Below are 1,056,184 nucleotides of genomic sequence, written 5' to 3' on the forward strand. Positions count from 1 at the left end.
AGGTGACTTAGACAATTCAATTGCAAGCAGTTTGGAGCATGCTCTTTGCCTCACCAGCCATGTCCCCCTTGCTAACGTAGCTTAGAAAACCTTTCTGCCAGCAGGTACAGTTCTGCTGCAAGTCATGCCTCCAGTCTCTTTCCTCCTGCTCTCAGAGGGAAAAGTGGATATAAAGAAGGCAAAGTCAAAGCAGATTCCTTACCAGCTTTCAGAAGCTGTGACTTCTATGGGAGCGAACAGTTGTTACCTTTCAACTGACTCAGCTAAGTATGAGAAAGTATTCCTGAAAATTTACCTAACTGCAAAGTCAATGGAAGTAAATTTTTTGTGAAACGCTGAATCATTCTGATGCATGTAGCCAGAAGATTATGCAATTTCTTTTTTATCACCGGAAGATGTTTAGTAATTGTGGGCACTCCTCCTATTTCAATAGCTTCAGAGAAGGATTGTTGACACCTTAGATTAAGCCAGTGGATACATGCCACTTTTTTCCATTCATAAAGTCCAAGAACTAGGCATGTGCTGAAAACCTAAAAGTCATTAAAGGACTGGACTTCAATTTTTTTTTTTTTACCTTGAAATCTTTTTAACATTCCTTTAAGATCTTTATACCATGAAAACAATTAGGAATCCTCTAATTTTTTTTATTGTATTAAAAACACAACATGAGATCTACCCTCTTGACAAATTTTTAAGTGTACATACAATACAGTATTGTTGACTATAGGTACAATGTGGCACAGCAGATCTCTGGAACTTTTTGCCCATTGATTAGTTCCCCTCCTCCAGCCCCTGGCAACCACAATTCCACTCTCTGATTCTATGAATCTGACTACTTTAGATACCTCATATCAGTGGAATCATGCAGTATTTGTCTTTCTGTGTCTGGCTTCTTTCACTTAGCATAATGTCCTCAAGTTTCATCCATGCTGTCGCATATTGCAGAATTTCTTTCATTTCTGAGACGGAATGATATTCCATTATATGTATATGCCACATTTTCTTTGTCCATTATTCATCTGTTGAAGAACATGTAGGTTGTTTCCATATCATGGCTATTATGAAGAGTGCAGCAGTGAGCATGGAAGTGCTAATATCTCCAGGGAATCAATCTTCTAATCTTAAATGCATACAAATTGTATTCATTCTCTTCCTGTCTCCTCCCCTCATGATTCTTTGTCCTCAGTAAAGTCCCCTGGCTTACATGGCATTTCTGACCTACACATAGATTGCTGTGTTTTCATTGTGTGAAAAGCATAACACGTTACTCTACATCCTGGCATCTTCTCTGCTAACTAAATCCACCCCAGTTTTAAAAGAAACAGCTTTGCTTACATTGTATCTTCAACAACTAGGAGTGCTGTGGACACTTGAATAAACATTCACTAGCAAAAATAACGTCTCCTTTGCATACCTATTTGCTTTAAATTGCTTAACATCTCCTGTAGTGCTCTCACCAGGTACAACACAAGCCAATTCAAATCATAGGTTTTCATACCTAAGAAAGAGTTTCAGCTTCACATTTATCCTAATTGTTAATTTTTCACTCAGATAGAATATGCGGTATGTCATAAGCCTCGAAGCATAGGTCATCTATTAGAAAGTATACATGAAAATATGTAAGACCCACTCAGACTATTAATCATGTCCCTATGGTTAACAAAATCCAAACACACAACACAAACTGAGTGAGAAAATTGGCCATAATCTCAAAAGCAGACTCTTACACTTTTATAAAGAAAGACTTTCTTTCTTTTCTTTAAGAAATCATAAACAAAAATTAGTATACCTGACCTTGAAAAGACGGTTGGGTGACTTAATTCCAACATCACCCGAGCAAACCGGAGCTTGTGATCTGCACGTCAGTGAGATAAGGCACTTTGGGAAAACACTTAGTGTTTCTGTGTTTATGTGGAAGGGAATCACAAAAGACAGCTATCACTAGAGGTAGCACTCCATTAGTGTTAATGATCAATTAAAGGCCCATTGTCAAGGGGTAATTTCTAGAATATGCATGGCCTGGAAGGAAGAATTGACCTTAAATTAAATTGGCAACATGACAAAGTATGCTTATTAAAGTGAGAAGTTAAAGTTTCTCCAAGCTATAGGCGATCTGATTCCACCACTGGCAATTTCACTCATTCATTCATTCACTCATCCCTGCTTTGAGTGGGAAACAGCCATAAACTCCCATTGTTCCATGAGACTGAAAAACAGATTACAGTTCTGCTTCCAGCCATGTTGGAATAACTGGCACCCATCTTGCCCCCCCACTAAACAACTAGAAAACTGAACAAAATTTGTGAAGCAACTGTTTTCAAACATTAGACAACAGAGAGCACAGGACTGAGATCTAAGAGAAGAGATGCAAAAGATGTAAGTCCTATGATTACCCAAGCTTTCTGCCAAGGCACTTTCTGGACTACAGCGTAGGGAAGGGCACCCCACGCAGAACATGTAGGTCTCGCTAAGTGAGGAGACACAGATAAGAGTTCTGGGAGGCTGAGGGGGCTGGAGTTTATGGGGTAGAGTAACAGTGAAAAAGGGACCCACATAGAGAAAAAACTGGAGGAGTTTACATGAATTCTCCTTTAATCTGTGCCTGAATACTAAGGTGAGCATGCGAAGAATGAGACTATACAAGGCAGGGCTAATAACAACTCTAACAATTGCTGGGGAAAACATAACTACCAAGGAGCTATAAGCTACACAATTTATAGAGCTCATACAATGCTAGGAGACATTAAAATATAGACCCTTTCAACCACCTGAGGCATTCAGCAGAGACTCTGGAAAGACCATGCCTGAGAAGTAGGGCTAAACTAGCCGTAGATTAAGGCTATTCTACACCTACATAACAAAGCCTAAAAACCAAGCCTTGAAAGGACCAAGCTCATCTCTAAGTATTTTAACTGTCTGCCAATAGCCCACAATACTCTTTGAAAGAAGATAAAATCCAAACAATCAACATGAAACATCACAATATCCAGTATTCAATGAAAAAAAAATTGCTAGATTTGTGAAGAAGCAGGAAATGTGATCCATAGCCATAATAAAAATCAGCCAATAAAGACAGTCTTAAAATTATAGAGATGATGGAATTATCAGATAAGAACTCTAAAAGCTATTGTAAATATATTCAAAGGTTTGAAAAAAAACATGAACACGATGAGGAGTGAAATTAAAGATATGCAAAAGGACTGAAGGGACATTCTAGAGCTGAAGAATACAATATCTGAAATGAAAAATTCACTGGATGAGATAACAGAACTTTAGGAAATGCAAAAGAAGACCAGGAAAGTTGAAGCCATAGCTATAGAAACTATGTAGACTAAACATAGAAGAAAAAGATTGGGGAAAAAAATTGACAGAGACTTTGACTTGTATGACAAGGTTAAGTGGCCTAACATGAATGTAATTAAAGTCCAAGCAGGAGGAGAGACAAAAAAAAAAATGAGTAAATAAAGGCCAAATTTCCCCCCAATAGAGAAAAATGAACAAACCTATGAACCCACAAATTGAAGAAGCTCAATGAATCCCAAGTAAAATAAATACAAAGGATTGCTGAAAACAAGTTGTAATGAGAAAATCTTAAAAGCAGCTGGAGAAAAAAAGACACATTATAATCCAGAGGAAATGAAGAATGACTTCTGACTTCTCTTCAGAAATTATGCAAGCCAGATAATTTCTAAATGATGAAAGAAAAAATATGTAATGAAAATATCCCTAAAAAATAAAGGTGAAATAATGACATTATCAGACAAACAAATCTGGGGAGAATTCACCAGCAGCAGACCAGCATTGCAAGAAATGCTAAAGGAAGTTACTTAAGATGCAGAAGAACGATATCAGAGGGAAATCTGGACCTACATAAAGAAATGATGAGTCTCAGACTTTATAAATGTGTGGATAAATATAAAAGATTTTTCCCTTTTTATTTCTTTAAAAGACAATTTACTGTTGAGAGCAAAAATAATAGCAATGTATTAAGTGTTTATAAAATGTATAGAATTTTAAAAGTTTACAGTAATAACACAAAAGCAGGAGAAAGGAATGGAATATCTTTTTTGCATTTTTTATTGTGGTGAAATATACATAACATAAAACTTGCCTTTTGAACCATTTTAAGTGTACAATTCAATGGCATTTATTATATTCACAATGTCGTGCAATGATTACCACTATCTATTTCCAAAATATTTTCATCATCCCAAACACAAACTTCATACTCATTAAATAATAACTCCCCATCACCCAGCCCGTGGTTATCGCTATCCTACTTTAGGTCTCTTTGAATTAGCCTATTCCAGTTATTTCATATAAGTGGGATCATAAAATATTTGTCCTTTGTATCTGGCTTATTTCACAATGTTTTCAAGGTTTATCCATGTTGTAGCCTGTGTCAGAGCTCCATTTCTTTCTATAGCTGAATGCTACTCCATTGTATGTATATACCACATTTTGTTTATCCATCCATCTGTTGATAGACACTTAAGTTGTTCTACCTTTTGGCTATTGTGAGTAATGCTGCTATGAACATTAGTGTTCAACTATCTGTTTGAGTTCCTGTTTTCAATCCTTTTGGGTATATATCTGGGAGCGGAATTGCTAGGTCATATGGTAATTCCAAGTTTAACTTTTTAAGGAACTACCAAACTGTTTCTGCAATGGCTGCACAATTCTACATTCCCACCAACTATATATGAGAGTTCCAATGTCTCTACATCCTCTTCAACATTTATTATTTTCTTATTTTTTTGTTGGATAATAGCCATCCTATTAGATGTGATTGGGGTTTTGTTTGCATTTCCTTAGTGACTAATGATGTTGAGCATCTTTTCATGTGTTTATTTGCCATTTGAATATTTTCTTTGGAGAAATGTCTATTCGAGTCCTTTGCTCATTTTTAAATTGTTTGTCTTAGTGTTGTTGGTCTTTTTGTTGTTGAGTTGTAGTTTTCTTTATATATTCTGAATATTAAACTCTTATCATATATATGATTTGCAAATATTTTCTCCCATTCTGTGTGTTGTTTTTCATTCTCTTGATAGTTTTCTTTGATGTACAAAAGTTTTTAATTTTACTGAAGTTCAGTTTATCTATTTTTTCTTTTGTTGCCTGTGCTTTTGGAGTGATATTTATGAAATCACTGCCAAATCAAAGTCATGAAGATTTGCTCTATATTTTCTTCTAAAATTTTCAAGAGTTTTAGCTCTTAAATTTAGATATGTTAAGGGTCCAACTTCATTTCTGTATGTGGTTATCCAGTTTCGCCAGCACTATTTATTGAAAAGACTGTCCTTTTCCCTTTGAACAGTCTTGGCACTCTTGTCAAAAATCAATTGACCATAGATGTGAGGGTTTATTTCTGGACTCTCAATTCTATTCCATTGGTCTACATGTCTATCCTTATGCCAGTATCACACCGTTTTGATTACTGAAGCTCTATAGTAAATTTTGGAATTGAGAAGTATGAATTCTCCAACTTAGTTCTTTTTCAAGATTGTTTTTGCTATTTGGGGTCCCTTGAAATTCTATATGAATTTTAGGATAAATTTTTCTGTTTCTGCAGAAAACACAGTTGGGATTTTGATAGAGAATACATTGAAACTATATATCACTTTGGGTAGTATTATAATCTTAACAAAATTAAATCTTCTGATCCTCAAATATCAGATGTTCTTTTGTTTATTTAGAGCTTTAATTTCTTTAAGCAATATTTTGTAGTTTTAGTATACAAATTTTGTACTTGCTTTGTCAAATTTATGCCTAAGTATTTCATTATGTTTGATGTTATTAAAAATGGAATTGTCGGGGCTGGCCCGGTGGTGCAGTGGTTAAATTTGCACATTCCGCTGTGGCGGCCTGGGGTTCGCTGGGTCAGATCCCAGGTGCAGACATGGCACCACTTGACAGGCCATGCTGTGGCAGGCGTCCCACATATAAAGTAGAGGAAGATAGGCATGGATGTTAGCTCAGGGCCAGTCTTCCTCAGCAAAAAGAGGAGGATTGGCAGCAGTTAGCTCAGGGCTAATCTTCCTCAAAAACAAACAAAAAACAAACAAAAAGACTGCAAAAAAAAAAAAAAGGAATTGTTTTCTTAATTACCTTTTTGAATTGTTCATTGCTAGTATATAGAAATGCAATTGATTTTTGCATGTTGGTTTTTTTATCTTGCAACTTTGTTAAATTCATTTATTAGCTATAACAAGTTTTGGGGATTTTTTGGGAGGAGAAGATTCTTTAGGGTTTTCTACATATAAGATCATGTCATCTGCAAAAAAGAGTTCATTTTACTTCTCCCTTTCCAATTTATCTGTTTCATTCTTTCACTATTAAGTGTGATGTTAGCTGTGGGTTTTTCACATATGGCCTTTATCATGTTGGGGGAGATACTTTATACCACTAGTTTTTTGAGTGTTTTTATCATAAAAGGGTGTTGGATTTTGTCAAATGCTTTTTCTTTGTCAATTGCAATAATCATATGCTTGTCCTTCCTTTCATTTTATTAACATGGTGTATCAGTATGTTGAAACTATTGAATACTTTTTTCCTCCTCTGAATGAGCCATATTTCTCTGTTTCTTTGTAAGCTGTGTACTTTGTTGTTATTGCTGTTGAGACCTGGACATTCTGAATACTATAATGTAGTAACTCTGGAAATCAGATTCTTCCCTTTCTCAAGGATTGCTATTGAGGGCTGGATTTGTCCATTTGTATGGTGACTTTGCCAAACTCTTTTTGCAAAGCCTGTATTCCTTGTTGTGTGTGGTCAATGAAGTTTCTGTTACCTCTGAAGTCAGCCTGTGACCTGACAGAGTCTGATCCCCTCATAAAAGTGTTCTATCTCTTTAAATATTCTGATGGATGTGCTAGGAAAGCTACCACAGCCCAAGGGGACCAAAACAGAGGTGAGTGTCTGTGCTAGTCCCCCAGAGAAACACCAGACTGACCAAAATGCACAACCCAAATTTCGAATGTCAAGATCCTTACTGCCCACCCTGGCTCTAGCCAGCCTCTGTAGGAATGCAGGCATCACCCCCACGGCAGCAAAGGAACTGAGGAACGGGACATGGTAACTGATTCGTGCATGCTGCTCTTTTACTAAGGTTCAGGAGTCTCTCCCCTCATCAAGTGCTATCCTGATTGCTATTAATGTCTGACTAGGTTGCAGAGCTCTGAAGTAGTTGATTCTGATATTTTTTTCCAGCTCAATGTTTGTTTCAGTGGAAGGACTGACTCCTGAAGCTTTCTACCGCACCATTTTCCACAACCAGGAAGCATCTTGTCTTAAAATGCTTTCATTTTATGTGAAAAGCTATAATATTCTTTAGCTGTATATAAAGCTAGAAAATGATATAAAGACACATATTGTAAACCCAGAGTAAATGCAAAAAATAACACAGGGAGGATAACTAATATGCCAATCAATGATATAAAATAGCATCCTGAAAAATATTAAATTAATCCAAAGGAGGCAGGGAAAGAGCAATAATAATAATAATAATAATAAAGAACAGAGGGGACAAATAAAAAACAAGTAGCAAGACAATAGATCTGAATTCAACCATATCCACAATTATATTAAATGTAAATGATCTAAATACTCCAATTAAAGTGCAGAGACTTTTTAGCCTGGATTTAAAAAAAAGTCCCAGTTCTATGCTGTTTACAAAAAGTGAATTTTACATATAAAGAAACAGATTAGTTAAAAGTAAAAGGATAGTATCCAAAATATATAAAGGACTCTTGCAACTCAGCATTAAAAAGATAAATAACCTAATTTAAAAATAGGCCAAGTATTTGAATAGACATTTCTCCAAAGAAGATATATAAATGATCAACAGGGACATGAAAAGATGTTTAGAATCATTAGGCATCATGGAAATGCAAGTAAAAACCACAATGAGATACCACTTCACACACGCTAGGGTGGCTATAACCAAAATAATAGATAATAACAAGTGCTGACAGAAATGTGGGAAAAGTAAAACACTCATACACTGCTAAGTGAAATTAGCAGGGTCTCAGGTTAGACGATTGATATACAAAAATCATTTGTATTTCTATATACCAGCAAGGAGCAACTAGAAAGTAGAATTAAAGTACATTTATAATAACATCCCAAAACATAAATTACTCAGGGAAAAATTTAACAAAATATGTGCAAGACGTATACACTGAAAACTATAAAACATGGTTAAAATAAACAAAGAGAGAAACCATGTTCAGGGATTAAAAGACTCAATGCTTCTCAAATTGATCTATAGATCCAACATAATCCAAATCAAAGTCCTAGCAGGCTTTCTAAAGAAAGAGATTGACAAACTGAATCTAAAAATTATATGGAAACATAAAATACCTGGATTAACAAAAACAAATTCAAAAATCATATTACCTGACTTCAAGACTTAGTATAAAGCTATAATAATCAAGACAGTATGGTATTGGCATATGGACTGACCTATATATCAATGAAACAAAAGAGACTACTACTATATATATACAATTTTATGTATAACTGATTCTATATATTGAATTATATATATAATCGATTATATACAATATAATTATAATTAATATAATTTTACATATATAATTGACCTTCAACAAAAAAAATCCAAGGTAATTCAATGAAGATAGAAAAGTCTTCAACAAATGGTGTTAGCACAACTGAATATCTATATAGAAAAAAAAATGAGCCTCAACCTTCATCTCACAAAGCTAGCTCAAAATGGATCATATATCTATATATAAAATAAAAAATTGTAAAGTCTAGAAAAAAACCCTTGGGAGAAAAATTTTCACAACCTTAGGATAAGCAAAGATTTCTTACATAAAATACAAAAAGAACTAACCGTAAAAGAAAAATAAAGATAACTTTGACTTTATCAAAATCATGATTTTCTCCTCTTAGAAGGATACCACTAAGAAAATGAAAAGACAAGCCACAGGCAGAAAATATTCATAATACATACATCTGACAAGAGACTTGCATCCAGAAAATATAAAGAACTCTTACATATTAATAAGAAGAAGACAAACAAACCAGTTAATTATTAAATGGACAAAAGGTTTGAATAGATACTTCACAAAAGAGGATGTACAAATGAGCAATAAGCACAGGAAAAGATGCTTAACATCATTAGTCATCGGGGAAATGCAACTTAAAACCACAATGAGATAACACTATACACCCTCTAGAATGGCTACAATTAAAAAGACATACTATCAGGTTTCAGCAAGGAGAGGAACCACTTTGGAAACTATTCGGCAGTCTCCTATAAACTTAATGGATTCTTGTCATCTGTTCCAGAAGTCCAGATACTCCTCAAGATTAAAACATATGCCCACACAAAGACTTGTAAATGGATGCTTACGGCCCTTTTATTTATAACAGCCCAAAACTGTAAACAATTCAAATGTCCATCAATAGATGAATGGAGAAACCAATTGTGGTATATTGGATTGCCAGGCAGCAACAGAAAGGAATGAAATACTGATATATGCAACATGGATGATTCTCAAAAACATTACGCTGAGCAAAAGAAGACAGACATAAAAGAGTACCTTCTTCCTGATTCCATTTAAATGAAATTCTAGAACAAGTAAAATTAATTTTTAGTGATAGAAATCAGATCAGTGGTTGCCTATAGCCCAGGTGTGGGTTGGTGATGAAGCACAGGAATTGACCGCAAAGGGCACAAGGGAACTTTTTGGGGTGGAAGAAATGTTCTGTATACTGATGGGTGCGTAGTTACATGGGTATATACATTTGTCAAAACTCATCAAACTATCACCTTTAAAAAATGAGTATATTTTACTGTGTGTAAATTGTACCTTAAGAAAGTTTATTTTTAAAAGTTTTTAAAAAGCAGATTATAGTAACATTCAGTTAACATTCAGATTGATTTAATGCAATACAACTTTCTACTAAATGCCAAGGAGGGAATACAAAGTTGAATCAGACATGGCCTTGCCCCATATATCGTTCTTCAGACAGATAGGTATGTAAATAATTATGATACAAAACAAATTGTGATCACATCCTTTTATAATTTCATAGTACAGTACTTGAAAGGGACAAAAGCTTGCAGGAATAAGGTGAATTCAGCTGGTGGGGGCATGGATGCGGGCAGGACATTTACCTGCATAAAACCCTGTACAACAAAGCACTAAATATGTTAGCGTAGACCTTATTAATTGTAAATTTGTAACAATATGCAAAGTATATTTAATAAATTCTTGTTGAATAGGAAATTATGTAATTTAGGACTTTAGAGGCAAAGTATAACTAGTAAATAATGAAGAACCAATGGGCTTTGTATACTTTTTTCTTTATCACATTCTTTCATGGGGAGAAATTGGCATGATGGAACAAGAGTGGGCTTTGGAATCAAATCTAATAATAATAATAATGAACATTTATGAAGGTTTACCAGGTGCCTGGCCGTGTGCTAAGTTCTTTGCATGCCTGACTTTATTGAATCTCCACAATGAGTCAACCTGTGAAGTAGGTACTATTATTATTATTACCCGTATACAGATGAGGAAACTGAAGATTGGAAAGGTTAAGTAACTTTGCCCAAGTTTACAAGCTTATAATTGACAGAACCAGGAATTGAACCTAAGTCTATTGATCCTGGAGCTCTAACTCCCAACCACTATACGTTACTGCCTCAAATTCCAGTTTGGTACTTAGCTGTGTCTCCTTGGCAAGTGACATAAGATCTTTGAACCTAAAATGTCTTGTCAATAGAATAAGAATAATTTATGGAGGGCTGTTGTAAAGATTAAATGAGATGATTTAAATTAAGTCACTTAGCACAGTATTTGGAAGGGATACAATAACTATTAGCTTTTCTTTCCTGTTTACTTTAGACTTAATTTATAACATACACAATATAGGACTTTGTGAGGGTCAAATTAGAGAATTACGTAAAATAATAGAACAGTATATAAATTCTGACTATTACTATAAATGTACAGAGACATAAGTAGAAACTTAGCTGTGGCTTTTTAAAATTCAGCACGTAAAATTCAAACTCCTAACATTGCCCTAAAACGGTAGTTTCCAAACCTGGTCGCCCAGCAGGGTCATTTCGAGAGTAGTTGTGCAAACCAGATTCCTTGATCACAGTCTATCTACAGAGACCTGCTGAATTTAAAGTCTCTGTGTCCCTGGAATCCAGATGATTCTAATGCACCACTAAGTTTAGGGATGGCTGTCCTTATGAAAACCACTTCATGTTTATCATTCATTCAGTAAATAATGTATTTCAATTATGTCAAAGCACTGCGTGGGTCCTATGATCAACGATTTGTAGTTAGTTCTACCAATTATTCATAATTGAATGTCTCTGAAGTGTCTGATAGCATTTTCTTTAATGTCTTAAATGTTTTCTCTAAGGTCTACTTTATATTTTTAATTTACCTAAAAAAGCAATTCTTAATAAAATCCTTGTTTAAACTGAAATACATAGATTGAATTAAGGTAGTGAAATAAACGTGAAACAAATCCATAAATTCCTCCCATGCAAAATTCTATGTAATGACAAAAATATATGTTTATAAAGAATAAATAGTAAGAAAACAAGAAAAAAGAGGGGCCAGCCCTGTGGCCCAGTGGTTAAGTTTGTGCACTTGGCTGCGGCGGCCCAGGATTTTGCTAGTTTGGGTCCTGGGCGTGGACATGGCACCACTCGTCAGGCCATGCTGAGGCAGCATCCCACATGCCACAACTAGAAGGACCCACAACTAAAAATACACAACTATGTACCGGGCGGGGGGGGGGGGGGGGGGGGCTTTGGGAGAAAAAGGAAAAATAAAATCTTTAAAAAAAAGAAAAAGAAAAAAGAAATACTGGCAGACTAGACCCTTGTTGAATAAGTGAAAGATAGAAGATTTGACCAAATCTATGGAGAAAAAAATTCAGAGGACACTATAATCAAAGCATGTATAAGAGAAAATTGCTGAAAAACATAAGCAGTTCAGAGTGCTTCCAAGTACTGAATCAGGATTTTCAAGTTGCTGGAGAGGACCCTGGAGCATTCATCAGGGTTATTAATTGGGGAGGTGCATTTGGAGTCATTAGGCCAGCTGAACACTCCCCGTTCCCACTTGTTCTCAGCAATGATCAGCAACAACTACATCCAGATCAAAGTGCTGAATGTGAGCACTGGAGTCATAAAAGCAGGCCAGTGTACCAGCAAAAGGCAGCCAAAAGAAGAGACAGGGAGGGGAGGCTCCACAGCCAAAAAGCAGAACAGGGTCACATCACATTTGGAAGAATGTCTGTCTTCCCTGATTTAGCATGTGAATTAGACAATGGCAAACAGAAAAGCATCCAAATAAAGAATTTCAAACACACGGTAAGCTTACAAAAAAGAATCACCAAATATTTGAAGAAAATCAACAGCATGATAATGGAAGCATCAAACTCAACAAAGACATAATTCCTGAGCTAACAGAAGAAGGGCGGGAAAGAAATATAGTGACTTTCCATGGACCCTCTCTGCTTCAAACATGGAGAAATAACTGGAAAATATAAAACGCAAAACCCAAAAAAGGCCAATTGATTTTCAAAAAGGGTGCCAAAACAATTCGATGGAAGAAAGAACAGTCTTTTCAACAAATGTTGCTGGGACAGTTGGATATATAAATGCAAAAGAATGAAGGTGGACCTTTACCTCACACCATATACAAAATTAATTCAAAACAGATCAAAGCCCTAATTGTAAGAACTAAAACTATAAAAACTCTTAGAAAAAAAGTAGGCATAAATCTTTGTGGCACCTAAAGCACAAGCAATCATAGAAAAAAATAGATAAATTGGACTTCATAAAAATGAAAAACTTCTGTGCATCAAAGGACACTATCAAGAAAGTGAAAAGATAACCCACACACAGAATGGGAGAAAATTTTTGCATATCATATATCTGATAATGGTCTAGTATCCAGAATATATAAAGAAGTCTTACGATTCAACAATAAAAAGACAAATAATCCAATTTAAAAATGGGCAAAGATCCTGAATAACATTTCTCCAAAGAAGACATAAAAATGGCCAAAAAGTATATGAATAGATGCTGAACATCATTAGCCATCAGAGAAACAGAAATTTAAAACACAGTGAAATACTACCTCTCACTCACTAGAATGGCTATAGTCAAAAAGACAGATTGTTACAAGTGTTGACAAATATGTGAAGAAAGTGGAACCTTCATACACCACTGGTGGGAATGTAAAATGGTGCAACTTTTTTGGAAACAGTCTGGCAGTTCTTCAAAAGGTTAAACAAAGTTACCATATGACTCAGCAATTTGACTCATAAGTACACACCCAAGAGAATTTAAAACATATGCCCACACAAAAACTGGTACACAAATATTCATAATAACATTATTTATAATAGCCTAAAGGCAGAAACACTCAAATGTCCATCACTGAGGAATGGTTAAATAAAATGTGGTATATCCATGCAATGGAATATTATTCAGCAATTAAAAGGAATGAAGTTCTGACACATGCTTACAGGATGGATGAACCTTGGGGCTGGCCCTGTGGCCGAGTGGTTAAGTTCACGCGCTCTGTTTTGGCGGCCCAGGGTTTCACCAGTTCGAATCATGGGCGCGGGCACGGCACCACTCATCAAGCCATGCTGAGGTGGCATCCCACATGCCACGACTAGAAGGACTCACAACTAAAAATACACAGCTATGTACCAGGGGACTTTGGGACAAAAAGGAACAACAAAATCTTTAAAAAAAATTTTTTAAAAAGATGGACGAACCTTAAAAACATTATGCTAAGTGAAAGAAGTCAGTCACAAAAGACCACATCTTGTATGATTCCATTTATATGAAATGGCCAGCATAGGCAAATCTAGAGAGACAGAAAGTAGGTTAGTGGTTGCCCAGGGCTGACAGAGTAGTGGGGAGTGACTGCTAATGGCACATGGTTTCTTTTGGGGATGATGAGAATGTTTCAAACTTAGATGGCAGTGATGGTTGCACAAACTTGTAAATCTACTAAATAACACTGATTGGGCATCTCAAGTGCATGAATTGCATGATATGTGAATTACAGCTCTTATAATAAAGCTGTTAAAAAATTCATGTTGTAATCTCTAGAGTAACAATAAAGAAAGATCAAAATTGAATAAGTACAAGCTAAGAGAAGGGGTAAAATGAAATAATAAAAATTTCTTAATCGATCCGAAAGAAAACATAAAAGGAGTTATAAAAGGACAAGGGACATAATGGACAAACAGAAAAAAAAATAATTAGTACATTTGAACCTAAATATACTGCAATTACGTTAACTGTAAATAGACTAACAACTCCATTTAAAAGACAGAAATTGTCTAAGTAAATTAAAAATAATCTAATCATAAGATGCCTATAAGATATCCACCTTCATTATAAGGACGTAGAAAAGTTGCAAGTAAGAGGGAAAAGAGAGGCCATGCTAACTGTTATGAGCTGAATTGTGTCCCCTCAAATTCATATGCTGAAGTCCTAACCCCTAGTACCTCAGAACATGATGTATTTGGAGATAGGACCTTATAAGAGATAATTAACTTAAAAACAAGGCTATTAGGCTGTAGGCCCTAATCTAATCTGGCTGGTGTCTTTATAAGGAAAGGAGATTAGGATTACAAGAGACACCAGGGATGTGTGTGAACAGAGAAAAGGTCACGTGAGGATACAGGAAGAAGGCAGTCATCTTCAAGCCAAGGAGAGAGGCCTCAGGAGAAACCAAACACAGCCACCTTGACCTTGGACTTCCAGCCTCCAGAACTGTGAGAAAATAAATTTCTGTTCTTTAAGTCCCTCAGTCTGTGGGACTTTGTTATGGCAGCCTTATCAAACTAATATGCTAACAATAACCAAAAATAGCTGTTGTAGCTATGATACTGCTAGACAAAGTAGAATTACCAATATTTGGAATGAAAAGAGACATAACTATAAGGTACTGCAGATATTAAAAAGATAAGATATCATGAAAAACTTTATGCCAACAAATTTGAAATTTTAAACAAAATGGACAAATTTCTAGAAAAACACATTCTACCAAAACTGACACAAGAAGACATAGAAAATGTGAATTGTCCTACATCTACTAAACTGAACTGTATTTTAAAACTTTCTCATGAAGAAAATTCCAGGCCCAAATGGCTTTATCAGTGAATTTTCAAATGTTTAAGGAAGAAATAACATTACTCTAATGAAAATCTTTTTCAGAGAAAAGTAAAAGAGGGATTATTTCACAACTCATTTTATGAGGCCATTATAATTGTGACACCAAAACTTGGTAAGGACATCATGAATAAGGAAAATTACAGATCAATCTCTCTTATTGATATAGAAAAAAAATCTAAACAAAATATTAGCAAGTCAAATACATTGATATACAGAAAGGACACATTATAACCAAGTCTGGTTTTTCCAGGAATACAAGGTTGATTTAAAATTTGAAAGTCAAAAGATGTAATTCACAAATTAACAGAATAAAGAAGAAACCATATATGATCTTTTTTCTTTTTTTCTCTTTCTTTCTTTTTTCTTTTTTTGGTGAGGAAGATTGGCCTTGAGCTAACATCTGTGCCAATATTCTTCTTTTTTATGTGAGATGCCACCACAGCGTGGCTTGACAAGTGGTGCTAGGGCCGCGCCCAGGATCCAAACCTGCAAACCCCAGGCCACTGACACAGAGCATGCAAACTTAATCACTATGCCACTGGGCCCACATATGATCATCTTAATAGATAAAGAATAAGTATTTGATAAAATTCAACATGTGCTCTTGATTAAAAATTTTTTTTAAATAAGCTAGGAATATAAGGGAACTTCTTTAATCTGATAAAGGGTATATTAAAAATTAACCAAATAACCAAAGAACAGGAAAAAACTCAGCAAATATATTTGATGGAGAAATATTGAAAGCTTTCCTCCTGAAATCAGGAACAAGACAAGAATATCTGCTATTATCACTTCAGTCAACATTATACAAGAGTCCTAGCCACGACAGTAAGGCCAGAAATAAAAAACATACAAAGATTGGAAAAGAAGAAGTAAAACTATCGTCATTCACAGATGGCACGATTGCATATATAGAATCCAAAAGAATCTACAAACCATTACAAATAATATGTGAATTTAGCCAGATTGCTAGACATTAGATCAATAGTCAAAAATATCAGTTATATTTCCATACACCAGAAATAAACAATTAGACAACACAAATTTTTAAATATTTTACATATGTTTATAAATATAACATATATTATATATATCTATAACAGAAAAAAATCAAATATCCAGGAAAAAAATCTAGCAAAACATGTGGAAGACTCTACACAGAAAACTATAAAACATTACAGGAATTAAAGAAGATCGAAACAGAAGGATATACTGTATTAGTGGATTGGTAGTCTCAACATGGTAAACACATTGGTTCTTCCCAAACTGATACAATGTTAATAAAAATTGTAGAAGCCACTTTGTGGAAATTGACAAGCTGAAGAACAGTAAAGGTAAATTTGATGAAGACAAATCCTGCAAGGTAAAGCTACTTGATAACAAGGCTTACAATAAAGCTACAGTAATTCAGATAGTGTGCTATTTACAAAATAGCAAAAGGATTTTACAAAAGCATAGACCAATAAAACATAATAGAGAGTTCAGAAACAGACCTCCAGTGATGTACGACAAAGCTGTCACTGTAATTTAGTGGGTAATAGGTGGTCTTTTCAGTCAATGGTGCTGAATCAATTTGATATCTATATTTAATTTCAATTTAATATCAATTTGATATACTATATTTAAAAATAAATAAATCTTGACTTCTCTCTCCCACCATATACACTAATCAACTCCAGATGATTTGTAGATCTAAATACGAAAGGAAAAACAATAAAGCTTTTAAAAGATAACATAGGAGAATACATAACAATTTGTTAAACAGGAATGGAAAGCAATAACCACGAAGGAAAATATTGATAATTAGGACTTAATTGAAGTTAAGAACTCCTGTTCATCAAGCAGTAAGGAAAGTAAATTAGAGGCTAAAGAATTATAAAGGAAGATAGAAAATAGTCCTTCTTGACAGACAATATGAATGTCTACATACAAATTCTAAAACTTTCTAAACAGACAGCTAATGAGAGAATTCAGCAAAGTTCCTGAAGAAATCAACATTAAAAAAACATGCACACACAATAGCATTCTTTTCTTTTTGGTGAGGAAGATTGGCCCCGAGCTAACATCTGTGCCAATCTTTCTCTATTTTGTACGTGGGACTCCGCCACAGCATGGCTTGATGAGCGGTGTGTACGTCTGCACCTGGGACAGAGCCTACAAACCCCAGGCCGCCAAAGCAGAGAGTTCGAACTTAACCACTACGCCACCTGGCCGGCCCCCACAATAGCATTTTTATGCATCAGTAATAAACCAATTAGAAAATAGAATAAAGGATCACTATCATAATAGCAAAAGCTATAAGCTATCCAGGAATAAATCTAAGCAAGCTTATGCAAGATAATTATGTGAAAGTAACTTAAAAACGTTATTGAAGAACATGCAAGAACTCCTAAATAAATGGAGAGATATATCACATTCATGGACTAAAATACTCAGTTTATAAAAATGGCAATTCTCCTCCAAATTAATCTATATATTTAATACAATTTCAATCAAAACGTCAGCAGGGTCAATTTGTCAACTTGATAAATTGTTCCTAAAATTTTATGGAAGGACAGAAGGTCAAAAATTACAGAGCCAATTTTGAAGAATGTGGTGAGGGGTTTTTCCTATTGGATATAAAGATTTATTAATTATGGGAAAATAGTGCAGTATTTGTGCAATGATAAATGAATAAATTAATTGAATGAATCAGAGAAACCAGAAACAGACCCAAGGATTGATGTATGATAGAAATGTCACTGCAAGTGGATGAGGACTCTTCAAGAAGTGATGCTGGGATCATTAGTTATCCATATGAAAAAAAATGAAACTGTATTCCTACCTCACAAATACCAAAAACATCAATTTCAGGTACATCAAAGACCTAAATAATAGTGGCAGATTTATAGGAGGAGATGAAGGAAAGTATCTTTATGACCTTGAGGTAAGGAAGGATTTTTCAATCAAGACACAAAAAGTACAATCCATAGAGAAAAATATTAATAATTCGAGTACATTAAAATGTAAAACTTTTGTGCTTCCTGTTTTCTAGGAATAAAAGGAAACTTCCTTAACCTGATAAAGGATATTTACTATATTTAATCGTATTTAATAATTTACTATGACAAGCATTTCGTAAAAGTCAGAAACAAAACAAGGATGCTCCTTACTCATAATTTTCAACATTTTATTGGCGGTCCCAGTCAATGAAAACACAAAGCAGGGAAAGGTTTCAGCTATAAATATTAGAAAGGAATAGACAATATTTGCAAATTATGTGGTTGTTTACCTAGGAATTCCAAGACAATCAAGTAAGAAATTATTAGAATTTTCTAATTTCCAATCAATTAGAAAGTTAAATGGAAAAAAATTCCCTTCATAATAGCAACAACAACAAACATAACTGGAACAAATTGTCAAGAAATTAGCAAATTGTATGTGAAGAAAACTACAAAATGTTATTTAAGGAAGAAAAGAAGACCCAATTGTACTAATTAACTCATCAGCAAATATTTGTTGAACACTTGTTAAGTGTCAGGCACTTTCCTAGGTTTTGGGGCCATTTATAGCAGTAAAGAAAACAGACAAATGTACTTGTCCTCATTGCGTTCCATTCTAGCAAGGGGAGACAGACAATAAACAAAATAAATGAAATATAAAGTATGTTAGTGGAGACAAGTGCTATGGAGAAAAATAAAGCGGGGAGAAGAATAGGGAGTATTGGAGGGGATGCTATTTAAAATAGGGCGGTCAGTGTATGCTACAACAATGGGAAGTCATATTGTAGAGATGTCAATTCTCCTGGCAAATATATATGCAAATTCAATGCCTTTCCAATCACATATCAAAAGACTTTTTAATGGAACTTGACAATTTGGTCCTAAGTTTCATATGGAAGAGAAAAAGTGCAAGACAAAATAATCAAGATGACTTTGAAAAGAAAGAAAAGGCTTGGATTTTCCTAACACAGTCAAAACATATTGTAAAGTTATAGTAATTAAAATTGTGTGATACTGGCTTACAAAAAGAAAAATAGACTAATGGAATAAAACAAAGCGTAAACAGAAATGTGGCATATTAAATAAGGGGTGGAGTGGAGGGGAGACCCAATTTCCTGCCTTTTTTTTTTTTTTTTTGAGGAAGATTAGCCCTGAGCTAACTACTGCCAATCCTCCTCTTTTTGCTGAGGAAGACTGGCCCTGAGCTAACATCCATGCCCATCTTCCTCTACTTTATACGTGGGATGCCTACCACAGCATGGCTTTTGCCAAGCAGTGCCATGTCCGCACGTGGGATCCAAACCGGGGAACCCCGGGCCGCCGAGAAGCAGAACATGCAAACTTAACCCCTGCGCCACTGGACCAGTCCCTGATTTCCTGCTTCTTAACTAAAGTCTCTAATATATGTAGTTTTCCATTAATTCTCTTGGATTTTCCCCAAAAGAGATAATTTTATCCCTCTTTTCCGATTCTTATGCTTCTAGTTGCTTTCCCTTATCTAACAGCATTGACTAACACCTCTAATATCAGGTTAAATAATAATGGTGATTGTGGTCACTCTTTTCTTAAATCCGACAGTGTTTCCCATTAAACAAGGCGCTGGTCTGGGGGCTAAGATATCTCTGTCTCTATTTGTATCTCTGTCTATCTCCATCTCCATCTCTATACCATATATAAAATTAAAAGCATAAAAGCAGATGTATGTAAATTCATGTTAAAGGAATATGATAATTTTTCTATTTTATGATTTTAGGAAAGTATCCATTGGTTCCTATTTTACTGTTTCTATCAGAAATGGGTTTTTAATCTTGTCAAATGCTTTGATCTATTAATATGATGACTTATTTATTTGACTCACTTATGATGAATTATGATTTCCTAATATTTAAACATTCTTACATTCTGGAATGAGTCCTGCTTGATCATGATGTTTGTTCAATATGCTGTTGGGTCCTATTCCAAATATTCTATTTAACATTTTTGCATCAATGTTCATTAGCGAGATTGGTCCCCAGTTTTTTGTTGGTAAATTATGTTTTTTTGGTAAATCATATTTTTCTAGAACACCAAATCTCAAGTTCTTTCACTCTCATTCTCTCACAAATATACAGTGGAGCTGTCCAGAGGCTACAGTGTATGACATCACCACAAGTTGAATGCAGAAGTGGGTGAGAATCCACCTGTCTTCTATTGAGCCAGATATTAAAGAGGTCTGCAGAAATGTAAACAAGCCACTCTTCTAGTAATTTTTTAAGGAAAATATAATTATTTTTCACAAAATTGTTATTTATGGTAACATGTAATAGGTTTATTATTATTTAAAAATTAATACATAAATATTGTTTAAATTCTCAAATTTAATATGTAACATAGTAAATATTAACAGATAGAACTCACGTAAGTGAAAGTTCTTTTGGGTCTTCAGTCATTTTCAGGAGCCCAAAATGTTTGAGAACTGCTATCCTACCAAATTATGTATTTCACTTAGGTTTTCCAATGTATTTGCATAGGGTGGTGGTTTTTAAAACAGTTACTTTCCCCCTGCCATTTCTCATTTTGTGTCTTTGGGCTTTCCCGCTCTTTTGAAAAATTGGGTTGGCTATTGGGTTTTTTTTGTTCTTAATTTTTTCAATGAAACAGCTTTTTGATGTATTAGTCTCAGTTTTAAATCTCATTAATTTCTGCTTTTATCCTTATCAATTTTTTCTTTTGCTTTCTTTCCATTTGTTATTTTTCTACTTTTTAGTTGCATATTTAATTAATTTTAATATTTATTAACATAGGTATTTAATACTATTAATTTTCTTTGAATGCTGCTAAGCTATATCCCTGAGATTCTGACATGTCTGTTTTAAATATCAGAATTTTCTAGAAATTCTGTAATATCATTGTGCATTTCCCCTTTGATCCTGGAGCGCTTTGATTATATATTTTAAACATCATAAATAACATGGGCTTTTATTTTTGTTTTTACTCTTCTGTGCCTCTTATGAAATATTGCAAAATTTGAAATAATAGAATTTGAAAGCATGAAGTTTTACCGTTTACCTGTTTGTACTTTGCAGCTTCGTGCACAGCTCCCTACCAGGTTTGTGACAGGTGAGTCTGGGGTGGATGCCCTCTGAAATTCCTTCCAATTCTAAGATTCAATTATTCTAAATGTGCATGTAAATTAGATTTAAAAATTATTTTTTTAATGGATGTTTCTCTTCTCAGAAAGATTTTACGACTCTCAGAAAGCAAGCCAATGTCCTTATTCTGTGCCGCACACCTAGACTGACTGCAGCCGAGGGGAAAACGTCGTATAAAGAAGGAGGTGAATTCAGAATAAAGTGGAGGAGGCTAAATATAATCCCGGCCATTATCAACCAGGCGCCCTGCTTTCAGAGCCACCGCCCAGTGTCACTTCATCCCACTAAAGGCACTTTACACTGTGTTCTGTTAGGGGCAAAGATCCCACACACTGTTCATCTGCAGCAAGGGGAATTATGCAGCAAGGAGCCCAAATGAGTCCTATTCATACACTGACAACACGAAACTACTTATGCGAGCACCTTGTCGCTACCCATTAAATAACAAACCATCTGTATTTGGAAGAATGCTACCACTGTCAGCATAATTCAGAAGCAGCAAAGTGGTTAACTAGTAGGTTTCATGTTGATGTATTTGTTTCATGATTCTGTTTGATTGCCTGAATTCCACGTTCTGAGACTTCGCCAGGTGTTTTCTCAGAAACACCATTGTCTTTGGCGCTCTCTGATTTACATGCTCCCAGCTGGCACCTTGCTGGCATTTAACCCATGGGCTGGTACACATCTACCAAAATTCAACTTCGGTTGTTTTGTTTTTTCCCAATTTGTCTTCCAGAAGCCACATTCTTACTCACAGTAGAGTGTAGAGTCTTATACTCACTTTAATACTGTATTTGAATATAGTATATTTTTAAATGAATCACTTTCTTGCAGAGAGAGTTGTGCCTTTCTCTCCACCCTTGTACCTCACAGCTCTCAGGCCTTTGAGTGTTTGTTGGAAGGCAATAACACCTAACTCAGGAGTGAGAGTGGGAACTCTGGCTCAGCCCTGCCTGTGGTTCCACCAGAGGCTCTGGACAACAAGTAGAAAGTTAAGCTTTCCAGTTGTGTTTATCTATGATTTAAAAAGATCTGTCACGTAGTACTTTTCATCAGTTCTTTTGGATGTGGAACCTGGCATGAAGAATTCCTCTTCCCACAATGCCATCTAAATGCTTATTGGTTTTTAAGAAGCTCCTTTTTCATGCAGGGAAAAATACATATGTTTTGTGATCTTAGAAGACCCTATCTATTAAAGTCTTAAATTTCATTATAAAAGAGAGAGACGTAGGAGGAGTGATAGTGGCAAAATATGAAACACATCTTTTTAATATTCTCTCCCCTTAGTCTCTGTAATCTTTCATTAGATTGATCCTGTCACTTATGGTAATGTTTTAATTAAGATGATGCTTCAAACAACAAGCGGCCCTGAGGCTTGAAGCAACTGTAAGGAATAAGATACTGCTGGAGAGCCCAATCTCATTCTCTGAGGTACACTCTGCAGAACTCCTGCACTCAGCTGGGGCCGTCAGCTCTCAACCAGAGCTTGACATGGAGCCTCTCCACTTGTTGCTCTCTGAGTACTTTGGCATACACGGCACATGTTACTATCTATGGAAGGTTCCTGATCTGTGCATCCCAGGTGGATGTCGATTTGAGCAGCTTGAGCACCCGGGATCCGAACTGGCGAACGCCGGGCCGCCGAGAAGCGGAATGTGTGAACTTAACCACTGCACCACCGGGCTGGCCCTAGAAACAATATTCACGGTTTATAGATTTTCTAGAGAATGCATAGATCTCCCTGCCTTTCAAGACTTACTCTCCATGTGTCCTAAAAACTCACAATCTTTAAATGGTCTCTAGGTTCTACAAGGATTGCTTGAGCAGTACTCATTACTTTAAAAAACTGATTTTGGCGTTTGTATTTTGTCCTTAAATTCTAACTAAATTGCCGACAGCAGAATCCGCCATTATAGAATAGGTTTGTATGTGATGTTCAACTTTCGCCTTCTGGTCAAGCTACTCGGCCCCTAAGAAGTTACAATAATAAATTATTCTCCTTTGAGTTCAAGTCAGGCAATATTGGGTTCCAAAAAGCCTGTGTCATTCCATGTTCCTTGTGGTAGTAATGGTACCCAAACCTCTTGCAATTGCGTTGTCAGAGATGGCTTCACGGATGAAATGTGAGCAGGGCTTGAAGAGTGAGAGTGTTTGGACGCACAAAAGAGAAAGAGAGAGCAGAGGTGACTAGGCAGGAAAGCACAAGTTCTATTTAGGGAACAGAGAGTGGTTCCTTAGTCTGGAGTAGAGGACTTATGCTGTAGGAAGCTAAGGCCATGTACTGGGTTTTGTTTGACAGCCCTGATGATAAGCTGTAGTTTGGCCTTTCTGCTGTAGGCAGTTGGGAGCTATCCCGGCTGTGTGAGTCAGGGCTGTTCTTTGATGAAAGTGACTTTGGGCTTTATCTGGTCTACTTTTTCAGAGTAGATGAGGGAAGCAAGTCTGGGAGCAGCCAGAACATTACAAGGATACAAAATTAAGGGACTTGAATAAGGGTAATATTTGTTTTTGAAAATGATATTAAAGGGTCCAAAATGGCGATGTGGTTAATAAGAAGTTAGAAATCCAGGACTTTCTAGAATGCTCTCATTTCCATTCCTGTTACATTTTAGATGGTGCCCACAAGTTTCAGTAGATCTTGTAGAAGGTTTTGCTGCATTACACTGTCACTCCACAGGAAGAGGATCTATAACCAAATTTTCAGATAAAAATCTAGAAAGTCTGCTGATTTCTATGTCAGTAGACAGCTACTTGAAAGAAAGGTTTATTTTCAAGTAGAGTGCTTGAAAGAATTTTATCAAATATTAAAAGCAACCTCATTTTTCCATAATAAGGTCAGACATTTCATAGTCCATGGCTTTTCTTGGAGAAACCAAACTCCAAGGTTTAAAAAGGAGGGAGGCCAACAAGAATGTAACAAACTAACGGAAAGATTTTAAAGTCAAGGAAACACCATTTCCTCTTCCCAGTTCAGACTTGCACCTCTTTCCATACCACCCTCACTCACTTGAATTAGTCTCCTGCAATGTTGCAATAGTTAGTTCAAAGACTAGCTTTTCCAGGAATCTTATCCACTGCAGGCAAAACTCTAGGGAAGGCCTAGTCTCGATACATTTTTGTCAATGTATATCAATCAGCTTTGCTGTAGAAACAAACAACTCCAAAACACCAATTGCTTATAACACAAACATGCCTTTATCATTCACATTAGATGCTGGCAGCTGCACACAGGCTGTGGGTCTGTTCCACGGGTCTTTCCATTCTGAGACCCAGTCTGGCTACTTTTGTGGCAGTGGAAGAACCAAATGAGTTGGCATTCACGGAGTAAATTCTGTTGGTTTCCATGCCATTGGCCAAAGCAGGTCACATAACCAAACCCCACGTCAGTGAGACAGAGAGACAAATCACTCGGCAACAAGTGGGGATGTATCATCAGCTTACAAGAAAGGAGGAGAGTGAACAATTGGGAATAATACAAATGACTCACAAGCCCCCCTGTTGATGACATCCATTTATTCAGCAAGCTTTTAGCGTTATCTACAAATGGTCTACTTACCAAATGTAAAATTAATAAAAACCCTAAAATTTGTATGGAACCACAAAAGACTCTGAATAGCCAAAGCAATCTTGAGAGAGAAGAACAAAGCTGGAGGCATCATGCTCCTTGATTTTAAACTATATTATGAAGCTATAGTAATCAAAACAGTATAGTATTAGCATAAAAACAGACACATATATCAATGGAACAGAACAGACGGCCCAGGAAGAAACCCATGCATATATATGGTCACTTTACAACAAAGGAGCCAAGAATATACAATGGGGAAAGGACAGTCTTTTCAATAAACGATGTTGGGAAAACTGGACAGCCACATGCAAAAAGAGTTAACCTGGCCCACTATCTTACATCATGCACAAAAACTACCTCAAAATGGATTAAAGACTTAAATGTAAGACCTGAAACCATAAAACTCCTAGAAGAAAACATAGGTGGTAAACTCCTGGACATTGATCTTGGTGATAATTTTTTGAATTTGACACCAAAATCCAAAGCAACAAAAGCAAAAATAAACAAGTGGGACTACATCAAATTAAAAAGCTTCTGCACAGGGGCTGACCTGGTGGCACAGTGGTTTTAAGTTCGCATGCTCTGCTTTGATGGAGCAGGTTCAGACCCTGGGTGTGGACCTACACACTACTCTTCAGGCCATGCTTTGGTGGCGTCCCAACATACAAAATAGAGGAAGATTGGCACAGATGTTAGCTCAGGGAAAATCTTCCTTATCAAAAAAAAAAAAAAAAAACATAAAAAAAACAACTTCTGCACAGCAAAAGAAACTGTCAACAAAATGAAAAGGCAACCTCCTCAATGGGAGAAAATACTTGAAAAATCATATATCTGATAAGGAGTTAATAGCCAAAATATATAAAGAACTCATACAGCTCAAGAGTAAAAGCCAAACAATTCAATTTAAAAATGGACAGAGAGGACAGTCCCATGGCCGAGTGGTTAAGTTCGCGTGCTGCGCTTTGGCGGCCTGGGGTTTTGCCGGTTGGATCCTGGGTGCGGACAGGGCACCACTCATCAGGCCATGCTGAGATGGCGTACCACATGGCACAACCAGAGGCACTCACAGCTAGAATATACAACTACGTACTGGGGGGACTTTGGGGAGAAGAAGAAGAAGAAAAAAAAAAAGAAGAAGAAGATTGGCAACAGATGCTAGCTCAGGTGCCAATCTTTAAAAAATAAAATAAAATAAAAATAAAAATGGGCAGAGGAGCTGAACAGACATTTTTCCAAAGAAGACACACGGATGGCCAACAGATACATGAAAAGGTGCTTAACATCACTAATCATCAGGGAAATACAAATCAAAACCACAATGAGCTATCATCTCACACCTGTTAGAATGACTATTATCAAAAAGACAAGAAATTATAAGTGTTGGCGAGGAGGCGAAGCAAAGGGGAGCCTTGTGTGCTGTTGGTGGGAATGTAAATTGGTGCAGCCACTATGGAAAACAGTATGGAGGGTCATAAAAAACTAAAAATAGAGCTACCATATGATCCAGCAATTCCACTTCTGGGTATTTATCTGAAGAAAATGAAAACACTAACTCAAAAAGGTATATGCACCCTATGTTCACTGCAGCATTATTTACAATAGCTAAGATGTAGAAACAACCTAAGTGTCCATTGACGGATGAATGGATAAAGAAAATGTGGTATATATACACAATGGAATATTATTCAGCCATAAAAAAGAATGAAATTTTGCCATTTGTGGCAACATGAATGGACCTTAACAGCATTATACTAAGTGAACTAAGTCAGACAGAGAAAGACAAATACTATATGATCTCACTTATATGTGGAATCTAAAAAAACCCAAAAAACAAAAACCAAGCCCACAGATACAGAGAACAGATTGGTGGTTGCCAAAGGCGGGGGTGGGGTGAGGGGTAGACAAAATGGATGAAGGGGGTCAAAAGGTATAAACTTCTAGTTATAGAATAAATAAGTCATGGGGATGTAATGTACAGCATGGTGACTATAGTTAATAATACTGTATTGCATATCTGAAGGTTTCTAAGAGAGTAGATCTTAAGACTTCTCATCACAAGAAAAAAAATATGTAACTATGTGTGGTGAAGGATGCTAATGATACATCGTGGTGATCATTTCACAATACATACAAATATTGAATCATTATGTTGTACACTTGAAACTAATACAATGTTATGTCAATTCACCTCAATAAAAAAATGCATTTTAAAAATGTAAAAAAAAAAAAGAAAGAAAAGAGACAAGAAAGCTAGTCTCTCCAGATATAATGATGTCCTTTGAAATGGCAGTCTTAGGGAAAAGAATCCTGTCAGGAATGTGCTCAGGCAATCCATGGACTTAGCTTAGTGGCCAAACTCTGGCTTCAGAAGTCTAAACATCAGACCTAAAGCCTTGATAAATCTCTGACCTACTCCTTTGAGACCAGTCCTGGACCCATTTCTTTACCTTAGAACAGTAAAATAGATCCCAACAGAGCAAATTTGGAAGAGAAACTGAAATCTTTAAACCATTCAATAGGAGAGCTACTTCTAGAAATTTCCTAAGGAAAAGTCATGTTTCATTCAAACATACTCAGCCTACTAGGAAATTACAACTCTAAAAATAGGTACAAAGTTCAGTTCATGAGCCACTCTTAATGAAATCCTTATATCTGTAATTCTTTGGTCCCACTCTCAGTTGAGCTTTCTGCAAATCTAGGGTCCCTTTTGTCTGAGTTCATATGCTTCCTGTAGTCTGACCTGAGCATCTCTGTCCTAGCTCCTGAGAGACCAACGTTTCTAGTTCACCGCCTTAACTACTGGTCTCAGGCTGACATCTCCATATACCTGAGAATCTTTTCTTTCACAGAGGCTTCACCTTCAACTCTGCCTTGCAGCATTTAGTCTCTTCTGGAGGAATTTGTGAGGTATCTCTTATTTTTACAACAATAATATTCTACACTAGAGTCAGTCATGTAAAAAAAAGAGAGATGATTATTATACATGAAAGCCTATGGAAATCAGCAACAGAAAGTGTCTAGAGATCAGAACAGTAGGTAATGATTACTCTCAGTATCCTTTTTCTAGCCCACCACTTGGTTGGACCCCCATATACTTTATTATTTAACTATTTGTAATGATGTGCTCACTATCTATGTTCCCCATCAAGCTGTAAGCTCCATGATGGCACAGCCTTTATCTGTTTTGTTCATTACTATGCGCCCAGGACCTAGCAGAATACTAGGCACAGAGCAGGTGATCAGCATATATTTGTTGATTGATTGACCAATGTTAGATGGATTGCTTAATATCTTAGAGCTTTAGTTTTTTCATCGATAAAACCAGCGGATAAACTAGATCATCCTCAAAGTCCTTACCAGATTAACTAGTTTGTATCATGATTTGTGAAGTATACTGATGTTTGCAAATTACTATGAAAGGCATTAAAAACATAAGACAGATTTTCGGATGCATAGAGGGATGGATAGATAGGGGATAAAGCAAGTGTAATAAAATGTTAATTGTAGAATATAGATAGTATAAGGATATTCACTGTATACCTACTTCAACTTTCTGTGTATTTTAAAATTTTCATAACAAAATGTCGGGAAAAAATGTGGGGTTCAGAATAACCTAAAACATGGACTTTGCTAGAAAAAAAGCTGCAGAAAATAATTCAACATAAAAATCATTAACAAGAGTTTAAGATTATGAATAAAGAGACAAATTAGACATATTTTAATAAAATTGTGTGAACTTGCAACAAATCTATGTAAGTAGTAGAGGCAATAAGTGTATGATGAGAGTCCAGAGGAGAAAGAACAATCATGGGGGACCACTAAGGTGGGGAGAAAGTGCTTCATGGAGGAGGTGATATTTCAGCTGGGCCTTGAAGGATATATGCATGATTTGGATGAGTAATGAGGATAAGAAAAACAATTCTTTTTTTTTTTTTATTGAGGTCATATTGGCTTATAAAGGAAAAGGAATTTTTAAGGAAAACTGAGGATAGCTGATAATGATAAAGTGAGCACATGTGCGGAGCAAGAATGAAAAAGCAAGGATAGTGAATTTTACATCAGCTTAGCTGCAACTAAATAGAGGGAAACATGGTTGAAAAGCAATAATGAGGATAAATAAGATTTATTGGGATTTTCCTTATATGTGTGAGGTACCTGCACACAGCACTTTCCATGCATTATCTCATTTAATCCTAACAACTGTATGGGGTTTTACTACTGCAACTGTTACTGGTGAGGAAACTGAGGTTTTAGAGAGGTTTAGTCATTTGCCCAAGGTCACTCAGCTAGCAAGTGGTAGACCAGAACTGAAACCAGGTTTGTCTGACCCCAAAGCCCAAATACCTAATCACTAGACATACTGCCTCCCTGGTAAATCGAGGCTAGACTCTAGGGGGCCTTAAATACCAAGATAAGGAGTTAGGACTCCACTCTCTGAGCCTGGAGATCCACTGAAAGATTTTGATGATGAGATATTTTAAAAGAAGTGTACCTCGCAGAAATAGGCAAGACATTGAAGCCAGGAAGCCCAATTAGAGGCTGTCACAATAAGAAGCGTTAATAAAGGCCCTAATCCACAATAATAGCTATGGGGACAAAATAAAGGAATAGCCTTTAAGAAGAAATAACCTAGTGACCTCTTCCTACCAATATTATAGTGAAATATATTGAAAAATTCACTGTTTAGGTTTTAGATATTCAAACCCAAAGTGTCTTTAGATCCCGAGTTATATTGTGTTAGCCCAGTGAAACTCCAAAGACAAATGAGCAGCCCAAATGTCATTTCAGTCCACTCGCCAAGCCCCTCAGGTCTCAAGGCTGGTTTGAGGGTCTTCAGAGTGTTGCCAGGTCAGGTTTGGCTGAACCACCTATGGGGCTCCTTGGGTTGAGTCTTGCAATTCTCTATCACTACCCATGAGCTCCAGAGTGGATGTAAGAAGTCCAAAGCTGTGTCATCCCATCAATAATCAGATACAGCTAATCTGCCTGCCCCAAGAACTGGATCTAGAACAACTAGGGTTTGTTAGGCAGTCACTGAACTTAACCTGATCTACTGGGATGGCTGTGGCTTTCTGCTGTAAATGCCTGGAGGAGTTAGCTGAAAAGCAGAGATTCTCATCAAAAGGGATGTATGTGGATATGGAGGTGGATGAAAATGACCAGAGGGGCAGTGTTCCCCTGGGGAGCATTCATTTACATGTAGGGTGGAGTCCCTGAAACAGGTCTCTGGTGTTCCCTCCTCCTCGCTCTCTCAGAATATTTCCCTAATAAAGGCTGGAGGGTATGGACCCGAAACAAGACAAGAAAAGACTCCTGAAAATATAGACTAGTGGACAAGCACAAATGTGTGTGTGTAACTATATCAATATCCAAGCAAGATAGAAAGCAAGTTCTCAAAGAGTGACAGGGTGTTTAATAAGAGGAGAGTACATGAGAGGAAATGAATAATTGCCATTATTTTCCCCACGTTAACAATCAACAGGCTTTGAAGTCCAAGGAGATTTGTAGGAGGAAGAGTACCATTCAAGGGTGAGCCCAAAGCTCACACACTCAGAAGTCACCTGTAACGAGGGATAGCCTCATGGGGGTATTGTGAGAGTCTAACAAAATGATACATGAATCAGTGCTTTACAAACAGTGAAGTGCCTTTAAATTGCAAGGTGCTATATAAACTGTAAAATGCCATACAAATGTAAGGGATAATTATTATGATTATTTGAGGAGGAAAACATTATTCTGAATGTAGTCTGGGACTTGAGAATTAGACAGTAACAAGGTTATTTTTAACAAACAACAGAATTTGCCTGTTGACATGCATCTTCTCTCTTTCAAAATCAATAAACATTCATTTCAAAGAGAAACTATTCAAAACATATGAGACTCCTTTTCTGAGATTAATTTCCTTCAGAACCAGTTTATAAAACACATGAAATTATCTCATTTACAGTCACATTGTGTTTTGAACCTTACATATTATCTAGCTTCATCTTTAGGGTTGACTCCAAAAGAATTTTAAGTGGTTTTTAAAAAAAAATCTAAATTCACTCCCTAAAGCACTGATTCTTAATCTTTTTTGTTGTTGTTGAGGACCTGCCAAAATGCACAATACACAGAGCAGTTTGCATGGGAATTCCTAGATTCCCAGGTAAAAAACTCCTGATCTTCCAAGAGTTACAAAAATTCAAATTTGAGGGCTACAGATCTGAGGCCAATTATTTTCTGAGCATAAGCAGCAGGCTTGTTGGAATAAATGTTTAGCTTCCCAAAGGAATTGTTTGAAGGAAACCTCACCACTGTAGGAATGATCATATGGTATGAGAGTTTAAAAATTGGTTCATTAGAGTTACATGGGGTTTGTGTTGTCATTTCTATAGCTGCAGTGGTTTTTGCTGTGTGGGTATGTTCACTGCTAGTGGCATGCTTAGGTAGCAGCATTTGCCTCCCCAGGTATCTACCCTCAACTCAATTTAACCAACTCAACCTAAAAAGAGTCATAGTCCTAGGAAAAGGCATCAGTTGGGCTGAAATCGCCCTAGAGGCCCACCTGGTTACAGGAGATGAAGAAACGTATGATTAGCATTTGTTTAGTTGCTCCTGGAGGAGTCCTGGCCAAGAAGGGTTTGGGGCTTCCACTGGTTCTCTTTATGAGACAAAGAAAATTTCTTGTGATCCTCTCATATGCCAATCACTGTTAGGAACAGACTTTAGATGAATTAGCTCATTTAATTCTTAAAACAACCTCCTCAAAAAGGTCGTATTGTTCTCATTTTATAGATGAGAAAATTGAGATACAGAAAAGCTAAACAACTTATAATCCAAGTCAATAAGCTAATAATTAACAAAGCAAAAATTTAAATGCCGATTTGACTTCAGAGCTCAGGTTCTTTCTGCTGCCCAACTCTCTCTTTCCATTGCTTCCCTAGCCTCTGTCAAATGCTCCCGTAAGCCTCTCCCTCCCTGGAGTGTCCCTGGAAATGAAACCCATTCACTTATCTCATGAAGGACAGTGTCCCAAATGGCCCATCAGACACCTAGGACTGAGACCCATTTGCTTCTATTACTAACTTCCTTCACAACCTCATCAAGCTCCTTAAGTTGGCTGGGGCTTGGTTTTCTCATCTGTAAAATGAGGGGCTAGATGAGACTTCCAGCTGAAAAGTTCAGTAACTGAGTACCGTGAGCTCACACCATTCGTCCCAGCTGGAATGTCTCTCGATCTTGTGGGCTGCTCACAGCTCATCACTAGGGGCCGCCTTCTCTGACCATCCCAGCTAGAAGTATGGTCCACTCCAACACATACTGCTTTTTGTCCATTTTACACTTACTTGTTTCATCTTTTTCATTCTCCTTCCATATCTTATCTGAACTTATCTGAATTCCTCAAATACTTTTTAAAATCCTACACAGTATTCCAACTTATGAATAAACCAGAATTTATGTTTTAATTCCGATGTGAGACGATTGTTTCTATTTTTCAGTGCTGAGACCAATATTCTTTTACTTGCCGCCTTGTGTACATGTGCAAGAGATTGTCTAAAGCGAATGTTTAGAAATGGAATTGCTGAGTCATAGGGTTTGTGCATTGGATGTTGCCAAATTGTTCCCTGAAGTGGTAGTACCAACATGTGTTCCCACTTGCAGTGTGTAAGAGTTCCATTTCCCATATCCTCACCAATACTTATCAAACTTCATTTTTTGTCCAAACTAACATTTTGACTGCATTTATCTAATGGCACTTCCCTCTTTATATTTGTATATGTGCTACCTCCCCTATTGGGTTGTAAACTTTATGAGGGCAGAATCCTTGCTTAACTCACTTTTACATTCTTCCCACAAAATTTACTGAGCTTAGTAAGTGCACAATAAAGAGTTGTGAACATATAAATGATGAGCAGAATTAATTCATCTTGACCAAAGGAGGTGGGAAGTTCCGTGAGGGCAGGGATGAGGCATTCTATCTCTATTAATCTAGAAAGAAGATTTGGGGAGGGAATCCCTATCAGCTGCAGAGATGATTGCACAGTGGTCACAACTCGCCTATTGACCAAGATCTATAGTGGACTGTCACCAACCTTTGAAGATCCCACCTTTAGATCATTTTTTATCACGGTAGTCATCAAATATTTACTGATTGTTGTGAGCGGCAAATTTCCCTGTCTCTGGGGCCATCTTTATTATCTACCAAGAGGGCTGTTTCTGAATGGAACTCCCCCATCTCCCACCTGACCCCATTACTAAAGGCTGGGTAGAATCTATGTGTCCTTTGGACTAGGGTGCTACATGACCTATGGTAAATGCCTCCCCTTTTTGTCACCCCAGCAGTTCCAGGCTGACTCATTTTCTAAATAAGCCACTTGTGGTTTTTGATCTGACATCACATGTGGAAGAATGAGTAATTTTTTAGAATCAGAATTATGTTTGATCAGAATAAGATACATTGTGTATGTTACTCATGGCTCTAGGACAAGGAGTCAACCCTGGTAACGAGTACTCTAACCTTCTCCCATCCCTCCTTTTGCTTGGGCCAAGGGATAGAGAAAAAGAGAAGGAAGGAGGTAAATAGAGGTGTGAAGCATTTTTGTGTACATCTCTTATGTTGTTATCACATTATGTACAATTTAATAAAATTATATCTTGTTGACTCTGCTAGACTAAATAAAAGTACTATAGCAAAGTAGTTAAGGCCTTGAGTTCTGCTGCAACACTGATTGTGTTCAAATCCCAGCTCGACTGCATGCCAGTGGGTGACTCTGAGAAAGTTACTGAATCTTGATGTGCTTCTACTTCCTCATTTGTAAAATAATAATAGTGCCTATAATATAGGGTTGTAAGGAACAAATGAATTAATATATGTTAAGTGCTTTGAATTGTCCGGGGAACTTAGTAAGCACTATGGAAGTGTTAATAAATATTTCTTTGAATCCATCATGTTTATGCTCATAGTAAATACTCAGTAAATGCTTTCTGATGAAATGAATGCAATCCATTAAATATACTTGGAATCAGGAGATGGAAGTGACTACAAGTGGTGGACTCTTGGTTGGAAATGGAAGAACCCTAAAGAGCTATTCCCTTGAGCATAAGTATCCCCGCCTCCCCTTTTGTTTGGTTTGTTAGTAGTTAGTTCCCTAGTTATGTATGTTGTGGTGGGAGGAGGGCTGCCTGCCCCCCTCCCACCACCTCCCCCTCCCCCAGCCCCCAGTGTCACTCAATGGGAGGTTCAACTTCCTGTTTTTTAAGTCTAAGAAGTACAGTTCTAGATCCTTGAACCCTGAAAGCACGGAGAATTAGAAAGGAGACCCTGGTACCAGACAAATTCATTTTATGATCTCTCAGCATCTACTCCTTGTGAGGAGGGTTAGCAAGATAGTAGCATTTGGACGAGTGTTATTTTGTTGAATTAGTAGGAGAGGCATCATGTATAGGAAATTATTTAGATAAAATGTTAATATACTGATTTATTTTTATTAGTGCAGATGTATTTATCCTCACAGCATTTGTGGTCTTTGGAAATGTATTCTTCAGTACCACAGAGTCATGAAGAAACCAGAAGAAAATCCCTCGGAGCCCACCCTCAATCGCAGGCCTCTTCAGGATGCCTAAGGCCAAGCTTGCGAGACTCCACTCATCAGAACAGGTCGGTCTAGCCTCGTGCAGGCTTTAACTGAGGAGCCTGATGGATCAGACAAGTAGGTCTAACTTGGCTGCTACAGGAGCAAAGGTGCTATACTTATTAGAAAGGCTACAAATTCAGTAAAATTGTTAGAAATGCTGCATTACTGAAGGAAGTCCAGCTGTCCTGGAGGAAACAGATTTACCAGGGAGGCGTCAGGAGGCCCAGTATAAGTGGAATCTAAAGAAAAGCCATACTCTCAACCACTTGCAAACACAGCCATACATTCACAATCTCACTTAACACACAAACACGTTCACATACACACTGACACAAACAGCTTCACCCTACTAGACTCTTCTCTACCCTACACTCGCAAACACACACATATGCCTCACATACGCGTTCTCAGTCAAAAGAGTGGCCTCGGGGAGACCTCGAGGCTGAATCAAATGCTGGTTAATGCTGCTGCTTTTATTACACCAAAGGTCTTATTTATTGGAAGATGAACACAAACTTGGCATACTGCTGTTACAGTGGCATGCATTCTCTACAGTGTGGCTTCAGAGCTCAAGATCACTGCAGCACGCACACAAGAACTGCTCCCGAGAGGAGGGAAAGAGGGAAACTGCAGAGCCTTGTTTTCTCCGGTATCAGCAGACTAAAGGTACTTCACCACGACAGCAGTTGAGGAAGCTCATGTGCTGGGCAGGTGTGTTTTAAACAGCTAAACAGGTGTGACAGGGGATCTAGCTGTGGGTAAGTTCCTAACACTTGGAGCCAAGAGTACTTCCGGGTAAGTATATGCTCCCTAAACAGGCAGCACTGACTAAGGGTGTGAGGGAGGGCGGCATGCTTAGGACTGCAGCTGAGATAGGTTAAGCTACCAGGAGTCCTCAATGAGGGGAATCCTGGCTTCACAAGGAAGAATAAGACATGATGGCTCTGTCACAATAAGGCCACTAAACTCACAGCAAACGAAGACCTCAGAGGAAGCTCTCATGACTACAGGAAAGCAGCTCTATCCTCTCTGATGTCAGGTGCCCCTTGCTGGTTGGGCCCATGCCCTGAGACCTTCACATGGTCCTTTCTGAGCTGCAAAACATCACTTAGCACAACGGAGCAGAGGAAGGGGCCACACACGTCAAGGTCATGGGGCATCACCACTAAGCGTGGCTGTCTGTTGCTGGCAAGTGTCTCAGATCCCTTTCCTGGTTGGGCCGGGTGCCCTGGTGTATCTGGAGAGCTAATCTGAAAAGAGGCTGGCAAAGGACTTCCTCAAGCTCCGGATGGTCTCCGCTTTGGCTTCATCCTCATTGGCTGAAGACCGGAAGAAGGAGGACTCAGAGAAGCTGAAGGCATTTGTCAGGGACTGCGACTTGCTTCAAGATAAAAACCAGAGAGAACATGAGAGGGTGGTGTTCCCAGTGAGGCAGGGAAGGACGGTGACATGAGAATACACAATCAGAATCCCCACTCCCACCCCAGGGAGACCAAGGTGACAGAGGAGAAAGCCAGCAGTGATGTCCTACCAAGACCTTGGGAGGCCCCTGTGCTATCTTTCCTCACCTTCAGTGCTGCTAAAAGAAGAAAGGATGGGGGCAGCGTGGGAGAGAGGGACAAAGGAAAAAAGAGAGAAGAGAAAGAGGGAGAAGGGAAAGAGGAAGAATGGGTGACTCAAAGGCTGTTTCTTTTATTTCATACTAAAGGGCCAGCAGGCTAAAGTTCAGAGGGCCCAACTTGGTAAGTACTAATCTAGGAATTTCACACTGTTCTCCTTTGATGAAATGTAGCAACCAGGGGCCCATGGGCTCTTGTACTCTCCTTTCCATCAACTGTCAAGTGGTGAAGCCAGCATCAGAAGACCTGGGTCAGTCTTGGTTCTGCCACTCACTCACTTTGACCTTTGGCAAGCCATGTGCCTCTCTGGGAATCAGTTTCTCACTGGTGATATGTAGATGTTTAGTAAAATGATCTCTAAGCCTTTTCAGTTCTTTCTATTCTCCTTTGTTTCCTGATTCCAAAGGAACCTTTTAGCTTGGCACAAGCTCTAGGGCTTCAATTTACCTGTTCTTAAAATGGGCACAATCACCATTGCCGTCTTCCTCAGAGGAGCCCTAATATGTCTGTGGTGTTCAGGATGTCCATGGGCAACAGAGATACCTATCAGGCCTACACAAGGTTATTAGGCAGTTTTCTAATCAAACAACCCAAATCACACACATTTTAGGGATCAATTTTTCCCATGAGAGACTAGTGATTCAGAGAGAAAAACTGTGAAGGCAAGAAGGTCAAGGGGAGGCCAAGCCCAGCACTCTAGAAGAGGACAGGAGGTCTGGCATCTCCAGTGGCCTGTCTTGTCTCCTTCTTGACTTCCACACTGTGTCTCTTTCCTGCTGGTTTCTGGCTCGAGACGCTTCTCCTGGTGTCTTAGAACTCCCAATCCTCCCTGAAAATCGGGGTGCAGCCCTGGAAACTCCTTTCTATAGGAACGTGAGTGGTTTCTCTCCTCCTGCAGTGACTGTGAACAGATGCCTTGCCTTTCATTAGGGCTGGGGATGAGACCCAACACGCTGGCCTCTGGGTTGGGGGGACTCCTCTGCATGTGCAGGCCAAGGGCATCAGGTACAAGCCTCCAGCTTGTCGTCAGGGGCTGGCTCTATTCAACAACTTCATCCCAGAGCAGTGACAACCCAAAGATCTGCCCTGAAACTGGGGTGAGAGTTGGCTAATGAGACGGTAGGAGAGATTAAAAAGTCAGCATGCAGAAAACTGGGCTAAGTGGAGTTCATGGGCCAGGCGAGATGTGAAATGTGCCACTGACCAGAGCTGGGGAGCAGGAGTGTGTGATGCCTCTCTTATGACCCAGGACTGGAGACCTAGGGAAAGTGATCATCTGGACCACCTGAACCTTAATCCTGGCTCTGCCACTAACTGGCAGAGTGGCTTTGAAAAAGAAAATTAATCGAATCTCTTTAAACAATGTTTTATCATCTATACAATGACTAGATCATCTCTAAGGGCTCATTTAAGCTCCAAAATTCTACAGCCCCCTTTTCTTCCTCCCTGAAGATTCTCATCACATTACTCTGAGAAGCCCTGATGGGTCACTCCCATTCCCCCAAGGCTACAGCTGTCTTTGCTGACAGGGATGACAGAGGTCTGTCTGGGGACACTGAAGGCAATCAGAGGCACTCTGTTTCTGGGGGAGAGGGTGGAACTGACCACCATCCATACCAGGTGCTGTCCCCCCCAAGTACAGCAACACTGTTTTCTAGGGGCCCTCAGTTCTTTCCTCTGAAGCAGGATAGTGTCATGGGGGCTTCCAGAGTTACTGCTGGGAACGAGGGAACCCAAGAAGATGGAGTTCCTCAGCATCTGTATCTTGCCACTCCTCTGACGCCCACACCAGAAATGGACCTCCTTCTGACAAAGCTGAAGGTAAAAATGTTGAAATGGATTTAACTGCTTCCCCCTTTTCCTTCTGGGTAGGCTTGCTGATTGCACACTCTAAACCCTGAGTCAGAGGCAGGAAGAGGATTTAAAAAATAAAATTTTTTTAGAGAGAGAGACACACACAGAGAAAAGGAATGGAAAAAAGAGTAGGAGACAGGATTAAAAAAACAACCTTAAGCTAGTACAAGAATAGGAGAAGGGGTAGTAACTCCGCCTTACCGCCACTCCCCAGGAAGAAAGGGGAGGGTTTGAGCTTCTAGCTAGACCTTAGACTTTCACTTCCCTCTTTCCTACCCTCTCCAATCAACCCCAACCATGCCCCCAACCAAAAAAAACCCACCAAAAATCAACCCTCCCCCAGAAAAACCCCACAAAAATATCTGTAGGAGGCGGCCAGATTGAAGGTGCTTTCTAGCAGCTCTGGAACTAAGGCCTGCGAGGAGGGGCAGGAAGAGGGGGGGAAGGAGCTGCTGAGTTGTCTCTTACTTGAGCTGTGGGTGAGGCTGGGGCTTCTGTGGTGGAGCAGCCGGGGGTGGCTGGGCCTCTGCCAGGGAGCTGCTGCTGGAGGGTGCATCTCCGTGGGTGGTGGGGCCGCCCGGCCGCTCAGGAGCCGAGGAGGAGGAGGAAGAAGAGGAGGAGGAAGAGGAGGAAGGTGGCAGTGATGGTCCAGGGGGGAGCCGGCGTGGAGGCAGCACCTTGCCTGGGGGTTGCACTCCTTGGGGTTGCCCAGGGCCCCCTAGGTTCAGTACAAGAAAAACTTCATAATTTAACCATATCAAAGGGTTTCCTTATTAGAATCTACATCTCAAAGGGTGTGGTTAGTTAATTACTGAAATGATAAGCTCTATCACAAGCCACCGGAAGGGCTCCAGAGCAAGTCCTTGGTTACCCTCATACAATGCCACTACTTGTTCCTCCTCAGAGACACAGCACCTCAGTCACAGCAGAAGTTAGGAGGACAGGAAAGAAAATATGGGATGAGTGGCTGTGATCATAGGCGAGCTCTCTTACAGAAGGCCCCCCAGACTAGAGGGACCTCCTCCCTCTTCCCCAGAGGTTCCTCAGGTACAGACCAATCTGCCCCATGGTTTACTAGGAAGTCTCAAGTTCCACACAACAGATGCAGTGCTGGGTGGTGGAAAGAGCACCGGTCTGGGAATCAGAAAACCCAAGACGTAGTCTATCAGTGACTCCCTGAGCAAGTAAGCAAACTTTTCCAGGCCTTGGTCTTTCCAACTATAAAACTGTTAAAAAGTAAGTCCTAATCTTGTTATCTTTCAAGACAGTAGTATTTCAAAGAGGATAATGGATGAGAAAGTTACTCAAAAAGTATTCTGTGCTTTATGATCACTGATCATCACTGACTTAGACAGTTTTTATGGAGCTGGCCTTCATCCTGCTCCCAGCCTGCAGTGTCTGATTGCCAAACCCCAGGCCCCACCAGGGCTTCATTTTAGCATTAACTTAAGCCCATGACCAGGATGACTCTTTTGTTTCCAGGTACTCTTTTACCTCTGAGTATCATCCTCAGGGGCTTCAGTCCCTCTCAGGTGTGTGTGGTGAAATTCTCCAGAAATCTAAGCCCCATTCTCCCCTGGGGGTGTTGTGGGCACCATCTGGCAAACAGCCCCCTAAAAAGGACCAGGATACCCCTCTCCCAGCATAAGACAGAAAACCATCTGGTGGCCTGAAGGGAAAAAAGGCCATTCTTCCTCTGGTGGTTGATAGGCAGTAAGTGAGGTACCAGATTGCTCAGATTTTGCTGAGGGGGTTTCCTACACTCAGAAGTCAAAAAATGAGCCCATCAGCACATACTGACTAGTGGAAGTGAGGCATAATTGGCTTGGGAGATCCAATTTCTCAGTCTCAATCCCAGAGTCCACATCCATGGGCCTGCTGGAAGGAATGGGCTTATAGAAACTCAAGAGCAGTTAAGAGTTGTGTTGTAATTTAGTTATCTAAAAACACTAAAACATCTGTATCCTCTGGAGAGGCAGAATTGTAGTACGTACCACTGTGCCTCCATGACAGTCAGCCCATTTCCTCATTACATGGCAGGGGCTCCACTTTATCATCAATTACCAATTAATACCAGGGTTAGTTACCCATAAATAAATACATAAATGAATAAATAAGTGGAATTTTGCACGTTTAAGAAGTTCCAAGTTCAAATCAGATAACTAGTGAAGACAATAGATTAGCAGATTATTTCATGTTAACCAGTTTTTGCCTTTTCCAAAGTTTGGCATCATTTATATTAGCATTTTCTTGTAAAGTACTGCAGGTTGATAGCTCAGCCTCTTGGACCAGAAACCTGAGTGCTTTCCCACCTGTACAGAGATGCTTGAATAGCCAGAAACTTTACAACTTAACACTGAAGACAGATATAACTTTTCCTTTATTGCACATTAAGCTGTACAAGAGAGTCACAAAAGAGAGGTACTTCAATCACACTTCCAGCATTGGCTGAGGTTCTCCCAGCTGGATTGGTACAAAAAAAGGGGACAACATCAGAAAAGAAATGGGTACAAAACACCTAAATGGCAATCCTATACTGTGACACAGATGTCCCTCAGGCCACAGAGTTGTCCCTTAGCATGCTGCCTGAGGGCACATGACAGTCAGGTTACACTGTCTGCTTGCATTTGGCAGTGGGAGCCCTAATCAGTTTCTCTCCCACCTGAGAGACCTTGGCTGACACCATCCTGGAGCCTGACTGAATTCAAATGGCATCTTTGTTTTTGTGGCTCACAAATGTCACATGAAAAGCACCTGGATATTCACACTGATAACATGCAGAGAAGCAACACCACCATCAGCTCACCACTTGGACAAAAAAATTTTAAAAATAAATAAATAAAATGTATTCCTCCATTCTGGGAAATGTTGCTTTATTCCTTTCTATCATTTCATCAGATTGGGAGGTATTTAAGGACTTGATTCTTATGAAACCCATCTGGAAGTGCGTAAATGCATATATGTATATATTTACAACAGATTAACTACCATCATCCTCTAAGGGAGGGATTACAGACGAGAACATTCATACTCAATGCATTTCCCTGTAGCCTCAGACTTTGCCAGCAACCAACGGAGAAACCAGGACATGTAACCCTTGACATACATATCACATAACATACTACCAATACTTTATTCCTCAGACCTGGTAATCCAGAACAGTGACATGGAAGTATAGAAGTGAGAAGGAATGTAAAAGTAGAGCTAGAAGCATTTCTTCTAAAAGGCAAACTGCTGGCATGAACTCCCATGGACCACGGTGCTAGAGGAGGCCACTTGGTGCCCATTCCCAGCCTGGCCAGGAGATGGCAAGATGAGGCACCGGACCTGAGGCCTGGTTTAATTAACTGCCTCATCACCTGCCCAGAGCTGCTTGTCGGAGGAAAGAGGACAAACTGGTGAAGGTTCTTCAAGAGCCATGGCTGTGGAGCCTCTGCCCACAACTCACACAAGCTAAAATCTGAGACTCTTCCTCTCAGGAAAGATAAAGCTCTTCATTCTCAGGCTCTGGAGGGTCTAGTGACAGCTGAGAACTAAAACAGGAGTTCACCTCAGGGTTCTGTAGGCAGTGTACTCACTCAAGTGAAATGGGACATTTCTCATTTGGTCTCATGTTATGATGCCTCAGGAGAGGCCAAGAGCAGAATGGTCGACTCCTTCCCAGACTTTCAGTAGCTCCCTGCATTCTATGACCAAAATTGCTACAGAATCATCTCCGTACATAGGTCAAGCTTTGGGGAATACGAAGCAGCCTCAGTTCCACAGAAGCACACAGATGGCCAATTCAGAAACAGCAACGAAGGAGAAACAACTCAGGGGGACAGATCAGCACACAGGAAACACTCACAAGTTCACTTTGATATTGCACATCAGCGGCCCCATTATTTTGTCTAATCTCATAGCTAATTAGTTAATAATAAAAACAAGGGTGCACCGAGATGTAAAATACAGAACACATTCCTGAAAATAGATTGTTCTTTATATTTCATGTCATCACTAAAGACACAAGAGCTCTACAGGCACAGCCAGCCTATTCACATAAACTCAAACTGTACCAAATTTTAGCAAATGGAGAAAAAAGTGGATGCCTTCAGATTCAATGGATGAAGCTATGGAAATTAGACCTTGAAAATCTCTTAAACTTCTATCTATTTACCCTAGTCATGCAGAAAGGAAGCAGAAAGCACAGTTCATTGAAGATCCCAAGCACACTCATGGAGGTAAGCAGGGGGTGGGGGGCGGTTCAATCTGAGGAGGAGGAAGACAGGAGTTGGGTTGTGGTCTTTGTTTCTCCCCTGTCCACCCCCACCCCAGTCCTATTTCACCCCATATTATGTAATACTTTAAAAAATACTATCAAACCACCCAGAAGATAGAGTCACACTGGACTTGGGAGAGGCACAATTCTTTTGTACACTATTGACAAACAGCCCTGGAATCACAAGTTATACAGAGAAACATAAGTGAGCATTACAAGCACGAACAGGAACAGGTACACAACCACACAGAGGAGCTGACACTGCATAGGAAAAACACAGTCCAGTCAGCACTGAAAGAATGCAGAAACGGCACCAATGGGAGGGTCTGTTGCTCCCCTCCCCACTTTCCTTTCTTTTCTTGTTTATTTTTGGCTTAAAATTTCCGCTTTGAAAAATTAACTACCAATCACTTTAAGAAGCTGGGACTTGTTTTGGCCCTACTGCAATGCCATTACAGTCGAGAATATACTGTAAACAACCTTGGGGGGCTGGCCGCTGAGGTGGGGTCTTGCTGGAGTCCGGATCCTTAAGTGTTCCACTCTGGAAGACAAAAATGCAAAAGAGATAAAAACAAAACTCGGAGCAGATTCCAAAGAGAAACCCTGTGCCTCTGTGGCATGGCTGTAGTGGGATTCGGTGGGATCCGGTGGGATCTGGCCCAGAGGCTTCTACTATTCCCAGAAATGCCTCAAAGGGATTCTCAGCCTCTGGGGTGTTGCTAGGGCACAGGTGTAGGCAGCCTGGGGCTTAGAACCACTACCCTGATAGGCAGTGTCTCAGACCTCCTCAACCCCTTTTTTCATTTCACTCTCTTTTAGACTTACTCTTTCTAGAAGTTTTGAGTCTTCTAACAGCATCTGGTTTCTTCTCTGGGGGCCTGATGTCCAGCTCCCCCTTGTACTCACAGGCCTGGCTTCCTGAAGGAAGGATCAACACTAAACCCCAGAGAGCTGATTGGGCGTTAGGTGACTCCAGGGACCATAAAGCCAGGGCGGCTGGACCAGGTGACTAGCCTAGACTTGGCTCACTTCTTGTGTGGAGGTAACTCTGAGGCTGACTCAAGGGTCAGATCCACTCTGGGCTGGGCGGGAACTCCCACAGGCAGGAACTTGAAGGAGGGGCAGTCGTTTGTTTCCCAGAATCCTCCTTACCCACAGGGAAGGAGTAAGATGTTAATGTTTGTAAAAGCACTCAAGGCCAAGCTGTTCTCCCCTCTCAAAGGGCATAATTACATTTTGCCCAACAACATGGCTCCACTCCCATGCTGCTTCTCCTCCCAGCTGTGATTCTGGTTATGCCCTGACAGGATCAAAGATCATGTGACTTCAGTTTGTCTAACATTTGTATTAAAGGCAGTGAGCATTTGGAGCTTGAATTCAGCACAGGGGAAATGCTCTATAAAGCCTAAGAGCTGCCAAGTGTGCCGATGGTGATGTCAAAGAGGGAGCTTCTGAAGGCAGGCTTCGAAATGGGCTAAGTACGTCTTCAGCATTCTCCCACTTCCTCTTTTAGTGCTCCTCTTCCCTTGTGACATGCCCCGCAGCCCTACTCCCACAATAAAACTGTTTCTCCTCCTGTTCCCCATTTCCCATGGGCCTCTGATTCTGGTCATCTGTCTCCTTTCCTGCCTCCTAAGGCTTGTTTTCAGCTCCACTACCAGGACAGCAGAAGTGTTACCCTTTCCAGGATCATGGCCTTTTTATAATGCAGAGCCTAAAAGTGTTCTAAGAGGGTTTCAGATAATAGGAGGCAGGGGGCCTCTGAAATGTCCTTAGTGCCACTACATCAGAGGTTGCCCATTCAATCTATAATCCCCAACCTCTCACAGATCACAGCAAGAACACCAACACTTCCTTTCCCCTTCTTCCAAGCACTCTCATGGGATACATGAGGCTTGGTCTGAGCCCTGGCACTGAAATATCCACACCCAATAAGGCAGCTAGAGGCCTTGCCATCCAGTCAGCCATCAAGACCTATCAGTTTTTCCCTCTTGGCATCTAAGATTCACCATCTTCTCTTGACCAACTCTGGTCAGGCCTATATCATTTCTTGCTTAGACTACTAGAATAGTCTCCCAGTTCTTTTTTTTTTCTTATTTTTTATTGAAGTATAGTTGCCATACAATGTAATGTTAGTTTCAGGTTAGAATCGTCCGACAATTCTTTAGTTTCTTCTCTTTCTAATCAATCTTCTCCATGGCTACCTATTATCCTCCTAAACTCCTTCCCTAATTGCTCTAAATAATTTATAACTAACACTATATGTGCCAGATAACACGATGGACACTTTTACGTAGTATTTCCCTTAAACTTCACAACAGCTCTATGAGGTAGATACTATTGTCAACATCTCTAATTTTTAGATAAGGAAACTAAGGCCCAACTAAGTCTGGTGATTTGCCCAAGGTCACATGGCAGCAGCTAACGCAGCTGGGATGTGAGCCCAGGTAGTATGATGCTCACCTTCTCTTCCTGTTGCCTACAGGATGACATCCACATTCTTCAGGCTGACATCAGAGACTTGCTTCAGCATGGCTGGGAATTGACCCTTCTAGCCTTCTCTCCCCCTCATGTCCTATACACATCTGCTCCTTCCAGGCCTGACTCCTCACTGTTTCTTCTCTAGTCTAGGCCACTCCATTGTTTATGCTGAGTACCCTCCAGGAACACCTTCTCTCCTTTTTTACCAATCCAATCCAACACATCCTGGAGAGCAAGATCAAGTTCTAACCTATCCATGAAATCTCCTCTTCTGAATGCTCCTTTTGATTGTGATCTCCTCTCTGAAATCATATAATAGCACTTAGCAGACTCATACTATTGAAGGGGAGCATTTGCAGCACTGTCTTGTTATCCCGAAGACTAGGATGACGCCTCTAAGAAGACTGCCAGATCCTTGAGGGCATGAACTATGTGTCTTCATCTTCTCATGAATTCCTAACAAATACAGTGCCCATTTTTTTCAAAGAAAAATTGGGATATATGGCCTGGTATAGGAACTATTTATTAAAAAGTTAAAATAGAATGAAGAATATTTTGGAAAATTCAAGACTTGTCATTTTACTAATATCATCAAGCACAGGGCTGAGCACCTAAGAGGTCCTTAATAAATGCTTGTTAAATAAATGAACATGCAACAACAATGAAAACTCAAAATGGAGTAGAGTATAAGTCTTTTGAGAGAAAAATGTCGTTAAACCATAGATGTTAAACCATGTTGTATTTGGTATCAACTCTGGTGAGCAGCACATGCCTGTATATCAGATGGAGAAGGTAAAGTCAAAATAAGCCTCAAAGAAGCCAAAATTGCTTCCATCAAGAATGACTAATCCCACCAAGTTAGGGGTACTGCCGGCTCAAGGGTTCTTTCCCATTGTCATTTTGTTCTTTCTCTTGATCTGACTGCCAACTGGAAAAGAAGTCTGAGGCCAGGATATAGCGTTTAGTAATGGGCACACAGGACACACAGGGTGTCAGTTTGTAATGCTGCAGACAAACATTTGATGCAGCCAGAGGTACATCAGTGTCTCAACAAGAGGCAGTCATAGGTCCATTGCTCTTTTGGCTGATAAGCCTCAGGAGAGAGCACTGTGACCAGTTCTGGGCACCTCTTTTTTTCTTTCTTTTTTTTTTTTTTTTGAGGAAGATTAGCCCTGAGCTAACTGCTGCCAATTCTACTTGAGTTCCTGACATGCTCAGACTGGGCTGGGCATTAACTCCAGCCCCCAACACACACGCATGCATGCAAACACACACACACAGCAACTTAGGTCTCCAATAGTGTCTTTAAGATTGGGCAGCAGAGTGACTGAGGAATCTGGGCTTTTGTGTTAGGAAGACTTCGGGTTAAATCTAAATCTGCCACTTACTAACTCTGTGACCTTGGGCAAGTTATTCACCCCTCTGCACCTGCCTTTCTTCAAAAGTTTTCCATGATATAAAGTAAGATTACCTATCTATCAATCAATCAATCAATCAAGTGGCTCCAGTAGGTGCTAAATAAGATACACCAGATGATGGTAATGGTGATATTCATAAGACCTTTTCCTAGGTCTCACTCCCCTGATAGAATGCGCCCTGCAATGTGCTCCCATTCCTGGGCTTCAGAGACCTTCATTCACTTGTGATGGCACAGCCTCCTCCGGGTTCCCTGACAAGCCATCAGTGTCATGGCCTCACAGCCTGAGAGGGACACTCAGAGGAAATTCATGTAGTTTGTGGAGCCAGGCTCTTGCCAGCCCCCTCCCCCAGGGCCTCACCCTATACCACTGACAGCTGCCAATGAATCACCTCAGACCCTGGTCTAAAACTAATGGCCAAGATGTCCTCCTCCCAGAAAATTGTTATTTTCAGAGACGGTTATAGAAGACCATAGAGCATAAGGGCTGAACCGGGGCCAATGGGCAAAAGCTCCAGAAAGGTAGACTTTCACTTATAGGAAAAACTTTCTATAGTACAAACAGTGGAAGAGGCTGTCTTGGGAGGTGAGTGTGTTCACGCAGAGGCTAGAGAATTACCTAACAAAGATACTATAGAGAATATTCTTTCACTAAACATGAGATAGATTAGATGAACACTCCAATTCCTTCCAACCCTGAGAATTTATGATTCCAGGAACAATTTTAAAAATCCCACAGATTAAGCTCTAACGATAGAACTCTAATGCAACATTCACAGCAGGAGCTGAGGGGTAATTATACCATGAAGGTTGGCCCTGGCTCTCCTCAGCCTCAGAAATATCCACGAGACACCCAAAGATGAACTGAGCCCAACGGTTCCCTTCCAAAAGCTTCAGGGGAAAGCTCTCAGAGGCAGCTGTTTAGGCTGGAGCCTGGGAACGTGCTTTGGCCACCCTTGTCTGGCGCCTAGAGAGCTTCTCCTGTCCTCGACTCCACCAAGGTTGTGGACTGAAGAATTCCCAGGGGCTAGGGGAGGCGGGAGGAGAGTCCCCTAGGACTGTCCCTTGCCAGGCTGAGACTCTCTGGCTCTGCCCACAAGTCTTCCGTCTGCTGGGGCTAAAGGCCTATTCCCTGTGGGGTCTGGCTATCATGGGATCTGTCTCCAGTCACCAAGAACCGCCTGGGATGCCGAATTCCACAGAAGTCTGGCCACTCTGGCGTCACTGCCAAAGTCTGGCCTGCAGCCAGCCCGCAGCAGGAACTCATGGCCAGACTGAGTTACAGAGTTTCCCTCAGAAAGCTAGGTTGACTCAAACAGGTAAGAATGTGCAGTCTAATGCTTGTGCCCAATTGCAAACAAAAAAGAAAGAGAATACACTGCCTTACAGCAGCACAAGAAAAATACCCCAAACAACTCTGGGCTTATAGAATGATAGCAAGCTCAGAGGGTGTCAGTTTGTAATGCTGCAGAGAAACATTTGATGCAGCCGGAGGTACATCAGTGTCTCAACAAGAGGCAGTCATAGGTCCACTGCTCTTTTGGCTGATAAGCCTCAGGAGAGAGCACTGTGACCAGTTCTGGGCACCTCTTTTTATCTTTCTTTTTTTTTTTTTGAGGAAGATTAGCCCTGAGCTAACTGCTGCCAATCCTCCTCTTTTTGCTGAGGAAGACTGGCCCTCAGCTAATATCCATGCCCATCTTCCTCTACTTTATATGTGGGACACCTACCACAGCATGGCTTTTGCCAAGAGGTGCCATGTCTGCACCTGGGATCTGAACCAGTGAACCCTGGGCCGCCGAGAAGTGGAACGTGTGAACTTAACCGCTGCGCCACTGGGCCTGCCCCAACGTGGGCACCTCTTTTAAGAGGGACACTAGTGGGGCTGGCCCGGGGGCGCAGCGGTTAAGTTTGCACTTTCTACTTCCCCAGGGTTCGCCGATTCGGATCCTGGGTGCGGACACGACACCGCTTGGCAAGCCATGCTGTGGTAGGAGTCCCACATATAAAGTAGAGGAAGATGGGCATGGATGTTAGCTCAGGGCCAGTCTTCCTCAGCAACAAGAGGAGGATTGGCAGCAGATGTTAGCTCAGGGCAATTCTTCCTCAAAAAAAAAAAAAAAGAGGGACACCAGTGAAATAAAATGGGCACATGTGGCAGATAGGATGGTGAGAAGTGTGGAAATGACATCTTTCCTCATGTGACTTTAGGCAAGTTACTTAATCTCTGAGTCTCAGTTTCCCTGAATGAGCCAATTGTAAGGATTAAATGAGGTAACTGTGGAAGCACCCAGGACAGAGTAGAAGATCAAAATTAGTCAAATGTAAATCTGATCAAAATCAAGGGCTAGCTTGGGTAGTAGTGAGCCTCCTGGCATTAGAAGTGTGTAAGCAGGGCCTGGACAAACTCTTGTCAGATACGCTATAGAGGGGGTTCAGGTAGTTGCAGGCATATGACTTCTACAGGCTCTTCTGGCTCTGGGTTTCCATTAATTCTTTCATGCATTTTTTCAGTTCTTTATGTGTCTGAGAGATAAGACAAGCCCTTCTTAGCTGCAGAGTCTTGAGCCCAGCAAGACCTCAGGGCTCCTGGGCCTAAGGAGAGGTGTCCTGCAGGCACAGGCTTTGAGGAGCTTGGCAAGAACAATGTGCTGCTGCCCTTCATCAAAGCTGATTGGGCTGATATCCTGCTATGCTGAATCCACTGGGCTTTAGTGATCAGAGAAGGCAAAGGGGCAGGAGAGAGCTGGTGAAGCTCAGAGACTCCTCCAGGTTGGTAAGTTCAGCACTCAGTTGTCAGGAGGAGGAGAGCAAGAGCTTCCCTTACACAGGCTCACAGAGGCCCAGGTCTCTCCATTCTTACCATTCCCTATGCTCTGGTGGGAGCATTAAAAGGGCACAGTCCATGGTATTGTAGAGCATTCCCTGAACTGGGGACTAGAAGTTCCAGCTCTCCTGCTTATAAGCTGTGTGACCTTGGACAAGTCATTTGCATTCTCTTTGCTGATATATAAAACAGATAGAAATACCAGCTCAAACCAGCTCACATAAGAGTTGCAAGGCTCTAAATAATGGCTACACTTTGTAAACTATGAAGTGCTAAGCAAAGTAATAAGTGAGTATCATTACTATTATTTAAATAATAATAAATATCAATCCAAAGGAATAAAACTCTAACAGTAGGATTTCATGCATCAATGGAGAAGATATTGGTAGGTGGCTTCCCTGTTACCTGGTACATAGTAGTTCAGTGTGTGTGTGTGTGGGGTGGATTCTAGGTTAGGCTATATCATGCCCTCTGTATATCATTGACTTGTTCCAGGAAGGTCTCTGAAGATGCAGAAAAGTCACTTCAGAAACAGTAAATATTAGCTCTAGAGGTGACTAGAAAGGAAATCACTGATCTGGGAGAGAACCAAGGCCATGGATGAGGTTTGTGGGTTTTTTTCAAAGGCACTTTTAATTTGCCACGCTGTGGCTTTCAGCAGACAAGCTAGGAGAGAGGAGCTCCTATCTGAGGTCCCAACAGGATGGAAAGCTGAGGAAGGAAAGACATTGAGTGACCCAATTCTTGAGAGTTGTTGGCCTGAGTCCAGCTACCCACACCAAAGAGGAAAGCCTGTGCTTGCTCAGCATATCTGAGACAGGAAATTAGGAAAGGGTCTCAGGGACTGGCCCCAGGAAAGAGGCCAGGCCCAGCTCCCTGCTGGACATGCCACAGGACTATTCTGATCAGCTCCCCCAGGCCCTGCTCCCCCGGTCTAGGACCCTGGGGGGATGAGGCAGCAGGAAGGAATGCGATCAGGAGGTTGTAGGTTCAGTCAGAGCAAAGGGGACAGCATGCTTTCAGGCACCTTGGGATCTTTCTGGGATCATCCCTGCAGTCACCAGTGCTGACCTTCCTTCCTCTGAAAGGTTATAAAAGGTGCCCCCAAATGAGCTCCTCCTCCTCCTTTCATGAAAGGAATTGCTGCTCTGAGGGCAGAGCTCATCTCCTGGATTGGAGCCCTCCCATAATCAGTGATTTCCTAAGGACAAAAGAAATGTCCCATGGGGGCAGTCCATGAGACCTATGGGGGCACTGAGGGGCAGGTCACACGAGGTCAGAATGTCACTTCAAGTGATTAAAGATGTCCCTTAAAAGTTAAAACAGCCTCAAAATAGTCAGTTTCCCTTAATAGTCTATTGGGGGATCTGGTCACTAGCGACTTTATCTGAACCTGCCTCAAATCTCACATTTTCAGCTTATAGTCACTGGGGAACAAATTCCCTAAAGCCAGTCCTGCTAATGAGAAGCAGGAAGGTCTTTCATTTGTCCTAAATTTACTTCTTCTAAGCTAAGTGAAGCCCTCAAAGTCCCATGTTTGGTGTCTGAGCTGTGTCCCCTCCCTAGCTGCGTGGCCCTTTAAGACTCCAGTGAAACCCCTTCTCAGTCTTGGTCTCCTTGCACTCAAGAGACCTCATCTTTTTCGGGCCTTTGTAGCTGGAAAGACCTGGCTGGAAATGTTTTGAGTATGTCTTTGGACCAGAGAGCCAATAAAAAAAGGACTGGCAGAATGTCCCACCAGAGGCCAGAGGTTATTAGGCCTCAGTCCTTCAGTTCAGAGCTCTCATCACTGCCTTTCCCAGGTCTGTGGCTAGCACACAGCCTGGATCACAATATCTCAGACCTGGAAGGAGATCTGAAGTTACCTGCTCCAACAGCCCTGGCCCCCAGCCCACCCTTTCACAATGTCTCTGACAAGTGGCTCATCCTGTTCCTGCCGGAACATCAGCAATGATGTGGGAGCCACACACGACTTTCCAGGGCAGCCATTTCCTCTCTCAGCACGGAGAGCTTACTCTTGTCTTCCAGTCAGTTTGCCTTTGGCACCAGTGCTATCCCATGACAGCTTTCAGAGAGCGAAGATATTAAGTCATGGACTCCTTGAGACTATTGCTATTCAACTGCAGCTCCTTTTTTACTTACAGATTTGTCAAATGCCTTAACTTCCTAGTTTCTCTCCCTGAGCACACTCCAGTTAGAGTGAGAGTTTGTCCTTGTTACACTGTAACACTGAGACTGGAAGAAACATTGGAAGTGTGGTCTGAGCAGCTCAGGGAATGGGAAGAGGCTTGTGTGCCTCCTGGACACCATATGCTCTTTAATGTTTCCAAAGGCCAAGTCCTAGAATCACTCCTCATGAGTTAATTCACAAGCCAAATAGAAAGCCCATCATTGTCCAAAACCCCTGCATTAGCAATTCAGCCCTTGGCTCTGGAAGATTTTACAGGAAAATAAAAAGAGTGGAAGTAGCGTAATGGGAAATTAAAAAAAATTAGCTACATGAAGGAGAGCACCAGAATGCCAAATCTACTGGCATGACCTGAAAGCTTTGTCCAACTGAAGTTCTTGTCCTGGTTCCCGGGAGTCTCAGAGCAGCACACACCTCTCCAGCGCCCCAGGATTTAAGGTCCAGCTCAGATCCCAGACCCTAAGGGTCAGTGAATGTGAGGAAGGATGGGAGAGCAGGGCACACAGGGAGGAAGTTCCATAGGTATACAGCCTGGAGGCTTCGGCCATCACTGGCCACCAGGTGTCACTGCCCCCTTGAGAACAGTCTCTAAAGCACTTCAGAGCCCATAGAGTAGAGGGCCACTTGCCCTGGCCAACTGTCAGGGCAGCCCCAAAGCTGGCAGTCCAGCCAGGCAAGGGCCAAGCTGTCATCAGCCAGATAAGGCTTTGCCACTCACCTCCCTGCTATCAGTGACATAATCAGTGCCTCTTACATCCCTGCCCCTATTCCTTTGACCTGGGCATAGCAGCTAGCCTGGGCCCACTCCCACGACTTTGATCTTTGTTTTCTATAATTTAATCCATCTCAGGCTAGGGGGCTGGCTGACAACAAGGTAAGGTGTGCCCTCTGTTTACCTCCTCCCCATTCTCCTTTAGGTGCTCTTCTAGAATCAAAGAAATGAAAGCTCTAATGATGGAGCTGTAGCCAAGGAAAGAGAGGGAGAAGAGGGAAAGGTAGACAATTGGCTAGTCGTAAGTTTGTCCTGGTCTTGACCTAGGATACTGGGCAAGAAGCAGCTCCTAGGGTTTGTGACTCAGGCCAGAAGCTCTTTCAGCCTGAGCTGCCAGAGCCACAGAATAAAGAGGACAGCAAGAGGGGCTTGACTGTGAGGAATGGAACGTGACTGAGTGATGGCACCTAAGGACTCAGTTCACCGTGCCAAGTCCTGGCTAGAACCCACGTAATGTCCCTTAGTTTACATTCATTCCATTCACACACTAACAAAATTGTTCATAGGATCCTGACACCAACTCTGACATGCTGCTAAGGCTAGTAAAGACACTTATTCCAACTGAAAACTCATTCAGCAAATATGCATTGCAATGGCATATCAAGGGGAGGGTTGGGGGGTGGTTTATCTGAGCAGGACGAGTATTTTATCACTGTCATTTGTATGGAATTGCTATCATATGGTGATAATAAAACGCAGATAGACTTAGTTTTGTTATTACTATTTAATTTTTCTACCAATGACTCACTGCACCTGGGCAGACTACTCCCACCCATCCCTCCCTAGTATACCCATGATGGATTCAATGGCTACTAGGTGCTAGCTACTCTGCGAGACCCTAGAGAGACAGGAGTGAACAAGTCCCTACTCTTGAGGAGCTTACATACTAGTGGAAGAGACAAAGAAATAAACAGGTGAGAATGATCTTAGCTGATAGCAAGTGCTATGCAGAAAATTAAAGAAGGGAGGGGTGACAGCCAGTGACTAGGTGGCAACTTTGGATTGGATGGTTGAGGAAATAGCAGTTATACGGTAATGAAGGAGCCAGCCACGCAAAAACAAGGGGAAGAACATTTCAGAGAGAGGACACAGCTAATACAAAGCCCCTCACCAGTCTGGCTAGGGCACAGTGATCAAGAGCGAGGTTGGTACAAGGGCAAAGAGACAGGTAGGGGCCTTTGTGAACTGCTTGGGAAAAAATGGTAGGGGAGACAGATTTAAGGGGAAAAAACAAGAGTTCTGCTTTGGCCTTTTACATTAAGGTCACCTTTTAGACATGCGAATAAAGACAGCAAACAGGAGTTAGAAATGTGAATCTGGAGTTCAAGGAGTGGTGATGGCATGAGATAGATACAGGCTGGCAAGATCACCAAGGAATGTAAACACAGACCAAGTTCTGGGCACTGACATTTAGAGGTTTAGCAGAAGTGCAAGAGCCAGCAAAGGAGCTGAGAAAGAGAAGCCAATGATGTAGAATGAAAACTAGGCAAGGGTAGGGTCCCAGAGGCCTAGAAAAGAAAGTGTTTCGAGAAGGAGGGAGTCATCAACTGTGTCAAGGCTACTGAGAAGTCATGCAAGATAAAAAGAAAAGTCACTGGGCCTGGAGACATGGAGGCAACTTTAACAAAAGCAATTTCAGTGGGATGGTGGGGGTGGAATGTTGACAGGAGAGGGTAGGAAAAATATGATGTGATGAAGGGGAGATAGTAGATGAAACAACTCAAGAAGATTTACTGTGAAGGAGAGCAGAGAAATGGAGTAGTAGCTGGAAGAGAATACGGGGTTGAGGGAGATCTTTGTTTTTTATTTTTTTATCTTTAAGTGTTTTTTTTCCTCTTCTTCTTCTCCCCAAAGCCCCCGATATATAGTAGTATATTCTAGTTGAAGGTCCTTCTTGCTCTGCTATGTGGGATGCCACCTCAGCATGGCCTGATGAGCAGTGCTAGGTCTGCACCCAGGATCCGAACCGGTGAAACCCTGGGCCGCTGAAGTGGAGTGCGCGAACTTAACTGCTCGGTCACAGGGCCGGCCCCTGTTTTTTATTTTGTTTTTGAAATGGAAGATATTTGTGTGTGGATGTGATAATCTTCTGGGAAAGGAGAAATTGAAGATGGAAAAGAGCAGGGGTACGTGAAAGCAAAAAGGAGGTGAGATCCAGATCACCAGTGGAGGGCGGGCCTTAGAAGTAGATTCATGTGGGTAAAGATGCAGGTAAGCTGGGAGATGTGACAGCGAGAATATGAAGGCAACCTGGTCTGACATCTCCATGGGCCTGGAGCCACAGGCTGAAATGAAACGACTGAAATGTCTCCTCAATCATAACCAATGGAAATGTGCTATTACCAATGAGAAATGGGAAGTGGAAATATGACCAGTACGGTCATGACTTCAAGCCCAAGTTGCAGCATTTTGCCAAGTGTGACAGAGTGTTGGATGTCTTCTGGTTTTTGGGTGGCCAGGGGTCAAGGCACAAGGCTCAGGAGGAAGCTAACAGAGGATACAGGAAGACACTATCTGACAAATGGTGACGACCTCTGTGAATTCAGTTATGATTTCAATTTGGAACATAAACCAATTTTGGACAGAAACTATACCTCATTCATCAGTGTGGCCCTAAGTCTATTAACTAATTTTAAGCACATACTTTGGGCTAGAGCTGTACTAGTCAGTGGAAACACAGACGAATAAGGCACAACCCCTGCCCACAAGGGGCTGAAAATATTTGAGAAACATTTGCCAAATTAATTTAATTATAAATATAGTAAAGAATTTGGCCTTGCCCAAAGAGAGATCTGGCCTTTGCCCCTGCTCCTGGGTGGTAACCTCTAAACTCTTGGAATTTCCTGAGTGATAGGACTGTCTTTGTTATTCACGGTGGGGGCCCCTCAGACTACATCTGATAGTGTATGATAACCAGAAGACTTATGATGGGCCCCTCAGGCCACAAGGTATTAGCCTGATCTCCAGGGAGTGGGGAGTTGGAGACTGAGTTTAACCAGGTGATCAATCAATCAAGCATGCCTACTGTTAAAAAGGAACAGGGGCCGGCCTGGTGGCACAGCAGTTAAGTGCACACGTTCCACTTCAATGGCCCGGGGTTCGCCGGTTCGATCCTGGGTGTGGACATGGCACTGTATGGCAAGCCATATAAAGTAGAGGAATATGGGCACGGGGTTAGCTCAGGGTCAGTCTTCCTCAGAAAAAAAGAGGACGATTGGCAGATGTTAGCTTAGGGCTAATCTTCCTCGGAAAAAAACAGAAAAGAAACAACAGACCCAAAATGGAGTCCCCTGTGCTAAGGCCCACATCAGCAAACCATGACTTACTACCTAACCTAACTCCAGTTTCAGCCTCTGCCAGGAATATAACCTTAACTGGTCAGTCTGGAATATCCTGGTCAGCAGCAGTGAGGCAATCTGTCTAACAGACCCTCCTTCACTGCCCAAAGAAAGATGAGGTAATTTGCGTTTCCCTTGTCCCTGTCCCCTTCTGTCTATAAAGCCTTTCATTCCGTGCAGCTCTTTGGAGCTCCTTTCTATTTGCTAGACAGGATGCTGCTAGATTCATAAATCATTGAATAAAGTCAATTAGATCTTTAAATTTACTCAGCTGAATTTTGTTTTTTAACACTATGCAATGAAACCTCAATAAGAACCCTGAACATCGAAGCTTGGGTGTGCTTCACTGACTGGCAATATTTCATTGTCATATACAGATGCCAAGAGGGTAACGGGTACTAAGGACAACAGACGCTTTATGTTTGGAACCCTTCCGGACTCTGCCTTACACATCTTCCTCCAGCTTACTTTTGCCCTGTATCCTTTCCTGAAATACATCTGTGAGTACAGCTTTCAGTAAGTTCTACGAGTCCTTTCAGAGAATTATCGAACCTGAGGGTGGTTTTGGGAACTCTGTGAACTTTCTGTTCATGTCAGGAGTGAGGACTGTGCCTTCAGATTTTGTAGTTGGGCTGACTCCAGGTTTCACGTGACCTCAGAATTGAAAGGGATCTAGAGATCATCTAACTCAACTCCATCCCACAGATGAGGAAACAGAAGTCTAGAGAAGGGAGGTGACTTACCCAAGGTCAGATAATGTTATGGCAGAGGGGGACTAGCCCCTGAGAGTCCTGACTCCCAGCATGGTGTGCTTTCCACAATATCCTGTTGTAGCTTCAAATGTGAGGCTGAGCAGAGAAAAGCTTACCCTTGAGCCCGAAGGGTTTTGCAACAAGGGATTTTTGCAGGAGCCCTTAAATTTAGGGAAGGTCATTCCTTACTAGGTTTCCTGCCTTGACTCTGATAGACTTCTCTTTAAAATATTTAAGCTGCAATATTCAATGTTTACAAAGTAAAGAGCTTGTACTAAAGAAGAGCTAATGCTTTCTGTGGGGTAGAAATGATTATTTTGTGAATAATTCTTTGTCTTTCTTTGTTACAGAACTTTTTGTTTTGTTTTGTTTTGCTGAGGAAGATTTGCCCTGAGCTAACATCTGTTGCCAAGCCTCCTCTTTTTGCTTGAGGAAGATTGTCCCTGAGCTAACATCTGTGCCAGTCTTCCTCTATTTTGTATGTGGGTCACCTGCCATAGCATGGCCACCAATGAGTGATGTAGGTCTGTGCCTGGGAACCAAATCTGGGCCGCCGAAGCAGAGCATGCCGAACTTAACCACTAGGCCATGGGGCCAGCCCCACTTTTGTTACTGAAATTTCATGCATCAGATTATCATTTTTGTATAATCTAAATTTTATTGCTAGAAGAGATCTTAGTGATTTTTTTGGTTCAACCCTTCATCTTACACATGAAGATGCTGAGGCACAGAAAAAAGGAAGAAATCTACCCAAGGTCACTTGGTGAGTCAGTGGCAAGAACAAGGCTGAACTTGGGTCTCCTGACTCTCAACATAGCCTTCAGTCTCATTCAGAATGACTTTCCTATAGGAGGCCACGAGAGTGTTGCACGTATTTATAAAAGTACTTAAGGGACACTCATAGAATCCCAGAGCAGCCTATTTTTGCTTATCTTGTCTGGGCAGCATCAGGCTCTCTTACTCTGTGATAAATTCTTTAAGCAGCTACCAGGTGTTCTCTGTATCTCTCAAGGTTAAAGGGAAGAAGGGGACTACTTGTCTCTCTTCCTTTAGAGCAGGAATGAGCAATAATCTGCCATCCCATCACTGAGAGAGACAGTGTGGACTAAAAGGCAAGACTAGAACCTAAACATCTTGATTCCAACCGATTCACAAAATCATAAAATCTACTGCAGGCCTGATATTTTTTTTAACCAGGAAAATCTTTTTATCATGTCTAGTTAAGTTCAATATTTAAATAATGGGCTTGTATCTCTAACAAGCAATTAAATTTTATTCTCATAATTACCCTACTGTAACTCTCTACTGTCTAACGTTCCTGAAGTACAGGAACAGATTCTTGCACTTGGTCAGAGGTCCAACTCAGCCAGAACAAGCTATCAGAGATGTGATACCACCAAAGATCTTGCCACTACATTACACAAAAGTTGAGTGGAGAGAAGAGTTTGGGGTTATTTTTGAAAAATGAAATATCTCCTAGATGGGACTAACCTCTGCTCCCCCCTAGAGCCACCACAGTCTAGAGTGGTGGGCTTGGGAATGGTTCTTGGCTCTCCTGTGTCTCCTCCCAGCTGCTTACCTGTGGCTGTTGGGTGGTTAACGGTCTCTGAGGAGACAGGACAGGGGTCCTAGACAGCAGCTGGTTCATCTTGCTGATGACTAGTTCAGTGATGAGTTGTTTGTCCTCCACCTGGTGTTCCCCAATCAGTGGCATGCTACAGTCCATGACCTGGTGGAAGATGTGGCCCAGGTTAGGAAGGGTCTGAAAACATTAAACGCCTAGCACAGTCTTTCAAAAAGACTTAAGCCAGCAGAGATAGGTTGGGAATGAAGCTGATGTTCTTATCTTCAGCTGGAAGCATGTTCCTTTGCAGAAATAGGACCTTTGCCCCTTCCTCCTACAAACCTTTGCTTGGGTCCTTCCTCCCAACCTTCACCCAGGCCAAGGCTCAGTGAGACTAAAAGACTGGTGACGGAAAGTAGTTGGGAGGTAGAGAGCAACGAGAGGGTACAGCTCCAGGGCTCAGAGTTTGTAGGTCGGGAAAGCAGGAACACATGAAGGTCATTCCCTTAACTCTCTGGTTAGGAGCAGGTAGTTTTCCTCTCTGTGACTTTTCACACACACAATCTCTATCTCCGCACATACTCTGCCCATTAAACAACTAGATTCCTGCCTTTGCTTATGACCTGGGATGCCTTCCTTTTTTTGCCATCAACCTGATTCTTCCTGTACCTCAAGGTCCAGATCAATGTCTTCCTCCTTTAGGAAGTGTCTGCCTGCCCAGGATCATAGACTCTGTAGTCCAACTCTCTCATTTATGGTTGAGAAAATTGAGGCCCATCCATGGAGAGGAGGTATGACCATTCAGAAGGTTACATGCCAAGCAGACCACAGAGTAGATTCCTAAGCCCACTCTGGGCTCCTGACACTAATCCTCTGAAAATACCAACTCCTGGCAAAGAGCCTCTCCTGCTCCCAGGAAGATTGGGCAAGAATATGTGTGAAGAATTCATATTTGATTTTCCTTTTAATACAGGAAAAGGGAGTCACTTAAACTTATGTTAGAGCACCAGGCTGAGTAAAGTGTCTCCAAGGCTCACAGAGATGCTAAGAAGAATCTCCTGCATCCAGGAGACCTGAGTTCTAGCCCAGGTTGAGACACTGATTCACTCTGTGGCCTTGGGCACATGCTCATGGTGTTAGGCCTCCATATTCTCACCTGCAAAATAAGCAGATTGGGCCGAAGGATTCTCAAGGCCAGCTTTCTCAGATCAAGAATGGTAAAATCACTACAGTCTTTCTCGAGGAACAGCATTAGGCTAGAACCCCCAGGAACCCAGATCTGGCATCTTGTACCCTGCTGTGGGTCAGCCTAGCTGGTTGGAAACAACAGCTTCCATTGGCGGAGGTATTTTGCTACCCACTGATTGTGTCATCTGGGAACCTTCCCCTGGCCTGGGAGACTCTAAACTAAACACAGTCTGGTCTGCCCATATGGTTCTTAAGCCAAGAGCTTGGCCTCTAATCTTGGGGGTTGACTCTTATCGAAATACTCCTTGGGCCAGACTTACCTCAAAAATGTAGTCTTTCCCATCTTTGCCATGTACGGCTTTGACAGCACAGATGTCCAGGCCACCAAATATCTCAGAGCAGGTGTCTACCCACAGCTTGTACCTAGAGGGGATGGGAAGGTGTCATGCGCCTGGGGCACTAGCTCACATCAAACCTGCTTGCTGGCTATGCTCTCTTTGCTGCCTCTACCTCTTCCATTCCCCCTCCCTAGCTCTCCTCCCTCCACTTGCATCAAGCACACCTCCTTATCTACAGTACCCCTCCACTTTGCTCTCCAGATCCTACCCATCTTTCCAGGCTTAGAGCAGGTCTCACCTACTCTAGGTGGCCTCCCTTTGCTATTTCAGCCCACAATAATTACTCCTTTCTTGGAGCTTCTATGGTATATCTAGTCTTTATCTCCATAATTTAGCATATAACCCAGTCCCGCCTGATCTTAACTGGCTGCTTGGGGCTCTGTGTTCTATCTGTCCTGTGTGATTAGAGGCTCCATTTGGGGAGTGCTCATTTTTTACACCTCTTCACCTATAGAAGCCTCTCTCTTGCTGGGCTGGGGACTGGATTCCTTCTCTCACTCACCTGTCTGACATGGCGATCTGCTCCAGCATTGCAGAGCCAGTATTTGTCTTCCAGTTCCCTGAGATTGACGTCCTCCTGCAACAAGGTCCCACCAGGAAAGGACAGGCAATGAGCCACACCAGCAAGAGGAGGGCATGCAACTTTACAGAATTTTAACTCACCTCAGCCCAGGGGCCAGTCTGCTGAGCCTAGAGCCTGGCTGCCTCTGCCAAACCTCCACCTGCAATCCTCTCCTCTTCTCTATAAGAGTTCAGCCCAGACTGCTCTGGCTCCATAGAGCCTTCCCTGATTTTTTCAACTAGATGAACACTTGCTCTCCTTAGAACCCTTATAGGACTTTGCCTGTAACTCACTTCAATCCTGCAACTATTTTTCACTTTAGTTATTTCAGCTAAGTCTTCTGTCTGTAAATCTGTAAAGCACTTGAGGATATATATTGCATCTTGTATTCCCAGAAGCCTACCCACTTAATATCTGGGCTGACTTGGTATATACAAACTGAATTCTACTGATCCGGGGAACACACTAGGGTTCTTGTGACTATCTCCCAATGGCTTCCTCACTAGCTCACTTATTCATTCAACAGTCAATTTCTGAGGCCTATAGTACTAGCAGTATGACTCTGGACAAGTTAGTTACGCTCTTCAGGCTTAAGCTGCCTCATACATCAAATGGAGCTGATGGAATCAAGTCACCAACCTCTTCTCTGCCATACCCTCTACACCCTCCATCCATGAGCATGTGCTAAAGTCAACTAGTCTTGGACTAAATAGGAGGCAGATGACCTGGTTTCTGGTTCTGGATTTACTCTTGACTGGTTGGGTGAGCTTGGGCAAAACACTTCACTTCTCTGAACCTCTCTTATTCCTGTGTAACCACAGGGTTGTCATGAGGACCAAATTGATACAGTTTTAAATAAACTGTAAAACACCAAAAATATGTCTTTTTAATTATTAGTCTTCACTTAGACACAGTCAAGAGAAAGGGGATAGCCTAGGGGACAGAAAACCCCTGCTCACACCACTGATGAGCCCTTCAGTGCCATCCTTATTAATGACTACTGATTGGAGATTGGATATGCTTGTCTCCACTCAGCAGTTCCCAGGAGTAACCTCCCCAGAGATCTGATTTCAGACACTGAGAAACCTAGACATAAAGCTAGTTTTTCAGAGCCCTAAGGCAGCCCAGTGAGTCAACAGCTGCGGTAATAACAACTCTGCACACTTGTACAGTACTGACTGCTTTCCAAGGTGCTTCCTCTCGAAAGCCCTCACCATAGCCTCATTGCAAACCCCCCACCATAGCCTTGTTGTAAACCCCCAGTTGTGAGTAGGCTGGGATTCTCGCCTCCGCTTCACAGACAAGGCAATTAAGATTCACAAGTTTAGATGACTTGTCCAAGAGTGTATATCTAGTCAAAGTAAATATGAGATAAAAATCCAGGACTCTTGGTTCCCTCATTGTGCTTATACTTTCTCCTAAACCCCACTACCTAGGTGAGAAAAAACAAACTAAGAGCTGAGTGGCTTGCAAAATCCTAATAGAAATACAAAGACAGATCACAATAAAAATAACACCATGTTCCTAACACTGGTGGTTTACAAGTGTGTCCCTGTGACCAGGCTGGGCTCCTCAAGGGCAGGGATAGAGAGTCACTCACTTCCATGTCCCGAGCACAGGGTCATGGTACATAACGGGGTCTCAGAAACTTTGAGTGAGTAGTAATAATGTCCCTTACACTTCACATCTTTCTCTAACAATGGGATGCAGGGCACAGATCCATACAACGGGCTACCTAGGGGCACATGGGAGGAGAAGGGACACTGAGAAGGCACTCGGTGACAGCCTGGCTGCCTCTCAGGACTTGTAGGTCATCTGGCCTCCACAGAGGGACACACATTATTCCCTACAGAGAGGGGAGCAGGAATAGCACCTTCTTTCCACCAAAAGTAGCTGTCTCTGGATTTCTAAGGTGAGAGAAGGGAGAGAAGGGAAGAATCTCAAACCTTATCTTGGCTATTGCCAGTTCACTTCCTTCTTCTGAGAGCAAGGGAATGGCCAAAAGTTTGGGGAAAAGGAGCTGGGAGGATTGAAACATTCCCCAAATAACCGACTGTTGCTTGCAAATAAAAAAGTAAGTAAATGTTTTCTAAAGCTGCTCTGGTCGCTCACCTTTCATCAATGTTTGGGGATTCTCTTTTCTGATGCTTTGTTTAAATTGTTTTTGGAAGCCCTAATCATTAAAAATGCGGTGTCGGGGCTGGCCCCGTGGCCGAGTGGTTAAGTTCGCGCGCTCTGCTGCAGGCGGCCCAGTGTTTCGTTGGTTCGAATCCTGGGCCCGGACATGGCACTGCTCATCAAACCACGCTGAGGCAGCGTCCCACATGCCACAACTAGAAGGACCCACAACGAAGAATATACAACTATGTACTGGGGGGCTTTGGGGAGAAAAAGGAAAAATAAAATCTTTAAAAAAAAAAAAATGCGGTGTCTCCTTTTAAGTATCAAGACACTCTTGTTTCACTGTCATAAATGTTTTGTGTTTATCTAGGGGATTTTAAAATCAAAGGATAAGAAATCTGTTTCCCTAGGTGCCTGAACATATCGAGTTTTCTGCTTCTTTTAGCTAGGTTTTGTAATGGTCTTTTAAACTATCCTGTCTTACATTGTGCCTAATTTAAAAGCAACTCTGAATTCCTTTCGGAAGCAGAAAGACTATAAATAAAAATATATAAAGTTTTTGAAAGTAGGAATCTAGTCAATAAAGGTAAAAAAGATTCTATGCCTCAATTCTCTACAAGGGCTCTTCCTTGAATACTTATTGGGTGCCTATGACGCGCCTGCTGCTGCACAAGGTAGTGGGGCTACAGAGATGGTTCCATCATTCTTGCCCAGAGAGCTCAAAGGAGAGAGATACGGACTCACATGTGCGAAAAGGGTGTGTGAATTGGAAGTGTGTGAAGGTTTTCAAGAAGGGAGTGTAGGAAGGGGGTCCTAATTAACTCCAGGGGTGGGGAGTATAAGCACTAAAATAGGGATGAGGGAAACAGATGGGTAAGGGAAAGGGCAGCTGCTCATCCCTGAAGTCTGCTGAAGTTATGAGTGGCAAAGGTCAAATTCGTATAATATAATGTCGTTTCTTTGTAAAGAAAGCACTACCTTAAAATTTTTAAGAAGTAGTAGGTTACTATTTCCAAAATTGGAATTGTAAGCCATCTGCATTCTTATGTATATTATGGTAGATCAGGCAGTCCTGAAATCTTTCCTTTTTCTAAATTCTAATGGAGGAAACCTTTAACTTTCCATTCTGGCAAATGGACCCAGTTATGTGGAGAAGTCATCTATTCTCATAACCACTAGGCTTTTAATGCTCTGTAGTGTTTTCAGCGCTATCTATTTACATCAGGAGTTTCTTGACTTTTTCTGTGCTCTGGCAGCCTGGTGATGCTTGTGGATTCTTTTTAATGTATAAAATATATAAGATGTGTAAATGTATAAAGTACATAGGACAACAAAGGAACTCAATTTGTTTAAAAGAATTATCAAAATAGAGTCATCAAAATATTAAACAAATCTGTGATTAGTAAAAAATATGTTTCTTTGTAAATAACAAATGAATTTACAGTTGTAAATGTAGCTGCAGGTCTAACAACTACCATGATTCTTAAGTAATGACAAAAGTAATTGGTATTTAGAGATATCTGTCATAACTGTAGTGTGATAACAAAAATCTCTATGATTACCTTTAGCGACAAGGTCAGATGTGCTGCTGCTAGTATTGTAGACTGTTGTCTCTGTTCATAACTGAGGAGAATGCCAAATTTCACTTAGAGGCTAGTGAAAATAAATATTAATTTTATTTTTCATCATAGTTCATGGACCCCTCCTCTGACTTGAAAGGAATCCAGGCTAATACTTCCTGGCTTGAATGGCACCCTCACTCTGTTCTTTGCCTTGTAGGCCAGATGAAGTTAAACTGAGAGTTGGCTGCTACCCGGAGGCTCCAATTCTCCACTGGGCTGAGGAGAAAGTAAAGAGTATCTGCTGGGACCCCACTCCCACTCACATGTAAGCCTTGTAGTTGTTGCCTATCTTCTGTACCCGGATGTCATACTTGGCGTCGATGAAAGGCTCTGCTGTGGCGTAGGTCTGGGTGAGGGCCACCACACTAGCAATGTCCTGGAAGTCATAGTGGTTTTCAACTTTGACCTAATTGGAACAAGGTAGAGGGAGAAAGGGAGATACACACATACACACACTGAGAGTCACATAAGCAGTGAGCCTCTAAACCCATCAAGGTATTTCCCATCCAGATGTAAACCTAGGTGCCACATCTCCCTAGGAGGCCCCTTCTATCTGGCTCCCTTTCCAGGGCTCAGGAGCCACACTTGCTGCAAAGGCCCAAAGGACCAAGCTGGTGGCCTGCACTCTGCTTTTAGAAAGAGGCCTGTTTAGGAAACACTCATGACTTCAGAGGGGCCAAATCATCTTCTCCTTGGAAAGAATTCATCAGTAACAGAGGGAGAACAGTCCATAAGCAGGCTCTCTGAAAAGTGCCCTTCTTGGCCTCAACCCTAAAGCACAGCAGGCCTGGCCTTACCTTGCCCATGCCGGAGTGAGCATGACCGATCTTCACCACCACAGGGAATGTGGGCAGTGTCAGCTGAAAGGAGAGGAGAAGGGAATGAATCAGTCAGAGTGAGCCTGTTTCCCTGTGAAATCTTACAAAGATTTTCCTTGGGAACACCCTAGAAAGGGCCCTTTAAAGAACTAGTCCCACCTACTGCTTTACAAATTAAAAAAACTGAGGCCCAAAGAATGACAGTGATTTGCCTAAGGTCACTGCATATTAGTGACAGAGCTTAAGAACCCTTCTCTCCTACTTGGTACTCTCTACGTCTTTAAAACTCCTTGCTTCAATCTTCTCTGCATTAGACAAACCCTGGGCAGGAATGGCCCTTGGCCAAAAAGAATTAAAAAAAAAAAAAAAAGCATCTTTGAAAGGGTGAATTTTAGTGTATGTAAATCGTACCTTAGTAAACCTGAATTCAAAAAGAAATGTATTTTTGGAATCCTAATGTCCCTTTTGTCATGTACCTCTTAGTACTCTCCCCTCCCCCTTCAAATGTCCAGCTTTTCTGTACTGAATCTGGCTTTTCTCCCCATCTTTCATACTCTCTTCATTATTTACCAACACCCAAACTCACCACCAAACACAGTTTAGTATGCTAAGGCCTGTTTCTGCCCAGCTTACGGTTTGGAAGAGAGCTGACATAAAAATGTAACATGTTTATCATTTGAAAGAAATCCTTAAGAGAGTAAACTCTACCTTGAAGTAGCCATATTTTAAAAGAGGAATAATAAAAACTTAAAAGAAGAACTACCCTCTAAAGGCAGAATGTCAAACTGTTACAAAGTGGTGACGTAAGAAGCAACACGGTGGAGTGGAAGGAACACTAGACGTGCATCCTAGTCCTCTCGGCCATCCACTTTCTGCAAGTGATTCTACCTCACTGAGCCTCAGTCTTCACATACGCCGAATGAGGAGACTGGACTGCACTGGATGCTTTTCAACATTCTGTCCAAGAATACATCAGACTCTATCTTGGTCTGGGTGTTGTATGAACCACCAACCTGGACACCAAATCTCCTATTTCTCAGTCAGGCTCAGCTCTCTTTCAGTTTCCTTCTTTTCAAACATCACTACTACATCAAAATTAAAAGATGTCTTCTGAAGGAAATAATGTTGACTCTGATGAAAAGTCAGATCCCCAGGGGAATCCTAAGTATGACCAGATCCTCAGAGGACCTGACCTAGAATTTCGGCATTCCTGGCTGAGGCCAGTTGAGGCTGGGGCAAAGAGCGTCAAAGGTCCTTGGAAATCATGTAGTTCCACCTTATTTTATGGAGAAAAAAGTGAGGCCCAGAGAGGAAAAGGTTGCAAAGCTACCTAGTGACAGAATCAGCACTCAGCTTCCTACCTTGAGTCCAATACTGTGTGGGAACATCCTACAACAATAATTCCATGGATCTCTTTCTATTTGGAGCCTTGGAGTACTGTGCTCTGACAGAGGGGACAAGCTTCCAGCTGCAGTGACCCCATGAGGCTTGTTTCTTTGTTTTCTAAGTTGCCCCACCTTCTATTACAAGACATAGTCTCTCCAGTGAGTATTGACATGAGACAGGAAATCAGTGTTGCCTAAGGTTCTGGAGAGGGCCTTGAAGTCCCAAGTTTGCCCTAAGTGACGGGATACCCTGTGTTTTGAGTCCCCACCAAGAGCACTGTCCTCACCATCTGCAGAGTCCAAGGCTCTGGGTATGGGAAAGGGTTTCTAAAGCACTGGTTGCTTTCTGACATCGCTCCCCACCCCCCAGCTGACAGAGCCAAGACACACACACACCCCAACTTTCTCTGTCCTATTCCATTACTGTTTGCTGTTGCTTTGGAGCCTCATAAATAGGGCATTGAAAACACTTCCTGAAGCTGAAAGAAGCCCTGAGTAGCTTGTCTCATTCCCAGTGTGCAGCTCAGCAAGGGGTCCGTCCTTCTCTGTCACTGTCTCTTTTGCCTGTTGTAATTCTGTCTGCCTCTCTCTGACTCTCCCTGTCTCACTCTTTGTGTTTGTGCCTCTCCTCACTCTTGTTCCTTCTGAAAAATCACATTCCCTCGGTCTTTCTGCCCTCATGCATTTGTCTTTGCTGTTGTTCTGTCGTGACACTTTCCCCTTTCCCAGTGCCTTCCCTCTACTTCTAGAAGGCTTAATTGCTCAGGCAAGGAAATAGGGGCCAGGGGCTTCTCTCCTGGCTTTCCTCTTCATCTCACTGAGCCTGCCGGCCAGGAGGGTAGCTGCTCCTGCAGCCTCGGGTGGCCTGCAGCCAAAGGAGGGCGGAGCCCATCTGGGCGGGATTGGCCCTAGGTCCACCTCATAAAGCCTGGGGCGAGGGGCGCGACGCGTTCTGAAAGAGCCCTGGAGGGGCTGTTTAGTCCAACAGATCCCATAGGCTCAGTCGGGGCTCTGCAGTGTCATGCCCCGGAGCCCCCGGACAGCGCCGAGCTGGGCGCTGTTGCTGCGGCTGTTGGCACTGCTGCGGCCGCCAGGGCTGGGCGAGGCGTGCAGCTGCGCCCCCGCGCACCCCCAGCGGCACGTCTGCCACTCGGCGCTTGGTGAGTCCGGAGGCCCGTGAGGTCCACAGCAGGGGGTGGCTGTGTAGGATTGGTATGGGGCTGAGCTGTAGACCTGGAGTCTGGAGGGATAGGGAGGAGCTCAAATCCCGCACCAGTTGCCTCCTGCTGGGGCTGATGGGTGGGGCAGGACAGGCGCAATAGCAACCTTGCAAGCGCAGAGCCCGGCTGACTTGGAAGGAAATGAAGACTGCGTAAGGGGCCTCCATAGCGACCCCCTCATCCCTGCCTACTGCAATTATGGAGTGTCACTGAAAAACAAGTCACTGGAACTACCCCGTGATTATTCTGAACTATTGGATGGCTGAAAGGGGGAGTGAGGGGCCAGGAGGTTGGGCTTTCATTACAAACATGCCTCTGTGTCTAAGCTTACAACTGAGGTTGCCACCACGCCCCTAGCCCAACACACGCTTTTTGCCCTTTCTCTTCCTTCTGCCTGGGATGCCCTTCCTCTACACCCTTAAATTCCTATTCATCCTTCAAGGTCTTACTCAGGTATCTCTTCTGAAGGCTCCCTGACTCTTTGGTGCTACCACAGCACCCCTAACATCTTTGTGCTCCTACTATACTGTTGCTGTTGTTCTTTGCGTGTTCTCCACTAGATCAAGAATTCTGCAGGATGGGGGATCCTGTCTTAATTATGTTTACGGGCCTAGTACCTGGTATTAGGCCAGGCACAGAGGAAGAACTTCATAAACAGTTTTTGATTAATGCCCAAATGGCGAGAGATGAACTACCTCTGTGCAGGGTCGGGACATTTATTAATTCAACAAACATTTACTAACATCAACTCTGGGTAGGCTCTGTTTGAGGCCTCGGGCTACATCAGATGACCACACACTGACTGCCCTCAAGGGGCTCCTTCTCCCTCCTCTACCCTGATGCCCATCTCCACCCCACTGCACCCTGGGCTACAGAGAACTAGACTCTCAAAATTAGCAGGTAAAGCATAGAGACTATAGGACCTAACAGACGTAAGGAGTTTCCAGGTCTCCACTCTCACATACATCGTCCTCCTCACAACCCAATAAGACCTAAACCCAGAATTCCCCTACAAAATCATCCAGGGGTCCCAGGTCAGCCAGATCGCAGATGGACTGCTCCCACAGGTTGCTGAAAGTTCCCTCTTTTCTCTTCCTATGCAGCAATCCGGGCCAAAATCTCCAGTGAGAAGGTAGTTCCTGCCAGTGCAAATCCTGCTGACACTCAAAAAATGATCCGGTATGAAATCAAACAAATAAAGGTACATGGGGACAGGACAGGGCGTTTACCCCCTTGGGCTGTTGGGAGGAGTGGGGTCTGTGTTCTGGGAGGGGTGGGGCTGATAGGTCAGGCTATCCAGCTTAGTGATTTTGGGATATAGATGCTGAAGTGGAAGTGGATGACATGCTGGGACCACAGAATCCTAGTGACAGTGCAAGACAGGCCCTCAATGTCCATCTAGTCCTACAGCTGCCTGTGCATGGGGCTACAATAGGTACCTCCCCTCTCACTGGAATAAACCAAGGTTTAGATTTTTTTAAAGAGAGAAATGACCTAGTTGGGCCATCTGTGTGCTCCAAATCCTGAACTAGACTTTTACTTAATTTTTTTAGGTTGAGAAATAAGTTTTTCCTCTAAGATATAAAGTACACTCGCTGACCCAGTACTGCTTTTTGGTAATTGCCTTTCAGATGTTTAAAGGGTTTGAGAAAGTCAAGGATGTTCAGTATATCTATACACCTTTTGATTCCTCCCTGTGTGGTGTGAAACTAGAAGCCAACAGCCAGAAGCAGTATCTCTTGACCGGTAAGTTAAAGACCAGCAAGTGGCCCTAATAGTCTCTGTCCTAAGGCAGACAGCCAAGGAGAAGCCAAGGCTGTCCCTGAGTGGTAAGCTGAGCCAGGTGGCATTTTCTTGGGCATAAAGCAGAGCTGTGTGACTAAGAGGCAGCCTCTGATTTGGGAGGAGCCTTGGTAACCTCCCTTTCAATGTGAGTCCTCATTACAGTGATCTTGGCTGCTGCTTCACTATTTTAAGGACAGGCTGCTCTCCCAGCCTAGGACAGCTGGTTCCATTTGCAAACAGTTTTAATTGGTATAAGATTTTTGGTATCTGGAGCCAAAATCTTCCCCTCTGAAAATGCCCTTTGTGGGTTCACTCCTGCCCTCTGTTCTGTGATGATCCTTCAGAGGCCTGAGGATGACAGATACTTGCACTCTAGCTCCAGGTCTGCTGGTCCTGGGTCCCAGACTCCTTCCTACTCTGGCCACCTTCTCAAATGGGATATAGCCTGTCCCTATCCCTCACCTAGCATAGGACCTTGAACTGGATGCAACACTACAGATGAGGTCTTAGTTTCACAGAGTAAAGGAGGATTGTAGTGTGCAACACCCCCACTCCCAACACACACATTATAGTTACTGTAGCCTATGACAGCATTAGTATTAGACAGCAACATTGGGTCACACTCTTGGCTCATAGTGAACCTGTGTGGCTAATTCTAGGGGGTACAGTAAAGTACAGGCCCTAACAGGAACTTTGAGTCTAACATGGTTCTGTCTCCATGAACTTGGGCCCAGGCAGGTCTCATTGATACTGAATTGATTGGGATAGAATAGCTGAAGAACCACACAAGAATATGACTGCATAGTAAACGAATGTAATACTAAATTATTTTGTAGTTCGGGAAAAGGAGGTATTTGTGTGGTTGTAAACAATTAGGGAAGCTTCATTGTGTAAGTGGGATCTAAATTGGTCCTAAAGGATGAAAAGTATTTTTAAAAAGAGGCAAGGAAAAGAAAGACACAGCAGGTGGGGAGAACAGGACAAGGAATTCCACTATCTGTCCATCCACTCAGCGATGAATGACCATCTACTCACTGTGAGGCCTTGGCAGGAGAGTGGAGACTCAGTAAGAAGTCACAGTCCTCAAAGAGCTCACAGTCTAGACTTGGCTCTTGAGAAGTCACAGTCATTGGAAGCCACACTAGTAGAGGCTCCCCAGCTCTAAGGATGTAGAATTGTGCTGATCTGGGAGACTCTAGATGGGAGAGGCAGAGGCAGGGCATGCCACTGAGTCCTCCTCATCCCAGGAGCAGCAGACAAGGCCACCTCCTTCCTAAGCACCTACCCTCTGAGTGCCTAGCCTTCTGCTAGGCACTGTGGTGCATCAGGGGAAGCAAGAGGCATGCTCTCTGCCCTCAAGGTCAAGTCTAACCAAGGGTAGGGATAAATGACAAAACACAAGTCTACTGAAAAGTCATCAGTGGCGCCTATGCTCTTTAGGAGAAGGCACAGGTTCTTTTGCCTAATGCTGAAAAGCCCTTTGTGACCAGAACACTGTTGACCTCTCCAGCTTTGTCTCCTGCCATCTGTCAGTGACAGTTCTCAGCCCCTCATTTCCTCCAGAACTGAACTAAACCATTTTCTGTTGCAGAAGGTGTTCTTCTGGGTTGCACCCCTCCATCTTTGCACAGGATAGTCCCACTGTCCAGAAGTCTTTCTCCCAACTTGTCCGGCAGGTGAACTCCTACCCATTCCTTCAAGGCCCAACATAAGCATCAGCTCCTCTTAGACAGCTTCCTTGCCTCCACCCCTTCCACAGACAGAGATAACTGTGCTTTCTTTTGTTCTTATACTGCATCTTGTATATAACCACAACAGTGTGATTTTGCCTACTTATCTGTCTGTCCTACTAGTTTTTAAGCTCCTTGGGGGCAGAGAGCCTGTCATATTTATTTCTGTATTCTGGGTATCAGGTCATAGGAGTTGCTCAGTGAGTAAATGATTAAGCAACTGAAATTCTAAGAGAGGTGTGGGCTAGTGTGGTCAGGGATGGCTTTGAGGATAAGGTGGTACTGAAGAGGGGCTTTGGAAGACAGGAAAGAGTTTATAAGAAAGGGAACTTTCCCGTGGGGAAGGAGAAGGAGTTATCAAGATAGGTATCAATGAGGCAGGAGACTAGCCCATGTAAGATATTGGGAAGGGTTGGGAAGGAAAACGGACCTATTATGTGTTGAACATCTTCTGTGGGCCCACAACTGTGCTGGGAACTTCACAGATATGCTCTCATTTAATCCTGACAAAACTTTATTACTCTCATCTTCCAACTGAGAAGTTATGTGACTCTCTTAAGGTCACACAGCTAGTAAATGATAGAAAAAAAGAGGGTTCCACCAAGAGTCTGACTTTAAAACCTGTGTTCTTCTCTCTGCACCATGCTAAAGAAAAAGGCCTTTACCCCACAACTCTCCCTTGTACTATGATATAAAGATTATAGAGGTTTTTCTGGTCCCTTCATTGAGCCTTATGTCACCACTTCCACCAAAACACCATTGAAGAGGTTGCAATTCTGTGCTATTCAAGGAACTGGGCTCCTGGAGCTCCACAAGTAGATTCTTCATGCTAGGTTCTCTTGCCTCTCCCCTTGAAGGTCAGGTCCTCAATGATGGGAAAGTCTTCATTCATCTGTGCAACTACATTGAGCCCTGGGAGAACTTGTCCTTTTTGCAGAGAGAAAGTCTGAATCATCACTACCTTCTGAACTGTGGCTGCCAAGTAAGAAAATGTCCATTTCCAAGGTCTTTTGGAGGTCAGAGAAGAGTCTTGAGTCTTGCAGCCTCATTGTTCATGTATTCCTTCATTCATGCATGCATTTATTCACTTACTATACAATACTTGAGATCTGCCAAGGATCTGGCACTGTATAAAGTTGAGGATAGGAAAGCAAGATGGTCCATAGTCCTTGATCTCAAAGTACTTAACATTTTGGCTGGGAAGGTGGCCATCAAATAAAGCTGACTGAGATAAAATAGCTACCATTTAAGGAGAATCTATTCTTTGCCAAGCCCTGTAATGGTCAATTTATTTAAAATATTTAATTTAGCCTTTATAACAAATTTACGAAGAATTAAGATTTCTATTTTAAGATGAAGAAATTAACGCTCTAGGAAGTGAAGTGAGTTGCTCAAGGTCAGTGGTGGAGTAAGGACCGGGTCTGTCTGACTCCAGAGATGCCATTAGAGAGGTAATACTGTATGTGGGGAGCACAGGGGAAGGAGAACTCAGGGGGAAGTTTGGAGACTAGGAAAGGCTCCAAAAGGCAGGGGTATTTGAGCTAGGCTGTAAGGATATGTAGGAGTCTGAAATGCAGTAATGGAAAAAGAACACTCTACTCACTTTGATGTTGTGTGGCTCTGACTCTAGATCACCACCTGCTACACACTGCCCTGTACGATCTCGGCCCGCAACGAGTGCCTCTGGACAGACTGGCTGTTGGAACGGAAGCTCTATGGGTACCAGGCCCAGCATTATGTCTGCCTGAAGCATGTTGATGGCACCTGCAGGTGGTACCAGGGCCGCCTGCCCCTCAGGAAGGAGTTTGTTGACATCATCCAGCCCTAGTAGGGACCAGTGACCACCACACTCCTTCAAGAGTCCTGAAGACCAAGCCAGTTCTCCTTCCCTGCAGACCTCTGGCTGTCACCATCTGCCTCATTGCTGCCACCCCATGGGAAGTACCAAGTAGACAGTCTGGCTAGCATTAGGGCAAGGATGGGGCATGTCACAGCTTGTGTCCAAGACCCCAGTCCAGAACCTGTCAAGGGCTAGGGAAAGAAGTATGACTTTTCTACCCTGGCCTCAGTCCTTCTCCCCTGCCTCCCAGATCCTTTAGTCTAGCTGGTACCTGTTACTGAAAGTTTTGATTCTGGCTTGGTTTGTCTTCCAAAGCCAGAACTATTCCCTTTTCTCCCAAGGAAAATTTGTTTTCTCCTACCTTAACTGATCTGCTAGGGGAGAAATGATAAATATTATACGTATGAGATAGTATAGCGTTGTGATGTACGATACAGAAGGGGGGTTGACAGTATCCTAAACAGGCTGATTGGAGGAATGACAAGAACAACATACTATGGCTGTGTATCCTCTACTCCTGTCTCAACTCATCCTAATCCTCTCAGACACTTTCATCTGTGAGAGTGACTTGGGGGAGTATGGAGTCACTCGGTGTGATACCTACAACGGCCTAAACTTCCTCCGCATGCTGTAATCCCCTCTATACCATTCCTGGAAGAGCATCTGGCCCAGTTAGCACACCTTTTTGGACAAGAACAGACTTAGGTATTGTATCTCCAGGTTAACTGTCCTTAATGCTGATGTCCATAAGACTTCTCTGCTTTTTATTTTAGAAAGTCTTTTTCTACTAGATTACTAATGTCTTCACTCCTACTTCAAAACTTTTCTTTAAGCCAAAAAAGCCTTTCTCTTATAGAGCTGAAATTCCCCTTTAGCTTTTGACACCTCAGAGAGATCTTAGGATGTCTTCTCTTTAGGGCAAATTTCAGGATACAGGACAGGTGAGAAATAACACAAGGTCCTTTGGGGGAAAAGGATGGTACATGGAGAGAATATATTTTGCAATAGTTGCAGTTTTTTCTGTGGTCAGCCCTGCTAGATATTATAGCAGGAAAAAGCCATCTTTACTCCCTGTCCTCCCTTCAGCTCAGTCCCCTCACCACTGTGTCTTGGACTCCCTGAGAACTCCAAGCACAGACCTCTTAGGGTTCCTCAGCCTCTGCAAGGCTTCCTGGCTTGCCCTGAAAAGGAAAGCCCTGATGTTGGTCTCAAGGATTTATTAAGGACAAGGGCTTAACATTCCAGAGCCTCTCCCTGGGGGAAGCTCTGGCAAAGGTGAGGGAGGTAGTTTTTTTTTCAAGGCCCAAGGTTGTTATTCAGCTTCTACGTATGTTTGCTGAGAAGCAGGGCCATGCACAATATGCCAGAAGAAGTCTCTTGATTCACAGAAATGGTATAAATGGAGACCCCTTTTGGAGAAGGGAGTGGGAGGGGGAACAAACATGATCTCTGTGCCAGAGTACAACAGTTGGAATGCTATGGCAGAGTCTCCATTGGTGGGTCAAGCAGGATCACCAACTGACAACACAGGCCTGGAGCAGAGGATGTGGGGACAGAGAGGAAGAAACAGGTTGAGCTCGAGGTCTCCATGGAGGAAAAACGTTAGCAATAGCCTCAGTACCAACCAACCATGCCATCTCTCTGATCCTTCTGACATCCTAGGATAGCCTCAGAGAAGGCATATTATTAACCCAGTCTTACTGCAATCTTGAGGAAGCCAAGGGAATGGAATGGTCTGGTGACTAATAACAGGAACAACATGTTCCATCTGAGGAGCGCTTCACACTTTTCCAGAAGGCTGTTACTTAAAGAACCTCACTTGAATTTTTTAAGTACCATATTAGATATACTGGTCAGGCATAATTACGTACACCTGACTTTCCAGTTGGGAAACTGACACACAATGAGGGAATATAACTAGTCCAGTGACATGTGGCAGGGCCAGGGCTAGAATCCAAAGTCGCGGAATCTTCTGATTGTTGATCCATAGGTTTGTTACTTTCTCAGCTTGGTAAACTGCTCTTGTTTCTGCTCTTCCCTATTTTGTCTCCAGATTTTGGAGACAAGGGGCTATCAGCTAAAATCCAGCCACTCTGGCCCCACAAAGCAGATTTGCAGGTCAGCCCCAATAGATCTCTGGGGTTGAGATGCTGAGGCCTTCCTCAGAGCCCCATAGTCACCACGTAGCTAAGCTCAGAGTAGAAATAGCAGAGAGACTAAAGTCCACACTACATTACCTACCATCTCTTTGTGGTTGGGGTAGTATGTTTGCTCAATGAGTGGGAACTTTTCTCCTCCCAGTGTCTTGTAGATGGTCACCAGCTGGGCAAACTGCAAAAGAAAAGCAAATGTTTCAGCTTATCTAGACAACTTCTGGAACAAACAGACAAAACATCAAACTATCAAACAAATATTTGTGGAGCATTTGCTCTGTTGAGTGCTTTGTGCAAAGTGCTCTGAGAATATAAAAGAGGTGCACAATTCCTATTCTCAAGGAACATATGCTTTAGTTGGGGAAAGGAGAGAGAGTGAGCTAACATTCATTCAGTACCTACTCAATTTTAATGATATTTCATTCAATCCTCATATCAAATTAGTAATTAGGTACTTTATCATCTTCATTTTACACATGAGGCTTAGAGAGGATAGGAAAGTTGCCTAAAGTTGCAGAGCTGCAAAGAGATGAAGCTGGTATTGAAATTTGGGTCTCTAACCTTAAACACCTGCATCTCTAGAGATGGCAAGTGATGAAACTGAATAGGTACTATGTGCCCAAGTCTTGGAAGTTCAAAAACCAGGCAAAGGAATGGTAGCTTTTTCCTGTAGGCAGTATGGAGTCATCAGTTTGAGCAGGGGGCTCATGAATGAAGCTGTTCTTCAGGAAGATTTTGAAGGTCATGGTATGCAGGCTAGACAGACCCAATCTTTCTGAGACTTACTTCTTATCTAAGAACTGAACTCATCGGACCCTTCACCTATGAGAAACCAGAACAGCTCCATGAGGAAGAAGAGGTAAAGTACACATACTTACAGTGTCAGGGTTGAAAGGCCTTTGGCAAATATCTAGCACCTCCTGCCCCCCTCCTCCTTTTTAACTGAAGAAACTGAGGCCCAGAGAGGTCACACAGTAGTTGAGCCAGATTCATAGTCAAGCCCTTTTATTCCAAATCCATAATTCTTCCTACTCCTTCAAGTAACTGCCTTTCAGGCTCTGCAGAGACCATGCTCTTTCCACATGAAACAAACAGAACTTTCCAGCTCAATCCATTCATGCACACACCTACACACCCACCTCCAGTGCACTGGCAGCAGGGGTAATCCAGCATCCTCCTGCTATTGCGACTGGGTTAGTTTATACTCTAAGCCACCAATATCTAGAACTGCTAGAAGGAAAAGTTGTCAGATCAAACCTGCCTTCCATTTATCAAAGAAAGGAAAGCTAGAACATTTTTCAAAAGCTCAGGCCCTATTCTCTATAAGGGATGTTGGCACATGAGCCAGTGGGAGGAGAGGGGGGTGTAGCAGTAAAAGCTCAGAACTGGATTGTTAGAAAAGTGGAGTCTTCTGAGGCTTGTTCTGCTTCTAACTTGCTAGGTGTCCTTGAGCAAAAGATTTCTCCTCTCCAGGCCTCATTTGCTCCACATATAAAATGAGAGGGTTGAATTTGATTAGTTCCTCAAACTTTTTACCACAAAGAACATTTATTATATTTCCTCCCAAATTCCATTATCAAACTGCAGTTTAAGTGATCATCTGTTGTGGTCCTTTTGTGAATAAAGATAGAATTGTGTTATTTTTGAAATGCTGGAAGACAGTGGAATTTCTGGGTCATTTCCCTTAGTGACACATGGTTGGTGACTGCAGGTCTCTAATGCCTCCATCAGGACTGAGAGTATGATTCATGGCCTCCCAAGCCCCTAAGACTTTATTATTGAAAGAGACTTTAGAGAGCTCTAGACCAGACATCTCATGTTACAAATGAGGAGACTGAGGCTGGAGAAAGCATAGGCTCCCGGATCATGCCTGGCATTGGGGCTGCACTGGGACAGCACCTAGGTCTCTTCTTGCCCAGTGCATTCTCCGTTGCACCCTGCTGTCCTTACCATTCTCTGGTTCTTCAATTTGCTTTGACTATCAGGACCAACCCCTCAGACCTTCCCTGCCTTCTCTGGTTCTCTCCACCACCTTATCTGACCTTTAAGCCCAGTCTGCCCACCTCGGCCTGGCTGGATTCCTGCTCTGCCTTTGGATACCTGCCTGAGCTCCCAAAGCTCTCCAGCATCCCTGGGGAGCTGATGCCAGCTCTGCCTAACAACCTCTGTCCTGCTGCTGCCCACACCCTGGCATGGCACCAAGGCATGTGGGGCCCTATCTTCCCAGCATGTGGGAGAGTTACACAGACATCACACTGATGCCAGGAAGGCCCACGGCAGGCTCTCAGAGTCCCGGTACTGCCAAGACTAAAATGGCAGCCAGTTCCCAGGCACTAGTTGGGTCCCTGGGAGCTCACCCCACCCTCCTCCACCTTATCTCCAGCAGTCCCTGTCTGCTCAAGGTACTGGGCTTGGCATCTAACACCTGCCTCCTTTGAAACTTACATCAAGTCACAAGCACACAGTTACCAATTAAACAAATGTAATATCTGATAAGGGTTATTTCCTCCATGCATAGACAAAAGAATGGATTTGGGAGCTTGGGGTGGTATTGGCAATGAATAGGAAGATAATGTTCATTATAACCACTTATCCAGTGAATCAGGAAAGACTCGGAAGAAATGGGATTTCAAGATGAGTCTGAATTTAATATGTTATCCTTATCCCTCCTGGAAATAAAATGCTTTAATTCAACCCTAGTACATCTGTCTCTAAAAAACCCACAAAGACTAATAAGAATTTCAGATAAATTTACAGCAATATGGGATGGTGGCATTCTTGCTTTCTCTGGAATGCTGCTTTCATTGATAGGCCCATTTCAGCTTCCAAAATCCCAGTGTGCCTGCCCTGACCAATTTATGAGAGAGCGGACGTGCTCAGAGACACAGTGATATAAGGCAGAGCCTTTTCCAACTCAATTTGAGGCCTCTCCTCACACCAACGGCAGCCACAATAAAGAAATTTAGAAAATATGAACCAAAGTCATCATCTCAGAGGGACCCTCCCCTCAAAGTCACCAAATTTGTCTACTCCCAATAACAGGCAGAAAACAATATATAAAATGCCATGAGTGTGGCAGCTGCTTAGTGAAAATGAAAGGAGAACTTGGTGTCTGGCCAGGGAGCTCTGCTGTTCTCATGTGATGCCAAAGGCAATGTGCTGGGATTGTGAATGGGTGAGAAAGTGAACCCTCACCAGATCCCAGATCCCAGGAGAGGCAAAGACCTAAACACAAGCCCTCTGATTCTTCCCTCCCTGGCCTCCGGTACAGTTTTGAAACATAAAGCAGAGAACTAGTTTCTCTGAGATCTCAAATACTAGGGGAATGTAACAACCAGGCTGACAAACTGGTGGCAGGTACTCTATTATTCCTAGTTTTCAGACAAAGAAACCGGGGCACAGATAGGTTTAGTCAGAAGGCTAATTAGTGAAATCACCCAGAAAAACCTGATACTAACAGAATCACCCTGTGTGGCCATGAGGGAGCCAAATTCTAACAGATATCGAAGGGGTAGAGGAGAAGGACTGGGGCATATGTACAACAGGGAAGGTCACGTGACTAAGGAGAAAGGGGAGGTCCCCAGAAAAGAAACTTGGTGAGGGCCTCATATACGCTCTTCTGCAATTAGCAACACACTCAAATCACACAAGTCTTTTAGCCTTTTTCTGCAAAACCCTAGGATTTCAGATGCCTCAGCCCACACAGAGGGAAAGGCTGGACCAGCGGAGGTCAGGAACCCGGCCCTCCCTCCTTAACCACAGCCTCTCCCAGATTTCTAACTCCTCATTCATTGGTCTTTCTCTTACACTGTTAGGCCTCCCTGGCTTCCAAGGGAACAGGAAAAATTCGAGTTCAGGTGTGAAAAAAAGATCAAGAGCAGAGGCGATGGATCCATTTGGTTAAAAATACCCCCTCCAGCTCCCCGAGTGGTGGAGAAGCTGGGGGTCTGGGAACTTCACCATCAGCCACCAGTGCCATGACCATTGACAAGCCAGTGTATGATAGCTGAAATTTGAGTTTTGGAAAACAAGAAGAGGAGGATGTGATTAGGGGAAGGTGTTTCCTTCTGAGAGGGCCAGCCTGGAGCAGCAGAGTTACAGGCACTGGGTCCCCTCAACTGTCAGAGGGGAGGCCAGAGTAGCCATCATAGGTCACTCTCCCTCCCAGCCCCACTCCTTCTCTCTCCTCAAGTTTCCACTGGACAGAAAAAAAGTGGGGGGAGGAGGCAGCCCCATGGCCAATTGGTTAAGTTCGCCCGCTGCACTTCAGCAGCCCAGGGTTTTGCCAGTTCGGATCCTGAGCGTGGACATGGCACTGCTCATTAGGCCACGTTGAGGCGGCATCCCACATACTACAACTAGAAGGACCCACAACTAAAATATACAACTATGTACTGGGGGGATTTGGGGAGAAAAAGCAGAAAAAAAAAAAAAGAAGAAGAAGATTGGCAACAGTTGTTAGCTCAGGTGCCGATCTTAAAAAAAAAAAAAAGTTTCCACTGCCTCCCAGATTTCCAGGCTGGCCAAGGAAGAGAACCCAGACCAGCTTCTTCCTCACATAGTAACCCAATTTATGTGATCAGCACTGTGATCCAGAGAAATACTGGCTCTATAACTTAGATAAATTACTTAACCCTTTCTGGGTTTCACTTCCTTGTAAAAAGTGATAATAATGATAATATCTTCTTTGTAAGGTTATTGTAAGGATTAAGTGAAATAATGTAGCAAAATCTCAGAAGTTGGCACCATACAGTAAGTGGTTTTATACTCCTCACTTTCCTTCTTTAATTTTCACATCTCTACCATGAAGGGGTGAGATTTGACAATCTCTAAGAGCACTTCCAGCTCATGTAAGTTTCTCATTCATATGTTTGTAGATAAATGTCATTTTAAGGTTGTTGAACCACTTGGTACGACTCTGTCACTAACATCCCTCTGAGATAGACCATCCCCTTGGTCTCCACTGGCCTTGGGTCTCCATCCCCTTAGGGTCTAACTTTCTAATAGTTAGACCCTTCATAGGTAAGAAACAGGTATTTTTCTTGTTGCGTCCTATGGCTGAGGGCAGAGCCTACAGACCAGTAAGGGCTTCTTCACAGAATCTTTGTGTGACTTTGTTGTGAGGCCAAAGGTCTACTCTGCAGCAAAGGTGGTCCAGCCCATGATGATAATGTTCTACTATGAAAGCCTACCCTACCCTATGTCCCAGCTAAAGCTCCTCCCATATCCTCTCAGCCGGTGCCTACTGCATCCTGATTAACAGTGGCCCTTCCCGGGGGAACGGGAGATACAGGATCTGGATCCCACCCTTTTACCTGGGGGGAAGGAGACCTCACTCACCACCCATGGCTTGTCACAGAAGTTGTAAATGGATTCCAGTGAGTTGATGCTGGGGAGGCCTGCGTACTGCATGCCAATAATCAAGTGTCGGAAGTCCTCATTCTCTGCCATGCCGAATGCATGCTGCCGGATGAGCACAAAGTCTGGCCGGAAGGACCTGGTAAGAAGTAGAGGCGAGTTTGCCAGTAACCAGCATCATCATACATCATCTTGTCTCCCATTCCAAAGCCAAAGACAGAGAAGCAGTCTTAGGGGCCACCTGGTCCAAGACCCTCATTTTATTATTATTATTCTTTTATGGACTAAGAAATGAGGCATTATGGCATATCTCAAAGGAGATTTGATGAACAGATTTCTGAAATTCCCTTATTCCTTTGGCTTAAGCACTACCTTTCTCTAAGTTACAAATGCCCTCAGGAGGGAAGAAATACTTTTAGACCCTCACACTGAAGTGAGCAAGAATTTTCCCTGACCCTATGGGGCAGTACGAGAGCTGAAGCTCCTTGTGGCTCCAGAGTTGGTGCTGGGGTCCCAGTAGATTTAAAGACAATATACTTAGCTGACTTCATCACCTTGCCTTGGAGATGCCTGATTTCAGTGTCCTGTCCTGACTCCTTAAAGCTGCTCCTTAAAATAGGCACTGCCCTTATCAGGCCCCCAGGAGTGCAAGGGTCCAGGCTAGCTGAGAACAGATGCCAGACTTCCCAATGTTATTCTTCCAAAGCAGACGCTAGGGAGGGGTATAAATATTTTTCGCAGAACTGAGGTTGAGCAATGGCTACAGGAAGCACTGGGAGTACAGAATGTTCCTGTGCATGGGAAGGCTCCCTGCGTTTCACCCCTAGCCATCAAAGCTCCTAGCCACAGCTGCTTCATAGGCCCAGGACCTCTGTCTTCATGCCCTGACTCCAGAGGAACCCCACCTTCCCAGAGAATCAGTTCTGTAGCAGCATATTCCCTCAAGGCTCTAAGGCTCAGCAGTTTCACACCATGTGCAATGACCTACCTGGGTCTCTGCCGAGGCACCCATCCAATCCCCACCTATAGCTCCAGCCCCACCCAGGCTCAGAGATCAGTCTTTTAAAGTGGAGGTAAAAGGAGCCTTCCTCAGTCACTCAGGTGACTTAGTATCAAGTCAGTATGGCATGTCCTAGACCTGCTCTGACCTCCTTATGTCCATTCTGGGAAACTGGCTCCAGCTGTATGCCTGAGATCAAACCTTATATCCCAGTTATAGGAGTTGAGCTGTAGACTTGTGGCGAGCTCTTGAGTTCCTACACTGATACCTGGAGAGGCCTGCCTTATTCTTGCCAGATCCCTCCCAGGATCCTGCTGTGGACCTTTCTGTCACCACCTGCTTGTGTGCATGTACCCCTATGACTTACTTTACCTAAAGTTAAAGAAGCCCATAATTCTCTCTTGTAAGATCTCTCTGAGCTTACTCCCCACCTGGACAGACATCTTTTTTTGTCCTCTTCCTTAGTCTCCAGGATGGACAAGTTCAGATATCCTGTTGTTAGGTTTCAGGCACCCGAGTTTTGCCTTTCCTGTCACTGACCCAGTTCTTGTTGGACACTGGAGGTCTCAGTGTCAGGGTACTGCAGATTGAGGTAGGGAAGAGAGTGAAGTGAAGACTCTTCCTGGAGCAAGACTCTGATGTCTGAAAACCTGAAGCCACACTGAGCCCCTGGGAAGAATAACACTGTGGAAACCATTTTCCTCCATCTGGAATTCTCATCACCTCCCTCACAGAATTGTTATATTACATTTGGTCAGGTCTATGAGTCACCCAATACACCAGCTGGCAAGTAAGTGCTCTGTAATTGCAAATTTCCTTTCACCCACAATGTCCCCTCCAACCCTAGGCTTTCCTATCAGACTTAGGAGTTTCCAGGAATGAAAAATATAGAAAGAACACAGGGCTGGGAGTTAAGAGAATTCACAAAGAACACAGGCTCTGCTACCAACTTGCTGAATGAATCTAAGCAAATCAAGGTAAAATAGGAGTTTGAACTAGATCAGAGGTTTTCAAACTTTTTTCTAAAGCAATGGAATCCGTTTTCCAGGGGAAATATATGCAGAGATAAAGGCACAGAACTGCACTGGTCAAAGTGGGGCTGGAGTACCAGAACCCCTCTGACAGGGACCCAGTTACCTCTAAGTGAGTTCTGAGTCCATAAAGCTTTCTCTACCATTGGACTAAGAGCTCTCTGAGGGCAAGAGCTGATTTTCTCTGCCTTCCTCTACTGCTTCCACACAGCACACATCATTGGGTTCTGCACACTATACATAGCACTGCTATCCTACTCCAACACCTGATTTTGAAACCACCTCTGCAAGCTAGAGATGGTAATTCTGGAGACAGTGACAATGACCCTGAGGACAGAAGGGACCTTACCGGACAACCTTTGTGCCATTCCGGAGAACCTGCATATCCACAGCATAGGTCCCATCTGCATGGGCCACCAGGTTGAGCTCTGAAAATTCCGCCTGGAAAATAACAGTAGGGGATTAAGAGGGTAGATTTCATCTTGTGTTTTCTAGTACAATTAAAAAAATCAATAAAAATAACAGTAGGAGAATAAGCCCCCTGTCCTGACTTGGCCAAGTCCTCCACATAGCAGCAGCAGCAGCAGCAACCGCAGCCCCACCACCAAACATTTATTTACAATTTTCAAAGCATTTTCACAAACTTATCTCAGCTAACTCTCATAGCAACTCCATGAGGCAGGAAGGACAGAGATAATTATCCTCATTTACCAAAGGAGCAATTAAGTGACTTTTCTGAATAAACAAAACTTATTGTTGGCAGAGACAGGAGCAAAACTTGGGTCTTTGGACTCCCAATCCAGCAGCCTTTGTGCTGCCTCTCTACAGGGCAGGAACGTGAACCAGGGCAAACATGATCTTATCAGTTTTAATATAAAAGCACTAGGTTTTAGTTTAGGCAACTGTGTTTTAGTTACGTTCTGCCTCCAACTAGCTGCACAAGACATTAGACAAGTTGCTTGTCCTCTCTGGAAGGACAGATTCTTCCACCTATAAAATGGGAATAATTTTTATCAAGCCTGCCTATCTAACAAGTTATTTTAAGAACTGAATGCAATAATGGATAGGAAAGTACTCTGTAAATCACACCACACTGTGTAAGGAATGGTGAGTAACTTCTATTATTACATAGAAAATACACGCATTGTTTAAAGTGGACATCCCCCTCTCCACCCAAACAGATCTAATCTCTATTTGTCAAGAAGCAAAGGATAAAGGAAAATAAAAAAGGAGTCTTTCAGGATTTGACTGCATTAAAACAAGGAGGTGTTCTTTTCTAAGTTCTCTCCAAAATGTAGCCTCAGGCCCAGAGCAGGCAACACTGGAGGCCACACACCTGAATGGCAGACATGTGCTTACTCAGGAATACCACATGTGACCAATAATACAGAGGTGCAGCCAGTGTCCTAGGAAAACATTCCTCTAAGGTCTTCTTCCTCAGCCTGAGAATCTTGTGCTGCAAGAGGGCACTGAGAGCCATACTGCTTGCCTCTCTACAGACAGCAGAAACATGAGAAGAAGTCAGGGAAATTGAAAGACGCAGCCTGCAGGACCATGTCTCGCAGAGAGAAAAGTCCTAGGGAAAGGGTGGAGTTGAGGAGATGGAGAGCCTGGAACCCAGTGATGGATACTGTACTCTACTCAGTTGACCTAGGTGGTTCACACTGGGATGCCAAGAGGGAGCAATGATGACGCAGATGCAGTTCTGGGCTTCGGGCTGATTACCTGTTCCACTTTGATATCATAATCTCCAAGGATTTTTTTGCCCCGAAAGCACTTGGTCCTGGAAAAAGGAAAAAACCCATATAAATTAGTTTTGTACTAGTGTTTGAGGTCAGAAATTCACTATCACAAAGATGAGGACTGCAGCAGACAGAACCCTGGAATGAGAGTTAGGAGACCTGGGTTAGGGTTAGACCTTACCTCTGCTGTTGGATCACCATGAGACCGAGCCAAGAATAAACCACTTCCTCTCCCTAATGCTCAACTTACCAACCTATAAAACAATCCAAAGCACCTTTTCACTCTCAGGTTTTGTGATTTTATAACACCCCTGGTCTTTTGGCTACAAAAGTCTAGAAGTAGTAATTTCCCTAATGCTATTTCTGGTAAAGACTAGGTCAATCTTATGCATCTCTACAGTTTCCTTACCTTCCACCATCCTATGTTTCACTCTAATTTTCTAGTTGGTTTCCACTGTTGGAATTTTAGTTTTTAAAGAAACTGTTATCATTTCATCTCTTCATACCCATCCATCCAAAAGAGATGTGAGGCAATTAATAATTTAAAAAGCAAATACAACCAACAAAACAAGGATTAAATGACAATCAATGAATGAGAGAGAGAGAGTTAATTATACTGGGGAATGGGAAAACGTGAGGAAAGCTGCTACAATTGAACACAAAACCTATCCTTTATTTCTGAGCAGTCGAGAAAATGAGTCAAGGTGAGCTATACAGCACTTATTATTTTCCCATTTTGTCACGGATCTGGAGGGCCCTCACATTTATGCATTAATGGCTTCACAGCCCCTCATAAGTGGACTTATACTTATATCCATTCCTACTTAACCTACCCTCTCCCCCATAAGACTTTCTTACCTGCCCATTTAGGCTGGTCCTCTATTTGTAAAAAGGGCCTTTCCACACTGTATCTGTTAGTTAGATCAGGCTTGCTTTTCCAGTGCTTGAAATTTCAAATTAGCATGTTTCACTGGAGGTTTTCAAGAAGTCCCTCCCCAAAATAAAGGAATAAACCAACATTTATTGGGCATCATGTTCTAGGAACTGTGTGTGAATTGCTTTCAAGAACATCTCATTTAACCCTCATAACAACTTATGAGATAGGGAGAAAGGTCTCATTTTCAAGAGGGGGAAACCAATACTCAGAGGAGGAAAATGGCATATACAATCATACAGTAACTTAGTGACAGAGCCAGTATTCACACCCAAGTCTGACTCCAATGCCCTTGGAGTCTGAGGGCATAGCACAGTCTCCCTCTGCTGATTCATTCTCTTCATCCTCACTTCCCCACCATTATAAAAACTGACTTGTCATGTGTGCTGCATTGCATGTTTTTTTCCCCTCATTTTCCTTCCCCTGCTGAAAAGGGACTTGACGCTGTGAGCACTAGTCCCACTACAAATACTTCCTACCCTGCTTCCTGTGAACCACCCAGGATGAGGCCAGGCTATTTCCTTTCCTCTCTAGGTTCTGGAACAGTTTGTTCTAGGAAGCTGTCATTTATCCTACCCAAGTCTCTGGCCACCCTCAAATTGCTCCTCAGAGGCACTCAGCCATCCTAGAGCTGGATCACTGAAGTCCATCCCCCCACCTCTGCCCCAATTCCTTACTAAGCTTCATCAGCTTGGTCCCAGGTTCCTGTTCAACATTCATAGCTCAGCAAGCCCCTCCAGCAAGGAGCCTATAGCATATCCCAACCCTCTGGCTACTGTTCTGTCTTATTTATGGGTTTAAATAATAGTCTATGCATGGCACTACACTGCTCTGCAGATCTTGGACTCTGTAGGTCTTTGTCCACGACTATAAAAAGGAGGAACTAGAGTAAATGACCAATGAGGTTCCTTTCTTGCATTGGTGAGGTGCATCTACCTTGTTATCAGCAATGCTTTTCCAATGCTTCCTCCCATCTTCCTGTCTCAAAATAGCTCTCCTTCTGTGAGGTAAGTCTCAGAGACATGAAAAACAACCTCTCATTCTGTATGATGCCTGACATTTTCCAAGTACATTCCTTGCCTTATCTGTTCCTTACAACACTGTGAAGCAGCCAGGACAGACAGTGCTGTCCATTTGACTGATGGGGAAATTGATATGTCTAAATCACAGAAAAGTTCAAAAGAGTTAAGCTTAGAACTAAGAGTTTACATCTAGGTGCTTACATAACGTCAAGTTTTAAAATTCACTCATATATTTTATGGGTTTTGAATACTGATATTAAAGTATATTTATAAATTCTGGCTGGGTTTATCTGCCACTTCCTGTACCTGCCCATTGACCAAGTTGGCTAATGATACTGTTTTCATGCCTTCTCCCCACCCCCACCTCTCCAATTATCTTAATGCCTTTTCCTTAAGGTAATTTGGTCTGTTGGAAATCTTAGTCCATGTTTACTCGCTCTAGGCCACTGACCTCTCTTAGATGAGCCACAATCTCATAGAAAAGGAGCCGAGATGGCAGGCAGGCAGATGGGGCAGAGCATTCTGGAGAATGAACACATTCTCCCAGCTCCTGGCCCTTGGACATTTTGGTTGCAGGTATTTCCATGAAAAATTTTGTAACATACAAGCAAGTGACAGAAACACTCTTTGATAGTAAGAGAGCACTATTAGGAATCAGTGTGCTAGAATCCAGAATATGGGCTCTGGAATCATAGTCTGGGTGTATATCCTAGCTGTACCCTTTCCTGGCTGTATGACCTTATGTAAGTAAGTGGCTTACATATTAAAAAAATTAGTATGTCCTGTGGTTAAATCAATCAATCAATCTATCTTCAAAAGCATATAAAAGGATAAAATGAAAAATAAAAGTTTCTCCTTTCCCATTCCTCTCTCCTTACACATACTCCCCATCATCAGTTACAAGCATCTCTATCCAGTGTGGGGAAAATGTGTGGATGTATCTACATTCATATAAGCTTCAACATATATATACACAGCACCATGCTATATAAACTCTTTTTTTTTTCTGTTTATTCTTTTTTTTGGTGGTTTTTTTTTTATTGTGGTTATAACAGTTTATAAGATTATGAACTTTCAGTTGTACCTTATTATTTGTCAGACACAATATAAATGTGCCCCTTCACCCCTTGTGCCCACTCCGCACTCCCCTTCCCCCTGGTAATCTAACTAAACTGTTCTCTTTGTCTATAAGTTTGTTTATGTTCCACAAATAAGTGAAATCATATAGTGTTTGTCTTTCTCTGTCTGGCTTATTTCATTTAACATAATACCCTCAAGGTCCATCCATGGGGTTGCAAATGGGACAGTTTTGTCTTTTTTATGGCTGAGTAGTATTCCATTGTATATACATACCACATCTTCTTTATCTAATCATCAGTCGATGGGCACTTGGGTTGCTTCCACATCTTGGCTATTGTGAATAATGCTGCAATGAACATAGGGGTGCATAAGTCTCTTTGTATTGTTGATTTCAAGTTCTTTGGATAAACACCCAGTAGTGGGATAGCTGGGTCATATGGTATTTCTATTTTCAATTTTTTGAGAAATCTCCATACTGTTTTCCATAGCGGCTGCACCAGTTTGCATTCCCACCAGCTGTGTATGAGGGTCCCCTTTTCTCCATAACCTCTCCAACATTTGCTATTTTTTTGTCTTGGTGATTATAGCCATGCTAACAGGCATGAAGTGATATCTAAGTTTAGTTTTGATTTGCATTTCCCTGATGATTAGTGATCTTGAGCATCTTTTCATGTGCCTATTGGCCCTCTGTATATCTTCTTTGGAAAAATGTCTGTTCATATTCTCTGCCCATTTTTTGTTTGGGTTGTTTGTTTTTTTGTATTTCAGTTGTATGAGTTCTTTATCTATTATGGAGATTAACCCCTTGTCGGATATATGATTTGCAAATATTTTCTCCCAGTTGGTGAGTTGCTTTTTCATTTTGATCCTGGTTTCCTTTGCCTTCCAGAAGCTCTTTAGTCTGATGAAGTCCCATTTATTTTTTCTTTTGTTTCCCTTGTCCGAGTAGACATGGTATTTGAAAAGATCCTTTTAAGGCTGATGTGAAAGAGTGTACTGCATATATTTTCTTCCAGAAGTTTTATGGTTTCAGGTCTTATCTTCAAGTCTTTGGTCCATTTCGAGTCTATTTTTTTGTATGGAGGAAGATAGCAGTCTACTTTCATTCTTTTGCATGTGGCTGTCTAGTTTTCCCAGGATTATTTACAGAAGAGGCTTTCCTTTCTCCATTGTATGTTCTTGGCTCCTTTGTTGAAGATTAGCTGTCTACAGATGTGTGGTTTTATTTCTGGGCTTTCTATTCTATTCCATTGATCTGTGTGTCTGTTTTTGTACCAGTACCATGCTGTTTTGATTACTACAGCTTTGTAATATATTTTGAAGTCAGGGATTGAGATGCCACCAGCTTTATTCTTGTTTCTCAGGATTGCTTTGACTATTCAGTGTCTTTCGTTACTCCATATGAATTTTAAGATTCTTTATTCTATTTCTGTGAAGAATATCATTGGGATTCTGATTGGGATTGCGATGAATCTGTAGATAGCTTCGGGTAGTATGGACATTTTAACTATGTTTATTCTTCCAATCCATGTTCATGGAATATCTTTCCATTTCTTTATGTCATTATCGATTTCTTTCAGGAACGTCTTATACTTTTCCAAAACTCTTCTTTTTTGCACCTTGATTTTTTTTTTGCTTTTAAAAACATATCTTAGTGATATCCTGTCAGTAGATACTGATGGACCTCTTCCTTTTTAATAGTTGCATGAAATTCCATTTGATGGTCATACGGTAATTTAACCAATATTTATTGGCGAGCATTTAGATTTCCAGTTTTGGGGTTGTTTTTGCTATTACAAACAGTGCTATAATGGCTTACACTTAAGACTATATTCATAGGACAAATAATTTTTTTCCAACTTTACTGAGGTATAATTGACAAATAAAGTTGTATACATTTAAAGTGTACAACATGATGATTTGATACACATATACTTTAGGAAATGATTACCACAATCAGATTAACACTTTCGTCACCTCACATAGTTACTATTTTTTGCGTGTGTGGAAAGAATGCTTAAGATCTACTCTCTTTGCAAATTTCAAGTATACAATACAGTATTATTAACTATAGATACCATGTTGTACATTAGAAGGATACATAACTTATCTCAGAATTGCTGGTGCAAGGAATAGACAGAGTTAGTTCTACTGATATTGCCATACTGCCCCCAACCAAGAAAAAGATTATACCATTTTCCCCAGTGTCTGAAAGTTTTGGGAAATTACTTCACCTCCCCTACCATCCCCACCACAGTCCGTTCCATAAGCTGGCCATAGAGAAGGTGCTCCGTAAGGACTTTCTGACGGCAGTCTTGTCAAATCAATCCAAATTCATTCCCTTGTGTTCAATCCTAAACAGAACTCAAAATGTACATCCTTGAAGCACGGACTAAAAATATCTATGGTGCCTGTGTTGTCAATTTCCCCCTATTGTAACATTTTCTTAATAAGCCTAGCAGCTGAGGATCTATGTGAGTTTAATGGCTTGCAGCTTCCTTCATGGACAAGGCAATGAACCATCTTCTGTTACTGCTAAAATGAGTAGAGGCTTCTAGATATATAACTCTTCTTACTCAAGGCAGTGAATACCTCATTAACTCCCATCCACCTGCCAACTAGGGCTTGTGAGGCTGAAGAGCATGATTTCACAGGCTTCTCTAAGGCCCCCTCAAAACTTGGCCCAAGCTAGGCAAGCCCAGCTTAAATATCCCTTCTTTTATGCTTAGGATAATGGAGAAAGGTCTAGAAATAGGAGCCAAGTGAGCTGAATTCAGGCTGAGTTCTACTACTTCTCAGCTGCCTGACTTTGGGTAAGTAACTGCCTCTCTGAGCCTCAGTTTCCTCATGTATAAAATAGGGATAATAATAATTTTAACAATAACAGCAAACATTCACTATGAACTAACCACTATTCTAAGTATTTTATGTACTTTACCTCGTTTAATCATACCTGACTCACAGTTTGTTATGAAGACTTAATGAAACCAGATGAGAATAATTGACATGAAAGCATTTGGAAACCCTGAAATGCTATGCAAATATGAAGTACTATTAGCAAAATGCAACAAACATTTATGTACTGAGTATTACTGCTGTTTTACTATTACCACAGCCAACACGGCTTCTTCCTCTTCTGAACTTTCATCACATTTATTATCTGCTCATGATATTTGGCTCATAGCATCATGATCTGATACCATCTTCCAAACTCAGTTGTCTAACAGTCTGTGATACCCTTCTCCCACCCTCAGCCTCAGACCACTAGATTATATAATAATGCTTCAGAGCAAAGACCATCCCATACGTGAGCCCTGGAGTCTCCAGAACATTTTGGATTTTAAATATTATGTCCTGTTGGCGGGTTATATGCTCTGAGTTGAAGCCTGTGCAAATATAATCATTGTATCTATAAATTTCCAACTCCTTCACCAAGCTGTGTACTTAGGAGGTTCACAATCAGAGCTTGTTTATTAGACTGGAGGTGTTAGGAGTGGTGGTTTAGGCTGGACAAATACAGAAAACCAGAAGAAGCCACCCTCAAAACTGAGTGGACTGAGCCTGTCTTTGCTGGCCCAGCCATCTTCTCCTCTCTTCTCACATATGTGCATCCCAGGGTGTCATGTTCTTTCTTCCCTATCCTATACTTCCCCACATGAAAATCTGTTCTCAATCTCCAACCACATTGGAACATATATACAGGACATACAAACAGCCTAAAGTGTCAATCCTCTCTAAGTGACTGAGGTTTGCACAAGGATCAAAACTTCCAGCTAGAAGATGAAAGTACTAGGAATGCCTTCATAGACTCCAGAAGGCATTTAGGGAGGAGGCTTTCTTGGAGCTCTGGAACTAGTCCAACACAGTCTAGACATTTATTGTTAACAAGGTGCTTAGTTTCTGGCTCTCACTGTCTCTAATTCAGGACTTCTTTCAGCCAAGCATCTCAAGCCTTTAAGAAGTTGGAAAATATACTAGAAATAGTAGAGGACTTCTATCTCCCATCCTACACTCAAAAGGTAAAAATCAGGCCTGCTGGTCTTGGAGAGAGTTTGTGAGCGCCTGCCGCCACCCCCTGGCAAAATGTATACTGCACACACGCTGTAGTCCCAGCTCAACCAACAATTTAGCCATATGAATAGCCACCGACTCCACAGGTCCAGGGATATCCCTTCAGGTGTTTATTTGCTGCTCTGACAATCATGCCCAAAATTAATTGTTTCTTGTAAAAAGTGTACTTCCACACTCCAAGCTAGGCAGTTGGCTTTCTGCAACCTATAGACAGAAAGGCTGTGGTTTTTCAATAAATTCAGCAACAGTTTACTGAGCATGCAGTGGTAGGTGCTGGAAATGTAAAAATGCATTAGCAGTTGCCAAGTAGAGAAAGCACAGTCTAGAAAAGGAGACCAATATCCATATGGATAATTGCTACAGTCCTTTTCCACTCTTAAGATTTATTTATTTATTTATTTATTGCTGAGGAAGATTCGCCCTGAGCTAACGTCTGCTGCCAATCCTCTTCTTTTTTTGCTTGAGGAAAACCAGCTGTGAGCTAATGTCCATGCCAATCCTCCTCTATTTTTTGTATGTGGGACACCTCCACAGTGTGGCTGGTGAGTGGAGTAGGTCTACGCCTGGGATCCAAACCTGTGAACCCAGGCCACCAAAGTGGAGTGTGCAGAAATTTAACCACTCAGCCATGGGGCGAGGCCCTCTTAAGATTTCTAACTAGTATTTACATTCCCACCTTTCCATCTTTTCCTTTAAAACATATTTAGAGCACACAACTAAAACAACAACAACACAAGTTTCATACAGCTCGGAAAGACGTGCAGTAAAAAGTAAGTTTCCTCTCCCTTCAAGAAGCTCACAGGTTAGTGGAGAGCAGAAGCATAACTAAAAGATTGCAATACACAGCATAAGCTGTAGCAGGAGTCTGAACAAGACACTGTGGGAATCCAAAGGAGGGAGCAGTTCTCTCTACTTGAAGTCTGGGAAGGCTCCAAAGACAGAGCTGAGTCTTAAAGAATGAGTAGGAATTGCCACATAAAAAGGAAGCAGAATTGAAAGGTGACTGCAAAGGCACAGAGGCTGTGTGAGCACACAGCACTGCAGCAGGCCAGCTGACTGGAGGGAAGGGCACAGTGGACTGAGCAGTGACAGCTGAGGCTCCCGAGAAAGGGAAAGGACAGACTGGCAAAGAGCTTCAAATGTCAGGCTGAGTAGTTGGGACTTAACGGCTAGCCTCCAAAAGATTTTTTAAAACACTTTTTATTATGGAAAATGCTATCCTCAATAGTTAACATTTTGCCAATCTTTTTATCTATCATCCTCACTGTTACTGAGACTACTGTTTGAGTATTTTAAAGCAAATCCCAAACATCATGTCATTTCTTCTGTAAAATTTTAAGTATTATCTCTAACTGGCAATGACTTAAAAAATTTTTTTTATTGTGGCAAAATATATATAACAAAATTTGCCATTTTTACCATTTTTAAGCATACAATACAGTGGCATTAAGTACATTCACAGTGTTATGCAACCATCATCACTATTTTTCATCATCCCAAACAGAAACTCTGTAACCATTAAGCAATTACAGCCCATTCTTCCCTCCTCCTAGTCCCTGGTAATTTCTAATCTACTTTCTCTCTATGAATTGCCTATCGTAGGGTAATAACTCAATTATTACTTAATAATTAATAATTTTTAACATCTTTACTGAGTCTATATTCAGGTTTTCCCAACTGTCTCCAAAAATACTGTAAAGATTTTAAGCAGAAAGGTGACATGGTCAGATGTGCCTACAATCTGAGAGACCACTTCATCTGGAATGCGAAAGAGACCGGAGGGAGCAAACCAAGGCTAAAGATCATTTGGGAAGCTGGTGCAGTAACTAGACTTCAGGACTTGCTGTTTTACTGGTACATGACAAACCAACAGCTATTGCATAGCACTCATCTGGCAACTCAACTGATGATCTGACTGATTAGGCCTAGCTGGAAAATGACAGTGATATTAAAAAATAGGATTTAATAAAGTGATAAAAAGTGGTATAGGACTCTGACTATAGACGTTCTGGAACAGAGACATAAATGAGACCTAAAATAATGAGGTAGGGCCTATATTGGTAAAAGGGTTCTTAACTCCAGTTGGACTTGTTACCTAATTCATGAACCACAGACTTTCTTTCAGTACATGGAGAAATTTCTGTTATGGATAATTGGTTTAGGAATAAGAAACAAAGAACAGGAAGAAGTGAGCACATTTCTGGATAAAGGCAATGTTCTGTAGCTGGTCCTTGTTATTATTAATTCAGTGATTAAGTTGTTAAATCAAATGCTCTGCAATTAAGGCACTTCTTAGATAGAAAGCAAGCTGCATGGTGTCTTAGTTAACATTCATATAAATGATCTGGAAAAGAGTGCTTGGGGAAACTGCCAAGTTTGCAGATGGCATTCAGCTCTTCCAGGGATTAAAATGCCAAGCTGATTAGGGATAAACTGAAAGAAGATTGGATGTGGGCAGAAAAGTGGCAGAGGAGTTTTAATGTGACTAAATGTAAGAAAACATATTCAGGATAAATAATCTTATCAGAGGATCATGAGTGTTCAACTACCATCCAGTAAAAGGAATCTGAAATGACAGAAAATTATTTCCTTAAGACGTCAGTCCTGTGAGATGTCACAGACAAAACACAAAAAGATCGCGAGAGTGAAAGGTGAAAAAACAGTGGTTATCATCAGAAAGTTTATTGGAAACCCAACATGTAGGGTTTCTTACACTCTGACCTCATCTTGAACAAGCCATTTGCACTTTCATATTTGTGTTACAGCATATAAGGTCCACTTATCTAAACACAAATGACATGATGAAATGGCCTGAGAAAAACAGAATAAAATGGAAAGGCTCTGGTTTTAGGAACAGTTGAAAGAATGTGCCTTCTTCAGTCTGTAAAGGTAAAGATCCAAAGCGGGGGGCCTGCCCAGTGATGCAGCAGTTAAGTGTGCACCTTCTGCCTAGGCGGCCTGGGGTTCGCCAGTTCGGATCCTGGGTGCGGACATGGCACCACTTGGCAAGCCATGCTATGGTAGGCGTCCCACATATATAAAGTAGAGGAAGATGGGCACGGATGTTAGCTCAGGGCCATTTTCCTCAGCAAAAGAGGAGGATCAGCAGAGATGTTAGCTCAGGCTTAATCTTCCTTAAAAAAAAGATCCAAAGGGGACAGAAGACTGTGAAGGAGAAGGGAAAAAAACACTGAGTGACTAGACACAATGTCATTCATCCCAGATAACCCAAATTAATCACAATATTTCATGCCTTACAGGAATGTCATCTCAGTGTTACTGGTTTTGTAGGAAAATGAGGCTCAGATAAATTAAGTGACTTGCTTAAAGGCAGCAGTTAGCAAAATTAAATTTTGGTGTTTCTGATGATCAAGTTTAGAGATTGCACACTTCTTTAGATAAGGACTGTGCTAATTCATTTTTGTACTCTCAATGCCTGTCCTACTGTTTGGCACACAGTAGATGCTAGGGAAATGTTTATGGAGTTATTGAATTGAATATAGCTAGACATTTAGAGGTTAATATCAGAGAGGGCAACCATGCTCAATTTGACAGAGTCCTGGGCTTGAAGATCTCTGAGGATACCTACTTAGTCTTTCTCTGGAGTTTATAAAATTCCCTCAAGTGGTCTGCAGGAAGGCTTCAATAGCCTTAGGTGGAAGATGAGACCCCTTAAGAAAAACAGCAATCTCAAAGCTCTGAAAATGACTAATTTCTGAGTAAACACCACAGCTGTGACTTCAGTTGGGAACAGCAAATCACTTTTTCTGAGCAGATTTTCTGAAGATCCCTATTTTGGGGAATAATTAAATGATGCAGCATCACAAGATAACAAGATTATCAAATACAGAAAAAAAAAAAGAATCCTGTAACTCAGGAGAACACACAATGGGAAGATTAGATGCATTTGTCTGTAATTACAGAGGAGCTGCAGAACAGAATGCTTTAGAGTCATGGGACAGATTCTCTTTCCATGACTGGCTTATAAAATTAAATCAGCCTGATCTGATATTGGAGCAAAGTGGGTCAGTTACAAAGTTTGCTTTGGAGAAACATCAAGCAAATACAATTTTCAAAAGATATAGATCTATTTTATGCCAGATAAATAGGGTTCCTGGCATTGACAAATCTCCAGGTTTGACTCCAGTGTAGGGTCACAAATCATACTCACAATCACCACTACCATCAAAGCTGCATGTTTCCATCTGCAGTAGTCTAGATACAAGGAAACATCCTTTATGATCCATCCTTCTACTGCAAACTTATCTCCCACTATTTCCCTCCTGTAAGACTGCTGCAGAGTCTTTGGGTAAATTAGAAAAAGGTACCCCTTGCTCTGGGTGGACACACCCCTGTACCAGGATACTTGGCTTGGTGAGCAGAATGTGGGGCTACATTTCATCCTCTACTTGTCTTGCCCTTGTGCAGTGAACAACCTGCACAAGAAAATGCAGGAGCCCCACCCTACTACCAGTCAGACACTGAATGGTACTACTCTATCAATCTACCATTCAGACACTGTTTCCCAAATACCTCTTGTCAAACTACCACTTCTGTGCCTTGGTCCACTTAGAAATCACCTCTTTCTCACAAGAGCCAACATATGGAAGCAACCCAAATGTCTGACAATGGACAAATGGATAAAGAAAATGTGACATATACGTATGATGGAATATCAGACACCCTAAAAGAGAAGGAAATTCTGCCATTTGCAACAACATGGATGAACCTGGAGGACATTTTGCTAAGTGAACTAAGCCAGACACAGAAAGACAAATACTGCATGATCTCACTTACAAGTAGAATCTAAAATAGTCAAATTCACAGAAGCAGAGGTAGAATGGTGGTTGCCACGGGTTGTAGGGAGGAAGAAATGAGATGTTGGTCAAAGGGTACAAAGTTTTAGTTATGCAAGATGAATGAGTTCTGGAGATCTAATGCATAGCATAGTGAAGACAGTTAACAATACTGTATTACATACTTGAAATTTGCTAAGTCTTCTTACTACGCACACACACAAAAATGGTAATTTCAAAGGGCTTTCATGCATCTATTGAGAAGATATTGTTTTTCTTGTTACATTTGCTGGTGTGGTGAATTACAGTGACTGATATTCAAATGTTATATGAAACGAGTTCCTGGGATGAACCCCACTGGGTCATAATGCATGATCCTTCTTATATATCACGAGATTCAGTTTTAAAATGCTGTTAAGAATTGGTGCATGTACACTTACTGGGGATTTGGGTTTGTGGTTTTCTTTCCTTGTTGTGACTTTGTCTGGTTTGGTGTCAGAGTAATAATGCTGGCTTTACGTAATGAGTTGGGAAGTAAGAGTTAATTTTTGTTTGTTTTTTGTTTTTGAGGAAGCTTAGCCCTGAGCTAACATCTGCTGCCAATCCTCCTCTTTTTGCTGAGGAAGACTGGCCCTGAGCTACCATGTATGCCCATTTTCCTCTGCTTTATATGTGGGATGCTACCACACATGGCTTGCCAAGCGGTACCATGTCCGCACCCGGGAACCAAACCTGCAAACCCCAGGACGCCAAAGCAGAACGTGCACACTTAACCTCCGTGCCACTGGGCCGGCCCCGGAAGTGAGTTTTTGTGGAAGAGTTTATTTCTACCATAAATGTTTGGGAAAATTCACCTGTGAAGCAATCATAGATTTTCTACTTTTCTTCCAGCCTTTGGATCCAGGAATAAATCTTACTTTATCATATAATGTTTGTTTTAATACTTAATTGGATTCTATTAATTAATGTGTTACACAGAACTATTTCATCTAGATTTGTAAGTGGAATGGGACAAAAATCATTTTCTCATTGGTTTTATCCAAATTATTGTCAAGCCTCAAGAAAACTGGATGGAGAGTCTTCCATTTTCTTTTCTGGTACAAATTTTATGAATTATCTTAGCATGTATCTTAAAGCTTATTAAGACCATGTGAAAAGTAACATTAAGAAAAAAAAGGAAATCCCCCATCTCCTCATTCTTCAAGGTCAATAACAAGTTCTGCCTCCCTTATGAGATCTTCCTTGTCCTCCCCGCCTGCAGTGGTTTCTCCTCCTTCTGAAAGCTTAGTCTGAAACCCATTCACTCATCACTTTAAATGAGAAACAGCTTAGTATCATCCACTTATTTGTTATTTATGTGTGCCTCCTCATTCCTATTGCATCAGAAGCCCCGTGAGGGTGTGTACTGTGTCTTATACTTCCTTCCTATTCCCAACCACTCACACTCATACTCACCACTGCCTTAAACAAACCACACCTGGGACAGTTGCTTTTATGTGTCAACTCAGATATTTGGCTAAACATTATTCTGGGTGTGTCTGTGAAGGTGTTTCTGGATGAAATTAACATTTGAATCAGGACTGAGTAAAGCAGATTGCCCTCCCCAGTGTGAGCCCGGGGGAGAGTACAAAAGGTGGAGTAAGGAAGAATTCACCCTCTCTCTGCCTGACTGTCTTTGAGCTGGGACATCAGTCTTCTGCCTTTGGGCTCAGGCTGAAACTTACACCACCAGCTCTCCTGGTCCTCAGGCCTTCAGAGTTGGACTGAAACTATACCATCAGCTCTCCTGGGCCTCTAGTTTGCCAACAGATCTTGGGACTTGCCAGCCTCCATAGCTGTGTGAGCCAATTCTTTATAATAAATCTCTCTCTCTCTTTATATAGATAGATAGAGAGAGATAGAGCAATACAGATATAGATATACAGATATAATCATTTCAAGCTGCTATAACAAAATACCATAGATTGGGTGCTTAAACAACAGACATTTATTTCTCATAGTCTTACTGTGTTTTCACATGGTGGGGAGAGAGAGAGCTCTAGTCTCTCTTCCTCTTCTTATAAGGACACTAATCCCATCATGGGAACCCCACTCTCATGACCTTATCAAAATCTAATTACCTCCCAAAGGCCCCACCTCCAAATACCATCACATTGGGTGTTAAAGCTTCAATATATGAATTGGAGGTGGGGGTGCGGCAAACATTCAGCCCATAACACCACCCTTAATAAAGACCTATTGCTTGATTCCTGGCAGAGGACACATACCCACCTGGGACTTGAGGGAATGAGGAACCACAATACATAAAACAGTACCATACAAGAATACACAATACTGTACGTTCATCAAATGCCAAAAACAAATAGCCATTTATACCTTTCAGCTGGAGTATACACTCTGTGAAACAAAAGAAAGAGTTCTTTCCCCACCATGTTACACAGAAATAAGTTATTCAAGCCAACTCAGAATTTTTGCATCTTAATCAATTGCTGAGTGGCATGGTACAGAGGAAAGAGCATGGATTTTAGAACCAGACTAACCTGGGTTTAAATCTCAGGTTTTCAACTTACCACTTGAACTTGGGCTCTTTACTTTTCTGTATCTTCATCTATAAGATAAAGATAATACCTATTTCTAAAGCTTGTTAGATTTAAATGACCCTGCCTTTAATGCATCCTCAAATATGCTAAACTTACCATCTCTTTTGGGCTTTTGCACTTGCTGCCAGATCTATCCTTCCCCCAGATCTTTGCATGTTCTGCTTCTCACCACTTGAGCCTCAGCTCACACATTACCTCCTCAGTGATGTTTTTCTAACTACCTGAGCTAAGGTAGTCCCCTCCCCTCCCAGTCATTCTCTCTATATTATTTTCATAGACATTATTTTAAAATTTCCTTGACTTTTCATTTCTTTTCTATCTCCCCAACCAAAATATAAGTTCCATGAAAGTAGGGACCTTGCTGTCATAACTGCTGTATCAATACCATCCCCAGCTCTACTATAACGCCTAGTACATGCTAGACACCCAATGATATTTGTAGAATGAATAAATGAGTATGTAAACTATGTAGCACAGCACCCATCCACACATTTTAGGACTCGTTCTTCCTCCTTTTTATGTAAAAATCACTGGGCTAAACAATGTGTCTGTGTTGAGTCTTTTGAAATAGCATTTCAACAAGATGGATTTATTGTTTGAATGCTGATCAAGCATTTATATAAACAGAAATATAGTCATTTACTCCAATGTGTGATGAGACCATCCTCCATTTCAATGTTCTATTCTAGGTACAATCAAGATACCAGTTATTGAAGTGTTTATAGACTTCACTCTCACATGAGAGGTTAATAACATAATATTCCCTCAGCCTTCTGAGAGGGAAAATTTTGCTTAGGTACCTTTTATCCACGAGGAAACAGAGATCCAGAGAGAGGAAATACTTGATTAGTTCAAAGTCAAACACCTAGTGAGAGGCAGACCACATTCCCTTTCCATCCCACCTTGCTGCCTTCTTAGAGCAAGAAAGGCAACTCTCCCCAAAATCAAAGAACACTGGAATCCAACAGATAGAGATTCCTAAATGATATTATAGGATGTGGAAACTGAGGACTTGATTTCCATTCAAAGTGCTTGTGAGATCAAGAATGATAAAGAATATAAACAGGGGCTGGCCCCGTGGCCAAGTGGTTAAGTTCGCGCACTCCGCTGCAGGCAGCCCAGTGTTTCGTTGGTTCAAATCCTGGGCGCGGACATGGCACTGCTCATCAGACCAAGCTGAGACAGCGTCCCACATGCCACAACTAGAAGGACCCACAACGAAGAATATACAACTATGTACCGGGGGGGGGGCGGGGGGGGGGGTGCCTTTGGGGAGAAAAATTAAAAAAATTTTTTAAAAAAAAGAATATAAACAGCTAAACATTATCGAAGCATAAGAAAGCTTTATTTACTTTTATCACTTTACTGATGCATTGATTCTGTTTGTAACACTACATCACCAGGGCACAATTCATACAGCAAATTGCTAGAAGAAAATAAGAAAAGAGCTCTCCCCTCATTCTGCTCTCATTAGAAACAAAGACTTGATCCTCTTTTCCTAGTCCAAGTACAAACTGCTATGGCTGGTAAAATCAACCTACTCACCACCATGGCTGAGGAGAAATATCCTTGTACCTCAAGGCAACAACACTTTGGATTTCCAAATCCAAACCCAGGTGGCACATTCCATTCTCAATTTTCCAACTGGCACAAATTCAGGAGGAGAGATTATTCACCAGAATAGGCACCAATGAGTGAATTTTGGCAGGCCAGGAGAAGAACTGGCACTGTTCTGAAGAGACATGCCACCGGCTCCCAGATGCACCTGAGTTTAGCAAGATGTAACCATACATGTTCTGAATGGAGAAATGGATCTTAGATGCTATCTTCTCATTTCTATAGTTGAAGAAACTGAGGCTAAAAAGGGAAAAATGGCCCAAGGTCATGCAGTGGGAACCCTGTGGGAACACTGATCTCTTCTCTTTCCAATGCTCCTTTCATTACATCAAGTTTAGTCCAGAATGGCTCTGGACAGCAGCTCATGCCTTAGTACAGAAGTGCAAAGATATATGGTGCTATTCTGGTTCTCTTCTCTTCAATGAAGTTGTCTATCCTTTTAGGCACCTCTAATGATCCACTGAAATGCCCCTCACATTCAACAAGCCCAAAAGAGTAGTTTTAAAAACCAATCCAGGGGCTGGCCTGGTGGCGCAGCAGTTAAGTTCTCACGTTCTGCTTCGGTGGCCCGGGGTTCGCCAGTTCGGATCCTGGGTGCGGACATGGCACTGCTTGGCAAGCCAAGCTGTGGCAGGTGTCCCACATATAAAGTAGAGGAAGATGGGCATGGATGTTAGCTCAGGGCCAGTCTTCCTCAGCAAAAAGAGGAGGACTGGCAGCAGATGTTAGCTCAGGGCTAATCTTCCTCAAAAAACAAAACAAAAAACAATCCAAACTGATCTGCCTGAAAACCCAGTTCATTTTATCCTTAGTGTTTGGGTTTGGATTCCATCCTCTGAAAGGAGTCTGTTACTCAGTGCTGTCATAAAGAAATATATTCCATAAACCTTTAAAAATATTCTCATCATTTACTCATTCAACATAGATTCATTACATGAGGTACCTACTATTCATCCAATAATATGCAAAGCACTGGGTGTAGGGTAGGGAAAGGAAAGACTATAGATCCCTCACAGTTCTGGCACAAAGAAGAATAAAAATAAATCAGTGTTAACAGAAGTACAGTAGATTATTTACGTCAGAGTCCAAGCACCAGAATTATATGAACTATTATAAAATTAATAATAGCTAATATTTATTAAGTATGTAGTAAGCACTAGTTACTGTGCTGACTTTACACACCTTATTCAATTAATTCTCACATCAATCATATAAGGCAGGTAGCATTATCTCTTAATCTTACAGATAAGATAACTAAGGCACAGAGAGATTAACTTGTTCAAGGTGCTACGCTTCTGAGTGGTGGATTCAGGATTTGAGACAATGCAAACTGACTCCAGAGCAGATATTATTAACCACTTCACACTACTTCTAAAATACGGAATTACTGAAAAAGAATTTTTAAAGAAGATTCATTTTTTAAATCTCACAATTTACTAATAACTTTCTAAAATATTCACTTTTATGTGTGCTTTTTTATTTTACTTTTTAGATCAAATAAAATTTCATACTAAAAAACAATTGAGCATAACAATTTCTATTACTACTTTAAAATGGCTTCCTAGGAAGTATGACTTTTGTAATAAAAATATAGCTTTAAAATGAATATTTACACAAGACAGTAAAGACAACCAACATCTTTAGATACAATTTGGTACCTTTCTGACTAATAGTCAACCATTATAAATATTAATCTTTTTTTCCCCATACTGGCTTTCAAAGGAAAAATCTTTTCTTCACCAGGCTCCTAAATAACTCACAAACTCTTGAAATTAAAGCTTTAATTTCTTTTTAGCTAAGACACATATACTTTAAAAAATTCTTTCTTTTATCACACTTTACATGACAAAAGAGCTCTTTGAAGTTCCTTATATTCAACGGGGATTTGTCCCTTGATGGACAGAGATTCAGTTTTGCAAGATGAAAAGAAAGAGTTCTAGAGATTGGCTGTACAACATTGTGAACGTACTTATTAACACTATTGAAGTGTACACTTCAAAATGGCTAGATGGTAAATTTTAGCACAATTAAAAATAAAAATTCCTTGTGCTCTTTCAGAGTTAGGATATTTAAGCTTCAAAGATATTGCTAACTTAGAACAGATATGGTCCCAGACATTCTACATACATGATTTCTGTTTGTGCTATAGTACAGAGAAAGGAGTGATAAATTCTGATTATAGGGTAAATGGGAGAAATTTTGTGTAGCTTAGGAATCCATGTGAATTGCATTTTATTTATGTGTAAATGAGATTTAGCCATAAGGTTTCTAAAGGCATTTTTAGGCTCTGACAGTATGGGAGTTAAACAGTAGGATTTCAGTATGAGATGTGGAAAGGGCATTTCAAGTAAAGAAGTGGCTTCAACAAAAGTACTGCAGCATGAAAGTGGAATTCACAAAGCCCTGTTAAGTGATGGTGCGGTTACAGTAGAATATAGGATATGCATATGGCAGAGAGGAAGTGACAGGGCAATGGGGATAAGGCTGACAGGTAGGATGGAGCCAGTTCCTTGCTTCCTGGCTTGCCAATGACTAGAAGAAGGGCCTCTGAGGACCTGTGAAAGTTTCATCCCTTGACAGTAGTCTCTTCAAGGGAGATTTCTACTTGAATGCTGTTTATTTCCCAGGTTCCAGATTCTACACTTTGGGGACTTTCCTAAAATAAAGCTGAGATCCTGAGGTCAAGAGTAGCTTCCCTCTTTGTGTCAATAATTCTGGTATGTGACTATGTTTGCTTGAGTGGTTTAAAGACTTAACAGTCTATCTCTATCATTCACGTGTAGGGAATTTAAAACTAGGTCATGAAATCCCACCTCCCACTCCAATGCAAGAACTTAGAATATTCATAACAAAGGGTCATCAGAAAAATTACTATTTGTCAGGGTTTTTTTGTTTTTTTCATTTTCAGATAGGTGACTCTTAAAATGGGCTGAAAATTGCCATCCCGAAGTTTGCTGTTTGGTTTCGGCTCTGCTCACATAAAACCAGTCTGCTCCTTTCTCGTACATGTCTATCCTGTGGGAGACACTGAACAGGCCCCCTTGAGACCTCACTTCTTCAGGCTACACTGCCTCTGTTCTCTTGAACAGTCTCAGCCTGAAGGCTCCTCTTTGAAAATACTCTGTTTATCTTATTAGGACATGATGACTAGAACTTGATGAAATTCTTCTGGATTGGTCATATCAACCCCGAGTAAAGCAGCAAGAATTGGAAGTTGGACAAACCTGAGATTTTAGTTAGTGTTGCTTTCTCTTGGCAAACTACCACTTAGGGAAAACATGACCTTGGAGAAATGCAAGTCTGTTTATTTCTTTAAAATTATAAATTTTAATCAGACACAGTGGTATCCTTCTAAATTTCTGCCATCACTTTATAGCATGCCTTACTATGGAAAAAATAAACTTAACTAATTAAAATCCTCAAATAGCTATACACATTTCTCCAAATTTAAGCTCATTATTTGTCTAAAATGAAGAAAGATTTCAAGAACTATTTAAAGAATGATATAACAATACCTGTTTATCCACCACCCAGCTTAGTCAAATCTTGATATTTTTTTATATTTTCTTCAGATTAAAAAAATATATAACATCAATATACACTGCTCCCCAACCCCATTCCTCCACCTCTTCTCCCCAGGAATAATTATTCTGAATTAATACTTATTACTTTTATATACATATTTATGTAGTTTTTACTGGTGTATGTATCCATAAACTATATATAGGACTCTTGCTTGTTTGGGGGCTTTATATAAGTGGTATTATTCTATATCTATCTGCCTGTTAGCTGCCTTTTTCCACTCAATGTTTAAATTCTGATGTGTATTCATGGTAATACATAAAACCCTGGCTCATTTATTTTCATTGTTTGAATACATCACAATTTATTTACCTTTTCTCCCAATAATGGACACTTAGGTTATTCTCAATGTTTTTTATTACACAATATGCAGAGTTAATCTTTCTTGCATGGGACCCCTTGAGGAAGTCTTTTCCCTTTAAATTGGCTGGTAATTACACATTTTATTTCTATTCTTTGTGTGGTTACCTTTTTTTAAACATATATGCTTTACTTGTCAAGTATAAATTCAGTCAGTAGCTCTACCTTCCTCCTAAATTTTAGTATGCTTTAAGGCTGGTCACTCCCCTTTTCTCTTTACTCCCCAGCCAGGTCACATATTATTATTGCCCAATATTTTAATTTTGCCTTGTTTTTATCTCCCTAAATTAGTCATTATTTTTATTGTTATTCTGTAGTCAAGTTTTTTGTTTTTATTTTTTAAGATTTACTCATGTTTACCATTCTCTGCTAATGCTTTTTTTCATGTCACTACTTGCTTTTGCATTTAATTTCCTGCTTCCTGAAGAACATCTATTAGCAGTCCTTTCAGAAATAATCTCTGAAATGTAAACTTGATGCCTTACCTGTTTAAAATTGTCTCTATTTTACCCTCACTCTTAAATGAAAGTTTAACTAGGTGGAAAATTCTAGACTGAGTGGGGTTTCCTTTCCTCTCATCTTTTGAGGACATTATTCTTTTGTTTACTTCGCCACTGTTCTCAGTTTGCGATTTCTTGTAGGATATCTCTTTTATATTTGGGTACTCCTAAGATCTACTTTTTGTCTTCACTGGTATGCAGTTTCACTACGATATGTCTACAAGTAGCTTTATTTTAATTTATCCTTTGGAACTCAATGTGCTTCCTAAATGACGTTTTTCATCAATTTTGGAAAAATTTCCATCATTACCTCTGAATACCTCTTTTCCATTCTTTCCATTCCCTCCTTCTAGAACTATTATTGAACATATATTGGATCTTCTCATTCTGTCCTTCTTGTCTCTTAACGCTGCTTTCATACTTTTCTCCTCTTTTTCTCTTTGAGAGGCATCATGGGCAATTTCTGCCTTGCCTTTCAGTTTGCCAATTTTCTCTTCAGAAGTGTCTGTTTAAACAGTCCATTACGATTTTAATTTCAATGACTATGTTTTTTAGTTCTGGAAATTCTATTTGTTATATCTGCCCTACATTATTCATAGTATCTGATTCTATCCTCATGTTTTTAATTCTTTTTTGTCCTTAATCATTTGAAATATATTAATTTTATAGATGTTTTCATCATCCTATAGTTATAGATCTTTTATCATCTTAAGAGGGTTTGTGTTTTCTTCCGCTAGGCACCCCAGGGTAGCAGAGGCTGAGCATCCTTTTTATGTTAGCAACTTGTAGGAACTCAGACTATACAGGTAGTATAAATCCAAACTCTACACCCAATTGAAGATAGATGTATGATTTTGAATTCTCAGAGACATTTCTTCTATCCAGAGCATAGGCTGAGATAGACAACTTTCTTGTGTCCATGTATTAATAAGAAGATTTTTTTCTATCTACCATTTTACTTAAGGTCCCAGTCTCACTTGTGGGTGTCAGCTTTAATGCCTGTCTTGTGAGGACTCAAGTCTTCATCTCCTGGTCCTGTGTGGGTATTAAAATCCAAGTCCCAAGGTTACAAACACATATCCCAAGAGGCCTGATACAACATCATCTTATAGACTTACTACTCAGTGTGTCTTCATTTTCAGCCTCTGGGAAGTCTCTTACTTTCTTGAAAACTCAGTTATGTATCTTAAAGAATGTTGTTATTTTCTATCAAAGCTGTTAGGAGTTTAGTGGTAGAGGATATTCAGGTTATTGAGTTAAAATCACTGCTGGAAACAAAAGTAAGATTGTTCTTTTTTTTCTGAGCTTCAGATAAGAAGCTAAAGCATACTTCAATTCAGCAAACATTTATTGGTCACTTACTGTGATGATTAAATTTTACGTGTTAACTTGGCTAGGCTATGGTGCCTTGCTATTTGATCAAACATTAGTCTTGATGTTGCTGTGAAGGTATTTTGTAGATGTGATTAATATCCACAATCATTTGACTTTAAGTAAGGGAGATTATCCTTGATAATGTGTGTGGGCCTTATCCAATCAGTTGAAGGCCTTAAAAGCAAAAACTGAGGTCTCCTAGAAAAGAAGGAATCCTCTCTCAAGACTAACGTAGAAATCCTGCCTGAGTTTCAAGCCTACTGCCCTGCCCTACAGATTTCAGACTCGAGGCTATAATATCATCTCTTGCCCAAGTTCCTAGACTGTGGCCTGCCCTAAAGATTTTGTATTTGCCAGCCCCAGAAATCATGTCAGCCAATTCCTTAAAATAAATCTATATATCTCCTATTGGTTCTGTTTCTCTGGAGAACCCTAACTGATATACTTACTATGAATGATGCCCTGTGAGGGACAAAAAGATCAGTAAGATCAGATCCCTTTCCCTGCCCTCACAGAACTTATAGTCTAATGGTAGACAAATAGTTACCAAAGATATAGACTATAACTCAAATCATGATACTAGTATAAAAAGTTATTTATTCATCTATCCCACAAATATTTATTAAGCATCTACTATTAGTAAGATACTGCTAGATGTTAGCGATAGAAAATATAAGGCATAGATAGATTCCTTGGAACACTGTTTAGTGTGGGAGACAGATATAAAGAGATAAAATATAATGTGTAAGTACAAAGACAGAGATAAATATATTCTATCATGGGAGTAGCCTAACTCAGTTCGGAGGGCTCAGGGAAGCCATCCTGGAAGAAGTGATGCCTGAGCTCACCCTAAATTTAAATAAGATTTAGCCAGGCAAAAGTGAAGTAAAAATTAGGACAGGGAATTCTGGGCAAATGGACAGCATAAGCAAAGGCATGGAAGTAAGAAACAACATGGTATGTGCAAAGTTGCTGTACATAAAGTATGAGACAGGGAATGATGGGTGATGAGGTTAAAAAGTTATAGTACTACAACAGAGGGAGGTTGCATAAGGTTGGAAATTAATAAAGGCTTCTTGAAGAAGGTGGCATTTAAGCTTGATCTGGAAAGCTGAGTAATATTTTAATAGGTGAAGATGAAGAAGAAGGGGAGAAAACACAGTACTCTGGGAGAAAACAAAGGATGAATAAAAGGGACACTGGGAAATAAGAATACGGAGGCAGGTTATGGCCAGACCACAGAGAGCTTTGAATGATTGATTACTCCCAGAGCAGAGGCTTAGATGTATTCCCTCAGGTAGTGGCTAGAGGCCTGTGAAAAACAGAAGCTAATGAGGAAATTGCAGTTATAAACACCTACCACCTCCAAGGGCTTGGAAGGCCCTGAAAGACACACCTGGTCATGGCATTCGACTGCCTCTGAAAGATGCAGCCAGACTAGCCAAGGGACAGGAAACATCTGTGCCACCATGACCTGCCTGAATCCGCTCTCTCCCTATCCTTCTTGGCACTACAGAAACTCGGAACAGAACAAAGGCTAAGGCAAGCCCCAGCCTGGGTTCTAGAGAAAAACAATAACAAGAGGGGGGGCAACCTGATTTACTAGCAGGAAAGAAAAGGTAGACCCTGTCAGATCTCATCAAGGAGAATAAAAGAGCCATTGTTACTGTTTTCTCCCCTTGGAAAATGAGGCTCTAAACAGTAAACTGTGGTTAAAAGAGCACTGACCTGGAAAGGAAACCTGGGTTCTAGTCCAGATCTTGTCACTAGCTTGCTGTGTGGAGTAGGCAAGTTGTTTCACTTCTCTAGGTCTCTATTTCCTCATTTGCATTATGAGGGAGTTTAACTAGACTAGCGGTTCTCAAACCATGTTCTGTGGAGCCCCAGACTATCTCTGGGAAACCCTAACCTCATTTCAACCAAAGCAGCTCCATTTTTACCAGTTTTACATAGAGAGTTCTGCCTAAAGCTTTGTTTGAAAAAAAATTCAGCTACTTTAAAAAATGTGTAGATTTCTGGTCTTGAATCTCTAAGAGCCTTTCTAACTTCAATGGTCTATGACTGTGGTTTCATGATAAGTTGCTGCTAGGGAGCTCCCACCTTAAGGTCAACTGGGGCTGGGACTGCATAAGAAATTCATGGTGAAGGGAAGGTCCAGAGAGAGCGCAAAAAGGCAGGTATGAAGGCGAGACGGAGAGGAAATGAACCTGGGAGAAACATCAGGAATCAAGTAGTAGGCAGTTAAAGAGCCAAGCCTAATCGACTCCACAGGCTTTCCCAATAAAGGTAAAATCAGACAACCTGAAAAGTGATTGAAGAAAGGATTTCTGGAAAGAACTGTGAACTATGGTCTAAAATTCTGGCTACTTGTTTTCCTGCAAATAATTAAAACCACAAATAACAAGGGTTGCCTATATATGCCACAGCATTGCTCTGTAACAAAAACTATCGTTTGAGAGAAAAATCACTGTTGGGGGCGGGGGGAAGCTGGCGAAAGCTTACCTATTTGTTCGATTATTAAAAATTTATCGTATTTCTGCTAGGAGCCAGAAACTGTGCTAGGTTTCTGGGTTTACAGAAATGAATAAAACACTATCTTTGTCCTCAAGCAGTACAAAATTTAGGAGCCAGACACCTAAGTAAAACGGGATGGGAAGCTAAGTTCAAAAGTGCTGACTTTGGTCAAGATAGGAAGACCTGGGAATTCTCGTTTCCAACTTACTCCAGGAAAGCTGACTCCTGCCCGGGGAAGATGCCACTAACTTCTGGGCAGGCAGTTCTTTCCTTTCCCAGAAGGGCAATAAGCAGAAAACATACAGACACAGGGGAGAGGATTTAAAACTTGACAACTCTAACTGCAACCTCAAGGCAAAATTTTTTAGCAGGTTATATAACAGATTCTGGTACTACCCACTCATAACATCCAAAGTGCTACTGGTTCCAGTTTCTGATGTGATTTGGGAGGGTGGGCTGGGAAATAGTCCTCTATCTCCTAGGGCCTTTATAAACAATGAATGATGAGATCTTATATGAGCCATCACTGAGTGGTACAAAATCCAGAGCAGTATATCTGAAGTAATTTCCAGCATTTCTTTGTAGATTTTGAGACCAAATTTAAACAAAACAGGATATTCCGTTTCCTAATGATTGCACCTTGCTAAGGTATAATTTAGGGACTAAATCTGTCTAACTCAACATTGAATCCAAAGCACCTAGCAGAATTGTCACTCAATGAATATATACTGAATGACTCAGTAGTCACTACTGGAAGAAACTGCTTTGTACTTTTCTCTTGGAACAAAAACTGGATACAATCATCCTGTGTTTGAAAGTTTTTGTGAGCAAGAAGAAGTCACAGTGATGGTTTATCTTAAGTGAGTCTTTTTACATAGCCATGAAGGTGGGGAAAGGGCAGGTGGTTTTAACTAACTGCACTGATTTTATGTAACTTCCTTCTAATATATTTACTCTATAGAAAATTCCTGGGTGACACTGAAACTGCAATGACCTTTGCTTTCCCCTGAGGTTAAACTCTAATCAAGAATGCCCTAGACTCCAGAGTTTGTAGTAACATTCAAAAGCAAAAGGGGAAATTTCTAAATTGTCAGGAACTCCTCTGAGAATCTTCATTGTGGAGGAGGACAGCTGTCATTTAATGCCTCCTCCCCTCTTTCTCCACAAAACAAGTAAAGCTCACTCTGGATCCCAAGTCCCGCAAGACTAGAAAAGGGTTGTGAGGATGGTGACTACTAAGGTCAAACCTAAGGCAATTCTGGCCACTCTTAGGAAATAGCTCTCTAGCAAAAATTCATTTGCACCAGATCAGTGCCCAATCACAAACCCAAGGTGAAAGCACAGCCACTATCTTTTCAGGTCATCTTTCTCACCCTCTGCGTTCCTAGCTACCTTTTCCCTTTTCCCTCTCCTAATTGTGTCCCCATTCTTTTCCCCTCTTAACTCAACATGTCTCTGACCATACTCTCCTTTTCCATTCTGGAAATCAAAAATACAACATCCTCACAAAAATCCCTAGTTTCAAGCTCAGAAATCTGATTTAGGAGGAGTTTTTCATTTCTTTTCCCCAGGAGTTCAGGAAGATTCACAATTTTTGCTGTCGGGGGCTATGAGTTCATTATTGCTAGTCTTTGATTTATCTAGGCTACCTCTCCAAAAAGAGCTGACATGTAGCTCCACAAATCAGCTAATAAGCTAAGTCTATCTCTTCTGGGCTATCATTAACCCTCCGATCCTGACTCAATGACTCACTCAGGGCCCTGACACTCTTGGCTGAGAAATACATAGTTAAAAGGGCATGCACTCCCCTCAAAGTGAAATAACAATCTCAATTCAATTAATTCTTTAAAAAATTATTGAATATTTATTTTATGTTAGGAGGTACTATACTACGAGATGGTCATACAGAAACGTGCAAGTCCAGACTCTGCTTTGAGGAAGCCAACAAGTACCCAATTCATCAAATGTAGATAGAATGTCTACTATGTACTATTTACTGTATTAAGTGCTAGAGGAAAAACGAGCAGTACACTGGAAAGCAAAGTAACACTCCCAAAACATAATCTCTCACCCTAATGTAAAATTAGGGAGACAAACATCAAAGACCCTCAGCCAGAAGCCCTTGGGATTTAAATTCCTATATAAATTGGAACTCTAGGTCCCTTGCACACCTTTTCCTAGGAACTAGTTGTTTAAGAAGGATCTTAGAATGTTATTAAAAATGCAGAATGAATAAAGGATTAAAGACGTCTTCAACACTGGGGATTCCTGAACCCTGGAAGGTTTCATCTCACATATGGCACAAAAATTCATGTTTTTCACAGCTGATTTTCTTGGAGAGCTTTTTGTAGGTAAAGTAGAAAAACAATCTGAGGATACAAAGGTTGAAACTGTTCTTATGCTCCTGGGAACTGGCTGTGGGGTCTCTTCCCCCCAAAGTTGATTTTACTTCCAGGGCTAGGTTTTAAAGTAGGTAGCTGTCCCTATAGCAGTATTCAAGGGGTGAAATACGTCCTTACCTTCCGAAACTCCATCACACATTCTTTTAAGTCCTAAAGAGCAGCAGTATGATAAATTGGAACCAGGCATTTCTCGGTCCAAATTCTGGCTGTACCATTTATCAACTGTTTGATCTTGCACAAATCAGTTACCTGACTGAGTCTACTCTAGAATGCAAGGCTCTTGCCTTGCAACTGACTCTTCTTTCTGTAAAAATGCCTTTGTTCAGATGAAAATTAGACAATTCTTTGGAAAGATAAGGGTGAAATCTTTTCCGAGCAATAAAATATTTCTAACAGAAACAAGTTTCTTGGGGGCATATGTAGAAGAGAGACTGTGGGTGACAACATAGAAAGAGTCACAGGCTAACATAGGAGTTGGGGTTAATAGAAAGTTGTCATGCAGTGTGGAGCCTGGTGAGTGAACTCCTGCTACAATCATCTTGCCCAGTATTTGCCTTTATCTCACATTATGCCCATCTTATGAAGCTGAAATGAAGGTGGGTAGGAGAGGGTGCTCGAAGAGGAACTAGTACGTTTCCAAATTTGGTTTCCTTCTCTCTCTCAACATTATATTATGGAGAATTTCAAATATAGAGAAAAGCTGAGAGTTGAAAGAATTTTAGAAAGAAACTACCCTCTAGATTCTAGATTCCAGATTCTACCATTAACATTATACTATACTTTCTTTATAAAATATCTGCCCAACTCTCTATATCTCTATCCATGCATTAATCCATCTTATTTTTTTGATCAATGTCAAAGTAAATTGTAAACATCAGTACACCTCCCCCTAAATACTTTAGCATGTATATCATCAACTAAATTTAATATTTGATTCTCTTCTTTCTTTTGATATAAAATTTACATACAATGAAATGCCCAAATATTAAGTGCATTTGCTGAGTTTTGACAAGAGCACATCCTTATGTAACCCAAACCTCTGTAGGCATACAGAACACTACCATCACTTCAGAAAATTCCCTCATATCCCTTTCCTATCAATCCCCCACTCCAACATTCCCAGAGGCCATCGTTGATATAATTTTTTCCATAATAGATTAGTTTTGCCTCTTCTAAAACTTCATACAAATGAAATTATTCAGTAAGTCTTCTTTTCACCCAGCATAATCTTTTAAAGATTATTCATGTTGCTCTATGCATCAATAATTTGTGCCTTTTTCTTGCTGAGTAGTATTCCAGTATATGAATATAGGAGTTTATTTAGTCTCCATGGATGTTTCCAATTTGGAGTATTATGAATAAAGATGCTACGAACATTCTTTTATGAGTTTTTTGTGAACATATGTTGGCTCCATTTTTAATTTTACTGCATGCATACTGACCCTAAGCACAGAATTCTTAAGTTCATAAGAAAGTCTTCTCAAGTCCCTAAGAAAACTACCGTGGTCTAAGTTCTACTGATACAGGAAAAATCTGAAGGAATTAGAGTTCAATTAAAAGAGTGCTGGACTTCTAGTGAGAAGACCTCAGCCCCAACTGAAGTTGTGTGTTATTAAAAGAATAAAATTAGATGTTAAAGCACTTTGAAAATTTTAAAGTGAAAACAAAAGAAATATGTCAGCCTATGTTTCTCATACTAGAGTAATGTGTACTCCCAGTGAAGTGAAATAGTATGATGCAATAGGTAATATTTTTTAAAAAGTGAGGAGAGGAGCAAGTCACAGATGATATGATCTTATACACAGGAAACTAAAGAATCCACACAAAAAAAATTAGAGCTAATAAATGAATTCAGCAAATTTGAGGAATATAAGATCAACATGCAAAAAATCAGCTGTATTTCTACACACTAGCAACGAATGATCTGAAAAGGACATTAAGAAAATCCCATTTATAAAAGCATCAAGAAGAATAAAATATTAGGAATAAATTTAAGCAAGGAGTTGCAAGACTTGTACACTGAAAACTACAAAACATTGCTAAAAGAAATTAAAGATGACCTAAATAACCAGAAAGACATAATATTGTTACGATGGTAACACTCTCCAAAGTGCTCCACAGATTCGACAAAACCCCTACCAAAAACCTACCAGCCTTTTTACAGAAATGGAAAAGCTGATCCAAATATTCAAAAATATGGAATTTCAAGGGGAAGCAAATAGCTAAAACAATATTGAAAAAGAAGAACAAGGTTGGAGGACTTACACTCTAACTTAGTACAAAGCCACAGCAATCAAGACAGTGTGGTACTGGTATCAGGAAAGACATATAGATCAATGGAATAGTAATGAGAATCCATAAGCAAACCCATGTATCTATGGCTAATTGATTTTAGACAATAGTGCCAAGACTAGTCAATGAGGAAAGAATAGTCTTTTCAATAAATGGTGCTGGGACAAATCGATATCCACATGCAAAAGTGTGAAGTTGGACCCTTACTTCACACTATATACAAAAATTAACTCAAAATTAATCATAGTCTTAAGTGTAAAATATAAAACTATAAGACTGTTGAAACATAGGAATAAATCTTCCTGACCCTGGTTTAGGCAATAGTTTTTTAGATATATACCAAAAGCACAAGTAACCAAAGAAAAAATAAATTGGACTTCATCAAGAACTTTTGTGCATCAAAGGACACCAGCAAGGAGGTAAAAAGACAACCCAAAGAACAGGAGAAAATAATTGCAAATCATATACCTGATAAGGATCTAGTATCCAGATTATATAAAGAATTCTTACAACTCAACAACAAAAAGACAAACAACCCAATTTAAAAAATGGACAAAGGATTTGAATACACGTTTCTCCAAAGAACATCTACAAATGGCCAACCAGCATATGAAAAGATCCTCAACATTATTAGCCATTAGGGGAATGCAAATGAAAACCACAATGAGATATCACTTCACACCCACTAAGGTGGCCATAATAAAAAAGATGGACAATAACAAGTGCTGACAAGCTTGTAGAGAAAAGGAAACTCTCATATATTGCTGGTGGGAATGTAAATTGGTGCAGCACTGTGGAAAACAGTTTGGCAATTCTCCAAAAGTAAACATAGAGTTATCATATGACTCAGTAATTGCACTCCTTGGTATATACCCAAAAGAACTGAAAACAAGTGTTCAAAAAATCTTTTACCTGAATGTTCATAGCAGCACTATTTCCAATAGGGAAAAGATGGAAGCAGCTCAATGCCCATCAACTGATGAATGGATAAACAAAATGTGGTATATCCATACAATGTAATATTATTCAGCCATACAAAGGAATGAAGTACTGATACATGCTATTAGTCCACATGGATGAACCTTGAAAACATGCTAAGTGAAAGAAGTCAGACACAAAAGATCGCATTGCATAATTTCATTTATATTAAATATCCAGAATAAGCAAATTCACAGAAACACAAAGCACACTAGTGGTTCTCAGGGCTAGGAGATGGGGAAATGAGGAGCAAATGCTTAATGGGTACATGGTTTCCTTTGGTGGTGATGAAAATGTTCTGGATTCGACAGTGGTGATGGTGGCACAACACTGTAAATGTACTAAATGCCACCATATTGTATACTACAGAATGGTTAAAACGGTGAACTTTTTGTTATGTGCATTGTACCTCTATTCTAAAAAAGAGGAGGGGTAAATACAGCCTGTCTTCCTGAAGTATCATTTTTACTTAAAGATTTTTTCCTCTTACTTTTTTCCAAAGGTTTTTACATTAAACAATTACAATATTATGGAGTAGAGTGCAAATTTTACATACACTTAAAAATCAAAACACTTCAAAATATTTCAAGTTAAGACCAGCAGCTATTTGGGTTACATATGTACTCTCTTCTCCATAGGAATACTTTGGTGGAAAAAATACTGCAAGAAGATATCAATGTACAGAACCAGGATGCTCATCTGGGCCACAATCATTTCTAGAGAGTAGAACAGAGAGGAGGCAGAAATGCTTTTTAACGATAATAGACTAAGATCACCACCACTGAATTTATAACTTGCATGAAGCCCTCTGCACAAGAAAACCCTGTCACTCAGGAGAACAGGCACTAAACACCCCCTTGACAGTTCCTCCATTCATTTAAGGTCAAACTCAAATCTTATCTACTCTACAAAGCCTTCCTTCATCATTACAGCCCATGATGATCATTCCTTTCAGGACTACCATAGAACTTAATGTTTTTACCACAGGTATATTCCATATGCTACTTGATATGACTTAACTCTTAAAGTATTTGTTTTTTCAAAAAGTGTATTAAGATATCCATGGAGGCACCTGAGGCATAGTGGAGTACGTTTTCACTTGGAGGCATAAGAAATGGGTTCATGTTTTAGTCTGCCATTCACTAGTGGTATGTTATGACCCTAGCTGGACACATTTCTCCTCTTCTGGTTTTAGAGTCCTCACCTACAAAATCTACATAGTAATTAACAAGGACTATAGAGGTCACTGTGATAACCAGAGAATTAAGTAGAACATTTTGCAAACTGCCAAATACTATACAAAGGTGAAAGATTCTTAGTATTTATATTTTAATGGGTTAACAGCCCTGTAACTTTACTGTGAAAATTTTGAAAGCACAGCCTATGTTTATGTCCTCCATAGCTACAAGCTGTGTCTGAGCACAGGATAGCCATTCACAAATAGTGAAATGAATTAAAATCAAACCTAAGAACCCCATGTCACAATTTTCAGTTGACAGAGGCAGTTAAACAATGCTGAATAAAGGAATAAAATGAATTAACTGAATCTCACTGTGAAGCTGCCAGGAATGCCCTCAAAGAGAATAGAGCTGACCTAAGAAGTAGAATGGAGAGGGCGATGGCAGATAGTCAACCTGCAGCATGGTATTTTACTTGCACACAGGTACTGTGCCTCACCTCTCTTCTCATCTAGACTCAAAGCACCTCTGGCAAGGTTCTCCTTAAGTTACACCACTCTCACGTTTTTCAGCGTTAAACATTGCTCCTCCTCTGAGCAGAGATTCTAAGGAGACAAACTGTACCAACAATCCCTCAGGAGTCTCATCAAGGAGTTTCTCCTAATGTGCTAAGTACTTTGTGCAAATTGCCCTCCCAGAAGCCTACCTAACACAACAATGATGCCATGCCCCAGATTCCGTTTCACTTTATCAGACACCAAAATTCCTTTTCCTAGACACTTAATGCATGGGAATGCCAAAATGACACATCACTGTACACTGGTCAAGGATTCTCTGATTCTTCAAGATGGAACAGCAGTCAATAACCCCAGAGATGAATGGCTCAATGCAGTGAACTGAAGGCTAAGGAGTTTCAGATTTCTCTTCTTTAAAAAACACCCTACTGGGGCTGGCCCCATGGCCAAGTGGTTAAGTTCGCACACTCCATTGCAGGAGGCCCAGTGTTTCGTTGGTTCGAATCCTGGGCACGGACATGGCACTGCTCATCAAACTACTCTGAGGCGGCGTCCCACATGCCACAACTAGAAGGACCCACAATGAAGAATATACAACTATGTACCGGGGGGCTTTGGGGAGAAAAAGGAAAAAAATAAAATCTTTAAAAAAAAAACACAAAACACCCTACTAACTAGAACCATTTGGTAGGCTGGTAGAGTGGGCAATATATTGACACTAAAATTAAATTCAAAGCTTTTAAGTCAGAAGTCCCATTTAAGATAAAGAAGAGGAAGATCTAAAAAGGAAAATGTGCTGAAAGATGAAGATCACCTTCTCTGAGACATCCTATAGAAGACTGCTTAGGAATTGCCAGTTCTTTAAAAGTTCATTTAGGATGGTCCAAGGACTTGAAGGGGATCTGGATGGGATGATGATAATAACAACAATGGTAACTAACATTTATTGAGTGTCACAATGTGCCAGATAGAATGCTAAGTATTACAGACCACAACTCTATTTAGGTAAGTATTATAATTATTGCCGTCTTAAAAACAAATAAACAGATGTTTCATCAAAATAACTTGCCTTTGGTTACTCAGCTAGTAAATGATAGGTGCCAGTATGCAAATTCATATCTGAATTTCTCCCAGGCTTAACTCCTTAATCTGTATACTCTATTGCCTCTTACAGAAAGCCTGGACAAGCAGAGTTCCCTCTTCTCATCCTGTATCTACCCCAAACCCAGGAGAGGAGCTGTCTGTATAGTTGGCTCCTATTCTCTTCCTTAAATAGGAAAAAACTAGTATCAAGAAAAAAATCAAGGAAATTTGGCAGTGAGGAGTGTGTTGGGGAAAGAAGGAAGGAAAGAAGATGAAAAGAGAACTGAGCACTTAGTAAATGTCAGGCATTTCACATACTTCTTTTTTATATTAAAGCAAAAACATCTTTACTGGTTTTCTGATACTACCTAATTATTGTAAACCTTTCAAATAAAAAAAGAAAGTAAAAAACTTTCTCAATCTCACTTCCCAAAGGTAAAGTCTAACTGATTTGATGAAATAATATAATAATACAATAAACACTCATATTTTGATTTACGTAATCTTCATAATTCTGAAGACAGGTGGTATTCTTTTAGAGATCACACAACAAGCTGAGAGAGATTAAATACTTTGTCCTGGATGATATAGCACAAAACCAGGAAGTCTAGTGACTTCAGAGTCCAGGTACTTTTCACTACTGAGCTTTTGGCAGCTACGTCTTCTTGTGTGTTCCTTTCTGTTTCTTGCCTTACACCTCTCCATGTCCCCAGACCCCCAATCCTGTTCCTATCCTCAGTCCAATATATTCCAATTTTCTATAAAATACTCCCATAAAATGATTTCTGATAATGGCACTTTCTGGTAAGCGAAAGGAAGAACGAAAAAGTCTTCAACACATAAAGAAATAGGTATTTAGGGAGGGAATTAAAGGCTTTAAACAGGCATAATGCGCAAAACCTCATGAAGTCTTTATGGCTATATATTTTTTTAATTGGACAGTCCAATATTAGGAATAGGTATTTCAGTTTTCTCCATACAATCTCCCTCCCCAAACTTTCCATCTATTTACTCCCTCTCTCTCTTAAGTAGATGGTCAGGAAAACCTCTAAGAAAACTGGTTTCTAAATTGATTACATCTAAAAAACCAAACAACCAAAACAAACAGAAAAACAAGCCAAAAAAACAGACACTAAATAATTTATAGGTATCCTCACTTGGAACACGCATTCCTAAGTATAGACGTTAGACAAGAAGATAGCTGAATTAGTTCACAACAGAGTGATGACCAAATAACAGCTTTTATTCCTGAAGTGAAAGGGGGAGAGAAGTCTTTTCGTTTTTGCCCTGAGCTAACATCTGTTGCCAATCTTCCTCTTTTTGTATCTGAGCTGCCGCAACAGCATAGCTGCTAACAGGCCAGTGTCTACACCCAAGAACCGAACCTGAACCGCTGAAGCAGAGCATGCCAAACTTGACCACTAGGCCATCGGGGCTGGCCAAGAAGCCTTTTCTTAAAAGAGGGACTCTATACAAAAAGAATGGAACTGGAGCTGGAAAAAGCTAACTATCTTGGAACATTCTTTAAACAAAAAACCAGTATATGCTTTAAGTCAAAGCCCTCTTCCCACCCCTATCCCCAAATTGAAGCCCAGTCAAAGTTAAAAGTATGGTCATCTTTAGTAAAAAAGGGCTTATGACTTACAGTAGCTGGGTAATTTTATCTGTTGTTAATATCTGCATTATGGTGAGAAAAGTTCAGAAGTGAGAGACAAGACATCTGGATTACTTTCATCCAAGCTCCGTCACCGACTCACTATCTTGGACAAGTCTCTTCAATCCCCCAGGGTCTCAGATTCTCCAGTTGTAATATGGTAGTTCAATCAGATGATGTCTAAAGCTACCTCTAATGCTTATAATGCTCCTAAGAGTTGGGCTCAGTTTCTTAGATTAGAAAAAAATCAGCCTTTCTCAAACTCTGATCTACAAGATTTACTGGGTGTTCTGCACCAGGGCTTCTATAGTCAAATGATTTTAGGGAATGTTGGGTTAAAACCCATCCTGCACTGAAATGTCAGAGATGCTCAATAAGCCATATTGTTCCTCCTTACATGGTATTCTTTAAAATACAGTACTGTATTCTAGAATCCTCCACATGAGTCATCTCAGATGGAAATGACCTCTCTGAATGACCATTAGCAACTAAGCTAAGCAGAGAATTATATTACCCAGCCTGATTACAGTGACATCATTACACAGATAAAGTCCCTGATGGGATAAGTATCTGCTAATCTATTTTTTGAGCAGATAGTCAATAAGGTCTGAGCAAATATCATTAAATTTCAACAACACTACCCATCACTCAAAACTACAGGTTAAAAAGCTACTCAAGCAGGAAGGAATACATTAACATTAGACAGTCCCAGGATAACAGACTTTCAATTCCAAAGATAAATTTGTCTTAGAAGCTATTTTGGCATCGATCTGGGTGCCAGGAGGAAATGGTTAATCTCTCTGATGCCTAACTTCAAGTATTTTTTCCTTTAGTTGGAATACTTCCCCTGGGTATCTGGAATCAAAATGTATACGGCACATGGTTATGTGAAACAGTATGTTTAAACAGTTGAATAGTACATGAAATAGTAGCACTGGACATTGGAATGTCAAAGATTATCTAATCCAACTTGTCTTCACCCTTAAAACATATACATACAAGCACACACTTCTCCCTCTGGCTAGTCAGTGGCAGGGTCAAGATCTGAATCTAACTTTTATCTCCTATTCCAGTGCTCATTTCTTTATACCAGGAAAAAATATAGAAGATATTTATGTTAATAAGCAATCTGTGAAATTTTGCTTTTAAAGCAGCAGATTTAAAAAACACTAGAAGATTCTATCTGTACTTTTTATTAAAACTACAAAGAAATTGCAAACTGAATTACATATGATTTTAGAAGAATATATCATGCTATATAATGACTAGAATAGTGGCCATAATCATGAATTATATAACTAGTTATTCATTCTTTCATTTATTCAACTAAATATGTGCTAAAACTATACTATAAATAATACACTATACTAGATACTAGGGATTTAAACATGAATAAGATTGTAATCCTCATACATCTAACACATTTTTAGTCACTGATAATGCAAATATCAGTATTTACTAAGTGTTATTATGTGCTAGGCATTAACCTGCCCTCAAGACTCTTAGGATCTAGTGAATGAGACAACATTTACATACAAGTGAGGGAGGCAGAAATCTAAGATGGCCCCAGATTTTCCACCCTAATTCCAGGATTGCTGAGTCCAATGGATTTTCCTCCCATGAATAGGTTATTATATGGCATAGTTGACTTTAATAAGGGCATGTTATCCAGATGGGCCTAACCTAATCATGAAAGCCCTTTAAAAGAGGAAAGTTTTCTCCAGCTGGTGGCAGAAGAGGAAGTCAGAGATCTGAAGCATAACAAAGATTTGATGTACTGCTGGTTTGAAGGTTGGGAAGGCCACATGTTAAGGCATGCGGGCAGCCTCTTGGAGCTGAGAGCGGCCCCTGGCTGACAACTAACAAGGAAACAGGGATCTCAGTCCTATAACTACAAGGAACTGAATTCTGCCAACAAGAAGAATGAAATTAGAAGCAGACATCCCCTCTGCATCTCCAGATGAGAACTCAGCCCAGCCGACAACTTCATTTTGACCTTATGATACCCTAAGCAGAGAACCCAGCCACACTATGTCAGACTACTGACTTACAGAACAGTGAGCTAATAAATGGGTATTGTTACACAGCAACAGAAAACTATACAACAAACCATTACTACAGGAATTGTTTGAGTTCATAGTGTCTACTAAAGTAGCAAAGTAGATCTGGACTAACACACAGTCTGTTTTCAAGCCAGGCTAGAAAGGTTTTCCTTATACAACAGAGTCCACACGTTCTCCAGAAATCTTGAGAGAAAATTTTCAAGTGAGGCTATGTGAATTCTGCAGTGAAGGGTCTTTGAGAATATTATGGATTGTTTCACTGGAAGCTTCTGATGCTTTCCTTCTTTATAAAGCACCAGAGTTGCCCAAGAGCGAGGCTATTTTCTGATGTCAGGTTCTCTTTCCTTTCCTAGGGCTACCAGGACAAAACCCCTAGAAGGCATGGAGCTTCTCTTTTTCTCTTTCCCTTCTATTCTATCATTTAAACATCTGTTAGATGTCCATTATGTGCCAAATATCACACATAGATAAAAGACTATAGTGACTCAGAGGAGGTGAAAATTACTTCTGGCTATGAGGGGGTAGGGTATATTTGGAAAAGCCAAAAATTACTTTACCAGGCTTTTGGATACGCAAAGAGGTCTAAGTTAAAGGGTCAAGGAGCCGGCCTTGTGGCTGAGTGGTTAAGTTCGCGTGCTCTGCTTCGGTGGCTCGGGGTTTCGCTAGTTCGGATCCTGGATGCGGACATGTCACTGCTTGTCAGGCCATGCTGAGGCGGCGTCCCACATAGCACAACCAGAGGCACTCACAACTAGAATATACAACTATATACTGGGGGGCTTTGGGGAGAAGAAGAAAAAAAAAAAGATTGGCAAAAGTCGTGAGCTCAGGTGCCAACCATAAAAAAAAAAAACCAAAAACTTTAAAAGGTCAACAAGGCTTAAGGAAGGGTTCTGCTCCAGAATTCCAAAATCACTATTCCTCTCACTCCAGCGACTGGATGCAAAGCCCTTGTCTAACACTGCAGTTGCTGCATGAGTTGGCATTCTTCTAATTTAAACTTGATAAACAGATGAAATCAGATTGCTCATACAATCCAATTATGTTGTCAAAGACACAAGCAGTTCCCTCTCAATTCATGGCAGGGACTGCAAATGTTAAAAATGGATGAGTTTCATAGGGATGATCAAGGCTTCACAAACAGTGACTACACGTATTGTGCTCACTTAGTGCTAGTAATGCTCAAAATCAAGAAAAGATTTAAAAGTAGAATCATTTAAACTCTATCTTTATAACACCACCATCTCTTCCTTCTTAGTTGTTTTGTTTTATTTTAAGTTCTACTGCGTGGTTTTGAAAAGTGTTTCACAGGTGCTTAAGAAAGATGTATATTCTCAAGTTGTTGGGTGCAGGATCTGTAACTGTATCTGTTAGAACATGCATATTAACTATGCTGTTCAAATGTTCTATATCTTTACCGCTTTTTTGATGCTTGACTTTCAAATAATTAAGAAAATGTACTGAAATCTCTTAGCAAATATATTGCATTTGTAAATTTCTTCCTCTGGTTCTATCAACTTTGCTTTATATATTTTGAGGTTATCTTAGAATTATTAAAGCTTCTAAGTGAGTTGAACCTTTTCCCCTTAAAATATATCTTGTCTGATATTAATATGGCTACCCTAGCATTCTTCTTTTCTTTCTAAACAGCTTTGTTGAGGTATTATTGCTACCCTAGTCTTCTTATGTTTAGTGTTTGCTAGTATATCTTTTTTGATATTTTCGCTTTCATGACCTTATGTTTTGGATTTATTTCTTGTAAAAATCATATAGTTGAATTATTTTTAAATCCTATTTAATAATCTCTCTCTTTTAACTGGTAAATTTTGGCCATTCACATTATTGGGATTACTATTACGCTGCAACTTAATTGTACTTTTCATTTTCCCTGTACATCTTTTTTCTCTTTTCCTACACGCTTTTTGTTTTTTTTAAGATTGTCACTTGAGCTAACATCTGTTGCCAATCTTCTTTTTTTTCTTCTTCTTCTTCTTCTCCCCAAAGCGCCCAGTACCTAGTTGTATATTGTAGTTGTGAGTGCCTCTCCTGGTGCTATGTGGGATGCCACCTCAGCATGGCTTGATGAGCAGTGCCATGTCTGTGCCCACGATCCGAACCAGTGAAACCCTGGGCTGCCAAAGTGGAGCGTGCAGACCTAACCACTAGGCCACAGGGCTGGCCCCTCCTACAGGCTTCTTTTTGAATTTATTAATTTTCTGAGTCCTGTGCTAATGTGGAAGTTAGATACCTGCTATTTCTCTTGGCAGTTATTCTTCAAATTATATTGTTGACTTTAACTACATTTGAGGTTAAGTGATGTCATAATCCCCATCCTAAATGATTCAAGGACCTTGGAAGAGTGCTTCTCAATCTTTAATGTACATATGAATCACCTGGGAGTGTGTTAAAATGCAGATTCCAAGTCAGCAAGTGTGAGATGAGCATGGCATGCTGCATTTCCAAGCTCCCAAGTGATGTGATGCAAATGTTTTCAGCTTCTTTGCCTCTTTTCAGGGATATTCTATGCTTGCATAAGTAAACTATAATTTCTCCTCTTTTTATGCAAATACTAACACACTGTATACGTTTTTGTACTTCATCTCTTTTTTAATTTAAAAAGATATTTTGGAAATTGTCCCATATCAGTAAACAAAGAGCTTCCTCATCTTCTTCATTTCTTTTTTTGGGGAAGACCAGCCCTGAGCCAACATCTGCCACCAATCCTCCTCCCCTTGTTGAGGAAGACCAGCCCTAAGCCAACACCCATGCCCATCTTCCTCTCCTTCATATGTAGGATGCCTACCACAGCACGGCCCAATAGGTGGTGCACAGGTCCACACTTGGGATCCAAATTGGCGAACCCTGGGCTGCCGAAGTAGAATGTATGAACTTAACTGCTGCACCACTGGGCCAGCCCTTCGCTTTTTTTTTTTTTTTTTTTTGCTTGCTTGAGGAAGACTGTCGCTGAGCTAAGATCTGTGCCAATGTTCTTCTATTTTGTATGTGGGACGCTGGCTTGATGAGCAGTGTGTAGGTCTGTGCCCAGGATCCAAACTGGCAAACCCCAGGCTGCCAAGGCAGAGCATGTGAACTTGACCACTATGCAACCAGGCCAGCTCCCTTCCTCATCTTCTTTATGGCTTTGTTTTATTCTATTTTATGAGCTATCTGAAATCTCACCTCTTCCCTCAATGCTCTTTACGCCTTCAGGACTATCTCCTTACCAGACTTCTTTCCCATCTCTATCATTGTAGTTCAGTGTGACCTCTGCTTCTGCCTAGCTTCTAGCATTGCTCTCACTCCATCTTTGGAGTTTAACTTACATAAACATCTCACTCTAGCCTCCACTTCAAGTTCTCACGATATCAAGTTAAGCATAAATCGATCTGAGTTCTACGACTTGCTCACTGAAAGAAATCTCAGAGACAACAACTCTCAGCCATCTACTAAGGAATAAGAACCAAGCCAAGGAATATGACCTGACTGTATCACATTATTTCCAAGACTTTGCATTAAGATATAGTAAAGCAAGGGTTCAGGGCCTAATCTGGAAAAGAAATGGAGGTTGAGGGGCTAAAACTCAGGAATGAATGACAGAAATAAATATCAATTTGTGTTGGGGGTAGTCAGAAAAGGTGAGAATAAGATTTACTGCTATTCTTTTTTTCTATTTTTTAATGAACAGTGCCCAAAATTGGATAATAATCATCCTTGGTTCATGACATACTGTCATCATTTATCCACACATTCACTCTATTATTCTGATATCCTTGACTCATTGTAAACACTGCAAAGTGCCCATGGGGTTTCTAGATCCTTGTGAAAATCACAATGAACAATACCACCATCTCTGAATAATATCTACTACTCTTAATAGACTTAAGAATGGCAAATGAGTTAGCAATGATAAGCTTTAAACACAACTGGAACTGTGGCTGCGAATTTGGCTGATGGTAGTATTTCTGAAACAAAACCATTGCTCTACCTGGTCAGAAAGTCCCTTCCTGCACAATTTTCATGTACTGAAATTCTGCCCTAATCTTCAAGGTTAAAATAAAATCCCATGTTCTCCTCCAGAAAGCTTTCCCTGATTATCCAATCATACACAATTTCTCATTTCTCCTTTACCTCTTACCACCTGCATCATTCATTTCATAACTCTGATCACATTCTGCCTTGAAGAATTCTATCTTAACAACTAGTTGCTAAGCTAGATTGCAGAGACTATGTCTGAGTCATCTCTGTTATACCCCAGGCACTTAGACATTGCTGTTGATTAAGAGTCTTCACAGTAATGGTGCCAATGTCCTAAAAGGATTTAATGTATCTCCACAGAGACACTGTCCTAATAACACCCTCAATTCAGTCCCACTTCTTCTATAAGGGATATTTACACCATACTCTACTATGCTTAAGGACTGCATAAGTAACTTAGCTGCATTCGCTTCTCAGATCTCTGTACTGTTTTCTCATTTCCTTCTTTTTTAAAAGTTAAGATATAATTCACATACCATAAAATTCAGCCTTTTAAAGTATGTGCATACATTGTATGGATATACCACATTTTATTTATACATCATTAGTAGACATTTGGGTTTGTTCTACCTTTTGGCTAATATGAATAATGCTACTATGGGCACTTTTCATGCACAATTTTTTGTGTGGATATATATCTTCAGTTCTCTTGAATTTATACTGAAGACTGGGATTTCTGGTTCACACTGTAACTCTATGTTTAATCTTCTGAGGAAATGAAAGATTTTTTCCAAAGCAGCTGCAACATTTTACAGTCCCAGCAGCAGTGTTATGAGGGTTCCCATTTCTCCAATTTCTCGTCAACAATTGTTATTGTCCATCTTTTGTATTATAACAATCCTAGGGAGTATAAAATGCATAGCTGAGTGGTTTAAGTTCTACACACTCTGCTTCGGCAGCCTGGGTTCTCAGGTTCAGATTCGGGGCGCGGACCTACTCCACTCATCATGCTGTGATGGTGGTATCAGCCATGCTGTGGAGGCATCCCACATACAAAGTGGAACAGGAATGGCATGGATGTTAACACAGGGCTCATCGTCCTCAAGCAAAACAGAGCAAGATTGGCAATGGATGTTAGCTCAGAGGAAATCTTCCTCTCCAACAAAAAAAGACATCTCACGGTGGTTTTGATTTGCATTTCCCTGGTGGTTAATGATGTTGAGTATCTTTTCATCTGCTTCTTGGCCATTTGTATGTTGTTTAGAGAAATGTCTGTTTAAATTCTTTGATCATTTCTTCATTGGGCTGTCTTTTCATTTTTGAGTTATGAGTTCTTTATATATTCTGTTTGCTAGACCCTTATCAGATAAATGATTTGCAAATATTTTCTCTCATTCTGTGGGTTGTCTTTTCACTTTATTGATAGTGTCCTAAGAAGCACAAACATTTTAATTTTGATGAAATTTAATTTGTAATTTTTTTTTCTTTTATTACTTGTGCTTTTGGTGTCATACCTAAGAAACCACTGTCTAATCCAAGGTCACAAAGACTAACACTTACAGTTTCTTCTAAGCACCATATAATTTTAGCTCTTATACTTAAGTCTATGATCCATTTTGAGTTAGTTTTTGATTTAGTGTGAGGTAGGGGTCCAATCTAATTCTTTTGTATGTGGATACTCAGCTGCTCTAGCACCATTTATTGAAAAGACTCTTCTTTCCCCATTGAATTGTCTTGGCATTCTCGTTGAAAATCAACTGACCACAGACGAACAGGTTCATTTCTGGACAATCAATTCCATTTCATTGATCTATATGACTATTCTACACCAGTAACACACTGTTTTGATTACAGTAACTTTGCAATCAAGCTTTGTAGCAACTTTTGAAATCGGGAATTGTGAGTCCTCCAACTGTCCTTTTTAAGATATTTTTAGCTATTCTGGGTCTCTTGAATTTCCATATCATTTTAAAATCAGCTTGTTAATTTCTGGAGGGAAAAAGCCACGTGGAATTTAGACATGGAGTGCATTGAATCTGCATATTAATTTGGAGAATAATGCCATCTTATCAATGCCTTCCAATCTATTAACATGGAAACTATTTCCATTTATTTAGATCTTTAATTTCTTTCAACAATGTTTTATAGTTTTCAATGTATAAGTCTTGCACTTTTGCTAAATTTATTACTAAGGATTTAATTCCTTTTGATTACAAATGGAATTGTTCTCTAAATTTTATTTTCAGATTATTCATTGTTGGTGTATAGAAATACAACTGAATTTTTCCTTTGCAACCTGGATGCCTTTCTTTTCTCGCCTAATTGCCCTAGCTACAATCTCCAGTAAAAGGCTGAGTATAAATGGTGAGAGTGGACATCCTTGTCATGTTCCAGATCTTAGAGGGAAAGCTTCCATTCTTTCACCATTAGTATGATGTTAGCTGTGGATTTTTTTTATAGATGGCCTTTCTCAGATTGAAGAAGTTCCCTTTGATTCCTAGGTTGTTGAGTGTCTTTATCATGAAAAGGTGTTGGATTTTGTCAAATGCTTTTCTGTGTCTATTGAGGTGACCATGTGGGTTTTTTCCTTTATTCTATTAAAATGGTGTATTACATTGACTGACTTTCTTTTTTTAAATTTTTTTTTAGATTTTTTTCCTTTTTCTCCCCAAAGCCCCCTGGTACATAGTTGTATATTCTTAGTTGTGGGTCCTTCTAGTTGTGGCATGTGGGATGCCGCCTCAGCGTGGCTCGATGAGCGGTGCCATGCCCGTGCCCAGGATTCGAACCAACGAGACACTGAGCCGCCTGCAGCAGAGCGCACAAACTTAACCACTCAGCCACGGGGCCGGCCCCTGACTGACTTTCATATGTTGAACCAATCTTACATTTCTGGGATATACCCCACTTGGTCGTGATGTATAATCCTTTTTTTTTTTTTTTCTTTTAAGATTTTATTTTTTCCTTTTTCTCCCCAAAGCCCCCTGGGTACATAGTTGTATATTCTTCGTTGTGGGTCCTTCTAGTTGTGGTATGTGGGACACTGCCTCAGCGTGGTTTGATGAGCAGTGCCATGTCCGCGCCCAGGATTCGAACCAACGAAACACTGGGCCGCCTGCAGCGGAACGCGTGAACTTAACCACTCAGCCACGGGGCCAGCCCCCTATAATCCTTTTTATATGATACTGAATTCGATTTGTCATTATTTTGTTGAGGATGTTGCGTATATGTTCATAAGAGATATTGGCCTGTAGTTTTCTTTTCTTGTGCTATCTGGTTTTGGTATCAGGATAATGCCAGACTCTTAGAATGAGTTATAACATGTTGCCTTCTATTTTTTGGACGAATTTGTGAAGGATGTTAATTCTTCCTTAAATACTAGAAAACACCAGTGAAGCCATCTCATCCTGGGCTTTTCTTTGTGGGATTTTAAAAGATCACTCTTAATTCAACTTGTTTAATTTTATGAGTTTCTAGATTTTCCATTTCTTTTTATGTCAGTTTCAGCACTCTGTGTCTTTCTAGAACTTTGTTCATTTTAACTAGGTGATCTAGTTTATTGGCATACAAGAGTTCATAGTGTTTCCCTTATACAACCCTTTTTATTTCTCTAAGTAGCAGTAACATCCTCACTTTCATTCTTGATTTTTGTAACTCGAGCCTTCTTTTTTTCTTGCTCTAGCTAAAGATTTGTCAATTTTGCTGATCTTTTCAAAGAATCAACTTTGGTTTCACTGATTTTTCTCTATTGTTTTTCTTTTCTATACTTCATTTCTTTCCACTCTAATCTCTACCTTCTTCCTTCTGCTTGCTTTGGATTTAGTTTCCTCTCTTTTCCAGTTTTTTAAGGTCAAGGTTTATGTTATTGATTTAAAATCATTCCTCTTTTTTAATATAGGCATGTACAGCTATAAATTTCCCTCTAAGCACTGTTTTAACCACATCCCATAAATTTTTTGTTATGCTGTGTTTTTGTTTTAATCTCAAAGTACTTTCTAATTTCCCCTGTGATTTCTGCTTTAACTCATTGGTTGTTAAGAATGAGTTGTTTAATGTCCACACATTTGTGAATTTATTACATTTCCTTCTGTCAAAATTTCTAATTTCATTTCATTGCAGTTGGAGAACATCTTTGTATAATTTAAATCCTTTAAAATGTACTGAGACATGCTTTATGAATTGACATAAGGTCTATCTTGAAGAATGTTCCATGTGCATTTGAGAAGAATGGGCACTTTACTAGTGTTGGGTGAAGTGTTCTACAGATGTCTGTTAGGTTTAGTTGGTTTCTCGTGTTGTTCAAGCCCTCTATTTCCTTACTGATCTTCTGTTTAGGTGACATATCCATTATTGAAAATGAAATCCTGAAGTCTTCAACTATTACTATGGAGTTGTCAATTTCTCCCGTCAATTCTGTCAGTTTCTTTTTTTCTTGAGGCTCTGTATATGCAGGTGCATATATATTTATAATTGCTATATCTTCTTGAAATATTGACCTTCTATCAATATATAATGCCCTTCTTTGTCTCTAGCAACAATTTTTACCTAAAGGCTACTTTGTCTGATATCAGTATGGCCACTCCAGTTCTCTTTTTGTTACTATTTGCATGGTATATATTTTTCATGCTTTAACTTTTAAACTATTTGTGACTTCAAATCTTAAGTGTATCCCTTGGGTACAGCATACAGGTGGATCATGGTGGCTTTTTTTTTTAACCCATTCTGCCATTATCTGCCTTTTGATAGGAGTGTTTAATTTACTGTCACATAATGCAATTATTGTTAAGGTAGGATTTACATCTGCCATTTTATTACTTCTTTTCTATATATCTTTTGTATTTTTTGTTCCTTTATTCCTCCATTATTGTATTCTTCTATGCTGAATAGTATGTTCTACTATACTATTTTAATACCCTTCTCATTTTTTCACTTTTTTAAAAAAAATTATTTTCTTAGTGGTTGCCCAAGGGGTTACAATTAACATCTTAACTTGTAACAATCTTGTTTGGATTAATACCAACTTAATTATAACTTAAATACAGAAACTTTGCTCCTATATAGCTCCATTCCATTCCTCCAATCCTTTGTGCTGTTATTATCTTATGAATTACATCTTTATGCAGTCCATGCATCACTTAACGATGGGGATACATTCAGAGAAATGTGTTGTTAGGCAATTGAGTCGTTGTGTGAACATTATAGAGCGTACAAAAGAAGAACAAAATCTGCTGCCCCAAAATGTGTCTCTTTAACATGAGGATTCTTTTAGGATGACTATTTTTAACAAACAAAAGACTCAGTTTTTCCTGTCACCGCCTCTTTAACTGCCTAAAAGAATTCAGATTAAAAAAACCTGTCTCAGGAAGCAAGCTATCACCTTAGCATAATATGAACTAAGCAGTAGACAGGGAGAAACATAGAAAAAAACATTTTTGGGGCTCCCCTCTGTGTTCTGTTTCTGTGTGGCCAAAAAGACATTTGTTTTTCAAATGTTTGCTCCTTTTCACCTACCTGTGAATTGCCTTCCTTCCCTTTGAAGTCTCTGACTCTCTCAATCCCCAACATCTTCTTTTGTTTTTAGCTGAGGATGGTTTGTGTTTTTATGTTTTGGGGGGGGTTTTTTTTGGTGAGAAAGATTGTTCCTGAGCTAACATCTGTTGCCAATCATCCTCTATTTTGTATGTGGGACGCTACCACAGTATGGCTTGATGAGTGGTGTGTAGGGTCACTGCCTGGGATCTGAACCCGCAAACCGTGGACTACTGAAGCAAAGCACACAAACTTAACCACTACGCCACCAGGCCAGTCCCGGAGGATGGTATTTAAGGTGAGGGCTTCAGTCATTGTGGTGAGATACTCAGTTTTCCTGGGTTTCTCCCACGTATACATGTTGTTAAATTTTTGTTTGTTCTTCTCTTGTTATTCTGTATCATGTCCATTTAATTCTTAGACTGGCCAAAAGAACCTAGAAGGATAGAGGAAAATTTCTCCTTCCCCTACAGTTCTTATGCAAACCTAGATGGTATAGCCTACTACACGCCTAGGCTATATGCTACTTACAGGACCACCGTCATATACACAGTCTGTCATTGACCCAAATATCATTATGCTGTACATTACACACCCATCAACAGAGATTTATAACTATTGCTAACAATGAACACTCCCATTTTTTATCTGGAAATATCTTAGTTTCTCCTTCATTTTTGAAGGACAATGTTGTTAGATATAGAATTCTTGGTTGATAGTCTTTTTCTTTCAGCATTTTGAATGTGCCATCCCATCACCCTCCTTTCATGTCTGATGAAAAATAAGTTGTTAATCCTTTCAAGGATCCCTTATACATGATGAGTCACTTCCCTTTTGCTGCTTTCAACACTATCTTTTGGTTCAGCTTTTGACAATGATTATGATATGCCTAGAGGGGACCTCTTTCGAGTTTATCCTACTCAGAGTTTCCTGAGCTTCTTGGATATATAAATTCATGTATTTCATCAAATTTGGGAAGTTTCCTGCCATTATTTCTTCAAATATTATTTCTACTACTTTCTCTGTCTAATTTGGGGATTCCCATTATATTTATGTTGGTATGCTTGATGGTACTCCACAGGTCTCTGAGGCTCTGTTCATTTTTTTTCTTCCTTTTTTATTTCTGATCCCCAGATTGTATAATCTCAATTGACTGATCTTTAGGTTCATTAATTTTCTTTTGCCTGCTTAGATCTGATATTGAAACTCTCTAGTGAACTTTTCATTTCAGTTACTGTACTTTTAAACTACAAAATTTCCATGTATGTATATATATATATATATATATATATATACATACATGGAAATATATATACTTTTTTATTGTTATTCTCTATTGGAAAGACATTATCCTCATGTTTTCCTTTAATTCTTTATACATGGTTTCCTTTAGTTATTTGAACATATTTAAAATAGAGGACTAAAGTGTTTGTCTATTAAATGTCCCACAACTGGGGTTCCTCAAGGATAGTTTCTATTGAGTGTTTCTATTCCCCCTGTGTATGAGATATACTTTTCTGTTTATCTGCATGTCTTGCAAATTTTCTTTTTGAAAAGTAGACATTTTCAAAATATAATGTGGCAACTCTAGAAATCAGAATCTCTCATGCCCCAGGGTTTGTTGTGGATTTTGTTGTTGTTGTTGCTGCTGCTGCTGCTGCTGCTGTTTGTCTGTTTAGTGACTTTGATAAACAAAATCTGTATTCTTTGTTGTATGTGGCCAGTGAAGTCTCTGCTTGGTTAGCTTAGTGGTCTCCTAAGGATTGGACAGAGATTTCCTTAAATGCCTGGAACTGATAAGTCTCCTACTCTTTGCTGAGGGGGTCTGTGTGTTTTGGGGCAGGACTTTGATACTCAGCCAGGCAATTTACAATTCTGCTCTAGCCTACACATCCTGCTTGTACCAAGCCTCAAGTCAGCCAGAGGTGAAAGATTAGGACCTTCTCAAGTCTTTCTTGTAAATGCACATAGCCCTGCACATGTGCATGGCCTTCTAGATTCCCAGAAATATGCCAGAGCTTTCTGAAGTCTTCTATGGAGCTCTCCTTCTCCAACTTTTCCTTTTAAGTTTCTACCACCTTGGGAAGCCATGTTGTTAAATAATTGCCACTGATTGTTTTTAACAAACACCCTCAGAGAAAAGGCTTTTCTCACTGGGCAAGTTTCCAATCAGGTCAATAAAGACAAGCCTCGCAAATGGAGTCTTCCAGGGAACCATCAGACAAGTTAAATAATAGCAATTCTTTGGGAATGGGGCCTTGAAGGAGTGCCACCCTCTTTCTGCCCCACCAGTGGCTGCCAGTCTGCTGGTTTTAATGGTGATTGTGGGCTCTTCGTTTTCAAGGCTACAGTGGAGCCAGGCAGTGAAGAGGGGAAAAAACAATTTAAAATACCACAAAGCTTTCTGTTCTTATTAAGATTAGGCCATTTTACTTAAATAAATGCTCTCCGGATTGCCGTAGGCCTTTAGTTAATCTCCACAGTTCTGACAAAGTTGAGTCTGACAATTTTTATCAATACTCTCATTACTTGTATGGAGAAGATTGCCAGAGGTCCTTACTCTATCACTCTCACTGATGTAACTCTTCATTTCCTTCTTTTATTATTTTTTATTTTAAAGATTGGCACCTGAGCTAACAACTGTTGCCAATCTTCTTTTCCTCCCCCCCCTGCTTTTCTACCCCAATCTCCCCAGTAGATAGTTGAATATTTTAGCTGTGGGTCCTTCTATTTGTGGCATGTAGGATGCCACCTCAACATGGCCTGAGGAGTGGTGCCATGTCCGCACCCAGGATCTGAACCGGTGAAACCCTGGGCCGCCAAAGGCGGAGCACGCGAACTTAACCACTCGGCCATGGGGCCGGCCCCCATTTCCTTCTTGACTTAAGCAATTTTTCTTAACTTGATCCACTTTTCATTTTTGTTTATTCCTGCCTCCTCAAAGTCTCTATCTTCTGGTCCACAATTTCTTTCCTCTTGGATCTAGAGGCACTGTGCACTTTTATGAGACATTTCTATATCATTCTTTGATATGTTTTTATACCTGTGATCACGTTCTCTCCCAAAATACGCTCTCCCTATTATGGCAAACTCCAATTCATTCTTTATGATCTAGTTCAAATATCAGCTCTTCTGTTAGGTCTCCTCCCTCCATCTACCTGTGAGCCAAATCAATCACTCCCACATCTTCTCCTATAGCCCTCTCTACATGCATCCATTATAGCCAGCATATATGTATGTGGACACATATATATGTATATGACATGAAAGTGGAGATGCCATGCAGATAACTGAAACTCAAAGGAAAGGTCTTACTAGAAATAAAAACTTGGAAGTTATAAGATTAAGATGGCATGAAGTCTAGGGCAACGGTTGAGATCACCTAAGAGAAGAATTTACAGAGAGAGAAGAAACAAGGTTCAGTTATGAGCCCTGAGAAATACCAACATTTAGGGATCAGGTAGAGGGGAATTAATTAGGAAAGGGCACTAAAAAAGAGCAGCCATTAAGATAGGGGAAAGAAGGAGGGTATGGTCAGTTGTTCTGAATGCTGCTGAAAGAGTAAATTCAATGAAGATAGAGAAATGCCAGATGAATTGTCCAATGAGTGTCCAATTTGTCCAATTTGGTAATGGTCCGTTGCAAAAAGCCATTTCAGTACAATTGAGGGGATGATGCAGAAGCCAGACCACACTGAGTTGAAGACTAAATGGAAGATGAGAAAGAAAAGACATCATGTATATACAATTCTTTCTTGAAATGTTTTCTTCCCTTGGCTTCAATGACATTCTGTTTTCCTGGTTCTCCAACCTATCTGGCTGCCTTTTCTAAGTTGATTTTGTTGGGTTATCCTTTACACACCTTAAATATTGAAGTTCTTCTGAATTTAGGTCATCTAATTCTGCTCTTTCTCTCTCTTCCACCTAAGGACTTCAGTTACCACATGTAAGCCAGTAACTCCCAGATTTTACACTGTATCTTTGTCTCAGATCTCTCCTCTGAGCTCTAGACTTCTATATTCAATTCAAAATCTCAAAGTTAAATTCAAAATTCCCCTTCCACCATTTTTCTTCCAATGTTCCAGATTCTCTGTAATTATATCATTATCTTCTCAGTTGTTCAAGATAGACACCAGGGAGTCATGCTTTATTTTTTTCTCCCCTTGTGTACCAAAACCAATCCAATAGCAAGTCCTATCCATTCTACCTTAAAATATGTCTAATTTATCAACTGTCTATGGGCCAAGCATCCAGAGGCTGCTTATCTACATTATCTTTCTCATTAAGGCTCACAAGTACCCAATAGGACAGGTATTAATCCTCATCTTGAAATTGAAGCTCAGAGAGTTTAAGTAACTTACTGGAGTAACACAAGAAGTAAATGGCAGAGAGGGTGAGATTTAATACTAAATATGCCTGACCTGACACTGCTTCTGACTCCCTTTCTTAACCTCTCTGAGACCAAGTCTCCTCAGGAGTAAAATGAACCTAATATTTCCTATCTTTAGGTTGTTATGAAAATTTTAAAATAAACTATAAGGTACATATTTGCAGTAGAGGGTATGAATTCAATAAATGTTAAATTCCTTATATTCTTTCATTCTTTCCTCTATAGTGTTTCCTGGGCCAGCCCAGTGATATTAGGATCACAGAGATGAACAAAGATTGCTTCTTTCCTTCAAGAAGCAAATAATTTAAGGAGACAAAATGGCCACACATGAAACAATGAGACAATAATACAAGACAGTACAGAATTAAGCATTCAATTGCATGGCAGAGGCTCCTTTAATATAATTTCATAGAAAGGAGAAAGGGCAGTTGGAGGATGGGAAATGGGAGTGGGTTTCTGAAAAGGACCTATTAGAACAGTTAGGATATATAGTAAGGATATCAGCAAAGCGAGACAGGGCATTCAGAAGAAAAGATACTCATGTGGAAAGGAGAATAACATGCTCAGAGTCAGTGATGAGAGCAACCTGATTTCAGCAAAAGGTGTTCATTCTTTCTCACATCAAAGTATTTTTGCTACTAAGTTTCCTTGTTACAATTTAACTTCCACTGGAAGCAAAGGAAAATTTGAGTCCATGATTAAGACCAAATTTCCTGGCAGGCAGAGCCATCATTAAACTGTCTACCCGTATTCCCACGGAAGGGGAACGAGCCAAGATTCTGACCCATGAGATAAAAATACCTCAGATGCTGGGGTGTGCTTTGAGAATAATACCACACTGTCAAATGGGTCTAATGACATCAGTCACCTTTTCCTAGCTTGCATCTCTCAGTCACAGCTAACCCTGAGAAACGTCACCATTACTATATCCAAAGTTTCCTTTGATAAAAACCCACAGAGACCACCAATACGCCCACTAAGCCTGGGACTTGGATTAAGTAGTTTTTATTCTCCAGAACCTATTCAATAAGCCAATTTGGCTTCTATGACAAAGAAATGTGACCCATAATTTTCTCTATCATTCAGCAGAGCTTCTGGACAATGACATCACAGAGTATTAGAAATGGAAAGAAACTTAAAGATTACTTTGGTCCTATTTTTACTAATAAGGACACAGAGACCCAAAGGGGGAAGTGATAAATTCAAGTCAAGGGGATCCTGCAGGAGAGGAAGGGTTATCAGGGTGGCCAACAGACTCTGGAGAAGGAGAGTCACATAGGGCCCATAGTGAGAATAGTAATGGAAAGTAGGGAAAAAGGAAAAATTTCATAGAGCTATTTTCAGAGCTCCAATGGTTCTTTGGTATTGATCAAGAAACCTAAAAGATCATTCTAAGGTCACCTCAAACTATGGCCCAACAGTCCCTTCCCCCATTTCCTAAATGTTCCGGGTGGTCAATCGATAAACATTTATTGTGTAGCAACTCTGTAAAACATTTAGAAACATCAGCAGGTGTAGAATGCAATGATCTATGAAATATAGTCCCTTACCCCAAAAGCCTACAGTCTGGCTGAGGACATAAGAAATAATACATGAGAAATGAAATAATGTTAGTGGTCAAGGGATTTCAAGTAAGTGGTATAGCTAAATAAGTGTTCTGAATTCAGGGAGCTTGGAAAGAGTTTAATAGGTAGAAGTATAGTGAGAAGGCTTCACAGGGGAACTAGGACATGACTAGGATAAAAATTTGGCTAGAAGAGAAGATGGTAGAGACCCTTCAAGCCTGACTGGAGCTGAGGACTTAAACTTGTAGAAGTCATCATTGATGAAGAGGAGATATACTCAGAGGAATTACAACAAAAGATCAGACTGGAAGCAGCAGCAAGTACTAAAAGAACAGTTAACCTCAGTTTCAAGATTCAGTTCTGTTACCTACTTGTTATGTGGCCTTAAGGAAATTATGTAACCTCTATAGAAATTAGAATAACAATACCTTCAACACAGGGTTATCACAAGAATTATAAAATAAACATGGATAAGCACCTGGAATAGCACCAGGGATATGGTAGGTGGACAATAAGCTGTTGGGTATTTTTGTTGTTGCTAATTTTGTTTGGTTTTTGTTTGAAAGTAAGTGTTTGAAGGGAAGTGCTGGGTCAAGAAGATGCTAGAGATGCGAGGATGAAGTGAGTTAAGTCCAGCACATGAACAGAGTAAGAAACAGGAGAACTGGAAACAAATTTTCCACTCATGAAGTGGTGGAAATCGGATGAGAAAGAGGATTGGTTTAGACCTGTCATTCTCAAACAGTGGTCCAGCTCTAACTGGGGATATGAGAATCATCTGGAAAGTTTAATAAAACAAAAATCTACGATCCCAACACTGAGGGTCTAATTAAAGAGATCTGAGATAGAAATGGGGAATCTTTATTTTTTAAAAAAAGTTCTGAATGGATTTCTGATGCACATGAAGACCTAACAATTTCTAGACTTGATAACACTTAAGGTCCCTTCCAAACCTAGGAATCTCTAATTCCAAGCAAGCAGTGAATTCTGAAGGCCTGAACTACTATCCTGAAAATCCAGGCATTCAAAGATTCAGGAAATTGAGGCCTAGCCAGCCGCACTATACGATCTTTTGGAAACTGTATGATCGTGTCACTCTTTGGATAAAAAAAATTAGTCTTCAAGACAAGCTCTGCCTGCCTTTCAAGGATCTTTACAACTCAGGCCCAGCGTACCTTTTTTAAGTCATCCTTTGCCAACTCTACTCCATGCAGCAAGTCATACCATGTTCAAAAGCATGCATTTCATGCTTCTGCATTTTTTATGTATGTTATTCTCTCTGCCGGGAATAATCAATCTCCTACCCCACCCCAACTAGAGTCCTTTGTCTATCTGCAGAAATTTCACTCACCCTTCAAAGCCACTCAGACACGACCCTTCCAGATGTAATTATTTACTTCTTCCTCTGTGGTCTTCGCCTCTCTCTCTATAAGCCTTTCTCTCACTTACCATGGTTAATTGCTCTCATATTTGTAGTCCCAGCTAGAATGAGCTCTTGGAAAGCAGTGACTGTGTCTTAACTACCTCTTGAAGAAAGAAGAGCACGTAGTTTTTTCTATATTTGGATCCAAACCCTAAATATCTTTAGAAATTGTGTTTTAAAACAGTGAGGAATGTTTGAACATTGGTGCTCTGTTTAACAGTGAAGGAGTTCATGTATTTTTTCACTGTTTCCTCATAGGTGATCCTAAGAAGTTCAAATTCCAAGAAGTCTCTGATATATGATCTTAGACATGTAAGAAGACTTAAAGATAGCGTATTTGGGGGGAAAACCCCCACCTTTTTAAAAAGAATTTTCTTTGGTAAAAAATAATGACTGATCTGTAGTAATTTGCCTTAATTACCTGTTATGGTGACATCTCTGTCCATTGATAGTTGATACCTATTCTGTACAATTATTTTGTAACTTGGCCAGAGTAGTTCTGAAGCTCAAATCCAGGAGTTTTCTATTAGAAGGCTCAATGTTCATTTTGCTATACCACAGGTGCCTCACAACGTCCAAGCAAGGCTTTAAAATAAACACTTCTACATAGACTCCTGCTTTACATTTATTTGATGGTCAAATTCTCTATTTCCATAAACAGGTAGCAGAGATGTTGAGCAAGGCGCAAGATATAGAGCCTAGACCACTGTCAAGTTCCTACTAAGTCTTGAGGTTTTGTTATTCTGACAGAAGAAAATACCTAGTATAAATAATATCCATAATCCAATTTAAACACAAAAAAATTTTCCCCAAATTAAGTATAGAATAAGAACCCTGTGACAAATCAAAAGACCTGACTTACAAGTCCTAGCTTTTTGGCTTGTATTGGAAGTGATCTCTAAATAGGTCATCTTCCCTGTCTAGTCATTTTCCCTTATTTTAAAATAAGGATGATATCACTTGAGCTGTGAGGATCAAAACAGACCTTGAATATGAAAGCTCTTTGAAAGGAATAAAGTACTTCCTCAAGAAGAAGAAAGAAGCAAGGAAAATCACATACATTAAGTATTTATTATGTACCAAGTGCTATGCTGGGCACTTACGAATATAAATATATCATCTTAATTAATTTTCACAATAACCCTAAAAGGATGTAGGGATCATTTATGAATAAAGTCATGAAAGTTCTGAGAATTTAGATATCTTGCCAAGGCTTCATGATTCATAAATAGAACCCAAGCTGTTTTGCTTTCCACTTTTTATGTAGATAGATAGATAGACAGACGATAGATAACTTTTTTACTCCAAAGCCCAATCTTTTTCCTATTACATCATGCTACCTCTCAAAAAGTCTATAACAATCATACTTCTTCTCCATAACCCCACAGTTGAAATAATCAAATTTGCCCATAGAGGTCACAGCAAACAGTTTGGGAAACACTGACATTAAAAGCTCACTTAGCCTATAAACTCTCAAAACGTTTCTGAGAAAAAAATTAGGGCAAGGTTGTTGTCTTCTCCTAGCCACAAGCTCCTTAAATTGGAATAATGTGTTAAAAAGCACATATCTCCACAGAATATGTATAGAGACTTCCTGCAGTACCAATTTTATACAATGATTTTTTGGGGAAAGGTGGGTATTTTTAAAAATCCTACTTTTTCTGAGTATGCACTTATAATAAATTCAATATAAAAATATAAACTTAAATGAAAGTCCTCTTCAATCTCCCCTCTGAAAATAAACAGTTGTGTTTATCTTTATTCCAGAATTAACTCTTCCATCTACCAAGATTATGAGGGGAAGAGAAAGACGAAATAAACTTTGAATTTTCCCTAAAGAAAATTTAAAGCATGATGTTAATATTTAAAGAAATAAAAATGCATTGTGGAATAGAATTTTTTAAGTTTATATGAGTTTGTCTTACTATAATGTTTTAAATGTATCTATCACTCAACCCGAAGTACACCGTTTAGTGCTATGCTGTTCCCCTCTCCCGTAAAACCTTGGGGTTCACCTTCCTTTGTCATTTGGGATATCTGTGAGAAAAAGTCAGAAGAGCACTACCTAGCCAGTCTGTCAGCGATGGAAACAGATAAAACACCATGACTTCAATTAGGTCAAGGTACAATAGGCAGTAAAGCTTCAATTATCAGGCTCTTGGCCGGAAACAACCTGCTATCCCTGCCATCATCCCAGATGACTTTCTGTCCAGGAGCTCCTAGCTCCATTCCCTTACTTCTGACTTGCCAAGTCTCAGTTACCAAAACTTGAAAGTTAGTCCAACTCTCCTAGTTCACAGCTGAGGATCCTGAGGTACAGAGAAGTACACTAGCTCAAGCTCTTATTTGCAAGAAAGCGGCAGAGCCAGGACTTAAACTTGGGTCTTCAGGCTCTTAATTCAGTATTCTTTCTACTGCCTTGTGTCATCTCTCTTTTTGGGCTGCTCTAACTTACATGAAGTCAGTATTTGTACTTGGTGTTTCCGTGGAACCTTGGGTATGTCCTGTTTTATTTACATGGTCATAAAGTCTACCTCTAACCAGGCAAGTCCTACCTGGCTATTCAAAGACAAACTAGAGTTTCCTCATAGTCCTTCATAAACAACAACACATTTGCAGGAAAATAGCTTAAGCTTTCTGATGGCCACAGCCAGAGACTTTCTCTCTTCATCAGCTCCGGGTGTTGATCTCTTAGGGGGTGTTGATTTTATAACTGGTAAGGACCAAGGGGCCCATCAAAAGAAAAACAAAGTTTAGAATTAAATTTGTGAGAGGTGTCAAGATGGCGGCATAGGCGGACTCTGAATTCACCTCCTCCCATGGACACAATTTACAACTACTCTGGGAACAACTACCCCAGAGAGAGAACTGAAAATTGGATAAAAAGAACCCCCACAACAAGGGACAGTGCTGACTGAGGTAGAAGAGGCAGAAATTCTTTTCTGGAGAGAAAAAAGCCACCTTCGCAAGTTGCAGCACTTCATGGCCAGCTGGGAGCAATCGTAAGGCACATAACCTTCCCTAGAGGAGTGGAGGAGCTAAGCAGGGGAGTGTTACTGCTATAAGCATCCTTTGGACTCAGCACAACCAAGACGAGTCTCATACATCTGGCATTGCTGGCTACTAACAATGGGGAATACCCCCAGAAAAGCTATAGGTCACAAGGGAAAAAAATTAGTTCTTAAAGGGTCTATGCACAAATTCACCTGTGTCAGAAAGCAACCCAAAATCACCAGAAAGAAAGGTGCACAGTCCTTTGGTGAAAAGAACTCATCTGATAGGCTCTGGGTGCATCTCAGTGAGAGGTGAGACCTCTCCAGGGACTGAGACATTGGCAGCAGCCATTACTATGACCTAGTGCAGGTGTGCTGACACAAACACTGGCAGACAACATTGGAGTTCTTCCCCTGACCTGTTAGCCCAGGGTCTGCCCCACCCACTAGAGGACCTATTTAATCCAGCTCAGCCAGGGCAAGCAGCCTGCCCTAGGGACTGGCCCCACCCAACAGCAAGCCCTCAGGCAACTTGTGGGCCTGCATAGGCTGGGTTCCTGGATACTTTGCAGCCAGGCGAGTGGGTCTGCCTCTGTGGGGTAGGGTGTGCATGAGGAGTGGGTGGAGTGTGTGGGGCATAGGTGGAGTGTGTGGAGGCTCTGCAGTGAGGTAACAGGGTCCACTTCAGGAGGTTGGGATGCACAGGCAGGGCAAGACTGTGTTGACAGTGTGTGTGGCCCTGTGGGCAGTGGAGACTTAGCTGCAGAAGACTTGTGCTTCTCAAACAGCCACATAGGGGATCAGCCTCACCTTCCAAAGCCTAAAATAACTGGGTGCTTCTGTGCCTGGGGCCACCCCACTCAGCTGTAGTCCTGAGACTGCTGACAACAACCTTGCAGGCTGGAGGTCTATAGCAATTTTAAGCCCCTGAGCCTCGCAACCAGCCATGCTGGGGGCCTACTCACTTAAGAGAAAAACTACAACAGAAATGTGCTATTAGACCTTGCAGCCAACCATGCTGGGGCTTCCCAGGCTGATAAAGTGACTGAAGGGTCCACAGCAGCCACACGCAGCTGAGAATTACAACCAGCTGGCCAGGGGGACAGCCTAGCCTCCTTGGGCACTTGCAGCAAAAGCAACCCTGTGACAACAAAAGGACACATGTAGCCCACACAGGGGTCACTCCTGAAACATTCTGAACTGGTGATGAGAGGGAAGCACACTGCTGGGCCTCATAAGGCATATCTTACATAAGGCCACCTCTCCAAGATCAGAAGATGTAGCTGACCCATCTAATACATAGATATAAGCACAGAGAAAGAAGCAAAATGAGGAGGCAAAGGAATACATTCCAAGTAAGATAACAGGACAAAACCCCAGAAAAAGAACTAAATGAAACAGAAATAAACAGTGTACCTAAAAAAGAGTTCAAACAATAAGTCATAAGGATGCTCACTGATCTTGGGAGAAGAATGGATGAACTCAGTGAAAACACAAACAAAGAATTAGAAAATATAAAAAAGAACCAATCAGAAATGAAGAATACAATACTGGAAATGAAAAATACACTAGAGGGACTCAATAGCAGAATAGATGACACAGAAGAATGGATCAGCAAGCTGGACAAAAGACTAGAGGAAATCACCCAAGCTGAACAGATGAAAGAAAAAAGAATGAGAACAGTCCGGGGGAACTCTGGGACAATATCAAGCACACTAACATTTGTATATAGGTGCCCTAGAAGGAGAAGAGAGAGAAAACAGGGCAAAGGACCTATTTGAAGAAATAATAGCTGAAAACTTTCCTAACCTAAGGAAGAAAACAGACATTCAAGTAAAAGAAGCACAGAGAGCATGAAACAAGATAAATCCAAAGAGGCCCACACCAAGACACATTATAATTAAAATGTCAAAAATTAAAGACAGAGAGAATCCTAAAAGCTGCAAGAGAAAGGCAACAAACTACATACAAAGGAAACCCCATAAGGATATCAGCTGACTTCTCAGCAGGAACTTACAGGCTAGAGGGAGTGGCACGATATAAAGTGCTGAAAGAAAAAAACCTACAGCCAAGAATACTCTACCTGGCAAGGTTATCATTCAGAATGAAAGGAGAGATAAAGAGATTCCCAGACAAGCAAAAATTAAAGGAGTTTATCACCAAGAAACCAGTTTTCCAAGAAATGATACAGGAACTTATTTAAATGGGAAAGAAAAGACTACAAATAAGAATAAGAAAATCATTTTTAAAAGGCAATAAAAAAATCACTGGTAAAGGCAAAATACAGTAAAGTAGCAGATCAACCACCCATGAAGATAATATGAAGGTCAAAAGACAAAAGTACTAAAATTACCTATTTCAATGATAAGAGTGTAACAGACACACGCACATAAAAAAAAGGGGGTTACATATGACAACAAAAACGTAAAATGTGAGAGGAGGGGAACAAAAGAGTAGAGCTTTTAGAAAGAAGTCAAATTAAAGAGACCATCAACTTAAAATAGATTGCTATATACATAGGATATTATATATGAACCTCATGGTAATCACAAACCATAAATCTATACTAAACACAAAAAAATCAAGAGAAAGGAACCCAAACATAATACTAAAGAAAGCCATCAAACCACAAGGGAAGAGAGCAAGAGAACAAGAAAGGAACACAGAAGAACTGCTAAAACACCCAGAAAAAAGGTAACAAAATGGCAATAAGTACATACTTATCAATAGCTACTTTAAATGTCAATGGAATAAATGCTCCAATCAAAAGGCACAGGGTGGCCAACTGGATAAAAACACAAGACCCATACATATGCTGCACACAAGAGACACACTTCAGACCTAAAGATACTCACAAACTGAAAGTGAAGGGATGCAAAAAGATACTCCATGCAAATGGCAATGAAAGAAAAGAAAGCTGGGGTAGCAATACTTATATCAGACAAAATAGACATTAAAGCAAAAACTGTAACGAGACAAAGAACAGCACTACATAATGACAAAGGGAACAATCCAACAAAAGGATGTAACACTCGTAAATATCTATGCACCCAACATAGGAGGATTTAAATATGTAAAGCAATTATGAACAGACATAAAAGGAGAAACAGACAGTAACACAATAATAGTAGGGGACTTTAACTCTCCACTTACACCAATGGATAGACCACCCAAATAGAAGATCAATAAGGAAACACTGGCCTTAAATGACACATTAGACCAGATGGACTTAGTAGATATATAGAAAACATTCCATCCAAAAACCGGAGAATACACATTCTTTTCAAATGCTCATGGAACATTCTCCAGGACTGACCACATATTAGGCCACAAAACAAGTCTCAATAAATTTAAGAAGACTGAAATAATACCAAGCATCTTTTCTGACCACAAAGGTATGAAACTAGAAATCAACTACAGGAAAAAAATCAGAAAAGCCACAATTATGTGGAGATTAAACAAAATGCTACTGAACAATTGGGTTAATGAAGAAGTCAAAGTAGAAATAAAAAAATACCTGGAGACAAATGAAAATGAAAATCCAACATGCCAAAATTTATGGGATACAGCAAAAGCAGTTCTAAGAGGGAAGTTTATAGCAATACAGGCCTACCTCAACAAACAAGAAAAATCTCAAATAAACAATCCAACAGTGCACCTAAAGGAACTGGAAAAAGAAGAACAAACAAAGCCCAAAATCAGTAGAAGGGAGGAAATAATAAAAATCAGAGAAGAAATAAATGAAACAGAGACTAAAATAAAAACAGAAAAAAATAAATGAAACCAAGAGCAGGTTCTTTGAAAATATAAACAAAATTGACAAACTTTTAGCTAGACTCACCAAGAAAAAAAGAGAGAAGCCTAAAATAAATAAAACCAGAAATGAAAGAGGAGAAATTACAATGGACACCTCAGACATATGAAAGATTATAAGAGAATACTATGAAAAGCTATACACCAACAAATTGGATAATCTTCAGAAATGGATAAATCCTTAGAATCATACAACCTTTCCAAAACTGAATCAAGAAGAAATAGAGAATTTGAACAGACCAATCACCAGTAAGAAGATCAAAACAGCAATCAAAAACTTCCCCCAAAATAAAGTCCAGGACCAGATGGCTTTCCTGGTGAATGCTACCAAATATTCAAAGAAGACCTAATACTTATCCTTCTCAAACTCTTCCAAACGACTGAAGAGGAGGGGAAGCTTGCTAACTCATTCTACGAAGCCAACATTGCCCTGATACGAAAACCAGACAAGGACAACAAAAAAGAAGAAAATTACAGGCCAAAATCACTAAAGAAAATTACAGGCCAAAATCACTGATGAACATCAATGTAAAAATCCTCAACAAAATACTAGCAAATTGAATACAACAATACATTAAAAAGATCATACACCATGATCAAGTGAGATTTATTCCAGGGAGGCAGAGATGGTTCAACACCCGCAAATCAATCAATGTGATACAGGACATTAACAAAATGAGATATAAAAATCACAGGATCATCTCAATAGATGCAGAGAAAGCATTTGACAAGATATAGCATCCATTTATGATAAAAACTCTGAACAAAATAGGTATAGAAGGAAAGTACCTCAACATAATAAAGGCCATATATGACAAATCCACAAACATCAGTGGGGAAAAACTGAAAGCCATTCCTCTAAGAACAGGAACCAAATAAGGATGCCCACTTTCACCACTCTTATTTAACATACTATTAGAAATCCTAGCCAGAGAAATCAGGCGAGAAAAAGAAATAAAAGGGACCCAAATTGGAAAAGAAGAAGTGAAACTCTATTTGCAGATGACATGATTTTATACACAGGAAACCCTAAAGAATCCACTAAAAAACTTTTAGAAATAATAAATGAATACAGTCAAGTCGTAGGATACAAAATCAACACACAAAAATCAGTTGTGTGTCTATACACTAACAATGAAGCAGGCAAAAAGAGAAATTAAGAATATAATCCCATTTACAAATGCAACAACAGCAATAAAACACCTAGGAATAAACTTAACCAAAGAGGTGAAAGATCTGTACACTGAAAACTAGAAAACATCGTTGAAAGAAATTGAAGAAGACACAAAGAAATGGAAAGATACTCCGTGCTCTTGGATTGGAAGAATTAACATAGTTAAAATGTCCGTACTTAAACATCTACAGATTCACTGCAATCCCTATCAAAGTTCCAACAACATTTTCCACAGAAATAGAACAAAGAATCCTACAATTTATATGGAACAACAAAAGACCCCGAATAGCCAAAGGAATCCTGAGGAAAAAGAACAAAGCTGGAGGTATCACACTCCCTGATTTCAAAATATACTACAAAGCCATAGTAACCAAAACAGCATGATACTGGCACAAAAACAGACACATTGATCAATGGAACAGAATCCAGAGCCCAGAAATAAACCCACACATATATGGACAGCTAATTTTCGATAAGGGACCCAAGAGCATACAATGGAGAAAGGAGTCTCTTCAATAATGTGTTGGGAAAACTGGACAGCGACATGCAAAAGAATGAAAGTAGACTGTCATCCTACACCGTGCACAAAAATTAACTTAAGATGGATTAAGGACTTGAATGTAAGACCTGAAATCATGAAAATTCTAGAAGAAAACATAGGCAGTATGTTCTTCGACATCGGTCTTAGCAGCATATTTTCAAGTACCATATCTGACTGGGTAAGGGAAACAACAGAAAAAATAAACAAATGGGACTACAACAAACTAAAATCTTCTGCACAGCGCAGGAAACCATCAACAAAATGAAAAGACGACCTAAGAGTTGGGAGAAAATATTTGCAAACCATATATCTGAGAAGAGGTTAATATCCAAAAGATATAAAGAACTCATATATCTCAACGACAAAAAAACTAACAAATCAATTAAAAAATGGGCAAAAGATCTGAACAGACATTTCTCCAAATAAGATATACAAACGGTCAACAGGCAGACAAAAACATATTCAACATATTACTATCAGGAAAACACAAATCAAAACTACACTGAGATACTACCTCACTCCTGTCAGAATGGCTACAATTAACAAGACAGGAAACAAGTGTGGGAGATGTGGCGAGAAGGGAACCCTCATACACTGCTGGTGGGAGTGAAAACTGGTGCAGCCACTATAGAAAACAGTATGGAGATTCCTCAAAAAATTAGGAATAGAATTACCATACCATCCAGATATTCCACTGCTGGGTATTTATCCAAAGAAGGTGAAAACATGAATGTGTAAATATATGTGCACCCCTATGTTCACTGCAGCATTATTCACAATAGCCAAGACTTGGAAGCAACCTAAGTGCCCATCAAGGGACAAATGGGTAAAGAAGATGTGGTATACACACACAATGGAATACCACTCGGCCGTAAGAAACTATGAAATCTGGCCATTTGTGACAACATGGACGGACCTTGAGGGTATTGTGCTAAGCAAAATAAGTCAGAGGGAGAAAGCCAAATAATACCATATGATCTCACTGACAAGCAGAAGATAAAAACAACAACAAACAATCACAGAGAGACAGAGATTGGATCAGTGGTTACCAGAGGGGAAGAGGGGAGGGAGGAGGGCAATAGGGGTGATTAGTCACATGTGTGTGGTGATGGATTGTAATTAGTCTTTGGATGGTGAACATGATGTAATCTACACAGTAATTGAAATATAAGGAGGTAAACCTGAAATTTATATAATGTTAAAACAAATGTTACCACAATAAAAAAAAAATAATTAAATTTGTTAGTCTTAATGATATGTGTCCCCTGGGGCCAGACCAGTGGTGTAGTGGTTAAGTTTGCACGCACTGCTTCAGAGGCCCAGGGTTTGCAGGTTCAGATCCCGGGCGTGGACCTAGCACAGCTCGTTAAGCCACACTGTGGCAGCATCCCACATAAAATGGAGGAAGACTGGCACAAATGTTAGTTCAGGGCCAATCTTCCTCACAAAAAAAGAAAGAGACAGGTGTCTGCTGGAAGCCAAGTCAGACATCTAGGCAGAAATTTTCTTAAAATGCTTTTAGTCTATATCCTGGTAATCAGCCTATAGTGCTTTCAGGGCTACCCAGTGCTTACTGAATTCTCATATCTAACCACGGCACATTATAGATACGAAAACCAGGCACCAGAAGGGACTACCTAGAATTATACCTCTCATAAAGAGCAAAGGCAAGACTAAAACCCAGGATTCTTGATTCCAGCCCAGGATTTTCCCCCTGCACTCCACTCACTCTTAGGTAACAGGCAACTGCTAGGATACCTTGTCTACCTTTCTGCATTGTCTACTGCTCCCCAACTACCCTCCCTGACTTCCCTAGAAACCTAATGCCCTTAGGCTCCCTAGAGGCTGCTACAACATAACCCACCCAGGGCTGCTCTAAAATTAATTATTCCTACTAGATTGTCATCTGATCTACTGTCCTGGAGAAAAGAACCTGATTAACTAATCTGCATATGGATTTAATGGATTACACTTTCCGGAGGCATCTGCAGAGCATAAGAGGATATCAATTAACAAAAAGAGATTAAAACTCTCTAATATTCTCAAGGGCTCCTCAGAGAAAAATGGATCAGTCTGAACGACATCAAGAGATATAATTAGGAAAATTAGAAATAGTTAGATATTATAGGAAAGCAGCTTTCGCCTCAACATTTTAAAGAAAATTCAAAGTGTTCAAATGGATTATCTCGAGTCAGCAATAAACTGATCAATGAATAGTTTTAATTAAAACCTGTATGACTACCTAAGAGGGATGCCTTAAATAGAATTTCTGAATTATATGGTAGGGAGAGACATGTCTGGACAAAGGACTGTCCTAGCATTCTCCTCTCCCCATCCCAACCCATGAAAAACATTACATGGCCTCTAAGCTTTGGTCATTTTCTACTTGGTAGAGTATTGGTAGCATATGGGGGTAAATTTAGATGTCATGGTAATTCTGCTAGGTAGATGGAGGGGTTAGATCTTCCTCAACCCAAGTGGCTCCTGTTTCCAGACAGATTAAAACTAGCAGATGATTGAGCTATGCACCAGCCTCACCAGAGACCACTGGGTGGAATGGATGATGAAGGGCCTTCTTCAGTGGGAGCAGCAGCCCATACATAGGCTCCTTATGCTCAGAATCACTACAATCCAGAGTTAGAAGCTAGAGGGACCCAGGAGTTTCAGGAACATTCAAGCACTTCTAGTATTTTGGGAGCGTTTTCCTAAACGTGAAGGTTTTCCAAGACTAAGGGAGAACTGTGGAGGAAGGAACAAATATTTCTCTCATCCTTAGCTCTCCCCTTGAGGTTTCCTATCCCTCACTGCTCCAGTTCCCCCATCCTAGGGTAAGATTTGTTAGCACCAATGCCAAGAGTGGTGGAACTCAGTCACCGGCATTTTAGGTAAAAAAAAATAGAGATTTGTACAAAAGACATAATTAAGAACAATAGGAATGGTTATACATCCTAGGTAAGTAGGTTTTTATCTTAACATCATCAAGAGCTTTTTAATAATCAAAGTAATCCAATGGACTCTCTCTCAAGTGGCAGAACCTTTGAGACCAAAAAGTTCAAGTCCTTTGTAAATAGATAAGAAAAATCAAGGAGACAAGTGAAGAGTGACAGCACTAAGTCAAAACTTAGGTCTCCTGACTTCTAATTCAGTACCATTCTCCTGTACAATAAAGGACTAACACATGCAGGAAAAACCGTACAAAATAACATATATCATAGGACTATAAAAGTCCTAGAATTGGATAGTAGCAATAGATGTATCTCCTCTAAAACCTCTCATATAGGTTTTTATCCACCTTATTTGTAAATGCTTTGTAGTAACAAGGTAATATTTACTTCCTAAATTAGCCGATTTCACCTTCTGACAGCACTTTAGAAAGGTCTTCTTAATACTATACTTTGCAGAAAAAACTTAACATAGCAGGCTTGAGACTGCTATCCTTAGAAAGGCCTACTTGCAAGGTTGGCCCTTGGCTGATATCTAGGAACTTGGATTTCAGGAGGGTACCACCATTCCCAGACTTGTAAGAGTGGCCTTCTGTACCTCAATTGTTTGTACAAACAATGTGGTTGAGGCTGAACACTTGCTTTCCTTCTAGGGATCTGGAATTATGGTATGTACTAGGCAGAAAGTGCCTACATGACCAGCCCCCAGTAAAAACTCTGGGCACTGAGTCTTTTAAGAACTTCCTTGGTAGACAACATTTCACACTTGTCACAACTTGCTGCTGAAGGAATTAAGTATATCCTCTGTGACTCCACCAAAGAGGACTCTTAGAAGCTTGCACATGGGTTCCTCTAGACTTCACCCCATGGGCTTCTTTTGCTTTGTATACTTTCATTGCAATAAATCTTAGCTGTGAGTATGACTATATACTGAGTCCTGAGAATCCTTCTAGCTGGCCAATCATCAAACCTGGGGATGATCTTCAGAACCCCCGAGCCACATAGTGAGCCTTATTCTGCCTTCCTTAGTTTCTGCCCATTGGTCCTTCAGTTCTATGCCTTAGAACAAATGCCAAAGTTAATGACAAACCAATAAGCATACAAAGAAAGAACAATGTGGGTTTTAGGAAAGTTCACTAAAGGAAATAATATTTAAGATGGGCCTTGAAGAAACAGTGGCATATAGATAGATGTGAAAAGAGATTATAAATCAACCCATTTACATAGTCAGGCAAGCAGTTCAAACATAGGAAAAGGCTGGGGATTGGCAGGGGAGGAGCACATGTGGTGGCAAAAGGATGGATTAGATGGCTCCTGAGAAAAATACTCCTGAGATTTTGATTCTCTAATTTTCAACCACTGTTGGAAATCATCAACTCAATTATAGAACCTTTCCCAATTCCAGAAATGTACAGAACACATCCTTTGGGTCTATTATAAAGCACTGATCACTATCTGAATTGTCTTCTAAGTATTCTTTCATAACATTTGCAATTTGCATTGGTAACAAACAAACAAAAAAGGGAAATGAAAGGAACTAAAAGCTCAAATATCTGAAATGAACAACCAAATAATATGCACTAAAATAAGGAATTCCAAAAAAGCAAATCATCTTTCAACTACCTTTTTATCGTAGAAATGCAAAATATCTGGAACAATAGCTCATTCCCTCAGAAACCAAAAGAAGGTAATATTACATATTCTATTTTCCTTTCAAGTAGCTCTTTTTGTAATTTGATATTATGGACATACTTATAGCACTGAATTGTATGTGCATAAATAAAAGGACAATTGTATGTGCATAAATAAAAGGCAGCTTTTCACTTCTTTATTCAACGAGTATTTATCAAGCATTTATATGCCAAGCACTAACCGGCTAACAGTGCAGATTAACCTTTGACTAAACTGTGCTGTTTGCTCTCTAAAAATGCTCTAAGTCTAAATTCCAGATGTGATAAATTCTTTCATCAGTGAAAATACATTAATAGATGATGCTATTTACTTTCTTCATACTACTTAGCAATTAAATTATCTTCCCTCTAAGGTGTCAGTCTTCAAATTCTTACGGTTGAACACTTTTCTTCCATCACAATTAGGGACAGCAAATACTCTAAAAAGTTCTATGCAAATTTTGATTGAAATCTGTGGTTAGGGTTAGAGTTATTCTTACAGGAATTTTCCTGGGTCTGAATTGATCTTAGCTGAGACACCGGCATCAAGCTCAATGCTTAATCTTACCTACTAAACTAACTAGCTCTGGAGAATAGTTTATGAAGGAGACACTAGCAAGATTGTCCCACTTGCAATCCTGCAGTAAGTAGCAAAATTAATCAGAAAAAAGAGAGGAGATTGTAACTCTACTTCCAGTACCTCTCCCTCTGTCAAATTCTATTCCACTGGTCAACAGCTGGTTCAGCCTTCCCTCAACACCCCTTCCTCCTCTGTCTTACCATCCATTTAAAAACACACAATTTCCCAGGTCAAAGTTAACTTTGACCAATCTTGTTCCTCCAAACCATCTGTCACTACACAGGCAGCTGACATGTTGTAATCTTAGCATCCGTGGGCTATAAGGGTAACCCAAGTTTATTTCCAGAGCAGTGTAACGGGAGATTCAGGGCTTTGTAATGACACAGACACAGGTTCAAAACACAGCTCTACTACTAAGCAGCCATGTGACGTAAGACAAGGTACTTAACTTTTCTTAGCGTTGGCAGAAAATAATACCTACCTCATAGGACTGTTGTGAAGATTAATTAATACAGGTAAAACACTTGGCATAGAGTCTGGCTCCTAGTGATGACAGATTTAAAAAGGTAACTATTATTAGCATTATTCCCTTGGATTATTTTTCTCTTCATTCTCACTTCCCACAGTGATCATGTTACCATAATAAAAAATTGGTATACACAGTCTGATAAAAAAAGTTATTACTTTCAGGTTCAAAAAGCAACCCGGGAAATATATTTTATATGGCAAAACACTGAATTTTGCCTAACATCTTCACAGCTCATGGGGGTAGGGAGAGTATTTGAAATCAGCACTGAGAAAATTCAAGAACAATGGTAACGCAACTGCACTTGGTCCAGGCACTCATCACCTCACAGTGGAATTGCCTCATTAGCCTCCTGACTAGCCTTTTTCCCACCTCTAAACGCAGCAAAGCATAATGCGAAAAGCATGAACTTTGGAGTGACTCAGACATGCCTTCCAGTCCCGGCTCTACGACTAACTAGCTATGTGACTTGAGCTTGTCACTCTACCCTTCTGTGCCTCAATATCTTCAACTATAAAATGGGGATAATAATAGTACCTACTTCACAGGATTGTAATTCTTAATATATGTTCTAAAGTGTTTAGAACAGTGCCCGGCAAATAGTAACTACTCAAGGAATGTTGACTATTAATATTACCAGCTATGTCCTCTTTAAAGATAGTAACGAACTCGTTTTAAAAATCTCACATGTAATCTAGTTTTGTAAACAACAGGCATTACACATGCTTTTCTTAATAAATAAATAATTTTTAAAAGCATTTATGTACTTCTAACGAGATTTCAGAAATGGAAAGCATAAATCACTGGCCAAATACAGGAGAAAACATTACCTCAGTAGTTCTTCATATACAGGAATTTGTTATCAGAGAAAAGAGAAATAATAGAATACTTTTCAAATAATTACCCAGGGGATTTAATTTTTTAATTTAAAGAAAACTGCAAGGCTACGAAAAAAAGGAACTCAGCAGCATCCACAGATAAATATGGACTGCAGGTTACTTCACTCTTCTACTATAATGGCAGGGCATCCTTCCTTGCTACCTGTGCTAGGTAGGTAAAAACCCATAGATCATATCAATTCATATATCAATTGTACCCAAAGTAATTTTCCTCCAAATAGAATAATGGATTTCTCATTATATTATCTAAGCATTTAATGTAAAAGCTTTTTCCTGTGATCTCAATTCTACTTCTTTGGAGAAGATGAAGCTCTACATTGTGAAAACAACATGTGTGACAACTTTAGGCTAATTAATGATACACAGAAAGCCACTGGACTAAAAATAAGACCTGGGCTTTACTTATTTTTTCTTTTTTTTTTCATTTTTATTTTTGTTTTTATAGCAGTAACATTAGATTATAACATTATAACTTTCAGATGCATATCCTAATATATTTCGAATTCTGTGTAGATTACATCATGTTCACCACCCAAAGACTAATTATAATCCATCACCACATATGTGAGCCTAATTACCCCTTTCCCCCTTCTCCCTCCCTCCTTCCCCTCTGGTAACCACCAATCCAATCTCTGTTTCTATGTGTTTCTTCGTCATTATTTTTATCTTCCACTTATGAGTGAGATCATAAGGTATTTGACTTTCTCCCTCTGACTTATTTCACTTAGCATAAGACCCTCAAGGTCCATCCATGTTGTCACAAATGGCTGGATTTCATCCTTTCTTATGGCTGAGTAGTATTCTAGTGTGTATATATACCACATCTTTTTTATCCATTCGTCCCTTAATGGGCACCTATGTGGCTTCCAAGTCTTGGCTATTGTGCATAACGCTGCAATGAACATAGGGGTGTGTGTATCTTTATGCATTTGTGTTTTCAAGTTCTTTGGATAAATATCCAGCAGTGGAATAGCTGGATTATATGGCAGATCCATTCTTAATTTTCTGAGGAAACTCCATACTGTTTTCCATAGTGGCTGCACCAGTTTACACTCCCACCAACAGTGTACAAGGGTTCCCTTCTCCCTGCATCCTCTCCAATACCTGTTGTTTCCTGTCTTGTTAATTGTAGCCATTCTGACGGGAGTGAGGTGATATCTCATAGTTTTGATTTGCATTTCCCTGATAGTTAATGATGTTGAACATGTTTTCATGTACCTGTTGGCCATCCGTATATCTTCCTAGGAGAATCTCTGTTCAGATCTTTGGCCCATTTTTTAATTGGGTTGTTGGTTTCTTTGTTGTCAAGATGTATGTCTTTGTATATTTTGGATATTAACCCCTTATTGTATATATGGTTTGCAAATATCTTCTCCCAATTGTTAGGTTTTCTTTTCATTTTGTTGATGGTTTCCTGTGCTGTGCAGAAGCTTTTAAGTTTGTTGTAATCCCATTTGTTTATTTTTTCTGTTGTTTCCCTTGCCCAGTCAGACATGGTACTTGAAAATATGCTGCTAAGACCGATGTCAAAGAACATACTGCCTATGTTTTCTTCTATAATTTTCATGGTTTCAGGTCTTTAATACATCTTGAGTTGATTTTTGTGCACGGTGTAAGATGATAGTCTACTTTCATTCTTTTGCATGTCGCTGTCCAGTTTTCCCAACACATTATTGAAGAAACTCCTTTCTCCATTGTATGCTCTTGGGTCCCTTATCGAAAATTAGCTGCCCATATATGTGTGGGTTTATTTCTGGGGTCTCGGTTCTGTTCCATTGATCAATGTGTCTGTTTTTGTGCCAGTATCATGCTGTTTTGGTTACTATGGCTTTGTAGTATATTTTGAAATCAGGGAGTGTGATACCTCCAGCTTTGTTCTTTTTCCTCAGGATTCCTTTGGCTATTCGGGGTCTTTTGTTGTTCCATATAAATTGTAGGATTCTTTGTTCTATTTCTGTGGAAAATGTTGTTGGAACTTTGATAGGGATTGCAGTGAATCTGTAGATTGGACATTTTAACTATGTTAATTCTTCCAATCCAAGAGCACGGAGTATCTTTCCATTTCTTTGTGTCTTCTTCAATTTCTTTCAACGATGTTTTCTAGTTTTCAGTGTACAGATCTTTCACCTCTTTGGTTAAGTTTATTCCTAGGTGTTTTATTGCTGTTGTTGCATTTGTAAATGGGATTATATTCTTAATTTCTCTTTTTGCTACTTCATTGTTAGTGTATAGACACACAACTGATTTTTGTACGTTGATTTTATATCCCGCAACTTGACTGTATTCATTTATTATTTCTAAAAGTTTTTTAGTGGACTCTTTAGGGTTTCCTGTGTATAAAATCATGTCATCTGCAAATAGTGAGAGTTTCACTTCTTCTTTTCCAATTTGGGTCCCTTTTATTTCTTTTTCTTGCCTGATTGCTCTCACTAGGACTTCCAACACTATTTTAAATAAGAGTGGTGAAAGTGGGCATCCTTGTCTGGTTCCTGTTCTTAGAGGGATAGCTTTCAGTTTTTCTCCATTGAGATTGATATTAGCTGTGGGTTTGTTATATATGGTCTTTATTATGTTGAGGTATTTTCCTTCTCTGCCCATTTTATTTAAAGTTTTTATCATAAATGGATGCTGTATCTTGTCAAATGCTTTCTCTACATCCATTGAGATGATCACGTGATTTTTATTTCTCATTTTGTTAATGTGGTGTATCACACTGATTGATTTGTGGGTGTTGAACCATCCCTGCACCCCTGGAATAAAACCCACTTGATCATGGTGTATGATCTTTTTAATTTATTGTTGTATTCAATTTGCTAGTATTTTGTTGAGGATTTTGGCATCAATGTTCATCAGTGATATTGGCCTGTAATTTTCTTTTTTTGTGTTGTCCTTGTCTGGTTTTGGTATAAGGATAATGCTGGCTTTGTAGAATGACCTAGGAAGCCTCCCCTCCTCTTCAATTTTTTGGAACAGTTTGAGAAGGATAGGTATTAAGTCTTCTTTGAACATTTGGTAGAATTCACCAGGGAAGCCATCTGGTCCTGGACTTTTATTTTTTGGGAGGTTTTTGATTACTGTTTCAATCTCCTTACTGGTGACTGATCTATTCAAATTCTCTATTTCTTCTTGATCCAGTTTTGGAAGCTTGTATGATTCTAAGAAGTTATTCATTTCTGAAGATTATCCAATTTGTTGACATATAGCTTTTCATAGTATTCTCTTATAATCTTTTGTATTTCTGAGTTAAGACCTTGGCTTTAATCTGAGCTCATTGAGTGTATCTATAAGAACTTCGGCAAGTCACTTCATCAGTCTCTGCCTCAGGTTCCTCATTTATCAAATTGAGAAAGGACTATCTGATCTTCACATTTTTGTAAGGTGAATGGAATAATTAATGATATATTTAGTAAGCTATGACTATTCAACAGGTGCGCAAAAATATAATTAATTTAAAATTAGCAAATCTGGGAAAGAAAGTGACATCTTAAAGTTCTTTTGATAACAAGAAAGAAATCCACTACAAATTACTTAACAAAAAAAAAGAGAATTTACTGTAAGGATGTAGAGACATCTCAGAGAACTCAAGAGCTGAGCCTTTTAAGGAACTAGAATCAGAAACTGCAGTCATCAGGAACTAAAGTTTCTCTCTCTCTCATCATTGCTTTTTCTCTGCTTCAAATTAGTGTCTCTTGGGCCCATTTCCAGATTCCACGGATTAACCTGACTTGGTCCTGTAGTCCACTCTTGGTCCAATCAACTGAGTCTGGAACAGGAAGAGTTCTCAGAAAAAGGAGAGCATCATGAACTGAACAAACAACTCAAATTTACCTACTACAGGTAAATTAGAAATATTTTTAATATTAAACCCTAAGGGCAAGAACCTATACACATTTTTCTTCCAGGTCACATGGTGTGGCCAAAATGGGTGGGAGCAGGGGAAATGTAAGTATGTTTAAAGGCAAGTTGTTTACATAATTGACTTAAGCATAACGTAACTCTCTTACATCTTGAGAGCTAGAAGAGATGAATCCAGCTTTAAAGCTTAGGACTCTGAGTGCTAAGCAATTCCCAGACTTGTCTCACTCAACTACATGCCCTCCTTTCAACACACACTAAATATATTCCATCTTACTGAATAGCTTATATTCCCCAAACATGTCACGTGTTTTCATGTCCCTACCCCTCTGCACATGCTGCTTCCCTCTACTTATTCATTCAACATATATTAGTTGAGCACCCACACCCCACACATTATTCTAAGCACTACATAAGGCTTCATAGGGTTTATATTCTAGTAGAGAAAGAAAAAGCATAAATAAGTATACAAAGAAATAATTACTGATATTGATAAGCACTATGAAGGAAATAAGCTTTGCCAACCACAGATGGTATGAGATTACTTTCAGAGAGAATGAAAAAGGAGGACAAAATGATGAGGAACTCAGTACTTTAATTTAACAAAGTCAGGAGAGCGTCTTTCTTCCTACCTCACTGGCCCTCCTTCTCAGTCCCCTTTGTTCCTCCCCTTCCTTTATCTAGCCCCTAAATTTAGAGTTCCTTGCAGCCTGGTCATTAATAAGAAAGTATATTCAGAGGAATCCTACTCCCAGTCCTGTCCTGTACACCTTGTTCTCCAATGACCACATCTCCCATAGTTAATAATTTTTATTAATTTTCATTTACCCTTCCAGTGTTTCTTTTCTTTTTCTTTTTTTTTTTTTTAGGAAGATTAGCCCTGAGCTAACTACTGCCAATCCTCTTCTTTTTGCTCAGGAAGACTGGCCCTGAGCTAACATGCATGCCCATCTTCCTCTACTTTATACGTGGGATGCCTACAACAGCATGGGTTTTGCCAAGCGGTGCCATGTCCGCACCCAGGATCTGAACCGGCGAACACTGGGCCGCTGAGAAGTGGAACGTTGGAACATAACCACTGCACCACCAGGCCGGCCCCCCTTCCAATGTTTCTTTTTGAAAATACAAACAAATGAATACATACTTCTGTATGTAGTATGACAGGAATTCATACTTCTCCTGTTTCTTAAATAAAAGCACACTATCCATACTCTTCTATACTTTTTTTTTTTTACTTATTATACCTGAAAGATGAGTCCTCATTCCTTTTTACGGTTGTATAACATATCACTGGGTGGTTGTATCATAATAATGGACATCTGAGGTTTTTTCCAATCTGTCAGTAATATAAGTAATATGGATTTGGATATTAATGCCCAACTGAGAGCCAGAAATGAAACCTCAGGCCTGCACAAGGCAGACACTGAAACTAAGACTGCTGTATAAAGCCAGGCCACAGAACAAATATAATAATAATAGTGACTAATTTGAATGTAAAAACAAGTGAAGTATAAAAACTAGACAACAACAACAAAACATAAGATGGAAAAGAATAATCAGATTAAGACTGCGGAATTGTTCTAGAAGAGAATAAACAAATTGAGTTTAGACTTTAAGTCAACTGCCACTTTACAACTTTAAGAGTAATCACCAAAGGAACACAAACAGAAGTCTAACTTCCAAACTAATGGAGAGGGAAAAGCAGGGAGAAAAGAACCCTGCAATCTAGTAGGAGGTGGGAAAGAAGAAGAAAATGATGAATAGTAAAAGCAGAGTAATGAGCATAATACAAACAGTAAATACTAACCCAACATATCAGTAATTGTAATAAATGTAAAATTTCAATAAAACAAAAATTGTTAGATTGATTTTTAAATCTATTTATATGCTATTCACAAGAGACATAGCTAAAATATATAAACGTGAAAAGTTGAAAGTAAAGGGATGGAAAAAATATATGACACTAACTATCACCCAAAACTATATATGAGACATAACAGAACTAAAGGCAAAAAGCATTGATGGAGGGAAAAGAGGCTTACTAAGTATAATTAACAGCAGCAATCTAGCAAGAGGATATAACTACTTGGAAACAAGTATGGCCCTAATTTACAGCTTCCAAATATATGAAGCAAAAGTTGACAGAATTGCAAGGAGAAACTGACAAATCTATACTTGAAGTGATAGATTTTAACAAACCTCTCTAGATAACTGATAAATCAAGAATAAAATTATTAGGTCCATGAATATTTGTATAATAATCAGCAAGCTTGATCCAAGAAACAGTTTAGATTCCAAGAATAAAAGAACACATATTCTTAAGCACACATGGAGCATTTATAAAAAGTGATTTATCTAAGGCTTTAAGCCTCAACAAATTTCAATGCTCTTCCTGTTCCCTCTGCTCAGTTGACTGGACCAGGGGTGGACTATAGAACCAAGTCAGTATTATTTATAATAGCCAAAAACCCAAACATCCATCAACCAATGAAAATGTCCATCCACTTGGGAAAACAACTGGGCATTTCCTCAAAAGGTTAAACATATAGTTACCATATGAGGCAGAAATTCCATGCCTAGGTATATACCCAAGAGAATTTAAAACATATGTTCACACAACAACTTGTACATGAATGTTCGTAGCAGCATTATTCATAATAGCCAAGAGTGGAAAGAACCCAATGTCCATCAACTGATGACTGGATAAACAAAATATGGCATATCCATACAACACAAAAATTTATTCAGCAACAAAATGGAATGAAGTACTAATACACTAAAACACAGATTAACTTTGAAAACATCATTCTAACTGAAAGAAGCCAGTAAAAAGAGACCACATATTGTATAATTCCACCAACGTAAAGAAAGCAGATTAATGGTTGATGATGGCTGAGAAGGTCAGGGGAAATGGAGTGTGACTGCTAACGGGTACAGAGTTTCTTTTGCGGGTGATGAAAACGTTCTAAAATTGACTGTGGTGATGGTTGCACAACTCTGGATATACTAGAAATCACTGAATTGCACCCTTTAAATGGGAAAAATTTTAAGAGAAAAAATAATATCACTAATATTATTATCAATAATATCAATAATATTCCTATTGAGAAAACTCAATAGGAAGGTTGGAAGAAAAATTGAGGAAATCTTCCTAAAAACACAGAAAAAACTCAGAGATGGAAAACAGAAGAGAAAAAAAATTAAGAAAATTAGCTAATCAGTTCAAAAATTTCAACATCCAAATAACAGTAGCTCCAGAAAGAGAGACCAGAAAAATATGAGGTGGAAATTAACAATGGAAGAATTCATGAAAGTGTCCCAGAATTGAAGGACTTGTTTTCCCTAATGAAGGGGCTTTACAGAGCTTAGCACAATAAACGAAAAAAGATTCTCACCAAGGTTCAATATTATAAATTTCAGAAGAGCAAGCCAAAGAGAAAAGTCTAAAAGCTGGTGGGAACAGACCACATACAAAAGATCAGTTATCAAACTGGCTTTGAACTTCCCAGGAACAATATTGGAATCCAGCAGATAACTGAGCAATGTCTTCAACATTCTAAGGGGAAACCACTTCCAACCTAAAACTCTAAAGCCAGCAAACTGTCAATTAAGTGCAAGAGTAGTACTAAAATATTTTCAGACATGAAAGGTGGAACTTTAAATGTTTCTGTAAAAAGAGAAAGAGATCAAGTACATACCAAATACCTTACTACATTTGAGTTCATTCAAATTTTAATTTAAAAAATTTAAAGAAAGCTTGAGAGGTGAAAACCTGAAGACAGATTGAGCTTGAGAAGTTTTTCTAGGAAAGGAACAAGGAAATTGGGTAGGTAACTATAGAGGAGTACGGGAGTCAAGGAAGCTCTTTTTAAAAAATTATTTACGATAATTAATTCTAGAGCTTATAATATTCTGATGGGAATGATTTAGTAGAGAGGGAGAAACTAATGCCACTTGGAATGCCCCCTCCATCAGTTCTGTCAGGCCTCATTTACAGCAGCATAAAGCTTCCTAAGGAGCTAAGTCAATACCCACTAAACCTTTGACAATTTTCTGAATGCCATCAGCACCAATTGCAATCAGATCCTTAGGCTGGACCTATGTGACTGCATATAAACCCTGCTGCTACAGAGTGGCAAAGACCAGGAAGTGAATCTATCTTGGAGGTAATACTGCTGATAGTGCTTAAAGGGCTAAGAGAGGAGGCAATCATTCCAGAAGTATTATCCAGGAGAAATTATAGATTCTCTCAGTGCTCTGGGCTCAAGCTATGAATGTGGTTGTGATTCTTGATATTTTTATCACACATCAGGAGCTCCAAGCAAAGCCATATAAGCTCTTGAATGTTAGCTCTGGAAAGGATCACAGCAATCACCTTGTCCACCTCCTCAGTGTGAAGATGAACAATTTAAAGATCTGGGATGTGTAGTGATTTTTCTTAAGGTTAAAAGGCGGCCAGAAATTCTGTGTAAAATGATTTGGGATCAATAATGTTAGGATCAGATTTTTTAAAAATCAACAACTTTTATTGTTTCAAAATAAAAAATAAAAATCAGAGGCAGAGCTAGAACCAGAACTTAGAACCTCAAGTTCAATTCTCTTACATTTCTTCCTGCCGTGCCTTTCATCAATGATAACACATTTGTACACTTGCTATCTCCTCCCTGAATGCCTGACAATCCTATATTACTGTATCATCGTATACTGCAGAGGTTACACTAACTCAATTGATAAATGGGCCAAACAAAACACAAATGATTTTGGTACAAGCACAGCCACTTATTTGCCAAGACCCTACAGAAAGACCCAAGATACGTATGTGCAAACAGCTCACAATGCCTGTAGCGTAGAAAAGTCTGTGCTACTGAGTGTTACATGAAATAAATGGACCTTCTCATCTTTTAATAAAAATGATGGTCTGATCTCAACTTGAAAATATCAATAGCAATGACTCCACATACAGGAACAAGTGCCTAGGAAAATGTTGAATTCAAAAAAAATTACTAAGATCCCAACAGGTGTTCAGCCCTATATAAGATGCTGTGCAAGATATAAGAGACTAAGGACAATTTCTGTTGTCGGAGAAGTTTCATATAGTTAGTGGGATGAGACTGACATACTTACACTATCAGGAAATGGCCTTAAAAATTACATACAATAATTCTTTCATTTTGCAAGGGGGGAAACTGAGGCTAGGAAAAGCAAATGGCTAGTGACCCAGCTCACATGAGAACTCAAGTGTGCTGACTTCCTATTTACTGTTCTTACCACACCAGCTATAACAACATGTTGATGAGTAATTTTAATGTTTAAATCTTTTCACAAAGGATTTAAGAGTGTTCCCAAACACACATACAATAGAGAAGAATAAAATATAAACTGACAGTTTTAAGGCAAGGAAAATAGTAACAGCAAAAAAATAATGAAGCCAGAAGGAAGAACAGTACAGATATATGTTTCACAAGGTTCTATACACAGTCGCTAGTGATGAACAATAAATTTGGCCCTCAGTGTCTGTACAAGAAAACAATGAGGGAAAACCAATCATACTTGTAGCATCATTAAACGATAACAAACCTTTCTCTGTTTAATTTTCTTTACTCCTTTGTCAAAGATCACGTGACTATATTTGTGCAGGTCAATTTCTGAGCTCTCTATTCCATTCCGTTGATCTATTTGTCTGTTCTTTCACCAGTACCACACTGGCTTGATTACTGTAGCTTTTATAATAAGTCTTGCAATCAGGTAATGTGAATATTGCAACCTTGTTCTTCCTCATGTTGTGATGGCTATTCTAGATCTTTTGTCTTTCCATATAAACTTTAGAATCAATTTGTTGGTATCAGCATGCTGAAGTTATGGCAATAAAAACTTCTCAGACAGAAATGCAAACTAGTTTGCTGGCATTTTTACTGGGATTCCATTGAACCTATAGATCAAGTTGGAAAGAATATCCTAACAATATTGAGTCTTCCAATCCATGAACGTGGAATATCACTCCATTTATTTAGATCTCCTCTGATTTCTTTCATCAGAGTTTTGTAGTTTTCTACATATATTTCCTGTACATATTTTGTTAGAGTTATACCTAGGTATTCCTTTTATTTAGATTTTAGATTTTCTTTTATTTAGATTTGCACCTAAACCTTTTTTTTTGTAGTGCTATTGTCAATGATAGTGTTTTGTGAATTTCAAATTCTAATTGTTCATTGATGGTACATAGGAAAACAACTGATTTTTTGTATATTAACCTTGATCCTACAACCTTGCTCTACTTGCTTATTGGTTCCAGGAGGTTTTTTTGCTAACTCCTAGGAATTTTCTACATAGACAATCATGTCAGCTGTGAACAAAGACAGTTTTATTTCTTCTTTCTTGATCTATATACCTTTTATTTCCTTTTCTTGTCTTATTGCACTAGCTAGGTCATCCAGTACAATGCTGAATAAGAGTGGTGAGAGAGGTCATCTCTTCCTTATTCCCAATCTTAGGGGGAAAGCATACAGTTTCTCACCATTGAGTACGATGTTAGCTGTAGGTTTTTTGTAAAATGTTCTTTATCAAGTTGAGGAAATTTGCCTCTATTCCTAGTTTGCTGAGAGCATTTATCATGAACGGTGTTGTATTTCTCAAAGGCTTTTTCAGCATCAATTTTATTGCTGTCATTATTATTATTATTCAAACATCTCTTCTGTTTTCTCTTTATTCTCCTTCTGATATTCTAATTACATATAAGTTAAATCTGTTGAAATAGCCCCACAATTCTTGGATGTTCTGTTTTTTTTTTTAACTCCTTCTTTTCTTTGCATTTCTATCTGAGAAGTTTCTATTGACATATCTTCAAGCACACAGATACTGTTCTTGGCTATGTCCAGTCTACTAATTAGCCCATAAAGGCATTCTTCATTTCTGCTACAGTGTTATTTCTAGAATTTTTCAATTTTTTGTACAGTTTTCATCTCTCAGCTTACATTATCCATTTGTTCTTTCATGTTGTGTACTTTTTCCATAACAGTTCTTAACATATTAATCAATTATTTTAAATTTCCTCTCTGATAATTACAAAATCTGTGTCATATCTGGGTCTGGTTCTGATGCTTGCTTTGTCTCTTCAGACTGTGTTTTTTTAATTCCTTTTAGCATGCCTCGTAATTTTTTGTTGAAAGCTAAACCTGATTTATCAAGAATCAGAAATGGGGTAAACAGACCTTCAGTGTGGCGCTTTATGCTAACCTGGCTAGGAGTCTGGCTGTGTATAACATCTGCTGTGGCAGTAGGTGCCAGAGCCTTCAAATTACTCTAGTGCCGCTGTTTGTGTCTCCCCTGTTGTCTTTGGGCTTCCCTGAGAATTCCTCTTCATACAGAGTCTGTGTGCTGCAGCTCTTTCAGCTGTATTCCAGTTATTGTATTGAAGCCCTATTGGTGTGGTGGTAGGATGTGGGGGGAAAGGAAGCATTCTATAATCTTATGATTAAATCTCAGGCTTTTAGAGGGCCTGTGTCTTAGGCTGTGACCTTCACAAGCATTTCTCAGCTTCTTTCCTCCTTTTTCACTTAGGTGAAACAGTAAGGCTAGAGGGGACTGGAGTCAGAGAAATGTCCTTTCCAAAGGTAGGATAAGGCTCTGGTAAAGTCTTTTCTCCTGGAGAGCAGACCTTTATTACGGAGAAGGCTCTAGGTATATTTTCATAGGTTACTCTTCTCTTTCTGCCAGAATCAAGACGGGATCTTTCTTTGCTCTTCACAGTGAAAACCTGGTGGAGTTCTGGATGTAATACCCGTGAAAGTGCAAGGCTTCTCTAAGACTGTGGCTGCAGGAGTTTCTCACTCTCAAGCTAGTCCATATTCAACCTCCAGCAATTCATTAAAATTATTATTTAAGTGTTCCTACCAGTTCATGACTCCAGCAGCTTCTGCTCCAGCTAAGCAGATCTCAGCTGTGACATTTTGGATTCGCCTGTCTCTCCATATTTTGGGGTAGCAATGTCAATGCTCTGATAAGAAAACTTACTTATTATCAGTTTCTTACTGTCCAAGAAAAATTGCTGATTTTCATTTTGTTCAGCTGTTTCTTGTATAGGGATAGGAGTGATGACTTCTAAGCTACTTACATGTCAGAGCTGATACCTGCTGCTTGCATTTTCATCCTTATGGTTTAATCAATTCCTCTCTTGAGGAATCACCTCGGCAACATATTACCTGGGATGCATGTAATCAGTGAGGTAGATTTAGATATGCCTCAGTGGTGAAATCCAGCTCTTGGTCAAACACTAAGGCACCCTTATCCAAACAAGTGGCAATGTGGGGCTCAGTGCTATCATTAGAAGATGGTTTTATAAGATGAGAAAGTAGTTGGAACCAACAAGGAACTGGAATGACAAGGGACTTTCAGGACATGGCAGGGGAGGGGCTGGAGAATGACAAAGGCGAGGGCTCCTCTTAGAAGCCATTCTCAGCACTGTTACAACACTCCAACAGAATCTTTTGACTAGGTCAGGGACAGCAAAATTATCAAACAGATCTCCAGCACCCAGGCTCCTTTCTGGGTTTTTCTCTGCCCATGCCTCTGTCCTTGTTTCAAGGCTAACTTTGTATTCCCTTCCCCAGTGCTTTTATCTTGACTAATTCACTAGGTCCACTTTGACCTGCCAGAGCCTGATTGTTATCGGAAGGGCTAATACTAGAATAAGCAGAAACAACAGAGGCAAAATGTCCACCATTGCAAGGCACGGTTTGCTTCAGGACAGAGTTTCCTGCCACTGGCATATTTAAACAGAGAGGGAACAACTGCTTGTCAGAAAAAGAAGTAAATTACTGTTATCTTATACACAGACATACAAAGGCTAATGACTGGAATAACTGACATTCATTCTGGGAAAATAAAATCTGAGTCTTGATTCCTTTCTTAGTTCTATATATATATATATATATATACACACACAGAGCATAACAGCATTTAATGTCTTTGATAACGCAGCTGGGAATCATTCAGAGATCATTTACTATCATTAAAGGGATCATTAATTTGTTGGAAAGAAAATATATTTATGCTGTCAAGATCTCCAACTTACATCCGAAATCTATTGTTTCAGAAACAGGCAAATGGTCTACTAAATCAACCTCCAGATGGCGTATTGATATCTACATGTCCTTATAAACATTATGGATAAGAAATTCAAACAGGTAAAGAAATAACTAGGAAAATTGAAATAAAGGATAAGGATCAAATTCTAGGCATGTGCCCTTGTTAAACAATGCAGAGATTCTGATTCAGAGGGGTTGGGGTGGGACCCATGGAGTATGCTTTTAAAGTAAGCATCCTAGGTGATTTTGACCAGGTAGTCAGAGGACCACAATTTGAGAAACTCTGCTCTCAAATGACCAAAATAAAGAATATGTTTCAAGTATACTTACAAAATTATTTTTTAATTTTAACGCTTTTAAAATTATAGAACCAACTCAATTTACATGCTTATTTTAAGCATTTTCATCATATTTTTTCAAAAAATTTTCCCTGATTGACTCATAGTAACAATAAAAACATGTCAAGGGAGTTGGAGAGGTTGTGGAGAAAAAGGAACCCTCACACACTGTTGGTGGGAGTGCAAACTGGTGCAGCCACTATAGAAAACAGTATGGAGATTTCTCAAAAAGTTAAAAATAGAAATACCTTATGACCCAGCCATCCCACTACTGGGTATCTATCGTAAGAACCTGAAATCAGCAATTCCAAAAGTCCCACGCACCCCTATGTTCATCACAGCACTATTTACAATAGCCAAGACGTGGAACCAACCTAACTGCCCATCAACTGATGATTGGATAAAGAAGATATGGTGTATATATATACAATGGAATACTACTCAGCCATAAAAAAGGACAAAATCGTCCCATTCACAACAACATGGATGGACCTTGAGGGTATTATGTTAAGTGAAATAAGCCAGACAGAGAAAGACAAACTCTGTATGACTCCACTCATAGGTGGAAGTTAACATATAGACAAGGAGATCTGATCGGCGGTTGTCAGGGGAAAGGGCGGGGGTTGGGGGAGGGCACAAAGGGTGAAGTGGTGTACCTACAACATGACTAACAATAATGTACAACTGAAATTTCACAAAGTTGTAAACTATCATAATCTTAAAAAACAAAAAACAAAAAAAAATGTCAAGGGAGTGGGAAAGCAGAATGACAGAGTAAAGGAGGTCAGTTCCCTGTAAATTAAGAGTACAAACAAAGTTATCAATGGATAAAATGCTAAGAGAAACACTTCTAGGTCAAAATTAAAACTATAAATATATATATATAAAACTATAAATATAAATAGAAACCAACTTTCTAAAATCAAGCTGCAGCCAAAGAAATCACAGTTTGAATTTTAGTCAACCTACAGTCATGTTTACATGGTTAAATCCAAGTTTATACAGTGTTCAGGGCTAAAATCAACGCCACATAAAACAATGAAAATAAAATCCCTTCCTGTACCCCATATTTCTACATGTCTACGATTATTCTCGTACTGCTCAGCTGCTGTTCTATATTTGAAACTCATTTCAAATATCTTTGTTCATGTTTCACCAGAAAAAAAAAATTCCCCTAAAAAAAGGAGATTTAAAGGTATCATTGTATTTTCATATCTGATGCTGTCTTCTTAGAGATATCAATTTTTTTTTCTGTTAAAATAAGTAATACAACTAGTCTTTCTATGTAGTAGACAAGCTGGGGAAAGAGAATTTAATATACATGTTTCCACAGAATTTTTAATATACACAAAGCACACAACTTTTCAGAAGGGTGACTAACTAAAGTGCAGATACTACAGACACGGAATTTAGAGAGAAATTAGTGTCCCACCCACACTTCTACTTGCCAACATCAGTCAGGGAGGAAAGCAGGAGGAGTCTGTAATTTGGAACCGGATCAGGTTTGGGCTTGAACTTCTACTCTGCTACTTATTACCATGAGCAAGCTGTTTAGCCTCTTCGAGACTTGGTAAAACAAAGATAGTTAGTTTTGAATATTAAGGTAATGCGAATGCCCTAGCACAGAGCCTAGCACAGAGTAGTCAAAAATTTTTTTAATATACAAAGCTCTCTTCTTTTCTCCTCTCTGCTCACTAATCTTCTTGTTCATTAGTTTCAGACTACAGAAGACATTGTTTTCTTTAACCTTTACGTTGTAAAATAAAACAAAGATACAGAAAGCCACATCACAAAATGTATTGCTTAATGAGTTATTATAAAGCAAACACCCTGTATCCACCATCCAGGATAAGAAACAGAATTTTGCCTGCCACCCTAGCAGCTTCCCCAGTACCCTATGCCAACCCTATCCTCCTCCCTTCCCCTAAAAATAACCTCTATCCTGACTTTTACAGTAATCACTTCCTTGTGTTGGCACCCAAGCGTACATTCTTAGACACTAAAGTTTAGAGTTGCCACTTAAAAAAAAACTGTATGTGTCTTCTAAATCCGTTTTAACCCACAGGTTTCCCTCTTCATCTGTTTCCTTTCCTTATGGTTAATCTGTTGAAGAACATGGGGCATTTGACCCATATTTAGAATTTTCCACAAGGAAGATCAACAAGTTCCCTTGGCCTTTGTGTTTCCTACAAATTGGCAGCTGGATCCAGAGGCTTGATCAGACTCATGTTAGATCCCTTTATGTTCTTTTATCAGGAGCTCATAATGTCTGCTTGTCTCTCTTTCCGGATTGTTAACAGCTGTTGATGTTCAATGTCTAGATGCATTTATTCACTAGGAATTGCAAAATGGTAATACTCTAATTTAGCCACTTTCATGCAACAATTTACTTACTTCTATGTACCAGCAACCAATAAATAGAAAATAAAATTCAAAGAGTAATATCACTTATAATAGCATCAAAAGAACCACCAAATACCCAGGGATAAAGGCAACAAAATATGTGAAAGACTTCCACACTGAAAAACTACAAAATGAAATTGAGAGAAGTCACAGAAGCATCAAATAAACGGTGGGATACAGCATGTTTATGAACTAGAAGATTCATAATTACAAAGATGTCATTTCTCTCAAAATTGATCCACCAAGTCAACACAATCACAAAATCCCAGCAGATCTCTTCCGTGTGCATGGAAAGCCATTCTTTTTATGGATTTCTTTTTTCCTTTCAGTTTATTCTCCTTTCTAATTTCATTAAATGGACACAGTTCATTTGTTTTAGAGTTTTCTTATCTAATGTATGTATTTAAAACATAAATTTTCTTCAAAACTCCATCTATGCTTTATTCCTCAAATATTGCTATGTAATGTTTTCATTGTTATTCAGTTTTAGGTATTTTAAATTTGCATTAATTATTTAGCAGTGTGTTTATAAATTTTCAAAAATACACAGAGAATTTAAAAAACTTGTCTCTTTGTATTAACGTCTAATTTCATCGTGTTGTAGTCAAAGATCGTTCTTTATAATACCTATTTTTGAAATTTGTTGATGTGTTCCGTGTGACTTGTTCATATTAATTTTTATAAATGTTCCATGTATATTTGAGAAAAATGCGTATTCTTAAATTGTTAAATATAAAAATCTATATATCCAAAATACCAAACATCAAGCATTTTAATTTTTAAGTCTACCTTCTTGACCTATCGATACTAAACTTACCAACAGTAATACAAGATGCTAGAAAACGGAAGCAATAATTTTCTAAGTTTTGGAGAAAAATTATTTTCAGCCTAGAATTCTATATTCTACTAAACTGCAAACCAAATGAATGAATAGAATAACAACATTTTTGAACATGCAGTTTCTCAGAAGATTCATCTCTGAGGCACCCTTTCTTGAAAACCTCCTGGAAGATAAACTCCAGTATGAGCATATGAGAGAGTAGAATAAAGCCAAAAGGAAAAAGTGGGATCCACGAAACAGTAGCTAATCCCCAGAAGAGCAGTAAAAAAAAAAACAGGTCCAGGATACAATAGGCCTAGATAGCAAATAGTACAGATTGAAACAGAATAGAGGGTTCTGGGAGGGAGATCTCCAGACAGGGGATGGAAGAGGGGAGCATTGGTAGATTTTTCAGATAGTGTTAGTAATTAACTGTGTTAGACACATCTCTTGCCCCTCCTCAGATTCTCTTGGCTTTACTTGCTCTATCTGCAGCTGCCACCACAGTGATTCTGTGTGGGCTCATATAATTCCACCTCCGGAGGCCAACAAGCTATATACCCTGAGTCTCTGGATCCTCCCACAACTTCCAGATCCAGATGAAGTGTCACACTACAGAAGGTAAGATCTTGCGTCCCACAAAATTGCCAAAAACACATCTAATGATGCAACCAGGATAGGTGGGGAAGGAGGTTATTCTTCATGGGGCAAATTTTAACCAATGGGAGATAGAAAATAGAGGGAAGTCAACAGATAAAATCCCTTTCCCTCTTTCCAATGGACTATTTTAACAATTTTCAGTACAGCCTGTATGGAAATGTCCTGAGCAGTGAGTAGTTGAACCTGCCAAACAACCAGCTGTTACCTCTTCATGGCTTGTTGTTAAGCAGCAGCCGGTGCAGAGATGCATCACCTTGCATTTGCTTCCCATTCTTCCTGCTTCACTTCTCTTTACCCTTATTCTTGTTGCCCTGGGATTGCACCTCCCAATAAATGATTAGCATTTAATGCTTGCCTCAAGCTCTGTTTTCCAAGGAACATGGACCAAGTCACAGGTGTATGATGGATTCTGACAAAGAGCAGAAATATTTCTTTTTGCTGAGGAAGATTCACCTTGAGCTAACATCTTTGCCAATCTTTACTTTTTAGTATGTGGTCCACTAGCACAGCACAGCCGCTAACAGAGCAGTGTAGGTCTACACCTGGGAACCGAATCCAGGCTGCTGAAGCAGATCACTAGGCCACTGGGGCTGGCCCAGTACTAAAATTTTTAATTTAGATTTGTAAAAATTATTCAAGGAAAAACATCAGAATACTATTAACTCCAGGAAAAAAAGAGCTGTCTAAGGTAAGCACAACACATCATCTGGCTCTACAGAAAACAATATTTACATAATTATAATAATGTAAACACTAGTCACTAATATAAAGTACAAATTGTGGAGTAATTAAACGTGATGGATGGAGAGTAGAGGGGGAGTGTGAGAGCCAAGTTTACCTCTACCAGATAATGAGAAAGAAGGATCACTCAATCAGAATCCTATTCCTAGCTCTAAGGTAATTCAGTGTGTGATCTTGTACAACTTGTCTAATTTACCTTTGTCTCAGTCTCTTCACTTGTCAAATGGAAATAATACCTGCCACGCCTTTTGAAGCAGGTTGTTATAAAGGCAAAATAAAACAATGTGCATGGAAGTATGCTGAATAACAGAAAGGTCATCTTTCAGAAGTGGCATGGCAACCAGCAGCAAGTTCAAAGTACCATCCTAGGGTCAAAGGAAGAGAAGTGGGATGTGCATTCAAATCCCCTAAGCTCCCACTCTTTGAAAGCTAAACTGCAGAGGCAAAGCTAAGAACTTCAAGAATCGTATGATCCTTTGGCATTAAAAAAAAATTTTATTTTCCCTAGGAAGCAGGCAGATATAACCAGGCCTGGCTCCTATGGGTAATCTTGATTAAAACAACCTCCTAACTTGTTTCCCTGCCTCTAATCTCTCTTCCCATCAATCTGCCTAGCTAGCTTAACATTCCTAACCTAACTCTTCATCATCTTATCCACAGATCAGGGAACTACAACAGCTCCAGATCCCTCAATTTAGGTTGTAGCTCCTCTCCACAAACTTGTATCAATTTCTCTGGTCCACTCAGATTTTCATTTTTCTTGCCCTCTTCCAACAGTAAACTTTATTTTTTTTTCTTAGAAGTATAACCAACAATTAACTCTTAACACTTGTTTAAATTCTACCCCATTTTTACAAATCTTGACTCCCTCAGACACTGCCTAAATTCTGGGAAGAGCAAATATATCTTTTACTCCTCCTAAGCACTAAGCACAGTTCTAATCAGGTGGTAGGTATAAAACAACAGAAATGAATAGAACAGAAGTTACTTAACCTCTTTAAGCTTCCAGTTTCTCTTCCCTAAAACATGGATAAGACCTTACAGAGATACTGTGAGACTTTTTAAAATGATATATATGAGAGAGTCTAGCACAACGTTTAGCATGTAGCTAGCATTCAATAAATGTTTGCTGAATCTAAATATTTAAATGTGGATAACACCCATCACATATGATTGGTGGGAGGATTAAATATGTGTCAACATACTTTAAAATGGAAACAGTTTTCAAAGGTGAAGAATTATTATCATTAAAAAGCACAACATAAAGAAACAGAATAGAAGAGGAAACTCTCAAGAAACTAACTCAGAAACAGTAGCCCACGTGGGAAATATACGGGATTTAAGATTTCTGGCCTATGAAAAGCTTCCTTCTTGGGGAAGCTAAATGAATATGTGAGAAAGTTTTTGCCTCAAGAGGTGAGATCCTAATACCTCAGGCACACACAAGGCCTTGAAGCAGATGCTATTTAAGATTCAAAGGACATCCTTTGCAACTGACCCATTTAAGGACTATTCCCTCTGGTCCAGAGAAGATCTTTGGTAAGCCACGTCCAAGTGGGCTAATGCAGGAACAAGCCTGAGAGTTCAGTTTCAGAGCCCCAAGATCCACTTCAGGCTGGAGAGTAGCTCAGAACTAAAAGTACTCCATAAAATAAAGAACGTAAACCATAGGATCTCTTAAGACATTTCAGTTCTGACATCTGGGGATTCATTTGTATAGTCATGTGCTGCTTAATAACAGGGTCACATTCTGACAAATGCATCATGAGGAGATTTTGTCATTGTGTAAACATCACAGAGTGTACTTAGCCAAACCTAGATGGTATAACCTACTACACACCTAGGCTATATGTTACTAATATTATGGGACCACTGTCTAATATGTGAAACATCGTTATGTGGCACATAACTCTACTAAGAAAATTTATTGGAACAGCAGCAATTTGATTCATAGACCATCACTACCCAAACTAGAAGAGCAGCAGTAGCTCTGGAAGAGAAATTATCACTCCTTGTTCCCCTGGCAGAGATGTAGAAAAATGTAGCAATTCAGTTCTCAACACAATACCCTCTGCTTATGTTCTAATTATAAAAAAGAATATTTTCCACTGAAAGCCACCAAGAGAACCTACAAAAACTGACACTATATCCTCTTGCCATGATCCTATTAGGTCATCTTAAATCCTTGTTCATCCAGAAAGGTATAATTTTTGCTAAAAATAATATGCAGGATTTATTACTTTTTTTATCTTCGTAATCTGGACTGTTTTTATTGAGAGGACTCAAAGAATGAAAGACAGGTATGTCCTTCGTCATACACTAAGCATTGGCCTGAGCGTCAAAAGACTTTGATTCTTGTCCAGACTTTTCTAATGACTTGCTGTACTCCCTTTGACAAGGCACTTATCCTTTTGCTATTCTCCTTCTAGGTCTGTTTTTTCTCTATATTTAAAATGAAGTTTGATCAGATGATCCCAGAGATCTTTCCAAGTCTACAAACCTACGAAAGCATTCCAAACTGGAGCCATCATTGTCAAGGAATCTACACTAAATGAAGAGAGTAATTTAAGGATCTGCTAACATTTTAAGATTCTTGCAGAGAATTACAATATTGACAGCCTAAGAACTGCTAAGATTGGTTTGTGCTGTGCAGATCTAGGGCTTGCCTGGAGCTCTCCAGGGTACTGATTCCATCCATCTCTGGCTGGTATTTGCCCTTCCACTCCTCTTGATGCAAGCATGTTTCTAAATCTAGCAACCACCCAGGCAGAGGTGTGGCACAAACATATGCATTGCCCAATGGATATACATATAAACAAAAAAGAACAATGTCATAACAGAAAACATCACAGGACTGCAAAAGAAATGAGTTCCAAACCATAGTTTTCATTCAACACATACTAGCCACTTTACAGGAAGTACTGTACCATTTTCCTATACAACCCCCAAGCCATCAACAGCACTCCAGTCCTAGACTAGAACCCAGGTCTCTCAATCTTCAATCTAATGTTCTTTCCACAATTCCACTGTTTCTCCTTTGAGCCCCAATGTTAAATCTCCCAAAGTTATGCTAAAAGAGCAAGAATTCAGACTGTCTTACTTATCGTATACCTAGCACAATGGCCTGACATACCCTAAGTTTTCAATAAATTTTTGTTAAATGAGTGATAAAAATGAGACCATGAGAATTTCTAAACTTCAAGTGCCTCCAGTTTCACCATGTCTCATTTGCATATTCATAAAACCCTGAGAATTCCATCTTATACAGAACTCAAAAGACTGACACACAAGCTGTTCCAGGGCTTAGGTCTGCATGTGACTGCAAAATTAATAAACCAGCTGATATAATGACTAAAAGTAAACACTACTGCAGTGACTGCTGCAATTCCAGTATAGTGATTATGAACAGGGGTATGGAATTGGACAAACTTGGATTTGAACCCCAGCTATAACTTACTAGATGCATAATTTGGCATATTACTTACCTTACCTAAGCCTCACTTAACTGTAAAATGGGGAAATAAAGTATATACCCTCATAAGACTGCTGAGAAAATTAAATGAAACATTATATTAAACTAGTATATTTTAGTATAATTTAGTTTAATATAATTAAACCAAAATATATTAGTTTATATATAATATATAATAATATATATAAAGAACTAGTAAATATTACTAAGTAGGCACTCCTTAGATTGTCTCATTTATTGTGTAACTGGCCAGTGCTCAATAAATGTTAGCTATCACCATCATCTTTACAATAAATTACTGAACTCCATAACTAAAATGAAGACTTTATATTTATCACACAGTAAACATTGGCCTGAGAGTCAAAAAACATCAATGTTTGTCCAGACTTTTCTAATGACTTGCTGTACTCCCTTTGACAAAAGAATGCAAAGAATTTTGTAGGTAATAATGAAATCTCATACTATCCCCTTGAGAAAGTAAAACACAGCAAACATTGGTTGCCTCATTTTAAAAAGGCTCAGAGATGCTAAATCTTTCACTTGGAGTCACAGAAAACGCTCAATCCACTAGGGACAAAAAATGGGCATTCTGCCTTTAAGTCAGAAGCAAAAGGTTGAAATATACCAAGTATGTAACCTGTAGAGGGTCTCACAATCAGGTACCAAGGAAACTAAAGTACTCTCACATCCAGTTACTTGCTAAGTTATTGAACTACCTTAAATCTGAATGGCTCAGAGCAAAAAGCATGTTAATAGCTCTCTTCAAATTAAAGAGAACATTCACATTATGCCTCCTAAATACCTACAACAACCAAATGAGAAAGGCATCAGAACCTTTGCTACTGTTTTACAAATGAAAGCAATCTGCATCTTAACAAATTCTCCAGATGATTCTGATGCACACTAAAGTTTGAGAACCACTGTCCCAGTCCCCGCCAATCTTCTTTTGCCTCTCTATTCAACTTAGATTCCATGACCTAGTATTTCAATAACCTAAATTTCCTTTCCTTTTCATCCTCTCCACCTGGTAAAACCTCAAAAACCCTTGATAAGCTCAATTATCCACCGTCTCTAAATGTTTCTCCAAGTTGCTGAGGAATGCCAGAAAAAAAATAAAACAAAATAGGGAAGACTGGCACCTCAACAAAGCCTTCAACTATCAATAAATCATGTGTTTGTCTGGTCAAAAGGCAATGGTGATTTCAAACCTTATTCAAACCCTTTAAATAGCATCCCTTCCTTCTTCCTTCCTCATTCTCAGTAGATGACCTAGCCTCCTACTTAACAGAGAAAATAGAATCCGCCAGATGGACACATCCTCAACTTCCCACCATCCAATCTACACAACTTTCTGTATCTTCACCCATATTCTCCTCCATCCTTTCTGTTAAATAAATCAGGTGGACCTCCTCTTTTCTAAGACCAAAACCACTTGTAAGCTGGACCTCATTTCCCCTTTCTCTTCTTTTTTTTTTTTTTTTCCTTTGAGGAAGATTAGCCCTGAGCTAACATCTGCTGCCAATCCTCCTCTTTTTGCTGAGGAAGAGTGACCCTGAGCTAACATTCATGCCCATCTTCCTCTACTTTATATGTGGGAAGCCTGCCACAGCAGAACAGGAGCACTTAACCGCTGTGCCACTGGGCCAGCCCCTCCCCTTTCTCTTAAAGGAAACTCAGACTATCAATTCTTCTCTCTATATATCACTTAGCTTTTCTTTAAGTTAATTATGGCACATAATTGGTACGTTGGTATATACAATGAAATATCACGAAGTCATGAAACAAAGAATAAGGTAGTTCTTTCTGTCCTCATATGGAACAGTCATGGAATACAACATACCTTCCTGAAGTTCAAACCCACATAACCAACTGCCTACAGTCATCCTCGACTTGAATGCCTCATAGGCATTTCAGTCACAATGTGTCTAAAGTAACACTCGTCATCTCACCCCAAAATCTGTTCCTTCAGGCTCCCCCAGTGTTCCTCATGTCAGTAAACAGCACCCCCATCTACCCAGGTGCCCAATAAGAAACCTAGGTGACATACTTTGCCATCTCCCTCTCCTTCATCTCTCATCTAATCATCAATCATCAAGTCCTGACAATCTTATCTGTAAAATGCTTCTTATATTATTCTACCTCTCTCCATCTCTACTGTCACTATCTTTGTCCAAACCACCATCAGCTCTCACCTGGGCTTCCGCAACAGCCTTCTAATGGTTTCCCAGCATCCACATTTCCCCTCCTCCAGTCCAGTCTCCACTAGATTGCAGCCAGAGCAGTCGTTTCAAAATGAACATCTAATCACGGCTCTCCTCTGTCAAAATTCTTATAGCTTCTTATTTCTATTAGAATAAAGTACAAAATCCTTAGCCAAGCTTATAAGCCCCTGCATGATCTAACCTCTGTTTACTCCAGTCTCATTTCACATCACTCTCCCCCTCTCTACCTTCCAGTCACACGGGGATGTGTTTCTTCAGTCTGACTATGCTCTTTCCCTTTCACAGATGTTCCTTCCCCTGGAATGTTATTTTCCTTATTTGCTCCTATTCATTCATTCAAGTTTAAATGTAATGTCCTCCGTGAAACTTTTCCCACTCCTCAGATTTGGTCAAGCCAATTTTAATTCCCCCTTCTCCCAATTTACCATTCATTCATTCATTTATTCATTCAACAAATAGTGATTAAGCACCTAAACTGTATCAATTGCTATCCTAAGTGCAGAGAATACAGCTGTGAAGAACAATGACAGCCTCTTTCCTGATTAAATTTGTATACTAGTGGAAAATATAATCATTAAACAAATTTAATTACAATTGTAATAAATACTATTGAGGAGAAGCACAGGGTGCTTTGAAAATTAATGTCTGGTAAATGGGGGAAGGAATTCAAATCCAGGGCTTCTGACTCCAAATTCTATGCTTCTTTCCCACTACACAATGCTATAAATTCAAGCTTCATTTTTATTTCTAAGCATAAGTGATTTTAACTTTCTTCTTCTTAACTCCAACAGATTCAAGTTCTATATAGTTGTCTCCTGTGCTTCTGGGAGGCAGTCCTGAGCTCCCCACCACTCAATATGGCAGCACCTGAACTCCATAGGGCCCACAAATCAGCTCACCATGAACACTGTCCTAGGAGACTCTACTGGGGTAGGGACTGTGGGGGGGGGGGGGGCGGTAAATGACAAATGAAAACAAGTTACAGTATAGTGCAGGGCCATGTGCAGAGGACTATGGGAACACAAAAGACGGAAAGATTAACTTTGTCTGGGGCAATAACATATGTGAAAGTACACTGTAAAATGTAAAATATTACTCAAATGATTGTTATTAGTAATAGTAATAGTGGTGGTGGTCTCTCTAAGCAATGGAATCCTCCAAGACTCCAAAGAAAAAATCCAAATAGAAAAACAGTATAGCCATTTACTTATTTAACCCAGAAGAAAAACTGAAATATATTTCTCCTCATTCAATCTTAGCATCTCATTTTAACTGACTTTACACTTTACAAACAAAATTCTTATTTGCAGCAAAGGGCAAATTAATTTCTGTATTTTTATCCACTCTTGTATTGCACCAGAAAAATCTTAGAAGTCTGACAGTTCTGATTTATTATGACATCTCAGTCATTAAGCAGTTGCTGAAATTGAAAAAAAAAACCCACTAAAACACTAAATGCCGTAAACTCTCTTTAAATTTCATTTTTAGCACAGATTTTGTCACACCACAGGTACAGCCCCCTGGTGGTGGTATAATGAAATGACACTGTATTGAAACGGGACTATGACTAGATTACTAAACATGTAGAGAGCCCAGGCTGGGAACCCCTGCACCATATAATCTTTAAGGTATACAACCAGATTTTTAATGATTCTGGCTCTGCCACTTCTTAGCTGCATGACCTGGGGTACATTTCTTAACCTCTGTAATCTTCAATCTCCTCATTCATAAAATAGGAATGATAATTGTACCTATCTCACAGGATAATTATGGAAATTAAATAAAAAGTGTAAAGAGATTAGCACAGTGCATAGCACTCAATTCGTACTCAATAAATACTTGCCATATAACTCTTACTATCTCTTTCAGCTCAAAACTCCTATGAGTTCTATAAACCCAACGCCACAGAGCACAATAAAATATAGAAAACCTATATTATAGGTATTGCTCTTATTCCCCAATAGCAGGAATGTGCTGTAGTTCACAAGAAGAACCACGACCAGGTAGACTTATAGTTAAAAGGGATGCCAACTGCTCATCTAGAAATCTCAGTGCCATTACACATTTCTATGAAACTAGATAATCACGATCCAAGATAAAAGGACTCCTCCTATTTTGAGGGATTCTAATGTTTAACGAAACGTTTTCATCAGATTCCAAATATCTCGTACCAATTCCTCCAGTTCTTGCCTGTAAAAGAACGGAAAACAGTTGCTCAGAATTATTTTGACCAGAGAGCAAAATAATTTTAGACAGTTACTAAGTTTTCAGTCATATTTCTGGAACCCTTTACTTTTCCACAAGGATCTTATTTCAGATCTTTCAATATCCTAATTACTCATGCAGTGGGAAAGACAAAATGAAATACAATATGCCACCAAGAGTGCAAATAAGTTTGACTTACAGGAGAATTCCCATTCTCTTTTGCCTTTACTCACACTGTTCATGTTCATGCCTTAGCTCTCCTCCCCTCATCTGAATCCTACCTATACTTTCAGGTCCAAATTATACTTCTCTTCTGGCTCTCTGATTTCATTCTATCATTTGACTTTGTGAGTTTAACACAGTTATCAGCATTGCATTCTAAGAAAGGAAACTAAAACTCAGAGGCTAAAAGATTTGGCCAAGTTTACAGATCTGGTAACTGACAGTGCTATGATTTTATAAAGCCATTGAAACATCAGTGATCAGATTTAACTATAGGGAAACACAATGACAATTTAGTAGCACCAAGAACCTCTAGGCCACCAATTTGGATTATTTTCATGAAAAAAAAAATCCAGTTTATTTCAAACAGATATCAAGATAGAATTAAATATACCTCTTAATGAACCCAGTGTACTCATTTTAAAGATAATAAAGGCTCAGAAAAGCTTGTTTAAAGTTACTCTTTCAGTTAGAACTCTCACATTTACAAGGGTAAACTACACAAAAAAATAATTTACTAGTTAACACACTTGAAAAGTCCAGGTCTGAGTTGAACAGATCTTAGGAGTCAAAGGACCTGGTTGCTCTTCATCTCTGTTTTGGCTTAACTCCCAGGCAGAACTTCTGAGGACTCCAATCTTACGTCCTCCCAAGTTCACGTCCAGTATAAAAGGAATACATATCTTCTCTAAAACACTGATCAAAAGTCAGAGTCATCGATCCAAACTGAGATTGGTGCCCATTCGTAAATCAATCTCCATGATCAGAAGAATGTAATACTTTAATCAGCAAGGCATGAATCACAGGCCCATCCTTGGAGTCAGGGGTGAAGTGGGCTCTGCCCAAGGCACAAGGCCTGAGTTCTGGGGAGGAGATGACTCCCCAGAGGAAAATCTGGGCACTGGTACTAAAAGAAGGAGAAATGGACACTGGGAGGCAAAAACAACAAAAGTCCGCTATAATGATAGAACTAAATAGAATCATATCTGAGACCAGAACTTGTATTGTGACTCCCAATTCAGTGTTCTTTCTATCATACTATGCTACTCCCCTGGAAGAAGAAACTATAAAAGAGGATCTCAATCGGCTCTACGCCTTAAATTATCTGCAGCTTAAAATGTTTTGCTTTGCTTCTTTTTTTGTTTTTTTTTTTCAAAGATTTTATTTTTCCTTTTTCTCCCCAAAGCCCTCAGGTAGATAGTTTTATATTTTCAGTTGTGGGTACTTCTAGTTGTGGCATGTGGGATGCCGCCTCTGCACGGCTTGATGAGCAGTGCCATGTCCGCGCCCAGGATCCAAACCGGCGAAACCCCAGGCAGCCAAAGTGGAGCGCATGAACTTAACCACTCAGCCATGGGGTCAGACCCTGCTTTGCTTCTTAAAAGCTATTTTCATGAAAAGACAGCTTCACAAAACTCTCCAGGAAATAATTCTGCTCCATATGGAGAGTTTCAGCATCACTTTCCAAGATGACCTCGGCCTTATGATCTACTTTCCATCTACAATCAGCAGGACCAGCCAGATAAAATAGAGGGTAACCTATAAGGTCAAATATTAGGGGAATCAAAAAGCTCCCAACACAGACCTCTACCTCACTACTTGTTAATATTTTTAAAAACTCTACCACCAAATTGAACTGGATTTGGAAGGCCTAGCAGGCTGCCTGTTTTCCTGGAAAAATATAGACATCCTAGGAGGAAAAACACATTTAATTTACTCACTCGACCAACACTTAGTGAATGTGAAGCAAAAAAGCTAGACATTTGGGGCATAAGAATGAGCAAGAAAAACCATTCCTTTCTAGGTGTTTGCAGTTTGGGTGGCAGGCACGTAACATGACTTTCACACACTGTGAAAGTGCTATGACAAATGTCTTATAAAGTGATTTGGACTACAGCACAGCAACACTTCAGAACAGAATGAAGTGAGAGTCAGAGGACAACAAGGCCTAAAGAGGGTGTGGGGTACATCACAAGGGATGATAACGATGTCACTGAAAAGGAAAACAGGAAGAAATCAAAAGTGAACTTTACCTTCCAAAGGTTGGCATTGGAACGTAGAAAGCAGGGAAGAGGGAGATGAGGAAAACAGAAATTCAACTAACAATTAATTAGCAGATGTTATGAGTAAGGATTCCTAGTAGGTAATATGGAAGATATAAAAATGAACAAGACAAGGCGCCACCCCATGGCCAAGTGGTTAAGTTTGCGTGCTCCGCTTCAGCGGCCCAGGGTTTCCCCAGTTCGGACCCTGGGCGTGGACACAGCATCATTCATTAGGCCATGCTGAGGCGGCATCCCACATGCCACAACTAGAAGGACCCACAACTAAAATATACAACTATGTACTGGGGGGATTCGGAGAGAAAAAGCAAGAAAAAAGAAAAAGAAGATTGGCAACAGTTGTTAGTGCAGGTACCAATCTTTTAAAAAAAAAAGAACAAGACAAGATTCTCATCCTCAAGAAGCCTACAATATACCTGGGCAAATAAGACACAGGCAGAAATCACATAATAAAAGATAGACTGTGGTAAGTGTAATAAAACTGAAACGGATAAACTGCTATGGAGTTTCAGATGAAAAGGAGATAAAGTGATAGAGACAAAGAGAACATTAGGTAAACAGGAATCCAGGAAAGTTTTATGAAGGAGGTGTGACTATGTAGGTGGTGAGGAATAGGTAAGGATTTTGGGGGATACAGATGCTGAAAGTCAATCCCAGAAGAAAGGTCACATGAGATGCCTGGCCCTCTTTTGACTAAGCCACCTTTCACATCTTTAACCAATCTAGTAGAGATGGACTGCCGCAATTCAGTGCCCAGTCCCTCGGGGGGCCATAAAAGAAATTCCTCAGGCAATCAAGAGAAGAAGAAGGTATAGAGCTGAAAACAGAATGACAGAATATTCTTAAAAGACGAGCTTTCTATTTTCTCCCTCTAAGCCTTATTTTTCTGACCTGTAAAATATGGATAAATAATTCCTACCCACATAAAGTTGTTGGGAGATAAAGTAAAATAACATATTGAAGTGCCTAGAACACACCTGGTATGTAAAAGAACTTTTCGTAAGTAATTTTTTTTTGCTCTTTTGTATTAGCTTTGTAAGGCTGCCATAACAAATTACCACAAATTTAGTGGTTTAAAACAAGTAAAGTTTATTCTCTCTCAGTTTTAGAGGCTAGAAGTTTGAAATCAAGGTGTTGGCAGGGCTGTGTTCCCTCTGAAGGCTGTAGAGGACCACTGGTTCCTTGCTTCTTCCAGCTTCTAGCTGCTATCAGCAAGGCTTGCTGTTCCCTGGCATGCAGATACATAACTCCAATCTTTACCTCCATTTTCACATGCCCTTCTTTTCTCCATTTCTCTCTGAGCCCTCTCTTCTTATAAGGACACCAGCCATTGGATTTAGAGCCCACCCTAAATCTAGGATGATTTAATCTCAAGATCCTTAACTAATCACATCTGCAAAGACTCTACTGCCAAAAAAGGTCACATTCTGAGGTGCCAGGTGAACATGAATTTTGGGTGGACACTATTCAATCCACTACACCTTCCTTCTTCAGACCCATATGAGTCTGAAACATTTGCAACATCTTTTATAACTGTCTAGTTCACAGTTATCTTTTCATTGCACTCCCAGCATATTTCCATGGTATTGAATAACAATATCTACAAATTCCTTCAGGAAAACTGGGATTTTAAGGCAAGTCAGCATTTTCAACAGACCCAGAAACTGGGCCCCAGTTCTGTCTCTACCAGTTAGCAATGTGAGTTCTTCGGCAAATTATATCAACTATTTAAGATTCAATTTATTCATCTTTAAATGGGAATATCATAAAATTTGGGGAGAATTAAGTAAAATAATAAACGTGAAAGCATTTTGTGAACTCTAAAGTAATATACAAATGCTAGTTATTATTTACAAAACTTTCAATGTTTAATTATTTAACAAAATGTACTGAAATGTGCCAACCACCATCTTAAATACCATGAGGAGAAGAGAAGGAAACAAGATCCATGGCTTCAAAGGGCCCACAGCCCAACAACACCAATATACAAATAAAGATTATGAAATTATTTACCACTAAATTATTTAGAAATTACTATATATGTTTGATAGAGCAGAGAAGACAGTGATCAACGCTAGCTTGAAGGAGGAAAAAATTGAGCTAAGTCTTATAGGACAGGTAGGTTTTAGCTGGAGAAGAAAGAAATGAATGCTGGGGAGGAAGATTAGACATTAAGACCAGATGTAACAAATTTCAAAACTAGATACTGTGCCTAGACTTGATGCAGAGTGTCATGATGAAAGCAGAGTTTTAGGGGAAAAAAGCCTGCAGCATTTACAGTCTAGATTGGCAGGGGAGAGACCAAAGGCAAGGACACCAACTAAAAGGCTATGGCCCTAATCCAGAACGTGTTCATCTTCACTCGCTGCTAAAATCGTGACTGGCAGCAAGATCTGTAATTTCTGGAAGGATGCTTACTTCTTGGGCAACAATTCTAAGTTTTTCCCAGGATTCTGTCTTGTGCTGACCTCACTACATCAATCACTGGACTGTACAGAAGCTTCCATTTCACATTTCTCATAATCTCAGGGCAGAAAAGAAGTGTGGAGGACACAGACCCAATTCAATCCAATGTAAAAATCCTCTCTAAAGTTACAGCCTCTGCTTAAACACTTCAGCCAAAGAAATACCCATTTCACCAAAGCCACCATCCCTGTAAACAAGTGAGGTCAAATACATCAGTTTCTTGCAGAAACTCTTGGTCGGCCTGAGTCCTGGGCAGCTTTTCATCTGGGAACGTTGGAGTTCACCACTGCTAGAGTGGAAGGAGGAATAACATGATCCTGCAGCTTTTGACAGAGATTCAAACCATACCCAGTAGTGGCTGGCTGCAGGGAGGCAGGTCTGAGTCAGTCTGTCAGGCGATGAAATTCTCACTCCATCTGCTCTGAACGAGTTGTCTGCCAAGTTTGATGCCTGGACACATAAGCTCCCACTCCTACACCCACCACTTTCTCCTCTGAGAAGGAGAAACAAAATCTGTTTCAAAGCTTCATCTTTTCTCCTCTTCCCAAAGCCCAGCTGTAAGAAATTGCCTTTCAGTTATAGATTATGGAAGAGAATAGAGAAGCAGATATTCCTCTAAAAACCCCAAATGGGCAAGATGACTATAATATGACATAGATTAAGCAAATGCTGCCTGGCTCCTCCATTGTTAACACATTAGTTCCTTGCTGGGAGTTGATGCTCTTCTTTTATTCCTCCATCTTTCTTTCCTTTATCTCTTCTTTTTTGAATGAAATATTGGATACATATTTTAAAATTTGATGCAGCTAGAAGTTATAAAGCCTACTAATAAAAAGAACACTCATGAACCTACCACTCATTTTAAGTAATGGAACTTGCCAACACCATTAAAGCTCTCTAGCACACCCTCCTGCCACACTCTGGCTTCCATCAGAAATAATCGTTATGCAGAACTTTGTGTTTATCACTCTTCTCTCCTACTCACCAGAACTGGATTAACTTGCTAATCCAAAGACCTGCTACCTCCTACTTTTCGACTCCAAAGTCTACTTTCACTGCCTTTTCTGTCTGCAGCTACACACTTGCCAGTCCATCCAAATTCCAGTCATCTTTGGGAATTTGAATCCCCATAAAATCCTAATTCATGACAATCTAACAGGTGAACACCAAAGGAGTCTCTCTTCCTCAAACATGAGCACAAATCTCTCAAATCATCAATTTATGTTCCAAACTGGCATACTTTATACCTAATCACTCCACACTTTATCATTATTAACTAAGTATACAATGAGTATTCCAAGCTCCCCCAACACCAAAGCCCACCTGGTTAATGTGGGCATTGCTCGAGGCCCAGAACCTCACTGTACAGCTTGCATGTCATCCACACTAGACCCTTAACTACTTAAGGGCAGGAAACATGTCTTCCTTAAGCCTGAGGCTTAAAGATGGTTTTGATTTAGGGGTTAAGCCCTGATTCTATCTGATCTCAAAAAAGGGTGGCCATACAACTAAAAAATTTGAATTTCTTTCTCTCTATCCCCAACTCCTCATCTGAGATAAGCTCTCTAGTCTATGATTATACCCACAACAGGGCCACTTCTGTTAGGAAATGCATAAAGCTAGCTTTACAGCTCATGACATTCCTTCAAATAATTCATTGCTTTATTTGGCTCTGTCTTACTTCTTTTCCTTGCAACATCAATCCCTATTTAAGACAGGATAAGTACTGAACAACCGAAAAAAAACAAAAACAAAAAACTTTGCCTCTCTGTTTTCTCATCTGCAAAATAGGGACACCTCTACCTAGTATACAGTGGAAGATTAAATGACTTCTACCTAGAACAAAGGTAGAAGTTTAAATAAGATAGCATATGTAAGGCTTTTAGCATGGTGGTGGCACATAGCAGAGTGAAATAATATGAGTCACCTTTCATTTCTCTCTGCATAATGTCAGAAGATCCACTAAACACACTTTGTAAAAAGCCCCAGCTATGAACAAAATGCTAGCAAACCAAATCTAGCAATATATAAAATGGATTACATACCATGGCTAAGTGAGACTTATCTCAGGAATGCAAGGTTGGTTCAACATATGAATATCAATGTAATACATCATATTAATAGAACAAAGGACAAAAACCACATGATCATCTCAATAGACACAAGAAAAGCATCTGACAAAATGCAACATCCTTTCATCATAAAAACACTCAGGAACCTAGAAATCAAAGGGAATTTCCTCAACCTGATAAAAGGCATCTATGGAAACAGCCACAGTTAACAATACACTAATGGTGAAAGTCTGAAAGCTTTCCCCAATGATCAGGAATAAGACCAAGATGTCTGCTGTCTCCACTTTTACTCAACATTATACTAGAGATTCTAGCTAGGACACTTAGGCAAGAAAAAGAAATAAAAGGCATCCTAATTGGAAAGAAAGATATAAAATTATCTGTGTTTGCAGAAGACATGATCTTGTATATAAAACATTCTAAGGAATATACACATACTATTAGAGCCAATAAATGAGTTCAGCAAGGCTGCAGGATATACAATCAATATACAAAAATCAGTTGTATTTCTGCATACTAGTAATGAATAATTCAAAAACTGATAAAACAATTCCATTTACAATAGCACCAAAAAGACTAAAATTATTGGTAATAAATGTTTAAAAGGAAGTACAAGACTTGTACAGTGAAAATTACAAAACATTATTGAAAGAAATTAAAGATCAAAACAAATGGAAGACTTAATTGAGGCCAACAATCTTCCAATTAATCTATAGATTCAACACAATCCCTATCAAAATGCCAGCTGCCTTTTTTACAGAAATTGACAAACCAATCCCAAAACCCATAAGGAAAGTCAAGGGACCCCAGAACAGCCAAAAATCTTGGAAAAGAACGAAGTTGGAGGACTCACACTTTCAAGTCAAAACTTACTACAAAGCTACAGTAATGAAGACAGTGTGGTACTGGTCACTGGAATCCATTGTATCAATGGAATAGAACTGAGAATCCAAAAATGAACCCATAATTCCTTGGTGAATTGATTTTCAACAAGGGTGCCAAGACAATTCAACGAGGAAGGAAGAGTCTTTTCAACAAATGGTGCTAGGAAAAAATAGATATCCGCATGTATAAGAATGAAGTTGGACTCCTACCTTAAGCCATATACAAAAATTAATGCAAAATGGATCAAAGACCTAAATGTAAGAGATAAAACTCTTAGAAGAAAACATAGGTGTAAATCTTCGTGACCTTTAATTAGGCAATGGTTTCCTAGATATGTACCAAAAGCACAAGCAACAAAAGAAAAAACAGATCAACGACTTCATCAAAATTAAAAACTTCTGTGCTTCAAAAAACACTATCAAAAGTGAAAAGACAACCCACTAAATGGGGGAAATATTTGCAAATCATATCTCTGGTAAGGTACTTATATCTAGAACATACAAAGAATTCTTATAACTCAACAACCAAAAAGACCCAATTAAACCAACCCAATTAACTTAATTAAAAATGGGAAAGGAGGGGCCGGCCCCGTGGCCGAGTGGTTAAGTTCACGCGCTTCGCTGCAGGCGGCCCAGTGTTTTGTTGGTTCGGGTCCTGGGTGCGGACATGGCACTGCTCGTTGAGCCACGCTGAGGCGGCGTCCCACGTGCCACAACTGGAAGGACCCACAACTAAGAACATACAACTATGTACCGGGGGGCTTTGGGGAGAAAAAGGAAAACATAAAATCTTTAAAAAAAAAAAAAAAAGGGAAAGGATTTGAAGACATTTCTCCAAAGAAGATATACAAATAGTTAATAAGTACATGAAAAGATGCTCACTACTATTTTATTTTATTTATTTATTTATTTTGCTGGGGAAGATTCACCCTGAGCTAACATCTGTGCCAAGCTTCCTCCATTTTGTTTGCGTGTTGCAGCCACAAAAGTGGAAATAATCCAAATGTCCATCAACTGATGAATGGATAAATATAATGTGGTACATCCATACAATGGAATATTGTATAAAACGGAATAAAGGAATAAAATTCCATAAAAAGGAACTAAGTATTAATACATGCTACAAGGTAGATAAAAACCTTGAAAACATTATGCTAAGTGAAAGAAGCCAGACACAGAGAAAGAAAAGGCCACACATTGTATAATTACATTCATATGAAATGTCTAGAATAGGCAAATCCATAAGGACAAAAAGTAGATAAGTAGTTGCCTGGGGCTGGGGAAAGGAGGCATGGGGAATGACAGCTAACGGGCACAGGGTTTCTTTTTGGAAGGATGAAGATGTTCTAGAATTAGATAGTGGTGATGGTTATACAATCTTGTGAATATACTAAAACCAATTAATTATACACTTTTAAAAGGTGAATTTTATGGTATGCAAATTGTATGTCAAATGAAAAAAGCCCCAGCTACATATTTTTTTTAAGAATACTTTTTTTTGTTTTGGTGAGGAAGATTGGCCCTGAGCTAACATCTGTTGCCAATCTTCCTCTTTTCTTTTTCCTCCCCAAAGCCCCCGTATATAGATGTGTATCCTAGTTGTAAGTCCATCTAGTTCTCCTATGTGGGATGCCGCCACAGCATGGCCTGCTGAGCGCTGTGTAGGTCCATACCCAGGATCTGAACCTGTGAACCCTAGGCTGCCAAACCAGAGTGCATGAACTTAACCACTATGCCACCGGGCTGGCCACCCAGCTACATATTATATCAGTCTCTTGCTCCCTACTCTGCCACACACCTGGAAATTATCTAAACTCACCACTGGCCACAGCATAATCTGTTTCATTCCCAAAGTGAGGAAAGTACTAAAACTGCTTATAACTCTTTACTCTGTATACTTTAGAAAGGTTACTCTTCTGATTAAGTGTTCGTTCTCCAAAATCTTTTTTCTGACCTTGATGCCCAAACTTTTTTCATAACTTTCCCATTTTTTCCTAAACTTTTTTCCATTGAGCTACAAAATTGCTATCACTCTAATAGCAAAATTATTTTGCTTTCAGAGTCATGAAGTGGAAAAAACATGGGTTTTGAATTCAGAGAAAGATTCAAATCCTCACTTACCACTTTCTAGCTGTATGTAACTTTGGGGACTTACTTAACCATCTGGCCATATGTAAAATGGTGATAACACCTCTTTGAAAGTGTAAGGATTCAATGAGATAATGTATGTAAAGTGCCTGGTCACAGTAACTTTTCAATCAATATCAGTTCACTCCTTCTCACTGTTTTGTAAAATGGATGACGCTGGCATTGGCCCCAACTGTGCCCCAATCTGAAACCTGTCCTCAAACAGGGCAGGAACCCATAGGATCTAGGGACATCTCAAGGTCACAAATGAGAAAAAGGAGGCAAATGAGCGAGACATCCTTCATATGTGTTTTGTTGGGAACCTGATTCCCAACCTAATACAATTCACATGCTCATTATATCAGGCTCTGAGGCTCTCTAGGCAGGAAGACAGGTGTTTGACAGGAGAATGAAAAGGGACACTGCTCCAATTACCACAGATGGGATGGCATTACAAATAAACATATGTTTCTGGGGAGAGAATGAGGAGATCCGTTATGGAGAAGAGCTGGGAAGCCTGAGCCACAAAGCTGACTCTAATTTTTCAGAGAGAAGGTAAAATTACTATCTTGCCGCTTCCACCTCTGATGATGAGTTTAAATGGTAAGAACACCACTGAGTTTATCACAGTGTGGAGACTTGCTGTCCATCAGCAGAGCCTCCCCAACTCCCCTATCCTTCTGTTTTACACAAGCACTACACATATATCCAATACTCTGAGCCAATTAAGAAGAAATTAGTGTAGACCCCAGGTCACCAAGGCTCTCTTTAATCAAAATCACTTCTGAGTGTGTGAGCATCACCATTGCCATAGCTACCATCCAAACACTGCTTTGTAGATCAGGGGTCCTGAGTCTAGAGGAGCCCAAAATTTATTAAGCAGTGCTAATTCAAATGATATTTACAATTCTTCACTAGTCCTCAAATGTCCAAGTCCCTTTACAAAGGGGCCCGCTGACCCGCCCAACCTCATCTCCTAGCATTTCTCATTCTTCCCCTTTCCAACAGACACAATACCTACATCAAGAACACAATATTTCCAAAATAGCAATGTCTTTTCACACTTTCTTGCCTCATTCCTCTACCTGAAATGCCTATTCCCCTCAATCTCTTAAGCCACCTAGTGAACTTCTACCCTTCCTTTAAGTCCAGCTCAGATGCCTCCTCTTTGGTTAGTCCTTCCCCAACCTCCTACCTTAGACAAAATTAATTATATCCCCTCCATTCCCTCATAGTGGTCAGAGGATAGCATGAAGGCTTTGTTTATATAAAGGAAATGTTAAGGGTGAAAATTTTGCTCATTTCACTTTTTGCCACTAATAATCCTCATAAAGTTTTCACAAAGTGATACTTTCACTCAGTAGAGATCATCTAGTCTAGTGGATTTCAAGTATATGTCATATAATCCTTTGCTTTAACTAAAATCTCAGGAAGAAGCTCAATACATATATAACAAACCCAGAGCTTCTCTGGCTGTAATAATATACAGAAAATCCAAAGTATCTCCTACTTGGGTCTTTCCACAGTAGGCCCTGAGGATGGCCCATGGAACCACTAACCCCTTCTTTTTATAAATTAGAAAACCTGGGTCAAAAGAAGGGCAATGTGATATTCAAGAGTATACAATTTAGTAGCAGGGCCAGGATCTAGGTCTCCTGACTTCTAGCTCTTTCTATTATTACATGGCATTCCTGCCTTCCTAATCTTGGGGGGGGGGAAAGTTACATGAAGAAAACTGGTGAGGGAAGGAAACAAGAGGCTTAGCTGGCCTTAAAGATTCTACGGGAGCTTCTTCCGTCAGCCTGCCAGCCAGAGCAGAGGATGTGCCAGTATAATATCTACCTTGAGGCAGTCTTAATGACCGGCTGCTAAGAGCTTCTATGGGGAGGCAAAGAGGGCACAAAGTAGGGGGAGGTGCATGGTTGGGAGGCTGCTGTTTGCAGTGCCAGTTTAGTACTAAGTCTCAGAAGGGGGCCACCTATATAATAGGCTTTCAGGGTCATCAAGAGCCCCTCTATCCACCAAAAAAACCCAAAAAACAAAAACACCTCACAGACAAACTGCAGTTTCTATGTGATGCAATTGGTTTGGATTCAAGCAGATCTAGGTTGGATTCTGACTAGCAAATAATAGCTGCCTGACTAACCTGTCTCAGCTTTCTGGCCTATAAAATCAATGCAATGACACTGATCTTACAGTTTACATGAGCATTATCTTGATTAAACAAGACAATGTAAGTAAAAGCGCTTAAGCCATATCCGGTATATAGCAGGCATTCAATAACCAGATGTCTCTTTCTTCCTTTATGTTAGATATAGCCCTCTCTGATTTTCTTACAATATAAAAGCCTTTGATATTTAAAATACTGCAATACTGAGTTATTACAGACTGAATGTTTGTGCGCCCCCCAACCCCCCCCCCCCCCCCCCCCCGCCAAATCCATATGTTGAAGCCCTTCATCACATTTCCAATGTGATGGTCTTTGGGGGTGGGTCCTTTGACAGGTAATTAGGTTTAGAAGAGGTCATAAGGATGAAGCCCCTATGATGGGAATGGTACCCTCATAAGAGGCTGAAGAGACCAGAGCTCTCTTTCTTGCCATGTGAGGATACAGCAGGAAGGCAGCATCTACAAGCCAGGAAGAGGACTTTCACTAGTATTTGACCATGCTGGAACCCTGATCTTGGACTTCCAGCCTCCAGATTTGTGTGAAATAAATATCTGTTGTTTAAGTCACCCAGCCTATGGTATTTGTTACAGCAGCCTGAGCTGACTAAGACACAAGTGTTGGTAAGGAATTTTTATATACACTGCTAGTAGGAGTATAAACTAGTAAACACGGTAAAACTCTATAAAACTGTTTGGTAGTGTCTACTAAAGCTGAACATACATATGCCCTATAACCCAGAAAACTGCACTCTTGAGTAGGAAACACGAGCTTATATTCAACAAAAGACATGTACAAGAATTGTTCATATCAGCATTATTCATAACAGCCCCAAACTGAGAACAGCTTAAGTATCCATCAACAGTAGAATGGGTAAATAAATTGTGATATATTCATACAATGGAATACAAATGAGCCATGAAAAAGAATGAACTAATGCTTCATACAAGAAAACAGATGAATCTCAGGAACAAAACGCCAAACAAAAGAAACCAAATATAAAAGAGTTGTATGCATGATTCTATTTATATAAAGCTCAAAACCAGACAAAATGAATACGGTGAAGGAAGTCAAAATAGTGGTTACATGTTGGGGGAGAATAAGTAAAGACTGAAAGGGGTATTACAGAAGCTTAGCAGTTATGTTGTATATCTTCTGTCATACTTCATACTTTGTAAAAACTCATTGAACTATATATACATTATTTGTGCACTTTTATACTTCAATTTTTTAAAGTTTACAGGGAAAACAAACCCCTGGGAAGATAACAAATTGAAGTCACAAGGTCTCAGTACTCCTGTAGCCTAGGACTACACCCTCTGACACCTTTGTATCCTCTCTCTTTCTGCTCCACTGCCATGGTCCTATTACAAGCCTCCAGAATCTCATAGATGGACAACCAAAACGTGCTCCTAAATTGGTCTTCAGGCCTGCACAAGTTCCTCCTCCACCTCATCTTCTACAGTCTCCAGATAAACCTTCCTAAGCATGGCACTGATTGAGTCACTCCCCTGCTCCAGAACCTTCACTATTCCCCACTGACTACAAGATAAAGTAAAAATCTCTGAGCTTTGCCTTCAAGGTTCTCCTTATAGAATCCCAATCTACTACTCCAGGATCAGCTCATGATTCCTCCTTATCTTAATTCACTGCTTCCATCAAACCACTTACTGCCTCTGCACATGGCCCAAAGTTTGCCACGTTCTATTGTTTTGTTTTGGGTTTTTTGAGGAAGATTAGCCCTGAGCTAACATCGGTGCCCATCTTCCTCTACTTTATAGGTGGGACGCGTATCACAGCATGGTTTGACAAGCGGTGCACAGGACCGCACCTGGGATCCGAACCAGTGAACCCCAGGCTACCAAAGCAGAACGTGCAAACTTAACAGCTGTGCCACCAGGCTGGTCCCTCTATTGTTTTGTCTTCCTCTTTTTGCAGTGCTTGATTCTCCTCTAGGAAAAGGACTTGGGCAGAAAGAAACTAATCATTTGGTAAAACGATGAAAAGCTTAACAAAGTCTATTCACTCCCCAAAGCTACTCCTCCATCCTTCCTCACTATTTCCTTAAGGGGAAAATAATACTTTAGAAACTTCAATTTCACCTTCAAATGATAAAAGATTGGCTGAAAAATATAAAGAATAAATCTAGCTCCCGGCAAAAAATAAAAGCAATCTTATCCCTCTATTTCTTCGTTTCCTACATGATGGTTATGGTGATTACCTTTTACTTGCATAGCAGTGTAGAGTTGACAAAGCACTTGCATAAACTATTTTATTTCAATAAAGTCTCACAATAACCCTGGAAAGTAGGCATTCTCATCCACGTTTACATATAAGGACATCAAGGCTCAGGTGATCACTAAGATTACTTTACAGTTCTCATATTCCTGTGATTCTCTGCAACAGATGAGGTTTATTTCTGACAACTTCCTACTACTCTTCTGACCATCTCTCTCAGCCCATCTCCACTCCTTCACCACCAGGTATCTACTCTATATCCCATCCTTACAGAGTGTTGCTCTCATACTGTGGTTGTAATCTCCAGTATGTTGCCTGAGACCACCATACTCATCCTCCTATAGGTACTCATAAATTCCTAGGGGCCTCCAAGGTTAGAAAGTCTTTAAGATACAAAGAATGGATCTTAAATGGTGAAAATTTAGGCAACATAAGAAGATGTGAGAATGATATTTAGAGAAGGAGACTATCCAGTGCCTCCAAGAAATTCATATTTCTTCAAAAAAAATTTTTGAGGCCTACTATACGTCAGGCTGCTAAATGCTAAAGCAAAGAATAAAACGTGGGCCTTGCCCAGAGGAACTCAGCCTAGTGTAGACCCCACAGGTGTCAGTCCTACACATAGTACAGACTCTAGCTCAAAGAATCTGATTTTTGACTCCACAATCATAGGAGTTTCTTGCCAAATTAAAGCAAATCCCCAAGAAGACATTCTAGCCACTGCCATCCATTCCTCTTCATTGACAATGAATGTGCCACTCAAAATCAAACCACCAAGTAAGCAAATCAACAAGTAAACTGTCACAAAACCAGAGCAATCATTTCACATAACGCATTTATCAACAAACATTAGGGAAAACATTCAAGCTTACCCGTACTCATAGAAATACATGTTAAAGTAGTCAAATACTGATTTTACACCTGTTAACACTAAAAAAGATAATACTGTGTGCTGGAAAGTGAGGTGAAAATGGTTGATAGACTGCAAACTGGAAATCTTTTATAAGAAGTAATACAGCAACATCTATCAAAAGCTACACACATCATCATAATCTTTGATCAAGTAGTTACTTCCGAAAATTGAGAATGCTTATGGCCTTTCTATGTAACAATGGTGAAAAACTGGAAGTCAACACAGTTCTCGAATAGAAACATAACTGAACAAATCATGATACAACAGCTATGAAAAATATATAATTATTAAGACTACAGAACAACATGTAAAAATTATTTATAAGTAGAAAAAACAAAACATGAAATTACAGCTAGACGACAATCACAATTATGTAAAAATATGTTCACATATGGACAAATACTAGAAGAGAATATGGAAAATGTAAAAGCAACTACTCTATTGCTATGGTGAAACGAGAGAAATATGTTCTATTTAGAACTTCCTTTACTCATGTTGATATAACAATAAATCATACTTAATTACATTGCTTGTCTAACTGACTATCTTCCCAAATAAACTATAAGCTTTGTGAAGACAGGACAATGTCTCTTGTGCTCTGCATTCATGGAATAATTCATGAAAGAATGAAATACTTGAGAAACCTCAAAATAAAGATTTCCAGAAGGGGAGTGGAGGTGGATCATTACGGACAATCAAAATACTGATCTCTATATGCCTATTTTTAAGCTCTAACCATGAGAAAAAACAAATCAACCCACTGAAGAATCTCTAGGAAGTCTTTCTTCCCTCAACGCCACTGCCCAGATCTTTGCTGCTAAAGGGTCTGGAAAAAAGCAAAAGGTTCCGGGAGGTAGGCACAGCAGCAGAGTACTCCCAGGGTTTTCAGGGAACATGTGGAGTCAGAAGGGACAAGAGCTTCATATCTTTCACCAACCCCAAAACTCATGCCCTTTGACTCCAAGAACATCGCCCAGAACAACAGATGGAATTAAGGGCACTGCGGATGGAGGGCAGGTGTGGCGAGAGAGACTGACTATGTGAAAAAAAAAAGGCAGAAAAAAATATATCAGCAGGGAACAGTCTCTTTAGTAGGAACTTAAGTCTGATGCCATCCTAAGCTCCAGCTAAGAAATAAATTTCCAGATACAAAGGAAAATAAGGAGCTATAAAAATAATTGAGCTCTGGAGTGAAAATCCCCTTTCCTGACAACTTAAAATCAGTCTGAAATACACCAGAGGCACCAGAAGGACTCTAAGTCATAGAAGTATTATAAGCATTAACAAAAACACACAGGGAAAGGAGACAATCTTTAAGTTATTTTTCAACCAACCTACGCAGCACCTGTCACAGACCATACAGGCTCTTTCCAGCTTAAACAATTTTTCATCCATCCTTGGTGCTTTTAGACGAAAACATCATAATTGACTAATGCAGGGCTCAGAAAGGAGTTTAGCTGCACAGAGAAAAGGCACAATGAGTAAGAAGAAAAGGGTACAGAGAAAGAAGAATCTAGATTCGAGATGCAGCTCTACCTATCTCATGCTGTAACTTTAAGTAAATCACAATCTCTCTGAGCCTTGGTTTCCTAATCAAAACAGGAAATTATATGAACTTACCTCACAAGGTTAAGGTAACAATTAAATGAGATGATACATGCACATCAAAATATATAATAAATTATAAAGTTTTATTTAAATATATGACCTTATTACAGAGGCACAAATGCTTCAATTTCCTTCCTGGATCAAGTTAAGTTGCGTGCATTTTTCAACTAAAGCTGACTGCATAAGTCATCTGGAGGCTACAGGAAAATCATTCTCATCCCACTTTGCCGAGTCAACTGATAGTTTACTCTTTCAAAGAGTAGACTTCTCATGCGGGCAACTGGCAATAAAGAATGATTTTCCTTTCCCCCAATCTTAGTTCTGAAATTTCACTATTCATTACTTAGGGCTAGAGAAGTTTTTCTATTTTCCAGCTCCTTCCATGAAAACAGAAAAACCTATGAAAAGAGATTGCCAATAACCATTACCAACTCATAGTTGAGCAAAGACTGATTTAGCCTGATGAAAATTAAAGGCTAGGAAATTGGGATGTCAACAACAATTTGACCTACGATTCCCAAGAATCTCCTCTTTTCAAGGAGGTATCCACCACTATTGTCTCTAACCACCACAATTTCCCCCAAATACCAACACTTCAGCATCTAAAAATTTCCCAGACTAATTTTGCACTGAAAAATAAGGACTCATGTCTAATTTTGTTTCATAAAATATGTTCACCTCTGGAATGCGTCCCAGGTCATAGGACTTATGTCCACAGACACAGTGTGAAAAGCATCAGTGGGAAGAGAAGGCACAGGAAAGTAAAAAAAACAAAATTCACCACCTCCACAGTTCTGACTATAATCAGTAGCCCTGAGACTAGCGCAAACTTACTTTCTCCCCTAAATTCTTACTCCTGATAATTAGAAAAACTACCAATGACGATACTTAAGAGGAAATTAAGTGGGGAATTCTGCCTCATATCTACATTCAGTCCCACCTGCTACTACAGTTTCAGTCCATATATATTTAAATTTGTTGTGTGTGTTACAGTTTGCAATCTGACCTCACAACAATCCTATAAAGAAAGTAGGGCAGATATTATTACTCTAATTTCAAGGATGAAGAAACTGAGATTCAGAAAAGAATAGCAACTTTCTGGCCTAAATTAAACCAAGACCTCTGACTCTAAATCCCTTATGCTTTTCAGAACACCATGATGATTCTTGAGATCTTTTGGCCCCATTCTCTCCAGAGAAGATAAATCCCAGTCCCAATCTTCCTGTCACCACCTTCCATGGCACTATTCACTGGCTCTTTGTGTCAGAATCTAGCAGTTTCTGCAAGAGAATCCCAAGGTAGCACTAAAGGGAAATCATTAAGCTAAATATCGTTGGAAAACAAAGAAGTTTGTTAAACGGCTGGAAGAACTGATATTCCTGCCCACTTAATACAAGTTTCCAACTAGATTAGCTAACCACCCAGCTCTATAGCACGTGCAAACACAGTCTAGGAAGACTGTTGAAAAATAGACAAGACCCAAAGCCAAAGACCTAGGTTCTAGTCCTGACTCTTACTTCTTGGCTATGTGACGTTGGGTAACCTCCTTATCTTAATTCCTTCATATGTAAAATGAGAATAACACTAATTACTGCCTCACAAATACTACTGAGTGGAGGATTAAATGAGACAGTGGATGTGACAGTGCTCAAAGTATAAAGTTTCTACAAATAAGCCAACTGAAAAATATCTTTCCCGGAGACTGTTTCAAAACACTAGTAATCAGTGTTTTCTCAACTATGCGCAAAAAACTACTCCAACCAAAGTGAAGGAATATTCATCTAGGTTTGTCCTATTTTTCCAAATTATTTTTAGTGTCGTGGAAACCTGTCTACAAATGATTTTACTTGACTTGAAGATTCTTATAAATATTCATATGGTAAGCTGTTGTCTTAAAGCTGCTATGAAAATCTGCTTGTCATAGTGGAACATTTATTGAACATCTCGCATGTCCCAGTCACTGTGTTAGACATTTTCAGAGTTTATTTCAATTGGTTCTCATAAGAATTCTTTGTGATATATTTTATCTCCTCCTTATAGATGAAGAAACTGAAGTTCAGAGAGAACAAGAAATTGCCAAAGGTCAAATATGTGCCTGCGTCACTGAGGAGAAGGAACACCAAGGAGTGGCAAGGGGAAATTTGGAACATTGTTGTCTAGTAGTTACAGAACATGGTGGTGAAGACCACAGACTTGGAGTTGGACCACCTGGGTTCAAATCCCGGGTTCACTATGAGCTTTAATTTCCTCCTTTGTAAAATTAAGTTAATGATAGTAATTTATTTCATAACCTAGTAAATGAGTCAATATATCTACTTAGAATAGTCCCCTGCCTATCATGTGGTATACCCAATACATTAGGAATTATTATCATCATTTCCACCATCCTGCTAATCCAAACTTCTCTCCTTCTTCCCTCCCCTGAAACTTGTATGCTAACTAGCCTAAATCTCTCCTACACACCTTACTCATTACTGTTGTTATGCTGTTGCTCTTTCTCTTCCTTTTAATGGAAATGTCTCGCTCCTTCCCCACTAATCTAAATCCCACTCAGCCTTCAAAGTCTAGCTCAGATCTAACTCTCTGTGAAACATTTTCTTTCCCGGCCCATAGCGAGTTCTTCTTTCTCTGAACAACTCTTCATACTGTCAAACAATCTAACTTTTAGAAATCACATGATTTCTAAGGGCCTCTGAAGATAGATGATTTAGTCCAAATTCTTAATTTTTTAAATAGAAATTGAGGCTTAAAGAGTTAAACTGCCTATGATGACACAAAAAGTTAGTTGGCAAAGTAGAGACTTGAATCCAGATATTTTAAATGTTTGTAATTCTCTTTCTAATATACTATCCTAATTTTGTCTTGCTTGAGATTCTGTATAAGTTCTCAAAACTGAAAGCATATATTCTATAATTATCTGATTCCAAGTATTTCACTGGTTTTGTAGCCTTCATGGCAACAAACACACTGGAGTTAGCAGATGTTTGCTGATTGATTAGCATATCAATCTTTCATTGGTGATGTCAGTAAACACAGGACTCTACAGAACTTAAGTTCTCACTATGAGCTATTCACCAGTGGGTGATAGGGACTGAAGAGGGAACTATATCCATATGTATCCCTAGAGTCGAATCACAGGGTCCAAAAAAGAAAAGACTCACTCTCTATCACTGGAACCTGGAAGTATAAGAGAAACACAGTCTCCAGCTGGGTTACTATGATTAGTATTAGGCCCTCCAAAGATTCAAGTCCACGATACATAAAGAGGACCTCAATTTCCTCCTACAAAGGCCAAGCCTCTTTTTTTGCACGATTAAATCAGGCTGAAGTTATTGCATAAATTTGTTAGGTCCCTTGAATGGAGAAATGGATAAGAGGTAGATATCCTGGAAAGGGATTATAAGCTGTGCTTGGGAGGATTGGAATGGAAGAATGGTCCTAGACAGAAGGAAGAAAAGAAAGAACAGACTCTAAAATTTGAGAAAGGCTCAAGTAAACAAAGACATCTTAGTGCCTAGGCTGAGAAAAGGGAAGAAGTAGAGAGCACAAGAGATGTTCCCCACAAAGAAAGAGCAAGCAGGGAGTGTTCATGCACATCAGAAAAGAGTGAGAGAGAAGAAGAGTAGGTACGTCATCAGTCTCATGTAAGGAGGGCGTAGGACAGTCTAACCTAGTAAGAATAATTAATGCTTTTATAGCACTTTACAGTTTATAAAAAGATTATTACATACACCACTTCTTCTTGAATAGTCACTTTGGTTAATGTAGCTGCTGTTTGTTCATATTTACAGGGAGCTGAAGAGTTGCCTTTGCTCGTCATTTGTATTTTCATCATTTTTTTCAAAAGTCATTGATTGGCCCCAAAAATAATTACTGAAAACCTTCTTTGTCATACCAAATGCTAGGGATACGGAAATTAGTTATAGTCATTGTCCTCAAGGGGATCTCATCATTGAAGGTGTGGAGATGGAAAGACAAATAAAACCTGATTATAATACAACAAGCTAATTGCAATGAGAGGTAAGCAAGTGTAATATGGTTTCTAACACAAATTGAAAGAATTTAAGAAGGGAGTAAGTCTCATCCTAACTCTAGAAGACTCAACAACTGAACTGAGTCTTGAAGATATCCAGAACTGTCCAGGCAAACACACAGGAGAAGAGAAATCTTTCAGGTAGTAGTAGATAGACATAGGGGCATGGCACATTCAGTTAAACCTAAGTAGTCTGTCATGGCTATATCAAAGTGGGTGAGGAATCAAGGAAAGGTAGGACTGAAGAGGTAGGCAGAGTCAGATCGTGAAGAGCTTACTGTGTACTTTCTTTCGACACCTTTCAGTCACAGTGCAGTTTAGTTCTCCTAAACCATCCTTTGGATAACCCAAAGGAATTTTTTCACTAAAGAGAAAGAAACAGGCAGCTTGCATGACCCAAGACTGGAGTTTCACACTGAGCGAAAAGTTCTCTGGATACGGCAAGAAAGCAGGATTAAGTTTAGAAAAATGGGCTCCTTGAGAGCCAAGAGTCAAGATAGGCTAGGGAAGAGAAACTCAGTCCTCAATTTTATTCCATTTGCCCCTGCTCTGTTCAGAGCTGCCATGGACCAGGCAATACTTTTCAGTATCGTGGGCTGCTATGGCTCTCATTCAGCACTAAATCTCTAACGATTATGATTTGGACTGGTTGAAAATTAGCAATTAAGTTACTTTGTATTTCACAGAGCACAAGTGAGAGCAAAACTGTTCTGAAGCTATATTTGCAATGAATAAGGATGATTTTCAACACAACAACAAATACCTCTAATCCTAGAATACTTCTCTCTCTCCACTGTTCCCTTCTATCCCTTTCCTCATTCTGTGGATCTCTCTCTCCTCAACTCAATTTGGCAAAGATTTACTGAACTCAAACTATGTTTCAGATACTCTGCTGAATGATACAGATACAAAAACGAAAAAAACACTAAGCCTGTCCACAAAGAACTCACTATCACATAACGGATCATTTTGTTGAGTCCAGTGATAAAGATATCCACAGGACTGAAAGAGGGCATGGAGGCGACATAGACGCCTAATATAATCTAGAGGGTAAGAGAAGGATTTCTGGAAAAGGAAATATTCATTTCAGTCTCAAAAGATAAATATGAGTTTAGTCAAGAAAAGGAAGAAAAGAGGAGGAGAGGCAACTACAGTAGGAGTAGACAGCATAAACGAAGACTAGAAGGAAGAATGCCACAATGTGTGAATGGAACCGCAAACAGTTCAGTACTGCTGGAAACTGAAGTTTAGGGATGGAAATGGTTAGGAGGCTGGAGAAGTAAACAGGGGTCAAATCACAGGAGGGCCATGAACTTTATTTACAAGACACTGAAAGGCTTTAAGCAAAAGAGTGAAAAGGTCAAATTTGCATTTTAAATAGTTCATTCAAGCTATTAAGTGGAAAGCATAATGAGACTTGCAGATGTTCTAGGTGAAAGCTAATGAGAATTTGAAATAGGCAACCATTTAGTGTCCTCTGTTGAGACAGAGAATATGAGAAGAGCTGGAATAGGAAGGAAAGATAAGGAATTCAATACTGGAACAAATGACCTTAAGTTACCTTTAACCACCCAGATGGAGATATCCAGCAGGCAACTGAACATATGTCTGAAGATCAGGACAAAATTTTGGGCTAAAGGTAAAGATTTGGGAACTGATTGCATTCAGGAGGTAACTGACATCTTGAGAATGGATGGACCAGGGAGAATGTGTAGAGGGAAAAAAGAAGTGGGAAGAAAATGGAGCCCTGAGGAACACTTACATTTAATGAGGTAAGCAAAGGAAAAGAACAAGAAGAGTGAGAAGGAACTTTAAAAAGGCAGGTAAGAAGAAAACAAAGAACGCAGTGTTCAGAAGCCAAGGGACCTCCAAATGGAAGCTAAACATGTCAACCAATCACTGCAGGTGTATACCACCACCTTCCTTTGGATTTAGCAATGAGGTAACCTAGCAAGAACAATTTCAGTGTTACGGAGAAGGTGGAAGCCCAATGTCATGCAGGAGGGCAAATATGGGATAAGGAAGTGGAAACAAGAGTGAGATTTCTCCATCATGTCTGGAAGGGTGATTAAGAAGGTAAGGAGTAGTTTTGCTTCTTTATTTACAAGGATGAAGCAACCGTTAGAAGAAGCAATCAGTAGAAAATAAGAGTATTGAACAGAAGGAAAAAGAAGGGATGAAATTTAGAGCAAGGTTATGGAGAAGGCAGGAGGGGAGGGGTCTTTTTTAAACAACAGTACCCTCATCCTCTGAGAACAGAATAAAGAAAATGAGTATTGAGGTAAGAGAGAGAAGCAGAACAAGAGCATTCCAAAGGCAACTGTGTAATAATAGCACAGAATCCTGAAAGTCAAGTATGTGTTCAGGGAGAGGGTAATCCAGAGAGGAAAAAAGTTTAGGATTGAGAGAGCAGTGAGAAATGAGTCTAAAAAGATAAGCTGGAGCAGGTTGTGAATAAGCCTAATGAGCAACAGTGTCTTAGAGAAGAATGTTAAGAAGGAAATTAACTCAATAAGATCTGCGAATGCTTTTGTTTTGTTTAAGAATACTCTGGAGGCCAGCCCCATGGCCAAGTGGTTAAGTTTGCATGCGCCGCTTCTGTGGCCCAGGGTTTCCCAGGTTCAGATCCTGGGTGTGGACTGAGCACAGCTCATCAAGCCATGCTGAGGCAGTGTCCCACATAGTAGAACTAGAAGGGCCTACAACCAGAATATATAGCTATGGACTGGGGGACTTTGGGGAGAATAAGAAAGAAAAAAAAAAAAAGATTGCCAACAGTTGTAGCTCAGGGCCAATCTTTAAAAAAAAAAAAAAAAAGAATACTCTGAAAGCAACGTGAAAGATGGATTGGATAGGATAGGGGCAAAGAACACCACGTTAAAAGGCACCACTTTTTAAAGCCATTCTGTATATATTTCTCACTTCCTTCACTTCCCTCTGCAACCACCCTTTCTTAATTAGTCACAAGAGAAGCTGAAGTAGAGCTTTTGCAGAATTCACTTCACTTCTTAAATAAAGATTTATGTGGTCCTGTCCCTAATTGTTAAACATAGCTGAGTCAAATGGGTAATGTTTCTCTCTTATTAAAAAGAACAAAAAACCCTCTAAATTATATTGCCTTTTCAAAACTATCAAAGAAAGCCTTCAATAATTTTGTCTTTGAGCCAGTAGCCCTCAATTAAAAAAAAATAATCATAGGGGCTGGCCCCATGGCCAAGTGGTTAAGTTCGCACACTCCACTTCAGTGGTCCAAAGTTTTGCCAGTTTGGATCCTGGGCACAGACCTAGTACCACTCATCGAGCCATGCTGAGACAGTGTCCCACACAGCACAACCAGAAGGACCTAGAATATACAACTATGTACCGGGGGGACTTTGGGGAGAAGAAGAAAAAAAAAGACTGGCAATAGATGTTAGCTCAGGTGCCAATCTTTAAAAAAAAAATAATAATAATAATAATCCCCATCCCTGAAGTCTGAAAAATAGACAATGACCTGCACAAAAAAATTTGGATAACTCAAAAAAGGGACCAAGATAGGTGGGGTACCTGTAGTTGGAAACAGGGAAGGATGCAATAATCACTAGTATGGCTCTTTACCCTTTACAAAGTGCTTTTGCAGCACCTTATTTTATTCAATTCTCACAACAATGCTATGAGATATACATATTGTTATCTCCATTTTACAGATAAGGAAACTAATATTTGTCTGTGTTATTCCAGAACCTAGAACAGTGTCTGGTATATAGTAGGTCTCCAATGAAAACATATCAAAAGGCAGGAGAGGGAGGCTCAGAGAAGTTATGTAACTCTGGTAGGGTCATACAGTTAATGGTGGAGCCAGATCTCAACCCTAGGTCTTCTGACCCTTAATCCTATATTCTTCACATTGTTTCACGCTGCTGAAAAGGAGAAAAGGGTGGAATGATTGAATATAATCATAATCTGCTTTACAATGCTACATGAACTGATAAAAATTTCAGAAATGCCTGCTGTCAAGCCACAAACACCAAGGCCAGTCTACTTCCTCCTGTTCTTAGTCATGCTGCTTGAGCATCCTTAGAGTTCAGGGATCTGTGGTATTTGCTCACTTTATTCTCTCCCCAGGTCACCTGCCCTATTCTAAGCTGCTTTCTCCTGCTGCACTGAAGCAGGGTCTGCAGAGTAGAAAAGCCTTCTATATCATCCTCTCCTCTCTCTAAAGGGCTTGGTGTAGGCTTCTGGTACTCAATCGCATCTATGCGGGAAGCTAAAACAAAGGATGACAATGCTACCCAATGAGTCTGCAGAGGTCTCACTCACAAGATTTAGAGGGGCGCACATAGTGTGAGTGCCATTAAACATATAAAAAACAGGATGCAACTCTCCATCCTGAGGCATTTAACCATGCCTTCACTCTATGTAATCAATCTGATCCCGAAAACGCTGTGTGTATATAAAATGTTTGTAAATTTTTGTAATTTCAGAAGCAGCGGGGCCCTTGCTATTTAAGTGAATTATGTGGTAAATCCTTTTGCAAAAGAAACAACCTTTTTTGTAAGAAAAATTAATCTCCTAATTTTTCTGCTTGGTAAATTTATCTTTTTTTTGTAGAACCCAATCTATCAATCTAGGTTCAAATCCTGATACTTCCACTTAATAGCTATTAATACTGGACAAGTGACTACTTTTACAAGTCTGTTTATTCATCTATGAAATGGATATTCTATTTACTGCTCAGGATCACTGTGAAGATAAAATGAGATAATGGGTACGAATATGTTGTGTAAACTCTACAGCACAGTGCACATGACAGGGATCAAGAAATAAATGCTATTAGCCAACACTTAAACATACGTCTACAAAAGTTCTTAGATCTATTAAGGAGAGAGGAACTCAACCACAAGTCCCCAGTTCCCATCATTGAGAAGGAAACACACACAGCAGGCATTACAGGATGAGCTCCCTTTTTCAGGATACCACAAGGTAGCAATACGGTAAGAAAGAGGGACTGAATGGAGAGTACTCGATGATGAACTTTTCATCCAAGGTCATGTTTAGTCATTTATTAACCTATGCCTCTTCTTCCAAAGATTTACAAGCATTACTACACAGAATAAACTAGAGAGCTAAAGTTTCTGAAAGAAAATGGCACAAAAATTGTAACATGGAATAATGCAGTGCTGTAAAGGACCTTAGAGAATGTCTGTTTCAGTCCTCTCATTTGACAGATTTTAGAAAATCAAAATCCAAAGAGGCAAAGTGGTTTACCCAAGAATACACGGAGGCACACTTTTATGGTACAAACGTTTCTAACCACAACGTCTTCATTCCTCAAGACAGTCCACCTCTGTTCCCATAGCACCCTTTACATACTAATTACTGTACTATACTAAATTCCTGCTTAAATGTCTGTCCTCTCCCCTATTGGACTAGAAGATCCCAGCAGACAAGGATACGCAACTTATCCTTATATTCCCAGCACCTGGCTCGTGTTAGACGCTCAGCTGCATGGAACATATCCCAATTAAAATTGTTTTGTATATTTTAGGGAAAGGTATCCAATTTTGGAAAACGTGCTATTTAGGCCTCCATTACTTTTTGCTTAGCAACATATTGAAAAGGCAAATCTAACTATAGATCTGAACTTGGGTTCAGAAAGACAGTAAGTAATCTTAGGTAGACAAGGACAGTAAGATAAAAATGGGTCCCTGAAAGGAAGATCATCATTATAGCAAAGTCTTACTAACTTTATCATATTGTTAGATTTTCATGACTAAGTCTCTGCCTCCTTTAACCATTTTACAATGACTTTAGCTGAAACAACAATAACACAAATAAGACAGTGAAATTGGTGGTATGGATACAATGTGATATGTTTATACGGTTCTTTTTCAAGCAGTTACTAACAATTTCACAATGAAGCTTTACAAGAAGTACACACAACATTATGTTTTAAAAGAAAAAGGATTAAATTTGAGGGATCTACTCAAAGAGTGACTTAAGAGTAGAAAGAAATTTGAGCTGGAGTCAGAAGATGTGAGTTCTGGTCTCCATTCTCTAACTTCTTATTTGACCTTGGCAAATCATTCCATTTCTCTGGGTTAGATGATCATTCAGGTTCCTTCAAGTTCAAATGCTATAATTATAAAATCGAAAGTCCCTATCAATCCTTGAGAGAGTCAGGGATGGAGAAAGACAAAAGGTAGAAAGGCAGAAAGATTGATGGTAAAATAGAGGGATACTGTGGTACTGTGGTATAGTGGGGGAAAAAAACCTCGGTAGAGAGACTAAAGTTTACATTCTAGCTCTGATTCTGCCATTAACTAGTTGAATAACCTTGGACTTGTCACTTTCCCTCTTTAAATCAAGATTTCCCCATATATAAAGTAACTCAGATGATCTTCTGGGCCTAATAACCCAGAATTCTAAGCTATAGGCTACTGTTGCTATAAACAATGAAATTCTATGGAATCAGTATGTTTATGTTAGTCAGAAACAGGACGTATAGATAAAATACTTAGCAGAGAGAAGCCTCAAACCTCACTTGAGCTTCCCCCTCCCAAGTTTCAATTAAACTTTTCTAGAGCTGCTCAGAAGCACTGGACCAGACAACTTACTTTGAATTCCCCTATTCTTAATGAAATGCCTAAAGGATGACCAGAAAACAATGGGAACAGGTACTGCCTAGATAATACATCAATCCAATCTCTTCATTGTCTCCCTCTTTTCTACGAGTGTACTTTCCTTATACTATCCACTGTCTGGACTTGGCCAAACCTATCTCTTTTGATTCAAATTCTTCAAGGCTCAGTTCAAATCTCACCACTTCCATGAAGCACTCATTTCCCACTCTAGCCCACATCCATCTCTCACTCTTTTAAACTTCTATAGTAAACTTCCATAGAAGTAAGTTTACTTCTACAGAAGTAAACTTCTACATTGCTTTGGCAGAGATTAAATGATATTCGTAAAGAGTTTAGCACAATATCTGGCATATAGCAGTTGCTCAGTATATTAGAGCAGTGGGTGTTGTTGCCAAACCTTTACCACTAATCACATACCCTTTAGTTCAGTGCATCTTAAATTTAAGGTGCATGTGAATCACCCAGATATCTTATTCAAATGCAAATTATGATTCAGCAGGCGTGGGGTGGGACCCGATAATCTGTAGTTCAAAAAGCTCCTGGTTTATGCCAGTGCTGTTGATTCAAGGGCCATACTTTGAATACAAGGAGTAGTTTTTAGTCAACTTTTTAAAAAAGTGATTTATCTTATCTATCCACCTGGTTAGAAAGATCTTAGAAGACAGATACTATGTCTCATTTTTCTTAGCATATATATCCTATATATGAGAAGGTGCTCAATAAACATCTGTGGATTTATCATATCTGCAGTCTCTAGATAATCTAGATAATCTCTCAAACACCTGGGCTAAACTGATTTTCAAATTAAACACTGAGACACACTAGGATGAAAAATCTCACTTGGTCACTGGAATTGGAATCACTGGAACAGAAGCAGGAGAGAATCTGAGTGTAAAATACAGAAAAAAACAACATATACAAGTGGATGCGTGTCCCTTGTTTAAGCACAAAGATCATTAAAGTGCAGTCTTAACTGCACTTCAAATTTAGGTACGAACCTTAAAAGAAGACATGCATTTCAGGCAATATATATATATATATTTTAAAACTAATAATAATTACTAATAAGGCATATAGTGAGCTTGATTTCATTTATTTAGGGAAGCAGATACGTTTTTCAATAATCTTTTAGTGTGCAATTAATCCAAAGGTCAAGCAACCAACGAAAACACATTTCAAGCAAAAGAAAGAGAGAGTGAAACACCCTCCAGTTTTCCCATCAACCTGGTCAGTGGTAAGGTCCCCAATTTCCATCGCCCACAATTACACTGATAGAAATTCAAAGGACTCTGTTGTGTATTAAGGCTCCTCTGAGAGGCTGCTTATTTTAAGCCATTCTTTCAAATCTCCAATTACTTAAATGCTTGTCAAAACTCTCTTTTTTTTAAGCATTCTGTAATTCAGATGGGACCAATATTCTTAAATTCTACTGGGAGGCTACACTCTGATTTCCTATTCAAGGACCAGGAAAATAATATTGGGCATATATGACATCTGCTCACTGAATACTATTATGGGTAGCTTAAACAGTGAGACAAATTTACTAAAATCAGCCTTTAGAGCAAAAAGCATCCTTTTAAGTCCCTGTGCTTGTCACAAGCGGGCACCTGCTCCTTAACTCAGAGACTGTTCAATAAAACCACTCATCAATATTTAACTGAGATGCTTTTAACAAATTTAGACACGTTAGAAGAAGACAAACTCTGGAATTCTGAGAACTGCTATTAAGCACAGAAACACAGAAGCACAGAACTGCTGTCAAGCGCTAGACTCAAACTGGGTTTATGAGTTTTAATAAATCAATGTTATTACTTCAGAGAAAATCGGACAACAGTTGGGAGTCAGCCCATAGGACAGCGGCTTCTATTACTTCCATCAAAAGTCTAGTCTCCAGGGCAAGGCAAATTCTCCGGTTCATGCCAGGCAGGCAGTCTTGCTGGAGAATAGTACTATCCAGGAAGAGTTTCAAATCTCAAGCCACTGAAGCAGTTAGCACTAAACACAAATCTACAGCAGCCTCATCCTACCCATACAGATGAGTATCTTTCTACCTGCAAGTACCTAACTTGTAATTAGATTTTACCAAAATAAATGCCTTCAACAGGGTGGGAGATTAGGACAAAGTGCAAGAGGGTCAGATTCTTACATAAAAAATGAATCACCAATGTTCTCATTTCTCGCCTCTTCTTCCTGGCTTTTCTTCAAGACTCATCTTTTGTGAAGCTTTCTCCAATAACTCTGGCTCTCACTGATCACTCCATTTACTGAATGCCTGAAACACTAGTCTCGTCTAACAATTCCAGATTCCTTTTTGTTAAGTGTTTCATGTTTCCATTTTATCTCCCAAATTTGAGTGTGAGTTCTCTGTAAGGCCCCTACACCACCTAGCCCTTAGAGGGAGCCAATTATTAATACTGCTACTACTAACATAATAATAGTGAGGCAACATAACATAGTGAGGTGGCAACAGAGGAGTTAAAGGGGCCTAAGTTCGAATCCCGGTCCTACCATTTGCTGGCTGTATGACTGCAAACACATTACTAACTTTTTGTAAGCCTCAGTTTCGTGGTAAGAATTCAATGAGATACATATTAGAGCACCTAGTACAGGGTTTGGCATATAATGGATGCTCAATAAAGCTTAGTTACCTTCCCTTCCCACTTCATACCTTCCCACTTGTTAACTTGAACTGAGTTATTGTCCTAGGGGGCTGCCAAGGAACCGTCATATACTCATACCTATCCCATCACACTCTTGCTTGTGCTTTTGTCATTTCCTAACAAAAGTCCCTGCAGATTTTTCTACTCCATTGTCATGAGAAAAGCTAACTACACAAGTCACCCAAATAACTACTCAGAATGGTCATATTAGGGGCCAGCAGGAGGGCATCTCCACATCTGCATCTCACTTTCATCACACGCACGCCAGCACTCCCTCCCTCGGGGTCTCCCAGTGAGAAAATGATAGAGAAAAGCAGTGAAGCAGCCAAAAGAGGAAATGGCGATGAACAGCTCTGCGGTCCCTCTGTGCCTCCCTCTTGGGAGGAAACACTCAGGTCCAGTCTTCAACTTCAACTCTTGTGAGAAGGAAACAAACAGACAAACCCTTGCTGTATTCCAGAAGAAAGAGGAACCGAGCTTCCTCACCTCTTCATTTCTTCAAGCCCTTCACCTGTCAACTCCACCCCAACCATCCCCTGGGTCAACTTTCTTCTACATAAAACAGAACCTCTTTAAACTGATTTGTCTAAACGGACCTCATGCATGCTTTCACCAACTGGAGGTAACATCTTCCCCCAGGCTTCAGCACTCTAAGTTGGAACATCCTTCAAAAATAATAATAACTCTTGAAGTTCCCCACCTACTGCATTAAGGTGGATATCTTTTTGTGTCCCTTTAATGTTCCAGAATATTTTACCTCGGTCATCACCTTTCCAGCTGAAAAAGCCCACCATCACTTCCTCCCCCAACCCACATACCAAAAAAACAAATTAAAAAAATCCACAAATGCTTCCCCCCCCACCTCTAGAAGTACAAATATAAAAATGTTATTAAACAGACTTCACCGCGCTCCACAGCAACAAGCCCGTGTACCCTGGGCTCCCGTGTACCCTGGGCTCCCGCATCTGCGATGCGACCAACCTTGATGTCAATACTGAGATCAGCCTTCGTCCGGCGAGGTGAGAAAACACCCGCTCCCCGTCTCCCCTCCAAAATACCCATTTCCATTCCGAATTCACCCGTGCCTCATAAACGAGAACCTTTGTTATTGGCCTTAAATGTCCCTTAGGCGACCTGGGACCGTTTTCACCCCAGCTTTGACGTGTCTAGACTGAAAAGTCGGTCCCCTCCGTCCTCCCCTCAAAAAAAAGAGCCCTCGATCTCTTAAGCCTCTGCCCCGTGGCATGAAGCAGTTTCTTCTCTGACGTGTCTTTGGGGATCTGAGACAACTGAAGAGAGATTTCACCTCCGGAGTCACCTCTCCGGGCCGGCCACTTGCACCCCCGGCCCCACCACGCGCGCACGCTCGTCCCCAGCTGCCGGCTGCGGCACAGCGCACACCCGCCTCTCCGTCGCCGGCAGCGTGTCCGCGCGGCCTCCCGCAGCCCGGCAGGCCCCGGGAGCCCGAGCGGCGGCGGCGGCCGCGCACCTACCAGTCGGTGTGCGGCTCGTCGACGACCAGCAGCACCTTGGCCTTCCTGGCGGCGGCGGGCGCGGGCGCGGGCGCGTCCACCAGGCCGGCCGAGGCGGCCGTCTGCTTCACGGCTTGGGACAGCGAGCTGAAGAAGCTGCTGCCCACCGACGGCGCCGCGGCCGGCTGCGGCGCGGGCTGCGGCGCGGGCGCCGGGGCCGGCGGCTGCCTCCGCTCGGGGCCGGGCGAGGCGGCTGGGGGCGCCGACGAGGCCGAGGCCGAGGCCGCGCCCGGGCCGGGGGGCGGCGGCGGCTGCTGGGGCTCGGGCCGCTGCAAGTCGGTCATGTAGCCATTGGGCAGGTTGGCGATGAAGCTGCTGTCCGACAGCCGGCGCCGCAGGAAGTTCATCATCTGGCTTGAGGGGCTGGGGGCGCGCGAGGCGGCGGGGCCGGGGGCGCGGAGGGAGAGGCTGAGGCGCGGCGGCTGCGGGCTGAGGCGACCAAGCTCCGGCCGCGGCTCGCGAGCCCAGCAGACAGCCGCGGCGGACTGGGCCGGGCGGGCCCGGCTGCGCGGGGCTCGGCGCCAGGGAGCGGGCGGGGCCGGGGCGGGGCCACGGGTAGTCCCGCCCCAGCCGCAGAGCGGGCGCCGCCCCCGACTGGCCGCCTGCGCGCGGGGCACCTAGCGGCGGGCCTCCGGGGTCCGGGGACCTGGGGGCGGAGGAGAGCCAGGCCTCCTGCCGCCTGAGCGTGGCTATATGAGGCTGGCGTGGGAGTTAGTGCTGCTCCTCGATTATAGGAAAAAGCGAGCCGAGAGTCCCTACCACCTTTTGGGTTGGGGAGGAAAGAACCATGTCCCACCCGAGAAGGAGGCGAAGGAAATCGTCCTCACTCCTTTTGGAGGGAAAAGAGGTGTCAGCCCCCCTACCCTGAGGTGAGAAAGGAGCCGTTCCCGTCGCGCGCGTGCGCGCGCACACACGCACACACACACACTCACACTCACGCTTTAGTGAGAAAGAAGAACCACCTCCTTTCGCAAAGCTGGGAGAAAGGTGCCATCTCCCCAGACCCCGGGTGAGGGAGGAAGGAATAATCTGCCCCCGCTAACACACACACCCTATGGTAAGACCAACAAGAACTACCCTTTCCTCAATGCTGCGGGAGAAAGACCCCCCTCACCCCAAGGTGAGGAAGAGAAGACTAGTGGGGAAGCACAGGGTCATCTCTACTTTGGGGAGGAGGGAAGAAACATCCACTCTACCCTGTCTTGGAAGGCGGTGCAGGGCGCATTTTTGGCTCCTGCACTATAGGGATGGCTCAACTAAGAGCACTACTTCTCTCCCCTCCTTCTCGACCAGAGAGGGAAAACGATGTGTAAGACTGGAGACCTCCCTGCAGGACACCCAAGTGGGATTTCTAAGGCTCCCTCATCCCTTCTGTGTTTGCCCCTCTGAGCAGCGTTGGTGCATCCTATGTAATACCAAGGTCATCTCTTCAAGGTGTTTCTTTCTGTTTTTTTCAGTTCATTGATTGGCCAGATCTGCCCCGACCTCCATGAAGACTTCTCTGATTACCACCTTCCCATGTGCACTCCCTAAATCTTATGTGACCTCTGGACCTTTGTTTTCACCTCTCATGACATATCCTTAATCCCTGTGTTGTACTGGAGCAGGATGCAGCAGATACACTTTGCAGGCAGACCACCCTGGGTGATGTATGACCTTGGGCAAATTAGCCCTCTGAGCTTCTTTTCCTCAGCTGATAAAAGGAGCTAAACAACCCTTTTCAAAGTTGTTAGAGTAAATGAGATACTGTAGGTAAAGCACCTGGCACACAGTAGGTATTCTAGTAGTGGTGGCTGGTTTCTTATTTTTATTTGAACTAGTTCTCAGTTAATATTGGGCTGAATGGAATCCATGAGTGGCTTGTCAATATTGGCAGGCAGTTCTTGCTTCCTACATTCTAGCTGGCACTCACCTTGGGGCTTGGAGATGCACAATCCAGCTCTGAGCCAGATACCCAGTGATGTCTGAGAGGTCTTCAGCCAACTATAATAATACAGCGGTCTTCCTAACTCCCATATGCCAAGCAGTGGTAAGAGCTGGATAGACTGATAGACTGATATGAATGGAAAGTGGCCCCTGTCTGTGAGAAGTTCACAATCTATGTGGGCAAGAGGAGAGAGTGGGGAGGATAGACACAGGAACATTTAACCACAATAAGATATGAAAAATGCTAAATACAGTTGGGCAAGGTGGTTTAGGAACACCAAGGAGTGAGAGATTCTGTCTGTGAGGCTTAGGGATGGCTTCTCAGAGAAGTTGACATTTGAGATGAGTCTTGAGGCAGCTATAAAAGTTTACCAGCAGAGAAGTGGGGAAAGCACTCAGGCAAAGAAGGCCTGGAGGAATGCTAGTTGATGACTCCTCCATTCCTGGAGCCTTCCCCCAATCCTCCAGGGTGGGTTAAGTGTTTCATTGCCTGTGGTTGGCTTTGTCATAGCCCCTGAGGAAATTATAATAAAATATTCTGGTAACTAGAATGTAAGCTTTTCAAGGGTAAGGTTATATCTTAGCCATCTTTGGACCCCAACACCAAGTGCAGTACCTAGCACAGAGTAAGGACTCAGCTGTTTGACAATTGAACTATACTGTTACCCAACCCCATTCTTGTATCTATTGAAGAATAAAAGTAAGTCACTAATAACTAAATAAATTTAATTTAATGTATTGCCCTTGCTATAAGTATTTTTTAGAGAATCAGAGGAATCTTTTTCCAAAGGCAGGAATCTCTAATAATGGGATTTCAGATACTGTATCGTGTCATTTTTTTTGGATGATTGCATTATCTCTCTTTGTATTTCAACAAGGAATTCCCCCTAACCATTAAGCTTGTAATGTATGTATAATATTTAAAAATCAACCAATTCACAAACATGTTCTGAGTACCTAATACCTGCAAGGCATTATGCTGGGCACTGGAGGGTAAAGAAGATTTAAGAATTAATAAAACCCAAGTTCTGCCCTTAAGAAGACAACTCATAAACATGTGAACACATCACTAGCAATAGAAGAGCACTCTGTGAGTGACAAGAAAGTGGAGCAGGCAGTGAGCATCAAAGGAGCCAGAAAAGAAAAGATCTCTGGGATTAGAAGAAGATTGCACAGGGGAAGTAGGGCTCAGACCTTGTAAAACGGGTGGAATTCAGATAACCAGGACAGGGTAGAAAGGCAGCTGTTACAGAGGATAGCAAGAGCAAATCAGGGAAGCTGGACTGGATAAGTCATAAGAATGTATAAATCTACTCCTTGAAGGCAAAGACCTTAGCTGTGTTATCACTATATTCCTTGAGCCTTAGAATAGCACCTGGCAGATAGTATGCAATCAAATATTTGTAAGAGAGGCTGTAGTTGTGTGTATGTTTATGTTGCTAGTGCCTATCAAGTTTTCTTTTTAGATGGCAAGCCCCTCAAGGTGAGTGATCTCATCTTCTGCTTCTCTCAGAATTATCTACAAAGCCTTATATAACATCCAACACACAGTTGGTGTCCCAATCTTGGGTGCTAGGTCAGAATGTTCCCAGAGAATTGCTTAGCTATAGATTCCTTCATTAATACAATGGAGACCCACAAGACCATTAAAAATTATTTATCAAATATTCCATTAATTTATTAAATTGTTCTCTGGTAGGTTCCAGTAAGAATATTACTCTTATAGAAGAACAGACTATTTTCTTATAATTGGGCATGGGCGGTCATTAATCTGTTGTATATGATCAGAAGATTTTCATTAGCTGGCACAACTGTAAATCACATCTGCTTAAACCAATATTCTCCATGTTCCTCTGAATCCTTGCCAAGAAGTGTCTCTGCAGCATGCAAAGATACTTTATTATAAATGGGCTTGGGTTTTTAATGAGCTGTAATGAAAATCTTTCCCTTATCCTTACTTGTGGATCCTGGTTCCAGATGCAGGGAAAATATAGCACTATTCGTTTATCTTATGTCCTGTCTTTTCTCTGGAATTGAAGGGAGAGTAGGATTTGGAAGTGCTACAAAACGCAAAATTCTGGTGCAGTTAGGGTCTTTTCTACGTATCTCCTGCTGAGACCAAGCAGCCGTTCTCCATCTCCAAGTGGAAGGCATTTCTCCCACAGCAGTCAGTGAGCGAGTCTCCTCTTCAGTGGAGGAGACTAAGCCAACTGTTAGAATCTCAGAGGTCTCTTCCAGTTCTAGAAGCCCAGGACTCTTTGAGGTCCTTGTTTGTGTAATCTTTATCTTCCCACTGAATTGTAAACACAAGTAAACATCTGGCAACTGCACATGAAAGAATCTTGCTAAAATCAGGAACCAATGTAAATGCTTTAGCACCTCTTTAATCTCTCTCTTCCCCTGAGCAGCAATGTCGAGGAGAAAGCTCACAACAGAGAAAGGGGGGTTATGAGACTGAGGAGCAATTGAAGTGCCTTCTGCAGGCAGAGCTCAAAAACATAGCTTAAAGGAAAACCTGGCGTGTGAGCCACCTGGCAAAAGCTTGTTGTCTCGGTGTCCTTCCAAACAAGGAAGTTTGCTGGAACATGCCACCCTTGGCCCTTGCTCACGTCGTAAGATCAGAGACCCCATTCAAACTCACCTGCCCTAAAGAGGAATAGAAAAAAGTTGAGATTCTTGAACCGTGGCTTCTAGTCCTGGCTCTATCGCTAGTTGGCTTTGCAGTTGTCAACAACTTGCTCAGCTCTCTGGGCCTCTTATGTAAACAGGGAGTGATGCGTCTGCCTTGGGCCTCTCATGAGATAATATGGGAACATTTTGAAAGTGGCAAAGCTTTACCAGAAGAGGCATCGTTATTGCCTTGCATACTATCTTGTTACCTGTCGTTTGGAGAGCCTGGTCGAATTGAGAGTTTGTCATCTCCATTCACGTGGGCCTTCCTGACACTCAGCCCTTCCTCCTCCACTTCTGTACAGAGGACAGCTATGTCCCCAACTTTGAATTCTCCAAGGGTGACCACGTCAGCTGAGCCAGTTTGCTATAATTAGGAATCACACAAATATAAATTCAATTCCTAAATCTGCCTCATGGTAACTGTGTAACTTTGAACAAATCACTTTCAGCCTCAGTTTCCTCATCTGTAAAAGAATGGTGATAATTATCATGACAACCTTGAAGGACTATTGTGAGGACTAGATAAAATCAAGTATATGAGACTATTTTATAAGCTGTAAAGCGCTATGCAAATGTTAGCTCTTAATATTTCTAACACCAGGGGAATCACAGAACTTGCCAGCACCACAACTAATATAGAGAAAAGGACTCTCCCCACACATGCTTATCCCAGCTCCCCACACATGCACACCCGAGAGAATTCATGGAAGGCAGGAGGTCGACCCTCTGCAGCTTCCCCTGGGCTTAGTCAGACCTGCTAAAATAAATGCAACAACCACTTCAGCTAATGGCTTCTACCTTCCTGGGTGACCTTGAACAAGGCACTTAACTTCTCTCTCTAGGCTTCCATTTCCTGGCCTGGGAAATGAGGGAGAGGGAGCAGAGCTGAGTGATCCCCGAGGTCTAGTGTTGTGAGATTATCTGGGTGGAGCCCAACAGGGAGAAATAAGCACCTGATGTCACCAGGCTGAGTCAAGGAATACAGGGGCCGAGTCTGGGGAGCAAACACTGAGCACTGACAGATGGTTTTAGGGAGAGAGAGAGAGAAGCAGAGGCACCCAGGAGAAACACAGGTGGCATGAATTCTTATTCCAGGTCTGCTCCTGACTTAAGGGAGTCAGAGATGGTCCCATTGCCAAGTCTTCATTTCTGACAGTATTGGGGACACAATAATAACTACAACTGATTGGATGCTCACCACGTGCCAGAAACCGCCCAAGTGTTATCTCTTTTAATCTCCCACACGGGAAACGTTAAATCTCCCCTTTTTACCAGTGAAGCAGTTAGACTTCAGAGAGGTTACACCAACTAACATGAGATCTTAGAACTAAAGTTGCGGAGCTGGGAAGCAGGTCTAGTTGCCTGCACAGCCCATGAGATTCCCCATTAGGATATACTGGCAGGCCCCTTAGAAAGGTCCCACCTATCAGCAGCTTGCCTAGTAAACACATTTAACAGAAGCCATAGAAGAAATAATGTGCCCTCCTGGACTCTCCTCATAAGCTTCCTTGCCATCTCCCTTTGCCCAGAGTCCTGCAGACATAGAAAGCTTGGTGCAGCAAGAATCCTGGGTAAACATTCCCGCCCAAGGAACAAGCTAGCCTCAAGCAAGAAGAATCTAGCTGATGAGACACCCCTCCCCCATACACCCCAATCCTACTCCCACCCAGCTTGGACCACAGCTCCCCACAGAGCAGCTCTGGCCTCTTGTGGGATGCGGGTGTATCGGCTGTTGCCATGGTGATAGAGGAACATTTCTGTCATGCACACAGGAGCAGCGCAGAGTGGGTTTCCCCCGCCCGGGGAAACTCAGAGGATTCATCAGAGGATGTTTTCTAACAGCATCCACACTGCTTCATGGATAAGAGGAAGAGCATCTCTTCTACTTACCATTTGACCCACCCCAGGGACAGGGCTGAGCTTTCTGTACCAAGTCGATGCAGAAGGCAATCCCCTCCCTCTACCTCTGGTACAGTTCATCTTCAAAGAGGCACCTTCTAGGTGGTAAAAGAGATACTTACAAAATGCTAGTGAATGGCTGGTGTGTTTACAGAAACATTTGCAGTCGGTGACTCCCCAGTCCAACTTGGCTGCTCCTAGACTGTGGACCAATTAGATCTTTAGCATCAAAGCCATGTGAGTTTATCCTCTGCCTCAGCCACTGACTAGCAAGGTGATCTCATGCAATTTCTTTAATGAGACTCAGTTTATTTATCTGTAAAGTGGGATTCATTACTCTTTGCAAAGTTGTTGAAGAAAATTAAATGAGATCATGTGTCAATAGTGCCCAATACAGTATCAGGCACATAGTAGTTACATGTTCATGATAGCAATTATTTTAAAGAAAGAAATGTAATGAAACAGATGTTCTGATTTGGAGATAGATAAATATTTGAATCCCTGGCTCACCACTTAATGGCTTAAGAACTGTGTAATATTCTGAAGTCAATTTTATTTTTGACTCTCAATTTCCTCATATGTAAAATGAAGAGGTCACGACGAGATTCATAGACTCAGGACCTATGAGATTCTATGTGAAGGCTTTATTTAGAAGGCATGCTTATAATTTCTCTACTGGGAGCCTGAGAATTTGGGCTAAAAAGAAATGAAGAAGACATCTTCTTTACTGGTGAAACGGCATATGGCATCAGTGGCATTAGTCTTTAATATAAGTATCTGTACATTGAGAAGAACCTTTCCCCCACCGCCACCCCTGATACCACATTGTATGAGTTCCTGCATGGCTGTCCCCAGGGAAAGATTCCTTAGTGCCAGGGCCAGCTCTGAGCAGATGGCCCCATTTCTTCTTCTCTTAAAAACAGCCAGCTCCAGGGATCAGAGAAAAACAGAGTCATAGTCCCAGTTTGAACACTTGACTGTTGTATTAATGAGTGTGATTCAACCTGAGAGCCCGTCAGCACTCTCTCTCCATCCCCTCCCCTTCACCCTGCACATCTGTAGGACTCCACCACAGCTAGAGGCCCTCGGGAGGGCTGAAGACACCTAGCTAGCTTGCTTGTCCCCTGTTCCTAATCAGGAGTGAGTCAGTATTCCTAGTTCTTGGTTTTTATCTTCTCCCTATACTGTCAGTATCAAGAGAATGTCTTTTCTCATCTCCAAAATAGCATCTGGTCCATTTGAAGCAGGCTAGCAGTAGGCTCTCTGCCAGCGCCTTTAATTCTTGGAAGATGGAAGGCATCCCCCAACCAATTATCTAAAAGTCCCCTTGCCTGATGATTCAGCCAACCCCTCCATCATGAGCCAGTCCTGAGTATCCTAAAGTCACCTTGAATAGATCAATAGTAATGATCACTTCACACATTGCCTTGAATTCTTACAGCAACTCTACAAGGTAGGAATCATACCCTCATTTAAACAAATAAGGAAGCAGAGGCTCAAAAAAGGGAAGAGAATTCCGCAAGGTCACACAGCCTGTCACAGAGAAGCTGAGATTCAAACTGTAATTCCCAACTTTAGGAGGAAGGGTTGAATGCTCACTTGCCCACTTGCTTTTCCTACAGGCCATAGTGAACACTTTGGAAAGTGCTGGGGATTAGAGACCATGGCAGCCAAGGGCTCCAGAAAATCAGCCCCTGTGTCATCTCTAGTGTGCCTCCAAGCCTTTACCCAAGCTATTCCCTCTGCTGGCGATGCCCTTCTGTATCCCTTGGAGCACGGTGCTGTAGAACCACCACAGGCTTTGTGGTAGACAGAGCTGTTTTGGAATCCTGATTGTAGCACTTGCAGCGTTATGATCTCAGACAATTTATCTAATCTCCCTGAGATTTTCTTCCTCTGTAAAGTAGGGCTATTTCATAATGTTGTCACGAAGATTCAAGCTTAAAGGGCCTAGCATGGTGCCTGGCAGTTAGCAAGTGCTCATGATTATAACCAGTCCTTCCAAACACATCTCAGGCACCACTGCCTCTGTGAAGCCCTCCCTGACTGTGCCTCTGTGCCCTAACATTCATTCATTTTTTTCCTTTCTCCATCCAACAAATATTTAAAATACATAAATAACTCAGTGATAGTACTCAGCACGCAATATTGTAATTATTGAGTCATGCTCTCCTTCCCTCATTAGACTGGGATCTTTCTGAGGGCAGAGATTTCTACTGAGTCATCTCTGAATCCTGAATGCCTAGTCCAGGGCCTGGTGAGAGGAAGGAAGAGCGGAAGGAAAATGAAAGAATAGAAGGAAAGACAGAAGGAAAAGGAAGCAAGTCATAAGACTGCTTATGAAAACCTGCTCCCCAAAATACCATGCCTCAGTATCCAGGCAGACAGACAAAGCACCTGGTCCTTCCCCAGCCTCGTCTGCAAATGCCTCCCAATTCCACCACTAACAGCAGCCAACCACAGGACTAGAATATCAATGACCACCTGAATAGGAAGCCTCAGATGAGCCCTGCATTGAGAGTGGAGAAGGCAAGTGGTGAGCGGTAAGGCGCCTCTGCAGAAAGGAAAATTCCGTTTTTGCCGCCGCTGGGGATAGACAGCCGTCCCAGGCCTGGAAACAGCGTGTGCGGGCTGTTGACTGAGCTCCGCCCACCTCCAGCATCTGCGGCTGCAGCCCCGGCAACAGCTCTGCCTGGCAGGTGATGAAGGCAGCTACCGACTCAGTAGGAAGGCAGGAGACTAGCCCAGGTGGAGGGGCCTGAGCCCCAGAGCTCATAAGAGCTCGAGCTTGGAGCCCCATGCCTTGTGCAAAAGTATCCAGGAGGAGGGAAGAGGGTCTTCTTTCTCCCTGCTCCCCAGGCAGTGCCCTTGCCCACCACCAAATCCTCTGAGGGACTTTTTAAAAATTCCATTCTTATCCCACTGTCCTTCCTCCACAGAGGGTAAAGCCCCTTGGTAGCCAGGCATTCACGATTCTCCACACTACCTTGCTAGCTCATCTCCTAGCCTTTCTTGAACTGCTCTGCAGCCATACTTCACTTTTTTCTTTTCCCCAAACAAGGCATGCTCTGTCATACCTCTGTGCCTTTGCTGATGCTGTTCCCTCTTCCAGAAGTACACCCTGCCCGTGCTTTGCTGTATGACAGTCAGTTTCCCAGAAGCAGATCCTGAGACGAGGATTTGAGTGCAAATAATTTGCTTAAGAGGTGATCCCAGGAAGCACCATTGAGGAAGTGGACAAGTGAGACTGGGAAGGGAAGGAAGCCGAAGGTGCATTAGTGAGCAGGTTACCACTTTGGGCAGCTGGGGCCCTTTCCCACTGAGCAATGCCGGTAGATATTATAGGACACATCTTGGAACCGTCCCACTCAATGGCTGGGAAAGCTAGAACATTCACCCACCAAATCTCATTCAAGAATGGCTGAGTACTGCTCCTGGGAACATAAACTCACCTGGTAGCCTGCCCTGCACAAAAGCCAGGCCCATCCGACCACCAGAGCTAGCTCTCAAGTGGAGAGTTATAGGGTACTAGTACTCTCTGATACCCTTGCCAGACTAGCTAACAACTCCTTGTCTTTCAAGGCCCAACTCAAAAGACAATACTTCTAATCCCAAATAAATTTCATATCCCCTTCCTTTGAATTCCCAGGGCATGTTAAACACACCTCTATTGAATGTTCTTCCTTATTCATTATGATGACTTTCTGCCTATCTTCCCCCACTGTACTGTGGGCTCACCTAGAGCAGGAATTGTGACTTTATCCATTTCTATGTCCTCAACTCCCAGCACAGAATGGCACGTAGATAGCAGGTGCTCATTAAATATTAGTGATGGCAGAGAAGGCTAATGAACATTGGTGAATTCCAATACCAGTCCAAGATTCCATTTTTCTGGGAGGATACCTGACAGCCTATTGCCTTTCTTGATTTGAGGAGAAAATCATGTCACATCTTTAGAAAGTATAATCCTGAATGCTACCTCAATTCCTCAAGGTGATCAATTGTCAGCATGCCCAAGATAAGTCTATCCAAACAGTCTCAGATTGAAGCAACATAAGCTTTACTTTGCCATCTGCCCTGATGTGGACAGACACCTCACAGTGGATGAAAAGGCATTGGATTTACACAAATTTGTAGTATATAACAAACGTAACATCGTCAGCCTGTTTTAGGATCCATGGCACCCATCCTAGAGTAGCTTAGCTGTATGGCTAGGGCATCCCTTCGCCAGAACCCTCAGAAGTCGTCTCAGTCTCAAGGGGACTGGGTCTTACCTGCAAGCTGGCGGCAGGAACTGGAACCCAAGTCAAATCAGATGTGAAGTTTCCCCAGATAGCCTGAGACAATACTGCGAGAGTGGAGATTTAAAATTGTTGCCAAAACGGCATCCACTTAGGAAATATGAGGAGAGGGAAAAAACATGGATTAGCAATAAAAAAGATAGACTATCCATCAGTAAACTTAACAAGATGCATGCAAATTCTATTTGAAAACAAAATTAACATTACTAAGGGACACCAAAGAACGCTTAAAAAAAGAAAGGTGTGTCATTTTCTTGGGTAGGAGCACTCAACATCATAAAGATGTCATTTCTCCCTAAATTAATCTGTAAATTTAAGGCAATTCCAATAGAAAAAATACCAACAGATTTTGGGGGAGAACTACGCAAACTGACTTTGACATTCATATGGAAAAATAAACAATGGTTAGCTCGGAGAATTCTGAAAAGGAAGAGTAGAAAGGGAAGGACTGGCTCTCCCAGATATGAAAACATGGTATTCGGCTGCAGTAATTTAAAAAGCGTGGTACATCAAGAGACAGACAGATCAATAAATAGAAAGCTCAGAAATAAACCTAAATACACCTAGAAATCTAGTCTAGAATAAATGTGGCACTTAAAATCATTGAGGAACGGGATGATTCAATAAACGTTGTTGGAATAACTGGATAGTTATCACAGGAAAAACTTAAATTGGATCCATATCTCACACAGTACAGCAGAAAAATTTCAGATGGATGAAAACCAAAACAGTAATAGAAGAAAATGTAGGGAATTTTGTTTATGATCTTGGAATAAGGAATAGCTGTCTAAGAATGACATGTCCCAGTCATAAAATTAAAAAATTGACAAATTTGACCACCATAATGTTTCTCATGGAAAAAACCCTCGCATATTCAAAAGGCAAAAGACAAACTGGGAAAAATACTGGCAATTCATACCACAGGGGTCGGACTTAATATATTAAAATCTTCTATGTATCAATAAGGAAAAAAATAACAATTATATAGCAAAATAGGTAATAGACATGAAAGAAAGAAAATACAAATGACTTCTAAACTCATGCATAGTAAGAGAACTGGGTGACAGGGAAATGCCTGTATGCTCTTTTGTATCCTAAATTTTGCACCATGTGCCTATATCACCTAGTTAAAAAACAAAACAAAACAAAACCTAAGCTCAAAAAGAAAACCGAAAAGAATTACTTTTTTAATATTAATCAATAAGACCCTGGGTACTAGTTGAAAGGACAGCTGTGGGCGTCGAAGGCATACATGAAAAAACAGGTAATAAAGTCAGTAACTGAGAGAGGGGATGGGATGCGGAAGTATAGTGCGGTGATCAATCACACAGGCTTTACTGTACAAGTCCCAGACCTACTTTGTTCTAGGGGTGTGACTTTGGCAATTGACTTCATTCCATGGCCTTCAATTTTCTCCTTCTGTAAAATGGGGACAATCACAGTCATTACCTTATAGGGTTTTTCTGAGTTTCAAAGAGGTGATGCACGAAAAATGCTTAGGATAATGTCTGGCATATAGTAAACGCGTGAATGTCACCTTGCGCATGCTCGAAAGACAGTGAGCATGACAGGTTAGTGGCTGTGCAGGGTAGATACAGAGTCCTAGACCTCTGACCTTTCCAACCTGACTCCTGTCAAGCTGTGTCTGGACTTCCTACTGGAGTCACATAGTCATCTCCTTTTATCTCAGAAGATCCACAAGAAACACATACTCCAAATCCTCTTTTGCAGTTATTCTCTTTATTTCTGAAAGCTTCTGATACCTAGGAATTACAGATTTCTGTTGACTTATAAAGGGCTCTCCAGCCTTGAAGTCTCCTGGAAAATTCCATTATGGCTCCAAATACACTAATCTATAACTGTGGCTCAATTCGGCTCATGGTAAGAGTTCAGTGTGTGCATTTCGCACTGTGCTGTGGCTATTCCACCTCAGGACGTTTCAGTAAGACTATCCCACCCACTCATTGTATTCCTGCCAGACCTTAAAAGCAAGCTATAAATGGTAGCTGATACCCTAGGCAATCCTGCAAGGCCAGTGGATCCCCACTGCTATCTGATCCCAACCTACCCCAATCAATCTGTCTTCCAGGTCTGAACTCCTGGCTCCATTCCCGGACTTTGATCCCTGCCTCTGGCCCCTTCTAGATTTTTTGCATCTGGTACTTCTCTGGCCTTTGGATCTCAGGGATCCTGAATAATTTTTTATTTGCATAACCATTATTGTAGTAAAGGACCGTACCTTTGTTCTCCCATTAAAGGGAACTCAGATAAGGCTGGCCCATGACAAAATTGGAAAGATTCAAGTTTGCCTCTACTGCCTTCCCAGTCCCAATTCAGGACCCCTGGCCCAGACTTCATGTTGCTATTCTCCCCTGGGCACTATCTATAACGCTTTACTCTGCGTTTCAATCATCAATAGCCTCAAGACACCAGCTGATAAGTTTTAAGAATGATTCCCACCGCCCCCTTTTACCATGGATTTTCTAAGGAGTTCTGAAAACCTCCAATGCCTCCAAGACCCTATGGAAATTTTTGTTTTTTTGTATTATCTGTCTAGCATCCTCTTCCCCAACCTCTTCTTGGGCACTTTCTCCTATACTCCATCCACATGGCTGCCATGTTTTCACATGACTCACTCTCTTGACGACAGTCAATTGGTTCACCTGACCCACGTCAAGCCAATCAGAGTCTTTCTCTGGGAGTTTTTTTTTTTTTTTAACTAGATTAAAAATAATGACTAGTCTCTATGGTGTAGGAACTGTAAGGTGAAATGCAAGAGTTATTCAAAGCCCTTTTTACCACCTCTGTCAGTTCAAGTCTGAAAAGCATATACCAAGGTGAGATTGGACATGGGAGAGATTTCTTAGGGAAGCACCTGTGAAGGATAAAGGGGAGGGAGCAGGCGTAGGGCAGGGAGAGCTTCAGACAGAAGCACATTTCTAAGAAAGTTTGGGCCAGGCCTATGGGGATTCGCCAAGCCAAAGACATCCATCAGAGGAATGGACCCCCACCTGCTCAGTTATTGGCTAGAAACAGTCTGGGGGAAGCGTGGCTTCAGCAATGCTACTGTGGATCCAGGGCAGAGCAGCTAGGCCTTTCAGTCCACTCTGCTCCCCACAGCAGGCTCTCTTGAAGGAGTTTGTTAGTCCAGTCCTCTGAGAAGGAGTAAAACAGGATTAAGTGTGCAGGATTTTATTAGGCAAATCACCAGTGAGAGGAAACGGGAAGGGAACCAGGCAAGGCTTCGAGAATCATCAGACTGCAGTGTAGGTGTGACTCCAGGTGAAAGAGGAAGAAGGGAGCATCCCAGACTACCATGCAGTCCAAAGATTTGACAGGCTGTGAGTCCTCAAGCCCAAGTCGATCGTCAAGGGGCTCTGGTCTTCTAGGAATGGGCCTGCCTTAGTGTCCCTAACACACTCAGTCCCTAGCAGGGAGCAGGTCATGGAAAGCACGGCCTCAGGGCAAACATAGGCAATGAATTTCAGCAGCTGGGACCCTTGGTCAGTGAAGCTTTCTGTAGCTGCAGGTCTGTCAGGCCCGTTCTCATGGCCACCTCAAGGAGATCTGAGTGGTGCATTTACAGAGCCTCCAATACCACCATACAGAGAGAATGCTGGTTGGCAGTAAGAATGACACCAAAATACTGAGAAAAAGGATACAGAGCAAATCCTGGCCCTAAGCCCCTGTTGCCACTTCTTCCTGAAATCCAGATTCCCCTCCTTTTCACATAATCTGGCTGTTCAAATTTTTCTTGGTGAGCCAATCAATTCCTCTTCTTGCTTACAGTAGTTTGAGTTGGGTTTCTGTCACTTGCAGCCAAAAGAATCCTAGTTAATACAGACCTAAAGAAAACAAACTTGAATGGTGGCATTTCAGCATTGTGACATTTGGTCAGGGAATTCAAATCAAGCCAACTCTCAGGGCCTAGGTATGAGGAATGCACAGACCAACGAGATTGCTGTGGGTACTCCCTCTAACAATTGTCAACTTGAATTGAATTTGATGGATAAATGGCTGCTTCTTTACTATATTATGAATTCTTTAAGAGCAGGAACCATGTATTATATCTCTGATATCTCTAGCGTGTGTACTGCTGCCTAGCACGTGAGGCTCAATAAATAGTTGTTGAATGAATGAGAGACAGTCTCTGCCTTCATTAAGCTCCCAGTCTAGTAGCAGAAACAGACAAATTAAAACCCCAGTACAGTAAGTGCTACAATAGAATTATATATATTCAAGTTGCTTTGGAATGAAAGAGGAAGGAGCATTCAATTCTGCCTCAAGGGATCAGAAAATATTTTACAGCTGAGCTGAACTTTAAGGGATAAATAAGACAACACCAACAAAAGAAGGAAGAAAGTTCTTGCCAGGCAGCGGAAAGAGCATCTACAAAGGTATCATGATATAAATGTACGAGAAAGCTTCAGAAACAGCAAATAGAGTTTAACTAGATTATGAGCTCCTGTGTCTTATAAACTGGGTCTTTTTTTGAGGGGTATCCAGCACTCAGCAATGGCCTGGAGCATAGTAAGTACTTAATGTGTTTTTTCTTTTTAGGTTTTTTTCCTCAGCTTTATTGAGATATAATTGACATATAACATCATGTAGTTTAAGGTGAATAATGCGTTGATTTGATATACATATATATTGCAACATGATTGGTTAGCTAACACCTGCATCGCATCACATAATTACCATTTCCTTTCTTGTGGTGAGAACATTTAAGATCTACTCTCTTAGCAACTTCCAAGTACATAATACAGTATTATTAATTATAGTCACTATGCTACATGATGCTTTTTTTTGTAGAATTTCAAAGTGGCTGAAGCATGATGTTGCATGAAGACAGGCGGAAGGTCTGTAAACAAGTTGGAACCAGGTGGTAATAACTAATAATAAAATAAAATAATAATATATAGTAACAACAATAGCTAACGTTAATTATGTGCTTGATGTATACCAGGCCCATGCTGAAAACTTCATGTGTGATCTCATGTAATCCTTTCAACAACCCTATGAAATAGGCACTATCATAATCCTTTTTGTTACAGCTGAAAACACTGATGCTCAGAAAGTAGAGCAACTTCACTAGGGTCGAACAGGGAGGAGAGGGCCGAGCTGGGGCTGAAACCCAGGTCTGGCTAATTCCAACGGCAGGGAGCTTCACCACAACACTGCCTCCCTTGCTAAGTGTTAACCTGGTTCTGAGGCAACGGGGAGCCACTGGAGCCATTTAAGATCTACATGACACCCTCGAGCTACACTGCATCAATGACCCCTTTCTCCTCTTCTCTGGTATGCAGAGTCTCAGAAGTGAGCTGAGGTATGGCCAGAGTGACGTGACAACATTGGATAGGAGAGGCCAAATCAAAATTAGGAATGAGATTTGGGTAGATGCCAGCAAGTGGTCTGAAAATGTGCTCTCAACCCAAGTACTGAGGACCTGCACTGTGCCAGGCCTGGTGTTTGGCACTCCCGTTGCATCCTCTTGTCCCATCCCCCTGTGCACAGGCCCACCGTGTGCATGAGGATTCTGAAGCTCGGAGAAGCGTAAGGTCTTGCTTAAGGTCACTTAGCTAGTTAGTAGCAAAGCAAGGATTCTAACCCGGGTATTTCTGACTCTTAAACCCATGTTCTTTTCACACCAGGAGACTGCTTTTCTCCAGTTTTTATTTTAACCAACTCATTCTTCTTTCCTATCCTGGCTGTGTAACCACAGGGGCAGCTGTCTTCAGTTTTGGAGGGATTGTGCCAAAACCTTGGGTTCACCATCTACACAAATGCCTGCCAGTGGTCAGGGCTCTGCCTGTTGGTCAGACTTTTGTGTTTGATCAGCTATGTCAATAGGTCTGTCTCTGGTCCCCAAGCTGAGTCACAATCTAAGGTAAGATGCCTTCATGAGATTAATTGGGGAAATTCCCAAACATTTACATCTTTTCCTAGGTTCCTCAGGGGAATCACCCTCTTCCCAGTCTGTGTCGTTGATGAAAAAGCGTTCGTTGTCTCTGTTTTAAAATCTGCAGTTCTGTTTAAATGTGTTCCTTAAAGTTATGCTCTGATAAACTTGGATCTATAACTGGAAGCTCTCTGGCTGAAAAGAAAAATTTTGGTAACGATTTCTAAACTAGCTGTCAGAAAATGGTAATTGGAGAAAAAATGAGTTTGAGGCATCAGTGCAATCATGCCATTACATAAACTGTTTCTTTCTCCTTCTATTTCACCCAGAGGTGAGAAAGGATCCCTCTAGGAAAAGGAGCATGGCAGAAACTTCTCTGGCCGAACAAAAATGCTAACAAGGACAACTGAGGTTGTTCCACTAATGTTCGCCAACAAGGAGAGGAATATGAAACAGAGAAGCCACTGGGAATTGAGAAGTCTCTGGAAGGAGGCTTAGTGTCAACCTTGTTTGAAGCATGTTCAGCATGGATAAGCTTTAGGAGGATTTAATGCTAGGAGAGATTCAGAGTGTTTCAAAAATATCATCTACCCAGCAGCCAAATCAATTCTCAGTTCTGGCCCTTCCTGTCTTGCCCTACCTGACAGCAACTCTCCTTAAAAGCTAAGGACAGTAGTGAGGATGGAGCAACTTGCTCAGGGTCACAGAGCCAAGAAGTGTGAAGTTCAGGGCTCTTTCTCCAAGCTCTTTGTGGCTGTGCTCCACATCTATATTATATTTGTAGGTGATCTTAGAGAGAGAAATCAGGTCTGCCTATTGTTGTCTTTATCCTTATTCACAACAAAAACTTGTCATTAACTGTTAGAGTTCCTTGTTAGTCTAGATCAGTTCTTCAGCAAAGTAGAGAGATTTGTCATTCAAGTCCTCAGATCCCCCATTTTTCACCTTTTTCCTTATTCCTCTTACTCTTGCCCTAAGACTCATGTCAGTCTGCTCCCGTTCTCCCTCTTGATTCCTGCTCTCCAGTTAAAACCTGCTGTCAGAAAACGGTGCACATATCCACTTTGGAATGCTTGAGCAACTGCATTGCAACAAGGATATAAGAATAGCCTGAGTTAAAGGAATTAATATTTAATGCTAGAACCTCAGAGACCATCTAGTTGGGAGCATGTTTGGGGGAGGCATATCTTAGGGAAAACAAAGTCTTCCAGGGCTCTCAAAGTCATAGCAGTAGGGAACCACCTATATGCATTCAAATCAGATCCATTTCACCAACTGTATAGATTTGGGCCAGTTTCAGCGAAAGACAGCATTGTGCGTCAGAAATCACAGTGGACCAGGAATCATCTGATCTTTGTTTTCCTCATATGTAAGCACTAGAGATTGTATTTTATAATCTTTTGTTTAACATTCTAGAATTCAAGGGTAAATTTTCGAGGGCCATAGCTCTGCAAGCAGTCAGCCCTACTTTAGGGTGTCATCCCTGTCTGGTGTCATTCCCATCTGGGAAAAGTTGGCAAGTCACTGAACCTCACTAAGCCTTTTTCCCCCATCTATATATTGGGAATTAGAAGTACCTAGCAGCCCTGGTGGTCTAGTGATTAAGGTTCATGCTTTCACCACTGCGGCCCAGGTTGGTTTCCCAGTCAGGGAACCACACCATCCAGCTGTCAGTTGTCATACTGTGGCAGCCATATGTTACTGTGATGCTGAAAGCTATCCCTCCGGGATTTCAAATACCAGCAGGGTCACCTATGGTGGACAGGTTTCAGTGGAGCTTCCAGACTAAGACAGACTAGGAAGAAGGACCGGCTACCCACTTCCAAAAAAGTTGGCCATGAAAACCCTATGAATACGGCAGAGCATTGTCTGCTAGAGCAGCAGAAGGTGAGAGGATGGTGCAAAAAAGACTGAGCAGGGTTCTGGTCTGCGCTACACAAGGTCGCTAGGAGTCGAAATTGACTCAACAGCACTAACAACAACAACAAGGTACCTACCTCAGAGACCTGTGATCAAGAAGTTGTGTGGTGCATGAAAGGGCTCAATAACTATCAGTCATTATCTTCATGCTTCCCGTTAAAAGGTGATGAGTTCCTCCACCAGCAGCCTGTCACCTGATAGTTGGATACTCTTTCAACAAAGTTTGAGGATGAACCTTCCTTTGCTTTTACTGAATTCTCTAAGCTAACTTCAGAGAGAAATTTATGTCCAAGACAATTGGAAGTCTATTGAGAAGAAGGAAAATGATTTCTTTCTTAAACAAATGAAGCTTTAATATTCTAATTTTTCACCTTAGCATTTATGAGTCACTGAAATTAATTGGGTTTGGTATTGAAAGCAGCACATTATCCTCCTTATGTTTTCATAATCAGCTCCCTGGGAAGTATTTTTAAAGAGAAATCAGTATGTCACACCTGGTCAGCATTATAACACGATTAGTTCTTAAATTAACAAAGAGGAAAAAAAATATCACATTTTGTTAAGTCTTCTTGGAAATAAAGTTAGATTCTAGCAGCTCAACAGTTTGTAACAATTCAGCATGGATCATACCCAAGAAACTATTCAACAGAAAAGTGTGTATTTTATTCAACAAAAGTCAAAATTTTGTCATATTTTAAAATACCTTATTTACCTGAGCTCCTTATTGTATCGTTGATTTCTTTTCCATCCTCTCTTTTTAATGCACAGTAAATTCAGCATCTTTATAAGAAATATAGGTCAGCAAAAAGAAAAGAAAATCCCCTAAATTCTGCCATCTAGTTACCCAAACCAGAAACCTAGAATTCATCCTTGGTTTCTCCTCACATCAAAAGAATTGCCTAATCTTGTCAATTCTACCTCCTTAACAGCTCTGGAATCTGGAATCTCTCCAACCCACTGCCACTAACCCAGGTCAAGCTCTCATTCTGTCTGACCTAGATCTGTGCTACTCCAAATGTGATCCATGGAACAGCAGTGTTGGCATCACCTGAAAACTTGCCAAAAACGCAGAATCGCAGGCCCCAGACCTATTGAATCAAGATCTACATTTTAGCCAGATTCCTGGGTGATTCATATGTGTGTTAAAGTTTGAAGAGCATGCACTAGACCAGTTCAGGAGTGGGGCCCCAGATTCCGCATTTCTAACAAGCTCCCAGGTGATGCCCCATGTGGTTCTTCCACAGACACACTTTGAGTGGCTCCTTATTTGTTTCCTTGTCCCCAGCTTGGCCTTCTTCCAATCCAATCCACATTTAGCCAAGAAAAGAATTTTGCCAAAGTGTATTTGATAATGTCATTTCCCTGCTTAAAACCCTTCAGTGGTCCCTGGAGTGGACATTTGTCTTAGTACTAGTAATAATTATAGCAGTAATGGTTGTCGTTGGGTTTTCATCGTTTTGGAGGGGCAGTTTGGCTGATCCCCTTCCTAGTTTGAGAAATCCTCCACCATCTAACTCTACATAGAAGGTAAAGGTAGCCTTCCAGTGTAGAAGCTGAAAAGCCCAGAAATGCCCTCTTTCTCAGAGCTTCTGGCAACCAGAAGCTGGGCACATGACCTTCGTTTGGCCAAGCTGATGCACCTTCTTGGGATTTTGAATCTGGAGGTGGTGATGAAAAGAAACAAACCCAGAAGAACGGCCCCAACACCCAGTTTCTAGGGATGGAAGTGGCAGAGGTGTCCAGGGCTGGAGGTGTAGGCCGTGCGAACTGGGATGTCCAGTGTTCAGCACTGAGAGTGGCAGGGTCCCCAACAGTCTGCTTCTGAGGTGACCTTTGCCTGTGATTCTGGCTGTATAATTTCCTTCTATTCCTACCCACTTTCCAATCCTGGATCCCTAGCCTTCTGGCAATTCAGTGAGCTATCCAATGTCCTTTCAATTAATTCCTTTTTTGCTTATATACTCCATAGTTGGTTTCTGTTGTTTGCAACTAAGACTCCTGACTGGTAAGGGTAACCAGCCTTGAAAATCAAGTCTAAACTCTAACTCTTTGTTTTGTATTAGTTAAGGTAATGGTATCTCTGAAACACATCAACTCTCACATCTCAGAAGCTTAACACGAGAGAAGATTATTTCTTTTGTATATGTACTCCAACAGATGTGATCCTGATTTCCAGGTGGTTGTTCTTTAAGAAACCAAGGTCTTTCTACCTTGAGGCTCCTCTATCTTCAGCGTGGCTTCCAAGATGCTAGTCTGCATCAGACTGGTGAAAGGAGGAAGAATGTGGCACTGTTTATCTGTGACTACAGTTAGGTATAAGAGCAGGTTGGACAAGCCCTTGGCGCTGGTGGCTGAGTGGAGAAGGGTATCAAAAGATAGGGAAAGAGGTCTGGAAGCATATGGCAGAAATCTAGCTATATCTGTCAAGGATTCTTTAGGTTACAAATAACAAATCCTCCTCCAAGACATCTTAAGCCAGCTAAAAGATAGGAAAGAAATTGATTATAAGAAAAGAGCAGGATGCAATGATCACCTATTGTCTTTATTGCCCTATATCCAGCCCCCTGCCTATGATGGGGGTTTCTTTGAGGAGCCACCTTTCCCCATTCTCAGTCCATGTTATTTGAGTGGAACTGACACCATCCCCTGGAACCATGTCTGGCCAATTGGGCATTCCATCTACTTGAACACAGTGATAGCCTCAGAGTTGGTCATATGGCCCAAGGTAGCCAATGGCTCAATGGTGAGACCTTTCTTGAAACTTTTGGGAAAGAGACACTCTCAGCTGATGAAAGTGTAAGAATATATGCCTGGGGCTTCCAGCAGCCATCTTGCTACTATGGAAAGAGCCTGCCTGAAGCTGACACCAAGACATAAGGAAGCAGATCCGAGGAATAGAGACAGGTTCCCAACAGAATTAAGCACAGGATCAGATATGCCTGAAGCCAGTGTTATTTTTAGAGCCAATGGATTCGTTTTCATTTAAGCCAGTAGGGGTCAAATTTCTATCATTTACTTCCTAAAGTCCTGACTAACACAGGCAAGAAGTCCAACTGGGGAATCCAGGGACTCAGTCTCTTTCTCACTTTCTGTTTCTCCAAAGGCTCATTCATCTCTGTTTCTTTCTCTGTGGCTGCCTCATTCTTTTCTTTCTACAGAATTTCTGCCTTTGTGTGTATCTAACCATTAATGACCAGCCCATAGCTCCCCAGTTTACATGTCTTCATTTTGAGTGACAAGTGGAGACTATCATGCATCTCAAATCTAATCCCAAATTTCTGGGAGAGAGAATCTGAGTGATGCAGCCTGGGTCAGCTGTTCAATCCTGATCCAATCATCTAAGGCTTAGGGGGCTTTGGCAATTTGCATAACTTTCTTGAACCTCAGTTTCCTCATCGGTACAGTGAAGATAATAGTAGTACCTACCTCATAAGTTTATGAGGTGGACTAAATGAGATCATACATGTAAAGTTCTAAGCATAGCACCTGGTGTATAGTAAATATACAGTAAATGTAAGCCACGAAAGTGATATTTGATTGGTAATGATGATGCTCCTCCTCTGTCCTTGTCTCCCTAGATTCTGCCTGAATTCAGGTGGTGTTGAGGCTGCAGGGGGCAGTGGGCACCTGAGCTGTGGATAAGAGGAGGTTTAGAGGCAGGAGGCCACACAGGTGAATACAGGATTCCACCCAGGAGGCAGCCTCTAAGTGTGCTGAGAGAGTGACAAAGAATGCTTAAAACCTGGTCAAAACACTCCTCCCTCCGGTTAAGGAAGGCTCCTCGAAATGAGCTCTTCTCTCCTAAACTGATGTTGCTGCCTTCAGAGAAATTCTCAATCACCTCAGCCCTATCCATGGTTCTCCTTAGAGCTTGTCTACACTGACAAGCAGAGTGAAGAATTCAGAAAGACTCGTGATGGCAGGGTTTGAAGCATTGATCTCATTGAATCCTCACAACAACCCCCTGAGACGGGTATTACTATTATTCCTTCTTCATAAATGAGAACACAGAGTCTCAAAGGGGTTAGGTAGCTTGGCCGAGGTCTTGGAACAAATAAGTGGCAAAGCCACAGTATGAACCCAGATCTCTTGGATTCCAATCCCCTGTTCTTTCTATTGGGCCATGCCTGATTCGGCCGTCTCAAGATTCACCAATCTATCCCACCGGCTAAATAAAATCCGTTACTTTTGTGACCTTAGCCATTAGTCTCACTTCTCAAACAACTGGTATAAGCCACAGGTCACCTGATGGAGCAGAGGGGAATTGAACATAGGAGGTAAGTTCTAGAAAGTAGGCAGGGGCTAGATTTTGGGAGTTGGCCTTTAGGGTGTGGTCAGAGGGAGCTACTCAAGACTCTTCAGTGCTTAGAGGGAAGTCATGCTAAAAGACATCTCTCTGCCATTCTCATACTGCTATGGACTGGATTATGTGCCCCACAAAATTCATTTGTTGAATCTCTAACCCCCAATGTATAGATGGGGCCTTTGGGAGATGATTAGGGTTAGATGAGGTGATAAATATGGGGCCCTCATGATGGGATTAGTGCCCTTATAAGAAGAGGTGCCAGAGAGCTTGCTCTCTCTGCACCATGTGAGGACACAGAGGGAAGGCCAGGAAGAGAGCCCTCACCAGAACCCAACCATGCTAGTGCCCTGATCTTGGACTTCTAGCCTTCAGACCTATGGGAAAATAAATTTCAATTGTTTAAGCCACCCAGTCTATGGTATTTTGTTATGGCAGCCTGAGCTAAGATAGATTTTGACTTGTGATAGTTAATTTGATATATCAACTTGACTAGGCCATGAGGTACCCATGTGTTTGGTTAAACATTATTTCTGGGTGTGTCTGTGAGGGCGCTTCTGGATGAGACTAACATTGGAATGGGCAGACTGAGTAAAGCAGATTGTCCTCCCCAGTGTGGATAGGCCTCTTTCATTCCATGGAAGGCCTAAATAGAGCAAAAGTTTCAATAAAGAATAATACCTTCCCTCTGCCTGACTGTCTTCAAGCTGGGAGATTGGTCTTCTCCTGCCCCTGGACTCAAACATGAACTGGAACTCATACCATCAGCTCTGCCAGTTCTTAGATCTTCAGACTCAGGTTGGAACTGTACCATTGGCTCTCCTGGGTCTCCAGCTTGCCAACTGCAAATGTTGGACTTCTAGCCTCCAGAACTGTGAGAAACAAATTTCTGTTATCTAAGCCACCTAGCCTATGGTATTTTGTTATGGCGACCCAAGCTGACTAAGACACATACCCAAGTCCAGACTACATTTGGAGGTTCATTTTCACCACTCTTACTTAAATATGTGTTCAGGGAGGGGAAGGGAGATGAGACACTTCCTAGTTGCATCTCTAGGGATGGGCCCCATCCCTCTATCCCATCTCCATCACGGTGGGCAGGAAAGGCATAATTCAACCCCCAAGGGTCTTCAAGTTTCGTGGCCTGAAGCCCCAAAGGACCATCCAAACTACCCCATGGAGGGCTGGGGAGGAACCAATTACTGGGACGGGATACAAGGTCTCTTCCCTTTCTCTCCATTCACTTTGTCACTGTCTTAGTCTAATCCTTCTTCAATGTCTGTCCAGGATTCTTGTAACAGCCTCCTAGTTGGTCTGTGTGCCACCTATCTCTTCTCTCCCGACCACCCTTCACCATGCAGCTGGAGAAATCTTACCTGGTCTTGTCCCCTCATTTCTCTGCTAAGAACATGGGCTTCAGAGCCAGACTGCCTGGATTGCCTTCTCTGTTCTGCTATTACTAGCTGTGTTGCTTTAGCAAGTTACTCGGTTTCATCATCTGTAAAATTGGCATTGTGGTGGGTTGAATGGTGGCCCTCCCAAAAAATATGTCCACATCCTAGTCCCCAGAACCTGTGAATATAATATTGTTTGAAAAAGAAATGTCTTCATAGATGTAATTAAGTTAAGGATCTCGGAGTGAGGTCATCCTGGATTACCTAGTGGATCCTAAATCCAATGACAAGTGTCAAAAACCAATTCACCATAAAAATAAGGGTTTATTTCAGGATCCCCGGTTCTATTCCATTGATCTATATGTCTGTCCTTATGATGATCACTTTTTAATTTAAATATAACTTACATACCATAGAATTCACCCTTTTAAAGTGTATAATCCAGTAATTTTTAGTATACTCACAAAATTATGCAACCATCACCACTGTCTGATTCCAGAACATTTTTATCATCCGTAAATCCCTTTTTGATCCTTTCTTTCAATACAGTAGCTTTGGGTGACAGATGAGCTTTAGTTCCCAGTTTTGTTTTGCCCCTGTAGCTGGGTGACCACCTCATCCTTGTTTGTCTGGGAACTTCCTGGTTTTAAAACTGAAAGTCCCACATCCCAGAACCCCCTTAGTTCTGGGCAAACTGGGACAGGTGTTCACTTTGCCTGTAGGATATGCTGTCAATGCCCTGCCCACGTTCCTTACCACTTGGTTTGTACCAGCTGCCTTTCCACGGCCAGTTCCTGTATCTCTTTGTCTAAAGGCTTTCTCTAAGCCATGGAGGCCTGCTCTTCTCAGAGCAGCGGGATGGAGCTAAATCCTGCCCTACGGGAGCCCCCCGATGGCAACTGGAATACCAATACCCCAGGTCTGTCACCTCTCAAGCGGGGAACTCTGAAGGTGAGAGTTTACACTGGCGCCTATAGTTTCCCCGGCAAGAGAAGCCCCAACCACCCACGCAAGTGAGAGCCTGCTTGATAAGGTGCCCTTTATTGCCTGCCTTCCCTTGTTTGTCCCACTTCCCCGCTCTCGAATCTTTATCTGCTACTGGTCAAATCCAAACTAAGACAGCTCCCATTCCCAAATCTTTGAAACAGACAACTAATGCTTTCTCCAATGTATGGAAAGTGTTGTGCAAATGGAACTTCCGATCTCTTCCTCCAACCAGATTGCGGCCCATAAAGCCCCCCAGATAGAAATCCTGGGACTGCCATCACTTTGCTGGACATATCTTGATACCCCCACCCCCAACACACGCACTCCCTCACCCAGAGCGTACCCCACCTTCAGTCTTTAAGCTCCTCCTTGAGCCCAGGGAAGGCCTACTTCAAAGCAGGAAACTTTCTGGTCATCGCTGACTGGGCTCCGTCTGATGGCACAGAAGCAGATGAGCACTTTTTATTCCTGTTTAGTGTCAACGTCAGGTCCTCTCGGCAGGCGGGATCATGCCCCTGCCTATCAGTGGTGAGGGCTGTCTGGGCATCTGAGAAAAATGGATCACAAGCCAACTGCAGGATAAATGCAGAGCAGAGGAAAGCCAAATTATGAATGTAGGAAGCTGGAGCAATGGGATCTGATCCGAGCCACACCAAGAGGACCCCTCCCCACCGGCTGCCCCAAAATCTGTTCCCACAGGACTGACTTGTGTGTGAGATCCCACCAGTAGGGAGTTGTACCAGATTGTATTTTCCAAAGACAGCAGCACAATACATGTCCGTCCCACGTGTTCTTCTCATAATGTGACATTGATGTTCCTCCACTGAGAAGTGGGGTCCATGTTACCACCCCTTGAAACTGAGTGGACCTTTGGTACTGCCTCAGCCAATGAGACAAGGAAGACACAACACTGTGTGAACTCCAAGACTAGGTCATAAAAGGCAGTGTGAGTTCTGTCTGGCTCTCTTTTGGGATACTTGCCTTGGGAACCCAGTTACCATGTTGAGAGGAAGTTCAGGCCACATGGAGAGGCCAAGAGTGAGAGTTCTAGCTGACATCAGCCACCAGACATGTAAGTGAATGAATCTTCAGATGATTCCTACCCCCAATCTTTGGGTCTTGCACCTAAGGACCCAGACATCGTGGAGCAGAGTCAAGACTTCTCTTCTCTGCCCCGTCTAAGTTCCTGACTCACAGAAATTGTGAGAGATAATAAATTATTATAGTTGTATCAAGCCACTAAGTTTTAGGGTAATTTGTTATGTAGCAATAGACTACAAATGCAGGAGTGAATCGCTCAGCTGCACTAGAGAGCAGCCACTCTAAATGCAAACAAGTCCAGATGGAAAAACAGATGAAACTGGGTATAGTCATTCACACTTTAGTATGAATCACTCATACTTGGCACCACTTCCCCATCCCTACTAGAAGAGAGATAAGATTGAAAGTCTTAGGAAATGGGAGATAGCATAAGGATGTAGGAAAATGAAGGGGCAGAAATGGATATGGGCGTTTTGTAGGGAAAGATCTGGACTTAAAGTCAGACAGGCCAGGGTTGGGTTCTAGTCCTAATCATGCCCCTTTCTGATAGAATTTCCTCAGATGTATACAACAGGCTCTGCCACTAATTAGCTATGTGACTCTGAACACACTTAGTTTCCTCATTTATAAAGTACTCACAATAATACCTAGCTATCTTCTGAGATTGCTGGGAAAAGCAAATAAGACAATTGTTATGATTGTAAATGGCCATGTAACTTAAGAAAGTTGTAGGATGTGGTGGACCAAGTAGGACTCAGCAGATCTGGGTTCTAGTCCAGGTTTGCCAGTAACTTACTCTGCAACCCTTGGAAAAGTCACTCCTATCTCTGTTGCAGCCCCCACAAAACTCATGCAAATGTAAGCTCATCTCTAGACCCATGCATCCTCGGTGCAAGGCCTTCAATCATCAGTGCCAGGGAGGGTTTCAGAGTTTCAAAGTCACTAGTCCAGGTAACAAGGTAAGATCAAGGTCAAGTTCAAAGCAGGGTCAAGCTGGCAAGATGAGAAGCCAGTTATCAGACAGAGTTAAGAGGGTCCAAGGTGAGTTCCATTTTCTAAATATACCTTTTCAGCTATGAGAACAAGAGACCGGGGAGGCAGCTCATAACTGGTAATGGGACCGCCCATTGCCTGTGGAAGGTATCACTTACGAGCCTCGACTCTGGAGCTCAGACACCTGAGTCCCAAACCCTAGCCCTACCCCCGCTCAGCTGCAGCAGTCTTGGCCGTGTTAGCTAACCTCCCTATGCCTCAGTTTCACCATCTGTAAAGCAGAGGTGATGATTACAGCACCTTGGTGAGAGGTTCTTGAGAAGGTTACACGGGCGCGTGCGGTAACAGCCCTTTCACATCTAGGAAGCTGTCCCTAAGTGAAGCAATTCTGGCTGATGTTTCCCAAAGGGAGGAAAATGATGGGTATAGAGACAATTTCAGAAGGTAAATTCACAGGTCCTTCAACATAAAATCATACGACTCCCGGGCCGGCCCCATGGCGCAGCAGTTAAGTTCGCACATTCCACTTCTCAGCGACCTGGGGTTCACCCGCCCAGATCCCGGGTGCAGACATGGCACCGCTTGGCAAGCCATGCTGTGGTAGGCGTCCCACATATAAAGTGGAGGAGGATGGGCATGGATGTTAGCTCAGGGCCAGTCTTCCTCAACAAAAAGAGGATTGGCAGCAGGTGTTAGCTCAGGGCTAATCTCCACCCGCCCCCCCCAAAAAATCACTCTACTGCCCACCCTCACTAAAAATCACTTTTCAATGCTCTTCTGATCCTTCTGACTATACCAAGGACAGAGGGTCAGCTTGAGGCTAGCAAGGCTCTGAGGCCTCTCGAGCACTTGCCAACTTGCTGAGCCCCCTCTAACAAAATGAAGCCCATGGCCTGAAGCTCACAGACTTTCCAGGAAACAGTGTCTGGCTACAATTTAATCACATTTTGCTTTTGTTATCTATCTTTTTTATAGTTACTTTTTTTTTTGCGAGTGATTCTGGTTTTACATTGATGGTGGTGGTAAAATTTTCTTTTGAAGTAAGTGTAGTTTTTAAGTAAATCTATTTTTTACTATTAAACATATAGCAGTATATATGGTTCTCGGATATGGATAAAGTCATGACGGTGGTACTTAGATGATCGAAGTTTGCGAAACATGGTATTAGGCTGCAAAGGGCAGACGTGGCAATTCCTGGATCTCCTGATAATTAGTCCCAAGTGCGTCCCCACAGCCCCCTGTTCCATTTCCCAGGACGCCAAGAAATCATGGTGCTCTCTTGTCCTTTCAAACGATGCCAGAATGTAAAGTGAGACAAACTTTGCATAATTTTGCAAGTACATCCTCTATAAATCAGCAATTCCATTTCTAGGAATTTAATAAAATAACCAGAGGTGTCCTCAAAGATACACAGTTGAGAATATTTGTGGCCACGTTATTTATGGTGGGGAAAATTGGAAACCATCTAAAGGGCCAAAAATAGGGGACCAGTTTAGCAGATTATAGTATATTCGAAAAATGGACTGACCTCAAAACAGTAATATGACACTCTGTACAAAGTAGTTCTTTAAGGACTTTAGATATGTTAACTCACTTAATCCTCACAACAATCCTACAAGGTAGATGTTATTATTATTAGCCCCGTTTTACAGGTGAGGAAACTGAAGCTCAGAGAGGTTAATTATCTTGCCAAGGTCACACAGCTGGTAAGTTGTATAGCTGACATTTGCACCCAGGCCATCTAGGTCCAGAGTCCACGTACTTAACCACTCCTCTCATTGAAGCTGATGTTGTAGATTAAAATTTATTGACATGGGAAAGTAGTGTTCCCAATGTATTGCTAAGTGAAAAAGCAGGCAGGAAGAAAGGAAGATCTGGAAAAGCATTCACCATCTGTCAAAAGAGGTTATTTCTGGTTGGTGGGATAATATTATTTTTGTTGTTTTCTTCTTATATATGTTTTCCAGGTTTTCTGTTCTGAATGCTTATTATCTTTATAATAGAAATGAAACTTATGAAAAGATGACTTTTCTCCTTAGTCCTCCCATTCCTTGCTGCCTCTAAAGACAATTAGTTTTTCATGATGATAATAAAATTAATGATGATAATAATAGCCAACATTTAACGAGCTTTTTGTATGCTAAAGAACTGACAAGCGTGATTCCATTTAAGCACTGGCCACTCCAGAAAGGACCACTCACATATGGTCTACATTATCGATGGGGCTGTGAACGATGCTGCTTGGAGCCGTGCAACAAGCCACCTGTCAACACCCTGCAGGGTACGTAGTCTGATCATCTCCATTTTATAGAAGAGAAAACTGAGGCACAAAAAGGCTAATTAACTTGCCCCACCTCACCCAGCTCGTGAGTGAACCAGTATTGAAACCCAGGCTGTCTGACTTGAGGGTCTGTTCTCTTATTTTTAATTGCAGAGGGGAGCTGCATGAGGCATGACAAAGAAGACAAAGTAAGCTCTGGACACCTAGACAAAGACCACAGAAACAACAGAGGTGTTGTGGCAACATGAGAAGAGCACTGGCCTGAGAGGCAGGACATCCACGTTCTGGTCCCTGCTCTGTCCCCACCTAGCTATGTGACCTTATGAAAGTTCCTCTTTTTTTTCCCTCTGGGCCCAGCTCCCCTATCTGTCAAATGAAGGAACTGGACAAGATGATCTTTAAGATCTCTCCCAGCTCTGAGAGTCTACACTTACAGATGGCATCCCAACATGGGCCCAGAATCTCGCCCTCCCACTCAGCATGGACCGCCCTCCCGCCTGCTCGCTCAAGGCAGTGTCTCTCCAGCTGACCTACTTTGTGTGGGGAGGGGAGGAGGGCAGAGAGGAGCTCTAAGCAGGGAGCGAACAACCAAAGGTTCGCCCGCCCTCCCGAGAGATTCAGGCCCCTCTGCAGAGTGCTAACAGTTGGGACGGTGCCCCCCACCCCACCTGCTTCTGAGGCCTCTCCTGCCTGCTCCGCAGAATGCAGCAGGCTTAAAATATCTGCCAGGGCGGCGGGGCTGTGTTGATGCATTGCTTTTAGTTCTTAATCATGTTGCTGATTCACCAGGGTATTTCTCTGACTTTCCAAACATGTTTTTTTAAAGTCATTCTTGCAGGATCTTCAGGATGTTTTATTAAACAAAAAAGCAAGGTGCAAAACAGTGTGTATAGGGTGAGAAAAATAATTTAAATATACATTTGTGTTTGTTTGTGGAGAGAGAAAGAATGAATAACTCCGAGAGGAGATATGAGAGACTGGTAACCATTTGTCTCCCAGGAGGGAGATGGGGTGGCGGTGCAGTGGGGGTGGGGCAGAGGTAGGAGGGAGACCCTGTGCCTTTTGAATGTGCATGTGTTACTACCTAGGCAATTTTTAAAACTCAACAAAAAACATTCTTCCTCCATCTCAACACCATATAATGCCAACTCTTCTTTCTCCAAGATATTAATTTGCTAGGCTGCCATAACCAAGTACCACTGACTCTGTGCCTTAAATAACAGAAATTTCTTTTCTGACAAATCTGGAGGCTGGGAGTCCGAGATCAAGGTGTGGGCAGGCTTGGTTTCTTCGGAGGCCTCTCCACCTGGCTTATAGATGGCCGTCTTCTCTCTGTGTCCTCATGTGGTCTTCCCTCTGTCAATATCTGTGTCCTCATCTCCTCTTCTTAGAAGGACGTCAATCGTATTGGATTAGGGCCCACCCTAATGACTTCATTTTGTCTTAATTACCTCTTTAAAGATCCTATCTCCCGGGCTGGCCCCGTGGCCGAGTGGTTAAGTTCGCGCGCTCCGCTGCAGACGGCCCAGTGTTTCGTCGGTTCGAATCCTGGGCGCGGACATGGCACTGCTCGTCAGACCACGCTGAGGCAGCGTCCCACATGCCACAACTAGAGGAACCCACAACGAAGAATACACAACTATGTACCGGGGGGCTTTGGGGAGAAAAAGGAAAAAATAAAATCTTTAAAAAAAGAAAAAAAAAAAGATCCTATCTCCAAATACAGTCACATTCTGAGATACTGGGTGTTAGGACTTCAACAAAGGAATTTTGGAGGACAAAGTTCAGCCCACAGCACTGCCCTACACAGACGAACTCACCCCTTCAGACCAGTGGCCTTCTGAGGAACATGTATAAGCTCTTATACGCATTCCACTTAATCGAGCGTCTCTTGTGAGGGAAGCATTGTTTTAGGGTTGAGAGTAATAGTCAATTGAGTTAGTTTTGATTCTGGGCAGAAGGTAGATAGGGAGATGAGAAAGAGTGCTAGACTGAAAATCAGAGACCCGATGTCAGATCCTGGCTCCTCCAGATCCTGGCTAACCATCCACCGTTTTATCACGTGTAAAGTGCAAGTCATAATACAGACCTCAAAGGGCTGTTGGGAGGATTAAAGGGGAAAAGGCATGTAACATGCCTGGTTGATAGTAAGCATTCGGTACATAGCGTTTACCATTCATCTCATCTCCCACCTGGCCTGTGGGTTCAGAGAGCAGGGCCCATGGTGTTTTCATCTTTCTGGCCCTGGAGTGCAGCGGTGAACAGCAGGGCACGGCTGGGCAGCTTTGCTGGAGCAGGAGCCCAGACTGATCTGTGAGTCCATGTGGATACACCCCAGAGGGACTTTCAGAGATATCGTAGGGGCCACCTTTAAAAGCAGCTTTCTAAAATGAAAAAAAGATATGAGTACGAGTGTTCACATGACCTCCTGGGGAACCACAGGCCAGTGAAGCCAGGGATGTTTGAGCTATATTTAGAACTTCTGTCTTTTATGCCACACAGATCATCCCGGGACAACTGGAATGACATCAGATTCGTAGTGGACATCTGCTGTTTTGATCTGCCGTGCATTGATCTTCTGATAACAGAATTCCACTTTTCCTTTGGGGAACCACCCTAACCCCTTCCCAGCCCGCGTGGTTTAGATGGGCAGACCACATCTCCAGCTCACGGAACAAGCACATGGCTTGCTTAATTGTGGTTGGCCAGAGATTAGCATATGATTCCAGCTGGGAAAATCAGCAATTCCTGGGAGTTTCACTGGCACCATCAGGAAAGAAGTGCCCTCTTTTCACCAGGGTTGCTAAACTGTAACTTTTAGTGGCCATTTTGCCACCGTGAGGGAAAGCCTGCCTGAGATTCTGGTTACATTGCTTGAGCACTTGGATCGAGCCTTGCCTGAAGCCAGCCAGAACTAGCCCTGAACATCTCAGTTATGTGAGCCAATAAACTCCTTATTTCTTAAATTGGTTTGAGTTGGATTTCTGTCACTCTCCAACCAAATGAACAGCACATTCAGGATTAGTTCTCAACGGCTTGTCTCCACTTGCAACTCTAATCCTCTCTTTGTAGGCCTAGATCCATTCACTACTAAAAATCAATTCTTCCAACAACCTGCCTGAGTACGGCTGTTTGGAGTTTACAAATCTCTTTCAAAAACCTGGGGTTACATGTGTGAAAATAGATACTGGAGAAGAAGAGGAGGTGTGAGGAGAGCTGGCTGGTAATTCCACCTGCCAGGCGTATCCGAAGGCTGATTCTGGCCCAACTAGGACACTTCACTACCAGGGGGCTGATTTTGTGGTCTAGGCCAGTGGGATGCTGGCGCTGGCTTGTACCATCCAACAAGAGGATTTGTTCAATATCTGGGAATTTTGCAGTTGGTTGTTAAACCGTTGGTAGCTTGAAATCAGCCATGACGAGAGTATTTATACCATGGATATCACCAAATACCACAAATCAAGGGTTTTTTCCCCTTGGAGGGTCCATTTCCTAGCAAACCAACAGTCCCAAAATGACCAGCAAGAGCGACTGGTAAACAACCACCACCGACATCTGTATTCCACTTCACAGCACTTTCTCACCTATAATCTCGTCCTGTGCTTCCAGCTGTGCTGTAAAGTAGAAATTATCATTCACTTCCTCCCAGTGGGGAATCCAAGGCCTGGAAAATGTCTTTGTCGTGGTCAGGAGGCAGAGCTAAGAAATAAACTCAGGTCTTTAGACCCCTGCCTAGCATTGTTTCCCTGACACCCCAGTGGGAAGTGGCTGAAATATCAAAACAGAGTCTAAACAAACAATTTGGTCACTGAGTATGGAAAAGCTGTTTCTATAAAAAGAGCTTTTTAACAAAGTCTTTCTGAACAGAGGTGGCCAATTAGGAAGGCAGTTGCCCAAGGGATTAGCAGTAATACTACATATTCGATCTGCTGAGAAAACACAGCTTCGCTTCTAATAAATTATATACCTCACAAATTCTATTTGTATAGAATTTTTTGGTTTATAAAGCCCCTTCAAGTATGTTGCCTCTGTAAATCAATTCCTTTAAAATGCTCAGAAACTTACGCCCTGTGTGGCAGACTGATTAACCCAAAACCCACCACCAGCACTCTTTTTCCTTTAACTACCTCCACTAAAAAAGTCTGAAAAAACTAAATATTTACTTTTTCAGCCTCCCCTAAAGACCTACGGACATGTGATTTAGTTCTGGTTCTTGAGACTTAAGCAGAAGTCTGTGTTCCTGATAAAAAGTACTGCCTTTTCCCTCTTCATCCTGCCTTAAACGAGGACATGATACCTGGTGCTGCAGCAGCCATTTTGTAACCAAGAGGTGATAAGACAAAAAGCTAAGTATAGCAGAGCAGAAAGAGAGCAAAAGCATGGGGTACTTGATGGCATTATTGAGTCTACTCCAGGTTGCTTCCTCTAAATCTTTTGTTATGTGAGAAAAATAAACTACTCATTGGGGTATTCTGTTACCTGGAGTGGAAACACTCCTAATATAACTAGAAAGTCTACTTCTAGGAACTTATCCTAAAGATCATCTATAATAGAGAAAAACTGCAGTCTAAATATCCAACAATAGGAGGTTGATGAAATAGATTGTGGGGTGGCCATATAATGTATACTATTCGCTTACTGAAAATTGTATTGCAGATAAGGGATTCTTAAGCTTGTATTCTTAAAAAGTGCCCTTAAATTACATACAGACGTTTTTGTGTGGGTGCGTATGTGCATTTTTTGGGTATATAATTCTTATCAGGTTCTCAAAGGTTTCAAAAGAGTTCAGACTATTACACTATTACCATTATTACAACTTAACATCCATAGAAAGATGGTCACAATATATTGGGGAAACAGAAATTTATAAAACAGTATTACAATATTTTTCCATATTGGAAAAAATACAAATATTTTATAAATGTATGTATGTGTGATAACTAAAATTTACAGAATACATACTTAGGTATCCAAAAAAGAGCTTAATTTCTTTAAACTGAACTGATCTTAGGCTACTATCCCACATTCCTACTGATTGTAGAAAACTTAATCTCGAAATTCACAATAACTCAGACACTCCCTGATGTCAGGTGATCGGTTCAAGGTCCTCCCCATTTCCTTCTCCTTCTCTGCGTCTCTAGTTCTTCTGTGGACAGATGCCTCTCCCTGGAATCCTCTACTCTTCCCTGGCCACTGCAGTTATCTTATTTGGTTCCCATCAGCAGCCTCTGGCATCTGCTGCTAACGTCTGTGTCCCATACTGGCTGTCGGTTGAGAAGGCTGTGCACTCCTGATCTACCTTGCCCCGCTTTATTCTCAGTCCGCCTGGTACCATCACAGGAGTCCATGGCGGGGATTCTTAGCTGCTTCCCAGCATCTGAAAGGATGCCCTCAGCCCTGCCACTCCCACCCAAGCAATGGCTGCTTTGCCCCTCGGTTTACCAGGTTTGACAGGGAGCCACTTTAACAAACTTAGATGCTGGGAAGAGAGGTTCAAGTGCCTTCTGGTTTCGTATTCCCGCTAAACCTATTTAGGATTCCTAATGCCCAGGCCCAGTCTCAAGTGTGGGGCCGAGCTCGAGCCTCTTCTCGGAACCCAGGTAATCCGTCAGCTCTGGCCTCAGCCCGCCAATGCTCCCTTTTCTCTCCAGATATTCCAACTCTTATGTCTTTTTTTTGGACCTTCTTCATTCTGGGGTTTATCATCCGAACACTGTGCTCTGAGGCTGCCAGGTTTGCTCTTTTATATACAAAGTCAGGCTGTTGCAAATTTGGAGATGAACATTTATCTTTTAAAAAAATCCTGGCTTTTGTGAATCGAAAGTACTTGACTTCCAAACTTTCGTCCCTGCTCGAGGTTTTCAAGTCACCTGAGGAGTAGCCAAGAATTTGGTCTTTTGTTTTTCTAGACTATTGTCCCTCATGGGTAAGGCCTGGAAAATGCCCAAATGGTGGACCTAAAACACAAAAGGTACGAGGAGCATGTGTTAGGAGAAAACAACCTCTTAATAACTCAAAATATTTTCCTGTTGCGTATGCATTGGTAAAGATCTGAAAAGATGCACCGTGAGGTGTTATCAGGCATCATCTCTGGATGATGGGATAGCTATGGTGGAAATTACAGAAAACCAAACTAACAGCGACTTAAAATAACAAGGGTATCCTCTTCTCACAAAATAAGAAGTCTGGAGGTAGGCGGCTGCTGGCGCTGGCTCAGCAACACAGCGTCGTCAGGGCAGCATCTGTGCAGTTCTCTTGGCCTTTCCCTGTGGTCTCAAGATGGTTGCAACGCCACCCGTTACATCCCACATTCAAGGGAGAAGGGATGGCACGAGCCCCATCTGCTCATTCAAGCCAGAAAACCAAAAGCCTCACACTTTCATCTCATTGGCCAGAACTGGGTCACACGGCCGCCTCAGCTTCCACCGAGGCTGGGAGAACCAGCAGACAGCTTGGCACCAGGTTAGCCAGCCAATGGTGCCCACCACGAAGGATATTTACATTCCTTTTTCTTCCTGCTTCTCTGCGTCTTGTAATTTTTCCACGAGTGACAAATATTATGTTTATAATAAGTGCTATATTTAATTAAACACAAATAATGCTCAGAAATCAAATCCACTGCTTTATCTGATCCTCCCCACAACTTGTCCTGGATAATCTTACCCTTGTGTTAAGAGAAAGTAAAGCTCAGAAGTAAAAGGACATATGGCAAACTGTTGACAACACTGAACGAAGAAAACGGGTTTCCGGACTCCAAATCCTCTGATTTTTCTACTGCACCAACTTGCTGTTAAAGATCAGGAAGCTTATATAGGAAACTTCATAGTTATGTTCAGAGAGCCCAGTGGAGGTTAATTAAGCACAGGCACAAAAGGCCTACTTCCCACGTTTCAAGCAACCCTGAGTCAGGCTCCCACTAAGCCTGTCCCGTCTGTCCGTGCCTCTCTACCTCCCTCCTGCCTCCTCCTTCCCCTGCCCTCCGTCCTCACACTCTCTGCCCAGCTTCTCCCACCTGCCACCCCCAGCAAAGTGTCACTTAGTGGAGAGAGCTCCAACCTTGCTTCAGCTACACCTGATTCCAATTTCTGATCCCACCACTTACTACCTATGGTTCCTTGAGCAGGTTGCTTAACTCTCTGGGCCTCAAATTCTTCACTTACTAAATGAAAACAGTATTACTTATCTCATAAAACTAATTTAGTAATTTTACAAAGCAGCATGAGTGGTAGCTTCTCATGAGATATCTGATGCTTAGTATGTGCTCAATTAATCATAGTAACAGTAATTGTTGTCATAGTACAGAAGCTCAACAACTTTTGAAGCCTCAGCCTATACCCTTGCATTTTTTTTTATTAAGGTTATGAAAGTTAACATCCTTGTGAAATTACAGTTGTACATCATTATTAGTCATGTTGTAGGTACACCACTTCACCCCTAGTACCCTCCCCCCAACCCCTTTCCCCTGGCAACCACCGATCAGTTCTCTTTGTCCATATGTTAACTACCACCTATGAGTGGAGTCATACAGAGTTCGTCTTTCTCTGTCTGGCGTATTTCACTCAACATAATACCCTCAAGGTCTATCCATGTTGTTGTGAATGGGACGACTTTGTCCTTTTTTATGGCTGAGTAGTATTCCATTGTATATATATACCACATCTTCTTTATCCAATCATCAGTTGCTGGGCACTTAGGTTGGTTCCATGACTTGGCTATTGTGAATAATGCTGCGATGAACATAGGGGTGCATGGAACTTTTGGAATTGCTGATTTCAGGTTCTTAGGATAGATACCCAGTAGTGGGATGGCTGGGTCATAAGGTATTTCTATTCTTAACTTTTTGAGGAATCTACATACTGTTTTCCATAGTGGCTGCACCAGTTTGCATTCCCACCAACAGTGTATGAGGGTTCCCTTTTCTCCACAGCCTCTCCAACATTTGTCACTCTTGGTTTTGGATATTTTTGCCATTCTAACAGGTGTAAGGTGATATCTTAGTGTAGTTTTGATTTGCATTTCCCTGATGATTAGTGATGATGAGCATCTTTTCATGTGTCTATTGGCCATCCGGATATCTTCTTTGGAGAAATGTCTGTTCATGTCCCCTGCCCATTTTGTAATTGGGTTGTTTGATTTTTTATTGTTGAGTTGTGTGAGTTCTTTGCATATTATGGAGATTAACCCTTTGTCGGGTAAATAACTTGTGAATATTTTTTCCCAATTAGTGGGCTGTTTTTTTGTTTCAATCCTGTTTTCCCTTGCCGTGAAGAAGCTCTTTAGTCTGATGAAGTCACATTTGCTTATTCTTTCTATTGTTTCCCTCATGTGAGGGGTTATGGTGTCCGAAAAGATTCTTTTGAAGCTGATGTCAAAGTGTACTGTCGATATTCTCTTCTAGAAGACTTATTGTTTCAGGCCTAATCTTTAGGTCTTTGATCCATTTTGAGTTTATTTTAGTAAATGGTGAAAAAGAATGGTTGATTTTCATTCTTTTACATGTGGCTGTCCAGTTTTCCCAGCACCATTTGTTGAAGAGACTTTCTTTCCTCCATTGTATGCCCTCAGCTCCTTTGTCAAAGATTAGCTGTCCATATATACCCTTGCATTTTTACGAACTAAGGCAAGCATGTGCCAGAGCAGAAGGTCGTCAGCTCTGCTCTCTCAACAGAGCCATCACTTGTGCAGTGTCACTATGCATTTAAAGCAAGTGGATTTAGGCGCAGACTTTGAGAACCCAATCAGGTTGCTAAGTAGAGGACTTTCTCAATAGAGTATAGTTTTGAGCACAGGTGGTTGAAATCATAGCTCTGGCACTTACTAGCTGTGACCTCGGTCAAGTTACCTGAAGTCTCTGTGCCACAGTTCGCTCATTCAGAAAACGGGGATGATAATTTACCTTACAGGGTTGTTGTGAGAATTCGATCAGTTAATTTATGTAAAGCACCTGGAATAGCGCCTGACACGTTGAACGTGTTACATAGCTCTTCACTGTTATTTTCTCCCCCTCCCCCTCCTCCTCCCCCTCCTCCCCAAACCCCCCCCCAGCACCTGGTTGTATATTCTAGTGCAGGTTTCTCTGGTTGTGCTATGTGGGATGCTTCCTCAGTGTGGCCTGCCCTTCACTACCCAACCCTTCCCTCACGTTCCTGGGGTACAGGTCCTCGTGTCCTCCTTGTCCATGCTTGCCACCTTTAATCTTTCCTTCTCCTTCTGCATCTCTTTCCCTCTGCCACAAGCCTGGAGCGGAGGACTGACTGTAACACCAGCTGTATCAGAGACCCAACTCCAATGGCTTAAACACATTTTTATTTTCTCTTCTCTTTCTCTTACGTAAGAAAAGTCTGGAAGTAGGTAGTTCTGGGCAGGTGTGAGAGCTCTGTCATCAAGCAGTGTTGCTTAGCTAACGGCTTCCATCCTCAAAATCACCTCATGGTGACAAGAATGACTGCAGTTCCAGTCATCACATCTACATGTAGGAAGGGGCGCGTTCACAGAGGTGACTCGGCACGGTCATTGTCCTTGCAGGAGCTTTCCTGGAAGCTCCTCCCAAGTACTGCACGGGAGCATAGAGCATTTGGCCATCTTACCTTCTGGGGAGACTGAGAAATATAGTTTTTCATGTGAGCACACTGTCACTCCCAACAGAGTCCTGTGTCAGAAGCCAAACTCTGCAAACTAAATAAAACGAAGCAGAAAGATGAGTTTATTGTGAAGGTTTCAACCTGCCAGGAAACTCAAGGCTACAGGAGCAACGAGTTCTGAGTTGCTCCCAGACTAAGGATTTTTATTGGGTAAATATAGAAGTTATTTGGCTTCTTCAGCTGATTGGCTGCCTGTGGTCTTCTTTCTTACTTTGAATCAGGTTAGCAGAGTCAAGCAAGAAAGGAAGTCCAGAGATGGCACGAACAGACTTGGTGTTTGGGGATTGGCTGGTGTCCTCTGCTGATTTCTGAGAAGAGCTATAAATTCCTATAGTGTTAGGTTTGATTTCCTTTATGCGCCCACGTTGACCATCTCCATTTTGTCCTTGACATAAGTGCCTCCATTTTAGTTTTGTTCTACACCTATTGTGATGGAAAACGGTAAGTGGGTAAGTGGCTAGCTCTCAAAACTATACTATCTTCAGGAAGAAGAAAAGGAGAGTGGCCATTGGGTAGGCAGTTAGGTGCCCCTACTACTCCATCCTAGGATTCCTTCAGCACAGAGCACTGTGAGTGCTTGGGAAGGACTCTCCGATGGACCGTTTAGGTAGATGATGAGATATCTAAGAAGCACGGTCCAATAATGATGGGTCCCTAACTCATCTTTTAGGGAGGAGGGTTCAGATTAACCCAGGCCTTTTGTTTTGCTGAATAGAGATGTAAGTTTGAATCCAGAGCTGTTTTGCTTGGACAACAGAGAGATGAAATACTGCCAAGAGGAGTCCTATTTGTTTTCATCCTTAACACCAAACATTAGCCTTTTCTCTAAATACCCTTTTAACAAATATTAGAAGAATGAGGATTTGAAAGGATGCCAAATTATTCGCCTGCCTGGGACAGACATTTCTGTGCTCACCGGTATCTGGTCCTCCTTTGCCTCTTTCTGAGCACATAGGAGGAGTAGCTACCCAGCCCCCTTGCAACTCTGCAGGGCTATGTGACTAGCTCTGGTCAGCAGGCTGTAAGCAGAGGCCACATATGTCACTTCCAGGCCTAAGCACGCAAGAGCAGATGTGAGTTCTCATTGCTTGTCTCTTCCCCCCACCATGATGAATACAGAGGTCTTGTGTTGAGGTGGTGGAGGTACAAAACTGAAGCGGCCTGGCTCACTGAGTGTCAGCACATGGAGGACCCTGCCCCAGGGGTTGGAGGGGCTCTCAGCAGATTGCGACCAATCAAGAAATAAATTATTGGGGCTGGCCCCATGGCTGAGTGGTTTAAGTTCTGCACACTCCACTTCAGCGGCCTGGGTTCATGGGTTCAGATCCTGGACACAGACCTACTCCACTTACCAGCCATGCTGTGGAGGTGTCCCACATACAAAAAAAAATAGAGGAGGACTGGCACAGATGTTAGCTCAGGGCTAATCTTCCTCAGAAAAAAAAAAGAAGGAAGTTTTTCATAATAATTCAAAAGTAAAACAACCCAAGGTCTATCAACTGATGAATGGATAAATAAAATGTGGTATATCCATACAATCGAATATTATTCAGCCATAAAAAAGGAAACTACTGATACATGCTACAACATGGAGGAAACTTGAAAACATTATCGTCAGTGAAAGAAGCCAGACACAGAAGGCCACATATTGTTTGATTCCGTTTATACGCAGTGTCCAGAATAGACAAATCCACAGAGGCAGAAAATAGATTACTGGTTGCCTAGGGCTGGGTTGAGAAAAGGAATAAGGAGAAACTATTAATAGGCAGAGAGTGTCTTTTTTGAAGTGATGAAAATGTTCTAAAATTAGATAGTGGTGATAGTTGCACAACTCTGTGAGTAGACAAAAGCCATTAATTGTACACTTTCAATCGGTAAATTTTATAATATATGAATTTTATCTCAATACTGCTATTAAAAAAATACATTTTTGTTAAGTTCAATCACTGAGATTTCAGGCCTAATCTGTTACTACTAAAGCATAATCTGGTCCATCCTCGATAAAACACTGCCCAAGGTGCCCACATGTCTATGGTCTGCCTCAGCTATGATACAGCATGAATAAGGTACCATGGGAGCATAGAGCAGGGGTTAACTACCTCTGCCTGGGGAGCCGTGGAGGAATTCCCAGCCAAGGTGCTGGGACTTGAGCCAGTCAGAGGCATTTTGACCAGAGGGCTGGAGTGGGAATGCTGTATTTTAGGTCACTCCGACACCAGGGCAGAGGCTGGATGCACTAGGTAAAACCCTGGGTCGGAAGCTGGGAGCTTGAGTCTGTTGGTCCCACAGACACACCCTGCTGCCAGACCTCCCACATGCCGGCCCCTCTGCCTGGTACACCCTCCCCTCACCTCTTCACCTGGTAAGTCCTTCTCATCCTTCAAGCCTCAGCCTCGAAGTCACTTCCTCCAGGAAGCCTGCCCCAGCTGCACAGACTAGACTAGAGTCCCTTATGTTGTGCTTTTGGAGTATGCCATCCTTCTAGCACTTGTCTTGTGATTAACTACCTCTTATGTCATGACTCGCATGTGGTCTGTCTCCCTCACTGAGCTCTAAGCTCCAATGAGCCATGCTTGTCTTGTTCACGGTTGCACCCTCACCGCCCAGCACAGTGTCTGACCCACACTAGGTGCTCAGTAAATATTTGGGGACTAAACCAGGTGGGCGGGAACCTGAATTGGTAGATGAATCTAGAATTCTATTAGCTGGCTTGAAGGCGAGATTTCTTTTGAAGGGAAAGAAAAGCATGACCTGAACTTCCATGAGAACAGGGAGTGGCGAGAGTCCAGGCTTTGGTGTCAGCCTGGCTCAGTCATGCCCCAGCTGTGTGACCTAGAGAAAGTCACTTTCCTTCTCTGAAAGTCAGTTTCTTTCTCTGTAAAATGGAGACAATAATATTTATCTCATTCAATCAGAGTGTGCACAAAACAGCTAGCATTCAGTCACACAAACGCTTGATAAATGACAATAATAAAAAAAATAGAGCTTTATTTTCTCAATCCTGACAATAATCCTTTGAGGATTATAACTCAGCATGTCCCAAACTTGCGCAGTTATAGGAATCTCCTGGGAGAAACGCGGTATAAATATAGATTCACAAACTCTCGTCCTGGATGTTCTCATTCAGTGGGACTGGGGTGAGGCATGACGACTGTATTTTCATCAGGCATTCCAGGCGACTCTCATGAGGAGGTAAGTGAGAAACACATCAGGTGTTATCATTACCCCCACTTTACTGATAAGGAGAGCGAGTCTTAGACCAGGGCTTCTCCCATGCGCTCTAATGTGCAGGAGAGTCACCCGGGGATTCTGATTCGGTAGGTCTGGGGTGGGGCCCGAGGTCCAGGAGCTCTAGCAAGCTCCCAGGTGATATTGATGTAGTTGGTCTGAGGACCACACGGAGTGGAAGGGGCGGGGCTGGCCTGGAGAGTCAGCTCACTGGTCCTCAGATAGCGATACATTGGTGTCAGCTTAAAATGCTGATGCCTGGGTCCTGCTCCTGCAGATTCTGATGTAATTAGTGGGGGGTGTGGCCTGGGCATTGGAATTTTTAAAACCTTCCCAGATGATTCTACCATATAGCAAAGTTTGAGAACCACTGGTTTAGGTAAAAGTCATATAGTTTGAATTCATAACTAATAAATGGCCAAGCCAGGATGTGACCCCAGGGCCAAGTATCGTGTGGGAGAGTCTACAAAATGGTAACTGATATTAATATTATTATTATAAAGATATTATCATTATTTGAGGGGGGACCCCAGAAATAAGGCACATAGAAGTAACATAAGGCTGGAGTCAAAATCTAGAGTTTGCAAGCACGAAGTGGGCCAGGCCACCACATCGGCAGGGGCTAGTCTGGGAGAGCGCCCTGCTTATTCCCCAGCTGTGGGCAGACAATGGCGGACAAACATGGGTGCGTGCCTCGCTCTCTCTCCCTGGCAACCCTCCAAATGGCATGAGCAGCTGCTGAGGCCTGAACTCACCTGGCACCCACACTTACAGCTTTTTGAAGATGGAGACAAAAGCCAGGCTGCCCTGCCCTTGAGATCAGAGAGGTATGATTGGACAATGTTGAGAAAACTGTAGCAGCCCCTAACTCAATTTCTTACCCATTATCCTGGCGAAATGTCTCCAGGGAACAGACGTCCATGGCCTGATTAACTAGAATGCCAGACCACCGGAGACAGACAAACATTCCAACCACAAAATTCATTTGGAAGACTCAAAGCAGAGAATGCTGTCAAAGAAGACTGGCTGTAATTTCAGAAGCCATAAGAGGCACCACTTGACATGAATAATAAAAATAAAAGCTGTCATTCACCGAGGGACTGCTGTTGCTGGTCGCTGTTCTCAGTTCTCTCCACGCATGATCTCCCTTCATCCTGGAGTAGGTACTTTTGGCCCCTCTGAATAGGCCAGGGGATGCACGTTCAGAAGTCCCCAGGTCACACACATCTCTTCAGTGGCAGAGATGGGGTCTGAACCCCTCCCTAGCTCTTAACCACTTTGTGTTCTCCTTCTCACTCTGGTAGCTGAGCCTCGTATATCATTGCCTGCTTTGGCCTTTAAACAAAGAAATATTCTTCCTCTGACTATGCAGTGTAATAATTATCCCAGATGAGCCGAGGGGAGACGGAGCCCAGCTTCTCTGTACCCACATCCATCTCTCCAAGTGCCTGCTCTCCAGCGAGTAAACAGACAGACTTTGGGATGGCTGCAGGGCCCCAAAGAGAGAAACAAATGATGTACTCAGCTTTGAAGGGTGCCAGCACCAGAGAAAGAGAGGTTGTTTGAGCAGCTTGTCTCTGGTTTTTCATCAGAGCTTTCTGCTGTTTTAATTTGCCCCAGGGATCTGGAAAGACAAGGCTTCTATTCCAAAGGCTTCGTGCAGAAACAACTACAGGTGTGGTCATTTAATTTCCTATCTTAAAAAAAGACCAGGTGACATTGTGAACCAGCTGGCAGACATTTGTTCTAAAGAGCAGGATTGTGACTAGCTCCTATTTTGTCCCTCCACCACAGGGCATACTAGTGTTCTGTGTCCTCTACCAAGGATCCAGCATTCTCTCCCTCTGCGTCTGATCCCTGAAGCCTGAAAACCCTTTCACAGGAGGACAAAAGCTTTCCTTCCCTAATTAGAGAGAGGGCTTAAAGGCAGATAGCCTCTGGAGGGAGAAAGGCAAGGTGAAGTCTTTCCATCCTATCAGCCAGCAAAGACCTAGAATCATCTTGACCTGATTCTGTCCTTTAGCAACTCACAACTAGGAATGTCTTCCTGAGGGCAACCGTAAGCAAAAAGCTGGGAGCAGTCTTCGATTTTAAGCTTTTGGCTAGCTAACGAATTAACGAGCAAAGAATTTGAATTGCCTTTTTGTTTAATCTGCAAGATAATGAGGAAATCTCTTCCCTCAAGTTCAGAGCTAGCTAACTAGTTAGGGAAGAACTGAACTCCAAGGTGGATTGCAAGCTCTTTTGTTGGCTTGAATCCATCTGGGTTTGGAGACTGTTTAGCTAGCAAGCAAACAAGCAAATCGTTTGGGAGACCATCTTGGTTTTTATCATTTTGGCTACAAAACCCAGACGTTAATCTGTTCCCAATTCTTTCCTTAGCTATGAAGTGTAACCTTTGTTTCTCACCAGGCTTGGGTTGCAAATTGGTCACATACTAGGCATAATTATAGTTAATCTTGATAGAGTGCTTACTATTTGCCGGACACGGTTTTAAGGGTTTTATATGTATGAACTCATTTGCTCCCTGCAATAGTTCTATGAAGTAGGTACTATTTTCATTCCAATTTGCATATGCAGAAACTGAGACACAGACATTAGGTAACTTCAAGGATACAGACAATAAGAGGCCAAGTCAGGATTTGAACCCAAGAAATCTGACTCCAGAGGCCACATTGTTTTTAAATTTTAATTGTAAACATTTTATAAAAGGATAATAGACATACAGAAAAACGTACGTCTTAAATGTACAGCTCAAGAAATTTTCATGAAATGAAATTAACCCAGATCAAGAAACAGAACGTGATCAGACCCCAGAAGTGCCCTCCTGCTCAGTTCTAGTCCCTACGTCTGTAACTGAGCAAGGGCTCATTCTGCTCACTGCGACTTTAAAGCCAATTGATTGCAAGACGAGTTGGTGGTTGAGAAAAGGATTTATTCAATTAGCCAGCAAAATCGGAAGATGGCCGACTCATGTCCCAAAGACCATCTTAAACAAGCACACAATCTTAAGGCAGTTATGTAGGACTAGTGGGCTATGAAGGAGGGGCTCAGGAACGTTGACCATCTGGCATTGGTGACGGGAGACGCCATACCAGGTCTTTCAGTTGTCATCCATCATGGATGCCAACATAGATGTTCTTCTCTGAGGAGGTCGTCATGTTCCTAAGAAAAGAACAAAGTTATCATCTATCACTATGGGGAGGTACATGTATCAGCCAGGATTATTTCCCAAAGCGCAGCTATTTATCTCCTAGGCTACATGCAGGGTCAAACATATACAGTTTGGGTGAGTTAGTCAGAGGGTATTCTAAGTTAGAACATGGCTTCCCTCATGTCAACCTTGCTTTAGGCCAGTATCATCCCCATCTCAGGATAACCACTATCCTGATTTCCTACTGTCTAAGATCCTACAATCTTTGCCCCTTTTTTAACTTCATATAAATCTAATCATATAATATGTATGCACCCTGCAGTGTCTAGCTTCTTTCATTCCTCCTAATGTTCGAGACTCATCCATGTAGTTGCCTCTCTATCCCATTCTGTTGGTCTATCTATCCTTGGGCCAATACCACACTCTTAATTACCACAGCTTTATGTACCATCTTCATATCAGATAGTACTAACATAGAGCTACAGTAATTAAGACAGCTTTGTTCTTCTTCAGGATCACTTCGGCTGTTCTTAGCTCTTTGCCAAGCTCATCAATCTCCACCAAAATACCTGTTGGGATTTGTTTAACTGGGATTGCATTAAAATTATGAATAAATGTGGTGACAATTATTATCTTTACAATAGTGAGTCTTCCAGATGAAGCGTCCCTTCATTTTTTTAGATCTCTAATCTCTCTCAATAATGTTTTATAGGATTTTGTTTTTGTTTTTTAGGTCTTATACATTTTTTTTCTTTTGCTGAGGAAGATTCACTCTGAGGTAACATCCACTGCCAATCTTCATCTTTTTATATGTGAGCCACCATCATAGCATGGCCACTGACAGATGAATGGTGTAGGTCTGCACCCAGGAACCAAACCTGGGCCACCAAAGCAGAGTACACTGAACTTAACCACTAGACCACTGAGGCTGACCCTTATACATCTTTCATTCAATTTATTCCTAGATATTTGATGTCTTTTATGCCATTATAAATAGATTTTTTAAATTTCATTTTTATTTGTTTGTTTCTAGTATTTAGAAATAAAATGATTTTTTGTATACTAACCTTGTATCCAGTGACCTTCCTAAATTCACTTATTAATTTAACCATTTTTGTGTAGATTCTTTTGGATTTTTTACATGCACAATCATATCTAAAAATGATGATGTATTTGTTGCTTCCTTTCCAATAACTATGCCTCTTATTAATCTTTCCCGCTTCAGAGGTCATTTCTTAACTACTATGCTACAATCCAAATTGCTGTACAGAACACCAGAGCTCTCTGTAAAACCCATTTCCCTCCTAAGTCCAACATTCCTGGGAGCCCACAGCAGGTTTTTTTTTTTTTTAGGAAGATTAGCCCTGAGCCAACATCTGCTGCCAATCTTCCTCTTTTTGCTGAGGAAGACTGGCCCTAAGCTAACATCTGTGCCCATCTTCCTCTACTTTATATGTGGGACACCTACCACAGCATGGCTTGACAAGCGGTGCCATGTCTGCACCCAGGATCCAAATCGGTGAACCCTGGGCCCCCGAAGCGGAACATGTGAACTTAACTGCTATGCCACCGGGCCGGCCCCACCACAGCAGGTATTCTTTACATGTGCTCATTGATCAAGTTAGGAATGCCTTCTGCCCCAAAGAACAGAAAACCCGACCTTTGTGGCATAAACAAATAAGAGGAATTTTTTGTTGATGTTTTGTTTTGCCTAACGGAGATCCTAAATAAATGGCTGCTGCAGCTCCAGCCATCACATCCACTTTCAAGGCAGGAAGAAAAAGGAAGGAGGCAAGGGCCTCCATATTTATATCCTGAGTACTTTCTCAGAAGTCCCAGAGCAGATTGCCCCTTAGGACACATGGACCAGAACTAAGCCATGTGGTCATTGCTAATTTCCAGGGAGCCTGGGAAAGTGGGATATAGAATTATTATAACTGGCTTAGACAAGATCCATAATCTGGGCCAGACACATTACCTCTTTGAACAAAATGATAGTTCACTTAGCAAAGAAGAAGGCATGGTATCGGGTGGGCAGCTAGTGGTGTCTACCATAACTCAAACTTACCTCCACCATGACAGGCTTCTGCCTGCTCTCTCTTGCACCAGCTGGGTATTCCTGTGTCCCCTCTGGACAATAGCACCTTCTGCCACAGCTGAAGCCTCCGGGTGGTCAAGTTGCCCTGTGATGTAGCAGCCAAGTGAGGGGAATGCTTCTCACCTCCTTTCATGCTACCCTCTGTCAGAACTGTCACACAGTAGTGCTGCTCGTACTCAAACGTTATAGAATTTTTAATAAAACAGATCAGTTACAATCCTCTTCTTTGCAAAGACCTCAACACAAGTGTCCAGAGCTGAACCCAGAACCAAGTGAGAACCAGGACACTGTGCACATGGCCCCAGTGAAGACCAGAATTTACTAGTGAGTCAAGCTTGTTATACTGGGTGCCCACTCTCCTCTTTCCCAGGAGACACTGGTGTTCTAGTGAGCCAAGATTCTGATGTGAATCCCTGCTCAGACTCCAGCTGGGACCCTGGCAATACACATGAGTAAGCAAAAAACTAGGAAACCATTTTGGCTTCAGAGCACTTTTGAACTGGGATAACAATTTTGAATTTTTTAGCTAGCCGGCAAGTCTAGAAATGTGGGGTCTAGACCCAATCCTGGCACTAATTGGCTGCTTAATCTTAGGGAATTTCACTCCCTTCTCTGGGCTTCAGTTTCCCTACCTGAAAAGATAAGAGAGTTTGACCAGATGGCTTCTCACATTCAACCCAGCTCAACTCTTTTTAGAGCCCACCCCTATGAGAGTGTGCTAAGGGAATGCCCCAGTGGGCCCTCAGTTTTTCGTCAGCTTAGATGCTGAGTATCTGAGGAGGAGGTCTTAATGTTAGCACCATATTAAAGATGACGAAACTGTGAGTCACAAAGACAAGGCAACTTGCTCAAGATGGCACAGCTAATAAGCAGTGGATCAGGATTTGAACCCACTTCTATCTGACTCCATCCTGGGCTCTGGACCACCATGACATGCGACCTCTATCAGCTCCCTGGGAATGGAGCCTGTGCAGCTACTGTGCAAAGCCTCAGCTGCAGAGAAGAGAGTCTTGCTTCTGGGTGGAGTGGGAAGGGCTCCCAGCTGAGGGGCAGGGCTGTCATCCACCTACTCCCCCTCCCTGTGCATTGTCTGCCCACATGACTACAATTCTCTGCAAAGCCCTCAGCTTTTCTCTACCATAGACTTCTTATTTTATTATTTCAATATAAATGATTTACTGGGAATTGTTACTCCTCAGACTGCTGAGCCTGCCGTAGAAATCAGATTGCCCTAATCTATAGCTAAGCTGAAACATATCCTTAGCTATAAGGATTCAGAACCGAGATAGCAGGCAGGCCATCACACTTGCCATCTGTATCATTTACTCAGCAGTGCATCTCAGGACCTGCCACATGGGAGGCCTGTAAACACATCCACATGTGTGACTTCTCTTCCCATAGTCTCCACGGGAGGTTACATACACATGCCAAAAATTCCACCTAGGAAACTTTTGTGAGAACTTATGTTGTATTTGTTGAGCTGCCTCAGTTTTCCCAAAAGAATCAACCTTTGGGAGGACAAAAGGCAAAAAAACAAATGGGAGTATTCAGTTTATTGACAATTTTCTGAGGCAAAGGCAGCCAGGATTCCAAACTCCTGAGCTCTCCACCATCACTTCCCACGGCAGGTTCAGGAGGGAGATTTGCAGAAATCTAAGCAATACCCACGCCTCCTATCCTAATAAGCTTGGTGGTCCATAGAGGAGCAGAAAGGACTTCTTTTGCCCCCTGGGCCTGAAGCTCTTAGCCAGTGCTTCTTAAAGTCTCTGGTGAAGTACCATTCCTTTTTCCAATCTGTCATAGACCAATAATTCTATAAAACACAATAAAAGTGAATTACTAGGGAAAAAAATAAGAGGAAAGACATACAAAATAAAAGCCTGAGTGTTTTATTATTAGATTCAATAGATTCAATATAGATTCAACTAGATTCAATAAAATTACTCTGTCAAATTGCCCTAAAAATTTCTAAACACTTACTCTCAATTTCGGTTCTTACCTTGTCCAGATGAGTTTCAAACAGCTTACAGATCAGCACTGGTCCCTGCACCAAAATTGAGTAGCACTTTGCCAGAAAAAAACAAAGGGGCAACTATGTGGCATATGTGCCACCAGTCTCCTATCCCACAACCACAGCAGACACTGCTAACTGATCACAACACTCATGCCTGAGCACAACTCCGGATTCCTTCTCAGCACATTCATGCACTCCCAGAGTCAGATTGCATACGCAAAACGAAAACTATTTGCTATCCCTGGTTCCCCTTTCCAGTCCCACCTACTGATCCTGCCTCTCTGACTATGCAGACCTTCTGTCCTGAGCCATCCGCTCCACCCCTCCTTTCCACTCCCTCCAACATGGATAGGTCTTCCCCGTTGGAGGGGCCAGAGCCTGCCTGTGGGGGAGGCAGCCCCAGCACTGGATTCCTTGGAGGGAAGAAAGAGAAGCACAATCCTGAAATTTCAAGGAAAGAAAAGACCGAGAGAATTTCCCCCAACCCCCCGCAAACCAGTTCTATTTACGATCTCTTTACACGCCCCTCCCCCCCCCCCAAACAGTATGGCCTAATCATGTGCTTTGAATCTTTCACTAGAGAGACCATCTGCGGAGCACCTGCATTGTATCAGATCTTATTTTAGGTGATTAGTTTTGCTGTCTCAGTTGATCATATAACACCACCATGAAATAGCCATTATTATATCCCCATTTTAACAGAGGATGAGACTCAGAGAGAGAAAGTCATAAAGCTTGGATTCAAACGGAGGTCAGTTGCCTTCCAAGGTCTGTGCGTTGATTCGTTTTATGTTCAATCTCCGTCCAGACCCAGTTTTGGAGTTGGGGAAGACAAGCTTGAGCTCCCTCTAGAGGTGACATTATGCAATCCACAGTCTTCTCCAAGTGGTACTACCAGACAGGAGTGGCAGCACTTCCCCTCCTCACCCCTAGATGGCAGTGGAGGGCAGACCAAGGCTCAGCCATAAATGCAGCCTTTTTTTTTTTTTTTTTTTGAGGAAGATTAGCCCTGAGCTAACATCTGCTGCCTATCCTCCTCTTTTTGCTGAGGAAGACTGTCCCTGGGCTAACATCCATGCCCATCCTCCTCCACTTTATATGTGGGACACCCGCCACAGCATGACTTGCCAAGTGGTGCCATGTCTGCACCCAGGATTCGAGCCAGCAAACCCCGGGCTGCCGAAGTGGAACGTGGGCACTTAATCACTGAGCCACCGGGCCGGCCCCCTCAGCCTTTTATCTTAAAGATCGTATACTGATGCGCATGGAGGCATTACAGTGTCTGCTCCTACAGCCCTTAGGTATTGCTAGGGCAGTTAATTGGACATTATTCATTTGCTTCTCTGGGTCCTGGAATCTTGACATTTTAAAGTGGGAGGCTACAGAGTGTCCACCCAAAAAACTGAAAGAATGAGTCAGTATTTTATCAAAAGCATTGGCTGGAGAATTCACCCATCTGGCCTCAGCAATCTGGCCTCCTAGACAACGGTGGAAATAAATAAAGGCAAATAAGAAAATGAGAATAACAACTGCTACTGTTTATTGAGCTCCATATGCCATGTGCTGTGATAAGCATGTATATGTTCCTAAATATATATGTATATATATTCCTAAAATCCAAACAACATTCCTTTGCATTTCCTCAGTAAAGGGGAAATTTTTCTACTTTGGGAGAGCAGTTTTTCACAAGACCCTAGAGTTGTTTGGTATAGAGGCAGATGAATCAGGTGGGCGATGGAACTGAATCAGGGCTGTATTTGATCCAAAACGAAATGATGACGATAGAGTAATAAGATCAATTTCCTATGTGTCCCAGAAACCAGCTCTGAAGACTGCTAAAGAGGCGGCCGTGGAAGATTTTGAACGCTGGCAGCCTCCCAAAAGATTATTTGTAGTCAAGGTGACTTTTTTTCCCTTTCCAGAGAAGCAGCATTTATTTGTTTTCTGAATTGCAAAGTGCATTTATTTTTCCTGTAGAAGGTGGAAAGTAGAAAAGATTAAAAACAAAAACATAAATTATTTGTAATTTCCTGTGATTGTTTTTGTTGTTTCCAATTTTGTTGCTATTAAAATTATGCTGCAATGAATATTCCTGTATATATTTTTTGTACATTTCTGATTATTTCCTTACTATAAATTTCTAGATATGGAATTTCTGGTGGATCAAAGAGTATGCATATTTTTAGAACTTTCAAAATTCATTGCCAAGTTGGTAAGTGGAAAATGTTATCTTATTTTAAGGTGACTGTTTTGATCATTAATAAGATGGAAATTTTTTATAGATTTGTTATTGTGTTTGTTCTTTTGTGGGTTGCCTATCCATGACTTTTGCTTATTTTCATATTGCTGCATTTATCTTTGTTTTTCTTGTAAGAAATGCTTGTAAAGTGAGGCAGCCAGCCCTTTGTATGTCATGTACTTCACTTTCCCTAATTTGTCACTTGCCTTTCAATCTTTAATGATTTTTTTTGGTTACATTTTTTATTTTCATGTAGTCAGAATATGGATCTTTTTCTATACAGTATCTGTCTTTGCATATAGATTTAAAAGCCTTTCACATATGCAGATAAATATTCATTAAGGCGACTTCTTTGCGTGTTTTTGGGTTTACAAACACTGGTATGTTGTTTTGAAGTCTCAGCACTTTATAGTCACGCTTTTTAATTTATTCTTTCAGTCATTTTTTTTCAACCAACATCTGATGAGCACTTCTATTTGCCGGGCTCGAAGCCCACAGTCGGGTGTGCAGTGATGAATATTTTAAGAGCTCAGAGATCACCCTGACCGCACTCTACTTCGGCCAAAGCCAAACCTGGAAACCCAGGAAGCGGTAGCAGCAGGACAAAGAAGCAAATGGTGGGCGCTCCCCTCAGTCTCCTCTCCTTGACCTCAGGGTGTCCCTTAGATGCCAGTGCTTACTGGAGTTCTGGTCTAGGTCTTCTTTCCTCTCACTCCTTCAGCGTCCCTGAGTGATCACCTCCAGTGCCTGTAGGGGTGTGAGGACCCCCATAGCACCCTCCTGAGCACCAGCTACATGTGCTACCTTCATCAACACCCGTGGGCCCCACCAGCGCCTCCAACTCCACACATCCCACATGGAGCTCATCATCTTCCCCACAAACCTCACTGCCCTTGCTGAGCTCAGGAAATGGCCACACTATCTACCCAAGGGTCAAGCCAGCAGCCTGGGGTCACCCGTCATTCCTACCCTCTCTATTGCCTCTGGTATCTAACCAATCACCAAATCTTGACAATTCTGCCACCTAACATATTTCATCTCCATCTCCTTCTTTCCAAACCCATCACCAGGACCTTACTCTGGGCCCCCTCATCTTGCACCTAGATTACTGCCCCAGCCTCCTAACTAAACTCCACACTTCCTGTCTGGTCCCCTTCCAATCCACCTTCCACAGAGCAGCCAGTGATCATTCTAAAGGGCAACGAAGTCCACGTCATGTCCCTCCTTCAGTTGATCCTCACTGCCCTAAGGATAATGTCCATGCTCCTTAGCCTGCCCTATAAGACCTCTTGTGATGTGGCCCCTGCCAATCTCTCTAAACTCATCTGTCATATTCCTCGCCCATCCCTCCCTCCAACCACATAAACTTCTGCCAGATCCCTGAATGCACCAAGCTTTCTCTTGCCTCCAGGGCTTTTCAAACGCTGTTTCTTTTGCTTGAAACTTTTTTCTCCCTCAGCTTCACCTGGCTAACTCCAATTTTTCCACAGGGCTCAGCTTAGATATCACCTTCTCCAGGAAGCCTATGTGAAATCCACCCCCACGACCAACGACTTGATGAAGTATCCCTCCTCTCTGCTCCCACAGTCCTCCTCCTTACTTATCTTAAACACTGTACCACAACTGCTTGTTTACTTGCTTATCTTCCTCTTTGGACTGTGGCATAGCTGCATGGGTTATACATTTCACCGCTCAAAAGAGACAATGATGTAAAGAGTGCCCCCTGAAGTTATGCAGTGTACGCCCTATACAACTGTATCTGGAAGCCCTACCTGTGACCCCCTTGAGGAGCAGGAGGACTATATCCTGTTCACCCTCGTATTAACACATGTGCTCAGGAAATAATTGTTGAATTGATAGACAGATAGATGGATGCTGAATGGGTTGATAGATGGATACAGAACTTGCTCCTTGGTCTCCAAGTCTGCTGGCCAGTGAAAGTCCACATCATTCTTTATCTTTGTCATCTCCCATCTGCTCTGCTCGCCTCTAAGCAGTTCACAGTCTCAGCGGCCTTCCAAGCAGGTACCTTATTTATGGGGGTTAGTCCTTCTATTGCTTAAAATCAAGACTCATTTCTCTTCAGTTGCTGCCCCAACTCCTAAGCGTCTGCTGAAGGTTTAATCAGGAATGACTGATGACCTAGGATTACGTGGGTTTTTGTCTTTGGCATTATGAAAAGTTAACCAGACTCTCTGCTGTGAAGGGCATAGAAGATTTAAAGAGAAAACAACTCAAATCTTCCTTCCTTTCCCTACCTCCTCTTTTTCCCACTGTTTAAAGAGAAATTGCCTTTGGAAAATTACAGAGTTTTTCCCCCTACATCCTAAAGAAGAAAAAAAAAAGAGTTTATGAGAATTATAACCAAGGGACTGTGCCTAGGAAACACTTGAAGATAAACTATGCAGATATGCCAAGTGAAATAAGCCAAACTCAAAAGGCCAAATATCATTTAATTCCATTTATACAACATTCTTGCAAAGGCAAAACTCTAAGGTCAGAAAATAGATTTGTAGTTGCCAGGGGTTAAGGGGTCGGGAAATTTGGGTGGGGACCGAACGGTTCTCTATCTTGATTATAGTGTTAGTTACACAACTGTATACATTTGTCAAAACTTGCAGAACTGGGGCCGGCCCCGTGGCCAAGTGGTTGAGATCCTGCGCTCCGCTTCAGAGGCCCAGGGTTCCACCAATTCGGATCCAGGGCACAGACATGGCACCACTCATCAGGCCATGTTGAGGCAGCGTCCCATATGCCACAACTAGAAGGACCCACAACTAAAAATACACAACTATGTACCAGGGGATTTTGGGGAGAAAAAGGAAAAATAAAATCTTTAAAAAGAAAACTTGCAGAACTGTACACTAGCAAGGGAGAATTTTACTATATGTAAACTATACTTTAATTTTTAAAAGTGAAAAAAGCTGTACCATGCAGAAATCATTAACAGCAATGTAAATCTGAAGGATGCAGAAGGTAACGTATGGCTGTTCCAGTTCTGTTTGTTTCTATTCATTTTCTACCTCTGGAAATTCGTGGAGAATGTGATTTTTTTTTTAAAGATTTTATTTTTTTCTTTTTTCTCCCCAAAGCCCCCTGGTAGATAGTTGTATATTCTTTGTTGTGGGTCCTTCTAGTTGTGGCATGTGGGATGCTGCCTCAGCGTGGTTTGATGAGTAGTGCCATGTCCGCGCCCAGGATTCGAACCAACGAAACACTGGGCTGCCTGCAGCGGAGCGCGCGAACTTAATCACTCTGCCACGGGGCCAGCCCCGAGAATGTGATTTTTTTCTCACCCTCCCCTTTCTCAAACTAAAACAGAATTGGGTATTCTACTCAATACCCAATTGTGACGCTACTTCCCAGCAGATGAATCCTGGACAAAGTGCTCAACCTCACTGGTCCTCGGTTTCTGGGTTTCCTTTTCTACAGACTGGGGATAATCATACCCATCTCTCGGGGGTGTTTTGTGAGTGCTAAAAAGATAATGTAAGTGAAGGCAGATATAGTCCTGGGAAAACCCATAGTAGGTAGAGCGCCATTTTATTCATCTATCCATCCATCCATCCATCCATCCCATCCATCTATCCATCCATCCATCCATCTATCCATCCATCCATCCATCCATCTATCCATCCATCCATTCATCTATCCATCCATCCATCCATCTATCCAACCATCCATCCATCTATCCATCCATCCATCCATCTATCCATCCATCCATCCATCCTCTACTGATCACTTAGAGATTAAAAGGGAAGAAGGACCAGTCAAAGAACTTTGTTAAGGGTCTACTGTACTGTGGCAAACACTTTCATTTAAAGTTTCTCATTTAATCCTCCTAACTCCATGAAGAAACTCGGATTCAGAAATATCAGTTTGCACAGCCAAGAAAAGGAGTTAACAGGGTACAAATTTTTATGAGTTCACCCACGCTTTCTCCAGGTGTCAAAAATTCTGATTTTCGAATGATTATCTCTTTTGGCCCTCACAACAACCCTATGAGGCACACAGTCTTATCCCCATTTTATAGTTGTGGAAACTGAAGTGTTGTCCCTTGCACAAGGACACACAAAGCTAGTAAGTGACTTACTCCTACAGCTCCAGTCCAGCTCTTGTCACTGCTAACTGGTCCAAGTCAAGTTGCCGAGTATGGCATGCACCTTCTTTCACCAAGCGAAGACCCAGACTGTGTGTGCTGCAGTGCCTGGAGAATGCACAGAGGAGGAAAAGCTATCACCGTCCTGAGCGGTAGGAGACGCCTGGGGTTTAAAAGCATCCTGGTAGATAAAGAATGTGCATAGTATGGGCTTTTCCATTATTCAGAGTGTGGACCTTGAGCCTGTTACTTTCACCTTCTGAACCCGTTTCCTCCTCTGTTAAATGGAGTTTGTTATGCATGTCAGTTGGAGCTGTGGTGGGGATTTAACGAAATTTCTGTGCAAAAGCACCAAGTACAAGGATGGTCCATAGTAGATGCTCAATAAAATGTAACCTTTCAGGGGCCTGCCCAGTGTGCAGTGGTTAAAGTTTGCATGTTCCACTTTGGCAGCTTGGGGTTCACCAGTTGGGACTTATGTACCGCTTGTCAAGCCATGCTTTGGTAGGCGTCCTACATATAAAGTAGAGGAAGATGGGCACGGATGTGAGCTCAGGGCCAATCTTCCTTGGCAAAAAGTGGAGGATTGGTGTCAGATGTTAGCCTAGGGCTAATCATCCTCAAAAAAAAAACGTAACCTTTCTCTCCCTTCCTTTTCACAGTCCCTGCCCTCTCAAGGTTCAATCCACCTGTGAGCAGGTGGTCATGATATTTATGGTTTGTTTAGGTGCAATGGGGTGCTCAAATCAGAAGCACCCACTGAGGTAATTGGAATGGAATGGAATCATCTTAACACCTGCCTATGTCGGGTCAAAGGCTTGGGACAAGAAATCTAAGGAGGCAGTTTATGGGGTTACATGTTACATGTGGATGTTGAGTGTTTAGATCAAGACTCCTACCCTCCATGTCAGAAGGATTAGAAGTGTCCTTGGAGGTAGAAAAGGGAGTTGTTGGTGAAGTTACCTTGTGCCCCGGGCAATGCAGCTGGACAGCGACTGAGCCAGGTCTATGGGGCAAAGGTGGGCGTTACTCCCACAGGATGCTACTGGGTGCTGTTGAATGAGGTCCTCACTCCTCAACCAGGAAGACTGAGTCCTTAAGGCCGCCGCTGGGAAGTCCACAGACACTGACTCATTTCCCAAATGCTCCTGGTTGCAGGTGAGGGACAGTATTCACACAGGTAAAAACTGGATGGTGAGCAGAAGCTGGCTCGGCTCCTGTCCATGTGGTCCTTTCAGGTCCAAATCCACGACCTCTCTACCTGTCATGCCCTCTCTGTCTCGCTCTCTCTCCCCTCTAGCATAGAAAATCATCCTGTAGTTCTGAGGACAAGAGGCCTTAATCTGAGTCCTCAAATTTTTTTCCCAAATCTATTGAATAGGCCCTGAGTTCTTTTCATTCCCTTGAAAGTCTAGCCTTTGGGAACTCAGAAGCCAGAAACAATGCCCTTTCCTCTGCCACTGCGTTCCTTCCCTGGGATAATTTGCCTCAGAATAATCTAGCCCAGGGGTTCTCAAAGTAACTAGTAGCGACCACATCACCTGGAAACATTACAAGTTCAAGTTCTCAGGCCCCACCTCAGACCTACTGAGTTGGAAATTCTGGGAGCGGGGCTTGACAATCTGTTTTAACTAGGCCTCCAGGGGACTCAGGCACAAGATACAGTTTGATAACTATTGCTTAATTGACGGCTGAATGGTGAGGTGAGGTGGGTTGGGAAAGGGTGGAGGAGGAATTGGAAATACTAAGGGGACGCACAGCAGTTACTATTTTAGATGTATTCTCCTCTTATCACAGCGACTCACGATTGTAGCTGATATATTTGACTACCCATGATGCACCACGCCCTAAACCAGGCACCTGACCTGCCTTGCTCACAACCACTGGTGAGGCAGGCGCTATCCTAATTCCCATTTTCCGGGTGAGGAAACTGAGGAGGGGATTAGGAATTTGCCTTTGGTTATGCAGGAAGTAGTAAGGTCAAGGTTGGGAATATCGTAAATCTGTTTAAGAGCTCCATGTTAGCACTAACTGAAAAAAATCAGGTTACAAAATAGTCAACAGTATGAAAAGTAGCATTCAAAATTACTTTTAGTTTCTTCTTTCTGTTTGTCTTCATTTTCCACGTCTCTCCAGAAACATGTTTTGCTTTTTAATCAGAAAAAATAAGTTGCTATTTTTAAAAAACAATCTGTACACTATGGTCCCATATTGGTAACGTAAAACATATCATTCTGTATAAATGCACATATATATTTTACATAGATATATTAGATATATCAATAGTTATTTATTCACAGGAGAAAAGACTAGAAGGCTCAGCATCAAAATGTTAGCAATGATTATCTCTGTGTGGTAGGGAGGCAAATAATTGTAATTTTCTTCTCTTTGCTGCTCAGTATTCTTGTATAATAAACATAAATTACTCTTGTAATCAGGAAAAAAAATATTTAAAAAATCCAAGGCTTTCTGACTCCAACACCAGGATTCTCTCACAGCAAACTGTCAGTGCTTTCTTTTAAAGCCTTTTTTTCTAGCTTTTCCCAATAAACCAGTCTTGTTTTTTGTCCCCTGTTGTGACTAACCGCTCATCCTGCTCCACATCATCCAAGAAGGAATCAAACCTTCCAGCGAGGAGCCTCCTGCAAAGCCGCCAGATGATGTCTCTGATTCCGAGTTTGCCTGCCATCCTGTTGTTCTAAATAAAGACTAGGAGCACACTTTGGCTTTCACTAGATAATAGTTGAGCTCTAGCTAATTATGGTGCGCTCCTCTCTGGATTTTTGACTATAAGTACATGAGAGGCAGTGTTCCCTCCTGGCTCCTTAAAGGATTATGGAATCATAAGATTATGGAATCATCTGGGGCCAGCGTGGCCGAGTGATTGAGTTCCCGCCTCTACTTGGGAGGACCGGGGTTTTGCCAGTTCGGATCCTGGGCGCGGACATGGCACCACTTGACAAGCCATGCTGAGGCGGTGTCCCACATGCCACAACTAGAGGGACTCACAACTAAAAATACACAACTATGTACCAGGGGGCTTTGGGGAGAAAAGGAAACATAAAATCTTTTTAAAAAAGAAATACTTAACTCCTCTGGGCTTTAGTTTCCTTCTCTCTAAAGTTAGAGAAAGTAATGAATGCCTTTCAAGGTTGTTATGAGGAATCAACGAGAAAATATATGTGAAATTTCCTAAAGTGCCTGGCACATAGTGGCTCTCAACCTTATTTTCCTTCTTTCTTGAAGATTCATAGTTGGATCTCTAGCTACTAACAGTGGGCTGGTTACTTAGCCTTTTTCAGCCTCACTTTCCTCATCTGTTAATGAGGATAAGATTTCCTTTCACCTTTATCCTGAGGCAGTGAACACAGACATGAGCTGCCCAGATGCCCCTTAAAGGAAAGACTCGTTGCCCCAGCTGTCAGCTCCGACAAGCGTGGCTTCAGGGCAGGACCTCTTCCACAGACTGACCCAGTGGATCTCCAAGGACACCCCACTTCAGCCCACTGCAGTGTAGCCCTAATGGGGCTGGCCAAGGCTTTATGATGCCTGCATTAGAGTTTGACTTCTCCCTCTGCCAGTCCATCTTCCTCCCTTTCCTGCCACAGCTAGTGTTCCCTAATAAATACACTGCATGCCGAACCCCATCTCAGTGACTGCTTGCAGAGAACCCAATATGGGACAGTTGGTATCAGGAGGAGTCTCAGAAAGCAGGCAATAGATGAGGGTTTGGAGCTAAATCCCTCGCCAGTGAAGAATCCATCACCAATGGAGGTGGAGCACATGCAGCCCCTAGCACAAGGAGCTGATGGTCAAGTTGTTAGAACTTTCACCTGTGGTAAAGTGGGATGGCACGTGCTGGTGGAAGGGAAGCACAAGCGGGTGTGATGTACCAGGTGTTTGAGAGTACGGGCAAGTAGTAGCTATGAGGACGATGGCATTGGGTGGAGTATTAGTTCCCTAGGGCTGTCTTAACAAATTACCACAAACTTGACAGTTTAAAACAACTGAAACATATTCTCCCACAGTTCTGGAGGCCAGAAGTCCAAAATCAAAGTGTCAGCAGGGTTGGTCCCTCTGGAGGCTCTGAGAGAGGATCTGTTCCATGGCTCTCTCCTCGTGCCTGCCAGCAACACTTGGGGCTCTGTAACTCCAACCTCTACCTCCATCTTCGCATGGCCCTCTTCTGTCTGTGCCTCTGTGTCTCAAATCTCTCCTTTCTCTTATAAGGACATCAGCCCTTGGGTTTAGGGCACACCCTAAATCCAGGATCATCTCATCTCGAGATCCTTAGTTACATCTTCAAACACTCTATTTCTGGGTAAGGCCACATTCTAAGGTTTGTGGTAGACATATCTTTTGGGGGCCACAATTCAACCCACTACAGATAATTATCCCATAACACCATGGATGCCTTAGATAAACATCATGAAAAGCTGCTGGATTGATAAGCAGATGAAAGCCATGTGTGAAAGCCAAAGACCTCCTGACAGCTTACGGAAAGGCTCTCATCTCCCGCAGAAGGAGGATGAGAGCCCAAGCCCAGGCCCAGACCTAATAGGTAGAGTGGCCAAGCTCCAGAGAAGACTGACTGCTCAATCAAGGGAGCTCTGTCACGCCACAGTTAGGGCCCTGGTTGGAAAAAAAGGGACCCTGACACTCGAGAAGGGGACATCTGGTCTAGACTTCCTCTAGAGGCTCTGAGCCAGCATAGGTAGCCTGCCCCTTCTTATTAAGACCCAGAACTCCCCTTCCTTGCTTGAAAACAATGGAGAGGTTTCTCCTCAACAAGATAACAGTTTCCTTCCCCAACTGGGGATCTTCCCCCACCTGCTGTCCTGGCGACCAGGCCCATAGCTAGGTGACATGCTAGGCCTGGTAAGGAAGGGAAGGGACTGCACCCCCAAAGAGCTGTGAGACCGAGCAAACGTGTGTCTGTAGAAGCCAGGGGAGCACGTGTAGGACTGGATTCTGAGGATGCTTGAGCAAGGAGGCTGAGGATCAAGAACATAAGATTGGATCGTGGAGAGCTGATTGATTGCCAGCACTCTTACAAGATACAGGGATTAACACCCCAGCAAAGAACTCCAGGAGATGGTGCAAACTCTCCCTCAGGATGGTTCCTAAAAGCACAGGAGAAGTGATGGCCCATGCCAAGTGAAATTTCAATTGCCATGGCTGACCATGGAAAAAGGGATTAAAATGCTCAGGGAAGTAGATATACTATAATAAACCGAAAGACCCACCTGAGCATTATGTTCCATGGGAAGCCCAAGAGGCTACACTGTCTACCAAGGCTGTAAAGAGCGGGCTGGTGAGAGGGACACCAGCATCACTAAAACTTCAGTGATGAACGGTTCTCTTCTGTAAGCCAGGCCTGACACTAGGAAAGACCGGTAAGGACTACCATTGATGGCAGTGGAGATGACAGGACCCCCAAAACAGAGACCAGGTGGTGGCACTTAATTCCCAGAAGCCAGGTGGATGCAATTATCGTAGTAAACAGCAGGCTGGAGTGGCAGCCAAGGGGCTGCCCCGCAGAGCTGGTTAACAGTGCATAACATCCGAGAGCAAAATAGACGGCAGCTTGTACCATCAGAGGACATCAAAAGAGACGATCTGGAGGCCTAGGAAAGTTGTCCTAAGAAAAAGCCACCTTTTGAACCTAGAATTCACTGACTGAAAATGAGCCTGGGTTCCCCGGAGGAACGAACCTTACAACACCATGGCCAGTATACACAGTAATTATCCCCTAGTCCTTCCTTAAAGGGACCCGCAGCCGTTTACTCTGATAACTGTTCTCTGAGGAAAGGTGAATACACAAATATTTTGAAGACTGTTGAACACAGGGTCTGAGCTGACACTGTTAACAGAAGACTCGAAGTGTCACTCCTCCAGTTAGAGTGGGGGTTTATGGGCACAAGGTAATAAACGGAGTCCTCACTCCAGAGACCAGGAAAATGACTAGCCGGCCTTAAGAAGTCCTTCATGACCCAGTGTCTGCTCTCCCTCCAGACTTCTCTCTCACCACTTATTCCGCTTACTCCCCAGAGCTGGGCTCCCTGCACTCCTTTGATGCTTCATCTCCCATCCCCGTCCGTTCTCTCAATTTCAATCCCTCTTTCAATCTCTCTCTCTCTCTGTCTCACCTCCTCTCTCTCTCCCATCTCTCCCTCTCTTCCTCCCTCCCACCACCACCTTACGTCTTTCCCTCTCTCGATTCTCCTCTGTCTCATCTCTCTTCTGTCCTAATATGTGTCTGTTCTTCATCTTCCCATGTCCCTCATCTCTCAGTCTCACTCTGTATCTCTCTCTCTCACATTCACACACACACACACACACACACACACATGATCTCAGGTTCTGTACAAGCTTATTCACCTGTCTTGAATGCTCCCCTCCTCCTCCACCTTTCTCCTAGCTAACTTCTATTTGTGCTTCAAATTCCTTCCAAGAATCTCCTCTGAGACTCAGGGAAGCCTTCTTTATTCTTTCTCTGCTTGCTTCAACCATGACATGAACTAGACTCTTTAAAATAATCAGGACTTCCCAAATTGACCTACAGATTCAATACAATCCATATCAAAATCTAAGATGGCTTCTTTGCAGGCATTGAAAAGTTGATCCTAAAATTCATGTGGAAATTCAAGGGATCCAGAATAGACAAAGCTACAGTATTGAGATAATGTGGTATTGATATAAGGACAGACATATAGATCAATGGAACAGAATCAACAGTCCAGAAATAAACTCTTACATTTATGGTCAATTGATTTTTGACAGGGATGCCAAGATAATTCAATGAAGAATGAATAGTCTTTCAACAAATGGTGCTGGGACAACTGGATATCCACGTGCAAAAGAATGAAATTGGAACCCACCTTCATCATACACAAAAGTTAACTCAAAGTGGATCAAAGATCTAAATGTAAGAGCTAAAACTGTAAAACTCTTAGAAGAAAATCTTGGATAGAATTTAAAACCCTTTCCCATCAGGGAAATGCAAATCAAAACCACAATGAGATACCACTTCACAGTCACTAGGAGGGCTTTAATCAGAAATGCAGAGAAGAGCCAGCCCTGATGGCCTACTGGTTAAAGTTTGGTGCTCACTGCTTCAGCAGCCCAGGTTTGCTTCCCGGTCATGGAACCACACCACCTGTCTGTCGGTTGCCATGCTGTGGCTGTGGCTCACATAGGAGAACTAGAATAACTTACAGCTAGGATACACAACCATGCACTGGGGCTTTGGGGAAGAAAAAAAAAGGAAAGATTGGCAACAGATGTTAGCTCAGGATGAATCTTTCCCTGAAAAAAAAACAAAACAAGACAGATAATAATTATGGCAATTTCTCAAAAATTTAAACATTGAATTACCATATGATCCAGCTACTCCACTTCTGAGTATGTACCCAAAAGAACTGAAAGTAGGAACTCAAACAGATACTTGTACACCCACGTTCGTAGCCTCATTATTCACAAAAGCCAAAATGATGGAGGGAAGCAACCCAAGTGTCCATCAACAGATGAATGAATAAATAAAGTGTGCTATATACATAGGGTGGAATGTTATCTGGCCTTAAAAAGGAAAGAAATTCTTGGGGCCAGCCCAGTGCCATAGTGGTTAAGTTCGCACTCTCCATTTTGGTGGCCCCGTGTTTGCAGGTTCGGATTCTGGGCACAGATCTAGCACCACTTGTCAAGCCATACTGTGGCGGTGTCCCACATAAAATAAAGGAAGATTGGCACAGATGTTAGCTCAGGGCCAATCTTCCTCACACACACACACAAACCCCCAAAAAAGGGAAGGAAATTTTGACACATGCTACAACATGGATGAACCTTGAGGACATTATGCTAAATGAAATAAGCCAGTCACCAAAGGACAAATACTGTATGATTCCACTTATATGAGGTACCTAGTAGTAAAGTTCATAGAAAATAGAATGGTGGTTCCCAGGGGCTGGGGGAGAGAAGTATAAGTTAGTGTTTAATGGGTACAGAGTTTCAGTTTGGGAAGATGGAAAAGTTCTGGAGACGAATGATGGTGATGGTTGCACAACAGTATGAATGTACCTAATACCACTGAACTGTGCACTTAAAAATGGTTAAAGTGGTAAATTTTATGTTATGCATATTTTACCACAATAATAAAAAAAAGAATGTTTATAGTTGCCTGAACTTACCATTTTGTTTAAAAAATAGCACGTTGATCATTAAAGGTCACAACACTATTAAAGCCACTGACACTCAATCTGGAGGCACTGGGGAGGCCCATGTACCTCCCTGGACCTTGTGACTTTGTCTTAGAAACGAGGTAGGTAGGACCAGATCAGTCCTACTCCCAGCTTGGAGTCTCGGGATCCCTGTGGACTCCAAATGTAATAAAAAATATCCTCTGGTTACTTTCAATATTTCCAAATAAAACCTAATAAAATTATTCTTTTTCCTTCCAAACGCCTTCCCAGAGCAATAAAAACATCACGCTTCTCTCCTGTAGACTGGGGTTATAGGACTGCAGGGTGGACTCAAAGGTTATTAGTTATTTTCACAGTGGAGGGAGGAATGGGTTCAGGCTGCTTATGTAACAGCTGCTACTGGTGCAGGGGAGGGGACTGTTACCATGGAGGCTAACTGGAGAAGTACTTCGGAGCCAGCAAACGGCACAGCAGTTTGAGGGGGGCCACACCACCTACAGCTGGAGAAGGAAGAAAGGATGTCACGCTTGAATGGACACAGGTACTCACGGTGGGCAAAAACACCCCAGTTGAAACAGTAGTGCCTTCAGGTTCTGTGACAACTGGAGTCAGGCTCAGCAGCTGGGAGAACACGGCACTGGCTACATGGCAGCTGAGAAGACCAGAGAGCTGTTCTTGAACTCTTGATTCCGTAAATTAGTGATTCTCAAATTGTAGCTTGCATCAGAATGATCTGGAGGGCATCTTAAAGCCCAGAGTGCTGGGTCCTGCCTCCTAGCCATTTTGTTTCAATAAACCCGGGGGGGGGCGGGGTGGGACAAGAGAATTTGCATCTAACCAGATCCCGGGCAATGCTGAAGCTGCTGGTTTGAGGACCACACTTTGAAAACCACTGCCCTACTGTACTGATCAGCACAGGCTATGCCAGGCTACAGTAAGAAATAAACCCCCAAATTGCAGGACCTTAACACCACAAAAGTTTATTTCTTGCTCATATCTCAGTCCAAGGAAATTTAGATAGTCCTCCCCCATATTGTTCCCATGCCAACTTCCCTGTGGAAGAGAAAGAAAGAGAGTACCAGGAAAGTACATGAGATGGTTTTAAGGCAGTGCCTGGAAGAGGTTTATATCACTTCTTCTGCCTCACATTGGCTAGATCTCAATCACAGGCCCTCAACCCAACCGGGAACGGCAATATTCCAGGGTGTCCAGAAAGAAAGAGATAGTGTAGTAAACACACAACATTATCTGCCACCAATCCATCATTGATTCCCACTGTCTCTCCCTCCTCACTAGCAGATTTGTTTTGGTATACATTTATTTTTTTAACTGAAATATAGTTGACATATAACAATGTGTAATTTAAGGTGTACATGTTGATTTGATACATTTATATATTGTAATGTGATTTCATTATAGTGATAGCACTTCCATCATGTCACATGATTGTCATTTCCTTTTTTTTTTTTTTTAAAGATTGGCACCTGAGCTAACATCTGTTGCCAATCTTCTTTCTTTTTTTCTTCTTCCTCTCTCCAAAGCCCCTCAGTACATAGTCGTATATTCTAGTTGTAGATCCTTCTAGTTGAGCTGTGTGGGACGCTGCCTCGGCATGGCCTGAGGAGCGGTGCTATGTCCGCGCCCAGGATCCGAACTGACGAAACCCTGGGCCCCGAAGGAGTGCTCGAACTTAATCACTCGTCCATGGGGCCAGCCCCCTCATTTCTTTTTTGTAGTTGCAATGATTAAGATCTAGTCTCTTAGCAAGTTTGATGATTACAATACAATATTGTTGTCTATATTCACTAGACTGTACACTGGATCTCTAGGACTCATTTGCTACTAGTTGCAAGTTTGCACCCTTAAACATTTCTCCTATTTCCCCAATCACCAGCCCTGGGTGACCACCATTTTCCTATTTTTTTTTTAAAGATTGGCACCTGGGCTAACAACTGTTGCCAATCTTCTTCTTTTTTTTCTCTGCTTTATCTCCCCAACCCCCACCCTCTTCCTCCCCCCAACCCCGCCGTACACAGTTGTATATCTTAGTTGCATGTCCTTCTAGTTGTGGGATGTGGGACGCCACCTCAACGTGGCCTGACGAGCGGTGCCATGTTCTCTCCCAGGATCCGAACCCTGGGCCACCACAGCAGAGAGCACGAACTTAACCGCTCGGCCACGAGCCGGCCCCTTACTCTATGTTTTCATGAGTTTGGCTTTTTCAGATTCCACATATAAGTGATATCGTATAGTATTTGTCTTTCTTTGTCTGATTTATCTCACTTAGCATAATGTCCTCAAGGTTCATTCATGTTGTCACAACTGGCAGGATTTTCTTCTTTCTCATGGCTGAATAATATTCCATTGTATATATGTGTGTATATATATACACCACATCCTCTTCATTCATTCGTCCATTGACAGGCACTTAGGTTGTTTCCATAACTTGGCTGTTGTGAATAATGCTGCAAAAACATGGGACTGCATATATCTCTTTGATATCCTGTTTTCATTTCCTTTGAGAATATACTCAGAAGTCTAATTGCCAGATCCTTAGTAGCAGATCTTGTTTCTGTCCAAGGGATTTACTCCTCCCCCAGGAGTGTGGAAGCTGATACCACCATTGGCTCTAGAAACCATCTATTAGACTGAGACAGTCTGCATTGCCCGAGATTGGTTTAGGTACCCAGGCTCAAGCCAATTAGTGCACATCATTCTCTTGTCAACTGTTATTGGTCCAGGGGTGGACATGTGACCCAATCAGGCTGAAGGGAATAAGGAGGCTGGAGAGTATCCTATTGGACTTGGAGTGAGGAAGCAAGCTGCTTCAGCTGACGCTGGCAACCATCTTGAGACCAAGAAGCCAAGCTAGAGGAGGCTAGAACGTAGAGAAGAGTAGAAAAATGGAGTCATAGCCCTGTTCTAACACCTGAAGTCTACTTTACCTCTGAATTTATTTTAAGCTACTTTGAATTCAGACCTGTTATGTGTAGTAGAAAGTAGCCAAATGGATATACCTCTCAAAGCATAACGATGGGAACAGAAATACTTTGTTTGCCAGTCCTGGGACCTTACTTGTACTCCGGGGGCTCTACAGGTGAATGAATGGGGTTACACTTAACAAATGCAGGTTGTGTGATAGAAGTTATTTCAAAAGGTAGAGTCCAGTGAGTATGAGCTACAGGAGATTGTAAACTTTAAGAATGTAGAGGCCATGTCTCTCCTTTCCCCTGCTATAGCCCCAGAGTCCAGCCAGTGCTTGGCGTACACAAATACACGAAACATTTGTTGAATGAATACATCACAAGAAACTGGTAAAAATGAGTCCTTAGTTGTAAGAATGTTGGGAAGTCATCTAAACATTGTAAACACAGAAACATTGGGAAAATTACATTAAATAAGATAATGTATGTAAAATCCCTAGCACAGGGTCCACACCTAGTAAATAAATGGAAACTGTCATTAAGATCACTGGAGTCAATTAAGCCAGGCCATCTTGAAAGTCCCTTTTAAATCTAATTATGTCGTTGTTCTAGGACACAGTTTAGTGATCAAGAATGTAGACTTTATTCACAATTTTCCAAAACTGGAAACAATCCAATCCAAATTCCATCAGCAGATGAATGGATAAACAAACTGTGGTATAGCCATACAACAGAATACTGCTCAGCAATGAAAAGGAATAAAATACTCACACATGCAATATGGATTAATCTCAAAAGCATTAATCCCACATGAAAGAAGCCAGAGACAAAAGCCTACATTCTATATGATTCCTAGTATTATACAGCATTCTTAAAAAGGAAAAATTGTAGAGACAGAAATCATATCAGTGGTTGCCAAGAGCTGGGGATACAGGTAGGAGATTAACTAGAAAGGAGCATGGTGGAAATTTTTGGAGTGACGGAAATATCCTATATATTGATTGTAGTGGTGTTACACAACTAAACATTTGTCAAAATTCATTGAACAGTATGCTAAAAGAAAAGGTGACTTTTACTGTAATTGAACTATATCTCAATAAACCTGGATTTTAAAAAATGTAACATGCAGACTGTTTTTATAGATTGAAATAATACAGACGTGGTTTCAAATCCTGGCTTCAACACTTTCTGTGTAACTTTAAAGATGCTTCCTTAATCTCTCAGGGCTTATGTTTCACCGTCTTAATAATATCAAAGAAGCTTTTACTCTGGGTAAGATGGAGTAAGCATACTCTACCCTCTGTCACCCACTGAATGCAACGATAAAACCTAGACACGATGCCTGGAGCAGATGTTTGAGGTCTCCGGAAAGTAACTACTAGCAGTCAAATTAAGAAAGGAGACTAGAATCAAAGTACTACTAAACTAAATGAGAGTTTATCACTTTTTTTTTACTCCGGTGTCTTCCAACTTGGACTCAACACAGCCCCAACCAGGAAGTGGACATCCATATGGGCAGAGAAAAGTCCTCCAGTTGTGGCTCTAGGAGCAGAATAAGGGTGTCCTGATGCTCAGAGAATGTGAGGGATTTTGCCTGAGTTTTTTTCTTCTTTTTTTTTTTTCTTTTCTCAGTTTTTATACGCTAGTCCCCAAGCAATTGTGTGGTAGTGGCAGTGACAGCAGTGGCAACAAGGACTCATAGAAGCCTAAAACTCTGAGAGAGGGGGAAACCTCCTCTCCTGTCAGAAGAGATGTGGTCCCAAAGGGGTGAGTGAACCTGTTTATTTTTCTCTTTCTTGACCCCAGATGTGGGTGTACACATTGGAAGTGAGCAGCAGGGCAGAAGAAACAAATCCCCAGCTTTCTGCCTAAGGGTTAGAAAATATATAAAGTGTGAAAGAAAGAAACTACAAAAGAAACCTGAATAAACAGAGAGACTGACATACCATGTTCATGGATCAGAAGACCCAACATAGCAAAGAGGTCAATTCTTCCCGTACTGATCTATAGATCTAACATAATTCCAGTAAAAGGGAAATCCAATGAGGTTTTTGCAATTATAGACAAGCTGATTCGAGAATATAGGGAAAGGCAAAGGAACTAGAATGTAAAACAATTTTGAAAAAGAATAAGATTGAAGGAATCACACTACCCAATTTTAAGACTACCCAATTTATAAATCTCCATTAATCAAGACAATGTGGTACTAGAGGAAGAACAGACATGTAGATCAATGGAACAGAAAAGAGAGTCCAGAAATACACCCATATGGAATATAACCAACTCATTTTTCACAAAAGTACAAAGGCAGTTCAATGGAGAAGTGACAATCTTTTCAACAATTGGTCCTGGTAAAATTATACGTCCACATGTAAGAAAGTGAACCTTGACTTAAACTGCACAATTTATACATAAATTAACCCAAAATGAATCAAAGATCTAATTGTAAAGCCTAAAATTATAAAGGTTTAAGAAGAAAGTATAGGAGAAAAATGTTTGTGATCTAGGATTAGGCAAAGAATTCTTAAACATGACACCAAAAGCATGATCCTTAAAAGAAAAATTTATCCCCTGTTGGTAAATTGGACTCAATGAAAATTAAAATTTTGCTCTGTGGTAAACATTATCAAGAGAATGAAAGGATTAGCTACAGAGTAGGAGAAAGTGTCCACAAATCACATGTCTGACAAACAGCTCATATCCAGAATATATAAAGAACTCTCAAAACTGAACAGCAAGAAAACAAACAACCCAACAACAAAATAAGCAAGAGATTTGAACAGACATTTTACCAAAGTGGGTAGACAGATGGTGAATAAGCACACAGAAAGATATTTTGGGGGTGAAGGAAGTATTCTATACCCTGACTGTAGTGGCATTTACATGGATCTATACATGTGTTAAAATTCACGGAACTGTACATTAACAAAAAAGACAAAAAGTCATGATAATTTTAAAAATAAAATTAAAAGAAAAAATAACATCATAATAAAAGTACTTTCTTTATAGGGCTTTGGTTTTACAGGCATGGAAGTACCAACAAAGAGGTGTTTGTGCAGAAGCTGTAGGATTTCTTCTTCAATCACCTTCATCCATGAAGAGGCCCAGATGATGCCCAAAGCAGGAAGATGCCAGGCAAAATGGTCACATGTTCAGACTCTGGAGATTTAGACAGTGTCATTCTAAACAAGATTCTTCTTAGAGTTTTGTCAGTTTGGGGTCTGAACAAAGATATGCTCAGAATCGAAAGCACAGATATTCTTGGGTTTTTACAGTCACAAATTATAATGATAATTCATGTTTCAGGAAGCACCTCAATTTCTCTCTTAGGTTGTGAAATCCTTCGGTGCCTTCAGGCAAAAGAGGTCGACATGAATTAGTCTTGATTGGTTTGGGACACTGAAATGATTCTGGGACAGCAGAGGAATGCTTGGCACCAATGTTTCCCAAATTGATGCCACAGAACAATAATCCCAAAAGCTATTGAGAGAGGGGGAGGGAGCGAAAGAGGGAGAGGTAGGGAGAAGAGAAGGAAATATAGTCTGGAAAACTGGAAAACGCCACATGTTCTATTTTTCTCTTGGAGATTCCCAATGCATATTAATATATTAATGCCCTGAGAAATTTCACAGAAAGAATTCTATTTGCCTCTATTTAATCTGATTTCCCAAACTTAGTTGACAATAGGTTGTTTTTCCCATATAACTCCAAATAGTAATAATTCAGTTAAACTCACTTTGGTACTCGCTGCTCTACCGCAAACCCAGAGTGTGGACTTTGGTGGCTAAAGATAGACTTGGCGTATGCTAATTAATTCTTTCTTCTCCGGCTGGGTTCTTTGCCCACTCAGTTTATCCCAAAATTCAGGACAAGTTTTCCAAAGACATAAAGTAGGCACTTGCTCACTTGCTTGAATGTCAGAGACAGTAGATTAACAATAATAATCATAGCAAATGCATACCTGGTACTCACTACGTGTCAGGTATTTTTCCAAGCACTTTATGTATGTTAACCAGTTTAGTTGGCGTGACAACCCTTTGACTTAAGCACTATTATTATCCCCATTTTATACATGTGGAAACTGAGGCACAGAGCTACTTGCCCAAGGTCACACACAGACAACAAATGGCTGAGCCGGGATTCAAACTAGGCAGTCCGGATCCAGAGTTCACATTCTTGACCACAGTGTATACTGCCTCTCAGATGAGATCCATGCCCTGCTCCCTGAAATGCCACGGCTATTCGTCCGTTTCTTTGGCACTGTAAGTCTGTGATCTTTCAGAACTCCACTGGAAAGCAGTGTCCTCTCAGTGAGCACTGCAAGGCCCTGTGTAGAGGCTGTCCTTTCTCTCTAGAATGTTTTCACTACTCTTTCTTGTCCGGTAAACTCCTGGTCATCTTTCAAGACCTAGCCCAAATGTCACCTCACAGCCCGATTCCCGGCCAAGAAGCTTTCGCAGAAACTCCGAAGAGCTGTCTGACCGCAGCTGTGGTACAGATCTTGTCTGTATTTTGCTGTGATTGCTTTGCTTTGTATGCATGTTTATTTTTTGTCACCAGCCTATGACGTTCTCAATTGCAGAACCTTTGTTTCAGGCACTGTGGTAGGGTAGGCACTGAAGGGTAGAAAGATGCATGAGATGTGGTCCCCGACCTCAGAGAGCCCCCGAGCCTTTTACCACTGTTCTAGATAGACACACCTGATATTTGACAAAGGCTGGAGAGCTGCAAGAAAAGGGTTTTGTGGGCACAGAGGACAGAACAATTACTGCTGATTAGAGAGAGGTGATATTTGAGCTGGGACTAAATGATGAGGAATTTCAGTGGGAGAATGAATGAGTGAAGGAATCCTTCGGGAAAACAGTTTTGTGATATTTTTATGGCACAAGAGGGAAAGGATTAGACTTGGAACCCGTACTGGCAGGGGCTGCAGTTGGCCCTGTGACTTCAGGCAAATCACTTCATTTTTCTGTGCTTCAGTTTATCAATCTGTAAAATTGGAATAATAACCACTCATTTCCCAGGATGTTTTTTGAGAATTAAGTAAAGTCACGTGTGGAAAAGTGCTTTGTGTTAAATGCCAAATGCCATAAAGGTGTTTGGTATAATTATGCTTCTTAATTCCTCTTGTATCTTGTCTCTTAAGAATTCGGTAAGATGGGAAACAGCGATTGAGAACTTACTCTGTGGCAGGCACCATTCTCTGTCTCTTCTGGGTACTATTTCATTTACCGTCCCAACAATCCTATAAGGCAGATATATTATTATTGTGGTCATTCTACAAATGAGGAAAACAAGGCGCAGAGAACTTCAGTTGTCCTGCCCAGGGTCACACAGCTAGTAACTCCTGGGGTCCACATTCAAACCCAAGTGTTAACACAGAGCCCCTGATCAGAGACTAAAAATGTATTAAAGATCCTCTCAGTCTGAGCCAGCTATGACACATCAATCAGCTGAGAATGGAGAGATGCAACAGGTGACCCTCCTCTGATGAGACAGAGATCAAGATCCCCTCTTTCACCTCCATCAGCGGATAAATTGAACATATGGTTAGTTATAAGAACCACAGAGCTCGCATTTTTCCCCCAGACATTTTCTGTTCTTTACTTAAACACTGATCAGAAGAAAAACCAAGACACAAAAGTTAAACTGATTCCTTTTGTGTGTGTGTATGAGGAAGATTGGCCCTAAGCTAACATCTGTTGCCAATCTTCCTCTTTTTGCTGAGGAAGATTGTCACTGAGCTAACATCTGTGCCAATCTTCCTCCACTTTTTATGTGGGACACTGCCACAGCATGGCTTGATGAGCCATATCTAGGTCTGCACCCAGGATCCAAACCCGCAAACCCCAGGCCGCCAAAGCAGAGCCTGAAAACTTAACCACCATGGCACCAGGCCGGCCACAGAGATTCCATTTTTAAAAAGTGGAATAGATGGGGGCTGGCCCCATGGCCGAGTGGTTAAGTTCGCGCGCTCCGCTGCAGGCGGCCCAGTGTTTCGTTAGTTCGAACCCTGGGCGCGGACATGGCACTGCTCATCAGACCACGCTGAGGCAGCGTCCCACATGCCACAACTAGAAGAACCCACAACGAAGAATACACAACTATGTACCGGGAGGCTTTGGGGAGAAAAAGGAAAAAATAAAAAATCTTAAAAAAAAAAAAAAAGGAATAGATGAACATTCTCCTAGTGAAACCTAGCCTGACAACATCATTGTTAAGGAATACAAAGCCAACAGCTGGATAAATCATCAAAATGAGGCCCAACATTCGTTCAAATCAAGTGGCATTTATCCATATTCTAAAATGGCTCTCTAAGGTTTTTATTCCATTGGTATGAGAGTTCCAATAGAACCCTAAAGCGATTATATAGAACACTAGGGCTATTTAATAGCTTCTAACTTAGCAAGCCATGGTAATTTAAAAGGGAGCGGATGAGCTGCTGGGAGCAGGGAGATTTCTGCTGAAGAATACAAATGTGTTCTCTGCTACACTGCGTCTGCCTCTTTCTGGGGAAAGGCAAAATGCACACAGGAATGTGATGGAACTTTCCAGCTGGTGGTTTTGTGTTATCAGAAGGCAAGTGTTTGTGAAAACGAAAATTACTGATAATTAGGTGTGAAAGCCTGTAAGGGAGAAAAATGGAGAAACATTGCAGCGTCTTTATTTATACCAAAGGCTGAAGACTATTGGTGGCAGTGTGAATTGCTGCAATCTTCTGGGAGGACGCTTAGCAATGGGCTGGCACTTTGACCCAGCAATTCCACTTCCAGGAATCTGCTTTATAGTAATACTTGCACATGTTCACAAAGGTCTGTGTACAAGGATGTTCACCGTAGCAAGTGTTTGTAGGTATGAAAAATGGAAATAATCTATATCTATCAAGATAAAAATATTTAAACAATATTTAAACAGCATATCCACGTTTCAGAAAAGTTTGCTGCTAATAAATGGAATGAGATCTATATATTCTGACATGAAAAGGTGTCTCTGATATGTTAAGTGAAAAAAAGCAAATTTCAAAATAGTATCTATCACATGATTCAATTTAAAAATGTTTTCAGGGGCCAGCCCAGTGGTGCAGCAGTTAAGTTCCCACATTCCACTTCGGTGGCCCAGGGTTCACCAGATCGGATCCTGGGTGCGGACATGGCACCACATGGCAAGCCATGCTGTAGCAAGTGTCCCACATACAAGGTGGAGGAGGATTGGCACGGATGTTAGCTCAGAGCCAGTCTTCCTCAGCAAAAAAAGAGGAAGTTTGGCAGACGTTAGCTCAGGGCTGATCTTCCTCAAAAAAAAAAAAAAGGTAAAAAAAAATGTAAAAGTGTTTTCAATGTTAATGTAGTCATAGAAAAATATCTGGAGGAATATGTACCAAAGATTACCAGCGGTTCCCTCTGGGGGATGGTATAGATATTTTCATAATGTACATTTTTATGAGCATGGATTACTTTCGCAAAGAGAGGGGAAAAAACAAAGAGTTGAATTATTTCCTCAAGGGAAGAAAGAAAAAGAAAAAGAAACCCGGCTGGTAGAGGTTTATTCACTGTCTTTGGGTGAAAGGTTTCAGTGCAATTCCACAGAGAGTGCATTTCAGATTCTGGCAGTCTCGGCAAGGATGCGTTTAGTCAGAATGGACCAAAATGACTGTGCTCGCATCGAGACACTGCGACGCACTGCGTCTCCCTCCTCTGTCCTTGTCCTGGTCTCTTGATTGTCCTTTTGCCTGCTGCTGCTGCTCCTCAACCTTTGCTCATGGACAAGAACCAGCTGATTTCCCAGCCCCTTCTCTTGCCTCACAAGCTGCCCGTTGTAGAAGTCACCAAAACATGGTGGTAAAGAGCTTGGCCTATGGAGTTTGGGGGCCCTGGGTTCAAATCCTGACTTCACCACTCTCCTGTGTAACTTTGGGAAGCTTGCTTCTCCTTTTAGGGCCTCTGTTTCCTCACATGAAAAATGATGATAATCTTAGAGAACCTGCTTCAGAGGGTCTTTGGAATGATGAAAATGGATAAGTATAGAAAGCGCTTGGAGGGGCGGCCCTGGGGCCGAGGGTTTAAGTTCATGCGCTCTGCTTCAGGGGCCCGGGGTTTCGCGGTTCGGATCCTGGGCATGGACAGGGCACCGCTGATCAGGCCATGCTGAGGCGGCATCCCACATGCCACAACTAGAAGGACCCACAACTAAAATACACCACTATGTACTAGGGGGCTTTGGGGAGAAAAAGGAAAAATAAAATCCTTCAAAAAAAGAAGTGCTTGAGAATAGTAAATTAATAAACAAATGTCATCTATTATTATTGTCACGGCGTCCTACCAATTCTTCCTTGGTAGAATCTCTCCGGTCTATCTTCTGCCTGATAAACTCCTGCTCATCCTTCAAGGTCTGACTCAGATGCCATCGATGAGAACCCACCTCTGGTCTCTTCCTACACACCCAGAACTGATTAGCACCATCCCACCAGAGGTTCTGTGTGGCGCTATGTACAGAGCTTCATGACTGCCTGTTACCTTCTACTTTACTTGTCTGTCTCCTTCACAGACCCTGACCTCCTGCAAGGCAGCAGCCCTGTTCTATTCATCTCCAACCCTGAGCACTCACCTCAGCGCCAGGCCGAGTTTGGATACAAATAGTAATCATGTTTCAAGTTGAATTAATCGCATCCCTGCCTCTGTCAGCCCAGGCCTGGCGTCTTTAGTTCACGTGAAACTATGGTTACAGCTTCCAAGTGGTCTCCTCCCCTCTTCTTTCCCTGCTCCAATCCTGGCTAACATTTGAGCCCCACAGGTCCTGCTCAATACCCTTCAAGGACAGAGGAGAATTGTAGGACGGGAGCCACACCTGGGTTTTAGCTATAGTTTTGCCACAGGTTGATGTAATCCTAAGCACATTGCTTTTTCTCTCTAAACCATAGCGTCTGCATCTGTAAATAGAGGCAATCGCCGCCTCCCATGAGGCAGTAGGGTGGACTCAATGAAAAATGCATGTGAAATGCATCAACATTACCCAAATGTTAGATATTACTATTTCTGTTATTTTTCAGAGGCAGTGTACATCGGGGAAGAGTATCTGAGAGCCTCTGTCCAGGAGCTCTCCAGCTATGCAAAAAAGAGTTTCCTCCAGAAACTGCATTTAGTACGCCTTTTGTGAAACCAATCCCCAAAACAAAAGGGCAAAGACTCTTTCCTACCCTTAAAATTAAATACAAACATCAGAGAACATTGTGCAGGCTTTCACCATTTATGGAACATTTTCACGACCATCACAGGACTTGAAAAGGTCTTTAATGGGAAGAAATCACAACCAGATCTTAGTGATAAGCTCTGGGTGCTGAAACTGGGCAATGATTTTGATTTTATTTGTTTTCCTAAAGCTTCAAATCTTTGCAATTTTGGAGGTAGACAGAGACGATAGCTGCACAACATTGTGAATGAACTAATTGCCACTCTGTTGTACATAAAGTGTGCAATGTTATGTGAATTTCACCTCATTAGAAAATCTTCAGTACACGTGCAAGATTTTATTGTCATTTACTAAAACGTGGGTTAACCCGAGAACAAAAAAAGCCTCTAAAGGCCCCAAAGCGGTGCAGTCAGCTGACACTCTCCCCCACCCATTTGCCGAATCACGGTTGCAGAGGGCCAGGTTCCAGGCAGCCAGCCTGCAGCACGCTCCTCCGACCACCAGGGGTCTCCACAAGGCCCTGGCCGCCTCCCAAGCCGGCGAGCGCCTTCTCTTGCGCCTTGGAAGCGCGTGTGCGTGTGAGGGGCGTGGCCCCTGGTGGCCGGCTGCTCCGCCGGCACGAGCCCCGCCCCCCCCCGGAGCCTGTGCCCGAGCCCACCGACCCCAGTCCTTGCCGGTCCCTCCGGTTCCCACCCCCGGCCCCAGCCTTCTCCCGTTGGGGCTGGTCCCTGACTTCTCTCTCCCCACGTGTAACCGCCTGCCGCGGCATCTCTGGCCCGCTGTCCTCTGCCCGGCTCTGCTCCGCCGAGGCTCCCGGTCCGTGAGCCCCGGCCGCATGGCGCTGCAGGCGCTGCAGAGCTCGGGGGTGGCCTTGCGCAAGATCCTGTCTCACTTCCCCGAGGAGCTGAGTCTGGCTTTCGCCTACGGCTCCGGGGTGTACCGCCAGGCGGGGCCCAGTTCAAACCAGAAGGTGAGCCCGGCCCGCGGCCAGCCCCACGCCGGGCATCGGCGTGTCCTCACGAGTTCCCGTTTCCTTCGATCCCTCCAGAGCCCCAGAGCTGCCTGTCCACTCTGCGCACTGCACGTATCAACTAGTAAAGTACACACCGTACGAAAGTGTTGCTAGTGCAACGACAGCGTTAGCTGAGTTTTGAAGTTTAAGTAGGAGTCCACTCCGGTCTAGATGCAGTGATGCGGGGGGAAAAGCTGCTGCAGAGGAAAGAAAAAGAAAGGAAGGAAAAATACTTGCCAGGTGCTAGTTCAGTGTTCTCAGCCGTGGCCGAACATTGGAGTTTTCTGGGAAGCTTTAAAAATTTCTACCTACTGGGATTCTGATTTAATTGGTCGGGGATGAGGGCTGGGCTTCAGGAATTTGTAATACTTTGCAGGTCATTTAAATGCGCAGCCAAGCTTGAGAGTCACATGGATAGCTGTGGGGGGAAACACAGAATGATCCTCCTCACTTCAGGAAGCTGACGACTGGTTGTAGGACCTGGGCAGGTGCAGTGAAGTTAACTAACAGCAAAAGTTAGTGGGTGACTAGTATATTTATTCATGCTCAGGCCATTTAACAAAAGTATGTTTAGGACTAGGTGTTGTAACGCTTCAAAGTTGGCTGAGCACAACGGCTGTGAGGGTACAGTTTTCTTTGTGATTCCACCTTTTTTTCCCCCTCTTGAAAAGGGGGGAAAAGTTTGCTTTCAAAGTAGAGACAAATTTCAAGACACGGCAGAAGAGTGGAAGGCAAATATTTTCCACTTAAATGAGGCTGTTATTGACTTTCTCTGGAAAGGCTTTAGAGCTTTTGTTGAGTTAACATAAAAGGAGCAAAAGTCTGAATAGAGAGACTGTGTGTGTGTATAACCCGTGTTCTGAACTGGATTTCTACTTGCTGGAATTCGTGCACAGCCTGACAACAGTTTGTTGTCATCTGTGGTAAACTAAGGAAATGAAAATGTGCAGATTGCAATAGGACCTCCTGGATTTGGATACCTGGCTGTAATCTGTCTTCCGATTAAAGTTCACCTGCTCACTTCCTGGTGAGGCCATCTATACTGATGCTTGGATTTCGTGTTTCCCACATTTAGGAGTATTTAAGTAATACTGGTCTTTAAATTGACAGCATATGAGAAATTATAGATTATAGGTATATAAGAAATTATCGACTAGTTATTTTTTCTAACATAGATTAACATAGTTAGAAATTTTTTTAAAACATGTCCTCCCCAGATGTTTAGTATCACCAGTGGTTTGTGGATCACACTGTGGGAAACTCAGAGCAGGCCTTAGCTTCCTGATGCTATGGCTGCCTCTTCATTTTTCCATGAAGATTTTCCTTTGAGCAGATCTGGAATTCCCTCCCAGAGGAGGTCCTTCTTTCCCTTTCCCTCACTCTCATTCCCTACAAGTTAGCAAGTCTTGGAGATTCCACGCCTAGTCTCTCAGATCAGTCCCTACCCTCAGTGCCTTAGTTAACATCTTCTTTTCATTTCTCACGTGGAATCTTACACTTACCCTATGTGATTTTCCTACCCTTAGTACCCCCTCCCTCCAATGAGCTTTTCTGCAGGAGAATTTCTTGGCATGGCAACCACCTCCCTCTCTGGTCCCATCTCTCGCCACTCCCTGCCTGGGTTCTGTTCCAGCCATAATCAAACTAAGTGCAGCTCCCAGAACTTGCCCCGCTCTCTTAGCCACAGGAGCGTTCTCCTCTAACAGGGCTCTCTCCCCTTCCTCAGGCTTTTCCTATTACTTTCCCCAAGCCTGCTTAACTCTTGCACCTTCTTCAAGACTGATAAATCTGAGTCTTGGAAAATGTAATTTTATAGGAAAATTTCTCTTTCCTGTTCTCCTGACCTCATTCTGAATGAAGTTAGTACGTTTTGCATTCCACTGTCGAGTCAACTTAGTGATAATTTGTCTGTTCTCCCCAGTAGACCCTGAGCTCCTTACTTCTGTCCCAGGACCTATCAGAGCTCATTGTAGGTGCTCAGTGAGTGGTTGGTGAATGAGTGAGAGTTGAAATAACTTATTTCCCATTACAGAATACTTTATAGACCTTATCCATAGGGTGTTATTTGATCTGGAAGACAAGTGGAGCCTTTTGGCTACATTTGGCTGAAAGGCATGTAGCATGGTGGTGCAGCACCCAGAATTTGGAACCAGACTACTTTTGTCTGCTACTCACTAGCTATGCGTCCTTGGGCAAGGAACTTACTCTGTGCCTTGGTTTCCTTTTCTATAAAATTGGGATAGAAACAGTACCTACTTGGCAGGATTGCTTTGAAGATAATGTGAGTTACTGTATATGTAATATATAAAGTGTTGATGAGCGCCAGAACAACAATACATGTTGTCAGCATTGCTGTTATTTGTATTGATGAAAACAAAGCTCAGATTGGTTCCAGAGACATGCTTAAATGTCTGATGACAACCCCAGGTCTCCTATTAATCCTAATGGCACAGAATTTTAGAGCTTTCCACTCTATCTAGGTGCCTTTCTTAGGAATCCAAACTAAAATCATTCTCTTTTTTCACCTCCCAGGCTGCCATGCTGGACTTTGTGTTCACAGTAGACAACCCTGTTGCATGGCATTCAAAGAACCTGAAGAAAAATTGGAACCATTACTCTTTCCTGAAAGTTTTTGGACCCAAGATTATCACATCTGTCCAGAATAACTATGGTGCTGGAGTTTACTACAATCCACTGATCACATGTGATGGGAGGGTAGGTGACTTCCAGCCTATGTCTTAACTTGGGCAACTGTTCACCTTTGTTATTAGAATACCAGCTAAATATGTGTGTTCTGGCAGTCAGGAAATGTCCACACTCCCGCTGGCTGTCTTGAACCCAGGGACAGAGCAGTAGCTGGAGTCCTCATCTTCTCTTGACTGTGATTGTAGTGTGAGAAGGTGGTCAGGCATGTCTGTCTTTATTTTTTGCCTTTGGCCATGTGGTTCTCAAATTTTAGTGTGCATTAAAATCCCCTGGAGTTGGGGCCAGCCCCGTGGCCAAGTGGTTAAGTTCTTGCGCTCTGCTTTGGCGGCCCAGGGTTTCGCTGGTTTGGATCCTGGGTGCAGACATGGCACTGCTCATCACGCCATGCTGAGGTGGCGTCCCACATGCCACAACTAGAAGGACCCACAACTAAAATACACAACTATGTACTGGGAGGATTTGGGGAAGAAAAAGCAGGGAGGGAAAAAAAAAGAAGATTGGCAACTGTTGTTAGCTCAGGTGCCAGTCTTTTTTTTTTTTTAAGATTTTGTTTCATTTTTCTCCCCAAAGCCCCCAGTACATAGTTGCATATTTTTAGTTGTGGGTCCTTCTATTTGTGGTATTTAGGATGCCACCTCAACACGGCCTGATGAGTGGTGCCATGTCTGCGCCCAGGATCCGAACCAGCGAAACCCTGGGCTGCTGAAGTGGAGCGTGCAAACTTAACCACTCGGCCTGCCCTGACAGGTGCCAATCTTTAAAAAAAAACAAAAACAAAATCCCCTGGAGTACCTGTTGGATGTGCAGATTGCTGGACCCCGCCCCCAGAGTTTCTAATTCAGTAGGTGTGGGGTGCGGTTTAAGGGTGTGCATTTGTTAATTGAGATATAATTGTCATATAACATTGTGTTAGTTTTAGGAATACAACATAGTGATTTGATATATGTATTTATTATGAGGTGATCACAATATGTTTAGTTAACATCCGTGTAACATGTGTAACACACACACTTACAAATTTTTTTTCTTGTGATGAGAACTTTTCAGATTTACTCTCACAATGTACATGTGTATCAGCTCATCAGGTTGTATGCCTTAAATATATATGATTTTTGATTGTCAAATATACCTCAGTAAAGCTGGAAACATCTTTTAAAATCAGTTCTCTGCTCAAAGAAAAAAAAAGATTTACTCTCTTAGCAATGAGGATTTGCATTTCTAACAAGCTTCTAAATGATGCTGATGCTGCTGGTGTGGAAAACACACTTTGAGAACCACTGATTTGGTCAGTGGGAGGAATAGGCAGGCCCATTAAGGATCAGGGTGGGGATTAATGTTATCTGTACGGAGGGGCAGACACTCCCAGGAGGAAGATGGAAGTGAAGAGGGTATCACAAGTGGTTGGGAGCATGTGGTGCCAAGTGGTGGGAACCTCTTGGTGCCAGCAGGTGGGTGGAATTTAATGATGGGTTGTTGGAGCACAGGTAGAGTACACAGATGCCAGCAGAGAGTTGTCTGACAGCAGGAACCTGCCAAACTGTCTTTCAGATGAAGGAGTCCAATCCCTAAGAGGGCTCTCGAGAACTAGGCAGAATCCTAGCCTGAGAGGACCAATGGGGGACTAAGTCAGACGCCTCCTAGAAATTAGCTGGGCTCGGGACGACACACCGGTTCTGCCAGCTGTGCCAATTCTGCTCATGCTGCTGATTGCTTACAGCAGTCAAACTGTGATGTGCAGACGGATCACCTGAGGATCTTGTTGAAATGCAGATTCTGATTCAGTCTCTCAGGGATGGAGCCTGAGATTCTGCATTTTTTTTACAAGCTCCCAGGGGATACGGATGCTACAGGTCAATGGACCACACTTTGAAGGGCAGGAGGGTGGAGTACTGACTTCAGAAAGATTTTGAAGACCTATCTGAACTTGGCAGGATTGAGTGCTGTGATTGATTGGTGATGTCTGCATAGCCTTTGGGCCATATATTTACTTTTCTGGTTAAGTCCAGTCCGATTCCAACTGCAGATGAGGAAACCAAGGTTTAGACAGAGGAAGTGACTTTCATAAGGTCACGCAGCTGGTTTGTGACAGGCTCCAACTTCCAGGCTGGTGGTGTTTTCATTATGTCCCAGTTGTTACGTGCCTACAGCAAGAAGGGCTTTCTGCAATACTGCGGCCAGAGCGGAGTGAAGAAGGGCATTGGAACAGCACAGCCTTCCACATCCGCTTTAGTCAGCCAAACACGTAGCTTTGTTCTTTCTCCATAATTAATATTATGCTGAGCCTATCTCTAATTAGTAGTTTCAAACCGTATTACAAGCTCCAGTAACCAAATGTTTGGGCATAATTATATACCAAAGGGACTGTACTTTTTAATTGAAATTCTTTAGCTACTTCTTAGATATTTGCAGCCTGAGAAGGCTGTTTGGATACTGAAGTTCAGGAGTGAGTCTGAAGGTGTTTGTTGAAGCAAATTGGATTTTGTGAACTGCAACAACTGCTTTCAGAGTTTGTACAAATTACTACTGAAATGAGGTTGACCATAATTCCATGTGTTTAGCACTGATAAAGAGGTTTTATTTTTGGACGTTGCTTGGTAATTATAACAGTGTTTCAAATAGTAGCGAAAGAGAAATTCATCTTGTAAAGGATGTCAGTGAAAACTTTTAATTAAAGAAAATTTCTTGTCTTTTGTGATGAAACAAACATTGGAAGCCCAGACTGAAATCCAGGGACCTAATTTTGACTCTGCTACTCATGACCTTGGGCATGTCATTTATTCTTTCTGAGCCTCAGGTTTCTGATTTCTCAAATGAGAAGCATGGACTGTGTCATCGCTTCTCAAACTGTGGTGAAGGACAAGTTTTTTATTTCCAATCCATCGAGGACCAGTACTAGATAGCCTCTCAGAGCCATTCTGCTGTTAACGTTACAAGAGCCTAAGTTAGAACATTGGTCACTTCACCACGCATACCTGAGAGGACACATCAGTCTTGGAAACTAATCCTCTGCCAAGGGTTTTGGTGGAGATGTCTGTTTTTACAAGGTAGGCGTTTTGAGTGACTTCAGAAGTCAAAGTACTATTCTAGTCAGAAATTTATTTCCTTATATTTTGTGTTTCCCTAAGCAGTAATGTGATATTTCCTCTTTTTCATGCCCATTTCTTTTTTAGCTTATCAAATATGGGGTTATTAGCACCAGTGTTCTGATTGAAGATCTCCTCGACTGGAATAACTTATACGTTGCTGGACGACTCCAGAAGCCGGTGAGTGAGTGTTTTGTTGGCTGCCACGTTTAGGGATGTCTGTCCTCTCTAAACCCGGCCTTACTTTGATCTTTGTGACTGCAGTGAGATGGAACTCCAGGAGACAGAAATGAGTTTCAGACTCCATTTACCTCCTACAGAATCACGGCCAAACAATATTCAGATGTTACTGGTCCTGCCCTCTCTCTAAAGATTTTCAGTTGTCTGAATGGATCGGGCTCAGAGTCGGTCCATTTAGGCTGGGGGAGGATGGCAGAGGAGGTGCCCAGTGCCTCTGTGGAGCCTCTGTCAGCAGGACCCAGATCAGCTTTTCTTCTAGAATTTAAGTGCCACGGGGCACTGTTGTCCTCTGATGTGTCCCAGCAGCACCTGGGACAGTGCCTGGTAAGCTTTCAGCAAGTACCTGTTGAACAAGTGAAGGAACCAGATGGTCACTCCGAGAGGGCTGGATTCTGATCCCCTTTATTAGCCTCCTCAGGCTGATGGTGAGATCCTCTCATAACTTCTCCCTTCATTTTGGGGGGGGCTTCTCCCTGTGCTTTAATAGAAACAGAAAACAAACCAAAACAGAAAAAAGTGGGAGAGGACTTGAATTTTTGACAAGTATTTACAAATACCACATTTCTTCTTCTTCTTCTTCTTCTTCTTTTTTTTTTTTTTTTTTGAGGAAGATTGGCCCTGAGCTAACATCCGTGCCCATCTTCCTCTACTTTATATGTGGGACGCACAGCATGGCTTGCCAAGCAGTGCCATGCCTGCCCCCGGGATCCAAACTGGTAAACCCCAGGCCACTGAGAAGCGGAACATGGGCACTTAACTACTGCCGCACTGGGCTGGCCCCCGTGTTTCCTCTTTTCTGCAGACACATAGTCTGTTATCTGAGCAGGTGTCTTTTCACAGTTTAAGAACGATGTGAACTAGTCACAGTACTAATCTCACAGCAAGGAAAAATTTTCTCTGTGCTGTCAGAGGGTCTCAGCCCCACAAAAGGGAACATGGTTGTTCTCAAGTGTCTCCCAAGAGAGTGACTCTGCTGCTGCTTTTGTCAGTTCTGGCAGTAAATTAGAGACTTATACAGCTTGGGCTCGCTGGGTTGTGTCATAAAAATCTCTTTATTGATATGTATGGACCATTGAGATTCTCTTGCCTTGCACCTGGGTTTAAATTTAATAGTATAGCTCATTAAAACATCCAGAAACACTTGATCTGGGCTTTACACGAGTATATACATATTTTTAAGTGTATCAAGCTGTAACCCATTACATTTGTGCACTTCCCTATAGGTAAGTTTTTATTCAGTAAAAACATTTTTTAAAAAGTCCATAAACAATAGGCTTACTAAAAAAATTTCATATCTATACCGATGAATGTCTCGTCTCCAGGCTGGATAACTAGTAAAGCTCATAGTCAAGCAAATATATGCAATTGAAAATTTGTAAATACTCATTTTTTTCCCCGTTTTTTTCTTTTTAACTTATAAAATATGTAGCTTGATGGGAAGAGTAATGAACATGGGATTAGAAGCCTTGGGTCATATTTGTTCCTGCACTTACTGGCTGTTTAGATGAACTTGGGCAACTTTTCTTCCTGAGCCTCAGGCAATTTATCTGTAGAATGGGGACAACAATACTTGCTCTGCCTACTTCACAAAGGTGTTGAAACGTGGAAGCTGAATGGTAATGCTGGCAAGAACGCAGGTATTTTAGAATCAGACAGATCTAGGGTGTGGTCCCGGACCAAGCCCGCTCTGACCCTGAACCAGTGGCTCAATCTTCCCGACTCACCTGTTGATGAGGCTGATGACATTGACCTCAAAAGGCAATTGAGAAATGCCTAGATCTAAAATAAATGCCTGGCACTTCGTAGACACTTAGGAAGTGGTCTTGCCCTTCTCTCTGTCCTAGCCCAGCTCAGTTATTTTGAGATAAAATGAATATTGAATGTGAAAGTGTTATGTTATTCTCTGTACTCTGCTTTATGTACTTGGAATGTTTCAATTTTTTTTAAATTGGTTTTAGAAAACTCAAACGCCATGAAATCTCAGAATGTAAGCTCTGAAAATGACCTCAGATTTCATCTAAATGTCATATATCCTGATAAAATAAAAATAACAATTCAAGACAAGTAGTAGCAGCTGTAGTCGTACAGGCAGAACTGCGTTTCTCAGCTAAGAAAATGTTACAGCAATGACGATCCCTTCTAGCACAAGAAAATTAGCCTATCTTAAAAAATCATTTGGAAGTGTTAAACATAATATATGGTTAAAAAAAAAAAGGAAATAGAAAATAATAAAGAGATGAATTAACTCTTCCACCCACTCCTGCCCCCTGGTTTCCTTTCTAGTGGAAATCACTGTTGACCAGAAAATTCTCAGTGATAACTATCTTTACACAAACTATTTTCACCTCTAGGTGGCAGCAAATATTAATCAAATGAATAAATCTGATGAAAAGAAAGTGTCGGTAGCATTTTGGACCCCAAAAATGGGTGAATGTCTTAAGAAAGAATTGTAATAATATGAGTGAATTCTTTGTTTTTGTGTGTTTTAAAAAAAGAAGCTACATTAAATTATATTGTCTAGAGCTCTAAAATTATCTTCCACATTGCAAATAGAATAGAATTTCTCAATCGCCAGCAATTTAAAGGAATATACAGAAGATATTTGGGAACTCTCTTTACTTTACATTCAGTTTTGCTGTCATCTAAACTGCTCTAAAAAATAAAGTTTATTAGTAAAAGAAAAAAGAGGGGCCAGCCCAGTGGCGTAGTGGTTAAGATCATTCCACTTTGGTGGCCCAGGGTTTGCAGTTCATATCCTGGGTGTGGATCTACACACCACTCATCAAGCCATGCTGTGGCGGCATCCCATATACAAAGTAGAGGAAGATTGGCGTGGATATTAGCTCAGGGACCATCTTCCTCAAGCAGGGAAAAAAGAAACAAAAGAGGAAGACTGGCAAACAGATGTTAGCTCAGGGCCAATCTTGCCCACAAAAAAAGAAAAAAAACAAAAAGAAATGTAAAGGACTACCTTGCTTAAAAAGATGGACATTTCTGGAAAAAGTTGAATGTAAATTAAATTTCTGTCATACTTTACCTTTAACTTACCTCATAGTTCAGGAGTTAACCCTTTTTTATTTCTAGTGCAGACTTAAGTTTCTGAGTCATCTTCCAAGTAAAGAACCATGAAATTTTAAGTATTTAATAGAACCTTGTGATCAATCCTTTTTTAAGTCAAAAGAACTATAAAGTAATATTAATAGTCATTTCCCTAATTTATTTAACATAAGTTTGGATTTTTGTATTTAATATTATTTTAGCATATAGATAATTTGGCTAGAATTTTTAAAGCATCCATGTTGGCATACAATGGTGTTTTGCCGCTGTGTTAAGATTTTAATGCATTCATTGCAATATATTTTCTATTTGCTAGTAATATAGCTTTTCTAAATAATTGCTTTATTGAGATATAATTCACATACCATACTTCAACCATTTAAAGTGTACAATTCAACGGGTATCAGTATATCCACAGTTTTGCAACCATCACTATATTGTAGCTTTATTGATTTACTTTTGTGAATAGAAGAGTCCCAATGGTATAAAAGATCCCTGTATGGGAGTTGGAAAACCTGGCTGCTTAGTCTTGGCTCTGCCCAGCTGTGAGCAAATCCTTGGGCCTCTAGCCTTTGAAATGCAAAGATTGTGCCATTCATTTTCTTATTCAAAAGACAACAAAGTTTCTCCTCTGTGTATGCCAAAGGAGTAAAATAGCACCACATTGCGTGTCCTGGAAGAGCCCACAGTCCACCAGGTAGATAATTAGTAAGTTTTCATCCAGCTCTAATGTTCCTTGTTCTTTCTCGGCTCTCGAGCAACACCGTTTGGACAGATTAGCCTTTTGGTCATTTGTGATGGAAAACGTCTGCGGAAGTGTCATTGGTTAGTGGAGTATTTGAAGAGTAGGTAGGGCTGTGTTCTTTGTGACTGTGACTTCACTCTGCAATTCGAGTTCTCTCTCCCTGTGACCTGTGTTAGAGAGCCACAGTGACTTTCTCTTGTTGTGTCTTGAAAGGTACTCACAAATCTCTTGAGTTGGGCTTTTGCAAGCCCCCTCGAGTGTTGCCCCTTCCTCTCAGTAAAGATTTTCCCCTTGGCAGTCGTGCTGATGCTGCCTGTGCGGTTCAGGTCGGGGCATTCCCAGTAAGATACAAACAGCTATTCACAAATCTGAGGACTTTCTTTTTCTCTCAGGCCTCTCTGGCAGTGTCCCAGGAGTTCACTGGCTTTTCTTTCTGAACGACAAATAGCAGTGTTACTGAGACCAGCTCCTGGTTCACCTCACACTGGACAACCAGAGCAGGACAGTGGCAGAGTCTTCTGAATTGACAGTTTCCCTTTGAGTGAGGCTGCTTTTATTTTCACTCTCTTAACCTTCAATAGCAGACTGCTTTTTTACAACCTAAGTAGAACAACTTTCTTGGAGAACAAATGGCATTTCGTTAAATAGGAAAATTTTCCCAAGCACTCACTCTTTTTTTGCATCTTTGATTTGTTAGCATCTCAGAATAGCTTCTGTTTTCATTAAGTTTCTGTAAAGCCACCAAAAAGAGAGAGGATGAAGAATTGTTGAGGAGAACCTGGAGGTAAAGAGGCTTCACAGGGTTGTGGAAGGAGCTCTGGAGAAATCAGGGACCTTTGTCCTCGTCCAGCCACTGCTTCTCATGGGGAAATCTTTTAATCCTTGGTGCCTCAGTTTCCCTGTTAGTCAGATGAGGAGGTTGCCCCCTAGATCCATGATTCTTTATGGAAGACAGGTTTGGAGAAGTTATTCAAGGCGTAAACATAGGAGTTACTTTAGGATTTCACCATTTGTTTTAATCATCTTTCAAGATAAAAAGTTAACCAGAACAGGGGGCTGGCCCCGTGGCCGAGTGGTTAAGTTCGCGCGCTCCGCTGCAGGCGGCCCAGTGTTTCGTTGGTTCGAATCCTGGGCGCGGACATGGCACTGCTCATCAGACCACGCTGAGGCAGCATCCCACATACCACAACTAGAAGGACCCACAATGAAGAATATACAACTATGTACAGGGGGGCTTTGGGGAGAAAAAAGGAAAAAAAAAAATCTTTAAAAAAAAAAAAAGTTAACCAGAACAGATCCCTAACTGAATGCGTGAGAATAATTCAAAATATTTAGAGCTGGATTTGCCAAGTATAAGGGTGTTACCCTGATTTTTGCCATCAACTCATGATGCAACCTTGGGCAAGTCATGCTACCGGGCTCCTCTTCGGTTTTACTTTCTGCAGATGATTGCAATAATACTAAACTCACCCAAGTGCTGAAAGGCTTAATTAAGAGCTAATAAGCCCTTGTAATTACGAGGGAGGAGGTGGTAGTATTGAGTAAATCAGCATGACTTACCATATGAGAGTTTTTTATGTTATAAATATTCCCTTAGAAAAAAAGTAGGGACAAAAATAAAAGATAGAATTTAGGGTCTTAAGACTGATTTATAAAATAGTTATGTTTTATAATATTTCTTTTTACAATTAAGAAAAAAGAGAAGAAACTACTTTGAGATATACATCTTTCTCTTTCCTTGCTAATAACATTTTAATTTGGAATTTCTCACAATATTTGTCTCTTTTATGTGCCATCTTAATTTTGTCAGAAATGATCCCTGTTTGACAAAAGGCAACTTAAGCTCTATTTTCTAGACTAAGAGGAAAATTTGGTGATAGCACTAAATGGTTTAGAGATGGTGGGTACATTTCAGATATACGGAAGTCCTTATTAGGGTCTTCTAGACCCTTTCCTTGCTTAGAAAATCAGTCAGAAGCAGCATGATGGTTTAAAAAGATTATGGCAGGAGTGCAAATTGGCACAACCACTCCGGAGAGCAATTTGGCAATTCTGCTTCTAAGTCTGTACCCTAGAGCAGGGGTTCTCACAATGTGGTCTCTGCACCGGCAGCATCAACATTACCTGGGAACTGGTAAGAAATGTACATTTTCAGGCCTCACCCAGGCCCCCTGAATCAGACACTCTGGAGGGTGGGCCTATTAACATGTTGCAACAAGCCCTCCAGGTGATTCCGATGCTCACTAAAGGGGAGAGAACTTTGGGCCAGAGAAACTCATGCCTTGTGCACCAGGAAACACAAGGAAGCTCACTTCAGCTAAGGGTTCATATGCAATATCTCATTTAATTTTCCCGGCAACCTTATGAGCTTGATTCTGTCATGAGCCGCATTTTACTGATAAGGAATTATGCCCATAGTCACAGAGCTAGTAGGAGGTGGAGCTGGGACCTGAACACGTTCTTTTAACTACAGTGCACTCTTTAAAACTGAGAATCTCAGAGCAGACTGGAGAAATTTGTATTTTAATGGATTTGGGGAAAGTCAAAGACAGTAGCTTCTGCTGTGTATTCAGGAGAAAAATCCTTTTAATTGATTAAGGCATTCACCTGTACATTAGGCACTTTACATTTATTATCTCATTCCATCTTTATAACAATTCTTTGATGCACACCTGTTATCTCCATTTTATAGATGAGGACTTACGTTCAGAGAAGTTAAGTAATTTGCCCAGATTCACACAGCTAGTAAATACCTGGACTTGAGCCCATACCTATCCCTAAAACCTATGTTCTTCGTGCTGTAGCTAATTTTCTTTCCTTTTTCCTTAGTCAAGTTCAAAATCAGTTCTAAATAGAGCATGAACTGCTCAGGTTATGTATGGATAAGAACAGAGATGTGTTCTAAATAAAGAAGTAGGGGCCGGCCTGGTGGCACAGCGGTTAAGAGCGCACGTTCCGCTTCGGCGGCCCAGGGTTTGCTGGTTTGGATCCCGGGTGCAGACATGGCACTGCTTGGCAAGCCGTGCTGTGGTAGGCATCCCACATATAAAGTAGAGGAAGATGGGCATGGATGTTAGCTCAAGGCCAGCCTTCCTCAGCAAAAAGAAGAGGATTGGCGGCAGTTAGCTCAGGGATAATCGTCCTCAAAAAAAAAAAAAAAGAAGTAAAATGCCTTTGTCCATCATAAAATTAAGTGAAGAACAATGAAATTATAAAATAAAAAGATATTAAATTTCTCAAAAGACATTTATTCTTTTGTGCTGACTTCTTTTTTTCAAAACTCATGGAGAGTTTCCTCATTTAAGAGAAATATTTATTTTGTTTTCTTTCCTGTGTCATGATTTCTCTGATTTTGGCATAGAACAGACTCTGGGATTACTTATTCAAATAATAACTATTTCCTATCAGCTGGCCTAGTATTCCAGGATCTTCAGGGCTCGAGTTTGGGACAGTTCCAGCGCGTGTGTAAGCCCAGAGCTTGAGCACCAGTCCGCTTGTGGAATTTTTCTTCTGAATGTTCTGGTTCTTTCAGGTGAAAATCATAGCGATGAATGAGAATGTTGCTCTTAGGTCAGCCCTCGATAAGAACCTCAGGAGTGCTGTGACCACTGCTTTCCTCATGCTCCCCGAAAGCTTTTCTGAAGAAGACCTCTTCCTAGAAATTGCCGGACTCTCCTATTCAGGTTAGTAGGTTTGATGCCCATATTTTCTGCAAGAAGGAGATCTGCTGTTTGAGAGCCGTGCAGACATCCCGCCTCCTCAGCCTACACTGGAGTTGCAGCAGCCTTGGTTCTGATCCCATCACTTCCTGCGCAGGTTACGGCAGAGAGCCCCGTGATTTGCCTCCAAGGCCTCTTCCTTTCCACGTCTGTACCCTGTACCCCGGGGTAATCTTTTTATTGTTGTTAATTTTTATTTTGAAACAATTTCAAACTTTCAGTAAAGTTTCCATAATAATACAGAAAACTCCCCTATACTTCTCTACACTTTCCCCAGATTTACTGATTTTAACATTTTACCACCTTTGTTTTATCATTCTTTCTGTATCAGTGGTTTTCAAATGTTAGTGTGTATCAGAATCCCCTGGAGGCTTGTTAAAACAGACGCCTGGGCCCACCCCAGGCAGCTGATTTAGCAGGTCTGGGGTGGAGCCCCAAAATTTGCATTTCTAGCAGGTTCCTGGATGATGCTGATGATCCTCCAGGGATCCTACTTTGAGAACCACTGCTCTCCCTGGATATGTAAATACGCTGTATTCTGTATTTCTTTCTCAACTGTTTGAGAGTAGGTCATACATAGCATGTCCCCGTTAGACCATATTCTTCTGTATATGATTCCTAAGAACAAGGACATTCTCTTACATAACCACAGTACAGTATCAAATTCAGAAAGTTTAATACCAATAACAGTACTTTTATCAAATTGATGATCGGTATTCCGAATTATTGTCCCAGTAATGTCCTTTATAGTATTTGTTTCCCTCCAGTACATGGTCCAGCCAAGGATCATATATTCTATTTAGATACCATGTCTCTTTTATCTTGCAATCTGGAACGCTTCTTCAGCTTTTCTTTGTCTTACAAAGACAGCCTTTCTTTGTCTTATATGACATTCACATTTTTGAAGTCTACGGACCAGTGATGTTTGTGCCCTGATAAGCACAAGCTCCCTTCTGAGCAATCTATGGGGAGAAATTTGAGCATCATGGGAATATGCTGCTTCTTATCAAACTGTCCCTCCTGGGGTTGAGCATCCGTTGATGACTCTTGCTTGAACCAGTCCTTGCCGTGATGGTTGCAAAGCGATGACCTTCCAGCTGCGCCCTTCCTCCGCGTTAAGGAAAGCTTTCCCCTCTTCCCATTCGTTTATTTACTTGTCTAAATACTGACTTCCTTTCCCTTTCCCCTTAAACCAGTTGTGTTCCTCAGAGATGTTAGGGGCTCCCTCCAAGGGTGAGGGGAATGCTGAGAAGATGGAGACCCTTCCTCACCCTTGCTCCAACCAGGCGAGTGCTGTGCTGATCTGTTTAATGTATTAAGGACCCATGTGAAATTTCATTTACACGAAAGTACTCTGCTATTTAAAAAACAGGTTGAAAACTACTTTCTTAAATAAATACCTCTTTCTCAATTTTTATATATGAGTCAAAGAACTCTATGCTCAAAATATTGCAAAAGCAGTATACTCTTCTTCTGAATCCCTGTACAGGTAAGATTTCACAGAAATGTAATGCTGATGGACTGGAGCCCTTTATTGACTTTGTGGGAGAAGATGCCAAACCGTTCTCTGCTTTCCCACCCCACTGCCACTCCTCTGTTTTTTCCCACGTAATCAACATCAGCATAGTGTTAGGTGGATTCGAGGAGTTCTGTATAAATTCTGAACATTGACTGAAGAAGTTTATCCACTCACATAACTGCTTTTACCTATTTGCAGACTTTAAGTTAGCGTTCAGGCTGCTGTCAGTCTTTAGCGGAGTTTTGCTTTGCCTCCTGGAAGCACTGTGTTTTGTGCTCCTGGTTTATCCTGAGCTGTGAGGCGTATACAAATTGATCAGTGAATGCTTGCTGACTCATAGCAGTGTCATCTTCTGTTTGGCTTCCTTTATAACATTTAATAAGGGCTGCTGGGTAGTAACACTGTACCAGACACAGATCAGTAGGTAGGTGAGTAGATAGATAGATCGTTTATTCCATCATTGAATCCTCACACAACAGCCCTATTTATTCACCAGATATTTATTGTGTGCCTTCCATGTGCCACACTGTGCCAAGGCCTAGGTGTACCTTAGTGAGCAGGACACGAGTAAAACTCCTCATGGAGTTTATGTTCTTTTAGGAGAGACAGACAATAAAGAAGCAATAAAGTAATTTCAGTGCTATAAAGAGAAGAAAATAAATCAGGATGAGGGCAGGGCTGTCTTTACAGTGCACTGTCAGGGAAGGCCCTCTGAGGGATCTGAGATACCTGAGCTGAGATCTCAATAGTGATACGGAGTCAGCCCCAGGCTGTCGGGAAAAGAGCAGTAGGGGAAAGTGAGTTGCTCCCTCCAAGCCTGGTTTCAAACTTCGGTGTGTCTGACTACAGCTTTCTCAGCTTCCAGCCTCTCCCATTTGTCATCCAGTCTCCTCTGGTTTTCTTGCCATTATGTTTTTTATTGCTTAACCCAGATTTGGATCTGAGAATTTGGCCAAGTATCCTACATTACTCATTTCAGTGAAGTTGGCTTCTTTTTACTGCAAAACTTAGGACACGATACTTGGCAGATCCTCCCTAGAGGGAGCCAGTTCCAACTCTGTGCAGTCCCTAGCTTATGACTGAGGCGTTTTCCAAAAGGCCTTCTCTAAGCCAGTTGTTTAGAACTCGGAACATGTTTTCCCATTGAGTCGTTATGTATGAAGGTGTTCCTAAGGCAGGGCGCGGTCTGATTAATGGTTGTCTAGTCCATAGTGTGATGGAACTAGACTAGAGTAGCGAGGCCAGGAAGGATCTAGGCCCTGCAGGTAACTGTCTTTCTTAGGTATGAGACTTGCCCCAGGTGATGTGTTGAAAAGCAGGCCTTTCCTCCTGCCTTTCTTAGGCTTCTGAGAACCCAGTATCGGCACTGACTGGTTTCTATCCTTCCACAAAGCACCCAAACCTCCCAAGCCCTCAGAATATTCCAAACTTCAAATTGTCCACCAATCTCATTTTCATTTGCAACTTTGACATTTATTTTCCACCTGTTTCCAGTTGAGAGATAATATGTTGTCCTTAACCTGTGAAGTTCACCGTTTCTCCCTGGAAAGGTGGGGGGAGGGGAGGGCTGGGACAGAGGAAGCAGTCCCTCTCGGTGTTGTTGGACATGTTCCTGCCGGTAAACACTGGCAGAGGCAAGCAGCAATAGTAGTAGTAATAATAGCCCCTTACATTTTATACAGTATTTAAGGCTCACTTTGACTGCCCTGGAGTCAGGATTTATGGCATTATTGTTGTGAGTGATGGTGAGAAAGGAGTAGGTGGCAAATGAGAGCCTGCAAAATTGGGGAGGAGCAAAGCTTTCCAATTCTTCAGTTATTCTTAGAAGTCAGCATTTAAGTAAGCAGAAAAAGAAAACCAAATGAACTTTAAAGGGTCACTTTGAACTTTCTTATGTAAATACAAACTATTAAAATGACTAATTTTAGGTAATGATCCTGGTTTAACATTTATCAAGTGAATCAGCATCCCATGCGTTCTAAAGAATTAAGATGTAATTTCACATTAACGAACTTACACAGTCACAGTGAGTCAGTGATAGACTTAAAAACAACAGGGGTGGAAAAGGCCCGGGCTTGTGAAATTCAGAGCATGGCTTGTTTAGGGAAGATGGAGTAGATTGGGGTGACTGAAGTTCATGGCTTTTGGCAGAAGGAAATGGCATTTATTATTGTGTGCCAGAAACAACTCTGAATGCTTTTGATGTAATAAGTAGTTTTGTTATCCTTGTGACACCCCTTTGATTTGAGTGCTCTATTACCGCTCATTTTACAGATGAGAAAACTGAGGCCCAGGGAGATTACCTGTCTAACGTCACTTGTCCAGTAGGTTAGTAGATGGTAGGGCTGGAATTTTAGCCTACGCTCTTAACCATTTAACTTCTCTGCTTCTGGTATTTTGGAGAAGAGGTTAGACCCAGGCCAGGTTGAGCAGGGCATTGAATACAAAGTTAAAGGACATTGGAAGTTGACAACCTGTACACAGCTAGGCGTCATAGAAGGTTTCAAGCATTGCAAGATGGTCTAAGATTTGTTGTTGTAGAAAGATAATTTTCCCAGCACTGTGCAGGAGGGAGAGAGACCAAAAACAGGGAACAGTTTTATTCATTTAGCAAAGAATCGTGGGTCTCCCATGCCAAGCACTCTTCCAAGCCCCCAGCATCCTACTTCATTGATAGGTACTGCTCAGAAAAGGGTTGCTGTTGCTATTTCTTACTAGTATTGTGTATTGTTGTCGGCTGCTTAGGTTTTCCTTGGGTTGGGACACCATTATTTGTCCAGTCTTTCAGTGGTTGGTGGACACTCAGGTTGGCTTCCTTTATCACTGTTTTGTTTCTGACACTGCTGTGAAACTCTTTGGACAAATTACTTCGGTAGCGGAAGGGGGTGTGGGGGCCACTAACTCCCTTGAACATATTCTCCAAAGTGGAATTATGTTTTCAGTTATAAGAGTTATAAAACTTGTTACATGTTGACAAATAACTCCTGTCAAAATTAGCGGATTACTTAGATCAGGTGGATTGAAGCTTGACAGCCTGATTCATTTGGCCCTTTACAGTCCTTAAGGAATGCAGGACGCCTTCCAACATGCTCCTGTAGGAGAGAGTAGGTTTCTTTCAGTGCCAGATTGTCTGAACACAGGCTCAGCTCCTTCTAGGAATAAGACAAAGCAGTGAGGAAGTTGCCAGTTGAGTGATTCTTGGAGAAAAATATTAGAAATGGGTGCCAGCACTCCAAAGTGTGAGTAAACATCCCCATTTCTGGATCCTGGTAGAAGCCAATGAAGAAACTTTTTCTCTAGAGTGAGAACTCTTAAGATTTATTACATGACAGTCATACCATCTGAAAGCTTGCAAGCAGTGTCATTGGCTGACCTGCATATTGGGGATTGACTGTTTCAGGAATCTGGAAGCATATTTCTCTATGCTTGGCATGCTTGGGCTTTTGCTGAAGTCTTCATTGGAATTCTTTGTACCCAGTAGTCACTTGTTAATTTCTGAGAATGCAGCACTTTTAAAGCGATGTTATTAATAACATCTAACGTTTAAGGACACTGACTGTGTGTCAGGTACTGTTCTAAGTGTTTTACAGGTATTTTCTCAAGTAATCCCTGAGACTTATAAACAAGTTACTGTTAGCACTTCCATTGTACACTGGAGGATACCAAAGGCCAGAGAAGTTAAGTAGCTTACCCTGTGTCATGTAACTTGTAAGTGCCAAGCTAGGATTTGAACACAGGCATCTGGTTCTAGATCCCTTGCTCTTTTTTTTTTTCAAAGATTTTATTTTTCTTTTTCCCCCTCAAAGCACCCAGGTACATAGTTGTATATTTTTAGTTGTGGGTCCTTCTAGCTGTAGCATGTGGTATGCCTCCTCAGCATGGCCTGATGAGCGGTGCCATGTCTGCGCCCAGAATTCGAACCAGCGAAACCCTGGGCCACCGAAGCAGAGCACACGAACTTCACCACTCAGCCACGGGGCCGGCCCCTAGAACCCTTGCTCGTAACCCTTCACTGTTCTACCAAGGGTCTGTCTGTCATGGCAGGTGACATTTCTGGTTCTCACCTGGGACACTTCTCCCAGGGACCCACGTTGCTCACCCTCCTACTCTGTCATCTTTCTCTGCTTGTGTTTTCTCTATAGCTCTTTCAGCTGTTTGAATACTGTTTGTTTGTATGTGTGTGTGTGTGTCTTTGGTCTTTGTTCCACTGCTGGAATGCAGAGGGCAGGAATTTTTGTCTTCTTTTGCTCCCTTTACCCCAATGCTAACTGTGGTACCTGAGACATACTAGGTGCTCAGTAACTATTTACAAATGAATGATGAATGATTGTGATATTGGTTCCTTCCTGAACCAGTATTGTAAAGCTGATTCCACCCATCCCTCCCTTCACCCATCCATTTTGTGTTCTCTAAAGTGTGGAAAAGAAAAAGTGATTCAAATTTGTATCACCAAGTGCATCAACCATTCATTCGTATCTCACTCTCGTCCACATGTTGGTGAGTGTGATATGGTGTCTTTTCTGCAGCCATGGAGATAACTTTTGAGGATGTGTTTGGAATGGCACATTAGACTGCCCCTGGAAATACTGCCTTAATCATAAATTGCTGGTGTGAATGTAAAATGGTGCAGCCACTTTGGAAAACAGGCTGGCAGTTCCTCAAAATATTAAACATGGAGTTACCATTTGACCCAGCAGTTCTACTCCTAGGATCTACCCAAGAGAAAGGAGAATGTGTGTCCATGTGAGAACTCGTAAGCAAACGTTCATATCAGCATTATTCATAATAAATAGCCAAAAAGTGGAAACAACCCAAATGTCCATCAAAGGAGTGGATAAATAAAATGTGGTGCATCCATACAATGGAATTTTGTTTAGCCATAAATAGGAATGAAGTACTGGTACAACGTGATGAACTTTGAAAACATTATGCTAAGTCATAAAAGACCATTTATTGTACAATTCCATGTATATAAAATGTCCAGAATAGGCAAATCTATAGACAGAAAGTGGATTACTCTTTGCCTCGAGCTGGTGGTAGAGAGGTTGGGGGAGATGGGAAGTGAATGCTAATAGCTACAGGGTTTCTTTTAGGGAGGCTTAAATGTTCTCAAATTAGATGGTTACATAACCCTATAAATGAGCTAAAAAACACTGAATATACTTTTCATGGGTGAATTTTATGGTATGTGAGTTATCTCTCAAAAAAACACTTAGAAATGAATATTATTTTGCCATATCAACATCCAGTTTGCCCTACTGTTCTTAAATGTTACCACATAAGAAATACCCACTTCTGGAACCTGCACTGAAATGATCTGTTTTCATGTCACTTGCTGCCTGAGGTAGGGCCTATATCTTTGTTTCTCCACTGTCTAGTACAGCTCCTAGAACATAGTAGCTACCCAAATATTTATTGGACTGAGATGGCAGCACTATTTCAGTTAGTTTAAGAGGGTGGGGCCGCCCTGTGGCTGAGGGGTTAAGTTTGCACACTCTGCTTCGGCAGCCCAGGGTTTTGCTGGTTCGTATCCTGGGCGTGGACATGGCACCGCTCATCAGGCCACGCTGAGACGACGTTCCACACGCCACAACTAGGACCCACAACTAAAAATATACAACTATGTACTGGGGGGCTTTGGGGAGAAGAAGGAAAATAAAATCTTTAAAAAAAAAACAAAAGAGGAAAAGAGTTAGCCGGTCATCATCTTCAAAGTCTCAGGGCTTCCTGTACCCTCCATCTTTTGCCCATCCCAAATACACATCATAACAACAATAATTTCCACTTTACAGTTTACAAAGCATCCTCTAATACTTTAAGTAATCTCTATCTAAAAGCAACCTTGTGAGGTTAGTATGATTGTTACAGCCATTTTACAGAGAAGGAAATTGACTCAGGAAGGTAAGTGACTTGACTCCAGGCACCGTGGGACGTTGCCAGACTTGAAAGCCTTTCCACTGACTACTCGTCCCTCACATCCGTGTGTTCATAGTGAGGCCCCTGACCACTGGCGGCATGCCGGAATCACAGAGCAGGACAGCTACAGATGGTCTCCAAGCCTTTGAGTTTGTCTGTTTTCAAAGTCAACAGCGATTACCCTTTTGGTTCCCCATTGTGTTAGACTGGCAGTTCTCTGCCTTGAGCAGTCAAGAGTTAAACCCATCAGTAGAGGTATAAAGTAAAAGTCACCGTTGCTTTTCTCAATCCCTGTGTTTTGTTGCAAATATATCTCTGGAGGTAGGAAAAATTCATTCTTATGATCAGTTGCTGGTTCATGCTGTGCCTACGATTTTATTCATTTTGTTCTGAAGAAGCGGGTAATAAGCCCATTTGCTTTGCTATTCCCTGTGGCCACACTGGTTCTGCTGCAGAGCGGTTGGAGAAATTCAATTCCGCAGGCATTTATTGACGTGCCTTCCATGTGCCAGGCAGTACACAAGGGGCTGGGGATGCAGAGGTGAATAAGTCCGTCCTTGTTCTCAGAGTCCATAGTATTTTCCAGGCCCTTCAATCATAGCGTGTTCTTTTGGAGAGGATTTGGATTCATTTGCTTTTACATTAAAATACCGTCCCTCTCTCGGAAAGTTACCATCTAAAATATAAGAACTTTTTGTTTGTTGAACATATAGAAAGAGGGGAAATGACCCAAATATTTAGAACTCTACAGTGCTGCAAATTGATCTTTCACTTCAGAGCCGGCAAGGTTCGATTCCGAGTTTGATGACATTTCATCCCTTCAGGGATTCATGGAATCCATTTATAGGCTCTAAATAAAAATATAAGGACTTACACAACTGAAGGGTAACCCAGCTGCCTTTCCACTCACATTTGCCAAGACATCATGTCTGTGCATCCTGTGAATTTATTTAAAAATGCTAGAAGTAATATGCCACCATTACGGAAGTGAGGGAAATGATAGAGGAAAACTAGTCACCTAAGATGTCACTTCTCTGATTCTGAGAGGATGGCTGGACCGTGGACAGGTTACTTTGCACTTCATCTCCTCATCTGCAAAATTGGGAATAATTAGGACCTCCTTTATGAGGCTTTGCCCGCACTGAATGAGATAGTAAGTGTAAAGCATACACATAAAAAAGGCCACAATAAATGTGTATCTTATTAGAGCAAAAATACCTATTTTTATATAGTCCCTTTGTCTTGTTTTTCCTGTTTTTTTACAAAGTTGTTTTCTTGTACTTTTGTATCCTGGTTTCTTAACTGTATGTTGTTATATGATCATTTTCCATCTTGCTGTGTGTGATTACTGTAATTTTTTTTTCTAAAATGGGATCATATTAGCACCCATTTCCATTTCTTTCTTTTAAGTATGCTTCTTGGTGAGGAATGTTGGCCCTGAGCTAACATCTGTCAGTCTTCCTCTTTTTTTTTTTTTGCTCCCCAAAGCCCGGTACATAGTTGTATATCTTAGTTGTAGGTCATTCTAGTTCTTCTGTGTGGGATGCTGCCACAGCATGGCTTGATGAGTGGTGTATAGGTCCCTGGCCAGGATCCGAACTGGCCAACCCCTGGCCACCGAAGCAGAGTGTGTGAACTTAACCACTTGGCCACAGAGCCGGCCCCCACTGTAATTTTTAATGGTTACACACTGTTCTGTGGTAGGTTATGGGTATACTGTCCTAGCTTATCCATTCCCCTTTTGTTGGGTTGCTTGCAGTATTTCAGTATTAGAAATCGTGCTTCAGTGGTTAGTTGTGTGTGTGTAGCGTATTCGCTTACTTCCTGGGAAGTCTTAGGCAGGTTACTTCATGTCTGTGTCTTTGTTGCCTTGATGCTAAATGGGGATAGGATGGCATGTACCTGAGAGGATGGCTGTGTGGACAGAATGAGGTGATAGCACAAAGCACTTGGGACGGCACCTGGCACTTACCAGACACCAGTGAACGTTTCCTCTTAACCTCTCTTTGGGTTTATTTCTTTGGGCTTCTTTCCAGACATGAGGTTTCTTCATTCCCCACTTTCCAGAAGGATTTTAGCAGTTAATGATGTCAACAGCATTATGTGAAAGGACCAGTTTCTCTACACCCTCACCAGCAGTCGTCCCAGAGTTTAACTGTGGAACTCTCTTTCCCTTTAAAATAAGAATGAAAAAATAAGTTCATCCTATTGACGAAAATAATCCATAACCAATCTGTAAATCAAAATGGGGGTGAGTTTATCATGAGCCACATCTGAGGACTGGCTTAGCCCAGGGCCTGCCTTCCCCAAGGAAGGAAGGGCACCAAAGAAGTGGGGTGTAGAGAGTGCTTATATACCATCCTGAAACAAAGAGCATGCATCACATATAATAGGAATGTCCCTTTTACAACAGTCACAAGATTGCCTAGCCAGCACAGCACAGTGATTCACACAGCAGGTAGCAGGTCTGCTGTCTCAAGCTGGGTGGTCACAGGGTGGGCGCAGCAATCAGTTCCTAGCCTAGGGAGAGATGCTTATCCTTAAGGAAATGCCATTGTGGGGGAAGTTGCATCTTTATCTTAAGGCCATTTGTTCTTGTCTTTGGGACTTAGCAAATGCTTAAAGCAGATATAGGGTGTATGCTCACCAGCCACTTTAGGCCCTTTTGGAAGAAACAAGGTCAGGCTGAATGAGGTTTACACCAAATGGCTTCGTCATATACTCCAGTATCCTATTGCTTGCCATTAGTTTGTCAACCCATATTCGAGCAGCTGTTATGACCAGAGCTTGCTTCTGCTCGCTGCCTGAGCAGTTAGACCTCATGCCACAAAGGTCAGGGTCCAGGAGTTGTTTCTAAGTCTGTTTTTTTGAAGCTTGCTGTCCCCAGCTGCTTTTCACCAAATTGTGTGTAAGTTGGTCCTTTGAAGCTTAGAAACCCAGCATATTTTATTCCTTATTCAAGTACATACTTGTGAGTATCTTATTTTTCTAGAACAAGCCAACAGTTTGCTCTAGGAAAATCTGTTGTGCCAGGTAATCATCTCAGTGATGCCTTCCCTTCTTCAGAGAAGAAAAATCGGCAAGGGTAACCGTGTGTCCTGCTTTGTCCAGTTTGTACTCATCCTGGCGTGATTATTCGTGGAGCCCCCTTCACCCTCAAAAGTGACCTGGTTTGGATGATACATTGTATCGTCACCTCACCCAGGACATTGCTCAGCAGCTGGGGTATCTCTCCGCCTACACTTGCCACCTCACTGCTCCCCTGGACAGCTTCCTGTCTGTCCCACAAAGGTTCCGGCCACGTTGCTATCCCCAGGCTCTCCCTGGGAGGTCCTCCCTTGACTCCAGCCTCTTCTGAATTAACATTAGCGCAATAGGCATTCACTCTGGTTTTCTTGGTTTACCACTCTTTTTCTCCCATATCTTGCTGATGATTGTCAATGGCATAGGCAGGGCAGGCACGTTAAATTTGTTTCAAAAGTTGCTCTCTGTCCTTCAGAATTGTTTATTTTGCAGCTCTATTCAAAGTTCCTCATTTCTTACCTCTTGCAATTTATAACATTATATCTGCCTTCAAGTTCATCTTAAATGTAAACCTCTTCTTATGTAAACCTCTGCTTCCTAGGACTTAACACTCACTGCTCTTGCGCTTATCAAATATAGTAAGGTTGTTTATATTCATAAAGCACCTCCAAAGCCCTCCTGCAAGCACAGCAGGCAGGGCTGAGCTGAGTAAGCAGCCGCAAGGACACGCCTAAAGTGGTTGGTCACAGGCAGGGTTTTGTTCACAAGATGGAAGTTTATGAATGCAGAAGCTTCTGCATTGGGAAGACAAACACAAGTTAGCTTCTCTACGAGGATTACCTTTTGTACATAGGTAATGCTATTTTAATGGGCATAAAAGGCTTTGTAATTTGAGAGGCTTTCTTTTCCCCCAAACAGTTGCCTGTGTTCCTTGGGTCATGTCTTCATGGTTTTAAGGAGGCAAAGCAACTGTTTTTTGGGGTTTTTTTTTGAGGAAGATCAGCCCTGAGCTAACATCTGCTGCCAATCCTCCTCTTTTTGCTGAGGAAGATTGGCTCTGAGCTAACATCTGTGCCCATTTTCCTCTACTTCATATGTGGGATGCCTACCATAGCGTGGCTTGCCAAGCGGTGCCATGTCCGCACCCGGAATCCAAACCGGCGAACCCCGGGCTGCCGAAGCGAAACGTGTGCACTTAACCGCTGCACCACCAGGCCAGCCCCAAGCAACTGTTTTGAGTGAAGAATCCTGCCAGGTTGGATTAGTGCAGAACCAGTTCATGGGACAGAATGTGGATTCTCAATGGAAAATTTGTTTTCCCGTTTGTTTTAACCAGGCGACTTTCGGATGGTGGTTGGAGAGGATAAGGCAAAAGTGTTGAATATTGTGAAGCCCAACATGGCCCACTTTCGTGAGCTCTATGGCAGCATACTGCAGGAGAATCCCCAGGTGGTGTACAAAATCCAGCAAGGCAGACTGGAGGTAAACTGTGTGTGAAAAATGAAATGCATCTTGTTTCTACGGCAAGACCTATTTTAAGGGAAAAAGCAGAGGTAGAGCAGTGGGACTAGTGTGGTCATATTTATAGTCTAAAAAGTTAGGCTTGTACGTAAACATATTCTTCTGTGTATTTGGAATAATGCTAAAAGGTAACACAAGATACTAGTAATAGGAGCCTGCCCTTGGAGAAGGGAACCAGGGGCTGACGGGGAGAGGGACTTGTCTTCACCATGTATATCTTTTGCCATTTGAAAGTCTTACTATGCGTATTAATTACCAATCAGAAACAAGTGAAAATAAACTCTCAGATTACCGTCTTTCCATCCCCGATCCCATTTGCCTCCCCAGAGGTAACCTTATTGACAGTGTGGTGTATATTTTTCCAGGTCTTTTTGCATGCACTTTTGCATATACTTATTCATATACACATGTATGAAACAGTTTAGTCTTTTTTGTTTGGTTTTGTTTTACATAAATGGACTCACACGTATTATTCTGAAGCTTGTTTTTTCCCGACTTGTATGTTTGTCGTGTCTTTTGCTATTTCAAATAAAACTTTCTTTCAAGGTATTTTAAAAAATAATAGTATTAGGGGTCGGCCCGGTGGCACAGAGGTTAAGCTCAAGTGTTCCACTTTGGCGGCCTGGAGTTCACCAGTTCAGATCCCGGGTGCAGACCTATGCACTGCTTGGCACGCCATGCTGTGACAGGCGTCCTACATATAATATAGAGGAAGATGGGCACAGCCGTTAGCTCAGGGCCAGTCTTCCTCAACAAAAAGAGGAGAATTGGTGGTAGATGTTCACTCAGGGCTAATCTTCCTCAAAAAAGAATGAATAAATAAAAATTTTTAAAAATAATATTAAATATTTGAAAATAAAAATCAAGGAACCTTTCTTTTGAGAAAAATAATTCAGATTTAAGATTTTTTTACACTATAGAAACCAGTTTTATTAATCTTTAACATAAAGAACACTGTATTTTACTTTTTTTTATGCTCTTCCTCTTCCACATACTAGGGGCAACTTAAGTTAAATTGAATAACAAATTACTGGAATTTCTAGAACTGAAAGGGAACTTTAAAAAATAGAAATTAAAAACAAATAAAAAGTAAAATAAAATAAATAAATAAATAATATAAATTATTTTAAACATAAGAATAGACAAGCCCGTGAATGCCCAAAATAGCCACCACTCAGTTTAACAGATTTTTGCCATGTTTGCTTCAGGTGGAGGTATTTTGTTTTTAATTTTTGCTTTTTCTCAAAATAATGCATTCACGTGGTTTAAAAAATAAAAGTTACCTTAATATTTATAACAAAAAGTAGAGTTCCCTGCTGTGCACCTTCTTAGATCTCAGTGCTACTTCCCAGAGGACGCTGCTTTCATCTCATTGGCTGATTCTTCTGATATTTACCTCCATGTTTCTAAATGCAGCTATGTGCTACATAACGACGTTTCGGTCAGTGATGGACCACATGTACAGCAGTGGTCCCGTAAGATCAGTACCAGGTAGCCTAGGTGTGTAGTGGGCTGTACCATCTAGGTTTGTGTAAGTGCACTCTATGATGTTGGCACAACGACGAAATCGCCTGATGACACGTTTCTCAGGACATATCCCCATTGTTAAGCAACGTGTGACTGTGATATGATTTGACTGTTAGTTACTGATTTTTTCTGATTTTATACTTTATTTTTGTCATCTTTCTATGGAAGATGAGGATTTTTTACTCTCTTGTGCCACCCCCATCAACGTACACACTCATGGACACACACGTACACTCTTCCCCTCCCACCTCACCGCCTCTTGCTCCATGTTATTTCATAATTTTTGGTTGGGTTAATAATCAGTATTTGCTTTATTACGACAACTTGCTTTTTTTCCTTGCTGAGATACACTACTATGAAATTCCTGTACAACTTTGTTTTTCTTGGAGTTAATAATTGTTTAATTTTTTCACTTGCTTAGTTGTCTGCGTACCTGTAACTAATTCATCCTCAAACGTTCTTAGAAAACTGTAAAATTTCTCCCATTGTAGACAAACACATCAGGTGTTTTCTGTTTCTTGTTTTTCTTGGGGACCTTCTTCCTGGAGCCCTCTGTCCCCTGTTCCTTTCCGCCTGGTGGTTTTCCAGGATGCTGCACGGCTCTTCTCCTGGAACCTCCTTTCATTATCACCCTGAGAGTTTCTTTGCCTTTCTCCTTTGCTAGTTTTTGAGTTTCTGGATTTTTCCCTCTCTCATGGTTTACACTTTAATTTTGATGAGGTACATGCCTTGTAGTACCTTCCTAGCATAGGTTGTGAGGAGGTAAATTTTTTGAGACCATGTCAATCTGAAAATTCTGCCCTCATACTGCTTGCTAGTTCGGGCTGGATATCACGTTCTGGGTTGGAGATAATTTTCCCTCTGAGTTGCTAAGTAACGGCTTCATTTCTTCTAGTTTCTAGTGTTGCATTAAAAAGTCCAACAACAGGGGCTGGCCCCGTGGCCGAGTGGTTAAGTTTGCGCGCTCCGCTGCAGGCGGCCCAGTGTTTCGTTGGTTCGAATCCTGGGCGCGGACATGGCACTGCTCATCAGACCACGCTGAGGCAGCGTCTCACATGCCACAACTACAAGGACCCACAACGAAGAATATACAACTATGTACCAGGGGGCTTTGGGGAGAAAAAGGAAAAAAAATAAAATCTTTAAAAAAAAAAAAAAGTCCAACGACAGTCAGATTCCCTGCCCCCTGGATGTGACCTTTTTATCTCTGATGTGTTTAGGATCATCTCTTTTTTTCCATAGTCCTTAAATTTCATGATGATTTGCCTTTGTCTTTGTCTCTGCTTTTCATTTATTATTCTGGCATTTCAGGAGCCTTTTCAGTCTGGAAATTCATGAGCCTCAACTCAGGGAAATTTTATTTTATTATTTCTGTAATAATTTCTTCATATCCATTTTCTTAGGTGGTCCTTTCTGGAATTCCTGTTAGTTGGTTATTGGACCTCCTGGTTTGATTGGTTTTATCTTTATTTTTTTTCTCTTTCCTGTTTCTTTGTTTTTTCTGTTCTGCTTTCCAGGAGAATTTTTCAAATTGATCTTCTAACACTTGTATTGAATTTTTAATTTCCTCTGCTTCTTCTTTTTTATAGCATCCTATTCTTGTTTTATGAATGTATTATCTTTCATCTCTTTAATGATCTTTATTATAATTTTTGAAGTTTTTTTCTTCCTCTCTACATTGTCTCTGTTTCTCTTAGTTCCTTTTTTCTGTTGATTCACTTTCATCTGTTATGTTAGAGGCTTTGCTCAAATATTTGGCTTTGTGACTTGTTTTTAAAGAGAAAGGCACTTTTTAAAAATGCGGGCTGGAAGTCCTTTGTGATGGAGAGGGCTTGTCATCTGGTGGGCTTCACTATAGGATTATGGGGCAAGGACCTGGCTGTTTTATTGAAAGACCCCAGTGTCAGTATCTGTAGAATTTCTCCTGAGAGACATCATTTACCCCCTAGCTAGAGGATGGGGCAGGGTAACGTGCCTACCTGCCAACTTTGTAGAAACTGAGCAAGGGAAAAGGACTGGGCATTTCCATTAACTATGGAGATGAACTTTTCCACATTCCTCACTATGGCCTGCAAAAGCCTGCATGATCTAGGTTCTAACTGACTTCTTATTCTGGGGAAACTTACAAGAATAAAATTTGTGGGCTAAGCTACAGTTCCCAGCACTGCATCTGGTCTTGAGGCTGCAACTGGTTATCTTCTCCCTCGTCTGCTACCCATCCTAAATTCCCCTCACCCTCGTCTAGCACTTCTGCTGATCTAGTTGAGGTGGCCCAGATCAACATTGCTAAGGACTCTAAGACCCTGCTCACCATGTCTGTCTCAGGCTGTGGCTACTGTACTTTCCATTTACCATCGAAAGTGGGCAAGGGGTACTAAGAGATGTATCAGCAGCCCCACCTCCTGATGATCAAGGTCAGTTACTTCTGCCAGCATGGTGACTCATTTCTTTGCTAGACTTTTGGCATGGGATTCTAAAGTGATTGGGTGGCAGTCATAGCTTTAAGTTTAATAGGATGCTTGTAGGAGAAGCATTCCTCCTCTGGGAACTAGGACCTCTAGACTCACAGTCCTAAAGTTGTGGAGATGGGAGGCACGGATTTCCCAAGTGGGTCACTGGGAATGACGGTAAGCAAGGGCCGTTCTCCTTGCACCCCTTGGTTCCCAGATCCACGTGTTCTACCAATTGGGAACATAGTACTGTATAACAGTCATTAATTTAGGATATAATGCCCCCCTATTCTCACAGGGTGTCATCGCCAAGCTGGTGCCTCAGCTGTTCTTCATTGCTCTATCATAGAATTTTTCAACAGTGGCACTACTGACATTTTAGGCTGGATAATTCTTTGTTGTGGGGGCCAAAAATTTCCCCCCTTTGAGAACTACTGCTTTACCAGGCTAGCAGCTTTGGTGCAGTGTGTGGTATGAACAGTGGAGCCATGCTCCTGTGTCCGTTGCTGCACCTCTGCACCTCCTTTGCTCTAAAGTGGGCCCCATAAGTGATGTTCCATGATCCAACCATGTCAGTGAATCAAACATTCTGTAAGCCCTGTACAATGGTACTGGCTAGGTCCTGGCGGGCAGAAAAGGCAAACCCATGCTCAGAATATGTTGTCACTTCCATTCAAGATGAATTGCTGCCCCTTCCCAGGTGGAAGGGGTCCAGTGTAGTCCAAGTGGCTGGTTAGTCTCGAGATGGTCCTTTTATTAGGATCTCAGCATTGGCCTCTGTTGCTGTCAAGATAGACTTTCAGCAACAGCAGTAGCTAAGTCAGCCTTGGTGAGTAGATGCCCATGATATTGGACCTAGATAGGACCTCTGTCCCTGCCACCATGGCTACTTCTTTTATGAGCCCTTGTGCCAGCACTAGGATGCGTTGTTGAATCAACTGGCTGAATTGCTCTTTTGGTTGTTGTTGCTTCCTCTGTGATGGATGCTCTCTGATGGACATCAGCATACAAAGATTGTCACACTTTGTGCCCCCTCCCATAGATCCATCCACATGCCTCTTCCCCCAAATTCTTTGTCTTCAGTCTTCCAATCTTTGTTTCTTCAGGCCCTAACCAACCAGTGAACCATTCTCCACTCCCCATGAGTCGTTCTATATTCTTACCTTGGGCCGCTATTTCCATGTGAAGTGAATGACCAGGTGAACCACTTGAAGCATACCCATTGGGAGGATTTCCCCTCATCAGTGTCTTTCAGAGCTATCCCTGAGAGAGGCTAGAAGGCATCATTTTCAGCTTGTACATACCAAGCCAAATCATCCATGAAGTAAGCTCGTCCTTTATCCTCCTCCATGTAGCCATGTACATGAGCCAATGGAGAAGTAGAACAGAATGCACTGGTGTCTCAGCGCGTAGTGGATATTATGGGGGTCTAGGTTTCCTGCTTGTGCACCTTACTCGTGCCCACTGGCCTTGCTCATGTCCAGTGTTGGTGTCCCTCTTCCATCTTACAGTAGATTGCTATTGAGCCTGCCTGACCTTATGACTTGGTGAATCTTCCAGATCCCAGCTCATGATGGACAGTTCTTGATTCATGGTCATTTGATGTCCCATGGTTAAAAGGTCCATGTCTACCAGGGTCTAGTATCTAGGAGCTGATTTCAGTTGGTATCTGGTTCTTTACAGCAGATGGCGTGGCCTTGCTCCAGAATCTCAGCAGTCTACAGTGTAATTCTCCTGCTGGGAGTTTCCCAAAGCTTCTTTCTACACTGAGGATGCCGTTAGTGCCATGAAGTTTACACAGTTACGTGGCCTAAGTGTCAGGACTGCTTACACTACTGCCTGGATCTGTTACAGAGCTCTTTTCTGCGCTGAGCCCCTCACAAACCTGGCATCGCTTTATATCACTTGAAAAATGGTCTGAGCACTATTCCCAAGTGTGGAATGTGCTGCCTACAGACCCTGAAGAAGCTCGTCAGACATTGTGCTTTTTCCTTAGTGGTGAGAGGTGCAAGACGCAATAAGTTGATCTTTACTTTGGAGAGGATATCCCAGGATGCTCCAGACCACTTGATCCCTGAAATCTTCACTCATCTGGTGGATTCCTGAAACTTCATACAGTTCATCTTCTACTCTCTGGAGTGCATATGTCCACCAAGGCCTCCCACACACTTGCCCCTTATTGCTCACCAGGGGACTGTAGCAGCCTATCGTTGATGCAGTGGAACAACATGAGATTACACAGAATGTCCAAAGAGACGGGTTTCCTTTGAATACCTTATGGCAGTGGATGGGAGGGTTAACATAGCCCTGAGGCAGACCATAAGGTGTACTGTTGTCTGTCTTGTATGAACATGAGCTCCTTCTGATCCTCCTTCCTAACAGAGTGGAAAAGGGTGTATTTGCCAGGTCTTTGGCCCTGTCAAGGCACCTACAGTTCTGTGGATCTGTGCTGGCAGATTTAACCACACCTGCAGGCACAGCAGACGCAGTTGGGGTGTCTACTCGGTTGAGTTTGTGGTCGTCTAATCTAATCTGCCAGAATCCATTTGGGTTTTATGAGGGTAAGACTTAACGAAGATATGATGAGGACCATCAGTTCTTTTATTATTCAAGGTTCTCCAGAGAAACAGAATCAATAAGATATGTATAGAGAGATTTATTTTAAGGAATGAGCCCACATGATTATGGGGGCTGGCAAGTTTGAAATTTGCAGGGCAAGCTGGCCGGCTAGGGACCCAGGGAAGAGTACGCTGTAGTCTTGAGTCCGAGGGCAATCTACCATCTTCCTCAGGAGAGTTCAGTTTTTTTTCTTAAGGCCTTCAACTGATTGGATGAGGCCCACCTACATTATAGAGGGTAATCTGCTTTACTCAACGTCTACTGACTTAAATCTTAATTACATCTGAAAAAAATACCTTTACAGTAACGTCTAGGCTGACGTTTGACCAAGAAGCTGGGCACTATAGCCTAGCTAAGATGACACATAAAATTAAACATCACACCCCTGCATCCTTTTGGTCTACAAGTGGCTCTAGTCTCTGCCATTCCTCCCATGATGTGTTTTTATTTTTTAAGTTCTCTTTTGGCCGGGGGATAAGAATGGCAGCTTCAGAGGCTTCCACTTGGCCTTCCACACTACGACAGCTCCAAACTGCCATCTCAGAGTGTGCTTTCTAAAAGGCCCACTCCTGGTACCAATTGTGAAAGATGGGATTGGGCATATTTGAAACAGAGACCTCATCGTATCCTGTGGTGGCTCTGTGGAAATAGTCAGCCCTTCCTAATTGTCCCAACTGGGGACAAAGAGGCCAGGCCTTTGTATTCCTGCATTTTCCAGTCATTGGATATGGGCAGCTCCCTTTTGCTGAGGACGGTTCTGAGAAGGACTCTGAGAGAGGGTTCAGCCAACCTTCCTAGCAGCTAGTGGAATGAGTACCTTGGCCCTGATGCCAGGTTCTGAGTGATGCAGCACAGCATCCACTATCATATGACCATATCTGCTCTTTTAAAACATCAGCTTTATTGAGATGTAATTCACACGTCATAAATTCAGTGGTTTTTAGTAAACTCACAGAGTTGTGCAACAATCACCACAGTCTAATTTTAGAACATTTCCCTCACTCCAAAGAAACCCCATACCCTTTAGCAGTCCCTAGCTTTCCCTCCTCCAGGCAACCACTAATCTACTTTCTGCCTCTATGGATTACGTATTCTGGACACTTCAAATAAAAGGAATCATATAATATGTGGTCTTTTCCATATCTGTTTTTAAATTGCAATTTGACTCTCATGATTTAACTGAGTGCTTTCACTTTCATGTTTTAATGAGAATTAAAGAGTAAGATCATTAGGATTTTAGCAATTTATTTGAACATGTTGCCTAATATTTTGTGTTTAAACACATGCTTTCAAGAAAAAATTCCAGTGTATTCTTTTCCTAAGAGAAAGCAGTGGCAAATACTATTTTCTAATTCCTCACGCCAATTTGGCATCCTGGAAGTTTCATAGGTAAAACCTTACAGAAATAGAAGGTCCTTTTGACTAATCTCAATACTTGGCCCCAAAATATGAGTCCATAAATGTCATTTCCAGCAAATTTTACAGAAATATCCACATTTCTTGTCATTTATCTAGCCAAAGCTAAATAGAGGCCCAATCCGGTGAATTTAGAACCATCTTAATGATAAATATGAAATATTTAGGTTAAAAAGACCTTTCACCATACTGGAGCCACTAAATAAAAGTATTTTCTTCTTCTTTGCATAGATTTTATACATAAAACTAGAAAATCCAGACATTGGCATGTATCTCAGTAAATATTTGTTGAATGAAAAAAAGAGGTAGAATGAGTGAATTCTAATTATTAATAAAGTTGGTCATATCTAGAAAATCTGAATCTAAAATTTAATACATTTGTTTGTCTAATTTTCATAAAGATTGGCACCTGAGCTAACATCTGTTGCCAATCTTTTTTTTTTTTTGTCTTCTCCCCAAAGTCCCCACGTATATAGTTGTATATTCTAGTTGTAGGTCCTTCTGGTTCTGCTATGTGGGACACCACCTCAGCATGGCCTGACTGAGTGGTGCCATGTCCGCGCCCACGATCTGAACTGGCGAAACCCTGGGCCACTGAAGCAGAGCGCCCGAATGTAACCATGGGGCCACGGGGCCGGCCCCTCGTTTGTCTGATTTTTTTTCTTACTGTTCTCTTAGTTAAAGTTAAAACCTAAACATTTGTTAAAAGAATACAAGATAGATTCTTACTTGGAAAATAATGTGATGAGCTGTTGAGGGCAGTGTTACTGGTTCTCAACTTGGCAGGCAGTCAATGTTTACGTGATTTTACAAAAATTTAGTTCCATAAGGTAAAGTGTAATAAACTGGGAGGTAGGGATGCTAGGTGTGGCCTCAGCCTGGGGCTAACTTTTGATTCAAATGTTTCTAAGTAAAGTCTGATGCATAGTTTCATGTAAGTTTAATTTCTGTGTTTATCTTTCAACTTGATGTATTTTAAAATACATTGAGAACAGAAACCACTGGTATAACTTACTCCTATTTAAGAAATAATAACTAAGTTTTACTGATGCAGTTGTTCATTCCTTTATTCAACCAATGTTTTTTGAGTACCTACTATGTGCTAAGGGATTGAAAGTGAATAGGATTAGTCTTTGTCATCAATTTAATACTACAGTTTATGACACAGAGCATGGTATCTAAAAAGCCCTAAAGGCAGGAGACACAAATTTAGATCCCACGCTCTCTTGTTGGCTGTATGATCCTAGCTGTGTTACTCAGTGTCCCCGTGTTTAAAATGGGAGGGATCATTTGTGTGCCTGGATTTGCTGGGGCTGCAGCCTCACTTTCTTTAACTGCTGGATTTAAAACAAATAGAAATTTTAAAACTGAGTCAGAAATTAATCCTTGAAGGCGGCTTCTATTCTTTTCTTACATAGAAGTAGAATATTATAGAAAAAGAATTGGCTTTTTTGAAGGGGCTTAGAATCCTGAACACATACACATTCAGTTTTAGAGAGAGTCTCCTTAGCATGCTGCCTAGTCTAGGTGTGAGTTCATCTATATTTGTATGATTTTAAAAAGAACTCGTGTCTTTGAATATTTATAGAATTCAAAGCATTTTCCATAGACGTCATCTTTTTTTTTTTTTCCAGATAGATAAAAGCCCAGAAGGACAATTCACTCAGCTAATGACGTTGCCCAAATCCTTACAGCGACAAATAAATCATATTATGGACCCTCCTGGAAAAAACAGAGACGTGGAAGAAACTTTATTAAAAGTTGCTCACGATCCTGACTGTGGAGAGGTGGTGCGTCTAGGTATGTTTGTGACTCTGGCGTTGAAGAAGTGCTGGCTGTGGCTAAAAGCAGGCTTTCTTTGACTGAAATGTATTCCTTATTCTTTCTTGCCCAGTGAGCTTGGGAGATAGATGGCCTCTAAGAAGAAAAAGCAGTAACAATCTGGGATTTTTCCAAATATAAACTTTCACTTGTTTGAAGTGGGGTGGTGAAAGTACTTCTGTTTTCAGATTCCTGGGCCCTAAATCACTGTCGAAGGGTGAAACAATGTTTCTTTTGGTTCCAAAAGCATAACTTCTAGAAGGTATTTCAGAGAAGAACACGTCTGTGTTCTTCATGGTGGTCTAAGAAGGAAGGAGACCGGTGACATTTTTAGTGCTCTTAAACATCAAGAACACAGCTTTTGTCAGCTGACTCCCATTCGATGTGTCTCATGGTGTATTCAGCAGGTTCCCTGTGACATGGCCTGTGTTCTACATATTATCCCCAAGGCCTGCCTAATATTTACCAAAAAATCTGAACCTCATCTTCAGAGACCCACTTCCCTTTGAGCTGTTAAAGGTAATTTACAAGGTCAGTCAGTAAAGAAATGATGATGAAATTGAAAACGACTTCCTCCCTCAGATGAGTACATTCTGCTGTTTTATTGAGTAAATATTTACTGCGCTCCTCCGGGGTGCAAGCCGCTGTGCTAGAGGCCATTCACAGTGATGGTGTTGAACATCATCTGCAGTAGGCAGACTCCACATGCACTCTCAGGACCTGCGCCAGGTTGTCGGAGGTCAGCAGGTGCCCAGGCTGAAGAGAAATGTGGAGACATATTGTTGGTTTGTTTTTTACTTTAACGTGATTCTGGTCACTGTGTGATGTCTGCCGCCTTTCTGAGCGAATGGAGGATTGTACTGTTGTTCCTCACTTAGGAGTCCTCTGTATGTGTTTTCAGAATGAGTTTTTCTTCCATGCAGAAACATTTGTTTATCTTTTCACATCTTGGAATTGAGAACCAGCAGCCTTAAGCAAATTTAAAGTCATAACATGACCTTTGAGGGTCACCTAACCCACCCACTTGTTTTAAGGTGAGGAGGCCCAGGCCCAGAGGAGGTCAGTCATTTGTCTGTGCTCACACAGCTGGTTGGTGATGCAGCTGGCAGCTCCTGTTTCGTGACCTTCAATCCTGATACCGTTTTCAGAGTCACTCTGTGACACCAGACAGAGTTAGATTTGTTGGTTTTATTGGATAACTGGGAAGAATAGATTTCAGATTTTAAAAGTGTGACTATGACCAACCTCTGGCTGTCTCGGAACCTGTTTGGTTTTTCTTCACAGGCCTTTCGGCAATCGTGAGACCCTCTAGCATGAGACAGAGCACCAAGGGCATCTTCACTGCTGGTAAGCACTTCAGGAAGTTTGTGCTCAGTGCGCCTGCTGGACTGGGTGGCCTCAGCACTCCGGGTTAGATGTAAAGCTTTGTCTGTATTCTGCAAGTCCTTGGGAAATGATGAATTTTGATGGTCATAGACTAGGGCATGGCAATAACATACAGACGGTAGAATGGTGCTGTAATCTGGTTGTCTGAAAAGTCAAACCAAGTGATGGACTGTTCGAAGGCTTTACTGCTCCTCTCAGTTTTCTGAATAACTCCTTGTGTACGGGTTTTCTCCCTCACGTTTTTTATTTATGAAAGTTACATGTGCATATCATTGCAAAACAGCAGTGCCTTGCTCTTCCCCTCATTTCCCCTCTTCAGAGACAACCGCTGCCAGATCTCTTAGTTATTTTTGTTTTCTCTGCCAACTCTCTAAATGATAGTCTTAGGCTGTTGCCTCTCTCCTTGTCAGCTTTGGGCATCATCTCTTGACTTCTCACTCTGGCAGATTAGAATTCAGCTCTTCCGTTCACCTCACCACACACGCTCCCCCTGCCATCCCTCTGTCCTCTTAATGTAGTTGTGGGGAGCTCTGCTGAAGTCCATCTTCAGAGCTGACATTGTGTGACTGTGTTAATGTGGTTCATAGGTGAGCCACATAACAGACTTTTCCTTCCCTGTGAAACTGTCTTTGCCCACGGAGACTGTCTTCACCGTCTCATGTGAGGGGTCTCGTTTCCTGTATCTCGTGTCTTGTACTTCGTGGTGCACGCTCGTTTTGGTGAAGCACACCATCTAGTGATTTCCTGAGGAAAGGTGCATGGGAGTCAAATTTGGGACCATGTATGTCTAAAAATATCTCTAATCTAGTCTCACACATAATTGAGGCTTAGGCTGGATGTAGATGAGAAATAATGTTCCTTTAGAATTTTGATATCACTGCTTCGATCATCTTCCTTCCAGGGTTGCAATCCAAGTCCAAAGGCATCCAGATTCCTCATCCTTTGTGTGTGTTCTTTCCAGAAGCCTGTTAGGTCTTCATTCCCCCAGGGCTCTGACATTTCTCGGTGATGGGCTTTGCTGTGAGTCTGTCTTTATCTAACGCTGGGCACTCATTGCCCTTTCAGCTTGGAAACTCGGAATATAAGAATATAAGAAAACTCTCTTATTCTTTCTTTACTTTCCTCCCATCTGTTTTCTCTCTTCTCTTTCTGAAACTCCTTTTATTCAGACCTCGGACCTCCTAGGATAGTCCTTTGGTTTTCTTTCTTTCATCCCTGTTTTCCATCTCTTTGGCCTTCTGCTTTGCTTTCTGGGAGATTTTCACTTTAGCTTCCAAGCCTTCTATTGAGGTTTTATTTCTGCTATTATATTTTTAATTTCCAGGAGCTTTTTTGTTTTCTCTTTTTGTTCTCTGAATAGTCCTTTTTCTTTTTTGAATTTTAAAACATCCTGTTCTTGTTTTATGGGCTTAAGCATTTGAGCATATCTTTGGATATTGCCAAATGGCCTCAAAGTGGTTATGTCAATTTATAGTCCACTAGCAGTAAACGAGAGTTATGGTTTCTCTCCATTCTTTCCAACACTTGATATTTTTAAATGATGGACTTCACTGGTTCAGTCTTTCTTTAGGTAAGCGTCTACTGAGCATCTCTCGTGCTAGCCACACTGGATACAAAGCAAGCATGATACCATCCTGCCTTCAAGGGATTCATAATCCAGAAGGGGAGACAGGCGTGTAAATAGAAATTCACGGTTCCTGGGGGAGAAATGGCACAGAGGAAACCCAGAGAAGGGAGTGATCTTTCAGCCTGATCCTGATCCCTGGGTTGAGATGCCAGAGAGCTGGCGCGGTCATACCTCTTCCCATCTCTCACCCAGCTGCCTGGATACACAGCCAAGCATTTGGCCCCAAGGACACAGCGTTGCCCTCCTGAATCTTTGGAAAGATTCAACAAAGATTTAGTAGCACATGTGCCAAATCTACTAAGCTGAAGGTTTTTCTGCCACTCTGGTGTGTAGCTTTGCATTTCCAATTACGATATTTTATTTAATCTATGCTCCTGCTGGGTTTCCCTGGCAAGGCTGAAGATGGGGTGCTTTTGTTTGCTTGGGTGGTTCAAGCTATTAATCTGTGTTTTGTGTGATTGCAGCTCCTTGCCATAATCTTCTTTGGATGAGGCTGGATGCTTTGTTTTTTTTTTATTTTTGGCCTCCGGTGCTATAAGGAATTCTTAGATTGATTGATGATTTTTTTTTAGTGTGATAATGTATTATAGGTTTTTTAAAAAGTTCATTTTCTTTTAGGAATACGTACTAAAATATTTACACATGAAATGACAGGATATCTGAGATTTGCTTCAAAATAAAACTTGGTGGAGGGCAGTGGGTAAGGGGTAGATGACACAGATTGGCCATGAGTTGATACATTGTTGAAGCTGGATGAAGATACATGGGGACCTATTATACTATTCTTTTAGGAGTTTGAATTTTTCTCTAATAAAAGGTTTTTAAAAATTCGTGGTTATCGTCTCTTGACATTTCAACCTGAAATGAAATCTTTGGTCCTCTTTCCAACACTTGTTCTTTCCAGTCGCCAGCAGAGGGCAGTGGGTAACACCTCACAGAACCTGCAGCCCAGATTTCCTTGTGGCCCTGGAGTGCCCCGTGCTGGTTCCCCTGAGGGCTTACTGCCTGCTTGCCTTTCTCTTCTAAAGATGCTTCATTGGATTGTGGAAGTCCAGAGTAGCAGAATGTGTGTACCCTGCCCTGAGGTTGCAGAAATTGTGGCAAGTGATAAGCATCTCTTCAAATTATATGTTTATAATTTGGGCTTACTTCCCTTATGCTCTGGCTTCTCTGGTTTATGGTGGTCGCGGGCTGTGATGAAGGCGGCCCAGGCCAAAGGGAGGAGTTTGTGAGTCCCAGAGACTAGGGTTCAAATTGCAACTTAACTACTGTGACTTGGGCAAGTTATCTTGTTTTTCTGAGTTTTAATTTCACAGGGATAGTTATACCTGCCTCACCAGGTTGTAAAAATCATATCTTAAGATATGTAAAAGCATCTAGCACTGTGCCTGGTCGTTCCTCTTTTGGTATCATTACCTAAAAGTTTCCTGACCTCTCTTTAGAATGTGCCACTTTGCACTGTCAAATTCAAATGGCTCACCTGGTCTCCAGCTGGAGTGAGCCGGCAGCCCTAGGCCCTGAGCGGCTCTGAGTGGCTCTTTTACTGCTTCTCTTTCCTCTAACTTCGCAGTGAGCTTCAGAGCCTCTGTCCTCCTGTGCTTTGTGCAGAAGGCGTCTCATTATAGTCGTAGCTGTTGTTGTTGTGTCTTGCTTTCATTGGTTCCATTTTCCCAAAATCTCCGAAGTTCTACCTCTAGGCCACTTTTCAGCAGCTGACGTATCATCTGCAGGGTGAGAAAAACCCAGTTATTTGGTCAAGTTTTTATTTCTTTGTAGCCATCATCACTCCTCCCCTTTACAACCTCCCTCTCAGAGTGGGGGTAAAAAGGAGATCCAGCCTTCCCCTTAGCCAGTAAATACCTCTTATATTCAAATACAGTTAAACTCAGGGGGATAGCTAACCAGGAGCTAAGCTTGGAGTGAGCAGACATTGGCTTGGAGTTGCAGTTAGTCGTTTCTTTGCTCTGTAACCTGGGCATGTTAATGAGCCCTCCGTCCTTGAAATGGTGGGGGTGCTAGTACACAGCTCACTGTGAGTTCCCTTGGGTACTCAGTGCCTAGCAGGTGCTTTATAAACTTAGCTGAATCTAGATCTAAAGATCACTCTATTCCTAGACCAGGTGGAAGCCAGGCTTCTCTAACCAGCCCAGAGGATTGCCGTTTCTCGTAAGCCGTGTCAGATAACACGGCAGCGTGTTCTCATGCGGTCCAACACTCTATCTTTATTTGTTCCCTTGAAATTCCCTTACCATTGATAGGCTCCTGTTCAAAGATGAGTACAGAAATGCTTCCAAAGCCAAACGCTATATTTTCCCTTTATCTTGGGAGTTATTATGCAGAAAATCATACTGACTTCTCTTAGACTGTGCTGTTAGGAGAAGAGCAGAGTTCTCCTCAGGGCAGCGATCGGCAGCTGGAGCTAGCCAGCTAAGGAGGAGCGAAAGATGAGTGTTCTCCTGTGGGAACTGGGAAAGACATGGGGGAATTTAGTGATTAGACTGAGGAGTAAGCAGGAGCCAGTCAAGGGGACGCCTTAAATTCCATGAAAAGGAATTCAGAGTCTATTTTGAGGCAGAGGGAAGCCACTGAAGGATTGTAGAAAGACCACTAGAGCTAGAGAATAGAGAACAGATTGAAGGCAGATGAAGCTATTGCTAGGAAACCGATTCGATGTGGTTGTAGCCAGCCTGGTGAGAAATTATGGCAGCCTGAACTCAGGTCATTGCAGTGGAGGTGAGAGAAGAGAGGCAAGCAGTGTTTAGAAGGCCAGTTTCTAGGTCTTGGTAATTTACTTCCCACTTGGTGGGAGGCGAAGGAGGGAGAGGAGTCAAAGCTAGCTCCCACGTCCCTGGCTTGGGAGCAGCGGACAGGGGTGCCATTCTCAGAGGTGAGGGAGGTTGAGGGAGGATGATGAGTTTAATTTTTGAAATCTTGCTTTATTTTTCCCCATCTGACTTTCTGGTCAATCAGAATTAACTCTGGGGGCAGATACCTGTTTACCTCTCCAGCTTCAAAAGATCCAACTGAATTCACAAGACAGGTTTAGTCTTGTTCCTAAAAAGATTCTGGGATGCCTCAGTTGGTCCTTACCAGCCCTTTCCTGGAACACAGTAGAATGGATCATTGATGATCCTCTGCATCTGATTTCTTATAACTAAAACATTTCGTCCATTTTTTGGTACCTACATATTTAAATAGGAAGAACACTTAATAATAGTTAAGATTTTTTCTGATGATTTGCTTATTGTTTAAACCTACAAGATCTTAACATAAGTTGTACTTCTGCCTCAGAAGAGATTTTCTTTGTAGATATTTATTTATAGTTGGCAATTAATTGGAAGAATGTTTGGGGGCCTGCTGAATTTTTCTCCTAAAGATCTGAAATACAGAATTATAGGAAGGTAGACACCTCACACAACCTAGTCATATCTCTGCTGCACATTGTTTCCTGGAGAATTTTGTCTGTCATTGGACCCATCAAATTTTTTTTTTTTTTTTTTTGAGGAAGATTAGCCCTGAGCTAACTACTGCCAATCCTCCTCTTTTTGCTGAGGAAGCCTGGCCCTGAGCTAACACCCGTGCCCATCTTCCTCTATATGTGAGACGCCTACCACAGCATGGCGTGCCAAGCGGTGCCATGTCCACACCCAGGATCCAAACCGGTGAACCCCGGGCCACTGAAGCTGAATGTGCGCACTTAACCACTGCACCACTGGGCCAGCCCCAGACCTGTCAATTTAAGGTCACACAGAGAATTCATAGTTTTGTGTCACTTTGCTGTAGGTCCCATGAAACAAGCTGGAAATCAACGGAAGAAAAACCTATGGGCCATATGTTGAAGTAGGTTTCTGTATGCTTCCAAAACAAAATCCTGACTTTAGATACTAATCAAAATTCGTAATGACTAGCTTTAGGTAAATAAGGATCTGTCTCAAGTGAATATATCTAAAGAGATCCTGCATCTTCATCCATCAAGGAAGGAACAAAGATGATGGTGATGGTTCTTGGAGTCAGGTTTCTCTCTTAGCAGGCTGTCTTCCTTCAAAACACATTCTAAAGGCCAGCCCCGTGGCCCAGCAGTTAAGTGCGCATGTTCTGCTTCTGTAGCCCGGGGTTTGCTGGTTCAGATCCCAGGTGCAGACATGGCACCGCTTGGCAAGCTATACTGTGGTAGGCATCCCACCTATAAAGTAGAGGAAGATGGGCACGGATGTTAGCTCAGGGCCAGTCTTCTCAACAAAAAGAGGAGGATTGCAGTGGATGTTAGCTCAGGGCTAATCTTCCTCAAAAAACAAATGAAACAAAACAAAACAAAACCACATTCTAAATGCAGATTTCCTAAATCACCATCCTTTTCTTTAAAAAGTAAGCAGAAACCGAAAGTAAGCTTAGTGAAGACCAAGTAGAATTCTATGGACTGTAACCTCTGAAGGCAGAGATCATAACTCATTCGTACTAGTATCTCCAACAGCCAGCTCAGTGTCTTGTCTGTGTCGGTGCTCAGTAAATACTTGTTCAGTGTATTTCAGTGACTGAATAAATGACAGATTCTAGATCTCCTTATAGTAGGAAGAATCTCCCTATATACAGAAAAGTGCACAAATCATAAATTTGGTGAATTTTCACAAAGTGAACACGCTCATGAACCCAGAGCCCAAATGAGGCATAGAACAGAACGACTCCCTCAGAAGCCCCCCGGTGCCAGTCACAGTCACTGCTCCTCCGGGAGGAACTGCTCTCCTGCCTTCTGATGCCATGCTTCTGTTTTCCCATTTTTGAATGTCATATAAATAGGTACTCTCTCATGCCTTTCACTCCTCATGACATCCTCGTAGCATCAGTGAGATTCATCATGGTATTGGGAGTAGCAATGGTTCATTTATTCTCATTGCAGCTAGTCCATCGTACGAATACACCACGTTTATCCATTCTGCTGTTGATGGTTTCTTGGGTTTCCAGTTTGGGGCTGTTGCAAGTAGTGCTGCTGTGAATGCTTTGTGCCTGTCTTTTGGTGAGTGTGTGTGTGCATTCTGTTAGGTATACACGTAGGGGTAGAGTGACTGGATCATAAAGGCTGTGAATCCACAGCTCTGGTAGATCCTGCCAGACAGTTGTCCAGACCCCGCTCCCAGCAGCAGAGCTCCTGTGGCAGCCCCTCCTTGGCAATGCTTGGGGTTAGACGTCTTTTTCATTGGAGGCCGTCTGGTAGATGCGTAGTGGTATCATGTTGGAGTTTTCATTTAATTTTCCTAATGACTAATAAAGTTGGGCATTTGTTCATATATTCATTTGGATATCCTCTTTTGTGAAGTGCCTATTCTAGTCTTTTGCTCATTTTTCTGTTGAGTGATCTGCCTTTTCTAACTGAATTCTCCATATAGTCTGGATATAGGTCTTTTGTTGAATGTATGTAATGCCAAAGTCTTCCACTCTGGGGGTGTCATTTCACTCTGTTAATGGTGTCTTTTGGTGAAAAGAAGTTCTTAATTTTACTTAGTCCACCTTATCAATTTTGTCCTTTATGGTTAGCAGCTTTTTGTGTCCTATTTAGGAAATTCTGCCTACTCCAAGTTCACGAAGTTTGTCCTCCACCTTTATTGGAATTAGAATATTAAGGCAGAAAAGATCCTTCACTTTAATCTGTTGTTCTTAACCTTTTGCAAATGCCTGCTCCCTGTGAAAATCTGACAAACTCTGGGCCGTCTGCACAGAAGTGCACTGTACACGTGCTCGGCAGACTCTCCTGCAGTTTCCAGGAGTTCACAGACTGATTTCAGGGGGATCAAAGCCTGCCTGTGGGCCCCACGTTAGAGCACCCCTGGTCTAGTCCAACCCGCTCATTTCGCAGATGAGGAAATCGAGGCCCAGAGAGGGCGAGTCCCACTGTAAGGTTGTGGCCCAGCTGGGACTAGAATGCGGGTCTCTTGATTCCTATTCCAGTGCTCTTTCTAACACAATTCCCTGCTGCAGTTTTTCTGAGAATATTTCTCTGGCAGAGCCTTTGAAGGGAGGGACTGTTTTTAATTACAGAGGTTTCTATCCGCTAGCAGCAAAAATGGCTACATGCTGACGCTGATGTACATTGTGTATTTACCTTAAATGTTAAGCTCCAAGGAGCATGTGAGTAAGGTTTTTGAAGTTGAGCTGGGACTTGTGGTCAGTGCATCTTTCTCTGGCTGTGACTCAGTGCCCCGGGGTTGCTGCGTTGGACTTACTGTGTGCAACTACCTGTATTCTGCTTAGTGTCTTGATTGTTTCTGGCTAGAATTTTAAAAAGCACGTTATGCAATAAGTTTCCAGTCTCAATGCTCAAGTGGCTGAGGTTTACCAGAGTGGTTGCTCCAGGGAGAAAATTAAAAGGGGTGGAGGCAGGGAAAGGAGCTCTGAGTTTCTCAATTAGGCCATGTCAGTTTGCAAGTAGTCGGTCAGTAGACAAGCCAGGCCAGAGTTGCTAGAAGTATTCGCTAATAATTTTACTGGTACCCTGCCTTTTTACCTGCCACTGCCTGCAGTAGCCTCTTAAAAAGCCCTAAGCAGACTAGGCAGCTTGCAGGTAATGTGGCCAGGTGTTTTCAAGAGATCGCTCAAACCGCAGTGCTGGGAGTCTCCAGAACAAATCCTGTTCCCTCGTCAGCCGAGCCTACAAAGTACACTGCCAGGGGTGTGCATTTCAGACTTGCAGCACAGCCCACAGTTTGTATCTCATGGTGAAAAACACTGTTTGCATCTTTGGACCACACCCTGAAACACAGACTAAATGACTTCATCTTCAACACAAAGGAAGTCGAGCCGTGCTACCATCTGCAAATAGGATCCTATTAGATCTCACAGACAAATGACACCCCATTTGTTCTATCCCCTTTTACTTCTTCCATAAGCCCCCAGAGAGCCTCTTCTCCGGTTTCATCAGGTACTTGTGATTAGGTAGATGCAGGGTGCTAGAAGGTCAGATACCTGAATGAGGTGCATCTTCCATCTTTTCAGAAGTGGTTACTAAACACCTACTATGTGCTGGGTACTGTACGAGGTGAGGGGGATACAGGGACGAATAGGACAAGGTCCCTATCCCCAAGGAGCTCCCAGTCCAGGAGGAGGGACGGGTGAGTAAACTGATGGTGCCGTACCATGTGGTACGTGCTGTGTGAGAGGTCAGCACTGGTGCTGTGGGACAAGGAGGAGCAGGGTCTGAATCACCTGGGACGTCAGGGAAGGCACTGCTGGAGAAGAAGTCTCAAAGGGGACTCGGAGGCTACCAGATGGGAAGTGATGGAAACGAAATTCCTTCTGGGCAGATCAGCGGGGTACACCGTGACACAAGCACTGAGCTGGGGGAGGTTGGGTTGTGGGCACTGGGAGTTAGAAAGGGGCTGAGGATGCCCACTCACATCCACAGTCTTGTCTTTGTTCGTCCTTTCTCCTCCTTTTTAAAAGAGCTGCTAAATTCAAAGGCTGCCACTCTGCTCGTAAGTCAAAGATGCACTCACCCCAGAAGCTCGGGTGCCTTTGGCCTCCATATCACTGCTTCAACAGATGCCTGAGTCAGAATCTCTTCGCCTCCTGTCGATCATGGTGACCTTTAATAACCTTTGGCTCCCGGGGTCTCCTGGACCCTCGGTCAGCCCGTCACTGCTCCCTCCAAAGACAAGTCTCTGGTCCGAACATCACGGAACCTCCAGCTGTAAGCCTCAGTTCTCACTGTCTCTTCTTTTCTCTTTTAGGCATCAAGAAATCAGTGATTTATAGTTCACTAAAACTGCATAAAATGTGGAAAGGATGGCTGAGGAAAACGTCCTGATTTTGGTTGCTTTTATATATGTTATGTATAGATGAATAAAGTGATCATTTTTGACAGGACAGTGTTACTTTGACCCATTGCTTGAATCTGTAGTTACTTTGGTTTGCATAATACTTGATTTTTTAAGTATGTATGTGTCATACTTGATTTTTTAAATGTATGTGTGTGACATTTTTCCAGGGGGACCCAGATACCTTTGAGGACTTACTGTGAGAGGAGAAGAATCCTCTTTCCGTGCAAAACCATCTGGGTCCTGCTGTCATAAGAACGTTAGCTGTCGTCTGCATTTTTTGTACTTGAGCGTTAGAGCCCCAAGAAACGGTGCGTACACTCACAGACCTGCAGCCCAGGGGTTACAGGCAGGGAGTCTGGCTCCTCCGCCTAGTCTCCCCCCTGTTCACTGGACTTTTCCAGTGGGAGCTCAAGTGTCTCATCAGCATCTTCCTGGATCTAGGTTTTTCACGTTTCTCTTTGTTCTCCATGAAGGCATGTGGCAGCAACTTTCGGGTGAAGAGCCTGTGGCAGACCCCTTGCAGAGCTTTCCCTGTTGTAACGGGTAGGAACGTTTGGGTAAAGAAAACCCATGCAGAGTGCCTTGGATAGCAAAGGGCTCAGTAGCTCAAAGAGCTGAAAAGTCAGAGGTGTGGTGGGCTTCAGAGCTGGTTTGATTCAGCAGGTTAACCGAATCATCCGGGACCCAGTTTCTCTCCATCTCTCCTTTCTCTGGCCCTTGCTGTGTTGACATCACACCAAGGCTGACACCCATCTTAATTCTGAGACCACTGGCAATAACTTCCAGGGCTGTATGCTTCCCCATCTGCATTTGGGGACACATAGAGAAGCCCTTTTAGGAAAGCAAGAAAGCTTCCCAGCAGCCCACAGCAAGCCTCTGTCTGGTTCATGGGCCCTCGCTGGGTTACTTGGCCGTCCCCACACCAGTAACTGGCTGAAGGATGGAACCAGGCTGATGAGTTTAGGCCTGAGCCACTTGCCGCACCCAAGAGTCAGCCGGCCCTCAAGCTCATGGCTGCAGGGAAGGAGTGCACTGCTGGCTGGAAATTGAGGTGCAAGGGCTGCTGGGAGGCAGCCATCTTGTCCACCTCGCCAGTCACGTTGGTCCCTTCAGTCCAACCTCAGGCTTTGTCTTTCTTTTCTTCAGGTTGTCTTGTCACCTCGCACTGTTTCCACTGCCCAGTGCTCTAGTGCAGACCCTTAGGTTCTCCTGTAAATTTGAACAGTATTTCTCTACTTACTTTTTCCACCTTTGGGTTCAGTTCATTCCAACCCAAATTAGAAGCCTCATGGTGTAGAGAAAAGAGCATAGGCTTAGGATATGACCAAACTAGGTTGAATCTGTGCTCCACTGCTGACTAGCTGTGTGATTTGGGGCAGGTTATGTAGCCTCTCTAAACAGTTTCACCATCTGTGCAACGGGGATAATGTTACAACCCTCCCTGGGCTGTTGTGAAGACCCTGTGAGCCAAGTGTCCTGTGTACTAGGACCCTGCCTAGTAGCATTCAGTAAATGATTGTTGCCACTATCATTTTGTATCATTGTTTTTGTACTATTTTCTTCTGTAAATCTTTTTGTTTCTTTGTGTCAAGTTCTTCCTCAAGAAGCTGAAATGATTCGCCGCTGCCTATAGGATAAAATGAAATTTTCTCATCAGCCTTAGTCAGTTTGGGCTGCTGTAACAGAATACCACACACTAGTTGGCTTATAAATGACAGAAATTTCTTCCTCCCAGTTCTAGAGCCTGGAACCTGTGATCAGGGGACCAGGATGGCCGGGTTCTGGTGACAGCCTCTTTCTGGTTGCAGAGAGCTGTGTTCTCGGACCTCACGTGGTGGAGAGGGCAGGGCCAAAGCAAGCTCTCATGTCTCTTCTTATCAGGGCACTAATCCCAGTCATGAGGGCTCCACCCTCATGGTCAGATTACCTCCCAAAGGCCCGCCTCCCAGTACGGTCACAATGGGGCTAGAATTCCCGCATGTGGATTCTGGACACCAACATCCAGTCCACAGTAAGCCTATTCAGGACCTTCTATAAACTGGCTTTATTTTACTTTAACTTCTGCCCCCTGTATCTGATACAGCTTTTTATGTCCCCAACTGCCTTGCAAAGTAGATACTCAGTAGAGCACAGAAGGTGAGGGTCATGTTCCAGATGAGGATACCCCTCCAGGTTCCCACAGCAGCCTCAGCGAAAGCCTCTGCACAGCACTAGTGGAGAGGCCCCGACCGGCAATCAGATGAGGGCACCTGAGGCCCCAGGAGAGGAAGTGATAGCCTCGGGTCGTAACGTACGTGAGTAACGTAGCTGAGACTTGAACGCAGGCTGCAAACTCCCGTCTAGTACCTTTCCCACACACACTGTGGGTTTCACAAGTGTTGAGTACCCCAGTCTTTGTGTTCCACTTCCCCTAATGTGTTCTTATCTTCCTTTTCCTCAATTCATCTTGGAATAAAGACATCTAAGTTGGGATTCATCAGACAGGTATATAAGGATGAGAGATGACACTTCCTCTGAGGAAAATTGAATTCTTTGGCAGAAAGTAGCTCTTCTCAAATTCCAGAAGACCGGAAACATAAATGTACCTGGGAGTCATACCTCTTTCCAGCTGTATCCTTGGGCAAGTTATTTAACCTTTCTGGCCTCAGTCTCTGTGCCATAAGGTAGATATACTCATACACAGCTGGCAGGGCTGGTGTGAGAATTAAATGAGAGAATATAGGTAAAGCACCTACCATGGTTCTTGGCACATAACAATAGTTAACGTTTCTGCAAGTCGCTTTGCTGTTTAATTCAGATGGTGAGTTTGGATAGCCAGGGATAATCCCACACATATCAGTCGGTGTGCAGTCAGGAAAACAGAAATCATCTTAGGTATATCAAAGAGAGGGGATTTAAGGAAGGGAATTAGTTACAAAGTTGTTGAAAGAGGTGAGCTGGAGGAGAAAGAAGGGGTGACTGCCAGAGGTCAGGAAGCGGCAGTGTCCCTGCGCTGGAATCTCCAAGCTGACCTGCTTGCTGTGTTGCTGGAGATGCTGCCTGTGGTGGTTTCACAATGTATCCACAAATTCTTTGGCCCTCGTCCCGTCAGTAAGTGGAGTCTAGTTCTTCCTTGATTATGGGCTGACTGACTTCTAACAGATAGAATGCAGCAAACGAGATGTTCTGTGACTTCCAAGGTGAGGTCCAAAAGGTGACACAGCTTCCACCTAGCTCTCTTTGAGACACTCGCTCTTGGAAGCCAGCTGCCGTGTTGTGAGGAAGCCCAGGGCACATGGAGAGGACAAGAGTCAGTGTTTCAGCTGACAGCCTGCATCAACTGCCAGACGAGTGAGTGCGCAAGCCCTCGCAACTGCAGCTCTAGCCGCTGCCCGACTGCAGCCAGGTGTGAGACCCCCAGCCGGAACTGCCTAGCTGAGTCCAGTCAATTCCCGGACCTCTGAAGCGGAATAAGAAAACGATTATTGTTGTGAGAAGTCAAGTTTTGGGGAGACTTGCTATGCAGAGTTAGATAATTGGTCCCATGCACCTGCCACTGTTGGAGCTGCCAAAGAGGTGCCACCACTGCCCAGATGCCCCTTGGGGACCACAAATTGCTGGTGCTGTTGGGGTCAAACCCAGGGACTTCTCTCTTCTCCCACCCTCTGATCTCCCGCCACTGTGTCTAACTGGCAAAATGTAATAGAAAGTCACCTGCTCAGACAGCCCGGGAAGTGTAGCTTGCAGACGCCTGCCCCCAGCAGCTCAGAGTGGGTGCCGAGAGTGCTCAGAGTGGGTGCGGCCAAGGCCCAGCGGTAGACAACCGCCATGTCCACTCCCTCGGTGCCCGAGCACCCGCACCTGCCCTCCAATCCATACATAAATTCCTGCGGTAGCCACCCAGTGCAATGCGGCTGTCTTGTACCAGAGAAAATGCTCTCACTTTCTGGTAGGAAAGAGCATTATGTCCATCTCTGGGTGATGTTCATTCCTCTTGTAATCACAGTCTCACCTAGCTACCATTCAACCTAGACACCAACCTGTAATGCTAACCACAGACTCTCCTTATAGAAAATGACAGGAGAACGAAGAGGGTTAAAAATACATATGTGCCCGTCAGGGAGTGAGTGTGTGTGAGTGTGTGTGTGTGTGCACATACACATTATCAAGCAAGGAAGGAAATACAACTGCCTCACTTTTCTAAGCTGGTCGTGCTCCCACAGTAGATCCTTCAAGCATGTTTCTTCCATTACCCATTCCATGTTTCTGTTGTCCTCAGCCTGCACTTCAGCTGGTGAGTGTCCCTTATCTGAGGAGGTGACCCAAATGGTCATTCCTGAAGGAGCTGTGTCCTCAGTGGTCCTGTCTTTACTGGATTGCTCTAGTCTTTCGTTAACTTTTACTGTTGAACATGGTTCCAAGTTTTGCATGTTGAATAATGAGAATTAGAAAGTGCTTACTAGGGGCTGGCCCCGTGGCCGAGTGGTTAAGTTCGTGCGCTCCGCTGCAGGCGGCCCAGTGTTTCGTTGGTTCGAATCCTGGGCACGGACATGGCACTGCTCATCAAACCACGCTGAGGCAGCGTCCCACATGCCACAACTAGAAGGACCCACAACGAAGAATATATGACTATGTACCAGGGGGCTTTGGGGAGAAAAAGGAAAAAAAAATCTTTAAAAAAAAAAAAGGAAGTGCTTACTATTCTGAGGAATGTTCTTGTGTTAACTCGGTTATCCTCACAGCAATGCTATAAGGTAGGCACTATTATTATGCTGCCTCTACAAATGAGGACACTGAGGCCCAGAGAGGTTAAGTAATTTGCCCAAAGTCGCAGAGCTAGTTAAGTGGTGGAGCCAAGTTCAAACCCACGCGTTTGGAAGTCTGAATCCAGCCTCAGTGCTCTTAACCACTATGCTGTTTCACACGGAGCACACAGGAGGTGCTCAGCAAACGGTAGCTGTTACTGTTGATGTTACTTCCATTTGACTGATACCTGTCTTGAGAATCTTTTACTCACCATGTTGTAAAAATAACCATGGACTAAATAAAGCCTAAATAAAGAAATCATTCTGATTTCTGTTTTAATTCCTTAAAACACTTGCAGAATTCACAGCTGTCCCATGAAAAGCTTGTCCCAAAAAAGATCTCTGCAGATTGTCAGCTGTGGCTTCCGGCCATAACATCCCCTTTGTTAGCCAGGAGATCTTGGAAAAAGCTTTGGGTTTACTGACTAAGGACTCATGAGCAGATTGCAAGTCAGCCAGGGACCTTGGGCCCCACGTGGAGGAGTGGATGGTTGAGTTTGCTCCCTCTGCTCCAGGACAAGCAGTCTTTGGGAGACTAGAGAAAGAAAGGCAAGACCTCAAGTGCAAGACAGCCCAGCACTGGAGGCCGCCTCTGCCCATGGCGTGTGTCAGAGCCCAGGAGACCCCCAGCCAAGCATCAAAACAGCCGTGTGCGCAGTGAGACTGATCCTCTGTCTCATGTGCAGGCCTCCTTGGCCGCAGGAGGTAACCCTGTGGCTCCCTGGGCTGGCTGAGGCGCCACGGCCACGGCCTGGCCTGCAGCTCCAGCTGAGCCGTGGGTTCTTGCTCCTTTGAGCTACTGTGTGGCCCCATGTCTCGCACCTGAGCCTGGCCCCTCGCTGCCCTCCGGTTCACCCAGAGCTGGTGGCCACCGAACTACCAAAACACCCTCAGTGAACAGGAAGGAGCGGAGGACTGAATCTTATCAGACACACTGTGTTTGACTAAGAGAAGATGCTCATCAGCCTGGCACTTGTCCTACCAGGAAGTCGCTGAGCTAGTCTAACCCACAGAAACGTCCACTCCCCAAATTCCAGCCTGTGGTGAGGAGCAAAGGAGTACAGTTTCACCGGCACAGGCCAGCATCTGTGAAATCTTTTCAACCAGTGAAGGAGTGAGTAGAACGGGAGGAATGACCTAACATTTATTGAAGGCCTGTGAACACCAGGTGTGATAGGTAAACTGCTTCACTTAATCCTTACCCAACTTCTACGACGTAGATACGATGCCCACTTTTTTACAACCAGGCAAACTCAGGGTTAAATAGGTTAAATGACAGGCCTACAGCCCCAAAGCTCGTACCTGGCAAAACTTGGATTCAAATTCAGGTGTGTCTGTCTCAAAAGTCCCTTTGTTCTCCAGTATCACACCCCACTGTGGGCCTTGCCTGCAAGATGTGGATAATTCTCTCCAAGTTTATCCAGATGATCTCTCCTCTGATTGTTTTCAGCCATCACTGGTCAGAGGGCTACAGACACCTGGTGTAGTTTCTTTTATACCATTTCTGTTTTTTCTATTTCTTCTGAGATCAAGTGGAGCAATAGAAAATTCCTTCCTAGAATCATCTAGAGAGATGATGCATGATATGTTGGAATGGATGGGAAATTTAGAGACCCTCACTTTAAACATTTAAACTCCCTCACTTTACGGGTGGGATAAGTAAGTCCCAGACAGGTCGTGATGGCCAAGGTCACATATATTTGTTGACAGCCTGGACTAAAACCTGCATCTCTTACTTCCTACTTAATTCCCCTTCCACTTCAACCTGCTGTTCTACCCACCCAGCATATAGGTCAATTAGAACAGGGCCTAGAGTTTCAGTGGCGTTGATGGGATCAGGAGGAACCAAACTGCTGGGCTCACTATTCTTTTCGAAAATTACAGGACACCCCACCTAAATATAACTCCTAACTCTAACTTAAGTTTCACTGTCCTCCGCCCCATCTTGTGTAACTGACTTACCGTAACAGATACAAGAAAATCTTCCCCTGGAATTCCAGGTTTCAATGGGTCCGGTAAAGAAGTAGATCAGAGGATATGGCAGGTGGAAAAGCAGGAAAAGTAAAGGCTAAAGGCTCTCAGAGAGGAGAATTTAATTCAACTGGTGTTCATTCAGTGTCTGCCAAAAGTAAAATGTGGTTAAGCAGTGTTGGGTTGGAGGGAGAAGAGACAGTCCAAGATGACTCTGCTGTGATCCGGCCATATATCAAGCTTCCGTACATCAAGTAAGGACGACTGACTTATCGTAATATATCATAATACGAGATGAGAAGTGATCAGTGCCGTGAAGAGAAGTTCATTCATTCATTGATTTCGTCATTTAACAAATATTTCATAAACGCTTACTACATGTCAGGAACTGGAGCACCAATAATGAATAAGACATTGTCCTGACTGTAAAGATCTTTCAGTGTGGAAAAGTAGTGAGGTAAGTAAATTGGGAATTATATTTCTCTGATAAATGCTTAATTATAGGGGTAACTATAGGGTACTATGGAGAAACATAAAAGGGATGGCAAATATTGGTTAAGCCCTTACAGTGTGCCAGGCACCCTTCTGAACACTTTCCATGTATTTATTCGTCTAATGCTCAGCACAGCCCTGTCTAATAGGGACTCTTCTTATTCCCTGTTTTATGCCTGAGGAAACGGAGACACAGAGAAGTAATTGTTTGCATACTGTTTCACAGCCAGTAGATGACAGCCAGGATTCAAAACTGGGCCATCAGGTTCCAGAGCCTCCCTCTTAACCTCTTAGCTGAACTATCTCTCCATCACTCAGTGTTCATCCAGCGTGAAGGGAAGGAGCAAGTGACGCCCAGCCTGTGACTTTAAGAACAAGTAGGAGTTACCCAGAGGAGAAGGAAGAGTATCCCAGACAGGCGAATGCTTGTTCAGAAGCCCTGAATGAAGAGGTCACGGTGCGTTTGGGGAGATAAAGTTAGCTCAAGATGAATAAAATTCCAGGCAGATACCGCACAGAAGTGAGGCTGAAGAGATGACTGAGACCAGATAGTGAAAGGCTTTTTGGTATATTAATATGCCTTGTATTAATATAAGGCTTTTTGGTATATTAATCATTATCCCCAGAGCAATGGAGAAACCAGCAAGGGATTTAGGGGCTGGAGAGTGGCAAAACTGGATTTGTGTTTTATAAAAATCATTATGGGTGTCACGTGGAGAATAGTTCAGAATGGGTAAGACTGTGACCTGAGAGAGAATGGCGTTTCAGGGCAGAATCATTGAGAATGGACCAAAAGGGACAGATTCAAAAATGTTTAGGAAGTAGACACGCAACAACTTGTTGGTTGAATATGGAGAAGGTGGAGCCAAGGTTCTGGCTGAGGCGACTGGGAGGATGGCATGCTATTTCCAAGTTGGGCAGGAGGAGGAGCATATTTGGGGGTGGCATGAAGACGGTGATAAATTCAGGTCTGGACATGCTGGGTTTGGAATGTCTGTGCGAGATGTGCAGGAGGAGTTGGCTACATACGTCTGGAGCTGGAAATGTAACTATGAGAGTTGGCAACTAACAGATGAGAGTTAAAGACACCATGGAAGTGGATGAGGTTCCCCCAGGAAGTATGTAGAATATGAAGAGAGGAGAGCCAAGGTCACAACACTGGAGAATGCCAAGATGAAAGGAATAGGCAAGGAAACCTGAGGGGTAAGGAGGGGTCAGAGGAAAACCAGGAGAACTGGGTCTCAAGTCATGCAGGGGATGGGGAGGAAGTGTTAAAAATTCTATTACTATTCCCCTAAATAACCATTTTTCCCTCTTTGCAGTGCCCCGTCCTATTGGAGGATTAATTGTCTTCCCCCACGGACATGAGGTTTGGCCTCATGACTTGTTTTGGCCAGTGAAGTGAGAATGGGAGTGACGTGTGTCACTTCTGAGCAGAAACTTTAAGAGCCATCCCAGAGCGTGTCTTATTTTCCCTCTGCCGCAGGACTGGCACTGTCCCAGATAGAGGCTACTCCACCAGCTTGGGCTGAGTGAAGACCGCATGGAGCAGGCCCATGCTACACACTTAGCATGAGTGAGAAGCAAACATTTGTGGTTGTGGCCGCTGAGATTTTGGAAGCACCCGTTACTGCAGTATAGCCTAGCCTACCCTGACTGATAAAACGGGAAAGGTCAGGTTCAGTTGGGAGGGTCAGAAAAGGTTTCATGCCGTCTGTTGATTTATTGATTTTTGACAAGGGTGTCAAGACATAAATGAGGGGAAGAATGATTTTTTTCAACAAATGGTGCTGAGACAATTGGATATCCACATCAAAAGAATGAGATTGAACCCTCACCTCACACCATATACAAAAGTTAACTTAAACAGATCGAAGCCTAAATGTAACAGCTAAAACTGTAGATCTCTTAGAAGAAAACACAGTTAAGTCTTCATAACTTTGCATAAGTCAAAGCCTTCTTAGACAGGACACCAAAAGCACAGGCAACAAAAGAAAAAATAGATATGGGGCCTGGCCGGTGGTATAAGAGGTTAAGTTTGCATGCTCCACTTTGGCAGTCCGGGGTTCACAGGTTCGGATACTGGGTATGGCCCTACAGAGCATTCATCAAGCCATGCTGTGGCGGCGTCCGCATACAAAGTAGAGGAAGATTGGCACAGATGTTAGCTCAGTGACAATCTTCCTCAAGCAAAAAGAGGAAGATTGGCAACAGATATTCGCTCAGGGCCAATCTTCCTCACCAAAAAAAAAAGAAGAAGAAAAACAAATAGATAAACTGGACATTACCAAAATGTAAAGCTTTTATGCTTCAAAGGACAAAAAAGTGAAAAGACAATCCACAGAATGGGAGAAAAATATTTGCAAGTTATATAACTGATAAGGCGCTTGTACCTAGAGTATATAAAGAACTATTACAACCCAATAATAAAAAGACAGCCATATTTAAAAATGGGCAAAGGATCTGAACACACATTTCTCCAAAGAAGATATACAAACGGCCAATAAGCACATGAAAAGATGCTCAACTTTATTAGTCGTCAGGAAAATGCAAATCAAACCACAAAGAGATACACTTTGTACCCACTAGGGTGGCTGTAATCAAAAAGATAGGAAATAGCAAGTGTCTGTGAAGATGTGGAGAAATTGGAATCCTCATACACTGCTTGTGGGAATGTAAAATAGTGCGGCCGCTGTGGAAAACAGTCCGGCCGTTCCTCAAATGGTTAAACATAGAGTTACCGTATGATCCAACTATTCCACTTCTAGCTATATACCCAAGAGACACAAAAACGCATGTCCAGACAAACACTTGTACGTGAATATTCATAGCGCCATTATCCACAATAGCCAGGAAGTGGAAACAACCCAGTGTCCATCACTATTGAGTGGATAAATAAAATGTAGTATATGCCATGCAATGGAATATTATTCAGCAATAGAAAAGAATGAAGTGCTGATGCATGCTACAACATGGTGAACCTTGAAAATGTTATACTGGGTGGGAACGAAACTACACACAAAAGACCACATCTTGTATGACTTGATTTATATTAAATGCCCAGGATGGACAAATGTGTAGAGACAGAAAGTAGATTAGTGGTTACCTAGGGCTGGAGGTGGACAGTGAGGGGTTTGGGAGTGACAGCTAAGGGATGCAGGGTTTCTTTTCGGGTTATTGAAAATGTTCTAAAATAGATTGCGGTTATGATTGCACAACTGTGAATACACTAAACCCATTGAATTGTACTTAAATTGAATGGTTTACGTACATTAAATGGTGAATTATATGGTATGTGAATTACATTTCGATAAAGCTGTTAAAAATAAATAAAGATTTCATGGAGGAAAAGGCATTTGAGATGGTCTTAAAGGAATGGTGGAAGTTGAGTAAGTTGAGAAAGAACAAGTGAGAAAGCATAAAGCCTGAAAAAGTGAAGAGTTGACAGGAAACAGGAGTAGGACTTTTTTTTTTTCACCTAAGAATTTAGGGTTTTGTTTTAGGGTCTCAAACCAGAGCTACCTGTCATCTCTAAGCCCAGCTACATTTTAGGACACAGACAAATCAAATGGTGTCCTCCTGCCTTTGTTTACTCCTCAGTGTGTGCCAAGAAATACCTGGGCATCAGCTATGCTGCTTCACTCCTCTACTGGGAGACAGGACTCCTCAACCAGTCCCAGAGCCAGTGTTGCTCTCGGAGAGGTTGTCGGGACCTTCGAGTTGAGCATCTATAGACCTCACCACATGAGGAAGCAGGACCGAAGTGATGGGCCCAATCTTACCTCATTCATATATTGAGCAGCAAGTTTCTCAACATTCTTTTAAAGAAATTGGAGGAGCAAGTAGTGTTACTAAGACGAGAGGAACTTTTAAGCAGGAAATTGCGGTAATTACATATTTTCCTCCTTTGCTGCAGATACGTAGCCAATTAGCTGGCAAGAGCCCACAGACCTTTGCGTCCTTGTGCAAGTGTGACAGACAAAAGTCTCAGTCTGTTGATACAGCCGCTTCCCTTGAGAAGCACTAACTGGGGATGAAGTCTTAGGTGGGTTCCCGGGGAAACAGACTCCAGCGAGGGGATCTTCCTGTGGATTCGTCACAGCGTGCTCTGAGAACCACACCTGTAAGAAAGCGAGAGCATGGGGCCGGCTCCGTGGCCGAGTGGTTAAGTTCGCGCGCTCTGCTGCGGCGGCCCAGGGTTCGGATCCTGGGCACGGACATGGGGCCGCTTGTCAGGCCACGTTGAGGCAGCATCCCACATCCCACAACTAGAAGGACCTGCAACTAGGATATACAACTATGTACTGGGGGGGGTTGGGAAATAAAGCAGAAAAAAAAAAAAAAAGAATGAAAGCGAGAGCAGCAGAGCAGGCAGAGGGGGAAGCTGGGCTGGGATGTAGCTGCCATAGGGGCCTCGGTCCTTCCTCCAGGGATGCTCTGGAGGTGGGTGGCCTTGCAGTGTGGTCCCACATTGAGGCAAGACAGCTAAGCCTTGATCGCAAGGCATCAACTGGTTGTTGGATGTGGGACCTACCCTTGGTAAAGTGACTTCCTTTGGCTGGTGGCAATGCCCGCAGAAGGACTCTCCTGTGGCAGTCAACAGTCCTGGCAGCTGGAGGAATGTTTGCTCTGTTTCTGGAGGGAAATCTGGATGGTGCTGAAGTCAAAAGGGGCTTCTGGACCTTTTTCAGCTGTAAAACCTCAAAGCTCCCATAATTTAGAATAAATATTCAAATATTCAATGTTTATATATTAACACTGTTTTTTAGCAGTTTTCTCCAAAGTTCTCACAGACCTCTGCTGCCCGATATGGTGGCCACTAGACACTTGTGGCCACAGAGCCCTTGAAATACCACTGGTCCAAACTGAGATGTGACGTAAGTGTGGAATAGAGACCAGATTTCGAAGCCTTAGTATGAAAAAAAGAACGTAGAATGTCTCATTAATTTTAATATTGATTGCATATTAAAATGATAATATTTTGGCTACATTGGCTAAATATATTATTAACGCTAATATTAATACTAATTTCTCCTGTTCCTTTTTGCTTTTTTTGAATATGCTTTTTTGTTTTTCCTTTTTCTCCCCAAAGCCCCCCGGTACACAGTTGTATGTTCTTAGTTGTGGGTCCTTCTAGTTGTGGCATGTGGGACACCACCTCAGCGTGGCTTGATGAGTGGTGCCATGTCCACGCCCAGGATTCGAACCGACGAAACATTGGGCCGCCTGCAGCGGAGCGCGCGAACTTAACCACTCGGCCGCAGGGCCGGCCCCTTGAATATGCTTTTAGACAATTTAAAATTACATGTGTGGCTACCATTGTATCTCCACTGGGCGGTGCTGTCATGGACCTTTACACTGGTTTCTTTCTGGAGTAGGAAGAGGGCCGTTACTCTTATGTGATGACCGGGAAGAACGATATGCGTTTCTTCTAGTCGACCATGCCTTGTCCACAGAAAGCTCTCACAAAAGTTTGCAGAGGAAAATGATGAAGCAACAACACCCCATTTTGTTTTACTTCCCTCTTTTAGGTGCTGCTATGCTATTTTGTTTATCAGATTCTTAGCTTTATCACAGATGGGAAAGAAGAAAGATTGTGGGTGTGTCAAGGGTGTGTGAAAGAAAGAGTAACTTATTAGGACGCTGTGATGTCATTCAAAGAAAGCAATTGGATGAAGGTTATGCAAAAACAATGGCTGCTATTTGTGCCGTCTTAACAGCTGTGAACACGTTTCTGAGCGCTTTTTCACAGGCATTACCTGGTTTGAGCCTCATAACAGTACTGTGGGATGTATATTTTTATTATCCTCATTTTGCAGGTGAGGAAACTTCCATCTCTCCAAGCTCTGGTTTACATTACCTGCCTGGCCTGCTGGGCTTTGAGGGTTGACCCCTGCTCCTTGGCCAGTTACATGTTTTTTGTACTGAAAACCTGATTGAAACCAAATGAGCAGTGTTCTAATCTAAGTCTTAATTCAAGGATCTTGATTGAACTTTTTAATCAGATGCATTTACATTGTGATTTAAATACTTATTTAGACCCAAATCCACCCCTAGCACAGGATAGTCCATTCGAGTTTTCATTTGTAAGTCCACTCTGGTTGTTTGACATAAACTTATTATGCATCTTTCTTAACTCCAAGATAATTTTAAAGTTTCCTTTTTGGGAGAACCAGATGCTGAAAGAAATTCGTTTTTCAGAGTTGGGAGCTATTCCAGAATATGAAGCTAATCAAAACAGATTAACTGTGAATTCACAGGGAGGTGACCCACTGCCAGCTCAGCGGGCCAGGGAGGGGTGCGGGGTATTGCCACTATTTCTGCTAGGAGCACAGTCACAGCCAGCACAAATGTAGAGATGTCGATGGTTTTATTTAACTAGAACAACAAACATATGTTTTCCAGATATTTTTATTTACGACAAAAAAAGCAGAAGATTTTTTTCCAATAAAAGAATGAGAACTTTAGAAATGTTTAACTCATTTACAAATGTAAAATACATTTATTTATTTATTTTTTAAAGATTGGCACCTGAGCCAACATCTGTTGCCAATCTTTTTTTTTTCTCTCTTCTTTTTCTCCCCAAAGCCCCCCAGTACATAGTTGTATATTCTAGTTGCGAGTGCCTCTGGCTGTGCTATGTGGGATGCTGCCTCAGCATGATCTGATGAGCGGTGCCATGTCTGCACCCAGGATCCTAACTGGCAAAATCCTGGACCACCAAAGTGGAGCGCGGGAACTTAACCACTCAGCCATGGGGCCGGCCCCTATATTTATTTTAAAAATATGTACTAAGTAGGTTGTTTCCATGAGATTGGCATGCAAACCTTAAACTATATGATTATTTCATACATGATTACGTGTGTACGTAAGATTACGTAGCGAACACTCTTCTCATTTTCTCCTTCTTTTTTGTTCACAGGACAGAGGAGAGAGCATTCCCACCCTCCAGTTCCCAAATGATATTTCCACATAGTATTAACTTCTCTAAAGGAAATACATATTCTTTCTATGCTTATTGCTGTTAGAAGCTTAATTATCCACTCCAAAAGTGACTACGTGGCTTAATGGGAAAGACGTGGCCTCTGGGGGTAGTCAGACATGGGTTCAAATCCCAAGCCTACTGCTTATCAGCTGTGTGGCCGTGGGAGATCATTTATCCTCTAAGAAGCTGGGTTTCCTCTTTTGGAAAATGTGGATAATACCTACCTTGCAAGGGTTGGCAGAGGCTCAAATTAAATGACTATGGTAGTATTTTATCTGTCATAAAGCTTACATGGAATATCCTCTGTGATGAACTTCAGTGATTGAGGCAGTGTGGTCTGATGGAAAGCGTTCTGAATTTGAAGGCCAGAGGGGAAAGAAGGTAACTGCTTAAGTACCTACCATTCTCCTGCACTTTACATAAGTTGTTCCATTTTCCTTCCAATAACCCTGCCAGGTAGGCGTTAATATTCCCACGTTGCACTCTGCTCTGCTCTCTGTACTTCTTAGATTTACGTTCAAATTTCTGTTATGCCCATTACCACGTGGGCTTTATTCTAATGCTCAGTGTTCTTATCTGTAAAACTGTACGTATTGATCTTGATGTCACTTAGTATACCTCACCTGCTTTTTGGAGATGTCCACACCCTGTTTAGAGCTAGATTAGCTCTAAATAAAAAAGCAAAAGGTCAAATGGTTACCTTTAGGATGGAATGGGACACGAGGCATGGGAACACCTAGCTCACAGTAGGAGCTCAGTAAATAATCATGACATCTGGATCTGAATTAAGTTACTTCCGCCAGCATACCAGCACGACTTTGTTTGAAAGCTTCTCAGCACACACATCACATCTCTTAAAATTTGTAAGAGTTTATATAGCAGAGATGTGACTGCAGAATGGCCAGGTCCTGGGCACCCTGATGAAATTATACTGAGGTCCTAAAAAACATAGTCAAAGGATGAATTGTCCACAAGGATGTTGGAGATCTCCAGGATGGTGGCAGGGAGGGTGACAGAAAGGAAGACGGTGAGCAGGGCTCCAAAGGCTTCAGGGACTGTCAGGAGGCCATTCGGAAATAGTAATAAGAAAAGTATTCTGGCTCATGGCCTGTACCTCAAAGGGAGAGATGTTAGGTCTGGGGGCAGCCTTGGGAGCCAGGAGATGGCAGGCTCCACCCCAGGGCCTGTGGCGTGTGGGTGCTTCACGGAAAAGCGCATGGCACAACTAGGTGATCTTGTGCTAGCCTGGCCATCTAATTAATAGCCGCTCTGGAACTCCATGACTGCTTTTGTTGGCAGGGTGGAGGGCCTGCCTGTGGCAGCTCGCTCGGTTTGATGGAGAGCTTTCCAAGTGCACATATAAAGGGGAAAGAACACCTTTGGGCTCTCAGGGAAGAGCAGAAAACAACTCCCAGGGTTGGGGTTTCTCAGGAGGTGAAAGAACTCTGCCTTGCTCTGTTTCATCCAGGAAGTCTTCCTGTGCATAAATTATGCATTCATAGAGTCGGAGCACAAGGGTGCTCCAACCTGTTTGAGGTGGCAGAGCACCTGGCAGTCAGCTTCCTTTGCAGAAGGTGATGAAACACTGGCATTTCTATTTCTCATTAGATAGACTATGATTTAGCTCAGAATACATAGATGGACTTAGCATCTAGGTTGGGCTAGAAACGTCTGCTTAATTAATTGTGCATGCTGTTATAAGATAACAAAATCACAGCCATAAGCATACCGGCTCTTGGAGAAAACATGCCAGTGAGCTACTCGGGCTCCAGTTTCCAAGTGTCTCCATGACATTCGCTTCCAATATTCATTTAGCAAAAGGTTTGGATGTTCTGCTCATACTTAATAGTAGTCATCAAAGAAAAATGTTGGGAGAAAAACTTAAAATTGATAAAGCACTAGTCATTAGCTTTTTTTTCATAAGCAAATCAAAAAGAATAAAAAAATCCTATTTGGGGGACTTTGGAGTCAGAAAGACTAGGGTCTTTTAAAAAACTCCATGTAGGATTACTCTCAAGATTAGCATTAACGTACGGAAAGCCGCTGGCACAGTGCCTAGCCCATAGGACGAGGCTGAATAAAGGACAGGCATCATTAATATTATTGGCATCAGAACACTTCATCCAGCTCCTGAACACCAGTGTTCCGTTATGAGGGAAAACTGAGCTGGACAAGACCTAGAGACGACTGAGTTGTAATTTCCCCATTCAACAGATGAGGCAACAGAGACTCAGAGAGGAGCCCAAAATCACACAGCAAGTGTGCCATGACCCAGGCGTAGAATGGCAACCCTCACCGGCCTCCCTACCAGGCTGTGTTGTTCTCTTCTGCAAACCAAGCGCCTGTCTAAAATGCCCACGTTGTCCCTGAGGCCACCGGCTGTTGTATGCGTTCTCTTCTCTTTTGGTAGCCAGCCAAGAGGAGAGAATGTGCGGTGACTCATCAGGTGAGGCAGTCTCCAGTCCTTGGTTACAGTTCCTGTTAAAGAAAACACTCCTCTCCCGACTGTGCCCACACGTCTCTGTTTCTTGTTGTTTATTCCTCCTGCTGTGGCTTTGCTCTGTTTGGAGAATTTGTCAAAGAGGGCGCCTGCCGCCGCGCGAGGCCACAGCTCGAGATGCTGATATCGCGGCCACTTGGTGCAGGGAAGGCCCCGGGTGCTCAACCTGGCCTCGGCTGCAAAGGGGGAAGCTGGCTGCCCGCCTCAGGGCTCCAGAGAGCAGGTCTGGGCAGAGAGGTGACTGGGAGTGGAGAGAGCGTGTCCGAACTTGCCCGAGAGTCCCCAGGGAGAGAGAGACACCCGGGACAAGGGGAGGCAGAAGCAACAGGAAAGAATCCAGGTGAACGTGAGGGACCATACATAGCTTCCGCTACCTTAAGACTCTATTATTTAAAACACGGCCCCGATGCTTTAAAAGATGTTGGTTGGCTGTCCCCCTGCTCTTCTGTTCCCAGTCTGGACTTGCGCCCTTCGTGTCCTCCACCTTCCTGCTTAGAGGCTAGGCCAGGGCGGCTGGCCAGCGAATCACGTTCCTGAACTTCTATTATGTCACCAGCAGCCAATCAGAGCGGCTGATTAGTAACCAGTGTTACTTCCCCGGTTGACATAATCCTAGCCAAGAGCAAAGAAGCTTGACAGTTTTCGTCAGCAGGCAGAGCCTTTTAAACGGCATTTTGAAAGCCTGCGTATTTTTAGAGGGCCGCTCGTAAACTTTCTCCGTGCCTCCACCTCACGCTGACTGCTGAGCCGTCTGCACACAGAGGTGGAAAGCCAGTATGCAAAGCCTGCTGCAGACACCGAGACAGTCGCTGCAGCCCGAGAGAGGCACCTGCTGCTCACTTGCAGCTCCTGGCTCTAGTCCACGACCACCTGCGCGCCCACCTCTGGGTTCTAGGAGGTGCCCTGAACAGATTCTTCTTTACTTAAATCAACTGGAATCTGGCCTTCCTGTCTCAGACCCGAGGATGCTTTGCCAGGACTTTTACCTTGTTATCTAGGCTTCTCCTTGCCTGGGCTGTGAGTTCCATGGCAGGATAGTCACTGGTTTAGGCTCCGTATCTCCCAAGTTGCTGACACAGGAGCCTGCAGAGATCTCCAGTGGCCAGAAGGAATGAATGGTGTGCTTTGGCACAGCTTCAGGGTTCCACATTGCCTTGTACAAAACGCTGGCTGAGGGGTTGGAAGCAGTTCCACTTTCCAGCCCAGCCCGTGCTGAGGACCTGCCACTTCTTGAAGTCTAAAGATACCCTCTGCTTCAGTTAAAAGTCGAACTTCCCTTGCTCCGTTTTGATTTTCAGCGCTAACGAGAGAACTTCTGGGCATTCTTCCCTTGGTCTAATCTAGGAGTCAGTAAACCACGCCCCTCCAGACAAATCCACTCCACCTGGTGTGTAAATGCAGTTCTATTAGGCCGCGGCCAGGCTTCAGCATTTCCGCATTGTCCATGGCTGCTTTCACGCTACGATAGCAGAGTTGAGAAGTTGTGACGAAGATCATATTTTGGCAAGGCCAAAAATATTTGCTTTTTAGCCCTTTACAAAGTTTGCCAACCTCATAATTCATCTACCTGGCTGCTCCCAAAGTGATCTCTTTAAAGTTCAGATCCAATCATGCCATTCTTCTGCTTAAAAAAAAAATCTCAAAATCCACTGTCTGTAGACAGAAGCTCCCAGTGCGGCTCTGCACAACCTGGCCCACACTCCCTTCCATCCCTGCGCTGCACCCTCCACATCTGTTCATGCTCAGCCATGTCACCGGCCATGCCTTTGTCCACGCTGTGCCTGGTGCCTAGAACGCCCGTCTGCTTTCTCTGTCTGTCAAACCTATAAACATCCTTCAACACCAGATTCAACTGTCACCTCCCCTATGCAGCCTTCCTAGATGCCCAGCAGAATTAATTGCTCCCTCCTCTGTGCTCCCACAGCTCTTTGGACAGATGACTGTCACTGTACTGACCATATCGGATTGCAATGATGTTTCTATGTGTTTGTCTCCCCCACTAGACAGTGAGCTACTAGGGATCAGGGACCACGTCTCATTGCCTTTCTGCTCCTGCCAGGAACAAAGATGAATCAGCTGGATGATAAGTTAAGTCAGAAACAGACTTTTATAAAAGTGCCAGGAACCTGACTGTAACCATTTATCTGTGCCACCTCTCATGATTGATGGTCTGACTTCTTATCTCTGTACCTGCTAGGTGGAATATCATAGATGCTCAGAAAATGTCTTAATGAGTGCGTGTGTAGATGGATAAAATACAAATTTTTTTCTTCATTCTAACATCAAAATACAGTAAACACGTTGTCACATTCACTTTATCAAGTACATTTAGGACTTTTAAAAGTCGTCTGCCTTCATTCAAAGATATGCAAATAGCCAATAAGCCTATGAAAAGATGGTCAACATCCTTAGCCATCAGGGCAATGCAAATCACAACTACCGTGAGATGCCACTTCACATCCACTAGAATGGCTATCTCAAAACGACAGAATAACAAGTGTTGGTGAGGATGTGGAGTAATTGAAACACTGTATATTGCTGGTGGGAATGTAACATGGTGCAGATGCTATGGAAAACAGTTTGACAGTTCCATAGAGTTACCAAATGACTCAGCAATTCCACTCCTAAGTATATGCTCAAGAGGACTGAAAACATGCATCCCCATAGAAACATGTACAGCAATATTCATAGTGGCATTATCCATAATAGCAAAAATGTAGGGACATCATACATGTCCGTCCACTGATCAATGGATAAAGAAAATGTGGTATATTCCATACAATGAAATATTATTTGGCCTTAAAAAGGAATGAAATTCTGATACATGCTACAATATGGATGAACCTTGAAAACATTATGCTAAGTGAAAGAAACCAGTCATAAAAGGCTCCATGCTGTATGACTGCATTTATATGAAATGTCCAGAACAGGCAAGTCCATAGAGACAGACAGTAGATGAATGATGGCCTTGGTTTAGTGGGGATGGACGTGGGGGAAGAGACGGGCAAGAACTGCTAATGGGGAAGGAGTTTATTTTTGGGGTAATAAAAATGTTCTGGAAGGAGCCGGCCCTGTGGCTGAGTGGTTAAGTTTGCACGCTCTGCTTTGGCGGCCCAGGGTTTGCCAGTTCAGATCCTGGGCGCGGACATGGCACTGCTCATCAAGCCATGCTGAGGCGGCATCCCACATGCCACAACTAGAAGGACCCACAACTAAAATATACAATTACGTACCGGGGGGCTTTGGAGAGAAAAAAAGGAAAAATAAAATCTTTAAAAAAAAATGTTCTGGAATTAGATACTGGAGATGGTTGTACAACTTGTAAACATATTAAAATCATTGAACTGTGTACTGTAAATGAGTTGATTTTATGGTAGTAGATTATAAATTTTTTTAAAGTACTCTGCGTCAAATAAGAGCTAAAATTGGTGAATTCAATATCCTAGCTGGGAAATTGTGCTACAGTTTGGCAGATGTTACCACTGAGAGAAACTGCCTTAAACGTACGCGGGCTCTGGCCCTGTTGTTTATCACAACTGCACGTGAATCTACAATGATCTAAAAAGAAAAGGTTTAATTTAAAAACCTACTCTACCTCTTTCCTTTTTTTCCTTCCCCCCCAAAGATTGGCACCTGGGCTAACAACTGTTGCCGATCTTTTTTTTTTTTCCCTGCTTTATCTCCCCAAACCCCCCCTTTACACAGTTGTATATCTTAGTTGCAGGTCCTTCTAGCTGTGAGATGTGGGACGCCACCTCAACGTGGCCTGTACAGCGGTGCCATGTCCGCTCCCAGGATCTGAACGCTGGGCCGCTGCAGCGGAGCGCGCAAACTTAATCACTTGGTCACAGAGCTGGCCCCTCTACCTCTTTCCTCTTCTTCTCCTCCCCAAATAAGAATTTCTCAGAGCAGTGCGTCTCTGCTCTTTAAATGATGGTGCTGTTTGACCGCATCTTTTACTTGTTAGGAACCACAGGCCTGGCTAACAGACCCTGTGAGTTTCTCAAAAGCTGACCCAAGTGTTGGATGTGTCAGAGATATTTACTGTCTCCAAAAGGTGAAAAGAAAACCATGAAATCATTGACAAGTATTTAAATGTCTACAAAATATGATCTCATATCAAATAGCTGTAACTCAACTCAGCTCACTTATTTCTGTGTGTAAGTTTATTTTATATACTTAATATTTAATGTGGGATGTCAGGAGGATTCGAAACCAGAGGTAACCTGGTTTTGAATCCTGTCTTCACCTCATATAGCTCTGTGGCTTTGGATAAGTTTCTTGACTTCCTTGAGTCTTAATTTCATTATCTGTAAGAAGAAAATTGTAGTATCCGCTCCATAGAGTTGTTGTGAAGGTTAAAATTACATGAATAACTAATTCATGTTAAAAGTCTCAGTAGGGTACCTGCCCCATAGGAGGGCTCGATAAATGGTAGTTAAGATGATAATACCAAGGATGGCGATTTACACACTACGTTCCTGCTGTACGTCTGCGGGTAATGGGCTGGTGGTAGAGCCCTGAGCCAGTAGGTTCTCAGGTCCACTTGATAGTGGGTTTGTACTTAACGAGAGGTGGAGAAAAGGCATCTAGTGTCAGTTCTGCTAGAGGAACAACAGGAGGGGGAGAACAGAGGCCTGGTTACATTAGAGGCTCAAGCTAATATTATTTTTAATGAAAGCTACAAAAACAGTGGGGGAAAATCACAGGAGGGGTGGGGCTGGCTCAGGTTTGCGTCCTGAGGTCAGCTGGTGGTTGACTGAGTCACGAAGCATTTCGTGCAAATCGTGATCTGGTAATCACTGTATTTTCCTTGTGAAAACTAAGGATATGTGTTCTAAAAAAGCTATATTCTTTTAAATGTGTATGATTTGCCGTGTCTTATATATGAAAAGACTTGTAGACAACTTAAATTTGGTTACACATTTACTCAGTTGTCTTTATTGAAAAGAGTAAGATTATGTGACATCAGGACCTCACCAGCAAACCTGAGCTTTAAGGTTGTGTAAGGTTGTGTAACCCTCAGGATAACTGTTTGGAACATCTCTGCAAACGTGTCAGGGCCTGGCACCTCACGGAACACTGAGGACACGAAACAGTTCCTGTCCTCAGGCACACACAGTGCTACACCTATAAAATGTGAAAAAAAAAAAAAAAGAAACAAAACAGAGACGTGCAAAAAATAAAAATCAGTGAATCTGTGAATGTTTTATCTTGTTAGTCAAAGATAATATTGAGAGAAAAATCATTATGAGGGCCATCATGGTCCTGGCATTTGAAAAATATTGTTTTAGAAAAACAATATAGGGGCCGGGCTGGTGGCCGAGCAGTCAAGTTCACGTGCTCTGCTTCAGCGGCCCCGGGTTCACCAGTTCGGACCCCCGGCGCGGACCTAACACTGCTTATCAAGCCATGCTGTGACAGGCATCCCACATATAAAAAAATAGAGGAAGATGGGCACAGATGTTAGCTCAGGGCCAATCTTCCTCAGCAAAAAGAGGAGGATTGGCAGCAGATGTCCACTCAGGGCCCATCTTCCTCCAAAAAAAAAAAAAAAAAGAAAAAGAAAAACAGTATAACAGTAGAAATAGCACTGATATACCAGGCAATACAAAGATGAAAAATGGAAAGATCTGGGTTGTGGGGCAGGCTCTCCCACTTACCTATTGTGTGACTCTAGCCAAGTCATTTAACCTCTCTGTGCTTCAGTTTCCTCCTCTGTGACAAATGAATAATAAAATCCACCTAATCGGTTTGATATGAAATTAAGTAAGAGAATGTGAACTTGATTCAAATAGAAGGTACCAGTATAGGAATTAACGAGAATGTTCTCAGTGGCAGGCTGTTTACAGATAACCCAGGATCATGGAATTGTATTATTTCTAGATGTGTTTGTTTTTCACATTTTAGGCCAAAATTAGAGTGGAAAGTAAAAATTCCAGAACAATAGGAGATCACAGCATGATCCTAATGTATCAAGTTTTCAGTGTTTTGTCTTTCAAGAGCTTCAGGACCTTCAGCTGGTGAAAGAGAAATTCGTGTTTCCATTGGAAGGGCAAATGCTCATCAACTAACAGTGTGTGCTGGGTGAGTGCTGGGTAAGACAGGCTCATGCAGCAATGCCTGGACAACTGGAGAGAGTTCTCTGACCATTGTGATGTTTGCCGTGGGCATGGAGAGGGTAGGATAGGTAAGAGTTCTGTGTTCACTGGCCTTGCATTTCTAAAGGAAGTGGCAGCGTGTTAGCTTAGGGGAAGAAAGCAACAGAGGATTATGATAAATCTAGAAGACAGCAACAGGAGTCTAAGGTTAAGTCACTCAACAAACACTGACTGATCACCTATTTTGTGCCAGACCTTGTACAAGGCACTGGGGATGGGGAATGAATGGGGCTGTAATCCTCAGACAAGTTCTAAACAAGAGGCCTTGGAGTCGGAAGACTGAGGCTCAAATGCTGGCTCTGCCACTTGACCTATGACTTTGGGCACATGGTGGAGTCAGCCATGTAAACAATCGTAATACCATGTGAACAGTGTGCTAAGAGAGGTATGTGCAGAGGACCTGGGAGGCTTCTGGTCAAGATGGGGTCATAAGGTCATGCTTTGAGGCTTTCCTCTGCTCCAAATATATGAAGTGATAGATAAAGTGTGAAAAGAGAGACAGAAAACATAGCCACACTAACAAATATAATAAATGTCTCTGTGGAACAAAACTGGAGCACATACGTGAGTGACAAACGGGCCCGCAGGGCTCTGGGTAGAGAGGCAGGCGGAAGTGACCAGGGTCGGGCTTTTGTGTAGTCGCAGGAATGGCAAGGGCACCCAGAAAGATAAACGGCCTGGGGAAGGGCATCCTCTTTGTTCACACACATGCACACACACATGCATGTACACATAGCACACACACATATACCTTCCACCTATGAAAAGAGGCTAAGAACTCTGCAACTGTCAGCTATTTGGACCTATGGCTTATAAAGGTACGTCCCCTGGGAGATGGAGAAGTAAGACATGGGCCAGCCTGTGCCTGGGTTTGCATTTCCCCCACATGAGTGGAGAGCCCAATATTGGATGGGTGCCCAGGGCACCAACATAATACTTAATTCCAGACTAAGAGCCTGAGGGGCTGGATAGAGGCAATCAGAGACCACTGGACAGGAAGGAGGAGTGCAGCAGAGAGACTGGGGGGTCAAGAGGGGAAATGCATCCTCAAAATGAACGTGCAAACCAGAATCCCAAAGTCTATAAGGAAACTCAATGCTAAAACACAGAGCCAAACAAAACAAATAATCAAGAGATGAATTCACGCCAGATGTAATGAAAATAATCAAGCAACCTGAAGATGACTTTAAGATGATTTTGCTTAGTCTTCTAAGGAATAGAGGGAGATGCAGCAGCTATTTTTTTTTAAAAGGACAAGACATTAAAAAATAAAAAATGGGAAGAAATGAAAAATGTGGATATGAAAAAGAAGCAAAGGCTGAAAATGAAGAAACCATTGACAATGAAGTACTCATGGAGGATAGAAAGGAAAGCTCCTAATTCAATCCGTGGCAGAGCTCAGGAGGAAATGTTGAGTTGCTCGAAGGATTATAGGAGTGCCCCCTAGAACCCCTTTTCATGTATTGGACTGTTATACTCACTAGCTGTTGGGTTAATGTCAGAAACGGCAGTAGGCTGCTCCTCCCCTCTGCCCCTAACCCCGCCCCCCCCTGCTTTGGGGAGAAGAGTAGACAATTGCTTGCATTCTAGAGAAGAACATAAGCTTTGTTTGACAATGAAGCTAAGATATTTCCTTAAATTGGAAAGCTCCCTGACAGCGCAGCAACTTGCCCATCTAGAATGACTACAATTGTGTGTCCTAGAAATATTATTATTCAGCTCCTCATCTTTGTGTGGGTTTTCTACTGAGGAATATTTTCTGAAACCTGATTTATAGAGCTTGGTTTTAGTCTAGATGCTTAAACCTGGAAGGTGGAGGAGCCGGGATGGGGTGGCAAGAATGAATATTTCTCAAGCCACACACTGTGCTTGTTTGCCATACATTTTCTCATTAATCCACACACCAACCCGGGAAATCAGGTATTTTTATTCTCACGTGACATGAGCAAATTGAGGCTCCACAAGGTTAAAATGGTTCAATCAAATTGTCCCAGGAGGTGGTGAGGCAGGAACTTGAAGCCATGTTGGTCTGTTCCAACACTCTTCCCGCCGTACCACTTCAAAACAGAGACTGTGTCACATGTATGTTTGGGTTCCCAGTGCCTAGTACAATGTTTAAGTACAAGAAAGATGCCTCGTTAGTGTTTGCCAAGGGGATGGAAGCACCACTGATCAAGCTGTAAGCTCCTAAATGGGCAATTGCTCCTTCCACTTACATATACAGAAGGGAGCCGAGTAACAGTGAGCACATGCAGGTGAATCTCTGATGAGTATGTTTTATGAGAAAGATGAAAAATAATTGCTTTTTCATAATTACGTTCTTTAATCTCACCAAATCCTGTTAACTTCTCCCTCTTAAATCTCTCAAACCCAGTCACTTCTCTTCATCCCCGCCACCTCCATCCAGCCCAAGACACGTTTCTTTCTCCCCTCCATGCTGCCGTAGCCTCCCTTCCCACCTGGTCTGTTCACTTCTCCTTTGCCTCCCTTCCATCCACTCCCCACACTGCCGCCAGGATATTCTTAAACTGACATAGATACGATCATGTCACTCCCTGCTTAAAATCCATGAATGTTTCTGTTGCCCTTAAAAAATGAAAAGCCCTTAACACCTTAACTTGGCCTACAGAATCCTGCAAGACCTGCCGCTGCAGAGCTCTCTCTCCTTCAGGCAGATGGAATTGTCTCGTGCCTTGGCCTTGCCTGTCTCCTGCCTTCATACATGCTGTTCTTTCTTTTCTTTTTTTTTTTTTTTGAGGAAGATTAGCCCTGAGCTAACATCTGCCAATCCTCCTCTTTTTGCTGAGGAAGACTGGCCCTGAGCTAACATCCGTGCCCATCTTCCTCTACTTTATATGTGGGACGCCTACCCCAGCATGGCTTGGCAAGCGGTACCATATCCGCACCCAGGATCCGAACTGGCGAACCCCAGGCCACTGAAGCGGAACGTGCACACTTAACTGCTGTGCCACTGGGACGGCCCCTGTTCTTTCTTTTTTTCCCAGCCTCACTCCTGCTCAACCTCCGGGCATCAGCTTAGATATCAATTCTGCAGGAAGCATCCTCTGCCCTCCCGTGACTGACTTGGGACCCCTATTGTTTGCTCCCATGGCTCTCTGTACACCTCCTTTAAAAACTGCTAATTCAACTCTAATTGTTTCTTAAATGTGCCCCTTCCCCACTATCCTCGGTTCCTAACCAACTGGAGCTGTATCGTTCTTATTCACCAACATATCCTGAGCAGCTACTCAGTGGACGAACATATAAGAGACTCAATGAACACGCGTTGTCTGCATGAACGACTTTCCCACTGCACTTAAGTGGTGACATGCCCAGTGATTGAAGGGAAGTGACACAGAATTGCTTCTAAATCGCAGAATCAGAGCAAAGATTAAACAACCCTGTGATTTACTTCTGCGTGGCTTTTAGACACGGAGCTCCTGATGATCTGAAGAATAAGTTTAAAAGCATTGTCATTTTGCTGTCTGTGGCCGGCAGTTAATCAAGCCCCGGTGGGGCCTGCTTCCCATGCGGGGAGTAAACAAGGTGACATCATGGTGACACACTCCCAAGGGATTGTGCAACTTGTCGGCTGTTTGCTGGTTGGAAGAGTCTGTACTTGCTCTCTTGGGCCGCTAATCATCTTTGTAAGGCTTGTGATTCTGTAGGTCTTGGGGACGGGTGACAAACTTCAGTCTCCTGCTCCCTTCACCCTCCATGTGACCCTCAGGATCTAGCCTGCCCTTCTGGGGTGGTGGCCTCCACTGCACACCCGAGTTCCAGGAGAACAGCGCCTTTGCTCACTGGTTTTCAAACCCTGAGTCACTCAGAATTTCCCCTCACTTGAATTTAAATATAACACTGCTCCAGCACATTTGGTTTGTAAAACCTTCTCACGTACTCTCTCTCATTTGATGGCGGATCTTACGCTCATGGAAGAAAGAAGACAGAATGAAGACTGCAGTGTCCACGCATATTATAGACACCAACAGATTCAGCTTAGGGAGCTGGCAAGTTCTTCAACCCTTTATGCTTCAGTTCTTCTCTGTAAGATGGGGTAACAATAGTGACTACTGCATAGGATGTTCGCAGAGGTTAGTTAAATTAATACCTGGACAGAGCTGTCATCCTTCCCAGCACACAGGTAATCACTAAGTGTTAACTATTTTTACTACTATTATTATTATATTGTATTTTTTGTGAGAGGAAATGGGGTCTATTTAAAAGAACATGGGCTGTGGAATCTGGAAGCCTGGATCTTGACTCTATCGATTACTGGCTGTGTGACTTCAGGAAAGTCACTTAACTTCTCACAGCCTCAATTTGGTCTTATATAGGATAGTGATTAACACTGCTGACCCCCAAGAGTCATTGTGACTGTTACCTGAGAGACTCTGGAAAACCCCCGGGGCAGGCCAGGCACAGGGTAGACACCCGGTAAACGACAGCTCCTGCCCATTCCTCTGCACGGACAGCACATCGCTTCCAATGCACGACAAATGAGAACTGCACTCAAGGTCACCAGCAAAGGGAGGTCAAGGAGGGAGGGAGAGGCAGTGCTGTCAGATACAGTTGGTAGCATCCCACCAACAATAGGTCAACGACTCTTGAAATAGAACCAATACTTACTGAGTGCCTTAAGGGCAAGAAAAAGAGCTAACACGTATTGAGTACCTACCATGTGCCAGGCAGCTTAGATAAATTCATTTGAACCTCAGAAAGACCTACAAGGAAGGGATTAGTGCCCTACTTTACTGGTAATAAGACAGGTAAAATGATTTCTCAGGTCTCACAGTGAATAAACAGTAAAGCTGGAGTTCACGTCCAGGACTGTGTGATGCCCTCACTTCGCTTTTGTTCCCATTATAGAACACTCAGACACCTATGAGAGTCACACGGACAGCAGACAGTAGGCAGGAGGAGTGTGTGTGAGCCTTACCCGGGGTTAAACCATGGCGGGTGGTGAGAACGGCATGGCATCGGAGAAGCACAAGCTAGCAGACCCTTACAGGAGGGAAAGAGTCCTTTCCAGGGAAGGTGGGAGATGAGGCAGGAGAGGCGTGTGGAGGAGGGCAGGTCGTGGGGGGGTTTTTGCAACACCCTGACCCCTTAATAGTGAGAGGAGGACAGCAGCATCAAGCAGCCTTCAGGCTGGCCACCAAGTACACCTTGGTCACAAGGGCACATGAAATGGTCCTTCTCTTCAGGTTCAAGGTGGACATTCCCACCTGAGAGTATCCAGGTGCTCAGAGTACCCAGAGGTGCTTCTCCTCTTCTGAATTCCTTTTCCTCGCTCCTTAATAGGAATGTGTCCTCCACGTTCTCGTCTTTCTCTCCCTCGACGGCCCCCCAACCCTGTTAGTCCTTTCACATTCCCTCCACAAGAGCCCCCTCTTAGTTTCTGCCTGGATCCCTCGGGAGAGGACAATGGCCTTGGAGTTGTAGGTTGTGTGCGGGAGGCATCTACAAGTTCCAGACTTTTCACAAAACCGAGATCATGGCCCTCTTTGCATATCTCCTGTGTATGCATTATTATGCTTAGTCTCATCTCTTTCTCCATCTTAAATTCCATTCCCAAGGCTTCCTTTTGTTATCCTATCTTAGGCATTTGCCAAGGCCAGGAAGAACAGGGCGGGGAGGAAGGGAGAAAAAAATGCATCCCAGCACCCCAGGAGCAGGAGTTCGGACTTTCCCAGGGTCATCCTGGCCAGTCTAACATTCTAGCAAAGTCACTCTGGTGGTCAGTGTGGAGAGTATGTTTCAGGGGAACAGGATCGGGGTAGGGGGAATGTTGAGCGGGCTGTTGCAAGTATCCAGGGAAGAGCTGTGGTCCCCCGGCTGGGGACTGTCATCTGGATTAGGCAGGATGGTGAAGAAAAGAGAGATGTGAAACATATTTAGGAGGTTAAAAAAAATTGGTATTGGCTGTAGGAGGTAAGAGAAGGAGGGACTCACAATGACGCTCAGGTCTCTAGGGGGGCCGTCTGGGTAGCAGGTGGGGAGTGGAGCCGACTGAAGGCGATGCTGCCAGAGGGCTTTGCACAAGTTTGAGGAGCCTGCAGGGTAGACAGATGGGGGGTCCAGCCTGTGCTTGATACGCGAGTCCAAGGCCCGGGAGAGAGGGCTCGATTGCCAGGAGAGCAATCGAGATCCTCTCAGGTAGAATGAGCAGAACAAGGGGCCAGGGAAAGAAGCCAAGAATGGTAACACTTAAGGGGCAGCGGGAGAAAAAGCATCTCATAAGAAATACAGGGCCCAGATGATGCTGCCTGCCTATGTTATCTCCTTGTCTCCTGCCCTTCTTTACTTAGATCAGACACATGACCTTCCTCTTTCCCGGGGGAAACCAAGTGCCTTCCTGTTTTAGGTCTGCTCCTTCTGATGTCCACCACCTTCCAGGGCAGCCATTTTTTTAGACTATTTTATTGAGGTATAATTTATTTATTTATCTTTTTGCTTGAGGAAGACTGACCCTGAGCTAACATCTCTGCCAATCCGCCTCTGTTTTTTTGTATGTGGGACATTGTCACAGTATGGCTGGTGAGCGGAGTGGGTCTGCATCCAGGACCCAAAACTACAAATCCTGGCTGCCGGAGCAGAGGACGCCGAACTGTAGCCACTCGGCCATGGGGCTGGGCCCTATTGAGGTATAATTGACTTGTAAAAAGCTGTACAGGTTTAATGTATACAACTCAGTGAGTTTGGCAATAAGTATACACTTGTGAAACCATCACCACTGTTAAGGCCATAAACATATCCATCACCTCCCAAAGCTTCATCTGCCCCCCCTTATTTTTTTTTTTTAAAGATTTTATTTTTTTCCTTTTCCTCCCCGAAGTACATAGTTGTATATTCTTCGTTGTGGGTCCTTCTTGTTGTGGCATGTGGGACGCCGCCTCAGAGTGGTTTGATGAGCAGTGCCATGTCTGCGCCCAGGATTCAAACCAACGAAACACTGGGCCGCCTGTGGCAGAGCGCGCGAACCTAACCACTCGGCCACAGGGCCAGCCGCTGCCCCCTTTGTTATTATTATCCTTTACGTGTGTGTAGTAAGAACACTTAATAAGATCTACCCTCTTAGCAAATTTTAAGTGTACAATACAGTATTGCTAGCTATAGGTATTAAGCTGTACGGTAGATCTCCGGAAATTATTTATCTTGCATAACTGAAACTTTGTACCCTTTGACCATCACCTCCCTCATTTCTCCCTCCTCCGAGCCCCTGGCAACCTCCATTCTATTCTCTCCTTCTATGAGATTGACCATTTTAGATTGTACACGTACAGATGCCTGCCCCCCACCCCAACCTCATACCCATAGAATCTGAATCCCTGGGCATTGGTAAGTGTCAAATTCTCTACTTTGATGCACTCAGATGGCAGCCATGGTCAAGAAGCTTTAGAGTAGGGAATTTCAAGAAGGATCAACAGTAGCAAACGCAGCAGGGAGTTTCAACTATCTGAGAACTGAACAACGTCTGATTCGACACGCTGGGGGTTACGCCAGTCGGTTCAAATGGAGGGAGCTGCTCAGGAGGAAAGGTGCTGATTGCCTTCCACAGTCTACCTCCATCTTCTCCTACCAACGCTGCCTTGACTAGGGGATGCATTCTCCCCCATCTCAACCATGTGGTTTGGAGGGTCTGACCCCACCAGAGCAGACGCTTACTGGTCACAGCCATGTGCTTGCCTCCCACGGCATTAGGCTCAGGGCTGGAGATGGCCAACGAAGTCCAAGAAGATGCTTGCTTGGGCTCCTGAGTAAAAGTCTCTTCTGGAAACTCTTGGAAAAGACTCTTTTTCTTCCTCTGGATGTTGTGGTATGAGAGTATGTGACCTGGACCTGTGGTAGACATTTTGCTACCGCAAAAGCAGAAGGTGGAGGCTGCAGATAAACTAGATCCCACAGGAGGGAGAGCTGAGGGAGAGAGTAACTGGGGCCTCGGTGACAGGTGGGTCCCTGGGAACAAGCCCTGTCTGGGGCCAGATCCCTCTGAATACTTCAGTTCCATGGGCAAATAAATTCTTCTTATGGATGAAAGGGTCCCAACCAACACAACTATTCCATCAGGTTGGGCATCTGGTGAGTTGAGCATGAACTGGGCTTCAATTTGTTGATGCTCAGACCCGTCAACAGATTTTGTTGAAGTAGGAAGTGAATCTCAGCCTCCAATCTTCAGTCACCAGAACGATGTGAACTGTCAGAACTTCTGTCCTGATCAGTCTGTGTATTTAGAGAGTTAGGACATGGGTCTAAGAGGGTCAGAACTCTAAAGGAGGCTTGACTCTGGAAAGCAGATCTTTCACAACTGCCTCAATACAGAGAAACTTGTTTAGAAATAGTCACCCCATAGAGTCTTCTGTTCACATGGGCAACACCAATGCCAAGATCTTCCAGTAGCCAGTATGGCCACAGCAGTCTTCATAACCCAAGTCCATTCTTGCATCTTTAGAAACCAACATGGGATCCAGCAGATCTCAAGCTACTGTGGGTGTGAATGAAACTCCATTTTGCTTAATATCTCAACGCTGTACATCTTGGATTGTACGTCTTGGATTGTACGTTGTGTTTGTGTATTTATGCTTTGATTCACAGTAACTTCTCATGTTATAGAATTGATTTGAGTTGAACACCACTGTAAATAAAAAGAATAAAAATAAATAAACGTCTTAAAGAGGAAAAAAAAATCTGCCAGCAGAGCCTGACCAACTGTGGTATCAATGGACTGTCTTACCTGCGTCGACTGCAGTTGCACAGAATTCAGGGGCTCTCCTGTGGACCCTGATCATTGTAAAGCAAAGGAAACAGGCTTTGGTGGCTGGGACCCTTGGCATATGACTAGAAGAGTCCAGTTTCCAGGTTTGTACTCAAAAGAGTGTGGACTTGGGAGACAGGTTTAGGTTCAAGCCCTGGTTCCACCACTTACTGACCATGTGACAAGTAAGTTATTTAACAAATCTGAGCCTCTTTGCTCAACTGTAAACATGAGTGCAATCAAATCTACTTCCTTGGGTGTTGAAGGTCAAATGATAACACACATCATTTGAAAATGCCAAGCAGGAGCCCCTCAAGGCTCTCAGGCTTTTTTTGTGGTAATAGAGTGACAGCCACAGGTTCAGATCTCACTCTCTCCACCACACCATCCAGATGACCTCTCTGATAGCTCCCACGGAAGAAAAAGCTCTCGAAAGTGTCAGTTTCTGTTTCTTTTCTTTCTCTATCATTTTACTGCTGAATATGAGTACAAAGAACATTAATAACATGAATATGAAAACGTCTAATTACTTTGAGGCTAAAGAGTGGGATTCTAGTGTTTGATGTGAGTAGACACTTCTCATCTGTGTCCCACTAACATTTTTTTCAACTTTATTGAAGTGTAATTTAGATCTATCTTAAGTGTACAGCTCAAGGACTTTTGACAAATGTGTACACCTGTGTAACCACCAACCAAGATAGAAAACTATTTCCACCACTCCAGAAAGTTCCCTCATGCCTCTTTGCAGTCAGTCCCTCCTAAGCCTTATCCCAGGTAACCACTGAACTCATTTCTATCACCATAGACTAGATTTGTCTTTTCTGGAATTTCTTATGGATTAAATCATACAGTATGTAGTCTTTTGTGTCTTGATTTTTTTTTCTTAGCATAATGTTTTTGAGATTCATCCATGTTGTTGCATATATTGGCAGTTCATTCCTTTTATCGCTAAGAAGTATTCCATTCTATGAACATACAACAATGTGCTTTTTATCTATTTACCTCTTAATGGACATTTAACTTTGTTTACAGTTTTTTACTATTAGAAATCAAGATAGTCTGACATTTGTGTACAAGTCTTTTTGAACATTTCATTTCTCTTGGGTGCAGAATCACAGAGTCACATGATAAGTGTATGTTTAAACTTTTAAATGTTTATGAAATGTGCCAGTGTATGAAAATTCCAATTGCTTCTCATCTTTGCCTCAGCATCTCAACACTTGATATTGTTTTAGCCATTCTAGTGGGTATGAAGGGGTAACTCACTGAGGTTTGCTACTAACTTAAAAAAAATTGTAGAAAAATATACATAACATAAAATTTACATTTAACCATTTTTAATGTCAAATTCAGTGGTATTAAGTACATTCACGCTGTTGTGCTACCATCACACCATTCTGCGACCGAATCCTTTTCATCTGGCCACACTGAAACGCTGACCCCGTTAGACACTCACTCCCCATTCCCCTCTCCCAGCCCCTGGTAACCACCATTCTTCTTTCTGTCTCTATGAACCTGACTACTTTAGGGACCTCATATAAGTGGAATCATACAGTATTTGTCTTTTTGTGACTGGTTTATTTCGCTTAGCATAATGTCTTCAAGTTGTGTCCATGTTGTAGCATGTGTCAGAACTTCCTTCCTTTTTAAGGCTAATAATATTCCATTGTGTGTATATACCACATTGTGTTTATCCATTCATCCGTCAATGGACACTTAGGTTGCTTCCTTCCACCTTTTAGCTATTGTGACTATTGCTGCTATGAACATGGGTCTACAAATATCTCTTTGAGACTCTGCTTTTAATTCTTTTGGATATATACCCAGAAATGGGATCACTGGATTGTATGGTAGTTCTTTTATAAATTTTTCGAGGAAGCTCCATACTGTTTTTCACAGTGGCCGTGCCATTTTACATTCCCACCGACAGTACACAAGGGTGCCAATTTCTCCACATCCTCGCCAACGCTCGTTCTTTTCTGGTGTTTTTGATAACAGCATCCTAAAATGCTCACTGTGGTTTCGATTTGCATTTCCTTAATGATTAGTGATAGTGAGCATCTTTCTACGTGCATATTGATCGTTTGTGTATCAACTTTGGAGAGATATCCATTCAAGTCCTTTGCCCATTTTTCAATCAAGTTGTTTGTTGTTGTTGATGCCACTAGCTTTTAAACTGTCCTTCTCTTAGTATAGTTGTTCCATTTTATAGACAAGGAAACTTATTTCAGAGTGGCAAAGTGACCATAATAGTGCTGGTAACAGGCATTGTTCTTATCAAAGATAAAGATAAGCAATCGTTTGAATATTCATTTGCATATTGATTAAGCATACCTAAGGCCAGTAGAAGCCTGACAGAGCCTGGGAATACCAGATTTACAGATCCTAGAAGGAGACAGATAAGCAAACAGACAAGGTCACAAGGTAACAAGGTGACAAGCACCATAAAAGGGGAAGTACATGAAGCCAGTAAGGTACATTTGGGAAACCGGACGTGGTTTAGGGTAGCTGGAGCACTCAGGATAAGGGGTGGCTAGAGGTGAGACTAGAGACGGAGATGGGTTGGAGTTCTGAGTTGCAGACAACAGAATCCACTTGAGCTTATTTAAGCAGAAAATAAATTTGTAAAAGAATATTAGACAGTTCACCTTTCCAAGAGGGCCAGAGAGTGGGGCTTGGAGGCCACAGGACCAAAACAATGCCCAAACTGCCCCAGAGGACTTTCAGCAAAGACCCCACTGCCACCACTCTGCTGGTACAGTCACTGAGCTCACTGGCTGCAGCGACACGGACACCCATACCTCCACTATTTCTGCCCCCAAAAGCTGGTTGCCTCTGCTCTCCTCTTTGTCTTAAAATGTATTCTCGGGAGCGCCAGCTCCTCACATAGCTCGCTTGCGAACAAGATCTTTCACGGCTGTGTCTGATGGACACAGCCTAAGCGCCCTGGATGCGAGCTGGGAAAGTGAGCTTTTCTGGCTTCTATCTTCCGGAGGCAGGGCCCTAAGGGAGGGAACTCCCCAATCACAGGAAGGCTTCAAAAAGCAGTGGGCATGTTCCCACAAAAACTTGTACGCGAATGTTCATAGCAGCTTTATTTATAATAATCAAAAACTGGAAAGAGTCCAGACGCCCTTCAACAGGTGAATGGTTAAGCAAACTGGTTCATCTGTACCACTGAGTATTACTCAGCAATAAAAGGAATGGACCATTGACACACGCACCAACTTGAATGGATCTCCAGGGCATTATGCTGAGTGAAAAAGCCAATCTCAAAAGATCACACACTGTGTTATTCCATTTATATAACATTTTGAAATGATAAAATTTTAGAAATGGAGAACAGATTGGTCATTGCCGGGGGTCAGGGATGGGGAGGAAGGACACAGCTGGCGAGCGTGGTTATAATGACAGAGACAGAGGTAATGTTCTGTATCTTGACTATGGAGGTGGGTACACGGACCTACACACATGATAAAATGTTTTAGAACTAAACACACACACACATACACACAAATGAGGACAAATAAAACTGGGAATTCTGAATAAGACCTGTGGGTTGTATCAATGTTGATATCCCCGTTACGATATTGTACTATAGTTTCTCAAGATGTTAGAGTTGGAGGAAACTGGGCAATAGGCACATGGGATCTGTGTGTATTACTTATTACAGCTACATGTGAGTCTACAATTATCACTGTAAAAAACTACCGAAAAAAAGCAGCAAGGGGGCCGGCCTGGTGGCGCAGCGTTAAGTGTGCACGTTCCACTTCAGTGGCCTGGGGTTCACCGGTTCGGATCCTGGGTGCGGACATGGCACTGCTTGTCAAGCCATGCTGTGGTAGGCGTCCCACATACAAAGCAGAGGAAGATGGGCACGGATGTTAGCTCAGGGCCAGCCTTCCTCAGCAAAAATAAGAGGAGGATTGGCAGCAGATGTTAGCTTAGGGCTAATCTTCCTCAAAAAAAAAAAAAAAAAAAACAGTGAGAAGCCAGAAAACACTAGGAACTTGGGACTTTATTTTAAAAGCCATGGGGAAATATTGAGGAATTTTAAGTAGGAGTGACACATGTCTTCATTTAACACCTATTTCTGTCCAGTGGTAGGATAATGATATCCTGGTTTAAGTTACAACTGTGACATTTTAATTTAAAATAAAATTTAAAAGATCTGTGTAGGAGCCGGCCCCGTGGCCCAGTGGTTAAGGTTGCACACTCCGCTTTGGCTGCCCAGGGTTTCACCAGTTTGGATCCTGGGCGTGGACATGGCACCGCTCATCAGGCCATGCTGAGGCAGCATCCCACACAGCTCAACCAGAAGGACCTGAAGCTAGAATATACAACTATGTCCCGGGGGGCTTCTGGGAGAAGAAGGAAAAAAAAAAAGTTAAAATAAATAAATAAAAGATCTTTTTTTTTTTTTTAATCCTGATGTGGTTTCCCAGGGCTTCCAGCAAGGCAATTTTAGGCCCAACATGTGAGCTCTGATTCCTCCTGCAACAGAAATAATAAGGATTCGTTCTTCCATTCCTTGCTCAAGCATTTATTAAGCATCTGCTATGGGTCAGGCTCTGTGCCAGGCACTGTAGATTTGGCAAAGAAAAGACAGTCCTGCCTTTGAGAGACTGTGTTGTTAGACTCTGGGGAAAAAAAATCCATGGCTCCAATAAGAAAGGAATTTAAGTATCACGTAACCTGAAGAATGGGGACAAAGGTCCAGAGATGATGCAGTGGCCTCATAACGTCACCAGTGTCTCAGGCTCCTATTCTCTTTTTTGCTCCACCCTCCTTAGCACATCTCCTAGCCTCAAGCTTACCACGTGGTTGCAAGGTGGACAGCGTAGCTCAGCTCACGCAAGGAGGATGGAAGGAAGAGCGGCAGGGGACCTGCCCGCTGAATCATCCCGCCCTCCAGGGCCCCTTAGGGAGCTCTGCTGGCTGCTGCACCCGTCAGCTTCTGTTCTCATCTCACTGACCACTCATGTCTGCAAGGGAGCTGGGAAATCAGCATTCTCTTGTTGGGGCAGGGAGAGAATGGATAATGGTTGGTAACTAGCAGTCTCAAACACAAGGACTTGTAGTCTAAGTGGTGAGGCAAGCATGTAACTAGTTAGTGACAATATGGCATGGTAGCTGCTGCAGTAATCACAATTCCAGCCTTGAAGCAATCAAGGAAGGCTTCACAGAGGAAGAAACCTTTTGAAGAAATACCCAATAGAAGGAACTGCACTGCGTGTACCAAGGCGTAAAAGGGGCTGTCGTGTTAAAGCAGAGAGTAAAGTCTAATGGTGTCGGAGCATGAGGGGTTTTCAGGAACGTTAGGAGAAGAGGCTAGAAAAGTAGGCTGGGACCAGAACAGGAAGAGCCTTGAATGCTGTGCTAAGAAGTCTGGACGTGGTCCTAGAAAGTAGTCGTTCTCGGACTTTAGCATGCTTCAGGGTCATCTGTGGGGCTTGTTAAAACTCAGATTGCTAGGCCCCACCACTGGAGTTTCTGATTGAGTGTGTCTGGGATGGGGCCTGAGAACTTGCATTTGCATTTCTAACAAGTCCCTGCTGATCGGGGAACTCTGTGCTCTGTGTGGAGAGCCGCAAGCGTAAGGAATAGTAGAGGGACAGGAGTTTTCAAGCAGGGGAATAACGTGATCAGTGTTTTAGAAGGACCATCAGTGGAATCAACCTAGGGACCCAGTGATTTCCTGCAGAGTGCAGATCCCTCAGATACAGCAGCTCCCCAAGAGCACAGCCCTGAAAGGTCGGCAGCGGCCCCAGGGGCATCACACTGCTCAGCACACATGGTCTTAAAGGCGAAGGGCTCCGTGTGGAAAGGGTCTGGGTTTCAGTTCTGTCTCTGTGACCAACAGGCTGTATGAACTGGGGCAAATATGTTAACAATCTGAACGTCAATTAGGATACCAGTGACAATAATTACTACCATTTATTGAATGACTGCACAATTGTCTTGTTTAATACGACTGTCCTAAAAGATAGATATTATTGTTCCATTTTACAGGTAAGAAAATTAAGCCTCAGAGAGATTAAATAACTTGCTTAAGATTCCAAGACCACTAAAGGGTGGGGCTAAAAGTTTCAAAATCAGGTTTGTTTGTCTGTTTTTTAACTCCCAAGCTTATGCCCCTAACTACTTTGTCATGATTTCTGAAACTGGGGTTTGCAAATGTATTGTTAGGAACTTATGAGTTTTCTGTGAGAACTTTTTTTTCCCTGAGGAAGAGTCACCCTGAGCTAAAATCTGTTGCCAAGCCTCCTCTATTTTGTATGTGGGATGCCGCCACAGCATGGCCACTGCCAAGTGGTGTAGGTCTGTGCCTGGGAACCAAACCTGGGTGGCCAAAGTGGAGTGTGCTGAACTTAATCACTAGGGCATGGGGCTGTTTTTATATTTAGCACTTTGGATGTTAATCTTTAAAAAGTTGATATAAGCAAATATTGAGTCATCTGGATGACCCTTCCAGCTGATTCCCCGTCCCACATTTGCATTCATGTTTAGATTGGCATTAGGGCCAAGGTGAACAGTTTTAATCGTCCCAGACAAATGACAAAAGGACATCAGTAGTCTTCATTTGTGAATGATGTGCCCATGCAAAGTACAGAGCAGTTTCATACTCATATTACTAACATTTCGATTACGTATGACATAACATTCACATTTCACAAAACAGTATCATCTGTCATATTGAGTTACTGCTGTTGATTTCAACATTGCTGATTTGGTGGAATTGCTTGTATTTGGCTTGCAAATATGTTTGTGTTTTATAGTTGCTTAAAAGCTACAAGCTGCTAAAGAGCTTATATTAAGTTTTATGATGTGCATAGTTGAGTGACATGAGAACAAAAACAATGTGAGTCAACACTGGGAGTCCAGGGGAATTTTTGTTCATGAATAGGGGTCTGCAAATTGCTTAAGATGAAGTCTGGGTTCTGGCGTATAGTGAGCAGAAATGGTCTCTGGTTAATATAAGCAGAAATGGAGTTTCTCGGGTGGCTACAGAACAGATAGGAAGGCTAGAGAACCAGACACACAGAAAGTGGTCAGGGGCTACAGAGGGTGGGCAGAGCTGTCCCTGGAGCCGTTGGGGTGGGAGAAGCTCTGACTCTCCCAGCGCTGGATTCACCACTTTGAACCGGGCACTGCCGCTCCAGGTCTCTGGACGCTGCCACCACCAAGCCTTCAAATTGCTCTCCCAGGAGTGAGGATCCTAGGCAGGAGCAGCCCATTGGCTGAGCCTAGGTCATTTGCCTACCTCCTGGCTGCCAGCGAGGGGCCACGTGGCTCCATTTGGCTTCTGCTGACCCATCCAATGGAGAATTTCCCCCAAATAGGAAGGACTTCTAGACGCTGGGGATGTAAAAACCCAGCTGATGTCCACTATACACTCTCTGCTACAAAACAGAGAGAATGGTACCAATTCCAGGGATGTCAGCACTAAGTAGGACAACCTCATGAGCATCAGCCATAAAGCCCTGCCCACGTGTTTGCGGTTATCGATGAGCAGCGACCACCGAAGTCCCACTGTGATCAGGAGCAGTGACAAAAGCCCAGACCCCGCCACTGGTGTTTTTGTTTCCTGACCTACAGCGGGCAGATCAGGAGGGAACCACACAAGGTAATTTGAAAGGCCTGAGAAACCATGTCTTCCTTGAAAAAGAAAATTTTTTTTTCATTTAAACCAGCTTTTTCTGATGTTTATAAAAACACAGTAGCAAAAGGCTTCTGGTTCAGATTTTGAAGCTGAAATTCAGAAAACATAGTCCGTATCAGAGCAGCATCTTTATGTTCCCATCCTCCTGGGCTAATCGCATAACTGGTTTTGTTCTGAGCACGAGGGACGGGCAGCGTTTGTCCAGGTCTCTGGTGGCGCTTGCTAAAATGCTTCCCAGCCGGGCTTCACATGTGGCTGCAATTAACTGTGAAGAAAACCTTCTGCAGGAGGAAAAACTGTACCTTCTGTGCTCTTTATGATGAAACTGTTACCTTATTTTAGTCGCAAATCCTCCACTTTGAAGGTGTTTCATTTTAGGAATTGCAGGGGAAGTTCCTATTGTGCATTGCTTTCTTTGCAAAGATTTCTGTACCCGGAAATAGGTTTGTTTTTCTCCTTCCTTCTCCAATTACATGAAGGTGTTGGGAAAAAAACCTGTTTTGGCTACTGCACGCTCTGCCCACCCCCAACCGCTCTGACCTCATTCCCTACCACTCTTCCTCATTCCCACCCTACTCCAGCCATGCTGGCCTCCTGGCTGGTTTTAGAACATGTCAGGTACTCTTCTGCCTCTGGGCCTTTGCACGTGCTTTGCCCTTGCCTAAGCACATTCTTTCTCCATATAGACACATGATTTGCTCCCTCACCTTCCTTCTGGATTCTGCTCAAATGTTCCTTATTATAGAAGCCCTCCTGCTTCTAATAGTTCCCACCCCTAGCTTTCCTGGTACTTTCTCATTCACCCTGCCCTGTTGTTCTTCACTGTATATACTTACTTCTTTCTTTGGTTATTATCTATTTTCTCCTATTAGAATGCAATCTTCGCAAGGCAGAGATTATGTCTTCTTCCTTGCTAATCATCAGTGACCAGCACATAGTAGACACTCAATGAGTGAAAGCATATAATACCATTTAATGAATAATAAATGTATAAATAAAATAGATTTAGTGAGTAAGAGATAGTAAAAGCTGTCATTTAATGAAAAAGAGAATTACAAACATTATCTCTAATAGAAGAGTGAAATTATGCTGATGCAGTTAATGCATTGAGGCTCAAGGGCAATGAGGGGCCCACACCATGGTAGGTGGAGGTGTCAGGATCAGAAGCCACCGGGTAAAGGGGAAACGCAACATTTAAATCTTCAGTCTTGCCCCCTCCTCTGCAGTCCTGACTCATATACCCAGTCGCCTTGTTAGCATTTCCATTTGGATGTCCCATAGGCGGCTCCTACTATTTGTCCAAAATGGAACTCTTGATTCGCCTGCCCCCCGTGTAAATCTTTTCCTCCCCCAACTTCCCACTTCAGTTAATGACGACCTTCCGCCATTGCTCATGCCAAAAACCAAGGAGTCATCCTGGGTGCCTCACCTTCCTTCAACCCCTAAGTGCAAACCACCAGAAAGTCTGCCAACTCTTCTCTGACAGAAACGGCCAGCTGGCCACCCAAGCTCTGTGTTCCCTCTCCCTCGTGCAGAGCTGTTGACAGGCAGTGGCTGCCCACACAGCACTGCCTTTCCTAGCTCCCCATCGTTCTGGGGAGGCCATGTGACCAGTTCTCATCAATGGGATCTAAGTGGAAGTGATCTGTGCCACAACCAGGCCCAAGTGGTGAAGAAGCACACGTGCCTTCTCCATCTGCTCGCTGGATGAAGAAGATCCCGCAAAGCCTTCTGGGGCCCCAGGGGCTGGCAGAGTCACAAAATGGAAGGATCCTGGGTCCCTGAGTCACTGCTCAGAGGTGAACCACTTCGTTCTTCCAAAATACCTGTTTGGCTTTATGTGAAAAACCACCAAGTTTTTGGGGTCATCTGCTATAGCAGCTGGCACTACCTTAACTAGTACATCCACCTCCAAAACACATCGCAAATCTGTCTACTTGTCTTCGTTAATCTCTTATTTTATTTTGAACCACCGTCCTCTCTCCTCTGAAAGATTGTGCAAGTCTCCTGCCACCTCCTTGCTTCCATCTCCCTGGCTGCTTGTAGACTGAATGTTTGTGTCCCCCCAGGATTCATTGTTGAAACCTAACCCCCAATGTGATGGTGTTTGGAGGTGAAGCCTGTGGGAGGTGATGGGGTCTTGATAGCAGAGCCCTCATCAATGGGATTAGTGCTCTTACAGGAGACCCCAGAGAGCTCCCTTGCCCCTTGCACCCATGTGAGGACAGAACAAAAAGACGCCCATCCCAGAACCGGGAAGCTGGCCGGTCCCAGACACCGAATATGCTGGGAACCTTGATCTTGGACTTTCCAGCCTCCAGAACCATGACAGATAAATGTCTTTAAGCCACACAGTCTATGATGTTTTTGTTGTAGCAATCTGAAATGACTAAGACAGACCCAATAGTCTAAATCCACACAGTCATCAGAGAGAGCTTTTAGGAACACAAATCATGTCACCCCTTTCCCTAAACCCTCTCAAATGGCTTCTCTTTGCATGTAGAATAAAGTCTGACCTCCTTACCACAGCCTCTCCACTTCCCCAACCTTATCTCAAACCTCTCTCCCCGCCACTCATTATGGTCCAGCCACCCCGGCCTTCACCCCGTTCTGCAAACACGGCAGACTTGCTCCTGAGCCTTTGCACTTGCTCTTCCTTCTGCCTGGAAATCCTCCCTCGCCCCCATCCTGGTATGACTGGCTCCTTGTCCTCATTCAGGTCTCAATTCAAATGTCACCTCCTCACAGAAGCCTTCCCTGATCACGCTATCAGACTGATGCCATTCTGCCACCACATCCAGTCATTCTCTATCTCATTGCTCTATTTTCTTCATTGCTCTTATATTATTTAAAGTGGTCTCTTTTAAGTTATCTCAATTTACATGACTTAAATCATGTTTCCTGGCTGATTGTCTCTCTCCCCACCTCCTCCCCAGTAGAGTATAAGCTCCATGAGAGCAGGACCTTGTCTGTGTTGTTGACAGTCATGGCTTCAACGTGGAGAAGAAGAAATGCAGATGGATGGTGCTCTAGACAGAAGGAAGGACCAGGGGTGCGGGGGGTGGAGGATGGAAGGAAACAGGGAAGGAAAGGAGGGAGCGGGGGAAGAATTGCCCTAATTAGATCAAGGACCCTCACAGAGCAACCCCAGGATCCACACAAAGTTCCTGGGGAAGAAGAGTGGGCTGGGGAGAGACAGGCGGAAGGCTGGCTGGGTAGCCCTGTGGCTTCGGAGTTAGCCTCAAAGGTACAGAAATGACGTTGCGTACCACCCGAGGCAGCAGCTTTCTAGCCGCTGGAAGGCTCTCTCACACTCTGGAAGGAAAGGCACCCTTACTCTTCTTTTTTCCCTTTGTACAGAAACCTCATCTATCTTGGACCCAAACCTACTTCTCCTACTGCCAATAAGCACTGGAAAGAGCATGGTGCCTTCTCATATATATAATTCAGAAGAATATCGAACTGTAAAAATAGTGTAAAGACATGGCTTTACTCCAGATGACTATTTATTTACATTTGTCAAATTCTTTCAAAAATAGTTTTGTACATTTTGGTGCCCTAAATACAAACACAGTCCACTCACTGGGTATTCCAGCACTGTACGCAGTGGGGGCACATTGGACTCTGAACTGGGACCCACTTTTGTTGATTATGTGACCGTTCTAATGTATACAAATGCTTTTTTTTTTTTTTTAAATACAAGCTAATATGAATTCATCAGTCTAAGCAATGTTGACTTGGATTTTAAATCTGTCTTAAGTAATCAACCGGAGGGTCAATCAGATGAATGATGAAGTGGAAAAAATGCCATTAAATAATTTTAATACCCTTTTTTTTGGTTAAAGATTGTCACCTGGGCTAACAACTGTTGCCAATCTTCCTTTCTTTTTTTTTTCCTGCTTTATCTCCCCAAACTCCCCCAGTACACAGTTGTATATCTTAGTTGCAGGTCCCCCTAGTTGTGGGATGTGGGACGCCGCCTCAACGTGGCCTGACGAGCGGTACCATGTCCGCGCCCAGGATCTGAACCCTGGGCCACCGCCACAGCGGAGTGCGGGAACTTAACCACTCAGCCACGGAGCCGGCCCCTTAATACCTTTTAAAGTCCTTGATACTTTAAAAAACTCTGAATCTTTTTTTTTCAGTTAGAGCTTTTTCTTTTTTTTCCAGTTTTATTGAGATACAATTTGACACACAGCACCGTGTAAGTTAAGGTGTACAGCATAATGATCTGATGTACATATATTGTGAAATGTTTAACACAGTATTGAGTTAACATCCTTCATCTCATATAGATACAAAAAAAAAGAAAAAAGAATGGGTTTTTTTCCTTGTGATGAGAACTCTCAGAATTTACTCTCTTAAGGACAGAGCAGTGTTAACTACAGTCACCATGCTGCACATACACCCCCAGGACTTGTCTATCTTATAACCACAAGTTTGCATCTTTCGACTACCTTCCTCCGATTCCCCCTCCCCCCTCCCTGCCTCTGGTAACTATAAATCTTTTTTCTATGAGTTGGTTTCTTTCTTCTCTTTTTTCAGATTCCACATATAAGGAAGACCATACAATATTTGTCTTTCTCTGTCTCTATTTGTCTGTCAGTATTTGTCTTACAAACCCCTCTGGGAAGGAATCATTTACATTGTACAGGCGAGAAAATGGAAGTTTGGGCAATATCCGATTTTGACAAACAATGTAAAAAATGATGTTAGAACGCTGGTAAATTCCAATTGCATATGGTAGCCCATAGGGGATGGGAAACCAACAGGAGATATTTCCCTTCAGAGTTGAAGTGTTGGTCAATGAGAGTAGATTCAATAACTATTTAGATATTATCAAAGGGGTCTTTTCTGGGTGAGCTTAGTGATATTGTTGAAAGATTGCTAAACAAGGAGTCGGGCCAGCTGGTTTGAGCCCTGGTTTCGCACTACTCAAGTAGCTGCTCTCAGGCAAATGTTTTACCCTCTCTGAATGTAGAATGCGGTCAATAACGCCTTCCTCCCAGGATCACACTGCACTGAACGAGAATGCTCAGCACAGTGCCTTGCAGTAGTTGGCACCCAGGAATGTTGAACCTTCCTTCCTAGTTTACATTCTTCTTGCCTATGTATAGCACATGCTTGCAAGAGTTGAATGCAAAAGAAGAAACTGGAGCCAAGGGAGACATGGCAATCTTGGTTTGGAGGATTTCTCTCTGAGATGTCCTCCAGTTGATTCTACACTCAGAGAATAAAAACACATGCTCATTTTTGGTAAGTTCCTCAATTCAAGCCATTCTCTGTCTGAGAGGTAGCTAGTTAACTGTGGCCAAACTCTAGCTGGCCTTGAATCCAGCATCTGCAACATTCTTTCCTGTGGAAAATGGCTCTTATTATCTCCTGACCCAGCCCACTGACATTTGCCTCTAAGAAAGACAGCAAGAGTATGTTGCCAAGCTGAATTGCTCTTATAGCGTTTGAAGGAAAAGTCCTTGTGTGAGGATAAATCCAATCTTTGGATCCATGTGAGATATCACTCAGAATTCCGAGGTCTGAACAATTGTTCTGGCCATAAATCTGGTCTTGCTTAAGGGGACTCATTCAGAACTATGCTGGGAAAAGAGCTGATATTCAGAAAAATGCTCACCACTGACTTCTTGACAGGTTTCAAATGGTACCTCCCCGAACCTTGGAACACTGCCCTTGAGCACAGCTCTTCATCAAATCCCTCAAGGGGCTCCAGGCTCAGGTTACCACTGCTCAAAATGGCCCCATCATCGGACTCCATCCAGTTGGGTGAAGAGTAGAATCCATGTCGGGTCATGGTGGAGGTGAGGGTCATTTCTGGGCTCTGAAACAGTTGTAAGGAAAGGAAGGAAGGGCATTAATTGAGTGCTCACTGTGTTCCTGGTACTGTTAGATGCTTTCATATACATCTGCCTAGAAATTTTGCAAATGTTTTAACCTTTCGTAGTTCTATTATGACCACAGCCTGATCCTGTGGCCACATCTCTGAACTCTGAGCAGTACAGGACTTGGCAAGCCAGATCTGGGTTTGAATTCTGACTGCCTGCACTGGAATGACAGCTCAGTGAGGGCGCTGTTTGTTCACTGCTGTATCCCCAGTGCCTAGAACAGTGCCTTGCACATAGTAGGGCCTCAATACTGTTTGTTAAGTTGGAATTATCAGTTGCGCTGTTTACTTAGCTTCTTTAAAACTTCTGTTTCCTCAACAATAAAAGTACAAAAAAATAAAGCCTACATCATAGGATTTTTTAAGTATACTTTTTATTTTGAGATAATTGTAGATTCACATGCAATTGTAATAAATAATACAGAGAGATCCTATGTATCCTTTCCCCCAGTGGTAACATCTTGCAAAACTGTAGTACAATATCACAACCGAGATATCGACATTGATCAATCCATTGATCTTGTAGGATTTCCTTTCTAGGATTTTTATGTGGATTACATGCAATTATACAGGTATTATGTTTAGCACAGTGCATGCATGTTGTAAACATTTTAATAATGGTAGATAATACCCTTCTAGGAGACATATGGCATAAAACAGTGCTTCTCAAAGTGTAATGTGAATATGAATCATCTGGGGAGCTTGCTGAACTGTATCTTCTAATTCAGTAGGTCTGGATGGGGCCTGAGAGTCTGCATTACGAACAAGCTCCCAGGGGAGGCCTGATGTGGAGTGACAGGCTAAGCATGTGGACTCCAGAATCAGACTGCCGGGGTTCAATCAGTTGCACCCTTATTATCTTCAAGGCCTTGGACAAGTTGTTTAATGTCTCTATGCTTCAGTTTCCTCATTCGCTTAATGGGGATATTTACAGTCCCGACCTCATAGGGCTGTTACGAGGCTTACATTAGACAACTGTCTTAAAGCAGTTAGAACAGCGCCCGGACCACAGTAAAGGGTTCATTAAATGTTAGGTATCATTGTTATTTTAGATCATTTCTTATTCTGTACTGTTTCATTGAAATAAGATCATTTGAGTTTTTCCACCGGTTACCTTGGCCCCCCAAGAAGCAGAAATTCACCTGTTCTCACTCTACGAGAAAAGAAAGTAGTTACTGCTAGAAGGGAGTTTTAGAGCTCTTCTCGATCAAAAATGGTAAACATCTGGTTCACCAGTTCCTCTTCCCTGCTCATAGCAGACATTACTAATCAATCTCGACACTTTTTTTTTCACTGAACCTCAACTATGGCTTCAGAGTCTTTTTCAAGAGAAGGCTCGGGGCAGAGCTGGTGCTCAAGATGAAACCTGTTTGCCAAAACTAATGGTCTAAGCTCCTCACAAGCGTGGAGACAGACCCAGAGGTGTAAAATGACTTCCACGGGCTCACACTGTCACCTAGAGAACACACCTCTTGTGAACTAGAACCCACTCTTCTGTCTCCACAGTGCCCTTTGTGGAACAAGTTGGAGTGAAGAGAAGAAAGGAAGAACAGGAGTCATGTGAGCACATTATAAGCAAGGAAAGACATTCTTCCTACACAGATTAGCGCATTGAGAACAGTAAGAGCCTACGTGCGCTGTGAGCATTTCAGATTGGCAGCCATTGGCATTTCCCCCTTGCAAGTGGGCCATGGGAGGACAAACAGAAATAAACCACTTATTGGTATTTCGTGTGGAAAGGAAAACTGATTTTATAAGACACTAATTGGGGAGCCCTAAGAAATCACAAGGAGTCAACGGAAAGGCAAATACCTGATTCTTGCTTAATTGAACTCCTGAGGGCCTTTCGATGGGCTTCGTTGCTGCTGTCCCACCGGAGGCGGCTGGCAGCCACGTTCCATCCCCCGCAATTCGGCCTCTCCCCTCTCTCCCGCGTCTCATCGCCAGGCCTGCCTGGCTTCACGGACTCTCACAAACGCACGACTTCAAGGTCGATCAGACGGCGGCCATGTCTGTGGATTAGTAGAAAGAGACGGATCAGAGTGTCTCTCTGAGCGATTTGAACTCCGAAGGTGCAAAGGGAGTCAGTTCCCAGTGGGCGCCACAGCCAAAAGGAGTAGTCGGGACAGTAATAAAGGAGCCAAAGAGACGAGGAGGCTCCTTGGGAGAGGGATGAGAAAGAATTAAACAAGCAGGAGGCACAGAGACAGAGAGGGAGACTGACGGGCACTTTGTGGCCTGAGGAGGAGGCAGAATATGGTCCAGAGAGCAACTTGCAGTCCTCTGACTTTCTCTTCCTTTTAATTTTTAAATGTTTTAATATGAAAAGTTTCAAAGATATGCAAGAGTAGGCAGAGCAGTATAACAAACTACCCTGTACCTTCACTCGGCTTCAACCGTGATCGCCTCAGGGCCAATCTTGTTTCTTCGCAATCTCCACTCACCCACCTCCTTAATTATTTTCAATCATTCTTCTTTGTTTTAAAAAAAAAAATAAATTTCTGGTGCATTTATAAAATCCTAGGTTTGAAACACATTCTTATCAGTGGTCAATGTATAGAGTACCTTAATTTTTTCAGTTAGCTACTGAAGTCTTTTTTGTTTGTTTTACTTTTTAAATTTTTGGTGAGGAAGATTGGCCCTGAGCTAACATCTATGCCAATCTTCCTCTATTTTTCATATGTGGGATGCCGCCACTGTGTGGCTTGAGGAGTGATGTGTAGGTCAGCACCTTGGATCGGAACTCGTGAACCCTGGGCCAGGGAAGTGGAGCATGTGAACTTGACCACTATGCAACCGGGCCAGTCCCTCAAGCAGTTTTTTTGTTTTTAGAAATCTGCCCAGTTTTTTTTACTATAGCTCCTTATATATTTTTCACTGTGGTAAAATATGCATAACATAAAATTCACCATTTTAACCATTTTTAAGTATAACATTTTAAATATTTTAAAGTATAGTTCAGTAGCATTCACATTGTTGTGCAACCATCACTTAAGTACTCATTTTTAATAGGGAATCTGTGAACCCACCACCCAAAAGCTAGGACTTTGACAATAACCTATATCCCACCAGTGCCTCTTTCCCATCCATCCCATGCGGTCCCCCTCCCTAGATGATGCTGAATTCTCGAATCATCACTGCCTTACTTCCTTCTCATATAGTTTTATTGCAGGTGTATCTACTCCTACAATTATTTTCCTTTTATTTTTAACATTACAAGCAGGATATTATGTTGTATATAATCTTTTGGGACTTACTTTTTTCACTTCATGTTGTCAAGATTCATCCACATTGTTGCAGGTCACTGTGAGTGATTTGTTTAGGCTGCTGTGTAATATTCCATCGCGTGACTCTTCCACATGTCTGACACGTTCCAGTCCCGGTCCACCTGTGTCGTGACAGCATGCTAACTTGAGTATGTCTCCTTTCTGCACATCTAAAACAGCCAGACTAAAACAACCGTGCTTAGATGTTGCCAGAGCAAAGTCACGCTAACGCTGATGTAAGGCAAGCAGGGACATTAATCCTCGCAAAGGTTGAAGACTGGCCGCATCCATGAGAAAAGGCCCCCTGTCCCCATGATTTATCTGCAGAGTCAGGTTTGCTCGAAGCAGTGATGGAAATTAAAGAGGCAGCTTCGGGACCTCCACACTGACCCCAAATGGAAATCATTTAGCAGCATACAAATGGCAGAGTTGTCATAAAGATCAAATGAGATAATGATATGCGGGAACACTTTGCAAACCCCACGGCTGTTTTATAAATGTGTGGTTGTTACCATTGTTATCACTATTCATTTGCATTATCAGGGCAAATTATTTTCCTATCCCCTCCCCCCCTCCCCCCCCCCATGATTAAGGTGGGTGCCTGTTTATAAGTTGCCCCAGGAGGACTGCAGTTAAGGCAGGAAGAGAGAGGAGGGAGATGTCAATATTTATCAAATATTCTGCCTAGTCCTTATTCCCTGCAACAGCTCTTCCAAGTAGGAATTATTATCTCTGTTTTATAGATGAGAAGCCGGGCTTGATAACATGCCCCAAGTCCCGTAACTAACAGAGGTGGAGTTTGGATTCAAATCCAGGTCTGTCTGAATCCAAAGCCCTTTTTCTGTCTTGCCATGCTTCCTGACACCTGCCCGAGGAGCCCTTGCTCTTTCCTCCTTCTCTGCACTAATTTGGCAGGATGAAAACCTCCTCTTTACCATCTTTCTCAGGAGTTTTTCCTAGTCTGAGACTATTGATGAGCTAAAATGGAGTCTAAGTAAAAATATCTTTGGGAAGACTGGGCGTCTTCCCAGCTTTAATCTGTGAATTTTAATCTGGGAACGGAGAAACCAGGGGCAGCTATACCTGGTGGGCTTGTCACTTGGGTTGCCCCATCTACAGTGGCCTTGTGTGGACTGGAGGAGAGTGCGTTCCACAAGGAGCCAGAAGACCAGGGCTATGGTTCAGCAACGCCTCCGTTGTAGGTAAACCATCTAATTGCGCTGTAAAATGGAACTATTTTTTTTCTGCTTTTTTCTCCCCAAATCCCTCCAGTACACAGTTGTGTGTATTTCTTGTTGTTGTTGTGGGTCCTTCTAGCTGTGGCATGTGGGATGTCACCTCAGCGTGGCCTGATGAGCGGTGCCATGTCCGCGCCCAGGATCCGAACCAGCGAAACCCTGGGCCCCGGAAGCGGAGGGCGGGAACTTAACCGCTGGGCCACGGGTCGGCCCCAAAATGGAACTTTTAATACCTGTCCTGCTACCCAACAGGGGCTAAGATCAAGAAAGATAATATGCTGTGACGAGGAAATAATTGGGAGAAGTTTGAAAAGTGCCATGCATCCCGCGCCCAGCATTAATGTTAGCTGGAATTTGTTTTTATTGTCATCCTTCCCTCTCAGCAGTCCTCTCCCCGGGAAAGCCCTACAGTAGGAGCTCCTAATAATGACTGAGGTTTGAGAACAGCCAGAAGGCAAGCAACATGAAGCCATTTAAAGAAAACCAGAGGAAGTCCAGTCGCTGACTATTTATTTTATGAAGTTAGCGGCTGGATATGTTAAGCCAATGTTTTCTTAATTGTGGCAGTGTGAGAAAACAATGGGGCAAGGGCTGCTGGGGACGGGGACGTACCAGGCCTCCACCCTCCTGTCCCCGCCATCGAATCTCCAGAGAATGACAGGAAAGAATTGAAGACAGGCCTTTGCTTTTCGCGGTCACGTGTCTACGCTGCTGCTGTAATAAGAACCTGCACCAATTAGAAATGTTTCACCTCCTCCCCTCCGCCCTTCCCTGGGCACACTTCAGAGCAGACGGGGTTGTGGACTCCAGGAGTTTGCCAAACACAGCAAACGCTGGTGTGCGAGCGGCTGGAGGGGCTCTTTGCACTCGGCGCTCGCTCCCTGCCTCCTCCGCTCCCTCCCTTCCACACTGTTTTGATTTACTAGGACTTCCTCCTCCGGGCGAGGGAGGGGGAGGAAAGAGGCTGCCGAACGCCTGGTGTGCGCGTGTGTGTGTGTGTGTGTGTGTGTGAGAGAGAAAGTGCAGTGGTGGAGTGTAAAATGCTGTGATGGGAGGACGCCGAGCCGCGTCGGAGTGCCCCGGACTGCAGCGGCGGTTCTGATCGCCGTGGCACCTGAGCACACACCTCCCCGAGCAAGTGCGACCTGTCCCTTCAGGTACGTGTGGCCGCCGGCCTGTCTGGGCAGTGCGGCTGGGCGTGTGTGGGGAAGGAGAGGGTGAGGCGGTGCCCAGGTCGGCGCCCCGCGGAGCGCGGAGCCCGGGAGGCGGGAGGCGGGAGGCTCCGGCGCGCGGCGCGGCAGCTGAGCGGCGTGGTCGGCGACCCCGGGGCTGCCGCGCGGGCAGGCGGTGCCCACGGCGGGGACGGTGCGGGCTGCAGGTCCGGCTCCAACGCGCTCGCACCTAGCGGGCTGTGTGCGGCGGTTCGGGGGCGGCAGGCCCCGTGGGTACCCAGTATGGCTCGCCCGGGGACGTCGCTGTCACGCGGGCCGTGTCCACCGGGGCAGTGAGCCTACTGTGTGAATGTGGGGCGCGCGCCCGGCCCACAGCAGCAGGTCCTGAGAGCGCACGACAGGTTCGTTTGGGTTTGCGTGTGCACTGCTGGCGTGTTTCCACTGCTGGGCCCGCGGGCGAGACTGTGTGAGATGCCGGGTGCACACGGCGCGCCGGCTCCACGCGCCCTCGGGCCTGCGCCTCCCGCCAGGGGCCCCGCGCCGCACCAGGCCCTCGGCGGGGCCGCAACCCACGCGTCCGCCGCCGGCCGGGGTGAGCGGGCGGGCGGGGCGAGGAGCCTCTCCCGGCGCGGGACGCCGCCCCCGCCTCCTGCCGGCTCACCTGGCCGCGGCCCCCACCTGCGAGGCGGAGGGGCGGGCCCGGGGGCGGGCCCTGGCGGGTCTGGCGGAGCCCGGCCGAACCCGGGTGAGCGCGGGCGGCGCCTCATTCCAGGGATTCTTCGCGCTCCCGCGCTCGCGCCGCCGCGGAGCCTGCCCGGCGCGCGCCGCCCGCGTGTGCGTGTGGGGCGCGGAGGGGGCGTCGGTGCGGGGCGCGGGCGCGAGCGCGGCTGTGCGTCGGCGCGGCCCCGGAGTGCGCCCCGCGCCGGCCCCGCGCGCCCGGCGGGCCCGCCCCTGCCCCCCGCGGGGCCCGGCCGGCCCGAGGCGGGCGCGCCCAGAGCCGCCCGGCGGTGAGTGCGGGAGGAGCGGGCAGGCCGGGCGGGACGCGGGCCCGTCGAGGGCTGGCCTGCGGGGGCCGCCGGGGCGGGCTGGCTCGCAGCGGGCTCGGGGGCGTCCTCCTGGAGGGAGGGCACGGCTTGTCCTCGCGGGACGACCTGAGGCTGCCGGTGGGACCCGAAGCGTCTGAGCCCCCGGAGGGAGAGGTCCGGCGCCTGGAGGGACCCCGAGTGGGGGGCGTCCTGGGAGTCCGCGGCGCGGGCCCGCCGAGGAGGCCCCCGCCCTGCGTCCCCTCGGGCCTGGCCAGCAGCAAAGGAGGGCCGTGGGGTGGCCCTGCGGGAAGGGGTTGAGGGGGGGCGGCTGGGACGGTCTCTTTCCTCCTCGTTTACTTCCTGCCCCCTCCCCAAAACGGAGCGGCTCGCTCTTCCTGCACCGAGTGCAGGCCTCGCCGAAAAGCCAGATCTTTTCCTTTTTTGTTTCGCTTAAGTCTCCTTTAATTCATCACACTGAGATTTAAATGTCTTGGGCTAGGGTGACAGTACTTGCTGGGGCTGTTAACTCAGTCTTTATGCGCTTTACTGGCATGTGTTCATCGGTTTAAGCTAGATGATTAAAAAAATCGGTTTCACTTTGATCATTGGTGCTGTATGTTTGCTAGTTTTATTTCCTTCTCTCTGGCTAATAAGAACCAGCAGCCTGGGGGGCGGGGCAGAGGCGGCTGTTCTAGTTTTTATCAGCAGCTAGTTGTCCCCTGTATTTCAAAGGTTCTGTCTCTCGGTTTGTAGAATTTGAATATTTGCTTCTGAAGCCAAGCCAACTTGACGAAAGTGAAGGCTCGCATTTGTTTCCTCTGAACATTCAAAGACGAAAACAGTAAATGTTAATTTTCCTATTAGTATTTGAAGGTCAGTTTTGCATACCATTTTTGCATACCAAACTAAATAACTCTTTGCTGTAGTCTCTGAGTCCAAAGACTTGTGATGCTCATTGTTTTCTGCTTGCAGCTGGTGAAGCCTGCGCAGGACCAGAGGGGAGCAGCGTGGGTAGTTCAGAGAGCTTTGGGGTCCCCGCGTTAAGGTTGTACTGACTTCGCGGTCTTGGAACAAGTTATTGATCGTCTCTAAATCTCAACGCTCTAGTTTTAAGTAATGGGTTTAGAAATACTTTCGTAGGAAGTTTGTTATTTTATACTCAAGACACTTTTTTTTCCCCTGTGCGTTTCCTGTTGCATCTGGCTGAAAAGTCGTCCCCCTTATGGTAGAAATGATGTAAAGCCCTCAATTTGTTGTTTAACTTTGGCAAAGTTTTAATCCCAGGCTGATTCCCCCGCCACTGTTTTTTCACACTTCTGGGCAGCCTGCCTTTGCTTTCCGTTTGGAAGGAATGCAAACTAATTTTTATGTTGACCAAAACACAATACAATTAAGAAGATAATTCTGCTATAAATAACCATGGACTACATTCCAAAACTGTGAATGTTGTAGTAAAAACAGCTCTGGCTTATTTCTGGAGACTTGAGTTCAAGTCCTATCTCTGTTACCTACTAAGATTGTGACCAGAAAAAGCTACTTCTACTTAACCTTTGTGCATGCTTTTCCTCTGTGAGAGGGTGGTAGAATCTGTTCCGATACGTCACAGCATTTCAGGAATTACAGGGAATAATGTGCTTTGAAAAGTAGTTTGTGTTAAGTTATTTATAAAAGTCTTTGAAGGTTTGAGAGTTGCGTAAACACAGTTGTTGTCACTTCCCCCTACTGATTTAGAACTCTGACTTTATCTTAAGATTTTAACACTTCTTACAGACGCGATAATTATGAAACTAAAACTTTCTCAAATGTTCTTTTTTTCTTTTTCTTTTTGAGGAAGATTAGCCCTGAGCTAACATCCACCAATCCTCTTTTTTCTAAGGAAGACTGGCCCTGAGCTAACATCCATGCCCATCTTCCTCTGCTTTATATGTGGGACGCCTACCACAGCATGGCTTGATGAGCAGTACCATGTCCGCACCTGGGATCTGAACCTTTGAACCCCGGGCCACCAAAGCGGAGTGTGCGCACTTAACCGCTGCGCCACCGGGTCAGCCCCTCAAATGTTGTTTGATGAGAGTTCTGTAATGGGAAGTTGGTTTTAACTCCTTATGGAGTCAGCATTGTTACCAACCTCTTGGTGGTGGCCAAAACAAATCCAAAGGAAGATTTTACTTTGTGTCTCTTCCAGGTATCTCTCCTGGTTAGTTTTGCTGTGCAACTTTTAGTTTGCCTTAATAAAGTAATAAGTAAAATAACCATAATAAAAGTTATTTTGCAACTTTGTCTATGACAGATAAGAGTTGTAAGTTAAGGAGGTAAAAGTGGGGAAATTCTACTGTAACTGAAATTATGACAGTGTGTGGCGATTTTAACATGTCAAGTTGTCTGTTTTTTGCCTGTGTTAGATAAGCTGTTGCAGCTATGAGAACCTGGTGAAAGAGACAGTTTTTTTCTTTTGAGAAGTTTCTCCAAGATAGGTTAACTGAGGCTCGTTTGTGATTCTTTTAGGGAGCCTATCTAAAGTTAATGAAGTCTGTATGTGAAAGCTTAATAGAAGAGAAAAGCGAATGCTGCTCATCAGTCTGTAGCCATTTAGGATCTGTCCACATTAAAAAAAACAAAACCCAAGAACTTAGAAATTGAACTGCCAAATCTTCATAGTATAATCTGCCAAGGTAGGAAGGGAAAGAGTGTACGTGGGAAGTACTGAAGCCAGAAACATTCTTTCTGCTTGGGATACGATGTGATAGCTCTCTTGCAAAGGAGGAGAACCTTGTAGAATATACTCTGTGTCTCATGCCTCAGGTATGATAGCCAGGTACAGTCGATCCTCATTTTTTGTGGATTCCATGTTTGTGAATTTGTGTACTCGCTAAACTTTATTTGTACAGTAGTCCCCCTTATCCGCAGTTTTGCTTTCCGTGATTTGTTACCTACGGTCAACTGTGGTCCGAAAATATTACATGGAAAGTTCCAGAAATAAACAATTCATAAGTTTTAAATTGTGCACCATTTGACTGGTGTGACGAAATCTCTTGCCCTCCTCCTTTGTCCCACCAGGGACCTGAATCATCCCTTTATCCAGTGTATCCGTGCTCTATACGTCACCTGCCCATTAGTCATTTAGTAGCCTAGCCATCTCTTGGTTATCAGATCGACAGTTACAGCATTGCAGTGCTTGTGTTAAGTAACCCTTACTTAATAATGGCCCCCAAGTGCAAGAGTAGCGATGCTGGCAATGTGGATAGCCAAAGAAGCCATAAAATGCTCCCTTTAAAGTGAAAAGGTGAAAGTTGTGGACTTAAGGAAAGAAAAAAAAAATTGTATGCTGAGGTTGCTAAGATCTGCAGTGACTTTTATTATAGTATGTTGTTATAACTGTTCTATTTTATTATTAGTTATTCTTGTTAATCTCTTCCTGTGCCTAATTTATAAATTAAACTTTAGCATAGGTATATATGTGTAAGAAAAAACGTATATATAGGGTTCGATATTGTCTCCGATTTCAGGCATCCACTGTGGGTCTTGGAACTTAGCGTCAACGGTAAGGGGGGATTACCGTACTGTGAATAATGAGAATTGACTGTTTATTGATGCTGCTAACTAGAGGGCTTCCTAATAATGCAACGTGTCATTGGGTGGAAGATTTTATCTAGACTGTTAATAGGCTGAGAGTTGAGATTTTGGAACCCTGGAGAGTGAGACCTGGGGTGTTATGGAAAGTTTGCCAACTTGGATTATGATGCAAATTCATGTCTCTCATTTTTGGGGGTAATAGGTCCCTGAGAGGACATGGCACCTCAGTACTTGTGAATGGGAAATGTTAAGTATCCAAATGAAATAAATGGCAGGAACAAGCATGTGCAGAGTACACTGAAAATGCCAGGGAGTTTCTCTTAGATCATATGCTGTGCTGTAGGAGGCTGAGGTCTTAGAATGAAGAGACAGGTTCCCGATAGCCTAAATATGAGAAAGAACAGGATAGTTCGTTTTTATTTGACAACACTGTGGAAAAATGGTGGAAATCGGTAGTCTGCTCACAAAGTCCAGACTTGAATTTCCTTTTTCCTCTTTGGGCACAGTGGTGGGCACTTTAGGGACGGGGGTGGACTTCAGCCAGCGGTAAGAATTTTACGCCAGCACTGGGCAGCCTCACGTAAAGGTCATGAAATATGCTATAACCCTGGTTTGGTTTTGCAGCCTTAAGCCTATATGGATGGCCCTGAGTTGGCATGTGGTCAACTTTCATACAATCTTGCATTTGAGCAGTTTACACTGACACTGAATCGTATTATAGTAACTGAGGGTTTTAGTTATGGCGTGGTGGCGCTGTGTGCCAGCTCCTGTTGCCCAGGCCATCGAGATGACTAAATAGTGCATCCCTACCCCCCACCCTGCCCCGACTCCCCCTGAGCTGAGGAGATCCATAGAGTCAGTCCTGGGGCCTTTTTAGCATCAGAAAACCTAAAGGCCTTGAGTTGAGCATTCACTCGGGGGCTTCCATCCAGAGTGGTACCCTGATTCAGCCCAAGCTGACTGGGGCCTCAGCCTCTCTGCTGAGGTGATGGGAGGTGGAGACTGGCAGTAGGCAGAGCCGCGTTGATGGCAGGCACCTGAGGTTATCTTGTTTCTGATACCCAGTGTGCCCAACTGTGGAAGCTAAGAGCTTGATGGCTGCCCAACCTACAGACCTGCCTCCTCAGGTGTCACGAGAAGGGTGCTAACCCTTATGGGAAGGATGCTTCCCTACATCTTACCGACTTCCTTCAGATCTTAGGACGATGGGAGGACGGCCAGCAGAGTCGGCTCTCCTTCTGGGGCTTATGCTTGAGGTTGGCAATACTTGAAAGAAGCCTAACTAGGGATTTCACACATATTTATTTTTAATTCTCTGGAAATAAGCATAGAGCATATAGGTATATTTTTCAAATTTCAGACATTGGGCCTTCAAATGGATTTTCAGGAATGATTACATGTAGAGGTAAGGAATTGGATGTAAGTAGAAGCTGGTCAAGTCCTTCTGCCATTGTACCTGGTGGGGTGCCTCATATCATGGCAGTGTGGATCAATTACTCCTTCCCTGAGAAATGCCTAGACGAGGAAAGCTGGACCAGCAGAAGATCCATCTGTTTGTGCACTTTCTGTGGTAGTATGACTGTTGAGAGAGTATTTTGAATAAGGGCTGAAGTCCTTAGGGCTTCTGTTTAATTCCTGTGTACCTGGGCCCTGGGACCCTCTGTCTCTGCAGTCTGCTCCCAGTGTTGGCTGCCCCGCTCTCAGCACCAGCTGACTTGGTGTGCACATCTTCTTACCCGCCTTGGTTACTATTTGTGTGATTCCATCTCTGTCTCTGCAAGGAAAGTAAAATATGGCATGGTTTTCATGTTTGCAAGAGGAGAGGGCTTGTTTCCCTTTGCTTACTTTAGAAACTATCAGGTTGTTGCCTGAGGTGTATCTCAAAGTGTAGGAGAAAGAGGACAGACTAGAAGTCTTGCTTTGTTTGCCGATGGAAGATTTTTTTTTTTTGTTCTGATAACTTAAGCTAAATAACTGTGCTTTTCTCCAAAAAGACTTTATGAAAATCAGCTTAAGAATAGTAAAAGTAGGGGCCGGCCCGGTGGCGCAGCGGTTACGTTTGTACGTTCCGCTTCAACTGCCTGGGGTTCGCCGGTTCGGATCCCAGGTGCGGACATGGCACTGCTTGCCAAGCCGTTCTGTGGCAGGCATCCCACATATAAAGTAGAGGAAGATGGGCACGGATGTTAGCTCAGGGCCAGTCTTCCTCAGGGAAAAGAGTAGGATTGGCAGCAGTTAGCTCAGGGCTAATCTTCCTCAAAAAAAAAAAAAAAAAAGGAATAGTAAAAATAGCCTTGGATGGTGAGTCAGGAGAGTTGGATTCTAGTCTTAGCTTCTTACATTCACTTATATTCTTGGCACCTTGGTTTTTCATGTTTAGAATACTAATCCTGTTTGGTCAACTCACAGTGAGAATCCAGTGAAGCGATTTATGTGAACATGTTTTGAAAAAGTTTATGCTGTGTAGCCATGAGATGGTGGTAGAATGATAACATATTTCTCACTGAGTTTACAAGGTATTTTTGGTTACATTGTATCGTTTAATCCACATGCCAAGCTGTGACCGTATGAAGTAGGCAGTGTTATTACCATTTTCTTTAAATGAGGAAAGTTGGGCCTGGAGAAGTTAAGTGACTGGTCCCCACGATTACCGTTAGGCATTTAGAACAAAGCCTAGAACATCATAGGCTTTCAATGAGTGAAAGTAGTAAAGTAGGGCTCAAACTTAGGTTTTCTGAGGCTGAAGTCGTGGCTCTACTGATTCAACAGATGGTAAAGTATGAGAAGAAAAAAGGATTACACAAATGAGAGATATTTTTAGCAAGAAAAACAGGGAGGGACGGTCTGAGTATTTGGATGTTAGCAGGAAGAATGTGTGTTGCAAGAAGTTAGTGGACACATCAGTTGGACACACTGTGGGGAAGAAACAGCTAGGAAGACATTAATTCTTGTGTGCTTGATGTGCCTGAAGCTATGCTTGCATGTAGCCACCGCATTCTGTGACCATTTGGTCTTATTTTCATTTCACTTATCCATCTCACTGAGATGGACAGCTAGCCAAATGGACCACAGTGTGATCCACATTTGGTGTAAATTGCTCCAGGGCAGCGAGTTTCCTTTTTCTTTTCTGTAACATCTATATATAGTGTTTAATAGAAATAGTAGATACCCAAAGAAATTCTCTAAATTCTTCATGGTCAAAGGGGCCATACACCCCATGCCGCAGTGTGATAGTTCGTATTGTAGGCTTGTCCTGTGGTTGTACTTTATTAGCTGAGGCTGAGTTGGATTAGCCCAGGCAGTGGTCCTGAAGGGGAGAAAGAGTGATGGAATAGGGCCAGCAAGAATTATGTTACCGAATAGTGTGCATCTGGACGTTGGGGATGCCATCAGGTATCCCAGGATAGTGGTGGCTTCCTGTTCCTGGCTTTTGGCCAAGTAGCAGTGTGGCAGGAGCATCAGGAAGTTTGAACATGCTTCCCGCCCCCCCCACCCCATCCTCCTCTAGCCAAGATAGTCACTGCTTGTTCACATTCTTTCCTCATTATGCTGTACTTAGCCACTGTTACTGGAGAGCCATGCAGTGAGGCAAGCCTGGTGCTGTGGCTCTCACCTTGGAAATCTCCTTGCAACACTTCAATAACATGTCTTGAAATTCCATTCCCTTGCCTGAAAAAGTGTAATCTAATACACCCCATAATTTTATTCCCAGGATAGTTGCTCTTGTCTTTTTTTTTTTTCCCCCAATTTTTTTTTGCTGGGAAATATTCACCCTGAGCTAACATCTATTGCCAGTCTTCCTCTGTTCCCTGTGCCCCCCACCCCAAAGCCCCAGTACATAATTGTATATTCTAGTTATAAGTCCTTCGAGTTCTTTTATGTGAGCTGCTGCCACAGCATGGCTACTGACAGAGGAGTGGTATAGGTCCGTGCCCGGGAACCAAACCTGGGCCACTAAAGTGGAGTGTGCCCATCTTTAGCCAGTAGGCCATCCGGGCTGGCTCTCTTGTCTTCTCGTTGATTAAAAAGGTACAGTTCTTTGTGGAAGACCAAAATAATGGCTTTCAAATTTATAGCTGAGCACTGTTGTTAGCACTGAATGCCCCTAAATTTTAGTAGCAATAAAACTGATACCTATTATTTCCTAATTCTCAACCTTAAGCGATTTGAAAAGCTTGTTATTGGGGACAAGGGAGTCTGAGGAAAGCAATGTGGCCTGACAGAGAAAATACTGACCTTTGCTTGAAAACAAAACAAAATATATATTCTTTTCATGATGAGTAATGTTCATGTTTGACAACCACACACAAAAAAAGGTGAATGGATGGACCAGAAATGGGCTGCAATACAGTAGAACACCCTTGCAAATACACTTTAAGTCTTTTTCCAGAAGCACATTCCTCTCACTTTAATGACGTTATGATGTTCCAGGTGTCAGCATTTCAAGTGATTATATTTTTGGTTATTGCCATATTATAATGAAAAAACTATCACAGAAATGAGAACATGTTATTGGGAGGTAGTTAAATTTATTTTCCGGATGCTGCATAATCTTTTGCCAAAGGTAGTAGATGGTTTATGGCTCATAAAGGATGTAAAATAAACCAGACATGTCACTCCCCTGCTTAAAACCATTCAGACCATTCAAGGGCTTATCATGAACTTTGATTAAAATCGCAGCTTTGTTGTACCCTACAGGGTGTGCATGTCTGGCCCCTGACCCCTTTACCTCCTCTGCCCTCCCCCTTGCTCCCTGCACTGTGGCCACATTGGTCCCCACATCCACAGGTCCAGCTTTGGTCTGTTCTTGGTGTTTTGCAAATGCTGTGTCCCCTCTTCCCACCCTCTTGTCAAGGCTGATTCCTCTCATCCTTTAGCTCTCAGCTTCCGTTCCTCTCCTCAGAGAAATCTTCCCAGATTACTCCTAAAGTAGTGGCCAGTGACCTGTCTTTTTTCAATAGATTTACTGTTCTCTGCAATTTATTTAATGTGTTTGCATATATTTTGACAATTATTTTAATGCATATAAAGCCTATTCATTTCTCGTAACACCCTATGAGGGAGGTAGTGTTAATATCCCCACTTTACACATGGGGAAACAGACACAGGTAGAGTCACTTTCCATGGTCACACAGATAGGACTTGGCTGGGCCCAGTTCAGACCCAGGTTGGTGTCCAGAGACCACTCTTTTAAATAGCCATTATGCTAATTTGCCTCTCAATGTAGTGTGACCTTCCATCAAATACTGTCACCATAGTTGGTTCCCCCACATTACTGATATGCTTTATTGGGTTTGTTGGGCTCTGGGTATTGTACAAGATGTAAAAGTCAGACGTCTTTTTTTCTTTTTTTACTGTTATCTTCCGCCTTTATTTGTTTAGGTCTTTTGTGGCTAGATAATGCTTAGTCCCTCATCCTTCACCTGTATTCCTGTGCCAGCCCTTGTCATCCTTGTCTCACACCTGGTTCTTGCAGAAGCCTCCTAGCTGATGTGCCCCCAATGACTCCTTACTGCATCCCCTCAAATCAAACCATCCTCCACAGAACTGCTAAACCAGACTATCAACATTGTATCACCAGCCTGCTCAGGGACTGATGGCGACCGCTGGTCGCCTGCTGTGTTGCTCGTAAACCTGTCTGCCTGGCCTTCAGCTCTTTCCTAAACCCACTCGCATTATGCTCACTCAAACTTAACTTCTACTGCTTCTTACGAGGATTCTCAGTTATGACCAGGCTGGGCTCAGTCTCCCTGTCCCGGGTTGTCACTCCTGCCTCTGCCTTTCCTCGGGCTGTTGATCCAGCATGACTCTAAAAGTAAAGATAAGACAGGGTGCTTGCACCCGGGAAATATTCAGAGAAACGGTGTGATCCAGGTGAGTAAGAGAGGTGCAGGAGGAAAGTGACAGCCTGGGAGAGAGACACTGGGGAAGGAAACCTTTGAAGTGATTTTTTTGAAACGTGCTTGCATGAGTGTGCTCACATGCACGTGCACACACACACAAATATACACACAAACCAAACAAAAAATAGATGCCCACAAAATAAACACTTCAGCTGACACTGCTCTCTCTTTTATCACAAAATACACATTTTAGTTTTAAATTATATTTTGTCTTTTTTTATGCTCTTTTAAATTTGTCTGTTGTTATCCTATTCTGTATACTTTAGGTTGACAAACAAGATGCTAACTCCTTGAAGGCAGGGATCCTATCTTCTGTTTTCCTTGCCCTCTCCCCAGTACTTCACTGAACTCGAAATAATTGTGTAATAAAAATTGGTTGGCTTTGTTAATAAGGTTGCAGCAACTGGCAGGTGCCTTGTAGGTGACCCTCCAACACCTGATCTCTGATCTACCTGCTTTGAAAGTAACTCGCTCGGGAGTCTGGATTTCATAGTATCTGAAGAACTTAAATGTCTAGTCTGTGATGCTAGAGTTCTGCATCTACTTCTTTGTCATTTGATGCATTTATTCTTTGATATTTTGCTTCTATGCGTAACACTTTACTTTTGGGCATACTTCTCATAACTTAAGGTAGAATGTTAATATGTATCTGTTTGGGTTTAGAATTTTGAAAGTGTTGTCCTTCAACTTAAGAGGGAAATTAAGGAATTGCGAGTTTAAATACTGCGTTATAGAGTAGAATGCTTATCAGCATTTATTTCATCAAAATAAAAGACTTTAGCCCAGTATCTTGCCTGAGTAGGAAACTGGCTTGGGTGAAGAGAATATAGCTGAGTTCTTGGGAGTTCAGCAAAACTGTCCCTCTCAGTCTGCTCCAGACTTTTCTTTGTTTTCCCCACCTCTGAGCAAGTTCACAAATCCTTACTCTCAGAAGATGATCTTTTCTCTCTTACAAAGGTTAGGACTGTGGGTATCATTAATTTTTCTCTTTTACACCTCTGATTTTACTTATCCACCCTTTTCTCTGATAAGGAAGACGTGTACTCTGTTGGTATATGACATCACTGCCCTCCCAGTCACTCAGCGTCTTCATTGACTCTCCTCTGACATCTTGAGACCTTCCAAGCTCTGTCAGTTCTGTCTCTGCAGTTTTCTCTTATCCCCACTGCTCCCATGATAATGCCTCTCATTGCCTTTTGCATGCCTCATAGCTGTATTTTTCAAATTGTCCACCCTGCCTTTGGTTTCCCATTCTGTAGAATGGCTCTACTACATTTTGCATGGCACTAACAGAATAATTTGCTAGAAAACATGGATGACCGAGTTATTTCTCTACCCGGAGATTTCAGTGGTTCCTTAATATGTACAAAATCAAGCCCAAATCCTGTTAAAGCTCTGAGTCCTTCACTGGTGGACTGAGTAAAGTGCCCAATCGAAATTTCCATCCTTGTCTTTTACTTGCTGTCTCCATTCTAGTCTTGTCTTCCAGCTGATTTGGACATCTTGTTCTTGAATGGATTCTGCTTTCTGTTCTTCTCTTCTTGAGTGCTTTCATATTCATTGGGAGGCTCAGCTCAAGTTCTGTTTTCTCCACCAAGCCTTTCAGAATTCATCTGTATTTCTATAGGACTTTGTTTCTAGCACTGTTGTGGCACTTAGCACTTTTAGTTAATCCATCATTTCCCTAAGTGACCCTTAAGAGGTCTTTCAGGTTAAAAGAATGGTCAGTGACGTTCGAGAGATTTTGAGTATGTAAGAGCTACCATCCCCCTGCCTTTGCCCCCTGCCGAAGGCGCAGCAGCATATTAAAAGCACAGGAAGGAAAATAAGCTGCTTAACTTGGTTCACTCCAGTGTTTCCCAAACTTATTTGCCCTGGAAAAGATGTTTTTTCTTACAAAATATAAACATCCAGTGCAAAACACTTTGGAAAAACACTGCCTTAAACTAGATGTCTTGTAGGTGTGTCCACTGTACAGCTTGAAAGCTCTTTGAAGGCAACTACTTGGCTTCGTTCGTTTATCCTGCCTTAGCACCTCATAGATAATTAATGTTTATTGAATGAAGCCACATTGAAAGATCAAGAACTGATAGTTTTTTGGAGGCCTGAAGTATGAATTTTATACGGAAAAGCTGGTCTGCTTTGTCTTGTAACTGGCACATACATAGTAGGTGTTCAGGAAATGTTGAAGAATGCTGAATGAATGCTGAGTGTCTTTAAAGGGGTGCGGTTAAGAAGATATTTTTCTCAGTTGTTGAACTAATAGAATGCATTTATTTTCCCAGTAATTATGTGTGCATGCATGTGTATGTGTGTGTTTAAATAATCCAGAAAAGGGAAACTGGGCAAAAGTAGTTTGGTTTTCCACCATCTTTAAATCTTTTGCAGTTTTTGCTTTTATAGGTATGTTGTAATTTAAGGAAACAATTAAAAATAAACATCACGGCTTCTTATAGAGCACTAGATAAATTGGTGATAGGTAGTGGTGATAGTAAGTACACTATAAAATGTGACATTTTAAGGTAAAGATTCCTATTGAATTTAAAATACCATTTAACTCACCAATGGAATTCGTGCACTTTTCATGAGTACATTCAATATTTTAAGCTACACGGTTCTGCATTCTCTCTCAGCTAAGGAGGCCAAAGAACAGAATGGTTCAATCTTGGTAGTTTTTGTTAAAACTAATAAACTAACAACAACCGCCACCACAACAAAAATCTCAGACTGGTAGTAATGCTCTGTTCATAGAGTGGCCTTTGTTCTGAAAACGATGTTTTACAGGGTATGTCTGTACAGGCATGTTATTATGCGTGCACATAAACATTTATAAGCACAAATAATGCAGGCATGAATATTCACAATATCCCTTCTTTTGGTTCTGACATGAGCTGCTTCCTGGAGTCAGCAAGCTTTAGCTAAGTAGACAGAGTGGAATTTAGCCCTTTTCTCTATCTGTTCCTGAACCAAGTCCATTGGATTTCTCTGCAAGGTGGGAATTTCGTCCTTAGAATTGTGGTTTGCATTTGGTGGAGGAATCATTCTAATTGCTAACTACCAGAATTCTAAAAGAGCCTTTCCAATTCTGTTTACATTTTTTTTTCTGTTTAGGCTCCAGCCAGGAATGGAGACGCCGCTGGATGTTTTGTCAAGGGCAGCTTCTTTGCTGCATGCTGATGATGAAAAACGTAAGTCAGGAGTCTGTTGTAAGTGCTTTTTTACCTATGCCCCCTGTCTCCTGCACTATAATAAAATCACATGTTTCTCCACGTGGTTGTGTGGCTGTATGCTGTTAATTTTGGTTGTTTTCTTCAGAGATAACAGCATCTTGGCATCTTCATTTTTATTTTCAAGTGCCAGAACATATGAGTCTTTTAAATGTTATCTTTGGGTGCTAGGGTTGTGCCTTTAACTCCAGGAAGTCCATTCCTTCACAGCTTACTTTAGTGGGATCTGGAATGGAGTTACTCTTTACTGTCTCTGGAAGTTTAGATAAATATGTGTTGGTTGATGGACTAATTGACCTACAGAGAACTAGAGTTGGAAAAAAATCGTCCAGTATCATTTATGTCATTGGAAGTGTGCAGTATGTATCATAATGGGAAACAGTTGTGCAAATTCTGTTTGCACAGCTGAGAGCAAATATGGGGGGAAAAAACATTCACTAATGTGGTGGGGGAGGGGCAAGAGGAGAATGAACATTGACATTGGGAGATTTTTCCACAATGTGTGAAAGTGATTTTCCTGCTCATCCCCAGGTGTATTTGTTTTTAAATGTTCTTGTTCAAAGTTAAAATTGCTTGCCGAACAATATTTGCAAGAATGGCTGTTTTATGTGGGAACAAAGTTGTGTTCTTTTTCTAAGCACTAAAATACAGATAACAAAAATGTAGATAAGGTTGAGCTTCTACACCTAAGTTCTTGAAGATGAGCTACTTTCCAGTTTAGTTCTTAATAAATTGGCAACTGGAAGTGCGTGTCCTTAAATGTAAGGTCTGCCTTTTTACTAGCTGTTAAGACTTTTATTTTTCTATGCCTCAGTTTCCTTATTAGTTACATGAAATGACAATAACTACTTACAGTGTTTGTGAGGATCGCGTGGGCTGTTGTGTATCCAGTGCCGCCTTAGCTCTCAGCTCCTGGTGGGACTGCCTTGCCCGTTCTCTCTGGGCACTTGTGGGCCCTCTGATAGGATTTGCTCTGCTCTTCTCTGTTATCGGTGGGTCTGGGGTCTGCATCCTCCCACCCTCCTCCCCACTCACAGGGGATTATCTTTAGACTAGTGATTTGATGCGGTAAGCATTAAGGGTTCTTTTCAACCTCTTATATAATTTACATTTATTTAGCTTTTGATTGTTGGGAGGCTGTAGGTACCGGATGGTGAGGTGTGAGTACCCCTTCCCAAGGACAGGGAAGCTCAGGGATGCTGAGTGTCATTCCAGGACTTTGAGCTAAGGAGAGTCAGCTCAGGTTGCCAACTTTTATCTAAACAACAGAAAACCCCTTTATGTCTCTAAGATTGCAATAGATGTTACTGACTTGAATAGCTAGTTACAAACTTTGTTAAACATTAATATAGTTAATTTAGAAGTTTTTATAGGAGACAGAATTTTGAATTTCTCTGTTTTATAATGCCCATGTTTAGTTAGGATCAGTAAAACAAAACACTGTTGATACAAATGAAAGATAGAAGTAATGACCTCAGGGCAGCCCTTTGTGTGCTGAGTGCAGAGTCAGTTTCTTCTGTTTCTCTCAGGTTCACTCCTGGAGCCCAGCTTCAGGATCTGTCTGTTCAGGTTGGAGGCCTGCATAGTTGTCAACTCAGTGAGCAATGACTGAACGCTTAGGTATAAGGGGCATGTGTAGATAGATGCACAGGGGCAGCCCCTGCCTTCCTGGAGCTTGTGAACTGATTTGTGTGTAGACTCTTTGCGGCTGCAGAATGCACAGAAGAGGAGATGGGTGTTCTTGATGACGTCGATGCTGGGCCTCCTGGTAGCCTACAGTTTGGGAGAGCTGTTTTTATGCAAACAGAATGATGCTACTAAAGGAGAGAGGAGTTCTTACTTTCCTCCTGTGTTGAACGCAGCTATTAGTGGTTTGCAGAGTAAGGATAGATCCGTGTTTAAGGCCAGAATGATCCACAGAGTAGACTTTATTCTCAAATATTCTTGTTTGGACTCTGGCGATTCCAGTCGGTTTAGGAATGGGCTGGCATAATTCTGGTCTGTCTCTGTAATGGGTCCAGTTTCTTGGGATCGTTTTTTACCTTTAAAGAAGAGGAAAAAAAGTCCAAAGATGTCTATAATCGTTATTATTAACATCTAGGCAACATTTTTGAGAAACTTTATTACTTGGTGCTCTGTGCACCACCCGCAAGTGTAGAGCTCAAAAACCAGGCATTCGTTGTATTTTCTAATGCCTAGTGATGTAAGTATGTGGAGACTCATGCAATTTATAGGCAAAGTTGAGCATTACATTCAAAGTCTTTCAGTAGATTTCTGAAGTCCTATTTGGGCTTGTTCAGCCTGATTCAGCTCTCTCTGCCCTAGATGAATTCTATTTTAGCTTTTGTTATAAATTGGTCTTACACTTAACATTCTCCTCAACAGTTCAAAAAAGTCTTGTGTATGTAATCTGATTTGGGTGTCTAATTACGGACAAAAAAATGTGCTACTACTTGAGATCAGTTTCCCAACTCATGTAGGTGACCTCAATGATTCTCTTTTCTTTTGCTCATGGAGGACCGAAAACTGAGGCATTTTTGAAGATGTTATTGTTTTAGCATCTTGAAGGGAACAGTACCGATTAGGACTTGAGTATATAATACCCGATAGTCTTAAGGCTTCATTATGTCTACTAGGAGGGAATAAAAGAAATATCTCAACAGCACACTGTAGAGCGAAAGTCAATAGTGAAATGGTGGTTTTGTACTAACACAATAGTCACTTATCTGGATGGCTCAGAAGGAATACATTTACTTAAAATAATCATCCCACTGCTCATGAGACATCGATTTAATCAGCGTCCAGGGTAATCCTGGAAGGTACTTAGTGAAAATACAACGTGACGTTGCCAGTTTTCCATGTGCTTGAGGAATCTCTCCTTTCAGTGATGATTAAGCTGGTGCTGGGAACACCCCAGCCTTTTTCCGGGTCTGTTTTTAGTAGTCAAAACTGAGCAAAATTTGAGGACAGGACGCTTATATACACTGATGTTTAAAGCACACCTTCGTGCGTCTTTAACACGATACTTCATTTTATTGTGATGTTTACAAAATGTTTTATTTTTGGTAATTTTGTTCTTGGATCTTCTGATTATAAGACCTTCTTGTATCTGCTGACTTCCTCACTTAGATTAAAATAATTTTAAGAAACGTGTAACTTTGTTTTTGAGGATTTTGGTGGCAGTCTAATGAGTATGCGCATGATGGGAAAAAGCCAGCTAAGGCTGGCGTGAGTGATGTGGAAAGAGCCGTGAGGGAGGACGGCAGCTTGTGCAGACGTTGCTGCTGCCTCTGCGCCTAGAAATTCACGAACTCCTTGTTTGGTGAAGGTCACTGAAAGTTGACTAATTGATGCAGTGTAAATTACCATAGTCCTTCCAAGTAAAGCATTTCTAGGAGTGCAAGCTTTTATTATTGTGGGGACTCATGCCCTAGATATGTGGAATGTTTTCATGTATGTAGGTTGTGGTCTATTTTGCTGTAAAAAGGGAAAAAAAATCTATCCGATTGTAACGTAACGATCGAATGCCCTCATGTACTGTTTTCTCAGATTGATTTCTTTCCTCCAAGATCGCGCTCACCTTTAGCCAGCCTCCGCATCAATAAAGTAAACCAGCTGCTGTGCCCACAGGTTAGCGTGCTCCAGCCGGCACTTTGCTTCGACCGGATCAGCTGGTCCTGCTCCTGATTTTTTTTTCTCTCTTCTTTGGTCCCCTTTTATTTTCTTGCCTTTCCTCTCAGCATCTGATACAGTGGCTTTCAAACATTTTTGACCATGGCACAGAGTAAAAAAGTGTTTATATTGTGACCTTTGTACTCATATATTGACATAACTGATACGAAAGCTTCATGAGACAATACTTACCCTGACTCTGCACAGTGTAGCTTCATTTGCCTGTTATTTCCTTTTTTATTTTACTTTATCTAAATAAAAGTTAGGTCTTTTTTTTTTTTTTTTTAATTTTCAGAGTCAGTGCTCAAGAAAATGGTCACTCCCTTTTGGTTAAGCCTGTTTGGCTCCCTCTTGCTCCCTAAGGCATGTTCCCGGTTGTACCACGGCTCCGTCGAGACTGCCTGGAAGAGTCCGATTGAAGGACATCGATCTGCTCGTTTGTAGCCTAATTTGATGGCTTTGACCACTGCACTTGAGATTTTTATCCTCTCTATTCTAACACCCGAGAGGGATGCCGTGCATCCAAGGTGGGGGCTCACTGCGGCAGCGACTTCCGGAGAGGAGAGAGGAGTATTTGTAAGCGTCTAAAAACACCTTCCCAGCTGATTCTGACGTTGGGTCCCTTCCCCCAGATGAGAGTCATTGGTCTGATAATACTCCTTAGGGACTTCCGGATCTGCATCTTTAAGAAGGAGGGGCTGGATCCTTCTAGGTATGAGGCATTGTAATTCTCTGACTAGCATATCCTTTAGTCGGATTCATCAGTTGTTTATATTTTGTCCCATTTCCTTTATCGTTCTCTCCCTCCATGTCTCTCTCTACACACATACACATATATGCACATATGTATATATATGCAGGTTATTTTTCCTGCAACATTTGAGAGTAAGTGGGACATATTATGCCTCTTTACTCCTAAATGCTTAAGTATATATTTCCTATGAATGAGAACATTCTCTTGCATAACCACAGTATGGTTATCTTTATTATAATGTTACTTAAATAGAAGCATGTAACTGGGCATAAAAGCTTTGTGCTTATAGTTCTTTTACAACTTCATAAGCGGACTATGACTTTGTAATTTAAATGTAGCCAATCAAAGTTAGCAGTGACACAATAGATGCAGATCTGCAACAGCTACGTCCAGTTCCAGCTGTGCGGCACCCACTGCCCTGTGCTGGGTGTGTCCTTTAGTGTCAGGGTGCCCGTGCTGGGTGTGTCCTCTGATGCAATTTCCTCACCACTTTTGTCTTTGCAAACTCTTGTAAAATATGTCTTGAACAGATTATGGTGCCCTAAGTTGGCTTTCTCTTAATGGAAATGCCTCAGTTTTAGATTAGCTTTCTTTCTGTCTTTTTCTCATTAGACTGGGGGAAAAAATGCAAACACTGTCACCAAAATCATGTGCCAAAGACTTGGTTACGTAGTAGGTGTCTGATTCAGAATATGCTTATGGCAGATTTTAAAAAAGATTCTCATTGAGATAACAACACAAGTGAAAATTCTTCACAGACTCCTGAGTATTTTAAGTTAAAGGATTACTGTATTATCTCATTTACTTCTCAAAAACAACCCTAATCAGTAGGTGCTATAATTAGTCCCATTTTGTAGATAAGGAGATGGAGCCTTTACAGAGCTTAGCTAATTTGCCTAAGGATGCTCAGCTGGTCGTGGGGTGTTGCGATTTGAACTCAAGCAGCTGACTCTGAAGTCTAAGCCCTTAATTTCTCTGCTGTATGCCTCCGAGACAGGGCATTGAAGACTTGACTGCTAATATATACCTGTGTGTGTGTGTGTGTGTGTGTATATATATATATAAATAAATTTTAAAAAACCCAAACCAAAACCACACACACACCAAAACTTCTGTGTACCCCACCTCCGCTAATAAGTCAGCAATGAGGTTTTCGTTTGGAGAAGGTTTCCCAGCCAGTGAAATAGCATTTCCAAAGTATTAAGTAGCTGTAATCAGCCAGTCATTTAGGGTGGGTGGTGGCACGTATTGAAGAACCACTGGGACTGCCTTCTCTCGTGTCTGGCTTGGACACGCTGCCACAGGACCTCTTTTTGTGTTGAGCTTTCTTTTCTAGTAAGTACCTCAGTTAACTTAAGGAGAGGATCTCGGCCCCAGGCACATAGGCTGCTTCACAAAGTAACAGGATCCCTCATTGCCAAAGTGTTCAAGTAGAGATGAGATCAGCACTGTTCAGAGGCTTTGTAGAAGGGAATTGACCTTGCGTGGGTGGCTGCACTTGGTGACCTGAGAGTCTATGAGTCTGTGTTAGACCCTGGGCCTGTTCAAGGCCAGAATCCTGTTCTGTACTGCTTTGTGTTCCAGGCAAGTACCATTTGATGCGTGTGGTAGGCATTTAATAAACAAATATTAGTAATAAAATAACTGCTGGAGTGAAAGGCTCATCTCTACTGCGTTAATTTATTAACAGTGGCAAAAATTACTCATTAAAATTATGATTATCACCACTACTAATGTACAGATTCAAAGGAGTACCATATTCTGCTTGATAAAACTTCATATTTGCCAAACATTTTCATTTGATTCTTATAACAAGGCTGAGAAGGAGGTGTCAGTAAAAATTAAGCTTGAAGAAGTTGGATGCCTAATTCGAGATTGAAGTGTAAAAAGAGAAAAAAAAAGAAGCTTGAGGTGCCCCCCACCCCCCCAGTGCCTGCATATGCAGTCACATGCTATGATCCTTGGACTGGTGGTTAACTGAGTGTCGGCTGTTTGCCCTGAGCTAACGTCTGCTGCCAATCTTCCTCCTTTTGTGCATGAGCTGCTGCCACAGCATGGTCACTGACAGACAAGTGGTATAGGTCGGTGCCTGGGAACTGAATCCAGGCTGCTGAATTGGAATGCACCAAGCTTAACCACTAGGCCACTGGGGTTGGCCCCCACGCCTCGTTTCAGTTTTCATAATAGGGACTCAATTTACTGCCCTTTCTAAAGGTCACTAATAGTATGTTTGTGCTTTCAGTTATTTCCCTTTTGTGAACAATGGCATTGAAAATATTATCTCCCGGTAGCCTATTTTACTTAAAAAAGCTTCATGAAACATAAGGCAGGGTAGTATTATGTGCTTATTTAAGGCACTCTCTAGGTGTGGTGAGCTGCTTTAATCAACATCTGCCTTCCAGGGAGGGCACCTGGCATTTAGTCCGAAGGGCTACCCTCCAGAGACAGCCACGACAAGTGTCTCTGCTATTTTTGTAGTTTTATATCAGATCAAATTAGCATAGTAAATGTTAGAAATGGATCTCCACTGGTGAAAATAATAGCTTGTTAATTAGCATAATGGATGTTGAAAATAGATTCTTCCACCAAATAGCTCTTTAGACACTTGAGGATGGTTTATTATGATTCCTTTAAAGGAATATTTCTCAATCTGTAGAAATCCCTGCTGTCCTTTAATACACATAAAAATGTTATGAACTATTTTAATGTCATTTGCAATTCAATTTACAATATCAGAGTCAAGAATCATTGGGTGAAGTACTTCCTTTTTTCCGTTTGATATGTATCTTTCTCAGTGGCGCCTTTGCCTCCCAGCGTGTTCCTCCCTGCCCGTTTCGCTTCCCTTCTCTGCATCTTGAGAATCACTGTCCTAATCAGTATCTTGTCTGAACATCGCCAGTGCAAGCAAACATTCTTGGCTGGCAGTGTCTTCTAAACGCATCATTCGAAGTCACTGTCTTCACCAACCCTGGCTCATCAGTGCCTCCCTGTAATACAGTACATTCAGACCTAGGCAATGATTTTTCTGTGTGATCTGATTGAGTGTAGTGTACCTAGGACAACCACCAACTTTGTTCTAGTCCAAGAGTTCTTGGGGATGAAGAGACAGAAAGGGGTAAGGCAGACTGGTGACGAGTGCGTGAGGCAGCCAAGTGTTAGACTGTAGGGAGCAGTGGGAACCCTGGAGAACAGAGGCCTCCACTCCTTTTCAAGGGGCAGCTGCCACCCAGCTCTGACCACTGTTGTGTCAGACTTGGCTCAGGAGAGCTGATTGTGTGGGTCTCTTGCCAACTTCTGACCTCATGCTGGGAGCTCAAAATCAGCCGTGGTGGGGGTATTGACACCATGGCAAGAGCTCCAGATCAGGGAGTGGGGGTATTGACACCACGGCAAGAGCTCCAGATCAGGGCTCTTTTGGTTTTCTTCCTGACAGAGCCAGTTGTTACCATTTACCAGCACGCTGCTGGCTCCTGCTGACTTCTTTTACCTGGGACTGTGGGGCTGGATTTGTCAAGTTTTCTGATTGTTCAGGACAAACCGAAAGCTGGATCTTTATGTAAGATTACTAGATTTTTAAAATTCCATGTAAGCCAAGCAATAGTTCCCTTGCCAAGATTGGACCTACACATGACTATCTAGTTAGTGTGTGCTTTCTGGTCTAGTCTCAATACTTCTATTTATACAACCTAAAATAACAGGTTTTTTTTTTTTTTTTTTCCTGAAGTAACCTCACTTAGCTTCTCTCCCCTCCCCCATCATAGTTGTGAAATACTACAATTCTTTAAGAGGTGAGAAGGTGATATTTAACACTAAACCATCTTCTAGTGTCTGTCATCTCAATGTGGGCATTAGTTTGGATATGTGTATTTTTTCTTCGCATTCAGATTTTCTCTTGTTAAAAGACAAAAGCCACATCTTTCCTTCATCTTCTTTTGCTTTCTGATAAATTTATGTTACACACGTATGAAATACTTGTTGACTTGGCATTTGACGTAGATATAATTTGTAGAAGCAATACATTTGAGGTTTACACTTTTAGAGAAATTGAATCAAGTTTGAAAAATCAAACTGTTACATCCTTAGTGGCCTTAGATTCATTGTAACTGCCTTTTTATTGGGTCAAACTCTTGATTCCTTGTAAATGAAATGAACAAATCTTCATTTATTGGGAGAGTTACCATTTCTTTCTCTAGGATGGCCTGTCTCATCAAATTTTACAAATATATGTTTTTTCTCCCTCTGAAAAATATTGCTTAAATGTCGCTTCTTTCTTGGAACTTACCTTGTTTAACTGGACTGTAGTCACTTTTTAAAATGAACTTGGCAAGACAGGAATCTGTTTTGTTCATCAGTTAAGCAGTGGTTGAGAAGAATGATTTTTCAGTTCCCTAGCAAAGTGCTAGTTTAGGGTGCTTTGAATAATAAATTACAGTTTAAATTCCATAGGAATATTTCATTTACAAATTCAGGAGGACAAACTGGATTTTTGGAGTAAAATGGCAGCCTGAACATATACATCAGGCTCCCCTCTTACCAGAAGTCCTTAAAATGACAAAATATAGACATTTAAAAAAAATCGTAACACTGCTGGAAAACTAGAGAGGGGGTGTCTACCTTCAGTAGACCAAAAATTATGAAGAATTCCTGGAAAACTGAAAACATATGGGATTAGACTGACCAAAGGAAAACAAAAACAAAAATAAAAAATTATAACTCAAAACACAGGTGCAAAAGGAAATGGGATTGAAAGCAGAGCTTACAGTGACTAACAGCTGCCAACAGGAAGGGGCCCTGGAGCAAAATTCAAGAAATTAAAGTCTTCCATTTATAACAACGACCTCATGGCAAAGAACTGAGAACTGTGCCCTCAAGAAAGTGAGCATCCTGTTTGGGAGGATTCCTCACGTGGGTTTAGGGACCTGAGGGAAGTGGAGTAGATTAAGGTCGCCATGGCCACTCCTGACAAAAAGCATGCCGGAGAAGGCAGTGTAAGCCTTCTTGTAGGCAATATCTACTAAAATCCTTCACCACAAGAGGAAGGACTTTCTTATTTTGACAGGTTTGTGTATTTGTCTCCCAGCCTGCCTTCCTGCTTGTTCCCCACTCATATACCCTGAAGCAAAGCCCATCACTGGACACCTCTTATACTCTTACGTAGAGCCTTCAGTTGACCCTCCCCAAGGAGAGACCTAATTCCAGACATGAGACGTGCGTTAGTTGCTCTTGTTGATTGACCTGGTCTTTTATTCTTAAGCATGATTGACTATCGAAGGATCATCAGACATTTGAGGAAAACAAATAGCAAGAAAGAAAAGACCCAGGGTAAGCAGACTTTAGGGAGTGTTGGAGAAGCTGAGAACATGTTAGTTGATATCTTCAAAGAGATTCGAGATAGGGAATATATTAAATAAAAGTAGCCTGCTGTAGAAAAAAAGATAATTTAGAACAACAAAGTTCATGGAAATTCAAAATTTGATTGTTAAACTTAGATTAAATAGATCAGCTTGAATCAAATGATATGATTAGAGACAAAATTAGTGATCTGGAAGGTAGGCAAAAAAATTTTTACAGAATATTACAAGGAAATTAGGAAGTAATAGAGATCAACTCCAGGATCTTAGACGTCTAGTAGCTAGAAGTTCTGGTGAAAGAAGAAGATGCATTTATTAGAAAAATAGGAAATAAATGAGTCAAGTGAACAACCCAAATAATAATAATAAAAATGTACCCAAGGTAGAAAAAATTGCTCTCTGCTTTATCTTTATAAATAAAAGATTTGATGAGTTTTACCAAATCTTCAAGAAACAAATTTCCCTATAAGACTATTCTCGTTGTATAGAGCACTTTCTAATTCCTTATGTAAGGGTAATATAACCATGACACCAAAACTGGACAAGGAAAGCTTAAAGTATATGTATATATTATAAATAAGTTTCACTTATAGCATAGATATGAAAATCCTAAATTAAATACAAAAAAATTCAGTCTAGCAGTGTGTTCAGAGTAACATGTCACATGTTCATGTAAGTCCTTTGCATCATAGGAATGCAAGGATGGTTCAATAATAGGAACTCTTACAATATAATATTTATATTACTTTAGTAGATTAAAAGAAGCTAAATCCATATAATATTCATGACAGAAGTCCAAAGAGTATTTGATGAAATTCAGCATCTGTTCATCATAAAAACCGTTAGCATGATATGAATTAAAAGAAACTTTCTTAAACTAATAAAAGTTATCTGCTAGAAACCTGTGATGCATATGTTTAATAATGAAACAGTTTAAAAAGGAGTAAGACAATTTAAATAGCATTCAGCCTGAGATTCGAGCTAGTGAATTTTATTTTTTTCTTTTTTGGTGAGGAAGCTCAGCCCTGAGCTAACATCTGTTGCTAATCTTCCTCTATTTTGTATGTGGGGTGCCGCCACAGCATGGTGTGATGAGTGGTATGTACGTCGGTGCCTGGGAACCTGTGAGTTCCGGGCCACTGAATCGGAACATGTGAACTTAACTGCTGCACCACCGGGCTGGCCCCTAGCTAGTGAATTTTTTTTTTTTTTTTTGAGGAAGATTAGCCCTGAGCTAACATCTGCTGCCAATCTGCCTCCCTTTCTGAGGAAGACTGGCCCCGAGCCAACATCCGTACCCATCTTCCTCTCCTTTATATGTGGGATGCCTACCACACCTTGGCCCACCAAGTGGCGCCATGTCTGCACCCAGGATCCAAACTGGCGAACTCCTGGCTGCCGAAGCAGAACGTGCACACCCAACCGCTGTGCCACCAGGCTGGCCCCTGAATTTTTTAAAAGAGATATAAAAACTGAAAAGGGATAGGCAAAACTATAATTTTCGTCTATTTTAATAGTCTACCATAAAATCATAACAATAAATGGAGAAAAAAGCTACAAGAACTAATAAGAGAGTTAAGTAAAGTGGCTGGTTACAAGAATAGTGTAAAAAAAAATCAGTTTTATCCTTATTCACTTGCAACAACCAGTTAGGAATTATCTCTAAAAAAAATCTCATTCATGTATCAACCAAAGATATAAAATATTTAGGAAAATATCCAACAAGTAACATGGAAGACCTATATGAATATATTGTAAAACTATTGAATGATATAAAGATATGAATAAAAGGAAATACATATATTTCTGAGTAGGAAGATTCAGTCAAAGATTTCAGTTACATTCAGATTAATCTATAAATTCAATATAATCCTGATCAGAGTATCAAAAGTAGTTTTTAAATTGATAAACTGATTATGAAGTTTATTTCAAAATTTTTGAAAAATAAAGGATGAGGAGAGAAGAGACTTGATATATCTGACATTAAAATGCTCAGTGAATTCAATTTTATTACTATAAATGAAATAAAATGGGATACTATTGGTATAGGGATAACTAGAGCAGTATTTCTGTTTTTTTGATGGAGGTGTAATTGACATACAGCATTGTGTTAGTTTCAGGTGTACAACATAGTGATTCATTATTTGTATAGACTGCAAAATGATCACCACAATAAATCTAGTTAACATGCATCGCCACACATAGTTACAGAACTTTTTTTCTTGTAGTGAGAACTTTGCAGATTTGCTCTCTTAGCAGCTTTCAAATGTCCGTTACAGTATTGTTAACTATAGCTGCCAGACTGCATTACGTCCCCATGACTTATTTATTTTGTAACTGGAAGTTTGTACGTTTTGAATCCCTTCACGCATTTTGCCCACCCCCACCTCCTGCCTCTGGCAACCCCCAATCTGTTCTGTGTATCTATGATAGTGCAGTATTTCTTAGACTTTTTTTAAACTACAGCTCATAGTAACAGAAGCATTTAACAGTTCAACCAAGTGTACATATATACATCTATATGAAACAAGTTTCCTAGGATAATATTTTACTGTATCAGAATATGCTCTGCTATTTTCTATTCTAATGTGCTTCACTAAAAGATGACAACAGTGGTGGTTATGAAGCATTAAACTGATTTTAGGAACCACTAGTGGGTTACATTTTGTAGTTGGAAAAGCCCCAAGCTAGAGTAATTGAAACAGAATAAAATCCAGAAATACACACATACATATAGGTATATGTGTGTGTGTGTGTGTGTGTGTATGTATATATATGTGAATTTAATGTGTCATAAAGGCAAAATTTAAAATCCATGGAGAAAGAATGAAATTTATTTTTTTTAAAGCTAAGATGGTTGGCTAATCATTTGGAAGAAAGTTAGGAAGGTTTCTTGCCTCCTGCTATACACTCGGGTAAATTTCAGATTGGTTGAAGAACTTACAGACCTTAAGAGTCAACTGTGATGGACCTAGAATGCTTATAACTCAACACCCAGTCACCCAAAGGAGACCTCAGATACTGCTAGATTCCGTTCAAATCAGCAAATATGTGTTGCCCACCCATTTTTGAACAATGTGTTAGGTTCTGCAAACCACAAGCTCAGAGTCTTCAAGTGTAAGGAGACAATTATGTAAATAACTGTGACACACAGGAGAGGGTTGATCACGTGAGACATTTCCAAAGACTGTGACGGTTCTAAGGAGAAAGAGACCATCTGGTTGAGAGAGAGCAAGAAGAGTTTCATGGAGAAGGTAGAATTAGAGAGAAATGAGTAGAAATGGAGAGTGATGCCATGTTCCCAATGGGAACAACATGAACAAAGACGTGGAGCAGGCTTGGTGTGTGGCGTTCCTGGGGATGAGTGTCCTGTTGGCTGGAGGAAAAGCAACACAAAGGTGGAGAAATAGGAGATTAGGATAGAGAGGGAGGTGTAGGGGCATTGTGAGTGCTAGTGGGAGGAAATTCTGGTTGATTCACTAGGCAATGAAGAGCCATTGATGGATTTTGAGTAGGGAAATGATATTAAAAAAATTATATATATTTTAAAAAGCTTATATTCATGTATATATTTATAATATGGAAGGCAAATTATAAAAAAATGAAGTTAGGAGTTGAACAGTTTAGTTTAGCTAGAGATACTTGAATATATTTGTTGTTATTAGAAAACTAATCATCCTTTAAAAGAAACAACCTTGTAGAGGTTTATGTATTTCAGGAACATTTAGAGAAGCCAAATTAAGATCAATGAACAATAAAATAAAAAACATGCGGGTCTGTAGCTCCTGGGCTCTGACAAAGAGCTCTACTGAAGAAATTCAGTCTAGGATGGTTCTAATCTAATTTCTTCCTTCAGTGAAAGAAGTGAAGGGATTGGTAAAATGTCATTCATTCAGAAAGTTTTACGGAGGCCCAGATTTGTACAGAGAACCATGCTAAGCTTTGAACAGAACACATTAAAATGGATAAGACATAACTCTTGCTTAAAGTCTAAAAAGAGATAGACTTTAATAAGCGCTTGTATTGGTTTTCGATTGCTGCTCTAACAATTACTACACTTAGTAGCTCAAAACAACACCTGTTTATTTTATTGTTCCATTGATCTTAATTTGGCTTCTCTGAATGTTCCTGAACTTAGCAATTTCTGTTTTGACTATGGCACTTTAGGTCCACTTTTCCTCATTATATCCCTTCTGTCTGAGCTTTCAGAAGAATTTCAGAGATAAATTACAGGAAGCTAGTTTACCTTTGCCTGAGTAGGCCGTTTTTTCTTAATCTTTCTATATTAAATTTTAAACTTTTTTTTCCTGTTTTCCTAAGAATGGGTCGTTCTAGTCACCAGAGAGGTAGCCTTTCAGAAATTCAGTTTGAGAACGGGCCCTGCTCGCCCACGTCCACGACACCTCGCTTTTTCTCTTATAAACTTTAGAAGCAAAAGGAAAGCCTTATTGATATTTGTATCATAACTGTGTTCCAGCAGCAGCATTTTAACCAGAGATAGTCAATTATTCTTGAGACCTGTTGAAAATCCAGTTGTTCTGATTGTAGAATACTAGATGTTATTTACTTGTTTTTCAAGATTACGAAATTAAAATATAAAGTACTTGGTAATTGTCCTTGAAATATGTACATAAAAGCATATTTACAGAATATGTTAAATTTTGCTTTCTTCTACGGATTTGGTTATTTTTCATGGTATTGAACTTGAAATTTCAGTTGAGATTTATGGAAGTCTCATGATTTGATGTTCACATCTCATGTGGCACAGATAATTTTATAAATAAATTAATGTCCTAATATTAATAGCATGAAGGAATAGCATGGTTAAAGCTTATCAGTTTAGAAGATAATCAGTTACACTTTAATGTATGTTTTCTGTGGGTGAGTAAATTAATTGTTTACATCTTGGAGGGGAAGGAAGGGTTTAAAAGAATTTGGTTTTTACATCTAATTTGAATATTATTGGTTAATCTTGGCTATTTTTTTTTTTTTGAGGAAGATTAGCCCTGAGCTAACTACTACCAATCCTCCTCTTTTTGCTGGGGAAGACTGGCCCTGAGCTAACATCCATGCCCATCTTCCTCTACTTTATACGTGGGACGCCTACCACAGCATAGCGTGCCAAGCCGTGCCATGTCCACACCCAGAATCTGAACTGGCGAACCCCGGGCCACCAAAGCAGAACGTGCGAACTTAACCGCTGTGCCACCCGGCCGGCCCTAGGCTATTGTTGAACTTCAAAATTTGTACAACCGTAGTGTCCTGGGTGAGGATTCTCAACCCCCTAAGCTTTGCCTGTGGAGATTGGGATGGGCTATTTCTGCAATAAGAATAAAAGTAGGTTTTTCTCTTATTAGATTTGTTTGTAAGTGTACTAATATTTATGTACCATGCTGTTTTCTAGTGAGGCCAGTGAGCTGCTGAGTGTTTTACCACATAATGTTGGGAAGTGCCAGGATCTGGTTTTGGCATTTGATGTGTGTTATCCTACTGAAATAATCGATACACAGAAATTGTACATAATGCTGTGTTGTGGATGCCGTGCTGCTGGTTGTGTGCTGGCTGGCAGCTCAGCTAGCGGGAGCCTTGCCTCCTAGAGTCATGTCCCTTCTTGGGTGCAGCCTGTGTGCAATGCCTGGTGGAGAAGGGGTATGAGGTCCAGCCAGCCCTCTGGCCCTGACTGAGGGGCCCTCCGCTTTCAGAGCTTGCTGTGGGAGCGGCTGAGCCTCGGTCTCACTGCTTGAAGCCCATCTTCTCCGTCTGCTCTTGGCTCCTTCTCTTCCCCCACAGGGGCGATCCTGATTGCACTCCCACCCTCTTCTGCACACTTTCTCCGTCTTGCCCTGCTTTCTGAGGAGCCCACCGTGCAGCTGACCTCTGCTTCCCTTTGAGGACTTCTGGGCACACAGATGCTGCTTTAGGGTTACAGGGATGGACAGGACTTTGATTATCCTCTTGTTCAGTCTTCCCTCCAATGCAGAGGTGCCCGCTGCATATTCTTGATATTTGACTCTCTATCTAATGCTTGAATATAAGAGATGGAGGGTTTATTACATCATTCCACTGTCAGTTGTTAAACAATTTGAGGAGTTATGACAGTTTTGTTATCCATCCTTGTAACTTTCACTCCTTGGGCACACTTCTACTCTCAGCTCCTTAGAATGTCTCCTCCACTCTTTAGAATTGTTCCAATCTGCAGCCTTGGGATATTTGAAGAAAGTTGTCATATTTCCCCTAAATTTTCTCTGATCCCATTGAAATGCCTCCCTTTCTCACCTATTTCTTATTTTGCTGAGCTTTTTTTTTTTTCCTCCCAGCTTTATTGAGGTTTAATTGACAAATAAAAATTGTATATACTTAAGGTATACACTGATGGTTTGATATACATACATACGTATTGTGAAATGATAACCACAATCAGGTTAATTAACACATCCATCACCTTACATAGTTTTTTTTGTCGAGAGAACACAAAATCTATCCTCAGCAAATTTCAAGTATAGAATACAGTATTATTGGGGTTGGCCCCGTGGCCGAGTGGTTAAGTTCGTGCGCTCTGCTTCGGGGGCCCAGGGTTTCACTGGTTCAGATCCTGGGCACAGACATGGCACCACTCATCAAGCCACGCTGAGGCGGCATGCCACATGCCACAACCAGAAGGACCTACAACTGGAATATACAACTATGTACTGGGGGGCTTTAGGGAGAAGAAGGGAAAAAGAAAAAAAGATTGGCAACAGATGTTAGCTGAGGTGCCAATCTTAAAAAAAAAAAAAGGTACGGAAAACTAAATCATCCCCTTCTACGGACAGAAGTTAATGCCTAAAACAAACTGTTAAAACTAGCTGGCTCTTTAAATTATGTAGAATATTAATAACAATAAAGTCCTTAAAAAGTGGGCAAAGGATGTCAATATAATTCACTGAAATAAACACAATGGCATTTCAACATATGAATACATACATGCTCAATCTTGCTCATTAGAAAAGATGCCAGGGGCCGGCCCCGTGGCCGAGTGGTTAAGTTCATGAGCTCTGCTTCGGGGGCCCAGGGTTTGGCTGGTTCAGATCCTGGGTGCAGACATGGCACCGCTCATCAGGACATGCTGAGGTGGCGTCCCATATAACACAACCAGAGGGACCTACAACTAAGAATAGACAACTAGGTATGGGGGGCTTTGGGGAGGAGAAGAAGAAGAAAAAAAAAAGATTGGCAATGGATGTTAGCTCAGGTGCCAGTCTTTGGAAAAAAAAAAAGAATCCAGTATTATTAACTGTAGTCACCATGCTGTACATTACATCCCCAGAACATATTAATCTATTAACTGAAAGTTTGTGCCCTTGGACCAACCTCTCCCCATGTCTTCCACCTCCCAGCTCCTGGCAACCACTTTGTTTCTATGAGTTTGACTTTTTTAGATAACACATATAAATGAGATTGTACAGTATTTGTGGTTGTCCGGTTTATTTCACCTAGCATAATGCCCTCCAGATTTATCTATATTGCTGAAATTGGCATGATTTCCCTTTTTTTTTTTTGAGGAAGATTAGCCCTGAGCTAACATCTGCCAATCCTCCTCTTTTTGCTGAGGAAGACTGGCCCTGAGCTAACATCCATGCCCATCTTCCTCTGCTTTATACATGGGATGCCTGTCACAGCACGGCTTGCCAAGCAGTGCCATGTCCGCACCCGGGATCCGAACCAGCGAACCCCAGGCCGCCGAAGCAGAACATGCAAACTTAACCACTGCACCACTGGGCCGGCCCCAGGATTTCCTTTTTTTGTGGCTGAATAATATTCCATTGTATACATAGACACACCACATTTTCTTTATCCCTTCGTCCATCGATGGACACAGATTGTTTCCATATCTTGGCTACTGTGAATAATGCTGCAATGGATATGGGAGTGCAGCTATCTCTTCAAGATACTGTTTTCATTTCCTTTGTATAGGTACCCAGAAGTAGGATTGTTGGATCATATAGTAGTTTCATTTTTTACTTTTTGAGGAACCTCCATCCTGTTTTCCATAGTGGCTGTACGAATTTACATTGCCATAAACAGTGTACAGGTCTTCCTTTTCTCCACATCCTCACCAACACTTATCTTGTCTTTCTGATAATAGCTATCCTAACAAGTGTGAAGTGATATCTTGTGGTTTTGATTTGCATTTCTCTGATGATTAGCGATATAGAGTACCTTTTTGTATACCTGTTGGCCATTTGTATGTCTTTTTTGGAAAAATGTCCATTCAGGTCCTTTGCCCACTTTTTGATTGGGTTATTTGGTTTTTGCTATTGAATTGTATGTATTCCTTATGTATTTTGGATCTTAATGCCTTATCAGATACATGGTTTGCCATTTTTTTCCTACTCCATGTGTTGCCTTGTCATTCACTTGATTTTTCTTTGGCTGTGCAGAAGCTTTTTAGTTTGATGTAGTCCCACTTGTTTATTGTTGCTTTTGTTTCCTGTGCTTTTGGTGTCATATCCAAAATAATCATTACCAAGACCAGTATCAAAGAGCTTATGTTCTATGTTTTCTTGTGGGAGATTTATGGTTTCGGGTCTGATGTATAACTCCTTAATCCATTTTGAGTTGATTCTTTTTTAAAGATTGGCCCTGAACTAACATCCTTGCCAATTTTCCTTTTTTTCTTTTTTCTTTCTCCCCAAAGCCCCCCAGTACATAGTTGCATATGATAGTTGTAGGTCCTAGTTCTTCTATGTGGAATGCCACCTCAGCATGGCCTGGTGAGCAGTGTGTAGGTCTGTGCCCTGGATCCAAACCAGTGAACCCCTGGGCCGCCGAAACAGAGCGCGCAAACTTAACCACTCAGCCATGGGGCCGGTCCATCCCATACCATTCTTAATTATGTTCCAAATTGGGTTTATTCTTTTTAAATGTGGTTCAGACCAGGCCTTTGACATATTACTACATGTTCCATACATACTATTAGTTATCACTCCATTTTCGGACCTTTGCGCCAGCTGCACTCTCCACCTGAAATGCTTTTCTCCCAAGTCTGAATCACTGGCTCCTTCTTCACATTCAGTCCTCAGCTTGAGTGTCTCCTGGGGCCGCAGTATGACTTCCATGAGCCTCAGGCACTTCTGTGTTTGTAGGCACCTTCCTTCATAAAAAAAAATATTTAAAGTTATATTTTACAGTTCTCTTGGTATAAAGATGAATATATTAATATTATATATTAAAACATTCTCTTCAGCCTAACAGTTCATTTTTTTCTTCTGATTTTGAAAATAATTAAGCTGTTAGGCCTACAGTGCTTAACGGACAGTCAGCCCGAATGCGCCCTCCGCAGAGCAGTGGCACACTCTGTCACATGATATTATGGTACAACTGTGTTCATTGCTGTATTCTTACTGTCTAGAGCAGAGGCAGGCTGATGAATGAATGAAGCGAGAAAGATACATTGGGCTCCAAGTGAAAATTTCTGCTCTAACCAAAGTACATGAGAATCGTATGCTCTTAAAATGTTTAAACGTTTGTTAAGTTTTTATTATACAAATCATACCTGCTCATTGAAGAAAGTCTGATAAATTCAGAAAAGTAGAAAGAAAAAACTCATAATCTCCCACCATCCAGAACATCATGATTACTCTTTCGCTTTGTTTCTTCTGATCTCTTTTCCGTGCATCCTTCCTTGTTTCGTGTGATCACTGCTAGATGCTGGTTGCACTCTTTAAACTCTTTATGTTTTCCAATTAACATAATGTGAGCATTTTGGATGTTAGGAAATGTTCCCCAATACTTTAATCGTTGTATAATATACCATTCAGTGCATGGGCCAAAAGAGATGCTCCTTTATTGTTGAATTTAAGAGTTATTTCTAATTTTTCCCTTTTATACATGATGCTACAGTGAACATCTTTTATTCAGACAGCTCTCCTTCCCTTCCTCTTTTGGGGTTATTTCCTTATGGTGAGTTCCCAGAGGTGAGTTACTAGCTCCAAGAATGTATATATGCTGTTATTACTACTTCTATTGTGGCTGTCCTGGGGTCTTTTTTTTTTTTTTTTAATTATTCTCTGGCTCTTATCTTTATCACATATATTTGAGTTTTCAGTTAACCTTTTGATAAGTGGAATTAATTGCTTACTATTTTCTATTTATTGTTTCACATGTTGTTAGTTTCTTATTTCTAGGTAGGTATAAAATCCTTTAGGGTAGGGTTCTATATTCTCCAGTTTTCATAGTGCCTAGCAAAGTATAAAACTCATAGTAGGTGCTTAGTTTTGGTTGATTGGTTGAGAATTTTAGAAGGGGTAATTCTGGGGGAAAGATGACAAAACTTTATTGATATCAGATCAAATTGTCATTTTTGGACATATGCATTTGGAATTTATTCCAGAAAGAATAATAATCAACTGCATGGGAATGGATCATCTCTGAGGGAGAGAAGCCACAGCAGGTGAGAACAAGGCAGGGTGTGAGCCTTGGGAAAGGAACAGGAGGGGCGATGGAGGGTGGCCACAAAATAGTTACATATGTATCAATTTCACCTGTATTGGATATTAGCCTTTTCTTTTCAAAGTTTGTGATTCTGTAGACAAATATTATACTTCCGTGCCACACCACATTCTTTTGTATTTCTTTGATTATTAACTGAGATGAATAGCCTATAGGTGTCTTAAAATTATTTTAAAATTGTAAATCCATGGAGATTTTGAACTGCTGGTAGTCCTTGGTTCTCTGTTTTTTGAAGGTTATATAGTGTAAGTAAATGTTAAGAGAAAGTGAGAGTAAAGAATAAATGTAGTAAATTAGGTTCTTTGGAAAATGAAGTATATTTTTACGGAAGTTAAGTGTACATTATTGTATAAGAGTAAAATCAAAGGAAAACAGCCGGGTCAAGAAGGAATACCTCTTATTGACCCCAACATGAATCTAGTTAACTTTTAACAATTAGTTTTATTGAGTAGGATCTTTCAACTCTATTGAGTATAGCTTATATAATGTATTTGCTTTAGTTGAAAGTTATTAACCAAATGATGTATATTGCCTAATCTCTTAAGAAAGGAATCTAAATAGGATTAAGTGTGGCTGTTATCCCTGAGAAAGTTGGCAGATATTAGGCAAATTAGCTCTCTATCTCTAGTAATGGGATTAAGGTGAGCTTCTGTGAAGGTTTATGGAACAGATGATTTATATATTACTCTTCCATAGCTTTTCTTTCCCCCCAGGGTTTTATACTTGAGTAAAATATTTTATTTAAAAATAAATTCTGAATGAATGCATCCGAGTTGGTTTATGAGTAGATGAGTCAGTGGAGTCAGATGAGCGTCCACAGCGCCTGGGACCCTCTGAACGTGGTGAGCACAGCATTCGTCTCATGGCTGCAGCCCAGTCGGGGCCTCTGCTGACCTGTTGCATTTTGATGAAGACTGAAACAGCGGGTTGAAGGAACTGGGAACTTGGCCTGGTAGAAGAGAGGAGGGAAAATGTGCTGTTTTAAATTCAAGTCTGTGAGGAGCTGGCCTAAGAATTCAGTGTGATGTCTGCCCTTTCTTTTTCAGTTAAGATAAAGAGTTTAGCATTCTCTTTATTCCTTTTATAGAATTTTATATTGGTAACTTCTCAGGTAAATGTTTATAAATAGAGAGCTTTTGTTTCTCATAATTGGCTGCCTCTGCTTGTCTGTAGATTATTAGAAAATGTACAAATGAAGCCAGGAGACTTGGTTTCAATAGCAGTGTAACTTAGAGTGAGTCATCTGACCTGTTTGGTTCTGTGCCCTCACCTGTGAAATGATGGGGCTGGAGAAAGCTGTTCGAAAGTCCCTTGCTGTGCTAAGAATTTCAGCAAAGTCTCAGCAAGGGAATGCTAATAGAGCTCAGGATGCATATGTCAGTACTTTGCGGAAGTTGGACAGGTGATGTTTGCACAAGTATTGACTTGGAAACCTGTGTCTGTCTGTGCTGGAAAACTCAAAGGGAATTGTGAAGAATTTGCTAGGGATATTGAAAGAGAATAAAGATGTTTTATAAAATAAGAAAATAATAGGATAGTAGAACTTAAAACAGGAAAAAACACTAAATAGAACCATATGCTTTCTTCTCAAGCTATTTTAATCCAGTCTTAGAAAGTCAGGTGACTGCCTGGGTCGTCTGAAAGGTCTTCGCATCCTGAATTCGTTTGAAGTTGACCTTCTGTACTTAAATTCTAGTTATGTAGTTAAGTAGAGTTTTTGCTTTGCAAAGAGGACTCATAATTGCCCTTTGTATGGGATGATGTTTTGAAGTAACCACAACTTTCAGAAGGTCCAAAAGTTCTCGTTGGTTCCCTGATTCTGTAACTCTGCTGCATAAGACCGTGTGTCATTGGGAATCTTCAAGAATTTAGAGAAATAGGGAGAGCTTGGTAAAATGTTTTGAACTTTCAACTGTAAGATGAATAAAGTCTGAGGATCTAGTGTAAAGCCTGGTGACTGCAGTTGATAACACTCTGTTGTGTAACTGAAGTTTGCTGAGTATACAACTTAAGTGGTCTCAACAACAAAAAAAGTGAGATGATAAACATGTTAATTAACTAGATGGGGGAGTCCTTTCACAGTGTATACACATAGCACAGCACCACGAGGTGCACTTTAAATATCTTACAATATTATATGTCACTTATACCTCAATAAAGCTGAAATTTAAAAAAATTAAAGAGTTTAGAAAACTTGCCAGGAAAAAAGTCGTCTTCGGCTTTGTAGGAGATAAGCAAATGGCAAAAGGGATTTCATCTACCTGACAAGCAAGAACAATAGAAATTTGACAATTTTGTGACACAGTTTAGTGATAGGGTAGAGCAGGAAGTGATAACTGAAACAAAGATTAAGTTAATAAAAAAAATAATCAGATTGGTGAATATCAAGAACTTTGCTAGAATATTAGGCAGATATCCTATTCTTTTCTTTTAAAAAAATGCTAAGCATTTTGAAAACCTATTTTTAAGAGGCGTGTGGCTGGGATCCTGGGCTTTGAGCCAGGGTCTGGATTCATGGAATTTTCCCAGTTGCAGTAAAAAAAAAAAGTGAGTTTTAGATCGTATGTTCTCAGAATGATACCCTTTGGGAAGCATATTGCTGCGTAGATGATGTTCTCTACTTCTGAGCTGCTTCAGTGTGGTCCGTGGCATCACCTGGGAGCTTGTTAGCTCTTGGTCCTGCAGCAGAACTGCTGAATGAAGCGGCATGGTGACCAGGTCCCCCACTGAGTCCTGTGCCGTGTAAAATTGGAGAGGCACAGCTCTACACTGTGGTAAAAATGCTCTCTTTATTTTCACTTGTTCTTTCTTTTTTTGAGGGGGAGAGAAAGGAGACTCAATAGATTTTTTCCCCCAGCTTGAGGTATAGCTGACAAATAAAATTGTTTATATTTAAATTGTCCAACATGATGATTTCTTTTTTTAAATTAAAAAAAAATTTTTTTTTCTGGTAGCAGTGCTCCTTTATTCAGAGAATAACTTGGGGACAGGACCCATGGGCAGTAAGAGCTGCTGGAATGGAGACAGGACCCATGGGCAGTGAAGGGCTGCCAGGCATGGGGACAGGACCCACAGGCAGTAAGAGCTGCAGGCATGGGGACAGGGCCCACGGGCAGTGAAAGGCTGCAGGCATGGGGACAGGACCCATGGGCAGTGAAGAGTTGCTGGCAAGGGGACAGGACCCACGGGCAGTGAAGAGCTGCAGGCATGGGGACAGGACCCACAACATGATGATTTCATATACGTACCATTGTGAAATGATTACCACAATTAAATTAATTAACACATCCATCACCTCATATAGTTACTGCTTTAAAAAATTGTTACATTTTGTTAATTAACTGGGCAAAATGGTATTGCATTGCTTTTCTTGCAGAGAAGAGTTTGGTATGTTTATCTAAATGCCTCATTACTTCATAAAAGCACCATTTGTGCTTGCAACCAGACTGGAGTCTTCTTAAGGACAAGGACTGGCTGCTGTTGCTGCTTATCTTCACTCCACGCCTCTCAGCATATGTCCTGCCCATGATGGGTGCTCGGTAATAGCCGTGTAGGACACTGCCTTCCTCTCGGTCAGCTGGCTCCACAGACAAAGGGGGAAGTCAGTGTAGACGTTTTATTTATATTTATCTAAAAGTGAGCTTTACTAATATTTAATATAGATACTGATGATATTATATATAATTTTAAAAGGAATGTACAGATTTAGGGTATGAATGTTGAGAATTTTAATGATGGGTTACTTGATTAAGTCAAATCCAAGTGAGAACCAAGTGTATACATGCTGAAAGGGCCCATGGGTTTCAGGGAAATTAGCATGCGCTGTCCCCAGAGCTGAAGGCACTTGAAAATGATAGCGTTTTCAAGAGGAAGGAACCTAAGTTTTCCTTATTTTACATGTAAAGAAACTGAGGCCCAGACAATGGAGGTACTTTCCTAAGGTCGTGATACTTGGGATGAGGACAGAGGTTTTCCAAGTTGTGCTTCAGTTTTCTTTCCATTGTTCCTTCGGCTTCGGAGTGTCTTCCCGGGATCGAGGGGTTCTGTGGGGTGCCTCGGACGCCAAGGGTGTGGTGGAAGGAGGAGGGGTGATAGGAAGGGGTTCCGGTAGCCCATCTCTAATCTGACGATTTTGCTTTTATCTGTTTTAGAAACAAAGTGGCTCTTGCTTTTGTACACAGTTCATTCTTGAAAAAATATGTGATTGTCTTTACAGAAGGCTTAGCTGCTGGAAGAGGGATTCTGTTTAGTTTTAAAGCAGCTGCCAGAATTGATACAGTCAAAAGAATGTTACTCTCATCATTGCTCTAGAATAACAGCGTTACAGTGATACTCTCACTGTTCAAGACGTTTTTGGAGTGGGCTATGGGAAGTGTTTATGCACCCAGATAATGGATTTTAATATTTAAGCTTTGTTTTAGAATAGCAATCATATTGCCCATCTTAATCACCCCTTTTATTTATACCATTTATATTTAAATGATTAGATGTTCCCTAAAATTCTAATTATACCTTCAAAGGGTATTTTTCATGATTTAAAAGAACGCCATTTAAAGAAATGTCATAGACTCTAGAGGAAAATGTAAAGATTTCTGAAGAAACATGTCGAACAAAGACAATATTTAATTAAATGCTTGTTTATTCCAAGCTGTGTCTTGGGTGCCAAGGCTACAAAGATGAATAGTATAGGGTCCTGCCCTTGAGGTACACGCCACCCAGTGGAGTAGAAACAGACATTTAAATATGAATCACAGTTTAGGGACACACCCTTGCTATGTTGGAGGGTAAGTGGACGCCCAAAGAGAGGAGGGATTATTTCACGCTGCTTGCTGTTGAGTCAAGGACTCATGGGCATGGGATGGCTGCAAGTGGTTTTCTTGGATTCCTTTTATTTCTTTTTCTTGTCTAATTGCTCTAGCCAACACTTCTAGTACTGTGTTGAATAAGAGTGGCAAGAGTGGGCACCTTCATGTTGTTCCTATTCTCAGAGGAATGACTTTCAGTTTTCCCCCATTGAGTATGATGTTGGCTGTGGGTTTGTCATATATGGCTTTTATCATGTTGAGGGTACTTTCCTTCTATACCCATTTTATTGAGAGTTTTGATCATGAATGGATGTTGGATCTTGTCAAATGCTTTCTCTGAGTATTGAGATCATGTGGTTTTTCTCCCTCATTTTGTTAATGTGGTGTATCACATTGATAGAAGTGGTTTTCTTGGTGACAAGTTTGAGTTGAAAGTTTTTGCAGGTGTGGAAGAAATTCTAGGTAAAGAACACAGCGTGAACCCTGCACGAAGTCAGTAAAATGCGTGGATGCATCTGGAGAAGGGTGAATAAGGTAGTGTGAGGAGAGCACAGGGGGTGGGTAGCTGGTGGGAGATGAGCCCTGAAGGCAGTTCCAACGGGAAGGTAGGGTCCAGGACAGCAGGGATGTTGGCTACATCCTTGCGACCTGCAAACGTGCGTGGCATATAGCAGGTGGTCAACACAGGTCCATTGATTTAGTGGGAAGACTGTTGCAGTTTAATGAAGATCCTTCACCTGTTGCTAAGGTGCTTGTATTTATCCTGTAGCCATTGAAGGTTTTTTGTGAGAGAGATGACATGTTGAGGCATGTTTTCAAAATGTAACTCCAGCAGTGGTGTAGAGCTGTGCTTCTCCAGCATTTACTTATAGTTTTATAAGCTTGTGTGATTCAGTAAGTTGGGGAGGGCACATTAATTTGCACTTCTGAGAAGCTCCCCGGTGTTTCTTTTTTCTTTATTTTTTTAGGAAGATTAGCCCTGAGCTAACATCTGCCTCCAATCCTCCTCTTTTTTGTTGAGGAAGACTGGCCCTGAGCTAACATCCATGCCCATCTTCCTCTACTTTATGTATGGGACGCCTACCACAGCATGGCTTGTCAAGCAGTGTGTAGGTCCACACCCAGGATCCGAACTGGCAAACCCTGGGCTGCCAAAGCGAACGTGCAAACTTAATCGCTGCACCACAGGGCCGGCCCCTCCGGGTGTTTCTGATGCTGCTGGTAGCCTCACTTTTAGTAGCAAGGGGGGAACGGATTGGATCACTTCAATAAGCAAGTTTCCAGGAATAATAGTAAGCATGATGCATTTAGAAATAGCTGTTACTCTAAAAGGCTTTATTTGGGATTTAGAAGATGAGAGTAAAGCTGTTTTGATGTTTAAAATTCTGTCTCCCTTCTAAATACTGCTCTTCAGGTTGATTTGTTTGCTTATTTTTTTTTTATTAATTAATTTTTTTTGTTGAGGAAGATTCGCCCTGAGCCAACACTGGTGCCATTTTCCCTCTGTTTTGCATGTGGGTCGTCACCAAAGCATGGCCACCAACGAGTGATGTAGATGCATGCCCAGGAACTGAACTCGGGCCGCCAAAGTGGAGCGCGCTGAGCTTAACCACTAAGCCATGGGGCCGGCCCTTGTTTTTGTTTTTGTTGTTTTGGTTTATATCTTAAAGAAATGGGTTGCTTCCTGTGGCTTAAACATAGGAAGTTGAGACCCTCATGAAATATGTCAGAAAGGTTCTCTATTTGTAAGAAACCCTTGTTAATTGCAGAATAAAAAAAAATGTAACCCAAGTGATAATCATATTTAGAGAGTTGTAAAAGGAAGTGCCTTCTGAAGAAATTTTTAATGAGCTGACTTTGATGTTTGGTCACTTTCCATTGTCTTTCATACATTTGTTTATGATACAACAAATAGTTATTGTGACCCTTCTGTGTGCAAAATCTATATGTGCTGGTACCACACAGAAGGTATATAAAGTGAATTAAATAGGTCCTAAATGATTGTCTAGTCTAATAGGGAAGATAAAGCAATCAGATTAAAGGTAAATAGTATATATCACAGTATATGTGTATGTGTGTGTGTGTGTAGTATATACAAGTAGGATATGTCACGTTTTACCTTGATATCAGGTGGAAAGTGACATATACCATAAAAACAAGACAGGTAACATGTTATGTAAATTCAGAGGGACAGATAAGGAAAGATTATTAGGAAACTCACCAATCTTATTTTGCTCTGTGTTAACCATCCAAGGAAGCCCAAGCTATGTAGCCTGTTACTCAAAGTCATGCTCGCCTGGCTTTAGCTGAAGAGAACGCTGAAGATTAGCAGCTCAGTTTGGGACTTAGTGAATCTGAGAGGCTGCAGGATATTAAGTAGAAGTGTCAGGATGCCATTGGAAACAGCAAACTATGGCCCAAAGAGTCGGGCTAGAGATGTGAGTTTGTGTGCTCTGCTTCGAAGGCATTGTTGTGTGAAGTGAAAACTGCCAAGTGAAGGATTATAGAGACAGAAGAAAAGACAGATGAGAGAGATCTTTGCGAACTATTGCACAAGGTGTGCTGAATGAGCAAGTGGAATCGGGAAGGCAGGAGTACAGGAGAGCACCACGGAGGCTGAGAGAGGAATCTCATCCGGGCGTCAGCAGTCTTTGCTGCGGAGAAGTTAGGGAGAGAGAGAACTAATGAAGGTGATGTCAATGACTTATGAGAATAAATAAATTTCTCATTAAATGGATAAGAATCTCTACAAAGAATAGAGCGCGAACAAGTAAAACTATAATAGCATTCGTGTTTTGTAGGTTATTAGCTATTGTAGTGAGTTTCTTTGTAAGTGTGGTGTTTTATGGAGCCTCAGAAGGCTTTAGGTTTATAGGTCCCTGTAGATGCCTTTTATAGCTTGTGAGGTCTCTTTGGCTCTGGGTTCCAAGCCTGTTTTCAGTGTGAGGTGTAGTCATGCCCAAATGTACTTTCAAAATTCCTTTTCTTTTTATTAAAAATTTTTTTTCTGCTTTTTCTCCCCAAATCCCCCTCAGTACATAGTTGTACATTTTAGTTGTGGGTCTTTCTAGTTGTGGCATGTGGGATGCTGCCTCAGTGTGGCCCGACGAGCGGTGCCATGTCCGCGCCCAGGATCCGAACCAGCGAAACCCTGGGCCGCTGCAGCAGAGCGCACGAACTTAACCACTCGGCCACGGGGCTGGCCCCTAAAATTCTTATATGGAGACCAAAAAGCTTAGAGTCCCTCTTGGCTCTGTTTCTCTCACATCTCACAACTGTCCACTAGCAAATTCTGTTGGATCTACCCTCAAATATATCCGAAATCTGACCACTTTCCACCATCACCATTGCGATCTCCCTAGTCCACAGACACACATCTCTTGCCTGGATTATTGCAGAAGCGTGCCAGCTGCTGTCACTACTTCTAACCCTGTGCCCTTTCAGTCTTTTCTCAATGCTGGTGCTAGAGTGATCCTTTAAGAATGTAAATGAGGGCTGGCCCCATGGCCAAGTGGTTAAGTTCTTGCGCTCCACTTTGGAGCCCCAGGGTTTCACCCGTTTGGATCCTGGGTGCCAACGTGGCGCCGCTCTTCAGGCCATGCTGAGGGGGCATCCCACATAGCACAGCCAGAAGGACCAACAACTAGAATATACAACTATGTACTGAGGACTTTGGGGAGAAAAAGCAGAAAAAAAAAGAGTGGCGACAGATGTTAGCTCAGGTGCCAATCTTTAAAAAAAATATGTAAATCAGATTAAATCATTCCTCTGTTCAAAAACCTTCCAGTGGCCTTCCATCACATGCAGAGGTAAGAGCTGGCCACCTTATATAATCTCTAAGGCAAGCTAGACTCCTCATTATTCCTGGGAAGCTTGTCTCCCCTCCTGCCTCAGGGCCTTTGCACTTGTGGTTCCCTCAGCATAGACTGAGTTTCGTTCAGATAACCTTGTGGATTGCTCCCTCTCTTTATTCGTGTCTTTACTCAAGTGCACCTTCTTAGAGCAGCCTTCCTTCTCCCTGTTTCTCCCCTACCTGTGACTTGACTGCACTTTTTTGCTTTATTTTTTTCTCTTTTGTCCCTCATATGCACTAGAATATACAATCCATGAGAGCAAGGATTTTTGTCTTGTTTTGTTCACTGTAGAATCTCCAGTGCCTGGCACCTAGCAGGCGATCAGTAAATATGTGCCGAATGAAGGAATGCCATCTCAGCCCTCCCCTGACTGGTGGTGTTGTGGTGTAGACCTTGCTAGGATCTGCGTGCATGGACAGGACTGGGCTTTCTTTACAGGGCAGTGATCCTCCGTTCTTCTTCCTCCACGGCTGCTCAGCCAGCTCTTTCTGCCCACTCAGAAGTTACTCATCCTCCAGGCTGTGGGTTGGCAACATGGTGTAAATTGGCTTTGGCAAAGTTATAGGTGCGTGAGGCGTGTTGGGATTTGAATATGGCGGAATTTTTAGAGTAAGTGAGGACAGTCCAATCTCTTTCATTTTGGTAAGTAAGGTTAGGAACTTCATTTTGGAGGTAATTGAACTTATTAAAAAATTAACTAGAGACACTAAAGAAAATCTCCAAGAGTCACTACAAAGGCTCTGAAAGTCGGTACAGATGTCCTGAAAGGATGTGTGGAGATGCCGCCCTGCTTTCAGGAAGAGAGAGTGGGAACACACTTGGACTAACGAGTGGTACGGCTGTTCTGTTATACTTGAGGTCAGTTTTATTTTCTGAGAGAGAGAATTCTGTGAATTGCGGGGATCTGGGGCTGGTAGAGTTTCAATGGAGAAAAAGTGCATTTTGGACAAATCTGAAGGATTAATTCTTTTCCACGTATTTCTGGTGGGATGTTTAGTTCCAGAACTATGTTCTCTTTGAGGGAATTATTTCCAGTAATAACCCCTGAAAGGTCTATCTCCAAAGTGTAGACTAAGGTCTCTTTTATGTGGAAAGCGTTTCACCTCTGGAGCATATCCAAAACTGGAGGAGTTTTTACAAGCGACATTGTGTGTGTGTGTAATACATGTGTATGTGTACATATGTGTATATATATGTGTATTATATATATGTTTTCAGAGATTTTAATACAATAAAGTTCTATGACTCCTGAGTGAGAGACAAATGACAGAAAGTAAACCATTATCAGGGATTTAAAAAATGATACAAGTTTATTGTCATTTGCTTCTTGTTCATTCATTAAAAATTAGAAAATATATAAACAACAATAACAAAAACCATCTGAAGTCCTCCCCTCGCCCACAAGATGACTCACCATTAGTTTTGGTGTAGAGACCTCAAACATTTTCCTGTACAAATGCATAACATCACAAAAATAGAGTAATATCGAATGCAATAACATTTACATGTAGTTACCTAGATATACAATGTTGTATATACACTATGTACAGAAAAATGCAATCATACGTATATAAACAAAACCGGAGTCCTGCCATATATGGCCTGATTTTTTTCACTTAGAATTATTGTGAACATTTGTCCGTATCACTAAATACAGATCTACATCATCATTTTAAATGACCATGTATATAGATGTACTGTAATTTATTTCATTAGTTTATTAGTTTAGGTCATTTTCAGTTCAGGTTTTTTTTCTATTAAAAACAACACTATTATGAATTTTTTTGTATATAATATGTGTTTTTTTCTTAGGGAGTTTATTTTTAAGGTGGTTCCTAGATGTGTGATGAATATAATGATTATTTTTCTTCAAATAAAATATTAAAACGTGGTTACAAAATTTTCCTTTTTATGATTTGTGAATATGTTATGTGGGTATTATTATTACTATGGTAGAGAAATCTAGTCATATTTAGCTGTGCTTTAAAAGAATTGCATGTCTTGGAAAAAATACATGAAGTTGGAATTGCCTTAGAAAACCAGGATGGATGTTGACTAGTTATTAGTGTGTTTGACTTAAGCCCATTACCTGCCTCATACACAGCCCTGGGCTGAGATGACTGATCTTGCTAGTGGTGACCTGGCTTCAAGCTTCAAGGATGTAGAGGGAAGACTGAGTTCATCTGGTACACTTATGGTTCTACGTGTGCTCCACTCTGAGTGTTTAGTAAAATATTTGTTCTGTGATTGTCTTCCAAGTAATTGAAAATTATTTATTTATGGTGACTTTCAGTTAACGAGAGCATTTAATTAATACTCTGTTTCTCCCAAACTTGAAATAAATAGGAGTTTACCACAGTTGTTTCCTATAGTAAAACTACCCTGGATAGTTCAGCCTGTGTCTATACCTGTGTCATTGAGTTTACATATTTAGGTAATTTAAATTGACCAGAAGTTAGAATGTTTATCTTGATGAGCTAATATTAATTTTTTTTTTTTTTTGAGGAAGATTAGTCCTGAGCTAACATCTGCCACCAATCCTCCTCTTTTTGCTGAGGAAGACTGGCCCTGAGCTAACCTCCATGCCCATCTTCCTCTACTTTATATGTGGGACACCTGCCACAGCATGGCTGGACAAGCCTTGCGTAGGTCTGTACCTGGGATCCAAACCAGTGAACCCCCAGCTGCTGAAGTGGAATGTGCTAACTTAACTGCCATGCTACCAGGCCGGCCCCTAATATTAATTTTTAAGGAGTCTATTTCTAAACATGATTTTACCTTAGTTTTATTTGGCAAAATTCCACAAATAGAATTTCAATTATCAGGTAATTTACTCTCTGGATTCTGATGCATATGATTTCTCTGTTCAGACAGGTTCTGCCACTTCTGATTTTTCTCCAATACATTCTGGAAGTTACCTAGTAAATAGTATCTGATGCCTCGTGGTTTTTTGGTTTTGTTTTTACTTGGTTTTGGTTTACTTCACTTGCTCCTGGGAGCAAGGAATGAGGAATTTAAAGGAGAATATGGGACATAATCTAAACAGGAAGAAGTAGACGAGAGGAAAGAATCAGTGTTACAGAAGTATCAGATCATCGGAGTAATAATCCCGTTAATCCCGTTCTTCCGGAGTTTTCTTCTGAAACATTGTCTGCAATTGTGTACCATTTTAAAAAAGAGGGTCAGTGACAGACTAAATCCACGTGAAGAAGGAAGTTGAATGATGTGGGGTTGAAACCGTGAGATAGAGTTGAGGGAAATGGGCATAGTTAATCCAGAAAGAAGGCTGAAGTTGAGACAGAAGAGCTGGCTTCTGAATGTCCGAGATTCTCGCTGTAGAGGAAGGATGAAGTAGGCGTACCAGTGTTGCTGCAGTGGACCAAACTAGGATCTTGGGGCAGAAATGGCAGGAGCTGATTTGAGTTCGCTGGAAATAAGAAATGTCTAACATTAGGAGTTATTCGGCAGTGGAGAAACAGGCTCCCAGGGAGACAGCGAGCCCTGCGCGGGAGCCGAGGGGCCCACGGTGCACTGGCCTTGTGTACAGGGAGCGATGTCTTGAACTCTGGTGAGGGGGTGAGATTCACACAGCCTCTACACCCCTTCCAGCTCTGAAATGTTGTGATTTTATACATTGGTCGGTGACATGCTCAAACCAAATGCTTAGCCGTTAAAGTCTGTTTCCTGCCACTTAGTTAAAAGAATCTAATTGCTTTTCTATTGAAACTTCTGGTGGCCGTGCGGCCGCAGCCCTCTGTGTTACGACACAGTTACTTGCTTCAGCATGAGCAGCATCCCCCTGCTATAAACGTCCTTCTCCAATCCTAAAATTTGTTTGTTTTTTAAATTTTAATATCTTTATTAAGGTACTTGAGGATATAGATTTACAAAAGAGAATATGTCAGTGTAAGAATTCTATCATTGCATTAATTTAACTAACAATGAAAAGTTCACAATCCATTTCTAAGAAGTAGATGATACAAAGAAAACGCTGACTGAAAGGCTGAATATATAAACATAATTTCTGCAATTTATCCAACTGATGTATTCACCTAAAGGCATAAAGATTATTTACTAGGCGATTTATCACAGCTTTTGTGTGTAAAAGCAAAAAATGTGATAGTGAGTAACATTCCTCAGTATGTATATTTTTTTATTTGTGGTAAGAAAAGTTAACATGTGATCTGCCCTCTTAACAAACCTTTAAGTGCACAATGCGGTATTGGCTATAGGCACCGTGTCGTACAGCAGGTCTCTATCTAGAACTCTGTCATCCTGTATGGCTGAAGCTTTGCGTCCCTTGACGAGCAGCTGCCCATTTCCTCCTTCCCTCGGCCCCTGGCAACCACGATTCTACTGTTTCCATGAGTTTGACTATTTTAGGTTCCTCATATAAGTGGAGTCATGCGGTATCTGTCCTCCTGTGAGTGTTTACTTCACTTAGCATGATGTCCTCCAGGTTTGTCCACGTTGGCACATATGGCAGGATTTCCTCCTTTTTAAAGGCTGAATAATATTCCATTGTGTGCCTATGCCACATTTCCTTTCTGTGTGAAGAAATAGAAGATGGGATAAAAGATGAAAGCAGGTTGTGCATTAAGATGGTGCTATTCTGGGTGAATTTTTACTCTTTAATATTAAGCTGCTAATTCTACAGTCTTTAAAAAAGCTTATGTGTATTATATATATTTTATAGTTACTGTAGCTATTAAGGATCCCCATGTTCAAGGTAAATATGAAATTTGGTAGTTCAGGTTCCTAAGTGTAGGACTTCTTGAATATTCAAGAAGTTTTAAATATCGTGATTAGGGTGATGCGTGCTCTGGGTGCCGTTGGTGACCTGTGACTGTGCTGTCTCAGTTATTCGATCCTGGGTCTCCAGCTCTGGACCCAGGTTCTTATTTTAGCTGCCATTCCTGCCAGCCTTGAGGTTAAACTATTCAGAAGGTTTTAGAATGGGAAAGGACTGTAGCAAACTTTTGGTCTAAGTCCTTTATTTTAGAGGTGAGAGTGGCGGGCTTCCAAAGGAGAAGGTGGCTGCCCAGGACCACACAGTGAGCTAAGGGGGACTGGAAACCAGAACCCGCGCCTACACACTGCTGACTGCGTGCTCTTTCCATCGTCTGTGCAAAAGGAGTCAATGGGACTCCAGTTGCCTTCCTTCTGGGGACTAGTCTGTGTCCAGCTACTGTCTTTTTTGGAGCCATTTGGATGGAATTTTTACTTATAATGAGATGGAAGAAGAAATGGCAAGCGTGTTCTCTTGCATTGCTGTTCAGCATAGAGAAATTAACCCATCATTTTGCTAATCTCAGAAATAATGATATGTAAAGCAGTAGTATGTGGAGGAGAGCTGTCCACATGTGCAACAGCAGAATTTTTTTGTCAAGTACTGCTAATTTAATTTTGAAACGAGAATTGAGTTGGATGAATTTGCTGTGATTTTCACTTTCTTTTTCTTTTGCTTCTTTCCCAACTTATTCTGCATCCTAGACTGATCTTTAGACATTGTTTTTATCGTATCGCGCCCTCCCTCCCCACAAAAGGAACCTGCGGGGATGCATCCCTACTGTGCGTTACTGTACAGAGTCAGGTCTGCTTTCTGTCTCATTTATTCCTGGTCCTCGTCCTCTGACCCCTTTATCTTTTCAGTTATATTTTCTACTACTTTCCACCCCCTAAAGCCCTGGTTGGTTCAGTAAACTCATGGTTTGTGTCATTTTGATAGTTTGAAGAGCTTTTCCCTGGCTGTTATGCTTACCCAGCTTTTACTTGTCCTCTCTTTACCAGTTTTTATTATAAAGTGTGCTTAAAAAAAAAAAGAAGAAAATTCAGTTGGTGAAGAAAATCGCTCCCATCTCAGGTTCCTAGTTTGTCTGAGGTAACCGCTGTTAAGTTTCTTTTGTGTCTCTCTGTTGCTTTTCACGTCATGGTCACAAAATGGCTGCCTTATCTCCAGGTATCACATTTGCATTCAAGACAGTAATTTTAGGGAAGGGAGAAGAAAGAATATCATGAGCCATATCTGATCTTTTTATTAAGAAAAGCAAAAGCTTTCCCAGAAGCCCAAAGCAGACTTGTGTTTGTTTCTCATTGGTCAGGTCTGTGTTTCATGGCTGCTCCTAGCTACAGGAAACTCTGGAAGAGCGTATCGAGTGCTCTCGGTCCCTCTAGTGTGGCTTAGAAGGGAGAAGGGAGTTGGGAGTGTGTTTTGAGTTAGCCATCATATTGTGTTTACCACACATAAAATGTTCTCATATTGAATTTTGATGTTAATTTTATAGCAAGTCACTTTACTACATTTTCCTATTGTTTTGAATACTTTTTCAGTTGTTTCTCTTTTATCTTCCTGGTGTGTTATTTTAAAATTATGAAAATTTTGTTTTTTAAAAAAATTTCAGTTGTTTTTATCTCTTATATCAAGAAGGTTTCAATTGCAAGAAACGGAAAACCAAATCAAAATGATTTTAAAAAATAAGAGGAATTCATTAATTCATTGGCTAAAAACCCTGAAGGTCAGATGGGCTTCAGGTGCCTTTGATGAAAAGGATCCTGGTGCTGTCAGGCTCTGGCTTCGTTTCCCAGGATTCTCTCAGCATGTGGCTTTGTTCCTGGGCTGACCTCCTTTGTAGGAGCAGAATGGCTACCCCATATTAGCCAGAGAAGACTGTCTCTTCCGATAGCTCTCCTAGACTTCTTTCCAGAAAGTCTGCGGTAAACATCTGTGAGGCACGTGCTTGTCCTTGAACCCACCGCTGTGATTTCCTGAAGCCTGTGCCTACGTACCTAACTGGGTTTTCTTCAACATCTCGGTTTCGTTTATTGCTTTTAATGTGACATCCATTCTGTCATAGCCTAATTTTTCTTTTCAGTTTCTTCTCTGAACTTTGCTAGCTGTCTTTTCATCTCTCCTTGTTGTCTCATTGTTTCTTCTCTGAGCTCTCACTTCAGAGAGGTTATGCCTTTTTTTTTTTAATTCTCATAGAGAAATGTTGATTCATAACTTTCAAATTCTTGGCAGCGTAATTTCTCTGGTGTATTTTCTTTAACTTCTTGTTATTTGTAATGCTCCTTTCCTTCTTTTATCTTGCACTTTATTTGCATCATTCAGTCATGATTCCTTTCTCATTATTACTTGGTTTTTTAAATGGGGATTGTTCTTTCCGGGTAGCGATTTGCTGAGTGATTGTGACTGGGGGGTGTCTGGGCAGAGTGCTGGACCTATGGGCAGCTTGAATTTCAGTCTGTTGCCTCAGAAGACTCTCTTAGCATCACTCCATCCTGATAGTTTCCTACCCTCCAATACAGCAGGAATATTGACTATCGGTGAAGACAGTGTGCCCAGGTCCTTCTGAGTTAGAGTTAGAATGGACAACAAGCAGAGTTTGTGTTCATTTTTGTGAAGACTTGTGTATGGTGATCTTGCTGTTTGGCCCCACGGCTACCCTGCGGAAACTGAAGTGTGCAGTGGACTGTTTTTGTGGCAGTTTGGTGTTCTGTGTTTTTCTTGATCTCTTGGGAGCAAAGCTGAAATGACCATTCAGTTAATGTAAAGCTTAAGAGTCTTCTCCTAGGATCTCAAAGTTTTTTAATTTTTAGAACTAAATGTAAGTGATTTTCCACCGGTGTTTCATATACCCAAGTCCCCAAAGAGAGATAATTTTTAGACCTATAACATTAATCATACAAAAAATCCTGCTGGAGTAGAGATATGCTGAAGTGTGTGAAGTAAAACTCTTTGAAATTGAGATAGTTCACAAGTTGAAGAACAGCATACTTGATAGTACAGATGAAAGTATTTTCACTAAACAGAAATCCGAAAGAAGGAAGAGAACGTGGCGTGTATTGGAAGCCTGCTGGTACTCGCACCGGGCTAAGTGTTTCAGAGGAAACGAGCAAAGAGCTTGGCCCTTGAGGAGCTCTTGGTCTTCGTCTATCGGGGAGAGAGAGCCGGGCGGCGTTCCACCAGGCTGCGTTGAATGCCACGATGGAAGTGGTCAGTCTTCTGGGGGCAGTAGGGTTATACCCATTTTTCAGAGGTGGACAACCAGATCCAGAGGATTAAGTAATATGCCTAAACTCGCGTAGCTAGTTTGTGACAGATCCAAGACTGGGACTTGCTGCTGACCAACTCCTGGACTCCGGGATTGGACATTTTAAATATTTTAATATTTTTAGGTACTTTTGTCCTGAGTAGTCACTTAGAGTTCACTTAATATGCCTATGGAAAAATCAGCAAGTTATATCAAATATTTTGTGTCTGATGCAGTGCTCTGTTTGGAATGCCTTGTCCTTCAACCCTGCTTTGAAATACTATTCTTTTGGGGGCCCAGACCAGTGCCGCTTTCTTTGTGAAGCCCACACCCAAGTTCCTTCAGGAAACAGGATCTCTCCCTCCTCTGCCTTCTGTTGTGTGTTTGTAGTTCTTGTGGTCTGGCCTCAATGATAAGTTCTTCAAGGACAAGGACCACGTCTTACTCATCTTTGGGCCCCAGTCGCTTCTAAGCCAGTGAAGTGGTCCTTGTGTTAATGTGGCTCGCTGTCCACACTGTTCATTCGATGTCTTGCTTGCCGTGTGTCTAGGGTCCCAAAGACAAGTAAACAGTACTTGGAGCCGTGGAAATTCTATCTGTGTTGGGTCTAACTTCTGGATTTTCACCTCTGCTGTGACCCTGGGCAGGATATCTCTCTACCTGAGGCTTGCAATGAGGAGTCAGGAGTGTGTGGGGACGTTTTTAGACGTCGCTGCTTCTGGGGCTCGGCAGCATTCTTCTATCAGTAAAAAAAAAAATCTAGGTGCTACACTTTGTATAGTGTCTTCTATCAGCAGCCAAACAGTACTTTTGGCTCTTGCTCTTCGAAATATTTTCACATTCATGTACCAAGCGTACATGGTATGGATTTAAACATTTTATAAGTGCATATTTGACAAGTTATTTGAACTCTCTTTTCTTTTTATTCAATGTTAACTAAATGTGCATTTATGAGTGAGAATTGAATGCACGCTTTTACTCTTTCATGAAGAATAATGGGCCACATGCCAGATGGGTAAAAGGAGTAGTCTAGAAAGAGTTTATGTGTTCTTTTTCTCTGTGGCCTTCCCAGTTTATTAAAATTGGCAGCTGATTCTTTAATTGATGGTGATATTAAAACAGCAAACATATTGCAGTGCTCTGCCAGAAGGGCGACTGGAAGGTGTTAGGCCCTCTGTTTGCTTAAATAAGGGGGAGAAAGCTTCTGTTTTACGTGTCGGCTTTCCAAAGGAAAATATACTGGTGTACCTTTCCTTGGGGGTCCCAGGCCAAACGAAAGCACAGTGTTCAGCCTGTGCTTTCAGCAGCTGTACCTTTAGAGTGTCAATAAATACAATATGGCCGTTTGGCTACTGCTGTGGGGAGTAGACCCCTCTGAGTGTGCAGGTGCAATGTTGTGTTTTCTCACATTTCTCTCTCTCTCTCAAACTTGTTTTACTGGGAAAGCGGGGAAGAGAGATCAGGGAGAATCAGTTATTTCTCTGCAGCGTAAATTGGCATCACTGCAAGGAGGACCATAAGTTTCTTCTCGGCAGCCCTTACCACAGGGCTGTTAGCCCAGCTATCCAGTAACAGTAATCCTTGAATAATCAGAATCTCTAACAGCACTGATTGCCACTCAAAAGTAACAGGATTACACCTGAGACTTTTCTGGGTGAGGTGCTTAGGCTCCTTAACTCTTTAATAACTAGTCTCACCTAGAACTAGAGACAACCAGGAATTTTAAATCTTTTCATTCTTGTTGAACAGAAAAGCCAGTATTCTCCCTAGGTGGCAGGCGGCTTGCCTCAGTGATCTCCCCAAAGAAAGAAACGTAGCACTTTCGTCACTTTAAGCTCTGGCTGTTATCGTTGCTATTGTTAATTCAAACCATCAGGAAAATGAGCTAAACAATACTCTTCGTGTTCACTGTTAGGATAAAAATGTCTCTGTCTCTCTTTTTTGCCCTGGACGGTACAGCTCTGTCTCTCTCTCCACATCCCTTCAGACAGAAAAACCAAAGAAAAACAACCATAAACCCAGCAGAAACAACCCTCTCTAAATAATAATTACCATCATTTATAATGTAAAATAGGAAATTCTGTCTCGAGATTGCAAATGAAAGTAGCAGCCTATGGTTGGGTAGGAATGAGAAGCAAAAGGGAAGAGAGGAATTATCCAGAACCCTGGAATTTTAGGGCTGATTCAGGTACCGTAGAGATGGAAGAGAGAAGAATGTTGTCTATTGAAGTGGGACGTATGGTGAGTAAGAAAGAAGAGATGAGGCTTGGGGAAATGGGTGAGTAAATGGACATTTTGTGTGAAGTCAACAGAGTAATCTCTGGGATTAGATCCCTCTTTTTAATGCAGTCTTCAGAATATGCTTTTGCTTCATTTAAATAACGGATAAGTAGTTATTGTGACTTTTGAATATTTGACAGCTTTTAGGGTAATAAGAATGCTAAGTTTAACTGAGCACAGCATTATGATCATTTTTTTAAAGTTAAAAAAAAAATGCGTGTGGATGCCTTCACAGATATACAGCCGTCTTAAATTACTGTTCCCTCTTCCCGATGGACACACGTGTTACGTGGCGGTGGCATTTCTTGACACTCCTTTCAGAAATCCACATACGATCTAATTAAGCAGAAGGAAACTGCTAACTGGAACAGGACGACCTTTGTTCCTGCTTCTTTTTTATAGGTGTTGTTTCTGTTGGCGATTCTTTGGGGGTTGGAGGGGCGGGGCAGTCTTATTGTCTGAACAGGCCTCGCTTCTCTTCATGGAATAGCGAGAAACCCCATTGTCTTTAGGAAGGATGGCGGTAGTAATTCCCTGCGTTTGTATGTACTTTGCAGTTTAGAAAACACAAATAGCCGTTGTCTCATTGGGTCCTTGACAGCCTCACGCGAGGGGCAAGTGAGGTTTTATCATTTTACCCTTTTGCAGGTAAGGAAACTGAGGCTGGGAGAGGTAGAATTCCGTGACCAAGATCACATGGCTGAGCTGGACTGGGAACCAGGCTTTTCTGACTCTGTATCTAGGACTCTCTTTTACTGGAAAGCCAGAAGGAGACTGCAGAGAGCTCATCGTTATTAGGGCCCATTGTTGCTCTCAGCTTCCCGTTCTACCTTCCTTCTCCGCCTTTGCTGTCTCACTCCTGGCTTCACCCCTACCGTGTTTTCTCCTTGGCTTAGTCCTTAGTTCCTAGATCCTCTTTTCTCTTTCTCTAGGATCTGAGTCCCTCACTAGGACTGTGGGTTGTTGTTACTGGGGCCGCAGTCTTGGCGCTTCTCTGGGAGGCTGGAGTGTCGCTGATCTTCTAAGCCTGGTTAGAAGCCTGGTTCTTCCGCAGAGCTCGCCAAGCTGTCAGTGCTCTCCCTCCTGCCTCCCCTAGACTTTACGCAGAACTCAGGGCCTCCAACCCCGCTGGCCTCCCTCCGTCGCCAGCGTAGACTCTAGAGTTCTTTCGTCTCATTTGTTCTTTCAACAAATCTTCATTGATCATCTGCCAGGTGCCTGGCATTGTGTTAGCTGCTGGGGAAACAATGAAAAGGAAAACTGGGAGGGAGATGGACATTCATCAGAAGGGCACACATGTGATGTTACAACTGCCGAAGTCCTCTGAAGGGAGGTTCATGGCACTGCGAGAGTCACTAATAATTCACCACCACCAGCCTTAACTAGACACACACGCTGTGGAAATCCTACTGTGCTCCTCCAGTAAGTGCTCTGTCCTATTTCCAGGACCCCTCACACCCCACACATCCCTACCCGTGTGGCGATAAATAGGAAATCCTGTTTGTACATTTCTGGTCTTAATACAGGTGAGTATTGGCAGTTTATAAATTTCTGGTCCTGTTCCAGGTACGGAGCATCTGTAGTCTAAGATGACAGGCTGAGAACGAGGGGATTCATTTGCCCCTTCTGTGTAAAGCAAGACTGGAATTGTGTAAATTCAGGTGATCAGGTTCACAGTATAGCTTCCCAATGGGAGGGAACTTGAGCTGTTCTTAGGTTGGCTCACGTCGCCCCCTAGTCCTGCCCAGGAGTAACTCCCTGGGATGCAGTTGAACTCTGGAAGGTATGGAAGGCTTGGGGTTCCCTCAGCCAGGTGCTCTACTAAATTCAGTTCAAAATCCTCACCCAGTGCAGTAGTCCTGAACCTCAAGGAGAGGGGAGCGTGTCAGAATTATGTGGGGAGCTATTTCCAAACTACTGCTGTGTGTAGTTCTTTCCTGGGGATACATTCAAAATGCGTCTTTTTGGGCCCCACCCTAGATTTACTGAATCACCCTCCACATGTGGGGCCTGGGCATCCGTGGCTTTCACTGCCTCCTGGGTGATTCTAATGTGTGGCCAGGATTGAAAGCTGCTCTTCTAGTGGATGGATTTCTGGTGGCCCCGTGACTGTAATGTCCTCACAAATAGAAGCATCAATAAATAACAACCAAAGGATGATCGACAAGGCAATGTTGGCAAATCTATCCTTGGAAAGATGAAATTGTTTGCACTGTGAAAAGAATTTGATGGTATTGACCATTATGTGATTTAATTGAATACTTTCAACAAAAACCATTTAAAATATAGTTGACTTGGTGAAAAAAGAAAATTGGGACCATCTGCTTACTTTATGAAGACTCTGTTTTCCTTTATCCGGGTTTTTAGGTCAGTAATTAATTCAGGAAACTTGAAATGTCTACCCCTGTAGGCATTGGGGCATATATGAAGAAAACTAAGACACGGATCTAACTTCAGAGAGATCACAGTGTGGTGAGGAAGATGAATTTGTTTAAAATTTTTAAGGTACAGTTCTTACAGGTGCATGTTAATCTTAACATTGCAAATGATCTGTTTTTCATACCTAGTTTTTATTCAGTTGCTTTTTGTAAATCGAATGTAAAACTCACCCTTTGCAAGTTAACAATCATTGTAGACTTTAAAAACTTCTTATTTTTAGTTAAAAGTAAGACCTTGGGGAGCCAGCCCTGATGGCCTAGTGGTTAAAGTTTGGGCTTTCTCTGCTCCAGTGGCCCGGGTTCAGTTCCCGGCAGTGGGACCACACCACCTGTCTGCCAGTTGCCATGCCGTGGTGGCAGCTCATAGAGAGCAACGAGAAGGACTTACGACTAGAATATACAGCTGCAGTGGGGCTCGGGGGTGGGGGGGGGGGGGAGTAAGACTTTGGGTATAGTGGAAAATCACAGCTTCAGATCCCAGATCTACCACTCTCTGTGTGAGTTTGCACAAGCTACTTAGCCTGCTGTCTGTTTCCCATCTGTAAAATGGTACCTCATAGCATTGTTGTGAGGATTTAAAAAGAAACAAGATCTGTTAGAGAACCCAGCGCTAGGGCACGCACCATGCGCAACATGGAGCGAGTGTCATTTGTCCTTCTTTCCTTCCAGCTATAGGGAGAAAATAACATTTGAAGACAGTAGGACGTTGACTTCTTGAACTGTATCAGCTATTGATTATATGGCTAAGGGGAAAAATTCTAATAATGGTTTACTTCCATCAGAGTTTCTCAATAGTGGCATTATTGGCCAGATAACTCTTTGCTGTGGGAGGCTATCCTGTGCATTGTAGCATCCCTGGCCTCCATCCACTAGATGCCAGTACTACCCCCAGGTTGTGACAACCAGGCATTGCTGATGTCCCCTGGGTTGGGGGAAGCAGAATTGCCCAGGTTGACAGCCACTGCGTTAGACCCTTTCCCTCTGTTCTGGATGGTGAATCCTGTCCCTCTGCCTCTTACAGCCCTTTAAAAGTTTTTACTCTGGGTCAGAGAAGTGCACAGTCAAACCACAGTGAGGCCACTCCATGCCTACCAGAGTAGTGGGCATGGAAAAGATGGAAAAGTGTTGGCAAGGACATGGAGTAACCTGAAATCCCATACGCTGCTGGCAGGAGTATAAATTGGTACCATTGCTTTGGAAAACTATTTGGCAATATCTACTTAAGCTGAAAATGTGTTCACTCTATGAGTTAACGTATCTGCTCCTAAGTGTGTGTATGCAACAGAAATGCAGTCATATGTCACCAAAGACACGTACTAGAATATTTGTAGCACGACTATTTATAATATCCCCCAAATAGAAACTACCTAAATGCCCATCAACAGTAGAATGAAGGAAGTGTGATCTATTAGAGCAATAGAATACTATACAGCAATGAAAATGAATGATTTTTTTTCAGCTGCACATAAAAATAGGAATAACACCCATAAACATAATGTTGGGTGAAAGGATCCAGTCACATAAGAGTACATACCAAATGATTCTCTCTATGTAAAGTGTTCAAACTAATTAATGCTCTTAGAGGTTAGAATAGTAGTTACCCTATAGGAGTAGTTGTTAGAAGGGGGCACAAGGGGAGGAGGTAGTAAAATTCTCTCTGTTAAAAAAAACAGGTGTGGTGTCTGTTTTCTGGACTGGATCCTAACTGGTTGAAAGGGTGATTCCAGAGGTAGGAAAATGCTGTATAATTGATGAAGTACTATGACGGCAAATTGAACTGCTAATTGAAGATTGGGTCAAACAATGGGGTATCAGTGTTCTTAGCTCTTCAAATGTTAAATATTTGGGATTTTTCCTTCATTGTATTTCTTCTCCTGTTTTTACTATGGAAGTAAGTTCTAGCCAACCCTGGCAGGAATATGTCTGTGGATAGTTATAATTTTCGAGAATGTGAATATTAGAGTAATATTTTATTTGTGAATGTTCTTTGAATGGGATTTACTGAACCTAAATTGTTTGTAATAATGAAAGTCACTAAAATAATCATTTTTGTTTGCAAGGAAGCATTTGTTCCAAGCATGGAAGGCACTCGTAAAACTAGCAAGTTACAGTGTTTTGCAAGAGATTTCTCCTTTCTTCGGAATGTTAAATGGTTAAATTCCCTTCTCTAGTACTGATTTATTTAAAACAAGAGTCCTAGTCTGCACTTTTAAATACTATTTATATTTTAAATTCATGTTAATAAAGCAAATTTTTAATTCAATCATTTGATATCAGTTGGTTTTGTTGGAATTTTGTTTTTGCAAAGAGTGAGAGGAACTGTTTGTTGAAAGATATTTACTGTGACTTTTAAAATTAAATAAAATAAGAGGCTGACTTTGTTTAAAATCAGATGAGTGGCCCAAATTATGCAGTTTGCTTTTCAAAATTGTCTTTGCAATTTAAAATTCATCCCTAGAGGGTGCTATTGTACTGAAAGTTTAAATCTTTGATTTGAAGAACCATTTTAAGTTGTTTTAAAAGTACATATATTTGTGTTAAAATCCCACTACATTAAGTAAATGATCTAGTGGTACTCAACAGAAGTTGAGAGTGTTTTAACTTAAAAATGGTACCATTTTATGAACAATAAAAGTCAAGACAAATAGCTTAATGGTATTTGCTTTCATGAAAAATTTGACAAAATACTGTATATTTTTCATCATCATTTCAGTGTGAGCAACTCCAAGTTAGAGAAACAAGCAATATTTTATGATATGTTCAGGGATTCTTTCCTTGAAAGAAAACGTAGTATCATAGGGAACTTAATAGATATTCAGGTACACATTGTTGATACTTGACTTGTTTTAAAATTGTTTCGTTTTGGTGTCTTCTTTAATTCAACAGCTGTGTTGTTGAGGACCTACTGTGTAGAAAGCAGTCTTTATAATCTGGGAGGAGAGAGATCCATAAGTTATCTCATAGTCTGCCTTGTTTTATAATTAAGTGCAGCATAAGCCTAATATACCATGGAATGAAAGATTGGTTCCAGCTAATGGGCTGCTTGGAGAAGGTGGGCTTTTAGCTAAGCCTTTAACTTTGCATTCTGAACAGCATTTAAAAGAAAAGAAGCTTTGGTTTCTTCAGTCTTCTTTCTTACCACTCAATGCTAGGTTTTCACTTCCGCCCTTTTCTATGCTTTCCTTCTCACAACCTTGTCTTAGTAATTAAGGTAATTAGATAGGGGCCGGCCTGGTGGTGCAGCGGTTAAGTTCGCACGTTCTGCTTCTTGGTGGCCCGGGGTTCGCTGGTTCGGATCCCAGGTGCGGACATTGCACCGCTTGGCAAAACCCATGCTGTGGTAGGCGTCCCACATGTATAAAGTAGAGGAAGATGGGCATGGATCTTAGCTCAGGGCCAGTCTTCCTCAGCAAAAAGAGGAGGATTGGCAGTAGTTAGCTCAGGGCTAATCTTCCTCAAAAAAAAAAAAAAAAAAAAAAGGAAAAGATAGATAAAACAGTGGAAGTTCCTTGACCAGTGAAGTGTCTAACAAACATCATCATCATTATTATTGTGACTGTTCATATTATATTGAAGAATGTAACCATAAATTGCAGTGGATTCTAGAGATGCTCTTAAACATGCATTTTCACACATCCAACTTCTCGTTTAACCAATACCTTGGATCAAGGTACAGTCAGACTTATTTTCTTCCTTTGGTAAGGTCTTTTAAAATTATTATTCACATGTCAAGTTAAAGTGATTTCTAAAAAAATAAATGTGTGGTAAGGAGAAAAAAATGTTAAAATGAAAGCATTAGCTAAATATCTAGGTTGCTTAGAATCCTGAGAAGAAGAGAGCAATTGAATCCAGTGGGGGAACCAAATAGCCCAGTAGGGTTATTTATATTTCCCAGTGTCTTTGAGGAGATTATTATTAGACTTAACATTAAAATATTCCACTTCTGCAAGTGCTCTGATGAAAGCATTTTGTTTTTTAAAAAGTGTCTGGAGAGTGCTTTTGATCGCTGGCTTTTATTAAGCAGCTCACAGTTTTGCTAGCTCTGTTTTACACTGGTAGTCAACTCTCCAGCAAATAGAACAATTTTACCCAATAGTTAGCCTGGGCTTGCTTCTAGCATCATTTTACCATCATTATGCTAAGATGCTGCCATAGTGAACATTTATGGAGCACTTATTGTATGCCTTGGGGAGCTTTATACCAAGAACTGAAGCTTAGTTTTCCTTTTCTCCAGAAGCTTATGGTCTAGTTTAGGGGATCGATACTAATATGTGAAACGATTACTAAATAATGAAGACAGAAAGCAGGTGCATATATGTCTATGTGCTCTGGAAGTTTAAACAGAGTTTCTCTCTGTGGGCTGTTCCTTTTTTTTCTTCCAGTTTTATTGAGCTGTAGTTGACATACATCGCTATATTGCAGGCTGTGCTGTAGGACAGACACCTCATCATAAACGTCTCTGAATCTTACAAAGGTCTAAATACATGTTTGGAATTTTATTGTCTTTAGTTGTTAAATCTAAATCAAAAGGACAGATCACAGTGTTTAAAAATAAGGTATACGTATGTTCCACGGCTTGTGCCTTACCAGGGCATGTTTTCTCATTATGTGTCTGCTTTTTCAAAAGTGGGGAACTTCCTTCACCCTCACCTTGATTATGTAAGGAATATGCTCTTTGTAGGTAAATTAGAAATACAGAAAAATGTCAAAAATGCCCGCCACTCAAAGATAGGCATTATTAACATTTTGGTGTACTTTCTGTCTTTTAAATACATATGTATACTTTTTTCTACTTACGTGTATATATTCATAAATATATAAGAAAATTGATGCATCGTGTACATACTACTTTTATATCCTATTTTTGTTTACTTGTTTTCAGTTAACATATGTAGTACTATTATATAGTACAGAGTGTAGCATTTCCTCCTGTCATTATATATTTTTGAAGGAATTATAACAGCTGAATAATATTGTTAAAGACAAAATTCAGCCAAGTAAATTTGGAGATCTGATTGGCTTTATTAAAGAATTCATGAGTCAGGCAGTGTCCCATCCAGCAATTCTTGAAGGGTGCTCCAAGGAGTTGTACAGAATGGAAGGTTTTGATAGCAGAAGGAGGGCAAGGAATTTATTAGCAAAAGAAGAGAAAGGATTGTTTCAGGCCAGGTCCTCTTCTTTGGTGGGAGGGAGCGGCAAGGGTCTCACGCAGTTTACCTTACTGGTGCTGATCAGGAAGTTTCAGCTGACTGCTTAAAGGTTGCATTTCTGCGAGAGCGTGAAACTGCAGTTAAGTCTTGGTTTGCTGTCGTGGGGGCAAATGACTCCATTTGGGGCTATTTCTTTTTTAACAATATTCTGTCATTGATATACCACAGTTATAATGCATTCCCTTATTTTTGCACTTTAGGTTTTCCATTTTTCATTATTATAAATATAAGAATGATAAGCATCTTTATGTAACTCTTTGACCAAATCTTATTGCTTTCTTAAGACAGAGTTCTAGAAGTAGAGTCCAGTGCAAGCACAAGGATATGAGCGTTTTCCAGAGCACTGATAGCTTGGTGTGTGTGTCAGACTGCTCTGTAGAAAGGCATTATCTGCTTACGCTTCCACCGGCGGGGAACCCAGGTTCCAATGGCATCTCGCCTCACAGGCATTAAATAAGATCGAAAACGTCTTTTCTTTTTGTTAATTTGGCAGATGGAGAATTACTTAATTTTTTAAAAATTTGTATTCTTTAAGTTTTTAATGAGGCTCACTCGATTTTTAAAAATGTATCGGCCGTTTGTTTCTCATGTTCTTTGCTCACTTAAAAAATATTTAGATTTATTTTTTTCTATTTTTAGATGTTCTTTATATACCAAGACCCTGTATTTATCCTTCATCCACCATAATATATATTACAAATATATTCTTCTGTTTTGTGTTTTGCCTCTCTACTTGGTCTGGGTGTTTTTGGATGTACAAAAAACATAAAATTTGTATGTTCAGTCAAATTCCTCAGCGTTTTCCTCTATGATTTCTGTCTTTGATTTAAGGGTCTTTTCAGGCTTAGGAGATGTTTCCCTATTCCAAATTAGATAGTCTGAACATCTTCTTAGAGTATTTAAAGTTTTTACAGTAAAAACTTTGTATAACAGTAGATGTTTAGAGCTACTTATTCTGTACCACTTCCACCCCAAAAATGTTCTTTGCCTTATGTTTTAAATATCTGACTGCTCAAATTTCTTCGTCCTTAAAAAAAAACCGCAAAACTTCCTACCTGATTTTTTGTGGATGAATTTTAGAACCGTCTTTCCAATTTCCTTAAAAACAATCCCGTTGGTACTTTAATTATAACTATATTAGCCTATGAATGAACTTGAGAAGCATTGACATTTTCCAGTATTTGGATTTTTAAAATGAATGTGTTGATTGTAACCTGAAGCTCGGTCGGAATCTAGATGAGTGTTCCTCAAATGTGAGGACTTGTGGTCCCCAAAAGATGTTGACATGATCATGTCTTTAGATCATCCAGAGTGTGCTGGGAGTAGAGAGGGGGGAATTGACAATCTGCCTGTGAGGCGTTTTAACCCTACTGATTTTATTCAACAAGCATTTATTGATGGCCTACCATGTGCCAGGCTTATGCCAGACTGACCTTGCAAAGGTGAAGAAGGCATAGCCCTTGCTCTTAAAGCCTAGACCTGATTAGGATAGAAGCATGTACATGGGGAAAGGATAGCACAGAGCAGGGAATGAGATGGAAGGACGGCGGGCCCACAAGACATGAGAGGCATGTGCCAAGTCTTGAGGGAAGAATGGGTGTTTGCTGGGTAGACAGGCTGGAAAAGTCTTTCACCAAGAGAGAACCTGTGCACCGAGAAGAGAAATAATGTAGTTTTTAAGAGTAACTGTAGGGAGGTCAATGTTCTTGAAGCATACAGTGAAAGATGTGAGGAGCTGGAATGGAGCAGGCCCGGGTTGCCGAGGGCATTTACCATACTGCAGAGTCCGGCCGTTGGAGCTAGCCGGCCTCTAGCACAGGGCTTCTCAGACTGTCTGGGTGGAAGATTTAAGAGACATAAAATTACTCTGTCAAATTGCTATAAAAGTTTCCAAATGTTCACTCTTGGTTTGTGTATCTGTCTCTTGTGGATAGTGACAAGCAGTTCTTGAACCCGTCTGTGGACCACACGTCAGTAGCACCACGCTAGCATCCCGAATCAGTGGGAAAGATGTGACTAGGGGATGGAGGTGTTATGACAGATCATTCTAAACAAAAGTCAGAGTCTACCTGTGGAACTGTGTGCATACAGATGATTGCCGCTCAGAGGCCGAGAACCATGTTGTAAGTGATACTGAGATATTAAAGGAAGTTACTGAATATTTTACTCATATTTTTACAACTGTATTGTTTGAATTTGGTTAAATCACTATATTTAAAAAAACAAAACTATCCTTCTCAAACTAAGTATATAAAATGAAGTATCTTAAGGCAGGTAATTTTTTCCTTCTTGGATGAAAGCAATGTTTCTCAGCCTTGGCTGCATATTAGAATCACATGGGACCCTTTAAAAATGATACTGATGCTGGGCCTCACCTTAGATTATATATCAGGATTTTTAGAAGCTCCACATTGACTCTGATGTGCAGCCAGCTCTCTCCCACGTGGGTTATGCTAATGACTCATAACGTTTTCTGATTGAGAATTTATGTCAAGAACGTAGCACAATAATTGTTCTCCAAAGCTATCAGTTGAATTTGCATCTATACCTAAAGATATTAAGATTCAGTGCAATAATCTTGTCTATAATAGATGCAATAAGAGTTTTCTTTCTACCCTGCCTGCCAAATACCACAAAGTATTTTAATTATAAGTGATGGAATACATAGCTTTCCATATAGCTTATTCAGTACCTAGAATATGTAATCTAGCATTAATAAATATCCTTATAAATTAGAGCTTGTAAAATCTTGATTCTTCTGTTGCCTACTTCACCTGCTGCTATCCCTGTTACAGCCGTTGTAGCAGTGATGGCAACGGTGTTGGGTGTTGTGTTAATCTCCAAATGAGATTTGATTAGAACAGCTTGCCATGAACATGCCTCTTACCCAAAATGCAACTATTGCTGAATTTTTAACATATAACCTCTCGAAATTATTTATTTAACTCTTCTTTTAGAGCATTAAAATTTCAGGTCTTGGTCTACAATATGGCACACTCCTTGATATTTTCTAAATCTTCAAATACCATACAATAATATCAGTACAGAAACACTTCCTGTGGTGAATTGTCTATTTATGGTGCCAAAAGCTAGCTGTGATGTGCAAAGATAAAACCAGTTTTTCCCTGTTTTGCTAGTGTGTTCTTCATGTGCTGAAGTGGTTCACTCATTCAGTAAACAGCTTTTGGGCACCTACTTGTGCTAGATATTGGAGATGCAAAGCTTAAGCCCCAAGTCCTTCCAACAAGGAATGACATGGCGGCAGGCTGCTGGGTGCCTCTGGTGCACAGACGGAACAGCTTTTATATGTGCAAATGAAAATAATTTTACCCCCCACCCCATCATTTCAAGTAGACTTTCACTTTTGGATATATCAGTATTACTTGCTTAAACTCTCTGTTTTCCCCACCTTGTTCTTTAGAAGGTTATAATATTAGGGAAAAAACACTCTAAAAGTAGTTTTACCAATTATTTTGGGGCCATGGGCCAGTCTTGAATCCCTCTGAGCCTCAGTTTCCGCTGCTGTAAGACCACCCCTGCCCTGTCCATGTGATTGTTATGAGGATTAAGAGAGACGTTACATGTAGCAGCATTACCATCAGAAATTTAAATATAGGAAGTGTCAGTGGACATTGTAAAACAATTTTAAAAAGAAACCTTACAAATCTGTGTGTTTTATGGACCACAGCAAAACACTTGGGTTTCTGAAACTCAAAATTGAAGATACACCAAAGTTAAATGCCATGGAAGTTTGCTTCCATGATGGCTTTTTTACTTTTTTCTCAGCTCCCGAAAAAGAAACTTCCTGGGTTTTCTTTTCCCTCCTACGGTTTTGCAGTGGCAAGGCTGCTTCCTGTCAAGCGCAGCTCTGCCACGGGCCCTCTGTACAGACTCCACCTCCTCTTTCTCTTTCTTTCAAACACTTAGTACATTTAGAGACTGATCTTGTGCAGAAAATAGCCCCGCCGTTTGAAGAGCTCCAGGGGCTCAGTGAGCATGCTCCGACCCCCTCCCGCTGGGAAGAGGAAGCCCGATTGCATACGAGTCATACCAAGCATAGCCAGCATGTCAGCGCAGTTAACTTGCAGCGGGCTGTGAGGAAAGCGAGCGTGGCTTTGTCCTAGGAAATGTGCTTCGTGTTTTTCTTTTTTACTCCTTTTTTATTTTCGAAAAAAGACCTGTAAAGACTTCTGAAACAATTTTTAAATGCTCAATTGAGGATACAAAACGTATACCGTCTACAAATAAACCCTTGAAGGGTTTTGTGCGAGTTCGATTTTTTTTGTGCGTGTGTTCTTTTTTTTACTTTTACATACTTTGTTTTGATCATCTGAGGCCGGGCCTCCGTCTTTGTGAAGTTTAAGCGAAGAGCCAGGAGCTACTCAGCAATAATTGATTTTTGAAACGTACTCTTTTGGGGCGAAAGCAAAGAGCTGGTTTTCTGTGCTAGCCCAATAAATGCTATTTATGAAGATGGACCTGTTGAACTACCAGTACTTGGACAAGATGAACAACAATATCGGCATTCTGTGCTATGAAGGTAGAGCTTCCGTTCTGGAAACTGCTGTTCCACTGCTTTGGTCAAGGCCACTCCTTCTTTAGGGTTCTGAATGCCTTCTCTGCATTTTGTTCTCTTTCTTGGGACTTGAGGGTGCTTTGAAAAGCAAGCGGTTATTATGTACTGTTTTCGATACAAAGTTGGTTGTTTGGATCTGAGCCTTCAGGGTTCGGGCAGAGAGGGCTGGGGGGCGGGGAGGCGGTGAAATAGAAACTGTTAAAAGTTTGCTTTATGCTTGCAACATACTAACTCTTCAAATTTTTAACTCTTTAAAATGTTTTCTTTTCTTCTTCTTTTTTTTTTTTTTTTTGATTTCTGTTGACATTCTCATTAGAGGGAGTACTTCTAGGACCCAAGTAAAACTTAAATGTGTCGAGTTTTGTTTTTGTCTTTTTGCTTTGATACTTATTTTAAACATACACTCATGTTGTATTCCAGCAGTGCTTTGGATTTTCCTGTAGAGGGGAACAGAAAGTTACAGTGAATTTTTGTTTTTGGGAGTGATTACTCCAAACAATGAAGAATTTTTCTGTTCATTTTGGAGGACTGGAAGGGCACCCGTGTCACAGAGCACAGACTGGCTCTTTGTCTGATTTCCCATTTCCTGTACAGCTCTGAAAGAGTTCTGACATTGAAGGATGTTCCCTCCACACTCTGGTCCCTTGTGGAAGTGATTGCACAACACACCAACCAGAAAGCTAGATGAAAAAAAAAAAACAACTCCGGATTCTTATTGTTTATTACCTCCTACGAAACCATGAGGTATTTCCCCACTGCCTTGTAGTATTTGAAGCCGTCTCTGTTAGTAGTAAGAAGAGAGAAAGCGATTTCTTAATCTGTTGGAACATTATCTACGTGCGATTTGAAACAGTGGTAATGGCCTGGGTTTGAGTGGCCGGAGAGGCATCTCTGGGGGAATGCAGCTTGGCAGGAGGAGTGTTTTTTGTTGTAACCACATACAAATCGAGGCACCATCTCCTTTCTGATTCAGCAGGAGCAGTTTCCATGTTTTCTCCTACAGTGAACTGAACAAGAAAACATTGAAGAAATGTGGGAGGGTGAGCCGACCCACTTGTATTTTTCATGTAAAAATTTCAGGCCTGTTGCCTAATCAGTTGAAAACTTACCCTTTCCCCTTCAAGAAAGAAAATAATCTCATTCAATTTTTTGTTGTTGTTTTAATTAATTTATTTTTTTTAACTCTATGGATAAGGATCTCATACTTAAGGTTTTTTTTTAAAAAAGCTTTTTTTGTTTTTTCTTTACTCCTAGTTGTTCCACTGATACGAATTTTGGTGAATTGCTTTCTTTGAATCTGCTGCTTTAAGTATCATCTTACTTCTGAAGTCCCTCATTTAAAAGGGAGACTTCTTCAGAACTAAGTAGCAAGCGGCTGGGCTTGTTTCCTGTGAAATTAACATATTGCAGTTAGTTTCTTAGACTTTTTCAGTGAACAAGAAATGAAAACCTTAAGGCGATTTCCATTGACTTGTGTTTGTCATCGAGTAATATGATATTTTCAAAACCAAACCAAAACAATGATCAGCCTAAGAGAAGAATATAAGGCTTGCTAGCAAATTGATAGCACGATCATTTTTTATGTCTCCAGTTGGTGGTGAGGAAAAGCTTATGGAAAGCGTGCCCAGGTTGATTTATTGTTGGGTAGTAGGTAACACAGTGAGAGCAGTCTTCTGGCTTCCTTATTTGGGAGGACGAAACTTTGATTTTGAAAGTTGAGTAGGTATGTGGGATGATTTGCCATAGTCTGTTTGGTTTAAACATCTGCTGCTATTTTCCTTATTATGAAAGTTAACATTACTTTAACACCAAAATAAATACACAGGAAATGAAGAAAAGCACAGCAAAATTTGAGTGGTGTTTATAGTGGGTTGTTTATGTCCCAGTGGTTTTCTCAGTGTAAACACTGCACACATCTGCTCTGAACTCAAAAGAGTGTTTTGAAGATGGGCATAAATCTTAGATGGGATTTTTTTTTTTTGGTAAGAAAAGTTGGAAGAGTTATTGTTCCTTTAGATCTGACACTTTGAGAATATTCCTATTAAACATAGCACACCAGCATTCCTGGGAGGTTATTTGGAAAATGGAATGTGCAGTTGGTGGGCAGCATTTAATTCCACTGAGGGCACAGGCAAGTTTCACATCTCTTAAGAATAAGGGACACGTTAATTTTCTGAATGTTTAGTTTTAAAAATTAAGATGTTGATGGTTAGTTTTTCTTATTCTCTAGGTTAGTTATAACATATTCGTTAGTTTTATTAACAGCTCTACTCTTCAAAATAAACCATGTTCTGCATCGTCTTTATTCAACCTCTCTACCAACTTAGACACAAATAAGTCTTTTTAAACCAATTATCTTGTTGCATATAAGGTCTTCCTGAAATCCCACATTCACAAAGTGGACTCTGAGTGGTTTAGGTAGGGCCTCTGCTTGGTGAATTCTCTCTGGCACTTTCACTGTAGTAATCTACAAGCGTAATTGAAAAGAGAGTAAAGGAAAAAATTAACCACAAATAGTAGGTTTGGGTGGGGTGGGGGCCCATTGGGATAGGAGAAGAAGATTGGTGAAGGGCAGGGAGAGTTTAAGTCTGGCTAACTTCTGGAAACTAACTAATTACTTTCACTGGTGGTGAGCAAATTAGCAGCACTCTGCTTATGTTAGTGTGTTTGTTAAAACACCTCATGGTTTATTACGACAATCCTCAACCATTAACTAGTTCATTACTGAAAGTTCAAATCGGTACCCACTTGAATCCAGATTTTGCCTCCATCTGCATGAAAAGGTCATAGGCCATCCTCAGCCTTCATTTTTTCCCTCTGAACTGAGAATACTCCACTAGTAGACTGAACGCCTTGTGATGGCGGGGCATTGTCTTGATCACTGCTGTGTCCCTGAGTCTGGCACGGTGCCTGATTTGGCTCTCAGGAAGTGGCTGACTAAAAAAAAATCATTGAAATCTCTCCAGTGGCATAGTTGCTACTGTGTAATTTAGTGTTTAATTATATACGATCTTCTATTCTCTAATTATCTAATTATTGCAAAGCTATGCAAGTCCTTAGACATATCAAATACGTTTACCTTGTTTTTGCCAAGGAAACTGAGGCCCAGAGAGGTAAATTGTCTGTTTAGGTTTCTTGAGAAGGTTTGTAGCAGAATTGAATTGAGGAGGGAACCCACTGGTTTGGACTATCCTGTGGTTCTTCAATACCATACTGGCTCTCCAACATTATTTTATGTCTTCTGTCCTTAATTATTAGTTCTGAGATGTTAGAGACCGGGTCCTGTCCAGGGACCCTCAGAGCCCCTAGCACAGGATGCCATCTTGGGTGACGGTGCACATCCAGTCTGTCCTGAGTGCTTCATTCCTCTGCAGCCAGTTGCTGGTCTAGATTCCCAGGCCGTTGCTCAGGAAAGATGGTAATGAGAACTCCAGGTGACCAAGCTTGTTAGAATTCATTCTCCTTGCTACTCTGGCACTTAGGTTTGCTTTACTTTTTCTGATTGTGCAGAGGAGGCGGCCCTGTGTAATGCCAGTTCACACAGAGTGTTTCCCCAAGGGAGCAGGGAGCTGGTTAGACCATTGACTTTTCTCAAGATGGCCGACGGTTATATTTACATAATTATTTGCTGCTGAAAACTTAGGTGTCCTAATTAATGTGCTCACGGTTGGCTGTGGCTTTAAGCTGCTGTTAGTGATACTTTAATTATGGGTTAAGAGCCATTAGTGTGTAATTTGGTAGCAGATTTCTCCCCTTTTAATTTAACACTGTGATTTATATTGGGAGAAAGTAAGAATAAGTTGCATATTGTGATCATCTGAAAGCTTAAGAGAAGAGTATTCTAAGTTCCTCAAATTTTAGAGCTGTTCATTGTTTTAGAACATAGTTATCACTTGTTTCATCACAGGCTACGTTTAAATTAATTTTCTGGAATCTAAAGGAAAATGCACACAACAAGAGTTGTTGAGTGAGTCTCTGCTAGGGATGTGAGCAAGGATGGGGGATGGGTTTCTTTTGTTTCCTGCCAGTCTAACTACCAGCAGTTTAATGGAGTCCTGGTTTCATTGTTCTTTGTCTAATGACCTCAGAGGGATCAGGAAGCTTAGGAGTGTTGGGTATGATTAAGGTGAAAAGGCCACAGAGCAGATCCATTTTGTACCAGCCTCTGGTCCCCAGCCCTGCAAAGCAAGTCTCCAGCTGTGGATCCAGGGGTGTGTTCTGAGGTAGAACATCTGCAACTATTTTACTGTGGAAGTTCATTTTACTTTAGCTTGTTATTTGTAGGAGAGGGTGAAGGGTAGGGGGTGGGGAAGAAGGAGGGGAGGAGGAATGGGAGGGGGAGAGAGCAGGGAGAGGTGGGGAGAGAGGGAGTGAGTGTGGGAGAGAGAGAGAGAGAGACTGGGAGGAGTCTGATTAATAAAACATGCCCAGGTGAGCCCAAGAGGCTCCTGTGAGAGAGCTGGCCGGTTTGTGTTTCTTCTAATTACAGTTTGTGAAGGTGTGATTACACCCTCCTTCCTTCCAGCTCCCCACCCTTGTTTCTCTACCCTCTTCTGGAAGGATTATTTTACTTGGCTGTTTATCTCTTGGAGCCTACACATGGCTTTGTTTTGGAAGGCAGGTTTCTCTTCCTTCCTTCCTCCTTCCCTTCCCTATTGTCTGCATGGCCTTCTGTTCCGAGGGTGCTTCCATTTGCTGCTGTGAAGAAGGTTTTTTTAACAAGATGCCGTAGGTACAAAGAACTTCCTCATTGGCATGTGAGGAGATTCAGAACCTCTCAATATAGTTCGGTTCTGCTCGATTGTGAGGATATTGCAGAAGACAAGGTTTTGTCACGAAGAAATTAGATCCAGATTGACCACTTCTGCATGGACACAAATATATGAAACCAGTCTTAACAAGGGATTGTTTCTGGCTCTATCTGTTTTCTCTCTCTGTCTCAACATTTATTCAGTGACTGTTGATATGTGGTGGCATCTGTGTGTTCCTGTTGAGCTCATTGGGACTGTTCTCTAGTCTCGCTCAGCAACATCACTTTGTCCTCAAAAAATAGTCCTTCTCCGTCTTTTATTTTTTAGTGAGCTCGTATATCAGCACTGCTGCCCCTCCCCCAAAACCTTCAACCGTGGACACTTAATTTTAAAAGCAGAGTCTGAGATGATTTTGCTATCTCAATTAGTTCCCTCTCTCTGCCTTCCTGAGTGTTAGATCTTCTGCTAAGTTCCGAGGAATTATTTTCATCAGTTTGCTTTGTTGTCTTGCCTTCTTTTCTGCATGTTTTCCCCTTAGAATTCTGTAGATTGTTTTAATTTCAGGGTATTGTATACAGGATATGTTTTATCCTAACAATGTGAATTGCTAGTAGTTGAAAGAATGTTTATTTACCCTAAATGAAATAGAAAATCTATTCTTAAAGTTCTCTTTAATTTGTTGCTATTTATATGATCTTTCTGAACTCTTAACATTTCATCCATTTGTTTGCAAAGAAGTCTGTAAACATAACAAACTGAAATATATTTAGTAAGTGATCACAGAAAACTCAGTACTGTCCTTTTGTCACCCAATGCCTACACTCTGCTAAGGAATGTGTTAGGTCTTGGGGCTCGGACTTTGTCTGTCTGTCTGTCTTTCTCTCTGTCTCTTTCTCAACATTTTTTAAATGAAATATACCATATATCCATAAAAGAACATAAAACATAGGTGTAGTTTATAGTTAAAAAGTAAACAACTTTGTAATCATCACCAAGTCAAGAAATAGTAAATCGCCTCCTTCAAGTATTCTTTCCCAATCAAAATTCCTCCCAACCCCAAGAGGGCATCACAAGGGTAACTTGCTTTTCTTTATCCCTTTACCACCTATGTATGCAATTCTAAACAAATCAGCTTAGTTTTGTCTGGAATTTTTTTGAGCCCTGTATAATTGAAATTATCCTGTAAATCTTTTGTGTCTTGTTGATGAGGTCTTTTAAAGTAATAAGCAGGTCCTAAGAGGCTGTCTTTTCCATATGAAGCCCACTTATCTGAGAGTGTGGGGGATTGATAGGTGTGGTTGTCCAGCCTTCCTTCTCACTCACCTGCTGCTCCACTGTTTATTAAATAGAACTGGTGATGCCTTGGTCTGAACTTTTTTTCAGTCAATATTTTGTTCACTGTCTTTACCACCTGTTAAAGCACTCGATCACCCGTGCTGTAATGGGGAAAATGGTGTGTTAGAAAAACTTTTGCACAGTTTTGGAGAGTGCAAAGTAGGGGGCATTTCTGGAGATGCGTAGCTTAATTAGGGTCTGAACGGTGACTTTAGTTCTGCATTAATAAGCAATTTACTTAAAGGCTGAGACTTGTTACGAGTCAACTTTGTTGCAGTGCCAGGTTTCTTTGGATGTTAATCCAGGGACTTTTAGATACACAGAAAAAGCTTAAATTGTTCCAGTATTCAAACAATACTCTACATTGTATAGAGATGGCTGTTAGAGAGCAACGAAGATCTGAAACAATAGTCTACATTATGCACCACCTAAAATTATGAATGAAGAAGAATCATCCATATGTATTGCCCTTGATTTTTATTTTATATCTGTTTTGCATGAAAATAGTTGCCTGTTAATTCTTCTTTGCTAATGATTTGATTTTAATAGAGTGAATTACAGAATTTAATGGTTTCATGCAGATACGCTCTGCCAAGCAATTTAGCAAAGTTGTTTACACTACCCCAAATCCAGCTGGATGAGCCTATGCTTCTTCTCTGGTAGCAGATGAGGGAGTGATGAGTGCAAATTTCTGGACATTATCCCCCCCTTTGAAAACAAGCACGTCTTCCATTATGTGGCAGCACTATTAAAGTGACAAGGGATTGGTTTAAAATTTTATTTTCATTTCAGCAGCTTTTTCCTGTACCCATTTTCTCCTGTTCTTACTATGTGTGTCGTTTTAAACTATTGTTTTTCTGATGAGAAACTGATAAACTGTTGGCTGACCCCACCAAGAACCCTTGTTTTATTTCCCTGCTGAAAAGCTGTGACCTTTTTGCCAAGGCTTAAGATCACCCGTGAGAGTGATTTAGGTGGCTTTTTAAAAGGAATATGTAATGGCAGCTGTACCAGGCTTTAAGTTCTACTGAGTAGAGGGTAAATGTGATGGAAAATTGTGGTCATTCTTGTTATAAAACCTGTGCAAAGTTTTCTAGCACTGTTCTGCTGGATTCACAATTGGCAACAATTACCACTAGTTTCTGGAGACGGTGATTAGAGCCCTTTTTCAATTAGAGGATTTATACCAGTAAAAGATGGCTGATATTGGTAGGGGGAGCGGTAGAGTGAAGGAGAGTTCCAGAACTAAAAGCAGACATCAGACGTTCCCTTTGGTGTCTGATAATAAATACAACACGTTAAAAAATATATACATATAACACACACACACGTATGCATACCGTACTTGGTTCTATATTTTGTCCAAGAAAGAGAATGGCAGAGGGCCTTCTTATAATAGAGCTGGAAGGATCCTTATGTATCATTTAAGGAGAAAACAGAGGAACCGCCACATCTTGGCTTTCCCCCCTGCAAACTCTTTTGAATCCAACTCCATCCTTCCTTCCTTCCTTCCTTTCCGTAGGCTCAGTGAAAGGCTAAATCTTATATTGGTGCTCACAAGTCCCAGCCCTCTGGCCTCAGACTCATCAGTGATTTGTTCCTTTCCTCATTTCTCCTCCTTCCTCTCCTGGGTCTTTCTCTTCATCATGTGCTCATGCACAAAGTCTCTCCCAGCTTTAAAGTGAAAACAAATCCACCCTTAAATCTTGTGTTCCCCTCCAGCTATTAGACTTTCTTTCTCCTGCCATCCAAGTTATCGTAAGCAGGTCAGTGTATCTCCACTTCCTTTCTGCCCATTCTCTTCTCTATCTGCCATCATCTGATTTCTGCTCCCATGGCTCCATTGAAATTGTTCTGGACAAGGTCACTAATGATATCCTAGTGGCAAGTTCATTGGACGTTTTTTAGTCCTTACCTTAGTTGATCTCTGTACTATTTCATGCTGACTCCTTCCAAATTCTTAAAATTCTTACATCCCTTGGCTCAAATACTTATCAAGTACCCACTCCATTGGGAACAAGGTGCTGGTGAGCACATGGTGAGCAACAGTGACAGGGCTTTATGGAGCTCCTGGTGTGGTGGGTGGGAGAGCATGAAAGAATGAGGCAGGCTGATAAACATTAAAAATAAACTACAGTTACAGGTTGAGAACAGACTGGAAGAGAATAAGGAGAGGATGTAGAAATAGAAGAGGACGTGAACCTGTTGCAGTGCTTTAGGCAAGAGATGGTGGTAACTCCGATTGTGGTAATGGTTGTGGAGAAGGAGAGCAGTGGCCAGGATTCGAACCGGTGAAACCCTGTGCTGAAGCGGAGCACGCGAACTTAACCACTCGACCACCGGGCCGGCCCAGTCCTCTCTGTTCTTAGAAGCACCAGGCAGCACAGTGTCTGCTTATGGATGAATCTACTCCCCAGTGTCGTTTCATTAAAGATAAAGAAACATTGAAATTATGTGATTAACCCAGATACACTCAGTTAGTTGGGAACACAGGTGAGTTTGTTAACTCTTAGAATGTTCCCAGAGGAAGGAAAGGTAGCTGGGAAAAGGAGGGAAGAAAGAAGAAAACTCTTTAAATGTCAGACTCTGTAGGGAAATGTTTGAAGTGGGCTGGTTGTTGGAAATCACTGCCCTACTCATCTTATTTTCTACTTACTTGACTTTTGGGTGGCCTGTTAAACAAACTCATCATTTATGGGAAAACATTTAATACCTGTTATGTGCCAGGCGCTGTTTTATGTGCTGGGAATATAGCTGTTAATAGACAGACAGCAAGATCCCTGACTTTCTGGAGCTGACATTCTAGCAGGGGAGACAGACAACAGGGAAATAAGGAAGATAATCGCGGATTATGAAAACTGTTATTATTACAAGTTGATGCCTTAGTTGATTTACTGTTTAGAATAGTTGTATTTATACTTAGAAGTGACTCCTTTTATTTTCAAACTTCAGAATATAGATTTGAGTGGGTGATTTATTTGTCCCATAATCTTGTGAAGAATTTAAAAGTATATTGAGAAAACTCTTATAAAATTTCCTTTGGAATCTTTTACTTGGTTTATTTCCACCGTCAGAGAGGCAGAGTGCCTCACTCCATTATACCTGTCTGTCATATTGGGAATGAGCATTTATTGTAGTATTATCAACTTAAGAAAAAGGTCAAATGGTTCATTTGGGTTCTAATAGGAATAAAATATATTTAGAATTTAAAAATTCAATGAATTTTTAAAAAGCTCAAGAAACCAATGGATTAGCTCTATATTTCTCTTAAACTAGTCTGGTCAGACCTTAAAAGATATTGCCCTGAATAGGATAGATCCCACAACACCACAGGACCCTTTTTTTTGTGAGCTCTTATTTTGTGAAAATAGAGGATTTGGTGAGAGCTAGACAAGATATAAACCTTGGGCTTCATATGGGTAATGCTGGGGTGTTCTACCGGTTTGATTTTCCTTTTTCTTCCTTTCTTTTATTTTTATTGAGGCATGGTTAATTAGGGTGAGATCTTCAGGGCATGGCTTCGTGAATTTTTTCCCTATGTTCATACCTTTTGTGACCACCGTGCAGATCAAGACACAGAACCTTTCTGTCACCCCAGAAAGTGTCTTCATGCTTCCTTCCCAGTCGATACACATCTCCCAAAGATAACCACTACTTTGACTTCTGTAGTCATAGATTGCTGCTCTTAAGCTTCGTATAGAAGTAGGATCGTTTGATGCCAACTTTTTGTGTCAACACGTTTTTGACATTCGTCCCTGTGGGCAGGATCAGTAGTTTGTTCTTTTGTATTGCTGTGCTGTAGGCTGTTGTACGAATATATCACAGTTTGCTGATCTAGTCTAAGGTTGATGGAAATTTGTGTTGTTTTCAGTTTTTAACTATTATGAATAAAGTTGCCCTACACATTTTTTATTGTAAAATAGACATAACATATGATATAGTAACTGTTTTTAGGTGTACAGTTCAGTGGTATTTAGCATATTCACTCTGTGGTGTGCCCTCTGAACAGTTTTATACAAGGCTTTCTGTAGATACATGCGCTTGCTTCTCTTGGATAAATACTTAGAGGGGAATTGCTGGGTCATTGGGTATGTTTAACTTTTTTCAAAACTGCTCAACTGTTTTCCAAAGTAGTTGTGCCATCTTAAGCTCCCACCATCAGTGGATAAGGGTTCTAGGAACTCTGCGTCCTCATGAGTATTTGGTATTGCCAGTTTTAAAATTTTAGCCCTCCTGGGGGTTTATGGACAATATTAAGTTGTTTTTAATTAACTTATAACTCATTACTTATTAGAATACCTATTGTGACACTGCTGATTGGTACTATGTGCAAAAAGCCATATTCTCCACTTTTGATGAGTTGATCATCTAAGTTAGAGGCTGGAAGATGTTTCTTGTCTAATTTCAAGGCAGAGGTGGTGATTTTGGTATTGTCAAAGGAGGGTTGTTTTTCCAAATGGGTAAAATGCAAGCCATGGAAACCAGCAGGCAGCCCCATGGAGAGACGTGAGCAAACACCACCGGGGCACAGAGGACTCTTTTGGGAAGATGTTCGTTTAGTGCAGTGTTGCTTTGCCTCATTTCTTATTTGGCAATGATTCACCAACCACTGGCCTGTTAAAAGAAAGCTCAGAGATTCAGCTCTCTGGGCTCCAGGTTGATCTATCTTCTGGTTTGTCTGCAGTTCACTCTCTAGGTTCTTTTATTACCTCCCTCCCCTCTTTAGAAGGCCCTTCCTGCTCCTTTCCAGCTGCGTAAGTTCTGTATATTCTTCAGGGTGTAGCTACAACCTCCCTTTATGAAACTTTACCTGAAACTTTTTATAGGCAGGAACTGTGCTGTAACCTAAGTCCTCAAATGCCTAGCAAGAAGCCTTGTACTCGTTCAGTGCATGATCAGGTTTATATCCTCCTCTTTTGAGTTTCTGTAGAGTTTATATATAATATTCGTTTGGCAGTTATATCGCGCTTGTATTTTGTTATCTCTAATGTAAATAAAGTATGACATTAAAAGCAAACAAATGTAACAGCTTATACGTCTAAATAAGTAAGGTGTTTAAGCTTGTCTTCAAAATAGTTACCTTGGAAAATTACACATTTAACCTAACACTGTGATGATCTTATTCCGAGAACATTGTTGGGTTTTTATAAGTTGCCTTCAAGGTCCGAGTTACATTCTTTTGAGTATTGTAAATAGTGGCCAGTGATTAAACATATATTTACTAGACCCTTATGGAGCACTTACTATTTGCCAGGCCCAGTTCCATGTAAATATGCCTATAAAATGGTGAGCTAGTTTTTTCTATGTTCTTCTGAAGCCAGTTCCACAAGTGGAGTTTGAAAATATTTTTTAATCAGTGACGGCTTTCTTAGGATTAAGTAGGTTCAAGTCATTCCAGAATGACTACTTTGAAAATAACATTCATTTGCATGTTTACCAAAAAATTAAAAATTCAATTTCACTGCCATGTGTGTGTGTGTATATATATATATACACACACACACACACATACATATTTACATAGATACATATGTATATATACATAGATACATTATTTCACATTTTACGTATATAAAGTATATATATGAAACCATCACATCTGAAGTGTGTTACTTGAGGGCAAAGAGTCTGCCGTCTCCTGTGTATCCCTCTGCTAGTGGCACATCTCGTCGTTTGTGACCATGGCAGGCACTAAGTAAATGGTGGTGATTTGAGATCTTACAGCCCTACTGAGAGGGCTGAGGGAATTTGGTTGTTATCCTGCGCAGACTGGCAGCCTTTGGTTTTGTCGTTCCTCTCTTCAGCTTTGCTCTGTTGTGCAGAGCGATGGTTGCGAAGTTCTAGCGACTTATTCTTCACTTCACCGTATGGGAGATGTGAGTGCTACCTAATTTGTCCATCAGGGATTTTCCGTAGAATGAATCCCTCGTTCCTACTGAAAAGCGGGGGTAATTACAGCTCGTAGCTACCACAAAGGTGTTTGGAGTACAGTTCGGGGAATATTCGTGGCACCTTAAAATACTCATTACTGCCTTTAAAGGTTATGGAATCTCCAGCTGTGCTAGATCTTGTGCGTCATAAGAAGAAAAAAAAAAGCCCTGCCTTTCCCAGGGCTTATCTTTTAAGTAGCAAGAGGAGAATGAGAGAAACTCTGGTGACAGGAGTGACGCTGGGACACATGTACACCTATACAGGGCCTCGTGTTGTTGATTTTGTGTGTGTCTGTATTTTTTTTCAGTTTATTTCTTTGGGTTTAGAAGAATTTCTCTTCCACGTTTGATTCTTCTCTCCTTGGTTACCATTGCAGCTGTGACAGTTGCTTGGCTGATTCTTGTAATGCCCAGGGCTCATTGAGAGTCTTGGAATGATAAAGAGCCGCCATATTTACTCTCCTCATTGTTGGCCATGTTTCTGCTATAGCTTTTTATAGATGATAGTTTTTTAAAAAAAATCTAGTATTTTTTAATAACTTTACTGAGGTATAATTCACATACCAGAAAGTTCACCCATTTAAAGTGTACAGTTCCAACCATGTAAAGTGTACAATATACACCAATTTAAAATGTATAGTAACAGTTCTGCCAACCACCACCGTGGTCTAAGTTGAGAACATTTTCATCACCCTCAAAAGAAATCTTGGCCCCGTTAGCAATCACTCTCCATTCCCCCCTTCCTCCTAGGCCCTGGTGACCAGTAGTCTACTTCTGTCTCTAGATCTGCTTATTCTGGATATTTTATAGAAATAGAATCATACAATATTTGGCCTTTGGTCACTGGCTTCTTTCAGTTAGCATAATGAAAGGTTCACTCATATTGTAGCATTTGTCAATACTTCATTCCTTTTTATTATTGAATAATAGTCCCTTGTATGGATCCCTTGTTTGGATTTATCCAAAAGATAATGTTTTTGAGAAGCAGCAATAGCTCCTGGATAAGGTTGGGCTGGGCCATTATACCGTGCCTGGAATGCCTTCTTTGCTCTTCTTTGGCTGTGGAAAAGCAGGAGAAAAACATGCCATTTTGTTTGCTGATTTGCACTTGAACCCAGCAAAATGTCATGGTCCCAACTCTGTGGTATAACCCCTCTGGAGCAATAGCATGGTTTATTTTTAGTATCTGAGTGATTATTTCTGCTCGCAGGTAGACTGACAGTCCTGGCTTTGTCTTTGGTTCAGCTTTGCTCTCTCACTTATATGTTGTGTGGAGCAATGGCTGTATGTGAAGTGGCTAGACTCCCTGCTCTCAAGTAATTTATACTGTACATGTAGCGATTTTATAATATAAATTCTATTCGTTCATATATACATATGTGCATCTCTGAATATATATATATATATATGTGTGTGTGTGTGTGTGTGTGGGGCAGTGAAATTGGATTTTTTATTTTAGATCTCTAATTTCACATGGATATCTATTGATAGATACATAGCTATATTTAGAAAATTTATATATAAATTATATATATAAATTTAAAGGATATATCTATGTCTATACCTAGATATATCTGTATAGAAATATATATATCTATATATAGATACGTATATATCTATCTATATATTATATCTATATTTAAAGATATATCTATATATATGTACCTATATATGTCTGTATCTAAGTAGATATAAAGTTTTTGGCATTTTCAAACCTATCCTTTCAAAGACTTCAGATCTAAATGTCATTCAAGATAAACTATGATGGATTATAAACTACATGATCTATAGTTTTGTTCTCAGTTGCGTGGGGTCAGGTGAGATAGACTGCCAAATGTTAGCCATCCTACCTAGGAGGCCTGCTCATAGGATTTAAAAGAAATGTACTGTCCTTGATGAATTATCTGGCACCAATGGCAACATCCACCTATCATGAGCCATCCCTTCTGTTATGAACTAGCATTTGAAAAACAATCTGGGACAAAATAAAAAGCCTCTGGCACTTTTGAATTTTTGGAGAGAGAAACCTTTAGAAGTTAGCGTATGTGATTCTTTCTAAATTATTTTATTTCTTAATTATTTTTACTTTATTTCTTAATTTATAAATATTCTCAGAATGAAATGAGGTGCCTTTTTTTTTCCCTGAAGATTGGCACCTGAGCTAACAACTGTTGCCAATCTTTTTTTTTTTTTTCCGTACCTTTTCTCCCCAAGTCCCCCCAGTACATAGTTGTATATTTTAGTTGTGGGTCCTTCCAGTTGTGGCATGTGGAACGCCGCCTCAGCATGGCCTAACGAGCGGTGTCACGTCCGCGCCCAGGATCTGAACCAGCGAAACCCTGGGCCACTGAAGCAGAGCACACAAACTTAACCACTGGGCCATGGGGCTAGCCCCTGAAATGAGGTGTTTTAAAAGATGTATCCACCAGAGAGAATTTTGACCTCCCCCTCTTCCAGCATCAGTTAATGCTGGACTGTTCTTAACTCTGTCCTCAGTTTACCTTCTGTAGTGTCTCAGAGAATGATCACAGCGGCTTTGTGGCTGGCCTCAATTTAATCATGAGCTGCCAGCTGGGAGAATACTGGCAGTTTTCCTGATGAGCAAGTTGAGACTAATTTCTGCGGTTAAAGTGCAAGTTTCTCTCTGCTTCCTTCCCTGCCCCTCTCATCTTTCTGGACTTTGAGAAACTTACAAATTGGTAGTCATGGACTCTATCTGTGCAAGGCTTTTATTGTCTATCTCGTGGGCCACATTCAGAGCTTTTGGGGGAATGAGTTGTTTTGTTATGCACAAGACATATAGGAAGTATATGGCAGTATACATTATAGGGAACATAAAGCAGCAGATGGAATACCCATTTTCCATGTGGGGAAACTGAGGCACCAGTGAGGGTCACCCAACCAAGGTTCCGATGCTCACAGTCATCAGTTCTCCCTTCCACCACGTCACTGCCAAAACACGCCTTAGGCAGTTGGAAATGTTTGATTCATCGTAGTACTAGTTGATCATAGTATTTATCAGTTTTGAAAGTGGAAAAGAGACAAGAGAAGAGACATGCTGGTGTGTGTGGAACCTCCTGAAAAGGATGATAAAAGGACAGATTTCTAGGGTCCCTGGACAACTTTTTCATTACACCTGGGGTCAGGCCCCAGAACAGGCATTTTAAATAAGCGTCTCAGGTGATTCTGATATAGGTGGTTCAAGAACTGTACTTTGAAAAGCATTTTACTAACTGGTGAATGGGAGCAGCTGAATGAGAAATAATAAGGGAAATTCCCACAGACTGATGAAAATAAACTGAGAAGCACTTTTGCTTTAAATAGGAGCTCAGTAGATCACAATCAGACATAACCAAAAGTTAATTTATTCCCAAATTTTCAGGAATCCATTTGTCACATGAAGTCAATTTCGCCTGGATAGTCGTAGAAATATTCAGCACCAGCAACTTACAGAAAATCCTGAGATGAATGTAATTCCTCATTAGTAGACAACACCTATTTTTAATTCTTTACTGAAAATAAGATCCTTTGCTGCTTCTACTTCATAGATCCTTTCTCTATTCCTTCCAGCAAGTCCACAGTGCCTTGACATTATCTCATAGATTATCTGCTGTCTTAGCAAGGTAACTTGCATATGTGAGGGTTAATGTGGAAGCTAGGATTTGGGTACATATGAGGTTATGTCACTTTCTCCATCTGGGATTATCACCTCTCTGCTTTCAGCCGTCTTTGGGATCCATAATAGTTCTACTGTGAGACTCTTCAATGAATGTCCATCCACCTTGGGCAAGAAAGGTTGAAACGTTAGCCATTTAAGCTATTTGCTGAAATACCAAGTGCTTAAGTAAATGGGTCATCCCAAGCCTGAATATGAATGTAAGAGAGAAAATGCAAGAGTCTTTGAGGCCTCAATTCTCAATGCAACAGATGGAAACCTGTCAATTACATGAGCTCACATCTGCCTCTCTGATTTGGCTGGGCTTGTGCCATAATGTGCTGGGGAATGACTGATTCTGTAATCCCTACAAAGCATGGTTGGAGTGAGATTGACAAAGAACTAGACCCTAAAGATTAATGGTGCAGAGAAAGTAAGGAGCCTGGAGAACTAATAGTGAAATATAAGTGTCAGTGGTTACAAACCACTCATTCATTTAATTTGCTAGAAGTTAATGTAGTCCAGTAGACCTCAAATTAAAATGTTGCAGTTTTGCTTTGTTTCTTCATTAGTCTAATTCCCGTTGACCTTGTGTCAAGGCTGAAGCAATTTAAGAGCATTCTAGCATGGGGACAGTTGTAACAATCCTTGTCAGCATGGTTTCAAAGAAAATAGGTTGGCAAAACACACGTAGGTCCTGCAGTCTGTTAATATTGTGACATTGTATTTCTTTCTGTTGTAAAACCACTAAAATAAGGCTTTGGGAAGATGGATTGAATTTCTGAAATGCCAGAGTATCTATGGTGAACATCACTGTTACTTATTATCTAAGAGTTTGCTGCCCGGGTGTATGTGGTGGATATATAGCGATGGCTGGGGCCTCATCATTCAACATAGGCAGCTTAATCCAGAAACAGGATGGGAAGATAATGGCTTTTAGAAGAGCATTTGTAATAAAATTCACATGCTTTGTGAAAGAGGTAAGAATAAGGGTCAGATTTTGTGTAAAGATCTTTTGTTCCTAAGCCTGAAGGCCATAGATAACTGTAATAATAGATTTGAATGAAAAGACAACCCACAGAATGAGAGGACATTTTTACAGATCATATTATCTGAGAAGGGACTTGTATCCAAAATATATGAAGAACTCTTACACTTCAACAATACAAAGACAGACAACCCATTTAAAAAATGGGTAAAGAATTTGAATAGACATTTCTCCAAAGAAGATATACAGATGGTCAATAAGCACATGAAAAGATGCTCAACATCATTAGTCATTACGAAAATGCACATTAAAACTACAGGGAGATACAACTTCATACCCATTAAAATAAAAAGGACAATAACAAGTGTAGTTGAGGATGTAGAGAAATTGAAACCCTCGTCTATTGCTGATGGGTTTATAAAATGGTGCAGCCACTTTGGAAAATAGTTTGGCAGTTCCTCAAAAGATAAAACACGGAGCTACCATTTGAGCTAGCAATTCTATTCCTAGGTATATACCCAAGAGAGCTGAAAACATAGCCTCATAAAAATTTGTCCACAAACATCCATGGTAGCATTATTCATAATAGCCAAGAAGAAGAATCAATCCAAGTGTCCATCACCTGAAGAATGGATAAATAAAATGTGGTATATCCTATCAATGGAATATTATTTGGCAACAAAAAGGAATATAGTACTGACGTATATTACAACACAGACGCATCTTGAAAACATTATGCTAAGTGAAAGAAGTCTGATAGAACAGACTACACATATGATTCCATTTATATGAAATATCCAGAATTGGCAAATCTTTGGGGACAGAAATTAGGTTAATGGTTGCCAGGAGCTTGGGGCTGAGGCAATGTGGGGAGTGACTGCTAAGGGGTGTGAATTTCCTTTTGGGAAGATGAAATATTCTAACACTAGACTGTGGTGATTGTTGCACAACCCTATGAATACGCTAAAACACATTGGACTGGACACTAAATGGGTGTACTGTATGGTATATGAATTGTATCTCAATAAAGCTATTGTAACATTTAGAGATTTGAAGTGGAGAATATTGTTTGCTACTGTTACTCCTTCATTTGATTCTTTGTGTTCCGTGTGTGTGCATTTGCTTACATGAAAATATTTTGGAAAGTATTGTTAGCTTGATTATGAACCTCACTAACGGCACCTGTAAGTGACTCAGTGAGGGCTGAGTGCCAGGCTTTGTGTCTGGTGCTAGGGGGACCTTGACTGCTGAACGTGATGCACCTCTTCTCAAGGAGCCAACAGTCTGGTATTGTGTTTTCTTTAAAATCAGTCCTAGCTATTCTATAAGAAACAAATTGGCATCGTGCATGTTGTACGTTGAGATAATCTTTACAGAGAGTAAATTCTGTGTGTTTGGGGTGGGGTGTTTGGGGCCTGGGGGTGAGGAGAGGAGGGGATGGAATTCTCTGTGAAGGCAGTCAGTGGGGGCAGACGTGCAGAAGGCTGTGTGTATGTGTAGGTATGGTGCTTTCCAGCTTGAATGTTGTCATCGACTCCCATAGCCTGCAAAGTAAGGTCCAAACCGCTCTTTAGCCTGGCGCAGTAGAAGAGGCTCCTCCAGTTTCCATACAGGAGAACCCTCGTGGTGGCCGTCTGATTGGAGGGGGTGGAGGGACGACTCGTGGACTTGTCTTGAGCCTGTCTGCATAGCAAGCAGAGTTTTACATATAGTGAGTATTGATTTGAGGGGCCTTGGAGGTGAAAGCCCAACAGCCCCCCAACACCTCTGTTAACGGGGTCTTTTATCTGCCTGTCTCGTACTGCTCTTCCACCTTTGCCCTGTCTACTCCAGTGACTCAGTGGTACCATGCTGTTTCCCAGCACCGCACGTGCCACTCCTTTGGCCTGCAGGATTTTGTGTTCTGGTAGACTCCTGTTCATCCTTCAAGACCCAGCTGGAGCACAGTCTGCTCCATTGAGCCTTCCTGAAAGGCATGTGTCCTTGTGCTAAGTGCTAAGCCACTTCTTGCGTCCGTTTCCTCCTCTGTAAAATGAGACTAATAATAGTACCTACTTCCTAGGTAGTTGGGAGGATGAAACGGATTCATGTACATAAAGCTTTTGGAACACCTGCCAGCACCACGTAAACACTCCTAATTGTTACCTATCATCCTGATGTTTAATTTCAGGCAGAGTGGGTGGCTCCCTCCTCTTTGATTCCTCTGCACTTGCATGCACTTCCATTACTAACAATGTTACAGGTGGAAAAAATTCACCTGTAAATTCCCTGAAAAGTCTCCAGTTTGTCCAGAACTGTATAGATAAGGTTGTTTGTTCCATGTGTAGGCTGGGGAGTGCACATTTATCCCTTTTATAGTCATTCCAAGGAGTCTTATTTTAGGAAGGAGATTAGACTGAATTACTAAGAGCCCCTTCTACTGTAAAATCTTCACTGCCTCAAGGAGCTTCTGTCTGCTGAGATTCTGTGTATGAGTGGGAGGGGCGGGGGCAGGGCATGGCTCGTGGACGTGGACGTGGACCGAGGGGACTATTGTGGAATACATAATGGGCTTGATTTTCCCGCTCTTCCTCCCTAACTGCCTCATGGCTCTAGACCAACTCGACTCTCACCCGAGGGAGATGAGACGTGCTACATCCAAGATCTCAAAATTACGATTTATTTCATTACACACCTAAAGGTGTTAGGAAAAACTGTTTAAATGTAATTGTTCACTGATTCAGAGATGCCAACTTCTTCAGCAGTCCTTGAACCTCGTTAAATTTTTTTATTTTCATTTTTGCAAGTGCAGAAATGATGGATGCCAGTTTATATCGTGGGGTTTCCTCCTCCTCTTTACATCCAGGAGGAAAACATTTGCACTTGTGTTCACCCTTGCCTTTCTGTTTTCTGTAAGGAGCGTATGCATAAAGGGCTCTCTGGATGTCACCTAGTCCATTACTCTGCAGCCTGCACCTCTGAGCGGAGACTCTGGCGTTAGCCTGCCCTGAGCTCAGCTGTACCTTTGAAGTGGAGGGCCGGCCTTTCATCTTTGATTATTTTCACTTAATGACAGCCCAGCCTTTGATCAGCTCGATTTCCCTCTTTCTTTCACTTCATAATGAGTCACTTGGAGGTAAGGTGAGACCTGAGTAGGCTCCAAAACGGCCGCAACTTTTATGAGCACAATGGTTGTTTGACCTTCATATCTTAAGTAAATATACCAGAGGGAGTCAGCCCTTCCTGGCCTCTCATTGATAAAATTTGCTCACTGGATAATGTAAACTTAAAAAGAGAGGAGAGGGTAGGGAGGATCCAGAGAAGGAGAAATAAACTGTGAACAACATCTGCCTCCCCCAAGGTTTTGTTTAATTTGGGGAAACCCCCTTCATCTTCGCATATAAAACTTCTCAGCATCATGGGGAGCTATCATGTTCTGGGAACACGTTAAATTCTACATGCTGGTGGAGTATTTGTTTTCACGTTAACTTTTATGACTTTTTAGTTTATTATTTAACAGTCTCTTTTCCTGGAACTTGGTAAGGATACAAAAAATTCTCCTTGATTGGATATAATTTTTGCATAAGGATCTTAGGTTTTCTGATTAGTATTAAAATCTGGGGAATAAATCTGCAGTAGTCCCTTTAAAAAGCAGCTCACAGATTCACATATTTTTTGGTTGTGCTGCACACCATTACTATGCCATTTTTCTTAATATGAAATAAAAATACGTTTTGATGTTAAATACTTTTATCCATATATGAAATTAGCTGTTTGCCTCTCCAGTAAATCTTCAGTTATTCTCTCAAGCTAGTCAGTATACTTTTAGACTTCAGTTCCAATAGTCTCTTAGTTTTTGGTTGAGGAATGCAAACATCTTTTAATAATAGCTTATGTAAACTATAATTGCTGAGTAAAATTTGTCCGTAAAAGGACTCCATAATATATTGCATACTGTGAAAAACCCAACATAACTGTATGCTAGCTTGACACCAATTTAATGAAGGATGTCATGTTGCAATTTTTTAGAATTGGTTTGTTTTAACATAGGGTAGGTTTCATTTGAGTCAGTTTTAAATGACTGTTCAGAATTTTTCTTCTATCAGTGTGCATTGTGATTTGAAATGTTTGATATTTGTTCATCACACCTCAGATGTTACCCAGGAAATATCTATTGAATGGACGTTGATTAGTCGTGGATAGTTGAAGCTCTTGGCACAACCTCTGCCACTGAAACAGCAGTTGACTACGTTACTTAGTTTGAAGAAATGAGTTTTGGTATCCTGAGTTTTTTTCTCCAACAATAAAAATAATCTTAGAATATTATAAATCTCAGCTGACAATAACCAAAATGTGGATGTAGAAGTGTTAGACTTTGTTAGATCAGCCCGTGGAACTTAAAACACAGAGTTTTACTGTGAACTCAATCTTTATTTTCCCTCATATGTTCATAAGCTAGAAAAAAAGTGTAGCTTCTGGCTTTTTAAATTCATACAGTTTCTCAGTTATAAAGAAGAAAAGATCAGCACTGAGTACTGAGAGAATTATGAGGAAGAAGGTGAGGACGGCCTGTTTTGAAAGGGTAGGTGTGTGTACCAGCTGAAATGCTTTTCAGGTTCTCTGGTCTTGTCTTAAAATGTCTCTTGGACTTGCCTCTTCTCCACCCTCACAAATATGAATATTATTGACCCTCCCACCCCCCGAAACACACACATGCATCACTGCCCCTTCCCGTGGCTCAGGTGTGTCCATCCAGGCAGCCATCCGGCATAGTGTCATTAGACCACCTGTCTCTGAAGTTTCATATTAGCTGTGCCAACACTTAGAGTGGCTCCCTTGCCACCTCAAGTCTAACTGTTCTCCCTGTGTTCAAAGCCCTTTATTATCTGACTCGTCTATTTAGCCTTAAGTCTTTTTTTTTTCCTGCTTTTTCTCCCCAAATCCCCCCAGTACATAGTTGTATATTTTAGTTGTGGGTCCTTCTAATTGTGGCATGTGGGATGTCACCTCAGCATGGTTTGATGAGCAGTGCCGTGTCTGTGCCCAGGATTCGAACCAGTGAAACCCTGGGCCGCCAAAGCAGAGCACGCGAACTCAACCACTTAAGCCCCAAGCCTTACGTCTTTAGTACTAGAAGAAATGAGCCCTTTGTTCCAGTTGGACCGACAGTGCATGCATACGATGCCACTCTTGTTCTTGCTCCCCATTTATGCATATGGTTGTCCTCACCTGGAATGCCCATGCCCACCATTTCCAAGCGTCCAGATTCTATCTATTATTCAGATTCCACTCCTGTTACAGCTAGTTGATATCTTCCACATATAGAATGTCCATAGCTTCTCTCTCTCTCTCTTTTTTTTTTTTTTTTTTACATGTAATGAGTTTATTTTTATCCTCAGATTAATATTTGGAAACTTTCTCCACTTTAATTCCTAATACGTTAATTATCGATAGATATTACCCATATAAGCAAAAGCTCTTTGTGGTCCTCAGTGACTTTTGTTGTTGTGAACAGCTTTAGTGAGATATGAGTCACACACTGTACGCTTCACCCACTTAAGGATCCTCTCTTTGATTTGGCATTTGTCATGTTCTTCCTCGTAGTTATTTATCTCCAGGACTTATCACTCCTACTACAGTAAAATCCCTCAAGGCAAAGACCAGATCTGAAACATTTTTGTGTTCTCCTTAGTTCCTGGCATAGCACCACAAACATACCAGGTGCTAAAAAGCTTTTGAATGAACCGTATCCCCTCATTCTTCCCACCCATTCTAAATCCCATACTTTCTTTAGGTGGGGCTGGAGTCAACATTTAGCAATTAGCCTTTAATATAAGGGCTCTGTGTGTCAATTTGTGGGGTGATTCGGCAGGAATACAAGTTCCGCTTATCTGTCATTTGGGGATGACGACCATCTCAAGAAGGGAGCGTGGGTGGTGGCTTTCAGAGCAAACGATGACAGACTAGGCTTTGCTCCTCAAATCCACAACAAGAAAGGAAAGGAGAACCTGAGGAAGTAACTAGGTCTAGGAGGTGGCCTGATGACTTACCAGCTTTGTCAAAATGCTTGTAAATACTGCTACAGTTAGCTGACATGATAGCCACAATGCGTGATGCAGACAATAAGATTTACAAATATTTTAAGATAGTGAAGACTAAGGATGCTGACTTGCCAAGGAGGAACTTGATCAAGAAAGTAGACTTGTACTCTAGACCAGAGCTGGAAGTGAAGGGATGTTTTAGACAGATGAGAGGGGAGACAGGAGACAGGCCCAGCATGAGCAGTGGAGTCTGGGAGGAGTGGTGAAGACAAGGAAGAGAGGGGTAAGTGAGGCTAGAGAGAGGGGCTGTGGACTTTCTTCCAGCAGTCCAATCCATCAGGGACTTTAATTTCTCATGATGGGAGGCTGGGTGACTATGCTGGAAGACATTTTGCCCAGGGTATGAGGTGATGTGAGAAGAAATAGCTGAAAGGATGAGGTTAGTGCCAGTAGCTTTTATTTGCCCGGACTGTATAGCTCACTTATTCAATAAATATTTATTGAACACTGGCTTTATTACAGGAAGAGTTAAGCCAGTCCCTGATAATATTGGAGGTTTTCATATATTCTTCTTTCAGTCTTTTATATAACAATGTTGTGTCCCAAATCAGACTTGTGCTGATTTGTAATCTGAGGGCACCATGTTTTGTCCAGTTTAGCTCTACTATCTTGCATAGCAGATAAAAGGTACTTAATCACTGAGCAAGAGATTGCGTGATAATGACAAGACACATACCCTCATATTGTTACTACCGAGGGAAAAGGTTACTTTTTTATAACAGAGAAATCTGTGAGCCCCACCCTAACCGAATACTCAAGCTTAGTTTCACCAGCAGTGGGACAGAGTGGCATCAGGTGGCCTGATGCAATGCAAGGAAGTGTGCATAATATCACCTCTCTATTATTCTTGTCAGAAATGTTCAACTTGAATTTAATCATGAGGAAATGATCAGATCACCAAAAATTGTAGGACACTCCATTGGTCTGATTATTTAAATATGTCAATGTCATGAAAGAGGGAGATAGAAGTTCCTGTAAATAAAAGGAGATTAAAAGAGACATGAGAACTACATCGAACAGCATGTGATTCTTGATTGGATCCTGGATTCCACCACCTCCCTGCCCCTGGGCCCCCAAAAAAGAAATAGGTCAATTCGTGAATTTTGAATATGGATTGATATTAGACAATTACAGTATATCAACTTTAACTTTCTTGGGGGTGATAATGGTTTTGTGGCTGTGAAGGAGAATGTTTTTTCTCTTAGAAGACACTTGTTGAGGTATTTTGGGGTGTGATATGGCTACAAGTTACTTTAAAAAATTATTGCAATTATAGCCAGAAAGTATATGCGTGTAGATAAAACAAACTGACAAAATCATTTAAGGAGCAGGGATGGGATATGCATTGTTCATTCAACTTTTTGGTAGCTTTAAACATTTTTGGAAATAAAAACTTGGAAAAATAAAATTATTTACTTAGCTCTTTCAGTGATAAAATTTACAAAATCTTCATTTAAATTGCTCGTTTTACCAGTCTTCATGGTTATTAGGCACTTGAATTGTGTGCATGCCTGAGTTCTTAAAGCTCCTTTCACTCCCTCAGTATTAGGGAGCTTTTGAACTTTGTGTCGCGTTGTAATCCTCGGAAAATTCTCAATGTGGCTTCTGAAACCAGCATGTTTAGCAACGATAAGTAATACAGTGAGCTAATGCATCTCTGTGGGACAGCAGAACGGCTTTCTGAGATATTTGACGTAAGATACTTGTCTCACCCCAGCTACCTGCCCACGTCAGCTCTGTCCGGGGTTTGGAGCTGATAATGAGATTTCCTATTCGGAATAGGTGGGTCCACTCATGGCCTTCAGCAGTCCACATGCCAATGTGAGTGGTTCCTGGCAGCCTCATTTTATTCCTCAGGATCTGGACTGGAATATATTGCAGAGAACAAGATTGCCTATATATCTTTTTTTTTTTTTTTTTTTTGAGGAAGATTAGCCCTGAACTAACTACTGCCAATCCTCCTCTTTTTGCTGAGGAAGACTGGTCCTGAGCTAACATCCATGCCCATCTTCCTCTACTTTATACGTGGGATGCCTACCACAGAGTGGCTTTTTGCCAAGCGGTGCCATGTCCACACCTGGGATCCGAACCTGTGAACCCTGGACTGCCGAGAAGCGGAACATGCACACTTAACCGCTGTGCCACGGGGCCAGCCCCTGCCTGTATATCTTTTGAGAGACAGTAGCCAGCATGATGGTATTGCTCAAAAATCTGAAGTTTTTGAGTTGGAGGTGGGCACTATGAGAATGTCACTTAGGACTCTGCCATGCAGCTCAGCCCAGCCAGATGGTATCAGAAGAGGTCCTCTTGGGCCGGGGCAGCAGGATGCCTTTGGGTTGGGTTTTGAAAGTGGGGAAGAGCATGAATTGGCCAAGAGGCATTCTGAACCCATTCCAGTGGGGAGAAAGGTGAATGTAAGCAAGCAAGGGAGGTAAGGGTGCCTGCGTTGGAAGGAGGGGATGCTGGTTTTCCAAGCACCAACAACGTGCTCGGCTCTATTCCAGTATCGTGTTTAATCCCTGAAATAGCTCAGGATTTGGGCCCACTCCCCAAATTCTCTTTTTTTTTCTCCTCCAGTGATCAGTGACTGAATCTAAGACTCAACCCTCCCAAGGCCTCTGGCCCAGTCATACCCTCCAGAATGCCCTTCAATTAAAGAATGTTTTGAAAAATGCAGGTGCTAGCATATTACCTTGGATGTTTAACCTGTTGCATGCCAGAGAGCTTAAAGAGAGTTTCTTTTGATGTTTTTACTCACCTTTTGGAGAAGTGATACCATTTCCCCCCAGCTTAATTTCTCTGTCTCATGGCAACTGGAGTCCCACAGGAAGTGCTCCACTGTTGAAGGGTTAGAACAAGCCTCTTTTTGGCTCCACCTCATTCAGTGATTCCTTTTAAACACTTATAAGCTCCACCCAAGAAGAAATCGAGCCCCTAGCAAAGTGCCTGATTCCAGTACCGTCTGCAAACACTTTGCTTCCAGAATTCGCCTCCTTCCCATGAACGGTAACATGTTGCAAAATTAGATTTGCAAGTAAATATAATGACGAATTTCTGCCGGCCTCAGAGTCTTTTTCCATTAAGGAGGGTGCTGGGTGCTTGGCAGCAAAGGTTCTTGAACTGCTGTTATCTCCTTGGGGTTCTGGGGTTGTGTTTCAGTGCTGGGGCCTCAGACAGGGACGTGTGAGGGCATGTGATGTGTTGTCCCGATGTGCTAACATCCAGGTGACACAGTGCTTCCACCTGCACGAGTGCACGAAGAGCAGAGCTTGAACTCTAGTGAGACCAGCTGCCTGATTTACTCCGAGCCCTCTGCAGCCCCGTCAGGGCCACAGGCCAGCGTTGAAGGAACAAGGGTAGAGGTCGGTGTGGCTGTTAGGTCTGGTTCAGAAAACCAAGCATACAGACAGGTGTTTCATCTTTTTAAAATTCCAGTATGATTTATGAAGCCAAAACCCAACCTAACACCGAGATCTGCCGATCTTCGGCCTAGTTATGTGCCTGTTGGGTACTTCAACTTTTCTTTAAGCTGAGATGCTATGTATAGTAAGACATTAATTTGAGCCCTCTTACTTTGTGATAATTTCTCGCAGCTTACAATATTACATAATCTATAAAGATACAGTTCAGTTATAAAGTGAATTCAGTAGGGTAAATGAGATATCAGGAACTTTTTTTTAACTCTGAACACAACAAAACTATTTTAAGTGGTGTAGAACTTGCTAATTAAATGAATAGCAATCAATGGATGTGAATATAACAATTTTTAACTTACTTTAAAATATTTTTAGTTAGGCTTTTTGATATTCAGATTAACCTTTCTAGTCAATGTATTAAGAACATTTTAGTGTCTATTCAGAATGGGTATTGAGAATTATAGACGTCTTATCATTTCTTTGAGATTATTTTTCACCTTTTCTCCTCTAGCCCCCATAGAATTGGAGATATTTAAAATCATTGGGGGCTGTAGACATTGTTTAGCCCTCGTGCACCAGCAGCGTCAGCACTGCCTGGGAACAGGCGCCACCCGGACCTGCTGAGTCCCAATATGGCTGGTCCGGGGGCCCTCCCCTTCACCTGTGAGTCACAGAAAGTGCCCCGATCTCTTCCTGTGTGCTCGTTTGTGTTGAGGCGCAGCACGAGACTCTATACTTTTCCTGGTACCGAGCCACAAAGTCCCCTCTCTTTCAGTGCCAACCCATTGGTCTCCTCTCCTTAGCGGGTTCTAATCTGCGCATTAGATTGCTTCCATCCCGACCAGTCTCACCATGTTAGGTTAGTGGATAGATCAGCCAGTGGAGCTGCTTCCAAAGTAAAGAGCTGTATCCTTTGAGTCAGACCTAGGTTTCAGTTCTCTCCTTGCCTCCCCCCTCCCCTCCCTTCGGCTTCCCTCCTTACATTAGTCTACTCACACTGCCATTACGAAGGACCACAGATGGGCAGCTTAAACGACAGGCATTTATTCTCTCGCAGTTCTGGAGGCTGGAAGTCCTCGATCAAGGTGTGGGCAGGGTTGGTTTCTTCCGAGGCCTCTCTCCTTAGCTTGCAGACGGCTGTTTTCTTCTTCACCTGGCCTTCCCTCTGTGCATGTCTGTGTCCTAATCTCCTCTTCTTATAAGAACATTAGTTTGCTGGACTACAGCCCACTCATATGACCTCATTTTATCTTTATTACCTCTTTAGAGAGCTTATCTCCAATACATTCATATTCTGAGATACTGGGGTTAGGACTTCAACATAGGAATTTTGGAGGATGCAGTTCGGCCTATAACACTCCCCTTCCTGTCCTTCCTGCTCTTCCCTTCTACTCTCTCCTTTGTCCCTTCACCTTCCGTCTTCCACTGCCCCCTCTCTCCCCGTCTTCATTCCCATCCTCCTCTCCTCTTGCCTCCCCCTCAGCTGTCTTCCTCCCACTTCTTCTCCTTAACCTGTGAAGCATCTTGCACAGCTAGAAAAAATCTGAAAACTGGGGAATCTAAATGCCAGCTCTTCTATTAATCAGCTTTGTGACCTTGAGCAATTCACTAATTCTTGAAACATGAGTTTCCTTAGTTGCCATATGGGAATTACTCTTTCCCTCTTCCCTTACAGGACTACGTCAGGAAAAAACCAGAATAATAGCTCGTAGTTTTACATACTTTTACAATGAAATATATTAATATAAGAGACAGGAAAGCGCTGACATAGTGTAGTGTTTATGGATTATTTGGATTACTTGAAATTCTAATTAAAATGGCGGATGTTTCAACTTCACGAGTTTCACTGTGGTGGTGTTCTCCTTAATTCTATCATTAGCAGTCAGCAATATAGGTCGCAGGGTTTTTTTTTTCCTCTCAAAGATCTCATTGTTGCCTTAAAGAAAAGACTAAAGCTGCTCAAACCAAGCTCAGTCAGGGGTCTGTACTCAGCATGGCCTCCCCCGCCTGGCTGGCTGGACAAGAGTGACCTTTCGCCGAGGATTGGGCTCCAGATGTAAGATCAGGCTCTGCAAGTTTGGAGCCGTGAGGCTGGCGCTGCCTGAGAGAGACAGTGGGAGAGGCACTTGTGTTGTACCCGGAGGGGTGATGCGAAAGGGGGCTCGTCACTGGGTTGTTGAATCTCATGCAGTCCTTGTACCGCCTGCAGACACCTCGTCACACCTTTTCTCTCTGCTGGCTCGCCCGGGTTTCATGTGTTGCCTAACAGCCCTCCTTTAAAAACAAGGGAAAAGTTAAGCAGAATGGGGATGGCCACAAGTTGAACTATTTGAAAGAGGTTGATTTCACTGTCTTCGCCCCAGCTGCTAGTCTGTGAGACAAAGAAGTGTTATTTGAAAGAAAATGAATATGCTCTGGCTGCTGGAGCTTCTGCCCTGCACGGTCATGAGTTTGTAAGATGCAAAATGGGGTGGGAAATGTTAGCATGCAGTCATTTATCAGGTGCTCTCTTGACGGTAGGGTGAGGTCAGTCTGGTCACCGTGGGCTGTGGTCAGACGGGAGACGGGAGACGTATCCACGTAGCTGAGCAGCTGGCGTGGGGGCCAAGCGGTGGTTTTGCTTCTTTGATTCCGTAGGTTCAGACACAATGAAAGGGGCGGGGAGGGGAGTAGACCGTAAAGTCTTGGACACAGCAAAGGTTTAAATTATGGCAGAAAACTCTCTGTTGGGTGAGGCACAGAGATTTTTCTAAAAATCTATCCTTAAAAGTTATAGTGAGATGCTTTTTAGTCTCTTCCTACCTTCCTCTTCTCCATTAACATGAAGACACTGTCATTTCAGCCTTGTGCTGTTTGACTAATCTCTGTAAAATGACAATAAGTGCCATTATTTTGATTAATTACTCTTGAGTCATGACACTGTCTTGAATGCGGTCACAAATCCCTGTCTGGCGGTCAGCCCCCGGGGTTGGTGGGAGGCGCTGTGATGGGGAGCGAGGGACCCATGTTCCAGCCCTGCCTCTGCTTTAACCTTGAATCGCTCATCTCTCTGAAACTGAATCACTTGCCTCAGCTCCATGCTGAAGGTCTGGGCCTGGATCATTCAGTTCTAAAAAGTCGAATATGTATTTTGTGGACAAGATTGCATTGATCTCAGGTTTCAGTTGACTACTTATAACTTTCTTGTAGTAATTGAATAAATGAATGAAGCTAGAACACTGAGGATGAGAAGTGTGCTTGAGTTTTAACTAAATCTGCTTCCATTATAAGGTAAATTATTAGTTAAGAGTACTTAGTTGAATCAGTTTTTTCTCCTACTATGTGAAGTGCGTCTTGGAAAAGTTTGGTCTTTCTCAATCGGCAATTAAAATAAGACTCAGCTTTGGAAGATACACGTTACATAGGATGTAGACTTTGAAGCCAAAGTTACGCCGTCAAGGTGATCTAATTGAACCATTTAGTTTTACAAATGAAGAAACTGACGCTGGAAAGGCGAGTGCTGTCTTGGAGTCTCTCCAGTTAGGCTCCATCCTGCATCCAGTCTGAGATGGTGAGAAGGAAACAATCCTGCCTCTGAAACTATGCCGACTGATTATAAGACAAACTTCAATCTCAGCTCTATTAAAATGTAGGCAATAAGGAGTCATACTCCTTGAAACGAGCTAAGAATGGGATTCCGAAATTAGGCCGCGTATTCCTGGGTCTCTCCCTGTGCCCTGCTCATGCCCTCTCCGTTTCGACTTTGAAAGCAAGATTTCCTTCCAGTATTTTTCACAGGAATCATATAGCACATTATGAAACTAAGTGGTTTTCTTTTTTCCTTTCTCTCTGTTAAACGTTTTTCAGTGAAATTAATATATGCTGATTCTTCCGAAGTCCTGGGCCAAAATCTTTGCTCATCTTTGATTGGGAGAAATATTTAAGGAATATTTTTGATCCATATATTAGAACTGCCACCATGACTGAAAATAGCTGTTAAGTAATTTTTGTATCTCTTAGGCATTTTTCTTCAGTAACACATACCTAGATAAAATTATCTTCATTGAAAAGGCCAAATACATTTTCAAAATAGGGCTTCTTTAGTTATAAATTTAAAAGAAAGTTAGATTGACAATCGTACCTAAAGCAATTTAAGAGACTTAAAATCCTGGGTTACTCAGACACCTCAAATCTCCCTTCTCCTGTTTATTTTTGACAAAGAAAGATAAAATGTTTCCTCCTTTTCCAATTACCAAACATTGTGAAATTTAGAATACACATTAGTACAAAAGAAAAAAGTTTTTTACAACCCCAGGATACGTTCCTTTTGGTGTCTATTTTTTCCTCCCCTCGATGGTCAGGGTCTGTATAAATTTCATTATTTGTTTTCCTGGCAGTATCTTTGCAGAGCCTTCAGGGTATAATGGGCACTCAAACACACACTCTGATTAAAAGCTGAGCTGGGGACTGGCCTGGTGGTGTAGTGGTTAAGTTCACACACTCTGCTTTGGTGGCCTGGGGTTCGTGGGTTCAGATCCCAGGTGCGGACCTATGCACTGCTCATCAAGCCTTGCTGTGGCAGTGTCCCACATGCAAAATAGAGGAAGACTGGCACAGATATTAGCTCAGGGACAATCTTCTTCAAACAAAAACAGGAAGATTGGCAATAGATGTTAGCTCAGAGCCAATCTTCCTCACAAAAAAAGAAGAAAGAAAAAAGAAAAAGCTGAGCTGGAGCTTCATAGAACTCTGATGAACCAAGTGCATACATAACCTCAAGTGGTTCTCTGCTTTGATTATTTTGTGTGTGTGTGTGAGAAAGATTGGATCCGGACCTGCGAACCCCGGGCCACTGAAGTGCAGCACGTGAAGTTAACCACTATGCCACTGGCCTGCTTTGATTTTTTTTAACTTAATAAGTATTCTTATAATTATCTGACTGTAACATAGTAGAGAGACATAGCTATAATAATGAAAGGTTTATTTTTATTTCAGGGAAAATTAATGAGTAGCTTGTTCTTATTTAAGAGTTGTGTGTGAAAAATCTGGGAGAGAAAAAAAGATCTAATGATACTGGGGTCTTCTGTCATCTTCTTATAAATACATTCTTACTGTGGAGGAGGAGGGTAACAGCTTTATTGAGAGATAATTCACATACCATACAATTCACCCATTTTAAAGCATACAATTCAGTGGATTTTAGTGTATTCGCAGAGTTGTGCAACCTTCCCACAATAAATTTTGGAACATTTTCATCATCCCCAAAAGAAACCTTGTAGTCATTAGCAGTCACTTCCTATTCCCCCTCTCCCAGCCCCCAGCCATCACTAATTCTACTTCCTGTCTCTATGGATTTGCCTGTTCCAGACATTTCGTAGAAATGGAATCAGACAATATGTGGCCTTTTGTGTCTGGCTTCTTTCACTTAGCATATTGTTTTCTGGACTCATCCATCTTGTAGCATGAATCAGTACTTCATTCCTCTTTGGCTGAATAATACTCCATCGTGTGGATAATACCACATTCTTTTGTATCTGTTCATCAGTTGTTGGATGTTTGAGTCTTGTCTATTATGAATAATGCTGCTGTGAACATTCATGTAGAAGTTTTTGTGTGAGTATATGTTTTCTTTTCTCTTGGATGTATACCTAGGAGTGTAATTCCTGGGTCATATGGTAACTCTGTATTTAACCATTTGAGGAATTGCCCAAATTGTTTTCTACAGCAGCTGCACCATTTTATATTTGCACCAGCACGATGGTTCCAACTTCACATCCTTGTCAACACTTGTTACTATCTATCTTTTGATTATAGCCTTCCTAGTGGCTGTGAAGTGGGAGCTCATTGTTTTGATTTGCGTTTCCCTGGTGGCTAGTGATGTTGGACATCTCTCCATGTGCTCATTGGCCATTTTGTGTATCTTCTTTGGAAGAATGTCTATTCAGATTCTTTCCTATTTTTAGATTAGGTTATCTTTTTATTGTTGAGTTGTAAGAGTTCTTTATATAAATATGTTCTTTAATAGATCTTTTAAAATTCCTTATTCTGTGTCATCTTTGATCTTTATTGTACCCTAAAATTCCATAACCTGGGCTCACCATTGCATTGCATCATTTATTCATTCAGTCAGTATTTACAGACCAACTACTGTGTGGGAGATACTGTGCTCTGTGCTCTCAAGTGTATAAAATAAATCAAATGTCCTTGCTTCAAAGAGTGCCAAACACAGTAGGAAGGGAACTGCCACGTTGATAATTTCTTTGGGTGTTCCCAAGAAGAGATGATTTTCAGGCATCAAGACAACCTGAGGAGGCGGCATTTTAAGTGGCCTTTGCAGGATGCGTAGGATTTAAATACAAGAAGATCCGGGGAAGAAGCCAAGTAGAAATGGATCTTCAGGGGAGACAGCGAGTTCTGTGGAATGGTAACTAATCTAGTTTAACTTTTAGAGCTGAAATTTTCAGAGCTTAAAAAGAGGAATATTAGAAACAAAGACCAGAAGGGTAGCTGGGACCAGATGTTGATTTTGAAGTTTGAAGCAGTCTGCATGTTTGGGGTTAGCATGGGTTGACCTGCTCAGAATGGGGCCTTGGAGGGCTACGTTCACAGAAATGTGTGGGGTGATCGGGGTGGGGGTGGCTGAAAGCACAGCTGTGTGTCAGTCTTGGAGACTGACGTGCATTAGAAGACGAGAAAGCCGGTAGTTAAGAAGCTCCTGTGAAAATTGTTTAATCTCATGGTTTCCAAATTTATTTCATCATGGATTCACCTCTTTTTGTAAACGTGTAACATCTGAGGTACATCCTTTGGGCTTTGCTGCCTTAGTTTGGTATTACAGACGTCGTAATTTCGTAGTAAATCTTGGTTGGTTGGTTACTTGATCTATTGCAGGATTGTGGATCATAGAATTGGATAACTGATTCTAAGGGCTGAAGGAAGGTTAGATATTGGCGAGTCCGTCCCCTCACTATATGGAGGCCTTAGAGGGGAAGTGCTTGCCCATATTCATCTAATCCTAAATAAAGGGAGTGTGTCCTCCAAGTGTCTTGACTCCCAGACCAAATGTTCGCCTCAGTTTTACTACAATAATTTTAATCTTCCTGTGCCATATGCACAATAATAACAACAAATCCTGCTCTACAATACAAGATGTTGTGCTGGGGGGTCCTTAGGGTGGAGGGCTAAGGATCAATGAAGGCACAGAACAGACCAGACCTGTTTCTACCCTTCTGACTGTGGGTTCTTTTCCTTCTGCCCCTAGTTCCTTGCTCTAAGCCCTCTGTGGAGCTTGCACAGGGTTTAGTGGGAGGTGTTTGTCTGGTAGGCAGAGGGCGTGGGTTCTTGCCCCAAGTTGCCCTGTTAACTGTGTGACGCTGAGTAGGTCACCCCAGTTTGAGGGCACAGTTTTCTCTTCTGTCCAGTGAGGGAATCTACGTGTACAAGGGCCCTTCCAGCACTAGCAACATGCATGTCCCCATCATCTCTAGGGGGTCTCACCTCTAGGGGGTCTCGTAGAGTTATATCGCAGCCCCTGGGGGAGAAGGACCACCTGTGGTTCCTCTGTGGGTCCTTTGCCCCCCCAGATGAGAGATCCTCGGTGTTCTCAAAGAATTCCTGTGGACTTTCTTCTTTCTCTGTTAGGCTTCAGCAATTCAGTCTTGAAGATAAGCGGTGCATCCATTTGATAAACTTAAAATGCAAACAAGTGCGAGAACTTGAACAAGGATGGAAATTGGGGGGTGGAGTGGGCGTGTTCTTTTCACCCCGGGAGTTTTGCTTTTTGTGTAACAGTGTCTGCTGCTGTGAGGAGTGACTCTTCTATTTTGGAGTGATTTGAATTTGTTGCTGTGGTGGTGGTGTTCCATGGCAACTGCGGTTGCCACACATCTGGCATCTGATGAAGTGGCTCCCAAAACCCAGGGGTCCACACAGAGCCCGAGCTCCCCTCATCCTGCTGTCCTGCCAAGGCTGTGGGGAGGCGCTGGGCGGAGGGCGCTGTGGCTCTGTGCCTTGTTGCTGAGGTTTGATTTGCAGTTGCTGAGTTCCTGGGGTATCATCAGAGTGCTCCAGCAGTCAGCTGGGCTCTTGATCTTTCCATTGGAAACCGCCTCTTCCCTCCGTGGGGGAGGAGAGTAGAAGGGAGGATCATATTTGCAAAGAGTATTTTCTAATTTATCGAGGTATAAATCTTAGCACTGCTTTTGTTTGTTTGTTTTTTTAAACCAAAAATCACTAAGCAGGAAGTAGAGGTCAACCAGAATCCTTCTGAATTTCTGAGTGTAGCAGGCCAGCATAGGGTCTGTTTTTTAGGTATTTCATTTAGAATGGAAAGTTCCAGTTTGCTTTGGGGCCAAAATCCCTAAAAGAAATCCTGCCTGGAGGTGTATTATGGGTCACTGTATATTTGCTAGTTTATATCTTGGTGACTAAACTGGCAAATTTTTTATTTTTTCCTGGTAAACATTCAAGAAGGTTTTTTCCCTCCCTCCTTTCCCTAACAAAACCGTATTTGTCATATGCGTAAGAAGCAGACGACTGTTAACACTGTCCACACATCTGTGATGATAGGAAAATGAGTGGTGGCAGACAAAGATTTCCTTTCTTAGGTACCACAAGGCCTCAGATGAAGTTGACTTTATCCTAATATTACTCTCAAATTGTGACCACGTGGAAACAAAATTGGTCAGGCCTTGGAGACCAATATGAGCAGCACAACAAAAGGGTTATTATTTGCGAAAAATTTAGGTTTCCCCCCATATGACTTAGAAGGTTTGAGGTTTTCTCTTAAAGTAATTATTACCTTTGTTTATAAATTTCAGAAGGTGTACAATGTTTATTATAATAAAGGATCATGCTTATTTTAACTCATAATGAGGCACAAAGTTATCGCCTGGCACAAAACCTTTTTAAAACAGGAATGAAAAATACCAAGATGTCGAATCAGATGAAAATGTGAACTCTAATTTGAAAAATGTTTTGAACTGCTCCTGTGTGTTAAGCTCGCGACAAGTTATATGCAGAAACTTTGTGCTGGTCACAATCATAATATTTTTAGTGTGCCATTTTTAGTGGACTGTAAGAATAACATGTTTATTTCCCATTAAACAAATGTATTTTTATTTCTTTTAACTTTGTGGGCAAATATGTGAATTATTAACCCATAAATTTTCCTCATTCTTTAAAAAAAATAACATACCAAACATGTAATAAAAATGTAACAAGCAAGAAAAGTGAGTTTGGCGTCGCGTTCTAATGAACCCTGGGTTAGGTCATTCTCTTACAGGTATGGGGTTGAATACCCATAAATCTAAAGACCTTTAAGGTTTTAAATTAACTTTTGAGATGGTTTATGGTCAATGCTTTTTCCCCTCTGTTACTTTATTGCAACTTTTAATTTTAAACGCTACCCTAAAGAGTTATTGAAGAAATGGTGATTATGTGACGTGATGGAGGTGTTAGCTGACGCTATGGGGGGGCAATCATTTTGCAGTGTCTAAATGCAGTAAATCAATATGTTGTACACCTTAAACTGACACAATGTTCTATGTCAGTTATATCTCCATAAAGCTGGGGGGAGAAAAAGAGTTATTGTGCTAGAAAAGCACGTTCATGTAAAATGTCTCATGCTTGGCAGCTAAGCTTGTGCTCGGACCGTGTGCTGAGAATGGCAGGCAGCCCGTCATGCTGCCAGAAACTTTCCACTGGGAGTAGTTTTGCAAGGGGTCAGGCAGGCGGGGGGAGCCGGGGCGGGGGGGCGGGGGCTGAGGTGGCGGCGTTTCTCCTGCTTGGTGACTGCATCATCTCTCTTTGCGTAGGTGAAGCTGCTCTCAGGGGCGAGCCCAGGATGCACACCCTCCCTGTGGCGTCTGCCCTCACCAGTCACCGCACAGGCCCCCCGCCCATCAGTCCCAGCAAGAGGAAGTTCAGCGTGGAGCAAGGGGACGATGACCTGGACTGTGAAAACGACCATGCTTCCAAGATGAGTCGCATCTTCAACCCTCATCTGTAAGTTCCCTCTTTCTGAAGTGTGGGCGCTCTGATTCTGACTTTCACGTACTCAATGCCGGGGCCGTATTTCTCTTGCAACTTTGTGCCGCCCATGAAGTGAAAGGAGGATTAGTGCTCATCTGCCAGGAGGGGGCATTGAGCTGATTGTAATAACTCGTGGAGAGATGACATCTTCCTTCTTTCCAGCTTCCTTGTGTGGCCATTCGCGTGTTTTCCCCACGGGCATTGACTTTCCCTTAGAGCTTCTTGGGTGGTTGTCTGAAAACTTTGCCTTTTCTTGCCTGTACCCCACTGACTGTTGTTAGGAGAATCAATCCTTGGTGAATGTCTTTACGTGCCTGGGAGATGGAAGGAAAGGTTAGCACCTAAGCTGACTTCTGCAAAATGTTTTACTTAGGAGTCCAGAATTGTAGTATTAATTCCCAACTTGCGTGTTCACAGTGTAACATGAGACCCTCCCAAAGCAGGAAAGATGGCCTTTTGTGTTTATGATAAGGTGCTGCTCGTCACATCTGATCTGGGAGCCTGTTCCCGCCATTGCAGAACCAGTCTTGGGGCCAGGGGACCTGGGTGCTGGTTCTCAATCTGCCACCAACACTCTACAATCATTACTTGAGTTGCTATAACTTTCTGGGTCTCAGTTTCCTTATTTGTGAAATGAAGGGGTTGAAATGAAAGTTCTCTTAATCTGTGCACCATTACTGTGTTTATATTTGGGAAACAGCTTGCTTCTGTGCACTATATTCTGGCTTCCCCTGTGCACTCTTCCAACACATGCATGCCTTGCGAAGGGAGTGGAATGCTTTTTCACATGTTTTCAGGACTTGGAGACAGCCAGCCAGCTGTCTGGAGAGTCTGCTCTGGCAATTGTGTCGCCAGTTGGTATTATCAGAGTCTGGGGTCTTGTCAGCAGGGGTGAGGGAGCCCTGATTATTGGAAGGAGTAGTTTTGCATGTCCAGGTAAAAAAGTCCCGCTCCTTTTCTCCTTATCTTTCCCAAGCCTGTTCCCCAACTGTGAATTAATGTTTTGTAAGTATTCACAATGCTCAGCTTCCCCAGTTCTGGTTCTGAGGATGCTGCTCTCTCCGGCAGGAACGGGAAGCTCAGAGAGTTCCTGTTTCCTCATTGGAGGAGAGACCTTGTGCAGCTCGAGGTAGCCCTTTGCTGCCTCAGCGCCGGCAGTCCTCGGCATTCCACGCATTCCAGCCTGCTTGGACTGTTGTGTTCAGTCATAAGACACACTGACAGAGGTATTTATCCTCAAATAAATCGCTGTAGTGTTAGTCAGAGGCTGAGCCCGCAGTCTCGAGCCCTGGAATTTGCTACAATCAGGAATCCAGCAACAAGGCCCTGCAAACAATGAGCCCTCGCAAATGGGAGAGGCTCAGGGAGAGGCTCATCGTTGAGATCCTGGGCGCTCAGCTGTTTGCAGTTCATTGTTTTCTTACTAGGAATTTCTTCTTCTCTCACATCGTCTCTTCCCCAAACCCAAATAAGAGACATTTGGTCTTTTTTTTTTTTTTTTGGAAGGAAGAGGGAGGCGGCCCTGAGACAGTATGTTTTGTCATCAAACATACCTTAGTTTAGATCCTAATTCTGCCACTCACCAGCTGTGGAACCTTGGACTCCCACTTAATTTATCTGGGCCCGATACCCTTATTTGTAAAATGGTAATGATAATGGTTCATGGATAGAACTGTTGTGAACATTTGAGTTGAAATACGTGAGGAGTTTGGCACAGTACAGTACTCAGCTGATGGCAGCTCTTACTTTTATTATTAGTAAGTCCATTATTCAGATATGGGTAACGATGATAGAGAACGAGAATACTGTTACGCTGAATTTAATGTGTGCGAGTGTGTGCACTTAGGCAGCATGTCTGGGCTCAGATCCCAGCGTCTTCATCTCTCTGGGAGTAACCATTGCTCCTTCCTCGTAGGATCACTGGAAGCCTTTAGTGCAGCATCTGGTAGATAGTAAGCACTCAGCTTCAGTCACTGGTATTATTAGAATGTTACAGCATTTAGAAAATGATTTTTAACTCCTTGGGTGTTTCCAGATATGACCTTGAAGTACAGGTCTGTGATGACACTATAAATAATTTAAAGTGTAAATAATAGAATTGCTAGATTTCACATGCAACTCGCAATTGACGTCATCCTGCAAACTTTGAGGAAAATAGAAACAGCAGCACCCCTCTGGGCCAGACTCCGTGGACTGAAGGAGGACACGTGGTCAGTTCCTTCTGGTGTCACTCGTTCACCAATTCATTTCAGTAACATTACCAGTGTTTCTATGGTGTTTTCTAAGGGCCAGATGACAGATTTCACATGCTGCATCTCTTACTTCTTTGTGTTGTAGGGTACTTAGTACGGTTGTTTGAGTTGATGAAATAAATGTTACCTGTTTGAGCAATAATGTGTTCCCTCCTTTGTATTTATATGTCTAAGACATTTTCTGTAACAAATTACAGATTCATAATTTTTAGGAAAAGAACGGTCTAGTATATTTGTCTCTTTAAGGAGATTACAAAATGGCTTTTGCTCCTTATCTTCTTAGAACATGTTAATGTTGTGTAATGAAAATGTGTTTTGCTTATTTTATCACTAAAGAAATCACAGTAATTCTGGGAGGAGGAGTGTTACTGAAAAACAGTTTTGATGGCTAGCTAAGAGGGTCTCAAAGATGCATGCTCTGGCTGCATTTCATTACAGCTATCACATGGAGATATTTTCCGCTGGAGAGATGGTGAGATTGAGTGGCTCTGAGCCAGAGCAGGAAGCTACAGAGTGTGACTAAATTTTATCTGATTTGATTTGGGAAGGAGGAGGAGGAAGAAGAGAGGTTTCCTTAGTGATTTCTCCACAACTTAGAAATTGAGAATTCCTGGGCTCTTAGTCCAGCCTCTTCTAGCCTGGGTCATTTGAACTCTTTATTCACTTTCTTGTTGAAATGGTGACCCCGAGAAATAAATTTGTTGTTCTTCTTGTTCCCTAAGAAAAGTGATAGGGACATGAATGTCTTCTTTGGAAGCTGAAAAGTACTCTATCTGCCACTTAGAGAGTGGATTAAGATATGAGGCGGAGAGTGGGGCGAGGGTGGGATTCATCTCGAGGAAATGTCAATGAGTAATTGTTTCTGTGTCCCTGTGTGTTCACGTGTGCTGTGGTCAGGAAGAGCTCTCCCTTTCCCCTGTCTGTCTATCTGTCATCCATATGGACTCATGGATTCCTATTTTATTCAGTGAGTTGTAGCTGTCCCTGATTTGGCAGATAGCCGCTTCAACTGGCTCCTGGGTCCTTGTTACACGCTTCTTTTTTTTTCCCCCAGCACCTTCTTCTTTTCCTGCAAACAAGATACTCATCTTATAATCTACCTGCCCCAGTCGTGGAATCAGCCATTTCTCAAGGGGACCCTGGTTCCTTTTCTTGGGGAATATTACGTAGAAGCCAAGATCTGGGTGCTAGGTATTACTGTGGTGTCATTGACTTTACACTAGAATTGTCTAATATGGTAGACACCAGCTGCGTGTGGCAATTCACATGTAAAAATAAAATTAAAAATTCAGCTCCTCAGTTGCACTAGCCACATTTTAAGCTCAGTAGCCACATGTAACTAGTGGCTACTGCAGTGGGTAGCACAGATACAGAACATTTCTGCCATCACAGAAAGTTCTGTTGAATAGCACTGTTTCTAGGCCTTTCAGTGGAAAGAGATGGGAAATCATGCGTTCATGTTAACACTCCAGTTCTAGTCCAGCCCCACGGAGTTTGTCCTTGCCCACACCCATTCCCTATTTGTGTCTCCCTGGTTCCCAGCAACGTCAACACATTTACTTATTGTTCAGTCCTTCAGTTTCAGAATTGCTATGCCCACGCTGTTTTAAAAAACAAACCTATTAAAAGTTAAAACTATGTAATCATTTTGCAATATAAATAAGTCAAGTCATTATGCTGTATACCTTAACCAACTTACACAGTGCAGTGTGTTGATTCTATCTCAATGAAACTGAAAGAAAAAATCAAACTATATTAAAAAGTACTTAGAGAAAGTGTTATTCCCTTCCTTGTCTCTCTCATTGACACCCCCCCACCCCCCCAGGAGCATTATCTATCTCATGATTCTTTTTTGTTAAAGTAGGATGTTTTCTCATTTCGCCTTCTTTGTTACACATAAGGTAGCATACTTTATATGCTCATTTGAGCTCTGGGGTTTTGGTTGAGCAGTATATTGCAGAAATCTTTTCAGGCCCGTTCCTCATCCTGTTTACAGCTGTATATCACTCCACTGCGTGCATGTGGCACAGTTCATTCTGCCAATCCCCTGTGTTTGAACATTGAGGTAAATTTCTAATATTTTGTAATACTGATAATGCTGCAGTGGATAATGTTGTGCATTTGTAATACAGTGAAAACTTTTGAAGGCTAACAATTGATGCGGTGTAACAGCATGCTAAATTCCTCTTGGTTTTGAGACTTACTCTAGGCTGCTTGGCTGGTGGGCGCTGGTGAGAGTTCTGTGCTGGGGAGGACAGTCTAAGGTAACTTTTGGAAATGAAGCGGTTTCCAACTGGGTGTGTGTGTGTGAAGGTTTCTAGAAGGGATGTGCAGTTGAACTGTTTGCCCAGTCGCCTGTGAGGGGAAGGGAAGATGCACTGAGTGCTTACTATGTTCTGGTCCATGCTAGACACTTTACGTATATCATCTCGTTTAACCCTCACAATAAATGTGTCCCTTTAACATGGGGGTGGTGTGTGTGCGCATGCATGTGTAGGCTCTATTTCACAGAAGCAGAAATTGAGGCTTGGAGAGGATAATGTGTCCAGAGTGATGGAACTGGGGTTAACCCTGCTGTGTGACACCAAAACCAATGATCATTTGATTATGCCACGGCCGTATCTTACCTGAGACAGGATTACTCAGCTTAAAGATGGACATCATGTAGTTAGGATGACACTTGACCCGTCCAGTGTCCAGCACATGGCTGGTGCTAAAGACTTTGTGTGTTGAGCTGAATGAGACCCACCATCCAGAGAATGTGCACTCTGAGCTCGTGTTCTGGTTGGAGGAGGCGTCCTCTTTTTGATCAGTGGTATACGTTTGCAAAGTAGTGGCCCTGGCCTCAGAACAGGGCAAAACCTGTAAGCTCACGCTGAGATCAAAGCCATGGTCACTAGTCTTGTGCTGTGACCAGCTGCCTTTACCACAGCCTGAGCTGACAATCCACACTGCATGAGGAGGGGGCCCGGGAAGGAAAACATGCCTCCCTGGTGGTGCTCCTTGGAAACACTGTCCTGGTGTGCAATGTGTGCACTGTTGTTGTCGTTGCTTCTGTGGTCATTCCTTTGAAGTTTTTCCTCAAGTCTGATGTAGCCACTTCTGGTTTATCCTTGAGTGCACTGTCCAGTCTTGGGGACTTCTCTTTCCTTTGTCCTCCTCTCTGTCTTCCTTCTTTCTCCTTTGCTTGCTTCTTCCCTCAACCCCCGTTCTCATTTTCTTTTTTTTTTTTTTCCCCCTTGGCCCTAGTCATTTCACTCTTCCCCCGAGGCAGGTGAATAGAAAGAGGGAAAAACAGACAAACTCAAAACCGGTAATTCTTTCAGCTTGACGAAAGGTTGGAGGAAGTCTTTGAAATCAAGTGCTGGGCATAAATAATAGAAACTCAGTAAAAAAATTCATTGATTACTGGCTTAACTGGGTTTCGGGGTTTTCCTCTGGGTTTCGTTTGTTTTTCGCAGTGGAGTTGGTTGTATAAATGGTCCCTCAGGTGTCTGGGGGATCTGCAAGTTGTGGTATCTGTGCATCATCCTTGGCAACATTGTCGCCCTCCTTTTGGTGCCTCTGTGTTTTTGTATCTCTTTAGTACCCTCAGTTTGGACGCATATGGACCTGCTCATCAAGAGACTGTGTATTCCACAAGCTCCATGAAAGTGGAGAAGGCACTTCCTCATTTCAAATTAAAACTGGACCCAGAGGAAATTGAAAAGTTGAGTTATTTAGTACCTTGACTCTACTAGCAACTGAGACTTTGTAAGGCGAAAGTAATACATATTTATAGACGGAGCATGTTCTTATCGTGTTCATGTCTGCAGAAGCCTTAGGGAGGGGTGGACTTTTCATCACTGAGAATGGTGACAGGTCAGGATTGCCAGCACCTGGAGGATCACGAGAGCCTTTGTATCAGGACTTACTAATAACAGCGACTATTTACTGAGCCTTATTGTGTACTGAGCATTGTGCTAAGTGTTCTATGGGCCTGATCTCTTTGCGTCCTCACAACCCTATGACGTGGACACTATGATTATCCTTCTTTTACAGATGAAAAATCTGAGGCTCAGAGAGGTTCTATAACTTGTTCAAGGTCACATAGCTCGCTAGTAGGTAACAGAGCCAGGAATCAAAACCCAGGCTGTCTGTTCCTAGAGCCAGTGCTGTTAGCAACCACGTTACATTTATATTAGTAGAGTACATATCCGGCAGCCATGAGTCAGTTGATACAGGACCTTCACACCTTATAGTTTTGGATGACCTGCTATTTAAGCACTGTCAAAACACAGTTGATGGATGTTTTGGAGATGAGAGGTGGACACTGTTCATTTTAGCACACAGTAATGAGCATGGGGGGGCGGAAGGGCGTGAAGGTCCTCAGTAACTAAGAGTACCACCCAGATGAAAGCCTCCCAGCACAGCGCTGGTTGCCTTCGGAGGCAGTGAAAGCAAGAGCCGCTGCTCGCTCTCCCCGGGAGAGGCTGGAAATGGTGTCTCTGGACAGGCGAGAACCCTCCAAGGAAAAGCAGGGGTTCTCTTCGTGGTCAGGAAAGTGCTTTTTAAATTGTTTTAGTTCTCGTTTAAAATCTCTGACCAATTTTAAGTTAGTGGCACAGGTCAATAGTAACCTTAGTCTAAAAGATTCAAACTGGAGTCTTTTAAAATTTGCTTTAAGTATATGAAGACACATATTTTTTTCTCTCCAGATTTCGTAAATCAAAGACTCTTGAAATAGAATCCCTCGAACTATGTGCTTTCTCTCTTTTTCTCCCACATCCTTCTTGGCGTCGTTCAAACTTGGGAAATTTTAGCCCCAAAATTCTCTATTGTTCTTCACTTTCACACACGATCTTGTAAGTGTTCTGGGGATCTAAGAGGATATTTTATAGGCTGAATTTTAGTTTTCCTAAGTAACTAACTCAGAAACTGAGATGTTGTTAAATTAGGATTTTTTTTAATCCCCCCAATGTACCGTGAGTATGTATATTTACTTTAAAAAATAGCAAGGAGCCTGGCTCTTTACTCAACGTTTCACAGAGGGAGGTACAGCCTAAGAACTGCTTCTCTGAGGCTGACTGTGCCCCTTACTCGTTGGCCGGAGCTGTGGGTCAGCCTTAACAGGGATAGAAACGAAACTGTTTTTTTTGTGGCTGCTCCTGTGTGACGTTAAAGGCTCATCTGTGTGTTACATGCGCGTGTTTTGCTAATGAAGTGTGGTACCTTTAAATAAAGGTCACAGGCCTGACCTGTGTTGTGTGGGTTTCTTGTTTGTCAGGCTAGAGGCATTTTCTCATTTTCACAGTTCAGCCGAAAACAAAGACCTCCTTATCCAAGCAGGGAGCTGTGCTCTTAAGAGCTGACATCAGCCTTTTCCCAGCAGGCATCGTTTTTGCCTTAAGAGTCTTTGCAGAGAGCTGGAAAGGCAGATAACCATCCTGCTACTGATGTTTTTCTGGCCAAATAACACACAGGGTGAAGGAATGCCAAGGGTGCCAAGAGTCAAGGAAGCAGAACAAAGCTCATCATTCATCTGTTCTAGTCTGCAAGGGGCACCTTTGTGGTGCTCGTCCATATCACAGAGGTTATAAAAGTGGGACGAGAACCTTGAAAAGGGAACTTTTTTCCTAGAGAGGAATTCAAGAACAGCGGAGATATGTCAGAGAACTTTCGTTAGCCATGTGTAAAGTCACTTTTTAAAACAGCACACTAAAATCGAAAAAAGGAGTGTTTTTAGGTTTATGGATATTCAAAAGCATTTTATTCAAAAGTTGAGGAAACTAACCAACACAGGATTGGGCTGTTTCCCCCGCCTACCCCGATTTTCTGCGCACTTAAGCTCCTTTTGGAGTGCTGTTTGCATGAAGATGCTTCTGCTCTGGGAACACAAACGGCAGCTATTTTTATACATAGTTAGAGGGTTAATCTTGATGTTGCTTTATGACCACACAGACCTCTTCTTGTTGCAACACAAAGCCAGTCTGTCCTGAGAGCATAGAAAGTGCTGTCACTTTAGTAGATTTGATTGAGGACCAGAAAGAGGAATGCTAAGAAATGTGCCTGTGTGCGAGTGTTGATGGTTCTTTTGTTTTCCTTTAGGATGTTGCTTGTAAATGCAGCTGGAACGTGGCGAGGTAGTTGACAAGCCCCGCGTTCTGTGTCTAGTGTAGCTTTTATTTAATAAATGCCAGTACTTGCTCTCTATCTTCTTTGCTAAATCTTTGGGTAAACACACACACGCACACACACATGCACAGCACGTGCACACACACGCACACACACATGCACACGCACGTGCACACACACACACACACACTCACACACTCACTCTCCCCTGCAACCCCCCTTCTTCATTTTGAAATTTCTTCACAGATTGTCTCCAAGCATAATTAGAGAACTTAATGTTGCAGCAATGTTCTGGGTCTGGCAGTAGCTAGAAACGTTGCCAAACAAGGGATCTGAATTCTGGATCCAAGCCTTCGTAGTCCCCGACAGAGGCAAAATGTACTGCAGAAGAGAAGAAAACAAATTTCGCTGCCGTCTTCTCCTCTAACTTATCCCACCTCTTGCCTTCCCTTCCTTGAAGACACCTAAGAAATACAGCTAATGGATCCACATGGAAAGCAGCTCTAGAAACGGGATCCAGGCCAAGTGGAAGAAACAAACCAACTCTCACTAGGTCAGGTCACTCTGGAAGCAGCTCTGAGAGCTGAAACCTCTTTGCTTCCCTAATCTCTCCTTGTCGTTGAACCCATCAAGGAATGGTTATGGAGTTTTCTAACTCGGTGGGAGTAATGTCCTCACCTGCATGTGACCACCGAAGTGACACCCCTCCCCGCAGGGATGCCAGGCACCACTGTCCATAGATTGTTTCAGAACACTCTTACCTCACAATGCTCTAAGGAAAAAAAGTGTTCCCTGGCCCAAGTTTGGGAAGTACCCAGCCTGGCCTTCTGTGTCTGCTCGTGTACATTAGCACATGTCAGGCTTTGAGAAGTCTGATGTACAGAAACATTGTGTAGCCTGGGGTTTCTCAAATGTAACTGGCTGGGGAATCCTTTATCCCTTTTTCATGAGACCTATTAGGAATATTCCAGCGAACATACTTGCCTAACAAAATGAACATTTTCTTTGGTTTCAAAATTCTCTTGTGAATGTTCAGACTCACAAAGCTCTGGTGCTGTACAGCTTAACTCTTGTAATGAAACGATTGTGTAATTCCTTCATTTGGGGTTGTTGGGTGCCATGTTTCATGCTTGGAACTTTCGGGGAAATTCACTGAGGCCAGAGAAACTGAGGGAGCTGAGGCCCTGTCCTCTCTTGACCTTGTTTTCCATCCCTACCTCTCCTTCCCTCTGAGCTGTTTCTAGAGAGCAGATTATCTCCACCTCCATGTCTGCTCCCCAGTCCAGTGCTTTGATCCCTACTGACACTTTTAATGACCCTTCTCTTCCTCGTGACCCTCTAACCACCAGATCTAGGAGGAAACTTGCGATTTCTTATCTTATTTGACTTTCTCTTCCTTGTAAGTCTTTTCCTTGGTTTCCATGTACCTTTCTTGTTTTCTTCAGTTCCCCTCCTCCTTCTGTGGCCACTCCACTCAGGATCTTTCAGAGACTTGTCATTACTGGCATTCTCAGGGCTCTGACCTTCTCATGAAGTCACATGCCAGCTCGTGGCTTGAATTACCACCCTGGGCGGATGATTCCCAAGTCTTTGTGTCCAGCAGAGACCAAACCTTCACACCCTTTGTGGAGCTGTCTGCCTTCTAGACATTGTTTGTGTGCCCCAACTTTAGCACTTCAAGTTTCACTGGAATTGACTTAGGAGCTCCTTTCTTCTTCCAGCACTTTCCCAAGTCTGTCCCCCGTCTTCATGGGGACGACTGTCTTTCCATTTGCCCTGGAAGTCGCCTCCTGCCACCTTTGTCTCATGTCCCATATCTAATCCATCGCCGCAGCCTGCTGGATCAGCCTGCTAAATGTTTTCCATGTAGCTACTGGCCTGGGTCATAGTTTAGACCCCCATTTCCATGGCGGCACCTGTTTACGATCTTGGCACTTCAGAAGAAGGTTTCTGAAGTCTTACTCTCTGCTTGGAATTCTTCCATGGCTCCCAGTTGGCTCCTGGAAACACTGAACAGACCTCTGTGTCCAGGAGCCTCTGACCCCGGTGCTTCCTTGTGGAGGTGAGCCCACATGCCCTCGCTCCTGTCCTGGTAACTTTTCTTGCTTCCTTTTGTTGGCAAGTGGCAATTCCTTCTGCTTTGAGATGAACACTTCCTTGTATAAAATGATGATACTTGCCTGTAATTGTGCACCCATCTCTCTGCACACCTCCCCCCCCCCCCCCCGCCCCCCAACTGCAAGTCCCTCCAGGACAAGGGCTGAATCTGCTTATGTCTGTCCTGCTAACACCCAGCACAGTGCCTGACATCCTGTAGGTGCTAAGTCAATGTTTGAATGGAAAATGAGTCACTAGGAGAGCACTGTCAAAACGTTCTTCCCTTTGACTAGGAAAGATGATAAGAATTGCTTTCAAATATGTGATAAACTCTGAGTGGCACCACTTATTGTACTTCCATTTTTTCCTTGTAGTCTTGATGTTTAGTTCAGGGAACGTGCTGGAACAGAGAGATTCCCACCACTGCTACCTCCACTGCCTTCCTTTCCTCACGCCACCTGCCCTAAGACAGAAAAATGTAAATCCCTAGTACCTGGCAGATGCTCAGTTTATAATCTGAATTCCTAGCCCTGCTTGTGATGTTTATTCTGGATCAAATGATCTTATCTCAATGTTGACTTTGAGTAATAAGCCTGCAGAGTTTCTTGTATCAGTGAAATTCCTCCCTTCCCCGACTCCTCTATATTTCTCCTTTTGCATCTTGCTCTGATCCCAGTGTGGACATAAGGTAAGGTATCAGGTGGGTGCACCTCACAGGTCAGAGACATGGCCAGGCATTTCTTTTGAGTGGAAGTTGACCCAAAGAGTGATGTGTTCATACTAGGAAAGCACACAGATCTCTGCCCAAGTGTCTACTACTTCTGCTATTTCTCAAATCTACCTAAAAAGTTCCCAAAGCCAAAATGTTTTCTGACTATTTTCTATTAGAGCCATTGTGTTTGTTTTGTTGTGTGTGATAACTCTGGGCTTGCATCACTAATAGCCCTCGATCCCTGTATGTTGGTTGGAACGACACTGCCTCACTTGTGTTAGGCTGATAGCTTTAGAGGAGGTTATACCAGGTGATGGACGCACAGACGCTGCGTGTTCCTGAGGAGCTAGCCGTGTAACACGGATGTGCTTTGGGAATGGAGCCGCTGTTGGAAGGGGCTGCTGGCCATGGTGCTCCGCAGTCAGCACGTATTTCTTGAGAGCCTGTTTGGCAAAGTTTATTGGTGGGCAGTGGCTCTGGCTCCTTTTTGACGACACGTTAAAAGCCAGGTTCTTTAGGATGACCTTCAAGACTTTGGTGAGCTATCCCAAATTTCCTTTCCCCATATTGTCTCTCAGTAGATGACCTCCTTGGACTATCAATTGTCAAAAGACTCCTTAACCGTGGTTAACTTCTAAAAAGAATTTATTTAAATCCTGCTATTGCACACCTTTAGGCAAGCCGCACAGAGTATGGGAAGCAACTCTCCCACAGCTCAGAGTGGGCATTTTGGGTTGTCCAACCTGCCTCGTGTCCAGTCTGCCTTGTGGCTTTCATTTTGAGGCTAGTATTTAAAACCAACATTTTCATTGCCTGTGGCATCTTCATGTGTATGGCGTGTCCCTCTCCATCACACAGGTTCCTCCTCATATCCCTGTGTCAGCTTTTTTGTAAGACTGTTTGAGGGCTCCCAACATCCCATGTTGGTTGTACTTTAAGTTAGAACGTTCTAAACATACCATCCAAATTTGGTGATAATCTCACCTGCCATTTTCCTCTCCCTCCCCTCCAACTTTTCATTTTGGAAAAAGTTCAGATCTACAGCAACACTGAATAACTGGTACAGTGAGCACCCACATATCCTTCGCTAGATTCATCAGTCGTTAAGATTCTGCCACATTTACTTTCTCTTTCTTTATATGTGTTGTAGCAGTGATGCAATCTAATATACAATATATGTTCACACTCAATAATGCCGTCTGTAGAGGTTTTCTTTTAATTCGGGATTCAATTACGGATCACACGTTGCCTTTAGTTGTCGTGTCTTTTAGTGGTCTTTAATCTAGAATAGTTTGTCCCCTTTTGCAGGGTGGCTGCTGGTGGTGTTTTGGAGGCTAAGGGAGGAGGGCACCCAGACAGGGACTGCCCTGGAGTGTCAGCTCCTTGTGAGACCTCCCTTTGGAACTGCAGCCGGACCAAGGGCGGGGAGACCGTCAACACTGAAAGGGATAATGTATATGATAAATAAGGGAAGTATTCAGGACATGTGTGTAGTTATTTGGTGGTAGGAAGTGTGAGTTCAGGAAGAGGGGACAGGGCGAGGGAGGGAAGTCATGTTGAAGGAGGAAGCAGAGGATTTGGAACCCCAGATGGTGAGCTATATGGAATAAATTAAAATGCTCATGCCTGTTCTACGATAACTTAATTCACCTTTTATGAATTTTTATTACTGCCCCAAAGGTTCATTTCTATTTCTAGCCAATAATTCCAACAGTTTTACTTTAAAAAAAATTCAGTACCTTTACTTATTCATGGCAAAGATGGAGCAGACCCCTATTCCTCTTCTCCCTAGACTTAGGAAACCCTGGTGGATTGCTTTCCTGTGAGACCTGCAATTTCTTACTTATAAATAATTCATTTGAAGCTCAGGTGAAGTCTCTTGACTGTGAAAACTGGCAGTATTTGCATATGTGTGGGGAGGGGTCTTCTAATTTTCAGCAGCACATTTGATATCTAATAAAAACGATCTCAGAATTTTTAAAGACAATGTTAATAAGTCCTTAATGGCGCTGTGATTGGAGGTGGATATACATGTAGGACCTAGAAAGATGCCCGTGGTGTTTCTTGCGGTGACTGTGCTGTAAAACTTGTATTGGTTGGCGTGGTGTCTCCCAGCCAAGCATCCTGCACCCGTGCTGGGAGAGCGCAGGCTGAGCTCCAGGGAGCAGCCGCGCTGGGTGCGTTTCACAGGAGCACAGAGCTCCTTCCATCTCCTGTTTTCCTTTTTCAAGGATTGGTTGTTCAACTCTTCTTTCGTTTCCAAGAAATGTAGCACAGTATCCTTCCAGTAAATTCCTCTTTTTTCTTAAGCTGGCTGGCCTTGTTTTATGTTCCTTGTAACCAAAAGAACTTGTTAACAAATACAGATATTTGGGTTGCTTGCAGTGTTTCGTTATTATTTGCAAAACTTCTGGGACTATCTCTGTATATTCATCCTTGTTCGTATCTCATATTTCACATTTTTCTAGAAGTGGAATTTCTGGGTCAGAGGTCACCTGTTTCTGCTTCCCCTGGTGCATCCTGCCAGGTTGGTCTCCAGTAGGTTTGCTAGTTTACGTTCCTGCCGGCAGCTGTACGCACGTGCCTGTCTCCCTGCCTCTTCTGAAGGTGACTGTCACCACGTGTTTAATTTTTGCAAGGGTAACCATTGTGGGAACTTGCCTTTTTTCCCTGCTGCTAGGGAAACAGAATAATCTTTTCACATGCTTATTGGCCTTTTGGATTTCTTCTTTTGTGACTCTTTATATCTTTGCCTTTTTTTTAAAATTAGGTCTTCATCTTGTTTCCATTGATGTGTTACAGTTCTTCATATTAAGGATTCTCTGGCAGATGTGGTAGGAAAATAATCTTTTTCCTAATTTATTTGCTTTTCAACTTTATTTACTGTGTTTTTGAAATTATATTTTTTTAAATTTGGAAATGGTCAAATTATTAAATCTTTTCTTTAAAGGAAGAGCTTTCTAAAGTGTTCTAGACAGGACTGAAATGTGTTGGCTGTCACCTTGTGGCGCATGTCTGGGTTGTGTGTTGGTAGTGAGATAATTGTGTATGCTTACTACAGGTTAGCTGTGGAATGAAGAGAAGTGTGTGGTTTGTACATTGCTTAATCAGTGCATTTATCCCACATTTCCTGAGTGCCTGCTTTGCTGGTGGTGGCAGGGAGATGTGAGCATGCAGGAGTCAGCCCTGGTGGTGGTGGTGGTGGGCAGGGCAGAGCCAGGGGCACGGCCATCTTGATGGAGGAACAGGATTGCGCCAGCCTTTCCTGACCTGTCTGCCTCTCCCTCCCCTCCAGGACACTTTCACTCCAGCCTTGGGCTCTTTCGGTATTTGTTTTATTGGCCTCTTGTTGGGTACCATAAGCAAGCTCCGAAATCAAAAGTTTGAATTCTTTTTTATTTAACCATTTTGCCAGATGTTTCCTGTGGTTTGACAGATGTACCATTTACTCGAAAGTTACACTCCTGAGATTTTGAATGTTATGGACACTGTTGCTATAGACAATGATTCTGTCAGGGCAGGATTTGGAAGACAACTTGCACATCAGTTTTGGGTTGAAGATGTGTTTTTCCCCAGAACAGAAATGCTTGTCTTCATAATCTGCATTTATCTTCTCTGTTATGGCTCTGATCTCTGGTTTGTGAAGACTACACCAGGTTGATCAGTTTATTCCGATGACACCACTGTGCCTCAGTGGGAGGTACTTTCTGAAAGCAGCTGGGCTCAGGTCATCTAGGTTTTGTTTGCAAAACTCACTTGGGTCGAAAAGAACCCAGGTTGTGGGCAGGTGAAAGTTTAAATTGGGCTGAAAATCTGACTGATGCTCCGCTTCTCTGGCCTCTTTGATGCTGGGATATGGTTGAGAAAGCTGCCGACTTGGCCCTTTTCTGCACCCACCGAAGGCCTTTCGAGGGGAACCAGGGATGGCTGTGGTACCCCTGGGTCCCAGGGCCTGCAGTCAGCATTTCTCTGCAGCCTGAGTCCTAACAGCAAAGAGCCTCTCACCGGGATTCTGCTGTGGGGGGGGAAGCAGAAGGAAGTTGCTTCCTACAAAACACCAGTGAGGCTGCAATTGTGGCTGCAGCGGAGGACAGATGGGGATTTTTGACATTCCTTCTCCAAGGGGCCGGCTGCAAGGGTGCTGTGGAGTGGGGCATGCATTGTTCTGGCAGAGCTGGCTCCCTTCTGCAGCAGCCTTCCTCTCCTGTGTTTTGTTTAGCCTTATTTTAGAGTTTTATAAAAGCCTTATGTTATGGAAGATGGAGAAACAAAGAAAGAGGAAATCGCATGCTATAATTCTGACAGCAGATCTATTTTCTCACAAAATGGAACTGTAATGATGCATGTCACGTTTTGGCAAGACACGGTCTGTAAATAAACCCTCCCTGGAGTTGCTAACCTATCCCGGGACCCGTAGGAAACTTTTCTTGCAGCGTGGGGGCAGGCAGGCCCTTACCTTGCAACTGTGCTTTCAGACGGGGACTTTTATTCTGACAGGCATTCTGCCTCTCCAGTTCTGTGCCTGGGACGGCTTGCCAAGTTTGTGAGGCCCAAGGCTTTCTTGTGGGAGGACGCTGGGCTGTCTTCATGCTCTTTGGCAATGATTAAAGTGAGGTTAGTACCAAAAACCCTTTCATTTTATTCCCTTATCCTTGCTTTTTCAAACCAGATGGCAACCCTGTATTTTCAGCTGTAATTAATTTAAACTATGAGGCAGCAAGTGCTGGGAGAGGTAGAGTTGATTTTGCTCAGAAGGGACAGCAGAGATTTTTCTCTCTCATCCCTCTCCCCTCACCAAAGGGCACCTTGTCCCAATCAGAGCTGTGCCACGGACAGTTTCTTCTGAGAGAGGACTGGAAGGAGAGAGAGCTGTTTGTGGGCTGGCCACTGAGGGCACGTGTGAGCTGGAAGGTTCATGCACACTAGTAATTGTTTCCTTAATGGGTTGGAAGTAACCAAGTTTCAGGTGATGGCTGACATGTTATTGCCAGGCTGGGCTATCATGTGACCGCCTCTGCACAATGCTGCAGAGTTTGAGTGGCTGCGGAGTCTCGGGGGGAGGACAGGTTGCTTTTGCTTCCTACTCAGTTCAGCTGCCAGGATCGCCTCCAAAAGGGGGTATGTTTTAGGTTGAACATTTATTCTTAAAGAAAATTACAAGGGAAACGAAAGCACTTGGCCACAATTGAAGTCTGGAGGTTTTGACCTCAGCTATTTGACCACTTCCCTCCGTGGAAATTTTACTTGAGTCTCTCCTCTGTAAGTTGCCCTGGAGTGCAGGATCGGTTAGAGATTGAGTGATCCTCCACATTTAATGGAAAATGAATGCTTTTTGCTTAGTCTCTCAGTAACTTGTAAAATAACTCCCACTCTTTTTCTCCCCTCCTTCCTCCAAAATGAAGCTGAGGTTAAAATGGAGAGTGAAGTAATTGACTACTTGAGAGCCGGGTGTCCGGGTGCCTTCACCTGCCTGCCGAGATAGGTGCAACAGGGTTTTAGTTTCATCGTTTGAGAAACACATTTTCCAGGTATTATGGAGGAGTTGGCGATAGGAGGTCTGTTAACGATAATGTATGTGCAAGGCGCTTTGTAAAACTGTATGCTAATATTATACAAATGGTAGTTATTACTGTAATTAACATGAGCCATCCTCGGATGGAAGTAACTTTTAAAGTCCCATAGTGAGAAATGAGAACCACAAATATGTAGCTCGTGAGTCTCCACGATGCTCAGTGGTGATCACACCATTGTTGACTGCAGTCCCCATGTGTGCCTGAGTTTGCTGGACGTAGTGAGCTGGGTGGTGGATGTTCTTTGTTTATTTAATTTTTATGTCAAAATGTTTACATTGTTCATGAGTGTTTCTCTCATGAACCACTGGGACTGTGTTTACAAAGATTTGCATTTGTTGTTGTTGTGGACCAGACCCATCCTTTTGGAAACCTTTTATTTTTCTCTAGTAGAGAGGAGCAAACGTGTAGTGAAAAATGCACCCTGTAGTTCCAACCTCCTTCAATACTAGTTTTTTGTTTGTGTGATTGTTTGTTAAAACGTCTAAGGACTAAAAATTAAACATAGAATTACCGTATAGTCCAGCAAGTCCACTTATGAGAATATACCCCAAAGAATAGAAGAGATGTTTGCACGCCTGTATTCAAGGCAGCGTTCTTCACAGTGGCCAAAAGGTGGAAACAACCGAAGCGTCTGTCACCAGATGAATGGATAAACAGCTTGGGCTTTATCCACACAATGGAATACTATTTGGCCTTAAAAAGGAAGGACATCCTGACACATACTACAACAGGGATGAACCTTGAAGACATTATGCTAAGTGAAATATGCTAGTAACAAAAGGACAATAGAGTCTGATTCCACTTATATGAGGAGTCAGATTCATAGAGACAGGTAGTAGAATGGTAGTTGCCAGGCAATGGGGGGGATTGCGAGTTAGTGTTTAACGGGGACAGAGTCTCAGTTTGGGAAGATTAAAAAGTTCTGGAGATGGATGGTGGTGAGGGTTGCACAACAATGTGAATGTATTTAATGCCACTGAATATAATTGAAAATGATTAAAATGGTGAATTTTATGTTATGTGCATTTTACCACAGTAAAAACATTTTAAAAACCTTCTGAGGACTAATAGTTAACTTCTGTTCACTTGAATTAACAATAATGCGTGTTATTATGTGTTAAGCTGTTGTATTCTGTACTCTGCTGGGATGAGCAATGTGTAAAGAGGTAAGCAATTTGGAGCACAGAAGTTCCGCTCTCTGAGAATATATTTGGTGCCTAATAATAGAGAGTTGCAGTGTGACGACTCTTGGGGGTGGTAATTTTAATTTAATGGGTAGTTAAGATTAACCATTGCCATTTGGTTTTGAAAGTCCTCATGAAAAGGAAAGGGTTCTGTGACTTGGGGCTTTGGGGGATGGTAGTCCTCTGGATTATCAGAAGCCACTTTTTTTTATCCCCCCCCCCCCACCCCAGGAAGCTTAGCCCTGAACTAACATCTGCCAATCTTATTTTTTTTCTGAGGAAGACTGGCCCTGAGCTAACGTCCGTGCCCATCTTCCTCTTCTTTATATGTGGGACACCTGCCACAGCATGGCGTGCCAAGCGGTGCCATATCCACACTTGGGATCCGAACCGGTGAATCCCGGGCCTGCGAAGCGGAATGTGCGCACTTAACCGCTGTGCCACGGGGCCAGCCCCGGAAGCCCCTTTTAGAATCTTCAACTCAGGAGTTTGGAAAAATATGCCAGTTGAGTGTTGAATGCAACCATCAGGTTGCCCTGGGTTTCTTTTTCTCCCTTCTTTTCAGGGTTTCAGGGTTCCGGGTTTCAGGTTGAATATGGTGTTAATAGCCAGGGGATTGCTCTTAGATTTAGTGATGTTACAGCACAGCTAAGCAGACTATTCAGGGAAAGTCAGTGCTGAATTCCACGAAGAGTTGGAAAATGAGAATATTTGTAAAGAAATGCAATTTTATAACTCAGAGGAAAATGAAGTAGGCCATCAATTTGTTTTTTTTCAGGTCCCTTGGGATCTTTGCTGTAAGAATAGAGATGGATTGGTGATTTGCCTATCACTTGTCCATATAGTGGTGGCCTTTGTAAGCACCTGAGGGTCCTCAAAATAATCTCTAACTAATTTAAATTTTGTTCCTATGTTAAAAAAAAATAGCTTAGCCAACCTTTTCCTCTAGATTTTGGAAAGATGGAGTTCAGCTTGGAGTGCCTGGTTGCTCAGAGGGGAATTAATGTATTAAATGCTTAGAATTAATGCACTATGTAATCTACTCCCAGATGGAAGGTCCTTTAGGTCCTCTCATAATTTTATAATCAATAATAATTTAATAATAGTAATAAATATTTTAAAGAATATTTGGTAGACACCTCAGTATTTTTTATTAGATGAGCGTTTAATCACTTTTTTTTTTTTGAGGCAGATTAGCCCTGAGCTAACATCCGCCACCCATCCTCCTTTTTTTGCTAAGGAAGATTAGTCCTGAGCTAACATCCGTGCTCATCTCCCTCTACTTTATATGTGGGACGCCTACCACAGCATGGCTTGACAAGCGATGCGTAGGTCCACACCTGGGATCCGAACTGGTGAATCCTGGCTGCCCAAGCGGAACGTGCGAAATTAACCACTGCGCCATCGGGCTGGCCCCCATTTAATCACTTTATATACTCAATACTGAAATTTTCAAAGTTTTTAGTATAGTCGTATAGTTAACTCAGTAATGTAATTTTGCCCATGAAGTTTCTAATGTCAGTCAGGGTAGGTGGGTGGTTTTAAAGGAAAAACTGGCTTTCATAATTTTTGTTTAGTGTTGAATAAATGTATTGAATTAGAGGTTATCCTCATACCAAGCAGTCTGCGAGATAATTTGGCGCTGGTTACCGTCACATTGGGACCAGACATTCGGAGGGCGGCTTGTGTTCAGGTGGAGGAATGTGGTTGTGTAGGTGCGTGTACGGGAAGGGGGGGTTGCAACAGACCAACCCCCCCTTCCCGTACACGCTGGATGGAAGTTTGATAGTCTGTCTCTGATGTGCATGCACATATGCTGCAGATATGAGTAGGAGTTCATGTACAGCTCTCTTTAGCCAATATGAGCTGAATTCAAAGAGGGAAAAGTAGGAGGGTTTTAGGTGACCACACGCTTACTATGTGACATGGCTGCTGAAGTAACTTGGCATCGTGGGTGGTGCTGTGACGAGTGTGGTTCTAGATGACTGCTGGGCTTAGAATAATCCTGATTTCTAGTGTCCTAGTCTGTTGACCATAGTTCGTTCTTAGTCGACCTTCTGCCCTGACCTTTGGTTCAGAAAGAAGGCAATGATCTTCCCCTGTGTGCTCTGTTCTTTAGGTCACATCTGGATATTATGGGTTGCACGCTTACAGATGGATGCTAACTTGGAGAGCGTGCAGAGCTGGGTGACAGCAGGGTAAGGGGTCTGCTATTAGGATAATTTGGAGGGGTCCTTGTTTGGTGAAGAGAATTCTGGGTGTGGCAGGGAAGAGGAAGTGACTTAACTGAGTTTTCAAAGGGCAGACCTTTGACCGAAGAACCATACTGGAAAGCAGATTTCATTCATTATGAGGAAGAACGTTTTATGGAAGTTTTTCAATAGCTGAGTGAATTGTCTAAAGAGGAATTCAGCGCCCACCCCTGGAAGTGTGCCACAGGTAGCTGCTCAGCAGTCTTTAGGGACGCTGCCATTCCACATCCCTCTCGTTGTGTCACGGCCATTTCACCGTGCAGCTCTCTTCCCCTGAGTAGGAGAAAGCACCCGGTCTTTTCCCTAAACTATTTTATAATGTTTTCCAGTGATTTGCTGCAAAATGTGGAATAACAGCTAAGCGTGAGCCTTCAGAAGAATTTGAATAGAGTTAGGAAAGATGGCGTGGTACAGCCCAGAAGAATGAGGGTGGAAGAGACGGTCGAAGGTGTTTTCAGACTGTTGCTTTCTGGTGGGTTTGCGATGGCTGGAGTTGCTTGTCCCCTGAGCCAGAGGCTCCCTGGCCGCCCAGAGTTCTGAGCCCCTTGGTCTTATTCAAGCCAGTTGCTGCTGGTTTTTCTAAGGAATTCATCTGCTTTTTGGTTGGCTCATTCATAAATTAGTTATTGTGTGCCCGGCACTGCTCTGGACACCAATTTATGGAAACTTCTGAGCAGTGCGGTATGCATAGGGTCCCTGTCCCTGGTTTGCTTCCCTCCAGGCGCATCTAGAAGGAACCTGTCGTCTCTCGGGTTGGTGATGAGTCTTGGCTTAATGGATGGCTAAGAAATAGGTACTTCCATCCTTGCCTTCTGGACGAGGGTCTAAAGCAGCAGGCCCCACACTCCGCTTTCCAGCACAAGGAAGGCTTTGCCAGTGGGCTGTAGAAGCAGATTGAGGGTGTGGGGGCAGGAGGCAGCGGGGAGAACTGAGCTTCTGGTCGACCTCGGCAAAGCCTCTGCAGACATGGTCCATTTACAAGCCGGCTCTGGACAGTCTCATGGGCAAAGGCCTTCCCCTCCCCCTTTCTCTAACCCTCACCCCAGCCGTCTGGTCTCAAGGATCCCTAACTGAGGACAGCAAAGCGAAATAGCGCCGTGTTGATGCCTCTTGCTGTGCAGAGATGAGCTTTCCTGGTTCTTGTCCACCTCAGACTTGTAGCTGAGTTACGGAAGGAAAGACATATGTTTTCCATCCCTTCTCTGGTACAAGGACTCTGTTTAATGCCAAAAATATGATGGTGGTTCTATTTTTTAATATTCATTGAGAGAATACATAGTGACAAAACAACTACAAATTTAGTAGCAGGAGGAGTTTTAAATTAATTTATATTTTATTAATCTCAGCTACACCTCTATTCATTTAGAACTCTTCGAGTGTGCACCTGCGGGGCACGTGATCTGTGTGGTCCAGGAGCAGTGCTGGGGTGCCCGTGGATCGGCCCCGTCTGTCCTAAGTCCTGGGGGTGGCCTGCAGGTGGAGGCCACTGCTCTCCACATAGGGAGCCGCTCACATAGGGGCAGACAAGATGCTTTACCGGTCATATTCTCAGGGTTGACCTCTTTTCTCAAACTTTAGTTTTTCTTCGTCTCAGCTAATGATGGAAAACATGTACAGACAGTTCTGGTCAGAGAAAACTAGTACCTTATGTACAAAGACTAGAGCTCTTCAGAGATGTGACTGAGTTCCCTGGCTGTAGGCTGTGAGAGCTCTGCTCTGCTGGCTGGTCATGTGAGTCTTGCCTCTCGATGGCAATAGGTCTAGAAAGCCCTTACTTTCCCCAGCAAGTGAGATCTGAATTCTGGAATTGGAGATGGGACAGCTGCAGTGCTAGGCCTGCACTCACTCAGAATTCCTACTTTCCACATCCGTCTAGCGAACCTATTGGCCTGGCTTTCTGGCCCACTGTGAGGAGAGGAGAAAGACGAGGGCCACCAGCAGTGGGAGGCACACTTACTCCAGAAATGACCTGATAACCAGGGAGGAAACTGAACACGGCAAGGAGCTGAGCCACGAGGGCAAGCATCTGAGAGGACCTGTGCAGAGCACGCAGGCCTGTTGTGGAGGCTCCTGCTTCACATCTGAAAACAGTGCTTATAATAAAGACCTGGGGTCCCCAAGAAAGGAAAGAACTAATTTGTGGGATGTTTCAGACGGGTTTCTAACTAGACCAGTTTTAGAATATTTTCATCTTAAAGCGTACGTTTGGTTACCTGGAAGCTTCAGTTAGGTGGCTGCGATGGGGGAGTGCACCAGCTAGCTCCAGGTGAGGCCAGTCGGGTTTCCTGGGTGCCCCTGCGTCCCTCACGCAGATCTGCACAGTAATTGTGTTGAGGAAAGGAGAGGCCCACTCTCCCCTGGGGCTCCTTCCAGTCCTGGCAAGAAGGGCAGGCGTGGGGAGAACACATCATCACACAAAACGCTAATTAGGGCTGAACTGCGGGGGCGCGGAGGGGAGTCAGGGACTCCTGAAGGCTGGAGACTCTAAGGAGGTGTTGGTTAGTTTGGAAACCCTTGACTCAGTTAGGGAGAGAGTCCCAGTCAGTCAGCAGACGTCTCAGATACCTATTTCCTCTTCACTACCCAGTATTGCTGACTTTCCCTCCTGCCCACCCCGGAAATGCGCTCTTTCTGAAACCCTCACAGGCTGTTTCAGAGAAGAGGAAAGGCTGGCCTGACTGGAGTCCCTGTCCCACCACCTCCCAGCCGTGTGACCCTGGGAGAGCGCTCCGCCTCCCACCTCCTGTTCCAGCCATGCCCCGTGGGAATGGTGGTGGGCACGTCAGAGGGGTGACACAAGCATTGACTGAGAGAAGGTGGGCGGGCCTCACAGCTGGCCGGTGGTCCCCGGGTGTTGGTTATCGATGGGCCCTTCAGTGCAGGAATAATGAAGAGATCTGCTGGCTCATTCATTCTTTCATCCATCCAGATGTTCCTGAGCCAAAAGGTTGTGGATTATAAGTTGGCTGACAAGCTTCTTCCCTCTTGTATGTAGGGGCAGGTGGGAGTGTCTTTTCCTGGCTTCCTGAATTGTACTAGGGGGTGAAGTCAGGGGCAGCTGGTCCTCTAGCTTCTCATTAGCAGGCCTGGCCTCACACGCTGGTCTCGGCTCGTGTTGCCATCTCTTGGTGCTTATTAAATATGCCTCACGGTGACAGGAGTGCACACAGGATGCCTGAGGTCCAGTGGGTCTTAGGGACCTCTTTGAAGATGTACAGAGGAGCTTTAAAAACATTTTTTTGGGGGGGGATTAATTATAGATAAAGCATAAAAAAATATGGGTATGGAGAACATCTAAAGAAGTGTAAAGCAGTGGAGGGGGGAAAGGCTATGGAAATTGTGTCAGTCTCCTGGGGCTCCTGTGACAAAGTGCCACAGACGGGGCGGCTCACACAACAGAAATGTATTGTCTCTCAGTCTGGAGGCTGGAGTCCGCGATCAGGGTGCTGGCAGGGTTGGTCCTGCCGAGGGCATGAGGAAGTCTGTCCCAGGCCTCCTTACTAACTCCTGGGAGCAGTGGGCGTTCCTGGGCTTGTCGATGGCCTTCTCTCTCTGCACATCACCTTGCCTCTGCACGTGTCGCTCACTTTGTCCAAATCTCGTCTTTTTATAAGGACCCCAGTCATATTGGGTTAGGGCTTATAACTTGATTATCTGCAAAGACTATTTCCAAATAAGGTCACATTTACAGGTACTGGGGTTAGCTCTGCAACGTCTTTTGGTGGAGACACAATTCAACCCATAACAAATTGAGAATAATTCACAGAATAGGAGAATAGTCAATAAATGTCTGAAAAGATGCTCAGCTGTGCTGGTAACTGAAGAAATGCAAATTAAAATAACAAGGAGGAGGGATTCCACACCATGAGAGTGGCAGACGCCCACAGGCTGCCTGGACCAGATGTCATGGAGGACGCATGCGGGCAGGAGCGGGGATGCGCAGCTGGCAGAGGGAGCGCAGAGGGGACAGCCACGTCGGAAAGGGTTTTGGCAGCATCTGTTGAAGTTGAAGGTGGGGAGCTCTACAGCCCAGCAGTCACTTCTAGATGTCTACCTGAGAGACACTCAGGAACCCTGCACCCAGGCACGAGGAGACATGGGCAAGGAGAGAAACCCTGTGGGGTTATTTATAATAAGGAAAGACCAGAGATTGTCCAGAGGCCAGACAGGACAGGAACAGATGACTCAGCTGTGGTGTAGTCCTATGAAGGAGTGCTATACAGCAGGGAAATCACTGAATAAACTACATCTCTGTCGGAACACGGGTGGGCCTCAGAACCACGTGGGGAAAGCAGGGCTGTAAAGCAGCGCATGCAGCGTGACGCCGTGATGTGAGTTGAAGACCTGCTACACATCGTTTACAGAAATATTCGTGTGTGATCGGAAGGGAGGAGTCCCAAATGCACAACAGCAGCATGAAGAGCGGGGTGGGCCTGGGGTGTGAAGGGGGCGCTTCGCCTGTGTCTGCCTTGTTCTGCCGCCTCGATCGCTGCCATCCTTCCTTGAAGAGGAAGGAAGAGGTCTGAAGCGAGTACGACAGTGCGGCTCCATCTGTCAGTTCTGGTGGCTGGCACACAGGTCTGAGTTTCTCTGCCTCCCCCCTCTCCCTCCCTCTCTCTCCCTCCTTCACTTTCTCTCTCTGTCTCTCCCTGTCTTTGTCTGTCTGGAAAGGTGACAAAGAAAGGCTTCAGAGCCATATATTAGCATCCGTGTACTGTACTGGTTTTGCAACCTTAGATAAGTTACTCAACCTCTCTGAGCCTCAGTTTACTCGTCTATAAAATGGGGATGACAACACTTAGTCTGCAGCGTTGTGCCGGATGTAATAAGGTAGTGAGGTCCAGCCTATGATCTGGCATGTGACATTCAATAAATGATAGTGTATGATAACAAAGATAATTAAGGTAAGTAATCACTTAGGGGGATTCTCCAACTTTTAATGCGCTGGACTTTTGGACCCTCCTTTCTAAGGGCAACATGGCAGTGGTATATGCTTCTCACACCAGAATTGCAGGTCACCAGTGTCACGTGATAATGAGTTCCCTGTAATGGGTTTCTGAAATCTGAACCAGCAGAAAGGGGATGCTCCCTTTGTGGGGAGTTATTGGGGGAACTGTGACGTGGTGGACAGACGTGGTGGCAATGTAATTAGTCACTGTGGTGTCCTTCACACCCAGGCTAAGTTCCCTTGAGCCTGTGATGATGTCGGGCTGTGGCCTTTTCCTTGTTAAGTGATGCTAAGCGATGATAGTTGTCACATGCAACACCGTCTTCCCCCACAGTTAAAGGTGAAGAGGCTCTGTCCCCAATTCACTGCTGACCAGGATGGGCTTGTCATCGAAGCAGAGAGCCCCTGGCTGTTCTGTTTTTGGGATGCTCTGAATGCCAACTTTTCCCAACTTTTTCTTGCCTGTGACACATAACTTACATTTTGTACCCGGAGGGTGTCTCTGCCTCACCTCCCACCACCTGCTCACGCAGACGCCTTCCTCTGCTCGGCAGTGCCCTGCTGGTGGCGTCACCACCCCCTCCACTTCCCGTCTAAAATTGGTACCAAGGGGTGACAAGACTTGACCAGGATGTCGTGGGGACACACCCAAGTGCCTTCTTGCTTGGTCAGGAAGCAGTGAATTATCCTGCTCATGAGGAGAAAGAAGACGGGGGTGATGTGAGCGTCCCTGTGCGTGTGGGGTTTGGACAACGAGGGGACGGATGTTTACAAGTTGGGGAGAAAAACAAAGGATGGGTAAGGTAGTTAAAGAGAGAAGACATTTCACGACTATTTATGCCCCATGTTTAAATGCTCCCTAAATTCTGCTTTTTCACAGAAGAGCCTTTCCTGCTGGGAATTTCCTCTGAAATTTCCTCAATTCCCTTTTCATTCATCACAGATGCTGTTAACTGGACTCACACATAATATACGTACTTTAGTAATTCACTTAATTGTTAAAACATCCGCTATGTGCTCCATCTTGTGCCAAGCGCTGGGAAGGGGGCAGAGCGTGGAGGGCATGGGGCCAGCTGGGGAGGCTGGACAAGGCCCTGGGGACGCTCCGCGAAGCTGGCTGATTAAGGAGGTAAGGCAGACGCAGCTAGCTGGCGGTGTGTTGAGCGGCTGGTCCATCCACCCACATGCAGTTCCAGCCCTTTCCCCCATCCCTGCATTTTGGGGGATTAGGGAAGGCCTTCCGGAAGCTTGGGGTGGAGCCGGGAGGTCCTGAAGAGCCATCTTGGGGGCCCAGTGTGTCTGTGGTTGGCCTCCAGGCTCCATCCCATCTCAGGCAAAGCGTTTGTCTCCTCCACCCCAGTCCTCTTTCACGTAACCCTGGGATGGTGCCGCCTACCCATCCACATCATAAACCTGAGGACCCAGGAAGCAGTGGCTGCAGGCGTGCTTTTTGTCTTTAATTTTAAAAAGTTTATTTAATTGTGGTAAAGTACACGTGACGTACAACGTACCATTTTAGCTGTTGTTAAGTGTTCAGTTCAATGGCATTAAGTACCGTCTCTGAGGAAGCTTTTTAAAATTGAAGATGCTTTAGCAACTTTATTATCATCGGTGTTGAACTGTGAAGGCTTGTCGCTATCCTGGAGGTCCCCAGCTGCAAATGCTTCTGTTAAGGAATGAAACGGGAGTGGCAGGGGCACTGAGCTAGAGAGAGGGCTCTGGCATCCTTCAGGGCCACTGCCACCTCAGGGACTCCATGTATTACAGAGCCTGGGCCCGGGGCAGGGGAGACGTGGGGCTGAACTGGTCCTGGCCTCGTTCACTTGGGCTGGGGCGCCTTCGCAGAGACTGTGGCCAGGTGCATGCGGTACGGGGCCCTCTGGGGCCCCAGAGTATTTCCTCGAAAGCATTAGCGACAATGGCTGCTGCCTGTACCGCTCCCCTGCTGGAAGAAGGCAGACTCACGTCGGGTAGGTGTAGCCGTCAGCAGTTTGGTTAGGCCCGAGGATGTCACGTCATCCCTTCCCCAGGGTTTGCTTTTAACTCTGAGCCCCTCTGTGTTGAAGAGCGAGAAAGTCTTATTTAATGAGAATACAAGTGGATGCAGCACACTTTTGTCAGGTGATGGAGTCTGACACAGTTTCACTGCTTGGAGTCTGGTTCACTTCTTCCCAGATGCTGTAGACGGTTCTGTCTCTCAGCTCAGCGGGTGGAGTGGTAGCCTGTGGCATCTGTCCCCGGAACACTTTGTCCTGGAGGAAGGTGTAAGAGGCGTCTTCTATTTTCCCACCGTTTTACTTTTGTGTCGCCTTGTCCTGAAACAGCCGGTGGCGGAAAGGCCCGCCCAGGATGCGTGTGAGATCCTGGGGAGGCCCGGGTGCTGCTGAGCCTCGGTGTCGACAGTTGGTCCTCGGTGTCGAGATACCATGAGCCCCCTAGACACGAGCGGGACTGCAGCTGGGTCTTCTGAGTAGACTTCGTCTTTAACGAGAACGCAGGCGACTTCCGTGTCCCAGGCAGGAAGCGTGTGGTTTGGGTCTGCCGTCCGTGAGAGCACATGATGCTCTGGGAAGCAGCGGAGCCTGGGTATGATTCACTGGGGGTGGGATGTGGAAAACAATGTCTGTCTTTAAGCTCCGGGAACCAGGAAAATGAGCTGGAAATGTGAGTAATGTATAATTTTACTAAAATTAACCAGCGAGTTCTTCAGACGTTTTTCTGTGTTTCTCGGTGTCTTTGATCTGTGATGCCTCACTGCGTCATGTTTGCTGTGACCATTTTCCTAGTTAGTGTCCCCAGAGGTCCTCTTCCCCTGCTCCCTGCGTGGGTTGGTACAGAGCAGGGCTCGGGAGCACAGGCGGTGGCTGTGGGTGTGGCCCTGCCCATCATTGCCTCTGCCCTGTCAGCCAGGTGACTCCGGTCACCCACCACCCTCCTTGGGCATCCCTTTCCCCTGGAAAGGAGTTTACTAATCCCTGGGCCTCGGTGTTGGCTGTCCAGAGGCTCAGCTGAGTTAGTAACACGTGACTGTGCTTTGCCGCTATTGGTGTGCCACCTAGACTCAAGATGCGAGGTGCTGTCTGTGTGCTGGTGACTTTGACGTTGGATGGGGACAGATACCGCCTGGGCTTTAGGCTGCTCCTTCCTCCCACTGGGAGTGCTTCTGCATCCTCCGACTCCCTCAGGCTCTGCCAGGTTCTCTGGCGTGTGCCGCCTCCCCTCGTGCTGGAGCCGGCACCTGGGAGCCTGAGCCTGTAGCCCTACGGCAGGCCGTGTGTTACTTTCTGTAACCTTCACAAAATAGGGGCTCAGTTGACATCCGCTGCATAAACTGGAGTCTGAACTGGACAGCGGCAGATTCTGCCTGAGGAGCTTGTCAATGGGTTCCCTGAGTTTGCATGGTTCCTTAGTGACCTTTAAAACCTCATGCTGGGGGGAGATAAGGGGGAGGAGATTTGTCAGGGAAGCAACTGACATAGCTTGTCAAACATTACCTTTCATTTTATCCAAATTTAGAAGAAAACCTGATACTGAAGATGAGTCGTATGAGTGAGAATGTCATCTCTTCCTACACTGATAAATTGTATACTTAGCAATAAATGTCCATTTAGGTAAAAGCCAGTTTATCTCGGATTTGATTGGCCCCAAATCCATCAAGTGGAGCGTCTGCACTTCTATACTGGCTGATATTGGTGTTTGGATCCCAGCCCCCGAGGCATTCATTGTCAAGGCCTATAATGTCTTCTGAATCATCACAGGAAGATCACATTATGGACAGGCTGGTTTCCAAATTAAGTGCATTATTTTTTATTTTTGGGTATTGTAATTCTTTGAAAATGGCCAGGATAATTGTGGCATGTATGTAACATATCACCTAGACTGTTTGACCAGAACGTTCTCTTCCATGATTATCTTCCTGGGCTGAAAATTTACTCTCTAATTGCCTGTAAGTCATTCTGTATAGTCAACCAGAGAACGAAAAGGGGGAGACACCCATAACTTGAAAGCTGTGCCTTCTGCAGTTAGTTACCCTGTGATCCATAAGCTGAGCTTGGAGCTGATTTGGTCCCACTGATGTTCACCCATCACCTGCATGGAGCTGGCCCGCTGTCTATGTTTGTATAACGTTCAGCCCCCATTTCAGCCCTCTGAGGTGGATTGCACACAGCCACGCGGTAGACGAGGGCACCAGGCTCAGTGGCCTGCCCGGGAGGTGGTGCGGCAGAACCACGCCCTGCACTGGGGGCTTGCAAGACTTGACACACCTCGGGTCTTTCCGCTGAGCCCCTAGCGGTGTATTGATTGTGGCACATCACCACCTGGAGGGTGTGAACGCCCCTCCAACTGACTCTCGGCTCTTCACCTCTCCACCCGTTCTGCCCTTCCATGGTTCCACGTCCACGGTGCCTGCCTTTCCTTGTTCGGTCTTCCATGTACTGTCTCTCTTCACTCAGTCACATCACTGTGGGCCTGCCGTGCTGGGCAGTGTGCTAGGCACCGAGGGTGCTGATGAGCAGGGCTCTGTGCACTCTCAGAAGCCCCGGGGCGGGGAGAGGGCATAGATGAAGAACTCGTTGACAGTGCTGTGATGGGTTCTCTGTTGAAGGTTTGCATGGGGTGCTGTGGGATCAGAGCACAGCCCGTAATGCTGCAGCCACAGTTGGCAGTGGGGGTGTATGTGTGTGTAGCAGGAACAGAGGCACAAAGTGGTGCATCTGATCTGAGGAGAGGCAAGTAAGTAGACTGTTGTATCTACAGAGCCCAACGTTTAGGGGCGTGGAGGCAGGGATGAGGGCAGGAGGGTGGACGGGGCTGGAGTGGGAAGGGCCTAGGAAGCCAATGAGGGTGGTGCTGAGCTGCTGAAAATTGTAACTGAGGGTTTGATGTGGTTGGGTCTGCTTTATAAAACAGATCGTGCTGAAATGAATACAAGTGAAACAGGAAATCTGAATAAGATCAGCGGGTCATCTCAGTGTCAACAGTCTGGTGGTGCTGTATTGTACTGTAGTTTTATAAGATGTTGCCATTGGGGGAAACTGGGTAAGGGGTACCCAGGATCTTTTTGTATTATTTCCACTTTTTTGGTGAGGAAGAGTGGCCCTGAGCTAACATCTGTGCTGCCACAAGCATAGGTTGATGAGTGGTGTATAGGTCAGCACTCAGGATCCAAACCCACAAACCCTGGGCCACCAAAGCGGAGCACATGAACTTAATCACTATGCCACCAGGCCAGCCCCTCTGTACTATTTCTTACAACTGCATGTGAACCCACCATTTAAAAGGCATGCCTGTCACACACACCCATACGTGTGTGTGTGTGTATGTATATCGAGTACTACATTATATTTTCTCGTATTCAGCCAGTCGAGGCAGGCCATCTTTCTCCGGGTGTCTTTCTTGGTGCACGAGCCAGGCTTCTCTGCTATAAACAGGCTGTCTGCTGAGGCAAGAGGATGACTACTTGTGGACTCTGAGAATAATTTGCATTTCTTAAAGAAAAGTCACAGAAATCATTATCTACCACATTTGTAGTTAAAAGACTTGCTCGTTCGTTATGAAAAAAAGATTGTTCTGGCAGCAGAGAACATGGCGGATTTAAGGGGCCGAGACCAAAGGCCCCTTATTCCAGAAGAACCCCTGGAATAACCAGGGAGGGGGAGGGGCCGGGGCTGAGCCTGTAACGGTGTTCATGGTCTTCTCTCGGCTGTGCCTTCCCATACCTGTGCCATGTCATTCTCTGATAGACGTGACAGATGCTGCTGCCTTCAGCTGGGCGGTGTCAGATTGCGGGGCGAGGGGGCGGTGTTTACACTCCGGCCGTGTTCCCCACAGCACCTCCCACGTGCCGAGCGTACAGCCGAGGCCCTCGTGTGTGCGAGTTGCTGGCCCTTCCTGAAGCAGGTCCCTCTCTGGTGTATTCTGGATGGAGGAGCTGCATGCTGGCTCTCTGTTCTCCAGGCAGACCAGCCTGAGCACACTCGGAGCCAGAGCAAATGCCCCCGCTTCCTGGCCAGGGACACGGCTGCTCTGCGTCTCAGTCCTCTCGTCTGGAGAGAGGTAGTTAGGGCAGCTCCTCCTCAGTGCTGTTGGGAGGTGCAGTCTTAGGGCAGGCCCGGCACACAGGAGGCATTCGGTGACTTTGGGTCATCACCGCTGTCTTCATTCTTCTGAAGAGTAGATCCGTGTCGAACCAAGCTGGCCGTGAGCACGGCGGTTAGTGCTCTAGGCTCTGAGCGGGCGGAGCTTGTTATGAAGTACTCAGACGGCATGTGGCTGTGCGTGGGACAGGCTGCCGTCTGTCTGCACGGCCCTACAGAGCTGCCCTCAGACCCTGGGGAGGGTGCTTCCTCCTGGCAGCCAGGGGCTGTGGGGTCACACTGTGCTGGGGTAGCGTCCTGGCTCCTCAGCTTACTGCCGAGCTCTGTGACCTGAGCCTTGGAAAAATGGGGATGATAATGATGTAATCTTTACCCACAGCGAGGAGGCAAATTAAGTGAAATAATCAGCGCGAGGCGCCTAGCATGTGGTCGGGACCCCCTTCATCATTCACAGGATGCCAGGTACCCCGTCTGAGTGTTCATTCCTTTTTTAGGAACAAGACTGCCAATGGAGACTGCCGAAAAGACCCCCGGGAGCGGAGCCGCAGCCCCATCGAGCGTGCCGTGGCCCCCACCATGAGCCTGCATGGCAACCACCTGTACACGTCCCTCCCCAGCCTCAGCATGGAGCAGCCCCTTGCACTGACCAAGAACAGCATGGACGCCAGCAGGCCAGCCGGCATCTCGCCCACACTGACCCCGGTGGAGCGGCAGCAGGTACGGCTGTGTCCAGTAGGGTCGGGCTGGTGGCCGATGGTGGGCCCTGAGGGCTGGGTGGGGAGCGCTGAGACGAGGCCGCGGGGAAGGCGTGAGAGAGGCTGGGTCCTTGGTTCTCTGCTTGGAACAAGGGGCAGTGGCGACAGGAGCAGGGTTCCCTTTACCAAATGCCGCCTCGCATTTCGGTTCCTGCCTGACCTGCCTGGGCCTCGCCGCTCGGCACTGGTGGCCTTGGAGCAGATGCTCCAGGGCCCCATTTCTTCGCACGGGCGGGCTGGGTCTAGACGAGGTGTGTTAGCAGCAGTTCCGCCTCTGTCGGGGTCAACTTAATGATCCAAACGGGAACCCTGCGGTTACCTGTTGTGAGGTCACACAGATGCAGGTAAATATCAGGTTGCTTTGCTTTGGGCTGGAATCCTATAAAGTCGCTGGTCACAGTGGTTATTGCCCCATGCTGGTCAGAAACCTGTGCTTGGCAGATAGGGGTATTTTTTATTAAAGGAAAATAAGGAAATTAAGTGATTACTTAGTTTACTTGATAGAAAAAACAATGTTCCTTTAAAAAGGGGGTTCCCAGGGAACTGTATAATAAAAGGTGGCATTAGCATGGAGGTTTGGAATCACTGCATGAGCCCGTGACTTTTTTCTCGGAACCTCTGGGACCTGGGACCCAACAGGTCCTCGGTCAACTTTGCTTACGACAGATGGACGGACAGCGAGCAGAGGAAGGGGCTCTGCTGTGAGAGATGCTGTGTGCTGCTGGAGGCGCGGGCTCAGCTTCCGGGCCTGCCCCTGCATGCCTGCAGCACACCTCGGACACACCTGTCTGCCTGCCTGTCCCAGGCCCCTGACAGCTGCTCTGCCTGGCACAGCTGCGCCCCGGCCCAGCCGGCAGCGCCTAGTGCTGGCCTCTGATCTGGTCTGTCCTGACTGGCTGCGGGCAGGCCCTGGATGCTGGGGAGGTTGTACTGGCGCCTGTGAAGCCCCGTGAGGCTGATGAGCAGTGGTTTACTCTACCTTGGAGCCAGACATCATGATCCTGTTTGTTTCCTTTGTTCATCTAACAAAACTGTGCAGGCACCTGCTGCATACAGTGATGTGTGCTAGAGGCCAGTGAAGTAAGATACAGGCTCTAGTCTGTTCTCAGGGCCTTGCAGTTCAGGTCTGGAGGAGAGACATGTCATCAAATAACTACAGTATTTCGACTACTAAGTATCGATGGATGGCCACTTACTCTGATAGAACCTGGGGCCCAGTTATCACCGCCATTCACTCACTGACCGGTGACCGGCGCTGCCCACCCCAGGCACTCTGTCAGCTCTGGGGATGCGGAGCTGTGTGGGCCCGACACAGGGCCGGCCTGGAGGGCGCTCGCAGTCTAGTCAGGGAAGTACGTGTGAGAAGGAGGCTGCCCTTGTGGGCAGCAGAGGCCACAGCAGTAGAGGCGACTGAAGCATGGACGGACTTCATTTCCAGGATCCAGGGACTTCAGCCCTCTGGCTACTGCCACTGCCCGAGTGTTCCTTGGAGAGGAGGCAGGGTGAGACTCCACATGGACGTGTCACCTCTGAGTCCATGGCGGCCTGGGGCGAGAAACTCCCAGAGCCCTCTCTGCCCCTCCCTCTCTACCCGGAAGAACAGGGTGGGCCCTGCCCAGCCCTTAGCTCCTAGGAGGCTTTCCTGTTTTCTTGGATCATGGATTTCCATGACCTTGCAAGGTTTTTGAGGGGCTTCTGGCTGGTTTCTGGTCAGAGTTACTTTGTGAAAAGTGTACTGCTGGACAGAGGGACCTGGCTTTCTTTACCACGAGCTCCCCAACCCTGCTGTAAAATGTGCCCACTCCAGCAAGGGCGTCCCCAGCCATGGGACGTGCTCTGGGGCTGTTGAGCAGGCTTTCTAAGTGACAACCTTGAATTCCCACCTGCGTTCTTATGGGATACCTGGGCAGAACTGAGAACAAAGCCAGTGTCCATGGAACAAGCCAACCGCCTCCCTGGGACAGGTGCAATGGCTTCGTCTTCCCCAGTGTGGCGGCCACTGAGCTAGGCTTTAATTGACGGTTGGGGTTGGAGGTGACGAGAAGGTTGTCAGCTTGCTCCCCTCCCCTCAGCTGCGATCAGCGTGTGTTTTACTCACATAGTAACCGTGCGTCCAGCTCTGTCCTGCGTCCGCACGGTGTGACCTGGACGGTCCGCTATGATCTGAGCTTCTGCTCAGACATGGACTGAGTTCTCTGCCAGGAGCTTTGCTGAGGACACAGGAATGGGACAGCCCCTGTTCTCCAGCAGCTCCGAGGCATCCACCGGTTTCCGGGAGTTCTGTTTCATTTGTTGGCCCACTGCTGTCAGGGTGGCCATTGTGGGGAAGTGTGGGTGTCATCCCGCAGCTCAGAGCAAGGGAAATGAGGATGTGGAGGGGGCTTCTTGGCGCAACAGCAAAGCTCCGTGTTGGCAGGCGGGCGGGCTGTGCCGGGCGGGCGGTGGAAGGCTTCCTCTGTGCAGGGGAAAATGTGACTCGGGTATCTGGGAACTGGGACAGGGAAGTTCCCAGAGAGGCAGCTCTGGACAGGTTGCAGAAAGTCACCCCATTTCATATTTTTGTGATGGCATCTTTGAGGGTCTAGGGTTTTCTAAAGAAAGATACAAAAGATATCAAGAGGGTGGCTCGAGGGCAACAGCAAATGAGAGAAGACAGGGTAAGACTGAATGTTAAAAACCCGAGGGACAGTGAATGTCAGGGTTGCCCTCACACGGGGGCTCTTTCCTGTGGGCAGCCTTGGCTCCACGTGCCACCAGCATGGGTGGGGCAGGGGCTGGGTGGAGCGTGAGTGACAGACTTCCATTCTGGCCCTGACACTGATTTGCCGTGTAACCTCCAGCAGGTTACTTGTTTCTGGCCTTCATTTCCCTCATCTGGAAAACAAGGGCGTCGGGGTAGGGGTGTTGGGCCCTGTGAGCTCACCAGCACCCTCCGTCTGGAAGCGCGAGGCCTGCTCTAGGTGGGTTTGTGGCCCTGGAGCCCAGCTTGCGCTCAGCCAGAGTCGGGAGTGAGATGCTGGGACCCCAGCTCGGAAGAGGGAGGTTTGGTGTGTCCCTTGAGAGCTCAGCCGGGCCACCCTGCAGCCTGGGCTGGGCCTTAGGTGCTGTCCATGTGCACTTCCGTGGGTGTCAGGAGGTGTCCTGGAGATGACCTAAAACCACAGGTGGTGTTGGAATCTCTTCCTAGCGTCCCCACGTTAGTCAGTCGTCCTGCCTGCTGGTCCCTCGCTAGGGAGAGGCCTTTCTCCCCTTTGGATGCTGCTGACAGAAAGGCTGGACTCTGACTTTATGCTTCAGTCTGAGCTTCCCTAAATGCATTCCATGACACTGCATTTCTTCACCTTCTGTGACCCTCTCCCCCAAACATGTCCCCACTTTCCGATGTTCGTGTTGGTGGGATCTCTGCTTGCAAGAAAGAGGGACCAACCTGAGCTGGGGTGAGCACAAAGGAAGGGAGTTTTACTGGGAGGGCGGCGGGGCAGCTCAGGAAGGAAGGGCCGGCCCCACTGGGAGAGCAGGAGAGGAGGCAGGACTCCTTCCTCCCCGGCTCTGCGCCCAGCCGGGTCTCTGCGTCCGCTCCTCTCTCTGCTGCTCCGCCCGCACGGCCAGCCTGGCGTGGCTGTCCCAGAGCTCCTGAGACCAACCTGAGTCTCTGACTGAGGCGGCCCCAAGCCCGAGTCAGACTTCCAGCCGGGCCAGGGGGGCAGGGTCACTTATGAACATGGCTGCCTGAGCCCCACCTCGTGGATGGAAGGCATGTGCCCAAGAGAGGGGACGGAGGGATCACAGACTCTGGGATCAAACAGACCCTTCAAAAGAGGTGGGTTCCATGCTGCAGGCTGTCCTCCCAGCACGGCCTGAGCAGCCCCTGCAGAGGGGGACCCCAACACGCCCCCAGGGCCGGGCTCCCCACATGTCATCTCAGGCAGTCCTCCCACCCCCTCTTCAGGTGCTATTCCTCCTGTTTCACACGAGGAGAAACGGACGCTCAGCGTGGTGAGGGCCCTTGCCCAAGGCGCTGCCCAGTGAGTGGAGAGCCGGCATTCACCCCAGGTCCACCTCGCCTCCAGGCCCTGCATGGAGGAGCTGGGACCCAGCAGGGGGCTTCAGGCCCCGAGGTGGCTGAAGGCATTGGTTCTCCTGGGCATGATGGGCGCCCGTTGGTGGTGTAGGAGGGGCGCGGAGAGGGTGGTCTTGCCTCAGCTCTGGCAGGAATAAGGGCTGGGGTCGCCTGCGGGCGTGAGGAAGCAGAACTGCCGCTCGTCTGTGTCCTCGAGCCTGAGCTGACGCCGGCTCTCCTCCTCTCCCCAGAACCGGCCCTCCGTGATCACCTGCGCCTCCGCCAGCGCTCGGAACTGCAACCTTTCCCACTGCCCCATCGCGCACAGCGGCTGCGTGGCGGCCGGGCCAGCCAGCTACCGGAGGGCTCCGAGCTGTAAGTGTCCCTGGGCCGGGGGGCGGGCCGGGGCTCAGGCTTCCTCCTTCACCGTGACTTCAGGTAGAGTTTGCCTGCCTTCTGTCTCATGCTGTGGACAGAACAACTAAGCCCTGGAGCTTTTCTCTTACTGAACTTGAGAACGTGGTTTTCTGAGCACATATGCACTTTTTGAGCATTGTGCCTGGCTTGGGTGGGACAGAAGGAAGAAACACATGGGCCTTTACTTCCAGGATCTCACTCTAGTTGGGGGAGACGACGAGATCTCATTCTCTCTCTGAACCTGTAGCTAGCCCAGGGCAGCAGGCACGTGGGCATGTTCCAGGCTCAGGGAAGTGACCTGCCCAAGTTCCCAGCTAGGCTGGGTGGGGGCGGGCCCTCTGTTCCCAGGGCCTGACCTGACCATTGTCCTGCTCCCCCGCAGCCACCACCACCTGTGACCCCGTGGTGGAGGAGCACTTCCGCAGGAGCCTGGGCAAGAACTACAAGGAGCCTGAGCCTGCGCCCAACTCGGTGTCCATCACAGGCTCCGTGGACGACCACTTTGCCAAAGCCCTGGGTGACACGTGGCTTCAGATCAAGGCAGCCAAGGATGGTGCGTCCAGCAGCCCTGAGTCTGCCTCACGCAGGGGCCAGCCGGCAAGCCCCTCTGCCCACATGGTCAGCCACAGCCACTCCCCTTCTGTGGTTTCGTGAAGGGAGCACTGCCCTCGAACAAGATGTCGATCTGCATGGTTTGCCTGAGCTTTGAACAGTCAGTGCTTAAAAAACGGAAAAAAACAAAAAAAATCATGGGGGTGGGGTGGGGGGATGGGAAGGGATGGTTTATTCGCAAAAACCATGTCGTTGGGGTTTCTGTTCTGTTTTTGTACTTGCTTGGTATTCGTACACGGGGGCCCTCAAACATGACAGTGGGAACTGCGTGGGGAACATCGGTCCCATGTAGCATCCTAACTTCCTGCCTCGGTTACCAAAGAAAACCTCTGATGCAGGTCTGCTGCCCGGACAGGGGCCAGGACTCCACGGCACGCTTTCTCAGTCACAAGCCATGACATTGGTGACCCAAACGCTTTGTGCTTTTTAATTTGCTTCTCGAGACCAGGGTGTGCGTGGCTCAGCTTCCATTGCGTGTTCGGTGCAGCCCGTGCGTGTGCGCGCTGGTGTGTGTGTGTGTGTGTGTGTGTGTGTCTACTTGAAGAGAGCAGAGAACTGTCGTGTCTGATTTGCACTATGGAGGAGGACTGAAGTTGCCGGCCTGACAACTTGACGTGAGAGGCTAGCACTCTGAGGGCAAACTGCTGAAAACAAAGGGTTTAAGGATGACATTTCTGACCATTTGTGTGTTGTGTTGTTGTTGTTGTTTTTAATTTAGACAAAACAGCTTTGGAAGGGGAAGTCTCATACAGGTTATAGGTCTTTCTCTCTAGATTTCAGGTGCTTGCAACTGGACTGCAGACTCCACCAACCACGGGCATTTTACCTTCTCTAAACACTGCAGTTTGTTAGACTAGAGCTGAGGCGAGGATCCCATAGTGCTTTCAACGTGACGCATGTTTTAATGGAGAAAAATAGCTGGTTTCTATTAATTGTATAGACAGTAAACGAAACCCTTAATACTTACTAGCTTCTTGTCAGAATTAGTTTATTTTTGTCAGTTACAGTCCTAGATATACTCACTGCTGGTACAGTTGTGCTCTAAGATGTGTATTTGATATTCACCTGACTCCCGCGCACCGGGGCCGCCAGCCGCGGGCGGGCCCTGGGACGGGCAGTTGAGTGGTCGGTCAGCCGCGTGTAGGATGCTGGAGTTTTCGCTGCAGGCTGACATCTTCATTTATTGTCTGCATCCCTGTCTGCTTATTACTAGCTCCCAGGGGAGTTGGGATTTGTGTCTTCCAACTTCCCTCGATGCAGAAACTGCTCCCTTTAAACTCTCTTGGCTGAACAGCAGATTACTGACAATCTGTGATACGGTATTTTGTATGCTTCCTCGTACGCTGGGGCCAAGGCAGTATACATTCCTCTGACTTTATACAGTTATTACTGCATTTATTATCGTTTGCTATAGTAATAGCTACTAACTAGAGATTAGGTGAAGAAGCAAGCATGACAGACACAGCTGTGGATGTTCAACAGCTGCTCCTCGTGGTAAACGCACGTTCTAGCCCTGCCCCTCACTGCGCTCCATTCCAGCCTCGCCCACCGGAGGGCTTAAGAGGTCACCTGGCCAGGTGACGCAGGTGTGACCACCTCACCTGCAAGGCATTGTGGACTCAAGGGAACCCTCGAGGCTGGTTTTCAGTAGGAGAAAAGTACAGGTTAGCTGGTTCATTTTGAAAATTGGCACCGGGTGAAAAGGTCAAAGGATTGGCTCTTTTTGTGGCCACCGGGTGGCCGCGGGTCTTTCAAAAGGCGAAAGAAAAGCCCTTCTCCTCTTGCCCTGCACACATTTCACTCCCACTTAACTGGGCTTCCAGGCGTCCGCATTCAGGCCCCTATATTTTCTGTAGAAGAAATCGTTGAGAACACTTTTTTTATATAGGTAACTTTAAGACCATCATTACGCTGTGCGTAAAGAATGTACAGAGAAATTTGTAGGTATTTTTTGAACAATTAATTTGTTAATGATATGTAGCTATTTAATTTTTCCCTTTCCTATTGTAATCATTCATATTTTTTTTTGTTTGGAAAAAAAAAGTTGATCTTTTTTTGTCGTAGATTTGTCTGTGAAAGTGCAGGAACACAGTTATTCTATGAGGACACTGCATCTGCCTTAATAGCCACTAGTTTGTTATTGCTACAGGCTACTGAGCGTCGCCACAGGAAACACCCCCACTGCTGGTGGGCTCTGTGAAGAACGGGCTCCCGGGACGCCTCCGTCAGCCGACGACGTCAGCGCTTCGGGAGGCGGTGGCGCTGCCGGCCGGGCCCCTGGTGCGCCGACCTATCTGGGATAGGCCGTACCCTGGAGGGGGCCTCGGGCAGACAGGGAAGCGGCAAACCTGACGTTTCCCTGGGCGCGACCGCCCCGGCCTCAGGAGGAGCAGTGAGGTTGTTCACAGAGCCGCGCCGTCGGCAGGGCGTTCTGACCGTTCTCTCCATGTTTGTAAATCTGTAATATACCATTCTCTGTGGCCTGTTTTTCCTGGAAGAAGAAGAAAAAAAAAGGTTTGGCAGGCCATCTTTTTTTTGTACTTAAAAGTAGCCTTAAGAACAATAATAAAGTGCTCTTAAACCACAGACTGTGTGACCACTGGGTCCTAGAGTGACAGGGCCAGGCTGGGTGGGGCCTTTGTCACGAGGCCCCGGGCAGGGTGGGGTGGGCTCCGCGGCCCTACACCTCCGTATGGTGGTGCCCCTATTTAAGCCCCACAGAGGCTGGAAAATTGTAATGTTAACTCTCAATGAGAACGTCACTTAAAACCTAACCAACAGAAATCCTGCTCTTGTAAGAGTCAGCCTCAGGCTCCATTCTGACTTTGGTCCCAGGCCTGAGAGGAAAGATGACACCACAGGCGTAAAATAAAAGTGTGGAAAGGGCGGCTCCCTCTCCTGGGCTTCCACACCCAGCTCTCTCGATGTTCCGACGTGCAACCCCCAGATAAGGAGGACAGCCAGCCTGAGTGACCTGTGGCAGAGCCTGTCTGAACCCTCCCACCGTCCGATGGACACCTGGCCACAGACCAAGGCAGAGGTACATGGCCAGCCAGCCCACATGGAGTCAGGGCCTCTAGGCCACCCACAGGGTGGACCCTCGGGTGGGAGAGGAAGCAGCCCTTGCCTGGCTGCGGGAGAGCGGGCTCTGGTGTGAGGTCTGAGGCTTCTCTGGGCTGCAGGTGGCCACGGGCAGGAGGGGCCCCACCTGGCCAGTTGCCGGGATCTGGCTCTGAGACCTGTCTTTGGGCTCTTCTGCCAGCTCAAGGCAGCAGCAGCAACTTCTCTCCTCCCCTGAGCAGGGAGGCATCGAGGCTGTGCCCACAGCTGAGGACAGGCTGAGAGGTGGCAGAGCTGTCTGGGTAGCCGACTCTGCCCTGGGCGGAGCTCTGGGTTGGCTGGGAGGAGTATGGTCCCTTCTTTCCCGCACGAAGCTCAGCTCTCCTTCCCTCCCTCTCCAGCAGGCCAGGCTGATGGAGAGCTCACAAGGGCCTCAGCCCTCCTCAGTGCCCAGGGGGCCCTCTGGGGTTCGCAGTGCAGCCTGGGCACGCTGGTGCTGCCTCCCACAATGGCTGCTGGAAGGACCTGGTTTCTCACTTCTCCTCCTGGTCTTTGTTGGGCCAACTCCTCCCTGTTCTCAATGCCACCCTGCAAGGGAGCCAAGGCAGGAGGGATCCTGGGAGCTTGACACCAAACAAACACTTGTGACAAGAAATAAGAACTGCTCGAGGAGGGAACCAAATCCCAGATAAACGACAATGCCAAAGCCAAGGTTATTATTTAGCTCAGAACTGGTGGGCTCATGAATCATGAGAAATGGAGAACATCAGATGGTCCTGGGCAGTGGAGGGAGGGCCCAGTCCTCAAGGTATGGAGAGGAGGGGACCAGAAAAGTTGGAGGGCACAGGGCCCAGAATTGCCGGTCCTGGGTGTGGCAGTCCTGCTCCAGGCGCTGCGAGCTCCCCAGCAGACAGCCAGGGAGATGTCGGCCCTGCGAGGGCAGGCCGGGTCAGACGGTCTCATCGTCGCTCATGTCCCAGATCTGCGTGGAGAAGGGGGAGACATTCAGTGTTCCCTTGCCCGGTGCTGCCCACCGATGCTGTCTCAGAGCTGTACAGGTGTGATAACAAGCAAAATAAACAACGGCCCCACGTGCAGATGACACGCTCTGTGCCTCAGAACTCCCTTGTCACTGAGGGACTGACACCTCCATTTCTTGTATAATGAAACCAAGTCACAGAGAAGTGAAGCCACTTGCCCAAGGCCTCTCTGGTAAGCGAGCCAACCAGGGGCTGAGCTGGGAATTGGACTGGGGCGCGTGAATGCCTCCTCACCTCTCCAGCGGCCACCGCAGAGCGGCCACCCCTTCCCCAGCCAGCCCCTGCTCACTCTTGTTTCTGTAGCACTGACACTACCCCAGATCATCTTGTCTCTTTAATCACCTCCTTCCTACTGTCCATCCACCCTCCCTGTGGGCAGGGCTCTGGCTTGTGCACTTGCTGAAGGGGGCCCAGCCTGCCTGCGCGCACACTTCCGCCTCAGCAGGCTCCCACCCCCAGGCCGACTGCTCCCTTGTCCACATGAGTCGTGGTCCAGGTGCCAACTGGACTAAGGACCACGTGCCCGGGAAAATGCTACAGAGCTGGCCGTCCCTGAGAGTAAGCCCTCTCCCCACCAGCCCTGGGGGGGCCCTGGGGCAGGACAGTGGAGATGGCCAGATTCTGTCTCTGGCCCTCAGTGTGTTCCCTCAGGGAGCCTGAGACTTCTGAGTCTGACCCAGGGCGAGAGTGGGGGGCCGGAATATGGGGCGAACAGGCCTCCCCACAGCGTTGCTGTGAAGAGGGGTGAGTGAGTGTGAGGGGAGGCCCTGCCCAGCGGCCCGGACAGGCCTGGCTCTGTGGCCATCAGCATGAATCCCCAGGAGGGAGCTAAGGCCAGCGCGGAGGCCCCCGGGGCTCCTCTCACCCTGGGCTCCCTGGGGGGCTGGTCCCTGAACTTATGCCTTCAGACTTTCAAAATTCCTAGAATTGGTTGCAAAAGGCCACCTCAACACTAGCGGAGCAGAGAGAAGGAACATTGTGTTTACATGAGGCTGGCCCAGGGAGACGGGGAGGCCTGGCCAAGGTAAATATCAACACCAGCTTGGCTTTCAAAGTCAAGGATGTGGAAAATAAATAGAGAAGGAAATTTCCCCTCCTGAGGACCCCAGCTGCCCGGGCCGGTGGTGGGTAAGCCTTTCACACACAGCCCCCCCACGTCTACATACACCTACTGCCCCAGAACATTAGGAGGGGGTTCCAAAGCCTGCAGAAGCAGGAATGGGGTGCGAGAAGCCAGCTCTGGGGTCCAGCAACCTGGGTGTGGCCAGGCAGGCCCTGCCCTGGGCCCATTCCCCCCCCCCCCCCCCAGCTCATCCTCAGCATGGCTTGAACTAGACTCCTGGGCCTGCCTCCTCAGGTGGGATCCAGCGGTAGGGGGCCCGGTGGTGGCGTGGCTGCGTTTCAAATGAAGGCTGCACTTAGGAGCCCCTGAACCTGATGCTCTCCCAGTTCTGTCCATCTGAGTGGGAAACCAGCCACCAGAGGGTTCACCAGCAGGGTGCCCCATTCCTTCCCTCAGCCATTCAATACACACAAACTTATGCAGCCCCTCCCTGTGCCACATGCTGCGCAACCTGCTGCAGAGGCTCCCTCCTTCACTCCTAACAGCCTGTGAGGTGCAGATGGAAACCAGCTCAGAGAGGTATGCAGCTTGCCTGGGATCACACAGTAAGTAAGGTGCAGATCTGGGAGCACAGGTCTGTGGGAAAAGGTTAAGGGCTGCCTGCAGGGCTGGGGCAGGCTGCGCGGAGGTGGGGGCCATGGCTGAGGCCCCACCAGGCCAACGTGAGGGGAATGAGGGAGGGAAGCCTTGTGGGCCACGCAGTGACCTCCTGCCCAGCCTCCTGTGTGGGGGGGCGGGGGGGGGGACCCCCGCCAATGAGCAATGCCCTCTGCAGATGGGCAGATGCGGCTGCTCACAGGACTCAGGGGCCAGGCTGAGCAGGAGCCTCCATCCATTTGTCATCTATTTTACTGCATCTCAGCTATGGGAAAGGGCCCTCAGCACCAGCCTGCCTCAGCATGCAGCATCAGGGAGAAAGCTGGCACTGAGTGTGGGCAGGCAAGAGGGCTCCTGGCTCTGCCCCTCGCTCCCGGCAGCGCCCAGGCTGTGCAGGCTGTCAAGCAAGACACCCAAAGGGCCTATCCTGATGGGACGCTACAGAAGACAGGTGGGGGGTGGACTTGACATAACTGCTCTGGGATTTTTCAGAACGAGCTCCTTGGGCCTGAGAGGGTTTCTCCACTAAGGCAGCCGGTCCTTTACCCCTGGGCTGGGCTCAGGAAGGCTGCAGCAGTCTTAATTTTAAACCTCAAGAAACTTAAACCTCAACAAATACTGTGTGATGTCACTTACATGGAATCTAAAAAAGCGGTACTCAGAGAAGCAGAGAGTGGATGGGTGGGTGCCAGGGGCTGGGGGAGATGGGAGATGCTGGTCAAAGGGTCCCAACACCCAGTTTTAAGAAGAGTAAGTCTGGGGAGTTGACGTACAACACGGTGATTAGAATTAAAAATCCTGCATTGTGTACTGGACATTTGCTAAGAGAGTAGATCTTAAGTGCTCTTACCACACACACACACACACACACACACACACACAATAACTATGTGAGGTGACGGGTGTGCTCATTAACTTGATTCTAGTAGTCATTTCACACTGTATACAAATATTAAATCATCACGTTGTACACCTTTTAAAAAACCATGTTGAACAATCTAAACACATACAATTTTTGTTAGTCATTCCTCAATAAAGTTGGAGGGAAGAAAGAAACTTAAGCCTCATTTCCTCCTAGAATATGGGCTCCCAGAGGGGGCTGACATGGGTCTGCTCCCTGCAGGGTCCTCAGCCTCCACACAGCACCTGGTGGAGAAAGGGCCCCAGTGAATGTCCTCTTAATGAATGAAGCTTGTATTAAATTGGCCAAGATTTTAAAAAATGGTAATACTCAGTGCTGGCAAGGGTATGGTGAAACACTTCCAGTAGGAATGTAAATTTGTTCCATATTTTTTTCAAAGAAGAGATTTGGCAATATGTATTACAAAGCTTAAAAAATGTTCATACCCTAAGAAAGAGATAAATGACCTCTTTTTACAGATGGTTTTCAAGTACAGCTAGAAACCCAAGAAAATAAATGCTAAGATGAATACGGACAATAAAGAGTATTCAGTAAGACAGTAAGTTACAAAATTAACAACAAATTGTAACCTGCCTGTATACAAACAACGGCCAGTCAGAAAACATAATGGAGAAGAACCCTTTGTAAGAGCAATGAAAAAGATAAATTACTAGGGAATAAACCTAACGTGAAATGTACAACATCTATATGAAAAAACCCTTCAAAACAGTCCTGCAACATCCTCACAAGACTCTCACGAGAAGCCGGCTGGAACCAATGGGGAGCAGCCCTTGCTTCTGCGGTTTATGGTTGACATCAATTAGGACATCGACTTTCCCAAGCTAATATATAAATTTTAAGACAATCTCAATTTAAAAAGATCAACAATCTTTTCTGGAGCTAGAAAAGCTGGTTCTAAAGTTTATGCGGAAAATAAGGAAAATATCTAGGAAATCCTTTGAAAAGAAGAGCAATCAGGAGGTTCCCCTCCTATGTGTTTAAACGTCATAAAGTCTATAATTTAGAGAGGATCGTGTCAGCATGAGAACAGACACATGGGCCAATGGGACAAATGAGTCCAGAAAGAGAACGGAGGAGAATGTCCAAGTACATAATGGAAATTTAGTATTTTAATAATAAAGGTCTGGGCAATGTGATCGCACATCATTAGAACAAGATGGACTTTTTAATAAATGATATGGGGACAACCGGATAGTCATTTACAAAAAGATAAAATTGATTCCATGCCCCACACTGTACATCAGAATCAATTCCAAATGGAACAGAAATCTAAATGTAAAAAATGAAACCATTTCAACACTAGATTCCAACACGGTGGATTCCTTTATCAGCAGGGAGTGAGGAGCCTGCAACCCCAAATCTATAAGCAGTAAGAACAGATACATTGGATTATGTAAAAATACATGAGCATTTTGCATGGAAAAAAACACTGAAAGTTGAAAAGACAAACAACAAACTGGGAGAAAACATCACAATATACTATTAAGGGCTAATCTCCTTAATGTACAAATGGCTCTTAAAAATCAAGAAGAGAAAGACCAATGATGTCATTTTAAAAAACAGGCCAAAAACATGGACAGTTCACAGAAAAAGGCAAGCAGCCTTTAAACAGAAGGTGCTCAATGACTTGGAATAAGAGAAATGCTTATTTTCATAGGACAGAAAAAATACTAACCAGAAGAGAAAAAATTGGGACTTTACAAAAATCTAAACTTCTGGTCTCTGAAAGACACCCCTATGACAATGAAAAGGCAAACCAGAGACTAGGAGAAAATACCCAGACTGTAGAGAAAGAGGACTTGCACTCAGAAATACAAAGAACTCTGAGAGATCCATAAAAGAAGACAACCTCATTTTAAAAAATGGGCAAAAGATCTGAACAGACACTTCACAAAAGAGGAACTACAAAGCCAATGTAGTTCCTAAGCATGCTCAGCATCCTTAGGCTTCGGGAAATGTAAATCTAAACCACAAAGAGAGAGCACAGCCCCCCTTCTAGAATGGCCAAAATGAAAAATGCTGGCAACACCAAGGGTGTGCAAGGACGTGGAGCAATGGGAACTCACGCTGCTGTTGTGGGAGTGGAAACTGGCCTAACTACTTGGGAGAAAGGTCTGGGGGCTTACAAACACACTTTCTATATGAGCCAGCCATTCCACGCCTGTTTACCCCAAAGAAATGAAAATACGTCCACAAAAAGACCTGTGCGAGAATGTTCACAGCAGCTTCATTCACCATAGGCACAAACTTGAATCAACCAAAATGCCCATCAGCAGGCGAAGAGAGAAGCAAATGGTGGTCTGTCCATACAACGGAGAGTACTCGCCATCAGAACAAAGCACTCCTGCACACAGCAACAGGTCCGCGTCTCAGTCACTACGCTGAGTCAGAGACGCCCGACGTGAAGGACTACGTCCTGTGCAAATCCATTTATACGAAATTCTAGAAGGGGGAAAACTAATCTATGGTGACAGAAAGTTGATCATTTCTCACAACTTACCAAACTATACACTTTAAACGGGTGCATTCTATTGTATGTAAATTATACCTAATAAAGTTGATTTTTTAAAAAGCTGCACAGAACATTTTCTCACCTATCAGAATGGTAAAAACCCCAAAGCTTGACAATATATTCTGTTTATGACCCTGTGGGAAAACACCACTCTCCTACAGTGCTAGTGGACGTCAACAGTCCAAGCCCTACAGAGGACAATTTGGCAATATCCAACGGAATTATGTATGTCTTGGCTTTTGACCTGGCAAGCTCATTCTTTTTGAATTTTGCAAAAATAAACACAGCAATGGTAAGCTAGACGTTAACCTACACGGCTGCCTATGGTGGGGGATGGAGGTAGGGCTGCTCTGAACATACCTTTTAACTTCAGGATCAAGTAAATGTTTTACATATGTAAAAAATTAAAAGGAAAGATAATCAAAAGCACAGCCATGAAACAAAAATAAATAAATTGGACTTTATCAAAATTAAAAATGTCCTTTGGGGGCCAGCCCTGTGGCCGAATGGTTAAGTTCACGTGCTCCACTTTGGTGGCCCAGGGTTTCGCCAGTTCAGATCCTGGGCGCGGACATGGCACCGCTCATCAAGCCATGCTGAGGCGGTGTCCACATAGCACAGCCAGAAGGACCTACAACTAGAATATACACCTATCTACTGGGGGGCCTTGGGGAGAAGAAGAAGAAAAAAGATTGGCAACAGATGTTAGCTCAGGTGCCAATATTAAAAAAAAAAAGTTCTTTGGTGCTTCAAAGGACATTACTAAGAAAGTGAAAAGACAACTGAGCGTGAGAGGATATATCTGCAAGTCACATATCTGATAAGGGACTTGTATCCAGACCCTTTACAACTCAGTAATAAAAAGTCAAATAACGATTCAAAAATGGGCAAAGTTGTCAAATAGACATTTCTCCAAAAAGACATATAAATGGCTAAGAAGCACATGAAGAGGTACTTGAACATCATTAGGTATCAAGAAAAGGTGAATCAAAACCCCCAGGAGCTACCACTTCACACCCGATAGGATGACTTCAATCAAAAAGTCAGATAATAACAAGTGCTGGTGAAGATGTGGAGACACCGGAGCCCTCATACATCGCTGCTGGAAATGTGAAACGGCGCAGCCACTATGGAAAACAGTCTGGCAGGTCCTCAAAAAGGGAAACAGAGTTACCATGAGGCCCAGCAACTCCACTCTTGGATGCCCACCCAAGAGAAATGAAAATGTGTCCACACAAAAACTTGTACATGAATGTTCCTAGCAATATTAGTGATAGTCAAAAAGTGGAAACCCAAATGTCCACCAACTGATGAATGAAAAGTGGAACATTATTTAGCCAAACACTTGCCTGCCGTCAGTCCTCTCAACAGCCCAAGGACACTGGTGTGCCAGCCCCTCCTCTACGAAGGAGGCAGCTCATGCTCCGGGAAACTGCCTTGTCAAGGAAACTGTGCTAGTAAGGGAGAGAGCAGAGGCTTCTTGCACTTTATCTCACCATTTCCTTACTGTTACACATAATTCCTTCTAAAAAATGATGAAAGACAGCCTCTGACGCTTCCTGCACCGACGCTCTGTTAGTTGATGCACAATGAGTGGCCCCACCACCACCAGCACACACAGGAACCATGGGCAAACCCAGGGCAGGTGAAAGGCCAGGCCAGCCTCCGACCTGTCCTGGCTCCTGGGGTCCCCGATCTCTGTCCTCTGACCCTGTGCTCCCACCCTGTGCTCGGGCTGGGGCTGGAGGGAGAGGACCGGCAGTGGCCTGTGCTGTTGTCGGCCGGCGTGGGGCTGGCCCCTGGGATCAGAGCCTGACCCTCGCCTCCCCCCGCCGCCGCCCTGCAGCCCTGACGGCCTACCACTCTGAATCTGGGGGACTTTCCAGCCATCGGGGCTCATCACAAGGTGCCAGGGAGACTGTGTGGCTGGACCGCACACACCCGGAGGGCCGCAAGGTTTCACTTTCCACTCTCTCCAAATGAGACAGACACGTTTGAGAGGAGCCGTTTGTCATCCAGTTTCAAACTTGCGTCCCATTTCTGGACCACACTGACGGAGCCTGCCATGGGCTAGGGTTTTTCTTTTATAAACACCATAATTACCCTGTGAATGGCACAATTATATTTGTGTGTTGTGTGTGTGTTAAAAGTGTTCATTTGTTAAACGTAAACATTTAAACTATACCACAGTTTTTGAAACCTGGTTTTGGCATTTCTTTATTTTTTAATATAAAAATGGAAATATCCAGACCTCTTTGGGCCTCTGAGCGGCCCTGCTCTCCACCCCTCCTCCCTGGGACCTCATAGGTACGCACCTCTCTGCCAGGAAGGACAGAGAACAGAGGGGTCTGGGGGTGGGTTTGCTGGGGAGCAGCTGAAGACGTAGGCTTGGCCTTCCCCAGCAAACTCCCCAGCCAGGGTTCTGTCCACTTGGGGGAAGAATGAAGGCCCCAACATGTATCCAAACGGATCACACTATAGCCATTCATTCATTCACTCACGTACATTCACTCATTCAAAAAACATTTCTTGGGTAGTGCGGCACTCAGCATGGGTGGGGGGCCCTCACGTCTCGCCTGTCCAGGTGGTTAGCACCTTCCTCAAACCTATGGAAAACAATGGGGTTTTGCGGCGGGGGTCTGGTTGTCTGTGAGCCCTTACTGAGCACTTCCAGGAGACCACTGGGGCTAGGGGAGGACCAGAACAGGAGGCACCAAACAGATTCGGGGGGCAGCCAGCCAGAGATGCATGCCCATGGGAGATCCAAGCCAGGCAGGGCTTCCCAGGACAGGGGCCCAATCACAGCCGAGGCTGAGAGAAGACAGGGCTTGCCGGGCTCCCATGGCCAGCGGACTGTGGCCTGTGCTCGGGCCCGACATCCTAGGTCAGGTTCATGGACAGGAAGGGAGGGAAGGAAGCAGCCCGGCAGCAGTGGGAGAGCAGGGAGGAGCAGAGGGCAGGCTGCAAGCCTCCCGCCCCCCATCCAGGCATCCCAGCAGGCCTCTGCCTCGGCCCCCTGGGTGGAGACACCACTGGGATCCCGAGAAGGGAGGCAGGACTGTCCCAGGGTCACTCTGCAGGCTCTTGATGTCCACCAGGGAAAAAGATTGGTCCTTCTCAGCTACCATTGGCCCCTCGCTGCTCTCCCTGGGTCTCCACAGCCCCCCTGGTGTTATTCCCACCCACACTCCACAAAGCACCAGACTCGTTTTCTCAAAAAACCATCCCAGGGGTGGCCTGGTGGTGTAGTGGTTAAGTTCACGCATTCTGCTTTGGCAGCTGGGGTTCGCCAGTTCAGATCCCAGGTGTGGACATATGCACCATTCATCAAGCCATGCTGCGGTGGCATCCCACATAAAAAACAGAGGAAGATTGGCACAGATGTTAGCTCAGGGCCAATCTTCCTCACAAAAACAAACAAACAAAAAAATCCCATCCCATCACATCGTGCCCCAGTTACACAGCCTTCAAAGGCTGTCAGGGGAGAGTGGTATCTCTACCAGGTGCCATGCCCTGGCCCTGCTGACCTGGCAAGCTCACCTCCCATGACTCCCTCTCGCTCACCAGCTTCCAGCTGCCCAGCTCTTCCTTTCTCTCACACACGCCTTCCTTTGGCACAGAGACCTCTCCCCATGACTCTGCGTGGCACAGCTGGCTCTTGTTGGGGCACAGCTCTTGGCGCCTTCCGTGATCACCCATCTAAAACGGCCTCCCCCTCAGTCTTTGCAAACAACCAGTTTGGGTCCTCCAGACCCCCACCATAATTTGTCCTCACATTTTAGTTTGTCCATCTGCCTGACTCCTCACGGGATCGTGAGCTGCCTGAAGGTAGGGCTGGGTCCGTCTGTTCACTGCTCTGCCCCCAGCCCTGGCACAGAGCCTGGCCCCTTACACAGCTTTTGAACGAACAGTGATTTAGAACCATCTGCTCTGGATAGGATTCCACAGGGGAGGAAAGAAAGGGGATTTTTTGGTGTCAACTTAATACCCAAGAATCAAACAGTAGAAAGGGTCCTTCAGACCAGCTGGTTACTGGGGTCTCTGGCAAGTCAAGCCCTTGGCCTCCAAGCCCCAAAGGACGGTGGGGCAGAGCTGTGGGGATCCCCTGGCGGGAGCCCATGAGGGAAATGGGCAGCAGGGCCAACTTTCTGGGAGAGGCTTAGCTCGAGACCACTGACACCTTATTCTCCTTCCTGGGCCCCACCACTGGGTCCCAAACCAGGAGATGGAATGCAGAGGACAATTCTTGTTTCTAGACTCCAAGAGGCCCCAGTGCAGGATCAGTGCTGGTCACAAAGCCCACTCTGAACGCAGCAGCTGTGGGGCCTCCCTAGATGGAGGGCCTCTGGGCTAACCTGTGACTGTGCCAGGCCCAGGTCCACTTGTGCCGCATGTGCCTGGGAGGGCCTCAAGAGGTGCCAGTGGGTACAGGCCCAGGTTCTGACTTCACGGTTCCTGGGCTCTCGCTTGGAGCTCTTGTCACACCATGGAGACCTGGGCCAACTGAGGAACAACCCTGCCCTCTCTCTCACAGTAAGTCTAGAACGCAGGAGGATGGCGCAAGTGCCCTCACGTCCATGTCTGTGCCACGGACTCCAAAAGCTTGGAGATCCTTCTGCCCCTCGGCCCAGGCTGGCTGATGTGAACTGCCTAGGCCTGCTGACATGAGCAGATGACAGCCACAGGGGACAAACAAGAGGGGAGAAGAAGGTAGAGTCTGCCTGAGGAAGGCTGGAGCAGACGGCAAGGGCTGCCCTGGGGACTGGTCACCCACGTCCTGCAGAGGACTTCCAGGGGCCCTTGCTGTGTGTCAGTGCAGTCAGGGCCCCCTGCTCACGTTACATCCATACGCCTTTCACCCTCCCTCGTGGAGATGAAATGACTCCTCCCGCTCCACCCCCGGGGTCTCCACTCTCCCCTCTCATACACCACCGCTTTGGTGCCCTACTTTTGAAAGATGCCGACCTGCTGTTCACCCTGTACCCCATTCATGACCTCCTCTAGCCTGGCCTCTGCTAGGCACCAGATCTGGGAGGGGAATTAAGGCCCAACCCCTCTTCTCAGGGGACCGCAGCCCCAAACTCAGCCTTCCAGACACCAGGCAGTTGAGGGCTGGGGGAGGGGGGGAGGGGGTAGCTAGAACTTCTGGGGCAACTTCCAGCTCTGGAGTCTTCTTTTTTTTTTTTTTTAAAGATTTTATTTTTTTCCTTTTTCTCCCCAAAGCCCCCCAGTACATAGTTGTATATTCTTCGTTGTGGGTCCTTCTAGTTGTGGCATGTGGGACGCTGCCTCAGCGTGGTTTGATGAGCAGTGCCATATCCGCACCCAGGATTCGAACCAACGAAACACTGGGCCGCCTGCAGCGGAGCGCGCGAACTTAACCACTCGGCCACGGGGCCAGCCCCCAGCTCTGGAGTCTTCTGATGAAGAACTTCTCACCAGCCTGTCCCGCCCCCACAGGCATCAATTCAGGGGCCTTGAGTGCACTGCCCCGTGCCCCCACTGCTCCAGGGGCTCTAGGAACAAGGTTAAGGTTTTACTAGAAAGAAACTCATGGCCAAGGCAGCTGGTAGGGCGCAAATAATGACTTACACAAAGCACACAGGGCAGCTAATGGTGAGGGGAGGAAAAGGAGAAAGGAAATGCTTTACATTGGCGGCAGGATGGGGGCCTCTCCCCCTGCAGAGGGGAGTGGGTGCGGAGGACACCTCTGTCTGGCTGCGCAGCTGATCAAAGGCACATCAAGGGAGGAGGCAGGGCCTGGGCCTGTGCACACATGCAGTTCGCACGCCACCTTCGGGGGTTCTCTGACCCCAGTCTTCCCTGCTCGCCCCACAAAGATGCTCTAGGCTTCAACTGACAAGAGGAGAGGGTCTCATGTCTCAGATCCAGAGAAAGAAGTGAGGCCAACACAGCAGGCTTGCGCTCACAGAAGCGCGGGGAGGCGCTTAGTTCCTTGAGGAACCGCTTAGGTGAGCAGCTGCTAACTTTACTGCTCCAGGCACCAAGAAGACAGCTAACACCTGAAACACCAAGAAACAGGGACAGGCGGCCCTAGAGAGGGTGCCCAGGGGGTCCTCATCTTAAAGGTGGCACAGGAGGGGAGCAGTGGAGAACAGGCTGCTGAGAGCAGCTACTGGGCTGAGAGAAGGAGGAACGGAGGACAAGGTCAAGGCTGCAGCTCCCCTCCATCTGGGGAGGTACAGACCTCAGGTGACATCACCCAGTGGCAGGGAGGCTCCACGACAGCCCACCTGAGGAAGGGCTGCTGTTTCCACCTTCCCACCAGGGCTAAATGGGCCTCCAAGGCCAGGGCAGAGGCACCCAGGAGGCAGGGGGGAGGTATGTGCCATGGTGGCCAGGAGGCTCAAGCCATCCCCTGGGCCACTAGGGCTGGGATCCTTGTCCCCACTCTACTGCAAGGGAGATGGGCCCATGCAGAGGATGAGGGTTAGGTGGGCATCAAACACGTTTTCAAGCCAGTTTGAATGACGTGAGAAAATGATCAGAAATGTATTAAATGAAAAGAGAAAATAAAACTATGTTCAGTCTGACCCTGGTTACATACATGTGTAGTGGGGAAAAAAGGTTAGAATTAAAAAGCAAAACAGAAGAGTAACCTCTGAGTAGTTCAATCATGGGTATAAATTTTATTCTTTATTTTAGAATTTTTTTTTCAATGCTCACATAGGACTTTCATGATCTGAAAAAATGTGGGGCAAAGAGGGATACTGATGCCCCGGGGACTCGCCACAGTGCACGGGGGCTGCACCTGTCGGTTTCCTTTGTTTTTCCTGCCCGGAAGCTCTGAGAAGCAAAATAAGAACCCTCCTGCCCAGGGGCAATGCTGCCATTGTAACCACCGCCTCCTCCGAGGGCTTTACACGAGGACCCTGGGACTCCCAGCCCGTAGCAGGGCTGCCGAGGGTCTCCATTCCGTTGGGCTGGAAGATGGGCCTCAGGGCCCCGAGGTGCTTAGCGCCCTCCCTCTGGCATGCCCTGCAACGTGCACCAATAGCTCACAGTGCTGCCAGGGCTCACGGAGCAGAGGAGGCATGGCCAGGCCAGCGTGGGCGCCCAGCCCAGGCTGGGTCCCAGCTCCTCGGCCCCTGGGACGGCTAGGGGTGCGGTAGGGCTGAGGGCAGGGCTGTGGCCGCTGCTGGAGGAGCGCGGTGTGTCCTGGGGACGAAAGGCAGGGGACGTGGGGAGAAGGCGTCACCCGCTTGTTTGCTTTCTTCTCGGCTCCAAAACACATTTTTCAAATTAGGTGGTAAGAACATAGGGCAATTTCTGTGGCATCAACATACTTTCTTTCAAGATATGATTTATATGTTTGGCCCACATTTTAAATGAAATGGTTATTGAGATAAATGGCCGTGCTGGAGGCTGCAAAATGGTTTCCATTATGTAGTTCTTCTCAGTTCCTGAGAAAACTTTCTGAAAAGTGCCCCTTTAAAAAGGCGGCCACTTTGGCATTTTGTTCTTACCTCAGAGGGCGTTTGGGGTCAGCGCTGGAGGGGCGGGAGGGAGAAGAGTGGGACAGCGGGGAGCCCTGGAGGGGTGAACGCAGGAGATGAACATACGCAGACCTGACTTGGCAGGAAGAGGGAACAGTGAAACGTTAAATAATGCAAATGCAGACACCCTGGGGGATCAGGGAAGGGCCGAGATTCCATCCCACGCGCCTTTTCCCCGAGGGCCCTGCCTCTGGGCCTGCACCGCGGGGACTGCGGGACAGGGATGCGGCAGACGCTGAGCCCCGACCCTCTACAAAGCTACAGGAACCGGACAGTGCGGCGCTGAGATAGGGAGAGGAGAGAGGCGGAAACAGACCCCAGGCATGGGGCAGCTGACTTTCCACAAAGGTGCCAAGGTACTGCAAAGGGGAACAGGGTCTTCACCAAATGGTGCTGGGACAATTAACATCCATATGGGGGAAATGCACCTCGACCCTTACCTCAGACCATACACAGCACCGAACCTGAAATGCATCATGGCCATATAGGTAAAAGCTAAAAGTATTAAAGGTCTAGAAGAGAACATTTTAAAAAATGAGATTTAGGGGTAGGCAAAGAATTCTTAGGATGCTAAAAGTATGAACCATAAAATTAAAAATTAATCAATTGGACTTCAACAAAATTCAAAACTTTTTCTCTCTTAAAGACAATATTAAGAAAATGAAAAGGCACATCAAAGATATGAAGAAAATATATGCAATAAATATATCTGACAAAGGACCTATGTCCAGAAAATACAGAGAACTCTTACAACTTAATAATAAGAAGATAACCCAGGAAAACATGGGCAAAAGATTTGAGAGAAATGTCACAAAATAAGATATACAGACAGTAAATAAGTACATGAAAAGATGTTCAACATCCGTCGTCACCAGAGAACTACAATAAAACACACGAGATGCCACCACATACCCACCCATTTGGCTGAAATGAAGAAGACTGCCAGCTCCAAGGGTTGACAGGATGTGGAGCAGCCAGAACTCTCATACACTGCTGGTGGGGACAGCAACTGGTACAGCCACTTTGAAAAACAGTTTGACCGTTTCTTTAAAAATTAAACATACTTACATCATATGATAAGCCAGCAATTCCAGTCCCACGTAATCAGTCAAGAGAAATGAAAACGTATGTCCACACAAAGACTTGTACACAAACACACACTGGCGCTTTATTTATAACAGTCCCAAACTAGAAACAACTCAAATACTCATCAACAGGTGAGTGAATAAACGATCATGGAATATTCATAAAATGGGGCACCATCCAGCAATAAAAAGGGACAAACTACTGACACATGCAACAACATGGATGAATGTCAACATATTATGCTGAGCAAAAGAAGCCAGAGAAAGAGTACTTAATATATGATATCAAAAAACAATCCTAAAATTTGTATGGAACCACAAAGACCTCAAATAGCCAAAGCAATTATGAGAAAGAAGAACAGAGCTGGAGGCATCATGCCTTCTGATTTCAAACTATACACAGAACTATAGAAATTAGAACCGTATGGTACTGGCATAAAAACAGACACACAGACCAATAGAACATAATTGATAGCCCAGAAATAACCCCCCACATTTACCGTTAACTAATCTTTGACAAGGGAGCCAAGAAAACTCAATGTGGAAACAGTAGTCTCCTCAACAAACGGGGTTGAGAAAAGTGGATAACGACATACAGAAAAATGAAATTGGACCCCTACCTTATATCACTTGCAAAAATTAACTCAAAATAGATTAAAGACTTAAACATAAGACCTGATTCTGTAAAACCCCTACAAGAAAACACAGGAAAGAAGCTCCCTGACATTGGTCTTGGCAATGATTTTTTAGATATCACACCAAAAGCACAAGCAAGAATAGTAAAAATCAACAAGTGGGACTACATCAAACTAAAAAGCTTCTGCACAGCAAAAATAACAATTAACAAAATTAAAAGGCAACCTACAGAATGGGAGAAAATATTTGCAAACGATATATGGGATAAGAGGTTAATATCCAATATATATAAAGAATTCATACAACTCAATAGCAAAAAAACCATCTGATTAAAAAATGGGCAGGGGATCTGATGGACATTTTTCCAAAAAGACACAGATGGCCAACAGGTACATGAAAAGACATCACTAATCATCAGGGAAATGCAAATCAAAACCACAATGAGCTATCACCTCACCCCTGTCAGAATGGTTGTTATCAAAAAGACAGGAAATAACAAGCATTGGCAAGGATGTGGAGAAAAGGGAACGCTCGTACACTGTTGGTGGGAATGAAAATTGGTGCAGCTACTATGGAAAACAGTATGGAGGTTCCTCAAAAGATTAAAAATAGAACTACCATATGATCCAGCAATTCCACTCCTGGGTCTATAATCCAAAGGAAATGAAAACAGGATATCAATGAGATATATGCATTCTCATGTTCATTGCAGCATTACTCACAACAGCCAAGACATGGAAACAACCCAAGTGTCCATCAGTGGATGAATGGATAAAGATGTGGTAGATACACACACACACATGCACACTGGAATACTGGAAGAATATTTTTCAGCCATGAGAAAGAAGGAAGTCCTGCCATTTCTGACAACGTGGATGGATCCTGAGGGCATTTTGCTAAGTGAAATACGTCAGACAGAGATGGACAAATACTGTATGATCTCACTTATATGCGGAATCTAAAAAAGCTGAAGTCATGAAAACAGACAGTAGAACAGAGGTTCCCAGGGGCTGGGGGTGGGGGAACTGGGGAGCTGCTGTTTAAGGGGACACACTTGCAACCAGTAGATGAATAAGTCCCGGAGCTCTAAGGTACAGCACAGTGCTTATAGACAACCACACTGCATTAGACACTTCAGAGCTGCTAGGAGACTAGATCTTAATCATTCCCACCACAAAAAAGGAAAAACGATTGTGATGTGATAGCGGTGTTAGCTGATGCTACGGTGGGAACCACGTTGCAACATATAAATGTATCAAATCAACACATTGTACATCTTAAACTCACACAATGTTATATGTCAATTATATCTCAAAAAATAAATTTAAAAATAAAAATAAAACAAAAAATATGATTCCATTTATATGGAACCCTAGAAAATACAAATGGAATCTGCAATGACAGAAAGCAGCCCCTCAGTCCTCTGGGGCTGGGCAGCGGGGCATTTGACTGCGAAGGGCCATGAGGAAGTCTTTACCTTTTGGAGTGACGGAAATCGTCCCTATTTTGATGGTGGTGGTGGTTACACGGGTGGTGTAAGTTTGTCAAAACTCAAAGAAATGTACACTTTTGCATACATTTTATTGCATTTAACTTACACCTCAATAAATTTGATTTTTTTAAATACAGCAAAAAAAGATATATGATCCCATGCGTTGCTTCACAACAGGGATATGGTCTGAGAAATGTGTCCTTAGGCAATTTCGTCGTTGTGTGAACATCACAGAGTGTAGCTACACAAACCTAGATGGTACAGCCTGCTACACACCTAGGTTACATGGTGCTAATGTTAGGGGACCACCGTCGTGTATGCGGTCTTTCGTTGACTGAAACATTGTTATGCAGCACGTGACCTTATAGCCAAAAAGGAGGAGTTCATAGAACATAAACACATATTTATAATAATTGCCAAAAAAGATGATAAGAGGAATACTGTGTCCTTTCCAAAATGGGCAAGAAGGCAGAGCGTGCGCCACGCTGAAATGGGGCCCCTTCTACCCTTTCAGCACCATAACTGCTTCTGCACCATTTTATCTCAAAGTCTTACTTCCCAACCGGTATAAGCAGAACAGAGTGATTACAGTCGAGTGACCCCTTGCTTCCTCAGCTAGGTGACCCCCTTTAGTCACCAATTGACACCATGTGGCTTAGCTGAGGAGTGAAGAGCCTGGCCTCTGAGGCCAGACTTCCTAGCTTGCATTCCTGCTCTGCCGCTTACTAGCTGGGTGACCTAAGGCAGTTTACTTAATCTCTCCGTTTTCTCATCTGAAAAACAAAGACAAAAATGATACCTCCATCATAGGGTTGTTGCGACAATCAAATGAGTTAAAAGGTATAAAGTGCTTGGAACAGAGCCCAACACAGAGTAAACACACGAGTATGTGCTGTTAATTTGTCTAAAATTACTGAGAACACAACTTCACAAACTGAAAAAAAATTTCTGTTCACATCACTAACATTTTTTAGTAAATGATGGAAATTGTGGGTAATTGATCTCATATAATAGCCTAAATAAAACTTCTTATGGTGAAAATAACATTTCCCCTCTCTGATGTCCCTTGGGGAAGAGGACATCTTAGATGTCACTCCTCCACTCTCTCAGTCACAAGGATTATTAAGTGCTGATTCTGTTTCATATTCATATTCAACTGAGTCTTTTTAATCTCTATCATACCGTTGTGTCTTAGAGATAAACAACTTATGGCTCAGAGAGGACAGGTGACTCGGCCTGGGTCACACAGCCAGTAAATAGCAGAGCCCAGATTCAGACTCAGTTCTGTCTGGTTGCACAGCCCCTGTTCTCATCTTCACTTAATTCAACCACTCATCCGTTCAACATTTATGGAGGACTGACTGTGTACCAGGCCCTATGCTAAGCTCTGGGTGTTCAGCAGTGATCGGGACAGGTAAGGCCCCCACTCTAAGGAGGTCTCCATCTGTGTGAAGCTCATATTCTAGGGGAGCTGACGAGAGACTAACACATAACTGGATTGAAGAAAACAGTTCCAAGACACGTAAGTACCATGAAGGAAAACAAACACGGAGTGAGAGCTGGAATAACAGAGGAGTACTTACTTTAACAGGGATTTTGAGTAAGGCCTCTTGGAGGTGACATTTAAAAGCTGAGATCTGAAAGATGGGAAGGAGCCAGCCCATCAAATAGCTGAGGGAGGGTGGCTCTAGGTGGAGAGAACAGCAGGTGCAAAGATCTGAAGCGGGAAAGGGTGCGGTGTGCTCCAGGCGCTGAGAACATGCGCTTGGGTGGGAAGAGTCCAAGGCAGAGGGACAGGGGCATCTTCGATCAGAGGGTCCATGGTGAGGAGTCAGGGTTTATTCTAAACCATTGAACTTAAGCAGGAAGCAACATGATCGTGGACAATGCTAGGAGAAATGGAGAACAGTGAACGTATCTAAAGTGTGGTTTGGAGGGAGAATCAGCAGGCCGATAATAAGTATCTAAGATCAGAATCCTAAAATGTCAGAGCTGGAAATGATTTTACATGCATCAGGTTCACCCCCGCTGTTACAGAAGGGGAAACTGAGTTGGGACTCAGAGAGGGGACATGGCCCAAGCAAGGTCATCGGCAGAGCTGTGCCCAGAACCCTAGACTCTAGGGTGGTCCTCAGCTGCCCCATCCAGTCCCGGGTCAGAGCTGCAGGCTCAGTCCACGCCTGCGGAAACAGAGGCGAGAGGGTCCGCTCTCCCCGGACTCCCCTATCGGAGCACACTCACACAAATGTTTGCTCTAAAAACAAGGGTAGCGGCCTCCACAGAACCCAAACATCCTCCCTAGGTGTGTGTGAAACTCTGCACTTTTCCTGGGAAACAAGTTTTGGCTTTCTTCCTCTGCAGTCCTGGTGAAGGTCCTGGGAAGGCACAGACCTATCCCGAAATCCAGGCTCCACTGCCAGGATGAAACTAAGGAGTCCGTGAGGATGGCTGCCGCTGACAGAAGAGGGTGCTGGCAAGGTGGCGCCTGGGGCCCCAGCTGTCTCTGGGCACATTTCCCTGAGCCCACAGTGGTAGGGGCGTTGAGTGGACCAGCTCCAGGGCTTATGAGGGTTGGCTATGCTCATTAACAGCAGTCCTGAAAGATACTTCTTTCGCTACCTAACTCATGCTTAATGAGCTATTTTGAACCCACTGGAAGGCTCTCAGTTCCCCTCCAGCCCTGCTCCCCTGGCCTCTAGGGTCAGTCCTTTCAAATTCCTCCTACCCAGGTACAGCCCTGCGAGGCCCAGAGAGGTCAGGGACTAGCTCGGCTGGCGCCTACCTGCTCAGTGCAGAGGGGGGTCTCCTCATCCCCAGTGGCAGGTCGTGAGGCCCCCTCCCTCCTGAACCACAGCCAGGCTGGGCAGCCTGGCCGCTGGTTTGGCAGGGGGCTCTGCCCCTCCCATTTGGAACTGCTGAGAACAATGAGCGTTGGGGCTCCTTTTTTATGGGATCAGCAGAAATTCTTAAAAAAAGGACTGACGCGCTTCACCATGAGCGGCTGGCAGGAGCCCTGGGTCCCGGGCAGGTCTGAAGGGCTCTCGGGAAGGCAGATAGAGAACGGCGCACACAGCTCTCCCCGAGTCAGAACACAGAGTGCCTCATCCCGGTTCCCCCAACTTCTGTGCCAAGGAGCCTGGACCTCCAAATTCCAAAACTGAGAGGAGCGAGCCCTTGTGCTTCCAGTGCCAAATCCACCTGAAAAGCTGGTCCTCACACTGGGCTTACAGCTGAGTCCTCAGTCCACTGGCCCAAGAGCCCTGTCAGGGCCACCATCCCATCATCACTCCTCCTGCAACAGGTCAAAGGGGGCCTGCTCTGAACGCCCTCTTGCTGCGCACACACTCCTCCCCCTGCTCTGGGAGGGGCCGGTGCAGGAAACTTTTAGGATGACAGAAATTGGGGTTCTACCTTAGGGACCTGGGCACTGAGCTAGGTGCCACCGGGGATACAAAGATGACTACGAAGGGATGGTCCCTTCCTCCGGGAGTCTTCATCTGGCCAGGAAGATAAGGCACACGTCAGATGACAGTAGGCAGGGTGTTTGACAGATGGGCCCAGTGGCGCAGCCTGAACTAGAGGGGGCTGGGCGCTCAGCTAAGGCTCTGCATGAGATGGTCTCAGTCTAGGCCCTGCAGGGTGAACATTCCAGAGGGAATGCCAGTATGGCTCCAAGGGTGGCTCCCAAGCAAGGGGCATCCAGGAAGAATTCAGTCAGCCATTCACAGAAGGCTTCCTGGAGGAGGCGATCCGCAAGTGAACAGAGGGTCGCACAGCTGGGGCGCTAGAGGGGAGCAGAGGCATTGGGGTGAGGAGGTGCAGGGTGAGGACTGAAGGCCAGCTGGGGTGGAGGCTCCTGTCAGGAAGGAAGGAAAGGAAAGGCAGGGAAGGCTTCTGGGGAGGGGACCCGAGATTGGGAGAAGCATCTTAGGGAAAGGTTACTGAGCTAAGCCACCCTTCCATGGGGTGGGAGGGACACTCAGGAGGTTCCAAGTGGCCAAGTACGTGATGGCAGGCAGTGACTGGGGCTCTGTCCCCAAGAGGTCAGCAGGCCCAGAAGACCAAGCCAGGAGAGAGCAGCTTCCCACTGCGGACAAAGGACAACTGGTTTTGAGAGACGATGAGCCACTGGCCACGGCTGGCCACTCAGGGCTCGACTACACGGCCCGCTGACAAAGAGCACGCAGCAGCTGCTTTCAGGACAGCAAATAGGAAGCCATGGTGTCCAGTCCCTGCCCTGCGGCATGGAGCCAGCCGGCATGAAGGACAGCCATTGAGGAAGGGCTCTGCTGCCTTCCACACTGCCTGCACTTTAGGGCAAGGCTGCCTTCTCCATGAGTGTCTAACCCAAGTGGCAACACAGGGCCTGCCTGTGAGCAGAAGATGTGAGGACAGGCGGCGCGGGCCTCTGGTCCAAGACAAACAGCGTGCTGAGGCAACACCGATCATGCCTTTCTTTACCTTGGCAATCTCATGCCCACACCTAAATATAGACGCCTCTGCAGAACGGGCATCTGCCTGCTCCACAGAATCGGCGGTCCAACTAACAGCAGAAGGGCACAGCGTTAAGACTCCAGAAGCTTTTCACTACGTGTTGCTGGGATCTCAAGTTCCTTTCTTGTTCAGACTGAACATGCTCAGCTGCAGATGAAGAGGACAGACGGCCTGGCAGAGCGGGGACAGCCATGCCAACAGGACAGACGTGCAGCTTTTCACCAGCGAGGAGAGAAGGTTCGGAACCCCGCAGCCCCAGCGATGCGGTGCTCGGGTCAGTGCTCTTCCAGCCCAGACAGCCCAGAAGAGCTGCGGTTCTCGACTTCTCCTTCGTGGCTGCACATTTCTGATGGTGGGAAACCGAGGCCTCAAGATGTGCTCCAAGTTTTTTTTAATTGGCCTTAACTTGAAAGAAATTGAATGTTTAAGAGCAAAAAAGAAAGGGTAGTTCATTCTTTTAATAAATATTTTTTTTAAAAAACAACTGTATAAACCATTCAGAGTTTCCTGCTTCTAGTTTCTTTCCTTTTTCTCTTTCCTCTTTCTTGGTCTGTTGATAAACGGCAGAAGCTAAGTTCGGGATGCTGCATTTTGGTCAACAGAGAAGAAAGAACAACTGTGGCTTCAAAAAATAACATCTTTAAAGAATCAGCTCCATGTATTGCCTCCCATCTCTACTATCTCCTCAAAAGTAGTTTTTGGTGACAGCTTTTAGTCATTTCAGAAAGGCATTTCCGCTTCAATGTATTTACGTAGCGGCGGGCTGTTTTTACAGAATGGGGCTTTTCTCAGTGGTCCCAAACTACCCCGAGAAGAAGGTAAATGAAAGTTCATGTTGGGAACAACATCAAACCCAAGCAGAAGAATAACAAAAAGCAGGCTAACGTATGGGCCTAACTCTTTACAATCACACTTAAAAATCACTTTATCTTTCTTAATAAATTATTGCAAGCTGGACTGGGGAAAAAATCACTCCAGAGGAGGTTTACAATATAAATAACCACTAAGAGATCATTTTCTTTGTTTTCGTTGGCATGGGTCTTGCTGAGTTTAAATGAACATGCACAGTGATGATGAAAGGAGCCAGAGCGCGGGCTGGGGGATAAACAGCTCAGTGTGGCCACCCAAACGTGCCTCCGGGCCCCTGGCACCCTGGCTGGCAGCACAGTGGGGGGTGAGGGGTGGGTGGGTGGATGGGGTGGGGGCATTGAGTGGGCTCTCAGACCCTCAAAGGGCCACAATTCCAGGTCACGGACTTCAGGGTACGGAGTACTGAGGCCACACCCTCCCTCTCTGCTCTGCCCAAAGGTCCCTTCCAGGCTGTCCCTGTCTCGGGGCCCTTCTTCCGGTCCTTCCCTCTCAGGCTGGGGCCTGCTCCTCTTCTCCACCTCTCGGGGAAACCTTCCAAGTTAGCATCCTGGTACCTAGTGTGTATGTGAGCCAATGCCAACACCACTAGGGGATGGTGTGCAAAGAAATGAACAAAACTCAGGGCCTCCTGCAAAGCCCCTGTGCTCTGTCAATAAAACAGCCATTCTCCTACCTGTAGACGGCTCGCCAGGCCCTGTGGTAAACACACCATTCATCCTCTGGATTCACCCTCACCCCACGTGGAGACAGGTGCTATCATTACCCTCGGGAGAGGAGCCTGTGATCATAACCACCAGCTCCACCTCCCTCTCTGCACCTCCTTCCAGACTCAGCTCTCGGTCCTCCTCCTCTCTTTCCCCCGGGCACACGGCACTTGTGGTTTAGGCGGTGCAGGTGAGGCGCTTCTCAGGATCAGTGGCTGGGTATTAGTTTTGTGTCTGCAGCATCTCACACGGTGCTTAGCACCAATAAACACTCAATAAATCGTAAACCATGCATAAATCAAGAAATTACACACAATAAATGCTTGGTGAATGAGAGAATAAGAGAGTAAGTGTACTCTTAGCACTGAGCACCCTATGAATTCTCTTTCTGCCATTTTGGATCCGCAGTCCTCACGGTGCTTACCACAGGAGGCGACAAGGGATTGGTCTGCCTGTTGGCATAAAATGCAATCTTTTCGTTTCTAAGTCTTAACAAGTGATCACTTTCTAAGTGATGACTCTGGGGAAGATTAAACAATTAAATTTGATGATTAAATTCATTGAATTTGATGCCCACAAACTGTTTAGAACAGTGGTTGGCACACAGTAGGCACTCAATAAATGTTAGCTACTGTTATTATTAGACCATTTCCAGCTACTTAATAAACTTCAAAATGCTATGCTGTCAGGGTGGACCTTAGTGAAAGGCAACACACAGACCTGTAGACAATTTGCCTGTTCCTTGGGCTTAAGGACGTTTCCAGATGGGTGAGTGTTCTAAGTACCTCCCAGCAGAGGACTGGTATGTGGAGGGGGGCCCTGTGAGGAAGGGGCTTGGCCTACCCAGGTGGCTTGTACCCCAGTTCGTACACACACAGGCTGGGAGGTAAGTGCCAAGTATGACATGAGAGTGAGCCTCCTCCTGTTCCTAGGCCCCTGCTTCTCAGGCGAATGGGACAGGAGGCCTAGATCCCCACGCTCACACTCCTCCTCCCCCCCAACCCCCCGCATCGGCTGGGTACCTTGCACAGCACCCCCATCCCCACTCCCAGAGTGCCAGGCCCAGGTCAAGACAACCAGGTTTTAGTCTCAACTCTTAGTATTAACTGAAGGCATTGGGCAGAACAAGAAACCCTCTGTGAACCAGCTAGAGGAGATGACCCTGCCCTGCCAAACTCCACAGTCGTGTAGTGAGGGGACAGCACTGGGGACCATGGGGAGGAAGGCAATCCTCATTTTAAAGAGCAAAACAAACATGAAGAGTTATTACACATTATTAAGATGAATCGGAGACAAAGATTGTGGCTAACAGGGGGTCACTGGTGGAGGTGGGGGTCGGGAGGGCGATGTGATCTCAGAGCAGGGGGCACATTTCATGAGGTGGTCCAGGTTGGGTGCTGGCGGGAAAGAATTGAGATTTTTCCTGTATTTCTGTTTTCAACTAAAGCAAATCATTCCTTCACAATTCAGTATCCAAGTTTCTCAGAAAACTGACAAAAGAAGGTCTAGGAGAGACCTCTGGGCTAAGATGCAGCTCAGGTCATTATGGCTGCTTAAATTCAAAAGGTCGCATTTCCTAAAAAGTTTATCTTACAGTGTTGAACACACTGACGGGCAACATGTTCAACAGAAGGAAGTCCTCAGACACACACCCAGTACTTATTCTGCTGAGAACATGCTGCTGCTTGCAGGGCCTTGCTCGCCCTGGGAGCTGCTCTGACAAATGAATTAATTGTTCAAAGCAGACAGAGTTTGTTTAGTCATGTCTGCTGAGGTGGGAAGGATATTACAACACATCTGTGCTGGCTCTTTCCGCATGGGTCATCCAGTCCTCAGGCCTGCATCTAACCCAACACCCTCCAGCCAGATTGAGAGGCATCGCCACCAAAGCCAACGGCACACCTGTTCCACTGCTTTCAAATTACAAAGGAGTGAGCACAAGAGAAGTCTGTGGGGCCCTCCTCTCTCAGCAGGAGAGGACAGTGAAGCTCAGTCACTGTGAGGGTAAGAACAGGAGAGAGGGCTGGGCGCCTGAAGTTGACGGAAAGTCACAGAGCCATCTCGGCCGCAGCACCCTCGGGTGGAAATGCAAACTTCCCACCCAGGCTGGCTTTGGAGGTGCCCCAGAATATGACCCTCGGGCTCTTAATTCCTAGCCTTTCCTTCCATCCCTCTTCACATGCCCTCTTGTCCAGCCACACTGGATAGTTCCCATTTGTCACCTGGATGTACCATTCCTCATTTCCAACCGTGCTTTCAAGGCAGTATTTCGCTTACAGGAAATGTCCCTTAGGCCCACCTTTGCAATTCTTACCCATTTTGCAGAAAGCCTTTCTCCACCTCTCTTATCCCCACTGACGGTCTGACTGGTTGTGTAGTTACGAGTCCAACAACATTTTATTTATGACTTATCTTCTGTTGTGTGCTTGAATTGTGACTTTATTCCTGTAATGTTGGCTTTAACCTTCTACATGCACTGTGTATTGTCTCCTCTACTGCACCGGATGTTAGATCGTGGAGTCAGAGACAAGCCTTTTCTATTGTAGTCTCCTGGTGTAGTCTCTGGTGGTGGCTAGCACATGGGAGGCACACGGCCCTCTGACTTACTAGATACTGGCAGTAACAAATGACTGACTGTAGGCTCTCTGAGAGCAGGATAGATGACACGTTTCTGTAAGTTATGCGCCATTGTAACCTCGATGTACCTGGATGCGTCGGCGGGGTCTGAGACTTGCTAATTTAATAAGAGCAGCTCAATAAAGGGTAAATATTTGTTGAATGAAGTCAATATTCTTGTGGGATGAAAACAAGATTCATTATAGAAAACCTTGTCCCGTGAAATGATTAACTTTCAAACTAGAGAAGCAAGCAGAACCTTACTTCATTAATGTGTTCGTTTTCTTGGCTATGTACATTCCCATGGTCCCCAAAATAAGAGGGCGACAGAAAGCCCATAACTGAAGTAAAAATGACTGCATGGGTGCTCTTCAAGCAACAGGAAAGTAGGGAAGATTTAAGGATTCAAGCCAACAGGCAAGGACACAGGATTCATCCCAAAGCATGTCTGTTGCATTTCTGTGCAGATAAGGGTGATAAATCTTTCTTCTTCTTCTTCTCCTCCCCAAAGCCTCCCAGTACATAGCTGTATATTCTAGTTTAGGTCCTTCTGGTTGTGAGGATGATAAATCTTTTTTTTTTTTCAAGATTTTACTTTTCCTTTTTTCTCCCCAAAGCCCCCGGGTACATAGTTGTATATTTCAGTTGTGGGTCCTTCTACTTGTGGCATGTGGGACGCCACCTCAGCATGGCTTGATGAGTGGTGCCATGTCCATGCCCAGGATCCGAACTGGCGAAACCCTGGGCCCCCTGAAGTGGAGCACACAAACTTAACCACTCGGCCATGGGGCCAGCCCTGAGGGTGATAAATCTTAAAGGCAGGAAGGTGGTATTCTGTTTCCTATGCAGTTGAAGTCCTTTGTAGGATAGAAGTTTCTCAGACTTTGATATGTTTGCTTCCTGAACAAACTCTGTGGGGTTGTGCATCGTAACACAAATCCCCGTGCTCCTTCTCAAACAATCCTGATGCACACTGATAAACACTGTGAGGCATTTGTATCACGTGGAAAATAGTCCAGTGTCACTGACATCGCAGGACTTAGTTCCCAGGAATGCAAATTCTTAACTATGGGAAACAGTTACTCTGAGACAGCTGAAAGGGAAGGACATTATCTCAGGAATGCAAAGATGGTTCAACATAGAAAAATCTAGTAATTTAATGTACCACCCTACCGGGTTTTATAAAAGGATAAAAAATTTAAACATCTCAATAGATGCAGGAAAGGTTTCTAACACTCACTACAATTTTAATAAAACGGCAAGTCCATAACCAAAGGCAGCTTCCTTAACCTACTAAAACCTACAGCAAATATCACGATAAATGGTAAAACTTTAGAAGCATTCTTAATAAAGTCAGGAATAAGTCACAGAATCTACTGTTAGTGCTTTGATCCAACATTATTTTGGTAGCCTTAGCCAAAGGAAGAAAAACTAAAAAGGAAATGAGGCATACAAATTGGAAAAGATGAGTCCAAACTATTGTTATTTGCAAAAGATATGATGGTCCACGTGGAAAATCTGAAAGAATTTTCAGACAAACTATTAAAACTAATAAGATAGATCAACAATGTTGTTGGATATATAATCAACATACAAAATCAATAGTTTTGCTGTATAACAATAATAATAACCAATTTGAAAAAATGTAATAGAAACAATCAGGGATACTATTAATGATTCTATTGTTTACAAGTTAGCAACTTAAAAAACACAGTCAAAATTCTACCATGCCAGTGATTCCTGAGTGAAGCTTATGGTCCAAGGTTACAGAATCTCATACTCTGCTGTGAATTTGGGAAACAGAGGAGCAGTCATCACATCTATATCAGCACAGCATTTCACAGTTTACTGAGTGTGATATTGTGATATAACAAGATATATAATGAGTGAAAGAAAGAAGAGTTGAGTGACTGCTAATAGGCATAGGTTTTCTTTTTAGGGTGATTAAAACGTTCAAAAATTGATTGTGGTGATGGTTGCACAACTCTGTGAAAATATGAAAAACGATTGAATTGTACACCTTAAATGGGTAAATTGTATGGTATGTGAATTATATCTCAATAATGCTGTTATTAAAAAACAACAAACAGGGTCCGGCCCCGTGGCCGAGTGGTTAAGTTCTCACGCTCCGCTTCAGCAGCCCAGGGTTTCACTGGTTCAGATCCTGGGCTAGGACGTGGCATCACTCATCAGGCCATGCTGAGGCAGCATCCCACATGCCACAACTAGAAGGACCCACAACTAAAAATATACAACTATGTACCGGGGGGCTTTGGGGAGAAAAGGGAAAAATAAAAAATCTTAAAAAAAAAAGCAAAAAAGAATTTCTTTAGGCAAATACATCTTAGAACTGACAGTGAAATGTTACTTGCTTACTAAATTTTTCCTAAAGGTATAAAGACTTTTTTTGTTTTTTCCTTTAACCTCATAACAATCTTTGGAAATACTGTTAGCTCCCTTTGAGCTTTATTTTATAGTTGGAGAAACTGAAATACAGAACCCAGGTTGGCCTGAGAAAATTTCACGGAAAGAAAAGCAAATTTGAGTTGAATTTTGCTTGCCCTAAAAAGTGGGGAATCTAAGGAAGGAAACAGTACAGGAGGGCAAAGTGAACAGCTTTACTGAAGAAGGAGAAAAGTAATGACATGGTGAGGCTGGAGGCGAGAATTCTCTTTCATCTGTGCCCTCAGTACCTAGTCAGACCTAGCCCAAAGGAAGGGTTTACTAAACATTTGTTTAATGCACAAATTAACAAGTGAATGAACAAACAAACAAAAAAATACATATTTTGGTCTTTGTGTTTGGTTCCTGGCCAGAGCTCCTAAAACCCTTGTAATTTCCTAAGTGATAAGAGCACTATGAGCATCTTTGGCCTAATATTTGGTCTCGGACCCAAGTTTCTGACACAGAGCTCCTAAGTCCCTTGGAATTTCCTGGGTGACAGGAGCATATTTTGTTCTAATGATGTGACTCTGGGTGGGCTCCTGGATGGCTTCAGGTGGGCGCTGGTCACCAGAAAGACCAAACCATGATAAGAAGCTTAGAACTTTCAGCCCTGCTCCCACCCTGTGGGAAGGAGAGAGGGGCTGGAGATTGAGTTAATAATCAATCATGTCTATGTGATGAACCCTCCATAAACATCCCTAAAATACAGGGTTTGGAAAGCTTCAGGGTTGGTGGACACCTGGAGGTGCTGGGAGGGTGGCGGTGCCCAGAGAGGGCATGGAAGCTCTGTGTCCCCTCCCCCATACCTTGCCCTATGAGTCTCTTCCATCTTGTTGTTCCTGAGTTGCATCTTTTTATAATAAACTGGTAATACAGTAAGTAAACTGTTTTCCTGAGTTCTGTGAGTCATTCTAGCAAATTATTGAACTTGAGGAGGGGGTCATGGGAACTCTTGATTTGTACCCATGTCAGACAGAAGTTGTGGGTAACATGAGCACCCACTACTTGCAATTGGTGTCTGAAGTAGGAGGGTGGGGGGCAGTCTTGTGGGACTGAGCCCTCAATCTGTGGGATCTGACACTATTTTCAGGTAGACGGTGTCAGAAATGAATTGAACTGTAGGACACCCAATTGGGGTCCGCCGAGAATTGGAGAATTGCTTGGTGTGGGAAGAACACCTACACATTTGGAGTAAAGAAGTATTCTGTCAGCAGGGAGAACAGAGTTTTTCCTTTTACCAAGTCAACTCTCACAATAGCATTTTAGATCCTCAAAATAATCTTGTGAGAGAGATAGAGTCTCTATTTTATACACGAGGAAATAAAGGCTACAAAATTTCTCAGTACTTGGGTCTTCTGATTCAAAAAATGGCTATAACTACTTATTTGTACTGGATGCACAGAGGATGCTCAATCAATCAACAAACAAGTGAGTATTTATCAAATACAAGGACAAGGGAGTAAAATAAAAACACACAAGGAGGCCAGCCCCATGGCCGAGTGGTTAAGTTTGCGCGCTCTACTTTGGCAGCCCAGGGTTTTGCTGGTTCGGATCCTGGGCGCAGACATGGCACCATTCATCAGGCCATGCCGAGGCGGCGTCCCACATGCCACAACCAGAGACAATCACAACCAGAATATACAACTATGTACTGGGGGGCTTTGGGGAGAAGAATAGGAAAATAAAAGAAGATTGGCAGCAGTTGTCCGCCTAGGTGCCAATCTTTAAAAAAAAAAAAACTACACACTCGAATGATTTACTGTGAACCTGTAATCAGTAATGTCACTCACTGAGGCTGGAGAGCAGAGCACTTCATTTTCACTCCTCAGGAAATACCTAATGTGAGATGTGAGCAGGCAGGGTGATCAATGCCCCTGAATTCCATCCCAAATCCTGATGCAGCTGGGACAGCACGGAATATCTGGGGTCTGTTTCTGTGTTGTCGTGTCAAGCATCTGCGCACCGATAAAGAGTCGTGTCCTTAACGATCTGTAAAGTACGGAACCTCACTTGGAAGATGACAGGATAATGGGGGATCTGCTCTAGGCTCGGAATGCACGGTATTTACTAGTAGCATTAAAAACAAGCTGTATATTCTTTATTAGAATTCTTCTGCTTTTCTGAGAAACATGCAGCACTGCCACCATTGTGTGCGGCACTCTTCTATTTCTATAATACGCCAGAGTTGGAGGGAACCCCCAATCCACTCTTCAGCATTCCAGCTCGGGTTTCCCCGTGGTGACAGTAGTGGAATAAGTGGCTCTGTGGCTGGAAGGAAATGCCTTCCTTCATCTTACCTGCTTCAAATTCAACTTAACTAAGCCACAGTTAACTCAGGGGAGCCAGTTAACCAGGCTAGTCAGTTAGCCTGGGGGAGCCTGGCAGGCAGACCGTCAGAGGAAGGGGCACACGGAACAGTGGAGAGATTTGGGGTTCCTTTTGATAGAGACATTCATGTGAGAAAAACAGAGAATGTTTCAAACAGCTTTGGAACTGAGACTTTCAAAAATTGTTTTGTCTGTTTTGGCCTCAGGCTGCATACTTGAAATGATAAAAGCAGTTCTTTCAACTCAACTTAAATCACAGAGTTCCCACAGCTAGTGTCAACACGCAGAGGGCTGATGGCTATAAAGATGGGGTGGGGGCAGGGCCGGGGCCACGGTGCAGCAGTTACTACCAGACAACTGGAAACACAGGATTTTGTGTCCAACCAAGGCCCCCTTTCTCCATCCCTTGCCATGAGTTTGGCAGATTTCCTCCCCTTCTTTTCTACTTTTTCCATGTTAGCTGGACTTAGCAACTGTTGTTTTAGCTGTAATCAGAGATCAAGTGTGGTATAATCATTCTAACATCACAAGGTGCAGTTTTGTTTCCAGAGCGACATTTTAAAACCTTTGTTACTTGCTCAGTGCCAACATCACCAGAGCACTTCCTTTAGGGTATGTGAAAGGAAATCAGTACCAGGGCGATGTCGTAAATCAGGTTTCCCTGAAACCTCCACCCTCCCAAAGGCAAGCTGACGTTTAGGGCTCCCTGAGGAACGGCCGGGCCGATTTCCCCATTACCCTAAATCAAACGCTGTGGTGTACTTCACCCCGGCCTAGAGGTAGACTGGGAACGAGTCACGCATATGGTAAAAATTAAAAAGCATCCTCCCCCTTCCTCCCTCTAGGCCTAGAGACGGGCTAGATGGATGTGCCTCGTAAGTGATGGGTCACCAAGATAGAAGTAAGAGTTTTATGAAGATCATTTTAACAGAGTTGAACACCCTCCCCACACCCCAAGAATGAAGAGGGAGAGAAAGGTATTCATTTTAGCTTATTGGCTAGACATTCACAAAACCATCATCATGACCTCTGGTTGATCTTACAGCTTGATGTTTGCAGGAATGCACCCAAGGAAGCATTTCCTACATGACACAAAATGGTGCCAACATTTACAAGGTATTTTACAAGCGCAATCACACTATTTCATTAGCCCCTTGGAAGAGCCCTAAAAGATAGCAGTGTGTCCATTTCACAGATGAGGAAACAAGGCTGCGAGAGGAAAGGCGAGTGGCTTGAGGTCGCACACCCGATAGGTGGCAGGTTGGTACCTGACCTCCAATCTGTTTGATTCCAGATCCAGAGCTGTCTATTAATTTGCGAAAAGGAGTCTTCAAACACTGAGTGAAAACAGTGCAGGTGTGCACAGTCTGCCTCCACCGCCAGGAGGCGCCACTGCCGACGCACCATGCTTAAACGCAGGTATGTCAGGCTCCGAGGGGAGGCCACGCAGTGAGATTCAGTAGGCTGGTCTGAAGATTGTGGTTTGTTTGAATTCATTATTCACAGTCACATGGAATTGCCCAGTAAACACTTGAAAATTGGGTGCACCATTTTGAGAGAATTTAATCTGAATTCCATTAATAACCATGTCTGTCACCTTGGGGCATGACTACTGCTGTTCCAAGTCCCTCCCAGCACTGTGCAGCTCCTCCCAGGAGTGTCTAGTAGCCTTGCCCAACCCCTGCTGACTCACTCGGCCAACCTGCAGAGTGTGACCACCATGAGGCTCACCTGCTTGTCTGATTTATTAATAAGTCCTGAGCTTATTCAGGAATTCCCCAGCGTCTCCTAGCACAGAATCATCTTCCAAATTACTGTAAACCCACCCTGAGTTAGGAGAAGGGAGTGAAGACACAAAAGGACGGCAAGTTCCAAAAACACACATCTTGGCTGTAGGTTGTCAGGGTTCCAACCCTGACACTCCACCAAAGAGATCTGCCAGTCTCTAGTGTGGCTTAACCCTTCAACAGGAAAGTTCCCAAATAGAAGACAACCAGATGAAAGGCGGTGAATGGGCTTGGGAGGCATAAAAATCTCCTCTGCCCAAGAATAACCTTGCGCTGCCGGGTCGTGGGCTTGGGCTCTGGGGATAGACAGATATGAAATGGAACTCTGGCTCAGCCACTTTTTAGCTGAGCACCTGGGGACAAGTCATGTAAGCTCTTTGTCCTTCAGTGTCCGTTTCTATAAAATGAGGATAACAATGGCAGCTACCTTATGCGGTAATGGGGAAGCCCAATGACACAATGAGTTAGTACAACACCAGAGGCTCTCAAATATTTATCTGCGTTGTTATTGTTGGCAGCAGTAGCAATCTAGAGTCATTAAATGCATGGAAAATGCCCCACAAAGCCTCCTGGGATGGCCGTGCAAAGTTGATCCCATGCCAGGCCCTGGCAGCAGATTAGAAAGAGGTCATTGGGTGCAGAGTCTTACATTAGAGGGTCTTCAATGGCCCTCATAAAGCTTGCTCCTTCCTGCTACCTGCCATTCTGTGTGCCTTTCCCCAATCTAGAATGTTCACTTATTCTTCTCCACCACCACATGTCCATAATCTCTGAGTTTATGAGTCACCATCTTGGTGATGCTTCTCTTAGCCACCCTTTCCCAGGCCGGTCCCAGCCACACTCTGATTTCTGTTAATACTTTGTCAGCAAATGGCGCGTACAGCAGTGTTCTCATACATCTAGTTGTTTCATGTGTTGCTGTCCTTCCCAACTCTGTATTACTAATGGTAAGTAATTTCAGCTTAGTGCTTTACAGATCCTAAATGCATTACACCTATTATCTCATAATCTATGTTCTTTTGGGATTAACCCCCCAAGCCCTCTGTTAGGCAGACATTTTTACCATTATCCCCATGTTACAGAAAAGGCAACTGTGAACCTGACAGACTGTAGCTGTCCACTCGGCTATTCTCCCTCTCAAATCCCCTTGTGTGGCTGGAACAACAGCTGCCTCCTGTTATGCTAACATGGCAGCCCTAAGTGCTAGAAAATGCTCACCTTCTTGCAGAATGTTGCCCATCTCCCCTCAACCCCCAGAGGACTCACACCAACTATGCCTAACTCTTAGGGGTGAGCGCAGGGAAGACGTGAGGCCCAGGATGGTGACGGGTCCTACTAAATGCTGACTTTTTGAAGAGGGAAAAACCTCATCCCAAACACATTGTTGGCGACTGACAAGCCAAGGCCCAGATCCACAGAGTGATTTTCCTGATGATGTTTGTCAAGTCGCTGTGATTGCAGCTATGAGCTAAGAGGGCAACCTCAGAGTACAGAGTCTGTGTGCCAAGGTCCTGCTTTCACTGTATGCTTGTTATTTGTTTGGGGGCCATTTCCTCTGCTGGTCTGTGGACCCCTCCAGGGCAGGGACGCATCTTCCTCATGCCTATTTCCCCAGCCCATCGGCTACAGTGCCTGGCACAGCAGCCACTCTTAATAGCCATAAGGGCTACTGTTTAACAGGCACTGACCGCTGAGCTGTAAGCCAAATCCCTTATAGGGAGTACATCTCTTTAATCCTTAACATGTCCCGATGAGGGAGGTGCAGGTATCATCTCCACTGGTTTACTGAATAAACAAGAAGAAGACAGTGGCATTGCAGACATGCTGATTCTCTACCAGAATATTGCTGGAGAAGGGATTTTAACCAGGGGTCCCCAATCACGGCAGAACAGCAGGCTGAACGAAGGAGCATGGGGTGGGGTCTGCCCGAAGTGACTTCAAATCCCAGCTCTACCTCTTTTTAGGTGGGTGACCTGGGTAAGTTTACTGAATTTCACCAAGCCTGTTTCCCTGTCTCACAAGATTCTTACAAAAATTAAATGAATTTATGTGCAAAAGTCTCAAGCACAGAGTGGCCATTTGGGTATCTGACAGGCTCCCTTCTTCCCCTACTCACTGCAGGACCAGCACAGCCTCAAGCTGTAGGAACGTGGCCCCAAAACATTTTCCATTTGAAAATATCAAAAAAATGTATCATTATCTGAAAGTGGGGAGGGGAAAAGGAAAGTCAAGATAATTTGGGTTGAAACAAAAAATGTGTATGGTAGTATAAAAACTCCTCTAACTTCAATGATCACAGGAAATAATATCGTGAGCATTAATGCAAGACGGTTCGTACCCATTTTATCCTTCTGCACTGAGAAAAAGAGCTGCTGAGATTGCTTCTCAAGTCTATCCCAAGAATAGCGTCAGAACAAAGTCTGAGTTAGATCACTATCCAGAAATATTTCCCCAAGGAAGCAGAGGTTGTCAAATCATTCCCTTCATGTATTTATTTCTTCTTCTTTAAAATGGGGATTATAATTGTACCTGGGTTCCTTACATGACACAAGATAGCTGTTAGCTTTTCGTAGCATTAGTATTAGGAAATTCATTGCTGGAAACATGGAACTTTTTCTTTCTCTCCCTCCCTCTTTTTAAGACAAAGTGAGAGCTTCAGAGGCTGGTATTTTCAAACAATAACAGCTCACTGGTCAGAAGATTTACACTCTGGGAAATCTGGCAAGCTGGAATTTCAAAATTAAAATTCTGGATTAAAAAGTGTTTGAAGCTCAATAAGGGATAGCACTGTACTCTGTGTGTTTACTCACATAAGTAGAGAGGTTTTTTTTTTAAATCTTGATGAAAAATTTTATTAGGCTAGAATTCCAGGAACTTTGGAGTTCCTAGAAGGGAACTTTGAGAACAGTAGGTCTTTTTCCTTCAATTACTAGATGAGAAAATTGGAGTCAAGTGAGATTAAGGTTGTTTCTATTGTTTACCTTACCTTTTAAATTCAACACTTTAAGAAATAATTGTTAAAACTCAACACAAGCTCTTCTCTTTTAATTAACTACTTTGGCTTTGAGGCTGACATCAAGCTCGTCTCCACGCTTCAGCAAGCCCCAGATTGTCAGTTTGGGTATGGGCCGCTTTGGGAATGCAAAGGCCGTCAAATGTTTATTCAGAATCTAACAATTCCCAGATGTCCATCTATATCCCAGGTTCTGGCTGAACTCTGATGTATCAAAGAAAAGAGCAGTAACAAACAGCGATTTGCAACAAGACTGTGCCTGTCCTGGGTTTTCAATCCGAAGTCTTTACCTTGGCATTCAGGTCTCTCACAGCTCGGTCTAATCCACCTTTCCAGCTTTATTTCCTATCCTTCTTCTCCCAGCTCCTCATCCGCTTCTTTTTGAATGTCCTCACCCAGCCAGCTGTCTGAACCGGAACCCAGGAAATCTCACAGTCTTTCCTCTCCCTCATCCACCATCCAACCAATCATGGGGGCCTGTAGATTCTGCCTTCTCAATTCATCCATTATTTTCTAGCCTGCTTAGTCAAGCCGCTGTCCTCCTTGAGCCAGCCTATCATGTCCAATGTGGCCTCCACTCTGTGGCCATTTTTCTGAAACAGGGATCTGATGTCACTCTGCTCAAAACCCTCCGGTTCTCCCCACAGTCTCCACGTCCTTATGTAGCTGACTAAACCTTGCCTGACCCAGCCCGTCAGCCTCGGCCTCCCTGCCCATCCCTCCCAGCTCTGCTGAGTCGCTCTCAAGTCAGGTCCCTGCTCTGGCTTTCTGTGGGTACACAGGAAGAACCTGTACTTCCTCCAGCTCCTTTATGCTGTGTGCCTGTCTCCTCCAGCTAGACCAGACATCTTTAAGGAGAAGGATGGAGTCTTTTTTTTTTTTCACTGCTCTAAAACTCCTCTGTGCTGTGCCTACTTGCCCCTCCTCCACCTTAGCCCTGGCAACCACTGATCTTTTACTGTCCCCATAGTTTTGCCTTTTCCAGAATGTCATATCATTGGAATCATACAGTATGTAACCTTTTCAGACCAGCTTGTTTTACTTAGTGATGTGAACTTAAGGTTCCTTTATGTCTTTTCAGGGCTTGACAGCTCATTTCTTTTTAGTGCTGAATAATATTCTATGGTCTGGATGTATCACAGTTTATCCATTTACTTACTGAAAGACATCTTGGTGCTTCCAAGTTTTGGCAATTATGAATAAAGCTGCTATAAATATCCGTGTGCAGGTTTTTGTGTGGACCTAAGTTTTCAACTCATTAGGGTAAATACCAAGGAGCGTGACTGCTGGCTGGATGGTAAGAGCACGCCTTGTTTTGTAAGAAACTGCCAAACTGTCTTCCAAAGTGGCTGGACCATTTTGCATTCCCACCAGCAATGAATGAGAGTTCCTGCTGCTCCACGTCTGTGCCAACATTTGGTGTTGTCAGTGTTTTGGATTTGGGCCATTCTAATAGGTATGTAGTAGTATATCACTGTTGCTTTAATTTGAAATTCCCTGATGACTATGACATGGAATGTCTTCTCATATGCTTACGTGCCATCTGAACATCTTCACTGGTGAGGTAGTTTTTTCATGTCAGACTCCCCAGCCCCTAATATAGTGTTTGGCATAGAGTTGGTGCTCAATAAACATCAGCTTAGGAATTATGTCTCATGTTAAAAAAACCAAAAAGGGATGTGAGCTGTTCCCAGAACACACGTCCCTGCTGCCATGCCTCTCTCTATCCTGGCCATTCCACACGCTAAGATCTCACTGCATATGTCACTCCACCATCAAGACAGCATAGGTTTCCCGCAGCCAGTAGTGTTCTATGCTGTCTTCCAGGTCCCACAAAAACATTCCTTTGTTCAGCCTCCTGTGATATGGGCCATATTTAGCTATATAAGACAGTTTACTATCTTATCTCTCATTTAACTGTAAGCTCTTTGAAGGGAAGGACCCAACTTATACACTTAAAAAAATATTATTTTTAAAATTTACATATGGTAAAAAGCTGATATTTTTGGGTGAACAATTCTATGAGTTTTACACACACATATGTCTATGTAACCATTACCACCACAATCTCACTCACTTTGGATTCCCTCATTGCCCCTGGGATGATGTCTTCTCACTAGACAGTTAAGACATGTTGAGCAGAATTGCACCATTTCTCAGTTAAGACCTGAATACTCTGAAATGTGGCAAGTTTTATCATGTACCTTTTCTTGAATTAAAAGTAAAATTCAATTTACATGAAATTCTCTCAAGACAAAGCCTTTCAAAACCTTGATCAGATACCCTAGGCTGTTTCTGTTATCGGGAACATTCTTCTCTCTTCTCACCATTCTACCCATATATGCCAGCACCCAGATCAAATTCTCTTGCACAGAGGCTTCCCTAAAGCCCACATTAACCCCTCCCTTCTCTGAATTCTCTTTGTTGATGCACTTAATCCTATACTGCCAGATATACACACACTAATGAGTCACGATGCCTGTCCCGTCTTTCCCACAGGATCGTGGCTCTACACAGGAACCAAGTCTTCTATTTCTAATTCTCTTTGGCTAGCAGTGTGCTATGCCAGGTCCTTGATGAACCCACACCTGCCCAAAGGCTCTTAAATGCAGAACGGTTCTAAACGCTCTACTCAATCCACTGTCAACCACAGGAACAGAAATGGAGTGAGCGCTTTCTGAGCCTTAGTCATCTTGACAGCTAGTGGCCTACACAACAGAATCCTTGTTGAGTTGGTAAATGTATAGTCCGTGCATCGGGGCGGTTCAGTGTGGGTGACAAGAGTGGGTGGTGTTTCCTGGAACAGGCAGCCACATCTCACGCCTCCTTCTCCCAGTGGGAAAATCGTCGAGTTCCTTCTGCGGAGGGGAGTAAGGCCTGAGCACAGGAAACTGCCTGTTGATCCAAAAATGGAAGGCAAGATAGGTATCCCAAGGAAAAGAACTACTAATGTCCATTTTCAAAGTTAATTATGCTTCTCTTACCAATCCTGAGGCGGGAAAGAAAATAGTCTGCTTAATAGATAAGAGCACGGGTTTTAAAGTCATGCTGGCCAGACTCAAGTTTTGACTCCACCACTTTCCCTAGTTATGTGATCCTAACCAATAACTTCATCTTTTTGAGCCTTACTCTCCTTTCTGTAAAATGGGCATTCTAATGCTTTTAAAGAGTACTTGTCAGGATTAAATGAGGTAGTTTCTGTGACACATTAAACACAGTACCTGGGACACAGTAGATGCTTATAAAATAGTAGCTACTTTTTTTTTTTTTTAAAGATTTTATTTTTTTCCTTTTTCTCCCCAAAGCCCCCCGGTACATAGTTGTATACTTTTAGTTGTGGGTCTTTCCAGCTGTGGCATGTGGGACACCGCCTCAGCGTGGCTCGACGAGCAGTGCTATGTCTGTGCCCAGGATTCAAACTGACGAAACATTGGGCCGCCTGCAGCGGAGCGCATGAACTTAACCACTCGGCCATGGGGCCGGCCCCAGTAGCTACACTTTTTATTCTCACTGTTGTTATGCTCTCTACCTTTCATAACGCATTTCAAATATTAACACATTATTTCATTTGATCTTCACAGTTATTCTGAGATGGAACATTCATCCCATGCCAAGGCAGAACCAAAGCCCAGAGCTTGGATGGACATCATTAGTGACCTGGTTTTGTGATCCTTTGGCCAGACCGCAGCACCAGGCTCTGGGGCCCTCGACCCTGAGGTGGAACTCAGAGACTGAAAACGGTCTCTTTTACGCCCAGCTCTTGCCTAGCCTAGGAAGTGAGAAAGGGTTCCAGCACTCAGGGCTGGCTGGGGGGTGGGGGTGGGGGGTTGACTCCAAGAGGCAAGCTAGTTGTAAAGTTAAGGAGACACTCAAGGTCACCGGGTGGGAAGCCACAGATGCTGGTAAATTATCCAGGGCAGCTAAGATGCCAAATGGCGTAGTGCCAACCAATTTAACATTTGCACTTTAAGCTATCAATTCTACCCCAAAGCCTAGAAGTTCGACTGCCAAGAACAACATGGTCAAAAACACAAGGTGAAAAGGAGAGCAGAATCAATTTTTGTTTCACGTTGAGAATGTGCTGTTTTCAGCATGAAAACCTGGGGAAAAGGAGGCAAAGAAAGGGCTGTGCTTCAAGGCAAGTCTCTCCTGGTCGACGGTGTACTTACTGTGGGGGCTGTGGGCAGGGGGCTAGGGAGTGAGGCATCCCACGAGGAGGCAAGAGAGCTCTGGAGACCCTGGGGCCAAGACATCCTCCGGGAAGGCCTGACCAGGAACCCCAGTGTCTATATTACTTGGGGCGGGTGTGTTAGGCAGCTCTTCTCTCTTCCCTTCTTCTGAGTATTAACTGAAGCCTGGGCACAAGTGGGGTTTGGGTTAGGGAAAAAGAGGAGGGACCTCAAATGAGGCAGTTTGGTTCATTAGCAGTAACTCTACTTAGGATTTTTTTTTTTTTAACTTGGGGCAGGGGGAAACCTACAACAACAGACAAGAGGTAATACTGTAATCTATAGACTCAGGTATGAATGTAGGGAATTGTTCTGCTCGAGAGCCAGTGGATATCTATTTCAGACAAGGCAGCTGGTCCCAGAGATCCTGTGGCCTGATGGGCGGGGTAGGTGCCATTCTTGGGCCGGATGAAAGAAAGATGATCCTGAAAGGCGGTGAAGATAGATATATGATTTCAGGCAACTCTGTGTCAGGCACGTACCTTCCTTCTGATTTCTCCAGACACCAGCTGGCTGGGGGAGGGGAAAAGACAGGCAGGCAGAATGAAGAAAGGATCTCCCCAGCGGTAGAGGAAAGCAGGGGAAGCCAGAGGGAGGAAGTCATTCTGGGTTCAAAGAAATCAACTTAGAAAGCTTCCCTTACAAAAATAGCCATTGGCAAACCCTAGCCTATTTATATCGCCAGTCCAAGATCACTATCAGGATCCTGGGCTAAATCACAAGACCCAGTAAATAATCCTCACAAGTATGGGGCACTGGCTGTCTGATTTATGGGAAGATATTTGAAACACCACCGGAGCAACTGAGTCAGGGAAAATTTGAGTGCTGGCACCAAATGGTACACTTGCAAGTGGATCTCACTTTACAGAAATAGATAGGTTCCTGAAAAGTTGGCTCTAAAATGAATGCAATTAATGGAATCATATTTTCCTAGTGAATCACATTTTAAAACTAGAGATGGATTGGGGGAGGGGTGGCCAAAAAAATAAATAAAAGAAAACAATGGTGACCCTAAGACTAAATAAAAACCACCCTTCATTCAGCAAACTTTAATGGCACTTACTTAAAAGGCCATTATAAATGCTCATAAAACAGAAATGATTTGTTAGCATATATATGTCTAGCGCCAGTGATGTACAAGTAATTGTACTAGACTTTGTGGGGCTCTAAAGCCCCCAGTGCCTGCCCCTCAGGAGCTCGCACTCTGGGATACTGAAGATTCATGTTGCATCAGAAAAACACCCCTCTGGATCAAGACGAGGGGCACTGAGGGGTCGCCTGGCCCTTTAAGTGCTATCTGGGCTTGGAACGGCTCTGCCTCCCTCCTGCCAGCAGAAGCCAACCAAGTTCGCCTCTAAGTATGCCTTTCCAAACCCTCCCTTTATAAACTAAAAGCTGCTGGCCATGTGGGACTGCGTCATAATTGCTATTTATTTAACTAACTTGAAAAAAAAAAACCCATGACTTGGGCGCTTTAATAAAATAAGAAGAGTTAAGGTCCTTAAAGCTCTCTGAAAAGTTAAAGGCCTGTACAACCCAAGGGGCTGAGTTATTTTAAACTTTAAAGGACATTTGCTCAAGAGATGTGTTTGGAAAAAGCCTGCCACCTTCTACTTTATGCTCACACGCTTAGAATATTGGTCATTGGTAACAGGAGCAGACACCAGATTTGTTATTAGTCCCACAGTGCAGATTGTGGCATACTGAGTTTGCTTTAAGCAAGGAACAAACACACTTCTGACACTGATGGAAACGTTATCTCTGCTAATAACAATGTTGCCAGCAACTGCAAGCATATGCACAGAAATGGGGAATATTAGCTCAAAATATGCTATATCCCTTAAAGACTGTGTCCCTCAGGAGCTGGTAACACTGTGGGGACCTGTCTACAACTAATAAGAGTGAAACTCTTCTTGTAGATATCTGACTTAGACCTGAAGATGTACAAAGCATGGGAGAATAAACAGCACATAAAAAAAAAAAAAACTTTTTGTTTCAATTGCATACTGGTAAAGAAAGCTGTGGCAGAGACTGCTATTTATCCTAATATCCATTCTTCCCTTCTTCCTTGTACTGACAGAAAGCCTCCGGGCTTTTTACTAGCAAGATACAGGGCTGCCCTGGAGACTACATTTCCCAGCCTGCCTTACTACAGGTGGCCATGTGACTAACTGTTGGCCAATGGGATGTGAGCAACTTCCAGGTCACGTCCTTTAAAAGGGAAATCATCTGCCCTCCACTTCCTCTCTTTTCCCCTTTCCACATTCTGAAATGCGGACTTGGCACTGCGGTGCCAGCTTTGACAACACCCAGCAAGGCTTCTTAAACCTGGTGTCCACAGAACCCCAAGAGGTCCCTAAATAGAATTCACTGGTCTGTAAACTTGGATGGGAAAAAAAACTATATAACTTTATTTTCACTAACCTCTATCTGAAATTTAGCATTTCCTTCAGTTATCGTATAGTGAACAAACCACAGTATTATTAGCAGTATCCATAACTCTGTCACCAACAGAAATTGTAGATATTTTCGTATTACTTTCATATTATACTTGTTATGGATTATCTTGAATTATCACATTTCCTCATCACTACTTTGAAATTATAGTAGCCATTAGACTTGCCACTAGATCATTATTTGATTATATTAATAAAGCACATATTACTATGTCATGAGTTTTTTTTTTTTTAAATACTTTGACAATTGTATTTCCACATAATTAATTTCCTTTGTAATTCTATGTATTTTATCTTACACTTAAAAACATCATCCAGCGAAATGGTCCATAGGCTTCCTCACACTGCCAAAGGGATCTATGGCACAAAAAATGTTATGAATCCTTACCTAGGGAACGGCAGAGTGAAAATATTTAAGGGACTCAGGTGCATGGATGACCTTGTGGAGCACAGCCACCCTTCAAGTTCTGGACCACTCCTCTAGATCAGAGCTGCCCAAGAGAACTTTCTGTGATGATGGAAATGTTCTATATGTGCTGTTCAACATAACAGCCCCTAGCCAAGTGGTTACTGAGCACTTGAAATGTGGCCAGTGCAACTGAGCAACTGAATTTTAAATTTTATTTAATTTTAATTGATTTAAGTGTAAATAGCCACATGCACCTAGTGGCTCTCATATTGGATAGCACAGCTCTAAATTGTTATATGAGAGAGAAACAAATTTCTGTCTTGTTTGAACTGCATATTTTTGGGTCTCTCTGTTATAGTACCTTAGCCTATACCTTAACTAATACACAAACCTACCTGGATTCAATATTAATAAATATCTCAAGAAAGAAGGCACATTTGTAGAAACAAACTCAATAGGTAAAGAAACTCACTAATTGAAACCAAGATTTGAAATAGGAATTTTCCATTTACAAAGCATTCCCATTTACTACATTATTCCACCTAATACCTATAATCACCCTGTGATTATTATTGCCTTTATCTTACCCTCAAAGAGGTTAGGTGACTTTGAAGTCATGAAGATGGTAGAGTCAGGAGTCAACTCCAGATCTTACCACCACACCATACGCCTTCCAGCATATATATATATTTTTTATTACAGTAACATTGGTTTACAACATTATATAAATTTCGGGTGTACATCATTATATTTCGATTTCTGTGTAGATTACATCATGTTCACCACCCAAAGACTAATTATAATTCATCACCACACAAATGTGCTTAATCACCCCTTTCACCTCCTCCCTCCCCCTTCCCTCCTGGTAACCACCACTCCAATCTCTTTCTCTATGTGATTGTTTGTTGTTTTTATCTTCTACTTATGAGTCAGATCATACGGTTTTTGACATTCTCCTTCTGACTTATTTCGCTTAGCATGATACCCTCAAGGTCTATCCATGTTGCCACAAATGGCTGGATTTCATAGTTTCTTATGGCTGAGTAGTAGTCCATTGTGTATATAAACCACATCTCCTTTATCCATTCGTCCCTTGATGGGCACCTAGGTTGCATCCAAGTCTTGGCTATCGTGAATAATGCTGCAATGAACATAAGGGTGAATGTATCTTCATGCATTTGTGTTTTCATGTTCTTTGGATAAATACCCAGCAGTGGAATAGCTGGATGGTATGGTAGTTCTATTCTTAAGTTTTTGAGGAAACTCCATACCGTTTTCCAGAATGACGGCACTAGTTTGCACTCCCACCAGCAGTGTATGAGAATTCCCTTCTCTCCACATCCTAACACCTGTTGTTTCCTGTCTTGTTAATTATAGCCATTGTGACGGGAGTGAGGTGATATCTCATTGTAGTTTTGATTTGTATTTCCCTGATAGTTAATGATGTTGAACATCTTTTCGTGTGCCTATCGGCCATCTGTATATCTTCTTTGCAGAAACGTTTGTTCAGATCATTTGCCCATTTTTTAATTGGGTGGTTAGTTTTTTTGTTGTTGAGATGTATAAGTTTTTTATATATTTTGGATATTAACCCCTTCTCAGATATCTGGTTTGCAAATATCTTCTCCAAATTGTTAGGTTGTCTTTTTGTTTTGTTGATGGTTTCCTTTGCTGTGCAGAAGCTTTTTAGTTTGATGTAGTCCCATTTGTTCTTTTTTTCTTTTGTTTCTCTTGCCCGGTCAGACATGGTACTTGAAAATACGCTGCTAAGACCGATATCCAAGTGTGTACTGCCTATGTTTTCTTCAAGAAGTTTCATGGTTTCAGGTCTTACATTCAAGTCTTTAATCCATTTTGAATTAACTTTTGTGTATGGTGTAAGAGAATGGTCTACTTTCATTCTTTTGCACATGGCTGTACGGTTTTCCCAACACCATTTATTGAAGAGACTCCTTTCTCCATTGTATCTTCTTGGCTCCCTTGTCGAATATTAGCTGTCTATAGATGTGTGGGTTTATTTCTTGGCTCTCGATTCTGTTCTATTGATCTGTGTGTCTGTTTTTGTGGCAGTACCAAGCTGTTTTGGTTACTATGGCTTTGCAGTATATTTTGAAATCAGGGAGTGTGATGCCTCCAGCTTTGTTCTTTTTCCTCAGGATTGCTATTCGGGGTCTTTTGTCGTTCCCCTTCTAGCATTTTGAATGCCTCCAGATGGCAGTCGGAAGTGACCCAGCTGCAAAAGACCTACACCTGGCACTAAGCCACCTTAGCACTCACCCAGATGTCCATCTGTCTCTAGGGTACACACATCTGCCAAGTCCTTTTTCTGGCCCTGGGGTTTGCGGATGCTGTAGGCATCTGAATTTCCCAAATTCTTGACAAAATGCCCATTTCCTTTGGAGTCTATTGTTGTACAAGGACTCCTGAAGCCTGGAAGTGGTGGTTAGAAGATTCTTCTAAAGTCCAGGTAAGGACTTGGAAATGACACTGCCTTTTCAGCAAACTTTACTGCAAAGGTCTTTTCAGTGACAGCTCATTTTCTTCTCTTTGAAATTAATTCAAAGAATACTGTTATTTTAGAACAATAACCAAAACTAGTAACAGGTTATAATTTTATCATTAATAAAAGGGCCATGTTTTAAATTCAAAACAATATAAAGATACCAAAGGGAGAAAAGCCAATACTGAGGTGTGACTGTACCCCACATCTCAGGCTTCCTTCAGAGGCCACACTGCACCCACCCTGCTAATCGCCAATTCTGGTTCTCTTTACTGCCAGCATATCCCTCTATTCCCTAAGCCTATGGAACTCCTATTTATCCTTCAAAAACCCAGTCTGTCCATCCTTGTCATCGCTTCTTTTTATTTATTTTTTCCTTCTTTTCCCCAAAGCCCCCAGTACATAGTTGTATATTCCAGTTGTGGCTCCTTCTGGTTGTGGTATGTGGGACGTACCTCAGCACAGCCTGACGAGCGATGCCATGTCTGCGCCCAGGACCCGAACTGGCATAACCCTGGGCCGCCGAAGCAGAGCACGCGAACTTAACCTCTCGGCCACGGGGCTAGCCCCTCATTATCACTTTTTCCATTTTGTTTTTTTCTTTTTAAGAAGTTTTCATTTGATTCTAAGTTATATATGAGCATAGTTTAAAAAAACAAATAATTCCAAGGCTTGTTATAAAAAATAGCAGGCATCCACCTTCTACTCCCCATGATGAGTTACTTGATGCCATTCAAGTATTTACCTCCATATGTTAAAATAATACATCTGCAATATTGCGATTTATAAGAAATACATATTTGGTCATTCAGATGATCAACATATATTTCTGATATAAATTTGGTCTTCCTCCATAGTTCCTGGCTCATAGCCCCCAAAACTCTTGGAATTTCCCGAGCAGTAAGAGCAAATGAGAGCATATTTTATTAGAATATTTGGTCTCTTGTCCTCCATTCCTGAAATTGCTTCAGAGCCATAAAGGTGAAACGGTATCTTGTTGTTCATAACAAGTCCCTTTCCACCACAACTGGGTTTATGTTAATGACGTGACTTTCAGAAATCCCCTAAAGATTGGGGTGGGGGGGGCGCTGGTTGCGAGGGGAACCAACCATGAATAGAGGGTTGGAACTTTCAGTCCCACCCTGATTTCTGGGGAGAGGAGCCAGGGGGTGGAGGCTGAATCAATCAGCAACGACCAATGAGTTAATCAGTCATGCCTGTGTAATAAAGCCTCCATAAAAACCCAAAAGGAGAGAGTCTGGAGAGCTTCCAGGCTGGTGAACCTGAACACTTCCACGTGCCACCATGTTGGGGCCCAAACCACAAGGACAGAAGTTCCTCTGTTCGGGACCTTGTTCTACGTATCTCTTCATCTGGTTGTTGATTTGTATCCTTTAATATCCTTTGTAATAAACCAGTAATCTAATAAACTGGCTTCCTGAATCCTGTGAGCTGTTAGAGCAAATTAATCGAACCTAAGGAGGGGGTTGTGGGAACCTCTGGTTTGTAGCTGGTCAGTCAGAAGCACAGGTAACAACCTGGACTCGCGATTGGCATCTGAAGTGGAGGGCAGTCTTGTGGGACTGAGCCCCTTATCTGGGTGATCTGATGCTGTCTCTGGGGACATAAGTGTCACAACTGAGTAGAACTGGAGGACATCCAGCTGGTGTCAGACAATTGCTTAGTGTGGGGGAACCCCCTCCTCCCATCGCATAGGAATCGGGTACAAAATCTTTATTGTCTATATTGTTATTTCTTAACTTCTTGATTTTTTTTTTCAGGTTTAAGCATTATAAAGCTATTTCCCACTTTGGTAAATGAGGATTTAGCTCTCTTCCATTGCTGAGTGGCCATTACTGCTGCAACCACCAACTCTCACCTTCCTTTCCCTCAGCCTTTCCACATAGTTACAATTCCAAGTAGATCAATGTCTAGTCGCTATATCTAGGTGAGCTGTGTAATATGGTAGGATTACTTTTTTTCTTCTACAACATTGTTTTCCCTGGAGTTAACAATTGTCTTTTTTTGTTTATTTCATTCCTATGTCTTTATCCATAATTTAATTCCAAACTTTCTGCCAATTGTCTAAATCTCCTAAATATATGCTCAGACATATTAGGTACTCAAGCAATTTCGTTTCCTTAACAAAATCTGTGCTGGAGCCTTCTGACCTGATCGAATGTGTTCCAGCTGCCCTCACTGCTTCAGGCCACCTGTCATCCTGAGACTTCCCCTCATTATTGTTTGGGGATTCTCTCCCTTGTGCCTCCCCATTTCCTATAGTCTGTATTCTCCTCTTTCTTGGTTTACTCTTTTGTTTTTCTTAAGTTCATCCTTCAGTGCTTTCCTCAAAAACAGTGAATAGAAGGCAAATTTCCTGAGATCTTGTATATCTGAAAATATCTTTATTCTACCTTTATGCTCAACAGTTTGGCTGGATACAGAATTATAGATTAAAAATAATTTGCCTTCCTGGTTTGAAAGCATTCTTCTACTGACTTTTGGTTTTGGATTCTTTGTGTATGACCTATTTTTTCCTCTCTTTAGGTTATAGGTATTTTTGACCTCATTGTTCTGAAATTTCACTACGATGGGCCTTGATGTTAGTCTATTCTTAGTCACTGTTCTGGACAGTCAGTAGATTCTTCCAGTCTAGAAACTTGTGTCTCTCAATTTTGGGAAATTTCTTTAATTTCTTTATTTTTTCTGGTCTGTTTTCTCTGTTTCTGTAACTTCTATTATTTGGATGTTGGCACTCCTAGCCTGATCCACTAATTTGCTTATCTTTTCTCTCCTATTTTCTATTTATTTGGTCTTTTGCTGTACTTTCTGGAAGACACTCTGAAATTCACTGTCTAATTCTTCTATTGAATTTAAAATTTATTATATTTTTAATTTAGGAGAGCTTTTGAAAATTATTTGAATATCCCTTTTTATTGCCTTTGTTTTTGTTTCATGAATATAATATCTCTTTTATCTCACTGAGAACATAAATAATAGTGGGATTTTTTGAAGTATATAAAATTTTTATCTCCTGGCATTGTCTGTTTCTTTCAAATTTAGTTTGATCTCTGTCTTTCAAGTTAGGTGCCTGGTAATACTTGGTTTCTGCTCCTACTTAAAAGGTCCTCAAACGCTGTTGGAAAGTCCACCGTGGACTTCACTGTAGGGTCATCTGGCTGAGCTAACATGTCACAGAGCTCCTGATGTTTTCTCTTTAGGGTTGGTCAGATTCCCTGGAGAAGGACCATCACTCTCCCGTCGGGGAGGTATTTATGCTTGATAACCTGTGTTGCGGGAGCCCAGTGTGGGAAGAAGGTCTGACCTCTCTGTATTTGATATGTAAACATGCATTTAATCCATGTTTTCAGTGCTATACATCCTACTCTCAACTCTGGCCAATGTGCCCTCATCCAGAAACCCTGTTTACTCTCACCAGAAAGTAAACTTTCAGTTTGTTAACTGGAGTAGGGAAAGCACTTGTCCTATTGTGCAAAGCTAAGGTGGGGAGCTGGGGATCTAACTGCTTCTTAAGACAGCCTTTCAACCAACCCTCCTGTTTTAAGCCTCATATTTACCTCCTACTTTCAGATGCATCTACTGTCTCCAATTCCCATGCCTTTAGTTGGCTCTGTGGAAAACACTGGCTTTCTCTATTGGCTGGCTTAGAATTTAACTTTCTTTTTTTCCATCTGTCTTAGTCAGTTTGGGCTGCTATATCAAAAATACTGGGGCTGGCCCAGTGGCATAGTGGTTAAGTTTGCACACTCCACTTCAGTGGCCTGGGGTTTGTGGGTTTGGATCCCAGGTGTGGACCTACACACTGCATGTCAAGCCATGCTGTGGCGGTGTCCCATATACAAAGTAGAGGAAGACTGGCATAGATGTTAGCTCAGGGCCAATCTTCCTCAAGCAAAAAAGAAGAGGAAGACTGGCAATAGATGTTAGGTCAGGGACAATCTTCCTCACCACAAAACAAAACAAAACACCAAAACCAGAAACAAAAAACCCCACAGACTGGGTAGCTTAAACAACAGACACTTATTTCTCACAGTCCTGGAGGCTGGGAAGTCCAAGACCAAGGCACCAGCAGATCTGGTGTCTGCTTAGTTCAGGCTTCTACTTAGTTCACAGATGGTCGTCTTCCTACTATGTCCTCACATGGTGGAAAGGGCAAGGGAGCTTTCTGGGGTCTCTTTTATAAGGGTACTAATTCCATTCATGGGTTCTCCACCCTCATGACCTAATCACCTCCCAAATGACCCCCCTCCAAATATCATCACAATGGGGATTTGGAGTCAACATATGAACTTTGAGGGACACAGACATTCAGTCTACAGCACCATCTTTCCAGATTCCAAATTTTTTGTTGCTGTTGTTTGCTCTCTTATTCTCATTGTCTTGGAGGGTTTTAAAAAAATATCCCCTTACTGTCATTTTAGGACATTGCAAGAGGGATCAAAAAGAAATGAATATGCTTGATCATTTTTTGAGTAACATAGTCACATGCTTCAAGCTTCAGAAGTTAAAAAGAGTATATAATGAAGTCTCCCTCCTATCCTTAACCACCAGCCTCCCAAGAGCCCACCTAGGAAGAAACCAGTGTTACTGATTCCTGGTGTCCATCCAGCCTACCTTTATCAGTGTAGATCTTACTTTATGTTTTCAACTTATCTGTGTCATTTTAGACCGCTTTCTTATTATAGTACCTATCACACTGCACTAAGAACTTGTTGAGGAAACAGATGTAAAACTGAAGGGCTTAGCTCTTTAGCGAGGGTTAAAACGATGCTAAGTTTTATCCTTACTGTCCTTTCCATTTTATGTCCCCTCCCCACCTTGTATGGCCCTGCTCACTGCCTCAGACACCACCATGGAGTGACCACAAAAGCTTCTCCCCACTTATTCTTAAACTAGCTCTACAAGAAGGGACTTGATAAACCGTTCTCACAGTGGTGTGAGTGACTCAGACAGCCTACTCTGCCATTCGTCCCCTGAAGTGGCTGAATTTTGCCACAGGAGATAACACTTAGAGCCAAAAGAATTAAACTCTAGTGGCTGCCACAGGACAACAGGTCAGTTCTGCCGAGACGCGCTGTTACTGGGACCATGCTTACTAGGAATATAGGGTCAAACCAGAGCGAACTCTCAACCTTCACAAATTTCAAGCCAAGAAAATGCCAAAGAAGCTATCTCTTAATACAGTGAGCACCAAAGCTGAATAGGCCAATTGAAAAATTCATACATTAATAAAGATGCTGCTAAAAAAATAACAATTTTCTATCTAAACAATAAAAGCACCCAGGGTCTACATGTTGGGAAACATTACTGAATAACAAAATTACCATGAAATAAACTTAAAATCAAAATCAAAATAATCCAAAAATTCTGCTTTAAAAATGAATATGTAAAGAAATATAACTGAAACCAAGATAGCAAAATGCTGACTTCTAGTTCTGACCACGATAAAGTAAATGGTATCAGACTTATTTTCCTGCCATAAACAATAATAAAAACTTGATGAAATATATCAAATCACTGTTACCAAGGCTCAGAGAGCAACCAACACAGGAACTCGAGCAGGCAGCAATGGTCTTGACAGAAAGACAAGGCAGAAATGAGAGCTGGATGCTGCTAAGGAGGCTGAGACTTGGGGAGGAGGGTGGCAGAGTTGGGTGAACCTCAGGGAGGAAACCCAGAAATCTACATGGAAATTGCCCTTGGATCCTTGCCTAATTCTTGGGCTGCAGAATAACGGGTAAGACTCCTAAACTGTGGGAGAAAGTAGTTGCTGGGAAGCTGAGAGCTGAGGCTGAGCAGAAATGCCACATATTAAATAGTGCGGGAAAGATGCTGGATTTTGGGCCAAGTCAGAGTGGAAGACATAGGTGAATATACCAAACATTTATTTAGGACTCCAAGAAGCCATCCTAAGATTACTGACCACCCTCCAGGAGTGCAGTAGTTCCCCCTTATCCATGGGGAATATGTTCCAAGACCCCTAGTGGATGCCTGTAACTGTGGGTAGTAACAAGCCCTATATATACTATGTTTTTTCCAAAATGTACGTATTTGAAGTGCGACAGCAAAACTAGCACAAATTTCTTTTTCCTTCTTCACAATTTTGTGGATAGAAGATTCGTTCTTACTGTAGAGCTTAGCAACCTCAGCATAAAATTATTTTTCTTTCTTTATTAAGATAAAAACTTTCACCTTCTCACTTAATGGAAGTACTTTACAGCTTCTCTTCTCTTTTCTTATTTTATGGCTTCTCCTTGGCATATCTGAATTGCCAGCATCACTATCTTGTGTTTTGGGGCCACTATTAAGTAAAATAAGGGTTACGTGAATACAAGCACTGAGATACCACGACAGTTGATCTGATAACTGAGATGGCTGCTAAGTGACTAACAGGCAGGTAGTGTATACAGCGTGGGTATGCTGGACGAGGGATGATTCATGTCCTGGGCGGGACGGAGTGGGGTGGTGCAAGATTCATCATGTTACTCAGAATGATGCACAATTTAAAACTTATGAATTGTTCATTTCTGGAATTTTCCATTTAATATTTTCTGACCATGGTTGACCATGGGTAACTGAAACCATGGAAAGTAAAACCATGGATAAGGGACCTAGTATAAGGGGGTACTGAAATAGATCTGTCCTGTCAAGCTGAGACAGCTCTCAGCAGAATCAAAGTGACCTTCCAGTAATTTAGCTGACTCTCAGAACAATTTTAAACACTTTTTAGAACACTATAACATAATCCAGAGTAAACTGATCATTTACAGTGTCTGGCATATCATAAAAAATTACCAAATGTGCAAACAAAAAACCTATAAAAACTGATCAATTATCAAGAGATAAAACAGTGCATAGAAGCAGATCAGAGATAATTTAGATATTTGATTTAGCAGACAAGGAATTCAAAATAACTGTGATCAATATATTAAAAAGAAAAAGACAATCTGGATGGAAAGATAGAATATCTGAACTTAGATTTACAATCAACATTAAAAAAAAAAATCCAACAAACTTTCCAGAAATTCCAAAACAGAATCTGAAATTAAGAACTTATTGGATGAGTTTAACAGCAGACTGGAAACAGCAGCCGCCAGGATTACTGACACAGTAATCTTGTCAGGCTCACTATGAATATTCAAAATAAAGTACAACGAGAAAAAAGAACAGAAAAACCAAAACAAAATGTAATATAGATTTGGGACATGGTCAAATGATCTAATGTACAAGTAATTAGACTCCTATAAAGGGGGCTGGCCCCGTGGCTGAGTGGTTAAGTTCATGCACTCTGCTTCGGTGGCCCAGGGTTTCACCAGTTCAAATCCATGGCACTGGTCATCAAGCCACGCTGCGGTGGCATCCCACATACCACAACTAGAAGGACCCACAACTAAAAATACACAACTATGTACCAGGGGGCTTTGGGAGAAAAAGGAAAAATAAAATCTTTAAAAAAAAAAATCTCATCTAGACTCCCACAAGTGGAAAAAAAGAGAAAATGGAAAAGAAGCTATATTCGAAAAAATAATGGCAAATAATATTCCAAATCTCAATGTACTGAATGCTTTACACATATGGCTTCAATTAACCTCCAAACAACTCTGAGAGGTAGGCATTAATATCCTCACTTTACAGAGGAGTAAACAGAGACTTAGAGGTGTGGGACTTGCCTAAGGTTATACAGCTCACAAAAAAAACAGGCCAGGCCGGGGGTTCAGGTTTATGTGGTCAACAAAGCCCATGCTCCTTCTGATATAAGTAGGTATACACAGATGACAAGAGGACAGATACGATGAAGGGAGACTTAATAAAGAAATTTCTCCAAGACACCTTGTATTTTCCCCAGCCATCTCCCTAGAGTAGCACCTACCACAAGGCACCACAACTTATTGCTTTCCAGACTCTCTCCCACTAGACTGTGAAATGCCTGTATCCCAAATAACTGGTGCAATGCCTGATGCATGGTTGGGACTCAATAAAAAGCTGGACAAATGGATCCAGCAACAATCTATGTTTTTAACAATCTATGTGTTTAACATTTTGATGTTTTCCCCAACCATTTTACAATTCACAAGTAATGCATGAGGATTCCGATTACATTCTCATTAGCACTTGTTATTGTCTGTCTTTTATTTTAGCTGTCCCAGTGGGTGTGAAGTGATATCTCACTGTTGTTTTGATTTGCATTTCCCCAATGACTAATGATGTTGGGGTATCTTTTCACGTGCTTATTGGCCATTTGTGTATCTTCTTTGAAGAAAAGTCTATTCAGATCGTTGCTTATTTTTTAGTGGGGTTATTTGTCTTTTTATTCATGAGTTGTAAGATTTAAATATTCAGGATTTGGACCCTTATCAGATATATAATTTGCAAATATTTTTTCCCCTTCTGTGGATTTTTTCACCTTCTTGTCCTTCTTCACTTTAATGTCCTTCAAAGAACAAAAGTTTTAATTTTGATAAAGTCCAATTTATCTATTTTTTTCTCTTGTTGCTTGTGCTTTTGTGTTATATCAAAGAAATCATTGCTTAATCCAAGGTCATGAAGATTTGCACCTATGTTTTCTTTTAAGAGTGTTATAATTTTACCTCTTATATTAGGTTTATGATTCATTTTAAGTTAATTTTTTTTTGAGGAAGATTAGCCCTGAGCTAACTACTGCCAATCCTCCTCTTTTCGCTGAGGAAGAGTGGCCCTGAGCTAACATCCATGTCCATCTTCCTCCAGTTTATATGTGGGACACCTACCACAGTCCGAACTGGCGGACCCTAGGCCGCCAAGAAGTGGAACGTGTGCACTTAACCGCTGCACCACCAGGCCGGCCCCTAAGTTAATTTTTGTATATGGTGTGAAGTATGGGTCCAGCTTCATTCTTTTGCATGTGGATATCCAGTTGTCCCAGTAGCATTTGTTGAAAAAGATCATTCTTTGCCCACTGAATTGTCCTGCACTTTTGTCAAAAATCAGTTGATCACAAATGTATGGGTTTTTCTGGTCTCTCAACTATAATTCATTGATCTACATGTCTATCTTAATGCCAGTACCACACTGTACTGATTACTGTAGCTTTGTAATAAATTTTGAAATCACGAAGTGTGAGACTTCCAACTTTGTTCTTCCTTTTCAAGATTGTTTTAGCTATTCTGGATCCCTTGTATTTCTATATGAATTTTAAAATCAGGTGCCAATTTCTGCAAAAAAGGCAGTTGGGATTTTGATAGGGAATATGTTGAATTTGTAGATCAATTTGGGGAGTACTGCCATCTTAATAATATTAATTATACTAATCCACGAATATGAGATGTCTTCGATTTGTTTATATCTTCTTTAAGTTCTTTCAATAGTGTTTTGTAGTTTTCAATATACAAGTCTTATACTACTTTTGATAAATTTATTCTTGAGTATTTTATTCTTTTTAATGCTATGGCATATGGAATTGCTTTTTAAATTTCATTTTTGGATTGTTCATTGCAAGTGTGTAGAAATACAATTGATTTATGTATATTTATCTTGTATCCTGCAACCTTGCTGAACTCGTTTATTAATTCTAATACTTCTTTTATGGATTCCTTAGGATTTTCTATATACAAGATTATGAACAGAGATAGTTTTACTTCTTCCTCCCAATATAGATACCTTTTGTCTCTTTTTCTTGCCTGATTGCCCTGGTCCTACATCCTTTGGGCATGACCCATTAGCTTTGAGAGCATAACTTATGTTTTCTGGCATAAAAAGATATTACTCCAGATCTGGAAATAGTCACTTCTCCTAGGAGCTCTGCTGACTAGAGATTGTGGAGACGCAGTTACCCTTTCTGGTGGTTATGTCTCTACAGTGGAGAGGGGCCACTGACACTTAACATCATCCAACTTGCTCTGATCCATGATCAGCAAGTTAGTTGATTATAACTTGGCTGTCCATGCAGAATGTGCCAACCAAAAGACTGATGAAAAGACTCTATCACAAGTCTGGTTTTCTCTGGTAAGTCCATATGTATCAGCTCTGGGTTCTGTGACAAAACCAAGTTTCTGAGACTTCATAATTGAGAGCGAGACCTTGACCCAGGGAGATAGAACTGAGCTGAACAGTCAGCTGGCAGCCTGGGAAACCTCTATCTAATCACGTTTATAACACAGCTGTACTCTTCAGGGGCAGGGCAGTAGTCTGAAGCAGGCATAAACCTGAGGGTGTTTTCTCAAATTCTTTCTGCATAGTTGAATGCCAATTAAAGCATAATTACTCCTCTGAGTTCACTAGATCTTTATAGTAGCTCATTAGTCAAAAGGTAAGGCCAAGCATACCACCACTTGCTTCAGGAATCCTTTAGAAGCTTTCTTGCCCCTAAATCAATATAGCTGCATATATTCTCAATCGGTCAGATTTAGAATGAAACCATATCACCCATGGAAGTGGTTTACAGAAACTCAGTAAGCAGTTCCCCTTCTTGAAGAAGAAAAAGCTGAGTGATATCCAGAAAGACATGTCCCGGGGAGAGGCCTAATGTGCTGTCAGCAGTCTGTAGGATGTTAGGTCTGGAAGGGTTCCTGGGGCAACAAACAAATCCTGTTTTAAGATGGAAGGGACCGCAGTCTAGAAAGGTCAAGTGGCTTGCACAAGGTCTCACAGATAGTCAAAAGGCAGAGGAGGGACACTAAATGCTGGCTCCTTGATGCCAAATGCAGAGGACTTTTCTCATTTCCTGACTTCAGTATTTGCAGAAATCAACACGTGAAAGTTAAGACATATGGGATGACTCTTTACCATTTTTAATTGATACTTATTTCTTTCATATGCCTCAAACTCTTGTCCTTATTTAGATGTTTATGCAATTATTTCCACATTATACTTCATTTCCTTTCTCTTGTTGTCATAGCCCTAAGTATTAATACAAATATTGCTGCCATTTACCTTTGGTCCGACCCCAGTTTGGCAAAATGAGTAGAAACAGAAAAAGAATAAGTAACAAAAGCTGCCCTCTGTCTACTAATCTGCATTTTGCTCACTTCTGACAGAATAGCTACTTTCAAATTCATCCCTCCCTTCCTTTTTTTCTACCGCTACTGCCTTCCTCCTATCACCTGGTCAGGCCTCAGCTCACCCTTTCCAATTCATGCTTTTCCTGGCTGCCAACGGCATTTTCCTAACAGTCCTTACCATGTCTTTCCTCTGCTTACCAAGAGTCTATGGTTTCCCCACATCTTCAGGGTAAAGTCCATTCAAAATGCTCCCCAGCCTAGCCCACACCCACCCACCTTCCTACCTTTCAAGTCTCACCTCTCTGCATCATCCCCACATGGACCCTACTCCCCAGCTACCTGAAGAAGGCAAAATCTGTGTCTTTGAACCTGCTCTTCTCAATGCTCATCTTCTCTGTTAAAATCCCACTAGCTCTTTTAGATACAGCTCAAATGGCCCCTCTTCCATGAAGTCTTCCCCATCCCCAAACTGGACTCATTCCCTCTTTGACACTCTATAACCATCCGTTATATGTATCTAGTGGCCTTTATGTAATTTCTGGTGTTACAGTTATATATGTATGTAGCTGCAGCCTTTAGCACCAGAACACAATCTCACTGAAGTCAGGGCTGTAACCCCTATATTCGGCATGAGACTGGAATAAGTGATTGCCTTCATATCTGGGAATAAAGAGGACAAGCCTTTTCCACCACAGAAGGAAGAAATACAAACATCAGCCAAACTGCCATTCATACAGGTGCCTAGAAGGGATGATATGGATGGAAGTCAAATGGCATAACCAGCAGGCCAGGACCTCACCATAGTGGCGTCTCAAGTTCACAATGGTTACTCTGCTGAAAGGCCATTTCCTCTCACAGGCTCTGCCCACTTTCTAGGGGGCTATGACTACAGGCTAATGAGACGTGGCCATGCGAAGGATATGGTTTGCATCCTCAGCTTTGCAGAGAGTAGCCTGCCTAAGTACAGTTGGGGTGGTAAGTCAGGGGAAGACCTGTCACTAGGAGCTTCTCCAAGAGGAGTTTTTCTGTCCCTTCAAGAAATTTCCATTTCAATAGGTCTGAGGTAAAGTTTTGAGTTTATTTTAACAGAAAAAAAATTCCCAGGTGACTTTAATGTACCACTCTCCAAGTTAAAAACACTGAAGCATACCACTGTGCTTCTCAGATAAGTACCCACTTTTATGAATCACGAATTCCTGACACAGAAAGAGACTTAACCATTTGTTCAATGTGTTGATCAATGGAGGATAGAGACACAGTGAGAAAAGAAAAGGCTCAGACCCTCAAGGACGGGTATTGTGTGCCCAAGAAGCAAGCACAGGATTATTTGTTCTACCGAAAGCTTGGAAACAAGCTAAATGTCTTTCAGCAGAAGAATGGGGTGGATTTTCAAATATATATACAATAAAATACCACGCTATAGTGAAAATGGCTGAACTGGAGCAGCAACATAGATAAATCTCAAAAATACATTCGAGTGAGAAAAAGTAAGTTGTGGAAGGATATGTACAACTTGACACCATCCATACAAAGTTTTAAACTATGGAAAACGAGGTGATACATCGTCTAGGGAGACTTCTCACAGGAAGTCAGGGTATAAAGGCACGCACAGCAAGGATAAGCACCAAATTCAGGACAGGGCTTACCTCTGTGGTGGGGAGCAGCGGGGGCTTCAACTAAACATCTCTCCTCACTCTTTGGCTGAGTGGTGGCATGCAGGCTTTCATTATATTCACTAAGTCCTTTTGCATGTCTGAAGTATTTCATAATAAAATTAGTAGTTAAGAAAAGTTCTTGAGATTTCCTTGTAATATCTCCAGTGTTAGGAATTTTAATGCACTGAGAGCAAAGGATAAAACCCCCCACGAGTTTGTCAGTCTCTTTCTGGAAGGAGGTGAAGTGGGTTCGTTGCCAGGCCTTGCATGGGCAAAATATGATTTTTAGTGAACTCTGCCTCCCTTCTCATCCACCTCTCCCTCTCTGCCTCCTCAGCTTTAAGCTGCACTGCGCTCATTTCTTCTGAGCAAGCAAGCAGTTAGCTTCAACAACTGTCCAGTGTCAGTGAGCCTAATGCCTGCAGGAGGCCCCAGAGTCCTAAATCCCTATGGGCTTCTCAGGCTGTTGCAGTGTCACGGACAGAACCCTGGAGGGATGGCTTAGGGGTCATATGCTTACTAGCTGAGCCACTCAGCCGAGTCCATGGACAATGGACGCACCTCTCCTGGCCTCAGAGTCCTCATCTGAAAATAGCATTACCAGCAGGCCAGGACCACACCATAGAGTGGTTTGGATCCCTCAGGTAAATCCATTCCAGCTCTCAAATGTCAGCCTCACAAGCCGTATCCAAAAGACTATCAATTCTGGTTCTCACCACAGAGGAAACCTCAAGGATCAGGTGCCTGTTGCCCTGAACTCCAACTTCGACACTTGGGAGCCTCACTGATGTCAGGGTAAACAGGTACTTATTAAGAAGAGTCCACAGAAATGGGCTCCCACGGGTCTGAGTCACAGTGAAAACAGGAAGCCCACACCTTTTTCTTCTGAGGACCCTCCCACATGCCCACCACCTCCCACCAGCTGTAAAAACGCCTTCATGAAATGCCTGCAGAGCCAAGGCCAAAGGGCTGCTCCATGCGGGCTGGGGCAGGATCCGAGGGTGGGGAGCGCAGAGGCTGCCCACCCGCAGGAAGACAGCAGCACAGTGGGGACAGTCCCAGGAAGAAACCAGCCAAGAAATCTCTCCTGAGAGAAGGCATTTCCTAAGTAGCCTTTGGCCCCCCACGCATTCTTATTTTATTTAGCCACTGATGGCACAACGGTGAAACTGAGCACAGGACATAGAGTTTAAAATTTTCAAAAAAATTTAATAGCTTTTTTTTAAGATAGAAAAATGTAAACACATAGTGCAAGATTCAAAAGCTAAGTGTCGGGGCCGGCCTGGTGGCGCAGAGGTTAAGTGTGCACGTTCTGCTTTGGTGGCCCGGGGTGCGCCAGTTCGAATCCCAGGTTGTGGACATGGCACCGCTTGGCAAAAAGCCATGCTGTGGTAGGCATCCCACATATAAAGTAGAGGAAGATGGGCATGGATGTTAGCTCAGGGCCAGTATTCCTCAGCAAAAAGAGGAGGATTGGCAGTGGTTAGCTGAGGGCTAATCTTCCTCCAAAAAAGAAAAAAAGTTGTGTTCTTCCAGTCCTGTACCAGCCAACCAGTTCTCTCCCCAGTAGCAACCACTGCTCTCAGTTTCTAGAATATCCTTTAGATCCAGTTAATGGACGTGCACACATACATATATACATGGTTTTTAAAAAACATACTATACACATTCTATACTTTGATTTTTTTGTAATAATATTTGTTCTTTTTCTTTTGAAAGGTTTCAAACTTACAGAAAACCTGAATGAGCACCCCTATACTATACACTGATTAATATTTTACCACATTTTTCTCTCTCTTAATATATGTTTATTTTTTCCCTGAACCACTGAAAAGAATCTTGCAGACATCATGACACTTATCTACTGAATACATCAGCATGTATCCTCTAAGAATGACATCCTCCTATACAGCCATAATAACATTACCACACCTATGAAAATTAACATTAACTCAATAATATCATCTCACAGGGTTCATATTCAAATTTCCTCAACTGTCTCAAAAATGAATCTTGCATTTTAAACTTAGCACTATAAATTGGAGATTTTTCTGTACCATTCAAATAGAAACTCCTCAATCTTTTTTTTTTTTTTTAAAGATTTTTTATTTTTTCCTTTTTCTCCCCAAAGCCCCCCAGTACACAGTTGTATATTCTTCGTTGTGGATCCTTCTAGTTGTGGCATGTGGGACGCTGCCTCAGCGTGGTCTGATGAGCAGTGCCATGTCCGCGCCCAGGATTCGAACTAACGAAACACTGGGCCGCCTGCAACGGAGCGCGCGAACTTAACCACTCGGCCACGGGGTCAGCCCCTCCTCAATCTTTTTGACAACTAAATAGTAATAATGGCTAACATCTCTAAGTGCTTACTGTGCGTCAAGCCCTTTGCTAAGGTTTTTTTTCTGCCATCCCGGGGTTAATTTTCTTGTTCCTTTTATAACTTTGTAAGTTTGATGCATAATTTCTTTTATTTTCATTCATTTTTGTTATTCATATAAGAACTCAGGTTGGTGAATTTCCCTAAGCACTGTATTAGCTGTATCAAAATAATATTTATGGGTAGAATTTTCACATTATTTTCTAGATAGTCTACAATTTTTTATTTTGATTCCCTCATTGACCCAAGAGGGATTTTTAAATTTCCCAATGATGTTTTATTTTCAAATTTTCAGTTTTTTTATTTTGCATTTTTTAGTTGTATTACACAGTGATCAAATGCATTTTTTTGTGCTATTTCCATTTTTTTGGTATATACTATGTTCTTCTCAGTGTCATACTATATGGGCAGTTTTTGTGGCATTTGAAAAGAATATTTATCAATTAATCTACCTTATTAATTAAAGAAACAGCAGTTTTCTGTCTCTACTTCCTTCCTCCATACCAAGTTCAGCATGTTAGAATTCAAGTGTTTGTTTGCATGGGGGTTTGAGACATTTCCTCCGCACCATTGTCATGCAGCTGTGCTTATACTGGTCTTAAATGGCACAGCATTGCTACTGAATTAAAGAACCTTAGCAGTGGAAGGGAATTTAAAGGGCATCTAAGCCAACCTCCAACTCAGTATAGGAATTTACAGCATTCTCAAAAGTTGTTCAAATGGATTTTCCTTGAATGATTGCAGTGTCAGGGAACTCGGCACATCACTGAAGTTGTGGCATTTGTGGCCTCTATCAGGCGGTCAAGGATTAAGATCCTCAAAAAGTATCAATTGGCTGCCTACTATGAGGACTGCATTACTCAGTGCACTTTGGGGAACACACAAGAGAAGTATGATATTATACTTGTGCTCTAGAGCTGTGGCTCCCAAACTGTGTGCCTCCGGGCACTGCAGTGAATTTGTGCCATGGGATATTTTAAATTTTTAAGGGAAACAATATGATACCCAACATCTGTCAGGCACTGCACAAAATACTAGATCAAGGTAGTTTACAACCTCAACATTATTTTGCGCTATATTCCTTTTGATGATCTCTTATCTTTGCAAAATAGGTTTTTGGCAGTTGTTTTATATAAATAAATATGTGTAAAAAATCAACATAGAACCGGAAAGGAGTGTGGCAGTATCCCATCTGATTCCAAGGTTTGGGAAGCTGTGCAGTGCCCAACCGGAGCATCTATCCTATTAGTAAATAACTGGTTATTTCAGAATAAAACAATGATATTTTCTTTCAATTTATGTGCAATATTTTTTTGAATGGCTACTCAATGTTAGGACATAACTATTTATTAAGTTGTTTGTTCCTAACTACCTAATAAATGGAACTGCTTTGTATTTTGGCCTAGGGGTATCTGTGAAACAATTCCTGAGACTCCAAGAGCACCGTGAACCAATAAAGTTTGAGAACTTCTCACAGGTGAGTTTCAGAGACCAGAAGCCCCGACAGCGATGCAATCAGGATGTGAACAGCTGGGCTTATAGACTCTCATAGAATCAGCAGACATTCTAGGAGTTCAGAGTGGAGGGAGCACAATCAGGCTGGAGCACAGCCTAGTCCAGAGTCAAACAAGGGGACTGGCCTGGCCCCTGTCGGGTGGGAAGGGCTGCATCACAGATATGAGAAAGGGCCTTTACAAGAGCAAAGAGGGCTGGGAACGAATACAGCTTGTTCTGGAGATAGTGGGCATGCTGGGCTGGCTGGGGACCTTGGAGGAACAGCTGAGGAATTTGGAGCTTTGATCTGGGGGCAGCAAGGGAGGTGTCCGTTCACAGGAGTGATGCGGTAAAAACCAGTGTTTTAGGAAGATTAATCCTAGTGGGGGCAGTGGACGGACTAGGGGGTGAGAAGGTAGGAAATTGTATCACCTGAAAAAGTAATTTACCTACACAGTACAAGCCTGATATATACAACCACAGCACTGCACAGGGGTGTACCACATGGCAGAGTTCCCCAAACTGAAACCCCTGATAATAGCAGTTGTATCTCTGGATCACGTGCTTGGAACATTGCTGTTCTAGGATTCTCCCTAACTAGGGTACACCAGGATCAAGTTTTTGGAAACTCTCTTGGAGACCACAGCCTTGCTTCTAGGAAAGTATATAAAAAGAGGGGTTATGCACGGAAGAGGAGAAAATAATACTGGATCGAGAGTCAGGAGGCTTGGAGTTGAATCTCAATTTGACCGCAAACTCACCAAAGAGCGGTCCTAGGCCTCGGCTTCTTCACTCCTAAAATGGGGGTTCTGTGACATGAGACAAGAAGAAATACTACATTGCTAAAGAGGAATCATGTTTACCTGAAGAGTCAGGTCCAATCTTTTTGTGTACTGATAAGTAGAGCCAAAATTGTGGTTTTACTATTTCATTTCAATTTGCATGACGCATTTGTATCAGCAAGGGCTCTATATTATTAAAATATCATAATCTGGGACTCCTGTAAACCAGTATTACCATAATAGCAGTGAATGTATACAACAGACCAGAATATTGGCAGAGACTTCTAGAGAAAGAAAATCAGCCTCGTGTAACAAAGTTGCCCCATGATGACAGCTCACAGACAACATTTAAAATAAAAATTAAGCCACTGATGTGCTTTGTTTCTCGAGGTAACAAACAAGCTCTGTACAACCTGCATTAAGACAGAGCAGGAGCCTCCAAGGACAACAGGTGATGACTCTGGAAAATCAGGGGGCAGAGTAACGGACTGAGCACTGACATCATTATGAACACAAGAAATACCCAACAAAGGCTGCTTTGGAAAGGACATTAGGAAAGTCCTACAGATTTTTGTTTATTTCATTTTAATTCAAGCAATAACAGCTTTATATTTTCCAGCTTCAGAAGGAATGATAATGCATCCTACAGAATTAGCCCATGAAGCACTCCTGATTCTTTACTCAAACTGGGTATAAGATTAAATGAGACAGTATTTGGGACCCCCTACAGTGATGGGATTATTAAATGTCAGGACTTGGTGATGAGGCACGGAAGTGGTTTCTGGCTGTTTAAATGGCCCCTGGATATTTGCAGTCTCTTTGATCGCCTTGAAACGTCTTGTTAAAGGCCCTGGTCTGGTAGCGGCACGATGTCCCAGCCTCAGCAGTCCCCAGAGAAGACCAGGCCGAACATGGCCACAGTCAGCTTCTAAACACAGCTCTATGTTAACAGCTCTTGCTGGGTAGGTGAGTTGTGGTGGTTTTACAGTGGGGGAGGTTGGGGAGTGGCAAGGGAGGGGGAAGAAAAAACATTTTCTCATCCTTGGGAAACTTGCAAACTGACTTCCCTCCATGCGTTTGTGAAAGCAAAATCTCCACCTCCACCCCTGCTTACAGGTCAGCGAACCCATTCATGGATTAGGAAGTGACCCGCGAGCACCGGTGTGAGGAGAGGGGTGCGGCGGTGCAAACACTTGGAGAGAATGCTGTATCCTGTTTAACTTGGCCTGGCCAATGCCAAACCCTTTCTCTGTGAATGTTTCTTTAAAGAGCGATAACGTCCTCCTTCCAATGGCCTTTCCTCTCATGAAATGGGCTATTCTCCATACTTACGAAACCACTCTCACTACATCACTTAACCTCTTCCACATTAATCTCATCTGCGAGACAGGGAGTAAGCCCTAATTTACATCATAGGGCTGTCGTGTGGAAAATGCCTGGAAATACAAGTGTGACGCACTTGCAAAAGGTAATGCTTATGATACAGTGGAAGTCCTTAGGGTGCAAATGAACGGAGTTAACGCCACCATACACACTTTGCATCTTGCAGTTGGCCGTTCAATTAAAAGAAAATAAAGGGTGAATACGAGAAGTTAAATAAAACTAGATAAAGTGTCCTGGTGGCCCGAACTAGGGGAGAGTTGTCTAGAGCCACATTTATGAACAACGGCAAAACAGACAGTTGGTAACCATGGCTGTTAGGATGACAGCCACCAGGAATAATGACTTGAAGTTTCAGAGAGTTTAGAGTTGGCATTAGTAGAAACTCATAATCTCAAATATGGCTGCAGGTGGATAAATAAGCCTAATTCTTTATGGGTGTCTTTCCCCCATAGTCTTTAGGAAATTGCCTGCGGCTCTTCCGGAGCAGAAAGAGCTATTGAGTGGTTTGGTGTGGGCACCCTTACTCTCTATCCACCAACAGCGCAGGCAGTTGCGGACATCATCAAGATTGTGGGCTCAGGGTCTGTCACCATGTCTCCTTGTATGAGACAGTGTGAGAGGAAGGGTGTCCAAGGACTTCGGTGTCCCATCACTCCTGAGGATCATGCTCCTTATCCCTACCCCCAAAAACCTTCACTACCACCTGTAGCAGTGAGTCCAAATCTCCATTTCCTGATCAGGGCTTCCCACTCTGTCGCCGCCGAATCTATCCAAACTTCTCTCTCATTATTTCCCAACCCCCCACCTCATAAATGTCTACCTTCAAGCCTTCAATCGTCTTGTGCTCCTTAATTCTGTCCACCCTTTGAGATCTACGACAATCCTTGCCTCCTTCTCCAGGCTTTCTACTCACAGCCATCTTACCAGAACTCATCAGAGCCTGCACTGTGTGCACATAAGCAACCATGGAAGATCAGGGTCAGATGTGGCCTTACAGAGAGCATCTGTTCCAAACCTCTACAGGGTGCACGAATCCTCTCCATAACACCTCTGACAAGTGGCTGCCGGGGCCCCAAGACTGCGTGAGGTATGTCCTCCATAAATATGAATCCTCTACATCTGTGCCCAGTCATGAGGCCACCTAGTCCGTTCTGCTCAACAACTTCAAGCGTACGCAACGGAACCAGAGACTCTTTTCTGTAACTTCTCCCTAATCCTAGCTTGGCCTTCCAGGGCACAAGCCTCATATGCCTCACACACAACACAGTCTGCCAGGCATTTGATGATGGGACACAGGCCTCCCTTTGGCTTTCTATTCTTCCACCTAATTATTCACTCTTTTATTTGAGATGTTCTTCATAATGTGGTTTCCGATGCTGGTTCTCAACATCCCTCAGCATCTTTAAGAGTGGTGATCTGAAGTGAAGTCAATTCTGGACTCCAGACATGGGTCCTGGCCGTTCAGTTTCTGGAAACATAACTTCACAGTGCAGAAGCTATTTGTTATGCCTTCACACCACTTCTTTACTCATACTGTGCTCGCAAGCGTCGAAAACCTCTTTACACAGGTGCTATTTACTACCTCTCCCCCATCCTATACTCAAGGAAACTTTTTTTTAAGATCTAAAGACTTACGCTTGTGCCTGGTATAGTTCAACATTTTAGGTTCTGCCTCATGTCTGTCATGATCTCTTTAGATCCTGATTTTAGTGTTCTTCCCAGCTTAGTATCATCCACGAATGTGCTAAATGTACCAATTTTGTCCTAATCTAAATCATGGATAAAAATGCTGAAAAAGTTTTGAGGACTTAACTTTTTGCCATATCACCTTCCCTTCAGGCTGCAAACTGTGCTTTGTGCAATACTGTGCATATAATAAATGCTTATACATAATTGTTGAATTATACCAAATTCTATCCCATATCAAAGAATGTTATAATTATATTTTCACAATAATGATGGAATCTATCTCAATTCTTTCTGGCTGGGTTAATCTTTTCTCTGTTTTTAAGACTCCCTCTCTCTTTAGCCTTCAGAACTCTGGGAACACGATGTAGCCTGTAAAGCCCAAGGAATAAACATTATGTCAATAAGATGTTCCTTAAATCCTTTTGTAGAGGCTATCCTGACTGGCTGCAGAGTCAGTCTGCAGAAAACCCATTGCACTAAAGCAGATAACATCTGTGAATCCTCTGGTTTCCTGTTTGGCTCCAATGTCAATGTAATAATAGCTTCTTGTAGATATTTTTACTGTAGGATAAACAGACTAAGCTCCACTTTTAAATACAAGGATTTGAGTTGGCAATACAAGCCAAAATGGGGGCTTCTGTGTACCTCCTGTAAAACAATCTTCTCATCACATTCCTCACTACGAACAGTTCAAGATGGTCAACACTAACATGTTGAAAGGGGAGGGCAATGGTGATACTCCTCTTTGAATACATTTGCCATCCACAAGAAAACTTAACACATAATCAAGGGAAAGAAAAATCCTACTTTGACAGAAAAAGGAAAGTAGGAAGCTGTGCACGTTGGGAGCTCAGTGGCTGTCCGATGATTCTAAGAACTACATTCTTGTCAGCTTAGAAAACACTATACTGTGAGATTTGGGCACCAGGAAAACAGGACTAAAGTCCGTGGTAACTGTTTCTCTTCTCTTCCAGATTCTGGGATCCAGCATGATTGACCAGAAAAGATGACGATGTCACCCTCCCTCCCCACCACCTGGTTGGGGGAAATTGGAGGGTTGGAGGGCATAGTAGAATGTCTGTGTGGGAGTGGAGGGCAGAAAAAGCATTTCCAAAATTACCATTACTTTGTTTCTTTTTGGTCACAAGAGGCAATAATTAATTTTGAATTCTTAAATGATATTAAGTAGGAGAGTGGGATTTAGGAGTGGGTATAGGTTGGAAAAAAGTTGAGAACCCAAACTAATCTAAGGTGATAAGAGGTCAGAACAGTAGTTATTTTGGGGGGCACTGGAGTACTGGAAATGTTCTGAGTCTCCATCTGGGTAGTATTCACACAGGCATATAGACAATAAAAATTCATTGAGATGTACACTGCAGCTTTATGCACTTAATGGTATAACAAATTATATAATCCTCAATAAAAAGGTTAAAAAATTGTAATAAAAGGGTTGCGAACCACTGGCTTAGCAGCCCAGGACTGGCCATCCCTTAACTCATGGTGCTGGCATGGAAGGGGTACTCAGCTCTTTATCAGACAGATGTTTATAAGATATAAAAGGATGTCACGAACTTGGGGAGGCTGATAAATTATACCACCAATTAAAGTACTTTAATCTTTCAACAAACTGAATTCTAACTCTTAGTGAGGCCTGAGGCAAGGCCAGACTGTTCCCTGGAGCCAGGAGGAGCAGCACGGATCCATGAGGAAGGAAGAGTCACCAGACACAGCTTTCCATACTACACGGAGGAGGGCCTTCTGGGGCCAAGCTGCCTGCTGCAGAGACACAGGTCTGTGGTAACAAGTACCTCTCTTTGCTGCTGACTTTCGACTGAGGGTCAAGAGGTCAAAGGTAAGCAAGGGGAAGAGATTCTAACCCAAGGGAAAGGTGGTGGGTCTGAGAAGTGAGACAGTGAGGTCTTGGGGTCTAAAAGAGCAAGAGGCCCAAACACTATCGGACACTGAGCACTGGTGTGTTTCTACAGCTGCTGTTGGCTCCAGGCCAGGGGCTGAGGGGCGGGCCATTTCCCGTCTCAGACAACGTCAATATATCCGTATCACGAACTTCCCAGTTCAAAGGCAGGCAGAGTGGAAGAACAGCCTACTGAATGACAGGAGAGGGGACCTGGGAATCAGGAGAGGGAGAAAAAGATTTCCAGGAGGTGGCTCACATGCTCCCCCACGTGTAGAATGAAGGGCTGTCTGAAGCCTTTCTCAGACATCCATTGTATTACAATCTTTTGACGGTCACAACAGCCTCAAGGGCAAGGGAGACGGCATTAATTTACCACTTACTATGTCCCCAGTGCAGTGCTCAGTGTTCTCACGTATGTTCTCACATTGGTCCTAACAACTTGCAAGGTGGCAGGCATCTCCCTCTCATTCTACAGATAAAGACACTAGACCCCGCAAAGATGAGATGACTGGCTCACAGTCGCACTGGTGGCCAAAGGCGGAGGTAGCAACCGGAGCCTGAAGTCAGTGGCTTTCTCCACGTCAGCAAGCCTCAGGACAGGATCTGAATCTGTTCTCCAAGCTCGACAAAGCTCTCATTTTGAGGCAATGTGATATGGACATTTAGTCTAAGGCCTAACTCAGGAAGGTATTAAGATAATTAATTAACTAATTGATACAATTAATACATAATACAATTCATTAGTTGAGATTCTGTTTTTACTTCTGTTGCACAGGATAATTATTTGTTAACTTAAATAAGATCATGGATAGTATTCTGGTAATAGGAGAAGTCGTGAAATAATGACCTTAGTACTTACTATGTGAAATCTAAGAAATACAGAATTCTCAGTTTTTCTGATGAGTGACATACACTTATATTTTGCTATAGAATGCATGTGGAACTTATAACTTAACAACAAATAATTAACCTGGACTAAAAAAATGTGCAAGAACCCTAATTTTTTTGTGGTAAAATATACATAACAAAATCTACCATGTTAACACGTTTTTTTTTGGAGGAAGATTAGCCCTTAGATAACTACTGCTAATCCTCCTCTTTTTGCTGAGGAAGCCTGGCCCTGAGCTAACATCCATGCCCATCTTCCTCTCCTTTACACGTGGGACGCCTACCACAGCATGGTGTGCCAAGCGGTGCCATGTCCGCACCCAGGATCCGAACCAGCGAACCCCGGGCCACCGAGAAGCGGAACATGCAAAGTTAACTGCTGCGCCACTGGGCCATTTTAACTCTTTTTAAATTCAGTGGCATTAAATACATTCACAATGCTGTGCAACCAACACCATTATCCATCTCCAGAACTTGTTTGTCTTCCCAAATTGAAACTCTGTAACCATCAAACACTAACGTCTGTATCTGTTCTCAAGAGAAGTGGTTTACCCAGTACTTTGCAGAGAGTACATGCTTAGGAAATGCTTCTTGAAGAAAACTGAGATTTATAGTCAAACAAGAAGACTAACTATTATATTATATAAATAAAAGAGATTAAAGGGAGTCTATTTTTCCATAACCAAGGACTAATAGCATCCACAGCCAAGAAGAATTAAGAGTAATTTATGACTTGTTTACACTTCTGGCATGAACTCTAATCATCTGCTGTGACCAAGCCCTCCTGCTCCCTTTAGATGCATTAGCAGGTGGTGGTGAAGTCTAACGCTGGGAGCAGGAAAGAAGAGAGGCCCGCCAGCCAGCACTCAGGCTGGTTTTTGAGCTGTCACTCAGCGGGCAGGGACTTGGGGCTCTCCTAGGGAGCCTCCCTTGACAGATTTGTGTGACTTGGCAGTGATCCTGTGATGGAAAATCACTGAGGAGCCTGGATTTCAAGTCCTGGTGAGCAAAGCTTTCAGAGGTCTGCTGTGTACAGAAGCAGCCTAGAGAGAAAGCAAAGGCTTCCTCCAGGATCCTGTGGGTGAAGTGGGGGAAGCAGAGAGGCACAATTGCAAGGCTTTTTACTGATTCCAGGGCGCGGCAGAAGCATGGAAAGCCTAACAAACGGTCCCTTCACTTCAGAACTTCCTAATCCGGTAACGGCACACGGCCCTAAGTGGAGAGGGTGGGAGATAGGCTATGTATTGGAAGGAGGTTAGCTGGGTTTTCAAAGACTGACCAAGGGATCAGGCACACATGCAGCAATGGCCACTGAGCCACTGGTCAGCCTCCCTTAACTTTCTCTGGCTAAACAAAATATTAAAGAAAAAATTTTTGCTAAAGTAAAAACTGTCCACTGGGACAACGTTGCCATCTGTGTTTTTTGCCTCCCTTGACAATGCTGTTCGATAGTCTTCCCTTTCCTTCCAGGAGAACATGCCTGTCTTGGTGCTTCATACTCAAAACTCAAGGCTGGGAAGGTGATTCTGAGCTGGCGGATTTGGACCAGTTGAGAGATGCTCTGTTCCAAGAGAGGGGACCGATAAATATCTGAGCTTTGGAAGTAATTTTATGATGTTTGGATTTTGTGCTGGCACTAGGCTCTGGATTTTAAGCACTTTGCTGTCATATGGTGTGCAGCCTTTCCAAGAAAAACTCTATAAAATGAAAATACTGTATCACCACGGCCTCTGACTTCTTGAGAGTCACACAAATACTGTAATCGCTTGCAACATTTAATTTAATTTAAACTTGGTTCACCTAAAGAAAAAATTAGTTCTGAATCTGCCCATTTCACTTCTAAAAAAGCACCAGTCTTCTCTTCTGTGTCACTGTTTTGTTTGCTGTGTGCCAAACTGTTATTTCACATATGTGAAAAGAAAATTGGCATCAAGTCCATATGAACTAAACTACTGGCAAAGGTGATGCTGGAGCTTGCCATTGAGAAGATTAGATTCCCAAGAAAATCCTCTAGCAGCATCCAACATCCACAAACTAAAAAAGAGAGTGTGTGTAAATATACATGCACAGACTCAGCTTGAAGAAGCTGATGTCTCATCCCCGAGTTCAGGTAGTATTCTATTTGTCGTTTAAGTTGCCCTGAGATTAATTATCTCAGTTGTACAAATAAATACATAACAAAAAAATAAATGTGCATTGATTAATAAGAGATATAGGAAACAAAATTATGTTTATTCAAGTTTGAGCTCGCACGTCTCACTTGCCTTCGTTATTTGCTTAATAAATAGGATGATTCATACTTTCCCCATAAGTAAGACTGATTAGATCATGTTCAGTTTGTGTGTGTGTAGGCTAGGAGGGGTGCTTTTCTTGTCAACTTTCAATTAGTATTTTCCTTTACTTTTAAGGCTTTTTGCTATTTAAGTCTGTTGTTTTGCAGACTGTTTTGAATCTCTGCACTCACAGATTCAAATACGGAACCAAGAGAGAAACGGAGAATTTTATTATCCAGAACTGTGGTAAGTGGTTTACTACTCTGTATTAATTAAAAAGGCATCTGTGATTCGTGCCTCCCATCTCTTCAGGACTCTGCTCTTCGATCACACTATTAAGGGGTCTTTTGGGCTCAAGAATGACTACAGGTGCGGTTAGGCAATCATTTGAAACTCAGATGGACACTTAGAACTCAGTCTTACAAAGGTGGAATATTTCTAAAAGGAAGATGAAGATCCACTTTGGGAAAACACGTAGAGAACATTTTTTTAAGTCTGGATATTTCAGATATTCACATTATTTTCTAAAATAAGCACTGAGTTTTTCTCAGTCATTGAGGTACCCATGGAGACATATCAAGTCTCTGTCAGGATCATCAATCACAGGACTCCATCTCCCTACCCTACCCCGAGGGATAACATGTGACCCAGGCCTGGCCAATCATACGGTGCCGTTTTCTTGGCAATAATAATTAGTCCAGGGAGTGGGTGTATGACTCAAATAGGGCCAATCAGAGTCCTTCCCTGAGACTGACTTATGAGCGATGGAGGACACATGTTGCTTTCCACTGAAGTTGCTCAGCTAGGAAGACAGGAACCTGGGGCTACTAATGGCCATGTTTCCTGCCCCAGGCAGAAGCCTGGAAGCCTACCCTCAGAATGCAGCCAAGGACGGGCAGGCTCAGCTGAGAGATGGGCAGAAAGTGAACCTCAGAGGGGCTGAATCCCAGTTCCTAACCCTGAGCCCTGGTTCCAGCCCCTCTTCCTTTAATCTTAGAAGCAATTCCAATAATATTCCAGCTACATAAGCCAAGAAATTTCCTCTTTGCAAAGACTGCTTAGAATTAGGTCTTTGTCACTCGCAACTGAAGGAGTTGTGAATTAGGTAGGGGCCTATCTTGACTTGAGAATCACATTGTTAGCAACTTCTTTAGTGATTAATGGCTTTCCAGGTGCCTGTGAATGCCACATATCTTTTATATCAACATTTTTGAGTGGCATCCTGTATCAATTATACATGCCAAGAAAGAAATACTGAACTTTATAAATCAGAGGGGGAAAAACAGTCCTAGACTTGCGTTAAGAAAAGCAGAATTATGTAAATATACTTCTACTCACTTAGCATTTTTCAGCACAAGGAGAAACTTAACATTTGTTACTGAATGTATCTACTGATTTAGGAGTTTGTAGCACAAAAATTCTTATCCACATCTTATTTTATCCCCATTGTTTATCTACTTTATGGAACAAAAGAGGCCAAGAACCAGATTGGGGAAGAATAAAAGACAAGCTTCCATTCATAGAAGTGCTCGATTCTTCCTGTCCATATGTTTAGGTTCTGCTTCTTCCTCTAATCCTGAGCTGAGCTTCTCAAAGATGCTGGCAGGTAGAAACATGCTCCCTTTTAATTACACTCCCAAATTGCTGCAATAACTGATTGCCAGTTAAATAATTATAATCAAGTGCCCATTGTGCATAACAATCATTTAATGACTGCCATCCGAAAACACTATAATAAAAAGAGCTTTAATGAAGAAAACTGGAAAAGGGCCAAGGTTTTATGGCGGTTTGCTTAAAGGGAAAGAGAGCCATAATCTGTATTTAAGATTAAAAGAAGTCTTTAATCCAGATGCTCAACATTAAACAAGGGAGTGGAGTCATGTTTTGATCAAAAGTTACTGCATGCATAAAAGAAAGCAATGTAAATGTTCTTTTAGAAAAAAGCTCCAGTAAATTATATTAAGTGTTTGTAACCATTTGCTTTAGCAAAAAATGTAAAAGAAGAAAAACATCTGATTTTCATTTTAGACAAGAAGATTTAGCTAAAATAAAAGGGAACAGAATTTTATTTGATTTGTATAGTATCATTGGAAAAAAGCGAGCTGCGTTTCCCTCGACTTTGTACCTGTAATTATCCTCCTTCTACTGGCCCCATTTATTTTTTGCCCTCACTTTACTAGGCCAGGCCTATATCTTTGGGAGGTGTAACGATATGCTCACACAAAGTCCTAATTGAAATGATTGTGATGATCTCAGCTCTAGGAAACAGCAGTTCTCATCTGAGGGGGGACAAAACACCAAAACAAAAATCTCACCACATAAAACTCACATCAACTGGCAGCTACTGCCACTGCTGATGCATGCAGTATTTGGCTAACAAATTAAGACTGCAATTCCTAGAACTGCAGCCATTTCCTACGAACTGATATGTAGCCTGGCCCTCGATAAACACCAGCGCCTCCGGATCTTGGTGGATTGAATGCTGGGAGAAAACTGAAAGCAACATAGTAAGTCCTCTCAAGGAAGAATCAAGAGGAAAAGAAAAACCAAAAATGGTTCCTAGAGATGAAACCAGATTTGGGCCCCAACAGCTTTCCCAGAACCCAGGTACAAAGGAGCAGGACCTGACCCTAGTTAGGAGCCCACAGAAACACTCCAGTCCTTGGGAAGTCATGATGATTCTTCGGGCTGTGAAAAGACCCTGAGTGCCCAAGGGAAACAAAATCAAACCTGGGCATCATTTTTGTCCCAAGGTGAACATCCAGATGCTCTTGAGATGCCCCAAAATGTCCAAGTCCTGAATATGTGTGTGTGTGTATGTGTGTGTATGCGTGTGTGTGTGTGACAGACAGAAACAGACAGACATAGATGAACCTGGGTTAGGAAAAAATACCCACCTGCCTACCTTGGACAGAGGACGTAGACAGGTCAGGACAGATTTTCCAAGACCATTTTAGCTTAACATTGACCGAGGAGAAGGTGTAGGAATTCACTTATAATACTAGGAATTTTCTGGGGATGGCCCGGTGGCACAGCAGTTAAGTTCGCACACTCTGCTTCGGCGGCCTGGGGTTCACTGGTTCGGATCCTGGGTGCAGACATGGCACCGCTTGGCAAGCCATGCTATGGCAGGCGTCCCACATATAAAGTAGAGGAAGATGGGCACGGATGTTAGCTCAAGGCCAGTCTTCCTCAGCAAAAAGAGGAGGATTGGCAGCAGATGTTAGCTCAGGGCTAAGCTTCCTCAAGAAAAAAAACAAAAACACTAGGAATTTTCTGACATTCTAAGTGAGGCGTATCAACACACTCTCCTTCAGGAAGTTCCCACTTTGTAGTCTGTGTTAGAGGTGGTGTATCCAATCACCTGGTCGGTAACTTGCCGGGGTAACAGCATGAGCGTCCACTTTACCGAAGTCTCTGCCACAGCATTTACCCCAGTGGCTTACACACAGTGCAGGCCGGCCCATGACGTGCGCTCCTAACACAGGCTCTTTGCCAGTCACCAGGACCAGCTCTTCTCCTTTGCACCTCAAAGTCACTGCCAAACTCCAGTGGCCTTTGTGTGCTTCCTGACAAGTGTCCCAGCCCCCGCCAGCAGTTTGGTGCCCGGCAACCACGCCACTCCTGTCCCCTTTCCTCACTAACAAGTGGTTACTACCTAGGCTTTCTCCACCTCAATTTCCTCAATAAAAGGTGATGTCAATAAACGCAGCTTATGAGGGTTTTTGTGCATGCAAGGACTTGATAAGAAATGCACATAAAGCCATGTGACTGGCAATGGTAAGTGTTCAATAAATGGGAGCTATTATTGACTATTGACACACATCATCGCCTGTAGGAGAAAATCCAATTTCCGTTTCCTTGGCCAGGTATTTGAGCATGTCAATAATTAGAACAACAGAACTTATCTTGCTCAGTCACTCACCACAAACATTCTTGTTTCTACCCTTTGACACCGCAATCCATTCCCCACGTAGCAGCCAAGACTTTTAAAAAAATGTGGATCGCTCCCGGTCACCCTCCTGCTTAAAACACACACAAGCTTGTTCTCACGGCCGAGAGCCCACATCACTTGCTCCCCTGTCTCCACTCGCCCTTCCTAGCGCTCTCCCCCAACTCACTGTGTTTTCACCATGCTGGCTGCATTTCTCCCCATTTCTTAAACTGAACAAGCCTGTTCCTAACTTAGCTCTTTGCCCTCTGCCTGCACGCTCTTTCCCCAGATCCTCACATGTCTGCCTCCCTTCTTCTCTGCATTCAGGTCTCAGCTCAGAAGCCACCTTCTCAGAGGGACCTTCACTGACCTGCCAACTTAAATTGTCTAACTCCTGACCTCCACTCTCTCCTCTTCAACTGCCCACACCAATTCCTTCTATCCCAGCATACTGTTGTGTTTTCATCGTTGTGCTCATCACTAGCTGAAAGTGTCTTTTTTCACTTGTTTATGGAACCAGAATATAAGCTGCATGAAAACAGAGCCCTTGCTTTGTCTGTCTTGACCACCACTGTACCCCCCATGCTTGGAAGGGGCCTAGCATATAGCAGACACTGAACGAATATGCTATATTCCCCCAGGGAGCTTGGCACACTGGCTGCCACTTACCAGGCACCCAGAAAGCCTGAGCTGAACTAAACTGCATTGAATTCAACCAAGTGGCAGATATCCAGGACACCGATAAAAATTGTCCCTTGGCCACTGTCTTGCCAGATCAGATGTACAATGAAGAGCTGACAACTGTGACCTGTGCTTATCAAGGAGTTGACCTAAATGGCAGTGGACACGAGGGTGAATGCATGTAAAGATATGTAGGGCTCTCCAGTGTTTCTGGGTTCAATAGAAGTGTGAGGAGACACGAGTGTCTAAATTCACAGCACAAAGTAGACCAAACAGTGAATAAGCATACTGCAAAACTGGGGCCAGAGTTACATTTAAAATAAACTCGTGATTTAATATTTATATATATTCCCAGGCAGGTTGAGATTGAAGTCGAGTGGCATTTGGAGGCAGAATTCACCATTCTCCGACCTTGAAGAGCACCATAATCTACTATATCACAGCACTTAGAAGCAATCCTTCCTTAAATTCACTCCTAGTTTCAAATGTGTTAGTCTTATCCCTTTGACTTTAGGTCAGAAACTGGATCTTATACTTCTCCAGTATCTTAGAGCTCCCAGCCTAATGCTTGGAGAATGGGCTTTGAAGTTTAGCAGACTAGGAACAGAGTAACAGGTCTTCCATCAGTTCTAAGACACTTGGCAAATTATTTATTCTCTCTTAGCCTTAATTTCCGTATCTTTTAAGTCGCAATAATGATACCCATTCCACATAGGGTTGCTACGAGAAATAAATGGGATGATTTGCATAAAAGGTTTAAAGGTTTATTGATGTACTTAACAGAAAATAGGTACTCAATAACTTACAATTTTCTTCCTGGGTAGGTGGTAGGACCTCAAAAAATACTCACTTAGGTGGCTGCCAAATTGGGATGCAAAGCATGTCGGAAAAACGAGTACACGAAGAGTGGCAAGAAAAAACCAAATTATCAATTGGAAGAAATAAAACAACGCCCAAAGTGCTATAATGTTTTGTTATTACTCCCCATATAAGAAGGATCTGCAAATACTGGTATTTTATGGCTTGATCACAGTGACAAGTGGCAGTCAGGGCTGAATATCAGAAAGTCACTGAGTATCAGAAACAAGCAATCACTGAATATCAGAAATCACTGGTTAACTACAAAAAGAAAGTAAAGGGAAAGTATGTTCCTGGGAAAAGTATTTGCGTTAAATCTATGTAGTATCAGAGAACGTACAGTAGGATTCCAGTTCAAAAACCATTGGGAATTAAAGTATTCCTTGATTTTATCAAGAAACAGAAGTCATCGTGAAAAACTGTTGTGTTCAAATCAGCCCGTTTGGCATTCTAAGGCTCCGACACAAACACTAGAGCTGCTGGACTGATCACAAAGGCCAGGGTGAAAAGTCAGTCAAAGAAAGCTGGGGTGGGGGTTGCATTTATAGAAAAAGCAGAAGATGAGCCACCTGCTTGGGGTCTAGCACACCATTTAGCTCCAGGAAATAAGAGAAAGATTAGCAACAAAGAGAAAAGGAAGGTGACCATCGTGGACATCTGTCACTCTACCATGATCCCTACGATAACTACATCAGGTTTTTAATTTTTCACCAATTTCTCCCTGACTCTTAGGTCATATGATTTAGGTGGGCTATTCACTCCATTACCACTAGAGATGGGAACATATCCCAGATCTGACCAATGAGAGTTACACACTGCCCCACCATGGTGATTGGCTCACTGGTGACCAGTAAAGCAGGACATTAGATAGCACCATTGGGACCAAGGCTGTCTTTCCATAGGAGTTGCTAAGCCTGGGGAGGTAAACCTGGAGCTACCAGTACCATCTTGCTATCCCGAGGCAAGAGCCCACCTAAGAATGAAGCAACATAGAGAAAAGCCAGGCAAGAGGAGACAGAAAGGTCACTATTGACATTTTTTGAATGTTTGGGTCTAGCAGTGCCTAAGGCTAGAACTATCCATGAACTTCTTTTGATTACTTGAACAAATAAATCCCCATGTTTGCTTAAATCTGTTTGAGTAAGTTAGTGTCCAACTTCCAAACAAGAGTTTAATTGATACAGTAATCTTTTTTTTTTTTTGAGGAAGATTAGCCCTCAGCTAACTACTGCCAATCTTCCTCTTTTTGCTGAGGAAGACTGGCCCTGAGCTAACATCCATGCCCATCTTCCTCTATTTTTTATATGTGGGATGCCTACCACAGCATGGCTTTTTGCCAAGTGGTGCCATGTCCGCACCCGGGATCTGAACCAGTGAACCCCAGGCCATCGAGAAGCGGAACATGCACACTTAACTGCTGTGCCACCGGGCCAGCCCTGATAGAGTAATCTTGTAGAGTTTAATCCTAAAGGAGTTATCTAAAAAAGGCAGTGCATGAAGTACTTTGAGTTCTCTAAAAAAAAAGGGAGAGTTGGAATATGTGAGACACTGGGAAACCACCTGCATTTCTCACATCAGCAATTCCATTTGACTATATATACTCACACACAGACACTCTATAAATATATATATATAGTATACATATTATTATAGTATATATGCTTATATATACTATAAAAACTTTTATTTATATAGAGACTATATATATTCTCTCCATACATATAACATTTAGATATATATATACACGCATACCCCCATATCTTGTTGAATATAAATGAGACAATTGCACTGTGAGGTTACTATAGGCAGAAAGAGACCTATTTATTACGTCCCTGATCCTTGATCTTCACCTCCCCACAAGAGTCAAACATTCATTCATTCAAAAATGTTCTTAGTAAGTGCTGAATATGTGCTAGGTATTATGCTAGATAATGGGGATACAAACATGATTACGACATGGTCCTTATTTTCAAGGAGCTAACAAATAATTACGACTCAGTGTGACAAGTGCGAAAAGGGAACCAGGCGAGCCTTCAGAAAGGAAGAAGGCTTGAAGGATGAGTTTGCATTTGCCAAGCAGAAAGAACTCGTGCAAAGGGATAGGCAGGAAGCATGAGAAGTCCAGGGTGGCCAGGACCGATGAACTTGAGAGCTAGGCTGGAGCCTGGCTGTAAGAGCTGTGACTGCCATGCTGAGGAGCAGATCTTTTCCCAAGCAAAGCTGAGACGTTGGAAGTCCTTGAGTAACATGCTCAGATCTGTGAAGGAGAAACCTGGTGACCGTTGTGGAGGGTGAACTGGGGGGGAATGACGATGACAGAGACTGAAGGCAGCACTTACTGGGGCCTGTGGTTGTCAATGGGAAATGGCTGTAGGGACTTTGATGGAGAAAAGCCAGACCAGACTAGGAGGCAAGTGTCTACAATTCTAACTCAAAAAGCACTGAAAACTAATCTCATGCAGATGACTTGAGAAGAATTCTGGTCAAGGAGATTATCTGCATCTTAAAGGACAAAGACTGAACAAGAGTAATATAGGGAAAGGGTAATAAATCTTTCCTCAGACTCAGCTCCTCCTTCCTAAATGCTCTCCCCAATCTAAATCCTGTCCATCTACAAGGCTCAGCTTCAGGAGAGGCCTCTGCTCCATATCCACTTGCAGCCCATTGGGTACCCCCATGCTATGGTATCCTACGCTTGTATTTTATTTTTATTTTTTTGAGGAAGATTAGCCCTGAGTTAACATTTGCTGCCAATTCCCCTCTTTTTGCTGAGGAAGACTGGCCCTGGAAGAGCTAATATCCATGTCCACCTTCCTCTACTTTATATGTGGGATGCCTGCCACAACATGGCTTGATGAGTGACGTGTAGGTCCACGCCCAGAATCTGAACCCACAAACCCCAGGCCACTGAAGTGGAGTGCTCAAACTTAACTGCTAGGCCACTGAGCCGGCCCCCTACACTTGCATTTTAGATCTGATCACTGGCTACTCATCTATAGAACGGGAATATTGTCATTTACCTCAGGATAAGGATTAAATAAGACAAATTTCACAGGGCACTCTGCAGAGCCTGGCATGTGATAAACACTCAGTACATAAAGCTGCCACACTCCTGCTGAAGATGAGGTAATTTGCACTAAGAAATAAAGACATTCACACCAAGCAGCGGCTTTTCACTTGCCAGAGATTTCCACATCTTACAGTTAATCAAATTCTGTTGTAAGAGCGGTGGAAGCCCCTGACTGGGTAGTTAAAGCCCAGGAACTAAGACAAGTGTACTCTCTCTGAAGGCCTACAAGAAATCTGGTCAGGCTGCAGCGAATGGTGCTGGACAGAAAAGGAGTGTTAGCACTCCTGGATGCAGAAATGCAGCTCTCATCCTGCACTTCCTCAGGTGCAAAGGTCAAACGTAGCATCACTCTTCCTCTAAGAGGATAGGAATGGCTGAGGAATGTTTTCTGACTGAAAGAAGACACTCGGTGGACTAATAGGCAGGTTTGTTGGTGATGTGGCTTTACTTTATTCTTAAAGCCAAATCTATAGAGGTATCTTGTGTACAGAATTTCCTACTACCCTCTGCAACCAAGCCCTCTGCTGACAAGTCAGGACTTGGTTACTAATGGGCCTGGCTTAATTGTTTGTGCAAATGAGCAAACTCAATAAGGGATGAGGGAGCCATAATGCAAAAACCCAACAAGATTGGGCAGCTGCACACGGCTGTAGCATTTCCAACCTCAACCCACCCACACAGAGCTTTGAGTGCCAGAGGGGCAGATCTGCAGTTTGCAAACACTATAAAAATATATTAGGTCCACTTAGGGCTGTGGTTCCATACTTCTTTTAGACCAATGATGCTATCTCTTGAGAATATAATCACATTAAGCCTCCTCCGTAACACACAAACATGCGACACTTTGTGTACAACCCCTGGGTGTTCAGGAACTATCCCCACCCCACTCCCAGGCCCATCTTGGTCCCACAGGAATTCAGAGGAACAGTTCAAGGGCTTGAGAGAAGGAGGTAGGAGAGTCAAGAGTTCCTTTTCTCAAGGCTCAATTTTCTCCATGACACAGTTCATTGCCACGACTGCCATCTCTTCACAGGGAGAGGGCTAATGAATAATGTGAAACTCACAGCCTAAACATTTATCTGTCTGTAGTGCTCAACTCTGAGCGGCTGTGGAAAATTGTGGAATCTTAGTGATTTGCAAAGTGCTAAGTAAAGAAAAGCCCGAGAGATGCTCTGGGGGTACACGGTGGGGAGGTGGGCAGGCGCAGTCCAGGCCTTGGAGAAAGCTGCCAGGTTTCCCCGGGAAGTGGCAGGGCAGGCTGCTCTCTCCCACTCAGCTGCACTTAGTGCTTCCATTCTCATTCTTCACTTATGCAGAGACTGCAGATTCCTCGGGTGATCTGTACCAAATCCAAATGGTTAAAAATAATTTGCTAAATACCTTCCTAGATAAATTGAAATCCAAGACCTTTTTGAGCCTTGTCCAGCCATCCCTCAAAGGGCAAGCAGGGCTGAAAGTCACGCTCTTTCCTAGCTGAATCCCTGAGTCAGGATTCTGCCTGTCAATCTTCTGATGTCACAAGTCAAACTGTGCCATCAAAGGCTGAGTAAGCATCTTTAGGAAATAGAAACTCAACTGTAATAACACAGGTATTTCCAAATGCAAAACATCTCTGCTCGGTTTCTAACTCAGCTACTGTATATAAATTTAGCCATGACACTGGGAAGGGGATTTTCAAAAATAGAAGTCAAAGGTGAAAAAATAAATAGCAGTAATGTACCGGTCACTATCTTAGGCAAGACATATAAAGTGGTAAACAAGACACATAAAGTCTTTGCTCTTATGGGGATCATATTTGAGTGAAGGCTGGAGTGGGAGACAAAAAATAAATACAAATAAGTAATTTCAGATAGTGATGAGTGCCATATAGAAAATAAAACAGGGTAAAGGGATAAAGAATGGTTGAGGTACTCTTTTTATATCCACTTTACAGGCAAGGAAATTGAGGACAGCAGAAGTTAGGTGAACTGTTCAAGGCTTCGCAGCTAGTGCTAGTGAACTTAAACTCAGGTCTGTCCGATTCCTAAACAATTCCTCACCACCATCCCATGCTCTCCCTCCAGCTTCCAGAGAAACAAAAGGATCCAGAGAACAGATAAGGTGAGACCACGATTAGCTTTAAAAATCCCTCTCTTTAGGACATCAGCAAAATTCTGAAATCTATGAACTCAAATGAGTGTGCTTTGGGCAGCCATTTCGACGCTACTGTAACTAACATTTGAGATTCTATATATGATAATTAACACACTTTAATCCTTAATGCCACCCTCTGAGATGGGAATTACTGTCCCTGTAATTCATAAAAGGACACTAAGGTCAGAGAGTTCAAGTAACCTGTTGAAAATCACAGAGCTTATAAGTGCGGAAGCTGCAATTCAGGCCTCATGCCTCTGAGTGCATTGTTTTTCCATTACACAGGCTGCCTTCCAGAAGACTCCCCAAGGAGCTACATTTTTCTCCCACTGGGAGACAAGGCAGTAACTAACTTGGCAGTGCAGACAAAAACGAGGGACTGTTTTGCGTCTCTGCCAAGCAAGTATTCATGCCCTTTGCGATATGACTTGGACACAATAACCAACCAATCTTCAGCAGCTAAGCATTCTAGAATTTGCGGAAGAGTTTCCTCACCTTCTCCATATGGGGTCCAAAATTGAGAGGGGAAAAACATATTTACGTCTCATTCAGAATTCAAAAAGTAATAAATCCTCAAGGCCCTGGCAAGCTTCTCTAATCCGCTGTGATCATGTTTCCTTGTCTAACAAGTCTTGTGATGTCTGCAGCAGCGTCTCACTATAGTAACGGCAGCCTCAGAGCTGGAGCTCTTCTTCTCGTGCCCGGGGGATTATTCCACTTTCCACATTAGGAATAAGCCGCAGACTTTAGGTTCTAAAACAGAGCCAGAAACGCTGACTAGAATCCAGATGCCCTAAATATAATTAGAACTAAATTTTACTGCCCTCTATGAAAGACACAAATGAAAAGAATGTACCAACTTCTAGAATACTGGTCCAGAAAACAGAGTCATGAATAGAGCCAACAGAGGTTCTGTCGCACTTAGAGGCTCCTTATAGCTACCTGGCAACTTTCCAATTGTCTCCACTACTTCATATCCCCGGCTTTTTAATTTTTACAAAAGCCAAACATACTGGGGAAGAAGGACATGCTACAGGCTCAACCTAATGAGCCAGGTTTTCATGTAGTTCTAGAACTTTTTGGAGTTTTTCCACATTAAAAAAAATTATTTAAGTTTTCGGGGATTGAGGGCCGGCCCGGTGATGCAGAGATTAAGTTCGCATGTTCCACTTCGGCGGCCTGAGGGTCACCGGTTGGGATCCCAGGTGCGGACATGGCACCACTCGGCAAGCCATGCTGTGGTAGGCGTCCCACACATAAAGCAGAGGAAGATGGGCATGGATGTTAGCTCAGGGCCAGTCTTCCTCAGCAAAAAGAGGAGGATTGGCAGTAGTTAGCTCAGGGCTAATCTTCCTCAAAAAAAAAAAGTTTTCAGGGATTGATTTGATAAATGAAAGCTGATTTTTTTCTATGACCAAACAGTCACTTCTCTCTAATTGTTATTAAATTTATTAAATTCTTTAATGGAAATCACATCCTTATACCATTTAACATAAGACTAGTGTGAAACAGTATAAATGTGCCTCACTTTAAGTAGTGACTGTTAATGATAATGATGATGATGATGATGATGATGACAGATGTTCCATTGGTTAGGTGCTTACTGTGTGCTAGGAACTGTGCTACGTGCTTTAAACACATTATGTTATTTAATCCTAACAGTCCCCCAACAAGGTCGTTATTATTACCCTTTCACAGACAAGGGGCTAAGTCTCAGGATGATTCTGCCACTTGCCCAAGGTTACACAGCTGGGAAGCAGGGAGCCAGAATGTGAATATAGGGACTTACACTCCAGAACCCATCCTGGAGTAAAAGGTGAAAGCCCCCTCCCCACTGCTTTCAGCAACTCGCTGTCATCAAGTCTTTCTGAATTAAACCTGATTTTCATAGAAATAACTTTCTTTTCGCACTGGTTTTTCATTTGGGGGATATTTAACTAAACGGTGTAATTACAGCAACAAGTCCATCTGGCATTCCCAGGTCTGGCAAGAAACGAACGACTCTTGGAAAGCATATACCTCCACTGGTGGGAGCAGAAATGTGCAGGTGTCCTAGAAACCAGCCTATGAGCTGAGCGCACCCAGCCTCCCGTGGGCACCCAATCGTGCTTTAACACAGGAGGGCAGAGTTAATTCACCGGGAGAGTCAATTAAGGGAAAGTAGGTTAGGAAAGCTTTATTGAACATATAACATTTTTAAAAAGCAAATTATACCTGTTGTTTTTCAACTTGCTCTTGTCACTCAGATTACTTAATCATTCCTCTCTTGACGAACTCTCAGGTTTCTAACACACTTCGGGTTTTGTTAGCCCAGAACCCTGCTGTCTTCTGGGAATGGCAAACACCTTCTGATGGGAACTGCTTCTGCCCCTCACGCCGACCATGTTCCTTTACAGATCCTGCCTCTCTGGCCCAACTTGAATGGCCCCAAAACGAGCAACAGACCCAAGCTGGGCCCTGAGTTTTGAATCTGGGACCGGAGAGGATGTGGGCCAGTCCATGTCAGGTGACTGGAATTATGAATTAGGACACTCTGGAACTGCCAGAGGCCATGCTTCCTGCCTTGTTGAAGAAGCCTGTCTGCAAGGAGGAGACTTGTTCCTGTTACTCCTGAATTGCAGCTTTTCCTAAGGTTTGCTTATCAACCTTTCTTTCAACTGTGTTCAATGCTCCAGTATTTCCATTTGCCTCTGATAATTCAATCTGGGTTTATGTCACTTGAAACCAATAGAGTCCTGAATTATTTGGAAATGGTACCATAAATGGAGAGTTGAAAGTGACCAAGTTTAAATGCAGAAAAGGATAAGAAGAGGTGGGAGGGGAGGCCACATGAAATACCCCATTCAGGGTGGAAAAACTCCTAATTGCTGCTACAATGTAGTAAAACAACTGGTTTAACAAGTCTGAATGTTTAGGAGATTTAGGTAAGTATCAGATTATCGGACAGCACGGTCTACTTCTTGCAACATTCCATAAGAGGGAAGAAAGAGAGATGCTTCAGTGCAAGCTGGCCCATCTGGAAGCAGATAAGGAACAGCAGAACTGGTATATGACACCTTAAAGGGAGGTCTTTTGGTCAATAGTCTGAGTCCTTCTGAACTTCAAAGGCTGAATTTTCTGCTACAAGAGGAAGTCAGTGGTTGTTAGGGAAATGGTGGGAGTCTGATAAACGGAGAGAAATCTATGGCAGGGAGACAGGGCCCTTAACCATGGCAAAGGGAAGGTCCTGAACTCTCCAAGCGTCCTCTCGGTTTTAATGTTTTGTTTCCAGGCAATTATATACAGTATAAAGCTTTATCCTTTTCTTAAACACTGAGGAGAATTCTTATTCTGAGCATTAAGTTTAAGAGCCAATGCGGGGGTGAGAGAGATTAAGCACTTGCTTGTGGATCTTTGTTCAATTCACAGTGCGATCTCAGACCATGAACTTGATTTCCTCACCTACACATGGGAATTCTGGATGCCTCTCTTCACAAAGCAGTGAGAAAGGAGAAGCGAAAGCCTTTTGACTTCTCTCAAGAGAAGAAAAGATGCTGCAGAAATGCTAAGCAGGAATAGGGCAAAGCTCTCTCTGAAGATAAAGGTTAGCTCCAAGATGATTTTCCCTTTGGTTTTTCAGCACCAGTGATGCCATTTCTGACCCCATTTACCATTACCTGTAGTTTTCACATCTGTAGAGAACAGGTTTCCTAGTGGACACAGAACTGGCCTTAGAGCACATGCCAGTGCTGGCTTGTCTCTGGTAGGTCTGATTGTTCCTTTTAGCATCCTATTCCACTTGCCCGGTACTGCCTCCCTATATCCCTGGCTTCATCTTCCCAAGGCCTTACTCACAGCCAAACTTGTAAAATATTGAGCCACCACGATAGATTAGTTTCATCCTCTCATCCTGTGCCTGTAACTACATCCAGACTCAAAAAAGATGACTTATTAATGGTGGCATTTGTAAGTATTCTGAATATGACAGTTGCAAAAAAATGGGGGACGTTGGTCATGCCAGGTGGCCAGTCAAAACACACTCCCTATAGGCTCCACACACATGGATTGAATTAGGGTTTGGACTGAGACCTTCTCTGTGAAGCCCATCCACCCTTCCCAGGTACAGACAGCGGCTCTTTCCCTTGTGCTGCCATAGCACTTTATAAGAATAATTATTATCTTACTGTATGGAAATTATTTGTTAAAATTTCTATGTCTCTGGCTGGAATAAAATTTTTGGAGACAGAGATTTTGACTTATTCATCTTTCTATTATGTGTCTTGTACAAAGCAGGAATTCAGTAAATTTTTATAGGACGAATTAATAAATTATGTGAATTGCTACATTCTATTTTCCTTCTTGAAGGGAAAATAATCTCAGCAGCCATGCTGTTTAGAGGGATCCCCTGATCCTGAACTAGAACAGGTTGGCAAAGACATGCGTTTGTGCAATGTATGATGCTCTTCACACCAACACCGAAATGTGCAAAAGAATGCTCAGGTAGAGCCTACACTATTTCTTCAAAATTCAAGATGCCACATTGAAAACAATGTGAAAAGAACCAGTTAACTCAGTGAGCAAATACTGATCCACTCAGTTATGTAGCACTGTGGCTGCCTACTTTTTAACTGGTTATTGTTGCTTTAAATGAGACATTCTGTCCTGGGATGGCTCAGAGCTGGAGAGCCGAGCTGTGTTGTTGACGGTAAGTTAAATCTCTGTGTGATTTAAGACATGCGAGAGGCAGTGTGGTGCAGCAGTTAAGATCTCAGACCTCATAGGGCTGTTGTAAGGATTTGATACATTAATATGTGTAAGGTGCTTAGAACAGTGTCTGGCAAATAAGCAGTACAGAAGTAAGCATCAGCTACTGTTATCACATGTGCCCTGGCTAAAGTCTCCCAAACAACTAGTAAAATAGCCATTATCAATTAAATAAGACTTGGTCTATGTTGGCACTCTTCTTCTGCAATTTAATGGTTTCCTTATTAACTGATGGCTACTGCCTTGATAAGAGGTTATTAGAACAGGCCTGGCAGGGTGACAAATTGTACCTGCATTTTCCTTTTTTTCCCCAAAGCCAATTACTTACTCTGTTTCTTATCAGACCAGGAGAACTAGGTAGCTCATAACTTCCCTCTTTGCTTTGGCTGTCAGGAACCACGGAGCCACATTTCATGTTCAACTTTGGAAGCTTTCCTTAGTTTAAGTTTCCTAAAATAATGACTTTAAAAAAAAAATAAAACTTGGCTCTTATCCTTTTTTCTCACTCTAAAGGTTTTTAGGTCTAATTATTTCTATGGTTTTGAGTATAACTATCTTAAATTGTTTTTTAGAATCAGGCAGAATATACATAAATATAAAAACATATTTGTCAGATTCTTGGTACTAAACGTCAGACAAGTCTGAGATGACACATTATATTTTGATGGATCACACATACTATAATCAGCTTGGATATAGGGCAAATCTCATGTAACATTCTGCAGAGATGTCAAAAAAGGCCTTCATCAGTACACTCTTTGACATCAGTATTAAAAGGATCTTTTCGGACACCATGCCTTCTCAGAGAAGGGAAACAATAGAAAGAATAAACAAATGGGACTTCATCAGATTAAAGAGCTTCTTCAAGGCAAATGAAAACAGGATTGAAACAAAAAAACAACCCACTAACTGGGAAAAAATATTTGCAAGTCATATATCTGACAAAGGCTTAACATCCTTAATATATAAAGAACTCTCGCAACTCAACCACAAAACATCAAACAACCCATTCAAAAAATGGGCTGGAGACATGAACAGACATTTCTCCAAAGAAGATATACTGATGGCCAATAGGCACATGAAAAGATGCTCATCATCGCTGATCATCAGGGAAATGCAAATCAAAACTACACTAAGATATCACCTTACACCTGTTAGAATGACAAAAATATCTAAAACTAATAGCAACAAATGTTGGAGAGGTTGCGGAGAAAAAGGAACCCTCATACACTGTTGGTGGGAATGCAAACTGGTGCAGCCACTATGGAAAACAGTATGGAGATTCCTCAAAAAATTAAAAATAGAACTACCATACGATCCAGCCATCCCACTACTGGGTATTTATCCAAAGAGCCTGAAGTCAGCAATCCCAAAAGTCCTATGCACCCCAGTGTTTATTGCAGCACTGTCTACAATAGCCAAGATGTGGAAGCAACCTAAGCGTCCAGCAACAGACGAATGGATAAAGAAGATGTGGTACATATATACAATGGAATACTACTCAGCTGCAAAACAGAACAAAATCATTCCATTTGCAATAACATGGATGGACCTTGAGAGAATTATGTTAAGTGAAATAAGCCAGCGAAAGAAAGATAATCTGTGTATGACTCCACTCATATGAGGAATTTAAAATTATGGACTAAGAACAGTTTAGTGGATACCAGGGGAAAGGTGGGGTGGGGGGTGGGCACAAAGGGTGAAGTGGTGCACCTACAACATGACTGACAAACATTAATGTACAATTGAAATTTCACAAGATTGTAACCTATCAATAACTCAATAAAAAAAAAAAGGCCTTCATTATGTTGCTATTTCACTGTAGTCATCATCGTTAAAAACGTCATTCCTCCTCCTCACCTAGGATCATTGCTCCTAGGACAGAAAGTGAAGCTGGAATCAGAGAAGCATTCAGCTAGGCCAAAGACAGAGAGATTATCTTGTTGAAACCCATTCTCTTTTTCATCCTCTATCATGATTCATAGAATCAAAGAGTTCACTGACTTCAATTCTCTAATTGTACAGAGGGCACTGGGACCCAGAGTGCAGAAGTGACTAGCTTCAGGTCACATAGTGTGTTAATGGCTGAGCTGTAACTAAAACCCAAATCTGACTTCCACGCCTGTGTTCTTTCTAAAATGCCAAGATGCCCCTCTAGAACACTGAAATAGAAAACAAGGAGAAGTCCTTTGAGTAGCCACTTTAAATGGAAACTCTTGACATGCTTTATTTTGATGTAGCAAAATGGAGGGCTGCTTTGAAAATATGAAGCCAATATCTCCATAAAAATCAAAGTTCTCTAAGAAATGTTTCTGTTGCAAAAATTCATTTACTGTTAAGGCATTTAACATGTGTTATTTACTTAGAATCATGGGCCAATTCCAAAACTAGGAAATCAAACCACTCATTCAACCAATGCATACTTACTGGTTACTTACTGTGTGCCAGCAAATGTGCAAGGTCCTGAGAATGTGCTGTCTAAGACACTGTCCTTGTCATCGAGGAGCTCAAGGTGTAGGGCAAATATTCAACGTACATACTACTCCTTACTCTCTTAGGTGTTCATGACAAACACCACTAATTCATCATATGACCACCTTTCCTGCTGAGCCTGAAATTGGCTTCAAGAATCCTTCCCAGCACAACCCTCCAAGTGACCACAAGCAATTGATAAAAGGGGCACATGAACTGAAATCTACCTGGCATCCCTGTGCTAGCACAGCTTCTATGTGCCTATTAAATGCTATGCAGTTGGGGGGCAGTGGTGAATGGGGTAAAGCAGCACATACATATGTATGGTGACGGATGGAAACTAGACTTTTGGTGGTGAACATGATGCACTCTATACAGAAGTAGAAATATAATGATATACACCTGAAATTTACATAATGTTATAAACCAATGTTTCCTCAATAAAACAATAAATTAAAAAAATAAAAATAAAAAATTCTACTGGGAAAAAAAAAAGGGAGAGAGAAAAAGACTGTTATTCCAAGTGTTGACAAGGATGTAGAGAAATCAGAACTCTAATAAATTGCTGGTGGGGTTGTAAGATGTTAGAATTTCTTTGGAAAACAGTTTGGCAGCTTCTTAAAAAGATTAAACATACACTTACCCACCATTCTACTCTTAGGTCTTCACCTAAGAGAAAAGGAAATATATGTCTATACAAACACTGTACATGAGTGGCTTTATTCGTAACAGCCCCAAACTGGAAACAACTCAGATGTCCATCAACAGGTGAGTAGATAAACAAACTGTGGTCCTGCCATACAATAGAATACTACTCAGCAAAGAAAAGGTATGAACTGTGGGTATATTGCAACAACAGGAATGAATCTCAAAACAATAGCTGGGTGAAAGAAACCAGATAAAAAAGAGTACTTACTCTAGAGTCCGTTTATCAAACTCTAGAAAATACAAACTACTCCATGATGACAGAAAGCAGATCAGTGGTTGCCTAGGGAAGGGAGGAGGAAAGGCCTGAGGACGTGTGGAGTCTTTGGGGATGGTGGATGTGTTCACTGCCTTGACTGTAGTGACGATTTCACAGGCACATACAAATGCCCAAACTTATCAAATCGTATACTTTAAATACATGCAGTTTATTGTATGTCACTTATAACTCATTAAAGCTGTTTTTAAAAAGTGCTATGCAACTGGAAGCTCTTATTGTATGTTTGAGAACCCTGATTCCCCGTACTCAGAAGAGCAGAAAAGCATAAATTCCTCCATTCATTTAGCATCAGTTAAACTCCTGGATGAAGATCAGTTCTTCTAGGTACTGTAAGAACTCTTGATAATGGTTCCTGAAAGACCGATTATGCCCCAATAAGAGGCATTTCTCTTTGACTTGAAATTTCCATTTCATACGGGAAACACAGCCCTATCTTATGTCTGTCGTCATCCACAGCTGCCATCTGCTGCTGGAGAATCAAACAGAGTTGTTACCCCACTCACTTCAAAGCAGCTGCTTATCACACCCAGTGCCTTCCCAACTGAGAAAAGACGCAGTTACCGAAAGTGCGCCTCGTAGAGTTCTTCCTGCCGGCAGGAGTCGGAAAAAAATACTTCTGACCTCACCTCAAGGTGGACCCAAAGACAGCTGCAGGGCCTCCATTTTATAAACCTGGCATCTTTCCTCTCATTTGTTTAAACTGTTTTCTTAGGGTTTGATCAAGGGAGAAAAGGCAGGAAGATGTCTTTTCCTTTTAATGGCTTTTACTGTGTCTTTAAACATTTTAATTATTGGATAAATGAGTGAAGAGCCTGTGAAGCCCGGCTTTCCAGAGGCACCTTATTACCCCACAGCTGACCTTTCTTCAGCAGTGTGGAACAGTGTGTATTGTTGTCTGGAAGGGGACATGCGGAAAGCTGACCTTTCTCTGTGCCCCAGAGCACATATCCCTCAGAATGTTCACGCCTGGGGAGTGTCGCACACGAGTTACCTGCATCTGCAGATCAGTTCACCTCCAATGCCTGGAACTCAGAGAGACCAAATACTTTTAGAAAAGAATACAGATGCAGCACAAACAGAAAACGGTGACAGAACTTAGGCTTGAACAAGGAAGAGAATTTCACAAGTCTCTACTTCTTTCCATTACATTTTTATGTCCAAACAGTGATTGTGTTTTGTGTTAGTCAGACATGGTAGTTACTGGGTGGAGTAGAAAGAGAAATAGGCTCTTTTTCTGCCCTCAAGGGTTTAGATTTCCTAAGACAGGTAAGATGTAGAAATGATAAGCTAAATACCATGGGATTTAAATATCAGAAAATATAATGCTGCCAAAAGAATGATACAAAACATGGAGTTACCATATGATCCAGCAATTCCACTCCTAGGCATATACCCCAAAGACCCAAAAACGTATGTTCACACAACAACTTGTACACAAATGTTCACAGCAGCATTGTTCACAATAGCCAAAAAGTGGAAACAACCCAAATGCCCATCAACAATGGATCAATAAAATGTGCTATAGCCACACAATGGGATATTATTGGGCCTTAAAAAAGGAATGAAGTTCTGACACATGCTACAACATGGATGAACCTTGAAAACATTACGCTAAGGGGAAGAAGCCAGTCACAAAAGACCACATGTTATAAGATTCCATTTATAAGACATGTCCATATAAGGCAAATCCATAGAGACAGAAAGTAGATTAGTCATTGCCTAGTGCTGGGGTTTTGGGGGTGGGGTGGGGGAAATGAAGCCTGACCGCTGAAGAGTAAGAGTTTCTTTTTAGGGTGATGAAAATGTTCTAAACAGATCATGGTGACGGTGGCATAACTGTGAGTAAATAAAAACACTGAATTGTACACTTTAAAAGGGTAAACTGAAGGGTATGTGAATCGCATCTTAATAAAGCTGTTAGGAAAAAAAGAAAAACACAGGCAATGGGTCAGAGGGTCAAAGGAGGGATAAAGAATTTCTGGCTTGGATGGTTGGAAAGAGTTAACTTTTGAGGAGAAATCATGAACAGGAGGTGGGGGGTATGGACAGCGACATCATGTGAGCCAAAGGACAGAGACGCTCTGGGACTGTTAGTGAACCCTTTGGTTAGGGTTGGGGCCTTTTGCGGGGAAGTAAGGAGAGGAGGCTGAAAATATAGTTGTGGCCAGCCTGGGCTAAATCAGAGAGGCTGACGATGGCCCCTAGTGAGGGGGGAACCCATGCAGCCCCACGAGCTCTGCTGGATTCCTGGTTCACAAGGAACACCAGGCTGATGGCCTCTTGGTCAGCCTCTCTCACAACTGCCAGGAGAAATGGATGCCTCTGCAGGAAGAGCTGTGGGGAGACTGCTTTCATATCTCTCCAAAATGAGTACATTGGAGGGTAGAATATGCTTCAGATGCCCTATTCTGAGGGAGGGGTGGCAAAGAGCCAGATGTGGGACACAAAAGAGCAGAAGAGGGGCACCTGGATGTTAGGAGCCATCTGCAAGAAACTGACTACCCCAGACTATGCTACTTCAGAATCATCATCATTATGGCTTGGTGTGTGTGCGTCTTACTAGGTAAGAGAAGGAACAAGTTCTGTGAGAATTTTAGGACTTAACTACTCAAGTGAAGTTCCACTTAAAATCAATGACTTATTTCCTTAAAAGGCTCCAAAATTCAACAAAGTGTTCTAAGTATCTCCAGTTTCCAGGCTGAGTAAATGCTAGTTCCTCTTGTGTGAAAGAAAATTTAGGTGTACCTCACTTTGTATAACGTGTGCCTCCACAGAGTCATTGTTTTCATTGAGCTACAGGCATGTACCCCATAATGACGTTTTGGTCGATGACGGACCACACATACGACGGTGGTCCCGTGAGAGCAGTACCGTGTAGCCTAGGAGTGTAGCAGGCCATACCATCTAGGAGTGTGGCAGGCCATACCATCTAGGAGTGTGGCAGGCCATACCATCTAGGAGTGTGGCAGGCCATACCATCTAGGAGTGTGGCAGGCCATACCATCTAGGAGTGTGGCAGGCCATACCATCTAGGCGTGTGGCAGGCCATACCATCTAGGCGTGTGGCAGGCCATACCATCTAGGAGTGTGGCAGGCCATACCATCTAGGCATGTGGCAGGCCATACCATCTAGGCGTGTGGCAGGCCATACCATCTAGGAGTGTGGCAGGCCATACCATCTAGGAGTGTGGCAGGCCATACCATCTAGGCGTGTGGCAGGCCATACCATCTAGGAGTGTGGCAGGCCATACCATCTAGGAGTGTGGCAGGCCATACCATCTAGGAGTGTGGCAGGCCATACCATCTAGGCGTGTGGCAGGCCATACCATCTAGGAGTGTGGCAGGCCATACCATCTAGGAGTGTGGCAGGCCATACCATCTAGGTTTGTGTAAGTGCACTCTGATCGCACAACAACGAAACGCTTAATGATGCATTTCTCAGAACACACCCTCATCATTAAGAGATGTATGACTGTCCTTAATTAGAATTTATACATCAACAGTTATACATGAGAGAAATAAGGCTGAACTTTTATAAAGCAATCTTTGCAGTAAGTCAGACTATCGTTCTGTATGTTACGCCCTCTGTTGCTTTGCTAGTTTTAGCACAACAGGTCCTAAGCGTAGCTTCTTGGCGGCATGGCCTGAGCCTCGCGCATGCTTGTATTCTCAGCAGCAATGCTCCCTGTAGAACTTTCTGCCACCTGTGGCTATTGAACACTTGAAATGCGGGGGGTGTGACTTAGGAACTGAAGTTTTAATTTTATTTCCATTAATTTAAATTTAAATTTAAAGAGCCACATCTGGCTAGTGGCTGCGATGGTGGACAGTGCAGCCCTGTAGGATCCAGAACAACATCTTGTTCCTCATAAGTGTTCAGTGAACATCTGTTCAACCGAATGAGAATTTATGCAATGAACACACACTGAGTTTCCGCTACATGCCAGGCACTCTGCTAGATGTTGGGTAGAAGTGAAGCATTACCCCTGAATGAGTTGCCCCTGAATGTCCCCTTAATTGCAAGGCACAGAAAATTCAACCGTGCTTTACTTAAGCCAAAAGGGAACTTGATGGCTCACAGGCCTAGAAAGACCAGGATAAGGTGCCTTCAGGGCAGCTTGGTTCAGGGCTTAGAGGATAACACTATGACTATCCTCACCCTCTCCCTCTCTCAGCTCAGCTGGACTTGGCTCTCTTCCATGTGTGGTCTCCATGTGCAATCCGGCTCTCCGCTCACAGACACTAGAAGGCCCCCCCAGCCCAGAGCTTGTGCTGGCAAAGCTCCAGTCCTGATCCCAGCCTCCCAGGTGGTCTCCTTGGGTCTCACTGGCTATGACTGAGGCATATGCCTATTTCTGAACCAATCACGATGGCCAGGGGAATATGACATGTTGACTGTCATGGGCCTCGATGACATGCTCCAACCCTGAGCCGACTCCACCAGAAAAGCTCACGGGATGAGAGTGAGGTCCTGGACGGTCTCTCAGAATAAAATCAAGGTAATCGAGAGGGAAGAGGAGGTTCTGCTAGGCAGCAAAAACAACCAATATCCATTCTAGTCTGTATCTTTAAGAGCTCAGTGTCTCTCTAGGGAAATCTTAAATAAAAATGCTGGTCAGATCTGCTAGCCAGACAGTAAAGAAAATACGATCTAAAAGAAAAAGCTCAATTTGGCAAGATCTAGGTTGAAATGATAGTAACATTTATTTATACAGAATGTCCTGTGATGTTGTCTACTTTTTGCAGATAATTCTCATAAAACCCTTTTGGGGAAGGCTACATCTGTGAAATCTAGAAAGCTTTAGGACGGAGCAGCCAGCTGAGCAGGGCCTACTGTCTGTAGCTTTCCTTGCCTGCCTCAATTTCGGACTCCAGATGTCTCCTTCTGTGCTCCCGTCATGCGGCACTTTAAGGGCACGCTCAGACCTTAAAGTCCCGACATGTGTGGATGCGGGCAGAGCAGATTCAGCATGGCCCACCCAGGGAAGGGACACACAACTGCCAACTCACACAGCGCAATGTGAACTGTTGTCTATTTTCATAAGGGCTACTCCAAGAGAGATTATTTGTGGGCAGGATGACTCACGAGGGAGACAAACGAATTTACCCCACATAGAAGACAAAGAGCTTGGAACATCACTAAAATTAAGAAAATTAGCCCAAACAGCTGCAGCGCTTTAGGGCCTTTCAAATAGCCTCCTTCTGCCTGCACCTCCGCCCTCTTCTAGCCGTTCTCTCACTCATTAAACACTGACGGAGGTTGTGCTTTTGTTGGCTCGAAGGGCCAGCCGAGGCTGGGAAATATTCTTTTTAGCAAGCATATCTTTTTATCCCTCTGAGTTTTTCCGGTATTATCTTTTGTGAAGATGATTCTGGATTACTCTGAGAATTTCTCTGAAACTTCTTGGCTTGTTTCTAGGTGGAAAAAAAAGTTAATAAAGCCTGTGAACAGGACTTTTCATACTTTAAGGACATTACGTGCTCAGACTACATGGCAAGAAGGCCCAGGACTCCGTTTGTCCTCCTCCCCTGGGAATGCAGAGAACTCAGCCCCCTCAACATAAAACTGACCGCCGCTTCTTTTATTGTACAAGGTACCTTCCCGTTTGGGCGTGGCTCTCTTTAGGCTGGTGCACAGAGCCGTAGAGACTCCATTCTTGGTAAGAAAGGAGGGGTGGTTTGTTTCCAGTATCCTTTCTGGGTTTTAACAGCTTGCTCAGCTCAGCAGTAGGTGGGCCTGTCCCTCACTGGACTGTGACTGTGCTTGCTGGAGCCTAGGAGACAGTGCCCTTCCAGCAGACAAGAACTGGTCCTCCCTTGGGGTGGCAACTGGCACACAGTAAGTACTTCGTGAATCTGATGAATTGTGGAATATTGTTGGTAACTTGGAGACGTTACTGTGCCTAAAAAAATACTAAAGAGAATAGGTCTGCACACTCACATCTGCAATATCTGTGTCTCAGAAAACTGTTCATCTCTTCTACTTTATTCTGTAAACCTCAGTCCCCTAATCCTAACAAATTCTCAACCCTAAGGCAGACTCAATTTTTAAAATGGTCTTTATTAGGGATCTCAAGCCTATGTAAACTAGTTAACTAGTTATGTAAATATAAGCTAGTTAACTAGTTCTCCATTCCTCAAGGGCTAACTCCAAAAGACTCTGGTATAGGTCAGATTAGTATGAAGGAATTTGCTTTTCAGAATGCTCCTAGCCGTTTCCTTATCACGTCTTTTGCTTAATGCCTAGTGGGACTTTTTATGGGTTTCAGCTTTTCATTCATTTTCAAAATAAATTTATTGAGATATAATTCATACATCATACAATTCACACAAGTAAAGTGTACAATCCAGTGGTTTTAGTATATTCACATATTCACAGAGCTGCGCAACCATCACCACTATCTAACTCCAGGACATTTTCATCACCCCCCAAAGAAACCCAGTACCCATTAGTAGTCACTCCCTATTTCCCCCCAACTCTGCTCCATCCCTAACCCCACCAGCTCCTGGCAACGACTAATCTACTTCATGTTCCTATAGATTGCCTATTTTGGATATTTCATATAAATGGAATCTCATTCATTCCAAAAAAACCCAACAAAACACTTACTGTATTTTCTGTGTACGTCAGTTTTCCTGCCAGGTGCTAGAAAAACAAGCCAGGTGCTAGCCTTCTCGTTACTCACAGTCCAACAAGAAACATCTGCTGAGGGTGGAGCTCCCAGGGTTTTCTCTCACGAAAGCCACACTCACATTAGCGGCAGCGGCCCTGCGTACGCACCAGCGGGATACTCAGGCCAAGAGGCCCAGCATTTCCTTTGGGCTCAAGTCTAATGGGTAGATGTGACCCAGCGCTCCATCTCACGTGCTGATCAGGCTTCCAAATGCCTACCTACGTTTCTTCCTATTTGATCAAGCACCTGGATCTGACCTGCTCTTTTCAAAAGACACCCTCCTTGGTAAAGACTAAAAAGTTTTGGTTTGTTTTTAAGTGCACCCAATTTGTCTTTCTCTTTCCATTAAGATCAAAGGAATATTTTTCGCGGGTTTCCAACAAGGTATTTGAGATTTTCCTGTGTGATAATGGCTGTACTTAGCACACAGAGCGGGGTATAGGAGGTCTCTCTGCAGATCCTGAAAATAAGGTTGGCCTTGGAGAATGGCAATCCCATTCTCCCAGGGCGTGTCAGTCAGTAAGGACTGACATGCCCTGGAGGACATCAGCCACGTGTGGAAGTTAGTCATCTGAAGAGACTACAGAAAAGCAGTTGAGGAGATTGGGACTTTCCAACTTCAACCAAAATGACAAAGGAGTAATCTCAGAAGATATATTTTCATTAAGAAAGCTAAAACTTACGTAAGTCAAGAAGATTGTTCATGGATGGTAGCTGGGTCCATGTGGAGTTTGGGAAGAGGGAACCCAGAATCTGTGCAAGAATTTGTTAATATCTCTGCCACTGTCCAGAAATTAGCAAGATGATCTCACTGGAAAGCAGATCCCTTCAGTACCTGGAGTATTACAACTCTATGAGCTGACCACAAAATCTTCCAATTACCAAGGACAAATTAAACAGCTTAGTTTATACATCAATCTCTTATGAGTTTGGCTATTGGGAGTCAGTCCCCGAGAGTCATCATGCTCTGGCAAAATTGAGTTTCTGACCTGAAGAGGTAGGACCCATGGTCCATGATGATCTACCAAAACGCAAATCTGGAGAACAGAGGTTTGGGGAATGTGAAAAATGTGGTCAAAGATATGAAGTCTTGTCATTTAGAAGAGGAATTCAACTAGCTATAGGCAGGCCCAACTAACAGAGGCAATACAAAGAAGTTAAGAACAAATGCTCTGGAGCCAAACTACTCGGTTGCAACACTTCCTAGCTACATGAACTTGGGCAACTTACTTAGCCTCCATCTACCTCAGCTTCCTCGTCTGTGAAATAGTGGTTGTGAAGATTAAACGAGAGAATGCAAATAAATGCTTAGTATGACATCTGGAACACAGAGTGTTCTCAGAAGTTAGCCATGACACCATCATAGTCCAAAGAAGGAACAGACCACCCCATGAGATGGGGAGCCCCTCAGAGTTCAAGTCAAGGGAGAGACTGTCAATTGAGGGCCACATACAACCTTGACGCTGTTGAATTTTCTTCAACTCCAGGGCTTCCAATCGGCTCCCACGCTCCTTAACTCTTACATACAATTCAAAACAAAAATGTGCTTTCCGTAGCTGATGTGTTTTTTATGTGAAACTTTCTTTTGAGGCTGCCCCGTGGCCCAGTGGTTAAGTTCATGTGCTCTGCTTCAGCGGCCCAGGGTTTGGCTGGTTCGAATCCTGGGGGCGGACATGGCACCGCTCATCAGGCCATGCTGAGGCAGCATCCCACATGCCACAACTAGAAGGACCCACAACTAAAAATACACAACTATGTACCAGGGGGCTTTGGGGAGAAAAAGGAAAAATAAAATCTTTAAAAAAAAAAAGAAAAAGAAAAATGATGGCCCAGAAGTCAATGTTTCAATTGTAATCGACTGGGAGACTGAACCAGAGAGTGTCCTCAAAGGGCCTATGTAAATTCTTCACCATCAACTTGAACGCTTCCATGTGGGTCCCTCCCAGAGTTGACAAAACTCTGAGGATTTTTTTTTTTCTTTTTGGTAAACTGACAGTTATTTCCTTAAACAGCCAGGGGAAACTAAACTTACTCAAAGCCTGATAGGAATTGTTTCTAGGCTTTCTCCCTTAAGCTAAATGTACCCAGAGAGGGGGAAAAAACATTCCAAAATAGGTGGATGGGTGTGTTAACCTTTTTGATATCATTTAGGCAGGAACCCAGTTTTTTGGGAAATTAAAAACAACTGTCTTTGTCTTGCAAATCTCTACAAAACCATAAATGTGGCTCCAGAAGTAATTCAAAAGCTCACCTATCTTTACCATCCCCCAAACCTCCCTTATTCATCTCAAAATGCTTGTAGATATTGGGATGTTAGAAACAGAATTGTCTGCATTTAAAAATTTAAATTACTTGTGCCAATAGGCAAAAATGCTCCAAAACTCCATCTTGGAGAAAACGAATACTTTTCTCTGTCCTTTGTAAATTATACTTTCTACCCCCATCTTCTCTAGGTATTAGGAGCCACTCCTTGAAGTGCAAACCTCAGGGAGAAGTTTCTCATCAGAAGAAAAAAAAAAAAGGGTATTTGAAAATTGGGCAAATGAAAAATCTTGTGTCTCCTCCATAAATGTTAGTAACTATAAGGTCTGTCCACCTGTCTGTATGTGTCTATGAAGGTATGTTGTAGATGTGGGATATATGTATTTTTTACATGCAGATGGTATTGCCAAAGTCAATTTGTAAAAGAGCTCTATTTAACTGGCTTAAAGAAAATTAAAGCACTACTATAAATTAAACTCTCATAAATACAATAAAAACTAGCCCAAAAGAATTTCAAGTTCATGTGATCTGGGAAAATATTAGGGATTAGTTTAAGTTCATTGGTTTAATTGAAATAGACATATCTTTAGAGTCATCAGTATTAAATATAATCCCTTTATTCTACCTGGGTTTATGAGTCAAATTCATGTTATCTCTGTTGCAAATTTGTCAACCAAAAAAAAAACAACTTAGAATGATGGCTCATTTTGTTTCACATCTCATGAAATTTTTGTGAGTAATCTGATTGTTAAAACAGATAAATTAAATAGATTTAAATGGGATAAAAGCTTTTAGGTAAATTTCTTTTTTAAATAGTTTCCACAAATCTTTTCGGTAAACTGAAATCCTTAGAACTTTTCTAAGTTAAATGATGGGAATTCATTGACTGTCTAGATAATTCTCAATATAAGATAAAATACTGAAACATTAATTGCATTAACACTTATGCCATCTTAAAAAGCATGTTCCTAGACAAATGAAAATGAGAACACGACATACCAAATCATTTGGGATGCAGCAAAAGAAGTCCTAAGAGGGAAATTCATCGCAATACAGGCTCACCTCACTAAACAAGAAAAAGCTCACATAAGCAACCTCAAACGACACCTAACAGAACTAGAAAAAGAAGAAGAAACAAAGCCCAGAGTCAGTAGAAGGAGGGAAATAATAAAAATAAGAGCAGAAATAAACGATATTGAAACAAAAAAGACAATAGAAAGGATCAATGAAACAAAGAGTTGGTTCTTCGAAAAAATTAACAAAATCGACAAACCTTTAGCCAGACTCACCAAGAAAAGAAGAGAGAAATCACAAATAAATAAAATTAGGAATGAGAGAGGAGAAATCACAACAGATACCAATGAAATACAAGGGATCATAAGAGAATACTATGAAAAACTATATGCCAACAAATTGAACAACCTGGAAGAAATGGACAAATTCCTAGACTCCTACAATCTCCCCAAACTGAATCAGGAAGAAATGGAGAATCTGAATAGGCCAATCACAAGTAAGGAAATAGAAACGGTAATCAAAAACCTCCCCCAAAATAAGAGTCCAGGACCAGACGGCTTCTCTGGAGAATTCTACCAAACATTCAAAGAAGCCTTAATACCTATTCTTCTCAAACTATTCCAGAAAATTGAGAAAGATGGAGTACTCCCTAACACATTCTATGAAGCCAACATCACTCTGATCCCCAAACCTGACAAGGACAACACAAAGAAGGAGAACTACAGGCCAATATCACTGATGAACATAGATGCAAAAATCCTCAACAAAATTTTGGCAAACCGAATACAGCAATACATCAAAAAGATTATACACCATGATCAAGTGGGATTTATACCAGGGACACGGGGATGGTTCAACATCCACAAGTCAATCAACGTGATACACTACATCAACAAAATGAAAAACAAAAACCACATGATCATCTCAATAGATGCAGAGAAAGCATTCGACAAGATCCAACACCCATTTATGATAAAAACCCTCAATAAAATGGGTATAGAAGGAAAGTACCTCAACATAATAAAGGCCATATATGACAGACCCACAGCCAACATCATACTCAATGGACAAAAACTGAAAGCCATCCCTCTCAGGACAGGAACAAGACAAGGGTGCCCACTTTCACCACTCCTATTCAACATAGCACTGGAGGTGTTGGCCAGAGCAATTCGGCAGGAAAAAGAAATAAAAGGAATCCAAATAGGCAATGAAGAAGTAAAACTCGCGCTGTTTGCAGACGACATGATCTTATATATAGAAAACCCCAAAGAATCCATAGAAAAACTATTAGAAATAATCAACAACTACAGCAAAGTAGCAGGGTATAAAATCAACATACATAAATCAGTAGCATTTCTATACACTAACAATGATCTAACAGAAAAAGAACTCAAGAACTCAATCCCATTCACAATCGCAACGAAAAGAATAAAATACCTTGGGATAAACTTAACCAAGGAAGTGAAGGATCTATACAATGAAAACTACAAGACTTTCTTGAAAGAAATTGACGACGACATAAAGAGATGGAAAGACATACCATGCACATGGATTGGAAGAATAAACATAGTTAAAATGCCCATACTACCTAAAGCAATCTACAGATTCAATGCTATCCCAATCAGAATCCCAAGAACATTCTTCACAGAAATTGAACAAACAATCCTAAAATTCATATGGGGCAACAAAAGACCGCGAATTGCTAAAGCAATCCTGAGCAAGAAAAACAAAGCCGGCGGAATCACAATCCCCGATTTCAAAACATACTACAAAGCTACAGTGATCAAAACAGCATGGTACTGGTACAAAAACAGGTCCACAGATCAATGGAACAGAATGGAAAGCCCAGAGATAAAACCACACATCTATGGACAGCTAATCTTCGACAAAGGAGCAGAGGGCCTACAATGGAGAAAAGAAAGTCTCTTCAACAAATCGTGCTGGGAAAACTGGACAGCCACATGCAAAAGATTGAAAATTGACCATTCTTTTTCACCACACACCAAAATAAACTCAAAATGGATCAAAGACCTAAAGATTAGGCCTGAAACAATAAGTCTTCTGGAAGAGAATATAGGCAGTACACTCTTTGACATCAGTTTCAAAAGAATCTTTTCGGACACTATAACTCCTCAGTTGAGGGAAACAATAGAAAGAATAAACAAATGGGACTTCATCAGACTAAAGAGCTTCTTTAAGGCAAGGGAAAACAGGATTGAAACAAAAAAACAGCTCACTAATTGGGAAAAAATATTTACAAGCCACTTATCCGACAAAGGGTTAATCTCCATAATATACAAAGAACTCACACGGCTTAACAACAAAAAAACAAACAACCCGATCAAAAAATGGGCAGAGGACATGAACAGACATTTCTCAAAAGAAGATATGAATATGGCCAACAGACACATGAAAAGATGTTCATCATCGCTAATCATCAGGGAAATGCAAATCAAAACTACACTAAGATATTACCTTACACCCGTTAGATTGGCAAAAACATCCAAAACCAAGAGCAACAAATGTTGGAGAGGTTGTGGAGAAAAAGGAACACTCATACACTGTTGGTGGGAATGCAAACTGGTACAGCCACTATGGAAAACAGTATGGAGATTTCTCACAAAGTTAAAAATAGAAATACCCTATGACCCAGCCATCCCATTACTGGGTATCTATCCTAAGAACCTGAAATCAGAAATCCCAAGAGTCCCTTGCACCCCTATGTTCATCACAGCATTATTTACAATAGCCAAGACGTGGAACCAACCTTCATGCCCAGAAACTGATGACTGGATAAAGAAGATATGGTATATATACACAATGGAATACTACTCAGCCATAAAAAAAGACAAAATTGGCCCATTCGCAGCAACGTGGATGGACCTCGAGGGTATTATGTTAAGTGAAATAAGCCAGTCAGAGAAAGACGAACTCTATATGACTCCACTCATAGGTGGAAGTTAATATATTGACAAGGAGATCTGATTGGTGGTTACCAGGGAAAAGGGGGGGTAGGGGGAGGGCACAAAGGGGGAAGTGGTGTACCCACAACATGACTAACAAAAATGTACAACTGAAATCTCACAAGGTTGTAATCTATCATAATATTAATTAAAAAAAAAAAGCATGTTCCTAAAAATTATAAAAGGCATTTATAAAATTTGCCAAGCCACAAAATGCTAACATAAAAGACAGTTCACAATTGTTTACTTCTTAGTTAAGGTTTCTAAGGGTTAAGAATTTTAATTACTATATTTAAAGCTACCAGAAATAATAAGGGAAACACAATTCTGTATGCAAGGAAAGTAGAATATGTTTTTGTTTAAGAAAAAACCATGAGGTATAGAGATGGACTTTGGTTAAGGGAAATGAGAGTAATTTTATCTAAAACAGAACTTCTGGTTATGAAAGACAAATTAAATGTGTACAGAAAGTTGGAGAGGAGAAGGGGGGGCGGGCAGAGAGGGAGGGAGGGAGAGGAGGGAGGGAGAGAAACTGGCCTTGGGTAGTCAAGTTGACTAAAAACTGGATTCTATTCTAAGGGTTTTGGAAATAGGCTTTAATATCAATGGTGTACTTGTGTAAAACTGAAATTTGATTTTCCTTCATCTGATAAAAGGACAAAGATTTTTTTGACTATTAGTCTGTTTCTGATAAAATACTGTGAAAAGTTTTCCTAGAAGGCAAAGATTTTGTGTCTTACCAGCTGTGCTTTACACTGTTTTCATGAGATCTTTGATTGCTTAAAACCAAGTCTTCTTAATACTAAAGGAGCTAAGTTTTGCTAGCAACTATATAATCTTCTGTATTTGCCTTGGAAATCTTTTATTGTCACTTTGATCAAATAGATAATTAATCCTGATGTCCTTGCAACATGATAACAGTCTGCTCCGGAATCAGAGAAATTCAGATGGGTAAACAATGGCTGGTAAATTAAATAAACAGTTGGGGTTATGGGAAACCCAAGACAGCTATTTGGTTCTTCCCAGCTCCCTGGCAAACCCCATTTTTCAGTTTTTGCATTCCTTCACCCTCAACATAGTGCATTTAAGATGACTCAAATTATGAATAGACATTGGTGGGGAGACTTTTATAAAACTGTGAAAACGGGGCTAGCCCAGTGGCACAGTGGTTAAGTTCGCACGTTCTGCTTTGGTGGCCTAGGGTTCTCTAGTTCGGATCCTGGGTGTGGACCTACACACCGCTTGTCAAGCCATGCTGTGGCAGGTGTCCCACATATAAAGTAGAGGAAAATGGGCACAGATGTCAGCTCAGGGCCAGTCTTCCTCAGCAAAAAGTGGATTGGCAGCAGATGTTAGCTCAGGGCTAATCTTCCTAAAAAAAAAAAAAGGGGGGGGTGGGGCGAGCCCTGTGGCTGAGTGGATAACTTCACATGCTCCACTTTGGCGGCCCAAGGTTTCACCAGTTCGGATCCTGGGCGTGGACATGGCACCGCTCATCAGGCCACGTTGAGGCGGCGTCCCACATGCCACAACTAGAAGGACCCACAACTCTACTCTAATATATACAAATATGTACTGGGGGGATTTGGGGAGACAAAGCAGAAAACAAACAAAAAAATCTGCGAAAACAGTCTACTAGCAATGTCTGACCTGTCAGGTCCATAATCCCAAAAAATCTATTTTTATCCCCAGAGGCCTCAGACCTCCTCCCTTTGGACCCCTTGAACTCCTGCAGCTGGACTTCATTCAACTGCCACTTAGTATGGGTTATTGATATGTTCTTGTTATTGTATGTTTGTTTTCCTAGTGGGTTGAAGCCTTCCCCTGCAGCAAAACTGATGCTCTCACATTGGCAAAGAAACTGTTACAAAATGTGTTCACCTTCCCACAATCTCCAGTGATCAAGGCACCCACTTCACTCGGCAAACATTATGGGCTTTAACAAAAACCTCGCAAACTTATTGGAATTATCGCTATTCCCGTCACCTTCAATCATTAGGCAATGTTGAGAGAATGAATGGGATCCTCAAATTCAAAAATTTCTAAACTTGTGGAAACCACTGGACTCTCTTGGCCTAAGGTATTGCCTTTGGTCTTGCTGACTGTTCACACTACCCACTTTGGGAAAGATAACTCACCTAACGTGAGATAGCCACCAGCAGACCAACGTCTGTTGGTATACAACCTTCTGCTGATCCCTTGCTGTCTCATGCTAGCACGAGCAGCTACTCTAAGTCTCTAATGTCTTATGTTCAAGCCTGTCATCAACAGGTTAAAGAAGCTTTCCCAGATCCCAGTTCAAAGGATCCTGTTGATCACAGTCTAGAACCTGGTGACCAGGTATTCTGGAAATGTCATCAGAGGATGACAGCCCTCAAGCCCCATTGGAAGGGACCTTACCGAGGGCTCCTGAGCACTGATGCTGCTGCAAAATTAGAAGGCACTGAGCCTTGGGTACACATCTCACAGCTAAAGAAAGCTCCACCTGACACCCGGTCCTGTTCAAATGCTGGGGACCTCTGAATTGAGTTAAAAAGGAAGAGAAGTAGCTGACATCAAGGTGGACTGCTTTCCTCCAAGAATCCAGATCAAGACTTCATACTTTGGGGGCCGGCCCCAGGGCTGAGTGGTTAAGTTCGCACGCTCCACTTCGGAGGCCCAGGGTTTCACTGGTTTGGATCCTGGGTGCAGATATGGCACCGCTCATCAGGCCACGCTGAGGCGGCGTCCCACATAGCACAATCAGAAGGACCTACAACTAGAATATACAACTATCTACTGGGGGACTTTGGGGAGAAGAGGAAGGGAAAAAAAAAAAGATTGGCAACAGATGTTAGCTCAGGTGCCAATATTTAAAAAAAAAAAACTTAAAAAAAGAAAAAGACTTCATACTTTGACTAAACGTTAAACCCTTTCTTCTTCTCCTTCTTTCCTTCACTATGACATTGGCCTGGAAAAATAACACCACCATCCATATCTCCCAGGCCATTGCTAAGAGGGGGCAACCTCCAGAACTTAGAACAACTGTTTATTTCAGGCTAGGAGAAAATATAACTGACCCCTGGCTTGAATGAGCAAACACAACAATTCCTGAGAATGAACCCATTAACAGTGCCACCTTAGTGGAAGTGGTTTGTGTCCTGACAGGATTTACCTTTATCTCTGGTGGTTATCGTCCTCCTTGGGCCTATAAATGCCTAAATGGCTGGTGCACAACTTGTGGACAATGCCTCTTAGGATGTCTAGCTGTGCCCCTAATTATTCTAGAAAGGACATACCAGGATGCTCTCATGATTCAAGATTCACTTTCTTTGGCAGGGCCCTAGTTCCTTGCTTAGGAGTAAGTACAAATGAGGCCATAATCAGGAACCTCTCTTTTAATCTCAAAAATATTCCAGATCCCATTGCTAAGACACTAGCTGTCCAACAAAAATCCTTAGACTCTCTGACCAAAGTTGTTCTTGATAAGCCAACAGCCCTTGATTATCTCTTAGCCGAGCAAGGAGGTGCTGTGGCCAACACTTCTGAGGAAGTCGAAACTAAGCCATTTGGCTTAAAAAGGTAGCTCCTTCAATAAAGTCTTTATTTGACTTACTTGATTTTGATTGGTTTGGGTCTTGGGGACCATGGCTCCAAAGTGCATTCCAAACATTGGGAATTATCCTGTTTATTATAATCATAATAATCCCCCTAGTGCACTGTAGTCTCTCAAAAGCTTTAAATGTGCGTTAGCAGCCGCTAACAGGTAGACAATCTCCCTAAAACTGGAGCGTCGGAGGGGGAATGAAGAGGATGACCGACTTAAAATTGTGACGCCTAAATCACATGACCCTTAAGGCTATGACTCTCGCAGGGATTCACACGAGCTGTGAACACCACACAGAGGATCAGTAAAAGCTTCGAGAACTACAGAGCAGTAGCTGAGAGTGGTGCTAATGCCTTAATTTTTGATCATATCTCTCAGTTAGGCTGAGGTTTTGATCAAAAGGGAAGAACTGTTAAAAAAGAAACAACAAGCCCCAAATGGAGTCATTTGCCCCCACGACATCAAACCAAGACCTAATCACAGTTTCAATCTCTCCCAGAAATGTGACCGTTGAACAATCTGAAATTTCCTGATTAGCAGCAGTGAGGTAATCTGCGTGATAAGACCCCTGCCTTCCCTTCCCCCCAAAGAAGATGACCTGGCCTGAAACCATCCTCTCTTCCTGTTGCTATAACCTCCTTACCCCACTTCTGCCTATCAAAACCTTCCACTTGGTGCAACTCCTCGGAGCTGGAGACTCTACTTGCTAGATGGGATGCGGCCCGAGTCACGAATTGTTGAATAAAGCCAATTAGAGCTTCAAATTTACTGGTTTGAATTTTGTCTTTTTAACAAAACACGTGTGTAGGATTTAGGCCAATCATCCATTTGGTGCTTGACTTTTCTTTAGAGAGCTATAAGCAAAAGAGAGGTCAGGGAAATCTATCTAGAATCACTCTATTCTGTGGAACATGAGAAGCTCGGTGGGGTACTAAACTAAAATCAGTCATACTCCCTCTCCCTCCCTCTCTCAATCTCAGTCTCTCTCCTTTCCACCCCTTCAAGGATAGCAAAGCAGAGTCATGGCTCTGGGCTCTTTCAGTCTAATTCTCAGGCTCACGCGTTGGCTGGCCAACGGCAGCAGATGGTGAAGGTGGACAAGCAGCTTCCATGTTGAAGTTCACACAGGACTCCTTCGTAGGACACTGAAGGGCGTCATTATTTATCTGTAACTCCTGCTTTAATGCCCCTCTTCCTCTCATCCGTAAGTTCAGTGAGGGGAAAGATACTGGGCCTTCTTCGTCACGTGGCACATGCAGGCTCTCAAGTATTTATTGACTGAGGCAGTTTGATTCTATTACATTCTATTACGAGCGGCATCTGTGGGAAAAGCAACTGATCCCCATATTCTCTTAAAGCACCCCATCCAGTAATGCTTTCTTTTTGAGACATTCTAACCACAGTTCCACTTTCTTTTAGGTTCTATGGGATCTGGTTGCTACATTTTAAGTATGTTACTCTCCTGTAAAAGGTCAGGTAGGGGAGAGAGGCTCCCGGGTCTGCCTTGCATTTTGTGGACAAACATCCAAGACCAGGGGACACCAGGAGGCTCCATTCATGTTGGAACAGCCGCCAGTTTACTGATTGCTCTGTTGCCTCAAGAAATTCATAGCACCTTCAGGCAAGGGAACAACAGTGTGGTGTTTATTGAAATCTACATCTGGTAGCAATTTGTTCAACAGCAACCAGCATCCCCCCTCCTTTTCTTCAGTCAAATAATCCACAGAGGCCCATAATACCCCACAACTGCTCATTTGTGCGAGGCCTGTATTGTGTCATTTATGTTCCTAATTACAGCTCTGGCTTTATCAACAAATTTCAGCATGGTAATTTTTTAGACTGCAGAGGAGACTAAAGGCACATGTCCTAAGGCAGTGTCACTGTTACTGACCATCACCATCTGGACTGAAAGATGAAGCCTCACACTGGCCTCCTGTCGCCAGCTCCCCAGTCCACACTTGGTCAGCAGAGGCAGCCAGAGCACTCCACTCCCCTTCCCCACCCTAAGAGGTGTGGCCTCACCAGGGCGTGTGGGAGCTTGGAAGAAGGAACAGCTGAGTCTTAACCCAGAATGATAAATTTGTGTACCGTAGAGAAAAGGAGAAGCCCTATGCTCCAATCTCAGAGAAAATTCTTTCTTCCTCTGTGGGGGTGGTGGTGATGGACACTGAGCAGCTAGTTCTCTAAAGGACTCAAGGAAAAAAGAGTCTTTTTACGTATCTGTGGTTAGGTGAGAAGAGGGGGTAAATCCAGAAAGAAGAGTAAGTCAAGCTTGGGGGAAAATATGGAGACTGAAATTTCCTGACTTGCACTAAAGTTCTTAATTTGACATTGCACATAGAGAGCAGAACTGCACAGGAGGGACAAGACCAGACACAGGAGTAGAATTGAGAGTAGAATGGACTTCTATCACGTATGCCCAGCTCCCATCCACCCACATCGGCCCCTCCTTTGGAAGGACTGTGTCTTTCTCATCTCAACCACATGGTTCTGAGGGAGGCTGCCAATCACTGCAGATGCCCATGGCACAAGCTGGCCAATCACAGCAGCCCATCTCTGTCTACTGCAAGTGGTCCAGAGATAGCATGTGATCTGATCGATCACAGTCAATGTCTGGGATTTTCCTTTTGGAATCACTGGGGAAGATGCTCTTAAAGGAAGAATGAGATTTTGGAACTGCCTGAAGTCATGTTTTCTGCTACATGGGAAAAAGAAGAAAAAAGAAGCTGTTTGCAGTGAGAGAGAATGAAACCAACAAAGAGAAAACAGAGGTGAGCAAAAAAGACAAATATGGTCGTGACATTAAACCCCCTAATCTAGGATTCTCAGGGCTAGGATTTCATGGCCTGGTTATAAATGCCTTGTTTATCTTAAAGCCAGTTTAAGCTTTTCGTTTCTGCCATCATAACCAGGGTCTAGATGGCTACAAAAGGCTTTTCATTGAAAACGATTGCTATGATGATCAACTGAGTAAATGCAAATAAACATACTCTGAAAAATATAAGTGCCAAACAAATATGAGTCAGATATTAATCACATGTGATATAGTTATGAGTGGCAGGTGGGCACTAGAAAACACTGCTGACTCAAAGTCAAGAGAGTGCTTTTTAAAAAATTTTTCATTATGGAGACTTTTGAAGATACACAGAGGCAGATGGAATGGTATAATGCCCTCTCACAGCATCCCTCTCCAGCCCCAATAACCACCGATCCATGGCCTGGTCCAGGAGAGCAGTGGTTTTGGCCAACTCTTCCCAAAGCACAGGTGGTTCACCTTGACTGTGCCACGGTTCCAGGCCTCTGCAGCCCCTTGCTCAGCTGGAACTGGAAGCAGGGCCTCTGGCAATGGGAAAGAATCTGACATTAGGAAGTCAAATGTCAGAAATTCATGAATTCAGCCTTGTCAGGTGTGTGTTTGGTCCAGACACTGTGGCCTGACACGTGCCTCTTTCTTTCTAACGCTCATTTATGATTTCTTAACATTGTTGTTGGATGTGTATTTTGTCATGACAGGTGTCAATGAAAGAAAATCCTATTAGTGCTGAAAGTAAATCAGCTACAAAAAAATATTTTGAAAGTTGACACCAGGTTTCCTCTATGGACTAAATTAAGGAGTTTCCCCCTTGATCACTCTAGGAGGATGATCAAAATCATCGAACCTAGGTGTTAAAGACTTATTCTATCAATATCACAGAATGTTAGGTTGGAAGGGATCTAGAAATCTGTAACCCAACTGAATCACACTTTCTGGTGACGGTGTGGTCTAAACACCAGTATTTTTGAAGAGCATTCCAGATAATTCTAATGGGCAGCCTGGTTGAGAGCCAAGGCTCTATCCCAGCTAACAGCTTTATTCAGCAAATGAGGAGACTGAGGCACAGAGGTACGGGACTCTGAGCAAGACAAACAGCTCATCTGGGATTGTAATGCAGGTCTCTGGGCTCTATCGTATTTTTCAAGTGAATAACTAGGTCATCCTACCGTGTTTTCTTTTAATATGGGCTACATAAGTGGAACATACAAGAATTTTTAGAGTTGAAGTAGAGAAACAAACCATTAGGGAAGAGGAATCCAAATAAGTAATAAACATAAGCTGTTTAACCTCATTGGTCATAAGGAAAATACAAATTAAAAGTAGAATGAGATATTATTATACACCTAACAGATTGGCAAAAATTTTTGAATGGGACAATACCAAGATTTTGGCAAGGATATACAGCCACAGAACCTCCCACATACTACCAGTAATCACTTAAAGTGGTACAATTGCTCTGGAAGATAGTTTGTCATGATCTAATAATGTTGAAGATTCACATTTTCTATGACCCAACAATTCTGGTCTTAGGTATTTAATATAGAGAATGCATTCTCAGTGGGGGTAATATTATCCCCACAAATGAGCAAAAATTGGGTTTTGGTAGGTGAAAAAGTCTTGGCTATTACAATGGCTTGTAGCCCTCCAAAGCTCAACTCTATCCAACAAAATCTTCTTTAGGACTAATTTAATTTGAATATATTTAAAAAAATTTTTTAAAGATTTTATTTTTCCTTTTTCTCCCAAAGCCCCCTGGTACACAGTTGTGCATTTTTAGTTGTGGGTCCTTCTAGTTGTGGCATGTGGGATGCTGCCTCAGCATGGCTTGATGAGTGTTGCCATATCTGCGCCCAGGATCCGAACTGGTGAAACCCTGGGCCACCAAAGCAGAGCGCGTGAACTTAACCATTCGGCCACAGGGCCAGCCCCTTAATTTGAATTAAACATTTTTAGTTTAATACTAAATTTTCTCCGTAGGAGAAGTGATAATGGAAAAAAGGTTGAGAAACACTGACCTAGAGAAATGTTGCTCATGCACCCCAGGAGATAGATACAAGAATGCTCCAACCTGCACTCTTTATTATAATCCAAAAGTGGAAGAGCTACAAATATTCATCTACAGTGGGAAGAGTAAACTGCAGTATATCTATACTATGGAATACTATACAGCAATGAAAAAGAACAGATTTCAGCTGCACACAACAACATGGGTAACCTTCATAATGTTGAGCAAAAGAAGCAAGACATAAAAGATTATATACTGCATAATTCCATCTATAAAAGTTCAAAGTCAGGCAACTGAATTAAATCATTTAGGGATCCATACACTAGAGTAAAGCTATAAATAAAAGCAGGGCAATAACTATCACAAGAGTCTGTAGGACAGTTTCCTCAAGGGCTGTGTTGGGGGAGCCAAACATGAGAAGGATGAAGGGTGTCTGTATGATAACTATTCTTTAAATTGTACATAATGTTTAGGCTTTCTTCTGCGTATGCTGTAGTTCATTTGAAAACATTAAGATATTTAAAAAAAAGGGGTCGGGGAGGAAGCTGGTCCCATGCCTACTGGTTAAGTTTGGCATGCTCTGCTTTGGCAGCCCAGGTTCAGGGGTTTGGATCCCAGGTGCAGACCTATACCACTTCTTAGCCATGCTGTGACAGTGACCCACATACGAAATAGAGGAAGACTGAAACAGATGTTAGCTCAGGGCTAATCTTTCTCAAGCAAAAAAAGAGGAGGATTGGCAACAGACGTTAGCTCAGAGGTAATCTGCCTCAGCAAAAAAAAAAGTGGGGGAGAAATTTTCTTGCTCTTTGCCATTTTCATTTTCCTAAAGCATTGTTTGGATCAAGTTATTCCTTGGTTTACAAGTAATAATACAAACTGGCCTGCGTGTGCATGGTACTTTCAGACTTTCCTTTACAGAATCTCATCCGCCCCTCGGCCTCAGTAGGCAGGAGAGAATCAGAAACCATTTCTCAAAGGAGGTAGCTGCTTAAGTTAGAAGGACCAGCAGGAATACTCGGCAGATCCCACGGGGAAGGACAGATGAGCTTTCCAGCAGAAGTATCAGCTGAACAAAGTCTGGAGGTGGGAGAGGAGCAACAGCAACAGAACAGAAATAGACCCAGGTGAACTGAAGAGAACACATGGGGACACATCAGAGAAGAAGCTATGCTCAGCTGTCCTTTTGAGGAGTTAATTTCGGAACAGATAAAATGATGATTTAATTGAGAAGTTGCAACCGTTTCATATTAGGAACTTTTACACAGATTTATTTGAAAGTTAATGTGTATTCTTACATCTTGACTGGAATCAAATAGTTTTTATTTAGGTTCTTCTCTTCTACAACAAAACCTCCTGTTGCTAATCTCTTTGACATTCAAATATTATCCAATTAATATTAACTACCATTTTAATGATTAATGATTGTTTAAAGTTTAATTCAAGATATTTATGTTCACAGGCCTATGGTATATTAAGAAAAAAATTTATTTTACAAAAGCTATGGCAGTTTTCCATTTGATTCATTTGTATCTAGCTTACAAGAACTAATGTTTGTATTATACTTCTAAAGATTTCAAAGCACATTACAAAACCAGCATTGAGGGCTAGGTATTACCCCTTTTACAGATGAAGCCCAGGTAAGAGGAAGCAATCAACTGGCGGCAGGACCAGGAGCAAAGCCCTCCTCTTCAGAACCCAGATCCTATGCTCCTCCCATGAGACTCTCTTTCTAAGTCCAGGCTGCTAAGGTCTGAAGGGAGCTGGGCTTAATATTATTTCAGTCTAGCTTTCATGGTATTGAAGTACTATAAAGTTTTATTTCCATAGCTCATGGCTGAAAGAAAGAGAAAGGGGGAGGAAGGAGCAGAACATAAGTAAACCAATCAGTTTTTGGGTATAAAAACTCAAAATAGTTATCTCTAAAGAGTTGGTACTGAATTGGTGCTTTAAAACATCAATTCAATGCTTAGAGCTGAAGTTAGTCAAAGAATAACATGAATTATATGTGTATATCTTTTACAAAAATAAAACATTTAAAAGTCTTTTTAAAAGCCAAGTTTCTTTCCTTTTTTTAATTCTTTTTTATTTTATTTTATTTTTTTTTTTTAAGATTTTATTTTTTCCTTTTTCTCCCCAAAGCCCCCCAGTACATAGTTGTATATTCTTCGTTGTGGGTCCTTCTAGCTGTGGCATGTGGAACGCTGCCTCAGCGTGGTTTGATGAGCCGTGCCATGTCCGCGCCTACAGTGGAGCGCGTGAACTTAGCCACAGGGCCAGCCCCCTTTTTATTCTTTTTTAAAGATTTTATTTTTTTTTCCTTTTTCTCCCCAAAGCCACCCAGTATATAGTTGTACATTCTTCATTGTGGGTCCTTCTAGTTGTGGCATGTGGGACGCTGCCTCAGCGCGCTTTGACGAGCAGTGCCATGTCCACGCCCAGGATTCGAACCAACGAAACACTGGGCCGCCTGCAGTGGAGCGTGCGAACTTAACCACTTGGCCACGGGGCCAGCCCCTAAATTTCTTTCCTTTTAATAAAATCCTAAGCAGAATTAACTACAGCCTCTTCCAAGGAAGATTAAGGTAAGATAAACCCAAAGAAAGTTTAGTAGCAAAATTAAGAACAAACAAACCCACAGCAGTTTACTTATTTGTAGTTAGGAACTCAATGATTTTTGTCCTGCAACAATAATATATAAATATTTCTAATTTAGCATTGCATTTATTTTTTTACCAGATGGCTAAATGAAGGCAATGGGGGCAAGCTCTTAATTTCCCTTTACAATTTAGGGAAAAGTAAAGGCCAGGAAGAAAGAAGTTCTCTCTTACCTGCCCTTTTCCCATTGGTAAGTCTGGAGATGGAATTGTGAATTACTCATTCATCAAAAACCTCATCCCCACAGATTTTATTAGAAGCCAGTCTACTCTTAAAGACAGTTCAAGAGTAAGAAAGCACAGTGATGCTGGCTCATCAGGCCCTGAGGTGGTACATGCAGTGAAAGAAACCATAGCAGGCAGATGTAAGGAAACAGACAAAAATCAAAACTGCTTTTTGGTACTGCTCAATCTGAAAGTAAAGGCACTCCCCACAAAGCAGAACACATCCGTATCACCCGGCATACATCTTCCTCTCTGCTCCTGGCCTTATGAAGTGTACTGTAAACCTCAAGATGCAGATAAACACTGAGCACATCTAAGTTTAACAATGCCCAGTCAACTTAGCAAATCAATTCACTTCTCTGAGTCTTGACCACCTCATCCATAAAATGGGACAATATCCACCTCATAAGATTTTTGTGGGCATCAAAAGGCTTGGTATAAAAGTTCCATGAAAATTACATATAACATAATCAATATTGGTTGCTACACCTCTCATGGTACTTTTCGTCAGAGATCTGGATGCGCTGATGCCACGGGCCATTCTGGAATGCCTTCTCTCGATCTCCTCTCCTATACTTGCAGTTCCAATCTTCAAGGCCCAGCTCAAAATCCAACTCTTGCCTAGAGCCTTGTCTCTGCATCTGAGGTTCCTAAAATCCTGCAGGATTTACTGTACCATGTGTTCAGCTCTCTGTGCACAGTCACTGCCCTGCAGTCTGTTACTTTTCCACTCTACCTCTCCAACTATGCCATGTCAGTCTCCTGAAGGCCTGGCTTGTGCCTCTTTGAATTTCCACACCACCATGAACCTGGCAAGGGGTCAATAAATATTTGTTGACTGATAGAAGCTATGATCAAACATGAACAATATTTAATTTTAAGAAATATATATCTTAAATATTTCATATTCCCTTCCCTCCCTGCTCCCCCACAGCTAATTAAGCAGCAAGATGGATCAAAACTAAGATTTCAGAACCAAGAATCAATTTAATTTTACAGTATCAAAACATGGAAACCCCCCAAATTCAACACATAGCAGCTGTTATGTTTGCAAGTGAGAAGGGTCAGCTGTAAAAATACAGCCCCTAGAATAATGGTCACAGGGCAAACTGCAAGAACACCTCGCTGGGACCATCCACTGCTGATGCAGCCAGGAAGTCAGGGCCCCAGCACCTGGGGCCAGCAGCTCTCCACTTCCTAACCCCCACTTTCTTTCTCACAGATTGTATCTCCAAAAACCCCTCTTACCCAACAAAACACACTACTTTATCTTAGTGTTTTTATAATTCAAAGGCATACATAACTAGCAGTCAGAGCTTCTGACTGGGTCAAACTAATGAGTACTCCATTCTACTCTAAGACAACAGAATTTGGGGAAAAAAACCCAAAAAACCCCAACTTGATGGTTCAGTTTGTCAATGTGATCTCATGGCTTTTTCAAAATATTGAAAATAGGGGCCAGCCTGGTGGCATAGTGGTTAAGTTCACATGCTCCGCTTCAGTGGCCCGAGGCTCACAGGTTCAGATCCCAGGTGCAGACCTACATACCACTTGTCAAGCCATGCTGTGGCAGCGTCCCATATACAAAGTAGAGGAAGACTGGCATGGATGTTAGCTCAGGGACCATCTTCCTCAAGCAAAAAGAGGAAGATTAGCAACAGACATTAGCTCAGGGCCAATATTCCTCACACACACAAAATATCAGACACAGCTTTCACAGTCCCATTGCTACCTCCTCTAAAGCCTCAGGCGCTGGGGACCCTGGGGGAGGTGGGCAGGAACCACTGCTCAGGGCTGGCTGGCTAGGAGGGCTGCCTCAACCAGACCAGGACTCCCAGGTGGTACCTGGAGACAATCTCACCTGGAAGAGGCCTGCCTAGAGGAGCAGACCTCTGGGGCACAGGGCCTAACAGGATAACTGTCTCCCCGTTTAGAGATGAGCGTGTCAAGAGCTTAACAGATCTGCTCAAGTTTATATGCCAAGTGGCTGATGCTTAGTTATTATTTTAAAAAACTTTCTAAGTATAAAGTTACAAACCTGAAGAAAAAGCAACAATAGTTTTAAAAGTGCCTTTAAAATCCTGTGCATTGAATACGAACTGGATTTTAGATAGTATCATGGGATTACTCTTCATTGTTCTGTGACAATAATGGTATTCTGTTCACATACAAGAATGTATGCTTAGTAGATTCACACCAAAAATTAAGGGATGAGGCGTCACTGTATATGGAACTTACTTTCAAATGGTTCAGGAAAACACAAAACATTTGAGTGCGTCTGTGTGTGTAGATACAGCAAGAGATAAATTAGGTGTGACAAAACGTTAATTGTTGAATCCAGGTGGAAAGTATGTGGAGTATTCATTGTACTTTTCTTTAAACTTTTCTGTATGTTTGAGAGTTTTCTAAATAAAAAGTCTTGGGAAAAAATAAAATACTGTGGTAAAGAGGGAAATTTAAAAAAGTCAGATCAGGTTGAGATTTGGATCTTCCAAACACCTGCTGCCACTTACAACAACAGACACCAAAGCACTCTCATCGTCCCTGATCCCCACATCAGTGACGCCTCCACGGCGGGAGCTGACATTATGACTTTCTCTCTCCTCCCTGAAAGCCCTCAAGGGAGGCCCTTGGCTGGTGGGTCCCTTCCGTATCCTACCCCAAGCCCCCCCCCGTATTTACTGGTTGTCCATAGCACAAGAAAGAGATGAACAAGGTGAGCCGAGACTCAGGCTTGAAAACTGAGGCACAAGAAAATGGAAGAAATGACAGTCACATTCTCACAAAATTCATTCCTATAAACAGTGAGCTAACATGCTCTGACAGCCTGTCACACAGAGAAAATCACCACTGCCCACAGACAGCCAGAGAGAGGGACAGGAAAGGAGGAGGAAGCACAGAGTCCCAGCCATGGGCATCAGGGCTATAGCTCACTTTCTTTTCTTTTTTTTTTAAAAATCTTTATTGAGATATAATTCACAAACCACACAATTCACCCATTTAAAGTGTGGCTGGCTTCCTTCACTTAGCGGGTGCATCCACACTGCAGCACACATCAGTAGTTCTTCCCTTTTTCTTGCCAAATAATATTCCACTATTTTCCAATGTAATATGCACATTTTATCAATCCATTCACCAGCTGATGGACCTCTGGGTTGTTTCTACTTTTTGGCTATGAATACACAGTGCTGTTATGAACATTTGTGTATAAGTTTTTGTATGAAGATATGTTTTCATTTCTCTTGGTTATATACCTAGAAGTTAAATTGCTGAACCACATGGTAATTTTATGTTTAACTTTCTCAGGAACTACCAGACTGTTTTCTAAATGTCTATACCATTTTATGTTCCCACCAGCAGTGTATGAGGGTTCTAATTTCTCCATATCCTCACCAACACTTTTTACTGTCTGTATTTTTTATTATAACCATCTTAGTGGGTATGAAGTGGTATCTCACAGTGGTTTTGATTTGCATTTCTCTGATGGTTACTGATGTTGAGTATCTTTACATGTACTTATTGGACATTTGCATATCTTCTTTGAAGAAATGTCTATTTAAATCCATTGCCCATTTTGGTGGTGGTGGGCGGGTGGTGGTGAGGAAGATTGGCCCTGAGCCAACATCCATTGCCAATCTTCCTCTTTTTGCTTGAGAAAGATTGTCCCTGAGAGAACATCTGTGCCAATCTTCCTCTATTTTGTATATGGGACGCTGCCACAGCATGGCTTGATGAGCAGTGTGTAGGTCTGTGCCTGGGATCCAAATCCGTGAACTCTGGGCCACCAAAGCAGAGTGCACAAACTTAACCACCATGCCACCAGGCAGGCAATTGTCTACTTTTTAATTGGGTTATCTGTCTTTTTATTATTAAGTTGCAAGAGTTCCTGATATATTCTGGATACCAGTTCCTTATCAGATATATGATTTTCAAAAAAATATTTGAAGCACAAAGTTCTAAATTTTGATGTAGTCCAATTTCTTTCTTTCTTTTTATTAGGTGCTTTCTTATTTAATGCTCATAGTAATTGTGAGGAGTAGGAATTACTGATCCCATTCTACAAATAAAGAAAATGAAGCTCAGTGAAATTCAGTAAATGGCCTAAGGTCTCACACAGGACCGCTGCACAAAGTCGTGTCCTGCACAACCCAGACAATTGAATGCAGCAGTATCAGCCGTTTGTTGAAGCCCGGATATGAACTCAGGCCTTCTGAGTTCAAGCTTCAGCCTTTTCAGGGTTCAAGCTACTCATTCACTCTGTGAGTGCTATTGTGTAACATGGTTGATTTTTAAAGAAGCTCCTCAGATATTATACATTCAACATTCTAAGGATGCTGCCATTATTTAAAACAAGGGGGCTTTGGAGTGCATCTTTGGAGGCTGTATCAAGAGGTCGTGAGTGGCATGTTTTATGAATGTACTCAATTATGGTGAGGGAAGACTTGAGTTTATGAATAAGCCAAAAGTCCTGGGCACCAAGTCTGGAAAATGAGATAAGTTATTAGGTTGGCTTATGCCATATTTTATTTATATACACTGCTACACACACTAATCAACACAAAGTATGAGAAATGTTATTTTATGACTCAAAGCAGATCTAAATCTCAAAAGAATGCAACCAAAAATGTTTCTAGCAATGGGAGCCAGATATGATAGATATGAGAGAGTGTTTATAAAAGGTATAAAAAGTAATCACTTTGACACATTTCAAAATATTTTGATGTAAAAATTTGCCATCTTTTTACTTCGTGGTTATACTGTAAATGTTTGAATCAAAATTACTGGGTTATTAGAGCTAAAAAGGATTTCACATATGGTTCAACCGCCTTATTTTAAGTGGGGAAACTGACATACAAAATTTTGAAGTTATTCACCCAAGTACTCATGAGAACTCTAGCAGAACAAGGAGTAAAATTTAAGCAGGAGGCAATTGCCATATTCTATCTCTTACTATTAGCTGTTTTAACTCTGCTTTAGCATTTATGATTCTCGCCTTCTGTCTCCCGCAGCCCTCCAAGTGGATCATACCATCCGAGTCTCCTCTTTTGAAGGGTGGGGGATTCGGCCCAGACTTCATTGTCTGTCCTCCAACTGGATCCTTCCCTAAGACCAACACATCTAAACATCTCAAATCCATGTAGATAACTCTGACAGCAAAGAAAAGGGACTCATTATATAAAGTGAGCTCTGAAGGGATACTGCCAAGCCTTATTTCAAAAACCAGGCTCTCGTTCCCAATCTAAGAATTAAATGGCTTTCTGCCTGCTGTTTCTGCCTTTCCCCCCTCACTTAGGAGAGGAGGCCAAGGCTGTGTCTTGAGGGATTGCTTCATAAGGAAAAATCAAGGCACCATACAGTCTCAGGATAGGCCAGTGCAGGTTGGAAGTGGGCTAGCAGAAGGCTTTGGGAAAAGAGAATTGGATTCATGAGCAGGCTAAGTCAGTCCCAGAGCACATTTCTCTCCATTGAAAACAGGTCTAAGTGCTGACACGGGGCTTTCCCACAGCTTCCACTGGCCTCCAAAGGCATATTTGTCATCGGAGGCTCTTGATGAAGCTGTACATAAATATCTGACTGTTGTTAAATACAAAACAAAACAAAAAAAATATTCCACAGGAACCAAATCAAAACCAGCTGTGAGGAGGAGAGGCCAAAAACTCAGTGTAAGTGCAAAAGGCCCAGCAGAAATACTTGTTAATTGTGTTATTTACTTTGCTGAATAGTAAATTGTCATGCCAATGAAGTCATGTCACATGACTATAATGTTTTTCATATGACTTTCCTGCTATGAGAGATATGGGCACTTTATTTTCTAGAATTTGGAATTCTGTAGTGGATGAGTCAGAATCTGAGTTTTAATTCAGAATCAACCCATTGGCTCAGCTCTGTTCACTTCTGCCAGCCTGTTTATGATTTTATACCCTATGTTACAGTCGGCACTAAACTCTGTTTTTCAATGATCATCCATCAATCCCCAATTCTGCTGAAAAGAAAGTTTTGCTTAGCAAAAACTTGACAAAAATGCAACTTATATTAATCAAGTGCTATAACTGCAATCCTGAAATTATAACTGCAATCCTGAAATCATAACTGCATGATACAGCATCAAATATTGATAACATAGTCAAGACAAGGGAAGAATATATAGCCTAAAGTTAATCCTGGAATCACGGAGCTCGTAGACTTTCAAGAATGAGAATGAAGTATTTCAGGGAAGTTGGGTTACGGGGATTTTGGAATTTGAATTTCTCAAAGATAAACTAACATAGCTTGTTTTATTAACTCTCTTATGAATCAGCCTTTTGGAGTTTGAAAATTATTTGGCATTTCCCACAGCTCAATGTTGAATCCACAGTTGGAACTAAATCAGTACATGTGAACTGATACTTGATGAAAAAGAACCCTAAGAAGACAAGTCATGGCAAATTTTATGAAAAGATGGCTGAGTCATTCACATGTTTGATTTAGACTGAGCCTTTCTTCAACAAATTCAGCAATTTAAAAAGTATCTGTGAGCACTTCAACAGCTTCATGACATGGACATCTTGTGCTTTAAGGCCAATTCCTTTGTTTCCAACTGGATAAATAGACATCAATAGGAGCAAGAGGCAACTGGGATTAATCTCCAAGTACCCAAACCCATTCTCAATAAGGGTCTTGAAAGTAAAGGTCAGAACTTCATGAGATATTCTCTATTCAGATGGCAACATTTTAAGAGGGTAAAAAGCTGAGTAGGGCCTTTTGCCTGTGGGGCATTCTAATACCTCATGTGGAGAATGTAACTATAATTTGGCAGCTAGATGGGCTACAAAGAACATGGGTCTCTGTCTAAGACCCCTTCTTTATGAAATATCAGCAAAACATTTATGAAGTGAGTGTTTTTAATTTTTTAATCTATAACTTGAGATAAGATTAATCTACCACACACCTCTCATTTAAATACTTTTATTGCATCCTAGCTCTACAGCTTATCCTCACTGCACTAAATTAAACAGGATAATTTTCCTTTATCTGCTAAATCAACCTACCAGTTCTGGTCTTTTTCTCTAAGCTCTACCTCCAACCTGTCTCTAATACCATCCAGTCATTTTCACTCAATTATTCCATTACCTCAAAATCATCACAACCTGAAACAAACTCATCTTTGTAAGTCTGGCACCCTCCCTCCACCCCACTCCCAGTCCCCAACTCTGCACTTTGTACCTCGACCCTTCCTCCAAGAGAAAACCAACCAGGCGATTTGTGTGTTAATCTCAACACTATGATCACACTAGTAACCTAGATTAAAATAACGGCAATCATTTTTGGATATTTGATGATGGAGTAGGGATGGGTACAAAAAATTGGGTTGCACTATTCAATCTCACTAAATCTGATGAACCTGTCTTGCATACATCTTCCAATTCATTATCTCTGTGGCCCTGTCTATGAAAATAAAGGGATTTGTAGTCTGTAGTAGGATCAGCTTTGCATTCCTCCTTCATAAAGAGGCTGTATTTTGGGAGAGAGACCACAGACATTAAGGGATATGGGAAAGTTTAATAGCGTCAAAACATTGTTTTCTTTAAATAAAAAAGAAATTACCTTGCTACAACATGGATGAACCTTGAAAACATCACGCTAATTTAAAAATGCCAGACTTAAAAGGCCCCATATTGTTTGACTCCACTTATGTGACACATCCAGAAGAGGCAAAGCCACGGAGACAGAAAGTAGAGTGTAGCGGTTGCCAGGCCCGAAGGAGGGGGCTGGGGAGTGACTGCTTAATGGGTACGGAGTTTCTTTTGGGGGTGATGAACATGTACTAAACTTACCAGTAATAGTAGCTCAGCAACTCTGTGAATATACTAAAAACCACTGAATTATACACTTTCAAAGGATGAATTTCATGGCATGTGAGTTATAACACAATAAAGCTGTTACTAAAAACACATTATCTGACTTCAGGTCACTCTGGCTCCAACGACATGCTCACGATTCCGAGTGACACACGACAGACTCTTGGCCTCCGAGACCTTTCTCCAGCCTAGAACGTCCTCCTTGACCTCCCTAGCCTTTCCTTGCTCAAATCCAACTTCTATTTTTAAAGAGAGCCTACTCATCCTTTAAGACTAACAGGACTATTTGTTTCCTTCCCTGTGAAGCTTTCCTTGACATTCCTACGCCCCCGCGCAGGAGTAACTGCTCTCTCAGCACTTAACAGATAAACGACTAAACCATTTCTGATGATGCTGGAGTTCACTCTTCACGTCTGTTTCTCAAACCAGACTATGAGCTCATCTCATTAACTTCCGTATTCAGTTACTAGCACAGCGCCCTACTATCAAACTTTCAAAAGATGTTCAGGAAAGGTTTTTTTTTTAAAAAACAGTATTTGTACAAACATATTTCATAAACAATGTATAAAATGATACTGTCACATATTTATCTGGTTGAATCTTTTGCAATTCCAATGTTGATGGATGAAACCAGTTAGCTCAGGATGAGAATTAATTGGGCATTCTTGATTTCAATGCTAAAATAAATAAGTTGGGACCTTTCTATATGGGAGGCAGAAGTTTGTATTTTTATTACTGAACATCTGTAAATGCACTGGGAATCAAATATAGAAATCAAAACATTACCTTTACACAGATATGTGCATATTTTTTTGATGTACATATTTATTTACACACACACTTTTTTTACAGTAAAGTAAAATAATGTAGGTAGGACAATGGCTTTTGTTGCTATGAGATCCTCTGGGGAGCATTATCTTAAAATAGGTCTTATCTAGAGTTTTTTAAGAAAAATAATGATCGTTTTCTAAGACAGGGGTTGCAAATTCCAGTACCAAATAAGGGTCATCAACTGAGCATCATCATCTAAATGGAGAACATCACCTAAAGAACACCTCTAAGCAAAAAAAAATTACAACAGTGTCTCCCCAGGAAGGAAAGCAGGTGGTAAGGGACAGGTGCAGAAGGAAGATTTCCTTTCCATACAGAATATTTTTATACCTTTAAAATTTTGTATCAAGTGCATTATTTATCTAAAAAATTTGCTTCTTGGCTCTAGCTAACCATCGCTACTAAGGGATGCAGGCCTGGGGTTGCCAGATCTGATTTTTCAAGAAGGTTGGAAAGGGGAAAATACAAATTTTTACGTAAAACTCATAATTTTTAAACATTGGATTTACTCAGAATTTAACACATAGGGCAGGCCAAACAAAACACACCTGTAAGCCATATCTGGCCCATAGGCCAATCAGTTTACCAACTCTAATCTAAAATTTGATGTGTGGTTTATGATTCCAAAATTATAATTTAATGGAGGAAAACTTCAAAAAGAAATCTCAAGACATGTGGATGAAACCATGCCCCCTCCTGCCCCACCATCTAGTCACTACTGTTCTCTTAAACTTCCCTGTCTCTTCCTGAGTCTTTGAAAAGGCTATTCATGTTTGACCAACTAAAAAGCAAAACAAACCAGATTTATCAAGGAATTGGCTCATTATCCTAGCATCTGCTCTGTTTAAAAGAGTGAAATATGGGGTCAATTTGAGCTGCAATTCTTCTGGCCAACTAAAGATAAGTATATGAATTATTTCTAGCTGGGCAGAAAAATTCCCCTAGCCAACTAGTCAAACAATTGCATGGTTGAAAAGACCTTTAAGTTATTTTTCCCTTATTATCAGGCAGTACAGTGCTGTTTAAAAGACAAAATGGCAACCATGATCAATGTAATGTTCTGAACTCTGTCTAGGAATCCAATCACAGTTATGGAGAAAATCTCAAAGTCTCTTAAAGGCCTGCAGAGATGCCACTCATCTCCTGAAAGCAAAGCTAAGAGATTCTATGTGAGTCTAACTATTGGTCATAAATGGAAGACTATATCTGTTGAATGCCCAGAGATCACCAAAGCAAGTTAAAGAAGAACCAGTCTCAGTTTTAAGTCCAGCACTAGACACGCACTATCTTGCCTCCCTGGCATGCCTAAAAATCTCATCCCAAATCTGCTGAAAGCTCCAAATAACTTGACTCTAGTATTTCCACATGGTTTTCCTATTCTTGGTGCTAGCTCCAATCTTCCAAACAGCAGCCTTTTCACCACCAGCTAGTCCAGTGTTGGGTCTGACCATCTACTCACTGACCAGTGGGGCCTCTCCCAATGGTGAGGATACACAGTCCCAGGTGGAGGTGGGGCAGTAATCAATGAATAGGACTACAGGCCTAATGGCAACTTTGCAAGTGTTCCACTCCTACAAGACACAGGCCCACAACGTTTTCCTTATGTAGCCTGTAGAAACACTGTGATAGGCCACATTGTCCTAAGAGCTTCCTCACCCAGGTAACTGAGGGGAAGAGATGTTGATTTAATCTCATTCATCCATTTTGAGGAACTGTCCATTTTGTCGAGTGATCCAAATAGCCCCACATCATATAGAGAACATGCTTTTCTAAGAACAGAGAGCATTTGGAAAAACAAAATGATAATCCAGTTTTCAATCGCAGTCTTTGAAAAAAAAAAAAAACTATTATAGTGACCCAGGAAATTCAGATCTGTGAAATGTTTTAATTGACAAGCAAAACATAACTCTCTTGGGTTGTAACTGAGGAAGCAATTTCATGGTGGGGTTCAGTGGCCTATGAAGACTGATCAAATTGTGAAATAAAAGCCAGGCATGTTCTCTCTGAAGAAGATGGCCAAAGTCCCATGTCTTCCCTGATTTGCATTTTGATATAAGGACATTAGAGCCAACTCTTCAATGGCCACAGGCATGCTGTTCTGCAGTAAGGACCACAGGTGTTTGGAAATCAATAGCCTGTACTTCCTTTATCAGCAATTTTGTGCATTAGGCACCCACTATACAACAACCTGCACACATCAGCATCCAGCAATTGCAGAAGGTTCCTTCTCCTCTGATAACTAGCAGACTTATTTATTGATGTTTGTTCTAAGGAAAAAAAATCATAATTAACTGCTTCCTTCCTTTTCCATAAATCTGAACATCAAATAAGTTTCAAACATATCAGTCCACAGGACAGAAAGCTTGTTTTATTCTTACCTCAGCAGCTTGGGTCTCTTGATGCAGCAATGTAAGGCCAGTCAAGTCTTCTAAGAAGGAATGTGAGGAATTAAACACCTTCGCTAGGAAATTAAATCCTTCTTGTTCATATTGATCAAGAACCTGTAAAACATTTATGTTTTTTAAAAGGAGCTGCAGGTTTTAAATGCATAGTAAAAGATTTTCACTTCTGATAAGCACCTGTCAAAAATGAAACCAAAACTAGAAATAAATATGGGGATAATCAATCAATTGATAATAATCACAACTGATATAAGCAATCTGGTGAGCAACACCTGGGAAGGCTTAGTATTTATCATTTTTTATTTCTTAGAATGACAGCATCATCTTCTAATTTATTTATTTATTTATTTTTTAAAGATTGGCACCTGAGCTAACATGTTGCCAATCTTCTTTTTTTGTTTTTAGCTGTGGCATGTGGGATGCTGCCTAAGCATGGCCTGATGAGCAGTGCCATGTCCATGCCCAGGATTCAAATCGGCGAAACCCTGGGCTGCCAAAGCCGAGCGCTCGAACTTCAACATTTGGCCACGGGGCCAGCCCCTTATCATCCTCTAATTTAGATGACAATTTTTCTCAAACAAAATAAGTCACATGCAAATTCAATTAAAATTCTAGAAGACTTGGGGTTACTGATTCTAAAGTTCACTTGTTAGGAAAGAAAATAACAGGCAAGAGAAGAGCCAAGAAAAAAATTTTAAAGGATTAAGGGAAAGGGAGGGACAAAAGGATGGAAAATGTGACCTATCAGCTAGCCAAATGTATTTTAAAAAACAGTACTTTAAAAATATAAAAATAAATATCACCAGGCACTTCAAAAAGGGGAATACCCACTCGTCTCCTTCCCCAGTGGCAGTGATCTAGGGCACAGGACCTTGCACAGTAGCCAGTGCGCAACTATGAGATGAGAAGGAGGAAAAGGCAGCCCTCTGTGGGAACTCTTTTGCTCTCAGAGTTGCTTCCTGGCCCTCAATGCTCCACACCAAGGTGGCTAAACACCCTCACCAAGCTGAGCAGCCCAAGTGGGCAGCCAGGGGGTGCAGAGCAAGAGAGTGGGTGGGAAAGAAGGTGCCGCCTCATCCCCTATCCCGCCTGGTGCATCAGTTCAGCCAATCGACCACAGCAGAGGATCCCTGTTAGAATGCCTGAAGCAGGAGCAGCCAGACACAGAGATCCCTATTGGCACAAATTCCAACGGACAGGCACAACTGCCAGGGGTTGTGGTGGGCTCAGAAAACACAGCTCATGCCCTCCCCCTACCCCAGTAGTGGCACGTGGAATCTGTGACCAGATACTACCACTATGCGACGGCAAAAGTCCACACCATCAAACAGCATGAAGAAATATATTAACACTCCAGACCAGAAGGAAAATGACAAGTACCCAGAAACCAATCCTGAAGTCACAGAAATTTACAATCTAAATGACAGAGAATTCAAAATAGTTAACATAAAGAGACTCAACAAGTTACAAGAAAACAGTTCAATGAACTCATGAATAAAATTAATGAGCAGAGGGAATTCTTCACAAAAGAGACTGAAACTATTTAAAAAACCCAAGAAGAACACAATGCATGAGATAAAAAAAAAAACCAACTCTGAAGTCCTTAAAAACACAGAGCTGATATTATGGAGGATAGAATTAGTAATTTAGAGGACAGAAATAAGAGCAATTCTGCAAATGGAGGAGAGAAAATTAAGACTAAAAAGAAATGAAGAAATTCACTAAGAAATGTCCAACTCAATTAGGAAATGCAACATAAGTATTATAGGTATTCCAGAGGGAGGAGTGAGGGAGAAAGGAGCAGAGAGCTTGTTCAAAGAAATAATAGCTGAGAATTTCCCAAACCTCGGGAAGGAGCTGGAATTACATGTAAATGAGATAATAGAACTCCTAATTACATCAATGTAAAAAGACTTCCAAGGCATGTATTAGTAAAACCAACAAAAAGTCTATGACAAAGAAAAACTATTAAGGGCAGCAAGGCAGAAGAAAATAACTTAACCTACAAAGGAATCCCTATCAGGCTTTCAGCAGATTTCTCAGCAGAAACCTTACAGGCCAGGAGAGAGTGGAGTGATATATTAAAAATACTGAAAGACAAAAATTTTCAGCCAAGAATAATATCCTTCATATATGATGGAGAAATAAAAACTTTCCAAGATAAACAAAAGCTGAGTGAGTTAATCGCCACAAGAGCCCCATATATAAGAAATGGTTAGGTACGCACTCCGCTTCAGTGGCTTAGGATTTCACTGGTTTGGATCCTGGGCATGGACATGACACTGCTCGTCAAGCCATGCTGAGGCAGCATCCCACATGCCACAACTAGAAGGACCCACAACTAAAAATATGCAACTATGTACTGGGGGGCTTTGGGGAGAAAAAGGAAAAAAATAAAATCTTTAAAAATAAATAAATAAATAAATAAAATGGACTATTTCATCTATGAGATCTTTTATACAAACCTCACAGTTACCACTAAACAAAAAATCAGAACAGAGACACAAATGATAAATAAACAGAAAACTGAGAAAACCATCATAGAGAATCACCAAACAGAACTGGCAGTTGGAAACACATGGGATGAGAAACAAGGGAAATACTGAACAAACAGAAAACAATAGATAAAATGGCAGTATTAAGGCCTCATATACCAATAATCACTCTAAATGTAAATGGACTTACTTCTCCAATCAAAAGACAAAGAATGGCTGGATGGATTAAAAAATAAGACCCAATGATGTGCTGCCTCCAGGAAACACAGCTCAGCACTAAAGACAAACACAGACTTAGAGTGAAGGGATGGAAGAGGATACTCCAAGCTAATGGCAAACAAAAGAAAGAAGATGTTACCATACTTATATCAGACAAAGTAGACTTCAAGATAAAAAAGGCAATGAGAGACCAAAAAGGCAATGAGAGATCAAGAGGGGCAATATACATGATAAAAAGGACACTCCACCAAGAGGATATAACACTTACAAATATATATGCACCTAACGCAGAAGCACCAAAGTACATTAAGCAACTATTAACAGATCTAAAAGGAGAAATTAACAACAACACAATTATAGCAGGGGGCCTCAACACCTCACTTACATCAATGGATACATCATCCAGACAGAAAGTCAACAAGGAAATAGTGGAATTAAATGAAAAACCAGACCAGATGGACTTAATAGATATATATAGAACACTCTATCCAAAATCAGCAGAATATACATTCTTCTCAAGTGCACATGGAACATTCTCAAAGATAGACCATATGTTGGGAAACAAGGCAAGCCTCAATAAATTTAAGAAGACTAAAATAATATCAAGCATCTTTTCCAACCACAATGCTATGAAACTAGAAATCTGGGAAACTAGCAACTAGAAAACTGGGAAAGTGACAAATATGTGGAGACTAAACAACATGCTACTGAACAACCAATGGATCAATGAAGAAATTAAAGGAGAAATTAAAAAATATCTGGAGACAAATGAAAATGAAAACGCATCATACCAACTCATATGGGATGCAGCAAAAGTGGTCTTAAGAGGGAAATTCATAGCAATACAGGCCCACCCTAACAAACAAGAAAAATCTCAAATAAGTAATCTTAAACTACAACTAACAAAACTAGAAAAAGAAGAACAAACAAAGCCAAAAGTCAGCAGAAGGAGGGAAATAATAAAAATTACAGCAGAAATAAATGAAATAGAAACAAACAAACAAAAAAACAGTAGAAAGGATCAATGAAACTAAGAGCTGGTTCTTTGAGAAGATAAACAAAACTGACAAACTCTTAGCGAGACTCACTAAGGAAAAAAGAGAGAAGGCTCAAATAAATAAAATTACAAATAAAAGATGATAAATTACAACAGATACCACAGAAATACAAAGGCTTAAAAGAGAATACTATGAAAAACTATAAGCCAAGAAACTAGACAATCTAGAAAAAAATGGATAAATTCTTAGACTCATACAACCTTCAAAAACTGAATCAATAAGAAATAGAGAATCTGAATAGACCAAACACAAGTAATGAGACTGAAACAGCAACCAAAAACCTCCCAAAAAATAAAAGTCCAGGACCAGATGGCTTCTCTGGAGAATCTTACCAAACATTCAAAGAAAATTTAATACTTATTCTTTTCAAACTATTCCAAAAAATCAAAGAAGATGGAACATTTAACTCATTTATGAGGCCAACATCACCCTGAACCCAAAATCAGACAAGGACAACACAAAGAAGGAAAATTACAGGCCAATATCACTGATGAACACATATGCAAAAATCCTCAACAAAATATTGGTAAACTGAATACAGCAATACATTAAAAGAATCATACACCACAATCAAGTGGGATTTATATCAGGGATGCAGGGATGGTTCAACATCCACAAAGCAATCAATGTACTACGTCACATTAACAAAATGAGGAATAAAAACCACAAGATCATCTCAATAGATGTAGAGAAAGCATTTGACAAGATCCAACATCCATTTATGATAAAGAGCTCTCAATAAAATGGGTATACAAGGAAAGCACCTCAACATAATAAAGGCCATATATGACAAACCCACAGCCAACATCATACTTAACAATGAGAAACTGAAAGCCATCTCTCTGAGAACAGGAACAAGACAAGGGGTGTCCTCTCTCACCACTCTTATTCAACATAAAATACTGGAAGTTTTGGCCCAAGGAATTAGGTAAGAAAAAGAAATAAAAGGTATCCAAATTGGCAAGGAAGAAGTGAAACTCTTGCTGTTTGCAAACATGATTCTATATATAGAAAATCCTAAAGAATCCATCAGAAAACTATTCAAAATAATCAACAACTACAGCAAAGCTGCAGGGTAAAAAATCAGCTTACAAAAATCAGTTGCATTTCTATACTCTAATAACAAAGCAAAACAAAAAGAACTCAAGAATACAATGCCAATTACAATCACAACAAAAAGAATAAAATATCTAAGAATAAATTTAACCAAGGAGGTGAAAGAGCTATACAATGAAAACTCTAAGACATTTTTCAAAGAAATCTCCGATGACATAAAGAAATGGAAAGATATTCCATGCACATGGATTGGAAGAATAAACACAGTTAAAATGTCCGCTTTATCTCAAGCAATCTACAGATTCAATGCAATCCCAATCAGGATCCCAATGACATTCTTCATGAAAATAGAATGAAGAATCCTAAAACTCATATGGGACAACCAAAGACCTGAATAGCTGAAGCAATCCTGAGAAAAAAGAACAAAGCTGGAGGCATCACAATCCCTGACTTCAAAATATACTACAAAGCTATAGTAATCAAAACAGCATGGTACTAGTACAAAAGCAGACACACAGATCAATGGAATAGAATTGAAAGCCCAGAAATAAAACCAAACATCTACAGACAGCTAATCTTCAACAAAGGAGCAAAGACCATACAATGGAGAAAGGAAAGTCTCTTCAAAAAATGTTGTTGGACAGCCACATGCAGAAGAATGAAAGTAGGCCATTATCTTATGCCACTCACAAAAATTAACTCAAAATGGATTAAAGACTTGAAGGTAAGACATCAAACCATAAAACTCCTGAAAGAAAATATAGGCAGTACACTCTGTGACATCAGTCTGAGCAGCATCCTTTCGAATACCATGTCTACTCAGGCAGGGAAACAAAAGAAAAAATAAACAGATGGGATTACATCAGACTAAAGAGCTTCTGGAAGGCAAAGGAAACCAGGAACAAAACGAAAAGACAACATACCAACTGGGAGAAAATATTTGCAAATCATATATCTGACAATGGGTTAATCTCCAAAATAGATAAAGAACTCACACAACTCAACAACAAAAAAACAAACAACCTGATCAAAAAATGGGCAGAGGATATGAACAGATATTTCTCCAAAGAAGACAAACAGATGGCCAATAGGCACATGAAAAGATGTTCAACATCACTAATCATTAGGGAAACGTAAATCAAAACTACAATGAGATATCACCTTACACCTGTTAGAATGGCTATAATTACCAAGACAAAAAACAACAAGTGTTGGAGAGAATGTGGAAAAAAGGGAACCCTCCTACACTGCTGTGGGAATGCAAACTGGTGGAGTCTCTACAGAAAACAGCATGGAGATTTCTCAAAAAGTTAAAAATACAAACACCATACAACCCAGCTATCCCACTACTGGGTATTTATCCAAAGAACTTGAAATCAACAATTCAAAGAGACTTATGCACCCGTATGTTCATTGCAGCATTATTCACAATAGCTAAGACATGGAAGCAACCCAAGTGCCCATCAACTGATGAATGGATGAAGAAGATGTGGCATACATATGTGGAATACTACTCAGCCATAAAAAAAGACAAAATCGTCCCATTTGCAACAACATGGATAGACCTTGAGGGTGTTATGTTAAACGAAATATGCCAGACAGAGAAAGACAAACACTGCATGATTTCACTCATATGCGGGAGATTAACAAACACATGGACAAAGAGAACAGGTTAGTGGTTACCAGAGGGGAAGGGGGTTGGGATATGGGCAGAAGGGATTAAGGGGAACATATATATGGTTACTGACAAATAATAAGGTACGCCTGAAATTTCACAATGTTATAAACTATTATGACCTAAGTAAAATAAAAAAAATAAAAATAAAAGGAGCAGAACTTTAGAAATGGTTGACTGCTCAGGCATGGTCAGTTTCCAACACCAAAGTCAGGGTTCTAATAAGGAAGACATGGGATGAGACTAGGAATGAGAATCTAACCACAGCAAAACTTGACTCCTCTAAAGCCTTTGGGTGTGCAGAAGTGGCCCACTCCCATTCCCTAACCTGCAGACTACACGAGAAGCATCAAATGAGGCAGGTGACCTACAAGACAATGCATTCTCCAGGATCTTCCCCCAAAGCCCCTCTGGCCACTAGACCAATCACTACAGTTAGGTCTCAGTTTGACTTGACTGGGGAGGTGTTAAGCCTGCTTAGGGAGGAGGGACAAAAAGAGGATACCCAAATGGCCAAGAAACACATGAAAAGTTGGTCAGCATTACAAGTGATCAGGGAAATGAAAACTAAAACCACAATGACATACTACTTTATACCTACCAGAATGGCCAAAATGAAAAAGACAGAAAATGCCAAGTACTGACAGGAATGTGGAACAACCAGGATTCTCATGGGAGTGCAGAATGAGACAACTATTTTAGAGGTTTAACATGTATAAGCCCTATGATCAAACAATTCTACTCCTAGATATATACAGCCAACAAAAAAATGTGAACAGATGTGCATCCAAAGACCCAAACAAAAGTGTCCTCAGCAGCACTATTTATGATAGCCCCAAACTAGAAACTACTCAAGTGTCCATCAATAGTAGAATGAATGAATAAACTGTGGTTTGTTCATGCAATGGAATACTATATAGCAGTGAAAACAATCTAAAACTACAAGCAACAAGACAGATAATTCTTACAAACATAATGTTAAACAAAATAATGGAGAAGCAGTATGTACCGTATTACATTTATATAGAGTTAAAAAAAAGCAGAATGAATCTACAGTGTTAGAAGTCAGGAGAGTGGTTACCCATGGAGGGATTGTAACTGGAAGGGGGCACAGGAGGTTCTGGGGTGCTGGTAATATTTATTTCTTTGTCTTGGTGCTGGTTACAAAGGCGTACTTTCTGAAAAACTATCAAGCACTTTTTTGTATATATGCTGTCCTTCAATAAAAAGATCAAAAGATAAAAGGCCAGTAGTCTTGACTGACTGGTTAGAAGTATGAGGACTTAGAAGCAAATAAACGATAATTACGTTTAGGAAGTCAATGATCACAGGAACTGTGAATTGCAGAAAGTAAACAGCAAACCAGAATGCCTCAGAAATTCTCTCAGAACTCAGGAAAAATAAAGAGATAAATGTTTCAAAAAGACAGCAGATATTGAAGACAAATGCAAGAAATCAATCACATGAACAGAAAGGTTGAAGAAGCAATAACACAACAAATAGAAAAACATCTTTAAAAAATTTTCTCTATTCAGAAATGAAAATGTATGAACCCTCAATCCAACAATTCCACTTTAAAGACTTTTTTCAAAGTTTTGTTTTGTTTTGTTTTTGAGGGCTGGGGAATTGAGATTTTCCTTTTTTTCAATATTCTTTCATATTCAATTATCTTTCAGTTACAGAGTGAACATTTTAAAAGAAATCTGATGACACAAATGTTGACTCTTAAGCAGCATGCCCACACCATTCCTGCTTGTGCCCTGCTTGCATGGGCACAAAGGCTGATGTTTAAGGATGCTCAGTGCAACACTGTTTGCAGCAACGAAAGATTAAAAACAACTACCTTTAATAGGGGACTGATTAACTAAATTACAGTATATTTACAATCAAGGTCATAATTGGGAGCCATTAAAAGAATGAGGCAGTTCTACAGTACTGATACAAACTGATTTCTAAGACACAGAGATATTAAACAGCAGTGTCAAGACGGTGTTTCTAGTATTAAAATTTTAAAAATAAAGGTGGAGGACGAGAGAGGAAGAGAGGGAAATGTACATGTGAATATGCTTGTTCATGTGTATAATATCTCAGGAAGAATACACACACACAAAATTGCCATCAAGTATCTGCCTCTGTATATTCTTTTATACTACTTCAATTTTTAAAGCCATGTGCATATATTACTTATTTAAATAATAATAAAATTTTAATTTGGTTTTTTTCAGTGCTGGAGAAAGGCCTAAGAAGAGGAAGAACTCTAAAGTCCTGACAAAGAAGTTGGAGCTAGAAAGGAGGGGTCACCCTCCCTCAGGCACAGGAAGCTACGGGCGAAGCTGCTGAAGTCATTAGTTAGGAGCGTGGGGAACCAGAGGCTGAGCCCCAGGGTCTAAACAGCAGGCAGCAAGGTCATCTGCTGCCAGAGTCGGGGAGGGGTGGCCATGGAGCTTGAGCAGGGTGCTGATGGTCTGGGACAGCCATGTGGCAGATGTGAGAAAGGAAGCTGATGAGCAGCACAGAAGACAGCTGGGTAATCTGAGGCCCCTGCTCAGGACAGAAAATGTTCTGGGAGAAAAGTGGTCAAGGACTCATCTAAGCTTGGGCACTAACAGGACAAGGGTAACAAAGACAGAGGTCAAAGGAATTGAGGTTCTGGTGAGTATTAATGAAGGGACCCAAGGCTGGTAAGGCAAGACCTGCAGGTGGGAGGGAACAGATAGACAGGATCCTGGAGGGCTGGAGGAGTGGGGTGACCGTCATGCCTCAAGGCATATACAAAGTAAAGCCTTCAGCTGATTAGCCACAGTAAATTAATGTGACAACCCAATGCCTGGATAAAAAGGCACTTGATAACTGAATTCCTTGGTAATAATGAGATTCCTTACAAACCAGAATGTTATCTCAGGAGTAATGTGCACAGAAATTAAGTGATCTTTTTCGAAATGATGAACACTGTGTGTTTAGTGATGATTTATTTCTGACTGAACCACTAAGCTCACTAAACAGCTACTTTGTGCCAGGTTTCCAGTAAGGTAAAAGAAGAAACAGGTTTGAAAAATGGACAAAAGCTTAAAAAAAAAAAAAAAAGAAAGAATGCCAGAGATGATACTTTGTTATACCTTAACTAAAGTTTCAGATCTCAAGCCTATGTTTCTACAGATAGTTTTGTAGTGCTGGAAATCTTGACAGTGGAAAAACTAACAGCAAGGGCAGAATGAGTAAGGGCTGTTCCATAATCAGGATGTAAAGAAAGTTTAATGCTGAAACATTATTAATAGCTCTGGCTTGAAAAATATGTGGAAAACTTAATCCTCCAGGGGCATATTTAACTATGCAAGGGTTTTCCAGTATTCCCTTTATGTGCTGGGAAGTTAATCTGTGTTACAAGTATAAGCAGCTTATAAAAGGCATGAGGATTTTTCCCCTACAAATAGCTTAACCTTCTTAAAAGGGAAAAATGTGTTTTAAATTATCCAAAAAGAAGATACTATCACAATGAATTTGAGCACCTCAACAACCTGTCAATCTACATAAAAGATATCACACCTCTTAAGTGAATTACACAGTACATGGTCCCAAGAAGTGTACATGTTACATTTTGGTAAGTTACAAGGATTCTAAAGGTAGTAGGAGACTTTGCTAAGTAGAGAAATAATAATGACTCTTTTAGTACAAGGATATGGATCCTTTCCTGATGGACACGATTTTTCTTACTTAACTGTTTTGTAAGGCTAGGTTATCTTTATTCGTGACATATACGACTGCCCACCCCCGGACAAAGATAGTAGAATCACTTCTTAAAACACGATTTTAGGAATATCACTTCTCTTCTTGGGATTTACTAGATCAAACCCCTACTCTCCAGACAGGCATTTAAGTCCCTCCAGAACCCTCCAATTTTGAACAACTCCCTGGAGAACGCCTTTCACAGGGTCTAAGATCTCCTGACAACAGCACACAATAATTTTCACTTCATGAGAAGAAGAAGGGATTCACAGTTTGCAATTCCCGTCTATTACTCTTAAACAAGGTCACCAGGAACTGTGCAACTTGCCTGAAAAAATAGCTTATGTATTTTCAAAGGGGGAAGGGAACATGCAGCGTCTGCAAACCTCTTATTTAAAGTTTGTTGTTTAGAAATTTTACTTACTTGTTACCACAACTAGAAGGACCCACAACTAAAATATACAACTATATACTGGGGAGAAAAAGCAGAAAAAAAAAAAAAAGAAATTTTACTTACTTGCACTTGACAATTTAAAAATATACATGTGTCATGATTTTTCAAGAACTTAAGAAAAGCTTGCCCAATGTCCCAGATATGGTAATAAAAGAGTATGGCTGGAAGCCACCATGAATTCTGATCCTGGAAGAATCCACAAGCAAAGGGCCAAAGCATTCCCCTCTTAGGGACAGCCATTCACCCAGTCTTCTGGAGAGGCTTTGCTCCGAGTTGAGGGCAAAGCTTCTGTTTTCCAGAACTATTGCTGAGGGAGCCATTCCAGGATGCAGAAGCCCCACTTTGAATAACGAGCAGGAAACCCCTTTATCAGTTTCTGTCTGTTGGTGTCCTGGCATTTCTCTCACCACAATAAAAAAGAATCAAAGAAGATGGAAAAAACCCCTGGTGTCGGCAGCCTTTCCAGTGCCACTGTCTCACCTCCACTGCTCCCAGCTCCTCCACAGGGTCCTCAGCTTGGAAAAGCTTCAGTCCCTTCTTGTTCCCTCTTGGTGCTACCCCACCTACAGTGAGCTCCTGTCTTCCCCATCAAATGAGATCTTCGCTTTCCATGAAATCTCAGCTCAAGGATCACCTCCTACAGGAAATCTTCCCCGATTAATCCCACTCCCTGTGATCTTTTCTTCCCTTTCATGTTCTCTGGCCCCACTCTCCATGGCACATTGACTTGCCAAAGGGATTGAAGGAAATGCTCTGCCTTTCCGTCCCTGGTAATGAGGAGTTGACGGCATCTTCAAATATCAAAGAGATGTTCAATAACTTTGTTTCTGGTTCTACATATGTCAGTGAGATAAATCAGATAATGGATGAGAAAACAGCTTCATGTGGAAACGTAGCTATCATCCTAACTAAATCTGTTGCTGTAAACTTACTCTGTTGGACACAGGAAGGATTTACAAGGCCAAACTTTAAAAAATAAGGACAGATCCAAGTTCAAGATACACAATGTTATGTCAGAAACTACACCATTAATCAGGATAATTACCGGCATGCCAAAAATATAGAACAGACAAGCCTCTTGTTCTTTCCCTACAGTCGTTGTATAGTATACAATATTCTCAGGCAAATGCAAAATGGGCACAACAGTAATTTAGAAGATGTGGGAGATTTCAAAGCAAAACATCAAATAGCTTTAACATTAACATCCTATTCCATAACTGACTACGGAATAAAAGTCCCAACACTTTAGTATTTTAATTAAACTTCTTGTGGTGCAACACACAACTGTATTAAAAGAGTAAAATAGTAATATATTTTGGTTTCTTCACACACTCAAATCATACTTCTGTTGGAGTCAACTGGGCAAAAGGAAAGAAACTGATAACTGGGAGTCAACAAACAACTGGAGAGTAATTTGGCCACACTGGGCAAAACACATCACCTTTTTGAGACTGTCTGCTGATCTCTAAAATGAGGATGTGACTCTGTGCCTGTCTCCCACACACTGAGATACAAAAAAGATTTCATGACTTCAATCACTGACAAAGAATGGCTTATAAAGGGCAATAGAAATGCTATGCATTTATTACTTTAAAAATATTACTATTATTGCTAAATAGGGCTTGATAAATACAGAAAATACCTGACAAAAAGACATATAGTGACGTTAGCAATAATAATGGAGTAAGGACTTCTGTAAATCTTCTCCTCCATAAAAGAAAGAGAACACTGACAAGATCTGAGGAGTATTTATTCAAGAAAAACAGCTGAATCTCAGTATAAACAATGGGCTTTGTGGCATTTTACCTTGCCCCATTCCCATGCCCTTTCCCCTTTGAGCTCCACTTAGCCTTGAAAACCAATACCACACAATCACATGAAAACTGGCCTGGCAGCCACTGGAAAGGGCAGAATGGGGCTGGAGCTCTTTCAAAGCTCCATTTTCAGAAAATTGCCACCTGTTTGGTGGTTCCCAGGAAGACCCCTCGCATGTTGTCTTTATTTGATGTGACTCAGAGCTTGCCCAGCTGAAGGCCTTTTTTTGAGGGCTAGTCGTTGAAAAGCATCAGTGACCGTTGTTTAACATCGTAGTCTCCTGAGGCGGCAGGTAACAGTTGGAGCAACAATAAGCTAGCCAAAGAGCTTAAAAGGAAAATCTGGGGAACACCACAGGAGCCTCTGGAAAGCTCCAACGTATTCTTAGGGATCTAGAAGACGACACACAGGCACAGGGCTAAGTTCATGCCCAAAGTTGTGCACATGCTCAGAAAAGATCCGAGAAGGCCCTAAGCTCTCACCTCTAGCTGACCTTGAGGATCTGTGCAATCAGCAGATGCAAGGTAAGGCAGAGTTCTTAACTGCCAGGATGAGCATTGAAAGCATGCCCCAAAACACACATAGAGCCCCTCAGCAAAGACTAGGGGGACTTATTGGTTCTAGGCATTTAAGGAAATCTCTGCCCAATAATCAGATGACCACTAAGCTAACTGAGCAGAAACTTCATGGCCACACAGGACAAAGAACACAAACTTAATGGAATTAGTTCAGAAAAGTCACTAAATAACAAACGACAACAACAACAAGAGCAAAGAGCAACGACATAAACCATGGGGAGAGGAGAGAATCTGATTTCCAGAGTCGCCACATTATATTATTTAAAACACCCAGTTCTCAACAAAAAATTACCAGAGACACAAAGAAACAGGAAGTATGTCCCACATACAGACATAAAACAAAAATGAAGGGCCGGCCTGGTGGCACAGTGGTTAAGTTCACACATTTCACTTCGGTGGCCTCAGGTTCGCTAGTTTGGATCCTGAGTTCGGGCCTCAAAAAAGCCAAAAACAGACAATAGAAACTGTCCCTGAGGAACTTACTAGACCAAGACTTTAAAACAGCTTTTTTTAGTGAGGAAGCAATGTATAAAGATTGGCCCTAAGCTAACATCTGTTGCCAATCTTTCTCCTTTTGCTTGAGGAAGATTGTCCTTGAGCTAACATCTGTGCCAGTCTTCCTCTCTTTTGTATGTGGGCCGCTGCCACAGCAGGGCTTGATGAGCAGTGTGTACGTACACGTCCAGGATCCAGACCCATGAATCCCAGGCCGCCAAAGCAGAACACTTGAACTTGACCACTACGCCACGGGGCCAGCCCTAAAACAGCTATTTTAAGTAGGTTCAAAGAACTAAAAGAAACCATGTCTAAACACCTATAAGAAAGTATGAGAACAGTGCCTCACCAAAATACAGACTATCAATTAAGAGATAGCAGTTATAAAAAAAAGAACCAAAGAGAAATTATGGAGTTGAAAAGTACAACTGAAAAATTCACCACAGAGATTCAACATCAGATTTAGGCAGGTTGAAGAAAAAATCAGTGAATGTGAAGACAGGTCAACTGAGATTCTCCACTCTGAGCAACAGAAAGAAAAAAGAATGAAGAAAAATAAACAGAGCCTCAGGGACCCATGGAACACCATCAAGCGTACCAACATATGCATAATAGGAGTTCCAGAAGAGAGGAGAGAGAGAAAAGGGCAGAAAGAATATTTGAGGAAATAATAACAGAACACTTTCCAAATTTGATGAAAAACATTAATCTATACATCCAAGAAGATCAACTCCAAGTAGAATAAAGTAAAGAGATTCACACCTAGACACATGATAACCAAATTGCCAAAAGACAAACAGGGATAATCTTTTAAGTGCAAGAGAGAAACAAGCTACCACACAAAGGGGATCATCAACAACCAATTTTCTATCAGCAACTACAGGCGCCAAAAGTAGTGGGATGCAATATTCAAAGTGCTGGAGGAAAAAGACTGTCAACCAAGAATTCCAAGTCCAGCAAAACTAACCTTCAAAATTAAAGGAGAAATTAACACATCCGCAAATAAACCAAAACTGAGAGAATTCATCATTAGAAAACCTGCCTGGTAAGAAATACTAAAGGGAGTCCTTCAGGTTGAAATGAAAGGACACTATACAGTAACTCAAATCCACACAAAGAAATAAAGAACACAGGGAAAGGCAACTACATAGACAAATATAAAAGAGAGAATAAATATATATTTTGTTTGTAATTATTTTTTCTCCTATGTGATTTAAAATGCAAATGAATAAACAATAATTATAAATCTATGTTGATTGTCACATAATGTATAAAGATGTAATTGTGTGACAGTAAGCACAAAGAAAGGGGAGGGAAACAGAAGTATACAGGAGCAAAGTTTTTGTATACCATTGAAATTAGGTTGATGTTAAATCAAACTTTATTGTTAAACACCAATATTTTAATTGTAATCCCTGAGGCAGCCACCAAGAAATAATTTTAAAACACATTGTAAAATAAAATACTAGGGAGTTAAAATGGGACATTAGAAAATATCTACTTAACATAAAAAGAGGTAGCAATGGAGTAATACAGAAAAAAATAGGCATAACACATAGAGAAACCAAATAGCAAAATGGCAGATGTAAATCCTACCTTATCAGTAATTAAATGTAAATGAATTAAACACTCCAGCTAAAAGGCAGACATGGCAGAATGGATTAAAAAAACATGATCCAGGGACTGGCCCAGCATCCTAGTTGTTAGATTTGTGTGCTCCACAGGCACAGACCTGCGCACCACTCATCAAGTCATGCTGTGGTGGCATCCAACATATAAAAATGGAGGCAGATTGGCACAGATGTTAGCTCAGGGACAATGGTCCTCAAGCAAAAGGAGGAAGATTGGCAACAGATATTAGCTCAGGGCCAACCCTCCACACCAAAAAACACACAAACAAACAAAACACAAAAAAATATGATCCAATTATATGCTGCCTACAAGACATTCATTTTAGATTCAAAGAGATAAATAGATTGGAAGTAAAAGAATAGCAAAAGACATTCCATGCAGTTTCAATTATTCACAATGAATAAGTTCTGGAGATCTAATGTACAGCAGACTGATGATAGTTAACAATAATGTATATTTGAAATTTAGTAAAAGGATGGATCTTACATTAAATTTCTCAATACATATACAAAATGGTAACTATGTAGAGGTGATGAATATGTTAATTAGCTTGGTGGTGGTGATCATTTCATAATATATATGTATATCAAAACATCCAGTTGTACACCTTAAATATATACAATTTTTAGGTCAATGATATCTCAATAAGGTTGTTTAAAAAAAGAGAGAGATTCCATGTAAGTACTAACCAAAAGAGAGTCAGTTGAAGAGGCTATACTAATATCAGACAAAATAGGCTTTAAGACAAAATTGTTACTAGAGACACAGAAGGACATTATGTAATGATAAAAGGGTCAATCTATCAAAAATATGTAATAATTATAATCATATGTATACCTATCAACACAGCCCCAAAATATATGAAGCAAAAACTGACAGAATTGAAGGGAAAAACACACAACAAACATTAAGAATAAATATTAATGTTGTACTTTCAATAATGGATATAATCAGACAAAAGATCAGCAAGGAAATGAAGACTTGAACAACACTATATACCAACAGGATCTAGCAGACATCTAAAGAACACTGTATCCAGTAACAAGGGAATACATATTCTTCTCAAATGCACATGGAACACTCTGCAGGATACATAATAAAACACATTTCAATGAATGAAACAAATGAAATCATACAAAATATGTTCTCTGACCACAATGGAATGAAATTAGATATCAATAACAGAAAGAAATTTGGGAAACTCACAAATATGTGGAAATTAAACAACACATTCTTAAAAGCAGTGGATCAAAGAAGAAATCACAAGGGAAACTAGAAAATACTTTGAGAGGGATGAAAGTGAAAAAAAAAAAACCCACCACACCAAAACTTATGAGATGCAATGAATGGAGTGCTATAAATGGAAATTTATAGCTATAAATGCCTATGTTAAAGAAAAATTATTTCAAATCAATAACTTAACTTTCCACCCTATGAACAAAACAAAAAAGCAAACTAAACACAAAGCAAGGAGAAAGAAGGAAATATAAACAATTGAACAGAAATAAAATGTTGGTTCTCTTATAAGAGCAACAAAATTGACAAACCTTTATCTAGACTGACCAAATCACTAATATCAGGGAGGAGAGAAGGGACCTTACTATCAACCTTACAGAAATAAAAATGATTACAGGGAAATACTATGAGAAATTACATGCCAATAAAATAGACAATAGAAGATGAAATGGACAAATTTCTAGAAAGATACAAAGTATGAAAACTGACTCAAAAAGAAACAGAAAATCTGAATAGACACAAAAAGTAAAGAGATTAAATCAATAATCAAAAAACTTCCCACAAAGAAAGCCCAAGACCAGATGGCTTTGCTGATGAATTCTACTAGACATTTAAAGAAGAATTAACCAATCTTTCACAAACTCTCCCAAAAAATAGAAAAGGAGGAAACATGTCTCAGTTCATTCTATGAGGCCAGTATTATCCTGATGTTAGAACTGGAAAAGATATCACCAATAAAGAAAACTACAGACCAATATCCCTTATGAATATAAATGCAAAAATCTTCAATAAAATACTAGCAAACTGAATCCAGTAACATATAAAAAGGATTATACACCACGACAAAGTGGATTTATTCCCTGGAAAGCAACGCTGGCTTAACGTATGAAAATAAACCAATGTAATACACCAATGAATAGAATAAAGGACAAAAACCACATGATCATCTCAACAGACACAGAAAAAGCACTTAACAAAATTCAACACTCTTTCATGATAATAAACACTCAACAAGCTAGGAATAGAAGAGAATTTCCTCAGCTTGCTAAAGGGCATCAATAAGCACCAAAATCATACTTAATGGTGAAAGACCGAAAACTTTCTCACTAATATTAGGAACAAGACAAGGATGCCCACTTTGCTGCATCTATTCAACATTGTATTGGAGATTCTAGTCAGCGTAATAGGCAAGAAAAAGAAATAGAAGGCATCCACCTACATTGGAAAGGAAGAAAAAAAACTACCTCTGTTCGCAGATGACATGATTTTGTATATAGAAAAGCCTAAGGAATGCACAAAAAACTCTTAGGATTACTAAGTACAGCAAGGCTGCAGGAGACCAGAGGCATATACAAAAATCAATTGTATTTCTATATATTAGCAATGAACAATTTAAAGAAGAAATTAAGAAAACAACTCCATTTACAATAGCATCAAAAGGAATAAAATATCTAGGAATAAATTTAACAAAATAGACTACAACAAACTAAAGATATTCTTTGAAGGAACATTTAGATCCTTTGAAGGAACAAAGGATCCCAAGACAAAAAAAATACACTTGAAACTTTAATATAACCAAGTACAATTTTCTAAAGTCATTCTTCACAATAAGTCACAAACTACAGAGCAGCAGTTCTCAAACTGGAGCACGCATCAGAATGCCCTGGAATTCTTGTTAAACACAGATAGCTGGGCCCTACCCCTAGAGTTTCTGATTAACCGGGTCTAGGGTGAGGTCTGAGAATTTGCATTTCCAGCAAGTTGCCAGATGACACTGATGCTGCTGGTCCTAGGACCATACTTCAAAAATGCCTGCTATGTCTAAATAGGAGCACGTTTTCTTGAGATTCAACCCATGAAGAAGCTTGTGCATTCCCTTTAAATCAACTTTAAAACCTCATCTGTTGCTGTTCTAAAAGAAATTACCTTGTGTGATACTACTGTTTGTTTAGCAGTTTTAATCAACTCCTTGAATAAAATTCTTTATGGTAAAAAGTTCTTAGCTCCTCTGCACAGACAGCCAGGTCCCATTAAGAAAATTATTACCACAAGTGACTTTTGTAATGTGTGAATTTTGGTTCAGTGAGTTTCTTTTAGTTTTGGAACTGAGAATTATACAAGCACATATTCGGTGCAAGCTCTATTGAGAAAACTTAGGCATTTGGTGATATTAAATTATTTTTATACATCATTCTCTATCTCCAATCCGCATGGCCCTTGGAGTCACTGCTATAAACCAAAAGCCCTTGGCTGGAAGTAGCCCAGACACAAGTTTGGTTTGATTCATGGAGTATTTTGGAGAAAAAATACTCTTGAACCAACACTTAAAAATCAGGTGATTTCACATTAAAATTCAGATTTCCACCTATTCAAAAAAAAACAATCAAAAGATCTGGCAACATCGTTCCCAAATTTCTGCAAGTCCGTAATCGGCTAAAACTGGGCCATAGCTGCCCTTCAGAGAGAACTCGAGCTCTGTCTGGCCAGAGTCCCCATTCATTTCCTGTTGTCTTCAACCTGGTCCTCTTCACTCATTTATTTATCAGCCTCGTCCCGTGGGCTTTTGTATTTGGGTGCCTGGTAAGAGGGAATGGACAGTGGAGTCTCAATGTCAAAACGTACATACAGACTGGCTTAAATTAAGTGAGGTGCAGGTACATTTCTTTGGACTAGGTCTCTTACAGGTTATTGAGTTGTATCATCTACCAGTGGGTCACTCCTACTCTTTGGAAATTCTTGCATTGGAAACCTTCAGGCTAGGATGAGCATTCTCTTAAAAGCGGCGTGGCAGGTTGAGAATATTCCTGTCTGGCGAAAAGAATAGTGTAAATGATGGGTGTACCACAAAAACCTGGATGCAGAATGCCTATTTATTATTTTAACCTTTTTATTATGAAAGAACAGAAAAGTAAAATGTAATATATAGTTTAAAATACTATAGCGTGAACCTCTATAACTACTACCCAGTGAAGAACATGAGCACACCAGAACCCATACAAAGCCACTTTTCAATCGTGACACTCTGCTTGCCCCTCTGAGGTAAACACTGACTTGTATGATAAACACTTCCTTACTCTTTATAATTTTTCCACCTAAATCTGCTTCCCTAACAATATCACTTACTTCTGCCTGTTTCTGAATGCCAAACTTAGAAATTTATTCTTTTGTATCTGACTTTTAAAAACTTAATACTATGTTTTTAACATACATGTTAACTGTGTCTTCTTTTTCCTCTTGATCAGCCTCACCAGAGGTTTATCAATTTTATAGGTCCTTCCAAGAGCCAACTCTTGGCTTTGTTGATCTTTCTGCCCTTCCCTTTAGTTTCTACCTTCTACTTGTTTGCACGTATTGTGCTTTTTCTGACTTCTTAAGATAAACATTTGATCTTAATTCTGGGCCTTTTTTCTTTTAAGGATATACATTTTTCCATTAAGTACTCATTTATCTGTATCCTATGCATTTTAACATGAAATATTTTTTATCATTTATTTAAAATATTTCTTAATTTCCATTATATCTTCTTTAATCCAGGAGTTATTTAGGGGTATATATTCAAATTACTAAACATATGGGGGTGATTTTCTAGTTATCTGTTCATTATTCATTTCTAGCATAATTACAATCAGAGTACACATTCTGTATAGTTTCAATCTTTGAAATTTGCTGAGACTTGCTTAATGATCCAGTCTATGGTAAATTCTTGTAAAATATGTGTGTGCTTAGAAAGAACGTGTACTTCACAGTTTGGTGCCCTGTGTTCACTAGAACATGTTTATTAATCATGTTTCCACTGTGATTATGGATTGTCTATGTCTCCTTGTAGTTCTGTAAAAAATTTTTTTCTTATATTTTGCAGCCATGTTATTGGGTACATACAAATTTAGAATTCTGTCTTCCTGGTGAATTAAAATCAATTATTAAAAAACATGGGGCTGGCCCCGTGGCCGAGTGGTTAGGTTCGCGCGCTCTGCTGCAGGCAGCCCAGTGTTTCGCTGATTCGAATCCTGGGCGCGGACATGGTACTGCTCATCAGACCACGCTGAGGTGGTGTCCCACATGCCGCAACTAGAAGGACCCACAACGAAGAATATACAACTATGTACCGGGGGGCTTTGGGGAGAAAAAGAAAAAAAATAAAATAAAAAAAAAAAACAATAGTAACACAGAGTAATGTTTTTTGGCTTAAAATCTATTTTGTCAGATATTAACATAGCTACACCATCTCTCTTGTGGTGAATGTTTAGACTGTATACATTTTTACATCTTATTCTCATTATGTATCCATATATTTAAAATAATATATTGCTTGTATAATGCACACAATTTTTGAAAACCTAGTCTGACTATTTTTGTCTTTCAACCGCAACAGTTAGTCGATTTATGTTTACCGTAATTACTGATCTATATGGGTTTAACTCCACCACCACTTCTTGTGCTTTACATCTTTTACTTGTTCTATGTTCCTTTCTCCTTCATTTAAATTGTTTTCTCATTAGATTTTTCCCTTTATTAGTTAGAAGTTATAAAATTTTTCTATTTGTTTAGTGTTTAGTCTGTTAATTACAACATATATCCCTGACTTACAAAGGTCAAACATTAATTGACACCTTTACCCTCCTCCAAGACAATGCAAGAACTTTAGAACAGACTAATTCCATTTACTTCCAACTTTTATGGCGTTTTTGTTCTGTATTTCAAATCTACATTTTAAAAGATGAAACATTATATTGTCTTATACAGCTAATGTTCATTTACAGTTGCATACGTATTTCTCAATTTCTTTGCTGTATTTTTTTTCTTCCACACTTCTGACCTTGCATCTTGGATTACTTTCCTCCCACTTGAAGAACAACCATTAGAAATTTCTTTTCTGCAAACATGCTAGTGGTGGACTCTCCTTTGTCTACATAAAATATCTTTAACTTTCACTTTTACCTCTTTCCTTTCATTCTTGAACACTATCTTCTGCTGGGTTTAAAATTCTGGGTTAGCAGTTATTCCCTTCAGCACACTGAAAATATTATCCCATGTCTTTTGGTTTACACTCTGCTATAGAGAAGTCAAATGTTAGTCTGGCCATCACTCTTCTGCAGTTAATGTCCTTTTTTCCCCCTATTAATAATTTAAGATTTCTCTTTGTATTCTGTTTACTAAAGTTTCATTATGATGAGTCTAGATGTGGACTTAAGTTTTATTTATACTGTTGTGGCTTTGTTGGACTTCCTGGATCTGAAGCTTGAGGTCATTCATCTGCTTCAAATGCTTGGCTATAACTCTTCCAATATTGCTATAGAACCATTCTCTTTCTCCTCAGTTTCCTAGGACTCTGATTATATGATGGTTAGATCTTCTTACTCTATCATCTGTCTCTTACCTTCTTTTTCATTTTCCTTTTTGTATCTTTGTGCTTTACTTTGAATAGTTTCTTCCATCCAATTTTTCAGTTCACTAATTTGCTCTTTTGCTGTGTCTTAATTGCCTATAAACCTGTTCATTTTGTTTTTATATTTTCAGTTTTAGAATTTGTTTGTTTGGTTGCATTTTTTTGTTTATTTATTTTTTTGCTGAGGAAGATTCACTCTGAGCTAACACCTGTTGCCAATCTTCTTCTTTTTGCTTGAGGAAGATTCTCCCTGAGCTAACATCCATGCCAATGTTCCTCTATTTTTGTATGTGGGTCGCCGCCACAGCATGGCTGCTGATGAGTGGTGTAGGTCCATGCCTGAGAACCAAACCTGGGCTGCTGAAGCAGAGTGTGCCAAACTTAACCACTAGGCCAAAGGGCGAGTCCCTAGAATGTGTTTGTTTTTCTAATCTATAAAGCCACATTTTAGAGTTTCCAGCCCTTGCTGAAACTAAAGTTTGGTTTTTACTTCCTTTAATTCTGTAAGTATAGTATTTTATACTCTGCATCTGGTAAGTCCAATACCCAGAATCTCTGTGAGTCTATTTCTATTGTCTGTTACTTTTGCTGGTTCTCACATATGGTGTCTTCTCTCTGTGTGTGTCTGGTTACCTCTGATTGTGGCTGAATACTGCAATTAAAAAATTATTTGTAGAGGGGCCAGCCCAGTGGCACAGCAGTTAAGTGCGCACGTTCCGGTTCCATGGCCCAGGGTTCGCCGGTTCAGATCCCGGATGCAGACATGGCACTGCTTGGCATGCCATGCTGTGGTAGGCGTCCCACATATAAAGTAGAGGAAGATGGGCACAGATGTTAGCTCAGGGCCAGCCTTCCTCAGCAGAAAGAGGAGGATTGGCAGATGTTAGCTCAGGGCTAATCTTCCTCAAAAAAAGAAAAAAGCTATTTGGGTGGGCGGAGCAAAATGGCGGGGTGAGCTGACCCGGGATTCTCTCCCCTCCAAAATACAACAAAAGATTGGAAGAACTGAATTTCAGAGAATAAACATAATGCCAGCTCATTAGAGACCTACAATACCAAGAAGGTGGAGATCATAAACCTTGCAGACAGCCTCAGAGGCGCTGGAACGGTGGGAGAGAACATTGCTCCCTCCCCTAGAGTCTGCGATCACTGCGGCGTGGGTCGGGAAGGGGTGGGGGAGGGGCCGCGCGACCGGGGGATCATCCAGGACTCCTGCCGCTGATTCAGTGGAGACCTGCTGACGGGGGGGAAAGTTTCCGTCTGCGGGGACCCCATAAATCAAGGGCCTTGGGAGGCCAGAGAACAGAACTGATCTGAACCCAGACCGGTGCGTGTGAGTAACAGCCCCTCCCCCCCAGCAAAGCCAGTGGGCGCAGCCATCTTGCCCCAAGGCGGAGAGCTAACACGCCACTCTTGACCCCCATCTAGTGGCGACAGGCTGTAACTGCAACTGAATTCTACCACCATGAGAAAAAACCGCTCTTCTACCATCCAGCAATTTATAAAAGCTCGAGACTAGAAGGAAAACAATGAAAACACAGAATTAAGTCCTGAGGACTTGGAATTAGGTAAACTAAGTGATAATGAATTCAGAGCAGCTATAATCAAAAAACTCAATGAGGTAGAGAGAAAGATAGAGAAACAAGCCGAGTTCTGGAGTTACGTCACAAAAGAGATTGCAATCATAAAGAAGAATCAAACAGAATTACTTGAGATGAAAAACACAATGGACCAGATAAAACAGAATACGGATTCCCTGAATGCCCGTGTAGACAACATAGAGGAGAAAATTAGCATAATCGAGGACAGACAGGCTGAATGGCGCCAGACAGAGGAAGAAAGAGAACTAAGAATTAAAAAAAATGAGGAAAATCTCCGAGAGATAATGGATTCAATGAGGAGTAAAAACATAAGGATCATAGGAATTCCCGAGAATATGGAAAAGGAAAATGGAGCAGAAAGTGTGCTTAACGAAATTATTGAAGAGAACTTCCCAAATCTAGGGATCAACGGAGAAATGTGTGTAGAGGAGGGTTTTAGATCTCCTAGATTTGTCAATGTAAAAAGACCCACCGCAAGGCACATAATAGTAAAGTTGGCAAATAGGAATGATAAGGAAAGAATACTCAGGGAAGTAAGAAAAAAAAAGAGAATAACCTATAAAGGAGCCCCTATCAGACTGTCAGCAGATTTCTCTACAGAAACCCTACAAGCTAGGAGAGAATGGAGTGATATATTCAAAGCTTTAAAGGATAAAAACCTTCAGCCAAGAATACTCTATCCAGCAAGAATTTCCTTCAGATATGAGGGAGAAATTAAATCTTTTCCAGACAAACAAAAGTTAAGAGAATTTGTAACTAAAAGCCTTCCATTACAAGAAATCCTCAAGAAGGCTCTCATACTTGAAAAAAGAAAAAAGGGAGAAGGGGACACAATCCACAGACTAGGGAGACCGATGGATAGAACCAGAACAGGATAGCAAATATTCAACTATAGCATTAGGGTAAAAATAAGGAAACTACCAAAACAAGGACGATCTTAGCACTCTAACTACAAATTAATAAGACGAGTTGGAATAAAAACTGAAAATAATTATTTAGGAGGGGAAGAGCAAAGGGTCTAAATCAGTATTGGTCAAGTAAGTAAGAGACCACCAGAGAATAGACTATATTATACACGAGATTCTAAATACAAACTTCAAGGTAGACACTAAAATAAAGTACAGAACAGAGTCACAAATCATAGATAAGGAAAAATCTAAGAAACCCAGCATAAGAAATTGCAGTATTAAATGGGTAGTCTAAAGCACACAGGAAAAGAAACACAGGAAAACAAGATAATGAGCGACAGATTGACAGCATTAAGTCCACATGCATCAATAATCACTCTCAATGTGAACGGATTGAACTCTCCAATAAAAAGACACAGAGTGGCAAAATGGATTAAAGAACAAGCTCCAACAATTTGTTGCCTCCAGGAAACACATCTCAGCCCCAAGGACAAACACAGACTCAGGGTGAAGGGGTGGAGGACAATACTTCAAGCAAATAGCAAGGAAAAAAAGGCAGGTGTTGCAATTCTCATATCAGACCAAGTGGATTTCAAAATAAGACAGGTAAAGAGAGACACAGAGGGACAATATATAATGATCAAAGGGACACTTCATCAAGAAGAAATAACGCTTATAAATATCTATGCACCCAACACAGGAGCACCAAGATTCATAAAGCAACTATTAACAGATCTAAAGGAAGATGTTAAAAACAACACAATAATAGTAGGGGACCTCAACACCCCACTCACATCAATGGACAGATCATCCAGACAGAAAATCAACAAGAAAATAGTGGAGCTGAATGAAAAACTAAAACAATTGGACTTAATAGACATATATAGATCACTCCACCCTGAAGGAGCTGAATACACATTCTTCTCAAGTGCACAGGGAACATTCTCTAGGATAGACCATATGTTGGGAAACAAGACAAGCTTCTACAAATTTAAAAAAATTGAAATAATAACAAGCATCTTCTCAGATCATAGTACTATAAGGCTAGAAATTAATTACAAGAAAAAAGCTGAGAAAGGCACAAAGATGTGGAGACTAAACAACACACTACTGAACAAGCAATGGATCATTGATGAAATTAAAGAAGAAATAAAAAAATACCTGGAAACAAATGAAAATGATAGCATGCCATACCAACTCATATGGGATACAGCAAAAGCTGCATTAAGAGGAAAATTCATCGCAATACAGGCACATCTTAACAAACAAGAAAAATCCCAAATAAGCAACCTTAAAGCACACCTAACTGAACTAGAGAAAAAAGAACAAATGAAGCCCAAAGTCAGCAGAAGGAGAGAAATAATAAAAATCAGAGCAGAAATAAATACTATTGAAATGAAAAAGGCAGTAGAAAGGATCAATGAGACAAAGAGCTGGTTTTTTGAGAAGATAAATAAAATTGACAAACCACTAGCCAGACTTACAAAGAAAAAGAGGGAGAAAGCTCAAATAAACAAAATCAGAAATGAGCGAGGAGAAATAACAACAGACTCTGCAGAAATACAACAGATTATAAGAGAATACTACAAAAAACTATATGCCAACAGAATGGATAACCTAGAGGAAACGGATAAATTCTTGGACTCCTACAATCTACCAAAGCTCACTCAAGAAGAGGCAGACAATTTGAAAAGACCAATCACAAGGAAAGAGATTGAAACAGCAATCAAAAACATCCCAAAGAATAAAACCCCAGGACCAGATGGCTTTCCTGGGGAATTCTACCAAACTTTCAGAGAGGATTTAATACCTATCCTTTTCAAGCTATTCCAGAAAATTAGGGAAGATGGAACGCTTCCTAACACATTCTATGAGGCCAACATCACGCTGATACCAAAACCTGGCAAGGACACCACGAAAAAAGAGAACTACAGGCCAATATCACTGATGAACATAGATGCAAAAATTCTAAACAAAATTTTGGCAACCAGAATTCAGCAATTCATCAAAAGAATCATACATCAAGATCAGGTGGGATTCATACCAGGGACACAGGGATGGTTCAACATCCGCAAATCAATCAACATGATACACCACATCAACAAACTGAGGAATAAAAACCACATGATCATCTCAATAGATGCAGAGAAGGCATGTGACAAGATCCAACAGCCATTTATGATAAAAACTCTGAACAAAATGGGCATAGAAGGAAACTACCTCAACATAATAAAGGCCATATATGACAAACCCATAACCAACATCATACTCAATGGGCAAAAACTGAACCCCATCCCCCGGAAAACAGGAACGAAACAAGGATGCCCTCTATCACCACTCTTATTTAACATAGTACTGGAGGTCCTGGCCAGAGCAATCAGACAAGAAAAGGGAATAAAAGGAATCCAAATAGGGAGGGAAGAAGTGAAACTCTCGCTGTTTGCAGACGACATGATCTTATATATAGAAAACCCCAAAGAATCCATTGGACAACTGTTAGAAGTAATCAACAACTACAGCAAAGTTGCAGGGTATAAAATCAATTTGCATAAATCAGTAGCATTTCTATACTCCAGTAAAGAACCAACAGAAAAAGAACTCAGGAATACAATACCATTCACAATCGCAACAAAAAGAATAAAATACCTTGGGGTAAATTTAACTAAGGAAGTGAAGGACCTATATAATGAAAATTACAAGGCCTTTCTGAGAGAATTGGATGATGACATAAGGAGACGGAAAGACATTCCATGTACATGGATTAGAAGAATAAACATAGTTAAACTGTCCATTCTACCTAAAGCAATCTACAGATTCAGTGCTATCCCAATCAGAATCCCCATGACATTCTTAACAGAATTAGAACAAAGAATCCTAAAATTCATATGGGGCAACAAAAGACCCCGAATTGCTAAAGCAATCCTGAGAAAAAAGAACAAAACGGGAGGCATCACAATCCCTGACTTCAAAACATACTACAAAGCTACAGTAATCAAAACAGCAGGTACTGGTACAAAAACAGGTGCACAGATCAATGGAACAGAATTGAAAGCCCAGAAATAAAACCACACATCTATGGACAGCTTATCTTTGACAAAGGAGCTGAGGGCATACAGTGGAGAAAAGAAAGTCTTTTCAACAAATGGTGCTGGGAAAACTGGAAAGCCACATGTAAAAGAATGAAAATTGACCATTCTTTTTCACCATTCACCAAAATAAACTCAAAATGGATTAAAGACCTAAAAGTGAGACCTGAAACCATAAGGCTTCTGGAAGAAAACGTAGGCAGTACACTCTTTGACATCAGTATTAAAAGGATCTTTTCGGACACCATGCCTTCTCAGAGAAGGGAAATAATAGAAAGAATAAACAAATGGGACTTCATCAGATTAAAGAGCTTCTTCAAGGCAAATGAAAACAGGATTGAAACAAAAAAACAACCCACTAACTGGGAAAAAATATTTGCAAGTCATATATCTGACAAAGGCTTAATATCCATAATATATAAAGAACTCTGGCAACTCAACCACAAAACATCAGACAACCCATTCAAAAAATGGGCTGGAGACATGAACAGACATTTCTCCAAAGAAGATATAATGATGGCCAATAGGCACATGAAAAGATGCTCATCATCACTGATCATCAGGGAAATGCAAATCAAAACTACACTAAGATATCACCTTACACCTGTTAGAATGACAAAAATATCTAAAACTAATAGCAACAAATGTTGGAGAGCTTGCAGAGAAAAAGGAACCCTCATACACTGCTGGTGGGAATGCAATCTGGTGCAGCCACTATGGAAAACAGTATGGAGAGTCCTCAAAAAACTAAAAATAGAACTACCATACGATCCAGCCATCCCACTACTGGGTATTTATCCAAAGAGCTTGAAGTCAGGAATCCCAAAAGTCCTGTGCATCCCAATGTTTATTGCAGCACTGTTTACAATAGCCAAGACGTGGAAGCAACCTAAGTGTCCAGCAACAGATGAATGGATAAAGAAGATGTGGTACATATATACAATGGAATACTACTCAGCTGCAAAACAGAACAAAATCATTCCATTTGCAATAACATGGATGGACCTTGAGAGAATTATGTTAAGTGAAATAAGCCAGCGAGAGAAAGATAATCTGTGTATGACTCCACTCATATGAGGAATTTAAAACTATGGACTAAGAACAGTTTAGTGGATACCAGGGGAAAGGTGGGGTGGGGGGTGGGCACAAAGGGTGAAGTGGTGCACCTACAACACGAATGACAAACATTAATGTACAATTGAAATTTCACAAGATTGTAACCTATCAATAACTCAATTAAAAAAAAAACTATTTGTAGAAACAATTTGAGGACTAGAATCATGATATCTTCCTCTAAGAAGATTTAATTGCTTTTATCTGACACCTATCGGCATTAGCTAAATGGAATCATTTTATGCTGAGTAAGCCTTAAGGTTTCTTGGCCACTGAGATAATACAAAACTGAGCTGCAGCTAATGTGAGAGTTGATTTACTTCTAGTTCACCCTTACTCCTAGGTGTATCTCTTCAGGGAGTCCTAACCTAAAGTGGGGAATGGTTTTACCAGGTTTTCCAGGCTGGACAGGACCTAGAATACAGTTTTCATTCCCCTAACCTTGAAAAGCCACCAAAGGTGAGCTTAGGCTCTCAACTTTTTTTCCCTGATCAGCAAATGGCCACAAGACAAAAGTGGCCCCAGCGCTAGCCTCACTCCTCTGTGTTTACATTCTTTCCTAAATCTAAACTCCGTAATTTCCCACAATTTATTAGTTTGTTGATATTTAAGAAGATTTTTAAAAAGTAATCTATCTAGTTTCTTTAGGTGACTTCAGTAAGAGAGCTGGTTTGAATCGCACGGTTTACCACCAGCTAAAGTAGAACTCCCCCAGCATGCTGTTATGTACATTACCCTTGGCGCATGGTCTCACCTGGCCAGCACCCGCCTCAAGGTAAAAAAGTTCCATGGTATTCTTTGAAGAATCATAGTGCAGAGGAACTACAAAGGACGAGAGTTCACGTTATAGTTCCTCTAATTTATTCACTCTATGACCCTGGACAAAGGTTTCTCTATAAAATGTATGGAGACAATACTTCCATAAATATCAGAAGATGAGAGAAAGGAATGCAAAAGAGCTTGACGAAGCCTACAAAACTAACAAAAGTTATAATTCTCTTTCCTCCTTTCTCGGTCCCAAGGGTGGAGCCTTCATCCATGGCTCTGGCTGATTCATGTCGGCAGGCTAGAGTTCAACTGACAACTCAGGTCACTCATCACTGGCTGGCAACATTATGGAAGATACAATATTCCAGGGTCAAAAACAGAGATACCTACTGTTATATTAGCTAGAATTTATTTTTAAATACTTCAGTGTACATAGTGTGCAGACACACGTTTCCTACCAGGGGTAGCTGGTTAGTATTTGAGGTACCCTAATCAAGAATGCCTACTCCAGGTGTGGTTGGTTGACATCTGAAAGACTAATTAGAAGTCTAAGCTCCAGAGTCAGGCTATTCCAAGTATATCAACTATAGCTATCTAAATCTACACTAGAGAGTTCCCAAATGAGCATAAAGGAGGGTAGAAATAATTTTTCTGATTAAAATAATAGTGTTCAATATTGATGGGTCGGCTGGAACTATTGTCTAGGGACATCCAATGTTGTAAATACATGTGGGTTATAAGAATCTGGCAAACCAGGCAGCCTAACGGGTTTTGTTTTGTTTTGTTTTTTAAGTTGGGCCACATGGAGATTATCACGTGAACTCTTCTTATCCAAAGGCTGTCCACACAGATGATGGCTTTGATTGAGTGACTGCAGGATTGTGAGAAATGTATATTAATACATTCAATCCTTATGAAGGAAGCTTTGATTTTTTTTTTTTTTAAAGATTGTCAGCTGGGCTAACAACTGTTGCCAATCTTTTTTTTTTTTTCCTGCGTTATCTCCCCAAACCCCCCCTGTACATAGTTGTATATCTTAGTTGCAGGTCCTTCTAGTTGTGGGATGTGGGACGCTGCCTTAACGTGGCCTGATGAGCGGTGCCATGTCCGCGCCCAGGATCCGAACCCTGGGCCGCTGCAGTGGAGCACGCGAACTTAACCACTCGGCCACGGAGCAGGCCCCAGCCTAATGCTCCTTGCAGTGGCACTCTGGACATAGGGCTCTGGTCTTGGGTCTGGACTCAACAGAGGATTCCATCACCTGATCCAAATAAAGGCTAGATATGTCCTATAACAAGAATATGTCTGCATCTGTCTCCATGGAACATTTGATGTCAGATACATATCAAAAGGACCAGGGTTGAGGCTTTTCCCAGTCTTTAAGAACAGGCTAAATGACTAACTTTTGTGCCTGCTTGCTAATAAATGTTCAAATGTGTGGCAAAATTTGGTCTGAAGTTGCCTTTATTGTTACAGACCGCATGGTAGCATGATAACCTCTAATCACTGGAAGTTACAGATTTCTACCAAAAAGATTTGCACTATTAGGAGCAGTGAAACCGCCTCAGTTCAGTTTGCAACAGTTGTGGCGCATCAGATTTCCCAAATGAAGCCTGTTGGGACATAACCTCAAAGCAGGAATATCATGCTGATCAAGCTGATGTATAAACTTGCCATCCTGCAACCTCCAAGAGAAAGGCTGTTTCTCTTCAGTGGGAAAACCACAGGAAGCTATAGAGACAGCCTTGGGGTGTGGGTTTTGCAGGGCCTGGGAGCCTGCCAAAAATACCATCATTCTGTTTCTTGGCCCCTAGAATGCAAGGATACTCAATCTTTTTTTTTTTTTTCTTCCCAACGATTTTCCCCCAAACCACCTGGACTCTGTATTCTACTCAAAATGATGTCATTTAAACAATATCTGTAATCAAAGGAATAGATGGGAGGCAACTATCCCATCTACTTCCTCAAGTGAATGTAAAACAGAAGCATTTGCATTTTCAAAACAGTACTGTCTTGGATTCTTAGCAGCTGCATGTCCCTACCCTCCAAATGTTTCAAAAAATATTTAAGCTGAAAATTAACAGAAATAGGAAAGTGAACTAGGTCATAAACAGTTTTCTTGAGGAAAAACTTTGAAATTCTCACCCCCAACCCTGCATCTGACTGGAGGGCACCTAAAGTTGCTCCAGTCCACGTGATTTTCCTGATGAAACAGTTGGAAAGCACGACCATAAGAAATATATTCCTCTGGGTATCAGGATTCCCCTTTAAAAGGACAAGTTCCCAGGGCTGGCCCCATGGCCGAGTAGTTAAATTTGCGCGCTCCGCTGCAGGCGGCCCAGTGTTTCGTTGGTTCGAATCCTGGGCGTGGACATGGCACTGCTCATCAAACCACGCTGAGGCGGCGTCCCACATGCCACAACTAGAAGGACCCACAACGAAGAATATACAACTATGTACCAGGGGGCTTTGGGGAGAAAAAGGAAAAGAAAAAAATCTTAAAAGCAAAAAAAAAAAAAAGGACACGTTCCCCAAGGACAGTTAACTGGTTCACCAAGGAGCTTAACCAGACTTCAAAACTGCTAAAAATTTAAAGTGGAACCTTTTTTTTCTCCCCAAAAGAGTATATTGGAATTCTGTGAGTGTGAGTTAATCCTACCACATCATCGTCTGACAGGCATTTGATACAGTAGGTGAGTGAACTGGGAGTTGGAAATCCTGGGCTTTCACGTAATGTCTCTGAGCCTAATGATCTCTCCACCTGATGAACTGGGAAGCCCGCATGCTAGCCACTTCACAGGAAACTTGAAAGGGATCCCGGGAAGACATCCATAAAATGATGCCAAAGGAAGACAGAAGTGCCGCAGCACTTGAAAAGATTAAGCCAAGGCAGCTGATCATCCCTCTCGTGTTGCACTGGGCTCTAACCCGTTTATAGCCACAGCAAGAAAAAGCAAGATGGTTGAGGCTAAAGAAAGGCTTCTGAGAAGCAGTATGGGACAGGGACAAGAACAACTACACTGACAGGCAGCAGGCCTGGTGCTGTCACAAGAACTGCCCTCCTGGGTCTCTTATGTCCCTGACTAACAGCACAGAAAAATTCAGAATTCAGAAGGAAGACAGCCAAGAAGTCTTTCCCAAGGTTTATGTCAGCTCATCTCAAGTCGTGGGCCTGACACTGGAAACAGATAGCTGTACAAATACTCAGGAAATAAAAGGATTCATTCCCTCCCCTAATACACAATCCTGGCAATATTAAACGTCAGCGGCATTTTATTTAATAATTAAACCCCTAGATTAACAGCCTACTTGAAAAGAAAAGGGAAAAGGAAAGAAAAAGACAAAGAATCTAATAACCTGCACATTAATATTTTCTCACCTCTTGAGGCCATGCCCTTTTTAAAAGAATTGCTCGTCCTTTTTTGTTCCCCTCCCTTTCTGTCAACTTCTAAAGATAGAAAGGTTTTTACGGCTGTAAATTACAAAGTGCATTTATGAAAGGAAATGGAAATGGCAACTGATCTCTGCTCGTACAAAGGAGCAATGGAAAACTGTTACAGAGTGTCAACTACATGACACTTGGTATACAAGCTATCATGTAACCTTCATGGCCACTAAAAAGTCATTTTAACTATTTTCCATCTGAGGAAACTGAAGCTCAGAAAGTTTGAGATACTTGTCAAAGGTCACAAAGTTAGTAGGTGGCCTTGTCCTTAAAGCCAGTGCTCATTTCTACCGCATGAACCATATCAGAATGTCCCCTTTTCTTTCAGCCAGCTCATAGTCAAAAGGTTAGCAGACCTGGAGTTCCCTTGACTTGGTGCTCTCTCTCATTCGGACCCAAAAGCCGTTTGAAGCCCCTGCAGTTCTTTTTTAAATTTTTCAATTTTTTCTTGTAAATTGTTTGTTCCCTTTATTCACAACACAGAGCTTCAAGTTACTTTTGGCCTTTTCCAAAAAATCAAACCCACCCTCAAAGGTCAAGAATTTACCACTGCTGAGGCTATTAAGAGGAAAATATTGTGAGATCTGAAGCAATTTCCCAGGAAGAACTAGTCCACTGTTTTGAGCTGGCACAGCAGAACTGAGACAGGCACACTGCCTCCTCAGGGAACATTCTGGAAGGGCCCATTGCTTGGGACTGGCAGTCATTTGCAGAGAGTGTGATGGGGTGATGTGGGTCTCATTTTTCAGGTATTAAATGCCTACTGGAATATTCTCAATAATAGGAAGCAGTGAGTGATTAGGCAAAGGACAGCAGATGTTGTGAAATAAAACTCTTATTCCTCTACTAGATCCAAGTGACATGTATGTGTTTTTGTTTTCCTACTTATGCAGGTTATTCTACTAGGAAGTCACTTTGCACTCAGTTATTGTTTTAAATCTGCTTGCATTATGACTGAAGTCCTTCAAGTCAAACTGAACTAACAGAAAATCTGGATACGGGCAGTGGAGCAATCTTATGGATGGTTTTTAGTCAGGCTTTCTTCCTTAAGAAAGAGCATCACGGAGCTCATGTGCCACGTTTGGGATAGTGAGAGGTTTTTTGTTTTTTTTTTTGAGGAAGATTAGCCCTGAGCTAACTTTTTGCTGAGGAAGACTGGCCCTGAGCTAACATCCGTGCCCATCTTCCTCTACTTTATATGTGGGACGCCTACCACAGCATGGCGTGCCAAGCAGTGCCATGTCCGCACCCGGGAACTGAACCAGCGAAGCCCGGGCTGCGGAAGCGGAATGAGCACACTTAAGTGCTGCGTCACGGGGCCGGCCCTGGGATAGTGAGAGGTTTTAATGCAGCAATGAGTAATTGCCACTTGCTTCAGTCCCCACTTTTGTTATCATTTCCCTCTGGGGTCTTTCATGAAGAGTTGACATAAAGGTAAGACAAAGGTGAAGTACAACTGAGAACTGAGAGAAACACAAATTTTCTCTCCTGCCTTTACAAACAACACAAAAATATACTTTTGCATGAATTTCAATTCCAAACTGGAGTGCCAATAAAGGTCTTAAAAATATCCAAATGCTTCAGCAAATCCAGAGTCAACTGCCAAGACCCCTAAGCTGTCTAGAGTTCTGATTACGGGTAAGTTCTGACTACAGGCCTTGGGACTATTCAAATGCCCTTCAAAGCAGTCGTTGTGGGAGACTGGGCAGTTACCCCAGGGATGCTGCTACTAGTCCTCAAGACACTGCTGCATACACACTGATACGGTGTCAAGATGGCTCCTCTCTTTTGCAAAACTTGTTCTGTCTGTTCACTACTGACTCTTCATCTTTGGCACACTTGCAGCCATTTTAGGATCACAAAGGAAATAGTTTCCCAATTTTAGTCTGATGGCTAGAAATTCAAGATGTCTAACTTTAGTGTGTGCTTTAACCAGACCCTAGATATTCTAGAAAGGAGAAACACATAGTTTTTTCTTCCTTGTCAAGAAAAAACTAAGAAAATTTTTATGATGAAAGAATTACTTAAAACTAGGGAATGTCAGACACTATAGAATTTATCACCATCGTCACATAAAATGTTACATAAACAAGTTATAAGGACAATAATTTCGGGAATAGGATGTTCTCAAACAGTTCTTTCACATCCTCTATGGCAAAAAAGGCTATAGCGATAAGTACTTTTAGAAATACTTGGACAGGATATTGGAAGGCCCTTTAGAAAATTAAAAATTCTGCAGGAGAGCAAGCAAAACCGATCAAAGAGCTCATTGCCAAAATGTGTCCTTTCATAAATGTTAAGTCATCTCTGATGAATCCCAAAGGCTCCTTGCTTTAATATACTCTGGAAACGATCTTCCAACATAACAACAAATCATCAAAAGCATCAACTAAAGCAAATGAGATAGTAGAAGCTGGAAAGAAGCTAAATAAATATTGAGAACACTGAAATGTACCATTTGATAATAGCTACCACCCATGGCTTAATGATTGATCATACCTCCGCACTAGCAGGCGAAGGGCGTTCTGTGACCAAGTCTTAGCTGTCTAACAGACCGTGAGTTCCTGGAGGGCACAGGCTAGCTTCCTTTTTTTTCCTGTTGTGTTGTTCATTTATTCAGCTACCAAATCACTGATTAATTTTTCTTATCATTCAAAATACATTTAATCAGTGACTATCATTTTTTTTTAAAGATTTTACTTTTCCTTTTTCTCCCCAAAGCCCCCCAGTACATAGTTGTGTATTTTTAGTTATGGGTCCTTCTAGTTGTGGCATGTGGGATGCCACCTCAGCATGGCTTGATGAGCGGTGCCGTGTCTGCACCCAGGATTCGAACCAGTGAAACCCTGGGCTGCCCAAGCAGAGTGCGTGAACTTAACCACTCGGCCCTGGGGGTCAGCCCCAGTGACTACCATTTGATAGGAACTATTTACCCCTTCTAAGCTAGGAATATTTCTTGTGTAAAGATGTTTAAATAAGTTGATATACTTGAATTATACAATCATGCAATATAACTTTATTATCTTGTTCAGAAGGATATCATCAGAAACTTCGGAGGCTCTCTTATTTACCTTTGTATCATCCAAAAATATATCATGAAATAGGAGCTCCAATGTTTGCTGAACTGAACTGCTATGACAATGGTCATTAAAATAAATGCATGTAAAATATATATTTGGGTGTTTTAAGTATTCAGTTTAAATAGTTATACACATTGTATACAACCTGTGTATGTACAAGCATGTACATTCATAAAAGGTTTCCCAGTTCAAGCAGATGGCTTCCTTATTTCAAAAAACCAGCAGCTACTACCATGTTTCTCCCTCCCTCCCTGCCAAGGGTATTAAGGGTGAAGGGAGGAGGGAAGAAGATGAATGCATTATATAAATAAGAAGGAAAGAAGGAACATGAACAGATGATGTTTGGGGCTCTTTGCCCATCAGGAGTCAAACCAATGCACCACCAGAGTAGGGAGAACAAACTCAGAACTCTGAGCAGCTTCAGTGTCTTCCCCCGGCCCCCAGCTGGACGCAGCTGGGCCTAAAGAAACGAAATAGCTGATAAAGAGACTACACAATCTCAGAGTCATAAAACAAAATCCAGTGGTAGATCCACCCATGCATCTCCCTTTACTACAGTTGAGGAAAATGGGTCCCAAAAGAGAGATGGCTACCTCCCAAAGCCATACAGAGAGTTCAGGTGGGGCTGGCTTCAACCCCCATCCCCCAGTGTCTCATCCAGGAGAGTTTAGGAATGGTACCAAAGAAAAACTCATGGAGCAAGAGTGCTTTACAAGGATTCACAGGCATGTTTCAAGGACTTCATGAAGCCACTGAAACTCTGCAAAACAGTGTGTGGATTTTTTCATTTCAGTTGCATTTTTTCAGGGGAGCAGTTTATGGCTTTCATCAGGCCAAACAAGGTCTGTGACACAAAAAATTTAAGAACCACTATGTCAAGGGTTGGGCTTGGAGGGAAGGCTAAAAGTGAATGAGATTAATTCCAAATTAAAAGAAACCCAGATCTTCAATAACCTGACGACTATCCTTGGGCCAGGCAACCAGTGGAATCATCTAAGGAGAACACAGTCCTAAACTTTCTGGTCTAGATGTAAGGAAAAAAATGTCTTTAGGCAGGCTAGGCATGTCTATGTGACTTCAGGTGACAGGGAAAGGAGTAAGCAGCATAAGCTTTAACTAACTGATTAGGTGGTCTCAGACCATGACAGGTCAGAAGCAAGGAAAAAGGCTGAGTTCTCTGGAATCTCGGGAAAGGTTCTGGCAGTAGTTGTCATGAACCACAATGGAAGATTCTGCAGCCTCTCAAAGTCAGGGCAGCCTCCATTTCCAATCAGGTCTTTCATTGTACCTGCTTACGAACAGTGAGCCCAGAAAGGGTTCCACACACGCCAGGAGACCTAATGTCATCACAGAGGTCTGTGTTTTCTTCTTATTTCTGATGTCAACATCAGTCCCAGGAGTGGGCAAAGGCCTTGGTACTTGGTCACAAGGAACTGAATACACGTCAGACATTGCAATTTCCCTGGGAAACAGAAAATATTTTCCCCACTCTATGGATGAGGAAATTGAAGCAAAGGGAGAAATGTCCAAGGTCTTTCAAGGAGGTGAAGAGCCAAGAGCTTTGAGGTCAGGGCTTGCAGCGAAAGACTCCACACTGGCTCTGGCTGGATGTTCCGTCTCCTTTTGGGAACCAAGCAGGTCTGGAGACTGAGGAAACACTAGTTGCTAAGGACAAGATGTGGGACACAGACTATATCACACAATCATACATATGGAATCTATCACACACTAAAACAGACTTGAGGCCTCAATGGGTAAATGAGATAGGAAAAGGGAACCTGGGGTTACTCATCATTTTCCAAATCAAAGATTTATGTCCCTTTCGGAAAGGAGAAGGAAAACCTGGCTGCAGCCCAGTTTTGAGTAATATTTGCCACTGAGAAGCTGTATGCAAAAATTCCTGGCACAAGCTTTGGTGAGTTCTTCCGATTGGGTTCTGGCCAGTCCTTGTAAATGACTGAGATTTAAAACCCTATCAAATCAGAGGAGCAGGGAGTATCCTTGATGCAGCACCATAAATCTCTCTCGCTAAAGCTAATTTTAAATTTAAAATAGTAATGTTAAGAGAAAACTTATCTACATATACCTATAGATTTTTTTTTTAAGTCAAGAAGGATTGAGATCGACAGCAAACAGTGATCTGAGTGGTTAGAATATGGCTATCTTCTACATCCTTAAATATATTTTCTAATTTTACTTCAATTAAAATGCATTGCTTGTGGGATAAAGAATAAAATAAATTAAGTAAAGGAAATATAAAAGCTAGTAACTCTGAGTGTCAATAGAGAGTCAGAGGTTATCTCATCTAACTGACTCATTTAACAGAAGACGAAATGGAGGCGGACAGAGAGGGGAGCACCTTGATCATGGTCACTCAGCCAGCCAGCAAGGGATGTAGAGCCAGGACCCTGGAAATCCCCCGACTTCCTGGCCTCCGCACCACCCTGCTGCAGCTGCTGGATTCCTCAGGCTAGGAAACCCCCTATGCCTGGTGCTAGGTGAGGAAGAGTTTTATACGGAATTGTAAAACTCAAAACAGCAGCTTCAAGTGTTAGAAAAGTACAGCAGATTCCAGCTCAAAGAACAGCCGAAACTAAAATGGCACTCACAAAGACAAGATGACAATTTGCAAGGAATTAGGTGCCCTAGGCTCCCGGACAACTGCTTTACTGAACAACTTCGTAAATATGCCATGTCTTCTTGCCTCTGGCTATTATATATATAGGCTATTCCCTGGCCTAGAATGCCTTCCTCTTGTCCTCTCTCCCATGTTTCTAGAAAGTCCTACTTGTCCTTTAACATCAACTCAGAAGTCACTGTCTGCAAGACCCTCCCTGGTTTCCCCATTTACAAAATTGCTTGGTAGTAGGATACCGTAACAAAGGATATACCTTGACTGCAGAGCACATCACAATATAAGGGAGATCATTATCGGTTTATAGGTCTGTCTCAGCCTCTAGATAGTGTTCCTTAAAGGCAGGGGCTCTTTTAATCATCTTTGTATCTCTGGCACACAGCACGGATTCAAATGTCAGTTGAATAAGTGGAAGCCTGCTAAGAGTCATACAGTAAGACTTTAATCTTTCCTCCCAAATCTATGAGTTGCCTTTCTATCCTCTAACTGGTGCATCTGCAGAACTCTTAAGTGACAGGCTGCTTTGGGACAGAGGTTTTTTTTTTAAAGAAAGTTTAAATAGCTGAGTTAAATTTGGGTACTTCATGATTCTTTAGTAACAAAGAAATATGAGAGAAGGTAGGATTATATAATATCAAAAGATAAACGGACAGATTGGCTATGACAAAGGCTAAAGAAAGTATAATTTACCATATGATGATACCAGCTGACAGATATTCTTCCTACACTACCCTCTCCCTATCACTCCTCATGACTCACATACACAGACGCACACAAAAAGCTCCTAACAAGTCACTTTGGGAAGTTTAATCATAATCCATCCACAGAAGAGCCCATCTCATAGTAAACACCAGAACAAGCATATTATTAGGATTGCTAATCGCTCATTAAAATCTCAAGATCAGGTTTCTGGGCATATCTTGCTATATCTGTGCAGTAGGCAGGTCCCAGATGGTCTGAAAACCAAGTCTGGGGCCTGCTTCTTCATAACAGGCTGCTCCTCCAACATTGCAATGGTTGTGGGTGACAGAATTGTGCAATGAGAGCAAGACTACTCTGCATACAGCCTCCTCAGGCACAGCCCTGCTCCTGACTTTGCAGATCCGAGAGAAGTTTTGGTCAACTTCTGGGTCCCAGAAACAAGGCTATTGTTGCACAAAACACCGGAAGGTGCCAACTTTACTCCTAATAGGGAAAGAGGATGGTCACGATACTCAACAGACTGGCACCTTCCCCAACGTTGACTGGAAAGGGGTACAGGGGAACTTTCTGGGGTAATGGAAACGTTCTGTATCTTGATTGAAATGTAGGCTACGTGGGTGTATACATTTGTCAAAACTTATAGAATTGTTCTCTTAGGATTGATGCATTTCACTGTATGTAAATTTTACCTAGAAAAAAAGAATCATGCACAAATATCAAACTTTAGTTAGTAGGCTTACTTTCCGCAGTAGTGTGGGCTGGCAATTTTGAAACTGCTTTCTGTGTATTCTAGACTTGAGCAAGCGAGTAAAAATGTCCAGGATAATGGGAGCCAGGTTTCTCACTGTTGGGGAAAGCAGTTACAAATATGGAGGGGGGAAATTAACATCACCAAAGGGGATAAGATACACCATGTGCCTCCTAACAGGAGGATACAATATTACTTCTTTGGCATTCCTGCCAAAAATTCATAACCTGAATCGAATCATAAGGAAACATTACACAAATCCAAATCTAGGGAAATTCTACAAAATAGCCGGCAAAATATCAAAATGTTGAAGTTAAGTAAGACAAAGAAAGGCTAAGGAAGTTTTCCAGATTGAGGGAAGCCAAAGAGACATGACAACTCAATGCAATGCTTGATCCTGAATTGGATCCTGGTCTGAGAGAAGAAACCTATATATGGAACATTCCTGGTACAAACAACCACATTTGAAAAATAGACTATGGATTAGAAAATAGTATTGTTCTTAGGAAACAGACATTGAAGTATTCAGTTGTAAAGGACCACAACGTCTCCAACTTACTCTGTTTCAAGAAAAAGAGAAGGGCGAGGAGGAAGCAGGGAGGATGGTAGGGGAGAGTACACACACAAATGGGGCAAAACGCAAACAATTGGTGAATCTGGGTAAAGGGTATACAGGAGTTCCTTGTACTATTCTTGCAACTTTTCTGTAAGTTTAAAATTATATCAAAATAGAAAGTTACCAAAAAAAATACCCTAACTTCTTCAAAAATATTTAGGTGAAAGGCTAATAATAACCCACTAACTCAATGCATTATGAGAAATTCTTTCAAGAATACTGGTTTCAAAATTATACTTTTCCCTCTGGTAGCAACTCCAGAAAACTCTAGTTGGCTCTAAATTTGTTTTTAGTACTCAAAAACAACTCATATAACTTCAAATAAGGGTTTTTGAAATTCCAGTGGCAGAAACAGTCACTTTGGGAAGTCCTGCGAGGCAATAAACAGAAACTGGAATGAAAGCGACTCCTCACCACCCCCCCTCCAGATTGTTCAATATTTTCTCTGTACAACGGAACAATGCACCTGGCTCTATGCCAGGCTAAAATCAAACAGGGTAAGAAATGATGGATGTGTAGAGGATTCGGCCTTCTCTGCCAAAGAAGCAGAGAACTGTATTCTTCACCACCTCAGGCCTTAGAGAAGGTCCATGCTTATATATATGTAAGCTGATGAACAAGAGCATTCTTACTCAGCAGAGTAAGAATTATCCACCTCCCCAGTCTTTCTGTCTGTATTTGTGGTTAAATCAAGACACAAGGATGGCCTTGGTCCTACGGAAAAAAAGCAAAAATACTGAAAACTACCAAAGGAAAAAATTACTTCATGAATGTCAAAGGAGAATTTTCTAAAAGTCATTTTTAGCCTCAAAGAATCTTTTTGAAACAATAACAACTATGATATGACTCAGTATAAAAAATATTACGCTAAGTATGCGTTAAGAAAAATTCACATACACAGAGACGAAAATGTAATTGGATTTGTCATTTCAAAGTTTTAATGTTGGGTTTGCAGATAATAGAGAATGACATTCTCCTAAGCGAATAAAGAAGTTAGCCAAGTAAGTAAATGCTGTGTTTCTACTGTAAGGAAATACGTGCACCAATGAAGCAACCTTTTCAGCACAAAAGAAATTTAATACCCAGACCACATGAAAAGTGATCGCTATGGGAATAGCACAGCTGTGAAAATCCAAGTCAGTTTGTATTAAATCGTCCAGCATGTTTATGTAAAGCAGGACTCTCAGAATGACCACCAAGAGGAAATAATTTTGCCAACAAAAAAGTGATACCTACATTTAATATAATGCTTACAACAAGTGTGAAAGAAAAATGCAAAGCTATTCTCTTTTAAAGAATGTAAGGGACCTCAGTTAGCTGGTATGCTTGAGATTCTTTTATAAACAGCATCTCAATGGCTAATTTAATTAGAACTAGAATAAGACAGAATGAGTGTTTGCATTTCACTTAGAGAACGCAGTTATCTTTATTTCACTGACTAGTCAATCTACATAAAGCACAGAAAAACTTCTGGCACCTGCGCCAAATGATTTCAATATGAAAATTAATACTGCCAAGCTATTTTGAGACCAATTAGCTCAGCCATTCAAAGAAAAAAAATGGGCTCCACTAAAGAGCAGATAATCCTAAAACTTGCATTTCTGAAGACAAAAGTGCACACAGTCCTTCTTGAGGCCCTGACTTGAGCAGATGTAAGACACCTTAAAGAAACTACAGAGAGAATGAGCTCATGGGTAACTACTGAAAAATGGTAAGCTTTCCATCTCAAAGTAGGCACTTGGGATGCATAATGATATAACAGGAGCTTAGTTTACTACTAAAGGAAAAAGAAAATTACTCTAAATTTTTGAGCACCTAAAATTAACCGAATTTATCAATATCATTTGCCAAATCTAAGTTACTTTTTAGAGAAACTGGTCAAAACTGTGCTTCTCCTAAGATGATCCAAGTTTTCAAAGAAAGCTTGTCAACTCAGAGTGGAGAGAATTTCCCTAGAATTCAATCCCTTCCATACTGCCAGATGTAGGTTACACAGCAAAGAAGTCCCAAATTATAGCTGAGAAGCCACAGTTTGGGATTAATGAACCTAACACTATTTTGCATAACACCCCAACATGAAAGTTTTATCAAGAATCCTGCGTTTTTAAAGCCCAGGTTAAATCACGGGGCAGTGAAAGGCTTAGAGAGGCATCCAATAGGAAATTAGCTGTAACACACAGTATACGTGTAAAAATAACTCAGACTGTCTCAAAGCCTATTAAAAAATGAGATGCCATCACTGTAGTTTTGAGATACATCAGCCGTTTCCCATTACAATGGAGGACATACCAGGTCTATTTTTAGAGCCTCTGGAAAGATCAAAGCTGAACTGAGCCCTTGTATTGGCTCCTCATCCAGGCCCATAATCTCTCTTTACGTTTTCTTTGACGTTATGTAGATCTCCAAAAGACACACCGCCAGGACTGCCTGGTATGCCCCGTTCTCTGAGTAACACTTAAAAATTGCTCTACGACGGTCCATCCGGAGGAGGAACCCTCTGGGGAAGAGCAAAGACCAGTAAAGTTCAAGTTCAAGCCAAAATTACTGTGATGCAAATACTGATACAGAGGAGCATCTCTAATTCAGTCTCTCTCTGTACACTATAAAGCAAATCTTCTCAGGCTGTTTTCTCTGTGAGAATGAATACAGACAAATGAAAACAGGAAAATCTTTTCTGATTTTTTAGACCCCAATCCCTGCCTACAAAAAAGCCCTTAGCTGGTCTTAAAGCCTCTTGCTGGGAAGGCTGACAGGCTCATTTTTTAAAAATAAGTTCCTCAAACACAGAATGACTTACTTTGGAAGAACAAGCTGTACATTTGTCAAATGCCAGGCTGACAGGAAGGACATTATCAAACCGTGACAGAAATCCTCGGATCTAAAAACAAACAAAACAAAACAAATAATTCACATCAAGCCTGGATGACCACACCTCTGAAATGCATGTGTAGTTTCCGACAATACGGTAGTCTTGACACAGACGACTGGCGAAAATGAAGATCAACATGGATATTTCCCCTTGTACTATAATCAGTGTGGAGAAGAACTATATTGGGTCCTTTTTTCCATCAGGACCCAGGGCCTACAAGCTTTTCCCATATTTGAGACCTGAAAACAAACTGATCCCAAAATACGAAAAGAAAGCTGTAAAATCTAAAGTATTGTTTTAATAAATATCTTCAAAAATATAATAGGTCAACAAGTTTATTATGACTCAACTCTCATATGTAAGTTATAGTGAATGTGGGATAAGTGTGCATTTCTCGGACATGATATTGGATGGGACTTCACAAGGTAAGAAGGCCTGAGGACTACAGAAGGCAGAGATGGTCCTAAATACATGTCCAGTTATTTGCTTGACTTGGAACAGATTGGGATAAAACAGAAAACATCACCAAATTTATGGGGAAACAGTGCCACCCTGAGCATAAACTTCTAGACTACAACTGATTTTCATTTACAGAGTTTCTGCTATAACCAGGTTTCACAAACTAGGATTTAAGTAATTTATTCAGAGCATTATACCTCTAGAACTACACTTACACTAAAAGAGGAGTTTTAAACTATTGTATATATCGTTAAAATATTATTACTAAAAATATGAATGATGAAATCTCAAGTCTCCACAGGACTTGACATTTATAATAAGCCAGACAACATGAATCTTCTCATGAGTTAATTTATTTATCTTACCAACTACCCCATTTTATGGTGACAAAACTCAGGCTCAGAAAGGTGAAGCAACTTGGCTCAGAAAAACCAAGTGACAGAGTGAAGATTTAAAAGCAGAACTTCTGACTTCAAACCTGGCCAGCCCTGGGCTCCCTCCCTCCCTCTTTCCCTTCCCCCTCCCCTCTTCCCTTTCTTCAAGATATCACAGCTTTTGTCTTCAATATTACATCTCAACACAAATTTTACAGTCTCACTTAAATAGGGCAAAAGAACCAACCCACCCACCCTTGCTGCCTTTAGCCACTCTACTAACACTCCCCCCAAAACAAAACTGACAAAACCTGATAGACTCTTGAAAGAAAAGGCTTCCTTCTGAGTTTGGATAACTCCATCCTTATATCCACACTGCAAGTAACAGCCTAATAGCATGTGCACACTTACTGCTGGAAAAATCTAACCTTGAAGGAAATGCCTCTAGCAATCTTTTAAATGTCCCTATCTATATGTTATGAGATTTCAAATTAATCCAAGATCAAAAGAATGTTTGGTAGAAATGATAAATTAGATAGTTGGGATAAGTTAGATGGCCTCATTGTGCACCTCTGAAAATGTGACAATCTTTTAGTTCCCTGTATCTCAGGAATGTGGTGACCACTCATAACACAGGACTTGAGGCACAGTCAGGGTCACAAATTGGCTACCCAGGACACCTACACAGGAGACAGGAAGGTGGCAGAAAAGACTTTAACGGCAGGTCACGAATGGGAATGTTGAGCTCCTGGTGAGATCTGGAAATTATAGGCCTGAAAGAATTTTCATAGTGAGCCTCCTCATACCTCAACTACTTTTATATTAAATTTACCTAGAAAAAATTTTGTCATATTTAGCATATTTTCCACTAAAAATGTTCATTGATACAGCCTGTATGTCAATGTCCCCATATACCCTCAATGAAAAGGTTTCTTCACTGTCTTTTCTCTCATACAGCTAATATCAAGCTCTCTTTATGTCGTACAAAGAACTATTGGTAATTATCTCTGCTAAAGTGTCTCATGACTGGAGGTGGGGAGGTAAAGCTGAAGGGAAGGAGGACAGAAAATGAAGTTAGGAGCAGAAAGGAAGAGAGAAAAAGGAGAAGGAAGGAAGAAAAGAGAGAAAATAAAAACAAAAAACCCAGGTGGTGAGCAACAGGAGAAGAAAATGAGCCGAAGTGAACAGATTGGCCGAGCAGGGACCCACATCCTATTGTTCAGCACCCCTGGACAGCTCTTTACCAGGAAATGTGATTCATTTTCCCAGGAAATGAAGTAGAATAACACCCGTGCGTGAGACTTGCAAATTCACCAAGTTGGTATCAGAAGGTCCAGACACAACCAAAGTAATTCCAGTTTTAGGTAATTTAAAAGAGGAAACCCTTCTTCTGAAACCAATTGCCACAGACTCCTCACGGGCATCTCCACAGGCGGGCTCTCCCTCTTCCATTTAACACAACACTCTGCCGTTGATTTATTTTTCTAATACACAGCTCTGAGGTGTGTCACTTTTTATCAACTTCCTAGAGCTGACCAAACAGAGCAGAGGATTCCTTATGCTGGCATTCACTGTCCTCCCTGATCTGGGCCCATCGTGCCTTTCCAATTATGTCTTGGGTTGAATCTTTTCACTGCAACTTCCCTTCCAAAGACTTTCCCACATTCCTGAGCTTGTCTCAGGCTGAATTCTGTGACTCTCGACTCTTCCTTTTGGAAACAGCTACATATCCAAATCTTCATCTTCTTTAAAAGCCACTTAGCTCAAACACATCCCTTTCATAAATCCTCAACCCACCTACCACTCAATTTAGTCATAATGTCTCCATTATCTGAAATTCTTCTTTTTGGTATTTATGACCAAAATACCTTGCGTAATAGTTATTTTTTAAAAAATAACAGTTTTATTGAAATATAATTCATGTATCATAAAATTCATCTTTTTAAAGTATACAATTCAGTGGCTTTTAGTACATTCATGAAGTTCTGCAACCATCACCAATATCTAATTTCAGGACATTTTCATCACCCCAAAAAGCAACCCAGAACCCATAAGCAATTATTCCCCATTCTCCACTTTATCTAGACCCTGGCAACAGTAATCTACTTTCCATTTCTACTTATTTGCTTTTTTTGCATATTTCCTATAAGTGGAATCATACAAGGCTGTCTTCCTTCACTTAGCATAATGTTTTCATCCTATTGTATAATGTATCTATACTTCATTCCTTTCTATTGCTAAATAATAGTCCATTATAGAGATATACCACATTTTGTTTATTCATCAGTGGATGGACATTTATTTTGGGTATACATGTAGAGCGGAATTAATGAGTCACATGGGAACTATATGTTTAACATTTTGGGGAACTGCCAAACTGTTTTCCAAAATGACCGCATCATCTTACATTCCCGCCAGCAAGGTATGAGGTTTGCAATTTCCCCACCTTCTTGTCAACACTTGCTATTGTCTCTCTCTTTTTTTTTTAAAGATTTTATTTGTCCTTTTTCTCCCCAAAGCCCCCTGGTACATAGTTGTGTATTTTTAGTTGCGGGTCCTTCTAGTTGTGGCATGTGGGATGTTGTCTCAGCGTGGCTTGCTGAGTGGTGCCATGTCCATGCCCAGGATCCGAACTGGCAAAACCCTGGGCCGCTGCAGTAGAGAGGGTGAACTTAACCACTCGGCCACTGGGCTGGCCCCTGTCTCTTTTTGATTATAACCATCCTAGTGAATATGAAGTAGTATCTCACTGTAGTTTTGATTTCCATTTCTCTAATGACTAATAATCTCAACCATTTTTCCATGTGCTTCAGTGACCATTCATACATCTCCTTTGGGACATGTCTATTTAGATTCTTTGCCAAATTTTAAACTGGGTTATTTTTCTTTTTATTGTTTAATTGTAAGAATTATTCTGGATACAAGTTTCTGATAAGATATAACTCGCAAATATTTCCTCCCATTCTGTGGGTTGTCTTTTCACTTTCTTGATGGTGTCCTTTGAAGCAAAAACTTTTATTTTCATGAAGTACTATTTACTAAATTTCTCTTTTGTTGCTTGGTCTTTGGGTGTGATACATAAGAAACCATTGTCTAACCCAAGGTCATGAAGAGTCATTATGTTTTCTCCTAGTTTTATCTCTTACATTTAGGTCTATGATCCATTTTGAGTTGATCTTTCTAAATAGTATGAGCTAAGGGCCCAAATTCATTCTTTCGCATGTGGAAATCCAGTTGCCCCCAAGTTTTGTTGAAAAGATTCTTCCCCCACTGAACTATCATCAAATGACCATAAAAGTGAGGGTTCGTTTCCAGAATCTCAATTCTATTCTGTTGATCTAAATGTCTATCCTTACAACAGTACTACACTATCTTGGTTACGGTAGCCTTATAGTAAGATTTGAAACTGGGAAGTGTGAGTCTTCGAATTTTGTTCTTTTTTCAACATTATTTTGGCTATTCTGGGTCCTTTGAATTTCCATATGAATTTTAGGATCAGCTTGTGTGCTATAATTATAGTCATGTGTTACTTGTTGATGGGGATACATTCTGAAATCTATGTCATTAGGTGATTTCGTAGATGTGTGAACATCAGAGTGTACTTACACAGACCTAGATGGTATAGTCTACACACCTAGGCTTTGTGATATGGCCTTTCGCTCCCAAGCTACAAATCTGTACAGCATGTTACTGTACTGAATACTACAGGCAACTGTAATACAATGGTATTTGTGTATCTAAACATAGAAAAGGTACAGTAAAAATACAGTATAAAAGATTAAGAAAACAACAACACAGTACACCTATAGAGGGCATTTACCATGAGTGGAGCTTGCAGTTCTGGAAGTTGCTCTGGGTGAGTCAGTGAGTGAGTGGTGAGTGAATGTGAGGGCCTAAGACGTTACTGTACATTACTGTAGACTTTATAAACATTGTACACTTAGGCTACACTAAATTTATAAAAAATATTTTTATTTCTTCAATAATAAATTAACCTTAGCTCACTGTAACGTTTTTACTTTATAAACTTTTAAATTTTTTTAACTTTTTGACTCTTTTGTAATAATGCTTAGCTTAAAACACAAATGTTGTACAAAAATATTTCTTGCTTTATATCCTTATTTTATAAGCTTTTTTCTATTTTAAAATTTATTTTACTTTAAAAAATTTTTTGCTGGGTTGGCCCAGTGGTGTAGTGGTTAAGTCCACACACTCCACTTTGGCAGCCCAGGGTTCACAGGTTCAGATCCCAGGAGCAGACCTATACATCGCTCATCAAGCCACACTGTGGTGGTGTCCCACATACAAAGTAGAGGAAGACTGGTACAGATGTTAGCTCAACAACAGTCTTCCTCAAGCAAAAAGAGGAAGATTGGCACCAGATGTTAGTTCAGGGCCAATCTTCCTCCCCACAAAAAAAATTTTTGTTAAAGACTAAGATACAAACACAGGGTCCTAGACCTACACAGGGTCAGGATTATCAATATCACTGTCTTCCACCTCCACATCTTGTTCCACTGAAAAGTCTTCACAGGCAATAACATGTATGAGCTGTCATCTCCTATGATAACAACACCTTCTTCCAGAATAACTTCTGAAGGACCTGCCTGAGGCTCTTGGGGAGGTGTTGCTCTTTTCAAAAATATGTCCATGGTGGTTTGCTTGGCTTCTTTTTTTCCATCACAGATTTGCTTGTAAGCAGACAATGCACCAAGAACATTCCTCTCTATTAGTGAAAAGTTTTTGCTGTTAGGGTCCATGTTTTCAAACTTTTTTCCTTTTTTTGAGGAAAATTAGCCCTGAGCTAACATCTGCCACCAATCCTCCTTTTATTATTTTTTTTTTTGGCTGAGGAAGATTGGCCCTGAGCCAACATCTGTGCCCATCTTCCTCTACTTTATATGTGGGAATGCCTGCCACAGCATGGCTTGACAAGCAGTGCATAGGTCCACACCTGGGATCCGAACTGGTGAACCCCAGGCCACTGAATCGGAATATGTGAACTTAACTGCTGTGCCACCAGGCTGGCCCCTCAAACTTTTTTTTTTTTGAGGAAGATTAGCCCTGAGCTAACATCTGCCACCAATCCTCTTTTTGCCGAGGAAGACTGGCCCTGAGCTAATATCAGTGCCCATCTTCCTCTACTTTATATGTGGGACGCCTACCACAGCATGGCTTGCCAAGTGGTTCCACGTCTGCACCTGGGATCCGAACCAGTAAACCCTGGGCCACTGAAGCGGAATGTGCGCACTTCACCACTACGCCACTGGGCCAGCCCTCCCCCCAAACTTTTTAAGGAGTTTGTTGAGGTGTGCAAAAGCTTCTGCTAAATCCTTCACTGTGAATTTTCTTGGGTATTCTTTTTCTTCTCCTGCAGTTTCCTCTTCTCTTGCCTCTTGTTCAGCTATGTGTTCCTGTTCCAGTTGCAACAACTCATTAGTCAATTCCTCAGGAATCAGCTCTAGGAGTTCCTCAATGTCATCCTCATCCATACTCAGGTTGAAGTTGTTTGCCTTCTCGACCACAGCCCTGTTGATTTTTGCAACCTCCATATCCTTGGCAAATCCTTTGAAGTCATGGATAAACCTCTTGAGTGTCTTCTTCCAGATGCCATTCCTATACTTCTTGGCAACATCACCCCAAGCCCAGGCAAGGTTCCTGATGCAGTCATAGATGTTGTAATCCTTCCACAATTGCATGAGTGTCTTCCTACGTCGCAGCAATAGTCTAGGCAAAGGTTCTCATCAGGTAGTAGGCCTTAAAAGCTGCTATAACTCCTTCATCCATTGGTTGGATCAAAGGTGGTGTTTAGAGGGAGAAATATCACTTTGATCCTGGGATGAAGATCACCAGTAAAAGGAGGATGTTCAGGAGCATTATCAACAATAAGTAAAATCTAAAAAGCTATGCTATTCTCCAAACAATACTTCTCCATTTCGCTGGCAGAGCAATTGAGAAGGGCATCTTGGAAGAGGAGCAGGTCATCGATGACTTCTTATTGCTCTTGTAGTGCACTGGCAGTGTGTGCTTACTGATCTGCTTGAAGGCCCCGCGGTTCTCACTGTGCCAGATGAAAACGGGTTTCAATTTGTAGCCTGCAACATTGCCCCCAAGCAAGACTGTTATCCCATCCTTAAAAGCCTTGAGGCCTGGCAGTGACTTGGCCTCCTTGTGGATGAAAGTCTTTCAGGAATCTGTTTCCAGAATAGGGAGTTTCATTCATATCACATATTTGCTCTGGCAGTAATTTCCCTCCACAGTCAGCTTACCTAGAGTTTCCAAAGATTCTCCAGCTGCCTTCACATCAGCACTCACAGACTCACCACCCACTTTCACCTTAGTACGAATAACGATTCTCGAATCACTTAAACCACCCAGAGCTGGCGGTAAATTCAACATTGTAGTTGGCTCCAGCCTCTTCTTTCAACGTCACAAACTTTTTGCTTTGGCCCTGACAGTCATGGTGCTGATAGGGGTACCCTTCTGTGTCTGGTCTTCAATCCAGGTCATTTGAAGTTTCTCCACGTCTGATATACGCCCTTCTAGAATTTATGTTAGTCTCGTTGCCTTCATGAAGCAGATCCTTCAACAGCTTCTGTAACTTTGTTCTTGTTCTTCAAGATGGTAGCTATAGAGGAATGGGACATGCCTGACTGGCGAGTAATAACCATCACTGATTTTCTACCTTTGTAGTCCTTAATCACTTTTAATTTTGTTTCCAGGTCAATCACTCGATGTAGCCTCTTACTGGCAACATTAGCAGTGGATTTCGTGTGCTTAGGGGCCATGATGAACAGAACAGCATGAGATTAAATGAAGCACAAGAGAAAATGATGCAATTAAGAGATGCAATATACACGAGATGTATGAGACTGCTGCCAGCATAACACAGCATACTGTTTTACAGTAAAGATTTTTTTTTAAAGATGTACTCTTTAGAAAGAGTACAATCTAAAATAATGACAAATGGGGCCGGCCCCGTGGCCGAGTGGTTAAGTTTGTACACTCTGCTTTAGCGGTCCAGGGTTTCACCAGTTCGGATCCTGGGTGCAGACACAGCACCGCTCATCAGGCCATGCTGAGGCAGAGTCCCACATGCAACAACTAGAAGGACCCACAACTAAAATATACAACTATGTTCTGGGGGGAATTTGGGGAGGAAAAAAAGCAGAAAAATAAAATAAATAAAATAATGACAAAAAGTATAGTATAGTAAACACATAAACCAGTAATATAGTTGTTTTTGATCATTATCAAGTAGTATGTACTGTACATAATTGTATGTGCTACACTTTTATGTGGCTGGCAGCACAGGTTTGGTTACACCAGCATCACCACAAACACTGAGTAATACGTTGCACTAGGACGTTACAATGGCTATGACATCACTAGGTGATAGGAATTTTTCAGCTCCATTATAATATTATGGGTCCAACATCATATATGTGGTCCACTAATGACCCAAAGGTTGTTATGCAGCACATGACTATACCTAAAAAAATCATTTTTTATCTCTTTTGCTTTTAGAGGGCAAGACACAGGCTGAACTATTTGCATTTGCCCATAACACAGTGATTTGCTCACAAGAGATACCCAATATTGTTCATTATGAAATGAATGAATGAGAAAAACACAAACATCCCAAAGCCTATGAAATTACTCATATCTGAACTCTACAGAGAAAACACGTCCCAAATAAACCACAAGAAAAACTCCAACTTACCACTATTCACATTTTCCAGGCAATTTGAAGCCCTTCCCCATCAACAATGCTTTAAATCCTCAGTATTACAACAAATGCACTGAGCTGCTACAATATGCTCTAAATTCCCTCAATCTTACAAGAAATGCATAAAATTTAAAGAGTAGAGGTTGCCACTTAAAATTTTAGCACGTTTCTTAGACATGTACAGAAATCCAAGAGTAATCTAAAATCCAGGTACTGTACACAAAATCCTAATAAATATATTCACACCAATTCAGGGATTCCAAACCCCAATTCACAATCAAGAAAGTTCTAAGGATTTGTCCCTTGCTTGGGTGGAGAAAAATTCACCATCACCTTCCTACTTAGAAGTTTGCAAAGTATGTGAAGCAATATGCTCATTCAGTGTTTTTCTAACCTTGCCTGATCAGAAGAATCCCCTGGAACTTGATTCAAAAGGTCTGGGGTAAAGCCTGAGAATCTGTATGGTTAATATAAGCCCCAGATGATTCTCATCAGGCAAGCGCGGGGAAACAAGATGCTTTCCGTGACTAACCATTTACACCTTCCCGTGGTTGGCTCTATACCAACTCAACAGCATTTCTTCGATGTCAGAAGACAGATGGTAGAATTGCAAGCCTCTCATTCTTTCCACATTGTCTAAAAATAGTACCACCACACCAACCTAATTCAGCCCACATCTAAATTAACATTTAAATGAAAAGGCTCTCTAAAGTGATATCAAAGTTATTTCTCCATCCACACAGGAACTAAGGCCTCTTGACACTGCTCAAGGTAAATTCTCTACCTCTTGGGATTGCACACAGCTTACTCTAAACTCTTATTCTATTACTAATATTTGCTGTCAATCTTTCCTTATAGGAGGGTAGGTATTAACCAGCTGTTTAAAAAAATTTAACACTACCTATAATAAAAACACAAAGCACATGACAGAAAACAAAAGAGCAAACAAAAAAATAACCGGTACTCCCACAGCATATTTACTCCCATCTTCTTTTTTGTTTTTTTTTTTGAGAAAGATTAGCCCTGAGCTAACATCTGCTGCCCATCCTCCTCTTTTTGCTGAGGAAGACTGGCTCTGAGCTAACATCCGTGCCCATCCTCCACCACTTTATATGTGGGATGCCTGCCACAGCATGTCCTGACAAGTGTTGCATAGGTCCGCACCCTGGATCCAAACCAGCAAACCCCAGGCCGCTGAAGCGGAACGTGTGAACTTAACCGCTGCACCACAGGGCCGGCCCCTCATTTTCTTATTTTTTGAAAATAAAATATTTAACTATTTAACTTCCTTTTAAACAGCCTCTGAATATATACATACACATACACACATGCTCCTCCACCTAGCTTTGTGGCTAGTAAGAGGGATTCTTTACAGGGGCCAAATCTTGCCTGCTTCCCTATACACTTTATTTATTTTTAAAATTTACATTAAGTTTCTTCCCTCTTAATACAGAAATGAATAAAGAAAAAATAAAAATGATTCATATAGAAATTTGGTCAGTGGTTGCCTGGGGCTGAAGGTAGGGATATTACCGAGGAACAGGTACAAGAGAAATTTGGGGGTGATTGGGAATGTTCCATATCCAGTTTGTGGGGGCGGTGGTTAGATCCGAGTGTATACACTTGTCAAGACATTAAATGCACACTTAAAATGGGTGCATTTTGCTGTATATAAATTATACCTCAAAAAAAGGTGATTTTTAAAAAACGGTTTATAATCTTGATGAACGTTTTCAAAGCAGTTTCCTTTTTGTACCAGAAAGGAAACGTACAAAATACAAAGTACAAGCCTCTATTGCCCCCAATCCTTCTTCCTCAAAATAATCACCAGCATCAGCTTCCTGTGTAGCCTTCTAGAAAAAAAAATTTATGTATAAACCAGCTCTACGATATGTGTATCTTTGCTAACCTTCAAATATTTAAAAACCAAACTGGGAATGACGGAACCTGGAAGAAATCTGATTCCCTGTGGTTTCTTGGCCCCCTTACCTCTCATCACCCCAGGCCCAAAAAGGGCAAAAGCAGCTTGAGTTGAAATCCCTATGTCAAACACAAGGAGGCACTTGGTGGTATCTGCGTTTGGCCACCAAGGCCTTATAAGACAGGACCCACTCCCCTCACCAGGAGGAGTAAGAGCATGGCAGAAAAGATGCAAAAACCATCAGCACAAGGCCTTTACGCTCCCTCCCTCTCAGGCTGTCCCCAGCACGGCAGTGGGTGGTCCTGAGAACTCATTAGGCACACCTGCAGGTCTAATTAGCATCCAAAGGTTCCTGGCAGGACCACCTGTTGGGGCTGGGGACAAAGTATCAACAGTCCTTTTGGAAACAGAACTAGTGTTGGAAGCGCAAAACTCAAAGGCATGTTCAAAGAGCAGGATTTGGGCTGTTACCCTGATGAGTTATGTACTTTGTCCCATATGATGCCACCAAAAAGCTCTTTTTTAGATGGCAGCGAGGGTTCACACACGCCTAAGGTCCCTGGAGGCTGTCGCTCAGTGGATCTTGAAGAGGGCTGGGAAATGTGTATTCTGAAATGGCTCCTGGGGTGATTCTGATACACAGCCAGATGTGGGAACCCTTGCATGAGACAGTCTCCACTTAAAGATTAAATGACTCCAATTCTATACCTAGACCCACTCACATCTCCTCCAGTCTATTCACGCAGCAGGCGAAACTTACCATGTCAAGTCTCAGCTTATAACTTGTCAATGGCTTTCCACTGTCCCCAGGTTGAAGGTCTAAATCTTCAAAATGTCCTACGTGATCCTGCCTGCCTCTCCTGCTCCACTGTGCTCTCCCAACTCTCGGCTTTACAGGTGCACGGGCTGCCTTTCAGATCCTCAAACTCACCGAGCACCCTTCTCACCCATCGACTTCGCCTCTCCCATGACTCCCCTAAAGCGCTTACTCCTCTCCCTTTCCCTTCCACATAAACAACTGCTCCTCCTGACCCTGGAAGCCATGCAGGAAGGCACGTCCTGGAGTAGTGTGCAAAATGAGGGAGGGAGGGGGAAGAGCACTAACACTTATTAAGTGCCAGCCGGTATCTAGGACTCCCGGGTGTTTTCACATACTCATCTCATTTTGGCCTCACTACTATCCTGTGACCTTCCCCCATATTCCAGATAAAGAAATGGAGGCTCAGGGAAGTGGTATGGCTTGCCCAAGGTTACACAAGTATCAAGTGGGAAAGCCAGGAATCTGAGTTCTGGCTCTAAAGCCACAAAGGGGAAGAAAGCTTCAAGGCAAGGAGGGGGTAAAAAGAAAGGAGGAAAGAGAGAGAAGACTGAAAGAATTTAAAAAAAACTACCCCCCAAGAAACAAACACTCAATATGTAGATGGCTACTATCAAGGCCTGAGTGGACTAAATTATCTTCAGTCACTTATGGCCACCTGGCTACAAAATAAACAGATCAGGAATAGAAAGGAATCCTTCCTTTCTGGCCACCCCTGGAGGTGTTCACACCTAAGCTAAGTAAGATCAGCGTGGACCCCAAGCCCACCTCGCCTCAGTGGGAAGTAAAGATCCAATGCCCAGAAAGAGTCATTCTGAGAAGGCAGAGCTGCAACCCCCACTGAAACCTGCTGCTTTAACTTCACACCAGTTTCCAGCAGCCAAGCAGTATTTCTAGAGCGTGGAGTCTGCATAAATAAAAACTAACTTCAAACTCCAGCTCTCTCTTGGATGTGGAAAAGACTCTTAAACTCAATGCCAAAATGGAGAGTGTAGCAATTGCAAAACCCCAGGCACACCAGAGTGGCCTTTGTTTCAGACAACAGCTTCAGCAACCACCACTGACCCACCTCTCATCCTCCCACTGGAGTCACCAAGAGGCAGAAGAACTAAGTGGAAAATGAGCCAGCATCATCCTTAGAAAGTACTGAAGAAGGAAGCTAATCCTTCCAACCTTCGCTTCCAGAGTTCTAAGAGATTCTTTGTACCTTTCTTTTTAGGAGAGCAGACAAGCTCCATTTTCATTGAAAGAGAAAGAGAAAACCAACATTTGCAAGTGTCTCTTACGTGCCCAGACAGTGCTAGCGCTCAGTAAATATCATGTAAATTATTCTGTACACGAATTCCAAGACTTTATTATATTACTATCCCCATTTTATAGATATAAAACATGAGGTTCAGGGAAGATCAATAACCTGCCCAAGGTCACACAGTGATGGGTGCAAGAGCTGTCTTAAATCCTTTTGGAACATGAGGTAATGAATGGATGAATATGAAAGTAAGAGGCAAAGCTGGGATTCTAATCAGACCTGTATGATCACAGAGCCTCTCAAACAGGACAGACTCAGCAGGTAAGCAAAACTCGTGGGGCACAAGTAACATCCTCTAACTGAGAGTTATGTCCAAGTCTTCGTGGCTCCAGAGATGCTATCTTGAGATGCTTTTGAATTCTGACACTATCTATAATTTATCCTCTGCCTTGCATACCAAGGAAATGGAATCGCCCTCTCTTCTTCTAGGCCCTCACACAGGAAGCTCAGACATCGTCACGTCTTGTACCCAGATCCCTCCTTCTATTCAGGTACCTCCCCATTGCAACAGATTCCACTATATCCAAATGGCTTGGGATACATCTACCACCTTGGATGACTCCAAAAGCAAATGGAACTAAACACTGAGTGATCTTGTGCCAGTTACTTACCTTCTCTGAACCTAATGGTGCTTGGCACAGAGAGAGACTCATCAGCTGAAGGGACGGTTGGAGGGAAGGAAGGAGGATGACTAGGTCACAAACCACAGCAGCCGGCATGGTGACACAGCGGACATTTGCACTGGCCATTTTTCCTGCTATTTCTACTGACATCAATCTGAGGGGTAGAGAACCAGAGGGGGAAGGAGATTCCTTTCCTTGGGCTACATTTCAGGAAATATGCTCTCATTGCTTATCTTCCTAACCTCCTTCCTCAGCAGTCAGTCCATCCACATCCCTAGAGGCACACCGAGATAAGCATTTCTGAGCACAGTAAAGAGACCTTATTAAAAGCTAAAGGCCTGAGGATTCGTGGGGCACAGCCTGTGCAGACGGGCCAAACAAACAGTAGTCCAAGACGTGGCTGGAGACCCCAGGTCTGCCTCATATGGGTCTCAGAGATTTCCCAGGCCGGCTCCCTCCCAGGGTCCTGCCCTAGTTCAGGCTTTGTTCTACTTTTCTGAAAGTAACTGAAAGAAAGAATTGAAGAGCCTGAGAGAACCATGGGGTTGGGAAGTCCAAACCCCAAGGAAGGGAATACACATTCAGGGTCTTATTCACAGCAGTTGAGAACCAAGAGTACATTTACCCAAAGACAACAAATGTGAACAGCTTGGTCCACCAGTGGGGTGAAAGCAAGACTACTCTGCTAGTGACTGTGGTGTTTGGATGGCTGTCGCGCTGCCACCTTGCTGCTCACTCGTTAAGGGATGTCCAGCCAAATAACCAGCAGCTCCATAGGCTGCTAATTTCTGTCACATTCAGGGTCTCTCACCCACCTGCAAACCAACTTCCTGGATGATATCAGGAGTGGCCTGTATATTTTATAACTCCTGAACTGTGCCTTCTACCCAAGAACCAGAAAAAGGGTCTGGCCTCACAGAACTCAGCCACCACTCCAGGAGCCAGGAAAAAATAACTTTAAAAAATAAAATATAATAAAAGATCCCACTTGATGGGAAGCAGAGGGGACAATACTACGCTAAGATTTACAATGAAAAAATTCTCTCTTCAAAAGAAGCCAGACTCCAAAGAGTTATACACTATATGATTTCATTTATGGAAAGCTCAAAATTAGACAAAAGTCTCCCATGGTGTTGAGAGTCAAGAGATGCTTGCCTCTTTGTAGAAAGGTGACAGCAATTGGGAGAAGCATGAGGGGTTTGGGAGATGCTTGATAACATTTTATTTTGATCTGTCTGCTGGGTATGTGAGTGCTCATCTTGTGATAATTCCAGTTGTAGACTTAATGATCTGCACGATTACCTCTATGTCTTTTACATATCAATAAAATGATGACTTAAATAAAAAATCACTCTCTCTATAGATAGAAAGTGGCATATACTGATTGCTGCCTGCTTGCAGAATCCCATGCATGTACACTGGGCCCAAGACTTTAAAAAAGAACAACCCCATAAGCCTATTTTCTCACCTTCAAATGGTTTTTTTACGGTTTTCAAATTCAATAAGAGGTTTTTTTCAGGCTGAATATCACTGAATTTCAGGGCCTAATCAAGCTTTTTTCTGCACTTGACCAACCTCTGGATGGGCCAAATTCTGCCTGTGGTCTCAGAGAGACCAACTAAGTCATCCTCAGGCCTCCCAGGTCTGACGAGGAGGAGAGCAGAGACACAGGGAGCACAGCTAAATTAAGCAGCTTTCTCCAGATTACACAATGAGTTGCTGGTGGGGGGCCTTGTGATTCTGGTCCAAGGACTATCACTTTTCCACTACATCTCATTCCACAGGGGCCAATTAATAAACACGCTCCTTTGGGGAACTGAGAAAAATGAGCCCAGGGAGCGTCACTGGCCGTTCTTTGTATACAAAAGCACACAAAGGGGTTTACCAAGTTCCTTTCCAACAGGAAATCATTTGTCTCCGAGAGCCAGGAAGAGGAGGAGGGAAGTGCTGAGTCTGCACCAAGGCACTGCAACTCAGCCCAGGGTTTTTGTGCAGACGCTGTTCTCCTAATCAAAACACAGTTGCATAAATGGACTCGCTCCACTTAAAAAAGGAGAAATGTAAAGACTATAAATAGGCACCGCACAACTCTGATTAATTTCAAAGTTCTTTCTCCACTTTCTTTTTTAGAAAGAAGCTAAAAATAAAGGCTTGAAACGTGAAATAATGTGAGCAAGTTCACACACACACACTAGGCTTTTCCCATATATGGCTGCGTTATTCTTCAGCCTTTGAAAAGGCCAAATGAAGAGATGGCCAACAACCAAAATAATCCTTCAGACACTTAAAAACGAGGAGAAAGAACTAGAAGAGTTGGTGAATGACAAACAGTTGCAAGACTCAGTGGGGGTAAATAACACTGAGAGGGATTAGTTGCCATAGTACTTTAAAAACATGGGCACATGCATTTTGACACTGGATCCCTTCTGTAAAGAGACTGTTTTGCCCTCTGGCCTCAGCACTGAGAAAACTACAACCGCAGTGATTTAACATAAAGGACTGAAAGACGGAAACCGGTGCAGGGGCATGACTAAAAATTTAATCAAGGCCCTTCTCAGCATGAAATCCGTAAAGGAGATGAGGGCGCATCTCAAGGTCAGAAGAAAGGGAAGGAGGTATGAAGAAGGGAAGAGGGAACGGAGGCGCATGAGACCCGAGAGCATAAGCAGCAGAGTCGGCTCTGGAGGACAGCTTCCACACACTGGAGAGTTATTACAGTGTCTGTTGGGTCCTACTTCAAATATTTCTGTAGAAAAGGTGAACACATTCATGTCAAATAAATGCCACCTTGTGTGAGGCAGGCTGGAAAAGTCACATTTGCACAGTGTTTTACGATTTACAAAGACTTGTCACAGACATAATCCTGGACACAAGGTAAAGCACCCGCTTTTACCGACATGGAAACTGAGGCTTGGGGACGGTAAGTGACCTACAACAAGGTCTATGAAGGTCACCTAGTGCAAGAGGGCCAGAGGAGTGATTCAAAGCTAACTCTCTCCACGTGCAGGCCAGGGCTATTTCCACTCACAAAGCCTCAGAAAGAGCCGTGGCCGGAGTGCCAAGTTTAGGTCTGGACTGTGGCTCATCCATGCCTCTCTCTGTGACCGTGAGCAAGTAATTCCCCTTCTTCTGATTCTCATCCTCAACTGGAAAATGATAGCGCTGTCCTAGATGATAGGAGGTGGGCAGTGGGGAGGCAGAGAGATACAAATGTCAATTGAGTGAGTCACTCTGCTCTCTGCACTCATCTGTGTGTCTGTCCTTGCAAATCCCAGACAGGACTGTCGGGCACTATCACCGCTTTGCTCACGGAGACAGCCCTCCTATTACAGACTGACATACATGTATCAAACCTAGAGAGATGACTTCCAAAAAGCAAGACCAGAAAACCTCTTCAGTCCTCCAAAAATACAGTAACACAAATTACTGAAGAGGCAACAGGAATTCTAAATTTTCATTCCACTACTTTTCTTTCTTTTTCACTTTCAATGGAATGGACCTTCCTCATGATGCTTCAGATTGTTTTTCTGAAAAGCCACCCCACTTTTTGGTGGTGCTGCACACTTCTAATGGTTTTCCCATGCGTGCCCAGAAAGGCTTTGTATCTGGCGGGGAGTCAATAACAGTAACAAAGAAGAGCAACAAACACAGCGGGCATCACTTACTGAGAGCCTATGACATAGCTGGCACTGTTGCTGAGCCCTTTCTAGATATCATCTCTAATCTCTGCAACTACTAGATGAGGTCAGTATTACTGTCTCTGTTTTATAGACAAGAGAACTAGGCTCAGAGAAGTGTAGTGACCTGACCATGGAAGGTCCTCTTACTAATGCAGGGCTGAGATTTATGCTGCTGTCTAGCTGAGTCCAAAGCCCATTCTTCCTTCTCTCCTCCATTGTGAGACCTCTAGTCAACATGCTAAATGCATCAAGACTCTGGGTAATGCTGCCTGTTCATGATTTCTTCTCATCACCATCCCGCGGAATGGGATACCTCCCAGGTGGTCATAAAGCACTCCCACTGAAATTCCAGGGTAGCTGGAGGATAAGTAGGATGGAGAAGAGGTGGGCTGGGCGGATGGCAGGGTAAAGTGACCCCAAATGCTTTCCCCCTGCACCACTGGGATCCGGTCCAGAACTGTGATTTCATTTGCAAATCACTAACCTGGTGAGGCACGAGCCCAAGAGAGGTTGGAGGCTCATTCATGCGGTCGTCGCTGCTGCTGGCGATGGCATAGCCCCTGAGAAAAGGAAACAATTAGAGCTGCTCATTTCATAAACGTTTATGTTTAACGTCTGTGAGCATGATCTGCAGGAGGGCCACGTAAGATTTATAAGGCTAACCAAAATGCCCCTTGCAAAGCAGCACAGGCTAGCGAGAAACCAATTCTGCTGGCAGGGAAGGCAGAAGAGTACTAAAAAAAATGCCTGAGTTTTGGAGTCAGAAAGACCAGAGTTTGTGACCATAAGCAAGCTGCTTAACTTCTCTGTGCTTCAGGCCCATCACGTGTGAAATAGGAATGAGATGGTGTGAGGAATAAATTAGGAATAAGTTAGATAAATTGCCAAGTGCAATGTTTGGTACATGATAAAGCAATAAATATTAATTCCCCTATTCTGAGATGGTCTTGTAAAACACCACAGCATATTTTTGTATTGAAATTTTAAAATGGAAAACTTTCCAATCTTAACTTCTGAGGTGGTGTAAATGCTACCAAAATGGAGGAAGAAGAAAGAAAAATGAGGAATTAATTGGGCAGGAGAAGGAAAGCACTCCTTCCTGAACTGTGGTGTGATGTTTACTTATGTCCCTGAGCTAACATCTGTGCCAATCTTCCTCTATTTTGTATGTGGGATGCCAACATAGCATGGCTTGATGAGTGGTGTGTAGGTCCACACCCGGGTTCTGAACCTGAGAACCCCAGGCTGTCGAAGTGGAGCATGCGGACTTAACCACTATGCCACTGTGCCAGCCCCAGGACGTAGTTTTAACCTATGACTAAGGCAAATGTTGGCAGAGAGAGGGGTCAGTGTCAGGGAACCGTAGAATCTGCTCTCTAGGATTTTATCCCAAATACTTCCTGTCAGGAGGCCACATACACTTAGACGGCAGGCAGAGCCACATCGGTGACAGAGATGAGAGGAAGACACAAAAAGCTGCTTATTTTCATTTAACTCTGGAGTATCTAGACTAGTTACATGTGCTACCAACATTGTAGTGAGGCCGTCTCTCCAACTGCATAGAAAAGCTCTGAGTCACACAATAAATAGAATAGTCATGTTAATTTCTGAGAATTGGAAATTCTTTCCAATTCTTTACAAATCTTTTGAAAATTCAATTCTCCCCTGCCTATATTACAAGCAGCATAGCAGAGTGATTAAAAACAGAGTTTGGAGGGGCTGGCCCCGTGGCCGAGTGGTTAAGTTCGCGCACTCCGCAGCAGGCGGCCCAGTGTTTCGTTAGTTCGAATCCTGGGCGCGGACATGGCACTGCTCATCAGACCACGCTGAGGCAGCGTCCCACATGCCACAACTGGAAGAACCCACAACGAAGAATACACAACTATGTACCGGGGGGCTTTGGGGAGAAAAAGGAAAAAATAAAATCTAAAAAAAAAAAAAAAAAACAGAGTTTGGAGCCACACTGGCTGAGCTAAATCCCAGCATCAACGCTTACCAGTTATGGGAATTTCAGCAACTTACTTATCTTCTCTGTGCCTCAACTTCCCCACCAAAACTGGGACTAATAATGGTTTCTTTCCTAACAGGTCTGCTCTGAGGATTAAATGAGTTACTATTTGTAAAGTGCTTAGAACAGTGCCTAGCACAGAGTAAGCACTATATAAGTGTTTGAGAAATAAAATTAATCACAGTGTATTTGTCATACAGTCAGGTATAAATACCTGTTTGACTTCAGTCTGTCTTCACCATCTGACATTTGACAGCAAAGACTTGAGCAGACAGTTTAAGAAACTCTTAAATTATTTAATTTTTTTCTTTTCTCTTTTTTCAATTCCTTTCCTTTTCTCTTCTCTTCCTTTCCTCTTTCTTATTTTAAATTACTGACTTTATTTTTAAAATTAATTTCATTTTTGTCTCACTTTTACTCATCACAAGATGAACTAACTCTATTGTTCATGAGTCATAGAGATAGGGTGTCCAGATCACAATTGTGCTAATTTTTGTATCCTTAACATAACGTATATACAAAGTGTTAAACACAAAGATTACTAAAAGGCTCAAAGTCAAGTTGCAACCAAACACACCAGCCCACTCATTTCTTTACTCTCACATGCAAGCCTAGTACATCATAAGTGTTCAATAAATTAAAAGAGATTTTTAAAATTGACATGGTCTTGGTGGACTAGGTGGTCAGGACCAACCCTCCCACTGAGAACAAATAGAAAAGCTAGACAAAGTATAAAAACCTTTGCTTGGAAGCATCAGAGAGCTACCAAGGTGGGGAAGAATTGCAGAGCCAAGATCTGTGAGCAGCCCACAGAGGTAAACCAGGCATTTGCAAGGGGAGCTTTCCTCCATAAGGTGATTGCCAACCTCTGAGGCAGTGGGCATGGGATCAGATACTGACAGACTCACGGGGCTGGAGGGAAAAAACCAGAGTGTGAAGTCTGCCAATCAAGAGGAACCATGGAAAATGTCCCAGACTTTGGGTTGGAACCAATGGGAGCTACATCCTCAGCAAGGGTGAACCAGAAACAGATAAGCCCTAATTGAATTTAGTTGTTCCAGGGCTGCTAGTCCACTTGGCCTAGCAGTCTGCCAGAAGAAGATGTAAATCACATCATCTCTGTAATGTTTTGCGTATCGCGTCCAATACTCAATCAAAAATAACCAAGCAGATTCAAGGAACTGAGGAAATTTGAATACTGATTAAATATGTGATGATATTAAGGAATTGCCTTTAATTTGTTTTTATATGTAAAAATAGTAGAGGTACATACTAAAAAGATACATTTTTATGAATGAAATGCTATGTCTTGAATTTGCTTTAAAATAAGCCCACGTGGGGAGAAAAAATGTGCATAGCAGTACAGGCACACCTTGCTCTACTGTACTTTACTTTACTGTGCTTCGACGATATTGTGTTTGTTACAAGACCTTCCACAAACAAAAAGGATTAAGAATCATCAAAGGCTCAGATGATGGTTAGCACTTTTTTTTTTTTTTGCTGAATAAGATTGCCCTGAGCTAACATCCGTTGCCAATCCTCCTCTTTTTTGCTTGAGGAACATCAGCCATGAGCTAACATCTGTGCCAATATTCCTCTATTTTTTTGTATATGGGACACCTCCACAACATGGCTGGTGAGTGGAGTAGGTCCACATCCAGGATCTGAACCCATGAACCCGGGCCGCTGCAAGTGAAGCATGCAGAACTTTAACCACTCAGCCACTGGACCAGGCCCAACATTTTTTAGCAACAAAATATTTTTTAATTATGGTATGTACATTGTTTTTTAGACATAATGATATTGCATGCTTAACAGACTATGGTATAATGTATACATAACTTTATAAGTATTGGGTAACAAAAAATCTGTGTGACTCACTTTATTGTGACATTTGCTTTATTCCGACATTCATTTTATTGCAGTGGGTCTGGAACAAAACCTGCAATACCTATGAGGTACGCCTGTACAGGCAAATGATGACTGGCTATGTGCTGGTAATTGTTGGAGCCGGGTGGTATAAACAGGGCAGTTTATTATCTTATTTGCATATATCTTCTTTCATATATATTTGATTTTCATAATAAAAAGGTTTTGTTTAAAAAAAAAACAAAATGACTTACAACTAGGATATACAACCATTCACTGGGGCTTGGGGGAGGGAAAAACAAAAGAGGAAGACTGGCAACAGATGTTAGCTCAGGGCAAATCTTCCCCTGCAAACAAATAAATAAATACCCAAAACACCAGGTATATAAGGAGATAATACATAACCCAAAACCAAGAAAAACAATAGACAATAGGAAAAGACTCACAGGAGATCCAGACAATAGAGATATCTGATAAGGACTTAAAAGGAAAACATGATTAAATGTTTTTAAGGAACCAAAAAGACGGAAATCACAATTTCAGCAGAGAACAGGAAATGTGTAAAATAAGATCAAATGGAAATGTAAGAACTGAAACATTTAATAATGAAATTAAAAATTCAATGAATGGTTTTAACATATATTAGACACAGAAGAAGAGAGAACCATTAAACTGGAAGAAAAGCCAAAAGCAAATAGCCAGACCAAAACAAGGAATGACAAAATGACGGAAAATACAAAAAGTAGCATAAATTGATTCTGATATGCAGCTGAAGTCTTAAAAGGAAAGAAGCATGAGAAAAAGGAGCAGAAGCAATATTATAACAGATAATGGCTGAGAATTTTCCACAACAGATGAAAAACATCAACATAGATTCAAGAAGTACTAGAAAAAACAATCAGAATAAATACAGAGGTAGGTATATCATAGTCCAACTCCTGAAACCCAAAGACAATGAGAATCTTAAAAGAAACTGTGGGGAGGGCAAGAGGGAGAAAAACCAACTGTATCAAAGGAGCAGCAATGAGATAAACACCCAACTCCTCACCAAGGATAAAGGCAGCCAGAGACGACAGGATTATACTGTCAGCGTGCTGAAAGAAAATGACCACCAACCTAGAATTCTATACCCAAAGAAAATATCTTCAAACTTGAAGATAAAACAAAGACACTTTCAGACAAACAAAAACTGAAATGTCTTTGTCACTAGCATTTCTAAAGGAAATAATAAAGGGTATTCTTCAGACAGAAGGAAAATGTCCTTGGTTGGAAGCTTCAAGATACCAAAAGAAATGAAAAGCAACAAAAAAGGAAATGTTAGCAAAACTAAATGAATATTAACTATATAACAATAATAATACCTTGCAGGGTTTAAAATATATACAGAGTTGTTTTCTTTTTTTTTTTGAGGACGATTAGCCCTGAGCTAACATCTGCCGCCAATCCTCCTCTTTTTGCTGAGGAAGACTGACCCTGAGCTAACATCCGTGCCCATCATCCTCTACTTTATATGTGGGACGCCTACCACAGCATGGCTTTTGCCGAGTGGTGCCATGTCCGCACCCAGGATCCAAACTGGCAAGCCCCAGGCCACTGAGAAGCAGACCGTGTGAACTTAACCACTGCATCACCGGGCCGGCCCCTATACAGAGTTTTTTAAAATGAGTACACAGACACTGCTGGTTGCCTACCCAACATCCATTCTCCACTTCTATCTTATCACAGTTTTATTCAGAGAAGCAGTGTATCCAGCCAAAACAACTACATCCATCAGTCTTCCTCGAAGCTAAGAGTGGCCATGTGATACAACAGTTAGAATCAATGGGTGAGTCTTCCAGGAAAGCTCTTTAAAAGGTGGAAGACTAACCTGAGCACAACTTTTATCCTTTGATCAGTCCTTTCTTCTTAACTGTAGCACAGAGGCAACACTGGAGGTAGACCAGTCATCTTGTAACCACAAGGTGACAAGCGTAAGGAAGAAAGCGAAGAGTGGCCGAGTGAATGATAAAAAGGAACTCAAGTCCCTGACGGCATAACAGAGCCTTCATACCAGCCCGGATTGCATGCCTCTGAGCTTCCTGCTGCATAAGAAAAATAAAGCCCCACTTGGCTAAGTCACTGCAGACAGATCTGTTACATATAGCCAAGAGCAATTGCTAGCATATGTGAGTCATATATTGCCTTACAAATGTTTGGGGCTAAGGAGATCAAAACTTACTAACAGAATAAAAGCATGAAGTTCCTAAGGCCCCCTACCTAAATTTTTACTCTTCCTTATCATCAGTTACCAAATAACTCTAGAAGTAGAGCTCAGTTCCAGAAGGATGCAGAGATGTAGCCCCAAAGATCACATGACAAGTTCTTCCAGGCCAAAGAATCAGACCAGGTTTTTTAAGTCTTGTGTTTTTTTGAGAATATAAAAAGCAACACAATTCTCAGAAGAGTTAGACTGAGAAAAGGCCAAGGGAGACACAAAAGCTTTCTTTGTTTAAACACCCATCTCTAAACAGCAAACTCACCCTTCTGGATGCTGCAAAACGGAGACCATCAATTCCACGGCCAGGGCTCCTGCAATCATGGCCAATCCTGGACGACTCACAGTGCACTGCTGGTCCAAGGTCCGGTCTCTGGTTGACTACAGTGAAATAATCATTGACGTGTGCTCAGAGCTTTACTCCACTCAACTCTACCTGTCTGAAGCACGAAACTCCTCCAAATAAAGCTATACAACACAACCAGATGCTCACTGCTGGCAAAGAACATTGAGCCTCAAATAATATTATTTCTTGCAGGTACCAAAGAAACCCCAAAATATACAATTTAGGTAACTAAATGAGGTAATATACTAAAATGAATGAGCAGTTACAGACAAATTAAAGACAGCAGGATATCAACCAAAACAAGGGCCTAGCTGCCTCATATAGTGGAGATGCAACTTGTGCTCTTTTAACTGACCCAGTTCAACTCTATTGTGCTTGGTAGTTAAGAGACAGAGACACAGAGAAGTGTAACCATTTGAACAGTGCAGATGATTCTGCCTTGTCATTCTAACTGAGCTAATGCCTCACAGCGCCTGTGAGATGGCAGCAATGATTTGCTATTCCTGCAGTCCTCAGTTCCTATGTGCCTCTCACAGTGTGGGCATCTTGTCACCATGAGTGTGAACAGAGGGCTTCAATACAAGTATTTTTGCTACAACGTGGCTCCAAACACAGCCTTTGTTAGTTTAACCAAAGAAAATTCTGACCTTCCAGCTCTAGGCACATTAAGGGGTTATTAGAAATAATTTTGACTGAAAATCTTGCTTTATAAACAGATGTGACTTTACTGCAAATGACCCTTAACGCTACTTATTGGTAATAATGAAAGAACAGGACCAGCTGTATATTATGACACCGTGATGGAGACCATAAAGCCATCCTTTTCACAGAAGAGAATATTTATCTTTTTCCCTCTATTCTGGGAGAACATAAAAGCCAGTCATCCAAAAGAGGTATGAGTTCTTAAGGAATAGGTTTTAAAAGAAGGGGAAAATGGAGATGAGGGTCCAGAAAACACCTCTGCTTTGCTTCACCAGAAATGAGTATCTCTTCTGACAGAGGACCATTCCCACGGACTCTGCCTTGCGTGGTGGCATGCAGGCTATAGAATCTGACATTTGAATGGGCTATCACTTGCTGTTCAGGGCACTTTCCACCTTGGACTGTGGGTTGCCAGGGAAAGTATTCTTCCCTCCCCTACTGGGGTTAGCAAATAAAATACGAGATGCTCAGTTAAATTTGAATTTTAGATAAGCAACAAATACTTTTTTAGTATAAGTACGTCTCGAATATAGTATGGGACATAACTTACACTAAAAAAATTGTTCATTATTTACCTGAAATTCAGAGTTAACTGGGAATCCTGTATCTTTACTCGCAAATCTGACAAGCCTATGGCCCCAGCTCCATTTTGCAGAAGCACAAGGAGCCCAAGAGACTCGTTTGGAATTACCCCACGAGGCAGTGTCCAAGCCCAGACTGCAGTCTAGGTCTTCGGATTCCTCGTTTAATGCTCTCTTCACTAAGATAAGCACAGCATACACTGCTGGGCGCTGCCAGGGACCAGGCTATCCTGCACTTTCCATGCTGAGCTTTCCACAAAAACGGTGTGTCATTACATTTATGATGGTGCCAATCAAGGCTCATAGTAGAATAATGCCACCCCCAAAACTGGAGAATTCTTCTCTTTGTTAAAAGACAATACTTAAATAGTCATAAAGGAAAGAGCTGGGTCTCGCTGCCCTAGTAGGCAAGACAGTTGTAGGAAATACTTGGAACCACAAAGTAATCCACTTACATCTCCGGGGGCCACCACATCATTGCAGAAATAGCAGCCGAGTTTGTAGCCGGGGATGTTGGCAAAAAGCGATGAGCCCAAGAGGTCGGCAGGTGCCACAGGGTGGCTGGGACGCAAGTCCCCGGCTCCCTGCTGCTTAGGTTTCTTCAGGCCGTGTCTCATGACAACAAATGTGTCAAATCCCAGGGCAGCATTGATGACCAGCTTCAGGTTTCAAGGAAAAAAAGACCAGAGTTAAGAGATGCTTTTATTTTAAGCCATGGCTAATTTCATATCTGGTCAACTTTTAAAATTTATTTTATAAGTATTTGGACGTAAGTGTAGATTCTAGAAGCTAATGTTGGTAAAAGCTACCCAATACTAAGGGCTTTTTAAATGCAAAAGACTTGACAAATGATTAACAAATTATTTCACTTAGTTCCATTTTAAACTTCCAGCAAACATTCCCTCTTTACGGCTGAGAATACTGGAAGTCAGAGAGATTGCTTCTACAACTTGCCCAAGGTCATTCAGCTGGTAAGAGACAGGTGTAGAAAACCAACTCTCGATAGTTCTCAGCCTCATTCTTTCCATCATTATGCTATCCTCTGTCACGTCTACACAGATTTTTTTTCATAACAGCTCTATTGAGATATAATTCACATACCATATAATTCCCCTTTCATGTACATTTTTTTAAGCACAGGTTTTTTTCATTTATACTATAAGATCTTCTCTTGGTTGTAATTTAACTTATTCTCCCAAATTTCTGTTGTAAAAGTTGGAAAAATTAAATAAAACCATACTAGAAAAGAAAACAAAAATCACAATCTCACAGCTCAAACAATTACTATTAACAGTTTGGGGTATTTCTTTTTGTTATTTTCTCCCTTTCTCTCCCATTCCTCCCTTCCTTTCTCCCTTCTTCTTGTCCCATCTCCTCTCTCTCTAGATAAACAGACATAGATATAAATGACTATATATGTTTATATATAAATATAATTGATATAAAATATATACAATACTGTATCTTGCTTATTTAATATAAAGTAGTGTTTCCATGTTATTAAAATTCTTTGAGAACATAACTGTGAATGGCTGCATACTATTCTATCATGAATATGTACCATGATTTATTTAACCACTCACTACTGTTGGCCCCTTGAAGTTGTCACCGACTAAAGAGTAGGGAATGAGGCGAAGTCTTTGTCCTCCTGGAGCTTACGCTGTAATCTAAGCAGAGTACTCCTTCTAGCGTAGAGTACCTCAAAGGGTTGCTATGAAAACCGAACAGTAAAGGACAGCTATTATACTGGATGATGTGTGTGAGGCAAAGACAGACTCTGCAGTGTAAGCCCTTTGGCACCATGTCACTAGGTCACACAAAGCACAGCTCTTTCCTGGAAAAAGGGCAGATTGGGGACAGTTCTCCCTCTAGGGTGATGGTGCATTGGCACAACCAGAGACAAGAGCCCCAGAGACAAGATCCACACACTCTACCTTTCTCTTGCTCGCAGCAATGACAGCAGGAAGCCAGCGGCTCTCCCTGGTGTCCATCAGTAGAAAGACGACATCATGGCTTTCGATGAGCTGCTCTAGTTGCTCCACATCCCTGCGGGCTTGCTCCAGGGTGACGCTGGAGAAGTTCACTGGATGTCCGGGCATGGGGATGCTCATGCTGAACCCTCTGGCATTCTAGGGAAACATCCAGACACATGATGTCTGAAGCAAAGGTGGGCGCAGCATCTCAGAGCCCATGTCTCCCCATAGCTACAAGCATGTATGCATGGTCACTCACAACCAAATGTTTCTCCATGAGTGATTACACTACTTTTTCCTTTTGCTCTCCGTGCCCTCCACCTTCTTCATCTCTGTATCCTAGACCACCTTGTCCTGTCACCCCAGGGTGTCTGAGCCTGGATAAAGCCGCAAGCAGGGACACACAGATCGCAGTTCCAAAGTGGGAGCGGGGGGACTTTCCCTCTGAGGCAAGCAGAACACTGGAGAAAACTGTGTATCTTTGGCTCTTTCCTACAATATGAGGCCAAGAAACCTCTTCAAAATGCCCTCTGTCTGTCCAGGTCCTCTCTGTCCAGGCGAGCCATCTCTCCCTAGTCATTCCCAAATTGCCCTCCCCTCCACTTCCTTAATGTATAACACCTCCAAATGGGATGTTATAACAAAAATCATTTGATTTATGCATTCACATAAGATTAGAATGACTGAGAGTCCTGCCTTAATCTTCTTAGGGATACATGCATTAAAAGAAAACAAAAAACCTCAAAACCAAAAACCTCTACTTGCTAACTATTGGCTGGAAAATCTACTTAGGAGGGTGCAGATATTGGTTTAGGGGACGGGGCTGGGGGGGGGGGTGGGTGCGACAGCAGAGTGGGTTACTGAAGTGAAGCTTCATTCTCTGTCCAAAGTAGAAGCTGCCCGGTGACCTGGGTCCTGTTCAAGTGTGGGGACTCCGCACTTTCCACAGGGGCTTTAGAACGCTTCCGGAATTTATCATATGCCCCTGCAGGCCCCACAGTGTCTTAGCTGGTAAACAGTGAGTCACATATGGGTGAAGCCAGGGACATTAATTTTCCATAGAAAAATGTGTTCTAGAATCACAAACTGCACCTTTAATCCTCTGCACGGCACTGGCCACAGGGAGGTGTGTGAAAACATCAGTTTTTTCATTCATTTGCCAAAACTCCTCACCTATTGGAAAAATAGCTCAGGGGACAGGGTAAGTAGATCTTTTTATAAAAGAAAATCTATTTTATGGATTGTAGCTACTTTCTCCTTATCTTAAACTTTAAACCTAATCTCTGGAATTCAAGAAAGAGACAATAGTAACAATAGCAACAATTTTTAAAAGAATGGAAAAAAGTTGCAAGCAAAGCAGGAAAAGATGCCATGCACAAAGGACTTCAGAAAGAAGAAAGGTTCAAAACAAGTCCATTTGAACAATGAGAACACCACAGAGACAACTATCAGGACCTCATTCATTCAGTAGTGTACATCTACCATGTACCAAAGACTGTAATAAACAATGAGGAAAGCAACAACCACAGTAACAGTAATAATAACACCTCACTGTCTTATTACAATCGACAGAGCATTTTAAATGGTGGTAGCTTGATTCGAAAAGGTATTATGTAGGTATTTTAAAGACACCAAGCTTAAAGCATAATTACTCAGTACTAATTCTGACCTTTTCAACAATACAGCTCCTCACCCACATCCACGGGGCTAACCTAAATGAATCTCCGCCTGCTACAATTTCAGCCAGTGACTGCCTGCATAGCACTGGCTCTTGGCCCACCATTTAGGTCCACATGCCTGAGGCTGGAATTCAGCAAGTTTCAACACAATAGTCTTCAACCTTGGTTGCACATTAGAAGCACCTAGATAGAGAGTTTAAAAAATTCCTAATGCCCAGGCTTTCCCCCAGACCATTTAAATTGGAATCTCTGAGAGTGGGCCCAGCCATCAATATTTTCTAAAACTCCCCAGATGATCCAACTGTGTAGTCAGGATGAGGTATAATTTATAGAAAGAGAAATACACAGATCTGGGGCGTACAGTTCAACGTGTTCTGACAAACTGCGGATCAACCACTGCACACGTGTATCAAGATACAGAACCTTCCGTCCCCTGCAGCGCGCTCTTGTGCCCTTCCAGCCAGTCCCTGCTACTCCCCACCGCCACGAGGCAACCACTGTTCCGACTTTTTCCTAGATTAGTTTTGCCTTTTCTAGAACCTCATATAAACAGTATCCTACAGTATATACTTGTCTGTGTTTGGCTTCCTTCACTCAGCAAAATGCTTCTGAGGTTCATCTATATTGTTGACTAGCAATAGTGCGTTCCTTTTCGTTGTGTGAATATACTTCAATTTGTTTGTTCATTCTCTTGTTGACAGCTGTTTGGGTTATTTCTAAATTTTGACTATGATGAATAAAGCTGCTATGGACATTCTTGTATAAGTCTTTTAGTGTAGGTATGTTCTCATTTCTCTTGGGCAAATACCTAAGAGCGGAATTTCTGGGTCATTAGGTAGGTGTTTAGTTTTGTGAGAAACTGCCAGACTGATTTCCAAAGTGGTTGTTTTACCAGAAAAGTATGAGAGTTCTGGATGTTCCACAGCCTGATGACATTTATCACTGTCAGTTTTTTTTTTTTAATTTTGGCCATTTTTGTGGGTATATAGTAATGTATCTTTATGGTTTTAATTCATATTTCCCTGATGACTACTGATGTTGAGCATGTCCATGTATTCTCTAGCCATTTATAGATCTTCACTATGAAATAAGTGCCTGTGCACATCTCTTGTCCCTTAAAAAAAAATATGGTTTGTCTGTCTTATTATCGAGTAGTAGGAAGAATTATTTATGTATTCTGGATAAAAGTTTTGCCAAATATACGTCCACTGAGTATCTTCTCAGTTTTGGCCAGCCTTTTCATTCTCTTAATGGTATCTTTTGAGAAACAGAAGTTTTAGATTTTGATAAAAGTCCAAGTTATCCATTTTTTCACTTATGGTCGGTATTTCCTGGGTCCTAAGAAATTTTCAACTATCACAAGATCACTAAGCTGCGTTCTCATAGAAGCTTTGTAGTTTTAGCTATTATACTGAATTCTGTGGCCTTACTGAGGTATCACCTAAGGGTTCAGCGTATTCAATGAGGTCCCTCCATTCCGGATAGGTGGGACTCCAATGTTTCCCAGCCTTGTAGGAGCCCTGGAATCCCATTCTTCTCACAGCAGAATGGTGGGGATTTTGCCCAGGCTTACAGACTCACACTCTGAACATGAGGAGCATGATATTCAGTCAAAGACTCAAGGTACTGCCTGGACAGTTTTCTGGAACTCCTTCTCTGCATAGCTCCTGTATGTCTGACACTGTGTGCTGCAAATTCCAGCCATTTCAGATGCTCTGAACTCTGATCTCAGTTTCCTCAGTTCCTCAAGACCAAGAATACCTCCTTGGGTTCCACATGGGCTCTGGCATGGGCCAGAAAGTGCCTCCATGCAATGAGTTGGGACAAACATCCTTTCTTTCCCTTCTGTCTGGGATCACAGTCTTTCACTGCCTAGTGTTCGCTGTCTGAAGAGAGTCATTTTACATATTTTATCCAAGTGCATAATTGTTTATGGTAGGAAAGCTGGTCCAATATCAGTTACTCATCAGGGTTGGAAGCAGATGTCCAGAGTTGGGTTTTAAAACCTCTAGTATGGCTCCATAATCTTATATTTTATTGGCTCATCTTTAAAAAAAAATGGTGACCTCATATAGTTATTTGATTTATTAAAGATTAGGTTTTTTTTCTCCTCAGTTAATTCAACCCCGGGATTAGACACGGTACTTGTGGCAGAGCAGTTCTTCTCATGTCTTAATCACTTAGGACTGGCCTTTTTTCCCTGTGGCCTGCTGTAAGGAAGGTGATGAATAAATATTTGTTGAATAAAAAAATTAAACCAAACTGATCATACAAAGAAAATCCCATAAGCCTGGCTAACCAATAAGTGAAACAGTTTCGCAGGTACTTTTCATGAAGTTGATGAATTACACTCATACTTTACAGGGTTCTGTACATTATCTGTTATGATTTATATAATGCATGAAGGATAAAAGTATAAGAGACCTGGCTCCTGGCCTCAAGGACTGAATAATCCAATAGCAAAAATAGAGGAATATGATGTCAGTGCTGAGGAAGAGGCTCAATCCTGGTGGGCTGATGGTTTCAAGAAAAGTTGAACTTGATCTCTAAGGCCCAGCATGATCTGGCCTTGCTTTCGCCCCAGCCTCTCGTCTGCATTCCTTGACCTCCATGCTTCAGCTATCTAGTTTTCCTTCACTTCCATGGACGCACCATGCTGCTTCCGATCTCAGGCATTTGCACAGACAGCTTGCCACTCTTAGTCTAGCTAACTCCCACTCATCCTTCAGGACTTACCTTCCTCAGGAAGTCTAGTCTAGGTCAGGCCTACCTGTTTATTACACGTGTTTATTACAATTTAATTGTTTATGAAATTAGTTGTTATTGACCATGTGCCCCACTAGACCATAAGCTCCATGTAGGGGAGAGGGAACATCATCTGTCTTGTTCCCCAGTCCCTAGCACATTGGAGGCCTTAAATAAATATTTAATGAACGAGTAAGTAATAGAATAACTGAACAAACAAATGGGAGGAATTGCATTGGGTCATAGACAGTAGGTAGGATTTGGGCAAGCAAAAATTTCAGGCAACTAATAAATGGTAGAGCTTAGATCCAAAGCAAGGTCTGTCTGGGCCCTGAGAGGAGTTCATAATACTCTCCAGTGACAGTCTGAATTATTCTTCCTGACTATGCACTGCCTCCCTCTAATAGAATTATAGGTCCTTGCCCTTTGCCATATGACTTTGCAGGACCTCCCACTAGGAAGGCAGAGTATATGACCAACCCCATTGACTTTGGGCTTTACATTGGCGATGGAGATGGAGGACAGTGTGCTGTGCCATTGTTGAGCTGAGACTTTAACAGGTATGACAAGTTCTTACCAACTCTTTTACACTTCCAACTTACATCATAAGAAGAGCACAACCCAGATGACTGCTGCTCCCTGAGCCTAGATTTTGAAATAATGACATATAGAGCAGACTGGAACCTGACTTGAAGCCTAGAGCCTAGCCTAGCCCAGCAGCTAAGCCACAGCCAACCTGCAGACTTGTGAGTGTGAAATAACTGTTTATGACTGTAAGCCACTGAGATGCTGGGATTGTGTGGCATGCAATACCATCACAGCAGAAACCTAACATGCCTCTTCAATGACAGGATTGTAACTTATTCCTATTTCTTTTGGCTTCTAGCACCCAGCTGGGCACACAGTGGGTGCTCAATCAATACTGTTGAATTAAACCAAATAAATGACATTCCTTGGGTACCCTGGTGAAATGGACAAAACTGTCAGAGTTGCTTCTAAAGCAAAGACTTCTAAAATGAATGAATCTAATGCTGAGTGACTAAACAGAGAAACTTTGAGAAAGTAGGCTTTTTTAGTTAGTGCTGAGAGGCTCTTGTGGCACTTTAAGTATAAGCAGATGCTTCGGAGACACCTAATCTAACCTCTGTCAGACAAATTAATTAAGCATGCAAGATGCAAAATCTCTTTTGCTGGATGATCCCCAAAAAACTGGCAAGATCGTGACTCAAATGAGCTGGAGGACATGTCTCTTATATCTAGTGGTTTTTAAAGCAAGTCACGCAACTCAAAAACAGGAGGCAACTAGAGTAAAATGGTAAATATTTAGCCTGATCTTTCTTCTGCAGACTTAAACTCAATTTAATTTCATAAACCTGTACTAAGTAACTATCAAGTGATTCTAGTAATGAGGGAAAAATAACATTCTACATCTGAGCCACCATAAATCCCTTTGGGACAAGGAAGGATATAAAAATGTACATACCCCCAAATTCCTTAACTTAAACTCAGATAATGCTTCGCAACTTCCAAAACATTTTTACATACAGTCTTCATTTCATTTTCACAATAACATACGAGATTTTGTTTTGTTTTTCAATCCCCATCTCTGAGATGAGGAAACAGAGGCTCAGCCAATAGGGCCTGGCAGTAAATGACAGATGTCTAACTCTCTTTCACCAATACCATAGGGCCTCATTCGCCAAGACTCCAACACTGAAAGATATAGGAGAAAACCTCTGACATTCCCCAACACCATCAACGTACCACTCCGGGGAATATTTTCTGGAGCCGGTCTGCTGCAGCCAGGGCCTTGGGCTTCCCACCTGCTAAGCAATCTTCAAATTCGTAGAGAGGCTGCCTCACAGGATTGGAGTAGGAGATCTTGGCATTGTCTACAAATGTGATGTGTCTGACGCCCCAGCCCTGCATGGAAACAGGAGATCATGGTGTGTTTCTGATGAACGTTCTGATGAACACTTCACAGGGCACCTCTCTTGAAATCCCTAAAAGGGGTTTACTTTGGAGATCAGGTGCGGAACTTAAAAATACAGAACATTTCAGCAATTAAATCGTGCAAATTCAGTTTTTAATAAATAGAATGTCAACTTCCTTTGAAAGACAAATAATTATATACCCAGTGCATGGTTTCCTGCAGTAATGAAACTAGGAAATGTCAGAGTGGGTCTGACTAACAATTCACTATTTTTGACAGTGGCACCAGAAAAAGATTTGAAAATTAGTCCCATAAGAATTGTCTATGTTGCTGTCTTAAAGGGATTAGCAATAGCCCCCAAATGTCTTGTTTCCCTTTAATGAATAATTAAGTATAAACAACAGCTCATCTTAAAACTCACTTAAAGCCTGAATTAACTCCTCAGAAAAATGTCTTACAAGTTATTTCCCACCATATAATATTGTAGAAGAGTTTGTACTATTTCTCCAAGAGGCAAAAGCTTTATTAATATTCTGGAATGTAGGGGATGATTCTATATTCTCAGAAATAGTTTTCACACACTTCAATTACATCTCCCATAAAGGCTTATAGAACCACACAATTTTAAAGTTAGATGGGATCTCTAAAATCCTTGGTCCAATTACTTTGTTTTGCAGATGTAGAAACTGAATCTCAGAAAAGATAAGTGAGATAAGACTCACTTGAGGTCATAGATCTGCTTAACAGTGGGGAGAGAAGGAGATCCCAAGAGTTGCAACCAAATGAAGATGCCCACTTTTTAGGGGATAAGGTGGGGTCTGTATATTTCAGTAGATGATAAATAAGCATAGTGATTTAAGAGAAGCTCTGTCATGACTGGAGACAGAGCTAAGATTCTGCTCTCTCTCTTATTTCAATATCCTTCCATTAGGGACTCTGAACTCAGTTAGACTGATGATTTCAGGGGGACAGTCAACAAGAACCCAAGATTCGTTTTCAGGGTTGAGAATGACAGGCCAGAATCCACCCTTTCAAAAGCATAGTTTAGATTGGCTGTTTGTTTTGAAGCTCACTGGTAACTTTTGGTCTACTCACCCAGTTTTATAAGTGACTTTCACCAGCTAAGCAATATACCATGGAGTGGGAAGAATGGCATGGAAAATCCAAAAGTCACTTGTGCTTGGTTTGGGAATATTTATTTCTGAAGCATTTTTGTATTCCTGAAAGCAATGAAGGCTGTCTGGGAACACGCTGGGCAGTGGGAAGGAGGCCAGATAAAGTACAAACACGCCACAGCTTAGCCACATGCAGGTGGATTTCCACACACAACTTTTGGCTTCCTGGAATGCTACACAGTTTAAATGGCTAATCCAAAGAGTAAAGAAAATTACAATACTCAATGCTGGTGAGGATGTGGTGGTGAAAAAGCCATTTTACTGGCTGAGAATGTAAACTGGCGTAATTCCTCTGGAAAGCAATTTGGCAATATGTTTCTAGAATTTTTTAAAATATTCAGATCCTTTGACCTACTTCCAGCAATCCATCCTAGGAAACAATCTGAAATATTGACAAAAATGCAATCACAAAAATGTTCTCTGCAACCTAATTTATTGTTGTAAAAAATTGGAAACAATGTTAAAACTTAACATCGGGGAATGTCTCAGTAAATTATGTTTTATCATACAAGAAGGCATATTTTACAGCCATTAAAAAGGCTTTATAGGCATCCTTTTTAATGACATGAGAAGTGTTTACAATGTTAATTGATAAAAGCAAGGGACATTTTTATATATCAAATAACATTTTTAAAATATACATTAAACAAACAGTGAAAGGAAATAAGTGAAAAAGTAGGAAATGGGTGTGCTTTTTTCCTGCTTTCTAACTTTTACACTTTATAAATCTTCTACAGAGGGTCTATACTGACTTTATACTTTTTAAAGTATGTTAAGAAAACCTAAGCACCTAATTCTAGAAGCTGTAAAAAGAACAATAAAATAAATTCCACAAAACTTCTTCTACAAAAGAGGAAGAAATTAACAGATAAAAGTAGATATTAATGAATCTGAAAGCAAAACAAAATAAAATAAAAAAGTTACAGAACTAATAAATTAATCAAAGATTTAGTTCTCTCAAAAGACTAATAAAATAGGCCTCTCTGGCAAGTCTGAATAAGAGAAAAAAAGAGAAAACATAAATTTATACAACATTAGGAAAGAGGAAAGGTTAAAAAGAAGATAAAGAAAGATGGTCCTGTGGCCTAGTGGTTAAAGTTCTGCCCACTCTGCTTTGGTGGCCCAGGGTTCACAGGTTTGGATCCTGGGTGTGGACCTACTCCGCTTATCAGCCATGCTGTTGAGGCATCCCACATACAAAGTGGAGGAAGACTGGCACAGATGTTAGATGAGGGCTAATCTTCCTCACCAAAAAAAGAGAGAGAGAGAGAGAGAGATAAAGAGATTTAAAAGAGAAGAGAATATCACATGTATTTTATGTCAATTAATTTTTAAATTTAGGTGAAATGGATTATTTTCTAGGAAAACAACATGACTAAACTGACTGAAAAGCAGTATAAAATCTAGAAAGGTCAATCAGTATAGAAACATTTGTAAAAAGTTTCTAAACATTCCTTGCTCCCATCACCAACAAAATTCCAAAAGGCACCAGACCCAGTTGGATTTATAACTGAATTTTACCAAATCATCAAGGAACAGATAAATTATATACTTAAACTATCCTGGAACAGAGAAAAGGGCAGAAAGCTTTATTTTATAAAGCTAGCATAATTCAGCTATAAGATACAGAGAGACACTACGAAGAAAAACATTATTATATACCAACCTGACTTATGAATAGATGTAAACCTTAGAAATAAAACATTACCAGTTGAATCTCATAGTATATTAGAAGAATAACAACCATGAACAAATAGGGTTTTTTCTAGGAGTGCTCAGCATTAGAATACTTTGATTATCTTGATAGATGTATTTGATAAGGCTCAACAATCATTTCCAATACAAACTCATAGTAAGCTAGAAATAGACATCCACTTTCTTAACTTGTAAAAGAGCATTTCAGAAACCAATATCACATATCAAAATTAAAAGTAAAACAAGAAGTTTCTCTTTAAAGTCAGTAACAAAACGAAGATGCCAACTGTCACTGCTCTTCCTCAACATTACTATGGAGTCCTAGCCAATCCTATAAGATAAGGAAAAAAGATACGAACATTGGCGTGGAATACTTATCAACCTACAAAATTTAAACGAATCAAATGAAAATCTATGGTAACTAAGAGAGTTTAGAAAGATGGCCAGATAGAAGATAGACATTCAAAACTCACTATCTTTCCTATATCCCAGTAATAGTCAACTGGAAAATTCAGCAGGAAAAAATATCTTTAAAAGAAAAAAATCATTAAATATGTAAAAATAAACTAAGTAAGACACATGCAAGACTTATATAAAGAAAATACGACCAAAAGACAAAGACGATCTAAATAATTTAAGAGATATATCATGTTTCTGGAACTAGGGATCAATATTGTAAAGATGTTAACCTGAATTAAAACTGAGTATGAATGCAGGAATGAACAAACGAAACAATGGAACAAAACAGAGAATCCAGAGACTCAGGGTCATAAGGGGACTTAGTTTTTGATAAAGGTAGAAAAATGATGATTTGTATTATTGATTGCATGCCATTAAAACAAATGACTTTCCAAAAACTTTGTGGAAAAGAACTTAGATCTTTATCTCTCATCATATAACAAAAACAAATTCCACATTGATAAGGATCTAAACATAAAATCGAGTTCTGTATGTAAACCACAAAGGAAAAGATTGACATATTTAATAACATACAATTTTAAAAATTTCTATATGGCTAAAGATACCTTAAATAAACTGAGAAAAATATTTGCATCACATTACAGAAAAAAGGTTAATACCCATCAAAGAGGACTCCAAGTCAATAAAAGAAACACAACCCAAAGGACATGAATAGAAGAAATAAAATTCACAAGAGAAATAAAATTAAAGACTCACATTCACTAATTAAAGAAATTCAAATTACAAAGCTCTGTTTCTCACATGCTTCTAGGAGTACCGACTAGCATATGTTTTTGGAAAGTAATTTAGTTTGGGGAAAAAATATCTGTCTATGTACGTATATAAAGATTGTACATTCTCTCTAACACAGTAATTCTATTTCTAGGGCTTTTTTCCTAAAGAAATAATCCCATGGATATGTAAAGATAAAAGTGTAAGATTGTTAATTTCAACAGCATCTCTAAAGAAAAATATGCTGAAATTGATTAAATAAATTGAGGACATAGTTATACAACAAAAAACTACATATACATAATATGGACTACAGAGAAAGAGAGTCACAATTATTTTTCTATTAAGTTAAAAATAAAAACCTGTTATGGACAGTATGCTATGATCCAATTTTCATAAATATAAGTAAATAAATAACAGCAAAGACAACAAACATCTCTCTGTACTGGCAGACGCCTGCAGACTTCAGGGCAGCAAGCTGCATACTAACCTACGAAGTCTGCTTAGTTCTGGGAAGCGGGACTTGGGATGGGAGTGGAGAGAGATTTTCTGTTTCTACCTTGTAACAAAACCATGTATTCCTTTCATAATTAAACAGATACTGAGAAAATAAAAAAGGAAGGGAGAGAGGAAGGGAAGAAGGAAGGGAGCGAGGGAGAGAGTAGAGGGGAATCTGAGAGATGGAAGGCATGCAGGGATAGTAAAATAAGAAGAGAAGCCACAGCTTCAAAGGAATCATTGGGCCGCCACAAACTTACCATTAGTGTCCGAGCTACATTACAACCCAAGGTGCCGGCTCCAAGCAGCAGACACTTGGCAGACACTACTTTGTCTAAGACCAAAGTAGGGACCAACCTCCAACACATCAATTTGAGATTTAGATCCACTGATGACTCTGCTAACCTAGAAAATAAGAGAATTATTGTTTACTAATTTAGTCACTCACGTATGCCTCATTCTTGTCCTTTTTAGATATAAAGTAGCTGTACAAGAAAACAAGAACCTAATACTAAGGAAATTGAGAACAAAAGGAAAATAAGATGAAGCTTAAGGGTAAACGGGGAGGAGAAAGGTTACCACATAGAACACATGCCATTGTAGTCCTCTGTAACTGCTAGCGATAGGCCACAAATTTGATACTGAGCTCCTAGAAGCCAAGGTGAAAAGGGAAGCATGACCAGCTATAGGAGTCATTGTGTCCCGGAATAGAAACACATCAGCTGCTTAAGAAGAAAGTTTTTCCTAATACTGAAAACAGAAATTTCTTCCATGTCCCCTCAGTAAAGGGTGCACTTACATCCTCCTTTAAATACTGGTTTCCATGAACTATTTCTTATAACGTCCTTCAATGTAGGCTAATAAGACAAAATTAAAGGGCAATGAATAAAGGACTAAAAGATGCAGGTATACAGGTCTGAGAGTCTGAGCTTGAAGCCAGAAAAACATTTAGAACGTCTACAGGAACAGACGAACTGTGTGCCCTTCAGGATGTCCATCATTAACATCAATTCTCACTACCAAACTTAAATTGAGAGTTGGGCAGCAAAGAGTGGAAGAACACCGGTTGTCAACGTGAGCGCCACCCCTTGCAGTGAACTGGGCAAAGCAGTTGGCCTGACAGAACCCGGGGTGCGTCCTGGTTACAGAAAGCCCCACTGGAGAGAACAGCCTCCATAATATACCTTTTAGGGTCCATACATTCACTGAGGTTCACCATCCTCGGTCCCATGCCTCCTTTCTGGTTCTTTTCCCATCCAACTGCTTTGGGACAATCTTAAGGCAAATAAGACAGTAAGTTTAAGGAAAGAGGGAAGAATAAAAACAAAAAGGTCAGGCAGCAAGCTTGCCCTTAAAAGACCGTTCACAATGCATGCATTGGAGAGCTTCTACTTCACCTCCACCTCACAGAGGTTCCTGCCCCTGAATTTGCATCTACTCGCCGCAGTTGCCGCCCCGTCTTGCTCGGCTGCTGGGAATCCTGCTAGACGCCAGCAGACCCAGGCACAGTATTCCTGTGGAGGGGCTTTTGAAACAGCCCCCAACTCCAGCCCGAATTGCCTCAACTTCTGCAGTTACTGGAAGTGGCTCAAAAAAAGACGATCGTATGTGGGGTAGGCATAAGCCTGCAGAAGCTCTCTATCTGAGGAAGACAAGCCAGCGTGACCGCAGCACACCTTCCTGACGTTCCCATCGGGATGTCTGTGAACCTCTACATTCAGTACATCCCTTCTGTTCCTCATCCTTGCCATGTCCCTCTGCTCAGCATCTCAGCTCCGTCACTGCACCTACGCATGTGCAGATCATTCCAGGGGGACTGTGCCTAGGCTAGGCTGTCTTCTCCTTCAAGCTCTCCCTCATCCACTCAGGCTTTCTCCTTCCCTGACTTAGCTCTTGTCCGCTGAACTCTTTTAGCCTCAGCTATGGGAGCCTCTGTAACTCCATTCCAGCATTCCTCAACGTGTGCCCTGTGCCAAGCTCTGAGAGGATAAGGATCCCATGGCTAATTAAGGCTTGGGAAATGCTTCTAGACCCATCTCCATCTTCTCTGTCCACACCTATCACCACGCAAACCTGGAGACTCTCGTCACACGTGAGACAGGTAAAAAAGCTGAGAAGGGGCTGGCCCCGTGGCCGAGTGGTTAAGTTCGTGCGCTCCGCTGCAGGCGGCCCAGTGTTTCGTTGGTTCCAATCCTGGGCGCGGACATGGCACTGCTCATCAAACCACGCTGAGGCAGCGTCCCACGTGCCACAACTAGAAGGACCCACAACGAAGAATATACAACTATGTACCAGGGGGCTTTGGGGAGAAAAAGGAAAAAAATAAAATCTTTAAAAAAAAAAAAAAAAAAAAGCTGAGAAGCCTGCAGTAATGAACCACTTTATGTGATTTGGTTTTGTGTTTCCCAAATTGACCTGGCTCTCCCTGTCTCCCTCCCTCACCCTGTAACACCAATTCAAATCTCACGGGACACAGTCAGGAATATGCCGCTCTATTCTATGGTTGCAAAATCCTCCTAAAAGTCTCAATTGCTTTGTAGAATGCTCCTGCTACCTCCTCACCGTAATGGAAACCTGGCTTCCTTGATGGAAACCTGACTTTGTAAATCCTGCTAATGAAGGCCATCCACCCTCTTACACTCCCCACATCTCAGGACCTCAGTTGTTCTTCTTTCTCACTGAATCCCTGAAATTCATAAGAAAGCCTCAACTCCTTAGCAGGGAACTCACCAAGCCACAGCCTGCCAGGCTAGCACCCCTCCAACGTCTGTCTTAAGTAAGTCTCTGAAGGAACAGCAATGCCTTGACCTAAGGTTAAGACATACAAGACTATTGGGAGGAATTTTACATTTGTTTCTAATTGTACGCTGGTGCTCTTGGACCAATCTCCTACTTTTAGATTTCTATCAACACCTCTATTTTCCTTTCCCTGGGAACTTTTTAGCTTTTGACTTTTGTCTTTTAAAATAGTATTGCTCAACGTAATTATGGGAACTAGAAGCTGTAGAAATTCCTTCACACAATCTTTGTTTTTCTGAAGAAGATTAGCCCTGAGCTAACATCGGCTGCCAATCTTGTTCTTTTTTTGTATGTGAGCTGTTGCCATGGCATGGCCACAGACAGAGAAGTGGTGTAGGTCTGCGCCCGGGAACTGAACTTGAGCCGCCAAAGCAGAGTACATCAAACTTAACCACTCGGCCACCCAGCCTGGCCCTACACAATCTTTTCTTTCTGGCATAGGATGATCAATAGAAAACCATGGTGCCAATGATCCTCGAAAGCTACATAGGCCCCAATTTGGCTGGGGCATCATTCACCTCAGGAAGCCAGAAAACAAACGTCTCCTCTCATTCTAACTCAGGCACTCCAGTGTGGTCCTGTTTTTAATATTGGAAAAATGAAAACTGACACAATAGATTTGAGTTCTTAAAGAGATTAAGACTTCAAAATTTTTTTCCTGGGGAAAAAAAGAGTTCAGATCTATTACTAATTAATATTTTGTTTGATTTCCTTGCTATTCTTACATTAAATAAACACTGCTTCTCTAATACGTAGCACAGAAACTTGACAAGAACTTCAGAACCACAGTCTAGTACCGTAATGAAAAACTCCAGCCTAAGCTATCTCCTGTTACAGATAAGAAATAAGACAAAAACAAAGTATCATTTCAAACTAAAACATCTCTGTATGTTTTAATTTTAAACACTCAAAATGTTACAGCCATTTCTAAGAAAATTAGATGTAATTTAAACTTACTACTAACAAAAAAATACTATATAGGACAATAATATTTAATCTATCATATCTGCCTCCATAGAAGTTATATCCATCCATAAGACAGACCTGAAATTAATAAAATATTTTTTAGGGGAAAATGAGGTCCTGTCTTCCGACAGTTGGGTAACCAGTAGCAGCACATCAAGGACAGAAATTAAAATGAGGGATCGCCCATTCCTGCAGCACCTGCTGCTTCCTTCAGCCAGCTGCTGGAACACTCTTTGTATCAGCAGTGAAGAGTGGGCTTGCCTGCACCATGAGGAGCAAAAGAAGATATACGATATTTAAAGTTATACTTTGATACCATTACCATCTCAACTATGGGATGCCTTAGAAATACTAAAAAGTACTACCATACTAATACTTTCAGTTCACATTATGATACAAAATAATTCTTTATAAAGTTTTATTTACAGCTAAGAGGGAAAACATTAAATGGAAGAAAAAAAAAGAAAATCTGACTTTCCTAAATTAAATAATCCACACTCGATATCAAGCATAGAGAAGACGTTTTGAAGGCGCTATTGGACTCTTCTTCAAGTGAAAATGGACAGTCTTTCCTGGGTTTGCCAGTGTCACCAAGCATCAGCCATATCATTGGTATCAGGGAGTAGGAGTAATTCAGCAACTTTATCATAAAAATGGAAAGAAAACTCTTTCCTCCACAGTGTGGCTGGCAGGATTAAGTGAGCAGCGTATGGAAGGTCCCTGGTGGACTGCTAGGCATAGACCAGGCACAAGTTACTTGTTAGTTAACTCGCACCTCATTCCCTTAGAACTATCTTCAAGTTGTAGCTTAATAAAACAAAGGTATGTTACGTAAGTTACATCATCTGGAAGCTATTTTAGAATGTGCCAGAAGAGGGTGCTAAATCAAACACTAATATCTAAAGACAGTAGAGAGGCAACAGATTTCTTATGGCTCTCCCCTAACAAGTTACAGCTTTCTCCTCTGCCTGACCAAGCAGTCCTCTGTCAAACTTTCTGAGAAGTTTATTTAAGATATTTAATCGTATTTAAGTTTATTTAAGATATTTCTCAGTGCTGTGGCAAAGAATTACTGATAAAACGTCATCAGAGCCAAACCTGAACCCTTTTGACTTCTGTACTCTAGAAATAACATCTCAGAAGAGATTTCAATACTCCCCTGAACATACACACACACTTTAAGGCATATGACGCATGGGTTAGAGAGAGCAACATGCCTTGGAACCATGTGGATGTTGTGAGGAGCAGATTAAATAACGTATGTGGAAGGACTCTGGAAGGACTCAGATCTCTGGAAAGTCATCGACATCTGAGGGATCATTTTGGAAAGAGTGCTGAGCTTTGGGTGAGATAGGAAATTAACATGACTTAGCATTTATTAAGCACCTATAATATGCCAAACATTGTGTTCTGTCGTTTACGCAGGACACAGATTCCTCATAAGGGATACTCCATGAGGTGGGTATTATTATCTTTGTTTTACTCAACCTTGAGTATGTATTCTGTTTCTGTGACAGGTATATAAATATAAATAAATGTATGTACACATACGCATACATACACATACACACACACACACACACACACACACACATATCCATATATATAAAATGTGTGTGAGCATTAAGTTTCCTAATCTATGAAACAGGAATAACAGCTGACGTCTACCACGCGGGATCAAACGTGGAGGGGGAAATAGGACTTTTGCTGCCTGGTTTACTGTATGGAGAATAGATCACATATAACTTTAAGCATGCAACAAATAAACATGTAAGTGCATTAATACCTCATTCTTCCTTTAAGAAGGGTCAGGAATAAAGATTTGTGTTAATCAAAAACAAAAACTAGGGAAAAAAACTCCTCAAGATTGAACAAAATTGCCTGGAGGAAATTTCCTGAGGACAGTCCTTGCCTTTGTTCCTGAGTGAATAGCAGAGCATGCCCTCTGTTCCAGGGAAGTGTTCGCATTGGCAAAGAGGTAGGAGTTATACTTTTTTCTCCCTCCTGCTGCCATTGTGAGGCATGAAAGGAAAGTTAAACCTGATTTGGTTTCTGATAAGTGATAATTATACGCATTCTCAAAGACCAGCAAATTACCTGGGCTAAATGCCATTTCTGGAAGCTTCACTTCGAAGATGATGCTGTGGGCGACATCTCTCACACCCTGCATGGTGCGGTCCCGGAAGCAGAGGACTTCGACGGACTGGAAACTGCTACTCCTGTTGTCAGACCCCGGATTTTTATTTAATTATTATTAATTTTTTTTAAGAAAGGAAAAAAAGAGCTCATAAAAGAGCTTCAGCAAATCCAGTTGGAGAGAATTCAATTCACTGTAATTATGCCTTCCTGACACCCTTGGGAGCTGGCCTTAACCTTTGAGAGATCTGAATACATCCAAGTATGCTTTCGTTAAAGCATTTAAAGGCTGAAGGCTGAACTGGCTGTATGTCTTTCTAGGTGAATTTTATGTAACAATCATAATGCACATAAGTAATTCTGACAAATGAATCTTAAATACAGAAAGAAAAAAAAAAGCTCACAAGACATTAAAAAGAACCTCTAAGGCATGCATGGGTTCTTCTGGTCCCCTTCTCCCCATCCGAACTTACATTCTATGAGACAGCACGTCAGTCAGTAGTTAGGAAGCCCATTTGCCCGATACAGACTGACCACCTGGATAAGTAAGTACAATCATTCTCCCTCTGCGGACAATCTATAATTCAGCGATCTTCGTCTTTTTTTTAAATAAACATTTTTATTTAAGTAAAGCACATACAAAGACAAGTTACACAAATCCTAACTATAAAGGAGCTTGTTTCATGCCTCCTCCCAGTCATTAACCACCCCCTTCAAAAGTAACTACCACTCAGTCCATACATGGGTTTTGCCTGTCTTGACCTTTACATAGATGGAATCACAGACTATATATTCTTTTAGGTCCAGCTTATTTCACTCAACATTACATTTTTTAAATTTATCCATGTTGATACACGTATCAGTAGTTCATTCAGATTCACTACAACATTGCCTCCCATTGCAATGAGTACACCACAATTTATTATCTATTTCATTGTTGAAGGACATCTGGATTATTCCCAGTGTTTGGGTCTTAAGAATATTGCTTCTATAAACATTCCTGTGCATGTGTTCTGCGTGTATCTGAGTCTGTCATTCTCCCTGACAGTGGAATCACTGAGCTATAGATATTTTTTACTTTGCTAGATACTGACAGTTTTCCAGCCGCGTTTGAGATTTCTAGTTGCTCTCCTCTTTGACAACACTTGGTATGGTCATTTTTTTGAGTCATTCTGGTGGATATGTAGCAGTATCTCACTATTGTACCTCATCTATTAATGAGTAGTATCTCATAATATTTTATGACCTTGATGACTAATGATGTTGAACATATTTTCAAATGTATATTGGCCTGTTAGATACCCTGTTTTAATTACTTCAGGGTTAAGAAAAAAGGAGGCTGGTGGCAACAGGAAAATCCTATCAGAGAGCGACTCAGACAGCTGAAGGGAGGGCTGGAGAATTTCAGGGTTGGGACCCCTGACTCCTCGCCCTGCCGTACTCTCAGATATCTTTACTATGGCATGGTCAGTCTGCAGCTCCATGCTAGTCCTGCTTAGGGACTCACTATTAATGGTAATTGATCATGACTAATTTATTGATGTATTATCTGGTTTCTATGCCAAAAACGAAAAAATGCATTTGGGAAAACAGAGATACAAATATAGGCAGACAGTGTCAAAAACATATAGACAAAGGCAAACAAACAGACACACACACACACATAAATACCATCTGTGGGCTGCTAGCACCAAAAAATTCCTCAAAGGCCATCCGGGGTACTGGGCTAAGTTACAGGGATCATACACACCAACTGTTACCTGCGAACAGAGAAGACTTTCTGAGTGAGTCAAGTATCATGTCACATTCACAATACACACATCACTGATACTTCCACTTCCCTCTTTACGCTGTTTTGAAAAAGCATTAACAAGCAGACACCTGGTGAAGGGCTAGAGGGAAGAGCAGAAAGCAAAAGGACCTCACACACCAGATGACAGAACTTCTTGATGGCAGGAGCTGTCAAATTCTCTGCACTCCCTGCACCTCGCATTGGGCCTGACAGAGTAGGAACTAGATACATTTAGAAGAAAGAAAGATTGCAAAGAAGATAGAGAGGGAGGGAAGACAGTCAACTGTCAAGGCTCATGCAGAGAAAATCCTCTCTTAAAGAGACATAATCTGTGAAAACTGCTAATTTTTATGTAATGAGAAAAATCAAAGGTGGCCCATTACCATCGTAAGTCTATAGTCAGATGAAATTAAAAAGCCAGATGCCCGTGACATTGCTAACTTCTATTTCCTTCCACCTCTTCCTCTCCAACTCCCTCAACCCTGGCCTCTGTCTGGAAAACTCAAACTCAAATATCATTTCTTCTGTGAAGACTTCGCTTGGTGGAACTAGCCATTCTGCCCTCTCTACTTTCACAGCTCTTCATACATGAGACATAACAGTTTTTACTTTTTCTGTCTCCTTTCTCTCAAAAGACAATGAGCACCCAACACCTACATCTTGATCTTTAAATACCACTTTCCAAAAAAGGAATCATGGCTTCTTGGACACAGGCCTAATTCTAGGGCTGAAGCAGGGAAAATACAAGATGAGCCTGGAGTATCTTGTATACCTGAAAGTAAGGAAGCCTTCAGTAAACAAAAAGATGGGGGCACGTCAAGGGGACACCAGAGCCAAGTGAAAGAGCTTCAATACCCATGATTCAGATAAAAAAAAAACAAAACAAAACTGAGTCCTGGAGGAGTTGACTAATTTGCCCTAGGGCGCTCATTTAGTAAGGGACAGCACTGAGTAGTCTCTGCCAGCTCTACTTTTGAAAGTTCCCTAGATGCTCATGTTTTATCTCCTTGTGGAAAAGGAAACTACAAATAAAGGTATCCTGTGTTTCCTGAAAGGATGACCATACATATGAATCTGTGTTGAATTAAATATGAATCTATCTGTTACAAATGGTAACTCTAACAACATAAATAAATCAACTCTGTTGTAGTAACTTCACTGACCTCTTTGTTCAGATCAATATAGCACCATTACATATTTATCTATCTTCAGTTTCAAGATTATCTTTTCTTAACTGGCAGAGAAAAAAAGGGGATAAGTTCTAGTTTACCAGATATTCTCTGGGTCTAGGTGTTATAATCTGTAAATGTAGGTGATATTTAAATTATATAAATTAGAATGTTATATTAGATACTACAAGTGGATGTCTAATTTCAAAGAATGAGCATACTTCTGACACTAAATACAAAGGCAATGAGGTAGGAAGGTAATAAGAAAAAAAAATCTTTTTTTGAGCAGGAAAGACCAGGAGTAAGTTTCTCAGAGCAGCCTGACCTAAGATGAGCTATACAGCAGGAATGAACTGCTAAAGAGAAATCTACTGCTTACCCATAAAAGGAGGTCAGCTTGAAATGCTTTAAAGTAACTCTCCTACACACACGAGGCATGCTTGAGTATAAAAAGCAAGCATCCCGACAGGAAAATGACAGAATGGATTTGACACTAGGCTGAACATGATTTAATATTCCTTTGATGATTCAAAAGTGAGTCCAAAACCTTTAAGTGCTTTAGGGACCAAATCAGGAACCTCGATCATTGTAGGAATTAGCTGACACAATGCTAGGTAAACCAGTTTAACTACATGGGTAAACAAATTTTTTAAATGGCAGTCAGAAACAATCATTGGCTAGGAGTTCTGGGGTCTAGTACTGGCTTGGCCACAAATTCATTGTGTGAACTTGGGCAAAGCACTTCCTTTTATAATACAAATCAGCAGAAAGAAGCAAAATGTAGTTGCAAAAAAACCCTTTGTTTAGAAGGTTTATGAAATACGTGTTCCTTTCTGCTTAGCTGAGAATATACAATTCATTGAAGTGGTTCAGTCACGATCTGGCTACAGTCCACCCAGCAATTTTCTGAGAAAGAAAAGAGGGCAAAATTGTCAACTTGAGTGTCTTCAGCTAGAGAAATTTCCACATTGATCCCCTTAAACATGCTTATCTGACAAATGGCTGTCTATTTACCCAAACACTTGATATGACAGGAAATGCACAAAGGAGATTACATGTTTTAAAAGTATAGGGAAAAAATTCAAATATCTAATGCACGGCGATGTCATAAATGGCTGCCAAGATGCAGAGAGCACTAAGGGAAGGAAGAGCCCGCGAATAGCATACCAATTGTTGCTCCTTTGCCATTGCTCTAGTCCAAAGATTTTTAAAGCCCTAGCATTAAAGGCTAATGTTGTCGAAATTATAAAACATTTCCCAAACATCCAATCTTTAATAAATGCTCTGGAGAGAGAAGACTCAAGCAAGCTTGCCTGAAAGACTGGCAGTGGGACAGCGATATGGGCTGTTTTTAACACAATCACAGGCAGTATTTATTGTAGCAGTGCAGTGGCACTGGGACCGATAAGTGGAGCCAACATTTCATTGAGGGAAATAAGGACTTAAGGCCCATTTTCAACCGACCAAATGTGTAGAAATAGATAACATCCAATGCTGGTAAGGGTGCACTGCTGGCAGGAGGGAAAACTGGCACGGTGTGGGGGCAATAGTTATTATAAGCAGTGGTATGCTAGAGCTGGCTCCAACAGGCTTGGGAGAGCCAAGTGTTACTCTCTCTTCCCAACACACACACATCATGTGACTTCACATTGGCAGCTTGAAACTGGCCATGGTGGGAGTACTGATACCATAAAAATAAGCAAACACTACAAAATCAGGGCTCCCTCACCCGCCAAGAGACAGTTGTTAAACTTTTACCAGCACACCACTTCAGATTGTAAACCTTCAACTGTTTAAACTCTATAACCCAGTAATTCTACATCTAGAAATCTTTTCTAAGGAAATAATTCAAATTCTGGGAGGACAGAGGGAAGGGGGGACAGGAGGGAGAGAAGAGAGGAATTTCATGCACAAAGAAGTTCATAATATGAATTATGAGAAATACAAATGTCATAAACTTGATAAAATACACTATCATACATATCTATTAAAAAGGATATTGATGTAGAGTGTCATACTATTACACTAAAACAAAACAGTTTAGTACAATCTTAGTCTCTAAAAAATGCACAGAAAAAGACTAGAAGGACATACATAAAATGTTTACTTAAGAGAAATCCAAAAACTTAAAAGTTGGAGAGCTTTGTGAGATTTTAAAAACAGAAAGATACAGCTGGAAATAAAAATAATGAGTGGAACCACACCTAGCACAGTTCATTTATCTGCCAACATTCTGAAAATGCGCACACAGCATTGTCTAAACCAGAGGTGAGGAGCTATTCCTGAGTCCTGAATCACTTAATGGGTCCCAATTCACATTTTTCAGAAAGATGAAACAGAATAAGATAGAAAATAGAGAGCACAGCACTTAGCATTTTGTGAAAGTTCTGTCTCAGTTATACGTGTACGTATATATCTCTAAAGGCACACTTAAATATGACCCTTGAGTCGTAACATAACAGGTATTTCTAACTACAGGTAACAGTCAAAGAAGTCTGGCATTCACTAATCACCAAAACAACCATAAGTCACCCATGAAATGAGGGGAAACTATGACAGATGCATTTGCTATTGAGCTTTAATTTAAAGAAAGCACCATCAGTGAACTGGTAAAACCTTCCTGGATGTTCTGGGGGCTTCTGAAGTGATAACCCTGCAAATCTCAGAACGGGCTTCTCCTGCAGGCAGACAACACCTAACTTCTTCAGGTTTTGTTTTGTTCTGTTTGTTTGTGAGGGAGATTGGCCCTGAGCTAACACCTGTTGCCAATCTTCCTCTTTTTGCTTGAGGAACACTATCACTGAGCTAACATCTGTGCCAGCCTTTCTCTACTTTGTGTGTGGGACACCACCACAGCATGGCTTGATGAGTGGTGCTAGGTCCACACCCACGATCTGACCTGTGAACCCCATGCCGCTGAAGCGGAGTGTGTGAACTCAACTACTACGCCAGCAGGCTGGCCCCTTTCTTCAGGTTTTTTGAAGAGCAAAAAGGCAAGAAAGTTTGCCTTTCTTTGGTAAAGGTAAAATTGGCTGCATGACTTGGGGGCCTCAAAATCCCATTTTTATAGAAGAGCTGGAGACTGAGGTTAATCCAAAGAAAAGAATTTTCCTCTGAAAATGAAAATTGACAAACAAATTCTAAGAAAATATAGTGGGAACAACAATAACATGAGTAAAACTTAATGAAGCCTGTTTGTAACCATCATCTCTTAATTCTCACAACCACCTACGAGGAGGAGAGCGTTATTGCTGTACGCTGTACATGAGGAGGAAATTGAGACTCAGAGGGTTCGGCTCATGAAGCTGCAGTTGGGAGCCAAGGCCGGGCCTTCCTACTCTATCACAACATGCTGTGAGCCAGGGAGGAACAAGTGGAGGCTTCTTTTTCCATTATGGGGAGCTTTCTGACTGTAGGTAAGATAACTCACATGTGAAGAGGCTCCCATTCCCTAACTTCATTTCCATTCTATTCATCTATAAAATGGGAACATGCTACTCTCTTTGTGGGGTGTTGTAAGGATGCCTGATAGCTCGTGTGAGTGACCAGCTCTGTGGTGGGCACAGAGTCAGAACTTAGAAGAAGGTAGCTGCAGCTGCCGCTGGCTAAGTGGACACTGTGTCATCTTCAAGTGCAGGTACCCACTCCCTCACAGCCAGCCGAGGCTCCAGACACGAGTGAATAGTGCTTCTGGATGCAAAGGGCCCAATCTGGCTTGGAACAGAGATGGGCCACCCCACTTCTGATGTCAGCAATCCCACACGCTCCCCCAAGGCAGGATAACTCCTGTCCTTCTCTTCATCTTCCTCCGAGCCAAGGACCCAAATAGGATCCATGAATGGGTTTCAGTGTTCTGTGGATCCCCTGACATTAGATATTAGAACCACGTGTAGATGAACATATTTTTCTGGGGTGAGGATCCATTGCTTCCACCCAATTCTCAAAGAGGGTTATGCATTTGCACCTCCACCCCTGTCCCAAATTAAGAACCACTGCTCGAAATTACCCATTGCAGATCATGTTTTTGTTAGTGCTGTGGAGTCATTCTGACTCCCGGTGACCCCGTGTACAGCAGACCAGAACCCTGCCCAGTCTGTCTGTGCCCTCCGCCCACCTTCTAGTGCTACACAATGCTCTGTTGTATTCATAGGGTTTTCACAGCCAACTTTTTCAGAAGTGGGTGGCCAGGTCCTTCTTCCTAGTCTGTCTTAGTCTAGAAGCTCCACTGAAACTTGTCCACCATGGGTCACCCTGCTGATATTTGAAATACCAGTGGCACAGCTTTCAGCATCACAGCAACATGTAGCTGCCACAGTATGACAACCAACAGACAGCTGTCTGGAATGGCTCCCTGTCTGGGAAAAGAACCCAGGCTGCAGGAGTTAGAGTGCCAAATCTTAACACCAGACCACCAGGGCTGGCTTGCAGATCATATATCTCCCCCACATTCCGTCTCCTGTCAGACTACTGTGCACATCTGTGACTCACATTAGACATAAACTTTAGGTGCACAGACAATTTTGGAAAGCCTTTATAAACTACATGGCCCTAATCAGGCAGCAGAATACTCAAATTAAAGAGAACATAATGAGCCACACCAACAGCGACTCACTACTTACTGAAGGCCTACTGTGTGTCAGGCACTGACCTAGGTGCTTCACATATGTGAGCTCCAATCCTTAGACACCTCCTGCACACATGCATTCATCCTTCCATTGTATTCTACGCGCCAGGCACAATACCACAGGATGCAGGTGCAATGGTGGGAAATCAAAGATAGGATATTAATCAAAGACCATCCAAGAAAATGTACAACTACAACTGTGCTAAATACTACAAAGGAGAGCTACACAGTGCTGTGAGAGCCCAGGACAGCTGGAATAAACCTTTTTACAGGGGTCAGGGAGGTTTTCCTTGAGGAAATGTGATTAAGTTTGAATCTAAAGAAAGAGTAAACGCTTCACTGGGCAAAGGGGAGGGAGTGAGGGAGGGGAAGAGGTGGAAGAAGAGAAAGGAAAAGCCTGTTCCAGGCAAACGGCATGTGCAAAAGCCCTGTGGCAGGAGGGCTCCTATATCTCTGAGGTGTGATGGGTACAAAGCAACAGGGAACATGGAATGACTTGAGGCTGGATCTGCAGAGGGGCCAGGCCATGGAGAGTCTTATATGCCATATTATGGAATTTGGTTATTCTTCTTAGAGCACAGGGAAGAACACATTGCTATGTTTTATTTTGAGAGTGGCATGATCAGATTTGCTTTTCAAAAGATTGCTTCAGCTGATACAGGGACAGACAGAGGGAGGCCAGAGTAGACACAAGGAGGCCTCTTAGGAAGCTAATGCAGTAAAGCAGATAAAAGATGGTGGTAGCTTAGATTGGGGTGGTGGCAGAAGAAATCAAAGGCAGCAGAGGGAGAGGGGTTTAGGACAAAAAATCCACAAGACACGGGGGTGGTAAAGGACAGAGCAGTGTCTAGCAGGCTGCCCAGATTCCTGGCTCTCGTGACTGGATGGATGGCAGTGTCACTGCAAAACAGTGATGCCCAGAAGAGGATCAGATTTGCAGTGAAGGTGACGAGTTCAGCTTGGACACACTGAATTTGAGGAGGCCAGCCGGCAGTTGGATAATGCAGTCTGGGGTCCAGAGGGAGCTTGGGGCTGGAGAAAGTGGTCACTGAAGTCATGGGCGCAATGAGATGCCCCAGAAGAGAAAACAGACTGAAAAAACAGAAATTTGCAGGGATTCCAACATTTCTCCATCTTATACATGAGGACACCAAGGCTCACAGAGGAACAGGGGCTTCGCAGGGGTCAAAGTCCTGGTAAGAAGAGGAGGCACAAACACAGTGAAATACGAAGCCAGAGCACAAGTGCAGGAGTTCACACTGAGAAGAATGCCTGTTTCTGGAAGAATAGCGTAAAAACCTGAAAGGAGACTTCATGACTCAAGGAACACTAAAGAGAAACCGGACTTCTGCTAGAGAGTGAACTAGATTAATGCCATAAAGGCAGGAAGGACTTTAAGGGAAGTGATGTACAGGTTTCACAGAAATCACTTCTTCAGGGTTCTGCTGAAGTCCTACTTCCCCCTGAAGCCTTCTGTGACAATACCAGTGTACAATGAACTCTCTACCCCTCAACATTCACCCACCCCGTGCCCTTTCGGTGTCCAGCATTACACTAAATGTTCAGGGTACAGTGTGCTCAAGTGCTCACAGGCTGGTCGGGGATGGGGACAGGCAGATAAGCAAACCAACAATTACACTAGAGCTCAGTCAGTGCGGGGAGAGAGGCTGCTCCCAGAACACAGAAGAGGGACATCACGCAGTACAGGAATGGGCCAGCACTTCCCAGAGTGATGGAGCAGAAAGGGCGGTGAGGCAGGAGCCAGGTGAAGGGAGACAGAGGAAGGCAAGTCAGAAGGCACAGAGATGAGGGGAAAAGCATGGAGCATTTGGAGGGCACAGTTGCAGCCAGAGCATAGGATGCATCCTGGGGAATACCAGATGAGGCTAGAGTGACAGGCAGGAGCCAGGTTTGAAGAGGCCTCGAATGCCAACCTAAGTAGTTTTAACTTTATCCTGACAGGAACCACAGAAGGGTTTTAAGTAGAATAGTAACACGGTCAAATTTTCACTTTAAAAAAATGCATTTGGGCAGCAGTGTAGGGCTGGATGGGACATTCAGGACCACAGATAGAAAGGTCAGCCAGGAGGCCATGAAACATCTATGAGGCCACCAGTCTGCACAGCTTCTGGCTATCCTTCCTAGAACAAGACAAGGCATAGATAAACAACCAAACTATCATCTGATTATCTGTAGCATTTCGTTGGCACTTCTCTTCCGTTACCTGAATTTCTAGTTAACTTTCCCCAAGTCGATGTCTCATCTCTCCCAGAAGACCCCAGACTCCATGAGAAGAGGTAGAATCATATCTCACAATTTCTGGCCCATAAGGAGGTGCTCAGCAGATGCGTTGAGCAATTCCAGGCTTTCCTGAGACACAACGCTCACCAAGTGACTGAACATGGCAGGTGGCTGGTCTCAGGGCAGGGTCAGGGCAGTGGTAAACTCACCCTGCGCACTTCAAAGGAGACTCCAGAGATTTGCTCAGTGTTTGAAAATATGCTGCTGGTGAGGAAGAAAGGAAGTGGATTCATATGGAGCGCCTGCTATGCACTGGGCCTTTTGTTCACAGTACCATGCTGAATTTTCACAAAGCCTTGAAGGAAGTAGTATTACCACCATTTAACAGCCAGACTAAGGTGAAGAAAGGTCACGCGATTCCCTCAAGGTCACGGAGCTACTAAGTGGCAATGCTGGGTGTCAAATCCAGATCTATCCCATTCCAAGGGTCAAGCAGAGACTGCTTTTACCCGAATGAAGTGAGAATGGGATGGAACAAAGTGCACAGGCTTTAGAAACAGAGACAATGTGGCTCTGTGACTTTGAGTCTCATTTTTGTCAAACAGAAAATGCAGATCCTAACAACACCAATTTCACCAAGTCATTACAAGAGGGAGTATGTGAAAGCCCCTTTTAAACTGTGAAGGGCTCTGCAAATTGTTAGTATTTGGTGGAGCCGCCCTTTGCAGGAGGCCCACTTATACACCACACACAACCTGGGCTACCAGGCCGCTTCAACCTGCCCGCCGTCACAGCAGGGCCTCACTCCAGACTGGACTTCAAATCATTAATGGTTGGTCTCGTTGCTACTAATTTAGCCAAAGTTCTGTGAAATTGCCTGGGAGAAAACAGAATGTTAATAAAAATTCAATCCTCAGTCATCAGTTTAAAAAGGGCTCCCTGTGAAAAAGCAAATACTAATGTAGTTGAGAAAGAAATGAACTTTAAAAAGGTTTTTCCTGAGTTCAGGCTAAGGAATCATCAGGGCGTCAGTCAGAGGTCTCTCTCTTCTCAGCTCTGATATATCTACACAGCTATTGAAATGATCCCACTCGATTTCAGAACTTGATAACACTCATCAATTTTTTATATTTTACAATCTCCTATATGGCTAAGACAGCTTACGATACACCTCATCACATCGAAAAGATACTTATAGTACTCTTTTACTTATTCAAAAGAATTTTATTGAGGGCCTCAGACAAGCGCTAGACATTGTGTGGCACAGACACATCAGACACGTCCCTGCCCTCTAGGAGCTTACAGGCTAACACAGCCTGACAAGTCATTAGTACAAGGGGGTGGAGCAGTGAATGAGGATCAGGGAGTAAGTGCTGTGAGTCAGAAAGGGACGGATCACACAAGCAACACCATGAGAAGGCTTCACCACAGAGGCAGGATTTCAACAAGGAGAGAGTTTCCTAGGATTTTCACAGGTAGAATAGGTTTCAGGAAGATGATACAATGCGAGGACAAAGAGAGATATAGAAAAAGTTCTAGGTATGTTTGATTAGGGGGGTTGTCAGCGAAAAACAGAGAAGCTTAGCTGGAGCAATGCCTTACGAGGAAGACAGTGGAAGATGAGGCAGGAGAGGTAGCTTGGAGCCAGAAGGAAGATACCACTGCCTCTCGATCAGTGAATGATACAGCGAATGCGAGCAGTTTGAGGAGAGTCTTCCACTGCGGTGCTGTGCAAGATGGAAGCAAGAGGACTCTAAGTGTCCAGGAGTGAGAGAATCAGGGCCTGAACTACAGTGGCAGCTCTGGGAATAAATCAAAACATAGATACAAAACAGATCAGGAAGGAAAACTGAAATAACTTTATCACTGACAGGAAGTGAGGAATCCCAAGACTACCCTGAGGTGTCACAGACTAGGAAAATCTGGAGGAGGAGCTCATTTGGGAACTGCAGGGGCGGGAGAGGGTGAAGAGAAAGAAATGTTCTGAAACATCCTTTGGAGGGCTAAAGAAACCTAAATGAGTTTGAATTTTGCAGTGGTCTACTATAACACAAATCTCAGATATTTTTTTACTGGATAATAAAATGATACTCAAAGTTTCTCTGACCTTCGTCCTTTGACCTTGGAAGAAATCACTGTAGTGTTTAAGCAAGGAAACCAGCACCGTGTTCTCATCATACTTGATTAAGAAGTAAGGTAGCGCTGGGACTCCTTCTGTTTGACAAAGATCATCATATGCACGCTGAAGAGCTTGAATCTGAAAACAGGAAACATTGCATTATTCTCCAGACAATTACATACCTAGTTCTGAGCCTAAAATTAACATAAAAGGTACTTTCAAGCCAGAAGACTGGAAACGACTGATCACATCCCTGTTACTCTTTTTGTAGCAAATGAACATAAAATAAAAAATCATACCACTTCACTTCTATAAACACTTTCCACGTGCATGGCAGTGTGTCTTCAACAGGGGCACAAGGGGACATTTATGGTACAGTGTGGTGGTTCCCTAAGATGTCAACCACAAAGGTCTAGAGGGGTATCCAAACATGATTTCTCTCCTGAAATAACCAAGCATGAATCTACCATGGATGCATTTCACCTTTTGAACCTTTCCATAATCTAACAGCTTTATTGGGACATACTTCACTTACCATACAATCCACCCATTTCAAGTGCACAATTCAAAGCTGTTTTTAGCGTGTTCCCAGGATTATGCAACCATCACTACAATAATTTCAGAACATTTTCATCCATCAGCAGTCAATCTGCAGGCAAAATTCTTTTCCCTACTTATATTTCTTTTTAGGAAATACTTCCACGATACCACAACCTTTGATTTGTCCTAAATAAACTCAGGATTTTTTAATCAATAAGGGCTTCTCCCTGGCTTTAGAATTCAGGGTTTTAGTGATTGATGTACTTCATGAATTCAAATCATCTTGTCACTCAATCTTTGCCTCAACAACAATCAGAATTCTTTAGTTTAGGGTCTGTTCTACCAGTCTGATCATTTTCATTGCCCTTCTTGGGACCATCTCCAACAATCTCATTTTCTTTCTTAAACTGCAAAGACTAGCTCTGCATCATGATGCAGAAGTTCTGCAACTTGGTATGAGGGTAGGAGAACGTCTTCTCTTTGGTTTCAAAGACTGTCTTCCCAAAGTATATTGCCTTATCATCTCCCACACTGAAAGTCAAGACCACATATTGGCAAATCCTTGCAGTATTTCAAAATGTTCTTATAATTCCTCCTTACTGACTGAGCATTTCACCAAATGTCACAGAAAACCTGGAAAAGTATTGCTCACTATTTCTTCAAAATGATTTTACGAACAGTTGGTGAAGAAGTCTGTTCCTAGTACTATCTTTGGAGGATTCCACAGTAACCATCTCTTCATCCAGACAAGTGCCTATCTGTCTTTAGAATGAGCTAGATAATCTACTCATACACGTTAAACCCAATTTTACCAGCATTTTGTTTTATTTCTTGATACCTGTTTTGGTGAAAACCTGTGATCCAAGCCCTCTGGTCCCTGAATGAGGGGTATACTCTCTGGAAGGCAGAGAGCGGGGGAGCAAAACCAATAGTAGAAGTGGTACTTCTTCAGATCCTAGAAGAAAAAATATAACATAGGACATCAGAATAGTACCAATGATTAAACTGAAATTCATCTATTAACTTAACTTCCCATAGCCACGTAAGACAGAAAAACTGACACAAACAAGATATGACCAGCTTGTCAGAAATTCTCATCTCCGAAAGAACTCATGATAAAATACAGAATTTATGTCTTTATCCCAAAATAGTCCCACACACCACACGCTAAAATATCATGATAAACATAATGTACTTATTGGCCACTTGCTAACAAAAAGTGTTCAATCAGTAACTGACAATATCGTCATCACTGTTTAATACACAAAAACCACCCTGGAAAGGAACTACTATCATCCCATGTTATAGACAGAAAACTGGAGCTTAGAGAGGGGTGAAGAACTTGAACAAAACAAAGATAATAAGTGGCAGAGAGGGGAGCAGAATCCTGCTTCCAAAACTTAAGCTTTTGTCCACACATACTCAATGTTCCATCTGTGGAGGCATGCCCTCCAAACACAGTCTCATTCTGTTTACAATCAGATGAATTAAGCATGCTATTAAAGAAGTTGTGCTATTCATAACCTACATATGCCTGAGATAATACAACGTTGCTTTCAGAAACGCCTTATTGGCGAAATTCAAGTCAACAACTATTAAGCACTTGCTATGGACAAGTCAAAACATTGGACACTCTGATAAGAAGATGACTAAAACCCAGTGCAGCCCTTGGGCAGCTCACTCTCTGCGTGGAGCAGAGATAAAGTGAGTACATGATTAACTGTATGAGTCACAGAAGAGGGTCTAAGAACTAAGGAGCATCGATGACATAAGAGATTACATCTTCAGAGGTGTATCTGACTGCTTCTCCACCAGGGGAAGCGATGCAGGGGCACTGACTTGTGACGCTGTCCTAGATACTGTGCCCACTCAGGCTGAATGCTCTTGCCTCTGGATGCCTGCAGCATGTGTGGCCTGAATCACTCATGTGGTAGGATCCCACAGTTATGTGGGTATGTGACAGCATCCTCACCAGTCTGTTAGCACTGACCACAATGTAGTTTATTTGGGTAATTAATATTTCTTCTTGAATCTTGCTAAGAGTTTTGAGTAGATGGTGGTTAGAAGACTTTTTATTGAGAACTAATTCACATACCATAAAATTCACCCTGTTAAAGTGTACAGTTGAGTAGTTTCCTAGTATCCTGACAAAGTTGTACCACCATCACCACCAATTCCAGAATATTTTCATAACCCCTAAAAGAAACTCCAATAGCAGAAACTCCCCATTAGTTCATAAGTTAAAAAACTCATTCACAGAAACTCCCCACACCCTCAGCTCTTCCCAGCCCCTGGAAACCACCAATCTATTCTCTGTCTCTACGGATTTGCCTTTTCTGGACTTTTCATATAAATGGAACCATACTAGATGACTTTTTAAATATAAACTTGTACATAAATGTGCGTCCAGATGAGAGAGTCTAGTAATTATAGTTTCCACAGTCTCTAATTCTGCTAATAACTGTTCAACTGAGAACAAATCCCCTTTTGACAACAGCAAAACAAACTATAAAACTGAAATTAGTGAAGTGTCTGTTTCTCTGAGTCCTAAAAACAGCAGAAATAAAAGCAAAAACACCTCCTCCAGAGATTATTCTCTCTTCTTTGTACTTAAATGATTTGTCATAACTGATCTTTAGGAAAAGGTTAAATGATTCAAGACGGAGGACTTGGCGATTTCTAAGAAGCTTTATCAGGCCATCTTCAAAAGTCAGAAGGCTTGAATTTCTCAGGATGTTTTTTAGGATACAAAGGACCTCAACTGAATTAAACATAAAGCCTTTTGTGTCTGAAGATTTTAAAAGATAGAGACTTAATTTTTTTTAAAGGCAGGCTAAGAATGCACAGTAAAAAAGGCAACAAGGCTAACATACACACTGACTCTAGGAAATGCCTTAAAACTTTAAGAACTAATGTTATTTTTCTATTTAAATTGCCAACTGGATTCTACTAACTAGAATTCTTGATACAGAAAAAGTATTGACATTAAAGTAACAAAACTAGAAATCTTTAACAAGCATGACTTATATCTATACCAATAGCGAATTTACAAAATCACTCAAATTTACAGACAAATTATCAATGCCAAATTACACCTAGTAATCTCATGAAGAATTTAAACATTTTTCTATCTCCCCTACTATTGCACAGAAAGCTTTATAACTGGCTAGAAAATGTGCTCCTTGTAGACAGCCACCCTTTGGCAAGGCCTCCAGTTTGATTCCTGTCATTCCCTCAGTAAATCAGAGAGGCAGCCTTCAGAAGAGATGGAGAATTAGTTCGTGGGGGAGGAAGAAAGGCAAGACCTGTAACTCAGCAAAAAAAAAAAAAAGAGAAAAATGTGGGGAAGAGGATTAATACCCAAAGCTGATGAAGCTGTGGTGACAACACATAATACATATCAACATCAATATGCTTATATGCCTGCTCCACAGAATATAATCTAAAGAAATAAAATGAACAGGAAAAAAAGATCAGCATGGCCAATATTCTTCACAGCAACAATTTTTTAATTGTGAATATTGAAAACAGCCTGGATGCACAAGGGTCTATAGAACACACACTTAACAAGATAGTGTACAGTCAACATAACTGTAAGGGATAAATTAGTTTTACATGTAGATATATAGAGATACACACACATATACTTATATGCGTATATATATACGTGTGTGTGTGTGTGTGTGTGTGTGTGTGTAGCTGGTCCTTCCATAATCAACCCTCACCTTTTCCCTACTTTCCCCATCACGGAGACCAGGTCCTTTTACTTTCCTAGGTAGCAGATGTTACCCTATTGTGATCTCTTTTCCTCTTCAAAGCTGCCCCTAATGTTCATTTTAATTAGATCTCACTTACATAAAACATTTTTCTTTCTCAAAAAAATGTAACTGTCTAGTCAAACTATGTAGTATGATCTCCTCTAGCCCAGAAAACGCTTGGGGATGGTCGGGATCCCCAAGACACCACCTTTTCCTTCTGTTAATGGACCCAGCAACTAAGCTCTGCAGGACTGTATTTAACGAAGACGTCGGCAACAAGGGCCCACTGCTCCCTGAACCTGACTATCATGTCCTGAATGACAAGAGTTGGGTCACTGTGCTACATAAACCATGCAACTACTACCAGTGTATGACCATACCAGGATGATCAATAAGAAGGCGTTAATTTTGCACTGGTACTAAGTGCCAGCACTGTTGGACCACTAACCAAATGAGCTTTTCTTAAACAGTCATCATCTGACTAACACAAGGTGATAGCTTCAGGGAAACGAGAGCCCACTGTTCTATCAGCACACTGGGTTTGGCCAGGGCATTCGAGCAATCTAAATGTGAACATGGGTCCATTTACTTACTGCAAATGTCAAGAGGAGGAACTTGTTGAGGAGGACAGGGTTTTCGAGGGCAGCGCCCGATTTTATGGATTCCCATATCTGCCAGAAGAAAGAAAAGCGTCAGGGCAGGTGATCAGGCGTCTCGGAGCTTCTCACTCTCAAGCAAAGTACAGAGCTGAAAAGCACCAAGCTCTTCTTTCCTAGAGGCCTAGCACCACTTATCCCAGGCAACCAAGCGGGTCGTTACGCACTCTGCCCACTTCACACGGCCTCTCCACCAGCCACAGTCCCTGCAGAGGCTGAGGAAAGCGAGAGAACCCAGAAGCTCCTCTCAGTGGGTCTCAGCATCAGAGGAAGCAATCAGGCCATTTTCATGCCTTCGTTATTTCCTTCAACAAGTGTTTACTTATCGTCCACTACACACCAGGCACACTGGGGTTACAGAACTAAAACACACAGTTCCTACCCTCGAGAACCTTATAGTCTCATGAGAGACAGAGAGGCATCAATGTCCGAGAACACCACCAGGCAGGATGCGCTATCGCAGAAGGATGTAGAATTCCTGGGAGGAGCACCATCTTGGCTGGGGAAGTAAGAGGGAAAAGAGCCAGGGAGAGGCTCCAGGAGTGATCTGAACCACGTATAGGGGATTTCTTAAAGTCTTATTTGGGATTATATTGCCCTGAGACATGAAGGAAAGAGAACAAATTTCAAGTTTATGAGTACTCAGCAAGTTTTGTGACTGGAAGCAGCAGCTGCTGGTCACAAGATGTTTTAGTAGCTAAGATTAGTTGCTAAACATTGTGTCACTAAGCAACACAAACTGTTGGACCAATAAAAGCCATTGCCCCCAAATGGGTGGAAGAGGGAAAGAAGCAAAGAGAAGTTCTTGCTATTGAAGTCATAACCTTGGAGGAGCTGAACCACTGAAGAGCAGGCTCCTGCTTCTGCTAAGCTGTGGCGGGGAGACTGCCAGGGGAAGGCTGAGCCCCGGGGAAGGGCTAGGATTCCTGTGAGGAGCAACCTGCTGTTTTCAATGATAGAGTAAGACCTGACCCAACTCTTTGCAGACAGCTTTTTAAAAGTGCAGCCAAGACAGGAGGCTCAGGAGCAGTCAAGCCACACGTCAGGGAGACAAGAACATCCTTGGAGGATCATCCAACGAAGACTCAGATCATCACCTGAGTCACACACTGTATCCATTGTGAGGGAGGAAAGGGACGCCCACCTCAGCACCAAAGGAGGGAGACTCGCTTCTCAGACCATGGCACCCACATAAATAAGACTCCTTTGTTTTATAAGACTAGTGTGAACAACACTTGATTAAGTGGGTTGAGAGGATGGGATAAACTATCCCCCTATCCTCACGCTAACTCAGACGTGAAGAAGTAAAGGAAAGACATTCCAGGAAGAGAGAACATCATGTGCCAAAGGTAAAGGAGAGAACAAAGAGTAGGTGAAGGAAGGAATTAGGAGTGATTTGCTGTGACTGAGTCAGAGGAGGAGGGATAAGAGTGACAGCACAGAGAGGCCACAGAGGCCAGGCCCCGAGGGGTCCTGTAAATCAGATGGAGCAGTTTAGACTTAGTGCTGAGGATCCTGGAGACGCTATATGATCATCTCTGACAGCACTACAGTGCTTAGGCTGGAAAGCCTCTCCAAGGGGCACAAAGAACAGAGAACCCAAATGCATTCAGACACAGGAACACAACTCGCAGAGAGGTCAAACTGCTTCAGAATGCTAACTGGAGATCAGCAGCAAAGCTTTTCACACTGCCCTGGCATGAATTGCCAGCCTATCCTCAGGTGAGAGCCTGAATGTCTCCACTCTGCCCTTCCCAGCAACACAGAAGCCCACAACTACCTTGGGGTACTGACTACCTACTAGTTTCTAGGACAGACCCATGCACCTGACCAGAAACAGCCTGCCTGTCGCGACCACAGAAAATATGATGCATACATCACGCTTTCCCAGCTAACCTCGTCTGCTGCTTGTTCCAAAAGTAGCTTCTTATCCGCAGCCTTGAAAGCTTCAAGGGTGTTGGTGTTATACAGTGTTCCAATGGCCGGGCAGCAGTGAGCTGGGGTGGGGGCACTCCTGGATACGAGAGAAACACGGTTAAGCAGGCACAGCTGGGACTCAGAGAGCCAGGGAGTGACAAACGAACCAGCACAGCAGTGGGAGACAAAGGACAGTGCTCTGTAGGGCAAGGAGAAGATCGATTGTACATTTCTTTGGGAAAAGATGAATATCATCATTTAACAACCAAAAACAGGCACTGTACCCCAAAAAAGCCTCTATGTTCCTTTTACCCTAATCTCTCAGCATGCTGTTATTCCATTGCCCCTCAAACATAAGTTCATTTCCTATTTTTCCTTCTTTCCCATCTTTAACCTAAATGGGAAACATCATTTATTGAGCTTCTATTGTGCTGGGAACTGTACAAGGTCTGAATTCACATAACAGCTTGTTCCTCCATTTAAAGGTTTAAATAACTTGCTAACGTCATATAAGAATAGGCAGAGCTGGAACTGAAAGTCAGAACTAGTTGACTCCAAGGTATTGTGCTGTCCACTCCTCACTCAAGCCCTCCAGGCTTCAAGGCCCCCTCGGCCTATTTCAAACCCTCCTCCTCCAGGAAGCCATCTCCCATTTTTTCTGGTAATGGTTGGTGCATTAAACTGAGCATATTTTAGAGAGTTTTCAAGACCGACAGTCACATACACCTGACTGGAGGACAGTAAGCTGCTCGAGGGCAGGGAGCATGCCTCCCTCTTCTGACCGTCCCCAGACCTAGCCCAGTTCAACAGGCTCTGCACAGCACTGCTGCTGAGCAAACCCCTGCTGGCTATGCGAGTCACACAGACAAAATGTGTTACACTTGGGCTACCTGCCAATCATCTGTGCCACAAGTATGTCACAGTCGACACTGCCCCCAAAGGCCTCAGGGTCTTCAGAGCAATTCAAGTCAGGAGAGGAAAAGATGAGTCGATTCTGAATACAAACTCAGAGGTGGAAAAATCTGGTCTCTTCTCTGAAATGATTAACTTGTGTTTCAGAAGTTACAGATGCTCAATGAAAAGATCCATTTCATTAGTAGCCTAATATTGTTGTCACTTACTACTACTGCAGAGAGAATGCATTTTTATTGATTACACTGATGGCAGCCATATGGTTTACAAGACCCAGTGTCTCTTCCTTTGAAATCTGCATAAAATTGGATTCAGGGGGGCTGCAAGGAGAAGTGATCTAAACCTAGAATATGTATGGAGGGATGCAGTGAGTGAGGAAGGCTCTGCCAAACGCCATCTGTAAGGCTCAAACACCAGGTCCTGGGGGAGAAATCACTTTCAACGGCCAGAGTCTTCCTTAGGGAGCTGGTGAGTCAGCAAATCATAGGTTATCCATCACCACTCTATTCCAATAAATGAATATTTTTCGTTCAGGTGAGATGAGGCCATCACAGATAGACTTGAAGAGAAAAAGAAATCACAAAGGGGCGAGATTAAGCCTAGAGAGAAGGAAGAAGCAGGGTAGTTGGTAAACTAGGCCTTCTACATTCAGACTTGGCTTTATGAAATTAGTGCTGAAACAGAAGGAAGGATGCTATGATCTAATATGGATACGAGCACAAGAGGACATGTCCAAATGTCCTCGGTGTGTGAATGCCATGCCAAAGCCTCACTCCAAGAGTGGAGGAAACTACGTCTCAAGAATTCAAGCAACTGCCAGGACAGCTACACGCCTAGAACATCAGTGCTCATGCAAGTTAACTGGTGACGACAAGATGAAGTTTCAAAGGAGAAGCATTTTGATGACTAAAGTTCCACCACGGGAAATGGTCAGGGAAACAAATTTAAAAAGTGATGATGGGAGGCAAAGCCATTCTACCAGCTTCTCAAGGTTCAAGTTTCACTTGTTCCACAAAGAGGTGGCTCCGATGAGGAGTGGAAAGAGCCCTAGACTTGGAAACGAGAATTTAGTCCAAATCCTGGCCTTGGGACACTTATTGGTTTAGTTTCCTACGATTCCATTTATATGAAATGTCCAGAATAGGCAGATCCATAGAAACAGAAAGCAGGTTCGTGGTCGCCTAGAGTTGGGGGGAAGCACAAGGGAGGAATGGAGAGTGGTTGCTAATGGGTACACGGTTTCTTTCAGGGGTAATGAAAGTGTTCTGCAATTAGATAGTGGTGGCGGTCATACAAGCTACTAAAAACCACTGAATTGAACATTTTTAAAGGATGAGTTTTATGGTATGTAAATTATATCTCAATAAAGCTGTTAAAAAAATCAGAATTAGAAATCCGCCCCATATCCTAGAGCTAATAGTGAACTCACAATGATGTGCGCTAACCTGGCAAAGAACGGACGTCACGGAGGCCTAAAGCCGGGCCTGCTTGGGGACGTTACCCGCTAGAAACTCACTTCACTCAGTCTCGAGGCGATTACTCAGGAGAGTCCTGAGGCTGTTTTGTCCCCGTTATTTACACTTGGCCAAAGGCAAGCATGTGGCCAGAGCCCCCATAACAGACAGGTAGCGGAGGTGGCCGGGATGGAATAATCTCCCAGAAGAAGGGCAGAGGTTGCTTTTCACACCTGGAGGAATCTCTGCTGCATGTACATCAATTTGCATGCCCCCAGGAACTTTGCAAACCTGGGAAGTCACATTCAGTCTCGGGGCATGCTGCTTTATCATCTGCTTTCCATAATAATCTGAGTTCCTATTTATAACATCCTCTAACAGAGTCCATTGGCATCTTTCCATCAACCACACCTCATCTTATTTTGACAGCCATGCACTTAGACTGCTTGTAATTGAATCCAACAATTATTTGAGCAACTAGTACACATCAGATCCGTGTTAGGTGCTAGCGAGGGAGCAGAGAATAAGATACAGCCTGTGCCCTGCAGAGGTGATTTTGCAAATGAGTCTTATTTCCTTAGCTACTTTTTTTTTTGCTGAGGAAGACTCAACCTGAGCTAACATCCGTGCTAATCTTTCTCTGTTTTTTAGCATGTAGGCTGCCAGCACAGCATGGCTGCTAACAGAGCAGCGTAGGTCCATGCCCGGGAACCAAACACAGGCTGCTGAAGTGGGGCATGCTGAACTTAACCACTAGGCAACCAGGTCTGGCCCACCTTAGAAACTTTTTAAGTTCTTTGAGGGCAAGTGTTATACTTTCTATTTCTCTGATTAAGTCCAATTTGAGGCTTAGAAAAGAAAAAATATTTCTTACAACTAAAAACATATGTGTTCAAGGGAAAGAGACCTAAGGAAAGAATTTTTTTTTTACCAGTTTCACTTGATAACAGATTGTCCACCAAAATCTATTCTCCTCTTCTTAAACAGAAATAGAATATATACATGATGCTTGTAGCTGGGCACATTTCAGTCTTCCTTGTAAGAGAATTGAGGCCTGTGCTCCCTCCAACAGAATCTGAGTGGAGTGATGTGTGTCCCCACCCCATTAGGGCATTTTAGAGACTGAGTGTGTCTCTTCCACCTGTTTTCACCCTGGCTCTCTTTCTCCTTCTATCTATTGTTACATGGAGGTGACAATTCAGTCTTATGCAGCACACAAAGGCAAGCCCTGCCACAAGGGGGAATAAGACTGGACTCTCACCCTAGACTAATAAATGGGCAAGAAATAAATTTCCTTTGTGTTTGAGCCATTACATTTTTGGATCTGATTCAGCACCTTCCAGCACAAGACAGTTGGTGCCTGATAAAATACTACTTGAGGGGCGGGTCCCGTGGCCAAGTGGTTAAGTTTGCGCACTCCAGCTTCAGTGGCCCAGGGTTTCGCCGGTTCGGATCCTGGGCGTGGACCTAGCACTGCTCATCAAGCCATGCTGAGGTGGCATCCCACATAGCACAACTAGAAGGACCCACAACTAGAATGTACAACTATGTACTAGGGGCCTTTGAGGAGAAGAAGAAAAAAAAAGATTGCCAACAGCTGTTAGCTCAGGTGCCACTCTTTAAAAAATACTACTTGACTGATAACTCACCTAATACTCACCTAATACAATGTAGAGAATAGGATCCTGTGTTGCCAGCTTCTGGCAGAGACCCAGCAGACTTCCAGGGACGCAGAGTAAGAGGGATTTACCTGGTGTTACGCAAAGCTGAGATACTCTTGGCATCTATAAATGAGTACTAGGACTGTTAGCTCTTCAACTGTGTCTTATTCCTCTCTGTCTTCCCAGTGCCTAGCATGCTCTATTATTAAGATACAGAGGAAGCAATCAGTAAGTATTTCAGAAATAACTATTACCTCTCCACATGTATTATAGCACAGAGCACACCATAATGCAAATAGCTGTCTTCTACCTCTATTGAGAGGTCCTCCAGAGCTCTAGGTTTTGAAAGTCTTTGTATTCCCGATACCTACACATCCTGCACATAAGAGGCACTCAGTATCTGATGAATAAATTCATAAAGATTTTCCCTACAAACCCATGCAGATGTACAGCAATAAAAACAAAGAAAGAACAACAATAATGAAAATAATTTAAATATAAATTATTTCTTCTAAGGAACTCCAAGTGCTTTCATTAAACTTTCTAATTGTCTTAATCTGCCCGGGCTGCTATAACAAAATACCACAGACTGGGTGGCTTACAAACAGAAATGTATTTCTCACACCTCTCGAGGCTGGAAGTCCAAGATCAAGGTGACAGCACGGTCGGGTTCTGGAGGAGGCCCTCTTCCAGGCGCAGACGGCCCACTCTCAGCTATGCCCTCACATAGTGGAAGAGGCAGCCTAGCTCTCTGGGGCCTCTTTGATAAGGGCACAAAGCCCATTCATGAGAGCAACGCCCTCATTATCTGATCACCTCCCAAAGGCCCCACCCCCTAATACTGTAACCTTGGGCATTGGGTTTTCAACACATGAATTTTGAAGGGGACACAAACATTCAGACCATAGCACCAACCATTCTAAGAAAGAGGGACTCAGAAAATCATAGACTTTAAAAACTGGAAGAAACATTAGAAGCTAAGAGTTAGAGATGAGGAAACCGAAGCTGAGAAAACTAAAAGGACTTATTCCAGGTCCCAGAGTTAAACACTGTAGATACCAGATCTTCAAACTTCAAATCCAGGGCTATCTTCACAACACTAGAGAGCATGTCTCATTCTTGCTCATCTCCCCCAGGGCCCACTATGGAGCTTCACACATTGTGAGCAGTCAATAGCTAAATGAAAACATATGACCAGTAAAATCGAGCAATCTGCGTTAAAGTCACAGCTATAGGATCACAGATTTTCATATTTCCTTCAAATAAATTTTCTAGATTGCTGAAGTTTAAGATGCTTGGATTTTATAAGATCAAGCCTAACTTCTGTGAATTGCTTTTTTCTACAATTAATTGTTCCAAAGAATGAAACTATTAATATCTTCGAAAAGACAACCTTCAGTCTAGTCTCAGATTAAAGACAGGAGTGAAGCTAGCTTGTGATGAATGTTCGAATCTCCATATTACGTTAAAATTACAGCACTGATAGTCCCCATTTTACCATCTTCAGATAATTTAACGCTTGAATGTCGTCTGTATTTTCCTTATTATTTTGTAATTGCTCCAAAAGTAAGTTAGTGTTTGCCAAAACAGGAGAGCGACTACTGGGATTTGATTTGTTTTGACAAGTAATCAAAGGAATTTATTACAGACCAAGAAAGCTATGAAGAGAACAAGAAACACCAACATTCACCTTCTAAAGACAAAAGGTACTGACTTTTGGAGAGATTTAAAAAATAAAATTCTAGGGATACTTTATTTGAAATCTGCTACCCTTTGACTACTGCCACTTTCAAAAGCCTGGCAGTCCTTCCAAAGGCCTCTCTCACTTCCCCTGATCCCTCACCTTGACACTGCAAAGGTACAAGGAAGCAGAAAAAGTTGACCTCACTGCAGCCTTTAATTCGTCAGCTCTCACCTGTCTTACAGCCTCTCAGTACAGTTTCTGTTCCCCTCTTTTGTGCAGAATTCAGATTGAGAAACTGAATTCTCAAGAACCACAAAAGATCTAATCAACAAATCCAATGGCCCTTGATTGAACTTTGACGTTCCTGCTTCTGACATTGTTGACCATCTCTTTCCTTCCTGAAAACATTTCCTTCTTTGGTTTCTGCAACTCGTTTCCGGTTCTTCTTCCTGTCAGACAACTTCTATCTCCTTTGCTAGTTCTGCATCTTCTTGCCCTCCCTAATCGAGTACATTCACAGCTGGCCCTTTGTTCTCTGACTCTTCTTCTCTTACAGCCTCACGACCTCCTCCACGTGCAAGACTCCCACATCTAGTCTGACCATGCTTCCTTGACTCTAGTGCCTCTTGGACATTTCTACTGGACACAGCACTGTCATCTCCAACTCAACGTGTTCTAAACCAAACTCAGCTCCTCCTAAAACTGTAGCCCCCTCCTGGTTTCTCTATTTCTGTAGAAGACAAAATGCCACCACCTACTTAAATTGCAAGCTCAGAAATACATTTTACCTTTTTCTCACACTTGCTTACTAAATTACGCCACACACGACCTTGGGCAAGCCATTTTACCTTTTGACCCATTATTCCCTCATCTCAAAATGAAAAAAAATCACAGATGGGAGATCTGAAAGGATTATAGATGTGAAAATGCCTGGCTAATTAAGTAATAAATGTCTCTCTTCTCTCTAGAAACTCCCGATGGCCCCCAACCAGATAAAAAAACTCTTTGAAGGCATATGTCTTACTTCTTTGTATAGCCCTATAATGCCTTTCACAGCAGCTTGTACAGAAGTAGCCTAATAAACGTTCATTGATGCCTGTGGATAAGCAACTAAAGGAGTAAGTCAAGAGGTACCAATAAAGATCACAAAATATTAACTACAATCAAAATCAGGAGGGATGTTATCTAAGTCTCAATCAATCTAGATGGTACTTGGCACCTAATAGGCTTTAACAAATATCTGCTTAAAAAATGAAGCAGACAATCCTAAGCATCCAGCACTTGTCTCTGTGCTACGGGAGGTAAAGAGAATCATGAGGAGCCGGTCCTGCTTGCCGGGAGGTCCCCCAGTACTCCCTGTGGTCCACCTATGAGGGAGGTTAAGAAGGCTCATTCCTTGCAAAAAGCAGTGTTCTTTACTTTAGATTTTAAGCAAAAAATACTCACATGTCAAAAGCACTGAACTCCAACGTTAAGCGAGCTGGCAGCCCAGCAGAATCACCTGGAAGAAGCATTACCACATTTGCAATTACAAGTCAGTAATAGCAGCATTCATAACAAAAACATTTGCGAATGATTTTGTTCTCTTTGTTGAGCCCAAAGCGCCCCATCCAATTCCTGGTTATCCAAACTAAACAGGGACTTGGCAGAAAATGACAGAGCTTCTGTGAATTCAAGGAATTTGCCAAGAATATAAAAAAAGATTTATTAGAAAAAAATATTTGCAATCTCCTCCCCCAGAAATACTAAGTAATCAGTGTTAATTCTTTGGATTAACAACCTGGGTTTCCCTACTCCCTTTCTTTTCCCTGCAACAGAAGAAAAGTGAAAATGAACTTGGGTTGAAAGTCAGGAAGTAAAATAGAAACCAAGGAAGAGCATTAACTATAAAAGACAAGGGTGTCTGATTCTTTACAGAATTAGAATAAAGAATCCTAAAATTCATATGGGGCAACAAAAGACCCCGAATTTCCAAAGCAATCCTGAGAAAAAAAGAACCAAACGGGAGGCATCACAATCCCTGACTTCAAAACATACTACAAAGCTACAGTAATCAAAACAGCATGGTACTGGTACAAAAACAGGTGCACAGATCAATGGAACAGAACTGAAAGCCCAGAAATAAAACCACACATCTATGGACAGCTTATCTTCGACAAAGGAGCTGAGGGCCTACAATGGAGAAAAGAAAGTCTTTTCAACAAATGGTGCTGGGAAAACTGGACAGCCACATGTAAAATAATGAAAATTGACCATTCTTTTTCACCAAAATAAACTCAAAATGGATCAAAGACCTAAAGGTGAGACCTGAAACCATAAGGCTTCTAGAAGAAAATGTAGGCGGTACACTCTTTGACATCAGTATTAAAAGGATCTTTTCGGACACCATGCCTTCTCAGAGAAGGGAAACAATAGAAAGAATAAACAAATGGGACTTCATCAGACTAAAGAGCTTCTTCAAGGCAAATGAAAACAGGATTGAAACAAAAAAACAACCCACTAACTGGGAAAAAATATTTGCAAGTCATATATCTGACAAAGGCTTAACATCTATAATATATAAAGAACTCTCACAACTCAACAACAAAACATCAAACAACCCAATCAAAAAATGGGCTGGAGACATGAACAGACATTTCTCCAAAGAAGATATAATGATGGCCAATAGGCACATGAAAAGATGCTCATCATCGCTGATCATCAGGGAAATGCAAATCAAAACTACACTAAGATATCACCTTACACCCGTTAGAATGACAAGAATATCTAAAACTAATAGCAACAAATGTTGGAGAGGTTGCGGAGAAAAAGGAACCCTCATACACTGTTGGTGGGAATGCAAACTGGTGCAGCCACTATGGAAAACAGTATGGAGATTCCTCAAGAAATTAAAAATAGAACTACCATACGATCCAGCTATTCCACTACTGGGTATCTATCCAAAGAGCTTGAAGTCAGCAATCCCAAAAGTCCTATGCACCCCAATGTTCATTGCAGCAGTATTTACAATAGCCAAGACGTGGAAGCAACCTAAGTGCCCATCAACAGACGAATGGATAAAGAAGATGTGGTACATATATACAATGGAATACTACTCAGCTGCAAAACAGAACAAAATCATCCCATTTGCAATAACATGGATGGACCTTGAGAGAATTATGTTAAGTGAAATAAGCCAGCTAGAGAAGGATAATCTGTGTATGACTCCACTCATATGAGGAATTTAAAAATGTGGACTAAGAACAGTTTAGTGGATACCAGGGGAAAGGTGGGGTGGGGGGGTGGGCACAAAGGGTGAAGTGGTGCACCTACAACACAAATGACAAACATTAATGTACAACTGAAATTTCACAAGATTGTAACCTATCATTAACTCAATTAAAGAAAAAAAAGTTTACATTATAAACGCAGGAATTTGGCATTACAAAAAAAAAAAAAAAAAAGACAAGGGTGTCTGTTTCTAAAGGAAAGCTCACCCTATACTGGAGGGCAGTGAAGACAGCACAAGATGACAGGAAGTGGAATTTACTATGGCCTACCATTGCAGTAATAACCCTTAATGTCCTTGGGGCCTTCATCCAGCCGGTACTCGTTCAGCTTCTTCTGGGTCAACTCATGCCAGAACCCGACATCCAAGGCACTGCTAAAGGGGGCAAACTGCAATTTGGAGAGAACAGGATGCCCTGGGGCTGCTGCCATCATTTGATGCCTATTAGAAAAACAAGACAGAACACAGCAAAATAGCACAAAACATTCATAATAATGCTTAAGTAAAACAAATGAATAAAAATTAATGAGAGGTATGGTGGGCTACCTGAAGACACAGCTTTGGAAATCAACCCAAGTAATTTGCCCCTGTTGTCAAGTTGAGCCTCCTCACGACATGGCTGATCTGTCTACGTAAGCCTTTCCGGCCTTCACCTGCCTGCGTCTTCCTTTCTTCCTAAAGTCAGTCTGACTGGCGCACTAGGGTTACTCCTTCTTCGACACAGTCATGGTCTCAGAAGGTTTTGCCTATCCCATGTGGCCCTGGAGAACTTTACAGGTACAAAATCCAAAGCCTAGCCAGTTAGACACACAACAATGCAAACTGTTCGAGTTCTGAATGAGAGCAGGGCTTGAGCACCCCAGCCGAGGAGGAGCATGAAGAAGTTCCTCTCAAGACAAATACCAACAGCAAACAAAACAAAACAGAAATAAACAGATACAGAGGACAGACTGATGGTTACCCGAGGGGAAAGGGTTGGGGGGAGGGAGAAATCGGTAAACGGGGTCAATTGTATGGTGATGGATGGAAACTAGACTTTTGGTGTTGAGCACACTGTAGAATACAGAGAGGTGGAATTACAAGGTTGTACACCTGAAACACGTACAACGTTATAAACCAACGTTACCTCAACTACCAAAAAAAAGCTTCTCCCCACCTAACCACAGTAGGTGAATTCCTTTGAAACCTTGTCTTGTATATTTTAAATGCATGGAAGATTGGCATTTTACTGTACTATGTCTATTTTAACACTTCGTTCTCCCCCTCAAATCATCCAATACATTTGACCCTCCTGGCAATGAAGCATGCGTACGTTGTAATTTCCTTTTTCCCCTGCACGCTCTCAGGAGTACACACAGCCCGTTTTGAGAAGCACAATACTACTAGAAGAACTCGGCAGTTCCCAAAGCACACGCTGATGACGTCCCTTCACTTTCCATCCTGTCCAACTGCCCCATGACCAGAGAGATTAATACTTCTCAAGCAGAATATATGAATAGTCACACTAGATGGGATAAATTTAAAAAGACAGTTCACATCCATTCAGAGAGGTTTTGCCTGAGTTTTGTGCCAAGATTGTTAAATAGTTTTCAGTTTTCCAAACTTGTTGGATTTTAGTCTTAGAGACAAGGAGCTTTGGACTGATAGTAACTATATGGGAAAATGCAAAGGTGGCTCTACATAAAAGTGTTAAAAATCAAGAAAAAGGAGATGAGTGTGGGGCAGAGCAGGGAGGAAGTCTCTGTGAGGGAGCTGGATGCTGAGTTATGTTGAAAGGATAGGTACGGAGCGGGAAGACGCGCAGAGGGCGGAAGGAACAAGAAGGGCAGAGGAACCCCCGTGGTAGAATCAAACCCAGCTATTTTATTTTTCCTGTTTCTCCCCAAAGTCCCCCAGTACATAGTTGTGTATTTTTAGTTGTGGGTCCTTCTAGTTGTGGCATGTGGGATGCCGCCTCAGTGTGGCCTGATGAGCGGTGCCATGTCCGCACCCAGGATCCGAACCGGCGAAACCCTGGGCTGCCGCAGCGAGCGCGCGAACTTAAACACTTGGCCATGGGGCCGGCCCCCTGTGGTAGAATCAGAGAAGCACCACTAGCTGTTCTTAGTGGAGGGTTCGTACTGCGCACGAGCAACGCACACAAAGCTGAATGGGTCACAGGGTGAACACATGCAAAGAAAGCTTCAAAAGTGAGGCTGAAAATTTGGAGCGGGAAGCCAGTGACCATTCTGAACAGGGAATGTGACAGAATTCTGCAATGGCAAAATGGCTTTGAAGGAGGCAGAGAACAGGGGAAAGCGGTTGAGAGCCTAAGAATTTATGAAGACCTGAATTAGAGCAGAGGAGGAAAGACTTAGAGACCCTCAGGAGGGACCTTGGAAGAGAAAAGGTGACCAAACCTGGTATCTCAGTGGATTCAAGGAACGAAAGGAGGAAAAGGCCCCTGAGGTGTCAAGCTGTGACTCGCTAGGAGAAGGGCAGATCCACTGAAAGAAAAGATGCTTGAGAGGAAGAGCCAGGGGCAGAAGGGTGATGATAAACATTTTGTTGAGGACAATGGCAGAGTCAAGGGAAACTGGGTCCAAGGAAACAGGCTGGCCCAAGAAGGTGGGCTCACAGAGATGTAAGAGGCATTTACACTGTGACAACAACTAAAGCAGGTGAGAATGATCAGTTCTTAGAAGTTACTCAGAGAAAGAAAAGCCACAGCCCAACAAAGTCCTAGAGAATGCCCATAGTTAGCAGATTAGAAGAAACAGAACCAATAACACAACACCCAAAGCAGTAGCTGGTACTCCAGGAGGGTATGTCTATCCATTGGCCCAAAGAAAAGGGCCAACCCCATAGCCTAGTGGTTACATTTGGCACGTTCCGCCTTGGCAGCCCAGGTTTGGTTCCCGGGTGCAGAGCTACACCACTTGTCAATGGCCATGCTGTGGTGGTGACAGACATACAAAACAGAGGAAAAGTGGCACAAGTGTTAGGTCAGGGCAAATCTTCCTCAGGAAAAAAGGAAAAAAAGTGAGGGTCAATGCCATTGGATTTTTCTAAAGTGCAATGTGATGGCAGAGTATGAAAAACAGAACAGGCTATAAGGGTATCACTGTCCTTAAAACTCACCACCATCTCAGTACGGACTTGCAGCATCACTAGACAAGGCCTGATCAAGGGTTTTCAAGCTTTCACCACCTTGAAGGCTTATTAAAAAATGAGGATGCCTGGGCTCCACCCGGGAGGAGAGAAAGAAGAGTGAGGGGGGCCAAAGCCTGCAAGTCTGACTAGCGTCCCAGGTGATTCTGATTCAAGTTTGATGCTGTGTTGATGCCACCAGGCCACTGGCACTCTTTCTTTCGGAAAGAAGTCATAGCAAACATTTAAATGCCCCCTTGTCCCATCTGAAAAATCTTCTGGCTTTTAATTGTTTGAAAGGACTTTTATGGTTTTCTACTCTCAGAATGTTCATCTTGTTTCAGGTCACTCCTATTTTGATAGACCTCCAAACTGTGACTTCAGTGCCCAATGGAGAAACAGACGCTCACACAGGTGACCTGGGGCCCACACTTTGAGAAACGCCAGACCGGAGCCCCTAACAGCCTCCTGCTTGGTTTTCCAGGCCCCCACCGGCTCCCTTCCCCTCCCTCCTCTGCAATGTAGCCAGCACTTTCTATTGTTGGTTTTTGAAAGTTTCCATGCTCAGCCCTCTCCTCCGTCTATAAGCTTTCCCAAAAGCAAAATTATTCATTTTCTACATCAATTTCCATCTATATGCCAATAAATCCCAGGACTGTATTAAACATATTTAAGTGTCTTTGCAAGCCAGGACTGGGATTTCTCACAGACACTTCAAATTTGACAAATCCAAAACTGAACATATTTTTTCCCCAAATTCTGCCCTTCTTCTTATCTTTCCTAGTTTACTTAATAGTACCACCATACTTGCAAGGTAGAAACCTCAAAGTCATGTTCAACGTTTCTCTCTCACACGTCCAATAAAGCACTAACTGCTAGAGGCTCAACCTTACACAGTCTTCTGGAGGGAAACGAAGCTGACAGTTACTGAGGGCTGACCAGGACCAGGCACGGCAGCAGGCTGTGCACCTGAATTCAATCCTCCCAAACACCTAAGAAGTGACAGTTCCAATCTTACAGAAGAAGGAACTGAGGTTCAGAAGAAATTCACAGAAGGCCGTACAGTTCGGAAAGCGGGGAAACAAGGATCCAAACTCCAGTGTTACTGCAATGCCCATGCTCTCCATGCAACTTCATCTTCCTGTCCAGCTCTGCATCCCTTCTCTCCGTTCCCACTGCCGCACGCCAGCCCCCACCACCCCACCTCGGCTTCTGCAGCAACATGCTCACAGGTCACTGCCCTCATTCCCTGTCTTCTCCGCACAAAATGTCACATTGCCACCAGAACAGATCAGCACAGGTGGCTCCCTTGTTTAAACAAACAAACAAAACCTCACTGGCTTTATTACACAGAGAGTAAGGTGTCACCGTTGCCTTAGCCTGCTAGCTTCCCGACCTTATACCTTTGCTGCTGCCTCTGGGAAACCTCTCCTCATCTCTACCAGGAAGACTCCTTCTCCTCTCTTAGGATCCTTTATGAAGTGCTCATTAACACCCACAGTCACTGGGTGTCAGTGGTTCCCTCCTTCAGGATGACAGATGGAAACTTCCATTAGAGCATTTACCACCAAGAACTGTACTTGCTTTTCAGATCGTATTCCGTTCAAAACTTTTTAAGTAACAGCAGTAGTCATAGTAACTGTTCTAGCTGAATGTTTATTCTGTACCAAGCACTACAGTAAACATTTTACATACTATCTTATGATAACCCCAAAGCAGTTCTATTATGCCTACTTTACAGGAGAGAAAACACAGGCTCCGAGAGGTTAAGTAACTTGCCCAAAGACACACGGTCAGGAAGTAGAAGGGCTGAGATTATATCCCAGGTCTGATGCTTCAGAGCCCTGACCCTCATCTCTATACTATAATACCTTAAAGGAAGAAACCCCCTTGTCACAATCTTTATATTGCCCATCAGCCCCATACACGCACAAAAATAACCAATCATTTTAAAAGACATTTACATACTAACCTCCTCTTCAACCGAGTCAAAAAAAAAAAAAAAATGTCCATGGCCAGAGCAATCATCCAATTTGGAAGGAAATCAACACAGTGGCAGAGAGTGGCACAAATGGACCTCATCTGAAATCCTATGTGACGGGTCATCAGGCCCCCACACATTAGTCATCCACAACTTATTCTTAAAGATCAACAGTAACTCATCATCATTTTGACGACCTGCTGAGGGCCAGAGACAAAACAGAAAATTCTATTCCACACAGAACTTCAACAGCTGAGAAGAAGGGACTCAGGAAGACCACTTAGAAGATAAACAGGCACGCTGAGAATGTAATTTGCACAAGAGGCACTTCCTTCCAACATTTTCTCACTTATTTGGTCTTTGAGAAATTCCTAACAGAACCTACAAAGCCTATTTCACAAAAGGATATGGTTGGTGTCCAGCTGCTGAAACTGCTGCCTGACAGGTTAAGACAATGGAAAGGTTTTAAGCAACAGCAGCAACATGTGATTACGAATTTGCTGGAAACATCTAAATAGGATACTCAAGTATAAATGTATCATATACGAACCTATATATCTATGTTATACCGCCATCTTTCTTAAGCCGGAAGGAAAGATTTAAGTAATCCAGAAGGGGATTCCAGAGAGAGTGAGAAGTGAGTCCTAGGTGCAAAGTCATTTATGTGTAACTAACCTAGATCCAAACAGTATGTGCTTCCTGAAAAGCAAGGCTTGCCTATATAACCCAGAACAGTGCAGGTGAGACTTCTGGCCTCTGCTAAGCTTAGAAAGCTCCAAGATTATTTCCATCATACTTCAACATTATATACTGACAGAGGCATCAATATAAGTGTGGTTCAATTTTATTTCAAATTATTTCTGTCATATTCAGGATGTGAAACCAGAAGTTACACAAGATGGGACTGTGTCACTTTCAATGAAAGAGGAAAGGCTTTGATGAGGATTCGACACTGTAATGAACAGCAGTAACCAAAACATCCAGTCAAGATTAAACTGAAACAGCAGGTGGCGGTTAGGCCATACAAACCCCCTGGGGCTGTCCACTGCCAAAATGTGGTACAAATTTCAGACCTTTACAAAAATAAAACTGGGTCACGCTCAGCAACTTACACAAGTAGGAGCTCAGAAAATGCCATTGTATGAGGATTTATCAAAAGTTTCTGTCCCAAGGAACCTAAATTTTGTGTTGACGCTGTTGTTTAAAGTCAAATCCCCACAGGAAATATGTAATAACGGTTGCCTCCCAAGAAAGAAGCTATGGAGACAGCAGGAGCCAAGGGTGTGGAGAGACTTTTTTTCCCTGTACGACCTTTCTGCCTTTTGAATTTTGTATTGAAAATTCAAAGAATTTTGTGTATGTGGAATAGTAATACAGAAATATGTAAAATAATTATAGAAAAAAGCCCTAACCCAACGGCAAGAAGACAGGGGATGAAAGATATAAGATTAGCGGTTCAACTACTTTGGTTCCAAGAAATAACCCCTGGGAGATCCTTGAGGCAAGAACCATGTCTTATTCATCTTTCTTCAGCATTTAGCACGGTGCCTAGAATATGTTAAGAGCTCAGTAAATACTGACATGATTTAACAGCTCTCTTCCCCCAAAAAGGGCCAATGGAAGGAGGCTATAGTGAGACAAATTTCAGCAGAGTTAAAAAATGACTACTAGCTTGAATTGTCCAAACAAGAAATAGACTGACCAGAGAGAGAAGGCATGTTCACTAGCAGAGGTGCTCGAGCACACGTTAGACGGTTACTTGCCAGGGAATACTGCACGAAGAATGACTGCCTCGGGGAGTCAGACGAGACAAGGGGTTGGCAGGCTTTTTCTGAAAAGGGCCAAATTGTAAATATTCAGGCATTGTAGGTCAAAAGTGTCTGTCATATTTTCTTCTTCTTCTTTACAATTCTTGAAAAATGTAAAAACACACTTGGCTCATGGACTGCACCAAAAAAAACCTCCGGCAGGATCTGACCCGCAGGCTATTGCTTGCTCACCCCAGACTAGATGATGTTTCAAACACGTAATTTTTTGATCCTTTGAAGGTGCCAATAATGAATTTTGTTTTTAGCGAGACTGACACTTTTGGCAAAATCTATTTAGGGGGTAGTAGAGATACGCAAGGAGTGCTGAGGGTGAAGCAGACTGCAAGGCCAGACTCCAAGGCCATATCCGCTGGTCTACAATAAGCACCTTGTAACACTGCAAATACATCTCTCTCAGCTGGTAAATGTAGTCTACACAGAACACTCTCACACACGTCAGCATCATCAAGCAGACGAAGCTCACCTGATATTTACTGAGGCTCATAACATGCGGCAAAGACTACAGCAGTGGCATTCCACATCCTAAACAGGCACATGACCACACCTCTCACGGTTTCCTTCATAGTTTCTCCTGGATCCCTGCTACTGCCTCCCAACTTCTCTAGTGCCATCCTGGTGGCTCTGCCACTCCTCACCGCCACCTTGCTAAAGAAACATCAAGCTGCTTGGTGCTCCTCTGACAAGCCTGCTGTTCTGCCTCTGCAACCTTGAACAAACAGGTCCCTCTGTCTGAAAGGCACCCCCACCCCTGTGACTGCCTGGCACTTTTCAAAATCCAGCTCAGAGGTTAACTGCTCTAGAAAGCCTTCCCAGGGCAGCTGTTCACTCTTCACTCCTGTCCTGCTCCTCCCCTAGCAGCCATAGTTAATCATTTCTGTCTCTAAGCTACTACATTTAGTATTACTGTTCAACTCTGCTTATCTGTCTTTCTCCATCAATCTGACTGTAAATTCCACAAATACAGATCCTGGCTCATATTCCTTTCGACATACCCTAGTCCCTTGCAGAGTGACTCTCAAATGCTACTAAGATGAATTCTAGAAACCTTTTATGGTTACCTTCCACAAGAGAAACAAGAGAAGGAAATAACCCAGGCTTCTGTGATTGGGAGGACAAACTCCAGGCTTACGTGATGGAATATGGAGACTGGAGTAAGAAATCATGAAGCACAGATGGAGATATGCCATACCACTTGGAAAGTCTCTAAACATTATTTTTTTTTAGGACTAAGATCTTAGAGGATAGGAAATACGTGTGAACAAATCAATTTAAAGGAAAACTTACTCAACCAAATACAAAGTAGTAAAGAATAAATCTTTCTTCCTGAAAGTCTTCCCATGATTATATGAGCTAAAAGCCTACATTCCCAGTCTCAAAGTATCTTTCCACAAAAAGTTTATTAATTATAAAGGAGACAAAAATCTGGCAGACACCACCTTAAAGAAGGGATCAAAATTAACATGAGCTGCAACGAGACAAATAGACATTGTGTGCTATCTGATAGAATGCAAGGGAAAGAACATAGCATCTACGGTATGCTGCTGAAAATACCTAATAGCCTGGGTCTAATCGGGAGGACACATCAGATAAACCCAAACTGAAAACATCCTACAAAGTGACTGGCACTGGCTTATAATTTTCAAAAGTGTCAAGGTCTTAAAAGTCAAGGGCAGCCTAAGGAGATGTCCCAGACTGAAAGAGAGTAAAAGACATGATGACTCGGGGCAAAACATGATCCTGGGTTGACATTCTGCTGTAAAGGATGTTACTGGGACAAAATCTGAATGGAGTCTCTGGGAAAAGGGTACATAGAAGGTCTTTGTCTCATTCTTGTAAGGTTTCTGTAAGTTTGAAACTGCTCCAAAATAAAATATTAAGGCAATTTTAGTGCCTGCACACACTCAGCCTATGCTATATTCAATAGGCAAAACCAATCAACATGACAGAATAGTAACTACAGGTGCAGTGGGGCTGTTGACCGGGAAGGGGCAAGTGAGAGCCTCTTGGGGAGCTGGAAAAATTCTATATACCTTGAGCTAGGTGGCGGTTACAAGGCACGTATATACGTAAACATCTATGAGCTGTATATTTACAATTAGTGCACTATACTGTATGTATGTTATACCTGAACAAAAAAGTACAACAGAAAACCCTATATTCAAGCTATATCAATCCTACAAAGAACATTCCTGTATTCATTCAACAATTAACAGATGACCTATTTAAATCTAGCTTTGGTGAAAAGAAATTCATTGCTCTAAATAAGGAGTCTAAATGAAATACCACTTCCATAAATTTCTCTGGCATTTTGTTATTAAAGGTGCTGAAGATGGAAGTATCTTGGCTTTGCTGCCTACAAAATTAACTGGAGCAGAAGAGTTTCCTACAGTGAGCCTGCCCAACCGTTCTCCCTCCATGGGGGACCAACAGGATTGGACACAACAAATATTAAGCCAGTGTAGGATTTTGGGAAATGAAGAAGTAAAACTGGCAGAAAATAAACAACAATCATAGAAATAAAAAATGAAACAGGGGCCGGCCCCGTGGCCGAGCGGCTAAGTTTACGCACTCCACTTCTGTGACCCAGGGTTTCCCTGGTTCGGATCCTGGCTGTGGACATGGCACCGCTCATCAGGCCATGTTAGGGCAGTGTCCCATATAGCACAACCAGAAGGACCTACAACTAGAATATACAACTATGTACTGGGGGGACTTCGGGGGCAAGAAGAAAGAAAAAAAAAAGAAGATTGGCAACAGATGTTAGCTCAGGTACCAATCTTTAAACAAAAACAAAAAACTGTGTTGAGGGAAACTAGACCCTTGGAGGGAGAGCAGAAAAACAGACTAGCCTGACTACACCAAAAAAAATCCCTTGCTATAACTTTTCCGCGTGTGTGTTGTCAGGTTTCTGTTTGCTTGGGGAGGGGTGGGAAGTTTTGAATGGTTCCGAGAAAGGATGCTAAAAGCTAAGGTAGTTGGAAGCCTGGTCTTCAGTCAGATAAACAGGAGTTTGAGTTCTGGCTCCACCTCTCCCTGGCTGAGTAGCCTTGGGCAGATAACTTCATGCCCTGTGCCTTGATTTCCTCATCTACAAAATAAGGATAATTATACCCAACCCAGGAGGTTGTTGGAGGGCTAAAGGAGAAAGTGTATGATGTGCCTGTTACAGTGCCTGGCCTACAGTCAGCAGTGAATAAACAGTAGCTGCTATTACTTTCTCTTGTCACCCCCGCCCGACTAGCCAACAGTGCCTGACTCATGCGGTTGCCCTTCCCATGCTCACTATGGAAACTTTCTCTGCGTGAAGCTCACCTCAGTGAAGTCTCCCCACCCTCAAAGGAGCACTGCAGTCACAGCAGAGGTTTAATTAAAATGAAACGGATGATCTCCTCCTACAGGTCATCAACGGGAAGTCCAGAGGAACGAGTTCTAAGGAGTTAGGAGTACTCGGTGTTCAATTTCTCTGAGGCCATGTGGGGCCATTCACTTCGCAAAAGTGCCAGAACAACTGCAATTTGGCCCTAAAGTACCTTCTCTGGGTCAAAATGGAGCACACAGAGCAGGCTTCTGTTCTCGTTTTCCCAGCTGTGGGGCTGCAAGCTCTGGCAGTCATTAAAATAAGCACCAAACCACGTGGCCAAGTCCTGCTGACAAACAGAACATGTTCTTAGCTGCTGATGGGTAAAAAGGAGGTAGAGATGGGCAGGAGTGGAGAGAGGGCCCCTGTGACAAGTGGAACCAATGCACATTTTTGTCAGCTAATGATGCTTCTGCAACTTCTTGAGTTTTGGAAATAATTTGCGAGGCTGCTAAAGAGGGAGATTTAAAAAGCTTTCCCTCCAAAATGAGGGGGAAAAGTTCCAAACTTAGAAGAAAGATTAGACTTTACTAGAAGATGAAAACTCAGGACTCCTACAGGGGAACCAGCTGGGTAGAGACGCCTCAATTCCTTTTATAAGTTGCATTAGAGTCAAGATGCCCCTGAGCCAACTGACGTCTCCACAAGACACCAAACCACACAAAATGCCTTTCTGTGCCCATGCCTGTTAGGCGGTACCAGCTGATCCATAAGCAGGCACGACAACTGCGACCATGGACAAGTTGTCTCCCCCGCTCCGTGTGAGCCACCTCTACTCTTAGAGAATCGACAAGATTTGCTTCTTCAGGAGGTCAATCGGGGAAGCGGCAGTCACCTCCAGTCTTCAAACTGAAACTTCAGTCTCATTGGTTACTTCTGGGAGTTGTTTTTCTTTTGTTTTCTGTCTTCTATAATAACCTTAACCATCACAATCTGCTCCCGTTCAGCGTCAGTTTTTGAGAATGGATGCACTGGGTACCAGCTTTGTGGGGTGTGGCAAGGCTGTGAGGGAGTGACAGTGAAAGCTGAGAAGATCTGGGAAAGAGGAGAAAGAGACAAGACAAGGAAGATGGAGAACAGCATGCCTACTTCGCAGTCCTTTCTTTTACCTCCACCAATCAACAGTGTTACCTTGGTCCATTCTGCACACGACGGCCAGCCCCCTGGATTCACCTGAATCACTGGGGAGCCCTGATGTGCGCCAACAACTAAAATCTGTGATGGTTCCCTAAAAGCTGGCTGAATAACAGAATCTCTGTGGTTCTCCTTTCTGGTCATCTTTAAGGGGTCCTGGAAGACGTGAGAGGTGCTGAAAAATTGGGCCGAGCAAACACTTGATTTCAGATTTTCAAAATACCTGATTTCCAAAGATGAGAATAAGGATGTATTCTGTAGCCCATTGGACAGAAAATTTGCTCCCAAGAAAGGTGTCATGTAGGCCATTCTAGTCCACGTGGCACTTCTGTACAATTAGAAAATTGCACCCTTGGGAGCCGGCCCCGTGGCCGAGTGGTTGGGTTCACACACTCCACTTCGGTGGCCCAGGGTTTCGCTGGTTCAGATCCTGGGTGCAGACATGGCACCGCTCATCAAGCCATGCTGAGGCAGCATCGCATGTACCACAACCAGAGGCACTCACAACTAGAATGTACAACTACGTCCTGGGGGACTTTGGAGAGAAGAAGAAGAAGAAGATTGGCAACAGATGTTAGCTCAGGTGCCAATCTTTAAAACAACCAAAAAGAAAATTGCACCCCTTCCTCAAGACATTTTACTTTCTTTTCTTAGAAAATTGCTGTAATATATTAAGTTAGCTCAAGACATTTTACCTTTGTCTGCAAGAAAATAGTCATTACAAAAAATACACCCATGACGCCTATGATCTAAATGGAACCCCTTTGGATGTGGCCTCTTGTGTAATGCACAACCTGCACAAATGTATACAGCATCCTTGAGTAATCAGAAGAGGCCGCTATGATTTCTCTAAGAACAAGTCATGGAAGAGTAGTCACAATTCTGCCTGATCACAGGAAAACCAGAGACACAGAACCTAGGATATTTGGACTTTAGCAAGGTCTCTGACAAAGCTACTCCAAGATAAAGAAGTAAGAATTGGATACTGACATAATTAGGGGAATTAAGAACTGGCAAAATAATCTTATTCAAAGAATGTTGGGTAAGGAATGAACTGATGTTAGTAAGAAAGGAGCTAACAGTGATATGTCTTTGGTCCTGTCTGATTTATTTTTATTTTATTTATCTAAATGAATGAATATTCATCAATATTTACTAAGTATTCCATGTGTGCAGAACCTTATGTAGGAGCTTACAGCAGGGAAACACACACACAAACAAAAATATTCAATAAAGTATTCTGATTACCACATCTTAACCGTGACTTGGATAACAATACAGGTTTGCTTATCAATTCTACACACAACATGATGCAGAAAGGGACAGGCAATATGACAAATATCAAAAATTCAGAATAAGTGACGTCAGTAACATGGCAGAGCGAGCAGTTTTCTTTGTCTCTCCCCCTTCGAACTACAACTAATTGGACATTCATCGGTCAACTAAGGATATCCACACAGCATCTGAAGATGCCTGAGATACCTGTGCTGCTATACATCAGAAGGTGGATGGACTTCCCCCCAGAAGGAGGTGGAGATAGATGAAAACTCTCTGACCCCCAGATAGCGTAGTACCTGCAAGCGACTTTCTACTGGCTGACACACTCACAGCATCACCACGGCACCAAAGGCGGGCGTCCGCACACGGCGGCGGCACAATGGTGGAAATAGGTGACTAAAGCCCTACCTAACCCCTCCACGATTGCTCCATACCCCAGTGGGAAAATCCATGGTCCCACAGCAGCTGCAGGGACAGCCTCTACTCAGCATTAGTGGAGAGGCCCCACTCAGCATTCAGAACACTGGGAGGCCCCAGGAACAAAAGGAGCCCGGCCAAGCAGCAACCCACCAGCCAGCCTCCTCTAACACTCAAAGTCCTGCTGTGGCCCCAAGGGGGCAAGGGAGACCCAGAGAAACGTGTGAGTGGGCAGTGGCAGGTTGGAGTCCCAGCGAGTCTGCTCCATGGTCCAGTGGGAAAATCCACAGTCCCTCAGCAGCTGCGGGGAAAGCCTCTACTGGCATTAGCGGAGAGGCCCTGCCCAGCATTCAGAACGCTGGGAAGCCCTGGGGCAAAAGGAGACAGCAGGTGCAGCAACCTGCCAGCCACCTCTAATACACAAAGTCCTGCTGTGGCCCTAAGGGGGCAAGGGAGACCCCGAGAGACCATGTGAGTGGGCAGTGGCAGGTTGGAGTCCCAGCAAGACTGCTCTGCGTCCAGGGGTAAAATCCATGATCCCACAGCAACCTCAGGGAAAGCCTCTATGCAGTGGAGAGGCCCCACCCGGCAATCACAAGGCTGGAAGGCCCTGGGGCAGAAATAGCACAGCTCTGTGAGCTAACTACAGACTGCAGTAGATACCCATAGCTCTGCTGTGGCCCATAGTGGACAAGTGAGGTCTTGCGGGCTCTGATGGTGACAGAGCTGCAAATCTAGGTGAACCTCCTCCCAGCTGCTGTGAAAGCCTGTAACACCACTGCAGACCCTAAGGAGGGAGCATGTCTAGGTGGTCTGTGACAGCAGGCACCAGCAACCCGAGGTCCCCTTGCGATTGTCCCCACAGCTGACGAGAGACCCCACAGGGCCACTGTGATCCCGAGGAGGGGTCCAGGTCTGGTCAACAACAACTCACAGGGGTCCTGGTCAGTGCAGATTACACAGCTGCTTCCTGCCCTCCGCCCTGAGACGCAGCAAGTGGAAGCAATAACTCAACTCTATCTATATGCGGAGGCACAAATCCACACCATAAAGCAGTATGAAAAAATATATTAAATCTCCAGAAGTAAAATGACAAGTACCCAGAAAACAACCCTGAAGACACTGAAATCTATAACCTAAATGACAATGAATTCAAAATAGCCATCATTAAAAAGCTCAATGAGATAAAAGAGAATACAGATAGACAACTCAATGAGTTCAGGAGCTATGTCACAGAAGAGCTTGATGCTATAAAGAAGAACCAATCAGAAATGTTGGTGATGAAGAACACAATGGAGGAGATTAAGAAAAATCTGGACTCTCTGAACAGTAGGGTCAATAATATCGAAGACAGAATTAGCAATTTGGAAGATAGGAATATAGAAATGCTACAGATAGAGGAGGAGAGAGAACTAGGACTAAAAAGAAATGAAGAACCTCTCTGAGAAATATCCAACTCAATTAGGAAATGCAACATAAGGATTATAGGTATCCCAGAGCAGGAAGAGAAGGAGAAGGGGGCAGAAAGCCTGTTCAAAGAAATAATGGCTGAGAACTTCCCAAACCTGGGGAGAGAGATGGAACTCCAGGTGACAGAAGCTAATAGATCTCCAAACTTTATCAATGTAAGAAGACCAACCCCAAGGCATACAGTAGTGAAGCTTGCAAAAGTCAATGACAAGGAGAAAATACTAAGGGCAGCAAGGCAGAAGAAAATAACCTACAAAGGAACCCTCATAAGGCTGTCAGCAGACTTCTCAGCAGACACCCCACAGGCTAGAAGAGAGTGGAATGATATATTCAAAACTCTGAAGGACAAAAACTTGCAGCCAAGAATACTCTATCCAGCGAAAATATCCTTCAAATATGATGAAGAAATAAAAACTTTCCCAGATAAACAAAAGTTAAGGGAATTCATTGCCACAAGATCTCCCCTAGAAGAAATGCTCAGGCAAACACTCGTACCTGAAAAAATAAAAAAAGTAAAGGGGTTATAAAACCCAGAGCAAAGGAGATAAGTAGAAAGACAAAATCAGAAAGTTGCAGCTCTCCATGAGAACAGGTTAGCAAAGGCTAAGTATAACATTAAAGATAAAAGGAAGGGAAACACATAGAATAAATATAATCCTGTCATTTTAACAACAAACTCACAACACAAAAAGGAAGAAAAAAAGTCTGACAATAACAACCTAGAAGGGGAAGAGGAGAGGGATGGGCTTAAACTAAGGAAATAAGAGGCTATCAGAAAATGGACTATCTCATCTATGAGATGTTTTGGGTTTTTTTGTTTTTTTTTAAAGATTTTATTTTTTATCTTTTTCTCCCCAAAGCCCCCGGTACATAGTTGTATATTCTTCATTGTGGGTCCTTCCAGTTGTGGCATGTGGGACGCTGCCTCAGCGTGGTTTGATGAGCAGTGCCACGTCCGCACCCAGGACCCGAACCAACAAAACACTGGGCCGCCTGCAGCAGAGCACGCGAACCTAACCACTCGGCCACGGGGCCAGCCCCTCTATGAGATGTTTTATACAAACTACTTGGTAACCACTAAACAAATATCAAGAATAAAGATACAAATTACAAATAAGAAGAAAGCCAATATAGAAAACTACCTACCTGAATTGGTAGTCCAAAAATCATGGTACGAGAAACAAAGGAAAATCAAGAGAACTAGAAAACAAGTGACAGAATGGCAGCATTAGGTCCCCACATTTCAATAATCACTCTAAATGTAAATGGATTGAACTCTCCAATCAAAAGACACACAGTAGCAGGATAGATTAAAGAACAAGACCCAACAATATGCTGCCTCCAGGAAAAACACCTCAGCCCTAAAGACAAACACAGACTCAGAGTGAAGGGATGGAAGACAATACTCCAAGCTAATAATGAACATAAGAAAGCAGGTGTCACCATACTTATATCAGACAAGGTAGACCTCAAAGAAAAACAGATAAAGAGAGACAAAGAGGGGCAGTTTATAATGATAAAAGGGACACTCCACCAAGAAGACATAACACTTACAACTATATATGCACCCAACACAGGAGCACCAAAGTATGCAAAGCAACTATCAACAAAACTAAAAGGAGATATCAACAACAATACAATAATAGTAGGGGACCCCAGCACCCCACTAACACCAATGGACAGATCATCCAGACAGAAGTCACCAAGGAAATTATAGAATTAAATGAAAAACTAGACCAGATAGACTTAATAGATATATACAGAACACTCCATCCAAGAACGGCAGTTTACACATTCTTCTGAAGTGCACATGGAACATTCTCAAGGATAGACCATATCTTTGGAAACAAAGCAAGCCTCAACAAATTCAAGAGGCTTGAAATAATATCAAGCATCTTTTCCGACCACAATGCTATGAAACTAGAAGTCAACTACAAGAATAAAGCTGGGAAAGGGGCAAAAATGTGGAGACTAAACAACATGCTACTGAACAAACAATGGATCATTGAAGAAATTAAAGAAGAAATCAAATATTATCTGGAGACAAATGAAAATGAAAACACGCCACATCAACTCCTTTGGGACACAGCAAAAGTGGTCCTAAGAGGGAAATTCATTGCAATACAGGTTCACCTCAATAAACAAGAAAAATCTCAGATAAGCAATTTCAAACAACACCTAACAGAATTAGAAAAAGAAGAACAAACAAAGCCCAAAGTCAGCAGAGGGAGGGAAATAATAAAAATTAGAGCAGAAGTAAATGAAATTGAGACAAAAAAGACAGTAGAAAGGATCAATGGAACAAAGAGTTGGTTCTTTGAAAAAATAAACAAAATTGACAAACAGGTTCACTAAGAAAAAAAGAGAGAAGACTCAAATAAATAAAATTAAAAATGAGAGAGGAGAAATCAGAATGTATACCACAGAAATACAAAGGATCATAAGAGAATACTATGAAAAACTATATGCCAACAAATTGGACAACCTAGAAGAAATGGATAAATTCTTAGACTCTTACAACCTCCCAAAACTGAAGCAGGAAGAAACAGACAATCTGAATAGACCAATCACAAGTAAAGAAATTGAAACAGTAATCAAAAACCTCCCCCAAAATAAAAGTCCAGGACCAGACGGCTTCTCTGGAGAATTCCACCAAACATTCAGAGAAGATTTAACACCTATCCTTCTCAAACTATTCCAGAAAATTGAGGAAGATAGAGCACTCCCTAACACATTCTATGAAGCCAACATCACCGTGATCCCCAAACCTGACAAGGACAACACAAAGAAGGAAAACTACAGGCCAATATTACCGATGAACATAGACGCAAAAATCCTCAACAAAATTTTGGCAAACTGAATACAGCAATACATTAAAAAGATTATACACCCTGAGCAAGCTGGATTTATCCCAGGGACACAGGGATGTTCAACATCTGCAAGGCAATCAACATGATACACTACATTAACAAAATGAGAAACAAAAACCACATGATCAAATAGATGCAGAGAAAGCATTCAACAAGATCCAACATCCATTTATGATAAAAACTCTCAATAAAATGGGTATAGAAGGAAAGTACCTCAACATAATAAAGGCCATATATGACAAACCCACAGCCAACATCATACTCAATGGACGAAAACTGAAAGCCATCCTTCTGAGAACAGGAACAAGACAAGGGTGTCCACTCTCACCACTCCTATTCAACATAATACTGGAGGTTTTGGCCAGAGCAATTAGACAGGAAAAAAAAATAAAAGGAACCCAAATAGGCAATGAAGAAGTGAAACTCTCGCTGTTTGCAGTCGACATGATCTTATACACTCCAAAGAAATCCATAGGAAAACCCCAAAGAATCCATAGGAAAACTTTTAGAAATAATCAACAACTACAGCAAAGTTGAAGGGTATAAAATCAACATACATAAATCAGTAGCATTTCTATACTCTAACAATGAACTAACAGGAAAAAGATCTCAAGAACACAATCCCATTCACAATTGCAACAAAAAGAGTAAAATATCTTGGGGGTAAATTTAACCAAGGAAGTGAAAGACCTATACAATGAAAACTACAAGACCTTCCTGAAAGAAATTGATGACGACATAAAGAGATGGAAAGACATTCCATGCACATGGATTGGAAGAATAAACATAGTTAAAATGTCCATACTACCTAAAGCAATCTACAGATTCAATGCTATCCCAATCAGAATCCCAATGACATTCTTTACAGAAATAGAACAAAGAATCCTAAAATTCATATGGGGCAATAAAAGATTCCGAATTGCTAAAGCAATCCTGAGAAAAAAGAAGAAAGCTGGAGGCATCACAATCCCTGACTTCAAAACATACTACAAAGCTACAGTAATCAAAACAGCATGGTACTGGTACAAAAACAGGTCCACAGATCAATGGAACAAAATTGAAAGCCCAGAAATAAAACCACACATCTATGGCCAGCTAATCTTCGACAAAGGAGCTGAGGGCCTACAATGGAGAAAAGAAAGTTTCTTCAACAAATGGTGCTGGGAAAACTGGACAGCCACATGTAAAATAATGAAAATTGACCATTCTTTTTCACCATTAACAAAAATAAACTCAAAATTGACCAAAGACCTAAAGATTAGACCTGAAACCATAAGGCTTCTAGAAGAAAATATAGGCAGTACACTCTTTGAGATCAGTATCAAAAGGATCTTTTCAGACACCATGTCTTCTCAGACAAGGGAAACAATAGAAAGAATAAACAAATGGAACTTCATCAGACTAAAGAGCTTCTTCAAGGCAAATGAAAATAGGATTCAAACAAGAAAACAACCTACTAATTGGGAAAAAATATTTACAAGTTATATATCCAACAAAGGGTTAATCTCCATAATATATAAAGAACTCACACAACTCAACAACAAAAAATCAAACAACCTAATCAAAAAATGGGCAGGGGACATGAACAGACATTTCTCCAAAGAAGACAGACGGATGGCCAATAGACACATGAAAAGGTGCTCATCATCACTAATCATCAGGGAAATGCAAATCACAACTACACTAAGATATCACCTTACACCTGTTAGAATGGCAAAAATAAACAAAACAAAAAGTAACAAATGTTGGAGAGGTTGTGGAGAAAAAGGAACCCTCATACACTGTTGGTGGGAATGCAAACTGGTGCAGCCACTATGGAAAACAGTATGGAGATTTCTGAAAAAATTAAAATTAGAAATACCATATGACCCAGCTATCCCACTAGGGGGTATCTATCCAAAGAACTAGAAATCAGCAATTCCAAAAGTCCCATGCACCCCTATGTTCATTGCAGCATTATTTACAATAGTGAAGACATGGAAGCAACTGTGCCCATCAACTGATGATTGGATAAAGAAGATATGGTATACACACACACACACACACACACACACACACACACACAATGGAATACTACTCAGCCACACAAAAGGATAAAATTGTCCCATTCACAACAACATGGATGGACCTTGAGGGTATTATGTTAAGTGAAATAAGCCAAATAGAGAAAAATGAACTCTGTATGACTCCACTCATAGGTGGAAGTTAAACATGTAGACAAAGAGAACTGATTGATGGTTATCAGAGGAAAGGGGGAGTAGGAGGGTGGGCACAAAGGGTAAAGGGGTGCACCTACAACATGACTGACAATAATGTACAACTGAAATTTCACAAGGTTGTAGACTACCATAATCTTAATAAAAAGTAAAAAAATAAAATAAAATGAGTAAAACAAAACAAACAAACAAAAAAATTCAGAATAAAAAAGATTCTGACTGCCTGAAATGACAGGCCTATTTTAACAAGATTAAAAATTTCACAGAGGTAAATAAAAAATCTTAAATCTCAGGCCCAAAAACCAACTGGACAACAATGCAGTCTGATACACTGAAGGCAGGATGACAGACAGAAGGGGACAGCTTCATGAGCCAGAGAGAACCCAGTACAAATCCCACCTTTGCTACTTCTAGCCACACAACCTTGAGCAAGTCATTTAACTCCTCAGAGCCTGCTTCCTCATCTGTAAGATGGGACGCCACCTACATTGCAGAATTATTGAGAGGATTCAGTTAGAAAATGACGAATCTGGCAAAGAGGAGGCACTTAAAAGTAGAACTAGTATTATCAACAAAACGTGTAACAAAGACACGGGGGTTTCCATTTCGTTATTCCTTCAATAAACATTTACATTATGCACTAGTCCCTGTGCTATATTTCAGGAGTCACTGGCAAATAGCTATGGTCCCTGTCTTTAAGGAGCTATCAGTTTTGAGGGTAAGACAGATCAGGACTGACTGTATAGCAATTTGTGGGTAAAACCAGTACAGTTCAGTGTCATAAGTGTTTGTATAGGGTATTATGGGAGGAGCAAGGAGGGACATATAAATTAGAATGAAGAGGGAGTGATGTTTCCCACAGAAATCCTTAAGCCAAGGCTTTATTTTTTAAATAGAAGGGTTTTTTTAAGTTATTTTTGTTTGTTTGTTTCCTGAGGAAGATTTGCCCTGAGCTAACATCTGTGCCAGTCTTCCTCTAATTTGTATGTGGGTTGCTGCCACAGCATGTCTACCAACGAGTGGTGTAGGTCCATGCCCAGGAACTGAACCTGGGCCGCCGAAGCAGAGCACACCAAACTTAACCACTAGGTCACTAGGCCACGAGCTGGCCCCAACCTTTGAGCCAAGGTTTTAAAAAAAAACTGCTAGTAGATTCTCAACAGGAACGCTATTAGCATGTTGGGTGGGACAATTCTTTTTCATTTGGAACTATCCCTGCACATTGCAGGATGTTTAACATTCCCAGGACCCTCTTAATAAGTGCAGTAAAGCCCTCTGGTCCTTGTCACAATGTAAAATGGTTCCACACACTTCCAAATGCCCCCATGATGGTTGGGAGAGGGGAGTGGTTGGCAGCACCACCCCAAGCAGGTGGGGAGCGGGGACACTCCAGGCAAAGTGAGGAAGCTGTCTCAGCTCCAATTACAGAACCATCCCACGGCCTCTGCACAAGCTTGGAACGTTTTTATCCACCCATACGCCCACCATCTACTTAACTCCTTTTCTCCCTTCGAATCTCAGCATTGAGCATCACTTCTGGGGGAAGGCTTCTCTGACTCCCCCACCTCCTGCTTAGGTCAATTCTGTAACACACCCCCAAAGAGCGCCACGTCCCTCCCCTTCATAGCACGCGTGCTGTTATTTCACATATACTCATGAACGTCAGTCTTCCCTACAAGAATAAAAGCTCCATGAGAAAGAGATCACATCTGTTTTCCATTTTCCTCCATTCCCCAGCATTTGACTCAGACCCAGCACCTCAGAAGCGCCCAATAAATACTCGCTGATGGGTGAATTGATGAACAAAGGAAACAGCATGGTATGTTTGAGAAAATACAAACAGTTCTTGTATGGCTAGGAGTACTCTCATATGCGGTAGAGAGGCTGGAAACCATGCTGGAAAAGTAGGCAAAAGCCAAATCATAAAAGGCCTTCTATGATCTACAGATTCATAGTTAGCAAAGATCGGTATTTTAGAAAGGGCACTCCAGCACCAGTGAGGGCCAGAAGGCTGAGGTGGGGCAGCCAGCTGGAAGCTGCACAAGAATATAAGCAGGAAGCGAGAAGGGCCTGAAGTAAGGCAGCAGGAGAGGAAATGGAGGAGAAAGTGTATCAGGCAATATCAAGGGCAAGGACATAGAATAAATCCGATGACTGCCTGGGCTGGGAAGGAGAAAGGGAGGGGTGGTATGAGAGAGAAAGGTCCAAGGTGACTCTCAGGGTTCTGATGGGAATAACCAAACGGCAAAAGGGGAATGAGAGAGATCAAAGAGTGGAGAAAGAATTGCAGGTTTGGAGGGAAGATGATAGCTCAGTTTTGGGTCACTGAGTTTGAGGGTTGGCACTCAAGAGGGATCTGGATCCAAGGTACAGAGCAGGGGTCCCCGGACATAAACGAGAGTTGACGCTGTGAGTGAGAACAACACAAGAGTAGAAAGGAGAGCCTCAGAGAAAACTAGCATTTAAAAGACAAAAGGAGGAAGAGAGCCCACAATGAGAACTGAGGAGGAAATGGCCAAAGATAATACAAAGCAGGAGTGGTTTTCATAAGGGAAGGAAGATCAGCAATATCAGATGTGCTGAGAATTCAAAAGATAAGAAAGTAAAAGTGTTCAGGAGTTCTGGCACATGGAGTTCTGATGACTTTGGGGAAAGCAGTTTGAGAAGAGGGGTGAGGAGGCAGAAACAGGATTCCAGCAGACAGACGACAGCTTCAGGAAGTAGACATGGCAACTCGTCCAAGAAATGCAGCTGGGAAGAGGCTGCATGATGGGTGGGGTACAGCAGAGGTTAATGCGAGGGTTTTTGCTTTTTTCCAAGATGGAAGTAAGCGGAAGATATTTAAATGAGAAGGGTTGATTAAATAGGAAAGAAACCAAACAAACAATGGGATCAAGTCCTGAGGAAAAGGTGGAGATGGAATCTCAGCACAATAAAGCAATTAGCCTTAAGACAAACACCAGTTCTTTCATAAATTAGGATAGAAGGCAAAGTGATGGGGTCAGCAGGAGATAAATCTGTAAACCAGAGAAGAGAAAGCAGAGGAGTCTTAACAGAAGACTGCAGCGTGGTGAAGTCAAAAGCAAGGGAGGAGGCCGAGGAGAGGATGGCCAAGGGAGCTGCCCAAGCAGCTGCCCACACGGAGAGCCAGCCAGCTCTCCAGACGGTGTCAAGAGCAACATGTGTCTCCAACAGAGCCGGGCAGGGCCTTAGGTACCGCAAGCAAAGGACAGTTCTGCTCTGCAGTGTCAGACTCCTGGAGCAAAGAGGACCTCCTTTCTACAGCACATACGCCAAGAGACTGTCAAACAGAAACAGATTCAAAGGAGGGTAACCAGAGCGAAGAACGTGTGAGGAAATCCCAAACACAGGTGATCGTTCTGGGGCTGGACTGAGGCTGAATGAACCGGTTGTCAAGCAGTCTTCCAAGGCCATGGAGATGCATACTGTCTACCCACTAACAAAGCAGCATCTATTTAATCTCCCTTGAATACACAATTGGGCCTTCCTTACACTGGAGAGAGGTGGGGGGATCAGGAGACAGAGAGAGGAGAGGAGGAAGCCATTAGTGAACTTCAGTACATTGGACTTCCAAATAAAATCTCAGAGGTAGTCAGGGATAACCAATCAGGGACCACTAATCAAAGAACTTTATTATCACTTATTTCCATGTGGAGGATTCATTCCTCCCCGGCCCCCAATATCCTGATTCCTAGCTCCCTCCTCTCCTTGCCATCCAATCAGTTACCAGTCCAGCAAAGCCCTCTTCCTTTATCTTTCAAATCCATCCACCCCTCTCCATCCCTACAGCCACTGCCTCGGGTCAGGCCTCCCTCCCAAGACAATTGGACCACTGAGACAGTGCCCTGGCTGGTCTCCCTACTGGTCCTGCCCTATTCAGCGTAATTACCACATTGCTGCCTGGGTAATTTAAAACAGACGAGAACATGTCATACCCCTGTTCACAATTCTTCAGTGTCCACTCTCCACCCCTACGCTTTCAAAATAAAACCCAATTTCTTAGCACGGCAATATTAACTGCTATAGTTTACTGTTTACCATCTACCAGTGCCAAGTGAGTAATATATACCATCCCATTCATTTCACAGCAACCTTGGAAGGTAGACTATATTTCCCCTTTTTATAGATGAGTAAACAGGAGTTCAGAAAGAAGTGACTTGCCCAAGGTCACAAAACTAGTCCAGTGGAAAAACCAGTATTGGCACACAGGTATCTTAGATTCCAAAGTCTGTGTTCTTGACATGCTGTTGCCTGCAAGGCCCTTTGTGACCTGCTCCTTTCCTTTCCTGTCACTCTTATCCTGCACTCCACTCCAACTCGGGTAAACGACTCACAGGGCATGCATTCTCACCGACAGCCCTTTGCTTGCACCAATCCCAACCCAACGTCTGCAATATCACCTCACCTCCCATCCCTCTTCACCTGATTGAGCCGGCTCCTCCCTTAGGACTTGGAGAAAGCACCATCTCCTGCCAGAAGCCTTCCCTGATGCCTCAGCCTGACTTACGAGCATCCTAAGGCCTCCTCTGGCAAACCTCTACAATAGCTTCAGACCACAGTGCTGTTGTCTATGTCTTGACTTAAAAAAACAGTAAACTCCTTGAGGACAGGGATGTGTATCTTACTCATTTTTGTATTTCCAGCTTGCAGAGCAATGTCAGGCACACAGCAGAAGCTCAATAAATATTTATGCTTATTCTCTATTATGAGAAGCTGGCTGTGAACAGAAAGAGGATCTTGTGGTTGAATTCGAGCCCTGTACTCAGCTCCTTAAAGGGTTTCGAAATCACGTCACATGAGGGGCAGGGAGGAGTTGGCCAAGAAAAACGGATGGGGAAGTGGAGACGTCCTAGGCAGCTGAAGCAGCAGAAGCAAACGTGACACACTACCTGTGAGCTGTTTAACAAGACTAGAGCACAGAGTTGGGAGATGGAGGAACCACTGGGCAGGACGAGCCTTCACAAGTGTAGCTTTTTCTTCATTCGGGTGTTAGGTCAAATGGCACCTCCTCAGAGAAGTCACCCCTGATCAGCTGGCTTTAAAAACAGCTCCCTCTGCTTCCCCCCAGTTACTCTCGATCCTAATGCTGTTGCTCTTTTTGTAGCATCTATCGGGATCTGCAACATCTACCAGCCATTAAAAGTATCATATTTATTGACAATCACTGCAACAGTTGCTGCCACCACTACCATCAAAAAGTAGGCTCCGTGAAACAAGGTTCTTTTTGGTCTTACTTTACTCCCAAATCCCCAGTGCTTACAATAATGCCTGGCACATAACAGACCCTCAAATATTTGTTTCATTCACTCATTCAATAAATATTTATTGAGCCTATATAATATGCTAGGCACTGTTCTACACGCTGGGGATATAACTACAAATAAGACAAGATTCTCAGGCCTGTGGAGTTAGGGTGGGTAAACAAACTAAATGAGCTTAGCCTGGAAAACAAAAGGTGGAAAGAGGAAGACAAACTAGCAATTCAGTGGAAGGGGTGCCCAAGAGCCTGAGAGAGGGACCACCAGCTGAGATTACTGGGGAACAGCTTTCAGCTCAAGAAACGACTTTTTAAGGGTCAGAGCTGGGGGCAGACCAAGCAGGAGTAAGACCCAAAGTAGTGAGCTTGCTGTCACTTTAGAAATTTAACGAGCGGGCAGGGGTGTCAGAGATGAAATCCAAGTCTTCAGTGGGAAAGGGAGCCTGGGACCCGGAGGTCCCAAACCGGCAGCCACAGAAATACCTGGTTTCAGTTGCACAGAGTTTAAAAGTTTTTTTCAAAAATCGTATTAGTCACCAGTGTTTAGAAATTGAGATTGCACGTGCATACACACACACACAGGAGTTCTGGGTTCATTGCTTCAATCTCATGTTAGTATTGTGCTTATAAAACTCAAATCAGTAAAAACCAATTTGACACTAACATAAAATTTTCTTACACCCACATTTACCTAACCTGACTGTTTAAGCATTAACGTTTGCAGACCCTGGACCAAAGCAAGGAATCGAGAACCCTGGCTCAGAAAAGCCCCTGGAGTTTACTTCATTTGCCCGCCTCGCTCCCCAAATGAGGCGTTATCACCCCCATATTACAGATGAAGGAAGAGAGGCTCGGTGATGGGAGGGATGCGCCACAGGCACACAGCAAAGCCAGGAACGCAGAGCCAGGAGGAGCCCCCAGGCGTCCTCTCCCCCGGGTCCCAAGAGCGGGGACGCTGGGCACTCCCCGCCAGAGAGAGGACAGGAGGGACTGACAGGTAACCAGCAGGAGCGTCCCAGCCCGAAGACCCCGACTGAACTGGTATGAGGGACTCGACTGAAGGAGGGCGAGAGCCTGCGTCGGCGACTCCCTAGAGAGAGGCTGCCCAGGCACGGCCAGGGGAGGATGCTGAGACCCGCCGTGACCCTCGCCCGCATCGCCGAGCTCGCCCCTTCCCGCCAGCCCTCCAAAGCAACACCGCAGCAGCCCGCTGCTCCCTCACCGGTGCGGCTCACTTACCGCCGCCCAACTTCCGGCAACCGCAGCGTCGTCCGCGGCGCGCCCCGATGACGCAACGCGGTCCCGCCCCCGCCTGCCGGGCGGGAGGAGGGACGGTGCGCACGCGCACACGGAGCCTCGGGCCGGCCTGGTAAAAGAGCCCCTAGCACCAGGCAGAGTGGGAGGAACTAGTCGTGGGGAGGGCGGGGCATCGGGAGCTGGGCACGGCCCCCTGGCGAGACCCGAGATAGAGACTGTCTGTCCCTGATCAGATGTGGGAATGTGTATATGCCCGTCAGGCTTTTCAGAAAGTGCTCCACGTTCTTTCTTTTTAGAGGATGACAGGAATTATCATCATTTCCATTTTCCAGGAGCGGCAGAATCAAATTTATCACAAGACGGCTAGAAGGCCGGTATGGACAGACAGGAGATGAGAATTTTAATACGTAAAGGTCGTTGAATGTCGACAGTGACCAACTTGCTCTTCCTAAACCAGGCATTGTTCCAATACCTCCCTGCTGTCAATGAGATAAAGTTATTCATTCTAAATTATTTATTGAGCATATACTCTGTACCAAGCATTGAGAGGTGTTGAAGATACAATAGTGAGTATAAACTTAACCTGACATATAAGGCCATTCACAAAATGACTGACGTACCTCTTATGATATTAATATTACTTATGATAACAAGAGTAATGACTACTATTTATTATCTACCATGTTTTCAGGGTTTCACATCTCTAATTGCCACAAAAATCCTGCGAGGTAGACATTATACTATCCCCATTTTATATATGAAAGAATGGAGGCTAGGAAAGGTTAAGAGGCTCGTTGAAAGTTAAAGAGCTTTGGGGCCAGGATCCTAATTGAAGCCTGTTTGACTTAGTAAGGAGATACTTTATTCTAAAGGATTCTTGGGGGGATGGGGGGTACTATTGCGATAGTGGATGGAATATTGCAATAGGGAGACCACTCTGACCAAAAGATCTGCAAGTGTCTTGAGGGTTAAGCAAAAAGAGTTTTTCTTCTGTAGGGAAGAGAGAAGGAGGCTAGAAAGAACTGGGTGTGTGGGAAAGTGAGAAGAAAGGGTGGCTTGATTGGACAGCAGTAAATCAGAGGATGTTTTACCTTGAAGCCAGCGTGTTCTCAGGAGGGGTTGTATGCGGGCTCCAGCCTGCCCGTGGGTAAAAATCAAGGAGACTGGGGGACTGAGAGAAGCTTAACTAAAGTTGGTTAACAGGCATTTTGTTCCCATTGATCAGTAGAGACAAGTCGTTCAGCTAATCATTTATAAGGCAAAGAATAGGAATTTAGGACTGTGTCTGGCCTTGCCTCAGGTGAACAAGGGAGGCATTCATGAGTTTGATCTAAGTCACACGGAAGTGATGTTTCCTTGCAGTAAACCATTTCTGAAGCACAGAAGGGGGGTGTGGAGGGGGGATTTCTTAACCACTGTTGTTTTTCAAGAGCACGGGGCTCAGGTAAAATTCAACATTGTCAACTCTTCCCACTCTATCAGGCTTCTCTCTTGCCACTGCTCCCTCAGACTGCATGCTTGGATCACACTAAGTTAACTCCGGTGTTTGGGTTTTTTTTCCTTTTTCTCCCAAAGCCCTCCAGCACGTAGTTGTGTATTTTTTATTTGTGGGTCCTTCTAGTTGTGGCATGTGGGACGCCACCTCAGCATGACTTGGTGAGCAGTGCCATGTCCGCGCCCAGGATCCGAACTGGTGAAACCCTGGGCCGCCAAAGTGGAGCACGTGAACTTAACCACTTGGCCACTGGGCCAGCCCCAACTCTGGTGTTTTAAGCACTCTCTGCTCTTTTCTCTCTCCATCCCGGCAATACCCTCACACTTCCTCCGCTTATGTAACCCTTTCCCCATCTTCAAAATCCAGTTGAAATGTAAGTGAATATTAGACAAAATATTGATGGAAAAAAGAGTGCATATGATTCCACTTATGGAAAGATCTAGAATCAGCAAAACTAAATCATAGTGAGGTATATGGGGAGGCATAAAGGGAGGCATGGTCTGCAAAGGGGCATGAGGAACTTTCTGGCATGATGGAAATGTTCTATATCTTGATTGAGATGGGGATGACATGGGTGTACACATTTGTCAAAACTCATCGAACTCTACATTTAAAATAGGTGCATTTTACTGTATGTATTTAATGTAATAAATTTGATTTTTAAAAAACCCAGTAGGGATGTTACCCCCTATGTGAAGGCATGCCTGACACCCACCCACCTCTAGGCTTCACTCTATTAAAGTTTGATGAGGCTAGGTTGACGTTAGTTCTTTTTCTCTTTTTTTGTGAGGAAGATTGGCCCTAAGCTAACATCTGTTGCCAATCTTCCTCTTTTTGCTTGAAGAAGATTGTCACTGAGCTAACATTTGTGCCGATATTACTCTACTTTATGTGGGATGCTGCCACAGCATGGCTTGATGAGCGGTGGTAGGTCTGCACCTGGGATCCGAACCTGCAAACCCTGGGCCACCGAAGTGGAGCACGTAAACTTAACTGCTATGCCATTGGGCCAGCCCCTGAAGTTAGTTCTTTTTAACCTTGTTTCCCCTGCTGGACTTCGAGATCCTTATAATTAATACCTTTTGGAGTTTCTGCCAAGCTCACGATGATTCTCCCTTCTCTGGGAACTGCTGGTCCTCCAAGATGTGCCACCTGGCCCCCCACCTCCCTTCAGAGTTGACTGCTGCAGAAGTGGACACAGGATGATTCTTCACCCTGAGCTTTGGACTTTTCAACTGATGCTCATAAAAAATAGGAACCGGAATAATTCATGTTGGTCAATGGCAGTATCCTAGAGGGAACTTGCTCGAATTATGACTGCTGAGCTTCCTGTGGCTGACTTGGCTCAAGCTCTTCCCGAGGCAAGGTCATCCAAAATGTTACTGGATTCCACAAAACACCCCAGTAGCCATTCACCAAGCTGGTTTCCGTCACTTGCAACCCTGAAGTAGCCCCATAGAGTTGAAACCATATCATGTTGTTCCCCATTGTCTCCTAATGCCTGGCCCAAGAAGTGTTCAACAATATCTGTTAAATTAAGAGATGAGGTCTCGGCATCCCAAATAGATGGTCACTCAAGTCACAAATGTGGCCTCCTTGTTAGCAGGAAATTAGGGAGGCTCGGAGCAGAAGACCTGCCCCTGCTGCCCAGGACGGGGGAGACAGGACACTGAGGCACTAAGATGCTGTAAGACCAGGAGCCACAGGCAGAGAATGTTCTCAGAGGCAGCATGACAAGGAGGCCCTTGACACTTACTCAAGACCACAACGATTCAAGTCAATCCACTTGCATCCCTTGACTTGCAGCTCAGTTGAGAGCACACACTCCCCACAATGGGAACTATATGCCACGTCCGTCCCCTAGGCTTTGAAAGGCCAAGAAATTGTGGAATGACATGTTGGCAAATTAGATCCTAACAGAATTGTTTCTTTATAGCACTGAGACTGTGTTGCAGCCAGGGGAGCCCCAGCACTTTCTCCACCCCGTGTTAAGACTATTAAATCTACCTCCTGAAGGGCTCATCTTCAAAAGAGACACCAACAATTTTCTGCAAGCCAAGCAGGCAAGTGACCAATTCATCAAATGGCCAATCTGCAGACTCGCAGATTTTCTGAATGAACACTTCGCTAATGTCACCAGCTTCTAAGGTTGACAGCAATTTCTATTGGATGGAATGGCTTCATGAGCTTTTAAAGATTTATGTGATGTGGTAGTTGACTGGTTTTCATGTTGTCTTCAAAGAAGCAGTTGAAGGAATTTTCTATTTATCAAAAGCTAAGGATGGTTTATTCTCCCTTTGAATATATTTAACTTATGAATATATTAATGAAGAATATGTTCTTGAATGTAGATTTTTCTTGTGTGTGACTATTATGCCACTCCGTCTATATCTTTCTGTCCCTGATTCTCCACTTCTCTTTTTCTATCTCCTTTCTCATTCCTCAGTTTCTCCTTATGTCTCCCCATCAGTGTCTCCCTTTTTCTCCCACTAAATGTCTCCATCTCTCTGCCCCTTAGTCTCTCGCCATCCCTGTCCTTCTGCACAACCCTTTTTCCCTCTCCCCCTTCTGTCCTTTGGTGCCCCCATCTCTTCCTGTTAGTCCATCCTCTCTGGCTCTGGCTCCCCCTACCTCCACTAGTTTCCTCTTCTTTCTACCCCTTATTCTTCCTTCTCCGATCCTCAGTCTCCCCACCTCTATTTCTCCCCTCTCTACAACTCAGTCTCTCCCCGAAGTAGCAGTGAGCCGGGGCCAAAGACAAATTGACCTTCTTCAATATGTGGCTTTGAAGAAAAATGAAAATCAGTTACTATAACTTCACAACAGTTGTAGAAAACTGTTCTTAAGTGCCTCATCCAAAGGCATCATTGTAAACCTTGTAAATAGTTAAAAAGACCCCAATGTTTGGTAAATTTGGCAAATTGATCATTCGAGGAATTAGCTTAAAGCTGATTAGCTTTAAGCCCATAAAAAGAAACCTGAAGGAGCTTCTGAGTCTGCAAGATCTTATCTACAATCAAGGTTTCTATGACAGCCTTCTCCTAGAAGGTATTTATTTTAATATTTAGGGCAGCGAGACCAATTTCAACTGGATTCTGTGCAAGCCCTCAGCCACTGATTCTTTCCTGAATGGGCCGAGGCTGAGTTATTTCTGTACCATGGTCTACTGCCTTTTATAAATTCAAGAATTAATTCAATCACTCAGACAGGAGTAGAGAAGAGCAGATAGATACCATGGAAAAGAAGCATACTCCAGAATCAGATCTTGGAGCTGGTCCTTAACCTCTATGTGCTTCCATTTGTCTATTTGTAAAAACACAGAAACCTCCCTCATGAGGTTGTTGTAGAGGTTAAATTAGATAATGGTGGTAAAGCACGAACATTGGCACATATGATCACTATGGTATATGCTCACTATGTTTGAAAACTACATCTGAGTCCTGCTGTGTACCAGACACTCTGCAAACACTGTCAACGCTGTCTACGGTAATCCATGGACCTTGTTCTTTATGCTCTGACAATTTATACTGACAGTTTCTTGTTCTTGTCAGGCAAGACAAGGTCTTGCCTTGAGGTCTCTCTGACCAAAGTTAGAGCTCATAACCACTTCTCTTCACTAGTTGCTCCAATTGTCCATCAACATAAATAATGGGCACTTAGCCATTTTTCTGTGTGGGGTGGTCTTTTTAAGTGTTCTTCGATTCTGAGGGATCCCAGGAAGCAACACTCTCACTGGTCTTCTGGGAAATGCTTTCTGACCAGGAAACAGACAAGCTGATGCTTCTAAAACCAGGAGAAATGTCTCTTTAGCTCTCCCAGTTTTGAGCAAGAAGAACTTTGGGGATGCAAAGCAGAGTGAGAGCGAAGCTTGTTATAAAAAGTAAGTCTTTGTCTGAGGATATTTACAAATGTGACCAGAAACCAAAAAGAAACCCTGTTTCAAATCTTGTAACATGACATTTGACAGTACATTACAAATAACAGTATATTTCAATACATCTTCTCAGTCCAAGAGACTCAGAAAGGTAGAATTAAATAAATCAAACTCATAACAGTATAGTTTCAAAGACCATATTTTAGGTTGGTAAAAATCTCTCATTTGAAGAGATCATGCAAACAGGAACACAAGACACAAAATACCAGCTTGTATAGGCACTCCCATTTGCTACATATATTACAGTTTAGCATCATTTTAAAATATAAATCACAATCAGATTGCAACACAAACACCAAGTAAAATGGTATGTTCCCATGCCTTTGCTAGTTTTTACATAAGAGGTGTGACTATAAAAGAACACGACTTTTCAACAAACACAGCAGAACTCACAGATAAAAATGCACACCGTCCCTTTCAAAGTATCACCTTCTGAGGCCACAGACATGTTCTATGTCAGCTGTTGCTGCTCTCAACATATTGTTTTGAGAAAATGTCACCACTCTTGGCAATGTTGTGTGTTTGTGTGTGTGTGTGTGTACTTAACAGGAAAACTTTTGCCTTTTGGAGAAAATGTGTCACAATGATCTGGAACCCCACAGGGTTTTCACTGTAGCTTCCTCACATAACTAGCTATTTGATCTTGGGCACTTTATTTCACCTTTCTGTGCCTCAATTTGCTCCTTTAGCAATACCACCCTCCTCTTGTGGGGTGTCATGGGGCTTAAGTGACATAAACCTGGCACAGCCCTCAGGAAATATAGCTTTCTCCTCCCCTTTTTCTTTTTTTGTTTTTAATGTGCAACCATTAAGAACATTCCTTTTCTGTTTCTTTTGAGAGCAGTTTTTATCGTTATTTTTTTAATAGCCAAAAGGAATTTGGAGTTGAAAACAATGGATGTACAAGCTGCATAATTTCCTATCAACTCTAAGACATGCGTGAGTGAGAAGTAATAAGGCAGAATTTCCAGGGTGTTCCAGACACTGGTTCTGGAGAAAGCTATAAAAGAGGCTCGGAAGAGAGATGTTCTGAGAAGTGGCAGTCACAGTGGAACAGCTGTCATGCCTCTCAAGGTGACCCATGGGACAGGCCAGCATCTATCTGCATGTGCAAGGTCTCTGCACAGTCATACAGCGCCATTCCAGGAAGGCTCCAGAGTTCCATCTAATTTTCCAGTGGAACTCTACCCACATGTCCCTTTGGTTGCCAATTAATTCAAGCCTGAAAGCTTGAATTACAATGAGAGTCTGAGGCTCCCACACTTCCTGCAGAGCAGGAAAAATTATCCAGATTTGATTCTCTTGGAAATATTCAACTTTCTACTCAGAGTACAATCTCTCCACTGACCACCGCCATATGCTGTTCTTCCAATGGTGCCTGAGAACTTTCCAAATTACCCAGCCCTTAAGACTATTCTTTTGACTCCAGAAAGCCCAGGTACCTGGCAGCTCACAGGCCTTCATCCTCCATTTCCTTCAGGGACATCCTAAATGTCACTTTGTTGCATCCCCTTCTAGTCTCCCTTAGGAGCGAATGTGCAGGATTTTCTTGAACGTCTTCTTGAAGTTCTCATTGCACAAAGGGTAAATGAGGGGATTCAGTGTGGAGTTAATGTAGCCCAGCCAGATGGTGAACATGTGTACATGCTCATTGCAACAGCTCTTACAGAAGGCAATAACCATGAAGAAGATGAAGTAAGGAATCCAGCAAAGGATGAAGGCTGCCATGATAAACCCCAATTGTTTGGCAGCCTTCCGTTCTCGGTTCATGTGCAACCCAGACACGCACTGTCTCGAATGTGAGCGGAGCCTCTTCCAAGTGAACTTGATGTAATCCAGGCCTGTGTTAGACCCACCTCTCGGTTTGCCTTTCCCAGATGCTGGCTCTGGGGGGGTGTCTAAGTCTGTCTGGGAGAAGGATGGGCTGTCACCCAGGATCTGATCCTCTGGCATCTCGTTGGCCTCACGCATGTTCAGGCCCTGCTCACCCATCTCAAGCTGGCTCTGGCTCTGGTTGATGGCTACGTAGCCCCTGTCATTCCCCTCTGCCTCAGTGTGCATCTGCACAGTGTTAAGTGGGAAGCAGTGGAGGTTGTCTACTTCTCCAACCTCCTCTTGGCTGAAAACAGCTGGGGACTTCATCTCCTTTGGGTCTTCAGATGGTAGCTTCAAGACAGATCCACCACCAGCATCTTTTGGCTTCCTTTTCAGAACCTCCCAGGGAGACTCCTCTGATTTCTTAGCATCCACCTTGGGATTCTCTGGCTTCAGCTTAACGTCAGAGAAGGAAGGGAGGGATCCGTTGATGAGATCTCGGTGCTGACAGTGCTGCCGTACAGCCTTGTAGATCTTGGTGTAGAACCATAGCATGAGCAAGGTGGGCAGGTAGAAGTTGATGATGGCGGTCATGATCTTGAACCAGGTGACATCATAGAAGTCTGTCTCACACTTGTCCTCCTGGCGATTCCAGGTCTGTGACACGAAGTGATGCCAGCCCCAAATGGGAATAACCCACAGGAAGGACAGAAACCAGGCCCCCAAGATGGTGGCTGATGCTCGGGTCTTGGTACGATACCTCAAGTATCTGAGGGGCTGCTGGACCGAGCGATAGCGATCAATGCACAAGATGAAGACACTGAAAATGGATGCTGTGCTGGCCACGTAGTCCATGGAAAGCCAAAAGAGGCAGAGAGGCCGGCCCAGGGGCCACTTGGACGTGAAGAGGTAGAGGATGTTCATGGGCATGACAACAGCTCCCACAATCAGGTCTGCCACCGAGAGGCTGACGATGTACAGGTTCCCCACAGTGTGTAGCTTCCGCTCGCTCCGCACAGCATACAGGACCAGCAGGTTGAGCGCCACTGTGACCAAGGAGATGGTGCTCAGGACTACCACCAGGGGCATCAGTTGGGGACTGGCTATGGTGGTCTTGTTCCCCTCACACATCTTGTCTTCTAAGTCGGAGGAGGAATTGAGACAGGTCATTGGCACAAGAGCAGCCTACGGCTATGGCTCATTCCCTGGGAGGAAAGACACAAGGATTAAGGTCAGAGCCTTGGTGATCACTAGCGTCACTTAGAACTATCACACTGGGGGCTGGCCCTGTGACCAAGTGGTTAAGTTCGCATGCTCTGCTTTGGTGGCCCAGGGTATCCCTTGTTCGGATCCTGAGCGTGGACATTGCACCGCTCATCAGGCCATGCTGAGGCGGCATCCCACATGCCACAACTAGAAGGACCCACAGCTAAAAATATACAACTATGTACTGGGGGGCTTTGGGGAGAAGAATTAAAAAAACCAAAAAAGATTGGCAACGGTTGTTAGCTCAGGTGCCAATCTTTAAAAAAAGGCACCATCACATTGATCAAACTGGGGCTGTATCTGTCAGGGGCGGTAGACACTCCTGGTTTCCTACAGCCCGTGTTCCCTTCTTTCTTAGTCATTCATTCAATGGCTATTTATTGCATTCCTGGCATTGTTCTAGGAATGTGTTAGGAATAGAGCAGTGAACAAAACAGACAACATCTCTGCCACCATAGAGCTTACATTCTCGTGAGGGAAATGGGCAAAAACAAGGTAAAGTTTGTCTAAGCCCCATGTTGCATGTATTCTGGGAAGGTGGCTGCATCATGATTGCTCCAAGATGAACTTCGTGCTCTTGCTCTTCCCTGCCACTGGCTCGCCCAGGAGTGGGCAGGAGACACGACTGTGGCCAAGAAAGTAGATGGGGAAGTCTCATGGCCAAGGTGTGGTTCGGAAAGTTCTTTCTCTATAACAAATGAGCAAAAAAAGGAAAAGCATTGTTTCCCACTTGCCCCCTTCTTCCTGACAGGAAGTGATGCTTGGGGCTATGGCAGTCATCTTGGGGCCATCAGGGAAATGCCAAGAAAACCACTGAGACGCCAACCTTGAGCCAGCCCTGTTATCACTGAGCTGCTGAACCGACCTGGGAATCTTCTTCCTGCAGACTGGTTATTATGGGAAATAATTAAACATTTTCTTTGCTGAAGTCACTGTTGTGGGAGTTTTTTTCTCACAGCTGCAACCACCCCTAACTGACATGTGGGAGGTTACAAGGGTGCACAAAGCATGAAATAAATCTAGTATATCGCTTAGATGAATGTTTTTCAAATGGGAAGGGGGTTGTGTTATTTGAGAAAACATATTTATTTATTTTTTTTCCTGAGGAAGATTCTCCCTGAGCTAACATCTGTTGCAAATCTTCTTCCTTTTTTGCTTGAAGAAGATTAGCCCTAAGCTAACATCTGTGCCAGTCTTCCTCTACTTTCGATGTGGATCACTGCCACAGCATGGCTGATGAGTGGTGTACGTCCATGCCCAGGATCCAAACTCGCAAACCCAGGCCACCAAAGTAGAGTGCGCTGATCTTAACCACTACGCTACAGGGCTTGCTTTTTATTGATTATTTCACTTTAATATTTAAAAAGAATTTTTTTCATTACATAAACTATGCAAAGTAATCTGTAACAAAACCTTCTTTGCTAGTGAGCTTATACTGAAAAGAGGCTGTATCCTGCTATTGGTGATCTCAGCTGGGATGGGAGGTAGAAGTAGGTATTAAAGCTTCCAGAAGGGGTTGTCAGATTTTGATAGTCATCAAAAAGTGGTATGAATTTAAAGAAAACTGAGAAACACTAACAGAGAGTGTAACTCTCTCTCATAATTTAGTAAGTGTATTTTTACATTAAGACAAAGCCAGATAAATTCTTAACTAGAAGGCCAAATTCATATGATTTTTTTGAGATAAAAATCAAGACCCCAAGGCACCTGGTCCTTGCAGAAGGAAGCCCTTGAGTTAGTTTGTTGAAAACGCACCACTTGGGTAGCACTGATTTTGCCCCAGCTCTGCCACTAATTTTCTGAGTGATCTTTCCACCTTGCGTTTTCTCTTGGGTCAAAGTTGAAAGATGGGGTAGGAGGTCTCTAAGGCTTTTCCAGGTCTCTTTTTTTTTGAGGAAGATTAGCCCTGAGCTAACTGCTGCCAATCCTCCTCTTTTTGCTGAGGAAGACTGGCCCTGAGCTAACATATATGCCCATCTTCCTCTATGTGGGATGGCTACCACAGCATGGCTTGCCAAGTCCGCACCCGGGATCTGAACCAGCGAACCCCGGGCCACCGAAGCAGAACATGCGAACTTAACCACTGCGCCACCGGGCTGGCCCCTAGATCTCTTTTTTTTAAAGTCTTGTTTTAGGTGTTTTTTTCCATGTTCTCCTCCAGCTTTGAACTGCCACAGTCAGAGCAGCCCTCTGACTTCTCCTCTGGTGACCCAGTCCTGCCTTCTGCTCCCGTCGCTCTCTGCTGTCAGCCTCAGGGGCCTGATCCACTCCCCACCATCCACCTCAGCCATCACCTCTGTGAGGACAACCCCCAAACCGACAGCTTCAGCCTGTCTCTTCCTCCAATCCTACATCCAATACCCCACAACTTGCAGTGTCACCTTCAGCCCTGAAAAGCCCAAACCCCCTGGAATTTCCGCAGTTACATCAAGAAGGAGGAAAGAAAGCTAAGGCAGTATCATCTCAGGGATTCTTATTTTTTATTGTTTTGGTTGGGAGGAAGCAGTTCCCTAAAACACACCCGTAGCTTGGCATTCTCAAGGCAGTGCCAGTCTCTCTCTCCTATAGAAGTGTCTCGTTTCTCTCTTTTCCCCACTGCCTTTGAGGAAATCTCTCTCTTTTCTCCTTTGTCTCTTTGCCTCATTGCTTACAGATGGGGATCAATAATTTTGTTTTCATTGTGAATATACTATTTATCATTCCACAATTACAGTTGACAGCAAATTATTTGTCTTTATATAAAAATCTATATATTTTTCCTTTGTGGTTAAAAAAGAAAAGCTGTTCTGATTGAATTGAGGCCACTGAACTGAAAATTAGTTTCCCATATTAAGTGTTTAGAGGTGAAATCTACTGATGTCTGCAACTTACTTTGAAATGAATCAAAAAATAAGTTGGATAGAAGAACGGATAAATGAATTGAGATACAGTAAAGCAAAAAGAGCAAAACATTAATTTACAACCTAGACGGTGGGCATATGGGTATTGACCGTACAATGCTTCCAACTTTCCTATTTCATTGATAGTTTCCGTAAGAAAATGTTGGTGAAAATTACTATAGCCTAAGTTTACCTTCCGTGCCTATGGCCGTAAGCTCGGTTCTTTATCACATTTTCTCCTTCATAGCTTGAACATGTTATTTTGTGTAAAGATAAAAGCAAAAGGTCCACAGAATATTTGTCAAATGAATGAGTGAGACACAAGTGAGGGTGTTCTGAAGAATCTCAGCTCAGAACTTACTCATTCAACTCATATTTACTGGTGAAACCTTCCTTTTCAGCTCAGTGATCTGTGTTGGGAGCAAGAAAATCCACTTTTGTCCTCAGAAGCCACAGGATTCAGAAGAAGCATCCTGGGAAAGGCACCAGCACCTGTGCTGCATGCACATGGCCCCTGGCACCTGCCTCCTGGAAGGAGGCCTGAGGGAGAGCTGTGACCCGGCCCTGAGCCCGCAAGAAGCAGGCCACATGGGGGAGGACGGCCAAGAGGCAGCAGTAGCCGCCACCAAAGCATCTCCTTCACGCCCCACTCAGGACCAGCAGCATAATTTGTGGGGCCCAGAGCAAAAGGAAAAAATGTTAAGTTATTACGAATTTCCAGATGGTGACAGCAGAACACTAAGCCAAGTGCAGGGCCCTCCTGAGCACAGAGCCCAGGTGGCTCAGGATGCCGGCCCTGGTCCCTCTGCGTCTCACCCAATCTCTCCGCAGGCCCTGCTCAGTGCGATGATAACTCATGTGAGGCCCTTTCTCCTCCCTCGGGATCTGCGTTTTGAAAAACAGATCCATGAATGGTTTTCCCTCTTTAAATGCCAAAGGAAAGTCAGGCGCACTGGCAGAGTGTGGGAGGTATCTGGGGACACGGATCCTCCCTTCACCTCACGTTATGCGGGAGGTCATGCCCCCCAGGCTACTCAGCCCCACGGGGCTCTCTAGGGTCAAGGCCAAGCCAACAGAGATGGTGCTGAGGAGACAGTGTGCTCTGGGGAGAATGGAAGCTAGCAGCCAGCGGACCTTGGGACAGGGCATCCCGGGAAGAAAGGCAGGTTCTTTACAGCACTGGGTCCCTAGAGAAGCGGGGACGCAGGAAGAGAGGTCTCACCAGGGCTCTTGCTTGCTGGGCTGGGTGGAGCTTGGGTAAACAGCCAGGACTCCAATTACCCCACCTGTAAAGTAGGGAAAATATTATTACCTCCCTCCCGGGCTGTGGGGAGGACCAGCTGAGACAGGGGTACGAAAGCTCTGCTAACCCTGGGGGACTTGGTAACAAGCAGAAGTGGACCCTTTTTCTTTAAGAGCCTCGTGTAGAGCAAGCCATCATTTTTGAATTAAGGCAATGGCTCCATTCCAAAACCATTAGCTGCAGCGGGACTTTTCCTAGAGAGACAATCATCTAATCCAGTCAGGTCCTGTGCCAGCAAATGAACAGACAAAGTCAGGTTCCTGCACATCCTAGGACGGTGACAGGAGCAGCCACGACAGGACTGAGCCGAGCCCTGGGCTCTTCCTCCATGGGAGGCCCTGCTCTCCAGAAGCGCTGTGTTCCTCCGAAACTTCTCGGAAGCCCCAAACGGCGTCAAGCGAACAAGCAATTACCGGTAATTTATACGGGAAAAATAGTTTAGCCTTCCCCCACCCAAAAAATAACTCATCACAATAAATGGAGATAAAGCCCAGATGCTCCCACGGCTCGGAGCTGGCGGCCTGATGCGGAGCCGCCCATGCGCGCGCCGGTTCCTACAACAGCTCACTGCAAGACTGATGCTGCACACTGTTTTCGCTTTTCCCGTAAAAATGAAAATCTTCTTCAGATTTCTTTTGGTTAGCGAAAACAGGTACTAACATAGGTCTTTCATAAAAGCGAAGTGGCATATAAAGAACTTTCAGATAGCGGGGGGAAAGCTGTATCCCTTATTAAATGCCCACCACAAGCCCACAGGGAGGTCTTCCAATGATCCCCCAGGTAGAAATGAAGAAGCAGTCAGCTCAGGCTCAGAAGGGGGAAGCAACTTACCCCAGGTCACACGGCTAGGAAGCAGATGGTGAAGCCAAGAATCAAACCTAGGTCTATCTAACTCAGAGTTTCTCAGCCTTTGTCCTATTGACGTTCTGAGCTGGATAATTCTTTGTTGCAAAGGGCTGTCCTGTACATTGTTGGATGTTTAGCAGCATCCCTGGCCTCTACTCACTGGATGCCAGTACCACCCTCCCCGCATTCCCAGGGACAACCAAAAATATCTCTATACATTGCCAGTGGGGTCAAGATGATCCTTAGTTGAGAACCACTGATCTAACTGAAGAATATGCACCTGAACTGCCAAAGAATGCAGCTTTCAGCTCAAGGTAAGGAAGAACTTTCTAAAAATAGATGTTATCTAACAATGCAATGAATTACCTGGAGAGATAGTAAGCTCCCTGTCATGGGAGGTACGCAACAAGAGGTGGCCTGGATCTGATTCCAAATTAGAAATACTCCTGCTTTCCCAATGACAATTATTTACCTAAGAAAAACTTGCAGACACTGGTTTTAGATAACAGACACCAATGGGCAGGGATCTCTGCTGACAGCCAGGGAGGGGAGGCAAGAGGAACTGGAGGGTTTGGAGAGATGCTATATACCAAATGCTGCTCTCAGTGGCCTCACCCTCTCCACTCTCCCTCCCATTTCAGCAACGCTGGTCCACAGGAGGCTTGGAGCTCATTTGGCTGGCAAAATAGAACAGCAGTTAAGAACCCGGGCTTTGTAAAGCAGTAAACTGTGCTCTAACCCTGTTTCTGCCTTATTAGCTGGGCGAGATCTCTCACCTCACCAAGTCTCAGTTTCACTCACCTTTGAAATGTGGACAAAGCATCTCATACAGTGCCTGACATACAGGAAGTGTTCAATTACCAGCAGCTATTATTTTCTTCCATTTCTTGGTGAGTGACGCCATGATCCCACAGCCAGCCCAGGCTGGATCAGAGCAATCATCCTTGACCTCTCCTTGTTTTCCACTGTGGCAGAAATTGCTAATTGTCTTCCAATATCAGTTCTCCTCTATTTTGCAACAGACTTCTGCTTTTTAGCTGAGTACACGGCTGCCTGGAATAGAGACGCCTGGAATAGAGACTACATTTCCTAGGCTCCCTGGTAGCTGGTGACTATGTCATCATGTGACTAAGTTCCAATGAAAATGTAATTTGCAACTTCCAGAAAGCAGCCCTAAAGGGAGGATGTGTTCTTTTCTTTGGCCCTTCTTTCTTCTGGGTAGCTGGAATGTTGATAGGATGTATAGAGTTTAAGCAACAGTCTTGGCACCAAGAGGAAGCCACAAAATGAGGAAGGTAAAGCAGCAACCTGGCAGGAATTGAGGTCTCTGATGACCATGCAGCTGCCATACCAGCCAGGACTCTCCACCTCCGGGTTAGCTTAGGTTTTTTATCACACATAGCCAAACTGAATCCTAACTGATACACTGCCCCTGACTTCAAGGAGTTTGTCAATTAGAATGAGAAGAAAACAAAAGATAAACAAAGAGGATTAAAAAATTGAATTAAAAATTCTGTACAGCTGGGACGAGTGTGATGATTGAGGTAAGCTCAAAGCAGGTGGCAGGAGAGAGGAGGGAGGAACAGCCGCTCCCAGGGTAGAGTGCGGATGTCAGAAAGGACATCAGAGAAGCCTCGACGTGTGAGTTGGGCCTTGAAGGATGAGTAGAAGTTGACTGGGAGGAAGGGAGAGGAATTTAAGGATGAGTAAAAGAAAGAATAAAAGCACAGAGCTGCGTTCGAAGAATTGGGAGGGAATCACTGGAAGTAACTGGAGCGCAGAATGACAAGTCTGGAAAGGCACGTTGGGGCCAAGATGTAACACGGCTCGTTCACACCTCTATGCCTTGGCCTGCGCTGTTTCCTCTGCCCAGAGCACCCTTTTGTCTTGAAGCTCTTCGCTGCTCCTCCTTCTGTGTGCCCACAACACTTCTAACACTCCCCTTGCCATCACTTATCTTAGCATTCTTGTTTGGCTGATTCTCCCCAACTAACCAGGGAGCACCTCTAAGGCATGGCGTGTGTCCACAATTTCTGTTTCTGAAGTGCGACGCCCGTGACCACCTTGACGGCAGGGCCCACACCTTTACACTCGCTGCCATTCTCCTGTGCTGGGACCAGGCTGGCGCACGATAGATGCTTAACAGAAGTTTACTGGATGACCTCTGAAAAAATGAGACACACATGGATAAAGAACAGCAGAACACACAGCAAGAGGGACCTAAATGCAGAAGGTGTGGGCATATTTTTCAAAAAGATGTTTAAACCAACAGAAATTTGAGAAAAGACTTATTCTATTGATGAATATTGATACATTTCAGCTAACTTTTCTACTTTTTCCTGGAAACTTTATTGTTAGACATTTCTTTCATGGTAATCCAAAACATGAATAAAGATTTACGTACAAAGATGCTTACTGCAACATTTATATACGATAGGAAATAAAAGGAAATAGTCTAACATTTGGGAACTAAATGTTTTATGGGATAGCTACAGAAGAGAATATCATGCAGTCATCGATAATCACATTTATGGAGTGCCAGTAATGATATGAGAAAATGTTTATCAGGAAATTAAATTTACAACAGACATTGTTTGTACAGGATGATGTCAATTCTGTTAACAGGCTTAGAGCGAGAGTGAATTTCTATTATCTTATATTAACAGTGGTTTCCTCTGGGTAGTGGATGATGATCAAGAAAGATAAAGATTTATCTTTTGTATTTCCCAAAATTTCAACAATGAGAATGCCTTAGTTTTATAATAGGCAAAACAAGAACTAGCTGCACTCATTTTAAAAAACAAAATAAAACAGACTTATTCCATCAAAAAAATGTTTAAAAAAGAAATGTCTTCCACATTCTTGGCACACCTTTTATTTTCTACAGTAAAAAGTGAAAGTTTGGGATTTCTTTCTTGCTATATTCTGAACTGCCTCTCCCACCACTCCCCGTTCCAAACTGCTCCACCGTCTGCCTCATTTGTATTGGATGGTTATTCCCGTCAAGTAAGTCAGAACATTGATGTCTTTGCTCTAATTCCGAAGAAAGAGGCGCCATGCATAAGGGTGCCCCAAGGATTGTGTATTGTCATTGAGTCTGGCCAGGGCATAATTTCCATAAAACATCCAGGTTTATCAGTGCCATTGGCAGCGGTGCAGAGAGCAGATTGCAAATAGCAAAATCCCATTATGAGTGCAGTACTGTAGGAATGTGGCTGACTTAGAATCTAGGGCAGGGCTGGGTTAACAGTCAGCCTCTGGGTAGGGGACCTTGTGGGCAGAGAGTGGCCCCGAAGCTTCTTCTGGGGGTGGAGGTACACATTCCAAAGTCTACAGAGTCAGAGAGGAAAAATTAATAAGAACAGGGGGCCGTGTGTAGAACAAGGTGTGATGGGGACTGGGGCAAGCTGACAAGTATATTCTCTGTCCAAAGAGGACAGCTGCCACTCAGATGCCACCAACTGCTGCAAGTCCAGATCTGCCTATTTTTTAAATGAACCACAAAAACTGGATTTTTACATGAAATCTTTTAGTTTTTAAATGTTGTTAATTATTCAACTGTTTCATTTGTTTTCTTGAACACTTGAACACAGGTCAAGCAGAACCAATTTTGGGGACATGACCTGTGAGCCCTGAGCTGCAAATGTCAAGCTAGTTCACAGGGGGATCCAGAGTACGGAAGATGAGGTAACGACCCCAGAGCGGACGACTTTTAGAGTATTTGCCCAGCTCACAACAAGCCTCTTTCTCTGAGACACAGCATCCACCTAGGGGTGGGCCCTGGCAGCCATAGTTAAACTGTGTAACGCCCACCCCGGGGCACCTGTGACTGGACCAGAGGTCGTCATCCGCCCCCAAATGGGCCCATCAGCCCAATTCTCTCTTCTGGAAAGCTGGAGCTGGGGTTGTGCTTTCAAGACAGTCTGTTGGTCTCCTGAACTGAAGTGATGGGAAGGTGGGGGCTGAAGAAGCCACCGAGGGGCAGCGTTGCTCATCTCCAGGCATGCCGAAGTGGAGGAAGGGAGAGGGGGAGGCAGCAGACAAATGTGATGATTTACACGCTGCAACAGCTGATGTCCATGTGCAAAAAAGATGGATTTAGACCTTTCTCTCACACCATACACAAAAATTAACTCACAGGTGACAATGGTACTGAATGTAAGAGCTAAACCTCTTAAAACTCTTAGAAGAAATCATACAAAAAAAGCTTTGTGACCTTGAGTTAGGCAAAGATTTCTTAGATATGACACCAAAGGCACAGCCAAGAAAGGAAAAAAATTGCTAAATTGGACTTCAAAATTAAAAACCTTTTGAGCTTCAAAAGGCACCACTGAGAAAGTGAAGAGCTATGGAATGGGAAAAATATCTCTATATGATATATCTGATACACCATATATCTAATGTATCCAGAATAGATGAAGAACGCTTCCAACTCAATAAGGAGAGGACAAAGAATCCAATTTAAAAATGAACAAAGAATTTGAATAGACATTTCACTAAAGAAGATACAGGAATGGCTCCTAAGCTCATGAAAAGATGCTCAACATCATTAGTCATCAGGGAAATGCAATCCAAATGACAAGGAGGTACCACTTCACACCCACTAGGATGAGCATAATTTAAAAAGAGAGATAATAATAAGTGTTGAAGAGGATGTGGAGAAATGAGAACCCTCATATACTGCTGGCGGGAATGCAAAATGGTGCAGCCATGGTGGAAAAGTCTGGCAGTTCCTCAAACAATTAAACATAGTTACCACATGACTCAGAGATTTCACATCTAGATATATAGTTCAAGAGAACTGAAAATATATGTCCACACGAAATTGGTATGTGAATGTTCACAGCATTATTCATAATAGCCAAAAAGAGGAAACAACCCAATGTTCATCAACTGGTGAGTGGATAATCAAAATATGGGATATCCAGGCAATCGAATATTATTTGTCAGTAAGAAAGTACCAACATCTGCTATAACATGAATCACGCTAAGTGAAAGAAGCCAGACACAAAAGGCAACACATTGTCTGATTCCATTCATATGAAATGTCCAGAATAGACAACTCCACACAAACAGAAGACAGATTGGTGGCTGTCTGGGCCTGGGGGTGGGGATGGGAAAGGGTCTTTTGGGAGTGATGACAATGTTCTAAAATTGGATTCTGACAATGATTGTACAACTCTGTAAATTTGCTAACAATAATTGAATTGCATGATTCACTTAAAATGGGTGAATTTCATGGTATGTAAATTATACCTCAATAAAGTTTTTTAGAAAAGAATTCCATGGCCTAAGAAAGAGGCTGCCTGGGTTTCCAGATCTCTCTGTTTTCAAAACCTACTTCTGTATATACCAGTGTTGCTCCCCAAAATACCTACCAGGCACTAGGATTAAAAAAATAAAAATAAAGAAGTGTTAGACAAACAAGGATGAAACTAGGGTGAGTCCCAAACAGCCACTCGTGTTGGGCCACAAACTTCACTCTGAGTTTCCCAGGAGCCAGAGCAAAGAGGGAAACAGGATCAATTACAAGAGTCTAGTGTCACTTAGTTGCTTAGCAGAAGGACAACTCTAGCTGGTACTAAGTTTTAGATAAAATGTATCTCATGGTTTCTTGTAAAAGGGGCACAGTGAGATGTTACACACAAATTCTTAGTTATTTATCAGAAGCGGAAGTACAGAAATGACTTAGCCACATAACCCTCTCCTCCTGCACCTCTACCATCTTCTTTCACTTTATAATTTGCCTTACGAGTTTGGGAGGTTGGACTCGTTTGATTGTTTGTCTGCTTCTTCTATCTCCTACCCCTGGTGTGACAGGCTGGGATTTTAAAAATTAGGCACAGAAAAGGGAAGCTGAAGGATAATTATCACTAAATGGCAACGAAAAGAAATATAAAAAGCCCCGTTCCATGACCTCTCACGCTCGGGCCTTGAAAAGCAATGAAGGAAAAGAAAAGCAGCATTTCAAAGACTTTCTACGAACCAGCATCGGGCTGGGAGGTGGCCGGTGCTGCCTCATTTAATCCTCACAGTGATGCCGACTTCACAATAAAGGAACCCTTTTTGCCCTCATTTTAAAGAGGTGGAAACAGAGGCTTCTGGAACAAAGAGGGCTTCGTGTGCTGCACTAAGATCCAAGGGCCACTGAAGAGCAAGTTTCTTAAAGGCCCAAGTGACCCCCACCTTCTAAGACATTTGAATGAGCTTCAGAGCTCTCCTCCTCCCACCCTCCCTGCCCCCCTTCTCCCTATGGTGAGAAACAGGTAAGTCAATAAAGACTTCAAATAAAGGTTTCACGGAATTGGAAGCACAAACATCCGTGCTAACAGTAGACAAGGACAGTGCACACAACACGAGGCCCAGCGCACACACGTATCATTTCGGGATACGATGAATACTATTTTCTTTTGGTTCCAAATTCCTGGAGATTAAGCCTTAAGAAAGGAATTTTCAAAGACTAAAGTTATCCAGGCCATTCTCTTCCTGAGGAAAAAAAAATTATTTATGATATTGAGGTAAATAAAAGAGCTGGCAGAAGAGAAAGGAGAGGTAGATGCGATGTTTACAAGAGGGAGCTCCTAGGTAATTAGGAGTTTCTTTAATGTCTCCGAATCCTTCAGTCAAGTGACGCTGTGGCTGGCTGTGCCCCGGCCACACCTGGGGCTCCGCTGCGCCACCTGCTGGTCAAGCCCTCCCACTGGTTCTGAGGCCAGACGTCTCTAAACCGGGGTCTGGGTGAGTGTCAATGTATGTGTAGGGACCTAAGTGTGACGGATGCATGGGGACATGGGTGAGTGTGAATCAGCCTGGCTGCTGGTTCTGTTCTGCTCTCCATGGACTCCTTCATTCACCGATCTATCCATTCGTTCTCCCTTCCTTCCATCAGTCCATTCCATCCATCCAAAAAATCTTTATTGAGAGATGCTCTTTGTCAGTTACAGGTGTTCTGATAGGAGGAGGACAGACACGATCCCTGCCCTCATGGAGCTTGCAGCCTACACCAGTGTTCTCAACGTTGGCTGCCTGGGGAGCTTTTAAAACCTACTGAGATTTCTGTTTCTGGGAAGATGAAGCACAGATGCCTTTCCTCCTTCTTCGGCTAAGTACAATTAAATACCCTGGACACTATATTTAAAGCAAACAGAAGATGACTCTGAAAGGTGGAGAGGCAAAGACAGCCCAGCTGGAACCCCAGGACCCGCAGAACAGCACAGCGCTGAGTTCCCCAGGCTTTCATTTGGCCACATGTATCTGAGAGTCTGCGATGAAGAAGCTGGCAACTCAGAAAAGCCAGGGGGCACAGACAAAAAAAAAACCCCCAACAAATGCCTGCTGTGTCTAGCCAGGAAAGGGGCAGTCTAGCAAAACAGAAAACTTCTAGACAATATCTGCCCTACTGCAGCCAGACACCATAGAAAACACTGGAGCCCTGTTTCCGTCCTAGCCAGCAAAGGCTGAGTGGGGAGCCAAGTTGCCACCTCTGTCAGGCTGCAACAAGGCACCCCAAGCCCCCTGCCAGGGTGGTGTCCCTGCAGCCCCCAGCAGGGAGCTGGGACTTTCATCCCCATCCGATGGAGGGAAGCCCTGCACCCAACCTGCAGCCCCGATTGTCAGTGGGGGCCATGAGGGGAGCAGTAAGAGGCACATCCATCCCTCCCAGCCAGGGAGGGATCCCTGGAGGCCATGTGGGGGCCAGAGCTCCCCGCCTGCTCATCTGCAATGGAGACCCCCGCCCTCCAGGTGCCACAGAAGCTGAGCGGGGCGTCTGCACTTCCACGCCCACCTGGAAGTGCTGAGGTGGTGCAGGCTCTCCCCACTGCCTCCTGCTTCCCTGCAGCAGCAGCAGCGTCACAGATGGCCAGACACAACAGAAGCCCCAAAGAGGACCCAGGGTCCTGTAACATGATACCTAAAACGTCCACATTTCAGTGGAAAATCACCTATCAAAAATGGGAAGGTTTCTAACCGAATTTTTTAAAAGCAGTCAATAGATACGAATGCCAAGACGACAGAGACGTTAGGATTACCTGACAAAGATTTTAAAGTAGTCATCATAAATATGCTTCAACGTGCAGATGTGAACACACTTGAAACAAATGAAAACAGAGAACGTCTCAGGAAAGAAACAGAAGACGAGAAGCAGCAGAAAATGGAAATTCTAGAACCGAAAAATCCAATAACTGAAAAGAGCTCAGGGTATGGCTCAACAGTAGGATGGAGGGGACAGAAGAACGGGTCAGTGAACTGGAGGGCAGAAGACAGAAATTACCCAGTACGAACACCAGAGGGAAACAGACCGAAACGGAAAATGAACAGAGTCCCAGGGACCTGTCAGATTATAACAAAAGAGCAAACCATCGTGTCATCATAATCTTGGAAGCTGATGAGAAAGAGGGTGGGGATGAAAAAGTCCTTGAAGCAACAATGGCTGAAAACTTCCTAAAATTGGCAAGAGACGTAAATATAGAGCGCTAATCTGAGACTCTCCCGGAGGTAAGCAGAAGGATCGAAAACAAGTGTGAGTCACCATTCGTTAATGCCACATCTCTGTACCATTTAGAGCCACTTCAGAGACCACCTAAAATGTGATAAACACTATTTTAAATCTCATCATACAATTATTTGGCTCTTAAATGCCTTTAAGGAAAAGCTCAAACTCCTTAGGCTGCTGGCATGACATTTCCTTCATGTCTGGCCCACTACAGTCCAGTAAAAATGAAGTCACGGTCCCCAAACACCCCAGGTTCTCTCAGCCTTTGGGGCTCTGCACATGTTATTTCCTACTCCAGGAAAAGGATGTGCCTTGAGGGTTGGGACCTCATTTTTGTTTGCTATTGTCTCCTTCTGGGCCTATTTCATGGCTTGCCTGGAACAAAGTGAGAAGGATAAAAAAGAGAAAGGGGGGGTTGATAAAGAATATGGGAAGAAAAGAGGAAGGAAGGGAGGGAGGCAAGGAAAGAGGGAAGGAAGAGTGGAGGAAGGAAGATATTGATGAACTTCTGTTCACCTTACAAAACCCACTTTAAAAGTTCCTTTCTCTTTGAAGCTTTCCTGTATCCTTTAGTCACATCTAAACATTCCTTCCTCTGGGTTCCCACAGTGTTGTTTCCATATCTCTATTAAGGCATTTAATTCTCTGTCTTCTACTGAACGAATAAATGAACGAATGAAGGAATTCAGGTATCCTTCACTTAGACTTTGATCCTTACAAGGGCAGGGACAATATGATATTCGCCTATAACCGTAGCACCTAGCCCGGTGGTTCTCAACCTTGGCTGCACATTGGTATCACACAGGGAGCTTTAAAAATAACACCAATGCCTGGGTCCCACTTTTGGCCATGATTCTGATTTAATTGGTCTGGAGTGTGGTCTGGGTCTCAGGATTTTTGAAAATTCTCCAGATGCAGCCAAGGTTGTGAACCATTATCCTAACCCAAAGCTGAGTGGTAGGAGGAGCTCAATAAATGAGGAATGAATGAATGAACAAATTCCACCTTTAACTTATCACAGTCCTGACCCACGTGACCATTTTCAGGGTTTCATGTTTGCCAATTCACAAACCTATTCAGGAAGTATTAATTAAGCAATAGCGCGATACCAGGTGTTATGCTCAGCCAAGCTCCTGGAGATGGAAACACAAGTAAGACTCGCCCTTCTCCCCCTTGTTCCAACGTGCCTAGAGGAAGCCGGGGCTGTGTCCTAGTTCATCCGAGAACTTTCTGTCCTGCAGGTGAACTGGCCAGTCCCAACAGCAATCATCTCCCTAGCGACTGACAGCAAACATTACCTTCTGGCTTCTTCCTTGAGCAAATGTAAGGACAGACTCTATTCACGCCCAGAGAGAAAGTTCCTAGAGGGTGGGTGTGAGTCAAGAGACCAAGAAGAAAGTGGTCCCGTCTGGATCTCTCCAATCACTGCAGAAGAGAAGGCGAGTCTCAGCAGGCAGACTAAAGCCCCGAGCTGCTCAAGTAAACCTCCTGCGAGGTGTGTGTTTGCACAAAGAAAACCCAAGACCTCGGGATAGGATTAAGACCTTAATCATCCAGAGAAAGGGGACTCCCTTCCCGCTGCTGTCCCCTCGTACTTAGGCCTGCTTTAAGATTTGCATTACGCATTACTGAAGAGCAGAGACGATGACCATTTGTGCCACGGCTGCTCTGGTGCAGACTTGGATAATATCTCCTCTCAGCTGTTCTCACAGCTCCCTAACTGACCGTCTGCATCCTGGCCGTGGCCGCTTCAGCCCATTCCACACACAGAAGCTAGATACTCTTTCTAATGCCACAAATCCAATCCCCTCTTTCTCCTATCTGAAACTCTTTAATGGTTTGCCATTGCTGTCAGGACATAACAGCATCCATAGAATAACCCCCCATGTATAATACAAACATAACCCAAATAAAACAGGGCTGTCTTGCGTCTGATCTAACCACAGTATCACATTCAGAAGAAATTCAAGTTAAACATCCAGAAAGAAAAAAGTTGGAAAATAACTTAAATCTTTACTGAAGACTCTCAAAGAGGCAAAAAAAAAAAAAAAAAAAAAAAAAAATCCTAAAGAACCTCTCCCTCATCTATCACCCCACAGTGCCACTTCCTGTGTCAGCAGCTCACCGTCACATCTCCCTTCCCCCTCTAAAAACATGAGCTTGCATTGGCTCCCACATTATGACCTCTTTCTTTCTCTCACTCACTCTCCAAGCTTCCTGACCTATCGAAGGGCACCATGCATCTCTCAGAAATGCACCTAGCTTCCCCAGTGCCTTCTCTTCTTCATTCCTGACTCCAATCAGTACAACAGAAGCCCAAGAGATAAACATTCAAAAACAGGTTCTACTCTGTTTGCATGGTAAAACCTTTGACCCTGTCATACAAGAGCCTTTTCCATCTGCACTCCACATCAGGTGCAGCCTCATCCTCTGATGCTCCACTTTCCCCACGAGGCCCAGCTCTTTCACAGCCTCCTACCTTTGCAAATGCTGTTCCCTCTGCCAGGGATGCCTTCTCTTCCTCTCAGCCTGGCGAGACATTCAATTAATTATTTACAATCAGCTCTGATGTCACTTCCTTTAAGGCTTTTCTTAATTCCACCAGACAGGGTTCATTTGCTTCCTTCTCCAGGGTTTTCCTGAACTTTGTACAGACATCTATTCTAAACTGTGTCAAGCTGGGTTGTAATCCCTTAATTATTGACCAAACTTTTTCATCAGACTGCGGGTGTCACATTTAAGTCTGAGTCATCTCTGTGTCCTCAGCTCCAAGAACCAGGGAGGTGCTCAATAAGCAGGCACTGAATGTTTCAGAAACATGCTCCAGCTATGAGTGCTGCAGGAAAGCATTTACCTGCGCTCTCCTCTCTGCTCACAAGTTGGGGATGCCTGGGAGCCTGTGTCACATCGGAGCTTGAGAGAGGCACCTGGCACTCGCCTGGCTGTGCCTGCATACCCTCCCTCATGATGCCCTCCAAAGGGTGGTCTGTCCCTCTCTCTGAGTCCAATCAGGCCTGGTTCTCACCAAGTCACAAAAGGAGTTAAAAGCAGCAACTAAGCGTGAAAATAAAATAAAGGCATTGAGACTTGAAAGGAAGAAGTAAACCTATCTGTGTTGGCAGATGACATGATTTTGTACGTAGAAAATCCTAAGGAATCTACAAGAAAACTATTAGAGCTCATAACTGAGCTCAGGGGACCCAGGTCCTCAGTTTGGGATTGGAGGGGCCCCCTCTGTCGCCTGGATCCACCCTTCCCATGGCATTTCTCAGCACACCATCCTTTCCATGCTTTTGGCACCAGCACATGAGCGTCCTGTTCAACCCGCTCTCCCCTCTGCCCCGAGCCTGTCACCGCCTCGGTCTGCAATGCTTCTCTCCCACCAGCACCTGAGCTCTTAAGTCGGGAAATAAGAGCTACATTTATTAAGGCCAAGAGTTGGACATGCGTCATCTCATTTAATCCTCACTGAAACCCCCTGAGGTAGGAACTATTCTTATTACCCAGGTTTGTCAGATGAGACTGTCCCCATCCTTTGCCCAAGCTCACACAGCTTTCTGGCCCAGATGGGCTTTGAAGCAAGGGCTGCCTGACTCCAACATCCAAATTCATCACCTAAAAGTTGGGAAGACAACAGAGGTGCAGTTCCAATGCCAGTTCCCCTGGCTGGATGCATCTCCTCTCTCCCCAACCAGAACTCCAAGCTGGTGAAGTTACCAATCCCTCCTGCTGGCACTCAGCGCTGACTCTGTGCTGTGGTCATTCATGCAGAGCTTTGCTCTCCCCTGTTGGGCTGCAAGTTCCTTGGGAACAGGAGCCATGTCTTAATCAGCTTTGGAGCCTCAGGTGCTGGCACAGCTTAGCACGCACTAGGTTCTGACAAAGATTCTTTGCTTGACCACACCTTAGTCAGGCTCCTGAATGTTCTCCTAGGCCATCTGTGCCCTTCCTTGTAAAATCTGGGTTCAGGAAGAACCCTGCCGGGTCAGCCTCACCAGAACCCCGCCCTGACACCTGCTCAGGCTCCTCATCAGCACCAGCCCCCAGGTGCGTGATCACCCTGGCCTGGCTTTGGCAAGAATCCTCTGAGGTCAGTTTAGCCAGAACCTTCCTTTCCCCTGATGTTTCTTTTCAGTCATTTTCCATCCACTGACTCCAGCCCTGCTCCTTGGCTATAAATTCCACTTGTCCGTGCCATATTCAGACCTGAGCCCCATCTCTCTCCCCGACTCTAGAATCCCATTGCTGTGGTCCCTAACCCTACAACGAATGTCCTGAATAAAGGCGGCCTGAACATCTTCAAGAAGCATCATTGACTACTTTTGTCTTTAACGGTACACAGCTCGCAGAGCTTCGGCAAGGATGAAATGAGATGGTCGGGGAACAATGTCCTAAGGAGCACACTTGTCTGTTCCCTTTGGCGAGCACAAGAGAGCAGCCACCACTTGTAGGTGGGGGTGAGGATGATGAGGCTGGAACATATTGTGGGTCGGGGGAGGGCTGTCTCCTTCCTCACTGACAGCTCCCCATACAGAGGGGCTATCCTAGAGAGAAGAGCTGCACTCCTCACGGCACGGGATTTGTGCACTCATCTTTGTTTACTGTGCATCTGGCCCATGGTGGGTGCTTAGAAAATATCTGTTGAATAAATTTGCTGTGTGACTTTGAGCTCTTCTCTCAACTTCTCTGGGCCTCTTCCATGAAACAAGGGGGTTGCAATAGATCAGAGGCTTTCAAACTTTTCCTGTCTTTTCTTGGTATTGCAGCTACTGGTTCATGTAAAAAATTGTATCAAACCGATAAAAGCAGGTTGCTCTGGTTGGAGTGGAGAAGTGGGAGACCCAGAGCCCCATGTGCTTGGCTCTTCCCTCTCTCTTTGCCCCAGACTCCCCCGAAGACCCTCACAGCACAGTGTGATAATAAAGCAGAACGAACCCTAAAAGTCCTTATAGGTCAAAAATTCAGATTTCTCTTTAAGGAACATCTGCATTTTAAGAGCATGGCTCTGAAAAGGGGAAATTCTTTCTGACACATGTGGACAACTATGTCGAGTGTCCAACATGCTTACCGGTGGGATGTGAAGTACCTTGATCAGAAGTGGGAGCTTGTCCTTCAGACAGAGGGTGAACACTTCCCAGTGGCTTGAAACTGCAGTGGATACAGAGAACCACTTGCTCTGCCTTCATAGGTACATGAGTTGGCTCCGGCCACACAGCATGTCGCCAGTCAGAAACTCAGACCACTGTTGCTTCTGGGCGGCCTGTCATCTTTTTCCTAAATGGGCACCTGCTTCAATCCTACTTTTCTCCACGGATTTTTTTCCCTCTTCCCATTTTCCAGAACTCACTAAAACCTCCACTGGTTATAAGCAATTTAAACAGTGCAGTGAACTTGGAGGAAGTTGAACAAATGGATGGGTGATAGGCAAATAGCTTCAGATTTCAGTATTTTAGTCAAATTTGCACACAACACCTGGAATTTACAATCACATGGGAACCACTTAGCTTCTTAGGAAAGCAATCATGGAAGCCAGAGAATGGAAATGGAAAATAATCATAGTTTTCATAAATGTCTGCCAAGAGAACTTTCCTGATCAAGATTATTGGGTAATTTTAAAAAGACACTGATATACCCATATTCACAGCAGCATGATTCACAATAGCCAAGGGTAGAAGCGACTCAAGTGTCTAACAATGGCTGAATGAATAAGCAAAATGTGGTATATCCATACAACGGACTATTAGCCTTAAAAGGGAAGGAAATCTTGACACATGCCACAACATGAATGAACTTTGAAGACATTACGTTAAGTGAAATGAGCCAGTCACAAGAAGACAAATACTTGATTCCACTCACACACAGAGGAGTCAAGTTCACAGAGACAGAAAGAGAGGTGGTTGCCAGGGACTGGGGGGGGGGGGGGGGGAGGAGTTCAATGGGGATGTTCAATGGGGATGTTCAATGGGGGTGGAGTTTCAGTTTTGCAAGATGAAAAAAGTCCTGGAGATGGATGGTGGCAATGGTGCACAACAATGCGAATGTACTTGAATGCCACTGAACTGTACAGCTAAAAAATGGTGAAAATAGTAAACTTCATGTTATGCCTATTTTACCACAATTATAAGTAAATAAGAAACCAAGCAGCTGCTTACAGCACGCTAGGCTGAGGGGGCCTCACAGGACAGGATTTATTGGTTGGAGGGGATCTTTAGAAGTAACCTTCCTGGGAATTCAGGGTAGATTGAAGGGAAGTGTCTTCTAGGAGCTGCCAGTGCATTGACTGAATTGTTACATATTAAATTAAATTTTCTTACGAACTCATATCCCGCGCCCAGATACTTCAGGGAGTGGCAACTCTAGGCACTCATGGGACTTGCTTTGTCCTGTCAAGCTCATTTAAGGAATCAGGGATTGGCCAGTCATCTCTTTCACGCTCTGGGGAAGCAGGATTCTGAATGAAACCCCACCATGAAAAGGAACTCTGTGACAGGCCGGTGGCCCTTCCCGATGTGGCTGTAATTACCCTCCACTTGTCTGTTCTTCAGGGTCACGCCACTGGGTAAAGGCAATACAGGGCAAACAAGGCTTACAGGGGACACCCCAAGACCAGAAGGGTCAAAACAGCATTATCTTCCCCGCACTGAACATCAGAAAGCAAGTTACTGTCTCCGCGGAGCATCTGGGCGCATTTTCACGGCCCCGTGGCGCACGGTGGTGGGGGGGGGGGGGGCCTTGGTCATCCTGCCTCTCCTCGCCCGCTGCTCCCCAGGGTGCACAGAGCTCTGCACATCGTTGGAGGAAACACAAGCACGGGCAGGCTCAGCCCTGAGCACCGCGGGTCCCAGCACGCAGCCCGCTAGCCTCAGTTACCGTTCTTACAAGGGACGAGGATGTCAGGAAAACCAGGAGGGATCCGACCGCAGGGAGAAGCCGCTACCAAGATCTCGCAGCAGGTCAGGGGCAGCGGCCCGGGGGCTTCTCACTGCCAGGTCCACTGCATCCAGCATCCACGACAACTACCCCTGACAGCACTGCTCCGGGCCAGGCGTGGTGCTAGGCAGTACATTACATCGTCTTATCAAACTGCCACCACAAGGCTGGGAGCTAAGTACTATTATAATTGCTTTTCCAGCTGAGGAAACTGAGGCTTACCCGGGTTAAGTAATTCGCCAAAGGTCACAGAGCTCACAGGAGGCAGAATTTGGATTTCTCTCCCGGTCTGGGTGACTCTTCTCTCTGTACCCCACCCCTCCTCACTTCCTTTTTAAAAGCGGTTTTGTGCTTTGTTTTTGCAAAATAAAATATAGACAGAGAAAACCACACAGATCTAGTGTATGAATCAATGGATTATTGCAAGGCAAACCCCACCCAGGTCAAGAAAGAGAACTTTGCCCCCAATCCCAGAAGGGCTGAGCGTGTGCTCCACTCCACTCCCGGCCCCACAAGGAACCACTCTCCTGACTTTTCAGGAATTGCTTCCTGTGTCTTTTAAAATTGTTTTATTACCCAAATGTGCATCCCTAGACACTATACTCTGGCCCATCTGAAAAACTGGACCTGTCCTTTAAGTCTCTTAATTTACAGGTTCCTCATCCATCCATTTGACTTCCTTACGCTGGTTCACTAGATGGAGCCGGAACTTTGACTGTAGCATCACCCACGGTCCAGCTGCACGCCCAGGGCTCAGTTTAGCAGCTGCTCTGTCCTCTTCGCATCCTGCAAAGTGGCAGTTGGTTCGAGAGAATGGATCAGACTCAGGTTCGACCCCTTTGGTAAGACTACAGGCGGGGTCTGGCTTCCCCAGGAGGTGCAGAATGCCTGGTTGTCTCATTTGTTGATACTCTTAGCAGCTGTTGATACTTTCTGCCTCTCTCTCTCCTATGTTTCCTTTTTTAATTTTAAAAAATTGTAGTAAAATACACATAACGTAGAACTTTCTATCTTCACCATTTTTAACTGTAGAGTTTAGTTGTGTTAAGTATATTCATATTGTTGTACAACTAGCCTCCACTTAACTGATTAGTGGACTAACCAAAATCCGCCCCCCCCCCCCCCACCGGCGTAATACTGTCTTGTACAAAAATAGTAAGTGCTCAGGGTTCATTAAATGAGTGAATGAGTGACAAATGCATATCCTCCTGCTTTCCAGAGTTACCCGTCCAGTCTTTCTCCCTCACACCATCCTCCTTGGTTTCCCGTTAAGCCTGTACTTTGAATTTCTTCCCAGTCTACAAGACAGCAGGATGCCACAGTGCCCCCAAATCCCACCACTGCCAATAGGTTTCTTTCAAACACGACACCCCATTCAGGATTACTAGCGGGTGACCTCAGGATTAGAATAACAAACACCTAATAAATTCTGCCTCCCTCAAGAAGTGTTGTGACAAGCCCACAAAATGAGGCTCAGATTGCTTTACTAGCTGCAAAGCGCTCTGCCTGAAGAAGGGGGTTGTCAATCAGAGTTTTCTCTTTGTTATATTGTTGCACAGCTTGTTATTAATAGTTACAACAGCTATTGTTGTACTGGCTGCTTTCTCTTCTTCCACGGAGCAAAAAATTGCTTTCAACTCCTTATTCTGCTTTCCCCTGCCTGTTCTGAAGCCCCTGGGGTTCAGGAAGCATGCCTGCCCAGGCCCTGAACTCTCTCCCCCTGCCTCTCTGCTCACACTGCCCCCTCTTCTTGTCTCATTCCACACACTCAGTTCTCACCTGCAGAGATCCTGCCCAACCCAGAGACCCAGCTCAAATGCCACCCCTGCTGAGTAGCCTTTCCTGCTTCCAGCCACCTGGGCAGGACCCCTGCCATCTTCCAAAAGGACAGCCTTTTGCAAACCTCTTCCTTTTTTTTTTTTTTTTTTTTAAGACAATGTCTTATTTTGTTGGTCTAAGTAATAACAGTCTAAGGTCAGTTATCATTTATTGAGAACTTTGAGTGTGCTGGTCACATGCAAAGGACTTACATGCACTGTTTCATTTAACATGCAAACTTCTATAGCCATGTCCATATTATAGACTTGGAAACTGAGGCTCAGAGATGCTAAGGAGCTCAAGGTGGCAGAGCTAGAAGGAACAGAGCCAGGCATTCATTCATTCAATCATTATTTATTAAGGGTCTATAATGCACTAGATATATTCTAGATGTTGGGAAAATAGCAGTAACCAAGTCAGACAAAGTTCCCGTCCACAGGAAGCTATCATTCTAGTGGGGAGAGACAGACCTAAAAGAAAATACAATAAATACTACGTCAAGTGGTGATAAATGCTCTGAGAAAAAAAGGGGTTAGTGATGGCTGGGGTGGGCATGCTATTTTATAAAGGACAGTCAGGGTGATGTGGTGACATTTGAGCAGAGACCTAAAGGAAGTGAAGGAATGGGTCATGCAGAGTTCTAGGGGAAAGAGCATCACAGAAGGAGGGAACAGCTTGTGCAAAGGTCCTGGGGTAGACATAGCCTTGACATGTTCAGTGACAGCAAGGAGGTTAGTATGGCTGGAGCTGAGTGACAGGGAGATGAGGTTAGAGAGGTGACAGTGATTACATGGCATTGGCATAGGGCCTTCCAGATGTGGTAGGGACTTTGGCTTTGACTTTGAGCCAGATGGGAAGCCACTGGAGGATGGCTCCCAGAACCCATGCTCTTAATTACTATGCTTTACTACTGATTGATACATGAATAAATGTCAAAAGGTACTTGGGGATGTTTTCTCATTAAAACCAGCAGCACGGCAGCCAGACAGTCTGAAAACAAGAGAGGGCAAGATCTGAGTTAACAAGGACGGCTAATTATTAAGGGCGGGGGGCAGAGCACAACCATCCCCTTGGTTGTCAGGAGTCTCTGTGGCCCCCATAACACAGGACTGGGTAGGGTCCTGTGACGGCCTGAGTGGGTCCTCTAACTGGACTTGGCAAAGAGTAAATTTCCCAGTCCTGTTCCTGGGGCGGTCTCAGCCCCTCCAAGAAATGTGTCCTTCGCTCCTAAGAGACAGCGAGAAAAAGGTTGACTTCTGCAATGGCTCACCAGGCGGAAATGAAAATTGTGTCCAGGCCAGAAAAGAATCCATCTGAAAGTGACACATTTGCCTTCAGAATGTATAAAGCTTTTTCCTTTTCCTTCTCATTTGAAGTATGACAGAGCCTTCTCACACACAGCCTCACAGCAGGACAGAAACCCACTTCTGAAATTCCTGCCTTGATTCCCGCCGCAGTTCTCAGAGGCAAAAATAGAAACCCAGGGAAGTGGCCAGCCCCTGCCAACCCGACTCGGAAGTGCCATCTGACAGCAGGAGAGCAGGTGCGTGCCCTGGTGGTCCCAGGACAGGCATGACCACAAATATTCTTCTGATCGGTGGCCCCACCAACCAGCTGCTCTGACTGTGGAGCACATGAGAACCACTAGGAGCTTGTTCGAATGCAGATTCCAGGGAACGGGACTCAGAAGGGCTGAGATGAGGCCCCGATGCTGCGTCTTCGAGAGTCCCAGATGACTCTGATGTCGGTGCTCTGAGAAACACTGCCCCAAACCACAGGGACAGCCCACGAGTCTCTCTGCATCTAAGCTTACAGGACAAAACGGCCCTACATCCTTTCTCAGACCACGACAAGCATGTTTTGGCTCCTGGCTGGGCTGGGAACTCTCCTGGGCAAATCAGAGTGGAGGAGAATCTTGAAATGCTAGTCCTCGCCAGTGTTCATCTGAATCCTCTGCATTATCATCCTGACTCCAGCTACTGCCACGGCCCAGGGGTGCTCTCTGGGTCACACCCAGGAAGGCCCAAACCCTGGGGTGTGCAGCTGCCCTGGGGTGGTAGCTGCCCTGGGTACAGCCATAGCTGGAGAGGGCGCCAGACCTTGTCTAAGGCTCTGATAGTGAAAGGTAACAAAAAGGCCTAATTGTGATTATAAAACAGTTACTGTTTCATTTTTCAACTTGTTAAATTTACAAGTGAACAGTAGGATCTCCCACAGCAGTTGGAAAACAGAGAGCTCAGCGTTTATTACTTTACTTCCCTGAAATGGGGAGCCACCAGCTATAGCACCTCGCTGCACCCGCTTACTCATGACGCACAAAGGTGGGCCCTCTTAGCTGCTTGCTTTGGGCGCCAAAATTGCCAATTAAAATCCTCCCATGGTTCACCCCACTAGGTTCAGATCTCTGCTCAGATGCCACCTTCCTTGTCCCTTCAGTCTACATAATCCTCCTCCCCAAGCCCTCTCTCTTGTTATTTCTAACCTCTTGACCTGCTTTATCTTTCCTCTAAGCCTGCTTTATTCGTCTTCACGGGGCTATTTGAATTACGGACTAGATTTATTCGCTTGCTACTTTACCTTCTATCCCAATCTCCTTAGTAGGTAAGTTCTTTGGGAGATGGCAGCTTGTCTTTTGGATTCACTGCTGGATTTTGATGCTGGACACATAACAGGCACTCAGTCAATATTTGCTGAGTGAATGAATGAATGAATGAATGAACGGGGCTCTGCTCTGAGGGCCTACGGAGACATCTTCTCTCCATGCTGGTCTATTCTTTGGATCCAGGGGTCTTTGGGGACTAAATGAATACATCAAAAATAACAGCAGTGGGACCGGCCCTGTGGCTGAGTGGTTAAGTTCGCACACTCCGCTTTGGCGGTCCAGGATTTCGCTGGTTTAGACCCTGGGCATGGATCTAACACCTGGGCATGCTCATCAGGCCATGCTGAGGCAGCGTCCCACACAGCAGAGCCAGGAGGACCTACAACCAGAATATACAACTACGTGCTGGGGGACTTTGCGGAGAAGAAGAAAAAAAAGATTGGCAACAGACGTTAGCCCAGGTGCCAATCTTTAAAAGTAAATATTTTAAAAAGATGCTTTCTTTCTTATCAGAGTCTTTCAAACCCTTGTTTTAAAAAAATAATAAAAATAACCACAGCTGGTTTTCTTTAGTGCTTCCTATGCACCGGGTGCACACACTATCTCATTTTCTCCTCAAGGTGGTTCTGCAAGGTGGGGATTATCAACCTCCTTTAAGAGACGGGAGAACCCACGCAGCCGGCAGGGGCAGAGGGGGCTCAAACCTAAGTCCTCTGATGCTAAGGTGTTTCCTCTGTCCCTTAACAGCTGGCCTTGATGCTGTCTACCTTGTGTGGACGCTGGGATGGGGTCCAGAGGCGAGCAAGACAAGGCCCCTCCCTCTAGAAGTTCACGGTCTGCCTGGACGAGCAGCAGCGCGAGGATGAGCAGGGAACTGAGCCTCCAGACCTCAGCTCCATCTCTTATTAGCCGAGCCTCAGGCTCCTCCTCTGTGAAATGGAGCTAATAATTCTCACCTTGGAGGGATGCCCTAACGATTCAGGGAGATGATACGAAGGAGTGACTGCCTACCACAGAGCCTGCCAACGTAGGAAACACTCAACAAACAACTGGGCTTATTGGCTAACACTGGGGAGACAAGACTCACACAGTGATCCAGCCCACTGCTTCCCAGACTGTGCTCACGGCAGATGCTGCGGACCGAATGTTTGTGTCCCACCAGCTCACGCGTTGAGGCCCTAACCCACCACTGCGATGGTATCTGGAGATGAGCTTTGGGGACGTAATTAGGTTTAGATGAGGTCACGCAGGTGGAGGCCCCATGATGGGATTGGTGCCCCTATAAGAAGAGGAAGAAAGACCAGAGCTTCCTCTTTCCACCATGTGAAGATACAGTGAGAAGACGGCGGTCTGCAAGCCAGGAGGAGAGCTGTCTCCAAGAGCCCGACCACACTGACATCCTGACCTCGGATTTCCCAGGCTCCGGAACTGCGAGAAACAAACGTCTGTTGTGTAAGCCACTCAGTGTACAGTATTCTATCATAACAGTCTGAGCTGACTAAGGCAGTAAAGCTTCTGTAAGGCAAAGGGTTATGAGCCAAACGCTGTGAACTACTGACACATTTAATCCCATCATATGAACAAGAAGCAGTTTTATTAGACCAGATGTGCTGAGAATCTCTAGGCAATTAAAAATCACCGACACCAACCAATTATTTCCAAATCTCTCTGTAAATAAATATTTCCTAATCGGGCTTTTAAATGTTAACATCCACATAAGCAATACAAGACAGATGAGGGTGAGAGAAACTCGCATCTCACAGTGGGGGTGATGTAAATTGGGGCTCTCTTCCAGGAGGGCAGTTTAGTGATTTTTATTCAAAGTCTTTGAAGTGTACATATGGTTTGGCTCAGTAATTCTACTTCTGAGAATCCTTCATTGTACAGAGTATAAAAAGATGTTCACCACAGTGCTGTTTATATTATTTGGAAAGCTGGAAACAACATAAACACCAGTCATTGTGGAATTGGTTGAATACTGGCATAGAAGAACACTGAGATAATATGCAGCCATTAATATGATGTGGCTTTCTCCATTGGCATGGGAAACTGTACATGACTGTCAACTTACAAAGGTAAGAAAACAGTATGCAATCATATTATGTAAAATTGGATGAGTGTACATGCTTGGAGAAAAGTTTCCTAAATGCTCACAGTTGGTTTTATCTTGGTAGAAGGATTTCAGGTGATTTTTTTCAAACTTTTGATTTAATGGATAGTACTAAACCACCACCACCAAAGTGAGCCCATACCGATTTAAAGAAAAGTGTTAAGGAAATAATAGAACAGAGAGTAAAGCGATATGACAAAATTGTGAAGGGGAGTGTGAAAGTTTGAGAAACACAGGTTTAAATTCCTCTCCATGCTGCTCTCGTGTACACTCCAGGATGCAGAAAGACCATCTGCTTTGAGCTTTAAATGATAAACTTCCGAATGAGAAAACCTCCCCCTTTCCTTTATCCATTGACCCAGTTTTGGCAGCCCACGACAACTACCCTTCCTGACAGCTGTCAGGACATGGGCCAGACAGACCCACTGGGCATGCAGGGATGGCCACTGCTCTCCCTTGGGTCTTGCAGTGGCTCCCTATGCCCCTCAGTGAAGGGGGGCAGTTCATGCTGATCGAGGGTTCACTGCGTAGAGACCGTGCTACGTTTCTTGTGCATCTTCTCACAACCACCCTAGGACAGAGGCCTTTTGATTATCCCTCCTCCATTTTATAGATGAAGAAACCAAGGCTCAGAGAGGTAAAGGGTCTAGTCCAAGGTCACACAGCAAGTAAGTGGAGAAGCCCACACTCCAGTCCAGGCCTGTCTGATTCTTGAACGCATTACTCCAAACCCACCAGTAAGTTCTGACTTAGCCTAGCCTTCAAGGCTCAGCATGATCTGGCCTTCACCGACCTTTCCTGCCTCCCCTTCCCACTGCCACTCCCTGCCCACCGTCAACCCCTAAACTTCAAAACACCCCAGCATCTCACATCTCCATGCCACTGCAGCTGCTGTTCCCTCCTTCAGGAATGTCCTTTCCACTGCAAACCTCCAAAGCCGTCCATCCATCCTTCAACTTTCAGGACAAGCGCTCCCTCCTCTGTGGTCCCTTCCTTTCTTGACTCCTCCCCAGAAACACAAAGGCCCTGCCCAGTGCTCCCACACACTCTGCCCCCAGGTTCCCTCCACTGCAGCACTTCATCTGTTCTGTAATCGTCTGTCCTCCTCTCTGTTCCTGCCTACAAGTCTGTGTGCCCCTGGAGGTTACAGATGGTGGTCTCTCTGCCCCAGGTGCCTGGCACTGGGCCTGGTACACAGCAGGCACTTGGGAATCGTGGAGCAGCTTGACTAGAGGGCTTACAAATGAGGTTAGGAGTCAGGCGGACTTGGTTTGAGTTCAAGTTCCATCCTGTACCAACTGTGTGACCCTGGGCAAGTCACTCTACCTCTCTGAGCCTCAGTTTCTGCATGTGTAAATTGTTGTGAGGATGAAATAAAATAATTATAGGTAAAGAGCTTGACACAGTGAACACTCTACAAATAGCTATAATAATGATGTCAGTTGAGTAATTTATTTATAAACGAATCTGACCATAGGCGGAGGGGGAGCGAAGGGGTGGGAAGAAGCGGGGTCAGGTGCCAGAAGGATGTCCAGGCCAGCAGGCCAATTTTGGTATCCAAATATGGAAAAATAGCCAAACAGTTGGTGGCAATCCATGCAAAAGGTCAGCTCTTGGGTATACCCCAACTTCCCAGCCTGACCAACCACAGGAAAGGGCATCTAGGACCTGGGGCAAGTCCAACTCCAAGACAGTGGGCATCTGAAAGCAGCAAAAAGAAATCTGTGAGCCTAGGGTTTGGTGGGGGCAGAAGTCCTGCCCATGCGGAATGTGGAGGACTGACAAAGCTAAGGAAAATGTCTAACAGTCATGTGCCAGGTGCTTGCCAAGTGCTTTATGTGCATTATCTCATTTCATTTTCATAGCAACCTTATCAGGTGATGCTATTAGTGTCCCATTTTACAGAGGAGGAAATGAAGACCCAGAGAGGTTAAGAAACTTGCACAAAGACACACAGCCAGTGAGTGGTGGCTCCTGAGTTCTGTGAGTTCTGGTTCCAGAGAACTGCTTCAGGCCCTTTCACCCCACATGGAGGGGCCAGGGCAGGGCAGAGCCTGCGGGTGGGGGTCAAGGTACCCCAAGAGGAGGAAGGCAGCCGGGCGCCCAGAACTGGGTGATCCCCACACCAGGACTCATGTGACCCAGGCAGTTTCTGCACGATGTCTTCTTCCTGGGGTGGGTTGTCCTTCTCCAGCAGAAAGAACTGACCCCTGGAGACTGGCCAGATGAGGCTTGCTGGGTGGCAGTGCATCCATTTCCCACATCCTCAGACCTACCCGCCGAGGAGCGCGGTGCTGATGAGAGTCCCATGTCACCGGCAAAATTGCCTTCTTCCTTAGCTATACAGATCTGCATTTCATTAGGCTTAATGGAATACAATTACCAGACCCCAAGTTTCGCTCTCCGAATCCAAGCAAGGATGCCGCAGAGGCAGGCCAGAAGCCAAAAACCTGGGGCTGAGGAGAGCCCAGCGCTCTCCCTGCAGGACATGTCACAACTGGGAGAAGGGGGTGCAGTGCTGGGAGCAGGGACAGCAGCTGGGGCATCTGGGCACCGGAGCGGGGGGCTGGGAGCCAAGGAAGGCTTGGGCTTTGGAACCAGGCGTGGTGGGAAGCCTGGCTCTGCCTCCGACAGTGATGTGACAAGCAGTCACCTGCCCTCTCTGAGCCTTCGTTGTCTCCTATGTAAAACAGGATGGTGAAAACATTTTCCAGTGGGTGGCTGCAGGGATCAAATGAGGTCACTGTATGTCAGCCCCTGGCACAGCGCCTCGTGCATAGTTTGTTCTCTTTCTCCACATCCTCCCTTTATGCGCTCAAGGCCCAGGAGGTCCTGCCAAGCTGACCCCCAGCTACCCCCCTCAGCGAGTCACTGAACATGGTCTTATATCATCCCCCACCCCGCCCCCGGCTCTAGCCACACACACCTCTGAGACCTTGGAAAGCCTGAAGCTCCTTCCTGCCTTAAGAACTTCACAAACACTGTTCCCTTTGCTTGGATCATCTGGCTCCTGTCTCTCTAGCTGGTTAAAACTACTCATGCTTCCAATCTGAGCTCAAATAGCACCTCCTCCAGGAAGCCTTACTAGCCCAGACTAAACTCTCCTAACGCCATTTATCTGTGCGATTATTTAATTGGGTCCCTCTCTCCCCGACCAGCATTAAGCTCCACGAGCACAGGGAACAGTTCCGATGTGTTCTCTCTTGAGTCTCCAGCTACCAGTGCAGGCTCGTCGCCCAGTGAGTCCTTAAGTCACCTTGGTTTAATGGATGGATGTGCACATCTCGCTGGGCCTCAGAAATGGGAATAGAATCCCACCCTCACAGTGTCGGGAAATGACTAAACGATTTTCAGCACGCAGTAGGTCCTCAGGGGACCATCTCCCCAGTCCCCATTCCTTTTGCTTAAGGAAGAGTCAGAAGCAGGAGTGCAGCCGGCTCAAAGAGCAGCGTGGCTGGGGGACGGAGGCGAGTGGGAGCCCCGAGGTCAGGATGTTAACAGCTGGAAGGAACCTCAGAAATGATCCAGTTAATCGGTTCCCAAACAAAGGCTCCTTTTAATCTTCCCTGCCATGAAACAATTTCATCCACCACACAACTACATAGATGAAGGAAGAATTCACTTTCCGAGCTTTGAATTTCTCAACAGCATCTTGTTGTGTGAGCCGGAGGCCTGTCCAGTGGGCCAGGAGACGTGCTGAGGCACTCCCAGCCAAAGGGAGGCCTGCCGAGGCCTGGGCGCTGGGCAAGGATTCCTTTTAACCTCCCGCAGCGTTACCATCAGCCTCTGAAGACGGGGTCTGAGTTAAGAGCCGCTGCGGGACCACACAAAGGGGGCAGGTCTCTGCTTCTGTTTTCCAGCTGGACCAGCTTCCTGCTGGCAGCTCAGAGGGCACAGGACAAGGCCTGGAGAGGACAGCTTTCTGCCCAGGCGGTCCTCCCTAGGGGAGGCAGTGACAGCCTTGGTGACACCTTGAACTGGCCCTTTTCTAACAGAGTCTGAGGTTGTGTTGACTGTCCAGCCTGTTTCTTGGAAGCCCACGTCAGACGTGAGGTCCTTGTGCACCTCTGTACCGACTTGCTGCTCTGATCCCCACTCTTATGGGACACCCCAAAGTACCCTGTACCTGGCCACACACCCCAAAGCATCCTGTACTTGGCTACCTCCTCTTGGCTCCTCTCCACATGCCATTCTCTGCCCCCCCACCCCCACCCCGGCACCTCCCCAGTCTCCTTCCTCACCTTGTTCTAGCTGCATAATCACTCACCATCCATGATACCCAGTGCCCTTACGCACCTCGGGGCGTGTGCACATGCCGTCCCCTCTGCCTGGGGAGGCCTTCCTCCGTCTGAGCTCCTGGCGAACTCCTACCCAAGCAGCAAGCCCTTCCCCTGCGTTCTGGGAAGCTCAGGTCCCTCTCCTGGCATCACCAGGCCTTGTCTCTCAAACCAGAGGCGATTGGTTTGTCTGTGCATCTGCCTCTCCTCGGCATGAGGGCTCCTCTGAGAAAGATGGCATCCTGCTCTGGGTCCTCTAGCTCCAGCTCAGACAGGGCTGGAGGCAGGGGTGGGCCTCTGGGTGCCTCTCTCCAGCTGAACTCACTGACGGATCCCAGAGAACCGTATTGCATAGCCCTGCATATGGTAACCCCTTCATACAAAATGCTATCAAGTCATCGAGTTTTTTGAGCTGGGGATTTAGCCCAACCCTCCCATTTTACAGACGGAAAAGCTGAGCCCCAGAGAATTACCTGTCCGCCCGGCAGAACACTTAGGGAAATACCTTCTCTGATGAGTTAGGAAGTAGTAAGATTCATGTTAAATTACTCATCCTTCCATTTATTTCCCAATCCTTTTTCAAGCACCTACTATGTGCAAGGTACAACTGGTGGGATACAGAAATGACCAACACCCAGGCCCTGCTCTCAGAGAGCTCCCAGGAGCAGGGAGAGAAGACGCATGCACGCATCAGTGAGACGCACAGAGAGAGGAATCCAGAGGAGGGAGTAATGACCTCCTGGTGGGGCCTCCTGGAAGGCTTTGAGGAGAAGTGACATCTGAGCTGTGCACAAAGGACGTCCCAGGTCCGTCAACGCCATAGCTGGAGCCCACGTCCCTGCTCTATTCTCCACCGGTCGCAGACTGTACTCTCTCTCCATAGCACAGTGTAATCGTTAGGATGATTTAGGCTAAAAGTAAGCGCAAACCCCAACTCACTTAGCTTAAGTAATAAGAAAACGTGTTCTCCCTCTAACGAGAAGTGCCCAGTTAGGGCAGCTCCGGTTGGTTAATTCAGCACCTCAAGGACATTGTCAAGGACTCCAGTCCTTTGCATCTCTTGGCTCTGCCATCCTCAGTGTCTATCAGGAATGTACTCAAACCAAATCACCTCCTGGTCACAAGATGGCTGCCACAGGCCCAGAGGTCACACCCAGACACGACAACACCCCACTCTATGTGTTTCTTTCCTAGGATCAAGGAGACCTTTTCTAGAAACACCTGGACCCCAGCCCCACCCACCTCCCTCATGTCTCATGAATGAATCGCCAGCAATGGGGTTAGATTTCCTGGAATCGGCCGAGCTAACAACAGGGTCACCTTCCCTGAGGGGTGGTTACCCAAACAGATTGAGGGTTTTACCAGCCAGGAAACAGAGGGATGGCTGTCAACTGTGACTACTGCACATATCAACCAAAATGACTGTTTCTCAGGCTCCTTATCTAGGGTACATCTGAAACAGAACCAGCAATGGTGGTCACTTGTGCAACTGTTCAGCCAGGCACTCACTGAGATCCACAACCGCTTGTCACAAACATGCTGGGTCCCTACCATGTGCCAGGCTCTGCTAGACGCTGGGAGGGCTTCGATGGGCCAGACAGACACAGTCCTCTGCCCAGGCAGAGGGGTTAACAGGCAGTTACAACATGGCATGATGAGTGCTACAGCCAGGGAGCAGGGACACCGGTGACAACAAAGGCAGCTCATCCTGCCCACAACAGGGAGGATGTGTGTGAGGAAGGGTTCCTGGAGGAGGCCTAGTCCAAACCACGACCTGAAGGAGAAGTGGGAGCTAGCCAGGCAGGGAGATGGGGGGGTAAGGGGGCGCTGCAGGCAGAGGAAACAGCACATGCAAAGGCCCTGAGGTGAACGAGAGCAAGTGTCTCCTAGCACTGCCAGTATGCTTCATGGATAAGTGCAAGACCTCTAAGTCAAAGAGATTTGTGCTCAAATCCTGACTCATCACTAACAGGGAACATGACAACACGCAAGCTGCTTGAACGGTTGGTGCCTGAACCCTTTCACCTATAAAACAGGGATAATAATACATATCTCACACGGCGGGTGCGAGGCTCCAGTGAGATCATGTCCGTCAAGCCGTCATCACAGTGTAAACTCTCAATCATCATATTACCTTATCATGAAGACTGGACCCTACAATGAAGAGATGCACCAGGAGAGACAGGTGGGGCTGGACGGGCCCCTCCCCGTGGTTCTCTAAGCAGACAGGCTGGGCTTGCACTGCCAGCAGGGGACCACCAGCCACACGTGACCAATGAGCTCTTGAACATGGCGGGTCTGAAGTGAGTTACGCTGTGAGAATAAAACACACACTGGAGTTTGAAGATCAGTCCCCCGCCATGGAAAAGATCTCATTCGTAATTTCTTTTTTTTTTTTTAAAGATCTTGTTTCCTTTTTCTCCCCAAAGCCCCCCAGTACATAGTTGTATATCTTAGTTGTGGGTCCTTCTAGTTGTGGCATGTGGGACGCTGCCTCAGCGTGGCTTAATGAGCAGTGCCATGTCCGCCCCCAGGATTCGAACCGACGAAACACTGGGCCGCCTGCAGCGGAGCGCACGAACTTAACTACTTGGCCACGGGGCCGGCCCCCTCATTCGTAATTTCTTATGTTGATTACATGTGGAAATGGTACTATTTTGGAAATACTGAGTTAAAAAAACATATTATTGAAATTAACTGCCCCTGTTTCTTTTTGCTTTTTTAAACAGTGTCTACTAGGATATTCACAATTACATCTATGGCGCGCATGTAGTTCTATTGGGTAGTGCCAGGCTAGGCATATCATCTCGCTGTAACTGTAAAGAAATGGGAACACAAACCCCTCCAACGCCCTGCCTGTGTCCCGAGGCTCTGTGGGTGCAGTGGGGACCAGGGACACAGCACCAGCTCCTTGCCCATGGCTCCTAACCCTCACGCTCTTCTCTGCACGAGCCTCGGACGCCTGGGGATTCACTGCACCGTGCTGGTGTGATGAGGTGGCGCACCCCATCCCCGCGCCCATCCCCGCCCCCACCCAGCTCCCCCATTTTCACTCTGGGCAGCCTGTCCTTGGATGGGCCTATCTTCTGCCAGGCCCCCAGCTTTCTCTCTGCTTAATGAGCCCCATTTCTTGGAACTGTTGACAAGCGTAAAAGGGGGGATGGCAGAGGTGTAGAAACAGTCGATGATTGTTCTGTGGGAAGTGAGCTGAGCCCTGAGGTAGGGGCCTCTCCAGTGGCAGGAGATGAGCACCTCCACCAGGTCCAGGCAGACCACTGTCCGGAGGGCCCTACACAAACATGGAGGCCCCATCCCTGCAGGGCACAGCGTCCAGGACTCCTTGATGACTACTACAGTGTTACCACTGTCTGTTTGGGAACATCTCCAGCTGGACATCTCAGATGCCTGGGACTCACCCCATCAGAGCTGTCTCATCGCCTGCAGCAAATGCCTTTGGTGTCCGGCCTATGCCCCCCTGGTCTACCTGAGACAGCCATATACTCACATGGGGGCCCTCCTCTGAGGACGTCTGTCTCCACCCCCCATGAGGGGCAGGCTGGAAGTGCCAGAGAGTTAATGCCCCAGGAACAACACTCAACCGGTTTCATGGGACCATCTCAGGCACTGCCCACAGTCTCTCTGCGGGTCCCTGGGAGGGCTGAGGGGCCAGTTGCTCCCAGCAGTACTCTGTGCATTCACACATCTTTCATCATTATTCCTCTTTTCCCTGGCTCACTTCCCACTCCCATCTGGGATCACCTCCCTGATAAACTGCTTACATCCAAATCCTTGCCTCAAGCTCTGCTTTGGGGAGACTCCAAAATAAGTCATCACCTTCCCCCAAAACTACTTCTTGTCCCACAGACTGCATGGCCCTCCTCTCAGACACTGTGGCTAGAAAATGGGAGCCAACCTTGATTTTCCCCTCCAGCTCACCTCCCACGTTCCAACCATATGAGTGCTGCCCATTCTACCTCCTAAATGCTTCTCAATTCCAAGCACTTGTCTAGAAGATTTTGCCACCATCCTTTCTTGCCTGGACAGAAGCTCTAGCCTTCTGTGTCCTTGCCTCAACTTCTGATCCTGGTGACTCTCGAATCTGCCTAGACCCGCCCAGCCCAGGCCCATATATCCAAACGCCTCCCAGACAACTCCCCTTGGAAGTGCCCCTCAAACTTGGCATTTCCAAGCCTTCTCCTGGAACACCGATGTCAGTGACTGGGCCCCCCACCTTAGCAGCTGCACACCTGGAAAGCAGGAAGTCATCCTCAGTAGTTTTCTTTCCTCACATCCCATTTCTGACTTGGCAATTTCTTACACTTGGAAATTTCCATCCTCTCCTTTCATTTTCATGTCACTGCCTTAGTTCGGATGGCCAGTGTATCTTGGCAGGAACACTAGGACTCTCTCCTAACCGTTCTGCCTGCCTCCATTCTTGCTCTCTCTGGTCCTTTCTCTATGTTATTATTAGAGAGATTTTCCTAAGATGCCAATCAGATGGTGCCACCATGCTATTTAACGCTTCACCGGCTCCCCACGTCCTACAGGATGAATTCTGTCATTGACATTAAAGACCCCTTACAATTTGGCTCCAAATAACCTCAACGCCCACCTTCTCCTCCAAACCCCACGGCTCCAGCCACCCCCAGGCCATCTGTACTCCTTCTTGCCTTGGGTCTCACAACTGTTAGAGGTGGGTCCAGGTGATAGGGACCTTCCTCATCAGCTCAGTCAGCCATCTCGACAGGAAGTCCCCACTCTCCTCTTCTCCCCAGAGAACAGCACCACCATCCACCTGCACGTGCAACCCAGAAGCCAGGAAAAAACAGATGCTCAATACACAGCAGCAATTACCATAATAACAAGGGAAGGGTCTCTCAGTCATTCATATGCTACTGTCGTCTAGTTCCTTCATTAAATAAAATCCTGGCAAGAGGGCCCTGACAAAATGGGAATAAGATCAGAGGGAGAGAATATTTGGAGCATGAGGAATTAGAAAGGGAGGGTGGGGAATGGAATCCGGTTTGGGTGGGACTTTGTGGGGAGGGCCATGAGCAAGCACGGTGAGTGTGCAAGGTGGAGGGGTGTGCAAGAACAGGAAGCATGAGGACACAGAGGACCAACCCCAGCTCTCACCACCCCACAGCTTTGCAGAAGGTGGGGCCCAGGGCCTCCGTGCGACCCTGTGCACAGAGGGCAGAGGCTACAGGTGGTGAAGTGGTGGATGACTGAGGACACTGGTGGGTAGGGAGGGCCCAGCAGAGAGCTGGATAACCGAGGCTTCAGCTAGATGGTGGAATAAATGATGCCGAAGACAAGCAGAGCAGGAGGAGAAATAAGACTGGGGTTGAACCACTCGCCTGCAATCACCAGCTAGCAAAAGGCAGACGGGGACTTCCAGTCACGACCTGCCAAATGTGTCCTCCTCCCGCAGTTGCTACGAGCTAACGCTGCCGTGTTAGACAGGGCGTGCAGGCAGCGGCAAAGCCTTCGAAGAGCTGTCCTGCTTCTTAAAAATCAATTCTGTGGATGTATGTCGTGACCCCACAACCTAACCACAGACTGTAATACTTTTTAAGATGATCTTCACACGGCACCTTTATGGTGATATCCAGCAATTACAATGGTGAAGTCATGCTTTCCAGAAATGACAAGTAAATTGTGTTGTATTTCTTTACCTATTTTTCATTGAATCCATTGAGTGACTGCTATAAACAACCCAACCAGCATTGAGGTCATTTTTAGATTAATGTGTCTTTTCCAGACAGTACTTTTTGTTCAAAACAAAGAAATGTATAAAGCATCCTATAGTATGACAGATTTGGTATGGACCCTCTTCTGGGGGATAATTGTAGGGAAGAAACATCCTTGCCCATATATGCCAGGCCACACACCAGGCACCGCGGTTAATGAGTCGTCAAAACAACCAGGGGCCAGCCCTGAGGAGGCTCACAGTCCAGAAGGGAAGTCCAGCACTAAAAAGCAGCTATAAATGGAAAGACACCAAGGCAGGTCCTAGGAAGGTACAGAGGGCCTCCCACCCCAGTGCTTCTCCAACTTCGATGTGCATGTGAATCACTCGTTAAAATACAGATTCCAGTTGAGTAGGGCTGGGGTTGGGTCCGAGACTCTGCATTTTTAACAAGCTTCCAGGTGATGCCGAAGCGGCTGGTCCACGGACCACGCTTTGAGTAGCTGAATGTCTCCTTATGATTTGGGATATAATTCTCTGTAACAGCATCACACACCGTTTTCAAATGGGCAGCATCTCAAACATATATGGGTTCGAAGCACGGGCGCTCTGAAAGGCTCTGAGAGATTACTCAGCTAAAGGTTCAAGCATCATTGCTGTTATTGAGAAGCACCTACTACGCACCAGGAGAATAAACAGACGTGTCTCCATCCTGAGGGACTGAGCCATTGAATGGGGGTAGCAGAGGAAGAATCAAAGAATCACAATACAGTCAAATGTAAACGTGCACCTGTAACAAAGGTTACACGTGTCTGTAATAGAAGCTGTGACCTAGCCAGGAGGATGGAGAGGGAGGGAAGTGCCCTGGGAAGAGAGAAGGCCTGGGCAAAGGCGGACTTCGGCGAGGTCAGGCAGAGTGATTGAGGGATGAGGCTGGAGAGTCAGACTGTGCAGGGCCTCGGAAAGAGTTTTGCCTTCATTCTAAGAGTTTGAGGGGCCCTTGAAGCATTTTAAGGGAGAGGAAGAATACAACCAGATTTGTATTTGGAAAAGCTCACTCTGGCTGCAGGAAGGACTGGAGAAGCCAGCGTGTGCAGTCTCTTCCCTGGGAGTGTGGGATCAGGCTGACAGAGACGGCATTTCAGTTCTTCTCTGGGTGACATAAAACTCTAAAGCTGTGGAAAGATGGCCACTTTCTGCCCCAAGGATGCTGGAAGCAGGGGCAGATGGTCTGCCAAGAACAGAGAATGATCAGACACACAAGAAGCCACTGGGAGACAGCGGGCTTGCGGGGGGGGCGGGGGGGAGTGCCTGGTTCCAGCCCTTCCTGAGGCCCCTCTGCAGTCCCTCCTGGACGGCCGTGGGACACTCTGCATCTTATGAGGAGTTTCCTGGCTGAGGTGGTTTCTGTCGCTGGCAACCCAGAGCGTCCTAGAGAATTCAGTGGCTGAGGCTTTCGAACATGTAAAGCACAACAAAGACAGCAGCAGAGTCCTAGGACTGGCCTCTCCCGATGGCCCATAATTTAATGCAATGCCATCGCAGGGTCACTGGGTTCTGACGAACATAAGTGGATTCTCGAGTTCTGGCATGGCCCCGCTGGGTCATTCCCACCACTGTGCTGCGGTGGAGGGGGTTTCCAGGCAAGCCGCAAGTGGGCAGGTCTGGGAAGCGGGGTTTCAGGGGACCACATGGCAGATATGCCTAAATAAGGTCCTGGCTGGAAGCATAAATTGGCTCGGAAGGCCAGCACTGTCCAGCGAGCCCCATTCAAAGCTATTTATGGCTTTGCCTCAGACTGGAGGTTGGGGTTTGATTTACAACGACTGAGAGACTGTAAACCTTTTCAAAAGGAGCACAACCTTGCAGAAAGCTGGTGTTCCCAGGCACCGCTTGCTACAATGTTTTGCTCCTTTGGGTTACAGGCAAGAAGCGGATTCAGGATCTGAAAGATTTCTCTTAAAAAGAAAATGTCTTGAAGGAATGTCAAACTGACCTCTCAAAGGTACTGGCTGGATGCATGCTCTTGATCAGAAAATCCATTTCTTTAAATCTAAAAGGGGCTTTTTCTTTAAAAAAAGGGGGAAAAAAAGGGCTTACTTGTCAGGGGCTGGGCAGCGAAAGCATCCAACTTTGAGCAGACCCCGGCTTCTACTCAGGGTGAGAAAGAAAAGCAGGTGCTGCACACAGAATGCACGTGTCCCCCTCGAACTCGTATCCTGAAGCCTAACGCCCAATGTGATGGCATCTGCAAGTGGGGCCTTGGGCGGTGATTAGGCCATGAGGGGAGAGCCCTTATGAGTGGGATTAGGGCCCTTATAAAGGAGAGGCCAGAGAACTTGTTCTCTGCTTTGCATCACGTGAGCGCACCTTCTAAAGCTGTTTTCTTTTGTCAAGTGGTTCTCCTCTTCATAGGATGTCTTGAGGATTAAATAAGGACATTTGGGGCATCCCAAAGTGTGGTGTGCATGTCAATGTTGGTAAGCACAGTGATTCTTTTCTTTTTTTGGTCTCACACAAAGAAAACTGGTCGTTTTAATGGTTATGCATATATCTTAAGGAATGTTAGAAAAAAAGCACATCAAACCCATCATTTCATGTCTACTATTGCTCAGGATGAGGCTTAAATTAAAAAGTGAGTGGACTGAGAAAGTCACTAAGTAAATAGTCATGTAGTTGGTATATAAGCAAAGCAAAAGTCATGAAACGTGCAGGACATTGAGATGAAAGGTGGGTACGCTCGTGGCACAGAGCCTGGTCCAGAGGAGGAGCCCCCACATGACGCCCACCATTTAGCAGTGCCTACATCATCTCTAACCCTCATGACAAGGCAGTGGGAATTCCCGTTCCTAACCAACAGCTGAAAAAACTGAGGTTTGAAAAAATGAGAACACTTGCCAAGACGCACACAACTCGAAAGCGGCAAAGCCGGGATTTGTATGTAGGTCTGTTTGCATTCAGTTCCCAGATTTTCTAAGTGGACTGCACCACCCTCAATAAATCATTCTCTCTCGCCTCTAGAAAAAACAAGGGTCCTTTGTATGAACGCCTCATCAAGATCCCCGATCTGGGGCACGGCCCACTCTATCCCAGCGCACACACTTACGATGCATGTTTATTTGCATTGTGCTTGGACAACACGGCACCACAGCAACAAACTGTAAGACCAGCTCTGCTTTCCATGTGGCTGGCCCACCACCCCGGCCTCAGGAGGCCCGAGGGGAGCAGCCTGGGTCTGCTTGGCCTTGGGGCAGCGCGTGGTGGCTGGATCTCTTCTCACTATCAGGGTGCTAAGAGTTGAGCCCGAGTAATGTCTAGGGAAGGGGCCTTCTGGTCTGGTCATGCTCACTCGGGGTCCAGGTGGATTTCTGGAGCCACAGTTGCAGTGCGACACTCTGCTCAGAGTCCTCTGGGCACTTACATTCCCCCTGGGACCCACAGGCAGGACTGGGTGTTCCTGGGCCCTTGGCTACACACCATCTGGATGACACCCTTCTACCAATACCCAGAAGGGTGTCCCCAAGGCTTCCCTGCCCACGCCAGCAAGGCTCGCGGCTTTCTCCCTACACAGTCATTCCAGAGGCTCGTGCTTTCTGCTGCCTCTCCTCCAAGTTCTCCGGATTTTCACAATTCTCACTCCCTCAGTGGTCATGTTCCACAAACAGGTGTGCACGTGTGTTTTAAAATTACCGTCATAATATCACTTCATGTGAGTAGTTACCTTCTGTCTCGGCCAAAGAACAAACTCTTATACATCATGGACCAAAGATGAGGACTCCATCAGAATTGCCGAGCGTCTCATCAGAGTGCTGTCTACATCGACCGAGCACTAACTATGCCCAAGCAGTACTCTAGAGCGTCGCGTGTACTAGCTCACTTCCTCTCCTCGAGGCAGGAACTACTATCCTCCCAATTTTGCAGTCAAGAAACTGAGTCACAGAAGGATGGAACAGCTGGATGATGAAGCCAGAGCGTGCTCTTAACCACTGGGCTGGGCTGGGACATGAGCTTGAGGGCGTCTCCTGGATTGGGAAGGATAACAAGCTTGTCTGAGAGTAAGGAGAGCTGGGGTTGCAGCTACACGCAAGCTGTGCGACCCTGGACAGACCACTCCACCTCACCGAGACCTTTCTGTCATCCGTGCAATGGAGACAAGACCTGCCCCGCTCACCCAGCGGTTACTATCACGGTCAGAAGAAATAACTGATGTGAGAATACTCAGTTTTTGGCAGATGTATACATGAAGGGCAGGGACGAGTGGATAAGTCTGATGCTATTCCTGGCTTCAGGAAACATCGAGGACCTTACAGAAGAGGAAAGGCAGACCAGACAAGCATTTCTTCCACGGATTTCTGCAAACACTCAGGCAAAGTGCGTGAGGCACAGCTCAGAGTGCTGCCAGGAGCGCCGTGTGGCCTGCAACAGCCCACAGTCTCTGCGTTTCACCCGCCTCACCCCGAAATGAGGGCGTCTCAGAGGAGGACCCTGCTTCTTCTCATGTTTTATGACTTTGACCTTGTTTCTGGATTAAAATATCTTTGAAATAGCAAACAGTTTACACTAGGCATTCTTCTTGCTGGTGGGAGCAAGTCGCAGTGATGTGTCTGACGGATATTAATGGTGTTTACACATGCAACACCAAGGAGCGGTCATTCCAAAACAACATTTATGGTGGCATTTTTGCCTCCCTGTAATACCAGCATTCCGATTTGGGATCTTGAGCCCGCATGCTCCTTTTCATCCTAAACTGAGGACTTCCCCTTTGACCCACCTCTCCAGCCTCCAACCTTCCACCTTGCAGAATGCATTTTCATGTCTAAGCTCCCTTGAACTTGAAACCCATTTAGGGGGAAAACACCAGCCTTGAAGTCAGACAGTCCCAAGGTTGAATCCTGATTCTGGAACTTACTACCTGCATGACACAGGACAAGACTCTCTGAACTTATGATTCCTTATCCGGGAAACGGAGATAAAAATAGCTGTCTCATAGGGCTGCTGTGACGATCAAATGGGATAAAGCAAGTCAAGTGTTTGGATGCACAGCAGGCATTCAATAAATGGCAGCTGTTATTACTCAGGTTAGGGACTAGATTAGTCAGCACACGCTAGGTTATGCTGCAGAAACAAATTAATACCCAGATCTCGGAGGTATAACGGAGCAAAGGTTAATTTCTCACTCGTGCTAACTGGCCAGTGCAGGTCAGCAGGGGATTCTGCTCCATGCATTCACTCAAGGACCCAGGATGATTACTGGCCCTGGTTAGTTGCAAGGGGCTGGGAGATGTAGGGAGGCACATGGAATACTAGATGAGCATTACTCTTTATGTGAAGTGAAGCCAAATTTTGTTCACCTTTGGTCTCTCACAGTGCTCAGCAATGTGCCAGGCATATTAGAGATGATAAATACTATGCCAGGCTTCTTAGAAATTAAGACACAAGTCAAAAAGAAGGCTTCTCTAATATGTAATAATTTTCTCGCCAAAACAGTTTTCTCTCTCTTTTGTTTCACTTTAATCAGATGTTATTCTCTCATCCTGCAGTTTATCATTGAAACAAGTATTGCAGAAGTTTTGTAGACAATGTCCATTTTGAGGAAGTTTGCAAGCGCCCTTCAACTTAAGGGAAAACTCCAGGTCATGTCTGGGCCTTGTGGTATATTTGGAAGAGAAAGAAAGAGAAGAGAGGGTGGGACCGCCAAGGACAAGAAGACAAGCTGTTTAGTCTCTTACAATACCTCCAGCCCTTCTCAAGCCAGTCACCTGGGGGTAGGTGGGTGGTTAATGGCTATGGAATTGACGCAGGGAGGGAGTATGGCTTTCCCATGGCCCCAAAACAAATCAAGGGTAGGCCAATGTTCCTTCTATACTTTTCCCTTCTTTCCAAACCATGGTACTCTGCAAAGTCCTCCTTCTTGCCCAACATTCATAGAAACTATTGTGGGTCATGATGCACCCAATACATCTACCCAGGAAAATTCCTGAAAGCTGATGATGATTTCCCCCTGCAACCTGGGTGGAGAAAGGGGGGCTCAGGAAAGATCCTTTCCCAGAGGAAGGAATCACCTGTCACCACGCTCCCCTCTGGGCCCACAGATATGTTCTGGTCCTGACTCTGCCACCATGTCACTGGGTGACCTTGGACAACACACCACTCTTCTCTGGGCATCTCTTTATTCACCTGTAAAGTCATTCAACAAACATGCAGTGCAGCCTGAGAGAAGGGCTGGGAATGTGCAGATGACTACACCACGAACCTGACTTCCAAACAGAGGAGCAGGTAGGGGTGGGGGTTGGTGGAGACCCGGCAGGTGCATGCTGCAACCAAACGGGCCGGCTGCCTCGCAGCCCCGGCCAAGGTTGCCGAGCAGGAATGTGGGTTCAGTGCTGGCGAATCTCCTGATGTTTTCAAGAGAAGCAGGAAATACAGAATTTTATGTAAAGTTTGAGCAGGTCAACCAAATCAAATTTATCTGTTGCCTGGCTTTGGGCCATGGCAAACCTATTTCCAACTCCTGCTGAACGTCCATGGTAAGACTTTATGAGACTGTAATATAATACAATCCTATTTGGTCTGATAATCTGATTATTTTTTCATATGGCCAGGCTTTTAAAACAAATGCAGTATTTTACTCTAATGAGAAAGCATTACCATGGAATACAGATAAAAGTATGAATAAAAAAATTTAAAAATTCTTAATTATTCCTAATCCCACCCTCCAAAATTAACATTTTGATGTATATTTTGGTGTATTTCCTTCCAGTCTTTCCTCTCTATATAAATTATATAACTAACATTATATATGTGTATTTGTGTGTTTGTGTTTATGCATGTGTGTATGTCACATTATATACATAACGTGTTAAATTTTTTTAAAAATTAGGATGACTCTGCTTCGAGTTTGGTTCTGCTTCTGCTGCTTTGCACTTAAGGTGACATTGTGAGTTTTTTCCCATGTCATTATATATTCTTCAAAAACTTGATTTTTAATAGCTACATAAAAATTCAATCATACAGATTTACCATAATTTATTTAACCTTTAACTTATTGTTGAACACGGGAGGGTGTTTCTAATTTTTGAATCTATAAATAGAATTGCAATGCGCATCCTTCTACAAAAATCTGTGCACACGTATCTGATTATTTCTTTAGGACAAATGCCTACAGGTGGAATTCCAGAGTCAAGGGACATGAATATTTTTAAGGCTGCTGATACACATAACTAATCTCTCTTCATGAAAGCCATACCACTTTACCCTTTCACTGCATTCTTACTAACATTGGATACTGCTATTTTAAAGAACTGAATGTTAATTTAATAAGGTTAAACAAGTGATATTTCATGGTTATCCTAATTTTAATCTATTTTTAGTGAAGGTGGATATTTTTTCCCAAAATGTTTTATGGCCATTTGTATCTTTTTTTCTGACTTATCTTAAACAACACCCCTTTAAAGAACCATTTTCTATATTATATATGCAGGAAAGCATTGCATCACATTCTTTATAGTAGGAAAAAAAACAGATATAAAACCAAATGTATACTACGTTTACACGTTTACAACCACATAAAAATAGCAATCACAGTGGGAGGTGTATTTGAGGGTTGAAATTTCTGAAGATACTCTTTTCTATTTTTCAAAATGTTTTGTAATTCTGTTATACAACGTTTGTAGTTAAAAGAAAAAAATACTTTAAAGACACATTTTTACTTGACTTCCCAAATAGGCCATCCCAGTTTCTTACGAGCCCCCTGTATTCTTTTAAAAACATCTGTGTTTGTGTCACAGGGGATTAAAAACTTTTCATACTTAAGTAATTCTGTTGTCACTACAATCAGCAGAGAAAAAGGCATCTTTGTCATTCGTGGCAAGCAGGGCTCACAGTAACGAATCTGCAGTCGGGTTACTCCAGCCCTTTGGGACCCCTCTCCCCCTACCCTACCCTGAGGTTTGGGAAGCAGGTGGGTCTGGAACTGCAGAAGCCTGAGAGCGAATGGAAGGCACACCACGCAGTCCTGAGGGGCCCCCAGTCGGCTGTGGACGGCAGGAGATGAGGCAGCTCCTGTGAGAATGAGCAGGAAGCCTTCCAGACCTGCAGGGTCAGGAATCACCGACGTTAGACCGGGATGGGCCCATTTTACAGATGGCAAAACTGAGGCCCAGAGAGGGAGAATTTCAGTCACTAGGACAGGCAGACTGGGCCTCTGGGATGCCCATCAAAACCTTAAATCAAGACATTGTCATCATTACTTCTGATGCTTGACATTAGTAGACCATCAGACACCTTTCAAACATGTTCTCTTTTGACTGCTGCTTGGTCCTCACAATGGCCCGGAGAGCACGGCAGTGCTGGAACTCAGCATTCCAGTTTAGCAGAAGGAGACACTGAGGGTCAGTGGGGGGAAGGGAGCTGAATCTTAAGCACCTCCTGTGTGCAGGATGTTTTTGTGTGGTTTTGTTCTTTTATTTATTAATTTGAACATATGATAAATGTGTTTATGCACAGGGTTATAAAAAAGTGACACTAAAGAAAACAGAGCAAAAAACCAAGCCCCACCCCCCAGCCACTCAGCTCTTATTCCCAGAAGCATCTCTGTGACTAGTATCCTGTGCATCGTTCCAGCGCCAGGCTATGAGCATGCAAGCACGCGTTGAAGCAAGCTCTTTGCTCCTTCCTTCCTCCCTTTCTTTCTCTTTCCCTTACTCCTTCCTCCTACTCCTCCCTTCTTTTCTTTCTTTGAAAAAAATGGTCCTTGAAAAGCATCCTATATCAGTTCATATGGGTTGGCTTCATTCCTTTTCACAGCTGCAAAGTAAGCCATATATGGATATATGATCATTTATGTAACCAGTACCCCATAGGCGGGTATTTCTGGCTGTTTCCCAGCTTTTGCCACTTCAGACTCTCCTCATACAATCATCACTGCATACATGTGCAAGTTTGTCTGCAGGATGGACTTCAAGAAGTAGAATTGCTAAGCAGAAGAATTTGTGCATTTAAAATTTTGTAAGATCCAAAGTACTCTCCCCAGAGGCTGTCCAATTTATGCATCACTGGCAATTTATGAGAGTGTCTGTTTCTGCACAACCTTGATAATAGGATGTCTTGTCTAACTTTTAAATCTTTGCCAATCTGATAGTTTATAACAGTATCTCATTGTAGTTTAATTTCCACTTCTCATAGTAAGGGAAGTTGAGCATTGTTTCGCATGTTTAAATGCCACTTGCGTTTCCTTTTCTGTTCATGTTCTTGGACCGTTTTTTCCTCCAGGGTTGGTATTTTTCTTATTGATTGGTAGGGACTCTTTATATATTAAGCAAATTAGCTCATGTCTGGGATATACACTTGCGACTTTTTTTTCCAAGTGACTCATCTGTCTCTTGATTTTGCTTATAGCATTGTGATGAAGATGTGGGGGACTGGAATTGGCCACCTCAAGATATGTCTCTTTGGCATGAGGATTATTTTGGGCTGGTTACTTTTGAAAACTGCAGACAGAAAAGAGACTCTGAAAAGCAGAATTTACTTACCCTTTGTTAAGAAACATTTACATTGTAAAGGAAATCTCCATCTGTAAAGGTGTCTCCCTCTCTGTACCAGGAAGAAGGGGGGATGACCTTATCTCCAGAAACTCTTAATCAATGCCAAAGGCAAGGACTTAAATCTGCATCTTTTTTACTGTACTTGTCTGGTAACCTCCTGTAACTGACTCCCTCCACCCCTAACATCCTCCTTTGTCTTTAGCTGAGGATATTTAAGGTGGTGGCTTCTGCCATTTTGGCGAGTTGCTCAGCTTGCCTGGGCCTCTCCCGTGTATACATGTTACAAAGCTTTGTTTAATTTTCTCCTGTTATTCTGTCTCATGTGAATTTAATTTGTTGTCCAGCCAGAAGGACCCAGAGGAGGTAGAGGAAATGTCTTCCTCCCCTACAAAGACATTTAAAATTTTTAAGTATTAGAATTTATCAAAACTTTTTGGTATGTTTTTGATTATACTTAGAAAGGCCTTCTCTACTCTGATACTATTTTAACAATCTCTTATCTTCTTCAAGTAGTTGCATTTTATTTCTTTTTTTTTTCATTTATATTTTTGATTCATCTGGAATTATTTCTGGTGAAAGGAGTGAGTTGTGGTCCAACTTAATATTTTCCAAGTGGTTCTCCAATTGTTCCAACGCCATTTTTTGAATAATCGATCTTTTCTCCAGTGATTTTCAATGTCACCTTTAATATATACTAAATTCATGTCTTTGGGTGTATTTCTGGACCCTCTTCTATTCTGGGTGTCCGTCTGGAATCTATTCCAGAGCCACTTTCATTGGTGATCACATTCGCCCAGAGCACACTTGAGGTGCAGGTGAGCTGGAGCCAGGTCTCCTGCGACAGGGTGGTGATGGCCTGCCAACCCTGAGGGGAATCAGAGAGGTGCCAGATCCGGATCCTCCGAGGTGGGAAGATAAACCGCAGGCCACAGAACCAGCCTCCCCCTCCCCGTCATTCCCTCAGAGGAGGGAGTGCTCTCCGCCAGCTCTGGGCTGGGCTCCGGCTTTCTCTAGAGTGGAGTGGTCTGCCCTTGGGCTAGTTAGCTCACCAATTGGAGCCTCAGTTTTCCCATCTGCAAAATGGTAACAATAATAACATCTATGCCACGTTTCCAGGATTCAGTCCCCTGATGCCGGACAAAGGTGTGATAGTAAGAGCCGCAGCTTGAGGACTGAGGGCTATGTTACCATGGCCGAGCCGCCCTGCCTCCCTCTGAGGCAAACGATGTGCATCGCTGTAGCTCCAGATTAGCAGGGACCGAGCTCTGCAGCTTTCTGGTAGCTGGTTAATAAGTCGAAAGTCCTGGCTGCCCACACCCCAAGGGTACAGAGCTCCTGAGGGCAGCTTCCTTGGAGGAGGATGGGCAGAGCATGGGCCACTCTGCCTGCCTTCAGAGCCCCGCACTGACAGGGCCTTCGAGCAGGGCGGCCGCCTGGGAGGGCACGGGAACCCCTGGGCTCTGCTGGGTGCGCAGGAGTGCGGGGAAGCGGCTGGGCAGGACACAGGGGCGGTGGCCAGGGTGAGGGCTCCCGCACAGCACCTGGTGGCCGCGCGACGCCGTTCCCGGGGTGCACCTGCTCACACCTGGATGGCAGCGCTGTGCCCCCCGGAAGTTGGCTCGGAGCCCAGGGGTCCTGGCACAGCGCACAGCGCTGCTCAGCGTGCCCGTGCCGACCGGGAGCCCCGCCCTCGCCGGGTTTGCACTGCCCTCCTCCATCATCTGAGCTCCCCGAGAGGCAGGGACTTATCCGATTCGCATTCCCCAGAGGAGCAGTTTGCTCATCAGATAGAGCCCACGAGCAGCCCAAAGTCAAGACGACGGGAGCCGAGTTCGAACCCGTGCCTTGCGGGTCTGAAGGCCAGACCACAGAGCTCTGGACAGGGGCCAAGGGGACTCTGCTTAGTCATCTGTTTGTTCAATGAACGTTCGTTGAGCACCAGCTTCATGTCAGCACTGGAACAGGTGCTGGGTGCACAGCGGCAGCTAAGACACAGTTCTTGCTCAAAGGGACCAGACAAACCAACAACTACTCTGTGACGTGTGGTGGGTGTACAAGTGCCGTGGGAGGTCAGGGAAGGCTTCCCAGAGGAGGCAACTTGTGAAACAGAACTTGAAGGATGCTTTTGTCGTCAATGATGAGCAGGAGTTTTATTCCTCAGTGACTGAAAATGCAGGTTCCTGGGCCCCCGTGCTATGCTCCAGGCTCCTGCCCTCTGTAGCTAGACTTTCGAATTTCCAGGGAAGCTTGTTTGAAGTCCCCCCTCCTGGGCCTCTCCCTAGACCTTCTGAATCTGAATTGCAGGGCTGGCACCCAGGCACTGGAATGTTTTCACAACCTCCCAGGTTTTGCTCTGAGAATGTGTATTTGGGGCCCACATGAACATTGCTCATTTTAAGAAAAACTCTAAATGCAATTGAAAAATAAAGCCAGAAGCCCCAAGGATAAACCCCCTGCCCGTTTAGCCCATCACAATCTGATTCTCTCCCTCTGCTTGGAAGACACTATCCGGGCCATTAGATGAGCGCTTCCTCCACCCCCACTGACGACACCTGAGCTGGTAAGAGAGGCTTCGAGCTCTGGGGACTTCTCGTGCCTGTCTGGGAGAAAGCTGGCCTAGAGACTGCAGGGAGGGAGGCCAGGATGTGCTTCACTGGTCATTTTTAAGACAGGAAGCAAAGCATTCGGTGGTAAAGAGCATGGAGCCAGAACACTTGTGTTCCGATTCTGCCCCTGCTACTTCTGAGCTGTGCGATTTCAGACAAGTTACTTAGGCACAGGTTCGAACTCGGCTCCCGTCGTCTTGACTTTGGGCTGCTCGTGGGCTCTATCTGATGAGCAAACTGCTCCTCTGGGGAATGCGAATCGGATAAGTCCCTGCCTCTCGGGGAGCTCAGATGATGGAGGAGGGCAGTGCAAACCCGGCGAGGGCGGGGCTCCCGGTCGGCACGGGCACGCTGAGCAGCGCTGTGCGCTGTGCCAGGACCCCTGGGCTCCGAGCCAACTCCCGGGGGGCACAGCGCTGCCATCCAGGTGTGAGCAGGTGCGCCCCGGGAACGGCGTCGCGCGGCCACCAGGTGCTGTGCCTCAGTTTCTTCCTCTGTAAAATGGGGATAGCAGTAATATCTATCATATAGGTTGCATGAGGATTAACTGAGTTAATATACATAAAGGACTTAGAATAGTGCCTGTCAGATATAGCAAATTTGACATAACTATTTGCTTTCATTATATTAACATGCAAGCTGGAGGTGGAAAGTCAGGGGCTGGCCATGGCTTACACTTCCTCCAGCAGAAGGCATCTTCTCTGACCAACTGTCTTCACTCAGCAAGTCCTGCCTGAGAACTGGCTACATTGTTGACTGTGCCTGGCACTGGAAATACAGCCGTGAGCGGGACATGCACGCGCCCGCCCTCCAGAGGTCCCAGGCCCTGAGAGACGGAGCAACCTTCTCACCATCTGCCTCTCTGAGCAGCAGGACCTGCCTTGGGTGCTTCAAAACAACAAAGCAAGCTTTCCCACTGCCCGGCTCCTTCAGCAGCTCATTTCAAATTTCCAGCGGAGATCAGAGAAAGGGGAGCCGAAGAGAAGGAGGTCGGGAATCAAGGATGGGGTCTTAGCAGCGAGAGCTCTCCCCACCGCACACGTGCCCCTGCCCCAGGCGGGCCCTTTGGGGAGGAGGACCAGTTCTGCAGCCGTTTTTGCCTCGAACAGGGTTTCTCAACCTCCACACTACTGACACTTTGCGGCAGGATAATTCTTTGTGGTCGGGGCTGCCCTGAGCACTGGAGGATGTTTCGCAACATCCCTGGCCTCAAACCACTAGATGCCAGCAGCACCTGTTCGCCCACCTGCTAAGTTTCAACAACCAAAGATGCCTCCAGACATTGCCAAATGCCCCCGGGGACAAACCACCGTGGCCTGAGAAGCACTGCTTTAGAATGGAGCCCCCTGCCCAAGACACCCCTCCCTCCACCCCCAGGGAGGAAGTGGATTTACCTGACTTCTGGAAGGAGAGGCCTCGGGTTCTCTGCCCAAACGCAGCACAGTCGAGGCGTTGGCCTTGGAGATGGTTAAACTGCCCCGTCCCCAAGCCGTCACTGTAAAAGGTGCGGCTCAGCTGGGCCTGGATGGCACGGGAACGTATCAGATCGAACGTATCAGATCACAGGTCTAAGAGGTGATAAAAGCATCGGATACGACCAGGGTGGGAACGCATTTTCCTTTTCCTCCAATTTCCTCTGTGCTTATTAGAAAGTTTTGGATATAACCACAGTAAATATCAGAAAAGAAAGAAATAGGGAAAAGTGCTTTCCTGGGGTGACCCAGGGGACACAGCATCCCAGGAGGCTTGGTGTGGCAGCAAGAGAGAGGATGGGCATCGAGGCTGGAAAATTCTGGGGCGGAACCCTAGGGCTGTTAATTCCCAGACACGAGCCCTCGGGCAGGGACTTCACTTCTCTGAGCATCAGCTTCCACATCTGTGAACCGGGCAGGTAGGAAGGCCTATGACTCAGTGAAGTGGGAGGACTGAACAAGACTACCTTCATCACAGCATCTCCGACAACGCTCGACGCACATGAGATGCTCTGCCTCCGTGCGGGTGAGCTGTGACCCCTGCCCCACCTCCACTTGACAGATGAAAACACTGAGGAGCACGGGGAGGAGGTGCCCTGCCCCAGGGAGCTGGGTTCCCTCCCAGACCTGCTTTAAACCATTTCTGAGGGGCCAACCTGGTGGTGCAGCTTTTTTTTTTTCTTACTATCATTGTGTTTTATTACAAATTTCTTAGTATTTGGACAAATTTTACCCCTAGTCTTTATCCCATTATATTTGATTCTGTTTCCTTATGCTAAGGTAACAATTTATGTTTCTTGGTTCTTCAAATATGCAGATGACTATATTTATTTTTTCAGTTTTTTGTTTGTTTTTTGAGTATCAGTATGAGATCAAAAATTTTTTTTTTATTAAGGTTATAAAAGTTAACATCCTTGTGAAATTACAGTTGTACATTATTATTAGTCATGTTGTAGGTACACCCCGGTGGTGCAGCTTTTAAGTTTGCACGTTCTGCTTCTCGGTGGCCCGGGGTTCGCGGGTTCGGATCCTGGGTGCAGACATGGCACCGCTTGGCAAAAAGCCATGCTGTGGCAGGCATCCCACATATGAAGTAGAGGAAGATGCGCACGGATGTTAGCTCAGGGCCAGTCTTCCTCAGCAAAAAGAGGAGGATTGGCAGCAGATGTTAGCTCAGGGCTAATCTTCCTCAAAAAATAAATAAATAATAAATAAATAAACCATTTCTGAGGCCAAAAGCAGGAAGCAACTTCCCTCTCTGGCCTGAGTTGCCTCATCTGTGAAATGGGACGGTAGAGGTGAGGGTCGGATTAGATGATATCTAGAGGCTTATCTGGCTTTGTGAATTAAAAGAATGTTCTATTACTCGGGGCCAATCTTCAAAAAAAAAAAAAAAACTTTTATATATTGCTGGTGAGATTGTAACACGTTGCAGACACTTTATGTCTGGCAGTTCCTCAAAAAGGTTGAACACAGGGTTCCCATGTGACCTGGCGATTCCACTCCTAGATAGACACGCACGGGAAGTGAGGACACCCGCCACATAGAAATTTGGTCATGAATGTTCAGAGCCGTTAGTCATAACTGCCAAAAAGTGAAATCGACCCAAATGTCTACCAGCTGACAAATACATAAAGTGTGGTACATGGTTACAACGCAGCATGATTCAGCAACAGGAAGGAATGAAGTACTGACACACACTACGACAAGGACAAACCTCGAAAACATAGACTAAGTAAAAGAAGCCAGATACAGAAGGCCACATATTGTATGATTTCATACGTATGAAATGTCTAGAACAGACAGATACATGGAGACAGAAAGTAGATCGGTGGTTTCCAGGGTCTGGGGGGAGGAGGGTACAGGGAGCGACTGCTAACAAGCACGGAGTTTTTGGGGGGATGATGAAATGTTCTGGAATTAGATAGTGGTGATGGTTGCACAACTTGTGAACATACTAAGAACAACCATTGAATTATGTTCTTTAAAAGGAAGAATTTTACGGTGAATTATATCTCGATTGAAACAAACTTGTAAAAAAAAAAAAAAAGAATGTTCTATTAATGATAACAGTTCACAGCTACCCAGTGTATGTTAGGCCCCTTCTATACTTCGCGTCTAACCTAGGGGACTCAGCAAATTACAGACAAGGGCACTGAGGCCTCGTAGAGCTGAGAAGGAACTAATATCCAGAAAATATAAAGAACTCGTACACATTGACAAGAAAAAGACATACAACCCAATTTAAAAATGAGCAGAGACCCTGAAAGGACATTTCTCCAAAGAAGATTTATAAATGGTCAATAAACACACAAAAAGATGCTCCACATCATGAGCCACCATGGAAACGCAGATCAAAACCACAATGAGACCGCACTTCATCCCCGCGAGGATGGCTAAGATCAACAAGACAAACAACAGATGCTGTTGAGAAATTGTGGAAACTTCATACTTGCTGACCAGAGCGTCATGTAGGTCGGCCTCTTTTGCAATAGGCAATTCCCCAAAAAGTTAAAGTTACCGTATGTCATGGAAATTCCACCCCTAAATATATACATACATATATATACACGCCTGAGAGCATTAAAAACGCTTGTCCACACAAAAACCTGTTCACAGCAGCACTATTCACAACAGCCAAAAAATGGAAACAACCCAAATGTCCATTAATGGAGAAACAGATAAACAAAATACGGTCTATCCATACAATGGAGTATTACTCAGCTGTAAAAAGGAATGAAGTACTGACACACGCCACAGCATGGATGAGCCTTGACAACACTGTGCTACGTGCAAGAAGCCAGCTGCCATCAAAGACCACACATTGCATGGCTCTGCTTACACGGAATGCCCAGAACAGACAAAGCCATGGAGACAGGCAGTAGATTCATGGTTGCCGTGGGCTGGGGCTGGGTGGGAAGGAAATGGGGAGTAACCGTAATGGGTAGGCACGTTTTTTGGGGGGTGATGAAAATGTCCTAAAATTAGATTGTGGTGATCGTTGCACATCTCCGTGAACATACTAAAAACCATTGAATTGTGTACTTTAAACGGGTGGATTGCGTGGCATGTGAATTACATCTTAATAAAGAAATTTTAAAAAGAAAGAAACTGAGGCCTAGGGAGGCAAAGAGACTTATTGAAGGACCATCAATGAGTTCAGGACAGAAGTCAGGACTCTCGCTTCCCAGGCCAATGACGTTCTGGCTGACTTTCTGGAAAGAGGGATCATTCAAAGGTACTGGGGGCCTAGGGCAGGCCACTCGTGAGACACCTGGCACACCATTTTACTTAATCCTGTCAACCACCCTAAGAAGTAAACATCACTAACCCCAAGTTACAGATGAGAACACTGAGGCTCACAAATGGGAAGTGACCTGCCCAAGTCGCTGTCTGAATTCCGGTTCCCCAGAAGCGGACCCAGAAACAAGGACGCATGTGCAAGGGGTGCAGGAAGGTGGAAGGAGAGCAGAAGGGGCCAGGTGGCAAAGGAGCTGAGCAAGTGTGGGCCCTCAGACGAGGCCCCACCTGCCCTGCGGGCAGCTCTGAAGGGTAAGGAGGCCCAGGCAAGGCCAGCGACATGGGCTTTCTCACCCTTGCACCCAACCATCTTTGGTCAAGGGCCAAGCGGATGAAGGATGGGAGGCGTAAATTCTCAGGCATTTCTGGATCTCCACCCTTGTGGACGAAAATGGCTCCTAGCCTGACGGCAGCCCTCCAGAGAAGGGTTGCAGGTGCGTGCCTTGGGAGGCAAAAACACAGCGAGGTTAGAGGAGGGTGGCACAGAAACCGTAAAGGGATCCAAGGGAATCTGGGCAGAAGAGCAGCACTGCCCACTCCAGGCACCTAACTAGGGAATAAGGGGTGCAGGATTTGAAACCAGGTGTGTCCCCAGGCCCACGGCCTCCTCACCCTCTTCAAGAGGGACTTGCCCATAGACTGGGCTGGGGTATGGCCCACAGGGGTGAGCATGAGAAGCTGGAACCTGAAGCAAGGTAGGACAACGCCCAGCAGCCAGAGGCTGCAGAGGGACATGAACCCGCCCCCCAGGGACACAGAAGAGGAACAAAGTGCTCCTGAGGGGGAGGGCTGGGGGCTGAAGGCTGAAGACAGGCGCGGCCAGCAGCGCCCCTCCCTCTGCAGCCCGGATCTAAATACAGTGCAACACCTCTACTCGTCTGTGGAAAGCTCTGCTTGGGGGTGGACGGGCCCAGCTAACGAGCGCAGAGGACAGCGAGGACCACAGGATGCGGATGCCTTCGAGAGACCCCACGGAGGGCAGTCTTCTGGATCAACCTCCTCAGACGGAGACTGGATGCAGGCAGGGACATGCTGACTCCTGTCTGTCTCTGTGCCAGGCCAGAAACTGCAGCGTCCACAGAGAGGCCACTGACAGCCAGTAAAGCCCAGCTGACTGAGACCCGCTCCACTTAGTCACCCAGCACGAGGGGTCTGCTCTGTGAGCAACTCTGCAGGCAAAGAGAATTGACTCAATCCAACATTCATTCATTCTGCACTTATGCATGCCTGCGATACACCCGGTTGGCATTGTGTTGGGGTTAGAGGGAAGGTGCTGGGGGTCTTAAAAATGAACCAGACAAGGTCTCTACTCTCAAGGAGCTCATCCTCAAGTAGGGGAGACAGACACAGCAGGGGTCTCAGCAAAGGGTGAGAAGTGTCACAGTAAGAGTTATGAGCAGGGGCATGGGAGCCCAGAGGGGGGAATACTTCCTTGCCCTGGAGGAGCTGGGGCTAACTCACAAATAAAGTGATTTTTGAGTTGGGTTTTGAGGGATAAGTAGGAGTTTACCAGAAAAGGCTGAGGGAAGTGCCATTTCAAAGTTACTTGGCTGATAGGCAGTAGACTAGAGTTATACTTGAGTCCATGTTGTGCTCTGGACACTAACCATATAACACTGTCTATCTTGAGACTCTCTTGGGGCCAGCCCGATGGTGCAGTGGTTAAGTTCGCACATTCCACTTCTCGGCAGCCTGGGGTTCGCTGGTTTGGATCCCGGGTGCGAACATGGCACCACTTGACACACCCACCATGCTGTGGTAGGCGTCCCACATATAAAGTAGAGGAAGATGGACATGGATGTTAGCTCAGGGCCAGTCTTCCTCAGCAAAAAGAGGAGGATTGGCAGTAGTTAGCTCAGGGCTAATCTTCCTCAAAAAAAAAAAAAAAAAAAGACTCTCACTCCACTAATCCCCCAAATTACAACCTTGACTTTAAAAAGTGTGGTAGAAGTCAACCCCTTTGAGGCAGTCCTGTTCAAATCCTGGCTTCACCACTCATTAACAGTATGCCCGTGGGCCCAGCTGAGAGTAAACACAATATTCATTCATTTCTTTTCCCCCTTTCTTAGTTGGCTACAGACTTGTCCTGCCCAGTCCCCCGGCCAACCTGAGACACTGGGCACCTTCACCAGTAGGTGGCACATGGGACTGCAGCCAGAGGCCTGGACGTCACTGTGTGTGTCAGAGGGGTGGGAACTGTGGGTGCCCCTGAGCTTCTCTTCTGACTCCACCCCACCCCACATGCCAGCGACAACAGTGGTGTCTGACAGGGTTCCTGGGGTGTACCACCTTCTGTGGGGCATCTGGAAATGGAGGGGGCGTTCTGTGTGATCACAATGATTGGAGGACACAGCTGGCATGTAGAGGGCAGCGGCCAGTGAAGTTCCACACAACAGAGCACTGTCCTTTGTCCTGCCCACCCTTCACATGTTCCCTGGATGAGATAAAGGTGAAAAAGCCTGTTTATAATCATCTAAATTCAGAACTCCTAAATCCATTTACCTATAAACACAAAAGCTCCTTGCACAGCTTGAATCTGCTCTGGACCGTCTGAGATGGCTCTGATCGTGTAAACTGAGGGAGGGCGGCAGTTTTGTTTGAAGCTTTAGCACCGGTCGAATCACTTGTGGTGTGTGAGTCACCAAATGAATACATCCGTATCCGGCTGCACCTTACCTGCGGGTTTACCTGACTCTGCATGTGGCTGCAGACGTGTTTGCTGCAGGAAATCTTCGAGGACGGGCATGCCCAAGATTTATGTAGTGAAATATGTACTACTGTTTTATTATAAATGGTTTTCCTTTTATTTCTCCTTTACCATAGGATGAGTGTATTCTTATTATTACTATTTTTAGTATTTGTAGATAAACTGATCTATCTATGAACTGCATTTCAGGATGGTAAAGAGGGCATCACAAACCATTTGCTATAAAGGGGGCACGGAGTCTGAAGGATTCAGACCGCTCGCCTGGTCCCTACACCTGGGGCTCTACCCTGTTTCCCTTGGGATGACAGACAGTATGGACTAAGGATGGGAGCCAAGGTTTGGGAGCTGGAAAGACAAACCTGAAACCCAACGCTGTTGCTCAGGAGCCACAGGACCTGGGGGATGTGTGTGATCTGCTGAGCCCTAGCTTCCTCACCTGCAAAATGGGGACAAAATACCCACCACAAAGGGTTGTAGTGAAGCTTAAATGAGGTTGACTGTAGGAAAGCACAGGTTAAGTGCTCCATAATAAAAGAAGCTGCTGCTATCATGATGGTTGTTGTTACTATTATTTCTCCAAGGAATCCTCCTCTGCTGGGACCCCCAGACCTTAGCATCCCAACCCCAAGCCCCCACTCCTAGTCTGGCTCAGCATCCTGGGTCTCCAGACACTCACGGGGCGAGGGGTCCTAGTCCACATGAACCATGAAACTAAGACTCCCCTAGTGGGACCCTGTTGGATCCAGGCCTGAACTGGCCTCATTTTCTACTTCAGCTGCTTGAGTCTCCAGCAGACTAGACAGGTTATGAACTCTGAATCCTTGAGCCACTGCCCACTTAGCAGGAGGAAGGGCTGATGCGCGTGAGCAGACAGGGCCCCTGGCTGGACCAGGCCTTGTCTCTCTCACTCGGGCCCTGTATCAGCCTCTGCACTGGTGTCTTCTCCCTGCTGGCAGAGTGGTCTTTCAACAAGCAACATTCAACCAGTCACTCCCCTCCTGAGAACTCTTCAATGGCTCCCTAGTGCCCCTGGCAAAAGTCCAGATCACTTGGCCTGATTTTCAAGGTCCTTGGAGATGGGGGAGACTTTGTAGTCATTTTCCCTTTCTCGAGAGAACACGTAGATGAACAAAGAGGGGCTGGTAAGCAAATGACACACACAAAGTCTGGATGCCCTGTCACTGAAGATAAACCACACCATGGAAGGAGCCAAGTAGCACCCGCCAAATCTCTTGGCCAAGCATCTTTCATTTGCAGACTGTTTTTACCAAGGAACACAGAAAAGCTTTCCCTTTACCAAATAAGTAAGAAAGTTGTGTTTCGATGTCCCGTTTGATCCTGCTTCAGATGAGGCAAGAGACCTCAGGGAGGAAATAAAAGGGTTCAGACCGCTCCCCTTTCCAGCAGTCCCAGAGTTGGGGCAATGCCCTCCTAGTCTTTCTCTAAGACCAGTGACACACGCCTATCCAGGGGTCCTGGGCTGCTTGAGGAGCAAAAAGCTGCCACCTGCTGGGGGGGCTGGAAGCAGCGTAGGCCGTGTCCGAGGGCTTCCTGGCACGGCACGAGCCTCCATCTGTCAGGAGCACACGTGTCACCCAGGTAAACGCAGATTCTGCTTCTGCAGGTCTGGGAGGGGCCTGAGACTCTGCATTTCTAACAAGCTCCCAAATGATGCAGGCGCTGCTGGTCCCAGCACCGCGCCACACAGAGCAAGTTTCCAGAGAATAAATGGGCAGTCACTCCCTTCCATGCCCTCGGTCTCCTGGTGACCCTGAAACTTTCACTCATTGTGATGAAAAGATCCCAGGTTAGACCAAGACAGGGAGAGAGGCGACCTCTAACAACTCCACTCATCTCTCTAGATGCGTCCCCCGCCCTCAGGCTTTACTTTATGCTCTGGCCAAACATAACTCCTCGCAGTTTCCCGCACACGCCACGCCATGTGGATGCTGTTTTGCTCCGCTCAGGCAGTACCTTCTACCAGGAAAGCCCATCTCACCCCATTTTGCTGAATTAAGTCCTACTCATCTTTGAAAACCCTGCTGGCTGGCACGCCCTTAGGCTGAGATAAGTGGTCCCCCGACTTCCGTGCAGCTGCAGCCCTTGTGTTTGTCTAGACCACAGCGCACACCTTGCTATATGGAGACCACATACAGATGGGGCTGCCTTCCCCACCACGCCGCGAGCTAAAGCGTGGCTCCTGCCTCAGCCCCTTGTCTCCCCGCTGCCTAGCACAGAGCCCAGCACAAGTAGGTGTGCAAGAAACATTTGGTAAACATCCAAAGCTGGCAATATCTCTTCCAAGGAAAGAATCACAGATTCTTCCCATCTCAAAGAGAAATGATTTAATTTTATAAGCAAAGTGTGTTTTGTCTTCCTGCTTCCTTCTTCATTCCTGAGTTTCAAGAAAGGCGGGAAGCGCAAACACAGTATTGCAGCCGCAGGGGCTCCCCTGGGCTAACACACTGAATCCTGCAAGGCCGCTCCTGCCATTGACCCCCCCTTGAACAGATCAGAAAACTGAGACTCACAGGGGCCACTGACCTGTCACACAGCATGTAAGTGGCAGAGCAAGTGGGGATTCCAGCACAGCTTTATGTGACCCCAAGCCCAGAGGTCCTTCTGCTGAGTTCTGAAAGCTTGAAGTGAGCCTTCTGGGGGTGGGGGGTGGGGAGATGCCTGTGTTCCCGCACTGGGGGAGGAGCAGTAAGAGTCATGGGACAGAGTCCGAGAGGGCTGTGGGGTGACAAAGGGGGAAGGAGATCCTTTCCTAGGGCCGAGTGCCAAAAAGGGATCTAATTCTTGAAGGACACCCAGAGAGGGGGACCAGGCCCCCAGACGGAGCTGTCCTTGCCTGCAAGACAATGAGCAACTCACTTTGACATGGAGCCAGAGAGACAGCCAGAAGGGTCATCACCTCCGACTTGATGGAGATGAGGTAGGGAGGTTGCTTCAAAGGGAAAAACAATGTCCTGCCTCTTGAAGAGCGCAGAAAGAACGGCAGATAGCAGATGGACAAGGGGTTCCAGAATGAGTCACATCCCGCTCCAGCCTGCCTCAGTCGCAGGGGCCTGGGAGGTGGCCGCGAGTGGCCCCACAGGTGGGACCCCGTCTCCCAGAGACCCTGCAGGAGCGAGGCCTCTGGTGGAGCCTGGCTGGCCTTGGGCTCCTCCACTGACCTTGCTTCCCGCCCCCACTCTGTTCCTGTGAGCCATCACTGCTATAATGAGCTGGCTGAGGTGGGCCAGAGGGCGAGCAAGGGAAGGACGTCTCCTCCCCCCACCTCCTCTGAGCCTCGCCTGTTCCCCCATCTCTTGGTTTCCATGACAGCGTCTGGCAATGAGGCATCTACTTCAAAATGCCGGCAGGGAAGCCAGGCAGGAGTCACAGAGACACAGGTCTCGGGGCGAGGGGAGCGAGCTCTCATCTGGTGAGTGCCCACTCTGTGTGGTCCTGCCCAAGCCTTCACATCCGTTACCTCCCTCACTCCTCACCCCAACCGGGTGAGGAGCCCATTACTGTCCCATTTTACAGATAAGGAGACTGAGGCACGGAGAGGAGAAGGGACACGCCCAGGGGCACACAGCCAGTCAGAGGCAGAGCCAGGATTCAAACTCAGACTTCCGTGGGCCCCAGGGCTGGGCCTTTAGTCACTATGTCACCCTGCCTCTTGAGCAGGCGTCGGTTCAGGCCTGAGCTCTGCTACCTGCCACAGGCCCTTGGGTGAGCCCCCTCACCCTCAGAGACTCTGCACAATGGGGTCGGTGAGCCCCACGGCTCCAAGGGGCTGGGCGAACTGAAATCAGCTGGGGAAAGTGCTGGGCCCCTGGCTGGAGGTGGGTAAAGGGGTCTGCTCCTTCATTTCCAGCTGGAAAGATTCCAACCCCGGGGCTCCTGGCTGGAGCAGAGCCAGGGCTGCCCAAATCCACCAGCAGAAGCCTGACCAGAGGCACTCCTTGAAGCCGGCCCTGCCCCCAGTGTTCCTAACAGTAACAGCTCTTGTTCCTGGGCATCCGCCTTGCGCCAGCAGCCCTGCTAGGGCCCTGCCTGCTCACAAGGACCAGGGAGGGAGACACAGGTAGTATCCTCTCGTGATGGATCAGGAGACCCACTGGCGGCACCCAAGGTGAGCACCTGAGATGCGGAGAGGAGGCAGTACTTGCGTGCACCTGGGGGGTGGGGGGAAGTACACCAGAGAGACACGCCCCACGCTCAGTTCCACCTTCACCAGAGGCCTGGGAGCCGATCACGTCTCATCGCGCCCACGAAATACCCTGGTCTAGGCTCCCACCACCCCCTGCTTGAACAACAGCATGATGCTCCTGGGGAGCCCCTCGGCCACTATGCTTCCTTCCTTTGGTGCATCGTCCACATGGCAGCCACAGTGATGCTCTTCATCACACACTTGATCGCGTCATCGGAGGCTCAAAACCCTGCAATGGCTCCCAATGTCTTCAGAACAAAAGCCAGGTCCTCACGATGGCCAACGAGGCCCTACACATCTGGCCCTGTGACCTCCATGACCCGACAGCCCCTACACTCGCCCTTGCCCACTCTGCTCCTATCACTCAGGCCTCCTTGCTCTTTCTAGAACATTCCAAACCACCTCCAGCCCAGGGCCTTGCATTCCCTCTGCCCCGAATGCTTTTCCCTTAGATATGAGTATGCTTCAGTTCCTCACCTGATTCACCTGCCACCCCCCCACCCTACGCAGAAGGACCCCCCTCATTCTTCTGCCCTGCTATCACTTCCTGCTCGTCAGCACTGCATTCTACATTCACTTGTCTATTTATTTCTTGCCTGGCCCTCCCCTAGAGAGTAAGTTCTAGGAAGGCAGGCCCTTCCATCCTGTTCCTCCTCGCATCTCAGCACCCAGAACAGTGCTTGCCACTCATTCATGGGTTATTGTGGGGTGGCCCAAGGCAAAATCTCTGGACAACCAGACACCGGCTAACTGAACTCCTAACATTTGCTCTTGAAAGGCTGAATGTGAAACACACAGAGCAGCAGCAGTTGGTAGGAACTGGGGGCAGAAATCAACAGCCATGAGCCTACAGAAGCCCCGAGTACACAGAAACTATGAGACAACAGATGTCACAGGACAGCAAAAGCCAGGGACCAACAGATGTCATGGGCCAGCAGAAGCCAGGGACCAACAGACATCATGGGCCAGCGGAAGCCAGGGACCAACAGACGTCATGGGCCACTAGAAGCCAGGGACCAACAGATGTCATGGGCCAGCAGAAGCCAGGGACCAAGAGATGTCATGGGCTAGCAGAAGCTATGGGGCAACAAATGACATAGGCCACGAGAAACCAGGGACCAAGAGACGTCATGGGCCAGGAGAAGCCAGGGACCAACAGACGTCATGGGCCAGGAGAAGCCAGGGACCAACAGATGTCATGGGCCAGCAGAAGCCAGGGACCAAGAGATGTCATGGGCTAGCAGAAGCTATGGGGCAACAAATGACATAGGCCACGAGAAACCAGGGACCAAGAGACGTCATGGGCCAGGAGAAGCCAGGGACCAACAGACGTCATGGGCCAGGAGAAGCCAGGGACCAACAGATGCCATGGGCCAGCAGAAGCCAGGGACCAAGAGATGTCATGGGCCAGCAGAAGCCAGGGACCAACAGACGTCATGAGCCAGCAGAAGCCAGGGACCAAGAGATGTCATGGGCCAGCAGAAGCCAGGGAACAACAGTTGTCATGGACCAGCAGAAGCCATGGGACAAACAGATGTCAAGGGTCAGCAGAAGCCAGGGACCAATAGACGTCATGGGCCAGCAGAAGCCATGGGAACAGAGATGTCATGGGCCAGGAGGAACCAGGGAACAACAGATGTCATGGGCCAGCAGAAGCCGTGGGACCAACAGATGTCATGGGCCAGCAGAAGCCAGGGACCAAGAGATGTCATGGGCCAGCAGAAGCTACGGGACAACAGATAACATAGGCCTCCAGAAGCCAGGGACCAACAGATGTCATAGGCCAGGAGAAGCCAGGAGGCAGAACACAGGCTCCACCTGGGCAGGCACCTTTGTCTACTTTGTTCTGCAGAGCATCCCGAGTGCCATGGGGAGGGTCTGGTACACAGTAGGTGCTCAATAAATTTTTGCTGAATGATTGAAAGGAAGAGTGGAGAAAAGAGAAGAGGTAGTTGGCATGAGCAGGACAGCCAAAGCAGGAGAGCAAGGAGCTGAGGCCCCTTGTTGTCCCAGTACTGGAGAGGGAAGAAGACACTGCTGCAGGGGGAGGACAGCCTAATGGTTCTGCAGTGGATCTGAATGATCCTCTGGTTCCCCGTGGGGCCCTGCAGTATTGTGGTGACACTGTTCTCTGTCTTCCTTACATCTCTCTATATCCAGACAATACACCCCATTAACCGAGGTTAAACTGGGCATGTGGCTAGTCCCTGCAACCCCAGAGAACCTGCTAACAGGGAAGTCTTCCTGGAAGAGATGCCACGGAAGGGAGAACTCAGAAAGGGCATTCCCCTGACCCCTTTCCTTCCTTTACTTTTTTAAACAGTTTTATTGAGATACAATTTACATACCATAAGATCCACCCATTTTGCTGTGCATATTTTTTATCACAATAAAAAAACCCTAGAGGGGCCACCCTGGTGGCGTAGTGGTTAAGTTCGCACACTCTGCTTTGGTGGCCCAGGGTTCGCAGGTTCAGATCCCAGGTGTGGACCTAGCACTGCTTGTCAAGCCATGCTGTGGGGGCATCCCACATAAAACAGAGGAAGATTGGCACAGACATTAGCTCAGCAACAATCTTCCTCAAGCAAAAAGGAACATTGGCAACAGATGTCAGCTCAGGGCCAATCCTCCTCAGAAAAACAAAAACAAAAACCCAGAATAAAATTCGCTTGTTTTCAGTGTACCGTTCAATGGAGACTTTGAGTTTGAGTGGGCAGAGGAGGCGGGAGGGTATGTTGGCAGCAAAGACATGGTGATGAGCAAGCACGAGGTGTTGGTCGTGCTCGGGGAAGGGTGAGTTGTCCAGTGTGGATGGGGCAAGCGGAGCGGACAGTGTGTCAGGGGAGGGAGCAAGGCATCCAGGCCAGCGTGCAAAGAGCCTAGGAACAAAACTGGCTGAGTCTAGCTTTGATCTGGTGTACCTGAAGCCAGCGGTGGTGCCCGCAGAGGTCAGAAGACTTGGGTTCTAGAGCTGGCTCTACCAGCACAGGAGGGTGACCCTGGGCAAGTCACCGTCCCTCTGTCGGTCATGTTCCTCCTCTGCAGGAGGGGCCTACTTCTGTCATCTTCAAAGCTACTTCCCCTAAACCAACGTGGTCAGGAGCATGGGGCTGGGAGCCAGATCTGGCTTTGAATCCTGTTCCTCCACTTTTTAGCTGTGTGACTCCTCATCTCTCGGATGGGGACACCAACAGTCCCGACCTTGCAAGGCTGTTTAGAGGGTCAGATGAAGTAATCAATAGAAAGCGCTCAGCACGATGTCCAACCCCCAGCAGATGCTCTGTACGTGCCTTGTCACCACACGTTGTGTTAGGTGATGCTGGCAAGATGTATGAGGGCAGCAGTGCAAGGTAACAAACAGAAGTCGAGATCTGCTCCCAACTGCAGTGTTTTCAAAGTCACACTTAGGGCACAGATAGGCACACAGCTATGTCTGGGATGGAGGGAGTAAAACACATTATCAGAAAAATGCTTGGTTTCCCATAGCGACCACGAATGCAGAGAAAGCCCTTGGTGTCCAGAACTGGCACCATGTGCTTGCTGTCACGGAACTCAGCCCTGAGGCGGCAGCCAGGCCTGACTCAGCTCCGAACCTTGGCGCCCAAAGCCCCGTAACTCACAGAGCTTTCTGCTTTAACCGCTGAGCAAATGTTCACCCGAGATTTACTCCCTACTCGCCTGTGTGTTTCTTCCGCTTCCAACAGACAGAAAACAACGAAATCTCTGGGTATCAGTGAGAACCCAACATCAGAAACCCAGGCTCAGTTCTGTGACTCACTCCTGCTGTCTAGCCTGGAATGCTGGGAAAAGGGTGCGGCACCTGGCAACAGATCCATCCACTTCTTATATTCATAGAAGGAGGGAATCAATGGACGAATGCAACCTGAGGTTCCAAGCAAGAAGTGGAGGATTACCGAACTCTGAGCAACTTCCAAAAACGCTGCAGGCAATTAGCATCATCCCTCAGGGGCTTCATAGCACAGTGGAAAGGGATCAGCGGATCTCAGCTCAAACCTCAGCTTGGCTAAACTAGCTGTGTGATCTTGGGAGAGTCACTTAGCATCCCTGAGCCTCCCTTAGCACCATGCTTCCCCATCTGAGGACATCACCTCCTATTTTGTTGTTACTTGTCCAGCATCCATCTTCTCCACCACCCTGTAAAGGCAGTGGCTGTGTCTGTCTGTCCATGGCAGCGTCCCCATCACACAGCAGGGACACGATCCCTACGAACAGACTCCAGCTCCTGCTTGCCTTCCCTCTCCTCTGCTGCTGGCCTGGGCACTGCCTGTTTGGGTTTGCCAAGGATTCTGAATGGAATCCAAGAACTTAAGTGAGAACTTTTTCTTCTAAAGGCCACTGGTCAAAAGGCCAAGGTCTGCATCCGCCCCAGGAATGACCTGCAAGGCTGTCCCTGTTTCTGGCTTGATTCAAGGACTCCATAGAGGAAACAGTCCTATGAGCACGTCGATCAAGTGGAGAAGCTGCAAATCCTCTGCTCCCACAAGACCTGGAGTGATTTCTACCAGGACCCAGATGCCAGAACTGCAAACACGAGCTGGGGCTGTAGCCCTACGTGGCAAAGGGAAGCAGGCGTGGAGGGGAATAGCTTATCTTTGCAGGCGAGGAGAGTTTTAGAAAAAAGAGAAAAAAAAACACCATAAATTTCTCTCTGTCTCTCGGGGAGTTTCTATCTGGTGATGGAAAGAGGTAAACCAGGCATTTATTTCACATTATGATGTGTACATGGCACCACAAAAGCACCCCGGCCCATCCGGGCATCAGGGCATGAAGGCAAGAAGGGGAGGACACCCCTCAACAGAGCCCTTCCTTCCCCATGCCCACCCACATCACATCCACTCTCCTTTTCTGTACACAGAACATTACAAGGTCCCCCACCCCTCTCCCATCTTAGTTACTTTCTGTTAACCTCCCTGAGCACACTCTGTGATGTGGCCTGGCCAGGCCACTTGCTCTTCCTGGAGCATGTCTTCTACCTCTGTGCCTTTGCTCCCTCCGTGCCGTGTTCCCTCTGCCTGGAATGTCCTTCCTTCACCTTTCTACCCATTGAAACCTTATGTTTCAAAGCCCTGCTCACACTCATTCATTCATTCAAGTATTTCTTGAGGGCTCACTACATCCCTGACACTGTGGTGGGTACCAGGGACATAATGGAGAGCCAGCCACAGCCTGTGTCCTCAAGCTGCTTACAGCTATGGGGAGACAGATGGTTACAATAAGGAGGAATACATGCGTGGTAGGTCTAAGTCCAGGGAAGGGTCCTAGCCTAGCCTTGGGGAGCCGGGGGTATTCAGGGAAGGCTTCCTGGAAGAGGAGACTTGAATCTGAGTTCTGAGGAATGAGGTGAAAAGGGAGAGAGGCGCATATAAATGTATGTGGACACCAACAAGTATGGCCATAATAATAGGGACATTAATTGAGGGCTACTAAGAGCCAAGCACGGGGTCAAGCACGTCAGATGCAAACTCCTCTAGTCCTCACAACCCTATGGGAGCGAACACTGTTATCATTCCCATCGTCAGATGAAGCATCTGAGGCACAGAGAAGCTAAGAACTTGCTCCTGGTCACACAGCTGCTAAGTGGCAAAGCTGGGTTCAAACTCAGTGCTGCCCCAGGGCCCACTAGGATCTGCTGTCTCACGCTGTCAGTAGTATTCTTTTTTTTTTTTTTTAAGATTGGCACCTGAGCTAACATCTGTTGCCAATCTTTTTCCTTCTTCTTCTTCTCCCCAAGCCCCACCACTACATAGTTGTATATTCGAGTTGTGAGTGCCTCTGGTTGTGCTATGTGGGACGCTGCCTCAGCGTTGCCTGATGAGCGGTGCCGGGTCTGCACCCAGGATCCAAACCAGCGAAACCCCGGGCTGCCAAAGCAGACCACGCGAACTTAACCACTCGGCCAGGGGGCTCGCCCTTGTCAGTGGCAGTCTGCCACTTCCTCTTTCCCCTGACAGAAACACTTATCACAGACATCTCTCCAAGTGGTGCAACAACTCAAGTTTCACTCTACATAATGGCTGCGGAGGATGCCACTGGATTTTGAGCAGGGAAGTGACAATGATCAAATTCTTTCCAGAGAAAGAGCCCTCTGGGGACAGCAGGGGCATGCCTGGGGGCAGAAAGCTGTGTTCGGGGTCCTGGGGAGGGAGGACGAGGCCTGAACTCAGGCTAGGATAGGGAGGATGCAGAGGGGCGGAGGGGCCGGGCTGTGGGAACAGGACCAGGCAGCAGGATGCAGCAGCTGCCACCCCTCAGGGGCCTGTGGGAGGGGACAAAGTTGGGGTGGGGGTCCCGACAGCCCCCCACAAGACCTCTCACAGACCGGCGCATCTTCTCCCTGAGCCCCTCCCTCAGTGCTGTGTGCTGCAGTTTTCTCGATGCGTGCTCCAGCCAGCACTGCCAATCCAGAGTGAGTGATCATCAGTTTCGGTTCCCTGAGATGCTCAGCTGTGGCGCCTGCAGAATTCCTAATTCTCTGAATAATCTTCGCCCAGGAGGGTCACATCCATTCCACCCAAAGTGCAGAAAGCAAAGAACCCCACAGGCAAGCCCCAGCACTGCTTTCACGCTGTCCCCTAGGGCCGCCCACCCAACCTCACCACGCTCAGAGCTCTCAACCCTCATACGTCCACTCCAAGCAGCCTCGGTCTGACGGCTTCCCTCCATTGCCACCACCCCTCGGTCCAAGCCCTCCTCTCTCCCCTGGACGGTCACAATAGCCTCCCTGCTGTCTCCCCGGTCCCACTCTAGCATAAGTTAGTCCACATCTCTAGCCTCAGTGTTCTTATCTATACAATGGGCATCCTAATGCTTAGCTCACAGGGCTGTGGAGAGGACTGGGTGACAGGAATGGAAGACCCCAGCCAGGAATGCTATCTCAACAGATGCAGTTCCCTTCCTCGGTCAGCTGCACAGGAGGCGTCAAAAAGGTCAGGACCCTCTTTCACACTGAGCCAGGACACATAATAGGCAGGCTTCAGAGACCTCTGGATCTCCTTGCCTCTCTCGACCTCAGCCCCAACCTGCAGGGCCTCTTGCACTGTCTCCCTCCTATTTCCTTCCATGCAATGGGAGTTTCACTGGTTTTGTGCCCCTGGCCTCTCTCCACCTCCTCGTTTGCCCCTCCCCGGGGTCGGTGCACGGTGCCACCTCTCTATGAGTGAGTTTGAGAGATGGAATAGGCAAGTATAACTCAGGCCCCTCCCTGCTTCTCTTAGGAGCCCCCTGCAGGCAGCAGGAGTCTGCCTCCGCTCTCTACCCTGGAGGAAGGGGCGCCCCTCCGCAGGGGCCCAGCGCTGCCTGCACCCGGAGCATGCTGGGGCACCTATCCAATTCGGGCCTTCAGCATCAGTCAGCCCACATGCTCCCATGTCACTCTGATGAGTAATAACGGTGACATTTTGTTCTCCAGCTGCTTTGCTTTTTGTCTTAATTCTCAGCTGGTCCAGAACTCAGGCCAGGCAGAGGAGTACTGTGTATCAGGCCCCCACCCCCATCAGGACTGAGCAGCGGGAGAAACCCTGACTTGTTAACAGAGCTTCTCAGGGCCTCGGTCAAGCCCGGTGCCGGTACTGTAAGAATCAATCAATAAACGAGTGACAAATATTTCCTGAGCTCCTGCAACAACAGTGAAAAGCACTCATCTTTGCTTGGTGTTTCTTACGGCTTTGGAAGCACCTAAAAGCATCTTCAGGTGTGCGAACGCTCCGTGCCAGGTCCACTCACCACCTCAGCGCCTTCCCTGTCATTTGCAGGATCGAGGCAGATCTTTAAGGGTCTGGCTGTGGTCTTCCTTCCTCCATACAATAAGCTTTTACTGCACACCTACTAAGTGCCAGGTGCTAATCAGTGAAGACCTTGCAGGTATAGCAGGAAACCAGGCACACGGTCCCTGCACTCCTGGAGCTGACAATCTGGTGGGGGCTAGGAAGAAAGTCAGTGGAGGGCGACTGGATGGGGGCGGTGAAAACAGGGTGGTCCAGATTTGGGGAAGAGGCTTTCAATAATGCTGTGAGATGGTATTATTATTATTATTCCCCTCTGACAGATGAGGACACTGAGGCCCGGGAGGTTAAAATGTTTCCTCTGAGACCAAAGAGGTAACTATTTACGGCATCAGGATGCGAGTTCAAGTCCAGACTCTGACACCTCAACTACTGCCACTAAACCCAGCTGCCCCCAGATTCTAGCATTTTGTAAAAGAATCGTCCCTCCGGAAGCTTCGGCAAAGTGGCAGGTGGCAAGCCCTCGAAGAACTTCCCGTCTAACCTGGGGGCAAACGCTGATAACACGAGGCAGGTCGGAAATGAGCGCACAGGATTAAGACAATTTCAAATTTTAGAAACCCAATGGGATTCATTTTGGAACATGACAAAATGACTCCCAATTTCTTGGGGGAAGAGAAATTCATATAATATATTTAGTTATTAGTCAGTTTGTTTAATAAACATGAGTTGCCAGACTCTGTCATAAATGCTTTTCAAATATTAATTCCATCGAACTTCATGACTCACTTAATACCCACAACAATCCTGAAAGTTCATGCAGTCACTAACCCCACTTTATGGCTGAGGGAATCACGCAAAGATAGGTCGGATGCCTCGCGTGGGACACACAGGAAAGTGGTGGAGCCAGAATCCAAACTGACGTCTGGCCCTGGAATCTCTGCTCTTTTACCATAAACTGGATTTATGAGCACCATTTATACAATTGAATTTATATACACAATTACATTTTGTCTATTTGTCTCTTTCTGCCTCACACGAACTGGTTTTCAGGAGATTGTGATGGTCTGATTTAAATGCAGAAGTCATGGTTCCCCTCAGATTTGCTCTGGGAAGCCCCTGGGAGGTGCTTCGAAGAGCTAGGCTGTCATTCTCCAGGGAGGCTCAAAATGAGGTCTATGGGAGACCCACATCAGGCCCACCGGGTGGGCTGCTGTACAGGCAGACAGGTGCTGTGAACAGAGGAAAGAGAACCCAGCTTCCATCTGAACCAGGATCTACAGACACATCGGCAGATGCTCCAGACCACGTGTGCGGGCTGGCGCTGGAAGGGCACGTCCCAGGGCTTGGGGAGAGCGACAGCAGGGCCGACGTTTCTAATGAGGATTCTCTCCAGGAACAAAGAAAAGCCAGCTAGTAAATATATGAAGTCCTCCCCAAAGGAGAAACCGAGTGAAAACTGCCTAGAAAAGTATGAAAGAAAAAAAAAGGAGGAAAAAGAAGATAGGGAAACAGATTCCTTCGCTAGCTATTAAAACATACACTATACAAATAACCATCAAAGCCACGCGGCACAGATCCACACTCCGCTCCTCCACCCACGCTGTGCCCAGTTGGCGTGCGCCCTCTGTTTCCCGCCGTGGCCCTGAGAGTCGGCCACTGGCATCAGCAGAAAGTTCAACACCAGAACAGACAGCCTGGAAAGAGACCTGCTGTTAAGGACAGGGTTTCCAGGTTGCATGCCCCAGGCCCAGGGTAAAATGGTGTCCCTGTAGTTGTGCAACGCTGCGACTCTGCCCCAGAGACATGGAGCAATTTAGTATCTGATACGGGTGGCAGAGGGGAGGAAAGGAACAGAGAGTCAGTAAACAGGATGGGGACAACCAGTCAGATGTGTGAAAAGAAAACTAAGTTAGACCTTTATCTTACAATCAAACCCAAACAGGTTAGAAAGTGATGATTTAGCATGAAATATGAAACCATTTAAACAACGACAACTAGAAACCTTGCCTTCCTAATCTGAACAATGGGGATAATAGTAACTACCCCATAGCGTTGTCGTAGGGATTAGGAGAGATGATCCAAGTTAGCACCATGCCTGGCACTTCAGTCAAAATGGACTGAGGGCAGACTTCAGCTGGGAAATTTGCCCAGATCTAGCTACCCAAGGTGGGGGAGAGCGGAACTGGCAGGAGGGGTGTGGCCCCCAGGTCATAATCTAGGGACCAGGCAACCTGCCATCACGGAGAAGGGAAGCCTCTCTACAATTGCAAGAGGAATGGTGCACGGAGCCAGGTCTTCCCCGGGCACCAGGGATGATAACTCATGACAAGCGCACTGTCTGGAGCCGCAGCAATTTTAGAAGCAGGAGACTCGAGCGGTGCCCACAGCATCAGCCTTTCCCCTGGGCTGAGCTCCCTTCCTCCGGGATCCTGGGTCGGAAGTGGCGCACCCAGCACCCAGGGCTGGCTCTCCCCACGGCACTCAGGATGAGGTCGCAGTCCCTGTCCACTCCTACCCGAGGCAGCCTGAGCCTCTCCCTGCTGGAAAATTCCTCCTCGGATGGAGCTGAGATCAGCTACCCTCCCCGCCCTCCACTTCAGCTTCCACCCACTAGGGGCCTCACTGGTGAGTCCACCAGTCTCAACAAGAACAACACCCAGCTTGCACAATCTCTTCTAGAGAATGGAAGAAGCGGGAACCCTGCCCACCTCATTCTGTGAGGCCAGCATAACTTTGATACCAAAGGCTGACAAATAAGCACCAGAAAGGAAAATTGCCAATGACTCTCACTCATGAACTCAGGACGTTAAAGTCCTACACAAAAAGGTTAGCAGAAATAATCCAGCAATAAAGATGCTGTAAGACGACACAAATTGGGTTTATCCCAGAGATACAAAAATCAATGTTGTTCATCATGTCAACAGATTGAAAAAGAAAAATCATGTGACCATCTGGGCAGATGCAGAAAAAACATCTATCAAAAACTCTACTTCCGTCTAGGACTAAAAAAAGGAAGAAACAAAAACACTCAGCAAATTGGGAACTCTTTAATCTGATAAAAATTATCTACCGAAACCCTCGAGTAAACATTATAACTAATACAGTTGCAAGACGTCCACCATTCCTTCTTCGATTCATCCTTGCACTGAGGTCTCAGCCAGGGTGGTAAGGCCAGGAAAAAAAGGGAACAAAAGGATTGGAAAGGAAGAAACAGCTGTTATCTGCGCCTTCCACAACTGTACACAGTCATGTGTTGCTTAACGACGGGGATGCGTTCTGAGAAATGTGTTGTCAGGCGACCTCATCATTGTGCAAACATCATAGAGCGTACTGAAGGGGAACAAAATTTGCCAAAATGTGTCTTTTTAACATGAGGATTATTTTAGGTTGATTATTTTGAAGAAACAAAAGACTCAGAAACTTTTTCTTGTTATCTCTCCTTTAACTGCCTAAGAGAATTCAGATAGAAAACCCAGTCTCAGGAAGCGAGCTCTCACCTTAGCATCACATGAACCAGGTGGTGGACAGGGAGGAACCTAGAAAAGCCTGTTTGTTGGGCTCCCCTCCGTGTTCTTCTGTTTCTGTGGCCAAACACTTGTTTTCCAAACATTTGCTCCTTTCACCTACCTGTGAATTGCCTTCCTTCCCTTTGAGGGCCCTGACTCTCCCTGCCCTCAACATCTTCTTCTGTCTTTAGCTGAGGGTGGTATTTAAGGGGAGGGCTTTGGCCATTCTGGCCAATTATTCACTTTTCCTGAGTTTCTCCCGTGTATACATGTTATTAAACTTGTGTTTGTTTTCTCCTGTTAATCTGTCTCATTCAATTTAATTCTTAGACCAGACAGAAGGACCTAGAGGGTAGAGCAAAATTTCTTCCTCCTCTACAGGACTTACTCAAACATAGATGGTATAGTCTACCACACACCTAGGCTGCATGGTACTCATCTGATGGGACCACCATACATGTGGGCCATTGTTGACTGAAATGTCATTAAGTGAGTGGTGCATGACCATACATAGTGTCTTCAAAAAAATTTATAAATACATTTTTCTGAATTAGTAAGAGAGTGTGGCAAGATTTCTGAATACAAAATCAATATGGAAAATGCAAACATATGTCTCCAAAAAGTAACCAACATAGCATTGATTTTAAAAATGTTTGTGTAGATAGCTAGCTAGATATACCATTTACAATAGCATACAAAATATTAAATAACTACACACATATCTAACAAAAGATGTGCAAGAGCACAAGGGAAAATTAGGAAACCATACCTAAACTGTATCCTAAATAATGAAGAGAGATACCATGTTCATGGAAGACTAAATACGGCAACTTCCACCCCAGATGGGGCGATAGAGAGCTCAGCAGTAATAACTGGCGGATCAGAGCACCCTGGGCTTATATTCCACCTCCTGTTGCTTCTAAAATGTGTGACTTTGGGCATTCCACCAAGCTCTCTGAACCTCAGTCCCCTCACCTGTAAAAGAGGGATACCCGCTCCTGTCTAGCTGTTAGGAGTCAATGGACATGAAAGCACTTTGTAGAGTGCTGTATAAATACAGGGATTTTACGACTAGCATTATTGCCCCTTGTTGGTCTGAGGGTGGGGGAAAATACTCTCTCCCAGATGAGGCCAGCTGGGACCTTGCTCATCAATTTGTCATCAAGGGCATTGCTGAGTGCTTATTCTGTGCATAGCATTTCCTCATTCAGTCCTCACAGCAACCTATAAGAGGGGGAGCTATATTAGCCCCATTTTACAGACAAGAAAGCTGAGGCTCAATCAAGCAACTTGTCATTCATACATTCATTCATTCAACATTCATGAACGCCTTCTATGTGTCAGGAGCTGTGAATACCCTGGTGAATAAGACAGAAATGGTCCCTGCTCTATTAGAACTGATATCTGGTTGGAAAGATAGCCAAAAATCATACACCAAATAGCCAGTTGGCAGAACCAAGAGTCAAACTCAGGTCAGTTGGACACCAGAGTCCATGCTTCTAACCACTCCTTAAAGCTGCCTTCCTCAACCTCCTCTGTTCCATCCTCTCTGTTGTGATGTGATGGTTTCTAACATCCACTCTGCTGGCAGCACCAAGTTTCAACAGGACTTGCCATCCAAGCTGCTGCACGAATTGAGAGCTGTCAGCTTCCATCCTGGCCCATGTGATCCTCTTATATTATCACTGGAGAATTACAGCAGGGAAGATGAATGCATAAAAGAGGAGAGGCATCCTGCCCCCACCCCCCAGCATCAGTGCCATTGTTCCCAATGAGTGTGTGCCGGAGTCCTCTGCCACCATTAATGGCAGAAGTGAGTCACTTATAAATAAGATATGGAGCTTTATTATAATTACATCCAGAGATTCAGAAATGCTCAGCGTCACAGTGAAAGGGAGGGCAGCAGGTGACTGGGGCTTGAATGATCCTCTGCCAGGTACGTCTTTCAGATAAAACGTCTTGGATCAGGAGCAATTACAGCTAATGCCCAGCCTGAATGCTAATGAGAATTACTTAGAATTGCATGTAATTCTTTGCCATTTATACTATCTGATTTTTTTTTTCCCCTCCTTTTCTCTGCTTTTCCATCCTGACATTAATCCTGAGAAAGAGACACTGGCCAAGCACAATGCATGGCCATTTTGCAGATGAGGAAACTGATGCCCAGGGTCACTCAGCTCAAAGCGTCAGGGCTGGGGTTCTACCCTGAACTTTTTCACTCCCCTATTCAGTCTTTAAGGAAAAAAATTTCAGAACTCTGGCTGTGTCCTCTCCACGTGGAAGGTGTGCAAAATATCTCCGGCCAGCAGGAGAATCTGAAAGGCAGCTGGGGTGATGCATTCTGTTGACACCTCTGCCTTGGTGAGGACAGGGCAGCTGCGGGCAGACTTATGAGATGAACTTCAAACCTACCCTCTGCCATCCCACAACCACCAAGAGGCCCACATTTGTCCCTCGGGGACCTGAGCAACACCTATGAAGAGAGAACCTAAGCAGAAAGATAAGAAGAGCCTTTCTCCTGTCTGCAAGCCAGAAAAGCGTCCCAAATGCATGACCCTCAGAACCCAGGCAAAGCAGGAAGTTCAAGCCAGGGCGTGATGGAGTGAGGTTAGCCACTAATAGTGATAATGACAGCAATGGCCAGCATTTGCTGAGCACCCAGTAGAGTGCCAGAAGTGTAAATAAGTCCTCACGGAGACTCTTTAAAGGTTTCAGGCTATTTAAAGCTTGAGACTGCACTAAGACCTCTGGGACATACACTACATCTAACTCGAGACCTACTCCCACTTTCTAGGTGAGAAAGCAAGAGGCTTGCAGAGTTTGGGCAGCTGGCAGGTGGCAGAGCCAGGATGCAAAGCTGGATCTGTTTGACCTTAACAGTAGCAATATTGACAACTAATGTTTGCATCACACTTTGATGTACCGCATAGCACAATTTAAGTGCTTTATGCACACAAACACCATTAGCTCTCTCACCAACCCCGTGAGGAGGGTGCTATAGGGAAACTGAGGAACAGAGAGGTGTAGCAACTTTCCCAAGGCCACAGAGCTCATAAGGGACGGCAATGGGCTTTGAGCCAGCTCCAGAATCCACACTCCTGATCCCTTTGCTATGCTTCCTTCTCGTTCTGGAAAGGCCACACCAATTCCACCAGGCACTCCTTGATTGGAAAGGAGAGTGCAAACACAAACACAGGATTCCAAGAGAGTCCAAGGGGAGGAAGTTCAGACACAAGTTCTTCCTACCACAGCTGAGGGCCAGGAGGGACCACGCCTAGCCCAGGATTGCCCAAACTCCTCCAGGCTGCAGGGTCCTTGGCAGGCAGCTGCAGCCTCCACCCAGCTCTGAAATCAAGGACAGGCAGTGCTGGGCCATTTCTCATCTTGGAAGGATTCTCTGTCACACTTGAAAATGGTACCAAGCTTCCCTAGAGACTCTCCCTCCCTCAGGGGAAATACCTCTCGAGACAGCCAGCCAGCCTCAGGCAGGTTTGCACTGGCATGTTAGGGTCCAGCAAGCCCCGAATCATATTAGGGCCTTTACATGGGCCTGTCAAGGCTTCCTGTGAGTGACAACCCCCCACCCCCAGCAACAGGTCCCCTGCAGGACAGCTATCAGAGAGAAGGGAGAGCGGTGCAGAGGCATCCGGGACCCGGTTGCCTAGCATCTCTCTATTCTTCACCTTTGCTGCTGCAAGCCACAAGCAGGAGGGACCTAACCTCCCATTGGCAGCCTGAGTTTCACTGATAATCTGGAAGGAGTCAGGTAAGACCTATGTTCAAATCCCAACTCTGCCACGGACCAGCCGGGCAACCTCAGGCAAGTTACCATAGACGATCCGTCCAATGAGGCTAGTAAGGACAGCACCCACCTGCAAGGCTGCAGCCAGAACCACACAGATAACACAGAAGGATACTCAGGTCCCTCCAGCCTCTCTCCCTCTCCAGGTCTCCGCTGGTTCCTGGCTGCCTCCAAGATAAAAGCCAAGATTGGACATTCAAGTCCCTTCCTATCAGACCCCCAATGCCCCTGTCCTTCCAGCTCTGGAGACACACTCGTCATCTGCACTCCTGTCACAGGGGTCTGCCCCCTATCACAGAATGAGCTCCCCAAGCATCTTCTGGCCAGGGCATCTTGCTCACACAGTACTCCCAGCGCTGTCCCCCTCAGGTAGGGTTCTGGGTCTCAGGTGAGAGCCCCTGCTGGAGGACAGAGACCCTGCCTGGCGCATCTCTACACTACCAGCTTCCAGAGCCGACATCTTCAGAGATTAAGGGATTCAAGGTAGGGTCTTCTTGAGGGGGGAGGGCAAAGGGGGTAATCACCCAGAGGAGGAAAGCGGCCTCCGTGAAGAGCTGGTGCACTCCAGCTCCTGACTTCATTGGCTCCTTCCAAAAGAATCCAGAGCAACTTCCACAGTTTGGTCCCCTCTCACCTTTGCCCTGAAAGAGCAGCCCCGGTGCGGTCCTGCCAGCAGAACCCACTCCCTGGCAGTAATGGCCACCTGCTCTTCCAAAGGAGCCTCGCGCGGTACAGTGCGGAGCACGTGGTCGCTCCGCCTGCGCTTGCAGCGGTGCTGCAGGAGCCCGCGGGCGGTGGTCTCCACGCTTCCCACACCCCGACCCCTGGTGACGCTGAGCCTGGGGCTCGTCCGTGTGTAAGGTTAAGTGGTTTGGGTCAGGCCGACTCAGCCTCAAAACGCTGGCTCTCCTCTTAACTTGCTGGCGCTCCCAGGCACAACTTTCCCTCTCTGAGCCTCAGTTTCCTCCTCTGTAAAATGGGTATAATAACACCCGGTTCGCCGAGCTACAGGGAGAATAGAAAGAAAGAATGGGTGCCGAGAGCCTGGCAAAACAAATGCACTCAGATGGGCTGGGACTGCGGTTAGCATCAAACTGGGCGCCTGGGGCGTCTCTGGGAGACGGGAGCCTCGGCCCTTCGGCGTCGGCGGGCGCCCGGAGGCAGACGCTCGGGGCGCGCCCCCGCCAAGCCAGGGGAAGCCACAGGTGTCCGCGCGTCGGGGCGCCGGGGCTGGATCTGAGTACCAGGGAGGGGGCCGGGGGCCGCGCTTCGGGACCCTATCCAAGCCACCCGTGTCGCTGGCTCCCCCAAGCGCGCCCACCCCGCGCCTGCCGGCTCCGGGGGTCTCCGCCGCTCTCGGGGACGCCCGCGCCCGCCCGCGCCCCGCGCCCCCGCCGCGGCCCCGGTCCGCCCCGCTCAGACTCACCCGCGCCGGCGCCGGCTCCGGCTCCCGGCAAAGTTTGGCGGTGCGGCGGCCGCGGCGTCCAGGATGCTCAGTGCGTGGCGGCGGGGCGCCGGGGAGGGGGCGGGCCGGGAGGCGGGGCGCCGGGGAGGGGGCGGGCCGGGAGGCGGGGCGCCGTGGAGGGGGCGGGCGGGGGGCGGGCTCCGAGTGGCCGGCCTGCCCCGCCCCCGCCGCCAGTTCGCGCCCCGGGGCGGCGCCCACGCCGGGAGGGGGCGCGAGGGGCGCTCCAGCTGGGACGCTTTGTCCGGGTCCCGCCGGGGGTCGGAAGGGCTCCCGCCCGCAACCCGGCCTCCGGCTCCGCGCCGCGGCTCTCGGCCACTCTTGGGGTGTGCGGAGAGAGGTGTAGGAAGGGGCAGACCTTGGCGAGAACCCACCCCCTACACAGGCACACACACAGACACACACACACACACCTGAGGGCAGACAGACAAACAGGTAAGTCAGGTCGAAGAGGCAGAGATAGAAATAGGCAGAGATGAGAACGTTTGGCAGAGTCAACCACAGACCACTGCTAGACAAAGACGAGTGATGCCCCACCTTGTCTTATCCCTGCCAGAGAGGCCACAATAGACAGACAGACAGACAAAGCCAGGCAGACAGACGAGGACCCTACCCCCAGAGGTCTCCTGGGGAACTAGAGAGACCCCCAGCGTGTAGAGCTCCACCCCCTCCGCTGTGTCTCCCCAGCCCCTCCAGGGCGCGGTTCAGGGTTCGCGTTTCAGTTAGCGTCCGCGCCAGGCTGCGCAGAGCGCGGGGCAGAGCTGCAGGAGTGAGGGGCGTGTGGGTCTTCCGCGGATGCCCAGGAGCCGTGGCCCCCGGACGCTGGGGGCCTGAGAATTCCTCCTGGCTGCCTGCATTTCCAGAGCCGGGGGAGAGAGGCGGAGCTTTCTCTCTCAGTACCAGGAAAACTCCACTTGAACCTCTAAACAATTATGGTTTTAAATCTTATCTCAGCATCTCAAAGAGACACCCAAGCTCAGAGGGAGAGGAGGGCTTTTGAGAGGGAGGGATGGGGGGCGGGGTGTGGGGTTGGGCTGTTTCATGGGGTATCAGCCTCCTCTGAGTCATGGGCAATTCCACTCGGTGGCTGTGGGATCATGGGGAGCTAGTTTGGGGCCCAGCTTCACCACCTATGTATGGTACCTGAGTGACCCCTCTTCCTGGCCTCAGGGTCCACATCTGTAAAACGAGGGTTACTAAGACCGGCTGTCATTGTGCCTTTCTAAGTGCTACAGCTGCTCACTCATTTAATCCTGGCAACACCTTGGATGAGTAGGAGCTATTATTATCCCTAGTTTACAGAGGAGAAAAGTGGGGTACAGAGAGGTTAAGTAACTTACTCAAGGTTACACAGGAGAACTGGGAATCCCCCCTGTGAATCCTGGCTACTAGGTCCAACGTCATATTACTGTTCTATAATCTTCATCTCAATGGGGTCGCTGGGAAGTTTCATGACATCATTTATGTAAAGGTCTTAGCAAGTGCTCCATAAATGGTAGCTCATAGACTAATGAGGCTGTCTGTAAAGTGGCAATTAAAGGGCTGATGGTGATACCCAGAAATAGGAGACTGCAGATTCAGGATAGCTGACAGGCAATGTTTCCATCCTGGGTACCAGCTCTGACCTCGATGAATCAGAGAGGCAAGGAATTCCCGGTTTGTTCATCTGACCATCACTGTGTACGTGAGCATAACCCCATAACTGGGACTCATTCTGAATCCATGGTAAACTCCTTCCCATCTCCTGGTGATTCTCCAGGCTCTCTCTTCTACACTCTACCAGACTATGCGCCCTTTGGAACCGAGTTAGCACCCGGGGTAGGAACTGTCAGAAACTCTCAGGGAAATGCATTTCTGCCCTCCATAGCTGTGGGGCTGACAGGAGTGAGGGGAAAACCCCCCAGAGAAGGCTGGGTCCACATCCATCCCCTCTTTCTCTCCTTTCTGCAATTCAGCAAAGGCTCAATTATTTGAAATTTCTCTCCAAAGTTTCACTTCCTGGGCTCCTTTTAGGACTGCTAAGCCCATAGTAATCAGCATTTTCAGCAACATCAGCATTTTAGAAACAGTATGTCGGACACTGTTGGAAGTCCTGGTGACCAGGGGAGGTGTTGTTTTGTTGTGGCATTTGGAACTGATGTGTCATGAGAGAACTCAGGCCATATCCTGGGTGTGTGGGGTGACGAGAGGGTGGCCAACTTCCTAACAATGTACGTGCAGCAGAAGAAAAAGTATAGCTAGCTTTCATGTCACACCCCCCCGCATGCCAGGCTCTATTCTAAGAGCATTACATGATCTAATTCATCTACTCCTCACAATTCCACGAGGTAGGAACTATTATCATCCTATTTTGCAGATGAGAAAACTGAGGCACAGAGAGGTGAAGAGACTTGTTCAGTGTATGGCCAGCAAGTCATTCCAAGATCAGATGGATAGGAAGCAGCTGAACCAGGTCTGGAACCTGGATTGGTCTGGCACCGTGAGCCTGTTCCTGCTTCTGTGCTTGTGGAAGAAAGTTAGAAAAGGGGAACCTCCTGAGCCCTGGGTAGAGATTAGGGTACAGATTAAACAGAGGTAGATTAAAAATATCTGCGCTGCCAGCTGTTGGCTCTGTGCTCACTTCGCTTCTCCGAGCCTCAGTGTGCTCATCTGTAAAATGAGAATAATAATGCCTACGTCATGTCCAGGATTTCAGTAATGATTCTTTTGATTGCAGGTAACATAAACTCGATTATAACCAGCTTCAGCCAAAAAAGGTTTTGGACTGAAAAATTTAGGAGGTAGTTCTAGATTCAGACACAGTCCATGCCAGAAGCTCAAGGGAGGTTGTCATGAATCTGTCCCTTCTGTCTCTTGACTGTTTTCTTTCATGTCAGGTTTATTAGCAGGCTGGGTCTCTCCACAAGGAGGCAGAAATGGCCAATTAAGCAACCTCAAGGCAAAATGATGACTTCCTTCCCAAAACTTCCAGCAAAAATCCCAGGATTGGGGCTGGCCTCGTGGCTTAGTGGTTAAAGTTCTGCATGCTCCACTATGGTGGCCTGGGTTTGAAGGTTCGGATCCCAGGCGTGGATGCTGTGGAGGCATCCCACATACAAAGTAGAGGAAGATTGGCGCAGATGTTAGCTCAGGGCTAATCTTAAAGCCAAAAAAAAATCCCGGGTTTAGCTCCCATTGGCCTGGCTTGGGTCACATGCCCAGCCCTGAAACCATCCTGGCTGCTCTGATTGGCCAAGCCTGAGTCACATGCCTCCACCAGGAGTCAGGGGGTGGGGTCAGCCCCTCCTAAGTCACAGGGACTAGGGGTGGGTGACGGATGGTTCTCTAAAGGAAAATCAGGGCGTGTTTAGCAGAATAACAGGCACTGGGGCTGGACAGGCACAGATGCCCGCTTCCTCACGGAACTATGGTTAGGATTAAATCCGACTGTGTGTGCAAAGTGTTTGGCTCTGGTGGGTGCTCAGGAACTGAGTCACCGCCTTTCCTTCCTCTCCTCTGAGAAACGCAATTTACCAAATTCAGGCCAATTGCTTCCTTGTTCTCTTGGGGAAAACAAGAAGGTCCAGAGAGGGGAAGAGACTTGCCCAAGGTGACCCAGTAACCAGCTGCAGAAGCCAGTCGATCAATCAGAGAACCCCTGTCTCCTGACCTCAAACAAATTCTTCTGAAACAAATTCTTCTTAAAGTCTAGCTGAGAACTTTAAGATCCCCGCTAACCAAGGGAGCTATCTTTGCATTGCAAAGGGAAGACTGGAAAATTGCAAAGCCCTTCAAACCCAGAGGAAATGCATGCCACTGAGGTTGGGCTCCCGGGCTGTGCAACAAGCTATGGACAGGGTAGACCGGAACAGAGTGCCTGGTCCGGCTCCCACTCCATCACATTATGGATGCAGCCATTTCCTCTGGGGACTCTGCCCTCTGGGTGCTAAGAGGTCCAAGCAGTCATTCTTCATTTAGCTGCCCAAAGTAGGCAAGACCGCCCTTCCTCTGCTTTATTTCCTGCTCAGTTTGTGAGAGCAGAAGTGCATCCTTCAGGGCCAAAGGGTCAAGCAGCAAGCCTGCTATTTAGAGTTGTCAAAATTGACCCTTCCAGGCTGGCCTGGACCCAGTTCCAAAGCTTCTGGCCTTGGACAGCTGGTCTGACTTCCCGGTCTAAAGTTAGTCAGATTGGCCTGCACGAAAAAGTCTTTGTTTAAAGGAAGGCGCACAAGAAAGGCAGATATCAAGGTGGAATGGCGAGACCGGGTCCCTCCATCCCCCTTAAGTGAAGCGCGGACGTGTAGCGTCACACTGCAGGAGAAGTGTAGGTCACCCTCTGGCCTTCCTTGGGGGCGGTTTGGAGCCAGATGAGATGGAGAGAACTTTAAAAATGCTCAGTCTGTTATTCCTGAGCAAATAATCACGGAGCTCACCAAGATATGCATGAAGATGCTCATTACTATCATTATGTGTGATGGTAAAAGACTGAACAATGCAAATGTCTAACCATAGGGGACGGGTTAAGTAAATTACGGTACATCAATGGGATGCACTAGTATACAGATGCTAAGATCACATCAGAGAATACGGAATTATGTGAAAACTGATCATGGTGTGTGAATGTTAAGTTAAAAAAGCAAGTTATAAGAGACTAAGTGTGCTTAAATTCATTTGGTGAAAAAAACATACCTATTCATGTATTAAAAAGCTTTATGTAGTTATATCTGGGATAGGTGGGAAGGAGAGGGAAATTTGTGGGTGCTTTTGGTTTTACTTATCTGTATTTTCTAGCATTTCTTTAGTAAATTCCCACTACTTTGTTAATTAGGAGAAATGCCCAATAATTTTATAAAAGGATTTGTGTTTGGTTTCGTTTTGGAAAAGCACTTTCGTTTATTAAAATATCACAACCAGAAGTGAGATTAAATTTCTCTCTCTCTCTCTCTCTGGCTAGGATGCGTGGAGAGGAATGGGGAGGGAGCAGCAGCAACAGCCGCAGAGCAGTGCAGCGCAAGAAGGTTGCTGAGCCCAGGAGACTGAACCCGTTTGCTGTGTGACCCTGAGCAAGTCACTCAGCATCTCTGGGCCTCAGTTGCTACATCCATAAAATGAAGCATTTGGTTACATTATCTCTGGAATTCTTCCCAAGGCTGAAATTCTATGTGTGGATAAGTTGGGTGAGCTCCAATGAATGTTTATATATGCTCCAGGAGAACATGTAATGGCCCAGAAATGTGTTCAGCATAAATTATTTTTGTCTCTCCAGCCCTGTGAGACTGCTGAAAACTCTGCTTAGCTTCTGTTCTTCTTAGCGTCTGCTTTCTGCTCAGCTTCTCAGTCTTTCCATCTAGCTCCCTAGGAACTGGTAAATTCATGGGAAAAAGCACATAGAAAGCTGGGGTCACCTCCATGTGTTTCTCTTCACTCTGGGATCTTGGTCCTTCAAGTCCTGGCTTCCTGGAGAGCTCTTTGGTGCCTTCTAACAGATTTAATTTTCTTTTTAACAATTTTATCCAGATTTTCTAGTTGTTTATTGAGAGGATTGATCTCTACAAGCTCGTTTGTCATGGGCAGAAGTAGAAGTCCCTTCATGTGTTATTAAGTGAAAATGCTGTCATAAAATGGTGTGGACGGTGGGATTCTATTTATATGCAAAACACGTGCATGTGTTTATGCAGAAGAAATAGAGAAAGAACAAAAGCTACACACAGCGCTCATCTCTAGCTAGGTTTTCGTTTTTTAACATTTAGTTATATTTTTCAACTTTTGTACAATGGACACTGAGAATGTCCAAACTGGGGTTGACTTTTGAGGCCACTTACACCCATTTTTAAAACGGGTAAACTGAAGTCAAGAACATTTAAGTTCATTTCAACTTAACCATTATTGGAGGCTTGCTGCGGGCAGAGAACCATGTGAGGGGCCTTGGAGCACCCAGAGGAACGTAACACCTGGTCACTTATTCCTCCATCTCGAGGGTCTCCAACGTGTGCTGGACTGTGGATGTGAGGGTGGAGATGGCAAGAATCTGCCCCCAAGATACTCTAGCTGGGGAGAAGGATCTCCAAATAAACCATCCGAGGAATGGTGTGATGAAGGCTACAGTGACGATGTGGCAGAGACTGTGGGTTGCCTCTTAATAACCATTCTTCCAGTCTCCAACTAAAAGATTATATTTCCATCCTCCCTTGATGCAAGTTGTGGTCATGTGACTAAATTTTGGCCAATGAGATGTAAGGGGAAATGTTGTGGGGATTTCTGGGGCATCTTTTTAAAGGGAACAAGCAAACTTCCCTTTCCTTTTTTCTGCTGTTTGGGATGTAGATGTGATGGCTGGAGCTTTAGGAGCCATTCTGACCCATAATGTCACTGTCACCTTGGTAAGGGAGCCCCATACTAGGATGATGGAATAGATGAAATAGCCTTAGTCACTGACACCATGGAGTTACCATATCAGCCCTGGGTTGCCTGTCTCCTTCTTTTTTTTTTTTTTTTTTGCTTGAGAAAGAAATAAACTTCTATCTTGCTTATGCCACTGTTGTTTTGGATTTTCTCTTAGAGGCAGATAAGCCCAATCCTAACTTATACAAATCCTAAAAATAAAGTGCTATGGGAACAAAGAAATGGAGGGAGGGAGGAATAACTATGTCCATTCTTAAGCATCACGGAAGTCAGCGTAAGTGTGAAGGATGTGAAGAGTTCGCCAGGGCGATGGGCAGGATTAAGAAGGAAGAGAGTGGGGCTGGCCCGGTGGCACAGTGGTTAGGTTTGCATGTCCCACTTCGGCAGCCCGGGGTTCGCCGGTTCGGATCCCAGGTGCGGACATGGCACTGCTTGGCAAGCCATGCTGTGGCAGGCATCTCACATATAAAGTAGAGGAAGATGGGCATGGATGTTAGCTCAGGGCCAGTCTTCCTCAAAAACAAAAAAAGTAGGAAGAGGGTTTCTGGCAGAGTGGACCATGCAGGGAGCATGGGCACAGGGCTGGGAAAGTGCACTGGGGTGTTGGAGTGAAGCAGCCTGGATTCCAATCCCATCACAATTTTTAGCAAGTCACTTCACCACTCTGGGCCTCAGTTTCCCCATCTGTAAAATGGGGATAATAACAGTGTCAACCTTATTGAGTCAGAGTGAGGATTACATGAGTGGGAGTGAGGATTGCATAAGTTGATGCATATAAAGTGCCTGGCAGATGGGGAGTGGTCAGTCAAGGCTGGTGTTACGTGCTTATCTGTAAAATGGGATAATCACAGTCCCACCGTAGGGTGGCCAAGGTGTGGAGCACAGCGCAGGGCTTTATGCACAGTGGGCGCTCCACTACAGCCCTCTTTCTCTCCCTTCCCTCAAGATGTCGCCAATCAATATTAAACAATTCATCACCAAGCCCTACTCTGTGCCTGGCCCTATGCCAGGAGGTCGCTGATTCCAGGACGAGTCAGACCTCATCCCTGCCGTCTCAAGGGGAGGAAAGGAGCATAGAGAGACCAGCGTAAGACGGTGTGAAAGTGCCACCGCGGTCCAGTTGCAGTCCACGTACCCAGGTGAGCAAAACAGCTCACTTTATTTTCTGCTGGGTGAGCTCAGTCTCTGCTGTCATCTCCCATTTCGGGGGGGTGCGGGGGTAACTGTAACCTCAGGTAAATTGAGTTGTTCCTGTTTCCCGGGGGCAGTATCTCAGTTCTAGAGATCCTTTGGGCAGCCTCTGGGGCGCATCATTGTTTATCCACGCTGGCATCTGTTGAGACATCTCTGTTCCTAGCTGAGGTCACGCAGCCACACAGGTGGCTGCTAAGTGGTCCCTTGTTCCTAAGCCTCATCCCCTCTCTCAGCTGCTTCCAGGGCCCTCCCAAGGGCACCGGAACCATCGCTCAGCTCCCGTGGCCCCTGGGGCAGAGAGCTCTGTCAGACACACGAGGTTCCTCTGCTCAGCGCACGCAGCCAGTTCTCCTCTAGAGAGCCCGCCTAGGCAAAGAGCACAGGTCCTACATGGTTTCTACATGCAATTTCCTTGAACTTCTCTGAGGATTTGGGGTCTGTCTCCCAGCTCGGGGCCATGCCCCGAGAAGGGGCAGGTTCAGTGGCCCCTTCCCCTGGGGCTGGTACCCTCCTCCTGCCTGGCTGCTGTTGCTCCAGCTCTCTCGCCCTTGTCTGGAAACTCTTGTCTAGTTCAGGGAGGCGGAGCCTTGCTCCCAAATCCCGTGCATCTTCCCGTAAGAGTCACGTCGTCAATGCACGGGAGCCTTTTCCTGCTGCCCTTGAGGACCTAGACTCTTGAAACTCCAAAGCCAGGAAGAGACTCTGGTTTCTCTTTTTCTGGAGGGCCAGAAAAGGACAGTAGCCTTGAGACAGTAGCCTAAGTTGGAGGGATGGAAGGCTCTTGGTTAACAGAAACCAGCAAGAATGAAAAACGACCCAAAGAGCTGCCTCCACGCCCCCACCAGGGTGGCTGAAATTAAGAAGACTGACAACAGCAAGTGTTGGCAGGGTGTGGAGCCGCTGGAACTCTCGCACACGCCTGGTGGGAATGCAAAGTGGTACAGGCACTTGGGGACACTGCGCGGCCACTTTAACAAGCATAGATCTGCCCCATGACCCAGAAATTGTACTCCTAGGCTTATCTTGAAGATAAACAAAAACATATGTCCACGAAAGACGGTACAGAAAGCATAACAGCTTGAGTCATACTAGTCCAAACTGGAAACAGCTCAAATATCCACCATCAGAAGTTTGAAGAAACAACTTGTGGTACCTCCATTCTATGGGATACAGCAATAAAAGTAGATGGACAATTGCCGCCCACAACAACATGGAAGAAAGTCCAAATTGTTATTTTGAATAAAAGAAACCAAACAAAAAAGTAAATATACAATTCTACCATATGAAGTTCAATCGCTGGCAGAACTAATCGATGGTTTTAGGAGGGGTTGCCTCTGGGGGGAGGGGGAGAGGGAGGGGCTGTGTGGACCTAGAAGGGACACCGGAAGCGAGTGCTGGAGAAGGTCTATACTTTGATCTTTGGGATGGTAACACGGGCATATAGATAGGTAAAAATTTTAATCTTCGTGCATTTTATTATATGTAAATTATACCTCAATTAAAAAAAATCTAATTTTCCTTAAAAAACACAGAGGCTAACATTTAAAAAATAATACGCTACCCTCGGTGCTAGAAACAGGTAAGCACGCAGCACTGTGAGAGCCCGGGAGAGGCAACACCCGCACTGTGTGTGCGGAGGGGATGGGACAGAGGGGGCCCCCAAGGAAGGCTTCCCGGTGGAAGTGATGGCTAGACTGCCCTCGGAAGGACTTGAGCTGAAGGTCAAGCAAAGAAGAAGCCTAAGGATATTGCAGGTGCGGGGAATGGCACGCAAAGGCGCTGGGCGGGTCCCAGGAGAACTGGCCTGAGAGAGGTGGGGTGTGAGGCGGCACACGGCAGCAGGAGCCGGATCTGACCGAGCTCATAGACCAAAGGGAGGCGTGAAGACGTCAGATCTGCACTTTGGCAAAGCTCACCCGGGAAGTAGGGAGGAAGGTGGTGCAGAGGCGGCTGCCACCATCCAACAGGTGGGGAAGTGTGGCTTGAACCAGGGCAGGGGCAAAGGGGATTGAGGTGGGAGAAAAGCTTCCAGGGATCTTGAGAAAGAAGGCTTTGTAAACCATCACACTGGGGGACAGGGAGAGGAAACAGCTAAGGAGCCTCCTGGGCTCTTGCCCTTCACGTCAGGGTGGAGCCATTTGCTGAGAAAAAGATTGGAGGAGGTAACATCTGGAAGAGTGGTAGTGGCTGGCCGGATATTGTTTTTGCCTGTTCGGCCCTTGCTCCCCTTTTTCTCGTGACAGAACCCTGCTTTTTGTAGGGAGAACTACTCCTTCCTACCCTCAGGCCACGTACCTAAAGTGAGGGTGACCCCACCTCTCAGCTGCAAACCACGTGACCCTCGCCTGGCCAATCAGCACGTTCCAGCTCTCCGGGGAAACACTGGGACTGGTTCAGGGATGGGCACGTGACCCAGACGGACCCACTGAGAGTGAGCCCTGGAAAGTCTGCTGGAACTCTTGGGAAAGAAGCCTGTCTTTTCTGCTGGGGGTGCTGAGCTGGTGGAGCCTGGAGCTGCTGATCGCCCTCTTTGCCACCAAGCAGGGGAAAGCCTGCCTGAGGATGAAGCCAGCTCTTGAGAATGAGAAAGAATGAGAGCCAAAAAAATGAGAGAGTGGTATGTCTGATGATATTTTGGAGCCCCTAGATCCAGCCAAGCCTGAAGCCTAACCTGGCCTTTTCGTCTTTGTGAGCAAATGTATTCTCTTCTTGGAGTAATTCTGTTTGAGTTGGGCTTTTCGTCACTTCTAACTGAAAGAGTTAATAATGAATATAGGCTCCACTAAAATGCTTTTGTGTGGGTACAGAGCTTCTGTTTGGGAGGATGAGAAAGTTCTGGAAATGGATACTGGTAATGATTGCATAACATTGTGAATGTACTTAATGCCAGTGAATCGAACACTTAAAAATTGGTTAAAATGGTAAATTTTATGTTAGTATATTTTACCATAATTTAAAAAATTTTTTAAAAAGCTCCCATAAATATGCTTACATAAGCTTTAGGTAAAGCTGTAAACATAAAATGGCTTCACGGAAGATGTGCATTTTGAGATGGAGCTTGAAAGATAACTGAGCAAGATCTGGTGTGGAAGGGGGGGGGCGGTATTTGAGGTGGAGGGAACGGCACAAACAAACCCTTGGAGGGAGGAAAGTAAAATTTGCATCCAGGGGAGAGTAAGTGGTCAAGTTGGCCTGAGTGGTTAGCTCCATGGAACCTCCCCCCTGCCCCACCCCGCCCCAGCAGGTGAGCATGGTGTTAGGAACACATGTTTGGCCCCTCTGCCCCCATTCATATGTTGAAGTGCTAACCCAGTCCCAGGGTGATGGTGTTTGCAGGCGGGGCTTGTTGAGGTCATTAGGGTTGGACGAGGTCATGAGGGTGGGGCCTCAGCATGGGATTAGCGGCCTTATAAGAAGAGACACCAGACTCACTTCCCCTCTCTCTCCGTGTGCACACCCAGAGGCGAGGCCAGGCGAGGACACAGCGAGAAGGCAGCCAGCTACGAGCCGGAGGAGGGTTCTCACCAGAACTAAACCCTGCTGCCACCCTGATCTCGGGCTTCCCGCCTCCAGAACTGTGAGAAGATAAATTTCTGTTCTTTAAGCCACCCAGTCTCAGGTATTTCATGGCAGCCCAAGCAGGCTAAGACACATGACGTTGTACATTTTACAGATGGAGACGCCGAGGCCCAGAGAAGTTAGGTAATTCTCTGAGTCACACAGCCTTTAAGTGTCAGAGCCCAGGTGAAAACCTGGCAATTGGGTGTTTTGACAGGTGCACAGGGATGATGGGAGGCCAGTGGGGTTCCTCTGAGGGAGGTTCCCGGAAGAGGGGAGCAGAGTTTTTAAATGGGGAGGTGGCTTGGTGGAGAGGCTGGGGCATGGGAGAGTCTGAGACGGGGCAGAGTGAGTCCCCAGGAGGCTGCCAGGGGTGTGTGAGGGCAAAAAGGAATCGTAGCTGGAGTGGAAAGAATGAGCAAGTTCTGGGTGTGGACGAGGCCTGGCTTAAGGAATCCGAGAGGTGGAACTGTGGCTGGGTTGTGTGGAGTGAGAGATCTTGGCCCTGGGGCCAAAGTCAACCACTGCGCCTAAAATAGGAAGAGGGGCTAATTTTTCCTCTTGGGTGGTTGTAGTTTATTCACAATTTTGTTCAACCATCACCGCTATCCATTTCCAGAACTTTTCCATCACTCCAAGAAAACAACTCTATCTCCCAGTTCCCTCTTCCCCCATTTCCTGACAACCACTAGTCTACTTTCTGTCTCTATAGATGTCCCTATTCTGCACTGTCACATAAACGGAATCAGCTCTGCAGTATGTACCTAACGGGACTGCCTTCTTTCACTTAGCATACTGTTTTCAGGTTTACCCGTGTTGTAGCCTGTGCCAGGATTCCGTTCCTTCTTATGGCTGAGTACTATCCAGTGAACGCACAGTCCTTAACTGGCATATCCATTCATTAGTTGATGGACACTTGGGTTTCCTCCCTTTGGCTGTTATGGGTAATCTGCTGTGAACATTCTCGTACAAGTTTTTGTGTGAATCTATGCCTTTTATTCTCTTGCTTATATACCTGGGAATGGAATTGCTGAATTATATGGTAATTCTGTTTTAACTTTTTGAGGAACCACCAACCCGATTTCCAGAACGGCTACACCACTTTACCTCTCTTGGGCAATGTTCCAGGGTCCCAGAGTCTCTCCATCCTTGCCAACACTTGTCTGTTTCTTTTCTTTTATTACAGCCATCCTAGCGGGTGTGAAGTGGCATCTCACTGTGATTTTTATTTGCGTTTCCCTAGTGACTAATGATGTCGAGCATCTTTTTATGAGTTTATTGGCTATTTGTATATCTTCTTTGGAGAAATGTCTCTTTGGATCCTTTGCCCATTTTTTAGTTGGGTTGTCTGCCTTTTTATTGTTGATTTGTAAGAATTCTTTATATATTCTAGATACTGGATCCATATCAGATATAGGATTTGCAAATATTTTCTCCCCTTCCCTGGGGTCCCCTTTTTCTAATTTACACCAGGGCTTCTTTGGGGCTGATAGGGACCTTAACCCCTCAGCCGGAGCACCGGACACTCTCTCACTGTGAAAACAGAAACAGTCTCTCAGAGGGCTCGCCGGAGAGGACGTGGTAGCGTCTCCATCTCTTTACGGTGGGTTCTCCACGGCCAGGCACTCAGGGTATAAACTGAAGATAACATGGCCCCTCCCTCTCGCGTTCCCCATTTCATGAAGGATACCTACAATCACCCAGACTCTCAAGCCCAAAACTCAGGCGAGGCCTTCACTCCGCCCCTCTCAGGCCACCATCCAATCAGCCACCACAGCCGGTCACCCCGCACGCCCTCCCGTTTAGGCCACGGTTACCTGAATGATTTCAATAGCTTCACAATTGTCTGCAGACCTTACGGCTTGCTTCTTCCAGTCGGTTCTCCCCTGCGTCAGCACACGAGCGGAGTGACTTTTCTTAAGTGGAAATCCCATCGTGGGGCTCCCCTTGTGGACAACTTCTCAGTGGCTGTTGTCAAGAGAGGAGGTGCCAGGCCTGCCTGAGTGCTTCTTGCTCCCACCGTTCTCTCCACCCTCCTTCTTAAAGTGACTCAGCCCCACTGAAGCTTCTCCCAGTTTCCCGGCTCACCCGCCCCCACGCTGGGCAGAAATCATTCGCTCTGAAATAGGGGCTAGTAAAGAAATGGCAGTGGGAGTTCCAGAACGGGTCACAGGTTAGGCGGCAACTGGTGGGGGAGGAGCCGGGGGGGTTTGTGTGGGGAAGGGCAAGGAAGGACGACGTGAGGGGAGGGAACCTCGCTCACACGTGTGCGGTGACACGCTTGGACACGTGTGGACACGCGGGCCCGCCTGGTCCTCGTCTGAGTCACCCAGAGTCTCCTGGGCGTGTGAGAGCCTGAGTCAGCCCGGGGGTGGGGCCGCTTACACTGGCCCACTCGGAGCCTCCTACAGTCCCCTAACCCAAGTGCCAGAGAGGCCAGCAGAGACCCTGCGGCCCCCACCTTCAGCCCTTGGCCTCTACAAACCTGCATTGCTGTCACCTCAAAAATGGAAATGATGACACCCTCCTGGCTTTCATGGGGCTCAAAGCAAACCTGTGCTTGAGAAGCACATCTAGACTTTTGCGTTCACTTTTATAACAGATGGGGAAACTGAGGCTCAAAGAGACAAGTCAGTAGTTTCCAACCTTGACTGTGTCTTAGGATCGCCAGGGGAATTTGCTGACAACAAGGGTCTCTGGATCTTCCCTGCCGGCTTGGGCTAGGCCCTGTCGTCTGTATTTCACATGTGATTCTGCTGAGAAGCAGGGAGCGGCTGACTGCTCCAAGGACGCAGGCAGAAAGCTGTGGGAGTGCCAGCGGTCCCACCTCCTGACCAGGTCTGGTTCTCTTCCCAGAACCCGGAGGTGTGCCTGTGGCCAGAGGGTCACTGAGGTGAGGGCTGTGTGTGGCCGGCACACCTTGCCTTCCCAGAATACCCAGCCTGCTGGGTGGGGTGGGGATGGAGGGGGTGCTGGGGGCAGGTGTATCGGACTCTGGGCACCCTCCTGACTCCCTGCCCACCCTTCCATCAAAACCTGTTCTCTGCACAGGATCTGAGACTCATTAGCACTTAAGTGCAATTTGCCTAGTAATACCAATCTAAAACACGGCCATATCTCCTTCTTTCTTTTCTTCTCTTTCTCTCTTTCCTTCCTCCCTCCCTCCCCCTCCATGGTCTGCTTTCTAATTTTGCACCCGGTCTTGAGCTGTAAATCAGAGTTACATTTCCTCAGGTCTTTGTTCCTTCATTTATTATTTATGCTTCCCACGACTGCTGGGCAAATCCACAAAGCCACAGCTCCGGTCCTGTCCACTCTCAGCCAGCCCTGCCCCCGCCCCCACACAGCTGCAGCTGATTGTGGCTGAGAAAAGCTCACAACCTCCCCCACTGGGCTCACTTTAAAACTCCTGACCTTGGATGTGAGGAGAGCCCTCAGTTCTGGCAGCAATCAGACTCTACCTCCCCTCCTGCCCTCTCCAGTGCTGCTGGACCATTTCACTCCTCTGCTCCCCTAAACCCTTAACGCCTCCTCCCGTCCTCTCTCTGCTTCCCATTCAATGAGACAATCGAAGCAGTGGGAAAGTCCACAGATCCACCACGCACGACCCTCCTGCTGACATCGCCACTCACGGACTCAGCCTTCCTACCTGTTACCACAGGTGAGCTGACCACACACTTAGGCATCTGTGTTGTGCACTGGACCCCATCACCCTTCATCTGCTCAAAGGAGATCTCTCCAGCAATTCGCCCTCTTTTCCCACAGCGTCACTTTTAACCTCCCCTGGATCATTGTCATCAGCATACAAATAAGCCATTATTTCTCCCATCTTTAAAACAACAGCAACAATAACAAAAATCTTCCTGACCCCTCTTCCCGCTCTAGCTACGCATTCGCGTCTTCCTCTTTTAGTTAGTTGTTGCTGTGTGACAATCCAAATCAAACAACCATTGTGTTCTCTCTCCAAGTGGGTGGGTTGATGGGGCTCAGCTGGGTGGCTATTCTGCTTGTGTGGTATCAGTTGGGGCCATATCCTTCCAGGGGCTCCACTGGGCTAGGGTGTCCCAAGGCTGGTGCTTGGTGCTGGCTGTTGAGCTAAGGGCCTCCATTCTTTCCTCCACGCCACCTCTCCAAGTGGCTTGCACTTCTTGCAGCGTGGTGCCTGGCTTCCAAGGGTGCGAAAGCTGCGGGACCTTCTTAAGTCTTCAGCCTGGAACTGGTACAATGTGGCTTCTGCTGCATTCTGTTGGTTAAAGTGGATCATAAGGATAGCCTAGATTCAGGGGAAGGACTTGGGTACCAGGAGGCAAGTTCACTGGAGGCCGCTGAGCAACAACTTCCCACACTCCCCTTGCAGCAAATCTCCTCGCAAGAGCTGTCCATCCTCAGTCTCTCCAATTCCTCCCTCCCATTTGTCTTAGACCCGTTCCAGTCGGGCTTTCAAGGCTGCTGCTCCACAGACGCCCCCTTTGTCAAGGTTGCCAACAGCCAGCACAGGCAGAATCCATGGTCAATTCTCAGTCCTTGTCTTCCTTGGCTTGGCACAATTGACTGCCCCCTTCTTCTCTTGATTTTTGGGACCCTGTGCCGTCTTAGCCTGCCCCCTCCTCGCTGGTCTCTCCTTCTCATTCTCCTTCACTGGTTCTCTTCTCTCCCCAACCTCTTAATGTTGGGATGACCTGGGCTCCGTTCTTGATCCTCTTCTCTTCTTCTGTATCACTCTCTTGGTAATCTCACCCCATCTCATTGCTTTAAATATCATTTGTATGTAAGTGACTCCACATTTATATCTCCAGCCTAGATCGCTCCTGAATTCCAACTAATATCGACTGCTATTGACATCTCCATTGGATATCAGGGCCCATCCAGACCGCTCGTGTCCAAACCTGAACTCCGAATTGCCAACCTCCCAAACCTTGACCTGACCCTGGCGTTCCCTGTTTAGGCTGATGGTAACTCCTATCTTGCAGTTACTCAGGCTAAGAGTCCCAGCATCAGACTCGACTCCTCTCTGTCTCTCACGCCCTTATCCAATCCACCATGAAATTCTGCTGCATCTCCCTTCAGAAGATGTGTAGACTCTGACCATCTCTCGTTTCTCTAAGTGCCACTGCCCTGGTGTCAGCCACCGTCCCCTCTTAGCTGGATGACTTCTCATTGCTCTTTCTGCTTCTGCCCTAACCTCCTATTGCCAACTGATTTACAACAGAGTGGCCAGAGGGGTCCTTTTAAAATCTAAGCCAGATCGTGTCCCTCCTCTGCTCAATACCGTCCGACAGCTCCCATGTTACTCGGCAAGAAAGTCACAGTTCTCACCGTCACCTAAGGCCCCATGTGAGCTGGCCGCCCCGTGACCCCTGACCCCTCCTCCTCTCCCTTTCCCTCACTCTGCTCCAGCTGCTTAGCCTCTGATTTTATCCTTCACACACAGCGGGCACACTCCCACCCCAAGCCTTTGCACAAGCCCCTTCCCCCACCTGGAATGCTCTCCCCTTAGATCTCTGCCAGGCTCCCGCCCTCGCAGCCTTCCAGTCTCTGCTGGAGGTTCTTTGCAAGGCCTTCCCTCACCTCCCCGAGAATTGCCTCCTGCCCTGTCTCTCTGGCTTTCCCAACCTCCCTGGCCCTGCTCTTTCCTCTTGTCAGTAGTTCTTAACCTTCTAACCTACTCTATAATTTACTCATTTACTATGTTTATTGGCTGCCTCATGTTGTTAAAATGTAAGGTTCACCAGGGCAAAAAGTCTTTGTCTCTTGTTCACAGATGTATTCTAATGCCTAGAGTGGAGCCGGCTACCGAGAGGGTGCTAAAATTTTATTTTTTAATTTTCCTATAAGTAGCTTGAATCCTTTTAAGTATCTCAAATCCTCTGTGACACAAGGCAGGGTGTAGACAAGTTCATTCTTGCATTCACTCACCTGTCTAACCCTCCGTCCATCCTCTTGACTGCCCATCCATTCATCTGTATCCATTTATCTGCTTATCGCCATGCATTCATGTCTGTCCGTCTGTCTGTGCATTCGTCCCATCCAACGTATATCCCAGAGACCCGTCAAAAAACATTGCTGAAGCATTTGCTTTCTGCCAAGCACTGCGCTGGGCCTGACAGTCAAATCCATGACGATAAGACTTTGACCCCTGAGGTAGTTGTAAGTGAATAAATAACCGTTCCAGGATGTTCGCATGAGGAACAACAAAACAAAACAGGGCCTGAAGTCTGTTTTTTTTTCTTTTAAATGTTTCTGCCATTTCATGTTTTTATTTTTACTGTTCTGGGGATTTCCCCTGCCTTCTTTCCTTGAGCAGCTCTAAGCGTCTGAGTGGTCTGACCTATGCTGCCACTGTCGTGTCCTCACTCCCAGCCTCACCAGGGAGCGGCTTGCTTCTTTTGTTTTTTAACATTGGCACCTGAGCTAACATCTGTTGCCAGTCTTCTTTTTTCTTCTTCTTCTTTTTCCTCTCTGCAAAGCACCCTAGGATGTAGTTGTATATTCTAGTTGTGAGTGCCTCTGGTTGTGGCGTGTGGGACGCCGCCTCAGCATGGCCCTATGAGTGGTGCTAGGTTCACACCCAGGATCCAAACCAGTGAAACCCTGGGCTGCTGAAGTGGAGCTCGCGAACTCAGCCCCTCGGCCACGCGGCGGCCCCAGCCTGAAGTCTTAATGTCAAGAATGGCACCGTAGGGGCCATCCCGTGGCCGAGTGGTTAGGTTCAGGCACTCCGCTTCGTGTGGCTCAGGGTTTCGCCGGTTTGGATCCTGGGCGCGGACCTGGCACCGCTCATCAGGCCATGCTGAGGCGGTGTCCCACATGCCACAACCAGAGGCACTCACAACTAGAATATACAACTATGTGCTGGGGTACTTTGGGGAGAAGAAGAAGAAAAAACAAATTGGAAATAGATGTTAGCTCAGGTGCCAGTCTTAAAAAAAAAAAAAAAAAAAAAGAACGGCACCGTAAGCGACAGCTGGTGAATTGCTGGGGTGGAGGTGGGCTGGGGAGGGAGAGACGGAAGTTACTCTGGGCACTCTCCTCCTCTGTCGCTGCTTTTGGCTGGCCCTGCCCAGCACAGGGCACAGACCTGAGACATCTGGGTTCTTCTTCCCTCTAGGTCCCTGAGCCCCAGTTTCCTCATCTGCAAAATGAGATAGTAGTACTCACCTGACAGCATCAGCAAACGCACGGGGGAAACGTCTTGAATCGATGGTTCTTAACTCTGGCTGCACAGCCTAGTTCCCCGGGCACCTGGTGCCTGGGTCCCCTCTAAGAGCAATTAAATCTGAACCTCTTGGAGTGGGGCCTGAGCATCCACGTTTTAACTGTTTGGCGGTGGGGCCTGGGCATTGCTGTTTTTTTTTTTTTTTTTTTTAAAGATTTTATTTTTTCCTTTTTCTCCCCAAAGCCCCCCAGTACATAGTTGTGTATTCTTCGTTGTGGGTTCTTCTAGTTGTGGCATGTGGGACGCCGCCTCAGCGTGGTCTGATGAGCAGTGCCATGTCCGCGCCCAGGATTCGAACTAACGAAACATTGGGCCGCCTGCAGCGGAGCGCGCGAACTCAACCACTCGGCCACGGGGCCAGCCCCTGGGCATTGCTGTTTTTAAGAAGCTTCTGGAGGATTCTAATGTGCAGCCAGGCTTATGTACCACTAGAGGCAGAGCCATTTAATCAATGCTCCTTGTCTATGTAATTCACCCTGAATATTGCAGCTGGAGAAAAGCAGATTTAGTTAGAGGAGGTGAGACACTGGTGAAGATGCTGATGACAACATCTTTCAAGGGCTTCACAAGTTGTATGTTTCTTGTTATCTTACTCTTCTTACTATTTTTGATTTTAGCTTGTGTCGTGGGCAAAACTCGTGTTCATACGGTGAATTTTTGGAGGGGGAGTTACAAGAAGTAAAAGTTGAAGAGAAACTCTCAGAGGGAAGGAAGGAGAGATTGAAAGATGTCTTCCTGAGCTAACGGGGCAAGAGTAAATGAAGAAATGGCAAAGAAAAACCCGCGAAAGTACAGGAGAACTGGCCTGAGATTGCATCTCCAGCTGCCCACTGCACGATGGGGGAGCGGACGGGGCAGCGGCTCGCCTCCGTGCAGAGGGAGGGTGGGAGTCTTGGTGGGAACAAGAGAATCAGACCCAGGTTCTACACAGTGGAATACCAGCTCAGGTCCTCCAAGGAGCAGACGCCAAGACAACAGGCGTGCAGGGAATTTGTTGGGGGAGCTCCTTGTGAGGAAGAAAGGGGAGACCCCCAGATCACAGGGCAGGCCAGACACCCCTGAAGGGAGAGGGGGAAGGAAGAGCCCTGGGTGGAAGGAGCCTCCCAGTGCACCGCCGTGTGGAGAAAGTCTTGGCCAGGCCCACGGGGAGCCGCAGAGCAAAGACGGGCCATTAGAGGAGCCCCTTTTGGGAAAGGAAGGCCCAGCTTTGGTACCTCCCCTTGCTCCGTCACTGTCTGGGAGCAGCCTGGGCAGCAGCTGGAGGCTGTCAGCCAACTACACCCTTCCCAAGAGGGAATGTTAAAGGGGCAACTCCACGGACACCATAGACTCTTACAAAATAATAGAAATATTCATTCATGCAACCAATATTTATTGAGCTCGTCTGAAGCATCAAACTCTGTGCCAGGCACGTCCCTGCCCTCTGGGAGCTTTTATGCCACAGGTGGGGAGAAAGACGTTACAGGATGAATTACCTGTAAGTAAGAGATGCTGGAAGGGTCTATAGCAGGTGACCATATGATTTACCTCAAACCTGGACCCTTTTGAGAGTGAAAGTGGATGCTGTTAATAATTACACCTGGTCAGTTGGCATAAACTGGGATATCCTGGGCAAACTGGGGTAAAGGGAGATCCTGGAACAGAGAAGCTCGACGGGGTCCAGGGAATCGGAAAGACCTCCTTGAGGAAGGGCCGTTGGAGCTGAGATCTGAAGGATGCGTAGGAGAGAACTAGCTGCTCAGGCCCCATGTGTGTTATCAGAAGCTGTGATCCCTCCTGCATGGCTGTCACCGCGGGTGTCGGTTGATCATTTGGTGATGGATTTCCCGCTGTCTCAGGGACTCCCGTATCCGGGATGTCACCATGGTCTGAAAGAGCGCTGCTGGGATTCTTTTCATGGCGCTCGAGGGCCCCTGGAGAGGTGTCAGTGGCCTGCCGTCTGCCTTTTATTATGCCACTCTGGACGGAAAATAAGGGAACTGGCAACATCCAGTTGTATGGGATTTTTACATCTTTTGAGACATCAATGGACCTGCTTTCCACAAATCTGTTTAATTGTTGTAAATATATATAACATAAAATTGACCATTTTAACCACTTTTAAAGTGTACAGTTCAGTGGCAGTAAGTATATTCACATTGTTGTGCAACCATCACCACCACCCATCTCCAGAATTTTCCGTCTTCCCAAACGGGCTCTGTTCCCCTTTGACACTAATTCCCCTCCCCCAGCCCCTAGCAACCCCCACTCTACTCCTTGTCTCTGTGACTCTGACTATCTAGGGACCTCGTATAAGCGGAATCATTCAGTGTCTGTCCTTTGTGACTGGCTTGTTTCACTCAGCGTAGTGTCCTCAAGGTTCACCCATGTTGTAGCGTGTGTCAGAATTTCTTTCCTTTTTAAGGCTGAATAATATTCCATTGTATGAATTTACCACATTTTGTTTATCTACTCATCCATCAGTGGATGGTCGGATTGTTTCCACCTTTTGGCTGCTGTTACTGCAGCTGCTGTGAGCCTGGGGGTACAAATACCTGTTCGAGTTCCTGCTTTCAATTCATTGGCATATACAGCCGGAAGTGAAATCGCTGGATCACATGGTAATTCTGTTTAATTTTTTTTTTTTTTTAGATTTTATTTTTCCTTTTTCTCCCAAAGCCCCCCAGTACATAGTTGTATATTTTAGTTGTGGATCCTTCTAGTTGTGTTATGTGGGACACCGCCTCAGCATGGCCTGATGAGCGGTGCCATGTCCATGCCCAGGATCTGAACTGGTGAAACCCTGGGCCTCCAAAGCGGAGCACGCAGACTTAACCACTAGGCCACGGGGCCAGCCCCCTATGTTTAATTTTGAGGAACTGTCACACTGTTTTCCACAGCGTCTGCACCATTTCACATTCCCACCAGCAATGCACAGGAGGTCCAATTTCTCCCCATCCTCGCCACACTTGTTATTTTCTCCTGTAATCTTTTATAGGGACTTTAAAAAAATTTTATTTGAGATCATTGTAAATTCACAGGCAGTTGTAAGGAATACTCTGGAGAGGCGATGGTGACATCTTTCGTAACTATAGCACAGTATCACAGCTGGGACACTGATTGGTAGAACCCGCTGACCTTAAGCAGGTGTCTCCAGTTTTACATGCACTCGTGTGTGTGTGTGTGTGTGTGTGTATCTTTTGCGAATTTATCCCGTGTGTAGACGCACATCACCATCACCACGGTCGAGATACAAAACAGTTCTCTCACAAGGATCCACAAACGGATTTTTTTTTTTAAACTTTTATTTTGGAAAAATTAAAATTACTTAAAAATAGATAGTGTAGTGCAGTCAACAGCCAGGCACCATCATCCAACTTGAACGACTCCCAATTTATGGCTGATGGTTTCCTCTCTGGCCTCGCCCGCTCCTGCATTATTATGCAGTAAATCTCGGCCTGCTTATTATCTCATCTGCAAATATTTCAGGCTGTAAACTCTAAGAGACAAAGACACTGCTCTTAAGCAGAACAATAACACTGTCATTATGCTCCATCCCCTGCCCACCAACAATAATCCCCAAGAGGCTGCACAGGACATCTGCAGACGTTACAGACCCTCCTTCCCCACGCACGACAAGCGAGCTACATCTTAGAAGGGGCACACATCGGCCATAACGAAGTTGCTGAAGGACAACAGACAAGATTAACAAGTTCTTTTTCTCCCACACCCCAACCAATCCATCAGAAACTCCAGGTGCTCTACCTTCAAGATGGAATCGCTATCTGACCCACCGCATGTCACCATCTGGCTCCTGTCACTCTTGTCCCAGCCCCACCGTCTCTCGCCTGGGCCGATGCATAGCCTTCTCCCTGCCCCCGACCCCCATCCCCCCCCCACCCCTGTCTCCATCTCTGGCCCCACTACTGCCTGGTGTCTGCCCTGAGCCAGAGGGAGCCTGTCAAAACGTAAGCCAGTGCAGACCCCTCCTCTGCTCTGTGCCCTCCCGGGGCTTCTCATCTCCTTCAAGAGCCTGGCCTATTGGCCTGGCATTCCTATTACCCCCTGATTTCATCCCCTCCTCTCTCCCTCTGCCACACCTGCAGAGGACTGTCTGCTGTTGGCACCCTCCCACGCCAGGACCTTTGCCCATGCTCTTCCCTCTGCCTGGAGTATTCCTCTCCAGATGTCCGCTTGACCTTCTCTCCTTCACGTCTCTGCTCTGTACGAGCGTCTTTTGTTTGCATGCCTGGATCCACTCAACACCTATTTCCACCCTGTCCCCCAGGTGCTGGCTGCAGGGACCAAATGAACAGACTCCTTCACCCTCGGCTTCCGCTTGGTTTGGCCCATGGAGGGCACCATGAGAAGGCTGGCTGTGGTAGGAGAGGAGCGAGGTCGGTTGTTAATTCCTGGGCTCCCTTCCCGGGTGACTGGTGCATGCTGGCTGTGGCCCTGTCAGGTGGCTTCTCCACACAGCCTTCTCTCTCTCGGTCTTCAGTCATGTCTCCTCCTCTTCCAGCCATGGGGTGATAGCGGCCACACCCCGCTATCCTTGTAGTTTCCCTCCATCCTTCCCACATTGTTGTAAATAGTCCCTCCGCTAACTCTCCTCTGGTGACACACTCCAGTGTGCCAGCTGTTCCCTGTTAGGATGCTGACTGAGGAAGTCAGCTTGTCTCTGGCCACCCAACCTAAAATTGCACCCTCCCCACACCCACACCCTCTCTGTATTCTGTACTTTGTGCTCCTCAGCATTTCTCGCCATCTATCACGGTACATATTGTACTTACCTATCTTGTTTATTATCTGTCTCCCCCAACTGGGACAGCTGTGTTCTGTTGCATAGGCTGTGCACTGCACAGTTCCAGAGGTCATAATTTCTATAGACTATAATGTGAGAGGGCAACGTTACCTCCTGGAATTATACAACACAGTGGCCCTGCCTCTCACTGAAATATGAGCTCTGCCTTTTTCTTTTTTCTACTACAGTATCTCAAATTCTTAGAGCAGTACTTGGACCCTAGTAGGTCTCACAAAATTGTCTTTGGTGACTGTTGATTGCTTTTACTTCCCATGAAAAGTACAAGTAGCCTTATGCAGTGGGGTCAGGAGATCTTAGTGAGTTTTCTGAGGGTTCCCCCAATACTCGCCTCCATGACTGGCATTCTGTCCAGCACACAGCAGGTGCCCAGTAAATATTCTGAGTGAATGCATAAGTCAGTGTGGAGTGGCTTCCCAGCCCGGCCACCCACTGACTATATGACCTTGGCCAAGTCAGTCCTGAGCCCGAGCCCCAGGTGGCGTTAGGCCTGTCCACTGAGACGACCCTACAGGACTGTGGGGGCCGATGCTAGTCAGGAGCGTTCAGAAGGCACCAGGCAGAGCAGGAGGAACCGTCCCATCCTGTATGTGGCTCCTGCGTCTGTCTGACGGCTTTGAGAGGCTGCGCAGCGCGCTCCCTGAGCTGCCCGGCTCCGCTCTCTCTTCCACTCCTCTCTGAGTGTTAAATCTTGTCTGGCCGGTTCACCCGTGAGCTCCTGGTGGGGTGGCTTTCTGTTTCATGGCCTCTTTCCTCCAGGGGACAGAGCTCAGAGACGCTCTGTGGATGCTCTTTGCTTGATTGAAAGTGCTTTGGGAAACAGGAGGAACTTGGGAAAAGACAGCGATTAGAATGAACCATTAGGCATTAATGCCACCTGCCATCAGTGCAGCAGCCAGACTGGCTTCCCTCGAGCCTGGGCTGGGGTTAATTAGCTTTTGGATTTCTTAGCTGTGGGGAGTCTCTTTAATCATCTGCCATCTGGTCCGGCTCAGCCCTGGCAGGAGAGAGGCCTCTAGAAGCAGGAGCTGATGGTCTTGCAGAGGGAGAGCCCTCAGAGCTGAAACTGGGCTTCAGGGACCAGACTGTCCACTGCGCGCCCCGTTTGAGGAAACTGAGGCCCGTAGAGGTCGGGACTGACCCTGAGCGTGCAGCAGAGCAGCATCTAGAGCTCAGGTTTCCTGCGTTACTGTTTGGGACTTTGTCCATTTCAGAATCCCTCCATCCACTGAGGAAATACTTCCCTAGCACCTCCTAGGCCTGGGACGCGGGGACCTTGTGGATGACTAAACCGGAGCTGGCCCCTCCTCTCCACTCCCGGGGCTTACACTGCAGTAGAGGCCGCCACCAATCAATGCGCAAACAAACAAATAAATTGATAATGGCAAATGGCGAAAGGGCCATGGAAGAGACAAACAGTGCGATGAAAGGGACTGCCATCGATCACCTCATGCAGGGACATCAGGGAGGGCCTCTCTGAGGAGCTGACAATTTCCCCAAGATAGCAAGGAGTTTTTCTTTACAGAATGGCAGCTAATAAATAAAGATGAAATAATAGCATGAGACTATCATAATTCTGCAACCCCCAAAAGATTAATGGATCCAGTCTTTGGCATCAGTGGCTGCAAACAGCACAAAAAGGGAGGCTAGCAGACACTCAGTGCCTCCTGATGGAGGAACACAACATGCCCCCAAACGCCCAGAAAACTGGACCTAAATCTGAGCGAGCCTCTAGCCCGGCTCTAGCCGATGAAGTACGCACACATGAGTCACACATGTCACAAACGTAATTTTAAATTTTCTTTTTTTTCTTTTTTTTTTATTACAGTAACATTGGTTTATAACATTTCATAAGTTTCAGGTGTATTAAATTGAAAAAGTAAAAAGAAACAGGTGAAATTAATTTGAATAACGTGTGCTATTTAACCCAATATATCTATATTATCATTTCTCTCTCTCTATGTTATCATTTCTATATATAATCATTTCTACAGATAATCATTTCTATATACAATTAATATAAAAATGATCAATGAAATATCTTCCATTCTTTTTCATACTTAGTTGTTGAAATCTGGTGTGTGTATTACACGTAAGCACATCTCGATGTGGACAGCCCACATTTAAGGGCTTGGCAGCCTCGTGTGGCCAGCCCTTCTGTGCTGAGCAGCACTGCTCCAGTTCAACTGCCAGCGGCTGGGAAATTCAGAGGACAGGGGAACATGTGAAACAGCACCATCCTGATGCAATCCGCAAAACCCAGAAACTCTGATTTTCTGGAAAACTTTACAGAAAAGCAACCCAGCCTTTTTGAAAAAATTTTTTTTAAAGATTTTATTTTTTTCCTTTTTCTCCCCAAAGCCCCCAGGTACATAGTTGTATATTCTTCGTTGTGGGTCCTTCCAGTTGTGGCATGTGGGACGCCGCCTCAGCGTGGTTTGATGAGCAGTGCCATGTCCGCGCCCAGGATTCAAACCAACGAAACACTGGGCCACCTGCAGTGGAGCGCGCGAACTTAACCACTCGGCCACGGGGCCAGCCCCCTTTTTTTTTGTTTGTTTTTTAAGAAATACATTGTAAGGGGGAAAATAGTGGAGAGAGAATCCACAAATTAACAGAATCTTCAGAGGCATGCGTATCGACTAGTCCCAAGGTGGGAACCTTGTTGGATTCTGGTTGAAACTCTCTCTCAAACATTTTCCAGTGTTTATGAAGTAACTGGATATCTGAACACTGAATATTTGATGCTACTAAACAGCTGTTATTTGTTCTAGGTGTGATGATGGTACTGTGATTTTTTTTTTAAAGAGTCATTATCTTTTAGAGAGACATACTGAAATATTTAAGAAGGCATCTGAAATAATATGAAGTCCAGAATTTGCTTCAGAGTACTATGGGAGGGGAGACAATAACTGGAGTGGGGATAAAAGGAAACAAGATTGAAAATGTTTGATGGATACATGCATTTTATTATACTGGTCTATTTTTTTTTTTTTTTTTTTTGAGGAAGATTAGCCCTAAGCTAACATCTGCTGCCAATCTTCCTCTTTTTGCTGAGGAAGGCTGGCCCTGAGCTCACATCCATGCCCCTTTTCCTCTACTTTGTATGTGGGACGCCTGCCACAGCATGGCTTGACAAGCAGTGCCATGTCTGCACCCGGGATCTGAACCGGCGAACCCCTGGCTGCCGAAACGGAACGTGTGAACTTAACTGCTGTGCCACCAGGCCGGCCCCTGGTCTGTCTACTTTTGTATATGTTTGAAATTTTCCATAGTAAAACCTTTTTTTCTTTTTAAGGAAATTGGGATGATATTGGAAAGGGATGTGGATAGTGGGGGCCACGGAAGAACAGATTCCACTAGGGTAGGGATGTCCGCCTTATCCACCAGTGTTTCATAGCACCTCACACAGATAGGACACATGCTAGTTACTTAGTACATTTCCCCCCTTTTTGCAGTTGTATTTGTCCTCATGGCTCTTTGGGTATATCCCACCAGGGGTGTACAGTCAAATTACTATTTTTAAGAAATAACTCTTTACTGTGTGGCTATATCACCAAATTTTCTAAGGTTTATTTATTTCATTTTACCTTTTATTTTTAGTGATTTTTTTACACTTTAATTTCGTTTCATAATTGTGTAAAGTACTTGGATATTTTCCAAGTCAAATCTACAAAATAAGGCCCAGTCAAAGGAGCTCAGCTTCAATCCCGGACCGTTTCCTTGTGAGACTTGCTGCCACCATTTGGCTACGGCTAACGGGATTGAAGTCAGGGACCCTCCTTCTTCTAGGGTTGACCCTTGACCCATTGACTAGCCCATTGATCATACCTCTTTGAATTTTGAAACTCAAACAAAGAGACAAAGGGATGAAAGGGGTTGGATTTTACTCATCAGATGGTGGCATACTGACCAGACTGCCCTTGCTGTGTTCCCTCTCCTAAGGCCCTGGCGTCCCAGCCCTCTGACACTGCTCTGTTCCTTCCCCCGTCCCGGCGAGGGTCTCCAGCTTTCGCTCAGTTCTGAGTCTCCGTTTGAATCCACTGCATTCCCCTTGGCTTACGAGCCTGAGTCCATTTCTGTTGCTCACACCCTAAGGACCTTAACTGAATCACAGACCTTCAGCAACAAACCACATATTTAAATACTTAATCCAAACCCTGATAAGACAAACCCAGAGCGCTCTGAGAGCCCGGAACCACCTCGGGGGTGCAGTGAGCTCGGAGAAGGCCCTGGGTCAGGCAAAGCTGGAGAAGCGGGTGTGGCAGCCAGGACAGCTGTGTTAGGGGTGTGGCTGGGTGATTCGTGTTCGCTAGGGCCCCGTACCTCGTGGTTTCAGCCTGAGGTTCCCCAGAGCCTGTGCTTAGGATGGTGAACACTTCACTGCCACCTCTCCCCGGCTGACATTCCCCATCTATGACATCACCGGCGAGGGCTTGTGATTTCCACCATAGCTCAGCCTTGTTAGCTACTCAGAGGGTGGACCTTTGAGGTTCAGGGTTTTTTTTGATTTTTCTTTTTCCTGTGTTAAGTTCTCCTGACTCTACTCCTCGGCAGGCTGATTGAAATGCCTGGAGGAGCCAGGCCAGGTGTAGGAGAGTATGGAGCAGTGAGGACTGGGGAGAACTCAAGGGGTTCCGCTATTAGGTTCCAGTGATTGTCACCATGTGAGAAGGAAAGCTCAGGGTCACCAAGTCATCTGATTTTTCGTAAGAACCTGAAAGTTAGGAATTTTATGTAAAATATTCTTATTTTTAAAATACTCTGAAGGACAAACAAAACATATCTATGGATTAATTCATCCAATAGATCCAGTTTGAAAGCCCTGGTCTACGACCTACAGGTGTACTTCCCTCTCTGTATGGTCATTTCCTGCCGGTCTGTCTGCCTTGCCTGTAAGACTCTGAGATTTGAGAGGGCTGGGATCATGATTTTCTTGTTTACAGCTGAATCCCACATGCCTAGCTCAGTCCCTGACATATGATAGAGCTTGACATACACATGGATGGATGGATGGATGGATGGATGGATGGATGAGATCACACAATTCATGGAGGAAGACAATGCAGAGATACGAATCAGTACCGTACAAGGCAGAGAGAGGGAAAGAGGGAAGAGAGGTGACTTGGTTTCTTCCCTTGGGTGGCTAATGGCCATTAGCCATTAGCAGGCTATTCTGTAGGGATCCATGAGGGTCAGACCAGACCCTTCGTGGAACTGCCAGATTCTGTTCTTGGAATAGTGCTTCCTGAGCACTCACTCCACCCAGGGTGAGGGACCTGCATTTCTTGGCGCACAAAGCTTGCTGTCTGTGGTTACTTAGAGCTAAGGGCCGGCGGGATATGGCTTCTTCTGCTTTCTCTCTGCCTGGCCTCTGAGCACCTCTCTGCCCCCAGCCCCAGCAGGGGAGCAGCCTGCTTGGCCCCCCGCCAGCCTCAGCCCAGGGCAGGGAAGTCACAGCTGCCAGGCCAGGATGGGGCTTCCCTTGGTCTGCCCACCTTTGCTTCCGGCTGGCCCTTTTGAGGAGCTTCTTCCTTCCCTGCTCCACCGCCCACTTGGCTGTGAGGACACGAAAAGGCTCATCAGTTGCTATAACAACGCCCACCACCTTCCTCTGCACTGAGCCAGCTGTTATTCCTTCTCAGAGAATGGATCTGCCTGCACAGTCACTGGGCCCCCTTGAAATGGCAAGCCACCGGCCCAGCCTCGGGCCCCAGAGCTGTGTTTGAGCTATTATTATTAGTAGTAGTAGTAGAGGCATTGCTGTGATTGTTGTTTCAAGCTGCCATTTCTTGAGTGCTCACTGGGTGCTGTGTCGGAGCTAAGCCTTTACAAGCACTATCTCATTTAATCCTCACAGTGACTCTATGAGAGAGGGCATATTGCTCTCAATTTGTGGCTAGGTCAATGGTCTAGGGTATAAGAGCAGGGACCCTGGAACCAGACTGCCTAAGTTCAAATCCCAACTCTGCCAGATGCCAGCCACGTGGTAAATTACTCATCTGCTCCATGCCTCAGTTTCCCCATCTGAAAATGGAGATAATCATAGCACCTCGAACAGTACCTGTCGTGTAGCAAGTGCTTGGCTTAGTTGCCCCAGAAGCAGACCCTGAGCCAAGCAGACCCGCAGAAGTAGTTTGTTTGGGGGAGATCTGAGGCAGGGGGAGGGAGGGAGGCCGGGCAGGGAAGGCGGCCAGGAAGGCGTGCTGTATTAATGAAGTCAGCACTGCAACTACAATTGCAGACGAAGCCTGGTGGAAGCGTGTGTAGACACACGCCTCGGAGTTACCCATCTGAAGGATGATGGAGTTGGGGTGCTTATCCACCAGCTCCCACCGCCCGTGGGCTGGGGGCTGCTCCTGGGAGGGTGAGCTCCCCAGCGCCTCTGCCCTATTCCCCGGGCTCTGGCAGCTGGAGAAAGCCTCCAGCCGGGCGATGCAGGTGCTGGCAGCGGCAAGCTGGGCCTGGCCTGGATTGAGGGTGTCGATGGTGTCTTCCACAAACTAATCAATGCTTGTTGAACGAATGCACAAAGGAAAGGAAAGCTCAGCAGGCAGAATGCCCCCTCCTCACAAAGATGTCAACAGCCCAATCCCGAGAACCTGTGAATATGTCATGTCACATGGCAGAGGGACTTTACAGATCCTAAAATAGAGAGATTCCCTGGGTGGAATCACTCTAATTCCATGAGCCATTAAAAGCAGAGAACTCTGCCCAGTTGGAGTCAGAAAGAAGCAGCAGAAGGAGAAGTTGGAGAGATGAAGCATGAGAGAAACAATCTGCATGAGAAGGAATGCAGGCAGCCCCCGGAGCAGAGGCTGGCTCCCCACTGACAAGGAGCAAGGAAACAGGGACCTCAGTCCTACAGCCACAGGATCCAGATTCCGCCTACAACCTACTCCGCTTGGAAGTGAGTTCCTTCCCAGAGCCTCTGGGTGAGGGCCCAGGCTGGATGACGCCTCCATTTCAGCCTGGGAGGCTCTAAGCAGAGCACCCAGTGGAAGCCCCTGCTAGGTAATAATTTTGTGTTGTTTCAAGCCCCTGAGTTTGTGGTAATTCATTACAGCAGCTCTGGGAAACTAATACAGAAACTAAGGCTCAGAATGGGCAAGTGACTGGTTCAATGCCACACAGCCAGTAAGTGACAGAGCTGGGAAGTGAACACAGAGTTGCTCATCTCCAATACCCAGGTTCCCAACCTCTAGGTAATGCTGCCTCTTGCTCCTCACTCCTTGAGGGGCAGGAGGGGAGAAGGGATCCCCGAGAAAGGCTGTGGAAGGAGGGAGAGTGAGGCGAGCCGAGCAGTACCCTGTTCATGTAGAAGCCTGGTGTCAGCTGGGAGCACAGATTCTGAGCCGGAGAGGTTCGTGTTGGAGGTCTGCTCTGTAACTGACTGGCTGCGCTGCTTTGGGCATGTCTCAGCCTCAGTTTCCTCGTCGGTAAAATGGGGATGATAAAGGCACCTCCTTGATGGAGTATGTTGTGAGGGTTCAGTGAGGTTGTGTTTGTAACGCCTGGCACAGCGGAAGTGCTCAGTAAACTTTCCTATCGTCGTAGTCATGTGTTCAGCATCCATTTTGTGCCAGGTGCCGTAGCGGTACCCCAAGGCACATGGCCACTCTCTGAGGTAAGTACTGTTGTGCCCACTTTACAGGTGGGCAACAAAGCTGACTTACCCCAGCTCTGCTTGAGTCCCAGGCCCTGCGTCTTTGCCTTGCAGGCCCCGGCGGTCCTGACATCTGTGCTCAAGACTTAACCAGTAGCCTGGGGAGCAATCGGAGCCTTCTTCTCTCTGCCCTGAGGGCAGCCGTGTCAACTCTAGATGTTCAAAGAAAGCTTTCTCCTGGTTTAGATTTGGTTTAGCTGTTTGATTCCTGGTCCATGCCTGGTGCCAGAAAAGGGCCTCCTGGCTTCATTAAGCAAACAGTTAAAGGGGCCTTGGCTGTGTCATACCCTGTCCTGGGCACCGGGGACACTCAGCGCAAACAGCCCTGGGCCTGCCCAGCCCCTGAAGAGTACCTGGTCTCATGGAGGAGACAGACGAGTGGCTAACTATGGCACTGTGGGGCCAGGTTATAAACCAAGTCTGCACGGCAATGGGGATGGTGATGACACGCTGTATTGGGATTGTTTTCAGATTTGGCTAGTGAGGAAATAACAGAAATTCAAGGAGGAACAAGGCTACGGCAGGGCGTCGTACGTTCGTGACGTGTGATGAAAAGGGAAAAGACAAGGGAAGGACGTGGGAATGGGGAGGGAGGGGTGCTGAGCTTTAGGTTGTTTCCAGAGGAAGCCTCACAGAGAAGGGTCATCCAAGTGAAGTCCTGAAGGACATGATGGAGGGAGCTGTGCGCCTCCCTGGGGAAGAGTTCCCAAGCAGAGGCAATAGCCAGAGCAAAGGCCCAAGTCGGAAGAGTGGCTGCCTTGTTCCAGAAAGAGCAGGAGGCCAGTGTGGCTGCAACAGAGTGAGTCGGGGGGCGTGTGAGACGGATGAGGCTGGTTCACGTCAGGCCTTAATGGGCATCAAGGCCTCCAGTCCTTACTCTGAGTGTGACGGGGAGCCAGGGGACGGCTTTGCACAGAGGAGCCACGCTGGAGGAGTTAGCAGGACCCCAGGCTGCTCTGTCGGGGACAGGCTGGGAATGGGAAGCAGGTGAGACAAAGACACCTGTTTGCATGCCACGGCAGTAATCCAGGTGAGAGACCACGGTGGCTTGAGCCAGATGGCGCTGGGGAGAGGAGGTTGGGTGCTGGAACTGATGTGGAGCGATCTCAGACATATCTTATTAGGCAAATGAATCGCGATGTGAGACACAACATCTTGAGTCACACCCCCCCGGAAGCAGACCTGGGGCAAAGCTGTGGATGTGGGAAGTTTACCCAGGAAGCACCGGTAGGGAAATGAGACCGGGTTGGGATGGAGGCCAGCAAAGGGTGTGCTATGGAGCAGGTTACTTTTTCAGCAACTGAGATCAAGCCCTCTGGAGGGCTCTGGGCAACAGTGCCCAACGCCCCTCGGTGACCCGACAGAGAGGCCAAGGACAGTGCACTTACCCACCAACCCTGCTAGTCACTGGCGGAGGCGGCTCTTGGGAAGGGGGCATTAACGTCCTGGGGCTGCGGGCGAGAGGACCCACAACCCGAGGAAGCTCACAGGCAAAGAAACACGGTGCTAGGAGCTGGAAGCAGGGTCTGCGTGTGTGCAAAGGGCAAGAGAAGGGGCCTGGGCAGGACAGGACCTCTGTTAGACCGCGTTTATGGGATACTCTCCTTTCTGTTTAAACAGGGACTTCCTTTATACACATCTATGGAACAACTCGGAAAGGAGAGATGAGATGCTAGTGACATTGGTTGCCTCTGGGGAGGGAAACTGGGACATTTAAAGTCAAGATGGTTGAGACTCTTCACCGTGTAAACTTCTGTACACTTTTTAATGTTTTACTGTGTGTATTTTAATTTGGGAAATTAAAAAAAAATAATGACAGGAATTTCACTTCCATCAAGAAGGAGCGATCCTTGGAAGAAGGGAGGCACGGGAGTGAAGCCTGGGGTCCACCCTGACGTTCATCCTGGAGGCACTTTCAGATCCCAGTGTAGGATGGTGAACAGTGGGGTTTGAACCCTGATCAGTTGACATCAGTGAGGCAGAGTAGCAGAGAGCATGGGGTGAGGCAGGGGGATGGCAGAGGGAGAAGAAGTCTGTGGGGGCGGTTTCTAGCAGGTCCTTGGCCAAGGCATGAAGTGCACCCGTGCAGGGAAGGACTCCACTGAGCCCAGTGGAGAGTGAGTGCTGTCACTAAATGCTGAATGGAGGCCCTGGCGGTCAATGATGGAGTTCCATCCCGGTTACAGTGGGCGGACCTCACTGAAACCTTGGACATTCAGTTGACATCTCAGAAAGGCCACATCTTAGGAGTAAGATGAAGCGTTAGTGCTCTGTTCTGGTACTAAGGACAAAACCAAAAAGGCTAGCCACAATGAAGAACAAACCAAACCTGACGGAAGCAAGAGGATATGTTAACTGCCTGTCAGAACAAAACTCGATGCCCTTTAAAGGGAGAAAACCTAATCTAAAGTTCCTACAATATTATCAACAATGTGCAGAGAGAAAAAAACTATCACTGGGGCTGGCCCAGTGGCTAAGTGGTTAAGTTCGCGCTCTGCTGCAGGCAGCCCAGTGTTTCGTCAGTTCGAATCCTGGGCGTGGACATGGCACTGCTCATCAGGCCACGCTGAGGCAGCGTCCCACATGCCACAACTAGAAGGACCAACAACTAAGAATATGCAACTATGAACAGGGGGGCTTTGGGGAGAAAAAGGGAAAAAAATAAAATCTTAAAAAAAAAAAACTATCACTAGACATAAGCAGGAACGTACAATCCATGACCAAAGTTAAAATGTGTTACAGAAAAGAAGGAGAACTCCCTAACACATTCTATGAAGCCAACATCACCCTGATCCCCAAACCTGACAAGGACAACACAAAGAAGGAGAACTACAGGCCGATATCACTGATGAACATAGATGCAAAAATCCTCAACAAAATTTTGGCAAACCAATTACAGCAATACATCAAAAAGATTATACACCATGATCAAGTGGGATTTATACCAGGGACACAGGGATGGTTCAACATCCGCAAGTCAATCAACGTGATACACTACATCAACAAAATGAAAAACAAAAACCACATGATCATCTCAATAGATGCAGAGAAAGCATTTGACAAGATCCAACACCCATTTATGATAAAAACCCTCAGTAAAATGGGTATAGAAGGAAAGTACCTCAACATAATAAAGGCCATATATGATAGACCCACAGCCAACATCATACTCAATGGACAAAAACTGAAAGCCATCCCTCTGAGGACAGGAACAAGACAAGGGTGCCCACTTTCACCACTCCTATTCAACATAGTACTGGAGGTGCTGGCCAGAGCAATTCGGCAGGAAAAAGAAATAAAAGGAATCCAAATAGGTAACGAAGAAGTAAAACTCTCGTTGTTTGCAGACGACATGATCTTATATATAGAAAACCCCAATGAATCCACAGAAAAACTATTAGAAATAATCAACAACTACAGCAAAGTAGCAGGGTATAAAATTAACGTGCATAAATCAGTAGCATTTCTATACACTAACAATGAACTAACAGAAAAAGAACTCAAGAACTCAATCCCATTCACAATCACAACGAAAAGAATAAAATACCTTGGGATAAACTTAACCAAGGAAGTGAAGGATCTATACAATGAAAACTACAAGACTTTCTTGAAAGAAATTGACGACGACATAAAGAGATGGAAAGACATTCCTTGCACATGGATTGGAAGAATAAACATAGTTAAAATGTCCATACTACCTAAAGCAATCTACAGATTCAATGCTATCCCAATCAGAATCCCAAGAACATTCTTCACAGATATTGAACAAACAATCCTAAAATTCATATGGGGCAACAAAAGACCGCGAATTGCTAAAGCAATCCTGAGCAAGAAAAACAAAGCCGGCGGAATCACAATCCCTGATTTCAAAACATACTACAAAGCTACAGTGATCAAAACAGCATGGTACTGGTACAAAAACAGGTCCACAGATCAATGGAACAGAATTGAAAGCCCAGAGATAAAACCACACATCTATGGACAGCTAATCTTCGACAAAGGAGCAGAGGGCCTACAATGGAGAAAAGAAAGTCTCTTCAACAAATGGTGCTGGGAAAACTGGACAGCCACATGCAAAAGATTGAAAATTGACCAGTCTTTTTCACCACACACCAAAATAAACTCAAAATGGATCAAAGACCTAAAGATTAGGCCTGAGACAATAAGTCTTTTGGAAGAGAATATAGGCAGTACACTCTTTGACATCAGTTTCAAAAGAATCTTTTCGGACACTGTAACTCCTCAGTTGAGGGAAACAATAGAAAGAATAAACAAATGGGACTTCATCAGACTAAAGAGCTTCTTCAAGGCAAGGGAAAACAGGATTGAAACAAAAGAACAGCTCACTAATTGGGAAAAAATATTCACAAGCCACTTATCTGACAAAGGGTTAATCTCCATAATATACAAAGAGCTCACATTGCTTAACAACAAAAAAACAAACAACCCGATCAAAAAATGGGCAGAGGACATGAACAGACATTTCTCTAAAGAAGATATGAATATGGCCAATAGACACATGAAAAGATGTTCATCATCGCTAATCATCAGGGAAATGCAAATCAAAACTACACTAAGATATCACCTTACACCCGTTAGATTGGCAAAAACATCCAAAACCAAGAGTGACAAATGTTGGAGAGGTTGTGGAGAAAAAGGAACCCTCATACACTGTTGGTGGGAATGCAAACTGGTACAGCCACTATGGAAAACAGTATGGAGATTTCTCAAAAAGTTAAAAATAGAAATACCCTATGACCCAGCCATCCCATTACTGGGTATCTATCCTAAGAACCTGATATCAGAAATCTCAAGAGTCCGTTGCACCCCTATGTTCATCGCAGCATTATTTACAATAGCCAAGACGTGGAACCAGCCTACATGCCCAGAAACTGATGATTGGATAAAGAAGATGTGGTATATATACACAATGGAATACTACTCAGCCATAAAAAAAGACAAAATTGGCCCATTTACAACAACGTGGATGGACCTCGAGGATATTATGTTAAGCGAAATAAGCCAGTCAGAGAAAGACGAACTCTATATGACTCCACTCATAGGTGGAATTTAGTATATTGATAAGGAGATCTTATCGGGGGTTACCAGGGAAAAGGGGGGGTGGGGGGAGGGCACAGAGGGGGAAGTGGTGTACCCACAACATGACTAACAAAAATGTACAACTGAAATCTCACAAGGTTGTAATCTATCATAACATTAATAAAAAAAAAAATCATTACACACACACAAAAAAAATGTGTTACAGAGACAGATTTTGGAATTAGTAGACAAGGACTTAAAATGGCTATTATAAATATGTTGAGAAACTTAAAAGATGGACATTAGAGTGAACAGATGAGAAATCCAGTAGAGAAATGGAAGACGGAAGAGAACTAAATGGAAATTCTAGAACAGAGAAGCGCGATGAGGTAAATAAGAAATTCACTGGATGGATGTAACAGTATATTGGCAATGACAGAAGAAAGGGTCAGTAAACTTGAAGACAGATCAATTATCCAATCTGAAGAACAAGGAGGAAAAAAGACAGGAAAAAATGAAGAGGCTTGAATACTGGCCTAATACACATGTAACTGAAACTTCAGAAGAAGAGAGAAAGAATGTGGTGGAAAAATATCTCAAAAGGTAATGGCTGGAATTAACATAATTTGGTAAAAAGTCCAACTTATGAATCCAAGAAGCTCAGTGAAGCGTAAGCAGGACAATGAACAGAACACCTCGCTTCGGCTCCTCAGAGTCCTTGGTTCTCAGCAGAGAAACCAAGATAAGGGGAAAACCTTAAAGGCAGTCGGGGAAATGAAGACATTGTCTACATGGGAACAATGGTGTTAATGATGGCTAAATTTTCATCAAAAACGCTGGAGGCCAGAAGACAATGGAATAATGTATCTAAAGTGCTGGAAGAAAGAAAAGCTGTCAACCCTTTGTGTATACAGTGAAAATACATGTCAAAAATGAGAGTTAAAGAAGACATTTTCGCATAAACAAAAGCTGAGAGAATTTCTTGCAAACAGACCTGCCCGAGGAGGAGAATTGCTGAAGGAAGAGCTTTAGGCTGAAGGAAAACGATGCCGGATGGGAGCTCAGATCTGCAGGAAGAAAGGAAGGACCAAGGAAATGGTAACTATCTGGGTAAATATAAAGGACAATCCTTTTTCCTTCCCTTAGTTTCTTTAAAAGACAATTGACTAATACAAAAATAATAAGATTATATGAGAGATTATAATGCATGTAAAAATAAACACCAATCCCATAAGGAGTGGGTGGAGTACACACACACACACACACACGTACTGTTGTAAGGGTCTTATATTTTACAGGAAATGATATAATATTAATTCTAAGTAGACCATGATAAATGAAGGATGCATTTTATTTTTTTTTCAGTTTTTTTTTTATTGAGTTATTGATAGGTTACAATCTTGTGAAATTTCAATTGTACATTAATGTTTGTCAGTCATGTTGTAGGTGCACCACTTCACCCTTTGTGCCCACCCCCCACCCCACCTTTCCCCTGGTATCCACTAAACTGTTCTTGGTCCATAGTTTTAAATTCCTCATATGAGTGGAGTCATACACAGATTATCTTTCTCTCGCTGGCTTATTTCACTTAACATAATTCTCTCAAGGTCCATCCATGTTATTGCAAATGGGATGATTTTGTTCTGTTTTGCAGCTGAGTAGTATTCCATTGTATATATGTACCACATCTTCTTTATCCATTCGTCTGTTGATGGGCACTTAGGTTGCTTCCACGTCTTGGCTATTGTAAACAGTGCTGCAATAAACATTGGGGTGCACAGGACTTTTGGGATTGCTGACTTCAGGCTCTTTGGATAAATACCCAGTAGTGGGCTGGCTGGATCGTATGGTAGTTCTATTTTTAGTTTTTTGAGGAATCTCCATACTGTTTTCCATAGTGGCTGCACCAGTTTGCATTCCCACCAACAGTGTATGAGGGTTCCTTTTTCTCCGCAACCTCTCCAACATTTGTTGCTATTAGTTTTAGATATTTTTGCCATTCTAACGGGTGTAAGGTGATATCTTAGTGTAGTTTTGATTTGCATTTCTCTGATGATCAGTGATGATGAGCATCTTTCCTGTACCTATTGGCCATCAGTATATCTTCTTTGGAGAAATGTCTGTTCATGTCTCCAGCCCATTTTTTGATTGGGTTGTTTGATGTTTTGTGATTGAGTTGCAAGAGTTCTTTATATATTAAGGATATTAAGCCTTTGTCAGATATATGACTTGCAAATATTTTTTCCCAGTTAGTGGGTTGTTTTTTTGTTTCAATCCTGTTTTCATTTGCCTTGAAAAAGCTCTTTAATCTGATGAAGTCCCATTTGTTTATTCTTTCTATTGTTTCCCTTCTCTGAGAAGGCATGGTGTCTGAAAAGATCCTTTTAATACTGATGTCAAAGAGTGTACTACCTACGTTTTCTTCCAGAAGCCTTATGGTTTCAGGTCTCACCTTTAGGTCTTTAATCCATTTTGAGTTTATTTTGGTGAATGGTGAAAAAGAATGGTCAATTTTCATTCTTTTACATGTGGCTTTCCAGTTTTCCCAGCAGAAGGATGCATTTTATAATCACACTAAAAACTAATACAAAGAAGTATAGCAAAGAAAACAATAGACAAACCACAAAACAATACTGAAAAATATTTTATCAACCCCAAAGAAGGCATGAAAGGAGGAATAGAAGAACAAAAAACAGAAGAGACAAATGTAAAATAAATAGTAACTTAGTAGATGTCTATAAAACCCAGCTGTATCAATAATTATATTACATATAAATGGACTAAACACCCCAGTTAAAAGCTCAGACTGTCAGGCTACATAGAAAAAGCAAGACCCAATCATATGCTGTTACAAGTAGTGTATTTAAAATGTAAAGACACAGACTGGTCGAAAGCCAAAAGAGGGAAAAAGATAGACCACACGAACAGTAAACTAAAGAAAGCTGGTCATCTTGTATAAATACCAGACAGAGCTGATTTCAAGACAAGGAGTGCTATCAGAGATAAAGAGGGACTTTTCATACGGATGAGTCAATTCAATCCTAAATGTATATGTGCCTAATAACATAATTTCATGATAAAGGAAGCAACACCCCACAGCTTAGGCGAAGAATAGACAAAGCTACTCTGGTGTTGGCAATTTAGCAACTTTCCCAGTAATTGATGAAAAACTACACAGAAATCAGTAAGCATATAGAAACTTTGAACATTATCAATCACCTTGACCTAGTTGACATTGTAAGAGCACCACACCAAATAAATGCAAAATACCCTTCTTCAGGTACCTGAAACATTTGTTGAGATAGATCATAAACCGGGCCATAAAAATAAGTCTCAACAAACTTCAAAAGATTAAAATCTTACAGAGTATGTTCTCTGACTCCAGTGGAATTAAATTAGACACAGTTAACAATAAGAGAAACTAGAAAAATTCCTAAATATCTCAGAATTAAACAATACTTCTATGTAAGCTATGGTCAAGGAAGGAAACTAAACATATTTTAAACTAAATGATAATGAGAACACAGCATATAAAATTTATAGGATGCAACTAGAGGAAAATTTATAGGTTTAAATGTTTATATTAGGAAAGAAAAAAAGGTTTAAAATCAACAATCTAAAATGGAGATATATTGTGTTCATAGATTGTAAGACTCGGTTATTAAGATGTTAATTTTCTCTGACTTTATATATAAATTACATACAATCTCAATCAAAATGCCAGCACGCTTTTTTTTGTTATAGATATTGACAAGTTGGTTCTAAAATTTGTATTAAAAGGAAAAGAAACTAGAATAGCCAAAACAATTTTGAAAAAGAACAAAATTGGAAGACTTGTATGACCTGATTTCAAGATTTACTATAAAACTACAATAATCAAGACAATGTGGTTTTGTAAAAGGATAGATGTATAGATAAATGGAAGATAATAAAGAATCTAGAAAGAGACCCACACAAACACAGTCAATTGATTTTTGGCAAAGATGCAAAGGTGATTCAATAGAGAAAAGATAGGTGTTTTTTTAACAAACAGTGCAGAAACAATTGGACATCCAAATGTGAAAAAGTGAACCTCAACTTGTACATCAGGCCTTCTACAAAAATTAAATAAAAACAGAAAATAGCCCTAAATGGAAAACATAAAACCATGGAATTTCTAGACGAAAACATAGGAGAAAAATTGTTTTGGCCTTGAGCTAGGTAAAGAGTTCTTAGATATGACACAAAAGCATGATCAATGAAAGAAAGAAATTGCATCAAAATTGAAAGCTTTTGCTCCATGAGAGACACTATTAAGAGAATGAAAAGACAAGCCAAATATTTGCAAATCACAAATCTGACAAAGGACTTGTAAATAGAACGTATAAAGAACTCTCAAAACTCAACAATAAGAAAACAAGGAAACAAACAACCCAATTTAAAAGTGGGAAAAAGATTTGAACAAGCACTTCACCAAAAAAGACATATGAATGGTAAATAAGCATGCAAAGGTGCTCAACCTCATTAGTTATTAGGTACATGTAAGTTTTTGAAAGTGTGGTATTGAAGTCTCTAACATTGTTGAGTTGTCTATTTCTCCTTTCTGTTCTGCCAGGTTTTTTTTTTTTTTTTTTGAGGAAGATTAGCCTTGAGCTAACACCTGCCACCAATCCACTTCATTTCCTCGAGGAAGACTGGCCCTGAGCTAACATCTGTGCCCATCTTCCTCTACTTTATATGTGGGACGCCTGCCACAGCATGGCTTGATAAGCAGGGCATAGGTCTGCTCCCAGGGTCCAAACTGGTGAACCCCGGGCCACTGAAGCAGAGCACATGAATCTAACCACTACACCACCAGGCCAGCCCCCATTCTGTCAGTTTTTGTTTCATGTATCTTGGAGCTCCATTGTTAGGTACACATATGTTTATAATTGTTATATTTTTTTGAGGCAATGACCCTTTTATCATTATAAAACGTCTCTTTTTTGGTCTCTATTAACAGTTTTTTTCTTAAAGTCTACTTTTTCTGACATTAGTAGGACCACTCAAGCTCTGTTTTGATTACTGTTTGCACGATATGCCTTTTTCCATCCTTTAATTTTCAACCTATTTTTTTCTTTGAATCTCAAAAGACAGCATATAGCTGGGTCATATTAGGCCTTAAAAGAAGTCCTAATAAAAATTAAAAGATCGAAATCATATAAAATACACCCTCTGGCCACAATGAAATACAATAGAAATCATAACTGTAAATACCTATAAAAAAGTTCTCAAATCAATAATCTAACTTTACATCTTAAGAAACTAGAAAAAAGAAGAGCAAATTGGACGAAAAGCAAGCAGAAAGAAACAAATAATAAAGATTGCAGTGGAAATAAATGAAATAGAGTATAAAAAATAGAGAAAGTTAATACAACCAAAAGTTGTATCTTTGAAAAGATAAACAAAATTAACAAACTTTTGGCTCGATAACCAGGAAAAGAGAGAAGACTCAAATTACTACAATAAAGAATGAAAGAAGGGGCATTATTACCAACGTTCCAGAAACAAATTATTATAAAGGACCAGTATTACCTTGATACCTAAAACCAGAAAAAGATACCATAAGAAAAGAAAACTACAGACTATCATCCCTTCTGAATATAGATGCAAAATCCTCAACAAAATACTAGTAAGCCAAATCCAGCAATCTATAAAAGGGACCAAATGCTACAACAAAGTGGGGTTTATCCCAGGAATGCAAGGTTAGTTCAACATCCAAAAATCAATTAATCCTATCAATAGAACAAAAAACAAAAATCACAGGATTATCTTAATAGATGATGAAAAAGCATTTGACAAAATCCAATGTCCTTTCATGATAAAAAATACTCAACACACTAGGAAGAGAGATGAAATCCTCAACCTGATAAAGGGCACCTACGAAAAAGCCACAGCTAATATCATACTTATTGGCGAAAGACTGAAAGCTTTCCCCCTAAGATCATGAACAAGACGAGGGTGTCTGCTCTCACCACTTCCATTCAACATTGTACTGGAGGTACTAGCCAGGAAAATTAGGCAAGAAAAAGAAATGAAAAGCCTCTAGATTGGAAAGAAAGAAAGAAAACTGTCTCTATTTGCAGAAGACATAATCTTATGTGTGGAAATCCTAAGTAATATACACAAAGACAGAATTAGAGCTAAAATTGAGTTCACGGATATTGCAGGATACAAGGTCAATATACAAAAATCAATTGTATTTCTACATACCAGCGATGAACAATCCAAAAATGAAATTAAGAAAACAGTTCTATTTACAACCAAAAGATTAAAATATTTAGGAATAAATTTAACAAAAGAGGTGAAAGACTTTTACACTGAAAACTACAAAGCACCTTTGTGGACCTAACAAAATGGAACGACATTTGTGTTCATGGATTGAAAGACTTAACATTGTCACAATGGCAATACTGCCCAATTTATCTACAGATTGACTGCATTCCCTATCGAAATGATAGTTGCCTTTTTTTGAGTAGAAATTGACAGACTGATCCTAAAATTTGTATGGAAATGCAAGAGACCCAGAATAACCAAAACAATCTTGAAAAAGAATAATGAAGTTGGAGGAATCATACTTCCCGATTTCAAAACTTACTTCAAACTTACAGTAACCAAGACTGTGGTGGTGGCATAAGGATACATATATCCTGTACATCTGGAATAGAACTGAGAATCCAGAAATAAACCCCTGCATTTATGATCAACTGATTTCTGACAGGGTGTAAGACAATTCAACAGGAAGAGAATAGTATTTTCAACAAAAGGTACTAGGAGAACTGGATATCCACGTGCAAAAAAATGATCCTACTTCATACTATATATAAAAATTAAGTCAAAATGAATCATAGGCCTGAGGGTAAAAGTTAAAACTGTAAAACTCTCAGAGGAAACACAAGTGTTAATTTTAGTGACCTTGGATTAGACACCAGTGTCTTAAATATGACAGGAATAGCACAAGCAAGAAAAGAAAACATTTAAAAATTGAATTTCATCAAAATTAAACACTTTGTGCTTCAAAAGACACCATTAAGGAAGTGAAAAAACAACCCACAGAAGGGGGAAAAATATTTACAAATCACATATCTGATAAGGGTCTAATATTCAGAATACATAAAGAACACTTACAATTCAGTAAGAAAAAGACAACTCAACTTAAAAATGGACAAAAGGATTTGAATAGACATTTCTCCAAAGAAGATATACAAATGGACTTAGATAAGCACATGAAACTATTCTCAACATCATTGGTCATTCAGGAAGTAGAAATCAAAATTGCGATGAGATACCACTTCACATCTGCTATGATGACTATAATAAAAGAAAAAAGCACCAATAGTAAGTGTTGGCAAGGATGTAGAGAACCTAGAATCCTTATACACTGCTAGTGGTGCAGCTGTATAGAAAACAGATTGGCAGTTCCTGCAAAAGTTAAACATAGAATTACCATTTGACCCAACAATTCTGCTCCTAGGTACATGCCCAAGAGAACTGAAAACATATGTTCACACAAAAACTTGTATGTGACTATTCATAGCATGAATATTGTTATAAATATGAATATTTGTTCCAAAAAGTATAAACAACCCAAATGGCCAACAACTGACACATGGATAAACAGAATGTGATATAGCCGTACAATGGAATATTATGCAGCCATAAAAAAGAATGAAGTCCTGATGCATATTCAACATGAATGAACCTTGAAAACACACCACGTGAAAGAAGCGAGACACAAAAGGTCACAGTTCGTATGATTCCATATGTATTAAATGTCCAGAATGGGCAAATTCATAGAGTCAGAAAGTAAGTTAATGGTTGCCAGGAGCTGTGGGGAGAGGGGAGTTGGGAGCGACTGCTCCTGGGCACAGGTTTCCTTCCAGATGATGAAGATGTTCTGGAATTACGTAGTGGAGGTGGTTGCATAACCTTGTGAACATACTAAAAACATTGAACTGTACACTTCAAATGTTGTATAGCTTAATAAAATAATTATCAGAATAGCGCACACACACAGCAATTGTATTAGGGGGCTTTGAGCTGCAGATAACGGAGATAGGGCTTCCACTAGTTAATCAGCAAGAGGGTTTATTGGCTCATGAAACTTGGAGTCCAGAGGCAGAAGAGGCCTCAGGATCAGTGGATTCAGCAGCTGAATGTTGGTGTCAAGGGTCCAGATTTTTAAAATCTCTCTGTTCTGTAGTCTTCGGTGTCAGATTTTTTTCAGGTTGGTGATAAGACATCTCAATGACTCCAGGCGTTGCATCCAGACAAAGCAACGTCCCGATGCAGGAAAGAGAGCTCATTTTCTTAGGGGTTTCTCTTAAGAAAGAGGAGACTTTTCCCTGGAGCCCCCTGCAGACACACCCTCACATCTTGTGGCCAGAGTCAGCTCACGTGCCCGTCCTCAGGCACTCATGGCAAACAGGAACAGGTCACTTCCCGGCCACCGAGGCCCAACTTGGGTCTTGGGGTGCTGTCATCTCTCCTTGCAGCAGTTGGCTGGATGGGGAAGGAGTGGATACTGGACAAAGTAAGAATTAGAAGGACAGGGACATGGATGCTGGATAGGAACCCAATCTCTTAATTATCTCGATAGACTATGATTGATTCGATTTTTGTAAATTTGATTACCTGCTATTAATATTCAATCAATAAGCTAGAAAGGATGCATGGACATGTGAACTCTGGTGTTCTCCAAGGAGATTTAAGATGTCGTAGTGCCCACTAAGGATGCATCATGACCTCCATCCTCACTGCCAGGGATTCTCCTGAGAGCTTCCATCTTTCAATAACTGTACCTCCCCTAGCAAGAGACCTTAGCTACGGAACAAGGAGGACGCAGCTTGGAGATGCATTATGTGTATCTCAGCAGCACCAATGAATTATTATTTTCCCTCTCTAAGACATGTCCACCGTTAGGCAAACACTGCATTAATAGGATGATTTATAGAGCATTTCTTTCCAATTTATAAATGGAAAAATAGTTAACAAAATATAAAAATAAATAACAAGAATGTTTTTTAAAAGGTCAAAAGGCTAGAACAAATGCTTCATAGGACAATAGATACCAAGAGGCACCTGAAAAATCGCTCGACTTCATAAATCATCAGGGAAATGCCATTTCTAAAATTAAAAGCACTGAAAAGCCAACTGTTTGTAAGGTTATAAAGCAGCTAAAAATGTCAAACACTGCCAGTGGGAGTATAAAATGGTGAAGTCACTTTGGAGAATAGTTTGTTAGTTTCTTATAAAGTTGAACAACACCTACCCTGTGACCCGCCAGTTCCATTCCTAGTGATTAATCCACAAGAAACAAAAACATATGTCCACAGAAAGACTTGTTCAAAAATGCTTGTAGCAGGGGCCGCCTGGTGGCTTAGTGGTTAAGTTCTCATGCTCGGCTTCAGTGGCCCAGGGTTCACAGGTTCAGGTCCTGGGTGTGGACCTAGCCAGCTCAGTCAGGCCATGCTGTGGCGGTGTCCCACATCAAACAGAGGAAGATTGGCAATGGTTGTTAGCTCAGGGCCATTCTTCCTCACACACACACACACACACAAATGTTCATAGCAGCCTTATTTGTAATAGGCAAAAAGTGGAAGCGACCCAAATGTCTGTCAACAGAAGAACGGATAAACCGACTGCAGTGTAGTCACACAGAGGAACACCGCTCAGTAATAGAGAGGAACACTCTGCTGTCACCTGCCCAGCGGGGACGAATTCACAGACAAGATGTTGAGTGAAAGAAGCCAGACCCCAAAAGTACATACTGTGTGATTCCATTTATATGATGTTCGAGAGCAGGTACATCTAATTCACGGTGATAGAAATCAGAACGGTGGTTGCCTGCGGGAGTTAACTGGAAGGGAACAAGAGGAAACCTTCTGGGGGACGAATATGTTCTGTATGCTGAGGACCGTGCTCATTACATTACGTATATAGTTTTATCCAAATCCGCTTATTGGTACACCCCAGACCCCTGCGTCTCATTGTATATAAATTTTACTCCAATTAAAAAAGATTAAAAAGGTGAGAGGCAGAAGTGGTGACTGGAGGGAAGGTGTCTGGAGTTAAATCTGAATTTGGGGCTAAGGAGTTTGCGTCTGACGTCCCGGAGCCCCGGGACCTGGGAGGTGTTGGAGAGGGGGCGTCTGGCTCAGCCTCTGCTTCGTGTTCTGGCCCTGGTCTGTCTCCTGTCACTCTGCTGTGCAGCGTTGGTGGCTGGGTCAGCTTAGCTCCTCGTATCCGGGCTTTCCCGTCTGCCGCATCCTTCCTGAAGCACCGTGGAGAGTTTGCCTCTTCAGTGAGGCTCGGCTGGAGGCAGAGCAGCCCGGGGCCTCCCTCCTCCTGCCCAGCAGGACCAGGAGCGGAAGGAGTCTCTCCTAAGCCCTGCTTTCCCCGGCAGAGCGGGACTGCAGCTCCAGAGAACCTCATTTCAAGTGTCAGCCACCCGCAGGTCCTGCTCTTCATGGGTGATGACTCAGTGTGGGGGAGGAGTGACAGCAGCCACCTCTGCCCAAGGAGGCCAGCACTGCAGCCCTGGGAGGAAAAGCAGCCCATCCCTGCGGGGACTTGGGGTTTCCGCTCCCAACCTGTCTGCTGTCCGTTCTGTGGAGGCAGGATGAAGGAGCAGAAAGGGCTTGAATTTTGGCAACAGACCCAGCTGGTGGGGCCTATTTAAGCCTCAGTTTCCTGTTCTGTGAAATGGGCTGGGAGTGTCAGGGACATTTATTGAAGGAGTGCACTTAGGAGAAAAACCCAAGGAAACTGGATAGAGAAGGGGGTGGAGCCGAAGGGGGAAGTGGCAGCAGGAAAGGTCTAGCCTTATCCTGATCCCCTGGGAGCTGTGGGATCGATCACACCACTAAGTTGTTACCCATGCCAGATGGGATGGGGGGCCAGCCTGTCGTCCCCCCATGTCAGCATTGACTGCGGGCTGCTCTCGGAGGGATGTCACCAACTGGTGAGGCTCTTGTCCACAGAGGTCAGTTCTCCGGAGAAGGGGGGCAGCTGAGAGCTCTTAGCAGCCAACACTTCCACACCTGGAGGGTGGACACACTGGCCTGGAGAGCTGGTTGGGATCCCAACAGCAACTACCAGAGGGGAAGATCCCTGTCAGCCAGGACTCTCGTGAGTTCACACGATAGGCAGCAAAGAAATAGGACCCGTTTCTTAGCTGCATGGGAAAGAATTGAATTCCTGGATCATAGGAAAGTTTGGGGTTACTGAGGAAAGCGGCTGAGGTAGTAGTGGGGGGCCCTTCAGGGACTTGAGGCAGTGGCTACCTACCATCTGGTTTTCCCAGCTTGCCACATCTTTCTTCCTTCCTTCCATGCGCCCGGAAGATGTGCATGCATGCCTACCTGTGACAGGTGAGCCTCCAGCCACCTGTCCCCACTCCTCCCCCTGGCATTTTTCTATTATGTGCTTTTAAGAACTTGAGAACTGACCACTGGGCATCACCTGGTCCATCCAACCCAGGACTCTGCTTTTGATGGGGCTTTCCAGAAATAGTGAGTTAGAAATGTATGTGGGGGCCTGGCCCGGGGGCCAAGTGGTTAAGTGCGCACACTCTGCTTTGGCGGCCCAGGGTTTCACCAGTTCCGATTCTGGGCACGGACGTGGCACCGCTCTTCAGGCCATGCTGAGGTGGCGTCTCACGGAGCACAACCAGAAGGACCTGCAGCTGGAATATATAGCTATGTACTGGGCAGTTTTGGGGAGAAGAAGAAGAAGAAAAAACCAAGATTGGCAACAGGTGTTAGCTCAGGGCCAATCTTTAAAAAGAAAACAAAGAAATGTACGTGGGATGTCCGCATTTCCTCTAATGACCCACTGGATGTTGTGGGAGTAAAGAACCCTGACTCTGGAGTCAGACAGACCCAGTTCCAGCGCTGCCATTTGTTGACTGTGTGCCCTAGAGCGAGTTGCCTTACGTCTCTGAGCCTCAGCTTCCTCCTCTGTAAAAGAAATGGATAAATTAAAATGTCTGCTCAGAGTGGTGATTGGGAGGATTAAGAGCCTCATCACGTGATGTGTTCAGCACATAGTAGGCCCTTGAAAAATGTTTGCTCTTTGGGAACAATGTTGCATTTCTAGTCCTGCCACCCCTGGGGGAGCCGCTTTCCTAGGTTCACCACTGGCAATAGAGGGTCCAGCTCATCCTGCCTGGTTACCCTCCTGGGCCACTGACCCTCTGGAAAGGGGCCCTCGTCCTTTCGGTTCCCAGTCCCAGTTCCAGGAAGAGCCCTGCAAACGTCAACTCTCCCCTCTCGGCTGTTTCTCATACTTACTGGGAGACTCATTCCTTTTATGAGCATCCTCTTTGTGCCACCATCCGGCCGTCCTTTCCTTGAAAAGATGCTTTGGCCGAGCTGGAGCCTTTGCCAGTAAGCTGCGTCTTTTTTTTAGAATCATGACAAGAGGGTGTGGAGCCCTAGGCGGAATCTTCCGTCACAGATGGGACTTCAAAGGGGCCAGGGGCAGTGGCCGAGGGCCTGCTTCCTCCCTTTATGGGGGGGGTGGGGTGAGGTGGGAGCGGGGCCTGCAGGCAAGGAGGGACTTCTAAGTCACAAATGTCAGGGCACGAACAGCACGATCCCAGCCTGACCTCGAGGTCCTAACGACTGAATCATGTCTCTTGATAGAGTGTGGGGGTTCAGAGGAAGTGAGAGAGAGACCCAAGTGTGGGGAGGCCCCGCCCTGCGTTCTGGGGCTGCCACACGCAGCAGGAGGGGATCTGGGTTTGAGTCCTGGCATGGCCACTCACCAGCTATGTGATCCAGGGCGTTTTCCTGAATTGCTTTGTGCCTCAGTTTCTACTCCTGGGAAATGGGTGTGATAAGGATAATGAGCACTTTTTCCCGATAGTGAGCTTTTCCCCCTTTGCACACAGGCGCCGTGGCTTCTGGGAATGGCGTCTGTTTTCCTGGAGAAGGGGCCCTGCACACCAGGCCCATGTCTGGGAAAGCTTGGCCTTGGCCTCTAGCCTCCAAGTCGGGGGTGGACTTCGGCCCTGGCCCCTGCGTGTGTTCCATCCTCGCGCCCGCCCCGACTGCAGATGTGGATGCTGGAGCCCGGAAGGCTCCGTGAGACTCCGTGCCAGGACTCCCGCTGGAAGCGTTGAGAAACAGAAGCTCTCTCTGCAGGGACTGCAGAGAGATTAGGGCTTCTCCTCGGAGCAGCTCACGGCCATTTTGCCTCCATGAAAGGAGAACTCAATTGAGAAAGAAGCCACAGTGAGGCCTCGAGATGGAGACAGAAAGGTTCCTGATAACACCCTTTGAGTGCCTGGATCCAGCCGGGCCTGAAGATCTACCTCAGGGCTTTTAATCACTGTTTTTTGCTAAAGCCAGTTTGTGCTGGGTTTTCTGTCCCTTGCAATTGGAGAGTCCTTCAGTTGTACTGTAAGCGCAACAATCACACATTCCTCTCTGGTCATTTGGACAATTGAGGGAGACAAGACACGTGGGACTCCCAGCACAGGGCCTGGCATACAGTAGGCACTCGATAAATGCCTCTCTCTTCCAGGAACTCAGTTTTCTCACCTGTCAGGTGGGTGCATTAAACTGCCCTATCTCTTCTTAGTGGAGGTGGAGACCCTGAAGGGGAAGTCTGGATGTTCTGTTAAAGTAACAACTAAGCCCGGTGGCGGGAAGGACAATGGCCCCGGAAATGGCCACGGCCCCACCCCTGGAAACTGTGAATAAGTTCTGTTAAGTCCAAAAGGGCTTTTGAAGATGTGATTTAGTTAAAGAATTTGAAATAAAGAGTTTCTCCAAGAATATCCAACCTAATCGCATGAGTTCTTAAAAGGACCTGAGAACCAGGTCAGAGAGATGCAACGTGGCCGGCTTAGAAGATGGAGAAAGGGGCCTTGAACCCAGGGATGTAGGCAGCCTCCAGAAGCTGGAGAAAGTGTGGAAATGGATTCTCCGCAGATCGCCCAGAGAGGGACGCAGCGGTGCCAACACCCTGGCCTAACACGCGAGATGAGCGTCAGACTCCTAACCTCCAGACCTGCGTGGTTGCTTTTGGCCACTGAGCTTGTGGTGACTTATTACAGGAGCAACAAAAACTGGTACAAGCATTCACACATTCACTTCTTCTTTCCATTCATTCATTCATTCATTCCTCGTTCAGCAACTACGTATCAGGCCCTGTTAGTAAAATAGCCTTAGTTTCTGCTCAGGACACAGATGGACACAGATGATTAGCACCCGGTTTGAAAAAGCTCTGTAGCGGGAAAATTAAAGCTCAGTTTGATGAGCACTACAACGGGAGCCACACAGGTTGCTATGGGAATGCAGAGGTGGCATCTAACCCGGCATGGGGGTGGACCCATGTGCTCAGGGAAGACTTCCTGCAGGAAGCGCCATCTAGGCAGAGACTCAAAGGGTTAATGAGCAGAATTAATCAGAATATGAGCAGCGTGGCCTGGGGCAAGCTGAAAAGTGTATAGCAGTGTATTAGTCAGGGTTCTCCAGAGAAACAGAACCAACGGAATGTTCAGAGATGTTTATAGAGAGGTTTATTTTAAGCTCATCTGGTTATTTTATTTAAGGCTCATCTGGTTGTGGAGGCTTGGTAAATCCAAAATCTGCAGAGTAGGCTGGCAGGCTGGAGGTCCAGGAAAGAGTCATAGCTCCAGTCCACAGCCCATGTGCTGGCAGAATTCCTTCTTGCTCCTGGAGGTCAGTCTCTGTTCTATTAAGGCCCTCAACTGATTGGATGAGGCCCACCCCCATTCTAGAGGGCAATCTGCTTTATTCGAAGGCCACTAATTTAAATGCTGATCTCATTCAAAAAACACCTTCACAGAAACATCCAGAATAACGTTTGACCAAGTATCTGAGCATTGTGGTCCAGCCAAGTTGACATATAAAATTGATCGTCACAGGCGGGCATCGATTTGCTCCACGATACATGGGCATACAACAAGTCATGTGATCTTCTTTGTCTCAGCCACTTAAGGACGTCCCTCTGTCTGCACTCACCAGCCTGGCAGCACCTCAGTCTCGGGCGTTTTTATAGGCTGCTCCTTTTAGGCTCAAACAAGAATTGAGGACACCTGGGAAAACAGGGATGGGCTTGTCCCCCAGTGCACAGAGGCTGTTGTCACTTTCTTTCTCCTCCCAAGGCAGCTGTTTGGTCCGCTTCTCTGTGCTCTGTCAGCCCCTGTTGCCTCCAAGAGTTTCTCTCACCACCAGCCACGGATCTGGCCGTGCAAACCCTCGTGGCCTCGCTCAAGGTCCCAGGCTGGCTCTCTCGTCCCCCGGGTATTCTGCAGCTGCTGGCACACGACCTCTCTTCTCTCTCTGCGGAAACAACAACCTGAGAAGCCCTCCAGTTCCTTCCCAGCCCCTTCCTCCCTGTTTGGACCTCTGCTCACACCCCAGCCTCCCTTCATGGACTCCCCTCCCTAAAGGAAGTCTGGTGTGGGTGAGGGCCCTTCCATAGCCTAGAAAGTTCTGTTCAAGGCTCTGAAACACAAAAGCTCCTGGGGGTATCAGAATCCACACTCAGGATTCCAAAGGGAGTTTGGGGAGGGAGGAGGAATTGATAAAGGCTTGTCATTTTTCTGAGTCATCTGCAGGACTGAGAACCAGTCAAAAATGAGCTCTTCAATATGTGACTTTGCCACAGGTATGTTAGACAGAGGGACCTGCTTGTGCAAAGGCCCTGGGGAAGGAGAGGAGCAGCAAGGAGGCAGTGGTGGGCGTAGAGAATGAGGGGAAGGTGAGGAGAGATGAGGTCGGGGCAGCAGGCAGAGACCAGACCACAGTGGGGCCTTGAGTAAGAGCAAGAGATTTGATGTATCCTGTGGATGTGGGGGAAACATGGAACACTTTTGAGCCGGAAGCAACACAATCACATTTGTGTTTTGGAAAGCTTCCTTTGGCATCTGGGCAGAAAGTGTCCTTGATGAGTGCTGCAGGCTGAATCACGTCCCCTCAAAATTCACATGCAGGCCCTCCCCTCGAGGATCTCAGGACGTGCTTGCGTTTGGAGACAGGGCCTCCAGAGAGGTAATGAAGGTAAAATACGGTCATGCGTGGGCCCTCATCCAAGATGCCTGGTCTCCTTATAAAAAGAAGAAATTTGGACACAGACACGCACAGAGGAAGGACCATGTGAGGAAGCACGGTGGAAGGCGGCGTCTACAAGCCAAGGAGAGGAGCCTCCAAAGAAATCCCCCATGCCGACTACTTGACCTTGGACATCCAGCCTCCAGAACGGTGAGGAAATGCACCTCTGCTGTGTGACGTGCCCAGTGTGTGGCGCTTCGTTACAGCAGCCCGAGCAGACCCATGCGACGGGGTGGCGTGGCCACTGGGACACGGTCGAGGCAGCTGCTGTGGTTTCTTGGGCGAGAACTGATGCGGGACCCGGGTGGGGTTTGGTCTGGGGGTGATGGGCAGGCGGCCCTGAGAGACGCTCAGAGGCCTGAAGCTGGGCAGGCCCAAGACCAGATGCACCGGCTGCCCTGACGGGCTCTGGCTGTGCCGAGAGGACGGGGCTCGGTCGTCATTCCGCCCCATCTGGAAATAGCTCTCCCAGCCGCGTGCCTGCGCTTGTCCACACCGCGTGACCCTGATCTGGCTCCCCTGAGCCTTAGACAGATTTCCGCGAACCCGAAGCTTTCTTTTCTCTCACCTCTTGGACCAAACGGCATTTCCAAAGTTGGTCACGCTGAGAACAGTCCTTATCAAGAAGGAACAGATGATTTTTCTTCCTTTTAGAGCTCGATTACACCCAGGGGTACACTTGGCCAGTTGTTTGTGAAAACACTGTTTGGACCCTTCTGGTGGCTTTTATTATGTGTAGTTCTAGAAGCAACACACGTACACACACCTATACGATTATATATATAAATGTTTATAGAGGATTTATACAATTATATACTAATAGTCTTTTTTTGTTATTTTGAAAGCACAGTAAAATGCATAAATCTTAGGTGTACGGCCTGATGAATTTTTACCTCCGTTTATATTGCTGGAACCCCACCCAGATCAAGGTGTAAAATGCTTCCATGTCCCCAAAAAGTTCCTTGTGCCCCTTTGTAATCAATAACCAGCAGCCCTCCGCCCAAAGCAACCACTGCCTGACCCCTGTCACCACAGCTAAGTTTTGTCTGGTTGTGAACTTTGTGTAGGAGACTCATACAGTCTTTAGGCTTTTGTGTCTAGTTTCTCTCACCGGATACAATGTTTTCGAGAGTCATGCATGTTGTTGCATTTCCCCGTAGCCATTCTTTTCATTGCTGAGTAGTATTCCACTATATGACCATCCCTCAGTTTATGTAGCCAGTCTCCAGTTGGTGGACAAGGGCCAAGTGATTTTAAGCAAAACAGACACAGGTCATGTGGAATGTCAATGAACAGAATAGAGGGCCGAATGGAGGGAGCCTTAGAGATCATCTGTCTCAACTTCCTTGTTTTGTCCATGAGGCCCAGAGAAGGAACATGACTAGCCTGAGGTCCCACAGCTTTGTCGGGGCAGAACTAAGATCCAAACCATGTCTTCTGCTTCTCTGGCCAGCCGAGGCTTTTTATTCCCCTCCATATCTCACTGTCTCTCTTACACAAATGTGGAAAAATTAATCCTTTACTTCCTAACAGGCCTGGTCCTTTTAGGCACGTGAGTGGCAGGGAGGTGGGAATTTGATCTGGTGCGTGTGGGAGACCATTTCCTCCCCATAAGTTCGACATTTTCCTTGGCAGGAGCTGTAAGCCCTTCGAGCCTCTGGTGCCCAGCCTTGTCGATCTGCTTTGCCCTCCGAGGGTCGCATCTTAGAAAGGGAGGGCGGGAGAAGGGCCAGGCTTATGTCATCTGGAGGGCACAGGGCTGGGCCAAGACAGCCTTGGTGTGGAGCCCCAGCCTGGCACCGAACCTGGGGGGCTGTGCAGCAAGAAAAGAGGAAGAGGAAGACCCCCAAGTAGGTAACTCTGATGTTTTCTTTAACTTTTCAGGGTCTTAGGAGACCCTCCTGAATGGGGCCTCAAGATCTGGGGTGTCTGGAGCAGAGGGAGGAGCCTGGCTTGCTGGACAGCCCTGGGGTGGGATCCCTGCTCAACTAGCTATGTGGCCTTGGGTGAGTCATTTTTACTCTCTGAGCCTCAGTTTCCTCATCTGCAAGGTGGGGAGAGAGTCATTCTCACTGGCAAGGTTGCCAGGCTCTGATGAGAGGACAGTGGGAGAAAGGGGGTGGATCAGGTTGAGTTCCTCTGCCCTTTCTCTAGTCTATGTCTGAGACGTCTGTGAGCCACACCAACCAAGCGAGCTGCCAAGTGACGGAGGCCCCCTGCTCAGACCCAGGGAGCCAGGCAGCTTTCGCAGCGTCTCCACAGTTCACGTCTGTCCCGCTCCAGGACATGGAGGCAAGCTCAGCCCCCGTGACCGAAGGACACAGGTGTCATTCTTCAGGGGACGCAAAATGTGTGTTTCTGGGACCTTCTTGAGGGACATACGCTGCCTGCCATGTGACTTGAGCAAGTGTCTTCCTCTCTCCCGGTTTCTGTTGCTTTAACTGTAAAATGAGATGAAATAATTTCCCCTATACTACAAGGTTATCATGAGGATTAAGTGAGTAATGATTGCAAAGCTCTTAACACAGAGCCTGGTTAAGCACAGCGGATGAAAGAACGGGCACGGGATTCAGGCTGGGTTTGACCCTCGAATTTGCCTTTGTGTGACCTTGGGAAACTTGCTTAGGCTCTTCGGGCTTCAATTTCTTCATCTGTAAATTAAGAAGATGACTCACCTCACAGAGCGAGTAGCACCAACAAGGCAAAGATGTGAAAACATAGGATGATTCGAAGCTGACCGAAGGTTCTCGAATGGTAGGCCACACACATCACCTGGCTGAGCTGACGATGGTTAAGGATTTGAATCTGCAGGCCAACTTGCTCTAACTACACTTAGTTAGCTGTCTGTCTGCAAAAGTAGTTAGAGGATGCATTACTAAAGCCGGCCCTGTAGTACCATCTCTGGCGCTTGGGTCACCACGTTAACGGGTGCCCAAGTTGCTTTTCAGGAACTGAGAGTGACTCTCTGTCCAGTTCAGGCTAGTTAAGACCACACTCATCAACTGGACCTGCACAGGTGAGCAATAAGTGACCCTTTGACGTCAGGAAGCTAAAAACTGCACCCTCAGGTCGTGGGAACTTGCCTTTTTGTGAACGAGCGTCGTATGAAGAGGCACGGAGCTGGACTACGCTTGATCACCAGGTCCCGCCCCTCTCCTCACCTCCAGTCGCGTGTTCCCACGCTTCAGACTGCCTTGCCCCAACCCCATAAATTCCTCGGCGTCCCCATTTTCAGGGAGGCTGATCGGATTGATTCTCCTCGCTGGATGCCTTCTGACTCAGTCCTTTCTCTTTGCAAACCCGTCGTCTGTGTGGTTGGCATAATCCTGCGGCAGGTGCAACAAACCTGGTTCGGTAACTGGTTCATATTCCCAGTCTCCGTGTCTACCAGTCAGAGCAGCATATTTGAGCTTTAATCAGTCACGGCGATGGAACAGAATTCATACTGCTACGGCAGCCTCTTTTTTGTTTTTAAAATTCTTCTCTTTCTAGAAGAGGGCAACACGGTAAGTGGAATGAAAGAGGACTTGGGGTTCAGACTGAGCACTGAATCCTGATTTGGTCACAGAGCAGATGTGTGAAGCAGGGCACGTACATCTGCTCTCTGAACCTCACTTTCCTCCTCTGGAAGTGGGGGTGATTATGTCAGCTTTGCTGGGTTCCCCTGAGAGTAAGAAGACACATCAGGATGCAACACCTGGCCGCCCTCTGGCCCAGGATCCGCGCCCACAGACTGAGGTTTCCTGGCTCATCTTTGTGCTGTAGTTAGCGGAGTGGTGAAAATTTGGCTCCAGGGCGTTAGGACAACCTGCCATTAGTGGCGTGTTGGCGTCTGTTTATTGTTCTGCAGCCTCCCAGCCCACACCCCCTCTGCACATGCGTCCTACACGCGGACACGAAGTCGAAGATGCACCTCCAGCTTCCAGGAAACAGTCAGGATTTCCGGCTCCTTCGCCTTCCTCTGGTCATCCGGAGACGGCTGCAGAGACCCGATCCAGGGAAGGGCGAGGCGTCTGGGCTTTGATGTCAGACGGACCTGAGCTGGAATCTGTCTTGTTCATTTTAAACTGTGTGTCCTCAGCCAGGTGACTTCTCTGCTCCTCCTCCGAAAGGGGGACAACAATGGCCCTCACCTCCAGGGGTCGCCAGGGAACCCTGCTGTGCGTGGTGAGTGGCATCCTCTATTATTGGTGTGAAAGATGAAGATGGCCTGGTGCCTGGTGTGCTGATGGAGCAGTGGGTGCTGCAGGGGGAAGGGAGCCAGGCCGTCCCCTGCACAGCTCTCCACAGGCTCTGGGACACAGGCACACACCTGAGCCTTTGGCAACATCAACCAAGTGCTCAGCACACAGTGGATGCTCAGTCCATGCTGATCCCCACTCCCGCAGCCTCTCATGGTAGGTCCAAGAGGCCCCCGCACTTCTTTGGGCATCACAGTCATCATTGCCTTCTGCTCAGCCCTTTACAGTGTTCAAAGGGCTCCAGGGCTCCTTCAGCCCCTAGGACAGCCTGTGGGGCCTGGTTCCCACGCAGGGGAGGGAATGCATCACGGGGGCTCTCCTTGGCTTCATCAACGTGGCAGAGCTGGTATGTGATAGCAACTATATCCATGCCGTTTGCTTCCTCTCCATCATTCATCCATTCAACAAACATTTATTGAGCACCTACTATGTGCTCCGGGCATAAGTGGTTAACAGGAGAGACTTGTCTTGACCTGTGGATTTTATGGTCTAGCTGGGAGAGAGGCTTGAATAGACAACTACACAAGAGTTTCTGAATCACGCAGGTGGTGAAAGCTGTGACTGGGAAATGCAGGGAGTGTACTGGGACGACCCAGCCTCCACCGAGGGGTCAGGGAAGGCCTCCATGAGGACGATTTCAACCTGAGTACCCCCAGAGCAGAGCCTGAGGCAGAGACTTGGCTTCGAGGAGAGGGGACCCCGGGGAGCAGCAAGGAGGGAGAAGGGAGGTGAGAGGGGGCTGGAGGAAAGCCAAAACAAAGATATGCTGATAAGATCCTTACTGTGGGCTATGGGGCGGCTCCCCCAGGCCACCTGAGGAGGGGGCAGAGGGCCTCCTGGCAGTGTCCCCCCAAAGGGAGGGAGGAGCTTGGTCCCTGTGGGAGGCCCAGCCAGCTTCCCCAGTGTCCTTCCCTTGGAAGGAGCCCGAGGGTGGCCATCCAGCCAGCCCTGGCTGGGTGAGAGCTGGACCCAGATGGGTCGGTTACAGGAGGTGGCATTTTCTATACAGCTTGGCGGGCCTGGGGAGAAGGCCAAGGGGAGAGGCAGCTCCAGATTCACCAGCCTGTCAGAGGGACGGCTCATCCCCCCTGGTCCCGGGCCCCTGCGTTTCTGTGGGCCCCTCTGATCTTGGAGTGGAAGTGTTGTCTGGATCAGTACATCTGCCCAAGCTCCGGGCCTTCTGGTCACCCCCCCAAAGCTGCTTGTCCCCGAGCGCCCAGCCAGAGTGCTTTCTCCACCAAGTGCCTCTCCATCCAGGAGGGCACGGGGTACTTGGGGAGAAGTAGATTTCTCCCTTCTCCTTCTCCCTGGACTTCCTGCCTCCCGGACTCCCCAAGGCTTTGGGAACGAGGACATTCCCAGACGAGCTATGGAGGACAGAGGGTGGCCTGTGCCTGGGGTTTGGGTCATGGAGGTGGGTAGCTCTGGAAAGCCCTTTGTGACCCCAGAGCCCAAAGAAGCCAGATCTCAAGCACAGTCATCTCTATGGGATTCAGGAAGCCCCGCTGTCCCTGAGTCCTCCTGCGTGCTGGGCGAATGGCTTCTGGTCAGGGGCCAGTCATGGGGCTGGAGGGGAAATGCCCTCAGGGAGGTGATGGAGCTGCATCTCGGCCCTGCCCAACGGGCGGGACAGAGCAGCGGCCTGGGAGTTAGGAGACCCGGTTCCAGGTTCCAGGCTCGCTGACTCCTGGGGCCATTATTGAAGAAGAGCTAAGCCAGTGTGAAAGGCACACTCGAGGTTCTCTTTGGCGGATGGTGGCAGGGGCCAACAGTTAGGATCACGTGAGGATTGGCTGCTTCCCCACAGTCTCGCTATCAGGCTACAATGAAAGCAAGTCGTCGACAGGACTCTGTCCCCACAGTGGCATTTATTAAGTAACAGTTACGAGCAAGCAGACCCCAAACAGTTCATGCAACATGTTATTAAATTTAGAAATCTGAGGCAGACGTAAGAATATTCCAGAGCCACATTCTGCGATGTCGGAGTCCATGTCAGGCAACCAGCATCACCCTCTGTTGATAACTGGATGCTGATCCACAGGGACAGCCTGCAGGGCTCCCCAGGCCTCGCTGGATTCTGACACCACATTGAAGCCAGGGGAGGGGGCGTCTAAAATGTTGCACCTGAGCTGTATGCTCTGCATCTCATCCATTCCATCCACAGGTGCCTGTTTCTAGCATCCATTAAGCTGGCTAACAAACCACTGATTTCACCCCTGAAAACCCATTTATTTTTAACAGTCATTATGCTAATCAGCAAAGCCTCTAGGGTTGATCAACGTTAAGGGTAAACGAAGCTCTTGTCCGAGTAGCGTCTGGAGCCAGCGAGGCCTTCCTGGACAGGACGCCAGCTCGCCTCCTGTGGACTGTGAATTCCAGATCCCCCTGGAGTCGTAGCTTGAACAGGAGCACACGTTCATATCAAATTGTCTTCTCCGAAGAACTTTAGACTTAGCTTCAGACAGCATGTTGGTATCCTTCCAATAGTCAACTCCCCCACCGGGCCTCAGTGTCCCATCTCTAAAGTGACTTGAGCCCCATGTCCTTGGCACAGGCTCCTGCTCTGGGGGCAGAATCTTGGGTGAGGCTGTTCCAGGCTCCCTGTTGACAAGGCTGGTCATTTTCTGACGCGTTTTGTTTTGTTTTTTTGAGATATAATTGACATATAACATTATATTAGTTTCAAGTGTGCAACATCACGATTTGATATTGTATATATTGTGAAATGATCACCACAATCAGTCTAGTCAACATCTGTCGCCACACGCAGTAAATGTTTTTTCTTGTGATGAGAACTTTTAAGATCTACTCTCTTAGCAACTTCCAAATATGTGATACAGTGTTATGAACTATAGTGACCATGCAGTACATTACGTCCTCATGACCTATTTATTTTATACCTGGAAGTCTGCACCTTTTGTCTCTCTTCACCGATTTCACCCACCCCACACCCCCTGCCTCTGGCGACCACGAATCTATTCTCTGTATCTATGAGTTTGTTTGTTTTTAGATTCCACACATAAGTGTGATCACACTGTGTTTGTCTTTCTCTGTCTGATTTATCTCACCATAATGCCCTCAAGCTCCATCCATGTTGTTGCAAGCGGTAAGATTTTCTCCTTTTTTATGGCTGAGTAGTATTCCATATATATATATACACACCGCAACTTCTTTGTCCATTCATCCATCGACGGACACTTAGGTTGCTTCCATGTCTTGGCTATCATAAATAATGCTACAAACACAGGGTACAGATAGCTTTTCTAATTAGTGTTTTCATTTCCTTCAGATAAATACTTGGAAGTGGAATTACTGGATCACATGATTGTTCTATTTTTAATTTTTCGAGGAACCTCCACACTGTTGCTCATAGTAGCTGTACCGATTTACGTGCCCACCAACAGTGCACCAGTGTTCCCTTTTCTCTTCATCCTCACCAACACTTGTTATTTCTTGTCTTTTTGATAGTAGTCATTCTAGCAGATGGGAAGTGATATCTCATTGATGTTTTGATTTGCATTTCCCTGATGATTACTGATGTTGAAGACTTTTTCATGTCCCTCTTGGCTGTCTATTTGTTTTCTTTGAAGAAACGTCTGTTCAGCTCCTCTGCATTATTGGGCATATGCTATATTATCGAACATATGCCCAAATGGAGAAAAAAATACTAACAATCTGGCCTCTTTAAAGAAAAAGTTTGCTGGCCCCTGGCATAGAGGCCAAGCAGACAAACAGTCAGAAAGAGCAGCAGAGAGAAGAGTGAGGAAGTAAAAATACACGCAGAGAAAATAGGGGGGAGAAGGAGACCTCATGCCTGTGTGATGTGGGTGGGCTGCAATTCCATCCGCCATCGTTCACCAGGACACAGCTCCCCTCGGGATGAGCACTGCTTTCAAATACCCGCTGGGAAGGGTCCTGCCTCCTTGCTTCACACTCTGAGTGTGGGTTAGCTGATGAGGTCTTCCAGGAGGAGACAAGGCTGCCGGAAAATTCCGGAAGGCTGGAAGAAGGGAGAGGGAAAGCTGGGCTGGAAAGGGCGGGAGCTGCCTGGCGTCGAGGTCACGGGTCAGAGCGACACTGTAAGCAAAAGCGATTGTGTTATCTGTCAAAGACAAGCAGAAGTCGGGAGCGTCTCCAGGGTCTCTGAAGGTTGCGATCCTCCTTGCAACTTCGGGGTCACTTGCCTCCGGAGAGCAGAGCTGCGAGTCCTCCTCCCAGCTTTTGACTAAGTGTCGAGGAGGACTGAACCCAATCATAATACTATAGGAATGATTAGAAGAATTTTCCGTTTCCATTTCCAAGATTAACTTCTGGCTGCTGCATTTCCAACTCGTTTCTCTCCTATTACCCACACATTTCTCACATACCAGGCACCAGAGCACACGCTGAGATCTTGCAGCCTGAGCTCAGGCCTCTCACTCCATCACGTCCCAGTGCAGGGCAAGTTGGCAGCGGGGTAACGGCACCATTCTTGGAAGGCCTTGCTATGCCGTGATGGCTAATAATACACTGCAGATGGAAGGGGTGGTGAACCACACGCATGTACCCCGCTGGTCCCAAACTAAACGTATCCCCCACTCAACTTCCCCCAAACGCTACCTGTCAAGAGGGGCAGTGTGACCGGGGACGTCAGACTAGCAGTCTTAACCAACTGTGGTTAGAGCGTTATTTTCCCCAAATGATCATCAGCTGATGAATGGATAGAAAAAAAACGTGGCATAGCCATACAATGGGGCATTATTTGGTCATAAAAAGAATGAAGTGCTGATATATGCTACAACCTGGATAAACCTTGAAAACATTATGCCAAGTGAAAGAAGCCGGCCACACAGAAGGTCCCGTGTTGTATGATTCCATTTCTCTGAAGTGTCCAGAACAGGCGAATCCATAGACTCAGAAAGTAGGTTAGTGGTTGCTGGGGGCCGGGGGAGGGGAATGGGGAGTGATAGCTGAGGGGTGTGCTGCTTCTTTTGGGGTGATGAAACAGTTCTGGAATAAGGTAGTGGTGATAGTTGTACAATTCTGTGAATATGTTAAAAAAACACTGAATTGTACACTTTAAGTGAGTGAGTATTACGGTGTGTGGGTTATATTTCAAGCTGTTATTTAAGGAAGAATATGACTTTTGCAAATTTTACAAAACCATATGATCAGGTGAACACATTGCTAGGATTCCCCCCAGGGCCTTTCAGAGGCCATTGCAAATTATGAGAAAGCCCCCTTTGGCGTCTACATGTATCATTATCTATTGGTACAGTAATGCTGTGGACCAACCAACCGCAAAGCCTCAGGGGCACACAACAGTCAATAGCATTTGGTTCACGAGTGACCTGGGCTCGGCTGGACAGGTCTTCTGGTTTCAGCGAGTCTCTCACTTGTAGTGGTGGGCCATGTGTTGGCTGATCCAGGACGGCTTCAGCTGGGACAAGTGGGGTGACTTGGTTCTGCACCAGGTGTCTTGTCCTGGAACATTCTAGGCATTTCCACAGTGAAGGCAAGGATCAAGAGAGAGAAGCGGGACCACACAGGCACTTTTTTAAGGCTCTGCTTGCATTGTGTCCGCTAACATTCCTTCGGCCAGAGCAGGTCCTGTGGCCGAGCCCCGATTCCACGGGCGGGAAAATAGTCTCCCCTCTTAGAGGAAAGGACCTGCAAAGTCCCGCGTCAGAGGAAGTGGGCGCACGGAGGGACGACACCTCAGGACCATGAAGGCAATCGATTCCGTGTCTGCTTCTATGCACACAGCGGTGTGTGCCTGTGTATGTGTTGTCGGTGTATGTACATGTGAGGCTGTTGTGTGCGTGCATTTTCTTTGAGTGTGTATACGTGTGCTACATGCATGGGCACGTTCTGGAAGCTTTTCTACTTGTGTGTCTGTGAAAGTGTGAGTTTTCTTAGATGGATGCCAAGTGTAGGGGGCTGTGGATAGTGTCAAGTCAATGTACGTGATCCCCAAATCCCAATGCCTACAGGATTCCAGAGTCTCTGTGTCCCTGCCTGTCACTTCCCCAAGGCAGGCAACTATTAGAGGACAAAGGCCTAGCCTTTGAAATCTGGAAGGCTGGATTCAGATACCAGCTGTGTCACCGACTGGCTTAGCAAGTGACTCCAGCCTCCGTTTTCTGACCTGTAAAATGGGGACCCCATTTCCTAGTTTCCTTGTGAGTACCCCCCGAGGTAATGCCTGCAAAAGGTGTTGTAACGGGCTCCGTGCTGTGGCGTTGTTAGTTATGAAGATGCTGGGGGAGTTTCCCTTCCCACTCCCTGTCCCAAAGTCTTGACCCTTTCCAGATGCTGAAACTGGAGGTGGTTCTGCATCTCTAATGTGCTGCCATGGCAACGCCTGCCTCCCGCTCTTATGTCAGCAGTGCGGGATGCGGCTCTGTCGCCCCCTCACTGCTGGGCGGGGGGCGCGGTGGAGGAGCAGGTGGGTCAGGGAAGGGCTGGGGAGGCCATCTGCCTTTGTGGCTCCTGCTCTGCTCTCGCCGCACCCCCTCCAGCAGCAGCTTAGTTTGGTGCTGGTACAGTATCCTCAAACTTTAGCATGCTCAGCACTGCCTGGGCAGACTCCCGTGCCTCGTGCCAGAAAGTCTGGTTCAGGGGGTCTGAGGTGGGGACCGGGCACCTGGACTTTCAATATACTTCCCAGGAACCAGATCTGAGCAACCCTGTACCTTCAGTGCAGGGCCCAGGGCAGCCCACTGGCCTATGCTGCAGGTCCCCACAACGTAACCAGTGACTTCATACATTCATTCACTCATTCCTTCATTCACTTATTCCCTCATCCGTTTGCTCACTCATTCATTCAGTTATGCATTCATCCACTCACACTTAAAGAACCATTCCCTCATTTATTTATTTATTTAAGCAGACCTTGACTGACGTCTTAGCTCTGGGACGCAGCCCTGCAGCCCCGCGGGAGGTTCCAGGACAGTGGTTTTCGGACTGTCGCAAAATGATTTTAATGGGTCGACTAGCATATTTTAAAAAGTGAAACAGAATAGACTATAAAAGAAAATATCAGTGTCCACAGCAGGTGGCAAGGGAAAACAGTGTTTGGAAACTTTTGCATCCAGTGTGCGTGCACGAGTGCGGGTACTGGGTTTCAATGTGGAATGTATTTCCGGGGCGGAGGGCATGGGAATAAACGGCATGCCGCACTCTGGGAGCTATGGGAGGGATGTGGTGGGGGTGGCAGGGCTCAATCTCACTGCCAGGCTTTACACAGAAGGTGACCTTCGAGCTGGATCGTGAACCATGAGCAGTTTTTTCCACTGAAGAAGGAGGAAGGGCATTGCAGGTAGACGGAACAGCATGTGCAAAAGCCCAGAGTCATGGAAAGCAGAGAGAAGAGCCAGGTGACCAGTGGGCATGGAGCAGGGAATGTACGGCTGGAAATGGTGCGTGGGGAGGCTGGAGAGCTAGAGAAGGTCGGATCCCAAAGGGCCCTGAATGTCTGGGAAAGCACTTGGGTTTGTTATGATACTGTCTGGAGCCACTGGAGGGAAAGTAGGGATGTGACACAATCAGAGTGGCCATTTAGAGAGACCGCATCTGCAAGGCTGGGGCAGGGAGACCAGCGGGAGACGGAGGTGAGAGATGGTGCCGGAGCCCGGCAGTGGTCTGTGGTTGGGGTTGAGAGCCAGGGGACACTTGAGAAGAGTTTTAGGAGGTCAAACAAATAGGAAGTGGTAACTGGACTTGGGGAGGGGCACGAACAAGAGTCCACAGTGAGGTCTGGTCTCCTGATGGGAACGGCCGGGCCAATGGGGAAGCATTTACAAAAATAGGGCCTCTTGAGTCTGCCCTTGTTAAGGGCGGCCCCTGGTTTTGGCACAGCCTCTCTCCCAGGACGTGGACACAGTTAGTCAATCCTCCGAATCGGGGCAGGGGAGGTTTTACAGCTTTACCATTCTGTTTAAATGAAGCCAGTGATGGAAGCTTACTGTGGAAATCAATAATAGCAGTGTGGTGTCTGTTGTGATTCTGACTTCCCCTGCCCCGAGGTCCTGGATCATTCCACCTGGTCCCCCTCTGTGATGGCTAATTTTATGTGTCAACATGACTGGTATGGGTGCCCACATATCTGGCTAGACATTATTTCTGGGTGTGTCTGTGAGGTTGTTTCTGGAAGAGACGGGAGCCTGAGTTGAGAAGACGGCCTCCCCAGTGCAGGTGGGCGGCGCCCAACCCCCAACGGGCTTGAATAGAACTCAAGGCCAAGCAGGGGAAACCTCTCTCTGCGCCCACTCGACTGCTGAGCCGCGGGCTTGTTCTCCTGCCCCAGGACACGGACTTCCCCACCGGATCCCCGGTCCTCAGGCATTCGGACCCAGACAGCACCATGCCGGCAGCCTTCCTGCATGTCCGGCTGGTAGATGCCGACTGTGGGACTTCTCAGCCTCCAGAGTCTCAAGGGTCCGTTTCTATAATAGATCTGTCTAGACAGACAGGTAGATAGATACAGACACAAATAGGTGTAGATGTCTCTCTATCGCCTATTGGCTCTGTTTCTCTGAAGAACCCTGACTGATACAGCCTTGAAGCCGGGCGGGGGCCTGGACTAACTCTGACCACTGAATGACACTCTCTTCCTCTGGCTCCGTGAACCCTGAAGCCTCATGTCAAAGCGTCAGCATCACAAATCGGGGGCACCTCCATCAGCTGGATCCCTGAGTGAAGGCCTCGCTCGCCAGGCTTGTTGGACAGGTAACGGCAGCAGGAAATACGCTTTATTGCTTTCAGCTGCCGGATGCAGGCCTGTCATCAGCATGACGTAGGCTATCCTGACTGCTCTAAAAAGCCACCATTCATTGAGCATCTCCTGGGTGCCAGGCTCGTTCCTCACAGAAGAGCTGGAAGGACCTGTTACTGTGTAAGAGTCACAGCACCCCGTCGTTGAAAACCTCAGCTTCCTGTCTCAGTCAGAGTGAAGGCCGCTTCCTCTGCTGTGACCTGGAAAGCACTTTATCGTCCGTTGCCCTGCTCTGACCACCTCTCCTCCACTCTCTTCCTAGCTCACTCCATGCCAGGCCCGCGGGCCTCCTACTCCTTCAGCATGCCGAGCACCCTCCACCTCAGGGCCTTTGCACTTGCTATTCCTTCTGCCTGGAATGCCATTCCCCTGCATGCCCTTGTGGTTTGCCCTCTCACTTCCTTGGCTCAAATGTCGCTTTTCAGTGAGGGGTTCTTTGGCGCCCAACTCTAAGTGTTTACCCCCTGGCCACACACCTCCCTTCTGCCTTCTCCGCTTTATTATTATTTTTCCTCGTCACCTTCCCCTGACTTAACACGTGCTTTATATCTCTTGTTTACTCTCTGTCTCCCCACTGGAATGGAGTTTCCTCCAGGGCAGAGATGTCCGTCTGCTTGGATCCCCGCTGAATCCCTGGGGCCTGGCACAGAGGGGGCTCTCAGGAAATGCGTTCAATGAATGAATACATGAGCTCCTCAAATCTTCCCAACAACCTGTGAGGAAGGGACGTTAGCTCCATCTTCGGAGGAGGAAGCAGAGACTCAGCATCTGCCCCAAGACCCCTCAGCTGCAAGTGACTCCCAAGGCTGGTGTTCTAAAGCTGATGGCAATCCTGTGGGAGGCTGCTTGTCTTTATCTAAAGCGTTTGCAAGCGAGTCTCACTTCAGGCAGGTTCTGCTGGCCAGTCTCCCTGCCCAGCCCGGTGTAGACTGAGCCAGGCCACAGCGCCACCTGCTGGACACACGAAGCCACCTGCCTCTCTTACAGCCAGCCGTCTGACGGCCAGAGGGAAGCAGCCAGGCTCACTCCCTGGGGCTCAGCCTCGAGGCGCTCAAAGGGTTGGAGCTGAGAAACCCCATCGTTCCCTCCCGGGTTCCCAGCGTGGTTAAGAGCTGCACGGCTGGGCTCTGACAGACCTGGATTCAGTTCCTGGCCCGGCCACCCTGAGCCAGCCTCTGTGCCTCAGACGCCTCGTCTGTAAAATGGGTATAATCACAGTACCTGCCTCCCAGGGGTGTGGTGAGGCTGGAGCCGGTAACGCCCAACACCACCTCCTCAGAGAGGCCCTCCCAGGTTTCCCGCATCAGAGAGAGCTCCCCTATCTCCCTCCAAGCCGTTCTTCATCCTTTTACTTTGGCTTATTTTCTTTCTTTATAGCACTGTCAACAAAACTAAAACAACTTAGTAACGAGTCTGATGTCCTTTATTCAAGGGAAAACAATGGGCGGACTGGGGGAGTGCAGGCCCCCCCCACCCCCGGCCGTGGAGCACCATCCCGTGGGCCGTGGGGTGAGAGCGAGTTTACAGAGCCTTAGAGGAGGCAGCGCGGCCCGGGGCGTGGGGGGCTGGGGGGCTGGATTCCCTTTGGGCAGGCAGTCCTGTGGTCTAGGGTCAGGGTTGGCAGTGAGTGCCGAGCTGCAGCGTGGCAGCTGGCATCTGTTAGGTCTCCTCGGCTGGTGTCCCCATAAGTGGAGGCAGACAGGTGTCGGGTTGTGACTTTATCAGCACGTATCACCACCTGGCATTTTAATATTCCTTGTCTACCGTCCTTCCCACGACATGTCAGCTCTGTCATGGTGGGGGCCTGGCTCACTGCTGTGTCCCAGGAGCCCCCAGTACTGCAGGGCACGTGGCAGGGCCTTAAAAATTACCTGTGAGTTGCACAACCCCTTGCACGCTGACCGGCGCCTACTACGTATTCAGTAAAGAGCACTGTTGTGATCACGCACTCATTTATCCGCTTCTGCCTTGATCCGTTCGCTCATCTCTTAGTTGATTCACCCACTCACATATATTTCCCTTTTGTTGTGGTTAAATATAAATGACATAAAATTAACCATTTTAGCCATTTTTAAGTGTGCAGTTCTAATGCATTAAGCACATTCACCTTGTTGTGCAGCCATCACCACCATCCACCCACAGAACTTTTCATCTTCCCAAACGGAAACTGTCCCCGCTAAAAACTAGCCCCCACCCCCTCCTCCAGGCCCTGGAAGCCACCACCCGCCTCTGTTTCTGTGGATCTGCCCACTTTCGGGGCCTCATATAAGAGAAATCCCAGTATTTATCCTTTTGCCCTGTTTCTTGAACCCCTGCTACACACGGAGGGTGGGTGTAGTTCTTGTAGGCTGCAGTGAGGGTGGAATGAGATCAATGCGGGTGAAGCACCTAGCACAGGGCCGGCCACAGAGGAAGAGGCCAGACAGAAGGGCCAGTCCCCTGCGTGATCCTCCCTGAGCTGCAAGGTGAGGCACCAGTGTCCCCGCCCTGGGCAGGGAATTCTCAGACTCCATGTCATGTCCCTGTGTGGCTGCTGTACTCGCACAGACGCCAGGTGGCAGCCTCGTGCCACGAAGAGGCCTTTGGCTCCGCCTTTGCCTTTGAGGAAGCAGAGAGATGCTGGGGGAGGAGGGAGCCTGTCGGGGGCTCCGTGGGCAGCAGGAAGTGATTAAGAAGGTTCCAGGGCATGGGATAGGGCCTACGCCCTTCAGGGTTTGAATCCTGTGCAGACAGTAAGGTTCCCACAAGGAGGAGGAGGAGAGGAGGGGCAGCACGTTGCAGGGGAAAGAGCACTGGGCTGGTGTTGGGCGCACGTGGGCTCAGGCCCAGCTTGGCCACTTTGCTGTGTGGTATTGGGTGAGTCTCTTGTCTTCTCTGAGCCTCCACTTCAGCATCTGTAAAATGAGTCTTCTGAAGGAGCCTCTGCAGAGTTGTCAGAAAGAAGATGTGGAGAGGTGTGCTAAAGCTCTGGCACGCGGCAGGCATTCCATGTTTATTGGCATTTATTGGTGATTATTGATGCAGAGGAGAGAGGGCCCCTCTGTGACCACTGCAGAGCCAGAAGGTGAGGGGACTCTCTCTTTATCCTCATGCCCTTCAGTGAAGGGCACTCCAGTTCCTACCTACCAAGTTCTCACTTCCTGCCAAACCCCAAGCAGGGTGCTCAGACCCCCGAGAGGTGGGCGCCTTCTCCAAGCCCCCTTTAGTCCTGCAGTTCTGGCTCCTTCTCGTACCTGCTTCTCAGCCCCAGCAGCTCCCGGCAGGCAGCTCTTTTGTCTTCCCAGCAGAGCGGCCAGCAGGAGCTGTCATATTCCCATTTTACAGATTCCTCTCCAACCTCAGAAACTAGATTTTGTTGCCCACAAGAAGTCTGACTTAAGAAGCCAGACCAAAAGGTCACATATTGTATGATTCTATTTATAGAAAATGTCCAGAAAAGGTAAATCCATAGAGATAGAAAGTGGGTTAGCGATTGCCAGGGGCTGGGGAGGGGAGGATGAGGAGAAACCGTTTAACAGGGTTTTATTTTGGCGGATGAAACGTTTTGGAACTAGATGGTGATGGTGGTTGTACAACATTGTGAATGTGCTAAACACCACTGAATTATTCCCTTTAAAGTGGATAATTTTATGTTATGTGAGTTTCACCTTAATTGAAAAAACTGTCTGGTTTCAGAATATGTTACTGTTGTTGTGACCATTAAAAATAAGAGCTGAGGGCAGGTGCAGAGGCTTTCCAAACCTTGAAATCCACGACTGGAGCTTTCTTCCCTTTAAAGATAGAGGAAGGACCAGCATTCATCCGTCTGTCTGTCTTTGTGTCCACTAGCCTTCCAATCATTCATCTACCCATCCATTCACTCATTCATCCACTATTTATCTATTAATCTACCCTCCATTATCCATGCACCAATATATCATTCCCTCTCTTCACTCATCTATTTGTCTATTCACCCATCCACCCATCCACTCATTCACCCACTCACTCCACCCATCCATCCATCATCTATCCATCCATCCATCCATCCATCCACCCATCCATCCATCCATCCACCCACCGATCCATCCGTCATCCATCCAGCCATCCATCGTCCATCCATCCACCCACCCATCCATCATCCATCCATCCACCCACCCATCCATTCATCATCCACCCACCCACCCATCCATCCATCCCTCCACCCACCCATCAATCCATCATCCATCCAGCCATCCATCATCCATCCATCCACCCACCCATCCATCATCCATCCATCCACCCACCCATCCATTCATCATCCACCCACCCACCCATCCATCCATCCATCCACCCACCCATCCATCATCCATCCATCCACCCACCCATCCATCCATCATCCACCCACCCACCCATCCATCCAACCATCATCCATCCATCCATCCACCCACCCATCCATCCATCATCCATCTATCCATCCATGCATCTACTCATTCACCAATGCATCCACTCTTCTACCTGCATATCCACCCAGCCATCCTTCATCCATCCAGCAGACCCTTTAGCACCTTCTCTGTCCCCGGCACCATAATTTCAATAATAAGCAACTCCCACTTGGCCCTGTCCTCAAGGAGTTCCCTCAGTGCAATGGAAGAGACACGCTTTTAAGTAATTACGACAGAGTATGATAAATGCTCAGTGAGGGAGGTGAGGAGGCTGTGGGAACCCTTAGCAGGGGCAGCTAGCTCAGCCTGGAGTTAGAGGAGTGTTGGGAGGATTTGCTCAAGGACGCAATGCATAAGTGTAGCAGTTTTGGTGGGGGGGGGATGGGTAGTAGGGGCAGGAAGGGAGCTTCTTGCAGAGGGAACTGCATGGTCAAAAGTGGAGGTGAGAGAACATGGTGCAAAGAAATGTTCAGCATGGTCAGAGCTTAGCAGTTGAAGTGGAGGAGGGAGTGGCCAGAGAGGATGGTAGAGGGACAGCCCCAGATGAGATGGATCGGGCTTCAGGGTCATGGCAAAGAGTTTGGACTTCACGCGGTGGGCGATGGTGAGCTGTGGGAGGGTTTTAGACAAGAGAGTGCAGTGTAGACAAATCTCTCTGCTGCAGGGTGGAGGCTGGACTGGGGGGAGCTGGCCTGGAGGACGACAGAGCTGGGGAGGAGCCATCGTGGTGTGCCAGGCTCCAGGCACGGGGTTTGGGCTGTAGGCTCCGGATGACAGGGTCTCGGGCTGCAGGCATGTCTGTGACAGCGACAGGACTGAGATGGCCACGAGTAGTGGGTGTCCTCGCCCTCAGCTCCTTTGAGCCCAGCCCCCTGTGCCCGCACTGGGATCTGATGCATGAGGCCTGGTGCTTCCTCACATCTCATTAGGTGGGGTTGGGGGCTCTTCGTCCGGCTGCCCTGTGGGCTCTGGGTTGTTGCACAGGGCAGGGAGCAGAGGAGGGAGGAGGAGACCCTTCTGGGAGCAGGGGCCCAGGACCCACAGGGAACAGATCCTTCTCCTGGTGCCCTGCCTTCCTACCCCATCCCACAACCCTCACAGGGACTGGTCTCGCACAGCCTCTTACTCTCTTGCAACCTGGAGAAGGGACATGGATGCCGTTTCACAGACGAGCAAATGGAGGCACAGAGAGGCAAAGTGACTTGCCCAGAGGCAAGCCCTAGAAAGCACACACTGAGGCTGGGATGCAGTCTGCCTGACCCCTGGCCTCCTGCCCTTTCAACTCCGATAACCACTCCCTTAATACTCATCATTTTAGAAAAATTGCTGCAAAGTACTGTCCACACCTGCATTTCCACATCTATACGTCCACAGTGAGAAGGAGAATAAAATGATGGCTAAGCACGTGGGCTCTGGAGCCTCAGGGCCTGGGTCTGAATCCTGCTCCTCTCCTTACTATGTGAGCTGTGTGAACTTGGGCAAATTACTTAGCCTCTCTGTGCCTCCTGTTTGCATCTGCCAAAAGGGAAAATGCAAGTGACTACCATATGGGATAGTGGGATGGATCAATGAGTTAACCTGCATAAACATAAAGCGTTTTAATGACAGCTAACATTTATTGAGTACGGGCCTTTGTGCCAGGCACTGTTCTTACACTTTACACGTATCTACTAATTTAATTCTCCCAGCCCTGTGAGACAGGCCTCACCATTATCCCTGTTTTACAGACGAGGACACCGAGGTCCAGAGAGGTGAATTAGGTTGCCCTCAGCCACACAGCTAGCGGGCCCCAGAGGCAGGATTCAGACGCACGCGGGCCGAGCAATTACCGCTGCCCCCCAGGGGCCGCAGCGACGTTGCATAAATGCCGCCTAAGCGACTGCAGCGCCCGCCCCCGCCTCCCGCGCTCTGGCCACGGGCACTGGGCTCAGGAGGAGGGCCGGCCCAGCAGGGTCCTCCCCGCTTCCTGCCGTCGGGGCGGGAACCGGGCAAGGTGGAGCCTGGCCGGACGGGGGCGGGAGCGGGGTGGCCCGAGTCAGGCTCCCAGAGCCGGCCCGCGGGGGCACGCGCACCTTCCCGACCCCTCCCGACGGCGGGGGTGTCCGCGGCGACCCCTCGGCGCGGGGCCCTCTGGGGCGGGGTCCAGGTGCGGAGCAGCAGCCCTCGCTCGCTGCAGTGAGGACCCCAGCCCTGCGGGTCGGGGGTGGGGGGGGAGCTCCGTCCCCACCGCCCTCGCCTTCGCCCCGCCCGGCCCGCTCGCGTCTCATCAGAAGGGGCTCACGGCCGCCCTGATGCTCCTTAATTAACGGAAGTGGCCTCGGGGGCGCTGGGCTGCTGTTTCTCCTCCTCGCAACGCTGCTGTCCTCTGGGCCGCAGCCTGGCCCCTGGGAGGCTCCCGCGGGCCGGGACGCGGCCTCCGGGAGGGCACGCTGGCCCGGGCAGGGGCGGCGGGGGTTGGGGGGCCACCTTCCCGGTCAGAGCAGGCCGCCTGCAGACCCTAGGGAGCCCCGGACGCCGACCGTCCGAATCCTAAACAACTGCTGTGCTCGCTGTCTGCAGAGAAACACAAACGGAGGGAAACGAGGAGCCCAGGCTTCAGGCCTCTCCGGTGGAGATGCTGGTGGCGAGCACCCGGGTGTGTGCAGCCTTCCCGGGCTTTGCCGACACTTTGCATAAACAACTGATTTTATTGCCTTTTCCCCTTGATTATATAAGCGATAGATGTTCTTTATAAACGGCTTGGAAATCGTTTTCAAAAGCAGACAAAAAGTTTTAACCATCTGTCCATAACGTCATATGGGGAGACTATACAGAGCGTAGAAGCTGGGGCCTGGCTGCGGCCCCTGGGGTCAGACAGTCTTGGCCTTGCTGAGGAACTGAATGTCCTGTGCCTCAGTGGGCCCGTCTGTGCGTGTCCTGCCTGCCCTGCTCAGTAGCTTCAGCCGTGTGGCTGCACCAGTCAGCCTCGGGGAGATTTCCTTCCCGTGGATAATAATACAACACAATATGAAGGATACTGCGTATTCATAATTTTGTATCCTATTTATTTTTAGTAGTCATTGATGGGCATTTTTAGAAAAACGACAATTACTTTTCTTTTATAACATCACTTTAGAGGGCTGAGTCATTTTCCTTTCTGTTGTTGCTGTTGTTATATATAACTCTGTAATGAAAACTTTTAATACAAATTTTGCCCAGCATTTCTGAGTATTTCCTAAGAAAGAGGGTCCTAGAAATGAGGTTGCCGAGACAAAGGGAACAAGTATCCTTACTGTGTATTGTTGCCAGATTCCACAGACGTAACTCAGGGCCTGCCTTCTGAAGGAAAGAATGCTGTGCGGTTTTGTGTAGGTCTCGTGTCCTCTCTGATCCTTAGTTTCTTAGTGGGGGCCGAGAACGCCTACCTTGCCAGGCTGGAAAGGGTGTGGGAAGAGCTGAATGAGGACTTGCCTGTCAGAGAGCTGGGCACGCATGAGGGTTCACTGCCTCTCTTCTTGCTTGATGGGTCTCAGATTCCAGAGAGGCCCCGACAGTCCGGGAAGCTGCCTGGAGGAAGGGCACCAAAGCCAAGATTTGAGAGAGAAGTTGGAGCTGGCTGGCTTGACATAAGGAGGAGGTGGCTCCAGGCAGAGGGGACAAGACATGCAAAGGGCAAATGTGAGAGGGCATCAGAAGCAGGGGGGCCTTGGTGCAGTGGACCGTAGGATGGGGAGCCTGACAGTGTGACTCGTGACAGAGGCTTCCCAGAACCCCTGCTCTCGGGGTCCACCGGTCACCTATGCACAGCTCTCCCTGCTCCCCGTTCCCTGAGACAGCTCTTCCCCGTGGTTGAGTTCCTGCTTTGCACCCCGCCCACCTCCGCCCCGGGAAACCTAGAGTGTAAACTCCTTGGTGGGGGGCTTTCTAGCCTTCTCTCTAGGCCCCAGTGTCCCGGGGGAAGACAAGAATAATGACAGTAGCCGCCGCTTGTGGTGTAGGGAGGATTCAATGAGATGTGTGTTGGGGGCTCAGGACAATGCCTGCCAGAGTATGTGTGCAAGGAATCTTAGTTGTTATCATTGTCAGATGAATATTATCATCATTCTTATGTGAAGGGAGGGTAGAGATTTTGAAAGAGGGGCACAGGAGAGGTGGAGGGAGGGCATACGGGAGCCGTCTCTGGGGCTGACATAAAATAATCACGGGAGAGCTCATTCCTGGGCACCCGCTTCTCTATAAGGTGGTCCAGATGAAGAAACAGAGGCTCAGAGAGGGGGGCGTCTTATGTCCAAGGTCACAGAGTGGTGGGTTGCAGAGCCAGGATCTGAAGCCATGTGCGTCTGACACAATGCTACCCGGAACTCCAAGAATGAAAGGAGGAGCTTTTGGGCAAATATACAGGCGGGCAGGAGGAAGAAGATGAGAAGAAGGATGGTTCTGGCTGGGTAGAAGGTTCTAGAAGGGGGCTGCTAGGAAAAAACATTCATTTGTTCATTCGTTCTTATATTTATTTTTTGGTATTGGTTGGGACATATACAGCTACAAGTTACAGAAACCTAAATAATAGAGAATCAAACAGTATAATCAATTAATTATCTTGCATAGTAAGAACTCAGGAGGCAGATTTGGTTCAATAGCTCAATGATGTCATCAAGCACAAGGCTCCTTTGTAGTTGGTCCTCTTGCCTCCTGATCACAAGATGGCTGCCACATCAGCAAACATCATATCCCCTTGCAACTGTATTCAAAGCAAGGAGAAAGTGAAGCGCTCTCTTATCTTTTCCTCAGGGAGAAACATCTCTCCCAGAAGCTCTTTCCCACTCCTCCCCCAGATACTTCCTCACTCTCATTGAACAGAACTGGAGCACAAGCACGTCTCTCGCTGCAAGAGAGGCTGGGAAAGTATTTGGCAAAGGGAATGTGATCAACATGACTGGCTTAGACTAGTGGTCCTCAGCTCTGGTTGTCCGTCAGTATAATCTGGGAAGTTTTAGAAAATATTGATGCCTGAATCCCCAGCTAGACCAACCCAAACCGTTGGGTTTGAGGCACAGGCTGGGTTTTTAAAAATCTCCTCAGGTGATTCTAATGTGCAGCCAGAGTTGAAAACCACTAGACTCGACTAGTGGTGATTTGTTCCCAGTGACTGGGTCCGTCGCTATCCAAATACAATTAGATTCTGTTAACGAGGAAGGAGGGGGGATGGCTGATGCGTGGGCAACCCTCAGAGTCAGCCCCACACTTGCTCCTGTTAGTTAATCAAGACTTACTGAGCACCTGCTCTACCCCACCCTGCCCTCAGGAGACCCCACCCGCGCAGGAGGAGGTGAGCTGGTCGACAAACGAGATGAAGGATGGATGCTACTCAGGGGCAGGTGCACGGAGGAGAGAGCAACCTTCCAGCCTTGGGGGCACTGCCCTGGGATGCAGGAGAAGGGGGCTGGAGCCCCAGTCCCGGACCACCCTGCCATGTGTCGAGCACACTCTTCCACGTTCTGTGCCTCAGTTTCCCCAGCAGTAAAACGAGAACTCTTCCTGCGGGGGTTGTCCGTGATTCTGTTCCCGTTGAGTGTCTGCAGGACCCAAGCTTCCCTGTCTGGATCAGTTAGGATGCTCACAGCAACTCAACGAAAGGGCTTAACCAGCAACGGGAATTTGGCACATAGGGAAGTCACGTGATTGGCATAATCAAGATTTACCATCTGGGCTGAAGTAGAGCCCCGCCGCCCAGGTAGCCCAGCTGCCTCATACCTGAACCAGATCAGGGTTGGGTACTGAGGAAGCGGGGAATGAGTCTGTCACAGCGTCTCCAGAGACCACTCTGGCAGACAGGAAAGCAGGCTGTGCGGAACCCAGCATCCCCCTAGGAAGGGAGCACTCTCTGTGGCTGCCGGCCAGGCGCCTCCAGTCGGCTGCCTCGCCTCATTTGCCTCTTGTTATGTTCCCCTTGGGTCTTGGCAAGCCCTGGGGGCTCAGAGAGCAGGGGACACATCTGCTTCTTCTTCCATGGGGTCCAGACCCCGCCTTCTGCCACCCAGCCAAGCTGGAGCTGAGCCCCCATCAGGGACCTCCCCTCCCTGGGCTTCTGACTCTAGAGTGCTGGTGTCAACTCGCAAGTGGGCAGGGCTGAGTTAAGAGGCCCACCTGGCACATAGCAAGTACTTAATAAATACACTGTTAAATCAGTTTCTTAAAAAGATTTGATGCGGGCTTTGGGCAAATTACTACTCTACCTCAGGTTCCTCATCTACAAAAATGGGAAAGTAAAGAAAAAGGAGAAAAACTGATAGAGCAATCTCTGTCCCACCCTTACGGCGCTTCCTGCCCCCAAACCAGCAAGTATTGCCTCCCCCCTGACCTCCCCCATCCTTGTCCTTTCTCGGCAAAAGACTAGAGAGAAAGGGGCCCTCCGAGTGCTGCCACAAACAGCAGCATCTGGGAACCTGCTGGACATGCCGGTGGCCCAGGGCCCCACCCCAGACCTCCTGAATCAGGTGATTGCCATGTTCAAGTCTGAGAAACACGGATGCCCGCAGGTGAAGCTGCTCCTGCCGGCCCAGAGGCCACACTCCGAGGATGGCTCAGCCTTGGCTGCGTGTCAGCCTGGCTGGGGCTGTCAGAAGTGTGCAGCTGTGGCCTCCCGCTGAAGATTCGAGTGAGTTGATCTGGGATGGCGCCTGGGCCAGGAGGTGTTAAAAGCTCCCAGGTGGTTCTCACATGGAGCCAGGGCTGAGAACCACTGCTTGAAGCATCTTAGGGGAATGTTCTGTCACTTATTTACTTGTGTTTATGTATCCATCCATTTAAGTTCACTTTTGCTTGTTTGTCTGTTTATATTTGCTGCTTTGTATCTGCGGGGAATGTAGTTAAATCTGTCATCTGGTCTTTGGTTCGTCCCTCCACCCGTTGGAATCAACACAGTTATTGAGCCTTTTCAATGTGACGGGCGTGTGCTCGGTGCTGAGGAAACAGGGAGCAGGTCCCTGTGCTCATGGGGCTGACAGTCTAGCTGGGAATGAGATGGTATCAATGTGGTACAATTGTGCACAGCCAGGCAGGTCCAGAGACCTCTGGAGCACGGGGAGGGCCTGGCTGGGAAAGGAAGGGCTTGCTCCGGAGGGCTCTTGAAGTGCGAGCAGGAGTTCCCAAAGCAGACGGAGGAGAAGACAGGGTGCACGTGGCAGACGGCAGGCGGGGGCAGGCCAGAGATGAGGAGAGCCAGGGGCGTGTGCAGAGAGCAGGGGCAGCTGGAGGTGCTGAAGGCAGGAGACCGGGTCAGACTGCGCTTTGCAGGGCACAGCAAGGAGTCTGAACTGAATTCGCAGGCAGCCAAGGCTGGGGGCCGGTTTTTGGCAGGCGAGTCTCATGCCCTGACTCGAGCCTTAGAAAGAGCTCTCAGGCTGTGCTGAGACCGGCAAGGCCACTGCGGCTGCCAGGTGAAGGATGGTGGTGGCCTGGACGGAGGGAGGGGGAGAGGAGAGGCCTGAGGTGAGATACAGTTGGAGGAGGGAACCCCCAGGTGAGGGCCCCACATCAAGGGGTGGGAGAGCGGGCTGCGGGTGGGGGCTGGGAGACAGGTTCTGGCTGAGGCTGAGAAGATGCGATTTTGAATGTCCCATTTGCCTCTCAAGCCCCAGATGGGCCAGCTGCAGGCCCCACGTGACCACTGTTGCTCTCATTGGGGGTTGGCTCCCTCACTTTAAATACAGTCTAATGAGGCCATTGTTTAGTTGCAAATTCAGCTTAAAAATATTGAGTGCAAGGGCCAGTTTTTTAAATTAATGTTTTAATGGGCCAGGACTCGGCAACACGCCCTTAGAGAAGTGTTACTCTTGGAGTAGGGGTTAGGCAGGGGTGAGGAAAAGACAGCACACGCTTATCTTCAGGAATCTGGTATCACAAGTCCCTTCTCCCCTGGACCAGCTCAGAAACCGTCTGCTGCCAGGAAAACCATGGAATCGGCCCCTCCCAGGTGTGCAGCTGCCTCTCATCTTCCTTTCATCCCTGTCAAGGTAGGCCCTCTGCTTGCACACCTCCAGGGACGGGGAGCTCACTCATTACCAAGGCAGCTTGTTCTGTTGCTGGACAGTCCTGACCATGAGAACGTGCTTCCTTAGGTTGACCTGGAGTCTGTCTCCTGGGGTCCCTCTCCCACCCCTAATAAACACACCTTTGGCCCCTCTGGGGTCAGAGAACATTCTGCACCTTCTGTCTTATTTATGTATTCATTCATTCATTCAATAAATCTTTTAAAGGAAATCATTTCTCTAAGCATCATTTTCTCATCCATAAAATGGGAGCAATCAGACCTACCTTATAGGTTTCTATGGGCACTAATGAGATATGGAGCTTAGGCAGGGCCCAGTTAGCTAGTGTGTATCACAAAATGCCAGATGGCGGGAATAGAAACGAGGAGCTGATCTCTTCTGAGCATCGGCATGTGGCAGGCATCATGCCAGGACTGGGGACACAAAGACGAGAGAGGCTCATGGGCCAGTGGGGAGAGAAGGGAGCAGACAGGGAGAGGTGTGCTGTGCCAGGAGTTCCGGGCACGTGGGGCAACCCGGCACGGCCTGGGCAGTGGGGCTCCCGAGAGTGACTTCTCAGCTGAGACCAGAGGAGGAGTCTTCCAGGAGAAGGAGGCCATCTCGGGGATGGGAGGGCACTAGTGAGGGGTGGCCCTGGTCCAAACCAGAGCCCACGTGTCCCTCTCCCCGCTCCCCTCACCCCTGCAGAATCCCCCGTCCCCACCATCCTGTAGGTTCTCATCAAAGGAGGGCGACACCCTGGCTCTGCTGGGATAGCGTGTGTGTTTGAGCAATTTCAGACTCAGAAGTTGCAGAGCTAGGAGAAAGGGTTTCTGTGTACTCTTCACCCAGGTTCCTCAAGTGCTGCTTCCCCGCATTCACCTGCTTCATCATTCTCTCTCACTGTACACACACACACACGTGCACGCACACACATGTGCACACACACACATGCACACACACACACGCTACCTGTTTATTTTTTCTCAATCATTTGAGAATAAATTGTAGGCACTTTACTCCTTTACCATGAACACTTCAGCCTGCATTTCCCTAGAGGCGAGGACTTTCTCTTACATCACCACAGTACGTGGATCATAATCAGGGAATTAACACGAATATAATATTAATATCTACTCTACATATCTTACTCAAATTTCACCTATTATCCCACTAATGTTTTTTATAGCAAAAGAAAAAATATTTTTCTCTGGCCCAGAATCTCATTCAGGATTTCTCATTGCATTCAGTTGTCGTGTCTCCTTGATCTGAAAAACTCTTCAATCTTTGTCTTTTACGACCTTGACATTTTCAAGAGCATAGCCAGTTGTTTTGTAAAATGTCCCTCCATCTGGGCTCCTGGGTTGTTTTAAAGTGTTTCTTGATGTGATCTGTCAGCTTTCTCCATCTGAAAGGCTCAGGAGTTTTTTAGGATCAATTTGTGGGCCCAGCCCAGACTGCCGGGATCAGAATGTTTGAGACAGGCCTGGGGACCAGCCTGCAGTCTGGCACCCTCTCTGAGTCTCACGTGCACCGCTGGGGTGGAGCTCTCTTTCCTGCGCGCCGGGCCTCTGGGCTGGTGCTCCCTGGCCTAGTCCTTGTACACTCCCGACCCTGGAGGCCCCTGCAGACTCACTGGGTGAATGCAGCCCTTACACCCAGGGCGGCTGGCAGAGGAGGTGGGGCCAGTCCCTGAGGCCCTAGCAGAAAAGGCGCAGAAGACCCGACCTACATGCCCTGGGATTTTCCTGGTCTCCCTCTTGCCTCGACTCCCTGATCTTAGGCCTTTGCCTGGTGCCTGTGCGTGTCTCTGTGCACGGAGGCCGCTGTCGTGTCCAGTCCCATTGCTTATAGCTGTGTGGCCTTGGGAGAGTTGCTTTCCCTCTCTGAACTTCATGATACTCACCTATAAATGGAAATATTAGCCTGCACCTTTTTGCAGGTGGGTGGTGGGGAGTACACAGTATTCCATGAGAAAGTGCTGGTTAGGTAGAAGGCACTCAGGAAACGTGGACGTCCTTTCCTTGTCCCTGCATTCCTGCAATCTGGAGAACGGCTGTGGGGAGTGCAGTGGGCTGGTGGCCTCCAGCTGCAGAGCCTTGGGGATCTGCCACAGCGTTTGAGCAAGTCCACACTGTCCCTGGGAGCCCAGGCCAGGACTGAGCCTGGTGGAGGTGCTGCGGCGTGGATGGTTCTCGGTGTGGCCTCCTCTAATGACAGGCTTTGCCCTGGGGCCTCCGTTGGTCTGGCTGAGACCATCCGGGCCCCACCAGCCCGAGGCTCTTCCCGCCCAAGGTCCTTCCGTCCCGCCTCCCTGCGCAGCGTCGCCCGCCTGCTGCCGCCCTTTCCCCACGCACCCCAGCACGCCTCTCGCGCTTGTGACTCTGTCTTGGCACCTGCTTCCTTCCGGACCTGAGCGGACCCAGACCTCAAGAAAAACGCCAAGAAATCCTCTTGAAAACACCGCTGGATCCCCGATCTCTCCTTAGAGAGCGGCGGGACATTCTTCGAGCTTTCCGTCGCGGCTGGGCCCCACCCAGGGCCCGGGCATCTTTTAGAGTAAGAAGACTTTCCTCCAAAAGCGAAATATGCGCGGTCCTTAACTGCATGAGCATCGTCACGAGATGTTGTCGTCAGGAAGCTGTCCCCCTCCACATTGGTGAGCCCACGTAGCTTTGTGTTTTTGAAAAAATACAGTTTATTATGTATTTCACGTTATAAAAAGTTACGCGCAGGTGTGTGGCACAGGAGGTGCTGGCTCCCAGCGTGAAGGCACAGGGGCGCCAGTGTGCACAGAACGAAGATGGGCAAGGGGCCCGGGGCGAGGTCCTCTGCGCCGCCGGGGTGTCCTGCGGCATACACGGAGAAACCCGGGGCCGGCTGGCGCAGGGCCTCCGTGCAGAGGGCTCCGTCAGGGCTGTCATCGTCGCTGTTGGTCCCGCTGCTGCGCCGGCGAGCCTGGGGCCGTCCCGGGAAGGCCCTCAGAGGGTCACCAAAGGGCCAGCTTGTGAGGATGGAGCGGGGAGTCCTGCGCTGTGCCGTGTGGGGTCTCACAGAGCCAGTCACAGGAGTGGCGCGATCCGAGCGCTGAGATGTACCAGGCCCTGCTCTGACCTTACACAAAATGAGTGTTAATCCTGAATCCTGGGAGAAAGGCTCAGCAAGAGGTGGCAGTCATTCCCACGGTCCCACCCGAGGGAGGGGCTGGACCCACGCAGGATGGGAAGAGGAGGTGGCTGGGAATGATTTTCATCTTTAGCTCAATGCCCATCTCAGACTATAAAAGGCTGGACGCTGGAGAAGCCAGGAACCGGAACACAGGAAGACGACTTCAGTGGGAGAAGCTACCCACGACTCTGTCTACACCTGCACCTGCACCTGCACCTACACCCCTACACCTATACCCACACCCTTACACCTACATCTACATCTAGACCTACACACCTACACCTACACACTTACACCAACACCCCTACACCTACACCCCTACACCTGCACCTACACACATGCATCTACACCTACACCCCTACACCTATACCCACATTCTTACACCTACATCTACATCTAGACCTACACACCTACACCCTACACCTACACACTTACACCAACACCCCTACACCTACACCCCTACATCTATACACCCACACCCCTACACCAACACCCCTACACCTACACCCCTACACCTGCACCTACACACATGCATCTACACCTACACCCCTACACCTACACCTACACCTATACCCACACCCCTACACCCCTACACCTACATCTACACCTATACCCATACCCCTATACCCACACCTATACCCACACCCCTACATCTACACCCCTACACCTACACCTATACCCACACCCCTACACCTATACACCCACACCCCTACAGCTACACCTACATCTAAACCTACACCTACACATCTATAGCTCCACCTACACACCTGCACCTGTACCAACACATCTGCGTCTACCCTACCTCTGTACCTATACACCCACATCCACACATGTACATCTACACCTACAAGTGTACACCTACAACTACATCCTGTGATTTAGCTAAGATTTAATGTGTATTTGCAACACAGAAGATAAAGTGTTAATATCTTCAATATATGAAAAAAAGTCTTCCTAACAAATAAGAGAAATACCAAAACAGAATGTCTATGAACTGTAAATTCAGAAAATAAATACAAAAGGGCAGAAAACACACGAGAAAAAAAAACCAGTATCAGTGAAATTCAAAGAAATATCAGCTCAAATATGAAGATATCTTTGGCTGTGAAGTTGGAAAGGATTTTTGAAAACAAGACCTGGCTTCGGAGGGGCCTGGGGCATTTTCACCGCTGTATACTTGCGGGGAAATGAAAACCGACTCGATGTTCCTGGAAGAAATTTGGTCACAGGTTCGCGTAGCCTTGAAAATGCCCAGCCCGAAGCGCCGACCGCAGGCGCTGCTGCGAGTTTCTCTGACGGGAAGGGAGCCGCGCCCACTGTGCCAGCTTCCAGCCGCCAGCCGTTTGGTGATCTTTTCAGTAACTTCATCAACGGGTGTGGTCCCCACCTGGAGGCCGGCTCCTCAAAGCAGCCGGCACGGCTGTGATTTTAGAGAAATGCCAAGTCTGTGGCAAACAAGCTGCGAGCTGGTGGAGATGCGGAGCCCGCCGGAGGCCCTGGACCTTGGGCGAAGGTCCCTGCAGAGGCCCGTGGGGCGTCCGGAGCCTCTTGTCCATATCACCCAGGGCTCGCAGGAAGCGCAGTCGCCCACCGTCAGGGTGGGCTGCGCACCCAGACGCCACGTTGCTGTGCTTTTGTCTGGAAGGGCATCAGCTTGGCGCTGTCGTCTGATTACTGTGCTGATCAGGAGCCCTAACTAGCAGCCACATCTGCTCCACCTACACCTAGACATAGAAAGTGAGGCTTAGTTACTAAGTGACAGTTTGGTAACAAAATCCTTCAAAACACGGGGCCCGGGGTGGGGACAGACCTGATTACAGAGGTCCTCCTATGGGGACACCTCGGGCCCATGGCTGTGGGAGCCCCGGCTGCTTTTGCGTGCTCATTTCGGGAGAGCCCTGTGCTCGGCGCTCTCCTCGTTTTAACTGACTTCACGTTAACCACAATATTGTGAGGAAACTGAGGCACAGAGAGATTTTAGTAACAGCCTCCAGAGTTGCATGGAGAGTGAGCAGCAGAGCCAGAACTCACACCGAGGGCTGTCTGACCCCAAAGCCAGAGCCCTCGACAGCTGCTACCCTGTCATCCCCTGTCCGCTCATGTTCAGTCAGTCAGTCAGTCAGTCATGCACTTATTGAGCTCCCACTGTGTGTCAGCACCGTTCTGGGCATTTAGGACGCGGCAGTGAACTAGAAAAAGTCCCTGTCTTCCCGGGGCTTCCTTTATAGTGGAGGGAGGTTAATAAACACGAGTGCTGAGAATAAGAAAAATAAAGCCAACCCAGGCACACAGAGACGGGGGAGGGTGTTATTTTAGCTAGGGTGGTCAGGGAAGGCCTCCGGGAGGAGGTGGCATTGGAGCAGAGGCCTGAATGAGGGGAAGGAACCAGCCCTGAGGAGACCTGGAGGAAGCGCAGACCTGAGGCAGAGCGCAGGCTGGCCTCCCCAGGGAACTGCAAGAGATTTCTGCCCACGCTCTGTGTTCCAAGGCCCCGGGACCGGGTCTTGCTTTCTCTCCCCCTCTGTCCCTCTCATCATCTTCCTCATCCTTCATCTCTGGTTTGCAACTTGGGTGGCTCCCTCCCCAGCAAGTCATCCCTGTCCTTCCAGGCTGAATCAGTGCCTTCTTGCTGACCCCACAGCCTCCTGAGCAGTGTTCCAAGCACAGGAAACAATGAGTGCAAAGGTCCTGTGGCAGCAACAAATTGGAGGACTCAAGGGACAGAGACAGCCAAGTACTGTGGATGAGGAGTGAGTGGTATGCACTGAGGTCAGAAAGTTAGATGGCAGTCAGATCACGGAGAACCTTACAGGTCAGAGTAGGGAGATGGAATTTTTTCTAAATGTGGTAGGAGAAGCTACTGGAGAATGTTAAGCAGGGAAATGACATGACCTGAGCTATGTTTTCAAGAGAGTGCTCAGACTACTGTTGCAGAATGGATCGTGGGGGCCAGACTCAAGGCAGGGAGGCCAGCTGGGAGTCTGTCGCTGTGGCGCAGCTGAGCGATGATGGCAGTCTGGACCAGTGCAGGCAGGGTTCCTGACTCCCAACTCCGGGCCTCCCCAACCCTAGCCCCGCCCTGGACTGTCTCCACCCATCTTGGACGCCCGGGTCCTCTCCCTCTGCCCTCCTGGTTGGTCCTCAGCAAAAGGACTTGCCCCCGAAACGGGAGCAGGCGGGTGCGCCCCCTGGGAGACTCAGGTCAAGGCAGGTCTTTCGAAAGGTTATTTGAAGAGAGTCCGTTCTCTGGTGGGCCCTTGTTGCGTTGGCCTGCCCAGCACCCACCCCCTTCTTTGGGGATCCACATTTCCCCAGATTCTCAGTTCATGTGCTTGGATGCAACCAATCCATCCCCAACTCAAGAGGTGGTCAGGTGACCCAGGCCCGGCCAGTCAGCCCATCCATCTTCCTAGTCACCTGATCGGTTAGGAGATGAGCATGTGATCGAGGCTGGCCCAATGAGACCTAGTCCCAGGACTGTAACAGAAGTTTGGGGGCCAAGAACTCACTTTATGATGTGGTTGCCAGTCTGGTAGGTTGTAAGCCTGAAGCTGCTGGATGCCTGCCTTACCCTTCATTAAGAGGAGAGACCATCTGAGGGTGAAGCTTGGGCAGAGGAAAGCAGGGCTGAGAGGTGGAGAGAGAGGTGCTCCTTTGAGCACCTGGATCCAGCTGTGCCTGAAGCTGATGTCTCTGGAAATTTTTATGAGCCAACAAACTCTCTTTTATGCTTAAGACAATTTGAATTAGAGTTTCTGTCAGTTTCCTAAGGAGGCGGTAAACTTTGTGTGAGTATTTAAGAGGAGGCAGAGTGGCTTTTGAATCCTTGCTATGCAACATGTGGGTGAAGGTCCAGCGGCCACACCTGAGAGCTTATTAGAAATGCAGAAACTCAGGCCAAACCCAGCCCTATTAAATCAAAATCTGCGTTTTGATAAGACCTCCGGGCGATTTGTGCGCACACTGCTGGTGGAGAAGTGAGTCCCGAAAAACAGTTCAAACTTGAAACAGAACCAGATGACCTTGGAGAGTCTTCCCAATCCTGAGCCCTCTCTCCTGTTCCCATCTTCCCTTCGAGCAGCTGAGGAGAAAGTGGGGAGGGGTCTGGAGAAGCACCTTGGCGTAGGGTTCCGAGCGGTGGGCCACAGAGGAAAGCGCTGTGGGCATCTGTGGCGGTGAGGCTCACATTTCAGACCTGCTTTCTTCTGCCTGTACTTATGGTCTAGGGCAGAAGGGCCGGGAAGGAGAGGAGAGAGGGAAGGAGCAGGAGCCGGGAAAGAGGTGATGAGGGGCAGCTGGGGCCCCCGGGGCTGGCGTCCTCAATTGGCGTCAAAATGCAACGTGTGATCCTGGATCAGACAGAAATTGCTATTGACAAATAAAAATGGCAAGCAATAGGATATATTGGAGAATATGAGGAAGCCATTTGGTGTAAACCTAATTCGGCCTGACCCTGTCTTTCCAAAAGGGCCTGACCTCCAAAAGGGCCTGACCGAGGCCGTTGAGCATGCATTGCATATCTGCTTTAGACATTCCCTATGGCAAGAACAAAGGCCCTTGAGATAAAGGCGCAACTTCCCTTCCCCTCCCAACGTTGGCATCTCCTTAAGGATTAAACATCTTTCCTTAGGCTAGGAACTGATTGCTGCGCTCACCTGTGACCACCCAGCTTGAGACAATAGACTTGCCTCCTGCTACGCCCTCTGAGATAGCGGAGCCGCTACCTGCTGTGTCCATCAAGCGCTGTGCCGACAGGGCAATCTTGTGACTATTGTGGGAGGGACATTTCAATCCTTTGTGAAACATCCTGTTTGGGGGTATATAACCACTCTGTATACCTCACTTCCTTGGTGCCCTTTCTTCCTTCGGGAAGAAAGGCCCCGGGCCATGGTCATCACATTTCAGCTCAGAATAAACTCTCCCAAATTTTCATTTATAGATTGGTTATGGATTATTTTCGTTGACACTATAAAGCGCATTACTGGAGAAATTGGATATGGACTGTAGAGGATGGTATAGCAACAGCGTCAGATTTCCTGAATGTGATAAATGTCTTGTGGTTATGTCAGGGGACGTCCTTGCTCTTAGAGGAGGCGTGCCCATGGTTTGAGAGAAGCTGGGTCCAAATGTCAGTAACTTACTCTCAAACGGTTTAGTGAAGTCATCATCATCGTATCATTAGTGTGTGTGTGCGCGCGTGTGTGTGAGGGAGAGAGAGCGCGGGGGGTTGCATCCTCCTGTCCCCTTGGTGAAGCTAAAACCACATTTCCCAGAATCCCCTTCTCAGTATGGTTCGGGGGAGAGGGGGCCGAAGGCAACAGCAGCCCCAGACCTGGGAGGCAGACGCGAGGGAGCCCCTGCTCCGTGCGGGTCTTCAGGGTCGGAGGCGGGGGAGAGCCGCGTGCTCGCAGCGGTGGGCGAGGGGTCTGCCGGCCGGCTGTCCCGGCCGCGCCCCCGGAGCAGCGGCTGCAGGTCGTCCACCAGCCATCCAGACGTGGCGGCGACGCAGAGGCAGCGGCTTCCCGGGACCTTCCCGGGCCCGGCTGCTGGATCTGCAGGTCCCGACGCAAAAGGGAAACGCACAGCCCCTGGTTCACACAGCAGGAGCAAAGTGCGGGCGAAGGTGCTAAAACACGAGGCCTTCCCTCCCTTCCACGGCCCCTCTCTCCAGGGTCACGGCCTCTTTTAATCGCGCTCACCGCCGTGCGCTTGCTGACAGTGAGGAGAAGGCAGCACGGTGGCCGTGTCTTTCCCTGTCCTCCGCGATCCTTTTCCGGCCACGCGGTTGGCTCCCGCAGGGCGGGAACTGGAGTCAGAGAGGTCGAGCTTGGGCTCCTCGGCCTGGGCGCTTCTTAGAACACGGCGGCCTCCCTCTGCGGGGGAAGCCAGGTCCGGCTCAGCGGAGGCGGCCTCTGGGGCTCCCTCAGCCCTGCCCGCTCGCGCTTGGACCCGCCGGGCTCCCCCGTGCCGGCTCCCGGCCCTCTGCCCCCCCTCGGGTGCACTGGGCCTCCGCGTGCGCGGCCTGGGGACTGCGGTGTGCGGGGACCTGCGCCACGTGCACGGTGCATGGACCTTGTCCGCGCCCCTGCTTGGCGCCTGACCTCTGCTCCCCAGCTCCCTCGCTCAGACTCTCACTGCCTGACTTCTCCCACGGCTGCCTAAGGGCTTCTTCCCGTAACAAATCCCTCGTCCCAAAATACTCGTAGTCCTCACAGCGGTTCTGCTTCCCAGACTGAAGCTTGATGGAGGAAGAGAGAGTCAAGATGTCAACCACTGGTGAGTCAGAGTGTCCGCTGAACCATCCTTACAGTTTCTCTGGAGAATTTACATTTTTCTTCAATAAGATTTAAAGATTTAATATTTTGAGGAATGAATCATGAGTGAAAGAAATGAATCTTGTTAACTAAATATGCTTCTATTATCCTAGTCTTAGACCTTTCTTTAGTTGACCACATTAAAGTTTCTTAGAACAGTGAAAACACCTCTCTTACGTGGCCTGGAATCATTTTCTATCCACTCATTCTGAGACTTTTGGGGAGTCCAGCTGCATCTTGCCGGATTTTCAGCCCACATCTGTCTGTCTGTCTGTCTCTCTCTGTGTTAGCGAAAAAAGGTTTGTGTGTATGTGTTGTTTTTCTGATGAAAGAGGCTACTGTGCGCTGCCCCCCCCCCCCCGCCGCAAAGAACTGAAACCCTGACATTGTATATCATAGAACCTTTATTATTTTTCCTCTAAATTCTTAGAAACGTACATAATGCCCGTGCTCTAGTTATGACACCATTTATAGACATTTAAAATGCATTTTCATTTATAAATATTTTACATTTGGTCCATAGAACAGATAATTTTACTAAATAATACTGTAGTTTTTTTTAAACAGGCTCTGTATATAGTTTGAATATGTATATATTACATATATATTTTTTAATATAGAGATAGATTTACTTGGTGATCTGAGAATAAATCCTTATTGCAAAAAAAAAGCATATATGATAATACAATATCTTCCCCCCCCCAGGGCACATACTAAAAAAGTGACACATATTCACAGTTCTCACAGTATTGTACGATATGTAATCTTGTGCTATATAAGTAGGTTTGCATGGAAATCAGTTATGGGATTTCTTGCCCAACATCTCACTTCGATTTGTTTACAAACACAAAATACACTGCATTTGTCTCAGAAAGACTTGGTCTTAGTTTCACACTGAAGAACAAAGAGAAAGTCAGAAGGCTTCTGCCCTTATTCTAGAGGAATTCACACAGGATGCGGGGGACCACGAGGCAGTGAAGGGTCCCTCCCAGCTAAACGCTGCCATGAGACAACACGGGCGCATCTTGGTCCCGTGTGCCTGGCCAGCATTCGGGATGCCCGAGCAAGGAGACTATTTCACAGATGAGCTCAGGAGCAGCCTCCGGGTTTCCTACACGATATCGAACGGGACCCTAGATACCACACGCGAGAAGGAAGGAACATGAGTGTGCATTTACACGGGGACGCGTACTTTTTGTTTTCTCTACGATAATGTGCTTAATATTCTGAGGGTGATACTTATTGCAAGAGCTGGTATGCTGGTCACTTTCGGATGAGAATGACAAGAGATTAAAAAACCCACAGTCACAGTTATTTACCATAGTTCTTAAGGGTTAGTCGTAAAACACAGTTTGTGAGCTAACGAGCTAAGGAGCTACGGGGCACAACAGATGATGGCTACATGGGACCCATCTCCCCGGCCAACGAGAAACGCGGAGCCCTGGAGCCCGGAAGATCTGTCTTCACTGGATGTGCCACCAGCCACCACGGAGCCCAGTTCCGGACAGGGACATCTACCACTCTCCCTCAAAGCAGTTTGAATCTCGGAAGCACATGGGGGGCGGAGGGGGGGCATCTCTGGATTAACTGGAGCTCCTCAGTTAGGGGGCTAGGGGGACGTTAGTTTCAGGAGTTTCAAAGAAGGTGCGAGGGCAGCAGCTTTGTGGGGTGGCAGTGAGGGGGACAGCTGAAGAGGGGGCCTGAAGATAACTGATGCCATTGACTCAAGGACACAAGTGCACCTGGATTTCCTCTGTTCTGCTCTGTAAAGCCGGGCTGCCTAAGAGAGACGGGGCCCTGAGCAGGGAGTGTCCCCGGAGCCCACTCAGGCCCCCCGAATGGCAATAAAAAAAAAATCGATTGTGCTCGTGGCCGTTTTCCGAAGAGCAGGCCAGTCTGGAATGCTCGCCGTGGCGGCAGGTGCAACCAGAATGGCCCAGCGAGGAGCGGGCCTGGCCGCTGAGCTCCAGAGATGCTCTTCAGCTGCGAGGCAGGGAGAAAGGAGATTGCTGGAGAAAGCTGCCCTGGGAATTCTGACTGACCATCCTTGGGGGTGGTTTTGTCAAGCTGCCTCGGGAAGGAGAAAACCGAAACCTGACCGAGCTCCGGGCCCCTGCTCCAGGAGAGTGAGCTCTCCCTGGATATCCCTGTCACACAACGCCCTTTCACGCGGACAGAGCGGCATTCCGACCAAAGCCAGCTCCCGCAAAGTCCAAGATAACAGTCGTGGGTTTGGGCAGTAAGAGAACAGTCAGGAATACGACTAAAAGCCAGGAGGGGGCGGCTGCTCCCCGTCACACTCGCTGGCGGGATAAGAAGGATCTACCTGGGCGGTCACGAACACCGCCTGCTTGGTGCTAAGGGGCCCGGATTATAAAGGTCCCCAGCCCGGGGGTCAGAGCCATCGGGTATCTGCCCACGGCGGGGCCCACGGAGGGTGTGACTGTCCCCCACCTCCCTCTCTGCGTGGTGATGGAGTCTGGACTCGCCACTCGAGGTAGGTTGAGATAGATGGTATCTTCAGACGTCAAGTGGTGGTCGTGGTCAGCCGGGGCAGGGGGTGACAGTGGCGGTTGGTGAGTGCCCACACCTAGATGTAGGCCTCTTTGCTGGCTGAGCCACTGGCCTGGGGCTGCTCCGGCCCATTCTCTGGACGAACAATGTCTTCGCTGGGCTGGATCATGACCTGGATGCGCTGCGGGCACCAGGGAGAGTTGGGGTTGGGATGAGAAAGGCCGCCCCATTCCCCCACCCTCTCTGCACGTCCATCCTGTCTGCTCTGCCTTCAGATGGCACCAGACGCCGGCCTCGTCCCCACATCTCCATACCCTGCAACGCTCCTGCCTGGGCCACGCCAGCTCTCCTCTCCTTGGGTTATTGCAATAACCCCCACTGCCCTCCACTTTCATTCTTGCCCATCATCCCTTCCTCTATTCTCAACACAGCAGCTGGAGGGGTTATGTTAAAACCAAAGTCACATCACTTCCCTCTACTTCTCAGGACCAACAGCGGCTCCCATTTCACCAAAGTCCTACAAGGCCCCACACCGTCTGGCCCCTGTCACCTCAGACCTTGATGTCCTCCCCTCGCCCCTCTCACTTACTCCACTCCAGCCGCACTGGCCTCCCCACTGACCCTCACACACGCCAAGCATGTGCCTACCTCACGGCCTTTGTACTTGCTATACCCTGTGTCTGGGACATCTTTCCTTTCAGATAGTTACACAGCTCCATCTCTATGTCCTTAGGACTTGCCCAGTACTTTCTTCTCAGCAGGGCCTTGCTCCGCACTCTCTAAACCTCCTCCTACTTTATTTTTCCCCATAGTACTCATCCTCACCTAATATGCTTTTATTTTAATTGTTGATCTTCCTCTACTAGAATGTAAGCCCCACGAGGGTGGGACTTTTGCCTATATTGTTCATGGCTGTGCCTCCAGCACTGACAGTACTGTCTGGCACATAGTAGGTGTTCAATACATATTTGCCAAAGGGATGATCCCCACTACCTTCTCTGCACACACCCCCTGAAACCCTGCCCCTTCAGACAGTGCACCACCTTCAGACATGCCTGGCCCACCTTTTCCACCACTGGGCCTTTGCACAGGCTGTGCTCCCTTCCTCAAATGCACCCCTTTGCCTATCTGCCACTCTAAGACCTGTCTGCCTTTTGAGGTTGAGCAGAGGATCATGGAAAACAAAAGCACTGGACCTGGAGTTGGAAGAAAGGGCTGTGAGCCCTGGCTCTGCTAATAACTCACTGCAAGAGATGGCTAAGAGCTTCCCTTGGCCTCAGTTTCTCCATCTGTGAAAGGAGGTGGCGGGCCCAGGGGCTGCACACAAACCCCCTCCCTGTTGTCCTTATGCTGCAGACCACAGAGCTCCCGCCTCTGGCTCTGAGGGGTCTGGAAGGCACATCTTGGTGGGCTCCAGGGCCTCCCAGCTGTGGCCCCCATCTTGCGACTCCCCGCCCCTCCTCAGCGAAATCTCAGCCTACACTTACTCCATCCACGTCTCTAGCTCTTGGGTCCCTCCAGCTGCCCGTTTCACTTGAGAACTCAATATAATTTAACACAGAGCTGGCGTGGACCTGGAACGTGCTGGTGGGTCCCTGCTGGGGGCAGCATGCCCTACAGGCTGTGTCTTTCCTTGAGGGTAAGACCACGTTCTCTCTTTATCAAGCCTACAAATGAAGTCTGGAGAAAGCCCTCAGTACATCTGATCCCACCCTTCATCTGCTTCAAACCCTTCATGGCTCCCCAGTGCCCTCAGGATAAAGTCCAAAGTGCTTGTGCTGATTTTCAAAGCCCTTCATGATTTGGCCCAAGCTCTTTACCTCCCCAACCTCACCTCTTAGCACCCCCTTTGCACCCCCCAATTAAACCCTCCGGCCACACTGATCTCTCTTCAGTTCACCAAATGCCATTTATACCCCTGGGCCTTTGCACATGCCTCCTGTCCCCTTCTAGGAACATTCTTTCTGCTTCTACTTTTAACTCTGACTCATCTTTAGGCCACTGCTCAGCAATCCTTTCTTTCAAGAAGCCTTCCCTAACCCTCCTTGACCCAGCAGGGTAACCCATCACCATGGTTTACCCCAATCATGGTGCTTCTAACACTCTCTCATCATTGGTTATTGACTTGTCCATCTCCCCAATTAGACTGTGGCTCCACAAGGGTAGGGCCTGTGCCCAGCACAGTGGGGAAAAGGGATCAGCATTCTGAAGGGTGGAGTAGAGCCTTACCTGCTTCAGGGACCCCTTTAAGGTGAGGAACATGTAGGCCATGTAGCCGGGGATGAGGACCATGGAAGACAGGGCCATGAGCCAGCCCACGCCCTGGCCCCACTTGGGGAACACGTAGCTTCCCATGGTGAGGGGCGTCATCTGCACAGCACTGAAAATGAACACGCCCTGGGGAGGGGGGAGAGGAGGGAGAGGGGGCAGTCAGTCACCCAGAGTGGACTACCATGTCCTGCTAGACCCTGAAGCTGATCAGTCCACTGCCCTCCGCCCCGGCCCCAAGGCTGACCCTCACAAGGGCCCAGCATCTTGGCAAGCCTGCAGCCAAGGCCACCGCTGGTACAGGAGGCGCCTTTGTGCCTAATAGAAAAAGGTACCTCTTCTGGGAGGACCAATAGCAAAAGGCTCCTTCTAAGAACAAACAGAAAAGGGCACCCCTTCTAGGAGAACCAGTATGAAGAAGGACCTCTCTCTGGAAGGACCAATAGAAAAAGGCGTCCTCTCTAGGGAGACCAAGAGAAAAAGGCACCCTGTCTAGGCAGACCAAGAGAAAAAGGCGCCCTGTCTAGGAGGACCAATAGAAAAAGGCGCCCTCTCTAGGTGGACAAATAGAAAAAGGCGCCCTCTCTAGGCGGACCAAGAGAAAAAGGTGCCCTGTCTAGGCAGATCAATAGAAGCGGGCACCCCTTCTGGGAGAACCAGTATGAAGAAGGACCCCTCTCTGGAAGGACCAATAGAAAAAGGCACCCTCTCCAGAAGGACCAATAGAAAAAGGCGCCCTCTCTAGGTGGACCAACAGAAAAAGGCGTCCTCTCTAGAAGGACCAATAGAAAAAGGCGCCCTCTCTAGGAGGACCAATAGAAAAAGGCGCCCTCTTTAGGAGGACCAATAGAAAAAGGCGCCCTCTCTAGGCGGACCAATAGAAAAAGGCACCCTCTTTAGGAGGACCAATAGAAAAAGGCGCCCTGTCTAGGCAGATCAATAGAAGCGGGCACCCCTTCTGGGAGAACCAGTATGAAGAAGGACCCCTCTCTGGAAGGACCAATAGAAAAAAGCACCCTCTCCAGAAGGACCAATAGAAAAAGGTGCCCTCTCTAGGTGGACCAACAGAAAAAGGCGCCCTCTCTAGAAGGACCAATAGAAAAAAGACCCCTCTCTAGAAGGACCAATAGAAAAAGGCATCCCTTCCTCCAGGTTAATCAGCTTGGCAAGCAGAACAAAAGTTGGATGTCAGCCCCAGTCCACCATCAGCTAGGTGCCCTTGTGCAGGACACAATACATGCAGTGGCCCAGCCCCCACCCCAAGGGACAGCCCCTTCCCAGGCCTGCTCACGCCTCAGCTTCCGGTGGCCAGAGGGAGCGAAGGAGGCTGGGACTGAAAGGCCTCGCTGACAATAGCTTGGGCTTCGGAATCAGGCCCGCCTGGTTTGAGGGCAGCACCAAATAGCTGGTGATGCTGGCTGGTGAGCCCCCGGGGCCCTCAGCAGGAAAGTTGGGCACTAAGGCCTGTTTTGCAGAGATTTGTGAGGATGCTAGTGTGTCCTGTACCATGCAGGGCACAGAGTAGCTGCTCAACGGATGGGAGGCAGTAGTATTATTAGGGAACAGGGTCCGGGGCCTCTTGCACCCGCCTTTGCCTCCAGAAGTTTCTCTCTGGACCTGTCTCCCCAGGGCCTGGTGTGGGGCCTCATCATGTCAGGGCTGGTGGAACCTTGTTCTTACCGCCACAATGATTGGGGTGAAGAAGGACCAGCAGAGTTTCCACCAGATGCAGGGCCTGGAGCCGACCATTTCTTGGATGTTGTCATAGAATCGGTTGACGCCTGTGACATTGGAGTGGAGGGAGAGATGGGCAGGAGGGAGGGAAGAGCTGTGGGGACTACAGGCTCAAAGCCCTGATCTGCCGCTTTCTCACGGTGCGAGCATGGGCAAGTCACCTAACTTCTCTGACCCTCAGTGTCCTCATCTGTAACCTGGGCTGGTGCTCCAGCGCGTCCTCATTGTCTAAGTATTCAACAACCAAATCCCCACGGCATCCCGGCCCATGAAAAGATCTACCAACCAAAGCACATACTTACAAAACATGTCCCACCACGCCGCATGTGCCTCCCACTCTACCCCTGTCCCAGCCATTCCTTCAGAGCCTTGCTGGATGGGGGCTATGCCATAAGCAACTGGCAACAGAGAGCAAAGATGAATGGCAGATCTTGCAGGAAGACCGCCGACGTCACCAAGTTCAAGAGAATGACGCTGGGCACCGCTTGGCTTGCACCACTCGGCTTATATGCAAAGTCACCGCCCAGTGAGGACCTGACGGTGCTGGGCAGTTAGAGAGGGAGGAGGGGAAATGACAAGGAGGGTGAGGTGGCAAAGAAGGTACGACGAACACCAAGGACTGAGGGACCCTGGGGGGCATTTCAGACACATAGTCTGGCTGTGACCATCCAAGTACAGGGGAGGCCATCCTTTCGACTACCCTGCAGTGGGGTCTGGCAACTTGGCCACCAAAGAAACAAATAAAATCACTGTTTCCTTTGTTCATTGTTCTAAGGTAGTGCACACTTTTAATTACAGCCCAGCTTTTGTTAAATATTTAGCTTTAGAATGTTTTTGGTAATTTTGGTTTCCCTTTTCTAGATAAAATCTCAAACAAACCTTTTTGATCCCAAAATTTATGAATACAATTTTGGCTCCCCTTTTAAATGAATTTACTTAACTTTCCTTCTTATGGTGTATTCTGAACACGGGACGTCCTGCGCTCATTTCCTCAGCTGTGAGCACTGAACACATTATTGTAGGGAAACAGCCCGCTGTTCAAGGTGTATTGTATGACACCTGAGGGAAGGAAGGAGGGAGGGAGGGAGGGAGCAGGAGGGGCCGATGCTCACCATAAAACCAGGAGATGGAGACACACTCAAAGAACACGAGAAACAGCAGGCTCATGCCACTGGCCGAGTAGTAATCGAAGAGTTTGAAGACATAAATGCCCCCCTGCAAGAGGAAAAGAGGGAGCGGGCCCACTCCCCTCAGTGCCCAGTGCACTCGATCCCCGCTCCACAAGGCCTCTGGAGTCTGGCGGGCTTGGTGTTAGGCCACATGCAGCAAGAAGGCTTGCGGGTAGATTAGAGGAAGCACTGAGGGTCGAGTGACTGTGAGAGGATGTGGTCTTTGACTCGCTGGGGACGGGGAAGACAATGGCCAGGTGGCAGAGGGAAAGGCCCCATTTCTGGTAAGGCTAGGGGCAGAAAGAGGAGTTGGTTGCCCGAGCCATCTTTCCACAATGCCAAATCAGTCATGTCTCTCCTCCGTTAAAAGCTTCCACAGCTTAAATAAGACAATAATGTAACACACAAATAAGTAGAGAGCTAGAAAATAAAATAAAATAAAATTCAAATGTCTCAGCCTCCAAGGTCCTGCCTGATCTGCTTCTGCACTCCCTACCTACCCTCTCACTCCCTCTGCCCCACCACACTGGCCTTGTCTCTGTCCCTCCATCTGGCCAAGCCCATTCCCACCTCAGGGCCTTTGCACCGGCTGTGCTTTCTTCCTCTAGCTAGAGCTCCCCCTGGCTGGCTCTTCCTCATCACTTGAGTCTCAGCTCAACTGTCACTACTTCAGAGGGACCGCCCCTGACTACCCTGTCCGGGGTAGCACCCCTCCCAGTCCCGGTGGCTTTCTCCGTCCTACTATCCTCTTTTCCTCCTGGCACTTTACACTCTCTGAAATGATCTAATTTGTATGTTGGTCTGCCCACCAGAACGTAAGCTCCAGGAGAGCAGATACCATGTCTGTCATGTTAGCTGCTTAGTCTCCAGCATCACGCGAGACCCACAGTCGGTGTTCAGCAACCATGAAGGAGTGAAGGGAAGAATGGGCAATAATTCTGGGTCTGAACTGTATTTGGATCGGGGCGGAGTTTTGTGGATGGGACACCAGATCCACAGGCTGAGCTCACGGCTTTGGGGTCACCTACATTTACAGTACAATTTATCAGTTCTGTGTCTGTCTTCTGACTCGCCTGGGAGGGCCTTGAAGGAAGAGAGCGTTGCTCATTAACATGGACAGAAAAGGAGGAGCTGGAAGGACGGGAAGGGGCACTGTCAACTTCAAAGGCCCAACTCCAGCCTGAGGTTTACGTCTTTCAGACCTCAGGGCCTGCACCCCCTCCTCCAGGAAGCAGCCCGGGGTGCCCCAGGCTGGGGCAGGGGCTGTATTCTCTAGCTGTGTCTTATCATTTGTAGCTCAGTGTCTGTGTCTCCCACCAGCCTGGGAGCCCCTTGAGGGCAGGGACCCCATGTGGCTCACTGCTGTACAGGTGTGCAGGGTTTGGCACAGAGATGGTGCTCAAGGAACAGACAAACAGTGGGATAGCACAAGGTTGGGGCAAAGAGGACCTGGGACCGGCCCTGGGGCAGGCGGCACCAGGGGCGTGCCGGTGCTGACCGAGCTCACCTGGGTGATGTTGGAGAGGCCGATCAGGTAGGAGACGATGCAGACGGCAGCAATGAAGAGCTCCCTGCGGTTGCGGAGGAGTCTGGGGTACTCGTCCACCAGGGCTGTGATGAAGCCTTCCACGGTGCAGAACTGCAGGGGGAACGCAGGTCAGCCAGGTGCGGCAGCCCCTAGCCCCAGCCCACCCAAAGCCTGACCCTCTGGGGAAGACCAAAGAGGCCCCGTAGCATCGGGACAAACAGGGTCAGGAGAGCCCTGGGACCCAGGCCTGATTCTGCCTCTGCTCCCTTTGTGACCTCAGGAGGCCCTTCCCTCGGGGCATCAGTTTCCCCATTGGAAAATGGAGAAAGTGGCTAAGCTGATCCCTGAAATCTCATGTGGTGGAACGTTCTAGAAGTCTGAACTCTTGGCCATCTTCTTGGGACCTAAGGCAATGGGCTCCTCTCCCTGCTTGCTCCTGGACCTACGCGGCTGGGTGGGGGTGCCTCAAGGTGCCAGAGAGGGCATCCTCACCTGGCTGTCGATGCCCAGCATCAGCAGCATGGAGAAGAAGAGGATGGCCCAGAGAGGAGAGATGGGCAGCTGGGTCACCGCCTCTGGGTATGCCAGGAAGGCCAGCCCGGGGCCTGCGGAGGGAAGGGCAAAAGAACGAAAGAAAGAACAGGCTCTGAGCACCTCCAGCATACCCAGCACACCACCCACTTTCTAAGCTTTATTTCGTCTTTGGAGTAACCTTTGGGTGAATGTTGTCAGCCCCTTTTTCTAGTTGAGGAAACAGTGCATGTGTGGTGGGGGCTATAGGGTTGGGTCCAGAGGCAAGGGGACCAGTGAGATGAGATGAGGGGCTGCAGGGGCCTAGCCAGCGGTGGGGACACTGCAGGTGCAGAGAGGTGGCCAGATGGAGAGGCTCTCGGGAGGTGGGATGGGCAGGTCCTGGTATGGGTGGTTTGCAGGTGAAGGTGAGGGTAGGGTCCAGAGCGATGCTGGGGCTCTGGCCTGGGGACTGGACAGTGGAACCGTGTGCTGCAGTGGGGAGCACAGAGGAGAGATGGCTGCAGGAGGTCAGTTTGGGACACGCTGTGTTTGAGTGTCTGGGGGCGCGGGTGTTCAGGAGATCAGGGAAAACCCTGGAAGGAGAAGGAAAGAGATTGTAACCTCCCAGGGGTCTGGCTCTGGAAAGCAGGGGTGTGGCTAGGGAGTTCCAGAGAAACAAGATGGCAGGCTGCCTGTGTAGGGGAGAGGAGGACCTCAGTGGAGAAGGGTCCTTTCTGCAGGAGCAGCCCAATTCTCCATGACGGCAAAGGGACAAGTCACGCTGCCCCCGAGTCTCAGGGCTCCGCCGTGCACACAGTGGGTCCCTCAGCTTGCCATTTTCCTGGCTGAGCAGGGAAGGGGGCTTTGCCTTGCACCCTGTGGCATCGATGCCTGGGTGGCGAGCAGAGTGGGCACAGCCCACTTGGTGAGAACACTTTTGGAACTGGGACAAAGGCACTGATTTGGGGGCCTTGTGTCACGGTGGTGAGCACGTCTGAGTGGGACCAAAGTTTATATCTCAGAGGGCAAGAGTGGGTCTTCTCCCCCAGATGTCCAGGACTGTGCTGCAAGAGTCAGAATGGCCAGGCTTTGCAATCAACCAGGCCTGGGCCCGACTCCAAAGTTCCACCACCTTTCTAGCTTGTGAACTTGAGCAGGTGACCTCAGTTTCTTCAGCTATGAAACGGGGCTAACAAGAGCATCGACCCCATAGGGTTGGGAAAATTCAGCGATACCCTCCGCATAAACGCTCAGAGCGCTGCCTGGCACCTAGTGACGCTCCATGCCAGGGCGCCAAGGTGGTGACGATAGCACGACAGCGCAAACGCGATGCGGTGAGCCCCTCCCTTCCCAGGAACCCTGGCCCTCCACTGTGCGGTGCTGACCTGAGGCCGCCACATCAGCAATAGACCTCTTGGTGACATGGGCCATGAAGCCCACGATGGAGAAGATGACAAATCCTGCGAACATGCTGGTGCACGAATTGATGCAGCAGACAATGATGGAGTCCCTGCAGAGGAGGGGGGGAGTCAGGGAGAGCGGGCCGGCAGGAAGGGGAGCTAGCGGGCAGTGGGTAGCGAGGGGCAAGGTAGAGGAGGGTGCCTGGGAGCGGAGCTACAGAGCAGGTGTGCTCCCACCACCAAGGAAGGGGCGGAACAGGAAGGAGTGGCCAGAAGGGATCGGCCTAGAGAGGAGAGGAGTTGACGGTGGAGAAAGGCCAGGGGGCGGGGCCGCGGAGGGGCGGGGCCGCGGGAGGAGGCGGCTCCCTGTGCTCTCGCACCTGTAGACGTTGTTGTGGAAAGAGTTGTAGCTCCCGAGAGCGATCAGCGATCCCAGGCCCAGCCCGTAGGAGAAGAAGATCTGGGTAGCCGCATCCAGCCACACCTATAAGCAGAATGATCAAAAATTAGTCAAAATTACAGTCACAGCCACAGCGCCCAAGTTCCTTTTCCATGTGCTAACCAGCTCTACCTGGACACACTCCTAGTCTACGCGTGAGGGTCAGAGGGGCACAGGGATTTATCCCAAAGCTGGTTAATGGCTCAAGGCTCAGGTGTGCGCCTCCCAGCGGGCGCCCTCCAGGCCCGGGCCGCGAGGGCCGCTCACCTCTGAGTCGGACAGCTTGCGGAAGTTGGGCGTGATGTAGAAGAGGATGCCCTCCTTGGCCCCGGGCAGCGTCACTCCGCGGAAGAAGAGGATGATCAGCATGATGTAGGGATACGTGGCGGAGAAGTAGACCACCTGGGGGACAGCGGGCGCCGCGGTCACGCCCCTCCAGCGCGGCCGTGCGTTGCCCTTCCCCACTTCACCTGCATGGGCACCTGCGTGGGTCCCTGTGAGGCTCCTGGACTCCTGACCTGCTCTGCTTGGCCGCTGTTCTGAAGCCCCTGGTTGGGGTCTGGACCAACCAGCTCAGCGCCTGGCTTTTCTCTCCCCCACCCCTCCTATTTTTTTATTTCTGTTTAAATTATTCAAGTAATAACGTGGTGACAGCAAAAATTTAAAATTACAAATGAACACACACACACACAGTTAAAGTTCCTTTCAACAGGCCGCAGAATATAAGTTACACAAGCGACAGGCCTTGTCTTTTTCACTTATGTTTTCCCAGCGCCTAGAAGAGTCCATGGTGTATAGCAGATACTCAATAAATGCCTGGCAGATACATAAATTCATGGATGCTAACATTTTAATGTTCCTCTTTTGAGACGTTCCTTTGCATATATGATCACATTTTCTTAGAAAATGAGGCTCAAATTATGTACTTAACTTTTCAGTTAACATATTTAAAGTTAAAAAACACAGAGTACATGCAGCTTTGTTTCTCAGACATTTTATTGTCTTGTAACAATGTGACTTTTAATTATACAAAATAGTCCCTCGGGGGTCCCACCATCCTTTTTAAAGGCTCCACCACTGTCATCCATTTAGGTTGCTTCCAATTTTATGTGCATCTTAATAATACCACATTGGACACCCCTGTATGTAAATCTTTGTCTACAAAATTATTATTCTATTCTTGGGGAAAATTTCTAGAAGCGGAATCACCAAGTAAAAAGGAATGAACTTCTCAAAGGCTTCTAGTCCACATTGCCTAATTACCTTCCAGAAACCGACCTTCGTCCAGCATTACAGAGAACGCCTTTCCCACAAAGATGCCAGCACTGAGGATGATTATCTCAAAAATTATTTTTTGCCAAATTGATAATCAAAAGACTGATGTCATTGTCTGAAATTGCATTTCTTTGCTCACTAGCTCGGAAGAACAATTTTCAGGTTCAATGACCTTTATATCTCAGAGTCTGATTTGACCCCATTTCCTGGTCAGGGTGCATTGTTCTCTGGATTAGTTGCATCTCCCTGACTTGACTCTGAGACTCTTCCAGGTCAGGAAAGGCAGCCACGGTCCAGTAGAAAAATCACTGTATTTGGAATTAGGAAAAGGAGATTCAAAACCACCTGCATCGCCTACAAGCTATGGGACATTGGATCAATTCCTCGTCTCCTCGGAGCTGAGCATTTTCGAGTCCGGGAGATGGGTGCAATCAACCTTGCTACTCAGAAAGGCTGACTGCAAGAGGACACACAACGTGCTCGACAGGTGTCACCTAGATCTTGCACTTCAATGTGTCCTCCATGTTTAGCGCGGAGCTAGGTATGCAGCAGGTGCTCAGTAAATGCTTGTCGATGGATTGGTTGACTCACTCCAAAGATGCAATGAGAGGGACCCCACTTTCTGTCTCCACAAAGCAGTCAGTCACCTCATGTCACAGGAACTCTACATAGCACCCGAAAATGATTACGATGTCACGCATTGGGTGCCTACTATGTGCGAGGCATATGCTACACACTCGGCATAGATTATTCCCTTCCATCTTTGTGACAACCCTGTAAGGTACTATTATTGTGACCATTTAACAGATGCGGAGACTGAGGCTCAGAGAAGTGAAATGACGTGCCCGAGTGCACACAGCTAGGAACCAGGACACTGAGATCCAAACTCAGCTCTGTCTCTTCCACAGCCCTTAGGCGCTCCATTCTTCTGCCTCTGAAAGCTGGGCCGGGAGACACATGGCCCACCTCCTGCCAGCCTAGTCTAGGGACAGAGCAGAGAGGCTGTACCCCAGCCCTGGATCTGAGAGCCCGCCGGGTCCCAAGGTCCCACCAGACCGAAACAGGGTGGCTGTTCAGCAGCGGTGCCCACGCCCAAAGCTGGAATCCGCTAAGCTTCTGTTCTGCTCAGTTCAGCTTCTCGGGTGGTCCACCCCTCCCTGTCTGCGGCCCTACTCAGTTCAAATCCCTTCTCTCCCGCTCTCCTGGTAAGACCTCAGACAACACACTGCCCTCAGTTTCCTCCAGGCCAGGGCCAGGGAGAGAGACGGCCATCTTCTGTCCCTGGACTCCTGGGGTGGGGCTTGAAGGGGGAAAGGGATGGGGACGAGGCCAGTTCCTCTCCCCCCAGTTTGATCAGCAGGGTCCCTGGATGTCCCCAGGCTGGACACCCAGGCTGGGCGTGGCTCTGCCCTTGCCCATAACAAAAACAAAAACACAACTCCCCTTGCTAGCTGCCCAGTTCTGTACAAAATCACCGTCTCATCTGATTGGCACGAGAAACCAAGGGATAAGCACAGGTATTAGCCACATCTTACAGAGGAGGAAATCGAGTTTCAGAGAGGTGAAGTGACTTGCCCGAGGTCACACAGCTAAGTAAATGGTCGAGCTGGGATGTGGACTCAGGACGGTTTGCATACAGGGCCTGAGTATTTAAGCATTAATCAGGCCGTCTCTCTCGCTCCTCAAAGGCTGGGATGTGAAGCCAGTGTCCAGGTCTGGACTGCCCACACCGAGAACAAGGCTTGGCACAGCACAGTTTGGTCAATGGTCCATGAGCAACAACTGCCTCTGTTTTGCGATGGCTCCCTCAGGACCAGGGGCCTCTCAAGGGACTTGCCGTGAGCCTGGTGCTGCGCTAAGGGCCTGACTTGCATTATTTTCTTTAATCCTCACAGCTGCCCAGAAGCAGAGTGATGTTATTATTCCCATTTTACAGGAAAGGAAACGGAGACACAGAGAGATGAAGGGAGCTGCTCAACCAAGGCTGGACAGGGCTCTTGAGAGATGCAGACTCCTTGCCAGGACAGAGACCCTCCCACCCCCACTGTGCACATCCTTACCTTTCCAGTCCAGCCAACACCCTTCCAGATACAGAAATACACAAGGATCCAGGCGATGGCCAGGGTGATGGCCAGAGGCCAGCGGATCTGCCCTGGCTTATCCAGCCCGTCTGTCATCTGATGCATGTTGCGCCTGGTGGGACAGTGGAGAGAGGAGACAGTCACGGGGGCTGGCGGGAGCTGGAGTGACCCGGGGGTGCCCAGGGCGTGGACCCTCCACCGTGATTGTGCTGACAGCTGTGATCACCGAGATGCAAGAGCGGGGTGGGGACGGAGGGGCCCAGCATACTAATCGGTAGATAGTGCTGTCTGCTCAAGGGACCTGCAGTGCCAGGTCCTGCTGCCATCACTGCTCCCCTGGATGGCTGCAGCCCTCCTACAGACCCCTTCCTTCGTGTTGCTCTGTCCCCACTCCAGCCCCAGGGCTCCTTCTAAATTGCAAGTCTGCTCATGTCCGTCTCCTGCTCGGATCCGGCAGCAAATGGCTCCCTGTGGTTCTCAGCAGGAAGGGGACCTCACAAGGCCTGCAGAAGCCGGCCCTGCCTCCCTCTCCAGCCCAGCTCTCAGCACGGCCCCCTCTCATCAGTCTGGACCCCCGCGTGCCCTCACCGGCCTGCTCCCAGCCTTCACAATGCTCTTCCTTCCGCCAACACCTGTCTTCCCTGCGTTGGTTTTCATCCTCAGATGCAGGCCTCACCTGGGCCCACCACCTCCCGTGTGTCCCCTCTCTGAGCACTGGTCATCTGGTGTGTCACTGCCACTTTGCTCATCCCTGTCTCTAAGCAGACTGGCACACAGTAGGTGCTCAAGAAATGTTTGTTGAACAAATGGCTGAATGAAAAGCCTGAACCTGTGCAAGAGGGTTGCGTGTGGAAGATGCTGGAAGGCAGAACCAGCTGGAGCAGAATCTGATTTTCATCTGTAAGGAGACAGCCCAGCCAAGGACATTTCAGCACAAAGCGATTGGCTTCACGTGTTCTGACGCCTCCCGAGGACAGCTCCTCCTGGCAGCTTAGCCAAGGGGCACCGGGACCCTCAGGTTGCTCCCGGACCCTTTCGCGCTTCCGAACACAGCTGCCTCCTGCATGTCAAAGGGACCTGGGTCCCGGGAGCTCCCTTTGTAAAATCAGTGTCCCAACACACATCTTCTGTGACGCGCTCCCCTGAAGGTACAGTCAGCACGGCCTTCACTAAGGACTGGGGGATGTGTGTGTCTTTATTCTGAGTGACTCCGGATTCTAAGGAGACTGGACTGGTCTTCAGGACAAATCGGGACTTTGTCGGCCTCTCCTGGCGGCTCCTCTCGGCCTGTACTGGTTGTCCCCTCGCTGGCTCAGCCTCCCCCCTCCTCCACCCGCTCCCTGCCCAGGAGGCTGATGGCCACCACGTCCTGGATCCCTCGCCCTCCAGCTTCGAGCTGGGCTGACCACCGGCGGGATCCCAGGGGTGGCGGGAGAGGGAGGTGGGGGGTGGGGAGTATTCTCCCCACTGGACCGTGGCTTCATCTGGAGCTGGGTCTCTACCAACGCCCAGAGCTCGTGCCCAGCAGCTGTCCACAGTCCAGCTCCCCCCAGGGGAGGACAGGGCCTCACCCTCCTGGTGGCGTCCTCAGCCCCGCCCTCGTCTCCACAAGCAGTCCTCCCCCAACTCTTCCACCGCCCTCGAGGCTGACGCTGCCCCCGAGGGCCACCCCGCACTCACTCCCAGAACTCCACCACGGCGCTGGTCATGTTGGTGGTGTTGGCGATGCTGTAGTTGGAGAAGCAGCGGTCAGTGTTCCAGGGGTTGTCACACTGCTTCCACGGCAGCGTCTGTAAGGACACAGTGGCACAGACAAACCCCACTGAGGCCCCAGGTCCTGGCAACAGCGACCCCAGCCCACCTTGTCCACCCTCACGTCCCCCAGCCTCCTCACAGCTGTTGTCTAGACTCCCTGTTCCAACAGCTCCCGGATATGGGACGTGTTGTGATCTCCATTTTACAGATCAGAGAGGGGCAGCAGCTTGCTCAAGATCACACAGCTCTTAAGTGTCAGAGCTGAAATTTGAACCCTGGCCTTTTTACTCTGAAAACTAGCTTTCCAAGTCGTACCGTAAGGTCTCGTGTGTCCACCCTGGAGCCACTTCCCAGCTACGTGACCTTGGCTAAGAGATCTCACCCATTTGACGCTCTGCACACTGACGTCAGCAGTGAACACTCACAGGGCTTGCTCTTGGCCAAGGACAGTTCTAAGGGCTTTACACATATTTACTCCTCAATCCTCACAACATCCCTGGGAGGCAAGTTTCACTTTTACCCCCATTTTATAAATGAGGGCAATGTGGCTCAGAGAGGTTAAGTCTCTTTCCTGAAGTTGCACAGCTGGTATATACTAGGGTCGGGATTTGAACCCAGGCCGTCTGGGACCACACGAAATGAGCCAACGATGCCCACCTAGGAGGGGTGGCAGGAGGAGTAGTTGTTAGCCCACACGAAGTGCCTGGCTCAGCACCTGGCCCTAGTGGGTGCTCAGATCACAGTGCTCAGTTCGCAGTGCTAGACTTGTGGGAGATCAGGGCGGCTGGAGACAAGCCTCGCCCCTCGACCCCTGCCCAGAGGATCTGCCCTGGCGGCAGAAGGGCAGTCCCTGCTGACGGAGGCTGGGCTCCGGGGCCGGCTCCCTGCGGGGCGGGCCATGGGGGCACTCACCGTGGTGAAGGAGTTGTACAGGTAGTAGATGGCCCAGGAGATGATGACAATGTAGTAGATATTCAGCCAGAAGGACAGCACGGCGGCGGCCAGGCCCACACCTGGGGGTCAACGCGCCAGCACGACATTCACTTAATAGAGCGATAATAATAATGGTCCCGTCCAGGTCGTCGCTATCATTTTCCACGACGTCTACAATCTCCGGACCATGGAGAGGGGCGGGGGCTTGGCTGAGGTCACACACATGGGGGCAAGGGAGGGTGCCCGACCTGTCTGGGGCCGCACGGGCTGGCGGCAGGTGGCGCAGGCAAGAGTGACTCCCCTCGCGTCCCCCCGAGTGTCTGCGAGGCACTGAGCGGGCAGCAGAGAGAGCGGCACCCTGCCCTGGCCAGGGAGAGCTCAGAGGGCAGGGCCTCTGGACGGGGCCTCCTCTCCAACTCCACACCCTGGGCTCCGACGGGCGTCGTCATCCACCACCTGGCCCCTCGCAGGGGCTCCCCTCTGCTCAGATGCAGACCAGCGGGGCCGGGGGTGTCGGGAAGGCCCCGGCTTCACCACCATCCTGTGAGCAAGAGCACCACCACGCCCCGAGGCCCACCCTGCAGACTTACCCTTGAACATGGGGGCCAGCTTCCACACCCCCAGGCCCCCGATGGACGTGTACTGGCCCAGGGAGCACTCCAGCAGGAAGAGCGGGACCCCCGCAAAGATGAGCGTGAGGAAGTAGGGGATGAGGAAGGCGCCTGCGGGGTGGAGAAGAGATACTCGTGGCCCCAGGGCTCTGGAGAACCCCGGCCAGAGGGAGCATTGAGGTGGGGCGTTCTGGGGTCCCCGCCACGATCTCCACACACTCTACCCCAAGCAGCGGCACAGCCAGGCCGTGGCCAGGACAGCCTGTGCTCAAACCACATCCTCACACTTTGCAAACCGAAGACGTGAACGTCCAGGTTTCATGGACACAGGACCACGGCCCTTTGGTAAAAGGATGAGAAAAAGGACACGGGGCCTGGTTCTTACTTTGGAGTCTTCAGGGGATCCCTTCCCCTAAGGTCTCCCCAGAAAATGCCCAATCAGGATGCGTCTGTGGGGTGGCCCAGCCGGGAGGCCAGCGGTGGGCACCTACCTCCACCGTTCTTGCCGCAGAGGTAGGGGAACCTCCAGACGTTGCCCAGGCCGATGGCGTAGCCCACGCAGGACATGAGGAAGTCGAAGCGGCCCTTCCACGTGTCCCGGTCCGGGAGGTCCGTCGCCTTCTTCTGCACCTTGACCACCAGGGTTTTGGGCTTGTCGTTGGCCACCGGGGCCTCGCTGACCTCCGTGGAGATCTGCCCATCGGCCACCTTGCTGCCGTTGGTCGCCATGTCTCGCAGTTTGGAGGCAGGGGTCCTGGCGGATGGACGCGTGCTGTCGGCCCCGGTCCACGTGGACAGCAGCTTTGCGGCTCAAGGTCACCCTAGGAGAAGAGAGGGCCGGGGTGACAGGCACAGGAGGGTGGCACGATGCTGGATTTGCCCCAAAATAACGAAAATAAAATAACCCACAAACAACTAGCGCTGAGCAGGCTCTCCCGCCAGCCCTCCTTGCACGCCAGCCCTGCTCCCGGAGGAAGGACAGAGCCTCATGTTTCCAAAGACAGCGTGCGAGCATGGGGTCTGTTGACACCTCCTGCACACGCTTCAACAGCGGTCGCCTGTGTGGTGTGCCCTCCGTGACGTGTCCCGCTCAGAGAGAAGCCCCAGAGGCCCAAACTGCCAGACTGAAATCCTGAGTGCTCCTCACATTTGCCTCCCAGGATGCGATTTGATTTTCTCTGAGGCCATGAGAGCCACGGCCGGAGTAAGCAATGGACTTGACATGGGCTGAGTAGGGAGGTGTCCTGGCAGCACGTGGTGGGTGAAGGTGGTATATGAGTTCAGACTCCGATCATGATCAAAGTCCTCTTTACCATCTTTGAGCTGTATGACTCTGAGTAAACTTCTGAACCTCTCTGGGCATCCCTCTCCCTATCTTTTAAACTGAGGATGACAATAGTACGTCCTCATCAGGTGGTGGTTCTTCTCTTATTCAGCGAGGCACCCTGTGCCTGGCAAATGGTGCGGACATGTTGCTACGTCATCAGCAGTTCCCAAGCCTGGCCATGTTTCCAGGTCATTGGGAAGCTGTGTGAAGACGCAGATTGCCGGGTCCCACCCTGGATGGGCTACATCAGAATCTCTAGGAGATGAGCCCGGAATCTATACTTTTAACAAATTCCCCAGAAGGAGATTCTTCTGCCGGGAGCCTGCCCCAGCCCTGCGGTGGGGAGGGACCACTGGCTCAGATGGCCTCTCCGACCCTCGCTCACCCCAGATGTCCTATCCACACTCTGCGCCCTTCTCTCCTCTGCAGTTCAGAGGCAGCGTGGGGTCGGGGGCGGCGTGCGGCACTGGACTCAGACAGCCCTGGGTTCAGGTCTCCAGGCTGCCCTTTCCCAGCTGAGTGACCCTGAGTACCACTTCTGAGTGCTCCAGCCTCAGTTTCTCCATGTGTAAAATGGGGGTGATCCTGTCTGGCTTGTAGAATCATGGCACAAATGGGCGTTCGTGGCTGTCAGAGCGCTTCCCCGATCCGTTTAGAACAAGAACGCCCTCAACGGTTGTGACCGTTTTGGTTGTCCACGTTACCTGAGGATGTTGTGCGGTGAGTCAGCTCCAGGGCAGCTCGCTCTGGGAGTCCCGGGTGACGGCCTGCAGAGCAGAGGGAGGAGGGACGGTGGGCCGGCTGGCGGCTGATGGCAGCCCCGGCAGGGGGCAGCAGGGTGCAGGCGGCCCGCCAGCTTCGGTGCTGTGTCGGAGCCCCGTGGAGCCACCAGCCAGGGTGACCGCAGCGAGGCCGTGCAGCGTGGCGCTGGCCCGCGGGGTGCTGGGGACATGCAGGAGGGGGGCCTGCTGGCCTTGGAGGGGCTGAGGGTGGGCATGAGGGCAACGTGAGGGGGATGTTCCATCATTCTATCAGAAGGAAAAGAGAACGGACAGAGGCGCTGCCGCTCTCCGGGCCCCGCTGGGAGCCAACCAAGGCAGCTGGTACTTTCCTCCGTCCTCCACCCCACCTGGCAGAGAGGTTATCAAAGATCATGTAAGAACATGGGAGAAAGCACCTCCTTTTGTGGAGCGAGAAAAGCAGGTTGCCAAAGAGTTTATTCAGCATGGTCCTATTTTGGCCGCCCCCCAAATCTGTTCATTTAAAAAAATCCTAAAACATTGGAAGGCTATACCTTAAGATAAACAGTGATTAATTTGTAAGTGATTCTTGTTTTCTTTTTTGCCCTTTGCTGGATTTCTAGAATCATTTCTAAATTTCTACTAAAATGCATAAATAAAATATATTTCTAAATTTCTACAAAAACTTTTAAATAAAATAATGCAGAATAAACTTATGGAACCCTCATAGCAACCAGGAACATGGGAAGCACTGGGCTGTGGCCTCTCAGAAGTAGGAGCTGAGCCAGAGCAAGCGCGTGGGCCCGGCCCGCCCCAGGTGGCCTCCTCGGGCAGCGCGGCCGGCTGGGGGCCCTGTCCGCTGTGCACGTGCCCTCCGGCCCCTCGCATGCAGTCCCCATTACCAAACGCCAGTGTCTCTTCCTAGAGTCACGGAAAACCAGACCATCTTCAGACAATCCAAACTTGACCGCCAGCCCCGCTTCTTGTTCTCAAGGATGATGCACAGGTGTGTCTCTGGTGCCTGTCTAGATGCTGGCCTGGGCACCGTCAGAGTGAGTCTATACTCAGGGAGGGCGAGCGCCTCCCCTGATCAGGAATCGAAAGAGGCACCCAGCTCCGTGGTCAATAGGGGCTCCTGGGATGCGCAGGGGAGAAGCCACAGTGGACCCCCTTTTGGGGGGGTCAACCATTAACTGCCAAAACAATGATGCCCTTAAGCATCTCCATGATTTACCCTTGTGGGCTCCAGCTGCCTTGTTTGTTCAAAATGCTCCAGTCACCTGGGACCAGGTCTGACCACCTGACTCTGTCCAGCCAGTCAAAGCCCTGTCCTGGGCGTCTGGCTGGGACTGAGAAGGAAAGCTGGCCTCTGCAGCGACTTGGGAGCTCTGAGGCAGCCGTTTCTGCCACCTTGTACCCAGAGTAGCAGAGAGAGCTGGTCTGCTGGGGAGGAAGGAAATTCAGAGCTCAAAGATGGAGAGAGTCTTGAAGGTATTCTACTTTGCCGTTCCAGGTTTACAGACTGTGTTCCTGCTCTCGGAGTTTATCACACATGCCCATAGTCATCAGATGAATTCCCCAGTTTTGCTCACCTCAGCTCAGGGGGCTCCTGCTACAGTCTTGAATCTCTGCACACACCCCTCCCACCCCTGGAGCCAGTTCCCAGGAAGGCCCGTGGCTGTGGGACAACGTCTTCTGGCATCCACTCTGGATTTACTTGCTGATTATCATGGAGACTCAAATCAAACTCCAAAATCTACTGGGCTTTTGAAACTGGTGCTGTGCATGGGCCCCAGGACCGCCCGACACCACGTGGAGAAAGAGAGAGAGGGAACAGCCGGGTGCCGCTGTGGCCCAGCTCCCAGCGAGCAGGCGGCACAGCAGGGCGCGTTCAACAGGGTGAAACCTGGTGTGTGTCCGAGAAGAAAGCATCCGACATCAACGAGGAAGGTCGGCGGGTGAGGGGAGAGAGCGTTCTAGTTCACCGGAAGTGTGTTCCGTGGTCCTCTCTATGAGGATACTGAGCACCTCCTTGTGCCAAGCTCAGAGGGATCAGAGACAGTGGCTGCTCTGAAGGACACACCACGAGAGGACATACACGTGCGATTTCCAGAACACAGGAAAGCAAATTCAGATGCAGCCAAATGCCTCTAACTGCCCTAGGAAGAGCCACTTAACCGTATCCGGAGTTTTCCTTCCGGAAGGTGTGCAGCATGTGAAGATCAACAGTGTAAAGCCACGGATTAATAAAACTGATGCTGCTCTCAGGATTCAGATTGAGGTCCTTCAACATGCAAGGCAGCAAGACCACCCCAGCGCTAAACCAGCAGGAGCTCGCTCCGTCCCACACTTAACGGCCGCGGCCCAAGTTACTGCACCTCTCTGATCCTCATCTGCAAAGTGGGGGGGCAGGGCTAACAGTAACACTGCCCCCCCCCAGGGTCGGGGTGGAGATTAAATGAGATCATGCACGGAAGCGTGTGAAAGAACGTGCTCACCGCAAAGGCTCGGGAAACAGCCTCTGGGCCGCCATTGTCTGGGTCCGGATTGGGGGTTCTTGCTCTGGTGTTCACAGCTTCCCCAGAAGGCCATGATGGTCACGGTGATGATGACAGCAGCTGCCATGTATGGAGGGCTTGTGATTCAGGCCCGTCAGCGTCCTTCAGCATCTTCAGAAGCCCGATGGAAATGGTCCTTTTGGTCGCCATGGGAATACTAGCTCATAAAAAGGCCAAGCCCTTTGCTTTGGGTTCTTGTTAGGCCAACTCAGAGTCTAGCTGATCAGCTTCACTCATCAGACCCAGGAGTGGGACATTTGTGTATTTGGTTAATAAAAAAAAATAATTATTCTGTGACAAATAAAGCCTGGTAAGAAAAAGCCCCAAACCTCTCCCAGCCGGGAGGAAAAGGATACAGGACCCGCCAGTGAGGAGGCCTGGCCCGCAGGTGAAACGGCGCCGTCCAGGCAGCCACCTGGCTCTGGCGCCCGCGGGGAAGAGCCCCAGGGGCCTCGTGACTCCTGCCACCAGGCGGACCACGCGTCCCTCTCTTGTGAGAAGCAGCACGCAGAAGGCATGGGCACGGGCGCGTCCACGCAAGGGCCCGGCCATCTTTCCAGAAAACTGTGACCTGTGAGGCAGAGGCAAGCCCTCCGCCCACTGTCCTGTCCTCTTTCCTGAACAGGCTCGGCGCCTGGCCCGGGGAGCTGCCCACCGTGGGCTCTCCCTCCCGTGGGGCCAGGCCTTGCCCTCCGCCACCTGCCGGCGGAGCAGGGGCAGGAGAGGCCTCCCCGGCTCGGGATTCGGGCGCTTTTCCAAGGCCTCCTTCCAGAGTCTTCCAGTTCTTCCTCATCAGGTGACAACGTTCCGTGGACCGAGCATCTGGCCACATGGTCCTCCAGATCCTCACTGAGCCACCACCAGCTGAACTCCACCGGAGCAGCTGTCAGCCGGGCACTGTTACTGTGAATGCACAGGGGACAAGCCCTGTATCCCCCACCCACGCACTCACTCCTGCATTCGTTCAGCAAGCGCTTACCGAGCACCTGCTGTGTGCCTGCACGGAGGGGGAACAACGGTCTCAACGGTTTTGTGTTCTGATCTACACCCTGGTCACCAGAGTTTGAATTAGAGAACTAACAGGGGCCAGCGGAAAGATCCAACATTTGCTGAGAGCCTGACGTGTCCACGGACCTGGGCTGGACACGCAGGTTGCGAGGACGGATGGGACGAGGTCCCTGACGTTGACAAGGTCACAGCCCAGGAGGAGAACTCTCCCTGTGTACCGTGATAAGCGCTGCAAGAGCGTATGCACAGACTCCGCAGGCCTAGGAGGGATGCGTGAATTCAGCCAGAGAAGGTACCCCAGGCAAGGGGACATCTGAGCCGGGTTTTGAAGACTGAATAGGTGTTTGTCAGGCTCAAAAAGAGGGAAAAGGCATTCCAAGTGGAGAGAAATGCGTGAACAAAAGTAGGGAGGTTTGAAGCTGGGAAGGGCCTGGAAAGCCAGGCTAAGGAACATAGGGACCAACTGCAGGTATGGGACAGGGGTGATAATGGATCAGATTAGTATTCCAGAAGAGTCCCTCAGAGCACCTCTGGGAAGGATGGAGTTAAAGAAAGAGACATGAGGCAGGAAAGTGGTGAAAATATTCCCATGGTGCCACATCCTTCCTCAGGGTGCACTCTGCGACCAAGTCCTAAAGCCATGGATAAAAAATGGGGCCAAACCACGCAGAAAGAACACCTCTGCCTATCCTGAACGAGGAGATGCTTTGGAGGAAAAAGAAAACACGTGGGTTTTGGAAGCTGTAGATCAGAAGTGGCAAAATGGGTCAAAACTGGCCCTTGGGCTTGTTTTATTTGGCCTGAACAAAAATTTTTTTCAGTTTGAATTAGGAGCCAGAAATGTGACTTTCTGGGATACAGTATTTCAAACAGAAGGAACAGCAAGTGCAAAGGCCCTGAGGCAGGAATAAGCTAGGCATGTTTGAGGAACAGCATGGAGGTGAGGGTGGCTGGAGTCCTATGTGGGAGGGGACAGATCTAGACAGAGGGGAGCAGGGGCCAGCGCACCCAGGTCTCAGAGACCACAGCAGGAGTCCAGGCTTGACCCTCAATGGGATGGGAGGAGGGGAAGAGTCTAAGCGGTGGGGGTGATCGGACTTCCGTTTAAGAGTCTCCCCCTGGCTGCCCAAAGGAGGCTGCAGAGGGGCAGGGGGAGGAGGGAGGCTCCTTAAAAGGCTGGGAGTCCTGGCAGAGATGCTGGTGAACGAGGCAGCTAGGGCAGAGGTGGGAGGAGTGGGGCCGGGGATCTAGCCTGGAGGTGGGGCCTGCAGCCTTGCCGGCGGCCTCAATGTCAGCAGCCCAGCCCTGGGCCTGAGGGCAGGCTCGGGGAGGGGAGCGTGGGGCCCCCATCCGGGACAATCCCCCTCTGTCCCCAGGGCCCGGGGGGGGGGGGGGAGTGGGGGGTGGGAGGGGGGGCTTAGGCAGAGGCCGAAGGGCGGAAAGGCGGAGGCCAGAGGCTGAGAGCTGCCATTGTCCGGCGGGCTGGGCCCCGAAGCCGCAGGGCAGGGCGGGGAGGGATGCCCACCGGGAAGGGCGGGCCGGGGAGGCTGGCCCCTGCTGCGTGCAGCTCCCAGGCTGTAATTACAGAAATGCCTGCTCGCTGCAGCCCGCGCTCACACCGCTCGCTTTTCTTTCTTTGTGAAACTCTGCGGCTCAAGAAAAAAATTAATATTGGGTTTGGCTTCATTCCAGGGGAAACAATGCAGTTTATTCTCCGCTTCAGGGAAGAACGCCAGGCTCAATCAATGGGACGAGGCTTTAGTGAGCATCTGCTGTGTGCCAGGACCCACGCCAGCTCCCAGCCAGGGAGAACAGCCAGCATTTATTGAGCGCCTGTTGTGTGCCAGGCACTTCACAGGTGTGGTGCCATCCAGTCCTCATTCCATCTCTGTATGCCAAAGGCTACTTCACCCAACTGACAGATAAGGAAACTGAGGCTGGCTGGCCTGGGGCGACTGTAAAGGAGTCGCAAACAGCTTGGTGACTCAGGGCCTTGCTTCTCAAAGCGTGGGTCTCTGTGGGGCAGCACTGGCGTCCCCTGGCAGCCTGTTGGACATGCAGACTCGTGGGCCCTCTCCAGACCCATGGACTCAGAAGCTGCATGTCAGCAAGGTCACTGATTCGGGGGCACGCAGCAGCTCCAGAAGCTGGAGGTCAGGGCTGACCCTGGCTATTCCACAGAGCTCGATTCAAACCCCTGTGGGACCAGGGGCCAGATATTCAGCTTGCCTGAGCCTCAGTTTCCTCATCTGTAAATAAGAACCCCTAGACTTTATAGGCTTGCTGTAAAACTCTGAAGCGAGATGACGCATGGAAGGAGGCCGAGGCGGCAGAGGGACGCCTGGCACACAGGAAGCGCTCAATAAAGAGCAGCTCAGATTCCCATTCAAAGAGATGAATAGCCGCGGAAGCGCTTTGTAATTGCAAAACGTTGTACAGATGTGAGGACTGATCAATAGCTGCCGGCCAGGTGCAGAGGTTAGAGGGCGGGTGGAACGGCGCAGGTGGACGGCAGGTGCTGTGGGTGGCCCTGGTGGTCAGGGAAGGCTCCCTGGAGAAGGTGATCTGATGGAGAAGGGGCAGCCGGAGAAAGTCTCCAAGGCCTTAGGACTCCTCTGGGGCGAAGAGTCAATCTTTGCCAGGGTGCAAGCTGCAGGCAAGACAGACAGCTGGGGGTCTAGATCGTAGGCCCTCATCCTTGGACCCTCAGCCAGTGGGACTTGGGGCCTCCTTCCTGGTCCAGACTTGTTCCATGCCACACCGGTACACCTGGCCCACACCAGCAGTCTACCAGATGAAGGAAAAGGCCCAGAGAGGGCTGGTGGCTCGTCCAAGGTCATACAACACACAAGTAGTACGATCCTTACAGACTGCCATCACCCCAACTCTCAGCCCACTCCACATTCTCACTCAAGAGATGAAGGGCAGCAGCTCTGTGTCTTGGTGCGAACCCCTCAGCTGCCCCAACACCCCTGAGACGTCATTTGCAGACCTGGGTGCATATCTCAACAGCATTTATTTGATGTCTACTCTTCACAACATCCCAGCGTGACTTTCAAGTACGTTACTTATTTGCTCAAAGTGTTTGTTTCCTCCTCAGGGAACAGGGCCAGCAATAACCACTTCACAGAGTGCAAGGGCTGGATTTGAATTCCCTAGCGCCGTGCCCAGCCCAACAAGTGCCAAATACATTGAAGCTAAGATGATTAGTACTTTCATTTTGCAAATAACGGTGCTGAGGCTCAGAGAGGTCAAATGACCTGCCCAAGGACATACAGGATTTAACCCAGGCCCTCTGACTCAGTCTGATGGTATCTGCTCATCCAGCAGGTGCCCCCCAGACACTGGCTGGTGTGACACTCTCTGAAGCCTTTAGACGTGGCCTTGTGACCGATCCGAGCCTGCCTACTGGGTCCCGGAGGGGAAGAGATGGACCTGCTGGCCTCACAGCCCCATGACAAACGAGGACACTGGGGCTCAAGCCCTTCCCCTCTGCTCGCAGCCTCCGAGAGCCTGGAAGTCGGGTTTCCTAGGCTGCCTCCACAGTCCGAATGTAGGAGAAGGCCGGGGGACACCCGCATCCCAACAACTGGACTGAGAACAAAACGGGCCTCAGAACTGCCAGAGGCCTCACTGCCCCTCTGGGTGAAACAGACTCCAGGAGCCACAGTTCTCTTTCTTCTGTGGTTGCATAAAAAAAATCCCAACCTTTCATTAGTAAAGAGGGAAGGAAAAGAAGAGCTCAGAGTGCGGGAGGAAGTGAGCTGGGCACACTCACCAGCATGCCGGGGCCTGCTCGAAACACTGTGTATATATTAACTCGCTATTATCACCCCCACACTCCCCTGCCATTTTACTGATGGGTAAACTGAGGCGCAGAGGGGTAAAGGGACTTGCCAGAGGTCTCCTAGCTAGGAACTAGGGGGCTAAGACGTGAACCCAGGCAGCTGGCCTCCTGTGTCCACGCTCTTCCCGCTCTATTCTGTGGCCCCTCATGGGGCGCCTGCAGAACCCCCAGGCCCCACTTTGGGGAGCTTAAGAGTGGCCCTTCTCCAACCGACGACTGCTTCCAGGACAAACCCCCTACAAGAGAGGCTGCCAGCACTGGACCCTCTGAGGTCTGGCTCCAGGAAAGGCTAACTTGTCACGGTGGTCATATCGGGCATGCTGTGTAGGTGTCCCAGGAGCCAACGCGCAGTCACAAGGGATCCGGGCTGAGCAGCTCTCCCCGGGCCCCTGGGGCTGGGGCTCTAATTCGAGTCCTCTGGGAGGCAGTCAGCCCGGGGGCGGCGATCCCTCTGGGAGCCCCAGCTCCCCTCCAGGGCAGACACTGCCCCGTTGGCAGCGGCAGGAGACCGGCCTCACGGCCACGTCTGCTGGGAGGTGGCCTTTCCAGGGGCTGACAGGGGACGAGGAAGCACAGTTAGCTTGAGACTCTAGAGTCCGCAGACCCTGGTTTGAATCCCGCTCCACACTTTACTAGCTGTGTGATCTTGAGCCAATCTCTTCCCCTCTCTGTGCCTCGGTTTCCTTCCACATGCAAGGAGAGGAGTCGGGCTTTGACTTCTAGTGCCTCTTCTGACTTCCATCCTCATTCTCATCTCATCCTGCCTGTCTCGCTCACACCGACAGTAGTCTGTTAACATCTGTTCTGGCCCCTGATTGTCTGCAGTGCTCAACCGAGCGCCTCGCTTCGTTCAAGGCAATTTTCAGTCCAACCCAGCCCGCATCGACTGTGCACCTCAGGGAGTCGAGACCCACGCTGCGTGCAGGGGATAAAGATGCCAGTCGGAGTCTGAGTCCGGCCACCACTGAGCTCTCAGGACAGCTGGGAGATGGCGTGGATAGCCAGCATCCACGTGATAAGTTCTTCCTAGCCCAGAGAAGGAGGGAGGGTGCCCTGCTGAGGGGCCAGGTTCAGGCAAGCTTCTGGGAGAGGATGGCACTGGGCTGGTGGAAAGGCACAGAAGCGGGGACGTTCTTTTTATAATCACAGCTGGAGAAGGAGGACTGGAATCCTTGCTCTGAACCACACGCCTCACTGCTTCTGGTCGATTCCAGGCAGAGGGAGCAGGGTGACCATGCAGAGCGTACTCAGAGTCAGTAGGAGCCTGACTTGTTGGCTAGAATTGGGCGATTTAGGCAATGTGGCTGGGGAGGTGGCCAGTCGCAGTAAAGGGCTCTGAGTGCAGGAGAAGGACATGCATTGTACCCTGTGATAAGAACGATGATCACACTGCACGCTCATTAAATGCTTAAGGTGTTTGGTGGATTTCATGATTGATCGTATTTACTCTCATGAGACCCACTGCACAGATGTGGAAACTGAGGCTCAGAGAAGTACAGCAACTTGCCCACAGTCCTGGATCCAGGAGGTGGCAGCTTGATTCCAAGGCCCCTGCTTCTAACCAACCACCCTTCCCCACTGTGGGCACTGGGGGTCCCTTGGGGACCACTGGAGCTTTTAAGATGGGGAGACTTGATTGGATGCTATTTGGCAAGAGTCTGACAGCTGTGTGAGGGAGGGAGAGGCGGTGGGGGGATGGTGACTGAGCTGGGACCGTGATGGAGGCAACGGCGAAGGCCCCGTCACTCCACACAACCTAGCTCCTCTGCTGACAAATAGTTAATTCTTCTTTCCTAGGGCCCCAGCTACACTCCCTGCTCTGCACGAACGGGACCTGGGTCTTCACCTTGCTCTGCTTCCCCCGCAGCCACTCAAACAGTGCTAGACGCATCCGTGCTCTCCTGCCTTCCACCCTCCGTCCAGGGGGCATTGTTATCGCAAGGCTCAAGAAACGTCTGCTTCAGAGACGATGGCACGGGGCGCCCGCGCAGTGGTGTGCTGGCAAGTGTGTAACAGCAGGCTCTCAGGAAAGCAAACCGAAGGCCCGATGTGGGGCGTCTGCTGATGTCTGTGGTATAAACGCTCCCCCGACGGCCAGGTCAGAGCAGCCCCAGGTCACAGGGCTGGGAAGAGAGAAGCATTTTCTGCGAGCAGGCTCTCGATCGTCTTGTAAAGACATCACCTCCTTGGCTGGCACCAGAGCAGACGCTGCAGCCCTGTGGGGACAGCCTCAAAGGGGGCTTAGGAGTTGGGGGTGGGGGAGAGGAGCACTCGAGGGGTGGGAGAGAAGAGGGGGCAGAAGGATGGGGAAAGGAGAGAGGAAGATAGGAAGAGAGTAGCAGAGTGACAGGGAGAAGGGCCCAGGAGGGATGAGGAGGAACACAGACAGAGGAAGAAAGAGGAAAAAGAAACTCTGAGGATGAAGCAGGGAAACAGATGTGCTGTTCCTTTCCCAGGCACTAACCAGGCTCCACTCTGTGCTCTCATCAAACCCTCCGGAGGACCCAGGGAGGGAGGGAGCCTACGTCTCAGCAGTAAGAAACCTGTGGGTGACGGAGTCCAGGGTCGCAGTGGTTGAGGAGCTGTGACTGGAACCCAGGCTGCGGCCTCCCCCGCTGACTTCCTTCACTGGGTCTAATCGGACGTGCTGTGGGCCAGCCCATGGATCTCAGCCTCCAGCGAGGGCTCAGGCACCTGCCGAGAAGGGACCCTGTGTCCCTGTGCCGGCACGGCGGGAACCCATGGGGGCACAGGTCAAGGTGCCCAGCCTCGGGGCCCTTGCAGTCCTGTTCCAGGCTGTGTCCTTCTTCCTGCCTTCCTCTGCCGGGTGTGGGGAAGTCTCCGGGACTTCTGTTCCAGGGGACGCCTCTGAAAAGGCCCTGGGCTCAGCCAGCCAGAAAAGATTAATCCAGATGAGGAATAGTGACATGATGACCACCTGGCATTCTTTTCAATGGCTCTTGGCCTTTTAAGAGACACTTGTAAGAAAACCAGGGGGTTAAATAACGGTTCTCTCCAGTTCAAGTTGTGCTTGAAGGACTCTGAAGGACATTAGGATAAAGACCTTAAGAACTCAGATTTGGGAAAAAGAACAGCATCACACAGCAGGGGCTGGCTAAGCTAGATGACCGTCTGCAATAAGCCGCATGCAGACAAGCAGCCCAAAAGGAGAGCAGACTCTGTGTCACAGAATGGTACTGCAGTGACGGTGGCCCTGGGCATCAACACGGTTCTTTATCAGGCGTCCACACCTGGGACTCTGTTTCCTCCTGTCGACAGCTCTGCAGGCTTTATCAGCCCCATTCTAGGGATGAACACACTGAAGCCCCAAAGATAAGCCGTCTGGACCAAGGTCACGCAATGTCACAATAAGAAGCACCAGAGAGCTCAAGCTGGTGGCCTGTGAGCCAGATGGGTCCCACACAGGTGCTTGGTTGCGTGGCACCAGCTTAGAATTTTAAAACCTGAATTTGCATGCTTTATTGGAAGGAGAGTGGGGATGTGTTTTCCAGTTTACCACAAGTGCCACTATGACTGTCATCTTGTCCCTGTCCTCTTTCCTCATATCTTTGACCTGCCTGGCTCTCAATGGCCTTTGAGTTTGCGATCCTAATATATATGGTGCAATCCAGTCACTCCCGAGAGTCCCTTCTCTAAGCTGTGAAGAAGGACAAGATCACCACCGCCCCTTCTCCAGGGGCTAGGCAACACTCTTGGGGTGGTGATGTTTCAAAAAGCACGCTCAGTATTATATTTCATATTCGGAAAACAACCCATCCTATTGTTCTCTTAATACAGGCGCAGTTGGATTTAAAAAAAATGTTGAGACACTGCTTTCGAATATTTTGCAAGAATGAGGAGGGCGTGTATTTCCAGTCGATTAAGGGTCAGATTCCAGGGTCTCAAATATTTCCCAAAGAGAAAGCTGATTTTATTGTTAAAAGACTCCAGGGAATGCTCGCTTCAGCCAACGCATCTGTTCCTGATTCATTCACTTCACTTTCCAAAGGCGTCTTTATAGTATGCATTCCTCTTGTTTGTAAAGTGAAAAATCCCATGCAGCAAGGAGAACATGCCCATCTGGGAGAATGGGATGTTTACTGAGCAAATTTTCTTAAGACCCACGAACAATGAACAAACTCATCAATAACTTCCGCTTGGGAGGTCAAAGAGTGTTCAGAGATTTATTTGTCTCGCCTGCGGGAGGGGCAGGCAGAACAGGGCGATGGTTAAGGGCACCGGCCCCGACTCTCAGCTTGGATGCCCCGTGACCACAGGACCTCTAAGACAGAGGTGATACTGTCTACATTTAGGGCCACTACGAGGATTAAATGGGAGAACATGTCAAGTGGCTAAAACAGAACCTGGCACATAGTCAACACTTGACACCTGCAGATGTTGTAACAAATCCCCTCACTGGGGCTGGCGCTGTTTTTAGAGAGCGATGGGAAAAGCCCTGGGCAGGAGGCACAGCGACCTTAACCTATTAGGCAACAGCACCAGGGTGTGATGGGAGCCCGTGGGAGAGGCTGATCAAACCAAATTCTCAGAGCAAACTGTTCATTAAACATGATTCACAAAGTGGACACGTGTATCTGTCCTGCAATTAGCACATTCCTTTAAATCCTGGTTAAATGTCACTGTGTCCACTGCCCAGCGAGTGAGTCTCCCGACCCCTTTCCCACCCGCGCAGGGCGGCTCATGGCTTCACACCCTGTCATGCAGCCTCCGGATCAGCAGTGAACAGGTGACCCTCCCTTTGCGGGATCCAGAAGCAGGTTGCTGTCTCGGGGGGCGGATTTGCTCAGACAGGTTTGTGGAAACAAACAAAATGGTTGCTTGCATCCCAGCCATCAGATCCCAGCTCTCAACCGCTGCTCTGGAAGCAGCCAGTGCCCACGTCCAGCACCCTCTTTCTGCTTCCAAAACAGAATGGGGTTGTCTGCCAGCTCGCTGCACGTCTCCACCAGCATGCAAATGGTGCCCTGTGGGGTTTCGCAGGGTGTTAACCCCATGGTCTCCCATCCCCAATCGGGGAAGTGAATGCATGGCGCCAGCTGTGCAGAAGAGAGACGAAGAGTGTGGGTGACAGTCTGTATTTTCCACAAGGGTTTGCAGTGCGGGGTCATTTAGACGCCTGCACGGAGAAACGCCGTCCCTCCCAGGGTGGCTGTCAGAGGCTCGAGGCACAGGACATTCGCAGGGAGGTACATCAGTCACGCTTTCCGAATGCAAAATATTTATGTGTATTTTTGGTGATAGGGGCTGTTCATTTGTTTTACTGATATGCACCAGCCTGCAATGAGGAGCCGTGTTATTTATTGTTCTTGTACTTGTTTCAGCCAGTTCCTCTCTTCCAACACCACAAATTGGAAGCAATACATGGTTGGAAGCAGACCCTTCTTCTAGCTAGCCCCTCCTCTCTGGTTATAATAACAGCTCTGTTGATTGCACTATGCCCAGGAGCCAGGCTCCACGCTCTACCTACCTTACCTTATTTGGTCTCACCACGATCCTATGAGGTAGGTCTGTTATTATCTCCATTTTGCAGATGAGGACACGGAGGCTCAGAGAGGTAAGGTGACTTGCCCAAGGTCACACAGTTAGGAAGTGACAGGGCCGGCTCTGACTTTGGCTCCAAAGCTGATGTTTGTAGCTGCCTTGCCCTACTGTTTCCCCACTACCCCAGGGCTGGAATTGTCCTCCCGGCCGTCACATCACAGTCTCCAGGAGCACTCTCTCAACAGTCTTCAGAGGGGTCTAGATGCTCCGAGCACCGGCTCCCTTCCCCGTCTTTGGGGGTGCCCCCTCCAGGCCCTCCCCTCCCCACATCAGTCTGAGGTTGAAACCCCAGCTCCACCCCTCGCCTGGCTGTGACCTGGGGAGAGTCACTTGACCTCTCTTCCCCTTACTTTGAGCCGCCTCCATGAAGTGAAGGTAATTGTCCCTTTCTGGCGAGGTTGTAGGAAGGATGGAACTAGACAAGGCAAGTGTCCCCAAAGCTGCCCCCATCCCCACCAGCCCGAGCCCCCTTCCCGGGGAAGTTCAGACCCTAGACACAGGCCCCTCCGCTCTCGCTCTCGCTCTCTCCAGCAGCTCCCGAATCAGCATTCCACACACATCCCTCCGCCTTGTGCAACGCCATTATCTCCGAGGACACAGGCTCCGTTGTCAAGGCAACCAGAGTCCTTCCACCAACTCTATTTAATAATTTCTCAACAGCGGAGCTGCGCCGGCTTGGGGCAGGGGAAAGAGCACTGGGTCAGGGTTTAGAAGCTCTGGGTCCCAGCAGCTGTGGGCCTAGGACTCAGTTTACCCATCTGTAACACGGGCGTCTGAAATGGGTGGGTTTTGTGACTTTCTCTGGCCTAGAAAAACCCTGAGAAATGGCTTTCGAGGTCCAGGAAGTGGGAGGCAGGGGACCAGAGCTACTGGAAAGGGGTTGGAGGTTTGAGTGACATTTTAAATCCACAAGAAGAACCAGAAGTCACCTTTAGTGACTGTGTTCTCTCCTTCTGCTGAATTGCCTCCAAAATGTCACTTTTCAAACATTTATGCAATCTCTGTGATCCACCGGGTTCAGGGCTGGGGTTGGTTAGGAGACAGAGTTTTGCCTGTAGCCATCACAGCCCTCACTCTGCTCAATTTGCAAATGTGCAAACTGAGGTTCAGAGATGGCAAACGGGTTGTCCATGGTCACCCAGCAAGTGGAAAGTCCAGCCGTCCAGAAAGGCAGGGTTAGTGATGCTAAGAGAAGAGAGCCAGTGCCTGTGCTGGTCCCTCTGCCCCACTCAGCCCATGGCTGATCCTGCTCTGGCCCTCACCTGCGCTGCTTCTGGCTCTCACTTAAGGAGCCATGTAGACAATCAAATCGAGGTAAGTACCTACTACGTGTCTCCCACTATACTGGGTGCTGGAGACGCCAGGAGACACAGCATTTCTGCACTTAGAGAATTTACGGTTTTGACTGTGAGCAGCGCTTCAAAGGGCAGAAACAACACCTGGTTTATCTTCATGATCCACAGTAGGACCCAGCACACAGTAGGTGCTCAAAATTTTATTGGTCCAGTTGTTTGCCCACATCTGCCCCTGAAGGTAACTTCTCTAGACCTCCCAGAGGCCTCTGAGAACATCTCCCAAAGCAGCCACCCATGTTCCCAGCTCCAGGGAGCCACTGCGGGCCCCGTGCTGGGGAGAGGGCCAGTGTGAACGAGGCTTTGTGACTCCTGGCTGGCTCCAAGATTGGGGAGGGGGCAGTTCTGCTTTGGCCCAGGCTGATGGCACAGCTTTTAGGCACAGCCATTGCCAGCCCAGCGGCGCTATTTAACTCCTCCGGGGCTGGCGTTTTACTGAACACCCGCGGCATAATTAACAGCGCGGCATCTGCTGTCATTAGCGGCATTTGCTGCCGTTTGGAGAAAGGCTCTTCTCTTCCCCAGTCATTAGTCTCGGGAGGCTATTAGTGGGAAACAGAGGAGGAAGTGGGGCGTGCAGCCTCCCTTCCTCCGCCCAGAGAGCTGGCGCCCGCATCCAGTCCAAACCCCTGGGCTTTATGGCCTAGAAAGCAACGCCCAGAGAGAAGGACCCTGCCACCGACCGCAGAGGCTCGAGGCCAGCCCCACCACAGGCGGCCCTCCCACTCCTCTCTCGGTCTGCCAACCCAGGCCTCAGGGTCCCGCGGACCGGGAGTCAGTCAGCGGGGTGACCTTGGGCAACCGTGAGCTCCCTGGGCCTCAGGGTCCCTCTTGAGGCACCTGGGATCCTGCTTGTAAAGAGCTCGGCTCCTGCCGGCGCCACAGTCAGGGCTCGAGCTCAGGCCTGTACGTACCCGATCACTGGGTGTCATAGCGCGGAACCAGCCAGGGACAATGGGGAACACACGTATGCGTTGATTCCCGTCCTCAGCGGATACTCTTTAGCAAGACTACTTCTTCCCCAGCATCAGCCCACTCCTTCTTTTTAATCACAGGTGGGTCCTTGGCCTCAAGCTCTGGAAGCATCCGACATGGGGGCCAAAGGGCTGCAGGGAGGATGGAGGCCACTGGCCTTGGGCTTCAGGCACTTTGGTTTGTGCTATTTACCCTCTGCCTCGGTGAGTCCAAGACCCCATCTCCGGCACTGCGCTCTGCACTCAGGCGCCTCCCAGAGGCAGCGGGAGGCTGGAAAAGCACTCAGGGGTGGCACCAGCCAGACCTGGGTTCAAACCTGTGAGCACTTGGCCGTGTAACCAGGGTGAGCGATTCCCCCTCCCTGGACCTTGGGGTCCTCGTCCGGCGAGGCGGACGGTAGCACCCGTCCTAGCATCGTTCTCAGCAGCCTCGGGAGGCCCAGGACTGGAGTCCAGGAGGCGCTCCATACGGGGTGCACAGGGCCAGGCTAGCCATGCAGCCAAGGGACGCGTCAACCCCTCAGGGATCCCTGCCTCCCCCCGCACCTCAGAAGGGAACTCTGATGCATTTCACAGTCTTCAGCATGGGCAGCAGTCCAAGGGTAGAGGGGACGTGAGGTAACGGCCAGGATGAGTGGCTGTCCTCCCCTCCCCGCTTGGCTGGGTACACTCAGAACCACACGGCTGCTCCTCTAGCAGGACCCGGACGGCCTGAGGCTCACGGACGAACGCTTCCCCACACCCTTCCCAGTTTGTTAGATCCTTCCAGACAACCCACAGGGTCCCTGGTGTTCATTTCTACTCAAATCCGTCTAGATAAGCACGCTTGTGTGAGTGCATGTGTGTGTGAGAGCAGTCACCCCTTTCTGTCCTCCCCCTGCCACCACTGGGGGGCCCCTGACCAAATGAGGACACTTCAGAGCCCCAACTCTGGGCCAAGGGGACGGTCGCCTCCAGCCAGAGTTCAGGGAAGGTTAGAACCAGACACTGAGGTCCTCTCCTCCCCCATGTTCCCAGGCTATCCCACCATCTCCGACTGTGTTCCGTCTCCCACAGATCTGGCCCCTCTGGCCACCTTCTCAAGGGGCTCCCTGGTGAATTCGGATTTGGGCTTTGTCGAGATGATTCGCATCTGCTGGAAAACCAGAGGTCGGGGATGAGGGTGCTCAGGGATCCCTGAGCTCAGCTTCCCCCTCCAGAGGACAGAGAGAATCACGGCAGTAATAACGTGGTCACCTTCCCCTGGAGCTCCCAGGGCTGCTGCAAACTTCAGCGGAGAGAGCACACGGACGGTGAAATTCTCCGTAGGGGTTAAGTGTGTGTACTCACGTGCGTGCAGACAGGCCTCATTTGAGTCAAGGTCATTCTGATTTGGGCTGTATGAGAAAACTAGTTTTTTAAAAAAGGTCTCTTTCCGTTTGGCAGAAGATTCCTCTCCAGGATATTAAGGACCATATTTTCTTCCCCTGGAATACTTCATACAGGATCAAAAGAAACAAGAGCTACAAGAACATTTTTTTTTTGCAAACTGTAAAGTGCTGTTCTGATAACCGGGGGGTATTGTCACCAGCACTAAGTTCCAGCACACCACATTACTGATAGCAAATGTCGCTGTTCACTTCCTCACGGCTGTCGCCCTCTCCCTGCACAGAACTTCCTTACCAAACAACAAGGCCATGAAAGCAACCTGCTGTCAATGTCTTTGGGGGCATCTCTGACCTTGAATGTCCCTCTGGTCAAGGCTCAGCTCTCTCAGGAGCTGGCATGTGACACTGACCTTGCAGACGCTATGCAGCTGACAGGTGGGCAGAGCTGCAGGTCACTGTCCGAGGCAGCCACTAACTCCTGCATCTTCCAGTCCGGCCTGCGTGCCAGGATCCTATTCGGCCCCAGACGCTGGGGGCCCCTCCTGCAGCCAAAAGGGCCGCTGGCACCCTAATGTGGCCTGTTCCACCTACCTGCACACCCCCGGCTCGCAGAGTGCCACAGCCAATTGCTCTGCAAGACCTGGCCTCCTTGTAATTTCCAATTTGTGAGAAATGTAAAAATAGAAGGCCATTCGCTGCAGGCAGCTTGCATCAAATCGGATGCCACTTTCGTGTCATGTCAGATCACGGTAAACGGAACTGATGGCTTCGTTGGCCGCTCTCAATGGCTTCCAGAGCAGCAAGAGGGTGGTGACAAATCGGGGGACACTTGAGAGTTAGGGGAAGTTGGCCAGGTGCACAACATCAGCACCAGCTTTAAACAAGTTCACAGTACAGGTCACGAACATGCTGTAACAGAAGGCGCCGGGGTGTGAATCCCAGGTCTGCAACTTAGCAAGGGAGGGGCCCTGGGCACAAATTCCTCTCTCTGTGCCTCAGCCTCCCCAGCTATCAACCAGCAGCTGCCGAGTAGCTGGCCTCCCTGGGCTGTGGCACGGTGCAATTGACAGAATGGCTGGGGCAGTGTCCTCCAACTGTGCACCTCCTTAAATGGGGCATCGTGGTCCTTGCCAAGGCAGCAAGGCCAGGGGCATTTCCAGAGCGGAGAGGGCAGCCCCTTGCGGTCGCATTTGGGTTCCAGGGCCATTGATTTGCCCAGCGATCCTGCAGCAAGTGCCTGAGCCTCTCTCTCAGTCTCCACACCTGCACAGGGACGATTCCACTACGCATCTCACAGGGTTTGGTGAAAATTAAATGCAATAATATAACTAAATACCCAGCACATTCCCTGGCAGATCATCAGCTTGCAATAACTGTCATCGAGGATATTATCATTGGAACAACGTTAGTGGGTTTTTTTCTGTTTACGACTGAAGCCAAGTCGCTGCTGAAATATCACAGCTTGCATTCGCGCCGACCGTCTATGCCAGTACCCTTCTCTCCGCTAGGAGCCGGCTGGCTTCCCGCTGACTCTCAGCCCCCATCCACGGCTCCCAGTCTTCGGAAGAGTCGGGAGTGAAGAAGCTGGATGTCCCCAGGCCCACTGAGGCACATTTCCCCGGGAAGCCCTATCTTGGGGTCCACTACTGGCCTCTGAGCCTTTTCCCCTCTCAAGCACCACCCTCCTTCCTTCCACCTCCCAGTGACCTTCAGAGAATGGGGCAAAGGTGGCAAAAGGACCATGGGTGCGGGGCCCAGCTGAGGAGCCGGCGCCGAGGAAGACCGAGGGGCGGTGGACAAAAGTCAGAGGAGCCAGCCTGAGAGGGGCCTGCGGCTCTCAGCAGGTGCTGTCCACTCCAGGCTGTTTTCATCACGGCAGGGGCTGCGCTCTGCCCACCTTCTCCGGGCACAGAGAAGCTCAGGGAACTCTGCACGGTGGAACTGAAGGGGCAGTTCTGACCTGGGGAAAGACAGGCTGCTGACCCGTCTCCGTTTCCATCTGGGGAGCCAGGTGATTAAGCAGCTCTGACTGGGTTTGGCGTTGGGGCTGCGGCTGGGGGAGAGGGCTTAGATCACAGGGAAGGAGGCTGGGCCAGGGGTCAGGGAGGCGCTCAGGCATCTCGCCTGCTCCCAAGGACAAAGGGGAGGGACTTCGGGATGCGGAGAGGCTGCAGGCTGCAGGCAAGGCTTCACCGACTGGGGTTGACACTCAGCCTGTGCTCCTCACACAAGCAAGAGAGGGGGAAAAAGACCTCTCCGAATTCCAAGTGGCTTGGGACGTCTCTATCTCAGCTACTGAGCTCCCAGCCAAGTGTGGGAACAGCGTCTTTATGTGATGGTGAGAAGCCGCCTGACACTGTGCTTTATTTAATGTTGCTCTTAGCATATGCTGGGAGGATGGAGGAGCAGCCATTGCTCAGAGAGCAGGCCCAGGGGCCCCCGCCAATCATCAAATCTCGACCATCAGCCCACCACCACACTTTATGGAGGTGAAAGCTGAGCCCCAGAGACCCAGCAAGGGGGCAAAGTGTTGGCCTGGAAATCAGAAGAGCAGGGTTCGAACCCCCGCCCTGTCTCTTCCTAACTGCGTGACCTTGGGCAAGTCACTTGCCCTCTCTGTACTGTACTTTCCTCAGCTCTAAAGCGGGGATTAGAATAGTTCCTGCCGTACTAGGTTACTGCAAGAGTTAGAAGTAGGCACACTGGAAGCTGTCCGTACTCCATCCTTCCTTCCAACGGGAACGAGAGCTTACAGGAGGTCACCTGGCCAGAAAACAGCAGCACCCGGGCTCAAAGCGCCCCCATCCAGGCTCGTTCCTGGTCGTGGTCTCAGAGGCCACATTTTGCAGCCTCCCCGGTTCAGTGACATAGGTAGATACTGCAGGGAGGTCCACACCAGCATCGTCATCACCTTCCATCCATGCAGGCTTTACTCTACAGCACTTATTGAGTGCCTGCTGTGTGCTGGGCCATGCAGAAGCACACTCACAGGATTTGGAGCGCCGGGTTGCCAGGCACGTGGAATCTGCAGAGAGCACAGCTACTGTGCTTCTTTCAGCTTTGACGGACTTGCTTTTTCCTTGTCTTTACCCTCCGAGTTGCCTCCTCCTTGGCCTCTAGACGGCCCTCCCAGCCCCATCCTGAGTTCCTCTGGGCCCCACTTCTCCCCAAGCCTCCAGCCCTGGAATAAAGGGTCGCACATCAGGAGAGAGGGTTCCCGCTTTCTCTCCCACAGCAACTGCCTCTCTCCCGTGTGGCTCCTAGGGATTGCCCCATTCTCCAGATGCTCTGCCAGACAAGCCGGGCTGTGTCCCGCTGCCTGGGACTCTCTGTTTGTCCTCCGAGGACTGGCCACTGCACCGGCGCTTGGCTGGAGAGAGAGCGCTTTCTTTGTCTGCCGCCTGCCTGACAATTTATTTCTCAGGCTCGAGGGAGGCTCAGCCATTTTGCCCAGGCTGCTCTGGGAAAAGGTCCCTCCCCATCCTCCAGGGACTTGCACCTCCAAGGGCAGGTTCTCCTCTCTCCTCTGCCTGGGGGAGGGTCTGAGGCTGCAGGACCAGGACCAGAGCAGCAGCTCGGTCAACCCTTCCCAGCAAGATTGCTCCAAAGAGAAAGAGAGACAGAGTGCCAGATGCCTGTAGTTTCACTGACCTCCTTTGTTCCGGAATTTGGAAGTTGGGGCAGCCTTTTCAGACTCCCTTATGAATGCATTTCCCCCGAAGTTCCCGAAGAGAGGATCTAGGCAATACCCATGCCCCCTCTCATGCCAAACACCCACCTTGTGTGTCACAGAAAAAAGAAGGTCCACCCTAAAGTCCAATCACATAGCCTGACACAATCTCTGATTTTGGGGGTGTCACCAAAACTCGGAGCCATTTTATCCAGCCCCCCCCCCTCCTTCCGCCAGTTCTTCATGGGGACGAGGCTGCACTTCCCGGAGGAGGGAGGGGGAGCTCCGGCCCCACACAGGAAAGAAACTGGGCATTATCCCTTGGTTTTAGAAAATCTGATTTTCTCCTTGGGGTTCACATCTATTTGGGGAGGAGGTTAGCTCAGAGCCCCAGTGGTCGGTTGCTCCGTCGGAGTTCTGGTATGAAGATCAAGTCAAGTCAGAACAGGGCATCTGTGGGTGTCACCCCTGGGAACATGCGGGTACAGATGGGCCACAAGCACGGAGATGCAATGGTCACTGCCCGAGGGGCAACCGCGGTGGCAGGGTCGCTCCTGTCCCCATCCCCGGGAAGTAACTGTCGGGACATAAGGCGTGAGGGTGACAAGGGGCCCTGTGGTAGCGAGGAGCCGCAGCCCTTGAGCCCTCTGGGGGCGCCCCTCACCCCACATTCCTGGGAAAGGAGTTGGGAGTGCGGCGACAGTTTGCGTGCGCTCAGCCCAAGCTGTGATGCGCGTTTCAGCCAACATTTCTTGAGCGCTTGAGCTGCCCCAGGATAGACAGGAGGTGCCCCATTCCCAAGTCGCCTGTCCCCCATAGCGCTCGGAGAATAAATGAAGGGCACAGCTCGATCTCGGCGCAGCTGACCCCGAGACGGAGAGGAGGCGCAGGTCCCCCAAACGCTCTTACCATTCTTTCCGGGGGGGCCCCTCCATCCCCTGGGGAGTGGACGCGGCGCTTCGACAGCTCCAGCAGAAACCAGTGCCAGCCGGGGGCGGGGGCGGGAGGGGCAAGGGGCCCCGCGACACGGAAAGGGCATGACATTCTCGCGACCCCCGCGGAGTCCCCGGCCCCTCACCCTCGCGCGCCCAAGGGGAATGGCCGGGGCGCACGCCGACGGTCGAGGCGGGACCCCGGCTCCTGCTTGTGGCCCGCGGCGCGGCGAGAGCGGGACTTGGCATCTCGGGGTGTCCGCCCCCGCCCCGCCGTCCCGTCCCGGGCTCCGCTCCCCGCGCCCCGACGCCGCCGCCCGTTCCTACCTGCGGCCGGGGCTGCGCTGCCCGCGGCGGGCGCTCGGGGCGCGGGCCGCTCCGGGTCGGGCCGCGCTGCGCTCCGGCTCCTCGGCTCCTCGGCTCCTCGGTTCGCGCAGCTCCCCGCAGGCTCGCCGCTCGCTCGGTCTTTCGAGGGCGGGCGGAGGGACGCGGGGAGGGGGCCGGGGAGGGAGGGCGGAGGAGCGCGCGGGCGGGGAGATGCGCCCGGAGCCCGCCCAGCCGGGGAGGGCCCTGCCCGCCCCGCGCGCTCCCGGCCGCCTCGGCGCAGCTCCCCGCCGGCCCCGTCTCCTCCTTCCCCCTCAGCCCCTCTCCCTTCACCCCTTCTTCTTCCCTCCTTCTCGCTCCCACTCCCCCTTCCAATTCTCCCCTTTCCCTCTACCCCCTTTCTTCTCTGTCTCCTCCCTCCCTCCCTCTCCCAGCATCCCCTCACCCTTCTCGCCTGCTCCCCTCTCCCCTCCTCCTCTCACTTTCTCCTTCCTTCTCCTTCAGTCCGTGGGCCTTTTCCCTGCCTTGTCCTGGGGTCAGCAGTCTGTCTGTCCTGGTCTCTGTCTCCCAGTCCTCTTCTGCATGGATTTCCCTTTTGGCTTTTCTCTTTCCAGCTTTGCAGGTCTGCTTCTGTTGGTCTGTCCTTTTTGTTTCTCTTTCTCTGTCACCCTTTCTCTCTCTGTGGGTCACAGGCCCCCTCAGTGTGGATGGGGTGGCTCCTGCCCCTCTGCTCTCCTCCCCCGGCAGCCTCCCCTGCCTGTTACATGGAGCCCGCTGCTGACCTGGAGCCAGCAGGCTCTTGGTACCAGGCTGGGTGTGCGTGCGGCTGGAGCCCGGGCTGGGGAGGACTCCCTGTCTGCCGCCAGGGGTTGGACGTGGAGACACAGTGGCTATGTGTGTGGATGGACAGAAGGATAAACAGATGACCAAAAAGGCGAACACAGCCTGGAAAAACACCCAGGGAGGGCGGCAGAACCCCCAAGACACCTTCCTCCTTCTTCTTGAGGTTTCAGGGATTGTTCCAGAGCAGCCTCTCTCACAGCCAATCCCAGCCCAGCGCCTGAGGACTCCCTCCCTCCCCTTGCCAAGTCCTGAACCCCCCCTAACAAAGGCTCCTGGGAATGGGGCCACTCTGCCCTTCCCTCTGGGTTCCACGAGGACTCACAGAAAGGATTCCTGCTCTCCAGCCCTGACCTGCCCTTCACCTCCTCTCTCTGTCCCCAGGGCTGGCATTTGCTGACTGACTTGCCACCTCCCACCCCTCATTGCCCCTCCCTCTGGTCATCCACCCTGGCGTCCCACAACACACCGTGCTCCCCAAGGTCACCCTGACTTGTGCCTCTTTCCCCATGCTGTCACCCACAAATGGGGAATCTTGATATCTTCCTTCACCCCCCCCCCACCCCCCACTGCTCACCAGCTCCCGGTGCTCCTGCCCTCCACTGGGACTTCAAGTAAGTACGTACTGAGCTCCTTCTATCTGCCAGGCACTGTCCTAGGCTCTGGGGACACCGTGGTGGACAAGACAGGCCACAGAGCTCGAGGTGGTCCTGGTCCAGCGTGGAAGGTAGGCTTCTGTCAAATACCCACACAAGCTCAGACTGGCAAGCTCCTCCAGGAGCTCACATTTCAGGGGACCCCAGTCCAGCTTGAGACGGCAGAGGAAGGGTTCCTCAAGGAAGTGCCATTTAGGCTGAGGGCCGCAGGATGAATAGGAGCCGTGTGGCGGAGATGTGGGGCACAGCTTTGAGCAAGGATGTGAGGGTAGCAAAAATGGAAGCTATTTTTGCTTACCTGACATTCATTTCAACTTCTTCGGGTGAGAGCACCTCAATTTTGATTTGCGGGACTTCCCCTCCTCCACTCATGTTCCCACGGTTGGGTGGGGCCCCTTCTTCCAGAGGTGCACGTGTGACCCGGGCACAGCCAGGGCATGGCCCTTTGATCTCGATGGGCGGACATGTGACATATACTGGGTCAACGAGAGCTCTTCCTGGGACTTTTACTAAAACTATTGTCAACCAGAGGCTTGATCTCCACCACGGTTCCTAAGCCTGGAGCTGCTGGCAGCCTTCTTTGCCACACCTTGAGCAAACTCTGCCTGAAAATGAAGCCGACAGAGAGGAAGGCAGAACCAAAAGATGGAGAGTGGACTGAGTCCTGATGAATATTGTTTGAGTCCCGGGATCCAGCCACGCCTGAAGGGAGATCAGTTATTTCAATCTCATTAAGTTCCTTTTTGTCACTTATGCAAGTTTAAGTTCAGTTTATGTTGCTAAAAACCGAAATAGTCCTGAAGAATCCAGTGCTGGATTGAGAAATATGAAGCATTGCTTACATAAAGAAATGATAGTAACCATTTTCGTTCCCCTTTCTTCTTTCAGGTCTCCTGGATAACCTCGCTCACAATTTGTCTCTTTCATGTATATATACGTATATTCCTAATCAGAAGTTAATCCCCCTCTATTTTCGTTGCTCTAAATGCGTTTTGCCTACAGATGAAAGCAACCTGGCTGTCAGGTCAATTTCATAGGCTGACCAGCTGATGCTTGAATTATCTCCAGGACGGTCCCCGGCCCCCGCCCCGCCCCCACGACTGTCTAGCATCTGTCTGCACATCTCCAGTGCTGGGAGCTTATTATTCTACCAGGCATTGGGTCTCAAACATCAAACTCTATCTTGGTGAAGTCTGGGAACTGTCTTCTGTGCGTTGGGGCTTCAGATTAGGGACGCTGTACTGTAAAGGCGAGGTGGCTGCCTGTGGGGCCTCCATGTCCTTCCTAAAGCCCAGGTCGAAGTCTTCCAGAGAACTCACGTGTGTCCCCCAAGGGCTAGAGTGACGGGTTCTGTTAGCATAGTTCCCAAAATGAGGGCTGGCGACCACTGGCAGTAGTAGGATAATTTTCCATAGAGTAGAATAACTTGGCATGAGCAGCTCTCTGTGTCCATCTCCCTGTAACATCCTTGTGACTTCTGTTGGTGGCGAGGCTCAGGTTGGTGCTAATCTGTCTTTAACACCTCTCTGTACCACTGGCTAGTGCCGTTTTAACTGAGAGGTGGGCCCTAGGACTCCAGCCTTGGTAGACAACAATGTCTAGTTAGAATTGAATGCTTGCTCACTTGTCCTTGTATTTATTTTAATGGAGACCTATTTCTGGCAAGTAATTCTGGTCTTCTAGTTATAGTATCATGTACAGTTTCCTTTTGAGATAAATTTATTTAATCTAAAAAAGGAAAATATTTAAGAAAATAAAAATAGACACAGTGCCCAGATTTTTGCAGAACTCTTGTAGCTGGTTTGCAGATGACTAAAGTTTGAGTAGCCTAATTTAGAGAAACATTTCACCCATGTGTTCATTCACTCAACATATGTTTATTGAACACCTCTGAGTACGCAGCCAGGGTTGGGGGGGGGGGGTCCAGACAAGACAACACAGTTGACAGGAGATTCCATTAGAGAGGGCTGGGCCTGAGCGTGGAAGGCCCAGTGCCGCATTAAAGCAGTGAGGTTTGACCTTGGGGGGCACTGGGGAGCCACTGCATGTGCTGGAGCAGACGAGTAACGAAGAGTTTAAGGGAGCTGAGACTGGCCGGGTACACGAGGCGGATCCAAGGGGAGAAGATTAGAAGCCTGGGGAGCGGCAGGAAGCCGCTGTACTATTGCAGGTGCACCAGGAGGACTGCTGGCACCTCGCAGAGGGCGCAGCACACCGTGGGCACCAATACGTGGTTGAAACTATCATGGTTAATATTACCGTAGTCCTCTCCTTTCCTTGACTTGGGGTAATTCATCGAGTCATGGACTGACGGGCGCCACACTGGAAATGGCCCTTAGATATGACCCAGTCGAATAACTACATTTTTAAAATGAGTAAACTGAGGCTCAGGGAGATGCAATGACTTGCCTGAGGGCACCCAGCTATCTGATGGCAGAGCCAGGAAGATGATGACTACCAGCTACATTTGGGGACACTTGCTGCATGCTGATCAATGACACACAGGGAAACAAAGGCCCAGAGTCACTAGCCCAAACTCACACAGCGGGGGTCCCAACTCAGGCCTGCCCACTTCTGAAGCCAGTGCTCTAGGCCATGAAGCTCATTCATCTGCCACCCCAGGCAGCTTCCTATTGGCCGTGAGTGATGCTGTGGGAAGAGACCTGATCTGGATGCCTAGATCTGTCACCATCCTCTGTGTGACCTTGGGCAAATCCCTTTCCCTCTCTGAGCCCCAGTTTCCTCACCTGTCAGTTAAAGAGCCTGCACTTCCCTCTGCCATCCCCGGTCACCAGGCTGCTGGGTGAAGGCTCAGGAGAAAAGCCAGGCCAGAGGCTGCGCCCAGCTCCTTGCCCAGCCTCCCACCCTGAACCAGCATCAGCTGCTTCTAGCAGACGCTGCCTCCACGGACAACAGAATTCCATCTTCCACATTCTCCAAAATTACAGTCAGACTGAGCAGGCTCCCTCCACCTGAGCAAACAGCCCCTGTAGGGAGACAGCGCTTCAGTGCTTTGTTCTCAGAAGGGATGCTGTTACCCTAACCACACCCCCCTCTGGGCTAGAAATTCCATTAGCAAAAGAGCCGCCGCATTAACGTGCGGAACCACTTGAAAAACCACAATAAACCTCGTGGGAGATAATAGGACCGAGATCATTTTGTTATCCTGTCCCTGAGTCGCACTAGGACGGGTCTCCAGCGGCGGCCTCGTTGCCGAATGTTCAAATATTTGTGTGTGTCGTCCCATGCTGGGGTCAATACTTAAACACCTCGACAGAGGGCCACTCCCAAAGAGGACCCCCTGAAGGAGGGATGGGGAGCAGCCTGCGCCCGGTGCAGCTTGAGCCTGTCCCCTGGGGACGGCCGGGTGAGCCTCTCCCCACAGCGTGCAGCCTGGGAGTGATGTGCAGGCTTCGGGCCAGACAGACTTGCACAAGTGACCTCCCCTTTCTGGGCCTCAGTCTTCTCATCTGTAAACGGGGAGCAATGAGAGCATCTCCCTGACAAGTTTGCTAGGAGAAAGCTGGGTGACGCTCGGTGCACGGTGAATGTTCAATAGATGTACATTATTCAGGGTTCATGAGCTGGGAATAGCCCTCCCTCCGTCCCTCCCTCCCTCCCTCCCCAGGTGACAAGATCCTAATTGAGGGTCGAAGGTGATCTCAAATGCTGCCGCCTCCACGAATCAAGCCTGATTTTTGCCCAGTTCCATACGATTCCTTCTCCCCTTGAATTCCCTCATGTCTTCTTCCTGCCTCTCTGTGGGTACTTAGCACTCTCCCCTGGGTGGAGGTAGGACTGCTGTCCCTGGAGCCCTGCACGCATGAGGGGCTCTGTCCTCGTTGACCCTTGTATACCCCCAGTGTAGACAGGCTGGGACTCTTGGGGTCCTTCCACACCGACTGTCTGCATCCAGCCACATGAACGGTTCTGCATCAGTGCCCTGCAAAAAGCTCCCAACTCTGGGCCTTTACATGCGCTGTTCCCTCTGCCAGGAACACTGTCCCCTTATCCTCTTCTCTATTCTGCAGGTTTCCTTGTGGATGCCAGCGGGACAGCCCTGCCCTCCTGGCCTGGCCGGGTTCCCAGGCTATATTCACTCTGCATATTTCCCCATCACAGAAATGCACACACCCGGTGGCCTAACTCTTGAGTTCATCCTCTGTGTCTCCCGCTGGCCTCTCAGTTATGCGTAGTCAGGAATGGGCAAACAGCCCGGGCCTGGCATGCAGGAAGCGTTCTCTAAGCGTCTGTGTCACAGAGGGATGCGCAAAGGAAGCCGTGTGCTGTGTCTCTCTCCAGCATCAGGTTCCTGAGGACCCGCACGTCTGCCCCTCAGACAGACAGGGTGCGAGAAGAGCTCAGAGCTCTGAAAACTCGTATATTTTTCTCCCCTGGGCACTGCTGGGCTCCTGGGAGTGAAAATGCTGCCCAGCTGGCGAGCCCTTCACAAGAGTCACTGCGATTGCCCTCCCAAGGATTCCACCAGATGTGTGTGTGTCTGTGGGGGGGTTGCTCCCATTTTATGGATGAAACTAAGACTCAGAGGGTGAAAAGACTTGTCCAAGGTCACACAGCCAGTGAGACCTGACTTGGACCCTAGCTGTGCTGCCTACTCTCTGGTGAGCCTCTGGAAAAGTCACTCAACTCTCTAAGCCTCAGTTTCATGGTCTGTGAAGTGGGGATGAGCTAGAAGCCCCCCAGTGGCGTCCTGAAGTCTGAGTGAGATAGGCTGGAAGGGTGCGCAGCGCTGGAAAGGGCTCAGGAAGTGCTAGTTTTTACTGAATAACATTCAAACAGCTCAGGGGCAGAGTATACGGTCCCAGAGACTGCTCTGGCTGCTTTATGACAATGAACCTCCTCTGACAGCCTGGGAGGGAGCTATGACTAATAGCTCCATTTTACAGATGCAAAAACTGAGGCACAGAGAGGTTAAGTAACTTGCCCAAGGGCACACCTAGAAGTCCTGGAGCTGGGATTTGAAACCAGGCAGTTTATGTGGGGCTTCTAACTGCTTTGTTTGCACGTCGAAAGTGTCACATCTGTGGAAAGATTTGGGGTTTTTTCCCCTTATCTATAGAGCATTGATATGTGGCACAGACGTGAGCGTGAGCTCTAGAGTTGATTAAGACAGGGGTAAAAAGCACATCAGCCCTTACCAGCTGTGTGACCTCAGGCAAGTTACTCGAACTCTCTGCTGTGTCTCTGCTTCTGGGGCTGGTTGTCTGGGCTCGGCAAGGAGATGGTTTCCGAGCACCTGTGCCCAGCCAGAGTGGCGGCTCCCACAAGGGCAGCCCTGGCAGAGGGCTTTCGGTGGCTTTAAGAATGACGGTGCCTGGGGTGCAGCTTTTGAGGCCAGCGTCTGTGAGGAATAGGCGGCTTCTAAGGAGGAGGTGGGGGAATGCTTCCCCGGCTGCAGCCCCTGGGTGCCTCTCTGACCCCAGTCTTGCCCACACTTGGGTGAGAAAAGGCACCAGCAGCCAGATCTCATGGACCTCACTTGCCTGTCCACAGGGCTGTGGTGACCCGGAGCAACCAAGACGCCTTGCCTGCTGGCCCAGCCAGCTGCCTGTGTACAGTTTTTCAACTTGAGGTTGAATATATACATTAAAGCGCATGCAGAGCACTGCACCTGTGCATACGGTTCAGTGGAATTTTACATGTGCACGCTTCCATGTAACTACCACCCAGAGCGAGATGTAGAGTGTTTTGAGCTTCCCAGAGATTCCCGGGCAATCTATCACCCCAAGAGGTAACCACTATTCTCACTTCCAGCATCATCCATTAGTTTTGCCTGTTCTTGAACTTCACATAAACAGAGTCATAGTCTTGTGTGTCCAGCCTCTATCGCTCAGCATCATGTCCGTGAGATTCATCCATGCTGGTACGTGTGGCAATAGTTCATTCTTGTTTGGGGCTGTATGATATTCCAATGCATGGATTTGCTACAGTTTAGGTATTTTCCTGTTGATGCTCATTTAGGCTTTTTCCCATTTGGGGCTATTGTAAATAGTGCTCCTGAGAACATTTTTATGCGTGCCTCTTGTTGCATGTGTGAGCGCATTTCTGCTTGGTGGTTTTGTTTCACACTGACAGATTCACTAATAAAGCGTCATGCATTTTGAAGCCAAGACTCACTTGCAGAATTGTGTCTCCGATCCCTGGAGTGGGGTTGCTGGTCGTGGGTGTGTGTTTCACTTTGGTAGATGTGCCAGTAGCCCACTTAAGAGCTCTGGGTCCTTGTTAGTAAGAACCAAGACCCGCCTCCTTCAACAGGAACAAAGAAGCACTTGGAATGGGCTCCTACTTGAGTCCTCCACCCAGCCCCAGGGAGGCTGCGGATGGTGTGGGCAGGGCCACTGGAGCCAAACGGAGGGTCTGCTCCCGCGACTCTGACTCAGAGGGTTCAAGAGCTACTTAATTCCCTCATCTGACAGCTCTGCTCTCGCCCCTCAGAATGTTGGACCATTTGATGTGATTCTTATTGATGCCGCATTCTAGACAATCACCTTTCTTTACATATTTTTTTAAAAAACTAAAGTTTTTCTATTCTAGCCCTAGCTGGGGAGGGGGTGACAAAGGTGGCGGGCGGAATTATCTCCTTGGCTTCTTTCAGCCTGGCTGTCACCAGGAGGCTTTCCCTGTGACCTTGGACAGGCTAGGACCTGGGAGGGTCTGGTCCCTCTTCCCAGCTCAAGAGTGGTCACAGTCTAGATGAGGGGCAACAAACGTTCTCCATAAAGGAACAGAGAGTAAATATTTTAGGCTTTGCAGGCCCTATGGTCAGTGTTCCAACTACTCAACTCTGCCATTGTAGCGTGAAAAATAATATACAAGCAAATGAACAAGACAGTGTCCTAATAAAACTTTATTTACAAAAACAGGCAGGGGGCCAGATTTGGCCGATGACCCATAGTTTGTCAACCCCTAGTCTAGACTCTCCTCAGAGTGTAATCCAGGGACCAGCAGCAGCAGCACTGGCCTCACCTGGGAGCTTATTTATGGTTTATGCAGAATCTCAGCCCTCCTCCCCCAGCCTGCTTCACTAGAATCTGCATTTAACAAAATGCCCAGGAAACTCACATGCACATTAAAGTTTCAGAAGCGCTGGACTATGGAAGAATTTCCCCTGGCTTCAGATGTCTGTCACTGGGGGCCAGGAGGGGATTCCCGATGGCACCTGGAAATGGCTTGAAACAACACGAACCCACAAATATGGAAAGTGACTTTCTCCTCAATTCCCTTCCAATCCTTTTGTTCAAGGCCAAAGGAGAGCCTGGGCTCGTGCTCCCCTGCCGTTACCCCCTCTCCATGACTTGCTAATCCCCCTTCGTAACAAAGAAAGAGCCCCCTCAGCCTCCCTCCTGCAACCTAGAACTGAACAATGTTGTTCTTTATTGTGACTCTTTTTAAGTTGGTTTCTATTTTGGCAAAGGATATTGTCTTTCCATTTGCATGGTGAAATGTTTCCTTTTGAGTGAACTTATTGCAGTTTAAAGGGAATTGGTTTAAAGAAAGATATTAAGTCAATGGTAGACTGAGTACTGCCCAGATCTGGCAAAATTCCTAAAGTGGGGCATGAATGTTGGAAAAAAATCATGAATGCGGCATGTGAATGGCTGAAACTTAGAAAACATGGGGCAGAGGGTAGAGTTCGGGCTCGCCTGGGTTGCAGTTGCTGCTCTGCGTGTGTGACCTTGGGCCAGTCGCGTCCCCGCCAGTCTCTCTGCTTCCTCAGCTGCATGGTTGTGGGACCTGGACAGGACAGTGGTTTGAGGTCCCGCTGATGCCTGGATCCTCCTGCGCGGGTGTCTCTGGGGGACAGTCGTGTGTGAGCGGGGGCAGCTCAAAGATTCCCATGTCTGATTCAGCTAGAACACTTCCACGTCGAGAAGCTGGACTTCTACTTATCATTTTGCTTGATCCTATTTTTGTGCAGCTAAAGGTAAAGGGTAGAAGTCACCGGCCTTCACATCTCAAAGGGCTGTCTGGCTCACTCAATGCGGTTCTTTAGAGCATCTCCATCGCAGATTCTTTCAGTTGCGGGAGATGGAATCGGAGCTCAGAGAGCTGGAAACACCAAGTGGCATTTAGTGGCTTGCACCCCCAAAAGCCAGGGCACCCGGTTGGTGGAGCCGGGTCTGTTCTCTGTCTCCCTGCCTCTCTCTCTCCGTTTCTCAGTTCTGCTTCCTCAGAGTTGGCTTCGTTCTTGCGCAGCCTCTCCTCACATGTTGAAAATAGGGCTACCAGCATCTCCAGACAAACGCCCTTCTCCTCTCACCAGGAAAGACCCTTCATTCCCAGCGTACCCAGGAAGCTTCTGGCGTTGACTCTCGTTGGACCATGGGCCCTATCCTGAACCCGACACTGTGGTCAGAAGTATCTGATGCTCTCTTCTGCCAAGGCTGAGTCATGTGCGCCCCATCTCCACGGAGCCCTGGTGGACCCAGCCTGCCCGGACCACGCGTCTGGCGCTGTGCTCAACCCTTGTGCATATGAACTCATCTACTCCACACAAGACCTTGGTGGGAGGTCCCTTCTTTGTCCCCAACATAAAAAGAATAGAGCTTAGCGAAGAGAAGTTCTTACCCTAGGCTGCCAGGCAGGATTCAAATCCACACACTCAACCACAGTCTTGACCAGGATGCCATCCTATGTCCTGTCTGGACTGAGCTCAGGAGAAGTAATTTCCCACCCCACTCCCAAATCAAGGGGTTGTAACCAGATCATGGAAAATGGTTCCCGACCAGGCAGAACCTCTAAGTGTCCAAATACCACGTTAAGAAGTTTGCACTTAACCTAGGGAGCCCTCGAGAAGGATGTGGTCAGAGCTGGGTCTAAGAAAATTCCTTCTAGAAGGTTTGCTGGTGTCCAAAGCTTCTGTTAGTGTGTGTCTGGATCTGGGTTTCAGAGGGGGTCTTTGTTTGGATTCCCCCAGAGGCCGACCCAAGACAAGGACTTGAGTGCAAGCCATTTATTTGGGAGGTGCAGGGAACACGAGATCGGGAGAGGAAGTCAGCCAGCGCAGGGGGCATGATCCAGCAGCTATCAGGGGGGCAACTGTGCTTAATTCAAGGATTGGAACTCTAGGAAACAGGGTAGCACATGCCCCTCAGAATTACCCCACCCGAGGGGAAAGGGAACTGGGGTATTTATACACCAACTCTTTCCAGTCGTTGGCTGAGCACAGTCCTGGCACTTGAGGACAAGCAAGCAGTTGGCAGAGCAGCCTTCTGGGGTTGTGGGGAAGCCCCCGGGCACAGAGGTGCAGGGAATAGAGTGGGAGTTTAGCCAGAGCCCCTGGGAAAGGTCAGGTCCAGGGTTATAAGGGACACACTGTGTCTTCCAATGGGGAGGCAGTGGGCACTGCCAAGGTCGTTGATGCTTGATGGGGCTGAGCCATGGAGCGTTACCCTGAGTCTGCTCCACCTTATTCATCTTCTGGAATTTCTGCCTTCCCAGAGTAAGGGACGGCTGGGGTGTAGGAGTGTGAATCCTGACCCAGGAGTCAGAACCTCTGGTTCATTCCAGGAGTTCAGAGCTGGGTGGCATCACTGGGCCAGTGACTTCCTCTGTTACACAGGCACAGCCTGACTCCTGGGAGAGGTGCTGAGGGGCGGACAGAGCTCATGGCTCTCAAACCCTGGCACGGATGGGTGTCCCATCAGGGCTTGTGGCTTCCATACATCCTGTCTTAGGAAAGCCAAAAGCTGTGAGTGCCTGCTCCACTTTCACTGCCACCAGAATGGCAGCTGATCACAATATCATTATTTATGAGAAAATGGGCTCAGCATTTTTATTCCAAACGGAAGCTATTCACATTCCTAGAATAGTCCCAGGAGAGGGAAAGCCCATTGCAAAAGGCTCTTCAGAAACAATTTGTAATCACTGGGCCAGGCGTGGGGCCAGCGATGTGGTCCTTGCTGCTTCTCGCTGATGAGGGGAAAGAAGCTCTCCACAGGAGGCCAAGGCCAGGGGCCGGCAGGGCCAGGAGGGGAGTGGGCACCTTAACGGGAGAGCAGAGCCAAGCCTGGGAACTCAGCTAGTCCCCGCAGGCTGACGGCTGACGGGCTGGAAGATGAGGCAGGCGGGGGAAGGAGGGGCCATAGGGGTTTCTGCACAGGTCTGCTTCCCCCTGCCCTCCCCCCTCGATTCTCTCCGACTTCTCCTTTTAGGTTCCTTTTCTCTTCCTCCTTCTCTCTCCTTTCTTTCCTTATTTTGTTCTCCTTCATTGTTCCTCTTTAAAAAATACTATTAGTCACTCAAATATTTCTGGCATTTACTCCTTGTAAACTATTGCAGTATTTAAGACAGAAGTTCCTTTCGATCCTCCCACTGAATCCTCCTCACCCTCCTCCCTTCCCAGATATAATCTGAGCAGTTTGTTGCGTGCCCTTCCCAACTTCTGTGTTTCCATTTGCATACATCTATATACATGTAGAAAACAAGTAACAGTGTTTCTGTTTGTGTGTGTGTTTGTATATGAAAATAGCATTGTGCTCTAGCTAGCATTCTGCTACTTGCTTTTTTTTAAGACCTTTTTTTAAGAGAAGTTTTAGGTTCACAGCAAAATTGAGAGGAAGGTGCAGGAATTTCCCATATACCCCCTGCCCCTACACGTACAGCCTCCCCCCTTATCAACATTCCCCCAGCAGAGTGGAACATTTGTTACAACTGATGAACCTGCATTGACACAACATGGTCACCCAGAGTCCTCAGTTTGCCTTAGGGTTTGGTCTCAGTGTTGTGCATTCTGTGCGTTTGGACGAATGTGTAATGACGTGAGCCGTCATTATAGCATCAGACAGAATCGCCTCACTGCCCTCAAAATCCTCTGTGCTCTGCCTGTTTGCCCCTTCTTGTCCCCCAAGCCCTGGCAACCACTGATCTTTTTATGCCACAGTTGTGCCTTTTCCGGAATATCGCATAGTCAGACCCTTACAGTACGTGGCATTTTCAGATTGGCCTCTTTCACTTAGTAACGTGCTGTGATGTTTCCTCCATGTCTTTTCATGGCTCGATCGCTCATTTCCTTTTATGCTGAATAATGTTCCATTGTCTGGATATTCCACAATTTATTTATCCGTTCACCTATTGAAGGATATCTTGGTTCCTTCCAAGTGTTGGCTGTTATGGATAAAGCTGCTATAAACAAGCGAGTGCAGGTTTTTGTGTGGACATAAGTTTCCAGCTCCTTTGGATAAACACCAATGAGTGGGAGGGCTGGATCGTATGGTAAGAGTATGTTTATTTTGTGAGAAACCACCAAACTATCTTCCGAAGTGGCTGGACCATTTTGCATTCTCCCCAGCAATGAGTGAGAGCTCCTACGGCTCCACATCCTCACCGGCCTTTGATGTTGTCAGTGTTCCAGATTTTGGCCGTTCTAATAGATGTGTAGTGGTATCTTGTTGTTTTCATTTGTATTTCCCTGATGACAAATGATGTGGAGCCTCTTTTCATACGCTTCTTTGCCCTCTGTATATTTTCTTTGGTGAAGTGTCTGTTAAGGTCTTTGGCCATTTTTTAATCATGTTTTTTGTTTTCTTACTGTTGAGTTTTAAGAGTTCTTTGCGGGTTTTTTTGGATAAAGTTCTTTATCAAATGTGTACTTTGCAAATATTTTCTCCTAGTCTGTGGTTTGTCTTCTCATTCTCTTGACATCGTCTTTTGCAAAGCAGAAGTTTTTAATTTTAATAAAGTCCAGCCTATCTAATTGTTTGTCAAACTATCCAAATTGTTTGTTACATGGATTGTGCCTTCATTGTTGTTTAAAAAGTCATCACCGCATACAAAGTTATATAGATTTTCTCCTATGTTATCTTCTAGGAGTTTTCTCATTTTGCATTTTACATTTAGCTCGATGATCCACTGTGAGTTAACGCTTGTGGAGGGCGTCAGGTTTGTGTCTAGATTCATGTTTCTGTGTGTGGATGTTCAATTGTTCCAGCGCCATTTGTTGAAAAGACCACCATTACTCCATTCCATTGTCTTTGCTCCTTTGTCAAAGATCCATGGACTATAAATATGGGGGCCTATTCCTGGGCTCTCTACTCTGTTCCCTGGATGCACTTGTCGGTCCTTTCACCAATATGGCGCTGTCTTGATTGCTGTAGCTTTTTAGGAACTCTTCAGGTCAAGCAGTGTCAGTCTTCCAACTTTGTTCTTTGGTATTGTGTTGGCTATTCTGGGTCTTTTGTCTCTCTATAAACTTCAGAATCAGTTTGTCGATAGCCACAAAATAACTTGTTGGGATCTGGACCATGACGGCATTGACTCTACAGATCAAGTTGGGAAGAACTGACATCTGGACAATATTGAGGCTTCCTATCCACGAACATGGAATATCTCTCTATTTATTTAGTTCTTCTTTGATCGCTTTCATCAGAGTTTGTAGTTTTCCTCATATGTATCTTATACATATTATGTTAGATTTATACCTAAGTATTTCATTTGGCGGGGGGGGGGGGATGTTAATGTAAATAGTATTGTGTTTTTAATTTCAAATTCCAGTTGTTCATTGCTGATATATAAGAAAGCAATTGACTTTTGTATATTAATCTTATATCCTGAAACCTTGCTATATTCACTTGTACATAGGTGATCATGTCATCTGTGAGCAAAGACAGTTTTATTTCTTCCTTCCCAATCTGCACACCTTTTGTTTCCTTTTTCTTGTCTTATTGCATTAGCCAGTACTTCCAGTGTGATGTTGAAAAGGAGTGGTGAGAAGGGACATCCTTGCCTTGTTCCTGATGGCACCTGCTTTCTTCACTCAGCAACATCTTGGTGATCTTTGCATTTTGACCTAGAGTAGATCCACTTCATTCTTTGAACAGCTATGTAGTGTTCCAAAGTGAGACTTTGTGGTGTTATCTGCATTCCTCCATTGACCATTATCCAGATATTTTCAATTCTTTGCCAAGGCAAACTGTCGCAGGGAACACTCTTGTACACATAGTTTCTCTCTCTTCCTCCTCTGCCTCTGCTAGTTTTCACTGTGTCCTTTTTAAAACAAGATCCCTCAGAGATCTATCTCTTTTGATACAATCCCAGCTGCATGGAGACCCAGAGAGGCCATGCATCTCCCAGAAGATTGCACAGTGTCCCACAGTAAGGCAGTTGTGTTTGCAGCCAGGTCTGCCTGGACGCAGGATGCCCCTTATGTGAACAGATTTGGGACCCCCTTTCCTTGGTGCAGACTCTTTCAACCTCAAACTTAACGGGAAGAGCCCCCGACCTTTGGAACACACATCCCAGCTTCTGCTCTTAAGGGAAGAGAAGAGAATAAATGCCTCTCATTCTTATGTGCTGAGCCAACTGGTCACCATAGTTTTAGGTCAGGTGACCTAAACCCAATTCCTAGGGGCCTTGATGCAAAAGTCCCTTTCTTCAGCAGTGGGGAGAAGGCCAATGCGTTGATGGGGGGTTGTAGCCCAGCAGCCCTGTTCACAGAACTACGCTTTCTCCAGACACACTGAGGTGGCGCGTGAGCCCGTGTGAGCAGAGAGAGGAAAGAGTGCAGACTGAGGGGATGGTGGGGGAGGTTTTTAGGGCCGACCCAGTGGGGACCTGCTGTTCACTTTAAAAAGCACCAGAAACGAGGCGTGTGGCCCAGGAGGCAGGGGAGGGCCAGGTGTGAGCTTGGCTGCCGTTCTGACGGGTGAGGCTGTCTGAGGAGCGTGTCCCCCTTGTTGTCACGTGTTCAGAAGAGGAGGACAGGAGAAGCCTGGAGAGACTGGATGGTAGGCATCCTGCTGTCTGAGCAGACCTTTCTGGGCCGCAGTCCCTTTTAGTGCGCTGGTGTAACATACGAGCTTTCTCCGAATAATGTTTTTAAATGCATAAAATAAAAGACACAAGATGACAAAGGAATACAGCTATCAAAATATTGGAAAACTCGAAATTGTCCCATATATGTGGAATACATACTCCTCTATTTACGCATTAACAACAAGATCCACCACTGGACCTCGCCATGACCGTGATTTCAGAACTCTGATATGTGAACGATATTCAGATGTCTCCAGCACCGTGGAGCGACGGGAGAGCACAGTGACTTCTGCCAGCTGCTTTCCCCACACAGGTTCACAGACTCCGCGTTCTCTCTGCACTGCGGCCTCCAAGCCCGGAGGAAAGGCCACTGCAGGGGCCCGAGGGGTCCCTTCCCTGGGGGTCCCATGAGCCCTGGGCCCGTAAAGCTCTGCCCGGGCCTGGGGGCAGGTGTGATGGAGAGAAAGAGAGGGGCTCTCTTGTGCCCTTTGTGCCTGGCCTGCAGCACCTGTCCAGCAGCGTGAGAGGCGCCTGGGCCAGCACCCTGAGCCCCAGTGTCAGTGGGGACAGCCTCTCAGGCAGCAGCCCAGGTGGCCGCTGGAGAGAAGGAGACAGTGGAGGTCACAGGCGGCTGCCCTGCAGGGCTGGTTGGTGAGGACCCTGATGGGGACGTAGAGCCGATGAAATGGGAATGTTGTCTGTCACCAGGGCCCCAACTGCACTCTCACGCTGGGGAGCCCTGGAGCACCTTAAGATATAATAATCCTTTGCATTTGTATGACATTTTACACTTAAAAAAATCTCCTGTTTCTCAAGATATATCCATTGTTATCCCCAATTTACAGATGGGGAGGCTGAGGCCCTGAGGGACAGGAATTTGTCCCAGGCCACACAGCCAGTGAACAGCGGTGCCAACTCCAGTCTTGGGCTCTTAGTCCAGCATAGCAGAGTGGAAGAGACGAGGCTGGAAGGAGAACTAAGGTGATACCGTGGGGGGTCTTGAGCTCCAGACTGAGGCATGAGGATCTTGTCCTGATGGCAATGGGGAGCCAAGAAAGGTTCTTGAGCAGGGGAGTGACTTGGAAGCTCTGGGAAGATTAGTCTGGGGATCGCGTGTGGTGTGGGTGGGACGAGTGAGAGTGGGCGGGGACCGAATGGCGTCCAGGAGGTGGCTGCAATCGTTCAGGGAGGAATGGTGTCATCGTGAGGAGAAACCCTAAGGACAAGCCCCTCACAAAGAAGTCCCAACTGTCCGCTGGGAGGGCCACCTGGATGTCTCGTGGTGTCCACTCCCAGAGCCACTCCATGTACAATGGTGCGTGTCATTCACCAGACAGGTGCCTGCCCATGGGGCAAGCGGGCCTGAGATCCAGCCTGTGCCCTATTGGCCGAGCCAAGTTTATGACTGTGTCCACCTAGAGAGGGAGCTGTTCTCATTGACACACTGGCTCGCTTCAGGCGAGCGCAGGCCCGCTCACTGCCCCAAATCCCCCCTGGAGGACTACCCCTCGACCCCTCTCAGCTCATGTGGTTCAGCTGGGCTGGACTCACTTCAGCTTTGGAGATGGGCACCTGACCCAAGCCTGGCCAACTCTGGTAACCTCGTCACCCCCACTGCAGTGATTGGTTCCGGGGGGAGCACATGATCAAAGCTGGCCTAATCAAAATGAATCCCAGGACTTTTGCTGATGACAGCCATATTGTCCCTACAAAAAGAGCGCCTGTCTAAAATCAAAGCCAAAACAGAGGCAAATGTGGTCAAGGGATGGTAAGAGTGAAACTCAGTCATAATGAGTCCTAATGATATCATCGGAGCCCCTGGATCCAGCCATACCTGCAGTCTCCCTTGAACTTTCCTCTTACGTGACCCCATAAGCCCTCCTCTTCCAGACAATGTTTAGCTCAAGCCAGTATGCACTGGGACTCTGTTGCTTGCAACCTAAAGTATCCTGAGTGATATACCAGCAGGGGCACCTAGACCAGGGCTAAGCAATCTACAGCCCAGGAGCCAAGTTCAACCTACCACCTGTTTTTTAGAATAAAGTTTTGTTGGAACACAGCCATGCCCATTCGCTTGCATGTTGCCTATGGCTGTTTTGCGTTAAAGGCAGAGACGAGTGGTTGTAACAGAGACCCTGTGGCCCACAAAGCCTAAATATTTTCTATACGGACTTTTACAAAAAACGTTTGTCAGCCCCTGACCTAGATCGGTCTCTCTTGCCTCTTATTAAGATGGGAACTGGGGCCCAGAGCAGGGCTTGCCTAGAATCGGGGCAGAGCCTGGCCTGGAATGCAGGTTTCCTGACTCCCAGCCTGAGTCCTTTGTGCCCAGGCTCCTCATCCCCAGACTCAGCCCCAAAGTGTCCAGGGTCCTTCTGGAGGTGCGTGATTCATCCGACAGCTGGGTCCCTCTCCCCGGCCCTGATCACATTCTTTCTCGCAGCCTCCCCGGGGTGCTCCTGGGGGTCGCAGGGAGTTGGGGAAATTGAATTCCAGAAATAACCGAGCCTCACGGCCCAGCCAGCCCAGCCTGCCTCCTCCGGGCTGCTGCTGACTGGAGCTGGAGCTCACACGGAGGACGCGGAGGGCTGCTGTCCTGACTGGGGCCCCATCCGAATCCCGCAGACGCTCGCCCGGCCATGGGACCCAGCGCTGGAGGAAGGCCCAGTCGTAAAATGCTTTTTCCATCCTCTGAATAAGACAAGGCTGGGGTTTGGAGGCTTCTCCTCTTAAGGGGCCGAGAGGTGATTCGGGTTATCAGGAGTAGGGGCTGGGGGAGCTCAGAGGCACAGGAAATGCACAGTCAGAGAAGGTTCTCTGGAGGAGGCGGTCTGGAACATTCGAAGACAAAATTTAAAAATGCTCAAGACACCCTTTGCTACCTCTCTGAACCCCTCGCCTCCCTCAGCTCTCTATACTCCAGCCATACAGGCATGACCCAAACATGTCAAACCTGCTCCTACCTCAGGGCCTTTGCACTTGCTGTTTCCTAAGCCAGGGGTCCCTTACTCTCAGAGCTTCGCTTGGTTGGTTTCCTCTCATTGTTCAGATCTCAGCATTCTTGTTACCACCTCTGAGAAGCCTTCCTTGATCACCTTTTTGTTGTTGTTGTTGAGGAAGACTCGTCCTGAGATAACACCTGTGCCAATCTTCCTCTGCTTTCTATGTGGGACACCTCCACAGCGTGGCTGACGAGTGGAGTAGGTCCACACCTGGGATCCGAGACCGCAAACCCAATCCACTGAAGCGGAGCACGCAGAACTTCAACAACTCGGCCACAGGGCAGGCCCCTTGATCACCTTTCTTAAAGCTGCTACCCTGCTGTCTTCACTCTCCATCCCATCTTCCTTTTTTATTTTCTTGTATCACTGGCCTCTAGAACAGTCCTGGCCCGGGGTAGGGGGAGATCGATGATGTTTGTTAAGTGAGTAACTGCAGGTACAGTAGCACACAGTGCTTGGCCCAGGGGACGTCCAGCTCAGGGGGGACACAAACCCCACGTGGAGTTTGGGATGAGAGGCACCGTGTGGGGAGGGCAGGGGACCACAGCAGAGCAGAGACGGGCTTCCTGGTGTGGGTCGGGCGGCAGGGGAGACGTTGGGAGGAGGGCAGGGTGGTCAGGAGCTGGCCAGGAGAGCGTGGAGGAGGAGGGAAGTCTTCCTGAAGACGGAACAGTGCACGCAAAGGGTCAGAGGGCGAGGAGCGTGGGTGGGGACCCCAGAGCAACGGAGGAGGGCAGCGTGGGGCGACGAGGCTGCACAGTGGGCCCGGACTCAGCAGGGCCTGCTGCTGCGTGTGCAGGAGGCTGGGCTTCATCCCCAGGCCGGTGGTTGAGCAGGGACGTGACCGAGTCAGGCGTGGGTTTGGAAGTCTCGTTTCCTGACATGCTGGAATCAGGAGGCAGGGCCAAGTGGAGGGCTCTGTCTGAGGGGAGGCTCTCTCCCCTGGAAAGGGCTGGGGAGGTGGCCAGAGAGGAAGATGGGTGACCTGGACTCTCGGCTCCACCTCCTCCCCCAGCGTCCACAGCCACGGTGCTGTCTGCCACAGCCCCTGGCCTGGCCCCTCCAGGGCGTTAGTTGGGATGGCTTCCTGGAAGAGGTGACCTGGAGCAGCCCTGGGCCCACTTAAAAAGCTGAACAGGAGAACTTAGCACAAGACCCGGCTTTGCTGCAAGTGGGCTGTGTGTGTTTGGGCACCTCTCTGTGCCTCAGTTTCCTCACCTGTCAGGGAGAACAGCAGCTCCTGCGTCTCGGGATTTGTGACAACTAAATGAGACAGCCTGTGTTTTGTGCTTCGCACAAAGCCTGGCACAGGACCAGCCCCTGGAGGGGCGGTGACACCCTCAGGGGTTATAGGGATGGGCTCCTCCAGGCTGGAGGCTCCACAGCGGAGGAGGCGGCGAGCTGCTGGAGGCTGGGGGGAGTCTATGGCATTTTGGGGATCCCCAGATCCCTTCTGGAAGTGACTTATCCATGGGGACGGCTCATGGCTGGGTCTGTCCCTCACTGGGCTCCCAGCCCCAGGGCGGCTCCGAGAGAGTCAGTCCTGGGCCTGGGAGGGCCTCTGTCTCTGGAGTTGGGAGCTGAGAACAGAAGCCCTGCCTTCCAGTCCTGCCACCATCCTCTGCAGCCATGTGCGCAGGCCAGGTGGAGACAGCCCTGTGTGGAGGTGACAGATGGCCACAATGAGGGGTGAACGAGCCTCTAAATCATCAGCTGGGAATGGAGCAGCTCAGCCTCCACCTGCAGCAGCCGCTCCCTGTGGAAGGGAGCATGTGTTTGGGTGTGAGTGTGAGGGGCACTCCACGTGTGCACAGACGGACTCAGTGCTGTGGCTAGGGCGTGTGTGCACACACATACACACGTGTATGCACATGCTCATGCGTGCTCCCAAACACGCATTCTTGCATGCACACATGTTCACATACACACATGCTCACACACGTTCACATACACGTATGCACATATGATCACACACGCACGTGCGCTCACACCCATGCATGCACAGCCACATGCTCACACTCCCCTGACCCACATTCACTGATGCACACTCACATTTGTCCATTCATCATAGGCTCTTGTACACACCACTTACACACTTGTTACATCCAGAAACACCTCCTTATGCCTGTCCACACCCAGAGCACAAGGCAGCCCCACAGGCAGATTTGTGCTCTGCACTTTCTCACACTAACTGAGACGCCCTGAGACGCAGGCGCTCCTTGGAGTTGGCGTCTCGCACACCTGAGTCACGGTGGGGCGGGCTGTCTCCTTGCTCAGGTACCTCCCGGCCCTGAGGGCGGGCCCGCTGCCCATCACGTGGAAGGCAGGCTCGGTCACGTGGTCAGCTCCAGCCCGTGAAACAGGAGTGGAAGAGCTGTGTGTCACTTCCCGGCGGGAGCTCTCAGAGCTGGCTCACAGTTCCTCCGTGTCCCCTTTTCCCTCTGCCATGGTGACAAGCAACGTTCCGGGTAGATGCCGCCCATCTCCTCCAGGTCCCAGGATGCAGTGGGCAGGGAGCAGAACCGGAGGGGACCTGAGAATACACTCGTAGATGCTGAGAAAGGACTCTGCTTCTGTGAGCTGCAGCGGTCCGGGGGCGTTCGTCACCGCAGCAGAGCGCAGCCTTGGCTGACCGAAGCCACACGTCCACACCCACACGCTCCTGCTGGGCCCAGACACTTCACACCCTGCTCACATCCTGGGCTCAATTCACACTCATGCTGGGCTCACACACACACTGTGAAATAATAGAAAATATGTCTTGGCCTTTGCCCCCAGTTCCTGACACAGGGCTTCTCGAACCCTTGTAATTTCCTGCATGACGAGCACTAGGAGCATCTTCTGTTCCAGTATCTGGTCCTTGACTCCTAAGCTCCTTGGAATTTCCTTAATGATTGGAGTGTCTTTTCTTCCAATGAGATGATTCTCGGCGGGCTCTGGATGGCTTCAGGATGGGGCTGGTCCCCAGAAGGACCAAGCCATGATTAAAAGCTTAGAACTTTTGGCCTACCTCCCATCCTCTGGGAAGGGGAGAGGGGCTGGAGATTGAGTTAATGATCGATCATGCCTACGTGATGAACCCTCCAAAAAACCCAAAATTACAGAGTTCAGAGAGCTTCTGGGTTGGCGAAAACATCTACATGTCAGGAGGCGGCGCCCCCCAAGTCCACGGGCACAGAGGCTCCGGCGCTCGGGGCCCTTCCAGACCTCACTCTCTGCACCTCTTCCTCTGGCTGGTCGTCCGTATCCTTTACCACAGTCCTTATTATGTAACAAACTGGTAACCTAAGGAGCGTTTCCCTGAGTCCTGCAGCCTCTCTAGCATGTCATCAACCCCATGGAGGGGGTCATGGCAACCCTGATCTATATCCGGGTGGTCAGAAGCACAGGTGACAACCTGAGACATGCATTTGGCATCTGAGGTAGGGACCGTCTTGTGGGACTGAGCCGTCAACCCCGTGGGGCCTGACACTAAGTCCAGGCAGACAGCGTCAGAACTGAATTGAAGTGTAGGACACCTGGCTGGCGCTGCAGAATTGCTCAAGGTGTGGGACACCCACGCATCTGGCATCAGAATTGTTGTGAGGGTGGCAATTGTGTGAGAGTAAAGGAGACACACACGGGGGGGTGATTTTTCTTACACACACACTCCTGCAGGGCTCACACGCACCCCCACACATGCTTTCCCCAGCATGCTGCAGGCTCGTCTGGCCCGGGGTGCCTCCAGCCTCTGACGAGGGGCACGGAGCAGGCGGGGACAGCATGAGGAGGGAAGAGATGCGAGGTTCTGGGACGGAGCTGTGGAGGAATTATTTCCTTACAAGGGGCTTTTATGTCGTCAAGGGCATTAGGACTCAGCCTTGGCCGCGTGGGCAAGTTGTTGAGGGTCGAGGAGTGCTTCCTGGGAAGTCAGGAGTCTGGAAACCCGGCTTTGAGACTGATGTGACTGTGTGACCGTCCCTGGCCCGCCCCCTTTCGGGACAGGAATTGCTTTGGATCCAGGAAGCGAGGCTAGTTGAGTCCGAATAATACGAAACAGCCCACCAGCGCCTTCCCCTGTCGTAAGCGCCTGCTGAGTGCCAGCACTGAGTCAGTCTCCTCCTGAGCGTCGGCTTGCAGAATCCTTGCCGCAGCCCCCATTGGGGGTGTTTCTGAGATCTCAGGTTTCCTGGATTCAAGTCCCCCGGAAGACATCTGTGGGTGGCTCCCAGCCTGCAAGGCCCCAGGCTGGGTGTGGGTGATGCCATGGTGACCCCCGCCCATAGAAACCCTGACTGGAACCCACAGCAGGAGGGGGCAGGTGTGGTCTTGGGATGGAGTGACATGGGGGGGGGGCGTCCCAGGAGTGGCCACATCCTGGGAGAGTTTGGGAAGACTTTCCCTGGGCAAGGCTCTCTGAGCTGGTCCCGCAGATGCTGGTGAGGGCACGGGCTCTGGCGACAGGAAGACCTGGATTCAAGTCCCGACTCCTTTGCTTTCTGGCTGTGGCACCTTGGGTGAAGGTCTTAGCTGGTCTGGGCCTCAGCTTCCTCATCTGCGTAATGGGTGCAATCACTGCTCTAGTCATCATTGGGTTGCTTTTGTGAGGATGAAATGAGAAGATACTCAGAGCAGCCCCAGGTAGGGCCAGTCTGTGCCTCTTAATGGCCCACTTCTGATGCTTCTTCCTCCTGGAAGCCTTCCTTGATCTCTTCTTCCTCCAAACTCACAGAGCAGTTTGTCCCTGATTAAAACATCTGTTCACATCCTGCATGAATTAGAGTTCACTCATTCATGAGTTCATACTACATTCTATTAAGCACCTTCCCTGAATCAGAACCTGGGCTGGGGGCTGGGGTGTTGAATAAGACGAGATTCCTGGCCTCCCAGAAGGTTCCACTCACTTACCTGTAGTCAGGCTGAGGGCTGTGGCCAGCTCTGTTCTTTCCTACTGCCTGGCACGTGGGTGTGCACCAGGGGCCAGGAGACACAGAGCAGAGTGGGAAGGGCTCAGGCCTGGAGTCAAGTCCCAGCTCTGTTTTCTTCTTGCTGAGTGACCTTGGGCAAAGCTCTGCACCTCCCTGAGCCTTGGTTTCTCCATCTGCAAAATGGCAGGGCTTGGGCCTGATCATCTCTAAGTGCCACTGGGCTCTGGCTGTCCGGAGTTGCCGAGCGTGAGTCTGTCCTCACACTGGAGGTCCCTGGTGGCCCAGAGACCCTGCTGCGCCCACCCCTCCAGCCCTGAGCGGGCCCTGCCAGGAGAGGCGAGGGAGAGGCTGACACCAGAGCTCTCAGGAGGCCTTGCTTTACTTGGAGCTGCTCGAATTAGTGTCGGCTGGCTGATCAGAGTCTGGGTATTAAAGAGCCATTGAGTCAGAGCCGGTTTTCCAGGGCGCTGTGTTGTTGATGAATGATCACTTCTGACAGCCTGAATGCCAGCTCTGTGCTCACACTGAGCAAGCTGGGGCGGCCGCTGGCCGAGCCCCCCGGGTCACAGACCGGCGGAGCTGCCCTTGCCCCACTGCATCCGGCTGCCTTCCAGCAGCTCGGCCTGGGCTCCTGTCCTCCTGAATCTGCATCCAGCCTCTCTCTCCTTTCCTTCCACCACTCCGCCCTGCTCCCTAATCCATTCCCATAGCAGGCCAAGTCGTCCAGCCTCCCCAGCTGGAATGGTGGCCTCTTCCCCTACTCCCATCCTCTGGGTAACAACGTGCAGAAAATCATATGCCCTAGGAAGCTCGCTTCCTCCCAGGAAAAGGCGTTTTGTTGGGATGAGCACTCGTGTACTTTCTGGGGGCTGGGGGTGAGATCTCCAATGGGAATGTTGGACTTGAGGAATGCAAATTGAGGGCAGAGCAGAATTGCTCCTGCAGCAAAGGAGGTTTTTAGACACTATGTGGGGAGAAGAAAAAGGAAGAAATGAGGGCTACATTCTGGCTGGTCCTTCTGCCTTAGCCTCCTGGCGATTCCCTGGCCACACCATGACCTTTCATGCCCCTAGGCCTTTGCTCAAGCTGTCCTCTCCACCTGGAATGCCCAGGCCTCTCTTCTAGGTTTGAGAAAACTCCTAATCATATTTCAAAGCCCACTCTACATTCTTCTTTCTGGGTTTCCATAAAGTCTGGAAGATTGCCTCAGAGACATTTATAATCTTGCTGTGGATCTATTCGTGTACACCTGGCCAAGAACTCCTGGAGGGCAGGGACCTCATCTTGTTCACCATTGAAGCGCCAGGGCCGGGCACAGAGCCTGGCATCCAGAGGGGCTCAGGGAATGCTGGGGAATGGATAGGATTAGTCAGATTCCCACTGAAGCTTGAAGGGGGTCCTTCGGGAGTAGTTGAAAACTTCTACCTTGGCTTTTGGTCGTGTGTGCCCCCCGGACTGGTTGCCCCATGAAGGCAGGGCTGACGTCTGAGTCCTCTCAGAGTCCCCAGCAAGGCCCAGTCCGTGGGTAGTGGTTGAGCAGAGAAACAGGGCACTTGGCACTGAGTGAGGCCTGGTGGCTGGACCAGAGGGGTGCTCTGGAGCCAAGGACGGGAGCCATCCTCGCTCCCTCCCCTGCAGCCTTCCTTCTCTCAGGCTCCGTCGCTTACTTGGGCCTGGAGCCTGGGCTGCCCAAGGAACGAGGCGGAGAACGCGTTCACATCAGACTGTCGTATGCAGGCAGGGTCAGCTCTGTCATTTCCCCACTCTGGTCTCTGGGCAGGTGACTTAACCTCTCTGAGCCTCATTTTCCACAACTGCAAGATGGGCATATTGATCGGACCCCCTCCTAGGGCTGTGGTGCAGATTCAGTGAACTGATGAACAGAAAGCCTCTGGTAATGTGTCTGCTGGAGCTGATGCTCACAGAAGGGTCTCTCATCCCCTGTCTTCTTTTCTACTCTTCCTTTCTCTTCCTTCCTTTTCCTCCCCTTTCCATCCATCTCTTCCTTCCTTTCTCTCAACCTTCCCAATCTGCAACTCAAAGGCAGAGAGAGAGAAGGCACAAGGCTTGACTCAAAGGAGCTAATGCCCTCTTGGGGGGTGGGGGGGTGTCAGGGGCCTCATTGTGACCCGTGACCCTGAGGCGTGCTTCCAAGGCTGCTGAGGCCCCCCTTTCACAGCAGGGCCGCCTTCACTAGTGTTTCTGCAGTGTGTGCTATTTCTCCTGCTGGGCTGGAGCGGCCGCCCATGGGGCTGACAGAGGATGAGAAGGCTGTGGGACAGCCTGGGGCCTCAGCGAAGCCACGCTCTGAGGGGAAATACTGGTCATGAGGACTCTGAACATCTTCTCTGCGTGGGGCTCGCTTTCATGTCTGTGATCACACAAGCCCCCTGAGGTGGTGCTGGCGGCAGGAACACAGGGACAGCGAGGGCAGCTGGGAACTCAGCAAAGGCCATCAGCTTCCCGCCAGGCCCAGCTGCTGCCTGCCGGCCCGCCCGAATTCCACACTCTGTGTGCGGTGTGCATTTCCACCAGCTTCCCATCCTCTCATGCCTCCTGTCTCTCCGGAAAGGGAGCGGTGAAGGCTATCTGTGAAAAGGTACAGGGATGCTCACTCACTCACTCACTCACTCATTCATTTATTCACACACTAGTTAATTTATTCTCTTAATTGGGTATCCAGAGGGATTCTGTTATGTGTAACTCAGAAGCCAGCTCCCTCCAAGTAGAAATGAAAGTCCTTCAATGGCCCTGCAGCCCTGTCCCCTGGGGAGCCCCCCTGTCTCAGCCGCACCGGCCTCCCGGAGGGTCCTGTTCTCCATGCTCTGGCAGACTCGTCTCCAGGGTTTGCACTCCCGTTGGCTCTCCCTGGAACTCGCCTCCCTCACCGGGATCCCTCCTGCCCTCACTTCCTGAAAGGCTAGGCACAAACGCTGTTGCCCCAGGAAGTTTTCTCGGATGCCCCCATTGCATTTCGTCCTCTCAATCCCCTGCCCTCCTTTATTTTCCTCCATAGCACTGGTTCCCTCTTAAAGCTCTACACATTTTACTTATCTATTGTATTGATTGTCTGTCTTCTCTGAGCATTTACGTCAGGGCAGGAATTTCATTTATTTTCCTCACTCACTGGTTGTAAGGCCTCGGGAAAGTTATGTCATCTGTATGCCTCAGTTTCCTCATCTGACAGTGCCCACCACCTCACAGGTGTGTGAAGTCTGTGAGGAAGGAGATGTTAGAGGAAAACCTCTGCACAGGTGGTGGCCATGCAACCCGTGGACACAGAGCGCACAGGACGCACGTCACAGGAGGCTCTGTCCTGCTGTTGAGTGACTGCTGGTGTATTTCAGGTGCAGGTCATGGGGGACCCCCTGCAAGGCCCCCCCTCTCCTCACAAGTGCTCTCCTGGCCGTGCGAGGAGGCGGGATGTGCTCCAGAGGCGGCTCTTGGGCATCGAGGGATGGGAGTTGGAGGGCAACCCCCAGCCTCGGGCCTCTCTGCGGGATGCTGACAGCTGCCCACAGCAGTCACCTCCTCAGTGAGGAGCCTCTATTTACCCCCTTCCCCATACCCCTACCAGGGCTTCCTGGAGTCACCTCCTGAATAACTGCTAGAATTCAAATCCTTGCCTCAGGGTCTATTTCTAGGGGAAGCCAACTTGAGACAGGTGGCTTCTTGGGGAGGGGTCTTCACGGGGAACACCTGGCATCCCTTCTTTACCAACCCAGTCAAGCCTCTCCACCCCAAGAATTGCCTCCGTGGCTTTCTTCAAAGCACCCTCAGAATTTTCCTTTGAAAGTCCACCAGTCCCAGCAGTGGGCCCCTGGTTGGGGCCTGGGCTGCCTGGGGGAGGAAGAGCTACTCAAAGTAGTGGAGGATTTCTTCCCTTCAACTAGAATCGTCCCAGCTCAGGGGAGGGTGTATTGGGCTGAGTCAAACGTCACTGGGAAGAAAACACCTTGTGTGTGGGGGAATCTTCCTGCACGTCCTCAGGACACACGTGGAGGGGAGACTTTGTCTGAAATAGATTGGGGCTAAAACACAGGAAGAGTTTAGCTGGCTCCTGTACTGGCTCATGGACTCAAGTGTTCATTCATTCTTTCACTCAACACCCGTTTATGGAGCCCCCACCCCATGTGTCAGGATCCAAGGAGGCAGTGGAGAACAAGAAGATATGGCTGTCGGACAACAGGGCCACCCAGGGCTGCGGTCGCTCCGAGGTCCAGGGGTCTACGTGGTTGAGAGTCTGGTGGGTTTGGGCCTGGCGCAGGGACAGAAGCTGCCCTCTGAGCATCCTCACGCTGCTCTGGGCAACGGCAGTGATCCCTTTGCACCCTTGGCTGGTGGTGTCGGCACCCTCTTGGCCACACTGGGCTTTTTATACTCCCTGGTCTTGTGAGGTCTCCCAATCACTCTGAGAAGGAGAAATAGAGCTGTGACATAATTGCTCATCCAAGTAGAGAGAGAAACCAAGTCCTGGCTTCTGTCTCTCTATGTAGAGCCCATGTGTCCCAGAGGAGGGCCAAGGCTGCAGACACCCAAGACTTGGAGGGGAGTGAGGCCTCCACAGACCAGCTGGCCGGCTGCAGCTCCTTAGAGGGGAGGGGTGGGGGAGAGGAAGGCAGGGAGAGAGAGAACGAGAGGGAGAGAAATTCCCAAGATGAGAATCAGAGGGCAGCCTAGAGCCCGTGGGCTCGAAACAAGAGGTTCTTGGGAGAGATTTACATTCCCAGCTTCACCCCCAAAGCCAGACGCCTCTAGAGACAGCTCGTTCTGGTTCTCTACATTCCACCAAATGAACCGTTTTCAGAGAGGGTGTGTGTGTGTGTGTGTGTGTGTGTGAGTGTGTCTTGGGAGGGTTGTGGCTGGGTAGGATAATGAGGATAATGGCTAAGAGCTTTTGGCCTTCGGAGCTACATAACCAAGAGTAATTGCGATCTTTTGCTCTGTACTTACCGTGCACCTGGGACCATGATGAGTGTGTTATATACTGGATTTTTCTTAGTCTTCCCAACAATTCCATGGGACAGTGTATCACGCAGTGTCCTTTAGGGAAAGAGAAGGCACACACATATCAGGAAATTCAAGAGAGTTTAACAAAAGGTGCTGGGATACCAACAAAGGATGATGAAGCATCTGAGGTCAGCAACTGTGGGCCTAAATGGACCAAGGGAATGAGACATTACCGGAACACAGTGACAGTGGCCATAGCTCCAGGAGAGGCTGCTGGACAGGAGCTGTGGCTTTGGTAGAGGAGTGAGGGCAGCCTGCAGTGACCCAGCAGTGAGGGAGCCCCAGGAAAAACACCCCACTGGGGGATGGGTACATGCCCTTGGACCTGAGCACCGACCCTCTCCCTGCCCTCCCATGTCCTGCTGGGGCCTCCCATTAGCTGAACCCAACTGTTTGTCAGAGGACAAGGAGCCTGAAGGTGTAGTCGTCATAGGCCAGCCTGCTGGGCCACAGGGCAGGGTGAAGAAGGCTGGAGAGTGGACCTGGAGCCCAGAATAGATGATGCCCAGTAGAGGGAGGTGCTAGGATTATCATTCCCACGTAGGACTGGTTTTCAGGGCTCAGTGTAGTATGAAAATGCTGACCCCCTTGTTAAAAAATTATTAATAATTTTGAGACAGTGATAGAAGAGAATTAAACCACATCATATGCCCATGAAGTCAACCTTGTTCCCTTGTTACAGATGAGAAAACTGAGGCACAGAGAGATTAAAGCACCTCATCCAAGACAGTGATACCTGGGCTTCGAGTCCTGGCTCTGCCCCTTTCTAGCTGTGGAGCCTCAGATAAACCACCTTCCTGGCATACAAGAGGGTCTCTAACCATTGTGGGGCGTTACTAACCAGGTGGGCATGAAACCAAGGGGGGCAGGCTTGTGCCAGGACCACGCCTTGGGAGCTGTCCAAGGTTCTGACGCTGCGTTGGGTTCCTTGGGCCCCATGCATCTCTTGGATGCTGAGGTTAGCAGCAACCTTTGAAATAACCTGTTCCCACTTCCAGTCTGTGTCTGGGCTCCTCTACACATCGGAGTCCTGAGAGCTGGACTGTTATTGTCTGGAGTTTGGGCAGTGATGTTCTGAGCTGGAAAGAGCACAGGAATGGAAGTCCAGAAACGGGAATTTAACTGGGGTAGTTTTGACGTCATCTCATTTCATCCTCAACAATCTTTCATCAGAATGACTGCCTTAGTCACATCACATGCTTTATTGAACACTTACTGTGTGCCAAGCACAACCACTGCACAGTTACTCTCTCATGTAAGTGCTGTCATCATCCTCACTTACACACCAGGAATCTCAGGGCAAGAGAGGAAGTCACCACTGCAGTGGAATCTGTCAAGGCATCACCCATCATGCTTGCCCAGTGCACAGGGCAAGCAGAAAATGCTGGAGCTAATGCCCATGGAAACAACTGTCAACCAATGACAGGTGAGGATTGGATGTAAAAATACACCAGTGTCCCCACCTGGTGGTTGGGATGACTCTGAGGCCTGTTCACACTGTCTCCCAGAGTCCCTCTGTGGGGTTAACCTCTAGCTTCCCACAGTGGGACCTGGTTCGTAACACAGCCTCTATCAGCTTCCTTTGCTTCCCCTGTCTCACTTCTTGTCACAACCAGCCTCTAAGCTGGCCCCTATGATCCCCACCTCCTGGTATTTACATCTTTGTAGCCTCTCCCATGCTGTGTCAGGGTTTGTCTATGTGACCAATAAAATATAACAAAAGTGACGACGTGTCACTTCTGAGATTAGTTTATAAAAGACTCCATGGCTCCTGACTTGATCTCTCTCTCTCCCCTGTCACTCACTCTGGGGAGAGCCTAATTCCATGTCATGGGTCGCCCTATGGAGAGGCTCACATTGTGAGGGACTGAGCCCCCAGACAGCAGCCGGCAGGGAATAAAGTGCTGCTAACACCCATGAGAGCGAGCTTTGGAGTAAACCCTTCAGCCTCAGTCGGTCCTTCAGATGACTGCAGCCTGGCTGACAGCTTGACTGAAACCTTCTGAGAGACCACCTAAACCACTCCCAGATTCCTGACCCCCAGAAACTATTAGATGATAGGGATTTGTTGCTTTACACTGACAAATTGTGGGGTAACTTGCTATGGCAATAGATTATTAATACACTTTATCACTTCACTATCTATGTTTCCTGGGTTTACCTCCCAAACAAACTATTTAAACTTGAACCCTTGTTTCAGGCTCAGCTTCTGGGGAAACTCAAACTCAGACCTTTGACCAAGGGCACCTACCTGGTAAGTGGAGGAGCCAGGATTCAAATCCAGAGTACGAGAAGTGTCTGCTCAAGAGCCCAGCGCTGTATGTGGCAGATACTCTCAGCTTCAGCCTGCAAGGACCTTGGTTGTAGGGGCCAGGTCTTGGTTCCCTTGGCAGCCTCAGTACCCAGCTCAGGGCCTTCCAGATACCAGGTGCTCAGTATGTGTTGCTTCCCTTCTGCTCCCTGTCCTGCCCTTTATTATGGACGTCTGACTCCACCAAGCATAACTATTGTTTTAGACTGAGATTTAAGAAGATGAACTCTGGATTTAGGCTGTCTGCATTCAAATCCTGGCTCTGAAATTCACTAGAGTGGCTTTGGGAAAGTTACTGAACCATTTGGTGCCTCGGTTTCTTCCTCTATGAAATAAGGATGATAATGGTACCTACCTCATAGTGTTGTGGGGAGGATTAAGTAAATGTATCTATTGTCTTGGTCAATACTCTGTGCTTAGGAAGTGCTATGTAAGGGTTCGTGTTACCAGGATCATTTCATGCCCATTCCCACTCTCTCTGCACATTCCCATCTGAAGGGCACACAGCTCAGTCAGCCATTGCCTTCCTTGATTAGAGAGATGACTTTGAGAGACATGGGAGATAATTTTCTTCAATTCCCAGAGCCCCGCACGGACCCTTCTCAGACCTGGACAACTTAGAATGGGCCCTCACCGTATCCTGGCACACAGAGAGCAAACCTCTTTGGCAGTGGGAAGGGGGATGAGACGTTTAGGGAACGAGAGCATGCTCTGTGAACTTCAAAAAATTTTTTTTGGCAAGAACAAATCCTGTCTGCCTTCCCAGCAGGTGCTCAGTAAATACACATCAAAAGATGGATTGGAGAAATGCCAAAATGAACATTGCTGCCTTGAAAATAGGGGTGCATGTTACATAAAATAACATCTCCTGGGGACACTCATGCAACAACATCCCTGAATACACACACATTTCCTGCTCTCTTCTCCTCTTCCTTCTGAACTGGTGACCCCAACTCTCTGATATCTCTACCAGAGACCCCAAAGGCACCATAATTCATATTCATCTCCCACGTTGGGTTAGGAATATTGGCCCGTTTAATGCCCTGATTATGCTAATTGACTAGTTTTTTTTTTTTAAGGAGACAATTATTACCTTCAGTTTGACAGCTTCTAACTCCATTAGCAGTCACAGCTGCCAGCATCGTGGTGCTGATTAGTTACCTTAAATTGCTCAGAGAAAGACAATTAACATCAGGATTCACCCCTAGCCTATCTCGCAGTGATGGGGGCACTGGGCTCAGTGATTTCCACAGTGAGCTGGAGCCTAGGGACGCGAGGCTACAGCCGGTGGGGTCAACAGCTCTGACCGAGGTTTAGGCAAAGGCAACGCAGTGGGAGCAGGATTCCGGTGGAGGTGGAGATCCAGGCAGCTGTGGCTGCTGCTCCCGCCTCTGCGCCGTCCATGTCGCTTTCCATGGTCCTGAAACACTCACTACGCACCACGGCTCCTGGTACCTTGGCTCCTGGTACATTGGCTCCTGGTTCTGGCAACTCACGGACAACTATTTCCACAGCTCATATTTTTTCTTTGTCTTTTCATTCTTTCTCTTTTGATAAACGTTTCTGTCATTCTTTTATACTGTCACCGAATACTCAGGCCCGTGACTTATTAATAATTCACGGGCGTGATTTCATATACCTTTGACAGTTCCATAATGCTTCTGACAGTTACACACTTTATTTTTGTCTCTGAGAGGTTGTGAGGGGGGCTTGTGTGACCTGAACTGCCTTCTCCTACGTTCTGCTTCTTTTGTGCATGTGTGACTCAGATTGGCCCTGAGCCTATGTCCGTTGCCAAGCTTCCTCTTTTTGCTCGAGGAAGATTGGCCCTGAGCTAACATTTGTGCCAATCTTCCTTTACTGTGTATATGGGATGCTGCCACAGCATAGTTTTATGTGCAGTGTGTATGTCTGTGCCCAGGATCTGAACTGGCGAACCCTGGGCTGCTGAAGCAGCGTATGCGAACATGCTCACTAGGCCACCAGGCCGCCCCCCACAAGGTTCTGCCCTGGAGTGGTGGGTGCACTTGGGGAGGATGAGGATGAGGCCTCCAGGAATGCTGCCTTCCACCTTAGGGAGCCAAGGGCAAGGGGCTGGCCAGTGCCACGAAAGGGACAGTGATGAGGGGGAAAAGGGTCTTAAGCAGAAGACAGGAGTCTGGGCCCATGGTCCCTCGCCCCCATCTGTGTCATCCTAGTTATGATCATAACCCTCATTTACAACACCTTTCTCTCTGCCGGGTACTGGGCTAGAAGCACACTGCGTGCGTTTCCCCCCTGATATCCACTAGCATCCTGAGAAGTAGGAAGCATTTGCCTCATTTATGGATGAGGCTACAGAGACTCAGAGACTTCGAGACCCTTTCCCAAAGCTTGGGAGTGGTGGATCCAGGATTCAACCTCAGAGTCTATACGAGTCCCCTCTCCTCTGCCACTTTGCCTGGTCTGTAAGGTGGGCTTCTAACCCCCCTGGTTGTTGTGGGGACAAGAGAAGATGACATCTGTGGAACCCTTGGCATCAATAACTGAGCTGCTTTCTTCCTCCTCCTTAACTCACCTGGCCAAGAGCACCTCTGCCTCCTCACGCCCCAACCTGTTCTCCCTGGGACGGATGGGGCAGGTCTGCAGTGCAGACAGGTGGCCTGTGGGACTCCTGCTCCAGCTGTGGGCACCTAGCACCCCCTGCTTTTTGGTAGCTATCGCTGGATTGTATGAGAGCTCCTATGCTGTGGTCTGGAGATTAAGTGTCCACATGCAGGGGGCTTGCACATCTCTGCACGTGCACTTGCACATGTGGTGTTCAAGTGGGTTCGGGACTTGAGCACACGTGCACAGGGCATGAACATGCATGGACACTTGCCCCTGGGCCCTGAGCCATCACATAGCGCTCTGGGGGAGGCAGAGGCAGATGGTGGGAGAAGACCATGGAGGCTGAGGGAGGGAGACGGACCGAGGCGGGGAGAAGGAGAGGCCCCAAGGCTTGCAGGGAGGAGAGCAACAAGCGGAGGGTGAATCGCTCAGGGGACACTCAGACTTCCCTCCAGTCCTGGCACCATTCACCGCCACAGTCACAGTCACAGTCACAAACAGCCAACCCACTCACGTAGCAAACCAAGAATCCAAGACCCAGAGGGGGCATCGCCCTGTTCAAGGTCACACCCTGTGCAGATGGCAGCGTCAGGGTGGGACAGGCTCCTGAGCCAGGCTCAGCTTCCCCTGAACTCCACATCTGAGGCAAGAACTGGCTTGAGGCGGTTTGTGTGAGGCAGGGCCCAGGACTCAGGGAGCAGGAGGAGAGGGCCGGAAGGAGGAGAAGCTAATGCAAAGGCGTGGGATCCAGGCTGCCGCTGTGGCAACAGGGCTCGAACCTGCCGGCGCCTTCTGAGGAGTACACAGAAAGCTCCGAGAAGTGCCCATTTGTTGAGGGTTGCCGGGAACAGAGGGGCTGACTCCTCTGCACTTCCAAGCTGCAAAAGCACGTGGTCCCGATAAGCCCGTGGGCACCCCCTGCATTTAGGCAAAGACTCCAGAGTGTGCTCGAGCACAGTGAGAAGGGGCTGCACAGACAGCTGGGCTGGAATCAGAGGGGTCAAGAGCACGTGAGCTGAGATCAGAGGTGTCAGATGCATTCCGGGCACCAAAATGCAACTGCCATGTACATTGGCTGCCTTCCGGGAACTCGATAATTCACCCGAGCCCTGTTCTTATCACTTTACATATATGAACTCATTTAAATCTCCCAACCACTCTGCGAGGTCAGTACTATTACTGTTGTTTCCATTTCACAGATGAGAAAACTAAGGCTGAGCTAGTAAGTGGCGAGGGTTGGATACAAACCCGGCTCCAAAGTCTGAGTGTCCAATTACTCTCCTATGGTACCCCAAACTCCGAGCTGCCCGACCCCCAGGAGGAGTTCTGGGATATTGCTACCTTAGTAACACATGGCCAGCAGCTGGCTCAGATCGCTTCCTGGGGCGGGCTTTTCGGCAGAGGGTGTCCGCAGCCCCAGGGTTCTGGGGAGAATGGGGCTCCCCTGGTCCTCAAAGCCTGGGAGTGTCTCTTTTAACCCCCACAGGCTGACCCTGGGACTGCTTCCTGCAGACCTGTCCCGGCTCTTTCCTCTGCCTCTGGCTGCTCACTGGCTCTAGGTCTCAGCAGAGCCTCGTGTCACATCCTGAAAGTGCGGGCACAAGAGCTGCCGAGAAATAGCTGCCCGGATGAAGTGGCCTCTGCAGCTTGACGTCCAGGAGCTGTGGCAGAAGAGCTGCTAGGTCATGGATAGCCGGGAAGCTGGCCAAGCCACAGGGCCCAATGATTGCTTCTGAACACGCCACTCCCTGGAAGGTCAAGGGCATGCCCTCCCCCACCCACGTGGGCAGGGGTCAAGGCTCCTTAAGGTGGGTCAGATGCAGTAGGGGAGGCAGTGTGGCATCCTGGGCACCTGGCCTCTCTCCCTGGCTGGGTAACTTGGGGTCCATGACGCTCCCTCAGACCCCTCTGGAGAGCACAGGGATTGGCCTAAGCCAGGTTTCCTCCCTGGGGTCATGGAGAATGGAGCAGGGGTAACCCACACTGGGACTGCCCATCCACCTGTTGGCAAGCTCAGTCTCCGGGGCCCAGAGCCCCGTCTTCTCCCCCCAGGCCCATGCTGCGCATAAACACGCAGTGAACAGACTCGCACACTGTTCCCCATCATTGATGCCATAGCTGGCACCGGCTACGAGAGCACTCTGCACCAGACTCAGTAAAAATGTCCCTGCGCAGGACCCTCAGGAGCTTGGGAGACAAGCGTCCCCATCTCACAAGGCAGACTCGGAGGCCGGAGAAGCTAGGCTGCTTGTCCCAGACCCCGGGCTCGTGCGGGCAGAGTGGGCTTCCAGTCCAGGTCTGGCCGGCTCCACGCCTGGCTTCCCGGCCTCTGTGAGGCTAGCACAGCCTCGTCGCTGTCTTGTGGGGCCTTCCTCTCAGCAGCCCCAACTCAGGGTCTCGCAGACACCACGGTGGACGAGGAAACAGGTGCCAGAGCAGTGAAGCCAGCTGCCCAAGGCCACGTGGCTGGAGTTGGGGGCCTGGGTTTAGAACCCTCGTGGGCTGCCCTAAAGCCTGTATTATTTTGACCCCAATGCTGCCCCCCAGACTCCCTGTAATCCCCATTCCAAATATAGGGTGCGGGGCTGACGGCCCTCCTAGAACACGCGGCTTGACTGCAGGCCCTCCCCGCAGCCACTTGCTCTGCGCTCCTCGCTCACAGCTGCCTCTCCCCATGCTCACAGGACAGAGAAAAGAGGGTCAGAGTCGCCAGCAGGAGAGGGGCGAACGCAGGATGACAGCCTGTGGCCGGCGGCCTGCAGGGAGGGGAGTGGTGATGTCTTAGTGTCCAGGGCAGTGCTGACCCACTTTGGGCCTCGTCTCCTCTCTCGAAGCCTTAGGCTCTCCTCCCCTGCCCACCGGGCCAGGGCGAATGGGCTTGCCCCCCTGACACGGGGGAGCCAGGGACCCTGGGGCCATCTTGCCCTCCTTGCTTTGCTGGGGGAAGCATGTGCCAGTGCCCTTGGCGCCAAGGAACCCCGGCTGAGAGAGGCCAGCACACCCGTCGGAGCTGGGACACGGGACGGCTTGGCGGGCCCTGGAGATCATCTGGGGAGCCATGACAAGCCAGCCATTTCTATCCAAACATCCACAGTGAGGACCTACCTCAAAGACAACTGTGTAAACTCCTGCCGTTGATTAAGTACCCACTATGTGCCAGGAGCTCGACACACCTCGCAAAGAATCCTCGCAATGGATGGAGGGACCAGAGTTATGTTTAGTTTCCCCATTACAGATGAGAAAGGGAGGCTCAGAGAGGTTCAACGGCTTGCTCAGGGTCACACAGTAAGTCTGCTGGGATTTAAGCCCAGGGCTTTCTCCTCCCAGGGCCCCAGCTTTTCCCTCTGTCCTGTGCTGGGCTCCCAGGTCTCCACTCCAGAGTAGTGGTTCCTAGTCACAGAGAAATTTATTGAAAATCCAGAATTCCCTGGGAGATTCTGAACTGGCAAGTCAGGGATGGGTCCTAGGAACCCAGAGTTTGTAGAAGTTTCTGGTGGGATCAGGAGCCCCATTTTAAGGGACCTGATCTGAATGTGGAAGGTAAGTTCCAGGTAGGGGTCCTAGTGACTGGGGAACGGTGTCCAATTGTCCTTGTCTGGGTTGAATCCCCCAGGTTGGAAGACCAGGGAACGAAATGGCAGAATTCCCTGGAATGTGAGGGGATGCGTTCTCTGAGCACCAGACCCCTTGAAAACTGCCCGAGTTGGATGCCAGCGGGTGGGCCTCAGACGAGAGACTCTGCCTCCGGCCCACATGCGCGGGGAGCACTGCAGGTCAGGCCAAGGCAGCAAGAAGGGGATGTTTTCGCAGCTGCTGCCCTGAACAGCCAGAGGCCCCATCTGGCCAGTGGACTTAGCTCGGGACTGGGGGACAGTCGCAAGCTTGCAGCAACAGCTTGACGAGGCCTCTGGGCTGGCCCTCAGCAGCCCACAGCCATGGCCTGCATTTGCCCAAGGGCAATCGACTCCCCTGCCACCGCTCCCCACCCGCCACCAGGTACTGCCCACGGCCTAGCCTCTCCCACACTCTCCCCTCGCTCGCCAGCTTCCAGGCCCTCCGGCCTCTGGCCACCCTTTGCACCCAGTGGGGACGCGAATGTGCCGTTTCCTCCCCCTGCAAGGCGCTCCTCTCCACCCTCCCGGCTGGCGCCTTCTCCCCAGTGTCTCCTTCAGAGTGGCCTGCCCCGGCCACGCTGTCAGGAGCAACCCCCAGCCCTAAGAGCCATATCTCAGGCCTTGAGCCCTCCCCCGCACGCATCACGTCACCATTTTACTTATTTACTGGTGGCTTTATTAGTCTACATACTCCACGGCAAGAAAGGCGCATTCAGCGTGGTGGCGGGCTTGCAGCAGGTGCTCAGGAAAATCGCGTTTGGCGAGGTGAGGAACGATGAGGGACCATCTCAACCCCGCGCTTCTAACCGAGTGCGCGCCCTCCTGCTCCCGGCTATCTGCCGCTCCCGGAGCCTTTAGAACTGGAAGACGAAAGGGACTGACCTAATCAGAGGGAAAAGATGACTGTAACAAAACGTACAGAGATCGGGGAAAGACTGGTTCTGGAGAGTCCCCAGGCCCAGGAAAGCAGACACACGCAGGCCACGACAAGGTCCCTCGTCCAAACTAGGCACAAGACAAACGGGGCAGCCAGAGTGAGGGGCTGAGCAGAGGCCGTCGAGGCCCAGAAGGGGGAGCCCTCTGTCCCCCAGCAGGGCCTTGGGCCCCTCCCTGCAGATGGGATGGCCCCCCAAGCCCTGGGCCTTGGCAGAGCTGACCACCCTGGCCAGAGCCTGCCCCCCGTGGCTGCCCCCTCCCCTCGGCCTCCTGGAATCCACAGGCCCCTGCTCGCGGGTCACAGCTCCCTCCTGGAGGGCCTGTTGGTTGTGTCCCAAATTGGAACTTCCTGTGCTCCTTGGGGCAGAGGAACCACATCTGAGAAGAGAAGATCAGGAAAACAGTGGAAACACTTCAGGGGGGTAAAAAGCCAAACAACTCTGCAGGGAGAATCAGCGTGCGTGTACGTGTGTGTGTGTGTGTGTGTGTGTGGTCTGTGCACATGCAGTGTGTTGTGTGGTGCGTGTGTATGGGGATGTGTACATGTGCACACACGTGCACACTCCCTCCATCTTCTCATTCCCAGCCCCGCCCTCCCGTCTGGGAAAGCTCCACAGCTCCTCCAGCGTGACTGTCCTGTGAACACCTCTCTCAACATTCGCCTCCTGGTCTGTGGGGCAGACGACATGACGATGTCCCTGCTGACCCAGGCAGAGGGCTAGTCCTTAGCAAAGGATGGCCCCAGGGGCCCACACCACGCCGCCGGGGCGGGCCTTTCCCCCTCCTGTCCCGTCAGCTGCTCCCCACTCAGCCGCACAGAGGGGCAGTCTTGCGAGTTCTAACCCACTTTCCCGGATGCTCTGAGCTGCAGAACCCGCGCCCTCACTCCTGATTTGACAGACGAAGAAACCGAGGCTGGGGAGGAGAGCGACTTGCCCAGGTCGTACGTTGGCTGAGGGCGCACTGTCCCCTGACTCCCAGTTGAGGGCCTGAGTCCCCACACTGCCCTGCTCTCGGGAGGGCGCAGCCCAGTGGAGCTGTGCTCGGTGCTTCCTTCCTTCCCTCATGCATTCAGTCAGCATGTGCTCTCTGGGCACCACTGTGCACACTTACTGGGAGCACCTACTGTGTGCTCCGGGGACAAGAGCTGTCAGCCGCCCGCTGCCTGCAGGGAGCCCCGTGGGCTGAGGGCTTGATGAGCCCTGTGGGAGGGCAGCTGGGCACAGGCTCGCGGGCCGGGCCCGGGGACTGGTCGTGTGTTGCTGCCCGGTGAGCCCTGCACGGGCAGAGGGCCCGAGACAGGGAGGCCGGTGGGACAGCCCTGGTTTAGGGGCTGGTGACTCTCCCTGTGTTGTGGGTTGAATGAGCTCACTTAGGATGTGTGTTTGTGTGTGTGGTGTGTGTGGTATGTGTGTGTCTCTGTGGTGTGTGTGGTGTGTGTCTGTGTGATGTGTAGGAGTGTGGTGTGTGGAGAGGGCCCCGGCTCGGTCCTCCCTCAGCAGCCACAACGGGCAGGGCTGGGCTGGGGTCTGAGTCCTGGGAACAGGAGAGAGAGAAGGTGCCACCTCCAAACCTCACAAGGTCAGCGAGACCCTGCGGCTGCCAGGCCCCCAGGCCCTCCCAGCCTGACACCCGTCCCCTGCCCGCCGGTGACCATCCTTCCCTTCCTCCTCCAGCTGCGCCGAGGACCCTGCGAGCTCCAGTTCTGACTCCCTCCCTCACCTCTGCACTTAAACCCATTTGTGGGGCAAACGTCTGCCCCCAGGAAGGGAGGGGACACCTGGGTCTCAGCCTGGCTACTGCCGAGCCCCAGAGGACACAGACAGGAAAGGGAGGAAGGGGTGAAAAGCTCCTTGACTGCCCTCTCTGTGCCCGGCACCCACTCCCCTATTTAGTTTTCACAGGGAGGGCTTGCTACCATCAAACCCATTCTACACACCTAGAGTCTGAGGCTCAGAGAGGCAAAGGGGCTTGCCCATGGTCACACAGCAAGAAAGTACAGAGCTAAGACCTGAGGTTGGCTGACTTCCAGACCCCATGTGCATTTCATTCTGCCACAATTCTCTGGGCCTCAGTTTCCCCATCTGTAAAATGAGAGGGTCAGAGCAGGTAAGAGGTAACAACTAGGTTTATCTTGCATGCCAGCTTTAATTTGCTGTTAGCACTGCCTGACCACTTGGGTGAGAATTCTGAGGCTACGGCTGGGTTCATTGGGAAGGGGCATGGTCATCGATTAGCAATGTCTGCGCTGGCTTAGGAATTGAGGGTTAGAGTGTATGTGCTCTTTATGAGCCAGTTTTCTGAGAGTCCTGCCAGCTTAGACATTTTGGTGCTAGGACGTGTGAACTCTCATCTCCAGTCGCCTTGGGCAAGTCCCCGCACATCTCTGAGGCTCAGACTCTCACTGGACCTGGCTGGGAGCAGCTTCCACAGGCCTCTTTGTGAAGGACAGAGCCAGCGGCTCAGCCTCTCTCTACCGGACCTCTGCTTTACCCTCAGCCATGAGCAGCTGTTGCCTAGCAACAGGGGGGAGGGGGCGGATGAGGGGGGCTGCAGAATCCTGGAATCCGGGCAAACATCCTGCCTATCTCCCACATCCAGGCACAGGCCTCGGAGACCCCGTGCCATCCCTGTGAGGGTCCCTGGAGCTGGGGCCCAGTACCGGGTAATGGAGGGAGACAGGTCTTGAGGGGCCTTGGAGCTGAGTTGGAGCCCTGGCCTTGCTGACTGTGCTGTGGCCTCAGGGCGCTGCCTCGCCTTCCTGAGATCGCGTCCTCATGGACAACACGGGGAAACCATCCAATGCCGCTGAGGCTCTGGGAGGGTTGGACAATGGGTGTGACGGTGCCCTGGGAGTCTTAGCCTCAGAGACCCTCCTCCCTCTGGGGGCTCATCTAGAAACTCAGAGACTGGCTCAGACGTCCACCCCCAGCCCGGATGTGAAGCCTGGGGCCAGGGTCAGTCCCTAGCCCCCTGTTAAGGTTACTGAGCACCACCCACACCACCCCTCTCGTGTGTGGGGTCTGGTGCTGAGCACTTTGACACACTAGCTCAGGGAATCCTCACAACGATCCTGGGAGGCAGGAACCAGCTTTGTCCCCATTTCACAGATGGGGAAACTGAGGCCCAGAGGGGTCAGGTGACAAGCCCAGTGTTACACAGCCAAGAAGTGGCAGAGCGGGATTTGAACCAGGCTTTTGTGATTCCAGAGTTGTGCTCTTGAACTTGGACCTGACAAGGCCTCCCCAGACCCCCTTTGTTCCATACCCTCCTCCCACCACAGCTGGGCCTCTTTGCCCCTGACACCATTTGGCTCTGCACGAGGATCAGGGCAGGCCTTCTGAGGGCTCACGTTTCCTTCCTGTTCTCCTTCCTCAGGATCGTGGCATTGGCGCCCACCCTGACGGCGGCGGTAGAGGGGGCTCTGGAATCCGTGGATAAAAGCACACGGCTGCAGGTCAAGTTTCCTGCCTGGCCTGTCCACAGGGAGGTCGTCTCAGGTCATTGGTGGAAACATCCTGGCCTGGCCCTTCAGCCCTCCCTGGGGCCCTGGGCTGGGAGGACAGAGGATCTGGGTCCCCGTCAGCAGATGGCAGTGGGGGTGGTGCCGCAGAGAGAGAGATGAAGCCAGACAGGTCAGACAGGGAGGGGCCGGGGAGAGGGAAGCCTATGCGAGTGGGGGTGGGGAGGAACGAGGAGGAGGATTGGGGGAGGGAGGGGAGACGTGGAAGAAAAAAAGAGGAAGCGAGGAGAGAGAAGGAAGGGGATGCTGGAGAGAGAAGGGGCCTCAGAGCAGCTGGGAGGAGAGGAGAGAGCGGACCTGCCACTCCTCAGAAACCCCTTGGGGCTGCCAGTGCCCGCCAACCAGGAGTCTGAGCCGACCGTTCCACTGCCCAGCGCTGCCCAGGACCCAGGGGCCACGTGGAAAATCTAGTGAGAATTTCCAGCGCTCTGGAGCCCCTGCTGCTGCCAACGGGCCTTTGCTTTGGCAGCCCGGGGAATGTGGGGACCAGGGCCACGTCTCCACTGCCCCTCCGATTTCCAGACCCCAGAAGGAAGGGCTCCCTTGTCCTGGAGAACCACAGGCTCTCCCAGGTAGGGAGAGGACTCTAGGGCTCAGATCCAAAGCATACCTTCCCTCCATGACCTCCTTCCAAGTGGATACGCAGAATCTTCTTGCATTCCTCCCTGCACGGGGAGCTTACTACCCCCAGGGCAGCCCAATCCCTCCCAGGATAGTTCCAGGAAGTGAGTTTGAGCTCCTTCTAATGAATGGGCAGGAGTTAACTGGAAAAAGAAGGGAGAGAGAGTGCTCGAAGAAGAAGGAACGGCAACACGACGGCCCTCTGGCGGACAGGCACATAGTGGGTAGAAATCTAAAATCTGAAAGAGACCAGGGGACTGCAAGGAGTGGGCTGGTGGTGTGAAACGAGGCTGGAGAGGAGGCAGGTCCAGCTCCTGCTGGGTCTCCTAGGCCACAGAGCAGGGTTCAGTCTTTACCCCTGGAGCAATGGGGAGCCATTGATGGTTTAAGCTGAGGTGGAGTGCTAGTGTTCAGATTTGCATTTTTGAGATCCTTTGGTCCACTGTGTAGAAAACAGACAAGAGGGGGCCAGAATGGCAGCAGGGAGTCCAGCGGGGAGGCGACTGCAGGGGTCTGGGCATGCACTGATGGGGGCACAGGCTGGGGAGCAGTGGGGGTGCAGAGAACCAGGTGGACTGGAGGCCCAACTGAGAGTAGAATAGGTAGGTCTGTGGGTGGATGGGGCTGGAGGCCATGAGGGAGTCTGGGGGCAGAATTGACTGATGTCAGACAGAACCACCGACCCTCATCTGGTGTCTTAAAACATGAACTCCTGGGCCCATCCCAGGCCTGTTGGTTTCCGATCTCTAACGATGGGGTCCAGAATCTGCATTTTTAAAATGCGCTTCCAGGTTAGTCCAAGAATCAGTCCATCCACCACGGGCAGTGGCCTAGACTTTGGGGCACTCTGAGCCAAAGCCCCATTTTACGCAGGAAGAAACAGGGCCTGGGACGGGGAACAACTTCTCCAGATCACACAGGACTGGCATGGTAGAAATAACCAGCCTCAGACATCTGACACTGTCCCACTGGTGGTTTCCCTTCAGCCTGGCGAAGAACCATGAGCAGGCCGTGGGACAGCGGGGCGCACGGGCTTTGCCTTTGCCATGACCTTGGTTCAAATCCTGACTTTGCCATTCCCAAGCTGGGTGATGCTGGGCAAGTCACATCACCTCTGGTGGCCTCAGGGTCCTCACCCCCACATGAGCACAAAATATGTGCCTCGAAAGATGATTGTGGCATTTGCACGTGACAATGTGCCCAAGGCAACTGGCACATGCTCAGTAAGCGAAGCTCTGATGATTAAAGTCCAACCTCGCTCCACCAAGGGCAGCCTCAAGTACAGGCAGAGGCAGGAGCAATCTCTACGAGTGTGTGTGTGTGTGTGCACATGTTTGTGCGTGCATGTGTGCACGTGCACGTGTGTGATGGGGTGTTTTGAAGACTTGCTTCCCCTGGCCAAAACCGTGTCCTTCCCTCTCGTGACCTATCACAGTGTCTAAATCCCTGCCATTAAAATCGCATTTTCCTAGGCCCTCTTTTGTTCTTCTTGAGCACAGAATTTTGCAGTGGAGGAAACAGGTCAGGAGAGGGGAAGTCACCAGCCGCAATCCCCCCGGTTGTAGAGGCAGAACGCGGACCCCAGCCCGGGTGTGGGTGTGCGGCACACTCGCATCAGGTGGCCCCTGGGTGGGAGCGGAGCCTGCACTACCCGCAGAGCCTGGGGAGGGGGCTGGGCCGGGCGCCCGCCATAATCAAGGCGCAATCAGCGCTAATCAGCGTGTTCTTGAAATAGACCCAACTGGATGGGGAAGCGAGCGGCGCCCGCATTTGTATAGCGGCAATCAAAGGCAGGCAATTTTAGATCCGCGGGAACAACAGCTTTGTCGGCGCCCGGGGACGCTGCCGAGCTCTGCGGGCCCACTGCGGCTTGGAGTGAGAAACGCGGCTCGGGGCTGCAGCTGCCCCGGCTCAGGAAGGGGGCGTTCAGGCAGGGCTCTGGCTGCCTCCAGGCTGAGGTTCACACTCTGCAGCCCCTTGGCTGGGCACCTACCGTGTGCTGGGTGCACGTACAGCTGCCTGTTTGGGGAGAAGTGAGTTCCATTTTGCAGGAGAGGGGATGAAGGCTCCAAGAGGCGGGGGCTTTGTGCTAGGTTACTGGGGTGGTGAGAGGCCGAGCTGGGATGGGAATCCAGTCTGTCTGACCCCAAAGCTTGGGCCTATTCCTTTGGAGGGTGGGGAGGGAGTCTGGCCCTATAAGACATGATCCTGGGTTAAGCCAACACCCTAATGGAACTCCCAGGTCTTGCAAACATCTAAGGGCCTGAGGATTATGGGTCCCAATGTGCAGATGAGGCACATTGAGGCTCAGAGAGGTGAAGGGACTTGCTCAAGGTCACTCAGATGGTGTAAGTGGTGGAACCAGCATTTAAACGCACATCTGTGAGGTGCCACATCCTATTTAAGCCCCCACCTGAAATCACTGAGCCCTGAGCTTCTTCCAGACCCAGCCCTTGCCACCACCTCTAGACAGCCTTCCTGCTGGCTCTGGGGGTGCCTTCCTCTCCGCTCTGAATGATGCTTGGTTGTCGCAGCACTGGCCCCAGCGGGTGGATGTGGCTGGGTCGTGGAGTTCGTGGGTTCCCGGTGACCCAGCATCACTCTCCTTTCTGCTGATCCCAGGCCCCCGATTTCTTTTCGGGGTGGTAGCTTTCAGACGGGATGCTCCCTGGCAGGCAGGCAGTGAGCGAGGCGGGAAGCGCTCTGGCTCAGGTCCACCCAGCCAGGAGCACCAACAGGTGGGAAGCGCCCCATCACAAGGAGCAAAGTCATCAGAGGAGCATGGGGCAGGCCGCCAGGCAGCCGGCACAGCAGGGGTCCAGGTGACGGCAGGTTCAGGGCAGCGGCTGTGGAAGGAGGGAAGTGAGTGGATCTGAGAGATTTTGAGGAGAACCAAGGAGACCTCCGATGGATGAAATGCGGAGGGCGAAGGATTGCTCACTTGACCAGCTGGTCCCACCCCTCGGCCATCCTTGACTCTTGTCTGCTTCCTGTGCCCCACCTCCAATCCACCAGGAAATCTTGTCAGTCTAGCGTCAAAATATGTCCAGGGTGTGATCGCGTCTGCCCTTCTCTCTCCTGGTCCAGCCGCCATCGCCACCCACCCGGACTAGAACAGTATCCTCAGTGGTCCCTTTGCTTCCAGTCAAGCCGTCCCAGCAGCTGGAGAGGTCCAACTAAAACCAAACTCAGGTCCCGTCTTCTGCTCACAGCCTCCTGGGGCTCCTCCTCTGACATCCACACCAGCTTCCCAGGCCCTTCACGATCACCCCACCACTTCTCTTGCCTCACCTTCTACACTCTCCCTTGCTCACTTTGCTTCAGTCACCCTGGTCTCCTAATGCTCTGGGAACCCTGTAGATAGGCGCTCACTCCAGGGCCTTTGCACATGCTGTTTCCTCCACCTGGAATGCTCGTCCCCAGACAGCCATAGGCTCCCTCCTTCCCCTTCTTGGTGAGGTGTTTCCTGACCATCCTATTTAAAATTCCAACCCCACCCCACACTCCCTGGCCCTCCCTATACTTCTTCCTTACTTTGTTTCTAGCCCTATCATTTATCATCTTCTCCCCTACCATATAGTTTTACTTTTTAAAATGTTCATTGTCCTGTCTTCCCACTAGGATGTGAGCTCCATGAGGCAGGGTCATAGTGGGTGCTCGATCAATATTTGCCAAACAAAGGAAGTGGCTAGATGATGGTGTCATTCACTGAGATAGGGAGGAACAGACTGGTGGGCTTGGGGGTGAGAGGAGATGAATTCAGTCGGGAAGATTGAGTTTGAGATGCCCCAACTGACACCCAAAAGGAGCTATCCAGAGGCAGTCACATATACAAGCGCCATCCGCTTCCTTCCTTCCTTCCTTCTCAAACAGCTGGGACAACAAGGAGGGCCTGCGCCACCTACTTCTCTCTTCTCCCTCATCCTGTGCTCAGCTCAGCTCAGGGCCGCCCGGCCCCCAGGGAGGCGGAGCCAGGGGACCACGAAGGTTTGTGGTGGCCACACCTCCCCTCCCTTCTCCCTCTGCCATTCCTTCCAACCACACAGGAGTCCTTGCTCATTCCCGGGTGGCCTTCATTTGTAACCGACCTCTCAGTGATGGGGAGATTTTTAAAAATAGCTTTATTGATTTTATGTTTTAGAATATAAAGGCAATAGATATTCTTCGTTAGAGAAAAATTAGATGGTATAGAAAAAAAGGAGAAAATAAAAAGCCCAAACCTTATCACCCAGAGATTGTCGTCGTCTCTGCATTTCAGCGTTTGCCTCTCGTCTTCACTCGGTGTTTTGTGTTCAGATGGGTTTGGGCAGGACTCCAGGGTGACGGAGCAAGGCAGGGCCTGCGGGGCAGGCAGGGCCCTGGCCACAGGGCTGACGGGCTGCCTGACCGCTGGTGCCTGGTCAGAGCAGACCCCGCAGCCTGGCCGCCAGGCTGGGTCCTCAGGGCTGCCGCGCTCTAACCTGATCGCTGTTTGCATATTCACCTAAGCACACCCACTTTCACCCCCGCCCCACCCCGGAAACTTAACAAGAATCAGTAATCGACTTTCCTGTTTATTTGAAGCTCTGCCCGTAATACAAACGCCATGTGGGCACTGCCTCACTGAATCCCCAACGACCAAAAGAGAGAGTTCCTATGATTCACCTCATTTTACATATGAGGAAACTGAGGCTCAGGAGCCAAAGTGACTTTGTCCAAGGCGCACAGTTCACCCACAACTAGGAGGCAGGTACCCTGACCCTGGCCGGGGCCCCTCTGACTGTCGCCTTGAGAGGAATGACGTGCGACAAAACCCACATTCTCTCTCTGCGCCAGACACTGGGCACACAGCATCGTCTATTTAGCCCTCTCAATGTCCTTGCCAGAAGGGGCTTATTCTGTCCCTGTGCACAGATGAGGAGACTGACGTCAGAGAGGTGGAGTCACTTGCCTAAGGCGGCACAGCCAGTGTGTGGGGGAGCGCTGCAAACAGGAGCTCGGGACGGGGCAGGGTGAGAAGGGTGACTTGTCCTTTGGTCAAGGGCAACCTCTTTGTCCCTCATCTGGGCACCCGCAGCGGGGCCTCTGTCCCCTCCAGTCTCAGTTCTGGTCCCAGCTCAAGTTCTGACCTCACCTTCAGGCCAGGGCCGTGGGCAGGGGCCGTGGGTTTAGCAGCAGTGCCACCTCGTGGCTGACTTGCTGCCACCAGAGCCAGTGTGAGCCCAGGACTCTGGGAGGGAGGCGGCGATGCCGGGGGAGACCAGGGCTCATTCTCCCCTGCGGGACCCCGGCCAACCCAAGAGCCGCCGGGTAGACGAAAACCAAGGATGCTGGGGTGACAGATCTGGCTCTGAATTCCAGCTCAGTGTGTGTGACACTGGGCACGCTCCTGCCCCCACCCCCTGAGTCTGTTTCCACATCTGACACGGGAACAAACCACAGTTGCACCAGTTGTTTTGAGGCTTATGGAAAACACCTGACCCCATCCCAGGGCACGGCGGGTGTGCAGTGAATGACGCTTGCCTTTGCCCTACTGTTCCTCTGACCCTCCCTCCACCATCTGAGCAGGGGCTCCGCAGGTCAGGACCAGCCCCTCTGCTGGGCTTCCGGAGTCGCCCTTCTCTGGCGGGGCCCAGGCTCCAGCTCAGACCAGGCCACAAGAGGGTCCTCACTCCAGAAATGGGCGGCTTTGGGAAGATACTCAAAAGGAAGGCAGAGAAAATTCCTGGGAGAACAAGAAAAGCCAACAGTGGGCTAGAATTGATGCCTGACACACCTGGTGGGGGATTGTGGGGGAAACCCAGCCGGTTCCACCCTCCAGAGGTCAAGGTCCTGCAATGTGGAGGCCCGCCCAGGCCCAATGTGTCCACCGCCTCTCGCGGTTTGCAGTTCTGGCCAGGACCCCCCATCACGGCTGGGGAGGCGCTCCCCATCCTGGCGCACGTTCATGCCCACCCACTGTCTACATCCCCTCCTGCCCTCCTTCACCCTCCTGGAGGCGCCATCCTGCAGGGTGCTCTTCAGGGGCACGCTTCCCCCAGGTGACCTCAGCTCCCCTAGAACCCTGCATGGCTCCCCAGCCTCCCAGTAAAGACCAAGGGCCCCATCGTTTTCTGTAACTCTTGATGGCCCTCAGTGACTCTGAAGTGCTCCCCAGTGACCCTCCACTTTTCCCAACAGCCCCCTCTTACTCCCACACCCACTCCAGTATGCTCAGCCCCCCATAACTCTAAGTGCCCCTCACTCTGAGGGCTCCAGGTAACTCCACTCAGCCCCAGGACCTCCCAACCATTCTCAGGTCTCCAGGGTCCCAGCGGTCCCTTCCACACTCAAGGCCTCTCGCTGGCCCCAAGCATCCCCTTGTGCACCTCAGCGGCATTGCAGTACTCCTGGGAACCTGCGGAGGCGTCCAGAGGGCCCTCACGTAACCAAGGGCATTTCAGGTCTCCTGAAGACCCTCAGGCCGTCCTCACTCAGCCTCCACCACCATCCCTCTCTCCATGGCCTTGAACGACCCATCGGTGCTGACCACTGTGGTGGCATTCGGTGCCTCCCAAAAGGAGTCTGTGAAAAGAGCACGGGCCCTGGAGCCAGAGAGCCCTGTGGCTGTTCCCACAGCTCTGCCGCTATCCAGCTCTGGGACCTCAGGCAGCCGACTCTGCTTCTCCGGGCCGGCTTCCTCCCTGACAGGAGGTGACCACCACGCCAACCCACAGAATACTACAGAGGGCCCAGCATGGTTCCAGCACCGAGCAGGTCTTCAGGGCCCATTTGTTCCTTTTCCTGAGGCTCCCCGCTCTGGAGCAAGCTGGACATTTGTCCATCGACACGTCTGCCCTGCACAGCACCTCCTCTGTGCCAGGATCTGTGCCAGGTGCCACCCTTGCTGAGCACAGTGTCACCTCAGCCCCTTGCTCTGTCCGAGAGTTGGGGAGGGGCCGCTCCAGCCTCGCCGTAGGTCAAGTTGCACAAGGGTTATAAAAGCAGCCCAGGGACAGGCAGGACTTGGGTTTCCACCGTGTCCCCCAAAGACACCTTTCTGCATCCACTGACGCTGAGGCCATTCCCTCACCTCAAGTGCCCTTCCTGCCTGGTGAAATCTTCCCACCTCTCAGGCGCAGCTGGAGCCCCACGTCCTTGGGTGAGTGGTGGGGTGTGGGCTCTACGAGGACTCAGCAGACCTCGGTCCAGCCCAGCTCCTTCCACTTCCCTGCATATCTGGCATCTCTTTAGGCAAATTATTCAGTCTCTAAACTTCAGTTCCTTCACATGAAAAATGAGATAACACTCACCTCGTGGATTTGCGAGGCTCTGGTGAGAGAATGCAGGCGTGAGCCCTGGAACATAGTGGGCGCCCAACCAACAGGTCTCACACCTCCCTTGGCATGGCCTGAGACCTGGTCCCTGGCACACCCTGCGTTGCAGTTTCCTGTGGGGATGGTTCTGACCCCTCAGCTGGTCTGCAAGCTCTGAGACCAGTGCGTGTGTCCCCCACAAAGTGGACCTTATTCAAGAGTGAGAGGCAGGGGCTGGCCCTGTGGTCTAGTGGTTAAGTTCAGTGTGCTCTGCTTCAGCGGTCCGGGTTCCGTTCCCCAGCATGGACATACACCACTCGTCAGTGGCCATGCTGTGATGGCCCACGTACAAAGTAGAGGAAGATTGGCACAGATGTTAGCTCAGGGCAAATCTTCCTCAGCCAAGGAAAAAAAAAAAAAAAAAGGAGAGGCAGAGGAGGCCAAGAGTTGGCAACAAAGACTGACTCTGTTCCCTAATGGGTGACAAGGTGCCAGGCCAAGGGCTCATTTGATTTTTGACAACCTGAGATGATGCAGGGCGCTGTGAACGAGACAGGAATACAGATGACTTCTGGGGGAATCTTGAGCTATGCTCCCCCTGTGGGTCTCATTTTTTTTACCATTCTGCTGATGGCTAAGCTGAGGCCCAGAGAAGTGGGCAGACTTGCCCAGGGCCGCACTGCATAGCTTGAATGGCCTGGAGAAGGCTGGGCACGGGAAGGCAGAACAGCTTCCCCTCCACGCACTGACCCCTGTCCAGAAAGGAGTGTGACACTGTCCTCTTGACTAAGAAGAGCAGGCACATTCAAGGAAAGGGGCTATCCACTTGTCTCAACATCCCCAGTCCTGGGTCCAGCCCACGGAACACGGAGCTCAGTGAAGGCCAGCTGAACACTTGAAAGGACCCACTTTCCAAAACTTGCAGCTCTCCACAGAAAGTGCCATCTGTTTGGTGCCTGATCCCCTCGCCTTTCCCAGAGGACAAGTGGCGAGGCCGGAAGGAACCTTTACTTCACTTCCAAAGTTCCTCTCTCCTTCTCTGCGTAGTTGCAGTGCCTAATAGAGCTAGGCTGCAGAGTCACACTTGGCCAGCAGGGGTCGCTAGCACCCACGCACCCCGCAGAGTCTACCAGGTTAATTAATGTCTTGTTACAAATTCTGTAAGCTCACGAGTCTACAAATCAGATTTCCTGGGAATGAGGGAGACCCACGTTTCTGTAACACAGCCTCCTTGTCTCTTGCTGCTGACAGCTGCTTAACACAAGACACTTTCAGACACGAGGAGGGAACAGTGGCAGGGGATGGGTGACTGGACCAATCCCTCTGGCTCTATGAAGTAGCAAGTATAGGAACCCCCTGGGGACCACAGAGATTTTTCTGAATCCTGAGACTGTGTGAGATGCTTTCCCTGTGAGCAGACGGTACCACTTCAGAGAGGGTGAGAGCCCAAGACAGGCGCCGGTGGACCCCGAGATGAGGGATTTCAAGCAAGAGAGTCGACTAGTCAGGAGCAGCAGACCCCGTGCACAGACGATCTTACTGTTCCAGGACAAAACACGCTCTGTGGGCTCGAGCCACTGTTCGGAAATCTCAGGCACAAATGTAGAGGTTTTGTCTGAGTTCTGAGCAATAGCAAACGTGCAGGACTCAGGACTATTCACTCAGGAGAACCACCACCCGTGTGAGCACAACGCTTTCTCACTCACACCAGAGCTCACAGGATCCTCATAATCACCCTGAGTTTGAAACAGGAGCTGCCATCCTTATTTTAGAGATGACAAAACGGAGGCTGGCAAGGGCAGCTCCCGGAGCCCGAACCAGGG

General features: G+C 44.6%; 7 protein-coding genes and 1 long non-coding RNA gene across 48 annotated transcripts; 3 read left to right on the plus strand and 5 right to left on the minus strand.

The window, feature by feature from the left end:
• Positions 1 to 34,967: 34,967 nt before the first annotated feature.
• On the minus strand, positions 34,968 to 210,042 carry SYN2 (synapsin II). Its single transcript, XM_070576487.1, has 13 exons — positions 209,522 to 210,042; positions 83,503 to 83,560; positions 82,127 to 82,218; positions 79,729 to 79,885; positions 74,477 to 74,566; positions 64,255 to 64,317; positions 63,721 to 63,863; positions 59,655 to 59,729; positions 59,075 to 59,177; positions 57,582 to 57,731; positions 42,708 to 42,768; positions 38,438 to 38,687; positions 34,968 to 35,877 (listed from the first exon to the last, which is right to left on the minus strand). Exons 1-13 carry the CDS (start codon positions 209,908 to 209,910, stop codon positions 35,742 to 35,744), a joined length of 1,767 nt encoding a protein of 588 aa, XP_070432588.1. The 5' UTR covers positions 209,911 to 210,042; the 3' UTR covers positions 34,968 to 35,741.
• On the plus strand, positions 66,137 to 77,082 carry TIMP4 (TIMP metallopeptidase inhibitor 4). Its single transcript, XM_008525652.2, has 5 exons — positions 66,137 to 66,820; positions 67,984 to 68,081; positions 68,512 to 68,626; positions 71,253 to 71,377; positions 72,026 to 77,082. The coding sequence occupies exons 1-5, from the start codon at positions 66,682 to 66,684 to the stop codon at positions 72,221 to 72,223; spliced, it is 675 nt and encodes a 224-aa protein (XP_008523874.1). The 5' UTR covers positions 66,137 to 66,681; the 3' UTR covers positions 72,224 to 77,082.
• Positions 210,043 to 254,960: 44,918 nt separating the features above from the next.
• Positions 254,961 to 259,600, minus strand: LOC103562952 (uncharacterized). Its single transcript, XR_547773.2, has 3 exons — positions 259,298 to 259,600; positions 257,269 to 257,383; positions 254,961 to 255,211 (listed from the first exon to the last, which is right to left on the minus strand). It is a non-coding gene; the product is annotated as an uncharacterized lncRNA (long non-coding RNA).
• A 26,919-nt stretch (positions 259,601 to 286,519) lies between these two features.
• On the plus strand, positions 286,520 to 333,200 carry TAMM41 (TAM41 mitochondrial translocator assembly and maintenance homolog). Of its 4 annotated transcripts, none has more exons than XR_011526866.1 (8): positions 286,520 to 286,928; positions 289,503 to 289,685; positions 292,847 to 292,939; positions 300,334 to 300,484; positions 312,316 to 312,461; positions 322,151 to 322,312; positions 323,618 to 323,680; positions 333,065 to 333,200. XR_011526866.1 is itself a non-coding variant. In XM_008538116.2 (8 exons), the coding sequence occupies exons 1-8, from the start codon at positions 286,794 to 286,796 to the stop codon at positions 333,139 to 333,141; spliced, it is 1,014 nt and encodes a 337-aa protein (XP_008536338.1). In that variant the 5' UTR covers positions 286,520 to 286,793; the 3' UTR covers positions 333,142 to 333,200. The 4 variants fall into 4 exon arrangements, 3 of the variants coding, with proteins under 3 accessions (XP_008536338.1, XP_008536339.1, XP_070430829.1); XM_008538116.2 differs by having other exon boundaries at positions 322,147 to 322,312; XM_070574728.1 differs by having other exon boundaries at positions 286,596 to 286,928; positions 289,503 to 292,720; positions 322,147 to 322,312.
• Positions 333,201 to 383,515: 50,315 nt separating this feature from the next.
• VGLL4 (vestigial like family member 4) lies at positions 383,516 to 525,055 on the plus strand. Of its 9 annotated transcripts, XM_070574762.1 has the most exons (7): positions 384,119 to 384,162; positions 384,210 to 384,438; positions 397,650 to 397,726; positions 485,179 to 485,368; positions 517,120 to 517,342; positions 521,692 to 521,815; positions 522,240 to 525,055. In XM_070574762.1, exons 3-7 carry the CDS (start codon positions 397,663 to 397,665, stop codon positions 522,509 to 522,511), a joined length of 873 nt encoding a protein of 290 aa, XP_070430863.1. In that variant the 5' UTR covers positions 384,119 to 384,162; positions 384,210 to 384,438; positions 397,650 to 397,662; the 3' UTR covers positions 522,512 to 525,055. The 9 variants fall into 9 exon arrangements, with proteins under 9 accessions (XP_070430861.1, XP_070430858.1, XP_070430863.1 ...); XM_070574760.1 differs by lacking the exons at positions 384,119 to 384,162; positions 384,210 to 384,438 and adding an exon at positions 383,516 to 384,022; XM_070574757.1 differs by lacking the exons at positions 384,119 to 384,162; positions 384,210 to 384,438 and adding an exon at positions 383,642 to 384,022 and having other exon boundaries at positions 397,650 to 397,744.
• Positions 525,056 to 526,218: 1,163 nt separating this feature from the next.
• ATG7 (autophagy related 7) lies at positions 526,219 to 876,623 on the minus strand. 13 transcript variants are annotated; one of them, XM_070574735.1, is made up of 19 exons: positions 876,543 to 876,623; positions 764,826 to 764,995; positions 762,733 to 762,787; positions 755,555 to 755,672; positions 753,596 to 753,673; positions 750,083 to 750,199; positions 748,693 to 748,842; positions 738,431 to 738,519; positions 736,721 to 736,842; positions 732,043 to 732,133; positions 731,119 to 731,263; positions 726,131 to 726,289; positions 719,904 to 720,098; positions 718,425 to 718,628; positions 716,606 to 716,721; positions 710,694 to 710,769; positions 693,226 to 693,306; positions 649,881 to 650,003; positions 526,219 to 526,511 (listed from the first exon to the last, which is right to left on the minus strand). In XM_070574735.1, exons 2-19 carry the CDS (start codon positions 764,986 to 764,988, stop codon positions 526,479 to 526,481), a joined length of 2,115 nt encoding a protein of 704 aa, XP_070430836.1. In that variant the 5' UTR covers positions 764,989 to 764,995; positions 876,543 to 876,623; the 3' UTR covers positions 526,219 to 526,478. The 13 variants fall into 13 exon arrangements, with proteins under 13 accessions (XP_070430836.1, XP_070430835.1, XP_070430837.1 ...); XM_070574734.1 differs by lacking the exon at positions 876,543 to 876,623 and adding an exon at positions 790,754 to 790,906; XM_070574736.1 differs by lacking the exon at positions 876,543 to 876,623 and adding an exon at positions 788,883 to 789,002.
• On the minus strand, positions 796,226 to 893,828 carry HRH1 (histamine receptor H1). 15 transcript variants are annotated; one of them, XM_070574743.1, is made up of 5 exons: positions 893,628 to 893,804; positions 889,529 to 889,679; positions 805,111 to 806,473; positions 803,383 to 803,446; positions 796,226 to 799,220 (listed from the first exon to the last, which is right to left on the minus strand). In XM_070574743.1, exon 5 carries the CDS (start codon positions 799,183 to 799,185, stop codon positions 797,725 to 797,727), a length of 1,461 nt encoding a protein of 486 aa, XP_070430844.1. In that variant the 5' UTR covers positions 799,186 to 799,220; positions 803,383 to 803,446; positions 805,111 to 806,473; positions 889,529 to 889,679; positions 893,628 to 893,804; the 3' UTR covers positions 796,226 to 797,724. The 15 variants fall into 15 exon arrangements, with proteins under 15 accessions (XP_070430844.1, XP_070430849.1, XP_070430848.1 ...); XM_070574748.1 differs by lacking the exon at positions 805,111 to 806,473 and adding an exon at positions 849,775 to 849,901 and having other exon boundaries at positions 893,628 to 893,802; XM_070574747.1 differs by lacking the exon at positions 805,111 to 806,473 and having other exon boundaries at positions 893,628 to 893,828.
• A 69,982-nt stretch (positions 893,829 to 963,810) lies between these two features.
• On the minus strand, positions 963,811 to 1,006,328 carry SLC6A1 (solute carrier family 6 member 1). 4 transcript variants are annotated; one of them, XM_070576499.1, is made up of 17 exons: positions 1,006,088 to 1,006,323; positions 1,005,788 to 1,005,984; positions 983,676 to 983,738; positions 982,136 to 982,465; positions 981,624 to 981,755; positions 981,013 to 981,113; positions 980,026 to 980,135; positions 978,325 to 978,457; positions 975,257 to 975,391; positions 974,931 to 975,034; positions 974,536 to 974,660; positions 973,130 to 973,242; positions 972,617 to 972,748; positions 971,053 to 971,155; positions 969,887 to 969,987; positions 968,168 to 968,335; positions 963,811 to 966,119 (listed from the first exon to the last, which is right to left on the minus strand). In XM_070576499.1, the coding sequence occupies exons 4-17, from the start codon at positions 982,371 to 982,373 to the stop codon at positions 966,015 to 966,017; spliced, it is 1,800 nt and encodes a 599-aa protein (XP_070432600.1). In that variant the 5' UTR covers positions 982,374 to 982,465; positions 983,676 to 983,738; positions 1,005,788 to 1,005,984; positions 1,006,088 to 1,006,323; the 3' UTR covers positions 963,811 to 966,014. The 4 variants fall into 4 exon arrangements, with proteins under 4 accessions (XP_070432600.1, XP_070432599.1, XP_070432597.1 ...); XM_070576498.1 differs by having other exon boundaries at positions 1,005,788 to 1,006,328; XM_070576496.1 differs by lacking the exons at positions 1,005,788 to 1,005,984; positions 1,006,088 to 1,006,323 and adding an exon at positions 1,005,309 to 1,005,594.
• Between the last annotated feature and the right edge of the window lie 49,856 nt (positions 1,006,329 to 1,056,184).

The sequence above is a fragment of the Equus przewalskii genome, chromosome 15 (genome assembly GCF_037783145.1).
Source record: "Equus przewalskii isolate Varuska chromosome 15, EquPr2, whole genome shotgun sequence".
In the NCBI taxonomy this organism is placed as follows: domain Eukaryota; kingdom Metazoa; phylum Chordata; class Mammalia; order Perissodactyla; family Equidae; genus Equus; species Equus przewalskii.

What these genes read in the sequence shown, in the direction of transcription:
- TIMP4 (XM_008525652.2), top strand. Translation starts at nt 66,682, where the DNA reads ATGCCCCGGAGCCCCCGGACAGCGCCGAGCTGGGCGCTGTTGCTGCGG. An exon ending in ATGAAATCAAACAAATAAAG is followed by an intron (nt 68,082 to 68,511) that starts GTACATGGGGAC and finishes ATTGCCTTTCAG; the next exon opens with ATGTTTAAAGGGTTTGAGAA. An exon ending in GAAGCAGTATCTCTTGACCG is followed by an intron (nt 68,627 to 71,252) that starts GTAAGTTAAAGA and finishes CTCCCCTTGAAG; the next exon opens with GTCAGGTCCTCAATGATGGG.
- SYN2 (XM_070576487.1), bottom strand. Translation starts at nt 209,910, where the DNA reads ATGATGAACTTCCTGCGGCGCCGGCTGTCGGACAGCAGCTTCATCGCC. An exon ending in GACGAGCCGCACACCGACTG is followed by an intron (nt 83,561 to 209,521) that starts GTAGGTGCGCGG and finishes TCCTTTTTCCAG; the next exon opens with GACCAAGTGCTTTCGGGGCA. An exon ending in ATGATATCAAAGTGGAACAG is followed by an intron (nt 82,219 to 83,502) that starts GTAATCAGCCCG and finishes GTTATTTTCCAG; the next exon opens with GCGGAATTTTCAGAGCTCAA.
- TAMM41 (XM_008538116.2), top strand. Translation starts at nt 286,794, where the DNA reads ATGGCGCTGCAGGCGCTGCAGAGCTCGGGGGTGGCCTTGCGCAAGATC. An exon ending in CTGGACGACTCCAGAAGCCG is followed by an intron (nt 292,940 to 300,333) that starts GTGAGTGAGTGT and finishes TGGTTCTTTCAG; the next exon opens with GTGAAAATCATAGCGATGAA. An exon ending in CAAGGGCATCTTCACTGCTG is followed by an intron (nt 323,681 to 333,064) that starts GTAAGCACTTCA and finishes TTTCTCTTTTAG; the next exon opens with GCATCAAGAAATCAGTGATT.
- VGLL4 (XM_070574757.1), top strand. Translation starts at nt 397,663, where the DNA reads ATGGAGACGCCGCTGGATGTTTTGTCAAGGGCAGCTTCTTTGCTGCAT. An exon ending in ACGTAAGTCAGGAGTCTGTT is followed by an intron (nt 397,745 to 485,178) that starts GTAAGTGCTTTT and finishes CTCTTTGCGTAG; the next exon opens with GTGAAGCTGCTCTCAGGGGC. An exon ending in CTACCGGAGGGCTCCGAGCT is followed by an intron (nt 521,816 to 522,239) that starts GTAAGTGTCCCT and finishes GCTCCCCCGCAG; the next exon opens with CCACCACCACCTGTGACCCC.
- ATG7 (XM_070574730.1), bottom strand. Translation starts at nt 764,988, where the DNA reads ATGATGGCAGCAGCCCCAGGGCATCCTGTTCTCTCCAAATTGCAGTTT. An exon ending in TCCAAGGTCAAAGGACGAAG is followed by an intron (nt 738,520 to 748,692) that starts GTCAGAGAAACT and finishes CTCTGTTCGCAG; the next exon opens with GTAACAGTTGGTGTGTATGA. An exon ending in ATGTAGCTCGGACACTAATG is followed by an intron (nt 726,290 to 731,118) that starts GTAAGTTTGTGG and finishes GTTTCCATGCAG; the next exon opens with GGCTGGGGCGTCAGACACAT.
- HRH1 (XM_070574747.1), bottom strand. Translation starts at nt 799,185, where the DNA reads ATGACCTGTCTCAATTCCTCCTCCGACTTAGAAGACAAGATGTGTGAG.
- SLC6A1 (XM_070576498.1), bottom strand. Translation starts at nt 982,373, where the DNA reads ATGGCGACCAACGGCAGCAAGGTGGCCGATGGGCAGATCTCCACGGAG. An exon ending in CTGCGGCAAGAACGGTGGAG is followed by an intron (nt 981,756 to 982,135) that starts GTAGGTGCCCAC and finishes TCCACCCCGCAG; the next exon opens with GCGCCTTCCTCATCCCCTAC. An exon ending in TGCTGGGCATCGACAGCCAG is followed by an intron (nt 972,749 to 973,129) that starts GTGAGGATGCCC and finishes TTCCCCCTGCAG; the next exon opens with TTCTGCACCGTGGAAGGCTT.